This window comes from Bubalus kerabau, chromosome 2 (genome assembly GCF_029407905.1).
Source record: "Bubalus kerabau isolate K-KA32 ecotype Philippines breed swamp buffalo chromosome 2, PCC_UOA_SB_1v2, whole genome shotgun sequence".
NCBI classification, from domain to species: Eukaryota; Metazoa; Chordata; class Mammalia; order Artiodactyla; family Bovidae; genus Bubalus; species Bubalus kerabau.
In genome coordinates this window covers 52,110,576-53,264,008 of record NC_073625.1, presented here as the reverse complement: position 1 = coordinate 53,264,008, position 1,153,433 = coordinate 52,110,576, and the positions used below count along the sequence as shown (strand labels likewise).

General features: G+C 40.0%; 4 protein-coding genes, 2 long non-coding RNA genes and 2 other non-coding genes across 19 annotated transcripts; 4 read left to right on the top strand and 4 right to left on the bottom strand.

Moving 5' to 3' along the window:
- Positions 1–61,134: 61,134 nt before the first annotated feature.
- Positions 61,135–115,677, top strand: BACH1 (BTB domain and CNC homolog 1). Of its 5 annotated transcripts, none has more exons than XM_055567725.1 (5): positions 61,135–61,229; positions 87,281–87,574; positions 91,173–92,510; positions 94,120–94,326; positions 102,544–106,533. In XM_055567725.1, the coding sequence occupies exons 2-5, from the start codon at positions 87,341–87,343 to the stop codon at positions 102,988–102,990; spliced, it is 2,226 nt and encodes a 741-aa protein (XP_055423700.1). In that variant the 5' UTR covers positions 61,135–61,229; positions 87,281–87,340; the 3' UTR covers positions 102,991–106,533. The 5 variants fall into 5 exon arrangements, with proteins under 5 accessions (XP_055423700.1, XP_055423702.1, XP_055423701.1 ...); XM_055567727.1 differs by lacking the exons at positions 61,135–61,229; positions 102,544–106,533 and adding exons at positions 61,469–61,606; positions 115,124–115,677; XM_055567726.1 differs by lacking the exon at positions 61,135–61,229 and adding an exon at positions 61,469–61,606 and having other exon boundaries at positions 105,029–106,533.
- A 24,384-nt stretch (positions 115,678–140,061) lies between these two features.
- LOC129645105 (U6 spliceosomal RNA) lies at positions 140,062–140,166 on the top strand. Its single transcript, XR_008711197.1, has one exon. It is a non-coding gene; the product is annotated as a U6 spliceosomal RNA (small nuclear RNA).
- A 199,060-nt stretch (positions 140,167–339,226) lies between these two features.
- On the bottom strand, positions 339,227–820,246 carry GRIK1 (glutamate ionotropic receptor kainate type subunit 1). 8 transcript variants are annotated; one of them, XM_055567715.1, is made up of 18 exons: positions 820,129–820,246; positions 517,103–517,270; positions 512,404–512,661; positions 499,471–499,652; positions 468,591–468,644; positions 465,221–465,394; positions 450,738–450,881; positions 407,940–408,047; positions 405,215–405,259; positions 399,953–400,066; positions 396,234–396,437; positions 395,053–395,276; positions 389,156–389,274; positions 384,103–384,320; positions 367,843–368,068; positions 360,284–360,534; positions 339,971–340,057; positions 339,227–339,562 (listed from the first exon to the last, which is right to left on the bottom strand). In XM_055567715.1, exons 1-18 carry the CDS (start codon positions 820,244–820,246, stop codon positions 339,407–339,409), a joined length of 2,850 nt encoding a protein of 949 aa, XP_055423690.1. In that variant the 3' UTR covers positions 339,227–339,406. The 8 variants fall into 8 exon arrangements, with proteins under 8 accessions (XP_055423690.1, XP_055423692.1, XP_055423691.1 ...); XM_055567717.1 differs by lacking the exon at positions 339,971–340,057; XM_055567716.1 differs by lacking the exon at positions 405,215–405,259.
- Positions 371,440–379,287, top strand: LOC129643343 (uncharacterized). The gene is made up of 3 exons (XR_008710244.1): positions 371,440–371,564; positions 378,331–378,570; positions 379,185–379,287. It is a non-coding gene; the product is annotated as an uncharacterized LOC129643343 (long non-coding RNA).
- On the top strand, positions 526,991–533,935 carry LOC129643342 (uncharacterized). The gene is made up of 3 exons (XR_008710243.1): positions 526,991–528,201; positions 530,583–530,781; positions 533,829–533,935. It is a non-coding gene; the product is annotated as an uncharacterized LOC129643342 (long non-coding RNA).
- Positions 820,247–973,380: 153,134 nt separating the features above from the next.
- LOC129645210 (U6 spliceosomal RNA) lies at positions 973,381–973,487 on the bottom strand. Its single transcript, XR_008711288.1, has one exon. It is a non-coding gene; the product is annotated as a U6 spliceosomal RNA (small nuclear RNA).
- A 119,864-nt stretch (positions 973,488–1,093,351) lies between these two features.
- Positions 1,093,352–1,095,949, bottom strand: CLDN17 (claudin 17). Its single transcript, XM_055570230.1, has one exon. The coding sequence runs from the start codon at positions 1,095,320–1,095,322 to the stop codon at positions 1,094,645–1,094,647; it is 678 nt and encodes a 225-aa protein (XP_055426205.1). The 5' UTR covers positions 1,095,323–1,095,949; the 3' UTR covers positions 1,093,352–1,094,644.
- Positions 1,095,950–1,146,772: 50,823 nt separating this feature from the next.
- CLDN8 (claudin 8) lies at positions 1,146,773–1,148,345 on the bottom strand. Its single transcript, XM_055570229.1, has one exon. The coding sequence runs from the start codon at positions 1,148,307–1,148,309 to the stop codon at positions 1,147,632–1,147,634; it is 678 nt and encodes a 225-aa protein (XP_055426204.1). The 5' UTR covers positions 1,148,310–1,148,345; the 3' UTR covers positions 1,146,773–1,147,631.
- Between the last annotated feature and the right edge of the window lie 5,088 nt (positions 1,148,346–1,153,433).

Here is a 1,153,433-nt window from a genome sequence, read left to right as displayed (position 1 = left end):
AGTCCCTCAGTCGTGTCTGACTCTTTTTGACCCCATGAACCGCAGCACGCCAGGCCTCCGTGTCCATCACTTAGTCATGTCCAAAGTCTTTGGGATCCCATGGACTGTAGCCCTCCAGGATCCTCTGTTCATGGAATTCTCCAGGCCAAAATATTTGAGTGAGTAGCCATGTCTTTCTCCAGGGGATCTTCCCGATCCAGAGATCAAACTCAGGTCTCCTGCTTTGCAGGCAGATTCTTTACCAACTGAGCTACCAGGAAAGCCCACACAAACCAGAGCATATGGCAAAAAGTTCTGTGTTGATGCATACTGTATGGATCCAGTAGAAGATGTAAAATAGTATTTTTATAGTCAAATGAATAAATAGCCAGGGTTTATTTACTCTGTTGAAGTGTTGGCTGGGAAATAGGCTAGATGACTCTCAGGCAACCGAGTTTCTGTTTCTCATCTGGCAGCTACTAGGGTAAGTTGGTCTCTTCATGTGCTCATCTTGGCAAGCATCTCCTCCAGCCCTTTACCAGAGAGACAGGAAATGATGATGACAGAGCAGGACAAGCCCAGACCCAACGCAAGCCTCCTCTGTAATTTTGGAGAGTTTTGCAAACTGGACCATCAGCCTCTAATTAACTATGTTGAGATCCTGTGCTCACTCGGCCACATTTCTCAACAGCTTGCCTGAGCCACGCTCCTAAAAACAGCTCAGACCTGCTCCACGGGGGCATTAGTCCTGGCAGCTGAAGACGGTGAACTCATTTCAGGCAAATGTTTCTGTGAACAACCAAAAGATCCACTGTTGGAAGCATGGACCTGAACCGACTTGGCCATAGCAGCAGGTGGTCTCAGGCTTGCAACTTCAAACAAGCTTATAAACTTTCTCCTTCTAGAAGATCTTGGGCAGATAAATTTTGGTGGCCTTTTGTTCTCTGGCCCCTTATCTGCAAACTCAGGCATTGAAACCACAAACACCTCCACCACCTCCATTGTAACAAAACACATCGCTGTGGTTCAGTGCCATTCCTAAGCTGTCACAAAAGAACCAAGCCTCCTGTACCATTAGCACCAAAATTTGAGTTAAATCGGGGTTGTACGTGTGTTCTCCTAGCCACACACCAAACTATGAGGACCTTCATAAAGTGATGCCCATTTTATGGATAAAAAAGCCAAAGTTAAAATCAGCTGCTCAAAGTTACAGCTTATAGTGACAAAGCTGGTCAGTAAATCCTATATTCTTTCATTCCAAATGGTGTCAGTCGAATGTTAATAACAGACACACAAATTTAGTTCTACAAATGTTTTCAACCTAGAATTTTGAGGTTTTTTTTTTTTTTGTAGATACTTAGTCAAATTTTATGGTAAGAATACTACTCCTAATTAAGGGTCATATTATGTTACTACAGTTGAGTGACTGTATGCTATGAAGATATCCTCACATTGTGACTTGCAAATGATTTTGAGAAATGTTTCACGAATATGCCTAAAATGTATTATTTCCACCTAATTCAAATTTTATATTAATGAGAAATGGTTTAGGAAATTATAACCCATAACTTAATTTGATGCTTTTTGATAATTATGAAGGCAAAACAGTTGAGGAGAATGTCCAGACTGTAGTCTTTTCTTGGCTGTGCTGGGTCTTTGTTGCTGTGGGAGCTTTTCTCTAGCTGCAGTGAGTGTGGGCTACTCGAGCTGCAGTGCACGGCCTTCTCATTGTGGCGGCTACTCTTCTTTTGTTTTAAAATTAATTGATTTATTTTAATTGGAGGCTAATTACTTTACAATATTGTGGTGGTTTTTGCCATACATTGACATGAATCAGCCATGGGTGTACATGCGTCCCCCATCCTGAATGCCCCCTCCCACCTCCCTCCCCATCCCATCCCCCTGGGCTGTCCCAGTGCACCAGCCCTGAGCACCCTGTCTCATGCATCAACTTGGACTGCCGATCCATTTCACATGGTAATATATATGCTTCAATGCTATTCTCTCAATTCATCCCACCCTTGCCTTCTCCCACAGAGTCCAAAAGTCTGTTCTTTATATCTGTGTCTCTTTTGCTGTCTCGCATATAGGGTCACCATTACCATCTTTCTAAATTCTGTATATATTATATATATGCATTAATATACTGTATTGGTGTTTTTCTTTCTGACTTACTTCACTCTGTATAGTAGGCTCCAGTTTCATCCACCTCATTAGAACTGATTCAATGGCATTCTTTTTAATGGCTGAGTAATATTCCATTGTGCATATGTACCACAGCTTTCTTATCCATTCATCTGCTGATGGACATCTAGGTTGGTTCCATGTCCTGGCTATTGTAAACAGTGCTGCGATGAACACTGGGGTACACATGTCTGCTGCTGCTGCTGCTGCTAAGTCGTGGCAGTTGTGTCCGACTCTGTGCGACCCCATAGACGGCAGCCCAACAGGCTCCCCCGTCCCTGGGATTATCCAGGCAAGAACACACATGTCTATGTGGTGGCTTTTCTTGTTGCAGAACATGGGCTCTAGAGTGTGTGGGCTTCTATGGTTGTGGCACATAAGAGAGTGGGCTCAGTAGCTGTAGGTCATGGGCTTAGTTGCCCGATGGCATGTGGAATCTTCCTGGACTAGGGATTGAACCTGTGTTCCCTGCATTGGTAGGCGGATCTAAACCACTGGATCACTAGGGAAGTCCCAGACTGTACTCTTCAATGCATTTTAGCAAACGTTTATAAAAAACTAATGGTGTGTAGGCTACTTTGTTAGCTAAATGGTATCTGTTTAGAATGCTTAATTATAAGAGAAATGACTTTTTTACATGTTTATCGTAGGACATTATCTTGAATAAGCCAAAATGTTTAAATAAGTAATCTTGAGGGGAAAGATGTTAAGAGGAAACACAGAACCAGGCTATAGTGCAGTCTTCACTTGAACCTGGGTTTGTTAGAACTAGTATTTGTGGGATGATGTCCAGTGGGAATTATGGGATGTGATGGCCATATGGGACCTGTTGATTTTAGAAATGAAACCACTGAGACCAAGTGAAGTTGTCTCTTGCTCAAAGCTCCTAAAAGTGTGCAAAGTCTGAAATCCATGCTTTCTGATTTCAAGCCATTTACTGGCTCAGCAAACCCCAGATTCTCTTCTAAAGGAAAGAATTTCTTCACCTGAAAGCTTTGCAAAATTTATTCAGGGATGTGAATTTGAGGCTGACCACTGTCAAGGCTGTACTTCTGCAGAAAAGGATTTGACTATGCTTCTGAGGAATATTTTCCCTAGCAAACACTAACAAGAGTTAAAACACAACATTGTAAATCAAATATAATTTAATTAAAAAAAAAAGAACTAACACTGGACACCTCATCCAAGAAGATACAGTAAATGAGCATAAGAAAAGATGCTCCACATTATATGTCATCAGGAAAATGAACTGAAAACAATAGTGAGATACTACTACACACTTTTGAAAAATGGCCAAAATCTGGAACACTGACAACTCCAAATGCTGACAAAGATGTGAGGCAAAAGGAACCTTCATTCTAGGCTGGTAGAAATGCAAAATGGCATAGTCACTCTGGAAGACAGTTTGGTGATTTCTTACAAAACTAAACACACTCTTACCATACAATCCAGCAGTCACACTCTTCAGTATTCACCCAAAGAAACTGAAAACTTAACATTCACACAAAAACTTGCAGATATTTAAATCAGCTTTATTCATAACTGTCAAAATTAAAAGCTAACCAAGATGTTCTTTGGTAATCTAATAGATAAATAACTATGGTACATTGAGACAATGGAATATTAGTCAGTGTATAAAAAGAAAAAGAAAATCTATCAAGCTATGAAAACACATGGAGGAAACTTATACGGATTTTATTGATTGAAAGAAGCCAGCTTGAAAAGGTTACATACTATGTGATTTGAACTGTATGACATTCTGGAAAAGGCAAAATTATGTCGACAATAAAGGATTATTGGTTGTTAGGGAATGGGGTGGGAGGGGAAGGAATGAATAGATGGGCTTCATAGAATTTTTAGACAACCCAGATGGCTCAGTGGTAAAGAATCTGGGTGCAATGCGGGCGATGCAGGTTTGATCCCTGTGTGGGGAAGATCCCCTGGAGAAGGGAATGGCTACCCACTCCAGTATTCTTGCCTGGAGAATTCCATGGATAGAAGAGCCTGGTGGGCCATAGTCCATGGAGTCACAAGAATTGGACATGATCAAGTAACTAAAACACACTCTACATGATACCAAAATGGAGAATATGTGCCTATACATTTATTCAAATTCACAGAACGTACAACACTGAGAATGAATCCTAGTGTAAACTATGGACTTCTGATGGTTAAGTGTTAATGTTCAACAATGGATGACAAATGTACGTTCTTGGGGGGTAGGTGGGATGTTGATAATGGAGAAGCTAGGGGCTATAATGAGTGGGGGTGGGGAATATATGAGAAATATCTGCACCTTCTTTTGCTGTGAACCTAGAACTTCTCTACAATATAAAGCCCATTGAAATAATTTTGCAAACATCAGAACTTGTAGCTACATTCACATTTTACATTTAAAATTCATTTTTAATTGATTGTACAAGAGGAAAAATGAAAAACATCTTTCACCTTCCTTAAGAATGTTCACATGAAGCTTTCTCACACTTCAAAATCCTTATGCTAAAGGAGACTTCCTTGGTGGACCAGTGGTTAAAAAACCACTTTGCAAAGCAGTGGACATGGGTTCGATCCCTGGTTGGGGAACTAAAATCTCACATATCTCAGAGAAACTAAAGCCCGTGCACCACAACTAGGGAGTCCATGAGCTTTAATGAAAGATCTCGTAAGACCTCATGCAGCCAAATAAATAAATAAATAAATAAATTTTTTAAAGTCCTTTTGATGAAGAAGGTAAGGAAATGTAGGCAGTAAACTTTGTTTTGATCTCTATTCAGAATGTGGGTTTTACCATTTCCCAATGGAAAAATTTTGGTTTATGCTGGACCTCTCAATTCCTTATAACTCTACAGTGCATGAATTGGTAAAAAATAAAATTTATCCAATGCTATTTCATGCAGAGCCCAGATAGCCATTTCCCTTTTTACTGCATCATGATTCTTGTTTGCATGAAGGAAATAGTCAGCACAGAGTAGGACACATACTATAGAATGATTTTTCTTTCCCAATAGAATTTTTGTCTTTTGGTCACATGAACTTCTAGTTAGAGTCGTGAAATTTATAGAACTTATTTTTATTATGTTAACAGACATCAGTCTCCTTCCTAAACAGTTTCTATTTCCAGTGTATTCATTACTAGATACTGAACACTAAATCTTTAGACACAAGAGGAAGGACTTGTTTCCCCGTTTTTATCATAGTTCCCAAAGTGCTTTTTTTGGATGATTTCATTTCTTCTTCCAAGAAGATTGGCTAACTTTCCCTTAAAATTATATCTTACGGCAAGTGTTCTTATGTCTCATTTAGTCGTAAATGAGAAAAGGAATTTTAATATGCCTTTCGTTTTTGCAGAAAGCTATGTGGGTAGGAGTCAGCATCACTAAAGACAAATATTCCTTTGTCCTCCTGCTCCAGATTCTAGAAATCTGGGGTTCCATCCAAACTCTTGAAACTGTGTCATTTTTATCTATCTCGTCTCTCCTGATAAGAAGACTGCATGTAGAGATTTCTGGAACAAAACTACTCAGTCACCTTGTGCTAGAACTAAAAGTTCTATTTATCCTCCTTTTAAAGTTGACATTTCCAGCTTTCAAATGTTTTCTATAGTCTGTTTCTTTGTCCAATGAAGAACAAAACTAAGAACTCAGAACTTGGTTTAAAAAAATACTGATAATTCAGTGATGACTGATAACAGTACCCACTTTTCTGTATCTTTGTGTAATGAGGTTGAAGATGCTTTAATATTTGATTATACTGGATGTTCCCAACTATGCTTAATTTTGAACATTCAAAATTCATCTAGAGGACTTCCTTGGTAGTCTCTCAGTTAAGACTCTATGTTTTCAGTGCAGAGGACATGAGTTTGATCCCTGGTCAGACATCTAAGATCCCACATTCCACATAGGGCAAAAAAAAAATTTTCTTTTTTAAAATTTTTGAATTAAGAAAAAGCAAGCCACTTTAAAAAATTCATCTAGAAAATATCTAAATGTTGTCCTTGTGATTGAGGTTCTGCATTAGAATTCATCTGAAAGTGATTTCCACTTTAAAAGTTCAAAACCATAATTTAAGAATTATTTCCTTTCTCCACTGTAAAAGTATCATATTCTGATTAAAAATATTTAGGAAATGCAAAGGGTTAAAATATGCCAATAATCCCCCCTCCTTTATTCAACCATGGTAATGTCTGATGCTTCCTTTCCTTTTTAAAAAGTTTTCTCCCCTGTATATATTTAAAAAATATTTTTATAATTGTATTGTGTACAAAATTTTGCCATGCTTTAATATAAACTGCATTTTCACAGTATTGTTACATCCCTGGTAAAGAATATTAAAAATAGTATTTTCCAAAGTAAACTTTTAAGTTTTGTTTTGGTATTATGAATAATATAAAATAAAAATATGAAGGCTCCTGTTCTCTGTTCTTCCTTCCCCCCTTCTGTCACTCCCTAAAGAGAATCTGTTTTAAGAGTGTCAGATGTTCTATCAGAAATTCTTGGTCATATGAAAGTGTGTTCTTAGATAATGTAACATTTTCCACGTTACAGCTTATTAGACATGCACACAAACATTGAGAGAATCATTCAGACTGTATTTAATGTATTAAAATGCTTTGGTTTATTTTTCAGACCACTCTATGTACATATTCCTCATTTTTAAAATAAAAGCTCAATAGCTCACTTGTATCATTTTTTTTTAGATTTCACATATAAGTGATCTCATATTTGTCTTTCTCTGTCTGACTTACTTGACTTAATATGATAATCCTTAGATCCATCCATGTTGCTGCAAATGGCTTTCATTTTTTATGGCTGAGTAATATTCTATTGTGTAATATCAAAAATAGAACTCATAGACACAGAAAACAAACTTATGGCTCCCAAAGGGGAAAGGTACAGGGGATAAGTTAGGAGTTTGGGATTAAAATATACACAGTACTGTATAAAATAGATAACCAACAAAGACCTGATGTATAGTGTAGGGAACTGTACTCAAACCTTGTTATTACCTGTAATAGAAAAGAATCTAGAAAAGAATTGACATATACATACATACATATATATATATATATATATATGAATATTTTGGAGAAGGAAATGGCCACCCACTCCAGTATTCTTGCCTGGAGAATTCCATGGACAGAGGAGCCTGGTGGGTTACAGTCCATGGGTCGCAAAGAGTTGGACACGACTGAAATGACTTAGCAGCATATATGAATACATATATATATAAATGAATCACTTTGCTGTACCCCTGAAACCAATACAATATTGTAAATCAACCATATTTCAATAAAATTAAAAAATGAATAAATAAAATAAAACAAATAACTTTATAATTTCTTTTTAAAAAGCTCAGTAGCATTCTATTGTGTAATGTACATTAATTCAGCAATGAAAATTTGAACTCTGTTTTCTTGCCATTATAAAACTTGCGTACTAAGATAGCTGTCAATTGTGTGACACCTTTGCGTGGGTTAGAAAATGATACTGGGATGTTTTCCACAGACCCCTCCAGCTCCACTCTCTACCTGTCTCCACTTTGCTTGTTTCCTGATCTGCATATGGATCATATCAATGTGTTTTAACCTTTTTGTTGAGTTCAGCCAATAGGAGCAGCTGCAGGAAATTGGGAAGAGGAAAAAAGAAGAGGTTGTGGTATTTATTCCTCCGACTCCTTCTGGTCTGCTTGCTGGAGGCTGGCTTCCTCTTTCAAATTTTCTCTCTCTTTCCCAAGGTCCTGCATTTCTCATCTGATACCTCTTCCTTTTCCTGCCCTTTGAGTACTAGGACATCGCATTACTAGCCTTCCTCGTTTCTCTACACCATGCTCTACCTCTGTAAACAGCCTATTTATTGAACTCTACTCAAATCACCCAATTGAATGCACCATCAGTTTCCTACTGGGACTCAAAATGATACTTGTTTTTCCTTGACAGATATAGCTCCACACAATGATGTTTGATTTGTTTGGCTGGAGCTCTTCCCCCTCTGGCAACTTTGTCTGAGTGACCAATGCAGGGCACAACCAAGATGATACATGGTAGCCTTGATTGCAGCCAGAGTTATATTTATGTGTGTGATCTTTGTATGCTTTCATGAATTCTCTAGGATAAATTCTTAGTATTGGAGTTGTTGGGTTAAAGGTTACACTTACACACACTTTTTAACTATGAAGTAATTTACCAATCCAAAAACACAGCCTAAATTTACATTCTCTCTGCACTTTTGCCAACTGTGGGTTGTAAAACTTTAAAATATTTGCTATTTTTATAGTTAAAAATGGTATCTCATTTTTCTAACATTACATTTCTTTAGTAGGTCAGCTGGGCAGCTTTTCATATGTATGTTAGATCTTTACATATTCATCAATTTTTCTATTAGGTTACTGTTTGCTTATTTAAAAGTACTCTTTTTATATTAAGGAAATAAATTCTTTGTCAAATATATAGCACACGTTCTTTTCCAACTTTTCATTCCATGTGGATGCTTAAATGTTTTCATATAGGCAAATGATAAAAATTATTTTCATGGCTTCTGGGTTTTGTGTCAGATTAAAAATGCTTTACTCACTCTGACATAGTAATTATTAAAAATCCTGCTACTAGTACTTATTATTCTTCTTACATGTACATTTTAATCCATCAAGGATTAATTTTGTATATTCAGATCAGATCAGATCAGTCGCTCAGTCGTGTTGTACTCTTTGCGACCCCATGAGCCGCAGCACGCCAGGCCTCCCTGTCCATCACCAACTCCTGGAGTTCACTCAGACTCATGTCCATCGACTCAGTGATGCCCTCCAGCCATTTTATCCTCTGTCGTCCCCTTCTCCTCTTGTCCTCAATCCCTCCCAGCATCAGAGTCTTTTCCAATGAGTCAACTCTTCGCATGAGGTGGCCAAAGTACTGCAGTTTCAGCTTTAGCATCATTCCTTCCAAAGAAATCCCAGGGCTGATCTCCTTCAGAATGGACTGGTTGGATCTCCTTGCAGTCCAAGGCACTCGCAAGAGTCTTCTCCAACACCACAGTTCAAAAGCATCAATTCTTTGGCACTCAGCCTTCTTCACAGTCCAACTCTCACATCCATACATGACCACAGGAAAAACCATAGCCTTGACTAGACAGACCTTTGTTGGCAAAGTAATGTCTCTGCTTTTGAATATGCTATCTAGGTTGGTCATAACTTTCCTTCCAAGGAGTACGCGTCTTTTAATTTCATGGCTGCAGTTACCATCTGCAGTGATTTTGGAGCCCAGAAAAATAAAGTCTGACACTGTTTCCACTGTTTCCCCATTTATTTCCCATGAAGTGATGGGACCAGATGCCATGATCTTGGTTTTCTGAATGTTGAGCTTTAAAGCCAACTTTTTCACTCTCCACTTTCACTTTCATCAAGAGGCTTTTGAGTTCCTCTTCACTTTCTGCCATAAGGGTGGTGTCATCTGCATATTTGAGGTGATTGATATTTCTCCCGGCAATCTTGATTCCAGCTTGTGTTTCTTTCAGTCCAGCGTTTCTCATGATGTACTCTGCATAGAAGTTAAATAAACAGGGTGACAATATATAGCCTTGACGAACTCCTTTTCCTATTTGGAACCAGTCTGTTGTTCCATGTCCAGTTCTAACTGTTGCTTCCTGACCTGCATACAGATTTCTCAAGAGGCAGATCAGGTGGTCTGGTATTCCCATCTCTTGAAGAATTTTCTACAGTTAATTGTGATCCACACAGTCAAAGGCTTTGGCATAGTCAATACAGCAGAAATAGATATTTTTCTGGAACTCTCTTGCTTTTTCCATGATCCAGTGGATGTTGGCAATTTGATCTCTGGTTCCTCTGCCTTTTCTAAAACCAGCTTGAACATCAGGAAGTTCACGGTTCACATATTGCTGAAGCCTGGCTTGGAGAATTTTGAGCATTACTTTACTAGCATGTGAAATGAGTGCAATTGTGTGGTAGTTTGAGTGTTCTTTGGCATTGCCTTTCTTTGGGATTGGAATGAAAACTGACCTTTTCCAGTCCTGTGGCCACTGCTGAGTTTTCCAAATTTGCTGGCATATTGAGTGGAGCACTTTCACAGCATCATCTTTCAGGATTTGGAATAGCTCAACTGGAATTCCATCACCTCCACGAGCTTTGTTCATAGTGATGCTTTCTAAGACTCACTTGACTTCACATTCCAGGATGTCTGGCTCTAGGTCAGTGATCACACCATCGTGATTATCTGGATCGTGAAGATCTTTTTTGTACAGTTCTTCTGTGTATTCTTGCCATCTCTTCTTAATATCTTCTGCTTCTGTTAGGTCCATACCATTTCTGTCCTTTATCGAGCCCATCTTTGCATGAAATGTTCCTTTATAAAGCTGGCTTAAAATTCAACATTCAAAAAACCAAGATTATGGAATCCAGTCCCATCAGTTCATAGCTAATAAATGGTGAAAAAGTAGAAACAGTGATAGATTTTATTTTTTGGGGCTCCAAAATCACTGCGGATGGTGACTGCAGTCATGTAATTAAAAGACGCTTGTTTCGAAGAAAAGCTATGACAAACCTAAACAGTGTATTAAAAAGCAGGGACATCACTTTTTTGACTATGGTCCATAGAGTCAAAGCTATGGTTTTTCCAGTAGTCATGTATGGATGTGAGTTGGACTATAAAGAAGATTGAGCACTGAAGAATTGATGTTTTCAAACTGTGGTGCTGGAGAAGACTCTTGAGAGACCATTGGATAGCACTAAGAGATCCAACCAGTCCATCCTAAAGGAAATCAACTCTGAATATTCATTGGAAGGACTGATGTTGAAACTGAAGCTCCAAAACTTTGGCCACCTGATGCAAAGAGCCTACTCATTGGAAAAGATCTGATGCTGGGAAAGATTAGGGCAGGAGGGGAAAGGGGGCAACAGAGGATGGAATGGTTGGATGGCATCACCAACTCAATGGATATGAATGTGAACAAACTCCGGGAGTTGGGGAGGACGAGAAAGCCTGGCATGCTGCAGTCCATGGGGTCACAAAGAGTTGGGTGCGTCTTAGGAACTGAACAACAACAACAACGAGAGATTGGTGTCCAGATTTTGTTTTCCAGATCACTAACTGCTTATCCAGAAATAATTCTTAGGTGATAATTTGATTTGGCAATGACATGATCATCAATAGAGCTTTTCATCATTCATATGGAATGCTATATTTATGACATACTAAATTCTCAAAGGAATTGGGGTCTTTTTAAAAAATATTCTTCACATTCTTGCATTGATTTGTCTCTCTAGCTGTGGTGGGAAGGTTTGAAAGACGATCCCCACTGATCCTGGTGTTCATGGTATCCTGGTATTCATGCTCTTGTGTAATTCCTTTCCCTTGAATGTGGGTTGGACCTAGTGACTTGCTTCTAAGGAAGTGGACTCTTTTCTAAGGAAAGTGATGGCATGTTAGATCAGCAATTACATTACAAAACCATGACTTCCATCTTGCTAGTGTCCCTCTCCCCCACCCGCCCCCACCCCCTGCACTCCCTCCCTCTCCTTTTCCTTGGCTTGCTTTGGTGAAGCCACCTGCCATTTGTGAGCTGCCCTCTGGCGAAGGCATATGGCAAGGAAATGAGGATGATCTCTGACCAACAGCCTGTGAGGAGCTGAATCTTTCCAACAACCAAGTGACTGAGCTTGGAAGCAGGTTAAGGAACTAGGCTTCCCTAGCTAGGCCTTAAGACAACCCTGTGTGCATGCTGAGTCACCTCAGTCATGTCTGACTCTCTTCAATCCTTTTTCATAAGCTGATATATTTTGGGGAAATTTATTATGCAACATTTGAAAAGACGCTGATGCTGGGAAAGATTGAGGGCAGGAGGAGAAGGGGACCACAGAGGATGGCATCACTGACTCAGTGGGCATGGATTTGGGTAGACTCCGGCAGTTGGTGATGGACAGGGAGGCCTGGCGTGCTGCAGTTCATGGGGTCGCAAAGCACTGGACACGACTGAGCGACTGAACTGAACTGATTATGCAACAATAGATCCCTGATACCCTAGTCCTGCCACAAATGTTTTAGCTTCTGGAATTTTATGTTTTAACTTTTGATAAAATAAGTCCTTTCTCATTTTATTTACTCTGAAAAATTTCCTGGGCTATTTCTAGTGTATTTAATATTTTAGATGAATTTGATATGTGTGTGTGTGCTCAGTCGCTTCAGTCATGTCTGACTCTTTGCAACCCCATGGACTGTAGCCCGTTAGGCTCCTCTGTCCATGGGATTCTCCAGACAAGAATACTGGAGTGGGTTGCCATGCCCTCCTCCAGTGGATCTTTCTGACCCAGGAATTGAACCTGCATCTCCTGCATCTCCCTCATTGCAAGCAGATTCTTTACCATTGAGCCACTGGAGAAGCCCAGAATTGAATACAGTTTTGTCAAATACTTCCCAAAATCTTGTTGTTTTTTTCAGGTGATTTTATTTGAAGGTTGAATTGATAATGATACAGGACCATTTATTCAACTTTTCTTTTATGTCTCCTCAGAAAGTTGCAATATTTTCTTCATATTTGTTCTGCACATTCACTCTTAAGATGATTTCTATTTATCTGTTTTGCTCTTTGAGAAATTGCTTAATTACTTTTTTCTCTCAATAGTATTTCTATATGGGAAAAGTGTCTATTTTTACAAGTTACATTTTTTAACCAGTCACTATGGTTCAACCTTTAATGCCATCAAATAATCTCTAATGGGGCTTCCCCGGCGGTGCTGTGGTAAAAGAACCTACTTGCAATGCAGGAGACATAAGAGACATGGGTTCAATTCCTGGGTTGGGAAGATCCCCTGGAGGAGGGCATAGCAACCTACTCCAGTGTTCTTGCCTGAAGAATTCCATGGACAGAGGAGCCTTGAGCGCTGTAGTCCATGTGGTTGCAAAGAGTCAGGCACAACTGAAATAACTTAGCATGCACACATGCACACAATCTCTAATAATGACAATCTTGTATACTCTTTTTCAGTATGTAGACTCCTTATTTATTTTTCTTATTTTATTACATTGAATTTTACTTCCAGAGCAATATGTAGTGTTGATAGCACCTTTGTTTGTGAAATTTAAATGGAAAATTCGAAGTCTGATCATTGTTTGATGATACTTTTTGATGTGATTAAATACAAGAATTGATCTTTTTTACTTTATATAAGGAAAAGATATTGGATTTTATGTCATTTTATTTTTTGGATTCGTTGAGATATTTACCTGATTTTTCTCATGTGAACTAATAACACTACAATTTATACTAACAGGTTCTGTAACATTCTGCAGTGCACGTAATGACTCCAAAATATTCCATCAGGTAAAGGCATTATAGCTTCCACTTTTGTGCAAACCAGTTTTTACTTTTAAAAATTCCTCTTTAACAAATCTCTTTAGGGTGTCCTTGGTGGCTCAGATAGTATCTGCCTGCAATGCAGGAGACCCTGGTTCAATCCCTGGGTCCGGAACCTCCCCTAGAGGTGGAAATGGCAAGGCACTGCGGTATTCTTGCCTGGAAAATCCCATGGACAGGAGCCCGCTGGGCTACAGTCCACAGGGTTGCAAAGAGTCAGACACAACTGAGCACACACACATACTTCTCTCTTTGAGTGTTTTCTCATGTTCCTAGTTCTTTCTTTTGTTATGACACAATGTTTTCTGCTACAACCATAATGAAAAATCTTATAATTTCATTTGCAATGTTTGCCTATCTGAAGACAGTATCACTAACTTGCTTTGTAGGTAACATACAAATACGAAAACTGGCGTGATTATTGGTACAGGAATTGGCTACCAGTGTGTGTCAACTCTTTGAGTCCAAAGACTGTCAGCTTTCTTTAAATATATACAGAATGTTGTCATAAGTTGTCTATCATGTTTATAACTGGCTAGTTCTTGACTTAGCAGTTGGGCTAATTTAAGAGGGTATCTACTACTTACCTGTGGCAGACAGCAAAGAATGGTTTGGAGGCCAAAAAGCCCATCTGCTCACAGTGTCTGTGGACTGTGTTCAAAGCAGGAACTGGTATGATTCACAGTTTTTATCTCTCTAGGAAAAAAGAGTGCAACAGATTGGAACTACTAGCTATAGAAGAAGGCATGGAATGACCTACTTTCCCTGGCTATTTCAGTTGTAAAGGACTGTTCAAAATGTTTTTTTTAACAAGATACACTATTCAGGAAGTATTCATTGCTTTCTAAGCAGCACCTGTCTTGGGCCATACGCTAAAATACAAGGCTTGCAAAAGTTCATTTTGTGATCCTGAGAGAGACACTTATTTTCCTAAAATTTGAGAAAGGGGATAAATTATGCCAATGCATCACAGTATATTTGGCATGGTTATGTACTACCAAGAATTATAAAGAAATGTATAAATAAAAATTCTTACTAGATATAAGTTTTTTTCTATTTTAATTTTGAAAAGACACCCAATTCAGAATATTCTTATTTAGTCAATGTTTTGGAGGAAACTGACTCTTAATCTGAGAGGTAAGTATATAGGAACAGGTCATATTTAAATGTCTCCCACTCCTAGCAATCTTGGTTCCAGCTGGGAGAAATATCAACAGCCTTTGATTTGCAGAAGATACCACTGTAATGGCAGAAAGTGAAGAGGAACTAAAGAGCCTCCTGATGAGGGTGAAAGAGGAGAGTGAAAAAACTGGTTTAAAACACAACATTCAAAAAACTAAGATCATGCCATCTGGTCCCATCACTTCATGACAAACAGAAGGGGAGAAAGTGAAAACAGTGATAAAATTTATTTTCTTAGGCTCCAAAATCACTGCAGATGGTGACTGTAGCCATGAAATTAAAAGATGCTTGCTTTTTGGAAGGAAAGCTATGACAAACCCAGATAGTGTATTAAAAAGCAGAGACATCTCTTTGCCAACAAAGGTCCATACAGTCAAAGCTATGGTTTTTGCAGTAATGTACAGATGTGAGAGTTGGACCATAAAGAATACTAAGCTCTGAAAAACGGATACTTCTGAATCATGGTGCTAGAGAAGACTCTCAAGAGGTCCTTGGATAGCAAGGAGATCAAACCAGTCAATCCTAAAGGAAATCAACCCTAAATATTCATTGGAAGGACTGAGGCTGAAGCTGAAGTTCCAACACTTTGGCCACATGATGAGAAGAGCTGATTCATTGGAAAAGACCCTAATGCTAGGAAAGATTGAAGGCAAAACGTGTGGCAGAGGATGAGATTGTTAGATAGCATCATCAACTCAATGGACATGAGTTTGGTAAACTCTGGGAGGTAGTGAATGACAGGGAAGCCTGACAGATTTCAGTCTCCATTGGGGTTGCAAAGAATCGGACACGACTAAGCAACTGAACAACAGCACCATATTTAAATTATATCTTGGTTTTGCTCTTCACATTAGTGTACAGACTCTGTTTATTCATGCATATGAAGTATTGTTGTAAATGGTTTTATCAAGGATTTTTAATGATATGGCATAAACACAAAGCTTTTGTCTCAATAACTTCTTCCTCCCCAACTGTAAAATATAATCATGGTCTGTACTGCTGTGTATGCTGTTTCTTACCAACATCTTGGTTGAGAATCTGTAACTTCCTGTCATTCTAGGCATTAGCTCATACCTATTGAGGTGTCAGAAAATTTTCTGAGACTCTCCCACCACTGAGAGGCATCGTTCCTGTTCCCTCTCCCTGAATCTGAGTGATCTTGGGACTGCTTTAACCATCAGAGAAGCCAGAAGAAATTGCTAGTGATTTCTGAGTCAGGGTCATAAAATACCAGGTGACATTTTTTTTCCTTGGAGTCCTGGACCATGTAATGAGTTTGATTGGCTGGAAGCTGCCATGCTGTGAGGAAGCTCAAGTAACAGGGAGAAGCCATATTTAACTCTGGTCAAAAATTGAGTCATTAAATTATCCCTGGCTTTGTGGTTTAGTAGCTATGTCCTGTCCTACTCTTGAGACCTCATGGACTATGGCCAACCAGGTTCCTCTGTCCATGGGATTTTCCAGGCAAGAATACTAGAGGGGGTTGCCATTTCCTTCTCCAGGTTATCCTTCTGACCCAGGGGTCGAATCTGCATTGGGTTTCTATATTGGCAAATGGGTTCTTTACCACCAAGCCACCAGGGAAGTTATCAGTTATGTCAGTGAAAATATCCAACTGAGACTTTCCAGCTGAGGCCCCAGACACTGTGGAGAGGAGAATTGCACTTGTTATGCTTTTCTGAATTCTTGGCCCACTAATGCAAGGGTAATAAAATGGTTATTTTTTATGCCACTGTGTTTTAGAATGATACAGTACACAGCGGTGGATAATCAGAATCACATAAAGCTCAGTCTTGGGGGACTGAGTTTCATATGTGATTATAGGCATAAGCTGAGGATCACTTTCCAACTGTGGGAAATGCAAATGTACGGTGGCTAGAACTCTTTGCTCCCAGTACAGGGAACCCAGGTTTCATCCCTAAATCCCACAAGCTTCAACTATGAGTTCTCATGATGCTATGAATATTAAAGAGCCCACGTGCTGCAATTAAGACCCAGAGCAGTTCCCCACCCCCACTCCCACCCCCTCTCCCCCCCAAAAAACACCTTGGTCTTATTCACTTTAAAATTTCAAATTTGGTGTAATGTTTATCCTCCCAGGAATGTTTCTTTATGACTTAGAGGAAAAAATGAAGAAATACTCTTCTCCGCACATTTTTTTTTTTTAATTCCTGCTCTTTCCTCTGGTCTGGGCCAGCAGAAAGGGAGAGTGGAGGCTGGTCTCCCTACACGGGATGAGGGTGGCTGCAGGCTTCTTTTTGGTTGATTGCCACGGCACCTCTGGCTAACACTGACGGAGGAGCAACGTCTCCTGTGTAACCGGTTTCCATGTGTTATGTCCCCCAAGAAGTGCCAAAGCCATTAGGAGGGCTTTGAGTCTCCACTCCTCCCCCTCCACCACCACTATTTACCATCACCAGTGTTCTAGCCCAGACAGCCTCCACTTTGCAGGACATTAGAATCACATGAAGACATTAGACCTCCCCAGGGGCTCAGCTGGTAAAAAATATATCTGCCGCTGCAGGAGACGCAAGAGATGAGTGTTCCATCCCTGGGTCAGGAAGATCCCTTGGAGAAGGAATTGGCAACCCACTCCAGTATTCTTGTTGGAGAAATCCCATGGACAGAGGAGCCTGGCGGGCTACAGTCCATGGGGTCACTAAGAGTCAGACACGACTGAGCTCACAGGCAGAATTGCATGGGGGACGTTGTCAAGATTTCAAGGCTCAGGCCTCATCTAATATCAACTAAATCAACCTTTCTTGAATGCGCATCAAGGGATCAATATTTTTTTAAACCACTGAGCCAGGCATCCACTTTTTAATAAAATTCTTTTTTCTTTTCTTTTTTTTAAAAATTGTTGTTTGACTCAGGGAACTCAAAGGGAGGCTCTGTAACAACGTAGAGGAATGGGAAAGGGTGGGTGATGGGAGGGAGGTTCAAAAACGAGGGACATATGTATACCTATGACTAGTTCATGTTGATGTATGGCAGAAACCAAAGCATTATTTTAAAGCAATTATCTTTCAATTAAAAATAAATTTAAAGAAATTGAACTGTAGTTTCAATGTTGTTTTATAGCTGTATACCACATGACTCAGTTATACATATATAAACATCCTTTTTCATGTTCTTTTTCATTATGGTTTATCCCAGAGCATTGAATATAGTTCTCTGTGCCATACAGTAGGAACTGGTTGCCCATCCATTCTATATGTGTTTGTTCAGGCTGCCACTGTTTAAACTTGGCTGCACATTTGAATCACTTGCTATTAAAAAATAATAATATTCAACTTTTGCCTATAATTTATGAATATATAGTATGCTGAGACTATGCTACGCTCTTTACTTCTATTATTTACTCTTCACAACAAACATGCAAAGAAGTTTCATTATCTACACCTTTCAGAACTGGACATTAATGGTCTAGGAATTTGAATAACTGGCCCATAGATATGGAGTTCATAAGTTGCAAAGTCAAGATTGCAGAATTTCTGTCTGACCACAAAACCTCTTGTCATTTTTCTGTACCACTGGCTCTGTTCAAGAATACTAATATTCTTCCAATGGGTTATGGTGTTTTAAAAATACAGTTATGAATTCTTAGGGCTTCCCAGGTGGTGCTAGTGGTAAAGAACCTGCCTACCAATGCAGAAGATGTAAGAGATGCAAGTTCCATCCTTGGCTTGGGAAGATTCCCTGGAGGACAGCATGGCAACCTACTCCAATATTCTTGCCTGGAGAATCTCATGGACAGAGGAGCCTGGCGGGCTACAGTCCATAGGGTCACAAAGAGTCAGACAACTGAGCATGTATGAATTCTTAATGAAAGTTTTGAAAACACCTTTTTACTAAATTGCAACATGAATAAAATGCAGAGTTTTGAAGATTTTTCAAAGGAAATAACCTTCATAAAATATTTCATATTTCTTGGAGATTATTTCTTTAAAGTTTTTCTTTAACCCTACTGCTGTCTTTGCAAAGTATGAAGGAAGAAAATATTCTTTTTTTCCCAAAGACTTTAGACTGAAGGACTTTAGAATGAGATGTAGCAGAAAAAAATGTAGACTTTGGAATTGGACTGAGACTTTATACTTGACTTTAATACTTCAAGTACTTTGGGGAAAGCTTCTAAATGATACCCTCAACTGTAAAATGGAGACAATCCCATTTCCTTTGCAGGATATAAAAATTAAACCAACAAGACACCATATGAAGAGTATCAATCTCAAAGCCTAGTGCATAGGAGATGTTCAGTACATGTTGGTCCTTCCACTGTGCTTCCTTTTGTAGCCACGCTTATCTCACTAACACAGATATTCCAGGGGGAATGAGGATGAAGCACAAAGGAAAGATGCTAAGAGCTAGTCCTGTTTTTTGACCTCTGATCAGGGAACTAAGATCCCACATGTTGCGTGGTGCAGCCAAAAAACAAACAAGAAGCAAAAAACACAATTAAATATTGTATAATACCACTTATATGTGGAATCTGGAAGAATAGTAGAGATGAACTTCTTTGCAAAGCAGAAATAGACTCACAGCTGTAGAAAACAAACTTATGGTTAGCAAGGGAGGAAGAGGGGGTGAGATGAATTGGGGGATTGGGATTGACATGTATAGACTACTACATATGAAACAGACAACTAATGGGAACCTACCATATAGAATGGGGAGCTCTGCTCAGTCCTCTGTGATGACCCAAATGGGAAGGAAACTTAAAAAAATGGGGGTACCTGTATATGTATCACTGATTCACTTTGCTGTACAGCAAGAAATTAACACAACATTGTAAAACAACTTCAGCAAAAATAACAACAATAATAGTTATAAAGAAGATATTATAAAAGATAAAAAAGAGCTAGTCCTGTTCTGACCATTTAAACATAAAGTGATGCTGTGCAGTGGTATTTACAAATGTGGAACATCTCAAACCAACATAATTTACTAAGCATTTAAAATACAGTTCCAATCTAGAAAGATGTTACGGATGAATTTATTTGCAGGGCAGCAATGGAGAAACAGACATAGAGAACAGACTTATGGACATGGTGGGAGGGGAGGGAAGGGAGGAAGGATAGGGTGAAACGTATGGAGGGAGTAACACGGAACGTTGCCATATGTAAAATAGATGCCAATGGGAATTTGCTGTATGACTCAGGGAACTCAAACGGGGCTCTGTATCAACCTAGAGGGGTGATTGGGGAGGGAGGTTGGAGGGAGGTTCACGAGGGAGGGGACAAATGTATACCTATGACTTATTCATGTTGATATTTGGCAGAAAACAACAAAATTCTGTGAAGCAGTTATCCTTCAATTCAATTAAATAAATAAATTAAAAAAGATAAGATACAATTCCAAAAGTGTAGGAGGGAAGAGACATGAAGAGACATGGATGCTAGAGGACGAGGCAAACCAGGGGCTCGTGACTGATTTCAGGAGTTCTGTTTTCTTCTGAAATGAGTCAGTGGAAGGTGGAATTAAATTTATGTAACAGGGGTAGCTGGAATTTGGGTGCAGCCTCCTGGCATGTGTTTATCCTGCGCTTCAATTTCTGGAGGCTATGCCTACGTGATTTTGCCTATTATAAACCTCAAATCAATCATCTCTCTCTTTTTTAATTGAAGCAAATTATGCAATCCTTTCTTGTTTGTTTTCCTTAGGGTTTCCTCTGCTTTATCCCTAGCAGGAAAAACTGATCCCTTGAGATTTCCTCTGGGATACGACTATTTGCAGCAACTACAGTTTGATGAATTCTTGATGATTTTCTCCGAATTTATCCTCTTTTTTTTTTTCCATTCTTGAATACAATCCCTTTGTTCTTGACTGCTTTTCTCTTAGATGCTTTTGAGTAATTAAATATATCCATAGTGTGTATGTGCTACAAATATTGTTCATCATACATTTAGTATCTGTGGTTCATTATTTCTGTGTCCCAGTGTTACATCACAAAGTGATAATCTGCCACTTCTTGTTAACTCCAGCACAGTCAGTTCAGTTCAGACCGTTAAAATCTTTTGCTCCAATGACCAGATCAGCCTCCTAGCTGTTCTCGTTGGTCCTCACTTTCCAGTCTTTTAACACATGTAAGCCAGAACAATCTACTTTAGAATAGAAAATGCTCTTATTTGCTTAGTATCTTTTAAGGGCATCCTCAGACTCGGGGAGCATGATCTGGCCTTTGCCTGGGCTTCCTGCCGCTCTCATGCATGTTCACCTCTATTCTATGTCCTGGTTACCCCGTCCACTTAAGAATTACCTTTAGACATTTTATCTTCCTCTCTCACCTCCTGCTCTCTGCCCCTATAATTCTCTCTGCCTTGGGAAGTTCACCCTTAGCCTGCAGCTTCTTTTTTTCCTGCTTGTTCAAAACCCCATGTCTCACTGGGGACTTTATCTCATGTCCTCCAGAATGGGTTATGCAATTTTTCATCAATCCTTTTGGCTATGCCTGTCATGACACCATACTCCTTTCAAATTATTTGACTTCCCCATCAAAGTAGAGTCCCTGCCTTAAGAGGTGCTTTCATGCTTAGTCGCTTCAGTCATGTCAGACTCTTCGTGACCTCATGGACTGTAGCCTGCCAGGCTCCTCTGTCCATGGGATTCTCCAGGCAAGACTATCAGAGTGGGTTGCCATTTCCTTCTCCAAGAGATCTTCTCTACCCAGGGATTGAACCTGAGTCTTCTGCATTGCTGAGACACCAGGAAGCCAGCCTCATGAGGTAGGCACCAAATAAATATGTGCTACATGACTGAGTCAATGAATGAAGACAGTGCCTGGAAGCAGTGTGGACCAGAGGGTAAGGAAGAGGGTAAAGCCAGACTAGAGTCTGGCTCCTGGCTCCATCCTAACTAGGCGTGTGATCTCTAGCAAGTCACCTAAGTTTCTTAGTGAGTGAAATAGGGATAAGAATAGGAAACATCTGGTCAGATTATTGTAACCATTAGATGTTAACAGGTATAAACAGAATGGTAAGGGCCCAGGATGTTTTAAGTTAGTTTTATTTATTATTCCCTAGCTTTCTTCTCGGAGAAAGCAATGGCACCCCACTCCAGTACTCTTGCCTGGAAAATCCCATGGACAGAGGAGCCTGGTAGGCTGCAGTCCATGGGGTCGCATTTATTAGACATGACTGAGCGACTTCCCTTTCACTTTTCACTTTCATGCATTGGAGAAGGAAATGGCAACCCACTCCAGTGTTCTTGCCTGGAGAATCCCAGGGACGGCGGAGCCTGGTGGGCTGCCATCTATGGGGTCGCACAGAGTCGGACACGACTGAAGTGACTTAGCAGCAGTAGCAGTAGCAGCAGCAGCTTTCTTCTGGCAACTTAGTAGCCAAAGTAGAAGACCCAGCTTCTCTGTGGTCTATTAGAAATTGTCTACTTAGCTCTGGAAGAGTTCATGAGAACTGATTTATAAAATGTTGGATTTCTACAACATCAGTTCAGTTCAGTTCATTTCAGTCACTCATTTGTGTCCGACTCTTTGTGACCCCATGAATCGCAGCATGCCAGGCCTCCCTGTCCATCACCAAATCCCGGAGTTCACTCAGACTCACGTCCATCATGTCAGTGATGCCATCCAGCCATCTCATCCTCTGTCGTCCCCTTCTCCTCCTGCCCCCAATCCCTCCCAGCATCAGAGTCTTTTCCAATGAGTCAACTCTTCATATGAGGTGGCCAAAGTACTGCAGTTTCAGCTTTAGCATCATTCCTTCCAAAGAAATCCCAGGGCTGATCTCCTTCAGAATGGACTGGTTGGATCTCCTTGCAGTCCAAGGGGCTCTCAAGAGTCTTCTCCAACACCACAGTTCAAAAGCATCAATTCTTTGGCGCTCAGCCTTCTTCACAGTCCAACTCTCACATCCATACATGACGACTGGAAAAACCATAGCCTGCTGCAAATGATTAACTGTAACCTATGATGTTGATGTTGTATATTATAATTTAATATTGTAATTATGGAGAAGGTATGTCATAAATTATGGAGAAGGTATGTCATATCTTTGCTTAAACCACAAGAATACTGGACTGGTTTGTCATTCCCTCCTCCAGGGGACTGCATTTTGTCAGAACTCTTCACTATGATCTGTCTTGGGTGGCCTTGCATGGCATAGCTCATAACTTCATTGAGTTACTCAAGCCTTTTCAGCATGACAAGGCTGTGATCCATGAAGGGGAAGTTTTAATACATACTGGTTAAATATGCTGTAAGGAATTAGGATCTACCATAAGCTAAACTATAGTAATGCAGTCTTGATGGCAGAAAGAGTTATATATTAGGGGTCTTTCTCTGCAAACAGTATTTGAGATACTGATCAAAACTTGGCTAGAGGAAGCTACAGAATTTTTCAGATGTGAAACACTGATGAAATCTTAGAGGAAAACTGTCAGGGAGCTCATAAACTGGAGAGAGATCATGTTTCACTGAAGTTAGCGGTGATGGTGTGACTAATATTTCTTGTTTCAGTGCATGGAGAAATGAGAGACAAAGGAGAAGGAGAAAGGCAGGGAGGGGAGGACAGAGGGAAGGAGAGAGAAAGAGAGACATGGAAAGAATATTTTCATCACGAAGTATAGAATCTAGCTACAAACCAGAGTTTTTAAGGTGATCAAAGGTTGGCTGAAACTGCTTGTTAAGTCTCTAAACACAAAGAAGCCAAGAAGACAGATAAGCTTTGGAAAACTAGTTCTCCAAATTAAGAGATTCAGCACAAATTTGAGTTGCTTAAACCAGGGGGTGGGGGGTGGGGGAAGAAAAGCAGAATTCAATTCAGCAATGATTCAGCAATGTTAGAGGTTACTGAGATAACTATACCTAGGTAATAACATCAATGATATTGAATGGTTGAGTGTAATGTTCTTTAAAATTTATATCTTGGTTATTTTGGAAAAAAACGTCAAGAAAATGAAAATAATATGCTATTACATTGTCTTGGGCTTAATTATGTCTGTTTTAGGAAACAGCTTTTTCAGTGGGAAGGCCGTGTTCAATAGAACACCAGCTCCATGAATGAACAAGTAAGAAATTCTGTACTTGCCTTGAGGCAGGGTCGGGCAGTGGTTAGATACACTGCAGTAGGATGTCCTGCGTTTGCATTTTACTGTAAGCCAATGAATTAAAAGGATGCTTCCAACTTCATTGATGATACATTTATAAAACTAAGCCCAAAAATATACTCAATTTTGTACATGTCATAATTGTGATGATCTCTAACAATGGAAACAGTGAGAGACTTTATTTTTTTGGGCTTCAAAATCACTACAGATGGTGACCACAGCCGTGAAATTAAAAGATGCTTGTTCCTTGGAAGAAAAGCTATGATCATCCTAGACACCATACTAAAAAGCAGAGATATTACTTTGCCAACAAAGGTCCGTCTGGTCAAAGCTGTGGTTTTTCCAGTGGTCATGTATGGATTTGAGAGTTGGACTATAAAGAAAGCTGAGCACCAAAGAATTGATGCTTTTGAACTGTGGTGTTAGAGAAGACTCTTGAGATTCCCTTGGCCTGCAAGGAGATCCAATCAGTCAATCCTAAAGGAAATCAGTCCTGAATATTTATTGGAAGGACTGATGCTGAATCTGAAACTCCAATACTTTGGCCACCTGATGCAAAGAGCTGACTCATTAGAAAAGAAACTGATGCTGGGAAAGAATGAAGGCAGGAGGAGAAGGGGACGACAGAGGATGAGATAGTTGGATGGCATCCGTGGCTAGATGGACATGAGTTTGAGCAAGCTCCCGGAGTTGGTGATGACAGGGAAGTCTGGTGGGCTGCAGTCCATGGGGTCACAGAATCGGATATGACTGAGCGATTGAACTGAGCTGAACTTCCTTTTTAATAGAAATTTAAAGCATGTGTAGCTATTTAGGAATTGAACAGGCATTTAAGCCAGATTGGTCCACACATCGTAGCCACTCTCGCACTGATGTCTGCATTTCCAAGGAGGCTATGCAGACTTTAGTATGAGGGTGCCATAGAAAACTATTCTTCTGTTCAACCTCTGGTTTCCAGGTTTTGTATTTGGAGAACCTGATTAGTGAAATTCATGTTATATATAGTTATAGTGTTAGTGCTCAGTATGCAGTCTTGTCCGACTCTTTGAGACTCCATGGACTGTAGCCCACCAGGCTCCTCTGTCCATGGGCTCTCTCAGACAAGGATACTGGAGTGGGTTGCCATTTCCATCTCCACGTCTCCTGCATCTCCTGCATTGGCAGTGCCACCTGGCAGGCATATACACTTATACTTTGTCCCAAAGGCAAGTATATACTTTCATTAAAGTAAGTTTCATTAATCAAATTATGTCTTTCTTGGGATTTCATGATAATATCTGTTCATTAAATATTCTCACCACACAGTGTAATATACATCACATTCAACTACATTGGGCTTCCCTGACAGTGCAGATGGTAAAGAATCTGAGACCTGGTTTCAATCCCTGGGTTGGAAAGATCCTTGGAGGAGGGCATGGCAACCCATTCCAGTATTCTCACCTGGAGAATCCCATAGACAGAGGAGCCTGGTGGGCTACAGTCCATGGGCTCCGAAAGAGGCAGACATGACTGAGAGACCAAGCACAGCACATTCAAGCAGACACAAAACTGCTAGCAACAACTATTTAAGAGGTAAATTGAATACATTTTAACAAGTCAGAAACTTATTGATGTAAATCCTAGACATTTTGGTTTGAAACAAAGCTTAAAAGTCTAAAACAGTTTTGCAACAAAGTCTGAAACAATTCAAAAGTTAGGATTGCCTTAAGGAGCTCTGAGTTGACAATTGCAAAAAAACCCACCATGCCAACCCCAGACCCTCCTCTGAAGTATGTGTTTTCACAGTGGAAGAATAGGCATTGTTTGGAATTTCCCCAGGTAATTCTAATGGGCAGTCAGGGCTGAGACTCTAGTCTAAAGGAAAAGTAGAAGCTCATAATTGAACAGGACAATAAAAATGTGCTGAAGTAAGTACACAGGGCTAAAAAACAAAATCAAAAGCCACATCTGTCAAGCATTCATTAGAATCCTCCTTTGATCTTGAATCCTCTTCAGATGCTATTTACTTCCTTCAGATACTTGTCTCTTAACAGCAGAGGCCACTCTGGTCTTATTAACTCACTTCTCAACCCCTCTTAAGCCAGCAACCATGATCTCCACCCTCCTGAACCTTAACTTACTGAGCCTCTGTCAATATATCATCAATACATTATACATAATAGCATAACCAAAGCATAATATATGATAATATCAATATATATTGCACACCTACCTGAATATTTCCCAGGTGGCACAGTGGTAAGGAAGCAGCCTGCCAGGGCAAGGGATGCAGGAGACACACGTTCAATCCCTAAGTCGGGAAGATCCCCTGGAGAAGGGAATGGCAACCCACTCCATTCTTGCCTGGGAAATCCCATAGACAGAGGAGCCCGAAGGGCTACAGTCCATGGGGTCTCAAAGAGTCAGATACGACTGAGCAACTGAGCACATACTTGAAAACCGCTATGGGTCATAAGTTGTAGTATTTTTTTTAAAACAAAACTTTATACTCTATTCAGATTTCCTTACTTTTTTAAAAGAATTATTTGATTCTGGTTGTGCTGGGTCTTTGTTGCTGCGAGGGCTACTCTCTAGTTGGGTGTGTGGGTTTCTCACTTCAGTAGCTTCTCTTATTGCAGAGCATGGGTTCTAGGGTCGTGGGCTCAGTAGTTTTGGCTCCCAGGCTCTCGAGCACAGGCTCTATAGTTGTGCTACACAGACTAAGTTGCTCCACAGCATGTGGGATCTTCCTGGGTCAAGCATTGAACCCGTGTCGCCTGCATTGGCAGGTGAATTCTCTACCACTGAGCCACCAGGGAAGCCCAGCTGTGCCATTTTAATGATCAATAGGATTATAACACAGAATAAAGCTTTGGACACTATCTTATACTCCAGTTCTCAAGTTTTTTGGTTTTTGTTTTTTAAAGCAACACTTCTCTTTGAAATGTCAGTAGTGAAAGAGATGGTGGGGCTGCTTTGAGTGGTGGTGGTGATGGAAGGCTGATTGCTGTTTCTGCCCATCTTTCTGGCCACCATCCCCTCAGAGGTAGCTTTCTGAGAAGCACAGTTTAAAATCACTCATCTAGACCCCTTTCTGATAGAAAACAGGATATGCCTGCTGCCTTCAGGAAGCTGCTAGGTTTTGTAAATAAAGATACCTATCAGTGGTAGTTATATTATGTTTATTATGTGCCAGGCACTCTCTTAAGCATGTCACAGGTAGCAACTTATTCAGTCCTCATGACAGTACTGTGAGAGTGGTTATTACTACTCCTGCTTTATGGACCAGGACATCGAAGCAGGAGACCTTATGTCACTTGCTGGTGTCACACAGCCAGGGATTGCAGATACAAGTCATGCTCTTAAACACCAATCCTCTGCCTGATATGTTCATGGTGTGCATCTGATAATATATACAGCACATATGCCTTGTCTTTTTGCAAATGGATTTCCCTGGTCGCTCAAGTGGTAAAGAATCCATCTGCCAGTGCAGGAGACGTGAGTTTGATCCCTGGGTCAGGAAGATCTCCTGGAGAAGGAAATGGCAACCCATTCCAGTGTTCTTGCCCAGGAAATCCTGTGGACAGAGGAGCCTGGTGGGCTACAGTCCATGGGGTTGCAAAGAGTCGGACACGACTGAGCGACAGCACACATACACCATGTGCAATACATTGTTTAACTAATAAATCTCTAGAAGTAATAGCTTATCATGTTGTAGATGCTGGAGATACAGGAGTGAGGAAGACTGAAGAGGTAACTGGCCTCATGGACCCTCTGCAAATAAAAAGGAAATAAGATGATTTGGGTAGGGAATGACTCTACTAAAAATGTACAGTAAAGGGACATCCCTGGTGGTCCAGGGGTTAAAAACCTTACAATGCAGGGGATGTGGGTTCCATCCCTGGTCGGGGAACTAAGATCCCACAAGCCCGTGGAGCAACTAGTCCAGTGCACGGCCGCTACTGAGTCTGCGCGTCACAACCAAGAGAGTTTGTGCACTGCAGCAAAAGATCTTGCATGATGCAACTAAGACCCAACATAGCCAAATAAACAAATAAATATTTATTAAAAAAAATGTACAGCAGGGTAAAACTAAGATCACTAGAACTCGCTGCTTCAGTGACTAGGACAGCAGCTGGGAGCATCCATGTCATCTGAGAGTTGGCTGGAAAGACAGAAACTTGGCAATCACCCAGACCTACCCCAGAATCAGAATCTGCACATCCACGCGACTGCTCCCCAGGTGACTCGTGTGTACAGTAAACTCGACAGCAGGTTTCTGTTGCTTAGTGGCCAGGATTCATTTTTTCCTCTTCCCTTTCTGATGCGTGCACACACTCTTACACACACACACACACATATATATAAAAGGATAATGTAGACTTTGCCTTTTGAAATATCATGTTATAAAATAAAAACATTCCTGCTTTGTTTGCACTGTATTTTCAGAAACTTCATCCTTTAAAAATAGTACTTTGTCATAGGTCTAATGATATAATTGGGGGTTATGTTGCTGATTCAACTTGAAATGACTCATAGCTCTGATTAAAAACATCATAAAAGAAAAGCTGTAAGTAAAATTTCTAGAACCCTCTTTAAAATATGCAATTTAATGCTCCAATTCCAATTAAAATATACCATAACATTAATTATATAAAGAACTTCAATTTGCTGCAAAATATGTAGTATATAGAAATGACTCCAATATAAATTTGCTCTAAATTAATATGCCAATTATAAGCATTATTTAAGCATTTAATTAAATGACTGTTCGCATTTTGAAGGGAAGAGTCATAATTTTCCAGATCACTTTAAAAAACATCCAATTTTATTTATGTTTATACAATGTTATTTTTTTTCCTGAGGAAAATTCCCTATAATAAGTAATGTTCAGAGTCAAACCAATTACCTTAGGGGTATTAGAAACATTAGAGTTTCTAATGTTTAGAAATATAGAAGAATATAGAAGCATTGCTTCAGGAAAGATTTGTGCCTTGTTTCTTACCAAAATCATTTAGAAAACTGAAAACTACCCAACATCCCTCATCTTTGCATTGCCTACTCCCCAGTTTCCTCTGAGCTTTCATGTAAAAAAAGACAAAAACCACTGGGCAAAAAGTACCAAGGTACTATGTCATTTAAGAGCTAGCTAGACAGTCATCAGTGAGAGGAACCCCCTCAACCCAGTTTACCCAGGGCTTTCCCTGACTGTCTAGCACGGACTATCCCAAATGCCAGGAATCCTCTCAGTCCCTGGAAAATTGAGATGATTGGTTGCTCAAAGTTATGACCAACCTAGACAGCACACAGAGTTGGACACGACTGATGTGACTTAGCAGCAGCAGCAGCAGCAGACAGCATATTAAAAAGCAGAGACATTACTTTGCCAACAAAGGTCCATCTAGTCAAAGCTATGATTTTTCCAGTAGTCCTGTATGGATGTGAGAGTTGGACTATAAAGAAAGCTGAGTGCTGAAGAATTGATGCTTTTGAACTGTGGTGTTGGAGAAGACTTTTGAGATTCCCTTGGACTGCAAGGAGATCCAACCAGTCCATCCTAAAGGAGATCAGTCCTGGGTGTTCATTGGAAGGACTGATGCTGAAGCTGAAACTCTAATACTTTGGCCATCTGATGCGAAGAGTTGACTCATTGGAAAAGACCGTGATGCTGGGAAAGATTGAAGGCAGGAGGAGAAGGGTATGACAGAGGATGAGATGGTTGGATGGCATCACCAACTCAATGGACATGAGTTTGGGGAAACTCTGGGAGTTGGTGATGGACAGGGAGGTCTGGCGTGCTGCAGTCCACAGGGTTGCAAAGCCACTGAACTAAACTGAACTGAGGTCACTTAAAAATAAAACTAAAAATGAATTTCAACACTACAATTACAAAATTGTGAGCACAATATTGTATTTTATTTTGCTAATTTCAGTGAAACCCCCAAAAGAGTTAAAATTCAATATCAAATAGTATAAATTATAATTTAATAGTATCAAATGAATAGAACAAATATTTTGGGAAAAAAATATAGAAATTGCCATCCCTTTCTTCCCTTTCTTAATACTGTGGTGTAGCCTGTTTGAGAGAAAGAGAAGAAAAAAAAGCAGAAAAATAAGCATAATATTAATTATTCACCAGACAACTGGGCTCCAAGCTAGAGGTAAATTAAGAAAATATTAGATAGTCCAGTTTTATTTAGCTAGTTTGCCAAAAACTAAAAAAAAAATATAAACTCAGCTTTACTCATATGTAGTGGGCTTTCTTGGTGGCTCGGTGGTAAAGGACCCGCCTGCCAATGCAGGAGACTTGGGTTTGATTCCTGGGTTAGGAAGATCCCCTGGAGAAGGGAATGGCAACCCACTCCAGTATTCTCGCCTGGGCATCCTCCGGATGGAGGAGCCTGAAGGGCTACAGTCTATGGAGTCACCAGGAATTGTACAAGACTGAGTATGACCATGAACAATATACAGATTAACACCACAGAAGTTCCTGGCTTAATTTTTGCCAAAGTAATTAAAAGATGTATTAAAATATGGCACACATAAAACAAACAATAGAGATTCACTGAGTTTTCCTGTAAAGATAAATGGCAGTTGCTGCTGCTGCTAAGTTGCTTCAGTCGTGTCTGACTCTGCACGACCCCAGAGACGGCAGCCCGCCAGGCTCCCCTGTCCCTGGGATTCTCCAGGCAAGAACACTGGAGTGGGTTGCCATTTCCTTCTCCAATGCATGAAGGTGAAAAGTGAAAGTGAAGTCGCTCAGTCGTGTCCGACTCTTAGCGACCCCATGGACTGCAGCCCACCAGGCTCCTCCGTCCATGGGATTTTCCAGGCAAGAGTACTGGAGTGGGGTGCCGTTGCACTTAGAATCATGCTATTTAGCAGACTTTTGACAAACACACACACTTAACTTGTCCCTTCAAAGTAAATATGACATTTCTACATTATGAAAGTGTTTTTTAAAAGAAATGTGTGATATGAAAAAAAGTCTTTTGAAACAGTGTGAAAACATTTCCAATGTGAAATTATTTTATTCCCGAAATGGATATTGAGATCACACAAGAAAATCCAAGACACACCCATCACTAAATAGTGCTTATTAAATGAAAGTACACGTACTTATGAATATGTTAGTAAGAACAGATTAACACAGAATAAATATGTCACATAATTTTGTATTATCAATTGTGCTCGAAGATCAGTGATAAAAATATACTTTATATTGGAGCAAAATGATTATATTTTTGGAGTGATGGCAAAAAATTACAATGAAATATCAAACTTCAAATGAAATCTGTACCATGTTCCCAGCCTTGATAAGAAGGGTTGGGAAGGAAGTGTAAGAGGGACTACTGCATGTCCAATTTCTTGTGACATCATGGGTACAATAAAAATAATGTTTGAGGGAGTTCTCTGGTCGTCCAGTGTTTAAGACTCCATGCTCGCTTCCATTGCAGGGGCACGAGTTTGATCCCTGGTCAGCGAACTAAGATCCCACACGCCTCAAGGTGGCAAGACCAAAAAAATAAAAAAGAGAAGTTTAAAATTAAAAAAAAGTTGAGTTTTATTGTTGCCCTGTAAGGAGTTATCATGACATTTATATATTAATAATATCTTAGAATTGCTCTCTAATTGTTTTAGATATGATTTTTCTTCTCACTTAGATTGTGTTTTTCTCCAAGACAGGGCTGTATTTCTCACTTGCTTTTAAGGAAAATATTAAGGTCATATCAATTTCTAATTAAAAAAAAAAAAAGAAAGTCTTGACTAGCTGTTGAATGTTTTATGTGTTACTACTGGGTATATATACAGATGTTATCACTTTGGAAAATAGACTGGCATTATATATTAATGCTGAATTAATACATATATCAGGTAATCTGGCCATTTTACCTTCAGGAATATATCCAAGAGAAACTCTTGCCCATATATGATGAGCAAGGTAAGAATTCCCTGTAAGAATATTCCTGGCAGTATTGTTCACAATAGAGAAAGCCTGGAAACAGCCCCAGTGCTCAACAGGAGAGTGGATTAAAGAACTATTGTATAACCACACAATAGAATATTATACAGCATTCTTAACTAATATAATGCTGCAACACTTACAACAGGATAAATACCACAAATGTAATATCAAGTGGAAAATACCAAGTGCCAAGAGATTATCTACAGCATGCTATCTTTTTTAAAAATAAAGGTGAAAACAAAATGAAGTATATATGTTTTAGAAATACATACAGATTAAAAGTTAAAAAATATTGTTGAATGTAACATAATTTTAAAACTGATTTTTTTCATGTAGTACTATATTAGCATTGGATTTTTTTGGTAAATTAATTTATGTATTTTAATTGCAGGCTAATTACTTTACAGTATTGTAGTGGTTTTTGCCATACATTGACATGAATCAGCCATGGGTGTACATGTGTTCCCCATCCTGAACCCCCCTCTCACCTCCCTCCCCATCCCATCTCTCAGGGTCATCTCGGGGCACCGGTCTCATGCATCAAAGCTGTACTGGTGATCTATTTCACATATGGTAATATACATGTTTCAATCTCTCAAATCATCCCACCCTCACCTTCTCCCGCAAAGTCCAAAAGTCTGTTCTTTACATCTGTGGGAATGCAAACTAGTACAGCATTAGATTTTAATTAAAGTTCATGGTTGCCAGCCTCGAAGATGATACCTAATGACCCTCAACTCTTCATGTTCTTTTATAGTCTTCTCCCACTTTGATTAGGATGGTGTTGTGCAACCCACAGGATGTTGTGAAATAAGTGTGTATGACTTCTGAGGCTAGATTATAAAAACAATGTGGCTTCTGTCCTGCTCTCTTGGATGGCTCACCTTTGGGGGAAGTAGCCCCCTAAATGCTATGTCATGAGACTATTCAAGCTGTCCATGGAGAATTCCAGAATTGGAGTATGTGAAGCTTCTTGCCAAGAAATAGTAGTAGGTGAGTGAACCATCTTGGAAAGAATCCTAACCCCCATCCAAGCCTTTAAATGTGACCGTGACACTGGACAATATCTGGACTACAGCTTCAAGAGAAATCATCTGTCAGAGCCCCAACTAACTGCTCCCTAAGTCCTGACCTACAGAAACTGTGAGATAATAAATGTTTATTGCTATGATGAGCTGCTGTGATTTACAGTAATTTGTTACACAACAATACATGCCTGATATGAAGTTAACTAGTTATTATTCTTTTAAGCCCTTGCTTCCAGTGTTGTTTTTTTTCATACCCAGCACCTGGTGTTCACATATTAATAATGAGTTGTTTCAAAATACCTCTTGCTTTGTTATGTTTATACACATTATGTGCATAGTTTATAAACATTACTAAAATATTTAAATATGACAATGAGTTTAATTTCTATACAACAGATCAAGGAAACGAAAGGATTTAGATTAAATATCTGACTGTAACACAAGTACCTTTCCTTTAGCCATTTAAAACTTCTATTAAAAAGAACCAAAAGACTTCACCATTTTTGAGCTAGGATGGCTACAAATTATTGGATTTGTATTTTTAGTGAATACTCCTAAAGGGTTTTCTATTTCTCATGTTTCAAACTGATTGCTTAATACCTCTAGATTATCCATGGTTCTGCCTTACCAGAAGTCTTGGTTTCTAGAAATTATTTATATAATGAATAATAGCTGGCATTTTTTGAGCACTCACCAGGGGTAAAGATTGTGCTAAGCCCTAAAGACTCATCTCTTCATTTAATTAGAAGAATGAGAAGAGCTAGACCTATAGAAAGGAAGACGCATTATCCAGAAGCCAGGATCAAATAAAAGATGCATGTCAAATTACATTATTTATGCTTTCTTTATTTTTGATGGCTCCTTGAAGGGCATTTATACTGCTCCATCAAAATATATTTAATTTTATATTTCATTTTTCTTAATTGAAATACTTGGAAGCATTTTGTCACTTAGCAGGAAGTTCACTAAGTTTAAAATATATTTCACTGTAACTAGTAATTTGTAGTTTACATTTTAAAAATTATCTTTACAATGCTAATATTTTTTCATATACTGTGAAAGTTCAAGTTTTGTTTTAGCATGGTAAAGAGTAAATTTCTTAAAGATTATTAATCAGCAGTGGATAGGGAAGCCTGGCGTGCTGCAGTCCATGGGGTTGCAAAGAGTCGGACATGACTGAGCAACTGAACTGAACTGAACTGAGTCAGCAAAGAAGAGATAAAGGACTGCCTTGAGGGTAATGCTATTTAGGGTGAGATAATAGTAGGTGAATCTGCCTGCAATGCAGGAGGCCTGAGTTGATTTCTGGGTCGGAAAGATCCCTGGAGAAGGAAATGGCAACCCACTCGAGTATTCTTTCCTGGAGGATCCCATGGACCGGGGAGCTTGGCAGGCTATATAGTCCATGGGGTCGCAAGAGCCGAACACAACTTAGCAACTACACCACCACCACCACCAATAGTAGGTGTAAAAGCACGAGCTGATTGTCTCTATAGTAGCAATAAACTGAAAAAGAAAAAATAATACCATTTATAATACCATCAAGTATCATAATACAGGAAGAATAAATTTGACAAAATGTGTATGAGACAATTGATTTTTGGCTATTAATCCTGTATTCTGTGACCTCACTAAATTTATTACAAAATTTATTTATTTATTTATTTTTGGCTGTGCTGTGTCTTTGTCGCTGCTCAGGTTTTTTCTAGTTGTGATGAGTGGAGGCTACTCTCTAGTTGTGGTGTCTGGGCTTCTCATTGCAGTGGCTTCTCTTGTTGCAGAGCATGGGCTGTAGAGTGCGAGGGCTTCAGTAGTTGCGGCTCCCAGGCTGTAGAACGCAGGCTCAACTGTTGTGGCACATGGGCTTAGTTGCTCCATGGCACGTGAGATCCTCCTGGACCAGTGATTGAACCTGTGTCTCCAGCATTGGCAGGCAGATGCTTTACCACTGAGCCACCAGGGAAGTCCTAAATTTATTCATTAATTTTAGTAAGCTAAATTTTTTTTTCTTACCTTTCTCATTATAAAAAGAAAGTGAAATTGCTCAGTCGTGTCCAACTCTGTGTGACCCCATGGACTGTAGCCTGCCAGGCTCCTCTCTGTCCATGGGATTTTCCAAGCAAGAATACTGGAGTGGGTTGCCATTTCCTTTTCCAGGGGATCTTCTTCCTGACTCAGGGATCGAACTTGGGTGTCTTGCATTTCAGGAAAACTCTTTACTATCTGAGCCACCAGGGAAGGTCTTCTCTACATAAAAAGCATGTTAACTGTTAGCTTAACATTTTAAGTCTATCCATTTTTCATTCCTTTTGTTTATTTTTCTTGCTTTATTGAACTGGTATATTGTAAACTACAAACCATTGCAGTGAAATACTGAAATATATTTAAGTAAATATGAAATATGTCATGTTCATGTATTGCAAGAATCAAGATTAAGCTATCACTTATCCCCAGAAATGATCTATAGACTTAACACTGCTGCTGCTGCTGCTGCATCACTTCAGTCGTGTCTGACTCTGTGCGACCTCATAGACGGCAGCTCCCTGGCTCCCCTGTCCCTGGGATTCTCCAAGCAAGAACACTGGAGTGGCTTGCCATTTCCTTCTCCAGTGCATAAAAGTGAAAAATGAAAGTGAAGTCACTCAGTCGTGTCCGACTCTTAGCGACCCCATGGACTGCAGCCTACCAGGCTCCTCCGCCCATGGGATTTTCCAGGCAAGAGTACTGGAGTGGGGTGCCATTGCCTTCTCCTATTCAGAATAAAATTTCAGAATGCTTTAAACACTCTTCTTTTACATTCTAAAATTCTTATGTACTGTAAAGGACCAAGAATAGCCAAACAGTTCTGAAAAAGAAGAAAAGCATTGGAGAGTTACATACCTGATTTTAAAGTGCACTTTAAAGCTACCATAATTGTCAAAGATAAGGTGTCCATAGGTGTGTGGATTTCTCTCTGGGCTTTCTATTTTGTTCCACTGATCTATATTTCTGTCTTTGTGCCAGTACCATACTGTCTTGATGACTGTGGCTTTGTAGTAGAACCTGAAGTCAGGCAGGTTGATTCCTCCAGTTCCATTCTTCTTTCTCAAGATTGCTTTGGCTATTTGAGTTTTTTTTGTATTTCCATAGAAATTGTGAAATTATTTGTTCTAGCTCTGTGAAAAATACCGTTGGTAGCTTGATAGGGATTGCACTGAATCTATAGATTGCTTTGGGTAGTATACTCATTTTCACTATATTGATTCTCAGCCATTAAAAAAAGTACATTTGAATCAGTTCTAATGAGGTGGATAAAACTGGAGCCTATTATACAGAGTGAAGTAAGCCAGAAAGAAAAACACCCATACAGTATATTAATGCATATATATGGAATTTTGAAAGATGGTAACGATAACCCTGTATGTGAGACAGCAAAAGAGACACAAATGTATAGAACAGTCTTTTGGACTTTGTGGGAGAGGGAGAGGGTGGGATGATTTGGGAGAATGGCATTGAAACATGTATAATATCATATAAGAAACAAATTGCCAGTCCAGGTTTGATGCAGGATACAGGATGCTTGGGGCTGGTGTGCTGGGACGACCCAGAGGGATGGTATGGGGAGGGAGGTGGGAGGGGGGTTCAGGATGGGGAACACATGTACACCTGTGGCAGATTCATGTTGATGTATGGCAAAACCAATACAATATTGTAAAGTAATTAGCCTCCAATTAAAATAAATAAAATTAAATTAAAAAATAAAATAAAATAATGCTACCATAATTGAAATAGTATAATATCAGTGTAAGGATAGACCTAAAGAACTGAAGGAGAGAATAGCCTAGAAATTGTTCCACTGTTATATGGTAATCAATTCTTGACAAAATGCCAAGCCAAATCAATGGGGGAAATAATTTCAATAATTGGTGTGGAAAATTTGGATATCTGTATGGGGGAAAAGGGTTTCCCTGGTGGCTCAGACAATAAAGAATCTGCCTGCAATGCAGGAGACTGGGATTCGATCCCTGGGTCAGGAAGATCCCCTGGAGAAAGGAATGGCAGCCCACGCCAGTATTCTTGTTTGGAGAATTCCATGGGCAGAGGAGCCCCTGTGGGTTACAGTCCAAGGGCTTGCAAAGAGCTGGACACAACTGAGTGACTAACACACACACAGGGAAAAAATTAACCTTGATCTCTACCTCATGCCATCCACAAAAATCTATTTAAGATGGAAAATAGATCCCAATGTAAAAGCTAAGATGATAAAACTTCCAGAAGAGATAAAGGAGAAAACAACTTCATGATTTTGCGGTTGGCATAGATTTCTAAGATGAGAATCAAAAAACACTAATCATAAAAAAAAACCTGATAGATTGGACTTCAGAGTAATACACCAACTAAAAACAAATTAAAAGGCAAACCACAGACAAGACTGGAATCAAATGTTCTCTCTGTTTAATAGATTGACAGTATTAAGTATTGGAGGGTATATGTGGCAAATGAAATGTTCATACATTGCTGATGGAAGTGTAAAATGTTGCAAAACTTTGAAAATGTTTGGCAAGTTTGGCAATTTCTTATCAAGTTTCATATACACCTATCCTATCCCCAGCAATTCCATTTCTAGAGAATAAGGGAGCTAAAAATATATATCCACCAAAAAAAAAAAAAAAAAAAAAAAAAAACATGTACAGGAATATTTATAGTAGCTTTATCTACAGCCTCCCTGGTGGCTCAGATGGCAAAGAATCCGCCTGCAATGCGAGAGACCTGGGTTCAATCCCTGGGTTGGGAAGATCCCCTGGAGAAGGGAACAGCTACCCACTCGGGTATACTGGCCTGGAGAATTCCATGGACAGAGGAACCTGGCAGGCTACAGTCCATGGGATTGCAAAGAGTCGGACATGACTGAGCAATTTTCACTTCACTATCTACAACAGTCCAAAACTGAAGCAACCCAAAGGTCTTTCAACAGGTGAAAAGATAAACAAATTGTGTTTCAGAAATACAAATGTACACTCAGCAATAAATTGAATAAGTTACTCACACACAATAACATCGTTGAATCTACTTTCTTATTCCTTTACATAAAGCTTAAGATCAGACAAAATTAAGCTGTGATAACAGAAATCTTATCAGTGTTGCCTGGAAGAGGAGGGTAAGGTAAAAGAGCATGCAGGAATTTTTGACATGCTGGAAATGTTCTAGACTGTTGGTATTACACATGTGCATACATTGTCAAAAATCATAGGACTGCACACTTAAAATCTGTGCCATGCATAAATTTTACCTCCTTAAAGTTATTTGACCAAAACCAAACTCAATTAAGAGATTGAAAGGCAAGCCACAGGATGAAGGAAAAAACAAAAACAAACAAAAAAAACAAAGACATATGCCCAGAATAACACACTTGAAAAAAAATCTTCTTAGGACTCCTTAAGAAAAATCCACACAATTCAATAGAAAATAACAAAAGACTAAAATGAAACTTTATAATAGGACTTTGAAGTGGTAAATATATTTATGAAATGGGATTAACATCATGAAAATGCAACTTAAAACCACAAAGAAATATCATTACAAGACTAACAGAATGGGTAAAACTTTAAAAATGGACAATACCAAGTGTTTCAAGGGATGTGAAGCAATTGAAACTCCTATGCATCACTAGTAGGAATGTGCATTAAACAACCATTTTGGAAAATTGTTCGGCAATATCTACTAACACTGAACATTTGCATTCCCTCTGACCTAGCAATTCTACTCTTAGTTGTACACTCAATACAAATGTGTTTATTCATTCACCAGAAAACTTTACACAGTTGTTCATGGTAACTTTACTCATAATAGACCCAAAGTAGAAACAACCCACATGCCCACCAACAGTAAAATTAATACATGGCAAATAGATGGGGAAACAATGGAAACAGTGACAGACTTTATTTTTGGGGGTCCAAAATCACTGCAGATGGTGACTGCAGCCATGAAATTAAAAGACGCTTCCTCCTTGGAAGAAAAGTTATGACCAACCTAGACAGCATATTAAAAAACAGAGACATTACTTTGCCAACAAAGGTCCATCTAGTCAAAGCTATAGTTTTACCAGTAGTTATGTATGGATGTGAGTTGGACTATAAAGAAAGCTGAGTGCCGAAGAATTGATGCTTTTGAACTGTGGTGTTGGAGAAGACTCTTGAGAGTCCCTTGGACTGCGAGGAGATCAAACCAGTCCATTCTAAAGGAAATCAGTCCTGAATATTCATCAGAAGGCCTGATGCTGAAGCTGAAACTCCAATACTTTGGCCACCTGATACGAAGAACTGACTCATTTGAAAAGACCCTGATGCTGGGAAAGATTGAAGGCAGAGGAAAAGGGGACGACAGAGGATGAGATGGTTGGATGGCGTCACCGACTCAGTGGACATGAGTTTGAGTAAACTCTGGGAGTTGGTGATGGACATGGAGGCCTGGCATGCTGCAGTCCATGGGGTCACAAAGAGTCAGACACGATTGAGTGACTGAACTGAACCAAACTGAATGAAATACGTACATTACAGCTACTTCTAATAACAGGGGCAAATTTTGCAAAATAGCATACAGATAAAGAAGCCAGAGACAAGATTGTATACCATACAGTCTCGCCTATATGCAATTCAAAAAAGAGGCAAAATTTATGGTGTTAGTTTAGGAAAGAGGTAATTATTGGGAGTTGACACCAAGGATTCATCTGGGGTCCTGGAAAAATTTGATATATTAATCTAGTTGGTGGTTACATACATGTATTCAGTTCGTCTGATCTTTTCAAGTCTTGCTTTCAAGATTTGTTAAGTGAGACAAGAGCAGTCTTCGGCTTCCCTTGTAGCTCAGTCGGTAAAGAATCTGCCTGCAGTGCAGGAGATCCTTGGGTTGGTAAGATGCCCTGGAGAAGGAAATGGCAACCCACTCCAATATCCTTGCCTGGAAAATCTCATGGACAGAGGAGCCTGGTGGGCTGCAGTCTATGGGGTCATAGAGAGTCGGGCACGACTGAGCAACTATCACTTTCTTACTTACTGAGGCAATAACTTCCTGAGTGCTCTACTCAAGGCCCCACGAATTATGAGATTTTCTCCTCGGGCCTGTAGAAAACTGAACTATTCTCAGTCCTGCATGAGGTTCAGTATTTGCTCCTTTTGCTCCTTGTGGGTGGCTTTCCCCCACCCTCCAGCATTTTCCTCACAAGCATGCCCCAACCATTACTAAGCTGAGAACTTGATGGTGACTATATGTAGATCACTGGAGTTCTCTCTCTGTATAGCTCCCAGCCTTCAGCATTCTGCGCTGTGAGTTCCAGCTGCCTTGGTTTCTCCAGCCTACCTCCCTCCAGCTCCATCTCCACAACTCATGTTGACCATGAGGCTCCACCTCCGCTGATGCTTTCTAGGTCGTAGTCTGGGCCTCGTCTTGTGTGTTTCTCCTCTCTCAGCGAGCACTGTCCGATGTTGTCAGAATCCAACGTCTAAAAGCCATGGATTCATACTGTTTTCAGGTTTCGTGGTTGTTTCTGGTGGGAGGGTAAATCTTGTCTCTATTACTCCAACTCGGTCATAAGCAGAAATCCAGATGCCTTCTTTTGCAAATGTGTTTGTTTCCTTTCTGCTTTCCTTTGAAAGAATGTAGAGAGTAACTTGTCTCATCCTTTTCCCATTGGCAGTCTCATAAGCTTTACATATTTCTATTTAAGAATAAGCAGTAAACAGGCCACGCCTATGTGACTTTCTTCCCTGGGGAACCAGAGGAGGTGTACCTTACATTTCTAGTATCTCCTATCATTGAATTCTATCTGTGTTACTGATACTACTTTTTGAAAGTATGTTTAGCTCTATCCTTCCTTTTTTGTTTTCAGTGCCTTTCAGGTGCTCCCAATACTATCTGGTTGAAATACTGAATTTACACTGATGGAGTAGCTAAGAGTGCAGATGCTGGCTTCAGTCAGGGTTGAATCTAAGTCCTGCCTCAACGATCCAATAACAGTAACATGCTTTGGTCTCTTAATACCTGGGCAGGCACCGGGTTGAGGGCTTTAACAGGAATTATTTCCCTTAATTCTCAAGACAGTGTTACCTAATATCAAAGTTAGTATTATAATTAGAAGTTGCAAAATGGTGATCAGGAGTTGAAATGCCTGTGCTGAATCCTGGCATTACGCCTTACTAATTTTGTATTATTGGGGGAGGCATTTAACCTCATGGAGTTGCTCTGAGGAATATAAGAGAAAAAAATATATGAGGTGTTTAGCAAACTGTACACAAGTGCTCAATAAAAGGTGACTAGTTGTATTATTTTTCTGTGAAATGCTGAAAATAAAAGGGATGTTACTTTATAATATTCAGATATTTTTTTGAAACTCAGTAAAGAGATCTCTTCAAGAAAATAAGAGATACCAAAGGAACATTTCATGCAAAGATGGGCTCGATAAAGGACAGAAACGGTATGGACCTAACAGAAGCAAAAGATATAAAGAAGAGATGGCAAGAATACACAGAAGAACTGTACAAAAAAGATCATAATCATGATGGTGTGATCACTGACCTAGAGCCAGACATCCTGGAATGTGAAGTCAAGTAGGCCTTAGAAAGCATCACTACGAACAAAGCTAGTGGAGGTGATGGAATTCCAGTTGACTTATTTCATATCCTGAAAGATGATGCTGTGAAAGTGCTGCATTCAATATGCCAGCAAATTTGGAAAACTCAGCAGTGGCCACAGGACTGGAAAAGTCAGTTTTCATTCCAATCCCAAAGAAAGGCAATGCCAAAGAATGCTCAAACTACCGCACAGTTGCGCTCATCTCACACGCTAGTAAAGTAATGCTCAAAATTCTCCAAGCCAGGCTTCAGCAATATGTGAACCATGAACTTCCAGATGTTCAAGCTGGTTTTATAAGAGGCAGAGGAACCAGAGATCAAATTGCCAACATCTGCTGGATCATGGAAAAAGCAAGAGAGTTCCAGAAAAACATCTATTTCTGCTGTATTGACTATGCCAAAGCCTTTGACTGTGTGGATCACCAGAAACTGTGGAAAATTCTGAAAGAGATGGGAATACCAGACCACCTGATCTGCCTCTTGAGAAATCTGTATGCAGGTCAGGAAGCAACAGTTAGAACTGGACATGGAACAACAGACTGGTTCCAAATAGGAAAAGGAGTACATCAAGGCTGTATATTGTCACCCTGTTTATTTAACTTCTATGCAGAGTACATCATGAGAAAAGCTGGGCTGGAAGAAGCACAAGCTGGAATCAAGATTGCCGGGAGAAATATCAATCACCTCAGATATGCAGATGACACCACACTTATGGCAGAAAGTGAAGAGGAACTCAAAAGCCTCTTGATGAAAGTGAAAGTGGAGAGTGAAAAAGTTGGCTTTAAAGCTCAACATTCAGAAAACGAAGATCATGGCATCTGGTCCCATCACTTCATGGGAAATGGATGGGGAAACAGTGGAAACAGTGTCAGACTTTATTTTTCTGGGCTCCAAAATCACTGCAGATGGTGACTGCAGCCATGAAATTAAAAGACGCATACTCCTTGGAAGGAAAGTTATGACCAACCCAGATAGCATATTCAAAAGCAGAGACATTACTTTGCCAACAAAGGTTCGTCTAGTCAAGGCTATGGTTTTTCCTGTGGTCATGTATGGATGTGAGAGTTGGACTGTGAAGAAGGCTGAGCGCCGAAGAATTGATGCTTTTGAACTGTGGTGTTGGAGAAGACTCTTGAGAGTCCCTTGGACTGCGAGGAGATCCAACCAGTCCATTCTGAAGGAGATCAGCCCTGGGATTTCTTTGGAAGGAATGATGCTAAAGCTGAAACTGCAGTACTTTGGCCACCTCATGCGAAGAGTTGACTCATTGGAAAAGACTGTGATGCTGGGAGGGATTGGGGGCAAGAGGAGAAGGGGATGACAGAGGATGAGATGGCTGGATGGCATCAATAACTTGATGGCCATGAATCTGAGTGAACTCCGGGAGTTGGTGATGGACAGGGATGCCTGGCATGCTGAGATTCATGGGGTCGCAAAGAGTCGGACACAACTGAGTGACTGATCTGATCTGATCTGAAAGTGGCCATGAGAATGTACTTCTTAGACCTTGAACTACACAGCATTATCTGCAATGGCTCAAGGGCCTCATCTGTGAAGCTTTGAAATGCGAAGATACCTTTGTTCAAGACCACCCTTCCCATGGGCTGCTTCTGCCAGTGATGGAGTGTAGAAATACTAAGGTAAATCTATTCATGGAACCACCAGACTCCTACCAGTGTCAATTCAGGGATATCCCGATGGCTTCATTGAACCCTCATTAGACTGTACCACATTTCTAGAACACTTCCATGCAATTATCTCTCCTGCTCTCCTTTGCTCGAGGTCAGACTTTTGAAGAGTTATGACTCTGCTAGTCTCTTCTGTTCATGGGGTTCTCAAGGCAAGAGTGGTTGCAAAATGCTGGTTGCAAAAGAGTGGTTCAGCAAAATGCTGAAGTGGTTTGCCATTGCCTTCTCCAGTGGACCATATTTTGTCAGAACTCTCCACCATGACCTGTCCATCTTGGGTGGCCTTATAAAGCATGGCTTATAGTTCACTGAGTTAGGCAAGGGTGTGATCCATTGCAATCAGTTTGGTTAGTTTTCTGTGATTGCAGTTTTCATTCTGTCTGCCCTCAGATGGATGAGGAAAAGAGGTCTGTGCAAGCTTCCTGATGGGAGGGAATGGCTGTGGGGAAACTGGGTCTTGTTTTGGTTGGCAAGGCCACACTCAATTCAGTTTAGGTCAGTCGCTCAGTTGTGTCAGACTCTTTGCCACCCCATGGACTGCAGCAAGCCCACCTGCTCAGTAAGGCCATTGGATTAGGTATTTAATCCAATTTTGTGCTGATAAATTGGGCTGTTTCCCCTCCTTATAGTTTGGACTGAGGTGAAAGGCAGAGGAGAAGGAAAGATACACCCACCTGAATGCAGAGTTCCAAAGAATAGCAAGGAGAGATAATAAAGCCTTTTTAAGTGAACAATGCAAAGAAATAGAGGAAAACATTAGAATGGGGAAGACTGAGATCTCTTCAAGAAAATTAGAGATACCAAGGTAACATTGGTTGCGAAGAGTCAACATGACTGAGCGACTGAACTGACTGAAGGGAATACTTCATGCTAAGATAGACACAATAAAGGACAGGAAAGGTATGGACCTAACAGAAGCAGAAGGTATTAAGAAAAGCTGGCAAGAATACACAGGAAAACTATGCAAAAAAGATCTTAATGACTCAGATAACCACAATGGTGTGACCATTCACCTAGAGCCAGACATCCTGGAGCATGAAGTCAAGTGGACCTTAGGAAGCATCACTTCAGACAAGGCTAGTGAAGGTGATGGAATTCCAGCTGAGCTATTTCAAATCCCAAAAGATAATACTGTTCAAGTGCTGCACTCAATATGTCAGCAAATTTGAAAAACTCAGCAGTGGCCATAGGAATGGAAAAGGTCAGTTTTCATTTCAATCCCAAAGAAGGGCAATATCAAAGAATGTTCAAGCTACCACACATGCTAGCAAAATAATGCTCAAAATCCTTCAAGCTAGGTTTCAGCAGTGAGTGAACTGAGAATTTCAAGATGTACAAACTGGATTTAGGAAAGGCAGAGGAACCAGAGATCAAATTGCCAACATCTGTTAGATCATTGAAAAAGCAAGAGAATTCCATAAAAACATCTACTTCTGCTTCACTGATGATGCTAAAGCGTTTGACTGTATGGTTCACAACAAACGTGGAAAATTCTTAAAGCAATGGGAATACCAGGCCACCTGACTTGTCTCTTGAGAAATCTGTATGCAGGTCAAGAAGCAACAGTTAGAGCAGGGCATGGAACAGATTGGTTCCAAACTGGGAAAGGAATACGTCAAGACTATATATTGTCACCCTGCTTCTTTAACTTCTATGCAGAATATATCAAGTGAAATCCTGGGCTGGATGAAGCAGAAGCTGGAATCAAGATTGCCAGGAGAAATATCAATAACCTCAGATATGCAGATGACACCACCCTTATGGCAGAAAGCGAAGAACTAGAGAGCCTCTTGATGAAGGTTAAAGGGGAGAGTGAAACGCTGGCTTAAAACTTAACATTCAAAAAATGAAGATCATGGCATCTGGTTCCATCACTTAATGGCAAATAATGGGGAAACAAAGGAAACAGTGACAGACTTTATTTTCTTGGGCTCCAAAATCACTGGGGATGGTGACTGCAGCCATGAAATTAAAAGACCCTTGCTCCTTAGAAGAAAAGTTAGGAACAACATAAACAGCATATTAAAACGCAGAGACATTACTTTGCCCACAAAGGTCCATTTAGTCAAAAGAAAGTGAAAGTGAAGTTGCTCAGTCGTGTCTGACTCTTTGAGACCCCATGGACTATAGCCTACAGGATTCCTCCATCCATGGACTTTTCTAGGCAAGAGTACTGGAGTGGGTTGCATTTCCTTCTCCAGGGGATCTTCCCAACCCAGGGATTGAACCCGGATCTCCCGTATTGCAGGCAGAGTCTTTACTGTCTGAGCCACCAGGGAAGCCCTAAATAGTAGCACTTGTTTCCACTTGGTTTCAAACCGAGGACTTCTCACAAGTTAGGCAAGCATGATGACCACTACACAATGGAAACTCACAAAAGTGAAAGTGAAAGTCACTCAGTCGTGTCCAACCCTGTGACCCCATGGCCTATACAGTCCATGGAATTCTCCAGACCGGAATAATGGAATGGGTAGCCTTTCCCTTCTCCAGGGGAATCTATCTAACCCAGGGATTGAACCCAGGTCTCCCACATTGCACAGGGATTCTTTCCAGTAGTAACGTATGGATGTGAGAGCTGGACAATGAAAAGGCTGAGCTCCAAAGAATTGATGCCTTCAAACTGTGGTGCTGGAGAAGACTTGTAAGAGAGCCTTGGCTAGCAAGGAGATCAAATCAGTCAATCCTAAAGGAAATCAACCCTGAACATTCATTGGAAGGACTGATGTTGCAGCTGAAGGTTCAATACTTCGGCAACCTGATGTGAAGAACTGACTCATTGGAAAGGACCCTGATGCTGGGAAAGATTGAAGGGAGGAGGAGAAGGGGACAACAGAAGATGAGATGGTTGGATGGCATTACCAACTCAATGGACATGAGTTTAAGCAAGCTCTGGGAAATGATGAAGGACAGGGAACCCTGGAATGCTGCAGTCCATGGGGATGAAAAGAGTCAGACATGACTGAGCAAATGAACAAGTCTCTTCTGGATCTCTCCTTGCTCCTTTTCTCATAGGCATTCCTCCTGATTGAATATCTGCATGTTTAATCTCATCTTGGAGTCTGCTTTTTGGAGGGCCTGTATGGACTCACTTGAGTTCATGTTTGATTTACCCTGGTAATTATTCTAATCACAACTTGCAGAGAGTTTTTCCTGACCCCAAATCTCAGGAAATGGTCTCTACTATTCTCCTTAGAAGTTTCTCTCCATTCCTCCAATGGTTCCTTTGACTTCATCCATTAATTTCCTTCCATATTTTAACACTGAGATTCCCCTCCCCTCAAAATACATCCTTATCTGATTTTTCTTCTTGCTAGTTATACTTAGTAGACCAGTCTCCATCCATTCCCTTTTCTCTCTCTCCTGGAAAGTTTTAATTGCCATCCTTTAGTAGACTGTTCAGTGGGGTCTGCTTCCTATACCTTTGTACCTTCTCAACTTAAAATAATTTTTTTTGTGATTGAAGAATTTTATTTCTCAGCATGTTTCTCTTCCACTGTCTCAAAGAGTTGAAAGGGTTTACACTTGGGAAAATAGGCACATTTATTTCTTCATCTTTACTATTTTTATCTAAAGACATATGCACATATGTTAATATAATTGATTTCTACTTAAAGCCTAACCAAAGCTTGTTTTCTAAAAAATTACAGCAGCCACATAATTGATGAAATAGAAAATTCCCATGGGAGGAAAATTATCTTAAAATAAGATAATTATTATGTGATTGAATACCCCAATTATGCTTTTCTTTGATAGCAGCCAAATATATATATTTAAAAAATTTTTTTTAAAGGATAATTGCTTTACAGAATTTTATTGTTTTCTGTCAAACCTCAACATGAATCAGCCATAGGTATACATATATCCGGAGAAGGCAACGGCAACCCACTCCAGTACTCTTGTCTGGAAAATCCCATGGACTGAGGAGCCGGGTGGGCTGCAGTCCATGGGGTCGCTAAGAGTCGGATACGACTGAGCGTCTTCACTTTTCACTTTTCACTTTCATGCATTGGAGAAGGAAATGGCAACCCACTCCAGTGTTCTTGCCTGGAGAATCCCAGGGACGGGGGAGCCTCATGGGCTGTCGTCTATGGGGTCGCACAGAGTCTGACACGACTGATGCGACTTAGCAAGCAAGCAAGCAGTACATATATCTCCTCCCTTTTGAACCTTCCTCCCATCTCCCTTCCTATCCCACCCCTCTAGTTTGATACAGAGCCCCTGTTTGAGTTTCCTGAGCCATACAGCAAATTCCTGTTGGCTATCTATTTTGCATATGGTAATGTAAGTTTCCATGTTACGCTTTTCCATACATCTCACCCTCTCCTCCCCTCTCCCCATGGCCATAAGTCTATTCTCTATGTCTGTTTCTCCATTGCTGCCCTGTAAATAAATTCTTCAGTACCATTTTTCTGGATTCTGTATATGTGCATTAGAATATGATATTTATCTTTCTTTTTCTGACTCACTTCACTCTGTATAATAGGTTCTAGGTTCATCCACCTCATCAGAACTGACTAAAGTATATTCCTTTTTATGGCTGAGTAATATTCCATTATGTATATGTACCACAACTTTTTTATCCACTCATCTGTCGATGGACATCTAGGTTGCTTCCATGTTCTAGCTATTGTAAAAAGTGCTGCAATGAGCAATGGGATACATGTGTCTTTTTCAACTTTGGTTTCCTCAGGGTTTATGCCTAGGAGTGGGATTGCTGGGTCATATGGTGATGGAATTCCAGTTGAGCTATTCCAAATCCTGAAAGATGATGCTGTGAAAGTGCTGCACTCAATATGCCAGCAAATTTGGAAAACTCAGCAGTGGCCACAGGACTGGAAAAGTCAGTTTTCATTCCAATCCCAAAGAAAGGCAATGCCAAAGAATGCTCCAACTACCACACAATTGCACTCATCTCACACGCTAGTAAAGTAATGCTCAAAATTCTCCAAGCCAGGCTTCAGCAATATGTGAACTGTGAACTTCCTGATGTTCAAGCTGGTTTTATAAGAGGCAGAAGAACCAGAGATCAAATTGCCAACATCTGCTGGATCATGGAAAAAGCAAGAGAGTTCCAGAAAAACATCTATTTCTGCTGTATTGACTATGCCAAAGCCTTTGACTGTGTGGATCACCAGAAACTGTGGAAAATTCTGAAAGAGATGGGAATAGCAGACCACCTGATCTGCCTCTTGAGAAATTTGTATGCAGGTCAGGAAGCACCAGTTAGAACTGGACATGGAACAACAGACTGGTTCCAAATAGGAAAAGGAGTTCATCAAGGCTATATATTGTCACCCTGTTTATTTAACTTATATGCAGAAGACATCATGAGAAACGCTGGACTGGAAGAAGCACAAGCTGGAATCAAGATTGCTGGGAGAAATATCAATAACCTCAGATATGCAGATGACACCACACTTATGGCAGAAAGTGAAGAGGAACTAAAAAGCTTCTTGATGAAAGTGAAAGAGGAGAGTGAAAAAGTTGGCTTAAAGCTCAACATTCAGAAAACGAAGATCATGGCGTCCGGTCCCATCACTTCATGGGAAATGGATGGGGAAACAGTGGAAACAGTGTCAGACTTTATTTTTTTGGGTTCCAAAATCACTGCAGATGGTGACTGCAGCCATGAAATTAAAAGACGCATACTCCTTGGAAGGAAAGTTATGACCAACCCAGATAGCATATTCAAAAGCAGAGACATTACTTTGCCAACAAAGGTCCATCTAGTCAAGGCCATGATTTTTCCTGTGGTCATGTATGGATGTGAGAGTTGGACTGTGAAGAAGGCTGAGCGCCAAAGAATTGATGCTTTTGAACTGTGGTGTTGGAGAAGACTCTTGAGAGTCCCTTGGACTGCAAGGAGATCCAACCAGTCCATTCTGAAGGAGATCAGCCCTGGGATTTCTTTGGAAGGAATGATGCTAAAGCTGAAACTGCAGTACTTTGGCCACCTCATGCGAAGAGTTGACTCATTGGAAAAGACTCTGATGCTTGGAGGGATTGGGGGCAAGAGGAGAAGGGGACGACAGAGGATGAGATGGCTGGTTGGCATCACTGACTCGATGGACGTGAGTCTCAGTGGACTCTGGGAGTTGGTGATGGACAGGGAGGTCTGGTATGCTGCGATTCATGGAGTCGCAAAGAGTCAGACACGATTGAGCGACTGATCTGATCTGATCTGATCTGTTCTGATGGTGGTTTCATTCCTAGTTTTGTAAGGAGTCTCCATACTGCCTTCCATAGTGACTGTATCAATTTACATTCCCACCAACAGTGCAAGAGCATTCCCTTTCCTCCACACCCTCTCCAGCATTTATTGTTTGTAGACTTTTTAATGATGGCCATTCTGACTGGTGTGAGGTGATATCTCATTGTAGTGTTGGTTTGCATTTCTCTAACAATGAGTGATGTTGAGCATCTTTTCATGTGTTTGTTAGCCATCTGTATGTCTTCTTTGGAGAAATGTCTGTTTAGGTCTTTTCCCCACTTTTTGATTGGGTTTTTTGTTTTTCTGGTATTGAGTTCTATGAGCTGCTTGTATATTTTGGAAATTAATCCTTTGTCAGTTTTTAATTTGCTATTATTTTCTCCCCTTCTGAGGGTTGTCTTTTCACCTTGCTTATAGTTTCCTTTGCTGTGTAAAAACTTTTAAATTTAATCAAGCCCCACTTGTTTACTTTTATTTTTATTTCCGTTACCCTAGGAGGTGGGTCATAGAGGATCTTGCTTTGATTTATGTCATTGAGTGTTCTGCCTATGTTTTCCTCTAAGTTTTATAGTTTCAGGTATTACATTTAGGTTTTTAATCCATTTTGAGCTTGTCTTTGTGTATGGTGTTAGGAAGTGTTCTAATTTCATTCTTTTACATGTAGCTATCCAGGTTTCCCAACACCATTTATTGAAGAGGCTGTCTTTGCCCCATTGTATATCTTACCTCCTATGTCGAAAGTAAGGTACCCATAGGTGCATGGGTTTATTTCTGGGCTTTCTATCTTGTTCCATTGGTCTATATTTCTGATTTTGTGTCAGTACCATACTGTCTTGATGACTGTATTTGTAATATAATCTCAAGTCAGGAAGGTTGATTCCGCCAGCTCCATTCTTCTTCCTCAAGACTGCCTTGGCTATTTGAGGTCTTTTGTGTTCCCATATGAAGTGTGAAACATTTTGTTCTAGTTCTGTGAAAAATGCCATTGGTAATTTGATAGGGATCGCATTGAATCTGTAGATTGCATTTGCTAGTATAGTCATTTTCACAATATTGCTTCTTCCTACCCAGGAACATGGAATATCTCTCCATCTGTTTATGTCATTTTTGATTTCTTTCATCAGTGCCTTATAATTTTATGTGTGCAGTTCTTTTGTCTCCTTAGGTAAGTTTATTCCTAGATATTTAATTCTTTTTGTTTCAGTGATGAATGGGATTGATTCCTTAATTTCTCTTTCTGGTTTTTCATTGTTAGTATATAGAAATGCAAGTGATTTCTGTGTATTGATTTTGTATCCTGCAGCTTTGCTAAATTCACTGATTAGCTCTAGTAATTTTATGATACTATCTTTAGGGTTCTCTATGTACAGTATCATGTCATCTGAAAACAGTGAGAGCTTTACTTCTTTTTTTCCAATCTGGATGCCTTTTATTTCTTTTTCTTCTCTAATTGCTGTACCTAGGACTTCCAGAATTATGCTGAATAACAGTGGTGAAAGTGGACACCCTTGTCTTGTCCATGGTCTTAGGGGGAATGCTTTCAGTTTTTCACCACTGAGAATAATTTTGTTGTAGGCTTATCATATATAGCCTTTATTATGTTGAGGTAGGTTCCTTCTATGTCCATATTTTGAAGTTTTAATTATAAATGGGTGCTGAATTTTGTCAAAGACTTTTTCTGCATCTATTGAGAATATCTTATGGTTTTTATCTTTCAATTTGTTAATATGTGGTGTAACATTGATTTATTTGCTTGTATTGAAGAATCCTTGAATGCCTGGAATAAACCCAACTTGATAATGATGTATGAGCTTTTTGATGTGTTGCTGAATTCTGTTTGCTAAAATTTTGTTGAGGATTTTTGCATCTATGGTCACCAGTGATATTGGCCTGATTTGTGTGTTGCCTTTCTCTGGTTTTGGTATAAAGGTGATGTTGGCCTCGTAAAATGAGTTTGAAAGTATTACTTCCTCTGCAATTTTTTGAAACAGTTTTAGAAGGATAGGCATTAGCCCTTCTCTAAATGTTTGATAGAATTCTCCAGTGAAGCCATTTGGTCCTGGACGTTTGATTTTTGGGAGATTTTTGGTCACAGCTTTAATTTCGGTGCTTGTAGTTGGGTTATTCTAGAAATAATTTCTATTTCTTCCTGGTTCAGTCTTGGAAGATTGAACTTTTCTAAGGATCTGTCCATTTCTTCCAGGTTATCCATTTTATTGCCATATCAGTTCAGTTCAGTTCAGTTCAGTCACTCAGTCGTGTCCGACTCTTTGCGACCCCATGAATTGCAGCATGCAAGGCCTCCCTGTCTATCACCAACTCCTGGAGTTCACTCAAACTCACGTCCATTGAGTTGGTGATGCCATCCAGCCATCTCATCCTCTGTTGTCCCCTTCTCCTCCTGCCCCCAATCCCTCCCAGCATCAGAGTCTTTTCCAATGAGTCAACTCTTCGCATGAGGTGGCCAAAGTACTGCAGTTTCAGCTTTAGCATCGTTCCTTCCAATGAACACCCAGGACTGATTTGCTTTAGAATGGCCTGGTTGGATCTCCTTGCAGTCCAAGGGACTCGCAAGAGTCTTCTCCAACACCACAGTTCAAAAGCATCAATTCTTCAGTGCTCAGCCTTCTTCACAGTCCAACTCTCACATCCATACAGGACTACTGGAAAAACCATAGCTTTGACTAGACAGACCTTTGTTGGCAAAGTAATGTCTCTGCTTTTTAATATGCCATCTAGGTTGGTCATAGCTTTTCTTTTAAGGAGCAAGTCTCTTTTAATTTCATGGCTGCAGGCATCATCTGCAGTGATTTTGGAGCCCCCCAAAATAAAGTCTGTCACTGTTTCCACTGTTCCCCATCTATTTCCCATGAAGTGATGGGACCAGATGCCTTGATCTTAGTTTTCTGAATGTTGAGCTTTAAGCCAACTTTTTCACTCTCCTCTTTCACTTTCATCAAGAGGCTCTTCACGTTCTGCCATAAGGGTAGTGTCATCTGCATATCTTAAGTTATTGATATTTCTCCCAGCAACCTTGATTCCATCTTGTGCTTCATCCAGCCCTGCATTTTGCATAATGTACTTGGCATGTAAGTTAAACAAGCAAGGTGACGATATACAGCCCTGATGTACTCCTTTACCCAGTTGGAACCAGTCTGTTGTTCCATGTCCGGTTCTAACTGGTGCTTCCTGACCTGCATACACATTTCTCAAGAGGCAGATCAGGTGGTCTGGTATTCCCATCTCTTGAAGAATTTTCCACAGTTTGTTGTGATCCACAAAGTCAAAGTTTGGCACAGTTAATAAAGCAGAAGTAGATGTTTTTCTGGAACTCTCTTGCTTTTTTGATGATCCAGTGGATGTTGGCAATTTGATCTCTGGTTCCTCTGCCTTTTCTAAATGCAGTTTGAACATCTGGGAGTTCACGGGTTCACATACTGTTGAAACCAGCTTGGAGAATTTTGAGCATTACTTTGCTAGTGTGTGAGATGAGTGCAACTGTGCAGTAGTTTGAGCATTCTTTGGCATTGCCTGTCTTTGGGATTGGAATGAAAACTGACCTTTTGCAGTCCTGTGGCCACTGCTGAGTTTTCCATATTTGGTGGCATATTGAGTGCAGCGCTTTCACAGCATCATCCTTTAGGATTTGAAATAGCTCAACTGGAATTCCGTCACCTGCACTAGCTGTGTTCATAGTAATGCTTCCTAAGTCCCACTTGACTTCACATTCCAGGATGTCTGGCTCTAGGTGAGTGATCACATCACTATCGTGGTTATGTGGGTTGTGAAGATCTTTTTTGTGTAGTTCTGTGTATTCTTGCCAGCTCTTCTTAATATCTTCTGCAGGTCTATACCATTTCTGTCCTTTATTGTGCTCCTCTGTGCATGAAATGTTCCCTTGGTATCTCTAATTTTCTTGAAGAAATCGCTAGTCTTTCCTATTCTATTGTTCCCCTCTATTTCTTTGCGTTGATCACTGAGGAAGTCTTTCTTATATGTCCTTGCTATTCTTTGGAACTCTGCATTCAAACAGGTATATCTTTCCTTTTCTCCTTTGCCTTTCACTTCTCTTCTTTTCTTAGCTATTTGTAAGGCCTCCTCAGACAACCATTTTGCCTTTTTGCATTTCTTTTTCTTTGGAGTGGTCTTGGTCACTGCCTCCTGTAGAATGTCATGAACCTCCATCCATAGTTCTTCAGGCACTCTATCAAATCCAATCCTTTGAATCTATTTGTCACTTCCACTGTGTAATCATAAGGGATTTGATTTAGGTCATACCTGAATGGTCTAATGGTTTTTCCCTACTTTCTTCAATTTAAGTCTAAATTTTGCAATAAGAAGTTCATGATCTGAGCCACAGTCAGTTTCCTGTCTTGTTTTTGCTGACTGGTATACAGCTTCTCCATCTTTGGCTGCAAAGAATATAATCAATCTGATTTTGGTATTGACCATCTGGTGATGTCCATGTGTAGAATCATCTCCTGTGTTGTTGGCAGAGGGTGTTTGCTATGACCAGTGCATTCTCTTGGCAAAACTTTGTTCACCTCCTATTTACTGAATAGGAAACATTAGTTCCCCAAAGCTGTGCCGGCTCCTGGCAATAATTCTGAATTGGTTTCTGTCAGTATCCTACTATTTTGAATTCAATGCCCCTCAATTGCTTTTCCTGACTGCATCACAGTTCTGTAAGTGGCATGGCTCCCAGGTATAGCTTCCAATTTTCTTCTACTTACTCCTATTTTCCTATCGAAATGCATTTCAACCCCATACACCATGAGTATTTTTATAAGTTTATTCTTTCTAGAGTTAATTGTGATCGTCCTTGAAGGCAGCTTGATGTACTTGTCCTTTGAAGCAATTTTTATTTTAACAGAGAACTTCTGAATGTGCAAAACCTTTATCCTCCCCAAATTAATTTCCAAGGGATTTCAGACACCAAATAGAGAAGTACAAAGGACAAAACTTGATCTCTCTGGATCTGGTAACAGAAGTATGGATTTTGCCTATTAAAGATGATTTAAAAAGTCTATGTTTATTTTTGCTTCCTTTCTATCGCACATCATGTGGTGCTTGCACATGGCTTTATGCTTGACTTCTCATTGCTAAGGATAAAGAATTAAACTATATTAGAGCTTGTTTTGGGAAACCCATGGGGCACATGTAGTTAATTAGAGATATGCCCTAGGTTTCCTTTCCTCATTTATCCTAAGGGATATAAAACACATCCCAATAGAGTTTCTTTTGGAAATCTTATTTAGCCAGGAGGCAATTTTTTTTTAATGCTCTCATCAGTTTAAATGGATGCTTTTAGAACTCTAAACTTAATATTAATTCTAAAGTCTCCCTTTACTTAGGAAAAAATTCTCAAATTATTAGTGTGAAAAGACATTTTGACTAAATGGGATTCAACATCTCCTAATTCTTACAGCTTCATGGCATAGATGTGGATTTCTTTATTTTGGCTGCTGTAAGTTGATATGCTTCTTTCAATTCGTGTAATCTAACTGCAATGCAGACTTTGATGGTTCAGTTATAAAATGCATATTAAAAGAGGAAGAGTTTCAATTATCAAAATAACTCCCTACAATTCCTTATGCTTCCCAATGTTTTTGAGGAGCTAAAATCCATTGTTCTGAACAATTTTAACTTCCTTCTTACCCCTCTTTGGCAAACACCCCACGTTTTAGAAGAGCCATTTCCTGGAATTTTATCAGAGAACTTTTACTGACTTAACTGCATCTCTCTTTTCTTATTGTGACCTAGTTATATATAAGAGGATATGGCAATCCAGAAGTCAATAATGATACTCTGAAATTTCATGATGAAATCAATTTTTTGTCCTTTTAGTACTCTCAACACAATCATACTACTCTTCACTGCTGTTTTTTTGCTAGTTAGGGGTCATATGTATAGTTTGCATATGATCATAACAACTTATTCAATCCCACATAACTTAGTATATGTGACTTCAGGGTTCTCACGGTGTGCTTCAAACAGAAAATATGGGGGGCCTGGCAAAGCCTGGAAATAAAGAAAATTTATCTATTAAGGCTGCCTTTGGCTTCATTGAATTGACAGAAGCCTCTACAAGCCTGACAGAATAGGGTTTGTTTTTTTTTTTTTTCTGGTATGATAAGAAGAGTGAACCCCACAACCAGGACTGGTCAGCTGCTCAAGAAAACTGCCAAGACTTGAGCTTTTTACTAGCTTCCTGGTCTGCTATCCTTAGAGTGTGGTTCTCATCTTCAGGGATGAAAGAAAAGAGCCCCACCTCCAATCACGCAAGGCAGGGAGGCACAAGGCAAAACTGCACGTTGGCTGATTTTGTCTTCTGTTATCAGAAAAGTAAGTGCTTTCCTGGAACTTCTACTGAGTGTATACACACTTATATCTGGTTGACCAAGACCTAGGTCACATGGCTATGGGAGTCTGGGGCGGTGTTTTCAGTGTTGTTAAGCACACATTCAATCAGAATTCTCTGGTGGCTCAGAGGATAAAGCGTCTGCCTGCAATGAGGGAGACCCAGGTTGGATTCCTGGGTTGTGAAGATCCCCTGGAGAAGGAAATGGCAACCCACTCCAGTATTCTTGCCTGGAGAACCCCATGGATGAAGGATCCTGATAAGTTACAACCCACGGGGTTGCAAAGAGTCAGACACGGCTGAGCGACTTCATTTTCAACCAGAATAGAAAGAAGAAGGGGCGACGGATATTGAGTAGACAACTAGCCGTGTCTGCCAAACAGGGATTTAGGGAAAGAGAAGTGAATGGGTGACATAGTGCCCCTGATCTAAAGCTCACTAGCGATGAATACAAAGAGAGTTCCTGTGAAGTAGGGGACCAGGGACAGGTCACCCTGGGCTTTACCTTGTCACACTCAGTACGATTCTATGCTTGTAGACAGAAAACCTGAACTCTACTCCTCTCAGTGACTCTGTCTTTTGAATACTCACTCACTCGAAGCTGTAGAGGCAGGAAGACAACCAGAAAGATGATTTATTAGTTTATGATGAGAATATTGCCAGCAAACATACCAACTGTTGATGCTCACTAATGAAATAATCTTTCCCCGTAGGCAGATGTATATGTGAAGCAAATCATTAGAATGAAATCAAATGGCGATGTAAATGGGGTGACCTTGGCGGCTAATCTAGTGGAACTGACACGGTAGCTCTCAGCTCCCATCCTCCCCGCAACATGTGTGTAACAGTACCTGGGAATAAAATACAGTTTTCCTCACCTTCTGAGAGAAAGTAGAGTGTTCCTATGAAAGCTTTCATAAGCTGAAATGGCATAAAGTTAAGAAGTAATTACCTTAGGATATATATTGCTAATGAATGCTCAAAATAAATTGAGATAAAACACAGATGCTCGGATACAATTCAGAGCTGTGGCAACTTAACACAGATGCTGAGTGCAGTTCTCAGGGGATGAGCTGAGTGGCGCCACTCTTGGCGCGCAGGATGTGCGCTGCCTCTATAAAATAAAAGTGTTAGTCGCTCAGTCGTGTCTGACTCTTTGCGACCTCATGGACTATACAGTCTGCCAGGTTCCTGTCCGTGGAATTCTCCAGGCAAGAACACTGGAGTGGGTAGCCATTCCCTTCTCCAGGGGATCTTCCGGACCCAGGGATCGAACCCGGAAATCCTTCATGGCAGGCAGAGTCTTTACTGTCTGAGGCACCAGGGCAGCCCTTCCTCTACGAAGGCTCACTGCAAAACCAAGTGTTAGTCGCTCAGTCTTCGAGATCCCATGGACTGCAGCCTGCCAGGCTCCTCTGTACATGGGATTCTCCAGGCAAGAATACTGGAGTGGGTTGCCATGCCTCTCTCTCAGAAACAAAAGCTGAGTGCTATTTTCACTTTTTTCCATAAAAATAAAAACCCTCTTCAGATTTCTTTTGGTTAGTAAGACTAAGTACTCATGCAGGTGTTCTGTAAAAATCAAAGTGGTATTAAGCGAACTTTTGAAAATCAGGAGACACCTGTTACCGCGCCCTTGGCTGATGCACCCTCACCCTCACACCCCAGTGCCAGCATGTGTTGCCCGTGTTTGCGTCTCTGGCGCCCCTCTTCTTGGCTTCAGATTTTGATGAGTTCCTCTTTTTGACAGTTACATTCTTTCCTCGTGTGTGTTTAATATATTCACTCTGGTTATCCCCAAGACTGGACTTGGTGAATAAATCTGGGGACTGGCAGGAAACAGATAGGAAATGGACAGCAGTGCGCCCTGAGGCTCAGAGAAGGCGATGGCACCCCACTCCAGCACTCTTGCCTGGGAAATCCCATGGGCGGAGGAGCCTGGTGGGTTGCAGTCCATGGGGCCGCTAAGATTCGGACACGACTGAGCGACTTCACTTTCATGCATTGGAGAAGGCGATGGCACCCCACTCCAGTACTCGTGGCTGGAAAATCCCATGGGCGGAGGAGCCTCGTGGGCTGCAGTCCATGGGGCCGCTAAGAGTCGGACACGACTGAGCGACTTCACTTTCACTTTTCACTTTCATGCATTGTAGAAGGAAATGGCAACCCACTCCAGTGTTCTTGGCTGGAGAATCCCAGGGATGGGGGCGCCTGGTGGGTTGCTGTCTGTGGGGTAGCACAGAGTTGGACACGACTGACACGACTTAGCAGCAGCAGCAGCAGCAGCACCCTGAGGCAAACCAAGGTGGAGGGTTAGCACCAGCCCTAGCATCATGTTGCTTTGGCAGTAGCTCCAGGTAAAGGCTGGGCTTCCCTGGTAGCTCTGGTAAAGAATCTGCCTGCCAGTGCAGACGACAAGGGTTTGATCCCTGGGTCGGGAAGATATCCTGGAGTAGGAAACTGCAACCCACTCCAGTATTCTTGCCTGGGAAATCCCATGGACAGAGGAACCTGGTGGGCTACAGTCCATGGGGTCGCAAAGGGTTGGACACAACTGAGCCACTTTCACTTTCTTCACTTTATAGAGGCAGAGGGCATCCTGAGTGTCAAGAGTTGGACACGTCTTAGTGACTGAACAAACATATGTACAGTATATATATGTGAAGAACAATTTTTAGCATTAATTTCTGAGAGAATAAGAATTTCTCTACTTAATTCTATCAACACAGCAGACTGAAGGAATTTTGGGGCACAATTAATTTGTAATTGAGGAGAATCTCAAGGGTCATCTCAGATCAAGGAGATTGACACAGGCTTAAAATGAGTCTCTTCTACATATTTCTTGTTTTATTTATCTGAACTTTCCTCTCAGCCTTGACCACTGGCCTTGTGAGTTTTCTCACAAATTTAACTACATTTTCATGCTCTACTCCATTACCAGACATTTTCCTTAACCAAACCACTCCAAGACTTAGTGGCTTAAAACAGCAATCATTTTATTATCTTATGTTTTTATGAATTCATTGGACTCTATTAGGAGCTTTTTGGTTTTGTTTTTGGCTGGGGTTGGAGTCGTGTTTAAACTTGACTAGAACAGAACATCAAAGGTGACTCACTCATGACACATTTGATACCAAATATTGGCTGGTTGAGAGACATGGACAGTAGCCTGCCTGGGAAAGACTGAGGGCAGGAGGAGAAGGGGGCAACAGAGGAGGAGATGGTTAGATAACATCACTGACTCATGAGTGATGAGTTTCAGAAGACTCCAGGAGATGGTGAAGGACAGGGAAGCCTGGTGTGCTGCAGTCCATGGGATCATAAAGAGTCGAACACGACTGAGCAACTGAAAAACAACAAATTGGCTGGTTGCTCTGCTGGGGGCAGTTGACTAGAGAGGGTACACAGGTCCCATGCTGAGCTTGTCACAGCATGGTGACTTGTCTGAGAGGGAGGGTCCCAAGAAAGAAGAAGTGGGAGATGCCAATTCAAAGACTAAACCCAGAATTAACAGAGCATCATTTCTGCAGTGTTCTCCTGGCTATGCAGTTATAGCATCAGTCCAGATTCAAATGGTTGGAAAACAAATTCCCCTCTTGATGGAGAGAGTGACAACAGAGTTTTTGCCATTTTTAATCCCCAACTGGTTTTTGGAGCCACAGGAATTTTTCCCTACTCAGACCCTACACTGAACCAATTAGGTTGTCATTAAATCTGGTATTCCAGTAGGACCTCTTTCACCAATTTGGCCCCTGTCACATTAAGTTCTTCAGCTCCAATATTGTCTTCTTTCTTTCTCTATTACTGTCATTTAAAAAACTGAAGTATAGCTGATGTACAATATTATATGTTATATGTTACAGGTGTATAATATAGTGACTCAGAATTTTTAAAGTTATACTTCATTTATTGTCATCATAAAATAAATATGGCTGTGCTGTACAATATATCCTTATACTAATAGTTTATTTTTAAATTATTTTGGCCTTTTTTAAATCAGAAGTTGTGAACATCCCAAGTCAGAGACTACATTCCTTTCACCTTACTTACCATTTCAATATTAAATAAACACAAGGGTTTCCCAGATGGCGCTAGTAGTAGAGAACCCACCTGCCAATGCAGGAGACATAAAAGATGCAGGTTTGGTTCCTGGATTAGGAGGATCCCCTGGAGAAGAGGATGGCAACCCACTCCAGTATTCCTGCCTGGAGAATCCCATGGATGGAGGAGCCTGGCGGGCTACAGTCCATAGGGTGGCAAAGAGTCAGGGATGTAGCACACATGCATGCACAAACTCAGGCAGCCTGAAATGCCATCTGCCTTCTCCCTTTAGACTGTTGCATACAGTCTTCCCTCCTTAGCTTATGGGGTCCTATTCGTCAATGTAAATGTCACCTCCTGTCCAAATTCTAGGTTACAGTCAATCACTTAGCCCCTTGGACTCCGCACAATTTCACTCGTCATTTTCTCGTGTATTTTGGATATAACTCAAATGTCCCTCAGTCTCAGTCTGTGAGTACAAATGTAGTCACGAAAGTGACAATACCTGACTTTTGTTAACTTGGCAGCCTTTTTTGCACTGGGAGGTGCCGAGTTGTCTTCCTTCCTACCCCAGAATGAGCCTTCACTTCCTGGTGCTGCAAGAACACTGGAGTGGGTTGCCATTTCCTTCTCCAATGCATAAGAGTGAAGAGTGAAAGTGAAGTCGCTCAGTCGTGTCTGACTCTCAGCGACCCCACGGACTGTAGCCCACCAGGCTCCTCCATCCATGGGATTTTCCAAGCAAGAGTACTGGAGTGGGGTGCCATTGCCTTCTCCGCCTGGTGCTGATGCTGTCCAACCATCAGTGACTTGTGTTTCAACAATCAAAAGCCGATCGTAAAATCCCAAGATCCGGCCTCCAACCGATCGGCACAGTGAAAGGGACACTCGGGTCTCCCGTTAGATTGGTAAGTGTAGGCTTTTTGCCAGGGGGGCGTCTCTGCCCACAGTCAGTGCTTTGAACTGCAGAGATGCTTAAGTAGTCTGGGCACTTAATTTTAAAGCTGACAACTGGATAAACACCAGAATAAACAGCAGAAGAGATGGATGTCTGACCTGGGGCCGAGATGAGCTGGCTGACACCGCTAGGGCACTGAACCCGTTTCCAAGTTTCCTGGCAGCCACGGCGTAAAGGGGACACCTGCCAGCCGACGCTGTTGTTTTCACTGTCAGACACCAGGGCTGCCAGAAGCTTTCTACAAAATCCTGGGTGCATTTGTGCGTCTTTATCAGCAAGCTCAAATACCTGCGAACCTGGGCGCCCTGCCACACCCAGGAGAAGGCAGAGGAGCGTGCTGCCAGAAGCTACCTCTGATGGGGTCTGGTCTGGGGAGAGGGACGTGGGCCGGCGCTCGTCTTCCCCTCCTGGTGTCCGCTGGCACTCGACTCCGGGTGTCCAGGCAACACTCCGAGCGAGCAGGCCATCAGGCTTTTCCTTTCCTCTTGAAGCAGGAAAGGAGGAGATGATGGTCCTCAGGTGTTTTTTTTTTTTCGTTCAGACAGTGGGCTGTGCCTGCAACGGGGCGCCGTCCGCGGAGGTTGCAAAGACATCATCGCCTGCACTAGCCTGCCCTGCCCGGTACCGGCGTACGGTCCCTGCCTGCATTCCCGTCGGGTGGGCTTCTGGCAGCAGGGAGCGAGCTGCAGGCATCCGCAGAGTCGGGATTCGCGGCCGGCGTATAGGGCGGGCTTTTCGGGAGGGCGGGGTTTAGGCGCGCAGGAGCGGGAGGGGCGGGGCCTCGTGAGGTTGGCCTACGGGGCGGGGCCTCGTGAAGTGGGTGGGCGGGGCTTCGGGACCGGGAGGGGGCGGGGCGGTGGCAGCCGCGGTTTAGGAGCGAAGGGAGGGGTGGGGCGCGGAGGGGGTGGCTGGCCGCTGGGAGGGAGTGAGTCACCTGATCGCTGCCCGCGCGGCCCGTCGGGCTCGCTCGCCGCCGTCAGTCGGGCCGCGCCGCGCCTCGGCTGTGGTGAGTGGCTCGCCCGTCCCGGGCGCCGTTCGCTGGGAGCGTTCGGCGCGGCGGAGGCGCGCGGTCGGGGCCGTCGGCGGTCTTCGGGCGGGTCTGGGGGTGGCGGCGGAGGGGAGGACTCGGGGCGGCGGCTCACTGGTCTGGGCGGCGGGCGCGGGGGGCCTCTGAGCGGGGCCCGCGCGGGGCGGCTCGGGCTCGGGCTCGGGTTCCTGGAAGGGGCCGCGTCCGCCGGAAGGGGCGAGCGGCCCCGCGCGCCGCCACCAGCGCCGCCACCAGCGCCGCTGTTTACGGGCCGGCTCTGTACTTTACCCGGCGCCGCGGGGCTTGGGGGGGGCCCTCCGCCGCCTCCCGGGCGCACCTCACCCCCGCCCTGATGCCGCGCGCGGTGCGCCAGGCTGTGACACCTCAGCAGCGCCCGCGCGGCCGGCCCGGCTCCGTATTGTTCTCCCGCCCACCCTCGGCCGCCGCGGCCCGCGAGCTGTCGGCCTCCCGTCTGCCCAGCCTGGTGGGAGAGAGCCGGAGGGTGTAGGTGGCGCTTGTGATCGCGGACTCAGAAAGGCCGAGTCGGTGGCTGGAGCACAACCACCACCTTGAGGAGCTGGCTGGGTTTCGCCAAGACTGGTTTGGGGGGGAGCCCCCAGGGGATCCCAGGATCCCCTCCCCACCCCACACCCCATCCTCTTTGTTGGGAGTTTTGCTCAGCACGCTGTAATCAAAGGCTCCCACAGTCGGGTGAGAGTGGGTGTTGCTCGTAGAGACGCCAGCTTGGTGCGTGTTTCAGGCGAGTGCCGTCGCTTGCGCGTCCTTGCGCGGCAGTTTTGTGTCATTGAGTAGAATCGTGCAGAAAGGCTTTTGTGCAAAGTGTGGGTTGGGTTCGGGCTGATTCCGAGGTAGAGCGTAGTAGTCATTGTGGAAGAAATTGCGTGGGGGCGGGGGCGGGGGGGGAACAAGCTGCGAGGTCAGGCTCGGAGGAACAAAGGCTGTTTTGTAGGGACGCCTTGTCTTTTGGGGGAGAATTCTGTCAGTATCGGGTGTGGAGGGCTAGATCTTGGGTTCCTGTGTTTTGACACTCCTTGTAGCCAGGAGGGGTTTGCCTTTCCGGCTGCAGTTCCGAATGGTAAAGGGGGTGGAAACACCCGGGCGTGCGAGTGACGGAGCGCGGTTGAGCGCTTCACATGGTCAAGCAGAGAAGTGGGAAGAGGCCGGCTGGCTTCTTCCTGGTCTTGGGTAGTGGTGCAAGGGCTGGCTGGACTGGAAAAGGCTTCCTATTTCAGCCTTTGGAGTAAAGAAAGACGTTAGTCGTTCAGTCTTGTCTAACTCTCTTGTACCCCGTGGTCTGTAGCCCGCCAGACTCCTCTGTCCGTGGAATTCTCCAGGCAAGAATACTGGAGTGGGTTGCCATTCCCTTCTCCAGGGGAATCTTCCTCACCCAGGGATCGAACCTGGGTCTCCCACTTTAAAGGCAGATTCGTTACCGTCTGAACCACTAGGGAAGCCTGGGGACGGGGCGGGCTGGGGGTGGGGGAGACACCTGGTGTCAGCCTGCTGTAGGACGGCCTTGGTTTAAGTGATAGCCTGGCATCGTGCGTGATTGTTGTTGTTTAACCTATAGCCGTGTCAAGTGCTTTACCATTGTTCAGTTTGTTGGTTGGCTCGCAAGGTAAATGACTCCTTAAAAAGAAAGTTGGGCTGCTGAGTCATTCGCCCCAGCCGGAGAGGTAATTAGAAACAGCTGGTGCCGGTACGCTCATCACATGCCTCCACTATAAAAGGCCAAGGAGCACTCCAGAAGGGTTGCCTCAGAGGCCTGAAGCTGGGGTTGTGTGTGTGTGGATGCAGGTAATCAGTGGGTGAGGTGCCAGCACTCTTAGGAAGCGGCCAACTAATGCTGAGGTGGTGTTTAAACACAGAGCAGCCTCGTGACCTACTGCCTGAGAAGTTTGTGCCAGTGAGAGCTAAAACAGAGGAAGAAATGTGCAGCTAGGAGTCACCTCCCAACAGTACTGTAACAGAAATATTCATTTCTCTTACTGCACTCAGGGTTTTTTTTGTTTCCCTGTGGTTTTGCTGTTGTGTGGTGTATACATCTCAGAAAACGCATTTACTCTGTTCTTCATAAAGATTTCTTTAGGAGAACGCCAAAGGAGCCTGCCTCTTGGTTTTTCATGGACAGTGGCTTTTCAGGCACACAGTAGTAGTTTCTGGTGGTGGAGAGGAGAACGTGGGTGGAATTAACAGGTCTCTTTGGGTCAAGTCTAGAAAGTGCTGACTGATGGAAGGCAAACCATATGGCTGTCTGTCTTATTGTCTTAGGAGTGATGATGCTGGTGTCTTTCCAAGTTGGATCATTACTTCTTGCTTTAAAAAACGCCCGAGACCCAAGCATACAGTCCCTATTGTCTACAAAGTTTAGGGATGGGGAATGTGAACTGGGAGCAGCTGGCCCTTATCTGTGGTCACAAGAATGAATCTTTTTTCTTTTTGATGGGCTTTTATCTAAGATATTTTGTAGTGGAAAATGGAGCTTTACTTTTGCAACTAGAAGAGATTAGAAATCATGAATTTTTTAGGGATTTGGGTTTCTAAGGTGGGTGCCAGATGATTCATTTGGAAGAAAACAATAAGCCCTTGGTTTTTTTAAAACATCACTTCTATAAAATAAGAAAGACATTAATCTTCAAGATACAGACTAACAGTAGTACATGCATGTTTTATAACGTAGATTTTTTGCATCCGCCCCCCCCCCCCCCCCCCCCCCATTGGGAACATAGTTTGTTAACCACTGCCAATAGTACTCTTTCAACAACTAGGGTTTTTGTTGTTTTTTTTTTTTTTTTAAACTTGTGATTTCCTCTTAGAAGCTATCATTCTTTCAGATGTTCTTAATATAAATTTTTATTTCACATGTAGTTTTTTTTTTAAATCCCGTATATTAAACATTTCATCATTACACTGTTGATGTTGAGAATGGGAAGAACAAAAAATGCCGAGTTGCCCATTACCTTCAGACAAGACTCAGCGACTTCACTTTCAGTTTTCACTTTCCTGCATTGGAGAAGGCAATGGCAACCCACTCCAGTGTTCTTGCCTGGAGAATCCCAGGGACGGGGGAGCCTTGTGGGCAGCCGTCTATGGGGTCGCACAGAGTCGGACACGACTGAAGCGACTTAGCAGCAGCAGCATGATACCATGTATTTTGAATTTGGAGACAAGTCAGGAGGTTGGTTTGTTTCATGGATAGGATCTGAAGTGTAGTAATAAGTGAAAGAGTATAATGGGACCACCGGAAAAGAATCTGCACACTGGAGTATAATTTGTATTTAACATATTCTTTGAACAATTACTCTGTGCTGTTATTCCTCAAAGTCTGCATTTTTAGGGGGCCAAGTTTACAAGGGGCCCCTTTAACAAGGATTAAGAAGACTACATATTGAGCAGATCACTTGGAAAGTGGCATTTCTCCCCTTAGGAGAATGTGATTTACTCAGAAAATCAGCCTTCTAGGCATGCTGGGGGATGGTGAGTATTTACCAGTCAGTTAAAATCTTATAGGCCGTATGTATGCCTTTTGCACTCCTGTACTGTGAGAAATGATGTTGAGAATAATGGTCACAAAACCCCTTAAAATGGCCAGTTGTCAGAGATTCTCATTACAATGCTGATCCTCTCCAAGACTTAGGTTTAAGGAATCATCTCTTCCTCCCAGCTTTCTGACCAATGTTCTGTTAATGGGAGAATCGTCCTAACCCTAAACTCGATTTCCTGAGGCTTCTACATAGGAGACATAAGAGACGCAGGTTTGATCCCTGGGTTGGGAAGATTTCCTGGAGAGGGGAATCGCAACCCGCTCCAGTATTCTTGCCTAGAGAATCTGCATGGACAGAAGAGCTGTACAGTCCGTGGGTCACAAAGAGTTGGACATGACTTAGTACACGCATGCACTACTAAATGGTGTATTTTATGTGGTGGAATGGATGACTTATGAAACTATTTTAATTAAAAAAAAAATATGCCAAATAAGGTAATCTGCCCAAGCCCAAGGTATGGGTAGTTTGAGCACTAATTGCCTGGATCCAGGCCCCTTGGAGAAAGCAAACGTTTCATGACTGCAGATAAAATAGAGCCGTACACCCACTGTGAAACCTGGGCTTCTGGCTGCCATAGTATTGACAGAACTGAAGTGGTGGGTCTGATCACTGTTCAGTTGACAGAGAAGCAGTAAGCAGAGTTACTGACAGTGAGTCACCTAAAGCCAGACTGCTGAAGGTCAAGTTCTTGCTCCGTTACTTACCTGCTGTGACGCCTCAGACAGGTTACTTCATTTAGTCGTGTCTCCTTTTCTCATCTGTAAAATGATTGATGATACTATAATCTGCGTCATAGAGGTGGTTGCGGATTAGGTACATTGATATGTGTTAAGTGTAGAACAGTGCTGGCTCCACATTAAACATCAGTGTGGTTGGTTGTGATTGTCTGTTCTTTAGTTCATTGAAATACTTGGTTACAGTCCTGTCTTGTCGCCTCCTTGACCTGCTTTCAACCATTGATCAGAGGAGAGAGTGAAGAGAAGCGCGTGGGTGTGCTGCACATGGCTGCTACTGGGAAAACAACTCAAGTGAACATCCTGACAAATCACTAGCAGCATCTCAAACAGAGACCACTTCTGAGGGCAAGGAGCACAGGACATGGCTTTTTATTAAAGGGATCAGCCGATTAAACAGTCTCAGCCAAATGCTCTAGAGGCTGTTATTACAGTTAATTGGAATTGGCTTTTTAATAAATGAAGACACCTGCCATCCTGCATCTAATCTATTTATTCCTCCCCTTATGGTTGAGGATGCTGTGGTCCGGCAGGTTAGTAACCTGTTCGGTCTCTTCCTGCTTATTAATATCAAGACAGAACTGATTTATTAATATTGATTCTCATTTACGGCTGGTATGTCGTAAACATTTTCAATGTAAATTTACCTGCCAGTTACATCTAGGTGGTGTACTTTTTACAAAATGACGTCCCTGTATTAATATAGAGAGGTATCCATGATGAACAGTGGATGTATTTAGCACATAGCTTCTTGCATCTATTAGTTCAGAAAGGTCATGTCAAGGGTTTTGACCATCCTTTTGATTAGAATGTGTCAGTTTCTTTCTGATAATGATATATGTCTTCTATTTTATCTCCTTGGAACATTGAATGTGGTTTGGCTGTGTGTGTTCAGTAAACTGTCAGATGCTGCATTGGTGGTATAATGTGGATTCATTTTAGTTCTGTGCTTTGGAAATTGGGAATTTTCGAAAGAGTGAAAGAGAAAAGAGTGTTTGCTGCACTCTTAAGTTACTTGAAATGTGTACCAAATTAAAATTCTCGATCATTGAGAATTCTGCTTTCTGTTCCCATCATGGGTGTGAGGATTGAGGAAGCAGCTGGATTTAAATCATTCTTTTAGTTCATCTCCTAAGATAGAAAGAAAATTTATCTTGTGACTTCTTTGTCCTTGTAATAGACTTAGGACTAGATTGGGCAAAAGATAATTTGGGTTGTCTGGGTACTATTCTCCTGTAATATGATCACTCCTCTAGAACCGATCCTTTGTGTTATTGAGGATCAGGGCCAGTTTAGAGAATATTAATAGCATCATAAAAATTGTCCCCAAGCAAATATAAGGAACAAAGACAGAGCGGCTGCCAGGATCTTGGTTGTTAATGACTGTCCTAGAAGCACAGCGGGCATGCCATGGAGTCAGCAGGCTGCTGGCTCCTTTCTCAGTCCTGACACCGTTTAGAGAATGGTACCTCCATGCAGCTGAAGCTCTGTGCAAGTCACGGCCTTTTAAAAAATAAACGTAAGTCATTTTCTTAATGGCTTAGGAAACTTAGTAATCAAAGGATATTTTTGTAAGGAAATAACAGTCCCCCAAGTACTATCTGGTAAAGTCATTTTTACTTTGTCATTTCTTAGATTGGATCTTAGTCATCGTGGTCAGTTGCACTCCATTTGCCCATCCCCCGTTAAAGTCAAATTACATTAAAAAGTGCTTTATATGGTGGGGTCATTTTTTCCATTTGTTTGTTTCCTGGACATTGGCAGTATCCCACCTCTAAGGTTATAGACTAACCATGGTATGCATATAGGGAATGTCTTGCCTTCTCCTTCTGCCTCCCTCTTCCTCAACACACACACTGATCTCTCTTTTTACTGACTGATCAGCCTGTAGGATTCCCAAGGGAGATGTTTTTGCCTAAGGAGGTGACCTCCTAGGACCTTGTTGGAATGGTACGACCCATCCACTTCACTTCCTACTTGCTACTATCTTCATATACTTAATACCTTATTCTCCTCTAAAGTGTGCCAACGTCTTTTGGAAGTCAGTTAAATCAGTGAGGAGATGTACTTGTCCTTCAGAGAGTTAGCTATAAAATGGGCAGCAATAAAAGATTTATTAGTCTTTCAATGAATTGATTAGGTTTCAATGATTAGGTTGTTTTTTTGGAGTAAGTGGGGTTTGGTAAGATTAGTAATTTCATTTGTAATTTCATCACTGATTTCATTAGTATTTTGCACTGAACTGTATTATAAACTATGGTTGTCAGATCTTGGCCCAAGACACTTTTCATTTTCAAAGTATCTTGTTGTTCAGTCTCAGCTGTGTCCAGCTCTTTGCGACCCCATGGACTGTAGCACATCAGGCTTCCCTGTCCTTTACCATCTCCTGGAGCTTGCTTAAACTCATGTCCATTGAGTCGGTGATGCCATCCAACCATCTCATCCTCTGTCATCCCCTTCTCCTTTTGCCTTCAGTCTTGCCCAGCATCAGGGTCTTTTCCAATGAGTTGGCTCTTTGCATCAGGTGGCCAAAGTATTGGAACTTCAGCTTCAGCATCAGTCCCTCCAATGAATATTCAGGATTGATTTCCTTTAGGATCGAGTGATTTGATCTCCTTGCAGTCCAAGGGACTCTCAAGAGTCTTCTCCAGTACCACAGTTCAAAAGCATCAATTCTTTGGTGCTCAGCCTTCTTTATGGTCCAGCTCTCACATCCATACATGACTATTGAAAAATATCTAGTGTCTCTTTACTGTTTTTCTGAGGAGTGTTCCCAGCATGGCCCAGGACTCTCCTCTAGATAGGATTTACTAATAAAATAAGAAAGGGAAGTAAGAAAAAACCATTGCTCTTTTAGTCAGTTCTTTCACACTCGGAAGTGACTTTTGAAGTAGAAAAGCATTTTTGCTTAACTGAGTAGAGTTCTTTGCTTACATCCCTTCATTCCTAGTTGTCATACCAAAGGAAGTGCTGGGTAGGGCTGAATCTGGAACTGCCACTAACTTTGCCTGCTTCCTTGTCTCTTGGACTGTTGCAAGTACAGTTTAAGCTCTAAATGTATTTCTTTGGGGGGTGTGTGTGTGTGCGCGCGCGCACGTGCGCACATGCACGGTTGGCCTTGGAGGTGTGCCGGTTGTCACTGGTCAGATGCGTCGCCAGCTCCAGGCCCCGGGAGGGCTGGGATGCCCCTTCCTCCCTGGCGCAGGTTGGCAGCAGTGGCAGAGTCGCCCAGATCCTGGCACGCCTTCCCGCCATTGGTTCTGAAATACCAATGGTATCTCAGGGTGTGGAAACACCCTCCCGTCTGCTACTGAGTTAACTCTGACCAGCCCTCTGATTCCTGGAGAGTAAAGAAGAATTGTGTCTTCAGGTTTCAAGGCACTTTGCTCTCTTGTTTTCCTGTGCATTTGTTCTTCCCAGCTTAACACACACAAAGGCATATTCTTGTGCTTGTAGATCGTAGGGTTGCTACACTCATTTCAACATTCGGGATATGCCTGTTTGTTAGGCATTGGATTTCCATTTCATTTATGAAACAAATATTTGTGCTTTATATGCCAGGAACTTTTCTAGATATTGGCAGTGTTTTCAGAGATTATAATCTGCAGGGCAAACCATTACTGTAGCGTGTGTTCATTGCCAAAATAGCAACATGTCAAATGTGCCTTGAAAACGTAGGGTAGAAGAAGCTTAAGGTTTGGGAAATTTAAAAAGTCTAGAAATGTCAATGATGAGTGCATAGTTTAGGGGAGGAAACAGCTTGTTTTGATAGCTTTTTTGAGAAGAGTAGAGAAGAGAGAGCGGTTTTAGTAGGGGGAGGTTGGGTCAGAAAGATGTGTCTGTGTGTGTATGTTTTTAAAAGTAATGTCAGTGCGAAAAAGTTGAAAATGCAGGATATGTGTTTATTTTGCCCACGGCTAGTTCCTCTTATGGTTGCAAGATGACTGCCACAAGTTCAAGTGTACACGTAAGTATGACTAAGTTTCTTGGAAGAAGCCTTTTTTTTTTTCTGTGATGTCTCTCTATCAGTGATAAAAGCCTTTCCCAAAGACCTCATAGTAGATGCCACCCCAGCCTCTCCTCTGTTGAGTCAGCGTTGCATAAGTTTATGTCTAAACAAGTCAGTGTCAAGGGAAGGGGGACCACAGTGACTGGCTGAAATGGATTGTGATCCGTCTTAGGTTGGGACTAGGGTTTGTTCCCCAGAAACGCATGGCCTCAGGTGGAGTAGACTTGTAGGCACAGTCAGGATTTGGTTAGAAAACGAGGGGGGCGAATGATAGCTGGATGGCCCGCAGGGTCGTGCTTGCCTGCTACTTACGCCAACACTACAGGCAGACGGATACTTTTTTTTTTAATTGGAGTATATTTGCTTTACAATTGGAGTGTATTTCTGCTGGACAGCAAAGTGAATCAGCTGTATGTACACATACATCCTTTACCTCTTAAGCCTACCCCCTCCCCCAAGCCCCACCAATCCACCCCTCTAGGTCATTGCAGAGCACCGAGCTGAGCTCCCTGTGTTACACAGCAGCTTCCCACTAGCTATCTGTATTACACGTGGTAGCATATAGAGAAGGCAATGGCACCCCACTCCGGTACTTTTGCCTGGAAAATCCCATGGACGGAGGATCCTGGTGGGCTGCAGTCCATGGGGTCGCTGAGGGTCGGACACGACTGAGCGACTTCACTTTCACTTTTCACTTTCATGCATTGGAGAAGGAAATGGCAACCCACTTCAGTGTCCTCGCCTGGAGAATCCCAGGGATGGCGGAGCCTGGTGGGCTGCCGTCTGTGGGGTCACACAGAGTCAGACACGACTGAAGTGACTTAGCAGCCGCAGCATATAGATGTCATTGCTACTCTGTAGGCACATACTTCTGAGTAGAGAGAGAATATGTGGTTATCTTTGGATTTGGGGTTTTAGGTGATTTTTTCCCCCTCTTATTTCCTACGATGATCAAGTATTATTTTTACCATCAGATCACATATAAATGTTTTATTTTAACGTGATTTTAAATCACGTTAAACTTTTAACTTTTTAAGTTGTGAAAATTTGCCCATTCTACCCCAAAAATTAGGTGTAGAAGGAATATATTTCTTTCGGTCCTCTGAACAGTTCTACAGTTCTCTGTGATCCTCCTCCTGCTTGCAGGGAAAGGAGAATACATAAGTGTATCTTGTAGCTTCCGATTGTATCTAACCCAAGAGGAACCACTCTCTCTCGGCCTCTGTAGGGTTAGGGTGATGTCTGTGGCTGTGAGTGGTGAGGCTAGTCCAGCTTGGGTAGTTGGTTCATTGCCTGGATCGGCCAGGACCCTTTGGAACCCATGTCCTTGAATCTGGGATACAAACAGATCTGTCAGTCCCTCTTTACACACTCATTCTTGTCGGAGGGAAAGCTGTCCTGTGGTCAGCTTGTTTGCCATACTTTTTAGACTTCAAAAATAATTCCACTTCAGTTTTGCAGTGTTTCTGTTACACTCTAAACTGCTCACAGCACTCTGATGTGTGTTCAGAGGACTTGGTTTCCTTCTTGTTCCTTCTTCTTAGTCCCCATTTTTGGTGCTTTGTTTGGGCTTCCCTGGTGGCTCAGATGGTAAAGAATCCGTCTGCAATGTGAGAGACCTGGGTTTGATCCTGGGTTAGGAAGATCCCCTGGAGAAGGAAATGGCAGCCCACTCCAGTACTCTTGCCTGGAGAATCCGCATGGACAGAGGAGCCTGGTGGGCTACAGTCTATGGGGTCGCAAAGAGACACGACTGAGCGACTAAGCACAGCGCACAGCACAGCCCTTCCCATAGGAAGGGCAAACAAACAGCAGAAGTAAAGAAACACTTAGTGTTGTGAATTTATCAAATAGAGAGTAATTGTTAATAGGTTTTTTTTTTTTTTTTTCCTAATCGAGAATAATGAATAGCTGTGATAGATGGTTAGGGGAGGCTTCTGAAAGGGTATTACTTTTTCGGGTAGAATTTAGAAAGACGGTACTGCCGAAACACTTTCCATCTCAGATGAAAAACAATAGTATTTGCCTAGTCAGTTGTTCCTCAAATAATATTTGAACTGAGGAATATTTTAGCTTTTTTAAAAATAGGCCTCAAATTAATATTAACTTAGCTGACTAAATCTTGGGATTATGTGTTGGAAACTAGCTCTTTGAAGGCTAGATGGAAAGCCTACAGCTTGATTATTTTCCATTTTAGAGATGGTAATTTTGACTTCCAAGTTAACATCAATAATGAGAAACAGATTTTAAAATTTTAGTTGTAGCTATGTTTATTGAGATACCTAGCACTGTACTGCCTACCAGGGCTTAGTGGATTAGGTTATCTTTCAATAAAGCATTTCAATTTAGTTCCTCTACTAAAATTAGCAAGTTTCATATCTGTGATTCATATTATAATTGCTCTACTGCAGCTGCAGTGGTGGTTGGTGCTGGTAGTTGCTAAGTTGTGTCGGACTCTTGTGACCCTGTGAACTGCAGCCCGCCAGGCTCCTCTGTCCATGGAATTTTCCAAGCAAGAGTGGGTAGCCATTCCCTTCTCCAAAGGATCTTCCCTACCCAGTGATTGAACCTGGGTCTCCTGCATTGCAGGCAGATTCTTTATGGACTGACCCACCAGGGAAGACCTACTGTAACTGTTGCCTTATATAATTAACATTGTTACTTAATGTTTTTTCCTCTTAATCTGTTTGTTTGTTTGTTTTGACTCAGGTTTATTAGGAGTCGGGATGAGAAGGTGTTTCTGGAGCGGTTGGGAATTTCAAGGGCCCCTTTTCCGTGGTTTGCTTGTGTTTTCAGTTGCTTTGCATAGTATATTTGTCAAGTCTTAGACCTACAGAAGGTCATTCTGACCGAGGTCTAGTTTTAAGGTTTTCACTTCCTCTAGGCAATTAGAAATAATGTAAATCACGGCTGTAATTTTTACAGCTTGAAAACAAATGCCGTGAATATTTCATTATGAATGTAGGATAGGAACACTTATTATTCTGTATTGAAAGTAACTTTTGGTGAAATATCTCCAGCACTGTGTCCTTCTTTTAAATTTCTATGGATATTTCATTGGGTATAACTTGACTTTGGTTTAAGTTCAGCCTAGTTTAGTGTCAGATTCTTTTTAATGATCTATGAGATTTTTAATCTATGTGATTCAAGAAGTGTTGATCAGAAATTAATAAACCGAATACTGCGTAACAAGGGGAAATGTCTACTCCCTAAATGTCCTTTTAATCTTTGTCTAACGTTCTCATTACACGCAGAGGACACTTGAGGCATTTCCCTCTATTCTTTGTTTTCTTCCTCCTCACTTTTACCCTTGTCCTCAACACAGCATCACTATTTAGATCATGTAATATGAATTGAAATGTTAATATTTCAATTACATTGAAGAAGACCTTTTTAACCTTAAGATACTACCGTCTCGGGACTTCAGTTTCCTCATCTGTAACGGAAGTGTGTTGTATTGGATGAGTGTCATCTTTTAGTTGGCAATTCTTTGGGTCTATAAGATTATCCATTCTCTTGAGCAGACTTGTGTAATCTTAGTACTTTCTTTTTATCTTGTTGAGATCACTAGTAGGCTTACTCATACTTTCATTTTTAGAGGTTCCGGAATCGCTGTGTTTTGTAGCTTAACTTTTTGGGTTTGTAGAACCTTGGAAAATGTAGTTTTCTTTTGGTCACTTGCATAAAGTTGGGCATAATAACGATAAGTCTTATGCCAGGCACTGTGCTGTTAAAAGCAGCCAACCATTCAGCCCTTGATGTAAGTGTTGGTGTTGTTTTCCTTATGGGGAACCTGTAGGGTGAGGTTAAGATTTTAGAGATAACGCTGTTGGAAATATCTGCATTACCTTAATTATATCCCACTACTTGTTCTTTCCAATATCATGCTGCTGGTGGTGCTAAAATTGATTTTCTTATGCATTTCATAATTCTTTGTATTTTGTGTGTAATACTTTATCTTTTTCAAAGACCTTTGGGACACACGTAGGGCGGGGACTCCCCGCTTAAGTCACAAGGACGCACATTTGCCTGTATTCACAGAGCTAGACTGGACTTGATGGATCTTTTCTTCTTATTTTCCTGTAACAAGGTCTTTTCCCACATCAAAGCATCTTTTAAAATTTCTATGAAATTTAATTATTTTGTAATTACTGTGAAGATATCAATGGAGCCTGATTTAAAACAGTGTTTTAGAGTTACCCATGAATTTTCCGGTCAGTGATAAATCTGTATCTACTGATGACTAGAGAAAATATCCATTATAAAGGGGGAAAAAATAACTGACATTCCTTGGGAGCCCTAAAGACAACTGAAATGGAACTGCCTTTTTTTTCTGAAGGCACATATTTTTGTTTATAGTTTGTTGTCTGAACATTTTTCTGATTCTAAAGTAATATGTGTTTATAGTTAAGAATTTGAAGGCAGAAACAAGGAAAAATTACCTAAATGTAACCATTGTTAATATTTTGATGTATATCCTAGCTGGAGGTCGAGGAACCAAGGTTTGTGGACATGTTCAATGTGAGATGTCTGCTAGACACATACAGGTAGTAATTTGAGCATGCGGTTGGATACGTGCGTACAGAGTTCGAGAATAGGCGAGATTAGACCAAATGTAAATATGAAAGTATACACCAAATCCATCAATGATCGTGTCTGCTCTGTGGGTCTGGATGAATTCTCGTAGGGAGTGTTACAAAGAGAAGGAGCGATGGGAGGACCAAGTCCTGGTTCCCCAGCACTTAGAGCTCTGGAGGAGAGGGGGAATCCACCAGGTTGACAAAGGGGTGCTTGTGAGGCAGTAAATCATAAGGCCGTGGTATTCAGGAAGCCAAGTGAAGAAAGGATTTCAGGGAGGGAATGATCAACCTGGTCAGTGTTGCTAAGATGCTATCTGAGAAGACTCAAAATTTCCCATTTGGCGATGTGAAGGCCCCTGATCCTCACAGAGTAATTCCCAGGGAGTGGAGGGGAGAAGGCTTGATTTTAGTGGGCTCAAATGAAGAGAGAGAGGGAAGAGTTGGGAGACAGTGTGACTATAAATAGTTTTCTTTTTTTTTTTTTTTTTTGAGGAATTTTACCATAAAGGCCTGCTCCCCAGGTGGTGCAGTGGTAAAGACTCCACCTGCTAATGCAGGAGATGCAAGAGATGCAGGTTTGATCTCTGGGTTGGGAAGATCCCCTGGAGAAGTAAATGACAACCCACTCGCATATGCTTACCAGAGAAATCTCGTAGACAGAGCAGCCTGGGGTGCTCTAGTCCGTGGAGTTGCAACGAGTCGGACACAACTGACCACAGCACAGCAGCACTATAAAGGAGAGCAGTAAATTTTACTGTGGTTCGAAGGATGTGTGGAGGGTCAAGAAATTTTAAGAGCCACTGCAGTATTTTTGTATAACAATGGAAATGTTGTGAATTCCTCTTTTTCTCACAATTTTCCTTGGTGAGACTGCAGAAGGTTGTCAATTTTATTGGTCTCCTTAAAGAATCAGCTCGTGGTTTAAATCATCAGTGTTATCAAAAGCAGCTGCCAAATTTTGTTATGTGAGTGGTTTTCTTGGCAGAAATAAAACAGCTTTCAGAGAATCAGTGCTCTCAGTTCAGTCGCTCAGTCGTGTCCGACTCTTTGCGACCCATGGACTGCAGCACGCCAGGCTTCCCTGTCCATCACCAACTCCCAGAGCTCGCTCAAACTCATGTCCGTCGAGTCAGTGATGCCCTCCAACCATCTCATCCTCTGTCATCCCCTTCCTCTCCTGTCTTCAATCTTTCCCAGCATCAGGGTTTCTTCCAGTGAGTCAATTAGGCAGTTTAACAGCTTGTTTCCCTGAAGGATGCCCTTAAATTTTTAAAGAATCTATTTGAATTAATATCTTTGTCAATATGGAATATTAAACAGTATGTATAACATTGTTCCCAAACAAGAAGAAATCTTATTATATTTTTCTTCCCTGACTATCTCCTAGTTTTGTCAAAGTAATCTAAGATTTTGGTTAAAGATAGATTTTTCTCTTTATCAAATTCCTTTTCTGTTTGAGGAATCTTTAAAAAGTTGCAATAAGACTCACAGCTAAGTTATCAGCAGTTTAGACTTTAACTGAGTTTCACTGTTTTTTTTATTTTGTTTATTGTCTGTTTAAACATCTTTTAGGCTCATGTTTTTACAAAGTATTACATGTTTTTGATTTAAAAACAATAGATTTATCGTAAAGCAGTCTCATCTATCACACACCTAGTTTGGCTTCAGAGATAATATTCATCTTTACCCGTTTCTGCTATTTAATGTTCTTTGGTGGTTACCTCTGTTTCTAGTTTGTTTATGCCCTCATTATATTTATGAACCTAAGATGTTATCTGTTTGCAGATAACAGTATTTAAGGCAGTATCTTTTGACTCAGTATACGTCATAAAGAAATACTGCTTTTCCTTTGGGTTCTGTCTGATTCTATCTCTCACCCTGTCCCCTTTATTTGTCAAGGTCAATAATTACATTTCATTTAATAACCATGATTAAGTCTCCCATTATTTGTTCTGAAAAATGAAAACCAGTTAGCAGTGTTCTTGTTATTATACCTGTGTCAATATTGAACACTGGAAAGCTAAGTAACATGCTATTACATTTCTCTCCTTACAGTTTCAAAGTCACTCGATGCCACTCAAAAACATTTATTTTTTAGTGAAATATAGTTGATTTACAATGTTGTGTTAGTTTCAGGTGTGTAGCAAAGTGATTCAGATACACACACACACACATTCAGATTATTATTATTTTTTTTTATAGATTATTTGAGAATTTTGAGTACAGCACCCTGTGCTATATAGTACATCCTGGTTGGTTTTCTGTGTAGTAATGTGTATATGTTAATCTCAAACTCCTAAGTTATCCCTCTCCCTGCCCCTCCTTTCCCCTTTTGTAAGCATGTTTGTTTTATATGTCTATGGGTCTATTTCTATTTCAATGTAAATTTATGTGTATCTTTATTTTAAAATTCCACATATAAGTGATATCATATGACATTTGTCTGGCTTACTTAGTATGATACTATTTAGGTTCATACTTGTTGTAAATGGTATTATTTCATTCACTTTTTAAGGCTGAGTAATCCAGTGTGTGTGTGTGTGTGTGTGTGTACACATATATATACCACATCTTTATCCGTTTATCTGCCGATGGATATTTAGGTTGCTTCAGTGTCTTGGTTATTGAAAGTAGTGCTGCAGTGAACGTTGGGCTGCATATATGTCTTTAAATTATGGTTTTCTCTGGGAAAAAGATTGTCGGATTGTATCATAGCTCTGTTTTTAGTTTTTTAAGGAACCCCCATACTGTTCTCCACAGTGACTATATGAATTTACATTCCCACCAACACTGAAGGAGGGTTCCTTTTTCTCCACACTCTCTTCAGCATTTATCATTTGTAGATTTTTTTTGATGATGGCCCTTCTGACTAGTGTGAGGTGATACCTATTATAGTTTTGATTTGCATTTCTCTTTAATCATTTGTAATGTTGAGCATCTTTTCATGTGCCTCTTGGGCATCTGTTTGTCTTCTTTGGAGAAATGTCTGTTAGGTCTTCTGCCTGTTTTTTTGATTGGGTTGTTCGTGTTTTTGTTATTAAGCTGTATGAACTGTTTGTGTGTTTTGGAGACTAATCCCTTGTTGGTTGCATCATTTGCAATGTTTTTTCCCATTCGTAGATTGTCTTTTCATTTTGTTTAACGTTTCCTTTGCAGTGCAAAAGCTTTTAACTTTCATTAGGTCTTGTTTTTTTTTTTTTTTTTAATTTCCATTACTCTGGGAGATGAATTAAAAAAGATATGCTCTAATTTTTGTCAAAGGGTGTTCTGCTTGTGTTTTCCTCAGAGTTTTATAGTATCCATTCTTAAATTTAGGTCTTTAATCCATTTTGCATTTATTTTTGTGTATGGTGTTAGAAAATGTTCTAAGTTAATTTTACATTGAGCTGTTCAGTTTTCCTAGCACCACTTACTGAAGAGACTCTTTCTTCTGTCTGCTTTGTCTTAGATTAATTGACCATAGGTGCATGGTTTATTTCTGTGTTTTTGCTCCTGTTCCATTGATCTATATTTCTTTTTTTGTGCCTGTACTGTACCGCATTGAATACTGTAGCTTTGTAGTGTAGTCTGAAGTCCGGGAGCCTGACTGCTCCAGCTCTGTTTTTCTTTTTCAAGGTTGCTTTGGCTATTCAGGATCTTTTATGTTTACAAAAACACTTCTAACATCAAATTCAAATAATCACTAACAATTACGGAACACTGGTATGTGTCAGGTGCTCCTAAGGGCATTAGGTATATTATTTCATTTGATCCTCCTAGCAGTCGGACAGGACTAAGCGACTGAAGAACAACAATGTAACGTACTATTCTTGTCCCTTCTCCCCCTCCCTCTAAAAAAAGGAATTGTTAGAGGTACGCAGTTGGCCCACTGGCAGGGTTGTCCTCCAGTTATAGAATACTGTTCCGTGCTGTCCACCTCTGCTGATCTCTAGAGCAGACAGCGACCATATGTGCAAAGTTCTGAGAGCGTTAGTCTTAGCTGTGCCCTCTGATGACTGATCTCTAGTCCCTGGTTGTGCAGTCTTATAGATGTCTGGGGCAGATACTTTGAAAGTGGTGTAGGAACGAAGCCCCTTGGAAGAGGCTGAGTGAATTTGGGAATTTTACTCCTCAGGGGGAACTGTTGGAAGTTTTCACTCTGCTTTTTCTTTTCATTTTCCCTTTGAGTATCTTACAGGAGTCCTAAGTTAACTGGCATAGTAACTACTACACCTCCCTTTCTGCCCATCAGTTGCCTATCTTAGAAAAACCATAGTTAATGTCATATTTCATGATGAAATACGGAACACTTTCTTTAAAGGGAAATAAGGCAAGGATGCCCTTTCTCACTACTCTCACTACCAAATCATTGCAGTAAGGGCGAAAAAGTGTAAAGATGGAAAGAAGTAAAACTATCTCTATGCAGATGACATGATTGTGTACATAGAAATACTAAGGAATCTACAAAGAAACAGATCTAATAAATGAAGTACGGTTGTGGAGAATTCAAGGTTAACATTTAAAAACATCAATTTTATGTCTATACTATCGAAGAGAACCAGAAAGTGAAGTTTAACAAACAAGTCCGTTTATAGTAACTATATAAAAAAAAACAAAAACCAAAATACTTAAGAATAAGTTTAACAAAAGAGTACAAGATCTCTTTCCTAAGAAACTTCAGAATAATGCTGAGAGAATTAAGGAAGACCTAAGTAAATGGGGAGATATGCCATGTTCATGCCTCAGAAGACTCGGTTTGTTAGATGGCAGTTCTCCCAAAATTGGTGTTTAGATTCACTGCTATCTTGATCAAAATTCTGCTGGCCCTTTCAACTCGAGAAGAAGATAGTCCAGTTAAAAATGGACAGAATAATTGGACAGACATTTCACAGAAGAAGATATACAGATGGCTAACAAGCATATATAGAGATGCTCAACATGATTAGCCATCAAGAAATGCAAACTAAAGCCACAGCGCTGCTGTTGAATTGTCCAGTCGTGTTCGACTCTTTGCAGCCCCGTGGGCTGCAGCAGGCCAGGCTTCCCTGTCCTTCACCGTCTCCTGCTGTACCACTGTATATGTTAGGATAGCTAAGATTAAAAAGACTGACATTACCAAGGTTGGTGAGAACGTGGAGCACCTGGAGTTCCCACACACTGCTGGTAGCAAGAAAAGGATACAATTACTTTGGAAAAGTGTTTAGCAGTTTCTAAGAAGTTAAACAGAAACTCACCATATCACTCAGGAGAAGGCAATGGCGACCCACTCCAGTACTCTTGCCTGGAGATCCCATGGACGGAGGAGCCTGGTGGGCTGCAGTCCATGGGGTTGCTGAGTCGGACACGACTGAGCAACTTCACTTTCACTTTTCACTTTCATGCACTGGAGAAGGAAATGGCAACCTACTCCAGTGTTCTTGCCTGGAGAATCCCAGGGATGGGGGAGCCTGGTGGGCTGCCATCTGTGGGGTCACGCAGAGTCGGACATGACTGAAGCGACTCAGCAGCAGCAGCACCATATCACTCAGCTTCACCACTCCTAGGTATTTAGTTACCCAAGAGAAATAAAGTATACGTCTGTGAAGATGTTCCCTGAAGCTTTATTAGAGCAACCCCCAAACTGGAAACAGTACATCTTTATTACCGGTTTCACAGGCGGCGCTAGTGGTAAAGAACTTGCTGGCCAGTGCAGGTAGACGTATCAGACACAGGTTCGATCCCTGGGTCGGGAAGATCCCCTGGAGGAGAGTAGGACAACCCACTCCAGTATTCTTGCCTGGAGAGTCCCATGGACAGAGGAGCCTGGTGGGCTACTGCCCGTGGGGTGGCAAAGAGTCAGCCACGACTGAAGTGATTTAGCACACAAGCACACGTCTTTATTACAATAGTGCATCCACAGTTAAATGGATAAACATATGGTGGTGTGTACATATAATGGAATACTGTTCAGCAATAAAGAACCCAAACATCGAATGTACGCATCCTGATTGTCATTAAACTGAGCGAAAGAAACCGAAGGCCAGAGTACATTCTGTTTACGTAGATAGTATGTGTTATTCTGTTTACACAAAAATCATGGAAAATGCACACTGATCAACAGTGACGTAAAGCAAATCATTGGTTACCTGGGACCAGGGGACCAGGGAAGGAGAGACCTCAAAAAGGCATATGGAATTTTGAGAAGGATGGAAATGTATCCTGATTGTGGTGGTGGTTTCATCCACACATACAAGTATCAAAACTCACTGAATTCTGTATTTTAAATTTAAAACTCATTGCGTTCATTCAGTGTAAATCCTGCCTCTAAGTTGGTAAATAAAATAGTGAGTGACAAGTGCATTGTAGACAATACATAATTCAGTAAATACACCGTATTGGTATGAGCCAATTCTAGTTGCTGGTTCTTGTTTTTAAAACGTAGTTATACTCCATCGAGATATAACAGTCCCATTAACAATCAAATAGCTGCCACACATGTTACACACATCAGAGGCTTCATTGTTTCTTACATTTGTTGTAGTAAGAGGATATAACAGAAGAATCTGCTGCTCTTCTTTTGGTTCTGAAACTTGGATTTCCTATGTTCTTTCTTCCTTTGTTGTTGTCCTTGAGTCTGTAAGGCATGTCTGACTCTTTGTGACCCCAAGGACTGCAGCATGCCAGGCTCCTCTGTCCTTCACTGTCTCCCAGAGTTTCCTCAAATTCATGGCTTTGAGTCAGTGGTGCTATTTAAGCATCTCATCCTTTGCTGCCTCCTTTTCCTATATTCCCCTTCCAATTAATTGAACATTATGGTTAAATGAGAATTGACCAGAAAGTAGTTTTTATTTGAAGTCTTACTGCAGATACCTTTAGGAACTGCCCACATTCCTGTGTAAGTTGATTATAGTGATCATTGTCATATCTTTCACTCCAAGGTATCATTTTCAAACATTTCCAGGCTATATTCTTCTTAAATGTATGGACTGTCTTTTTTGTGTGTGTTTTCAGGGCACCAGTCTGCTGTATGGCACAGGTAGGCACTTGTAGAAAGAACATTTGTCATCCTCAAGTGAAAGATGAAGGATGTTTGGATGATGGTCCTTCTCTCTTATGAGTCCTTGGTGTTAGGTTACTTCCCATGCCCTTCTACACTGAGAATTAAACAACCAAGTTGTGAGACTTTGCACTGAAGTGAATAAAGTCTAGCTCTTTTGTGCACAGGGAACTTCATCTTCATTCTGAATTTCTGTTCTGAAGCATTATAGATCTGCTTCCATGATGGAATATTCACCTCAGGATTTTAAAAGTTTGTATATTTTTTTTAGATAAATTACCTTAAAGTTATTAAAATGTGGTAAAGCCACAGGAATTTGTTTCATTTAAAAAAAATGACTTGGAAAGCAAAATATCAAGAAGTGACTTAAAATTTAAATTGTGTACTGAGCAGAGAGCAGAAGTTATTTCCAAATTGAGATGCAGGAAGCTTTAAAATGCCTCTTCATCCTTTATCAGCATTACAGAATGAATCAGCAATTTGCTCAGGTCAGTGAACCTTTGTTTTGAATTACAACAATGGTTTCTATTTCTAAGAACATAGAAAAATTCAGGTGTAACATAGGAATCTAAATTTGGAGTTAATAAATTCACAGAAATTTAGGCCCGGAAGACTCGGTGGGGATGTTATAGCTTACTGTTTATGTTTGAAAAATGTCAGAAGGTGACTGAGTGTGCCATTCTTAGCTAATTTAGTCATTCCTTAGTTAATGTTACTTGGTAAAAATAGATTACTGACCACCTAGATGGTTTTCAGAATGAGGAAAGTTGAATTTGAATTTCAGAATAACTTGATGTAGGGCTCCACACTAGTGAGGCCAGGGTTGGGTAATTGTATTTCTGACTCTGGAAAAGCTATCCAAGGACTTTTCTCTGAGTACTTGGCTCAGCGCATTGTTCCTCTGTGTGTTGGAGTGGCTGACTGTGCTGTGTCTGGAAGATGAAGTTAGACGATCTGCATTTTGGGTTTATACTAAAAATGCCGTCATTCATTCAGAAGCAGGTACCTGCATTGGGCCAGGTACTCTGTTACAAGCTTGAGCTGTGGCAGAGAACAGGTCAGGCAAGGTGCTGACATTTAAGCTGAGACCTAACAGGTGAGGAGTTGGCCGGCTGAAGAGTAGAAGTCCAGGGGGTGGGGACAGCATGTGCAGAGGTCCTGAGGCTGGAAGGAGCTTGGTGCTTGTGGAGTGGGAAGGAAGGATGGTCAGGCTGGAGAACAGCGAGAGAGGGAGACGAAGGCTTTGAGGCAAGGCTGGATTAATGGGCAACCCGACCATGCAGGTCTGGAGGACATGCTAAGGATTTAGAATTGATCATAAGGAATTTGGAAGACATTGTGGGGTTTTTAGCAAGGGAGCTATAACTTTGATGGAGGGGAATAAATTGGAGGGGATCATGAGGGGATTCGGAGGACTGAGGCTTTTGTTATTTTTATTATTATCATCGTTAACAGCCACTAATATTTAAAATTTGTTGGCTTTGGGCCAGACACTGTGCTCAACCCTTTACCCTAATCGTCTTCACGTAAACCCCACAACAACCCAGTGAGGTGCTGTTGTTAACCTTGTTTGAAACCAAGACCCAACCCAGCAAGGCCCTGGCAACCTGCTTAGACCCTGTTCTGGTAGCCAGTGGTCTTATGTTTTCAGTGTGTGAGGTCATGGTCCATTATTGGTTCTTAAAATTTGAGTGGATCACAACTGGATTTTTTTTTCTAATAGAGTAGAAATTAGACTATGTTGCACTAGTAAGGATAAAATATTGCTCTGTGAATATTTGTGTCACTTTTTATTTACATAATTATATTTGTACATGTGTGAGCTTGTGAGGCCTTGCAAGAGGATAAACAGCATTTGTCTAGGCAAGAGCCAGTGTGGCTTGGACTGGAGTTGTGGCAGGACAGATGGACACAGGTGGGTCTTAGCTGCAAGGGACAGAGGCACCAGGGCTTGGGGGGAGACTGGACCCCAGGGCCGAGCGTGGGAGGTCTCAGGGACGAGGCCCAGGTTTCTGGGAGGAGTCAGGTCAGTCCACTTAAAGGGAGACCTGAGCCTTTTAAGAGGCATCGTCCCAGGTGGCTGTTTGACTCCCTGATTTTCTAGCTTCTCTCAGCTGTAGCTGTTGGAACTTGGTGTTGGCATACGGTCCAAAGCTGTAAGCTGGCCATGAATTTATGAGGTAGCCTGTCAGCCAGAACTGCCTGAGCAGGGGACTGAGCCAAAAATAAACTCTCTCTTGAGGCGAGTAGTGAACAGACTAGTTGGAGCAACATGCAATGGCTGGATTGCATGTGGGCGGACAGCAGCTCTGTGGGGACTGCGCCTCGCTTGTTTTAGGTCAAAGTCCCTCTCCGTTTATTCTGTGTTCTTCAGTGTCTTTCAGTATAGTTTTTTTTTTTTTTTAATTCAGGTAAAATTGGTATATAAACATTATATACCAATTATATATGTATAACCTTCAGGTGTTCACCATTACAATTCCACATCTGTATACATTACAAAGTCATAACCACCAAATGTTACCATTCATCACCACGCATACAGTTGACGCCTTTCGTCTATTTTACTCATCCTGAACCCTGTTCCCTTCTAGTAAGTAAAAGTGAAAGTGTTAGTTGCTCGGTGGCATTTGATTCTTTGCGACCGCATGCCCTGCAGCCCGCCTGGCTCCTCTGTTCATGGAATTCTCCAGGCAAGAATACAGGAATGAGTTGCCATTTCCTTCTCCAGAGGATCTTCCTGACCCAGGGATTGAACCCGTGTCTCCTGCACTGCAGGCTGATTCTTTACCGTCTGAGCCACCAGGAAGCCCGTTCCCCTCTAGTAACCAGCAGTCTAGTCTCTGTGTATATGAATTTTATTTTGTTTTGTTTGTTTTCTTTAGACTCCATATATGAGTAAGGATTACACAATAGTTATCTGTCTCCATCTGACTTATTTCACTTAACGTTATACTGTCAAAATTGGAAGATTTCATTTTTTTATGGTGAAGTAGTGTAAATGTACATCATATCTTTATCCATTCATCCGTTGATAGGCATTTATGTTATTTTCACATCTTGGCTATGATAAATAATGCTTCATTGAACATGAGGGTGTGTTTGTTTTATAGTTGGTGTTTTCGTATTCTTTGGATTACTACCCTGAAGTGGAATGGTTGGATTATACAGTAGTTCTGGTCTTCATTTTTTTGAGGAATTTCCCCAGTTTTCCATGGTGGCCTCACAGAATATGAGGGCAGGATTTCTGTAGTTGTGTATCATCGTCAGGGCAGATGGTAGGACAGAATGAGAAGGCTGGGGACTTGCCCAGGGCCACTGCAAGGTGCACGGGCACTGTTGAATCCGGCTTGGCTGGGGAGGTGGACAGTCTTGGATAAAGTGGAAGGCAGTGGTCCCTGCAGTACCACACACACCAGATACACAGTTTCATTGAATGATAGCTCCTCCCCACTACTCTTAACAGTTCCTTATGTTGATAATTGAAATACCAACACCAGTTGCGAAAGGGAATTTACTACCCTTTCAACGTGGGCACAACCCGAAAGTCAAGTTAGTCCTTGGACGTGGTTTTCGAGTTGCCATGATTTCATGCGGTATGCTGAATCAGTAAATAAATGATAGGTTGTGATCCTTGACCTTGGGAAATGTTTAACCACATAGTGAGAGATTTTATTTTCATTGACTGTTTGAGGAACTTAATATTTCAGCTATAATGAGCACCTTAAAAATGAACACATAAGTAGAATAGAACTCATAGATGCATGTCTTGTGTGGTTACTGAGACATCGTGTCTTTGAGGTGGAATTCACCTATGATTGGGGCTTCCCAGCTGGCGCTGGTGGTAAAGAACCCACCTGCCAGTGCAGAAGATGTAAGAGATGCTGGTTTGATCCCTGGGTTGGGAAGATCCCCTGGAGGAAGAAATGGCAACCTACTCCAATATTCTTGCTTGGAGAATCCCATGGACAGAGGAGCCTGACGGGCTACAGTCCACAGGATCGCAGAGACTGGGACACAACTTTGGGCCTAGTCTGTCTGGATTTAGTAGTTTTTATTTCTCCTTTCATTTTTGTTTGGCCTATAGCAACTGTGAAAACAGTAATGTTTATTCAGTCATGTAACATTTGAGGACCTTCATGTTTTGGGACATGAGTAAGGTTCAGAAGAGGAGCTTGTGGTCCCTGGGTCAGGAAGGTCCCTTGGAGCAGGAAATTGCAGCCCACTCCGTATTCTTGCCTGGGAAATTGCATGGACAGAAGAGCCAGGTGGGCTCCAGTGCATGGGTCAGATAGACACAATGTAGCAACTAAACTGTCCTTTTTTGGGGGGGGGGCAGGGCTGGGTCACTTCAGTTGCTCAGCCTTGTCCCACTTTTTGCAACCCAATGGACTATAGCCCACCGGGCTCCTCTGTTATGGAATTCTCCAGGCAAGAATACTGGAGTGGGTTGCCATTCCCTTCTCCAGGGGATCTTCCTGACCCAGAGATTGAACCCAGGTCTCCTGCATTGCAGGCAGAGTCTTTACCGACTGAGCCACCAGGGAGGCCCATAGTTGTTAGTATGTATGTTGGGTATATATATGATCAAAAGATGTTTGGAGGCTACTCTGTATTAGTATGGGCCTCCCAGGTGGCACTAGTGGTAAAGAACTTGCCTGCCAGTGCAGGAGACGTAAGAGACGTGGGTTCGATCCCTGGGTTGGGAAGATCCCCTGGAAAAGGGCATGGCAACCCACTCCAGTATTCTTGCCTGGAGAATCCCATGGACAGAGAAGTCTGGTGAGTTACAGTCCATAGGGTCGCAAGGAGATGGACATGACTGAAGCAATTTAGCAGGCACGCATGCACATATGTTAGTATGTGTTTTTTAAAACATACATTTTTGATAATCTTCTCTTTTGTTTTAGCATTTTGAGAAAACGAAGAGTTCCTCTGTGTGGTAACCGTGTTGTTAATGATGGAGTAGTCCTATTTGTTACCTACATTTTATAGTGTTAAGTAAGACTTGTTATGTAAAAAGATTCATTACTAAGATTTGGCCTGGCAGACCTGAGTCTTTAAATCAAGGAAATCCTTCTCCTCTAAGTGTTGGATGAGCTTTGCCTTTTGTAGAACGCGTCCCTTGTTTTGGAGCGCCACGCCCTCCTGCCTGCCGTCAAGTATTGGGAAATGGGGGACGCAGAGCATGTGAAGTGCTGTCTGCCTGTTCCACCGTTTAGCCCAGCCCAGAGTGGGACCTCTGGTGACCTACACGCACCCATTAATGTCTTAAAGCAACAGATTGGGATGCCACCCAGAAACTTCTCAGCCTTCCCGGTTTGCTCATTGGAGCTGTTTTCTTTGTACAAAATGCCTCATTTCAGAGCCATAAAATCCTTGCTTCAAAAGGTCTTCCCCCCCCTTCACCCCAAGAATATGTTTCCTATTATTATAAAAATTGCTTATCAAAAATCTCTATTAAATGAAGTGAAGTGAATAAATGCTTCCAGGCTCTCAGGAGCCTTTTTTCTTTTAAAAGATTTCTTTTTATTATGTGTAACATAGGCAAACCCCACTCCAGTATTCTTGCCTGGCAAACCCCATGGACGGAGGAGCCTGGAGGGCCCCAGTCCATGAGGTCGCAGAGAGTCGGACACGACTGAGCGATTCAACAGCAGCCACATGTTGATGGGTACCTGCCGGGGCCGCCGGGACAGACCTCTTTCCCAAGCCGTTCCATGAGTGACCGCGGCCTGTGTCTCTGCAGGGTTGACGACCGTCAGAAGCATGCTCTCTCGGACCCTCCCGACGCCGCCCCGGACGCAGAATGTGGCTGGGTGAGAACGCAGTGTTCGCCTACGAGTCGTCGGTGCACGGCGCGCACGTGCTGCGCTGCCTGGACGAGCAGCGGCGGAAGGACGAGCTGTGCGACTTGACGGTGCTGGTGGAGGGCCGGCCCTTCCGCGCGCACCGCGCCGTGCTGGCCGCCTGCAGTGCCTACTTCCACGCCCGGCTCGCCGGCACAGCCGGCAGTGAGCCGCGCATCACGCTGCCTGGAGAGGTGGGAGAGCTCGCCCCGCGTTCATGCAACCAACTAAGTCTCCCCTGGTTGATCCCGTTAGGGCAAAACCCCGTCTTCCCCGTCATCCCTTGCCCGTGCTTCTGCAGCCGCACATTTAACTTGCTTCGTAGGCATCCTGGCATTTTCTGTGTCAACTGGTTTCCTTTATTTTTTTGGCCGCACCTCAAGGCAGGCGGAACCATAGTTCCCCCACCAGGGATCGAACCCCTGTCCCCGGCAGTGGAAGTGCAGAGTCTTACTTAACTCCTGGACTGCCAGGGAAGTCTCTGATAACTTTGGATGTTAGTTAATATCTGTTGGGCTGTTGAATAGCTCGACCCTCTGTTATGTTTTAATGAAATGCCTCACCAGTGGACACGGGCATTTGGAGAGGTCGCACACCTGGGCGGGACTCCCCCTTTGGATCTTTTTCTGTGATGGACAGCTGTGACAGGGATTAGGATCCTCCCAAGCCTGAATTTGGCTATGACCGACCTGCCCTCATGGACGGGGCTGAAAGGGAGTTACTGGGGACAGCCTCCCTGTGCTGCTCAGTTTTATTGTTTTAGCTATGAGTCCGAGTTGCCAGATCTATTCGGTTTTCAAGCCGGATGTTTTACAATTTGGAGGAAACCTAAAAGATCATGCATTCCAGCCTCCTCATTTTGACTGCACGTGGCTGTTAGATACTCCAGAAGGGTTCTCTCCCTTTCTTCTTTCTTGAGATTGAGACAGTGCTTGGGTAGAAGAAAGGTGATTTTTGTGTCATATTTATAGAGCCTTGTTCTTACACACCTTTTCCCCCAAGCCTATTATGGAGCTCCCACACCTAGACACTTAGGTTCTTGTTACCATCCTACCTCTAAGAGACGACTCTTAGGGCAGGAGTGCTGGGTACACTGGCTGTTTTAACAGTTTGTTTGGCTTCATTAGTGACTACAACTAGAAGAGTGCTGAGCCTTGTGGCATTGGGACACACATTTTGTTCATTGTTAAGTTGTATCTGACAATTTGTGACCCCATGGACTGCAGCAGGCCAGGCTTCTGGGTCCTTCACTGTCTCTCAGAGTTTGCTTAAACTCAGATGTCCATTGAGTTGGTGATGCCATCCAACCATCTCATCCTCTGTCATCCCCTTCTCCTCCTGCCTTCAGTCTTTCCCAGCATCAGTGTCTTTTCAAATGAGTCAGTTTTTCACATCAAGTGGCCAAAGTATTGGAGCTTCAGTTTCAGCATCAGTCCTTCCAGTGAATATTCAGGACTGATTTCCTTTAGGATTGACTGGTTTGATCTCCTTGCAGTCCAAGGCACTCTCAAGAGTCTTCTCCAGCACACATTAGAAGTTGTTAAAAGGAATTTGGACAAAGTATATAGAATCTGTCTGTGTACAACAGGTTTGTGTGGGCTGTTCTGTGATGACACTGAGTCTACAGTTCAGCTTATTGCTGGCCGTGCATACATACATCCATGACATGGCAGCTACAGGTTGTCAGTTCTGTGGCAGAAGTTGGAGCAAATAATATAGTACTAAGGCAGTGGCAAGAAGGGCCAGCTATTGGTCAGCTGTTGTTCTTTAACAAGTAGCAACACATATCCTAATCGAGATATCCTCATTATGATCTGTAGTTTCAAATTACTTAAAAAGACTTTCCAAGCAGAAAAAAATTTGATTCCTGTATATGGAAGGAAAAGTATCTGCATGCACGTGTGTATGTATACATTCATTCATTCTAATTTGAATATAAGATACACATTTTCAAATATTTGAAGTGTCTCATCATAATGACAGATTGAAAAGATCATTGTGTAGCTGTCTTTAAAGCCTCTTGATTATTTTATTTAAAAATTCCCAATTGAAACATTTATTGAGATCATTGTAAATTTACATGCAGCTGTAAGACATAAGGCGGAGAACCCCTTTGCTGCACTCTGCTCAGTTTCTTCCAATGGTAGAGTGTTTTTGCGAAATTGTGTATCACAACCAGAATTTTGACAGTAATACAATTCACCCGTCTCAGGCTTTCCTGGTTTTACTTGTACTAAATTGAGTATGCTGTGAAATTCTCTACAGTTTCATTTTCTGGGTGGGTCCATGTATCCACTGCCACAGTAAGGAAACGGAACAGTTTCACACCCACCCGAGAATCCCTTGTGTTGCCCTTTTATAATCCCACTCACTCCCTTCCTGGTTTCCCTCCATTCTCCCTCACCCCTCCCTCCATTCCTAATCCCTGGCAACCACTAATCTGTCCCCCTTTCTTAAAGTTTTGTCATCTGAAAAATGTCACATAAATGGAATCATTCAGTAGGTGACCTTTTGGGATTGGCCTTTTTCCTCTTCCCGTAATTTCTCTGAGATTTACCCAAGTCTTAGGCATCCTCAGTGTATTCTATTTTATTGCTGAGCATTCCATACTGTGGGTGTACCGGTTTTTATTTAGCTGTACACCTATTGAAGGAAATCAGGCTAATTCCAATTTTGGGCTGTTACAAATAACATTGCAGTGAGTGCTTGTGCAAGATGAGTTTTCATTTTTCTGGCATAAAAGAATAGGAGTGCGGTTGCTGGGACATATGGTGGTTGCATGTTTTTAAGAAACTGCCAAACTGGTTTGCAGAGCAGCTGCACCATTTTATGTTCCTACCAGCAATGTGTGAGTTTTCCCGTTTCTCCACATCTTCACCAGTATTTGATGTTGCTATTTTTATTTTATTTTTTTAGCCATTTAAAAGCTAATTAAGTATGCCCAGTTTAGCAGGTGTTTAAGAGGATCACAGAAAAATTACATCTTGATCACTCTCATTGGAATTCAGTGTTTTAAAATTAATTTTTGTGTTTTGAGTCGGGAGTGAAGCTTTCCAGCCCTCAGTAGGGGTCATCTCCCCCTCTCTCTGCAGAGGCAGGTTCAGTGTGAATGTGCAATTTTGAGCTTAAAGGTTTTATTAGCTAGAGTCCTTGAATTCTTTGCTGAGACTGTACTAGGCACAAGTTTTAGGTCTTCACGTAGATCACTTTGTAAATCTGAATCTTTAAAAAATTTTATTAGAAACTCTAAGATAATTGATAGGTAGCCATTTACTGTCCACCATGGTTAGGAATACTTTCATTGCTTTAGCTATACTGTTCTCCAGCATTGACTATTCCACTTCAGTAGTTTATCACGGTTGAGGAGTTGTTTGGAATATGGTAACCACGCAGATCTAGGATGGCAGCAGACCCCAGCACTTGAAACAGGGTGTTGAACGTTTATCCACGTTGCTTTATTCCATAGATGCCTTCTTTCCACTAATGCAGAAAGTTGTGGTAATGGTTATATCTTTATCTCATATGAGTAAATCATACTCCACGGATCATCATGAGTGGAAATCTATAAAGTGGAGGGTGTGGTCCCAGTGAACAGGATGTGAGAAGCAAGCTTTTCTAGATTCCCTTAGCTTTACATTTCTGAGAGGAATATTTTTTTCCAACCAAATTAAAATCCCTGTTTTATAAGTATCACTAAGAGGTTTTCATCTTGCCACCCTGCTACTTCTCTCGTCCTTATCTGCTAGACAGCTTTTCATGTGATGTCTTTGTTTTTGTTTTGTATATTAACAGGTGACAGTTAAAGGATTTGAACCTTTGATTCAGTTTGCCTACACTGCTAAACTGATACTCAGTAAGGACAATGTGGATGAGGTGTATAAGTGTGTGGAATTTTTAGGCGTACCTGATATTGAGGAATCCTGCTTTCAGTTTCTCAAATACAAGTTTCTGGACTCCACTGCAGACCAGCAGGAATGCCCCAGAAAAAAATGCTTCTCCTCACCTTGCCAGAAACCAGATTTTAAGTTTTCGCTCTTGGACCAGAAGGATTTAGAAATTGATGAGGTGGAGGAATTTCTGGACAACAAAAATGTCCAAACCCCTCACTGTAAACTGCGTAGGTATCAAGGCAGTGCAAAAGCGACTCCTCCTCTGCAGGACAGTGCCAGCCAAACGTGTGAATCCATGTGCTTAGAAAAGGATGCTGCCCTGGCTCTGCCGTCTTTATGCCCCAAATACCGAAAATTCCAGAAAGCATTTGGAACTGACAGAGTCCGAACTGTGGAGTCCAGCGTCAAAGACATTCAGGCTGCTTCTGTTCAGCCGCACGAGCCGTCGGAAAATGAGTGTCTAGGAGGAATCCAGGACTGTGCAGACTTGCAGGTGATTTTAAAATGTGAAGAAAAAAAGTCAGCGATGGAACATGAAGAAGCCAAGAAGAAAGATCCCGCTTCCCAGGGCTCATCCGGAAAAACAGAAACAACTCCCTGCCCCCCCAGTTCTGCAGACCCCCACGGGTTCTACTCTCTGTCTGTCTTACACACGTACGACCAGTACGGTGACTTGAATTTTGCTGGCACGCAGAACACCACCGTGTTAACGGAAAAGCCTTCGTCGGGTTCCGATGTGCGAGAAGAGAAGGCTTTCGGTGAGAGTCCAGATGTGAAATCAGACTCCGGCCCCAGGAAGGAGAGTGGCCTTGCCGCAAGTGATCTGAGCAGCGTGGAGCGAGAGGTGGCGGAGCACCTCGCGAAGGGCTTCTGGAGTGACATCTGCAACACGGACGCTGCCTGCCAAATGCAGTTGTCACCTGCCGTGGCCAAAGACAGCCCAGAGCAGAACTACCCCCAGAAGCGGTCTGAGTGTCCCTGGTTAGGCATCAGGATCAGCGAGAGCCCTGAACCGGGCCAGAGGACTTTCACGACCTTGAGTTCTGTCAGTTGCCCTTTTATAAGCACTCTGAGTCCCGAGGGCTGTTCCAGCAGCCTGGAAATCGGAACTGATGACTACGCTTCAGAGCCCCAGCAGGAGCCTTGTCCCTACGCTTGCGTGATCAGCTTGGGAGACGACTCGGAGACGGATACCGAAGGGGACAGTGAGCCCTGTTCAGCCCGAGAACAAGAGTGTGAGGTGAGCGGAAAGAGTGTGCTCAAGTCATTGACCACCGTTAACTGGGCTGACTATGTCTGCTCCTTTTGGGAATGTGATCTGGCTCAGGGAGGGAGGAGGAAACCCATACTCAGTTAAGTATACCACGGTATAATACATACCAGGAGTGGGTGATGAAGTTGGAAGGACTGCTGTGTTCCTTTATTTCAAGTAGGTGTATTTTGTTCTGTTAAGCAGGGAGTGGATTCCTGCATTGGCCATGTAACTGTTTAAATCAAGTGCCAGGTCCCGAGAGGAAAAAGAATAATGATTCTCTAATCATTTGATGATTAACTCCTGGTTAAATACAGCATATATTCAGTCTTATTCACTGCCACAAGGACGTCTAGACGTGGGACTTAGTCACTTAGCAATGACTTAGCAATGACCAGTTGCAGGAATGTGGCTTCCGGTCCAGAGTTTTCTTTATACTAGTTTCTCATAGCTATAAAATTTTTTCTTAGTTTTCCTTAGTCATTTCATCTATTAAAGAATGTCTTAATAATTTAGTATGAACTACATGTATCCAGTTTGTTATTAATCATACTACTCTTGATCTGTGTACTTTGTGTATAAATGTTGGTATTTGATAGATGCTTTTTTGTAAAACTTGACTATAGTTCCAGTAATAATAAAGGTTCATTAGTTCTTTATCATACTCTTTGTTTTTATATCTGTTAAAACAGGTATAAAATAGTTTGAAACAATGAGGTTTTTTTCCCCCCCCTTGGCTTTGGAAGGAAGTGTTTCATTATTTAAGAAGTAATATGTAAGCATGAAGTTATATATATTGATTTTTGTATGACATTTGTAAATGCAGTGCTTGAAACTATGACAAAGTATTTAAATGAAACATTTAAGAAATTTTAGAATATTTTATGTAACTAATTTCTGTAAGCTTGAAAGACTAAGTAGGTAGCCAGAGAAACTGACAAATGTTTCATTTCTTTTTGATAATTAAACTTTCCCACAGTATTATTTTTTAAAGATTATCTTATTATTATTATTTGAAATTTAAATATGTTGAAAATGACTGTAAAATATTCATAAGGTTTTTCTAACCATTTCTGCATTGGCAAGTAAAATGAATTATGTGAAACTGCCATTTTTCTGACAGAGAAATAAATTTTCAGGAATGCTTTAGAAATTATTGGTGGTGTTATACACAATATTAAGTCAGTGCTACACAGTAATAGAAGTCAGAGAACAAAACAGAATTTTTTTGGTTTGGGTAAAAATACATTTAAAACACTTTAGAAAATGCCTTAAAGATCTCTGTGGGGTATTGACATGCCCTAGTAAAATAATTTAAATTCTGTTTTTTCATTGTAAGTACATTAATATTTATGTTTATGATGTTTGATTTGCGAAAAAAATCTGCTTCTCAATTTATCTTCTAAACCCGCTCGAAAATAGAACAGAAATAATGAAGGAAAAAAAAAAGAATGTATCGAGATTGGAGATGATAGAGGGCTTTTTTTTAGTCTAAATAAAGTTCCCTGGAAAACATAGATGCATATTTTCCTCTTCCTGGATTTAAGTAAAACCAAAAAATGCAGCAATAATTGCTAATGTTTATTTCACCTTCTAGGTAAAATTGCCATTTAATGCACAACGAATAATTTCACTCTCTCGAAATGATTTTCAATCTTTGTTGAAAATGCACAAACTGACTCCAGAACAGCTGGATTGCATCCATGATATTCGGAGAAGAAGTAAAAACAGAATTGCTGCACAACGCTGTCGCAAGAGGAAGCTTGACTGTATACAGAATCTTGAATCAGAAATTGAGAAGCTGGTGAGTCTAGAAGTTTCTTCTTATTCTAATTCCAACAGTTCATTCTGTCTTTCTTTTTTATAAGGAAATAGCTGTTTCAATTCCTAAGTCAGATATAATGTTCAATTATTTTAAAATTTGCCAATTAATATTAAAAAATAAACTATGTGACATTTTCAGAAAAATAAGGAGATGAAAAGCAATGAGGATTTTCATAATTTTACCTAAGCAAGTATTTTATGTATATAGTGGGATACTGTCATATGTAAGTTGAACTATTTCTGTGTATCTTTGTAAAAAGTGATTTATAGATTAAAGATAATTTCACTATCTAATTCTGGTGGTTGAGTAAAAATGAAAGAAATGATAAAACACTTTAATCTCTTTGTGTTGTGCTTGGTGTCTGTAAATGCTAATGTTTCAGTTGTTGGTTTTAATGAACCAGTAACTTGTTTTGGTTGATAGCAAAGTGAGCCAGCCAACTTGAATCTTTCATCTAAGGGAAAAATTCATGTGCTAATATAAATAGAAAATTTTAATACCTAATGAGATCCTCAGGGATAAGAATGCCTACTTTGTTACATCTTATTTTTTATTCCGACATCAAAAGAGAAATTAACTAAAAAATGGATTAATTTTTACCAGTGTTTTCTTTGTACGGTAGTGGTTGGTACTAATAGAAGGAAGCGTTGTGTGAAGAAAGATAATAGTGCAGGCCAGCTAGAGCTAAAACCCTGGTTAGAGACGACAGCAGAGACAGTGTCTAGATGCAGTAAAAACGTTCATTGAATGTTCTGTTTTCTGTGTGTGCACGGTGTCACTAAGTTGTGTCTGACTCCTTTCGATGCCCTAAAATGTAGCCCACCAGCTTCCTCTCTCCATGGCGTGCTCTAGGCAAGAATACCGGAGTGGGTTGCCATGCCCTGCTCCAGGGGATCTTCCCCACCCAGGGGTCGAACCCACATCTCCTGCAGCTCCTGCATTGCAGGTAGATTCTTTACTGTCTGAGTTATCAGGGAAGCCCGTGTAACTCTGGGCAGGCTATGTCATACCTTTGTCCCTCAGTTTTCTCCTCTATAAGATGGGATAATACCATTTCTTACTTAACAGAAATGAGTATTCATTTATGAAGATTATTGTTGTTTAGTCTCTAAGTCGTGTCCAGCTCTTTTGTGACCCCCATGGACTGTATGTAGCCTGCCAGGCTTCTCTGTCCATAGGATTCCCTAGGCAAAAACACTGGAAGTGAAGTGAAGTGAAGTGAAGTGTCTCAGTCGTGTCCGACTCTTTGCAACCCCATGGACTGTAGCCTGCCAGGCTCCTCCATCTGTGGGATTTTCCAGGCAAGAATACTGGAGTGGGTTGCATTTCCTTCTCCAGTTTATGAAGATTAAATGAGCTAATACATCCAAGTCTTTAGAAAAATGCCTGGCACATAGTACTCAATAAATATTACTTTCTTCTTCTTATTGCTGTACTATTATTTATCAATTTTCAGTTTTCTCTCCCTTGATTGTTCCTTTCATAATGTCTCTGCCTACTCTGTAGACTCTGGGTTTGGACCTCACTGTTTATATTGCCTCTCATTATAGAAAGATTCCTTTCATGTCGTCGGTGGAATAACTCTTGGTTAATTTTCAATAGAAGGGAATATTTGGTTTTCCCATGGTTCTTAGGAAACTTTTGTAGTTGCTTCTAAGAGTAATAGCCTAATAGACTGTGGATGGATCAGCACGTGAAAAAAAGTATTTTGATTACAAAACGAATAATGATTTGAAAATACTATTTTTAAGGTGGGTCAGTGAGATAAAAACCATGTGTGAAGCATGCTTCAGTTCAGTTCAGTCGCTCAGTCATGTCTGGCTCTTTGTCTGACTCATGGACTGCAGCACTCCAGGCCTCGCTGTCCATTACCAACTCCCGGAGCTTGCTCCAACTCAACGTACATCGACTCAGTGATGCCATCCAGCCATCTCATCCTCTGTCGTCCCCTTCTCCTCCCGCCTTCAGTCTTTTCCCAGCATCAGGGTCTTTTCCAATGAGTCAATTCTTCACGTCAGGTAGCCAGAGTATTAGAGCTTCAGCTTCAGTATCAGTGCTTCCAGTGAATAATCAGGGTTGATTTCCTTTAGGATTGACTGGTTAGATCTCCTTGCAGTCCAAGGAACTCTCAAGAGTCTTCTCCAACACCACAGCTCAAAAGCATCAATTCTTTGGCACTCAGCTTTCTTTATCGTCCAACTCTCACATCCATACATGACTACTGGAAAAACTGTAGCTTTGACTAGATGGACCTTTGTCAGCAAAGTAACGTCTCTGCTTTTTAATACGCTGTCTAGGTTTGTAGCTTTTCTTCCAAGGAGTAAATGTCTTTTAAGCATGCTTCAGGTGGTCTTTATATGCTGGGAAAGCCAAAGGGAGATGTTAATTTGAATGTCCTGTTGGAGTCTGTCAGTAACCTTTGAATAAAAAAAAAAGGCGGATATTTAATTGATGGTATTGACTTTTAATCTTAATTTAAAATTTGATAGTATGTTAAAGGTTAGGTATTAATTCAGGATTGCTTTTACTGTAAGAATTGAATATCTATAATTTACAAACCAAAATCATGACTTTGCTTTTGCCAATAAATATAAAATCTTGAGCAAAGTTCAAGAATCATTCAACTTGTTAACGTGTTTGACTTACAAAGCTGTCATCTTTATAGGATTCTTCTCAAGGTCTATGTTTATTCTTTTCTGTAAGATGAAATCAGAAGTTAGAAAATATGTGTCTCTGATACCATTGTGGTCTCAAACAAAGGTAACCTTGAAGTAAACTTTGCTTTTTAAAGAAAAATAATAAATTGCTAAAGTGTAATTCTCTCTTAGAAGAAATCAGATATTGATTGATATCAACTTATAAGTGATCAGAAATCACAGTATTCACAAAGTTCTGGAACTCGGGGTTGAGATGATCACACATGGTTTCATTTCACTGCCCTTGTCCAGGATGATGGTGTAGGAGTCAAATGACCTCACCTGTCTTTGTGAAGGGGAAGTGTTAGTCGCTCAGTCATGTCCGACTATATGCACTCCTGTGGCATGTCTCCAGGCAAGAATACTGGAGTGGCTAGTAGCCTTTCCCTACTCCAGTGGATCTTCCCAACCCAGGGATCGAACCCAGATCTCTCTGCATTGAAGGCAGTCTGAGCCAGCAGGGAAGCCCAGTCTGTCTTTACTGTTTTGAATTTGGTCGTAAAAATTATTGTATTAACAACAACCCTTTTCTGGTCACAGTCTAACTACTGCTCTAGTCACATGGGCACTGCCATCTCCACACCCTGCTGTGGGCCCTCTGGGGCCTCCCCACTGCCACTCTGTGAGGCCTTTGAGCAGTGTGTCTTGAAATGTGACCTGTGTACAATTGGCATCAGAGTTACCCAGGAGTCCGCCTTCAAAATGCTCCCTCTGGAGCCCCATCCCAGACCTGTGGGAGGGGCCCAGGAACATGCATTCTGCAAGTTTCCAGTGTGAGTCTTTATTATGCACACTAAGTTTCTAGAACCTGCTGCACTAGAACACAGAAGTCAGATGGAGGCTTTGGAGTCAAACAGCTGAAAACTCTGCCTGGCCCCTTGATGGCTTTGGAGAGGTCATTGCCTCTCCAAAACTCAATCCCCTCATCAATAACAAGTAGATAAGAGTAGTATCTCCCTCAGGTCTGGTGCAAGGATGAGATTCAGCTAGAGATGGAAGGCTCTTTGTCCTGCCGCACACATGTTCAGGGCTCAGTAAAAATTAGTAGTTAGGTTTTCTGTGAGTATCTGCTTTTCATTCATATTAAATGTACTGGGTACCAGGGGAAGCAAAGATCAGTGAGACATAGCGCTTGCCAGTAAAATGCTTAGAGTCTCATAGGGAGCCCGCTTGATGTGTTTTCATTTGTTCTTGAGAATCATCTTCCTCCTCCCCATTCTAAGCTTGCAGGAGAGTTAAATGAATAGTGAGGTAGACAACCATATACTTGTGGTGGATTCACCAGTCACCAACATCTTGCCATCATTGCTCTCTGCCTCTTCCTGTGGGTCCTGGTCTCTGTCTCTCTGGCCAGGTCTGTGTCCCCAGCCCTGCTTGGTTGGTCTCTGTCTTTCTGGCCAGGTCTGTGTCCCCCGCCCCGCTTGGTTGGTCTCTGTCTCTCTGGCCAGGTCTGTGTCCCCAGCCCCGCTTGGTTGGCCTGTGGGTCTTTGTCCGTCTGTCCCTATTAGCCAGTGTTGGATTCTTTGTAACTACAGTTGGGCGATGTTCTCACTATACTCCCTGTCCGTCTTTATGCCTCTTGTTTTGTTTTCTGAATCATTTGAAACCTACCACATTATGACATTTCACCCCTAAATGCTTAAATATGAATCTTCTAAAATGACATTTTTTGATATCTTTATCAAATATATTTACCAATATCTTTGTCATACCTGAGAAAATTAATAAATCTTAAATAACATATGTAGTTCCTATTCAAATTACCCTTATTGTCCCTAGGCATACTTTATATATATTTTTTTCTTTGCAAAGTAGGAGCCAATTCTCACACGATGTTTTTAGTTTTGTCTTTAGTCTCTCAGTCTAGAACAAATCCTCCCCCTTCTCCCTCCATTTTTTTTTAATTAAAAAAAAATTTTGTTTTCTAGGAGAGTCTAGTTGATTAACAGTGTTGTGTTAGTTTTAAGTATAGCAGTGGGTACGTGTCAATCGCTTGCTTACTCAGTTGTGTCTGACTCTTTGCGACCGCATGGACTAGAGCCCGCCAGGCTCCTCTGTGGGGATTCTCAGGCAAGAATGCTGGAGTGGGTCGCCGTTTCCTCCTCCAGGACATGTCAGTATGGCTGAGTAATATTCCACTGTGTGTGTGTGTGTGTGTATATATATATATAAAAGAACTGAGTCAAATGCATTCCTTTTTATGGTGAGTAATAGTCCATTGTGTTCCATTCCACAACTTCTTTTATCCATTCATCTGTGGATGGACATCTAGGTTACGTCCACGTCCTAGCTATTGTGAATAGTGCTGTGATGAACATTGGGGTACCTGTATCCTTTTCAGTTATGGTTCCCTCAGGGTATATGCCAAGTACCCCCCCTCCCCCTTCTATTTTTTAATGATAATAGGTTTTTAAGAGTCCAGGCCAGCGTTCTCATGAAGTGTCACACTTTTAATGTGTGTCTGATCATTTGCCCTTGGTTTTATGTAACTCCTTCCTTCAGTCTTTGTATTTCATGTAAACTGTGGAAGTGTGTGTTCTTAGACTGAGATTAAACATTCATACTGGGTCACTTGGGGAGACACCGTGTCAGGGTGTTGTTCCACTTGAGTGCACGGGGGCAGATCATCTCCAAATTTTTTTTTTTTTTTGCCTTTGTGATTGCTTTCTGTGGACTGTTAATTAGGCACTTTGTGAGTATCTGGTTCCCCAACACTCCTTTGTCCTTTGGTTTTAAGCATGCGATGATGGCCTTTACAACGGGGACTGCAAAATCGGGATTTTTCCAATTTTGTCATTCCACTTACATTTATTGGCATTCCTCTTTAAAAAGAACTTTCCTTCCCTCCTCTTCTTCCTCCGTCCGACCACATCCTTGTAGTATCACAGTGGACCCATGGATTAATCTTTTTCTAGTTTAATTTCTTAGAACTGATAATAGCCGTTGGTCTTCCCGATGCCGGTGTTTTCCCGGGCTCGCAGGGGAGAGCCAGCCTCCTCAGCCGGCGCGCGCTGTTGACGCGGCGCGGTCGGTGTGCCTGCGCCATTTACGGAGGCGCCTCAGGCTTACCGTGCGTCTGTGTGCGTGCTCAGTCTGGTTGACGCTTTGCCACCCTGTGAGCTGTGGCCCACCAGGCTCCTCTGTCCATGAGATTCTCCAGGCAAGAAGACTGGACTGGGTTGCCATGCTGTCCTCCCGGGGCTCTTCCCGACCCAGGGATCAAACCCAAGTCTCCTGTGTCTCCTGCGCTGACAGGCAGATTCTTTACCACCTGGGTAAAGCCTTCTCTTTACCTGGGATTCTGAGCCACCTGGGAAGCCGCCTCTTGTTTAGAGATGGGGAGCCACCCCTTTCTGTAAAAATCCCTAGTCTCTTATAGCAGGTATTAGGCTCCAGAATGCATGCTTGCTGCTGGAGAGTTGCTCCTTCTGTGTGTGTGTGTGTGTGAAATATCATGTGTTCATTCAGGATATACATCATGCTTCAGTAAATAGGGGCTTTCCTGGCGGCTCAGACGGTAAAGCATCTTTCTGCAATGCAGGAGACTGGGGTTTGATCCCTGGGTCAGAAGGATGCTCTAGAGAAGGAAATGGCAACCCACTCCAGTACTCTTGCCTGGAAAATCCCATGGACTGAGCAGCCTGGTAGGCTACAGTCCATGGGGTCACAAAGAGTGGGACACGACTAAGCGACTTCACTTTCACTTTCAGTAAATAGAAGTATGTACCTTGCAATAGAAAAGTTTAGTGTTTCTTATTCAGTGCAAAGTTTTTCAAAGTCTTAGATGGCCCTGAAATATTTAAAACCTGACTACCCATAGTTGGAGTCACCCGCAGTTTTGTAGGAAAACTTTAATATAAAACCACAGCAGTACTTTTGTGCAAAGCAGGTTTCTTTTTTAACCTTTTAACTATTTTATTTTAGTCCCGGAAGAGCATCTATTTAAAGGTTGGCCATTGCAGATGGCTACTGTGAAGCAACCTGTCTAAATGTTAACTGGCAACATTTAACAGCTCAGGCTCCCCTGAAGTTGCCCAAGAGCAGAAGGCCAGGAGATTTATCATAGATTTCACAAGAGAAATCTTTGACCCTCTGTCAACACTTATTTTCTCTTACCTTATAACCAGCTTGATGATTTGGTTTTCTAGCTCATACTAGATTAGGCACAGTGCAGTGGTAGAATCGGAAGGATGAGGTGGCACAATGATAGGAAAAAAGACGCTGTCCGCAGTGACCAGTGATGGTGGACAGGGTGGCCGGGACCGGGAAAACCTGACCAAAACTTCACGGTAGGCTTTCTTACAGGGATAATCATTTAACATGAAAATAATAACAGTACCAATAGGGGTAATAATTGTGCTCAGTCGTGTCTGACTCTCTGTGTCTGCACAGATTGTAGCCCGCCAGGCTCCTCTGCCCATGGGATTTTCCAGGTGAGAATACTGGAGTGGGTTGCCATTTCCTCCTCCAAGGGATTTCCTGACCCAAGGATTGAACCCGAGTCTGTTGACGTCTCCTGCCTTGTCAGGCAGATTCTTGACCACTAGTGCCACCTGGGAAACCATGGTGGCTCAGTGGTAAAGAACCCACCTGCAGTGTAAGAGACGTGGCAGGAGCCTTGGGTTCAGTTCCTGAGTCAGGAAGATCCCCTGGACAAGGAAATAGCAACCCACTCCAGTGTGTCTAGTAAGTCCTGTGGAAAGCCCACAGGGTCGCAAAAGAGTTGGACATGACTTAGCAACTAAATAGCAATAATAGTAATTAATAAACACAGTTCCCCTCCCCCTCCATTCTTCACATGTCAGTCACTCACCTACTAGCTTTCTGACTCTGGGCATGTTAAAATCTGAACCCCATCTGTAAAATGTGTTTGATATTCCTGAAATCAGTAGTCATCGTGAGGATTACATAGTTGAAATGGTATGTTTGGAAACATTTAGCACAGTGTCTGGCACAGCTAATGTCCAGTCGTGATTAGAATCTTTGGAGTTATGATCACTTCACTTGAGCTTTTGTGGAGGTTGTATTTCATCCCCAGAGTCTGCACGGGTTTATCTGCAGTCCACAGATCCAAAAAACTCTGAAAACTGTGCAAGTCTGTTGCAACTATTTTGGCCAAAAAACTGACACAAAGCTAGATCAGGGTACACAGTTGTTATGTATCCTACTTTGTCTATTGACGCTTTCGTGTGTCTTATTTAGAAATGGGAAGGTGTCTGAGAGTTGGGTGCTGCTTCAGATGCTGCTGGAGGAATTATGTGTGCATCTATACTTTGTCTCTAGAATCTAAGTACTTCTGAACTCCAAGATATGTGTAGGCCTGTTAGGGATGAGGGCTTATGAGCCTCAGGATTGAGTATATTTTTGAATGGAATTGGCAGGAAAAATTCCCCATGACCTTACATGATGAGGAGGCGCCATGGATATGAATGAATGCACACCCTAGCCATGTTGACAAGCTCATCAACACAGCTCACCGTACTCTCTTTCTCGCCTACAGCAAAACGAAAAGGAGAGCTTGTTGAAGGAGAGGGATCACATTTTGTCCACGCTGGGCGAGACCAAGCAGAACCTGACCGGGCTCTGCCAGCAAGTCTGTAAAGAAGCGGCTCTGAGTCAAGAACAGATACAGATCCTCGCCAAGTACTCAGCCTCTGACTGCCCGCTCTCCCTGTTAATTTCCGAGAAAGGCAAGAGCACTCCTGATAGTGAGCTCGTGTTACCCTCGATCCTGAGTCTGTCTGAAAGGCCTGCGGCTGGACTGCCTGCCGGGGAGCCCAGCCTATGTTACCCCAGCACCAAGGGAGGCGAGGTGGGTGGTGTGCGGGGCCAGGAGTCCCAGACGGCCGCCAGCACCCTCTCGGAGCCGAGGGAGCCCTGTCGACAGAGTGGGGGCATCTCAGACTTCTGTCAACAGATGACCGACAAGTGTACTACTGATGAGTAAACGCACCTCCGGCTATTTCCTACTGACATCTTGACATTGTCTTAAAAGCCTGATATGGCCACCTGTCTCTTGACAGTATGGTTTGTCTTCCCTCATACTTTGCTGTTAAGGGAATTCCTTTGATGTCAGCCTTGACTTTTCCTTCATTTCCACAGGAGGGGCAGAAATGATCTGCCACCTGGATGCTGAAAACTCCCACATGGAAATGCAGTAAGGCTTTGAAAGAAAGAAAGAAAGTGAAGTCGCTCAGTCATGTCTGACTTTTTGTGACCCCGTGGACTGTAGCATATACCATGCTCCTCTGTCCATGGGATTTTCCAGCAAGGGTACTGAAAACTGCTCAGTTTTAAAGAATAACAGCTATTGGCAATGATTCTTCCCAGTGTTCAAAGTAAATAAGAAAGTGAAAAACTGTAGCGTATCAGACAACAGTTAAACAGGTTGAAACCTCTGCAGACACTTCCTGCTCTAAAGAAGTAGCCTGCAAAAGATTAATCATCTGGCCTTCTTACAACATACTGGTTTAAAAGAAAATTTTCTTCCAAGTAATGCTGACAGAGTTCCATGCTACTGGGAAGTGAGGTGTCACCTCCTCGGGCACAGTGCTGTAGGCCTGAAGTGGGAACACGTAGAGCCCATCTCGCCTGAACCCTGGCGTGTTGCTCTTTCAGCTCTTGCTGAAAGTGGAGACTGGTTGGCCTGTAGCTGTGATCCTCGGCTACGTTGGAAACAGTTAGGAACCCCGGGCAGGAGGCCAGCCTCTGGCAGAGGCTCCTGATCCTCCTCAATGTCGACTTTAAGAGTCCTGGCTGCATCAGCAGTAGATAAGTGTCATTTCCCTCTTTTCCTCTTCATCTCTTCTACATCTGGGTCCAGCATGATCTTTCTGTTTGCTCACATTCTCGTCCTTTTGGGAGGAGAAATAAAACTCAGGACACAGTGACGTGAGCTCCTGTGATGGCAGCCTTGTCTTAGCCTCTCTGGAATCCTGGAGTGCTCACCTGGGACAAGGCTGGGGGCGTGCCCGCCAGAGGCCACTCATACAAGGGAACCTGCTGTCGCAGGGAAAGATGGCCTGCGTTTATCAGGAGTGGCAGTTCATTTCCCATCCTGTCTCTGAAGGTCTGTGGTTTCTTTGTAAAAAGCATTACGATAGATCAAAATGTGTCCACAACAACCATGTAGGTTTGTGAGATAGGCTAAAAACATAATTTTGTACCATTGTGGGTTTGAATTTGGAAGCCTGATTTAGTCTTGCTCTCCTCCCCAAATCTAGCACGTAAGGGCACACCCATCATTTTGGACTTGGGCATTTTAAAATCAGTCTTTGTATTTATTCAATCCTGTTTTAAGATAGTTTTCTAATAATCGGAACCCTTATCCCATGCCATTATGCAATGGTTCTTAGCCATTCTGCTGGTATAGAAAGCTGTGGACCTGTCAGTGATGAAAGCAACATTGAATATTTGCATTCAGAGAAACATTTGCAGAATCCAGTTTGAAAGGGTACAGAAAGTAATTTTTAGAGTTTGGATTGGAAAGTACTTCATTTCACTGAGGTTAGACACCTGACTTGTGTAGAGTGCATCTTGAGTCTGGCAGAGGGCTTGTGTAGTTAACGTGTGGGAATGGGTCTGAAGCCAGTAGGCCTGTGAGGCGACGTGGGGACCAGGCTTCCCATTTCAGAGTAATTCGTCTAATGTTACCCTTTTCCATGGGGGCCGGTGTTGCGGGAGCTATTACCACTATCTTTTCAGTGGTTTGTATGTTATTTCTATTATCAGCTTATCTGTTGTAGGAAAAAACTAGTTGGACTTGTTTATTTTCTAGAGGCTTTTATAAGTACACCTAAGAATTTGTCAGGGAGAATTTAATTCTATGATAACGAATCCCATACTACAAAACAGTGATCAATGGTGTGTGTGTGTGTGTGTGTGTGTGTGTGTGTGTGTGTGTGTATTCCATCTAGCTATTTCTTTGATACTTGTAATTTTAAATTCAAAATATAAAATAATATAAAACCTTTTCTGGTTTACAGTGTGTAAAATCTTACCCAAGCCGACGGACTCCTTCATTTCCTACCTCAGTGTGCACTCGGCTGTTTTTCGCACCGGTCTGTGTATGTGCAAATGTCAGTCTCGTACTTTAATTGCTACTGTAAATAACTGCTTTGAAAGATTACTTCCTATTTTATGATGAAACCTAGCTGTCTCCAGAGTTTAAATACAGTTTTTAAGGCACTTGGATTAAATTTCTTGCTACATATAAACAGTTTAGCATTAAGGTTTATTTTAATGATATTCTAATTATCGGCCAAGTGTATTACTTCATAAAATAGAGCATTACTTTTAATAACCAGCATGTAATACAAGTAACTACACTACCTCATACCTACATGATTTTCAAGTTGTAATCCAGAGGAACAGAGAGATAAAAATTTTTTTATCTTTGTCTTTTGGCCATAAAGTGGGGAAGTTTTTTATATATTGCATAGCATTACACATTTATGCCTATTTTAACATTAACTTCTAAAGAAGTTTTTTCTAAGAAAATTTGTTTTAAATTGATTTTTTTTTGATGCTGCCGAAGACAAATGACAGGATTATGTGTATACAGTGTATATCTTTTCCTTCATGCAGAACTTTGCAAAGGTGATTTTCAGTTTGTATATGGTGTATTTACACGATTATGGTTCCTTATTTTATGAGTTAGCCTTCTCACTGCTTGATGATTTTTAAAAGCTGTTAGGTCTAACTCAGTAAAATAACCATACCTTAAAGTGTTTCTCATTATTTGAATCCTGCAGCTGTAGCAAATAATTTGTTAAGTTGCTATATTCAGAACAAACATGGATATAAATCTAAGTACTACATCTGTACATCTTATAATTTACTATAGCTTAATGCTTAACTAATTTAAAATAAGGAATCAAATATATTTGACACAGTAGACGATACAGGTTGCATGTGGACACTCAGCCACATTAACAACTTGGAGAAAAAAAAATCAAAAAATGGCAATGTTATAATGAATTCTCAGGTGAACTTTTTTTCAGTTATGAAACATCTATTTTGAATTTGTAAATATTTTAACTGTTTTATTAAAGCATGTAATAAACTATTCTTTGAAACCTGTTGGGCAGAATGAAAATTTAAAGCCATAATGGCAAAAGATGGCATACTGATTGTAAAATAAACAGAAATAATAACAGCTATTGATTTTTTTTTGTATCTTTCATAATATAATTTTCTAACAATGCAATAAAACCACTAAATTTATATATCCATATCCTATCAAGATCATGTTTCATTAAAGGTGAACTTTCATAGTATTTAATTTACATTTTCTTCCTATTGTGCTTACCCAAATGTAGCAAAACTAGGAATGTTAGATGTTGGTAATAAAATGACAGTTTAATAAAAGTCTCGAAAACTGCTTCTGATTGACTAGATTTGTACATTCCATTTCCATTTTCTCACCTCTCATACGAATTTACTAATTTTGGTCTTTTGGTCAATAAACAGTATGGCTCTGGCATCTGTATGAAGGAGTCTTTTTCATTAGTTGATTATCATGCCTGAAAAGAAGGTTCTCAGCAATCACCAGGTGTTTAAAGAAGCACAGGTTTTAACCTTGTTTCTGATTTAATTTTAGTCTTCGGCTAGAGCTGTAGGGTTAAGGGGTATCTCTTTCAGTCCTCAGTTTTGAAAAATTTATCTGCAGGATCAAATCAACCATGTTACGTTCAACTTCTAACCAGGCCTTTGTAATCATGCTTTGGGCAGCTGCTCAGAGTTACCGGCAATCCAGATCAAGGTCTGCTGGTCTAGTTATTTTGTGAGTCTCGTCTGCGTGTAATGTTGCATGGTGGGTGGGGGCTTAGTTTTGACCTTAGACATTGACTCTTTCTGGGGGAGAGACTTCACCATTGCATAATACCTTCATGTGCTCTTATGCTTCCAAGGGGTTTCTGGCACCCAGGATGGATTGAGTGAGAGCTCCCCCTAGGGGGTTGGAGGCCACATCCCTATGTCAACAGGCATATTCAGATTGGAGTCTCAGAGATGAGTAGGCTGCCCCTTGCAAAGCAATGTTTAGAGCTAAGAAAGTTGCCTTCCCGAGGATGTTTTCTCCTTTACATGGACGTAAGCAATCCAGAGGCACCTAAAGACAAGCCACTTGGGATTGTTGAGGGACCAGCCTTGGATCCTTGGTCCTGCATACAGACTGGAATTGGCTGGCAAGCGTGGGTCAGTGACACTGGCCTGGCACTGCCAGTTAAAAGCTAGAACCTTACCAGCACACTGTAATGCATTGGGACCCAGCTGCCTTGAAAAAAGCAGGAAAGCAGCGCACATGTTTCCCAGTTCTAACAGCCCTGTGAAGTCCTTTCTGGAGGTCATGCCTTGAGGTTGCCTGCCCAGGCTGAGGGCTCATGCTGCTGGGCTGTGCTCGCAAGGCTGTTGTGCTCTTGGTGTTGCGCGGGGCCCCTACAGTCGTGCTGCTGCAAGTTCATTTATTCCATGTTGCACACATTTTCTGAGGTCCTTTTGCTGTTTTGCAGTTGCTAAGTCGTGTCTAACTCTTTTCAACCCCGTAGACTGCAGCACGCCAGGCTTCCCTATCCTTCACCATCTCCCGGAGCTTGCTCAAACTCATGTCCATCAAGTCATTGATGCTGTCTAACCATCTCTTCTTCTGTTGCCCCCTTCTTCTCCCGCCTTCAATCTTTCCCAGCATCAGGGTCTTTTCTGATGAGTCAGCTCTTTGCATCAGGTGGCCAGAGTATTGGAGCTTCAGCTTCAGCAGCAGACCTTCCAATGAATATTCAGGACTGATTTCCTTTATGATTGACTGGTTGGATCTCCTTGCAGTCCAAAGGAGTCTCAAGAGTCTTTTCCAACACCACAGTTCAAAAACATCAATTCCTTGGTACTCAGCCTTTATGGTCCAACTCTCACATCCATATATAACTACTGGGAAAACAATAGCTTTGACTATACTGACCTATTTTGGCAAAGTGATGTCTCTGCTTTTTAATATGTTGTCTAGGTTCGTCATAGCTTTCCTTCCAAGGAGTAAGCGTCTTTTAATTTCATGGATGCGGTCACCATCTGCAGTGATTTTGGAGCCCAAGAAAATAAAATCTGTCGCTTTTTCCACTTTTCCCCTTTCTGTTTGCCATGAAGCGATGGGACCAGATACCATGATACTCACTTTTTTGAATGTTGAGTTTTCAACATTTCACTCTTTCACTTTCATCAAGAGGCTCTTTAGTTCCTCTTTGCTTTCTGCACTTGAGTGGTATCATCTGCATGTCTGAACTAGTTGCTGTTTCTCCTGGCAATCTTGATTCCAGCTTGTGACTCATCTGGTCTGGCATTTTGCATTATGTGCTCCGCATATAAGTTAAACAGGGTGAGAAAATACAGCTCCTTTCCCAGTCCATTACTTCATGCCCGGTCTAACTGTTGCTTATTGACCTGCATACCTGTGTCTTAGGAGCCAGGTAGGGTGGTCTGGTATTCCTATCTCTTTTAAGAATTTCCCACGGTTTATTGTGATCCACACAGTCAGAGGCTTTAGCATAGCCAGTGAAGCAGAAGCAGATATTTTTCTGGAATTCCCTTGCTTTTTCTGTGGGCAGGGGTATTTCTGTCAGCTGAATTTAGGTCCATAGGCAGTAGAATCTGGCAAGTGGGCACTGATGAGGAGACTCTCCGGGGTACTCGTCGTCTGCCACAGCCTTTGGGCACACTGGGTATGTGTTCTGGGCATGTAGCTGTGCAAATGGTTGGATATTGGCTCAATTTCAAACCAAGTGGCACAAATACGTGCTACTGTTGTGTGTGTCATGATTAACTCTGAGTCACTTTAGAGTCTTGGCATGGAGCCATTACCACTTCTGAGTCTCCAAAGGAGTGCTGTTGATCCTGTGAAGGGTGACCCACACTTCTGCTGAGGTCCTGGCACCTATGGCTTAAAGATGCCCGCTGAGCCTTTTCAAAAGCCCACAGAGGCAGTTAGAACCCCACAGAAAGTCATATTTTACAAGTGAAACATAAACGACAATGACCGTCCAAATTCAAAAGGGTGACAGTCTGGTTTAAAACCTCTTACCCAAGCCACTTGCGCTAGCTACTGTGAAAACCCACTGGGCCCAGTGCAAGCCCCCAGGCAACACCAAAGTTAAGATCCCCTGGCTTCCACTGTGCACCGTGGTGCCGTGAGGTTCCAGATCACATGGGTCCTCACCACCCAATTCTATTCTGATTGTGGTTTCTCAGTATCTCTAAACACTGCCCTCCCCCTCGCCACGCCCCCACCAAATATTTGGTATCTGGGGAGTCCCTTCCTGGGTGATGAGCAAGTAGAGAAATAAAGGAATGGTGGGTGGAAAACCAAAAGGAAACAATAAACTGTAGTTGAAGATGTAGCTTAGAGAGAGATGTGGGTGTGAACTCCGGGATGAGGCACGTTTGTGTCATCAGTTTGTTCCCTGTTGGAGGAAATGAACGTTTCCCTGCTCCTGGTTTCCACGAAGAGAGATTTTGAGAGATTTCCCTCTGAGCAGCAGCGCACCGCGCACACTGCTTCTGCTTCATTTGCGTGGTTGTGCAGTGGGCTGAACACGAGAGGTGCTGCATGCGTATCCCAGGAGGAAGAAGGTCCATGCCCAAGCGGAGAATAGCCAGTTATTTTTTCCAAATTCATGAATCAACTCCCAGCTCTCCAGAGATGGAAGGGGTAAAGAGGTTAACGAATGATCTCCCAGAAACCAGAGCGTAGGAGATTAAAGGGGAAATGTGGGAAGGAATTATCTGGAGGCAGTGACTCGGGTGACTTTGGAAGGCTTACACTATTACTGGGTGTGTACTCAGTCGTGTCGGACTGTTTGTGACCTTATGGAGAGCTTACAAGAAGAGAAACAGCAAGGTATAGAGAGAAGCAGGCCTCAGTGAAGGTCATGAACTCACGTTCCTAGCCTCCCCACTTCCTCCTCTGCTTCTAGAGGCAGCTGTAGGTTCAGGGTTAAAAACAAAGTATTACCTTGTGCTTAAGCCCAAGCACTTCTTTTTCTCCCCTTCACCTCTGTTATCTACACTGTTCTAGATTTTGGACGTTTATGTTCATTTTTAAGTTACTTTTTATTCTGGCTGCACTGGGTCTTTTCGTGGTGGGCAGGGCCTTCTCTAGTTGTGGTCCACGGGCTTAGTTTCCCCATCAGGGACTGAACCCACGGCCCCTGCACTGGGAGGTGGGGTCTTAACCACTGGACCACCAGGGAAGTCTTACTGTTCTAGAAGTGTAAGTGAAAAGAGAATGGAAAGGATTTTAAAAACTGATTGTCACATATCCTCTTTTCATTTAGAAAGAACTCAGATGGTAACAGAGAAGGCAATGGCACCCCACTCCAGTACTCTTGTCTGGAAAATCCCATGGACGGAGGAGCCTGGAAGGCTGCAGTCCATGGGGTCGCTGAGGGTTGGACACGACTGAGCGACTTCACTTTCACTTTTCACTTTTCACTTTCATGCATTGGAGAAGGAAATGGCAACCCACTCCAGTGTTCTTGCCTGGAGAATCCCAGGGACAGGGGAGCTTGGTGGGCTGCCATCTATGGGGTCGCACAGAGTCAGACACAACTGAAGTGACTTAGCAGCAGCAGACGGTAAAGCGTCTGCCTACAATGCAGGAGACCGGGGTTCGATCCCTGGGTCGGGAAGGTCCTTTGGAGAAGGAAATGGCAATTCACTCTGGTACTCTTGCCTGGAAAATCCCATGGATGGAGGAGTGTGGTAGGCTACAGTCCATGGGATTGCAAAGAGTCAGACACGACTGAGCGACTTCACTTGTTCTTGGTCTTTTCAGCAGACACTGTTTCCCTTCTCCCCCTTTAGCTTCCATTTACTCACTGTCTGGAAAGCCACTGTTTCCTAAACAGTTAACTTCCTTCTTTCTGGAGACTGGACCTAAATAATTTTCTAGATACGGTCTTGTTAGGCAGGTTTCTGATGTGATATTAATCTCTTTCGAGGCAAGTCTTGCAAATAATACCCAGAGCACGATTAAATATGGAAATATTCACTGTAATTTAATCTTTCTAAAATAATACCTCTTTGATCCACCTCAGAAACTTTGAGTCTTTTTGCTTTGGACTATTAATTTCAAAGAATTTTCTTTTGTAAAATCACTAAACTTCTGTTTGGTTTGCTTTGATTTAAACGATAACAACCTTAAATGAACAGGACCACTACCAGTACCTTTGAAATAAATTTTTCTTTAAAAAAAAAAAAAAGGAATTTTTTTTTTAACATCGTGTTTCAGGCTTCTTTGAGATTTTTATTTGCTTTTTTTTTTTAGAAGACCTCATCTACTGTGCTCAACATCTGATATTTGAGGTGTCTGTTGTGGTAAATTTAGTCTGCCAAGAAATCCTTCGTACCATGCCTAGAAATTTGGGTATCTGCTCAGACAGCCCTGTTTTGGCCTACCAGATAAATTAGTATAACCTGAGAGGGGAGCTTGGTGTGGAATCAAGAATGGAGTTTGAAACTGACAAGAATGAGGAGTGGAGCATGTATAAATTAAAAGAGTTCAAGCTGCTAAGATAAAATAGGGGAATTTTGCTAGTCCAAGCACTTCATAGACGGGCCTTGTGTTCACTAGGGTCTGGCAGACCTGACAGCTGCAAATGTGTTTTAAATAGGCAAAAAAGGAAGTATGCACTTCAGGATTAAAGGAATTGCACAGATTTAAGTAATGACTCAGGCAAAAGTCCAGATCTTTTCAGAAAGAGGACGATGGGGACAGAAGGAACGTGGGCCTGGAGTGAAGACACTGAGTTTTTAAGCCAGGTTCTGACACTTCATTACTGAACAGCTGTAGGAGAGTCCACTTGATTTCTCCTGTAGCTTCTTTATCTGTACATATGCCATACTGGGTCTTCTGGCCCTTGAGACCAGAGTCAGATTGACTCAAACTTTCATTCATATTCTTTTAAAGTCCTAGTCAGCTATTTGACACATAGTGAGTGAATACTCTCCTTAAATTGGGAAGGAAGGGTGGATTTCTGGAGAGTGAACGTGGATATTTGTGGTGCGATTGGCTTAGAGTCTTATGGTGACTCTGTCGTAGGTACTTCAATTCAGTTCATTTCAGTTGCTCAGTTGCATCTGATGTTTTGTGACCCTATGGACTGCAGCACACCAGGCTTCCTGGTCCATCACCAACTCCTGGAGCTTGCTCAAACTCACGTCCATCGAGTCGGTGATGCCATCCAACCACCTCATCCTCTGTTGTCCCCTTCTCCTCCTGCCCTCAGTCTTTCCCAGCATCAGGGTCTTTTCTGATGAGTCAGTTCTTTGCATCAGCTGGCCAGAGTATTGGAGCTTCAGCTTCAGCATCAGTCCTTCCAATGAATTCAAGGTTGATTTCCTTTAAGATTGACTGGTTTGATCTCCTTGCTGTCTTAGGCAGTTTCTTCCATCCAAATAGTTCACCTTATTGTTTCTTGTGCTATATTTTAGACATTGTTGATAAAGTCATTAAAGTCAATAGCTTCCTTTAATTTCACCCAAATGAATAAGTAAGCAGGTAAGTTAAGTAAGCAAACAAAATACTCCCTGGGTACGGGATTAAGAGGTACAAACTATAATATATTAAAATAAGCTACAAGGATATATTGTACAGCAGAGGAAGTGTAGCCAGTATTTTATAATAACTGTAAATAGAGAATAACCTTTAAAATTGTGTCACTCTATTATATACCTATAAAATATAATATTGTACATCAACTATACTTCAATAAAAAACTGCCTCTGGCACTAGAGCTGAATGGGTAGAGTAGGCTTTATTGCAATTTGGGGGAATATATTTATTTCAGTATAATACAGACAGCTTCAGTGTGAACACTGAGATAGCTCCATCTTGAGGTCTCCCCCTCCCTGGGAGATTTTCACAGCCTGCCCGGCTTCACGTGGGGTCTCGGCCTCATGCCAGCTCACCTACTCTTGCCTCTTCCCTTCTCCCCCCGATTGCCCTGGGGAGCCCACGCGCAGCTCCCTCCTCTCTCAGTCTCCGAGGATTGCTTTGGACCATCTCACTTGCAAACTCCGACAAGGGCTCAGCAGAACAGTGGGGATTTCGTGGAGCAGGACTGTCTCTTCTAGAAGGCAGCTCATTCATTCATTCAACAAAATCCTAGTAAGCTCCAGGAGGAACCACTAAACACTGTTTTGGCTCCAGGGACCCATGAGAGAAAGAGAGAGATGAAAATCTCTATCCTCACCGAGTTTACATTCTAGTCCAGACAAAGGGACCAGAAGCAGAAATATAAAGCATTGAGTATATTAGAAGGTGAAAAAGACCTTGAGAAAAATAAGCACAGAAGCAGAAGAGCAGAGTGGGAGCTTTGTACAAGGTGGCAAAGGAAAGTCATCTGAGAAGATGCCATTTGAATAAAGAACTGAGGGAAGTTAAGTGAGCTTTAGTTGGTTATACTTTGAAGATTCTTTTTTGACTTAAGTTATGAAGTAAAAAATGGAGAAGAGATCAATCTTGCATGGCTATAGTAAGAATCAAATAAAACAATGTTTGGAATAATTCCTTTTAGAAAACCAGTTAGTACATAAAGCGAAAGTTGTTCAGTTGTGTTCGACTCTGCCACCCCATGGACTGTAGCCCACCAGGCTTCTCTGTCCAAGGAATTCTCCAGGCAAGAATTCTGGAGTGGGTAGCCGTTCCCTCCTCCAGGGAATCTTCCCAACCCAGGGCTTGAACCCAGGTCTCCCACCTTGCAAGTGGATTCTTTACTGCCTGAGTCACCAGGGAAGCCCAATTAGTACATAGCTAGCATATAATAAATTTTAGTCTTGTTATTATATAGAGTGGTGCCCTCTAATACAGTACCTGCTAGCCAGAAGAAGCTGTTTAAACTTATGTGAATTCAAATGAAGTAGTAATAAAAATTCAATTTCTCAGCCTCACTAGTGACATTTCAAATTCTCAACAGCCACATGTTGCTGCTGGCTGCCACTTTGCACAGTGCAGACATGGACCATTTCTATCACTGTAGAAAGTTCTATTGCATACTGCTAAATATAGAGTCTAATGTTGATACATCAAGGAAAATACAGTCTCATATATAACAGGAGTGTCATGGGACATTGTTGTCTTAGAATTTCAGCTTAAGCCTCATAGCTGAGGACAGTGGGAGACATTGATCCCACATATTAAAGAGAGACGTCAGCATAGACACATTTGTACAGGGCTTACTGCACGCATGTGTGTGCTCAGTTGTGTCTGACACCTTGCGACTCTGTGGACTATAGCCCATCAGGCTCCTCTGTCCATGAAGTTTCCCGGGCAAGAATACTGGAGTGGGTAGCCATTTCCTCCTCCAGGGGATCATCCCAACCCAGGCATCGAACCTGCATCTTCTGCATCTCCTGCACTGGTAAGCAGATTCTTTACCATAGAATCACTTGGGAAGCACCTCCAGGGTTTACTAGCAGAGGCTGGATGAGAATTTTGGCCAGTGTCTGGTCTCCAGTCTAGATAAGAGAAGCCTCAAGGTCTATTGAGAGACTAGATTCTTTCAGGTGAATTCATTAGAGTGGAGGCTGCTGTGGGGCACAGATGGGGAGTTTCTGATCCTCCCAGTTCAGTGAAAGGGGGCCTACCAGGAGAACCTCACCCAGATGGCGTGTCTCTGGAAGGGGAGGCCAACATCTGCTCCCAGCTGGATGCGTCTGACCCGAGATACTGGTGTGTTTCCCCCTGGGCTGCTCTCTGAGGCAAGTAAGAAAGGGTTCTTAAGGAACCTTGTGGTGCCCAGAGGCCAAAAGTATGAGATGAGCTCAAGGGGCCGTAGACGCAGGAACATAAAGTACCAGATCCTCATCACCCTTCCTGCCGTGTTGGAACTGTTGTGGAATTTTTGAGCGCTCCCCGGCCACCTGGCTCGTCCCTTCCTGTCCCATGTTAGGAAACATGTTCTTCTCCTTCCCTGTATAAGGAAATTACACGTATCCCACCCAATCAGCAAATGACTCACAAGCTTCCTACTCCATTCCTTTGTTCCCTGGCGACCAAAACAGGCAGGTGACCCATATTTGTCATGGGCTTCCAGGTGGCGCTACTGGTGAAGAACCCATGTGCCAAATCAAGAAACGTGAAACGTGGGTTCGATCCCTGGGTCCGGAAGATCCTCTGGAAGAAGGCATGACAACCCACTCCAGTATCCTTGCCTGGAAAATCTCATGGACGGAGGAGTTCATGGGATCACAAAGGGTCAGACACAACCGAAGTGACTTAGCACACACACTCCCTCACCACTGGAAAAGCTGGCCTGCTCACAGCATCTCCTGCTCTAATAAACTCTGTTCTCCTTCATTCTGTCTTGTGTCTGGAAGTTCTTTTCTGACCTGTGCACGGAACATAAAGAACCTGATGTGTACTCTTAATAATTTGCAGTGGGGAGCCTGCTATCTGTGTGAAAGGAGAGGTCCCGCGTCCTCAGTGGAGAGGTCTAATGATGGGGAGGCTGGCTGAGCTGCAGGAGAGGATGGGCTGGGCAGAGAGATAGCAAGGCAGCCTGTCCCATTACCACAGAGGGGCCCACCTTGCTGCCAAGTGTGTGCCATGGCAGGTAAGTAGGCTGAAGCCCTGTAAGGACCTGCCTTCATCCTTCATTCAGTCGTTCAGTCGTGTCCAACTCTTTGTGACCCCATGGACTGCAGCACGCCAAGCTTCCCTGTCCATCACCAACTCCTGGAGTTTACTCAAACTCATGTCCATTGAGTTGGTGAGGCCATCCAGCCATCTCATCCTCTGTTGTCCCCTTCAAAAAAAAGAAAGAAACGTCGTCCCTCATAAGGGACAAGACGTTGGTACGGTGAAGGCGAGTGTCAGATGGAGCAGTAACTGTCAGATGTCGCTTGGAAGGTGCCTCACCCATGTCCCTGTGGGAGATCCCTGAGGGGACCACAGAGATGCACCCCCCCACCCCCAGGGGAAAGCTGCTGTCTGGTTGCCTCCCTGGATGAAACAGATCAACAGTATAGAGAACTAAAAACAGGGGCCAAGGAGGAGGAACGGGAGTCAGGGAGTAAAGAAGATGCCGTGTGCCCATTCTGGGGCGGGTCCCAGAGCCAGGAGACCAAGTAGACGTGCTTAAGGCAATTCACAGAACCGGACGAGCAGGGCTGTGGCGTTCAACTCGTCCGAAAGGGGCAAGCACTCCTCTGCGCCTGCCGTTTGTTGCAGGGCAGGTCAGCTGTTACCAGATCTTCAGGTTTTCTTTTCTTTCTTTTTTTTGGATGTAAATCATTTTGAAACTCTTTACTGAATTCATGACCGTGTGGCTTCCTTTTTATGCTTTGTTCTTTTGGCCGCAAGGCACGTGGGGTCTCAGCTCCCCGACCAGAGATTCAGCTCACACCTCGTGTGCTGGAAGGTGGTCTCAACCACGGGACCGCCAGGAAGTCCCCAGGTTTTCAAAAGAAGCCAGACCGCTGGATTTTGGTGTGAAGCTATGCCATTTTTGAAACACAATGTACATTTTGAATAGATTCTCTTCCGGGTTTTTGAACACCTAAAAATAAAAACTATTCTTTGAGTCAAAAATGATGGTACAGTTTTGAGATTTTCCCGAGCTGCCACCAGGGGGTAGAGAAGAGACGTCGCAGAGTATCACAAGTGGTGGAAGAAGAGCAGACGTTACAGGACTGTCTTTTCTGAATCTGGCCCATTTAATGCACCAGGTATGTACAATATTTAACTAAAAGGTTTAGTTTTTATTTCCAGGTCCGGCATATATCATTGCACAGACGCATTTGCTACTAAAGTGTGCAGATTTTCTTATCTGTTCCCTGATTGAAGTCTTGCGGTCTGACTTTTCTCTCCATCTACCCCTCATGGAGCTGGTTTCTGGGAGTCACTCTTAAATGATCTGTTCTTGCTTGCTCTTCTAGCCTCCACCATCCAGCAGGGACTCGGGCTGCCCACAGATTCTCTGACACTCCTCCATTGACAGATGGGATCGATGTCATGGCCCCTCTTCTTCAATCTGGGTGGACTTGTGGCTGCATTCACCAATAGTTCGTGTCAGTTGCTGAGTCGTGTCCTTTGTGACCCCATGAACTGTGTAGCCCCGCCAGGCTCCTCTGTCCATGGAATTCTCCAGGCAAGAATATTGGAGTGGGTTGCCATTTCCCTTTGCAGGGGATCTTCCCAACCCAGGGATCGAATCCTGGCCTCCTGCATTGTGGGTGGATTCTTTACCATCTGAGCTGCCAGGGAAGTCCAATAGAACTCATTCTATGAGACTTCTGAACCTAGCTCTCAAAAGGCCATGCAGCTCCTATTTTTTTTTTTTTTTTAATATACCAGAATACTTGTTTTTGGAACCCTTGGTCACCATGAACAAGCCCAGATATTCAAGGCCCTCAGGCTGTGAGGAGGCCCTGGTCACACAGAAAGACCCTATGTTAGGCATGTCCATTGATGGTACTGGCTGGATCCAGGCTCAAAGCCACAGTAAAGAAGCCTTCAGATGACCCTAATCCCCAGTCATTGAAGCCATATCCAGCTGTTTGAGTCTCCCCAACTGAGATCTCAGATACCATGGAACAGAGACAAACCATCTTTGTCCATGACTCACAGATTCCATAGGATTTCCCAGCTGGCACTAGTGGTAAAGAACCTGCCTGCCAATGCAGGAATCATAAGAGACACTGGTTCGATCCCTCAGTTGGGAAGATCCCCTAGAGAAGGGCATGGCAACCCACTCCAGTATTCTTGCCTGGAGAATCCCATGGACAGAGGAACCTGGTGGGCTACAGTCCATGGGGTCACAAAGAGTCAGACTTGACTGAAGCAACTGGGCAGGCACAGATTCCATGAACACAAAGAAAAATTATAGTTATGTCACAAAGTTTAGGGGGTGGTTACATAGCAATAGATAACTGGAATGAATGCTAGAATATCTGGACTCTAGACTCCAGCTGCCTTCCTGAGATTTACCCTCAGGTACAGAAACTGGGGATCCCACATGGTGCTAGTGATAAAGAACCCACCTGCCAATGCAGGAGACATGTAAGAGATGCGGGTTTGATCTCTGGGTCTGGAAGATCCCCTGGAGAAGGAAATGGCAACCCACTCCGGTATCCTTGCCTGGAGAACCCCATGGACAGAGGAGCCTGGCGGGCTACAGTCTATAGGTGTCGCACAGTGTCAGACACGACTGAGCCACGCACGCACAGACACTGAGGAGGGATTGCAAGGAGCTAACCAGTGAAGTTCTGGAAGGTGAACAGGAAACTGTTTAAGGGGGCTGGAGAGGAGTGTTCTGAGCCTAGATGACCGCGCCTGGGAAAGCTGAGGGGCGAGAGAGCGCCTGGTTTGTCTGTAGACCTGAAATGTGTGTCTAGCATGACTGAATGCTCTGTGTGTGGTCCCTGTGATGAGGATTCCAGGTTGGAGGAGGGGCACGCGATGAGCCAGGAGAGGGCTGAGGAGTCCAGGCCCTGGTAAGTATGTGATGGGATCTGGAATTTATCTTAAAGACAGCAGGAAACTTCTGAAAGACGTAATATGATCAGTCCTGTGTTTGAGGAAGTTTGCTTTGGCCGTTGTGAGGAGAGCTGATTGTGGAGAGAAAGAATGGAATGGAGGAGATGGATAAGAGATCATGGCTATAATCAGACAAGGGATCATGGTGGGCTGGACTAAGAAAGTCTGGGTTGGCAAGTAAGCAGGAGCCAGATGCATGAAACAGGTAGGAAGATGAATAAGAGACCAGGGCTATAGTCAGAGGAGGGATCATGGTGGGCTGGACTAAGAAAGTGCTGGAAGGCAAGTGAGCAGGAGCCAGATGCCTGAAACAGGTAGGAAAAGGGAGACTGCTGTTAGGTGGGAAGGAGGATTGGTAAAAAAGGACAGAAGAATCGTGGACTATTCCCAGCTTTCCTTCTTGAATGACGGAGTAGAAGTGGTTGCTAGTCAGTGAGGCTGTTCAGAAAGATGAAAGCGGGTTTGAGGAAGGCTTCAGCGATGACCGTGCAGTGTGCAAGGCACAGCGTGTGCTTCTGTGTGGAGCGGTCTAGTGCGTGGTTGATACATAAGGCTTGGGTCAAGGAGGAAGATTTGCACCAAAGCTTTACATTTCTGCCTTTAACATACGATCCACTTTTGAAGTCGTGTTTGTGGAGATCCCAAGGTGAGTTCTGGGAAACAGAAACAGTGTCCTACTTGGGAAGTGATTATAGTAGACCGCACACTGTTTGATGTATCAGAATTGCACCAGCCCCACCAAGAATAATTGGGTTAAGGCTTTGCAATTGTGATATTATATGACCTGCTTCATCGAGGCTTTCTTTGCTGGAAGGTAATGTTTTACAATGATTTTAACATGGGAAAGGTCCATGAGGAAGGTCCAAAAAATATATTTATTTGTAATTGAAGGGTAATTGCTTCACAGTATTGCCTTAGTTTCTGCCATACATCAACATGAATCTGTCACAGGTACACATATGGCCCCTCCCTCTTGAAGTTGTATATTTTTTAATGCATTTTGTTCTAACCTTTTTTTCCCCCCACTCTAACTCTTTTCAATAGTGGGGCTTTGGCAGGAGTCCGCACAGGATCCTTTTTCTTTCCAGCCGTAGGTGGCAGCACACCACTGCCTACAATTAGAGCAACCGCGCTTGTTAGTCAGAGCTGCTGCTCAGGAGAGAGCAGGTAACGAGTAATCAGTCCAAGCTGCATGGCAAATTAATGTCTTTATTAAGTGAGCTAACCGGTTCCCTTTATAAACAAGGTCAGAGTATTTACAACCCAGTGCATTTCATAAAGCAAAATCCATCTGCATTGATGTGACTCCACTAAGGAACCCATGATTTATCGGCAAGGAGCACATGCAAAATCTCACTTGGAAAACCGTCTTTTATAATGACTGGTACCATTCTGAGGTAATCATTAATAAAAGGCACCCTTGCTAGGTCGCCTCATTTTTCTCATACGAGGTAAATGAAAAAGTGATTACCTTAAACAGGAACCACTATTATAAGATGATATTGGGTGGCCTGTTCCAAATTGAGTTCTTAGTAATAAAAATAAAGTGTGATCCTTATTGATCAAATATATCTTCTGTCACTTTTGTTGTTCAGTCTCTCAGTTGTGTCTGACTCTTTGTGACCCCATGGACTGCAGCATGCCAGGCTTTCCTGTCCTTTACCATCTCCCAGAACTTGCTCAAAGTCATGTCCATTGAGTTGATGATGCCATCCAAACATCTGATCCTCTTTCACCCCCTTTTCCTCTTGCCTTCAATCTTCCCCAGCATCAGAGTCTTTTCCAATGAATCAGCTTTTTGCATCAGGTGGCCAAAGGACTGGAGCTTCAGTTTCAGCATCAGCCCTTCCAATGAATATTCAGGATTGACTGGTTTGATCTCCTTGCAGTCCAAAGGCCTCTCAAGAGTCTTCTCCAACAACACAGTTCAAAAGCATCAATTCTTCGATGCTCAGCCTTCTTTATGGTCCAACTCTCACATCCATACATGACCACTGGAGAAACCATCGCTTTGACTATATGAACCTTTGTTGGCCAAGTAATGTCTCTGCTTTTTAGTATGCTAAGCTTGTCATAGCTTTTCTTCTGAGGAGCAAGTGTCTTTTAATTTCATGGATTCAGTCACCATCTGCAGTGATTCTGGAGCCCAAGAAAATAAAGTCCATCACTGTTCCCACTGTTTCCCCATCTATCTGCCGTGAAGTGATGGGATTGGATGCCATGATCTTAGTTTTTTGAATATTGAGTTTTAAGCCAGGTTTTTTACTCTCCTCTTTGACTTTCATCAAGAGGCTCTTTAGTTCCTCTTCCCTTTCTTAGCTTTTCTTCGCCATAAGGGTGGTGCTGTCTGCATATCTGAGGTTATTGCTGTTTTTCCCAGCAATCTTAATTCCAGCTTGTGCTTCATCCAGCCTGGCATTTTGCATGATGTACTCTGCATATACGGAGAAGGCAATGGCACCCCACTCCAGTACTCTTGCCGGGAAAATCCCATGGATGGAGGAGCCTGGAAGGCTGCAGTCCATGGGGTCGCTGAGGGTCGGACATGACTGAGCAACTTCACTTTCACTTTTCACTTTCATGCATTGGAGAAGGAAATGGCAACCCACTCCAGTGTTCTTGCCTGGAGAATCCCAGGGACAGGGGAGCCTGGTGGGTTGCGGTCTATGGGGTTGCACAGAGTCAGACACGACTGAAGCGACTTAGCAATAGCAGCTCTGCATATAAGTTAAATAAGCAGGGTGACAATATACAGCCTTTGTCACTTAGATTAGACAAAGCCTTATTTCACATTTAGAGTAGGTTGCACAGGTATAATGCTTAGTGTTTACCATCTACTTCATGTCACATTTTAAGTGAATCAAATGCTTAATTTTGCCTTCATTGTCAGAGAATTGTATGAGAAGCTCAGAATATCTTCTCACAAAGTGTCCAGGTATCAGGGACCTGGTGAATTTCAGGTTCTAGAATAGTGCTGTGCAATAGAAATCTAAGGCAAGCCACACATGCAAACTGCATGTGCAATTTTAAATTTTCTTGATGCCGCATAGATTGAAAAATGTAAAAATAAAGAGAGGAAATTAATCTTCATTCTGTGTTATAGTGTATTTAACCCAATATGTCAAAAGTATTTAGCAGGTAATCAGTATAAAGATTATGGAGGTATCCTACATTCTTTTTTTTCACTCTGCGTATTTGAACTCTGGTGTCTTTTTTTACATTCACAGCTCATCTCTGTTCCATCTAGCCACATTTCAAATGCTCAATATTCACCTGTGGTCGATGGGCTCAGCTCTAAACACCTAGTATCTGTTATGGATTGAAACATGTTTCCTCAAAATTCAGATGTTGAAGACCTAAACCCCAGTACCTCAGAAAGTGACCTGATTTGGAGCTGAAGTCTTTATAGAAGTAATCAAGTTAAAATGAAGCCTTTAGGATGCATCTGAGCAAAGGTCCATCTAGTCAAGGCTATGGTTTTTCCAGTGGTCATGTATGTATGTGAATTGTACTATAAAGAAAGCTGAGTGCCGAAGAACTGATGCTTTTGAACTGTGGTATTGGAGAAGACTCTTGAGAGTCCCTTGGACTGCAAGGAGATCCTACCAGTCCATCCTAAAGGAGATCAGTCCTGAGTGTTCATTGGAAGGACTGATGCTGAAACTGAAACTCCAGTACTTTGGCCACCTGATGCGAAGAGCTGATTCATTGGAAAAGACCCTGATGCTGGGAAAGATTGAAGGTAGAAGGAGAAGGGAATGAGAGAGGGTGAGATGGTTGGATGGCATCACCGACTCAATGGACATGAGTTTGGGTAAACTCTGGGAGTTGGTGATGGACAGGGAGGCCTGGTGTGCTGTGGTTCATGCGGTTGCAAAGAGTCAGACACAACTGAACGACTGAGCTGAACTGATCTGAACTGAACCTCCTCAATGGCTGCTTGGTAAAGAACCTGCCTGCAATGCAGGAGACACAGGAGACACAAGTTTGATCCCTGAGTCGAGGAGGTCCCCTGGAGGAGGAAATGGCAACCCAGTGCAGTCTTCTTGACTGGAGAATCCTATGTACAGAGAAGCCTGGTGGGCTACAGTCTATGGTGTCGTAAAGATTGGCTACGACTAGGCACACAAGCACACAACAGTGCAGAATGCATCCTAATCCAGCATAACTGATGTACTTATGCAACGAGGACCTCTGGAGAAGACAGACTCACATGCAGGGAGAGCGCCATGTAAAGATGAAGACAGAGATGACTGATGTGCCTACAAGCCAAGGAGCACCAAAGATTGCTGACAAACAAAAACTAAAAAGGGTGGACTCTTCCTCACACTCCTCAGAAGGAACTAACCCTGCCATCACCTTGATCATGGACTTTTAGCTTCCAGATATGTGAGACAATCCATTTCTGTTTGTTCGTCACCCAGTTGTGAAAACAAATACCGCTCATGCTGTTGGCAGTGGGCACTTTGTTCTGAGCTTTCCTTCTCTTGCCTTGAACCTCTTCTTTTCTTTCTGCACCTCCTCCTCTGCTCTCACTCAGCCTCTGAGCACCCTCTCATGGAACCTCCGAGAATCTCCCTCCCAGCAGACATGTAGGCTGGGAGTTTCCTGTTCATTAAGCATGAGAGGGACACACCCTGAGTGGTGGCACAGAAGCCTGGTTCACGTCAGGTGTCCAGCGGGGGTCCTGTTACCCACTAGATGGTGCCCCCGTTGTTGTTTTGTTGCTAAGTCATGTCCGACTCTTTGGCGACCCCACGAACTGTAGCCCACCAGGCCCCTTGGTCTGTGGGATTTTTCCAGGCAAGAATACTGGAGGGGGCTGCCATTTCCCTCTCCAGGGGATCTTCCTGACCCAGGGATCAAGCCCGCGTCCCCTATGTCTCCTGCTTTGGCAGGCAGATTCTTTACCACTGAGCCATCTGGGAAGCCTCTAGAGCTCCAGGTGGCCCCCTAGAGCTGCTGTTGTGCAAGTCAAAGTACTGATCCACAAAGTGCTTTCGAAAACCATAAATAACTGTATAGATGAGAATGAGCATTTTGTAGATGGGATGAATGGTTTTCAAATTATTTTAATTTCTTCTCCCTGTAATTATCTGAGCTCCCCACTTTACAGGAGGAAAATAAATTCATGGGGAAAAGGCCCTGACTCTTTTTTGCCATCTGGCAGGGGTGGTCTTCTATTGGTTGTCTCTCTAGTCTGTAAGGTACCTGTCTCCAGCCAGTGCAGAAGCACCCCCCTCCCCCAGAAGCATCCCCTCTCCCACTCACAGACCAGGTGCTGTGGGTGACATGGATCCCACCCTATCTCTAGGAACGGGTCCCAGTGTGTGTGGATATACATGTGCACACACACACATATTCTTTTAGTCTATCTCTGTTTCTCTGGAGAACCCTGATTGATATAACCATTGTTCTGGTTAATTCTTGGCAAGTGCTCATAAATACTTAAAAAGATAAAAGACAAGGGAGGAGACCTTTCGCATTTAGCCTGATTTCCTGCTGCAGATATCACAAGTTGGATCAACATATGTCCATAGTTGTAAAGATGTTATTGTTGTTTAATCACTAAGTTATGTCTGACTCTTTGTGACCCCATGGACAGTATCCCACCAGGTGCTTCTGTCCATAGGATTCCCCAGGCAAGAATACTGGAGTAGGTTGCCATTTCCTTCTCCAGGGGATCTTCTTGATGGGATTGAGCCTACGTCTTGTCTCCTGCATCCGTAGGTGGATTCTTTACCTCTGAGCCACCAGGGACGCCCTATAGAGATGTTGAAGTGAAGTGAAATTGTCAGTCACTAAGTCATGTCTGACTCTTTGACAGTATCCCACCAGGCCCCTCTGTCCGTGGGATTTTCTAGGTAAGAATACTGGAGTGGGTTGACATCTCCTCCTCCAGGGGATCTTCAAGACCCTAAGATTGAAACTTCATCCCCTGCAGGTGGATTCTTTTATCATGGAACCTTCTCAGGGGACACCTAACTGGTCTCTCTTTGGATTAAAGAAGGCATGGACAGGTTTATGGGAACTACAAAGTTATTTCAAGGTATTTTGAGCCCAACCAAGAAAAGAGAGGTGCTTTCTGTCATAAACCTCCTCCTTTTCTAACACAAATTCCCTTTTCAGCCTCTTATCATCCTTAAACCCTTCCAAGAGGAAGTTAAAAAAAAAGGTATACATTCTCAAATGTCTGAAAATGATTCAAGAGAGGAAAGTTTACCTTTTAACTCTCCCCATATCAACCTATTTTCTACTGCCAGCATTGAAATTAATCAACTACAGGAAAACCTTCCTGTATGAAAAGAACCACTCCTCCCAGTTACAGATTTTTTTCCCCCAGTTCAAATGACTATGTCGTTTGATAAAGGTGTTACATGATCTTTAAAGTCGTTAGCGGAACAGCCCTGAAGGGCACCCAGTTTTCAGTCTCTGCTTTGCTCTTGCCCATCCCAGCTGTTTCTACTCTGTACTCTATTATCTGCAGGCCGTTTGCAGTTCATCATGGATCTCGGGAGAGGCATGGGGGAGCATATCAATAGAACTATCTTTGGAAATAATGGCATTTGGAAATAATTTTTGTCTGCTTCATAACTGAAAGCGATCGCTCCCCGGAATGCCCTTCGCAGGGAGGCGAGGCTGCTTACCCAGCCTGTTTCGGCTTGGTTCTCTTAGATGCTTGGGTTTCAAGACCTGCGTGTAATTACCCTAGATGGGCTGGCATTGCCTCCCCTCCTGTGAACTTCATTCCTCTGGATCCTGTTCTTGTTGATCCTGCTTCGCTTTTGGATGGATTTCTTCAGAAAGAGCTGTCCGATGTTCCAGGGTTCTCTGCTCTGTTGTGGTCTGCCTTGCTCACCGAAGATCGCCGCTGTGGTCGTTCCTGGGCCCTGGGAACCAGGGTGCGCGTGCAGCTCTCCTCTGTGCTCTCTCTGGCCGTGAGTTTCAGCCCTTGTTCTGTTTAACCCTGGTACCATTTCTTTCTACTTTGCCTTGCTTTTCTAGCTGGTTCCTTCTGCATCTTCTTCCACTAGGTTAGCTTACCTGCACTGTTGTGTGTGTTCAGCCGCTCAGTCGGTCACCTGCATTTGGCACCAAATAGTTTACTCTGCGGAGAAGGCAATGGCACCCTGCTCCAGTACTCTTGCCTGGAAAATCCCATGGACAGAGGAGCCTGGTGGGCTGCAGTCCATGGGGTCGCTACGAGTTGGACATGACTGAGCAACTTCACTTTTGCTTTTCACTTTCATGCACTGGAGAAGGAAATGGCAACCCACTCCAGTGTTCTTGCCTGGAGAATCCCAGGGACGGGGGAGCCTGGTGGGCTGCCATCTATGAGGTCACACAGAGTCGGACACGACTGAAGTGACTTAGCAGCAGCAGCAGCAGCAGCAGTTTACTCTGAACCCTTGCTGGGAGCTGATGCTGGTGGCCAGATGGCAACAAGAAGACGTTAAAGGCAGCCTTTTAACCTGTGACTTGAGAGACAATACTCTTTACTTCCCTGTGAAAACAGTTCCTGTTTTTCCTCAGTTGTGGTAAATGATGTTTTAAAAGACCACTTCTTTTTCACTTGGAATTTAAAATATGTTTATTACCAAATACACATTTTAAGATTTTCTTTTTTTAATCTAAAGAAACATGGCTGTTTCTGACTTTTGGTAAGTATTGCGTTTTGTTTGTTCTTTTCCTTTTTCTTTCTTTAGAATTGCTGGCCATAATGGAGATTCCAATTACATATAGTTTTAGTATTTGGGGCTTCCCCTGGTGGCTCAGCTAGTAAAGAACCCTCTTGTCAATGCTGGAGACTCGAGAGACTCGGGTTCAATCCCTTGGTCAGGAAGATCCCCTGGGGAAGGAAATGGCAGTCCACTCCAGTATTCTTGCCTGGAAAATTCCATGGATAGAGGAGCCTGGTGGTCTACAGGTACTTATTATTTACTGTATTAACTAAGCTCACTTTTTATGTTAGTTTAAAAAAAATGGATTACTGTAATATTTAAAATTTAACTAAAAATATAAAAGTACATGCAGCTGGGGTATCTCTAGTCCACGTTTCAGGTTTCCACATCTGTTGCATGTGTCTCTTAACTTCCAGCAGACTAGCGGGGAATGTTCCACAAAAGAGCAAGCAAGAACATACAAAGTATCAGAGATGTCGTCTCAGAAGTGGCACACTGTCATCTCCACCCATATGTTATTGGCCAAAGCAAGTCACCTGCACCAGCCTGAAGCCAGGGCAGACAAATATACTGCCTGTGATCAGGTCATGGCTAATATGTGGCTGCATTGAGGGATGAAGAATTGGAAGCAGTCTTCCAATATGCAACAAACAGCTCGTTTTCTCTTTGGGAGTAGAACTGTTGGGAATGGCTCCAGGTGCAGACATCTGTCTCCAGTAGGAGAAGATGAAGCAAGGTCTAGACAGAAGGAGATGGAAGAGAGTTTTAATAATATTCCAATTCTTTTTTTTAATTTTAAAATTTATTTTTAATTGGAGGATAATTGCTTTACAGTATTGTGTTGGTTTCTGATTCTTGCATAAATTAGTGTAAGTTTGATTTCTGTTACTTGCAATCAAAAGGTTATCATACACATATAATTTGTGTATATCAGAAGGCCTTTATATAAAAAGAAGCTTCCTTTATCCCAGTGCAGATATTTACAGGCCAATTCTGGAGGGGTTAACATTTCTTCTTCTTTTTTTTTTTTTAAATTTCTTCATATTAGAAGTAAACTATGTGTATTTCATTGAGTTTATTAGTTGATCAAATTAAACTGAGCTAACACAAGTTTCAAATAAAGATATTATCTAACACTGCAGTAAAATTATTCATAATCAATGTAAATTGAGGAAGGCATATAAAACTAGGACAAAGTAATAATATTTATATTATTAAGTCAGGAATGTTATAGTTTTTAACCATGTTAATTAAGGCAGTTATGTGAAATATTGAATTTATGCCTGGAAATTTACCTCAGTAAAATAATCTCACAGAAGCAAACATTCATAAGCATGAAGCAGTTTATGACAAGCTCATTCATAATACTAAATAAAGCAAACTGAATAAAGCAAACTATCTAAATTAAGAGAATGTGTTATTAAATTATGTCAGTTTTTCAAGATGGAATATTGTATAGATGGAATATTATATTATATCAGGATGGAGTATTGTGTAGTTTTTAACCATGTTAAGAGAATTATATAAAATATTGAAACATGTTTATGACCTAAGTGAAAATGCAAAACATAAAATATTATTTACATGAATATTCAAACTATGTATATATCAACACCCAGGAAGTACTCTGGAGCTAATGCATGGGGGCTGGGAAAGACCCTGCCTGTGGGTCTCTGGCACCCCATTGACATCAGAGCGCTGAGTGGAGGGTTGCAGACTGTGGGGCATCCATAGGACCCAAGACAGGTTGGCTCTCCCCACAGTGCTTCTTCACACCATGTGGACTCCTACAAGGACAATGAGCATCACAACTTCGTTTGAATTTGATCTGGACAGGCCAATAATCTATGTGAGCCTGCTTCTGCTGACTCCAAAAGTCCTGAGTCTGCCGTTTGATCCTCAAGACAATGCCTTCCTGTCCTGGGCTCATTCCTATGCTGCCTTCCACAATCAGTCTAACTGCTGGGTCTGCAGAGTGCTTCCCTCTTCATCAGTGGAGGGCTTCCCTATGGTGGGCGTCTCCACTTCAAGGAAAGGACTTCCTCCAAGTCTGTGAATACCTTCGACAACAACAATCATATGTGATGCCTCTTCTTAATCTGATGACATCTAACAATCCTATAATGGACTGGTGCAACACTCTGTACCTTAACTGTGGACATAATGTGACTTCTAACTTTGCTGATTGTTCTGCTTTTGCTGTTTGCTCCCTGCATCTGTAACTGTGTAACTGGATTTGTTTCTAGCCGCATGAAGGCTTTTAAGTTACAAATGGTTGCTCACACTCTTGCCACTTCGGCAGCTTCCTCGAACTACTACTTGGGGCCCCTGGATCAGAGATCCTCAATATGAGGGTTAGGAGAATATGTTGCATCACCAGTTTAGGGAAGATGCCCCTTCTCAGCTCAGAAGCAGTTACAGAATGAGAACGACACCCCTTTCCCTAGGCAACATAATTCTCCTAAAAGAAAAGGGGAGAATGAGAGGGTAACAGGCAGGAAAGCCAGGGGTGTCCAAACAGAGGAAATAGGCTGCAACTGTCAGACATTTTTTATCTGTTAAGCGGCAGGAGGAAACAAACTACAAGTGTGAGATTTTTGGCTTCCCTGGTGGCTCAGTTGGTAAAGAATCCCCCTGCAATGCGGAAGACCTGGGTTTGATCTCTGGGTTGGGGACATCCCCTGGAGAAGGGAATGGCTACCCACTCCAGTATTCGGGCCTGGAGAATTCCACGGACTGTATAGTCCATGGGGTCTCAAAGAGTTGGACATGACTGAGTGACTTTAAATGTAAAATGTAAAAGAAGTACTCGCTTTACACATGCATATCTATGTCCACAATAAGCACAACACACACACACACACACACACAGTCATTATCTTTTGGAGTGCAATGGAGACAAATTGTATTATGAATCTAGCTGTAATTTCCTCTTACTCAGGTAGAAGATACTCATCATCTTTGAGTAAAATTACTCTTCTATGGGCTCATTGTTCATGCAAAAGTCAAAATTCTATCTTAGAATCAACAAATTGAAACTGTAGATGCTAAACAACTTTGAATAAAATCATCAGAGCTGAATTTTGTGAGCAGAATCAAATCTCTGTGGGGTTATGGTGGGGTTTGAGTGAGGATATGATGAATGATGTCTTTCAGTGAGAAAAAGCGGGGTCAGGACTATTCCCTGGGGACTGAGAGCTCAAGGTGACAGGTGGGCTTGGGGAGCCCACAGAGAAGGAAAACTAGTGGAGGGCATATGGCTGAGGGACTCAATTCAAGGACCAGTGTATATTTCCTATCCAGGATTATTGTTTTCTTTCATTTTTCTCCTTTGTAATGTCCTTGTTATCTTTCAGTTCAGTTCAGTCGCTCAGTCATGTCTGACTGCGACCCCATGAATCGCAGCACGCCAGGCCTCCCTGTCCATCACCAACTCTTGGAGTACACCCAAACTCATGTCCATCGAGTTGGTGATGCCATCCAGCCATCTCATCCTCTGTCGTCCTCTTTTCCTCCTGCCTCCAATCCCTCCCAGCATCAGAGTCTTTTCCAATGAGTCAACTCTTCGCATGAGGTGGCCAAAGTATTGGAGTTTCAGCTTTAGCATCAGTCCTTCCAAAGAACACCCAGGACTGATCTCCTTTAGCATGGACTGGTTGGATCTCCTTGCAGTCCAAGGGACTCTCAAGAGTCCTCTCCAACACCACAGTTCAAAAGCATCAATTCTTCAGCGCTCAGCTTTCTTCACAGTCCAACTCTCACATCCATACATAACTGCTGGAAAAACCATAGCCTTGACTAGATGGACCTTTGTTGCAAACTAATGTCTCTGCTTTTGAATATGCTATCTAGGTTGGTCATAACTTTCCTTCCAAGGAGTAAGTGTCTTTTAATTTCATGGCTGGAATCACCATCTGCAGTGATTTTGAAGCCCCCCAAAAATAAAGTCTGACACTGTTTCCACTGTTTCCCCATCTATTTCCCATGAAGTGATAGGACCAGATGCCATAATCTTCATTTTCTGAATGTTGAGCTTTAAGCCAACTTTTTCACTCTCCTCTTTCACTTTCATCAAGAGGCTTTTGAGTTCCTCTTCACTTTCTGCCATAAGGGTGGTGTCATCTGCATATCTGAGGTTATTGATATTTCTCCTGGCAATCTTGATTCCAGCTTGTGCTTCTTCCAGTCCAGCATTTCTCATGATGTACTCTGCATATAAGTTGAATAAGCAGGGTGATCATATACAGCCTTGACATACTCCTTTTCCTATTTGGAACCAGTCTGTTGTTCCATGTCCAGTTCTAACTGTTGCTTCCTGACCTGAATATAGGTTTCTCAAGAGGCAGGTCAGGTAGTCTGGTATGCCCATCTCTTTCAGAATTTTCCACAGTTTATTGTGATCCACACAAGCAAAGGCTTTGGCATAGTCAATAAAGCAGAAATAGATGTTTTTCTGGAACTCTCTTGCTTTTTCCATGATCCAGTGGATGTTGGCAATTTGATTTCTGATTCCTCTGCCTTTTCTAAAACCAGCTTGAACATCTGGAAGTTCATAGTTCACATATTGCTGAAGCCTGGCTTGGAGAATTTTGAGCATTAATTTACTAGTGTGTGAGATGAGTGCAATTGTGCAGTAGTTTGAGCATTCTTTGGCATTGCCTTTCTTTGGGATTGGAATGAAAACTGACCTTTTCAGTCCTGTGGCCACTGCTGAGTTTTCCAAATTTGCTGGCATATTGAGTGCAGCACTTTCACAGCATCATCTTTCAGGATTTGAAATAGCTCCACTGGAATTCCATCACCTCCACTAGCTTTGTTCGTAGTGGTGCTTTCTAAGGCCCACTTGACTTCACATTCCAGGATATCTGGCTCTAGGTCAGTGATCACACCATCATGATTATCTTGGTCATGAAGATCTTTTTTGTACAGTTCTTCTGTGTATTCTTGCCGCCTCTTCTTAATATCTTCTGCTTCTGTTAGGTCCATCCCATTTCTGTCCTTTATTGAGCCCATCTTTGCATGAAATGTTCCCTTGGTATCTGTAATTTTCTTGAAGAGATGTCTAGTTCTTCCCATTTTGTTGTTTTCCTCTATTTCTTTGCACTGATCGCTGAGGAAGGCTTTCTTATCTCTCCTTGCTATTCTTTGGAACTCTGCATTCAGATGCTTATATCTTTCCTTTTCTCCTTTGCTTTTCACTCCTCTTCTTTTCACAGCTATTTGTAAGGCCTCCCCAGACAGCCATTTTGCTTTTTTGCATTTCTTTTCCGTGGTGATGGTCTTGATCCCTGTCTCCTGTACAATGTCACAAACCTCCATCCATAGTTCATCAGGCACTCTATCTATCAGATTCCTTGAATTTATTTCTCACTTCCACTGTATAATCATAAGGGATTTGATTTAGGTCATACCTGAATGGTCTAGTGGTTTTCCCTACTTTCTTCAATTTAGGTCTGAATTTGGCAATAAGGAGTTCATGATCAGAGCCACAGTCAGCTCCTGGTCTTGTTTTTGCTGACTGTATAGAGCTTCTCCATATTTGGCTGCAAAGAATATAATCAAGCCTTCAATAAATTGTCTTGAATGCTCATCCAGGCATTTGCTGCACTTTTAGGGACTGAAGGAGGGGCTTGCAACTCTCCTCGAGTACAGCAGAAGCCTGGCTTGCATGGAGAGTGGTAAGAAGTGCAGTGGGGCACTGAGGGGAAGTCCTTGGAGCATGGCCTAGAAGGAGCGTTTATTTGGGGACCCCATCAGAATTCCGTTAGTATGGTAGAGTGAGAAACATCTTTTTCTGTTTGCCCAATACCTCATTTTCCCCCTCCATCTTTTGCTGCGGAAGGATTTTACTTTCCCACCATGCTGAACTCAGGAGAGCCCATTTGACTCGCTGCGGCCAGTGAGGTATGTGCGCAAGGATCATGCACCACTTCCGGGCAGAAGCACTAAGAATCAGTGCATATTTCTCCCATGTCTCCCTTCCCTCAGTCCGTCCCAACTGGTCCTGGAATGTTGCTGCTCCTCCTTACTGTGGTTCATTGAGTGAAGGTGAGTGGGTCAAAGCCACAGCCAACTTTTGTTTGACATGTTACATTGGTGTGATGGTTAATTTTACATGTCAGCTTGAGTGGATCACAGGGTGCCCAGATATTAACTAAATATTTTCCCCAGATGTGTCTGTGAGAGGGTTTCCACATGATATTAGCATTCGAATGATGGGACTCAGTAAATTTACCTCCTCTGTGTAGGTGGGTATCATCCAACCTGTTGAGAGCATGGACAGAACCAGAGGAGGAAGAATTCTTGATTTTCTCTGTTTCACTTCTTGAGCTGGGACATCTCATTTTATCTTCTCCTGTGCTTGGGCTGGGATTTCTACCATGAGCTCCTCTGGTTCTCAAGCTTTCAGACTTGGACTGAACTACACAGCCAGTTTTCCTGGGTCTCCAGGTTGCAGATTTTGGGGATGTCTTAGACTCCATAATCGCATGAGCCAATTTCTCATTATCTATCTACAATTTGTTTTGTTTTTCTGGAAAATCCTGACTAACAAAGCAGGCAATAGGTAAACATTTGTAGCAATAAGTTATTGAGACTTGGGGTTATTTGTTACTGCAGCATAGCCGGGCCTATCCTGACTCATACAATGGGACTTTTCACAAACACAAAGAAGTAGCATATGCAAGACTAAACCTCCTGTGTCATCCAGGAGGGACAGCTGATCTATGTTACTCGGCATCTGCAATTCAAGTCCTGTGAGTCTTTGAGTGAAACTTTGACTTGTACTTGCACTTGGTCTACCATGTTCAGGCCAAGAAGGATATTTTGGTGCCTCTGAAAAATGTCTTTTCTTCACCATAAGTGGTGTATTTGCTAACTCTCTCACCAGCTCCAATCTCAACTTTTGCTTCTAATGTTTTCCTTTTATTTTACATTCAGGAACTCCAGTGATAACTGTCTAGTGAGCTCTGTACTCTCATTCAGAGACAGTGTTTGATGAACATTGGTTTGATTTGTACAGATTTGTCAAAAATGACATTTAAGAAAACAATTGCTGCCTTGATGAAACCTGATTGTTTCTGTCTTGACTCCTTCCCAAATTTGTATGTATATTATCAAATTGATCAGAGTATTGTTTTCCAATGAAATGATTTGATTTTAGGCAGATAATTTCATGTACATTAAAAAAAGGACAAACCATGTAATTCTGCCAGAGCAGGGACCCAGATTAATTAGAAAGGCCTCATTAGTTCCGGTGCGGGGGGGGGTGGGAGGAGTTGATAGGCGTGTCCCACTGACAGTGGAGAAGTCACCACACCGAGATGGGCAGCCTGAAGCTGCTCTCAGCAGGTGGCCCAGTAAACACTCAAACTGCTTACTCTTCTGCCCAGGTGTCTCTTGATAAAGGCAGATAGAAGACACAAAGCAATTACCCAGATAATTAAGGAAAAACAAACCTGTGTGTGGCAGGTGACTTGGGGAACTTTTACTCAATTTTCTAGGCAACCATTGAAATTCTTTGCCTCCCTGTTGTCAGCAGGAATATGATCTGGTTCATAACAGCTACTTTAACAATTATAATGCTCTCAGTTGGTAAATATCACTTCCTAGGAACTCCTGTACTCATCAATCTAGAGTTTGAAATAGCTCGTGGGATCTCAGGGCTGTATTGTTCCCACCGATTCATTGCAAAACCCCCAATAACTGCTGTGAAAATGTTAGGCTATTTGTGAAACTTTGGAAACAGCTTCTGGCAACTCTTGTTTTGTGATTCTGGGTAAGATGAGACCTGCACCCTCACAGGCTGGGCAAATGAGATTCCAGCTGTGATGGAGCCCAAGGAAGAGGATTCACTGTCAATCTCTGTATGAGGCATTTGCTACATTTTACCTCCAACACATTCCTAGGAGGAAGGTCCTACTATCATCACTTCAGAGATGAGAAAATGCAGCCTTATCCAGGCACACACTGGTGAGTGATGAAACTAAAATTTCCACCCAGATCTTTTTGATTCCAAAGTTATTTTTACTCTCCCAGTGGCTCGGAGAGAATCTAGGGTACCTATAGACAGCGTAAGAAAAAGCAGAGACATCACTTTGCTGACAAAGGCCTGTATAGTCAAAGCTATGGTTTTTCCAGTAGTCATGCATGGATATGAGAGTTGGACTATAGAGAAGGTTGAGCACTGAGGAACTGATGTTTTCAAAAGAGTCTCTTGGACCCAAGGAGATCAAACCAGTCAATTCTAAAGGAAATCAACCCTGAATATTCACTTGGGGGACTGATGCTGAAACTGAAGCTCCAATACTTTGGCCACCTTATATGAAGAGCTGACTCATTGGAAAAGACCCTGATGCTGGGAAAAATTGAGGGCAGGAGGAGAAGGGGACAACAGAGGATGAGATGGTTGGGTGGCATCACCAACTCAATGGACATGAGTTTGAGCTGACTTCAGGAGATGGTAAAGGACAGGGGCGTGCTGCAGTCCTTGGGGTTGCAGAGTCAGACCTGACTTAGTGACTGAATGACAACAGCAACATAGTTTAAAAAACCTCATGGGTGTTTCTGGTGTCAGTGGAATTGGAAATTATATGTTAAGGCAATAGTTCTCAAAGTTTAGCATGTGTCAGAATCATCTGTAAGACTAGAAAACACACTGATGTCTGGTACCACACCTAGAGAGTGTCTCATCTGGTCTGGGTTAGGGCTCAAGTATTTGCATTTTTGACAAGTTCCCAAGTGATGCTGCTGCTGACACCCAGGGACCATACTGTGAGAACCAGCACTACATTCAGGAACTCAGGAACTCAGAGAATTTTATGTGACAGTCAGCATAATGGGAATGAAATCAGGTATCTGCAAGATCACCTTAGAAAGAATGGTTGGGAATAAGTCCCGACCAATAGTGAAACTGACATATTCTAGAGAGAATATGGGGGAGGTTGTAATTTCATTGGTTCTGTCTTGTTGCAACAAAAATTTGAAGCGATGGATGGACCGGTGTTACCGCCCTCGGATGGACCAGTGTTACAGCTCCGTGTTACAGCTCAGTTTATTTAGAAAGCAAAGGAAAATACATCCTGGAGGTATGAAGGTGGGCTGACCTAAAAGATGCGAAGAGAAGGGAAATCCCTGGCCCAATTTTGGCTCCTCTTTTTATATGTCTTTTCCTCCCCTGGGCCTGCCCTATGTAAATTGGGCCAGCCAGGAGTGCTGTTTGTTCTACCTGAGGTCCTCACTCTGGTCCTCAGACCTTCCTTTGTTCTATTTTCGCGGGCTTTTCCCTTCTTTGTCTTTTAGCCACCCCCATTCTGGACTTTTTTTTCCCTATTCTAACTACCTAACAGTTGGAAGAGAGGCATTAATTATTAATAACAGAACAGACAGTTTCCCTCTGAAAGAAAGAAGTGGCGGAACAGTCCGTTTCTACCTTTCCTACTGATTCTCTGGACACTAAGCAACTTTGGTGGTTCTTTAGTCCCTAAGTCATGTCTGACTCTTGCGGACTCAAGGGGCCTACCAGGCTCCTCTGTCCATGGGTTTTTCCAGGCAAGAATACTAGAGTGGTTTGCCATTTCCTTCTCCAGAGGATCTTCCAGACCCAGGAATCGAACCTGGGTCTTCTGCATTGCAGGCAGATTCTTTACCGACTGAGCTACAAGGGAAGCAAGCAACCTTATGAACATTAATTCAATTAACTCATTTGATTAATTTATTTTTCCAGATGTCTGATATCTGAAGAGGTTTCAAGCAGGACGATTTTTTCAGGAGCACCACCCTGCCTAATCCCCGCGCGTGCCATTTGTATTGAATTCTATGTAAATGGTGCCCCCTGGAGGAGTGGAAAGGAATATCATCCTAAGTGAAGGATCTAGCGTTGTTAAACATGATTTGTATGCCCCTAGATTCTACTCTCACATTAAACTAGAAAACTGAGGACCTATGAGCACAGTCACTCTGAGGAACTTTCCCTTGAGAAAGACTTTTCTAGGCAATATTCCAAGTAACGCAGGATCTACAATTCTTCAAACAAGTGAAAATGGTAGGAAAAGATGGTTAACACATCCAAATGCTATCAGGATGTGTATTTTGCTTCTCTGTTTTGTGGGGATAAAATTATTGCAAGATTTGACTTTACAAAGTAGAAATTTTGACTGAAACTGAAACAAATGTGGGTCTTTTTGAGACAGCAAGAAGTCTCTTGGTTGGAACCCTTTGGTACAGAAGGGTTATTCTATGCCATGAGCCATGAGCATAAAACCTGGAAGAGGCTCTGCATAAGACCCACTGATGTTCCATGTCTCATGACCCTCTTCCCTCCATCAGAAGATCAAACTTACTCTTTGTGTCATGCTTTTCTATGACCTGCTAATATTCCAAGATCCCCTGTATTCAAAGTATATACTTAACAGCCATGTGTCCTTACTTATCCTTCCCGGGCCTGTCTTTCCTTATTTATGGGATGACTACAAAGATGACCAATACAGAGATATAGATTGATAAAGCTGAGGACAGTGATTGACACACCCTGGCATCTATAAATGTTACTTGTTATTGTTATTATTCAGACATGCTTATGAAGAAGGCCTTGTGGATGACTTGTACATATTGGATATTTAAGGGATTGGCTTCCCTTGTAGCTCAGTCGGTAAAGAAACCACCTGCAGTGCAGGAATCCACCTTCGATGCAGGAGACCTGGGTTTGATTTGTGGGTCGGGAAGATACCCTGGAAAAGGAAATGGCAACCTACTCCAGTATTCTTGCCAGAAAAAAATCCCATGGTCAGAGGAGCCTGGTGGGCTACAGTCCATAGGATAGCAAAGAGTCGGACACCATGTAGTGACTAACCCACCAAGGGACTGGAAAGTGTTTAATTAGTGGAGATAATATTGGGTGGGCTTCCCTTGTGGCTCAGCTCATAAAGAATCCGCCTGCAGTGTGGGAGACCTGGGTTTGAACGCTGGGTATGGAACATCCCCTGGAGAAGGGAAAGGCTACCCACTCCAGTATTCTGGCTTAGAGAATTCCACGGACTGTATAGTTCATGGGGTTGCAAAGAGTCGGACACGACTGAGCGACTTTCATTTTCACTTTCAATGTTGGGTAGTCTAATCCATGTCTACAAGCGGGAGAGCTAGAAAGGCATGGAAGATAGTTAGGTAAGAGAACCAGTAGAGAGATGTAACCTTGAATTCATCTGGAAAGCAGGTTATCAGGAGTAAATGATTCCAGGGATTTTCCTGGTGTTTCAGCAGTTACCACTCCATGCTCCCAGTGCAGGGGGCCCAGATTCGATCCCTGGTCAGGGAATTAGATCCCATGTGCCCCATGCCACAGCTAACACCTGGCACAGCCAAATAATTAAAAATAAGCATTTTTAAAAGGAATACATGATTCCAATCTGATGACATTAGAAGGGGCTGTGGACATGGGAATCGTATTTGGGAGAGAAGAAACAAATGGTGTCCATGGTCTGTGACCCAAATTCCTTCTTAAGAGTCATCTCGCCCTAATGAGAGTTGTTCATACTGCCACTGGTAGGCTACTAGGATCTGGAAAACAATTTATATGAGCTGTGACCAGCATTTAAAAAAGAGAACAGAATGTAAAAGTCCAGTGTCCCTTCTTTGCACATAGCGAGTAAATATTGTTTCACGAATCTTAGTTATGCATGTCCAGGTGGCCAGGGTCCTGGTGCACAATGTGTGTTATTTTTATCATGGATTTTGGTACAAGGAGTTTGAAAGTCACTGTTCTAGTGTATTCACTAGGGTAGGGAGTTTTCTCTGCTTTTGCAAAGTCTTCTTTATCTATTCTTCAGGCTGCTTTTTTTCTCCCCAGCCTTTTCTGAGTCAAAGCAAGTACCTACTTCTTGCCCTTCTAGTGGGGGAGTCTGGCCTCAGGTTACCTTCTAAAGTGATCTCCTCACCTCTGCAAAATCCCAGAGGTGATGGCGAGCCTGCTGGGGATCAGTTCCTCCCCCCCTTTTTTTTTTTTGTTTTTATGACCCAGTTGCTCACATATTTCAAATCTTTCATTAAAGTTTTGGTGAAATACTTTAAACTTTGCTGCTTACCTTTAGTTCTCCTGAAGTCTAAGAAAACAGTGGCCTGGAATTGAAATCCTGTGCAGGGGTCTCTTCTGCCATGCTCCTGCTTCATCATTGTGATTCCCTGACCTCAGGGCTACATCCATCACAGCTGGAGAGCTCTTCTTGCAATTTACTACCTGCAAATGTTTATTCGTTTGGGGAGGAAAATGCTGCCTCATATAGAGTTCCATGCATTTTTTATTTACTTATGAATATTTTAAAATGGCAGGTCAAGTTTAAAATATCTATTTTAGATCCGTCTGTTTCCTCTCCTCCTCTTGGCCCTGTCCATGCTTTTCCAAGGGGTCTTAAAGGAAGAAGAAGACTTGGTCTGCTTTTTTACTCCTTATCTCTCATTTCTTGGGGCACTTTTCTTCTTGATTACAGAGGGGAGATGGAAAAGGATGGATCTGTCATTCCCGCTGTGCATTGGCCATCCCTTGGTTATTGCTTCCTGTTTTAAACACGTGTTTATTTATCTATGGCTGTGCCATGGCATGTGGGATCTTAGTTCCCTGACCGAGCATCAAACCCATGTCCCCTGCATGGAAGCATGGAGTCCTAACCACTGGACCTCCAGATAATTCCATTGGCTATTCCTTCTTAGGTTGAGATGGACCAAGTACAGATAGCCCCTGAGGGGGGACATCCCATGCTGCTTCCTTCTTGGGGTACACATGTGAGTTCTTTACGCACCTCTTAATATGAACCCAGAGCTCCATCTCTTGTTTCCATCAAGTTTCCTACCAAGGGAGACTAACTAGCTGAAGTTCTTCGAATCCCACTGCAGCTTTCACTACCAGCGATACACCCTGCCGTTCTTTTTCCATCACTGGGGACACCCAGCCCGTGCGTGGACCTCTTGTTTGGAGCACAGTAAGCATGGCTTTAGCCCGGCTATCTGCTGCAGTCAACCATGACTCACTGCGGACTCAGGCTTCCTGGAGTGCCAGGTAGCAGGAGGGCTGGTTTCCCCACTTCTAGTCTCTCTCTCTCTCTGCCCTCTGAGTCCTCCTCTCCCCTGCTCAGAGAGGCTCAGAGAGTGAGCAGCTCAGCACGACCGCCCCATCAGCCCGTGTCCCCTGGGGATCAAGATGCCCACCCCTTTTTGTTTCTGACACCCCAATATCTGTGTTTCCCTTTTTTCTTCCTCCATGGGAAGTACTGAGGCTCTCACCTTTTCACTGATGACTCATGATAGGCAGCCTCTCCTCCCTCTCCTCTTCGTGGTCTTGTGCTTGCTTAGGGCAGGGGAATGGCTGACTCAGTACAGCTTGCTGACTCCGGTCTATTAAAATGTGCTGCAGGGGTTCACGCCTCCAGCTGTTGGCAGCTGTCTTTTGAGTGGGAGGTGCTTGGTGTGTCTCTGCCTTCTGCTCCAGGTCTCAGTCAACGATTCTGAGACAACAGAATTACTATCATCAGCACCCCACTGTGTGCGAGATGAGGGACCTGTATCATCTACTCTACTCATATTTTAAAGAGTTAAGTTGGTTGTTTACTTTGGCAGCACTTGCACTAAAATTAGGGCTTCCCAGGTGGCTCAGCAGTAAAGAATCCACCTGCAATGCAGGAGACACAGGTTCGATCCCTGGGTCAGGAAAATGCCCTGGAGAAGGAAATGGCAACCCACTTCAGTGTTCTTGCCTGGAAAGCCCACAGAGGAGCCTGGGGCGGAATGTAGTCTGTGGGGTCTCGAAACAGTTGGACATGACTTAGCGACTAAAACAACAATAACAAATACTAAAATTGGAAGGATACAGAGAGGATTAGCATGACCCCTGCACAAGGATGACATGCAAATTTGTGAAGCATTTCATATATATATTTTTTACAGTGGAATATGACTCAGCCATAAAAACGAATGAAATAGTGCCATTTGCAGAGGCAAGGACATAGAGACACTCATACAGAGTGAAGTAAATTAGAAAGAGAAAAACAAATATCATATAATATCCCTTATGTGTGAAATCCAGAAAAGTGGTATAGATGAACTTACTGACAAAGCAGAAACAGAGACAAAGATGTAGGGAAGAAACTTATGGACACTAAGGTAGGGGGAAGAGGGGCATGGGATCACTTGGGAGACTGGGATTGACATATATACACTATTGATACCGGGCATAAAACAAATAGCTAACGAGAACTTACTGTTTAGCACCGGGAACCTTACTCCATGATCTGTGGGCATCTAAATGGGAAGGAAATCTAAAGAGGAGTGGATATATGTATACGTAAAAGCGAATCACTTTGCTGTATGCCTGAAACTAACACAGCATTGTAAAGAAACTACACTCCAATAACAGTTAATTAAAAGGAAGAAATAAGTAAATTGGGCCTTAAAAAAAAAAAAAGAGTTAAGTTGCAAGGCTCTGAAACTGAAATTTTGAAATGTCTATAAACATCCCTGAACATATTGCCAAGAGATGGTGTCTTTTCTTGAGAGAAAAGCTGTTCTGACTGGAAAGGCTTGTGGACGTGGGATTGGACCTGCTTCACATGGTAGCTGTCCCCGAGCAGATGTACCATGCTTAGCCGCTCACTGGCGTCTGACTCTTTGCAACCCCATGGACTGCAGCCTGCCAGGCTCCTCAGTCCATGGAGATTCTCCAGGCAAGAATACTGGAGTGGGTTGCCATGCCCTCCTCCAGCGCGTCTTTCCAACCCAACGATTGAACTTAGGTCTCCCACATTGTAGGCGGATTCTTTACCATCTGAGCCACCAGGGAAGCCCAAGAATACCGGAGTGGGTAGCCTATCCCTTCTCCAGCGGATCTTCCCAACCCAAGAATTGAATCAGGGTTTCCTGCATAGCAGGTGGGTTTTTTACCAGCTGAGCTACCAGGGAAACCTGCTCCCCACCCCACCCCCCCAGCAGATCCTTCTCAAAATTAAATGGCAGAAACTAAAAATGCACAAAAGAAGGGGAGGAATTCCCCTTTCCCAGAATAAGCAAATCTATCTTGGTCTGTAATGCATATCCATTAAATAGAAGTAACTAGAAAAAAATAACATCATAATTATACTCAGTACAGTTTTATTTTCAGGAATCATAGAATTTGTGGGATTTCAAATATTGACCTGAAAAACAAAGGTATTTTAAAAACTACCTTTATATTATTTGGCTATTTTAGTAACTAGTTTACCATCCTTGTGGCATGTCATGTGTGAATTTTGGATATTTTTCCCCAAATAGCATCTGTTCATTTACTGCCATAGAAATGGACTTAACTATTATGAAACATTCAAATGATAAAAATTGTTTGTTAAATGTCCACCCTTCTTTTTTTTTTAACCTAAGGTGGATGCTAACTTGGGAGGATGCTGGGGCAAATTAACATATGAGTTGGGAAGACAGCGCCTCTGCTCTGAACACACACTCAGAAATACCCCTGCAATGTATATCACCGTGACTTCTTGACCGAGTCACATTATTAATGAAGTGAAGTGAAGTTACTCAGTCGTGTCTAACTCTTTGTGACCCCATGGACTGTAGCCTACCAGGCTCCTCCGTCCATGGGATCCAGGGGGGACTGGCAATTCTTTTGCTGAAACTCTCAGAATTAATGCTCTTCTTTATCCTCTTCATTCTCTGCTCTGACTTGGCCTCCCATCTTTCTTTTTTTTTTCCATGCAGGATCTTAGTTCCCCAACAAGGGATCGAACTTGTGACCCCTGCAGTGGTAACATGGAGTCTTAACCACCGGACCACCAAGGATGTCCCTGGGCTTCCATTTCAGAAGCTTCTGCAATGACTTCATTTGCAGCATTGACATAATCCCTTCCATGGCCACAGATCCCAAGGAGTTGCCTTTCAACCTGCCCTGGTGACATGAGTGTGTGATTTCAAAATTCAAGGTTTCCTATGGCCCTCACTCAACAAGGAAAGTGTACCCTCTTTTTACCAGGGGTACTTTGATTCCTTCTTTCAGCTTCTCATACCTTCTGAGCTCAGATCAAGCTTGAGACAATTTACCCAGCATCTAGACTGAAAGGACATGAGTCTGAGCAAACTCTGGGACATAGTGAAGGACAAGGAAGCATGGCATGCTGCTGTCCATGTGGTTGCAGAGTTGGACATGACTTAGCGACTAAAAAACAAGATAGAAAGGAAACAGTATACTTACAAAACTACATCCCAAATAGTTTATTCTTGGTAACCATTGGTTGAGGCCACATTCTGGCTCTCACTTTGAAGTGGGGATAATATTCAAAATGCATACTTAATGACCAGTTGTCTTGGCACCGTGATGGAATGGGGAACTGACTAATTGCTAGGTCAAACCAGTGCACACAGGCTGAATATCAGATTGGACAGGGGTCCCAAATGGGCAGGCCTTTGGGCCATGTTGCCAGTGGATGAGTTTTGTTAGGTATGCAGAGTGGTTTTGGACTCTGTTTCTGAGCCTTTAGGCCTTTAGGATGCATGTCCTCTCACATTTCCAGCCATGAAATTAAAAGACACTTGCTTCTTGGAAGAAAAATTATGACCAACCTAGACAGCATATTAAAAAGCAGAGATGTTACTTTGCCAACAAAGGTCCATCTAGTCAAAGCTATGGTTTTTCCAGTAGTCATGTATGGATGTGAAAGTTGGACTATAAAGAAAGCTGAAGCCCGAAGCATTGATGCTTTTGAACTGTGGTGTTGGAGAAGACTCTTGAGAGTCCCTTGGACTGCAAGGAGATCCAACCAGTCCATCCTAAAGGAAACCAGTCATGCATATTCATTGAAAGGACTGATGCTGAGGCTGAAACTCCAATACTTAGGCCACCTGATATGAAGAACTGACTCACTGGAAAAGACCCTGATACTGGGGAAGATTGAAGGCAGGAGGAAAAGGGGATGACAGGATGAGATGGATGGATGGCATCACCGACCCAGTGAATATGAGTCTGAGTAAACCTCGGGAGTTGGTGATGGACAGGGAGGCTTGGCGTGCTGCAGTAAGGAGTTGGACACGACTGAGCGACTGAACTGAACTGATCTTGTCTCATGTCTTAGAGCTTACTGGCTTTGCTGATTTGTCTTACCTCTGCTTTCTGGAAACCATCTGCCTGTGCCAGACATTTTTTCAAACCTTTCTTTGTGGCCCCATCTTTGTCCTGGGGTGGTTCACTTCGATTTGTCTCTCCAAAGATCCCAAATTATTATCACTTGGACAGGTCCTCATACATGTGGGAATTGTACGACACCTCCTCTGATTGCTGGGCCTAAATTTCCACAGAGGTAGGCGTCCCATTCTGAATCTGAGCTACATCAGTATTGCAGCTACTCATTAAATTATAATTGACTTGGAAAGGAGAAACTAAACATAGAAACAGACAATGGCCAGGCCCTATATAAAAATAGAACTCTGACCCACAACCTACAACAAACTTGCCCAGGAAACCAGCCCCTTTACTGACAATAAACTATCCAGGAAGCCAGCCTGTAATATGTCAGACTGCTGACTTGTTAGAGGTCAGAATACTATTTCTAATAACAATCTAGGGAGCATTGGCTACACAGTAATTTTTGTAACAGTCGACCCCAAATGCCCAGAACTTGATTAAAAATAGCTTCCCAATTTTTTGTCCCACTTCCAACTGAGGGTCAACCAGAAAATGCCAAATATGTACCCTTAACCGCTCACAGAAGACACCCTGCTATGATTTAGCCCTCCTCCAGCTTTCCTGAGCCCACAGCCTCCACTCAGAGCACACCTGAAGCCTCTCTGTTTTGTACCATCAAGTTTTCTACTTTCCTGCCTGCCTTTGCATCTTTGCCAAGATGCCAGGGACAGTGGCCTACTCACTTCTTATCCAAGTTCTGAATAAATAGCCCTTCATTATTCTCATTTGATTGGTCTTTGTCTATTTCCACAGAAATACATTCAATTCTAACTCTTTAGATGTCATAATGATAATAAAAGCCTTCAGTAAAATTTAGGCAAATTATTTAAAAAGGAAAAATAAGATTTTTTTTTTTTGCATTATGTAAAACTTTAAGGAGGGTGATATGGAGGGAGGAAAATGTCCCCTTTAGCATTTTTTTTAAAATTTATATTTACATTTATTTTTATTGGAGGATAATTGCTTTACAATATTGTTCTGGTTTCTGCCATACTTTAACATCTTTTGAATCTCCTGATTCAATTTTCTGGTTTTTCCTACTACCACATAAATTTGCAATAGACCAGCCGACTGTAAAATGTTGAACTTTGCTACTTTTAAGCTGAAAACTCTTTTTGAAGCTTAAGGCAGTCATTTCTGCAAGAGATGGCTTTTGGGTTTATTAATTAAAAAGAAGGCAGGGAGTATTTGAAATATTATCATCTGGGTGACTTTATTCTACATTTATAAATACAGCCTCACCACCATGAAGAGAAATTGAAAAGAGTTTGGAATAAGGTGATAGCTTAAAACTGAAAATAATTCTTTTTAACATGAATAATTACCCCACCAGTTTTATAACCTAATAAAAATCAAAGAAAAACCCTGGGCATTTTAATTATGAGAAATCACATGTATTCTGGGAAACTAGAGACATAACCCACATACTTGTACTTCAGAATCCTCATTTCAGAAATTCTCTCCCTGGAGATTTTCTGAAGAAGAGGATTTCATGAACTGGCTTCTTGGCAGGATCCAATAAACACAGAGTTCAGTAAGAGACATACTGGTTTTGAGTTTGAATTTAGCAACAATTTACTTCACATTAAAAAAAAAAATTAAAAGTTTTATTGGGCTTTCCTAGTTGCTCCGATGGTAAAGAATCTGCCTCCAATGCAGAGGACCCAGGTTCAATCCGGAAGATCCCCTGGAGAAGGGAATGGCAACCCACTCCAGTATTCATGCCTGGGAAATCTCTTGGACCGAGGGGCCTGGTGGGCTATATGTAGTCCATGCTGTCTCGAAGAGTCCAACACAACTCAGCAACTGAACAACAAATGTTTTATTGGAGTATAATTGCTTTACGATGTTGTGTTAGTTTCTACTGTACAACGAAGTGTATCTGGTATACATATGTCCTGTTCCCGCTTGGGATTTCCTCCTAACCCCCGCACCCCAATCCCACCCATCTAGGTCATCACAGAACACTGAACAGAACACTCTGTGCTATATATCAGGTTCCCAGTGGCTATTTCACACATGGTGGTGTATATATGTCAATCCTATCTCCAAATTCATCCCACCCTCCCCTTGCCCCGCTGTGTTCACCCATCTGTTCTCTATGTCTGTGTCTATGTCTGCCCTGCAAACAGGCTTATCTGTACCATTTTTCTAGATTCTGTATATATTTGTCAATATATATAGAGTGAAATAAGTCAGGAGGAGGAAAACTTCACATTGAACTGAGATGTGGAGTAGATGTCTTTGGACACAGTTTCCATTATATTTGTTCCTTTTAAAATATAGATTTTTTTTCCTTCTATACGCTAGACAGAGATAGAGGAGAGAATACCCCGATAATTTTCTCACTTTCTAATAATCCCTTTAAAGTTTACTCTAATGTCTCTTATACACATTACTCATATTATGACATAATTCCTACATTCTTCAGGGAATTCCCCAAAGACTCTCTTTCTGGGTGTCTCCATTGGTGGTTGTGCTTTGAAGAAAAGGACATCAGAGGTGCTCAATTAGCACTTGTTGACAAGTTGATTCAACGCAAACTAATGTTACATTAACCTCAATTTGGAAGATATGCTGAAACAATAACAGTCATTTAGCACTTATTTTGTTAACACTGGTTTTGGATTATCTGGCCTGTTTTCACCCACTTCTGTGATTTCTCTAATGAATTCACATTGACGATGCGTCTTTTGATTTCTTAATTATTCATTTTTGTTCTTGTGTAAAATGAGAATGTCTTGTACTCACTCAGCCCTAGATTTATTTATTTACTTATCTGTGGCTGCGCTGAGTCTTCACTGCGGTCCTCTGGCTTTCTAAAGTTGCTGTGAGTGGGGGGCTCATTGCCAGGCATGGGTTTCTCGTTGCAGTGGCTTCTTCTCATCTCACAGCATGGTCTTTAGGCACCCGCGTGCTTAGTTGCCCCCAGGGCATGTGGAATCTTCCAGGACCAAGGACCGAACCCATAAATTGGCAGGTGGAGTCTTATCCACTGTCCCACCAGGGAATTCCCAGCCTGAGATTTTTAAGGATTAAAAAGACTTTCAGTGTTAACCTCCCAGCTTACCCTTCATTTACAGACATGACTCTTCTCTACTTTCCCCAAGCTTCACCGTGCCTAGAAAGCACCTGGAGGATTTATTAAAACTTGGAGTGTTAGCCCCCAGCCCAGAGCTTCTGCTTCCTTAGGTCTGGGGTGGGGGGAGTCCAAGAATTTTGCAAATTTCAGGAGTTTCCAGGTGATGCTGCAGGTCTCAGCACCACACGTTGAGATCTATTTCTATTGTATCCTGTGGGAGAAACAGGAATTCCTGTGTGTGTGTGTGTGTGTGTGTGTGAGTGGTGATGGAAATGGCGGTGGTGGTATAGAGGTACAGTTTAACCAGGGCCACGTGGGGACATAGATCATTGTGAGGAAACTGCAGGGCTTTTGGAATGAGTCCAGGTCCCAAAGGTGTTCGGGAGAGGGGAAAAGAGGAAGAGAAAGCCTGATGTATTCCTCACAGCTGGATGCTTCTCGCATTTGGATTTCATTGGAATGAAACTCCTAAATGGTGTAAGCACCCCAGAGGGGCTGCTACATTGTTATATCTCAGACACACATACAATATTGGTATCTGCCGTTTATGCTGTCAGACTACATCATTATAACTCTCTGCAGTGGTGGAGTAGCTAGATAAATATTTGTACATCTGGCTGCACACAGCCACTATTTATGTTTCCTTATTCTCCTGTTTTGTCTCAAGAAATCTGAGTCAGATGGGGTAATTGGCTGTGAAGTTGAATTCCACCATCATAGTCATTCACCTGCTTAAAGATGGAAGTGGATGGATGATTTAGCGAGACTTGTAACCTGTTTATTGTCTGCCAAATGCTAAAGACAAGCAGCTCTTCGCAGATTACTGGATGTCTCCAGCTATTATGGATTCTTATAAAGACACTGCAAACAGGTGAATGTCAGTTCAGCAGAATAACAGTACACATTGGTATTTGGATCATTCTTGCGTACTATAAAACTGCAAGTGATTTCAGATTCTGAAAGGACTTTATAAGCTTCAGGTCTCAAGGCTCAGATTTTAACGGCACATTGTCTTTTCCATTTCAACTTTGTTTAAAGTATTTTATTATGGAAAATTGCAAGCATATCTGGAATTAGAGAGAAGAGTATAATAAACTTTGATGGTGCTATCACCCAGATGCAATAATTATCATTATTTTGCCAACTGTGTTTAACCACTCTGCACTCTTGGGCCGCAGTAACTTTACTAGTAAATACCTCATTTCTGGGGCTTCTCAGGTGGCGCTAGTGGTAAAGAACCTGCCTCCCAATGCAAAAGACATAAGACACATAGGTTTGATTCCTGGGTCAGGAAGATCCCCTGGAGGAGGACTTGGCAACCCACTCCAGTATTCTTGCCTGGAGAATCCCATGGACAGAGGAGACTGTTGGGCTACAGTTGGTAGGGGGGTCTCGAAGAGTTGGACACAGCTGAAGGGGCAGCATGCATACACGCATCTCATTTCTAACACGTAAAGACTTTAAAACAACATACCCACAATAGTATTATCACATCTAACAAAATTATTATTTGAAATATTATTCCAATACATGTTGAAAGTTTTTCAATTGTCTCAAAATTTGTTAATTGTCCTATTTGTTCCATCAGGACTCAAACAAGTTTTTTTTTTTTTCTTTAATAGAGTTTGGTTGATTTATCTTTTATGCTTCTATTATTGTTTAACAGTTTCCTCCTCTCCCACCTCTTTGTTTTTAAACAAGCCATTTATTTGTTGAAGAGATGAGTCATTTTTCCTGTTGATTTCCTGCATTCTGTATTTGTTTGATTATTCTCTGGGGTCCAGTAGTCATGTATAGATGAGAGAGTTGGACCATAAAAAAAGGCTGAGCACCAAAGAACTGATGCTTTCAAATTAGCGTGCTGGAGAAGACTCTTGAGAGTCTCTTGGACTGCAAGGAGATCAAACCAGTCAATCCTAATGGAAATCAACCCTGAATATTCATCGGAAGGACTGATGCTGAAGCTGAAGCTCCAATATTTTGGTCACCTGATGAGAAGAGCCAACTCATTGGAAAAGACTCTGATGTTGGGAAAGACTGAGGACAGGAGAAGGGGACAACAAAGGATGAGATGGTTGGATGGCATCACTTACTCAATGCGCATGAGTTTGAGCAAACTCCAGGAGATGGTGAAGGACAAGGAAGTCTGGCGTGCTGCAGTCCATGGGCTGCAAAGAGTCAGACACGACTTAGTGACTAGCAACAACAACAGCCCTCATAAGGCGCTGCTGCTGCTGCTAAGTCGCTTCAGTCGTGTCTCCGACTCTGTACGACCCCACAGGTGGCAGCCCACCAGGCTCCCCCGTCCCTGGGATTCTCCAGGCAAGAACACTGGAGTGGGTCCCCATTTCCTTCTCCAATGCATGAAAGTGAAAAGTGAAAGTGAAGTCACTCAGTCGTGTCCGACTCTTCGTGACCCCACGGACTGCGGCCCACCAGGCTCCTCTGTCCATGGGATTTTCCAGGCAAGAGTGCTGGAGTCGCTAACTTCACCTTTTCCCTCCCTTCATGATGGGGGCACTTTGTTCATCTGGGCCAGTTACAGGTCTTGCCTTTATCCTCTGGATCCAGTGCTCTTTGACTTCTAAAACATTTCACTTTGGTTTCCCACTTTTATGAAATTTTCCATTCTTTCCCAGATCAGGTTGAGAAAGAAATAAAATAAAAACATTTATGTATTTCTTTGGCTGCACTGCGTCTTAGCTGTGACATGTGAACTTTTAGTGGAGGCATGCGAAGTTTCAGCTGCAGCATGTGAGATTTAGTTCCCTGACCAGGGACTGGACCCAGGTCCCCTGCACTGGGAGGGTGGAGTCTTAGCCACTGGACCCACCAGGGAAGTTCCTTTACCAGATCAATTTTGTAACCATATTCAAATTTTCCATCTTTATCTTAGAAACAAACAAACCGTGGTTCCATAGCTCCTTGAAGATTGATTTCACTCATTTTCCATTATTCTGTAGAACCCAAATTCTCAAGGATTGTTAACTGTATTGGTTCCACCTCCTGAACTTTTCTTTAACATATTCCAGTATGGCTCCTACACTGCCTCACCACTTTACTGAAATTTCTTGTCTCAGGATCGCTGACAGTCCTCACACAGCCGTTTGCAACGTTTCCTTCTCTGTCTTCTTATCCACCCCTTGGGTATGTGATGGGGTTGGCCATTTGCTTCTTGAAACACTCTCTTCTCTTGGCTCTCATTGCACTATGGTTTTCTAATTTTCCAAATGCACTGGCTTCCTAAGTCGGTTTTCTTCTCAGCTGGCTCCTATTCCTCCCTTGAAGTATTGGCATTCCTCCGGTTTAAGTTGTGGATCCTCTTTCTTTTTCATTTTACTCTTTCTCCCTGAGTGATCCTGTTAATTCTCTGTTTTTAAAAATCATTATGACTCAAGACTCCAAAGTTTATATCTCCAACCTAGATGATTTCTTTTTTTCTGAGCATCATATGCAACGCTGCTTACCTGACGGCTCTGTATGTCTTACAGACACTTCGAATCATATACACCTAAGATTGTTGCTGTTCAGTCGCTAAGTTGTGCCTGGCTCTGTGACCCCATGGACCAAAGCATGTCAGGTTCCTCTGTCCTTCAATATTTCTTGGACTTTGCTCACATTCATGTCCATTGAGTCGGTGATGCTATCTAACCATCTCATCCTCTGCCTCTCCCTTCTCCTTTTGCCTTCAATCTTTCTGAGCATGAGGGTCTTTCCAATGTGTCCGCTCTTTGAGTCAGGTGGCCAAAGTATTGGAGCTTCAGTTTCAACATTAGTCCTTCCAATGAATACATCTAAGATAGAACTTCTCATTTCTTTTCTATAAGTGAACCCCTCCCCCCATCTGTTCTATACCAATAAATGGCACAATTATCCTTTAGTTAATCCAGGGGTTTCCCTGGTGGTTCAATGGTAAAGAATCTGCATGTAATGCAGGAGGCCCAGGTTCAATCCCTGTGTCGGGAAGATCCCCTGGAGGAGAACATGGCTACCCACTCCAGTATTCTTGCCTGGAGAATCCCATGGACTGAGGAGCCTGGCAGACTATAGTCCACAGGGTCATAAAGTGTCAGACATGACTGAAGTGACTGAGCACGCACATACTGAGCACTCAATCCAGAAACCGGAATCAGTCCTGATTTTCTTTTCCCATAACCCTATTCAAAGCACTGTCAACTTCAACTGACTCTACTCTGCAAACTGTCTAGACTCTCTCTTTTCTCCCTCTTTTTGATTCTTGGTCATAGCTTTCATAGACTATGTTGATATCTCTTGATGGTCTCTCTGATTCCACATTTGCTCCTCTATAATCCATTTCCACATCACAGGCAAAAGTAATCATCTTCCAGAACATAAACCTTCAGTGGCTTTTTATTTTATTTGTAACAAATCCAACCTCCTTGGAAGTCTTGTTGCCTCTGTGGCTCTACCTGATCTGTCTCTGCTGATCTCTCCAAACTTAGGCTGCACTACGCCATCACTACACCAGAGTCACTCTTTTTCAAACACACCCAAATCTTTCCTACTTCAAGATGTTCACATGCTGCTCCTTCTGTTCTTTTCTCTCCACTGTTGACTCATGTGACTTGTCTATTGGAAATCAGCTTAAATATTGTCTTTGACGTGGATGGCTTTTCTGATCAATCAGACTAAAGTAGGTAGCAATTCTATTCCATCTGTGAGTGATCTAAATATCTTTCAAATGACAATTGCTTATTTTCAATCTATTCTCAGAAAACAATTTCTTTCCCTAATAGTGATATAAATCCCAGTGATCTATTCTTGGAAAAGCCAGTTTAAATATAAAATACTGACTGTGATATGATAACAGTTTCATGACAATGGATTTGGATTAAAATTTGAGCTTAAACTTGTTGCTTTAAAATCAGCTCTTCCTTCCTCTGTTTCTTAATTAGCAGATAGATGATAAATCAAACAGAATGAAATAGAGGAGAGATAGAATACAACTGCTGAATGATAAGACAGCCTCGTAAGACTTCCTGCATTCAGGAACAGAGGAATCACGAGGAAAGGGTCAAACATTGCTTAGATGCTTGCTCTGTATTGGTCACTATGCCTGCTGCATGTTCAGTTGCTCCAGTTGTGTCTGATTCTGTGACCCTATGGACTGTAGCCCACCAGGCTCCTCTGTTCATGGGATTCTCCAGGCAAGATTAATGGAGTGGGTTGCCATGCTCTCCTCTAGGGGAACTTCTCAACCCAGGGGTTGAACTGAGGTCTCCTGCACTGCAGGTAGATTCTTTACCGCTGAGCCACTGGGGAAGCCCCATTAGGTACTATCAGATCAGATCAGATCAGTCTCTCAGTCGTGTCCGACTCTTTGCGACCCCATGAATCGCAGCACGCCAGGCCTCCCTGTCCATCACCAACTCCCGGAGTTCACTCAGACTCATGTCCATCGAGTCAGTGATGCCATCCAGCCATCTCATCCTCTGTCGTCCCCTTCTCCTCTTGCCCCCAATCCCTCCAAGCATCAGAGTCTTTTCCAATGAGTCAACTCTTCACATGAGGTGGCCAAAGTACTGGAGTTTCAGCTTTAGCATCATTCCTTCCAAAGAAATCCCAGGGCTGATCTCCTTCAGAATGGACTGGTTGGATCTCCTTGCAGTCCAAGGGACTCTCAAGAGTCTTCTCCAACACCACAGTTCAAAAGCATCAATTCTTCAGCGCTCAGCCTTCTTCACAGTCCAACTCTCACATCCATACATGACCACAGGAAAAACCATAGCCTGGCTAGACGAACTTTTGTTGGCAAAGTAATGTCTCTGCTTTTGAATATGCTATCTAGGTTGGTCATAACTTTCCTTCCAAGGAGTAAGCGTCTTTTAATTTCATGGCTGCAGTCACCATCTTCAGTGATTTTGGAGCCCAGAAAAATAAAGTCTGACACTGTTTCCCCATCTATTTCCCATGAAGTGATGGGACCGGACGCCATGATCTTCGTTTTCTGAATGTTGAGTTTTAAGCCAACTTTTTCACTCTCCACTTTCACTTTCATCAAGAGGCTTTTTAGTTCCTCTTCACTTTCTGCCATAAGGGTGGTGTCATCTGTATATCTGAGGTTACTGATATTTCTCCCGGCAATCTTGATTCCAGCTTGTGTTTCTTCCAGTCCAGCGTTTCTCATGATGTACTCTGCATAGAAGTTAAATAAACAGGGTGACAATATACAGCCTTGACATACTCCTTTTCCTATTTGGAACCAGTCTGTTGTTCCATGTCCAGTTCTAACTGGTGCTTCCTGACCTGCATATAGGTTTCTCAAGAGGCAGGTCAGGTGGTCTGGTATTCCCATCTCTTTCAGAATTTTCCACAGTTTATTGTGATCCACACAGTCAAAGACTTTGGCATAGTCAATAAAGCAGAATAGATGTTTTTCTGGAACTCTCTTGCTTTTTCCATGATCCAGCGGATGTTGGCAATTTGATCTCTGGTTCCTCTTCCTTTTCTAAAACCAGCTTGAACATCTGGAAGTTCATGGTTCACATATTGCTGAAGCCTGGCTTGGAGAATTTTGAGCATTACTTTACTAGTGTGTGAGATGAGTGCAATTGTGTGGTAGTTGGAGCATTCTTTGGCATTGCCTTTCTTTGGGATTGGAATGAAAACTGACCTTTTCCAGTCCTGTGGCCACGGCTGAGTTTTCCAAATTTGTTGGCATATTGAGTGTAGCACTTTCACAGCATCATCTTACAGGATTTGAAATAGCTCAACTGGAATTCCATCACCTCCACTAGCTTTGTTCGTAGTGATGCTTTCTAAGGCCCACTTGACTTCACATTCCAGGATGTCTGGCTCTAGGTCAGTGATCACACCATCGTGATTATCTTGAAGATCTTTTTTGTACAGTTCTTCTGTGTATTCTTGCCACCTCTTCTTAATATCTTCTGCTTCTGTTAGGTCCATACCATTTCCTCTATTTTCCTCTGTTTTCCTCTACTTCTTTGCATTGATCTCTGAAGAAGGCTTTCTTATCTCTTCTTGCTATTCTTTGGAACTCTGCATTCAGATGTTTATATCTTTCCTTTTCTCCTTTGCTTTTCGCTCCTGTTCTTTTCACAGCTATTTGTAAGGCCTCCTCAGACAGCCATTTTGCTTTTTTGCATTTCTTTTCCATGGGGATGGTCTTGATGCCTGTCTCCTGTACAGTGTCACGAACCTCATTCCATAGTCCATCAGGCACTCTATCTATCAGATCTAGGCCCTTAAATCTATTTCTCACTTCCACTGTATAATCATAAGGGATTTGATTTAGGTCATGCCTGAATGGTCTAGTGGTTTTCCCTACTTTCCTCATTTTCAGTCTGAATTTGGCAATAAGAGTTCATGGTCTGAGCCCCAGTCAGCTCCTGGTCTTGTTTTTGCTGACTGTATAGAGCTTTTCCATCTTTGGTGCAAAGAATATAATCAATCTGATTTCGGTGTTGACCATCTGGTGATGTCCATGTATAGAGTCTTCTCTTGTGTTGTTGGAAGAGGGTGTTTGTTATGACCAGTGCATTTTCTTGGCAAAACTCTATCAGTCTTTGCCCTGCTTCATTCCGTATTCCAAGGCCAAATTTGCCTGTCACTCCAGGTGTTTCTTGACTTCCTACTTTTGCATTCCAGTCCCCTATAATGAAAAGGACATCTTTTTTGGGTGTTAGTTCTAAAAGGTCTTGTAGGTCTTCATAGAACCGTTCAACTTCAGCTTCTTCAGTGTTACTGGTTGGGGCATAGACTTGGATTACTGTGATATTGAATGGTTTGCCTTGGAAACGAACAGAGATCATTCTGTCGTTTTTGAGATTGCATCCAAGTACTGCATTTTGGACTCTTTTGTTGACCATGATGGCCACTCCATTTCTTCTGAGGGATTCCTGCCCGCAGTAGTAGATATAATTGTCATCTGAGTTAAATTCACCCATTCCAGTCCATTTCAGTTCGCTGATTCCTAGAATGTCGACATTCACTCTTGCCATCTCTTGTTTGACCACTTCCAATTTGCCTTGATTCATGGACCTGACATTCCAGGTTCCTATGCAATATTGCTCTTTACAGCATCGGACCTTGCTTCTATCACCAGACACATCCACAGCTGCGTATTCTTCTTGCTTTGGCTCCATCCCTTCATTCTTTCTGGAGTTATTTCTCCACTGATCTCCAGTAGCATATTGGGCACCTACTGACCTGGGGAGTTTCTCTTTCAGTATCCTATCATTTTGCCTTTTCATACTGTTCATGGGGTTCTCAAGGCAAGAATACTGCAGTGGTTTGCCATTCCCTTCTCCAGTGGACCACATTCTGTCAGATCTCTCCACCATGACCCGCCCATCTTGGGTTGCCCCACGGGCATGGCTTAGTGTCATTGAGTTTGACAAGGCTGTGGTCCTAGTGTGATTAGATTGACTAGTTTTCTGTAAGTATGGTTTCAGTGTGTCTGCCTTCTGATGCCCTCTTGCAACACCTACCATCTTACTTGCTTTTCTCTTACCTTGGGCATGGGGTATCTCTTCATGGCTGCTCCACAAAAGCGCAGCCATTGCTCCTTACCTTGCACGAGGGGTATCTCCTCACCACCGCCCTTCCTGACCTTCAACGTGGGATAGCTCCTCTAGGCCCTCCTGCACCCACGCAGCCACGGCTCCTTGGATGTGGGGTTGGTATGCTTAACTAGCTGTTCTTACTTTACAGTATTACTAGCCCAAAGTCAGGGCCACTGTTATTGTTCAGTCACTAAGTCATGTCCGACTCTTTGAGACCCCATGGACTGCAGCATGCCAGTCTTTCCTGTCCTTTACTATCTCTCAGAAGTTGCTCAAACTCATGTCCATCGAGTCTGTGATGCCATCCAGCCATCTCATCCTCTGTCATCCCCTTCTCCTCCTGCCTTAAATCTTTCCCAGCATCAGGGTCTTTTCTGATGAGTCAGTTCTTCGTATCAGGTGGCCAAAGTTTTGGAGCTTCAGCTTCAGCATCAGTCCTCCCAAAGAGTATTCAGGGTTGATTTCCTTTAGGATTGACTGGTTGGATCTCCTTACAGTCCAAGGGACTCTCAAGAGTCTTCTCCAGCACCATGGTTCAAAAGCATCTCTGGGGCTCAGCCTTCTTTATGGTCCAGCTCTCACATATGTACACGACTACTGGAAAAACCATAACTTTGACTAAATGGGCCTTTGTTGGCAAAGTGACATCTCTGCTTTTTAATGTGATGTCTAGGTTTGTCATAGCTTTTCTTCCAAGGAGCAAGAAGTCATGGGCTATTAACTCATACTATTTTAGAGTTGGAAAGAATCTCAAAGATTGAAGATCTTTTAGTTTATTATGGCATGAACATGCCCATTATGTGGTTCCTTTAGCGATACATGATCTAATGCTTTCCTGATCTCCCCTTGAACTCTCTACCTCCCACTGCAGCTCATTCCAGGTTAATAATTCTAATTACCAGAATGTTTAACTCAATGTCCTGTAACTGTCTCCATGTAACTTCCACTCACTATACCTATTTCTATGCCCTGTGGCCCAACAGAGTGAGATGTCTCAGTCAAATGGCTGACTACCCCATGAGTCACCCAAGTATTAGAAGGTGGTCATCAAGTGGCCTTCAGGGCTCCTCAAAGCCAAATGTTATCAAGATGGTTTTAGACTTAGGGTTAGTGTGATTTGAGGCTGCCTAACTACAACTAGGATTCCGGCAGACTTCCTCCCTTCATTTCCCCCCTGTGCCTCTGGGCCAGGTGAACATAGTTGGGGTCATTTTGCAGTTCCTTCTCTCTAAATAAATACTTTTTTAGGTGTAAGGATGCTCCTATTATTATTGTTCATAGAATAGTTGCTCTTTAAATGCTGGCATTTTATTTGTGCTGCTGCTAAGTCGCTTTTGTGCTAGATGTATATTAACTTTAAATCCAGTGGCTTCCCAGGTGGCTCAGTGATAAAGAATCTGCCTGCCAATGCAAGAGACACAGGAGGCGCAAGTTTGATCCCTGGGTTGGGAAGATCCCCTGGAGGAAGAAATGGCAACCCATTCCAGTATTCTTGCCTAGGAAATTTCATGGACAAAGGAGGCTGGCTGGCTACAGTCCATGGGGTCGCAAAGAGTCAGACATGACTAAGCAACTAAGCAACAACAAAAACAACTTTAACCCACACAGTATCCTTGGATGGTAGGTAATAGTTTGAAACATATGAAACCATCATTTTTACAGGTAAAAAATGGCTGACTAGCAGAGATATTACTTTGCCAACAAAGGTCTGTCTAGTCAAGGCTGTGGTTTTTCCAGTGGTCATGTATGGATGTGAGAGTAGGACTATAAACAAAGCTGAGGGCCAAAGAATTGATGCTTTAGAACTGTGGTGTTGGAGTAGACTCTAGAGAGTCCCTTGGACTGCAAGGAGATCCAGCCAGTCTATCCTAAAGGAAATCAGTCCTGAATATTCATTGAAGGGCCTGATGCTGAAGCTGAAACTGCAATACTTTGGCCACCTGATGCGAAGAACTGATTCATTGGAAAAGACCCTGATGCTGGGGAAAATTGAAGGTGGGAGGAGAAGGGAAAGACAGAGGATTAGATGGTTGGATGGCATCAGTGACTCGATGGACATGAGTTTGAATAACCTTGGGGAGTTGGTGATGGACAGGGAAGCCTGGTGTGCTGCAGTCCATGGGGTCACAAAGAGTTGGACACAACTGAGTGACTGAACTGAACTGAACTGATCAACAACTTCAAATGGTGCAATTATTACTAATCTGATTTTACAGATGAGAAAATCAGAGACTTGGACATGCTATATAGCTTGTTCAAGGTCACAAAGCCAAGAGCAGGGAGAGGTCTACCCCTATATCTGTCCAGCTTGAGAAGTGGCTCATTGGCTGCATGTGCTGCTTCCTTTATGCATCAATTTGCCATTGCAGACGCAAGAAATCTAGGTAAAGGGAAAGAGACCACAGTCTTCTGTAACGTGACATGGCAGAGTGGAAAGGAAACAGGAATTTGAGGTAGCTGTATATTTGCTAATTAAGTCATTATCCCAACACTTACTATTTGTGTGACCTTGAGAAAGTTACTGAACTTCCCTGAAAGCCAATTAGCATATCTCTAAAATTGGGTTATTAATATTTCACTTGCAGTGCTTGTGTGAGGATTCCGTGGGTTGACATTCTATCAAGCTCCCGCCCAGCGCCTTCCTGTCGTCTGGCATGTCTTGCTGTACAGCCTCAACCCACTTACTCTCTCATTCTCCTACATCAAGGGACAGTCAGTTTTTTCCTAAAAGGCTATTAGTAGATATTACAGACTTTGTGAGCTGAGAGTAAATATCCTGAGCTCTTCATGCACCTGTTCTCACTAAAAGGCTATAGTTACCTTTACATTTTACTTTGAAAAAATGTAAAAGCCATTCTTAACTCACAGGCCATATAAAAAGAGGTGGGCCAAGGGGCTGGGGTTTGCCAGTCCCTCTGCTGCTGCTGCTGCTGCTGCTAAGTCACTTCAGTCATATCCGACTCTGTGCAATCCCATAGATGGCAGCCCACCAGGCTCCCCCATCCCTGGGATTCTCCAGGCAAGAACACTGGAGTGGGTTGCCATTTCCTTCTACTAGCTGACTAGCATTTGCTCTGAGAGGGGAAACACCAAGGGTTTAAGCAATGGAGTCATAGAAACTACTCATATTTAACAAGTGTATATTCAGCTGTTATGTTTTGAATACACCGAAGTGCATTTTCAATGCATGAAAGTGAAAAGTGAAAGTGAAGTCGCTCAGTCGTGTCTGACTTTTAGCGACTTCATGGACTGCAGCCCACCAGGATCCTCCGCCCATGGGATTTTCCAGGCAAGAGGACTGGAGTGGGGTGCCATTGCCTTCTACTAGCTGGCTATTAGCATAGTTTGCTCTCTCTTGTCAAGTCTCCAACAGTTTCTCACTCATGTGTGTGCGCGCTTAGTCGCTAAGTCATGTCCAACTCTTTGTGACCCCATGGACTGTAGCCCATCAGGCTCCTCTGTCCAAGGGATTTCCCAGGCAAGAATATTGGGGTGGGTTGCTATTTCCTTCTCCTGGGCATCTTCCTGACCCAGGGATCGAACCTGTGTCTCCTGCACTGGCAAGCAAATTCTTTACCACTGAGCCACCTGGTAATCCCTCTCGCTCACATTCACTGTCAATGATTATATTGCTGTTTCTTTCATTGAGAAAATAGAACCAATCAGAGAAGACGTAGCAGCAGCTCCCCTGGCCTCACCTCCCTTTATTGTGCTTCAGTCTCCTCCTTGTTTCTATAACTAAAGAGCTCTCTGGCTCCTGACACAAGCCACCACTTCTGCCGATGCTCTCAATTCCATTGTCTCTTACTTACTCAGAAACAATGCTCTAACAATTTCCCCCTAGCTCCTTTAAGGCACTGACATTTCTTTCTCTACTGGGTCATTCCCATTAGCGAGAAAACATGCTGTGATTTTTCTCATCTTAAGGAAACTCTCCCTTGACCGCAGTTTCTCCTTCACTTACCACTCACTCCCATTTCTTGCAGTAAAACGTCATGAATGGATTAACTATATGGGCTAACTCTAATTTCTCTTTTCTCTTTCTTCACTATCAGCCCATTAGTAATGACCTCCAGGTTGCCTACATGAATGAGCAGTTCTCAGTCTTCATTTAGCCTGTTTTATCAGCAGTGTTTGCCAAAGGATTATTCCTTTCTCTCTGAAACCTTCCTTCACTAGCCTTCTTGGGTACCAGACTCCACTTCTTGTCTTCCTTAATCACTGCTCCTCCTTCTCAGGATCTTTGCTGTTCCTCCTCATCTTCACCATCTCTTAATGCTGGAGCATCTCAGGGATTGGCCCTTAGCTCTCATCTATTTTCTATCTATACTCAATCTTGTAATAATCTTATACAGCCTTATGGTTTTATCTATGTGTTATAATTTCCATATGTATATTTCCAGCCTGGCTTATTTCCTGAACCCCAGATTTTTATATCTGACTGTCTATTTAACATCTCTGCTTCCATATCTTATAGGTATTTCAAGCTCAATGTGAGTTTCAGCTCCTGCTATTTCCCCATCAACAAAATAGCCTTCTCTTTTTGTCCTTCTCATTTATGTAAATTGCAACTCCATTATTTGGTCACTTAAGATAAAACCCCTAGCTTTATCCTCTTTAAAAAAATTTTAATCAACTTTTGAGATATAATTTATGCCCATTAGACTGTCCATTTAAAGTGCACAATTCAATGAATTTCAACTGAAGAATATATCATGAAACCACTGCCACAATCAATATACAGAACTTTTCTGTCTCCCTTTGTCACCCATTTGCCTGGCTACATCTTCAATTACTCTCTTTTTCTCACATCCGAAATTCTATCCATCAGCAAATCCTGTTGCCCAAGTCTTCAAAATACACCTAGAATTCTATTTCTTCTTATTGTACTACTACTACCATTTTGTTCCAAGACACTCTAATTTTTTGTGGGTTTTTGTGATGACTTCCTGCTTATGCACTTCTGTGTATTCAAAACACAACAGCTGAATATACAGTTGTTAAATACGAGTAGTTTCTATGACTCCATTGCTTAAACCCTTGGTGTTTTCCCTTCTCAGAGCAAATGCTAAGCTCATTACAGGGGTACATTTGGCTCTTCCCAATTTGTCCATCCATAATGCCCTTATCTTTCCATGATCCTACCTCTCTCTCCCTCCTTTCCTTGTCTCCACCCTATTCCTTGAATATACCAAGTTTGCTCCCGCCTCAGGGCCCTTGCACAGGCTGAGTTCTAGCACCTTTCTTTCTCAGGTACATGCATGGCTTGCATCCTCACTTCCTTCAGATCTTTACTCCAAAGACCCTTTTCTCTATGAACCTTTTCTTGATTCTCTCATTTAAAATTGTATCCCCTCCCACACTTTATTCCATATTCCTACCTTATTTTGCCATTGCACTTATCACTATTTGGTAGTCAACATATGCAGGTGGTGCTAGTGGTAAAGAATCCCCCTGCCAGTGCAGGAGATGTTAGAGATGTGGGTTCAATCCCTGAGTCAGGAAGATCCCCAGGAGGAGGGCATGGTAACCCACTCCAGTATTGTTGCCTGGAGAATCCGATGGTCAGAGGAGTCTGGTGGGCCAGGATCCATCGGATTGCAAAGTGTTGAACACAAATGAAGCAATTTAGCATGCACCCACACATACATTTGTTGACCTGCAACTATGTGCCAGTGACCATTCTAGGCACTTGGAATGCAGTATTAAGTGAAACAGTCGAAAATGTCTATCATCCTGGAGTTTTCACATATTTTACTAATTTGTCTTGCTTCTCAATCATCTCCCATTAATGAGAATAAAAGCTCTGCAATAACTGGGATTATGTCTATTTTGTTCAATGCTGTATCAGTAGTGGCCAGAAAAATGCTGGCAAGTAGTGGGATTTTAACAAATACCAGCTGTTGTCTTTTAATTTTATTTTTCCAGATAAAAAAGCAACCTCTGGTCCAAGCTTTATTAATGTAGAATAGATTCCTGCAGTGTCTTACTTTAGACCTTGAGGGAATTTGCAGCCTGTGAAAATTGAAGACACAATTGAATTACTAATTAAAAAATGAAACCAGTTCAATTCTGTGATCCTCTAAGAGTGGGATTTAAACTCTGAAGTGGTATTAATCTAACTTTCCAGAGAACTTATCAAGAAAACTCAAGTTCTCTGCAGACAGCCTTTTCCAAGACCTTTGGCTTGATAAGCAGCTGCCTGCATGTTGAGTAATGAGGTGGGCTATGCCACAGATTGCTCCTTCTGTAGAAATGTGCCTTATGACACTATTGTCTGGATTAATGCTTCCCAAAGTGTGGTCCCTTGACTATCTGCATTGGCACTGATCAACTCGAACCACTAAATCAGAATCTCTGGGGGTAAGATTTTAAAATCTTCATTCTTTGCTAACTCCTGATATAGATGATTCTTTGAAGTTTGCAGTTATTTGGTTTAAAATTTGTCTGAGTTAGGACAACTGGGTCTAGGAGGATTGAACCACTGGAACTGAAAGAGAAAGACAAGAATTCTCAGCAGGTGGATTGCAGTGTTCAGGTGAGGATTGAAAGATGTGATTGAATTCAAAAGTTAGCATTTTGGGCTGTGCTCTTGTTATGGGTTGAATGGTACCCCCACACAAAAGAAAGTCCCAACTCCCAGTCCCTCAGAATGTTACCTGGTTTGAAAATAAGAGTTGTTGCAGACACAATTAGTTAAGATGAGGCCCTACAGGGGTAGGTGGGATCTTTAATCCAACATGATTGATGTCCTTACAAAAAGAACTTCATGTAAAAACAGGGACACAGGAAAAATGCCACATGAAGACAGAGGATTTGGCAATGAATCTGTAACCCAAGGGACACCAAAAATTGTCAGCAAAGCATGTGAAGCTAGGGAAAGTAAAGGGAGGATTTCTTTATAGGCCCCTGAGGGACCATGACTCTGCCAACATCTTGATTTTAAATTTCCAGCTTCTAGAAATGAGAGACAACTAGTTTAAGTTCCCCAGTTTGTGGTATATTGTTTTGGCAGCCCCAGGGAACCAAGAGTGCCCTTGTCCTTCAGTTATTTATCAAACAACTACAAATAATGTTGTTCAGACTTATGGACAAGGGGAGAGGGGAGGAGAGGGTGAGATGTATGGAAAGAGTGACATGGAGACTTATATTACCATATGTAAAATAGACAGCCAATGGGAATTTGCTATATGTCTCAGGGAACTCAAACAGGGGCTCTGTATCAACCTAGAGAGATGGGATGGTGGGGAGATGGGAGGGAGGTTCAAGAGGGAGGGGGCATATGTACATCTGTGCCTGATTCATGTTGCAGTTTGATAGAAAAAAACAACAACTTTGTAAAGCAATTATCCTTCAATTAAAAAGTAAATGAATTTAAAAAAGAAAAAAAAATAATGTTGTTGAGGTGGGATTGTAGATAAAAGAAGAAGCCAGAGTAACAACTTCAGAGACTTCTCAGTTCAGTTCAGTCACTCAGTCGTCTCCGACTCTTTGCGACCCCATGAATCGCAGCACACCAGGCCTCCCTGTCCATCACCAACTCCCGAAGTTCACTCAGACTCATGTCCATCGAGTCAGTGATGCCATCCAGCCATCTCATTCTCTGTCATCCCCTTTTCCTCCTGCCCCAATCCCTCCCAGCATCAGAGTCTTTTCCAATGAGTCAACACTTTGCATGAGGTGGCCAAAGTATTGGAGTTTCAGCTTTAGCATCATTCCTTCCAAAGAAATCCCAGGGCTGATCTCCTTCAGAATGGACCGGTTGGATCTCCTTGCAGTCCAAGGGACTCTCAAGAGTCTTCTCCAACACCACAGTTCAAAAGCATCAATTCTTCAGCACTCAGCTTTCTTCACAGTCCAACTCTCACATCCATACATGAACACTGGAAAAACCATAGCCTTGATTAGACGGACCTTTGTTGGCAAAGTAATGTCTCTGCTTTTTAATATGCTATCTAGGTTGGTCATAACTTTCCTTCCAAGGAGTAAGCGTCTTTTAATTTCATGGCTGCAGTCACTATCTGCAGTGATTTTGGAGCCCCCAAAAATAAAGTCTGACACTGTTTCCACTGTTTCCTCATCTATTTCCCATGAAGTGGTGGGACCGGATGCCATGATCTTTGTTTTCTGAATGTTGAGCTTTAAGCCAACTTTTTCACTCTCCTCTTTCACTTTCATCAAGAGGCTTTAGTCTTCACTTTCTGCCATAAGAGCGGTGTCATCTGCATATCTGAGGTTATTGATATTTCTCCTGGCAATCTTGATTCCAGCTTGTGCTTCATCCAGTGCAGCATTTCTCATGATGCAATCTGCATGTAAGTTAAATAAGCAGGGTGACAATATACAGCCTTGACATACTCCTTTTCCTATTTGGAACCAGTATGTTGTTCCATGTCCAGTTCTAACTGGTGCTTCCTGACCTGCATATAGGTATTTCAAGAGGCAGGTCAGGTGGTCTGGTATTCCCATCTCTTTCAGAATTTTCCACAGTTTATTGTGATCCACACAGTCAAAGGCTTTGGCATAGTCAATAAAGCAGAAATAGATGTTTTTCTGGAACTCTCTTGCTTTTTCAATGATCCAGCAGATGTTGGCAATTTGATCTCTGGTTCCTCTGCCTTTTCTAAAACCAGCTTGAACATCAGGAAGTTCACAGTTCACGTATTGCTGAAGTCTGGCTTGGAGAATTTTGAGCATTACTTTACTAGCATGTGAGATGAGTGCAATTGTGTGGTAGTTTGAGCATTCTTTGGCATTGCCTTTCTTTGGGATTGGAATGAAAACTGACCTTTTCCAGTCATGTGGCCACTGCTGAGTTTTCCAAATTTGCTGGCATATTGAGTGCAGCACTTTCACAGCATCATCTTTCAGGATTTGAAATAGCTCAACTGGAATTCCATCACCTCCACTACAGACTTCTGGACTAAGGGAATTTAAAAAGTAGACTGGAAATTTTTCTAGAGGATAGACAAATAGACCAATGGAAGAATAAAGAAGCTAGAAAAATGGTCATACTGTATAAAAGCTGATGTGTGACAGAAATGGCATTGTTAGAAAGTGAGAGAGACAGGGACTAAATAATATAAAGGAGTGAAAAATTTGGCTATCTACATACAAAAATAAAATTAGGTCCCTACTTCATGTAATAACAGTAACCACTTAAACACATTTAGAACGTACGGTTCTAAGAATTTTTTGCTTATCCTTGTTTCAACTTCACACTTATCTGTCAATAGACACTGTTATTTTTATACCTATTTTACAGATTAAGAAACTAGGGCACATAAAGGTTAAGTGACTGGCTAAAAAGCGATAGAGCTGAGATGTGAGCCCAAGCAGTCTAGCTTCAGATTCCATGCTCCTAATTGCTATGCCATACTATTTCATAAAGAAATTGAGTTAAGATATATTAAAAATTTGACTATGAAGATAAAAAACTGAAAAAATTTAGAAGAAAATGAAGAAGAATATCTTTAAGACTTCTGACATGAAATAAATAAAACTGGTAAAGTACAAATTATAAAAAATATGAATGGCATATACTACAATGAAAATTTTGTTCATCAAAAGACATCACAATAAGAGTGAAAAAGATATCTGCAGCATGCACAATCAACAGAGACGTAGTATGCAGTGTATACAGAAGAAATCATTCTCATCACCATGAAAAGGACAAGCAATACAATAAAAAAGTAACACAAAAAAACATGGTGACTTGGAACCTCACTGATGAGGAAACAGAAATAACTAATAATCACTTGAGAAGATGATTTTAAGCTCACACCTATCACATTGACAGAAATTTAAAAAACCTGACAATACTACGTCATGATAAGGATGTAAAGCAGTGGCAAGTCCTACACACAGCAGGGGGAATGTAAATTGGGGGAGCCGCATTGGAGATCAGTTTTACAATATTTAATAAAGTTGCAGATTACTGGCCTTATAACTCAACAACCCACAGGAATATACCCCATGGCAACTTGTCCAGGAGACAGAGATGCTCACAGCAAAATATGTTTTGTAAAAGTGTTTGTAATAGCAAACCTAAGTCATCAACAGAAAAGTGGATAAACTCACGGTGGTATATTCACACAAAGGACTACTATGCAGCACTGAAGATGAATAAACTAGAGCCAAGAATATTCATAAAAGAACCGTATAAACGTAGTGATACTTTAGAAAATTGAAGACTATGTAAAAGTTAAATACATAAAACTATATAATTGCTAAAAAGTTAAAACATATATAATGGTTAGCAAATTTAAAAAAGTATATAAAAGTTAAAAACATATAACACAATTCAAGAATTGTTAAAGGTTACATATACACAGAATAAAACTATCAAAAATGATTGGAAAAGACAAACCCATCACTCACTTAGAGCCAGACATCCTGGAATGTGAAGTCAAGTGGGCCTTAGAAAGCATCACTATGAACAAAGCTAGTGGAGGTGATGGAATTCCAGTTGAGCTATTTCAAATCCTGAAAGATGATGCTGTGAAAGTGCTGCACTCAATATGCCAGCAAATTTGGAAAACTCAGCAGTGGCCACAGGACTGGAAAAGGTCAGTTTTCAATTCCAATCCCAAAGAAAGGCAATGCCAAAGAATGCTCAAAGTACCATACAATTGCACTCATCTCACATGCTAGTAAAGTAATGCTCAAAATTCTCCAAGCCAGACTTCAGCAATACATGAACTGTGAACTTCCAGATGTTCAAGCTGGTTTTAGAAAAGGCAGAGGAACCAGAGGTCAAATTGCCAACATCCACTGGATCATGGAAAAAGCAAGAGAGTTCCAGAAAAACATCTATTCCTGCTTTATTGACTATGCCAAAGCCTTTGCTTGTGTGGATCACAATAAACTGTGGAAAATTCTGAAAGAGATGGGAATACCAGACCACCTGACCTGCCTCTTGAGAAATTTGTATGCAGGTCAGGAAGCAGCAGTTAGAACAGGACATGGAACAACAGACTGGTTCCAAATAGGAAAAGGAGTATGTCAAGGCTGTATATTGTCACCCTGCTTATTTAACTTATATGCAGAGCACATCATGAGAAACACTGGGCTGGAAGAAGCACAAGCTGGAATCAAGATTGCCGGGAGAAATATCAATAACCTCAGATATACAGATGACACTACCCTTATGGCAGAAAGTGAAGAGGAACTAAAAAGCCTCTTGAAAGTGAAAGAGGAGAGTGAAAAAGTTGGCTTAAAGCTCAACATTCAGAAAACTAAGATCATGGCATCCGGTCCCATCACTTCATGGGAAATAGATGGGGAAACAGTGGAAACAGTGTCAGACTTTATTTTTTGGGGCTCCAAAATCACTGCAGATGGTGATTGCAGCCATGGGGATATATTTGTAATGAGTAAACCCAGAGCATTAAATATACTGGATTAATGTTTTTTGAGATGAGGTGGCTGCATAGCATCAACCACCAACTCATTGGACATGAACTTCGGCAAACTCCAGGAGATAGTGAAGGACAGGGAAGCCTGGCATATTCCATGGAGTCACAAACAGTCAGACACGACTTAGTGACTGAACAACAGCAAGAACAAAGTGTTATTTTATTTCTTAAACTAAAGGTGGGTGCACAGGCACTTATTTGCTGTTTCCTTTTCTATGTCTTAAATATTTCCCCAAATAAAAATTTTTTAAGAGAAAAGAGCTGTAAAAAGCAGGCAAGTCATCTGAATGTTAAGTGTTGTTGGGGTTTCAGCTCAGAAAAGGCAAGAAGTGACCACATTGCCTCCTCTGATGTCTACTCTCTTCCCTTCTCTTATTCCATGAAAGATAAAAGCTGTTAAGAATATTTTTTGACTTCCTCTTTCTGAGATCCAGGCTCTTTGTGTTTCTGTCCTAGGATTCCCTTCCTTGTGGTCTGCATAGGGTACTGTTTGGGTACAGCAAGCTCTTTGCCAAGTGAGTACTTCTTTTTGCAGAGTCACTGTGTTTTCTAGTCTTCTGTATTTGACAAGTTGTTTTTGATGGAATGTTTTTTAAGTGTGCTTTTTATTAACATGCTATAAGTGACCAAATTCTCTCACAAGTAAAGTATGACTGACATATAGCTAATATTCCTCCTCTGCACAACCAAAGGGTCTTCTGGACAAGCCATAAATAAGAATGGAAGAGCTCGGTGTCTGGTGCCTCTGGAGGGCTTATAATATTTCTCTGGGAATCCATTTGGTCTCAACCAAAAGGAAAAGCTGGGAAGAAGCAGGTGTTTTCCACACAGTTTTGGTGTTTTCTATGCTCTTCTGTACAGCAACATCAACAGAAAATATCATTTTTATTGTGGATGTTATCATGTAATATTGATACTTTGCCACGGTACGTTTTACCCAAGTGTTTTAGTATAGTGGATAGAATAAATCTGAGTTCAGACATTATTCTTTTTGTGTTATTTCAATATTTTCCCCTTACCAACATCCTGGCCATCAGTTTTAGTATTTGCAAAGCACAAAGGGGAGGAATAAAAAGCAGCCGACCATCCCTCTGTTCACATGAATTCAAAAGGATCCAACCTAGAAAACTATTATAAAAATTGAAAAAAAAATGCTTTCTCTTCCCTGAAAATTTATATTTCATAATAATCATTATTTTGATTACAGTGGCAGGGAAAAGGCTTTCAGGGAATTGAGCATTTTTTTTATTGTTTCAAGGAGGTTTTTTTGTTTTTAATTTTTTGGTTTTGTCAATTGCTGGTCATTTACATTTGGTTCCATTATTGAAACTGAATTTGGAGCTTAAGAATGGACAGATCTATTTTAAGAACCTTCTTAAAATACATGGCTTTCTAAAGCGGTAATAAGAGGGAGGTATTGCCTGGATATGGTAGGATCGGGATCAAGGAACAGGTATGAGCTGAGTGTTCTCCTTGTCTGCAGGAATATTCCTCTATAAAAGTCACGATTATGATGTGGTGTGGGTCGGGGGAGATGTGCTCCTGGAATCCTGTTTAATATGCATAAAAGAATGCCTTGATATTCTTCAGTTGCCAAGTTGTCTCCAGCTCTTCACCACCCATTGGACTGCAGCATGCCAGGCTTCCCTGCTCCTCAGCATCTGCCAAACTTTGCCCAAGTTCATGTCCACCGCATCAAGGATGCCATCCAACCATCTTCAGTTCAGTTCAGTTGCTCAGTCATGTCTGACTCTTTGTGACCCCATGAATCGCAGCACTCCAGGCCTCCCTGTCCATCACCAACTCCCAGAGTTTACCCAAACTCATGTCCATCAAGTCAGTGATGCCATCAAGCCATCTCATTCTCTGTCCCCTTCATCTCCTGCCCCCAATCCCTCCCAGCATCACAGTCTTTTACAATGAGTCAACTCTTCGCATGAGGTGGCCAAAGTACTGGAGTTTCAGCTTTAGCATCATTCCTTCCAATGAACACCCAGGACTGATCTCCTTTAGGATGGACTGGTTGGATCTCCTTGCAGTCCAAGGGACTCTCAAGAGTCTTCTCCAACACCACAGTTCAAAAGCATCAATTCTTCAGCACTCAGCTTTCTTGACAGTCCAACTCTCATATCTATACATGACCACTGGAAAAACCATAGCCTTGACTAGACGGACCATTGTTGGCAAAGTAATGTCTCTGCTTTTGAATATGCTATCTAGGTTGGTCATAACTTTCCTTCCAAGGAGTAAGTGTGTTTTAATTTCATGGCTGCAATCACCATCTGCAGTGATTTTGGAGCCCCCCAAAACAAAGTCTGACACTGTTTCCACTGTTTTCCCATCCATTTCCCATGAAGTGATGGGACCGGATGCCATGATCTTAGTTTTCTGAATGTTGAGCTTTAAGCCAACTTTTTCACTCTCCTCTTTCACTTTCATCAAGAGGCTTTTTAGTTCCTCTTCACTTTCTGCCATAAGGGTGGTGTCATCTGTATATCTGAGGTTATTGATATTTCTCCCGGCAATCTTGATTCCAGCTTGTGCTTCTTCCAGCCCAGTGTTTCTCATGATGTACTCTGCATATAAGTTAAATAAGCAGGGTGACAATATACAGCCTTGACGTACTCCTTTTCCTATTTGGAACCAGTCTGTTGTTCCATGTCCTGTTCTAACTGCTGCTTCCTGACTTGCATATAGGTTTCTCAAGAGGCAGGTCAGGTGGTCTGGTATTCCCATCTCTTTCAGAATTTTCCACAGTTGATTGTGATCCACTGGAGAAGGTAATGGCACCCCACTCCAGTACTCTTGCCTGGAAAATCCCATGGGTGGAGGAGCCTGGTAGGCTGCAGTCCATGGGGTCGTGAAGAGTCAGACATGACTGAGCGACTTTACTTTCACTTTTCACTTTCATGCATTGGAGAAGGAAATGGCAACCCACTCCGGTACTCTTGCCTGGAGAATCCCAGGGACGGGGGAGCCTGGTGGGCTGCCATCTATGGGGTCGCACAGAGTCGGACACGACTGAAGTGACTTAGCAGACTTAGCAGATTGTGATCCACACAGTCAAAGGCTTTGGCATAGTCAATAAAGCAGAAATAGATGTTTTTCTGGAACTCTTTTGCTTTTTTGATTCCAGCATCACAGGAGTTTAATAACAAGACAAAGGCTTTAAGTGGTATCTAAGACTAGAGACCTCGTCTAGAAAATTAGAGATATCAAGGGAACATTTCATGCAAAGATGGGCTCGATAAAGGACAGAAATGGTATGGACCTAACAGAGCAGAAGATATTAAGAAGAGGTGGCAAGAATATACAGAAGAACTGTACAGAAAAGATCTTCACGACCCAGATAATCACGATGGTGTGATCGCTCAACTAGAGCCAGACATCCTAGAATGTGAAGTCAAGTGGGCCTTAGAAAGCATCACTACAAACAAAGCTAGTGGAAGTAATGCAATTCCAGTTGAGCTATTTCAAATCCTGAAAGATGATGCTGTGAAAGTGCTGCACTCCATATGCCAGCAAATTTGGAAATTGATGATCCATCGGATGTTGGCAATTTGATCTCTGGTTCCTCTGCCTCTTCTAAAACCAGCTTGAACATCTGGAAGTTCACGGTTCATGTATTGCTGAAGTCTGGCTTGGAGAATTTTGAGCATTATTTTTCTAGCGTGTGAGATGAGTGCAATTGTGCAGTAGTTTGAGCATTCTTTGGCATTGCCTTTCTTTGGGATTGGAATGAAAACTGACCTTTTCCAGTCCTGTGGCCACTGCTGAGTTTTCCAAATTTGCTGGCATATGGAGTGCAGCACTTTCACAGCATTATCTTTCAGGATTTGAAATAGGTCAACTGGAATTGCATTACTTCCACTAGCTTTGTTTGTAGTGATGCTTTCTAAGGCCCACTTGACTTCACATTCTAGGATGTCTGGCTCTAGTTGAGCGATCACACCATCGTGATTATCTGGGTCGTGAAGATCTTTTCTGTACAGTTCTTCTGTATATTCTTGCCACCTCTTCTTAATATCTTCTGCTCTGTTAGGTCCATACCATTTCTGTCCTTTATCGAGCCCATCTTTGCATGAAATGTTCCCTTGATATCTCTAATTTTCTAGACGAGGTCTCTAGTCTTAGATACCACTTAAAGCCTTTGTCTTGTTATTAAACTCCTGTGATGCTGGAATGGTGAATTTTGAAAAGTATTTATTTATGTGGCTGCCTCAGGTCTTAGTTGCACCATGTGGGATCTTTCCTTGGGTCGCCCGAGTCTCTAGTTGTGGCCCACAGGCTCCAAAGCAGTTGGGTTCAGTGGATGCAGCACTTGGACTTGATTGCTCATTGGTGTGTGGGATCTTATTTCCCCAATCAGGGATCAAACCCATATGCCCTACAAGTCAGATTCTTAACCACTGGGCTATCAGAGAAGTCTCTGGAATGCTGAATTGTATCACCTGATTATCCATTTTCTACCAGCATCCAAAAACATTTTACCAGATGTATGACTGGATTTCTCCAGTAAACTTTCTACTTTGCAGTCATCTGAGTGAGAAGAATTTTCCAATAGTATTGTTTAACCCTTAGAAGCATATTTATTTTCCTAGACCACTTGCATTTGGTTAGTTAGCAAAGAATGAATGAAAATGCCCTTGTTAGGCATGGAGCACGTGGTGGACATGCCTGGATGCATGGCAGAACTGGGAGGCCGGGCCGAGTGGTTATATATTGTTAATGTGGATGCTATTGTCCAACTTTCTGTAGCTGTGGCACCACAATATAGGTGTTCTAAGGGGTTTGTAGTGTGGCGGAGGGAGATGGCAGGGTAGAAGGATGTGCGCTCATCTTCTCCTGCGAGAACTCCAAAATTACAACTTGCTGCTGAACAACCATTGACAGGAGAATGTTGGATCCCACCAAAATAAGATACCTCATGTCCAAGGGCAAAGGAGAATCGCCAGCAAGATGGTAGGAGGGGCGAAATCACATTTGGAATCAAACCCCATACCCGCCAGAGATGCTTGGAGGGCTCAAACAAACTTTGTGTGTACCAGGACACAGAGACCCAACAGAGACTGAGCCAGATCTGTGTTTGAGTGTCTCCTGTGGAGGTATGGGTCAGCTGTGGCCTGCCACAGGGGCATAGGCTCTGGGTGCAGCAGACCTGGGTGTGGCATAAGCCCTCTTGGACGAGGTTGCCATTAACCCCACCAGAGGGCCACCAGAACTTACACAGGATTGGGGAAATGGACTCTTGGAGGGCACAAACAAAAACTTGTGTGCACCAGGACCCAGGAGAAAGGAATAGTGACCCCCCAAGAGACTGACCAGACTTGCCTGTGAGTGTCCAGGAGTCTCTGGTGCAGGCATTGGTTGGTGGTGACCTGCTGCAGGGTCGGGGGCACTGAGTGCAGCAGTGCATGCATGGGACCTTTTGAAGGAGGTCACCATTATGTTCATTACCTCCACCATAGTTTGGCCTCAGGTCAAACAACAGGGAGGGTACACAGCCCCATCCACCAACAGAAAATTGGATTAAAGATTTACTCAACATTTACTCAGTCTCTCCCATCAGGAAGCTTCCATAAGCTTCTTATCCTTCTCCATCAGAGGGCAGACAGAATGAAAACTACAATCACAGAAGACTAATCAGACTGATCACATGGACCACAGGATTGTCTAACTCAATGAAACTATGAATCATGCTGCGTAGGGCCACCCACAATGGACAGGTCATGGTGGAGAGTTTTGCCAAAACATGGTCCACTGGAAAAGGGAATGGCAAACCACTTCAGTATTCTTGCCTTGAGAACCCCATGAACAGTTTGGAAAGGCAAAAAGATATGACACTGAAAGATGAACTCCCCAGGTTGGTAGGTGCCCAATATGCTCCTGGAGATCAGTGGAGAAATAACTCCAGAAAAAACGAAGAGACGGAGCCAAAGCAAAACAACACCCAGTTGTGGATGTGACTGGTGATGGAAGTAAAGTCTGATGCTATAAGAGCAATACTGCATAGGAATCTGGAATGTTAGGTCCATGGATCTAGGCAAATTGCAAGTGGCCAATTAGGAGATGGCAAGAGTGAACATCGATGTTTCAGGAATCAGTGGACTAAAACGGACTGGAATGGGTGAATTTAACTCAGATGACCACTATGTCTACTACTGTGGTCAAGAATCCCTTAGAAGAAATGGAGTAGCCATCATAGTCAACCAAAGAGTCATAAATGCAGTTCTTGGATGCAATCTCAAAAATGACAGAATGATCTCTGTTCGTTTCCAAGGCAAACCATTCAATATTACAGTAATGCAAGTCTATGCCCTGACTAGTAATGCTGAAGAAGCTGAAGTTGAATGGTTCTATGAAGACCTACAAGACCTTCTAGAACTAACACCCAAAAAAGATGTCCTTTTCATTATAATGACTGGAATGCAAAAGTAGGAAGTCAAGAGATATTTGGAGTAACAGCCAAATTTGGCCTTGGAGTACAAAACGAAGCAGGGCAAAGGCTAACAAAGATTTGCCAAAAGAAGGCACTGGTGAGAGCAAACACCCTCTGCCAACAACACAAGAGAAGACTCTACACATGGACATCACCAGATGGTCAACACTGAAATCAGATTGATTATATTCTTTGCAGCCAAAGATGGAGAAGCTCTATACAGTCAGCAAAAACAAGACTGGAAGCTGACTGTGGCTTAGATCATAAACTCCTTATTGTCAAATTCAGACTGAAATTGAAGAAAGTAGGGAAAATCACTAGACCATTTAGGTATGCTGCTACTGCTGCTGCTGCTGTTAAGTCGCATCAGTCGTGTCCGACTCTGCGCGACCCTATAGACGGCAGCCCATCAAGCTCCACAATCCCTGGGATTCTCCAGGCAAGAACACTGGAGCGGGTTGCCATTTCCTTCTCCAATGCATGAAAGTGAAAAGTGAAAGTTAAGTCACTCAGTTGGTCCGACTCTTCATGACCCCATGGACTGCAGCCCACCAGGCTCCTCTGTCCATGGGATTTTCCAGGCAAGAGTACTGGATTGCAGTGCCATTGCCTTCTCTGGGACCATTTAGGTATGACCTATATCAAATCCCTTATGATTATACAGTGGAAGTGAGAGATAAATTCGAAGGATGAGATCTGATAGACAGAGTGCCTGAAGAACTATGGACGGAGGTTCATGACATTGTACAGGAGACAGGGATCAAGACCATCCCCAAGAAAAAGAAATGCAAAAAGGCAAAATGGTTGTCTGAGGAGGCCTTATGAATAGCTGAGGAAAGAAGAGAATCTAAAGGCAAAGGAGAAAAGGAAAGATATATCTATTTGAATGCAGAGTTCCAAGGAATATCAAGGAAAGATAAGAAAGCCTTCCTCAGTGATCAGTGCAAAGAAATAGAGGAAAACAATAGAATGGGAAAGACTAGAGATCTCTTCAAGAAAATTAGAGATACCAAGGGAACATTTCATGCAAGATGGGCACAATTAAGGACAGAAATGGTATGGATCTAACAGAAGCAGAAGATATTAAGAAGATGTGGCCAGAGTACACAGAACTATACAAGAAAGATCTTCATGACTCAGATAACCACAATGGTGTGATCACTCACCTAGAACCAGACAACCTGGAATGGGAAGTCAAGTGGGCCTTAGGAAGCATCACTATGAACAAAGCTAGAGGAGGTGATGGAATTCCAGTTGAGCTATTTCAAATCCTGAAAGATGATGCTGTGAAAGTGCTGCACTCAATATGCCAGCAAATTTGGAAAACTCAGCAGTGGCCACAGGACTGGAAAAGGTCAGTTTTCATTCCATTCCCAAAGAAAGACAATGCCAAAGAATTTTCGAACTACCACACAGTTGCACTCATCTCACACGCTAGTAAAGTAATGCTCAAATTCTTCAAGTCAGGCTTCAAGAGTACGTGAACCATGAACTTCCAGATGTTCAAGCTGGTTTTAGAAAAGGCAGAGGAACCAGAGATCAAAATTTCCAACATCTGTTGGATCATTGAAAAACCATGAGAGTTCCAGAAAGACATCTACTTCTGCTTTATTGGCTTTATGCCAAAGTCTTTGACTGTATGGATTACACATACAGTTTATAATTTACCACAAACTGGAAAATTCTGAAAGAGATGGGAATACCAGACCACCTTACCTGCCTCCTGAGAAATGTGTGTGCAGGTCAAGAAGCAACAGTTAGAACTGGACATGGAACAACAGACTGGTTCCAAATAGGAAAAGGAGTATGTCAAGGCTGTATATTGTCACCCTGCTTATTAACTTATATGCAGAGTACATCATGTGAAATTCTGGGCTGGATGAAGCATAAGCTGGAATCAAGATTGCTGGGAGAAATATAATAACCTCAGATATGCAGATGATACCACTGTTAGGGCAAAAAGTGAAGAAGAACAAAAGAGTCTCTTGATGAAAGTGAAAGAGGAGAGTGAAAAAGTTGGTTTAAGATTTAACATTCAGAAAACTAAGATCATGGCATCTGGTCCCATCACTTCATGGCAAATAGACAGGGAACAGAGGAAAGAGTGACAGACTATTTTTTGAGGCTCCAAAATCACTGCAGATGGTGCCTGCAGCCATGATATTAAAAAAGACTTGCTCCTTGGAAGAAAAGCTATGACCAACCTAGATAGCATATTCAAAAGCAGAGATGTTACTTTGCCAACAAAGGTCTGTCTAGTCAAAGCTATGGTTTTTCCAGTAGTCCTGTATGGATGTGAGAGTTGGACTATAAAGAAAGCTGAGTGCTGAAGAACTGATGCTTTTGAACTGTGTTGTTGGAGAAGACTCTTGAGAGTCCCTTGGACTCCAAGGAGATCCAACCAGTCCATCTTAAAGGAAATAAGTCCTGAATATTCATTGGAAGGACTGATGATGAAGCTGAAACTCCAGTACTTTGGCCACCTGATGGGAAGAGCTGACTCCTTGGAAAAGACCCTGGTGCTAGGAAAGATTGAAGGCAGGAGGAGAAGGGGACGACAGAGGATGAGATGGTTGGATGGCATCACCGACTCAATGGACATGAGTTTGAGTAAGCTCCCGGAGTCAGTGATGGACAGGGAACCCTGGTGTGCTGCAGTCTATGGGGTTGCAAAGAGTGGGACACGACTGAGTGACTGAATTAAACTGAAGTAGATGTGATGGTCTTGTTCATTCTCTTTATTCATATGTAAAACAATGTCTGCCACATAATACATGCTCTTTGCCCATTGAAAGAAGAGAAGCATTAATGAATGAATAGGTGACAGATTAAATACAAGACTTTGTTATGTTCATCATATTCATTCTTCTAAAATTCCAGAATACCAATTTTCTATAACTAGGGCTGCTGGGAGATACGAAGAGCAGTAGAAGTACCCAGAAAATAGAAAAGAAAGCAGCAGCTGGGAAGCACAGGCGGGTCATAGGTCTCTAATCATCTTCTGTTTTATACACACAAGATTAAAGATTCCCTCTGAGTTTTGATTAAGGATGCACAGTTACAAGATTAAATATTGGTGAGTCAAATTAGAAAAGGTTTAACTCCAATCTCAGAATTAATCAAGGCTCCCTCTGCCACCCCCTCCCTCCCATTAAGCTGTCTTTACAGCATGGGATTAGAGAAAACCATCTAAGACTTTGTGTCCCCTGGCTCTCTGGTACCTTTTCCATACAGCTGTCCTCGTTCAGATCACAAACAATTCTCCCGTCAAGAATCAAAGCTCATTTCCCCTTGAAGTCTCTGTTTATAAGCATGACTGAGTTCATTCCAGAGTCTGCACATATTTATTTATTTTGGTGACTGGCAGGGTCTGGTATCAGGTACAGCATGCACTCTCCTTATGCATCATCACGAAACGTATTAAAACTTGGTACACTTGTCTGTGTCCAAAAACACCTCCTTAATCATTCCAGTAATTATGCAGACACTCCCATGGGTCCGGCTATAAACATGTCCTTCCCTTCCCAAGAAGCCTTCTGACTCTCCTTGGAAGCCACACCAAAGGGAGTGTGGGCAGAACACGCCTTTAATAACTCCACTGAGGCGAGGTTAATATGGTCATGGGGCATCTGTGAAATAAAGCTGTCATGGCTTTATTAAAGGCTGTAGTTTAGACACAAGCTTGCATGGTAACAATAAAACAATTCTTAATAAATAAATAAAAGGATCAGAAAGAAAAATGTGGATCCTAACTGTAGACTAGATTCCAGATTTTGCAAATACATTTTCTTGATTGATAAAGAATAAGAGTCATTGCCCTTTAAATGTGTTATTGGTTGTAAGAAAATGTTCAAGTCCAAGGAAACTCTACAGAAGTTTTGTTACTAATGGCCCCAAACCTGGCAAGAGTTTCCTAAGCACACTGAACCCTTGGTGGTCCATATTTGACATGGGCCCATCTCTTCAAGGGGTAGATGATCATCCTTATTCATGGAGGTTTTCCTTTCCGCTCTGTGGGAGGGGACCATGAGTTTCAGACTCAGGGTCATTTAAAAAGGCCTATATTATCTTCTCTATCTTCTCTCCTTTTTGCTTTTTTGTCTTACCTAGTACCAAAGATCAGTCCTGGGTGTTCATTGGAAGGACTGATGTTGAAGCTGAAACTCCAATACTTTGGCCACCTGATGCGAAGAGCTGACTCATTTGAAAAGACCCTGATGTTGGGAAAGATTGAGGGCAGGAGGAGAAGAGGATGACAGAGGATGAGATGGTTGGATGGCATTACTGACTCAATGGACATGGGTTTGAGTGAACTCCAGGAGTTGATGATAGACAGGGAGGCCTGGCATGCTGTGGTTCATGGGGTTGCAAGGAGTCGGACACAATGAGCGACTGAACTGAGTATCAAAGAAGACCAAGTGTGACAAGTTAGACTCTAGGTTCTTATGTAAGGTTTAAAACACAAAAGAGCACTCATGATCCGGGGTGTGTGTGTGTGTGTGTGTGCACGCATGTGTGTATGTGCATGCAACTCAATTGTGTCTGACTCTTTGTGACCCCATGGACCATAGTCAGCCAATCTCTTCTGTCCATGGAATTTCCCAGGCAAGAATACTGGAGTGGGTTGCTACTTCCATTTCCTGGAGCTCTTCCCAACCCAAGGGTTGAACCCGAGTCTCCTGCATCTCCTGCATTGGCAGGTGTGTTCTTTACCAGCTGAGCCACCATTATCAGATACAGATATACATCTCACAAAATGGAAAATGTTAGATATAAAGATAACGGAACACCATTTAGTGCTATCATGGACTCTTTAAGGAACCTGGGCCAAGGGAGAGCCATAGACTCTGATGTGTGGCAGCCCACATTGGCTGTTTCTAGTTGAGTGAAGGAGTGGATGCTTTGGGTTCCCTGATCCCAAATCATTGAGACAATTTTCATTTCAAATAATCTGCAGGCATGGTGGGAGGATCCCTGAGAAACTAATGAGGTAGCCCTTCCAGCCTCTAAGATTGGAATGTAGTTTTCCCTGAGAAAGAAGCATCAGACATCTGGAAATGTGGATTAGCAGAGAAGGCTTTTACAGTCAAGTAGAAAATCCTGAGCTTTATCCTTTAGATCACAGAGTCAATGGAGAAGTTTGGAGAGAGGAATAATGGGACAGAAATGGTGTCTAAAAATGTGGATTTGAGTATGGTGTAACTTGAAGGATTTCTGGGAAAGAGCCTAGTTCAGAATATTTTTTTCAACAATCTGTGTCTGAGAAGGTGAAATACTATTGGTTTATTGGATGAACTGAACTCAACAAGAAGGGAAATAAGGAACAACTCGATTTTAATTCATCTACTGTATTTGAGCATGGTCTGTCCAATCCTCTCCCATTATCCCTGGATGAAGTCTGGGCAAGATCTCACAGCTTTCTTGTCCTTTTGCCTCACTAGACAAGTCCCATTTTACTGTCACCTATTAAACAGTCCAGTCCAGTCTTAACAGAAACTTCAGCTTCATGTGCAATTCTGAGCTTCTCTCCTTTCCCCTGGCTCAGGTTTGAGCTATCATCTAAGAAAGGGGTGCGGTCTTTCCTTCTTATACTCCTTTCTCTTCTTTGTACCCCCTGCTAGTCACGCCTCCTGGACTAGAACATGAGAAAGAAGGGGTTAGAATGAAATGGGGAAAAATATTTTTACCCAGTTCATGTTATTTGTCGGGTTCCCCTGGCTGTTATTGATTTGTGTGGCTGGGCTCCATGTTCTGGCTCATCTGTGGGCTGCTGAGTGATCTGCTGTGTGTATCACGTGGGGTCTGAATGGTGTGGCAGGAAGTTCACTCCACAGTTGGCTTCTTCCGACCCTGTCTGCCGTCTTCTGCCCTGCACTATATGCATATCTGCTTGCATCACCAAACCCATGGGAAATGCATGGCTCCTTGCCATTCCAAATTCAGGCTGTCTCTGATGTTCTTTTCCTCTCTCCTACCAGCATCTCCATCTTCTACCTTCTCCAGTGGGAAGCAGGCATCAACAAACACCCCTAGATTCTAATACATCCACGTCAAACACTCCAGAGAACAATTCCACCGTATTCTTCTCCAGGGAAGTAAGAATTTCTGCAGTTTTTCAAGCCTCCTGCTGAGGAGTGAGATATTGTTAAGGGCAGAATTCATCTGTTAAAGTCTCAGCCCTAGAACTTCAGAACGTGATTGTATTTACAGATAGAATTTGGGAAGTAATTAAAACAGAGTCACTGGGGTGCGCTCTAATCTGCTATGACTGATGTTCTTATAAAAAGAGAAGATTAAGACACAGTTACAGAGAGACGACCACGTGAAGATACACGGAGAGAAAGGCCAAGGAGAGGGCCTCAGAAAGAACCAACTCTCCTGACACCTTGATTGTGAGAACTGGTGATCGTGAGAAAAGAAAGTTGTGTTGTCTGAGGCATCCAGTCTGTGATATTTGTTACGGCAGACCTAACACACTAATATGTTGTTGTTCTTCAGTTGCTAAGTCATGTCTGACTCTTGCAACCCCAAGGACTGTAGCCCAGCAGTCTATGGGATTTCCCAGGCGTGAATATTGGAGTGCATTTCATTCTCTGGGGGATTTTCCCAACCCAGGGATCAAACCCACATCTGCATCGGCAGGCAGATGCTTTACCACTGTGCCACCTGGGAAGCCCAGCAAACTAGCATAGGTACCCGTTTTCATTTTGCCCATTTCTGCAAATTGGGACATGTGGATCAGGAATTTTGAAAAATCTACAGAGTTCAGTTGGACACTGAAGGCAAGAGTGTAGCACTTGTGTGAATGGCACCAAGAACTTGGGCCTCTCTGGGGTACCATGGGGCAGGCTGGAGGAATTCAGCTGTAAACAGAGGCCGTAACCTGAAGTTGAGAGGTTGCCTGGTCTGTGCCTGGTCAGTGTTCAGCTATGAGCGTCCTGGGAACAGGGCTCCTCAGTCTGTGCTCATCTGCTGTTCAGCTTTACACCACCCTGCCTATATCTGTGTGCATATTTGTTTTATTCTTTCAACTCAGATACTCACGTTTAAGTCTGTTTCTATTTCTGACACAACAGTGGGCAGGATTTTCTTTTGAATGTTGAATGCTTTGAGAGAATTTTACTTTATTTGTACTTATGTGTGTATTTTTCTCTTTCACATTCTAGTTATTTAAGCTGAAAAAAAATGAGACTAAACTAAGCATTCATTTGAATTTCAACTTCAGGCTATAGGCCTTTTGATTGCGAGCCTATCTTGAAATTCCAATTTGGATGGCATTTGTTTCAGGACTTAAAATAATTCAGGATTCTTTTAGTTGAAAATATGAAATCAATGCCTTTTTGATGAATAGAGGTTTTACATCTGAATAATAAATAGGCTGTTCTTTGTTTTCATAAATAGCTGGGGAAAATCATAAACCTCAGTTATCTCCTGTCATTAAACTCATCCTGGAGATGTGTGGAGTCTACTTTAGAAATACTTAACAAAAATAAGTTCATAAATGTAGATTATCCAAAGAGAAAGCATTAAGCGTTAAATACAGAGACTATGAATAAATTATTTGTTCTGTATAAATGACAGAGAAGCTCACAAGGGAAGCATGAAATAGAGGACAGCATCATTGTTGCTGCTCAGTCGCTAAGTCATGTCTGGCTCTGAAACCCTATGAACTACTGCATGCTAGGTTCCTGTGTCTTCCACTATCTCCTGGAGTTTGCTCAAATTCATGTCCATTGAATTGGTGATTTCATCTAACCATCTCATCCTCTGCCACTGCCTTCTCCTTTTGCCTTCAATCGTTCCCAGCATCAGGGTCTTTTCTAATAAGTCAGCTCTTTGCATCATGTGGTCAAAGTATTGGAGCTTCAGTTTCAGCATCAGTTCTTCCAATGAATACTCGGGGTTGATTTCCTCTAGGATTAACTGGTTTGATCTCCTTGCAGTCCAAAGGACCGTCAAGAATCTTCTCCAGCACCACAATTTGAAAGCATCACTTATTTGGCACTCAGCCTTCTTTATAGTTCAACTCTCACCTGAACATGGCTACTGGAAAAAAAATCATAGCTTTGACTATACAAACCTTTGTTGGCAAAGTGAAGTCTCTGCTTTAGAATATGCTGTCTAGGTTTGTCATAGATTTTCTTCCAAGGAGCAAGCATTTTTTTATTTCATGGCTGCAGTCACAATCCTCAGTGATTTTGGAGCCCAGGAAAATAAAATCTGTCACTTTTTAACCTTCTATTTGCCATGAAGTGGTGGGACTGGGTGCCATGATCTGAGCTTTTTGTTTTTTTTTTGTTTGTTTTTTTTTTATTTTTATTTTTTTTTTTTATTTTTAAACTTTACATAACTGTATTAGTTTTGCCAAATATCAAAATGAATCCGCCACAGGTATACATGTTTTAAGTCAGCTTTTTCATTCTCCTCTTTCACCCTCATTAAGATGCTCTTTATCTTCACTTCTTGCCATTAGAGTGGTATCATCTGCATATCTGAGGTTGTTGATATTTCTCCCATCAATCTTGATTCCAGACTGTGATTCATCCAACCTGGTATTTCTCATGATGTACTCTGCATATAAGTTAAAAAAAGCAGGGTGACAATATACAACCTTATTGTACTTATTTCCAATTTTGAACCAGTCATTTGTTCCATGTCTGGTTCTAACTGTTGCTTCTTGACCTGCATACAGATTTCTCAGGAGACAGGTAAAGTGGGCTGGTATTCCCATCTCTAAGAATTTAAGAATTCCCAGTTTGTTGTGACCCACACAGTCAAAGGTTTTAGCATAGTCAATGAAGCAAAAGTAGTTGTTTTTCTGGAATTTCTTTGCTTTCTCTATGATCCAATGGATGTTGACAATTTGACCTTTGGTTCCTTGGCCTCTTTGAAGCTCAGCTTGAACATCTGGAAGTTCTCAGTTCACAGACTGCTTAAGCTTAGCTTGAAGAATTTTGAGCATTACCTTGCTAGCATGTGAAATGAGTGTAACTGTGCAGTAGTTTGAACACTCTTTAGCATTGCCTTTCTTTGGGATTGGAATGAAAACTGACGTTTTTCCAGTCCTGTGCTCACTGCTGAGTTTTCCAAATTTGCTGACATACTGAGTGCAGCACTTTCACAGCATCATCTTTTAGGGTTTGAAATAGCTCAGCTGGAATTCCTTTACCTTCACTAGCTTTGTTTGTAGTAATGCTTTCTAAGGCCCACTTGACTTCACATTACAGAATGTCTGGCTCTACGTGAGTGACCACACCATCGTGGTTATCCAGGTCATTAAGACTTTTTCTTTTTCTTGTATAGTTCTGTGTATTTTTGTCACCTCTTCTTAATACTTTATGTTTTTGTTGAAAATCAGGTGGCTTCCCTGGTGGCTCAGAGGGTTAAGAGTCTTCCTGCAATGCAGGAGACCTGGGTTGATCCCCAGGTTGGGAAGATCCCCTGAGAACGAAATGACAACCCACTCCAGTACTCTTGCCTGGAAAATGCCATGGGTGGAGGTGCCTGGTAGGCTACAGTCTATGGGATCACAAAGAGTTGTACACAACTGAGCAACTTCATTTCTCTACTATTTCTGCCCTTTTTTGTGCCCATCCTTGCATGAAAAGTTCCCTTGATATCTCCAGTTTTCTTGAAGAGGTCTTTCCCATTCTGTTGTTTCCCTCTATTTCTTTGCATTGTTCATTTAAGAAGGCCTTCTTATCTCTCCTTGTTATTCTCTAGAACTCTGCATTCAGTTGGGTACATCTTTCCCTTTCTCCCTTGCCTTTTGCTTCTCTGTTTTCCTCAGCTATTTGTAAAGCCCCTGCAGACAACCACTTTGCCTTCTTGCATTTCTTTTCATTGGGATGGTTTTGATCACTGCCTCCTATACAGTGTTATGAAGCTCCATCCATAGTTCTTTAGGCACTCTGTCCATCAGATCAAATCCCCTGAATCTATATCACCTCTACTATATAATTCTAAGGGAGTTGAATCCTATATGAATGGCCTAGTGGTTTCCCTACTTTCTTTCATGTAAGCCTGAATTTTACAATAAGGAGCTGATGATCGGAGCCGCAGTCAGCTCCAGGTCTTGTTTTTGCCGACTGTTTATAGCTTCTCCCTCTTTGGCTGCAAAGAACATAATCAGTCTGATTTTGGAATTGACCGTCTGGTGTTGTCCATGTGTAAAGTTGTCTTTTGTGTTGTTGGAAAGGAGTGTTTGCTATGACCAGTGTGTTCTCTTGACAAAATTCTGTTAGTTCTTGCCCTGCTTCATTTTGTACTCCAGGCCAAAGTTTCCTGTTATTCAGGGTATCTCTCAGCTCCCTACTTTCGCAATCCAATCCCCTATGATAAAAAGTAAAACTTTTTTGAGTGTTAGTTCTAGGCATTGTAGGTCTTCACAGAACTGGTCAACTTTAGTTTCTTAGGCGTTCATGGTTGGGGCATAGACTTGGATTACTGTGATGTTGAATGATTTGCCCTGGAAATGAACCAAGATCACTCCATTATTTTTGAGATTGCACCCAAGTACTGCCTCAGACTCTTTTGTTGGCTATGGGGGCTACTCCTTTTCTTCTAAGGGATTCTTGCCCACAGTATTAGATATAAGGGTCATTTGAATTAAATTTGTCCATTCCCATCTATTTCAGTTCACTTATTCCTAAGATGTTGATGTTCAATCTTGCCATCTCCTGCTTGACCACGTGCATTTTTTCTTGATTCATGGACCTAACATTCCAGGTTCCTATGCAATATTGTTCTTTACAGCATTGAACTTTACTTTCACCACCAGACACATCCACAACTGGGCGACATTTCCACTTTGGCCCAGTTGCTTCTTTTTTTCTGGAACTAATAGTAATTTCCCTTTGCTCTTCCCCAGTAGCATATTGGAGACCTTCCATCCTGGTGGGTCATCTTCCAGTATCATAACTTTTGGCCTTTTCATACGGTTCATGGGGTTCTTGAAGTAAGAATACTGGCGTGATTTGCCATTGCCTTCTCAGTGGACCACATTTTGTCAGAACTCTTCACAATGACCCATCTGTCTTGGGTAGCCCTGCACAGCATGGCTCACAGGTTCATTGAGTTATGCAAGTCCCTTTGCCACAACAAGGCTGTGATCCATGAAGGGGACAGCATCATAATAATTATGAAATATAAGACACTTCAATAAAGACTTTAGTGTTTTTTGTTTATCTGAGGTTGATTTACCAGTTACTACATGGTCAGTCTTCTTCCAGTGGCCATAACAGATGATTTATGTTAAGCATAAACAGTAGGTTATCCTGTATTATTGATACCTTGTTGAGGTAGGGAAATATATTGCAATTAAATTACCATTGCTTTAATAGTTACAAAATTACTATATATGGCTTAGTATTATAAGCATGCATGTTATTTGGTTGTCTTATCAATTTTGGGTATGTGTTATGTTAAAAAATATCACACACAAATATAGTTCTTATCAGATTCTGCTTGATTTTCATTTGGGAAACCATTTGGTCCTCTTGGGGGAGAACTTTTACTTCTACAGTTTTCTTCCAAGAACAACTTCTGGCTCATTTCATTTTAGTAAGGTATGTATAACTTATTGTTTTTAAAGTTCCACCCTTTTGATGGAGCACAAGAAACCAGAATTTGGAGAATGGATTACAGATTTCATGAGTTCAATGTAGAAACTATGTAAAGAAAGCAAGCATAATATTTAAACTCTGATACCCAAGCACAATCACTAAGCACAGAAACATATCAATAGAGGTTTTAAACTTTAAAAGTTTACTTTTAAACTTTTTTAAAAGTAAAAACCCCCACTATTTTGGGGTAGTATACGTATGCATTGACTTTCTGTATATGTATTAACTGTTCTGCTTTAATGAACATTTTCTTGTTAATGAGTATTATTTTAAACATTTATATTTTGAAATAATTATTTACTCACAGAGGTAAAGAGAAGTCCATGTACCATTCATTCAGTTTCTGCATTGTTTCTATCTACATAACTATAGTGGAAGGGCAATATCAGGAAATTGACATTGGTAGAATGTGTGTATGTCATGTCATCCCATGTTACAGATTTGTGTAATCACCTTCACAAAATGCAAAACTATTCCATCACTGTAGATATCTCACGCGTGCTGCCCTTTTGCAGTTATGGCTCTCTGTCCTCCACCATTCCTTACCCCTGCTAATGCGAGTTTGTTTTTCTTCTCTATTACATTGTCATTTTGAGAAAGTTATATGAATACAGTCATCTAGTATGTGACCTTTTGAGGTTGGCTTGTTTTCCAGCTGGGCATTCTTGAGATTCATCCAAATTGTTGCATGTTTCAAGTTCCATCTTTTAAATGCTGAGTAGGATTTCCTGGTGAGGCTGTATCAGTTTGTTTAGCCCTCCACCTGTTGAAGTACATTTGAGTAGCTTCTGCCTGTTTGCTATTGCAAATAAAGCTGCTACAAACAATCCTGTCCCGGTTTTTCTGTGCTCCTAAGTTTTCACTTCTCTGGGATATTCTCAGGAGTGTGATTATTGGGTCACAAGATGAATATATGCTTAGTTTAGCTTTTTCCTTTAAAGAAACTATCAGGTCTTAAACTGATGAGTTTAAGAACACGCCAAGGCATATGGCGTAAAGATGTACCATTTTGCATTTCACCAGCAAGATTTTAGAGGTACAGTTTTGTCACATCCCCATAAGCATTTGGTATTATCACTATTTTTTATTTGAGTACTTCTGTTAAAGGTGTAGTGGCATCTCATCATGGTCTTATAAATATTCTTTTAAAATATGATTTTTAGTAGTTGGGGTTCTCTTCCTGCAGCATATATTTGAGATCTTAATAGATGATTGTTTTTCTATATCATTGTAACCAATAACAATTATTGTCTATTCAATGATATTTCCTCAAAAATTCTATTCTCACTGTTTTATTGAGCTATTACCTGGCCAGAGAAAACAGGTTGTCTCTTTCTTTAGATCAAATATTTATATATTGCCTTTGTGTTAACTACTGTCTCATAGGCTTGCAGGGGGAGAGAGAGAGAGAGAGAGAGAGAGAGGCAGGGAATCAAAGTATCTGATTTAAAATGAATACATTTGATGCTGTGGCTTGAACCCAGACTGTGCGTTTCTTGTGTTGATTTTTGGCCTGGTGTATATCATCAGGAGGCATTTGAAGTCCCTGTTATCTGATCAACATTAACCTTCCTCACTGCCTTGCGCAATGAATTTCTGTAATCACCAGAACTTGGCTGAGGAGTCGCCTTTGTCCTTCAAGAGGCCACAGTTTCTTGTCTGAACTTCCTTTCATTGCCAATTGGGGAGGGCTTCAGAGAGGAGGAGCATGAAGGCAGGGGTGCATAAGGAGGTGGGTTTATGTGGGTGATGAATGCAGTTTCATAAAATGAGTTCTGCTAGGAGAACAAAGTGCTCCTGCCTTTGTGGGAAGACAAGATTGAAGAAGAAGCTCTCCTTAATGCATTAGGCAAGAGCAGGTCGATGGATGTATCTGCCAAACTCCCTTCCTGGGAAGAACCAAGTCCCCCAACCTGAAAGCTAATGGCATGCCAGTCAATTTAAAAATGGACATTAGACCTGAGGCAAATGCGATGCCTATTAAACTGTAGAGGTTGCGAGAGAGGGGCACCTAATTGGAGCATAAGTCAGCCCGCCGTGACAGCGCTCGGTCCAGGGAAGATGGATTCACCAGCCTGATGCTGAACTTCCTGGCTGAGCTGAGTAGGTTCACCTCTTGCTGGTGTCATCACAGATAATCCTCCTGGGACATGAGGTCTTAATGTATGAGTTCGTCAAGGCTAGCTTTGAGACTTAATAACTCCATAAATCTCTGGGAGACATTTTTTTCTTTTCTAACTGACTACTTCCTAACAGCGTTTATTGATGATGAGCTGAGTTTTCAGAAATCAATTGCTAATTAGTGACCCAGACAAGAAAATGATATAGACGATGCCCGGGTTGCAGACAAAAGCTATGAAAAAAAAAAAAAGAGGGAAAGCTACTGAATACAGAAACAACTCAAAGGCAAACAAGACCTGAATGCCAAGTCAGCTATAGAAAAACTCCTTGGGCTTGAAAGTAGGAGGCCTAGTATCTAGTTCTAATGCCAGCGTGAACTTTGAGAGCGTATCCGGGATATTCATTTTGTGGGCAAAACTAAGTGATCTGGAGAGTCTGATGTGGGTTTATTCTTTTTTCTTAAGTAGACTTTCTTTTTGAGAGCAATTCTGGGCTCACGTCAAAATTGAACAAGAGGTACAGAGATTTCCAATATATCCCCAATGTCCACATATGCACAATCTTCCCTACTGTCAAAATCCAAAACCAGAGAGGGAGTTTTACATTTTTCACAATGGTTGAACCACATTGATATTTCATTGTAATTCGAAGTCCATGGCTTACATTAGGGCTCACTCTTGTTTTCACACATCCTATGGGCTTTGACAATGGATAAATGATATGTACATGTGTGCTAGGTTGCTTCAGTCATGTCTTGACTCTTTACAACCCTATGGACTGCAGTCTGACAGGCCCCTCTGTCCAAGGGCTCCTACAGGTAAGAATACTGGAGTGGGTTTCCATGCCTTCCTCCATGCCTTGACCCAGGGATTGAACCACATCTTTTACATTGGCAGGTGGATTTTTTTTTTAACCACTAGAGCCAACTGGGAAGCCCACAAATGATATACCTCCACTTTTATAATGCACAGACTAATGTCACTGCCCTGAAAAATCCTCTGGGTGCCACTTCTTCACCTCTCCTTTCCCCCAACCCCTAAGAACTAATGATCCTTTTACTGATTCCAAAGTTTTATCTTTTCTAGAAGGTCATGCTGTTAAATCAAGCAGTATGTAATTTTTCACTTAGAAATATGCATTTATTATAATTTTCCTGCATGTCTACTCATACCTTGACAGCTCATTTCTTTTTAGTGTTAAATAACATTGTATCATCTGGAGGCACCAGTTTATTGATCCATTCTCCTGCTGAAGTACATCTTGGCTGCTTCTGCTGCTGCTGCTGCTAAGTCGCTTCAGTCGTGTCCGACTCTGTACGACCCCATGGACGACAGCCTACCAGGCTCCCCCGTCCCTGGGATTCTCCAGGCAAGAACACTGGAGTGGGTTGCCATTTCCTTCTCCAATGCATGAAAGTGAAAAGTGAAAGTGAAGTCGCTCAGATGTGTCCGACTCTTCGCGACCCCACGGACTGCAGCCTACCAGGCTCCTCCACCCATGGGATTTTCCAGGCAAGAGTACTGGAGTGGGGTGCCATTGCCTTCTCCGTGGCTGCTTCTAGGTTTTGGCAATTATGACTGAAGCTGCTCTAAACATCTATGTGGGGCTTCCCAGGTGGATCAGCAGTAAAGAATCCACCTGCCAATACAGGACACATGGGTTTGATCCCTGGGTTGGGAAGATCCCTTGGAAAAGGAAGTGGCAATCCTCTCCAGTATTCTTGCCTGGTAAATCCCATGGACAGAGGAGCCTGGCGGGCTATAGTCCATGGGGTCAAAAAGAGTCCAACACAAGTGAGCGACTGGGAAAACACACACACACACACACACACACACACATTGTGTGGCATCTTTGTTACAATTGATGAATTATTTTTAACTAAAGATCCATAATTGACATTAGAGTTTATTCTGTGTTATATTGTTTTGAGAGTTTAGTAGAATGAATAATAACATGTATCCATCAAACAAACAGCATATAGAATTGGCTTCATTGACCTAAAAATTTCCACTGCCCCACCTACTTCTTTTTTACCCTCTCCTTCTCATCCCCTGGCAACTATTGAACTTTTTACTGTCTTTGTAATTTTGCTTTTTCCAGAATATCCTATAGCTGAAATTGTATAATATAAAGCCTTTTAAGATTGGTTCTTTTATTTAGCAAAACACATATAAGATCCCCCATATCTCTTTTGTAGCTTGATCAATTGTTAGGATTAATTAATTTGACCACGAGTTATTCAATGCATAGTTGGGACTAAAGACAAAAACACAAATGAGAAACAGCTGTCCTTATATGAAGTTTACATGGAAATCAGTGGAGAGAAAGATGATTAGACAGTGGCACTGTCAGGCAGAAAGGAAGACATAAGGTGGAAAGTGAAGACAGTGAGTGGCATCAGGGGCTGTTTAAGAGAAGAAAGCAGGACGATACAGGAGGTAGTGGAGGAGACAAGGTTTGAACGTAAGCTGACCCAGCTTCCCATTTTGTAAGCCAGAAAGGGGAAAGAAAGCATGAAAAAAAAAAAAACCAAAACAACAAAACACTCACCAGTTGAGAAATTAATGCATTAGAGGAGAATGAGAAAGTGAGACAGAAGACAACAAAGAAAAATGTATTTTTAGTTGTAGTGGTTCTGAATGAATATTTGGTATGAACATTTTATATTATTTCTTCTCATAACATGAAATAATCTTTCTGGTGCCTGGAACAAAATTAATTCCTTTCTCCTGAATAACTGAATTTAGATATGAGTCTTTTTCTGCTGAAAATTGCAGTATTTTAAAACTGGAAGGAACCTTGATGGAATTTGGCCTAACTCACTCATTTTGCAGCTGAAGAGACTAATGGCTAGAAAAAAGTGATCTTCCCAGGTATTTAGGAAATAGGAGTGTGGGGCTGGAAAGTAGGTTTTGTGATTCTAATGATCTTACCCTGCCTTCTTTCTAAAGGTACAGAAAAAATGAGCAATAAATACTTCCAACAAAAAATTCTAAAAAACATCAGGACAAAGAGGAGAATGACGGGTGAAACTGTTTCTTACCCAAGTAAGAGATGAGTCCAAAGAGTTCTTAGATTCCAGATATGACTGAAATAAGGAACTAGGAGTAAAAGAGGGAGATAAGAATAGTTGGTGTGGGGAGAGAAGAAAGGAATGGAAACCAGTAGAGAAAGGAGCTATGAGGCAGGAAAGAGTGAATGAAAAATCACGGTGTTTGATCCTTCACTTTAACAAGGATGTTGCCATGTTTATAGGGTCAAAACACTGACTGCTGGGCAACTTTAAATTTAGAGACAGCCCAAGGTGTGTGAAAACAACATCATTTCCAGGAAGGAAGTCAGTTTCTGGTCATCTTTTGAGAAATCTCAAGTGTGAGGTTGTTCTTCTGAGGGTTAGATTTTCTTAATTTGGTCCTTGTTTCTCCAGTTTTCTACATCACTTTCCCGTGTTGTTCTAGAGTGCTTGGATGTAAAAGCAACTTGCATGTTGCTGGGGGAGTTGATGGAAAGCTCATTTGCTCTTGCCAGGCCTGTTAGCGCCCATCGCAGAGGATTAAGATCTGTCCTTTTTCTCCTTTTCCTTTTCGCCTCCCTCTTCTTTCTCCTTCTGTTCCTCTTTCTCTCTCTCTCTGTCGTTTAACTATGGACAAAGATTGTCTGCATCCCTGCAAACTGTTTCCTGTGACTAAGACATTATTTTTTTGACTGATGTTTTTAAATGGTTTTGCATTTTTTCTCCCTCCCTTCCCAGACAGAGAGGTTTTTACCTACTCTGGGGATGAGAAATAGTGGGTGTGGGTGATGATAACAGGGAAAAGGAACATTTTTAAAATCCAAAGCTAAAATAATGACCTCTTAGTTCTTTGAGAGCATTGCAATGACATATACGTGGAACACAGTCCCTGAAATCCTCTTGTCCAGCAGCATGAATGGGATGGATGCAGTGGGGTGGTTGTAGGAATATGAATTAATGCTTCATAATATGGGCTTCCCTGGTGGCTCAAATGGTAAAGAATCTGTCTGCAATGCAGGAGCCCCGGGCTCAATCCCTGGGTCAGGAAGATCCCCTGGAGAAGGAAATGGCAACCCACTCTACTACTCTTGCCTGGAGAATTCCATAGAGAGAGGAGCCTGGTGGGCTATAGTCCACAGGGTTGCAAAGAATCAGACATGAGTTAGTGATTAACTTTCACTTTTTCACTTTTCCTCACGGTATATCCAAGCATATGGAAACAGTGGCAGATTTCATTTTCTTGAGCTCCAAAATCACTGCAGACAGTGACTGCAGCCATGAAATTAAAAGATGCTTTCTCCTTGGAAGAAAAGCTATAACCAACTTAGCATACTAAAAAGCAGAGACATTACTTTGGCAACAAAGTTCTGTCTAGTCAAAGCTATGGTTTTTCTAGTAGTCATGTATGGATGTGAGAGTTGGACTATAAAGAAGGTTGAATGCCAAATAATTTATGCTTCTGAACTGTGGTGCTAGATGAGACTCTTGAGAGTCCTGTGGACTGCAAGGAAATCAAACCAGTCAATCCTAAAGGAAATCAATCCTGAATATTCCTTGGAAGGACTGATGCTGAAGCTGAAGCTCCAATACTTGGGTCACTTTATGTGAAGAGCTGACTCATTGGAAAAGACCCTGATGCTGGGAAAGATTGAAGGCAGGAGGAGAAGGGGACAACAGAGGATGAGATGGTTGCATGGTATCACCGACTCAATGGACATGAGTTTCAGCAGACTCTGGGGAATAGTGAAGGACAGGGAAGCCTGGTATGCTGGAGTCCATGAGATCTCAAAGAGTTGGACATGATTTACCAACTGAACAACAATATAATAATAATAATAATGAAAAGTTCAAAATATCACTAGAATTACTAAAAGTGACATAGACTAGGGACTTCCTGGTGGTCCTGTGGTTAAGAATCCATCTGTCAATGCAGGGAACACGGGTTGGATCCCTGATCAGGAAACTGAGATTCCACATTGCCATGTGGCAGCTTCTGGGCCTGTGAGCCCCAGCTAAGACCTGACACAGGAAAAAAACAAAATAAATTAACATAAGAATGACATAGAGTAGATATGAAGTGAGCAAATGCTGTTGGAGAAATGGTGTTAACAGAATCTCTTGACAAAGTGTTTCCAGAAAACCTTCAATTTGTAAAAAATGCAGCATCTGTGAAGTGCAGAAAAATGAGGTATGCTTGTATATCAACTTCCCAGATGGTATTAGTGGTAAATAATTCTCCTGCCAATGCAGGAGTTGTAAGAGACTTGGGTTCAATTCCTGGGTCAGGAAGATCCCCTGGAGGAGAAAATGGTTTCCCACCCTAATATTCTTGCCTGAGAAATCCCATGGACAGAGGAGCCTGGTGGGTCACAGTCCATGGAATACCAAAGAAGCAGACAAGACAGAGCGAAAGAGCTCACATACATGCCTGTATATGCCAGTGCTTTCTAATAAAATATTTTTGATAGTTGTTTCACAAACTGTTTCCAGTTTGCTTCTTATATACGGTAGCTAATTAACACCCCACACATTTGCTTTTCAAAACTATCCCAGTGTTACCAGTGACTTTACTTGTTTCCTTTGGATTAAGAAAAGTGAAAGTGAAAGTGAAGTCACTCAGTTGGGTCCGACTGTTAGTGACCCCATGGACTGCAGCCTACCAGGCTCCTGTGTCTATGGGATTTTCCAGGCAAGAGTTCTGGAGTGGGGTGCCATTGCCATAAGTGGTTCTCAAAAAGCAGAGACGCTACTTCGCTGACAAAGGTCCGTCTAGTCAGAGCTATGGTTTTTCTAGTAGTCATGTATGGATGTGAGAGTTGGACCATAAAGAAGGCTGAACACCCAAGAATTGATGCTTTTGAGCTGTGGTGTTGGAGAAGACTCTTGAGAGTCCCTTGGACTGCAAGGAGATCAAACCAGTCAATCCTAAATGAAATCAATCCTGAATATTCTTTAGAGTGAAGTTCCAGTACTTTGGGCATCTGATGTTCATTAGAAAAGACTCTGATGCTGGGAAAGATTGAAGGCAGGAGGAGAAGGGGACAACAGAGGATGAGAGGCTTGGATGACACCACCAATTCAATGGACATGATTTGAGAAAACTCCAGGAGATGGTGATGGACAGGGAGGCCTGGCATTCTGCAGTCCATGGGGTCGAAAAGAGTTAGAAACAACTGAGCAACAGAACAATGACAACAACAACAAAGTTCAGATCACATCAGACTCCCCCAAAGTGTTTATTAAAACCCAGGTTTCTGGAACTTCTCCCCTGCAGAGGTTTTGATTCTGCATGTCTGTGGTGGGGCTTAAGAATTTTCATTTCTATTTCTAAAAATTTCCCAAATAATGCTTATGCTGCTGATCAGGGAAGAACACTTTCAGAACCACTCATCTATGAAGAACTATGAAAGAATTCTGTAAAAATAAAAATACATTGTGAGATGAATTACACTTCATTGTTTAAGCTTGTATGGCAAAAACATCCAACATCCAAACACCTATCATGTTAGTATGTTTGGGATAATATTTATTTCCAACTGAAGGAGAGCTGTTTTGTGTATAGGTGTGATTATCATATGCCCAGATATACCAATTTGAAGAGAGATTTTTTTTTTATTCCTTTCAAGAAACATGTGTCATTATATGCATGAGTGAGTGAGTGAAGTCGCTCAGTCATGTCCGACTCTTTGCAACCCCATGGACTGTAGGAGCCTATTATGCTCCTCTGTCCATGGGATTTTCCAGGCAAGAGTACTGGAGTGGGTTGCCGGTTCCTTCTCCACATTATATGAATAATTAAGTGCAATTTAATATTTAGGCTCATAAGACATTTCATTTAAACATGTTCACAGAATTTTAAAAAACCTACTGTGAGACAACAAGTCTCAATATTTTTGTTCAAGGAACACCATGACTATTAACACACAAGTAAAATTTGAGTAAAGGGAGAGAGAAAGGGAGGTCTAGAGTAGGGGACCTCCAGAAAGACATTCCCAGGTGGGTAAAAGTATAGTGGGGTGAGAGAGATTATATATTAGAATTCAGCCAGAAAATTGGGACCAGTAGGAAGGGAGGATCATGGCAGGATGGATCCCCATGGCACAGGCATCCACAGGTGGAGTTTCTTCTTTCAGGGAAGCCTCACCGTATCTATGTATCTGTACTTAGATCTGTAGCTCCCCTGAAGGAGGGCACGGCAACCCACTCCAGTATTCTTGTTTGGAGAATCCCATGGACAGAGGAGCCTGGAGGGCTATGTACAGTCCATAGCATCACAAAGAGTCAGACACAACCGAAGCAACTTAGCACGCATGCATACCCATACCTCAGCCTATCTATATATTTATATCTTTACCTGTCAAAGCTATGGTTTTCCCAGTTAGACCGTAAAGAAGGCTGAGTGTCAAATAATTGATGCTTGCAAATTGTGGTGCTGGAGAAGACTCTTGAGCATCCTTTGGACAGCAAGGAGATCAAACCAGTCAATTCTAAAGGAAATCAACCCTGGATATTCATTGAAAGGACTGTGGCTAAAGCTGAAGCTCCAATACTCTGGCAACTTGATGCAAAGAGCTGACTCTTTGGAAAAGACCCTGATGCTGGGAAAGATCTACAGCAAAAGGAAAAGTGGGCAGCAGAGGATGAGATGGTAGGACAGCATCACTGACTCGATGGACATGAATTTGAAAAAACTCCAGGAGATAATGGAGGACAGAGGAGTCTGTTGTGCTACAGTCCATGAGGTTGCAAAGAGTTAGAATCAATTTAGCGACTGAACAACAATAGCAACAAATATCTATACCTATATCTATATCTTTATATCTATCTATCTCTATAACTCAGCCCTATCTATTAATATATATTTCTATCTCTATCCATGTACTTATCTATGTCTTCTTTATCAGATTCTTTTCCCTTATAGATTATTGCAAGGTATTGAATAGATTTCCCTGTGCTATTCAGTCCTTGTTTATCTATTTTCTACATAGTAGTGTGTATTTATTAATCCCAAACTCCTAATTTATCCTGCCCCCCCCCCCACTATCCTCCTTGATAACCATATTCGTTTTCTATGTCTGTGAGTCTGTTTTGTAGTCATTCATATTATTTTTTTGAGATTCCACATGTAAGTGATATCATATGGTATTTGTCTTTCTCTGTCTGACTTACTTCACTTAGTCTGATAATCTCTAGGTCCATTCATGTTGTTGCAAATGGCATTATTTCATTCTTTTTTATCCTGCCATGCTTTTTAAGGCCTTCCAGCTGATTAAGCCAGGCCTACCAGATTATCCAAGATAATTTTCCTTAATTAAAGTCAACTGAGTAGGGGCTTTAATTAAATCTGCAAAAATCTTTTCATAGCAATGCCTAAGTTTGTGTTTGATTGAATAACTGGAAACAATAGCTCAGCCAAGTTAACGCATCAAAAAAGCCACTACAGAAGGCATGGACTGACTTGAAAGGGAGAGTACCAGGAAGGGTTAAATGGTGGTTTTGAGGCTCGAGAATATAAATCTTCCCCCTTTCTCAGTTTTGGGTGTGCTCTGCATTCAGGAATTTTCTCCTAATACAGTTGGAAAGAAAGCAAAATAAGACCTCAATAATTGTTTCTGCAAATGTGTGAAAGCTGAATGTGAAGAGAGAAGCTTGTTTTCAGAAACTAGGAACTGACTCACCTTTAAAAGGAAAATCAGCTGCCTCTAGACAAGTGGAATTGCAGTGTTGTCCTGAATGGTAATTTGGTCTGGATGGCAAAATTTATTACCAACCTAGGAGGCAAGACACTGAAGACAAAGCTTTTATGTCTCAGTCAGTCAGTGATGCAGCCTTGGACCCGTAGGTGAGGAGCATAAGCCTGGAAAGGAAGGTTGCCTGCCCTTTCGTCTTGGGGTGTTTGATGAGACATTGGACAGGTAGATCATGGTTTATTTTAGTGTATCATAAAAATGACTATGACCCTCCTCCCTATATCTGAGGGAGTTTCTCTAGTCTATTAATTAAAGATCCACCCTTAATTTAAAAATCCCTGATTGTCAGGGAATCAATCACTTAGCAATGACAGGTAAACTCTTAAGAACTTGGAACACAACTTAATTTCCATCTCAGAGAGTCAGAGATTAATGTGGCGCTTATGGCAGCCAGAGTGCATAATGATAATGTTCGATAAGAGTCCACCATGACAGTCTATCATGAGCCGTGGGGTTAGCAGATAAATGTTATTATTGAAGGACAGTAGAAATCGCTGCTGTCATAAAGTACACCTTTCAGAGGAAAACTGCCTAAAAAGGGCGAGGTCCACATGAAAACCCTGAATTATAGCACACATACCGGAAAATACTCATCAGGGTTAGTGTAATGGAAAAATAGCACTTTTTATGTTCTTGGTTCCTTATGTTACAGCCTCCTGGCACCATCTTGATGCCCTCTGGGTACCCAAAGGTCTTCCTCAAATCTTCCCTCTCTGGTTTTTAGTCTGCCTTCAATTCTTTCCCTCCCAAATTCCTTCCCTTAAGACATAGCTCTCTTGTAAGTAATAATCCTCAGAACTCTATTTTCAGTACTCTGACTTTTGGGAGATATTCTGACAATGGAATTCACTCATTGGTGGTAGATCACAGATAACAATACAAAGTTCCCCTTGGTTTGACATGGAAATTTAGCTGTTTTAATTCATCTTCTTTCTTGTAGAGGAAGGATGGCATGGAGATAATTTCTCATCTATTTTCTGGGAAAGAGGACTAATTTTTTGGCTGTTGCTGATGGAGTTTGATGGGCCATCAGTTCAGTTCAGTTCAGTTCAGTCGCTCAGTCGTGTCCGACTCTTTGTGACCCCATGAATTGTGGCACAACAGGCCTCCCTGTACATCACCAACTCCCGGAGGTCACTCAGACTCACGTCCATTGAGTCGGTGATGCCATCCAGCCATCTCATCCTCTGTCGTCCCCTTTTCCTCCTGTCCCCAATCTCTCCCAGCATCAGAGTCTTTTTCAATGAGTCAACTCTTTGCATGAGGTGGCCAAAGTACTGGAGTTTCAGCTTCATCAGATTCCATCAAAAAAGGAAGAGAGGGAGGAAAGTATTTCAGCAGAGAGAATGTGTACCTGGGATGTGTACTTATCTTTCCCAAGCTCAAGACCAGTTGAAGCTAATGATAAGGAAGTTGTTGTTTTTCAGTTGTGTCTGACTCTTTGCAACCCCATGTACTGCAGCATGCCAGTCTCCCCTGTCCTTCACTATCTCCCAGAGTTTGCTCAAAATCATGTTCATCGAGTCAATGCTGTCATTCAACCATCTCCTCCAATGTCACCCCCTTCTCCTTTTGCCTTCCATCTTTCCCAGTGTCAGGGTAATTTCCAATGAGCCAGCATTTCACATCCGGAGGCCCAAATATTGGAGCTTCAGCTTCAGCATCCATCCTTCCAATGAATATTCAGGGTTGATTTCCTCTAGGACTGACTGGTCTGATCTCCTTGCAGTCCAACACGGAAGTAGTAAGACCAAATATTGTCTTTATTTCTATTATAGCTGACCTTAAGGTTGTGACATATATGTAGGCAACTGGAGTCCTGACCCTGAACCCAAGAAACAGACAGGCTTACCCTCTCAGTCCCAGGCTATGCTGGACCAGCACAGGCCTCCCCATAGGGTTGCCTTTGTAAGACATTCATCATGGAATAACAGAAGGATGTTGACTCCCTTTGAGCAGCTCCCTCTAAGAGAGGATGAAGGAGAGCCTGGGAAGCATAGTCAGTTTCTTATCTGTTATTCTTTAATAAAGTACAATTTTATCTCTCAATTCTTAGGGACAGGGTAGGTGAGAAGGAGGAAATAGCCATAAGTGTTCCCTATTGGACTCCCTTTCTATGGGGAAGGAATTCATCTCTTCATGAGAAAGAATGATGTTGAGGAGATTCCCATGTAGGCACTAGGAGAGATCTGTGGTTTTTTTGGAATAGAGGAGCTCTGTGCTCAGCTCCTGGATGCACTTCTAGAAGAATTGAGAAGAAATAACTGGTTGTGGGTATTTAAAGAGGCAGAACCCCAGGAACCTGACTTACCAGCCTTCTCAAAGATTAACACACATCAAACTATGGGCTAGAGGTTGTTGAATAACTAGGGTTGAATTTACCATCAGGCTGTCAGAATAGGGGCTCGGAATTGAAATGGACCTGAGCTGTAGACAACTAAGGAATGAGATAGTATAGTTTTTGAACTCTGAGATGCCAAATTCAGTTGTGTTCCACCAAGAAAAAAGTTGCTACTAAATTGTGACTTAATTCTGTCATTTTTCTTGGTGTTTTTACTTTATACTGATGAAAACATTTTTTTTTCTAGATTTCTCTAGGCATAGACTTCTGTCATGTACTACCCTTATGCATAAATAAAAAGGGACATATAAGCAAAATCAATTTTAATCCACAGTCATAGTAGTTTTTCCCACCTGGAGTCATGCTCTTCTGAATTTCATTTTGATGCAGACTTGTCAGTGTTCATGGTTTATTTACAGTACCTTCCTCTGTGCTATGAAAGCATTGGGCATTCAGCATTTAGGAAAAGTGTGTTCCTCGAAATTAATATAATGTTCAATTAAAAAAAGAAATAGATAGGAAAGAGAGCGGGAAAAAGGCTGTTCCACCATTGTCTCTGGATGCTCACTTCCCATCTCACCATAGCTGCCACATGGTGACATTGATGGTAAGACCCTTTTGATGGTAAAAAGCCTTCCCATTTCAGAGATGTTAAGATGTAAACTTAAAAAATGTGTAGCCTAGAATGGATGGATAGTATTTTTTTTTTTTTTTGCACAACTGAGTTTCATTCCTATTACATTTATAATTGGGAGATAGCTTAAAGACCTATTCTCCAATATTTTACAAAATGATAATAAAACCAAGGCTCATATAAGCTGTGTCGGTTTCCCAGGATCACAGAATCTTGTGGGTTTTAATATAATACTGCTTAGAGGTGTGTGTGCGCTTGATTGCTCAGTCATGTCTGACTCTTTGCAACCCCATGGATCGTACACAGCCTGCAAGGCTCCTTTGTCCATAGGATTTCTCAGGCAAGAATACTGGAGTGGGTTGCCATTTCCTCCTCCAGGGGATCGTCTAAACCCAGGGATTGAACCTGTGTCTCCTGCATTGTAGGGAGATCATTTACTGCTCAGCCACTGGGGAAGCCCACTGCTTAGAGGTGTGACAACTTAATTCTCAGTAACGATAGCTCCTTGTGGGCTTTGGGCAGTGGGGCCATGATTAGTTAAGTAACCGCTGGGTCTCTTTTTCTTATATCTTAAATTACATAAACATGCCACCATCTAATATCTGTGTCTCAATAGGGCCATTTATTGATCATTACAAAGAGGCATTAGACGAATTTAGGAATAGAAAAATAGGATGCATTTACTCCAATATTCAAAATGATAATAAAACCAATACAAATTGATAATAAAACCAAGGCTCATATAAGTTATGTCTATTTTCCAGGATCACATAATCTTGTGGGTTTTAATATAATACTGCTTAAAGGTGTACTGGCTTCCCTTGTAGCTCAGTCAGTAAAGAATCTGCCTGCAGTGCAGGAGATCTGGGTTCGATCCCTGGGTCTGGAAGATACCCTGGAGAAGGAAATGGCAATTTTCCTTCTTTTCCAGTATTCTTGACTGGAAAATCTCATGGACAGAAGAGTCTGGTAAGCTGCAGTCCATGGGGTCGCAAAGAGTTGGGCACGACTGGGCAACTAACACTTGCTTACTTACGCCAATATTCAGTGCCTCTCAGTTTATCTCCTTTTGCCTTAACCAAATATTAAGTGTTTAACTGATGTATCAGTTCAGTTCAGTTCAGTTCAGTCACTCAGTCGTGTCTGACTCCTTGTGACCCCATGAATTGTAGCACGCCAGGCCTCCCTGTCCATCACCAACTCCCGGAGTTCACCCAAACTCATGTCCATCGAGTCAGTGATGCCATCCAGCCATCTCATCCTCTGTCATCCCCTTCTCCTCCTGCCCTCAATCCCTCCCAGCATCAGGGTCTTTTCCAATGAGTCAACCCTTTGCATGAGGTGGCCAAAGTACTGGAGTTTCAGCTTTAGCATCAGTCCTTCCAAAGGACACCCAGGACTGATCTCCTTTAGAATGGACAGGTTGGATCTCCTTGCAGTCCAAGGGACTCTCAAGAGTCTTCTCCAGCACCACAGTTCAAAAGCATCAATTCTTCAGTGCTCAACTTTCTTCACAGTCCAACTCTCACATCCATAGGTCATCCTATACATCCTATACTGATGTATAGGTCAATGGAATTCTACCGAACTGTATGATCTTGGGATGTCACTTAGTTTATCTGGCTATTAAGTTACTTAGTTATAGAGTTAGGGTTTCCCTGGTGGCTCAGCGGTAATAGAATCTGCTGGAGATGTGGGTTTGATCCCTGGGCCCAGAAGATTGCCTGGAGGAGGAAATGGCAACTCATTCCAGTATTCTTGCCTAGGAAATCCCATGGACAGAGAAGCCTGATGGGCTACAGTCCATGGGGTTGCAAAGAGTAAGACTTGACTTAGTGACTAAACAACAACATCTATAGAATACACAGGTTAAATTAGATCACTTTCCAACAGGACACATAATGATCTTCAGTTCATCAGAGTTCATCATGATAAAAGATACACATCTATAGGAATTAAGGTCTAAGTTGGGTGGTTTATCTTTGCTGGAGAAATGCAAAACTGAAATGGTTCTGACAGAATGATTAGCAGTAAATTGATCCCTGAAAGATCAATTATGCCAAGATTTGTTTCTGTACCAGTGAAGGAATATTTAGTCATTCTGGACAATTTTAGTTTTTAATCTTCAAATGTCATCACTGTAGCTTCTGGTCTTTTCTAAGGGATTTAAGTCATTTTGGTAGGGTTTATAATTTCACATCAAATCATGGCTAAAAATAAGAGAAAGTTCAGGGGCTCAAAAATGGCTATAAGAGCACATAAAGGGCTCTGTAGTGAATCCACAAGCTAACCAGATGCCTGATGGAGGAATGTATATTTTCTAAGAGACACCATCCCTGTGAGAGATGTTGATCTGAGGCTCAGAAAAATCAGGAGTGTTTTGCAATCTTTCTGCTGGCTAATGCACCAGAAAACTAGCTGGCCCATTCCTCAGATATTTGGTTCTGCTTCTTTATTTTCCAGCTGCTGTTATGTACATTCCTCTGTCCAGCTTTCTCCCCAGGATCCTTACGCACATATTTCCCTTAACTTTTCCCTACCTTGCTGTATCTGAGGCAAGCCTAACAATGTTTTTATTGTTTATTTGCTTATATTGCTAAGGACCACATGATCAAAAAAGGTAACCAGTCTTAGCAAAAGAATCTCATAATATACAAAATCTCTTTAATTTGCTGAAATGGAAACAAGTTTACATATACATTCCGGCAGCCTCTTTTGCAGATTACACCCAACTCTGGGTATGTCCAGAGTTGGTCATTATAAAATGATCATGCTTGGGTTTGTTTTCAGGTTATTATTTTCTTTCTTTGCCTTCATCCTTGGGAATGCCACTTCTTTCTTGCTGACTCCTAGTTCCACCCCTTGGTCCAGGTCAATAGTTTTCTACATTCATCTCAACTCCAAGTGGGAGATTCTTTCCAGTGGTATGCTGGTAAATGTTTAGCAGCCAGCTCTTAGAAGCAGAAGAAAAATCTGTCCTGTGGCATTTGCAATTTCCACGGTGTAAATACTCCCACTGCGGTTGATTTCAAACTACCTATGTGGTACCACTGAACTCGTATTTGGGGAGAGACGCAGAGACGGCTCTTACTAGCTGGCTCCAGTATCCCACTGGTTCTCTCTCTAACTAATTTATTGAGAACGGTGGTTGGCATAGTGCATGAAGAAACCAAATTTATTCTTACTCACCACTGCATCTCAAAAAAAAATTTCAACTTTTGTCATTTTTCCCCCTCATCTTGGGAAGAAATCTTAGTCAGATTCCATAACTTCTCTGATGACTTTTAGTATTAAAATATCTACTCAATGTACTGTTCATGTGGAAAAAAAAGCTGGTGCTTGGAGTCTGCTGCCCATTTTTTACCCTAAGTCCAGGTGATCTCAGGGGGTCCTTCCAGAGCTAATATGCTGGGGAAATCAAAAATACTTGTTCACAGTTCTTTGTGACTTGGCTTTATTGATGTGAGCCAGTAGTTCATAATTTGATCAGACTGTAATAAATGTTGAATTTCTCTCTCTCTCTTTTTGATACTTTTTGATCTGACCCAACAAAGCACTTATGGACTCTAGAACTAGATTTCCTGGTTTTGAATCTTGGCTTTGCCACTTATGACTTTGACCTTTCCATGCCTTTGTTTTCTCACCTGGAAAATGGAGAAATGAGGAGAGCACCTATTTCATAGTGTTTTGCAGATTGCAGGGTTATTATGTTTAAAGGATTTGTAGCAGCGATGACAAGTGGTAGGTACTATATACGTGTTAGATATTGTTGAAAAGTGTGAAAGTGTTGGTTGCTCAGTTGTGTTCAACTGTTTTGCGACCCCATGGACTGTAGCCCCCCAGGCTCCTCTGTCTATTGGATTCTCCCGGCAAATATACTGGAGTGGGTAGCTATTCTCTTCTCCAGGGAATCTTCCTGACCCAGGGATTGAACCCAGGTCTCCTGCTTTGCAGGCAGATTCTTTACCACCTGAGCCACCAGGGAAGCTCTACATATATTCTGTTCAGTCGCTCAGTCATGCCCGACTCTTTGCCACCCCATAGACTGCAGCACTCCAGGCCTCCCTGTCCATCACCAACTCCCGGAGCCTACTCAAACTCATGTCCATCACATACGTGATGCCATCCAACCATCTCATCCTCTGTCGTCCCCTTCTCCTCCCGCCTTCAATCTTTCCTAGCATCAGGGTCTTTTCCAATGAATGGGTTCTTCGCATATATTATCACTATCCAAAAATGGTGGAGGCACACAGGCTACTCCCAACAAGATCCTGCCTTTTGGTTCTGCCTCCTGGCAGGTGGTGTGGCGTCTCTCTCTCCGTTAGGTTCTCTCTGAGTTTGAGGAACATGCGTCCTCTGCATGACTCTCTGATGCCATGTTCCCTTTCCCTGGTAGAAGGAGGTTCTTTGTATTTCTCTCTTTTTGGTTTTCTCTTATATACCCTAGTGTGGGGGGTGGTGGTATTTGGCAAAGCTGTTATAACTGGTTTTAGTTACTCCATGGTAAGTCTTTCACAGATATCTCTTTAGAATCATGAAGATACTTGGCAGGGAATGTTCTCTATTTGGGGTCTCAGGTGAAAATGGAAGACAGGAGGGTTGTGTCTTAATATTCTGCCACACAACCTTTCCCAGATCCTCCCACAAACTTCCCTAAAATACAGAATATTAAATCTGTATTCTGTAAATTCTTCTATCCAGCTAGACTAGTTTCCTTCTGTGACTTTTTGTGTCTTTAAAATTATTTTCTAATGACAACCTTCTGCAACATTTACAACATTTACCAAATATATTTTCTGGCTTATCTAAAAAATGTGTTCTTTTAAAAAATCTAGTTTTGGCCCGTACCCTGGGGGTGCCAGAATATTTTCTGCCTATTATAAATTACACCTGATATCAAGAACATTAAAACCAATTTTGACAAAACAGGTAATCACACTGTACATTTTATGTATGTTACAATTCATAGCAAGTTGAAACAGGAGTATTTTTCACAAGCTCCCACCACTGCAATTTTTATACTCTGATACATAGTAAGGATGCTGACTAGTTGGAATCAAAGTGTTCAAGAAAGACTTTGAAGGTGTACTTTTAATTTTAAGAATTTATTTATAGCTCTGATAAATGGCATTTTACATGTTATATCACAATGGGGTTCATTTTAAGCACTAAGTATGGGACTTATGAATTACAAAAGAATCCTCTACTTTACACCAAATGCTTTGCATCTTAATGGAGATTTATCATTGATTTTATTTGAAATAACTTGCTTTTTGAGACCATAAATAATTCAGTTTCTAGTGAATTAAATTGTAACCTCAGGACTATAAATCTAGCAATCTAGAATAGTTGATTAACACTGTAAAATGTTAAACTTGAGTAAAGGGTTATGAATACATGAAAGGATGGAGAAAGTGATAGTATTAGAAACTTTAAATATATTGACATTATTATATTAGTGTACTTATATGATATTTATTTATAATATGTGGATTATATTACAATGTATTATATTATTAGAAATCCTGCATGTGTGTGTATGCTCCTCTACCCATGGGATTCTCCAGGCAAGAATACTAAAGTGGGTTGCCACACCTTTCTCCAGGGAATCTTCCCAACCCAGGGATTGAACCTGAGTCTCTTAAGTCTCCTGTATTGACAGGCAGGTCCTACACCACTAGCACCACCTGGGAAACCCTTAGAAACCCTAAACAAACTCCAGTGAAAAAACTGGTAAATTTTATAACAGGATAAGTAATGAGTTTACTTGCAAATTAAGATGACAATAAAATGTGACTTAAAAGCCAAATAGGGTTGAGCATTGGCACTCAATGGGATATTATGTAATTGTTTTAAGGTGATTTTGTAAAAATTTATAATAGGAGAATTAATATGCCATAGTAAAGAAAGTAAGGTATTTTATGTCCACACACACACACACACACACATATATTCAGTTCAGTTCAGTTGCTAAGTCATGTCAGGTCTTTGTGACCGCATAGGCTGCAGCACGGGGCTTCCCTGTCCATCACCAACTCCCAGAGCTTACTCAAACTCATGTTAATCGAGTTGGTGATGACATCCAACCATCTCATTCTCTGTCATCCCCTTCTCCTCTCGCCTTCAATCTATCACAGTATCAGGGTCTTTTCTAATGAGTCAGTTCTTTGATTCTGGTGGCCAAAGTATTGGAGTTTCAGCTTCAGCATCAGTCCTTCCACTGAATATTCAGTACTGATTTCCTTTAGGATTGACTGGTTGGATCTCCTTGCAGTCCAAGGGACTCTCAAGAGTCTTCTCCAATACCACAGTTCGAAAGCATCAATTCTTCGGTGCTCAGCTTTCTTCACAGTCCAACTCTCATATCCACACATGACTACTGGAAAAACTGTAGCTTTGACTAGATGGACCTTTGTCGGTAAAGTAATGTCTCTGCTTTTTAATATGCTGTCTAGGTTGGTCATAGCTTTTCTTCCAAGGAGCAAGTGTCTTTTAATTTCATGGCTGCAATCACCATCTGCAATGATTTTGGAGCCCCCTCCCCCGCCCCAACAAGATAAAGTCTGTCACTGTTCCCCATCTATTTGGCAAGAAGTGATGGGACCAGATGCCATGATCTTACTTTTCTGGATGTTGAGTATTAAGCCAACTTTTCACTCTCGTCTTTCACTTTCATCAAGAGGCTCTTTAGTTCTTCACTTTCTGCTTTCATCAAGAGGCTCTTTAGTTCTTCGCTTTCTGCCGTAAGGGTGGTGTCATCTGCATATCTGAGGTTATTGCTATTTCTCCTGCCAATCTTGATTCCAGCCTGTGCTTCATCCAGCCCAGCATTTCGCATGAAGCAGAGACATTATTTTGCCAACAAAGGTTCATCTAGTCAAGGCTATGGTTTTTACTGTGGTCATGTATGGATGTGAGAGTTGGACTGTGAAGAAGGCTGAGCACCGAAGAATGGATGCTTTTGAACTGTGGTGTTGGAGAAGACTCTTGAGAGTCCCTTGGACTGCAAGGAGATCCAACCAGTCCATTCTGAAGGAGATCAGCCCTGGGATTTCTTTGGAAGGAATGATGCTAAAGCTGAAACTCCAATACTTTGGCCACCTCATGCGAAGAGTTGACTCATTGAAAAAGACTCTGATGCTTGGAGGGATTAGGGGCAAGAGGAGAAGGGGATGACGGAGGATGAGATGGTTGGATGGCATCACTGACTCGATGGACGTGAGTCTGAGTGAACTCCAGGAGTTGGTGATGGACAGGGAGGCCTGGTGTGCTGCGATTCATGGGGTCATAAAGAGTCGGACACGACTGAGTGACTGATCTGATCTGATCTGACTCTGCATATAAGTTAAATAAGCAGGGTGACACTATACAGCCTTGATGTACTCCTTTTCCTATTTGGAACCAGTCTGTTGTTCCATGTCCAGTTCTAACTGTTGCTTCTTAACCTGCATACAGGTTTCTCAGGAAGCAGGTCAGGTGGTCTGCTATTCCCATCTCTTGAAGAATTTTCCACAGTTTGTTGTGATCCACACAGTCAAAGTCTTTGGCATAGTCAATAACGCAGAAATAGATGTTTTTCTGGAACTTTCTTTTTCTTTTTGATGACTGAACAGATGTTGGCAATCCGATCTCTGGTTCCTCTGCCTTTTCTAAAACCATCTTGAACATCTGGAAGTTCAGGGTTCATGTCCTGTTGAAAATATCTGAGTACCAGATATTATCTCACTTAACCCTTAGGCTAGTAGCATGAATGGTTAAACCAGATTGGTGTTAATCCAGGATCTCCTCACAGTTAGTTTTATTAATTTTCATGCGCTTCATGGTGGATCCCTGTTGATTTCTCCAGAAACATCTCTTATGACTTCATTTTTAGCCAAATAGAATCTCTTCCCATTCTCTGTATGTGCCCTGTCTTGTGAGCATGCTCACAGGGTGGTCTGGTATTCCCACCTCTTGAAGAATTTTCCACAGTTTGTTGTCATCCATGCAGTCAAAGACTTTGGCATTGTCAATAAAGCAAAAGTGGATGTTTTTCTGGAACTCTCTTGCTTTTTCGATGATCTAGCAGATATTGGCAGTTTGATATATTGCATATATGTATATACTTATATATATGTGAAGTTTCACATATAAAAATGAACACGATTATATGAAACCAAAAAGAAAAAAAGCACCAAATTCCATTTAGATCCAGAAAAAAAGAAAATCAAGTCATCAAGTGTTAACACTGATAGTGTTTTGTATAGTGGGAGTATGGTTGATCTTTTTTCTCTCTTTTCTATTTTCCATAATGAGCATATATTCATTTTAGAATGAACAAAACAAGAAAGTTTTCAAAAGTAATGCACCCACACATAATAGTTTCCCTGTATTAAATTTACATAAATGTGCGATTTCATTAAACAGAAATCCATTAGCACCAAAGCCCACTTCCTATTACAATGTGTCACTTCAGGCAGTTATTAAGAATCCTTCCCACCTTAACGAGTATAAACCTATTTCTTTAGTTCTGCAGCCTAAGTTAAAAGGTGGAGTAAGTGCTAACATTTCTTTTTTAAGGAAAAAACATCAATTTCAGTGCAGACTTTCTACCTAGCACTGAAAATATCATTAGGAAATTGTAGTCCTTAACCTAAAAGCTTAAAAATCTAAATTATATGGATGAATCAGTTTAGACTCATGAATAATATGAAAAGGTCTTTTAATCGTAAAAAGGCCCGGACAATAAAATGAATCGTTTTGAGCTTGGCTATTTCTGTGTAAGATGAGATTTCTTTTTTTCCCCACAGAAACATTTGAAAGAATGTTGCAGCTGGAAATCATTCCAACAGTGAAGGAAAAAACATAGAGCTATAAATAGGATGAAGAAACAAGTGAGCAATTAGAAAACAGAGGAAGAAACTGAAGGAAACAATAGAAGCTGGAAAAAAGCAGCAGTAGATTCAGAACGAGAATCTGTGTTTACTAAATGCCTGTGTAAGCAGAGAGAGGAGAGACTGTCATGTATGGATCCATATGAGTTTTCGAATTTTCAACACCTGGTTTCACGTATAATAGAAGATTATAAGTTAGGACCTCTAGAAATAAATAATCTTTTGCTGCCATTTCAAGAATAATAACAGTTATTAACAATAAGAATTAATGTCTAATAATTAGAATATATTAAATCAGCTTGTCCATTTTTTTTTTTTTAGTTTTCACATGCAACATCTACAAATTTTAGCACACATTGCAATTGTGATATGCAGAGGAAAATAATTATTTTTTCTGCAACTGATCTGTTTCTCCCCCGGAGAGCTCATCTTCTAGTTACTACGGAAAAAATATTACCTAAATGTGCAGTTTAAAGCCAAGACCCCTTGGATGAATTAAATAGCCCTTCCGAGCAACTACCAAGACTCTATTGTGGAGTGATTTTTCAGTGTTTTATGAGAAGTTTATCTTCCTGAGCTGGAATTCAGGTGTTTGGAGGGAGGTTGGTTGCCCTTGGCAATGAGTGAGGGCTAGGTTGGGCTGGTCCTTGATTCTACCCCAATGCTATCTTCTTTTGTGTCCCTTTGGATCCTGCCTTCCTCATACTAACAAGTTTGTAGCTGGAGAACTCCCAAGCCCTTTTAACGGTTTAGGAATGACCTACCATTTCCCTTCAGATCTCAATGGTGCTAGGCTTTGGTTAAATTATTTCCTTAAACTAAATTTTTTCATGCATGTGTGTATTCATACATGTGCCTAAGTGTTCAGATTTATGTATGTATCTGATCATCTGTGTCTATTTTTATTTAGGAAAAGTTGATTTACAGTATTAAATAAATTTCAAGTGTGCAAGATAATGATTCACAGTTTTTAAAGGTTGTACTCCATTTACAATTTTGGCTGTATTTCCTGTACTGTACAATATACCCTTGCAGCTTATTTACTTTATGCATAGTAGTTAGTATCTCTTAATCTCCCACCACTGTCTTGTCCCTCCCAACTTCCTTCTCTCCACTGGTAACCACTAGTTTGTTCCTTTTATCTGTGAGTTTGTTTCTTCTTTGTTATATTTACTGATTTGTTTTATTTTTTTAGATTCCACATATAAGTGATAAATACAGTATTTGTCTGTGTCTGATTTATTTCACTAGGCATAGTATTCTCTAGGTTCAACCATGTTGCTTCAAATGGAAAAATTTTATTTTTTATGGCTGAGTAGTACTCTTGCCTGGAGAATCCCATGGAAGGAGGAGCCTGGTGGGCTGCAGTCCGTGGGGTCGCTGAGGGTCGGACACGACTGAATGGCTTCACTTTCACTTTCCACTTTCATGCATTGGAGAAGGAAATGGCAACCCACTCCAGTGTTCTTGCCTGGAGAATCCCAGGGACAAGGGAGCCTGGTGGGCTGCCGTCTATGGGGTTGCACAGAGTCGGACACGACGGAAGCGACTTAGCAGCAGCAGCAGTATTCCACTGTGTATGTACACACATATTTGTTGTTGTTTGGTCACTAAGTCGTGACCAACTCTCTGTGACCCCATGGACTGTAGCCCACCAGGCTCCTCTGTCCATAGGGTTTTCCAGGCAAGAATACTGGAGTGGGCTACCATTTCCTTCTCTGATACAGACATTCACCATGTCTTATGTATCAGTTCATTCATTGATGGACACTTGGATTGCTTCCATATGGCAATTGTAAGTAAGTGTTTATGAATATTGGGACACTTGTATCTTCTCAAACGAATGTTTTCTTTGGATATGTGCTCAAGAGTGGAATTGCTGGATTATATGGTAGTTCTATCTGTAGTGTTTTAAGGAAATTCCACACTGTTCTCCACAGTGGCTGCACCAATTTACATCCTCATCATGTGTTTTTCATGTGTAGGTGTGTCTCTGCTCATGTATATCTTTTGTGGGAACAGCAGGAAGGGGAGAGAAAGCATAGGTATTAAGCTCTATTTTGTATGTATGAAGTGCTAGGTATTTATGGGCATCATTATCATACATAATCTTCATGGAAATCTTAGCGGTAGTTACTGTTATCATCTTTTAATCAATAAAGAAGGTGAACCGGAAATTTAATATCAGAAATGGAGCCCATGTCTAATTGAATTCAAAGTTTATGCTCATTTTATTGTGTTATGGGTGTAGTAAGAATGGAAAAAATAAGTTTATGACCCTTGGTGTTCGTTTTGTGATGTTGCCATTTAAATCAGTTATACCAGTTACACTATTACCAAAAATGTTTTCTAGTTTGTAGCTGCTTGATACTGTTCAAGTTTGCTTCAATGTGCGGATCTTTGATATTTAGTGAGAAAGAGCATATTTCCACTTGTTTAAATGTATTTGTATTTTTTTCTTGTATAAATTGCTGCCTATTTCCATTTTAATGGTATTATTGTTATTCTTGTACAGTTTAGTGAGAGATTAAATGCTGTAAAGTCCCCTGCACAGCAAAGAGGTCAAACCAGTCAATATTAAAGGAAATCAACCCTGAATATTCACTGGCAGGACTGATGCTGAAACCGAAACTCCAATACTCTGGCCACTTGATACCAAGAACTGACTCATTGGAAAAGACCCTGATGCTGGGAAAGATTGAGGACAGGAGAAAAAAGGGGCAACAGAGGATGAGATGGTTGAATGGCATCATTGACTCAATGGACATGAGTTTGAGCAAATTACAGGAGATAGTGAAGAACAGGGAGTCCTGGCATGCTGCAGTTTATGGGGTCAAGAGTCAGAGATGACTGAGCAGTTGAACAACAACATTTGCCATAGAAAGAAATATTTTGTGTATTTGTTATCAATATTGTTTCAATCTCTTTTTCCTTTTCAGGTGAGATTTTCTGTTTTTGGTAAATTTTTTAAGGTAAAAGTTTAAAATTTTACAAACATAAATTTCATAATTTTTTCTTTGTGATTTTACTTGGTACTTTGACCTAGAGAGTTACTGTACCTTGTAAAGCAATTTTCCTCCTATTAAAAAAATAAAATAAACATTAAAAAAATTAAGTTATCATTCCTATGCAGGTAAAATAGATATCTTAATTATTCTAATATTTATGAATTTGCTAAAAATGATTCTTTTATGGACCTAGCCTTTACTTAGGGGATGATAAAAGGTAAATATATAACTTAATTTCTTTTAAAATTGGTATATTTTACCAATATAATTTATTTATAATTTTTATTTTAACCAATGGAGTTTTAATATAATGCTGCTGCAATTTCTGATTTATCTGTTTTGTTCTATTTTCTAGTTTTATGACAGCTAAATTTTTATTATTGATGTTTTGTAAGGTTTTTTTAGAGACTTCCCTGGTGGCTCAGACAGTAAAGCGTCTGTCTACAATGTTGGAGACCTGGGTTCAATCCCTGGGTCAGGAAGATTCCCTGGAGAAGGAAATGGCAACCCACTCCAGTACTCTTGCCTAGAAAATCCCATGGATGGAGGAGCTTGGTGCAGGCTACTGTCCATGGGGTCGCAAAGAGTCGGGCAAAATATTTATTTATTTATTTTGCTGTGCTGGGTCTTAGTTGCAGCAGGAAAGATCTTCCATTTTGGCACATGGACTCTCCAACTGTGATACAGGGGCTCCAGAGCACGCAGACCCAGTAGCTGCCCCACACAGGCTTAGTTGCTCCATGTCACTGAGATCTTCCTGAACCGGGGATGGAACCTGTGTCCCTGCACTGGAAGGTGGATTCTTACCCAGTGGACCACCAGGGAAGTCCCTATAAGGTTTTCATATCTGATAAAGCTCAGTTCTCCTAAAATAATACTTTGTTTTTCCTGCATTTAAAAAAACCTGTGATGATTCCTTTTTTAAAAATATTTCTTTAACATTCCAATTACTTTAAATGTTTTTTCAGAATCAATTTTAGAAGTTTTTTGTTATTTTCCTACCACTCCTAACTGGAAATGTGAATGAGATTATAATACCCATATAAATTGGAGAAAATATTAATCTCTTATTGAGGTCTAGGTCATAACTTTTCATTAGTGAAGTTTTTCTTTGTATTTTCTACTTGACATTCTTTTATTGTATAATTCTGTGTAGCTTTCACTAAACTTTTTCGTTAATATTTTATAATTTTATTATTATTGAGAAATAATCTCCTTTATGATTGTGTTTTAGCTACCTTTGATGGAATACAAAACTTCTATGAAATTTTTAGATGTACTATCCTTCCATTTCTATTATTATTTTTTTATTACATTATTGTTATGATTTCACTTTTATTATTTCTAGTCGATCGTTTATTTCTAATAGATTCATTTGGCTCTTTTAGTTATGTAATTATTCTAATTGTGCATAATGACTTTTCAGTTCCCAATATAAATTTTATTTCTTATTCAAACCTTATATTACAAAAACAACTGTGGAAATGACATTGATTAGTTTCCCTGTCTGTTCAACCTCCCTTCCTAACTGTTCTACTTGCAGACTTAGTTGTAGTTCATTGATCAGTCCATGATCAGCAAGGACTGGGAATTAGATGATATTCTAAGGGAGCCACGGGGTAAGTACTGTGGAGGCTGGAGTTGACATCATGGCAACCCCAAGCCTCCTGTAAACCCCAGAAGCAGGAACTTGCAGTCCTGACTCTGGGATGTTCACACACACACACACACACACACTAAAAACATTCCAAGACAACATCCAGCCTCAGAAAGACAGAAACAGAAACTGCTCCATACCTTTCAGCTTATTATGGGGAGCAGTTTCTCTTTTAGATTTTAGCTTCTACTATAACAAATCCTTCTTTTTGTGGCTTGTCTCTTGTGCGTTTCTGTTTCTCACAACCCCAAATCTTTTAAGACGTTGTTGATATTCCTCTGTTTATAAAAACTAATTTTTTATTTATTTGGCTGCACGGGGTCTCAGTTGTGGTGTGCGGGGTCTTTAGATGCAAATGTGAACTCTTAGTCGAAGGCTGTGGGATCTACTCCCTGACTAGGGGCTGAACCAGGGCCGCCTGCATTGGGAGTGTGAAGTCTTAGCCACTGGATCACCAGGGAAGTCCTGATATTTCCAGGTTTTTAAAACGAATGTCACATATATTTTAACTTTTGATTTCATATAAATGATTACAATAAGGTGTTTTCCTGTTGTTACTTTGAAATTTTTGTATATGGTGTTGAAATTTCTTAGACTTGGGGGGCATCCATTGAAATAATCCTATCATTGTGACTTTGTTAACTGAACATTTCTTAAGTGGAGCACAGGGTGTTGGATGGGTGAACCCCAGTTCAACAACAAATCACAAGAGAAATTAAAGTAGAGAAGTTCATTACTCACAGATCCTGGAGGAAGGATCCTATGTGTCTCAAGGGTCCAGCAAGGTGGGAGAGAGGTCAAGACAGAGTGCAGACAGAGAGAGATAGGACCAGGGGCATGTGCCTCTATTAGGGTCTATGAATGGAGTGCTTTGGAGTTCCTAGGTGAAGGCCAAATTGATCAATGCAAAGGAAAGAGCAGCCTCTTGGTATACTCCTCTGGGGTCTTATCCAAGGGGCACACAAGAGGAAGGCCATATGAGAGACAGGGGAGGCTGCTGAACAAAGGCTGTTGGGGAGTTATTTCAGGAGCTTACCGTCACTTGTGACCCACCAGGCTGCCATCGAGGACATGTACTTGCATTTGGGGCTGGTGTTCATCTAAGTCCCTGTAGATTGAACCAGATGGATGCTGAGGCAGCAACATCACAGAAGAAAGCAGCTAAACTCTCCACACACGTGCATTTTTTTTCTTATTTAATCTATGTGTCACCTATGACCTCTATAGATAATCAAATATATTGAACTGTAACTTCAAGTTTCCTGGCATTTGGTTAAATGATATTTTCATCACACCATACAATGCAAGCTATAGAATATTTCAAAGGAAAGAGACCATGTCTTTCTTATTTTTCCTAGAGGAGAAGAGAATCACAAATTTGTTATGATGTATCATTTTTAGTATTTTGATTACTTAGTGGCTAGGTCATGTCTGATTCTTTGTGACACTTTGGACTGTAGCCCACCAGTCTCCACTGTCCATGGGATTTTTCAGGCAAGAATACTGAAGTGGGTTGCTGTTTCCTTCTCCAGGGGACCGTCCCAACCGAGATCGAACCCACATCTCCTGTGTCTCCTGCATTGCAGACAGATTCTTTATCCACTGAGCCACTGGGGAAGCCCCATATATTTTTTTTTAAACTGAGTGGCATAATGGCCCCATTGATGGTCCCATCCGATGTCAAGGCCCTGATTCTGTCACAGATTCTTAATTTTCCCTCTTATCAAAGTTTATGATTCAGAAATATATTTCAGATAAATACCTGCCTCCATCCTGGGGGTGTGAGTTGCTGCTGAGTGGTCCTTCTCAGCTCCCCCAATGCTCAGTATTACTGCTAAGGAAGTGGACACGTGCTAAGCACACATTTTCAGTGACATTGACAGCTCAACCATCTTTACAAAGATATAAAACATGGTCATTAAAATACACATCATCACCTGTGATAGCTCAGTGTTTTTTCCTCCAAAATTTTAATGTGAGCATTTTCTAACATACACAGACATTGCCAAAATGGTATAATAGATTCATTGCTTAACTTTTTGGGTCCATGGTTTCTTTTTTCTTGAGTTTAAAAATTTGATTCAGCTCTTTACTGGCCAGATTAAAGACTTCATGGCTTTTCCATTGCCTCGTTTCTTGTATGTCTTTTATATGTCGGCCTGATGCTTTTAAATGTGAACAGCTTCCTAGCTGGAGATAATCCTCTTGGGAAACCATTTTATTTCCCTTAGACCATAATAGGCCTTATTCTATCATCATCTGGCATTCACTGACACAATGGATAAATAGAAGGCCAATGTGATATTTTAACTCTCGTGGGCGATTTTCACAATTTGCCTGGATGCCTGTTTGTTTCTTAATTCTTGTCTAATGTTTATTGGTTTATTTTGGCTGTGCTGAGTTTTCACTGCTGTGTGGGCTATTCTCTAGCTGCAGTGTGTGGGCTTCTCTTTGCAGTGGCTTCTCTGTGGAGCACGGGGTCTAGGGTGCTCAGGCTTCAGGAGCTGTGACTCCCGGGCTCTAGAGCACAGGATCAATAGTTGTGGCATACCAGGTTAGTTGCTCCGCGGCATGTGGGATGATCCCAGATCAGGGATCGAACTCATGTCTCCTGCATTGGCAGGTGGATTCTCTACCACTGAGTCATCAGGGAAGCCCTATTTTTTTTTTTTTTTTTATTCTTGGTGTTTGATAGTCTGTCAGTGTGGAGAGTTCTCTATCACACTGGCTATGCCCAGTCATGATACACTCTTTCACTCTAACACATTAGTTTTATCTATAGAATTTCAGGGTTTGTTTTTCTTGTACTATAACTTATAACATATTTTGTGGGTTAATTTGTTGGATTCTCTGCCTCAGAGGCAATAGTTCTTCTTAGGATGGAGTGCTTCTGTCCTTCATAAAATTTAGTTCCTCTCTTTGTTGTTCAGTCACTCAGTCGTGTCCGACTCTTTGCAGCCCCATGGACTGCAGCACGCCAGGCTTCCCTGTCCTTCACCATCTCCTGGAGTTTGCTCAAACTCATGTCTGTTGAGTCGGTGATGCCCTCCAACCGTCTCATCCTCTGTTGTCCCCTTCTCTTCTTGTCTTCAATCTTTGCCAGCATCAGGATCTTTTCCAGTGAGTTGGCTCTTCACATCAGGTGGCCAGAGTATTGGAGTTTCAGCTTCAGCATCAGTCCTTCCAATGAATATTCAGGGTTGATTTCCTATAGGATTGACTGGTTTAATCTACTTGCTCTCTAATTGTTTAAATTTCATCTTTTTTTAATCTGCATTCAGGGCCTCTACTTTCCACATGCCAATAATTTGCTCTTTAGTAATGTGTATTCAACTCCTTGCTAGTTCTAATACAATTTTTTTTTTTTTTTTAGTTCAGGAGTGATGTTGATTTGGGCTTCAATTTATTGCCTTAGCTATGCAATCTCCCTTTTCGTCTCAGTCTCTCCTTTTATCATCTCTCTCTATCCATTAAATAATTAAGCTATTTTATAGTGGAACACAATTTGCAGCGATTTGCAATTTCCTTCTGTTCACTGAGTAATTTTTCCCTCCTGGTCTTGGGTCTTTGGCTCTCGGATATTCTGCTCCTATTACTACTCCCACTCATTTGCTGTTACATGTTTGCAGAGTTGCCACGTGCTGTTTCTTTTCACTTTGCTTACACTTTGGCAGTTCTGTGCGGACATTCTATTTGGTCAGTTGTGGAGCTCTCTCTCTCTTTTTTTAATTTATCTTTTAATTGGAAGAAAGTTGCTTTACAATATTGTCTTGATTTCTGCTGTACAACAACGCAAATCAGTCATAATTATATATATATATTTCCTCCCTCCCCTCCCCCACCATCGTATCTCTCTAGGTCATCACATAGTGCCAGGCTGGACTCCCTCTGTTACACTGCAGCTTCCCACTAGCTATCTATTTTACACATGATAGTGTATATGTATCAATACTACTTTCTCAATTCATCCCATCCTTTCCTTCCCCTGATATGTCCACAAAGATGCCTAGGATCTGTTCTGCCCCCACAATTTTTAAACCATTTATGTTTGATACAGCTAGCTAGGAGACATTCATGTTTCCATGCGGCAGGGATATCTTGGAACTTCAGCTTAATCTTCACTTCAAGTCAACATGGCTTCCTTCATTTAACTTTCTTCATTTAATGGTTCACTCCAGGAACCATTCCATTATTTCTCTGTTGTTGTTGCTGCTGCTGCTAAGTTGCCTCAGTTTTGTCTGACTCTGTGCGACCCCATAGATGGTAGCCCACCAGGCTCCTCTGTCCCTGGGATTTTCCAGGCAAGAACACTGGAGTGGGTTGCCATTTCCTTCTCCAATTCCTCTCTTAAAAGAGGAAAAAAATTAAAATGTGCATTCAGTCTGCTTCTGTTCAGGCTTGGGGATAATAGTGAAATATTTCAGGACTTCATAAACTCATTGACACCCCTGGGAAACGGTGGACTCTTGTAGGAGGGGTGTGAAGCGGTCCTGTGTCCCTCTTTCTACTCTTGAGTCACCTGTAGCTTTTCTTTCATTACTTTAAAAAATGTACATTCCTAGTTTAATAATTTTTTTTTTTTGGCTGATGCAATTCTTTTTCCTCTGCTTCTTAGATATCAGGGGAGAGAAGTCCTGTGTTGCAGTTTAAATTTTTGTTTATCCAGAAATCCTGCTAAGCATGCTATTCATGATGCTGTGAAGAGGGTATTGACATACCCAGCCTGCAGAGAGACCTAGAGTTGTTAATAATATGCTTATGAACATATAAATTAATAAGTGGAAGGACCATACATCAAGCCAATTTCTTTTCATTCAAGACCATTGCTTCTTTACCCTAGTATCCCCTAAACATCAGGTCATTTAATTATTTAAGCAAATATGTATGTATAATTAAAATATAAATATTTACATAATTTATATAAATATCTGCATATTGTTTTACTATGCTTGGCATGTTTTTACAAGATTTCAATTACAAGTTGAAGGGTAATTTGGAAAAGAACTGCAAGGTTATTTCTGTTTATTCAATAGGCACATTACCAACCAGCTGTGTGTAAAATTAACTCTTCTGGATGGTATATTTAAAATGAACACTGTGGTCACTATTTACTTATTTATTTCTCCCCAGATTTACTGGGATATAATTGACACATAAAATTGTATAAACTTAAGCTGTACAACTTGGTTTTTTAAAAATTAATTAATTTATTTTAATTGGAGGCTAATTACTTTACAATATTGTGGTGGTTTTTGCCATATATTGACATCAATCAGCCAGGGGAGTACATGTGTCCCCCCATCCTGAACCACTGGACACATTTTTTGTTGCAAAATGATTGTCATGGTGAATTAGCTACAACCTCCATCGAATTACATAGTTAGCATTTTTTTTTATGTGATGAGAATACTTAGCAGCATTCACCCATCTGATGCAGTGTTACTTATAATCATCATGCTGTAACTTAGTTCTCTAGAACTTCCTAATTTTGTAGCTGAAGGTTTGTACCTGTGACTAATATCTCCCCATTCCCCAATCCTTGTAACCACTGCTCTACTTTGCTTTTTAGATTCTACACATAAGTGATGCATTTGTCTTTCTCTGTCTGACTTATTTCACTTAGCATAATGCCCTCAACATACATACAGGTTGCTGTAAATGGTAGGATAGCCTCCTCTCTCATGGCTGAATAATATTCCATTGCAAATATATACCACATCTTCTTTATTCATTCATCAACTAATTGACACTTAGATTGTTGCCACATTTTGGCTGTTGTGAATAATGCTTCAATAAACATGGAAGTGCAGGTATCTCTATGATATCATGTTTCTAATCCCTTTGGGTAAATACCCAGATGTAGATGGGAGCTCTATTTTTAATTTTTTGAGAAAATTTCAGGTTGCTTTTCCTGTAATAATTTTTACCAGTTTACATTCCCACCAACAGAGCACTGGTTCCCTTTTCCCTACACGCTATGTGCTCACTGCTAAAATAACCCTGTAGAAGACATGTGAAAATTTGAATTAAGTTCTGGGGAGTTGATTTTAAAAATATGCAATTGGTTTTGTTGTATTTATAGAATGAAGCACACTCGTATCAGAAGTTACCAAGAAGTTTTGCAAAATCTCCCACGAAAGAATTTAAACCAGGGTGAAATGTCATCTTGCTGTAATAGTTTATGGGAAACTGAAGACCAAGGGAATAGACTCCATAGTACAAATTTGTTCTAGGTCTATACTTCCTTCAGAAAGCAGACTTCTCAAGATTTTAGATTCTCACTTCTCAGAGTGACACTGCGTTTTGTTTCTTCACATTTATTCAGCTATTTTATACAGATTCTAGATCAAAAGCTTCTCAGAGTTCAGGGTGCTTGACCAGCTGAAGCTGTGCCTTGCGTTGATGAAGCGCCTTCTGCGTCATTCGGTGGGTGCCACACGCAGCACCGTTCTCTTTCACTGTTTACAGCTCCCGGCGATCATTCCACGTTACGGATCTACTCCCATTTTCCCAAAGTCATTTTCTACAGGCAGTGATGTGTTTGTTTCCCATTTTTACTGAGCACTGGGGCATTTGTTTGTGAGAATACGACAGGAACCAATGTCTTTATTTCTGCCAAAGCTGGGAGGTTTTGTTTTTGTTTCCTCTCTTGATCTCTACTCGGCTGGGGTTAGGATTAGGGTTAGGGTTGGGCTGTTCCTGTGTATAATGTGAAGAGGGTTTTGTGTTAGTGCTTGAGTCTTATTTGTATACGTGCAGCTTTAATCTTCTGGTTCAGTGATTCTTATACTGTATTATGCCCAAGTGCTGCCTAGGATGCTTGCTAAAACATAGTGTGGGCCCACCATAGAAATTCTGATTCAAAAGCATTAGGGTGGGACTCAGGAATCTGCTTTTAACAAAGTCCACAGATGATTTCAAAGGAAGATAGTCCATCACCCAGTTTTTTTAGAAATACCACTTTAGATCACTTAAGAGTTAGAATCTGGTTAACCTAGGAACTCTTTTCTCACTCTGGTTATCAGAGAAGTAACTATTCTTCATGTTTTGCAATTGCCCTAATGAATAGAAACCTGACACAAAATGGGGCTGTAAGTTATATAAAAGGAGAATGTGGGATTTAAAATAGGAATATTAGAAATAGACATTTGAATGAAAAATTTGATCTAATAATTTGATCTTAATTTCACTAACTTGCTCTGGAAAATGTACAAAAGAAGTTATAAGAATATTATTGACATGTATACACATAGCTTATAGAAGGAAATGGCAACCCACTCCAGTATCTTGCCTGGGAGATTCTCATGGACAGAGGAGCCTGGTGAACTGCAGTTCATGCAGTTATAAGAGTTGGACACAATGTAGCAACTAACCTCTATCACACATATAGCAGATTCACTTTGTTGTACAGTAGAAACTAGCACATTGTAAAGCAATTATACTCCAACAACAAACAAAGAATATTATTGATAACAAAGGTTTTAATTTACTTTTATATGTCACTCTTGGCTAGGTTGTGGTGCCTGTTTGTTTGGACAAACACTAGTTCTGATGTTGTGAAAAATTTTTTTTTTATCTCTGATTAACACTTGTAATCAGTTGATGTTAAGTAAAGCAGATTACCCTCCATATATGGCAGAAAGTGAAGAACTAAAGAGCCTCTTGAAAGTGAAAGAGGAGAGTGAAAAAGTTAACTTAAAGCTCAACGTTCAGAAAACTAAGATCATGGCATCCAGTCCCATCACTTCATGGCAAATAGATGGAGAAACAGTGGAAACAGTGTCAGACTTTATTTTGGGGGGCTCCAAAATCACTGCAGATGGTGATTGCAGCCATGAAATTAAAATACGCTTACTCCTTGGAAGGAAAGGTATGACCAACCTAGACAGCATATTAAAAAGCAGAGACATTACTTTGCCAACAAAGGTTCATCTAGTCAAGGCTATGGTTTTTCCAGTAGTCATGTATGGATGTGAGAGTTGGACTATAAAGAAAGTTGAGCACCGAAGAATTGATGCTTTTGAACTGTGGTGTTGGAGAAGACTCTTGAGAGTCCCTTGGACTGCAAGGAGATCCAACCAGTCCATCCTAAAGGAGATCAGTCCTGGGTGTTCATTGGAAGGTCTGATGTTGAAGCTGAAACTCTAATACTTTGGCCGCCTGATGCGAAGAGCTGACTCATTAGAAAAGACCCTGATGCTGGGTAAGATTGAGAGCAGGAGGAGAAGGGGACGACAGAGGATGAGATGGTTAGATGGCATCACTGCCTCACGAACGTGAGTTTGGGTGGACTCCGGGAGTTGGTGATGGACACAGAGGCCTGGCATGTGGCAGCTCATGGGGTCGCAAAGAGTCAGACATGACTGAGCGACTGAACTGAACTGAATTGAACGTGGCTGGGCCTCATCCAATCAGTTGAAGACCTTAAGAGCAAAGACTGAGGTTTCTTGAAGAAGTTCTGTCTTGAGGCTGCAACATGTAAATCCTGCTTGAGTTTCCAGCCTACAGGACTGCCTTGCAGATTGCCTTTGTCCCACAATTGTGAGTCAGTTTCTTAAAATTTCTCTCTCTCCATGTATACACACACACACACATTTCCTGTTGTTTTTGCTTCTCTGGAGAATGCTGACTAACACGAATGGTAGCAACTTTTGTTGTTGTTATATAAAAGCGTCTTTTTGACATGCAAAGAAATGCCCTGGGTTTGGAAGTAGAAGATACAGATTCAAACTCATTTCTGCCCTTTAATTGTTGTGTGATCTTGGACTAGTTACAGGTTTCTTCTTGAAGGCACCCTTATCTGTTAAGAGGGTATTGTAACACCTTTCCAAGTCCTTCAAGTTTTTATTGTGAGGCTCAATTAGGATAATTTATGGGCAAGCTTTCTGAAAAACAAATTATGATACCTTAGAAGAGTTCACTCATCACAGATGTTCTCTGCTGTGAATGCAAGAGAATGGGACAGTTTTGCACACAGAACCATTTCAGTTCAGTGGTTACTTGACATCTTTAATCTTTGTAGATGCATCTTGTTCCACCACCCCCATTCTTTTATTACATATCCTGCCTTATCTATTGGCAATGCCTGCAAAGAATGACTCATAGCTCTGTTTTCTTTAGGGGAATATTATTAGCCATTATTTTCTGGAGTCCATGCTTGTTTATTATTTTCCTTTGTGAACCTTACAGAATGGGAGCCAGGTCTCTTTTCTGTGCTTTCAGCTAAAGGTAGTTTGACAATTTTCTAGAGAAATTAATCATTAAAATTTTTTTTTTTTTCCTGGAGGGAGCTCAGTTTTTATTTAGTCTGCTGGCTGCTTTAACCTCGAGTTTTATTCCCAAAGCTCAACTTATTAATACCGTCTAGAAGCACTAGGAAGCATCCATTCTGTATGTTTGTCAGACTGTTCACTCATCCCCACAATTCACTGTATAGAGTTTCCCTGTTTTGGACTTAACCTGAGTGATGCAAAGTTAATGACTGGTCATATTGGCCTGGCTTCTGATTTATAGATGAATGGTTATATCACCACTGGAGGGTTGGCCATCTTCTAATGTCCATGTTCCTTAAGATTTGGAAACAAACATTAAAGTGATCCTAAGAAGGATAGAAACTGTTCCAGCACTTTTTTTTTTCTAAGTCTGTCACTAAGACCCTTTTGAACTGGGGGTAGATTGTCAAGGCATTTGAATTACCTGCATTTATGAATCTCTGGAGTTAAGTGGGAAACTAGGAAGAGACAAATGTACAGTCAACATAAGGCAAGTTTAGGGCCTAACAAAGTGGATGGGATGATATTTATCAGGAGGATGCTGTTCTTCAATTCACAAGTACAGACACCCGCATTCATCTGTGACATTGAATTGACATTGAATCTATTTTCCAATGAGAGTTGTTTTCCCTGAGATTTCTTCCTCTTCCTCTCTGCTCCTTGCTCAAATTTCAGTCTTCTTCTTTAATTCTGGGAAAGATGATGTATCACTTGCTTTCATTCAGAAAGGAGGGGGCATAACTTTTGATTCCGAATGTCCGATACTGGTATTATATCCTTTATCAATATTCCTGGAAGGAAGTATAGTGGTTTTACTTTACTTCACAGTCATCAGATACATTAAATCCCCTGAATCTTGGTAAATTATTAAGCAACTATTGATTTTGTTGCAGTGAACATCAAGATGTATTGACTTTTACCCAAGTCAATATTTCTCAAAGGCATAATAAATCTTGGTGTTTATTGAAACATGCATGTTGATTTCAGTGAATATGTAGGTGCATACACACACATACACACACACATATCTCAACATTCAGATATTTATATTGTCCTTTTGGATATCTTTACAAAAACTATTTCTCCCCAAAGATCCTATTATTTTTGGTCTATTTGTACATTAAGGCTTCCTTTATTCTTAAAAATGTTAGCCTCATTTATCCTTCTCTTGGTTGATAATAGTAAGGGAAACTAAGATTTATGAAGAAATCTATTGGCCTTTCACAAACTAGTTTGGGTTAATCTGGTGAGCTTGTCATTAATTGCAAAGTGGGTCTTGCTTTCTGTCTCTACCCAGTTCAAGGATCAATGAAACAATAAAAAATTATTGTTGTTAAAATTGAGAAAGTTAAAAAATTTCACTCTCCACTTCCAACCAAGAATGGTTTTTATTTCAGCACCAATCAGATCAACACTAAATCAGGGACCTCATTTGAGAATCTACTTCATTTCATATCAATATTTTTAAAAATTATATGGTACAAAAAGACAAATATAAGGTCAAATTTGCATTTAGATAAAAATTAAGTGATCAACTACATGATGCAATTTAATGGATACAAAACTAAAACAAAATCTTTATTGTCTTCCACATGATCTTAAATTCTACCACTAAGAATTTATTATAAGTTCTCTTAGAAAATTAAAATTGCTTCTGGGCAAAGAACAAGATCAATTACGTGCCCATTTACTGACGATCTGCTATATGTCTAGTCGTTTGCTGTCCTTTTGAGCTGTGGTTTACTCTGTGGTCCTTACCTATGTTTCATGTTTATTTAACCTCGATGTTGTTTCTTGTATATTAATTGGCTATTCCGTGAGCAAATGAGATAGTGTTATTTGATCACTGGGGTTTTTCCTTCCAGCTAGAAAAGTGCATATAATTCAAGAAGTGGGTGCTTTGATGGCCTGTGAGGAAGGCAAGAAGTGAGGAATACATTTAGAAGAGTGCAAATTGTGGGCTTCCCTGGTGGCTCAGACAGTAAAGAATCTGCCTGCAATGTGGGAGAGCCGGCTTTGATCCCTGGGTTGGGGAGCTTCCCTGGAGAATATATGCATTCGCCTTGCTGTGGTCTGAATGTTTGTGTTCCCCTCAGGTTCGTATGCTGAAATCCTGATCCCCACAGGTGGTGGTATTAGCAGGTAGAACCTTTGGCAAGTGGTTTAAGTCAGGAGGGTGGAGCCTTACAAAAGTGCCTTTGAAAGAGGCTTCAGAGAGATCCCTTCCTTCTTCTGCCATATCAGAATATAACAAAAAGTCTACAGGCTGAAAGAGGGCTCTCATTCAATGCTGCCAGCACCCTGATCTCAGACGTCCAGGCTTTAGACTGTGAGAAATGAGTTTCTATTGTTTCTATAACCCCGGGCTGCTCTGGTGGCTCAGACAATAAAAAATCTGCCTGCAGTGCGGGAGATGGACTTTAATTCCTGGGTCAGGAAGATTCCCTGGAGAAGAGAATGGCTACACACTCTGGTATTCTTGCCTGGAAAATCTGAGGACAGAGGAGCCTGGTGGGCTACAGTCCATGGAGTCATAAAGAGAAAGGACATGACTAAGCTACTAACATCAACTACCCAGACTGTGGTATTTTGTTATAGTAGCCCAGATGGACCAAGACACTCCCTTACGAATGTGTATATATTTATACATACATACGGTAAAGCAGATAACAATATTTTTCCATGAGGTAGGTTGGTAAACTGACACTCCCAGAGGAGTTTCAAGCAAGCTGTAGAGACTTTGAATAATAACTGATGTCCCAGAGGAAAATGCGGTCAAGAAAAGAGAAGATATTGCAAACGTGACAAAATCAATCTTCTTCATTAAAACAACTGCCCTAATTAATCAATGATTTGAAATGTTCCATGTAGCACCAGGGGGAAGAAGCGCTAGACAAATAATTTCTTTCTTTCTTTCTTTCTTTTTTTTTTTTTTTACAAAAGTGAAAGCTTTGGTGACAGAGACAGCGTGACAATGGCCAAGCCCACTTTTCAAGAAGAGTAATCTTCAAATGCTTTGCACAGTGATTAAGGCTAATGTGGAGAAAATAACAGCTTCCATCCTGCTGATGCATATTTAAAGCTAAGAACTTAAAAATAAGATTTTATGTTCATATGGTTTTTACCACTCTACTTTGAGCCAGTGTGACTCCTGATAAAATGCATCAATGTGGTTTGCAGACACTACATGGGAATGAAAGAAAAGTCATTCTGAACTTAAATATATGGATTCTATGAAGCTTTTATAGTCAAGATGGCCTTTACACTTTAAGCTTTCAATACAAAGAGGAATTATGTTTAAAGCACTTTGGGCAGAAGCAAAGTGTTATTCCTGTGGAATGCGGGGAAAGATGGCCAATTTGCCGGTGGCTTCTTTTTTCCTTTCTTTTTCATGCTTTGTAAAAATTTGGATTAGAACACATGTCTATACACGAGCCTGTTTCTTTTTTCTCTAAATGTCCACAGGAATCAGGAAATGTGACATCAAATGTGTTGTTGGCTCTCCTTCAGGGTCCCCTGGATAGTCATTTTCTTTCACGGTAATAGACTGCCTTGATTTGGATCTTCAGTGGCATTGGTATTTCATGGAAGGAGCAAGTAAGTTCATGCCCTTCATGTGTCTTTCTTCATTGTTTATGAAATGGCTCATGATGGAGCTGTGCTCCGCTCCTAGCTCTTGGCAAATGGTGAGGAAAGGGAAGTTTGCTTTCAGTACCCAGAGCATTCAGTTTGTTCCAGTCCATCCCACACCTCAATATCCCCTGCTCCCTAGTTAATGCTCTTATGTTCTTATTTATTCAGATCAGATCAGATCAGTCACTCAATCGTGTCCAACTCTTTGCGACCCCATGAATCACAGCACGCCAGGCCTCCCTGTCCATCACCAACTCCCGGAGTTCACTGAGACTCACGTCCATCGAGTCAGTGATGCCATCCAGCCATCTCACCCTCTGTCGTCCCCTTTCTCCTCCTGCCCCCAATCCCTCCCAGCATCGGAGTCTTTTCCAATGAGTCAACTCTTCGCATGAGGTGGCCAAGTACTGGAGTTTCAGCTTTAGCATCATTCCTTCCAAAGAAATCCCAGGGCTGATCTCCTTCAGAATGGACTGGTTGGATCTCCTTGCAGTCCAAGGGACTCTCAAGAGTCTTCTCCAACACCACAGTTCAAAAGCGTCAATTCTTCGGTGCTCAGCCTTCTTCACAGTCCAACTCTCACATCCATACAAGTTAATATTATTATTAAATATTTGCATATTTTATCTTATAGATATTAAAAATATTGTTGCTCTGTGATGACCTAGAAAGGTGGGTTGGGGGTGTGAAAGGGAGGCCCAAGAGGGAGGGGATATATGCATACATATAGCTGATTCACTTTATTGTATAGAAACAATGACACTAACACAATATTGTAAAGCAATTATACCCAAATAAAAAAGAATAAGTAAGTTTTTGAAAGTTATTAAAAGTAGCATTTGACATGAATAATGTAAATGTAAGCCAGTGTGTGTTTTTTATAATCGAGTGTGCATATGTGCTTAGTCACTCTTTGCGACGCCATGGACTGTAGCCCACCAGGCTCCTCTGTCCATGGAATTTCTGGAGTGGGTTGCCATTTCCAACTCCAGGGAATCTTTGCAACCCAGAGATGGAACCTGTGTTTCCTGTGTCTCTTGCATTGGCAGGAGGATTCTTTACCATGGCACCACAAAACAATGCTATTTATGATGTATTTGAATTATGCAGTGGAAAGTTGTTCATCATAAAAAGAAATGTTTGAAATAGCACCAGCTGGAGAGAAGCTTGGGTGTAGGGAACTTTAGCAGTGACACTGAGCTGACTGGTTTCAGCAGCTAGCTCGATCTGTATGGCTTTGCCTTGAGAGCTCTAGTACCAGCACCGTTAGGCTTCCTCCTTTCTGGCTTCTTTCCTATTTGTTATGTTCCTGATAAGTACTTCATGCAGAAGGAAGTGGAGCATAGAATGCTATGCTATTCTAAGTCACTTCAGTCGTGTCCGACTCTGTGCGACCCCATAGACGGCAGCCTACCAGGCTCCCCCATCCCTGGGATTCTCCAGGCAAGAACACTGGAGTGGGTTGCCATTTCCTTCTCCAATGCAGGAAAGTGAAAAGTGAAAGTGAAATCGCTCAGTCGTGTCTGACTCCTAGCGAGCCCATGGACTGCAGCCTACCAGGCTCCTCCATCCATGGGATTTTCCAGGCCAAGAGTACTGGAGTGGGGTGCCATTGCCTTCTCTGGGAGCACAGAATAATGTAGCACAAAACAGCACAGGTAGCACGGCAGGGTGGAAGAAACATAGGCTACTTGCCAAGAGACTCTGGCTCTTCTGTGTGTTTACTATTAGTTGTGTGACTTGGACACATCACTTTCCCTACCTGGACATTGCTGTTTTCCATCTGTAAAATGATTATAATGAAGATGATAAGAACTAACATTTACCACTTACCAGGTGCCAGGGAGTATCCTATGTGCTTAACAATAATGAGCTCACTTAACCTTTACGACATCCTAATGAAGTAGGTACTGTGTTTAATGATTTTACAGATCCTCTTCTCCAGGGGATCTTCCCAACCCAGGAATCAAAGCTGTGACTCTTGTTTTCCTGCATTGCAAGTGGATTCTTTACCACTTAAACCACTGGGGAAGCCCTACAAAAAGGATACATATGTTTCTTAAGGTCACACGACCAAGGAAATGTTTGAATCGTGTAGACTGACCTGGAGCTCTTGCTCTTGGCAGTGGCTAAAGTCCATTCTAAATCTAGGGTTCTATTTTATAGAAATCTCACAATGTGAAAAAATAGGTTAACTGATGTATTCCAGTGCACTTGAAGGCTATTTAATAACCACAACCATAAATAGTTTGTGTTTCAAAAATACATATCTATATCATCTATCTATCTATTACCTACCTAACATCTACTTTAAGAGTTAACTTGGGAAACTTCCCTGGTGGTCCAGTGGCTAAGACTCAGCACTCCCAATACAGGAGGCCCTGGTTTGATTCCTGGGTCAGGGAACTGGATCCCACAGGCCACAAATAAGAATTTTCATGCAGTACTTCAGGATCCCATGTGCTGCAAAGAAGATTCAGGATCCCACGTGCCACAATTAAGACCTGGTGCAGCCAAATAAATAAGTATTTTTAAATAAAAGTTAACTTGGAATCAATTTGCTCAAGCTGCTCTCAAAATTCTAGTCCCTAAATGAAGGCTCTCAATAGAAATGATTAATTACGCCCTGTTGCTAACCACCACTGTGTCAAATCATTTCCCCTCTAATGGCTCTTGGTGTCACAAAAATAACTTTTATTTAAGAGAAAACAACAACACAAAGAATCGCAGGGCAATCAGCTCCATTAAAGCACCAATGATGGGTAATGATATATAGTTTTGAAACCGTTTTTCTCTGAGAGACTGAGTGCTGTATAAATTTGACCTCATTCATTCTTAGGTTATCTTTATTATTTATAGATTATATATTGATTTGGCCTTGTTCTTTCTTATTTTCTCTAAGTTGTGGGCTTACCATCATGTTTTATTTTCTTGGTCTCCAAACTCACTCTGCACAGTGACTGCAGCCATGAAATTAAAAGATGCTTGCTCCTTGGAAGAAAAGCTATGACGAACCTAGACAGCGTATTAAACAGCAGAGACATTACTTTTCCAACAATGATCCAGATAGTCAAACTATGGTTTTTCCAGCAGTCATGTATGGATGTGACCATAAAGAAGGCTGAGCCCCGAAGAATTGATGCTTTTGAACTGTGGTGCTGGAGAAGACTTGAGAGTCCCTTAGACTGCAAGGAGATCAAAACAGTCAATCTTAAAGGAAATCAACTGTGAATATTCATTGGAAGGAGCAATGCTGAAGCTGAAGCTCCAATATTTTGGCTGCCTGATACGAAGAGCTGACTCTTTGGGAAAGACCCTGATGCTGGGAAAGATTGAGGGCGGGAAGAGAAGGGGATAGTTGTTGAAATGTTCCCCCTTCTTTGGGAATAAAGAATCCAGTTTCATGAAGCCTAGTTGACTTATTAAAAGCTCCAGCAATATTTTAATGCTTTAGAGTATAGATGTGGCAAAATCATCCACTGAAACAATGGTTTCTTGTTCATTTTCTTGGAGGCATCTGTAGGATTTCCTTGAAAGAGAATGAGTCTGGACCTAAATGCCTTATAAGCATTCTTTCGATGGGTTGCCAATTTCACTCCATATGAAAGTTGGTAGCTTGGGACATGAAAACAGCATAAGACATGTTTGCAACTTCATCCTTACAATGATAGTGTCTGTAACTGTACACATTCCAATCACATAATAGAAATTAAATCCAAGAGCTAAAGAGTCTTTGTTAATTTGTGTGGAAAGAGAGGCTAGAACGAAAGGGTGATTTTTATCATACACACAGTGTGAGACTGTGGCTCTTAGAGGGTCCCACAGTTATGACCATGTCTTTGAAAATATCTAGTCAGCATCTTAGGTCTTTTCCTGTAAGATTTTGAACCAATACAAGAGAGAAGAAAACAACGTTCTAATTTGTATCATGAAAAATAATTGTTGGCCATGGGCTCCAACAGGTCTGCTAGATGGTTTTCTAGGAGTTGTAGTAACTATAAAAATGGGACAAGACATACATTGTTACTGAGATAGAACTTGATCCTGTTCAAAAAGAAAGATGGGTCAGGTCCTGCGTCCAGCAGTGTTACAAATGTGCTGTCCAGTATGGTAGTCAATGGACACATATGGCTATTTCAATGTAAAGAAATCAAAATGTAAGATAATTGAAAATTAGCTCCCTCTCATATCATCCACAGTTCAAGTGATCAATACCCACCTATGGCTGGCAGATACCATATTAGATAAGGCAGATACAGAAAATTCTATCTTTACAGAAGGTTCTTTTGGACAGTAGCGGTTTAGAATCAGAGCCTTGAGTGTTGGAAAGTGAGTAATTTCTGATTAGAAATTAGGGATTCGCTGGAGCATTGGTTAGATAGAGGGTCAATAGCTAAAATTTGGCTTCAGGCACCACAAGGGGGAGACCAGATCACATTCTGGGAGGATTGCTCTTTTCTGCTTAACTGTTGACCTAAAGCTGGCAGAAAGTGTCTTTTTATGGAGGAAGAGAAGTTGGGAGCTTTGACTTGTTTTTCTCCTTCATTTAGAAACCCCTCTCTTGACTCTGATGTCAAGTTTAAAGATTTGCTTCTTCTTCTGCATTCTTTTTAATATGCTCCCTCCTACTCTTGAAATTCTCATATCTAGTTTTTATGAAGATCGGTGTGTTTCCACATAGACCTTATAGAAACTTTAATGCCACATGCCTCAGGCTTTCTTGTCTGGAAATATTCATTGTAGAGCCTTCTGTCTGCCTCTAGCTAGCTGTCTTTTTAAAGGAAGGTATCTCCCTGAGACCTGCCACTCCAGAATAGGAAGCCCAGAAGCATCCCTACAATATAAAATGCCACGCAGTGGTTATGGTATAATGGAAGACTTAGAAGAGATAAGGGGGTGTTGCTGCAAATGTGCCTTCAATTACTTGAATAAAAATCAAGGCAAGAAGGGTGAGCTTAGAAAGAAATATGTGGAGTAAATTTCTGGAAAATTAAAATGACTTGTAGGTTTTTTGGCCTCAGAACGTTTTAATCAGAAAAGTTAAATTTTGTTGAACATCTCTTACATGATCAATTACAATCACCTCTAAAATAGTCTCCTGTCCTTAGCATTGACCATAGTGGTCATCCCCAAAATTCCATGTTCTAATTCCTGGGATCTGTGAATGTGAATTTATTTGGAAAAAAGCTCTTTGCCAATGTAATTAAGTTAAGATCTTGATATGGTATCATTTTGGATTACCCAAGTCTGCCCCAAATCCAGTGGCAAATATCTTTAGAAGCGACAGAAGAGAGGACTCGGACAGATGGGGGAAAAGTCCATGTGAAGATGAAGGCAGAGAGTGGAGTGACACAGCCATAGCCAAGAACCTGGAAGCAGCAAAGAATAGATTTTCCTCTAGAGCTTCCATGGGCACGGGGCCCTGTCCTGTGATTTCAGGACTGTGATTTCAGACTTCTGGCTCAGATTCCTGGCCTCTAGAACTGGGGGAGAATACTTTTCTGTTTTTGTAAGCCACTAATTACATGCTAATTGTTTATGACAGCCACAGGAAACAAATTCAGATCCCCTCTGATACATCCTCCAAGCCATCATTAGAATGATCTTAAGACATAAGCCTTATGTTCAAGTTCTTTAGAAGCGCTTCCATGGACGCCTTGATTTATTCTCTGTTGCCCTTCTCCCTTTGTAGCTCTCGGTTATGCCCGTTATATTTAATGAGACCAGACTCCTTTGTTCCCTAGATGTACTGCCAGTTTCATCCCGTTGTGTGTTTGATCAGGGTCCTTGTTGTCCTTCTGAGGCTTGGCTATCTGCTGTAACTCTTGAATACCTTTCAGAATCCTATGCAGAGTCCCTGCCCACATGAAAATATAAGACTGATGCTATTCCATCCCTCACTGCTTATCCATCGTCACCTCTGCATCTGATATACCTGTATAACACAGTGCTTTTTGACATCCATCCATTCAGTAATTTAAAAAAATTACATAAATTTTAATAGGTAATACATGTATATGTTGCAAAAAGAAAAAATGATTAAAAGTATTCTTGGAGAAGACTTACTCCTATTAGTATCCCCATCCATCTTGTTTCTTCCCATTCCCTACAGGTAATTGCTCTAAAATAACGTGTTTGCTTAAGCATAAGTGTTCATTATCAAAAGGAAGTACACTATACATATTGTTCTGCACTTTACTTTTTTTCACTTTGTAATGTATCCTAGAGATTTTTTTCCATATCATTATACAGAGATCTTCATCATTTTTCTCCTTTGGGGATACATCATGCTTTGTTAAGTAGATGACCCTGGGTAACTTGACCAGCCCCCGATTGTTGGACCTTCGGTTTGCTGCCATTATTTATTATTATACATATTGCTCTAATGAAAAGTTTTGTACATATATCATTTCAAACTTATGCAAGTGTCTGATAGATTTCCAGAAGTGAGAAGTTTGTTAGGGCAAATGGCACGTGTAAATGTGACCGTGCTAGACATTGCCAGGTTCCCCCACAGGCACTGAACCATCTTGTGTCCTGCTGGCAACATAGAAGTTGGCTGGTGGACATAACTCAGCAACACACCATGCTGTGCTCTTATATTTTTGCCCACATGATTGGTGAATGTAGTAGTTTCCTATCGCTGCATAACAAATTGCCAAAAACTTAGTGGCTTAATACAAAACACATTTGTTACCTCACTATTTCTGTGGACCAACAGCCCCACAGTCCTAACTAAGCATCCTCTGTGCAGGGACTAAGGCTGCAATTAAAGTGCTGTCTGGGACTGCAATCTCATCTGAGGCTTGAACTCTTCTTTCAAGTTCACGTGATTGTTAGAAGATGTTAGTATTTATATTTGTAGAATTGATGCTCTCAGTATCTTCATATCCCATATAGTTCTCAGCCATGTGACCCTCTTTACAGGCAGTTCACATCACGTCAGCTTGCTCCTTCATGGCCAGCAGGAGATTTTCTTACTGTAGCCTCTTAAGATGCAATCTTATAGATGACCAGTCCAAGTTCGATGCGTGAAACAGGGCACTCAAAGCTGGTGCACTGGGACAACCCGGAGGGATGGGGTGGGAAGGGAGGTGGAAGAGGGATTCAGGATGGGGAACATATGTACACCCATGGCTGATTCATGTCACTGTATGGCAAAACCCACCACAATATTGTAAAGTAATTAGCCTTCAATTAAATTAATTTTTTAAGAAGATACAATCTTATTTTATGTGATATAATCATGGAATGCCATATCATCCTGTTCGTCATATAACATAGCCTACTCAGGGCAGTTAGCAGTCTGAGCTCAGACTGCTTTGATTAGAAGCTATTGGTTCTATAGCAATAGAAGCTATTGTTTAGAACTGCTATTGGTTAGAAGCAGTTTTCTGTTACAAAACAGAAACAGACTCCAGTTTTAGAGAATGAGGGGAAATGGACAGTTAAGGAGTTTGGGATGGACATGTACACACTGTTGTATTTAAAATGGATAACAAACTATTATATAACACCAGGAGCTCTGCTCAATGCCATGGGGCAGCCTGGACGGGAGGGGAGCTTGGGGGAGCATGGATACATGTGCATGTATGGCTGAGGCCTTTTGGTGTTTCCCTGAAAGGATCACAACATTGTTAACTGGCTATACTCCAATATAAAATAAAACATTAAAAAGGAAAAAAGGAAGCAAGTCATGGACCCAGTCACACTGAAGGGAAGGGGATCATGTAGTCCAAACATTAGAGAATGGAGATTATGGGACCTCCATAGAATTCTACACATCACAGTGAGAAATGTAGTTTTAATTTGCATTTTAAAAATTATGAGTATTTTATATGTTTAATGGCCATTTTTTCTTTTTTTTGTGTACTGCCTGTTTATGTTCTCTGTCCTTATTTCTCTTAGTTTTTTGTTATTTTTCTTCTAAATGTCTAGGAGCTCTCTACATATTAGTGAATTTAGTCCTTTGATGGTGATATGGATTTCAAATATTTCCCTCCAGCTTGTTCTTATGCTGTTGTAGAATGTAAAATCTATAAATTGTATGTGGTTGAAATGATCAATCTTCTACTTTTCATTTCTTGCTTCTGAGTCACTGAGATAAAGTCTACTTCCATTTTGTGGCTTTAAAAGAATTCAACCATGTTATGATTTTATTTTTTACACCTAAATCTATTTGGAATTTTTCTTTGTATATGGTATTATTTATGAATTCAATAGTATCATTTTTCCAGATGGCTATTTGCTTGTCCCCAACATTACATACTGAAATTCATGTTTATCAGTACAGATTTGAACACCACTTTTATTGTGGACTTCCCTGGTGGCTCAGACAGTAAAGCATCTGCCTACAATGTGGAGACCTGGGTTTGATCCCTGGGTCAGGAAGATCCCTTGGAGAAGGGAATGGCAACCCACTCCAATACTCTTGCCTGGTGAATCCCATGGATGGAGAATCCTGGTAGGCTACAGTCCATGGGTTGCAGAGTCGGACAAAACTGAGTGACTTCACTTTCTTTCTTTTCTTTCTTTATCATGTACTAAACCAAAGAAGTGGAAAGAATTTATCTTCTCTCATTTTGTCTGTTATATGTGTCCCAATACCACACATTTAATAACTGAAGTTTTATAGTGTATTTATTAGCTCGTGAGGTTTTTGTATTTCAGACATTTCCTGATTATAACTACTAGTATATTTTTCCATATGAAATTTAGAATTTGCTTGTTTAGTTTCTGAACAAAGTTTTTTTTTTTAATGTTCTTATTGGGATTGTTAAATTTATGTATTAACTTAGGGAGAATGACATTTTTGTAATCTTAAGTTTTTTTTATCAATAAACTTGGCATATCTTTCCATTCATTTGATTATTCTTCTGAGTCATTCAGGAATCTATCCATTTTTCTGGAATTGTTTTTCCACATCCCTTGTTAGATTTATACCTAGGTATTTTATCTTTTCTCAGAATTATTGTTGTTGCCATTAGAAATGGATCTTTTCCATTACATCTTCTAAGTGCTGCTATTTGCATATATGAAAGCTATTGATTTGCGTTCATTTTACCCATGACTACAGTACTATTTAGAAAATATTTATTGAGTGCCTAAAATGTAATGACTTCTGTACAAGAGCTGAATTCATTGCCTACAAAATAGTCATGCACCCCTAGTGAACTTAGTGGAGGAGGCAGTAAAGTAAATATAGAAGCAAACAAATAAATGACTAATTTATGATCAATGCTAAGAAGACAGTGAAATGCATTGATTCATCAAGACTAATTATTTAAGTATGTCTTACCCAATTGCAGAAACTTTGAGAGTTTGGTCCTTGCTTTACTTATCTCTAGGTCTTCAGAATCTAGTGTACTGGTCAGGAAACAAGTTGCAGTATATGTTTACTGAACTGAATAGAATAAATTGATTTTGAGGTTGGGGCAATAATGTTTTTAAGGCTGTTTATTATGATGACCATAGAGGCAGATTTTCCCAACAATTTCATATTTAAAAAACTCTCTTTCTATGAATATATTGTCACACCTTGGGGTTCTTGAGAATTTGTTCGGAAACTGGCCGTCACACTTATAGCTTTTGTCCAGAGATTCTTTACATGTCTCAGGTCCATGCACAGAATAGACTCTCATCCTTAGCATGAATGTCTGAAAATAAGTTTTGCTGAAAGGGATATCCTTTGTAAAGTTTTGACCGAGGTGTCAAAGTCAAACTAGTAGATGGAGCCTAGTTGGAGCTTGTGTGTTCTCCAGTCACAAGTGCTAAGATTTACATCTTTTACACCAGTAGGAAAGAAAGAGGATGCTCTAATGGAGAGAATTCTATTTATATGTATAGGCTTTTCATTGTTGTTTCATTTTCCCTCTCCAAATGCTAATAAAAGGTAAGTCAAGAACTTAGGGTTCAGTCGTGAATTTTTTTTTATTTATAGTCTTCGTGACTCTGAAAAGAATTTAGACCAGCTTAAAGGAATACATAAAGTGCTGCAAAGTTACATACGTTGGGAAAGTATGAGAAAGAAACGCAGCGCAGAACAAAGTTGGAGACGTATGATAGACTTGCTATCAATAGGCTCCAGTCTGGGCTCTTATCTATTAGAAAACGTATTGAACATTAACATAAATTTGCCATTCAATTAGGATTTTAAAAATTCATTACAATAGCAAAAATATATTTGGTGTTTATTCTGTTCCAGTCACCATGTTAAGCTTTTAAAAATGCACTATTTAGGCCTTGCAGATGATGAACATATTTGATGAGATAGGCACTAATACAATTCTATTTTACAGAATGAGAATGGCTATTACTGATATTAAGACAAGAAAGGAAATTGTGGAGAATATTCTTATAAAGATGATTTTTGTTGTTGTTGTTCATTTGCTAAGTCATGTCTGACTCCTTGAGACCCCATGGACTGCATCACGCAAGCCTTCCCTGTCCTTCACTATCTCCCAGAGTTTGCTCAAATTCATGTCCATTGAGTCAATGATGCTATCTAACCATCTCATCCTCTGCCACCCCCGATACCTTTTGTCTTACATTTTGCCCAGCATCAGGATCCTTTCCAATGAGTTGGCTTTTCTCGTTTGGTGGCCAAAGTATTGGAGCTTCAGCTTCAGCACCAGTCCTTCCAATGAATATTCAGATTTGATTTCCTTTAGGATTGATTGGTTTGATCTCCCTGCAGTCCAAGGAACTCTCAAGAGTCTTCTCCAGCACCACAGTTGGAAAGCATCAGTTCTTTGATGCCCAACCTTCTTTATGATCCAACTCTCAATTCCTACATGACTACTGGAAAAACCATAGCTTTGACTATATGGACCTTTGCTGGCAAAGTGATGTCTATGCTTTTTTATATACTGTCTAGGTTTGCCATATCTCTCCCTCCAAAGAGCAAGCATCTTTTAATTTCATGGCTGCAGTCATCATCTGCAGTGATTTTTGGAGCCCAAGAAAATAAAATCTGACACTGTTTCCACTTTTCCCCCATCTATTTTTCATGAAGTTATGGGACTGGATGCCATGATCTTAGTTTTCTGAATGCTGAGTTTTAAAGCCAGCTTTTTCACTCTCCTCTTTCACTCTTATCAAGAGGTAATTTAGTTTCTCTTCACTTTCTGCTTTTAGGGTGATACATCTGCATATCTGAGGTTGTTGATATTTCTCCCAGCAATCTTGATTCTAGCTTGTGATTCATTCGGCCTGGCATTTCACATGATGTACTCTACATGTAAGTTAAATAAAAAGGGAGACAATATACAGCCTTCTTGTATTCCTTTCCCAATTTTGAACCAGTCCATTGCTCCATGTCTGGTTCTAACTGTTGCTTCTTGAACTGCATACAGGTTTCTCCGGAGACAGGTAAGGTGATCTGGTATTCCTATCTCTTTAAAAATTGTCCACAGTTTGTTGTGAACCACACAAAGGCTTTAGTGTAGTCAATGAAGCAGAATTAGATGTTCTCCTGGAATTCCCTTGTTTTCTCTATGATCCAATGAATGTTGGCAATTTAATCTGTTTTTTTCTAAATCCAGCTTGTACATCTGGAACTTCTCATTTCACATACTGCTGAAGTCTAGTTTGAAGGATTTTGAGTATAACCTTGCTAGCATGTGAAATGAGTGAAACTGAACAGTAGTTTGAACATTCTTTGGCATTGCCCTCCTTTGGGATTGGAATGAATACTGACATTTTCCAGTCTGGTGGCCATTGTTGCATTTTCCAAATTTGCTGGCATACTGAGTACAGTACTTTAACAGCATCATCTTTTAAGATTTAAAATAGCTCAGCTGGAATTCTATCACCTCCACTAGCTTTGTTCTTGGTAATGTGTCCTAAGGCCCACTTGACTTTGCATTCCAGGATGTCTGGCTCTAGGTGAGTGATCACACCATTGTGGCAATCCAGGTCATAAAGATTCTGTATAGTTCTTCTGTGTATCTTGCCACCATTTCTTAAACTCTTCTGCTTCTGTTAGGTCCTTACTGTTCCTGTCTTTTGTTATGCCCATCCTTGCGTGAAATATTCCCTTGAACTCTCCAATTTTCTTGAAGAGCTCCTTAGTCTTTCCCATTCTGTTGTTTTCCTCTCTTTTCATTTGCATTTAAGAAGGCCTCCTTATCTCTCCTTACTTTCTCTGAAACTGTGCATTCACTAGGGTATATATTTCCCTTTCTTCCTTGCTTTTCACTTCTCTTCTTTTCTCAGCTAATTGTAAAATCTCCCCAGACAACTACTTTGCCTATTGCATTTCTTTTTCTTTGGGATGATTTTGGTCATCACTTCCTGTGCAATGTTATGAACCTCCATTCATATTTCTTCAGGCACTCTGTCTACCAGATCTAATCCCTTGAATCTATTTATCACCTCCACTGTATGATCATAAAGGATTTGATTTAGGTCGTACCTGAATGGTTTAGTGGTTTTCCCTACTTTCTTCAATTTAACCATGAATTTTGCAATAAGGAGCTGGTGATCTGGTCCACAGTCAGCTCCAGGTCTTCTTTTTTTTTCCTAACTGTATAGAGCTTCTCCATCTTTGGTTGCAAAGAACATAATCAATTTGACTTTGGTATTGACCATCTGGTGATGTCCATGTGTAGAGTCTTCTCTTGTGTTGTTGGAAGAGGGTGTTTGACAGAATTCTGTTAGTCTTTGCCCTGCTTCATTTTGTTTCAGGACCAAACTTGCTTATTTCTTCAAGTTATCTCTTGACTTTCTATGCTTGCATTAAAATCTTCTATGATGAAAAAGACATCTTTTTTTGGCATTAGTTTTAAAAGGTCTTGTAAGTCTTCATAGAACTGTTCAACTTTAGCTTCTTACACAATAACTGTCTGCTCTTCCCTAGTAGCATATTGGACACCTTCTGTCCTGGTGGGGGGAGGGAGTGTTTTTCTTCTGGTGTCATATATTTTTGCCTTTTCATACTGTTCATGAGGTTCTCACAGCAAGAACACTGGAGTGGTTTGCCATTCCCTCCTTCAGTGGATCACATTTTGTCAGAACTCTCCACTATGACCCTTCCATCTTATGTGGTCCTACATGACAAGGTTCATAACTTCACTGAGTTACACAAGCCCCTTTGGTCACAGCAAGGCTGTGATCCATTAAGGGGATAAAGATGATACTGTGGAATAAATGAGCAATAGTGCTCATATATCTGATCAGTGGATCCTGAAGTGAATTTCCCATTTGTCTTTGTAGCATCCCTTTATCTAATGGCCTCATGCTGAGCACAGAATGATTCTACAAGGTGGCCAATAAATAAGGCTCTTTTGGTATAGATTCACTTGGGGGTAGATTTAGGAGTATCTAGAATAATTCAGTGTTGAAAATTCTGTAGACAATTCTTTAAAAATATTGCATCTTCAGAAAAAAAATATTTCATCTTCTAACTGAATGACAGGGAGAAATAGGAAGTGTTGACTTTGACTTTGGGTTGGAAACTGTGGATTAGATGCCAGTGTCTAAACGTGGTAACATTTGACCTGTAAGCATGACTAATAAACCTACTTTTCCAATTGAAGACTGTACTAAAAAGTAAAAAAAAAAAACAATGATGTTATTGTATTAGCATTACCAATACAATAGGTAATGCTATTGTATTCTGTAAGTCTCTGAACTTCAGTGGCTTTGTACAAAAAAATTCTTACCCTCATGTAAAGTCTGATTGTCCCTCACAGCTCTTTCAACTTGTAGTAATGCCCCCTGGAGCAAATAACCTCCAGGTCAATGTATCAGGGGAAAAGAACAATCTCAGAAAAGGAACATCCGTTCTTACTTTTCTCAGATGGGAACCTGTATATTGTTTCTGCTCATGTTCTACTGATAAGAATTAGTCACCTGAAGCCACTCTGATGTGTGGGCTTGTGAACTGTGAGAAACGCATGGATATTTAGTGAGTACCTCTCATCTGAGCCACACAAGGTTTAAGTTTTTTCTTCTGTTTTCTCTAGGAATTTCTCACCTCCTATCTTTCTTCTTACTCCTTCAGACTTCTTGTTTCATGAAACAATATCCTTAAGATTTTAGATTCCCCCTCTTTAAGCAGTCAGTTCAGACTAAAGGAGATGTCTAGAAGGGTGGGTGAAGAAGCAGAAAAGTAAGAAAGGGAGAGGAAAGAGAGGAGATATGGGAACCATCTCCAGCTGTCATAACCCAGGTCTGGCTGATGGTTGCAGTGGGAAGGAGATTGGAGAGAAAAGAGAGAATTCCATTCTATTTCCTTTAAGGGACCTCGGTTATTTGTTCTCCTTCAAGTCCCTTTCTTTTCCCTTTATCGAGGCGGAATAGAGAGGCAGACATGGAGAAGGGACAGGTGGATACAAGGAGGGTGGGGCAAACTGGAAGACTGAGACTGGCATTAGACTTGCTACCACGTGTAAATTAGATAGCTCGTGGGAACCTGCCATAAAGCACCGGAGCTCAGTCTGATCCTCTGTGACGACCTTGATGGATGGCATGAGGGCATAGGAAGGAGGTTCAGGAAGGAGGGGATATATGTATACAAGTGGATAATTGACTTAATTGCATAGCAGAAACCCCCACACCATTGTGAAGCAATTATATTCCAGGAAAAAATTCTTATCCCCTAAACACATATTTTAGCACATTCTGTGAGCTAGTCATGAACAGGCATTCAGTTCAGTCAGTTCAGTTGTTCAGTCATGTCCGACTGTTTGCAAACCCATGGACTGCAGCATGGCAGACCTCCCTGGCCATCACCAACTACTGGAGTTTACCCAAACTCATGCCCATTGAGTTGGTGATGCCATCCAGCCATCTCATCCTCTGTCGTCCCCTTCTCCTCCTGCCCTCAATCTTTCCCAGCATCAGGATCTTTTCCAAGGAGTCAGCTTTTAGCATCGGGTGGCCAAAGTATTGGAGTTTCAGTTTCAGGATCAGTCCTTCCAATGAATATTCAAGACTGATTTCCTTTAGGAGCGACTGGTTGGCTTTCCTTGCTGTCAAAGGGTATTGGGTATCCAGAAATGCACATTATGAGGGCACCTGAGCCCCAGTGCAACCCTAGGGAGTATACAGTCCATGGGATTCTCCAGGCCAGAATACTGGCATGGGTAGCCATTCCCTTCTTTAGGGGATCTTCCCAACCCAGGGATAGAACGCAGGTCTCCCTCATAGCAGGCAGATTCTTTACCAGCTGAGCCACCAGGGAAGCCCACTGTATCCAGAAATGCACCGTTTGGTCACACCTGAGCTCTAGGACTCTTGGCTCGCTGGTGAACGCCGAGAGCTGCAAAGTGACAGAGTGACAGAGTGCAAAGTAGAAATAAACTTTAAAAAACCAAGTGAGTGCATAAATGACTGATTTAATGCTTCCACCTTGTGTGAAGAAAGGAGGAGCCCCGAGGAGGAGCCTTGCTGTGGGGCAGCACTGAGTCTGAAGGTGAGCAGGGAAGGGCAAAGAGAAATGCTGCATGTGCTTAGTCACTCAGTCGTGTCCGACTCTTTGTGACCCCATGGACTATAGCCTGCCAGGCTCCTCTGCCCATGGAATTCTCCAGGCAAGAATACTGGAGTGGGTTGCCATGCCCTCCTCCAGGGGATCTTCCCAACCGAGGAATCGAACCCAGGTCTCCGGCATTGCTGGTGGATTCTTTACCATCTGAGCCACCAGGGAAGCCCATGAATACTAGAGTGGGTAGCCTATCTCTTCTCTAGGGGATATTCCTGACCCAGGAATGGAACCAGGGTCTCCTGCACAAATTTACCAGCTGAACTCCCAGGGATTCCCTAAGACAGGTGCAGGAGTTGCAAGCCTCATCACTCTTCACTACCTCTGGTATCTTTCTTTGCTCTCCCCTGACCTTTGGCCATGCTTCTGTTGCCTTGCAACACAAATCCTCATCCTTCTCCTCACATTCCTGCTCTCATCTAGTCCTCAACTCTCTGGTGTCTGCACACGATGGGGAGACAGGGAATATTCCTGATTGAGTCTTGGGACTACAGGAGATGTGTCTGTGTAGCTGGTACCCCCAAATTGGTACTGTGATTCCATCCTACTTTTTAAACGTGCTGAGTTGCTCAGCTGTGTCCAGCTCTTTGCAATCCCATGTTCTGTAGCCTGCCAGGCTCCCCTGTTCATGGGATTTCCCAGGCAAAAATACTGGAGTGGGCTGCCGTTCCTTAGTCATAATGCAAAATGGAACAATGAGTTATTTGTTTACTGTTTATTGCATATGTTAGGGTACTTTATGATATAAACACAACTTTGCCGTGTCTTCTGAAGGCTTAATTGCCATTTATAACCTGATTTGTTTGGCAGGGATGATGTAAGAGGTGATTAAGTCTCAGAGAAGCACTTGACCTAAATGATCTTTGAGGCTCTTTCCAACCTGCAGATGTTGTGATTGTGTGGGAATACACATGTGCTCTGAATTCTAAATGAGAGATTTCAAAATGAGCCTTTAGAACCTGTAAGTGACTAAGAGAGAGACAGCATGCAATGTGGCAAATTCTCATTCCTTCAACGTCTCTTCCTTCTCAAGTTTTCATTGAAACATTGCTCTCTAATTTTTTTCTACTTTCTCTGTATATTCACACAGCATCCTTCCTTAATCCCAAATTGCTGCTTTTTGATTACAAGAAGTTATGAATCTTTGTTGGCTGTTTCACTAAGTGAAATAAATACATCCGCAGTAGGACAATGGCACCCCACTCCAGTACTCTTGCCTGGAAAATCCCATGGATGGAGGAGCCTGGTAGGCTGCAGTCCATGGGGTCGCGAAGAGTTGGACACGACTGAGCGACTTCACTTTGACTTTTTCACTTTCCTGCATTGGAGAAGGAAATGGCAACCCACTCCAGTGTTCTTGCCTGGAGAATCCCAGGGATGGGGGAGCCTGGTGGGCTGATGTCTATGGGGTCACACAGAGTCGGACACGACTGAAGTGACTTAGCAGTAGCAGCAGCAGGGTAGAATATACTTCTGAATGAATGACCAGGGACTATTTCATTAATTTGCTTCTAAGTCTTTGCAATCATATACATTAAAATGTTTGACTGATACTTTTCCTCTAATAAAATGAGAAGTGGTTGTTAATTTTTTATCACTCCCCTAAATAAACTGTGCCATTCCTCATGGATGTATAAACAGAATGAATCTCAAACAGAAATCATTACTGACATGTAAAGAGGATTATGTAAGTTTCTTGCAGCATTTTATCCAGAGATATATTTTCCTGAAGATACTTTGCATTTGTAATTCAGTCACTTTCATGCTTTCTACAACACATTTTGATTCTTAAAAATATTGGTATATGACTTGGGCATGATATTGGATAGAATCAGACTTGGAGAGGTCATTAAAATCACCTTTTGCTTCCTTTCAGGCAATTAAGAATTCATTTTGAAACTTCATCTATTCGAGGTTAGGAACTTCACCATCTCTTCTGGCAAGCCATTTAAATATTTAACAACATTTTATGCCAGGATTTCTTTTCTCACAAATAATACAGCTGAAACGCCTTTGGTCATTTTATGTTCTTTCAAACCTTGAGGTAAAAGGTACGTTGCTGCTGCTGCTGCTGCTGCTGCTAAGTTGCTTCAGTCATGTCCAACTCTGTGTGACCCCAAAGATGGCAGCCCATCAGGCTTCCCCGTCCCTGGGATTCTCCAGGCAAGAACACTGGAGTGGGTTGCCATTTCCTTCTCCAATGCATGAAAGTGAGAAGTGAAAGTGAAGTCACTCAGTAGAGTCTGACTCCTAGTGACCCCATGGACTGCAGCCTACCAGGCTCCTCCATCCATGGGATTTTCCAGGCAAGAGTACTGGAGTGGGTTGCCATTGCCTTCTCCAAAAGGTAAGTGGTTGGTTATAATTTCCATAAAGTTATGAGTTTATAGTAAAATCATGTATTTGAAATCCTAAGTCTTTTATTAAACCCATCAAACAAAGTTTGTCTTTATCATTTTAAAAAATCAGTTCTTTAAAATGATCCTTTATCATGTTAATTTTAAAGCATTTTCTTTTTAAAATGTATTTATTGTTATTGTGTGTTTGGCTACACTGGATCTTTGTTGCTGTGTGTGGGATTTCTCTGATTGCAGTGAGTGAGGGACTACTCTATGTAGTGGTCCGTGGGCTTCGCGTTGCTGATTGTGGCTTCTCTTTTTGCAGAGCGCAGGCTCTGGGGGTGTGAGCTTCAGTAGTTGTGATACACTGGCTTAGTTGCTCCGTGGCATGTGGAAACTTCCTAGACCAGGGATGGGACTCCTGTCCCCTGCATTGGCAGGTGTATTCTTAACCACTAGACCACCAGGGAAGTCCATGTCAAATTTTATTGTTAGGCTCATATTTATAAATTGTTGTTGATCAGTCACTAAGTCATGTCCAACTCTTTATAACCCCATGGATTGCAGCACACCAGGCTTAACTGTTCTTCACTATCTCCCACACTTTGCTCAAACTCATGTTTATTGAGTTGGTGATGCCATTAAAGAAAGCTGAGTGCCAAAGAATTGATGCTTTTGAAGTGTGGTTTGGAGAAGACTCTTGAGAGTCCCTTGGACTGCAAGGAGATCAAGGCCAGTCCATCCTAAAGGAAATCAGTCCTGAATATTCATTGGAAGGACTGATGTTGAAGCTGAAACTCCAATACTTTGGCTACCTGATGTGAAGAACTGACTCATTGGAAAAGACCCCTGATGCTGGGAAAGAGTGAGGGCAGGAGGAGAAGGGGATGACAGAGGATGAGATGGCTGGTTGGCATCACCGACTCAGTGGGCATGAGTTTGGGTAAACTCCAGTAGTTGGTGATGGGCAGGGAGGTCTGGCATGCTGCAGTCCATGGGGTTGCAAAGAGTCAGACACGACTGAGTGACTGAACTGAACTGATGTAATTAAACCATCACATCCTCTGTTGCCCTCTTCTCCTTTTGTCTTCAATCTTCCCCAGCATCAGGATTTTTTCCAATGAGTCAGCTCTTGGCATCAGGTAGCCAAAGTATTGGAGCTTCATCTTTAGCATCAGTCTTTCCAATGAATATTCAGGGTTGATTTCCTTTAGGATTTCTTATAAATATTTATAAAATATTTGAACAGATAGTGTCCAAAGATATGGATGTAAAAATTTAATAGAAGACACTTTTACAAGAGTCTTGTGGAAGGGAATATCTGTGGGACTAGGTAGAAGGACTATGAATTGCTCTATTATAAGAAGGAGGAGGGACATCCCTTGGCAGTCCAGTGGTTAGGAATCTGCCTATCAGTGCAGGAGACACTGATTCAATCCCTGGTCTGGGAAGATTCCACATGCTGGGGGACAACTATGCCCTCAAGCTTCATTGAACTGAAGTCCGCATGCCTAGAGCCCATGAACCACAAGAAAAACCACTGCCCTGAGAAGCCTGCCCAGCACACCCTCACAGCAACCAGAGAGATAAGCCAAGAGTAATTGGATAGGAGGGGCTAAAGTTAAGCGCCTCCCCCGCCCCCCCGCAAAAAAAATCCAGATCATCATTGTTCACAATCAGAAGTGAATTTCACACAAAATTGAAGGGGGTTTTGACCCTTGTGAGTAGAGGAGTGTGTGGAGGCAGAAGGCAAATCTGCAAGCAGTTGATGAGTGAATGGTCCATCTCCTGGATGCAGGAATGGAAAGACCGGCTGAAATGGATGATCTCAAGTATCTCTGTAATGAGCTGAATTTATGGCGGAGTGCAAGGCCAAGGGCATTTATTAGTAAATAACAAGGAGAGTGTGGCCATGTCCCTATCACGGGCTTATAATCAGTCAGAGGTTGGTCTCCTGGGAGATTGTTAGGAGGAGAACACTGCCATGGCCAGACACTGATGCATGGGTGGGGGTGCTCATTAATGGCTTATGGGATCAGATATATAATTTCTGTACATGTGGAACTTCTGTTTATTAGGGAAGCAGGGAGAAATGACTGAGACACCCTGTGACTCTCCTTCGTAGTCCGGTTTCTAAAAGACAGCAAATGTTGGAGTGGAACTTAATTTAACTGCAAATATTTGGAAGAGCTAATGAGATTGTATATCACTCTGACATCAAAGATTTTGATGAACACAATGCCTAGTGTAAGTAGTCTCTTACTTATGGAATGTATTGACAAAGATGTGTGTTAAAATCTATGAATAAAGTCATAGCAATAGATTCATATATTATGAGTGGTGGGTAGGGAGTAAGGTCTGTGCTGTGCTTAGTTGCTCAGTTGTGTCCGACTCTTTGTGGCCTTGTGGACTGTAGCCCACCAGGATCCTCTGCCCATGGGGATTCTCCAGGCAAAAATACTGGAGTGGGTTGCAATGCCCTCCTCCAGGGGATCTTCCCAACCTAGGGATCAAACCCAGGTCTCCCGCATTGCAGGCAGATGCTTTACTGTCTGAACCACCAGAGAAGACCTTATGCAGTGTAACAAATGCAATAATGTAGAATAATTCATAATGTAACAAATAATGTTGAATAAGTCATACTGTAACAAATCCAGTAAAGCAGAATTCAAGATACTCTGATGACCTTAGTAGTTTTGATGAAGATGATACCCTTGGTAGAACTGACCTGTTGGCAGGCAGGCTTAAGCCGTATTCTCACTGATCAGGAGACATAGGTCAGTCCCTGTTGTTATTGTTCAGTTGCTCAGTTATGTCCGACTCTTTGAGACCCCATGGCCTGCAGCACGCCAGGCTTCCCTGTCATCCACTATCTCTCGGAGTTTGCTCAAATTCATGTCCACTATGTTGGTGATGCTATCCAACCACCTCATCCTCTGCCATCTTCTTCTCCTTTGTCTTCAGTCTTTCCCACCATCAGGGTCTTTTCCAAGGAGTCTCTATGTGTCATATAAAAGCTGATCTAGTCAGATTAATGCATAATGCATGAAAATGAACTTTAAGTCTGATGTATAAAAGTCAGGATCTGCCAATATATGAATTCTCAAACTCGACAAAACTAGATTCCCCAAGATCTATTGTGATGATAGAAATAAACTCCTAAGTACTTTCTATACCTTGGGAATCTTTGTGTGAACTAGTAAGTATTTTCCTCATTGTTATCAGAATTATTATTTGGCATTTTGCTAAACTTTCCCTTCTTGTTGGATATTTGCATACCAACAGGCATGTTATGAGGGGCAAATGATGACTTAGCAACTCTTTCCTATAAGACAGGAGCATCTACATTAAAGGCTATTTGAAGATGAAGTATCTACTAAGTTGTCTAGTGTGTCTTTCCACCAGAGAAGTCAAGATGAGCTGGGAGGTGCCAATAACAGTGGTCAGATTACTACTAAAAATTGGAGCCTGCATGTGTCTCTAACTTCCTGCAAGATGGAGCTTGGACGTACTCAGTGATGTACTTTTGTTCTGTGCCCATTGTCACTTGTCCTTTCCAACTGGATGAAAATGCATTCCCCTGGGAGCAACTGAAACTCTAATCAATAAGGATATGTAGTTATTCCTCTGGGAGCCACTGAAATTCTGATCAATAAGGATTAGCAGTTATCTCCCACAACAATTTCTCTAGACACAGGTGCATCCAGGTGTGGGACAGTTGCTCAGAAATGTCAAAAAAGACAGAGACCATTTCTATCCTACTAATTCTCCATGGGTGCACACATGCTCAGTCACTTCAGTCGTGTCTGACTCTTTGCAGCTCCATGGACTGTAGCCCGCCAGGCTCCTCTGTCCATGGGATTCTCCAGGCAAGAATACTGGAGTGGGTTGCCATGCCCTCCTCCAGGGGATCTTCCCTACTCAGGGGTCAAACCCAAGTCTCCTGCCTCTCCTGCATTGCACGTGGATTCTTTACTGCTAAGCCACTGGGCAAGCCCTCTACTTCTCCATCTTCAGTCAATGGACTTTTTAACTTGGTGCTTATTTGTTGCAAGATGTCTGCCATCCTACAGAAGTATTCTAGGCCTCAAGATGGGACTTGAGGATAAGAGAGGGCAGGCAGGAAGAGAACCCCTCCTGTGGCTCTCTGTTCTCACATCAGTGAAGAAACATTATTTCAAAAAGACATCCTTTTTCATCTCTGTGATTAGAATGTTGTGACCTGGCCAAGTGTTTCTGAAAACTGCTTGAGAATCTGGAAGATGGAGTATATAAACAAAGGAAACAAGACAGTCATGGCTGACCTAACCAATTGCACTGGAGTCTAATTATGTATAACTCTAGATCTGCAGGCCTGCTGGGCTGTTTGTCAGAGCAGCTTGCACTCTCCTACAGGTGTGAGCTGGGTCGCTTGTGCTATTTCTTACAGTTGCTATGTGCTCAGTCTCTTTGTTAGCTCAGCCTGCCATTACTAGTAGGAAGAACTGATGCTTTTGAATTTTGGTGCTGGAGAAGACTCTTAAGAATCCCTTGGATAGCAAGGAGATCAAACCTGTCAATTGTAAGGGAAATCAACCCTGAATATTCACTGGAAGGGCGGACGCTCAAACTCTAATACTTTGTCCACTTGATGCAATGAGCTGATTCACAAGAAAAGACCCTGATGCTGAAAAAGATTGTGGGCAGGAGGAGAAAGGAGTGACAGAGGATGAGTTGGTTGGATAGCATCACCAACCCAATGGACGTGAGTTTGAGCAAACCATAGGAGATAGTGAAGGACAGGGAAGCCTGGTATGCTGCAGTCCATGGGGTCGGAAAGGGTCTGACATGACTAAGCAACTGAACAAACAACAAATAATCTGGGTGGCTTGAACAACAGAAATTTGTTTTCTCATACATCTGGAGAGTGGAAGTCTGAGATCAGGGTACTAGCATGGACGACTCTCTTTTTGATTTGCAGACGACCACCTTCTTGCTGTGTTCTCATGTGGCCTCTACTCAGAGCCTGCTCATGGAAAGACAAAGTGAGCAAGTCCTTTGGTGTCTCTTCCCAGAAGGGCTCTAATCCCCATTGTAAGGATTCCACCCTCAAGGTCTCACCTAATCCTCATTACTCGCCAAAGGCTCCATTTCAAGTGTCATCACTTGCAATTGTTGTTCAGTTGCTCAGTCGTGTCTGAGTTCCTTGAACCCATGACTGCAGCATGCCAGGCTTTCCTTTTCTTCAACATCTCCCAGAGCTTGCTCAAACTCATGGGCATTGCCTTGGTGATGCCATCCAACCATCTCATCCTCTGTCATCCCCTTCTCCTCCTGCCTTCAATCTTTCCCAGCATCAGGGTCTTTTCTAATGAGTCCACTCTTCACATCAAGAGGTCAAGGTATTGGAGCTTCAGCTTCAGCATCAGTCCTTCTAATGAATATTCAGGGTTGATTTCCTTTAAGATTGACTGTTTGGATCTCCTTGCAGTCCAAGGGACTCTCAAGAGTCTTCTCCAACACCACAGTTCAAAAGCATCAATTCTTCAGCACTCAGCCTTCCAGCTCTCACATCCATACATGGCTACTGAAAAAACTATAGCTTTGACTAGATGGACTTTTGTCGGCAAAGTAATGTCTCTGCTTTTTAATATGCTATCTAGGTTGGTCATAGCTTTTCTTCCAAGAAGCAAGAGTCTTTTAATTTCATGGCTGCAGCCACCATCTGCAGTGATTTTGAAGCCCAAGAAAATACGGTCTGTTACTGTTTCCATTGTTTCTGCATCCATTTGCCATGAAGTGATGACTGAATGCCATGATCTTTCTTTTTTAATTGTTGAGTTTTAAGGTAGCTTTTTCACTCTCCTCTTTCAATTTCATCAAGAGGCTCTTTAGTTCTTCTTCACTTTCTGCCATAAGGGTGGTGTCATCTGCATATCTGAAGTTATTGATATTTCTCCTGGCAATCTTGATTCCAGCTGGTGCTTCATCCAGCCTGGCATTTTGCGTGTTGTACTCTGCATATAAGCTAAATAAGCAGGGTGACAATATACAGCCTTAATGTACTCCTTTTCCTATTTGGAACCAGTCCATTGTTCCATGTCTGGTTCTAACTATTGCTTCTTGACCTGTATACAAGTTTTTCAGGAGGCAGGTAAGGTGGACTCATATTCCCATCTCTTGAAGAATCTTCTGCAGTTTGTTGTGATCCACACTATCAAAGGCTTTTTTGTAGTCAATGAAATAGAAGTAGATGTTTTTCTGGAATTATCTTGCTTTTTCTAGGATGCAACGGATGTTGGCAATTTGATCTCTGGTTCCTCTGCCTTTTCTAAAACCAGCTTGAACATCTGGAAGTTCATGGTTCATGTACTGTTGGAGCCTGGCTTGGAGAATTTTGAGCATTACTTTGCTAGCGTGTGAGATGAGTGCAATTGTGTGGTAGTTTGAACATTCTTTGGCATTGCCTTTCTTTGGGATTGGAATGAAAACTGACCTTTTTCAGTCCTGTGGCCATTGCTGAGTTTTCCAAATTTGGTGACATACTGATTGCAGCACTTTCACAGCATCATCTTTTAGGATGTGAAGTACATTAGCTGGAATTCCATGACCTCCATTAGCTTTGTTTGTAGTGATGCTTCCTAAGGCCCACTTGATTTCCCATTCCAGGATATCTGGCTCTAGGTGAGTGACCACACCATCGTGATTATCTGGGTCATGAAGATCTTTTTTGTACAGTTCTTCTGTGTATTCTTGCCACCTCTTCTTAATATCTTCTGTTTCTGTTAGGTCCATATCATTCCTGTCCTTTTATTGTGCCCATTTTTGCATGAAATATTCACTTGGTATCTCTGTCATCACTTAGGGGTTAGAAATGCTAAGCTAGAAAAGAGACAACACACCCTCTCCTTCCCCAACATCAGTTTTCTGCTGGATTCTAGATAAGCTAGAATGGGCTAATGCTTAATGCAAGATTGAAATTCTGACCAGTACATGCATGCCATGTCACTTCAATTGTTCTGACTCTTTGTGGCCCCATGGACTATAACACATCAGTCTCCTCTATTCCTGGCATTCTCCAGACAAGAATACTGGAGTGGGTTACCATTTCGTTTTCCAGGAGATCTTCCCAACCTAGGGATCAAACCAGCATTTCTTAGTCTCCTGCATTGGCAGGCAAGTTCTTTACCACTAGCGCTACCTAGGAAGTTCCCATATATTCACAATGTAATATTGTATAAAGTGAATGTTGCTCAGTCCTGTCTGACTCTTTGTGACCCCATGGACTATATAGTCCATTGAGTTCTAAAGGCCAGAATACTGGAGTGGGTAGCCTTTCCTCCTCCAGGGGATCTTCCCAACTGAGGGATCAAACCCAGTTCTCCTGCATTGCAGGTGGATTCTTACCAACTGAGCCACAAGGGAAGCTCAAGAATACTGGAGTGGATAGCTATCCCTTCTCCAGTGGATCTTCCGACCCAGGAAACGAACTGGGGTCTCTCGCATTGGAGGTGGATTCTTTACCAACTGAGCTATCATGGAATATTGTGTACTCAACTATAAAAAAGAATGAAGTAATACCATTTGTAGCAACATGAATGGACCTAGAAATTGTCATACTAAGTGAAGTGTGTCAGGCAGAGAAAGATAATTGTCATATGATATCACACATGGAATCTAAAATATGATACAAATGAACTTGTATGTAAGAGATGTGGGTTTGATCCCTGGGTCAGGAAGATCTCAGGGAGGAGGAAATGGCAACTCACTCCAGTATTCTTGCCTGGAGAATCCTACGGAAGGAGAAGTCTGGTGGGCTATGGTTCATAGGGTCACAAAGAGTCAGACATGACTGAAACCACTTAGCAGCAGCAGTATACCACATCTCTTTTCTCCATCCATCTATTGATGAACATTTAGGTTGCTTGGCTATTGTAAATAGTGCCGTTTTGAACATTGGGGTGCATGTATGTTTCTGAATTAAAGTTTTCATCTTTTCCAAATATATGTCCAGAAGTGGGATTGCTGAATCATATAGTAACTCTATTTTTAGTTTTTAAAGGAATCTTTGTTCTGTTTTCCATAATGGCTGCACCACAATTTACATTCCCACCACCAGTGTAGGAGGCTGCCTGAATTTTCATCCTGAAACAGGAATATAAAAACCAGCCTCATTGAATAAATTCTAAGAGAGAGTGGGGGGACAAAAGTAGAGTTACATTTTATGAGACAAGCTTGTTCAGCTTAGCTGTAATAGAGCTCTATTTTGTTCCCCAGTCCATTTTTAAGGGGAAAAAATACAATTTTCAGAGTTCGGTTTGATAGAGTGGTCATACCAGGACGTGATCTCTAGATTTGAGAATTTTCACAGGTAGTTTTCTCTGGGGGAAATTTGGAGTTAAAGCATTTCAAGTAGCTGTAATACCCACGGTGACCGCCTGGTGGCAGCCATCCACGAAAGCTGCACCAGCTCGCTGTCTGTCCCTGCAAACCCTGGGCAGCTATGTGAATAGCATTTCTCGTCTCAATACCCCTAGTGCAGTGCCTATTGCTTTTGATGGAAGTTCTATTTTTCCTGACAGTGTTTGCTTTCTAGTGGCGTCTTCTTTGGCTCTGTGAGGCCAACTTCTGTGATGAATATCATATACTCTGGTTCTGTTTATCTTCATGCAGTTTGGAGGAAATTTAGCAATTGGAAATCTCTAATGGCTTGGAGGACTTTCTTTTGTCTTCTCATTTAATTCAAATAAAGATTGAGGTACTGAGAATGAAAAGTCACTCTTCCTTTTCCCTGGAAGACTTTCCTCAAAGAAGGCAGACTTCCTAAAAATCCTTACCCACAGAGAGAAGATTTTCTGCTCCCCTAGAGGTTTCATTATTCATGTTTGCACATGTCATTAGCAGGGTGAGTTTTCTTTATATTTGTACCAGATGGTGGTTTTTTTTTTTTTTAGAAGAGGCGTAGAAATTTCCTTCAATTATAATGTATCAAAAACGCATCTTTCCTAATTATCTCACTTCTTTAACAACAAAATTGCATTTACAGGGATCCAGTAGCCAAGCGAGTCTTTGGTACCCAGAAAAAAATCTGATTTTGCAAACCAACTGCCTTCCTATGACTCTGTAGAAATGAGGGTCAGCTTTTGTCTGGATGGAGGTGGTGGTACGGGGGGTATAGAAAACCATGCCAGTCAGGTTTGAGTAAGCTGGTTTCTAAAACTGGGGCCAGAGCTTGTGGCTACACTAGCTGTGTGTCCTCATGGCCCAACAATTAGGTTTGCTGTGATTCTGAGCTGAAACCATTCATTCAGGCTGCAAACTCTGCATATGTGGCAGGTATAGATGTTGAAGCTGAAAGTCTAACCCTTTGGTCACCTGATGTGAAGAACTGACTCATTGGAAAAGACCCTGATGCTGGGAAAGACTGAGGGCAGGAGGAGAAGGGGACAACAGAGTATGAGATGATTGGATGGTATCACTGACTCAATGGACATGAGTTTGGGTAAGCTCTGGGAGTTGGTGATGGACAGGGAGGCCTGGCGTGCTGCGGTTCATGGGGTTGCAAAGAGTCGGACACGACTGAGCGACTGAACTGAACGGACAGAGTTGACTGACATAATGAGGACAGCTGGATGTGGTCTCTGAGCTCACGGTGCTGACAATCAGTGGATGGAAAAAGCAGGACTTCCAACAAAACACTCAAAGAAGTGAATGTATAATCAGAGACCGAGGCTAGTGCTCAGAAGGAAAAGACAGTGTTGTAGAAAGGCAGGAAACACCTAACAACAGAACACGCTCCAGGCTGGAAGTTCAGGCAAGGACTCCCTAAGAAGGTACCCGTGCTTGTGTGCTCAGTCGTGTCAGTCCTTTCTGACTCTTGCGACCCTATAGACTGTAGCCCGCCAGGCTCCTCTTTCCATGGGGATTCTCCAGGCAAGAATACTGGAGTGGGTTGCCACACCCTCCTTCAGGGGATCTTCCTAACTCAGGGATCGGAACACCAGTCTCCTGTGTCTCCTGCATTGCAGGTGGATTCTTTAACGCTGAGCCACCGGGGAGGCCTTCAGTGAAATTTAGAAGGTAGTCGGCAAAGGCCAGGGAAAGGGCAGTGGAGCGGAGAGAAGACAGTGAAGGGAAATAGAATGGAAGTCTGCAGGTGCTTGAGGTAGGGATGAGTATGATGTGTCCGAGCAGTGGAAGGGAGGCTCTGGAGGTTGGAACACAGAATGAGAGGGAGAGTGTTGTGAAGTAAGCCTGGAGGGGAAAGTATGGGCTAACCCTGAGACCCACAGCAGGAGAGGAGGAGCTGTTGGTGATGGTGATGGACTTGGTGTGTGTTCCGTCACTTCAGTTGCTCAGTCATGTCCAGCTCTTTGCGACCCCATGGACTGCAGCACGCCAGGCCTCCCTGACTATCACCAACTCCAAGAGTTTACTCAAAATCATGTCCATTGAGTCGGTGATGCCATCCAATCATCTCATCCTCTGTCATCTCCTTCTCCTCCCACCTTCAATCTTTCCTAGCATCAGGGTCTCTTCAAATGAGTCAGCTCTTCGCATCAGGTGGCCAAAGTATTGGTTCAGCTTCAGCATCAGTCCTTCCAATGAATATTCAGGACTTACTTCCTTTAGGATGGACTGGTTGGATTTCCTTGCAGTCCAAGGGACTCTCAAGGGTCTTCTCCAACACCACAGTTCCAAAGCATCCATTCTTCGGCACTCAGCTTTCTTTATAGTCCAACTCTCACATCCATACATGACTACTGGAAAAACCATAGCCTTGACTAATCGGATCTTTGTTGGCAAAGTAATGTCTCTGCTTTTTAATATGCTGTCTAGGTTGGTCATAACTTTTTGGTGTGTGTAGACACAAAGATAGCCCTCTGGCTGCAGCAGTGGAGAGTGGAAATGAAGGGTGCCCCAGACTCCGAAAGAGCAGAAGTTTAACTGTGTTAATTCTGACACAAGAAAAGGGAGTGTGGGCCAGAGCAGAGAGGGCCAGCAGGTGAGAACTGGATTCATATGGGTGGGATCTAAATGAGGCTGAACGTTGAGGTGAACTCAATGGGGAGGGGATATTCAGGAAGAGGAAAATCACAGGTCCTTCTGAACTGAGTCCTGAATGTTTGGTAGTCTCTTCAGTGAATGAAGGAACAGAGATTGAAGACTCTGGGGTGAAACATGTCTCAGATGACCATATAACAGGAACAGAGAAAGACTGGAATCTCCCCACAGGGTGCAATGGAAAGAGAGACCAAAGAATTTAGCACATGAATAAATCATACAGTTCAGCTCTTCAGAAAAGATGTCTTGCACACAATGGTTATTTTTCTTCCCTGCCTGCTTTATCTCTTTTCTCATCCCTTCCTTCCTTCGTTTCCCCCCCACCCCCTTTCTCTCTTTGCAGAATTTTGTCTAAACTTGCTCAAGTTTAATTGCAGAAAGTCTCAAATTTTTCTACCTTATGGTTCATTATGATCTTTTGCAGAATTTTGGGAAAGAGTTTGTACATATTTTAGTATAATTCAGTAATTTTTCTTAAAGACAAGCTCCCTGGCCCTCCTGGGGATTTGCCATAGTTTTAAAGCATTTTTATTTTAATGCCTTTTTCATTTGGCATTTTTGCATTTTACTGCATCTTTTAACTCTAAATATAATTTGGGGCAAATTAACCTCTCTTTGCTTCAGTTTCTTAATTTGAAAAATGGGTTAATAATCTGATGATATAACAATTGTGCCTTTCTAAGTGTTGTTTTGAGGACTAAATAAGTTAAAAATTTGTAAAGTGCATTGTAAGCATGCTGTAAGTGTTACCTATAATTATGAGCTATTTTTATGGGTTGGGGAAGGATAATAGACTGGAGCATTGCTTTATCTCTTTTCTCATCCCTTCCTTCCTTCGTTTCCCCCCCACCCCCTTTCTCTCTTTGCAGAATTTTGTCTAAACTTGCTCAGATAAGTTCAGATAAGAGAACTGAAGCAGTGGAAATTTTAAGTATGTTTAAGGTACCCAGGAGGTGAAAGCCAGTGTTCTCTGGAGATTCACTTTGCATCACACAAAGGAAGCTTTTCTGTAGTGAGTGGAGAGGAGGGTATGGGTGTTCGTGCTTGTATGGCAAGGCAGAGGAATAAACGTGTTTTGGGAGTTCCCTGGTGGCCCAGTGGTTAGGATTCTGGGCTTTCATTGCCATGGCCCAGGTTCAATCCCTGGTCAGGGAACTGAGACCCCACAATGTTTGGGATCCACATGTACACACTGCTGTATTTAAAATGGGTAACCAACAAGGTCCTACTGGGTAGCAAAGGGAACTTTGCTCAGTGTTATGTGGCAGGCTGGATGGGAGGAGAATTTGGAGGAGAATGGATACATGTACATATATGGCTGAGTCCATTGGCTGGTCACCAAAACTATCTCAGCCTTGTTTGTTAATTGGCTACATTGTCGATGTTGTTCAGTTGCTAAGTTGTGTTTGACTCTTTGCAACCCTGTGATCTGCAGTAGCCAGGCTTGTCCTTCACTATCTCCAGAGTTTGCTCAAACTCATGTCCATTGAGTGGGTGATTCCATCCAACCATCTCATCCTCTGTTGTCCCCTTTTCCTCCTGCCCTTAATCTTTCCAAGCATCAGGGTCTTTTCCAATGAGTCTTGGCTTTACCTCAATACAAAATAAAAAGTTAAAAAAGTAGTGCTGCAATGAAAAAAAATGAGTAAATGTGTTTACACCCCTTTGTGTTTCTTTTGACAGGCCTTTTCTTAGTGATACAAGGAACGTGGCTACAGCTTAATAATAACAGTACTGAGAACCAAGGCTGAGTGCTTCCACTGTGCCTACAAGGTGAAAGGGGCCCTCACTAGTACATGCTTTATCTTGATGAACCCCATAAGAGCTCTAAGAGGTCGAGTTTATTCTTATGTTTATCTTAGCAATGAGAAAACGGAGATTGTTTGCCATATTCAAGGTTACATTGATCATTAAGTTTGAAAGCTGGGTTTGAATCCACATGTTCTAGCTTTAGAGCCAAACATATATGAACAATCTCCATTTCCCCAGTTACACTTGAACTCCTAAGATTTTCTCAAACGTCCAAAAGCTTGTGCCTTCTTTAAGAAGACAGCAATCAGGCAAGCTTTTCTTTCTTTAGTTTAAAAGAGGAGAGTTTAATGAGAGAAGGTACATGTTGCTTGAAACGATCTTTAAGGGGACATCTAATCCTGAGTTTCCATAATTCTATAAATAAAGAAATAAGTTCAAAGAAATCGATAACAATGGTGATGAGAAATGTATGTTTGTGCAATCAAATCACTGTCTGATGGTTGGTCACAAAGAGTGAGAAAGACACTTAAATGAAAAGACAGAACAGATTCCACCTTCCATATGCTGACATTTATTTTTTCACTCAACACAAGCGTATCAAGTACCTCCTATGATCCAAGCACTGTACTGTGTTATCATACCAGAATCCCTGTCTTCAAGATGTTTGTGTCTCCATGGAAAAGGAATGGAGGGGAAAGAATTTTTAAGTACACAGGTAACAGAGGTTTTTAACAGGGATGTATAAATATATTATGGGAAAGGAGAGAATCTATTTGTAGTGGAGACTGGTTAAGATAAAAATATGAGTCAACAGTGCTGAGCAGTATGAGAAACTATAGATGGATTTGGGGAGGCAAACACATTATAAGTAGTGAAAATAGAGGAACCAGCCTCTGGCTGAGAAGAATGGAGAAGACAATTTTAAGAGAAAAGGAAGAGAGGAGATGAGTGAGAGGCATTACTACGTTGGATCAGAGTTCCATGTTGGCATTGGCACTCTTTCCTGGATGTCTTAAGACACAACAGATGTGGAATCAAACCTAACCCAAGACCTAAAACCAAGCCTAACACATAAAACCTGTAACCAAACTTAACACATAAAACCAAAGCAGAACTGCAGACAAGAATAGTCAAGAGACAGAGACAAAGGCACAGAAGGCTGCATGTTTCTCACTACTATAGGCAGTGTGCACTCGACAGCTTCTACTTCCACTTGGATTCTGCAGAGACAGTAACTTCTGTCCCTTTTATTTGTCCTTTTGTAACTGCAGTGCTTGATGGGGAGGTGTTAGCAGGAGGTCCATAAATGGGCAATTGTGGTGGAGGTGGTTAGAAATGGAGCAGCCTCAGAGTAGTCAACAAGAGAGAATGTATTGGGTTGGCCAAAATGTTACTGGGGCTTCCCAGGTGGCACAGTGGTAAAGAATCAACCTACCAAGGCAGGAGAAGCAAGAGACAGGCTTTGATACCTGTCTCCATCCTGTCCATGCTGTTCCATCCCTATCTCCAGGGGGTCAGAAAGATCCCCTGGAGCAGGAAATGGTAAACCACTCCAGTATTCTTGCCTGGAGAATTCCAGTGACAGAGAAGCCTAGTGGGCTACAGTCCATGGGGTCACAAAGAGTCAGACACCACTGAGCACCCATGCATCACATCACAAAATGTTCACGTTTTCCATAAGCTGCTATGGAAAAACCTGAGCTTTCGGACCAACTCAGTAAATATATCTTAGGCTCAGAAAAGAGAACAGAAGCTGCCAAACACTAACACTTTTTTCTCTGAGTTTTTCTTTATTTACTTTCTTCCTTTGAGCTCTGTGAGTATGTTATGTCTCCAGTAAAAGTCAAGACTTTTTCATTCATCAATACTTCTAAAAATGGGACCATTGATGAATAATAATTGGGTTTCCTGGCCCTGGCCTCATTTCTGAGATGAATCTTCTGAGTCAGTTCCTTTGAGCTGTATGAAAGACACTTAGTTGATAATGAGACAACTTTCCTAATTAACTAAGCCTTAAGAACAAATTATCTCAGCCCACAGAGTGGGCCACCTTTGCTCTCATTCAAAGGACTGGCAGATGGTGGGGTTCTGGGAGGTTTGAAGCTGATTTTCTTTGGAGTTTCAAACAGAATGTTGATTGAGAGTAGAGGGTTAACTTCAATATGTCTATCTCTGCACAGTTAAGCAGCTAGCCATCTTCACGGGTCATTCAGGGAACTGTGAGCCCAGGGCAGCAGAAAGTGCTGTGTTAGAGGCTTGTGCCTCCATTACTTGGTTTATGGAGACTCTCTTGACCATTTGATGCAGTGTTCACAGTTCCTCCCCTTTGCCTTCAGAGGAAATGAGTATTTTCCTGTCACTTCCCAGGGCTCCCTGTCCATTTCCTCTTCTCCCCATGGGCCTTTGATGTTTTTCATTGTTGTCTGCTGTTGCTTTGTGAGACCCGGAGAAAGATCCTATGCAGAAAGCAAGGTCTGGTACTTTGGGTAGGATGATGTTTTCCTAATCTCATTACCATTCCAGCAAATTATTTTTGTAAAAGGCAAACATGTCTACTGACAATCCTCCTATCGTGTCTAATATCTCTTTGTTGCTGTTGTTTAGTTGCTAAGACATGTCTGACTCTTTTGCAACCCTATGGACTGTAGCCCACCAGGGTCCTCTGGCCATGGGATTTCCCAGGCAAGGATACTGGGGTGGGTTGCAATTTTTTTCTCCAGGGGATTTTCCCAACCCAGGGATCGAACCCAGGTCGCTCGCATTGCAGGCGGATTCTTGACCAGCTGAGCCGCATCTCTTTAACATCCTATAAATAAGTTCCTAAACAGATCAAATAAGCCAGCCCGCTTTTCAGGCAGGCATTTGTAGATTGCAAAATAAATAAAATCAAATGGCTTTAATAGTCTTCTGGAAGAAATTTATTTTCTTTCCCCTTAGCACATGACTACGTGTACGGTAGACTTCATACGGAATAGCCACTTTGTAAGTCATTGGCTGCAGGGGCCAGCGTTATTGTTCCTTTTTTGCATTGACATATAAGGAGGAAAGTGTAATAGAAGCTTCAAAGCTAGTCTAATGAGGGTGACCTAGTTGGGAGAAATGTTAAAACATCTCCAGTGTAAAACCTTTTTAATTCTCACCAATGATAAGACGAATCATTTGGAGTCCTGAGTACTTCCAATTAGCGAGTGAGAGGCTCTGATTAAAAAATCAGGCCCGGTGCATGGCAGAGGGTGTTTTGGTTCTTTATTTTGATAAGTGGTTTTAAGTATTTATTATAATAATCCACAGCCTGCGGACTAATGGGCTGTAGTATGTCTTTTAACTGCGATAAAGCCTTGAGAAAATGGGGCCTCCTTGTAAGCACTTGCAGTTAAATCTTGGCTGGGAAGTAAAATGAGGCCACTTTTTTTGATCACAATGATCATGTTTTCTGATTAATGAAGTGAAAAAATAGATCATTTTACCATATAGAAATTACAATACCCCATACAGAAAACTACGAACAAAAGGCATTAATTGCTATTAATGGCCTTGATGTCTATCCTGAAGCACTGCATTTAATTGCTTTCTTCAGTTGCCTTATTCAATTATTTGGATTTCTCTTTCATTATGAAAGAACAACTCCCCCAGTTCTTATGGCCTGGTCTTCTAACATCAGAACTGGAGTGAGATTTCCAAGGCCACTTCCTCTGCTGTCTTCTTTTGTCATATCAGAGTCCTCTCTGCACGACTTCCCTAGTGGTCCAGTGGCTAAGACTTCAACTTCTGATGCCGGGGGTGTGGATTCGACTTCCGGTTGGAGAGCTAAGCAGCCACATACCTCATGGCCAAAAAACCCAAGAATATAAAAGAAAAACAATATTGTAACAAATTCAATAAAGACTTTAAAAATGGTCCACATCAAATATATATATATATTTTTAAAGAATCTTATCCAGAATGTACTCCTCTTTCATTCCTTTCTTTGCAGCTCACAACTGACCAGCTGTTGAGGCTGCTGGAACAACATGCTGGTGTGTTCATGCGTTTGCACTGGTCATGCTGTTTACCATGGCCTCAGCCAGCTTTGTTTAACCTGTTGCTCTGTCTCTGACTCGAGACAGCTTGTGGATGCAAGCACTCCTGTGACAGGTGGTGGAGAACTCTCAGCGGATTCTAACAATCTGCTAAGACCCTTCTTAATGTGTAAATCCAAGCAGGATGGACATGCAAGCAAATCTCTTGGCCCTGACGTGTTTGCCCAGGCCGTACAAGAGCCATTGTCATCAACGCAATCAGTTCTTTGTTCAGGACAACAGGGAAGTTAAAATATCTCTGCCTCTCAGAAGTTTGCCAACTACTTGAGGCCATTCTGGATGCAAGTTCCTGAATGATGCTCTGCCCTTCTTTTTAGCTATGAAGGTCCTTACCAGAATGTTTTGAGTTCCCATAAATGACCCTGATTCTACAAGCACTGAAGGGATGGTTTTATTACTAGGCTTTTGTGTAGTGTTGCTGGGAAAAGTGATAGCCTCTTTAGCCACAACTCTTTGTTTTTCTTGTTGTTTATGCTTTTAACAAGTTACCTATGCTTTGCCCACAAAATTCTTTTTCTGGTGAATTTTTATTGAAGTATAGCTGTTTTATCATGTTGTGTGAGTTTCTACTGTACTGTGAAGTGAATCAGCTGGTCACATACATGTTGCTGTTGTGGTCCCCTAAGTCCCTAAGTCACGTCCAGCTCTTTGCAATCCCCATGGACTGCAGCATGCCAGGCCTCCCTACCTCTCACAGGGGCATATACACATATCCCCTTGTTTTTTGAATTTCTTTCCCATTTAGGTCATCACAGAGCACTGAGTTCCCTGTGCAATACAGTTCTCGTTAGTTACCTGTTTTATACATAGTAGCATATATATTGGAGAAGGAAATGGCAACCCACTCCAGTGTTCTTGCCTGGAGAATCCCAGGGACAGAGAAGCCTGATAGGCTGCAGTCCATGGGGTCATACAGAGTCAGACATGACTGAAGCAACTTAGCAGCAGCAGCATATATATGGGCTTCCCAGGAGGTGCCAGTGGTAACGAATCCACCTGCTAATGCAGGAGATGTAAGGATGCAGGTTCGATTCATGGGTCAGCAAGATCCCCTGGAGAAGGGAATGGCAACCCACTCCAGTATTCTTGCCTGGGAAATCTCATGGACAGAAGAGCTTAGTGGGCTGCAGTCCATGGGGTCGCAAAGAGTTGGACACAACTTAGCGACTGAGCACTGCAGACATGTCAATCCCAGTCTCCCAATTCATCCTACCCTCCTTTCCCTGCTCTGGTATCCATACGTCTGTTCTCTGCATCGTACAACTGGATGTTTGAATACAGACCGCCTCCCTGGCTTCCGGTCCTGCTATCCGCCAAGCTGTTTTTGACTTGTGAGCCTTTGGGAACCACTCCTCTGCTTTTAGCTCCCTTGATCGGCCATGGTCAGCTCTAAGGTATTCCTAACGCTTCTTCCCTGAAGACCTCACCGAAGGGAATTTCAGTCACCTGTGATCTCCAGAGGCTTCTTCGTGAGCCATATCTATCCACACCTTCGCTAAGGTATTATTAGTTGTGCATCTCAGACATGGATGGCTTTCCGTTGCTTCCTTGGCTGGACGTTCACCTGGTCCTGTAGCTACTCTAGGGTTCTAGAGAAATCTGATGTCAGGGACACTCTTAGTTCCTGGATAAGATTTCTTTCCCCAAGTTCCTCTGGCTCTCTCTCCTAGTAGCCAAAATCATATCACACACTGGCACAAACCATCCCTTTATGGTCTCGATCCTTGAAACCCAGACAAAGCCCAGCCTGGCCAGTTGTCTTTTCCACCTGGGACTCTTTGACCCTTCTGAGCTAAAGACTTTCTAATCTGAAAATCTATACAACTTAACTTCTAAAAACCCAGAGGAGATGATATAAGAAAGCCTTTAGAATTTATCCTTCTTCAAGACCCACACCCAGGACATATTTCCTTCTGGTTCTTCTTTACTTCTTTATTTACTGGAATTGCAATTCAGTTAAGTTAAATGGTAGGCCTTGGATAGACAGACTTTCGAATAAAAATGTTATGTGTCCAAACAGATCTTTTAATGTGCCTTCAGCAAGGCTAGCATTGGGATCTTTTTCACTCAGTCATGAGGATGGTTTGTACTCTTTCACTGGTAGCTCCTCACATTCTTCATCTTGGGACTCACTATCTACTTTTAGAATTTGGCTAACTAGAGATTTGAGTGTAGAAAGGTGTTCTGAGAATAATTTCAGCGTGTATGTGTTTGTGTGTAAATGGCTGGGGCATTGCCCACATCAACAAGAAGAAATTCTCAGAACACCAGCTTTTGTCCTACAATTCAAGTCAACTCTGATACTGTCTACGTGAACATTCCACGTTGGATGGCACCATCAAGTCAATGGACATGAGTTTGAGCAAACTCCTGGAGACAGTGAAGGCCAGGGAAGCTTGGCGTGCTGCAGACCATGGGGTCACAAAGAGTTGGACATGATTGAGTGACTGAACAACAACCTGCCTTTAGACACCATTTGTCACCTGTGCTTCTGACCACTAGCTATAGATTGGAGATTCCCATGAACCTCTCCTCGGGTTCAATTACTTGCTAGAGTGGCTCACACAACTGAGGGAAGCATTTTACTTAGCAGATGATTGGTTTATTATGAAAGGCTATAACTCAGAAACAGCCAGATGAAATGGATGCATAGAACGAGATACAGGGAAAGGGCACAGGACGTCCACATCTTTTCAGAGCACCATCCTCCCAACACCTCCATGTGGTCTTTAATCCAGAAGCTCTGTCCTTTGGCATTTTTATAGGGGCTTTATTATATAGGCACAACTGAACCTTGGTGATTGAACTCCATCTCTAGCTCCTCTCCTGTTTTCTGAGGTGGTGTTGGTGAGAGGTGATGCTGAAAGATCTCAGATCCCAGGGATATGTCTCCTGGCAACCAGCCCCTGTCCTTAGGTTACCTTGGGACTTTCCCAAAGTCACCTCATTAACATCACAAAAGATACCTTGATCACTGTCAATTCAGTTCAGTTCAGTTACTCAATTGTGTCCGACTCTTTGGGACCCCATGGACTGCAGCATGCCAGGCCTCCCTGTCCACTCTCTGATCACTCTCAGCACTTGGGAAATTCCAGGGGTTTTAGGAGCTATGTGTCAGCAAAGGGATGAAGCCTAAGTACATATTTCTTATCAGAAATCCCAGTATCACAGGATACAATTTCTGCCACAGAGCAAAGGCAAAGTGTGGACCTTGGAAGCTTTAGAATAGGGCTCTAATTAGCTGATCCCACCAAACACAGGATAAATACACATGTCCAAAGTAATTATCTATATCTATTAATATATCAGGCTTCCCAGGTTGCACTAGTGGTTAAGAACTGGACTGTCAGTGCAGAAGACATAAGAGATGTGGGTTCAATCCTTGGGTTGGGAAGATCTCCTGGAGGAGGGTATGGCAACCCACTTCAGTATTCTTGCCTGGAGAATCCCATGGACAGAGGAGTCTGGTGGGCTACAGTCCAGTTCAGTTCAGTTCAATTGCTCAGTTATTTCTGACTCTTTGTGACCTCATGGACTGCAGTACGTCAGTCTGAAGTGACTTAGCACATGTTAATATATCATCTATTTATTTATCTATGTTTTTAATGTATGTACATACACTGGAGCTTGCAAAAAACTGGAAAACAAAAGTATATGCATGTGATGATCAGTGAAACCAGAATTTTAAGTGGCTCTTCATTATATTTTTGCTGATGATATAACATTCTCCTTTCTGAAGTAGAGAATGCAAATCTCTGGGCAGGAAGGAACCTTGGATTGTTATTTTCCTTCCAATCTACATAAATAAGATTCTAAAACTGTGCCTTCCTAAGTTTACCATGCAAATGGTCACGGAGATGGAGCTGTTATAGATTCAGGATATGCATTTAATAGCAGCAGCTTCAGGACACATACTTTCTGAGTTCAGTGGACCAGAATCACTTCCACCACCCTGACCATCCCCCTCAAGTGTTATTTCTTGAGACTATCCCACCATCTGCCTTAGAAGTACACAAAAGGATTTATTTCAATTATCAGAAATTTCAAATCTCTTTCCTGCTTATTTTAGGGTCTCTTTAGAAAGGTTTAAAATATTCCATCTGGACTGGTGATAATAGATATAAATTTATGCATTATAATCTGAATGTCTTCATTTTTTTCTACAGTAATAGCTGTGTAGATCTCTCTCTTTTCCTTTTCGATCTTGCCTTTTTTTTTTTTTTTTTAATAAAAATGAATCCAGCAGGCTCTTGCTTTTCTTTTGATGGAAAGTTTTAAGTCATTTTAGAATTCTATTTCCCAAATAAGGCACAAAGAAAGAAAGCTTTAGTAATTTTCCTTATCACTAGACTCTATCTTCCCTCCCTCCTTTTAACATCTAGCTGGAACTCTGTATCATGCAATGACCTTTCCTATGTTAGTCATCTGTTACAGGAAAATGTGTAAACAAGTTAAGAGAAAATTTACTATTTGTTAATAAAAACAATTCAGTTGCCCAACACTGCACAGTCTTGAGTGGAGATGATTAACAGGCAGGATGGATAACACTTAGGACATCATTCAGCGCCTAGATGAAGGTCACATTCCCAAGCTGGTTTTAGCATGCATGCTAATGATGGCAATTGCCTGGCTCTTGTACTCGAACAAAAAAAGGCTTTGTTAAGTATGATAATTAGTGAGTTGGGAAGGTAAAAGATTCCTGCAAATAATATTGAAATATTTAAAATAAGTATTATTATAAAAAAAGAGTCCATTATGATTTAGTCTAGTCCTATTTAACAGTAGACTGCATAACAATGATTGCAAAAGCTCGTGCAAAGGAAAACCATTCAAAACTCTAGATATTAATAATAATAATGAAGTACTCACTTATTGAGCTCCTTGATATACCCAAAGAAGAACTTCAAGGTTTCAACAGCAAACTAAAATGAGTTTAAAAAAGAAATGAGATTTATGGCCATGTATTCATTTCTGCGAAAGAATTTTTTTTTAAGTGTATTTGTTGTTTATTTGTTTTTGTTAATTCAGTTCAGTTCAGTCGCTCAGTCATGTCCGACTCTTTGCAACCCCATGAATCACAGCATGCCAGGCCTCCCTGTCCATCACCAACTCCCAGAGTTCACTCAGACTCATGTCCATTGAGTCAGTGATGCCATCCAGCCATCTCATCCTTTGTCATCCCCTTCTCCTCTTGCCCCCAGTTCCTCCCAGCATCAGAGTCTTATCCAATGAGTCAACTCTTCACCTGAGGTGGCCAAAGTACTGGAGTTTCAGCTTTAGCATCATTCCTTCCAAAGAAATCCCAGGGTTGATCTCCTTCAGAATGGACTTGTTGGATCTCCTTGCAGTCCAAGGGACTCTCAAGAGTCTTCTCCAACACCACAGCTCAAAAGCATCAATTCTTCAGCGCTCAGCCTTCTTCACAGTCCAACTCTCACATCCATACATGACCACTGGAAAAACCATAGCCTGGACTAGACAGACCTTTGTTGGCAAAGTAATGTCTCTGCTTTTGAATATGCTATCTAGGTTGGTCACAACTTTACTTCCAAGGAGTAGCGTCTTTTAATTTCATGGCTGCAGTCACCATCTGCAGTGATTTTGGAGCCCCAAAAATATAGTCTGACGCTGTTTCCACTGTTTCCCCATCTATTTCCCATGAAGTGATGGGACCGGATGCCATGATCTTCATTTTCTGAATGTTGAGCTTTAAGCCAACTTTTTCATTCTCCACTTTCACTTTCATCAAGAGGCTTTTGAGTTCCTCTTCACTTTCTGCCATAAGGGTGGTGTCATCTGCATATCTGAGGTGATTGATATTTCTCCTGGCAATCTTGATTCCAGCTTGTGCTTCTTCCAGCCCAGCGTTTCTCATGATATACTCTGCATATAAGTTAAATAAGCAGGGTGACAATATACAGCCTTGATGTATTCTTTTCCCAATTGGGAACCAGTCTGTTGTTCCATGTCCAGTTCTAACTGTTTCTTAAGAGGCAGTACAGGTGGTCTGGTATGCCCATCTCTTTCAGAATTTCCCACAGTTTATTGTGATCCACACAGTCAAAGGCTTTGGCATAGTCAATAAAGCAGAAATAGATGTTTTTCTGGAACTCTCTTGCTTTTTCCATGATCCAGCCGATGTTGGCAATTTGATCTCTGGTTCCTCTGCCTTTTCTAAAACCAGCTTGAACATCAGGAAATGCACAGTTCACATATTGCTGAAGCCTGGCTTGGAGAATTTTGAGCATTACTTTTCTAGCATGTGAGATGAACACAATTGTGCGGTAGTTTGAGCATTCTTTGGCATTGCCTTTCTTTGGGATCGGAATGAAAACTGACCTTTTCCAGTCCTGTGGCCACTGCTGAGTTTTCCAAATTTGCTGGCATATTGAGTGCAGCACTTTAATAGCATCGTCTTTCAGGATTTGAAATAGCTCCACTGGAATTCCATCACCTCCACTAGCTTTGTTCATAGTGATGCTTTCTAAGACCCACTTGACTTCACATTCCAGGATGTCTAGCTCTAGGTCAGTGATCACACCATTATGATTTTCTTGGCTGTGAAGATCTTTTTTGTGTAGTTCTTCTGTGTATTCTTGCCACCTCTTAATATCTTCTGCTTCTGTTAGGTCCATCCCATTTCTGTACTTTATTGAGCCCATCTTTGCATGAAATGTTCCCTTGGTATCTCCAATTTTCTTGAAGAGATCGCTAGTCTTTCCCATTCTGTTTTTTTCCCTCTATTTCTTTGCATTGATCACTGAGGAAGGCTTTCTTATCTCTCCTTGCTAATCTTTGGAACTCTGCATTCAGATGCTTATATCTTTCCTTTTCTCCTTTGCTTTTCACTTCTCTTCTTTTCACAGCTATTTGTAAGGCCTCCCCAGACAGCCATTTTGCTTTTTTGCATTTCTTTTCCATGGGGATGGTCTTGATCCCTGTCTCCTGTACAGTGTCACGAACCTCATTCCATAGTTCATCAGGCACTCTACCTATCAGATCTAGGCCCTTAAATCTAATTCTCACTTCCACTGTATAATCATAAGGGATTTGATTTAGGTCATACCTGAATGGCCTAGTGGTTCTCCCTACTTTGTTCAATTTAAGTCTGAATTTGGCTTTAAGGAGTTCATGGTCTGAGCCACAGTCAGCTCCTGGTCTTGTTTTTGCTGACTGTATAGAGCTTCTCCATCTTTGGCTGCAAAGAATATAATCAATCTGATTTCGGTGTTGACCATGTGGTGATATCCATGTGTAGAGTCTTCTCTTGTGTTGCTAGAAGAGGGTGTTTGCTATGACCAGTGCATTTTATTGGCAAAACTCTATCAGTCTTTGTCCTGCTTCATTCCGTATTCCAAGGCCAAATTTGCCTGTTACTCCAGGTGTTTCTTGACTTCCTACTTTTGCATTCCAGTCCCCTATAATGAAAAGGACATCTTTTCTGGGTGTTAATTCTAAAAGGTCTTGAAGGTCTTCATAGAACTGTTCAACTTCAGCTTCTTCAGCGTTACTGGTTGGGGCATAGACTTGGATTACCGTGATATTGAATGGTTTGCCTTGGAAACGAACAGACATCATTCTGTCGTTTTTGAGATTGCATCCAAGTACTGCATTTCGGACTCTTTTGTTGACCATGATGGCTACTCCATTTCTTCTGAGGGATTCCTGCCCACAGTAGTAGATATAGTGGTCACCTGAGTTAAATTCTCCCATTCCAGTCCATTTCAGTTCGCTGATTCCTAGAATGTCGACATTCACTGTTGCCATCTCTTGTTTGACCACTTCCAATTTGCCTTGATTCATGGACCTGACATTACAGTTGCCTAAAAACTTGGTATGCCACATGGAAATTAGAGTTTTCTATAATGTAACAAACCTTCATTACAATATTACTTTAGAAGAAGAATATTTGCACCAAAGTGTCAGCTAGTGTCAGCTTTTCCTGCCTCTTTAAATAAACTCAGCCTCACTTTAAATATGTTGGTGGTGGTTTAGTCGCTAAATCGTGTCCAACTCTTGCAATCTCATGGACAGCAGCCTGCCTGGCTCCTCTGTCCATGGGATTCTCTAGGAAGAATACTGGAGTGGGTTGACATTTCCTTCTCCACACAATTTCTGTGAAAGAATGTTTTAATGGCAGTGAGCTGTGAGGTGAGGGAGAAATGGTTGGAATTTTAACAAGAGAGTGATTGCTTTATTTAATCACAATAATGAATCTTGCTTTTTGTCAACATATGGCTAGTCATCCTCAAGTTATCTTAATGATATCAGGCAGTGTGCAGTCGTTTCGTGCTTGAAAATTAAAAACAGTAGAACAATCTAACTGATTTAATCCTGAATGCCAATAGTGAGAGAGGGAGCACTTTCATGACAGGAGACTAGGTGATTTTTATATCTTGTGAAAGACTGAAATAACGCTTTATGTTTGTACTATTACATATAGGATTTACATCTAAAAAGTCTGACAAGGACTTGTATTGAGGTTAATTCTCTATGGAAAGTTCTTATTAACTCTATATTAAACTGTGTAGAAACTTCTGTTGGGCGCATGCTCAGGCGTTTAGTCACGTCCAGTTTTTCTCAACCCTTTGGACTGTAGCCTGTCAGGCTCCTCTGTCCATGGGATTTTTCAGGCAAGAATACTAGAATGGGTCACCACTTCCTGCTCCAGGGGGTCTTCCTGACCCAAGGATTGAACTTGAGTCTCCTGCACTGCAGGCAGATTCTTTACTGCTGAGCCAACTGGGAAGCCCAGAAACTTCTGGAAGAGAACGATTTATGCTCTATTTATGTACTGGCAAAAGTTAAGTGAATTCCTGCATAATCTATCACACCTTTCCAGATAAATAAATGCATGAACACTTAGAGACCACCAACCAAATGCCAGCCAACCAAAAGCAAGTTCCCCAAAAGCTCTCACAGGTAATAGAGATTTTTATAAGGATCCAAGTTGTTGAATCCACAGGAGGTATGTTTTAAATACTCTTCATGAGCTTAGTTAGCATCAGACTCTTAGCAACTTGTGAACAGAGATGCTTCTTTTCTCTTCTCATAATTGCAGAACCTAGTAGAGAAGCTGCCTTTAGATAGGTGTGTTAAAGGAATACATGAATGATGGCATGACTGCCTGAGTGAAGCCATTCTGGGAGAATTCTTGAGGACACATCTCAAAAGGAGCTTTAGCATTTTCCTGTGGGTGCGATATGATTCAAAGGAACATCAAATGCTGTCTTTAAAATGAAGCTAATAATAGCATCTCCTTCACAGGGTTTTGTGAATAATGTATATAAGCTCTTCAAACCATGCTTGGCACATGGTAGAAACTATGTAAATGTTGGTTATTATTATTTTATTGTATTGAAGGGAAAAAATAATCTAAGTGTAACTTTCATTCTGAAGGGGCTCAGAAAGGGAGAACATGCCATTCTATTTTTCCTTTCTTCTTTTTCTTTTTGTGCATATGTCTTTCTTTCTTTAAAAAAATTTTTTTTATTTTTAATTGGAGGATAATTATTTTACAATATTGTGTTGGTTTGTGCCATACATCAACAGGAATCAGCCATAGGTATATGTGTATATATATATATATATCCCCTCCATCTTGAACACCTCCTACCCCATACCATCCATCTAGGCTGTCATAGAGCAATTTGAGCTCCCTGCATCATACAGCAAATTCCCACTGGCTATCTGTTTTACAGGCCACAGCTGACCCACACCTCCACCAGAGACTCCTGGATACTCACTGGCAAGTCTGGGTCAGTCTCTTGTGAGTCCATGGAATTCTCCAGGCCAGAAAACTGGAGTGGATAGCCTTTCCCTTTTCCAGGGGATCTTCCCAACCCAGGGATAAAACCCAGGTCTCCTGCATTGCAGGCGGATTCTTTACCAACTGAGCTATCAGGGAAGCCCAGCTGTGACAGACCCTGCAGACACGTGGCCTAGAGGAGCTACCCTATGCCCGAGGTCAGGGGCGGTGCCGAGAGGAGCAACCCCACGTCCAAGGAGTGGCGGCTGCACGGGTGCAGGAGGGCCGAGAGGAGCTACTCCACGTTCAAGGTCAGGAGGGGTGGCCATGAGGAGATTCCCCTCGTCCAAGATAAGAAGCAGCGGCTACGTTTTGCAGGAGCAGCCATGAAGAGATACCCCACGTCCAAGGTAAGAGAAACCCAAGTAAGACAGTAGGTGTTGCGAGAGGGCATCAGAAGGCAGACACACTGAAACCATAATCACAGAAAACTAGCCAATCTGATGACATGGACCACAGCCTTGTCTAACTCAATGAAACTAAGCCATGCCATGTGGGGCCACCCAAGACGGGTCATGATGGAGAGGTCTGACAGAATGTGGTCCACTGGAGAAGGGAATGGCAAACCACTTCCGTATTCTTGCCTTGAGAACCCCATGAGCAGTATGAAAAAGCAAAATGATAGGATACTGAAAGAGGAACTCCCCAGGTGAGTAGGTGCCCAATATGCTACTGGAGATCAGTGGAGAAATAACTCCAGAAAGAATGAAGGGATGCAGCCAAAGCAAAAACAATACCCAGCTGTGGATGTGACTGGTGATAGAAGCATGATCCGATGCTGTAAAGAGCAATATTGCATAGGAACCTGGAATGTCAGGTCCATGAGTCAAGGCAAATTGGAAGTGGTCAAACAGGAGATGGCAAGACTGAACGTCAACATTCCAGGAATCAGCAAACTAAAATGGACTGGAATGGGTGAATTTAAATCAGATGACCATTATATCTACTACTGTGGGCAGGAATCCCTTAGAAGAAATGGAGTAGCCATCATGGTCAACAAAAGAGTCCAAAATGCAGTACTTAGATGCAATCTCAAAAAAGACTCAGAAACAGAATGATCTCTGTTCGTTTCCAAGGCAAACCATTCAATATCACAGTAATCCAAGTCTATGCCCCAACCCATAACGCTGAAGAAGCTGAAGTTGAACAGTTCTATGAAGACCTACAAGACCTTTTAGAATTAACACCCCAAGAAGATGTCCTTTTCATTATAGGGGACTGGAATGCAAAAGTAGAAAGTCAAGAAATACCTGGAATAACAGGCAAATTTGGCCTTGAAGTATGGAATGAAGCAGAGCAAAGGCTAATAAAAGTTTTGCCAAGAGAACACACTGGTCATAGCAAACACTCTCTTCCAACAATACAAGAGAAGACTCTACACATGGATATCACCAGATGGTCAACACTGAAGTCAGATTGATTATATTCTTTGCAGCCAAAGATGGAGAAGCTCTATACAGTCAGCAACAACAAGACTGGGAGCTGACTGTAGCTCAAATCATGAACTCCTTAAAGCCAAATTTAGACTTAAATTGAAGAAATTAGGGAAAACCACTAGGCCATTCAGGTATGACCTAAATCAAATCCCTTATGATTATACAGTGGAAGTGAGAAATAGATTCAAGGGATCTGATAGAGTGCCTGATGAACTATGGATGGAGGTTTGTGACATTGTACAGGAGACAGGAATCAAGACCATCCCCATGGAAAAGAAATGCAAAAAAGCAAAATGGCTGTCTGGGGAGGCCTTACAAATAGCTGTGAAAAGAAGAGAAGTGAAAAGCAAAGGAGAAAAGGAAAGATATAAGCATCTGAATGCAGAGTTCCAAAGATTAGCAAGGAGAGATAAGAAAGCCTTCCTCAGTGATCAATGCAAAGAAATAGAGGGAAAAAAACAGAATGGGAAAGACTAGTGATCTCTTCAAGAAAATTGGAGATACCAAGGGAACATTTCATGCAAAGATGGGCTCGATAAAGTACAGAAATGGGATGGACCTAACAGAAGCAGAAGATATTAAGAGGTGGCAAGAATACACAGAAGAACTATACAAAAAAGATCTTCACAGCCAAGAAAATCATGATGGTGTGATCACTGACCTAGAGCTAGACATCCTGGAATGTGAAGTCAAGTGGGCCTTAGAAAGCATCACTATGAACAAAGCTAGTGGAGGTGATGGAATTCCAGTGGAGCTATTTCAAATCCTGAAAGACGATGCTATTAAAGTGCTGCACTCAATATGCCAGCAAATTTGGAAAACTCAGCAGTGGCCACAGGACTGGAAAAGGTCAGTGTTCATTCCAATCCCAAAGAAAGACAATGCCAAAGAATTTTCGAACTACCACACAGTTGCACTCATCTCACACGCTAGTAAAGTAATGCTCAAAATTCTTCAAGTCAGGCTTCAAGAGTACGTGAACCATGAACTTCCTGATGTTCAAGCTGGATTTAGAAAAGGCAGAGGAACCAGAGATCAAATTGCCAACATCGGCTGGATCATGGAAAAAGCAAGAGAGTTCCAGAAAAACATCTATTTCTGCTTTATCGACTATGCCAAAGCCTTTGACTGTGTGGATCACAATAAACTGTGGGAAATTCTGAAAGAGATGGGCATACCAGACCACCTGATCTGCCTCTTGAGAAACCTATATACAGGTCAGGTAGCAACAGTTAGAACTGAACATGGATCAACAGACTGGTTCCAAATAGGAAAAGGAGTATGTCAAGGCTGTATATTGTCACCCTGCTTATTTAACTTATATGCAGAGTACATCATGAAAAACGTTGGGCTGAAGGAAGCACAAGCTAGAATCAAGATTACCGGGAGAAATATCAATCACTTCAGATATTTATTTGATTCCACCCTTATGGCAGAAAGTGAAGAGGAACTAAAAAGTCTGTTGATGAAAGTGAAAGAGGAGAGTGAAAAAGTTGGCTTAAAGCTCAACCTTCAGAAAACGAAGATCATGGCATCTGGTCCCATCACTTCATGGGAAATAGATGGGAAAACAGTGGAAACAGTGTCAGACTTTATTTTTTTGGGCTCCAAAATCACTGCAGATGGTGATTGCAGCCATGAAATTAAAAGATGCTTACTCCTTGGAAAGAATGTCATGATCAACCTAGATAGCATATTCAAAAGCAGAGACATTACTTTGTCAACAAAGATCCGTCTAGTCAAGGCTATGGTTTTTCCAGTGGTCATGTATGGATGTGAGAGTTAGACTGTGAAGAAAGCTGAGCACCAAAGAGTTAATACTTTCGAACTGTGGTGTTGGAGAAGACTCTTGAGAGTCCCTTGGACTGCAAGGAGATCCAACCAGTCCATTCTAAAGGAGATAGGTCCTGGGTGTTCTTTGGAAGGACTGATGTTAAAGCTGAAACTCCAATACTTTGGCCACCTCATGCGAAGAGTTGACTCATTGTAAAAGACTGATGCTGGGAGGGATTGGGGGCAGGAGGAGAAGGGGACGGCAGAGGATGAGATGGCTGGATGGCATCACCAACTCAATGGACATGAGTCTGAGTGAACTCTGGGAGTTGGTGATGGACAGGGAGGCCTGGCGTGCTGTGATTCGTGGGGTCACAAAGAGTTGGAAATGACTGAGCAACTGAACTGAACTGAACTAATCTGTTTTACATATGGGAATATACGTTTCCACGCTGCTCTCAATTCCCTCCCTCTCCTTCCCCCGCTGTGTCCACAAGTCTGTTCTTTATGTCTGCATCTCCATTGCTGTCCTGCAAATAGGTTCATCTGTATCATCTTTCTCAATATCATATATGAGCATACTATGCTTACTATGCATGAGAAAGCACCCAAAGCATTGACTTTCTGAGTCTTGGATACTTCTGCCTTGAAATATAACCTTCCTCTATTAGAATATATATATATATATATATATATATATATATATATATATATATATTCAGTTCAGTTCAGTTCAGTAGTTCAGTCATGTCCAACTCTTTGCGACCCCATGCACTGCAGCACGCCAGGCCTCCCTGTCCATCACCAACTCCTGGAGTTCACCCAAATTGATGATTGGCATCCAACCATCTCATCCTCTGTCATCTCCTTCTCCTCATGTCCTCAATCTTTCCCAGCATCAGAGTCTTTTCAAATGAGTCAGCTCTTCACATCAGGTGGCCAAAGAACTGGAGTTTCAACTTCGGGCCTTCCAATGAATATTCAGGACTGATCTCCTCTAGAATGGACTGGTTGGATCTCATTGCAGTCCAAGGGACTCTCAAGAGTCTTCTCCAACACCACAGTTCAAAAGCATCAATATATAATGATTATGTTGGTATAAATAAGAATGCAATCCAAACTGGATAATTATTATTATTGTTATTATCTATTAGCATTATATTCATATTTTTTCAGATTAAAAAAGTAAAATTAAAACACTTTTGTGAGTCCCTAAAAATTTCATGGGCCCTAGGCACTATATACCTAGCTGATGAGAGGGCCCTGAGGTTTAGGGTCAATCTGGAAGTGAGATTGTCAGAGAGAGAGAGGTAGACAGTCATTCTATGCAGTGGCTCAGAACCCAGGTCCCTGATTAAATGGCTCTGCTGTTTATCAGCTGAGTGATTCTGCATCATTTATCAAATGTCTCTAAACTTTAGATCACTCATTTATAAAATGAGGTATAAAATCCTGTAAAATACTCATAGGATTACTTGTAAGGAAAGTGAGATTATTCATATGAAGCACTCAGAATGGTTACTGGTTCACAGTGAACATGCAATAAATGTGAGTTATTTTATGTTTAACTTATGCCCAAGTGTATTTTAAGCATCAGTGTCTCCTATCTAGTTTACTCCCACCCCCTTCCCCCCACCTTTTGGAGTAACTTCCAGGTTTTTGTGGCTTCAGAGTCATGGCCAAGGTTTTCCATAACTTAGCAATGATTTTTTTCATTATTCTGAAGTTTTGAAAGATTCAAAGGTATTGATGGTTTGGTTCCAGAGCTCATAGTGTTTTTACATCTTTCTGCAGGCTTATCCTACTATTTAATCTTTGCTGTTTAGTTGCTCAGTCATGTCAAACTTTTTGCGACCCTGTGGACTATAGCCTGCCAGACTCCTCTGCCTATGGAATTCTCCAATCAAGAATCCTGGAGTGGGTTGCCATTTTCTCCTCCACGGGATCTTCCTGACCCAGGGATCAAACTCATGTCTCCTGCATTTGCAGGTGAATTTTTTACCCCTGAGCCACCAGGGAAGCCCTTTAATCTTTATATAACTTTACATCATCTACCACACTCAGCCCTGTGCTTTGTACCCAGAGGGTCCTTGTTAAATGCTTGCTAAAATGAAGTGACCCAGAATGAGAGAATGTTGGGAACAAGGTTCTCAGGACACAGAACTTCCTCACAAGATCTATGGCAGCGTGGGTTAGGGCACTGGAGCGCAGTAGGGGAACACTTTACGGAAATAGTAGCATTTTTAGATTTTGAATTCAAACCCACGATTGCATGATTGAGACAGAACGAAAAGAGGAGACTATTTTTATCGATATCTTATCATTGGGCAGAGTTTCCTCTGTTAACTGCTGCAAAATGTACAAGTTATGTGGAGGTTTAATTCTTCATACCTTCCTTTTGGAAAATGTTTTCTTTTCTGGAGAGGTTGTACATATAGGACTGCTATTTCTGTTAAAACACACATGGAAAGGAAACAAAAAAGGGTCACTGAAACTCACTAGGCAAGTCAACCTCGGTGGCAAATGGTTCTAACCTTGAACTACAGATCACCTCACTGGACAAAAGATGCATCTCTACATGGGGTTCATATAAGAAAACAAAACCCAGAGATAACTTTAAATGCCTTAATTTACATAGTTCCACTTTTGTGTTTTGCTGAAATTTTTTCTAGAACTAGTTCCACGGAGGAAAATAATCTCATTGGAATCATATAGTGACATACTTTATTTTCTTGAATGAAATTGCCAAAAATTAGTAAGTGAAGAAACAAATGGTATCAATGATCAAATTCAATAATCAACTTCAGAGGAGTGTAGGGTTATTTACAATCCTCTATTTTTTTTTAATAAGGAGTTAAATTTTCTTTCAATGTCTTACAAAGAACCTTGTATATTTTGCCGGTGGTTTTATTGTAAGATGGGCTTCCCTAGGACTTCTCTGGTGGCTTAGAGGGTAAAGAATCTGCCTGCAATAACAAGAGACCTGGGTTCAGTCTCTGGATCAGGAAGATCCCTGGAGAAGGGAATGTCAACCCACTTAAGTATTCTTGCCTAGAGCATTCCTTGGATAGAGGAGCCTGATGGGCTACAGTCCCTGAAGTCACAAAGAGTCAGACACAACTGAGTGACTAAGCACACACACACACACACACACTGTGAGATGAGATTCCATAACCAACACCAGTGAGTGAGTACTTCCTATCAGGCCATATTAGGTTCTGTCTTATCAGAAATACAAGGATATAGATATTTTAATGATGATTTTAAAGGACTGTTATTAGTGTGACCATGTTGCTATAGCATCCATGACATCACATTGGCTTTGATTTTTTTCTTCTCTTCTTATGGCTTCTCTTCATCCAATGCCACCACTCATCTCTACATAGCCCTTAGCTTCTGGATTGCCTGAGCATTCTTTCTATGCTCTCTTCTCCTCTCACTCCATATGTTTTCCTCTGAGGTCTCCTTTACTCTTATGTGTATGGCTCCTGAAACTTCAACTCTAGTCCTGACCACTCTCTGGAGTCCCAACTTGTATAAACAATTGTCTTAACATTTCCATTTAGGAGGTTTCCAGGCAAACAAAAGTTAACACAGTTCAGACTAGGTTAGTTATCATCCCTCCTCCTTTTCCCCTTCAAAACTACTCTTTTTCCAGTTATTTCTGCTGAGAGAATGGTGAACACCATCCTTCCATCTGTCAGACAACTGGAAGTCAACCTTGGCTATTCTTTGTCCCTCATCTTAGGTCCAAACACCTCTGGGATTTTGGCTTTGTCTTCTAGACACCTCCATTGCTCATCCACTAGTCTTTCTCCACACTGCCACAGTCCTAGTCCATGCTAGCACTGATTTTTCCCTTGATCACTGCAATGATCTCATAATTTAACTCCTGGTGACCATTTTTACTCTACTTCTCTGTAATGGAGACCATGCTTAAGTACAATTTTTTTTTTTCAAAATCTATTTCTGATCACAGCATTTTCTGACTAAAGACCTTCAATGGCTTCTTATAACTTAGGAAAAAGAACAAGTTCTTGCCAGAGCTTATGAGAACCTTGTAGCTTATGAGACTTACTCCCACAGAGTCTGGAGTGGACACCCTCTGTGACACTCAGCAGTGTGGGATGTCCAGAAGGCCTGCCTTGGCCAGATGGTCCGCCTTCACCAAACTCGTTGTCCTTCTTTGTTCACTTGCTGCAGCCAGTAAGTCTTTTTCTGTTTCCTGAAGATGCTTTGTTGTTTCGCTCAAACATGGAAGTTCTCACTTAAACTACTGGTCACCTTTCATATCTTAACTCTAAAGTTTCATATCTTGACTTGCCTGGTGGAACTTCTCTGCATTCCCGTTGTTTACAGGTTCCCATAGTAACCTGCTTTTCCCACTTGGCAGATTTGTAATCAGAATCGTAGTTACTTTAATGTCATCTGCATGCACTGGGGAGACAATTTCTATCCTCCAAACCTGGAATCTGGTCAGGCTTGCAGCAGCTGCTCCGTACATTTGTGAAATAAAGGAAGGACTGAATGAATACATAACAGAAAGAAGAAAATGTATAAGGTGAGTTTTGGGAAAGGCAGCTGAAATTCTGATTAGATATAAAGTCTCCTATATATCTATATGGGCTTTCCTGGTAACTCAGATGGTAAAGAATCTACCTGCAATGTGGGAGACCTGGGTTCGATCCTTGGGTTGGGAGGATCCCCTGGAGGAGGGCATGGCAACCCACTCCAATATTTTTGCCTGGAGAATCCCCATGGACCGAGGAGCCTGGAGGGCTACAGTCCATGGGGTTGCAAAGAGTCGGACACGACTGAGTGACTAAGCACAGCACAGCACACAGCACATATATCCATGCGTTTCTTCACTTTAATGAATGCCAAAATAACAACTTCCATTTAGGGCAAGGAAATTATTGCAACTCAGTTATGTCTAATGGAATGAATGTCTAGTTATTATGAGACCTCTGTTATGTTACCACTAACCAGCTCTGGTCTTGGTTAGGTCACCAAACATTTTTGCCCCTTGGTATCCAACATTTGAAATGGAAATAAAATAGTTACCACCTTTCTCTCTGCAGTAAAACTATACTTACGACAGTACTTTACAAATGGAAAAGCGCTGTACTACAGAATTATCTTGGGGCAAGCCTATCTCAACTCACAATGTTTCTTTGCATCCCTGTAGTAAAACAAGTGGGAGTTGTCAGTTTACCTGATAGTCTAGGGCTTTTCAGAATGTGGTTTGTGGCCACTTCTTCATTTGGGTGCATGGGAGATAAGTCAGAAACCCATATTTCTAGAACTCCTGTGAAGATTTTCTGAATAACAGTCCTTGGTGGTGGAGCCCAGAGAAATGTGTCCCCTTCCGTCCTTCTTTCCTCTCTCTCTCTCCCCACCTCCACTTATCATCTATTTAGGTATCTATGTATTTTCTCTCTTTTTATCTATCCATCTGTCATCTGTCTATCTATCCATCCAACTGTCATCTATCTATCTTTATTTCTTTTCTTTGTTGTTGTTCAGTTGCTGTCCATTTTGGGTGGCCCTGCACAGCATGGCTCACGGCTTCATTGAGTTTTGCAAGCCCCTTTGCCATGACAAGGTTGTGATCCCTGAAGGGAATCTATCTTTCTACCTACCTAATGACTTATCTATTACCTACCATCTCTATAAAAACTGCCCAAGTCTCATGTGGCCATATACTGCATATGCTGAAGTGTGAGGATCACCACTGGCCGTTCTTCACATGCTTCCCCTCAGTTGGCAAGTCCTGCGTTTGTCTCCTACCTACAGACTTCACATGCTTCAAGACTCATCTTAAGTCACTCACTTTAACGTGAAGCTTTCCCAGATTATTCCAGGAGTTCTCATTGAACTTCTTTTTGATGATATTTTAAGGCATTTAAAATTCAACAAATTTACACTGCAATGTTTTTAAAGTAATTGTTCCTGTGCTAGTCTTGTTCCTTCAAATAGCTTTTAAGTTCCCTCAAGTACGGAAATCTGGCTTATTCCATATGCCCTCCAGTATGTGGCAAATGTCAAGCTCGGCATAGGTGCACACAGTTTGGAGGGAGAAGCCTGGGAGAGACAGACCTTTCAGTAGATGGAGAATCTGTAAAATCCTCTCGCGCTTTCTTCTCCCTGCTGCTGACCTTGTTTATGCTGGCGTTTCGTTACACAGCCACTCCGTACTTAAAACTCCTTGCTTAGCTTTACAGGTCTAACAACAACAGGAGACATAACACAATGTTTGCTCCTGGTGGAGGGTCTACAGATTCAGATTTCCAGCATGTAGGAAGATTTCCAGGAGCTTTGGCAGAAGGTGCCATGTGTTGGGTATTAGTTTTAGAGGTTGATCACAAAAGTTATTTTCCGATTGTGATTCTGTAATCTTACTTTCAGTAGGACAGTGGTCATTTCCGACCTGCTGGTCTGTGTGCATGGACCACAGCCACATTAGGTGTTTTTCTTCATCAATTGTGATTTCTTTCTTTCTTTGTGTTGATTTCTTTAAAAAAAAATGGAAAGAAAAACCAAAATGGGATTTATACTGACTTGAGACACAGATAAAAGAATTCTTACAAAAATCTATTCAGAATGGATTATAGGAAAAAGACAAAAAGTCTTATCTTTTCTTGTTTTAAAGACGCTAAAATTTACCAAGGTGTTCTTTTTAGGGCTGCTCTAGTAAAACAGATGAACATCCAGGGGCTCCTTTAAAGAGTATGTGTGTGTGTGTGTGTGTATCTCTGTGTGTGTTTTGAAACCAACAAGAACCTATTGTATTGGACTGGGAACTCTGCTCAATATTATATAACAATCTAAATGGGTAAAGAATTTGAAAAAGAATAGATACATACATCTGTAGGACTGAATCACTTTGCTGTACACCTGAAACTAACACAACATTGTTAATCAACTATGCTGCTGCTGCTGCTAAGTCGCTTCAGTTGTGTCCGACTCTGTGCAACCCCATAGACGGCAGCCCACCAGGCTCCCCCATCCCTGGGATTCTCTAGGCAAGAACACTGGAGTGGCTTGCCATTTCCTTCTCCAATGCATGAAAGTGAAGAAATAAAGTGATGTCTCTCAGTCATGTCTGACTCCTAGCGACCCCATGGACTGCAGCCCACTAGGCCCCTCCGTCCATGGGATTTTCCAGGCAAGAGTACTGGAGTGGGGTGCCATTGCCTTCTCCGTAATCAACTATACCCCAGTATAAAATAAAAAACTTTTAAAAAGTGCTTTGAGGGAGAAAGACTAGGAATCAGCAGAATCTAACAGTCATAGCCATTTGTTATTTTGCTATTGAAAAACCTCCTATAAGCAATGAGCTAGTTATTCAAATTTTAATCAAAAATCTTCTGTGTACCTGAGGGCCAGGTCACAGAATTGGCAAACCACCCATGTAGTTCTTATGTAAGTGACCTTGGATTAAAAATAATAATGATTGCATTACTTTCAATTTGTGAATCTTGGTTGTAGTTTCACTTTTATGATCTCCTTTTCATTTTAATCCACATAACCCTTCTCTGAAGCAAGTAAACAAGAATAACTGCAAGAAGAACCATCATCCTTACTGTCGTTCAAAATTTCTCCCGGCTGACTCATTTTGTAACCATTTCCCCCTTTCTGTGCCTGCCTAGAAATGTCAAGAACAGATTAAAAAAACACAAGTCTTTTATCAATTTAGTATTATATTTATGTTTAATTAATACAAAAAAGTGTATATTATATGCATTAAGTGCAATTAGAGGTCTCTCTCTTGCCACCTTGGGGGGCAAAAGCTATGCTCCAGTGTTGTCTGATATTCATCTGAGAAACTTAAGGTCTGGCCCAAGGTGACCTTCTATCCCAGTCCACATAAAGAGACGCTGAAACTGCTAGAGATGCTGAAACCGCCTTTGCTAAAGAAGAGTACTCTTATATAGGGCAAACAATTACATAAATATAAATGTGGGCCATATTATGACTACTGAGAATTCCCAGGGAGGCTTTGTTTACAAACCCGTTCATTCCCACCCAGGAAACCTCAGAGTATACCTGCTTAATGGAGTGATCTTCCTGTTCCTGTCAAGTACCTGCTGCCTTGGCTTCTATTCCAAACATGCGCTGAGCCTCTATTCATGCATCTGTCTTTCTTGACCTTGAACACTGTACGCTCTGCTTTCTGGGTGCAGGAAGAAAGACATCTCTGGGGACCTGCTTGTCACTGGCACTGCCAACCAGAGTTCTGGCACCTTGTGCTGTGACCTGTGACACGTAGGGCCAGCATCAGCGGCTACTCAGTCAACTCCTGTCACTCCTAATGCCCAGGAAATCCCTTGCTGGCCCCGATAGAGGGCTAGGAGTCCTTCAGGTGTTTCTTTGGACACCGAATCCTTCTCCCCTTTTTCCAGGCTTTTCGAAGCCTCCTTTCTAGGCCCCATATGTCTTTTAAAGTCCCTTCTGCCCACTCAGCTCTTCAAGCTGTCTCATCTCATTGCATTCTTGGGTCTTCTGTGCGACTCTCATCTCACAGCTAAGGAAGATGCAAGATGAGGAGAGAGTAGCCTGATAAATCACGGAGCTGGGACTCAGGTCTGTCTGATGCCAAAGTGTATGCTTTTAATCACAGCCCAGAAGATGATTTCTCTTTTGATGTTTAAGAGAGAGCATAGTAGAGAAAGAGACTTTTTACTTTTGGTGGTGTTATTTTTCAGGCTGGAAGGAATTCAAATATGTTTTTGCTCCAGAGGACAACCTGAGAACCTCAGAGGCTTGCTCTCAGGATGCTGAGAGAGTTTGGAATTCTAAAACTCTGAAAAGACCTAATCATCCTGGCTTTGAGAATTCAGACATGAGTTAGAATGATGGGCCCAACGCTTTTCATTTTAGGATGGTTTGTTTTGCATGTTGATAAGGCAGAGTAAATTGAGTTGCAAACTGAGTGGTAGAGTAAAAGAGCATCTATTAATTTTAAGCATAATCCTAGGTTGTCTAACAAGTGTCTATAATATTAACAAGCAGAATTGTAAGAACTACAGCATTTAATTTTAAGGAATGTAAACAAAATGCTCTGTCAAGGGAACCCAGTTGAATCCTGGGCTTGTGCTCAGCTGTTTGTGGTTACAAGTGACCCCTTTCCCCCAAGTTTTTATTTGCCTGAGTTTTTTTTTTTTTTTTTTTTTGGCTCAAGCAAGTGGAAGAATAGATTGAGAATTCAGGGCTGAGAACTGTATTCATTTTCTAGAGTTACCACAAATGCCTGCAGACTCGGTAGCTTAAAACAGCAGAAACGTATTCTCTCACAATTCCAGAGACCAGAGTCCTAACTCAGGCTGTCTGGAGGACTGTATCCCCTTCACAGGCTCTAGGAGAGGATCCTTCCTCACGTCTTCCAGCTTCTGATGGCTGCTGCTATGGAAGCATCACTCCAGTCTCTGCTACTCCATCTTCGCATGGTCTTTTCTCCTAGGTCTGCAAAGATGCACAAATGTTCTGTGTTCAAATGAGATCATATTCATGGGCTTCCCTGGTGGCTCAGATGGTAAAGAATCTACCTGCAATGCAGGAGACCTGGGTTTGATCCCTGGGTTGGGAATATCCCCTGGTGAAGGGAATGGAATACCTATTCTGGTATTCTTGCCTGGAGAATTCCATGGACAGAGGAGCCTGGTGGGCTACACAAACTGAGTTTGTGTAGTTTGACTGAGTGACTGACACGTTCACTTTTTTCACTTTTCATAGGTAGCAGAGGTTGAGACTTGGACATATCTTTTGGGGGGCGGGGTCGCCATTCATCCTACTGTGGGCAAAAGCATTTGGGAAGGAGAGAAGAAAGATCACAGGAGAATGTAAAGGGGTGAGGGGTGGCATATGTGTGCCACTCCTTTTCTAGAGTTTGGCAGAGTTGATTCTGAAGTCTAATAAGGGAGGAGTTTCAGCTAGAAGCTTCAGAACTTTCTGTGAAGTGAAGCATGAGCAGAGCAACTTCGGGACACAGGTGGAAATGTGCCCAAGAGCCTCCACCTAGTATCCTAGGCAGACTGGGGCCTCGGGATGGCCGCTGGGCAAACAGTGTGGCACCCAGACTTGCAGTGGGAGTGCCCCCAACCCCTGTTCTCTGAGAGTCTGCAAGCCGTGGAGGGACACCTCCTCAGGACGCCTCTTCCAGTCCAGGCAATGGATGGCACATGCAGCTGAAGTCGAAGTCCACAGGGGTCACATGAGGCAGTCCTGGAATTTCTGGAACTATTGAGGAAGCTTTGAGGAATTCCCTTTGGCCCTTTCATTAACTAGGAGTTATTGTGATTTTGAGATGAATTTTAAGAAAGCTATTTTCTCTTCCATGCTACAGAAGCTTGAAAGGGTCAGCTTTGAAAGGTACAAAGATTAAAAATCACATGCAAATCGTGTGTGGTGAAGCATGCATTGAGTTGGGGCTCATTGTGAGCTTCATTTTGCCTCGTTGGGAAAAATCAGGAGGCAACAGCTTGTGAAACCTGTGCAAGAAGTGGTCCATGCAGAACTGATAGGAGCCCTGGAAGAATCCGGATGGTAGAGGAAGTTGAGGGGTTGACTAGGGGAAGAGAAAAAAATGGAATGGAAAAGTAAAAAGCAGAAATAATTTTAGAAATAGGACTATTACATTATTTAGAGGAAACACATTCCTGTAAATGAATATGCTAATAGATTGACAGGGAATGGGGTGGGGAAGGATTTGGAAGGAAACACTGTGGAGTCTGACTTTCTTGGACTGGTACCAACCCTGAGAAAAAGAAGAAGGAGACACAGTCAATGGCTGACCAGCAAGCGTAGCTTTTGTACAGCTCATCTCAAGACCGTGAGGAAGGCTGATGACTGAGGATAAGCTTTCCTGAACTGGGCACTAATGTCCTCCACCAGGGCCTCAGTGCCTCCCCGAAGGCTCTCCTCCTCTAATGCTGCCCCAGTGTCTGCCCTCTTGGTTGTATTCCTTATTCTTTCAAGCAGGAAAGAGATGAAGACATAATTGACTTTTTCAGTACAAAAAATAAGAAACATTTGCACACAGTTTCTTCTTTTTAAACTTCTGCTGTCACTTTTCAGAAGAGATGAACAAAAGACCTGGGATTCTAACACAGGATGCTAGCCGGTACAGAAAAATGTTTTCCTGTGGAAACAAGTGAAACAGTCCCCGTTAATCATTGCCTGCTCCTGCCTAAGCAGAGGTCACCAGGCACCTGGTGGGTTCAGCTAGCCACTTAGGGCTCCTACAGATCCTGACTTGGTGGTACAGTTTCTGCTTCTTTCCTGTGTCAGTTGGCTGAAATCAGAAGTTCTGTTTTAAAAGATGTGGATTTATTCCAGGTCAGGACCAAGAAACTGTCCCTGGTAATAAAAAGGTCTATTCACGACGGATTCCCTGATAGCTCAGTTGGTAAAGAATCTGCCTGCAATACAGGAGACCCCAGTTCAATTCCTGGGTCAGAAAGATCAGCTGGAGAAGGGATAGGCTACCCACTCCAGTATTCTTAGGTTTCCCTGGTGGCTCAGCTGGTAAAGAATCAGCCTGCAATGCGGGAGACCTGGGTTCGATTCCTGGGTTGGGAAGATCCCCTGGAGAAAGGAAAGGCTACCCACTCCAGTATTCTGCCCTGGAGAATTCCATGGACCATGCAGTCCATGGGGTCTCAGAGTCGGACATGACTGAGCGGCTTGCACTTTCACCACGGGTCCTATAAGGGGCAGCGGAGAGCAGGTGCCAGACAGGGCTGCCTAGGCATCTGGACCATTGCATTCCCATCCCAGCTCCAGATAAAGGGAGCCTGGATGCTCTCCCAAAAGGACAAGAGAGCAGAGCAATGGAGTTTGGCTAAACAGAGAATTCGTAGCTGCTCCTGCTACCTTCTGAAGGCTCTGAGAAGTCCCCATGCCCAAAAGATAATAATTAATATACAGAGTGTCTCCTCCACTTACTGGAACTGCTCAAAGGCAAGAAAAACTTAGTCCCCATCTTGATATTTCCAACCTCAAACATAATTCCTGATGCATAAGAAGTGCTCAATAAACATTTGTGAAATAAAAAAAAAAAGGGGGATGAATGAATTGGTAATCAGTTTTAGATTCCACAGTATTTCTCCATCATTTGTGATCAGAAATTCTTTTAAATATGCAGGATACATCTTGATCAAGTTGGATCAGTTCAGTTCAGTTCAGTAACTTAAGTCGTGTCTGACTCTTTGTGACCACATGGACTGCAGCACGCCAGGTCTCCCTGTCCATCACCAACTCCCCAAGCTTGCTCAAACTCATGTCTGTTGAGTTGGTGATTCCATCCAACCATCTTATCCTCTGTCATCCCCTTCTCCTCCTGCCTCAGTCTTTCCCAGTATCAGAGTCTTTTCCATCGAGTCAGTTCTTCACATCAGGTGGCCGAAGTATTGGAGCTTTAGCTTCAAGTTGGATAGAAAGACTAAAACCGACCAATTATAGATATTACAAAAAGAGATGAACTAGACCCAAACATTTCAGCGCCTCCTTACATCTAGACATGGTATCATATTTTGATAAACTGGTGAATAGAAGACTTCAGTGTGGTAAATGGGAAGAAGATATAATAATAATAACTCATAACTGTGCTAGCCCATTGGTGATAATTGGTCAAATTCTGTCCATTTTAAAGTATGTGGCATGTAGTATAACCTTGTCATAAAGGATCATTTGTGAGGTTGCCAATCCCATTTTCCTTCTAGATAGAAATGAAAGATGCTGTCCGGGTGAATGGAATGATTTTGACCCATCACAGATTTTCACTTATGAGGAGAGGTCACAGGCAAAGATGGAGAAAGATTCTTTTGTAAAGAAGGCTTGAAAACAGAAAAAGTGAAGGCTAGTTTGGGGAAGAACAATAAGAAACTGTCAGTTGCATCACAGAGTGAACCTCACATTCCTTCCGGCATCCGTGAGGCTTCTATTGGGTTTTCTCTCTGCATCACCTTATGGGGAACAAACACTGCGTGTGCTGGGGAGAGAATAGGAACAGGTCACCTGGAATATTCTGTGTGTCCTGGTTAACACTGACTTGGCATCTTGTCTTTTATACTCTTTTCATTTTTTATTTTTATTTCACCCTTATTATTTCTCCTATGAATATAAGTTCTTTGGTCCTAACTTGTGCATGAAAAGATGTGGCTGTTAGTTGTAAACTTTTCCCATTTCCTATCATTTTCTTTCCCTAAGAAAAATCTGTTCGCACAGAAATATCTTCTGTCACACTTGTCATTTGCAGTCATCCTCTTGTACGTATCTGCCTCATTAACTCCACATTTCTTTTGAGAGCTCAGCTTGAGATTATCTTTTCCTTTCTTGCCTAACACCAGTTCATTTTTTTTTCTATCAGCATTACTATTTATTTAACCCAGAGTCATATTTTTAAGTGCATTTTTGTAAGAAAGATGCTATGATAGAGAAAAACATACACTACCATATTTAAAAATCACAGACAAATAACTCCGTAGGTGATGGGTGAAACTGGAGATACTCTTGACTTAATGCACTCAGAGTAGAAAAATAATGGATGCTCTACAATGCAGCCATTTCTATTATGCAAATGTAAACGTGAAATTAGACATAATGTTTTTTACAGTCTTCCAACAATGCTGAAAAAGAAGAGACTTGGGCATTTCCCAAGCTGTTGACATATCTTGCCTTTTGGCTTTCTTCATTAGTTATTTATAATGTCTGCTTGTATAGATCTTTTATTGTTTTGCTTTGCAATTCAACAACAAAGATTCTGTCTGTTCTTCCGAACACAAGCTGAGTTTCTTTTCTACTAAATGGGTATAGTATTCTGGGAGATAAGGCATCTGGCATGGAAATGTGCCCTCTTGCTTTGTAGAAGATGTCTAAATTTGAAAATAACATTTTTCAAGGAATAATTTGTGATGGTGTAAATGTTTATGATCACTTATTGAAGACTGGGGAGAGGGACAAGTATGGGAGTGCCATATTCTCAAGAGATTGGAAGATGGGAAACCTTCCTAAAGTTTTACCTTGTTTGTTTTTTCATTTTCAAAGGAAGAAGGCTACTTTGTTTAGTGAATAAAGACCACAGTGGTGTCACTCTGGAGGCCTGGGTCTGTCCCACACTGGCCCTAGGGGACTTTTTGGCAAGCACTTCTGACTTTCTGCTCCTCCGTGAAGAAATTTGACGGCTTCCCAAATGGCTTAATGGTATAGAATCCGCCTGCCAATGCAGGAGATGTAAGAGATGTGGGTTCAATCCTTAGGTCAGGAAGATTCCCTGGAGTAGGAAATGGTAACCCACTCCAGTATTCTCACCTGGAAAAGTCTGTGGGCAGAGAAGCCTGGCGGTGGGGCCAGTCCTTGGGGCCACAGAGAATCCGACACAATTGAGTGACTGAGCACATGAAGAAATTCAGAGGTGAGGAGACTAGAACTACTTTTCTCTTTACAGGGTAGGATTTTAGTGCCTGTCTTTTTCAGTAGAAAATCCATGCTGACAATATTCTATGTGTGGCCAGAACTATGAGACCAGAGAATAATGTAATGAATACACAGCTCAAAGGCAGAGCAGCACAGCAAACACCTCAGACATAAACAACTGCATCTTATAGTTAAAGGTTAAGAAGGAGCAAATGTCATAGTGAAATTCCCAAAGAAGAAGGCATGTGTTAAAAAAGTTTTAGGCAGAGGACTGCCTTTTTAGGGTGCAGTTTTGTTGCATGTTTATTGCTCAGTCATGTTCAACTCTTTGCAGCCGCATGGACTGTAGCCCCCCAGCCTTCTCTGACATGGAATTCTCCAGGCAAGAATACTGGAGTGGGTTGCCATTTCCTACTCCAGATCTTCCCAACCCGGGGGTCGAACCCGCGTCTCTTGCACTGCAGGCATTCTTTACCTGCCTGCAGGGTGAGCCAGTAGGAAAGCCCCAGTAACTTTAGTTTCGGGAGATAAAAACTGCAATTGCGTGAAGTTAAATGACTTTTGAGGGGAACATCCTTGGTTCTGCAAACAGAAGGCTAGTAGCCATCTGTGATTCTTGGAGAAAACTTTGAGATTTCCACTTGTGTACATTCAGATTCTGCTCTTTGCTCATGTAATTCGAGTATTTTTCTCTGGTTCATATTGTAAAAAAGACTGAGTAGTTTCTTCCCAATGAAATATTAACTTATTTAGTTATCATTTCCTACATGGGAATATGTATGATAGAGCAAACCAAGCAGTTATTTATTAGCTTATGAATTATTGTTTTTATTGAAGTATAGTTGATTTACAACATTATAGTAGTTTCAGGTGTATAAAATAGTGATTAAAACTTTTTTATAGATTGTATTTCATTTACAGTTATTGCAAAATAATGGCTATATTTCTCTGTGCTGTACAATATATCCTTGTTTCTAACATATTTTATACATAGTAGTTTGTTTCTTGACCTCTGTTTTGCCCTCCCCCTTCCCTCTCTCCACTGGTGATACTAGTTAGGTCTCTTGAGCTGTTAATCTGCACTTTTTTTTTTTTTTTTGAAGGGCTCTAAAGCTAACTTGTGGTATAGGAGATAAACTATATTCCATGAATGGTTGAATGTAGGGACTGAGATTGAACCATTCCCTTTAAGAGAGGTAACATGCTTGGTATTCACAAGGCTACCTGTCTAAGCCTTTTCCTGTTCTTCTGGAGAGTTGAGAGAGAGGACTATGTCTAAATTTGGAGAAAATGAGAGGGGAAGATTTGGTTCTGGGCTTAACGTGTGGTGATGCAAGTAAGTCTGGTTTGACCTAGTACCACTGACTCTGATATCACTCAGACCACAGAGTCTGGGTGATAGCTTGTGTGTGTGTGTGTGTTGAAGTCAGCAGAGGATGCTGGGCATTTGGGAAACTTATCATACTTCTTGGTAATATTAACCCAAATGGACACATTGGATTAGATCAGCCAATGTGGCTGCCCCTTGAAAATATATGGGGAGGAGCAACTTCCCAAAATTCACTAGGCATTGACTCAGGATCAAAACTCACAATATTTGTAACAATATAACATGATTGCACACACAAAAGAGTAGAAATTTTAAAAAATCATAGCTGATTTTGGCTATACAAGTCAACTTTGATGAAATTGAGATGGACAGTCTCTCAAAACCAGTGGCCCTAAATCCCTGGCGGATATTATATAAATATTGTACTTGGTAAAATATTTAGGATATAATCACAGGTTTTCTTTGTTGGCTTGTTTTTCTCGAGGTATTTCATCTGTTACCTCCTACCTCCTGTAATCTAATCAGATGACTGACTCCAGCTTTATTTACTGGGGGGAGAGAGGGGAGAGAACTGTTTCAAGTCTAAAACCTAAGGGAAATTCAGAGGATTTGTAGCAAAATGCTGTGAAAAACACTACCAGTTTGCCTTTGCTAACAGGCTGCTCCAAAATTCAGTGACTAGCACAGAAACCATTTATAGTTGCCCTAGTTCTGCAATCTGAGCCAGGATTGGCTGATGGGTTGGGCTGGCTTATTTATGTGTCTGTAGTCAGCTGTCAGTGGATGGTTGTTATCAGCCAGAGGGATGGGAAGCTTGGCTCTGCCCCTCGCATCATCCAGCAGACCAGCCTTAGCCTCTTCACTCGGTGGCAGTAGAGTACCAGAAGGGAGGGCAGATGTACGAAATGCCTCATTAGACCTGTGTCAGAACCACCACCGCATCGCTTCTGCCACATTCTATTGGACAAAGCAAGTCAGAAGATGACCCCAAATTCAAGGAGAGAGAAAGAGCCTCCAGTCTTTTTTTTTTTTTCCAATCCAAAAGCAAATCATATTTATTTGCCTATTTCCCCCCTTTTTGGAAAAGACCCTGAGGCTGGGAAAGATTGAAGGCAGGAGGAGAAAAGAGAGACAGGAGATGAGATGGTTGGATGGCATCACCGACTCAATGGACATAAGTTTGCGCAAACTCTGGGAGGTAGTGAAGGACAGGAAAGCCTGGTGTGCTGCAGTCCATGGGGTCACAAAGAGTCGGACATGACTGAGTGACTGAATATTTTCCCCCTTAAAGACAGTACTACAATTTTATTATTTATTCATTCATTCATTCATTTTAAAGTGTTGAAATTTAAAAATACAATTCCAGAAAGGAAAAAGTACTCACAGCAGAGAGGTGATAGTAGGAACTCTTTGAAAGCACTGATAATAAACTCCTTCCTAAAGCACCATTTTCAATCTTTAAGCAGAGCTCGATTTCACATCTGTTTTGTTGAAAGGAATGCATCTTTGAAGGCTGCATTCTCGCTATGGAACTCAGGGCATAGAGTCTCCATTTTTGATGGGAGAAGCCATGAGGACACATTGCTAAGGGGCTTCCTACACAGAGAGGTGTCAGTTCCCAGCCAGCAAACAGTGGAGTGAACCCTGTACCCGTGGGTGTGGCGGGGAACCAGCAGTGCGTTACCAAGCCTGAACGACGCATGTGGACAGGGGTGGAAGTCATCCACTACTCACTACCTAGGATGGAGAGAGAGACCACCTCTTCCCTCTGGTCCACCCCAATATTTTAGCATTAAGCCATTCCCCTCAACATAAACATCCACAGATAAGAGATATTCTGAGATTACATTTCTGCCATTTCCAACAGAATAGGCGCTCCAAAAATTTAAGAACTGTGTAAAAGAGTTTTTAGTAGTTTATGTATTTTTTCAATGGTTGAATTTGGAGGCTGAAATTCAACACATATCTATACAGGAGACAGAACATACATGTAATTATCTAAGAGGTTTTTTTTTTTTTTTTTATCCTCATGAGTCTTATTCCTTATAAGATATCAAGAAAGGACAGTATGTGTAAAGGGCTTCATCTGGGGTTCTGGAGCAGTAAGCGTAGACATTCTGATAGGCCCATATTCCTTGGCTGTAAGAAAAGCTTCATGGTCTCAAGTCTGATTATTCTTCCATAGGTTAATATGTTGTGACGGGTTGTGCAGAAGGCTGTTCATCTTATAGTAGAAATGATGAGGTATCTGTGATGGTTAATTTTATGTGACTTGACTGGGCTAAGGGATGTCCAGAGAGCCGGTAAAGCATTGTTTCTGGGTGTGAGTATGAAGGTGTTTCTGGATGAGATTAGCATTTGAATTGGTATTATGTAAAGAAGATCCACTCTTACCAGTGTGGGTGGGCATCGTCCAATCCACTGGGGGCTGGAATAGAACAAAATGGTGGAGAAAGGACAAACTCTTCTCTCTTTTTAAGCTGGGACATCCATCTTCTTCTGCTCTGGAACATCAGAGTGTAACCAAAACTCAGGTCTGGTTGCTTGCGGCTCAAAAGCCAATACTTAAGAGGCAAGTTTCTTGGAAAGGAAAGTTTGCTTCATTCCAGAGGCTGACAGGGAGAGGGTCGACTCATCCAAAGGACAGCTCTCTATTGAAAATCAGGGAGCAAGAGATTTAAAGTGGAATTTCAGGAGTATGTAGGTGGAGGGCGGGGGCTACATGCAGAAACAGCAGTCAGCTCTGACAACTCATCTTGAAATTGATCATACAGTGGTCTGATTGGCATCATCTTGATTGTTTGGGTACAGGTAATCTATAGTTTCAGGGTCAGTATGTTCCTGTATCTCTGAGGTCAGTTCTTGGAATTACGGCAGTTTATGTTATGGCTACATTCTGATCATCAGGTAGTTAACTTCTTCCATCTGGTTGGGGTTTCAGTATCTAAAAAACATCTCAAAAGATATAGCTCAGAACATTATCTATAGCCCTTGAGGAGGAACTAAAGGTCCTTGACTTTGTTTAATGACTGAACTCTTGCTGTTTGGTCTTGTTTGCTTTCCTTTGCTTCTGCATTTTGTCACTTTTCTGATTGAACTTAGTCTTCGGCTAAAGTTTTTCTACAGACAAATAGCAGGTGGAGGACATGGAGAAGAAGGACCATAGAGTCTGCTGTACTGCAAGAGTTCTTAGTTCTTTAGATACCAAGACTTATACCAGTAGTCTCCCTGGTTTTCAGGCCTTTGGACTCAGACTGAATTATACCACTGGCATTTCTGTTTCTCCAGATTACAGACAGCATGCCATGCCATATTTCAACCTCCATAATTACATGAGCCAATTCCTATAATTACTCCCTCTTGCATATCTATGTAAACCTTGTGCTCAGCTGCTCAGTTGTGTCCAACTCATTGTAGCCCCATAGACTGTAGCCCACCAGACTCCTCTGTCCACAGAATTTCCTAGGCAAGAAACTGGAGTGGGTTGCCACTTCCTACTCTAGGGGATCTTCCCAACTCAGGGATGGAACCCAGTTCTCCTGGACTGGTAGGTGGATTCTTTACCACTAGTGCCCCCTGGAAAGCCCCATACCTTGTATATCTATGTATCTGTTGGTTCTGTTTCTCTGGAGAACCTTGAGACTACGTGCAACACTGAAGTCGTATACAGTTGAAGTTCTAAGAAGTGTTATTCCAGCCTTAGAAAGATGTCTTTGAACCATGGCTGAGACCGGTTGTCACAATGGGGCAGGAATGGCAAAGACCAGATGAAAGTGGAGAAGGTCGTGATGAAGAGTCTCAGGGCACCATGTTAGAAGTGACTTGCATTCTCAGGGTGAACAATGGTTTTGGTTCTGAACCCAAGGATTTACAGAATGTAGAACTACCACTGGGATGTTGAGAATTTCTTGCTATTTTTCATGGAGTGGGAACAAAAGTGTCAGTGTTTATGTTAAGGGTAGAGGTACTACTGCTGACTATGGGAGAAACCAGGGCAGTAAGTGGAGGAAACACAGATCACCATTTCAACAGATGAAAGCTGGGGACATGCTAAAAGGAATGGTTCTGGTGGAGCCCAAGTTCCATAGATTCTTCTAGTTATTGAGTCTGATGAAGAGAAGTGGTGGCTTGAATTGATGACAAAGGATTACTGAGTTGAAAGCAAGGTCTTTGGGCCTTAATATAAATTAAGTTTGGTGAAAAACTGAACATCTTAACAGAGCAGCCAAACTAAAAAAAAAAGCCACTTTTCTCCTGGGCAGCCACTAAAAAAAGCCACTTTTCTCCTGGGCAGAGGGAATGAATGAGAAAAGGCCAAATAAGCATCTGAAAGAATGGGCACATGGGAAGAGGTTATAGACACCGAGAAAAAAAAAGAGTTTTAGTGTTTCATTCTCTGGCTGTGAATTATTTAACTTTTTAAGTTCTCACTTTTATTATCTATATAATTGGAATAGCAATGGTTGTTTTTATTTAGTTGCTAAGTCATGTCTGACTGTTTGTGACCCCATGGACTGTAGCCTGTCAGTCTCCTCTGTCCATGGGATTTCCCAGGCAAGAATACTGGAGTGCATTGCCATTTCCTTCTCCAAGGGATCTTCCTCATCCAAGGATCGAAACTGCGTCTCCTGTATTGGCAGGTGGATTCTTTGCTACTGAACCATCATGGAAGCCCAATAATGAAAATATCAATCTTTTAGAATTTTGAATTCATATAAAGCAGTGGTACCCAACTTTTTTGGCACCAGGGCCCAGTTTTGTTGAAGACAGCTTTTCCACAAAGTGGGGCTGCTGCTGCTGCTAAGTCACTTCAGTTGTGTCCGACTCTGTGTGACGCCATATATGGCCGCCCACTAGGCTTCCCCGTCCCTGGGATTCTCCAGGCAAGAACACTGGAGTGGGTTGCCATTTCCTTCTCCAATGCATGAAAGTGAAGTTGCTCAGTCATGTCTGACTCTTAGCGACCCCACGGACTGCAGCATACCAGGCTCCTCCATCCATGGATTTTCCAGGCAAGAGTATTGGAGTGGGGTGCCATTGCCTTCTCCGACAAAGTGGGGCAAGGGGATGGTTTTAAGATGATTCTCACAAAGAGTGCACAACCTAGATCTCTTGCATTTGTAGTTCACAGTAGGATGTATATGCAAGGCTGATTGGCTTCATTATTCAGAAACAATGAAGCTAACACAACAATGTAAAACAGTTATACTCCAATAATAAATGTAAAGCAATTATACTCCAATAGTAAAAGAGTAAGTAAATTTCTAAAAGTTGTTAAAAGTAACATGTTGACCTGAATAATGTAAATGTAAGCTGATGTGTGTTTTTTATAATTGCATTTGCACGTCTGACTCTTTGTGACCTCATGGACTGTAGCCCGTGAGGCTCCTCTGTCCATGGGACTTTCCAGGCAAGGATACTGGAGTGGGTTGCCATTTCCTTCTGAAAGGGTTCTTCCTGACCCAGAGACTGAGCCCGCATCTCTTGCACCTCCTGCTTTGGCAGACAGATTCTTTACCACTAGTGCCACCTGGGAGGCCCTAAGAACTCATAAATGTTACCTGTAGTTTTGCCACATCGAATAATATCACAGGATAGTGAAGGAGATGGGGGTTCAAGTTGTCTTCCTCTTTCCTTTTGGCCTCCATTTAGAACCTTCTAATTGCTTTAAGGTTCTAGCGCCTCGGACTGATGTCAAGGTGCAGAGAAAGGGCATAGAAGGGATTTGATTCTCAGAGGTGCTAGACAGAGAATTAAACTCCCCATTATACAAATAGGGTAGGTTGGGTCATTTGATTAGAGATGTCTATTCTGATTTCTGTTAGGTGACTGTAAGCTAGATTTCCTGAATAACCTGGTGGAGTGCTTGGAAGAAGTAAGCAGTAATAACAGCTAAAATCTGTTGAAGTACTTGGTAGAAGCTGGGCACTATTCTAAGTACTCTGTACTTAGTGTGGGTGTGGGCCAGGGTGAATGAACACTGAAATTAATACTGAAAAATCTACGATGAACAAAATACCAGTATTTTAAATAATGACAGCGTCACTAGAAGCGCCATGCTGAGCTATGGTGAAGCCTGAGGCAAAAGGAAAACTTAGCAATACGGATCCTGTATTTATTTAAAATTTTGATATTTTGCTAGTTAAAGATTTTTTCATTAATGGTGATTTTTAAAAATGTAATGCACTCAAATGCTATTTATCTTGATTACTGAATTTTTGGCATTCCTGTTAATTTTGCGTCTCAGGGGAGCACCTTATTCCACCCCCCTCTTCCTGCTGCTTCTATGTATGAGAATTAATTTTACCTCTCTTAAACCCTCTGTGACAGGTCCTTTGTTATCCATGTTTTTACACGTAAAAAAACTTAAGCGTGGGGAAGATACACGCTAGTTTCCAATGGCCGCTGAAACAAATTACCACAGACTTGTTGGCCGGAGGCAACACACATTTATTCTCTTTCAGTTCTGGAGGTCAGAAGTGCAATACCAGTTTTGCTGGACTAAAATCAAGGTGCTGGCAGGGTTGAGATACCTCGGGAGCCTCTCAGAGAGAAAACTTTTCTTTGCTTTTCTAGCTTCTAGGGCTGCGTTCTTTGCATTCTTTGGTTCTGTGTCGCTTCTTTTAGCTTCAAAGCCAAGGGCATAGCATCTTGCCTCAGTTGACACGTAACCTTCTTTTTCTGTTGTGGTCAAACCCTTCTCAGCCTCCCTCTTTTGAGGACAATTGCAGTTATATTTAGGACTCACCCAGATAATCCAGGATAACTTCGGGGATCTCAGGGTCTGACCCTTTAATCACATCTGCAAAGTTCTTTTTTCTTTTTTTTTGTTTTTTTGACCTGGATCATTTTAAAAGTCTTTATTGAATCTGTTACAATCTTGTTTCTTGTATTTTTGGCCGCAAGGCATGCAGAATCTCAATTCCCCAACCAAGGATCAAACCTCCACCCCCTGCATTGGAAGGTGAAGGCTTAACCACTGGGCCATCAGGGAAGGTCCTGCAAAGTCCCCTTTGACATTCAATGTCACATTCACAGAGTTTCCTGATGATTAGGATGTGGATCTCTTTGAGGGACAGACATCAATCAGCCTTCCCTAAGCTGGATGGTAAGTGACAATGTTCACATCCGACTGAGGCTGGTTGGCTTCTGTGCCCTGTTGCTGGAGGCAGTGGAGGTGTCCTTAGGCCCAAGGGTTTGGCAAGGAGGCTGCAGGAATAAGCATCAGTTTCAGTCTCTTTAAGGAATCGCTTTATATAATCTCTTTATACTGTAGTCAGCATTGGGACAAAATAGTGGGAGTTCTCTACATCCTTGTACAGAATCCTACTTGGAAGACAGAGACAGTGTCTTTATTTTACTGTTTTTTAAAATATTTTATTTGTCTGTTCTGGGTCTTAGTTGCAGCATACAGGGTCTTTAGCTGCGGTGTAGAATGTTTTCATTGTGTCATGTGGGATCTCGTTCCCTGACCACAGGTTGAACCCAAACCCCCTGCAGTGGAAGCATGGAGTCTTAGCCACTGGACCACCAGGGAAGTTCCAAGAGACGGTATTTAGAGCCATATTTGTCTGACTCTTCCAGGTGACGTGATCTTATTTTATTCCCTGAGCTGGAAAGGCAGGAAGTTCTAGTAACAGAGAGAAAATGGGTGCCCTACCTTCTTTCATACCCATGTTTAACCTTCTTCCTGTTGTTAGGAAATGCTTCTTTTGATATATCTGAAATCTTTACTGCCCTAAATCCATTTTCTTTAGCTCTTTTGTTGGAAAGATGGAAAATAGTCACCTTCTGCTCTCTAAATGATAGCATTTATGATTTCAGTGACTAGAGAAATTTTGGCCAATTTTGTCTTATTGTACACAAAGCAAAAATAGTGGACATGTGGGAAAAACATTTTGATTTATTGGCTGTTGGATCTCAACATATATAGTAAGGATCATCTTTACTTTCTATCAGCAACTCTTTGCATGGACATATTAAGTGAAGTAGCTCAGTCGTGTCTGACTCTTTGCAACCCCATGGACTGTAGCCTACCAGGCTCCTCCGTCCATGGGATTTTCCAGGCAAGAGTACTGGAGTGGGTTGCTATTTCCTTCTCCAGGGGATCCTCCTGACCCAGGGATCGAACCTGGGTCTCTCCTAATTAGGACTGGGTTAGGCAAATTTCCTCCAAGGGTAAGGTTGTATCAGTGAACCTCTTTGCAGGGCAGCAGTGGAAATGCAGACATAAACAGACTTGTGGACACAGTGAAGGAAGGAGTGGGTGGGGCGAATTGAGAGAGTAGCATTGAAACATATCCATTACCATGTGTAAAATAGACAGCCAGTGATAATTTGCTGTATGATGCAGGGAGCTCAGACTTGGTGCTCTGTGATAACCTAGAGTGGATGGGATGGCGTGGGAGGTGGGAAGAAGGTTCAAGAGGGAGGGGACATATGTATACCTGTGGCTGATTCATGATGATGTATGGCAGAAACCAACACAATATTGTAAAGCAATAATTCTCCATTTAAAAATAAATACATTTTAAAAAAGGGTAAGGTGGTAAATATTTTAGGCTTTGCAGTCCATGCCCTCTCTGCTACAACTACTCAGCTGTGCTATGATTTCACATAAGCAGCTGCAAACAATATGTAAAGACACTGATGTGTGGCTTTGTTCTTTGCTTATGAACTTTGCTTTATAAGTTGTGTTATGAAATATTCTTTAAATATTTTCTACCATTTATAAACAAGTTTTAACACACAAGCCATACAGAAACAGATGGTAGGCTATCATTTGCTGATCCCAGACTTGGGACTTATTCTTGGATTATATCTTGATGATAAAGGGAAGTAGGTTGGAATGACATTATCCTAATTGGAGGGCCAGGTATGTGTAGTGTCTCACCCTTGATCTTGTCTAATCTATCCTCACATCCCTCAATGACTCTAACATAAACTGTTTTTAGAGCAGCCCTTCTTCCATTTACTTTATGCTTCTGCCTCCAGATCATGATTCAGTTCTGACATCCACCCAACTCCCAGGCTTCTCCATTTCTTCTTGTCTTAGTCTCACGGACCTATATTTTTTCTGTACTTTTTGTCTCTTCAGTCTTTCCCACTAGAATGTAAGCTCCTTGAAAGGTGAGAGCAAGGATTTCTTAATCTTGCCCTCTTGAATGTGATATTGAGTTCCTTACCTATAAATTCTCCTCCAAATTGACACACTGAGGTTGAGAGCCAATGAAACGAAACAGAGATAGTGTGTCCTCTGTTACGTTTTCATATGTCACAGACTTCTGACCCAATTAATAATAAAAAGCAAGAATAGTTATGTCTGTATTTGAAGATACTGCTTTTGGGAAACAAGGTTTTTCCCCCTCAGGTCTGAATCATCCATCATTACTGGCTCTATACTCTGCTAATCTGAAAATAAAACAAAACAACTGGTCCAGAGACAAACCAGAGTAGGAAAGGGCGCACAATCAGATGGCAAAGAAAAGGTGAGACACACTCAAGCAGATTCACACACTGGTCAGTTTTTGGTGCCATTGCATTCTGATAACAAAGATCTACTTCCAAAGCAACCACTCTGGATGATAAAAGAGCTCCAGTCTGTGGAAAAGAAAAAGACTCTTCAAACACTTACAATGGCTTCCTTATTATTTGGAAAATATATTTCTGCAGTGGCCTAGTCCTAGCATCAGCAAAGAAAGAATTTATTCAGAAGTACAAAAGGATTTAGAATTCCTTCAAGGCTCCTTTCATTCTGTTTAAGATGTGGGTCATGTCTTTGAAGCATTGTTGTCTGTGGGTTCTCATGGGGTGGTTGACAGAAATATAAGAGCAATTGCTGCCATATCGAGGGACCCATATATCATAAAGATTTGGTTTGGATGGATGTAGCAATAGGATATGTATACAAAATATTTTGCTGATGCTAGACCAAAGATATCAATGAACAATTTAAAAATTCAGCTGCAGTACAAAGGGCAGTCACCTTGCCATGTGAGCAGCAGTGCGTGAGGGCCAGGAAATTAAAAGGCTTAACCACACACTTGAAACTGTCCAAGCTACTTTATTGCTTAAGTGAAATGAAATACAAACACAAATAGCCAAGAAGGCAAAATTTAAATTAAACTTCAAAATCATTTTGTGTTTTAACCATCTACAATGTTCTCAGCGCTACAATGAAGTCTACTTTCTTTGGAAACCTAGAAAAATAATCCAAGACAGAAAGCTCCCCTGACTTCATCATCTTCCTTTACATGCTCTGTGCATGTTCACTTTGAAACGAAAGTTTACCAAGATCCAAAGGAATGTGATGGAACTACCTAGGAAGAGTTTAGTTTCTAAACCATGATGACCATTGCCAATGATGGCCTTCTCTAAAATGAGACCTTGTCTGTAGCAAGGTTTCAGGCCAAGATTGCCTGAAATGCTTTCCCTTGTTAGGTGACTGCATTGAGAATTACCCTGCAAGACAGATATCTGCAAGGGAATCATTAGGAATCTTCTTCACTGTACTCTGGCTTTCAGTTCAGTTCAGTTCAGTCACTCAGTCATGTCCGACTCTTTGTGACCACATGGATTGCAGCACGCCAGGCATCCCTGTCCATCACCAACTCCTGGAGTTCACCCAAACTCATGTCCATTGAGTTGGTGATGCCATCCAATCATCTCATCCTCTGTCATTCCCTTCTGCTCCTGCCCTCAATCTTTCCCAGAATCAGCGTCTTGTCAAATGAGTCAGTTCTTTGCATCAGGTGGCCAAAGTATTGGAGTTTCAGCTTCAGCATCAGTCCTTTCAATGAACACCCTGGACTGATTTCCTTTAGGATGGACTGGTTGGATCTCCTTGCAGTCCAAGGGACTCTCAAGAGTCTTCTCTAACACCACAGTTCAAAAGCATCAATTCTTCTGCACTCAGCTTTCTTTATAGTCCAACTCTCACATCCATACATGACCACTGGAAAAACCATAGCCTTGACTAGACAGACCTGTCTTTACCTGTTGAATAAACATTTCTGTAGACTGTTTTCCCCTCTGCACAGTTGTGTGACTGATGGCCAGTCAGGAGATAGATATGAATGGGCAGGATGGTTCTCTGAACCATTATCCTTTGAGTCAGAGACCACATAGATTCCCCACTATAGAGAGCAGTTGGGTCTACACTGGAGCCAGGCCAGAGGCTCACTGGTTTGGAAATTCCATGGCTTTTTCTCTGAGGTCAATAATCCTTCTGTCTTCTGAAAGGTTTGGAGTCATTCCCCAAAGGAAAATTCAGTTTCTAAGAGTCTGAAATTAAGGTAGTGAGCTAAATATTAAATGTGAAATGGAATAAGTAAAAAGTCTTTGTTTTCATGGGGGATATAGCCGGGTCATAAACATCATGGACTGAGAAGTAAAGATCTCGTCTCTCTTCCTCATAATCCACACAAAAGTAAGTATTTTCTTGCAAAGACATCTGTCAAGTTTGCTATGTAATGTTGTTTCTTTAAGAAGACTGAAAGCATTTAAGAAAGCTATTCACATTGAATTCTATACACAAAATTAGAAGTAGGAGGAAAAAAAAAAACAGGAAAAGGAGAAAAAAGGAAGTCTAGTTGGCAGGTTTTATGAACAGATGTAATTCCTTCAGGCAAATCTGCTGAAAGGGACCAGGGCTTCTTCAGGGCCTCCCAAGGAGCCCCAGGGTCTCTGGGTGCCTCATCCGCATCAGGCAGTGATGCCAAGTCATTCAGATAAAGCGTCTCCTAAGCCAACAGAAGTTTCTGTGTTTGAGCCTAGACTTTGCATTTTTGCCTTGAAAGAATTCTCCCTGTTTATTCTTTTGACTTGGCAGTGCTTTCTCCTTAGGCTGAGGCAAAAAGAAAAAAATTTACTTTTTAATAGTCAGGAGAGACAGGAAAAGGTTTCCCTGTGCCTTTGTAACTGAGTGGTTTTAAAAAATCTGTCTCGAATTGCTTTGATATTCCTCCTGTTGTGAGGTGGAGTCTCTGTCTGACCCCCTTGACATCCGGAGGTCTTCACGACTGACTTGGTAAATAGAACGGAATTACACTGTGTGACTTCCAAGCCTAGGTTAGACAATGCCATGTTGCTTCTCTGGTTTCTCTTTGGGACAGTTGCTTGGGGAGTCTTCAGTTATTTTGAGACAACGTGGAGAGACATTGTGTGTTAAAGGATTAACTCCGCAGGTCCAGTTTTCCAAACACTGAACACTGGAAAGAAAGGTTGTATGTATGTATACTCAGCCATGTCTGCTCTTTGCGACCCCATGGACTGTAGCCCAGCAGGCTTCTCTGTCTATAGGAGTTCCCAGGCAAGAATACCAAAGTGGGTTGCCATTTCCTTCTCCAGTGGAATCTTCCCTACCCAGGGACTGAATCCATGGCTCTTGCATCTTCTGCTTTGGTAGGAGGATTCTTTAGCACCAAGCCACCTGGAAAACTCCGAAAGAAAGTCTGACCTTTGCTAACCTCCTGGGAGGTAACCTTTAAGCCTTTGGGCTTTCCTGCCTGTTGGAATATCTTTGCTCACTGGAGCCTTGGACTTATGCCAGATAGTTAATGCTGGTGATGGGGTATATGCTGCGGACCTTGGGCTGCAGTATCAACTTGAACTCTGGAGAGGTAAGGTTAGCCATGCAGATGGTCACCTATGCTGACATGACTGACCCTTAAGAAAAATACCAGACATCAAGGCTTAGGTGAGCTCCCCAGATTGACAATATTGCATGTGTATTGCCAAACATCATTGCTGGAATTAAGTGTTGTTTACATGACTCTGCTGGGAAAGGACAACTGGAAGCTTGTCCCTAGTACCTTCTGGAGTCTTTCCTATACACCTTTTTCCATTGCTAATTTTAATCTGTAGCCTTCTGCTGTAATAGACCATAATTATGGGTATAACAATTCTGCTAAGTTCTGTGAGTCTTTCTAATGGATCCTTGAATATTACAAAATATAGAAGTTGGCCAGAACCTCTGAAATTATTTGGTCCAAGCATCTCCCAGACTTCTCTGGTGGCTCGGTGGTAAGGAATCTGCCTGCAAAGCATGAGACACAGGACACACGGGTTTGACCCCTGGGTTGGAAAGATCCCCTGGAGTAGGAAGTGCCAACCCACTGAAGTATTCTTGCTTGAGAAATCCCATGGGCAAAAGAGCCTGGTGGGCTACAGTCCATGGGATCGGGAAGAGTCAGACATGACTTAGTGACTAAAACAACACATCTCCCAGGGAATTAAGCTCAGTAATACATTTGATAGATGTGGAAACTGAAACTTGAAGACATTAGGTGACATTTTCGAACTCATACCAATCATTGCCTCCTCGTAAGATTGTATTCAAGCCTCTTTAGAAAGTCTTGCACAACACTTTTCCAATGGGGCTTTTATAGATTCGTCATTTCCTTTGACACTTTGTTCAAGTGATTTGGCCAACGGTGAAGCCAAATATACTTGCAGATTATCAGTGTAGCTTTGAGGCTAACACTTCCTCTTATTTTGTGGCTCATGATGTCAGCAGATATAACAGTGACATGCTTTTTTTTTTAATTTAGTTTTTAAATTGGAGTATAATTGCTTTCCCATGTTATGCTAGTTTCTGCTATACTACTGGAAGCAGTTACACATATACATATATCCCTTCTCTCTTGGGCCTCCCGCCCAGCCCCCCTCCACCCCTCTGGGTCATCACAGAGCACCAAACTGAGCTCCATGTGCTATACAGCAGCTTCCCAGTCACTATTTGTTTTAAGTGATAGGTTTTACCTTTTCATCCCGCCCCCACAGTCTGGCATGCCATTCACGCATTTATTTATTAACTTGTATTTGTGACAAAGCATGTTGTAAAATATTTTTTGAAAAAGTACAAAAGACTTTGTGTGTCCCAGTCTGGACACTGCGTCCACTCTTCTCCTCTGTGTTCCTCTCTTAGCCGCTGACCCATCACGGGGTCTGCCCCACAGGAGATCGTTATGATGCTTCTGACAGTTCTTGAAGGGCAGCTGTGACTCCACAAGGCACATTTCGTATTTTATTTAGGAGGTTTACAACTACTTTGGTGAGTAAGCACCTCTGTTTGTCAGGGAAGGGGGAAGGTTTGCTGTCGGAAAGAAAAATGCACAGGGAGAAATTTTAGTGGCTGACAATTTCCTTCAACTCCCCTTTTCCCTTTATATAAAGTATATAGCCTCCCATATAAATTAGGAATCTAATCAGAATGGTATGCTCCACTTAACTGCGACAGGTTTAATTGGGAAATCTGCTTAATCAGGACATCTCCCAGGGAACTGATTTCTGTTCGATGATACATAATGGCTATGATTGCAGTTTAAAGGAGGTGATAATTCTGTTTAATTGAGACACTTTCAGGTAATTTATGCTGTTTGAGACTAGGATTGTGTGAGTGTATATCTGTATGTTCTGGCCTGTCTGATTATGTTTTGATTTTTTTTTTTTTCCTATAGTAAATTGTGGATTGACAGACAACATCATAAGTCAGCTCAGCATGGCCCCAGGTGAAAAAAGTGAAAGTGAAAGTCACTCAGTCACGTCAGACTCTTTGCGACCCCATGGACTGTTGCTTGCCAGGATCCTCTGTCCATTAAATTCTCCAGGCAAGAATACTGGAGTGGGTTGCCATTCCCTTCTCTAGGGGGTCTTTCTGACTCATGGATCTAACCCAGATCTCCCAAACTTCATGCAGATTCTTTACCATCTGAGAATGCCACAGGTACTTATCCCTATTGAAATGACAAAGATTAGACTCCTTGGGAAAGAACTGCCTGGCTCCTTTCAACTATTTGTAACTCATACTTTGGCCCATTTCTGGGTGCTATTGTCGACTAATTAACATTTCCTTTGTGACTACTTTTGGTGGGGGGTTTGCTTAAGCAACAGAAGAGATTTCATTTCCATTCTGAGTCTCATTCCTCTTTTGCTTCTGAGTGTTCTTCCTGCTGGGATCTTATACAAAATCCTGTAGGTTGATCTAACTTTCGTGGGGTTGAGCAGAATTTGAAAATATTTTTTATAGGATGCTATGGACTGGATTGTGTGCCCGCTTGCTAAGTTGTTTTAGTCATGTCTGACTCTTTGTGACCCCGTGGACTGCAGCCTGCCAGGCTCCTCTGTCCATGGGATTCTGCAGGTAAGACTAGTACAGTGGGTTGCCATGACCTCCTCCAGTGAACCTTCCCCAGCCAGGAATTGAAACGACATGTCTTCCATTTCCTGCACTAGCAGCAGGTTCTTTATCACTAGCACCACCTTGAAAGTCTGTGGTCTTGATTGTGTCCCCCAAAATTTGTATGTTGAAGCCTTAACCCTTCATGTGATAGTATTTGGTGATGGATCCTTTAGGAAGTCATTAGGTTTAGATAAGGTCATGAGAGTACAGTCATTATGATGGATGTATTACTCTTTACAAGAAGAGACACCAGGAGTGACCTCAGCATCATCACTTGTTTCTGACATCAAGAAGACATCACTCATTTTTGTCTCCCCTACAGCAACAAAATTCAACACCTATGGATAGACAAATGTGTCTCTGTGGGAGTTGTGGAATCAGAACCATGCACGAGATATCCAGGAGGAATCTCCCCCATCTATGTACCTGGTAATAGGTATAGACTTTGATCCCTGATGAGGATCCCACAGTGGCCCTCCAACTTGCTTCGGTCCCTCTTTGCTGTCATCCAGGAGACCCCGGAAAACACTTTTTTAGACAACAGCTTATGATGAGAGAGTCTTTGTGGAAATCCAGGTTTCCAGAGAAGAAATTTTGTTGGGGGAAACACTGGCTGAAACCACCCACCCTGGCCAGGCAAGATAGTAGCCACTTGCATGAGCTATCTTACAGCAGGAGGTCCTGGTAACAAATGTGGAACTAACAAGATATCACCAGCCAGAAGAATTCAGGAAAGGTCAAAAGGAGAGAGGAGATGCCAGTCTATATGTCCTACCAACCTCTCAGAATCCTCCTTGCTGGAAATCATCTTGACTGAGCAATGCATGCACCACCAGGAATGACCCTGAATCAGCATGAGTGGCCAAATACAACCCAGAAACTAATCCCATCACTGTAAGACCCGAGAGTGAGTCATGTGGCAGAGCAATTCTCCTGGGTTCCCTTACCCTGCTGCTCTCTGCCTGGACACCTGTTCCCAATGAAGTCTCTTGCTTTGTCAGCATGTGTGTCTCCTAGGACAATTCATTTCCAAGTGTTAGACAAGAGCCCACTCTCAGGCCCTGGAAAGGGCCCCCCTTCCTGCAAGTTTCAACACTCTGTTGGAGCAAAAAATTCACAAGTTTGGGCACATTAGAGAGGGCAGCTGTAAAGGCTGGAAGAGGTAACTGCTACTTCAAAAGTGAAGACAGCAATATAAAACTTCAAGAACATGAAAAATCAAGGATACATGAAACCACCAAAGATCACAAAAGTCTTTTTGGAACTGATGCCAAAGGCATGGAGAGCTTTGATTTAACTGATAAAGAATTCAGAATAACTGTTAAAAAAAAAAACTTATTAGGTTACAATACAGAGTTCAAAAAAATCAAGGAAACAACACACAAACAAAAGGTCAACAAAAATATAAATAATAAAAAAGAAACAAATGGAAATTCTGAAGCTGAAGAATACAATAAATGAAATAAAAAAGTCATAATATCTGCAGAACAGATCAAGCAGATGAATAAATGTGTGAACTAGAAAGTAGGAAGGACTTTTGAAATTATCCATCAAGAAAAAAGAGGAACAAAGAATAATAAAAGTGAAGAAAACCTTCATGATCTATAGGCTACCATAAAAGAACCAATTTGCACATTATTTGAGTTCTAGAATAAAAAAAGAGATAGGAGGGGATGGAAAGCTTATTTAAAGAAATAATGACTGAGAAATTCCCAAATCTGGAGAGAAATTTGGATGTCTAAGTTCATGAAGCTCATAAGACACTAAACAAAATTAAAGAGATTTTCTCCAAGACACATTATAATAAAACTGTCAAAAATCAGAGACAAAGAGAAAATCTTAAAACCAGCAAGAGAAAAGAAGTTTATAGCTTACAAGGGAAAGTCCCACAAGGTTATCGTTGGACTTCTCAGCAGGAAACTTACAAGCCAGGAAAGAATGAGATGATATATTTAAAGAGCTGAAAGAAAAAAGGAAAGAAAGAACTGCCAACCAAGAATCTTTTACCTGATAAAATTATCCTTCAGAATGAAGGCGAGATAAAGACTTGAACTGTAAAACAAAAGTTGAGGGTGTTCATCACTGCTGTAAATGCCTTACCAGAAATACTAAAGGAGTTTTTCAAGATGAAATAAAAGGAAGCTAGTTAGTAACATGAAAATATGTAAAAATATACACCACCACTGTTAAAGGTAAGTACTTAGTCAGATTCAGAATATTTTATACTGTGGTATGGTGCTGTGTTAAACACTTAACTCTAGGTCAAAGGACAAGAGGCTTAAAAATGTATAGCTACAATAATGTGTTACTGAATACACAACCTAAAGAGAGATAAATTGTGACACCAAAAGTGAGGGGAGCAAAGGGGCAGAATTTTTAATGTGATTGAAGTTAAGTTGTTGTCAGTATAAAATAGATTGTTATATCTATGTTTTATATAAGCTTCATGGTAACCACAAAAGAAAAGCATACAGCAGATTCACAAAAGATAAATAGAAGAGAATCAAAGCATACCACTAAGGAAAATCTTCAGTTCACAAAGGAAGATGATAAAAGAGGAAAGAAGGAACAAGGGAACTGTAAAATAGCCAGAAAATAATAGACAACATTAGTGAGTCCTTGTGCTGTGCTGTGGTTAGTCACTCAGCTGTGTCAAACTGTTTGTGATACCATAGACTATAGCCCACCAGGCTCCTCTGTCCATGAAGATTCTCCAGGCAAGAATACTGGAGTAGGTTGCCATGCTCTCCTTCAGGGCATCTTCCCAACCCAGGGATTGAACCCAGGTCTCCCACATTACAGGCAGATTCTTTACCAGCTGAACTACAAGGGACGCCCTATTAAGTCCTTACCAATCAATAATTACTCAAAATAGTAATAAAAAAATAAAATCTAACTCTATGCTACCAATAAGAGACTCACTTTATCTTTAAGGACACACATAGGCCCAAAATGAAGTAATAGAAAAAGATATTCCCTGAAAGTGGAAACCTAAAGAAAGTAGAAATAGCTATACTTATAACAGGCAAAATAAAGTTTAACACCAAAATGGTAACGAGACAAAAAGAGTTGTTATATAATGATAAAAAGCTATAAAAATCATAAATATACATATATACCCAATGTTGGAGCACTTAAATATCCCTGATGAATATGAATGTAAAATTTCTTAACAAAATGCTGGCAAACCAAACTTCCATGGCACATTAAAAGAATCATACAACATGACTGAGCTGGATATATTTTTGAGATGTAGAGACAGTTCACTACATGCAAATCAATAAATGTGATATGTAACAATAAAGTGAGAGACAAACTCAAACTAATATCTCATTAGATTAAAAAATATTTGGTAAAAGATAAACATTTTCTTGACCTGTGTGTACATCAAGAAGTAACAGAACAGGAGATTGAACAATGGGCTGGTTCAATCTTGAGAAAGGAGTACATTAAGGCTATATATTGTCACCCTGTTTATTTAACTTATATGCAGAGTACGTGATGATAAGTGCTGGGCTTGATGAATCACCAGTTGGAATCAAGATTGCTGAGAGAAATATCAACAACCTCAGATATGCAGATGATACCATTCTAATGCCAGAAAATGAAGAGAAACTAAAAAGCCGCTTAATGAGGGTAAAAGAGGAGAGTGGAAAAGCTGGCTTTAAGTTCAACATTCAAAAAGCTAAGATCATGGCATCCAGTCCCATCATTTCAAGGCAAATGGAAAAAGAGGATACAGTGGCAGATTTTATTTTCCTGGTCTCCAAAATCATTGCAGGTAGTGACTATATAGCCATGGAATTAAAAGATCCTTGTTCCTTGGAAGAAAAGCTATGACAAAACTAGACAGTGTATTAAAAAGCAGAGATATGACAGCTGATAAAGGTCTGTATAGTCACAGTTATGGTTTTTCTAGCTGTCATGTGCAGATGTGAGAGTTGGCCTGTAAAGAAGGCTGAGCACTGAAGAATGATGCTTTTGAAGTGTGGTGCTGGAGAAGACTCTTGAGAATCCACTGGGCAGGAAGGAGATCAAACTAGTCATTCCTAAAGGAAATCAACCCTGACTATGCATTGGAAGGACTGATGCTGAAGTTGAAGCTCCAATAATTTGGGCACCCGAAGCAAGGAGACCAATCATTGGAAAAGACCCTGTTACAGGAGAAAGGGGCGACAGAAGATGAGAGGGTTGGATGACATCACTGACTCAATGGACTTGAGCTTGAACAAACTCCTGGAGATAGTTAAGGGCAGGGAAGCCTTGCATGCTGCAGTCCATGGGGTCACAGTCAGACATGACTGAATGCACAACAACAATATTTTCCATGATAAAAACTCAATAAATTGGGTATGGCTGGAACACATGCCAGTAAAATATAGACCATATGTGACAAGCACATAGCTAACATCACACTCAATGGTGAAAAGTTGTAGGTTTTTCCTAAAAGGCCAGGAACAGGGTCCTACTTTCATGATTCCTACTTAACATAGCACAGAAATCGTAGCCAGAAAAATCGGCAAGAAAAATAAGTAAAACAACGACATATAGGCGGTCCCAAGAAGGTGGAGGAATAAGATGGGAGACTACTTCCTCCCCCTCAAATTCATCAAAAGATCATTTGAATGCTGAGCAACTTCCACAAGACAACTTCTGAACACTGGTGGAGGACACCATGTAACTCTGTGAACCTATCTGGGTGTCCCCCTCACTGTGGAGAATTGTTTGACCGTTAGTTCAGTCCAGTTCAGTTGCTCAGTCTTGTCCAACTCTTTGAGACCCCAAGAACCGCAGCACACTAGGCCTCACTGTTCATCACCAGCTCCCGGAGTTTACCCAAACTCATGTCCATTGAATCTGTAATGCCATCCAAACATCTCATCCCCTGTCATCCCCTTCTCCTCCTGCCCTCAATCTTTCCCAGAATCAGGATCTTTTCCAATGAGTCAGTTCTTCCCATCAGGTGGCCAAAGTATTGGAGTTTCAGCTTCAACATTTAGTCCTTCCAGTGAACACCCAGTGATCTCCTTTAGGATGGACTGGTTGGATCTTCTTGCAGTCCAAGGGACTCTCAAGAGTCTTCTCCAACACTGCAGTTCAAAAGCATCAGTTCTTCAGCGCTCAGCTTTCTTTATAGTCCAACTGGCCATTAACCTAGATGTTTATCATCTGTGCTGTATGGATGGAGAAGTCTTGAGGCTATTGTAAGAATAAAGACTGAAAACCAGAGGCAAGAGCATTAATTCCAAAACTTAAGAACATCAGCAAACTCCTGATTCCAGGGAACATTAATAGACAAGAGCTCACCAAAAAGCCTCCATAACTACACTAAAACTAAGTTCCACCCAAGAACCAACAAATTCCAGAACAAGACATATCACACTAATTCTCCAGCAAAGCAAGAACACAGCCCTGAGCATTAAAATACAGGCTTCCCAAAGCTGGGCCAAACCCATAGACACCCCAAAACTCACTACTGGACACTTCATTGAACTCCAGAGAAGAGATCCAACTTCACCCACCAGAACACAGATGCAAGCTCCCCTTACTAGGAAACCTTGACAAGACACTTGTCCAACCCCACCCACAGGGAGCAGGCTCCACAATAAAGAGGAACTATGAGCTACAGAAAGGGTACCCCAAACACAGCAGTCTAAACTAAATGAAAAGGAAAGGAAATATTAAGCAGGTAAAGGAACATGATAAATGCCCACCAAACCAAACAAAAGAGGAGGAGATAGGGAGTCTACCTGAAAAAGAATTCAGAATAATAATAGTACAGATGATCCAAAATATTGAAAACAAAATGGAGTTAAAGATAAATAGACTAGAGACAAGGATTGAGAAGATGCAAGAAATGTTTAACAAGGACCTAGAAGAAATAAAGAAGAGTCAATATATAATGAGTAATGCAACAAATGAGATAAAAAACAGTCTGGAGGGAACCAACAGTAAAATAACTGAGGCAGAAGATAGGATAAGTTAAGTGGAATATAGAATGATGGAAATAAATGAAGCAGAGAGGAAAAAAGAAAAAAAGAATTAAAAGAAATGAGGACAACCTCAGAGACCTCTGGGACAATGTTAAATGCCCCAACATTCTAATCATAGGGGTCCCAGAAGAAGACAAAAAGGAAGGGCATGAGAAAATACTTGAGGAGACAATAGTTGAAAACTTTCCTAAAATGGGGAAGGAAATAGCCACCAAAGTCCAATAAACCCAGAGAGTCCCAAACAGGATAAACTCAAGGTGAAACACCCCAAGACACATATTAATCAAACTAATGAAGATCAAACACAAAGAGCAAATATTAAAAGCAGCAAGGGAAAAACAACAAATAACACACAAGGGGATTCCCATAAGGATAACAGCTTATCTTTCAATAGAAACTCTTCAGGCCAGAAGGGAATGGCAGGACATATTTAAAGTGATGAAAGAGAAAAACCTACAACCCAGATTACTATACCCAGCAAGACCTCTTACAAATATGAAGGAGAAATTAAAAGCTTTACAGACAAGCAAAAGCTGAGAGATTTCAGCACCACCAAACCAGTTCTTCAACAAATGCTAAAGGATCTTCTCTAGACAGGAAACACAGAGAAAGTTTATAAACTTGAACCCAAAACAACAAAGTGAATGGCAATGGGATCATACTTATCAATAATTACCTTAAATATAAATGGGTTGAATGCCCCAACCAAAAGGCAAAACTGGCTGAATGGATAAAAAACAAGACCACTACATATGCTGTCTACAAGAGACCCACCTCAAACTAAGGAACACACACAGACTGCAAGTGAAGGGCTGGAAAAAGATATTTCATGCAAATGGAGACCAAAAGAAAGCAGGAGTAGCAATATCAGATAAAATAGACTTTAAAATAAAGACCGTGAAAAGAGACAAAGAAGGACACTACATAATGATCAAAGGATCAATCCAAGAAGATATAACAATTATAAAAATATATGCATCCAACATAGGAGCACCTCAATACATAAGGCAAATACTAACAAGTATGAAAGGGGAAATTAACAGTAACACAATAATAGTGGGAGATTTTAATACCCCACACCTATGGATAGATCAACCAAACAGAAAATTAGCAAGGAAACACAAATTTTAAATGATACAATGGACCAGTTAGATCTAACTGATATCCGTAGGACATTTCACCCCAAAACAATGAGTTTCACCTTTTTCTCAAGTGCACACAGAACATTCTCCAGGATAGATCACATCCTGGGCCATAAATCTAGCTTTGGAAAATTAAAAAAAAAATTGAAATTATTTCAATCATCTTTTCTGATCACAATGCAGTAAGACTAGATGTCAACTACAGAAAAAAAAAAAGCTATTAAAAATACAAACATATGGAGCTAACAACATGCTTCTCAATAACCAACAAATCACAGAGGAAATAAAAAAGGAAATCAAAGTACGCACAGAACCAAATGAAAATGAAAACACAACAACCCAAAACCTATGGGACTCAGTAAAAGAAGTGCTAAGGGGAAGGTTCATAGCAATACAGGCTTACCTCAAGAAAGGAGAGAAAAAAACAAATAGCCTAACTTTACACCTAAACAACTAGAGAAAGAAGAAATGAAGAACCTCAGGGTTAGTAGAAGGAAAGAAAGCATAAAAATTAGTGCAGAAACAAGTGAAAACGGAACAATGGAGACTATAGCAAAAATCAACAAAACTAAAATCTGGTTCTATGAGAAGATAAATAGGCAAACCATTAGCCAGACTCATCAAGAAAAAAGGGAGAAGAATAAAATCAACAAAATTAGAAATGAAAATGGAAAAATCACAACAGACAACACAGATATACAAAGGATCATAAGAGACTACTATCAGCAACTATATGCCAATAAAATGGACAACTGGGAAGAAATGGACGAATTCTTAGAAAAGTATACCTTCCAGAATTGAACCAGGAACAAAATAGAAAATCTTAACAGACCCATCACAAGCTTGGAAATAGAAACTGTAATCAAAAATCTTCCAACAACAATAAAAAAGCCCAGGACCAGATGGCTTCATGGGTGATTTCTACCAAATATTTAGAGAAGAGCTAACACCTATCCACTCAAACTCTTCCAGTAAATTGCACAGGAAGGTAAACTCCCAAACTCATTCTATGAGGCCACCATCACCCTGATACCAAAATTGGACAAAGATCCCACAAAAAAAGAAAACTACAGGCCAATATCACTGATGAACATAGATGCAAAATCCTCAACAAAATTCTAGCAAACAGAATCCAACAACATATTAAAACGATCATACGTCATGACCAAGTGGGCTTTATCCCAGGGATGCAAGATTCTTCAATATCTGCAAATCAATCAATGTAATACACCACATTAACAAATTGAAAAATAAAAACCATATGATTATCTCAGTAGATGCAGAGAAAGCCTTTGACAAAATTCAATGCCCATTTATGATAAAAACTCTCCAGAAAGCAGGCATAGAAGGAACATACCTCAACATAATAAAAGCCATATATGAAAAACCCACAGCAAACATTATCCTCAAAGAAGAATTGAAATCATTTCCCCTAAAGTCAGGAATAAGACAAGGATGCCACTCTTACCACTACTATTTAGCATACTTTTGGAAGTTTTAGCCACAGCAATCAGAGAGAAAAAAAAGATAAAAGGAATCCAGATTGCAAAAGAAGAAGTAAACTCACACTGTTTGCAGATGACATGATCCTTTACATAGAAAACCCTAAAGACACCATCAGAAAATTACTCAAACTAATGAATGAATATAGTAAAGTTGCAGGATATAAAATTAATACATGGAAAACCCTTGCATTCCTATACACTAACAATGAGAAAACAGGAAAAGAAATTAAGGAAACAATCCCATTCACCATTGTGATGAATAAAATACTTAGGAATAAATCTACCTAAAGAAACCAAAGACCTATATATAGAAAACTATACAACACTGATGAAATAGATTAAAGAGGAAACAAATAGATGGAGAAATATACTATGTTCATGGACTGGAAGAATCAATATAGTGAAAATGAGTATACTACCCAAAGCAATCTATAGATTCAATGCAATATCTACAGTATTTTTCACAAAACTAGAACAAATAATTTCACAATTTGTATGGAAATACAAAAAACCTCAAATAGACAAAGCAATCTTGAGAAAGAATGGAACTGGTGGAATCAACCTGCCTGACTTCAGGCTATGCTAAAAAGCTACAGTCATCAAGACAGTATGGTACTGGCACAAAGACAGAAATATAGATCAATGGAACAAAATAGAAAGCCCAGAGATAAATCCATGCACCTATGGACACCTTATCTTTAACAAAGAAGGCAAAAGTATACAATGAAGCAAAGACAATCTCTAACAAGTGATGCTGGGAAAACTGGTCAACCACCTATAAAAGAATGCAACTAGAACACTTTCTAACATCATACACAAAAATAAACTCAAAATGAATTAAATATATAAATGTAAAACCAGAAACTAGAAAACTCCTAAAGGAAAACATAGGCAAAACACTCTCTGACATAAATCACAGCAAATCCTCAATGACCCACTTCCCAGAGTAATGGAAATAAAAGCAAAAATAAATAGGGCCTAATTTAAACTTAAAAGCTCTTGCACAATGAAGGAAACTATAAGCAAGGTGAAGAGATAGCCTTCAGAATGGGAGAATATAATAGCAAAAGAAGCAACTGACAAAGAATTAATCTCAAAAAATATGCGAGCAGCTCGTGCAGCTCAATACCAGAAAAATAAATGACCTAATCAAAAAATGGGCCAAAGAACTAAATAGACATTTCTGCAAAGAAGACATACAGATGGCTAACAAACACATGAAAAGATACTCAACATCACTCATTTTCAGAGAAATGCAAATCAAACCCACAATGAAGTACCATCTCATGCCAGTCAGAATGGCTACTATCAAAAAGTCTACAAAAAATAAATGTTGGAGAAGATGTGGAGAAAAGGGAACCCTTTTCTAATTCCCTAGTGGGAATGCAAACTAGCACAGCCACTATGGAGAACAGTGTGGAGATTCCTTAAAAAACTGGAAATAGAACCGCCATATGAACCAGCAATCGCACTGCTGGGCATACACACTGAGGAAACCAGAACTGAAAGGGACACGTGTACCACAGTGTTTATCACAGCACTGTTTACAATAGCCAGGACATGGAAGCGTCCTAGATGTCCATCAGCAGACCAGTGGATAAGAAAGCTGTGGTACATATACACAATGGAATATTACTCCTCTATTAAAAAGAACACATTTGAATCCGTTCTAATGAGGTGGATGAAGCTGGAGCCTATTATACAGAGAGAAGTAAGCCAGGAAGAAAAACACCAATACAGTATACTAACGCATATATATGGAATTTAGAAAGATGGTAATGGCAACCCTATATGCGAGAAAGCAAAAGAGACACACATGTATAGAACAGTCTTTTGGACTCTGTGGGAGAAGGTGAGGGTGGGATGATTTGAGAGAATAGCATTGAAACATGTATATTACCATATGTGAAACAGATGACCAGTCCAAGTTCAATGCATGAAACAGGGCACTCAAAGGTGGTACACTGGGACAACCCAGAGGGATGGATGGGATGGGGAGGGAGGTGGGAGGGGGGTTCAGGATGGGGGACACATGTACACCCATGACTGATTCATGTCAATGTATGGCAAAAACCACCACAATATTGTAATTAGCCTCCAATTAAAATAAATTAATTAATTAAAAAAAGAAAGAAGTACATCAGAAAGAAAAAAATGAAATTGTCTTTGTTTGTAGGTGATACAATTTTATATATAGATCATCTTAAAGTCTCCCCCTAAAACTGTTAAACCTATTCAAAAATTCAGTAATGTTGTAGGATACAAAATTAATAGAGAAATCTGCAGCATTTCTATACATAAACTATGAACTATATGAAAAAGAAGCGAACAACCCCATTCACAAGAGCATCAAAACAATAAAATACATAGGAACTAATTTAACCAAAGTTATGAAAAATCTGTGCCCTGAAAACTATGATTTTGATGAAAGATATTGATGAATACACAAATAGATGAATAATTATCCTATTTTCATGGACCAAAAGAATTAATATTGTTAGAATGTACATACTACCCAGAACTATCTATAAACTCAACACAGTTATCAAAATTCCAATGGGAATTTTTCTCAGAAATAACATAGAACAATCCTAAAATTTGTTTGGGACCACAAGACTCCAATATTCAAAGCACTTCTGAAAACAAGAACAAAGCTGGAGCCATCACATTTCCTGATTTCAAACTAAACTATAAATAGTAATCAAAAGAATATTCTGCATAAAATAAAGCCCACAGACTAATGGAAAGAGAAATGGAAAGAACAGAACCTAGAATCCAGGAAGAAACCATGAGTATATGGCCAACTAATATTTTACAAAAGATTCAAGGATATGTAACAAGAAAAGGGTAGTACTTCAGTAAATGGTGATGGAAAAACTGAATGACAACATTCAGAAGAATAAAATTGGAATCTTATCTTATACCATTCACACAAATACCTGAAATCATAAAAAGTCCTAGAAGAAAACAGGAGGAAAAACTCCTTGATGATGATCTTGACAATGATTTTTTTTGTATATGCCCTGAAAAGCAAAAACAAAAAGCAATGTGGGATCAATCAAAGTAAAAAGCTTTTGCACAGCAAAAGAAACAATGAACAAAATGAAAAGGAAACCAATGGAATGGGTAAATGGAGTTAATATTCAAAATATATAAAGAACATATACAACATAATAGCAAAATCCCCACGTAATCCAACTAAGAAATGGCCAGAGGTACTGAACAAACATATTTACAAAGAATACGTAGAACAGCCAACAAGTACATGAAAAGGTGCTTGACGCCCCTAATCATCAGAGAAATGCAAACAAAAATGCCAATGGGATATCATCTCATCTCATATCCATTGGTAAGACTGTTATCATCAAGACAAGTATTGTGAAATAAGTATTGGTGAGGATGTAGAGAAAAAGGAAGCTTGTGTACTTTTGTGGAATCGTAAATTGGTACAGCCACTGTGGTAAATAATATAGACAGTCTTCAAAAAATTGAAAATTAAACTATCATATGACCTAGAAATTTTACTTCCAGGCATTTTTCTAAAGGAAATGAAATCAAGATCTCAAGTAGATAGCTACACTTCCATGTTCATCACAACATTGTTCTCAATAGCCAATATGTGGGAAAAAACCTTAAGTATATGTCTACAGATGAGTAGATAAAAAAGATACGGTATATATACAGTAGAATATCATTCAGCCATGATAAAGAAGGAAATTGTGCCATTTGCAACAATGTGGATGAACCTTGAGAGCATTATGTTAAGTGAATTAAGTCAGACAGAAAAGACAAATAATGTATGGTATCACTTACATGTGGAATCTAGAAAGACCAAACTCTAGAAACAGGGAATAGAATGGGGGTTTACTGGGGTCTGGTGGGAGGAATGAAGACATGTTGGTCAGACTTTCAGTTATGAGATGAATACATTTGGGGGGGGTCTAAAGTACAGCAAGGTAATTATAGTTAACAATATTGTATTATATATTTGAAAATTGCTAAGAGAGTAGATCTTAAATGTTCTTGCCACAAAAAAGAAATGGTAATTATGTGAGTGATGGAGGTGTTAGCTAATGCTACCATGGTAACCATTTCCCAATGTTTAAGTGAGAAGAAAGCTTCTCTCCCTCTCCCTGGCAATCTGAGGTCACAGTGAGAAAGCAGACATCTACAAGTCAGTAACAGATCCCTCATTGGAATCCAATGATGCTGAGCACTGATCTTGACTTTCAGCCCCTAGAACTATAATAAATAAATATCTGTTGTTACATTTATCACTATTTGTCTATGCAGGAAACTATCTAAATTTATTAATTTACTTATTTGGGTGCACATTTATCTATTTTCTTTTACTGCATACAGTTCAGTTTAGTCACTCAGTTGTGTCCGACTCTGTGACCCCATGAACTGCAGCATGCCAGGCCTCCCTGTCCATCACCAACTCCCGGAGTTTACTCAAATTCATGTTTATTGAGTCGGTGATGCCATCCAACCATCTCATCCTCTGTCGTCCCCTTGTCCTGCCCTCAATCTTTCCCAGCATCAGGGTATTTTCTAATGAGTCAGTTCTTCACATCAAGTGGCCAAAGTACTGGAGTTTCAGCTTCAGCATCAGTCCTTCCAATGAATATTCAGGACTGATTTTCTTTAGTATGAACTGGTTGGATCTCCTTGCAGTCTAAGAGGCTCTCAAGACATACACAGTCTCATTACTCTGCTTGTTCTTCCTTGACAGCCCCACGTTATAACAGGTTTAATGTATAAAGCTCCTGGTTCATAGAAAGTCTTTTGCCATGTCCTTATATGGCAGAAGGGATAAGGGAGCACTCTGGGATCTCTTTTATTAGGTCACAAATCCAATTCAGGAAGGATTTGCTGTCCTGACCTAATTACCTCTTCAAGAAAGAAAGTTTTTGTTGCTCAGTCATGTCTGGCTTTTTGAGGACCCATGGACTGTAGCCCACCAAGCTCTTCTGTCTATGGGACTCTCCAGGCAAGAAAATTGGAGTGGACAGCCATTCCATTCTCCAGGGGATCTTCCCAGCCTAGAGATTGAACCCAGCTCTCCTGCAGGCAGATTCTTGACTATTTAAGCCACCAAGGAAGCTCATAGCTCTCCTGAAATAATTGCCTTCTCAAAGACCCATCTTTAAATATATCACATTGGGGATTAGGTTTCAACACATGAATTTTGGGGAGACACATGTATTCAGTCTATTGCATACTCAATGGTGTGTATCTATCACATGCTATCTATTATATTAAAGTAATCCTACTCATGTAACCAGTAAACTTCAAGTTTCAGGGGCTTAAAATTTCAGATTAGTTAATGGAGTTGAAACTGAATTAACTGTTCAAAGTGGGTGCTCTTAGTTATGTGCTTTTTCTCCAAGGGGTGGTTTAGGGACCCAGGCTCCTTTCATTTGGTAGCTCCTGTCCTGCTCTGGGGATTTTCTTCATTCAAGCCAGCTCGCCGGGGAAGGGAGCAGGAAGAGTTGCATTGGGGAGATGTTTATGGCTAGGTCTTCAAGTCGTTGCTGTTGTTCAGTTGCTAAGTCGTGTCTGACTCTTTATGACCCATAAACTGCAGCATTCCAGGCTTCTTTGCCAATCACTATCTTCTGGAGTTTGCTCAAACTCCTATCCATTGAGTCAGTGATGCCATCCAACAATCTCATCCTGTCACCCCCTTCTCCTCTTGCCCTCAATCTTTCCAGGCATCAGAGTCTTTTCCAATCAGTCAGCTCTTCAAATCAGGTGGCCAAAGTATTGGAGCTTCAGCTTCAGCATCAGTCCTTCTAATGAATATTCAGGGTAGATTTCTTTTAGGATTGACTGATTTGATCTCCTTGCAGTCCAAGGGTCTCTCAAGAGTCTTCTCCAGCTCTACAGTTCAAAAGCGTCAATTCTTTGGCACTCAGCCTTCTTTACAGTCCAACTCTCACATCCATACATGACTAAGGTCTGCAAGTGGTCTATTAAATTCTAGACAAATATTCCTTTTTCTGAAATTCAGCCATGTGTTTACACCTAGTCTCAAAGGGATACTAAGAAATGTGCTTCTTTTCTCCTAGAAGAGGAAGTGAAAGACTTGGTAATAAGCCAGAAGTTTCTTACACATATTTCTATTCTGAAAGACTGACAGCCAATCCTTGACAACCTCTAGTTCCCTGCCACCAAAAATAATGCTGCAGTTAACGTCTGTCTTTTTTTTTTTTTTAAATCAATATTTCTTTTTTAAGAAATTAAAAACAAATTTTAGCTGTGCTGTGCAGCCTGTGGAATCAGTTCACCAACCAGGAATCGAATTCTCCTGCATTGGAAGTACAGAGTCTTAATCACTGGGCCACCAGGAAGTCCCATCATTTCCTTTCTTATATATTCTGTGTACCTGTGTGAAAATATTTTAAATCCATAAACCCAGAGATGGAATATCTTGGTCATTGGCCATGTACATGCTCCTTTTGACCAAGAAGTGTCATTTTGCACTCTAGACCATTGACACCAGCCTGCTCTCACCAACAGTGCATAAGGATATCTTAGTCCCCATGACTCCTTTTCTTTTTCAGTAGACTAATATGTATACAAAAATATATTATTGTAGTTTTAATTTTTATTTCTTCAATGGCTAATGATTTTGGGCTTCCCAGGTGGTATTAGTGGTAAAGAATTTGCCTGCCAATGCAGGAGATGGAAGAGATGTGGGTTGGATCCCTGGGTTAGAAAGATCTCCTGGAGTAGGAAATCACAACCCAATCTAGCGTTCTTGCCTGAAAAATTCCATGAACAGAGGAAGCTGACAGGCTACAGTCCATGTGGTCACGAAGAGTCAGACACGACTGAGCACATATGCATAACAATGTAATGAGTTTGGACATCTTTTCATATTCTTGTCAACCCTTGAGTTTCTGCTTCTGTAAATTGTCTAGTCATGTTCTTTGCTCATGTTTTCTTTTTTTTTTTTTTCCCATTGAGATTCTTGTCTTAAAGAATATTTTTGAAATTAAACTTGTCTATTTGTTTTCCATTAAAAAATGCTTATTAAGAAGTCAGGTCACACCTTTCACATGTAGAGTCCACCCTTCAAGTGTCCATCTAGTCAAGGCTATTGTTTTTCCAGTAGTCATGTATGGATGTGAGAGTTGGACTATAAAGAAAGCTGAGTGCTGAAGAATGGATGCTTTTGAACTGTGGTGTTAGAGAAGACTCTTGAGAGTCCCTTGGACTGCAAGGAGACCCATCCAATCCATCCTAAAGGAAATCAGTCCTGGTGTTCATTGGAAGGACTGATGCTGAAGCTGAAACTCCAATACTTTGGCCTCCAGATGTGAAGAGCTGACTCATTTGAAAAGACCCTGATGCTGGGAAAGATTGAAGGTGGGAGGAGAAGGGGACAACGGAGGATGAGGTGGTTGAATGGTATCACCAAATCAATGGATATGAGTTTGGGTGAACTCTGGGAGTTGGTGATGGACAGGGAGACCTGGTGTGCTGCAGTCCAAGAGGACACAAAGAGTCAGACACAACTGAGCGACTGAGCTGAACTGAACTACAAGCGTTGGTGCACGCTTTCATTTTTTTCACATACTGAATCATTTTTGACTTCGTCATCCATTGAACAAACTGTCCATCATTACCCATTAATTTATGATTCCAGCCTTATCATATATTAATTTCTCACATAAATGTGTATCTTTCTCTGAATTTTATTTGCTCTATTAGTTATTTGCCTGCTTTATTTTTTAATTTTTTGTTGTTGTTTTACTTTTTTGCCAAAACCATTCTAGTTTTTCAAAGTGTGACTTTCAGTTAAGTTCAGTTCAGTCACTCAGTCGTGTCTGACTCTTTGTGTCATCTGCATATCTGAGGTTATTGATATTTCTCCCAGCAATCTTGATTCCAGCTTGTGCTTCTTCCAGCCCAGCGTTTCTCATGATGTACTCTGCATATAAGTTAAATAAGCAGGGTGACAATATACAGCCTTGATGTATTCCCTTCTCGATTGGGAACCAGTCTGTTGTCCCATGTCCAGTTCTAACTGTTGCTTCTTACCTGCATAAATATTTCTCAGGGGGCAGGTCAGGTGGTCTGGTATTCCCATCTCTTGAAGAATTTCCCACAGTTTCTGGTGATCCACACAGTCAAAGGTTTTGGCATAGTCAATAAAGCAGAAGTAGATGTTTTTTGGAACTCTCTTGCTTTTTCGATGATCCAACAGTTGTTGCAATTTGATCTCTGGTTCATCTGCCTTTTCTAAATCCAGTTTGAGCATCTGGAAGTTCATGGTTCACGTACTCTTGTCGCCTGGCTTGGAGAATTTTGAGCATTACTTTGCTAGCGTGTGAGATGAGTGCAACTGTGTGGTGGTTTGAGCATTCTTTGGCATTGCCTTTCTTTGGGATCGGAATGAAAACTGACCTTTTCCAGTCCTGTGGCCACTGCTGCGTTTTCCAAATTTATTGGTATATTGACTGCAGCACTTTCACAGCATCATCTTTTAGGATTTGAAATAGCTCAACTTGAATTCCATCACCTCCACTAGCTTTCTAAGGCCCACTTGACTTGCATTCCAGGATGTCTGGCTCGAGTTGAGTGATCACACCATAGTGTTTATCTAGGTCCTGAAGATCTTTTTTGTACAGTTCTTCTGTGTATTCTTGCCACCTCTTCTTAATATCTTCTGCTTCTGTTAGGTCCATACCATTTCTGTCCTTAATTGTGCCCATCTTTGCATGAAATGTTCCCTTGGTATCTCTAATTTTCTTGAAGAGATCTCTAGTCTTTCCCATTGTGCTATTTTCCTCTATTTCATTGCACTGATCACTGAGGAAGGCTTTCTTATCTATCCTTGCTATTCTTTAGAACTGTGCATTCAAATGGGTATATCGTTTTTTCTCCTTTGCTTGTCGATTCTCTTCTTTTCACAGCTATTTGTAAGGCCTCCTCAGACAACCATTTGGCCTTTTTGCATTTCTTTTCCTTTGGGATGGTCTCGATCCCTGTCTCCTGTACAATGTCATGAACCTCCATCCATATTTCTTGAGGCACTCTGTCTATCAAATCTAATCCCTTGAATATATTTGTCACTTCCACTGTATAATCGTTAGGGGTTTGATTTAGTTCATAACTGAATGTTCTAGTGGTTTTCCCTACTTTTTTCAATTTAAGTCTGAATTTGGCAATAAGGAGTTCATGATCTAAGCCACAGTCAGGTCCCAGTATTGTTTTTGCTGTCTATATAGAACTTCTCCATCTTTGGCTGCAAAGAATATAATCAATCTGATTTCGGTGTTGACCATCTGGTGATGTCCATGTGTAGAGTCTTCTCTTCTGTTGTTGAAGAAGGTGTTTGCTATGACCAGTGCATTCTCTTGGCAAAACTCTTTTAGCCTTTGTCCTGCTTCATTCTGTACTCCAAGGCCAAATTTGCCTGTTAGTCCAGGTGTTTCTTGACTTCCTACTTTTGCATTCCAGTCCCCTATAGTGAAAAGGACATTTTTTTTGGGTGTTATTTATGGAAGTTCTCATAGTTTTTCATCAAACCATTCAACTTCAGTTTCTTTAGCATTACTGTTCGGGGTATAGACTTGGATTACCATGATATTGAATGGTTTGCCTTGCAAACAAATAGAGATCATTCTGTCACTTTTGAGATTGCATCCAAGTACATTTCGGACTCTTTTGTTGACTATGATGTCTACTCCATTTCTTCTAAGGGATTCTTGCCCACAGTTAAATTCACAGTTAAATTCACCTATTCCAGTCCATTTTAGTTCACTGATTCCTAAAATTTGATGTTCACTCTTCCCATCTCCTGTTTGACCACTTCCAATTTGTCTTGGTTCATGGACCTAACATTCCAGGGTCTTATGCAATGTTGCTCTTTATAGCATCTGACTTTATTTCCATCTCCAGTCACAGCCACACCTGGATGTTGTTTTTACTTTGGCTCCATCTCTTCATTATTTCTGGAGTTATTTCTCCACTGATCTCCAGGAGCATATTGGGCACCTACCAACCTGGGGAGTTCATCTTTCAGTGTCATATCTTTTTGCCTTTCCAAACTGTTCATGGGGTTCTCAAGGCAAGAATACTGAAGTGGTTTGCTATTCCCTTTTCCAGTGGACAACATTTTGTCAGAACTTTCCACTATTACCTGTCCATCTTGGGTGGCCCTACACAGCGTGGTTCATAGTTTCACTGAGTTAGACAAGGTTCATGTGATCAGATTGATTAGTTTTCTGTGATTGTGGTTTTCATTCTGTCTGCCCTCTGATGGAGAATGATAAGAGGCTTATGGAAGCTTCCTGATGGGAGAGACTGACTGAGGGGTAAACTGGGTCTTGTTCTGATGGGCAGGGCCATGCCCAGTAAATCTTTAATCCAATATTCTGTTGATGGGCAGAGCTGTGTTCCCTCCCTCTTATTTGACTTGAGGCCAAACTATGTAGGAAGTAATGAAGATAATGGGAATCTCCTTGTAAAGATCCCATGCATACATCACTGCACGCAGTGCCCTCAACCCTGCAGCAGGCCATCACTGACCCACGTCTTCTCTGGAGACTCCTGGACACTCACAGGCTAGTCTGGGTCAGTCTCTTATGGGGTCACTGCTCTTTTCTCCTGGATTCTGGTGCACACAAGATTTTGCTTGTGCCCTCCCAGTCCTGTATAAATTCTGTTGGCTCTATTATGGGGTTAGCCTTGTTTAACCACCCTTATGGCAGAAAGCAAAGAAGAACTAAAGGGCTCTTGATGAAAGTGAAAGAGGAGAGTGAAAAAGTTGGGTTAAAACTCAACATCCAGAAAACTAAAATCTTGGCATCTGGTCCCATCACTTCATGACAAATAGTTGGGTAAACAGTGGAAACAGTGACAGACTATTTTTTGGGGGGCTCCAAAATCACTGCAGATGGTGACTGCAGCCATGAAATTAAAAGATGCTTGCTCCTTGAAAGAAAAGTTATAACCAACCTAGGCAGCTTACTAAAAGGCACAGTCATTACTTTGCCCACAAAAGGTCCGTCTAATCAAAGCTATGGTTTTTCCAGTAGTCATGTATGGATGTGAGAGTTGGAGTATAAAGAAAGCTGAGCACTGAAGAACTGATGCTTTTGAACTGTGGTGTTGGAGAAGACTCTAGAGAGTCCCTTGGACTGCAAGGAGATCCAATCAGCCCCTCCTAAAGGAAATCCATCCTGAATATTCATTGGAAGGACTGATGCTGAAGCTTAAACTCCATTACTTTGGCCACCTGATGTGAAGAACTGACTCATATGTAAAGACCCCGATACTGGGAAAGATTGAAGGTGGGAAGAGAAGGGGACGACGGAGGATGAGATGATTGGATGGCATCACTGACTCAATGAACATGAGTTTGAATAAACTCTGGGAATTGGTGATGGACAGGGATGCCTGGCATGCTGCAGTTAATGGGGTTCCAAAGAGTCAGACACGATTTAGTGACTGAACTGAACTGAACTGAACTGAACTGAAATGATGGTGTGGTTAATGGTGACCTCCTCTAAGCGGGCTTGTGCCATACCCAGGTCTACTGCACTCAGAGCCCCTGCCCCTGCAGTAGTCCACTGCTGATTTATATCTCTGTAGGAGACACTCAAACACAGTTCTGTCTCAGTCACTTTGGGGTCTCTGTGTACTGGCGTGCACAAGATTTGTTTGAGCCCTCTGAGCATGTCTGGCGGGTATGTGGTTTGATTCTATACATGATTTCACCCCTCCCAGCATCTTGCTGGGATTTCTCCTTTGCCCTTGGACGTGGGGCATCTTCTCAAAGTCGCTCCAGTGTTGCACAGCTGCTACACTGTTATCCTTAGTGACTATAAGAAAAATCTTAAAATTTGTATGGAGCCACAAAAGGCCCCAAATCGTCAAAGCAATCTTGAGAAAGAAAATCAGAGCTGGCTCCCTGACCTCATACTATATTACAAAGCTATAGTCATTAAAGCAGTATAGTGCTGGCATAAAAATAGAAACACAGATCAATGAACAGGATAGAAAGCCCAGAAATAAACCCACGTACCAATGATCAACTAATTTACCACAAAGGCAGTATGATGGTACAATGCAGGAAAGACAGTATCTTCACTAAATGGTGCTGGGAAAACTAGACAGCTACGTATAAAAAATGAAATTAAAGCATTCTTTAACACCATAGACAAAAGTAAGCTCAACATGGATTAAAGACCTTATAGTGAGACTGGACACTATAAAATTCTTAGAAGAAAACATAGGCAGGACACTCTCTGGATTTAGGAAAAAAAACAAAAACTGAACTATCAGAGATTTTTGGAAAACATAGAGAAATAGGAAGAGAAGCAATCACTTGAACCATTGTCATCCTGGGATAACCACTTCTGTTATATGAGCTCAGCTTGGTATAGCATGAAATAGTTTTCTAGAAGAGCTACATCTGGACAGAAGGACAATTGAATAGGGAAAAACTGTCAGGCCCCAGTACATACTGCATCGGTGAGTACTGTTAGGAAGGAGCTGTTTGCTGATATCCTGCAGAGACTGTGAGTATCACCTCTGTCATGACTGTGTGATGTGAGCAGAGAATGCGCCTTCTAGTTTTGGTGCCATGTGGCCAGAAAGGGTCTGGGCTAAACTTCAAGTCATGTATCTCTCAAGTGTTTTCAGTTCAGTTCAGTTGCTCAGTTGTGTCCGACACTTGGTGTCCCCATGGACTGCAGAGCACCAAGCCTCCCTGTTCATCACCAACTCCCGGAGTTTACTCAAGCTCATGTCCATTGAGTCGGTGATGCCATCCAACCATCTTATCCTCTATCATCCCCTTCTCATCCTGCCTATAATCTTTCCCAGCATCAAGACCTTTTCCAATGAGTCAGTTCTTCTCAAGTATTTCAGTAGGGAATTAAAGAGACATGTCTGGTGAGGCCTGGAGTTAGCTAGGGCTCTGGAATGGTCATTGAAGCTAGGCCTATATATTTTGAAATATCTGCTAAAGAGGCAGAATAAGTAAGACATTTCTGTTTCTTGGGGGTGTGCTTCAAACAGCTCTATTAAAACATGTCGGGTAGCTTTCATGTCCTTGAGTTCTCTCAAGACTAGGCAATATTTCTCTGGTCTGAATATGGTCTCCATCTTTTGTTAAGAATAATTTTACACCTGGTCATAACTTTAATTTGAATTCACAAAGCCTGTGCTGGGTGTTGTCTGCCATCCCTGCGGAGCCATTCTGTACACTCTTGTCCCGCTTTGCCTACTGGAGGGAGGCTGACCTCTCAGTGTAGCACTCACTCAGGCTTCCTGGCCACGTGGTTTCTAGTTGTGGTTGTTCAGTCGTTAAGTCATGTCTGACTCTTTGCAACACTATGGACTGCAGCGCACCAGTCTTTCCTGTCCATCACCATTTCCTGGAGTTTGTTCAAACTCATGTCCATTAAGTCAGTGACGCCATCTAACCATCTCATCCTCTGCCACCCCCTTCTCCTGTTGCCTTCAGGGTCTTTGCCAGTGAGTTGGCTCTCTCTTCATATCAGATGGTCAAAGTATTGGAGCTTCAGCATTAGTCTTTCCAATAAATATTTAGGGTTGATTTCCTTTAGGATTGACTGGCTTGATCTCCCTGAAGTCCACTCTCAGGAGTCTTCTCTAACACTATTAGAAAGCATCAATTCTTCAGCGCTCAGCCTTCTTTGTGGTCCAGCTTTCATATCCATACATGACTAGTGGGAAAAAACATAGCTTTGACTATACAGACCTTTGTTGGCAAAGTGATGTCTCTGCTTTTTAATGTACTCTCTAGGTTTGTCATAGCTTTCCTTCCAAGGAGCAAGTGTCTTTTAATTCCATGGCTGCAGTCACCATCTACAGTGATTTTGGAGCCCAAGAAAATAAAATCTGTTTCTAGTTGTATTGTCCCTGTAGAAGGTATAGGAGGCCATGTTGCACAATATTCCATAATACCCTACTCCCTAATCACAGTGGCTTATGCTGTCAACAGAGGCTGTGTTCTCTTACCTACAGCCATATCTCCTACTAGGTGATTTCTCTTCTGAAGTTAAAGCTGGCTTCTGATTGCCTATTCATTCTCAATGCCCCTTCTGGCTTTAGGGTGCCATTGCCAACCCTTATTGGTTTTTCTCCTTCTTGCCCCCACCTCTGTAAGCAGTCTCTTCAATAACAATTCTTTTAATTCCTTGAATGTGCCATTTGTTTCATGCTCAGTTCCTGACTGAAACACTCGTTGAAAGGCTTAGCTATGCCTCGTAGACTGACTGATACTTGGGGGATGTTTTAAGCTTAGGACAAAATCTTTCTAGTCTTTGGAATCAGGTTACAACTTATTTGCTTTGATGTGCCCCAGAAATGAATGTTGCAATTTAATAATGACAGTGAACATGTGGAATACCTGCCTGAGCTTGCAGAAGCACCCCTTTATGATTCTGGAGGGGTGCAGATTCTTTGGCTACTGAATACTAGAGTTTAATTTTTGTTTTTCATGTGGACCAGTTTTTTTTTTTTTTTTGTCTTTATTGGTTTTGTTACAATATTGTTTGTGTTTCAGGTTTTTGGCCAGGATGCATATGGGATCTTAGTTCCCCAACCAGTTATTGAGCCTGTACCCCATGTATTGGAAGGAGAAGTTTTAACCACTGGACCACCAGGGAAGTCCCTGGAGTTTAACTTTGAGCTGCATATTGAACCTCGTGGCTGCTCATTGTGTTTTTCTGTAATTTTGTTTTGGAGCCAGATAGTGATTCCTTAGTAGAGTTTCATTCTATCGCTGTTAACTTCAGACTTTAATTCTAATATATAATTATTATTATTATGTAAATAATTATAATAAAATATATAATAATAGTAATGTAATAGATGTCTATGCTGATGGCTCAGTGGGTAAAGAATTCTCCTGCAATGTAAGAGACACAGGAGATGCAGAGTTGATCCCTTGGAGAAGGAAATGGCAACCCATTCCAGTATTCTTGCCTGGAAAATCCCATGGACAGAGGATCCTGGCAGCTTACAGTCCAAAGAATTATAAAGTGTTGGACACAACTGAGTGACTAAGCACACAATAATGTAATGATAATACTTTGTCTCAGGTGTGATGTACATAGTCTTAACAGTCACACTGTTGCTAAGAGGAAACTGAGGTCCAGGGAGAAGTGAAGTAATTTACACAAGCTCACACATGTAGTAAGTGTCTCAGGAGAGACTCAGCCCAGGTCAATCTAACTCCAGTTCTGTACCTTGAATATGGTTGTCTCCTTCCCCTTCTAGAATTCCCTATATTGATTTTATTCCACTCATTTTTTCTGTCTAAGAAGCAACTTAAAATATTAGGTGTCTGTATGAGTTAAACTATATTTCAGGAGACATTGGATTTCACTTTGAAATCCTTAATAATCCTCTAGCTTTGAATGGTACTTATTAGTTATTGATCCACATAAATCCCAATATAGAAGAACAATATTGTGCTGGGAAGTCTCTCTTTGTACCTCCACATCCATTTTTCAGCTTGTTTTCTAGTTTAGGAATTGGCCTTTAGAGTCAGAACTACTGGATTCTCTTGACTAGTGGATCAAATATGGGTACTGGCTGGACTGCATCAATATGAAGCAATCAGAAAATCGGAGCCTTGAAAAAGTGACACCATGACTCCACTGGCTCCATTCCATGCGGACCTCAGGTTTACCATGAATGCGTTTCTCCCCTGAAGGCCGCAGCAGCCCTTACTGGATGACCTTTCAAGGCAGTCTTAGGTTCTGGTAACTGGTCGTTTAAACTTGGGGACGGGTAACAGCTCCCCATTGTTACTGCCCTTAGTGCTATCCACAACTCAGGAAATAAGCCCTCAGGAAACTGCCTTAATCACCCAGTGGACAGTGTCAGGGAGTTCCTACTTAAGATGAGAAAAGCTTATTATTTATCCAAGCTAAATAATGAGCCAATGAAAGCATAAAACCAAGATTCAACAATTCTCTTGGGCCCTCTAAAAGAAACTGAAATGATCTAGTCAACTTTAAAGAAAGACTTCTATTGGGAAGAATACAGGCAAAAATTTCACCTAAGGACCAACAGTCCTTCTATGGTGCATCCACCAACTTCTGAAGCATCTCCTGTGCAGTTCCCCTAAAGGTGCTCAGCGGACCACCAAGCAAAGCAGAGCTGATGATCTTGGACCTCTTTTAGACAGTCACCTGTAAGTTCAGTTCAGTCACTCAGTCGTGTCCGACTCTTTGCAACCCCATGAATTGCAGCACGCCAGGCCTCCCTGTCCATCACCAACTCCCAAAGTTCACTCAAACTCATGTCCATCGAGTTGGTGATGCCATCCAGCCATCTCATCCTTTGTCGTCCCCTTCTCCTTCTGCCCCCAATCCCTCCCAGCATCAGGGTCTTTTCCAATGAGTCAACTCTTCACATGAGGTGGCCAAAGTATTGGAGTTTCAGCTTCAGCATCAGTCCTTCCAAAGAACACCCAGGACCTATCTCCTTTAGAATGGACTAGTTGGATCTCCTTGCTGTCCAAGGGACTCTCAAGAGTCTTCTCCAGCACCACAGTTCAAAAGCATCGATTCTTCGGCCCCTCAGCTTTCTTCACAGTCCAACTCACATCCATACATGACCACTGGAAAAACCATAGCCTTGACTAGATGGACCTTTGTTGGCAAAGTAATGTCTCTGCTTTTGAATATGCTATCTAGTTTGGTCATAACTTTCCTTCCAAGGAGTAAGCGTCTTTTAATTTCATGGCTGCAGTCACCATCTGCAGTGATTTTGGAGCCCCAAAGAAAAAAAAGTCTGACACTATTTCCACTGTTTCCTCATCTATTTCCCATGAAGTGATGGGACCAGATGCCATGATCTTAGTTTTCTCAATGTTGAGCTTTAAGCCAACTTTTTCACTCTCCTCTTTCACTTTCATCAAGAGGCTTTTTAGTTCCTCTTCACTTTCTGCCATAAGGGTGCTGTCATCTGCATATCTGAGGTTATTGATATTTCTCCCGGCAATCTTGAGTCCAGCTTGTGCTTCTTCCAGCCCAGCATTTCTCATGATGTACTCTGCATATAAGTTAAATAAACAGGGTGACAACATACAGCCTTGACGTACTCCTTTTCTTATTTGGAACCAGTCTGTTGTTCCATGTCCAGTTCTAACTGTTTCTTCCTTACCTGCATATAGGTTTCTCAAGAGGCAGATCAGGTGGTCTGGTATTCCCATCTCTTTCAGAATTTTCCACAGGTTGACACTATATATTTGTACAAGAGTGAAGTTTTAATATGCTGAACATATATTGATTCTATCTTTCCTCCTGTTATCACTAAAACTCTCTGATGTCCTAATTGTACTGGCAGTAAAAGGTAATTTTGACTTTACAAAATTGCCATCTTTTCATGATTCACAGCTAAATAAATAATTTTATAGTACAAAAGCAATGTAATTTGGAATGAAAATTTTAGGGCACAACACAAGGAAGGCCAACCCATTGTCTTGGGGCCACATTGTAGACCCTGGAATAAGTGTGAGGTGGAAAAAGTCACTGAGGATTCTATTGATGCTGGAATTAAAATAATAAACTATCTAAAGATAATAAAGATAAAGAAAGATCTGAAGTGAAGAATAATTTGGGAGAAAATACTCAATGATGAGCACCAGGTTTTTCTCTGATTCAGCTGCTCATTTTGTGTAAATCACAAAACTGCTCTAATGTGTCCCCATACTAAAGTGCAAAGGCCATCTCCTCTGTAATCTTCTACTTCATCTGTTCAAATGGTCACAGGGTCATCTGAGAAAGTCACCTGCAGAAGTATTTGGTGGGGAGTGAAATGCTTGTCTTTTCCCATTGAAAGCTCCCCATCTTCTCAGATGGGTTTGCTTGGAGCCCCTTTCGTGTGACTGGTGATGGCAGTGGGGGAGCACACTTCTCCTTCACAGGGAAAAGGTACCACTTTCCCAGGTGGATAATCTGAAAAGTCTCCCCCATTTTGTCTTTTGCAGACTCTGATTTTATAGGCTGAAGAGTAGGAAAGGACAGTGGGAGTATGATTGGAGTGATTGTTAATAAGACCTGAAAGGTGTACCTGGCTGCATGTTTTGTGGCATTGGTTAGAAGTTTTCAGCCCTCCTTGCTAATTCAAGCGTAAAAAGAACAATCACATTTGATAAAATTAAAATGGCTTTTAAAGCCCCACAGAGCATTAAATTGATGCTTTCAAATTGTGGTGCTGGAGAAGACTCTTAAGAGTCCCTTGGCCTGCAAGGAGATCAAGCCAGTCAATCCTTAAGGGAATCAACCCTGAATAGTCATTGGAAGGACTGAGGCTAAAATTGAAGCTCCAATACTTTGGCCACCTGATGCAAAGAACTAACTCATTAGAAAGACCCTGATGCTGGGAAAGATTTAGGGCAAGAGCTGAAGGGGACGACAGAAGATGAGATGGTTGGATGGCATCGCTGACTTAATGGACATGAACTTGAGCATACTCCAGGAAATGGAGGAAGGGAGGCCTGGCATGCTGCAGGCCATGGGGCCACAAAGATTTGGACACAACTTAGGGACTGAACAACAACAACAAAGAGTATTAGAACTAGCTGGGTGTTTGGTTGATCTTATAGCCCATCTTTCTACTTTAAAGAGAACATCAACCATCTCAGACAAATTAGAGCCCCTGTAATTCTTTGATCATTGATGCTAGCATTTTATCACTACTGTCAGGAGTGTCCAACTCAGTTACAGCCTACCTGCTTTGCTGTTGCTGTTTAGCTGCTAAGTCGTGTCTGACTCTTTTATGACCCCATGGACTACAACCCGTCAGTCTCCTCTGTCCATGGATATTTCCAGAGAAGAATACTCTAGTGGGTTCCCATTTCATTCTCCAGGAGATAGTCCTGATCCAGGGATTGAACCCACATCTCCTGTGTCTCCTGCATTGGAAGGCAGATTCTTTACCACTGAGCCACCAGAGAAGCCCCTTTCAGTTACAGCTACAGTATAAGCCCCTCTTTTCTCCTTCCTCTGTGGAGAAACAGAACCACCCATCTCCACAGCCCCAGTCCAGCATTCTGAAAAATGTGGGGGTAGTTTCTTTTTAGCTGAACCCAGGAAAACTTCCTCCTCCTCTCCTTCCTTGCTTCCTCCTTCCTTCGTTTTAGTCTATTAGTTCTAAACTTTTGTGTTAATACATTTTGTGGGTCACCTTTGCTAACATGTTATATTTTTTTTTAGGGTCTGGGTTGTGTGTGCTACATGCTAAGTTGCTTCAGTCATGTCAGACTCTTTGCGACTCTATGGACTGTAGCCCACCAGGCTCCTCTGTCCATGGGATTCTCCTGGCAAGGATACTGGGATCATCCTTTCCTTCTCCAGGGAATCTTCCTGGCCCAGGGACCAAAGCCCCGTCTCTTACGTCTCCCACATTAGGAGGCAGCTTCTTTACCACTAGTGCCACCAAGGTCCAGGTTACTCTGTGTCTTTTAAATTACAGACTACTTTTTTATATTTGCTTCTTTTTAATTGGAGGATAATTGCTTTACAATATTGTATTGGTTTCTGCTGTACATTAACATGAATCAGCCATAGGTATGCATGTGTCCCCTCCCTCTTGAACTTCCCTCCGACTTCCCACCCCATCCCACCCCTCCAGCTTGTCACAGAGCATGGATTTGAGCTCCCTATAACAGATGACTTTTGAAGTTACCAAGGCAAATGCAAACATTTCTACCCAGGAAGACTCCCTTCAACATGGACACTTGCTTGAAACATTTGATGTGCTTTGTGAGTTTCTGGGAACTTGCAGTATTTTGTTATATCTTTGGGGAGAAAAAGAGGATCCAGAAAACATAAAGGAAGAAACAAGGAGGGAGAATATGTATCCAAGTTCTTTCCAAGAAAGTTTAAGAGTGGAGGACATGAGTTAAGTTTTATATTCAGGCAGTAATTTCATGACCTTGGGTGGATTCATTTACACATTTAACAGGGCTGACGTCTTGAATTGTGTGAGCTGGTCCTTGGAAGTGGAGGTAGAGAAGCAGATAATAAGAGTGAAACAAAATGCTTCACATATTTTACCACCATGGACCAAAGGAGTTTAAGGTCAGAGTGCTCTAGTGCAGGTAAAGGTCACTGGAGGGAGGCAGGAGGAAACCAGGGAAAGTTTCAAGTACAGAGTCGGCCTTCTGTACCTGTGGGTTTTGCATGGAAATTTCACTCTGGGCTTGGCTGAATCTGCAGATGCGGAACTGATGTACGTGGAAGGTCAACTGTGTCCACTGTACTTCACCATTTTACAGAAAGGACTTAGGCATCTGCAGATTTTCGTTATCTGCTGTAGCTCCTGGAAACAATCTCCTGAGGATACACTGATGCTGTCGTCATCAGTGGCATTTGACCAGAGTCTTTAAGTCACGTTTGGATATGGAGAGACAGAAGTGGTGAGAGAGAGATGGAAAGAAAACATTTCCACTGACGTAGGAAGACAGGCTTCCCAGGTGGTGCTAGTGGTAAAGAATCTACCTGCCAATGCAGGAGACAGAAGAGATGTGGGTTTGCCCCTGGATTGGGAAGATCACCTGGAGAAGGATATGGCAAGCCACACCAGTGTTCCTGCCTGGAGAATCCCATGGACAGAGGAGCCTGGTGGGCTGCACTCCATGGGGTCACAAAGAGTCGGACATGACTGAGAGACTGAACACACATACGTACAAGTAGGAAGACATGAGCTAGACACAAGTGGCAGATGTTGGTTGTTTCCGGTTCAATGAAATTAACCTGGTGTGTGGCTTCTAATAGCATTATTTTCTGAACGAGAACCAAAGGAAATCATCCAGGAAATCTATGATGAGATCATTAAACATCTTAGTGAAAGATACCCTGGCAATTAATTTCATTTGCAACATGCATGCTTATGAACCACTATTTGTTGGAATGTTGTGAAAAGGTCAAAACTAATTATATATTTGTTATGATGAGCTTAAAATTCTAGCTGTCATTTGTTATCTTGCTTCCCTTGAGACAATGTAGACTCAGTCCCATCCCTGCATTGGAGTTCTGAGTGTCAATTTTTAAAGCTTTAATGAAAATGTTTCTTTCATCACTATAATTTGGCTTATTATGCTTAATGCCACTAAATTACTTGTAAATCTTGGCATGGCTTTATTAAAAATGGTCTCATTTAAATTTGCTGCTCTGGGTACAGAATTCATCATGAAGACAAGAAAAAGGAGCCTGTCTCTTCAGAGAAAATACTGAAGACATTATCAACACATTTAAAATTCCCTTTGATGTTGGTTACTTGAAAACCTTTATCTTGTGTGTGTGTGTTTTCTGAGATTGCTACATTTTTTGGTCTCTTGCTGAAGAGTTTGCCAGCATGTATTCCTTGTGGGTACATTGGAATGCAAATCCTAGAAAATGGCATTCACAATTACATTCTTTCAAAATCAGGTGTCCTAACAAAATTTCACCTTTAAAATTTGATCTATTCAATTCTCAGAGACAAGAGACAAGATATAAGGGGTCACAGAGAGTCGGACATGACTGAACGACTTAGCATGCACTTTCTTAGTCTTTGAGAGTTAGGAAGGGGGCCTGTGTTGTGATGATGGAGCAGGATTATGCTGAACCACTTGCCGCTTCATGGTTAAATGACTTTGTGAAAGCGATTTAACCTCTCTGAATTTCTGTAAACAGTACTTCCTCAGGGTTGCTATGGCTATTACACGAGCAGATGTTGTGAAGTACACACCATGCACCTGGATTCAGCACACGCCTGTTAACTGATGGCTGCTATTGCAGTCATTAACATTTGATAACGTGACCTTGGTATTTACTGAGAGCATGGCCCAAGGCACACTACAGCAAAAGGATCTAACTATCTCTACCTATATTTCCATATATCTACATGTGTACAGTGTTTCTCAAAATGTCCAAATTGAACTGTCAGTCCAACTCCTTCCAGTTCATCCTGGATTACTTTGATGGAGGGTAGGAGTTCCTTGCCTTTATTTGGCACCTTTGGATAAGGCTACTTTCTAACATCAATAGAGGTTTCAGCTTTATTAGTGAAACTGTGTGGTTGTCAAGAAGAGAAAGCTTGAGACCAATAAGCAAAATATCCTATAACTTATTGTCCAAATTGAGATACTCATGTGAAGGGCAGGGGGAACCCAACTTTTAGGAGTTCACAATTTCAGGCTTAATGAAAAAACTTTCAGAACAAACTATGATGTCTAGGGATTCTGCTAATGAAGAAAATGAAGTAAGACATGGGTGAAAGGAAGGAAGAAGGATATGAATGCAAATAAACAAACAAACCAAAAAAATATATGCCCATGAATCCATTTGGAGTCCCAGTTAACCTACTGGGTGTGTAAAAATGGAGTAGTGGTAGTAAGTAGTTCAGTTGCTCAGTCATGTCTGAGTCTTTGCAACCCCATGGATGGCAGCACACCAGGCCTCCCTGTCCATCACCAACTCTTGGAGTCCACCCAAACTCATGTCCATTGAGTCGGTGATGCCATCCAACCATCTCATCCTCTGTTGTGCCCTTCTCCTCCCACTTTCAATCTTTCCCAGCATCAGGGTCTTTTTCAATGAGTCAGTCCTTTGCATCAGGTGGCCAAAGTATTGGAGCTTCAGCTTCAGCATCTGTCCTTCTAATGAATATCCAGGACTGATTTCATTGAGGATGGACTGGTTGGATCTCCTTGCAGTCCAAGGGACTCTCAAGAGTCTTCTCTAACACCACAGTTCAGAAGCATCAATTCTTCCAGCACTCAGCTTTCTTTACAGTCCAACTCTCACATCCATACATGACTACTGGAAAAACATAGCTTTGACTAGACGGACCTTTGTGGACAAAGTAATGTCTCTGCTTTTAATATGCTGTCTATGTTGGTCATAACTCTTCTTCCAAGGAGCAACTGTCTTTTAATTTTGTGGCTGTAGTCACCATCTGCAGTGATTTTGGAGTAATTTCTCTAATTGGCTATCTTGTGGGCAAAGCTTAAAAGCAAGTCCCTCTGGTGCCCCTGTGCCTTCCCGTGAGGACACTCACCTACAACGCCAGCCTGTTTCTGGATTTATAAACATCAGCATGTCAAGATGGTTTAACATTGGTCATTTCGGTCCCAAGGCTTATGGGACTTTGAGTTACTACTTGTAAACATAGTATATATATCTCCACCCTGGAGAATTTACCATTCCTATTTTGTCCTGCTTCTTTCCTCTCTATGATAATTTTTTAAAGAAATGTGACTGGAAAAAAGTTTCCCTTCATATGCAGGACTAGACATCGACAAACCAGAGAACTGGTTATGCATTTGACCAACTCTTCTGCACCCCAACAGGCAACTTCCCTAAGCACTCTATTACTTCACATGGAATGGCTTACTTGCCTAGCCCTGTGCACCTCTGACACTCCTGTGACCATCCTTGATGAGTGAACATCTGTCCTCTCCTTGCTTTAGCTGGAGGATCCAACTCATAAATGACTCGAGCGAGTAGACTGTAACTTGAGCCAGTTTGTTCTCGATGCATTGGGTCTCTGATGATGGAGAGACTCTGGTGGGTTATACATTTTGGAACTGATAGACTTTGTGCTTCTTTAAAAATCACACTGCAGAGATATTTCTTAGGGATACCTTTCCCAGAATAGACACTCAACTTTATTCCCCTTTAAAACAAATCATAGGAGTTTCCTAATTAAGAAATTATTTAGCCTTATGGACAGGGAGGCCTGGCGTGCTACAGTCCATGGGGTCGCACAGAGTCGGACACGACTGAAGCAACTTAGCAGCAAGAGCAGTGTTCTTGAGCCCACTTTCTTATTTCTGTCTCTCTCTCTAGCATCTTTTAGGCTAAGAGTGGAAAGATCATGTATCGGCAGCCCCATGGGGTCAATCAAGTAGTGGATGGCCTCTCTTCCCTTTTCTCCATGCTAAAGGCAAGAAAGGCCTAGATTTGAAACTTGAAAGGAAAATAAATCTTGACTGTTAACATCATCTTTCAATCACCACCGACTTCCCTCTTTCTTCCTGAATATTTCACCTGAGCCATCTTTTCCTATTAACGTCAAGAAATTGCTGAAGGAAAAATGTTGGATCTAGTCTTTAATTAACTTTGCCATTGATTTCTACATAACTGTGTATGAGTCACTGCTTTTTATAGAAAGGGATGAAAATCTCGAAGATTAATGTTGATCTCAGGGATTTTTTTCTGGACCAGCTTCCAGATATTCTGCAATTTCTTTTTTCTCTCCTCTGAACTCACTGGCTTACTTTTTTCTTTGCCCCAACACACAGAGACACATATGGAAACATATGCCTATGTGTGCATATCAAATAAGCTTTCAGAATGAAAATGTTGGGGGAAAAGGAAGGTGATTATGTATTATATTTACTAGTTGACCAAAAAAATCTCTGTTCCGCAGTTCTGCCTGGTTCAATATATTATGTGCCTTGATTAAATATTCAGTGATCAATAAGTGTTTTTGAGCCTTAAAATACTTGTAAACCATATTGACACACAATATATTTTACATATTAAAAGTCAATATATTTCTTTTCCCATAAATTACTGTAACTGTATGTAAAAAGATACAACACCGTAATCTTTCCTGAAATGAGAGAAAAATATTGTTCTGTTACATTAGAAAATTAAACTAGAATTCCATTAGTATAAGATTTAGTCAATTGAATAACTATGTATTTCCCCTGTAATATTTTCACATCATTCTAATTCATTGCCAGTCAGTTGGATTCATCATTTGTAATTCTTAAATATAAGAATCTGATTGCATTTTTTATGAACTACATTGTGTTCTATTTGTTGTTAATAAAATTCTGATTGATCCCAAATCTGAGTGTTGATTACAAACACAGAAAAATATATGTCCAGTATGTTATGATTTTAAAAGGTCATTTTGTTTTCTCTTCATACCTGGAACTATTTCTGTACTCAAATTCTACAGGGACTAGATTAAAAGTTTCTTTTAGTTGTAGAATATCCTACAGAAACCAATGGGATTTAATTATGTGAAATATTGATCCAGTGCTTGCTCATTTCCTGATGCTGTTTCCCAATATCTCAGCTCCCCAGCTAAACATTCCTTCTCCACACCCACTCCTCTGCTCCCGGATCCTGATGTTTTCTTGAACTTCCTTTTCCTTCCCTCAAGGCCACTTTCTGAACTTCTGGCTGTGTGAATTGTACCTCCAAGTTACCTGTCATGCAGTGGTCTCTCTGGCCTTCCTCTGTTGCGGTTCAGTCACTAAGTCACATCTGACTCTTTGTCACTCCATGGACTGCAGCACGCCAGGCCTCCCTGTCCTTCACTATCTCCCAGAGTTTGCTCAAATCTCAAATTCACACCCATTGAGTCAGTGATGCCATCTAACCATCTCATCCTCTGTCGTCCCGTTCTCCCCCTGCCCTCAATCTCTCCCAGCATCAGGGTCTTTTGCAATGAATCATCTCAATTCTTCACATTAGGTGGCCAAAGTATTGGAGCTTCAGCTTCAGCATCAGTCCTTCCAATGAGTAGTCAGGGTTGATTTCCTATTGGCATTCCTCTAGCCCAAGCTTCAGTATCCTTCCTCTGGGCTGCTGATCAAGGGACCCTCTCTCTCTCTCTTTTCCTCTTCTTAGTCGTCTTTCCTTCAATTCTTTCTCTAACCTCAGCCAGAGTGGCTATTACCTCTGGGACCCATTGCGCTCTTTGCGTTTTAGCCAATAGGCTCCTTTTTTTTTTTTTTTTTTTTGGTCATTCTGGCCCTATATTTTCTTATTGCAGTGCCTTAGAATACACTGTTTTTTTCAACTGAAACAGTTGCCTTCTCTCTCTGATGTTTCTCCCTGGACCAGATTAACTTGCCCTCTTTCAGATCTTAGCTATACAGTAAATGCCCTACATACGGACCTTCCAGTTGCGAACTTTCAAAGATGCCAATGTGCATTCCATCAACATCAGGTGTGAGTGAAATTGCACACTGCTAATGACCCTTCAGCTCTACCATCTCCCAGCTCCTCTCCCTCCTCCAGTCGGTAACTCTTCTTGTCTGTTCACTCGATGCCAGCCCTTGTATGCCAGCTGTTGTACTGTGCTGCTGCTGCTGCTGCTGCTGCTGCTGCTAAGTCGCTTTAGTCGTTTCCGACTCTGTGCGACCCCATAGACGGCAGCCCACCAGACTCCCCCATCCCTGGGATTCTCCAGGCAAGAACATTGTGCTACTGTACTTTACAAGGTACTGCACTGTAAGATTGAAATGTTTTATTTTTTGTGCTTGTCTTTTTATGTATTATTTGTGTGAAAGGTGTTATAAACCTACTACAGTACAGTACTATATAGCTGATTGTGTTAGTTGGGTTCCTAGGCTTCCTTTGCAGATCTTATGAACAAAATTGAACTAACAAATAGACTCTCGGAAGGGAACATATTCATATGTAGAGGACTTACTGTGCCTTCCTCAAGGAAGACCTCCTTGTCCCATCCCAGGTTAAATACTCCTGCCCTGTGTGTTCCGGCAGCTTCTGACCTCCATTGAGGAAGTGCAATCCAGCTTTGGGTAACAGAATGCTGTTCTTTTTCATTTTACTATAAACTGTGTGAGGGCAGGGACCATATCTGTTTTCCTCACCATGGTATCCCCAGAACCTAGAAGGGTGCCTTGAATGTGGTGGACGCTTTTATTTTTATTTGTATCCTTTTATGTAATAGTCACTCATCCAAGTACCATTCAAACTACTTATAAACTTAGATTTTAAAACACAAAGGTGAATGGTTTTACTCTACTAGAAAAACAAGGTACTTGGTACAAACTAAAAAGATTTTTTTTTTAAACACAGCCAGAAATGGCGTTGTCAGGCTGAACAGATAAGAAGATTCATCAAAATAGCAAACTTGACAGCTGATAACACTTGGAAACCAAACACTGTGAATCAGAGCAAGTGCTGGGAAACAAACCAACACTCAAACTCATTCTGGAAAAAAACCCTGTTGTTTTATTATTACTTAGAAAGCACACACAGCAATTATTGGGATGAAAGAGAAAAGGTAATCCATTTCAGAAGAATCCGTGCCACTTCCCACGTAATCTCAGTCTATCTGAGCTTTTTAAACTTCTGTATTTCTTGTATCTGTATCCATAATCCGAGTTATGCATATAGATGTATGTAAAACACTGCACCATTGTTAGAAATCCTTTCTCCAAAAACCTGCAGTAAGCATGTTTTTCTTCCTGAAAGCTTACTCCAGGTGTGTTCTCAGCTCATGCCATTGTCTCTTTTCTCTGAGTTCGTCTTTGATGACAAGTAAGGATACTTGTGAAGGATGATTTCCCCTTAGTTCTTGACTTTTTCTTTAACTTTTTCTGATTTTTGAGTGAGATTCCCAGTTCTTCCATGATGGCATTGAAAGAGAGACACTAGAGGACATGAAATAATAGAGCATCAGTTTGATCCACTTGTCTCCAGCCTTCATTGATCTGTTTCCTGTCTAGGCTTTTAGGATTATGAGATATTGTTGATGGTTAACTCTGCTACAGGGTGAATCCCCAGCCAGTCCCCACACCTCCTCCTCCACCCACTGGCCACCCACCTTTTCTACTGGGGGAAACAGATTTGGCAAGTCAGCTGGGCAAATTTTGGGATTTGATTCACAAATGAAGTAGCAGAAAACTACCCAGGTGGGCTCTCAAAATAGAAAACTTACCTTTGTGGAGACACCAAAATAGAGTTAAATTAAGTCATTTCCCCCAGTGAGATGATCCAAACATTGATAGGATTATCAAGGCATACGGACACTTCAGTAATGCTATAGAAAATGAACAAACCTTCTCTACACCAAGGCTTTGTTTTTTTCTCCCATGAAACCTTACTTTGTTCCTAAAATAAAATCTAATTCTTGATGACTTTCCTTTCTGATAAAAAAAAAAAGAAAAAAAAAACAATTTAAAATTTTATATTTTCTCCAAAAAAAATAAATAAATAAATAAAATAAACAGAGATCTGGCAGCAGCAATGATGCAGCTGTGGTTGAAATGAAAATAATATGGTACTGAACTGCACAGCAAAGATGATGGCATAATATGAAAAGAAAATGGAATTATGAGTATAAAAAGTTATGCATATGCAGATGGCATATATGTGCATAGATGTATCTATTACAATTATGCTATATCTGTTCACATGCACAATATATAAATAGCATAATAAGACATAATTTGCCATCATTTCTTCCAGCCAAGAGAAGATCTTTGAGTGACAAATTTCTGCTTGTATAGGGATTTCTACAAAGTAGTGTTGTTTTTGAAGAGATTGCTCCTAAAACGCTCTCTAAAAACCCAAAGCCTTTGGTAAAGTTTATGGAAGTGCAAGCACTATTCCTTGACCATTAACTCACAAAATGGACAGAGTTGAAAGCCAAATGATCATATACCACCAGCAGATTTCTAGAGGATGTGTGTGCCTGACAGGAAGAAAGTGGTGCCTCGTGTGCAGAGTACAGAATGTCTTCTGTGGTCCTTCTGTATCAAAGAGCAACATGTTTTTCTGAAAATTGATACCCTACTTTGTTCCATAAAAAAGCTGGTGCATTTGAAACAAGCAGCAATTTTAATTCTTCTACTTGATTTGAGAATGAGACTTAACAAATTTAGATCCTAGGTGTAAATTATTGGCTTACCAGGCTCACACCTCTAAAAAACTAGTTGTTTGCATATCCGTTCTTGTTTCTTTTATACCTAAGTGTTTATAGGATTTGAATTTCATTTCCACTTTTCTATGGTACTAAAAAAAAAAATGAAAATTCATGTCACGCATGTTAATTTTCTTTCAAATGGTAAGTTGTGGCTTCAGTGAATTGAGAGGGTGTCACATCACACAAAGAAAAATTCAGAAATGTTTTCCACAAATTATACTTCAAAAAATGTAATGGCAAGTGTGTCACAAATGAGATATAATTTTTGTACCATTATGTGATGTGGAATTTATGTGTTGCTACTAAGATGGAATAAATATTTTATAGTGTTGCTGTGTTAGACAGTATTGTATTGGGGTTTTGCAAGCTTTGTTCAGAAATTTATTTGAACGGAAGAAAGTGTTTTTGCGCAGGACTTTTCTGGTTTCAGAAAGTTCACTAAGATGGAAGGGGGAGCGAGAGAGAGAAGGAAGGAGTGCCAAGGAGTTTACACACGTGGTGATACATAAACCGCACAACAGCTTTAGAAAGGAGTTATTATGCCCATTGTATAGATGGGGAAACTTACTATTAGAAGTATTGGATAACTTGCTCAAGAAATATGATTCATAAGTTAAAGAGGTTGTATTTGAACTCAGCTCATGTGACTCCTCAAACTTAACAGCTTTCACTTGAAATCTCCCACACCATGATGCTTAATTCTTTTAATTAAATCATTATAAAGAGCTCTCTGTGGATTCTTTCCTCATGAAATATGTTAAGAACTATAATCTTTTGTTTCATTTGAATTCTCTAATGCTTGATATTTTTCTCTACTTTTTTTTTTCTTGCCACGTCGTGTGGCACGTTACCAGGTATTGAACCTGTGCCCCTTGCAGTGGAAGCCTGTATCTTAACCACTGGGCCACCAGGGAAGTCCCTCAGATGTTTGATTTTAGACAAATCACTTTGTTTTGCACAGAAAACCACCAAATTGGGCTTCTGTTAATAGACATGGCTCATGTAGGAGATACAACCAGAAAGGGACTCTTAAGTCTTTCCTATTTTAGGTAAAGGGGCAATCACAAATCTTATCTTGATAATATGAATCAATCAAATTTTTCTTTAAAAACAAAACCAAATCCCCCTCCAATTTTTTTATTGCCTGAAAATACAGCAAACATCTTCTTTGTTTTTTGATTAACCCTGGGTATTTATTTCTTGCTGCCTGTGTGAGAAGGCATATAAATATCATTTTATCAGTGGTTTGCTTTCTGTCTTTGGTCATAAACTATGATTTCTTTTTGATTCTTACTCTGTCTCCAACTGTCAAAAGGAAAATGGCAAGATATTGGGGCTGACCTTTCTGCTTCCAAGTTTTTGCTATAGTCACAAAACAAGATGACCTTTAAGGCCCCTCCCAGCCATGAACTTGAGTAAACCACACATTCTCATATCCACAGGAAATGAAAGTGTGAAGGTCATCTTTCAGCTCAGAGTTGCTTGGGAGAAGCTTGTCTTCCTGAGTCAATTTGCCTATTGTAATCTAAGAACTGAAAATACATGTAACATATAAAGACTGAGCTTCTGAAGTAGGACCCAAATTATGGTAGCTTTCCAAAGCATTTACTTCCAGACTTGGTTTTATGAGCCCCTTTATGTTCATACAATCTCATACACACACACACACACACACACACACACAAGCTACAGGTAAGGCGTGAAGGTGTAAATTTCTAAGCTCTTTTGCTAGATAATATCAAGCATAAAAATGCCCACTAGCTGCCTTGGTCTAGAGGCAGGAAACTAGAGGTAGGATACTGTAGCAGCATCCTTCAGTGCTTTGCAGACTGGAAACCCCCCTGGTTAGCTTGGATCCTGGGCTGTCCCATTTTTCTCTGGTAGATGGAATTCATGTTTTTAATGGATCTACATAGATGACCAAGAATTATAATTGTGAGTCGGCCCCTGGCATCAGAATGCTGGAATTGAAGTTTAAGCTTACTGGACAGGTGATTATTTTCTTTGACTCAGTTTTCTTATCTATAAACTGAAAATAGTAGTAGAATCTTCTCTTTTTTTTTTTCCTGAAAATGTGATGAATTTATTCCTTAGCTTTTAGCAAATAAGAAATATATTCCCCTGAGGAATCCTTTTCATACAGCTAATATGAGAATCGTTAACCTGACATACGTTAAACACTTAGGCACAGTACCTGGCACATAGTAATTACTCTGCCTTTAAAATAAAATGTTATACGTCACTGAAAATATTTTAAGTCTATGGCTCTTACTGATCTATGTATCTGTCTATCTATGAATGTATGTAGAGTCCCTTGGACAACAAGGTGATCAAACCAGTCAGTCCTAAAGGAAATCAACCCTGAATATTCATTGGAAGGACTGAGGCTGAAGCTGAAGCTCCAGTACACCTGATGCCAAGAGCCGAATCACTGGAAAAGACTCTGACACTGAGTAAGACTGAAAGCAGGAGGAGAAAGGGATGACAGAGGATGGGATGTTTGGATGGCATCACCAGTTCAATGGACATGAATATGGGCAAACTCTGAGAGATGGTGAGGAACAGGGAAGCCTGGTGTGCTGCAGTCCATGGCGTCATAAAGGATACTACTGAGCCACTGAACAACAGCAACAATCTATCATCTATCTATCATCTATTTTTTTGTGTGTGTGTGAAGCAGAGAAACAGTAAAAAGTTGATATTTCTTCAATTTTAGCCTTTCCATGTCCTTCTTTGCACTAGTTCCTTTGAATATTTTATAAACAGTGTTTTAGTTTAAGTAGGTTCTGTGCATGTTTAACGGAGAAGGCAATGGCACCCCACTCCGGTACTCTTGCCTGGAAAATCCGGGGGACAGAGGAGCCTGGTGGGCCGCAGTCCATGGCCTCGCTGAAAGTCGGACAAGACTCAGCAACTTCCCTTTCACTTTTCACTTTCCTGCATTGGAGAAGAAAATGGCAACCCACTCCAGTGTTCTTGCCTGGAGAATCCCAGGGACGGGGGAGCCTCGTGGGCTGCTGTCTATGGGGTCCAAAAGAGTGGGACACGACTGAAGTGACTTAGCAGCAGCAGCAGCAGTGCATGTTTAAAGCATAGAATTTTCAATGCCTATTATTACTTGTTTTACCCAGCCCATAACATACTTTGGTATTTATGTAGTAACAGGTTTTTATGACAGCTTCTATCTTGTTCACAATAGGTGCTCATCTATAAGAAGGAAATGGAAACTAACTGCACTTCTCGTCATTTAAATGTGTAATCATCTTTGTGCTTATGGGCCCCCATTTACAATGAATCACTATGATGGTATGTTTGATGGGAAAATTCACTGATAAATGAATTTGTATAGTAATAAATGATAGTACTGCTATCATGCTGTTCCTGACTCTATCCAAAGATAAAGTGTGTGTGTGTGTGATTTCTCTTGTAGAAGAAAGGAAACTGAGAAACAGAAGTTAGTCTATTAGAGACTGCAGCTGAAACTTCAACTAGCAGTATACCAAGGGAACATTTCATGCTAAGATGGGCTCTATAAAGGACAGAAATGGTATGGACCTAACAGAAGCAGAAGATATTAAGAAAAGGTGGCAAGAATACACAGAAGAACTGTACAAAAAAGAGCTTCATGACCCAGATAATCAGGATGGTGTGATCACTCACCTAGACAGACGCCAGACATCCTGGAATGTGAAGTCAAGTGGGCCTTAGAAAGCATCACTACGAACAAAGCTAGTGGAGGTGATGATGATGGAATTCCAGTTGAGCTATTTCGAATCCTGAAAGATGATGCTGTGAAAGTGCTGCACTCAATATGCCAGCAAATTTGGAAAACTCAGCAGTGGCCACAGGACTGGAAAAGGTCCGTTTTCATTCTAATCCCAAAGAAAGGCAATGCCAAAGAATGCTCAAACTACGGCACAGTTGAACTCATCTCACATGCTAGTAATGCTCAAAATTCTCTAAGCCAGGCTTCAGCAGTATGTGAACTGTGAAATTCCAGATGTTCAAGCTGGTTTTATAAAAGGCAGAGGAACCAGAGATCAAATTGCCAACATCTGCTGGATCATGGAAAAAGCAAGAGAGTTCCAGAAAAACATCTATTTCTGCTTTATCGACTATGCCAAAGCCTTTGACTGCGTGGATCACAATAAACTGGAAAATTCTGAAAGAGATGGGAATACCAGACCACCTGACCTGCTTCTTGAGAAACCTATATGCAGGTCAGAAAGCAATAGTTAGAACTGGACATGGAACAACAACTTGGTTCCAAACAGGAAAAGGAGTATGTCAAGGCTGTATACTGTCACCCTGCTTATTAAGCTTATATGCAGAGTACATCATGAGAAACGCTGGGCTGGAAGAAGCACAAGCTGGAATCAAGATTGCCGGGAGAAATATCAATCACCTCAGATATGCAGATGACACCACCCTTATGGCAGAAAGTGAAGAGGAACTCAAAAGCCTCTTGATGAAAGTGAAAGAGGAGAGTGAAAAAGTTGGCTTAAAGCTCAACATTCAGAAAACTAAGATCATGGTATCTGGTCCCATCACTTCATGGGAAATAGATGGGGAAAGAGTGTAAACAGTGGCTGACTTTATTTTTGGGGGCTCCAAAATCACTGCAGATGGTGAGTGCAGCCATGAAATTAAAAGACACTTACTCCTTGGAAAGAAAGTTATGACCAACCTAGATAGCATATTCAAAAGCAGAGACATTACTTTGCCAACAAAGGTCCGTCTAGTCAAGGCTATGGTTTTTCCAGTGGTCATGTATGGATGTGAGAGTTGGACTGTGAAGAAAGCTGAGCGCTGAAGAATTGATGCTTTTGAACTGTGGTGTTGGAGAAGACTCTTGAGAGTCCCTTGGACTGCAAGGAGATCGAACTAGTCCATCTTAAAGGAGATCAGTCCTGGGTGCTCATTGGAAGGAATGATGCTGAAGCTGAAACTCCAATACTTTGGCCACCTAATGAGAAGAAGTATTTTCATTGGAAAATACTCTGATGCTGGGAGGGATTGGGGGCAGGAGGAGAAGGGGACGACAGAGGATGAGATATCTGGATGGCATCACCAACTCTATGGACATGAGTTTGAGTGAACTCTGGGAGTTGGTGATGGACAGGGAGGCCTGGCGTGCTGTGATTCATGGGGTCGCAAAGCGTCAGACATGACTGAGCAACTGAACTGAACTGAACTGAACTATAGCTTTTGTAGCTTTAAAAGAATAGGGACCCAAAGACACAGATGAATGTATTTGCAGGGCAGGAATAGATATGCAGAGAACAGACTTGTGGACCAAGGGGGTGATGGGGACTGTGGGACGAATTGGGAGAGTAGAATTGGCATACATACACTGCTATGGGTGAAGTAGATACTAGTGGGAGACTGCTGTATAGCATAGGGAGTTCAATTCAGTGCTCTGTGATGACCTAGAGGGGTGGAATGGGGCAGGGTAGGATAGGAGGGAGGCTGAAGAGGGAGAGGATATATGTATACATATAGTCGATTTACATTGTTGTACCGCAGAAATCAATAAGACATTGTAAAGCAACTACATCCCAAGTCTTTTAAAAAGGAGATACTGCTCTGCTCTGCAGAAAGTCATTCCTCTTGTACACTTCTTTGGTGTGTATGGTGTGCTCCCATCAATCCCCTTTCCTTCCCTTCTCCTGCCTTGTTTTACCTCCTTTTCTGGCTTGTTTCTGTTTATAATTGCTGAGTACATGGCACCTTCTTCGGATTAACCGTGATAATTGATTTCTTGGTACAGCTTCCCTGATCGTTCAGTTGGTGCAGAATCTGCTTGCAGTGCAGGGGACTGTGGTTTGATTCCTGCATCTGGAAGATCTACAGGAGGAAGGGAAGGCTACTCACTCAAGTATTCTGGCCTGGAGAATTCCATGGACAGTCCATGGGGTTGCAAAGAGTCGTAGATGACTGAATGACTTTCACTTCACTTCAGTATGAATCTGAACATAAATTATTCTCTCCTGACACCTTTATCCTATTATTGCAACTATTTCCTGGAAGGATTGGGAGGAGCTAATTAAGTTCTCCTTTTGTAACTAAAATAAAATGCCTCAGGGGCGGGGGGTGGGTGTGGGAACCTAAAGTGAAGAATGTTTTTTATATCATAGGAAAAGTTGTATGGCTGGATTTGATTTTCGTTTACAGTATTGAAAGAACTCAGCCTAAGCCATCTGGGACAGGCTTTCATATTGGTTGCAAACTTGGCATCAGGATGTGAATATCAGGTTGATTTCTCATTGTATATTCCATCTTTATGCATTCAGTGCTTTCATTCTTTAGTACTGTTTAGGTGAACTACTTTGAATACATAACTTCAAGGGTTTTTCTGACACATTATTTTTTAGAAGGTCGGGCCTACCCAAGAATATAATACAGGTTTTACATTTTGTATAGTTTTGTCCCTTTAATTTATTAGACTCCTTATTCAAAGACACTTGAAGTGATCTGTAACACTGTGTAATAAATTTTCACCTTATGCTTAGAAGAAGAGAATGATATTGGTAATATTAAAGTGATTTTACTGCTACAGAAATCTTTCATTTTATATATAGGCTTTAACTTAAAGGCAAGCTGCAATTTGAAGTCTTGCTGTAAAACCATTCTTAGAAAAATATAGAATATCAGGAGATATAGTAGGGAATACTTTGCAGAGAAATAATGTGATTATTACCACTATCGTTATTATTTTCTCGGTCAGCAGAGGCAGTGTCTGAGTAATTTTTTTTTAACAAGAAGGACTAAGCATTCACATCCTTTGACATTATTAAACTCTCAGGCCTCGTGTGGATGTAAACGTACTATGTTCAATACGTTCTGGGCCTAGAGTCCAGAAGTTTTTCAAGGAATATGACAGAAGACTCCTGCTCATGTGCTTGCTATTCTAAGGTTTTGGAAAGTCTGGTTGCCTATCTGCACAAATGTTTTACTTCTCAGGATAATTGATGATTTGAGAACAGAGATCAGGCTTCAATTATTCCACACGAATTACAGGAAGGAGAGTCTTAGAGGAAAAATGCATGCTCTGTCTTTGTGTGCAGTTCCTGTGTCCTAGAACTCAAAATTTGAGCATCAATTACTCTGGTTTTATCAGTTTTCTGAGTTAGTTCAGACACCCTGGGTCATCTTTTATGTGACCATCCTTGGAGTTAAAAAACAAAACAAAACAAAACAGATCTGTGAGGTTGAGAGTCACCACGGTAGCTTCCATAATAGTGGTTGTGATGAATTGTGCCCTGGAGCTCATGAGGAAGTTGGTTCTCGTCTGAGTTTGTATGGAAACTCTCAAGCGGAGGACATTTCAACACTGAATGAAAATGTCAAAGTGTGGTCCCCTCCCTTCTCCTCACCTGTGACTCAGCAGCTACTGCTTTCACAGACCGCTTCACTGCATTTTTTTATGCTTTAAACTGGCTCTTCACAGGGACCAGCCCCTAGCGGCCTGTCTTCTCTTGCTTTGGCTATAGCACATAGATAAAGATAGCTCATGTTTCCTAGCTCCTTTTAATGCCATGTTTTCACCTTCTTTATGTCCTTCTACCCTATTTCTTCTGTATTTCATTTTTGTCCCCAGACCTGAGGCTTCTTGCTGACATTTTAGCTCTCTCAGATTCTAGATTTAAGTTTCTAATTTCTTGCATGAATGCATGCTCCAGAACTCCTTGTTTCTTATCCGAGGCCTTTAAACTAAAATATATACATCCACGGGGGACACAGGGTTACTTGGCACCAAACACACATGGATCATCTTTCTTGGGTTCATTTTTATATAAGGATTTTATTTAGAATTTTTTTTCCTTCCATTAAATTAAATGTAAGTGTAGTGTGTGATGTCATTTCTTCTCTCTCTCTTTTTACTTGGTGTGACTGTCCACAATCCCCAAGCTCTTAGGGCAGCTCTTCCCAGCCATTTTTGCACCAGAGACTGGTTTCATGGAAGACAATTTTTTCCAAGAAAAATTGGGCGAGGACTGATTCTAGGGCACACAACCTAGAGTCCTCACAAGCGTAGTTCACAGTAGGGTTCATGCTAATCTAATACCATTGCTGATCTGACAGGAGGTGAAACTCAGCGGCAATGCAAAAGGTAGGGAGTGGCTGTAAATACAGATGGGCTCCCCTTGTGGCTCAGCTGGTAAAGAATCCGCCTGCAATAGGGGAGACAGACGAAGTTTCTCTTGCTTGCCCCCAACTCACATCCTGTTGTGTGGCCCAGGGACTGGGGACCCTGTCTCAGGATATAGGGAAGTTTATTTCCCTCTAACATTAGTGATGATTTCATAGAAAGTTTTGAAATACGAAGTTAGCACCGAGGCAGAACATTTTGATACTAATCTATGTGCTTTTCCCAGTTCTTCTATATCTCAGCCTCTTTTTTTCTACTTCTAAAGCGAGAGCTTTCCTAAGCATTGCCCTCAGGGTAGGGTTGACACAGGGGAAAAACTAGTCAAAGTTGCAGCTTTGAGTTCTTAAATGAACTTGTATGGATCTATAGAAGCCATTGCTGTCTTTGAAGCTATTAATTACAATAGTCAGGTGTTTGAAAGGAGAAAAAAGAAGGTACTTGGAGTTGTAAATGTTCAGAGCCTTCTGGATCCAGTATATATGACTGAGCCAAGTGGGGAAGATTGGAGTGTTCGGTATCTGCTTTCAAGGGGAAACGTCCAACCAGGTATGGGAGAGCCTAAACCCCAAGGGATACCTGAGAAAGGTCCCTCACTTGTCGGCGCTGGGATAAAACTCCCAAGGAGCAGGAGAAGGCAAACAGCCTGATAGGTGGTGGGGGATTCAGAACACGGGGAAATTGTGCCCACTCTCTGGCCCAGACTCTCAGATGAAGCCGTCACTTGAGTGGAGAAATGTCCCTGGGCTACCAGGGGGCCAGCTGGAGACTGTCTTCGGGTCTCCCATGGCCTCTGACCGTTCTCAAGAGCAGCTGCCCCAGAAAAAGCACAGAAGTGGCAGATGGGCGTGACCCACCAGGCCCATTGTCCAAAAAACAGTTGTTTCTGTAGTGAGGGCAGGCTGCAGGGGAGCTCACATGGCCAGCCAGAGACGAGCAGCTCTCTTTGCCTAGAAGTGGCAAAAATATATGTTTCCCTGCCAATCCAAAGTGTCCGACAGTGCCTTTTCCTCTCTGGCGTCATTGTCAAAGGTCAGTGTGACTTTCATCTCTGACCCTCTAGCTTATCTTTGGCTTCCTTACATCTCTTTGGGCTTCCCTTGTAGCTCAGTTGGTAAAGAATCTGCCTGCAGTGGAGGAGACTTGGGTTCGATCCCTGGGTTGGGAACATCCCTGCAGAAGGAAATGGCAACCCACTGCAGTATCCTTGCCTGGAAAATCTCATGGACAGAGGAGCCTGGTGGGCTGCAGTCCATGGAGTCGCAAAGAGTTGGGCACGACTGAGCAACTAACACTTAACACTTAACATCTCTTGAGCCTGCACCAGCCCCTCTGATAAGCTAGGAGGCTGCCTACTTCCTCTGCATATTGGTCTCATATGAGTGTGCCCAGGCTCTGCCTGGCAGCCTGAGTTAATACCATGGAAACTGGTGTCCCCTCACTTCACAGAGAAGAGGGCTTGGTCTTTCTGGCAACTCAGAGTCTGTGTTAGGATCATATAAATAAACGTCCAATATATTCTTTGCATGCCTCTTTTCATGCAGAGAATGACCCTGCCTTGGAGGTAAACAGACTCTGATGATGGCTTTTGGATACGCGTAGGACCTGTGGGCACAGCACAGCCTGTCTCTGGGGTACTAGCATACACCCACATGTATTGAGTATGCATTTTTCTCAAGCTACAATCTGAGGTGTGCAAAAAAAGTTGTGTGATGTCATTTTAAAAAAATAGCAACTCATCCTAGCTTAGAGGTCCCCATCTGCCAGTGAAAAAAGTGAAAGTGAAGTCATTCAGTCGTGATCTACTCTTTGTGACCCCATGGACTGCAGCCCACCAGGCTCCTCTGTCCTTGGGATTCTCCAGGCAAGAATACTGGGGTGGGTTGCCATTGCCTTCTCCAGGGGATCTTCCCAGCACAGGATCTTCCTGGGTCTTCCCAACACAGGAATTGAACCTGGGTCTCCCACACTGCCGGCAGACTCCTTACCGTCTGAGCCACCAGGGGCTCCTGCCAGTGAATCTTGTCAACTCAAGGTTAACTCACTTTTGGTTTAAAACTAAGTTTTCGTTTGGTTAACAGTTGGGCTAATACAGGCCTCTTTCCACTTCCCTTCTTCTTTTCTTTCCCAGGGGTGTCTGGGCTTAGGAGAGTTTGATCGAGAGCTGGAGGTTGGTGACAGTGGGAGTGGGCCGCTTCTGTCCTTTCGGCTCCCCCAGGGATGTGACATCCTGCCAGACCATGGTTGCTACTTTCCATCTCTGCCGCATCCTCTGAGATCCCCTGTGGTCCCACCGTGGTCTCCATATCAGGACTACATATTGAATTGTTTCCACTCCAACCTCAAGTCTCCTGATCTACTGGTTCTCTCAGGCCTTCCACAAGGCTCCTGGTTGGGAAGGGCCATGGATTTTTGGATGCTTATCCTGGCATGCTCTGAGGTTAAGCAGGACTCTGAATGTGCTTTTAGGCTCACTGCCTAGACACTGATATTTTGCATTTAAGAGACTGTTGGATGTATGATTTTTGTACAAGTCTGACCACCTCCTGGGTTACATACCATGAACCCAACAATGACACTTTCTGTTCGGGATTCCCCTGAGATTTTCCAGTGTTTCTACTTTTCTGTCCTTCCAAGCTGGGGCTTGACTCAGGGATGATTATAAGAGCTCCTCTCAGGGATTTGAATAGCATTTAAACTTAATTATTTCCCTCCAATTTTGTCTTTCCTAGTGGTCAATAACTGGTCAGGGATTGGGAAAAGAGGTAGAAAATTATGTATTATGCATATTTCCTCAACCTTGACATTGTTCAGTTGTTCAGTTGTGTCCCACTCTTTGTGACCCCATGGACCTCAACCTTGACCCTCTGGGTTTTAGTTTTTGCTAATTAAGAGCTAGACTTTTTGAATTCAAACAACTAATTTATTCAACAAAACACCTAGATCTTGAGGTTAAAAGCCATAGTTTTTAAGATTTTTATCTGTTCTCCAAGTTTGAAAAATCCATGCACAATTGAAAACTTAAGAGCTTGAGTCATCTCTAGCTTGGGAGCTCGCATATAAAAACCTTGATGCTGATGGTGAAGGAAGGTAGGGATAAAATCAGTGCAAAAAGAAGCACATCATCCTTTCCTTTGCTTCCCTTTGTGTCTCTTTAGCAGAATTACTTAAGTTTCACTTAAAGATTAGAGACTTTCCTGGGCACTGCAGCCCCCTGAACTTCTTCTTTCTAGAATTGGGATTGAGGCTGTAATCAGTTCCATAACTTTGAATAACTCCCTAGGTACAATTCCTTTATTTTCTTTTTTTCCCCCCCTTTTTTATGCCTAGTCTATAGGCTAACCAAAGTAAAAAAATGATCCTACTTCTATAATCTTTGCTGTATTTTTAATGACTCATTTATGATTTATTTGATGAGAACCCTCTCACTCTATGATGCCATGATAGCTATTGTTTTCTATATCCAGAACCAAGCACTCTACCCCAAGTATTGAAAAGGCAAAGTAATTCTGTTTATGACAAGAATTTAACATGTTCAACATAACTACACAATCTTAATAAATATATATATTTACATATATATAATATTTATTATATCAAGTCAGTCAATCCTAAAAAATCAATCCTGAATATTCATTGGAAGGACCGATGCCGAGGGTGAAGCTCCAATACTTTGGCCACCTGATGTGAAGAACTGACTCTTTAGAAAAGACCCTGATGCTGGGAAAGGTTGAAGGCAGGAGGAGAAGGGGACAACAGAGGATGAGTTGGTTGAATGGTATCACTGTCTCAATGGACATGAGTTTGAGCTCTGGGAGCCTGGTGTGCTGCAGTCCATGGGGTTGCAAAGAGTTGGACACAACAGAGTGACTGAACTGATGTGTATACATATGTGTATATTTCCCAGGTGATGCAGATCATAAAGAATCCAAGGTAGGAACTAGAGGACAGGTGGGTTTGATCTCTGAGTTGGGAAGATCCCCTGGAATAGGAAATGGCAACTCACTCCAGTATTCTTGACTGGGAAATCCCATGGACAGTGCAAGTTGGCTGGTTACAGTCCATGGGGTCGCAAAGAGTTGAACACGACTGAACACACATGCATGCATGCATATATGTATATACACATATATGTATACATGCATATATATGTATACACACACACACACATATATTCTCCAAGCTTTTTTCTCCTCTGCTTCTACACTTTAATTTTCTTCCCACTTTTTGTGAGAATTTAAAAAATGCCATGGTTGGAAGAGAGTTTTAACTGCAACCGCCTCATTCCACAGATGACCAAGTTGAGGAGGAGGGAAGTATTATACAATGCCTTGCCTAGAGACACAGCGATTCAGCAGAGGTCCAGGGACCTGAATTCTTGGCTCATGGTTCTCAAGTCACCTTTCCATTGGGCCACAGATGTCTTTCAGGGGTTGATTTACATGGTGGTATCAACCTGTACACTGGAAAAGTTATTTCTAAATGGATGCCAATTGCTTCTTGGCCTCTCTGTTAATTAATGAATGTTTGGGTTTCCAGGCAAAGAAAAGCCTCTTTGCACAATTAACAGAAATAACCTGATTAGAGAGACTTCTCCAAATCGCTTGCTAAGTAAGTTAATCAGACCATAGAAGAAATAAAGTCAAGGACGCTTGGAAGCATCTGATAATGTGCCAAATTTCAGTGAGAAAACAAAATTACCAAATTGTGTTAGGTTATCTATGGACAGTAGTTTTTTTCAGCTCTTATGGTTGGTAAAGACTAAGTGATCAGGAAAACATTCTTATTTGAAGTTGAAAAATCTGAGTATTTGAAGTCTGACCACTCCAGTTGAAAAAAAGAAAATTCTGGCTAAGCTAAATTTAAAATTATAATCACTAAGGAGAACTACAGTGGCTTCATTACATCACTCAGGTTTTACTCATTGTTTTTGTGTGTATCTGGACGTATACATTGTGATGCGGAAATGTGTTGCAGCGCAGTATGGCCAATTAGCCATGTTTGGGCTGACAACTATGAAGCTTAGATTCTGCAGGGTGTGGAAACCACATAGCACATTTGTATCATTGGTTTTCTATCACAAGAATGCCCTTCTCTTTACAAATAGAATTTCTTTGAAAACTTAAGGGAGAATCCCACTTTCCATGATACCAGTCTCTGTGGAGAAGATTTAGAAAGCAAAAATGGTTTTAATATGCCTGTGCATCTGGACATAAAATTCTATAACTGTGAGAAGCATAATGAGATGGTTCCTAAAGGCAACTTAAAACTGCAGCGTCAAGCAGAAATTTTTCATTATCTATAAGAGTTAATTAATAATGCCATTTGGCACAGTTAGATGTGCAGAAAATAGTACAAGAAGTAAGAATGCTTTGTTTCCCATTTGCTTTTCAAGGCTGTTCAGGCTGCTTTTAAATTGCTTACTAGGAAATAGACCTTAGAGCGTAAGGGTCATGGGTTTGGAAACTAATTGGGATTCATTATTTTGCTGCTTTGCCACAGATGGCTCATATAGAACATAAGATAATGTGAGGCAAATGCACTGAGGTATTTGGAAATAATTTTCCTTGGATAGGTTTACAGTCATATAATCTAGCTGATTTTCCTAAAGGCACAGTCTCTATCCACCATGTATTCCTTGGGTAGTTCCAATTTTGCTGGAAAAACTTTAAGATAATTTAATTTATAATTTTAGTCTGAAACAAAACAAGCTTTATTTTTTTGCCTTATTGCAAAAGACAAAAGCTTGTATTGAGGCTATACAAGCTTGTTAAGAAATAAATTAGACAACATTACATGCTCCACAGTTGCTTTACAGTCTTCTCATACCCCCCTGCTCTCTTCCTAGCTTTAAACAATGTTTCTCAGGGTATCTTGATTGTATTCAGTTGTTCAGTTGTGTCTGACTCTTTTGTGACCCATGGACTATAGTCCGCCAAGCTCCTCTGTCCATGGGATGTTCCAGACAAGAATACTGGAGAGGGTTGCCATTTCCTGCCCAGGGGAACCTTCCTGTCTTGTGTCTCCTGCACTGACAGGTGGATGCTTTACCACTAATGCCACCTGAGAAGCCCTTCTCAGAGTATAATCCACAGATAATCCGCCAGTGTTAGTAAAAACTCACATTTCCTGTCTAATTTGAAGTCAACTGCTATATTCAAATAAATTTTAATAAAAACTCCTGCTTACCAACTACCTTTAAGTAAAACAATTGTATTTTGGATTGTTGGGGAAAAAACTCTTATAAGAAAAAATACTTTAAAAAGTGATCCTTGTTTTGAAGATGATTTCAAAGAAAAGCCATGTACATGGTCTAATTTTAGAAAAAACTGCTGTATTTGAGCTATTTTTATGTAAACTAATGTGCACAACTACTTTTAAGCATTCATGATCAGATTTAGTTAAAAATTCCAATTCCTGGGCTATATTCACTGTGGAGGAATCTCTGGAGGTGCAAACTATATACTCTGTATCTTAAATAATTTCCCCAGGTGATTCTGATGTACACTGAAGTCTGAAAACCAGCAACATGAAAAATAGAGCTTGAAAATTTTCTTGTGTGTTCAAGTTCTCTCTCTCGCTCTCTTTTTTTTTTTTTTTTTCTAAATTCACTTAAAATGCAATGACTTCTCCTGGAGTCATCGTGGGCTTAGTGGTTATTTACTCGATGGAAGAATTGGTTGTCTGAGAGCATATATGAAAGGAGAAATAGGAGAAGGTAAGAAACCAGGGTCTGAAATGAAGGGAAGTTTCTCAAGGGAAGAACAAGTCACGAGACAGAGCAGGAAACTTACCTACCTGAGTATCTTGAGTAGGCCTACCACTTACAGCTAAACAGGAAGATCATCATTTGAATATAATGGCATTTCTACCTCAAAGATGTGCACAGTTTCTTCTTCTCTCTAGAGAGGGTTTATTAAATATTTAATGCTAAATATATCTTCCTTGGAATTAATGATCCTACCTCTAGAATCGAGAAATGGCAACAACCTGAGTGCCTATTATAGACATAAGGAGTATGCTTTAGGTCACTACTATATAGATTCTGTGATCTAACAGGTTTGGGAAGTGCTGGATACTTTTCCAACTTGTTAGAAATTCTCAATACAGCCTAACATATTAAACATACTGAAATGTTATGTAGTAAAGGGACATTTTTCCTGGTGTTCAACTGGTTATTCAACCATGAAAATCTAATTTGAGATTTGGCCAAGGAGTCATTTTCACAAACACGCCTTTAACACAACCATATGACCTAGAAACTGTACCCCTCTATTGCATATAAGAAACCAAGGCTCTGAGAAATTCAGTTACTTGTCTATAGACATTCAGTATGTGGCCCCACTAGAACTTGAACCTACGTTTGGCTGCTTTAGAAAATTCTCTTCTAAGAGACTGTTCTAAGAGTCTCCTCTAGGACTCTGGGTCACTGTCTCATGTCTATTTCAGAGTCAACTGTTAGTAAAGCTGAAATAAAATTGTGGAAAAGACAAAACTAACACTACTGTATGTTAAAACATTTTGAAACCATAAAATAATATAAAACTATCAGAATTAGTTATGGACTTCTCCAGGCAAGAATACTGGAGTGGGTTGCCATGTCTTCTTCCAGGGGATCTTCCCGACCCAGGGATCGAACCTGTGCCTCTCATGTCTCCTACATTGGCAGATGGGTTCTTTGCCACTAGGGCCACCTGGGAAGCTATTTACAGTGTAAAGTAGTACATAAATATTAATTTTATCCAAACCTCTGAATCATACTTTTAAATGATACTCTGTAGAGAAAGGTAAGTTTTGTTACCATTAATCCTGATCATCTATACCTCATATATAGCCCTTGAACTTTTTGAGTAGCATTTTTGGTTTATTATATATAGTCCTTGGGAAAATAAATTTATGTAATTTGTGGTTTCTATATGTAGAATCAATGAATTATGAATTATATAATGTTTATCTCAATATCTGATTTTTTTTTTTTTATGAGGATGTGAACTCTTAGGGCAAACAGTACATTGCTTTTACCTAAATAAATGCTAATAAATCTTAGTGTAATTTATAGATATTTTCTTAAAAGTGTATTTATTTAAAGAAGAAACCAAGACCGAGAAACAATCATGGCGAGAGTCAACTTTCCTGAACATGCTTTACTAGAGAAATATAGAGTTGATTGAAGAGACTTGTGATTCAGAAATTGGAACCCATTTAAAGCTAAGCAAAGAGAAGGCAAAAAGGTACATGATTGCACAGATGGCCTATGTCTACTTCTGAGAAATGTATTTTGGGGGATCACTTCAAATGTCAAAATGTAACCCCATTAAGAAGAACAAAGACAGATGGATCCGTATTGAGGGAAGATGAAAAGCATCTTCAAATCCCCTATTCATTGTGAAGAGGAAACAAGCTCAGAGGGACAGCAGGCAGCTTTTGTCACAACAAATTAAGTATGTTGTTGGCTTTCTATGTCACCAAGCTCAGTTAGAGTGAAAATTACTTACAGCATATGAATGCAGGTGGAAAATAAATTTATAGAGATTTGTAACTAATGTATAGTGGAATTTTTTTTTTCTCTATTTTCTTCTCCTTGTCCTTCTCCCTAGTATACTTGGAAGGAATTGAAAATGGCAAAGGATCCAGAGAAATGAGTGTGAAAGCAGCAAGGCTCAGAAAGATTGCTACAAAAACAAAAAATTCTATCCTAGATGAGTAGGGTGGGAATGAAATAACATCTTGTGAAAAGATGTTCATCAGTGCAAAGAAAGAGGCCGAGTGAGTGGAAAATACAAGGGGCTAGGCATCAATTTTTAGCTTAGGAATTTGCTCAGAGGTTGCAAAAAATAATCTATAGCTTGAAAAATCACAGTTCCTTAAAGACTGAACATGCTATCTATCTGAATCTACAGAAGACTGTCAATTTCTACAAATAAATGTTACTTGAGAGATCCCTACTCAGGGATCATCTTTGACTATGTTATGTCTTCCTGAAAGTGAAAGTGAAGTTGCTCAGTCGTGTCTGACTCTTTGCGACTCCGTGGACTGTAGCCCACCAGGCTTCTCCATCCATGGGGTTTTCCAGGCAAGAATACTGGAGTTGGTTGCCATTTCCTTCTCCAGGGAAATCTTCCCCACCCAGGGATCGAACCCAGGTCTCCCGCATTGCAGGCAGATGCTTTACCCTCTGAGCCACCAAGGAAGCCAATGTTCTTCCTCTGTGGTACCTGAGGTTTCAAGTTTAGTTTTCATTTTCTAGGTCTTTTTTTTTGTATCTTTAAAATCTAACACATCTTTGAATCTCTGTGTTAATGATACATTTCAAATAGTAGACTCAATTTGAATTAAAAATTAACATTGTTAAGGAGTTATGAAAAGATGAGGCTTTAGATAGTTGGAAAGTGTGGCTTTACAGAGCATATGGTACAGGGAGAAAGAAAGGGGAGAAAAGTTTCACAAAGATGAAAAGACTGCCACAAAATAACAATTTGTTTTCATGCTTTGCACTGCTGAATGGCTGAACCTACTTTTGTACGAGGAAAAAGTTGTTTAATCTTAATACATGAAAATACAACTAAGATAACCATTCTCTCAATGGTATAGCAAATTGCTGTAAATGCACATATTTTGGAGTCTGTATACATCTAACATACCTCTGTTTCAACATCAAATGCACATGTGTTTTTAGTGCATTGAATTCAATGTTAAGAGTACGTGAGTTTTGCTATCTTAAAACAAGGGTGGGGGTTATGGCTATTTATGTTTAGTAGACACAGATATCATCAACAACACTAATTAGCAGAAACAGTTTCTACTGAGGTACACCTTCTTTCTTTTTTTTTTTTTTAAATGATTACACAGTGTGAATTGAGGACTGTGTCCGAATCCCTTTCTCCTCTCGAATTAATTTGCCACATTCTAAATCCGTAGATAAAGTGGTTCCAGAAGTGGAGTTGGTTGGATGGGTTTGCTTACACTGCAGTCCATAAAAGAAACAAAAAGCCTTGCATGCAAAAGAAATGAGAAAAATATAGAAAAATGAATAAATCAGAAGCAAAAAAATGAGTGTTTAAATGAAAATTTAAATCAAATGACAATTATGAGAAGCACATTAAAGCATAACATATACAAGCTTTTATTTTTCAAATTAGTTGCATAAAACAAGACACCTCAAGAGCAAATTGAAAGTTAAAACAAAGCAGATCAGTCCATTCTCCTTTTTAGTTACGGACAGTTTTCTCTAACAAGGTCTAGGAAAGTGGTACTTAATGTTCTCACAATTGCCTTGTAATTTTGGGAAGATTTTCATGATGAAACTAGGTTATAATCAATCATCCCCATCTTTGGAGATGTTTCCACTTAAAGAGAGTGGGACTCATATGAGATTATTAATCAGAACTGGGTACAGTATTTGGAAGGCCCAGAGCAAAATGGAAATGTAGAGCCCTGTGTTCTAAAGTCGTTAAGGCTTTTAAGACATTGATAGTTGAGCCTTAAATCAGCACTGTCATTAATAGTGCCTAGTTTCAAAATTCTAACTATTTTTAAATTCATTGGGTACCAGATGCTCTACAATGGGCATGAGCTTTGTGTTTAGTTTATTCTCACAGGTTTCTGAAGAAATTATCTTTAATCACCATCCTCTAATTCAGAATAGAGTAAACTCTTGGTGTGATTTTTTATCAAAGCTAAAAGTAACAGGCAAAAGGGTTGACTGTTGAAATCAACCATAATCCGAATTTGGAAAAATAAAAATTTTCATATTTTATTGTCATCCTGTATTGTTCGTCATTTTCTGTGAACTATGCTTTTACAAAACACACTTTGATAGAGGTAACGTTCAGTTTCAAAATATTTGCATTTATATCTTTATATAGACTGCTTTGCATTAGTACATGTGCTCAGTACTGAAACTAAGGAGATGCTAACATTTCTCTCAAAGATTTTTTTAAATAACTTTTCTAATTTTGGATTTATTTCTTCCTTGCTCTATCTAGGGTTTCTATCTTAAGAGCAAACAACTGTTGAGGAAATTAACCGAGTTTGAAATTTTTGCACTGTCATTTCCAACAGTGCTAATTGGATTTAGTGTATAAGGTGCTTCCTTCTTCTCATTAATAAATGATGGGCCTACAGTGCCAGCAGCACCTGGCAGGGATTCAAGAGCTCTTTGCTCTAATTCAAAAATGGCTCTTCTTGGCATCTAATTCAATAGACTATTACAAAAAGGGCAAGCATCCTTAATACCCCTAAACTTAAGACAGATAACACAAACCCCAAACTAACTCGTCTTAGAAAGAGATGACTCACCTGTTCAATATCGTTGTTCTTTCGGGATTTGTATATAAATTCTCCAATGGCTACAAATACAGAAAGGACCAGTCCAGCAGCCAGAACAATGAAGATGCCCCCAATATTTTCTACTCCCAGAGCACTGGCCTCTTTGTTGTCCTCTTCTGGACAGCCATTTCCCCGCCACCATTTTTCTTTCATCATATGCAATTTCCCCTCTTCTTGTAATTGAAGAATAGCAATAGTAATTTTATCCCGGTAAGGAGAGCCTGTAAGTGAGGACATTTGGATATTGGTTACCAAAAGGTTGAAGAAGATGCAAAGAAGGGTTATTGTCTTAGAGGTTACTTACAGGTAACTTACAGGTGTCTTAGAGTTAACTACTCACAGCTATTGGAAAAACCCCAGTCTACAAATTGGCCAACAAGGGGCATGGAAGCTCAATCCTATATTTTGAAGGATCTAAATAATTGGAAAGGACAAACCTGACATGCTGAGATGAGCTATTACTCAGATTGTTCCTTTTAAATAAGGAACAGCTGAGCTGGGAATTCCATGACATCCTGCTGTTTCTGGTGAGTTTCCTATGAATCTTTATCCACATTAGAGAATTTTATCATTTCAATTCCATTTTTTTTCTAGGCTTTTGGATGTCTAATATTGTGACAGCCTGACTAGATGATCACCTGTGCCATTTCTTCTTCCTATGGGAGTAGCTAGACATTTCCTAGTCTCCTTTACAATGCCTTGTGGTGACTGACCAATTTCTAGCCACTGGGAGCTAAAGGGCTGTATGACTATTCCCAGTTCTGTCTTATGAATCCTCCCAACATGATCCTCTATTCTCTCCCTCTCTTTCCTCAAATACTCAGCAAGGAGGAAACAATTTTAAGACACTAGGGATAGTGGAACCACTGGTTAGAAAGGGCTTGGGTCCCAGGATGACTGAACGAATCAAAATCCCTCTCAGTCTGCTATGGGATGATAACACAGTTAAGAAATAAGTATTTATTGCCTTGGCCACTACAGACTTGCAGAGTAATTAGTTCATACTGACTAATACACTTATTAAGATACTATTAAAAGTAGGTTTTGAATAATTCAAAGGTCTCACAAAATACAGCTAGATTTAGAAAGTTTACAAGTACTTTATTGATACTATTTATACTCTATCTTCTAGCAATGCTATTGGACTTTTAATTCTGTTAAGAGTAGAGAGCATCAGCATCATTTGCTGCAGCTACAGCTTGCCCAATACTGGATCCCTATGTTAATCAGAGCAAAGGAAGAGATAAAAAAAGAGTGTAAAATTTCTTTATTAAATTTATCCTTGGGTGCTAAGAGTTTTTGTAGGCTTTTTATTCTACTCAGTAAGAAAGTAGTACACTCTAGGTCTTTCTGTAAACTTTAGCATTCTTCTTGGTGGAAAAAGAAAAATGAAAAAAAAAAAAAAAAAAGAAAATGTGGCCTCTTAGAACCAGAAGAGAGCTTCAGTCAATTCAGTTCAGTCGCTCCGTCGTATCTGACTCTTGGCAGCCCCATGGACTGCAGCACACCAGGCCTCCCTGTCTATCACCAACACCTGGAACTTGCTCAAACTCATTGTCCATCGACTTGGTGATGCCATTCAACCATGTCATCCTCTGTCATCCCCTTCTCCTACCCTTCTCCTCCTGCCTTCAGTCTTTCCCAGCATCAGGGTCTTTTCCAATGAGTCAGTTCTTCACATCAGATGACCAAAGTATTGGAGCTTCAGCTTCAGCATCAGTCCTTCCAATGAATATTCAGGACTGATTTCCTTTAAGATTGAGTGGTTAGATCTCCTTTCAGTCCAAGGGTCTCTCAAGAGTTGTCTCTGACACCACAGTTCAAAAGCATCAATTCTTTAGCACTCAGCTTTCTTCATGGTCCAATTCTCACATTTGTACATAACTACTAGAAAAACCATAGTTTTGACTAGATGAACCTTTGTTGGCAAAGTAATGTCTCTGCTTTTTAATATGCTGTCTAGGTTGGTCATAGCTTTTCTTCCAAGGAGCAAGCATCTTAATTTCATGGCTGCAGTCACTATCTGCACTGATTTTAGAGCCCAAGAAAATAAAGTCTCTGTTTCCATTGTTTACCCAACTATTCACCATGAAATGATGGGACTAGTTGCCATGATCATAGTTTCCTGAATGTTGAGTTTTAAGTCAGCTTTTTCACTCTCCTGCTTCACCTTCATCAAGAGGCTCTTCAGTTCCTCTTCACTTTCTGTCATAAGGGTGGTGTCATCTGCATATCTGAGGTTATTGATATTTCTCCTGGAAATCTTGATTCCTGCTTGTGCTTCATCCAGCCTGGCATTTCGCATGATATACTCTGCATGTAAGTTCAATGAGTAGGGTGACAATATACAGCCTTGACATACTCCTTTCCCAATTTTGAACCAGTCTGTTGTTCCATAACCGGTTCTAACTATTGCTTCTTGACCTGCATACAGGTTTCTCAGGAGGCAGGTAAGTTGGTCTGGTATTCCCGTCTCAGAATTTTCCACAGTTTGTTGTGATCCACACAGTCAAAGGCTTTGGCATAGTCAGTAAAGCAGAAGTAGATGTTTTTCTGGAACTCTCTTGTTTTATCTATGATTCAACAGATGTTGGCAATTTGATCTCTGGTTCCTCTACCTTTTCTAAATCCAGCTTGAACAATGGGAAGTTCTTAGTTCACATACTGTTGAAGCCTGCCTTGGAGAATTTTGAGCATTACTTGGCTAGTGTGTGAGATGAGTGCAATTGTGTGGTAGTTTGAACATTCTTTGGCATTGCCTTTCTTTGGGATTGGAAGAAGAGATCTTAGGATCCATATTATCCAATCCACTTATTTTTAGAACTGAAGAAAATTAGGATGTGAAAATATGGGTGAAAATAATAGCTACTGGCAGAGTCAAGAACTTCACTCAATTCTCCTGACTCTTTCTTAGTGTTGTATTCATTCACGCTTCTCCCTCCAGCACCCCCACCCCACGTTATCTACTCCTCTCTCACATGTATCTTATGTTTTAAGGCATGGTTAAAAAAGCAGAAGATTAATATTGTGGCATTTATCATTTTTTCCCATACCTCCCAAGACTTCCTAAAGTCATTGTCAGTACCTCAAAATCAAGTTTAAAAGAAGGTCAAAATGTAGAGAAGGAGAAAAACTATATGATATCCTTTATATATATAATCTAAAAAGTAATGATATAATTGAACTGACTTACAAACAGAAAGAGACTCACAGGCTTAGAGAACGAACTTATGATTGCCAAGGGGGAAGGGTGGTGGGAAGCAGTAGTTAGGGAATTTAGGATGGTCGTGTACACACTGCTGTATTTAAAATGGACAACCAAAAGGACCTACTGTATAGCACAGGGAACTCTGCTCAATGTTATGTAGCAGTCTGCATGGGAGAGAAGTTTGGGGGAGGATGGATGCATATATATGGATGGCTGAGTCCCTTCACTGTTCACCTGAAGATATCACAAATTGTTAATCAGCTATACCCCAATACAAAAGTAAAAGTTTTAAGCCAATGTTAAAAAAAGATCAAAATGTTTTGGAGTTAGACTGTGGCTTGTTAGTTGTTGCTGCTGCTGCTAAGTTGCTTCAGTCATGTCCGACTCTGTGCGACCACATAGACGGCAGCCCACTAGGCTCCCCCATCCCTGGGATACTCCAGGCAAGAACATTGGAGTGGGTTGCCATTTCCTTCTCCAATGCATGAAAGTGAAAAGTGAAAGTGAAGTCGCTCAGTTGCTTAGCGACCCCATGGACTGCAGCCCACCAGGCTCCTCCGCCCATGGGATTTTCCAGGCAAGAATACTGGAGTGGGTTGCCATTGCCTTCTCTGGGCTTGTCAGTTAAGAGTGTGGATTTCTGGTGAGAAAATGACTCACAAAATCCAAATTAAGATATTGGCTGCTTGTTTAAACACCTCCAGAATGATGGCTAGTGTCAAAATTAGCACATTTAACATACTCATAGTATGTGAGCAATTAAGTGAATCATGAGAGCTTTACTTGAATGTACAGAAAGGTGCTTTGAAGAATGTGAGAATGATCCTAGGGTAACAATTGCAGCAGTAATCATGGCAGCATACACAGTGGGCACTCAGTAAATACTGACTGATGCTCTCCTTCTGCCTTCAGGCTGCATGGTACCTAAAACAACTCAGACAGATGAGATCGGATCTCTGTTTAAAGTTGGTCTCCAAGGACGGTCATTTCCAGCTTCCTAGTAACCTATTTTAGCCTTAACTGCTCTCATTCTTTTCAAGTTTTATTTTAAATACCTCAGGAGGAACGTTTCCAGAGCCCTGTCCTGAGAGCCTGTAAGAAAGTTTTCAATTTTGTGTCATGACTGAGCTGATTTTGCCCATCGTTGACTGTGAGAAGGAACTTGGAGCCTTGAGGGAGCCAGCCAGGGCAAGATCAGAAGTATGTGGGAATTTTTTATATTTGAATATATTTTAGCTTCAGTTGTTGTTGCTTACATGGACTGAGTGACATTGGAAGTGATTTATGACAAGTCACTTGAAAAAAATATATATGTACACACATGAATCTTCCTGAATAGCAAACTGATCTTTCTTAAAGAGTCAATTCATCATAGAAGAACATCTCACAAATTTATCCAACAGCTGTATTCCCAATGGATACATTCTCTCTGAGGTCTGCCATCTGTTCCAATTATTCCCTCACTGTTTTTGTTTTAAAAGCATGACAGGTTTATAACCACTATGAAAAATTCCTGGTGTGTATTTATTTTTTCATGTAGGGAGGGGGAAAGACTCTTCCATTTTGGAATCTGTATGTCAGACACTGCATGATGTTGGCAAAAGTTAGACTAAATTGGAACATTTAAATCTCTTTATATCATATTATATAAAATACAGTGATAATTATCACAGGATCAGCCTCCTTCACATGGAGGCATGGTCATTTTCAAAATGCTACATTGGATTCCCTGGTGGTCAGTGGGTAAGGATCCACCTACCCATGCAGGGGACATGGGTTTGATCCCTGTGTGCTCAGTCCTGTCCAACTCTTTGTGACCCCATGGAATGTAGCCTGCCAGGCTCCATTGTTCATGGAATTCTCCAGGCAAGAATACTGAAGTGGGTAAGCCGTTCCCTCCTTTGGGATCTTCCTGACCCAGGGATCGAACACAGGTCTCCTGCAGTGATGGAATATAATATATATATTATATATATAATAACATCTAGCTTCTTCTACCCCATTATCTAAAATGAGGTGACAAGGCTTAGTTAGAGAGATGAGATATTGCTTTTCAAATCAAAAAGAAGCATAATATCCTTTTAGTTAATGTCTGACTATCCCACTGAGTCCCCTGAAGAGCACAGTTTAAGGAGAGGTAACCACTTGGGAAAAAGTGTTCACTTCACTTGAATATTGGCATTTTCATCAGGAAAAGTTATTATAAATAAAGGGGCAATAAGGTAGTCACATGTTCCCTATCCCAATCATTCTGCTGATTTATTTAAAGGACATACATAACAACAATAATAATATAGTTAATGTCTTTACTGCATGTATTTCTAGCACCAGATGTATTGCATGGAATCAAACTGGTTATGTATTGACAGTAAAAGGTGAAGAGAGTTGACTTTTATCTGGTTAATCAAGTTAGTATAGATCAAAAATTGAATACAGGCTACTTAATCTTTTTGAAAAAATAAATTTGCTGCCAATTTAAAGCATTGCCTAAATGCTTTAAAGTTCACCTAAATGCAGGAAAGTTCATCTAAAATCTGTTTGTTTGTGTCCTTTTCATGAGAAATAGAAGATTTAACAATGTTGTGCCTGAATTCCCACAACCAACTGACCTGAAAGGCAGCTGACCCCTTTATGAGTCATGTAGTCTCTACTTCTTCATGGTTGCTACCGTTCCCTATTGCTTCTTCACACAAAGCTTTATTCAATTATGTCTGCTTGATCTCTGTAAGCACCTGAGTTTCTGATCCCTGTATAGTGTTGAGGGAACCACATAATCCTTTTCGAAAGAGAAAAATAATAATCAACCTTGGGTCTTTAATTATCTGATGTAACTGTAACTTATGATTTCTTATTGGACTAACCCAGTGGTCTAAGATGGCCTCCAATTCCTCCTCTTTGGAATGCTTATCAGAAAATTGCTGCTGACTCATGTGAGCAGAACAGATTTCCACCATACCAGAATCTTACACAATACAGTTTCTGTAGTGAGGGAAATGGAGTTTTCTATAGGGAAGTCATTGGCCCTTGAATACAGAATATAGTTCTAGATCTCAGACATGCAAGAAGACCTAGCTGTGTGGGTCTGTATGCCTACAAGGTAATAATAACCTTAGACTGTGAAGTGGTACAAAATCAAGGGCAAGACTATTTGGCAAATAGATGGGGAAAAAGTGGAAACAGTGACAGATTTTATTTTCTTGGGCTCCAAAATCACTGTGGATGGTGACTGCAGCCAGAAAATTTAAAAGACATTTGCTTCTTGGAACGAAAGCTATGACAAACCTAGAGAGCATCTTGAAAACAGCGATATCGCTTTGCCAACAAAAGTCCACATAGTCAGAGCTATGGTTTTTCCAGTAGTAATCTATGAATGTGAGAGTTGGACCATGAAGAAGGCTGAGCACTGAAGAAATGATGCTTTTGAACTGTGGTGCTGGCAAAGACTCTTGAGAGTCCCTTGGACAGCAAGGAGATTCAACCAGTCAGTCCTAAAGGAAATCAACCCTGAATATTCATTGGAAGGACTGATGCTGAAGCTGAAGCTTCAGTACTCTGGTTATCTAATATGAAGAACTGATTCACCGGAAAAGATCTGAATGCTGGGAAAGATTGAGGGCAGAAGGAGAAGCGGGCAACAGAGGATGAAATGGTTGGATGGTCTCACTGACTCAATGGACATGAGTTTGAGCAAACTCTGGGAGACAGTGAAAGACAGGGAAGCCTGGCATGCTCCGGTCCATGGGGTGGCAAAGAGTTGGACACAACTTAGCGACTGAACAACAAGGACTGTTTGGAGATTTTAGATAGTTATTAATGATTGAATCTGGCATATTGTCTGATCAAATTATAATTTAATCTTTGACTTTTTCCTTTTGATAGATACAGTTTTGTTTTCTACTTACATGGAACACTAGCTCTTTAATTTTGTCATCTATATGCTTAGTTAATTTTGCGGTGTTCTAGTAAAATTTACTATAGAAAGAACTATATAGGCATGTATTGGAGAACATAATGTGATGAGTGTTAATTTGGAAGATATTGCTAAACAATATTTGGGGTAAAATAATAAAATCTATTACCTCAAACATATATGCAGTAGCAGAACTTGAAAGAAATAATGAGTTGAAAGTTTATTAGATTGAAGATCTTAGACTCTTTAATTCGAACGTGTCTATGATCTGTATGGGCATTTCCCTTTTAATTAGTACATGGAAGGCACTGTAGACTTTCTCAGAATGTGGGATAGATATGTCTGAGTCCATTCCCTTCTATACTTTGTAATTAACGTTCGCCATCTTGGATACTGCCTTGCCTTTCTTACCAATAGGCGTTCCCACTCCATAACCTTTGGAGTCAATGAGGCCCCCGATCTGGGTGAGGTTGCAGTTTCTCTGCGTCACATACTCGATGCTGGTGGACTCCATCAGCAGGGCATAGTCAGTGGTGAGCACTCGATGGATCCCCTCATCACTGTTTTTGACCAGGGCAGTCTGCTGCCTGCTACTCATGAAAGCCCACATCTTCTCATAGGTGGATATCTTCGATTTCTGCAGGGAAACAAACACACCCGCCAGCAGAGAGTGCTGAGAAAATAGGCCCTGAAGCTATTCAAAAGCCCAGGGATGCAAACTGTGTAGGGAGGATTCTTTCGCTTTAGGTAGGAAACGAATATTGATGATCCTGGGACTTTAGTTTGGTAGTTGTCAAGGAAAAACCCTTGGGGGTGCTGAGGCAGCTATGGAGGAAAAAAGAGATCCTGCCCCATTGATCTAAGACATTGCCTTTTGCTGATTTCAGAATGGAAGAGACAACAGTGGTATCAATGACAGCATTTGCCCAGTGAACTCTGGCCACTTAAGAAGACGACCTCAAGGCCCCACGGGCCAAGGGGTGACTAGATCACCCCAAGACTCTATTCATTAATTCCATTGCCTTCCACTACTTAACTTCAGTAGGCATTGTTTTACTGTTCTGGTATGTAAATTTTAACATTCCTTTGCAGGGACAGCCTTGGGATACATCCCAGAGTTTCTCTGCTTTATTTATGAAAGAACTGCTGATTACCCTTATCTTCTCTAGAAAAATTAGAGCAAATGCTCTTTCAGACTGAAATTCAGATCAGAAAACTCTTCTTATTGTCTTCTTATATGCCTTTTTTGTATATACTTAGTTTTAAATTCCAATTGTGTTTTAGATAATGAGGACTAAATTTTCATTTGAAAGTGTTGCATGATTTTGTTTACATTTTGTTTTGTAATTTCCATATTGTTTCAATTTTTTTTTCTGTATTTGTCTTCATTTGCATCAGCACTTCCCTCTATTAATTTGAAAGATGAAAGACACTAGGGGAATTACTGATAATTTCGAGCTATCTCTAGCTCACACATTGTATATGGCACACACACACACACACACACACACACTCACACACACATACACACACACACACACACACACACACACACAGAGCTTCTTTGGTAGGCACAGGGCTTATCATCTTACCATCTCAGGAGTGTAAGATGATTTAAAACATGATTTGTGGTCGTAAGCAATGAATGAAATACCTGTGAATTCAACACTAGCGTGGTTACTCATGTTCAAGTGTTCCTGGGGGCTCACTCAATTCCTAAATCTATTTAAGACCTGGGTTAATGCTGTCAGCTTTATGAGTTGAGGGAGGCCAGATGGCTTTATTTTGGGTTGTTAAGCATTTGAAGAGCCCCTTGAGAAAAGTCTCATGAGACAAATAGCAATTCAATAAACAGTACCTTCTAGATACTGGTGTGTTATGGAAACCATTTTGTCATGATCAGGCCTGTGTGAATTATTCCTCACTCTCAGAGATATCTGAAAGTTGGGGTTCAAGTCACCATGAAAAAGTGTTTTTTTGAGGTTGGGGTCAATGCCTAATTTGTTGGGTAATTTTAGCCTAGAAGAGTCTGATAATGCAAAATTTATAATAAAGAGCTACTTGTGCAAGTGCAAAGAGGTCAGTCTGTCTTTTGGCAGTGAATATACTGCTGGGAAAATTATTCCTCCATCACGAAACTTCCTTAAGGGAAATTTTTTTTTTTAGAATTATGAAATTTTTAAGTTGTCAAGAGACTTTAGAAACTGGTCTATTCACACCAGCCCTCTGGGTCGTCCCAGTGCGAGGAGCACATGTATACCTGTGGCGGATTCGTTTTGATGTTTGGCAAAACTAATACAGTGTTTGAGGTTTAAAAACAAAATAAAATTAAAAAAAAAAAAAAGAAAAAAAAGAAACTGGTCTATTCAAACTCCTGTTTTCATAGAGGAGGAAATTTTGGTACAGAAGGTTTGGAGACTTCATGAAAGTCACAAAACTGGTTAATATGTACCATAGATAATACTGGACCTCAGTGTTAGATTAGTCACTCAGTTATGTCCAATTCCTTGGTCTTGTGGACTATAGACCACCAGGCTCCTCTGTCCATGGGATTCTCCAGGCAAGAATACTGGAGTGTGTTGCCATTCCTTTCACCAGGGGATCTTCCCGACCCAGGGACCGAACCTGAGTCTCTGCATTGCAAGCGGATTCTTTACCATCTGAGCCACCAGAGAAGCCCCAGAGTTCAATCCCCTGCAATCTAATCAATTAATTAATGACCTTCAGCTATTAATATAATTAATGACCAATAAGCATGGTCTTTCCATGCTTATTTTGGGTAGGTGAATGTCAATCTTGCTAAATTCTTCTGAGAATGATTTTCACCTTATGATCTACCTGTGACACTATAGCATATATTCATGAACTCGAATTATGCCCGGAGGTTATTTGTGATTTGGTATCATGTTAATGCAAACTAGGAGTTAGCCCCATATAAAAAATCCATGAAACATCCATTTTTCCATTATATTTAAATTTTATTAAAGATAAATACTGTAAATAGGTGGAAAATTGGATTTTTTTGTGTGTGGTCTATGGAAGCTAGAGGGCTTTCCAGGTGGAGCTAAGTGGTAAAGAACCTTCCTAACAATGCAGGAGACATAAGAGACTTAGATTTGATCCCTAGGTCAAGAATATCCCCTGGAGAAGGGCATGGCAACCCACTCCAATATTCTTGCCTGGAGAATCCCATGGAAAGAGGAGCCTGAAGGGCTACAGTCCATAGAGTTGCAGAGTCAGACATGACTGAAGCGACTTAGCTTGCATGCATGGAAGCTGAGGACAAAACAAAGTAAATGATCAGTTCATTCATGAGAAATAGACCACCTGGGGAGGAGTCCTTCTTGGAATTTATGTACTGAAGGACGTGGAAAAACATGAGAAGATTCAACTGAAAACCTATACACTTGTTATTGATCCCAATCAAGTGTGGTTCTCAAATCATCTGCAGTGAAGGACTGTCTATGCTTTCCTTCCAGGGCAGACCTATCTGGGGTCCTACTGTGTTATGGTAGGTAGGGATTCATATCACTCATACCAGGTGTGGCTCACCAGATTAAATTTTGACAGACTTCAAAGCGGTCTATATTCAAGAAGTATCCATTAATCGAGCTACAGCCCTTCTAAACTCTTATTCTCATTTTATTTTTTAATCTTATTGCAGGTTGGTAACACAATGTTCCCTGAATCAACACGTGTCATATCACACTTTGATTAGCACGACTCTGTAGAGCTGATGGGACTTCCCTGGTGGCTCAGTGGTAAAGAATCCACCTGCCAATGCAGGAGACATGAGTTGGATCCCTAGGTTGGGAAGATGCCCTGGAGAAGGAAGTGGCAATCCACTCCAGTATTCTTGCCTAGGAAATCCCATAGGCAGAGGAGTCTAAAGGGCTATACTCCATGGGGTCACAAAGAGTTGAACACAACCTACTGATGGAACAATAACAACAAATATAGCTGAAGGTCATTAATTAATTCAGGGTCATGAATCATGATCCTTAAGGTCATGGTCATATTTACATCTTCCTTTTTGGAGTAGAAGGTTGATCTTGGCTTGAGTTCCCTGAGGTGCTAGAAGGGAAATTTAGCTGGCATGGAGTGTGACTCAATGAGGGCATAAATTTTCCTCGGTAAGAAAATGGTCACTTGGTGGAGGACTTGGTCAAGTAGAAGGCATATAGGGAACATTCTAAATTTCTCTGGTCCCCTCCTGCTATTTTGCTCCAGCCTAATAGTGGAAAATATAATCGGTCAGAGAATAGCACCCTTCTGGTTTCATTTAAAGTTTTCTTTCCTCATTTAGAAAGTTGTGGGAGGGCCTTCTAGTCTACATTTGAAAAACTGGGGAGCTTAGATAGAAAGACCCTGAATGTGGCTAAGAAATAACCTTTTTAGCAGTTAAAACTATCTGCAGATGGCTTGAGCACCTTAGGATATCGTGCATTTTCTACCACTGGGAACTTACAAGAAGAATTTCGCTGTTGGACAAGTTGCACTTAAGGATCCTTCAACTCCTAGGTTCTACTCTTCAGAACAGCCTTTTCACATTACTCATGCAGGTCCTGACTTCAACAACAGTGAAGTGACACCCAGGTGTCATGTTGATTAAAGAGCCAACACACAGTGAAGGTCTTTTCCCCCTTATTTTTGAATTCCATCCTCTGTTATACTATGTTTTGCAATATTTATTTTCTGTTTGCTCAGAAAGTACTATTTTAAGAGCAATTAAATTAAGTTTATTTTTTAATAGATAATTTTTAAGACACAAATCTTAATAATTCTTAAAAATAAAAGCATGCTTTATGGAACATTGCCATAAATATTAAAAGACCAAGCAAAATGTTCGAATAACAGTTTGGATGTTTCTGCACTTCTAAATCTTCTACAGTCTCAGCCTGCTAAATTGCTCTAAATAATATATGTTTAAAAAGAAGAAATAGTGATTGCATTTTATTTCATTGAATATGTCAAAGGTTAATTAGAAGATTTGTAAAGTACTCTGAGCTTATCAAAAATCACTAAAACTGAAAAGTTCTCATTTATTAAATCTGAAATTCTTTAGTTTTTTTTTTCTTTTAATCTTACAGGGGTACCAAGGTTTAAATACATTTATTTTGTCTAGTTAAACCTGATTATATGGCTATTCTGATGCTGATGAAAGGTTGTTGGCAAAGAATAAGTGTTTTTTTCATCTAAAATTTTTTATAAGGGAGTATAACTATATCACCAGTTGATGACTATTTATTTATCTTTTTTCTCTCATAATTCTTGCAAGTTAAACTCTCAATGGGAAATGATTTACAATTGGTCTCTGTACACTTAAAAACTGCTTATTGAAAATAGTAATAATAACCAGCACATGCAGTGTTTACCGTGTGCCCAAAATGATTCAAGCACTTTGCATTATTAATCCATTTAATCGTCACAGTGTTCATATGAGAAATATACCATTACTATTTCTCCTTTACAGATGAGGAAACAGAATGCCACATAAAGAAACGAGAAACTAGGACCCGGCCCTAGCAATCTGGCTCTAGGGTATGTGTTCTTAACTAATAGGGAATCAACTATTTGTTTTAACACACAGACCATCAAAATTATGACTTGGCTGACATTTTAACACCATTAACACATTTTCTAAAAAAATAATTGCAGTAAAAAGCTGTGGCATCTTTCTATTATAACTAGCGCTGTTGCAATTCTTGTAGCCATCACACAATTCATGGAAACAATTTACATGAATTTAGACAGCTTATATTTGTTTAGACAAAAAAAAAAAATTAGTGTTTTGGGAACTGCAACAGTTGTAACCTAAAAAGAAATGTAGGTATTCTTTATATTTTTTCTTTTAACAGCATTTTTTATTTCATATAGTTTCATTGGTTTCAGTTGCAGGGTTTTTACTATAACAGGTAAAATATGTGTGAATTGTAATACAATCCTAGGTCTATAAAACGCACATACTGATAGTATCAGTATGTGCGTTTTATAGACCTAGCCCTCTAATATTTTATTTTTACTGAAATACACATTATCACATTATTTCTTCAACCAGGTTATAGGACTTCTACAGTAAAGATGTGTAATCCCATTATTCAGTAGAATGAATAACTGCAATTCTACTTCAGGCTAACATATATAAAGATTTTATATATATATATATATATACACACATACACCTATTTATACACTTATTTTTACATATATCCATGATCCCACACAAAAACACTAAGGATAGATTATTGATATTTGATTTTTGTTATCTTGTAAACAAATGGTCTTATAAATATGGTAAATACATACTTATAGAACAAATAAAATACCAAAGACAATTACATTTCAAAATGTCATCTCCAACTTACTTTTATTTTAGATAGACATTGATTTAAAAAAAAAAAAGGGACTTCCCTGGTGGTACAGTGGATAAGAATCCACTCCCCAATGCGGGGGACACAGGTTCGATCTCTAGTCCAAGAGAATTCCGCATGCTGTAGAGCAACTAAGCCTATGCAGCACAACTACTGAGCCTGTGCTCTGGAGCCAGTGCTCTGCAACAAGAGAAGCCACTTGCACCGTTGCAGAAGCAATGAGAAGCCCATGCACCACAGGTGGGGAGTAGTCTCCGCTCACTGCAACTAGAGGAAACCCGCGCAGCAACAAAGACCCAGTGCAACGGCAAATAAATAATAAAATAAAATTAAAAAAATTAAAAAACCTTAAAAATCACAGACACAGAAATTAGCCACGCAGGCATCCAAACTTGTAAAACAGGTATATCAGAGGTGAACAGTTGCCTTAAAAGTGATCATTTCCCTTAACACACGATTGAAGCGAAGTGATAATTTCTCAGTCATCTCCACCTCTTTGGGACCCCATGGACTGTAGTCTACTAGGCTCCTTTTTCCATGGAATTCTCCAGGCAAGAATACTGGAGTGGGCAACCTTTCCCTTCTCCAGGGGACCTTCCGGACCCAGGGATTGAACTTTGGTCTCTCACATTGCAGGCAGATTCTTTACCATCTGAGCCACTAGGGAAGTTTAACACATGATTAGATATATTATTTCATTAAATAGTAAGTTATCCTGGATTTTTAAAAATATGATTTAATTTACAAAAGTAATTTTGAAGAAAGCATTCTCAGATGAAAGCATTTATACTATAGTGAGGGGCCTCTATCTTTCAAATGTATTAATATATAATATGATCATTCCAGTTGATTATGCTTTTACCTTGAATTGACAGAAAGTTACGACATTTGCAGAATCTCCTAGGTTTTTAAAAATTCATGTGTTCCCTTTAACAATTTCCCTCAGTGGGATTTAAACACCTTTGCTAAAACATTTTTCATGTTTTTCTCCTGTCCAGAATTAAAGATTGGTCCCTTACAGGCAATGTATCAGGCACTGAAACAGGTTAACTTTTAAATTGACCTCATGGATTTCTCCCTAAGCAATACATTTTTAAACTATAGGTACTTGGCAGTTTGAACACTGATGGCAGGATTGGCTGGATCTTTCAAACAAGAGATAATAGCTCCTATGTGAAGAGTTCCTTCCTCTGCAGACAAGTTTGTGAAATGTCTTTCATTTTGTGCTTCGTTACATGACTATTTCCGTCTGAAACCTGTCTGCCCATAATGCCTCATTGCTTCAGAGGCACTGGTGCAGTAACTTTCTTGAAATATCTTTTGAGTTAATGAAAGCACCTAGCCACTCTCTGGAAGGAGATTATAAAGGTTAGAGACTCCCTTATTCCCACAGCAGGTCCAAAGTCCCCAGACCATTAAAGCCAGCAATGACAAACCTGTTACGATTTTTTAAAAATCTATTTTATTCAAGTCATTTTCGACTGAACCATGATCTAATCTACGTAATCCTCTGACTTGGGTCTGAGATGATTTTTACAAGGCTAGCTTCAACTGAGAGTCATTTTTTACATGAGTATTTTCTATTCTGGGTTCACAAGGACTTTTCCTATGTTCACACCATTTCTTGTCTGCTTAAGACATGCTACTTAATCACATGCTGTATTGTATTTAACAGGTCTGTGTCCCTCTTGTCTCTTTATTGCTATTCAGGTCTTTAAGCCTTGAGCAAAATTTTATATCCTCCCTTTCCTATCTCTTACAGTGCCAACTTCAAGTACTGGTCAAAGTGGAGATCCTGGAAAAATATCTAAATTGAACTGAATTGAGTTGAACTGCCTCATTCTTCTTCTCAGCTGAATTCTAAGGGCAGCCTCACCATCTGCTGCTTATCTACCATCTGGAAGTGGTTCTTCTGCAAATGCCTGTATGTGCTCAGCAAAGCTTCCAAGGACTAAGTTTGTCGTCTGACTTGGCCTCTGAAAGTCTTCGAGATTTGGGCACTGGCACTCTCTGGAATTTTTCTGTCCAGTACCAGAAGCCACACTGCCTAGGGATCGCTGATGGTTAGGAATCTGAGCAAAGACCAAACTAGAGAGTTTTTTTTTTAATTCAGAAAGTTGAAAAAGTAGGACTAATAGCTAGGAATAAGGATTGGATGCTAATGGTGATGATGTTGTAAGTGATAATTATAATAATCTTTAGCATTTTTTATTTTTTTATTTAACAGTTTTCATGTTTATAATTTGCCAATTAGTATTACAAGCACACTACCTCTATTAAGTTATGTATTTCTTAAAATAACATTTCAAGGTACAGAGGATTTAATAACTTACCAAGGTCTACATAGCTAATGGGGCTTCCCCAGTGACTCAGCAGTAAAGAATCTGCCTGCAATGCAGGAGACGCAGGTTCTATTCCTGGGTCAGGAAGATTCCCTAGAGGAGTGCATGGCAACCCATTCTAGTACTCTTGTCTGGAGAATCCCATGGTCAGAGGAGCCTGGTGGGCTACAATCCATAGGGTCACAAAGATTTGGACATGACTGAAGCAACTGGGCACGTATGCACGCATACAGCTAGTAAGCAGTAATATCAGAATTTGAACCCAGGCTATCTGGCTGTAGAACAAAGCTTTCCTCTGAGTTTTAATTTTATACTAGCTATATCTCCTGAAAAGACTGGCTGGGATCCCTAATCTGAACAATGAACCCAAATCAGTATTCTTGGATGATAGTTTGCAAGAGGCACTGAGAAAAACCCTTGTTTTAGGCCTTAAATGATTCTTCAACTTTTAACATGAGAATCATTTCTTCATCTAGGAGAAAGATATGAGTTGCTAAACTGTCACTGTGAGACCAAAGTTTGGGCTATTCCATTTGTCCAAAGGTAATTAATGGAATTAATAATTACAAGGAGAGAAAGTAGTTTTTCACATGTCCTACTTTTTACGAGACATGGAGAAGATTTGTACCTTAGTGCTCTAACATAAAAGGAGAAGTTGTATTTGGGTGCCACTGCTCTCAACATTGTGTATAAGAGAGGAAATGGCCTTAGGAAATCTTGTCTCAAGTTATGTCCATAGATCTTGAACTGACCACTCTTTGTACCTCCTAAGATGCTGGGTTGGCCTCAGACAGTGGGGAAGGCAGGAAAGTCTATCATTCAGGATTTTGAAACAATTGAAAGGACCAAGCAATTCAACAATATAATTAATATCATATTAATTATTTTGAGAAATATATATTATTTTGAGAAATATATATTATATATTATATTGAGAATTATACTGAGAAACCAATATAATTAATATCATATTATCAATTAGTATTCTCTCTCGAGTAGAAAATAACAAAAGAATTTGTTTAAAAAGTTTTCTTATATGTAGTCTCTTAAAGTTCTGAATTATTAACATATTGATTTATAAAAAGATTCCATTTAAAAATTGATAGATAGCCCGACAAGGACAAATAAAAGGACTCCTTATACTTGGAGAATCTCCTAAAAATCTTCAGCAGTCCCTGGACAGTTGATAAAACACTCTGCCTTTCTTTAACTTTGACCTGGTAATTGGTCTCATGGTGACTGACACCCTGTCATCAAATAGGCATTATATCATCCACAGTGCTAAGGTCTTTAAGACTCAGGTGCAGATGACCCTGAGGAAGTATAATATTTAATAAGCATCATTAACTAAATGCCCTTGGCCACAAAACTTAAAATTGTTCTTTATTTTAATAGGCATTAGCATATAGGTATCTTGAGGTGTCCATCTATAACACTTTGTGAATATACATGTATTTGAATTTATGATTTAACCCCAGTTCTTTGTGTAAATACAGTCTCTGGTGATCACTGTGATTGTTCCACATACAAATGGCTCTGTGAAGGAAAACTATTTTGGCTTCCCTGGTCTTAGACAAGTCATACCATGACCCAGCACGTGATTAATAAATGTCAATTTATTCCCTCAGCCTTGTCTGAATTCAGATGATGAATAGTGAAACCTCATCTGAGCTATTTTAAAAAAAATAGCCTTTTTTCACATTGAAAATCAAATATCCCAAATCTGAAATATAAGGCCAGGTTGTCTACAAAAATAGCAGTCTAGATTTAAAAAAAAAAGTAAATGACTTTGGATGGAAATTTTAGTGAGCAACTTCTGGTCACACTTTTCAAGCAGTGTGTGTGTGTGTGTGTGTGTGTGTGTGGTATGTGTGTGTGCTCAGTCGTGTCCTACTCATTGCAACCCCATGAACTGTAGTCTCCCAGGCTCCTCTGTCCAGGGGATTTCCCAGGCTAGAATACTGGAGTGGTTGCCATTTCCTTCTCCAGGGGATCTTCCTGACCCAGGGATCAAACCTGCATCTCCTGAATTGGCAGGCAGATTCTTCACTACCAGTGCTGCCTGGGAAGCCCTTTTCCAGCAGAACCTCTACTAAAAGCATCTCCTGCTTGTGTCCCAGAGACCAAATGTGAAGGATCAGTGCACTTTGATTATGGATTTTAGTAATTTCCATCATCCTTTTCAGGTTTCGACTGCCTATTCTTCAGCTGTGAAACAACTTCGAATCATCTTGAAAGCAGAGAGTCGGCTTCACCATTTGGATGTGCTGAAGGGATATTTTGGGGATATTGAGGGGACAAAAGCACATCATGTGATGAAAAAATGCTTCTTAGAAATTTCCTTGTGACTGAGTATGAATGGAACCCACGTGAGCAAGGGTCATTACATCCCCAACAGTAGATCAGAATGTGCTAAGCTAGACCAGGTAAAGGAAGCTTTCCTTATTGATTCCACAACCTAAGAGAGGATACTGTTTTTGATTAAGAGAGAAAGGGAAGGAGGGACACCGTAGTGGCACAGCAGAGGTGATGCATTAATGCAGAGCCAGGTCAGAACTGAGTCCTTGTGACTTTAACTGCTGTCACTCAGTGACAGGGTGGAACTACACCGAGAGCTAAAAGGCTGGCATGTTTCCTTCCCTTGCAGAATAATCCAGCTTAAAATCCCCGAGTGTGGATCCCTCTGAAGCTTTCTGACAGCTTGCCTCCCTCAAGGGGAAAACTAAATCGGATTTAGTCCTTGTTCTCTTTTTGCAAATAAATTTCTTCTTGATAAATAGGGTTGCTGGGCTACGAGATAACTTGTAAATCGAAGAACATAGAACGGCTTCTCTTCCTCTGTGGATCTCTCTGTATCCTTCCTGCTATGGTCTGAATGTTTCCCCCCCAAATCCATATGTTGAAATCCTGACCCTCCAAGGTGATGGCATAAGGAGGTGAGGTGTTGGGGAGGTGTTTAAATCATGAGGTTGGAGCCATTAATGGGATTAGTGCTCTTATAAAAGAAGCTCCTAAAAGACCTTTGCCCCTTTTACCACAGGAGTACACAGCATGAAATCTGCAACCTGGAAGAGAGCCCTCATTCAACCATGCTGGCCCCCAATCTTGACTTTCAGCCCCCAGAATTGTGAGAAATAAATGTCTGTTGTTTATAAACTTCCCAGTCTGATGTTCTGTTATAGCAGCCTGCACAAATACACTTCTTCACCTCCCTCCCTTCTTTTTCTTTTTTCTTTCTCTGATAGAATTCATCTCTCTTAGATTTCATCAGTGCATTTGCTCATTTATTAAAAACATATTTTCTGAGTGTCTACTATCTTTTACTAGGAATCTACTATGTTCCAGGTACTGTTTTAGGTTCTGAGGATATAAATGACAAACAAAAGCGACCAATTGTCTATCCTCAAGATGCTTGTCTTCTAGAACTCTCTGAAGTTTGACTGAACTCTGGCTCTCCCATCAATAAATTTTATAAATTTATAAATGGAGCTATGCCTAATTTCATCCCAATCCTAAAGAAAGGCAATGCCAAAGAATGTTCAAACTACCACACAGTTGCATTCATCTCACACGCTAGCAAAGTAATGCTCAAAATTCTCCAAGCTAGGCTTCAACAGTATGTGAACAGTGAACTTCCAGATGTTCAAGCTGTATTTAGAAAAGTCAGAGGAACCAGCGATCAAATTGCCAACATCTGTTGTATCATCAAAAAAAGCAGGAGAGTTCCAGAGAAACATCTACTTCTACATTATTGATTACGCCAAAGCCTTTTACTGTGTGGATCACAACAAAATGTGGAAAATTCTTAAAGAGATGGGAATACCAGACCACCTGACCTGCCTCTTGAGAAATCTGTATGCAGGTCAAGAAGCAATAGTTAGAAATGGATATGGAACAACAGTCTGGTTCCAAATTGGGAAAGGTGTACATCAAGGCTGTACACTGTCACCCTTCTTATTTAACTTATATGTAGAATATACCATGCAAAATGCTGGGCTGGATGAAGCACAAGGTGGAATCAAGAGTGCCAGGAGAAATATCAACAACCTCAGGTGAGAAGATGACATCACTCTTATGGCAGAAAGTGAAGAGGAACTAAAGAACCTCTTGATGAAAGTGAAAGAGGAGAGTGAAAAAGTTGGCTTAAAACTCAACATTCAGAAAACTAAGATCATGGCATCTGGTTCCATCATCACTTCATGGCAAATGGATGGGGAAACAATGAAAATAGTGAGAGACTTTATTTTGGGGGAGTCCAAAATCACTGCAGATGGTGATTGCAGCCATGAAATTAAGACTCTTGCTCCTTGGAAGCAAAGCTGTGACCAACCTAGACAGCATATTAAAAAGCAGAGACATTACTTTGCCAACAAAGGCCCGTATAGTCAAACTACAGTTTTTCCAGTAGTCATGTATGGATGTGAGAGTTGGACTATAAGGAAAGCTGAGTGCAGAAGAATTGATGTTTTTGAACTGTGGTGTTGGAGAAGACCCTTGAGAGTCCCTAGGACTGCAAGGAGATCCACCCAGTCCATCCTAAAGGAAATCAGTCCTCAATATTCATTGGAAGGACTGATGCTGAAGCTGAAATTCCAATACTTTGGCCACCTGATGTGAAGAACTGACTCATTGGAAAAGACCCTGATGCTGGGAAAGATTGAAGGCAGGAGAAGGGGTTGACCGAGGGTGAGATGGTTGGCTGACATCATCGACTCGATGGACTTGAGTTTGAGCAAGCTCCTGGAGTTGGTGATGGACAGGGAGGCCTAGTGGGCTGCAGTCCATGCAAAGAGTTGGATATGACTGAACAACTGAACTGAACTGAGCGACTGAAGTCAACTGAACTGATGCCTCATTTACTTTCCTACTAGTGACTCAGAAGGTAAAGAATCTGCCTGCAGTGCAGGAGACCTAGGTTTGATTCCTGGGTTGGGAAGATCCCTTGGAGAAGGGCATGGCAACCCACTGCCATATTCTTGCCTGGAGAATCCCATGGTAGAGGAGCCTGTCAGGTTATCGTCTATAGGGTTGCATAGAGTGGGATATGACTTAAGTGTCTTAGCACGCATGTATATATGCCTCGTTTTCCTCATCGTACAATGTGGATAATATTAGCTTTTTCCTCAGTCGCCCTTTATAAGGATAAAATGAGATAATATATTTAAAGTGTTTAGGAGCAGAGTGTGTGGCCATGAGCTAGTGTGTAATGCATGCTTCTCATCTCCCTGTCGTTTGTACTCTCATCAGGGTGTTTCTCCCTGAGATGCTTATTGTCTCGTTTGCCCACTCACCCAAGAAACTTTTACTTGTGCCTAATTTTCAGGACCAGGGAGCAAGCAGGAACCTGCTCTGAAAATGCCCAGGGAGCAGCAGTTGTGAGACTAGCGCTGAATTATTTCAGTGAAAAGCACTATCCAAGAATACCTTAATATGTTGACCTGGTAGGCTGCCGTCTATGGGGTCACCCAGAGTCAGACACGACTGAAGCGACTTAGCAGCAGCAGCAGGGTCCTGCCAGGTGACATGGGGACCAACACTTTTTATATTTAGAAACATACGAGCAGAAACAAATTGAAATACGGTTAAAGGATACTGTGTGAATCCAGTGATTGATTGGACAGTGGCAGAGTCAGATCTATGGCTTTTCCAAAGCATAGCCTCTCCCTCTTTTTATATTTATGATTTGCATCTTAGTAAGCAGTATTCTTGCTAGGAAAATCCCATGGACAGAGGAGGCTGGTGGGCTACAGTCCATGGGGTTGCAGAGTCGGACACGACTGAGGACACGACTGAGCGTGTATACTAACTATCCTATAGTAGTCGTAGAATCTTCTCTGCTTCTACTTGCCCCTTTCCCAATACTCTAAAACTTTTTGATATTGGTGAAAGAGGTAAGTAATTTCAGACATTTTTTCAGACATACTCAATTCTACTTTAGCAGTGTCCCTCAGTCCTATATGCCTTGCAGGTCACTTTCCTGGTTTCTGACAAGTATTGTGATGAATTACTAGCTGGGGGTAGCTTATGTTTCTTCACACTATTGATTTTAGGAAAATTTAAGCTTTCAGAAAGTTGGAAAGCCAATATTTAAAGTCATTTGTCCTGAAAACAACACTTGTCCAAAAAAGAAACAATCACCACCCTTTATACCTTCATTAAATCAATGACATAGTTCTTTAAAAAAAAAAAAAGTGTTTAAAAAATCATTTTTTTTAATAAAGGAAAAGAAAATCCTAACATTTTAAGATTACTCTGTTTTTTATAAACCTCTTGGTATAGTGTACTCTTTTTATTAAGATTTTTTTTTGAATGTGGACCATTTTTTAAAAACTTTATTGAATTTATTAAAATATCACTTCTATTTTATATTTTGTTTATTGTTTTTTTTTTTTTTTTGGTTCCAAGGCATATGGTATCTTAGCTCCTTGACCAGGAATCAAACCCACACTCTCTGCATTGGAAGGTGAAGTCTCAACCACTGGATTGCCAGGGATGCCCCCTAGTTTACTCTTAAAACAAGTTTTTATTTGTTTATCTATTACTGTTGGTTATTGCTAAACCACATGTACTGCATAAGTAATAGATGGGAGCCTGGTGAGCTACAGTCCATGGGGTCGTGGAGAGTCAGACACAACTGAGTGATTAACACAAACACATATACAATACCAATTTTTAGTGAACTGTTACACCAAGATGTGTTCACTTTTTTTTAGCCTTAATATTTTGTCTCTACTTTAATATTCTCCACAAGTCAGAGTAGTCCACTTGGTCCTGGGGTGGCAATTTCATTTTCATAATCCGGGTGTGAAATGTTGACAAAAGTGTTTTTAGAGTTTATTTTGGTTACAATTGTTGTTTTCCTTCCCCGCTCCCACCCCCCACCCCGCTCCACCCACACAGGCACAATTACCTCTTACAAGAAGGTCCTAGCCTATCTCTGGCTTAAACCAAGTGTATGATTTTGAGCAGATAATTTAGCTTCTGAGAGTTTTGGTCTTTTCATGAGTAATGTGAAGGTCTAAATCTTTCTGATCTCTAAGGTTTTTTGTCATCTCTAAAGGTTTCTGGATCTATTAAAATCCATATTTTCCCCCATGGGAGATACAGTATCTGAGATTTGATAATAAAACCACTACAGCTTATTCTATATGCAAGGCTGAAATCAGTTTCATTACTCTGGGTAAGTCATTAAAAGACATGAACAACAAAATGTACTTGACACTAAAACTATATTGATTCTAGTTTATATCTCCTTTGGTGCCTCAGGAAGCTCTCTAGGCTATGGGGAAGGCTTCAGGCTATACTGGGAGCAGTATCCCTGCTGGTGCAGATGCAATATTAGACTGGAGTCTCCTGGGATATTTTGGATTTAATTCTCCAAATAAATTCCACTATCAACACATTTACTTGTCATCTGCTCCTGTCTCATCCAGTATAGAACACAATGCATCAAACAATGATATTCACACATTTTGATTGGAATTTCAGATTAACTGAACTTTATTTTGTGAGTTCCATATATGAGTCATTAATTAATGAATGTGATATTTGGCAAAACTAATACAATTATGTAAAGTTTAAAAATAAAATAAAATTAAAAAAAAAAGAAAAGATACTGAAGGTACTGATACGTGGAACTGAGTGTATTAAATCGAGGCTAGAAGGATTGATATCTAAATGGTGTAAAGGCAAGAGAAAAATGCTGAAGGAAGAGATATGTGGATCTGAGTGTACTATATTGGGGATAGAAGAACTGATACCTAGATGAACTGAAAAAATTGCTTTACACTGCTGTGGGCACCTGGGTTCTTTGTAATCAGATTTTGTCATTAGACATTTTATTTTATAAAAAAGTTACCTAAAAAAAAATTTTTTTTTTTTTTTGGACAGACTCTTATTCCACACCCTCTTTCCATCAGTATGAGTTGACCATTGAGAATATACTGTTAGTTCCTTACCTTGAAGAATGTCATTGTTGATCCATCTCTGACGGCCCCATATTCTATCTTGGTTTGTTTTGCCAAATCATCTGCTGAATCAATGGGGGATTCCATTCGCTCTACTGTCAAGAAGGCGGCCAGATTGGCAGTGTAGGATGAGATGATGATTAGGGTGAAAAACCACCATATCCCTCCAACTATTCTGGTCGAGAGAGCTTTGGGCATCAACTCTGATCCTGTGATGGTATCACCAGAGTAAGAGTGTTAAAGAGAGGTATGAGAAGGGAGAAGACTCATGATTCAACAGTAGTCTAGAGAGATAATGCATTTTTGTGACTCAAAATCATAAATCTATCAAACATTTATTCTCTTGTGTGTAGGTGAACAGATGTATCTTTTTAGAAAATCAAATAAAATCTAAATGATCTTTTATCATTTATCACTGCTGCTGCTTAAATGTGATTTATTTCCATTTGATGGTTTTAATGGTTTTAACCCTGAGATATTCTATGTCTAAAATTTATAAACAGTTTAGTTGCTTAGATTTGAGTTTGTTTGCTTGTTTTTGCTGAAAAATCCTCAGACTTCTGGCCTTTTTGTACTGTTTAATATACATCTTATTGTGTGAAATAAAATGTTCTAGGTTGTACAACAGTGAAAGCTTTAAAATGTTAACATTAACATTTTATTTAATATTAAAGAATGGGAGAAACTTTCAAAAGATTTACATATCATGCTATTTATCATATGCATTTAATAAAACACTGTTTTACAAGTCAAATGATATTGGATGCAACTGTACTTGACAGCTGATGAATCATTCTTTTATTGTTTTATGTTATTTTTGAAGTCAAAATTATTTTTTTAATGTTGATTCTTGTTTAACTGAAAATAATATATTTACTGAAAAGGCACAATTTTGTCCTCAAATAAAGTACAATTTAATTATACTTCAAAGACTGGCTGTTTTGCAGGTGGAAAGGGGCCCTTCTTAGTAAAAACACTCATTTTAGGTGTTATCAGATAGTTCCTGATTATTTGTAAAAAGGTAACATAGTTATGACCAACCTAGATAGCATATTCAAAACCAGAGACATTACTTTGCCAACAAAGGTCTGTCTAGTCAAGGCTATGGTTTTTCCAGTGGTCATGTATGGATGTGAGAGTTGGACTGTGAAGAAGGCTGAGCGCTGAAGAATTGATGCTTTTAAACTGTGGTGTTGGAGAGGACTCTTGAGAGTCCCTTGGACTGCAAGGAGATCCAACCAGTCCATTCTGAAGGAGATCAGCCCTGGGATTTCTTTGGAGGGAATGATGCTAAAGCTGAAACTCCAGTACTTTGGCCACCTCATGCGAAGAGTTGACTCATTGGAAAAGACTCTGATGCTGGGAGGGATTGGGGGCAGCAGGAGAAGGGGACGACAGAGGATGAGATGGCTGGATGGCATCACTGACTCGATGGACGTGAGTCTGAGTGAACTCCGGGAGTTGGTGATGGACAGGGAGGCCTGGCGTGCTGCGATTCATGGGGTCGCAAAGAGTCAGACACAATTGAGCGACTGAACTGAACTGAACATAGAGGCATTTAATGTATTTACCAAGAAAAAGAAAAAACATCTTTCTCTCTTGAAGAAAGGGTATATGGGCAAAGTTTACCTACACAAAGGACAAGCATCTGTGAAAGCTCTCTAGCTCAAAACTTTTGATCAAGCTGAGCTATGGAAGGTTATAAATCCAGCAGCAGAACCAAAAGGGGCAGAAAGTCATATGCAGCCTTACCCTAATTGTATTGATCCATGGATGGATTTTGGTTAATCTGCTTGCCTGAAATTCACCATTGCTTCTCTCTTAGCATTTTCCCCATAAACTCGGAGAAATGATAGAGTTTATGGGACCACTTAAAAAGTGAAAGGAAAACACCCTAAGTTAAATCTGAAGTGTGAAGTTCAGCAGGTGAATTATCTGGTTTAAAGGAGTCTTTCACTGTTCTGATTGTCTTGAAGTTTTGTCATTAATGGCTTAAGATAGAAAGGGAAATTGGAGTTTACCAATCTACAAATACATGAATTTATGCTCAAGGTTAATCTGTAAACAAATGCAAATATTGCTCATGAAATCAGAGTCAGCTCCAGGCTCATAATATGCAGATAAATGTTGGCAGTTTCTTAGCTTTGAATTAGCTATATTCTTCTAAAGCTGTTCTTTGTACTTTATGCTCTTTTAATGAGGTTAATGGCTTCACTGTGTTTTTTATTTATTTATTTATTTTTTGTTTGTTTGTTTGAATTTGAGTGTGTAATGTTACACAGATTTATAACAGTTTTCATCAAATTGCTTCTAAGGATTTAGTAAGATAGTGTGTTGCTGTTGCTGTAATCTTGTGGTTTAATGGGATTTATATGCTGTGGGTGTGTATTTTAATGCCCAAGTTTATTTCATATCTTTGTGTTGAATTGATCTAGCAGCCTCGTGGCAGTGTGATATTATTTTAGATCTTTGGTTGACTATCACTAAAATACCATTTATTTCATAAAATACCCATAGGAAATAGGTAATACAGTTAGTAGATATATTTTCTTAGCTTATAGGTATAGAATTTCTGCTGTGAATTTATCCTTATTTTATTTGGTTGCATTTGTGAAAAGATCAAGTTTTAATTTATTATTCATATAATTGTGTATTATATGGCAGGAAAATTAGGCAGACAGATGGATAACCAACTGTCTACATGCAATAATAAATTCACATCTATCACACTTTAAAATAAAACATATTTATACATTTGAATGAAGTTGTCTTGGAAATTAAAAATAATTAATAGGAACCTACTCATACAACATTTTAAACCCTTGGTAGATGGTATGAATTTCTCAACACTTCATCTTTTGAAAAAAATTCACACAGTTTTCTGACTTTCATGACTCTCAATGTTAACTGATATACCTAGAAATGACTTCACTCAAGTAGAGATGATTTGTTAAAGGTCAGAACTCTAGAGGATGAAATCATGACAGTAATAAAAGTAGAATAAAACGTCATCAGGAAATATTTGGGATGAGAGACAATACTTGCTGAAGTCTCTTTAGTGCCTTTTACGGCAGACATGACAGCCAATCCTGATCCAGACTTTGCTCACGCTCTGTAGAAAAGAGAAAGCCTGATCATCACATTAAAAAAGAAATTAAACAAAATGGTTTCCAATTGAGTACAGTGACAAACTTCTGCTAGCAAGAGCGCAACAGTCAATATAGAAGTTAGCTACCCGGTCCAATGCCGCATGCTAAGGACAAATGCACGAACAGTCACCAGTACCGCAAATTTGTACATCATAATAATTTTTCACCTGACAGATACTTTAAACTTCTTGAAAAACAAGCAGAGTCTGGTTGGGGCTGACTGTCATGTACCCAAGGTTGTGGTAACTAGCAGACACTGCATCCCACGGTTTGCTGTGGATGATGGGAAACTCCAAACAGGTAGAGTATAAAAGAGAAATTTAGGGGGAGGGTACACTCATATGATGGGCTTCCCTTGAGGCTCAGCAGTAAAGAATCTGCCTTCCAATGTAGGAGACATAGGTTTGACCCCTGGATCAGGAATATCCCCTGGAGAAGGAAATGGCAATTCCCCCCAGTTTTCTTGCCTGGGAAATCCCATGACAGAGGAGCTGGCAGGCTACAGTCCTAGGGGTCACAGAGTTGGACATGACATAGCTACTAAAGAACAACAATAACACTCATATGACAAAAGGCAGTCACGGTCACATATACCTGCACAGGCGTGCTGTGTACTCTAGGAAACCCAAGGCTATATTTTTCTATTCTAATGGCATAGGAAGGCAAGCTACTGGTAAGGAAGGAAGTCTCTTTCATTCTTTGAAAGTGATTGCTCACAAGATAAATGCCTTAAAAACTAAATGCACTGGTAAAGCAGTATATGTCATCCAATGAGTTTTCCTGTGGGATTTATAGTTCTGTCTTACGCTCTAAACTCACGCAAGTGATTTCCAGTAAATCTGGTGCTGGGTCTACACCTACTTTGCACTGCCTGAATAAACTATACTTAACTGCGTGTTGAGATGATTTACTCACTTTGCTCAATTATTTGGTGTTTCCACACTAGAAATCCTGTTCTCTCTCCTTGGAATTTTTAAACAGAATATAAACACTTCGAGTAGCATGATAACAAGTCCCTCCTGAGAAGCCTTAGGGCTACCCCTAAGTAACAAACATCTTTAATATATATCCTAGTTGAAATTTCCTTTGCCAATTTATTTTGCAGCTTGTTGTCAAATAAGGAGATATTCCAAACACAACAACATCTGTGACTGATGATTTTCTTAAATTAATGCATTTAATCTGGAGACGTATTTTCTAGACCATACGCCTGGAATCAAAGCTGAGGAAAATCCACAGAAGTGTTGGATTTCTTCCAAAGGTTAAAACAACTCACTCCTCCCTTCCCCACAAAGTCAAAATCCTTCAAATCATAGAAAATGTACAAAATATATTACATTTCTGTGGTTTGAATTTTATTTCCTCCAACATCTCCAGTTTACTGTTGCTATGGTTACCAACTGAGGGAGATTGTAAAAAGTTACTGGGAAGCTAAGATGAGTCCCAGTAGGGTTTGTCAGAGTGGTGATTAGGTGACAGGTTTAGGGACTGTCATCTATTGGAAGGATGTAATCAACCTAATTTTCAAAGGATTCAAATTTTAGCCCTTTTCAAATTGTAACTTGTGAGGTTATGACTAAAAAGGAAAAGATAGATATCTCCATCTATGCCAGTTGGTAAATAATTTCTAAGGTAATTTATCCTTTCCTTCCCTCTAGGAAAATTTATATTTGCTGCTTGATAGAAGTTCATTTTCGATCTGTAGCAAAGGCATTCTTTTGCTGCCATATTTTTGTCTTTTTTATTTTTAGGACTGTCTAGGAAGCCAGGTTCTATCTTTTTTAACTTCTGAGTTGGTTTTTAGCCTACCCCCTATCTTCTTGGTGGAGTTTACCAGCATAAAAGCCTGTCAGCAGACCGGGGGATGCGTGTGACAAAGATGAGCAACCTTGTACCTTGTTGCATGAGAGCTCCAACTCCAAACCAGAAACTATTTAGTAAAGTAAAATTGTTTTCCACCACGTCTGAGTCAGGGTTGCATGGGTGGGGGTTATACCACTCATAGGGTGTAAACCTGCAGTAGTTAACAGAAACAGTCTGTGAACATGAGGTAGATACATGCAGCACCAGCAAAAACCCACTGAACCAGGCACAACACCCAACAGCGAATGAGGGACGTGTCAAACCAAACAGTAGGCCATGTTCATAAACTTACAGCTTTGGTGGGCAAAATGCAAAGGAGACTCTAGACATTGTATTTACCAGTCTTCTGATTGCCAGGCAAAGCCCATTGGGTGGCTGGAACCATATTCCTCAGATCATGTCTACTGAATTTTCCTGAGTTTTCACTCATTTCCATTTTGTTGAACAACTAGATGGACTGCAAAGGGAGGTTCACTCATCCCAAGTACTCACCCCACAGAGTAGCAACGACAGTGACATGGACACAGTTACACACCAACTGTAATATCAAGATTCTGTGTCACTAGGTGCTGAGGAAGACATGAAACAGAGGGGTGACTGCACTTCAAGGGTTATTGACTGATAGATCAAAGGAGTCTATGTAGTCTAGTGATGTAATAATGCATCAAAGGAGTCACAAGTTTCAAACGATTAGTGAACAAAAAGAAGATCTGGATTGGGGTGTATTTGATACTTTTATGAGAGTATGTGGAGATAAAAATCCCAATCCGTAAATGAAGAGATAAAGTTCAAATTTAGAAGTACCCTGTCCCAGGCATCAGAGTTCATTAATGTTAAGGCCAGAGCATGTCTGGATGGACAGTTTTAGGTTCAGACTTTCCTCTAAGATTCATTCTGAATTGTTTCTACAACTGGAACTGTGGCCTCTTGATCGCCAGCCCTAGCTGGTTGGGAAGTCGACCTTGAATAAGTAATTTAAACTCTCTGGCTTCAGTTTCCTTATTTTTAAAGAAGAAAGAATCCAGATATCTCTAAGTTGTGTTAAAATAAAAATTTAAGGGGCTGAAGTGATTTTGGGTTCTTCTTCTATTTTCTAAAAATCTGTCTGACCTCTACAAGCCCAAGGAGCTCCCTGCTCTGTGATTCTTTTTTAAGACTATCTTTTCAAGGGGCACTTATTTTTCCAAAAAAGACATTAGCAGATGTGCTGCGAAGTGATCTGGAAATGATTTAAAATGCAGTAGTCCTTAGCACTGAAAGCTATGCCATTTGCCACTGGATCCTTTTAATGCAAGCAGGAGTGTTAGAGTAAAGTCGGTGTGAACATATGGAACGCTCTCCAGCCGTAGGTTTCAGCAGTAAACAATAGCAGGTTGCTGACACATGGTGGTGGTAAGGTATGAGCGGGGCACACTTTGAATCAGGCACAAAGAAGTGGGCAGATAGTTCTTAATGAAACACCATTCCCTAAACCTTCTGAAAAGTATACAGTGTCTCCTCATCAAGTCTTAAGGAGGCTAGGATAACAGCCTTGTAGTTTATCCCATAATAATGGCATCCAACTCATTACTGCGCCTTCTCCACAGCAGCAGGGCACACAGCGCAGGTTCCTGTGAAGCTTATGAATAAAGCTTTAATTGACAATGCCATGCCAATACATTTTAATTACTGTTTCAACAGTATAATTAAGTTTTGAATTTATACTCTCTTATAACCATAGAAGTTTGCTGAGCCGAAGAACCTATTACCGATATGAAACCTACTACTTGAAGCAGTACACAGGGTAAAAATGCCACCACTTAAACAGTATCATTGGCGCTTGTACAACAATTTAAGAAAATTAATTGCCATACATTAGGAGGGCTGTGCCTTCAAAAGTAGAAGTTTCTCTAAACAGCTCATAAAACCTGGCCACCACCAGCCCCGTGATATTCTGGCATCTCTCCCCTGTATGTGCTCTGATGAATGAACCCACCACTTCTTTCTTTGGAATGCTGCATCTCACTCGGTCCTGTTTCAATATTTCAGACTTTGCAGCTCTAAGTGAACAATTAATCTAGTTTTCTATGGCAAAAAAGAAAGCTGTCCAAACAGCAATGCGATTCTGCCTGCTCTGCAGAGATATTTTAGATTCTTTCTTTCTGGGATTCTGAGTGACTCGGAGAGTGTGTGGAGTGAGGAATATTAAATAGTGATTTGATGCTGTACTGTAGCACACTGAATTTTCATAATGCAATAGATCTACCTGTTGCCTGGATGCAGATATTTCAGCTTGAAATTCCTAGTGTCTGCTTAAAGACAGCCAGTGAGACAGCAATGTCATCACCAGGAAGCCTGGTAGAAAGATTAATTCATGGCCTGTACCAATGATATGCTGAAGCTGCTCTCCTCACCTGATTCCAATTTTAGTAAAATGACAGAGAAAGGGGCAAATGTGCTTAGAATTTACGTCAAAACTTGCATCTCGAAGAGTTATACTGAAATATAGAGGCTCGTTTTGGTTTTATGTTCATATACGCCAGGCTTTTACTTGAATGGAAGATATAAAATGATTCTCATACTAAAGACTTCTAATTAAGGGATTCTTTTTATGACTGAGAATGGATATCAGGATACATCAACAAGAGGGAGATCTTTTATTGGAGAAAGCTCTAAATCTTGTAATGTAACTGATTGGGTTTATAGTATAACCGTAGAGCTACAGTCAAAGGTTTTCTTGATTTTTCTTTGCCAGAAGCCAAATTAAAAAAATGTCCGTTTTAAGAAGATAAACATAAATTGTAAGATGTAAGCAGACATTATTTCTGGATATTCGGTCTATCTAAATTGTGTGTATATGATGGACATAATTCCTTGGGATTAAATACTTTACAAAAAGTAATTTAGAAAATGTCAACCACAAAGCAAAAACACTGACATGCACATTTGTAACAAGTCATAGTAACTAAAAATTTTTGTATGGTTTTTCCTTAGTTTGTCTAACTTTATAAATCAATTCAGTTCAGCAAATGGTTTGTAAGCTTCTGTCTAGTGAGATCATCAGCCCAAAAGCAGTGATGAGCTTTATTTTTCCCTCTAAAAGGACAAGAAAGTGTATACTTCAAAACACAAATTCAAAAGCCTCTCTAGAGCTAACAGTGATTAGGAGATTAACTGTTTTTCATTTCTGTTTTACTAACTTTGAATGCAAACCACTAAGGTGATAACAGAAAGTAATTTTCCATCTTAGCTCACTGACGTAGACTGACCAAGTTCATGGTCTCAGGCTATGATGATGGGAAGTCAAAGCGAATCGGCACACTTATTTAACCAAGATTTGTCTTGGGGAATCACATCCAAGATATATTTAGTGGCTTTATGAACTGGAAGCAGAAATGGATTCAAAGGTATGGAGAAGATGAATATAGTTGAGAATAAAATCCCCATGACAGTGCACCTGTGCACTGCAGGGAGTTATTTTTTAATTTTTTTTTATGTTTTACCACCATGCTGTGTGAAAGATTGCATTTGATGTCTGATACTTTTACTTCCCCAAGACCCAGAATGAGAAGAAAGACAGTGAGAAGGTAGTGATAAGGATAATAAGCTAAATAAAGAAAAAAACTGGTCTACAAAGTGTACTGTTGGTGAGTAGGAATCCTGAGTAAATAGCATTGATTGGGGGAGAAACAAGGCTGCTTCTTTTAATTTTTTGGCCACACTTCACAGCATATGGGACCTTAGTTTCCTGGCCAGGGACTGAACCTGCGTCCCAGGATTGGAAGCATAGAATCGTAACTACTGGACCATCAGGGAAGTCCTGGAGGCTGTTTTCTTCATTGAAGGAGAGTTAGAAAATGTAGGGCTCTGGATCACCAGGAGCTTACAGAGGAACAGATAACATAAGGAAGGGAAAGCTACTTAGTGCTACATTCGTTTGGTGGTAAAAATAAGGCAACTTAAAGACACAGTTGGGGTCAAATGTAAACGAATGCTTTGAAATTGTCTGTGAGAACTGCTGGATGCTGTTGACATGGTTTTCTCTTGCTGATTCGGGTCAAGTCAGCGTGATAAATGATGTAATTGCTTGCTCATCAACATTGTCTTGACTGTTCTACTCATCAGCATCACTGCCTAGATAAAGCAATGAACTGGGGAGTATGGAAACTCACTTCTCTGTTACCTTCTGCTGCCTGGATTGCCCCACTAGTCCTAAAATCACCCAGCAGAGGTGGGCCCTGAATAGAGGAATGGAACATCAAACCAGCACAAGATTTCTTAACTATCGTCAGATGGCACATCACCTTAAGGCAAGCATTTATTAAATGACCATTCTAAGGCAGTATGTATTTCACTTAGGAGCAAGTAATGAGACATGCACCTCCAAAGGTGAGTGATTCGTCTTTGAAAATTAGACATTCAAAACAATATCATCTTTAATTATTTAGAGCACAGTTTTTCCAACTTGATGCTATTGACATTTTGGGTATACGTTTTTGTCATAGTGGGCAGGACTGTTCTGCACACTGCAGGAGGTTTAGCTACATCCCTAGACTCTATCTACCAGATACCAGTAGCATCCCCCACCCTCTGTTGTAACAATCAAAAGCTGTTTCCAGACATTGTCAAATGTTCTCTGGGGGGTAAAATCTCTCCTAGTTGAGAACCACTGATTAAGTATTATCGAAGGATAATATCATTCTACATACTGCCCCTATATTATTTTCTGAGGTAAGACACATGGAAAGAAAGCTTTGGTAATTATTTAAAATTAATATCTGGACAAAATTTGGAAAACAATCTAGATTTTTGGTAATGGTATAGTTTATGAGGTATAGAGAACTTCCAAACATTCATTTCATATTGAATGTGTCTCACTCATATGCGAAAGCATACGTTAATTTGCTTTAACTGTGTCTGCAAAGGACCTGTAAGACCTTTCTAAACTAGGTTATTTTTCTAAGTTTTCTTTATGATTATGCCAGAGAAAGAGTTACCCAGCATTAATCAAAATCATGTGCTGAACCATGACAAAGGACTAGGATGAAGAAATATTTCTCTTAGAAATTCCTGGAGGGAAAACAAAAATTGATTAGGAAAAAGTTCACCGAGTTTTGCTGAAAGATGAAAAAGATTGAAAATGAGTAGAGGACATAAAAAAGCAATTATTTTTTTTAACATGGTTTGTCCAGGGACATCAACTGTTTAAGCCACAGCTGTGTTTCAAATTCAGCATCAAAGGTATTTAGAAAATACGATCTACTGAATGGTATAAAATCCTTTAAAAAATTGTGTGGAGCAGACTGGTTAAATGTAGAGTTATTTCAAAAAATAAAATCTAAACAGAATCACCAGGGTAGCACAAAGATTTCACACCTCCAGTGTGTGTGTAGCTAATCTTTCCTTTTCATGGTTATTTCTAGAATTCTCTTGTTAACTAATTTTTTAAAAATAAATTTTATACAATTTTCAAAGTATTTGTCTTTATTCTGGAAGACTCCATGATCTTATTTAATCCAGTGTTTTTTATTTGCTACAACAGTTCCTAGCTGACTTTTTTTCTATTTTGCTTATTATTTGCAAATATTCCAGGGGTCAAGTATCCGTACACCATTTTCCTCTTCCTGTTAAATTGCTTTAGCTATGGCTTTTGTGGCAATATAATTCATGGAAAATGGGTAAATAACCATTGTATGTTGCTTTAAATACTGATAAAATTAAATTAGTATAAAACTCAGTGATCTTACTATTTTTTAAACATACCTTTATAAATAATTAGAAGATATTCATTTATAGAGTGGCTTTTATGAGGGAGAACGTGACAGAATAGGACATCAGGCAAAACTAAATGAATAGTTTGACGTTCATGATCTCTGTCTACCTCTAGAGCACACAGGTCAACCTGAGACTGACCTAGATCTGTTGGAAGTTCAGTGATTCTCTAACTTACCTTGCGATCACAAAAAGCACACAACTGACTCCTAAGCAGGCTAAGAGGACATACATCCAAATGTCAGGAGACAGGGGGTTGAGGAAGGAGAAGACCCCTGGATTAGTGCCATTGGGCTTCCGGTAGAGAATGCTGATGCCTAGGGTCATGAAAGGTTTGGAGAAGTCGATGACTTTTTCCCGCACGTAGGTGATGGTAAGAGGAGCCACCGCCAAGTCAGCCTTCTGCAAAAGCAAGTTTGAAATTGTCCCTTTAGCTGTCTAGCTTCCGAGAGAATGTCTAGACTTTTCCTGATTCTCCTGATTCCTATTCTCAACTCCAAAAACTTCTCACACGTGAAGCTTCTATGATGATTGACTCTGACATAAAAACAGTTGACTTACACAGTTATGTTTATGAAATAGTATTTGTTACCAAAGAGAAACCAGAAGGTGTGAAACACACACACACATACACACACACGTATATATGTATGGCAGGTGATATTTAGTTATTAAGTCATGTCTGATTCTTTCAACCCCATGGACTGTAGCCCACCAAGCTCCTCTGTCTGCGGGATTCCCCAGGCTAGAATACTGGAGTGGGTTGTCATTTCCTTCTCCAATATATATGTGTTGTTGTTCAGTCACTAAGTCATGTCCAACTCTTTGAGGCCCCATGGACTGCAGCTTGCCAGGCTTCCCTGTCCTTCACTATCTCTCAGCCTTTGCTCAAACTCAAAAACATATGTGTTAAACTCAAATATATATGTGTTCCACACACACACACACATTCTGAAACTAAATGGAGGGGAAAAAACTGCAGAAAAGTGTCTTTTAAAAAGGACGTGTGAGAAAAATAAGAAATGAGCAACTTGGTCATAAAATTAGTTGATGAGATTTTGCTTCAAGCTGCAAACTTCAGAACTCCTTATCTAATCTAAGAATCACTCACGTTTATTCTTCAGTATGAAGGATGAGCCCATAAATTTTTATCCTCAATTTTTATCCCCGTTGCCTCCTAAGTAAGGAAACTACATTTATAGGTTGTTTTCTCCCACTTTTTAGGTCATTTTTATGATTCAAAAAAATAAAATATGCCTTCTGACTCTGACTCAAACATCTTTCTCTTTTCATTTACTTCTCATTATGCATTTTTTTAGACATTTAAGACCACAGTGTAGGAGATATATTTTTGCTTACATGATCTATAAGTTCCTTGACCATTCCATTCCACTCTCCTTTGTCATTCTGAGCTCCATATTTGCCATCAGCAACGAGTTTAACATCATAAATGAAACCCAGGATGTTTGACAATTCCTTCAATAGATCCAGGCAATATCCTTCAAATCTGTCATTTCCATACAGGGGCTTATCAGATTTCCTGTACATCACATAGGGTTCTTCCTATATGAAACAAATCACATGTGAACCCTGCTATAATGAAACGCAGAATTTACTTACATGAGCTCCAACAACAGCCAGAAGATATAAAATATTTGAAAACGGTTTTTAAGATTTGAGAATACTGAAGAAAGTCACTTCCCTTTCTGCCTTTACTAAGCTCATCTTTTGTGCATCCTCTATAAATACAGAACACTTCATATGTTACTTTCTCTCCCTCTTCTCTCTTTGAGAGTTTTTCCCCCTCCACTGCTGAGGGCAGAACTGTGAGTAAACGGTGTGATAGAGACAGGATCATGTTTAAACTTTAGGTCTAGCCGAGAAGGCAGTGGAGGATCTGATGTCTGGCTGTCTGGTTTCCAGCTGTGCCTACACCTAAGCTTCCAGGGCTAGACCCGCCTACCCTCCTGGCTTTTATCTATGAGCTTCACCTACTTACAAAAAGAAATCTAAATCAGCAAATATATTCTCTTGTTTTTCAAATTTCCTGTCTACTAAGTACTCTAAATATTTTAATTTTCTCATTTTTCAGCTAAATTGCATCTCAATTTCACTCTCCCCTTATTATCTACATATTTTTCCTGGCTCCCTTCAGGATATCTTATTCAAAGACTGCTTTGATGTCCCCTTTCATCATCAGTTACATTTTCTTATTTGAACTCACCTCAGAGATCCCATTTAGTAAATTCTTTGCTTATATGATAAATCCCCTGTCCTATGAGGACATTTCCTTACAACTACATATCTCTAGCCTTATTAATTCTCATTTGACTAAGTAAAATTTTACTTTATTTTATAAAATCAAAATAGTTACTACATTACTGATCCGTCCTGTATGTTTAGGCTTATCCTCAAACAAACTGATAGAAGTAGAAAACTCTATATTTCCATGAGAAAGTTGCAGAGAAACTAGTCACCAGAAAAAAACATTTTCTTTTTGGATGAACGATTCTCAGAAACTGTTTCAGAAATAAATTTCACATGATGGAGTGAATCAAAACAGGAATGTCCAAAAGGGATGATTTTAGAGGCGGCCACTCCAATTTATTTCTTGGATTGCGTGTGTGCTAAGTGGCTCGGTTGCTTTAGTTGTGTCTGACTCTTTGAGACCCCAAGGACTGTCCCCCACCAGGCTCCTCTGTCCATGGGGTGCTCCAGACAAGAATACTGGAGTGGGTTGCTATGTCCTCCTCCAGGAGATCTTCCTCACCCGGCGACTGAACCCACAACTCTTATGTTCTTGCATTGGCAGGTGGGTTCCTTACCAGTAGTGCCACCTGGGAAGCACAATTCGTGGATTAGGGAGGAGCAAAGAGGGAGGAAGAACAGTCTGTGAGTGAACAGTGGCTGGATGGGGCATGATAGGATTGCAACAGAGAGCAGGCTTTTAAAGAGCAGTTAGGAAAGGACTTCCCTGGTGGCTCAGATGGAAAAGTGTCTCCATACAATGCAGGAGACTCGGGTTCGATCCCTGGGTTGGGAAGATCCTCTGAAGAAGGAAATGGCAACCCATTCCAGTACTCTTGCCTGGAAAATCCCATGGATGGACGAGCGTGGTAGGCTACAGTGCATGGGGTCGCAAAAGTCAGACATGACTGAGCAACTTCACTTTCACTTTTCTTTCAAAAAGAAGTACAGTTAATAAAGGAGCAGTACAGAAGAATGAGCAGGCCAAAGAGATTTTGGATGCACACAGCAGTGAGCATCAGCTGGAAGAGAGACCTCAGTTCCCTGACCAGGAGTTCTAGTTGCTAGACCACAGAGTCCAGCAACTAGGGCCTAAATCCCGAGTCCTTGCTTATGTTGACAAGAAAGAATTTTGATGAGGAGGTGGCAGGTAAAGAGAAAAGTAAAATGTTTATTGGAAAAGCAGAGTGCAAGTGGAAAGACACACGGGTGAGCTCTGCAAGAGAGGTGTGCCTTTGGGAAGTTTTTATCCTTTATAAAGTGATTGATAGTTTTTCTGAGTCTTTGTCTTCCCACAGGCCAGTTGTGTTCTCCACCCCTGCCCCCTCTGCAGCTAATTTGTCTTAGGACCTTCCCCTAGGTGCACCTGGAAAAGATGGATTTCCATGAAAAGGCATCTGGGAGGGGAGAAGCAAGACTTATTATGGCCTGGCATCCCCTGAATTTTGATCCCCAAGGAGCCTCTATGCACAGCTGTACTGTCTCCCTTGCCCCAAGGAGAGGGGCTATGTGATCTCTTGATCCTTTACTCAGGCAAGGTTTGTCCCTCTCTGTTCCTGCATGATTGCTCTCCTAATGTGTCCACAAGAGACAAAGCCTGGGTATTTATCCCTGCTTCTGTTGTTACTTCCATTTCAGAGAGCAAACGAGGAGGCTGTATGTAAATACCTAACCTGGAGTCCACTGATCTCCTGTCTCAGGCAATGCAAACAGGAGGCCAGTTTTAAGGGTCAGGCCTGAAGCCCATTTTTCCTGCCCTATGAAATATAAGCAGGGGTGCACACATGGATGCTAATTTGCTTCAGTTGTGTCCGACTTTGTGGGACCCTGTGGACTGTAGCCCTCCAGGCTCCTCTGTCCATGGGATTCTCCAGGCAAGAATACTAGAGTGGGTTGACATGCTCTCCTCCAGGGGATCTTCCTGAACCCAAGTCTCTTACATCTCCTGCACTGGAAGGCAGATTCTTTACCACAAATGCCACCTGGGAAGTCCCGTAAACAGGAGGCTGGTTATAAATGTCTAACCTGGAGCCCATCTGTCTCCTGCCTCAAAAACAACCAACAGGGATGGTGGTAAAAGTAATAGTGGGATGTCGACCCTCTGTGCTAAATTGCTTCAGTTGCATCTGACTCTTTGCGACCCTATGGACTGTAGCCTGCCAGGCTCCTCTGTCCAGGGGCTTCTCCAGGCAAGAATACTGGAGTGGGTTGCCATTTCCTCCTCTAGGGGATCTTCCTGACTCAGGGCTCGAACTCAAATCTCTTATGTCTCCTGCATTAGCAGGCAGATTCTTTACCGCTAGTGTCAGCCGGGAAGACCTGCAACCAACATAATTAGAGGCTAAGGCTAAGGCAGGAAGGGAGGAAAGAGTGGTCCATGTATGCAATGTAGGTAGAGTATGGAAGCAGGATCAGTGACAGGAAAGATGCTGTGGCTGTGAAGGACAGAGGTTCTGACAATACCATTGGGAAGCAGGGGAAGACATTTCCTTGCATCTCTTACTCCATCCACCTCCCTGGTCTTTTACCAGAATCTCCCCTTGGTTGAAACCAACCAGCAGCCAGAGAGCAAGGGTAACCATCTGGGTAGGACTAGAGAGTGGAGCAGAACATCACTGAGCATGAACTGGAGATTAGAGAGCTTCAGAACAACATTGAAAGTGGATAATTCAGTCCACTACAGATATATGTAAAGATATGCTTTTAGTGCCCCAATTAAAACAGACTTTTACAGACAGAGGTGTTGGCATGAAAAAGATAGCTGAGGAATCCTTCAAGGTCTAGAGTAGGAGTTTCGATCAGATGCCCTGGATTCCACAGACTCAACTTACCAGAATGGTGGTGACGATGAGTGTTCGGTTGGCAAGAGAATCGGTGATATTATTGGACCTGTCTTTGTTGCCATCCGTCATGTTAAGCCCACTGTTGGAGTTCCAAATCCCAATCTACACAGAACACATCACATCAGAGGCTGCTGACTGTCAGTGACGGCGTTTATGCTAAAGAGAGGCCCCCTCTACACCAGGAATGGGCACAGAAGCTCATAGTCTGGGAAGAGGACACCAGGGCACCATTACAGGGGAAGCTACTACACGTGGGAAAACGAAACAATGGAAGAACAACTGCGTATGTGGAACAGAAAATCTGTGCTATGTGGAGTGCAGGTAGGGGAGCTCTTTTTAATTTATTAAGTTCAATCTTCTTTTCTAAATTAAGAATTAGTAAATGAGTATCAGATTTTCTTCCAATACGTATTTGTTGAACACCGACTTATAAACCAGGGATTCTTCTAGGCATCGGAGGACGTAGCAATGAACAAAAGAGACAAAGACTCCTGCTCTGGTGGAGCTTACATTAGACTGATACAGATCTTATGTTGCCAAAGTATTACCATCAATGCCTTTAAAACTTATGAGAAATGAGACAGAGGAGGCAGGATGGACAGTGAAGAAGCTGGGCATCTAAAGGGGAAAGATAAATGGAACAAAAAGTGTGGATGGGCAGGAGACCAAGTTCTAGGTCTATCATCGAGGAACTAGTGCTGGGTAAGGGTGTCTCTTGTAGGCTCTGGTAGAACTCTGTTCATACCTCCATTGTACCTCTGTTAACGGACCTTCTTCTGTTCTTATCATCTGTTTATCTGTCTTGTTTGTTCACTTGACCATGAATGCCTTTAGTGAAGGTATTACTTCTATTGCTTATTGATCTTTCTGTCACAGAACCAACCATTGTGATTGGCAGTCAGTGAAGCCTCTTGTTCTTTTAAGAAATGGTAACCCCAATTTCCACCCGTGGCCACCTCACTCTTGGGTTATTAGAGTCTGTAGAAGTAGATTGATTTGTTCTGCCTCTAGGGGCAATCTAGGAGCAGGGCCTTAGGGAACTGGCTGTTTGTCTGAAGTCTTTTGGAAGCATTCACTGACAGCCTAGTGAGGTGGAATGCAAACCTGGTTGCTGGGTGGCCTTGGACAAGAAGCTAACCTTTCTGAGCTCTGGATCTCTACCTATAAAATAATTTATAAGGGTGTGGAGACCATCAAATGAGTAAATGCCTGTGAAAGTACTAGTATATGTTAAGAGCTGCATGAATGTTGACAATAAAGGAATGTTTACAATAAAGGACATAAAAATGGTCGCTCCGGTAATTTCTTTAAGTTTTCCCTGTTATGAAAGAACTTGGAATCATTAGTGAAATCCCTTTTCTTTGAAATTTATAAGCTGACAAAGGAGCTATGAAAAACAGGGACAGTTTAGGAACACCAACACTTGGATGCAGTCTGCGATGGACAGGGTAGAACCAAGCTTGACCTCTAAATATATTCTTCCATTGGGAGGACATTTGGCTGGCTGGACAGTGTATGAGCTTTTCAGATGGACTCTTGTCCAGATTCTAACTTTGCAATTTACCAGCAGTGGATCATGGGGAAGTTAATTTCCCTACCAGTAAAATGGAGACAATAGAACTTTTCTGATGATTAAATAAAATTTCACCTGTAGGAATGTTAGGCTTCTTTCCTTTTCTATTTGCTTACTTTGATTTACTGCCCAAATGCAGCAGCTGAAAATGCATTTAGCTCAACAAATTTTCTTTTTATTTTATTTTATTTATTTATTTTTTAATTTATTTTATTTTTAAACTTTACATAATTGTATTAGTTTTGCTTTTTAGAAATATAAATTCTTTGAGGTAGTTTCAAGGATTATTACAGATTTGTTCATTGGTGTGAACTGTTTCAATTTCACTGTCTTCTTTTTATACTTAATAAGGGATAGTTGGATAGTGAAATAAGGAGACAGGTCTAGGTAAATGGAGTTTGTGGGTAGTTTTTGCATTTGAAAGTATTTTGATACTTTCTGTCTGCAGAGAGAGTACTAGAGGTAGGATTAAGCTGTAGGATAACACCTTTAATGACCATTCAGTCTTTCCAGGATCAAGTGTAATATCCATCATTTAGAATGCATGAAACACATGCCTGCTGGTCAAAGAATCTTTACTTTTCTTTGTCTGGCTTTGAACTCAAGAAAAAGGGAAATTTTTTTTTCTTCCCTCTCTTCTAAACTCCACTCCTCTTCTCACTTTTTGGGAGCAGGGACCCTTGCTTCCAGGAAATATATCTCAGACTAACTACAGTAGGGAGTCTATGAATTTTTAGCCAAAACTATGTTTTAGGTTGTAAACAGTTGAATTCTAACTCTATGAAGACTGTGTTTCAATTGGGCCCTTGCTGTGTTTTTAATTAAACCTTGACTTAGGCACTAGGGAGAGGGGAACCTAATTTTTAATTAAATATTGAAAGCTGGAGGAAAAAAACTGCATTTTAGCCAATTTGTTAAGTAGTGAAGTGTGTTCTCAGTAACTCTTATTTCTATTAAAGTCAAGTGTTTAAAAGACTTACACTAATATTTGAAATGGCAGGGCTGAGTGGCCTTGCAACATCACTCTCTTTTAAAATACAAACTTGAAATCGTAGACAAATACATCCCACAGCTGAACATCTGGCTTTGTTTCTTTACCAGCCTCACTGAAAAGTGTGGAAGGTATGATATCATTGCTGCTGCATTTGTAACTTAATGAGTCCCAAAGTACCAATCAGTGTAGACTTGCCTCCATAAAATAAGAAAAAGAAGAAGAATTTTTCCTACTGTTGGTGTAACAGAAGTGTCCTCAAATCTAGACTAAAAGAGTATCAAGAAACAGTAAAGATCAAGCAATTCATGGGAAGTGGAGAGTTTACATATGAGGTTTGAATGACCTCAGCCTTGTATTTTCAAACTTTTTAATCAGCAAAGCAAGTAGAGTGTCTATGTTTGCATACAGGGGTATGTGTGTCTTTTAAACCAAAGTTGTCAACTGGCTTTACCTTTTATTTAACTGAAGTAAAATAACACATTAACAATGTCTCTTTCTGAAAAAAGCAAGCTCCCATGATTCATCCGTGCTGGGAGGTTGTTGTTCGGTCACTAAGCTCTGGTGGGAGGGCTTCAGTTAACCAGGTGCCTGGATATTTAGCATTTCAGTCCTGTCCTCCGACCTTGGAGGATTGCCTTGAAGAAGCAGAACCTTAGTTTTCAAACTGTACAGCAAAAGTGGTCAGCAGTAATTTACCAGTGAGAAGCAGTAGAAGGTGGATCAATTACTTGTGGGGAGGAACACTCAAAACCTAAATAGTCTGGTCCTGTCTTCTCTCACTTTGTAAACTGGCATGAAGGAGCAGTCATTTATCATCTAGGACAACAAAGGAAAGCATTTGAAAATGAGGACTTAAATGCAATTAAGCAAGCCCTTTTAAAAAAAGGTAGTGTGACAAAGGGAATGCTCAGAAAGTGACTAAGATCCATCTCTCAAACCTGGTGAGTGATTCATGTAAACTCAAAATCCAAAATTGCTGAGTGACATAATCAAGTATCTAGGGGAAAGAGGTGACTCTGTTTCCTGTATGATGAGTTTTATAAACATATGTTTTAGTGATGAGCTTTGTAAAGACTGCCATATCCTTTTCTTGGAAAGAACTTCAGGCTGACTGTTCTCGACTGAAAAATGTAGGCGTGTAGAGAAGAGCTTTTGGAATTAGAATGCAATGGGGGTGAATCCTTCTGCTGTAAGGTAGAATCCTGTAGGGAGAGGACAGTGTGTTGGTTGGGTCTCAACAGGTCTCTTGTGCTAGCGCTCAGATTACTGCAAATTGTTGATGAGCAGTCATAACACAAAACAGCACACCACAGTATATACAGCTTGCAACGTGGCAACAATGGGTCAGCCGAAGGAAGAGGCACAAAGGCATGGAGGAAAGCCGGGAAGTGCATCCTTGGGACGTGGGGGTGATTATTGCAGTTTAGTGACAAATAAAGGACATTCCCCTCCCCTGAGAATAATTTCAGGACTTGGATTTCATTCCCGAGGATATTTGGTTTGAATTAATTCAACATTGCAGAAAATGCCTGGAGTCTCAAGCTGGATTAGTGTAATAAGCTTTTTTCTGGGTACCACTTAGGTTCATCTATGTATTAGCATAGAGGAGATGGGATTGTCCTCCTTGTGCCTTTGGTAGCCTGGTTCATCAAAACTTAAAACAAGGTTATTAAACCTGTGCTTATTTAAACTTAAAAGCAGGACACTTTGGAGCTCATCTGAGTATGCTCCAAAAGGGAGGAGACGAGGCTTCTGACTACAGGGAGAAACTGTTTACACTTCCTGTGACTTAACTCATAATTCAAAAGAGGAAGTGAACCCGACAAAACCGTTCAAGTTGAACAATCTGGAGTAATTTAAGGTCCATATGTCAATCAGCAGGTGGTTTAGCAAGTGGTTCGAGGGAGATAGATTGAAAGACAATGTTTGCATATCGCTGGGACATTTTCCTGATCAGAATGTTTGTAATGTCTAGCTTTTGCTTCTATAATAAATCTGTGCACATTTATTGACAACATAATACTGTACAATAAGCTGTGAAGTAGTAGGTGCTATGATTTATAAGACAATCTCATTTCCTTTGCAAAATCTCTAATGTTTTTGTCCTCTGGAAACTGTGGTTCTAAAGCAAATTATGAAACAATATGCACTGAGAAGGTTTTGTTTTTCTGCATAAAATGAAGATGGTGTGTAATAAAAGGGAATTTCTGAAAATGGTTCATATATTTTGTGGTGGTGACATAGAAGGAGATGTCCCGGCCCCTCGGAGCCTTAGCCTGTCTGACTAGTCTGATGGATCAAATCTATTGTATTTTTTCCCCCTTAGGGAAAAAAAATATTTAGAGTCAAGAAAGAGTATAAATGGACCAGTGTCTGCTTCTGTTGCAGCTACCTGCTTTTAGTCCTAACAGGGACTGGTCCTACCCAGGAGAAACAAAAATAATCTAGAGGGAAATATTTAATCCATCATTATTTAATCCACCTCAAGTCTGTTTCAATTGCCAGGCAATGTTGTTGAGAGACAACATATTCAATCACCCGTGTTCTCCCTTTAAGTGGAATTTCGCCTCTAAACTGCAATTGGAGAGCTACTGGTCTGACAAAACTGGAAGGATGCAGGCTTTTCCTTTGGTATTTTCCACCCCACTCCCAGATTTCCTGCAGGTTTTCTCCATGTACAAACCTTCTTCCACACTTTATATAAGTGTTTAGACACTTCGCCAGCAGCCTTGGTTTTCAGAGGGGAAAAATAAAAATAGCACTTAATTAAAATGGAGCATGGAAGCCAAGAGGCATCATGGCATGTGAGTGCTAACAGATTCACCGCCCCCACCCATTGTTTGGAATCTTGAATGTTCATTCAACAGAAAGCCTGAGAATAGGTACAGGAAAGACATGGACCAAGTACTTGAATCCTACAGAAGTTGCTTCTCCTTGGTGGTGGAACCTGATTTTCACTTTTGCTTTTGCATGCCAAAAAAAAAAAAAAAAAAAAGGCAAAATTCTTTCGAATATGCACACCTATGCTGCAGAGCTTAAGGTCTTCATCATTCCTGTCAAAGTCATTTATAACTAGATTCAAACAACACACACACACACATTATTCCTTAGTGAGACAAAAGTGTGCTTATTATTCTTTGACTAGATGCTTCTTGGCATTAGAAACTTGAGTGAAAGTGAGAAAATAGGCTTTTTTTTTTTTTTTTAACAGTTTTCCTTATGGACCCCACATGAGGCTGACATGAAAAGATTGGGCATTTCCTCCCTTGCTGACTGAGAGCGATAGGATGGCTCACAGCCTTAAGGCTCAGTCAGCCTTCTCAGGAACTGAGCCCAAGTCACCTGAAGAAAGAAAAGTTATTGCAGACAATGAACAGTTGAGAAACAAATTGAGAAAACACTTTCATCTAATTCGATTTTGCCTTTGTTAGAAAAACACCACTAGAATGTGCACAATATTGCCGTGTATGCATAGCTGGGAGAGCATAACAATAGCTCCATCTATTTCATCACAAGCCTGAGTCAAAAAGATGTTTCCTTAACAGACTTTCTTCCTCCTGCAGTTCGGTCTGTCAGTGCAGTGGAGAGGGAGGCAGAGAAGCATGTACAGAGAAGAGTACATTTTCTTTTAAAAAGAGCTCTTATTGCCTTTTAGTCTGCAACAAGTATGATTTTCTTCCCTTTTGTTCCCTGCAGCCCAACGTCCACATTCCATTACAGAAGTTAGGTGGGTGCCTTGTGCTCTATCAGAGTGCATTAAGCTAACAGAAGAGGGAATCAGAGTGAAGAAATGAGAGAGAGAGAGGCAGAGAGGAACAGTGAGGGGGCAAAGAGAGACGGAGAGAGGAAGAGGCAGAGACACATATGGAGAGAGAGACAGAGGAAGAGAAGAGATGAAGGAAGAGGGCATTTTTGCAAGGGGAAACTTGCATGACTAATATGGATTCTCTAAGTTGTGGACTCATTATTTTCCTCAAGCTCTTCAACACTAGAGACTACCTTTCACATTCAGCCTAATCCATCTTTCTTTGTTTTAAATAAGCTATTTGGCAGTGGGGCAAATGTGTCTCAGTGGCTTCCCTGGTGGCTCAGATGGTAAAGAGTCTCCCTACAGTGCAGGAGACCTGGGTTCAATCCCTGGGTTGGGAAGATCCCCTGGAGGAGGAAATGGCAACACACTCCAGTATTCTTGCCTGGAGAATTCCATGCAAGGAGGAGCCTGACGGGCTACAGTCCATGGGATCCCAAAGAGTCGGACGTGACTGAGTGACTTCCTTTTTTTTTTTTTTTTTTCAAATGTGTCTCTGTTAACAAAAGCAACAAAACGGAAATGGAAACCTTATCTCATTTAAAAAATCACCCCCAAAGTAAAACATTGTTCCCAAAGATGTTCTTTTACATTAAGCATAACTTTTTGTCCACTAAAAGTGAAAAAAAAAAACAAAAAACAAAGAAAAACAACACTGGATTACAGAGTTTAGGTGTTCAGACAATTGTTTGGTGGGGGTGGGGGTTCAAGATCTTTTATCCTTAAGGTTCTAAAAGTTAACGTCTTCACTACAAGTGTTAATTATCCCAATATATAGTGAATTCACGATATATATTGTGAATACTAAATTGATGTAATAAAGAGAAGGCAAATTCTTTTATTATTATTATTTTTTAAAATATTTGTATTATTATTATTTTATCTTTTAGCTATGCTGTATGGCATGTGGGATCTTCGTTCCTTGACCAGGGATTGAACCCTTGTTCCTGCACTGTGAGTGCAGAGTCAACCACTGGACCACCAGAGAAGTCCCTATTATTATTAATCAATTAAATAGCTTACATTTGCATTGCCCTAAATAGTAACTTGAAACACTGAGAGGTTGAGAACTACAACTATAATAATCCTAAAATCAAACTCAACATTAAAATACATTGTTAAAGCATATTTCCTCATAAAATAAAGGATGTAAAGTTAGTTTGCTTCAGTAAGCCTTTTACATTCTGCTTCATTCTGTCCTCTGTCACCCATCTCAAAATGGAGTACAATTAAAATTCACTTTTGACCCTTGGGCGTCATTCCTAAGATAAATCATTGACAGCTTCTGATTTTCCAAGTCTGAGCTCAATTTCTTAGAACCTGTGAAATAAGGGGCTAATGATCCCCACCCCTAGGGCTGTATGTATGCTTGTAAATATGCCAAGCACTATGTAGCCATTAGCATTGCTGTTGATAACACACACAATTTAAGAATCTAGTACATCAACATCAATTTGCAGATCAGAGAGAGTGAGCTAGAAAACTGGACATAAATAAATAGGCTGGGAAAATAGCTTCATCATTCCCGTACTTGTTGTGCAAGTAAAATGCATGAGAGGTGTTCTTTTGTAATTTCCAAATTTATCATCAAGGAGGTTACCTTTTCAGTTCCTTCCTCTTTAAGACTAATAATGTCCAGATCAAAATCCTTCCTCAAGCCATCAGTTTTATTGAAGGTGATACGCCCAGTCAAGCCATCCCACTGAGCCTATGGACAAAAGGAACATGGCATTACTGTTTAACACTTACAATCCTTAACACTGTCAAAGTTGTAATACCTCCGATTCATCACAGTAAGTATCCAATTGTTCAGTTCCATCATGGTGTTATAAACCATTGTGTTAGTTCAATAACATGATAGCAGAATACTTCAGTATTTTATTAGCACTCATTTATTTCTTCAGTTCTAACATTATCACACTTTAGATGGGAGGGTATAGAAAGATTGACTGTAAAATGGTCTTCCCATGGACTAAACAATATCTGGGAAGTCACAATATTTGTTTTCCAAGGTCAATCCAAATCCATTTCAAGGGACTGCCCAGGTGAAGTAATGCCCTTTTTTGTTCTTTGAGAAAAGGATGTAATTCATTGACCAAGGGTTTTTTTTTTTTTTTAGCAAACAAAAGCTGGGGAAGTTGGTTACCACTAGACCTGCCTTACAAGATATACTAAAGGGAGTTCTTTAAGTGGAGAAAAAAGAATACTAAATAACATAAAAACATAAAAAAGATGGATGCTAGCTGAATCTATGTGGTAATCAGTTCATTATACATGTAAATCAAACCATTATGCTCTTCATCTTAGACTTATACAGTGGTTGTTTAGTCGCTAAGTCGTGTCCAACTCTTTTGTGATCTCTTGGACTGCAGCCCACCAGGCGTCTTTGTCCATGAGATTTCCAAGGCAAGAATACTGGAGTAGGTTGTCATTTTCTTCTCCAGGGGATCTTTCTGACCTAGGGATGGAACCCGAGTCCTCTGTGTTGGCGGGTGGAATTTTTACCACTAATCCACCTAGAAAGCCCAGATCTATACAGTGAAGTATGCTAATTATTTCTCAGAAAACTAGGGGAAAAAGGTACACGAGAGAGGTACACAGCAAGAAGGCAGCCATCTGCAAGCCAGAAAGAGAGCTGTCATCTAGAACCCAGCCCTCCTGCCTCCCTGATCTTACACTTCCAGCATCCGGAACTGTGAGAAATAGATGTTTGCTATTTAAAGAAAAATTCTTCATTTAATTGCATATGCAATTTTCTGTTTGTTTGTTTGTTTATATAAGGTAACAATGGCAGATTCCAGAGACCGGGACATGGGCATCTTTTAGGAGAGCCACTTTTCAGGCTGCCACATATATCAACATCATTTGAGGAATTAAAAATCACAGTAGTTTAGGACTTGCCTGGTAGTCCAGTGGTTAGGAATCTGCCTTCCAATGCAGGAGATACAGGTTCCGTCCCTGGTCAGGGACCTAAGATCCCACATGCCGTGGTGCAGCTAAGCCTGCATGCTACAGTTACTGAATACCCTTGACCTAGGGCCTGAGTTCCGCAACTAGAGAAACCCACGTGCTGCAGTGAAGACCCAGTGCAGCCAAATAAAATACAATAAAACAGATAAAACACAGTAGTCTGCTCTTCAGAGAATTCACAATGGAGATCTTAGGTCATTTCATGATATAAAATATGGTGGCCCCAGAGGTTGTGAGCTTCAATCATTAGGTTATCCGTGATAACCTTGCCTAATTTGAATTGACTTACAAATGAGGATAAAGGAGAATTCAGTCCTTTGTAGGCGCTTAGCTATTTTCCCTCTCCCAACTTCACCAAATTCATTAGATATATGTAGACGTGAAAAAGATCCTGAGAGCTATACCATATCCAAAGAGTTCATGCCATGTGTGTCTGTTGAATATATTTACCCATTTGACCAAGAGGCAGAAGCAAAGCAGTGGAAAGAGTATGGGTTTATCACAGAGCTGGTTTTAAATCTCTGAAGTATGACTTCAAGCAAGTTACTTAACCTAAACCTGGGTTATCTCAGGCTTCAGTGTTTATCCATACAGAATTTTTTAGAGATTTAAATGGACCTGCCTCTTGAGAAACCTATATAAAGGTGAGGAAGCAACAGTTAGAACTGGACATGGAACAACAGACTGGTTCCAAATAGGAAAAGGAGTATGTCAAGGCTGTATACTGTCACCCTGCTTATTTAACTTATATGCAGAGTACATCTTGAGAAATGCTGGGCTGGAAGAAGCTCAAGCTGGAATCAAGATTGCTGGGAGAAATATCAATAACCTCAGATATGCAGATGATACCACCCTTATGGCAGAAAGTGAAGAGGAACTAAAAAGCCTCTTGATGAAAGTGAAAGTGGAGAGTGAAAAAGTTGGCTTAAAGCTCAACATTCAGAAAACGAAGATCATGGCATCTGGTCCCATCTCTTCATGGGAAATAGATGGGGAAACAGTGGAAACAGTGTCAGACTTTATTTTTTGGGCTCCAAAATCACTGCAGATGGTGACTGCAGCCATGAAATTAAAAGATGCTTACTCCTTGGAAGGAAAGTTATGACCAATGTAGATAGCATATTGAAAAGCAGAGACATTAATTTGCCAACAAAGGTCCATCTAGTCAAGGCTATGGTTTTTCCAGTGGTCATGTATGGATGTGAGAATTGGACTGTGAAGAAAGCTGAGCACCGAAGAATTGATGCTTTTGAACTGTGGTGTTGGAGAAGACTCTTGAGAGTCCCTTGGACTGCAAGGAGATCAGTCCTGGGTGTTCACTGGAAAGACTGATGTTGAAGCTGAAACTGCAATATTTTCACCACCTGCTGAAAAGACTGACTCACTGGAAAAGACTGATGCTGGGAGGGATTGGGGGCAGGAGGAGAAGGGGATGACAGAAGATGAGATGGCTGGATGGCATCACTGACTCGATGGACATGAGTGTGGGTAAACTCCAGGGGTTGGTGATGGGCAGGGAGGCCTGGTGTGCTGCGATTCATGGGGTCTCAAAGAGTTGGACATGACCGAGCGACTGAACCGAACTGAACTGAATACAATTCTTACCACATTGAAAGTATTTAACATTTTAATGGAGATTATTTTTACAGCCATCTCTTATTTTTCTTCCCCACATTCAAAACTCTAGAATTTGGCTTTCATTACTGTTAATGTCAGTACTCACAGGTGTAGGCTTTTCTGGTCTCGTTTGCATTTCGTTTTACAAATTAACATCAAATTCATTGTTCTAAAATATAATTTCCTATTTATGCAATTTCTGTCAACACAGAAAGTATATAATAAATTAATGTCACCTATAAATGAGTCTAACCTTGACTTTAAATTTGTAGTTACGATGCTTAATTTTATGTGTCAACTTGATTGGGTCATAGTATGCTGTTATCTGGTTAAACATCATCTCCAGGTGTGTCTGTGAGGCTGTTTCCATTTGAATCAATAGAGCAAACTACCCTCTCCAATGTAAGTGGCCCGAAACCATTGAGGGCCTGAATAGAACAAGGAACAAACAATCTTTCTGACTGTTGGGACTGGGGCTTCCACCACTGGTGTTCCTGGTTCTCATCTTCTTGGTGCCAAGAAGCATCAGGAAAGAGAATACCTAATAGTTTAGGAATAAGCACATTAATGTATTTCAATGAAGCACTGTGTGAGGATAAAAAATCTGCACATAGTAACTGAAGAAAGAGGTATGGATCCTACTTAACCCAACTGCAAGAAAAAAAAGGGCCAGGGAAACGTACTTTGAGGAAAGAAGGCCTGAACTCTCAAAGGATGAGAAGTGTGCTATACTGTGCTGTGTTAAGTCGTTCAGTGTGTCTGATTCTTTGCGACCCCATGGACTATAGCCCACCAGGCTGCTCTGTCGATGGAATTCTCCAGGCAAGAATACTGGAGTGGAGTGCCATTTCCTACTCCAGAAGAGCTTCCCAATCCAGGGATCAAACCCAGGTCTCCCGCATTGCAGGCAGATTCTTTACCGACTGAACCACCTGGGCAGCATTTGATGAGAAGTTAGTTGACCAAACAAAGATTCACAGCCTGAGTAAAACCTGAAACACAAAACAAGTTGTATCTGCCATGGATCCGTCGTGCGAGGTAAGGAATGATGAGAAATGAGCCTGGGAAGGAGAGTAGGTTCCTGTTTGTGAAGGTGTTGCGAGTCACACTCATTGGCTTGGACTTTGCTCCACAGACATTTAGGAATCACTGGAGTGTTTCAAGCCCATAAGTGTCGTGAGCAGGTGTGCATTACAGCAAGACATTTTGGCAGAACTGAAGGAGAATGACTCAAGATTGTGAGCAGAAGGCTGGTTAGCAGGTCGTTCTCACAGAACAAAATTTACAGAAATGTATTCTCATTTCTATGTGTGAACACAGGGACAGCACAGTTCCTTCATTTCCCTGTCCCCACAACTTGTACACCACGATTACCATCAAGTATTAGTAGAAGGAGTTCTACAGCAGGATAGATACAGTTTCTTGAAGAAAGTGTGGCTATTCAAGTTTTACCTAAAGAATATGCTATGGAATCAACTTGTCCAGAACCAACACAGCACAAAATGTATTTTCTGGCTATCATTCAGATTGAATGGATATCATGAAGAAGTATACTTTATCACTTGATAATGCTGGAAGATAAATCAAATTAATGTCGGGAAATGATGTGTGGACAGGAAAAGCCTACACCTCTCATCTAAGCTGCTTATATTGCCAAACTAGATGTGAGTTAAAGTGCTATGACACATACAGAAAAATGCTTTTTTTTTGATCCTAGAACTTGGCCTTCAGAGTTCATCACCAAGAGACACCATAATACCAAACATTAGCTCCTGCTTTAAAAAAGTGATGGTGTATTTTTATGGTCAATATTAGCACCTGTTGTTAAACACTCTGAGATATAGGTAATCTCATTCTCTGCATTAATACATCAATATGGAAGACAAGTAGGGAGCCTCCTCTTGTATGTACTTAGACACACCTCCTGACTTTGTAATTTTCCTTTTCTCATCATCATATCCCAATCCTACTTTTTGTACTCAGATCACTCCTCTATATTTTGCAAGTCAAAGGCTGGCTTCATAGATTAATGGGTTAACTGAGAGTTGCTAAATAAGCTATTGCATTAGGGTTATAGCAGCTGCGTGAGAGTAGAGAGCAATTTGTCTGTGACTTTGGTTCAGTGCAAATCTAGTGTGTTAAGGGTTTGGACTAAGTCAATTTTCAAACCCCTTCTTCATGCTTCTAAAAACATGTAGTTCCAACCCTCCTCCTGATATGTTTGGAAGGATGTAGTTATCTCCATTAAGTTCTGTAGGATTTTCAGAAGCTTTTTCCTAGAGGCAACTTTTCCTTCATGGGGTTCATGCTGTGAGTCAATTCGGTACATTGTCCGGAGTTTATGGAGCTTTCTGAAAATGTACAGAAATTGGTAGCATTTATCTCTTGATGTAGCATATAGTTCATAGCAAGGTCTTAAAACCCAGTTCAGAAATCCAATTTTATTTCCATTAAGCGTGTCTATTGTGTCCTTTTGTTTGGATTCTGTGGTGCTGGTTATATTCTTGAATTTTGTGTTCCAATCAGTGGTGCCGAGTAATTCCCACTTCTCATTTCTCTTCCCTGCTCATCCAAGTGGTAAAAAGTCCCCTTTTCATGCTCTAACAATGCTTCCTTTCCAGCCTCAATATCTATAAAGACACCCTGCCTAGTCCTTTACTGAACTGAAATATCTTTTGACCTTCACAGTCCAGTTTCCCTAACCGCCACAATTACCTGTGTGCTTCTGCTTCCCGTTCCTAGATGAATATTTCTTATATATTCTTTTTTTGTTGTTTTTCAAACCAGTTGTTGATAAGCATTTACTGAAACACCAATGCATTATTGATCAGGGTGAATAGATGATGACTATGATGAATAAGATCCATGAGGATCTTATTTTCTGAGACAAGCCTGAAGCATATGCAATTTAGATAATGATATATAATTATATTAGTCATAATTACAATTTGCTTGCCTTATGTAGAAGCATTTGCACAGAAGACAATTATAGTATACTTAACTGAAAACAATACTTAAACTATTGTCCCTATTTCAGGAAATCGCTTTAATTTCTACTCTGCTTTAGACCTCTTGATAACAACTGCTGATAACAAGTGAGTCAAATGTAGTGACTTTCTTTCCTCTTATAAGATACATTATTTGATGGCCAAGAGACAAAAATCAAGAGACGAAAGAAGAAAAATGAAAGTTTTTCATTATTGTCAAACATTTTCATTAATGCTTTTTCATTTGTATGCTCTTTCTCAAGATGATATGCTAAGTCGCTTCAGTCGTGTCCGACTCTGTGCGACCCCATAGACGGCAGCCCACCAGGTTCCCCCGTCCCTGGGATTCTCCAGGCAAGAACACTGGAGTGGGTTGCCATTTCCTTCTCCAAGATGATATACATTGTCCAAATAAAGTAAAATTTTAGTATTGAGGAAGAAAGTGGCTAGCATTTAACTCTTAAAAGAGTCAATTTTTAACTTCGCTTAGTTAAAATGATTTCATTCATTTTTTTTTTTCCCTAAAGGGGACTTAAACATGTAAAAGAACATAAAGCCCCCATTCCTAGAACTAGAATATTCCCTGACACATGCTGACGCAATTTTCTCATTTTGTATATGGAGTAAACAGTTTCCTATTGAAAGACATATTTTTTTTTTTTTTTTTGAGAACTGGATAGAATGTGCTTTTCTCTGTTATGCATTTTTTTCCCTTTCTGTTTCTTTTCTTCTGATTCTGTTTTGATTCTTATTTTTGCTCAAGTATATCAGACTGAAAATATCTTGCCTAACTCATAGCTTGAGCTATTTGTCTTCCAAAACTGGCTGTAAAGACCAGTGGATCCACATCTGGTTGCAGACCACGAGCTGTCTCCACAATGCTATTTCCGGTGCATAGTTAGGGGAGCTCTTGTGGCCCAGAAGCACCTGGGTTGGGCCATGACCAGGTCTAGGGATCAGTGGGTATTTTAAGAATATAGGCCAGCACCTGTGTGTTTTTCCAGTAGTCACGTACAGATGTGAGAGTTGGACCATACAGAAGGCTAAGCACCAAAGAATTGATGCTTTTGAATTATGGTACTGGAGAAGACTTTTGAGACTCCCTTCGACTGCAATGAAATCAAACCAGTCAATCCTAAAGGAAATCAACCCTGAATATTCATTGGAAGGACTGATGCTGAAGCTCTAATACTCTGGCCACCTGATGCAAAGAGTGATGCTGGGACAGACTGAAGGCAGGAGGAGAAGGGGGTGATAGAGGATGAGCTGCTTCAATAATATCACCAGCTCAATGGACATGAGTTTGAGCAAACTCTAGGAGACAGATAGTGAAGGGAGGTAAGCCTGGCATGCTTTGTGATATTTTACTTTAAGCAAAATTTCCAAGTTCCTCTCTTAAATTTAAGACCTTGAACTAATGTTAAATCAAATTAATTGATGGATAATTTCTAGAAATCTAGATAATTTCTAATAAGATAATACAGACACATAGTCACCATTTTGTGTGTATGCATATATATGCATATATACCTTTATTGTTATTTTTGTATGTTATAAAAAAGCTGTACCTTTGGGTCATTCTAATGAATATGTTTATATTTACTATGTTGAAAAGGTATTTAAAAGATGTATGTGGCCCTAGGGCATTGCTTATATATATAAAGTAATGGAGTATCCTTTTGTTTATAAGGTAAAGAGAAAATATATACCAAATTATGATAAAGTATAGTGAACAGAAAAATATCAGTGTGGCTAGTATAGAAGGTTTGAAGGAACTCTTATTTGCACTGAAGCATAATACTTGCACATAATGAGTCTGGGGAAGAAAGCAAAGAAATGTGTCAAAAATTTGGCAGTTTGCTCAGTTTTGACAAAGTTTATTAGTAAGATACTTATTTTATTATTTTTTTGGCTATGTGCACAGCGTGAGGGATCTTAGTTCCTCTCTGCAGGGATTGAACCTGAGCCCTGGCAGTCAATGTGCCAAACCTTAGCCACTGGACCACCAGGGAATTCCCAGGGGACGTATTTTAATTTTGTGAGTACTTTTATGCCAAATGCTATACGAATGTTAGAGTTTTATTTTAAAATGACAGTTGGTCTCGGAGTACTTAATCTGCTCTTAAAAGAAGAGATAAAAGTTTATAATTTACCTCCTGTGTAATCTGCTCATCTGTTCTCATCATCAAGTGGTTTCTGCCTTATTCTCATGTTTGTCTGAAGACTTTACTGGAAGCTATAGGCTGATAACTGCATCTTTTTCAAAGCATAGCACTGTCAGAACGTCAGTGGCACCTGATACTCTTACCTGTTGGTACTTTAGCAAACAGGGTCATTGGTACAGGCTTTGGCGCTTAAAATGATCTCATTTAGCCAACTGTGAATGTAGCGGGGACTTCCAGGACTCCTTTTAGTAAGTCTGGAATAGAAGACCTTATGAATGCAGAATGCTGACCCAACATCTGGATATATAAGACATAAGGTGAATTAAATGAATAGTGGGGGTAAATCTAACTGAGATTATTTGATTTTGAGTATTGCCAATATGTTTTTAAATGCTCTATTAAGGGAGTAAGATACATCCTTTATCTTTAACCTTCAATGTAATCACCTATAAATGACACATTCTTTATATGGTAATTTATTTCCCCTTACTCCTCAGAATTCAGTGTCAACTCACTAGTTTTTATGGTAATGTGGTTATTTGCATAAGATCAATAAACATCTGTCTTCTGTTTTTACCAGGACACAGTTCGACAAACTGGTTGTGTAAGTAAGTTCCTGTCAAGGTTGCCACACCTGAGAACAAATCTCAATTAATTAGGTATAGCAAACCCACTAATAGGAAACAAATGTTGCTCTTCATATTTAAAATCAAGATCTAGTCCTCTTAAGAAACCTACCTATTATTTGTTCTATGGTTTATAGAATCCCATGAAGAAGGTCATTTACTGGCAGGACAGGAAATGTACTACAGTTTGGGCCACTTGAACAAATTCATCAAAATATGTAGGTACTGTGGAGATGAGTTTCTTGTGTTTAGTTTTTTATCTGTGCTTGGTAGGGTGAATGCTATGCTATGCTAAGTCACTTCAGTCGTGTCCGACTCTGTGGGACCCCATAGACGGCAGCCTACCAGGCTCTCCCGTCCCTGGGATTCTCCAGGCAAGAACACTGGAGTGGGTTGCCATTTCCTTCTCCAAAGCATGAAAGTGAAAAGTGAAAGTGAAGTCGCTCAGTCGTGTCCAACTCCTAGCGACCCCATGGACTCCAGCCTAACAGTCTCCTCCATCCATGGGATTTTCCAAGCAAGAGTACTGGAGTGGGGTGCCATTGCCTTCTCCGGGTAGGGTGAATAATGGTTGGCAAATCCCAAGTGTCCATGTTTTAATCCCTAGAGCCTAGAATGTAGCAAAAGGGATGCTATTAAATTAGGGATCCTAAAATGAGGAGGTCATATTGCTTTGTCTGGTGGGCCCAGTGTATTCACAATGGTCTTTATAAGAGAGATCCAGGAAACGTCAGATAGAGAGAAAGAGATTGAAAGATGCTACATTGCCAGCTTTAAAGATGGGGGAAAGGGTCCACAAAACAAAGATTACAGGAGCCCCATCATCCTCATAGCTGGAAAAGTCAAGAATACTGGTTTTAAGAGTCTCCAAGTCTCTTGGAATCTCGAAGAAACCCACCCTGACAACACTTTGACAGTAGCCCAGTGAGATTTGTGTCAGACTTCTGACCTCAGAGCTGTAGGAGAATAAACTTGTATTGTTTTAAACCACCAAGTTTATGGTGATTTGTTTAAGAAGCAAAAGGAAATTAATATTCCAATAACAGCCACTGAAACACTTCTGAAACAAGAGAGGCTTATGAAAATACAATCAGAGACTGCTTTTGAAATTTCCATGTAAAAGTTAATTTTCTGACCTTAGTAACTGCTAAACAGAAGCTCTGAATTTGCTGGTCATACACAAAGAAGCTTAAGTAGTTAATCAAAGCTCTTACTGCACCCATGTACATTAATTAGGTCCAAATACAATGACTCCAGACTTTTTGTAACATGAATCATCTTCAGAGATTATTGATGATAAAAGAGGGATTGTTGAGAAAATTATCTAAAACTTGGAAATAAAACAAAAGAATGACTGCATGTGGCTTTTAAGGTCATTCAGGGTCATTGTCTAACAGGCTCACCCAATGATGATTTAATTCTCTAGGGGTTCGTTCTTTTGTTTGTTTTACTATTTCCTTTGTTCAGGGTCAAGACTATGAAATTATATGTTAACTTGCAGACTTTTTGTCCAATAGAGATACAAATAATTTATGTCTGGTACAAGAGATAACCTCAAAGGTTATGGTTTTATTGTTCTATAGGACAATAATCAGTTTTGACTCTAACCCAGCCTTCTTTTTCCAGTTAGCCTCTCTTGATGGACTATACAATCACTCTTTCTTTAACTTCTCTTTGAACCAGCTTCACTGTCCTTTTGGTTCCATCATTAAGGAATTTATTTCCATCATTATTATCCTATCAGTGTTTTCATGGCACATGTTTTTATTTGCATGAAAATCATGTTGATTCGGAGAAGGCAATGGCACCCCACTCCAGTACTCTTGCCTGGAAAATCCCATGGATGGAGGAGCCTGGTGGGCTGCAGTCCATGGGGTCGCTAAGAGTTGGACACGACTGAGAGACTTCCCTTTCACTTTTCACTTTCATGCTTTGGAGAAGGAAATGGCAACGCACTCCAGTGTTCTTGCCTGGAGAATCCCAGGGACGGGGGAGTCTGGTGGGCTGCCGTCTCTGGGGTCGCACAGAGTCGGACACGACTGAAGCGACTTAGCAGCAGCAGCAGCATATTGATAACTTTACAAAGTTATATATTGACTATTGCTAAGTGATATATTACCTCCTTTGATTCTCCTAGGAGGCAGTCAAGGTAAATAGGATTGTTCCCATTTTAATGAAGAGGAAAGAGATCCTACAGTTGGTAAGATGCATTGGAGGGATTCAAAACCATGTCTGAATCATATTCTTTCTCCAGCACCATTCTTCATTTCTACAGATAAGGTCATGGGAAAGAAAATGAAGATGGGTGGGCTAATTGCTCTCATTTTAAATCCTCACACATGGGTCAAAAGGAGAAGATATTTTCAAGCCAAGAAAATTAAAAAGATTAAAAAAAAAAGAAATTATAAATGCAAGAATTAAGTCAGCATGAAAATTCTGACTTCCCTGTAACTCAGTGGCATGTTAGAAGCCTGGGTCACCCAAACTAACCCAACTTTAACCTGCTAGGCTTAATCAGAAAGACAAAAGCCTAGCTTTTGCCCTAGCTTCTAGGATCCTATTTCCCAGTTTCTGTGCTTCCTCTCTGCAGAGCAGCCTCTCCTGAAAGTTGGTATCATATAGCTGGAGACTGATGACAGCCTGAGTCAAAATAAACCAGCCATCAGCCTCTTCTGTGCAGTTCCTTCCTTGTGCTGCACTGTGCTTGGTCGCTTAGTTGTCTGACTCTTGGCGACCCTATGGACTGTAGCCTGCCAGGTTCCTCTGTCCATGGGGATTCTCAGGCAAGAATACTGGATGGGTTGCCATGCCCTCCTCCAGGGGATCTTCCCAGCCCAGGAATTTGTGCATAGAATTCTTTTGCTTTTCATTTTGCTTTTTTTCAAAGTTTTGAAATTTTTACAATGTTGTGCTGGTTTCTGCCATATGGTGGTTAATATTCAGGGCAAGGGCAATGTCTAGAAAGTGTCTGAACTCTTGGTTTTATGCTAGTTTAGCTAAAATGCCCCTAACTTTCTCTCTATGACTGTCTTTTATTGCTCTTCAGAACCTCATTCCACTTGCTTGCAGTGGATTAAATGGGTCCCAGGATGGCCCTACTTCCTATGATTTCCATTTTGGATTTACCTGTGTGTGGCTGTTCATTGACTCTTTACTGAAAATGTTAGTGACTTTTGCTGACTTACAACTGAAAAGACAGTGGAACATGTTTTAAAGTCCTTTATCTTCAGTCACCATGAACTTCCTTCCTTGGAACTTTATTTCTGGACAACCCTCTCTGATTCCCTTCTCTTCAGTATCTTTGTCTTCCTTATTTTTCATCAAGCATACCTGTTTTTCTTATTCTGAGGTAGCAATAATGCCTTGACTTTTAGAAAGCACATGGCAACATGTGACAGAATCAATTTATGGTCCAGAAAGCTAATTGAAAAAGGAGAAGTTTTCAAGTAAAACAGGAAGATTTAATACAATCATAAATTCATATGCTTTTAGCAGCCTAACAACAACAAAAAAATCCCATATTGCATTAAAAAAAATTAAAAATACTGCTAAAAGACACTTCACTGGTCTTCATATATTGTTCTTATACAAATTTTAGTCATAAACCCAGCATTATAAATAAGATGCGCTTCAACAGAGTGATAGTTCATTTTAATTGTTAGCATGTTTTGATGTCTGAGTGTGGTGCATCAGGAATGGTTTGACTTTGGGATCAAATGATGTGGAATTAGCTAGGTGACTCTGTACATCGCAAAGAGTAGGGCAAGACTGAGGGACTAACAATTTCACTTTGGCAACACACTCCAGTTTTCTTGCCTGGAGAATCCCAGGGATGGGGGAGCCTGGTGGGCTGCCGTCTATGGGGTCACACAGTCGGACACGACTGAAGTGACTTAGCAGCAGTAGCAGTAGCATGAGTAGATTACTTAACTTCTTCAACATCCATTTGCAAAAATTAACACTGTCTTTGACTAGTTGTAAAAATTAAAGGAGATAATTCTTCAAAGCTTCTAACAGGACCATCAGATGGAAGCTCAATAAAATTCTAGTTCCTTTCTTATCTTGACCTAGTTAAAAACTCCTCAACTCTCCCAACAGATATAAGATCACTCATAGACCATTTTGCAGTGATCCTTGCTCTGTGTCAGAGCCTTCCTTTACGCTGCTTGTCAGTGAAAAACTAACTGCCTTACTACATCATCAATTACATTAATGCAGTGGCTGTCAAATTCTAATGAGCACAAAACCACTGGGATACTTATTTGACGTGAGAGCCAGGGATTTGCATTTTTTAAAATAAGCATTCCACTTGCTTTTGCAACCATGAAGAAGGTCCTCATACTATACTCTGAGAATTAGTGAAACAGGGCTCAAAGTTTGTCAACTCTGTGGACCCTATCCTACCTGTATTTGTTGAATAATCTCACCAAAAATTACCAGTCACCAAACAATTATTGAGCTTGATTTCAGTGACAGACAGAGATCCACAGAGTCTTTTCAAAGTCTGCGCTGTCCTTGAGAAAATAGATTTGTCCCCAAAGATCCTGATTGCTATGATTGTTCTTGGGGTCACACTGACCTCACAGGTCCTCTTCTGGAATCTAGACTCAATCCCTAGCATGACCCCAAACCAATTTGATTGTTGCCAGTGTTCCCTCAGTGGAGCACTATCCTGGTGAGAGATTAGATTCCTGGAATGGCCACACATTCCAAAGCTCATACATTAATGTGGAGCTGAACTAAGCCTGGAGGTTTCAGCACTTTGCCCATGGTCCAGGGGCTCCTGTTTGCTGCCAGACCTAGAAGCATTTACACTGAATTCCAGACATTTCCCAGTGCTACTGCAAAACAGCCATTATAGTATTGGAAGGAAAGCTATGACAAACCAAGACAGTGTATTAAAAAGCAGAGACATCACTTTGTTAACAGAGATCTTTATAGTCAAAGCTATGGTTTTTCCAGCAGTCATGTATGGATTGGAGAGTTGGACCATAAAGAAGGCTGATTGCCGAAGTATTGATGCTTTTGAATAGTGGTGCTGGAGAAGACTCTTCAGAGTCCTTTGGACAGCAAGGAGATCAAGCCAGTCAATCCTAAAGGAAATCAACCCTGAATATTCATTAGAAGAAAGAAAGAAAAGAAAGAAAGTGAAGTCGCTCAGTCATGTCTGACTCTTTGCGACCCCATGGACTGTAGCCCACCAGGTTCCTCCCTCCATGGGATTCTCCAAGCAAGAGTACTGGAGTGGGTTGCCATTTCCTTCTCCAATTCATTAGAAGGACTGATGCTAAATCTGAAGCTCCAATACTTTGGCCATCTGATGAGAACAGCTGACTTATTGCAAAAGACCCTGATGCCAGGAAAAATTGAAGGTAAAAGGAGAAAGGGTCAGCAGAGAATGAGACGGTTAGCATCACTGACTCAATAGACATGAATCTGAGCAAACTCCAAGAGATAGTGAAAGACAAGGGAGCCTGACGTGCTACAGTCCATGGGATTACAAAGAGTCAGACAGGACTCAGAGACTGAAAAACAACAACAACGTATGTACACAGCTGTTTCAGAATCTTCTTTAGAGCACTTCCTTGAAACAATATTTTCAATTGCCTAGATAATAACCCCCCACCTCTCTAACACAGTATTTACTTCTCTTCCCTGCTGTTTCCTTTTTATCCCCATCTCTAGCCATGTTTCACCCCAAGGGCTACATGTAAAACTTATGTTTCAACCCTGGGGATACCTTCACAGACTGTGCATATTCATAATTTACAAATTTGTTTAGAATGTAAGCCTCCCAAGGCCAGGGATGGACATTTATTTTGCTGCATCCCCATCACCAAAGATAAGGCTTGACACCTAGTAAGCAGTACTCATTATATACTTATTGAAAGAGCAAAAGAGTCTATCAAGGTCAGTCCAAGTGTCTTCTCTTCTCTGACGCCATCCCCAATCCCTTCAGTCAGAATACATACCTTTTCCTCTTGGATTAAATAGTATTATATTTATATACAATTTTAGCCTGTATTGCAACAGTCTTGTATTACAATTAGGTGTGTATATTTCCCTCCAGCTCATGATTTCCTTAGAGTCGGGGCAGTGTGGTATTCATCATTTACTTTCACTGTTCACCTCACTTCTTGTACCTTGCAGTGCTGCACACATACTGTATCCGTAGTATATACTTAGTACTGGGAAAGATTGAAGGCAGGAGGAGAAGGGGATGACAGGGCATGAGATGGCTGGATGGCATCACCGACTCAGTGGACATGAGTTTGAGCAAGCTCTGGGAGATGGTGAAGGACAGGGAAGCCTGACATGCTGCAGTCCATAGGGTCACAGTGTCAGACATGACTGAGTGACTAAACAACAGCAACTTATGAGTTAAATTGAATTTCTGGATAAGATCTTCCATAAAAAATTATCTCTAATACTACAACTTTAGAAGATGTAAAAATTACAAACTTTAATTAGAAATTCTTTGGAGCAACTCTTCTCTGTTAAATCTTCCAGTGTCAGAGACTTTTGTGGTTCTGGCTTGCATGTGTGCACTGTTCTGTCTGACTCTTTGCAACCCCACGGATTGTAGCCAGTCAGGCTCCTCTGTTCATGGGATTTCCCAGGCAAGAATACCGGGGTGGGTTGCCATTTCCTTCTCCAGGGGATCTTCCCGACCCAGGGATCGAACCCCCACCTCCTGCATTGCATTGGCAGGCTGATTCTTTGCCACTGAGGCACGAGGGAAGCCCTCGGTCATAATATGAAAGCCCTATTTTGCTCAAGTTCAGTACCCTGTAGCTTTGGTTTCCTTGCACATAGCAGGATTTCTGTGCTCTAGGATAATCATTTTACCTCATGGGTCTTCTATGTCTTGTATAAATGAAGATATTGAATGGAATAATATCTGAGATTCAACCATTCTAGTCCTTCCTCTGTCTGGTTTGGGAATTTGCCCAAATTCTCAGGCCATGCTTACTTACACAAGCCTGCATGCAACAGTCTTAGGAATCCATCCTGGACCAATTTGAAAATAAACACTGCGCTTCTGAAAGTCAAAGCAGAAAGATGGCCAGTCTAAGGAGGAATATCCAGGTCTCTAATGAATCAATTATAATGTAATGCTTAGAAATCCTTTTAATATGCAACTAAGTCCCCTCTTTCGTCTCTCTACTCAACCTACTGCTTTCAGCTCCGGGAGACTTGCTAAATTTACTCTTTTCTTGACAAACATACCGCTTTCTTACCCACTGAGCAAGTAAACATAGCTTTTTAAAGGATTATTTTTAATTTGAGCTCTAGGGGTCTTTTTCTTATTCTTTGACAGGGTCTTACACTTTAAATCCCAAGTGCTCATCTACCTACAACGCCCACTGGAGCACGAAGTAAATGGGACTTGCCTAGAGCAATATCATGATATTTTGGCAGAACTGCTGAGTAAGTCCTTCAGTTTTGTTTTTCTAACATCACATTAAGTAAAACTATTTCAACCCAAATGCTTTGCAGCATTTATTTCCTCAGGATGAGTATTCTGGGGTTTAGATTCATTCAGCATCTCAAGAACTTCCAGTCAAGTGAAGAAATGAGTCAAATAAATCCCATGGCATTTCATGAAACTGCCTCAAAACTACAAGAGACTTAATTAGACTGTGGTTATTTGACTTAATGATGTTTTAAAACAATATTCACAAATTGTGGGTGAGAAAAAGAAATTGCTTCATGCCATCCTTCAAAGCTGTCGTTTGCAGAATTGCTTTAAGCAGGAAGCAACATGCATTATTCTGCCTATTGTAGAATAATTAAGTTCGAATGGTAAAAAGTCAATTGTTTTGATACCATTACAGTTCAACTGAATCATGTTGATTAGAATAGGTTGGGCATGTTCTCATTTAGATCCTTCTCCCTCTTGGTCTGGAGCAAAATTTATTACTGGCCATCACTGAATAAAGTCTTCTAAAAGAAGAAAAAACCAATTATGAAAGATGGGTTTTTCAGATCTCTAATTAGCCAACTACTTGGAAAGAATATTAGTGAAAGTACACCTGTGGTTTAATTTTTAATAATGTTATTACTGCCCCATTAAAAATACATAAAACACCTTTCAGGGAAGGGGCGCACAGCAACACAGGAGCAATGGAAAGGTCCCTGCTGCTTCGCACTGACGATGCAGCGGTGAACTTGGTTCTTTTCCAGTGTTAAGCCTCATCTTCAACGATACAGTTGCCAAAAGTCAGTTTCTTTGTTTTGTCAGGAATTTGTGACATTGTTATTAGTCCCCTTAAAGCTTTTGGCAGATTTATCCCCAGACAAGTTTGAGCAATTGATACTGAATTTGATTGATTCCAGAAGAGATGTGAAAAAAAATTACATGATCAAATAGTGTATAAAAAGATGCTCTTAAAAGACGTGCACCAGATACTGATGGTTTCACCTCTGCGTGGCTTCTGCCCAACCGTCACCCAGGATGCAGTTACCCTGGGGCAATGCCTTAGAAACCCTCCTGGACAGGCCTGTTGCCAAAAGCTGCTTGCAAAGAGGTCACACTCCAATTACTAAGACAGGCTGCTAATTTCCATTTAATGTAAATTCGGTAAGCATTGGGAATACACAATCATGTCACATCTGCCATCAGTATTTTGCTTAGCATTAAAAGAAAATGCATATTGGCAAAGACTTGAAGTGTGGTATCAGATCCACATATCCACGGGTTCTACATCTGCAGATTCAACCAATTGTGGATCAAATGTATCAGGAAAAATTCCAAAAGTTCCAAAAAGCAAAACTTGAATTTGCTGCGTAATGATAACTTTTTACATAGCATTTACATTGTATTTACAATAAATTACATGGCATTTACTTAGTATTAGGTACTTTAAGTAAACCAGACATGATTTAAACTATACACGAGGATGTGCATAGGTTATATGCAAATGCTACACAATTCTCTACACAGTGACAGACTTTATTTTCTTGGGCTTCAAAGTCACTGCAGATGGAGACTGCAGCCATGAAATTAAAAGATGTTTGCTCCTTGGAAGAAAAACTATGACAAACCTAGACAACATATTAAAAAACAGAGACATTATTTTGCCAACAACAGTCTGTATAGTCAAAGCTATGCTTTTTCCAGTAGTCACGTATGGATGTGAGAGTTGTACCCTAAAGAAGGCTGAGCACTGAAGGACTGATGCTTTTGAACTGTGGGTTGGAGAAGATTCGTGAGAGTCCCTTGGAAAGCAAGGAGATCAAACCAGTCAATCCTAAGAGAAATTCAGGAAATCAGTCCTGAATATTCATTGGAAGGACTGATGCTGAAGCTGAAGCTCCAATACTTTGGCCCCCTGATACTAGAGATGACTCATTGGAAAAGACCCTGATGCTGGGAAAGATTGAAGGCAGGAAGAGAAGGGGACGACAGAGGACAAGATGGTTGGATGGCATCACCAACTCAATGGACATGGGTTTGGGCAAGCTCCAGGAGATGGTGAAGGACAGGGAAGCCTGGTGAGCTGCAGTCCATGGGGTCACAAAGAGTGGGACATGGCTGAGCAACTGAACAGCAACACCACTGAAAGGAGATCAAACCTGTCAATCCTAAAGAAATCAACCCTGAATGTTATTGGAAGGACTGATGCTGAAGCTCCAATACTTTGACCACCAGATGCAAAGAGCTGACTCATTGGAAAAGACCCTGATGCTGGGAAAGGTTGAAAGCAAAAAGGAGAAGGGGTCAGCAGAGGATGAGATGATTAGATAGCATCACTGACCCATTGGACATGAATTTGAGCAAGCTTCAGGAGATAGTGGAGGACAGAGGAGTCTGGTATGCTGTAGTCCATGGGGTAGCAAAGAGTTGGACATGGTTTAGGGACTGAACAACAACAACACAACACCATTTAATATAAAGGACTGGAAGATACACATATTTTGGTATCCACAAGGGTCCTGGAACTCATACCTCCTAGAAGACGGCTGTATTTTTTCCTGTATCCTTGTAATTCAAGCCAACGTGCCTTTAAAGGACCCTTTGAGGTTAGTTTTGCATAGCCTAATGTTTGAGAATTTACAGTGGCTTATTTGTTTTAGTAAGTTTATTCAAAATCTGTTTCTTCTTTATTGTTTCATGATCATTTGCATTTTTATTCCTTCTCATTGTACTATGACATTTGGCTTAATTCTGCCTGTATTTATTGAACTCCCATTTCAGTTGATTGTTTACCCTGTGTGGGATGCTTGTAACCTAGTACCCCAGTGTCATCTTCATAATCTCTAATTGCCCTTTAGATTTTAGGTTTTATGTTCCTTCCCCCAAGAAGCCCTAAACCTCAAAGACTGGGTTAGGAATTCTTCCAAAGCTTCCCCATTTGTTATCATTTAGTCACCAAGTCAGGTCCAACTCTTTATGATCCCATGGACTGTAACCTTCCAGGCTCCTCCATCCATGGAATTTCCCAGACAAGGATACTGGACTGGGTTGCTATTTCCTTCTCCAGGGGATCTTCCTGAGCAGGGATCAAATCTGCATCTCCTACTTGGCAAGTGGATTCTTTACCACTGAGCCACCAGGAAGCCCACAGTTTCCATATCGTGCTTTGTGATTTTCACTCTGAAAGTGTGCATTGGATTGGGTTGATTGCTTACTTGTCTTCCTCTCTTCTTTCACTATTGATTTGTTGAAGGCAGTGTATCAGCGCTGCATAAGACTTACATGTTCTTATTGTTTGTAAGTTTGCCAGTTAAACATACTGAATGGAAATTTCTTTACTGGAGGCAGTTTTGATGTAAAACAAGCAGCATAGATTTTGGCATCACAGAACCCCAGAGTCAACTCTTTCCTGCATTTTGTCAGTTGATCAAGTGGAGAAGGAAATGGCAACCCACTCCAGTATCCTTGCCTGGAAAATCCCATGGATGGACGAGCCTGGAGGGCTACAGTCCATGGGGTCACAAAGAGTCAGACATGACTGAGCAAGTAACACTTTCGCTTTTCAAGTTGATCAAGCCAACTGAATTTCACTTTTCTCGTTTGTCAAATGGGAATACAAAAATCTGCCTTGCAGAAACGTCAGGAAAAGCATTTTCATATCTAAGCATCAAAGGGTGACCAGAGGTGATCTGACTCTTTATCCCTCAGAGATTTCCATTAAGTGCAGGGGTTGAATTCAATCCCTGGCTCTAGAGATGCTACGCTGTCTATAAAGTAAATCTTTAAAAGACAAACGTTGAATTATGAATGAATTATGTAGAAAGCATGTATGTTATGAAGTTATTTGCCAATTCATTTAGGATGTGTCCACCTGCAAACATGCTAGCTTGGATGCGGATAGGAGCCCCAGTAATACTGGGTAGTTCAGCAGGTAAAAACAGGCATCAGCTCTGTAGTTTTCAAGTGCTGGACGTTTGAGATGTATTAGGTACTTCAGTTCTGAGTTGGAATTTCTCTTGTAGCAAATCATTAGGTGATCTCGTGCAAGGGTTACAGCAGTTTTAATGGAACAAGGGCACTGAAGTAAAAGTGTTATAAGGGAAGAATAAAATTGGAATTGGAACCCAATCAAGCAGTTTGTTGAAAGAGATGACTTGCTTCTATCATGGCCCTTCTTTAAACTCCCTTGAAATAGAGGACATGCTCTAGCCTTTGAGGGCAAGCACTTTCTCAGACTTGGCTCCAGAGAAAGCATCTCCTGTTTTCATTCTTTTGGGGCATTGTCTAGCCTTTCCTGAACGTAAATCTTACTTTTGCTTTACACTGAGGCCAGAAGGTTGCCAGCAGTTTTCCTTGGATCAGAAAACGCTGTAAAACAGGAACCTTACAGCATGATCCAGGTCCTCAGCTGTGATCAGAAGTGGGCAATGTTCTTGGGAAGGACACAGAAGTTAGGACAAAGCCAAGTGTTTACCTCCTTGTTTGATTGAAGCATATCTTATTCACCTTCCCTCACTCCACTGCTGAGAAGGCGCTCTCAATAAACCATACACATGTTCCCATCTTGGATTGTGCTCCTCGGGCAGCAAAACTTTCCTGTAACTTGTGTCAATCTGTAATTTGCTAACATTATATTTAAAATCGGAAAGATTGCTGCCATTTAGTTGGCCATTCATGTTAAAGATGATAGTGTCTTCAAGATAATATGGAAACTTTCCATTAGGTCAGAGAGAGGGTAGGAGGGTTGGAATTAGCATAATGATTGCCTATGAGTTCATATCATCTCCTTTAATCAAGTTTTATCTCCTTTGTTATCCACAGGAAACTGAGTCTCAGCTAGGTCGAGGTTAGCTGTTAGTGGGGAATCCACGCTTAACTCAAGTGTCTCATTTCATAGACTGTTCTTACTGTTTTTTTTATTTTCTATTTTTTTTTTCTGTCTTCCTTTACTTCTCCTTCCTTTTTCTTCCTCAATTTATAAGGTCAGCTTAAAAATGATTAAGATACATTTATTTCACTGATAATCAGTAATCTCATCAATAGTCAAAAGTCAAAATTGTTGGACTTGAGTTTTTCATAAGCTAGTTTAAAAATTAGTTTAAAAATTCATCTCAGAAATAGCAAAAATAGAATGAACAAAAAAAGTTGTATAAATTAGTCCGTAAGTTCGACCCTATGTAATCATCAACATATTATTCACAAAAGTCTGAGGTATGAATTGTAGCAAGCTAGGCATATGCGGAATAATTGTCTAATGCTCAGGTAACCTTTCACAGGGAGACTTTCATTTATTGTCTTTATTTTCAAAATGTTTTGTTGTCAAATCTTAGTGATAAAATGTGAGAGCTACAAAGGTAATTACAGTTCTTGGCTGGTGTGTGGCTTTGTGTAAAGACATTCTGTTTCCATTTCTAATAGTAGCAAGATGAAAAGAAAACGTGTAATTTTTCAATGGGCAAACTTCCTTGAAGTTCAAACTTAGGTAAACAATTTGCCTCATTTACAAATCTTGTTATTTCTTTACAAGTAATACCTTGCAGTTGTTGGAATTGTCTTTTAAAATATTTGACAGTGACCACATTCATCACATATATTGATTCAGGAAAAAAAAAAAGTTTGCTTTTCAGTTCCTTGCCTCAGAATTTTAATCACAAATACTGTCACTTCATGATTAGATTCTTTTATTTTTTGGTCATAAATCATGACTAGATTATTTGAGTAAGTCTAGGTTCTTTGGGTAATTAGATGATGTTGTTACCAGCCTGTCAGACTTTGGTTAAGAATATTTACCTTAAAAGGGTATAGGATATTTAGAATGAATATTTTTTTAAGAGTTTTTTAAGAGTTTCTCTGAAAAGACATTGCCTTTGCTGTTATTTATCATGCCACATAAACTTTAAAGCCGTATTTACCATGGAATCAGTGAAAGGAAGGAATGAGTTAAAAACAAAAGCAAAAACAAAAAAACCCTCTAACATTTATACCCAAAAGGTCAGCTTCAGTTATTAGTGTCAAAATCTGACTTTCCAAGGCAAACCTTAGGCTCATCAATTTACATAAAAGCCAACAATGAACACTGGCATCCTTTTCGCTGAGTGTTCTTTCGTAGGCTGCACACCAAGGGAGTCAGTATTCACATGTTATTTTCCAGTGATAATTAGCTTGACATTGAAATCACTGGTTTGTAATTTCAATAATGCTGACAACTAAAGCCCGGCCGTGGGCTGAACTTGCTGTTTGGCCCAGATGGGACCCGGAAACAAAGGTGAAAAGATGTTGAACAGGACTTGCCCTTCTCCTCTGCAGCACCCACGGCTCTGCTTTCCTCATATCCCCATCTCTCCTGCTGTTCTGAAAATTAGAGGAAAAGAAAGGTTGGATCCAGGCCTTTCTCCTACTTCCTCTTCCTCTGCAGGAGTTCATGGCTGCTTTGTGTTGCTTTGTTAGATCTTCACTTAGATCTGACAACTGGAGGGCAAGAGGCCATGCTTATTTTGGCTTTGGTCTACTAATGTCTCTTTTAGTCTCTTCCCTACCGTGAACATTGATGAAAATTTACTTCTGAATAATGGTCCCATATAGAAAGCGTGAATATACCTCATGTCATTAGGTATAATGGTTAGGGGTGACTTATGCAAGATCCGAGGGACAGAGGAAGGGCCGTGCAGTTCAATGCCGTCTTAATAGCTCAAATGGCATCTTTCTCAAGCTGGCATAAGAATTACCCAAGTCTCTGGAGGTTGAATGTGGGAAGTAATTGGGCTTTTGGAGACTTCACCGGGTGATTTTGGTGCGTACTGTGAGTGCTGTGTGTGCTAAGTTGCTTAAGTTGTGTCCAACTCTTTGCGACCCCATGGACTGTAGTCTGCCAGCTCCTCAGTCCATGGGATTCTCCAGGCAAGAATACTGGAGTGAGTTGCCATGCCCTCCTCCAGGGGATCTTCCCAACCCAGGGATTGAACCCGTGTCTCTTGAGTCTTCTGCACTGCAGGCTGATTCTTACCCACTGAGCCACCTGGGAAGCTAGAGAACCTCTAGCTTATAGAATTAGTCAGAATCATTAGTGCAGCATAGAAGGTACTTTCATGAACTGGCCTCTGCTCATCATTTACTTTTGACCTCCTACCGTAATTCACTCTCAGCCACCAGCAAATCTATAATTATACAGAATCAGAATGCCCCTCCTCACCATGCCGCCTGCCACAGTCCAACTCATTCTCTAAAGCTGAGGCCAGCCTTCATTGTCTCTGAGAAAGCTTTTAAAGCAACTCACAGTGCTACCCTGTGACCCTCTCTGTACATTGAAGATGCCTTCAACCTATAACTCAGCCCAGACTAAGGCATGTCTTTGCTTTCATGTCTATAATTATACTGGAATCTGCTTTTCTGCTTTTATTGAAGTCACGGACCAGCTCTCGCTTGTTTATGGAGACAGTTCCGGTCAGAGCTCCTAGCCCTTAGCATGTCTTTCTCAATACTGATTATAAAGTAAATGTTTCAAAGCGATCTTTTTTTTTTTTTTTTCAGAGCAATCTTGATAAATGGTACATATTAGTATTTGGTATTTTATTAAGTGGTTCTACTCTGGAAGAATTTTCAAATACAGGTGCGAGGCAGACATCCTCTTCTTTCATTGTTGTAAAGAAGTCTAACTGTTCACCTTCACTCGAGCTGATGGTCTTGCTTTTTTTTACAGAACAAGTAGAAGTGCTACAATACCCCCACCATGTTCCCTGACCTATCTGTGAGCATCTATGCTTGTATTCTCTGCTTTCTCTCCTGCAGCTCAAATGAGCTCTCTGTGCTCATATGCACATGTGCACCAGACTTTCTCGCCTCTCACCTACACAATGAAATTGTTCCAGCAGTTTCTCTCTCTCTCTTTCATTATCAGCTTGTTCCTGTCTGACTAGGTCATTCCAATCAGCATACAGACATTGCTAGAAAATATCTCATCTTTGGGAAACACTCTCTCCATCTCGTGTCAAATACACTAGACATTTTTACAATTGCTATTTCCTTTCACTCTTGCAACTGTGTGAAGTAAAAAATCATTAGCCTTGCCTTATGAGATGAAGGTGTGAGGTTCACAGAGCTACTAAGGACTTAGACCCTTAATTTCTGACTCCAAATACAGCACTTGGCTGAGAAGATGACCCAGCGTATTAGCATGGTATTCAAGGAACAATAAAAGCCAGTGCATGAGCATCCAAAACGTTCTTGTTGATCTGTTTTTGATGCTCAGAGACTGCTGGGCCTACTCCTCTATCTCAGTTTCCCCAACTGCAGTAGGAGGGAATTGTGAAATTTGCCACATTTCCATTAACCTTGAACATCCTACCCTTCAATGATGCCATTTAGGAAGTATCATATAAAATAATTCTGCCAGAGGGGTCAAGCTGCTGCATCACTGAACTTTCAGAGAAGTTATGAGTTACTGTGTTTTCAGTCTAAGGCTTTCCATTTTTTTTTTTACTATTCTTTAAGTGCAAATGAGAGTAATGAAAACCATAGTGGACACAGTCGTATTTTGCATCAAAGAAGTCTGAATCATCACTGGTCAAAGGGAGCCAGATGCAGTAAAAACCCCGATGATATTCTTCAGGGCAGAGCAATACTCCTGGCCATTGGCATCAGTGTCTTCTCAGGCTCTCATGGGGCAGAAGCACAGCTACACCAAAGAGGATTCTGAAGAGCTTTGCTGATGCTTTGAATTCCACAGGATTATTTGAGATATTTCAAAAATCAATAAAAGCATAGACATGAATAAAGTATAGTCACCTGTTTCGAGGAGGGTATGCTAGTTGGATACCATGAGATGGAGACTAAGGCTCTATCTAAGTATCTTCAAATTCTGAAATTTTAGAGAGGCAGTGTATATAGAGACTGAGACCATTGACTTGATATTGTTCTAGCTGGATGGATGAAGTTCCATCTAGGCTTCTCCGGTGGCTCAGAGATAAAGAATCTGCATGCAATGTAGGAGACACAGGTTCTATCTCTGGGTTGGGAAGATTCTCTACCATTGAGCACTAAACAGACCCCTGGCTCATCAGAATCCATTTACCAGTCACCAATTGCATGTCTTTTTTGTTTTTTGTTTTTTTTTGCTTCTGATAACTTCAATTTAACACAATCCGAGTGGACAAAGAGCTCCCAATGTGATTGACTTTCAATTATAAAAGATATCATCACTTGCCTTTGTCCACTTGTGAAATATTTAAGGCTGTCCTCCTCTACCTTGATGGTCAAGACCACAGTTATCTCTGCATTCCTCACAAGAAAAGTACATCAAACTATTCAGTTGATAGCTCAGTTGGTAAAGAATCTGCCTGCAATGCAGGAGACCCCGGTTCGATTCCTGGGTTGGGAAGATCCATTGGAGAAGGGATAGGCTACCCACTTCAGTATTCTTGGGCTTCATTTGTGGTTCAGCTGGTAAAGAATCCACCTGCAATGTGGGAGACCAGCTAAAACAATATCAAGACCTGGGTTGGGAAGATCCCCTGGAGAAGGGAAAGGCTACCTACTCCAGTATTCTGGCCTTTAGAATTCCATGGACTGTATAGTCCATGGGGTCTTAAGGAGTCGGACACTACTGAGCAACTTTCACTTTCACCAGAGAAGAGAAACTTTATATCCTAGTACTCCAAACTGTAAGCTGAGCTAATAGCTCTTGTAACTGGATGGGTAAATGGGGTAAATCTGACCACCAAGTTTATATAGACTTTATTTCAGTGGGCTGCCAATAAGTTGTGAGTCTATCACTGTACAATGTTCCTAGGGCATCTGACATGAGGCAAAGAATAAGAGACTTTGGGAGCTGATGAGACTATTAGGGTGAAGAAGTGGTTGGCCAACCTCCCTTCTATTTTTAGGACACTTTAAAGAATTTTGAACTCACAGAGACAAAATGTTGATGTAATTTGCTCACAAGTCACATAGCTCATCATAGGACTAAGTTGACACTGAACTGTTTCTTGATTTTTAAGACTCAAGTATACTGTTGTGTTTGTTTGTGTGTGAATACATACATGTGTTACAAACACATCACCTTAACACATTATGACAGTCAATGGAGAGTTGATATACATATAAAACAATGAACATTATTAAGCTTTCTTTTTTAAAATGAGTCATTCTGCTCCAAAGTTATATAAAGCAATTGACTTGCTCAGTCAAACACACAAATCTAACAAAGCAAAATAGTACTCTTGACTTCTGGTTATCTGCATTAAAAAAAAAATCTGAATTTAAATATTATTGTCAGAAACTTTGTTTTAAACTATGGCTGCTATAGACTGATGGGCTGTACGTGTCAGTATTCAGCAGACTTGAACACAACTGGAAAACATCACCTCTCTTTTTATTTGTAACTCCAATAGGGTTTTTATTAGTGGGATAGTGTTTGACAATTCTCTCTCTAGGTTTTGTTAATTGATTCATATACCTTGTTCATAATTTTATTGATTAATATCAATGTTTCGCACTATCAATTTTTTATGCATTGTTGAGCACATGATTTCTAGTCTGGGATTTCTGAAAAAACAATCAATCAATTATACTAAATGAATCATCCAGCACATTTTCAATATTAACCTTTGGCAAGGAGTCTCCCTTTTTGCCTTGAGTGCCTGAATAATGGGTTCCATTAGCAATGCAGTATTTGAAAACAAAGGCTGCATATTGAAATGGCTGCCTGGTCACATTTCAGAAGTGTTGCACTCATTAGGGGATTTATTCTCAAATGCTGTTCACATCAAAAGGGTGGAAACCTTAGAGTTATAAGATGTGAGTCTTAAAAAATATATATGGTTACGATCTGTGCTACCTCTCTGGTATACATTATTAGGTCTTGTATTATGTTAACTATTATCTTAGCTATTGTATATTGTCAACTATTTATTTATTATGCCTTGAAACATCATAATTGTATACTATGCTGATTGTGTCCACCATCTTTTCTCCAATTAATTGTCAATTCCTTGATGGCAAGAAATGGTTTACTCATCTTTAAGGTCCAATTCCTACATTGGATAGACATCCAAAACACAGGTAGGAAGCAAAGTTGGATAAAGTAGCACTTCCAGAAGTTACACATTTTTCAGTAGGAGAAAGGCAGAGGGAAGGTAGCAGGACCTGGGAATTAGGATTTTGTTCCTACTGGCTGTGAGGCCAGTACCACTGTATAGAAAGCAGTGCAGAGGAGAGACATATCTTTGTGCCCCACTCCATCCTCCAATTCCCTTTCTTTTCATCCTAGAAAGAGCTAGGCAAAGAGACCGTCCAGTCTGCAGGTCCAAGAAGAAAAATCCTGTGATCTTCTCAAGGTCATGATGCCCTGGGTTGGGGAATTGGAGGTGCAGTCAGATTTAGTTTATTTGCGCCCCCCAAAATCAACTCTTATATAGCAGTTCAACTCTAAGGAGATTTTTCTTTGAATTTTGAGGGCTTACCTAGTTTAGAAATTGGCCTGTGAATGTACATGAAAAGAAATGATCCTTTTAAGCATTTACTGACTCCATAATTAATACATTCATTCATTTATTTAGAGAACCTTTTGCTAACACTTTATAATGAAATGCTAAGAGTAAGATCAAGAAATAAAGATACCTTGGGGAGATGGTGCAGAGAAAAGAGAACAGAAAAAGAATTTTATGTATTTCAAAAACTTGTCTGCACCTGATTCTGTCTCCTGAATTAAAGAATTAACAAACGTTATTCATTGTGGTATTATTTCATTTGTTTTTAATTAAAGGAGGCCCACTCTATATCCATTGTACAAATACAGCCTTGATGGACTAACTGTTCACTTATTGTCTTACTCAGGTCCCTGGAGTATGATACAATGACAAATATCTGAAATTCACCCTTCATTTAAGCAATGTGATCTCTGTCCAGTCAAGTACAATTTTAAGCCAGTTCTCAGAAAAGCTATTTAAAACAAAATCTGAAGTATACATAATAATGTGAGGAAAATAAACATTAAGCAAAGGAAGAAGTGATAAACATAAACTTTAGACCACATAACTTCTTTGTATATCAGCTATTTCAGGAACTGAAATGATGCATTTATCATATTCTCATCTGTTCAATATATAATTATTTTAACTATTATGTGTGTTGTTTATAACCCATTATCTTGCAATAACAGCTTGCATGGATCACTGCATGATTTAAAAATATAATGGCTTTCCTTGCCAATATTTGATTTCCAACTTTAAATCTGCTGAATTTAACTATATCTTTGCCATGAACTCTAGGTAAACTGTTTCTTATTTCCTAAGACTTCATGTTAGAATATGCACCTAGCTTTTCTTTACTCATAAACTAATTTCCTTTGGCACTGGTTTGTGCAAGGGCATGTTTTCCAAAATAGGGTGAATTGGCTTCTGTGCTTGCAAATCAACTAAATGGCAGAAATACAAATCTGAGACACAGTGGGTGGGAAGTGGGAGGGAATAGGTGCTTGTCTAATTATCTAGATAATGTGATCAATTAAATCTGGAAATCAAATCAGTCTGTCTTAAATTACTTTGGTCATATTAATCAAATTTTGTCTGTATTGGGTACATACTTATTGTAGTTAATCAACATGCTCTTTGTCAATAAAGATAAAAATTTGGATTCCACATGGGTTAGATTCATACCTTTCTCCAGTTAGCCTGATTGGGTGGGATATTGTGTTAAGAAAACATATTTATTTAGTTACCAAGCTTATTGAGAACTTGAAATGTGGCTGGTAAAAACTGAGGACTATAAGCTTAAAATTCAAACTGAATTTAAAAGACATTATGAAAACAGTCAATTTATTACATGTTGAAGTAATAATATTTTGGATATATTGGGTTAAATAAAATGCATTATTAAAATTAACTGCATCTGTTTGGTTTTGATTTTTAATGTGACTACTAGAAAATCTGTGTGATTCACATGTATTTCTATTGAACAGTGCTGTTCTAGAACAAATCTTGCATTTGTGCATAAGATTCCTTAGGATCCCTAGTAGCTCAGTCATAAAGAATCCACTTGCCAATGTAGGAGATACGGGTTTGATTCCTCGCCCAGGAAGATCCCCTGGAAATGGTAACACATTCAAATAATTCAATGCTTGGAAAACCCCATGGACAGAGGAGCCTGGTGGGCTACAGTCCACGGAAATCACATAAGAGCCAGACACGACTGAGTGACTGAACAATAACAATGGCATATTACTTAGATGTTCATCACAGCATTTTTTGAATGTGTAAAAGAAAAGGAGGCAGTCAAAATATCCATTCATGGGGAAACGGAGAAATACTTGAAGTACATTTGCTTGCTTAGTCATGTGTGACTCTTTGCAACCCTTTGGACTGTAGCCCACCAGTCTCCTCTGTTCGTGGGATTCTTCAGGCAAGAATACTGGAGAGGGTTGTCATTTCCTCCTCCAGGGGATCTTCTTGATCAGTATTCTTTTTTTTTTCCTTAATGCATGAGTTGTTCCTCTGCTTGGATCCTTTGCTCTCTTAATATTTACATGTCCTGCTTCCTCTTTTCTTTCAGGACTTTGAAAGAAACTCAGAACCTTTCAGAAACTCAGGTTTCTCATTATCTGTGAAGTGTTTTCTAACTACCCCATGTAACAAAGCAATGCCCATTTCTCTATTCGAGGACCTCAGGACACCCTACCCTCTTCAGAACTTTGTTTTTCTGATAGACCTTATCATCATCTGAAGTAAAATATCCCCTTTTAAGTATGCCTCATTCCCCTACTACAGCATGAGAGTAAGGGATTTGTTTTGCTTACTATGGCAATCATGGTGTCTAAGTTGCTGCCACATACTAACTAGCAGATATTAGTTGAATAAATGCTGCTGCTGCTAAGTCGCTTCAGTTGTGTCTGACTCTGTGCGACCCCATAGACGGCAGCCCACCAGGCTCCCCTGTCCCTGGGATTCTCCAGGCAAGAACACTGGAATGGGTTGCTATTACCTTCTCCAATGCATGAAAGTGAAAAGTGAAAGTGAAGTCGCTCAGTTGTGCCCGACTCTTAGCGACCCCATGGACTGCAGCCCACCAGGCTCCTCCATCCATGGGATTTTCCAGGCAAGAGTATTGGAGTGGGGTGCCATTGCCTTCTCAGGTTGAATGAATGAATGATGGAATATTAGATTTCAATGAAAGTGAATGAACTGGATAAATAATAAATATACATAACTTACATATATTCCAAAACTTAAATAAGTTTGATAGTAAAGCCAATTCCTAAATGAAACCTGTATGTGCATGAATATATGTAGGCATATCCACAAAATATTCACACTATATATACATTATATATATATATACACACACACAAACTATATATGTATATTGGGCTTCCCTCATAGCTCAGTTGGTAAATCATCTGCCTGCAATGCAGGAGACCCGGGTTCAATTCCTGGGTCAGGAAGATTCCCCTGGAGAAGGAAATGGCAACCTACTCCAGTATTCTTGCCTGGAGAATTCCATGGACAGAGGAGCCTGACAGGCTACAGTCCATGGGGTCACAAGAGTCGGACACAACTTAGCGACTAAACCACCACCACCACCATATATGTATATACATACATATCCTCACATAATAGACATATATGTATACACATGTGCACATATATCTCTATAAAATGACAATTATTTAAGTAAATTAAACACATGTGTGCATGTACACATATACACATGTATACACATACATAACGGACTGAGGTATAGAAAGCAAATTCTTCAATCAACATCACAGGACCAGGACATTAGTAGCTGAATGGAAGGAAAGCGATAATTGACATGAGTCTTTGAATGTTATTTCATAAATAAAAATGTTATTTAGAATCACATAAACTAAGGAGAACTTGGCAGAACCTCTCATTTTATGCTGACATCCCCTTTCAGCATTTTCTGACAGGCGCTGGTTCACCTAGTTACTGACTGAATGTTTCAGGAGCAGATCTCTTAACACCTTAATGATAAATGAGATAATGCATGTAATTGGTTAAAATTGTAAACTTTGAACATTTAGGAACTGATGTAATTTTTCTGTCCATTTGTACAGAAAACTGAAGCAGGGACCTGAAAACTTCAGTCTTCCTTTAGGTCCAAATGTCCCAAATGTGAAAGGATGCTGGAGTAAATGGTTTCCGTGTATACAGTGCAAGCTAGGAGTCAGAATGCAGGTAATTTTCAGTAGGTGCAGAATGAAAAATACAAATGGGTATTTGTCTGAAAAGTATTTAGAAATTTGACTGAGTTGGCTGCCAGGTCCAATGTCATCTAGTTAATTCAAGGGACAGCTTGTCCTGGCAATCAAACTCAAATGGCATGCAGTAATGGGAAGCATTACTCATTGGAACCACAGTAGGAGAAAATCATGTCAGAGCTTATGTTTCTCTAGGGATTTCTTTTCCAACTTTGTAATTTTTCATCAGGATCCCATTAAAAAAAAAAAAAAAACCCACTCAATACTGACATTTTACGTAAAAGTCCAAATAAATATCAAAGCAAATATAGATGCCTCAGTGGAGAATTTTATCTTTTACTCTTTGATTTTTAACACCTTATCTTGACTATCTTATTTATGTATTCAAATTTGTAATCTTCATTCCTTCAAAATAAATCAATAAATTGTATTTTCATAGCAAAACAGTGGCAGAAAGCAGCCCTTATTTTATATAGCTCTCAGTGATATCCCACATACTTTGGCACTTGAAATAGTGTTTCATTCTTATGTAGGAAATTTATTTTGGACTAGATCAATTAGGAACTATTTATATAGTTTAAAATTTAGTATCAACTCAGCGAAATTTAATAAAAGTTTGCTAGATTTTAACTTCCTGGGCTCAGTTCAACAAGCAGCTTTTCAATGCCTGTCATGTACTACACAGCAATGTGAGGATACAAAGATAAATTGACTTTCTCCTTGTCCAAGGGAAAGATCTTACAGTGTCTGAATGAAGCATGTGAAGTGCTAACATAGAGACATACATGAGCTATGAAATGCATTGGAGGACCCATCCCCAAATAAAGGTTTGGGAGAGGCTTGTTGGACTAGGAAAATTAATTCTGAGAGAGTGGTAGCCCACATGAAGAATGGGAGGCAGTGCTTTTCAGATTGAAAGGAGGATGACAAAAGACTGGTTTGTAAGATCGGTTTTGTCAAGAAAAGAGCAACTCATTTGTCTTCACTGTATGAGAAAAGCACGGCAGACACAGGAAACTGTAAGCAAGTTGGTGTTTCTAGAGGTTAGAACACCTACCATGCATACGTGTACATCACTTTGCTTCTACGGGGAAAACAGCTGTAAAAGGGCTGACAGTCAAGATATGGGACCCAGTTAGAGGCTCTTTTGAGCTTCCCTGGTGGCTTACATGGTAAAGAATCCACCTGCAATGCAGGACACCCAGGTTCAATCCCTGGGTTAGAAAGATCCCTTGGAAAAGGGAGTGGTAACCCACTCCAGTAATCTTGCCTGGAAAATTCCATGGACAGAGCAGCTTGGTGGGCTACAGTCTGTGGGATCACAAAGAGTTGGACATGACTGAGCATGCACACGCAAGGAGGTCCAACAGCTAAGAGTGTGGTGAGGAAGTCATCAAGGGAAGGAGAAGACAGAGAGCCAACCATCCCTCCATTTCCCCAGCGTCTTCCAGCAGACCTCAGGGAGAGGAGAAATTTGATGTAAAATCAAGTTGTGCATTGGCTTAATGTTTTAAACTAGATATTCTAATTACTATGTTGAAATGAAAACTCTAGGACTTCCATTATCTTAGTAAACAAACAAAAAAAAACATAGTCTCTATCTAATTTTCACTAAACAATTTTAAATGAGCAGTAGGAACAAAATAAATTGATTTTGTTGTCCCACTGGTTGTGTTTGTTTAATATACTGGTTATATCATAATTCACCAACATTGGACCTATTATAGCAATACTAAATTTAATAGATCAAATGATGAATTCTATTTGGGAGTTTGTTGATATGTGGGTGGTAGCAGAACATCCAAGTGGATTTTTCCAATAGTGAAGCAACTGAATGAATTTATACCTAAATTCATTCTGGTCTAAATTTTGGAGAGAAATTAGGGCTATACTCAAGAAACATTTGTTTCTCTTGAACATTTTTTTTTTCCCTTTTAGTTCTTTATGAGTGATGATTACTTCCAAACCAAGATATCTTTATAAACCCACAATTACCGTGGGTTTATCTGTTTCAATGAAAGCTATAGGAGGCTACCAATAAAAACTATCTAAAATACTATTTTATCTCAAGAACAGTAACTTATGATCAATGCTTGATCAATTTTGAATTTCTCAGCAGGCAATTTCCACCAGTTGTCTCTCCATATTTATGTAAACTCATATTTCACCATTTCTACATGGGATCACTCCATCTGAGCCTAACAGAACTCACGTTTCATTTATATTTTTGCTGTTCAACATGTTGAAACATGCTTTCAACCAAATCCTACCTTAAATATCCAGTTAAGACACTCTTTTTTTCTTTTTTGCCGAAGTATAGTTGACTGACAATGTTGTGTTCATTTCTGCTGTACAGCAAAGTGACTCAGTTATACACTCCTTTTCATATTCTTTTTTTTTTTTTTTCCTTTTCATATTCTTTTCTACTACGGTTTACCGTAGGATACTGAACACAGTTCCCTGTGCTATAAAGTAGGACTTTGCTGCTAATCCACCCCATATATAATAATTTGCATATGTGAATCCCAACCTCCCTATCCTTCCCTCCTCCCCTTGATAAACACAACTCTGTTCTCTATATCGGTCAGTCTGTTTCACAGATACGTTTATTTGTATCTTATTTTAGATTTCACATATAAGTGGTATCATACAGTGTTTGTCTTTCTCTTTCTGACTTCACTTAGAATGGTAATCTCTAGATCCAACCAAGTTGCTGCAAATGGCATTATTTCATTTCTTATGGTTTAATAATATTTCACTGTATGTGCTTCCCAGTTGGCTCAGTGGTAAAGGACCTGTCTGCCAAGCAGGAGATGCAGGTTTGATCCCTGTGTCAGGAAGATCCTCTGGAGAAGGAAATGGCATCCCATTCCAGTATTCTTGTGTGGGAAATCCCATGGACTATAGCCCACCAGGCTCCTCTAAAGAGTCAGACACAAAAGAGTGTCATAAAAGAGTCAGACACAACCTAGTGACTAAACAACAACAGCAATATTCCACAGAGCTTCCCAGCTGGTGTTAATGGTAAAGAACCCACCTGATAATGCAGGAGACATAATAAATGTTTGATCCCTGGTTGGGAAGATTCCCTGAAGCAGGGGAAGGCAACCCACTCTGGGAATTCCATGGACATAGGTGCCTGGCAGGGCTATAGTCCATAGGGTCACAAAGAGTCGGCCACTACTGAAACGTGCACGAGCACACACGCATGCACACACACACACACAGACACACACGTATGTATGTATGTATATGCCACATTTTCTTTATCCATTCAGCTGTTGATGGACATTTAGGCTGTTCTCAAGTCTAGGCTATCATAAACAGTGCTGCTATGAACATAAAGGTCCATCTATCAAAGCTGTAGTTTTTCCAGTGGTCATGTATGGATGTGAGAGTTGGACTGTGAAGAAAGCTGAGTGCTGAAGAATTGATGCTTTTGAACTGTGGTGTTGGAAAAGACTCTTGAGAGTCCCTTGGACTGCAAGGAGATCCAACCAATCCAACCTAAAGGAAATCATCCTGAATATTCACTGGAAAGACTGATGCTGAGGCTGAAACTCCAATCCTTTGGCCACCTGATGGGAAGAACTGATTCATTTGAAAAGACCCTGATGCTGGGAAAGATTGAAGGTGGGAGGAGAAGGGGCTGACAGAGGATGAGATGGTTGGAAGGCATCACCAACTCAATGGATGTGAGTTTGAGTAAACTCCAGGAGTTGGTGATTGACAGGGAGGCTTGGTGTGCTGCAGTCCATGGGGTCACAAAGAGTTGGACACGACTGAGCCACTGAACTGAACTAAATTGAACTGCTCCAGTTTACATTTGTACCAACTGTATAGGAAGTTTCCTTTTCTCCACACCCCCTCCAGCATTTGTTATTTGTAGGCTTTTTAATAATGGCCATTCTGATTGGTGTGAGATGGTAATTCATTGTATAACATGAGTTTCAAAGAGCCCAGCATGAGTATAAGGTCCTTGAGATTGTAAGCATATTTGTATATCTTCTGTGGGAATAATGATCTACGATTTAAATCAGTTTTGATATAGGGCCCATACCACAGAAAATAGCTAAGAACCACTGATTTAACCTAAAACCTGATTCACTTTGCTCTATGCACAGTTTACTGCCCTTTCCAGCACCTGTGACTACAGACTCTCATCTTCCAGATGTTTTGACATGCATACACCTCTACAGCTCTTCCCACTGATTTCCCCATGGCCAGCTAGCACTTATTCTGGGTCCAGAGTAGCTCTTGTCACAGGCAAGAGACTTTCAGTTTCCTCACCTCCCACTTTGAGCTATAATTTCCTAGACTGATCTGAGATGTGATTTGCCAGGCTTTTCTGTGAGCTCAGCACTCCTGATTGTTACCTAATAATGTCTTTGGGTCCCTCTGGAACAATCACGCGTGTTTGATGACTGAAAGCTCCCTCATTCTCTGGCATCACTGCATTTGGCCTCTTGTGTCTGCATGCCAGTCTTCACTGAACTCCTGATTTTCCTGTGCCAGGTCCTGTCTTCCTTTTTACAGGCACTGCTACTTCATCTTGACTCAGTAATAACAATGATGATGCCAAATATCAAAAGCAAGACTGCGGTCCTTACATATGCGAGGCAATAGACTTAAGGTTTTATATGTGTTGCCTCATTTCTTTCTGACAACCACTTTATATGATATACATTTTTAACAAGGATCTTCAATTTAATCTGCCTGCAGTGCGGAAGACCTGGGTATGATCCCTGGTTTAGGAAGATCCCCTGGAGAAGGGAAAGGCTACCCACTCCAGTATTCTGGCCTGGAGAATTCCATGGACTGTATAGTCCATGGGATCACAAAGAATCAGACACAAGTGAGTGACTTTCACTCACACCCTTTTTGAGCAACCACTGTAGGGCAGATATTTTGCTCTGCTGTCGATATATTAAATGCAATCTTTACAGACATATAAAGTGGATATTTTTATCCTCAATTTGTAGAAGAAGCAATTGAGAAAAAAGAGGTTAAGTGGTTAAGTTTACACAGAAAACAAACACATGAAATCTTAGGGTCTACATTCCCAGTTCACGATATTTTGTTTTCTAGTAGCTCAGTTGTGTCCAACACTTTGTGACCCCATAAACTGCAGCACACCAGGCTTCCCTGTCCTTCATTATCTCTCCGTGTTTGCTCAAACTCAAGTCCATTGAGTCGGTGATGCCATCCAACCATCTCATCCTCTGTCATTCCCCTTCTCCCCCTGCCCTCCATCTTTCCCAGCATCAGGGTCTTTTCCAATGAGTCAGTTCTTTGCATCAGGTGGCCAAAGTATTGGAGCTTCAGATCACTCCTTCCGATGAATATTCAGGACTGACTTCCTTTAGGGTTGACTGGTTTGATCTCCTTGCAGACCACGGGACTCTCAAGAGTCTTCTCCAGCACCACAGTTCGAAAGCATCATTTCTTTGGCACTCAGTCTTTGCAATAAGGAGTTCACGATCTGAACCACAGTCAGCACTCAGTCTGATTTTTGCTGACTGTATAGACCTTCTCCATCCTCAACTGCAAAGAATATAATCAATCTTATTTCGATATTGACCTTCAGGTGATGTCCATATTTGTTACGACCAGTGTATTCTTTTGGCAAAACTCTGTTAGCCTTTGCCCTGCTTCATGTTGTACTCCAAGCCCAAATTTGCCTGTTACTTATCTCTTGACTTCCTACTTTTGAATTCCTGCCTCCTGTGAAGAAAAGGACATTTTTTTTTTTTTTTTTGGTGTTTGTTCTAGAAGGTCATGTAGGTCTGCATAGAACTGTACAACTTCAGCTTCTTCAGCATTAGTGGTTGGGGCATAGACTTGGATTACCATGATATTGAATGGCTCACGTTGGAAATGAACAGAGATCATTCTGTCATTTTTGAGACTGCACCCAAGTACAGCATTTTGGACTTTTTTGCTGACTTTTTTCTGTTTCTTTTAAGGGATTCTTACCCACAGTAGTAGTCATAGGAATTAAATTTTCCCCTTCCTGTCCATTTCTGTTCACTGATCCCTAAAATGTCAATGATCACTCTTGCCATCTCCTGTTTGACCACTTTCAATTTGCCTTGATTCGTGGACCTAACATTTCAGGTTCCTATGCAATATTGTACTCATTTCACATGCTAGCAAAGTAATGCTCAAAATTCTCCAAACTAGACTTCAACAATACATGAACCAAGAACTTCCAGATATTCAAGCTGGATTTAGAAAAGGCAGAGGAACCAGAGATCAAATTGCCAACATGTGTTGGATTATAGAAGAAGCAAGAGAATTCCAGAAAAACATCTACTTCTGCTTCATTGACTACGCTAAAGTCTTGACTGTGTGGATCACAGCAAACTGTGGAAAATTCTTCAAGAGATAGGAATACCAGAACACCTACCTGCCTTATGAGAAATCTGTATGCAGGTTAAGAATCAACAGTTAGAATTGGACATGGAACAACGAACTGGTTCCAAAGTGGGGAAAGAGTTATATATTGTCATCCTGCTTATTGAACTTATATGCAGAGTACATCATTCAAAATGCCAGGCTGCGTGAAACACAAGCTGGAATCAAGATTGCTGGGAGAAATATCAATAATCTCAAATATTCAGATGATACCACCCTTACGATAGAAAGTGAAGAGGAACTAAAAAGAGCCTCTTGATGAAAGTGAAAGAGGAGAGTGGTTTTGATGTTAAAACTTAAAAGTCAGCATTCAAAAGATGAAGATCATGGCATCTGGTAGATGATGGGGAAACAATGGAAACAGTGAGAGACTATTTTCTTGGGCTCCAAAATCACTGCAGATGGTGAGTGCAGCCATGAAATTAAAAGACACTTGCTCCATGGAAGAAAAGCTATGACCAATCTAGACAGCTTATTAAAAAGCAAAGACATTACTTTGCCAGCAAAGGTCCATCTAGTCAAAGCTATGGTTTTTCCAGTAGTCGTATGTGGATGTGAGAGTTGGACTGTGAAGAAAGCTGAGTGCTGAAGAATTGATGCTTTTGAACTGTGGTGTTGGGGAAGACTCTTAAGAGTCTCTTGGAAAGCAAGGAGATCAAATAAGTCAATCCTAAAGGAAATCAGTCCTGAATATTCATTGGAAGGACTGATGCTAAAGCTAAAGCTCCAATACTTTGGCCACCTGATGTGAAGAGCTGACTCATTAGAAGAGACCCTGTTGCTGGGAAAGATTGAAGGTGGGAGGAGAAGGGGACGACAGAGGATGAGATGGTTGAATGGCATCACCAACTCAATGAACACGAGTTTGAGCAAGTTCCAGGAGATGGTGAAGGACAGGGAAGACTGGTGTGCTGCAGTCCATGGGGTCACAAAGAACCGGACACAATTGAGGGAATGAACAACACCCTCCTTTATAGTCTAACTCTCACATATGTAGATGCCTAATGTCAAAACCATGGGTTTGATTATATGGACCTTTGTCAGCAAAGTGATGTCCTGGTCTCTTCCTAAGACCCCTGACTCACTCTTCTACTAGAACCTATGACCTCAGTAGATGAGTCTAGTCCCAGCTCTCATTTCTGTCTTATTGAATTGTGTCTGGATATGATATTCATTCAGGGTTGAATGACTGTAATTCTTGTTCATAGATTGTGTGTGTTCTTCAGGTACTTTGATGTTCATTTGTTCACTTATCCACTCATCTACTATTTATTGGGTGCTCATTTTACGTTCAATGTTGTGCAAGTACTAGGGAATTGAGACTGGAAAAGCACAGCTTGGAGACAGACATACAACCCACTATGATGATCTAACAACAGCTGTAATGAAGGATAGGGGCCTGAATTTGTGAGTTGGGGCCATAGTCAGGAGCTAGTGCTTGAACTGGATCATAAAGGATGACCTAGAGGAGGCACTTCAATCAGAGGCAAGAGAATTTGGGAGGAGCATACGGCAAGTTCAGGGAGTCACAATGAGTTCAGTGAGTGTTGGGATGGAAGCAGGAGATGAGAGAGGTGGCATAGGAGGTCCTGAAGGGATCACTATGGACCCTGCATATCCTGCTCAACAGTGAGGATTCTAATGAACGTGGATGAAGTTTGCCATTCCTCCACTGTATACTGATAGAATTTATATTCGTAGACAGTAGAAACCACATTTTATAATTTCAGAGATACTCCTGTACTAAGTTGTGTGTTAAGTCAATTCAGTCGTGTCTGACTCTTTGTGACCCTATGGATTGTAGCCCGCCATGCTCCTGTGTCCATGGGGATTCTCCAGGCAAGAATACTGGAGTAGGTTGCCATGCCCTCCAGGGGGGTCTTCCCGACCCAGGGATAGAACCCGCATGTCTTATATCTCCTGCATTGGCAGGTGGGTTCTTTACCACTAGCGTTACCTAAGTTAATATTACTTGTATAATGGAGTTCCAGTTGTTGAGTGGAGACTATAATCTCTTCATATGTACTCATTTAGCAAAAACCCAAAGAGATAACACTATAACATACCCAATCATGTTTAAAATATTCTTTAATTCTTTCTCTCTTTCTGGTCAGCCTGAAACACTGAAAGGTAGTTAGCTTGAGAGACCTGTCTGAAAGCCTTCCTGATTCTAAACGATGTGTGGATTGTCAAGGGTTAGTGCACATTGCAAGTACCTCCTCCTCGAGAAATTTACCTCCTGTGACGAATTTGATCTTCTCCCATACATGCAATCTGCTGACTTGCTTCTTTACATTATTTCTGATTACAGGTTTGGAAATAGCTTAGAAAGTAACAGTTACTCAAAGAAAGGACCAAGGATTAGGATTATGTTTCCTAATCAAACCTGATGGGCTTCCCTGGTGGCTCAGTGGTAAAGAATCCACCTGCCAATTCAGGAGATACAGGTTCGATCCCTAGATTGGGAAGATCTCCTGTAGAAGGAAATGGCAACCCAGTCCAGTATTCTTGCCTAGGAAATCCCGTGGGCAGAGGAGTCTGGCAGGCTACAGGCCATGGGGTCGCAAGGAGTCTAAACAACAACAACAAAAACAGAGAGACTAAACAACAACAGATCAAATCTGATGGCTGCAGTCTTGTTGTATTAGGTATTCATTGAAAGAAACTTCTGCATGTTCTCACTTTTGCATGCTTTAGTTTCTTTTAAAGTCCCCTCAGTGCAAGTCTTTCAACAGGCCAGGACATCACTCTTTATCTGATTTCCCATCTTTTCTGCAGATGCCTAAACCCTGCCAAAGGCAGCAGAAGACATCGTGACTCAGGAGACAAAAGAAAACATGAACTCAAGCTTTCTAATGCATCTCTTCTTGTACCCCAGCTGTGGAGCCTGAGAATAGGGAATTTATTCTTTGGAGTAAATGAATGTAAAATGCTGTTTTGCTTTCAATGTGGTCCCTCCTCTTCGAGCTCATTATTTCTTTACACATATCTAAATACGACTTAGTAATTTCACCTTTGTATGCAACTCAAATACAAGAAAAAAGGTGCTTGGGGTGCTCCAGAGTGTTTGATCCCAAACTGTAATGTGGTCTCATGCCTCTTCTTGCGCTGGAATGAGATAAAAGGAAACAAGCTGTTTTGTTGTTAAAGATCAAGGTGGTCTGAATGGCAATTCAGGACATAACCATGATCACTATGGGGAAAGGAGAGGCTGTATGATGTTTTCCTATTAGGCACAGTATGTCAGATTTGTGTAACTGTCAGAAAGGGTATTTCATTTCATGCCCAATTGTGATTTCTTTGTTGCTGTTGTTGCTGTTGCCAGTTTTAAATTCCTGGCATCATCCTCAGTAAAGCTGAATGAGGGCTGTTGTGAGCAGTCCTTTCCAACGGTAAGAGAATAGCTCATATTTCAGATTCTTATAATGTCCCTGTCCTGTTCTTCCTAAGAATTAACTTTACTCATTATCCTCACAATACTTATGTGAGATAGAAGGTGTTATTCCCATTTTACAGATGAGAAAACTGAGACACAGGGAGTCTAAGTAACTTACCCAGGTTATATTGCTCATACATGTTAGTGGAGCTGGAATTTAAACCCAAATAACCTTGCCAGCATAGAGTGAGGTAAGAGAGGTGCCCAGGGCACAAAATTTAAGGAAACATTCCTTCTCAGTCTCCTGCATGTGCAGGATTCAAATTTGAGAGAGAGTGCCTCCTTAGATCGTGTGTCCAAGGCACTTTGTTGCTTGCCACACTTCAGTCTCAGCCTTGTAAATAACCTTGGTTTGGAGCCTGGGTAGTCTGCTAACCTTCATACCTCCTGTCTCTCTCATCCTGACCCTGACGGATTAGAGTCAGACTTCAAAGAAGAAGTAGATAGAAGAGCCTGTAGGTGCTCAAGAGACTAGCAGAGATAAAGCCCAAAGTAGGTATCTTTCTTTAGATATCACCCTTCCTCTTGACTGGGCATTCTTTTCTTGTACTATGCTTCCTGCCATTCTTCTCTGTTAAGGCTTTGTCTCACCCCAACCTTCTCCAGGGCAGAAAGGAATAAAGATACTCTTCACTTGAGAGGTAAATCTCTAATCCCAAAAAGCATTAGAACAGCATAACAGCATATGTATCCTCAGTCAGACTCGCCTGCCCCCAAATACCTTATTTCATCTTTTCAAATCCAGACACACTCCGAGGTGTGTGTAGGGGTCAGAGATAATCCAAGAATACATATCTAGAAGACATCTCAAGATCTTAGAACAGGATCTAGTGAAGAGAAATTAAATTGTCTTTGAGAAAAGGGAAGGGTGCCCAGGGTAAGGTAATAGTGAGAACTCACCTCCTCTCTAAACCCTGTGCTCTTGAAAATCCTTCAGTACATGGTGTAGGTTTCGAAAGGTACCAGATTTTTCAGTTTGCTGACAATTGGTGAAATAATCAGTGTATCATTAGAACAAAGAGCTCCTTCTGTTCAGTCCTATAGAACCCACGACTTAGGGAAACCACTGGGACTAGAGGCTGAGAATGGGGAAGCCATCTCTAATTCTCTTCAGTGACGGACTGACCTACCTCATGACTCAACAGGCCATAGAATAAGCACCTGGGAGTTATTATGAACACATGTGGAGGGCCAGAAGCAGCTGGGGCCTGAGTTGCAATAAAGGAAGGTGCATGTTATAATCTGGTAGCTTTTGAAAACGTCTCATCATCACACTGGAAAGCTCCTGGTAGTTCTTCTACACAAATTTTTACCAGTGAATTCCCAGCAGATAGGTTCATGATGGCATCTCCTCTCTTACAGACATCATGCCAACAGAGCCAAATGGGAAGGACCTCACCAAATGACATCATGCCAACAGAGCCAAATGGGAAGGACCTCACCAAATGGCATCATGCCAACAGAGCCAAATGGGAAGACTTCACCACGTGGACAAGTCCAGAAGCAGTAAGCCAAAGGAAGAGCTGAACTGTAAACAAGTGTCACTTGCCTCTTTGATCAGATTCATAAATCTGGGACCAAGGCGCCACGGCTTGTGTCTGTGGCACTGTAGGGAGCTGACGGTCAGCTGGGAAGCCCGGTGGGAGGCAATGGCCACCATGTACACAGCGTCATACATCAGAGCAGCTTCAGTCTGTGGAGGAAAACACAAGCCATATCTTCAATTCCACCTTTGCTTATATCCCTGTTTACCTGCGTAATCACTCTGCCCATTTCCTTATCTCCTATTTGTCTGATGTCAACAACCATTTATTCTCCAGCTGAACACTTTTCCTTCTCCCATAGCTATTTTTTCTCTAAAATAATACCTTTGTACCCCGGAGTAAATTGTAGTCATGACTCTGCTTCAAGTTCTTTAAAAAAAAAGAAGAAAAGAAAAAAGCAACTTGAATCAGCCACAAAAGACCTGATTCAGGGAACTGGTATGTTTGGAGTGTCTTTTGTTAAACCCGGTGTTAAGATCAACTATCAATACATTGAGTTAGAAGCTCAATATTTCAATATCAGATTCGGTCTCTCAGTGTTTACCTATCTCTTGTCTATTTACTTGATTATATTTTGTAGAAAGGGAGTGCTGTGACCAAAATTAACATGTGATTTCTAGATAAAGATACTGATATTGGGCACTTCCATTGACCAGAGTCAAGAAGGCTATAGTCATAGAATGAAATTCAATAGCAGATTTGAAGAGACCCTCAGAAAAACAGACCTCTGCAGCTTGCTCAGAAAATATGTGTTCTTGTTAGCACTTGTTTTCCTGATAGACATTGGAACTAGCCATTCCTTTGGGGCCAGGGGTTGGCTATGTCATTCTTCAACTCATGAGATTTCTCTCATTTGCAAAATTTCACATAATACTCTCAGTATTTTCTGAAGTACTACCCTGTGCTTTTTTTTTTTTAAGGATAACATCATATAATACCTTTGCATTTTACTTGAGGATTTTCATAGCAACTTCAAACTAGTTCATTTGAAATTCTCAACAATCCCACAAAATAAACAGAACAGATGAATCAAGCTATTATTATTTAGGAAACTGACCTCCAGGCAGTATATTGATTTGTGTAGGGTCATACAGAAAACCAGTAATTTGTATAGTTAAACCAAAAATCTAGGTCGCAGAATGAAGCCTATAATGTAGTTTTCCAAAATAAGATGATTTATACAGCATATATTTATTCAACATTTATTGAACATGTCTTGATGGAGATAGAAAGAGAAAATAAGGGGAATTACATCTTGTATTCTATCAGTCTTTGAGTCCAGAGAATATGTCTACTTTGAATACTTATTATTCTAGGCAATCTCTATCATTGCGTTTTTCATATATTAATCTTTTTATATCTCTTTCTCGATAAAAGTGCTAAACTTCATTTTTTTAGTGGCTAGCACAATTCTTGACACATGAAAGTTGTTTAAAAAATGTTAGATGAAGGAATTAATGTTATTTCATGCTTAAAATAAAATAATTTTTGTGAAAACTGTATAATTCCAAGGTTTTATGATGTATTTCTAAGATTAATTGCTTCACTCACACTTAATATGAATGATATGTAGAAGCCATGATGGTGATAATTCTTAAAGCTTAAAAATATTCTGATCATTTCAGTTCAAGGCTAATATAATCAATTTTACAGATCAGAAAACTGAAGTTCAGGGAAATTAAGTGACTAGTCTAAGGCCTATCTATTGACAGAATGGGACTTTTAAAAAGGCAGTCTATCATAACAGCTGACATTTATAGAGCACAACAAAAGTCCATCTAGTCAAGGCTATGGTTTTTCCAGTGGTCATGTATGGATGTGAGAGTTGGACTGTTAAGAAAGCTGATTGCTGAAGAATTGATGCTTTTGAACTGTGGTGTTGGAGAAGACTCTTGAGAGTCCCTTGGACTGCAAGGAGATCCAACCAGTCCATTCTAAGGAGATTGGTCCTGGGTGTTCTATGGAAGGAATGATGCTAAAGCTGAAACTCCAGTATTTTGGCCACCTCATGCGAAGAGTTGACTCATTGGAAAAAACTATGATGCTGGGAGGGATTGGGGGCAGGAGGAGAAGGGGATGACAGAGGATGAGATGGCTGGATGGCATCACTGACTCGATGGATGTGAGTCTCAGTGAACTCCGGGAGTTGGTGATGGACAGGGAGGCCTGGCATGCTGCAGTTCATGGGGTTGCAAAGAGTCGGACACGACTAGTGACTGAACTGGACTATATGTCAGGGCTTCCCAAGTGGTTCAGCAGTAAAGAATATTCCTGTAATGCAGGAGACACAGGAGATATGGGTTCGATCCCTGGGTTGGAAAGATCCCCTAGAGGCAGAAATGACAGCCCACTCCAGTATTCTTGCTGGGAATATCCCATGGACAGAGGAGCCTGGCACGTTAGCTACAATCCATAGGGTCACAAAGAGTTGGATGCAACTGAGCATGCACATACATTGGTTTATATGTCAGGTACTCTTCCAAATATTTTGCAGTCATTGTGTCTTCACCATAATTTCTACTCCTTTGTGGATGAAGAATTGACACAGTTAAATGTTGTCCCCAAACTAGTGATGAGAAAGCTAAGATTCAAACACAGGAAGTTGGTGCTAGGGTTTACGGTCTCAATGACAAAGCTGAGTTGCATCTAAACCAAGTATTTGTATGGTGATTTAATGATTATAAATAATAGGTCAACAGGATCAATATCCACTGGCGATTAACTACATTCTAGATACTAGGGACATAACAGAAGCAGAAGATATTAAGAAGAGGTGGCAAGAATACACAGAAGAACTGTACAAAAAAGAACTTCATGACCAAGATAATCACGATGGTGTGATCACTCACCTAGAGCCAGACATCCTGGAATGTGAAGTCAAGTAAGCCTTAGGAAGCATCACTACGAACAAATCTAGTGGAGGTGATGGAATTCCAGTTGAGCCATTTCAAATCCTGAAAGATGATACTGTGAAAGTACTGCACTCAGTATGCCAGCAAATTTGGAAAACTCAGCAGTGGCCACAGGACTGGAAAAGGTCAGTTTTCATTCCAATCCCAAAGAAAGACAATGCCAAAGAATTCTCAAACTACCGCACAATTGCACTCATCTCACATGCTAGTAAAGTAATGCTCAAAATTCTCTAAGCCAGGCTTCAGCAATACATGAACCATGAACTTCCAGATGTTCAAGCTGGCTTTAGAAAAGGCAGAGGAACCAGAGATCAAATTGCCATCATCCGCTGGATCATGGAAAAAGCAAGAGAGTTCCAGAAAAACATCTATTTCTGCTTTATTGACTATGCCAAAGCCTTTGACTGTGTGGATCACAATAAACTGTGGAAAATTCTGAAAGAAATGGGAATACCAGACCACCTGACGTGCCTCTTGAGAAATCTGTATGCAGGTCAGGAAGCAACAGTTAGAACTGGACGTGGAACAACAGACTGGTTCCAAATAGGAAAAGGAGTATGTCAAGGCTGTATACTGTCACCCTGCTTATTTAACTTGTATGCAGAGTACATGATGAGAAACGCTGGGCTGGAGGAAGCACAAGCTGGAATCAAGATTGCCGGGAGGAATATCAATAACCTCAGATATGCAGATGACACCACCCTTATGGCAGAAAGTGACGAAGAACTAAAGAGCTTCTTGATGAAAGTGAAAGAGGAAAGTGAAAAATTTGGCTTAAAACTCAACTTGGCTTAAAACTAACATCATGGCATCTGCTCCCATCACTTCATGGGAAATGGATGGGGAAACAGTGGAAACAGTGTCAGACTTTATTTTTTGGGGCTCCAAAATCACTGAAGATGGTGATTGCAGCCATGAAATTAAAAGACAGACACACACACAAATAAAAAAAAAAAATAGAAGACACATACTCCTTTGAAGGAAAGTTATGACCAACCTACACAGCATATTCAAAAGCAGAGACATTACTTTGCCAACAAATGTCCATCTAGTCAAGGCTATGGTTTTCCCAGTGGTCATGTATGGATGTGAGAGTTGGACTATAAAGAAAGCTGATCACCAAAGAATTGATGCTTTTGAACTGTGGTGTTGGAGAAGACTCTTAAGAGTCCCTTGGACTTCAGGGAGATCCAACCAGTCCACCCTGAAGGAGATCAGTCTTGGGTGTTCTTTGGAAGGAATGATGTTGAAGCTGAAACTCCAATACTTTGGCCACCTGATGTGAAGAGCTGACTCATTTGAAAAGACTCTGATGCTGGGAAAGATTGAGGGCAGGAGGAGAAGGGGATGACAGAGGATGAGATGGGTGGATGGCATCACTGACTCGACTGACATGGGTTTGGGTGAACTCCGGGAGTTGGTAATGGACAGGGAGGCCTGGCCTGCTGTGATTCATGGGGTCACAAAGAGTCAGACACGACTGAGTGACTGAACTGAACTGAACTGAGACACTATAAGCATTTTACCTGTTATCTTTTTTAATTACTGAAATTAAACCTTCAAAGTAGGTATTTTCCCCATTTTGAGAGTGAAGAGTGAAAGTGTTAGTCACTTAATCATTTCTGACTCTTTGTCACCCTGTTTCCTGTAGTCCCCCAAGCTCCTCTGTCCATGGACTTCTCCATGTAAGAAGACGAGTGGGCAAAAAAAAAAAAAAAAAAAAAAAAGACTGGAATGGGTAGCCATTTCCTTCTCCAGGAGATCTTCCAGACCCAGGGATCAAGCCCATGTCTTCTGCATTGGCAGGCAGATTCTTTACTGTCTGAGCCACCAAGAAAACCCAAGTACAGCCAGAGAAATTGAGGCTTAAATGTACCAGAAATAACTTTAATAATAAGTTGCCTAAAGTTATATAGCCAGTAAGGGAAGGAGCAAGGATTTCATCTTGGGATGAATACTGAGTTCAGAGCGTATGTTCTCAACTACCATGCTATAGGGACTTGGGACTTTTGAGCCTTGGAATGTACCTTTTTAAAATATACATTTGTATGTATATCCACTAATTGGCTGATTGATGATTGACTTGATAGAGAAGTGTGAGGAGAGGAATTCCAAAGGTCTAACTTTTCTATACACTTAACTTAGTGACTAGTATTTCAACTTTCTTTGTCAAGGTTGTCTCTATACTGAGCTAAGTAATAACAAGATTCAAACTATAGGCCAGATTGGTGCTTTCCAAATTCAAAGAAGAAAATCATTTATTCTAAAGCTATGCTTCCCTTTTTATACAATGTTTTCTTCGATTGAGGAGACATTTAAGTACTTTATAGTGCTAATAAACTACCAGTGAATTTCCTCCCCTTTACAGTTTTATGCTAGAGGCCTGCTTACCAAACAGCGCCTCTCAAGCCATTTTAAGTAAATATATGCAAAAAAAAATGGCCAGTGTTTCAAATTTTATTCTTCCAAATGTGTTTGTTTTCACATTTGATTTACGTGTAAAGCTTAGAAGACACCACATGCTTAGTGTCTCTAAGAGAATATTTTTACAGCACATGGATCACAAAATAGGCACACTGAAAGTGGGCTTCTTTCCAGTGCACATTATTTTGGTGATTATAATGATGTGCAATAAAGGATTAACTCAGAGGACTTAGGGTTCTCAAATTCTTCAAATTCCAAAGAAAGGACTAGTCTTTGACTGACATCTGGGAGATTACCTCTTTAGAATATTCTGCCTAATCAGAGTGTCTTTGCATCAGTGGCATCATGGGTAATGCAAATAGTTTCTGCTAACAGTGTGACTCATGGGGATTGCCTATTTTTGTTCACTTGGTGCTCTGGACCTTGTCATATCAGTTTGACCTCTGGAGTGACTGGAGGCTAAATCAGGCTAGCTGGGTAGGTGCTCTGTGCCTATGTGACTGCCCCCCTCCCCCAATAAAATCCCTGAACACTGAGGCTCAGATGAGCTTCCCTGGTGGCAACAATTCATACATTTTGTCACACATCTTTGCTGAGAGAATAAAGCACTGTCAATGCAGACTGGGTCTCTGTGACTTTTGTTGATATTAATCTGTACTCTTTTGCTGTAATAAATTGTAACTATGAATATAACACCTTTTCTGATTTCTGAGTCCTCCTAAGTGAAAGTGAAAGTCACTCCGTCGTGTCCAACTCTTTGTGACCCCATGGACTATACAGTCCATGGAATTCTCCAGGCCAGAATACTGGAGTGGGTAGGCTTTCCCTTCTCCAGGGTGTCTTCCCAACCCAGGGACCGAACCCAGGTCTCTCACTTTGCTGGTGGATTCTTTACCATCTGAGTCACCAGGGAAGCTCTTGGGGACCCCAATAAAGTGGCCTTGGGGACCCCAATACAAACCAATGAGATGCTACGTCACCTTAGGGATGAGAGCCTGAGACAGCCTTATGGAGTCTCCACATTTTTCTCCCTGTCTAGCATGTTGCTGTTGTTGGAAAAACTTAGAGGAGATCAGGGTGCTGAAGGGAGACCCAGTCTTTGGAGAGCAAATATGTGAAATGTATGGATTTTCCATCTTCTCTCCAAATTTGGAACATTCACATTACCCTGATATGGATAAACAAGTCGTTCCTCTAGGAGGGAAATGCTTTCAAATAGTATCTCATCCCCCCCCATTTCCTAGTTTCCTCTATTAAAATGTTAATATCTCACCCACACATAGAGCTAACAGCAATTTGCCTCTTAGGATGAATTAGCTGGTTTCCTCCTCTTCTGAGACACGCTCCTTGAAACAAGGATGATTCTGATAAGGGTGAGAAGGCTCATGTTTTGGCTACAAGATTCCTGCAAGGGAACACAAGGTGGTGGGGTGGATGCTTCTGAGGGAGCCAAAGTGCTAGGAGAGTCGGTGAGCACTCAGGAAGTAGGGAAGAGCAACTTGTAAGTGAACCTGGGTTTGGAAGAAGGTTGCGGAAGGTAGCAAAGATACAACCTTGTACTCATTATCTAGAAATTCAGTAATTAAGAGAGCTGCTGCTGCTGCTAAGTCACTTCAGTCGTATCCAACTCTGTGCTACCCCATAGACAGCAGCCCACCAGGCTTCCCTGTCCCTGGGATTCTCCAGGCAAGAACACTGGAGTGGGCTGCCATTTCCTTCTCCAATACATGAAAGTGAAAAGTGAAAGTGAAGTCGCTCAGTCGTGTTCGACCCTCAGCAACTCCATGGACTGCAGCCCACCAGGCCCCTCCATCCTTAGGATTTTCCAGGCAAGAGTACTGGAGTGGGGTGCCATTGCCTGCTCCGAATTAAGAGAGCAGCTCTAGTGAAATCTGGCACAGAAGTTGGCATACTGAGAATCTCAATGAGTATTTGCCAGCTTTTGAGAAAGACAGGAATAAGGAAAAGAGGACTTATGCAGAGTTGGAAAACAGAACTGGGTGATGCCATTGGTCATACAGGTCACTCAGATCCCAGGGAACAGGCCATCTTGGACTAGACTTGCAAACAGAAGAATGTGTGTCTTTGTAGAGAATTGGACCCTGCCTTGAATAAGATAGAATCTCTTTCAGAAAGTCTTTTGTTCTTCTTTCATTGAATACAAATTGGCAAAACAGCAGGTACCATTACATAAATTCAATACTATGTCCTAAAGGCTTTGTGTATGTTACCTAATTGAATTTGTAAAGTAACACTGTAAAGTATTATTATACAGAATGCAGATGAGCTAGGAGGTTCAGAGAGGCTTCACAATTTAGGCTATTTAGTTATTCAGGGACATAGGAAGGACTAAACAAGGTTTTCTTAATCTGGAAAGATCTTGCTTTTTCTACCGAATCCCACTGCCTGTTATATCACAAGGGTAGACACGAGGGCAGTAGACACTCAGGGTGACACTCAAGTTGGAGACTGAAAGTTGTCTTCTCTATGGTTCATCATTACAGGAAACAGTTACATGTGCGATAAGGGTGCTGACTTAACTTCATATTGTGAAAGCACTTGAAGAACTGGGAAGGCAGATCAATGCTTTGTTGTTTCCTGCAGCCATGAAATTAAAAGACGCTTACTCCTTGGAAGGAAAGTTATAACCAACCTAGATAGCATATTCAAAAGCAGAGACATTACTTTGCCAACAAAGGTCCGTCTAGTCAAGGCTATGGTTTTTCCTGTGGTCATGTATGGATGTGAGACTTGGACTGTGAAGAAGGCTGAGTGCCGAAGAATTGATGCTTCTGAACTGTGGTGTTGGAGAGGACTCTTGAGAGTCCCTTGGACTGCAAGGAGATCCAACCAGTCCATTCTGAGGGAGATCAGCCCTGGGACTTCTTTGGAAGGAATGATGCTAAAGCTGAAACTGCAGTACTTTGGCCACCTCATGCGAAGAGTTGACTCATTGGAAAAGATCTGATGCTGGGAGGGATTGGGGGCAGGAGGAAAAGGGGATGACAGAGGATGAGATGGCTGGATGGCATCACTGACTCGATGGACATGAGTCTGAGTGAACTCCGGGAGTTGGTGATGGACAGGGAGGCCTGGGGTGCTGCAATTCATGGGGTCGCAAAGAGTCGGACGCGACTGAGCGACTGAACTGAATTGAACTGAACTGATGCCATATAGAACCGCACGGAATTTTGGTTCACAATCAGAGAAGAATCCATCTGAGAATGGGCCACTCCATTAGTCTATCCTCAAAACCCAATAGATTGAATTAGTCCAAGAGAGAAATTTAAACATAGAGAAAAGAAATGAAGTACATTTTACAAAATCACTCTCTTCAGTTAACTAACACTTCAGTTGATAAAACACTTTTTTTAAATCTCAAGGTGGTTTTAAATAATGAGTTTCACTATTTTTGTACTCTTGACTCAGTAACAGTTCTCTTAATTAACTCAATTTTGACCCTGCTTTTAATGTCAATATTTTTTATTATTAATATATATATTTCTTACATCTGAAGTCAAAATTCTTGGACTTACATATTTTCAGGTTTGAATGTGTTCTGACATAATAATATGCTTTGAAGATATTTTTAGTGTATAATGTTCTAAGAAATTCTTAATTGTTAAAACATTGAAAAGAAAAGTAGATAAGCAGATGGAATGTCAAAATACATAGGTTTTTAAAAATACCTTATATTTTATGTTCATAAGGGCATCTGTGCATGTATGTGGCACACACAAAGATAAAGGGCTACAGGGAGGTTCACTTTGGAGAACAGTGAGGAAATGGTGTACAATTTTGGAGAAAGCAAGTCCATTAAAAGAGTATTACTTAATTATTGATAGTGGTTAGCGTATGTCTAATTTTTTGAAATAATATTATTACTTTAGAATAATCTCTATTTTTATTAATCATGCCCATTTCTCATTTATAGATGCTCTCTTTGGACTTTTGCAGTATTATCTCAGGGCTATATGAATATTTTTCATTTAATATCTTGAGTCTTCAGTTGAGTTCAGTTCAGTTCAGTCGCTCAGTCGTGTCCGACTCTTTGCGACCCCATGAATCGCAGCACGACAGGCCTCCCTGTCCATCACCAACTCCCGGAGTTCACCCAGACTCACATCCATCGAGTCAGTGATGCCATCCAGCCATCTCATCCTCTGTCGTCCCCTTCTCCTCCTATCCCCAATCCCTCCCAGCATCAGAGTCTTTTCCAATGAGTCAACTCTTCGCATGAGGTGGCCAAAATACTGGAGTTTCAGCTTTAGCGTCATTCCTTCCAAAGAAATCTTGAGTCTTAGTAGACCTCAATTCATACACAGTAGACCTCAATTATTTAGTACATTAATTCTTTTATTAAATACATGTTTATTGAAGGCCTGTTTTGTTTCAGCCTTTTCCTAGTGTTGAGAATAGAGCAAAATATGAAAAGACAAAATTTCCAGCTTCATGGAGTTTATATTCTTGTAGGTGATGGCACTAAACAGACAAATCTGAATGTGACATATTGGCATAAGGGCTACAAAGAAAAGTAAAACAGGTTAGGGGAGGGAGAATAAGAGGAAGATGGGGTTCTAGACTAGGTAGCAGGTTCATAGACGGTGTCTTCAGTGATGTAACCTTTGAGCAAACCTGAATAGGGGAAAGTTCCGAGCACTGGAAGCAGCAAATGCTAGAGATACAAGAATGAAGTCAGTCAGAAAGAGAAAAACAAATATTTCATATTAGCCCAACATGTGGAATCTAGAAAAATGGTAAAGATGAACCTATTTGCAAAGCAGAAAAACAGATATAGGCATAGAGAACAAACATGGACACTAAGTGGGGAAAGGTGCTGTGGGATAACTTGGGAGATTGAGACTGACCGATATACACTATTGCACTATGTATAAAACATAACTACTGAGAACCTACTGTATAGCACAGGGAGCTCTGCTCATTGCTCTGTGGTATTCTAAATGGGAAGGAAATCCAGAAAAGGGGGGATATATGTAGATGTATGCCAGACTCACTCACCTCACCATGCTAGTAAAGCAATGAGCAAAATTCTCCAAGCCAGGTTTCAGCAGTACATGAACTGTGAACCTCCACATGTTTAGGCTGGTTTTAGAAAAGGCAGAGGAACCAGAGATCAAATTGTCAACATCTGTTGGATTATCAAAAAAGCAAGAAAGTTCCAGAAAACATCTATTTCTGCTTTATTGACTATGCCAAAGCGTTTGACTGTGTGGATCACAACAAACGGTGGGAAAATTCTGAAAGAGATGGGAATACCAGACCACCTGACCTGCCTCTTGAGAAATCTGTATGCTGTTCAGGAAGCAACAGTTAGAACTGGACGTGGAAAAATAGACTGGTTCCAACTAGGAAAAGGAATATGTCAAGGCTGTATATTGTCACCCTGCTTATTTAACTTCTATGCAGAGTACATCATGAGAAATGCTGGGCTTGGAAGAAGCACAAGCTGGAATCAAGGTTGCCAGGAGAAATATCAATAACCTCAGATATGCAGATGACACCACCCTTATGGCAGAAAGCAAAGAAGTACTAAAGAGCTTCTTGATGAAAGTGAAAGAGGAGAGTAAAAAAGTTGGCTTAAAACTCAACATTCAGAAAACAAAGATCATGGCATCCGGTCCCATCACTTCATGGGAAATAGATGGGAAAACAGTGGAAATGGTGACAGACCTTATTTTCTGGGGCTCCAAAATCACTGCAGATGGTGATTGCAGCCATGAAATTAAAAGACGCTTACTCCTTGGAAGGAAAGTTATGACCAACCTAGATAGAGTATTGAAAAGCATCGACATTACTTTGCCAACAAAGGTCCGTCTTGTCAAGGCTATGGTTTTCCCAGTGGTCATGTATGGATGTGAGAGTTGGACTATAAAGAAAGCTGAGTGCCGAAGAATTGATGCTTTTGAACTGTGGTGTTGGAGAAGACTCTTGAGAGTCCCTTGGACTGCAAGGAGATCCAACCAGTCCATCCTAAAGGAGATCAGTCCTGGGTGTTCATTGGAAGGACTGATGTTGAAGCTGAAACTCCAATCCTTTGGCCACCTGATGCAAAGAGCTGACTCATTGGAAAAGACCTTGATGCTGGGAAAGATTGAAGGTGGGAGGAGAAGGGGATGACAGAGGATGAGATGGTTGGATGGCATCACTGACTCAGTGAACATGAGTTTGAGTAAACTCCAGGAGTTGGTGATGGACAAGGAGGCCTGGCTTGCTGCAGTCCATGGGGTCACAGAGAGTCAGACATGACCGAGTGACTGAACTGACTGATGCCTGACTCACAGCAAAAAATAACACAGTGTTGTAAAACAACTATACTCCAATAAAAATTTAGAAAAAAAAGAATGAATGAAATATGGATCTGGGATATGTAGACACAGTGGTATTGAAACCAAAGGAGTTTTTATCTTTAAGGTAGAGAAGCAGGAGTTTGAGTTCAGAGGCTATTTGAGAACAAAGACTTGTTAACACTGGGCCTGGTCTTGGGGGCTTGGGGTGTGCTTTCTTGACTCAACTATCAGTCCATCAGATGCCCTTAATGTTGCTGTTGTTGCTCAGTTGCTAAGTCGTGTCTGACTCTTTGCAACCCCATTGACTGCAGCATGCCAGGTTTCCCTGTCCTTCACTCTCTCATAGAGTTTGCTCGAGCTGATGTCCATCAAGTCGGTGATGGGCTATCCAATCATCTCATCCTCTTTCATCCCTTTCTCCTCTTGTCCTCCATCTTTCCCAGCATCAGGGTCTTTTCCAATGAGTCAGCTCTTCGCATCAGGTGGCCACAGTATTGGAGCTTCAGCTTCAGCATCAGTCTTTCCAGTGAATATTTAGAGTTGATTTCCCTTATTATACTTGCCCTGTAAGCTCTCTGTGACTGTTTCTCTACTCCCAAATTAGCCAAAAGGAAACAGTGAACTGCAAAGTGGACTCTTTGGAAAAAATACAGGTCAACATTATGCTTCACAGGATCAGTGGCAAGGATCTATCTGCATAACCGTGGGCTCTGCCTCTAGTGGGCAACTGAGAGTCACCACTGTTTTTCACCAATAATGTCATAATCGAACACAGTTGCTCCACCCACTTTTATAGCAACCTGCTGAGCCACCTTCTGTTCTGATAAATCCCTATTTCCTTTTATAGTTTATAATAATAACAACAACAACAATGCTAATAACAGTGACTCCTCTGGTTAGATGAGAAGACTACAGTAAATCTAGACAGAGTCTCTCATCCTTGGGGACTTGGGGCTGCCATGCTTCCTGTCCACAGGACTGGTGAGCCTGACTGGGTGAGAATGGTATTGTTCTATCTGCCTTATTCAATGATTTGTCTCATCTCAGTCAATATGCACAAACTCTTCTGTCAGCTCAGTATAATTGAAGACAACAGACAATTTTTTTCTTTTATAAATTAAGACATACTTGTGATGAATCATTAATGTGTGGCATGAATTCACATCTGTATTAAGGTAAGTCCAAGCTCTAACTCTTTCAGTGGTGCTCAAGGAACACAGGAAAAATGACTCACAATCTCATCCTATGATAGAGATCTTGTTTGAGAAGTGGGGGTAGAGGGTGGGTAGAAGATTTTGAACCATATTTGAACACATTGGAATACAATTCCAGGAGGAAAAATATACCAGCAGCTTTTTTTTTTTTACTCTCTCTCTCTCTGTCCCTCCCTCCCTTTCTCTCTCTTTATCTTTCATTTCAGAAGTCTAGCATTTCCTTGGATATTTTCTACTTCTTATTCAAAGCAATGTTTCAAGTCATCCCAAGGCTCATTTGTACCAAAATGCTTTCCATCATTATCTATCAGATCACTTTGTATATTTTAAGAGTTATTTCAGGTTTGAACAAAAGACAGGGGCCTTAAACACAGAATCATCCAGAACCACTTAATTCATTCATTTCTTCTTCTTTTCTTTTTTTTTTTTTTTTCATTTGTACCTTGTTCAAAAAAGATAGAAAAAGAAGAGAAATCCCAAGTTTATTTATCTGTGAGATGATGCCTTTCAGTTATCGGTAAATTGCATCTTAAAAGCAAGACAGTTTCTCCCGATGATGGGAACAGAGAATGAAATACTATGCCAATTTAAAATGCTATTACCTGCCCGCATTCCCAATATCTTTTCCCTTGGATGACACTGTTCTGACATAGAGATCCTTTTTTTTTTTTTTATTTCCTGCAATTTTCTTCCATCACACAGGGAGCTTCATTAGAGAAATAAAGCTAGGGTAGGTGCATTTGACAACAAGAGACAAATGATGTTAGTGAGAAGCTCTCTGATGAGGCAGTTTGCAATTTATGTGTTCAGCAGAGTACCTCTCTCTCTGTCGGAGGCAGGCTTGGCATCTGCTTTGAGAGCGACATATGGCTGGTGTAAAGCATCCTCAGTGCCTGCAAAGGTGCGCCTTCCTGCACCCAGGACAAGAAGAGTGTGAACACTCCAACCATATGGAAATCTGCATTTTTCCACGTGTGTTTCTGCTTGCTGAGATGTGGCAGAAGCAAGGAAAGCAAACTGGTTCTGAAGAACCTTTACAGGCAGCTTGCTTCTCCTCTTTCCCTTCCTTCTTCCCAAGGCCACATTCCCAGGGGGTAACCCGTTTCCCACTTCGCCTTGCGTTGGTTTATGCTTTGCCTCCATTTAGCTGACAGTGGTGACTGTCTCGCATTTACCTTTTTATCTGAGGCCCTTACTGTCAGGAAGTTGAAAAGAGCAGTTTTTGACAGTTGCCATGCACAAGCTTTCAAAATCCATAAAAATCCTTCCTCCTCCTCTCATACAAGTCCAGGCACAGGTTATAAGACATTTCCCTTGCACGATAGAAAGCATGCTATGTGTGTTCTAAGTCGTTTCAATTGTGTCTGACTCCTTGTAACCCACAGGACTGTAGCCCGCCAGGCGCCTCTGTCCACAGAACTCTCCAGGCAAGAATACTGGAGTGGCTAGCCATTCTCTTCTCCAGGGGATTTTCCTGACCCAGGGATCAAACCAGGGTCTCCTATGTTGAAGGCAGATTCTTTACCAACTGTGCTACCAGGTGAGCCCATAGAAAGCATATGAGGGTCTTAACTTAACCCCTGAGGAAGTCAAACATTATCTCAAATGATTTTATTTTAAAGCTACTTACAGTCATCATGCCATCCAAAAGGCCAGTCTCAGGCCTGGGTGGAGCCTGCAATCTTTCCATGGACCACTTCTCAATGATGGCGGACACGTGAGGGTTGTCAATATTCAGTAGCCGAAACCCAGTCATATTTACACCACTGTACCTATAGAGTTCCAGATCTAAAGCAAATAAGTCCTGCACAGTATTAAAAATGATAAAAGAAGAAAGAGTTAACATTTTCAGCGTTCTTGATGCAAAAGAGAGCTAACGCTTGCAGAAGCAACAGATTAAAACAAGCATGGCAGCGATCATCACACTGGTGCTATAAAAGAACGTTTCCTGTTGTTCTTCATTTGCATGCTGCCTGACAAATTCTAAGGCAGTAATAATTCTCATTTTCATCTATTTGTTTTTGCGATACTGTTAGAGTTTGTACAAACCGAGAACAGGAATTAAGCTGCCAATAATTAGCATGCCCTCGGACACAGGATATGCCATTCTGAAAAGCTAGAGCATTTTGTTCCTAAGGATGTAGTTCTTTGGGGAGTTGAAGGGGCCTTTTTGTCCATTCAGTACACTGCTTTTATTTTCTAGATGAGGAAACCAAGGTTCTGAGTGGTGATGTGACTGACCTGAGAATGACCCACTTGTAGTGGCAGTACCACCTATCTCCCTCATAACTTTCTGCCCCACGCTGCAAAGGAGGTGAAGTTTGGATCCTGCATACACATTTGACAGGAAGATCACTCTCAGCAAAAAAAAAAAAAATAATAATAATTTCCTGGCTCATTGAAACTAACCCATGTCTCATATAATGAGAGCACAAAAATTGCTCACTAGACACAAGCTTAGAATAAGAAACAAACGGTTCTTTTCAGAGAATAAACTACAGCCTGTGGTTGTATGGATATGAATATCTTTTTTAAAAAATTTATTTAATTGGAGGCTAATTACTTTACAATATTGTATTGGTTTTGCCATACATCAACATGAATCTGCCACGGGGGATATGAATATCTTAACAGTAGGACTTGTTCTTTTAGATAATGTTTCAGGGGAAAAAACTTGAACCCATCCTAGTATTTTCCATTATAAATGAGGGCTGAATTTAAACCAAAAGTTTCGTTGGTTTGCATTTAAAATAGACTTAAGTGATCATTTCAACTTTTTTCCTATAAACAAAGGTTAGACTCTAAAGCATGTCATTAAAATATCTCACATTTTGGAATGAACCAAAATTTCAAAATAGTATTTAATGGTTAATAAAAGAAAAAAAAATTCCATAAAAATTTTCTACCAGTGTAACTGCTTTATTGAAAGTACAAGACCACATTATCTGCGATGATAGTCGTTACTAAAGAGGAAAACCTCAGGAACATTTCATGATTTATATGTGTGGAAGATGCATACACATTTATTCTTTTGAATAACTCTTTTCTGTATCACTACTTCCAAGATAACTTTACATTAGACTGTGGAATCTTAAGACTGCAGTTCTGAACTCTTGGCTCATGTGAGAAAAAATGCACTGCCTTTTAAATTGTTATGTTTACTTTCCTTGCACTAAGTAACTAATTTTCTTTTGTCTTTAAGTTTCATTAATACTCATGAACAAAAGTGGTAAGACAACAAAAGCAAAGCATGGCAGAATGCAGATAAAACCAAAGGAAACTGCTTAAAGAAGCAAATTTAAAGAATAAGATCCAAGGCAGAATGATTCCTTTAGCACACTCAATGAATACAAGGAAAGTTAACTCAAGTTACAGGGGGTCAGAGAGAAACTTCCAGGATGCATATTGATTCCCTTATTAATTCAACAGTACAGAAATACAATACACTAATGTGTACGCTAAATACGTGCGAAATTCATTTGGTCTCCAAACTGTTTCTGTGCAAGATAGAATATGGAGAGTTCGAGGGCCAATTGTCAACATCCCCTTTTTAGTGGAGGATGAGGCAATAGTGTGAAAGCAACTGGTCTGTCCTTCCATTGAAGACTAGCCTTCTTAGGTTTCATTGTTTATATTTTTCTCAAATTTCAACAAAACTAACTCTTAAAGGCATATACACTTGGGAAGGATGGAAAGTTCAGAGGCAGACAGCCATCTCGCCTTGAGTAAGACGTATGTGTTCATGGTGATGGAGATGGGCAATATTTGTGAGCAGAGTAAGACACTTTCTAGTTCTCAGGGTCTTCCTTGACTCTTCTGACAGAGGATCCCATCAGGATGTCAACGAGGGAGTGAAGACCACGGAAACTTAAGTTCAGGAACTTCTGCCCTGCGTCCCACTCTCTGACTCTGAGGTCAGGAGCAGTGATAATTTTAACACCTGCCCCATAGCATTTGTCTTGTGATATCCTCTGCAGCCCTTCCTGCTCTCAGAGATACTCAGTTGAGGAATGGAGTTTACTGCTTCCAGAAGTAGGTACACGAGACCTGTCTGGTCCTTGTTCCAAAGGCTTTGATTTCCCTGATGCACCAGCCTACTTTGCCAGATTTCTTTGGGAAAACAATACCCTTATTGAATCTTGCAAATCTGGGTAGATTTTAAGCTGACACACTTTTACAGGTTAGAAATGGAGGTTGATCCTGTGTCTTCTCATGTAAGAGAATGGAGTGTGTGTTGGGAGTGGTGTATTGTGTGTGCGGCTGACAGCTAACACATCATTCTGATGTGTTAAATGCTTAAACCATTCTTCCTCGACCTGATAATCTCTCAAAAGTTAAGGTTGTATAGCTTCTTTTGACTGTCTCAGGCTTACAGCCATGGTTTTTCTTATGGTGAAAAATGTTCAATGTGGAAAGCCTCTACCAAATTCTTTACCAAATCTTGATAGTCTTCCAAATCTTGATAGACTACCAAATTTGATAGTCTTCCAAATACCTGACAGGTGACCCCTAGCTAAACCAGCTGTCCACTGGACATAGGTGGAGAAATCACATCAGATAGCATACCAAAATACACTTTAATGTGTCCACTAATATATGTAGCAAATACAGATGATTCTTCTTTATTAATAGTGTGTACTTTGGCAGTTTCTATTTAATGGAAACTTTATTTTAATTCCTTTCTGGATGCACATGCATTGATGCTAGTTAAGAAAAGAATGAAGGGAGGGAAGGAAGAAGGGAAGAAAGAAGGGAAGGAAGGAAAGAAAGAAGACACTTGCTGTTTAGCATTTCTAGATTTAGAGGACTCTTAGGAAAATAAACAAACCTCCGTGGCTTTGCCACCAGGGCTGACTTTAAAATAACCAAACATCAAAACGAATCCGATGTTTGGCAAAACTAATACAGTGTTTCAGGTTTAAAAATAAAATAAAATTAAAAAAAAAAAAAACCAAAGATTTTTTGATAGTGTGAAATACATTTCCACCAGATATGCTTACCAGGGTTGTGAAAAAGTAATGATAGTACTCAGTCATCATGCCCATGAACAGGATCTGCCAAAGAGAAATAAGGGAAAAGAATCAGAAACAGAATTATAAGAAGACATAGATGATTAGTAGGTTGACTGCAGTAGCCTGGAGACATAGAATAGGAAGGAGCTTAGGAAATTCAGAGACTCAGTAGATAGAAACCTGAGACAAACCAATGATTAATGTGGAGCTAGGACCCAGGCCACTGACCTCCATCCTATGTGCTTTCATCACGTTGTGCCTGACCTTCACGGGAGAAATTGGTCGGCTGATCAAATTTAAACATAGTCCATGCTCAACATATTTTATATCTGGAGTTGTCCATAATGGCACAGAGTCTTGCCTTTTCTACTGCTTGGGTTTCTGAGTAATGCCATGCTGAGATATATATTTTATTGATCTCCTTAGCTTTAGTACTTATCATAGTGCCTCAGAGTAAAACTCATTAAATGTTGAATTGGCAATACTGATATGTAGATATATTTAAATGAAGATCTATACATATGTATATCTCTGAACCCCTCCTCTCTACCCTTTCCCATCTCATCCCACAGAACAAGTAGGGGAAAAGAGGGTTGTTTATAAATAGAAAGATGGAACTATTTTTGTACTTCTTCTCACTGCCTCTTAAGTCTGATTCTGTTATCTAATTGGGATCCTGGCAGTTCCAACATTCTGTGTGTATGGTTTTTATTTGGTGGGGAGGAGCAAAAAAGAGGTAAACAGAAAGGACCAAGGTTCTAAATAGAGGTGATTTCTTAGACTGTGGTCTTTCGCTTGGATTCCTAGAAATGGTGTCCATTGAGAAGAAACAGTTCCACGTGCTTTGGAGGTAAGATTGTCATTGATCTTTTAAATCAAGAGTATCACTTTCTTAGGTCTCCCTGGTGGCTCAGTGGTAGAGAATCTGCCTGCCAACCCAGGAGATGAGGGTTTGATCCCTGAGTTGGGAAGATCCCCTGGAGAAGGAAATGGCAACCCACTCCAGTATTCTTGCCTGGGAAATCCCATGGACAGAGGAGCCTGGCAGGCTACAGTCCATGGGATCACAAAAGAGTCCAATAGGACTTCGTGACTAAATGACAAAGCATCACCTTCCTTGGGGCCGGTCGCTGTCTTTTTGGTATCTGCATAGAAATGAATGGAGAAGACTCAGAAATCAAACTTTCAAGACAGTTATCCTCATAACTCCTAAATGCTGGATTCAAATGAGAATCCCCTCTGGAAGTTTTAAAATCAGATATTCTTAGACTCCATCCCAGAGACCTCTTGAATTAGAATTTCTGAAAGTGGAATTTCTGTATTTCACAGCAATGGTTGGGAATCACTGTTTTGTGGAAAACTTGTCCATTTGCATTATGGAACAAGGGCTTTCATAACTTCAGTTTATGAAGAGGTGGATTGAAAAGGTCTTCGGAAAAGCAATACAAGTTATCAGAGGTTTCGGAAGGTGCCTAAGATATGTAGCCTAGAATGATTTTACACCAAAGTGGAGGGAACATTTGGAGACAGCGCATACAGAAGCACAGATCTGACACTTCCTGTGCTTTCACTGCTAACACAGAAACAAGAGGAATATTTAGTGAAATTGTAATGTCATGAAGGTAAGACAAATGACAGGAAACTCTCCCTATGAATCATAAGCCCACAGTATGCAAGTCACTCCTATGGTGATAACAAGACCAGGTGCACAAAAGGATTTTTAAAAGGGTAGAATCGCTTTAGGGCCATCAATAACATTTAAAGGCATGCATGGTGAGGTCTCGTTAGCTGATCCCTTATATCAGTGGAGAATAAAGAGCTAACCTGCTGGGGTCACTCAGAATTCAATTTTTCATTTTGGTCATTAGTGTAATTGCAGCTGAGATTATCTCTTGAAAGGGAACTGGTAAGTTTTATGTCAGGATACAGACCTGGACACTAAGGTTTAAAATATTATTTCTGAAACTGAAAAAAACACCAAGTCACCTGAATTTTAAGCCTTTTATATGGGTGGATTTTTCTTTTTAAATTTTATTATGGAGGCATTTGATCACCAATTGAGAGCACAGATTTTTTTTCTTAAAACAAACATTCAACTAATTATTATTATTTGTAATTCCTAGAGGTAAATACTCATCTAAAATATCTCTTATTTAATGTTAGAAAAGAGTTATGCAGATGCAGTGAATAAACAGCTGATGAACCTGCTTTTGTTGGTCCTGACCTTGGGTCTTCCACATACACTTTTTATTTGATATTCCACAAAAATCCCCATTCTTGACTTTCCTACCTAGAGCCTAGGTCAGTGCTTCCTAGAATGAAAATTAAGAAGCAAGTATAGTCATGGATCACTGAGCTGTCAATTTCGTGGACTCTCTAGTACACGAGTGAATGAGAAACTTTTAGACTGAAATAAAACTAATATCAACTCATTGGAAAAGACCCTGATGCTGGGAATGATTGAAAGCAAGATAGAAGAGGGCGGCAGAGGATTAGATGGTCATATAGCATCACTGACTCAGTGGATACAAATTTAAGTAAACTTCAGGAGATAGAGAAGGATAGGGAAACCTGGTGTGCTGTAGTCCATGGGGTTGCAGAGTTAGACATGACTTAGTGACTTAACAACAACAACAAGTCAGTTTCACCAAAGGTGATGTTTTTTAAACAATTGTGCTTATAATGATTTGTAGACTGATTAGGACTGGCTGTTCTGTTGTCTAATAGTTGTATATATTGCATTTTATAGCATTCATATAACGATTTTCTTTCTGTGTCAACATTGGTATTTCAACTAAAAGTCGTTAAGGGATTATGAAAATGTCACATCAAGATAAATGTCAGTTTTTTAAATAAACAGTGTAATCATGATATGGGGATTTTTAAATGGCTCTTTGCAAAACTGACTTTTTCCTAACAAACAATACTCTTAAACTTTGTTACTGTGCTTTGCTGAATTGACCAGGAGGTGCTGACCTAGGCAGTGTATACTTTATCAAGACAGTATTGCCAGGGACTGTTTTTGGCTCTACTGAAATTATTTTTAATGGTGCAAAGCACATCACATCACACACACAATTAAGTGATAAACTTGGCTGTCAATACTATTTATATTGATGCCACATTCCCCTTAATTACTTCCACCAATATTTTAATAATGGTTGCTTCCTAACAGAATTATTTTTATTAAATAACTTGAGATCATATTATTGATATAGTTTGGTAGATGGTAAACATCTAGCTCTTTCAATACCATTGTATATCTATAGTAGGGATTTATTGAGTACCTATTAGGCTTCTCAATTTTGCAAGACCCATAGTGTAGACTTCACTAGCTGCTAAGTCACTTCAGTCGTGCCCGACTCTGTGCAACCCCATAAACAGCAGCCCACCAGGCTCCGCCATCCCTGGGATTCTCCAGGCAAGAACACTGGAGTGGGTTGCCATTTCCTTCTCCAATGCATGAAAGTGAAAAGTGAAAGTGAAGTCGCTCAGTCGTTTCTGACTCTTAGCAACCCCATGGACTGCAGCCTACCAGGCTCCTCCGTCCATGGGATTTTCCAGGCAAGAGTATACTGGAGTGGGGTGCCATTGCCTTCTCCGAGACTTCACTAGAGCCACTGCCAACTTTCCAAATTGAAAGGCGCATGATAGGATTATATTTCTTGGGTCCTTGAGCTTGGGTGTGGTCATGTGCTGGTTTGGGTCAAGGAAGAGAGAATGCAACTGATATATGTCACCCTCCTCATCCTGACAGAGATCTCACTCACCCTGACTAACATGTTAGGTGACTAACATGGTTATCAGTGCCAGGCAAACTAAGGTTTTTTTTTTTTTTTTTCCTGAATAAATACAATTTTCTGTTTCATGAATACTGCACAATATGTCATGTGTGTGTTTTGATAATTAGGGACTTCAGGGTCAAAATCGTGGGTCCTCCATTAGCAACTCATCAGGAAAAAGGATATATATTCTATGTGCTAATGTCATTCAGATTTATGGTTTTCTTACCTAATTTTCCCCTTGATACCAACTCCTCTCCTTTCTTAAAAAATATTTATGGCTTTGTTTCAAATTATTTTTCTAGGCTGCTTTGATTCTTTGTATAATAAAGACATTACATAAATAATCATGGTTGCTGCTACTGCTGTTAAGTTGCTTCAGTCATGTCCAACTCTGTGTGACCCCATAGACGGCAGCCCACCAGGCTTCCCCGTCCCTGGGATTCTCCAGGCAAGAACACTGGAGTGGGTTGCCATTTCCTTCTCCAGTGCATGAAAGTGAAAAGTGAAAGTGAAGTTGCTCAGTCGTGTCCGACTCTTAGCGACCCCATGGACTGCAGCCTACCAGGCTCCTCCGTCCATGGGATTTTCCAGGCAAGAAGTACGGGAGTGGGGTGCCATTGCCTTCTCCGAATCATGGTTGAGAGAAGGTTAATAATTTACTTTTTCCATAAAGAAAGATGAACTATTTCGATCTGATATAACTGGGCTGAATAACAAAAAAGGCCTCCAACAAAATACCATTCATAGTTAATCATACTCTGTGTCCATACAGAATCAGTTATAAGAACTCAAAGGCTTTCATAGATGGTGACAGTTCAAGTTATGTGTCAACTTGATTGGGCCAAGGGGTGCCCAGATTAAACATTATTTCTGGATGTATCTTTGAAGGTGTTTCCAGATAAATAAGCTTTTGAGAAAGCAGATGATCCTCCCCAATATGGTAGGCATCATCCAATCCCCTGAAAGCTTGATTAGAACAAAAAGGCAGAGGAAGAAGGAATTCACCTCTTTTCCTTTCTGCCTGACTGCCTGAGCTGGGACACTGGCTTTCTCCAGGCCTAGGGCTGAGATTTCACCATTGAACTCTTCTGGTTTTCAGGCCTACAGTTTCAGACTGTAATTACCCCACAGATTTCCTGGGTCTCTAGCTTGTAGATGGAGGACTGTGAGCCTTCTCTGTCTCCATGGCTCAACTGGTAAAGAATCCATCTGCAGTGCAGGAATCCTAGGCCCAACCAAGGAGACATAGGTCCGATCCTTGGGTTGGGAAGATCCCCTAGAGAAAGGAAAGGCTACCCACTCCAGTATCGTGGCCTGGACTCTATAGTCTGTGGGGTTGTTCAGGGGAGGCACACTGAAACCGCCCACCCTGGCCAGACACCACAGTGGCCATTTCATGAGTTGTTTTATGACAGGAGGTCCCTGTAAGGAGCACAAAACTAATAAGCCACCACCAACAGGAAGAGTTCAGGAAAGGTCAAAAGGAGACAGCACATGTCCGACCACCTTCCAGAATCCTTCTCTCTGGCATCCATCTTGGCTGAACAAGGCGTGCACCACCAGGAAGGGCTCTGAGTCAGAGTGATTGGCTAAAGACAACCTGGAAACAAATCCCATCACTATAAAACCAGAGACTGCAAGCCATGTGGCAGAGCTGTTGTCCTGGGCTCCCTTACCCTACTGCTCTCCACCAGGGTGCCCTTTCCCAATAAAATCTCTTCCTTTGTAAGCACATGTGTCTCCTCAGACAAATCATTTCCGAGTGTTAGACAAGAGCCCAGTTTTGGGTTCTGGAATGGATCCCCTTTCCTGCAACAGGGTCACAAGAGTCAGATAGGACTGAGTGACTTTTGCTTCATTTCACTTCCGTCTCCATAGTTACATGAACCAATTCCTCATAATTAATCTCTTCACATACATTTCCTATTGGTTCTGTTTCTCTGGAGAACCCTGGCTAATACAGAGAACAATAGAAAAATACTAAAAGTCCTACATAGTCTGCATACTTATGACATTCCATTCTATCTAGATAACAGAGTCCTTAAACCAATGAGGGGAAGGGTGGCTGACCCTAAATGAAGGCTTTCTCTGTATCAGGCTACTATAGATATGCCACAACACTATTCTATTGTTTCAGTGGTTAGAAAATAATTATAGTTTTCTTTTTTTTTGTAGTTAAAATGAATTATTAAGAAGCAGAACAAAACTCATTGCCAGTTGACTCTTGGAAGAACAAGTCTAATGACCCGTCTGTTATTAAGACACTTTGAAATATCAGTTCAGTTCAGTTCAGTTGCTCACTCATGTCTGACTCTTTGTGACACCATGGACTGCAACATGCCAAGCCTCCCTGTCCATCACCAACTCCCGGAGTCCACCCAAACCCATGTCCATTGAGTCGGTGATGCCATACAACCATCTCATCCTCTGTCATCCCCTTCTCCTCCTGCCTTCAATCTTTCCCAGCATCAGGGTCTTTTCCAATGAGTCAGTTCTTCACATCAGGTGGCCAAAGGATTGGAGTTTCAGCCTCAACATCAGTCCTTCCAGTGAATATTCAGGACTGATCTCCTTTAGGATGGACTGCTTGGATCTTCTTGCAGTCCAAGGGACTCTCAAGAGTCTTCTCCAACACCACAGTTCAAAAGCATCAGTTCTTCGGCGCTCAGCGTTCTTTATAGTCCAACTCTCACATCCATACATAACTACTGAGAAATCCATAGATTTGACTGCTGCTGCCCTTTATTGGCAAAGTAATGTCTCTGCTTCTTAATATGCTGTCTAGGTTGGTCATAACTTTTCTTAATAGTTCTTGTCCAATGACTAGGATTGCACTACCTCTCTAGAGTTTTTACAATAGAACCTCATGGCTTTGTTCACAATAACACTGACTCTTCTTGATCTAGCGCTATTGTTCTTGGGAAAGATTACCTCTTGGATTTAGGTCAGTAAATGTTATCACATACAGCCTGAGCATCACAAAGGCCATATTTTAGTTTGTCTTGACAGCCCTCATTCAAGTCTAGGTGAAGATAGTTTGGGGGTCTAATTCCTGTGATTGGTGAGAGAGTTGGTCTATAAGACACTTAGAAAGTCTCTGGGTAAAAGTCTTTCCATAACGTGTTCTGTTATTTTAAGATGCCTATGTTACATTTCAATTGAATTATTTTCCAGAAGGCAATGCAGAGATATGAAGACAGAAACTCACAAACTCTCAGCATCCATTGCTAAAAGCAATTCATATGTCACAAATAATTGGCATAATGCTGCTACCATAGTAGCAGAACCTTAAAATGGAACCTGAAGTGCTCCTAAGCAATTTCGAGGCATTCTTGTAATATTTATAAGGGTTTTTATTACTGCATCTTTTCATTGAAAGATAGGTGTCTTTGAAGTTTATATTGACTAACCTGAACTGTATTGCTCCTTTTATAACCTTCTCAATATCAGGATAAATTCTATACCATCAGACATAGTTTTTAGTCAATAATTTCAAATGAACAGCTTCCAAATGTGTGACATGTGATGTGGCTAAAATAATTGCTTTACCCCAAGATAGAAATAAGTCATTTCTGCATAGGAATAATCTTCAGGAAACAGTTGAATAATACCAGGACTCAGAGAAGCAATTTTGAGAAGAAGACTTGATCTCTAGGGTGTAACTCTTTCTCACCTGCCAACGATAGTACTTCTGGGGGCAATTATACTATCCTCTGAGCAGAATGCACCTTGGACAACACAATTTTTAACACTGGTCATCAGTAGAACAAGCTAGGTATAAGCGGGGCCTTAGATCAGTTTTTATTGATACAAAAAGGAAAAGATACTCATATTAAGGCTTCTCTGGTGGTTCAGATAGTAAGGAATCTGCCTGTAGTGCAAGAGGCCCAAGTTTGATCCCTGAATTGGGAATATTGCCTGGATAAGGAAATGGCAACCCACTCTAGTATTCTTGCCTGGTAAATCCCATGGACAGAGGAAGCTGGTGGTGCATGGGGTTGCAAAGAGTCACACACGACTGAGAGACTAACAATCATACAACACTAACTGACTATGGCATATCCACAAAGGGAACAGTGGAATGTAAGAAAAATAGCCCTGGATCCCTAAAAACCCTGATATACAGAAAACCACCCATCTCCTTAAAGAGTAGGCTGGATAATGGCCCTTTAAACATGATCACATCCTAATTTCCAGAATCTGTTAATATGTTACTTTACATGACAAAAGAACTTTGAGGATGTGATTAAACATCTTAATTTATGGGAGATACTCTGGGTTAGGGCTTCTCTTGTGGCTCTGATGGTAAAGAATCTGCCTGATATGCAGGAGATAGGGTTCAATCCCTTCAGCTAAAGCTCCAATACTTTGGCCACTTGATGCGAAGAGCTAACTCATTGGAAAAGACCCTGATGCTGGGAAAGATTGAAGGCAGGAGGAGAAGGGGATGACAGAGGATGAGATGGCTGGATGGCATCACTGATTCAATGGACATGAGTTTGAGCAAACACTGGGAGATAGAGGATAGGAAAGCCTGGCATTTTGCGGTCCATGGGGTTGCAAAGAGAATGACAGGACTTAGCAACTAAACAACAACGACAACTCTGGTTTATTCAGATGGGCCGGTGTAGTCACAAGGGTTCTTATAAGACGGAAGCTGACGTTCAGAAGGCAGAGAAGTGACGGGAAGATGGAAACCGAGGGAATGCAAGGCAATGTGATGTGGGACCACAAGCCAAGGAATGAAGACAATGTCTACTGGGTCGCACAGAGTCAGATGCGACTGAAGTGACTTAGCAGCAGCAGCAGCAGCAGCACTGGAAAAGGCAAAGAATGATTTTTCCCAAATCCTTCTGAAGGGATATAGCCCTGTCAACACCTAGATTTTAGACATCTGACATCCAGAACTGTTGGAGAATAAATTTGCATTGTTTTAAGCCACTCCATTTGTGATCATTTGTTGTTAGCACAGCAACAGGAAGCCAACACACCTCATTTGTTCATCTTTATGGCCTATGAGATTGCATAATTTTGGTGTATTGATATCAAGAGCATGTATTAAAAGGAAAAATGACTTGTTTGAAGTTGAAAACTTTCTAAATTTCTCTGTGCGTCTCCGGTCACATTCATATACTAACCACACACATGTACACAGATACAAGCTACCCACAGAGAGACTCTAGGGTTCCCTTCCATTGGGAGATCGTGCCGTGCAATCTATAAATCCAGGCCACTTTTCCCCTGCCTCCCAGTGAAAACAAAGAAAGTCAAAGCTGTTCTGCCAAGTGTTGGTGAATGGAATACCTGTACTATTTGGGAGTGTCTTTCAGTCTTAAGTACTATATAAGCTTCTCTTTCCAGAGGTCTGGTCAAAAGAAGAAAGGAAACTGGTACTAATAGATATTAATAAGTGAATTGGAGACCATGGGGTTTAGTTTAGCTTAAGAAGGTAATTCTACTAGAAGAGCCACATGGCATCATCCATGTGCAGAAAGAAAAGATTATGCAATTTAAGGGGTTTGTGCTGCTAACAACAGGAGCAGGGGAAAAAAAAAAGATTTCCCCCTGCCAAAATGAAATAGGCAACCTGGCAAATAGGAGAGAATAAAGCTTTTAGAATTCCCTGGTGGCTCAGAAAGTAAAGCATCTGTCTACAATGTGGGAGACCCGGGTTTGATCCCTGGGTTGGAAAGATCCCCTAGAGAAGGAAATGGCAATCCACTCCAGCACTATTGCCTGGACAGAGGAGCCTGGTAGTCTACAGACCATGGGGTTGCAAAGAGTCAGACATGACTGAGCAATTTCACTTAACTTAACTTAAAACTTAGAGGATTACATGAACCCAAACGATAAACTCTCTGCAACATTCAGGAAAAGTTGGTGGAAATCTGATGTGTAAGAGGACCAGAGTGGAAGAAAAGTTTTAATAGCAAAGAATATATAGCTGATTCACATCGTTGTACAGAAGAAACTAACAACACTGTAAAGCAATTATATTTCATTTTTTAAAAAAAGAGCTGAGGGGGGAGAAGCTAAGATGGCAGAGGAGTAGGACGGGGAGAACACTTTCTGCCCCACAAATTCATCAAAAGAACATTTAAACGCCGAGTAAATTCCACAAAAACAACTTCTGAATGCCGGCAGAGGACATCAGGCACCCAGAAAAGCAACCCAAGTCTTCGAAAGGAAGTAGGAAAAAATATAAAAGACAAAAAGAGAGACAAAAGAAGGAGGGACGGAGTTCCGCCCCGGGAAGGGAGTCTTAAAAAGAGAGAAGTTTCCAAACACCAGGAAACCTTCTCACTGCTGAATCTGTGCCAACCCTTGGAAGCACAGAGGGCAACATAACAGGGAGGAAAAATAAATAAACAATTAAAACCTGCACACTGCGAGCCCTACGGTAACTCCCCCAGCGGAGAAGCAGCTCAGACACCTGCATCCGCCATTAGCAAGCGGGGGCTGGGCAGGGAGGCACGGCGCGGGCTGCATCGCAAGGATCTGGCCTGAATACCCTGAGCGCTATCTGAGCAAAATAATTTGGGCTAGCAAACCAGACTGTGGGATATCTACCACACGAAAAGCCAGCCCTAACCTAAGACACCGCCAGGCCTCCGCACGGAACAAAGGACTGAACAGAGACAGCCGGCGGCAGACCATCCCCCTCCAGTGACAGGCAGCCAGAGCCGGAAGGGGACAATCGCAGCCCCAGAGAGACTTTATCTATAAAACTGTAAGCAGGCTTCTGTGCTAACTAAAACTTCTTGGGGGTCTGGACGGTCAACATCTGCCTGAGAAGGTGCGCCGGTTGCACACCTAGATAACCGAGCTGCGGGGAGGCTATAAGTCACAGCAATCGCGCGCGCCAAACACCTCATCACCTGAGCTGCTTGGACCTGGGAAGGGCACAAAATGCAGGCCCAACCAAGAGTCTGCGCCTCTGAGGACTACCCGAGTGCCTGAACCTGAGCGGCTTGGACCTGGGAAGTGCAGGCAGCTCAGGGCCGGCCTCGGATGGTTCCTGGTGGAGCAACCTAGAGCCTGAGCAGCGTGGGCAGAGAGGCTACATGCACTGTGAATGGGGGAAAGACCCAGTGTGGCTGAGGCACTGCGAGCGCACGCCAGTGTTATTTGTTTGCAGCATCCCTCCCTACCTCCCCTCACCGCGACTGAACAAGTGAGCCTAAAAAAAAAAAAAGTGTCCTCCACCGTCCCCTTTGTGTCAGGGCGGAAACCAGACACTGAAAAGACCAGCAAACAGAAGAAGCTGTAACAGAGGGAACCGCCTTGGAAGCTACAGGCAATAGATTAAAATCCTGTGGTTACTACCGACTACATAGGAAGGGGCCTATAGATCTTGAGAAATATAAGTCGAACCAAGGAACTAGCCAAAAATGAACTGAACCCTCAATACTCACAACAAAACCAGAGAAAGTCCTAGATATATTTTTACTATTTTTACGATCATTCTTTCTTTCTTTTTTAAAAAATTTTTTTAATTAAAAAAAAATTTTTAAGTCCTCTATTATTCCTTTAATTTTCACTTTTATAACCAATTACTTTGCAAAAAAAAAAACCCATTTTTTTAAAAGCAAACTTCATATATATATTTTTTATAATTTTTTTGACTTTTTTTTTTCCTTCTTTTCTTTAACATTGTATTTTTGAAATTCCAAACTCTACTCTAGATTTTTAATTTTAGCTTTTTGGTATTTGTTATCAATTTTGTACCTATAGTTTTTTTTATAATTTCTGTGACCCTTTTTTATTTTTTCTTTTCCTTTTTCTCTGTTTCTTTCTCTTCTTCTTTTAAATAACATTGTATATCTGAAATTCCAAACTCTACTCTAGATTTTTAATTTATGCTTTTTGGTATTTGTTATTAATTTTGTACCTGTATTTTCTTTATAATTTATGCAACTTTGTTTGTTCTTGTTTGTTTTTTCTCTCTCTCTCTCTTTCTTTTTCTTCTTCTTTTTTTTAACATTGTATTTTTGAAATTCCAAACTCTACTCTAGATTTTTAACTTTTGCTTTTTGGTATTAGTTATCAATTTTGTACCTATATTTTCTTTATAATTTTCGTGACCTTGTTTGTTTTTGTTTGTTCGTTTTTTCTCTCTTTCTTTTCCTTCTTCTTTTCTTTAACATTGTATTTTTGAAATTCCAAACTCTACTCTAGATTTTTAATTTTTGCTTTTATGTATTTGTTACCAATTTTGTACCTTTAAGAACCCAATCTTCAGGACCCATTTATCACTAGGGAGCGAGATTACTGTCTTGACTGCTCTCTCTCACTTTGGACTCTCCTTTTTCTCCACCAGGTCGCCTGTATCTCCTCCCTAACCCCTCTCTACTCTACCAAACTCTGTGAATTTCTGTGTGTTCCAGACAGTGGAGAACACTTAGGGAACTGATTACTGGCTGGATCTGTCTCCCTCCTTTTCATTTCCCCCTTTTATCCTTCTGGCCACCTCTGTCACCTTCCTCCTTCTTCTCGTCTCTGTATAACTCCGTGAACAATTCTGAGCAGTCCAGTTGTGGAGTGGACATAAGGAAGAGATTACTGGATAGCCCACTCTCTCCTCTATTGATTCCACCTCATCTCATTCGGGTCACCTCTAACTCCCTCCTCCCTCTTCTCTTCTCCATATAACGCTGTGAACCTTTTTGGGTGACTCTCACAGTAGAGAAACTTTTCATCTTTAACGTAGATGTTTTATCAATGGTGCTGTATAGAAGGAGAAGCTATGAAACTACTGTAAAAATAAGACCGATAAGTGAAGGCAGGAGGCTTAAGTCCAAACCCTGATTCCAGGGAGCTCCTGACTCCAAGGAACATTAATTGACAGGAGCTCATCAAATGCCTCCATACCTGCACTGAAACCAAGCACCACACAAGGGCCAACAAGTTTCAGGGCAAGACATACCAAGCAAATTCTCCAGCAACAAGGAACACAGCCCTGAGCTCCAAGATACAGGCAGCCCAAAGTCACCCCAAAACCATAGATATCCCATAACTCATTACTGGACATTTCATTGCACTCCAGAGAGAAGAAATACAGCTCCACCCACCAGAACACCGACACAAGCTCCCTAACCAAGAAACCCTGACAAGCCACCTGTACAAACCCACACAGAGTGAGGAAATGCCACAATAAAGAGAACTCCACAAACTGCCAGAATACAGAAAGGACACCCCAAACACAGCAATTTAAACAAGATGAAGGACAGAGGAATACCCAGCAGATAAAGGAACAGGATAAATGCCCACCAAACCAAACAAAAGAGGAAGAGATAGGGAATCTACCTGATAAAGAATTCCAAATAATGATAGTGAAATTGATCCAAAATCTTGAAATCAAAATGGAATCACAGATAAATAGCCTGGAGACAAAGATTGAGAAGATGCAAGAAAGGTTTAACAAGGACCTAGAAGAAATAAAAGAGAGTCAATATATAATGAATAATGCAATAAATGAAATTAAAAACACTCTGGAGGCAACAAATAGTAGAATAACAGAGGCAGAAGATAGGATTAGTGAATTAGAAGATAGAATGGTAGAAATAAATGAATCAGAGAGGATAAAAGAAAAACGAATTAAAAGAAATGAGGACAATCTCAGAGACCTCCAGGACAATATTAAATGCTACGACATTCGAATCATAGGGGTCCCAGAAGAAGAAGACAAAAAGAAAGACCATGAGAAAATACTTGAAGAGATAATTGTTTAAAACTTCCCTAAAATGGGGAAGGAAATAATCACCCAAGTCCAAGAAACCCAGAGAGTCCCAAACAGGATAAACCCAAGGCAAAACACCCCAAGACACATATTAATCAAATTAACAAAGATCAAACACAAAGAACAAATATTAAAAGCAGCAAGGGAAAAACAACAAATAACACACAAGGGAATTCCCATAAGGATAACAGCTGATCTTTCAATAGAAACTCTTCAAGCCAGGAGGGAATGGCAAGACATACTTAAAATGATGAAAGAAAATAACCTACAGCCCAGATTATTGTACCCAGCAAGGATCTCATTCAAATATGAAGGAGAAATCAAAAGCTTTTCAGACAAGCAAAAGCTGAGAGAATTCAGCACCACCAAACCAGCTCTCCAACAAATACTAAAGGATATTCTCTAGACAGGAAACACAAAAATTGTGTATAAAATCGAACCCAAAACAATAAAGTAAATGGCAACGGGATCATACTTATCAGTAATTACCTTAAACGTAAATGGGTTGAATGCCCCAACCAAAAGACAAAGACTGGCTGAATGGATACAAAAGCAAGACCCCTACATGTGTTGTCTACAAGAGACCCACCTCAAAACAGGGGACACATACAGACTGAAAGTGAAGGGCTGGAAAAAGATTTTCCATGCAAATAGGGACCAAAAGAAAGCAGGAGTAGCAATACTCATATCAGATAAAATAGACTTTAAAACAAAGACTGTGAAAAGAGACAAAGATGGTCACTACATAATGATCAAAGGATCAATCCAAGAAGAAGATATAACAATTATAAATATATATGCACCCAACACGGGAGCGCTGCAGTATGTAAGACAAATGCTAACAAGTATGAAAGGAGAAATTAACAATAACACAATAATAGTGGAAGACTTTAATACCCCACTCACACCTATGGATAGATCAACTAAACAGAAAATTAACAAGGAAACACAAACTTTAAACGATACAATAGACCAGTTAGACCTAATTGATATCTATAGGACATTTCATCCCCAAACAATGAATTTCACCTTTTTCTCAAGCGCACATGGAACCTTCTCCAGGATAGATCACTTCCTGGGCCATAAATCTAGCCTTGGTAAATTCAAAAAAATAGAAATCATTCCAAGCATCTTTTCTGACCACAATGCAGTAAGATTAGATCTCAATTATAGGAGAAAAACTATTAAAAATTCCAACATATGGAGGCTGAACAACACGCTGCTGAATAACCAATAAATCACAGAAGAAATCAAAAAAGAAATCAAAATTTGCATAGAAACGAATGAAAATGAAAATGCAACAACCCAAAACCTATGGGACACTTTAAAAGCAGTCCTAAGGGGAAAGTTCATAGCAATACAGGCATACCTCAAGAAACAAGAAAAAAGTCAAATAAATAACCTAACCCCACACCTAAAGCAACTAGAAAAGAAAGAAATGAAGAACCCCAGGGTTAGTAAAAGGAAAGAAATCTTAAAAATTAGAGCAGAAATAAATGCAAAAGAAACAAAAGAGACCATAGCAAAAATCAACAAAGCCAAAAGCTGGTTCTTTGAAAGGATAAATAAAATTGACAAACTCATCAAGACTCATCAAGAAACAAAGGGAGAAAAATCAAATCAATAAAATTAGAAATGAAAATGGAGAGATCACAACAGACAACACAGAAATACAAAGGATCATAAGAGACTACTATCAACAATTATATGCCAATAAAATGGACAATGTGGAAGAAATGGACAAATTCTTAGAAAAGCACAACTTTCCAAAACTCGACCAGGAAAAAATAGAAAATCTTAACAGACCCATCACAAGCATGGAAATTGAAACTGTAATAAAAAATCTTCCAGCAAACAAAAGCCCAGGTCCAGACGGCTTCACAGCTGAATTCTACCAAAAATTTAGAGAAGAGCTAAAACCTATCCTGCTCAAACTCTTCCAGAAAATTGCAGAGGATGGTAAACTTCCAAACTCATTTTATGAGGCCACCATCACCCTAATACCCAAACCTGACAAAGATCCCACAAAAAAAGAAAACTACAGGCCAATATCACTGATGAACATAGATGCAAAAATCCTTAACAAAATTCTAGCAATCAGAATCCAACGACACATTAACAAGATCATACACCATGACCAAGTGGGCTTTATCCCAGGGATGCAAGGATTCTTCAATATCCGCAAATCAATCAATGTAATACACCACATTAACAAATTGAAATACAAAAACCATATGATTATCTCAATAGATGCAGAGAAAGCCTTTGACAAAATTCAACATCCATTTATGATCAAAACTCTCCAGAAAGCAGGAATAGAAGGAACACACCTCAACATAATAAAAGCTATATATATGACAAACCCACAGCAAACATTTTCCTCAATGGTGAAAAATTGAAAGCATTTCCTCTAAAGTCAGGAACAAGACAAGGGTGCCCACTTTCACCACTACTATTCAACATAGTTTTGAAGTTTTGGCCACAGCAATCAGAGCAGAAAAAGAAATAAAAGGAATCCAAATTGGAAAAGAAGAAGTAAAACTCTCACTATTTGCAGATGACATGATCCTCTACATAGAAAACCCTAAAGACTCCACCAGAAAATTACTAGAACTAATCAATGAATATAGTAAAGTTGCAGGATATAAAATGAACACACAGAAATCCCTTGCATTCCTATACACTAATAATGAGAAAACAGAAAGAGAAATTAAGGAAACAATTCCATCCACCATTGCAACGGAAAGAATAAAACACTTAGGAATATATCTACCTAAAGAAACTAAAGACCTATATATAGAAAACTATAAAACACTGGTGAAAGAAATCAAAGAGGATACTAATAGATGGAGAAATATACCATGTTCATGGATTGGAAGAATCAATATAGTGAAAATGAGTATACTACCCAAAGCAATTTATAGATTCAGTGCAATCCCCATCAAGCTACCAACGGTATTCTTCACAGAGCTAGAACAAATAATTTCACAATTTGTATGGAAATACAAAAAACCTCGAATAGCCAAAGCTATCTTGAGAAAGAAGAATGGAACTGGAGGAATCAACCTACCTGACTTCAGGCTCTATTACAAAGCCACAGTTATCAAGACAGTACGGTACTGGCACAAAGACAGAAATATAGATCAATGGAACAAAATAGAAAGCCCAGAGATAAATCCACGCACATATGGACACCTTATCTTTGACAAAGGAGGCAAGAATATACAATGGATTAAAGACAATCTCTTTAACAAGTGGTGCTGGGAAAACTGGTCAACCACTTGTAAAAGAATGAAACTAGAACACTTTCTAACACCATACACAAAAATAAACTCAAAATGGATTAAAGATCTCAATGTAAGACCAGAAACTATAAAACTCCTAGAGGAGAACATAGGCAAAACACTCTCCGACATAAATCACAGCAGGATCCTCTATGACCCACCTCCCAGAATATTGGAAATAAAAGCAAAAATAAACAAATGGGACCTAATTAAACTTAAAGCTTCTGCACAACAAAGGAAACTATTAGCAAGGTGAAAAGGCAGCCTTCGTATGAAACGAGTCGCTGGTCCATGTTCGATGCACGATACTGGATGCTTGGGGCTGGTGCACTGGGACGACCCAGAGGGAGGGTATGGGGAGGGAGGAGGGAGGAGGGTTCAGGATGGGGAGCACGGGTATACCTGTGGCGGATTCATTTCGATGTTTGGCAAAACTAATACAATATTGTAAAGCTTAAAAATAAAATAAAATTAAAAAGAGCTGAATGAATCTAGAAGCTGGAAAGTTAACAGAGAATATGCTGCATACACTGCAATCTTTTCACAATAAGTTTTTTCTTAATGGTGGTAATAAAACCTCAAATTTGCCTGAGGGTAACATTTTGAGGGAGAAATAGTCATGAAATCATTAAACGATGATCTTCTTGGTCTCATGATATCTTTGTAGCATACAGAAGTTATGATCTAGGTCCTGTTTCTCTGCCTTTTTGGCTTTTTGGATGACTTTATTTTGTAAATTTATCTAATAGCTATCAGACTTAGAAAATAATTATTTATATCAGTGTTTTTCAGTGCACTAGACTCTCCAAAGAACTTTGTAGAAAACACCAATGTCTGTACCCATCACTAAATATTATGATTTATTTGGTCTAAAGTATGTTCTAGGCATTGATATCTATGATACTGATACTCTCCAGGTGATGTTTACACATAGCCAGAGCTGAGAATCACTCATTTATATCAACCAAGCATATTTTAAAGCTGTAACAATAATGATCAAATCTACTATTTGATAGGGCTTCCCTGGTGATTCAGATGGTAAAGAATCTGCCTGCAGTGCAGGAAGCCCAGGTTTGATCCCTGGATCAGGAAAATTTCCTGGAGATGGGAACGGCTTACCCACTCCAGTATTCTTGCCTGGAGGATTCAACAGATAGAGGAGCCTGCAGGGCTATAGTCCAAGGGGTTGCAAAGAGTCGGACATGACTGAACAACCAATACTTTCACGCTATTTCACTTTACAACATGTCCACTGCCATTACATGTTCTTTATCTGCTACTGGGGAGGAAGAGTTATCATCAATTTATAGATTTGAAGGATAGAGCATGGTTATAGTATTTGAACCCAAGTATGATTTCAATCCTGAACTCTTTATGCTGTATTTATAATAGGAGGTCAATGTGGGAAGAAAGTCAGGGATTTGTACAAAGTCTTTCTGGACTTCTAGAACCCAAATAAAAGCATATGGTCCTTGGTGAGAGCAAAGGTAGAAAGACAGGAATAGGATCTTTATCTTAAGGAATGAATCCATCAAGCCAAGAACGCTCGATAAGCTGCCCACTGATCTTTGTTCAAAGAGCTGCACTCCACTCTAAAAGTTGTACCATGGGTGATGTTGCAGGTACTATGAGGTGTCTTACTAACTTTTCCTCCTACTGTCAGGAATTCAGACCTACATGGCTCTTCTACTAGAACATCTCTTTACATATTAGAATTAACTTGATCCTAATTTTAAATCCCTTTAGTGATCTTTCAGGAACTTTAATCTCTTTAATGTAATCAGCCTTCATCAAGAAAGGGGAGTTTGTAAAAAGAATAGTAATGAAATTGTTAAAATTGTGTAATACATCCAATAATAGTTATTTTTGTGTTGTTGTTGTTCGGTCACCAAGTTGTGTCTGACTCTTTGTGACCCCATGAACTGCAGCACACCAGCCTCCCCTATCCTTCACCATCTACAGGAGCTTGCTCAAACTCATGTCCACTGAGACAGTGATGCCATCCAACCACCTCATCCTCTGTCTCCCCCTTTTCCTCCTGCCTTCTATCTTTCCCAGCATCAGGGTCTTTTCCAATGAGTGGGCTCTTCGTATCAGGTGGTCAAAGTATTGGAGCTTCAGCTTCACATCAGTCCTTCCAATGAATAACCAGGGTTTATCTCCTTTAGTATTGACTGCTTTGATCTCTTGTGTACTTGTTATAATGGTAATGTACACAAGGTGTGGGGGACTTGCATGACACGCTAAACAATGTGGCCTTCATGATTAAGTCAATAAGGGGGTGGGAGAGAGTGCTCCAGAATTTCAAACATGAGAGGGATAAGATCAGATATTTTATCTAAAATGAACTTTTTTTGAGGCTACAAGGAGGCTGGATGGAGTAAAAGAGAGGGAGGGGACTTGTGACCAAGAGATCAATTATTCTAGTACAGGAGGAAGATGATGAAAGTGACGGAGAAAAGGAGGTAGAATATGGAACATATTTAGAAGGCAGAATCTTCAGCAGTTAGTAACTAATAAATTGGAAAGGTGAAGGAGAGTCAAGGAGAGTCCTAGGTTTCTGGCTTGAGTAATTGAATGGTATTTCTAGTTACCAAGACAGGGACCAGAGGAGAAACAGGTTGGTTGGAGAAAGGATGAGGAGGAAGATGTTTAGTTAAGTTTAGCATGGAGATTGAATGACATCAGATGGGATCTTCATGAGATCATGAGACAGTCATTCTGGCTGAAAGAAGGTTTGGGAACCAGTACTGTGATGTGGTGGGGGAGGTGACAGGGCTAGAATTAGGATTGGGAAGCACTGTATACTCTTGTAGTTTTGTCTAGATACCCTACCTCTAATAATACTGATGACGATTATCTGTAACATGTGGAATATTTCATGTGTCAGTGGTGAGCTGCTTAATGCCTTTAAGGTATTGTCACATTTAACTATTCTCAAAACAACGTGAGTTATATGCTGCAACATTCCCATTTTACAGATAAAGCAAATAGCAAGTTACTAAGTCCTCCACTAAACAACCTCATTCAGTACACTGGAATTTTCCATAGTTGTTTTTTTCTTTTTTTTGTTTTTAATTGAAGTATAGTTGATTCACAATGTTGTGTAGATTTCAGGTGTACACCATATATATATATATATTATGCAATATATAATATATATTATTTTTCAGAGATTTAATCCTCTCCTTTTTAAAATTAATTTTTATTACAGTATAGTTACTTTATAATGTTGTATTAGTTTCTGTTGTTGTTCAGTCACTAAGTCCTGTCTGACTCTTTGCGACCCCATGGGCTGCAGCAAGCCAGGCTTCCCACTATCCCCCAGAGTTTGCTAAGGTTCATGTCCATTGAGTCAGTGATGTTATGCAACCATCTCATCCTCTGCCACCCTCTTCTCCTTTTGCCTGTGAGTCTGTATTACATAGCAAAGTGAATCAGCCATACGTATACATGCATCCCCTCTTTTTTGGATTTATTTCGCACTCAAGTCACTACAGAGTGAGCTATACAGTATGTTTTCATTAGTTATCTATTTTATACATAGCATCAGTAGTGTATATGTGTCAGTCTCAAGTATTCTATTCTCCACCTTTACCCCAGTACAGTCTTTAGCACATTGAAAATATCCAATATGTTAGCTGAATAAATGGTGACATTTACATCTTACAGGATCACCCTTAAGACAAAAAAATGTGACTAACAGTCATGGGGAAAGTAGGGTGGAGCGATCTTTTTGATAGAATCTTGCGTTTATCATTTTGAATCTTGCATGTATGATTCTTGCAGCTTCCTTGGTGGCTCAGACGATAAAGCATCTGCCTGCAATGTGGGAGACCTGGGTTTGACCCCTGGGTCGGGAAGATCCTTTGGAGAAGGAAATGGCAACTCACTCCAGTACTCTTGCTTGGAAAATTCCATGGATCAGTCAGTTCAGTTCAGTTCAGTCACTCAGTCGTGTCTGACTCTTTGCGACCCCATGAATCACAGCACGCCAGGCCTCCCTGTCTATCACCATCTCCCGGAGTTCACTCAAACTCACGTCCATCGACTCGGTTATGCCATCGAGCCATCCCATCCTCTGTCATCCCCTTCTCCTTCTGCCCCCAATCCCTCACAACATCAGAGTCTTTTCCAATGAGTCAACTCTTCACATGTGGTTGCCAGAGGACTGGAGTTTCAGCTTTAGCATCATTCCCTCCAAAGAAATCCCAGGACTAATCTCCTTTAGAACGGACTGGCTGGATCTCCTTGCAGTCCAAGAGACTCTCAAGAGTCTTCTCCAACACCACAGTTCAAAAGCATCAATTCTTTGGTGCTCAGCTTTCTTCACAGTCAAACTCTCACATCCATACATGACTGCTGGAAAAACCATAGCCTTGACTAGACGGACCTTTGTTGGCAAAGTAATGTCTCTGCTTTTTAATATGCAGTCTAGATTGGTCATAACCCTCCTTCCAAGGAGTAAGCGTCTTTTAATTTCATGGCTGCAGTCACCATCTGCAGTGATTTTGGAGCCCCAAAAAATAAAGTCTGACACTGTTTCCACTGTTTCCCCATCTATTTCCCATGAAGTGATGAGACCAGATGCCATGACCTTAGTTTTCTGAGCTTTAAGCCAACTTTTTCATTCTCCTCTTTCACTTGCATCAAGAGGCTTTTTAGTTCCTCTTCACTTTCTGCCATAAGGGTGGTATCATCTGCATATCTGAGGTTATTGATATTTCTCCTGGCAATCTTGATTCCAGCTTGTGCTTCTTCCAGCCCAGCGTTTCTCATGATATACTCTGCGTATAAATTAAGTAAGCAGGGTGACAATATATGGCCTTGATGTACTCGTTTTCTAATTTGGAACCAGTCTGTTGTTTCATGTCCAGTTCTAACTATTGCTTCCTGACCTGCATATAGGTTTCTCAAGAGGCAGGTCACGTGGTCTTCTATTCCCATCTCTTTCAGAATTTTCCACAGTTTGTTGTGATCCACACAATCAAAGGCTTTGGCATAGTCAATAAAGCCGAAATAGATGTTTGTCTGGAATTCTCTTGCTTTTTCCATGATCCAGCAGGTGTTGCCAATTTGATCTCTGCCCTTTCTAAAACCAGCTTGAACATCTGGAAGTTCACGGTTCATGTATTGCTGAAGCCTGGATAGAGGAGCCTGATAGGCTACAGTCCATGGGGTCGCAAAGAGTTGGACACGACTGAGAGACTTCACTTTGCATTTATGAATGGTTGAAGAAGTAGGTATAGTTAACATAACAAAGTGATTTCTAACCTACTTCAGTCTTCAGGCCTCTTTATGGAATCTGATAGAAGCTATGGATCCTTTCCCCTGAGAAAGACATGCTGAGGGACACAGACATCCTTAAAATTTTAAATAGAGCTGCGGTTCATTGATTCTACTTGGGCTTAAGACATGCCTTGATACAGTCTTCAAACTCTTTATATGATTCCTTTTAAATTGCCCCCAATTCCATTGCAAAGATAATTTCTCTTATTGCCTATTACAGCCAAATTTTCATGTAGCTGGAATTAAGCATTAGAGCATTTTCTGAGGCATATATGTGATTTTTATTACCTCTCGATTCAGATTGAAACAAATCTAAGTCCTTTTCCAAATCTACTCATTGAAGAATTTAGAGAATTCTCAAAAGGGCATCTTGTGCACTAAGAATATAAACAAATTGCAAACCCCTTCAGGAAATCATTGATTATTCATAAAGCTCAATTAATTCTTGTGTATATTTAATAACACACTCATATGTATGACTGTTCCTTACAACCCAAACTAACTATGTGCTCAGGAATTGTAAATAGATTTTAATATCAGCCTGAGAGAAACATAATTAGGATAGGAATGTGCTGCCAAAATAATTATATAACATACTACAAATTATCATCTAGTTAGTATAAATTGAGATTCATCACTATTACATTGTCAGAATTTATACAAGTAATGAACTTATCATCAATTAAGTGTCTCAAAGACTACTAAAGGACTCTAAAAAACCTTAAAAAAGAATGAACTGCTTAATTATTTCCCCATTTCTTTGAGAGTCAACTAAGTACAAGGCCACGTGCAAGGTCTTTATGTCTAGACACTAGTAAGAGGATTCTTGCTTACTTGTATGCATGGAAGCTCAGAGTTGAAGGGAAGATTAGCAACAATTAGAACAGAATCCAATAATCCTTTTTTACAGATGAGCTGACTGGGTTCAGAGGAATAAACAGACTTGTTCAAAGTAGAACATTAAGAGTGTCTAAGGAATTCAGATCAATGGCACTTTAGACCCTGGTTTGAAATTCTAGCCCTCGCCCTGTAACCTCATTGTTCTCATCTGTCACATGGGATATTTTGAGACAGTAAAAAGATGTCATTTTAGTCAATACATAGCCTATTCTGACACACAATGTCTACCCAATAAATGGTGTTTAGTTTCTCCTATTAGGAGAAAACAAGAATTTGCAACTCACGACTTTCAGTCCAAGACTCTAGTCCCAGTCCCTTACCACTTTAGAAATTAGCTTCATGGTCTCCAACCAGTATATTGGCATTGGATAGCTAAACTCTTGTGACATTCAGTTTCAAGTTCTCTTTTTGCCTTAAAGTGGCAAACATTTGGGGTTTTGTATTGTCTTTGCTGTTGTGTCTTTATCACCTTCAATCAGTGCTCGACAAATAGGTGTTGGATGAAAGAATAAATTGCTCTACCGTGTGTCTACAATTTTCACTACTGGGTTTCAGTAGAAACAGCATTTCTTGCGGACTTGTGTAAACTAGAAATGATTGGATATTTGAGAATCAAGGGAAATAACTGCATTCAAGAAGCAGAAAGCTTAATTAAAGTGTGTTCCAGGTGCCATTACTTGAAGAATCATTTGACATCTTGATGCACACAATAGCAGTAGAATAGGATACTTTCTTTTCCTTTTAAATCCTGAGACAAGTTTCAAATCGCAGCCTAGCCACTAGCTAGTTCTGTGACTTTCGGTAAGTTATGAAACCTCTCTGAGCTCTGTCAGTTTCTTGTATGCAGAAGTTTCTCTGCATACAAATTAAATTAATGATTCATTTAACCTGCTTAGCACAGTACCTGGCACATGATAAGTGTTGAGTAAAAGGTAGCTTCTTTGACTTATTCTATGCGTTCTATGACTAGAAATAATGGACTTGGGGATCTGACTTCGCGGATATAAGTTCCAAACACAGGTGTGCAACCTCTTAGCATGTCAGTGTATGCTGCTTAATTTGCTGTCTTCTGTCCTAAGACATGAAGACTGATGGTGTTTCTGTTCTGTGAAAACGTGAAATGAAACCCATCTAAAACATGAAATTATACCTCTTGCCTTAGTCACAGCTGTTAGGCATAGCTTATATGAGAAAAAAAAATCAATGCACAAAATTATTTGATTAATCAGCATTGACATTGCACTTCCTAGCAGAGGGAAGCTGGGCATTAAAAAAAAAAGTGCATTTTCTGCCTGGCCTCATTTTTATGTTAATTGAAACAAAAGGAAAAAAAAAACAACAACAAAAGCACACAAATGTTGATGGGAGAAAATGCAATATAATTCTACAAAATATTTTGGTAGTAAAATGTTTTATGGAGACTAATGGCTCAATTATAGCTTAATGCTTATTGCCACGAGTGTTGTAAGGGAGGAAAACATCTCCCCTCTGATGTACTTGCTCATGTAAACAAGAGAGCAGGTTTCCCAAGTCAGAAACAGTATGTTCTCACTCACCCAGTGGCCACTCCCTGTCTCAGAAAAATCAGTCCAGCCCTAGAGCAGTATCCCAGCTGGATGGAGCACCATTGCGTCCCTTCCCTCCCCATCAGAGGACCATTAAGTTCCCGCTACTTACGCTTGAAATAGTGACTTGCTTTCTCAATCCTATTACAGGGTTTGAAAACAACTCTGCTCTTCTCCAAAGAAGCACATTTATTTTCAGGTCATGAAATGCATTTTATTAGCTCAAACATATCACAGTTAATAATACAGGACTTTGGGGTTGAATGAAACCTTGCTTTTGAGGAAACTGAGGCACAGAGGACTTGTTCACTGTGCCTGACAGAGCTGAGAGTTCAGCATACTGAGTGGGGTAGAAGAAAGATTATTTATGAAGAGCCTAAAGCACAGTTCTTGGAACATGCGTTTTATTTATTCATTTAATAGAAATGTATTGAGCCCTTATTGTGTGTTAAATAATGTAATTGATATGGGGGATTTAGGAAAAGGAGACAAAGAAGGCTTCTATCCTCTTATATAGAAGAGTATAGTAGGGGATACGGATAACAAATGGATCAATGTCTTTCGTTAATTATAGATTTTTATTAGAGTTACAAAGCAACTAAGTAGAGTGCAAGGTCACAAGAAATGAGAAACAAGTTCCTTCTTTGGGACTTCCCTGGTGATCTGCCTTGCAAGGCAGGGGATGTGAATTTGATCCCGGGTGTGCTAAGTTGCTTCAGTCATGTCTGAGTCTTGGAGACCCCATGGACTGTAGCCCACCAGGTTCCTTTGTTCACCCAATTCTCCAGACAAGAAAACTGGACTGGGTTGCCGTTTCTTCCTCCAGGGGATCTTCCCGACCCAGGGATTGAACCCATGTCTTCCACGTCTCCTGCATTGCAGGCAGATCCTTTATCCACTGAGCCACCTGGAAAAACCCTTGATCCCTGGTGGGGGAATTAAAATCCCACAAGCTGTGTACTGAGCCCACATACTGCGACTAGAGAATCCGCGCACTGCAACAAAAGATCCTGTCTGTCACAACTAAGACCTGTTGCAGTCAAATAAATAAATATTTTAAAATAAAGAATGAGTTCTTTCTTCTTTATCTCCGAATGATTAATCACAGTGGCTTAGGTGAGGCTGATTTTGGAAAAAGGTGTTGGCAATTGCAAGTGCGAAAGTCATACAGAAGGAAAAGAGGCCATGTTACATACCCAGGCAGAGTGTCCCTGAAATAGGGTATTGGAGGCAAACAGGCTAGAGGAGGGAGGGTGAGTTACATTACATAGGTCACAGGAGTTTGCATTAAGAGCATGCTCGGTTGATAAAATTAATACTGTCCCTGAGCTTCAATTTTCATTTGCAAAAAAAAAAAAAGTACCAATTTTATCAAGAGCTGTAATGTTTATGAAAGGAGAATGTTGCTTATCACCCAGCATGGCACTAGACACGTGTCTGGAATTCCCCACCCAGAGTCCTCCTACCCTGTGCCTCATCTTTAAATTTATCTGCCATCAGCTACTCTTGGTAGAATCACACTCAGTGGGAATGAGCGGAGGTGAAAATGTGGTGGACAGTGAGGAGTCATGGGGAGGAGAAAGAGACTTGAGGGAGGTGGAAGTCAGGAGGAGCTGTTGACCTGGGATTTTGACATTAAAGGTGGATTAAGCAGTGCTCAGCATCCTCTGAAAGCAGCAGGATGCCTGCTGGGAGGTGGTGGGGGGACAGGGGGCGAAGAAGACCCCTAGTGACCTGACAGGTCCCACGTGTATGTTGATGCTTGTTGGGGCCACTCTCAGACTGCAGAAATTCACAAAGACAGTTTGTTCACACGAGAGCTCTGCTCCTCCATAGCTTAATCAAGTCTTGACATTTGAATTTCTAACAAATTTTTGGGAAATAACTTTTCAGATTCTCATCATATAGTTCAATATGAATAGAAATAATTACTTTGCTGAAGTGATTAGCATGGCCAAGAATAACTATAGACTTTCTCCCAGTTTTTACTTTTAGATAAATGTCAAATATCTTCCTTAAAGTGCATTGGATTTCTCTTCTCTAAAGAATCATTAAAAAGTAAAATATGATGAAGGTGTAGGAAAGTACAGAAAAATAATGAGAAATGTGCATGAGAAGAAAGCCAAGTTGACCTGGCAGAGAAAATTTTCTCAGCAGTGATTGTAGTCACCAAAGAAGTAAAAACTAATAATACTAATTTCATCTAAAGGAGAGGAGCAGTAACTGGTTGCATTTTCCCCAGACATTGCTGGAAGCCTAGTTCAGAATGGAAGGCTTCTCCACTCTGAAATGGGGGCCCTTTACGGTAAAGTAGACTCACAGTTTCTGAGATCAGGTGGTCTGCCGACCCAGTCCTGCAGTTCAGAGGGTGACCTTGTATGAAGCACTTAACCCATCTGAGATCAGTGTGGTCAACTCTGAAGTGAAAATGCCAAATTTACCTCAGGATAAACTGTGATAAACCAGGAAAAAGCAGTCAATCCTAAAGGAAATCAACCCTGAATATTCACTGGAAGGACTGATGCTGAAGCTGAATCTCCAATACTTTGACCAACTGATGCAGTGAGCCTACTCATTGGAAAAGGCCCTGATGCTGGGGGAAGATTGAAGGCAGGAAGAGAAGGGAGCAGCAGAGGATGAGATGGTTGGATGGCATCACTGACTCAATGGACATGAAATCGAGCAAGCTTTGGGAGATAGTGAAGGACAGGGAAACCTGGCGTGCTGCAGTTCACGGAGTCTCAAAAGAGTTGGAAGTGACTTAGCAACTAAACAACAATAACAACAACCTGAGATGATGTGAGATGACATACAGGGTGTCAGATACCATCTTTGGCGTCTCTGTGAAAGAGATGAGTCTCTTTCCTTCCTTCCTTTCCCTCAGGAGAAAGAGATAGGTTAAGTGGTGGCTGGAATAGGACCATAGACTCCTGAATCCTCAAACTCCCTGGAGGTACTCCACAGACATGCAGGAAAGGTCTCAGAAAAATCTTCCATATGTAGTTGCCCAGAGCTAATGGAGCAAGTTCAACTGAATCACATGGAGTATCCATTCACACAGAGTGCCCCGCTTTGCCCAGAATAGAAAGATCTAAGGCCTTTTTTATAACTTTTCAAACCATAACAGCCTCTTGGAGGTCCAAATGAAGCCCATCCAACCAACCTGGGTCCTTTGCTTTGATTTCAAAAATGGGTAATACTTCTACCCCATGCAGTAAGATAAGGGTTTCATGTTGGAACTTTTTAAAAAGTTTCCCCTCCCCTCTCAATCTTTTCAGATCTTTGGTCTAGAACAAAGAGGGGATGAACAGTCTCTTCAGTTGTTTGCCCTCAGCTCCACAGCCAATTCAGACAAGTAGGGAAAGCAAATGCAAGATAAAACATGATAAGACAGGGTGGAGAAAGAAGTGTTTGGGTCAATGGCTTGGGCAAAACTGAACTGATCCTATTTTCCCTTGACCCTACCAGACAATCCTTGAGAGGGCTTATCTTGGATGATTTTCTGTGTTTTTATTTTCATTTAAAAATTTTCCTTTAAATGATGTAACCTCTATTCTACAAGGAAAGAATCACTTGTATCAGAGGAACTGTATATCCATATTTAGCAAAATAGTGAAGAAGCTAGCAGCCCCTTGCATGACCACCAGGCATTTCTCTTGCCTGTTCCAAGCCTGCCTTTTGGGAGAGATATAACCAAGAGAAGCCTCATCAGCAAATCATCCCCTTAAATGTAACAGAAGTCCCTGGCTTCAGTTATAAAAGACTCTTGGGATAGGACGCTTCTTTGCATTTTGAGGGCTCCGCATAAAATCTGGGTGTTTTTCTCAGTTCTGGTCCACACTCCATTACACACTTTAATGACTGCATTAAAATTCTCAAATGAAGCTTTGGGATAAAGGGCAGCTGATTATATTTATTCACCTTTCAGCACTGACATCACTGCAATATGCTTGCTTTCTTTACTGAAAGGTACTTATAATATCCAAAGACGTGTTAATGGAACTGTAGTTTATAAGTAAGTAATGGCTAGTCTGCCTGACTGAAGAAGCGTGTCACAGCGGAAAAACCACCAGGTGGGATAAAGGAGGCCGAGTTGGATGGGTCACTCTGGAAAGTCATGTTACCTCCTATAAAGTGAGAGGATTTGCTTTGATGATGTCTATGATTGTTTTCAGTGGCAATTTTAAATGTATCCTGTGACTCAATGGCTTCCAAGAAATGCCCTTCAGGTATTAGATATAAGACTGGAGAATCAAGCAGGACGACTGTGCCAAGAGATCTCTTCCAAGTTACTCAGAAACCCACAGCTCTGCATGTGCATGGAGGGTTGGTCCACTTCTGAAATTAGTGTGCATTTCCAGTCAACCACACAGCTCACCCAATACCTTTTAAACTAGTAAGTAAGTAAATATGTGTTAGTTACTCAGTCATGTTTGATTCTCTGTGACTCCATTGACTGTAGCCTGCCAGGCTTGTCTGTCCGTGGAATTCTCCAGGAGAGAATCGAGAGTGGGTAGCTATTTCCTTTTTCACGGGATCTTCCCTACCCAGGGATGGAAACTGGGTCTCCTGAATTGCAGGCAGATTCTTTACCCTCTGAGCCACCTGGGAAGCCTGCAGACTGCAATAACGCCTTGTGTCATTTTAGATAAAAACATTGCCTTAGGCGACAGTGACCACTCGAAAAACAGAAAGTCACAAGTCTGGTCATGTGAATATAACCTGGCTACTTTTGCCTACTTGCCTCCAATTCAATACCCTGACTCTTATTAATGCTTCTATTTTATTAGCATTTGTTGAGGTAGAGTTGCTTTACAATGTTGTGTTAGTTTCCACTGTACAACACGAATCAGCTGTATGTATATATCTATCCCCTCCCTCATGCCCCCCAGTGTTCATTGTAGCACTATTTACAATAGCCAGGGCTATATTCAATCTTAAATTGGATAAAGAAGATGTGGTACATATATTCAATGGACTATGACTCAACCATAAAAAGGAACAAAGTAGGGTCATCTGTAGACCTAGAGACTATTTAACATAGTGAAGTAAGTCAAAAAGAGAAAGGCAAATATCTGTATTAACAAATATATGTGGAATGCCTCTCTTGTTTTTCCCATTGTCTTTGTGGTAGAGTTTCTCAAGGCATTTTAGGCTAAATAGTCCTCTGTTGATGGGGTGGGGTGTGGACTTTGTGCCTTATAGGATGTTTAGCAGCATCCTTGGCGTCTAATTACTAGCTGTCAGTGGAGTGCCACTGTCCCCTGTACGACGACCAGAAATGTCTCCAGACATCTAGAAGTCCCTGAGGGGTGAAATCACTCTGGTTTGAGAGCCACTAGTCTAGGTTTTGGAGAAGGCAATGGCACACCACTCCAGTACTCTTGCCTGGAAAATCCCATGGATGGAGGAGCCTGGTAGGTTGCAGTCCATGCGGTCGAGAAGAGTCAGACACGACTGAGCGACTCACTTTCACTTTTCACTTTCATGCATTGGAGAAGAAAATGGCAACCTACTCCAGTATTCTTGCCTGGAGTATCCCAGGGATGGGGGAGCCTGGTGGGCTGCCATCCATGGGGTCGCACAGAGTTGGACACTACTGAAGTGACTTAGCAGCAGCAGCAGCAGCAGTCTAGGTTTAATTTTTTTTTTTCCTTTTAATTCTGAACTTTCTTGGGCATAAGACCAATGCTATACATCCCAAAATGCCCAGAAAGTATTACTCTGTTGTTATCACTCTTAGCATTACTATCATCTTTCATTTATATAAGGTTTCACAATTTATCAAGTGTTTTCACCCACATTATCCATGGAGATCAATGCATGGCAGCTCAGGGTCTGGAACAAATGAGGAGAGAGAAGCATCTTTTCTGTGACTTGTCCCTGTTTCCCTTTTTTTACTGCACTTGAAATCTTGCATGTTTCACAGAAGAGGACTTGCCATGAGGAAGATGTATTTAGGACAAGTCAGGCATTGTATAAATAAAATCTGGTGGGTTTCTGAGACATAAAATAAAAGAGATGTTTAATCACCTTGAAATAATACTCATCTCAATGTCTGCTGGCAAGATCTACTAATCTCTCAAGAAGAACACAGGACCACACATCTGTAACTACATACCAACAGCTGGTTTCAAAGAAACCTGAGCCCAATGGCTCTTTAAAAGTGTTCTGAAAACTGCAATCTTCAGCCTAACTGAACTGCTGGAGTTTTAGCATGCCGCACTCAGTGATACCGGATGGCATTTTTGAGAAAGAGAAATGAACACATTCCCCTCCTTTTCTCTTCCTCCCTCCCCCTCTTACCTGCTTAAGGATCTCAGCGGCTGTTTCATGCGAACAATCAAATATCACGTAGAACTCCTTGCCTTTCTTCATTTCCTTGAGTAACGGCTTAGCATCTTTATTCCCAGAGGGCAGCTGGCGGATTTTGATTTTAATATTATATCTGGAGGGAGCTTTGATGAGCTCTTGCAGGCGAATGAGACCTAGAAAATGACATTCAATCAGGCTACAGACTGTTCTGTCCAGAATATTTGTTTATTGCCATTTAGAGTCAAACTCATATTATTCCCCCAATGTATCAAGAGGCCACCTACCTAAAGGTTGCACTATTGACTGCTCATTAATCATTCCTCTTTCTATGGTGGATCATATCATTTTTTCCTTTTGTGGGTATGTGTGGCTAGAAACACAATTTTCCCAAGAGGATTTTGAATTTTTTTTAGAATGCAATTGTCCTCTCCAGCTTTCACCACAAATCTTTAGCAAATGAAGTCAATAACTCTAAAACTTGTGTAAACAAAATTTGCTTGATGTTTTCAAAGGTGCTTGAGGTGATGGATATACCGTCTTACTTAAAAACAAACAAACAGTAAAATACTAGAATTTCTTGGGACTATAAACCTCTGCAACCCTTTCATCAAATATTTATATATAACATACTGTTATATCATCTTTCAGTTCCTGCCATATAAGCTAATTATAAATAGCTTGTTTCTTCTTTCTAATATAATTGAACATTGAATGGGAAAATACTTTCTTGGTTAAAAGAAAAGACCACTGAATATTTAAAAAGTCATTTATAATAAGGGCAGAAGCATATTCTTTAAAAAATCTATCATTGGTGGTTATAGGAGTATATACAGCTAACTCAACTAACTCGAGGAAGAATGTTTAATTCACCACAAAAATGAATCCAGTAAACTGCACCATTGTCTTTAACAGAAGTGTTTTACTAAGGCAAGACCAACAGCTATATAAAGCCTTAGTCTTATTTCCCCTTATGTTAACTGGCATTTGTTACACTGCACGATGTTGGCTCTTACTCAAGGACTCCCACTGGAAAATTGAATTTTTTTTTTATTACACAGCCTGTGCCTTCAGGATGTGTCAGCTTCAAGTAATCAATAGGAAATGCTAAGCTTTGTCACTCTTCAGATAGAAATCGGGGTATGCACCATGCAAGATAGAGCATATATACGCCGGCTACCTCTGGACTTGAGGCACTTCTTTTATTTTTTTGTTTTGTTTATTTACTTATTTGTAAGAATCTGCCTGCAGTGCAGGAGACCAGGTTCTTTCCCTGGGTTGGGAAGATCCCCTGGAGAAGGAAATGGCAACCCACTCCAGTATTCTTGCCTGGGAAATCCCACGGACAGAGGAGCCTGGTGGGCTACACTCCATGGAGTCACAAAGAGTCGGACATGACTGAGCGACTAACACTCTCACTTTTACCCTTTCCCCTAGAAGCTACATTTTTATATCTATGATGCTATGAGTTCTCTCATACCTTGGGTAGGTGTGGTTCTGAAGTACAGAAAATTTGAGAGAAAGTTACTCTTCAGGGTTAAATGAACCAGTGCAAGGAAAGAAGGAGGTATAGAATCATATCAAAATTTAGTGCTCATTATCCTTCTTAATTTTTTGACTTCCTGGGAACTTGATTCTTTCAAATCAGTGTGATTGAAGGCTCCCAGGTACTGATGTGGTTGAAGGCTCCCAATTACCTCACCTACTTCCTCAGTGGCTCAATGGTTCAGTAGGTAAAGAATCTGCCTGCGATGCAGTGGACACAGGAGATGCCAGTTCGATCCCTGGGTTTGGAAGATACCTTGGAGGGGGAAGTGGCAAACCACTCCAGTATTCTTGCCTGGAGAATCCCATGGACAGAGGAGCCATGGGCTATACCCACGGGCTGTACGATCTGTGGGGTCACAGAGAGTCGGACACGACTGAGCACTAACACACACAAGCACAGATGGGTTACTTGTCCTCTTACTTCCAGAATCACTTGTCCTGAGCACCTGGTGGGTAACTAATGGAAGAAAACTGAGCACCCTGACTTGTGTATTTGTTCCTCTTCACAATAACCCTATGAAGAAAGTGTTATCATCTTCATTAATTCACATACGAAAATCAAGGCTCAGAGCAATGAAGTAACTTACTCATGGTTACAAAGATAGGAGGAGCCATGGATTCAAATTGCCTATGGGTCCAGCTCTCAGTCTTTCCATGTCACCATCATGCATTGCAAATACAAATTTGTTGATGCTTGAGGGAACACATATAACTTTGGATTATTTGATGGGATGGGGAAAAAGTTGAAAGAGGTACCCAATCTCCTTTCTTCTTTACTCTAGGCTGCTTGTGAGTCTCTCCCATAATTTTTTTTTCCCTATTGCCCTCTTGCTTTATAACCAGATTTTTTTTTTAATTTGAGCATGGCCACAAGGGAGATCAATGTGGTCTTTAAATAAAATGAGCAAAAATTTTAAGAATTTCATTTCATATGCTGCCACAAGCTGCTCTTTTGTTCTTTGCTAAATGGAATGTCAGTCTTGAAGTGCATCTTCCTATCATGATGACTTAGACACATTAAGAGCCTTTAAAGTTGAATGCTTTCTCTCCCTTCATTCATTCATGTTTATGGGAAAACATTTCCTGGCTGTTCACTGTATGCCAAGTACCACACTAAGAGTTGGAAACACATGAACACATCTTGCTTTAAGATCTTCACAGCCCATAGAAGGATTTCATTCCATCAAATCTTGTGATGTACATGGACATCTCTTATTACTTAATTTCATAAATTATGACCCAAGGCTAATTGGGGCTGGACCAGCTTACTCAACCTTGTGTTAAGGCTTGCTGTTATTCAGTCACTAAGTCATGTCCAACTCTTTGTGACCCCATGGTCATGTCCAAAGAGTCATGTCCAACTCTTTGCTTCCCTGTCTTCCACTGTTTCCCTGAATTTGCTAAAGCTCATGTTCACTGAGTCAGTGATGCTATCTAATCATCTCATCCTCTGCTGCCCTCTTCTCCATTTGCCTTCAGTCTTTCCCAGCATCAGGGTCTTTTCTAATGAGTTGGCAACATGTTCTCATCAGGTGGCCAAAGTACTGGAGCTTCAGCTTCAACATCAGTCCTTGCAATGAGTATTGAGAGTTGATTTCCCTTAGGACTGACTTGTTTGTTCTCCTTGCTGTCCAAGGGACTCTCAAGAGTCCTCTCCAGCACCATAATTTGAAAGCATCAATTCTTAGGTGTTCAGTCTTCTCTATGGTCTAACTCTCACATCTGTACATGACTACTGAAAAAAACATAGCTTTGACCATAAGGAGTTTGTTGGCAAAGTAATGTCTTTACTTTTTAATGCACCATCTAGGTTTGTCATAGCATTCCTTCCAAGAAGCAATTGTCTTCTAATTTCATGGCTGCAGTCACCACCTGCAGTGATTCTAGAGCTTAAGAAGAGAAAATCTGTCCCTGCTTCCACTTTTTCCCCTTTTATTTGCCAAGAAGTGATGGGACCCGATGGCATGATCTCAGGTTTCTTAATGCTGAGTATGGCTACTGGGTGGCAGATCCAGGGCATAAAGCCAGGTCCACTTCTGACTGCTTAATAAGATCAAATATTTAACTGACTGAATGACTAACTAACTATATAAATAATTATCTGTGTAAATAAATAGAGAGAAAAAAAGAACTTTAGACCAGCATAAAACATTCAGCCTTTATTTGGGAAATGAGTCCATTAATAAACAGGCTCCCTCCTCCTCCAAAAAGGTAACCGTGAGGTTTCACAATTGTTTCATAAAAGAAAGGTTTAATACCAATAGAAGAGAAAGGAGAACTCCACACAAAAGACTAGCTTTTAACTGGACTAAATTTATCTTGGAGAAACTCACTACTAAACCCTAATTTACTCATTTTTGTCCATATACAGGTGAATTTCCCTCAGGAAAGAGAGGATCAGCAGATTTAAAGATTACAGACCCAAGATGTAGAAAGAATAAAGGGCAAGGAAGGGGAGGTTTATATTTCTCTTCCAAAGCAATTGTTTGCTTTCAAAAAAGAAAAAACAACCTTTCTGCCCTCATTAACAAACAGCAGAATTTACAATTCAAAAGGCTTTTTTAGTTCACAGGAGGCAAAAATTTAGAGAAAGCCTTCCCTTTTGTTTGCATTTTGCAGCAATCCATTAATTGTTTACATTTCATTGTAAAGAAGTTAAAACTTGTTTTTAAACTAGTCATTACTTCAGGGAAAGATAATTGATTTGGACTGCTGCTGCTGCTGCTAAGTTGCTTCAGTCGTGTCTGACTCTGTGCGACCCCATAGACAGCAGCCCACCAGGCTTCCCCGTCCCTCAGATTCTCCAGGCAAGAACACTGGAGTGAGTTGCCATTTCCTTCTCCAATGCAGGAAAGTGAAAAGTGAAAGTGAAGTCGCTTAGTTGTGTCTGACTCTTAGCGACCCCATGGACTGCAGCCTACTAGGCTCCTCTGTCCATGGGATTTTCCAGGCAAGAGTACTGGAGTGGGTTGCCATTGCCTTCTCTATTGATTTGGACACTACTAATTTTGCTGGGCTTCCCTGATAGCGCAGTTGGTAAAGAAGCCACCTGCAATGCAGGAGACCCCAGTTGGATTCCTTGGTTGGTAAGATCCCCTGGAGAAGGGAACAGCTACCAACTCCAGTATTCTGGCTGGGAGAATTCCATGGATTGCATAGTCCATGGGGTCAGAAAGAGTTGGACGTGACTTGACTTCGCTTCACTTCCTAATTCTGCTAATGGTCCTCCTATGTGTGAATGACAGCCCTGCCCAAGTCACCCAGTACTTCCAGAATTGGAGTCCAGTTGGAGAGAATGGTAAGGGTGCAGGCAAACCCTGGCAATGGTGATGGGTTTTCTAGCACACTGCAGTAGTTTGTCATTGTTTAGTCACTCTGTCATGTCTGACTGTTTGTGACCCCATGGACTGTAGCACTCCAGACTCCTCTGTCCATGGGATTTCCCAGGCAAGAATACTGGAGTGGCTTGCCATTTCCTTCTCCAGGGGATCTGCCTAACGCAGGGATCAAATTGGTGTCTCCTGCACTACAGAAGGATTCTTTACCACTGAGCCACCCAGGAAGCCCAGGGACACTTCAGAAACCTTAAAAATGCAGAAATGGAGGCAACCAAACAAACCTAACTGAGGGACATTCTAAGGTAAAATTGCTGTGGACTCTTCAAAAATGTTAAAGTCATGAAAGACAAGGAAAAGTCAAATTGCTTTAGACCAAAGGAGACTAAAAGGACATGACAAATAAATGCAATGAGAGATCCTGAATTTTTAAAAAATGTAATTGGGATAATTAGAGAAACTGGCATATCATATATCTGTATTGATATTAATATTGATATTGATGTATAAAAACTGTATCAGTGTTGCTTCCTATATTTTATCATTGTAGTGTGATTATAAAAATGGAAGATCCTTGGTCTTAGGAAAATACACTAATTTATTTAGAAGTAAAATAGTCATGCTGTCTGCCACTTACTTTCAAATAGTTCAACAACACTGCTACTTGTTATTGTTGCTGCTTTTGCACTGAGAGACTCGTCGAGTATTAAATCAAATGTGGGCAAATGATGAGGTGAAGTGAAGTTGCTCAGTTGTGTCTGACTCGTTGTGATCCCATGGACTGTAGTCTCCCAGACTCCTCCATCCATGTCCATGGAAAAATTTCCAGGCAAGATTACTGGAGTGGATTGCCATTTCCTTCTCCAGGGGATCTTCCCAACCTAGGGATCAAACCCAGGTCTCCCGCATTGCAGGCGGACACTTTACCATCTGAGCCACCAGGAAGCCCAGGGCAAATGATGGCAGGTGCTAAGCTTAGATGTAGGAGGTATAGGAGGTCACTGTCTATTTCTGGCCATTTTTCTCTAAGTTCAAATCTTTCTCAATAAAAAGACAAACCATGAGCCTCCTTCCTCCACTCCCACCTCCAGCAATGCAATGATGGTAAACTGCACCTGTGGATTGAAGAGTGTTTGCTTGAGAACAGGGAGCCTGTTTATTCCCTATGAGTTTGAGCTGGGCTCTGCACGTAGAGATAAGTTTCAAAAGTATCCAAGTGGCCAATTCTAAACACTTTCTTGGGCCATCTATCTGCTCTGTGTACTCAGACATGACACAGAAAAATGCTGATTTGCATGCACATCAACTCTGGGAACAGGTAGAGCATATGGAGGAGAAAAAAAGAACCTGCTATTTCCAGTAGAAGTTTAAAAATTCCCCTGCCTTCTCCTTAAATAATAATAAAGTTTGCTATTTGCATCACCCCTTCTTATGAAGTATCCGACATGTCTTATAAATAGCTCAGTAAACCTCAGAAGATACCTCTGTGGTGGTTAGGTGTCAGTACTATTTTACAGTAAGGAAAGTGAGGTAGAGGGAGGTTAATTGTTTGAATTGGCCCTGAAAATGAGTCACAGATGCCAGGCATTGGAAGAGACCTTAAAGGTCAAACCCCTCCTTGATGCATGAATCCCCTCTACACAGCTGCCGCTGAACACCTATTAGTTTGAGAAATTTTCTACCTCACTTTTTGCAGCTCAATCCATTTTTGGACAGCTCCAGTTATATTTAATGAGCAGCAGTTCAAAGGAAAGGTACCTAGGTTTTCTGGAGTCTTAATCCAATTCCCTGTTCGTTTACATGTACCACATCAGTGGATTTGATGTCATAAAAATGAATGTGATGGGACCCAAAGATAAGATCACACAGTTTAAATATTAATTTCATCTTCATGTGAACTTGGAAACATGCAAAATGGCATTTCACAAACATGTTGGTATATTAATATATCCAAATCTAATAGGATTCTTAAGGGGATCTATATACTCTCCAGAGGGGAGGAAAAAACCAGACTGAGAAATGGAGAGGGGTAAGTGAATGAATTACCTGGGGAAATACAGCACTTTTAAGTGCAGATATTCATATGTACAGTTTTTCAAAAGGGCATCAAAAAAGGCTAAAGACTGCCTGAAAGAAAAATTGTGTCTCTTAATGGACAAGAGCCCCATAGAAGAATCTAGTCAAAATATTCAAGATTAACTATGTGCTACTTAGCTCCACCAGTATGTTTTGGTCCTGAATTCTGGCTAATATCAATGGTAGCTAAAAATAAAAAGTCACCATGAAATATCTAAAGATTGGTTTCCTGAGCAGAAATCTGAAAATTTGAATGGGTTCTGGTCAGAGGATTAGAGTGGGAAAACAGAAAGGGTAGAAAGAGTAAGGGCAGAAGGAAAAGAACTGTAATATATAATCGTGTTGGTACTGAGAGCCCAGGATTTTCCATTCTCCAACTACTTCAGGTAGGATTGTAGGAGGGTGTGTAGCAGAGTGTTTTGGCTAGCACAGGTGATCATAACAACAGAGAGATGTAAATTATGATTGCTAAGGTGAAAATTTCACTTATTCCTTTACTTGGTACTGCTTGTTTATTTTTTGGCTTGACCACCTATGTCAAAATGTTTAATTTTCTTCAAGTCCAAACTTTAGACCTTTGTAGGTTCTTGCTTCTATATAGTATATTTCTATTTTCTTTGGGGAAATGAAGGAAAATACCATAGGCATAACAAACCCAAGTCACTGTTTAAATATAGCCGAAGAGTAGCTATTACACTTACTTACAGGGTGGTTGAGCATTTTGAATGAGTTAATTACATTCAATAATTAGAACAGTGCTTGGCAATCAGTCAGCACTTCGAGACTTTAGTCATTGTAATTTTTGCGGTTGTCATTTTTCTTGGGTTTTCTTTCTAGATTCAGTGTTTCTTTCCATCATTGACATTTTTATATATGTTAGATTATTTCAAATGAATCCTCATTGTAAAACTTTGAGACTATGTTTTAAGTAAGTGACAGATAATACTTCTTTATTGTAGGCTGCATTTTATAAATTTCATGCTCTGATGTGTTGAAAAAATGACGTAAGGCAACCATGGATAAAAAAAAATCTTAAGTACTATGTTTTATGAACATATCTGGATGGAACTGACTTAACTGATGGCCTCATTTAGTTCCACCAATATCCTGAGGACCCTTGAGTTTGTATCCCAGTGTCCACTACATTCCTGAACTCCAGATTCATATATTAACTGCCTACTCCTCAACTACATGCGAAGGTCTACTAGACATTGCAAAATCAAAGAACAGATTTATGACTGAACCCCTGCTCCTTATTTATCCAAACTATTTCCATATATACCTTTCCCATCTCAGGCAAAGGTAACTCCATCCTTTGGCTCAGGCCGAAAAGCTTAGTTATCTTTGACTCCTCTATTTCATCCAGCCTACACTCCCTCAGAGCATTATGCTAGCTCAACATCAAAATACTTCCAGTATCTGACCATTCCTCACTCCTCTATTGCTATCACTTTCATCTCTTGCCTTGATTTCAGTAGGAGCCACCGATTTTATCCTTGCCTCTCTATGTCATTTTATTATACAAAGCCCAGCCTGATCTTTTTATGATATAAATTTGATCATGTCACTCCTTTTCTGAAAACTCTGCAATGGTTGCCCATTTCATGAGGAACTGAAGCTTGTTCCAATAATCTACAAAGCCCTCCATGATCTTTAAGGCCCACAAGTGTGACAGAGTCACATCTTCCCTCTCCGTAATCCAACCACACTGGCTTCCTTATTCGTTGTAAATAAAGGTTTATTAGTGCAGTGCCAGTCGCTCAGTTGTGTCCAGCTCTTTGCAACCCCATGAACTTTACAGTCTATGGAATTCTCCAGGCCAGAATACTGGAGTGGGTAGCCTTTCCCTTCTCCAGGGGATTTTCCCAACCCAGGGATTGAACCCAGGTCTCTGGCATTGCAGACAGATTCTTTACCAGCTGAGCTACAAGGGAAGCCCAAGAATACTGGAGTGGGTAGCCTATCCCTTCTCCAGTGGATCTTCCCCACCCAGGAATCGAACTGGGGTTTCCTGCATCGCAGGCAGATTCTTTACCAACTGAGCTATTAGGGAATCCCAAAGGTTTATTAGAACACACTACTGTGGTATTGGAGAAGACTCTTGAGAGTCCCTTGGACTGCAAGGAGATCCAACCAGTCCATTCTGAAGGACATCAGCCCTGGGATTTCTTTGGAAGGAATGATGCTAAAGCTGAAACTCCAGTACTTTGGCCACCTCATGCGAAGAGTTGACTTATTGGAAAAGACTCTGATGCTGGGAGGGATTGGGGGCCGGAGGAGAAGGGGACGACAGAGGATGAGATGGCTGGATGGCATCACTGACTCGATGGACATGAGTCTGAGTGAACTCCGGGAGTTGGTGATGGACAGGGAGGCCTGGCGTGCCGTGATTCATGGGGTCGCAATGAGTCGGACATGACTGAGCAACTGACCTGAACTGGACTGATACTGTTTCTGTACTGTCTGTGACTGTTTTCTTGCTACATCAGCACAATAGTTGTGACCAAGGCACTATGGCTCATAAAACCTGAACTATAGAGTATTAGTATCTAGCCCCTTTGAGAAAAAAGTTTGCATGCCCTTGTTCTACAGAACTGACAGTGGTTACATTTCACTAACATTGGCCGTGAGAAAGCAGAAACTGCTGAATATTCTCCACACTGATTTGGTGCTCAGCATCTCAGCTCTTTTTGATGCGTGTGGAGGGATGGAATCCAGGCTTCCACCAGGGGTCTAATGAAACAGAGGGGATGACCAATGAGCAGCAGTTTCCCATTGCCTAGGGTAAGTGTGGGAGTCAGAGAGAAGTAGGTGACTGATGGGGAAGAACATCCCGGCAACAGAGAGAGAGAGAGAGAGAGAGGAAGTGAGGCAAAACTTCACTCTCCATAACTGTTCTCTGGGGTCTCTCTACACTTGCTCTTCTACAGGACAGAATTCTGCCTACTAGTATATAGTGATTTGGACTTTGTCCTCAGAGACACGCACAGTGTTCCCGTTGACTTCAATGGGAGTTATGGACCATTTAGTCCCATAGACATCTGCGCTGGCTTCAGGCTATTTAACAAACTCCTAAACAAATCCCAATGAAGTGCTGTCTTTAATAGGTACTTAATTCTGGTGTAAGGGCGGGTGCTGAGCACACCTAAGTCCTTTCTTTTCCTTCAGGTTTAGTAAGTTTTCTCCTTTTTATGGCTTGATAATTACGGCAACCAAATCCCTGAGTCAAGCAGTATTAAACCCACTCAGAGTCAAAAGATGTCTGCTGTTATTGATCTCAGTTGACCTGTTTATTCTCTGGGTTCCAATTTAATGGCTCAATTGATTATTCATTTACATTTTTAATGTCTTTGTGAGCAAAATCATTTTACCATGAATCACCTCTAACTTAATGGGCAAACACACACTCATTTCGGATTTTTCAATTTTAGTAAGTATTTAATGAGCAACTGTGCTCAGGTGAACTCAATAGGAATGAAGAGATTTCAGTTTCTTTTTAAAGGTAATAGAAATGATAGTTCAAATTTCCTCTATGCAAAATGGCTGTCAGTTGTGGGAACTCACTCGAAATCTAAAGGGTGGTTAGGATATCAACTTTTGTATTATCCTTTTGCAAATTACAGTTTTTCTCAATACAATTTGCAGTCTACAAGTTATGCCCACACCTTTAGTTAAATTAAATCCAGCTGCCACAATATTATTCATTGATTTGTTTTCCTTTTAGATGGTCCTGTTTTGCTGGAAATGGTAGAAATAATGAGAGAAAATTATGCTAAAGAGTGTGCTGCTGCTGCTGCTGCTAAGTCGCTTCAGTCGTGTCCAACTGTTTGTGACCCCATGGACTGCAGCCCACCAGGCTTCTCCGTCAATAGCATTATTTTATTAACTCATGGAATTCTCTATGTACAAAGGTAGACAACATGAAAGGTCTTACTATACCAGTATACAATATAATGTATATCATAAGGCTCTTTAAGTATACGTATGGAGTTCATTTGTTAATATGTTTTCTTCCTTCACAGCAAGCAGGTGACGCTCTAAGAAGCCACTGCCACTGCCTGTGGCTTATCCTTCCTAGTAGGACTGTTTTGAATTTGGCATTTATAAATTGTATATACAGTCAACTAGTTTACTTCTTTCTAAAATGAGATGAGGTATAAGAAAATACATAAATGCATATTTCCAACCACAAAAGTCACTTTTATCTGACAGCTGAAAATGGAAACAGAGTTTAGTGCCAAATAGAGGAGGCTCCTTGTTCATCTTCTGAGGAACAATATCCATAAATGCTAGTATCTGGTGAGAAAGAGTAAAAAAGTGAGATACTATTAAAAAGTTTAGAAATGTTTGGTTTGGTTAATTTTTGCTGATAATTTTATTAGCCTTACTACCAAATGTATAGATTAAGGAAAGGAGATAATTTCTATTCTTGAAAAATAATTCCAGAAAGAAAATAGTATTATTATTTTCACACGTAATTACTAAGCACTTCCCTATATGCCAGGACTAGGCGTATAGTGCTAGGTAGCAGATTTTAAAAATAAGATAAAATTCCAACTTTTTGGAATTTCTAGTCTCATAAACATTTAAACAGATCATGAGAGCATGTAATATAATGCTTATATTTATAATGTGCTGTTAACTCCCAGGTGGTCTCAGAGAGCTTTAGAAAGAAAGGGGAGTTGAGTGTGATCATGGAGAGTGTGGGAACTTACCACCTTGGAGCTTACATGGCAGACCTTCCAAAGTGAGGGGCCAGCCTCAGAAAGAAAGATTTGGGATGGACTTGGGGGTATTTAAGAAACGATGTAAGAGAACCGGGGATGTAGCTCAGTTAGTACTTGGATTAATGAAGATGAGAATGGTTAGATGGTGAAGAGCTTTAAATTAGAAGGACTTGGACTTTCCTATGTGGGAAGTGTTACTGGCAGAATTTAAACTGCATGAAAGGGGTCTTTAACTCCAGCAAACCTCAAAATGTAAACAGAAGGCAAGGGGGGAAGGTACCTTACCCAATACTTCCAACTGGGTAAGGTCAGAGAAATGTCTAGGGAGGTGCTCAGCACGTGTCTGTCCTTCACCTTAAAGTTAGCAGGTGAAACAAAGCGAGCTTCATTAAGGACTCATTACTAGGGTTCCTAGTCCTTTCCCCATGAAATGATCAGATCTATCAATACAACCTCTAACTGGATTCTTCTGTTGATGTACTTAATTTTTTATTAATTTTTATTGGAGTACAGTTGCTATACCTACCTTAGAAACTTTTCAAGACATTTACATAGCTACTTATTGAATTGGAATCGTACTTTGAAGTGGTTGTTTCCAAACTTTATCTGTTTTATTTAACAATGGAACCATGGTCATATTCTTAATGGAGCTGGATACATTAAATTGCACCATTACTATTCAGATTAGATTACAACATATGTTAATAAGGTGATATTTCTTTTTTCTTAAAGTGCCCTTAAGTTTGATGATGAAAGGGTCATCAGAAAGGATCAACCCTTTGGGGAGTTGATAGGAACCAGCTATCAACTGATTCAGAGAAGGCAATGGCACTCCACTCCAGTACTGTTGCCCGGAAAATCCCATGGATGGAGGAGCCTGGTGGGCTACAGTCCATGGGGTTGCTAAGAGTCAGACACGACTGAGTGACTTCACTTTCACTTTCCACTTTCATGCATTGGAGAAGGAAACGGCAACCCACTCCAGTGTTCTTGCCTGGAGAATCCCATGGACAGAGAAGCCTGATAGGCTGCAGTCCATGGGGTCGCACAGAGTCGGACCCAACTGAAGCGACTTGGCAGCAGGCAGCAGCATCAACTGGTTCAAACTAGAATGCTCAATTAGCTTCATATAAAAAACCATCTTCATGCACTCTGCCTGATGAGTCAATGTCTAGAGAATACTCTGGCTCCCTTTATGCCAACCACATATGGCCAGGTGAGGGCTTGTGTGAGTCCCATACCTGTGCTATCTTCATACACCACGGTCACTGTCTTCCAGTTGTAGTAGAGGACCAGATCCAAGACCGCCCTGCTGATAGCCGCATAATCGGGGTAGAGGTTGATGTAAAACAGGTCTCTGTTGTCCACGGAGGGGTGTTTCCAGCGAGTCTGTATATGTGGAACCTCGAGAGCGTTGCAAATAGACTGCACAGCACTGACAGAGGAGCTATGGGAAGGACCAAAGAGAGCAGCCACTCCAAGCGCCAGCTGGTCACATGCTGATGTCCACAGACAAGGAGAGAGTGGAGAGGGGAAGAGGGGATAGGGAGAGAGAAAGAGAGAGAGCTCTGTGAATTTCATCTCCCCTTTCATGGTTCCTCATTTGCACTATTGAAACTTTCTTCCACTCTCCATCTGTGTGTTGAGGAAACATGCTTAATCCAACTTCCAACATCCCTAAGATACTAAATAGTAGAGATGCAGATGTTGAAATGATTAGCAACACATCACAGGGCCAATGCCCTGCAAACAAAAATGAGTTGTTGGTCTCACTTCATTACTTTTAATCAGATGGAGTTTAATCTCTTGATTGGTGTGATGCCACCCAGAAGCGCTCAGAGTGGCTATAAGCCATTGGCCAAGTGAATGTCATGAATTCAGTTCTGTCATGTGACAATGTGGCAGTGAAGATAACTAACATTGTCACTGAATCAGAAACTTCTCTGGGTGGCTGCAGAGTACTTTAGTTCTAGTCCTTCCCAAAATTCAGAAAAGAGGTCTTGCAAAAGAATGCTCAGTGATACTGGTACTTAATTAATTACAGAATAATAGGTTATCATAGCTTAAAAGGCTCTTAGAAGATATGTGGTTCAACCCACTAATGTCATGAACCCACTACCAGGGCTTTCCTGGTAGCTCAGCAGGTAAAGAATCTGCCTGCAATGCAGGAGACCTGATTGGATTCTTGGGTTGGGGAGATTCCCTGGAGAAGGGATAGGCCACCCACTCCAGTATTCTGGCCTGGAGAATTCCATGGACAGTATAGTCCAGGGGGTCGCAAAGAGTTGGACACAACTGAGTGACTCAATTTTCACCTTTTCACTAATGTCATAAGCAGTGCAGTGAGCCAGGGTCTCTGGATAATGGTAGAATTGACTGGAGTTCAGGGACCCAGCTCAAGGATGGGTGTATTTCTACATCAACATTCACCAACATGTAGTTGAACAAAATAAAGCAGATATGTACATAAAAATTAATTTTAACATTAATTTCTTTGCATTATAAGATTATATACACTCCTTGATATAATTTAGAATATTGAAAATTATAAGAAAGTAAAAACAGCCCTGAAATTCCATCAACTTCGAATAATATAAATTCACATTGAGTTGACTAAAAAGATTGTTCAGGTTTTTCTGTAGAAGTTTGTAGGAAAATCCATATGAACTTTTTGGCCAACCTAGTATTTTGGTATTCTGATTTATCTAAAAATTGAACATGATATAGATACAGTTTGATACATTGCTTTTTGTATTCAACACTAAGTTTAACACTCTTATCCTCAAGTCATTATAAATTCTGCAAAAGTAATATTTTTAGTGGCATAGAATAGCCTAATTCATGATGCTGAGTGTCATTACTTATTTAACTAGCTCTACGTAGCAAAGAGTCAGACATGACTGAACGACTGAACTGACTGATGATGCAGAATGGAGCTTCCCTGGTGGCTCAGATGGTAAAGAATCCGTGTGCAATGCGGGAGACCTGGATTAGATCCCTGGGTTGGGAAGATCCCCTGGAGAAGCGAATGGCAACCCACTCCTGTATTCTTGGCTGGAAAGTTCCATGGACAGAGAAGCCTGGTGAGCCATGGTCCATGGGGTTGCAAAGTCAGACATGACTGACTGAGTGACTGAACATATGGTACTGAATTAATTTGCTCCTAATTTTTGGTTATTAGAAGTAATATTATAAGCACTTATTGTAGTTCTTATATTTTTCTCTTTTACATTACTTTCTTAGAGTAGATTTTTAGCTATAATTAAATGCTATTGATATTTTTAAGTTTCTTGATATATATAAACCAAATTATCTTCCAGAGAGGTTGGAACAGATTATCTTCTATAACCTCATAAAATAAAAGTGTTAGTCACTCAGTTGTGCCTGACTCTTTGCGACCCCATGGACTATAGCCCTTCAGGGTCCTCCATCCATGGAATTCTCCAGGCAAGAATACTGGAGTGGGTTGCCATTCCATTCTCCAGGGATCTTCCTGACCCAGGGATTGAACCTGGGACTCCTGCATTGCAGGCAGATTCTTTCTGTGTGAGCCACCAGGGAAGCCCTATCATAGATATATGCTGGCATTAAACATAAGTGTAAAAACATTTCAAATTTATATATTAATGCTAGTTTAAAAGAATTTGGAACTGCTGAGAAACAATAGTTGAATATATGAATTAAATAATAGCAACATGTATAAATGAAATTGTGTTGATTTTTCTAATAATGCCATTTCACAAGTAAAAGATAAGCAGAAAAAAATATATGGCCTTGTTAAGCTTATCTGACTTGATTTAAAGAGAAAAATTAATACATAAAATTTTGAGAACGATATTTCACATATCTGTGGGACAGCTAGTGACGCAATCATTCACAAGGAACTTTGTGACACTGTGCTCTTCATTACTGAATTATCACACAAGATATAAAGGCATAATTTTCTAATACTATAGGTGAAAACTGTCCTCAGATGCTAATTTTCTGGATGTGCTTTCACTGGCTAGCAAGAAAAAGTGAAGGCATGAGAGTATATGAACTCTTGTTTTGTCTAGCATCGGCAGTGGATTGAGATTTCTGCTAATATTTAGCTCGGGGATTCTAATATTACTTGACAGAAAATCAATCCTTTTGAATTCTGTTTGCCAGAAAATTACCAGTTTTAAGAAGCTTTGGGAGTGTTTAATTTATAAATATGGTAGGTACTTCAGGTCACAAAAATGGTTTGGATTTTATGTGGGCTGAAGTATTATTATTGTTAAGTGTGGCTGGCTTTCTGGGGATATTTATTCAACAGTGTTTTGCATGAGTGTGTATGTGAGCATGTGTGTGAGAGAGACAGGGAGAAGAGACAAAGAGAGACACAAAGAGGAGATACAGAGAGGAAGGGACAAAGAGAGATCTAACTAACTCATAGAGATAATTTATGTGAAGATGCTTATACACTTTAAAGTTCTGTATAAACACAAAGTTTTATTATTTGTTCACAGACAACTCTGACCTATATAGTATCTGCAACTTTATTGATCTTTAAAAAGGGAAATATTCTTATACTCATATGATGCTATAGATTTTTAAAGAAAACCACTATACTATTCAATTTTCACCTGTACTCCTAGGAAAGCAAATTTCAGGTTTTTTTTTGAAAGGACACAAGAATTTGGCAGAAGAGCATATTAAGTGAACACACCCTGCAGTCCTAATGAGGTTAACTCTAAGTGGAAACAACCCGTGTTTAGTTACTTGGAAATTAGCGTGAACATGGCATTCATTGTATTCCCCTTAATTGTATGTGCTTGTAAGATTTTTTTTTTTTTTAATGTGGACCTTTTTTAGTCTTTATTGAATTTGTTACAGTATTGCTTCTGTTTTGTGTTTTGGCTTTTTGACTGTGAGGCTTGTGAAATCTTAGTTCCCCAACTAAGGATGAAACCTGAAGCCCCTGCACTGTACCACCAGGGAAGTCCCCACTTCTGTGTCTTTCACTATTTTACAAGTGTGAAAATAGTTACCTCTCCGTGAGGCTTCAAAACTATCAAAAAGGTTAATTTTCTTTCTCTAAAAAAGAAAGAGTCCCTCATATTCTGGGGTGATATTCCCAGATGAACACCGGTAGGGAAACCCAACAACTCTCTAGTTAGAGTCTATCTTCAAGTACATCAAATGCGGCTTGAAAGGGTCATCTTGGAAGTGTTTGGAGGGTTTGTAAATAAGTCCCACATCAAAGACTTTCCATGAGACAAACCTTGCAGCCTACATGCAACTTAGATTATTTTCTAGGAAATTGTCTTCTGTTCAGACACAAAAGATGTTCTTTGATCCCATAAATTTCCCTGCTTTATTTATTTATTACACGGTTCCATTATTTTTTTCCTATTTTTCCCTTTTTAAAAAATTGAGGTATAGTTGACATAAAATATTATAATAGTTTCAGGTGTAAAATATAATGATTCCATATTTGTAATCTTCACATTTCTCTGATCTTGCGGAAAGGGAATAAGGTAATATTTGAGAGGATGCTAGGTAAACCCAGTGGTTCATGGCCGCCTAGAATTCAGGTTGTGAAGTCTGTGTGTTGTGGGCATTTCCACATGCTCAGTAGGTATGACCTTCCACAAAGTTTTATTTGACTGCACTGTACAATTTCATGGTGATATCTCAGCCTCAGGAAGGAAAAACAGATCAAGCTTGACATTTTCCATTCACAGCTGAACCAGTTAATCATAGAGTGGAGGGCTCTGAAGGGCAAGCTGATCAGAAAGGCCCAGGAAACAGAACTAGGCTACGTCCGTTAGGAGGGTTCAGATGATGCTGGGCTGAGATCGCCAGCAAACCCTTGGCACAGATATGTCCACTGTGCAAAAGGGCAGGTAGCAAAGAGAAGGTGACTTGATCAGAAACATCACCCAAAGAAGCTTTTACAAGTGTGAAAGTAGTTACCTCTCCGTGAGGCTTCAAAACTATCAAAAAGGTTAATTTTCTGGATATCGTAGGTTAATGTGGTGTTAGGCATCAGGGTTCGATTTCTGTTAATGCTGGTGACTGCAAACTTGAACGCTAATTCTTCAACGTTAACAGGTTCATTTTCCACAGTTTCAAAGATCCCTCCTGCAGAAGCAAAAGAGATGAATGAAAAGCATTAGTTATATTATCCATGTGCATTCTTTAAAGAGAAGAATATAAGTGATATGAGCAAAAGGCCCAAAAGAATCAAAGTAAGAATAGTCAAAATAGATCCCAACCCCAGTTAAAAGTTACATCTATCAGCATATCAGATGCAGATAAAACTTCATATGTGTGCTTAAGATTTCAAATCCAGTACTGGACTGTGCAATACCTATCAGATGGTGAATGGATTCCAAATATTTAGTATCACATCAAGTATGATTGATAATTCGATGGAGGATGATTATCCACAGTGTGGACATAAATCATTCTGTGGTTGACCTAAGCACAATCTCAGCTGTATCCTGGTAGGACCATCTTTCCTTAGAATGAAACTCATTCTATTAAAAAAAAAAAAATAGACATTCTTGACTTCAGAAGAATCACGCAGAGTTGAGTAGGGTCAAAATGAGTCACATGGACGCTTAGATTTTTTTCAAAATGAACATCCCTCTTCCTTGTGGCTCAGAATTCTGCAGTCATATCCTAATACTTTCCAAAGTGCACGGGCAGATTTAAAAAACAAAACAAAACTGTTTTTGTGTTACTTTGAGAAACTGATCCTGTTGCAGAGCAAACATACATTCTATCTCTGGAGAGTGTTGAGTGTTCCTCCACTCAACAAACACATGCGCTGTCTTTGCCATCTTAAACATGAGGACCTCATCACAAGCAATGATATAAAATATCAGTGCTTAAACAGTCATCAGAGAATTCAGCTCTGATTTTGATGTTCATAAAGGCAATATAAGTATTATTAAATATACATTCTAAATGTTCTTTAAGGGCTGTCCTGGGATTCTCAACAGACACAGAACATAAAGTAGAGGCTCTTAACTGTTGACCACTTAACTTGCTCCTTGATTAATCAATAGTCCTCATTTCTTTGGAAAAACATATTCATTGGTGCCCATAGAAGGCTGAACACTTGTAACTAGTAGACTACTATTTGTTTACTCTCACCATTGAGACTGGTTTGCAAATGCTTCAAGTTTTCTCTCCACTTGAAACACAGACAAAAACAAAACAAAAATCTGAGTGTGAAAATTATGAACATCACTGGCACAGGTACAACCTATGATTATTCTTTCTAAGAAAAAGAGCTTTCATTGGCAGACCCTCATTTCAGAAAATGAATTTGACTCTAGTTTGAAAGAACAGTAAACGAATACTCATCTGTAATTTTTAATTTAAAATTATTTGATGGAGAGGCAAATTCTTTCTAAACTGACTTTCTGTGTTAAAAAATCAACTAGTGCCCATTTTTGAAAGCTAAGATGTTTGATTCGACTATTTTGGCTCCTTAGGAAATGTCTCTGGGTTTTTTAGACGGATGATGTGAGATGCATGTGGAGATTATTTCTCTGTTCTCTGAGAAACCACAGATGAAGAGGACTTGGCTTTGTTAATGTTTTCCTGTGGAATCATATCATTTATTCTGAAATTAACCTTAGGAAAATGCCTGCTCTTTGACTTTGCATTTTTTTTCTTTTTTTGTCAGACACTGGTAAACAGGTCCTAGGCTGGAGGGACTTTCAGATTCTCTCAGAACTGTCAGTAGATGCTCAAAAGGGATGCAGTGAGCTCCCACAGTAGACACTTGGTCACCAGAAAAAGATGGACGTACAGTGGCTTCCTGCCACAGTACAGATGACCCACAATGGGAATAGCCCCTTCTTAAGATCAGAAACTCCTTGATGCTGGAATTTCCACAGTAGTTATAGCAATTGTTTGTTTACTTGTCTATCTCCCCAAGAACATGGTGAGACCCTCAAGAGGATGGACTGAATCAATATCCTCACAGAGACCAAAGTATCTTAAAATGTTTAACCTGCAATAATAGTTCAGCAGTCCCTAAACTTCTTGGCACCAGGGGCATGCTTCATGAAAGATAACTTTTCCACGGACCAAGGGTGGAAGTGGCGATGATCTGGGCATGATTCAAGTGTATTACATTTACCGTGCACTTTATTTCTACTATTGGTACATCAGCTCCACCTCAAATCATCAGGCATCCGATCCTGAAGGTTGGGGATCACCTGGTTGAGAAGAGTTAATCATTGGCTAAGTTGCGAGCACCTTTAATCTGCAGGAGACAGGCTGGTACGAAAGAACAAATACCTGTATCATAGTCAGAAGTTCTGAAGTCTAAACCTTGGTCCACTTAGTTTTTCTTTGAGAAAGATTTTTAAGTACCAGGAAGAAAGTTTCTATAAAATAGCTCTTTCACTATGAATATTTCATTTAAAACTTATAACAATACAGGTAGGAAGTAGTGTATTCGTGTTCATAAATGAAAACATGAACAGAGATATGACACATTTTGCCCAAATTATTCATAATCAGAAAGCCTTGTCTTTAACAAACTCAATTCATTATAAATATAAATATATTTACATCATGATATATGTCATCTCTTAATGAAGTTAATGATGCTGCCTTGCTTACATTGGGCTTCCCTTGGATGATTGCTCTGTAAAGGGAATAGTATAATGCAGTGAAAGTAACCTGAACACTCAATCATGCCTCATAAATGAGTATTATTATACATGGATAGGGCTTCCTTGGTGGCTCAGCTGGTAAAGAATCCACCTGCAATGCGGGAGACATGGGTTTGATCCCTGGTTGGGAAGATCCCTTGGAGAATAAAAAGGCTTCCCACTCCAGCATTCTGTCCTGGAGAATCCCATGGACCATATATATAGTCCATGGGGTCAGGTCACAAAGATTGGACATGACTGAGCGACTTTCATTTCACACATGGATAATGAGGATAAAGAAAGGACTCAGCACTTGTAGAACTCCCCCTTCATTTTAAAATTGTTTATTGGTATATAGTTGTATTTTACATAAAGCTGGCTATACCTGAGTTTAAGAGAATATTAAGTGATTTTGTTATGTGCTTAGGTGGTATGAGGGTACACTCTGTTTTGTCATTTTGGGGGCAATTTTCCTTCATTCCTTCACCAAGCAAGCATTATAAATGGTGTCATTAGCTCAATACCCCACCACTATCTCCTTTTTCCTTTAGTTCTAAGTTGCTTCCATTGTTTCTTACTCTTTTTGACCCTATGGACTGTAGCCAGCCAGGGTCCTCTGTCCATGGGATTCTCCAGGCAAGAATACTGGAGTGGGTAGCCATTCCATTCTCCTGGGGATCTTGCCTACCCAGGGATCAAACCCAAGACTCTTGTGTCTCCTGTAATGGCAGGTGGGTTCTTTACTACTACTGCCATTGGGGAAGCCCCAATCTTTTCTTCAGAGAAGATTGCAGATACCAAAAACCTATAGTGAAGTGAGATATATAAAAGCCTGGGGAAGTACCAAGAAAGTGGAATATGATAGAAACAGGAGGAAGTTATTAAAAGGTGCCAGACCTCAAACAGAAGCAGACTCTTTCAGCATCAGCCAACTTCCTCTCTCCTCCCCAAAGCTGCAGATTTTACAAAATTGAATTCCAGTGTCTTTGATAGAAGTATTAGAGGGACACATACCTAAAGACATATGTGTTATTACTATTACTATTTTAAACTACTACTGTTATTTACTACTACTTCTGTTATTATTATTATTTTTAGATTTGTAGCTGTGAGCTTGTCAATGAGACCTTTCAAGTGTTTGGGGCTCTCCATATAGTCAACTTCTGGATGCCTGGGTTCCATGGTTTCCAGGGGAGGAACACCTAGCTTGTTCCTTCCTCTGTTTGTCTTCTGTGTTCTTTTCGCTCCTTTTGCTGCTCCACCCCCTTTCCCTTTGTCCTGAGGTCAATGCTTCTCTCTATTTTTATTATTTAAGCTGAGCTGAGCACGACTTCCCTTAAAAATTCAATGAGCCACAGAAGGGTTGGAGAAAGCAAAACTAAGAAAGTAGCTTAGGTTCAAGGGAGAGTTAAGTGGCCCCTCTCACCCATGATCATTTTATTTTCTCTAAATCATCTCCGTCAAGTCAGTGCATAAGAGAAGAAAGCAGGCATTTGAGAGTTCCTCAATGAAGGTAAGGAACCAAATGAAGATGAAGAACCAGATTTCTTTCTTTCTTTCTTTTTTTTTTTTTTTTTAACTGTAACTGCTGTGAAGCAGAGCATGGCGGATGGAGCGCAGGAGGGTGATAAACCTCAAAATCCATGTGCCTGGCTTTTTCATGTTCACTTTCATGACTTACAGTCACACCTCATATATACCCAAAGTTAAGAAGTATTATTTGTATTTTTCACATACACTATTTTCTTTTTCTGTTTTTATTATGTGAATGACATAGAAGTATTTTCTGTTTTCTTTTATGTGAATCAAACTGAGTACCGATCATCAGTCATTCCTCATGGCCTGGGTATATGTGATATTGTGATTTGTGAGAAAAAGTACATATTTGGTCTTTGACCTCATTTCTGGCACCAGACTTTTAAAACTTGAGATTTCTTAAGTGAGGAGAGCAAAAAAGATGTCTTTTGTTGTATTAAGAGCTTTTTGGAAAATACCTAAGGATGGAAACTGCTTCTTAGGAGAATCAGTCATATGACTAGAGGATCAAGACTTTCAGACTCACCCCCAAGCCCATTCCTGACCTCTGGGAAGGGGACTGGGGCTGGAGATTGAATTCAAAGGACAATGGCTAATGATTTAAATGATCAATACCTGTGTAATGGAGCTTCTATAAAAACTCAAAAATATAGCACTTAGAGAGCTTCTGCGGAGAAGGCAATGGCACCCCACTCCACTACTCTTGCCTGGAAAATCCCATGGACAGAGGAGCCTGATAGTCTGTAGTCCATGGGGTCGCTAAGAGTTGGACATGACTGAGCAACTTCACTTTCACTTTTCACTTTCTTGCACTGGAAAAGGAAATGGCAACCCACTCCAGTGTTCTTGCCTGGAGAATGCCAGGGACGGGGCGGGGGAGTCTGGTGGGCTGCAGTCTATGGGATCACACAGAGTCAGACACGATTGAAGTGACTTAGCAGTAGCAGCAGTAGCAGAGAGCTTCTGGGTTGGTGAACATGGGGATTTGGAGAGAGTGGGGTACTGGAAGAGGTCATGGAGGCTCCATAATTTTTCCCTGTACCTTGTCTTATGCATCTCTGCCATCTGGCTGTTACCCAGGTACATTCTTTTCAATAAGCCAGTAATCTAGTTCATGGGCTTCCCTGGTAGCTCAGATGATAATCTGCCTGCAGTGTGGGAGACCTTGCAGTATGGGAGAATCTGATTCTAATTCTTTCTCCGGATAGATGGTGTCAGGATTGAGTTGAATTTCAGGACATCCAGTTGGTATCAGCTTCCCTGGTGGCTGATAGTAAAGAATATATCTTCGATGCAGGAGACCTGGGTTCGATCTCTGGGTCAGGAAGATCCCCTGGAGAAGGGAATGGCAACCCACTCCACTATTCTTGCTTGGAGAATCTCACAGACAGAGGAATCTGGCTGCAGTTCATGTGGTTGCAAAGAGTCTGACACGACTGAATGACTAAGCACACAGCACAGTGTATTGGAGATTTGCTTGGTGGCCACCTCATGCGAAGAGTTGACTCATTGGAAAAGACTCTGATGCTGGGAGGGATTGGGGGCAGGAGGAGAAGGGGACGACAGAGGATGAGATGGCTGGATGGCATCACTGACTCGATGGACATGAGTCTGAGTGAACTCCGGGAGTTGGTGATGGACAGGGAGGCCTGGCGTGCTGCAATTCATGGGGTTGCAAAGAGTCGGACACAACTGAGAGACTGATCTGATCTGATGAGGAAATCCTTACTCTTCCAACATACATGGTGGAATTAAAATCAGAAACCTCTTAATATGGTTAGGGATCAGTCTCTGTCTTATCACCAACAGGAAGTTTGGACAAGGGTCAAAGGTCATCATCAGTATATACCCCCCAGCTTCTTCCCAGCTCACTCATCATTTTCAGCCTGAGGTCATGACAAATGATAATTTAGAACGCATTGTCCAAACAATATGAAAAGGTCAGAAAGTAGAAAAGGTCTTGGTTTTATTTAGAGTCAGGTTCTGATTTCGTTTGTGAATATTGGTGCCATTTAAAATGATAAAGGTGGGCTTCCCTTGTAGTTCAGGTGGGAAGGTGGTAAAGAATCTGCTGGTAATGCAAGATACCCAGGTTTTATCCCTGGGTTGGGATGATAAAGGTAGCACATCAAATATTCTATACACAACAAAATTCTTTGTGTTCTAGAAAACATTTTTTTCTTAATAAATGTTGTTATTTAGGCTTTATTCATGAGGCTCTAAGGTCTTTGTCTTGGTTTTTACAATTATACTCTGCAGGGAAGAAGGATGTTGGTACAAACGAAGCTAATGTGAAAGACTCTGTCCCTTCTGCTCTGCATCTCTCACTTGAGGAAAGTTACCACACATGCTCACTCGACAAAGAGTATAAAAAAATAAAATGTGTGCACATATTCTAAAGTAGTTTTAAAACTCAAAAAAACTGTTTTTGGTATGGGGCAACTTGGGAGATATGGGAGCAGGGCTGCTCAGGGAACTTTGAGAGTGTATCCTCCTTGGGCAAAGCTGTAAAGTGGCCTGATCATCACAGTGGGCCGCTGAGTGCTCCATCAAGCCGTGGGCTGATTTTTGCTACTGCAGTGGGTCCAAATGGCAGAACATTGAGCCAAAGAGGGTTATTCCCCAAGCTTGAGCTCTCTTGGACACCTTGATAGAGTTCAGACTTCTTTGGGATCCATCACCTGTTTCTTCTTTCTGATTTCTCCCTTCTGGGGTTGGAATAACTATTTCATGCCTGTCCCAACATTGTATTTTGTAAATAACTTGTTTGGTTTCACAAGTTCATAGCTGGAGGAGAATTTTATCTTGGGGTGAAATCTGCCTGGAGCCTCACCCGTTTCTGATTTAGATGAAGTTTAGATTAGATTTGGGCTTTAGAGTTAATGCTGGAATGCTGGGGCTGTTGGTATGAAACACATGCATTTTTATGTGAGAAGGACCTGAATTTTGAAAGAATCAAGGCTAGAATGCTACAGACTGAATGTTTGTGATCCTCCAAATTCATATTTTGAAGGCTTAATGTGACAATATTTGGAGGAGAGGACTTTGGGAAGCAATGAGATCAGAAGAGTGGAGCCCTAATGATGGAATGAGCATCTTTGTAGGAAGAAGAAAGAGCAGTCTCCATCACGTGAGGCTAGGAGGAAGGATAACCATCTACAAGCCAGGAAACATGTTCTCACCAGACACCAGATCTGCTATCATCATCACTTGGACTTCCCAGCTGCCAAACTGTGAGAGACAAATGTTTGCTGTTGAAACCACCCAGTCTATGGTATTTATCACAGTAGTCTTTGCTGACTCAGATACACATCATCTTCATTTTTTAGCCCAAGAGTATTGAAATTGACAGAGAAGGCAATGGCACCCCCACTCCAGTACTCTTGCCCGGAAAATCCCATGGACGGAGGAGCCTGGAAGGCTGCAGTCCATGGAGTCGCTGAGGGTCGGACACGACTGAGCGACTTCACTTTCACTTTTCACTTTCCTGCATTGGAGAAGGAAATAGCAACCTACTCCAGTGTTCTTGCCTGGAGAGTCCCAGGGACGGGGGAGCCTGGTGGGCTGCCGTCTATGGGGTCGCACAGAGTCGGACACGACTCAAGTGACTTAGCAGCTTAGCATTGAAATTGAAGATGGACAGTTTAACAGAAGTTACATCTATGCATGTACCATTCTCTTCCAACAGGATTCTGAATTCATAACATACTGATTTACAGTAAGCAGAGAAAAGTTCACTAGAAGTTGCAGTAAAACTTAGGTAGCAGGATTTTTCTCTCTGTTGGGTAGACTCCTGCACGAAGTTCACGTTAAGATGTAGACAGTAGTGTTTTGTGATGACAGGGACACAGCTGGAAACCACAGATGGCTGCACCCTACACAGGGGGTAGGTTGCCTTCAGTGGGATGTCGTGATGGGGAGATGGAAACCTAGTCAGAACTTGTGGCTTGCACCACGTGGTTCCATGTAGACTTCCAAGAGAATTGTTCATAGTCACAAAGCCTACTGCTGTAGGGTCAACAGCATAATATTGTAGGCAAAAGGCAGTGCTTTGAGAAGGTAAATCCAAAACAGCGGTTTCCAAACATTCTCTAGACCTTATTTCATATATAACCCCATAGAATTGTGTCAAGGAATGGGGTCCAGACATTTGTATATTAAAATGACCCAGCCTTGCTGTAGGTCCCATTGATTGAATATACTTTTAAAATTTATTTTTCCTTTGTTTCCAAGGATACTTAATAACCTGCTTCCTAATCTGCTTTCAAATCATTGATTTCCCCTAAAGATCTTTTTCTCTGACTTTCTGGCTTACAGAAGTGTTGCTCAATTCAACACACATCTGTTAAGTATATGTGTGCTTTCCCTGAAGAAAGCTGTTTTTAGTTATGACAAAAGAGAACTGGTGATTTCCTAGTTTTCAGTGGAGCAGGGAGGTATTCCAGCCAAGCCGGTGTAAGTATACAATGGTGGAAATGAGGGTCCTTGTCACAGGCACATATTTTACAGAGAAGCTGTTCTATTATTGCCCGTTGTTTCCACCCCAGCTCACTGTAGATGGAGCCTGTTCTGGATGATGAGTGGGCAGTATGAAATGTACACCATTCTTCCCAAAAGGAATTTAAGAGAAACAATACTCCATTGTTCCAGGAATCCATCTCATTGATGATGAGGCGGAAAAAAAACCACAAAAATAATAGCACTGAATCTTGTTCCTATAAAACAAATACATTGTTTTGATTCTACTTAACCTGATAATGGTGAATATATTCCCATAACAACCATTTCAGAGATGCAATAAAATTGCACCCCACATATATTTACTTGTTTGTTTTGTTGTTTTACTTCAACTGGTCATTGCTTTGTCATATCTGTAACTAGTGAAGAAGTCGTTCATTCATTTGATGATTCATTCACTCATTTGTTCATTTATTTATAAAATGCCCACCCTACTGTGAGCCAGACACTGTTCTAGGCACATGGGATACAACTGTGAACAAAACAGACAAAAATTTGACTTTTGAGGTTTACATTCATCAACAAGAAGGCCATTGACATGTCAAGGTGAGAGACCAGGAAAGATCTCACCGAGGGGACAACTTCTGAGTAAAAACCTGAAGGAGGTTAGGAAACTGCTTGGAAGGACTAGAATGTCCCACAGTCGGAATCACAGAGAGCCATATAGGCCAAAATAGGACTCTGGGTTTTAAATACTGAGTGAGATGGGAATCACTAGAAGATTTTGAGAAGAATAGTGATATGATATGACATATTTCAAGAGAATCACCCTGTGTGATTTTGTAACTTAATAAAAGAAACATATTCTTTGATCTTCTACATTCTCTGGCACAGAAAAGGCTCCTAAAGCCTTTAGAATTTCCCAAGTGGTGAGAGCAATCAATGTCTTTGTTACGTTAATGAGGTGACTTTGGAAACCACCTCTAAGGATGGGGGATGGTTGCCAGCAGAACCAACCAAGTGATTAGAGGGTTGGAACTTTCAGTACTACCCTCTGACTTCCCTGGAGGAAAGAGAGGTTAGAGGTAAATCAATCATCACTGGCCAGTGACCTCATCAATCATGACTATATAATGAAGTCTGAAGGATGGGTTTCATAGAGGTTCCAGGTTTGTGACCATATCCATATAACAGGAAGGTGGTTTGGTTTGTGTTGTTTGTTTAGTTGCTAAGTCATGTCCAACTCTTTGCGATCCCATGGACTGCAGCATGCCAGGCCTCCCTGTCCATCAGGGGAAAGCTTTAAAATACACTTTAATACACTGGTAAACATAAGTAAGTATTTCTCTGAGCTCTGTGAGCTGCTCTAACAAACAAATCCATGAGGGAAGAGGTCACGGGAACCTCTGCTTTGTAGCGAAATTGAATGGAAGTTGTAAGTAGCCTGGAAATCTACCATTTGAGATTGGCATCTGAAGCGGCAGGGAAGTCTCGTGAGACTGAGTGCTTACCCCATGAGATCTAAAACGATCTCTAGGTTTCATTGAGTTAGGGTTAGGGGGCACCCAGTTGGCATCACAGAGAATTGCTTGGCGTGGGAAAATCTCCACACATTGGATGACCAGAAATGCCAGAAGTGTTGTGAATGTGGCAGTAGTGTGAGATTAAAGGCGGTTGGATTTGTCTAACCCTCCTTGGTTTCTGTATTAAGAATGGACTGAAGGGAAGGGAAACAGGAGCAGAAGGGGATGACAGAGGATGAGATAGTTGAATGGCACCGACTCAATGGACATGAGTTTGAGCAAGCTCCGGGAGTTGGTGATGGACAGGGAAGCCTGATGTGCTACAGTCTATAGGGGTTGCAAAGAGTCAGACATGACTAAGCAACTGAACTGAACTGAAGGAAAGAGAAGGGCAAGAACTGAAGCAGAGAGATCTACTCCTGGAGCAGGTGCAGTAATAGGTCATTTTAATAAGAGGCACTGAGATAATCCAGGTGAGAGACGATAATGGTTGGTACAGGTATTGGGGCATGACAAAAAGTGGTTGAGTTCCAAATAAAAATTGAAGTTAGAGCTGGCAGGATTTGCTGATGAACCCTAAGTAGAGGTGTTTGACTTGGGAGTGTAGTGATTTTGTGATCAAAATCACTATTACAAGCAGAGGTGTCAACCAGGAAGTCACAATATGGATCTGAACTTTATGGGAGAGGTCTGTACTGAAGCTAGAAATTTGGGAGTTATCACCAAAGGTGGTAATTAAAGTCACAAGACTGGTTAGCATTACCCGGGAGCAGGTGAGGACAGAGAACAGCAGAGAGAGGAGAGGTACAGTCACAAGCCAAGGAATGCCTGCAGCCATCGGAAGCTGGAAGAGGCAAGAAACGTGATCATCCTTAGAGTAAGTGCAACCTTACTGACAGCTTGGTTTTGGACTTCTGGGCTCCAGAGCTGTGAAAGAACACATGTCTGTTGTTTTAAGCCAATCAGTTTGTGGTAATTTGTTATAGCAGGCACAGGAAACTAATACAGTATCCCCATTGTCTTAAGAGAGTTTTAATAGTGGCTGCTTTTTATTACTGTATTCTTTTCCTCTTTGTAAAATGTTACTTTATTCAGTACTTCAAATAATAGTCTCTAGGTTTCAAAAAAAATAAAAATACTTGATTTTGGAAAGAAAGCTAAATAGATGTACCACACAAAAATCAGGTTTCTTTGTTTATTATATTTTCCTTGAACAAGCAATAAACAGGGAAAGCAGGTTTTCCTTGAACTCTGCCTATTGCCTCAACTAGCTGCTATGTGCCTGTTGTGATAAATTTCGAGGTCATCCAGGAAGGAAGGATAAAACTATTAGCTGACAATCAAGAAATGGAAAGCTTCAGTATTGTTGACTCCTGTTTTACATTCCCGCCGAATAATAGCCATTTCAGAAGCTATCAACAGAAAACAAGATGGAAATTTGATCTATTCCTTTGTTGATAGCTGCTCCTTAAATATACAATATTATATTGCCTCTCTTTATTGCCACATCTATAATTCTAGTTTATTACATCATAAGCAATTTACTATAGGCCTATATTTACTGCACCTTTAATTTCAAGGCTACACATTTAAATTCTAAGATTCCCTTTGATAAATGCTCTCTTCCTATTCAGCTTAACCTCTTCTTGTTTACTTTTGGAGATCAAAATATTCTTGATGAAGGTTTCATGGTACGTGAATTTGGAGGGGCAGCAAGTGTTTCTTGACCTAGTGGACAGTGTAAGGACAAGGGGAATCTGAATTTTTATTTTTCAGGAAGTCCTGCATGAGGACAGAGCTGTGCGTAAGGATGAGGACAGACTCAGTGGTCTGGCTGTTGACCAAATCTGCTACAAGTGTCTTCAGATCTCAGTGTCCTTTGAAAAGGGACAATGAGGTATAGTGTCCCCCTTGAGATAGTGACCACACCCAAGCTCTCTCCTTGATGTCTCAGAGACAGCATGAATTCAGTAGGAATGGCCTTTGAGGAAAAAGAAAATATGTCAATGGGGTGAGGAATTTCTTCAAAGGATAGCCAGTTCTGGGAAAGACTAGTTAAGAAAACGGTTATGCTTTATGAACAGTTTAGCAGATGCTGCCAGTATTTTTTCTTAATAAATTCCAATTGCACATAAAGGAAAAAAAAAGTACCCAAAGCCAAAAGTACTCTTATGCCAGTGATATTCAATATTCAGTGTAATTCAATTCATCAAATTTTATTGGCAAGCTATTCATATCTAAGACCATGCTAGCTAGCCACAAAGATGAAAGTCTTTCCTGATTCTTCTTTGAGAGTTGAACTCTTCCCTCTCTTTTGATAACATATAATCTAGCTCATGGGGTTTCCCAGGCAGTGCTAGTGGTGAAGAATCTGCCTGCCAGTGCAAGAGATGTAAGAGATGCAGGTTTGATCCCTGGGTCAGGAAGATGCCCTGAAGGAGAGCACTGGCAACCCACTCCAGTATTCTTGCCTGGAGAATCCCATGGATCGAGAACCTGGCAGGCTACAGCCCATAGGGTTACAAAGAGTCAGATGTGACTGAAGTAACTTAACACACACACACACACACAATCTAGCTCATATTTGAAGACTTCATTTTGGTGTAAAATTATAAGCTGGAGTCTGTTTCTTAGGGGTAGGGACAGTCTTTGTTGATACTTGCCCTCTCTGCCAGGACTCAGTGCAATGATTTGAGCATAGTACATTGTCCCCAACAAAAGATCAATCAGTTGAACTGAGCCTCTTTTTGCTTTAACATCTTGCCTGATAAAGTGGTAAGTTGTGCCAAGGCCAAGAGGCTTATGCGAGAGGAGGTGGTTGTTGAGGGAGTTAGCTAAGCGTGGCTTTCCCCATCACTGCCTTTTTAGCAGTGATGACTCACTCTCTCTCAACTATTATGGTCCATTGTCCCCAAGCACGCTCAGAGCTCTGATTCTCTCTGAACGCTCACTTTCTTCAGGCTGCCAGCACCACCGCATCCTGGAGGAATGGCTCATCTCCTATTCAGCTACTGCTTTCAGGCCAGAGCCAGGAATATTGCCAAAGGATTCATGCCAAAGTTTTATTCTTATGAACGTCTGTGATCATTCTAACGTCTCTGGAGAGCAGTTACATTTTTAGCTTTTAACATCTCATTTAAATGCTGAAAAGGCTCAAATTTCATTTATCTACTTATTAACTAAATCGATGAAATATGCCAAGTTCATAACCTGTAGTTCCAGGGAAGCTGTGTTAGACATTTCATCATATTTTTCTAGTTTTCTTCCCCCTTTATTTCTGCTGTTCCTTAAGCTGAAATTTTGTCTTGCTGAGAAGGAAATATTGCTGTTAAAGACAAGAACGGATGTCTGAAGCCAGAACAAGTGGAAGCTCAAAGTTCTGACAGAGCAGTATTTACCAATGTGTGTGCACAGAAGTCACCCATGAGATGCTGCATACAAAGAGTTCAGTGGTCAAGTATGTTTGGGAAGACAGCTGAATACCATCTCTTTTTGGAAATTTGCACTGCATGATAACATATAAAATTCTTTGAGAAGCTCTATAGTAAAGAAACCAATTTGATTCTGTTTAATCCAGTGTCCTTCAAATTCATTTGATTACAGGTTGTTTGTTTTTTTTTTTTTTTTTTTTTTTTTTGCAACTGGGACATGCAAACACACGTCCTGAGAAATGCATTTTGAAAAATGTGATACAATGACCTTCTTTCTTTGGGACTAAAAATAATTTGCAGTCTTAAGTATTTTCTTTTGTGCTCATTTTAATGAAAAGTTAAAAAATTAGTGATCAGAAATACAAACCTCTATGACACAGCTTTTGGAGAAATTAATATTGGATTTATATCAACAATTTTTATCTCTTTTTCCATTGACAAAAATAAGAAGAGGGTCTGTGTTTCTATGAAAAAAAGGCAACTTTTAATCAGTCATTTCAGATACATTGTAGTCAGGATGCAAGTTCTTGACATTTAATGCAGATATTTAAAAATGCAAAGCCCTCTGCTACATTTTCTTTTTCTTTTTATTCTTTTCCATTAGGTTTTAATATCTCTGCATATTTATTTGAAACATTAATAAAGCCTTTTAATGAAACTTTTCATTCACTGATTTAGATGTTGTGCAAAATGGTATAACAGGCAATAATTATCATGTAGAACACCTGAAAAGGTTACAGAATCTCACAATTAAACAACATATTTTACTACAGCCCTCTTCCATTAAAAAATTTCATGTTGAAATTCTGTATTTGTTATTGTTCAAGTTTCCCAGAGTCTAGAAAGTATTTCTGTTGAACATACACTCCTAGATTGGCTCCGTCACATTCTCAGGTCTGACACTAAAAAAATGAACAGTTTGCCAAAGGAGAAAAATAATAATTTCAAGCTCTACCACTCAGAGAGTTAACAATATCAAGATTTAGGGGCATTTTCTTCCAATTTTTTTCCAATGTTTATATCTATACTAGAATTATGTTGCATATAAGATGTTGGGTTTTTGTGTTTTTCTCTTAATGACATTTTCTATGTTATTTAATATTAGTAAAATAAAGTCTTAATATGTATAATATTTCATCTCAAAATACAAAGGTTTGTTTAGATAACTCTGTTGCTAGATGTGTATCTATTTCCAATTCTTGTTGTCCAAAATGTTTCAATGGATATATTTTCATGAAAAATATTGTCTATTTATGTCTTCAATTATGTTCATTTTCAAAGATCTTGATGCATATTAATTACCTTCAAGAAAGCTTGCATCAATTTACATGCCTACATGAGTGCATAAAAGGGTGTATTTCTCTGGATTTCTAAGCATTGTAAATTTAAAAGAAAATCAATTCTCTAGGCAAAATCTTTGCAACTGATGGTTCTTTAAATTCACACTTCATTGACTATTAATGAAGCTGAACATTTGCCCACAATGTCCTATTGTATTTCATTGTAATTGTTCTTTCTTCCATTCTTAATTTCTGGGTTTTGTCCTTTTTGAGTGGGGTATCCATATTTATCTTATACATTTATGCATTAAGGAAACAAATTATCTTCCCATAATTGTTTGATATTTTTTCCACTTTGCTATGATTTTTAATTTTATCTAAGTTTTCTTCCTGATCGTTAAAGTTTTACTTTTTTTTTGGAATTTTATCTTTTTATAGTGAAGATATTTACTTATTTTCTTTCTGGGAACTGTTCTCCACTCATGCTTCCGTACCATTTTGTGGTGAGGCAGCAGGGGCCGTTTTATGCTCTGGTGACAAGTGAGTATATGAAGAAATGCTAATCTCTTGCTGAACTTCCTAGGTGGTGCTAGTGGTAAATCTCCTGCCTGCCCATGCAGGAGATTAAGAGATGTGGGTTCGATACCTGGGTCAGGAAGATCCCCTGGAGAGAGCAATGGCAAACCACTCCAGTATTCTTGACTAGAGAACTCCATGGACAAAAGAGCCTGGCAGCTACAGTCCGTGTCCCAAAGAGTTGGACACGACTGAACTACTAATGCATAATGCATTTGTTGGACTTTCACATGAGGGTCAAGAGAAAGCAAGTCCATCTCTCTTCCCGTACCCAACCTACAAAACTGGAAGCTCAGCAGTTGTCAACACACTCACTGCCTTGCACCATATTGGTAGAGAAACGGAGAGAACACAAGCAGTGATTAGAACTGAAGGAGTTGTACAAAGGACAGCAGAGATTAAAAATATCTTAATGGGGTTCAGGTCTCTGCTTCTAGTTGTTTCTGAGGTCCAGCCACGCTCTTGCCTTTGCATCTCCATATATTAATACATGAGCTTCCCAGGTGGTGCTAGTGGTAAAGAACCTGTCTGCCAATGCAGGAGATAAGAGATGCGGGTTCAATCCCTGGATGGGGAAGATCCCCTGGTGAAGGAAACGGCAACCCACTCCAGTATTCTTGCCTAGAGAATTCCATGGACAGAGGAGCCTGTCCAGCTACAGTCCATGGGGTTGCAGACTGAACAACTGACAGATATTAATACCTATAATAAATTCTCCTTTTCAACTTAAACTAATTTCTTGTGGGTTTTTATTAAATGCAACCAGAGTTGTAGCTGATATTTTATCTTTATGACATTTGTTTTATTGCTGTAACATTTAAAAAATTCTCTCTATTGTAATATCAGAGAAATATTACCTACTATTCTTTTCTGTTGACTTTTAAATATTTAGTGTTCTAATGTCTTTAGAATGTATTTTGTGTATGGTGTGAGGTAAACTTTTTTTTATAATATATGAAGACATTAATAAATATGCTATACTAAAAGAAATTCTAATTATTGTGGAATTTTAGACAAAGGAATATTAAATCTAGATTAGGGGTTAAAATATGTTTCCTGAAACTTTTGGTTTGCTTATGAAGAAAGCATAGAATTTTGAGTAATACAGAAACATAGTCAGAGCATTAGAAAAGACTTAAAATTTGGAAAATATTGGTCAATTTAGGACAATGTTCCTGGAAATAAGTTAAAATTTTCCCCTGCCTTTTTGTCTCCAGCTGTAGAGGTTTCAGGTATGGAAGTGAGAAATAGATTTAAGGGCCTAGATCTGATAGATAGAGTGACCAATGAACTATGGAATGAGGTTCATGACATTGTACAGGAGACAGGTATCAAGACCATCCCCAAGAAAAAGAAATGCAAAAAGGCAAAATAGCTGTCTGGGGAGGCCTAACAAATAGCTGTGAAAAGAAGAGAAGCGAAAAGCAAAGGAGAAAAGGAAAGATATAAGCATCTGAATGCAGAGTTCCAAAGAATAAATAGCAAGAAGAGATAAGAAAGCCTTCCTCAGCGATCAATGCAAAGAAATAGAGGAAAACAACAGAATGGAAAAGACTAGAGATCTCTTCAAGAAAATTCGAGATACCAAGGGAACATTTCATGCAAAGATGGGCTCGATAAAGGACAGAAATGGTATGGACCTAACAGAAGCAGAAGATATTAAGAAGAGATGGCAAGAATACACACAAGGACTGTACAAAAAAGATCTTCACGACCCAGATAATCACGATGGTGTGATCACTGACCTAGAGCCAGACACCCTGAAATGTAAAGTCAAGTGGGCCTTAGGTAGGATCACAATGAGCAAAGCTAGTGGAGGTGATGGAATTCCAGTGGAGCTCTTTCAAATCCTGAAAGATGATGCTGTGAAAGTGCTGCACTCAATATGCCAGCAAATTTGGAAAACTCAGCAGTGGCCACAGGACTGGAAAAGGTCAGTTTTCATTCCAATCCCAAAGAAAGGCAATGCCAAAGAATGCTCAAACTACCGCACAATTGCACTCATCTCACACGCTAGTAAGTTAATGCTCAAAATTCTCCAAGCCAGGCTTCAGCAATATGTGAACCGTGAACTTCCTGATGTTCAAGCTGGTTTTAGAAAAGGCAGAGGAACCAGAGATCAAATTGCCAACATCCGCTGGATCATGGAAAAAGCAAGAGAGTTCCAGAAAAACATCTATTTCTGCTTTATTGACTATGCCAAAGCCTTTGACTGTGTGGATCACAATAAACTGTGGAAAGTTCTGAAAGAGATGGGAATACCCAGACCACTTGACCTGCCTCTTGAGAAACCTATATGTAGGTCAGGAAGCAACAGTTAGAACTAGATATGGAACAACAGACTGGTTCCAAATAGGAAAAGGAGTTTGTCAAGGCTGTATATGGTCACCTTGCTTATTTAACTTATATGCAGAGTACATCATGAGAAACGCTGGACTGGAAGAAGCACAAGCTGGAATCAAGATTGCCGGGAGAAATATCAATAACCTCAGATATGCAGATGACACCACCCTTATGGCAGAAAGTGAAGAGGAATTAAAAAGCCTCTTGATGAAAGTGAAAGTGGAGAGTGAAAAAGTTGGCTTAAAGCTCAACATTCAGAAAACGAAGATCATGGCATTCAATCCCATCACTTCCTAGGAAATAGATGGGGAAACAATGGAAACAGTGTCAGACTTTATTTTTGGGGGCTCCAAAATCATTGCAGATGGTGACTGCAGCCATGAAATTAAAAGACGCTTACTCCTTGGAAGGAAAGTTATGACCAACCTAGATAGCATATTCAAAAGCAGAGACATTACTTTGCCAACAAAAGTCCATCTAGTCAAGGTTATGGTTTTTCCTGTGGTCATGCATGGATGTGAGAGTTGGACTGTGAAGAAGGCTGAGCGCCGAAGAATTGATGCTTTTGAACTGTGGTGTTGGAGAAGACTCTTGAGAGTCCCTTGGCCTGCAAGGAGATCCAACCAGTCCATTTTGAAGGACGTCACCCCTGGGATTTCTTTGGAGGGAATGATGCTAAAGCTGAAACTCCAGTACTTTGGCCACCAGAGCGAAGAGTTGACTCATTGGAAAAGACTCTGATGCTGGGAGGGATTGGGGGCCGGAGGAGAAGGGGACGACAGAGGGCGAGATGGCTGGATGGCATCACTGACTCGATGGACATGAGTCTGAGTGAACTCCGGGAGTTGGTGATGGACAGGGAGGCCTGGCGTGCTGCGATTCATGGGGTCACGAAAAGTCGGACACGACTGAGCAACTGAACTGAACTGAACTGATTCTGTACTGCATTGATTTTAATCTCCCATTTGGAGCTACAAGCCTGAACTCTCTTGTGTAATCTAGAGTCTCTACAACTGTACAGTGTGTTGCACAGACAAAAGTGGTCAGTGAATGCTTGCAAAATGGATGCATAATGGAATGTGAGTTTTAACTGGAAAGGGAGGTAGTGGGGAGGTAGCCCAGGGATTCACTTACAATGTTAACATGATCTAACTAGTGTTTTAAGCAGGTTATTACACAGTTATAGTTTTATAATATATATTTAGAGCACCTTTACCTTTTTCTCCATTATATTTTTATGGCACAATTTGCTATGTACATACTTCTTCCCAAAGTTGTCTTTGGTTTTTCAAAGTTGATCTCTTATCATGAAAAAAGTGAAAGTGAAAGTGTTAGTTGCTCAGCTGTGTCCAATTCTTTGTGACTCCATGGACTATATGTAGCTTGCCAGGCTCCTCTGTCCATGAGATTGTCTAGGCAAGAATACTGAAGTGGGTTTCCATTCTCTTCTACAGAACTCTCATCATAAATCCAAACTATTAGCTAAAAGTAACAATTGATTCATTTCTGAAAATCAAGTTCTGAAATCAAACAAGTGCATCTTTGTGAATCATCACAGATATGAACTAACCAGGAAGAATAATGAGAGAAGAAAAGTCAACGTGCGTTTGTAACTTGGAGGATGTTTCTGTTTAGCAACTAGAATGACTAACCATCATGGTTTTCCTGGGTTGCAGAATTTTCAGTGTTAAGACCAGGATAGTATGTCATTCTAGATCATGAACTTCTTATTGCAAAATTCAGGTCACTCTGTAACCTGACCAATATAAACATATTTGACTTTACCAAAATTAGGTGAATATCTGTGGGGAGCACTGGGGAGTGTAATTCATGCCGTCTGAAAGCAACTTGATATTTTATTCTTCCAACTTTAGAAATTGGAGAGCATCTCAGTAATGTAATTGCAAGGGCTAGGAAAAGGACTAAAAAACCTCAGATATAAAAGTTAACTCTAGCTATAAATGCTTCTTATAGTTTTGATTCTAATTTCCACTGGGATTCTTTATAAATAAATCTCTCTGTCTTTCAACTTTTTAACTTAACAAATGTGACTGAAATGACAACAATGAGTTATAATAATGCAGAATGATCAAAAGCATTCTGTAAGCATCGTGTCAAGTTTCTTCTAAAGCCTAATCTTCTCTGAGGATGGAATTTGATTAGATATTTTACTATTTTCCTTAGAATTCAGAGTCCAGCTTTTCACAGGACAAGGGATAGTGAATTTGAATCTGCATTTGGATGAACTCAAATATTCTTGGGGCTTGAAGATCACTGATAACTCTGTCTCTCACCACCATCCTCTGAAGTTGGGTAGGAGTCCCTTCTCATTGCCATGTAACTGGACAGAATCCAGGAATACATGCCTGGGTGGAAACACTAGTTCATACTTGGGCATCGTGAGTACATGATGAGTCACTTCAGTCATGTCCGACTCTGCGATACTTTGGACTGTAGCCCACCAGGCTCCTCTGTCCATGGGATTCTTCAGGCCAGAATACTGGAATGGATTTCCATGCCCTCCTCCAGGGGATGTTCCTGACCCAGGGATCGAACCTGTGTCTCTTATGTCTCCTGCACTGCAGGCGGGTTACCTGGGAAGCCACTGGGTACCACACACTGAGCTGAAATTGCACTCAATTTCATAGCACAGGAGGACTTTCTAATAACTGCTGATGGGGGCCTGAGGAATGAACAACGACCTGGTGAGGGCGAGCCTGGGGCCATCACTATCAACAGATGAAGCTAGCTCCAGGGAAAAAGGAACAAAAGAGCCAGAGTTGGATCTAGGGCAATGGGAACACGAAAGAAGTCAGGAAAGGTAAACAAATTTTTTTTTTTTTTTACATTTTAATCTTTTTTTTAAAATTTAATTTTATTTTTTTTTAAACTTTACATTTAATTCAATATTTCAAGCATCTAAAATTAATGGAAAAAGTCTGTGATGAATAAAATATCATCATCAATAAAATATCATCAATAAAGTCAGACTCCTCCACTATCCTTGAAGTCTCACTCAGTGGCCTCCGCCTGACCCTGACTCTGCTCAGCTCTATACTGGGAGAACCATGGGCTGCAGTCACATCAGAGAGTAGCCTTCTCACCAATGTGTTCATGATGGTTGGGAATTCAGCCGTCTGAACTTCAGTGTGTCTAATTCAGTGAAGTAAGAAAGTTAGAACAACTTTTCAATGTGCTGCTGCTGCTGCTGCGTCGCTTCAGTCATGTCCAGCTCTGTGTGACCCCGTAGACGGCAGCCCACCAGGCTCCCCCATCCCTGGGATTCTCCAGTTAAGAACACTGGAGTGGGTTGCCATTTCTTTCTCCAGTGCATGAAAGGGAAAAGTGAAAGTGAAGTCGCTCAGTAGTGTCCGACTCTAGCGACCCCATGAACTGCAGCCTACCAGGCTCCTCCATCCATGGGATTCTCCAGGCAAAAGTACTGGAGTGGGGTGCCATCGCCTTCTCCGTTTCAATGTACCTGCTGCTGCTACTACTGCTGCTAAGTCACTTCAGTCGTGTCTGACTCTGTGCAACCCCATAGATGGCAGCCCACCAGGCTCCCCCATCCCTGGGATTCCCCAGGCAGGAACACTGGAGTGGGTTGCCATTTCCTTCTCCAATGCATGAAAGTGAAAAGTGAAAGTGAAGACACTCAGTTGTGTCCAACCCTTAGCGACCCCATGGACTGCAGCCTACCAGGCTCCTCTGTCCATGGGATTTTCCAGGCAAGAGTACTGGAGTGGGTTGCCAGAGTGGCTTGTGTGTACTTAGTTCCTTAGTGGTGTCTGACTCTTGGCAACCCCATGGACTGTAGCCTGCCAGGCTCCTCTGTCCATGGGATTTCCCAGGCAAGAACACTGGAGTAGCTTGCCACTTCCTTCTCCAGGGGATCTTCCTGACCCAGGGTTTGAACCTGGGTCTCCTGTGTCTCCTGCATTGCAGGCAGATTCTTTACCTGCTGAGCCATCAGGGAAGCCCTAGACAGTGGCTTAGGTACTCAAAATATTGTTTTCATATAAATTGAACACTCTCAGTGCCAACCACTGTGGTAAGTACTTTATGTATATTACAATATATATATTATTTTCTGTATATATATATATATATATTATAATCCCTCTAGTTAATTATCTTATGAGATGCTACTATGCTGTGCTGTGCTTAATTGATCAGTATGTCTGACTGTTTGCAACCCCATGGACTTTAGCTCACCAGGCTCCTCTGTCCATGGGGATTCTCTAGGCAAGAATACTGGAATGGGTTGCCATGCTCTCCTTCAGGGGATCTTCCCAACCCAGGGATTAAACCCAGGTCTTCCTCATTGCAGGTGGGTTCTTCACCAGCTGAGCCACCAGGAAAGCCCAAGAATACTGGAGTAGATAGCCTGTCCCTTCTCCAGGGGATCTTCTCCACCCAGAAATCAAACCGGGGTCTCCTGCATTGCAGGTGGATTCTTTACCAGCTGAGCTACCAGGGAAGCCCGTAGATGCTACTACCATCTCTATTTTCTAGAAGAGCAAACTAAGGCTTAGAGGTGATAAATAGCTTTCCCACTGCCACATAGCTGGTAAATACTAAAGTATGCTTGAAATTGGGCTGATATGGTTACAGAACCTTTTTTTTTTTTTTCCATTTACTACTCATCTGCTGACCCTAAAAAGCAAAGACTTAAGTGAAGTAGCTAATGTCTTACAAGCAAGTGTCCATGTGTGACTGAAACACAAATAACTGAATAAGGAAAGAAACACGTACAATAACTGAGATCTCTGGCAAATGTATCCTGAGGAATTTTTGAAAGTCAAGAACCAAAATCTTTGTTGGTTTAAATCGTTATTCAGAAACTGATAGCAAGAGTGTGTTAGTTGCTCAGTTGTATCTGACTCTTTGCGACCCCACGGACTGTAGCCCGCCAGGCTCCTCTGTCCATGGGGTTCTCCAGGCAAGAATACTGGAGTGGGTTGCCATTCCCTTCTCCAGGTGATCTTCCCTCCTGCACTGCAGGCAGATTCTTCCCTGTATGAGCCACCAGGTACTGTTAATACCTGGCAGATATTAAGAGTGGATATTAAGAGGCAGGATAGCTAATAAGATGATGGTGAGAGACTGGGTAACTCAGGGTCTCAGCTTTAGAGCCAGTTTTCTGACTCAACAGTGCCTCACAGGGATGTCATAGACCTTGTATCTTGCAAAAAAAAAATTTACCTTTATTATGCACTGGACAGAGCTTTGAAAGCAGTAGCCTGGCAAAGTATGGTCATGTATGCTGATTACTGACCACGTAGACTTAAAGTGGGTGAGCTGTTTTGAGAGTGAGTATATAGTCTAAGTGCATGGTCAGAAACGTTTCTGTTGCTAGGCATTCTGGTGCTCAGAGTCTATAACATTCTTTATCCCATTTCTTGTCATTCAGTGACCCCTTTTAAATTTTTGCAGGGAGCAGTTAAGGAAGAGAAATGGTGAAACCTATTTCTGTAAAATATTATAATGTACAAAACTCACAGCAATATTTCTTTTGCCTTCACACTTTGCTCCGTTCTGTTCAAGTCAAAATAGATTTTACTCTGGAAATATAAAAATGGATACAAAATTCATCCCTTTGGGCCAATATTTATGGTAGGAAGGTATACAAAAGTGCTTACCTTATCCAGATGGAATTTTTTTTTCCCCCAGTGATAGTGTATTTTAGTCTTTCAGCTTCATTCACTTAAGACTTGAGAAACTGTCTCTTGAGTCTATTTTGAGAATCACCTGACAAGGCAAGATCTTGAAACTTCTGGGATTTCTCAGAAGTTTTCAGCTTTAGGCATAGCTTTCAGCTTTAGCGGGGTTTCACAGGTGATGCGGTGGTGAAAAGTCTGCCTGCCAATGCAGGAGACAAAAGAGACGCAGATTAGATCCCTGGATAGGGAAGATTGCCTAGAGGAGGAAATGGCAACCCATTCCAGTATTCTCACCTGGGAAATTCCATGGATGGGGGAGCCTTTTGGGCTAAAGTCCATTGTGTCGCAGAGAGTCGGACACGACTGAAGGACTGAGCTCGCTCACACACACAGTGCATGCTGCCACTTCCTCGCTTGCTTGCTTTGCTAGTCAGCTTTGGAGAACAGAGTTTGTGCCTTCACTTCCATCAATTGCTTTATGTTTCTTTGTCAGAGTATAATTTTTGTAAAATTAGCACTTCATTTTTTCAGAAAAACTTAAAATATATGTTTTAAGTATTCAACTACATCTCAAAGTAGAAAGATAAGAACCTGAGGTCAAAAGATTTTTTTTTCCCCTCTAGTCAGAATGGTCTTCATTCCCTGTCAGAAACCTTAGCTTTAAAAGCTCTGCAGCATGTCCGTAGAGACTTTGACAACAGCTTCTGTACTATATAAAAACCTCATTATGCTTATTAAGCAATGAACTTTACTGTTTCCCAAGGGAATCAGTTTGAACTAAGAGAGATATTTCCCAAAGGACCAATTGGCATAATTCACATTTCGAGACTTCTAAGCAATCTGTTCCTCTTCCCTTTTTTAAAGAAAAAAGTTATTTATCTTGATTTACTAACATAATGTATTGCATAAGCCATTGCCATTTTCAGAAATACAGGTTAAAAGCTCATTATATCAAAAATTCATCCTTGAATTTTCTTCTCTTTAATTTAAAAATACTTTTATGTAGAAAAGAAAGCTGAGCCACTCAAGAATTCATTGAAATTTGAACACTCTGATTTCTAATTAGATTTCTTCTGATCATATTTCTACATTTTTAAAAAAGTAGAGAAAAAATTATTTATCCAGGTAATAGTGCTCTTACTATGGTTACCCAATCCCAAGCTACATCGGTCATAATTGTTATGTCATTAAATGTGAATGTGGTTGGGATCTTTTAAAACAGTGTGTGTGTGTGTTTGTATGTGTATGTGTATATATATATATATATTTCTCAGATAACTATTTTACTTTTATGTATAAAATACAACTTCTTTCACTTTGAGCCACTTGAATTCTATGGCCATATTTTCTTGTTTACAAACTGCGGTCAGTTATGGCATATAGCCCATTTTAGATTCAGAAAAATCCTCCTATCCCTTAGTGCCTCTACTAACTTGCATGTTTCTGGGGTACAATTCTTTCCTATCAGAATCTGAATTTGGCTTGTTCACTTTAGGTTGATAGAGCAACTGTGGACATGTAAGCAGCAATGGTGTATGGAACTCATTCTACTAGAACGAAGTCCCGAGTAGCCCTTGAAATAGTTGATGGGCTCATGGAACATCAGGGATGCTTTTAAAAGATGAGAATTTGTTACCCACATGCAAGATGAATTTTCAGACAGTCACCCTATCCACCTCTCTTCTGGAGCATTCTTATTTGGCTCGGATTCACCTACATGAGAAACCAAACATGCTTCCCAAATTAAACATGAGCTCCCCAAGACTTGTTAGAATTCACATTCCAATGACACTACAAGGATCTCATTTTTATTAAGTTGGATATTTACTTTATGGAGGATTATAGTCAGAGGAGCCTGGCGATCTGCAGTCCGTAGGGTTGCAAAGAGTAGGACACGACTTGAGAGACTTGGCATGCACACATGAATGCATGTGTAAATTTATAGACATCTACCAGATAGCACGCTTGGTAAGATTTAAGGCTTTGGGGAACAATTTTTTATGAGCAGGGCAGAGGGACTTGGCATCTTCTCTTAAAATGTTCACAGCAGGTTGCACAAACAGTGTTCAAAGCTGTGAAAGGGACCTCTAACTATTTATTTCACTCAAAGGGCTTTAGAAAGCTGAGTTGATAATGGGAAAGAGATGTAAGTGACTAAAAATAAATTCATTCATGGTAGATAAAGAATCAAAGAGAGAAGAGGAACACATAAAGAAAAGTGAAGAAGAGCCAGGGGAAAAAAAAGTCACATTTTATGTTTCCTGAACGAAAAATATACAAACAAGCAAATAAGCATATAAAAACTGCTTTAGAAGCAGGGTGTTACAGGCTCAAAAACTTGTAAGACTTTTGACTGGACTAAGAAAGAAACACTCCTTGACTCAGGACTAGTGAAATTGTCAAGTGTTAAGCAGCCATTTCGAATGTTTCCATTTACCCTTGAATGGTTCTTCCATATGCCTATGCATTCTGCCAGAATCCCATGCTCATTTGCAAGGAATATAGCAGACAATTCAGGGCTGCATGATATGAGTGGGAAGCATGGAAGAAACTACCAAATGACCCAATAATCATCCCACTTCTGGGTATATGTCAGAAGGAAATAAAATCAGCATCACAAAGAGATGTTTACACACCTGTGTTCATTGCAGCATAATTCACTATAGGCAAGATACAGAAACAACTCACTAGTCCATTGACAGATGAATAGGTATCAGTTCAGTTCAGTTAAGTTCAGTCGCTCAGCTGTGTCCGACTCTTTGCGAACCCATGAATCGAAGCACAGCAGGCCTCCCTGTCCATCACCAACTCCCGGAGTTCACCTAGACTCACGTCCATCAAGTCAGTGATGCCATCCAGCCATCTCATCCTGTCGTCCCCTTCTCCTTCTGCCCCCAATTCTTCCCAGCATCAGAGTCTTTTCCAATGAGTCAACTCTTTGCATGAGGTGGCCAAAGTACTGGAGTTTCAGATTTAGCATCATTCCTTCCAAAGAAATCCCAGGGCTGATCTCCTTCAGAATGGACTGGTTGGATCTCCTTGCAGTCCAAGGGACTCTCAAGAGTCTTCTCCAATGCCACAGTTCAAAAGCATCAATTCTTCGGTGCTCAGCCTTCTTCACAGTCCAACTGTCACATCCATACATGACCACAGGAAAAACCATAGCCTTGACTAGATGGACCTTTGTTGGCAAAGTAGTGTCTCTGCTTTTGAATATGCTGTCTAGGTTGGTCATAACTTTCTTCCAAGGAGTAAGCATCTTTTAATTTTAAGGCTGCAGTCACCATCTGCAGTGATTTTGGAGCCCCCAAAAATAAAGTCTGACACTGTTTCCACTGTTTCCCCATCTATTTCCTAGAAAGTGATGGGACCAGATGCCATGATCTTCGTTTTCTGAATGTTGAGCTGTAAGCCAACTTTCTCACTCTCCACTTTCACTTTCATCAAGAGGCTTTTTAATTCCTCTTCACTTTCTACCATAAGGGTGGTGTCATCTGCATATTTGAGGTTATTGATATTTCTCCCGGCAATCTTGATTCCAGCTTGTGCTTCTTCCAGTCCAGCGTTTCTCATGATGTACTCTGCATAGAAGTTAAATAAACAGGGTGACAATATACAGCCTTGACATACTCCTTTTCCTATTTGGAACCAGTCTGTTGTTCCATGTCCGGTTCTAACTGTTGCTTCCTGACCTGCATACAAATTTATCAAGAGGCAGATCAGGTGGTCTGGTATTCCCATCTCTTTCAGAATTTTCCACAGTTTATTGTGATCCACACAGTCAAAGGCTTTGGCATAGTCAATAAAGCAGAAATAGATGTTTTTCTGGAACTCTCTTGCTTTTTCCATGATCCAGCGGATGTTGGCAATTTGATCTCTGGTTCCTCTGCCTTTTCTAAAACCAGCTTGAACATCAGGAAGTTCACGGTTCACATATTGCTGAAGCCTGGTTTGGAGAATTTTGAGCATTACTTTACTAGCGTGTGAGATGAGTGCTATTGTGCAGTAGTTTGAACATTCTTTGGCATTGCCTTTCTTTGGGATTGGAATGAAAACGGACCTTTTCCAGTCCTGTGGCCACTGCTGAGTTTTCCAAATTTGCTGGCATATTGAGTGCAGCCCTTTCACAGCATCATCTTTCAGGACTTGAAATAGCTCCACTGGAATCCCATCACCTCCACTAGCTTTGTTCATAGTGATGCTTTCTAAGGCCCACTTGACTTCACATTCCAGGATGTCTGGCTCTAGGTCAGTGATCACACCATCGTGATTATCTGGGTTGTGAAGATCTTTTTTGTACAGTTCTTCTGTGTATTCTTGCCATCTCTTCTTAATATCTTCTGCTTCTGTTAGGTCCATACCATTTCTGTCCTTTATCGAGCCCATCTTTGCATGAAATGTTCCCTTGGTATCTCTAATTTTCTTGAAGAGATCTCTAGTCTTTTCCATTCTGTTGTTTTCCTCTATTTCTTTGCATTGATCGCTGAGGAAGGCTTTCTTATCTCTTCTTGCTATTCTTTGGAACTCTGCATTCAGATGCTTATATCTTTCCTTTTCTCCTTTGCTTTTTGCTTCTCTTCTTTTCACAGCTATTTGTAAGGCCTCCTCAGACAGCCATTTTGCCTTTTTGCATTTCTTTTTCTTGGGGATGGTCTTGACCCCTGTCTCCTGTACAATGTCATGAACGTCATTCCATAGTTCATCAGGCACTCTATCTATCAGATCTAGGCCCTTAAATCTATTTCTCACTTCCACTGTATAATCATAAGGGATTTGATTTAGGTCATACCTGAATGGTCTAGTGGTTTTCCCTACTTTCTTCATTTTAAGTCTGAATTTGGCAATAAGGAGTTCATGATCTGAGCCACAGTCAGCTCCTGGTCTTGTTTTTGCTGACTGTATAGAGCTTCTCCATCTTTGGCTGCAAAGAATATAATCAATCTGATTTCGGTGTTGACCATCTGGTGATGTCCATGTATAGAGTCGTCTCTTGTGTTGTTGGAAGAGGGTGTTTGTTATGACCAGTGCATTTTCTTGGCCAGGAGCGGCAGCCAGGAGGACCAACCCCACGTCCAAGGAGCCATGGCTGTGCAGGCGCAGGAGGGCCTAGAGGAGCAATTCCACGTTGAAGGTCAGGAAGGGCGGTGGTGAGGAGACACCCCTCGTCCAAGGTACGGAGCAGCGACTGCGCTTTGCTGGAGCAGCTGTGAAGAGATACCCCACGCCCAAGGTAAGAGAAACCCAAGTAAGACGTTAGGTGTTGCAAGAGGGAATCAGAGGGCAGACACACTGAAACCATACTCACAGAAAACTAGTGAATCTAATCACACTAGGACCACAGCCTTGTCTAACTCAATGAAACTAAGCCATGCCCGTGGAACAACCCAAGATGAATAGGTATATATTTATACAATTTATCTGATCAAATATTGTTGTTGTTGAATTGCTAAGTCATGTCTGACTCTTTTCCATCCTATGGACTGCAGCACACTAGGCTCCTCTATCCTCCACTAGCTCCCAGAGTTTGCTCAAATTCATGTCCACTGAGTTGGTGATGCTACCTAGAGGTGATCTCATCCTCTGCTGCCCCCTTCTTTTTTGCCTTCAATCTTTCTCAGTATCAGGGAAAAATCCTGCCATTTGTAACAACATGGATGAATCTGGAGGTCATTATGTTAAGTGAAATAAATCAGACAAAGACAAGTCTTGTATAGTATTGCTTAAATGTGGGATCTAAAATTAAAAAAAACTGATTTTATAGAAATATAAATAGTGATTGTTAAGGGCTGAGGGAATAAAAAAGTGGGTTTGACATGGTTCAAAGGGAACACATTTTCCACTATAGAAGGATAAATTCTGAAGATTTAATGTATAGCATGTATCCTAATGTAACAAAGGAGTATTGCATACTTGAAAGTTGCTGAGAGTAGATGTTAAGCTTTCTCACTGCACACATACACACAAAGTTACTATCTAAGATGATGAATGTCTTAATTATCTTGGTCTTGGTAATCATTCTCAATATAAATGTTTATCAAATCACATTTCACACTTTGAATATACACAACTATGTGTGCATTGGTTACTCAGTTGTGTCAGACTCTTTGTGACCCCATGGACTGTAGCCTGCCAGGCCTCTCTGTCCATGGAATTCTCCAGGCAAGAATACTGGAGTGGGTTGCCATTCTCTTCTCCAGAGGAACTTCCCAACCCAGGGATTGAACCCTGGTCTCCTGCATCGCAGGCAGGTTCTTTACCATTTTCCTTGATTATGTTGTTCAATAAAGGTACTAAAAAAGAGACTTTCCATAGTAAAATGAGTATAATTCCCTTTCTTCATAGAAAAGGTGAAAAATACTTATTTTCTAAGCAACTTGGGTTTTTTAGAAGGCTCACCGATAGGTTTGATTAAAATAAATCTCTGACCTTAGAAGGACTTGGGTGTGCTTATCCCTTATATAGTGACATATTCTGGGGTATGCTCCTCTCCCTGTGGTCCTCACTGATAATGAAAGCTCTCATTAGAACTAAGGCATTGAGCAAGGCAGAGGTGACCACTGATGGCTTTGTGACTGCTTCATTTCAAACAATAGCCTGGTTGGAGGGTATTGTCAGAAAGCCAAATTAAAAAATCAAGACTCTACATCTCTACAAACCTAGAGTCTGTCATACAGAATGAAGTCAGACACAGAAGTATAAACATATTATTGCATATGTGTGGAATATCGAAAAGCAGTACAGATGAACCTATTTGCAGGGCAGGAATAGAGATGCAGACAGAGAACAGATGGGTGAACACAGTGGAGAGGAAGATGTTTGGGGTGCATTTGGAGATTGGGACTGACGTATGTGCACTGCCATGTGTAAAACAGATAGCTAGTGCAAACCTCCTATAGAGCACAGGGAGCTTAACTCACCCTGTGACGACCTAGAGGGACAGGATGAGGGGAGAGAGAGGCAGGTCCAAGAGGGAAAGGATATAGGTATATATGTAGCTGATTCACTTGTTGAACAGCAGAAAATAACACATTGTAAAGCGATTATGAAGTGAAGAGAAAGTCGCTCAGTCGTGTCCGACTCTTTGCAACCCCATGAACTGTAATCCATGGAATTCTCCAGGCCAGAATACTTGAGTGGGTAACCTTTCCCTTCTCCAGGGGATCTTCCCAATCCAGGGATGGAACCCAGGTATCCTATATTGCAGGCGAATTCTTTACCAGCTGAGACACAAGGGAAGCCCCAAAGCAATTATACTTCAATAAAAATAAATGATTTTTTTTTTTAAGAAATGAGACTCCTCCTCTTATGTTCCTTTTTAGCCTTTGTAAAGATAAACTAAGATTGGCTGGTACTTGAAACAAAGTTTTAAAGAACGCAAAGTACATGCTCTTACATACATTGTATGAAAATGATATGAAGGAGGGTTAGACAAAAAAAGTAGCATATTAGTCCTCTCCTTCTTACCAACTTATTCTGCTAGTTGCCAGCATGCCCTTTTCTACCCTCCAACCACATGAGAGAAGAAAAGAAAGGCTGAATTGAGATTTGTTGAGCAACTACAACTGCAGCCATGAAATTAAGAGACGCTTACTCCTTGGAAGGAAAGTTATGACCAACTTAGATAGCATATTCAAAAGCAGAGACATTATTTTGCCAACAAAGTTCCGTCTAGTCAGGGCTATGGTTTTTCCTGTGGTCATGTATGGATGTGAGAGTTGGACTATGAAGAAAGCTGAGCGCTGAAGAATTGATGCTTTTGAACTGTGGTGTTGGAAAAGGCTCTTGAGAGTCCCTTAGACTGCAAGGAGATCCAACCAGTCCATTCTGAAGGAGATCAGCCCTGGGATTTCTTTGGAAAGAATGATGCTGAAGCTGAAACTCCAGTACTTTGGCCACCTCATGCGAAGAGTTGACTCATTGGAAAAGACTCTGATGCTGTGAGGGATTGGGGGCAGGAGGAGAAGGGGATGACAGAGGGTGAGATGGCTGGATGGCATCACTGACTCGATGGACGTGAGTCTGGGTGAACTCCTGGAGTTGGTGATGGACAGGGAGGCCTGGCGTGCTGTGATTCATGGGGTCGCAAAGAGTCGGACTCGACTCAGCGACTGAACTGAACTGAACTAACCTAATTATATTAACATTCCATGACTAAAAAAATGTATAGAAATATACTCAATGAAATGTAGCAGTTAATTTTAGGAAATTGAATTATAGGTGATTTTTAATTTATCCTTTAAATGCCAACATTAAATTTTCTTCAAGTAGAATCAATTACTTGGTTATAAAATATTTTTAAAATCTTTACTTGCTCAATGCACAATTTGGATATATTTTTTTAAATGAAAAATTATATCTGATTCATTCAACTACTTTTGAAACTTGTGAATGCTAAGGTAATCTTCAACACATAGGTTGAAATATTAGCTAATGAAAAACTTTATCTTCATTATAGGGATGTCCTATATAGAATATTAACCCTTAAAATTAAAATTTTTTAAGAAAAAAATGACATCATTTGATTTTTAATTTTGTTTTACAGGTTTGGTAAATTATTTAACTTCATTTTTGTTATCAGTTGTTTTAGAATATTTTTTCTCAAATTTCTCAGATGAAAAGAATCATGGGGGATGGGGAAAAAAGAACTTATTAAGACACAAAATGGATAGGTTGACAGAATCTCCAAGTGAGCTACCCAGAAATGCGCTTTTTGTTTATTTGTTTTAATAAGCTCCCCAGGCGATCTTATCAAAGAAGTTGGGAAACACTATTTTAGATTGCACATTTCCTAATATTAGATAATTCTGTAAGCATGTTTATTATGAATGTATTACATGGAACAATGGACCAGCTTTTATATATATTTCTGTGACTGGATAATGCAATGATTGTATTTCTAATATTTTTATTCTTTGCTTTTGTTTTAACTACAATATTGTCTACATTTCTTGACAGCATATTAAAAAGCAAATATATCACTTTGCCTACAGAGGTCCATATAGTCAAAGCTATGATTTTTCCAGTAGTCATGTACAGATGTGAGTGTTGGTCCATGAGGAACGTTGAGCACCGAAGTGTTGATGTTTTTGAACTGTGGTGCTGGAGGAGACTCTTGAGAGTCCCTTGGACTGCAAGGAGATCAAGCCAGTCAATCCTAAAGGAAATCAACCCTGAAATATTCATTGGACGGACTGATGCTGAAGCTGAAGCTCCAATACTTTGACCACCTGATGTGAACAGCCAACTCACTATAAAAGACCCTGATGCTGGGAAAGATTGAGGGAAAAGATGAAGGAGGTGGCAGAGAATGAGATGGTTAGATAGCACCACTGATTCAACCAACGTGAATATGAGCAAACTCCAAGAGATTGTGACAGACATGCAGGGAGTCAGACACAACTTAGGGACTGAACAACAACAAGATATTTTCTTAGATTTTCTCGGTAGCTCAGTGGTAAAGAATTTGCCTGCCAGTGCAGGATCAGTTCAGTTCAGTCACTCAGTCATGTCCGACTCTTTGCGACCCCATGAATCACAGCACGCCAGGCCTCCCTGTCCATCACCAACTCCCGAAGTTCACTCAGACTCATGTCCATTGAGTCAGTGATGCCATCCAGCCATCTCATCCTCTGTCGTCTCCTTCTCCTCCTGCCCGCAATCCCTCCCAGCATCAGAGTCTTTTCCAATGAGTCAACTCTTCTCATGAGGTGGCCAAAGTACTGGAGTTTCAGCTTTAGCATCATTCCTTCCAAAGAAATCCCAGGGCTGATCTCCTTCAGAATGGACTGGTTGGATCTCCTTGCAGTCCAAAGGACTCTCAAGAGTCTTCTCCAACACCACAGTTCAAAAGCATCAATTCTTCAGCGCTCAGCTTTCTTCACCAGTGCAGGATACACGGGTTCAATTTCTGGGTCAGAAAGATGCCCTGGAAAAGGAAATGGCAACTCACTCAGGTATGCTTGCCTGGGAAATCCCATGGACAGAGGAGTTTGGTAGGCTGTAGTCCATGGGGTCGCAAAGAGTCAGACACAACTTAGCAACTAAACAGCAACAACAACATATTTTCTAAGCTTACATAAGCAACTCTAGGCAAAGAAACTGCCCTTTCTTTCTCTGCATTTGCCTTGTAATTTCACGAGTATGTAAATTAGACATTAGAATAACAGTTTGATCCATAGGTCTTATCCTTCACTTTCCACACACAAACCAACATAATCAACAAGAATACCTGCCCGGAAATATTCCGCCTGATTGGCTTGAGGCACTGTGCCTTTTCTCAGAGATGTACATAGGTCATTCTCTTGAGAGTCACTTGGCCTATGTATACAGAACATAGCTTTAATGTGAATATAACCTCAACCACCAAATCAATACTTATGGCCAAGGAACTCATCAGATAAGTCCTCTAGTACAAAATCAGACAAAATCATTGTTTTAATGCCCCAAATTTTGCAACTATCTCATTTTTATGATGTGGATAATTACAGTGCAATAATACCCTGTTTTTTTTTTTTTTTTTAAAAAAAGCTTTCTGGTATTTCCTATGTTTCAGGAAAGAGTTAGGTCAGGTGTCTGAGATTTTGAGTCTTGCTGGGCAATTATCAATCTGGCAGGATTCATTTCTTCATCCACTGTGGGCTGTTTGTATATTTGAAATTCCTCATTCTTGTCTTCATTAGTGAATTCTACAGCATGGAGTGAAAACAGACTGCACCCGCCCCCCCTCATTTACAGCTTTTATGGAAGTGTTAAAATATGCAAGAACTGGGAGTACTTTAGACTGAAGCCAAATGGATGCTACAACCAAACATGGGTGAGATGTTTTTATGATGCTTTGACTTCTTTTCAAAGAATACATTATATATTTTTTTAGAAGGCTGCATTTTCTCAGTAATGATTTAAAAATACTTAGCTCACATTGATGAAATAAATACATTCCCAGCAGTGTGGAACCATTTGATAGAAGACCATATGGGCTCTAATTCCTATGCATAATAAGGCCTGAATTAAGGGGCTACAGAAGCCCTAAGTTAAGTGCTTCTTCTTACATTCTTGCTTTGTGGGAACACATAATGACTTCTTTGTGCATTTTTTCTCAACTGGATTTTCTTCATTATTTTCTTAAAGGTCATTTAAAGTGGAAATTTGGCATTTATATTTAATTTCATTTTCATATTGTTATTTAATTCTTCATTGACTTCAGTGAAATTCAGTGGATCTGCAAAGCTACTGAAATCTTGGCCACTTTGTCACTTATAATAAAACTCTACTGCCACATGGGATAGTTAACATATATACAACATTCTGTGTATGATAGAAACACAACAGAGACCTACAGTATGACACAGGGAACTATATTCAATATCTTGTAGTAACCTATAACGGAAAAGAATCTGAAAAAAGAATATATACAAATAACTGAATCACTTTGCTGTACATTTGAAAGTACATTATAAATCTATATTTCAATAAAAAACTATGACACGTATGCGTATGCACTCTCGTCCCACTGTGACCCCATGGATTGTAGTCGGCCAGATTCCTCTGTCCTTGGGATTTCCCCGGGCAAGAATATTGGAGTGGGTTGCCATATCCTATTCCAGGGGATCTTCCCCACCCAGGGATGGAACCTGGGTTAATTACACATTATTCAAGAGTATACTCAGCTAACACCCCAGCTGGAAAATGTGCTCTTACCAAATGCTTCAGCTGCAGGAAATTGAGAATAAGGTGACTTTTCAACAGTCTTCAAATAAGAAATAAGAAATCAAAAGCATAAGAAATATCATAAATACTGTGGAAAATGGCCCTGGCGCATGCTAATAGATAATTTCTAACATATAGTATTGGAGAGTAAGCAATAACAGGTCAACTCTGCTTTTCCATGTCAAGGGAAAAGGATGAGTGACGCTGTGGTTCACGTTTTCAAACTTTCAGGTGTCTTCCTTGGCGAAAAGAACTTGAAATCACCAGGATGAACTTTCCCTTTGATGGTTTTGCGGCTCAGTGAGGCAAAAGGCATATAGGTTATTTAAATACAAATGGATTGATAAATTTACATGTCCTGCTGGAGTGCAGTGTGAGGCCAGCAGCTGAAGTTTTAAATCCCACCCTCCTCCCCCTTCCCCCCACAAGGGTTTATAATAGAGAAACAGAGATTGCATCCGACCAGGTGTAGACATAATGTAGTACTATTAGAGCCTTAGCTTCATTGTCAGAAACTTCATTTAAATGTCCATAAAAACATCCTGATACAAAGAACGAACTGTAATAGCTTATAATTATGATAGTGCATAAAGTATGCCTCACAGCCCATTACAAAGCCATAATTTTAGCATAAAAACCATAAACCAGGAGAGCAAAACTTGAGAACTTCAAAATAAAATACAGCTTTTGTAACAGCCCAATAGAGCATACCTTTTTTCTTCCACAATAAATGATTCTCCTCTGATTCCCATATGCAAAATAGGAGTGGATTTCTGATTTTTCAGACTTTACACTATAACACTTTCCCTAAAGTCTCTTCGAGCTGGAACATTAATACATTTTCAAAAGAGATTTTAATACCCTTTCAAATGAGATCTAGTTTCAGGTGGAAGGATGGTTATTATTCTTTCATGTCAAGATGGGGAAATTAGGAGGAAAATCTTTTGTGCTTGGTCTGCTTAAAAAGCCCCCTCCTGTCATGAGGAAAGGGAAATGACATTTTGGATCATGAAACCAATACAGTGGGCCTGAATGAGATTTATTAGTGAACAGAGGAAAATGAACATCTAAGAATTGTATTTTGTGAAAATAAGCTTGGTCTCAATGCCCAAGTATTTAACTTTTTGTCAGCTTCCTTGACCATTTTTAGGGTTCTTTGCAGCATTCTGATTTTTCTTATATAAATGATACACAGTTTACATGATATTAACAAGCCAAAACCCTCCTTATACATAATCACATATACATGTGTGTGTGTGTATATATATATATATATTTATAAAAGTAAAAGTCAAAATATGCATGCCAAAAAGTGCTTTTAAAATATACCATTTATTATTACTTTTGAATAATATTATACATGAAGAGTAAATTAAAATCCCTTATAATTCCATCACTGAGATAGAAACTTTTTTAACAGTTTGGAGTATATGTTTTGGATATATATTTTTCAAAATACTGTTATATTCTCTATATAACTTTATATAGTTTATTTTCCAAAAAGCATTATATAAACTTATTGCAGTATATCTAATCTTTATGGATAAGTCTTTAAATTATTTATAGTTTTCTGATATTATTTACATATATGTACATGGAAAAAGGAAGAGAGTTCCAGAAAAACATCTATTTCTGCTTTATTGACTATGCCAAAGCCTTTGACTGTGTGGATCACAATAAACAGTGGAAAATTCTGAAAGAGATGGGAATACCAGACCACCTGACTTGCCTCTTGAGAAATCTGCATGCAGGTCAGGAAGCAACAGTTAGAACTAGACATGGAACAACAGACTGGTTCCAAATAGGAAAAGGAGTATGTCAAGGCTGTATATTGTCACCCTGCTTATTTAACTTCTATGCAGAGTACATCATGAGAAACGCTGGGCTGGAAGAAGCACAAGCTGGAATCAAGATTGTTGGGAGAAGTATCAATAACCTCAGATAGGCAGATGACACCACCCTTATGGCAGAAAGTGAAGAGGAACTAAAGAGCTTCTTGAGAGTGAAAGAGGAGAGTGAAAAAGTTGGCTTACAGCTCAACATTCAGAAAATGAAGATCATGGCATCTGGTCCCATCATTTCATGGGAAATAGATGGGGAAACAGTGGAAACAGTGTCAGACTTTATTTTTTTGGGCTCCAAAATCACTGCAGATGTTGACTGCAGCCATGAAATTAAAAGACGCTTACTGGCAACTTGTTTCATACAGGAGCAAGTTGTCAGTCCAGGTCCGATGCACGATACTGGATGCTTGGGGCTGGTGCACTGGGACGACCCAGAGGGATGGTATGGGGAGGGAGGAGGGAGGAGGGTTCAGGGTGGGAAACACATGTATACCTGTAGCGGATTCATTTTGATGTTTGGCAAAACTAATACAATTATGTAAAATTAAAAAAAAAAAAAAGACGCTTACTCCTTGGAAGGAAAGTTATGACCAACCTAGATAGCATATTCAAAAGCAGAGACATTATTTTGCCAACAAAGTTCCGTCTAGTCAGGGCTATGGTTTTTCCTGTGGTCATGTATGGATGTGAGAGTTGGACTATGAAGAAAGCTGAGCGCTGAAGAATTGATGCTTTTGAACTGTGGTGTTGGAGAAGACTCTTGAGAGTCCCTTGGCCTGCAAGGAGATCCAACCAGTCCATTCTAAAGGAGATCAGTCCTGGGTGTTCTTTGGAAGGACTGATGCTAAAGCTGAAATTCCAATACTTTGGCCACCTCATACAAAGAGTTGACTCATTGGAAAAGACTGTGATGCTGGGAGGGATTGGGGGCAGGAGGAGAAGGGGACGATAGAGGATGAGATGGCTGGATGGCATCCCTAAGTTGATGGACATGAGTCTGGGTGAACTCCGGGAGTTGATGATAGACAGGGAGGCCTGGGGTGCTGCAATTCATGGGATCGCAAAGAGTTGGATACAACTGAGCGACTGAACTGACTGAACTGACATATTAACAGAGTCTGTCTAGTGCTCTAATTATTACTCTGAAATCAATTTTTAGAAGCGCAGCAAAAGATGTGTGTGCCTGCTCAGTCGTGACTGACTCTTTGCAAACCCATAGACTGTAGCCTGCCAAGCTCCTCTGTTGATGGGATTTCCCAGGCAAGACTATTGGACTGGGTTGTCATTTCTTCCTTCAGAGGATCTTCCTAACCTAGGGATCGACCCTGTGTCCCCTGCCTCTCCTGCACTGGCAGGCAGATTCTCTACCACTGCACCCCTGGGAAGTCCCAGAATAAAAGATAAGAGTTGCTAAATAATATTGAGGCTATTGTCTATCACATTGGTTTTTTAAAAACATTTATTTTGTACTGGGGTATGGACTCTGGGAGTTCATGATGGACAGGGAGGCCTGGTGTACTGCAGTCCATGGGGTTGCAAGGAGTTGGACCCTACTGAGTGACTGAACTGAACTAAACTGATAGCTGATTAACAGTATTGTGATATTTTCAGGTGAATGGCAAAAGGACTCGGCCATATATATATACACATGTATCCATTCTCCCCCAAACTTCCCTTCCCACCCAGCTTGCCACATAACACTGAGCAGAGTTTCCTGTGCTATACATATGTCCTTGCTGGCTGTTCATTTAAAATAGAGCAGAGTGTACCTCTCCATCACAAACTTCCTAACTATCCCTTCCCTCCTACCCTTCCCCCTGGCAACCATGTTTGCTAAGTTTTACCACATTGGTTTTTTGAAAATGAAGTTTCAGGCATAGAAAATATTAGAACTTTCCCTAATTGTAAAACATGATGCAGTGGTACAATATGTGGACAAGGACTTTAGAATCCTCTCCATGCGGTCTGGAGTAGAAACTACAGTCTTTGCTCTAGCCTTGTGGGATCCAACCCTAATAAGGGCCATTTGATCAGAATCTGAGGAACAGACCACCCAATGTGGGAATGCAAAGGAGGCCTTGGTGCAGGGCATTCTAGGAGAGAGAAGTCGGTGAGTGAAGGCAGATGAAAGTTAACAAAACTCACACCTGATATTTTCCACTTTCTCTTCAAATTAAGAGATTTCTTTCCTTAATGAAAAGTGAGGGGGCTTCCCTCATAGCTTAATCGGTAAAGAATCTGCCTGCAATGTAGGAGACCTGGGTTCGATTCCTGGGTTGGAAAGATCCCCTGGAGAAGGAAATGGCAACCCACTCCAGTATTCTTGCTTGAAGAATCCCTTGGGCAGAGGAGCCTTGTGGGCTACAATCCATGGGGCTGCAAGAGTCGGACACAACTTAGTGACTAAACCACCACCAATGAAAATTGAAGGGGGCAGGGAAAGCTGGGAGGCTTGAAGTGCAAATGTCTGTAATTGTCCAAGTGGAAGAGTAGAGGACAGGATGTAGAACACGTCAGTAACAAACCCATCTAAGCACATTGAGGTCCCAGCTGAAGTTTAAAGTTGTAACATTATAATAGCATACACTCTGTCGTATGTGGTACCGTGTGCATTGGTGACTGGCTATTCAGGGATGTGAGATAGATTCAAGGAGGTAGGTTTGGGAAACTGCAGGATGTTCATGATAGAAGGCCAAAAGTAGCAGGGCTTAGTGAACTGGGAAGTAGAATTTTGACATGGACAGTGGGGTCTAGATTGAATAAGGAAGAGAGTAAGAATATAATGGCTTATAAACTTGGAGACGAGGGAAGGGCCAAAAGATGTGGACTGCTAGACAAGATCCACGAGCAAGTGCTGTGAGAGTGAAAAAGAGAGTTAGCTCTGTAAATCATATTTCAATGCTATAAATTATTACCTCACGCTGTGGATGAAGATGTATATTATAGTAGCTCATAAACAGGGAATGTGATGTGTCAGTTACATGATTCACTCCTTCTGTCTGTTCAGTTGTGTCCAACTCTTTGCAAGCCCAGAGTGGCAACCCACTTCAATATTCTTGCCTGGAGAATTCCCATGGACAGGGGAGTCTGGTGGGCTACAGCCCATACAGTCACAGAGTCAGACACAACCAAAGCTATTTGGCATGCAAGCATGGACTGTAGTTGACCATTCTCCTCTGTCCATGGAATTTTCCAGGCAAGAGTACTGGAAAGATCACCATTTCCTACTCCAGGGGATCTTCCCGACCCAGGGATTGAACCTTTGTCTCTTGTATCTCCTGCATTGGCACGTGAATTCTTTACCACTACACCACCTGGGAAGCCCTTCACTCCTTCAGTCAACAAGTAATTACTGAACATTCACCATGTGTCAGGCACAATTCTAGGTCCTGTGGCAACGAAACAAAGTCCTTAGCATCATGGAGCTAATATTCTAATGGGACTGGAAAGATAAACAATAAACAGAATAAATGCATAAAATATGCATCTGACATAAAATATCTCAAATAGTGTTAAGGAAAGCAGGAGCGGAGAATATGGGGTATTAAGATAAGATGTGGTGAAGTGAAGTGAAATGAAGTTGCTCAGTTATGTCTGACTCTTTGTGACCCCATGGACTATAGCCTACCAGGCTTCTCTGTCCATGGGATTTTCCAGGCAAGGGTACTGGAGTGGGGTGCCATTGCCTTCTCCAGGGGATCTTCCCAACCCAGGGATCGAACCCAGGTCTCCTGCATTGTAGGTAGAGGCTTTACCGTCTGAGCCACTAGGGAAGTCCTATGCAATTTCTATGCAAGACATGGTACACAATTTCAAGTAACATGGACCCAGAAGAAGTAATTAGAATGATATGGAAGAAGAAGAGACAAGGACGTATAAGTGGAACCCAACTCATAAATGAGTTGACTATGTTGCTTTACAAATTGTCATCTGTATTTTAATTAGTTGAAACTAAGGGCTCCTTTTTCCAAAGAAATGAGGTGATTGATTGTGACTGAGACTCAGGTGATCCTGACCCTCCCCTCCCCACAACACTCTCTGATTGGTCGTGAGTTAGAAATACCATTCTTTGTAGCCCTATGCTTTTTTTTTTTTAATATAATTTATTTATAATTGAAGGGTTATTGCTTTACAGAGGAGGACCTGGAAACCCACTCCAGTATCCTTGCCTGGAGGATTCCCATGGACAGAGGAGCCTGGTGGGCTACAGTCCATGGGGTCCCAAAGAGTCGGACACGACTGACAGACTAAGCACAATTGCTTTATAAAACTGTGTTGGTTTCTGCCATGCATCATCATGAATCAGCCACAGGTACACACATGTCCCCTCCCTCTTGAACCTCCCTGGATCTCTTTTATCTAACTTCTTCTAGTTTATTTTATTATCTTCTCCTTTTCAGCCTGCCCCCATTACATTGGTTGTCTTGTTTGTACCTTGTTTGTTTTACCATTCTCTTTTTCCTGTTCACAGTTCTTGGGCGATGTCATTTACTGCTATGATTTTGCAGCCATTAATTATATCCTAACCTCCCTCTATCTCCTATGTGATCTGTACTTTAACTTCATTTTGGATCTCTACTGAGAATAAGATAGCAACCAGCCAGTTTACCAGAGACTGTCCTAGTCCAAACACTAAAAATCTGGCATCCTAGGAAAGTCCTTCCCCAAAAAGTGAAGAGTCAGGTTATAGGAGTTGGAAAAGATTGGGAGAAAGGTACAAAACCCATACTTGTGTGTGTGTGTGGGTGGGTGTGGGTGTGGGTGTGTGTGTGTGTGTGCATGTGTGTGCCCACTTAGTTGCTCAGTTGTGTCTGACTCTTTGTGATGCCAAGGACTGTAGCCCGCCAGGCTCCTCTGTCCATGGGATTCTCCAGGCAAGAATATTGGAGTGGGTTGGCATTCACTTCTCCAGGGGATCTTCCCAGCCCAGGGATTGAACCCAGGTCTCCTGCAATGTAGGCAGATTCTTTACCATCTGAGCCACCAGAGAAGCACACAAAACCCATATAGTACTCCAAAATTCGGGGGTGAAAGCGATACTGTTTTCAATGTCAAATGGATACAGCACAGATGATCTACTTTTCATTACTGTCACTACTTTTGCTCTGATCACTGAAGTTGGCAACCATGATTTTCAGTTCATGGTAATGAATCCTTAATTGTTGATGCTCTTCAAGTGATGTGTCATAAGACGGCATTTAAATGAATTTCAATTAAGAGTATTAATAATCCATCTTTGACTTTGCCAGTGAATTAACTATTGCATTTTGTATTAATAAACAGAGTTTTGATTTATTAAAGGTCAAATGTGTAAAACATCTTGGAGGAATATATCATTGGGCTTCCCAGGTGGCTCAGTGGTTAAGAAATCTGCCTGCAAATTCAGGAGATATGGGTTGGATCCTTGGGCTGGGAAAAGCCCCTAGAAAAGAGAATGACAACCCACTCCAGTATTCTTGTCTGGAAAACTCCAGTATTCTTGTCCAGTATTCTGTCATGGGCAGAGGAGCCTGGCGGGCTACAGTCTATGGGTCCACAAATAGTTGGACATGACTGAGAGACTTCCACTTCCACCTTTATTTTTAACATGATATATTTAACTATAAATTATAAAATTTGATTTTTTCTTAGTAGCTGTGTTTAGCAATAGGCTTGTAACATTCCTGAAAATTGAACAATTGGCTCTTGTGAGCTGGTGCAAACCAAGTCCAGCATATCATTGGCCTCATCTTAAGAGGCTTCATTGATGGCAGAAAGCACCATACTCTACTTCCAAGCACCGTCGCCACAACCACTCCCTCCAAGCTACTGACGTGCCTCCCAGGATCACTGTGTGGTCTCCAGCTTGTCCTTCCTGCTTCACTCCTGCCCACCAATCCATTTCTCAACTAGTGTGATCCTTTCAACAGCCATGGGGAAGTGCAGAGTTCTTGTTTTCAAAGATATCCAAAGTCTTTCCCTCTCACTCAGAATTTAACCCAACATTCCAACCACTACTACTAACTCGTTGAGCTCCATTGAGGATATTTTTGTCTTGTCTTCTGGTGACTCTGACGTTGGCTGCCACCTCACCAGCCTTCACGCAGTTCCTCCCACATACCCAGGGCTTCTAACTTAGTACCCTCAGATCTTGCTTCCTTGACTTGGCACCCTGCTGCTAAGTCGCTTCAGTCATGTCCGACTCTGTGCAACCCCATAGATGGCAGCCCATGAGGCTCCCCCATCCCTTAGATTCTCCAGGCAAGAACACTGGAGTGGGTTGCCATCTGTACACTCCCTAAATTGCCCTGTCTCTAACCCAATGTTAGAACTATCTGACAATAAAAAGTGTTTCCCTGGTCCCTATATGGTCTGTTTTCTCCTCCATTACCCTACATTTCACTGTTTTTCAGAGCATGTATTGGAAAGTATTAATGCTATGTTACATATTCATTCATTTATTTTCCATCTCCCCAAGAAGACATGCATTTCATGAAAAAAGGGACTTGCTTTATTCACTTTTGCATCCTGGAGGCTAGAAAACGGTCACATAATAAACACTGGCAGGTATTTGTAGAAAGTATATATGACTCCTAATTGCTGTTGACACTGAAATTTGTTCATTACGGGTGAAGGCCACTACTATTCCTCTCAGAACAATTTGTTCAGTGGGTCAAGGGAACAGAAAGGGGCCAAGTTCCTCAAGTTACGTACTGCGATTTCCCCTCAGAGAAGGGTCTGTTTCCAGTTCTCAGAAAGGTGCCATATGGGCTAACTGGGGATCTGACTTCATGCCATTGACAAATCATAACTCTCCTATCTTCAATACATTAAAAATTATTTCATAACTTAAATGGTTCTTTCCTCATTGTACCCACAATCTTCTAATGACTTAGGACCACTTTCATTTCCTAGCCACATCTCTGGAAGAAAAGAGGATATAAGAATATGACAAAGTAACCAGAATACCACATTTTATTGAAAGACACTTTTATTGTCTGTGTATAATTAAAAATTGGAAACATCTGTGATGTTAGTTCTTTGGAACTAGCAGTTCCAAAGAAAAGATGATGGAGAGGAGTTAAAGAAAGGCCATAATTGTTTATAATATTGCAGGAAGGTTAAGTTAAATATGTAAAGGACCAAGCCAAATATTTTTCATTACTATGGCCCAAAAATGAAGTCTAAGGTTCTAGAAAACAATTAAAACTCCACTATGATGAGTGCACTCATATTTATAAACAGCATATCCAGGATTTTGCTGTTGTCTCATTTTTTTAACTTGGTCTTACTTTATCTATGGACAGAAAATCAAATAGAAGGATAAAAAGAGAACAAGAGAAAGGTACCATGTTCTTGGTTTATTTTATAATAGTAACATGGCCACAATATCAAGGGACAGTTTTCTCCAAAGTCTAAACTCTAAATTGCTGATTGTACATATTTCCTTTAAGATCTTGGTTTCTTTATCTGTGAAGTGGACAAAGTAAACTTATCTCCTGTGAAAAAGTTATAAAAATCAGATAATATATGAAAAAGAACATTATTAGGCTTAAAGATACATACCATAAATTACTTTCAGTGTTTATTAAATGGGCATTTTTATGAAAAGATGTTTTTGTAAGACTTTAATGATGCTTGCATTGCTCACAAAACATTTATTATCATTCACTTAGAGAAATGTTTATTGTTTCAAAGACTACAAGTGTTCATACCTTCAGATGTATTCTTCATTTATGTTTTATTCAATACTGTATAAAAGTCATGGATGCTTACCACTTTCAAAAAGCAGTTCATCTTTGGATTGACATGTACACACTACTATATTTAAAATAAATAACCAACAAGGACTTAACTGTATAGCACAGGGAACTCTGTTCCGTATTCTACAATAACCTTAGTGGGAAAACAACTTGAAAAAAAGATTAGATACAAGGATGTGTATAGGTGGAGCTTCCTTGGTCACTTGGAAATTAAACAATCCACCTGCCAGTGCAGGAGAGGCAGGTTAGACTCTTGGGTTGGGAAGATCCCCTGGAGAAGGGAATGGCAAGCCACTCCAGGATTCTTGCCTGTAGAATTCCATGGACCGAGGAGCCCGGTCGGCTACAGTCCACGGGGTCGCAAAGAGTCAGACACGACTGAGTGACTAACACTTTCGCTTTTCATAGATATAGCTGAGTCACTTTGCTGTTCACCTGAAACTAACACAACATTGTTAATCAACTATACTCCAATATGAAATAAATCTTTTTTTTTAAAAGCAGTTCATCTTTCCAAGAAGTCCCCTTTTAAGTGTGGCCTGCCAGACCTCACCCAGATGGCTTGTCTGAGAGTCCTGACAGAAGACTATGGCCTGGGTGATAATTCCAGCTCTGACTTTGCTGCCTAAAGCACAAAGAAACTGAAATCTTGTTTCCCATAGGATGGGGGGAGTTGTAGCTCTAACAGTTTAAAATTGGATTTTATTGGGTAATGCTTCAAAGCGCTCACTTTGCATTTCTGCTAACAAAGCTGAACACTCAGCCAAAATATTGGAAAGGAAATACTTATGCAGAATGAAATGACAGAAGCAGCTTGGGAAGTGGGGAGCCAAGCCAAGAATGACAAAATAAAAGGGGGACATTCCAGAAGGAGAAGTGAAAGAGAAAACTGTTTTTAGTTCATTGGCTAGCATCTCCTCGTCCCACAGCCATATCTGAATCTTGGAAATAACGAATTCTATAGCTGTTTTTTTTAGCTTTTCCTCTCAAATACTCACTTAAAATCCTAGGGTATTACATTAAAGAAGACTTTAGGAGCACTTCTGGGTAATCCAAGCTTTTAATACAAATTGGTGTTTACTCGTTAATGGTAGGTGCCACAGATGGAGGTCACAGGAAAGCTTTCTACCCCAACACTGGAAATAAAAAGACTTTAGCTTTCATGCAATGAAAAGAAGTGCTCTGCAAAAAAATTTTTTGTCAGAAGCAATCATCTGAAACACCGGTCTGGGACGTATTTTAAGCCCCATACATGACTCTGAAGGTGAGCGTATCTACCTGTTTATCTCCTACTAGGATAATTTTATTCATACTATATTGATTGTGCTGTAAACTCTTCTGCTCCTTGAAAACCACTGTTTATTTAATCATGGGAAGCCAAGCTCACCCAAACTGCCTGAGTGGCTTATTTAGATCTGGCTGAGAGCAGTCATAGAGACAGCCCAGGAAGCCAGTTGCAAAGGACAAATCAGAAAAGAGGACTGAACTAAGCGGATGTTGTTTGTGTTGGGTAGAAACAGAGGATTGGATGGACTGATTTCAGGAAGGTTTTGCATTGGTAATTTTGCCAATGATGTCTCTCTCATGCTCAGAATCCCCCACCCCATGTGTGTGTTTGTGTATGCACTTTTGTTTTAAAAAGTCTTTATTAATTATAACAGGTACCACCTTTCCTGGCTTCCCTAGTGGTTCAAATGGTAAAGAATCTGCCAGCAATGCAGGAGACCTGGATTCAATCCCTGAGTGGGGAAGATTCCCTGGAGTAGAGAATGGCTTCCCACTCCAGTATTATTATCTGGAGAATTCCATGGACAGAGGAGTCTGGTGGGCTACAGTCCATGGATTGCAGAGTCAGACACGACTGAGTGACAAACACCCACCCACCTACATACACACACACACACACACACACACACACACACACGCACACACACACACGCCACCTTTCCACCTTAGACAAGATCCCAAATTTACATTCAGAACTAATAAACATGGAAACTCCACTCCATCATACTTAAGAGGTCGGCAGTCAAATCTTCCTACAATGACTTGGATATTGTTATACTGTTGATTTCTTTTTCAAGTCTCTTACATTACTAAACAACCCACAGAAATGAAACAGGAATTGCTAAAAAGCAAAAACTGATACTTTGTGCTTGAAACATATGAGTTGTGTGGAAATGATTAATGCCAAATTTGAAAAAAATTGCATTAGCTTTTTTCTTTAGATTTTATGTATTTAAGTGGTTTTTGCAGAGAAGCTATATTTGAGAGAATAAGGCTGTATAGATAATTATTTTTGTATAGGTGATTATTTTTAATATATGCATTTGTCTTAAATTATCATAAAGTCCAAAGATTTAAAGGAGACTTGGTCATCTAATAAACTTCTTACTTGAAACTTTGGTTCTTTTAGAAACAAAGCCATTTAGATATTGCTAAAATATCTTCAGTTAAAGAGACTGGACATTGGCTGTTGTAACAATAACAGACTTTTTGTACTGTTTTCAAGTCAATGCATATGTATTGCACATCTAAGTGGTACTGGGGATACAGAATTAAATATGATACTTCCTGGTTCACACATGCATCCATTTAAAATGTTTACTGGGTGTCTACAATGTACCAGTACTGATTTGAGGCAACATTACAGAAGTGTAAAAATAAGTAAGACTAAATAGCTGTTTTGAAACTATAATGTAGTAGAAGAAAAAAAAAGACATTAAAAAATATTTACTATAAGGAGAGGCAGTGTAAAGTGCTATGCCAGCAGACAAAGTGGGGCAAGGGATCAAGGGTGATAGGACAAGGGCGCTATTTTAGATAGGATGCCCCAGGGAGACCCCTCTGACAAGGTGATGTTTTAAACATTTAAAACCTGAATGGGATGAGAATGAGAAGGAAGGCATTATAAGGAGAGAAATCCTGATGCCAAAGGTACCATAGTAAGGGAAAAGAGTGGGTTGAGGATAATTCCCTTGGCCAGTGCTCTCTGCTGAAATTGGGGGAAATGGGGAAATTGCAGAAGAGGAAGCAGAAAAGTGATGTGGGGACAGTATTCAAAGCTCCAATACTTTGGCCACCTGATTCAAAGAGCTGACTCTGTAAAAGACCCTGATGTTGGGAAAGATCGAAGGCAGGAAGAGAAGGGCACGACAAAAGATGAGATAGTTGAATGGCATCACTGACTCAATGGACATGAGTTTGAGCAAGTTCTGGGAGATGGTGAAGGACAGAGAAGCCTGGTGTGCTGCAGTTCATGGGGTCACAAAGAGTCGGACATGACTGAGAGACTGAAGGAAACAACAAACCTTTCTGTATTTTCTGCTATGAACACATACATGTATATTATTTATGTATAGTTATAAACAGTGCAATCATAAATAAGTTATGATTATATTAATTGTAAAATTTATTAGTTATAAAACCTAGGGTCGTGAAGAGTCAGACACGACTGAGCGACTTCACTTTCACTTTTCACTTTCATGCATTGGTGAAGGTAATGGCAACCCATTCCAGTGTTCTTGCCTGGAGAATCCCAGGGACGGGGGAGCCTGGTGAGCTGCCGTCTGTGGGGTCACACAGAGTCAGACACGACTGAAGAGACTTAGCAGCAGTAGCAGTAGCATGCTTACTAAAATTAATGCATAAGTATGTTGTCAGAGCTTCCCTAAGTGGCTCAGATGGTAAAGAACCCGCCTGCAATGCGGGAGACCTGGGTTCGATTCTTGGGTCAGGAAGATCCCCTGGAGAAGAGAACTATAACCCACTGCAGTATTCTTGCCTGGAGAATCCCATGGACAGAGGAGCCTGGCAGGCTACAGTTCATGGGGTTGCAAAGAATCAGACATGACTGAGCAACTAACACACACACACACACATAAATATGTTGTACTATATACATATATATATATATACATACATACATACATGAATATAGTATAAGTTATTTCTGTGTGCATGCATGCAAAGCTGCTTCAGTCTTTTCCCACTCTTTGCAACCCTACGGACTGTAGCCCACCAGGTTCCTCTGTCTATAGGATTCTCCAGGTAAGAATACAGGAGTGAGTTGCCGTGCCCTCCTCCATGGGGTCTTCCCAGAATCCTCCCAGGGATCAAATCCATCTCTTAGGTCTACCTGCATTGGGAGGTGGATTTTCACCACTAGCGCCACCTGGGAAGCCCATGACATATTTATAAACATGTATTGATTTTAGTAAATATAGTTCAATATAACTAACACAAATTATGATTTATATAATCATAACTTATTTATGATTAGACTATTATAATTATACATAAGCAATATATTTAGTTAGTATAACAGTAATAACAGCAGTCCCTCAGGTGGTACTTGTTGTATATCCACTGCTGTTCCTGGAGAACTTCATATTTCATCTTAATTAGTTTGATCTTCATAACCACCCTATAAGATAGCTCAGGCATCTTGTTCAGAGGGTGGAAAGGAGGGACTTTTGTGAGAGCAATATCATTCAATCCTTTGAACACCTTCAGTGTCACAGGCCAAGATCAAATAGTGAGCCACTATTAAAAGGTGCTATCTATTAGTCAATTCAATTAGGTAATCTAATTTTTGGTAGCAGACTATTTGAAAGCCCTCAACCTGGAAAGCAATCAGTTGATGACTCTCAGAGCCACAGTTATCAGTGATGGCAATTATTATACACTAAATCACTGCAGAAAGGCTAGACAGTGGGTAGGCCAGAGGTCGAGCTTTCTTTTTTAGGGCAGAGAAGTTTAATTCACCAAGGGGACACCTTGACTGTGCTAAGCGATCAGGCAGATTGGTTTTAGGAAAGGTTCTTATGGAAGCTGAACCTCTAGAACTCTACTCTCAGTCAATTCTGATCCTTTACTTGTCACTTTAGCGAGACCTTATTGAAGGGATGCTCACATGCTCAGTTACTCAGTCGTGCCCAACTCTGTGACCCCATAGATTGTAGCCTTCCAGGCTCCTCTGTCCATGGGATTCTCCAGGCAAGAATACTGGAGTGGGTTGTTATTTTCTCTTCCCGGGGATCTTCCCAACCTAAGGATTGAACCCACATCTTGTGCATTGGCAGGAGGGTTCTTTACCACTGACCCACCTGGGGAGCCCAGAGGGATGTTTGATGCCCCTCTAAACTATTCTTTTTGTAGCCTTTCTTGTCCTTAATAAACTTCTTGTCCTTTTCAAAATGTGCTTTTCACAATTTAGGAAAATGCGTCGCTAGGGTATTAAATGACTATCTCCTGCCTTGATTTGAGACTGGAGACCAGATTGTTATTACATTGATCAGATCTCTTAATGATGTTCAGTCCTTGACAAGTTAATTTATGTCTTATTGGAGTATTAATCCATTTTTTTCTTCCTGTTAAACAGTAAAGTAATATTTTAAAATTGTGCAGACTGTGAGTAAAAGTGGCTGATGGTGGCAGGGGGAGGGTGCAGAGCTGAAAGATTATGGATGCAGCTGCTGTTAAGTATCATTTCACTCAAATAAAAATTTTAAAAATTGCTATAAGGGGAAAATGCCTTTCCTATTTCTATCCTTGGAATCATTTTGAAGTCATATTGATGAAAAAAAATTTTTTTTAAGTTTAAGCAGACTGCAGTCCTCCTAAAAGACACATATTTCTTGAAGGGTACAGAAGCCATTTTGATATATTAATCTTATAGCAGAAGTTTTCAAACCTTGCTGGTTGAATGATCTGTTGGAACATGACCATTTTTTATTAAACTGTCATATTTTAACTTATCCAACAGTTACTTTCTTAGTGCAAAATCTCATTAGGGATTTTACGTGTCTCTACAGGTAGACTGGTGGAAAATTGATTGCTGTTGTTTCATTTGACAAATTCTTGGATCCTCATATATTTCCTTGCTTTTACCCATCACCAGGAAATGGACTGTTATCACTTTCCAGGCCTTTGTTACTGGAAAGAAACAGAGTCCTTTTGAAAGCTCTGAGTGATGTTTGTGAATATTTAATCATGGGGGTGGCACAATGGCCTCATTGACAGTGGTATGTCAAAATTAATTTCATGGTATTCTGTCAAGGAAAGAATCTTACCATATGCCCTCAAATAAAAATAAATGAGTTAGGAAAACTCTGACAAGGAGTTTGTTCATTCTGCAAAATCTTTGGACGCAAGATTCCCTTAAATGAAAATAGAATCATTCATGCAAACATGATTGAGTTTAATTTATTTCTGTTGTTAAAAAGGAATTAAAAATAAAAGGGGTTTCTATCTTCTTATGCTTCCAAATTCATACTGAATATCTTCAGAACAGAGTCTTACATTTTTATTAGAAATGCATGAAATGCAAAATTACGTGTGAAGACAGAGGAAGAGCAAGAACCTGACAGACATACTTAGAAGGATGTCGAACACTTGGATTGGAGATACAATGAGCAGATTTTCAAAGTACAACATCCATTCCCTGGAACCAGGACAACGTTATGTGTTGGTGAGTTACCCAAAAGACATATCGTGGCCATCTCAGAGAGAAGAGCTTACCTCTGCTCGAACACATGAAAATGTAGTCACCGCTGAATAACAAACCTCAGGGCCTGGCTCAAGAAACACATGCAATGCAAGTGGGTTTATGGATGAGGTTCTTAAACAAAACTTCAGTTTTTGTTATGTGATGCTTTCATATTTTGTATGCAGGCACATTTATCAGCTTTTGAAACTGTGCCTGGATTTCTTTTACCCTTAGGTTATAAGGAAATTCACTTATTGTTATTATTTTTTGGTATTATACTTCTTCACTTTTTGCATGTTAAAATCTAGTGCATTTGAAGTCTCTTTTTATGTATGGAGCAAACCCAAGTTTATATTTTCCAAATAGCTGTTTGGTTTGCCCCACACCACAAAGTAGCACACCTTTTCTTTACTGTTTTGAAATGTCACCTTGCTAGCTTCTAATTTAAAAAATATATATATTGGAATATAGTTGCTTTACAATGCTGTTAGTTTCTACTGCACAACAAAGTGAGTCAGCTCTACAGACACATTTATCCTTTTTTAAACTTCCTTTCCATTTAGTCACAGCAGAGCATTGAGTGGAGTGGCACACGGTGTACAGGGTATGTGCATGCTCAGTGCTGTCCAGCTCTTTGAGACTCCTGTGGATTGTAGCCCTGCAGGCTCCTCTGGCCATGCCAGGCAAGAAGACTGGAGTGGGCTTCCATTTCCTTCTTCAGCAGATCTTCCCAGTGCGGGGACTGAACTCACGTCTCCTGTGTCTCCTGCATTGTCAAGCGGATTCTTTACCCCTGAGCCACCTGTGCTATTCAATAGGCTCTCATTAGGTATCTATTATATAGACATAGTAGTGTGTATATGCGGAGAAGGCAATGGCAAGCCACTCCAGTACTCTTGCCTGGAAAATCCCATGGATGGAGGAGCCTGGTGGGCTGCATTCCATGGGGTCGCTACGAGTCGGTCGTGACTGAGCAACTTGACTTCCACTTTCACGCATTGGAGAAGGAAATGGCAACCCACTCCAGTGTTCTTGCCTGGAGAATCCCAGGGACGGGGGAGCCTGGTGGGCTCCCATCTCTGGGGTCGCACAGAGTCGGACACGACTGAAGCAACTTAGCAGCAGCAGCAGCAGCCGTGTGTATATGTCAGTCCCAAGCTCTTAATCCCTCCCACCCCCACACTTTCTCCCTTGGTATCCAGACATCTTGCTTCTAAATTTTCATTTGTACTAGAGTCTTTTTCTAGGTATTCTGTTCTCTATCACTGGCATGTCTGTCTAGTCATATTCTAGTGCTATGTTGCATTACTTATAGAGGGTTTATTCTATGGTTCAATCCTGGATAAGGCTAAACTTTTCTCACTCTCCTCCCTGCTCTTCTTTTCCAAGATTTTTCTAGCTGTTTCTGCATGTTTATTTAGAAGGACTTAGAGCTAAAGTATTTTAATTTGTGTAACCAACTTTGAAATGAATGTGTGCATATGTACACTTATAGAGATAAAAAGTACATCAAATGCACCAAAATGTTACTGCCTGGTGAGTATTGATGAAGGGCATTTGTGTATTTTTCATAAGAATATATTGCACCTTTCCTGGTCTGAAAATTTTCAAATAAAACATTGGGAGAAAAATCAAATAAATAATTTTAGTGGAAATCAAAGTGGTTTCCCATTAGCCTGTAGGGGAAAGATGGACAGACATGAGGGATCAGAAGAATGCTCAGTGTGTACTTCAAAATAATACTTTGTTTTATTTTGAAAAATCCAAGTGTATTAGCAAAACAAAACATCAATAAAATCCAATTTAAAGCAATTCTGTATGAATATGAGAGCTGTGAGGTGGATTTCAAACTTTACAAGTATTTAGCATTGGGAGATTTAACAAGTATCAATGTTCTCGATAGTGGACCAGCCCAGGAAACTCTGTGTCAATGGTTGGCTTTCCCCGTTGTCCAGTAAACCACTGCTTTGGTGGGGCCAGAAGCAGGACGGCCTCTCCCACCCAGAAAAGATGTTGTCAGAAACTCAGGTAGCAGAAAGGGATGAAGGTGGTAAAAGGCGCAAACTTCCAGTTACAAGATAAATAAGTCCTGGGGATGTAATTCACAGTGTTGACTATACTTAATAATACTGCATTGTATATTTAAAATTTGCTGAGAGTAGAATAAAAATAGATAAAAGTTCTTATCAGGAGAATAAATGTACAACTATGTAAAATGACTGATGTTAACTAAGCCTCTTGTGATAACCACTTTGCAATATTTACATATTATCAAACCATTATGTTGTACATCTTGGAATAACATAAAGTTATATGTTAATTAAATCTCAATAAAATTAGGAAAAGTAAAAAAAAAAAAAAAAAAAAAAGAAACTCAGGTCCTATTGACCTAGGGATGATAATTCTGACTTCTCTTTCTACCCTCCTCCTCTCTCTAGACATTTCTGCATTAATTAAAAGTCATGTGTGACAGTCTCTAGGTTCATCCATGTCTGTACAAATGACCCAATTTCATTCCTTTTAATGACTGAGTGGGTTTCCTAGATGGCACTAGTGGTAAAGAGTCTGCCTACGATGCAAAAGACACAGATTTGGCTCCTGGGTTGGGAAGATCCCCTGGGGAAGGAAATGGCAACCCACTCCAGTTTTCTTGCCTGGGAAATCCCATGGACTGAAGAACCTGGTGGACTACAGTCCACGGAGTCTCAAAGAGTCAGACACCATGAAGCGACTGAGCACAATGGCTGAATAATATTCTACTGTGTATGGGGGGTAGGGGGTGGGAGGGAAGCCCGAGACGGAGGAGATGTATGTACACATGGAGCTGATTCACTTTGTTATACGTAGAAACTAACACAATTCTGTGAAGCAACTATACCCCAATTAAAAAAAAAGTTGTATGAGTGAAGTGTCACTTTGTTGGAATTTGCTGGTGTATGTGCACGTATATTTGTATGCCTCTAACATGAATTTTACCTTCCTTCTGGGTCTCACCTCTCAGGCAGGAATGCTAAGAGGAGAGGGGCAATCCATCCTGCACAGTTCTCAGTTTAGTTGGTACTATCACTCTTTCTGGACTTCCCGGGTGGCACTAGTGGTAAAGAACTTGCCTGCCAATGCAAGAGACATAAGAGAAGTGGGTTCAATCCATGGATTGGGAAGATCCCCTGGAGGAGGGCAGGGCAATCCACTCCAGTATTCTTGCTTAGAGAATCCCCATGGACAGAGGACAAATTTGCCTACAGTGCATATTTGTCTACATATCTAGACATAGTCATCTACATTTGTTGCTGTTGTTCAGTTGCTACCGACTCTTTGCAACCCCATGGAGTGTAGCTTGCCAGGCTCCTCTGTCCACAGGGAAAGTGAAGTCGCTTAGCCGTGTCCGACTCCTAGCGACCCCATGGACTGCAGCCGACCAGGCTCCTCCGTCCATGGGATTTTCCAGGCAAGAGTACTGGAGTCAGGTGCTATTGCCTTCTCTGGTCCACAGGGAAGGTGCAAACAAAGACTGTTTGATTCACTTATTGAGGTTCCTAACAGTCAAATTCATAAAGTCAGAAAGTGCATTAGTAGGTGCCAGGGGCCAGAGGTGGGGAGGGGAATTGGGGACTTAGTATTTAATGGGCACAGAGTTTCAGTTTAGGAAAGTGAAAAATGTGAGAGCTGAATGATACTTATAGTTACAAAACAATGTGAATGTTCTTTTTGCCACTAAAATGTACAGTTGAATATGGTTATTAAAATGGTTTGCTTTATATTATCTGACTTTTACAACAATAAAGAAACATTTTCAAAGAAGATGACCGCAATATTCACCACCTCTTGTTATCCACAGTCTTCTGTAATACCTGCCCATTGAATATGGGCTGGACATAGTGCATTGTTTCTGAAAAACAGAATCTGGAAAAAGTGATGATAGTTTATCTTGTGACTTGATTTTAAATGACTGTGATATCTAATCTCGATAGATGTTCATTGTAGTTCAGTCTCTCAGTTGTGTCTGACTCTTTGCGACCCCGTGCACTGCAGCACACCACGGTTCCCTGTCCTTCACCATCTCCCAGAGCTTACTCAAACTCATGTCCATCGAGTTGGTGATGCCATTCAACCATCTGGTTTTCTGTTCTCCCCTTCTCTTCCTGCCTTCAATCTTTCCCAACATCAGGGTCTTTTCCAGTGAGTCAGCTCTTTTCAGCAGGTGGGCAAAGTAGTGGGACTTCATCTTTAGCATCAGTCCTTCCAGTGAATATTCAGGACTGGTTTCCTTTAGGATTGACTGATTGGCTCTCCTTGCAGTCCAAGCCACTCTCAAGATTCTTCTCCAACACCACAGTTCAAAAGCATCAATTCTTCGGTGCTCAGCTTTCTTTATAGTCCATCTCTCACATCCATACATGACTACTGGAAAAACCATAGCCTTGACTAGACAGAACTTTGTTGTCAAGGTAATGTCTCTACTTTTTAATAGGTTGTCTAGATTTGTCATAGTTTTTCTTCCAAGGAGCAAGTGTCTTATAATTTCATGACTGCAGTCACTATCTGCAGTTATTTTGGAGCCCAAGATAATAAAGTCTCTCACTGTTTCCATTGTTTCCCCATCTGTTTGCTGTGAAGTGATGGGATCAAATGCCATGATCTTCGCTTTTTGAATGTTGAGTTTTAAGCCTACTTTTTTGCTTCCCTCTTTCACCTTCATCAAGAGACTCTAGTTCCTCTTAGCTTTCTGACATAAGGGTGGTATCATCTGCATGTCTGAGATTATTGATATTTCTCCCAGCAATCTTGATTCCAACTTGTGCCTCATCCATCTTGGCATTTTGCAAGATGTACTCTGCATATAAGTTAAATAACCAGTGTAACAATATACAGCCTTGACGCACTCCTTTCCCAGTTTGGAACCAGTCCATTGTTTCATGTCTGGTTTTAACTGTTGCTTCTTGACCTGCATACAGATTTCTCAGGAGGTAGGGAAGATGGTCTGGTATTCCCATCTCTTTAAGAATTTTCCACGGTTTGTTGCGAGCCACACGGTCAAAGACTCTAGCATAGTCAGTAAAGAAGAAGTAGATGTTTTTCTGAAATTCTCTTGCTTTTTCTGATCCAACAGATGTTGGCAATTTGATGTCTGATTCCTCTGGCTTTTCTAAATCTTGATAGTAGAACCTCTTTATTGATTTCCTGGTTTACACACTTTGATGAAGTAAGCTACTATTTTTGAAAGGTCAACATGGCAAGGAGTTGAGGGTGGCCTCCAGCTAATTCCAACTGAGGTTCTCAGTCCAACAGTCCTCAATGGATTGAATCCTGTCAACAGCTGCATGCGTCCAGTTGGGAGCTGCCTCTTCCACAGCTGAAACTGCAGATGAGACCACAGCCATGGGTGTGATCACAACCTTGTGAAGGACCTTGACACAGAGGGAGTCCTGACTTACAGACACTGTAAGGTAATAAATTTGTGTCCTATCAAACTGCTGGGGCTTCCGTGGTGGCTCAGTGGCAAAGAATCTGCCTGCCATGCTGGAGGCACAAGTTCATCCCCTGGGTAGGGAAGGTCCCCTGGAGAAGAGAATGATAGCCCACTTGAGTATTCTTGCCTGGAGAGCCTCATGGACAGAGGACACTGGTGGGCTACAGTGCATGGGGTCGCAAAGAGTTGGACACGACTTAATGACTAAGCCACCACCACGACCAAGTTGCTAAGTTTTGGGGCAAAGATAGACAACTACAGATTGCTATCAATGGATAACTAATACACTTGACTTAAGTCCCACAAGTAGTGGGAGTACAGGGTTAAAATCTGGTGATTCTGACTCTATAAAGAATCCTCATGTCATGCTGCTGGGTGACTTCCCAGCTGTTTCTTCTTCCTTTAAACATATTCTGATTTTCACCCCTAGCATTTAGCCTGGTATCTCGCGTGTCTTCGATAATTTTGGAATGAAATATGGGTCTATGGAAAACAAAATCTTGCATCGTGAATCAGCCAGTCAAAGCAAAATTGTTTTCAACTTTGTGTTTCTTAAAACTTGGTATGGAGAATAGATCCACATAACATAACACACTAGTTTGAAATTTCTTCATGCAATTCTGCATGCTCACTGTAACATTTGCAAATTCAGTTTTAATATCTTTTTGCCATAGAATAAGAGTCAGGGAGCACGCATAGGCCCTAATTTGAAGTTAATTCCTTTATCAAACATTTTTAAAATGCTTTCTGAATTTCTGCCTCTGTTCCAAGTCCTTGGAATACAAAATTGAACAGAACAATGTAAGGGGCAAGACCACATGCAAATAATGATGTTATTGCGTGACATGATAAGTGACTGAATTGAGGTTTGAATAAAGAACTGTGGGAATAAAGGATCAGCCAAGAAGTGACTAGGGTGACCTTCCTTTGGTGTATCTCTCTCTAATACTCTTACTTTGTCTACACACACACACATACACACACATGTGCTTAGTCCAGAAAAGCATAAATATTCATTCAAAAGAGTTAGAATTTTACTCAACGATTTTAATGATAAAGCGATTATGAGAAAAAGTTCAGGTGAAGCTACTTGGCTGATCTGAAGTAGGACATTATTGATTTTAGTGAATCACTGAGCAACAGAGGTTAGAGACTTGACATTAAAGGAGGAGACACACAAATAAAACCTAGGGAATTGCCAACTAGGGAAGAACAACCGGAGAAGCAATTTAAAGTGTGTTGTTCTTTTGATGTTCAAAGTAACTTCTGATGGATTTTACACACTCACAAATTTTTTTCCCCTCCATGTTGAGATACGTGCATGTGTGCTAAGTCACTTCAGTTGTATCCAACTTTCTGTGACCCCATGGAATGTAGCCCATCAGGATCCTCTGTCCATGGGATTCTCCTGGCAAGAAAACTGGTGTGGGTTGCCATGCCCTCCTCCAGGGGATCTTCCCAGCCCAGGGATTGAACCTGTGTCTCCTGTGTTTCCTGCATTGGCAGGTGGGTTCTTTACCACTAGCACCACCTGCGAAGCCCCTATATCAAGATACTTCCACACAAAATTATCAAAAGGAAAAATTATCATTTACAGTTAGCCATCTTCTATACTCCATTCAGGGTTCCCAGGTGGCTCAGTGGATAAAGAATCTGCCTTCAATGTAGGAGACATAAGAGACGTGTGTTCCATCCCTGGGTCAGGAAGATCCCCTGGAGAAGGGCATGGCAGCCTGCTCCAGTATTCTTGCCTGAAAAATCCCATGGACAGAGGAGCCTGTCAGGTTACAGTTCATAAGGTAGCACAGAGTCAGACACAACTGAAATGACTTGGCACTCATGGATATCCCATTCATGTCACAAATTAATTTATTATTATGTTTACTTACAAGTGAATCTTGGAGAAGGCAATGGCACCCCACTCCAGTACTCTTGCCTGGAAAATCCCATGGACGGAGGAGCTTGGTAGGCTGCAGTCCATGGGGTCACTAAGAGTTGGACACGACTGAGCGACTTCACTTTCACTTTTCACTTTCATGCATTGGAGAAGGCAATGGCAACCCACTCCAGTGTTCTTGCCTGGAGAATCCCAGGGACAGGGGAGCCTGGTGGGCTGCCGTCTATGGGGTTGCACAGAGTTGGACACGACTGAAGCGACTTAACAGCAGAAACAAGTGATTCTGGATGCTCCATCTCAATAAACTATTTTATAATGTTCCTTTTTGTCAGCCTACGTGGGATATCATCAACTGTCTTCCAAGAACTCTGAAATGATGGAAGTAAATTGCTCCCCTAGGAGTTAAGCTATGAATCAAACAAGTAATGAATAAAAGTACAGAATAGCAGTTATCTTAGACTGTGCTGCAAGACTTGATTGTGACTTGCCTGAAGGAATGATGAATCAATGAATGCACTAAAGAAGGACATATTCTCAACAGGCCACTGTTCAGCCATAGCAGGATGAAGGAGCAGAGTCCCAGGAGCAATGTGGGCCATGCAATTTAAGCACTGTCCTAGCCAGTGAGCATCGTATCAAGCTGGATGTGTTCAGCACCTAGGCATCGGATTAATCACCCAAACTCTTATTATGTTCCTCTTTCATGTTCAGTAAGGAAACTTCCAGTTGCTATCTTGCTTCCTGTATAGGTCAAGGTTAGTGAGACGGACCCTGTGAAGAGGAGAAGGAAGAAACAGCTTGTCCGTGAACTGGGGAAAATGACTCAAGTAGGAACAGTGATTGCATACAACAATTTCAGTAGCTCTCCGCTTTTTTAAACTGTGAACTTTGTTTTTAAACTTTGCATTTTGTATTGGGGTATAGCCAATTAACAATGTTAGGATAGTTTTAGGTGAACAGTGAAGGGACTCGGTCATCCATATACATGTATTTTTCTCTCCCAAACTCCCCTCCCATCTAGGCTGCCACATAACACTGAGCAGAGTTCCCTGTGCTGTACAGTAGGTTCTTGTTGGTTATCCATTTTAAACACAGCAATGTGTACATGTTCATCCTGAACTTACTAACTAGCCCTTCTCCCCAAGCTCCCCCCTGACCCCACCACCCCCCGCCACCACCACCCCCCGCCCCTGGCAACTGTAAGCTCCATCTCTAAGTCCGGAAGTCTCTCTCTGTTTTGAAATAAGTTCATTTATATTATTTCCTTTTAGGTTCCAAATACAAGGGAAGCCGTATGATAGTTCTCCTTCTCTGTCTGACTTCATTCATTATGACAATCTCTAGGTTTATCCATGTTGCTGAAAGGGGCATCATTTCATTCTTTCTAATAGCTGCAACTCTGCACTTTGGATCAACCCATGAGAATTTAAATATATTTAATCCTCTCTCATTTTAAACAATAAAATGCAATAAACACACAACATCCATTTTTCCAATAATACTTGCCTTCAGTCCCAGACTGATAATACTGTGAAATCAAGCTCCAAGTTTATGAATTTTATTCATTTAACTTGGATTTATTTACCTATTGTTTCTCCCTAGCACTGAAAACAGGGCTATTTGAATTTCCCGACTGCATTTCAGTGGTCCTACACAGAGGACTAGCTTCCAAAGAGTTTATTAAGGAAGAGACTAACATCATCAATAAAACCTCAGAGAATCACAGGGTGGGGTCAGCCCCACAGTGTTCTGCTGCCTCTTGTCATTAGGAAAGGCTCCTTTTATGGCCAACTTTGTCAGTTTGCACGAATCCTTTTAGATTTTCAAGTTTGGAACCTTCCTGAGCAGCTTAAGAAAACATAAGATGCAAAGTTTTCAAAATGTAGAAATAACCCAAATGGATGACTCCTTTCATCTTCATAGGTTTGGTCAGAAACATGACAACTTAGGCAACTGTGTGCAATGTTTTACATTTAATGACTTTCATGACTGAAACTCTGCTAGGCAGAATGGTGCAAACACTTGTAATCAATAGAAAAAGAATCCACCTGATATAAAATCCAAATTTCAAAAGTCAGGTAAGATTGCATGTCTGAAGCTCATCAACATACTCTAATGCATAAGAGGGTGAAATGCTGGAGTGACCTGTGGAAACAGTGGCTCTTTTCCTTGCTATGAACAGGAGAATGAGAAGCAGCAAAGAACCATCCATAAATAAGCAGCCTTTTCATATTTCTTGTAGCTACCTGGAATGGGCAGGGAAGAAAAATGCAGATAAGAAAATTAAAACCACAGGCTCCAGAGGACCAGTGACAACAGCCTTCTGATCCTAATTTGATGTGGAGTTAGGAGTGCAGGGAAGTTCCGTGTTGGTTTCCTTCGCACGGCTGAGAGCTCTGACTCTTCTGGCAACAGCATTTCCCTGGAAGCTACACAAAGTCCCCTTTGATTGCCTGTGATCAAAGCCATGAAGGAACTCCTGCAGCATCTTAGCTTCAGAAGGCCAGGGAAATCAGAATGCTGAGAGAGTATTAATAATTTCTAAGCACATTTTTAAGGTGAGTGGTACTTCTGAGAGAACTTCATCATTACTAAAAATGATTTGTTTCTGCCCTTCTTGTTACACACCTGGGAGAAAGCTAGTTTTAACTCTCCGATTAGTAAGTTGCATGTCATGGAGGATATTGACAAAACAGTAAGTCCCCTACGTACGAACAAGTTCCACTCTGAGAGCACATTTGTAAGGCCAACAAAGTTAGCCTGGATATCCGACCAACACAATTGGCTATCTAGCATGTAGAGTAATAGGTTTATAATACTTTTCATGCAAATAATGTACATATAAAACAAACAAGCCATTTTTACTTTTATAATACAGTACTGTGAGCAATAGAGTAGTAGAGTACAACAGCTGGCATACAGGGGCTGGCAGGCATGTTAACATCTTTGTAGGTTTGCAACTTGAGGGTTTGTATGTAGGGGACTTACTGTACATTCAGTTGTTCTTCTCAGAATGTATGCAACTGACCATGTGGAGACAGATAGGATTCAGTGATGGAAGGCTCTCTAGACTGCAAGTTCCTGCACTCAGCTTTGTCATTGATGAGCAGACTTGTCAAACAGCCTTGGCCTCAGTATCCCCATCTGTAACATAGGATTAGAAGCTGGAGCTCCATGTTCTTGACAGCTCCTTTGAGGCAACCTCAGGAATGAGGCTCCTCTTTGATTGCGTAGATTCTCATTTATGCCATGGATGACCCTTGGCAAGACTGCCAAGTCCTGAGCTTTCTCTTTGGTGTTCTTTTTCCCTCTTTTTGTGCCCTTTCTGCCATGTTTGGTGTCTCTGTCTGCAGGAAAGATATCTCAGTGTGAATTAGTATGTAGCACCTGGCCAAGAAAGGTTTGTAATTTTTAAAAAGACAGCAAGAGAATGAGAGAGGAAAGAAAGAAAGGAAGGAAGGAAAGAAGGAGGAAGGGAAAGGAAGAAAGAAAGGGAATATATATAGAAAAGGGAACATGTTTTAAAGTCAGAAAATCTGCTTGTGTATTTCAACTGTGCAATTTATTATTTGTGTGAATTTCATTAAGTCATTTGAATTTTCTGAGTCTCAGTTTCTTATCCATATAATAAAACCTAGTCCATAAGCTTGAGACAAAGTTAGAAAGGTAAAGGGTTTAAGTACAGTGTAAGTTTATTACATAAAGTACACAATCTAAATTATGAGGTTTTTATTATGTTTACTATTTATTTAAAGATTTCATGAATTTTGGAAATAGTTATAGTAGAGGAGTGTTAATAGGAATGGTTGCAGTGACAAGAGCTACCAAAGTGTTTTTTATTTTTTAAAGTTGTTGGTGAAGTATAGTTGATTCACAATGTGCTGTCAGTTTCTGTTGTATAGCACAGTAACTCAGTTTCAAATTATTTTTTAACAATGGCACGTCATACACAGTGAAGAACCAAGGTAAAAGAATTAACTGGAGAGAAGATAGGACCTGTCCAATGCAATTAAAATATGTATGTCTGTTTCTAGCATAATGTAGAAATCAGATACCTGGAATATTTTTTTATTTTCTTCCCTCTATTCCTCCTTCTCTGCTCTATCTCTCCCCTTCTCTTTCTTTCTTTCTTCCTTCCTTCCTTTCTTTCTGTTGCACCCACTCTGCATTGGCAAACTCCCACCCAACTCCTGCTATACTCTAACGGAAAGGTAAGCTGATGGCAGGGTGAAAGCATCACCTTGGACCAGAACTCTGTGTCATGGAGGATTGCAGGAGGCACCCGGTGGGGATGAGAAAAGTAGCTATTCTATCTGGAATTTGTAAGACTTGAGGCTCAGAACCAGAGCTGAAATTTGGGGACCTCAAAGGAGTGTCTGGACAAAATGTGCTGCCAAACTTGTCCTAAGCAAGTGCTTGCAGAGACAATTCGTTTTCAAAACATAGGATCCCTGGGGATATGGTTGAAACTCTTTCCTGTTCTTCTGACCAGAGTTAGTAGTGAAAGAGCAGGGAGAGAATAGAATAAGAGAATAAAAAATTGGAGAATAGCAGAAAGTTAGGCTGTCTTATAGGTTTTCAGAAAGAAAAGGAAAACCCTGTGATAGTAACGTAGATTTCAAATAAAACCAGTAGGCAAGAAAGCTTACTCCCCCAACCCAACCATAACCTCAACCTCTTGAACATCACCAGTATTTAAGCCACCTGCCTCTTTCCTGGGGATTGGATATTTCTTCCAGCTCTTCTCCTTCAGGCTGGCTCTTGGTGCCACCTTTCCTCTCAAGGCGCCATCTGTCCCCTTGAGGCTAAAGGGTTATCATGACTTCATTTCTGTCCACTGGAGTAGGCACTGAGCATGTGTGCTCTTATAGCTATTTTTCAGTGATGGGCTTCCCTTGTGGCTCAGCTAGTAAAGAATCCCCCTCCCCCTCCCTGCAGGAGACCTGGGTTCGATCCCTGGGTTGGGAAGATCTCCTGGAGAAGGGAAAGGTTACCCACTCCAGTATTCTGGCCTAGAGAATTCCATGGACTCCATAGTCCATGGGGTCACAAAGAGTCGGATACGACTGAGCGACTTTCACTAGTGATGGTCAAGGGCCCCGGGAACTCAGCTGTATGCTCCAGAAGCTCTGTTTATTCCCTCCAGCCACACAGTGGCTCTGCTGTTGCCTGTCTACCTAACAAGGTCAGTGTGTTAACTGCAAGAAGGTTTTTCTTGTAGTGGGAAGGAATCTTTCCATGTTACCTGGTGGTACTAGTGCATCCTGATTTTTACACAGGTTGCATGCAATCGAGTGTTTATTTAATGACTTTCTAAGGAACTTTTGCCTTACGACTCTCATTCCTTTCCATACCAATTCCCTCTTAGGGTGGTTTTCCCTAGAGGAGCTAGCTGCCCGCCTGACCTGAGGGTTCACAAAACTGATGAGCTCATGTGCATGTTGCAATGGGTGCCATCATTTTGTTCACTTCCAAACTGACTAGCATAGATTGTCTGACTTACAGAAAGCCTGAATTAAAAGGGTAAACTTTTACAGTACCAGCAAGAGATGACAGTCACCACAGCTGTCCTGGTTTCTGAGAAACCCATAATGCCTCCAAGGTCTCTTTAGAGTTCAAGAATATTTCAATATTTCTCAATCACAGCATCTTGTTTCTGTGACTCTCATTTGCTGCCTCCCGAATTAAGTCCTATTAGTATGATATTTCTTTCTGCTCAAGCACTGATTATTGTTGCTTTTTAAAACCCCTTTTCTGCCTTTATTTACAGAAAGAGTTTTAAAACTTTTCTTTCTATGAATTTGTGCTGCAGTTGGATTTCAATTACCAAGGATTCTGGCCTTCAGATGCTCAGTTCTTCCCTCATATACTGGGTAACCTTATTGTGCCAGAACTTTCTTTCAGGGAAATTTAGCTTTATTGTCCTTTTGATCTCCTGGAGCTTTTCATTTTTAAGTAAATAATGATCTAGTGAGTGCCATGAGATGAGGTCAAGGCTACAGTGGACTGTTACTTTGCTTTCATTAGCATGTGTCTAAACACTTAACCTTGGAATCTTATCCTTTCCAGTAGCTTTTCCCATTTATTCATTTTCTTCCTAATTTAATTCTTTATAAGGGCAAAGAACTTTATTGTCTTGAGGTGGATAATCAGAAAAGTGAAAGTGATAGTTGCTCAGCTGTGTCCAACTCTTTGTGACCCCACAGACTGTAGTCCGCTAGGCTCCTCTCTCCATGGCATTTCCTAGGCAAGAATACTGGAGTGGATTGCCATTCCCTTCTCCAGGGGATCTTCCCGACCCAGGAATTGAACTAGATCTCCTGAATTACTAGCAAATTCTTTCCTGTCTGAGCAACCAGAGAAGCCCATAATCAGGAAATTGTACTTATTCTTGGGCTGTAGGCTGTGAGCACAAAGGACGCGTGGACATTTGTAAAAGAGAAAATCTGTTCCTTGTCTTTGAGACAAGGAACGATAAGGATTGTCTTATCGTTGCTTCAGTTCAGTTCAGTTCAGTTGCTCAGTTGTGTCTGACTCTGCAACCCCATGAATCTCAGCACGCCAGGCCTCCCTGTCCATCATCAACTCCCGGAGTTCACTCAGACTCACGTCCATCGAGTCAGTGATGCCATCCAGCCATCTCATCCTCCCCTTCTCCTCCTGCCCCCAATCCTTCCCAGCATCAGAGTCTTTTCCAATGAGTCAACTCTTCTCATGAGGTGGCCAAAGTACTGGAGTTTCAGCTTTAGCATCATTCCCTCCAAAGAAATCCCAGGGCTGATCTCCTTTAGAATGGACTGGTTGGATCTCCTTGCAGTCCCAGGGACTCTCAAGAGTCTTCTCCAGCACCACAGTTCAAAAGCATCAATTCTTCAATGCTCAGCCTTCTTCACAGTCCAACTCTCACATCCATACATGACCACTGGAAAAACCATAGCCTTGACTAGATGGACCTTTGTTGGCAAAGTAATGTCTCTGCTTTTGAATATGCTATCTAGGTTGGTCATAACTTTCCTTCCAAGGAGTAAGCGTCTTTTAATTTCATGGCTGCAGTCACCATCTGCAGTGATTCTGGAGCCCCCAAAAATAGTCTGACACTGTTTCCACTGTTTCCCCATCTATTTCCCATGAAGTGATGGGACCAGATGCCATGATCTTAGTTTTCTGAATGTTGAGCTTTAAGCCAACTTTTTCACTCTCCACTTTCACTTTGGAGAAGATCAAATAACCCAGAAAAGAAAGGGGACTTAAACATATTCTATAAAGCAAAATCGAAGAGAAAGTGCATGTGCCAAATGCATCTACTGCTGAGCACTAACAGGGAAGATAGTCACGCGAGTGACTGGCAGAGGTGGGACCAGAGGTCTCTACACAGGACAGCCAGAGAAGTTCTTATTCAATACAACAGGCTCCTCTAGTTCCTATCTGAACTTGGATATAAAGAATATAACACACAATGTTCTTATTAGAGGATAACACGCCAGAGGCAGGAGCTCTTTCTCTGGCGAATGCTTGTAGTCTGTGTGTGTTTTATAAATTTACATACTCTCTTCTTTCATCCATTCATAAGGGGAAAAAAATATTGGCTCAGTATATGAACTAATAATTTCATGATATAAATTATCTAGTGAAGTATAAGAAATAGATAACTTTTTCTTCATTAATGATAAAGTATACTTTGATTAAAATCAACCAACCAACAAGAAAACAAGCAATTTTTCACCTGCATTACACAAATAGGTAAGAGGTAATTAATGGGAAAATTTTTTATCCCTTCAAGAAAAATCAATTGTATACTTGGTTTCCTCAGCTTCCTGTCAATAAAACATCTTCACTCTCCCTGCACTGAAATGTCTTAGAGGCAAACAGTACGTGCATGACATGAAGACCACACTGGAATCAACCCCAGACCCGCCATGGACAGTGGGCCAGCTTCATGATGTCCTCTGGTCTAGATGGGCTTCTTATTACTGACAAGTATCATAAAATCGTTCCTACAAAACCAGAGTGTTTCACCAAGCCACATATAGCTTCAGGGTAAAAAAAGAAGTGGGAATAAAATATAGAAAACAAATCACTCACTCTGTTCTAGAGTATAAAAACATGCTGTCAAGCTGTTTTTAAAACAAGTACCTTTAAAAACAACTCCTTTGCTTTACTAAACAGAAGAAAAATTTTTATTTCATGTTCAGATGTACAGAATTTTTTAGGTCAACGGTATGAAGGTCTGGGGGAATAACCAATGTACCTCTGAAGGGATAATAATGTGTACGATTGGATAATAGGATGATCTGTGCACTTGTGCAGAGCTGCATATAGTATCATACATGGATGTATATATATATATATATATTCATATATGATACATATATGGATGACAGAGGATGAGATGGTTGGATGGCATCACTGACTTGATGGGCATGAACTTGACCAAGCTCTGGGAGGTGGTGACGGACAGGGAGGCCTGGTGTGCTGCAATCCATGAGGTTGCAAAGAGTCAGACACAACTGAGCAACTGAACTGAACTGAACTGATGGACTGTAGCCCCCTAGGCTCCTCTGTCCATGAGGATTCTCCAGGCAAGAAGTGTGTTGCCATGCCCTCCTCCAGAGGATCTTCCCAACCCAGGAATTGAACCCCAGGTCTCTTGCATTGCAGGTGGATATTTTTACCGTCTGAGACACTGGCATCATATATATACTGGGTAAAATCCACTTGAATATGTATATACATATACAAATCTAGGTGAACCAGAAATAGGTGTTGGAATCCTTTCTTTTTTCTATTTTTTTTTTTTTAAGGGGGAAAATCCTTCAAAGTCAAATACACTTTGCTGGGTAAGCTGATTCATCACCACAACTGTACCATATAGATAAGTCTTGGGTGTTCAGAACCTAACTCTGATGTGGAGACATCCCCATGTATAAATTTGTCTGCCTAGTAAAATAGTCACAATTAATCATCTTTCCTGCATAGTAAAATATCAGCCAGAAACTCAGATTAAAATTTAAATGACTGGACATTGTTCCCATGGATTACTCCACTGTAATGAATTTAAGGCAATGGCACCCTACTCCAGTACTCTTGCCTGGAAAACCCCATGGATGGAGGAGCCTGGTAGGCTGCAGGCCATGGGGTCGCTAAGTCGGACACGACTGAGCAACTTCACTTTCACTTTTCACTTCCATGCATTGGAGAAGGAAATGGCAACTCACTCCAGTGTTCTTGCCTGGAGAATCCCAGGGACGGGGGAGCCTGGTGGGCTGCCGTCTATGGGGTCACACAGAGTCGGACATGATTGAAGTGACTTAGCAGCAGCAGCAATGAATTTAAACAGAGACTTGGATGATGTTGTTGTTTAGTTGCTAAGTCATGTCTGACTTTTTTGTGACTCCTGAGAGTAGCCTGAGAGGCTACTCTGTCCATAGGATTCTCCAGGCAAGAATACTGGAGTGGGTTGCCATTGCCTTCTCCAGGGGATCATCATCTTCCCATTTCAGGGACTGAACTCACATTTCCTGCCTTGTTAGATAAGTTCTTTACCATTGAGCCACCAGGGAAGCCCAAAGACGTATATAGTACAAAATGACAGAGAAGTTCAAAAAAACTGATATGGGTCTTTGGAATCTACCTGGAGAGAAATATGGGCTTTCCTGGTGGCTCAGCTGGTAAAGAATCTGCCTGCAATGTGGAATAGGGGAGAGAGAGATGGTCAGACATGTGCATCATGTCCACTGAAAGAGCCCAAGGTCCAGGTAAGAGCTCAAGAAAGTGGAAGGAAAAGCTGAATTTCCTGCAGAAATTATATGTAAAAAAGGTTTTAGAGCCATGCAGGCAAGTGTTCAAATCCTGGTTCTTCCTACTTAGTCCAGTTACACATTATCTCAGATTATAAAATGTAGCTTTTTGCCTGTGAAATGGGGATAATCCCTAGCCTGTGAGATTTCTGTGAGGAATAAATATAAAAGCACTTGTATAACCCAGGTTAGTGTAGTGGTCAGTTTTGCATGTCAACTTGCCTAGGTTATACTACTCAGTTATTCGATCATGTATTAACCAATGCTAAACAGTGTTGCTGTGAAGATATTTTATAAAGTAGGAGAGCAGAATTTGCCAAACCAAAATATGTCTCTTTGGCATTATTATTTTAAACTGGTTACTTATTATTTTTTTTAAAGAAACATGGGCAACACTCTGAAAATTAGCCAAGAGTTAACATTTTGTAAGACATTGATATTTACATGGAAAATCTCCATTCATAAGGGTATCTCCCTGACTATAGCACAAAGAGGAGGATGACCGTATCTTTAGAAACTCTTATTGATGGAGAATGCAATGACTTAAATCTGCCTAAACAACCTTACCTTTGTTTACTGTGCTTTTCCTGGTCAGCTTCTTAACTGACAGTCAACCTCTTTTGTCTGTAGCTAAGGAGAGTATTTAAAGTGAAGGCTTCAGCCATTTTGGTGAGTTACTCAGTTTTCCTGGGTTTGTCCCATGTACACATGTTATTAAATATCTGTTTGTTTTCTCTTGTAAGTCTGTCTCATGTCAATTTAACTCTTAGACTAGCCACAAGATCCTAGAGGGGTAGAGAAAAATTTCTTCCTCTTTGATAGTAGACATAATTGGCGTCCACAGTCAGCTGACTTTAAGTACAAAGGATTATCTTCTGTAATCTGAGTGAATCTGATCCAACTAGTAGAGAAGATTTAAGAGAAGAACTGAAGTTTTCCTAAGAGAGGAGAAATTATGCTTATGGAACACAGTGGCAGCCCATGCCTGAGAATTTCTATTCTATACCTATCATCTATCTACCTAATCTGTCTACAAAGCTAGTATTATGATGGTTAAACTTAGTATTTAAGTGTATGAATTAACCAAATTGCCCTATTTCTATGAATAAAAAATGTTTAGTTTATCTTTCTAAATTTGCCAAAAGATTAAGTAACACAATTAATATATTAATTTTTGTTATTGTTCAGTTCTTTAGTCATGTCTAACTCTTTGCAACACCATGAGCTGCAGGACACCAGGCCCCTCTGTCCTCCAATGTCTCCTTGAGTTTGTTCAAATTCATGTCCAGTTGAATTGGCAATGCTATTATGATAGTGTTAATTAATTATGAATATATTTCTATATTGCTAATTATAGGAAACCTGAAACATAAATGGTGACTGCTTCTATGACACTGAATTTTTTGTTAGTAGATTCTGCTTTAAAAGACTGTTGGCCTTAGGATAGCATCATTTTTTCTTCTATTCTTGTTCAGAGAGTCAGCCAATCAATGAAAACATATTGAATATTTACTAGATTATCACTCTTTCAGAGGACTTAATTTTAACCAGTGCCTTCCAACTTTGGCCCTAGTGACAGGCTGGATAATTCTTTGTTGTGGGGGTGGTCATGGAATTTTGGATTTTTAGCAAACTTCCTGGCCTCTGCCCACTAACATCACCCTTCTTTCCAGCTATGACCACCAAAAATGTCTATGGATGGTGCTATAGAACCTCAGGGAAGAAAACTCACTCCCAAGTGAGAAATATTACTTTAAATCCATGAAGTAGATTGTATTTGACATGAAATGGATTGCAGGCTGTCTGTGATAAACTCTCCCCGGATCTTAGTGGCTTGAGACAATAAACTATTTTTTGCTCAAATTAGAGTGAAACAAGGGTCATTATACTGAGAAGAGGGAGTATGTTCCATATTAGGGAGCCTTCCACCTTGCAGTTGTTTGGGTCACTGGCCAGAATTTAATCACATGGACCCCATAAATGCAACAAAGGCTGGGAAATATAGTCTAGTTCCTTGCCAAGGCAGACAAAGTTAAAGGTTAGTAAATAAGAAGTCTCTGCTGAGAAGCAAGAAGTTTTTGCCCATACATATTCTACTAAAATGAGGCCAAAAGATTAAAACAAGACAGACAAATTAATGTGATGGCTTTGGAAGGGCTTCTCACAAAACATTATTAGAATTGTTTACTTCCAATCAAGGAAATCAGTATTTGCTCATATGGCTTTCAACCACTGAGTAAAAATATGAATAGATGATTTCAAAGCCAGGGCCTTTGCTCAGGTCGTTAGCAAGCATTTAGTGGGATACTGGAGTCTTTTCCAGTCCGATATTCTCTTTGGGTCTTTTAAGACATCTCAAATCTAGGAGAGTTAAACAAAAGTGGTGCTTCTGATCTTATTTTTCTGGATTCACAAGAAGCTCATAAAAGCAACCAGAAAACAGAAAAAAACAATAAACATATGGCTCTAATTTAGGGGAGTCTGTTAGGAAGGCTGCTCTGCACCGGCGCTAGGAAGGTGATAGATGAGCCCGGATTCAGATTCTGACTTCAGAAACAACTTTCTATGAGACCTTCAAGAATATTCTTAACTGAAAAGAGCTCAGTTTTCTGATTTGTAAAAGGAAAATGCTACGCTTTCAAGATTGTCATTAAGATCAGTTGAATTAACGTACATAAAACACCTAGTGAATAGAGTGCTTGGCAGAGCAGTACTCTTTTTTTTTTTTTAATTTGCTTCTTGCTTCTCAGCAGTCATAGATGATGTATTACCTCCAGGCTGACTGACAGACATGATCAGAAGGAGAATAGAGAGAGGAGGACCAGAGGGAGATCAGAAGTCAGAAACCAGAACAAAGCAAGCAAGCATAGAAAAACACACATAGAAAAGTCAACTCAATTTTAGTAGAGGGTTTAGTAGAAATGGAATATTGGGCTTAACCATAAGTAGGATGCATTCTTAAGGGTTGATAAAGAATAATGCCATTAGCTTTATCTGGATTGTTCACTAGTGATCACTATGGGATGCCAGTTGCTGTTCCCTCTTTCATCAACTCTTATTCCCCCTTGGAAGACAGACAGTGACAGATGCTAAGACTGATTTGTCCTGGACGATCTTAATAAACACACTTTTTTCCCTAGAGTATTTAAAAATTCTGAGTAAACCAAACTAAAATTTTTAGCAGTTGCTCAAGCTTTTTCAAATAGTAATGGAGTGGCTGTAGATTCTGTGTTGTTCAGTCGCTCAGTTGTGTCCAACTCTTTTGCAACCCATGTAACTGCAGCCTGCTCCTCTGTCTATGGGATTTTCCAGGCAAGAATAACTGGAGTGGTTGCCATTTCCCCTTTCAGGGGATCTTCCTGACTGAGGTATTGAACCCACATCTCCTGTAAGTCTCCTGAATTGCAGACAGGTTCTTTACTGCTGAGCCACCAGGGAAGCCCATTTATGGGAAGTCTCTAATAATCATTATTATGTGTCTAAAATAATTTTTTCCTATGTATCTATTCCAGTTTTTACAGCTCATTGCATGAGAGGGATTTATTGTCTTCCTGTTTTGGAGTGTGGAATAGGAGACCTAAAGAGATCAGGTTGGTCTTTGATTCTAAATTTTCTGCTATTAAGCCTTCCTTGCTCTCTCCAACACGCTTTCTGCCTGTCCAGGTGTATGCAGTGTTGCTTAGGACTGAGGTTGATCCGGTACATCTTCTTTTCACCTCCCACATGCTCGTATTCATGGTCTGGTTATCAGGTTACATGCCTTGGAAAACCTTCACTGAGAGACAAGGTGAGTAAAGGTGGCACTTCCCTGGGTGACTGAATTATGACTCAGGCACAGACATGTCCCTTAAAGGATTGGTCCCCAACCTTTGGCACCATGGAGCTGTTTCATGGAAGACATTTTTTTCCATGGCCTGGGGTAGGGGGTTGATTTGGGGATGATTCAAGTGAATTACTTTTATTGCACACTTTCTTTTGATTATTATTATATCTTTTCCACCTCAGATCATCAGGCAGTAGACATCAGAGGGTGGGGATCCCTGCTTTAAAGCCTAAGCCAAGAGAGTGCCAGGCCTTTAAATAAGAGACACTTAGCTGTTTTCTGTAGCTTAAATACAAGTGAGCTGAGGGGTTAGAAAAGGAAGTTATTTTGAGCCTGACAGTGTTTTGAAACTTTCCCATTTCACCATTAATGATGGCACATAATCAAATTAGTATTGAAGAGCAATCAGCGCTCCATGGGGTGGCTCCGTGGTGCATGGAGGTGCCTCGTAGAGTTTAATTCTAACAGCTTCCCACAATAAAACTGTTACTGACTTTGAGAGTCATTGGGAGTAATTCCAGCAGGTCATGTTTATACACCATCTTGTGGTGGCATCTCAAAACCCAGTGGCTATAGATTGACTCATTCTCTGCAGTTAAAGTTGTAAATAGAAGCACAGACCGAAAACTACATCTGTCAGTGGCTCACACTCTACACAAACTCAAGATGCACATTTCTCTTGAAAGGAATTCTAGTAATTCAGATGCAGAAACGTTCCAGATTCCAAGTAATTGTGCTTGGATATTACAAAGGAGGAGACTCACAATTTTCATGGACTGACTTAGTTTAACAGCACACAGCCTTCCTGTATGTTGCTTGGTGAGTACAAAGCAATGTCATGCCTTGGAGAATCTACTGTACTATGGGCTAGGCAAGGACTGGTTCCACAGGGAGACCTAGGATTTGTCCAAGTTGTCAGAAATTCTCCATTTCCCCGGCACTTTGTCAGGCTGGTGTCTGCCTCTTGGAGCCGCACCCCTCTTTCTTTTTTTCCATTAGTATCTTACCCATTGTGTTTGCATTTAATTCATGCTTTGTTGTGGATCTCCAAACCAAAAGCCACATTATTAGACTTTTAAGAATCTTCAACATTCCTTGCTACCATACCCAGCTTGCTGGAAAGACCATAGCCCCAGTGTGGCAGAGTTCCAGAAAGATGGAGGTGAATGCAATGAAATACTCTTTATTTATCTGGGACACTAAGACCAAGCCCACCATTTAGCCTTATTAAAGATGTGATACATATGCTGAGAAAACATATCAGATAGTATTGTGTCATATAACTTGAAACAGGAAAACCAACTCTGAAATGAAAAAAAAAAACACATATATATCAGTATTTATGTATCTACCCTATGCGTGTATGCATGCTAAGTTGCTTCAGTCATGTCCAACTCTTTGCAACCCTGCAGACTGTAGCCTGCCAGGCTCTTCTGTCCATGGAATTCTCCAGGCAAGAATAGTGGAGTGGGTGGCTATGCCCTCTTCCAGGGGGATCTATCTTCCTGACCCAGCAGGGATCCAACCTCCTTCTCTTATGTCTCCTGCATTGGCAGGCAGGTTCTTTACCACTAGCGCCACCTGGGAAGCCCATATCTACCATATATATTAGGGTAAATATTCAGTTCCCCAAATTCCTTATTTTTGAAGAGGATTCACTACATGACGCCTTCAGTTAAGTCTTTCAAGATGAATTCTGCTTATGCCTTTACAACTACAGCTAGACTTTTAGAAAAGCTTTTATTACATGGAATAAAGCTATGCAGTTCAACTTTTTCCACAAGGAGATATTTGAAATGTAGAGATCTTTTTTTTCCCATCTTTTCACAGCTTTCTCCATGCAGTACTCCATCCCAGTGAAGGGGGCATATATGATTTCTCCAGTTAACAGGTAATTTGACTTTAGAAATTACAACTCTCAGAGCAAGTTTTCATATCTTCACTGCAAAGTGACACTATGTGTAGCATTCTGAGATTTCCTGAAAGGCTAATTTAAAAGAAAAATCAGACAGGTACTAGAGTTAATTTTTAAAATCACAGCCTTTCTTTCATTTTTTCAATTATTAATTTATCAAAAAAGGCAATGGGTCCACTGTTTCATTCAGCAAATTGCTGGAAATTACTTTTGAAGGTAAGCAGGTCACTTACAAGTTATCCATTCTAATCTTCAATTATTACATCTATTTAAGTAACAATCACTATTTTAATTCCACTACAACTCCAACTGTGATTGGAAAAGAGATGAATAACTTTTCAGGAGTGCATATTCCTATTTGTTTGATTATCTAAGAGTCGGGAAGACAGCACGTGAGTCTGTGCAGTAAGAATTTGATTCTAGTGGCACCAGGAGGAGACGACCACCATGCATTCAATTTGGGAGGCCCTACAAAGTCACCTTTAGACTGCACAGTGATGCTTTTCTCACAGAACCAGCCAGTCCCAATTTTCTTTCTGTGTCCTTTGATTTCATTTCAAGGACAAGTCCTTGTCAGTGCTCGGTGTAGTACTTGGTGTGTAGGTTCATGTTCTATCACAAGGAGAGTGGAGATTTTCTTCTGAAGTTGGAAGATTCCGATTTACAAAGAAAAGATGTAAGACCAGATTTTGCTCGCACTTCCCCCAGACTCATAGCTTGACTTCCACTTCTGAAAAGAAACCAACGTTCCTCCTCTAACTTGATGTCAGGTTCCTATCTACTAAGGAGTCTGAATAGCTTTTTACATAAACCCTCAGAATATTGGAGCTCTCTGTCCAATGATGGTCAAATTATTCATGGTAAGTAACTGGAGAGTTTGGGGTTAGTATTAAAGCTCATTAATGGTCCTATCTTTGTGCTCTTGTACTGCCTTTTGCCTTGTCCTCAAAGTGTCAGAGCCAGAAGGGTAAATTGCATCTGATGATGGAATAAGAACTGAATATGCTTCTGCTGCTTCAGGAAAGGGTGACCCTTAATGTGATTGTGATTTCAATCCTGTAAAACAAGGCCTGATAAGGAGACCAGAACAAGGCTGAGCTGGGCTGGGCTTGAGCCTTCCATGACATTAAATTATTTTGCCTTCGAACAACTGTTGCTAATAAAATAGTAAATAGAATGTATAATTGTGTGCCCAAAGTATGCACATGTGCTTGCTAAGTCGCTTCAATCATGTCCAACTCTTTGTGACCCGATGGACTCCAGCCCTCCAGCCTCCTCCACGGGATTCTTCAGGCAAGAATACTGGAGTGGGTTGCCACACCCTCCCCCAGGGGATCTTCCCCATGTGTCTTATGGGTTCTTTACCACCACTGTCACTTGGGAAGCCCAAAGCATGCACAATTGGATTTAAATTTAATTTCTGGCTCCAGTTAGATTTCTGTTTGGGATAGTCCCTCATTGTGGAAGCTGCTGATGTGAAATGAGATGTTTTAGGATTTATGTATTTCCTGAACATCAGGTGGATGCCAAATAAAGTGTTGGTTAAATGAATAAATGAGTTAGTTCTCCAAGAAAGACATCAATTACTTTGAGATTCTTCTGCTGTCTTTAAGAGATGTGTACAATTTCAGGAGCATAATTGAGAGGGAGAAGGGATGGGAAACATGGAATGCGAGGGGCTCAGCCAGGCACTAAAGATGATACAAGGGGAATTGCTTGAGAAGGCCATGTCAAGTGTCTGGGAACTGGGAGAATAAGGCATCCAGGCTTCCTACCAGCAACAAGAAGAATGAAGAAAGAAACATGGATGGTGCAAATATTGTCTAAGATTAAGAACCACTTGCTAGTCTAATAGCCCAGAGAAAGCACTGTTTTTCCACTGAAGTTGAAAAACATTTGTTTGTTTCCTCCTTTCCCTGAGCAAGAAAACAGGGGCTTTGTAGTATTGTTGTTCAGTCACTAAATCGTGTCCAACCCTTTATGACCCCATAGACTCAGCATGCCAGGCTTCTCTGTCCTTCACTATCTCCCTGAGTTTGCTTAAACTCATGTCCATTGAGTTCGGGATGCCATCCAACCATCTCATCTTCTGTTGCTGACTTCTCTTCTTGCCCTCAATCGTTCCCAACATCGAGGTCTTTTCTAAAGAGGTGGCTCTTCCCATCAGGTGGCCAAAGTAGTGGAGCTTCAGCTTCAGCATCAATCCTTCCAATGAATATTCAAGGTTGATTTCCTTTAGGATGGGCCGGTTTGATCTCCTTGCTCTCCAAGGGACTCTCAAGAGCCTTCACCAGCACCACAGTTTGAAAGCATCAATTCTTTGGTGCTCAGCCTCCTTTATGGTCCAGCTCCCACATTCATACATGACTACTGGAAAAACTATATCTTTGACTATACAGACCTTTGTCCTCAAAGTGATATATGGCAATGTGCTAATTTTGTACACCTACTGGGGCTTTTGCTAAGTAGAGTTAATTAGTATTAGGTAACAGCATTAGCTTCCCCATATCTATAAAAAAGTAATTTCTCTATTGCAAAGTCATCTAAAATTTTCTGTCAGCTCAGGCTCTCCAATTTCCCTTGAATGTCATTCAAAGGAAACACCACCCCAAAGGGCTAATTAACTTCCAGTCAAATGATCCAAAATTTGATGCCTAAATTCCCCAAGCAAGGTCAAAATTGAAGCCCCTCAAACAAAACTGATAAGCTATATGCTCATGCACTAGTGATCTTATGGTAAAGGTCCTGAGGTTATTGATTTCTAGATATCTATAGTATCTAGTTAATTTCAGGAAAATACTTGCCCTTGAGGAAAGCATCAGAATTAAAAACATTGTGTACTCACTTTTTGGTGGTTTGGGCATAAAAATTAAGTTTATTTTAACCTTGAATAAACTTAATTTTCCCTAGTTTAACTAGATTAAATAATTGAATCTAGAGATATTAAACATGTGGATTCAAAATAATCTAAGGATTTCAATATTCAGTTCCTAGACTATTTGTAAAATGTGTTCCAAACCTTCTTAGAAATATTATACTTTATTACTGGCTTTAAAATGAAAAGTTAATAGGTTGAAATGAAACATTCTTTTCAAATTGGAAAAGAAGTACTAAAATACATTTCTTTGAGAAGACCATGACCTCTTTGCACTTCTGTCTCCCTTCTAATGACCCCTGCCTCTGGCAAAGTCTGAGCTCTTAGAAGAACAGAGGAATGTGCTGATGTAATGCCCAGAAGTCAAAGACCTCTATTTATTTTTAAGTTATTTGAGCACCTTGCTCGTACTGCATTAGAGTCTAGCTCTTTATCCCTTTCCTGTTATTTTTTAATAAAATCTAATATGTGTATTTTCTGGCTTGCTTGAGGGTTGAGGTCACATTTTCAAGTAATGGGGAAATCTCACTTCTCCACTGTGCGATTTCCTTCCAATCTTTTATTTTCCCACCTTGAGTGGTCTCCTTACTATGTCCTATTCTAAGAGATTACTCAATGCTCCATAGAGATGGCCACAGATTTACTTAAGCTATCACATTCCGCCTTCCTTCTATAATTCAAATTCACAGTCTATAAAATTCCTCTGGTTCTGGGTCCAAATTTAAGATTGTTTCCCCAATAGTCACAGAGAAGCCCATCAGGGAAAATGATGCTCTCTGGACCACCATCTGTCTGAAGACAGTAACTTGTGCCTTGAAGGGGAATTAAGAGGGAGAAGGAACAACAGGTGGGAATCCTGTTGGCAGACAGAGTAAATTGTAGTTATGTGGTAGTATAATAAGAATTCTATATTTTCTCCACCGTTCCTAGCACAGAGCTTCTAAAACCCTTGTAGGGAAATCTCTGATGGTCCAGTGGTAAAGACTTTCTGCCTCTACTGCAGGAGGCACAGGTTTGACCCCCGGTTGGGGAAATAAAATCCCATATGCCATGCAGCACAGCCAAAAATTAAAATAAAATGAAACCCTTGTAAAACTTTCTGAGTGATGGGACGATAGGGTTTTTTTTTGTCAGAGCATTTGTTCAGAGTCCCAGTTCTTAACACAATTGATTTGAAGTGAATCTCTGGAGTGATAAGCAGGTCTTTTGTGTGCTAATGAGACGGTTGATCTGGGGGGTCCTAGATGGCTTAGGACTGGTGGTCAGAGAGACACACAGTGTGCTTATAGGGTTGGAAATTTCAGCCCCATCTGGGACCGGGGAAGGGAGATATGCTGAAGATTGAGTTAATCACCAACTGTCAATGGTTTAGTCAATCACGCTTATGTAATAGAATGCATTGCGGTGCCAGGTAAGGTTCCATGCCCCTTTCCAGATACCTTGCCCTGTGTGTCTCTTCCATCTTGTTCTTCCTGGCTTCTAGTCTTCATAATAAAGCAGTGATAGTAAATGAGGTGCTTTCCTTAGTTTTATGAGTCATTCTAGCAAATTATTAAATTTGAGAGGGAATTGATGGGACCCCCGATTTATAGTCAGTTGGTTAGAAGAATGGGAGACCCAGACTTATGATGGGCATCTAAGAGGGAACTGAGTCCAGGAATTCTCTGGTAGTCCAGTGGTTAGGACTCAGCTTTCACTTGCCCGGGCTGAGGATTTGATCCTTGGCTAGAGAACTAAGATCCCACAGATGGTGTAACCAAAAATAAATAAATAAATAAAATAAAATAGGACTGAGCTCATAAAGTATAGAATCTGCATTTACTCCAGTTAGTTAGTGTTAGAATAGGATTGTAGGATGCTCAGGTAGTGTCCAGGGGCTTAGAGACTAGGTTGTTGTTGTTGTTTAGTGGCTCAGTCATGTCCTACTTTTTCGACCCCATGGGCTGTAGCCTTCCAGGCTCCTCTGTCCATGGGATTCTCCAGGCAAGAATACTGGGGTGAGTTGCCATTTTCTTCTCCAGAGATCTTCCCAACCCAGGGATCAAAAGCATGTCTCTCGCAAATCTCCTGCATTTCAGGTGGAGGTTTTACTGCTGAGTCACTGAATAAGCCCCAGAGAGACTAGGTTTGTGTGGGGGAAAAAAGCAAAAACAAAAAACCCCTACACTTTTGGTGTCAGAAGTGTCATGAGTGAAAAACATTAGATTTGTATATGTGTGTTTGAACCAGAAGCAGTGCTTCTCTATTTCCTGTCAATATTTCTTTACTACTGGTCTGGTCTGTGATAAGAAAATTATTCTTAGAGAACTCAGTATTCTCATAGCATATTTTATGTCCAGACTCATGACTTAAAATCCTTTCAAGAATTTGTTGCTAACATTAAAAGGTGTGTGTTAGTTGCTCAGTCGCGTCTGACTCTTGGGGACCCCATGGACCTTAGCCCACCAGGCTTCCTCTGTCCATGGGATTGATTGGCAAGAATACTGCAGTGGGTTGCCATTTCCTTCTCCAGAGCATCTTGCTGACCCAGGGATTGAACCCGAGTCTCCTGCACTGCAGACTGATTCTTTACTGTCTGAGCCACCAGGGAAGCCCTGCTCACATAAATATGGGTTTTTAATCAGGGGTGATTCCCCCCCCCCCATTCCCCTCCCCCTCCCCCCCAGGAGATATCTGGCAGTGTCTGGAAATGGTTTTGATGATTACAAATGTGTTGGTGCTACTGGTGTATAGTGGGAAGGGATGGGGATATTCTTCAACACCCTGCAGTTCACAAGACAGTCCCCATTAGGGATAAACCAACCTTAAACATCAATAGTGCTGAGGTTGAAAACCCATAGCATAGAGGTCTGACCTCTTATCTCTTGAAGCCAGAAATTAGATCAGACCTTGTCAAGAGGTATGCAGAGCTTTCAAAATCATCATAATTTATACTTTATTTCACTGACAGAATAGAATGAACAGTTGAGAGAGTAATTTCCTAAGCAGGTTCATAGGAAGTCCAGGGTCTCCGAGGAGGAAATAGGGGTCTGGAGTTCTCAAGGAGGAGGAAAAGTCAAACATCCTTTTTTTCTTCTACATTCCTTAGTCTTAATCACATGAAACCTTTTTTTTTTTTTTTTAGGCCTGGAACTGATGATTACAGAACAAACAACTCAGTTTAAACCCTGTACTAAGGATTATATAACAGCAATGTATCCTGCTTGAGGACAGTTTTTCCTTCCTGAAAACCTTTCTGGCTAATCCTGTTGTCTTAAAATGTAAATTATGGGAGTGGATCTAGTAAGATCTTTACAACCTTGAGACATTCTTTTGATTTACTGTAATAACTAATTTAAAAAGTATATAACTCCCTTGCTTAGACTAGCGAGGGGGACATTCTCCATCCCCCTTTTGATGTCCATGTCAGAAGCTTTCTCTCTCTGTACCTTTTCAATTTGATAAAACTTTGCTATACAAAAGCTCTTGAGTGACCAAGTCTGGTCCCTGGTCCCGAAGTTAAATCTTCTTTGAAGATCACGAATCCGACACTGTTCTCTGTAATCTATCACAGTTCATCAAGGACTTGAGAGCACACACTAGCATTGCTACAGTAAGTAGCTACCTGCTTCTAAATACTTAATCTCACACAAGACAACTGTCCACAAGCATGGTAGGCTATGCCTCATCATAGGGACTCCTCTGAAAGAAGGGAGAATAAAGTTCATTTTATCCCCAAGGGAAGTATGGGCTTTGAAAAGAGCTTCCCCCTTCTAAATCTTCTTGAGGCTACAGCACAGAGATTTTTTTTCAAAGTTTCTTCCATCTGTCTCTCTTAATGAAATAAGCTCCCCCAATGCGGGAAAGACTCTATTACTGCATTGTTTCCTAAGACTAAGGATTCTGAGGGCTTAACTAGCTTAACAGTAAATTAGGAGTATACTTTGCAGGGTCAGCCTTTCCATAGCACATTCCATGGCAATTATAGAACATGCTAAGGTAGCTGAGCAGCACCTTTTTGGGGCTGAGTGATATTCGCATATACCCTATCCATTGCTGCTGCTAAGTCACTTCAGTCATGTCCGACTCTGTGCGACCCCAGAGACGGGAGCCCACCAGGCTCCCCTGTCCCTGGGATTCTCCAGGCAAGAACACTGGAGTAGGTTGCCATTTTCTTCTCCAATGCATAAAAGTGAAAAGTCAAAGTGAAGTCGCTCAGTTGTGTCCGACTCCTAACGACCCCATGGACTGGAGCCCACCAGGCTCCTCCATCCATGAGATCCTCCAGGCAAGAGTACTGGAGTGGGGTGCCATTGCTCACCCTATCCATAGGAGGGATAGAATTCAGCCCATGGAAACGACAGGAAGAGCATTAGAGAATTACACAGAGTATTAAAGTCACCAAATTTTTGAGTATTAATGAATCATAAAATCATGGGAAATAGATAAAATATAGTACACTACTTTTTCTAAATATTCTGTAATCTTAGGTGTTGTTCTAATTATTTCCAAGATGTCTGCGGATGTCAATTGTGGTCAAAAGATATTATTACCTATATAATAGAACATCTTAATGGAATACACAACAATAATGTGATTTTTTTGAACATCTTCTATAATTAACCTAGATGGCAATTCATTCACATGTATAGCTTTTTAGTGCCATTAAAAGAATGAAGCCTCCCTGCATTATGGAACTTGGGCTGACCTTTGCAGAAAAAGAAGTTCAGAAGGCAGGTGCAAAAATAAAAGAATTTCAAAACAAAGATCTTCTATAAATCATAATCTTTTAAAATACAGGGCTCTGGATTTTGTGGGAGGAAGCACATCATTAATATATTTATTTTTCTAAAGTAGAAATTTCTTTAGCATAATCAGACACAATTTTCAAGGTCTCCAAAGTCTCCCATGCTTAAACTTTTAATTGGATGGTGGCGGAGGCAATCAAGCAGGCCTATCTTTGAGTCATATGTCTCTACTCTTCTTCCCTTTCCTTTTGGTTCTAGTTAATTTCTCCTCAGTTGAAATTCTTGTTTTTTGTACAGTGGGAAAACCCTAAGAGACAGAACATTTGCATTTTGCTTCTGTAACTTGCTGTTTCGGTTTCACTTCAGATAAAATTATTCTTAAGCTCCTCTTAGAGAAAATTGTTCTGTGGTGTTGGCAGGTGGACTCAGCCACCCCTCCTCTGAGGCAGAAGTTGGGGTATAGAAGGGATCAAAACTGCTTTCCTGCATGCAAAGCATTGTCAAGGGCTTATACTGGAAATGTGGTAAATGAGAGTTCTTTAGGTTGGATGAGCTCTTTTGTAGGGAAGGTCTTCAGGAAGCCAAGAGACTTAGATGCTAATTCTGGGTTTGCCTGAAAGGGTGTGACTTTGGAAATGTGATTTATAAATCAGTTGTTTGCATCTCTGGAATTGGAAAAATAACATCTGATACCAAATGTCTTATACTGGGTACTTCTGAAAGTGAGGCCTAAGGTGAAGGCTTGCATACACAGAGTTTGCTTAGGATTGTGATTTTTGGAAAGCAGCAGCCTTGGACGAGAGAGCGAAGTGGGAAGAAGGGAAAGTCAGTAGGATGGATTACTGAGTTGGCCATCACTATGGTTAACTGACGTTTGACTCCCTTGGAACTTCAGAAAGCCTGTGAATGGTATTTTAGAACTGTCCTTCCAGGAGATGAAAGGAGAAAGCATAATGGATTGGTTGCTATCCCCATTAGTTAAAAATGTCAATGGATCTTGACATCCCTTAAGGGCTTTCCAGGTGGCACAGTGATAAAGAATCCACCTGCCAATGAATGAGACACAAGAGACACAGGTTTAATCCCTGGGTTGGGACGATCCCCTGGAGGAGAAAATGGCAGTATTTTTGCCTCTGAAATCCCATGGACGGAGGAGCCTGACAGGCTACAGTCCATGGAGTCACAAAGAATCAGATGCAACTGAGTGACAGAGCACACACACACACACACACCCTGACATCCCTCTATTCCTAAGATACATAGGCATGAGTCCTCAGCAATGCCTCTTGAATTCCATGCTGCAGATCAGGGAAATCCAGGGAGGAGGTGAGAGATGTATGGCACATGGAAGAATTCTCTAGTTGACTATTTTCATCCCATAAAATCATATTAGATTACTCTCTGTTCCTTATACACACCCTTTCAGGCCTCATTTCTGTGACTTTACTCACACAGTTTCCCTGATACACCTTTTCCTTTGACTGAAGAATTCCTAATCAATTATTTAAGCTCACATGAAATATAATCTTTCTTTGAAGTTGCTCCTAAATGTTGTAGAAAACCATGCTTACCTCATCGAGTTGTTGTAGGATTATAGGAAACTGCTTTAAAGCATTTAGAAGAGTCTCAGGCAGAGAGGTATCAATCAACTACTGTTGTTCTATTAAACAATTTTAAATATAAATTTATTTAATTGGAGGCTAATTACTTTACAATATTGTATTTGTTTTGCCATACATCAACATGAATCTGCCACGGGTATACACATGATCCCCATCCTGAACCCCCCTCACCTCCCTCCCTGTACCATCCCTCTGGGTCATCCCAGTGCACCAGCCCCAAGCATCCTGTATCCTGCATCGAACCTGGGCTGGCGTTTCATTTCTTATATGATATTATACATGTTTCAGTGCCATTCTCCCAAATCATCCCACCCTCTCCCTCTCCCACAGAGTCCAAAAGACTGTTCTATACAACTGTGTCTCTTTTGCTGTCTCTCATACAGGGTTATCATTACCATCTTTCTAAATTCCATATATATGCATTAGTATACTGTATTGGTGTTTTTCTTTCTGGCTTACTTCACTCTGCATAATAGGCTCCAGTTTCATCCATCACTTTAGAACTGATTCAAATGTATTCTTTTTAATGGTTAAGTAATACTCCAGTGTGTATATGTACCACAGCTTTCTTATCCATTCATCTGCTGATGGACATCTAGGTTGCTTCCATGTCCTGGCTATTATAAACAGTGCTGCAGTTAACATTGGGGTACACGTATCTCTTTCAATTCTGGTTTCCTTGGTGTGTACGCCCAGTAGTGGGATTGCTGAGTCATAAGGCAGTTCTATTTCCAGTTTTTTAAGGAATCTCCACACTGTTCTCCATAGTGGCTGTACTAGTTTGCATTCCCACCAACAGTGTAAGAGAGTTCCCTTTTCCCCACACCCTCTCCAGCATTTATTTTTTATAGACTTTTGGATAGCAGCCATTCTGACTGGTGTGAAATGGTACCTCATTGTGGTTTTGATTTGCATTTCTCTGATAATGGGGCTTCCCTGGGGGCTCAGAGGGTAAAGCGTCTGCCTGCAATGCAGGAGACCTGGGTTTGATCCCTGGTCAGGAAGATCCCCTGGAGAAGGAAATGTCAACCCACTCCAGTACTCTTGCCTGGAAAATCCTATGGACAGAGAAACCTGGTAGACTACAGTCCATGGGATCACAAAGAGTCGGACACGACTAAGTGACTTCACTTTCACTTCTCTGATAATGAGTGATGTTGAGCATCTTTTCATGTGTTTGTTAGCCATCTGTATGTCTTCTTTGGAGAAATGTCTGTTTAGTTCTTTGGCCCATTTTTTGATTGGGTTGTTTATTTTTCTGGAATTGAGCTGCAGGAGTTGCTTGTATATTTTTGAGATTAGTTCTTTGTCAGTTGCTTCATTTGCTATTATTTTCTCCCATTCTGAAGGCTGTCTTTTCTCCCTGCTTATAGTTAAGCATTTTTTATCTCAATGATTATTATGTCTGCTAGATGAAACACAATGAGGGCAACGACTGTGTCTTAACCATGTGTGAATGCCTCACATAGCACCTGGTAGCTAGTAGGTGTTTATTATGAGTGCAATTATGTGTCCAACAAATGACATGTTGAAATCCTAATCCCTAGTACCTCAAAAAGTGACCGTACTGGGAGGGTCTTTACAGAAGTAATCAAGCTAAAATAAAGTCATTACAGTGGGACCTAATGGGATATAACTAGTGTCTTTATAGAAAGAGGAACTTTGGACACAAAGACACATAAAAGGAAAGATTATGTGAAGACACAGGAAGAGTACCATCGACAAGATCAGGAGCAACTGAGAAGCTAGGAGAGAGGCATGGAATGATCCCCTCTCAAAATGCTTAGAAAGAACCAACCTTACCTACATTTTGATTTAGGCTTCTAGCCTCCAGGACGTTGAGATAGCACAGTTCTATTATTCCAAGTCACTCAATTGTGGTATTTTGTCATAGCAGCCCTGCTGCTGCTGCTGCTAAGTCGCTTCAGTCGTGTCCGACTCTGTGCGACCCCATAGACGGCAGCCCACCAGGCTCCCCCGTCCCTGGGATACTCCAGGCAAGAACACTGGAGTGGGTTTCCATTTCCTTCTCCAATGCATGAAAGTGAAAAGTGAAAGTGAGCTCAGTCGTGTCCGACTCTTAGCGACCCCATGGACTGCAGCCCACCAGGCTCCTCCATCCATGGGATTTTCCAGGCAAGAGTACTGGAGTGGGCATAGCAGCCCTAGGAAACTAATAAAGCACTCAGTGAATATTTGAGTTGATTTGAATGGATAGGTGAATGGCTAAGACCCGAATAGATTTTCTGTCTGTAACAGTTTACCCTACATATCTTTTGCAATCCAAATGAAAGCGAAATTGTCAATTGCTCAATTGTGTCTGACTCTTTTGTGACCCCATGGGCTGTTGCTCTCCAGGATTCCTGGCTCATGGAATTTTCCAGTCAAGAAAACTGGAGTGGGTTGCCATTTCCTTCTCCAGGTGATCTTCCCTACCCAAGGATTGAAACCGAGTCTCCTGCATTGTAGGTAGATTCTTTACCTTCTGTGCTTTACAATCCAGATAAATTCCCATAAGTTCCCTAGGCCTTCCCTGACTGTTTGGACACAGGGAGAACCCTTCTATGAGTTAATACATAGTCCTTCTTATTCTGCTTGATGCAAATACTGCTTAGTGACTTACCTAGAATAATTAGATAACTCATCCTTTAAAGTTTATGCTCCAAAGATGAAAGCCGAATCTTTGTCCTGAATTGAAAACATGCTGGTCAACCAAAGCTTCAGCTAGGGTACTTACTAAATGCCCTGAATGTTAATAAATGTCCACCTCCTTCTCAATTAGTGTCCATGTCTGGGGATGAGACTCTGCTCTCTTCCCTGTGGAACATTTCCAACAGCACTGTGATGAAGTGAAAGGTCACCAGGGTTGCTTATGGCTCTAACCATGCACTTCTGTTACTGGGACAAATGACTAGTAATATTTATGTATCCTTTATACAAAACAGAGGCTCCTCTGGCGGCTCAGTGATAAAGAATCTGCCTGCCAGTGCAGGAGATGCAGTTCCACTCCCTGGGTTGGGAAGATCCATTGGAGAAGGAAATAATGACCCACTCCAGTATTCTTGCCTTGGAAATCCCATGGACAGAGGAGCCTTGTGGGCTACAGTCTGTGGGGTCACAAAAGAGTTGGAGGTGACTTAGTGACTAAACAACAACAATACAAAGCATGCACCTGTAGTCATCACTGAGGCTAGGCAGGCAGCTGACCACAGAGGCACCTGGCCAGCAGAGAAACACGTCCATTTCTTGGACAAACACACACAAGCCTGTAACTTACAACAGGCTTTTTTAGAACACGTGACTCATATGTATCTAGTTCCTTAGTTGTGCACACAGATTAGCATCCTCATTACTGCCTTTGTCCTAACTTGTCTCATTAAACACAACTAACTGAAATATTTTATTTCAATATTAGTTCAAGGTTTCTTTAAACATTGTCTTTGAAACAATCATCTCAAAATGCTTTCATGAGAAATTCATAAAGGCAAAATACTTGCATGCCTAAATCCTAGGTAGTGGTTAATGCAAAACTGAACAATTATTACCACTTTATTCCAGCATGAAACAGAAAACAGAGTTATTTTCTTTTTAATGAGCATTCTAAATTAGGAAGTAGGGTGGGTCAGCAGGGAATTACTGATACCAAATCATTAAAGACAATTTAATGAATATGGATGTATTAGAAAATTTTAATTAAATATGGTTTCATATTATAATTTGTTCTGATATTTTATTAACATGTTTCCATGTGTAACCATCAAAATATGCACACAATCATGCCAATGGATTTTAATCATTTGAGGTTTATTCCAGTAAGTTATTTAAGTATTAAAAACACCAATTTTAAAAAATTTGAATTAGTATAGCTTCTGTGAAGTATGTACAAAAAACAAAGCTCATACTGTCTTATTCCCCCCAAAGAGTTATTCATTCAGTTTTCTCCCAGAGGACTTCATACAAATATTTGGTATAAGAGGGACTCTTTCTTGTCATAAATATAAGGATCTGAATAATTAGCAGAGTGTAGGAAATGAAAATATAAGCTTCATAGGGGAAAATAAGTCTATTGAGGGACTAATTATCTTAACTCCTATTTTCATTTAATGGTGATTAATTTTGCTGAGGATCAGCAGGGTGATACTCTTGTATTGTGGACCAACTATGGTCTTGGTTGGAGCAGAAGTCATGCTGGTTAGAGAAGTGTTATTATTCAGCCTTGATTTTTTTTTTTTAACAAATGAAGCAGAAGATATTAAGAAGAGGTGATAAGAATACACAGAAGAACTATACAAAAAAAGATCTTCATGACCTAGATAATCACAATGGTGTGATCATCCACCTAGAACCAGACATCCTGGAATGTGAAGTTAAGTGGGTCTTAGGAAGTATCACTATGAACAAAGCTAGTGGAGGTGAAGGAATTCCAGTTGAGCTATTTCAAATCTTAAAAGATGATGCTGTGAAAGTGCTGCACTCAATATGCCAGCAAATTTTGAAAACTCAGCAGTGGCCACTGCTTTTTTTTTCCCCCCAGTGGACTGGAAAAGGGCAGTGTTCGTTCTAATCCCAAAGAAAGGCAATGCCAAACAATGTTCAAACTACCGCACAATTGCACTCATCTCACATACTAGCAAAGTAATACTCAAAATTCTCCAAGTGAGGTTTCAACAGTTCATGAAGCATGAACTTCCAGATGTTCAAGCAGGATATAGAAAAGGCAGAGGAACCAGAGATCAAATTGCCAACATCCGTTGGCATCATCGAGAAAACAAGAGAATTCCAGAAAAACATCAATTTCTGCCTTATTGACTATGCTAAAGCCTTAGATTGTGTGGATCAAAACAAACTGGAGAATTCTTAAAGAGATGGGAATACTAGACCACCTTATCTGGCTCCTGAGACATCTGTATGCAGGTCAAGAAGCCACAGTTAGAACCAGACATGAAACAACAGACTGGTTCCAAATCGGAAAAGAAGTATGTCAAGGCTGTATAGTCACCCTGCTTATTTAACTTATATGCAGAGTACATCATGTGAAATGCCAGGCTGAATGAAGCACAAGCTGAAATCAAGATTGCTGGGAGAAATATCAATAACCTCAGATATGCAGATGACACCACCCTTACGGCAGAAGCAAAGTAGAATTAAAGAGCCTGGTGATGAAAGTGAAAGTGGAGAGTGAAAAAATTGCCTTAAAGCTCAACATTCAGAAAACTAAGATTATGGCATCTGGTCCCATCACTTCATGGCAAATAGATGGGAAAATAATGGAAACAGTGAAATACTTTATTTTCTTGGGCTCCAAAGTCATTGCAGATGGTGACTGCAGTCATAAAATTAAAAGACACTTGCTCCTTGGAAGAAAAGCTGTGATCAACCCAGACACCATACTAAAAAGCAGAAACATTACTTTGCCAACAAAGGTCCATCTAGTTAATGCTATGATTTTTCCAGTAGTTATGTACTGATGTGAGAGTTAGACCATAAAGAAAGCTGAGAGCCGAAAATTGATGCTTTTGAACTGTGGTGTTGAAGAAAACTCTTGAGAGTCCCTTGGACTGCAAGGAGATCAAACCAGTCTGTCCTAAAGGAAATCAATCCTGAATATTCATTGGAAGGATTGATGCTGAAGCTGAAACTCCAATACTTTGGCTACCTAATGCGAAGAACTGACTCCTTAGAAAAGATCTTGATGCTGGGAAAGACTGAAGGCAGGAGAATAAGGGGACGACAGAGGATGAGATTGTTAGATGGTATCACCGACTTGATGGACATGGGTTTGAGCAAGTTCCAGGAGTTGGTGGTGGACAGGGAAACCTGGCGTGCTGCCGTCCATGGGGTAGCAAAGAGTTGGACACGACTGAGAGACTGAACTGAACTGAACTGAAACAAATGAACTCCAATAATTGGATTCATGGGGAAAGTATTCATACACCTGAAGCTACACGGATGTGAAAAAGCTGATCTGGTCCCCTACACTACCCAAGTCAGTGGGGGGCTAGACCTCACTGAGGAGTAAATGATATCCCCTTGGGGAGAATCACACCAAGGGGAATCAACCAGGGAGCACTTTCTGGCTGTACCAGTAGTTAAAATATAAAAATACTTCTGTACTATTTGTAAATAGCTTCTGTCTTAAGCCTGTGGGCACTCCATCACTAATGCAGCCCCCTAAATCCTTCCTGTGAGGCTACTTACACTCCTTGAGTTTCAGCAAGTTAAAGATAAACACTTGAACAGATAGCCTCCTGCTTCGGCTCTGGGACGTGCTTATTAGTTGATGCCAAGCCCCCCAGTTGTTAAATATTTTGACTATCACTACTGGGGTTATAATATCAGCCTCCTAGTTTGTCAGTTGAGGCTCACCTATTCTAAAAGTGCCATGGCATACTGTGGTTTAAAAAACTCATTTTGGAAGACTTGTTTCTTTTCACTGGAATATTTCTTTTATTCCACTGACTCTTTCTAAATGGGAATATCCCATAAAGAAGACAGAGCACCAAAGAATTGATGCTTTTGCACTGTGGTGCTGGAGAAGATTCTTGAGACTGCCTTGGACTTCAAGGAGATCAAACCAGTCAATCCTAAAGGATATTGATTCAGAATAGTCATTGGAAGGACTGAAGCTCCAATACTTTGGCCACCTGATGCAACTAACTGACTCATTGGAAAAGACCCTGATGCTGGGAAAGATTGAAGGCAAAAGGAGAAGAGGTTGACAGAGGATGAGGTGGTTGGATGGCATCACCAATTCAATGGACATGACCCTGGACAAACTCTGGGGGATGGTGAGGGACAGGGAGGCCTGGCATGCTACATAGAGTCAGACGTGACTTGGTGACTGAACAACAACAAAAAAACCCTAGATTTTTTTTTTTAATCAAAATGTATGTCTTGGTTCATAAGGTAAGAAAATAAATCTCATTAAATTTTGTTTATTACTGAAAAAGACCTCAAGTCATAGTTTAAAAGTGTTTGCTGCTGTTCTGTCTTTAAATTACAAAAAAAAATATTTTTATTAAAACTAGTTTTTGAAAATATATGTTCACTTCTAACAGCATTATCACTCTTATGAATGAATCTCTCTTGGAGATATCATGGAGCTTATTTATAATTTCATAATAAGCTATTGTATCAATATATAATTTTTTACATTTTATTTCAACAAAGTAAAAACTCAATGGTGAAATGTTTCAGGCTACAAGGACACAGTCTTCCACATAATCAAGGGCAAAGCTTAATCTTTCTTGTTTTTTAGGATAGGAATACAATTAACTACTTGTCATTTTTCTTCCTTTTTTTTGAGTAAAAGCTAATTGCAGGCATAAAATTTTCCTTATTATAAAAAGGGCACTGCTTAAAACCAGGTTGTAAATTCTCATATTTGAAACCCAAGGAAGAGATCCTTAAAAGGTTCAAGCACTAAACGTGTACAGAGAGCTGCAAACAAATTAAGCAGAAGCAGATTGCACAGTAGGTGGGCCCATTCACTTCCCAGTGTAGAGTTAATTACATGTATTATAAATATTATATTGCAGATTTTTTTTTAGTTTATGTGAATCATGCCTCGATATATTTCATATATTCTTCTGTGTCAAAGTTTATGCCTTAGATTTAAATTTCCTAGAGACCAGTGATTGTATTTCTTGCTCTTTTCTTTAAACTTGTATTTCTTCATTCAGGAGTGAGTGCAGGAGAAACGAACAAACACTGTTAATGATGACAATGGTAATGATGTTGAGAAAGAGGAGGCTGATAAAGATGTAGTACAAATAAAGTATCCTTTATTAATAGTTAAATTCTTCACTAGGAAGCCTGGAAAACCAATGCTTTATAATTTGTTACAAAAATCTCTTTTTTGCATTAGCTATATTAAGACAAACAGTAGAAATAGGATGCTTGTTTGCTCTGCATCAGTCTAAGTTCTGCTTTTGAACATTCTGTAAGCATGAGAACTGGCAAAAGAAAAATGCACAGGACACAGTGGGTCCTGATCCTTCTGGGTTTCAACTCATTTCAGGTTGATATCCTGGAAATATTTCAAAATGAGCCCTGGCAAATGTTCATATGAAAGAGCTGGTCTTTCTTCACCTGTATTGGGTAATTATTAATAGCATCACCTTTGGTATTCTCAAGTCTTCTTTCTTGTCTATTAGAACTATGCAGGTAATTCTTTTTGATAGATGGCCACCTGTCCTTTGCCAAGATAGAGTCACGAAAAGTTTCCTTCCACCTCTTCATCACACCCTACGCAGAGCACACACTACTTCATCAAACATAGGCTGCAACCAGATTGTCCCACATGGATTCTTTTATATCTCTACAAGTCATAGACAGTGCTTTCCAACCTCTTTGCACACTATAGCTCATTAAGAAAATGATAAAAATGTGTACAGAACACACCAGGACAAAAAAAATGGAGGACAGAGTGGGGTCAGTATTGCAGTAAATTTGTAACATATTTCAGGGGCATCCATACACCTGGTAGAGAATTCCATCATAAAGGAAGGCACTTTGGATTGCTTTCCTTCAGCTTGAAATAATATCAAAGCAACATACTTTTCTGAGCCTTATCTTTTTTTTTTCCATCTGAAAAATCACTCATTTATTCAGTCTAATTTGTTAAGCTATATATAGCCAGACTCCATACTAGATGATGCATGCAAAAATCAGGGTGCCACATTTTCTGCTACTTCTTGAATTTACATATTTCTGAATATAAACTCTACCAGCATGACATTCATCTCCCCCTTGCTTTCCCCTCCAACTTTATCTTCTACAGTGAATCATAGTTTCCTCATACCCAGTGGTTTCTTGGTTTATCAACGGAAACTAATTTTGTTTTCTTTGGTTACTGAATCAGTTCAGTTCAGTTCAGTCGCTCAGTCGTGTCCAACTCTTTGCGACCCCATGAATCACAGCACGCCAGGCCTCCTTGTCCATCACCAACTCCCGGAGTCCACTCAAACTTACCACCTAGATAGCATATTGAAAAGCTGTGTTTGTTACTGAACAGGCAGCCACTTTCCCTTTTACAAAATATATTGATACAACTTTAAGATATTATCTGGGCTTTTCAGGTGGTGCTAGTGGTAAAGAATCCACCTGCCAATGCAGGAGACATAAGAGACATGGGTTGGATCTCTGGGTTGGGAAGATCTCCTGGAGAAGGAAATGGCTACCCACTTCAATATTCCTGCCTGGAGAATCCCGTAGACAGAGGAGCCTGGAGGGCTACAGTCCATGGGGTCACAAAGAGTTGGACACGACTGAAGTGACTTAGCACTCAAGCACACAAGTTATTATCCAACACTGTGAGCATCTCAAGCTCTGTTAGGAAAAGAAAACTTTATAAATTCTGGACACACTTTTAATCTAATAAAGTATCACAGATGAAGCAGAAGTTAAAGTAGGCAGACATCTATTGAATGTCAGCATATAGAGCAATGTGCTGTTCCTTGACCTCCATGCTTTTGAAAGCTTGACCTCAACCAGGGCTGCCTTCAAAGGCCTTAGGTCGTGCAGTTGCATAGGTCCCATGTTTAGAAGACCCCCACACTTGGATTCATGCTCTATTATTGCCTTCTTTAATAACTCAATCATTTTTCGACAATGAGCCTACATTTTCACTTTGCACTAGGCCTGTGGATTATTAACATATACCAAATCCCACCCCTGATATATTTGCCCTGGGGTTGGTACATTCTCTGCCCTTGCTACTGGACAGCCCGTTGAAACCTGTAGCTGCCCTGATGATGGACAGCCATAAACTATGGAGGAACTGAGAAGTCTGGAATCCTGATACTGAAGTTCTGAGGATGTGCAACCCACTGAGAGGCTCCTCTTTCAGCCTCCTCGTTTTAGCCATTCAATCAGCTGAAGTGTTTAAAAGGAAAAAAATAAATTAAATAAAGATGTCAAGTGCCAAGATAGGGAATAACAAAACTGTATTTAAATTAGGCTAAGGAAGAAGAGCTCATCCCTGACTGTACATTAGAATCATGTTGAAGAACTTAAAGCCAAGAAAACGATCCAATTCTCAGCCCCCAACCTAGACCAAGTAAGATAAGGTCATTTGAGGTATCAGTACTTTCAGAAGCTCCCCAGGTGATCCTCATGAGTCAGGGTTCCCTAAACTTGAACCAGCATCAGAATCACCAGGAGCACTTATTAAACCATACATTGTTCAGTCCCATTTCCAGAGATTCTGATTCAATAGGTCTTGGGTATGGCCCTCGAATTCACATCTTTACCAAATTCCCCAGTGTTTCTGGGGATAATAGTCATGCATGCGGGCTTCCTAGGTGGCGCTAGTGATAAAGAACCCACCGGCCAATACAGGAGACTTCAGAGACATGGGCTTGATCCCTGTGTCGGGATGATTCCAGTATCAGCAGCCCACTCCAGAATCCTTGCCTGGAGAATTGCATGGACAGAGGAACCTGGAGGGTTATAGTCCTTACAATCTGAAAGAGTCAGAAACTGGAGTGGCTTAGCATGCATGTAGGACATGGAAGCAACCTAAAGGCCCATCAACAGAAGAATGGATAAAGAAGATGTGATATATATATACTCAACCATGAAATAGAATAAAATAATATAATTTACAGCAGCATGGATGGGCATAGAGATTGTCACACTAAGTGAAGTAAGTTGGACAGAAAAAGACAAATATATGATGTCGCTTATATGCGGAATCTAAAAATGAATACAAATGAATGTGTTTACATAACAGAAATAGAGTCACGGGTATAAAAACCAAATGTATGGTTTGAGAGAGGGAGAGAGGGGCAGGGTGAATTGGGAGATTGGGATTGACATATATATACTACTAAATATAAAATATATACTATATATAGAAAAATCTGCCTGCAATGCAGGAGACACAGACCCCTGGGTCAGAAAGATCCCCTGGAGAAGGAAATGGCAACCCACTCCAGTATTCTTGCCTGGGAAACCCCCATGGACAGAGGAGCCTGGCAGTCTACAGTCCATGGCATTGCAAAGAACTGGACATGACTGAGTGACTAACAATTCATATAAAAAATAGATAACTAATAAGCACCTATTGTATAGCACAGGTAACTCTACTCAATACTCTGTAATGACCTGTGTAGGGAAAGAATCTACAAAAGAATGCATAAATGTATATGTGTAACTGATTCACTTTGATGTGCAGCACAAATTGACACAACAAATTACATGAACACAATACAAATCATAAAATAAAAAATAAATACCAACAAGATTTCCTAAGGATAGAAATATGTGTTAACAAAAAGAGAGCTGGTAACTGGGAAGATCTGGAAGCAAAGAGAATGGCTTGTGAAAAGATCCAGGTCAAGAAAGAACACTTGAGAAACTGAAAAAGGTCCATTATGCTTGAAGTACAGGGAAAAGATATGAAGAGTGTTTAGGGCTAAAGTTGAAGTGGCAAGCAAGGAGCCAATCTTGACTGCTGTTGCAAACCACATTAAAGAGTCTACACCTCATTCTACAGCCAATGGTAATCCATTAAAGGACTTTAAGTAGGGAGATGGCACAACCTGATCTCTGATCCTTAGTTAGAAATGTTGATACAGGTAACAGAGTCAGACTAGAGGTTATTACACTAATACCCATGGCAGAGCAGAAAGAAATAAACAGATTCAAAGAGGAAACCATAAAACATTAAGACTCATTGAGTGGCATTGGGTGAAAGGAAGAGTGGTGTCAAGGGTGACTTTCCCAGGTGGCAGATCTCAGTAGAGTGTAGAGCCACTTACCCCAGTGAGAAAAAAAAGAAAATGGGTATGTGAACTCTGGGCATGAATGGGTTCTCACTCACTTCCATCATATCTCACTCTTTACTACCCTATGGACTCTAGCCCACTAAGCTCCTCTGTCCATGGGATTCTCCAGGCAAGAATACTGGAGTGATTTTTCATGCCCTCCTCGAGGGAAGCTTCCCGACCCTGGAATAGAACCCTCATCTCCTGGATTGCAGGTGAGTTCTTTATTGCTGAGCCACTGGGGAGGGCCCTCTGTAAACTTCATCAGCTCTAATTGTCTTGCTTTAGGGTCTTTATGTGTAAAAAAGAAATAAACATCTAAATCATAGGTCTAAGATTTCCCTGGTGGCCCAGTGGTTAAGACTCCATGCTTCCAATGCAGAGGACATGTGTTTGATTCCTATTTGAGGAATTAAAATCTCACATGTTGTGTGGTGGGACCAAAAAGTTAAAATAATAACAATAAATCATTGTGGAGATTAAATGAGTTCATGTGCAAAATACCCAACATATAACATGGTCTGGAGCTTCTACTTCCTGCCTTTCCAACTTAAATACCCATTCTCTTTGTCTGGTGAGGAAAGCTCAGATCTTCATGCACATAACATTGTGTTTTTAATAATGGTCTACAGAAATGTTATTTTCCCTTTGTCCACTCCAAATATATATTCTCTTAATCCTGGTAACATGGAACAACAGACTGGTTCCAAATAGGAAAAGGAGTACATCAAGGCTGTATGTTGTCACCCTGCTTATTTAACATATATGCAGAGTACATCATGAGAAACGCTGGACTGGAAGAAGCACAAGCTGGAATCAAGATTGCCGGGAGAAATATCAATAAGCTCAGATATGCAGATGACACCACCCTTATGGCAGAAAGTGAAGAGGAACTAAAAAGCCTCTTGATGAAAGTGAAAGAGGAGAGTGAAAAAGTTGGCTTAAAGCTCAACATTCAGAAAATGAATATCATGGCATCTGGTCCCATCACTTCCTGGGAAATAGATGAAGAAACAGTGGAAATAGTGTCAGACTTTATTTTTTTGGGCTCCAAAATCACTGTGGATGGGGATTGCAGCCATGAAATTAAAAGATGCTTACTCCTTGGAAGGAAAGTTATGACCAACCTATATAGCATATTCAAAAGCAGAGACACTACTTTGCCAACAAAGGTCCATCTACTCAAGGTTATGGTTTTTCCAGTGGTCATGTATGGATGTGAGAGTTGAACTGTGAAGAAAGCTGAGCACTGAAGAATTGATGCTTTTGAACTGTGGTGTTGGAGAGGACTCTTGAGAGTCCCTTGGACTGCAAGGAGATCCAACCAGTCCATTCTGAAGGAGATCAGCCCTGGGATTTCTTTGGAACGAATGATGCTAAAGCTGAAACTCCAGTACTTTGGCCACCCCATGCGAAGAGTTGACTCATTGGAAAAGACTCTGATGCTGGGAGGGATTGGGGGCAGGAGGAGAAGGGGACAACAGAGGATGAGATGGCTGGATGGCATCACTGACTCAATGGACGTGAGTCTCAGTGAACTCCGGGAGTTGGTGATGGACAGGGAGGCCTGGAGTGCTGTGATTCATGGGGTCACAAAGAGTCGGACACAACTGAGCAACTGAACTGAATCCTAGGAAGGTGACAGAAATCTAAAGTGATGTTATTATCACACTGGAATCAAAATACAGGGTGAAGCTAATGCTTTTTTTTTTTTCTTCATTTTGCCAAATATTGCAAAATAAAATTAGAAATTTAAACGTTTCAGGCAATATTTGAAGGAACATGCATGTTCAGCTCCCTGAAGTGACTCATTGTTTCATGATAGCAGTTTATTGTTTTCTGTGTACTCCTGGGATCTCTTTATGAGAGATATTTGATCAACAAGACTATTTCTACTTTACATACCAACCCTTATCAGGACAAGTCTGTGTGTACTTAAGCTTCAGAGGAAACTATTTGACCAAGGATAGAATAAATCTAACCAGTAATCAACAATGTTTTAGTAAGGTTTTGCTCTTATTGTTGTTCAGTTGCTAGGTCATGTCCGACTCTGCAACCTCATGGACTACAGCATGCCAGGCTCCTCTGTCCTCTGCTATCTCCCAGAATTTGCTCAATTCATGTCCATTGAGTTGGTGATGCCTCCAACCATCTCACCCTCTGCCATCCCCTTCTCCTGTCTTCAGTCCTTACCAGCATCAGGGTGTTTACAATGAGTCAGCTCTTCTCATCAGGTGGCCAAAGTATTGGAGCTTTAGCTTCAGCATCAGTCCTCCCACTGAATATTCCAATTTGATTTCCTTTAGGATTGACTGCTTTGATCTCCGTGAAGTTCAAGAGAGTCTTAAGAGTCTTCTCCAGCCCCACAATTCAAAAGCATCAATTCTTCTGTGTTTAGTCTTCTTTATGGTTCAACTCTCATGTCTATACATGACTACTGGAAAAACCATAGCTTTGACTATGGACCTTTATTGGCAAAATGATGTCTCTGCTTTTTAACATGCTTTATAGGTTTATCATAGCTTTTACTCTGCACATGCCCTATTGACTGTGACTCTAGTTTTTTGTTCTTTAGAAGTGTGACAAAAATTAAACTTCAGGTTTTCAAGTTAGTTGCTGGTGGGTGAGCAAGTTGTTTTGAAACAGATATGGCCTCCTAGGTAGAAATCCTTAGAGTCTCAACTTCAGTGGAATGCTTGCTGGCTTGACCAGTTCTGAAGAAACTGGCCCTGTGTTATCTTACCTGCTCCTTTCCCACTTTTATATCTTAATTAAGCAAATATTTCAAAATGATTTGGAAAATGTGTTAAGGTCTTCTTCCCTGAGATATTTCCTTGTGAATTATGATATAACATACCTCCCCCGCCCCGGCCCAAAATAAGTCTTCCTGTTTGGTCTGAGGACACAGTGATCTTTCAGGCTCACCATCCAACTGAGCCCAGGGAAAGTTGAGTCCCCAAGAAGAAGCAGAAATATTCCATTTTCCTAATTCATTGAGAATTACTTTTAGAAATTGACATATTTGCTTTCAATCTTCAAAGCAACAGCCATTTTTACTTATCCTCAGAAAAACATGTCAGATTTCCTTAACTCGGCATGAAATACATGTGATAAATCAGACAGAAAAACTATATTCTCTTTTGCCATGAATAAAATATTGTTGCAGAGGGTGACAGGCAGAGAGATAGAGACAGAAAGAGAGTCAGAGAGTGTGCGCATGTTTTGAGGACTTATGTGTGTTAGGGGGCTTATTATTTTCAGTTATATTGTTTATTTCTATTACAATTAGATGACAGTTCTATATTTTGCCCATCTATGTGTGTGTGTTTGTGTATGTGTGTGTCTGCTGCTGCTGCTGCTGCTGTCGCTTCAGTTACGTCCGACTCTGTGCGACCCCATGGACTGCAGCCTACCAGGCTTCTCCGTCCATGGGATTCTCCAGGCAAGAACACTGGAGTGGGTTGCTATTTCCTTCTCCAGTGCATGAAAGTGGAAAGTGAAAGTGAAGTCGCTCAGTCGTGTTCGACTCTTAGCGACCCCATGGACTACAGTCCACCAGGCTCCTCCATCCATGGGATTTTCCAGGCAAGAGTACGGGAGTGGGGTGCCATTGCCTTCTCCAACGTGTGTGTATATGTGACCCCAAATAAACTAAGTGTTTCCATTCTGTTTAGACATAATCATCTCTACAGCCATAAAAAGTGAACTTTAAGAGGTACGCAAGAAACTCTGCAAGGGAAAACCTGATGGCCATAAGTAAAACAAACAAACAAAAAATGTAACATAGCCTGGTGTCTCAGACCATAAAGAATCTTCCTGCAATGTGAGAGACCTGGGTTCAATCCCTGGGTCAGGAAGATCCCCTGGAGAAGGGAATGACAACCCATTCTTGCCTGGAAAGTCCCATGTACAGATGACCTGGCGGGCTATAGTCCATGGGGTCTCAAAGAGTCAAACACGACTGAGTGACTAACACAGAATACAAGCCCAAATGACTATTCTCTACTCAATATTTTTTTTCTCTCAAGCAACTTGCAGACTTAGTGGTTTAGCTGAATTAACTGGAAGTTCCATTAATTTGAAATTAATTCTGGAAGTTCCATTAATTTGCCATGCATTGAATATTTTTTAAGGGTGTGACTTCATAAAAAGCTACATATGTATAGGAATAACTTTTGCGTAGGTACCCATTTGACAAAGTAAGTGTACTCCAATTGGTAAATGTTTATTGCTTTCATGGATATGACCTGCACAAGGCAAGTGCAAAAAGAAAAAGAAGTCCATGCTTGGACTTTGTTCTTAGAGTGCTTATGTATGTGGAGAAATAGTTGAAGTTCAACTCTGGAACTCATTAGTTTTGTAGTCATGGTTAAGTTAGCTAACTTCCATGACCTCAAATTTACTCTGTAAAATTAGGCTAATTATACCTATCTTATAAGTAGATATTACCTTTAATTAGGAAGAAGCAATGAGATACAATATGCAAAAAGTTTGTTAGGTGCTAGCTAGTATCTTTGAAATTAGTAAATGTTACTTGGAATTATTTGAAACTTACCTATGTGGTAAGTTTACTATATAAACTTGCTAAGTAAACTTGCTATGGGGAATACCATTTTTTAGCAACATTACTATTTTCAACCATTGTCTATGAGGTTCGGAGGGACCTCCAAGATTTTTGGAATTAAGTGAATGTTCTTGCTTATCCATTGTTTTATAAAAACATTATTGGCATGTTTACAAACACGGTGACATAGATGATTTCAGGGCATTAGACATTTCAGTAAAGCAAGTAGGTGGTGTCACTTCAATTATTCATGGTCAGATGCCCTAGGGGTTACCTAAGGCCTCATTTCACTCTGCTAAGGTTACACCTTTTCATACTGTTCATGTGTGAGAATTGGGTCATAAAAAAAGCTGAGCTCCAAAGAACTGATGCTTTTGAACTGTGGTGTTGGAGAAGACTCTTGAGAGTCCCTTGGACCGCAAGAAGATCAAAACAGTCAATTGTAAAAGAAATCAGTCCTGAATATTCATTGGAAGGACTGATGCTGAAGCTCCAATACTTTGGCCACCTGATGTGAAAAACTGACTCATTGGAAAAGACCTTGATGCTGGGAAAGACTGAAGGCAGAAGGAGAAGGGGACAACAGAGGATGAGATGGTTGGATGACATCAGCGACTCGATGGACATGAGTTTGAGCAAGCTCTGGGAGTTGGTGATGGACAGGGAAGCCTGGCATGCTGCAGGCCATGGGCTAGCAAAGAGTCAGACACGACTGAGAGACAGAACTGACTGCCTCAGGGGGTACACCTGCCTGAAACACTGAAGACTTTGCTAGAATGTCCTGCCTGCAAGAGTGTATGTAGAACTGAATTACTTTGCTGTATATCTGAAACTAACACAACATTGTTAAACAACTGTGCTAAAAAATATTTTTTTAATATAAAATTAAAGTGTTAAAAAAATTTTTTTAAAGAGTAGAAAAAGAAGAAGTTCAATTGAAGCAGACAGGGGAACAAGCAGCTTCAAGGGAATTTTGGTAAGCATCTTTTATGGACTTCATATCATTCTGTTGTTTGGTTTCAAGCCAGAGAAATTGTTTCTGATATTGTTTTTAATTACTGAAGAAGCATCCTATGGATTTCCTATCCATCTTAATAGTGCATTTTAATATTTTGTAGCTACATCACTATTTCTTCTGTCACATCTGCAGTATATTTGACACTTCAGATGGTGAGGGAAAAATGATTAAAGACAATGTTTATAGGAAAGTAATGTCAGGGGATCTGCTATGCCTGGTTGCATTATTTATTCCTACACTTGAAATTATGCCACCTCCTCACCTCAAACTATTGATGTAACACATCCTCATCTGGGATAACCAAACAACACAAAAGAAGTATTAGAGAAAAAAAAAAATCTGCTGGGGGTGACATCAATGAGCATTTCTGGTGACCATTGTTTCAGATATCTCTTTGCACACCCTTGCACACATAGATGTACAAGTGTATGTCTGAAAAGTTACATATAAATGGGATCATACTATACTTCTTTGCAACATACTCCTTTCTCTTTTCCTTCTTTCCTGCCTTCTTCCCTTTCACTCTCTGTGAATCCCTTCCTCTCTTCCATCCTACCTTCCCTCTCTTTCTGTATTTTATTTCTCTGTTCAGGAACGGAAAGTTAACTATATATGCTCCATCCCTTATTATCATTAATAATTATCCTTATAATCCCTACTATACTCCTTTTCATAAGTTGTATGCGTGTGCGTTTGTCCTTTTTATTCCTATTTCCCACTCTCACTGCTTTCTTCTTCATGCAAAACTGAACATTCTATAGGTTAAATGCAGATCTTTTTGTTCGTATCTGGAATATGTCTACAGTTGTTATGCTTGCATGCATTTTCACTAACATGAATGCTATTATTTTGTTTTACAGATATTTCATTTTTTTCTCAGAACTATCCTTGCTATTATGCATGCACCTAATCCATTGTTTCTAACAGCTGCCTGTCAGGCCATGGATTGCATCTCTATTCATTCCTCTGCGATGGGCATTTGGCGACTGCCAATTCACTACCCCTTATACAATGCTGCAACAAATGCTTTCTTATTTTTTCTTTTCCATTATGGTTTATTACAGGATACTGAATATAATTTCCTGTGCTATACAATAGGACCCCTCTGTTTATCTGTTCCATATATAATAGTTTGCATCTGCTAGTCCCAAACTCCCAGGCTATCTCTCCCCCACCTCCTTTCCTTTGGATGACCATGGCTGTGTTCTCTGTGTCTGTGAGTCTGTTTCCATTTTGTTAAGTTTGTGTCATATACTAGAGTCCACATGTAAATAATATCGTATTTTCTTTCTGACTTAGTTTAGTATGATAATCTCTGGGTCCATCCATTTAGCTGCAAGTGGTATTATTTAATTTTTATGGCTGAGTAATAGTCCATTGTTGGACCACAAAGAAGGCTCAGGGCTGAAAAGTGATGCTTTCAAATTGTGGTGCTGGAGAAAACTCCTGAGAGTCCCTTGGACTGCAAGGACATTAAACCTGTCAATCCTAGAGAAAATCAACCCTGAATATTCATTGGAAGGATCGATGCTGGAGCTGAAGCTCCACTCTTTGGCCACCTGATGTGAAGAGCTGACTCATGGGAGAGACCCTGTTGCTTTAAAAGATTAAAGGCAGGAGGGGGAGGGACGGTAGAGGATGAGAGAGTTGGATGGCATCACTAACTCAATGAACATGAGTTTGAGCAAACTCTGGGAGATAGTGAAGAACAGGAAAGCCTGGCATGTGACAGTCCATGGGTCACAAAAAGTCAAACATGACTTCAGTTCAGTTCAGTCGCTCAGTCATGTCCCACTCTTTGCAACCCCATGAATCGCAGCACGCCAGGCCTCCCTGTCCATCACCAACTCCCGGAGTTCACCCAAACTCATGTCTATCGAGTCAGTGATGTCATCCAGCCATCTCATCCCTGTCATCCCCTTCTCCTCCTGCCCCCAGTCCCTCCTAGCATCAGGGTCTTTTTCAATGAGTCAACTCTTTGCATGAGGTGGTCAAAGTATTGGAGTTTCAGCTTCAGCATCAGTCCTTCCAATGAACACCCAGGACTGATCTTTAGAATGGACTGGTTGGATCTCCTTGCAGTCCAAGGGACTCTCAAGAGTCTTCTCCAACACCACAATTCAAAAGCATCAATTCTTTGGCGCTCAGCTTTCTTCACAGTCCAACTCTCACATCCATACATGACCACTGGGAAAACCATAGCCTTGACTAGACGGACCTTTGTTGGCAAAGTAATGTCTCTGCTTTTGAATATGCTATCTAGGTTGGTCATAACTTTCCTTCCAAGGAGTAAGTGTTCTTTAATTTCATGGCTGCAATCACCATCTGCAGTGATTTTGGAGCCCCAAAAGAGAAAGTCTGACATGACATGACTTAGTGACTAAAAAATAATATTCTATTGTATATATACAATAGAATATATATATTATATATATATCACATCTCCTTTATTATCTCATATAAATATGAATTCATCTCATATAAATTCTTATGCACTTAATCACACTTCTCCTTAGTGAAGTATCCTAGAAATGAAATTTCTCCAGTAGAAGTCATACACATTTTACTTTTTGATTTGCATTATCAAATTTCTCTATAAAAAGTTGTACATTTTTCTACAGCCTCCCACAATGTGTGAGAATATCTGTTTCCTCCATTCTTAACAATGCTGAATTTATCAATCCTTGGTAATCCGATAATAGTTTTTATAGTCATCCTTTGAGTGAAGATTAGTGAAGATGAATATTTTAAATAAATTTTTTATCTTCTTTATATACATGTTATTAGAATATTTGTATTATTTTATTTTATATGTAATACATATATTGTATAAATACAAAGTACTTAAATCTGAAAATCAAAGGAAAGCAGACAAAACAATTTTTTGTTTAATGGGCAAAAGACTTGAATGCACCTCACAAAAAGAGTATAATTATGGTGATGTGCATATGAAAAAGTGTCCAATATCAATATTCTCAAGGAGTGCATTAAAACCATGAAGAAATACCAGTAAATATCTACCTAAATAGATAAAATGAACCATAATGGGATAGCTAGTGCTGGTAAGTAACTAGAACTCTCATAAGCTGCTGGTGGGAGAGAAGAGTGTGCAGAGTGCTTGGTTGTTGTTCAGCCACTAAATCATGTCCGACTCTTCATGACCTAATGGACTGCAGCCCACTATGCTTCCCTCTCCTACAGTGTCTCCTGGAGCTTGCTCAAACTCATGTCCATTGAGTCAGTGATGCCATCCAACCATCTCATCCTTTGTCATCTCCTTCTCCTCCTGCCCTCAATCTTTCCCATCATCAGGGTCTTTTCCAATTAGTCAACTCTTCACATCAGGTGACCAAAATATTGGAGCTTCAGTTTCAGAATCAGTCCTTCCAGTGAAAGATTGCTTGGACATATCTATTAAAACTAAGCATATGTAAACCCTACCTATGTATGTACTCAACTTGAAATAATTATATATATCTCTTAAAAGAGTTTATAAGAGTGTTCTTAATAGTATTATTGCAATCTCCAAAATGGAGAAGGAAGTGGCAACCCACACCAGTATTCTTGCCTGGAGAATCCCATTGACCGAGGAGCCTGGTGGGCTACAGTCCATGGGGCACAAAGAGTTGGACACGACTGAGTGACTGACTAACTTTCACTTTTACTTTTCAATCACCAAAACCTGGAAACAATGCAAACATCCACCAATAACAGAAGGGATAAATGAAGTATAAGTCCTGATATAGTCATATGATGGTGTACTATACAGAAACAAAAACCAAAAACGCTTGTTACTTGTGACAGTGTGGAAATTCAGGAATACAAATAATTAGGGAGTTTGGGATTGAGATTTACACACTGCTATGTTTAACATGGATAAGCAGCAAGTATCTACTGTATAGCACAGGGAACTCTGCTCAATGTTATGTAACAACCTAAATGGGAACAGGATTTGAAAAAGAACCAAAATATGTGTACGTAGAACTGAATCACCTTGCTGTACAGCCAAAACTATCACAACATTGTTAATCAACTATACTCCAATATGAAATAAAAATAGGAAAGAAATACAAATGAATGAAAAGGAGACACAAAAGTACAGAACATATGGTGCTACTACTGTTTTTCTTTTTTAATAACAAAACTAATTTTTGGTGTCAGAAGGCCTAATACAGGTTACTGTTAATGAAGGGGTAATGGATGGCAGGGGGGTGTGAGAAAGATTTCTGCGTTCTTAAAATGATTCATATCTTGACTTGGGTGACATTTAAATGCATATATTCACTTTGTAAAGTTCAAATTTCACACTTATTTGTGTACTTTCTGTACATACAGTATAATCTCACTTAAAAATTTAGGGATAAAAGATACTTGACAAGATCCAACCAAATAACACAAGATTCAAAATAAAGAAGCCAGTAATAGGGTATTTAAGGACAGGAATTCCTAGTTCCCATTGAATTCACTTAGATACAGAACTAAGGCTAAACTACCATTAAAAATCAGAAAGAAATGTATCAACTGCAACAATCTAAATTCATGTAGCTAAAATACAGTTTCTATTATTCTATCATGCAAAAACAGTTAGATCTTCAACAAATTTAGATGGTATATTTGGGGCAATCTGACTTTATCTATAGGCTTCATGGCGTGAATTTTAGTTTAAATAAAATCTTCATTTTATATTTTACAGTAGATTCTTGTTGACTATCTATTTTAAATATAGTGGTATGTTCATGTCAATATTTGTATCATCATTTCAAAGATCTCAGTGAGCGCAAAGACTTTACTAATATCATTGACTTCAGTTTCTCATTTTTTCATACTTAGTAGCTGCCTGAGAAGCAATTTATTGAATAAATACTAATACTTTGCCAGTCATATATTTTTGTGGATTTTATTTGCTTTTAAATTTTATTTTGTTGATTTTTCTACACATCTCCATATCTATCATCTATCTGCTAAGTCACTTCAGTTGTGTTCGACTCTGTGTGACCCTGTAGACGGCAGCCCACCAGGCTCCCCCATCCCTGGGATTCTCCAGGCAAGAACACTGGAGTGGGTTTCCATTTCCTTCTCCAATGCATGAAAGTGAAAAGTGAAATGGAAGTCACTCAGTCGTGTCCAACTCTTTGCGACCCCATGGACTGCAGCCCACCAGGCTCCTCCATCCATGGGATTTTCCAGGCAAGAGTACTGGAGTGGGGTGCCATTGCCTTCTCCGATCATCTATCTATCTACATATATTTTTACCTAGTCAGTATGTCTTTTTCCCTATGATATTCAACTGTCATATATATATATTAATCCTCTTATTCCCCAAAGTAGAAGAATATTTGATGCCTGTTTTATTATAGCTATTTTGTGGTTTTATTTATTATTATTTTATTCTAGTACTTTTGTGATTCTATTTATTACTATTATTTTATTCTACTATTCTGGGTTATTTTTTATTAACATTAAATTTTTTCCAAACCGGGAGGAGCGAACTTGGTGAGATTAATGAAATAAGGTCTTGATCTACATTTTTCCAACTACTTTTATTGACTAGTCTGTCTTTTACAATGTAAATCATATTTATCCTATACTAAATTTCTGTGCATACCTGATTTATTTAAGAATTCTATAATTGCTTCCACTATCTGTTACTTAAGTTATATTTGTTATTTTAATTTTAATTATTTTGAATATTTTTTATTATTTTGAATACTTATTATATTTTAATATATTTTTAATATTTTATTACTTTATTATTTGAATACACAGTCATATGGTTCAAAATTCAGAACATATCAAAGGGAATACAGGAAAGCATTTTCCCTACCCTGTTACCTATTACTCCAGCTATCAAGTCCTATTAGTAAACAACTGGGCCTCGACCATTCTTTTGAAAAAATAGTATATTATAGGGATTGTTATTCATCTTACCTTTCCTAAAGTTCAAAAATAAGTCCTACTCTGTCAATATAAAAGGAGTTTCTTCAATTGCTTTATTGCATAAATGAAACATAATATATTCAATTTCCTACTGATGGATGCCAGTTTTTTTCCCAAATTTTGCTGCTATTTCCAGTATTAAAAATACTGGAATCAATAACCTTATAGAAACTTTTTTTTTTGTATGTGTGAGTATATGTGAACCATGTTTCTAGAAGTGTGATTACTAGGTCAAAAGCTAAATGTATTTGTACTTCTAACAGACACTGACAAATTGCCCTCCAGAGACATTGCCCTAACTTTTGCATAGTAGTTGTTATATTTTGTAGTATGTTTTTAGCAGCAGTTTTGTTTTGAAGTTGTAAATATCATTAAATAATTAAATTGGACTTCCCAGGTGGTACAGTGGTAAAGAATCTGACTGCCAATGCAGTAGATGCAAGAGACTGGCTTTGATCCTGGGTTGAGAAGATCCCCTCAAGTGGGAAGTAGCAACCCACTCCAGTATTCCTACCTGGAAAATTCTATGGACAGAGTAGCCTAGTGGGTTACAGTCCATTGGGTCTCAAACAGTCAGACATGACTGAGCAGCAGCAGTCCTTATTTCTTTGGTAAATAATTAAACACCTGATTAAAAAAAAAAAAAGCAATTCAGAGATTTATGGGCTGTGAGATACTTCTATTTAATAAAATATTCCAGACCTAGGAAATATCTTGGATTTTTCATCTTATTTTGAGTATACTCTCATTTTAGTATTGGTAGCTGATTGTCTATTTCTAATATAAAATTTATAGATATAAAGATTAAACTTATGTAGACTGTCTATGGCTTAATTAATACTATCTAATACATTACTCCTCAAATATCTAATACATTATTTTTGGTAATGCCTTAAATTTTTTAAATTTTGTGAATTTCAATTCTAAAATGTGAGTATGTTTCAGTGAAGTGTAATGCCAAAAAGATGACAAAGAAAGGTTTTAAGTCAAGGATTTTCCAGAGTTGTCTGATTTTATCTCAAAGCGTGCTTTTGTCTCACAAGCAGAATATGGAAAGTGTCATGTAGGAAAAAAGAAGCAAACAAACAAGCTTTCGAATATACCCTGCTCAGGACAAATAGTAACTTAGCTAATGGCTTTAGTAATTATTATCAAATTGCACCAAGACACACATGGAATGTAAAGTCAAGCCCCAAACAATTCAGAAAAGATTCCCTCTGACATGAAGTTTTTCTAGTGCATTTTAAGATGTGTAATTGAAATTTAAAAAAGTCTTCCTAACAAAACATCAGTAGCATAAAGAGTGTTGTTAGTTTATAGTGTTGTTAGTTGCTCAGTCGTGTCCAACTCTTTGCAACCTGCCAGGCTCCTCTGTCCGTGGACTTCTCTAGGCAAGAATATTGGAGTGGGATGCCATGCCCTCCTCCAGGAGATCTTCTCGACCCAGGGATTGAACCTGGGTCTCCCTAATTGCAGGCAGAATCTTTACCGTCTGAGCCACCAAGGAAGCCCTAGAATATATGAACCTCTGGAAGCTCGATACACAGGGGAATCTGCGCTCATTCACAGGCTTTTTACCTTCAGTTTCAGTGTGTGTGTGTGTGTGTGTGTGTATGTATGTGTGTGTGTGCGCATGCTCAGTTGTGCCCAACTCTGTATGGCCCCATGGACTATGGCCCACCAGACTTCTCTGCCCATGGGACTTACCAGGCAAGAATATTGGGAGTGAGTTGTCATTTCCCTCTCCAGCGGATCTTCCCGACCCAGGGATCCAGTCCTTGTCTCTTACCTCTCCTGCACTGGCAGTCGGATTCTTCACCTTGAGACTTGCTCTAAATAGTTACAGCAGAAAATACTTGGTCTACTCAGTAGCTCAGAATTAACTTTGGGGATTTATTTTCACTTTTAAAAGACAGCTTTGTTTTATACTATTTTACCTGGGTTCCAAGAGATACCATATTTCTGCAAAAACTAAAGTCCAAAATTAAGGCACTGGCTGTACTGGACTCCCTTTGAAGGCTCTAGGGGAGGAAACTTCCTGGCCTCTCCTGGTCAATGGTGGATCCAAGCATTCCTTAGCTGATAGCTGCCTCACTGCAGCCTCTGCCTCCATCTTCACATGGACTTCTCCATTCTTTTGTGTCTCTCCCCTCTGTACTTCTTATATGGACATGTCCTTGCATTTAGAGGCCATTTAGAAAATACAAGAAAAATCTCATTTCAACATCCTTAACTATATCTGTAAAGATCTCTTTTTCCAAAAAGAAAAAGAAAAAATGTCACATTCAGAGATTCTGAGGCTTAGAATGTGAAGAAGTTGTAGGGGGAGAGATCTTCAACCCTCCTATTTTTTTTATTAATTTTTATTGGAGCATAGTTGATGTTAAATGTTCTACTAGTTTCTACTGTACAGCAAAGTGATTCAGCTATACATATACATGTAACCCATCCCCTCTTTTTTGGATTTCCCTGCCATGTAGGTCCCCAGAGAGCATTGAGTAGAGTTCCTTGTGTTGTACAGTAGGTTTTCATTAGTTGTCTATTTTACTTTATTAGTCAGTCAGTTAGTCAGTTCAGCCACTCAGTCGTGTCTGACTCTTTGTGACCCCATGAATCACAGCACGCCAGGCCTCCCTGTCCATCACCAACTCCCGGAGTTCACTGAGACTCACGTCCATCGAGTTGGTGATGCCATCCAGCCATCTCATCCTCTGTCGTCCCCTTTGCCTCCTGCCCCCAATCCCTCCCAGCATCAGAGTCTTTTCCAATGAGTCAACTCTTCGTATGAGGTGGCCAAAGTATTGGAGTTTCAGCTTTAGCATCATTCCTTCCAAAGAACACCCAGGGCTGATCTCCTTCAGAATGGACTGGTTGGATCTCCTTGCAGTCCAAGGGACTCTCAAGAGTCTTCTCCAACACCACAGTTCAAAAGCATCAATTCTTCAGCGCTCAGCCTTCTTCACAGTCCAACTCTCACATCCACACATGACCACTGGAAAAACCGTAGTCTTGACTAGACGGACCTTTGTTGGCAAAGTAGTGTCTCTGCTTTCGAATATGCTATCTAGGTTGGTCATAACTTTTCTTCCAAGGGGTAAGCGTCTTTTAATTTCATGGCTGCAGTCATCATCTGCAGTGATTTTGGAGCCCCCCAAAATAAAGTCTGACACTGTTTCCACTGTTTCCCCATCTTATTTCCCATGAAGTGATGGGACCAGATGCCATGATCTTCGTTTTCTGAATATTGAGCTTTAAGCCAACTTTTTCACTCTCCTCTTTCACTCTAATCAAGAGGTGTTTTAGTTCCTCTTCACTTTCTGCCATAAGGGTGGTGTCATTTGCATATCTGAGGTTATTGATACTTCTCCCAGTAACCTTGATTCCAGCTTGTGCTTCTTCCAGCCCAGCGTTTCTCATGATGTACTCTGCATAGAAGTTAAATAAGCAGGGTGACAACATACAGCCTCGACGTACTCCTTTTCCTATTTGGAACCAGTCTGTTGTTCCATGTCCAGTTCTAACTGTTGCTTCCTGACCTGCATACAGGTTTCTCAATAGGCAGGTCAGATGGTCTGGTATTCCCACCTCTTTCAGAATTTTCCACAGTTTATTATAATCCTCAGAGTCAAAGGCTTTGGCATAGTCAATAAAGCAGAAATAGATGTTTTTCTGGAACTCTCTTGCTTTTTCCATGATCCAGCGGATGTTGGCAATTTGATCTCTGGTTCCTCTGCCTTTTCTAAAACCAGCTTGAACATCAGGAAGTTCATAGTTCACATATTGCTGAAGCCTGGCTTGGAGAATTTTGAGCATTACTTTACTAGCGTGTGAGATGAGTGCAATTGTGCGGTAGTTTGAGCATTCTTTGGCATTGCCTTTCTTTGGGATTGGAATGAAAACTGACCTTTTCCAGTCCTGTGGCCACTGCTGAGTTTTCCAAATTTGCTGGCATATTGAGTGCAGCACTTTCACAGCATCATCTTTCAGGATTTGAAATAGCTCAACTGGAATTCCATCACCTCCACTAGCTTTGTTCGTAGTGATGCTTTCTAAGGCCCACTTGACTTCACATTCCCGGATGTCTGGCTCTAGGTGAGTGATCATACCATCATGATTATCTTGGTCGTGAAGATCTTTTTTGTACAGTTCTTCTGTGTATTCTTGCCAGTGCATCTAGTCAATTCCAATCCTCCAGTTCATCACATTATCCCTTCCCCCTGGTATCCATACATCTGTTCTCTATGTCTTTGTCTCTATTTCTGCTTTACAAATAAGTTCATCTGTATCATTTTTCTAGATTCCACATGTAACAATATTATATGATATTTGTTTTTTCTTTCTAACTTATTGATGCTTCACCTTGTGACAATCTCTAGATCCATCCACATCACTGCAAATTGCATAATTTCATTGCTTTTAATGGCTGGTTAACATTCCATTGTATAGACACAATACATCTTCTTTATACATTTGCTAATGGACATTCAGGTTGCTTCCATGATCTGGCTACTGTAAATAGTATGCAATGAACATTGAGGTGCAAGCATCTTTTCGAATTATGGTTTTCTGTGAGTATATGCCCAGGAATGGGATTGCTGGGTCATGTGGTAGCTCTGTTTTCAGTTTTTTAAGGAACCTCCATAGTGTTCTCCATAGTGGCTGTATCAATTGACATTCCCATCTATAGACTACACCCTTATTTTGAATTCTATGCCTATGGTTAACTTTTGCCTATTCTTCAACTTTATAAAACTGGAATCACACTTGTGTCCATCTTAGTATCTGAATTCTTTCACTGTTTTCCTTTTAAAAAGGAAATTGGTGCAGAAAAGGCTTCTGGGACATCTCTACAGTTAATCTGGGTTCCCTGTGAGACCAGAAGGACCTGACAAGAGCAGTGATGACTCTGTTTGTCCACGGATGACAAAATCTGGCAGCTTCCGCAAACCGCTTGCTAGTCCAGACTTCCCATCTAGCATATTTTGCAACAAAATCCTACATTTGATCTATGAATTATAACCTGAGACTTGTCAGTTTTAGGAGAATTGGTATACAGCAATTGAACCAACCCCCACTAAACACTCTTATATAAGAGTGCCTCTGAAGGAAGGAATCAATTGAGGTATAGCCTTACTTTGAATAATAATGTCCTCAAAGTCACAAAAATAAAGAGACTCTTTAACAGCTCTAGATGCAGCCCTTTTCATTTACCTGAGATTCATTGTAATGCATTTGTTTCCTCCTCTTTAATGAATGGATATTGCTTCCCTAAAATTTAAATTTCATTTCAAATACATATTTATGATATCATTGTCTGTGCTCAAACAGGCGATTTTAAGATGATCTATAAGTATAACCATGCAAATTCACTACTCAAATGAATTCTGCCAAGATATTTCTCATTAATCTTGGGAACATTGCAGGTGCGTTTATTAATACAGGGGACTTTGTGTTAGAATGCCATGATCCTTTCTGACATATAAGCCATTTTTAATTTGCTCTTATCACTGAAAGCCTCTCTTTTTCAAAGATATTAGATAACTCTAGGGTGTTAAGCAACATAAAGTTATTTAGGGGCGCAAAGAAGAGCAGTAGGAGTTATTAATCATAGGCAAATGCCTATCTAATTTTCAAAGGATCCAGGCACCATGACAAATGAGAAGATCCATGGACTATCTGGGGGGAAGATAATTTCCTGTTTATTTAATTGATCCTCTGTTACTTTTTTTCTTGGCAGGTATGGCTCACTAATGGAATTTCCCTAGTGCCATCATTATTAGAAATGTCAGTGTGACATTTGATTAATCCAGTCTATTTAGACTTGGAACACAAATCATGTACTTCTCCTAACAACATGATTAATTAGTATTCCCCCTTTTGCTTTCAGTATATTTACAGAATCTCTTAACACTTCTATCTTAAGCCTATAGGTACATTATATATTATACCTCTTTGTAGGTTGGGTCCATTCCATGGGTCCTGTCTATGTGATACCATAGACTAACTGGTAGAACATCAGGAACTTGAATGACTGTTGCCACTGGTTTCATTTAAAATTTAATTGGATTTCTTTGGTGATCTCTAGTGCTAGGAACGGAGAAGGCAATGGCACCCCACTCCAGTACTTTTGCCTGGAAAATCCCATGGACGGAGGAGCCTGGTGGGCTGCAGTCCATGGGGTCGCTAGAGTCGGACACGACTGAGCGACTTCACTTTCTCTTTTCACTTTCATGCATTGGAGAAGGAAATGGCAGCCCACTCCAGTGTTCTTGCTTGGAGAATCCCAGGGATGGGGAAGCCTGGTGGGCTGCCGTCTATGGGGTCGCACAGAGTCAGACACGACTGATGTGACTTAGCAGCAGCAGCAGCAGCAGCGCTAGGAATTGAGCAGAGTTTTATGGCTCTCTTCCCTTTAGGGCTCCTCATTTTCATTCTCATTTTCCCTAGGTTCCAAAGAGAAAACAATTCTTAAATACTATTTTTTTTTTCAGCAAAGTTTCCCAGTCTGTGATAATACTGTATAATTTCATTAATTTATTCTTTCAATATTTTGTTAGGTCATTTAGTCATCTAGCATATGATTATAGCTAATTTGAACTTACATTTTAGTGAAGGGTACGTGTGCGTGTTCAGTCGTGTCTGACTCTTTGCGACTCTATGGACTGTAGTCCTCCAGGACCCTCTGTCCGTGGGATTCTTCAGGCAAGAATACTGGAGTGGGGTGCCATGCCCTCCTCCTTAGGTCCTTCCCAACCCAGGGATTGAACCTGAGTCTCCTGCGGTTCCTGCATTGGCAAGAGGATTTTTTACCGCTGAGCCACCTGGGAAGCCCTTAGTGAAGGAAGTAGAAGCCAAAATAAGCCAAAGCCTACAGTTGTCATAAATGTCATGGACTGAACGTCACAGCATGAGGAGCTTGGAAGGATGAGTTGTTATGAGGAAGAGTAATTGTCTCATTATGTAAAAGCAGTCAAGATAGGCTTTGTGAAAAGGTGATATTTGAGTAGACACCTGGAAACAATAAGGGAGAAAGTTGTGTAAGTGTCTTGGAAGAGTTTAGACAGAGGGTGAACAAGCCCAGAAATCTTGGAGGGGGAACACACCTGACATGGAGCCCGAGGAGGCCAGTGAACACAGGTGAGACGGATGGAGAAACTCAGATCATATTAGAAAGCCTCTGAAAGTGACGATGTTAAACTTGACCTGAGCCCTGTGCTCCTGGAAACCAACAATGGTTCAAGAAATCCCTCTGCTTTTGTATCCTGGGGAATCTTTGCAGTAAGCAAAGAACTACCCTTCCCACCATGACTAAGCTAAGACTCAGAGATAATGTCCTTGTTTACTTAGGGAAAGGCTGGACACTGACCCTCCACACTCCCATTAATCATCTCATTAAGGATTAGCTGAACTATTGGCCCCCTCTGGCCAATCAGATTACAAAATGCCTGCTGACTTGACCAAACTTTAAAGTTTCTCTCTTCATCACATAATCCTGAACTGGACTCACCCTTATGGTTAAACAAACTTTGGAATTCAGAACAATTCCCCTTAATGACATCTTATGAAAATTACCCACAAGGAATCTCCTATTCAATTCTCCCATTAAACCAGCTGCTCATCCCACTTACGCACACCTGCCTCTGTTTAGCCTGATTTCCTCCTCATCATAAAAGAAAAGCTCTTTGCTATCTGATTTTGATTTTATTTGCAGACCTCATGGTCTGGGCTTTTCCCCTATTGCAGTAAGCCCTCTTGCTATTGCTAGCAGTAATGCCTTCCTTTGATGCAATAGTCTTTTTGAGAACTGTTTCTTCTAAAGTCAGGATTTGTTTGTTTGTTTGTTTTTTTAATTTTATTTTATTTTTAAACTTTACATAATTGTATTAGTTTTTCCAAATATCAAAATGAATCTGCCACAGGTATACATGTGTTCCCCATCCTGAACCCTCCTCCCTCCTCCCTCCCCATACCATCGCTCTGGGTAATCCCAGTGCACTAGCCCCAAGCATCCAGTATCGTGCATCAAACCTGGACTGGCAACTCGTTTCATATGTGATATTTTACATGTTTCAATGCCATTCTCCCAAATCATCCCACCCTCTCCCTCTCCCACAGAGTCCATAAGACTGTTCTATATATCAGTGTCTCTTTTGCTGTCTCGTACACAGGGTTATTGTTACCATCTTTCTAAATTCCATATATATGTGTTAGTATACTGTATTGGTGTTTTTCCTTCTGGCTTACTTCACTCTGTATAATAGGCTCCAGTTTCATCCATCTCATTAGAACTGATTCAAATGTATTCTTTTTAATGGCTGAGTAATACTCCATTGTGTATATGTACCACTGCTTTCTTATCCATTCATCTGCTGATGGATATCTAGGTTGCTTCCATGTCCTGGCTATTATAAACAGTGCTGCGATGAACATTGGGGTACACGTGTCTCTTTCCCTTCTGGTTTCCTCAGTGTGTATGCCCAGCAGTGGGATTGCTGGATCATAAGGCAGTTCTATTTTCAGATTTTTAAGGAATCTCCACACTGTTCTCCATAGTGGCTGTACTAGTTTGCATTCCCACCAACAGTGTAAGAGGGTTCCCTTTCCCCACACCCTCTCCAGCATTTATTATTTGTAGACTTTTGGATCGCAGCCATTCTGACTGGTGTGAAATGATACCTCATAGTGGTTTTGATTTGCATTTCTCTGATAATGAGTGATGTTGAGCATCTTTTCATGTGTTTGTTAGCCATCTGTATGTCTTCTTTGGAGAAATGTCTATTTAGTTCTTTGGCCCATTTTTTGATTGGGTCATTTATTTTTCTGGAGTTGAGCTGTAGGAGTTGCTTGTATATTTTTGAGATTAGTTGTTTGTCAGTTGCTTCATTTGCTATTATTTTATCCCATTCTGAAGGTTGTCTTTTCACCTTGCTAATAGTTTCCTTTGATGTGCAGAAGCTTTTAAGTTTTATTAGGTCCCATTTGTTTATTTTTGCTTTTATTTCCAATATTCTGGGAGGTGGGTCATAGAGGATCCTGCTGTGGTGTATGTCAGAGAGTGTTTTGCCTATGTTCTCCTCTAGGAGTTTTATAGTTTCTGGTCTTACATTTAGATCTTTAATCCATTTTGAGTTTATTTTTGTGTATGGTGTTAGAAAGTGTTCTAGCTCCATTCTTTTACAAGTGGTTGACCAGATTTCCCAGCACCACTTGTTAAAGAGATTGTCTTTAATCCATTGTATATTCTTGCCTCCTTTGTCAAAGATAAGGTGTCCATATGTGCGTGGATTTATCTCTGGGCTTTCTATTTTGTTCCATTGATCTATATTTCTGTCTTTGTGCTAGTACCATACTGTCTTGATAACTGTGGCTTTGTAGTAGAGCCTGAAGTCAGGTAGGTTGATTCCTCCAGTTCCATTCTTCTTTCTCAAGATCGCTTTGGCTATTCGAGGTTTTTTGTATTTCCATACAAATTGTGAAATTATTTGTTCTAGCTCTGTGAAGAATACCGTTGGTAGCTTGATAGGGATTGCATTGAATCTATAGATTGCTTTGGGTAGTATACTCATTTTCACTATATTGATTCTTCCAATCCATGAACATGGTATATTTCTCCATCTGTTAGTGTCCTCTTTGATTTCTTTCACCAGTGTTTTATAGTTTTCTATATATAGGTCTTTAGTTTCTTTAGGTAGATATATTCCTAAGTGTTTTATTCTTTCCGTTGCAATGGTGAATGGAATTGTTTCCTTAATTTCTCTTTCTGTTTTCTCATTATTAGTGTATAGGAATGCAAGGGATTTCTGTGTGTTGATTTTATATCCTGCAACTTTACTATAGTGATAGAGGTTTTGAGCAGAGAATGGACATGGACAGTGGAGATTTATAAATGAAGGCCTCAATCTGGGTGCTGAGTGCAGGAAAGCATATGGAAATGTGTAGAGGAGCAAAGGAGCTAGTGGGGAGACTATTTATTTGCTTGCCAAGGAATTTTGAGAGGTTAATCATATAGCTTCCATGTAGGTTGGTAAGAATTGATCCTGCCTATGGGCTACGTTTGGTCCTCAAAAATTAAATCTTTGTGAAGCTCATAGATAAATGAAGATTGCTGGGCAGTGCAGACAAACTGAGTGACATGCTCACATATCTGCCATATTTGAGATTGCCATTTTCAGTAGGAGGGCTCAGGGAACTATGTAAGTTAAGATATACAGCATGGTGAATGTCCAAGTTAGAAGATTCATCTTATTCACCTATTTACTTCTTCAACAAATGTTTAGTAGATGCATCTTTTACAGATTCCAGGTTCTAGGATGCTGCAGTGAAAAAGGACCCACCCTTCTGCCTTCCAATTGCAGGGTATGGATTGTAAATAACTACTCAGTTGAAAAGAAGTGCACATTGGGGTAGGAAGGAAGTAAACAGATGGGGGGCAAACTTAAATTGGTTGGTTTGAGAAGGCCTCTCTAAGTAGATGCCCTTGGAAATAAGTTCAGTTCAGTTCAGTCGTTCAGTCGTGTCTGACTCTTTGCAACCCTGTGAACTGCAGCACGCCAGGCCTCCCTGTCCATCACCAACTCCCGGAGTCCACCCAAACCCATGTCCATTGAGTTGGTGATGCCATCGAACCATCTCATCCTCTGTCATCCCCTTCTCCTCCTGCCTTCAATCTTTCCCAGCATCAGGGCCTTTTCCAATGAGTCAGCTCTTCGCATCAGATGGCCAGAGTACTGGAGTTTCAGCTTCATCATCAGTCCTTCCAGTGAATATTCATTGGAGCTGAGAAGCAGCTGAAATAGTTAGGTGAGAGTCCTCAGAGGCCCAGAAGTGAATACAGTCCAGGATTAAAGTGTAGATCATTGTGGAGATCTGGAGGAAAGTGTGATGTGAATTTCGGTCAAAAGGAGGAGTTGGGTCCAGAACCTGTGGAATCCTGTAGGACATGATGAGGAGGTGAAATTTTATTTTAAGTGTGATGGAAATCCAGAAAAATCTGTGAGACACTGATACTAGGATTTTCGATGCCTCTATCTGCTCCCAGGGGCAGAGAGAGAGAGAGAAAAAAAAAAAGAATGGTGGAGTTTTTCTTGGTGCCAGTGACTGGGAAAAGAACATCATTTTACACAAATGGACGACTCTGGTATGGGTCTAGCCTGTTGAATTCCAGGTATAGACAGATCAGATTCAGCTCTATACACATATGAGAGAGGGATGAAGAAGGAAAGGAAAAGGTGAGGGGAGAGAAAACTAGATGGGAAGGGAGAGGGAAAAGTTTTGGTAGCATAGTTCAGGTAATTCAATAAGCTTGGAAGAGTGAATTCATGATGTTGGCCCTTTGAAAAGGCGGCATCAAAAATTTTAATGAATTCTTAGCCTTGGCAAAGAAAAGTAACCGATGTAATTCATTCTTCAAGCTGGTAGGTAAGTGACAGTGGTAATTTTGTGTTAGTCTAGTCAAAGCAGTTGAAAGCCTTGGAGAAATATTAACTAATAAAGAGATGGAGACCTGGTAAGACACCATACAGGAGAGGATGAAGATAACCATAAATAGGAAAATCTGAAATTTTGAGATATTTGTTGAAATGTTTGAATCAGAATGCTCCTAAAAATTAATTTTGAATATGTTTTCTCCATAGAATTATATGTTTACAACAGTATAAAAGTAATATTCACACATATGTTATTTGGATTATATATTGCAAAACCATATATTTGGGTCTTTGGGGTCATTCATGGGATCTTTTCAACTATCTGTAGTTTTTGCCTTATATTCAAATTTAAGAGTATAATCTTACTAAATTAGAACTGCTAATTTATAGCATTGTTGACAGAAAAAATGTTTCAAGTTTTAATAAAATAATTTATATATGCATTTTAGAATTTGATTAATTTGTAAATTGGAAACCACCTTAATGTAAGTTATATATATAACAATATATATTTATTATAAATTCTAATATTTATATATATGTAAATATATAAGTTTTTTGGCTTGAGTAGACATAATCTTTGAGTTTATTGTAATAAGAATTTTCCCTTTGTTCCATCTGTAAGAGAAGGAAGGGATCCTTATGGTTGCCATGATTACATGAAACATGGTGGAATTATGGACGGTGTTAGGTAAGTGCTCATGACCACCAGTATTGCAAATTTGTTATGGAGCAAGGTGAAAAAATTATTTCCTGAAGGTGCATTTAATCTTGAAGGACACTGCTGTGTCATTTCCCAACATTATGAAGTAATTTCCTAAAAGGCACAGCATTTTCAACATGTGAAATCCTAGAGCATCACTAAAAGCAAGTTTTGTCCTAAGTATACAGCAGGTACTCTATAAATGTATGCTGAATGGATACAATTTGAGGAGCTGGTCACAATGACTATGATTTAACTATAACCAAAATGTCTATGATGGTTAATTAAATATGCCCACTCTGAAAAGTTCTCTTCACTTGGCTCAATGCAACACAGTACACAGACTTCCGATGGCATCATGCAGACTCACTGCTAAGATTGTAGTGCGTGTTGTTGCTGTTCACTCAGTTGTGTCCGACCCTTTTGCAACCCCATGCAGTGTAGCCCACTAGACTCCTCTGTCCATGGGATTTTTCAGGCAAGAATACTGCAGTCAGTTGCCATTCCCCTTTCCAGGGGATCTTCCTGACCTAGGGATCAAATCTGAGTCTCCTGCATTGGCAGGCTGATTCTTTTTTTTTTTAATTTAATTTTATTTTTAAACTTTACATAATTGTATTAGTTTTGCCAAATATCAAAATGAATCCATCACAGGTATACATGTGTTCCCCATCCTGAACCCACCTCCCTCCTCCCTTCCCATTCCATCCCTCTGGGTCGTCCCAGTGCACCAGCCCCAAGCATCCAGTATCGTGCATCAAACCTGGACTGGCAACTCGTTTCATACATGATATTTTACATGTTTCAATGCCATTCTCCCAAATCTTCCCACCCTCTCCCTCTCCCACAGAGTCCATAAGACTGTTCTATACATCAGTGTCTCTTTTGCTGTCTCGTACACAGGGTTATTGTTACCATCTTTCTAAATTCCATATATATGCGTTAGTATACTGTATTGGTGTTTTTCTTTCTGGCTTACTTCAGTCTGTATAATTGGCTCCAGTTTCATCCACCTCATTAGAACTGATTCAAATGTATTCTTTTTAATGGCTGAGTAATACTCCATCGTGTATATGTACCATAGCTTTCTTATCCATTCATCTGCTGATGGACATCTAGGTTGCTTCCATGTCCTGGCTATTATAAACAGTGCTGCGATGAACATTGGGGTACACGTGTCTCTTTCCCTTCTGGTGTCCTCAGGTTGATTCTTTACAGCTGAGCTATATTGCAAAGCAAATCTATTCCTATTCGTGATGTGTCTTGTCATGAAAGTGACAGTAAAGATATAAACCACCTCATTAGCAGCAGTTACCAAGTTTCAATTTATAGCATAAAGAGTAATTGTTTTACTGGGGAGAAAATAATATGTGATTTCTAATTTTTAATGTCTCCTTAGGATATGGGTGGAATAATTTCTACTTTTATCTTAGTAGTACTTAGTGTAATCAAACCTATTTAATGTCACTATTTCTTATTATTTTACATCAATGAATATACCTCCATTGCTTGCTGTGTGTGTGTTAGTTGCTCAGTTGTGTCTGACTCTTTGTGACCTCAGGGATTGTAGCCCACCAGGCTCCTCTGTCCTAGAGTTCTCCAGACAAGAATGCTGGAGTGGGTAGCCATTTCCTTCTCCAGAGGATCTTCCAGAGCAGGGATAGAATCCAGGTCTCCTGCATTGCAAAGAGACTCTCTACCATTTAAGCCGTTAGGGAAGCCCTTGCATGTCCAATTCTGCCCCTGCTAGTCAGGTTGTAAAGGAGAGCTGGTCTGTGTACATGGTCCAGAAAAGCAGCACACAGAAGCATGCTGGAGGACAATCACCCTTTATATTAATATATACACGTGCCACATCACAGTACGTGGACCAAACATGCAATGCAACATAGGGGATGGGTGAGATTGAGCCAGATGACACGAGCAAAGACTGCTGCCTATGGACATCCCAGAGGAGCACATGTTTGTGGGTGTGTGTAATGTGAGTCACAATTGCATTTCTGTTTAGAACTGCAGCCTTGGACAACTCCAGCGGGGCGAGCACTCATATTAGAGTCCATGGGAATGGTTCGCCCTGGAGTTCTACAGTGCATCTCCTGGAGCCATATATGATAGCCCTGATATATAGAGTTAGCCAAAAGATTAGTTCAGGTTTTTTTTTTTTTTTTGCAAGATGTTCTGGAAAAACCAGAATGAACTTTTTGGTCAACCCAATAGCTTATGCTTTTGTATATCTTGACTGGAAATCGCTCTTCTCTACCTCTCCCCTTTCTAAATCTTCTAATGCTCCCCTTGGTTCTCTTCTTCCTCCTTTTTCTTTGCTTTCCCCTTTCTACATAGAGAAAGAGAAAATTGAGAAACAAAAGAAGCCTTCTTCTACTGGAAGGGAGATATCTTACTAATTTAATCATTTGGTGAATAGATAAGTAATTCAGATTAATTAGAAAAGGTTAAGCAAACATCTCCATTGCCGGAGAAGGCAATGGCACCCCACTCCAGTACTCTTGCCTGTAAAGTCCCATGGACGGAGGAGCCTGGTGGGCTGGAGTCCATGGGGTTGCTAAAAGTCGGACACGACTGAGCGACTTCACTTTCACTTTTCACTTTCATGCATTGGAGAAGGAAATGGCAACCCACTCCAGTGTTCTTGCCTGGAGAATCCCAGGGACGGGGGAGCCTCGTGGGCTGCCGTCTATGGGGTCGCACAGAGTCAGACATGACTGAAGTGACTTGCAGCAGCAGCAGCAGCAGCAAGCAAACATCAGTGAATTAGTTGGATTAAAAAAAAAAAAAATGCTTTATGTGCTTCTCCTGCAGTCCAGTGGTTGAGAATCTGCCTACCAGTGCAGGGGACATGGGTTTGATCCCTGGTCTGGGAGGATCCCACATGCCATGGAGCAACTAAGCTTGTGCGCCACAGCTACGGAAGCCCAGGCGCTTAGAGCACGTGCTCCACAACAGAAGCCGCTACAGTGAGAAGCGCCTGCACTGCGCCAGAGTGGCCTTGGCTCGCTGAAACTAGAGAAAACGTGCGCACAGCAAGGAAAACCCAGCGCAGCCAAAAATAAATAAATAAATCTAAAAAGAAAAAGTTTTTTTTTTTAAACCATTGCTTTTAAATAAGTACAACAAATAGAAGCTTAGGAAATTTTGCCTGTAGCTGTCTTCAGCTGACTTGCTTTCATAATACATGTATATATCACACATGTTTTGTTTGTCTGTTAAAATGAGTGCATTCTTTGGAAATTGAAACAGTTTACACACTTTGCTAATCTTCACAGATTTTATCCTTATGAAAGACGTAAAAGTCCATTTTAGCATGCCTCTGTCCAAATCATGATAATTATGGGAATTGTTATTAATTCAATGAGAATAGAAAGGAAATGTTTTTAGTGAGAAAACAACAATAAAACTTGTTTTTCTTCCACAGTGAACTGGATTAATCATTTAACCTTTATAATCATTGAGGTTTGTTTGGTAGAATAGGTATGTTTATACATCCTTCTTTTTTAACATTTCAGAGATTTCATAAGATGCAAATGAGATTTATACATATTGATGTTATTCTTTAAAAACAGCTTGTAGGTCCCAGTAAGAATTTAGTACATAGAAATTGTAATTATTAAATTAATGGAACATCATGTATTTTTATTTTTTATTTATTTATTTTTTAAATTTTATTTTATTTTTAAACTTTACAAAATTGTATTAGTTTTGCCAAATATCAAAATGAATCCACCACAGGTATACATGTGTTCCCCATCCTGAACCTTCCTCCCTCCTCCCTCCCCATACCATCCCTCTGGGTCGTCCCAGTGCACTAGCCCCAAGCATCCAGTATCGTGCATCGAACCTGGACTGGCAACTCGTTTCATACATGATATTTTACATGTTTCAAGATATTTAAAGATCAGCTTTAAAAACTTGACTCAATAGTACATCACATTAAAATTCAGATCTGTATATGTTATTACGTTAAAGAATCTTTATGCAATTTTTCAGAGCCAACAAATGTTTTCACAAACTTGAAATACTTTCATTTGTTGTGGAAACGAGGACGTCATTTTGGGTTCAGTCACAACTATTATTGTTAAGCTCTCGAACATCCTCATCACCACTGTTAAACATGGAACCAAAATGTCCTTAGTTCTTTATGGATCCATGAATCAACCTATGTGAGGGTTTTCTGGGCAGTTCAGGAACTCATTAAAAAAAAAAACACCCTTTTATTTTGTAGTGGGGTATAGCTAATGAACAATATTGTGATAGTTTCACGTGACCAGCGAAGGGGCTCAGCCATTCATATACATGTATCCATTCTCCCCCAAACTCCTCTCCCATCCAGGCAGGAACTCTTTTTTTTTTTTTTTTTTTAATGTCAACATTTTTTCAGAGACAGGAAAATGTGATGGGTTTACTGGGCTGTTTGGTTCTTTTTTAGTGTTTCTTATGGAAAATAAAGAGCTTGAACAAAATGAAATCTGTGTCTAATATAACTAACTTGTCTCCTGCTAATAATGACATTCAAGCATCTATCTTGTCCAGAGGAAACAACTGAAAGCTTCCTCTGCATTCAGTTCCTTAGAAGGGTGACCATATACTTAACTTATCCAAAAGCAGAGCATTTTTGAGTGCTCAACAGACATAAATTGTGACATCAATATGTTCATTTTATAACTATGGTCTCATTTATTAAGGGATTTTATGAAAACACATACCCACACATCTAGAAATTTCAGAAATTTGGAAACAAATTCTAAAGACTCTAGAAGAATTTAACTTTGAGGGTGGACACCATCTCCTAGTCTTCACTATATTTGCAAAGTATAATATGGATCATTGCAGGTCTCATTAATGTCTATTTAATTGATGGAGAACCAAGTAAAATTTGGAGGAAGACTCAGTCTCCCCAGTCAACTTATTGGTAATGATTGCAAATCAACTTTATTCTAATATTTTAAATCACTACTTTTCATCCTTGAAAGAATTAAAATGGTATATAAAGTCTGCCTGCAATTCAGGAGATGTGAGTTCCATCCTTAGATGGAACTGGAGGAAGGCATGGCAACCCACTCCAGTATTCTCTGGAAAATCCCAGGGACAGAGAATCCTGGTGGGCTACAGTCCAAGGGGTCACAAGAGTTAGACAGGACTTAGCGAGCAAACAACAAAAATAATACTGTAAAGAAATGTTCTAATATATATCATAAACTATTTTATAATTTTAGACATTCAGTGATTGATCTGATTTTGATTGTAATTAATGCAGCTTACATGTTTTTTTGTTTGTTTTATTACATAGTTTAAAGAACTGCATCTGAACTAGTATTAAAACATAATTTAGTTAGATCCTAATGTACTAGTGCAAAAGTAAACATGCCAAATAGCAGGGTAGAAGGGGAAATTTTCCTATTATCAGGAAATCAGGTAGCCTACTATCGAGCTGCCAGCAAGACAATGAGTGTTGTTACCTATGTAGAAAGAAAATGGAATCAGTCCAGAAATACACTAACCCTTCATGCTATGTGGGGAAATGAGAAATCATTTCCTTGTCTGTGTGAAAAATGCTTCCAATAGACTTCACGTCTTTGTCCAAGGGAGGAGGGCATGAGGAAGCCACACAGAAGGCCCCAGTGCCCTAGAGTAATTGCTGTCAATCAGGTTTTTCCCACCAGGAGTTCTGAGATGGAGGACTTGTCACACTTATAAATGAATTTCTGATTTGACAGTCTGCCACCAGCTGTGATACTGGGTTTCTGCCTTCCATTGATTTTATTACAAATATACTTCTGGAGTGTAGAGATGCAGTGACATTGGAACCCTGTCTAGAAAAAGCTGTGCATTATACATGCACACCTTCATTTTTCACTCATTGATACATTTCTGCCTGGGCAAATAATTCCCTCATGTAGACTCAGAAGTCTTTTTAGTTAACCTATGACATCTGTGCAATTAGTTACATTTGTCAATACTTTAATAAAGTAGATGGTTGAGTTTTCAAGGCTAGTAGGCTAAATTAATCACTAATTTTTGATCAGTTTGAAAAGAACAGTTCCATTTATTAATAAAAGTTGTTGAATTCTCAATGAAAGGCAACACTCTGCTTGAATTTCTTCTCTTTTTCTTAAACAATGCCTTCTTTAGATATCTTTTAGCAAAAAAGTACAAGATTTTATCTCATTGGATGAAGTTACATCTTTCAATGTTCACTCAACCCCTTTATTTTTTTTTATTTTTTTTTTTTTTTAATTTTATTTTATTTTTAAACTTTACATAACTGTATTAGATTTGCCAGAGTAGATATAGCCTCCCGTAATCTTTAGAAAATCCAAGTCTTTGTGTGGAATGCTTAGTTGCTCAGTCATGTCTGACTCTTTGAGACCCCATGGATTGTAGCTTGCCAGACTCCTCTGTCTATGGGATCCTCTAGGTAAGAATACTGGAGTGGGTATACATTCCCTTCTCCAAGGGAATCTTCCTGACCCAGGGATTGAACCCAGGTCTCCTGCATTGCAGGCAGATTCTTTACTGTCTGAGCCACCAGGGAAGCCCCAGGTCTTTCTTTAGTATAATTCAAATAAAATTTGTTTCAAAGTTGGTTGCTTTTCAGTCCCAACAGCTAAAACGTTGTTTTCTTTTGCTTTTGTACTCGAGTTTCCAAAGGATTTTTAAAACAAATTATCGAGGATAGATGGCATCTATACACCACGGTGAGCCCTGAACACAAACTGTAAGAAATTGACTACAACCATTGAGTATCCTTTCTGTCTACTGTCTCTTATAATAAACTTGGCTCTTTATCTTGTATTGATCCAAGCTTATAATAAACTTTATTAGGTCTCCCCTTAGAGGATACTATTGCTAAAGGATACTATTGCTAAAAGTTTTTAGAAAGACAGAAAGAAGTGACAACTAGATTCTCAATTTAGGTTTTCCTGGCAACTACAGAGAAAAAGCTAACAATAGCATTGATAAAATTTAGCCCTATTAAATTATCAAGGATATCTTTCATTTCTTCAATGTAAGTGATACTAAATAGTTTAGTGCAATTTTAATTATTTTTTTTCTTACAGCTGTATAGGTTAGATCTATAAGATGATTTGGATATTTGGGTTTTTTCTTCCCTAAATTTCTAGAACTTATATAAATATGAAAACCACAAGAGTCCCAGTCTTACTGTTGCATTGCAATAAATTGGAGGGAAAGCAGGATAATAACTCTAATGAATTTTAAAAATTCTTCCCTCATTACTTGAAATTCTGGAAGAATTTTAGAGTGACTTCAATGAAGAATCCACAGAAACAATTTCTAAAGTTCACATTCCTCTCACTTAGTCTTTGGAATGATACTAATGTCCCCACAAGTTCTAGAGATGATGGATTTATTTGGCTTAAATATTAATTGGTTAAAAATGTCATCATCCATTCCGAAGTTATCAGAAGACTGGTTTGCTTTATTTGATGATTGGTTTATTTACATGCTGTCTTTGGTTGAGATGAGAATGAGAGTTGGAGAGAAATTGAGAAGGAGTAGTCAGTTCCATTTGTCCATTTCTGACAATCAGCAAATAGAGGTAATCTCTAGAAAATACTGACTCAAAGAATACCTAAGTGTTATGAACATTGCCTGAAATTGCCATGTTCTAAGAACACCAAAGACCCTAAGGGTATATCCCATCATCTATAATGAAAGTTATCAGCCTTTCCCCTTATATCAGTTATATTACACAAAAATAGTCACATTTTCCCCCATCTTGTCATGGACAGGGACGTGCTATCAAGCTATTAGATTTTAGAATCTGTCTTGTTTTTATTATTAGAAAAAAATAAGGGGAAAAAATTCTGAAATTGTCTTAAGATGTTGAATTTGAAATGTGCACTGACCACGTGTAAGCCACATTTTGTGCTGTTCATGCTGTATTTCATTTAAGGTGGAAACTAGAATGTCTTTCATTTAATGGATGAAGTGAACAAATGTTTAAAGACATTAGGTGACATGGGATTTGAACCCAGAGGTATGTGTTTCCAGAGCTCAAGATTTAGGATCCCTTTTTGGGGGAAACAGAGTTAATAGGATTTCCCTGGTGGCTCAGTGGTAGAGAATCCACCTGCCAATGCAGGAGACGGGGGTGTAATCTCTGGGTCAGGAAGATGCTCTGGAGAAGGAAATAGCGACCTGCTCCAGTGTTCTTGCCTGGAGAATCTCATGGACAGAGGGGCCTGGCAGGCTACAGTCCATGAGTTTGCAAAGAGTTGGACACAATTTAAAGACTAAACAGCAACACACAACAGTTAATATTAATATTTGGATAAAAATACTTTTCATGGGACTAATAAACCAGTTATTTTAAAGTTAAACCATTAGTCACTCTACAGTGAAGTATGAAGGAGTTGTGTTAAGTGGGAAATGATATGTTTAATCACAAGAAGACTTGAGGAACTTCTTCCACAGATGAGATTGCCTCATAGGCAGTCTCATAGATCTCTATTGTCCAAAACAGCGCATCACTCTCTTAATACTATGGTATGAGAATTGAGGCAATTCCTTTCTACGTGGGGATGGAAAAGCAAATCCCTTATAAGTTATCTGGGTCACAAAAATGAAATACATGACTTGGTTTTCTTAAAGCCTACATAGCCGAAGGCACAGAATCTTTTGCTGTTCTCTCTAGACAAGCAGTAATTCAATACTAGCCGTTGTTTCCTTTCTTACGTGTCAGAGTTGATCTCTGAGAACAGCAGAGTGTGATTTTACAAACAGAAAGGAAGACAGCCTTTCTCCAACATGAGTGCACGCACACAGACCTGTCCACCCACCCACTTTTCTCACTTGCACTTAAAAGAGTTTGAAAAGAAGGCAACTTTACCAGACAAACATTACAAGTCAGCGCCATTGTATTCTCACGCATATGCCAGAACAAGCTGCCTGGACACTATGTGCTCATGTGTTGGAATTTAAAATAGGGACTATGCTTCCTTTTTCAATGGCTCATATATTGTATCTGATGAATTCTTGTTGAAATTTCTGTTAGCTCATCAAAACAAAAGTTCTTTGAGTGAAAAAAAAAGTATAAAATATAACTCATATTCAAGAAGTGCATCTGAAAGCTTGGGAATCTATATAACCTTTGTTAGGTAACTTATATATAGTTATAATGTATATATAATAATATTAACACAGCTCTTTCAATTGGAAAGATTTTTTGATTAGTATAATAACATGGATGAACTGAATATAAAAATAAACTAAATTTTATAAATCTAAAAAAAATTAAACAAACCTATTTGCTCACCTGGTTTTTGCAGAATACCTGCTATATGTCAAATACTATATGAGATAGTGTAGAGAATACAGCACATATAAGCCAGGCTCTATAACATGGAGTGGGCTTTCACGAGGCTCAGATGGTAAAGAATCTGGCTGCAATGCAGGAGACCTGAGTTGAATCCCTGGGTAGGGAAGATTCCTTGGAAAATGGAATGGCTACCCACTCCAGTATTCTTGCCTGGAGAATTCCATGGACAGAGGAGCTTAGTGGGCTACAATCCATGGGGTTAAAAAGAGTCAGACATGATTGAGAGACTAATACTTTCACTTTTCACTTCATACCATGGAGATCTTATAATATTAATATATTGGAATATAAAAGGCTATCAAAAATAGGGAACAAAAATTATAAAAGACACTATATGCAGACAGAAGAGGGTGGAGTGTCTGGTGGAGTTTGGAAAGAAGTCCTAAATTATGACTGTACCTTTTGGAAAAGTGGATTCCATGCAGGGAGGAGGGGAGAGGGTTAGTGGGCTTTGTGGAGAGGGTTCTGCGGGGTCAAGCTACAGATGTCAAAGGGCAAAAGACAGTGATGACTTAGGTTTTCGCGTACCACCACTCTCAGGCCAACAGTCGGGGCAAAAAGAGGTCCATGATCTTATCAAAAATGAATATTATGGGGCCTGGTCTGTGGCAGTCATCACTTTAAATTCTCTCATTTTACGAGAGAGAGAACTGAAGCAGGCTGGCATGAAGTGCCCCATTCAAGGTCACATAGCTGATTAGTGATAGAAATGGACCTCGAAACCCAGGAAAAGTGAGCTTTTTTTCTTTTCTTTTTTGCTTTTAAATGTACAATTTCCTTCACACTTCACCTCAATTCAAGCACTTATTTTTTACTTACTCTTCTAGTATTACTTATCTTTTTATAAATTTACTGACCCAGTCTAAGGAGTGGAAAAGTCACAGTCACTTCTTTTCAGTCAGTCTATTGATCAGGAGCTTAAATCAAGTAGCTAAATTGAATTCAGACTTCACTAATTTGCTGAAGCTTGAAATGGAACAAACTCGTATTTCGTGGTACCTGGATCTGATCGTCATTTTACTTGACTACCGATGTGAACTAATTGTCTATATTTTCAATGCAATTAAGATTAGTCACTTTTTATAAGACTTCATGGAAATATGGGGATATAAATTTCTGCAACTAGATATACTTTCAATTGGTTTTCTGATACATATATATATATACAGCTATTTATAACTAACTATGTATAGACAGAGGCACATTTTTTGAGAAACAATTCTGAACTCAGAAATTATGGGTTAAATAAAACAAATGTTGTTTTCCCACTAATTATAACCCAGCAACAATTATAACTTAGAATTCGATCAGACAGTATTTCACAAAGAATTTTTATCACTTGTCCTTCTTTTCTCTGGAGATAACATTCTCTCAGGGTCTTCCCTGGTGGCTCAGTTGTAAAGAACCTGCCCAATAATGCAGAAGATGCAGGTTCAATCCCCGGATCAGGAAGAACCCCTACAGGAGAAAATGACAACCCACTGCTGTATTCTTGCCCAGGAAAACCCATGGACAGAGGAGCCTGCTGCTGCTTCTGCTGCTGCTAAGTTGCTTCAGTCGCGTCTGACTCTGTGTGACCCCATAGAGCAGCCCACCAGGCTCCCCCGTCCCTGGGATTCTCCAGGCAAGAACACTGGAGTGGGTTGCCATTTCCTTCTCCAATGCATGAAAGTGAAAAGTGAAAAGTGAAAGGGACGTCACTCAGTCATGTTCGACTCTTAGCAACCCCATGAACTGAAGCCTACCAGGTTCCTCCATCCATGGGATTTTCCAGGCAAGAGTACTGGAGTGGGGTGCCATTGCCTTCTCTGGACAGAGGAGCCTGGTGTGCTGCAATCCATGGGGTCGCAAAGAGTCAGACACAACTTAGTGACGAACAATAACATTCTCTCAAATCCCACTTTATCAGTCTTTGTGAGAAAATAGAAACCATGTTAAAAGCTGGACATGGCAATTCAAAGGTGCATGGGTTTCTTCACATACATCATGACATTTGTTTCTCTATGATGGAACAGTGGATGCAACTCTTTCAAAAGCTTAGATTTTTTTTTTTCCAATCACACTGATAGTAAGCAGAAATAGCTCTCCTTAACCACTGGACACTTGGGAAGAACAAAGAAGTACCCTAAGATAAACAGTGAAACCTGAATTTTCAATTGTCTCCCAATCCAAAAACTGTGGAATCAGAGCTTTTTGCCCTTTTTATTTCTCGGTGTCATTAAGCCTTGCTGTTGCCTCTTTAGTAAATATTTTTATGACCTTCCTTCTGGATTATGTCTCTATCATCCCTTTAACTTGAGGCTTTATTACGACATACCTTCCATAAGTGCCAGACTGTTTCCTTTTGTCTCTTGACAATTGACTTGGTTCCTGCACTCCATGTTTCTCTCTATTACACACACAGAGTGGAATGACTTATTCGTCAAAAAAAATATTGCTTTCCTGCTTAGCAAACTATTGTATCAAGTGAAAATCTTTTTCTCAGGATTTCATCATTCCCTACTCACTCTCCAACATGGTTCATTGTACAATATGCTCCCTCTCTTCTACAAAGGCCTCTAAGATCACCTTTGTGGTTTGGTTCTAACTAGTCACATTGCCTGAAATACAATTTCAACCTTCCATGCTTATACCAACCATAGACACAGAGATTCTAGAGCATCCTTCTTTGTCTGTCTATCTTCTGAGAACCATTTCAAGCTCTGGGTCTTTCAAGAAATGGATCTTGGCCAATTTAGCCAACATAAAGTACATATTAACTTATTTTCTTAGTTACAACTTAGAATTTGATCCCTTATCTTTCTTTAACATTTTTATATGACTCCTAATAAGTTGTATGTTCCTTAAGATGGGTGCTAAATCATTCCAAGTGTTTAGCATTGTTGTTGCTTAGTCGCTGGTCACGTTTGACTCTTTTGAGACCCCATGGAATGTAGCCTGCTAGACTCCTCTGTCCATGGGATTTCCCAGGCAAGAATACTGGAGTGGGTTGCCATTTCCTTCTCCAGGGGATCTTCCTGACCCAGGGGTCAAGCCTGCATCTCCTGCATTGGCAGGCAGATTCTTTATCACTGAGCCAGGCACATTTAGCATTTGCTGTTCAGTTGCTAAGTTATGGCTGACTCTTTGTGACTCCATGAACCATAGCACGTCTGGCTCCTCTGTTCTCTACTGTCTCCCACAGTTTGCTCAAATTCATGTCCATTGAGTTGGTGATACTATTTAACCAACTTATCCTAGAAGACTGTTTACTAATTGATTATCAAAGACCTCAAGCAAAAAGTACAATTTTATTACATAACTCTGTAGTTTTATTCAGGCCTTAAGACTAGATGAGATGTAGATGTTTGAGAACAAGTGCAATAGATGAATGAAAGCATTAACAGACAATGTTGTGGTCAGATGCAAGATAAGACTAATCCAGGAATCTAGGGTTTTTTTTGTAAAGTAACCATAACGCCATCCTCCAGCTGTTCCATGGTCTTCTAGGTGACGTTAGTCGACAACTCCATTATTTATTTATTTAAAAAATGAGTTTATGAAATGCATGCAAGGTATTTTGACAAGTCAGAAAATGCCATAGTTATGGTTCCTGCAGGGCTAATGTATTCATCTTTCACAAGCTAAATGTTAAGGCATACATTTATGTGCCAAACTCATTAGCAATTATGTGCACCTTATAAACAAACGATCATCTCACAACTATAGTATTTCCGTTCCTTGGCTCCGCAGGGCACAATTCAGAAGAACATCAACAAGGTGCAGGGCAATGCTCTGTGTTGAGCTGAGAGATTTTTTCTGAGACTGGGCTGTTCTGTAAGTCCTGAAGGTAGTGCTGGATATAGATTGGTAAGAGAGCTCTTGGTCTCTTTCAGGCCTTGGTGCAGTATGTATCTGGCCCAACTAGGGTAAATGAGTACTCTGCAGAGCTGTAGAAGGTGGGCTACCTACCATCCTACTTGGACGAAGATGTTGTTCAGCTCTGTTCACAATGGACTCACTATCTCAGATAATTAGTAAATTAAGGGGAAAATATCTTTTATCGTTCTGCTAACAAGTTCCCAGCTATGGTTTTTCTTCATTCTTCTCTGCCCCCTTATACAAGCAAAAGATCCCACTCCCACCCACAAAATGTGCACGTGATCAAGGTGGACCTAGAGACTCATTCTCATGGAACTTTTCCTATCCGGAGTTGGCAAGAAAGACTTTCTGCATCCATTATGGGATGTGAGGAGAGGGAAAAGAACTGACTGCTGCCATGTGTGCAGTCTCATGTGGATAAATATCTTGTCTGGGAGAACAAAGCTGATACATGAAGGCAAAGGATTGGAAAACGGACAGAAAGTTTCGATGACATTAGAACACCTGATGCTCAAGAAATTCAGTCTTTCCAAAGTTTGGTCACCCAATTCTTTTGAATGTGGGAGTGGATGGTCATCACTCAGTGGTCTCTGACTCTTTGAATGTGGGATCTACCCCTTTATCATGAAAATAACTCCATCTGATGGCTCAGTGGGTAAAGAATCTGCCTGGAGCTCAGGAGATACAGAAGACATGTGTTGGATCCCTGGGTTGGGAAGATCCCTAGGGGAGGAAATGGCAACCCACTTCAGTATTCTTGCCTGAAAAATCCCATGGACAGAGGAGTCTGGTGGGTTACAGTCCATGGGGTCACAAACAGTCAGATATGACTTAGTGATTAAATAATAACAACTCCATCAAGCATCCATTTTCCCCCTAAGTTGCCCCCTACTCATAATAATAATAAACTGTCTAAAACATCAGCCAAGGCCAGTGAGAACTTTTTTAAGCTAAGTGTTCATCAGAAAAAAGGAAATCCCAAATATATATTCTTTTCCATCAGCATGTTGAGTTTCCATTGTTGTTGTTTAGTCACTAAGCTGTGTCTGACTCTTTTGTGAGCCCATGAACTATAGCTTGCCAGGCTCTTCTGTCCATAGGATTTTCCAGACAAGAATACTGGAGTGGGTTTTGTTTCCTCCTTCAGGGGATCTTCTTGACTCAGGGATCAAACCCACATCTCCTGCATACCTATCTTGAAAATGTATGCACAAAAGTGCTTCATAAAGAAAAATTGCAGACTTCAAGGAGAGAGCTTTAATTAGACAACAGAGTATGACCCATTTTTTCAACTCTGATTAAAAGGAAAACAATAAAAGCAGAACACAAAGCTTTCCTCAGTAACTGTTCAGTTCAGTTCAGTTCAGTCGCTCAGTCCTGTCTGACTCTTTGCGACCCCATGAACCGCAGCATTCCAGGCTTCCCTGTCCATCACCAACTCCCGGACTCCACCTAAACCCATGTCCATTGAGTTGGTGATGCCATCCAATCATCTCATCCTCTGTTGTCCCCTTCTCCTCCCGCCTTCAATCTTCCCCAGCATCAGGGTCTTTTCCAATAAATCAGCTCTTCACATGAGGTGGCCAAAGTATTGGAGTTTCAGCTTCAACATCAGTCCTTTCAATGAACACCCAGGACTAATCTCCTTTAGGATGGACTGGTTGGATCTCCTTGCAGTCCAGGAGACTCTCAAGGGTCTTCTCTAACACCACAGTTCAAAAGCATCAATTCTTCAGTGCTCAGCCTTCTTCACAGTCCAACTCTCACATCCATACATGACCACTGGAGAAACCATAGCCTTGACTAGACAGACCTTTGTTGGCAAAGTAATGTCTCTGCTTTTTAATATGCTGTCTAGGTTGGTCATAACTTTCCTTCCAAGGAGTAAGCATCTTTTAATTTCATGGCTGAACTCACCATCTGCAGTGATTTTGGAGCCCCAAAAAATAAAGTCAGCCATTGTTTCCATTGTTTGCCCATCTATTTGCCATGGAGTGATGGGACCAGATGCCATGATCTTAGTTTTCTGAATGTTGAGCTTTAAGCCAACTTCTTCTCTCTCCTCTTTCACTTTCATCAAGAGGCTTTTTAGTTCTTCTTCACTTTTTGCCATAAGGGTGGTATCATCTGCATATCTAAGGTTATTGATATTTCTCCCAGAAATCTTGATTCCAGCTTGTGCTTCCTCCAGCCCAGCATTTCTCATGATGTACTCTGCATATAAGTTAAATAAGCAGTGTGACAATAGACAGCCTTGACGTACTCCTTTTCCTATTTGGAACCAGTCAGTTGTTCCAAGTCCAGTTCTATGCTTCCTGACCTGCATATAGGTTTCTCAAGAGACAGGTCAGGTGGTCTGGTATTCCCACCTCTTTCAAAATTTTCCATAGCTTATTGTGATCCACACAGTCAAAGGCATAAAGCAGAAATAGATGTTTTTCAGTAACTGTAGTATCATTTGAATGGAATGAATATAGAATCTGAATCTAATTAAAAAGTCACCCAATGATAGTATCAGGATATTGAGGTTAATGTGTTTAGTATTGCAGGATATTAAGACAAATTACTTTTAGTTTATTTGTTAGTCTTTCTCTATAAAAGAAATGACATATTCAACATTATCAATTGGTACTAATGAATTCTCAGTATATGAATGACTACTAGTTTGAGAACTTCCTCATGCTATCATTCTAGCATGTAAATCCCATTTTGTATGTGTTAAAATAAAGGCATCTGAGGGAATTTCATTATACATTAAGACCATCAAAAATAATAACAGCTAAGAATACTATAGTATTTACTATATACTAGGTAGTACTCTAAGTTTTCCACGTATATAGTTTCACTTTATTCTTAGAACAGTCTTTAAAATGCTTATTATCCCCATTTTACAGATTAGCAAACTGAGGAACTGACGTAGAAGGAGCTGAACTTGGCCAAGTGTCTGCTTAGAGGAAGAGTAAGTCAGAGGAAAAAGGAGGTGTTCAGATAAAAGGAGTCTGACTCCAGAGTCTGTGTTTCTAACTGATTTACCTCTCAAAGGCGGGATCAAAGGTCATGGAATAGACTGTTTTAGCTGCTTTTCCAGAGTTCTGTTTTCCCTGTTTTGTCTTTCTCCAAGTTCCTAGATTTTGGGAGGGTATGCAATCCGTGAACTTTCTGGGGAACTCAGCTAATTCATGCTATGGGAGAGAAGCCTGGGTGGTGAAATCCAGTTAGCACACACTATCCTCCCAGCCACAGCCATTCGTTCCAGAATGGTCCTGGGATCTAAGAGTCACAGCTTTCCTAGGGGCAAATCGCAGCTCTGCTGTCAGAATGCTAGAGCAGACAGACCCTCACTCTTGCAATCACAAGTGATGTAATAAACAGCTATGAAGCTGGAACTGCTGCAGCCACCGTGCAATCATGAGGAAACTGGTCTAGCATGAAGCTGATGGTGTGGAAGGCAGAGAAAAGGGACTGAAGTCACCACATCCTTCATGGCCTCATTGAGCCACTGATCAAACTGACCATGAAGTCTGACCTCCCATGAGCTTCTAGTGTTGTGTGAGCCATTAAATCCCCTTTAGGAGTTAAAGCTAGCTTGAGCAGAACAAAATATAGTCTATTTCACCTGCCTTTTACCTTAGAAGGACTAAGAAGAAATGTAGTGTTCTTCTAGAGGATAAAGCAACTCCACTAGAGCAAGTAAGAATTAGATACTGTATAAAGCCACATAGGGACTTCCCTGGCAGTCCAGTGGTTGAGGCTTCACCTTCCAATGCAGAGGGTGCTGGTTCGATTCCTGGATGGGCAACTAAGATCACATGTGCCTCATGGCCAGTAAACCAAAACAAATTCAATACAGGACTTTAAAAATGGTCCACATTAAAAAAAAAAAAAAAAAAAAAAAAACTTAGAAAAAGCAACATTCATTCAGATCAGTAGCATGGTCAGTAATACATGCTTTTGCTTTTTAAATGTTTGTTAATGTAGGTTTGAGATGGCAAACACATAAGGTGCCAACCTTGCCTATCCTGACATTCATAGCAGACATTGCTGATAAACCACCATAGGCTTCTGCTGAGCCAGCATTCCTTCTTGACATTATGCTTGAGGTGAACAACATCAGATCAGAGTTCGTAAAGGAAATTCGTGATCACTGATCTAGGTAATCACTGAGCTTTAGTACAACATAAACTTGGCAATTTTGTGAAAGCACTTCCCTGTAAATCAGCATTGGTTCATAGGAACACTGTTATAACTGGGAGTTACATTGTTATCCAAGGGAGCAAACTTGCTATAAATCACAGAATAATGGGAAATGTGACATAAAAACACAACCTTTATAATAATTTAAAATAAATGATAAAATTGTACTCTGAAGCCTATTAAAAGAACCTACATTTATTTTATGAGGCATCCCACTATACTATGAATAATACTTTCAGCTTATAAAATTATAATTCTGTTGTCTCATACATTTTACACAAAATGAACCCATAAGATTATATAAATATTACTTGAATTTTTAATTGACACTGATATTTTCATTTAGATGGGCCTTTTTCATGGGATTAGATGGCCATCAAACAGCTAACTAATCAGTCAGCTAATAATAAACCAAGTACCAAATTAAATTTCAGAGCTTTCAATAGAAGGACCCTATAGAGGGTAGACAGATTCAGAATCATTCCCCTAGTATTACAGATTAGTACATTTATCCTAATGGTCATGAGATGTTTTCCCATTGAAAATAATTTTTTAAATATAATTTCTTTTGACTCTTTCTTGTCTCATAAATTATGGAAGTAGCTATTCTACATCATTCAAATATCAATCTTAAGGGGTTTTATATATGTAGACAAATCACTATTTAAAAGTCTTTTAATAATTTATTCTCAGAGCCATACCAAGAGCCTTTTAAGTAACTATAGCTGTTCAGCATTAATTCATGCTTGGTTGGGTACCTACCTGGGTCTGGGTACTATTTCAGGCACTAGGGACATGTAACAGTAAACAAAATATACATACTCCCTTCCCATATGGGACTTAATTTAATATTTGTTCAATTGAACAAAAGTTAATAAAGGTTTATAACTAATGTCTATGCATGCTTAGTTGCTTATTTATGTCCAACTTCTTATGACTGTACTGTAGCCCACCGGGCTCCTCTGTCCATGGGATTTTTCAGGCAAGGATACTGGAGTGTGTTGTCATTTTCCTCCTCTGGGGGATCTTCTCGACCCAGGGATCAAACCCACGTCTCCTGTAACCTGCTAAGCCATTGGGGAAGCCCATTATAATTAATATCTGGCCATACTCCATTTGGAGCTTTTGAAGATTTCAGAAAAAACTATTTTCTGTTACTGTTGGACATGACCACTGATGTATTAAGATGTATTTTGATATTGACAATCATCTAGGTAGTTTTCACCTTTTCTCATTGACTGGTTTCCTCATCTCCTTTTCCATGTCACTAGATTAAGATACACAGCCCAGTTCTCATAGCCTTCCTGCTCCTGAGGTCATTTCAACAGGGTTTGAAGACAGCAGACCAATACATGTCTACAGTCTCAATAGTTCTTCAAGACATGCACTGAGACTTCTTTTAACCGCTCTTGTTAGTGATCTGGTGACTAACCATGTTTATAGACATCCCGTGACAGATGAAGTATTCTGATAGCCTGCCAGCAGAGTGTCACTTCCCAGAAGCAGCTGTAGGGTGTGAGAGATACATACCTGTGTGTACAGTTTCCCACGGGCAGCACAACTTTGATCTGATGATCATATCCTGCTAAGGTTGTGATGGATCCAGAGGGCTAAGAGAGGAAGTTATCCCAAAGGGAGACCTGAAGCTTGAATGCTACATTCTTCCTCTTGCAAATGTTTCAGTTCAGTTCAGTTCACTTGTGTCCAACTCTTTGGGACCCCATGGACTGCAGCACTCCAGGCTTCCCTGTTCATCACCAACTCCTGTAGCTTGCTCAAACTCATGTCCATCGAGTCAGTAATGCCATCCAACCATCTCATCCTCTGTCGTCCCCTTCTCCTCCTGCCCTCAATCTTTCCCAGCATTAGGGTCTTTTCCAGTGAGTCAGTTCTTCACATCAGGTGGCCCAAGTATTGGAGTTTCAGCTTCAGCATCAGTCCTTCCAATGAGTATTCAGGACTGATTTCCTTTAGGATGGACTGGTGGAATCTCCTTGCAGTCCAAGGGACTCTCAGTAGTCCTCTCCAACACCACAATTCAAAAGCATCAATGCTTTGGCACTCAGCTTTCTTTATAGTCCAAATCTCACATCCATACATGACTACTGGAAAAGCCATAGCCTTGACTAGACGGACCTTTGTTGGCAAAGTAATGTCTCTGCTTTTTAATATGCTATCTAGATTGGTCATAGCTTTTCTTCCAAGGAGCAATCATCTTTTAATTTCATGGCTGCAGTCACCATCTGCAGTGATCTTGGAGCCCAAGAAAATAGTCTCTCACTGTTTCCATTGTTTGCCCATCTATTTCCCATGAAGTGATGGGACCACATGCCATGATCTTCGTTTTCTGAATGTTGAGTTTTAAGCCAACTTTTCACTCTCCTCTTTAATTTTCATCAAGAGGATCTTTAGTTCTTCTTCACTTTCTGCCATGAGGGAGGTGTCATCTGTATATCTGAAGTTATTGATAATTTCTCCCATCAATCTTGATTCCAGCTAGTGCTTCATCCAGCCTGGCATTTTGCATTGCGTACTCTGCATGTAAGTTAAATAAGCAGGGTGACAATATACAGCCTCGACGTACTCCTTTCCTGATTTGGAACCAGCCTGTAGTTCCATGTCCAGTTCTAACTGTTGCTTGAATGCTACATTCTTCCTCTTGCAAAGGTTTCTGTGGGGCTAAATTGCTACTACCTCTGTCTTGTTCAGGTAATAATAGTTCTTTCACATAGCTGACCAAGGGACCTGCATAATTAATCTTGATGATATTCTTTTTCTAAGGTAGAGGACCTGTTCTATGGTGATATTTCCTTAGCCTCATTTTTTAAAAAATATTTTTTAAATTTGAGTACGCCATGAGAAAAGTAGCCAGGAGTTAATGAATGCATCCTTGCCTCTCTCTGTCTCTTTCAACTGAATTCATGAGTTAGCTGTTATCACCTTTCTGCCCCTGAGATTTAGTTTCACACAGATTTTTGTACTCAGAAGACTGATAGAGATTGTACCTTTGTTTAAGGAACAGAGAAAAATGCATAGTGTATGTAAAAGCAGAATTATTATGATTAGTGTGTGTCACACTCTGGGTAGCTGTTCACCGATACCATTTCCTTTTTCATTTCACCAATCTCAGCACACTAAGACTACATGATTCCTTTCCCTGCTTCCTTTCTAACTAGGTGTGATCATTCGACTGAGTTCTAGAAAAATGTAGTGTGTTGGAAGTGATGTACAGAACTTCTATCCTTGACTTTAATTAAAGTTTTTCCAACCCATGATCCACCAGCTTAATGAAACATGGCAATAGTGGGAGACACATGATAGAAGGGACCAAGATCTGGAAGTCACATTTGGAGGAGAGGTAGATGGCATTTAGGATCACCTGCTTTGGATCTCTGGGAGATAGGAAAGAAGGGACTTTATTGTAACAGTAATCTTAACTAAGAGTTAGTACCTATGTCTGTGCTAAGTCGCTTCAGTCATGTCCGACTCTTTGGGACCCTGTGGACTATAGCCAGCAATGATCCTTTGTCCATGGGCTTCTCCAGAGAAGAATACTAGAGTAGGTTGCCATGCTCTTTCCCAGGGGATCTTTCTGACCCAGGGATCAAGCCTGTGTCTCTCACGTCTCCTGCACTGGCAGGCAGGTTCTTTATAATCAGGTTCTTCATAATCAGTGCCACTGATTATGATCACAATCTAAAGAACAAAGGTAGAGGCAATGGGTTGACTTTCAAGTGGAGATGTTTACTTTTAAAAATTGATAATGACAACAAAACACAGCAATAAAGCAGACAATTGGAGAGCTAGCATGTTGATACATAATTATATACAACAAAACAACTCATTTGCTATTACATGAGATCGTCAGATCCTTCCAAGGACCAGATCCGTCCACTGTTTTTTATCTCATGGATTTGGAATAAGTGAGAACTCTGTCATTTTTATTAGTTTCTCAGGCTGAGTCTGGAGTATTGGCACAACAATGTGTCCAGGTTGAGCTGTGGACTCCTGGTGGCTTTGTCTGTGGCTGGGGCCTCCTTATTGGCAGCTTAGCCCATTTCCATGGTGATAAGCTCTGGGTACACCTGAGGTCTCCTCAATGGGGACTCAGTGAGGGACAGGGTGATTTTATAGAGGGAATGTGTGAAAGTCCTAGGATGAGGAGAAGAAAGGGTCACTGAGCATTCAGAACTGGTTTCTTCCCCCCTAGATTTGATGCTATTGGGGAAGGAAATGGCAACCCACTCCAGTGTTCTTGCCTGGAGTATCCCAGGGATGGGGGAGCCTGGTGGGCTGCCATCTATGGGGTCGCACAGAGTCGGACACGACTGAGTGACTTAGCAGCTTAGCAGCAGATTTGATGCTACCGTACTGGGAATGATGGATGAGAAAAGGAACACAAATTCCCATTATCACAGAAATTTCCAGAATGAAGGAAGGAAGTCTGTTTTCGAGTTGCAGTGATTGACAAGAATTTGTGAGGCCCTGCAGGAAGCCAGAGATGGATTGGTTCCACCCTCCAATTCTCCTGATGCTGACTCTCAGATGCAAGCCCAGAACCTATTAGTGAGATCCAACGATCCCCTCCCACGCTCAATGGCTGGAAATGAACTGAAATCTGAAAAGACCCGAAAGGCGAGTGGGCATGCCTTGGGCTCAAAGGCATAACATAGAGTTTCTGAATACACATAGAGAGTGGCAGCCTCGAGAATGGAACTTGCCACTGTGACCAGCCTTTGCGGGAGATTATTCTCCCACCAATCTGAGTCGCTGTATATATTACAGTAATTACCAGGACATGCAAAGAAGGAACCTGTTAACAGCAGATGGGTTGTTTTTCTATTAGCAGATGAATAGGAGCCACATAAAGCAAGGCCAATTTCCTTTTGAAGTTCTAGCAGCATTCAGTGCCAGTGTTCCTCATTCATGCTTTGGCCCCTTCCGGGAGCACTAAAGGGAATTGTATGCTTGTAATACATAGCACTTATCCATAATTCCTTTTGAAAATATGTCCTTCTGATTTTCAGCTTTCAAAGCTAGCAAGCACATCCAGTGGTCTCTGCCATCCATGGTTTAGTTTGTAATTTTCCTCAGCCCACCATTCTCTCACCCCTGTGAGATGTTGGATGAGTAAGAACAAGAATGTGGGATAGTGATGTGCAAGCTTGAAATACAGAGAGAAAGTCAAGGCTCCTGCAAGTTCAAAGAGCCTAAGAGGCCCTTTGGAACTCTTGGTATTTGCTAAAGATAATTGTCTCCATGGTGTTCCTATTTTTTTTCTTCCTCTCATACCATCTTTTCCTCAACTCCAATTTTCTTAGTTATCCTAATTTATCAAATGTAATTTTTTCCTCATTAAATACTTTCTTTTCAATGCACTCTCTGGAAACATAATGGAAAGTGGAAAGAAGCACTAAGAAAAGCATTGTCATTGTATCTAATATTTAAAAGCCACAATTTTGTTACAGGTAAGAGTGTCATCAAATATAATTAGCTAATTGAATTCCCATTTTCCTTATTTAAAGTCAGTTGATCTTGTTTTGTGAGGCATGTCAGTTTTTGGGAACACTAGTATCTTACTCGGAGAAGGCAATGGCACCCCACTCCAGTACTCTTGCCTGGAAAATCCCATGGACGGAGGAGCCTGGTGGGCTGCAGTCCATGGGGTCCGCGAAGAGTCAGACACGACTGAAGCGGCTAGGCAGCAGCAGCAGTATCTTACTCCTCCTTAATTCATGTTTTCGTCTTACGCTTATTGAATCCAAGAGTGAGAAACACATGAAGTTAGACATCTCAGGAATTTAACACAAGATTGGTGTCATAGCAGGAAAGCTTTGAGAGCAAGTGAAAGAAGAAAGAGGAGTGGCAACAGCTGACTCAAAATTCTGTTGCGATGCTCGGTTTCAACCCACCGGCTTGAAGTCTTCATTAAATATCTACTATCTTTCCTGCACAAGGACACCCCTATTACCAGAGTTATAGTCTTCAACAATAGAAAAGGTGATATGGCAGTGGGCTTATTCTGGGAATGGGAACACAACAGGCCCCCAAAGTAATAACATTTCTTATTAAAAGGGAAGATGTCTTTAACCAACCCTTCATTTCCCCCCTGAGACTGACAGGCAATTTCGACTGTTTATTTTTGCTGAGCTCCGATGAATGACTCTATTTCATTCAGTTTCACAATAATTTGGTGGTGCACACTGCTTGCTGGCACCGAGTGGAAGTGTAAGTGAAGGGCATCATTAGAGGCATTCCCGAGCAATCTTGGTGAAATTAGCTTCTTTGGAAACTAAATCAAGCCTTAGTTTCAAGGAGGGGAAAGCTGAACAAGTGGAGAGTAATGCAAAATGGACTGAATTATCCTTAGCTTTCAAGGCATTAGGCAAGGTCAGAAAACTGAGTTTAAATTCTGTTTTCACTCATGTGTGCACCCTGTCCATAACGACTAGCTAATGAGCATATTTGTGGTAAAGAATCCGCCTGCCAATCCAGGAGATGCAAGAAGTGTGGGTTTGATCTTCAGATTGGGAAGATCTCCTGGAGAAGGGAATGGCTACCCGCTCCAGTATTCTTGCCTGGGGAATCCCATGGACAGAGGAGCCTGGTGGGCTACAGTTCGTGGGGTCACCAAAAGTCAGGCAGAGCTGAGCGTTCGTGCACACAAGCAATGAACGTACTGATATGTACACCACGTTTGTTTACTTTTAGAAAGCACATTTTCATTAAATTGTACTATCGTGGGTGCACGAATACATTGCTAGTTGGTGACTTGCTTTATTCTCTTTATGTGAACTATAAGTAGATTTTATTTTATTTTTTTAAAAACTTTTTTGGAAAAAAATAAAAAAATTTTTTTGTTGGAGTATAGTTGATTTATAAGGTTGTTAGTTTCAGGAGTACAGCTAAGTAAATCAGCTATACATATACATATATCCACTCTTCTTTAGATTTCCTTCCAATTTAGGTCACTACAGAGCACTGAGTAGAGTTCCTCATGCAATATAATAGGTCTTCATTAGTTATCTATTTTATGCATTAGTTAGTTAGCATTAATGCAGGTCGTTCAGTCATGTCCAACTCTTCATGACCCCATGGACTGGACCCACCAGGCTCCTCTGTTCAAGGGATTCACCAGGCAAGAATACAGGAGTGGGTTGCCATTTCCTTCTCCAATTTTACTACCCATAGTAGTGTGTATGTGTCAGTCCCAGCTTACCCCTCTCTTTCCTCTTATACCCAGTAACCATTTGCTTTCTATATCTGTAGCTCTATAAATACTGCTGCTTTGTAGATAAGTTCATCTATACCCCCTTTTTTAGATTCCACACATAAGCAATATCATATAATATTTGTCTTTATCTTTGTGTGACTTATCACTCAGTATGATAATCTCTAGGTTCATCCATGTTGCTGCAAATGGCATTATTTCATTTCTTCTTATGGTTGAGTAATATTCCATATATATATATATATATATATATATATATATATATATATATATCTCATCTGGGGAAGGCAATGGCACCCTACTCCAGTATTCTTGCCTGGAAAATCCCATGGATGGAGGAGCCTGGTAGGCTTCAGTCTATGGGGTTGCGAAGAGTCAGACATGACTGAGCGACTTCACTTTTACTTTTCACTTTCATGCATTGGAGAAGGAAATGGCAACCCACTCCAGTGTTCTTGTCTGGAGAATCCCAGGGACAGCAGAGCCTGGTGGGCTGCCATCTATGGGGTCTCAGAGAGTCAGACACAACTGAAGTGACTTAGCATACACTACATCTTCTTTATCCATTCCTCTGTTGATGGACATTTAGGTTGCTTTCATGTCTTTGCTACTCCAAAATATACAAACAACTTGCATAGCTCAGTATAAAGCAAACAAAAGAGCAAATGATCTAATCAAAAAATGAACAGAAGACTTAAATATATATTTCTTCAAAGAAGATATTCAGGTGGCCAATAGGCACATGAAAAGATGCTCAGCATTGCTAACTATTAGAGAAATGCAAGTCAACACTGCAATGAGGTACCACTTTACACTGGTCAGAATGGCCATCATCAAAATGTCTACAAATAAGAAGTGCCAGAGAGGGTATGGAGAAAAGGGAACTCTCCTACATTGTTGGTGGGTATGTAAACTGGTGCAGCCAATATAAAGAACACTATGGAGTTTCCTTAAAATAAAGTAAAAATAGAATTACCATATGATCCAGCAATCCCACTGCTAGGCATATATGCAGAAAAAGAAGAAAACTAATTTGAAAAAATACATGCATCCCTATGTTTGATTTCTCTTTAATTTTCTACTTCTCCCAATAGAAGATAAGTTATAATGAGACTTTTCCTGTCTTGTTAACTGTTATGACCCCAGTTTTTGGAATAATATCTGATAACATAGTAGAATTCTTCATTTAGTCAGGCGCTCAAGGAATGAATAGGGAGAGGCATAGTGCAGTCGTTGGAAATTTAAAATAATGTTTAACAAATTCCCAGCCCAATAACTCTAACTCTGTCTTTCATCCTCTGATTCAAGACAACAAAGCAGAACATAGGTGAATAAAATAGAATTTTATTCTATTTTAAGATAGCAATGAAAGAATATCCTTGAATCCTTTGATTTCAAGCTTTAATTTTTAAGTCTCATTGGTAATGGTTTTCCTCTAATAGTGATAAGAGTGTGTTCTAACATCTGTCTTAAAAGGCCCACAGTGTGAATGCAATTGAGAGCAGATCAGAGTGACAAACTTGCATTCTTGTTCTCTCTGAACAATTTAATTCCTTTTGGATTTTCGCAAAGAAAACAGTCAACATCTAGCATCCACCACCAGCTCATTGGTGAAGCCACTGAGAAATACGCAGATGGGTGAACACGTGGATTCTCAGACACGCTTGGCCAGGCCAGGTCAGAGGGGAAAGGATGCTGTCAGCTGGTGCCCTTGAGTCTCACTGAAGAGTCTGCCCAGATCAGTGTGCAGACATTTCCAAAGGCAAGAAATCGGCAGTGTGGTTGGGTTCAGGCGTTTGCCATCTTCTTTAAGCATTTCATTCTCAGTGACTGAGGACTTGGACATAATGGGTAGGGTTTTTAAATTCTCAGAGGGGGAAAAAAAATTACACTTAGGAAGGGAAGGTATTCTAGGTGGAGGAAATGTCCCAGTCTTTTTTGTGAATTTGTGTCAGTAAAGTGAATGCAGTGCTCTGATCATCTAGGGCAGCCTGATTCGGGGTTTCTTGAGTCAGCTCTTTCAGAAGCATACTGCCATTTCTTTTCTCACATGCCTGACAATCCATGTAGAAGCCAGCATGATTGAAACATGTGCTGTCAAGTTTTGGTGATGATAAGCATGGTGGAATTGCTGTGGTCACCTATCTGAAGCAGGATAAGTATTAACCTAAGTGGCTCAGAGGGTAGAGCATCTGCCCACAATGCTGGAGACCTGGGTTCGATTCCTGGTTCGGGAAGATCCCCTGGAGAAGGAAACGGCAACCCACTCTGGTACTCTTGCCTGGAAAATCCCATGGACAGAGAAGCCTGGTAAGCTACCGTCCATAGGGTCACAAAGAGTCGGACACAACTAAGTGGCTTCACTTTCAAGAGTATGATGGTTGGATGGCATCACCGACTCGATGGACATAGGTTTGGATGAACTCTGGGAGTTGGTGATGGACAGGGAAGCCTGGCGTGCTGCGGTTCACGGGGTTGCAAAGAGTCGGACACAACTGAGTGACTGAACTGACTGAACTGAAGAGTAATTTGGATTGTGGTACTACTAAAAAGTTTGAAGTACAAAAGTGAAAGTGAAAGTTAGTCACACAGTCATGTCTGACTCTTTGCAGTCCCATGGACTGCAGCCTGCCTGGCTCCTCTGTCCATGAAATTCTCTAGGCAAGAGTACTGGAGTGGGTTGCTATTTCCTTCTCCAGGGGAACTTCTTGACCTGGGGTTGGGACCCAAGGATCAAACCTAAGTCTCCAGCATTGTAGGCAGATTCTTTACCAACTGAGCCACCAGGGAACCCCAAGTATTAATTCTAGCCATCAGAAGGCACTTTACTCAAGCAGTGTGTTGATTCATATCTCTTTACCATTAGATTGTAAATTAAATTACTGCCCAAATTGGTTACGACTGAGTGACTGAACTGAATTAAACTGAACCTAGCTGAGAAGCATCAGAGACCACGGAGGTTCAGAATTGTTGAGAAAATTTACTTATTATGACAGAGGGTGACAATACACTCGTGTATCTTGTTGAGGAGTCAGGTTTCATACATATTTTTGTATCAGTATACAAAATTAAACTTCTAAATCCAGTAGAGCTGAGTGTAATGGACATTGGGATAAACAAGGGTGTACAACATTAAGCAAATACAGAAAATGTCTTAAAGAGTTATGTCTAAAGAATAGGACAAGCAATGTAATCTGTAAATTAATATATCTTATTTATTGCAAAGCAGTAATTCCTTCCCAGAGCACAAGGCTCATGATTCAATATAGGTTTTTCTTATTTGATTTGATCTCTTCACAAGATACTATACTATAGTGCAAACCAGATTCATGATCAATCCCTCTTCCAAATGAATCGATGGAGACCCAGAGAAGTGAACTGAATGCCTACCCAACCCGTAGTGAACACTGAGACCACAGGTTGACCTAAGATTTGATATGTAAATGAGTGACATCTTAGGAAATGATGCTTACATGTTTCCACCTGGTGTGTATGATGTGCTTTTTTAATGAACAGACCTAACTAACATGAAAAAAAACGTGGTTAGCACATATCCCTTTGTCATGGAGAAAATTCATGAATTAACCTTAAGAAAGGTGCTCACTACAAATGGGGGAAATCTTCTTTTGGTTCCTGATTAAAGAGTAACAATTCCAAGGACCAGATTGCTTTTGCTAAGTGTTATTTTTCTCTACTTTGTCTTCCATTCTGGGTAGCACACTGATTTCAGGTTTCTTCATTTGTTCATTTCCTTAAATAAGGAGAAGGGTCGTTTCCCATTGCTACAGCAGTTTGCTCTCCCTTTGGGATAAAGGCTGATGTCATCCTTGTTTTTTCATTATTTACTGCATATAGTATTTTTAGATAACTTAGATGCCCTGCCCCTAGTTCTGATTTTGGGATGCAGGGTGGGGTAGAACACACATAGGGATGTGAAACGTCTTACTGGGCTCCCACAAGCCAGGAGTATGCAGAGGCAGCTGGACTGTTTATAACCTAATTGGCAGTGCCGTAGATCATAGGATGCCCAAAGTTCACCAGGAGGAGATAAAGATGTCAGAGAGGACCCCTGAAGAGATACATCAAAATCTTCTCCCTTCTGCCTCTCTCGATAACGATTCCAACTGTGTATTGCGGGTTGTGGGTTGTTATGGTGACAGGCACGGGGTATAACCTGGGAGGCAAAGAAAGAAAATAATTTGGCCAGGAAATCATCTCTAAAATCTTTGCCTGTGAGATAGGTTTAAAATACTGGCTTGCTTGCAGATTGTACAGCTGTGCGGCAGAATGTAGAATGTGTGTGGACATTTTTAAGTTAATAAAGCTTTCCATCTTTTTTGTTATATATATATATAGGCAGTAGTGCACAGAGCCTAAGAATGTAAACTCTGACGTTAGAATGCCTTGTTTCAAAACTAGTCTCCACTGTGTAACCACTTATGCAATCTTGGTCTTAGTTACTTTCTCTCTCTGAATCTTTACTGTGGGGATGATGATAGCATCCATTTTATTAATAGAAGCATGTTTTGAGGATTAAGCATGTTAAACACTGAAAATAATGAAAGTGAAAGTGTTAGTTCCTCAGTAGTGTCAGACTCTTTGCAACCCCATGGACTGTAGCCATTCCCTTCTCCAGGGGATCTTCCCAACCCAGGAATCGAACCTGGGTCTCCTGCATTGCAGGCAGACTCTTTACCATCTGAGCCACCATGGAAGCCCTATGATAACAATGCCCTGCCCATTATAAATGATCAACCTGTGTGGCTAGCCTGTGTGTGTGTTCAGTTGTTCAGTCATATCCAAGTCTTTGCCACCCCTTGGACTGTAGCCCACCGGGCTGCTCTGTCCATGGAATTTCCCAGGCAAGAATATTGGAGTGGAGTACCATTTCCTCCTCCAGGGGATCTTCCTGACCCTGGGATTGAACTCGCATCTCTGGCATCTCTGCAATGGAGGCAGATTCTTTACTGATGAGCCAGTGTGGCTTTCTACGGCTGTCATAATTGTTCCATATTTTCACACGGGGTAGTATAGTTGAACAGCACCAGTCTGAACTGTGCAGGTTCACTTATACCTGGATTTTTTTTCAATAAATATACAGGCAGGTTTCAGTATTTCTAGATTCAACCAACCACAGAAGGCAAACTTAATACATGATCCGTGGTTTATTAAAGCTGCCTGTATGGAATCTGCCCATTAGGAGGGTCATTTATGGTACTTGAGCATCCAGGGATTATGATATTGATGCTGGATCCTGGAACCAGTCCGTTGTGGGGATGACTGTACAGCATACGGGTGACATGAAGGCTATGCAGTCACCTGCCTGGATTTCAGTTCTTGTTGAATCCCTTCCTCGCTGTGTGACTTTGAGCAAATCTCTTAACCTCTCTAAACCTAACTTCCTCATCTGTAGAGTGGAGGGGTTTGTAGTGGATACTTCATATGATAGTTTTAGAATAAATGAGGAAACTCCTGCAAAATAATAGTGCCTCTTGGAGTATAAGTGAGCTGTCTTTATTTAAAGAAGTTAAGACTAGTGAGGTGATACCAGGAATGGGGTGGTATAGTTGTACCAGCCATAATACTATGGTATAATATGATTCAGGATTCTGCTTGTCATATCAGAATAAGAGTTTCCACTGACTAAAGAAATTAAATCCATGAATTTTCTCTTAACAACCTGCAAAGCTTCCTGGGTAAAATCTGAAACTGGCCCACCTACACAGAGGACAGAGGAAAACTGAAGAGGCACATCATTGCAGATTGGTAGGCAGCAAGTTTAATAAGCAAGGGAACTGATATAGGAGGCTTGTCTTGGGCAGCTGCTACACAAGTAGATCTCTGCATTCACCTATCAGGATCTTAAAAGTTTATTTTGTTGTTCAGTCACTCAGTTGTGTTCGACTCTTTGTGATGGATTGCAGCATGCCAGGCTTCCCTGTCCTTCTTCATCTCCTGGAGCTTGCTCAAACTCATGTCCAACCATCAGAAGTGCCATCCAACCATCTCATCCTCTGTCATCCCCTTCTCATCCCACCTTCACTATTTCCCAGCATCTGAGTCTTTTTCAATAAGTCAGTTCTTCGCATCAGGTGGCCAAAGTACCTGGAACTTCAGCTTCAACATCAGTCCTTCTAATGAATATTCAGAATTGATTTCCTTGATCTCCTTGCAGTCCAAGGGACTTTCAATAGTCTACTCCAACACCACAGTCAGAAAACATCACTTCTTCAGAGCACTCAGCTTGCTTTGTGGTCCAACTCTCACATCCATACATGACTACTGGAAAAGCCATAGTTTTGCTTACACAGATATAAGTTTGACCATCAGATACAAGTTTATCCAGAGGACTTAACTGGATAAACTTAACTGGATTCAGGCATGGATACAGTCCAGATGGTCTCCGTGATGCTCTGCTCTCTCAAGGCCATGTCCTTGGAATGGCTCCCCCTGTGGTGATAGTGGGTAGAACATACATCCCGAGGACCAGGAGAGGGTGAGGAGCCTCTCATTTGCCCACGTACTGCTCAAGGGTCAAGCATGCATCATGTCCTCCCGATTGTCTCTTCCAACAACTCTTCAAAACTATTATGAACGAAACATATGGAAGGAGTGTGTTTATAGAAAGAATGTCCTTATCTTTGATCATAAGCAACATTGAATGATTACAATGATTGCTGCTATGAGCACCCAACTATTATTGCCCAATATTTATAGAATAAGAAGTACAGATGTATTTTTTCAAGTGAAATACCTCTTAACTCACATGCATGCATGTGTCCTCAATCGTCTCCGACTCTTTTCAACCCCATGGACTGTAGATCACCAGGTTCCTCTGTCCATGAGATTTTCCAGGCAAGAATACTGGTGCGAGTTGCCATTGCCTTCTCCACGGGATCTTCCCAGCTCAGGGATCAAAGCCATGCCTCCTAAGTCTCCTGCATTGGCAGGCAAATTCTTTACCAGCTGAGCCACCAAATTGAAAATAACTTGAAATTTTAAGACTCCATGTTTATCAATCTAATAATACTGAATTATCATATGTCTACTATATTATTAATTGTATTATTATTCTTAACTATTTGCTGCCTCCTAATAGGTAGAGCACACTTTCTTACCTTAATTATTTGGGCTTTGGTCCTAGGTCTTTTTTTGACCAATGGAAGGTAGATGAAAATGATGATATACTGGTTGTGAACAGATGCATTAAGCAGCATCTCAGATTCTTGCCACTCTCTTGAGTTTTTGCATTCCACTAAGCCAGTAGCAGGGTCTAGAGAGTGTCTGCTCATTCAAGAAGTCATATGCAGTCCAATGAAGCCCAGAAGAATCTGGCAAAAATCACAGCAGGTGGCAAGCATTGTGAAATATGAACAATAAATTAAAATTCTGTTTTTATAAGTCACTGGGATTTGAGAAGGCTTCCCTGGTGGCTCAAATAGTAAAGAATCTGCCTTCAATGTAGGAGAACTGGGTTCCATCCCTGCGTGGGGAAGATCCCCTGAAGAAGGAAATGAAAGTTGTTTGTTGTGGCAGCAAAAACTGAAGAATAGAGAACCATTTATAGAGGACTTACTATGTGCCCACTGCTTGGGTAAGCATTAAACATATTTTCTTATTTTATTCTCTCCCTATTTCTATGACCTGAGCTTTATTATTCCTATTCAGCAGATGAAAAACAGAGTAAAAAATGTTGAATAATTTGCTATAGAAGTAATTAAGGACCACATTGAGATTCAACTCAACACTGTCTAACCCCAGCGACCAGAATTATAGGCAACAAAGTGTGCTGTATCCTAAAGACAAAAATTATCTGGGTTGGATTTATAGGTGAAATATATCCAAATCCCAGACTTTCCATGTGGCTAAGCCTTGAAGTCCTCCTGGAGAGGGAAAGGGTAACCCACTCCAGTATTCTTACCTGGAGAATCCCATGGACAGAGGAGCCTGGTGGGCTGCAGTCCATGGGGGTCGCACAGGGTCTGACATGACTGAAGCGACTTAGCGCACAGCACAAGAATTCTTAGTATATTTTTTAAAAATGAGAAACAATACACACAGTATTTTCTGACCAGACCCAAAAGTAAATAAGTATTAAATAACAATGAAAAATTTCTAGGACCAAAACTTTTATGACACTGGATTTACTTAGGTGACTCAGACACAACCCAAACCACAGTGGATCATATTCAAATGATTTAAATTCTCATGGAGAAAAGAGGCCAGATTTTTAATTCTAACTCTTCTAGACTCTTAGCACAGTCTCCACAGCCCTTTCTACATAAACTCTAGTCTTAAGAAAAGGCTCCCAGGCCTCTTTGACTTTTTCTCCCTAGTTGAGCTTTGAGGATTCTCTCCATGTGAAGAATGAATAATTCAGAATTAGAAACTCTACAACATGGGCCTTACTATTCCTTAGCTTCCCAACTTGGTCGTATCCTCATTATGGGAAAAGCCATTCCAAAAGCCAAACAGCTTTTCTTAATTGTTATTTAATGAATATTGCTCACTCCTGGGATTTCTTTCTCAGTGTATTTGTAATTCAAAGGTCATCATAATACCACTGGCATACACAAGGATTCTGAGAGATTTGTTCCTCCTGCTTGAAATTCAGATACAGTGGCACAGTAGATTAGTCCAGGAAACTTTTCTGTGGTGTGGGTCACCGTTAAGATGAATCTGACTTCCTCTTTAGGCCTTCACCAATCACTCAGAAAACTGACCTAGGATATGGACTCTGACTGGGAGCTTTTGCTCACCAGCCTGGCATAAGGGGGGCATCAAAACATGGAAAGTTTCCATGCTCTGCCATGGTCATTATCCCTCCCCTTAACTGGCCCTAATGTCTCCTAAATGGGTTTCTCTTTGAGATAATTTAAGCCGGAAAAGTTGGCCCCAGAGAATAATTTAGGCCTCATGTGTGTACATATTTGCAGGATTTATATGGCAAGCCACCCTTAAGTTAGTAATGGCAGTCTCATTTCAAGATATTATAGATTGAAATAATATTCCACAAGAATGTTGTTCTTCAAATAGGCATGGGTGATGATTATTTATTAGTTTAAAATGCATCCCTTCTTCCCATCTCATCAAACACCACTTCCATTTCGAATGAGCTTGAAGCTCTAATACACTGCAGTTTATGCATGAGGACTGGCTGCTTAGAAGCACTTATGGCTTGAGCTAGAGGGGAGACAAATATTCTCTAAAATTCACAATACTTGTTTACTTCAAAAATAGAGCAGAATTAAAAAATCAGAAAGGACAAGTTCTAGGGTGGCCAGGATGGTTTGTGTGTTTGTATAGATGTGTGTGAGAGAGAAAATTTTTCTTTTTTCTTCTCTCTGCTTTTATTTTATAGTGTGATATTTGGAGTTCACTGTTGGGGTTATTTCCAATCAAACTGCATTCAGCCTCGGAACAATGGATAGATTGGCAGCATGGACGATAGTGGGTTACAGGCCACAGTAGTCCAGGTTTAAATGGAAGATATAAAACTAATGTCTGTAAGGCCAACATTTCTTCTTCCTCCCCCAGAAAAATATCTGATGGTAATTTTGAGAATAGAGTCTTGAAGGAAGCAGCCAATAGTACTTGAAATAAAAGCTCAGAGAAGAATGAAAACTTTTGAATGCAGAAAGTAAGTTCAAGGGCTCAATTTCCTTATGAGATCCCCCAACACCAATGGCAAGGAGCACGCTCCGAAGATGCCCTCTTGCCCCCACTGCTCTTTGCCCCCATCAAGTAGTCAACTGTTGATCTTTGTTCAATAATAGCTTACACGCTGAGGCCCAGGTGAGCCTGAAACAGAGTCCAATCCCTTAAACAAAGAAACAAACAAAAATTAGATATACAAGACTTTGAAACATGATACGGCCAAAGAACATTGTCTTTTTCTGGAACTTTCTTTAAATTTCAAAACAAATACAAGCTCATACAGAATGCTCACCACATGATAGATGCTGACCTGCAGTTTTAAACACATTATCCCAGATACAGAGAAGAATATCAGCGACGTAGTAACCAATGGCACACGTGGGCAGGGCACTGTGGGGCTAACTTTTAGTATGTGGTATATTCTCGGAAAAGTTGCCTAAGCTTCCTGTTGCCATTTTGCCCTCCTGTTCTCATGTCCAATCCACTAAGAGTTTTACCCCCATCATTTCACTCTAATTCCTGCTATCAAGGCCATCAGTGACATCTGTCATAGTAATTCCAATGGTCATTTTTCAGTACATACCTTTATTAACCTGTCAGTAGCACTTGATGTACCATTTTTCGTAATGATGATGAAAAGTGGAATGTAAGCCAGAGAAAAGACATTTTCTGGGAAATTCAATTTAAAATTGCTTATCTGAAGAACATAGAAAAGATATACTGGCACAAATAGATGGTGGAATGGAGGTAAAAGAAGACGTGATATGTACCTATTCAATTCACTTTGCAGAAATTAACATAACAGTGTAAAACAACTGTACTCCAATAAAAATTAATTTAAAAAAGAAGATATAACACAGCATGGGCATGAGATGTTGGGAAATTCTTTTAGAGTTAGTTGTCTATTTGAAGATAACAAAAAAGATAAGCTGGCAAAAATATGGTGGAATAGAGGTAAATAAGATATGACATGGGCATGCGATGCTATGTGGCTAAGTAAGAGCTTCAGGCATATCACTGCAACATAGCAATGAGTATTGTTCTTAAGTTCATGTATCCTATTCATGATCACAGAAAACTAATCAAACTGATCACATGGATCATAGCCTTATCTAACTCAGTGAAACTATGAGCCATGCTGTGTAGGGCCACCCAAGATGGAAGGCTCATGGTGGAGAGTTCTGACAAAATGTGGTCCACTGGAGAAGGGAATGGCAAACCACCCCAGTATTCTTGCCTTGAGAACCCCATGAACAGTATGAAAATGCAGAAAGATACGACACTGAAAGATGAACTCCCCAGCTCAGTAGGTGCCCAATATGTTACTGGATAAGAGTGGAGAAATAACTCCAGAAGGAATGAAGAGACTGAGCAAAAGCAGAAATAGCGCCCAGTCGTGGATGTGCCTAGTGATAACAATAAAGTCTGATGCTGTAAAAACAGTGTTACATGGGAACCTAGAATGTTAGGTCCATAAATCAAGGTAAGTTGGAAGTGGTCACACAGGAGATGCTAAGTCTGAACATCAACATTTCAGGAATCAGTGAACCAAAATGGACCAGAATGAGCGAATTTAACTGAGATGACCATCATATTTATTACTATGAGCAAGAATCCATTAGAAGAAATGGAGTAGCCCTCATAGTCAACAAAAGAGTCTGAAATGCAGTACTTGGGTGCATTCTCAAAAATGACAGAATGATCTCTGTTCATTTCTTAGGGAATCCATTCAATACTACAGTAATCGAAGTCTATGTCCCAACAACTAACACTGAAGAAGCTGAACAGTTCTATGAGAACTATAAGACCTTCTAGAACAAACAGGAAAAAGAGATGTCCTTTTCATCATAGCAGACGAATGCAAAAGTAGGAAATCAAGAAATACCTGGAGTTACATGCAAGTTTAGCCTTGGTGTACAAAATGAAGCAAGGCAAAGGCTAACCGAGTTTTGTCAAGAGAAGGCACTGGTCATAGCAAACACTCTATTCCAACAACACAAGAGAAAATTCTACACGTGGACATCACCAGATGGTCAACACCAAAATCAGATTGATTATATTCTTTGCAGTCAAAGATGGAGAATCTCTATACAGTCAGCAAAAACAAGACTGGGAACTGACTGTGGCTCAGATCATGAACTCCTTATTGCCAAATTCAGACTTAAGTTGAAGAAAGCAGGGAAAACATCTAGGCCATTCAGTTGTGACCTAAATCAAATCCCTTTCAATTATACAGTGGAAGTGACAAATAGATTCGAGGGATTAGATCTGATAGACAGAATGCTGAAGAACTACAGATGGAGGTTCAGGACATTACACAGGACATGTGATCAAAACCATTCCCAAGAAAAAGAAATGCAAAAAAGCAAAATGGGTGTCTGAGGAGACCTTACAAATAGCTGTGAAAATAAGAGAAGTGAAAAGCAAAGGCAAAAAGGAAAGATATTCCCATCTGAATGCAGAATTCCAAAGAACAGCAAGGAGAGATAAGAAAGCCTTCCTCAGTGATCAGTGCAAAGAAATAGAGAAAAACAATAGAATGGGAAAGAATAGAGATTTCTACAAGAAAATTAGAGATACCAAGGGAACATTTCATACAAAGATGGGCTCAATAAAGGACTGAAATGGTAGGGACCTAACAGAAGAAGAAGATATTAAGAAGAGGTGGCAAGAATACACAGAAGAACTGTACAAAAAAGATCTTTACAACCCAGATAATCATGATGGTGTGATCACTCACCTAGAGCCAGACATCCTGGAATGTGACATCAAGTGGGCCTTAGGAAGCATCACTATGAACAAAGTGGGGGTGATGGAATTCCAGCTGAGCTATTTCAAATCGTGGAAGATGATACTGTGAAAGTGCTGCACTCAATATGCCAGCAAATTTGGAAAACTCAGCAGTGGCCACAGGACTGGAAAAGGTCAGTTTCCAATTCCAATCCCAAAGAAAGGCAATGCCAAAGAATGCTCAAAGTACCATACAATTGCACTCATCTCACATGCTAGTAAAGTAATGCTCACAATTCTCCAAGCCAGGCTTCAGCAATACATGAACTGTGAACTTCCAGATGTTCAAGCTGGTTTTAGAAAAGGCAGAGGAACCAGAGATCACATTACTAACATTCACTGGATCATCAAAAAAGCAAGAGAGTGCCAGAAAAATATCTATTTCTGCTTTATTGACTATGCCAAAGCCTTTGACTGTGTGGATCACAATAACCTGTGGAAAACTTTTGAAGAGATGGGCATACAAGACCATCTTACCTGCCTCCTGAGAAATCTGTGTGCAAGTCAAGAAGCAACAGAACTGGACATGGAACAATGGACTGGTTCTAAATTGGGAAAGGAGTACATCAAGGCTGTATATGGTTGCTCTGCTTAAGTAACTTATACGCAGAGTACATCATGTGAAATGCTGGGCTAGATGAAGCACAAGCTGGAATCCAGATTGCCAAGAGAAATACCAATTACCTCAGATATGCAGATGACACCAACCTTATGGCAGAAAGTGAAGAGGATGTAAAGAGTCTCCTAATGAATGTGAAAGAGGAGAGTGAAAAAGCTGGCTTAAAACTCAACATTCAAAAAACGAAGATCATAGCATCCATTCCTATCACTTCATGGCAAATACATGTGGAAACAATGGAAACAGTGACAGACTATTTTGGGGGGTTCGAAAATCACTGCAGATGGTGACTGTAGCCAAGAAATTAAAAGGTGCTTTTTCCTTGGAAGAAAAGTTATGACCACCCCGGACAGTATGTTAAAAAGCAGAGACATTACTTTGCCAACAAACGTCCATCTAGTCAAAGCTATGGCTTTTCCAGTAGTCATGTATGGATGTGAGAGTTGAATCATAAAGAAAGCTGAGTGTCGAAAAACTGATGCTTTTGAACTGTGATATTGGAGAAGACTCTTGAGAGTCCCTTGGAGAGTGAGGAGATCCAACCAGTCCATCCTGAAGGAAATCAGTCCTGAATATTCATTGGAAGGACTGAGGCCAAAGCTGAAACTCCAGTCCTTTGGCCATTCACATGAAGAACTGACTCATTGGAAAAGACTGTGATGCTGGGAAAGATTGAAGGCAGGAGGAGAAGGGGACGACAGAAGATGAGATGGTTGGATGGCATCACCGACTCAGTGGACATGAATTTGAGCAAGCTCCAGGAGTTGGTGATGGACAGGGAGGCCTGGCATGCTGTGGTCCATGGGGTCACAAAGAGTCAAACACAACTGAGCAACTGAACTGAACCACACAGCATTTGTAACCATCAGCTAGGCCATTTACGTGGGACATGCTGATAAACATCTTGTAAGGTTGAGACAGGTGAAAATGTTAAAGAATGATGGCTCCTCTGCTGTACCAGACAGTGTGCTATAATTTCTAAGTTTTTCATATGTGCTCATCAGTCCTTACAATGGACCTCCCTGGTAGCTCTGTCTGTAAAGAATCCAGGAGACCCAGATTCGATCCTGTGTCGGGAAGATCCCCTAGAAAAGGAAATGGCCACACATGGCTGTATTATTGCCTGGGAAATCCCATGAACAGAGGAACCTGGAGAACTACAGCCCATGGGGTCACAAGATTTGAACATGACTTAGCAACTAAACCACCACTAATCCTGATAGTAACACTGCAAGTTTTATATACTATTATGCTTCCTATTTTACAAATGAGGGAATTGTGCATAAGTAATTTTCTCTAGGTCTTACAGCTAGTTAGTGTATAGCTGGATGAAAGGTACATCCTTTATTATTAATATTCTTGTTGTGCATGTACATATTTATTAATACAAGTAAAATACATGTATTGGTGCTTTCTTATTATGGTAATAGAGTTGGAAAATTTTAAAAAAAAATGAATCTATCTTAAAAACTTGAGCCTATGATCTAGAGCAGAGATCAGGAAATTGTTTCTAAAATGGCCGCATGGTAAATGTATTGTTTGTAAGCTATACAGGCTCTATTCTGAATACAGCTCTGCTAAGACAGGTATAGACAACATGTAAACAATTAGGCATGGCTGTATTTCAATAAAACTTTATTCACAAAAACTGATGATGAACACAATCTGACCCATGTGGTTTCCTGACCTCTGAATATTCTGTTTAATGAAAGTAATCCAAAGCTCTTTCATGACCATGGAGGAGGTTGCTACTTGATTCCAGGACACTTGCTCTTATGTTCTTCTTTGAAAATAAAATCAGTACTTTCTTTAGCTGGACATATGGCCATCCAGAATAAAAGTTACCCCCATCCCCCACCACCTGCAACAAGCTGTGACCATGTTGCAAAGTCTAGCCAATGAGAAGTAAGCAAATGTGGTATGTACATCTTTTAGGAAATATTGGAAAAAGGAGAGACTCTCCAGTTTCTTATGGGCTGGATTTTGGATGAAATATCTGGAGTTCCAGCAGCTATTTTAGAACAAGAGATCACTTTTGGAATGAAACAGTTATGATGCAGCAGAGCAGAAAGACAGAATAAACTTCAGTTCTTTAAGCCATAGGGTACCAAGGCTTTCTATATCTAGACTTCTTTTATAGGAAAGAGAAGTAAGCCTCTATCTTGATTAACTTCTTATTTGGGTTTCCAATCACAAGATAGAGGCTTATCTCTCAGCCTAATCTAGCCCTTCCTGGTGCAATGGTCACGAATCTTTCTTATCTATATCAAGAAGATGAACTTGTTCCACGTTACCAGGGAAATGACAGGATGGGAATGTTAGGTGACATAAGAAACATGAACTGAGCCAGAAGTCATAAAACCTAGCTTTGCCAGTTACTGTGTGATTCTGGGCAAGATACTTTAACATTGCTGCCAGTTTCTTCATTTGTAAAATAGAATTGGCTATACCTAATTCACATGGGTGTTGTGAGGCTAAAATGAAATAAAAACTGTGAAGGATACAGGGTAATATTTATCCAATATTTGTAGAATAAGTAAATGTGTATGTGTATAATTTGTGTTAAAATAGAAATAACACTAAGAAAAGCAAGGATGAACACTAATATAATTAGTATGTTACTTTAGCAGTGAGATTAAAGCTCGTGTTAGGGGAAATTTGATCTTTATACATATATGTATTTATTACAATAAGCATATTTATAAATTAAAATAAGAATACAAATGTAATATATTTTATAAATACTGCTGCTGCTGCTAAGTCGCTTCAGTCGTGTCCGACTCTGTACAACCCCATAGAGGGCAGCCCACCAGGCCCCCGTCCCTGGGATTCTCCAGGCAAGAACAGTGGAGTGGGTTGCCATTTCCTTCTCCAATGCATGAAAGTGAAAAGTGAAAGTCAAGTCGCTCAGTAGTGTCTGACTCTTAGCAACCCCATGGACTGCAGCCTACCAGGCTCCTCCGACCATGGGATTTTCCAGGTGAGAGTACTGGAGGGGGGTGCCATTGCCTTCTCCATTATAAATACTATATAAATGTAATAAATATAAATATATACAGCAGACAAATATGGGATTAATCTTTGTTGAAACTGAATATGACAAAATGCAAAATCCATTAGTTATGCAAATTTATTATTATTATTTACAGAGTAGAAGAAAGGGAGTAGAAGGAGGAAAGTGTGAAAGTGTTAGGAATTGACCAAGAAGTATTTTTGCAAACAAGGCTGACCTGAATATATGCCAACCATGCTGCATGACTCACTATTTCTTGAATGTGCTAGATACCTTTTACCTCTCTGTACCCTAATCTATGTTGTTCTTTCTAATATGTATGCCATTTCCTGCTTAATAAACTTTTGCTCATCTTTAAACTCGAATACTTTTCCCTTTCTAAAATCTCTTACAGCTCTCCCAAACAGAATATATTTTTTTATGTAGTTCTTCCACATGCTATAAACGTGTTTGTGTAAACATTTCATAACTATTTATTGACATGTTTTTGTTCCAGAGTATAAGAAAATCTCCAAGACATCTTCTGTTTATCGTCCATTCACTGGAAATATTTTGGTAGCATGTTTCCCATGCATCATGTACTGTTTACTTTCAGAAATTACAGTAATTACAAGTATGCAAACACCCTTTGATCATGAAACATATTTCACTGGTGGAGACAAAAACCCCCAAAAGTTAAAGGTATAGGATGTCAGCTGGTGATAGGATAAAAAGCATGGTTAGTGGATGGTAAATGAGCAAGGAGATGCTTTTCAGGTAGAATGTTCAGAGAAGGATTCTCTGACAGATGTCACTTGTCACATGCATGAAGAATTCAATAAGGAAAGGGGTGAGCTTTACATGTGAACAGAGACCCTGAGGCAGAAGCCTACTATTCATGCTAAAAGACTGCAAGTAAGCCTGTGGGCATGGAGCAAAGCAAATGCACAGAGAAGTAATTGCACATTGATTTTCAGAAGAAGAGGGGCAAGATTATGTGATTAAGGGTATGATAAAGCTTTGATCTTTACTTTTAGGTTAGTGAGAAGACTGTTTAGGGTTGTGAGAAGGTAAATGACAATCAATTTACTTAACAAGATCCCACTGCCTTCTCTGTGGAGAACATATTAAATGTGTAAGGAGGTCAGAAGCACAGTTCAGTTCAGTTCAGTTGCTCAGTCATGTCCAACTCTTTGCAACCACATGGACTGCAACATGCCAGGCCTCCCTGTCTATCACCAATTCCCAGAGTTTACTCAAACTCATGTCCATTGACTTGGTGATTCCATTAAACTATCTCATCCTCTGTTTTCCCCTTCTCCTCCTGCCTTCAATCTTTCCCAGCATCAGGTCTTTTCAAATGAGTCAGTTCTTCGCATCAGGTGGCCAAAGTATTGGCGTTTCAGCTTCAGCATCAGTCCTTCCAATGAATATTCAGGACTGATTTCCTTTAGGATGGACCGGTTGGATCTCCTTGCAGTCCAAGGGACTCTAAAGAGTCTTCTCCAACATCACAGTTCAAAAGCATCCATTCTTCAGTGCTCAGGGAATAGCTCCCGTGAGAGATCAGGAAATAGCTCAGGTGATGGACTGTGAAGAAGGCTGAGCACCGAAGAATTGATGCTTTTGAACTGTGGTGTTGGAGGAGACTCTTGAGAGTCCCTTGGACTGCAAGGAGATCCAACCAGTCCATCCTGAAGGAGATCAGCCCTGGGATTTCTTTGGAAGGAATGATGCTAAAGCTGAAACTCCAGTACTTTGGCCACCTCATGCGAAGAGTTGACTCATTGGAAAAGACTCTGATGCTGGGAGGAATTGGGGGCAGGAGGAGAAAGGGACGACAGAGGATGAGATGGCTGGATGGCATCACTGACTCGATGGACGTGAGTCTGGGTGAACTCCAGGAGTTGGTGACGGACAGGGAGGCCTGGCATGCTGCGATTCATGGGGTTGCAAAGAGTCGGACACGACTGAGTGACTGAACTGAACTGAACTGATGGTAGCTTGGGTGAGGATGATAGAGATGGTAAGAAGTGGTTTGATTATGGATATATTTTGAAGTCAACTGGAAACTAGTATCTCCAATTACAGAACAAATATTTAATATGTATTTGTGGAAAGAGAGAATTATTGAAATCATTGATTGAATATTAGAACTAGAGAATGTTATCATTTAAATGATTATGAAGAGATAATTCAGTTTCAGTCCTCAAATAAAAAGTCATCAGAGAAGCAAAAATAATATTGTGTTTCTTGGGTCTTTGTGAAAAAGTAAGAAGTCTGTAAAACTCCAAAGTTTATAGTTACAAAAGCAATCTCTAAATGTTTGAACAGTAAATTATGATATTGAAAGCACTGCTAGGGTGATTAAAAAGTCAGTGTGTTAAGAAAGCAAAAGCATTTTTACTTCATACAACCCAAAACATAGCTTAGATTAATAAGAAATGATTGAAAAATGCTTACAAAATCTCTGATATCTGTGGTTTTGAAGAGAAAAAATATTCTTGTATTTGCATAATGTTCTAGATGACATACTATATCTTTGGATATTATATAGATATATTAACATTATGCAGAATGATGTTTACTGACTTTCTGGTTAAAAAGGATAATGCAGCTAAGTTTAATTGTGATGATACATTTTGCTAGTGAGATTTTAAATTTTAATGAATCATTTTGAAAGATCACATAAAAGAAAAATATAAAAGCTGTAAGAATGATCAAAATCTCACTTTATTCTTGGAGAAAAAAGTGTTGGGCTAAAGAAAAAAAAAACTGTAAGAAATGGGTTTGAGTTATCTAAATTACTTCCGATATTATCCTTTATATCATTTTAAAGTTTGGAATGCACATGCAGTCATATCCTGAATCATGATTGTTTAAATTTGAAACCAGAATTTCTCTGATACATTTTGTTTGAACGCTATTTTGGGGAATGATCATCTCCTTCTGCACTCAAACCTGCATGATATTAATAGGAATTCCACTCCCTCCAAACAATTTTAATAAGAGAACTGCAGCCTCCTCACTGCCTTCACAATCATTCCTCTCCAAGGGAAGCCAGTGGCATAAGATAGACTGAGAGAAGTGTGATATACATGGATGGAATATTCTTACACCTGGCCTGTGGTCTTCTCTCTTCCTTATGAGTCTGTACGTTGGTCACTAATGTGGAAAGGTTTGAGTTGTAGGAAGCCCGTCTGGCCATTTGTCTAAGCCATGACCTCTATTCAAACATCATTGTTACTATCTGATACTTGTACTATCTTTCAGGGTTTCCCAGATGGAAAAGTGATAAAGAACCTGAATGCCAATGCAGGAAATGTAAGGAACATCGATTCGATCCCTGGGTCAGGAGGATCCACTGGAAGAGAGCATGGCAACCCACTCCAGTACTCTTGCCTGGAGAATCCCATGGTCAGAGGAACCTGGCAGGCTATAGTCCATAGGGTTGCAGAGTCAGGCACAACTGAATTGACTTAGCACACACACAGTATCTTTTAACTGGCCCAGAACTCAAGGAGTGTAGTGGTTCATATTATGTGTCAAGATGGTTGGGCCATGGTATCCAGATATGTGGTCAAACATTATACTGATGTTTCTGTTAGAGTGTTTTTGGATGAGATTAACATTTAAATAGGTGGTCATTGAGTAAAACCGATTGCACTCTTTAATATGGGTGTACTTCATCCAATCAGTTGAAGGACTGAATAGAACAAAAGACTGATCTCTCCTAAGAAGAAATTCTGTAGAAGTCTTTCATACTTAAACTGAAATACTGGCTCTTCCCTGGGTCTCTGACTTTAAACTTGGATCATAGCATCAACCTGTTGGACAAGTTGCAGATTTTGGATTTGTTAGCCTCTATAGTTGCTGAGTATCTTCCCTGGTGGCTCAGATGGTAAAGCGTCTGCCTACAATGCGGGACACCTGGGTTCGATCCTTGGGTCGGGAAGATCCTCCGGAGAAGGAAATGGCAACCCACTCCAGTACCCTTGCCTGGAAAATCCCATGGACAGAGGAGTGTGGTAGACTACAGTCCATGGGGTCGGCTGAACCAAATCTTTAAAATTAAACACACACACACACAAACACACACACACACACACACAAGTAGATACATAGATACAGACATAAGTGTAAGATATCTCCTCTTGGTTTTGTTTCTCTGGAGAACATTCAATTAATAGAAGTATAATAGAAAAGTGAAGTGTTAGTCACTCAGTCGTGTCTGACTCTGCTGTCGTGTACAGTCTCTGCCCATAGACTGTACCCTACCAGGCTTCTCTGTCCATGGAATTCTCTGGGCAAGAACACTGGAGTGGGTTGCCATTTCTTCCTCTAGGGGATCTTCCCAACCCAGGGATCAAACCTGGTCTCCTGCATTGCAGGCAGGTTGTTTATCATCTGAGCCAGCAGGGAAGCCATGATAGAAGGGAAGTGTAATCAGAGGACTTGAATAATTGTAGCTCATAACCCAACAGATATTGTTTTAAAATTATCAATGAAATAGTTGCTTATAACAAAGTAATTACTTCTGAAGTCTTCTACATGGTACTAACAGACTTGACAGTAGAGATATTCTTATCGACCCTCATGCCTTCATTTCAAGGGCAAATTAAGTAAATTTTGCCCCCAACCATTTTGTTGTTCTAAAGTGATTCAACTAAATCATGGGGCTAAAGAATTACCCCTTTGATAAACCTTTGTGTTGTACAAACTCATCCCATACAGCTGAAACTAGCACAACATTGTTAATCAACTCTTGTTTAGTCGCTAAATTGTGTCCCACTCTTTGCGACCCCATGAAGTATGGCACATTTGTCTTCCCTGTCATTCACTGTCTCCCAAAGTTTGCTCAAACTCATGTCCATTGAATCAGTGATGTCATCCAACTAACTCATCCTCTGCCGCCCCCTTCTCTTCCTGCCCTCAATCTTTCCAGCATCAGGATCTTTTCTAATGAATTGGCTCTTCACATCAGGTGGTCAAGATATTGAAGCTTCAGCATCAGTCCCTCCACTGAATATTCAGGACTGATTTCCTTTAGGATTGGCTGGTTTGATGTCCTTGCTGTCCAAGGGGACTCTCAAGAGTCTTCTCCAGCCCCACAATTTAAAAGCATCAATTCTTTGGTGCTCAGCCTTTTTTATGGTCCAACTCTGACATCTGTACCTAACTATTGGAAAAACTGTACGGAAAAACTATATGTCTTCCCTGGTGGATCAGATGGTAAAGTGCCTGCCTGCAATGAGGGAGACCTGGGTGCGATCCCTGGGTCAGGAAGATGCCCTGGAGAAGGAAATGCCAATCCACTCCAATACTCTTGCCTGGAAAATTCCATGGACAGAGGAGCCTGGTAGGCTACAGTCCATGGGGTTGCAAAGAGTTGGACACAACTGAGCGACTTCACTTTCTTTCACTCAGACCTTTGTAGGTAAAGTGATTTTAAAATCACTTTAAGCTTCTGTCTAGGTTTGTCATAGATTTTCTTCCAAGGAGCAAGCATCTTTTAATTTCATGGCTGCAGTCACCATCTGCTGTGATTTTGGAGCCCCCCAAAATAAAATCTGTCACTGTTTCCACTTTCCTCCCATACTTGCCATGAAGTGATGGGACCAGATGTCATGATCTTAGTTTGTTTTTTAACTGTGAAGTGAAGTGAAGTTGCTCAGTTGTGTCTGACTCTTTGCGACCCCATGGACTGTAGTCTGCCAGGCTCTTCCATCCATGGGATTTTGTAGGCAAGAATACTGGAGTGGATTGCCATTTCCTTCCCCAAGGGATCTTCCCAACCCAGGGATCGAACCCAGATCTCCTGCACTGTAGGCAGACTCCTTACCCTCTGAGCCACCAGGGAAGTCAGTTCATAGAGTTGGGCTGCAGTCCATAGAGTTGTAAAGAGTTAGACATGACTGAAGCAACATAGCACACACACACATACACACACACACACACATACTGCTAAATTAAAATTATTATAAATAAGTTAATATGTACTAGAAACTCTGACATTATTTGATACTTTATAAAAGGCAAGGGTAGTACAAAGTACTTTATATAATTTATTTATTCTTATACCACCTCATAAGATAGAGTTTTACTATCACCCCCATTCCATAGATGAGTATAGGTTTATAAGTGTTAAAAACATGTCTGAGATCACACAATAGAGCTAGTATTCACACTTAATCAGTCTTACTCCAGGGCAAGCATCGAAACCAGTTCCTTTTGCTGGAATCTAGTGTAAGAAATCTGGTTTCCAAAATTCCAGGATTTGTCACCATGAAGTTGACTGGTTGGTCATAGTTGATCCTGGTTGATCATTAAGTTGATTGGATAAAGTTGATAGGCCTAGATTGAACCCATTTCCAATGTGGCTTAATGTCATAAGGAAGAGCCAACTAAAGTAAACTCTGTAGCTGTATAAGTTGCCATCTCACTACATATTGCTATGAACTTACTGAGACTGAGAAAGGTATGCCTGGCTGTTCTAATCACTAATTTTAGAAAATAACCTGTTTCTGGACCATCATGTGGTGGTATTTTCTCCATTTACTATTTTACTCAAATCCTTCTTGAAGTGTAGGCAAAGAATTTCAGCCAACTTGTGGCCTGTGCATAACACAGATCTTAATGAGATGCAATTATCTTATTTCCTGTATCTCTACTGATGGTTGTAAACTGAACAGTGTCAGACATTGTCATAGCATTTTTGTTTGTTTGTTGGGAACTTCAGCTTTATATCCTGCAGGAACCAAGCAGGAACTCAATCAACATTGGTTGAATGAATGTTTGGTGGTGACAAATACCTACATATTTTTCTATCTGTGTTAGCAGGCAGTGCCACTGAATGTCATTTCACTCATCCTGAATGATCGATTCTGCCACCCAAGCAGAAACACAATGAGCTAATGAGATGAATTTAAGAAGCCTTTGAGGACTTCTCTGGCATGGAGCGTCGCCTGATAGAACTCAATACCGCACACTGTCTGATATGCATTAGTCACTGACTCTTCACTCCTATATCATTATACTTTTCATTTTGCTGTGTCTGCACAGACAGGATTGATTCACACATCATACCTTGTAACATTTATAATCAGAAAGACTGGAAACATTTCACAGAGAAGAAAAACATGTAAGAATACACTTAGACTAACTACACTGACAATTGTTTCACCAATTCCCGTCTAAGCAAGAGAAGTGCTGGAAGAAAGAAAAAGTGTGTTGCTTTTTGTCAAAATATTCATTGTTTAAAAAGTCATTCCAAAATAGAAACACCTATTTCAAAAAGCTTAAAAACTATGAATCAATTGTGAAATCTTACACCACATGGTCCCAAATAGGCTATTTTGCTGGCAATGATTGGAAAGCACTGGCTTGGAAAATTTACACATAGAATCATTCCAACCATGGAAATGCATGAATTAAAAGCCCTGCTCTGAATTAATTACAGCATGTGTGCACGTGCATGTGTGTTTTGTTTGGTCTTTCCCATGGGAAATAAACCATGACTGTTGAATTAGAAACACACACACACACACCTGCTCACCAAAGTGAGGGAAAGCAGCTCAAATGAGAAATAAGAAAATGTAGACCCACTCTAACTCCTCTTTTAATGTCCTTTATGCTTATGCAAAAAAATAATGATTTATTGAAGAACTACTGTGTGGTGTACATATTTCGGGGTACTGGGAACAGAGTGGTGAGTGAGATAGACACAGAGCTTGCTCCATGGAGCGGAGTGTCTCCCTTATAACAGCTTGTACATAACCTAGTATAGCTCTTTATAATTTATTCTCATAAAGTCCTAGAAAATGCTACAATCTTTCACATAATAATTACAGAGCAAATACACATCGAGCCAATCCAAAGAACTCAAAAAAATCTTAATACTGTAGGAATAATTTCACTCTTTAAAATTTAGATGTTAATTTACATTTAGAAGCACTGAAAGGAAGATGATTATTTACGCTATTGTGTGATGTATGCAGTGATCATATAAATTTCAATAAGGACGCACATCTAATAATTCAAGGTTCATAAATATTGCCACAGGTGCGATTATATTAACTTGAAGCGAAATCACAGAAAATCATACCCATTTGGTTGGGAGGGGATGTGTTATAACACAAGCAGAAAAGGGAGCACCCGGAACAGGTCCGTCTATCTGAGCTTTAAAATAAAAAAACAAAAGAAAACAAGCAAAAACAAGACTCTCAAGGCTTCCCTGGCTGTCCAGTGCTTAAGACTGCACTGCCAAGGCCGAGGGTGCAGGTCTGATCCCTGGTTGGGGAATTAAGATCCCACGTGCTGAACTCATGGCCAATAGAGGAAATAAGCAACCAAAAAGCCCCATGTGTTTATAGTGCAAACCTGCTCCTTCAAGGTGTGGACTGTACTATTCTATTACCACAATTTATCACAGAATATGAGCATATTGGATCCTGAAGTGGTTATCGATTTCACTGAAACACACACTCTTTGCCACAAGTAAATATTTTGTGCTTAACCTGTGTAAATGAGGAGAGAGAGATAAAGGCAGAAATGCTGACTGACTACTTGTCCTGCCTTGCTCTGGCTCCTTCGCTTCTCCAGTTTTTCCTCCCACCATCTCACCCTTCAGCTCCCTTGCCTTCTTTCAGTCCCCAAAAGCTTTTTACTCTCATCTACCGAAAGGCCCTTGCAATCATCATGCCCTCCTCCCCTTGCAAAAATGTTCTTTCTATTTTCCCACTATTTTTTTTTTTTAACAAGGTAACTCCCAACCATCCTTCAGATCTCATATCATACACTATGTCTACTGGTACCCATTCCTTAACTGCAGTGATTATGGAGAATCTTCATTAAACACATGCAAAGCACCATGAACTTCTCCATGGCATTTATGGCAGCCTTAATTTTAAACACATAAATGTGATGTTATGTATAAAATTAATTTTATGTACAATTTTATATATAATTTTATCTACATATTAATATAGGCTTCTCCTACTATACAGGGTTTGCTACAGTTCAGTCAAATAGTGGGTTCTTAATTAATGTTTATTAAATAAATAAGTGAATAGGAAAGAGAGAGTGTTGGAATAAGTTAATTGCCTTATTATAAATTTAGAGGACAAAATAATTTTGTAGCTTTAATATTTTTAGAACAATGATGGGATAATTTTTGCAACACTGAGTTACACAACTATATTAATTTTTTTAAGTATAATTGCTTTACAATGTTATCTTAGTTTCTGCTGTAAAGCAAAGTCAATCAGCTATATGTGTACACTTATTCCCTTTGTGTTAAGCCTCCCTGCACCACCAATCTCACCCCTCTAGGTCATCACAGAGCACTGAGTTGAGCTCCCTGTGCTATATATACAGCTTCCCACTAGCTATCTATTACAAACAGGTAACTCAGCTGGTAAAGAATCTGCCTGCAATGCAGGAGACTCCAGTTTGATTCCTGGGGTGGGAAGATCCCCTGGAGGAGGGCATACCAACCCACTCCAGTATTCTTGCCTAGAGAATCCCCAAGGACAGAGGAGCCTGGTGGGCTATAGTCCATGCAGTTATAAAGAGTTGGACATGACTGAGCAACTAAGCACAGCACAGCACAGTGTGTATAAGTCAATGCTGCTCTCTCAGTTCACCCCATCCTCTCCTTCCCCAGTCCCCACCATGTCCCAAGTGCATTCACGACATCTTCACCTCTATTCTTGCAAATGGATTCATCAGTACCATTTTTCTAGATTGCATATACATGCGTTAATATATGATATTTGTTTTCCTCTTTCTGACTTACTTCACTCTATACTTCACTTCATGGGAAATAGATGGGGAAACAATGAAAACAGTGTCAGACTTTATTTTTTTGGGCTCCAAAATCACTGCAGATGGTGACTGCAGCCATGAAATTAAAAGACGCTTACTCCTTGGAAGAAAAGTTATGACCAACCTAGATAGTATATTGAAAAGCAGAGATATTACTTTGCCAACAAAGGTCTGTCTAGTCAAGGCTATTGTTTTTCCAGTGGCCATGTATGGATGTGAGAGTTGGACTGTGAAGAAAGCTGAGTGCCAAAGAATTGTTGCTTTTGAACTGTGGTGTTGGAGAAGACTCTTGAGAGTCCCTTGGACTGCAAGGAGATTCAACCAGTCCATTCTGAAAGAGATCAGCCCCGGTATTTCTTTGGAAGAAATGATGCTGAGGCTGAAACTCCAGTACTTTGGCCACTTCATGCAAAGAGTTGACTCATTGGAAAAGACTCTGATGCTGGGAGGGGTTGGGGTCAGGACGAGAAGGGGACGACAGAGGATGAGATGGCTGGATGGCATCACTGACTCGATGGACTTGAGTCTGGGTGAACTCTGGGAGTTGGTGATGGACAGTGAGAACTGGCATGCTGCGATTCATGGTGTTGCAGACTCGGACACGACTGAGCGACTGAACTGAACTGAACTGATATGATGGACTCCAGGTTCACCCACATCACTACAAATGACCCAATTCATTTCTTCTTATGCCTCAATAGTATTTCACTGTGTATATGTACCACATCTTTATCCGCTCCTCTGTCAATGGACATTTAGGTTGCTTTCATGTCCTGGCTACTGTTAATAGTGAACACTGGGGTACACTGTGTGTTAGTCACTCAGTTATGTCTGACTCTTTGCGACCCCATGGACTTTAGCCTGCCAGGATCCTTTGTCCATGGGATTCTCCAGGCAAGAATACTGGAGTGGGTTGTCATTTCCTTCTCCATATCTTTTTGAGTTATGGTTTGCTCAGAGTATACACCTATTAGTGAGACTGCTGGGTCATATGGTAGCTCTATTTTTAGTTTTTTAAGAAATCTCCATACTGTTCTCCATGGTGGCTATATCAATTTATATTCCCACCAACAGTGCAAGAGGGTTCCCCTTTCTCCATATTATCTCTAGCATTTATTATTTATAGATTTTTTGAAGATGGCCATTCTAACCGATATGTGGTGATATCTCATTGTGGTTTGACTTGCATTTCTCTATTAGTGATATTGATCATATTTTCATGTGTTTGTTGGCCATCTGTATATCTTCTTCAGAGAAATGTCTATTTGGTTCTTCTGCCCATTTTTTATTGTATTTTTGTTTTTTGATATTGAGCTGCATTAACTACTTGTATAAATTTTGGAGGTTTGTCAGCTTTTTCATTTGCAAATATTTCCTAACATTCTGAGGCTTGTCTTTGTGTCTTGTTAATGATTTCCTTTGCTGTGCAAAAGCTTTTAAGTTTAACTAGGTCCCATTTATTTATTTTTGTTTTTATTTTCTTTAGGAGGTGGGTCTAAAAGGATCTTACTGGGATTAATGTAGTTGATACAAATTGATAACTATATTAATTTCTACCAACATTAATCAGGTATTCAGGAGGAAATTTATAATTTTTGGAAATTACTTAACAGAAGTGATAATATTCTAAAAAAATTTTTCAGCATGATCTGTTACCACTGCTGAGGATAAATAAAAACAGCAATTGGAGAAATTATGGTAGATTTGCTTTTTACACCCCCATTTTGCCTTTACTCCTTGGTTAATTCCTGTGTTTTCTTGGCCCTTCACCTTCTACTTGACCTTATGATAGTTATTAAGACAGTGAACTTGGGACTGTGACATATCTCAGTTTGAATGATGGTTCTATCAGCATAGTCTACCCCACAACTTCTACCTCTCCCTCTCTGCATCTTAATAATGACAGGAATAAATATCCTGCTTCACGAATCTTGTGAATGTTTAATGGGGTAATATATGTAGACTGCCTAGCAAGCTTTTGGCACTAGTTAGAATTCAATGGAAAAGGTCAGTTTTCATTCCAATCCCAAAGAAAGGCAATGCCAAAGAATGCTCAAACTACCGCACAATTGCACTCATCTCACACACTAATAAAGTAATGCTCAAAATTCACCAATCCAGGCTTCAGCAATGCGTGAACCATGAACTTCCAGATGTTCAAGCTGGTTTTAGAAAAGGCAGAGGAACCAGAGATCAAATTGCCAACATCCATTGGATCATCAAAAAATCAAGAGAGTTCCAGAAAAACATCTATTTCTGCTTTATTGACTATGCCAAAGCCTTTGACTGTGTGGATCACAAAAAACTGTGGAAAATTCTGAAAGAGATGGGAATACCAGACCATCTCACCTGCCTCTTGAGAAACCGATATGCAGGTCAGGAAGCAACAGTTAGAACTGGACATGGAACAACAGACTGGTTCCAAATAGGAAAAGGAGTACGTCAAGGCTGTATATTGTCACCCTGCTTATTTAACTTCTGTGCAGAGTACATCATGAGAAACACTGGGCTGGAAGAAGCACAAGCTGGAATCAAGATTTCTGGAAGAAGTATCAATAACATCAGATATGCAGTTGACACTACCCTTATGGCAGAAAATGAAGAGGAACTAAAAAGCCTCTGGATGAAAGGGAAAGAGGTGAGTGAAAAAGTTGGTTTAAAGCTCAACATTCAGGAAACTAAGATCATGGCTTCTGGTCCCATCACTTCATGGGAAATAGATGGGGAAATAGTGGAAACAGTGTCAGACTTTATTTTTGGGGGCTCCAAAATCACTGCAGATGGTGACTGCAGCCATGAAATTAAAAGGCACTTACTCCTTGGAATGAAAGTTATCACCAACCTAGGTAGCATATTGAAAAACAGAGACATTACTTCGTCAACGAAGGTCCATCTAGTCAAGGCAATGCTTTTTCCAGTGGTCATGTATGGATGTGAGAGTTGGGACTGTAAAGAAAGCTGAGCACTGAAGAATTGATGCTTTTGAACTGTGGTGTTGGAGAAGACTCTTGAGAGTTCCTTGGACTGCAAGGAGATCCAACCAGTCCATTCTAAAGGAAATCAGTCCTGGGTGTTCATTGGAAGGACTGATGCTAAAGCTGAAACTCCAATACTTTGGCCACCTCATGCAAAGTGTTGACTCATTGGAAAAGACTCTGATGCTGGGAGGGATTAGGGGCAGGAGGAGAAGGGGACGACAGAGGATGAGATGGCTGGATAGCATCACCGACTCAATGGACATGAGTTTGAGTGAACTCCGGGAGTTGACAGGGAGGCCTGGAGTTCTGCGATTCATGGGGTTGCAAAGAGTCGGACAGGACTGAGCAACTGAACTGAACTGAACTGAGAATTCAATAAGTAACAGTGAGATTTTTTTGTGTGTTGTTATTATTTTATTTGTCTTAATTTCTGCTCCTCTCATCTTGATTACAGGTTTGGCTTTTCTGATTTTCAGTCTTCCTGTGGGCATACTGTTTCTATGCTCTTTCTGATCACATATGCTCCAGGTAACATGCCATGCTTATTGGCATAATGCATGCTCAATATAATAGTCATTTTTTCTTTGCCTCACTACTGTAGCTCTGGGCTTCCTAGGTGACTCAGTGGTAAAGAATCCACCTGCCAAGCAGGAGACATGGGTTCAGATCTCTGGGTCGGAAAGATCCCCTGAAGAAGGAAATGGCAACCTTCTGCAGTTTTCTTGTCTGGGAAATCCCATGGACGGAGGAGCTTGGTGGGCTACAGTCCATGGGCTCTCACGAGAGCCAGACATGACTTAGCAAGTAAACAACAACAAGCAACAAAAACACTGTAGCTGTATTTTGTGTATCTGTTTGAGCTACCCTGCAACCTTTCTGAAACAGTGTGGGTAGTTGTCCAAACTACTGACCTACAGCACCTGAAGGCTCATTTTAGCACACCTGCTGATTGTTGGTGTCCCCTATCCAGGACAAGTGAGAGGGCAAAAATACCAGACTTCTTTCGGGAGACAATAGATGTGTGTAAAATCATGCTGTATCAGACCTTCTTCCTTTGTTTCCGGTCTTCTGTCTTTGTTTCCTATGTGCTTTCATACTGTTCTGATACTGTCTGTAAATCCAAGCCTCTAATTCATCAAAACCTTGTTGAGAAAGCAATTATGTTTTGAGAGATCTCTAGGGCCACCAAATCCCATAATCAGAAAACTAGATGAGGATAATGTGCATCTCCAAACAATTGATCATTCGATGAGAGTATTTTGGCATACAGAACAATCAGGGCAGAGAGGAATTTGGGAAGTCAGAGCCTCTTAGGAATTTTGAACCTAGATTTCATATTTCATAAATACATTTAGTCCTGGACCCTTAAACACAGGTAATATTTCTTAGCCCTAGGGACAAGACATGAACCCTTAATAAGTCATATTTCAGAATAACTTGAAGTAGAAAAATGATTATTTCCTTTCTTTTAACTTCTTGTTGCTTTGTTAACATTTCCAAAAAGCTCAGTTGAGAGCTAGTGATTACTGATAATGTGGGTCCTGTCTGTTTTTAGAATTCTGTCTCAATAATCTATTCCTCAACAGAAGATACATTTGTTTTTTCCCCCTCAAACCACACGAATGTTTGTTCCCACCCCACTTCATGGCAGCAGGCACACTTGTTTGAAGAATGCTGTACCAGAGGCTGATGCCCTTGAAAACAATAGCATGTTGACCCTTTCATAACCCTGGCAGGCTGCTGCCTACTGCTCTATTATCATGAGCATTCATTTCAGGCAATCAACACATTGCCCTTTGCAGAGTAGAGAGTATCATTGCTTAGAAATAAAAGTAGGAAGTGGATATCAACCAGCGGGAAATCGAACTGAAGTATGAGAAAAGCTAGGAGAAAATTGCATTATGTCTTCATTTTTACTACAGTGAAAGAACCAATTATGGGAAATAACCTTCTTTTGGGGCCAACTAGGAAAAGGTCACTGCAGATGGTGACTGCAGCCATGAAATTAAAAGGCACTTACTCCTTGCAAGGAAAGTTATGACCAACCTAGATAGCATATTGAAGAGCAGAGACATTGCTTTGCCCACAAAGGTCCGTCTAGTCAAGGCTATGGTTTTCCCTGTGGTCATGTATGGATGTGAGAGTTGGTCTGTGAAGAAAGCTGAGCACCAAAGAATTGATACTTTTGAACTGTGGTGTTGGAGAAGACTCTTGAGAGTCCCTTGGACTGCAAGGAGATCCAACCAGTCCATTCTGAAGGAGATCAGCCCTGGGTGTTCTTTGGAAGGAATGATGCTAAAGCTGAAACTCCAGTACTTTGGCCACCTCATGAGAAGAGTTGACTCATTGGAAAAGACTCTGATGCTGGGAGGGATTGGGGGCAGGAGGAGAAGGGGACGACAGAGGATGAGATGGCTGGATGGCATCACTGACTTGATGGACGGGAGTCTGAGTGAACTCCGGGAGTTGGTGATTAACAGGGAGGCCTGGCGTGCTGAGATTCATGGGGTCACAAAGAGTCAGACACGACTGAGCAGCTGAACTGAACTGAGGAAAAGGATAGTATGTAAAAACACTAAATCAGGTTGTTAATCTCTAGAAATGATGACATGTGGACACAGACGCATATCACCTGGTTTATTTGCAGATGTTCATTTCAGCTGTTTTACATGTATCCAGCTTCTTTTCTTAACCAATTTAATCTGCTTTATGAAAAATCCCTAGGTACAGTGGAGCAGTTATGATAACTACAGCAAGACAAATATCACACAAAAAAGTCTCTGCTAGATTTAGATTAAAAATAAGATCTGCCCTAATTTGTCATGGTTTCATGTGAATCATACATTTATAAACATGAAAACTGATCAGATCAGATCAGTCGTGTCCTACTCTTTGCAACCCCATGAATCGCAGCACGCCAGGCCTCCCTGTCCATCACTAACTCCCAGAGTTCATTCAGAAAACTCATGAAAACTGATAAGTATATGTAAATAGCCAAATAATACATACATACTTAAACCTGTGTGTGAGTGTGAGTGTGTGTGTGCGTGTGTGGGTGGGTGTGTGGGTGCTCAGTCGCTAAGTCATATCTGACTCTTTGTGACCCCACAGACTGTAGCCCACCAGGCTTCTTTGTCCATGGGATTCTCCAGGCAAGAATACTGGAGTGATTTGCCATCTCCTCCTCCAGGGAATCTTCCTAACTCAGGGGTAGAACCTGAGTCTGCCTCATTGGCAGGCATATTCCTTATCACTGCACCACCTGGGAAGTCTCACGTGTACCTATATTTATATCTATATCAATAACTATCTATTAATATAGAGATCTCTACACAGAAGCTAGCTGCTGCTGCTGCTGCTGCTGCTGCTAAGTCGCCTCAGTCGTGATCGACTCTGTGCAACCCCATAGACTGCAGCCCACCAGGCTCCCCTGTCCCTGGGATTCTCCAGGCAAGAACACTGGAGTGGGCCACCATTTCCTTCTCCAATGCATGAAAATGAAAAGTGAAAGTGAAGTCTCTCAGTCGTGTCCGACTCTTAGTGACCTCATGGAATACAGCCTACCAGGCTTCTCTGTCCATGGGATTTTCCAGGCAAGAGTACTGGAGTGGGGTGCCATTGCCTTCTCCCACACAGATGCTAGCAGACACTCACTCACAAACCACATAATATGAGCAACCAGACAGATGTTGGGCTAAACTCCTAGTCATGTGTTCATACACTTTTCTTATGCTAAAAAGGCAATAATTTTATTGATAATGTAGAAAAAATGAAGTTAATTGTCTTTTCTGCCATTCACCTGAAAAAGAGTGATCACTGAGCGTATATGAAAGACGGAGATAGAAAAGAAAGTGACCTGTATGTACTTTTGTTTCAAGGGTCTTAGAAAATTTTACTTTCAAAACTGCCTGTGGTTTTAGAGAGAAATTCCAAACTCCTAACTTAGATACAAGATTCTTCATGATCCAGCACCTGGTTTTTCTCTAGCCGTTTTGGCAAATGTGGACCATTTGCTCTAAGCGTAACCCGCAATCTTCAAAACTTGAAATGCTATTTCATTCTCCTCCCATATGTTTTTATGCATGGGATGCTCGTTCTCCAATTTTTTACATAACTGACTTGGAACTGTAATTCAAAATTAATCTCCCGATTTTAATATCCCCCATATGCCCATCTCTTGTGTTTTCTGGTATCTTTTTCCCTTACTAGAAGGACAGTTCCTAGAGTTCCTGGGGCTTGGTCTGCAATGACCTTGTAATTCTGTTCTCAGACTTGGCCCGGCCCATTGAAAAGGCCCAACAGGGGTCTGTGGAGTGAAGGAATAAATGAATTATTGACACTGAACTTTTGTCCTACTAGTTAGCAGTGCTCTCTAACATGGATGTATCCAAGGGATACATGCTGTCCAAGGGACTCTCAAGAGCCTTCTCCAATACCGTAGTTCCTTATAGTCCAACTCTCACATCCATACATGTCTACTGGAAAAAACATAGCTTTGACTAGATGGACCTTTGTTGGCAAAGTAATGTCTCCACTTTTTAATATGCTATCTAGGTTGGTCATAATTTTTCTTACAAGGAGCAAGCTTCTTTTAATTTCATGGCTGCAATCATCATCTGCAGTGATTTTGGAGCCCTCCAAAATAAAATCTGTCACTGTTTCCACTGTTTCCCCATCTATTTGCCATGAAGTGATGGGACCAGATGCCATGATCTTAGTTTTCTGAATGTTGAGCTTTAAGCCAACTTTTTCATTCTCCTCTTTCACCTTCATCAAGAGGCTCTTTAGTTCTTCTTCACTTTCTGCCATAAGGGTGGTGTCATCTGCATATCTGAGGTTATTGATATTTCTTCTAGCAATCTTGAGTCCAGCTTGTGCTTCATCCAGTCCAGCATTTCACATGATGTACTCTGCATATAAGTTAAATAAGCAGGGTGACAATATAAAGCCTTGACGTACTCTTTTTCCTATTTGGAACCAGTCTTTTGTTCCATGTCCAGTTCTAACTGTTGCTTCTTGACCTGCATATAGATTTCTCAGGAGGCAGATCAGGTGGTGTGGTACTCCCATCTCTTGAAGAATTTTCCAGTTTGTTGTGATCCACACAATCAAAGGTTTTGGCACAGTCAATAAAGCAGAAGTAGACATTTTTCTGGAACTCTCTCTTTTTTCTATGATCCAATGCATGTTGGCAATAGTCTGGCCTCAGGTCAAATAACAGGGAGGGAACACAGCCCCACACATCAATAGAAAATTGGATTAAAGATTTACTGAGTATGGCCCCGCCCATCAGAACAAGACCTGGTTTCCCCCTCAGTCAGTCTATCCCATCAGGAAGCTTCCATAAGCCTCTTATCCTTCTCCATGAGAGGGCAGACAGATGGAAAACCACAGTCACAGAAAACTAACCAATGTGATCACATGGACCACAGCCTTGTCTAGCTCAGTGAAACTATGAGCCATGCCATGTAGGGCTACCCAAAATGGACGGGTCATGGTGGAGAGTTCTGACAAAATGTGGTCTCCTGGAGAAGGGAATGGCTAACCACTTCAATATTCTGGCCTTGAGAACCCCATGAACAGTATGAAAAGGCAAAAAGATAAGACGCTGAAATTCAGTAGTAGCTGGAATAAAATGTACAATAGCTTAAACAGAAGTAACAATAACCCTATACAATAGCCTCTAATGAACTGAGTATGGTAAAACTCTAATATTCTATAATTTACTCCAACACATCTCATATTTCTGACCAAACTAAAATCTAACTTCCAAATTTCTAACTAGAAATGAAAATTTAAAAATTTCATAGAGGGAACAGGTTTGATTATATACTCTTAGGTTCTGAAAAGAAAGACGGTTCAAATGTGGAAAAGTGAAATTTTGTCTCTATGCTCCTAAATCTCAATCAAGAAGAAAAGGGGAACTGCTTTAAAGTAACACACGTGTTAAAGACCCATTCAAAGAGCTCAGAAGTCAAGAGTTCATGTTAGGCATAACAGGGAAACAGGAACCACATGGTTCAAGGGTGAATACGGATTGCTAGAGGCCCACGGGTGCCAGAAAGTCAAAGAGAACATCCAGCCACTAGAGGCTGTGGAAACTGAGTCGGACAGCCAAGAGCATAGTTCTGCTCTTCAGACTGTGGGGCGCCGTTGCCTCAGAAGAATGAGGCGATGGTGCGATGAAGATGGGTCTCTCAATGGTCAGTTAGCCTCTCTCTCGTTTTTGTTAGGGAACTGAAATCCAATATGGGTTCAGATATTATAAGCGGACCCTCTCCCTTGACACACTCAGACACATCTCCACTGCTCACAGGGAGTTTTGACTTCCAGCTTAACTGGGTTAAATTAGAAATTGCAGAACTGCCAGAATCTTAGAGAAATCACACCTAATAATAAGATATACCAGAATGCTGCGTGTGTGCTCAGTCATGTCTGACTCTTTGAGACCCCATGTACTGTAACCCACCAGGTTCCTCTGTCCAAGGGACTCTCCAGGCAAGAATACTGGAGTGGGTTGTCATTTCCTCCTCCAGGGATCTTCCTGATCCAGGGATCGAACTCACGTCTCCTGCATCTCCTGCATTGGCAGGTGGATTCTTTACCACTGTGCCACCTGGAAAGCCCATCAGAAGTCTGGTGAAGGGCAAATTGCTGTCTAGTTTTCAACAAAATGTGGATTTTACAAACCCAAGCACTAAGTTTGGTGATGCATAAAATATTCTAAAATTGATTATTAAAGGAATGCCTTGTGATATCCTAAGATAAAGTAATTATTACAAATATTTAGCATGGTTTGCCTGAGGAAAAAAACATGAAAATACGGCTCATCTTTGTTTTGTCAGAAAAAATGAGGCCCTGAGATAATATAAATTTAGTTGACACAGTTTAGATTTTAAAAAGGAGTCTGACACAATTATGTGGACAAGGTGGAGAAAAATGTGTTTAGGCAAATCATTGGAGAAGTTAAACCACTGCACTTGAAAAGTACAAATTCATGGATCAATATCATACTCTAGGAAATTTTCTGGTAATGGTGGTAAGTTTTCTGGTAACTTCACAAAACTCTGTGAAGTTACTGAAAATAGTTGTACAACTTGCAGATAACATGACATGAAAGGATCCAAAGCACCCAGATTTTGGTAGATTATACAGATTGTCTATATCTGAAGGTAACTTCAGTGATAATTGTGAGATCCTATTCTTGGATTAAAAAAGCAAAAAGACAACTACAGAAGGGGAAAGATGAGATATGTTGTCGGCATCATAAGCCTTAGGGATTTGTGAGCATGTGTGCTAAGTTGTTTCAGTCGTGTCCAACTCTTTGCAACGCTATGGACTGCATCCTGCCAGGCTCCTCTGTCCGTGGGATGCTCCAGGCAAGAATACTGGAGTGAGTTGCTATGCCTTCCTCCAAGGGATCTTCCCAACCCAGGGATCAAGCCTGCATCTCTTAGGTCTCCTGCATTGGCAGGCAGGTTCTTTACCACTAGTGCTAAATGGGAAGCCCCTTAGGGATTTGAGTCAACAGTAAATGAATCACCAGTGAGATGTTATGGAGACAAATGTGAAGGTCCCAGTCCAGAATGTGGGAAGGGACAGTCCTACTCAACTTTATTTACTCAGACCATATCTAGAATAAAGTACTATTCTGTGGGTTCTGCACTTCAGGAACAATTTAAATTTGTAGGACAGGGTCCTGGCTTGGTTGTCCAGTGGTTAAGAATCTGCCTGTGAATGTCGGGCACATGGGTTCAAATCCATGGTCTGGGACGATTCCACATGTTGGGGGACAACTCAGCAGGTGTACCACAGATACTGTGGCCCGCATACTCTGGGGCCTGCACACTGCGACATGAGAAGCCACAGCGATGAGGAGCTCCCACACTGCAACTGGAGAGTAGCCCCGACTCGCTGCATCCAGAGAAAGCCCACGCAACAGTGAAGAGCCTGAATAACCAAAAATGAATAAATAAGGAATTTTTAAAAACTGTAGGACAGGCAACCAGGATAGAACCAAGACAGAACTCAACAGCGTATCTTATAAGGAATGATTGATGAAACAGAACATATGGCATGAAGAAAGCTCATCTCTCTGATGGCAGGGCAGGTTACCTTTGGCCTCACTGACATGAAAACTTTTCACATCAATGAGATGTTAGACCATTCTTTACAGCCCTCCAAGCTTCAAATTAAGACACATTGGTGGAAACTTAAAGAAATCCCTTGATTTTATCAAGAAGATCTTAAATGATAGGCTTAATTTCCTTGGTAGTACATGGCAGACTTCCAAATATTGTGGAGTAAGAACTGAAAACAGAAATGTTGAACCTCAGGAATCAATGTCCTTTTTCAGCTTTGAGCTTAGATAATTCAAGAATTTGAGGAAACATACCTGCATTCCCATCCTATTTCTTACTCTAAGTCACAGCTTAAAAGTAAAAAAGAAAGAAAAAAAAAAAGAGAGAGAGAGATTAGAGGACATACCAGCAATGCAAACATAACCTTTAGGTAAGGGGGTTAGAAGTCTCAAAGTGTTCAGAAATATTAATATTGCCAGTCAGATCTTTCTGAAAGAAAGCACGCCTTGCAATTTCACCTTCCAGAAAGACATCAGAAGGGACCGTTTGAGTTTCATGTCTATCAATAGCCATTTCTTTCACGTAGGATTTTTTTCATATTACATCATCTCTGACTATCTTTGAAATAGAGATGATAAGCCACAGCCACAGCTATTTAACCAACTGGAATTCCTGAAATTCACTTTCTGTGGAGATCTCCACCATTGACTTGAGGAATTGTTACCCAACCAGTAGAAACTCTCCTTTCGAAATAATCACTCACAGGCTGGAGCAGGCTTGACAAGTGGCTAAGAGCCCCTTGCATGCCTGATACATGCATGATGATTTCATGCAGAATAACTTCTGTGATTGTTTTGGCTCAGAATAATTTGTTTTACATTGTGTCTTAATGACACTTTCTAGTATTCTCAGGCTGAAATATCAAGGTGATTCTTACAGTAGAACAAGAAAGCTCAAGGCTGAACCAAAAGCAAATGCATTATGGAAAAAGCAGCTCTCAAATACAACCATCCTGATAGCCACAATTTTATAAAATACACACACCAGCTGGAAAACACAAAGATGGGAGATTTGGCTTGGTGAACAAATAGGAAAAGGATATGGCTTAGCGAGTGGCTGATTATATTGGTTGGCTGAATTTAACTTTACATCTGGATGGTTTGGCATAGTTCAGCTAGCTAGCAAAAACATATACATTATTTGGCTTCTCATTTTTTCAGTTACTTGCCTAAGCAAATGAGAAAGTTGATGGCAACTATGTTTAAATTTTTATTAAATTGTGTGATACACATAGCTACCATGAATTGGACAGTGACTTATATTTAACTTAATGATGATTGCAGTAGTAACTTTACACTGTTTGTTGAAAATCAATGCCTTTATTGAATTCAGCAAAAACCCAAACTAACTTGTTAGCTGATGGAATGTTTCCAAATGTGTTAAAGTGTGCATCAAAATTATATAAGCTTGCCTATTGCTCTTTCTGCTTTTGACAAACGCGGCAAATTTATATTCTGTGGCAGACAGGAATTTTTTTTTAACATGTCATAATTAATTTTTGTCTGAGGCTGGCATGCTGCTTCTGATTTGAGGACAATATTTCTGATACCTTCTAATGACTAAAGTAGTTACTCTTTCAATAATGATAATACACGTGAGCTGCCATATTCTCTATTTTCCCCCATCTCCTTCAAAACAGAATGGCTATAATAGAGTTAACAGGTCCACATATGGCCAGGACTCACAAAAGGGTAGAAATTATTTACAAATAAAGCCAAAATAATCTATGATTTGATCTCTCTCCTCTCTGACAACGCAGGTCTGTGTCCATGCTTCCATCCACACTCGAATCATGCCTCCATTATTGCAAGAAGATAATAAGACCTACACTGATTTATACAGTTTCAACAAACTTCCTTTATCTTGCCCAGTTACTTTATTTTATGGCCCTTTTATCTTAGAAGCTTTTCCTGGAAACAGTGGCAGATGGTTTCCTGGATTGGTTGCCTCATCTCAAATATCCAACTTTATACTTCTGCTACAGACGAGCAACACTCAACTCTGCATAAATACATTTGACTCATTCTCAGGCTCAACGTTTTATTATTTCTGGGTGAACTGTTACAGGATGCTCTAAAATCTTGTCAATTCCTGTATTTTCTACACGTTTTTCCTCAGCAAACACAACAGTCTGATCTGCCAAAAACATGTAATGCATTACAAAGCCAATTACAAATAACCTTGATAAATCCTTCATTTTGAATTACCCAGGCCACTGTTTGCTTCCCAAAGTGACTATTCAAGAAATTACATATCTTTTGGTTTTGGTTGATGGTCCAGAGAGGACATAACCAGAAATATAATTTAGTTTACCTCCCTATTTCTGTTTATTGTAGGAGGTGATTTGTAAGGGTACTGAGAATGAAAAATAGAATATTTACTGCAAAGGGCTCTTATGTTCCTTTTGCTTAGGAACATAGAGTGAAGTTAGAACTGGCGCAATACAGCAAAGCCAAAAAAGGATTACAGTGCTATATGTGGGTCAGTATACTTCAAATTCTGATAGCTTTCTGAACTTTTAAGTTTTTGTCTCCATTTTTGGGAGGTCAACTTACAATGGTTAATTTCAGAAGATAGATCTTGTATTCAGTGTATAGCAGAGAAGGACTTAGATTTTTAAATATATGTATTTTGGGACTTCCTTGGTGGTCCAGTAGTTAAGAATCTGCCTTGCAACACAGGGGATGCAGGTTCAATCCCTGGTGGGAAAACTAAGATTCCACATGCCTAGGAGAAGCTAAGCCCACATGCTCCAACAAGAGAGTCTGTGAACTGCAATGAAGATCCTGTGTTTTGCAGCTAAGGCCTGCCACAGCCAAATAAACAAACACGTAAATAAACATTTAAAAGATGAAAATTAAAAAAATATATATATTTAATCATGATGTTGATGAAGGTCCATCTAGTCAAAGCTATGGTCTTTCCAGGAGTCATGTATGGACGTTAGAGTTGGACTCTCACATAAAGAAAGCTGAGTGCTGAAAAATTGATGCTATTCCTCACTCCTGGATTTTTCCATCTGCCCTTTCTGGTGAATTATCTCATGTTTCTATTTTTGAAGCTCCAAACATTTACATACTGTTCTGCCAAGCTACTTTCACAGGTTGATAGATCTCTGTTACTCTTAAAAGATTCAATGCTCATAACTAGCTTTGTGCTGGAGATGACTCTTGAGAGTCCCTTGGACTGCAAGGAGATCAAACCAGTCCCTCCTAAAGGAAATCAGTCCTAAATATTCACTGAAAGGACTGATGCAGAAGCTGAAACTCCAATACTTTGGCTGCCTGATGCGAAGAACTGACTCATTGGAAAAGACTCTGATGCTGGGAAAGATTGAAGGCAGGAGGAGAAGGAGATGACAGAGGATGAGATGGTTGGATGGCATCTCCGACTCGATGGACATGAGTTTGAGCAAGTTCTGGGAGTTGGTGAAGGACAGGGAAGCCTGGCATGCTGTAGTCCATGGGGTCGCAAAGAGTCAGATGCGACTGAGTGACTGAACTGAGCTGATTTAAGCATGATAGAAGTCTATTCCAAAATAAAATTTCATTCCTTCCTATCACTATAATCCACCTTCCCAGGGAGCACTAGTGGTAAAGAATCTGCCTGCCAATGCAGGAGATGTAAGCAGATGTGGGCTTGATCCCTGGGTAGGGTAGATCCACTGGAGGAGGGCACAGCAATCCACTCCAGTATTCTTGCCTGGAGAATCCCATAGACAGAGGAGCCTGGTGGCCTACAGTCCGTGGGGTCACAATGTGCCAGACATGACTGAAGGGACACATATCATTATAATTAAGAAAAAAAGGACAAAGATTAGGCAGTGATATTTCAAATCTGATGGACAAGTCAACATCAACTTTTTATATCATTATTATATTAAAGACTTTATCTTTGCTATGTACATTACTACCTTGTGGGCATCTTAACATTTTGGCATTAAACACAGCAAGGATGCTAATAATTTTTCACTTTCAGTGATGGACTCTCTCTGCTTCATGCTCAATTTAAGATCTACATAGATTTCTTGGATGACCCTTAGGTTAAAGAGCACATATTTTACATAATGGTTAATGTTAGAACAATAGCGCAGGGAGAAGGTACAGCAAGAGAAATTTAAGGGAATGTTTCATACATTTCTGACCTACATTCCAATTATGGGGACTTCCCTGGTGGCTCAGATGGTAAAGCGTCTGTCTACAATGCGGGAGACCTGGTTTCGATCCCTGGGTCAGGAAGATTCCCTGGAGAAGGAAATGGCAACCCACTCCAGTACTCTTGCCTAGAAAATCCCATGGATGGAGAAGCCTTGTGCAGGCTACTGTCCATGGGGTTGCAAAGAGTCAGACACGACTGAGCAACGGACTCTCTCTGCTTCATGCTCAATTTAAGATCTACATAGATTTCTTGGATGACCCTTAGGCTAAAGAGCACATATTTTACATAATGGTTAATGTTAGAACAATAGCGCAGGGAGAAGGTACAGCAAGAGAAATTTAAGGGAATGTTTCATATATATCTGACCTACATTCCAACTATGTGTTTACTTCCCTCTCTTCTCATCGGTATTGCTGGTTCTCAAACTTCCTTGCTTCATGGATGACATATGCATGGTGGTGGTAGTTTAGTAGCTGTATCCAACTCTTTCAACCTCATGGACTGTAGCCCCCCAGGTTCCTCTGCCCATGGGATTCTCTAGGCAAGAATACTGGAGTGGGTAGCCATTCACTTCTCCAGGGGATCTTCTCAGCCCAGGGATTGAACCAGCATCTGCAGCTCAACAGGGGCATTCTTTATCACTGAGCCAGCATGGTAAGGCTCAATAAATGCCCACAGAACATAAGAATAAATCCCTGCAAACTTTCTTCTGAGTATATTCACCTTGTCAAAGCATCCCATTTAAAGGATTTGTTGGATTGGCTCATGGGAGGGGAAACTGCAGCTCTCTAGGGGTCCTAGGTAATGACTATTGAAGCTCAAAATAGTGATAGACACTCAGAACCTGACTCAGGACTCCTGAGACCAATCTAATCCTGCTCATTGGAACTTGACCTTTTCAGGACATAATTATTTTGGCTTTGTTTTGGTTTTTAATTCCATTTTCTCAAAAATGTAGATCAGTAGTATATCATCTGCATTGAAGATCAATTGGACATTTTAAAAAATATGAAACATTTAAAAGATGTTTGTTTTACTGGTATTTGATGCTTACATAACATCAAACATTACAAACATAAAACATTGTCTATTTGTGTCAGTATTTTGAAATTTGTTGAAAGCAAAGGTTTTTTTTTTTTTTCACATGAAAAGCATTAGGCAGTTTTCTTATATATAAGGATGTAGCCCTGCTGCTTTAAAGGATTTCTTTCTTTTCAATATTTATTTTCTGATTCTTTATTATCTTGGAACATTTAATAGAATGGATAATGTTAGCAACTGATAAACACATGCCATTTAAGATCCTCCAAATGCACCAAGGAATTGACGCTTTCAAATCGTGGTGCTGTAGAAGACTCTTGAGAGTCCCTTGAACTGCAAGGAGATCAAACCAGTCAATCCCAAAGGAAATAAACCCTGAATATTCATTAGAAGGACTGATGTTGAAGCTGAAGCTCCAATACTTTGGCCACCTGATGCTAAGAGGCAACTCATTGGAAAAGACCCTGATGCTGGGAAAGACTGAAGGCAGGAGGAGAGGGGATGACAGAGGATGAGATGGTTGGATGGCATCACTATTCAATGGACATGAACTTGGCCAAACTCCGGGAGATAGCAAGGGACAGGGAGGCCAGGCATGCTGCAGTCCTTGGGGTCACACTGAGCGACTGAGCAACAAGATGCCAATATGCATTCTACGTTTCTATTTTTAAAAGAATTTCTTATTTTAGAATTCTGGTTCCTTCTGAAAGCTTTAGAGGACAGCTGGGCAAGAGAAAGTTTCATTTCTGTAGGAGGAGAAAGTCCCAAGAGAAGAAAGATGGATTTTAATTTAGCAGGAATAGACCTACAAATTAATTCCTTTGTCAGGGTTCAGAAGGGTGACTAACTAAGGGAGAGCATTTGGAATCAGCTCCTCTTCCTTTAGAGGAAGCTCCACTCTGCTGCCGGTTTACATTTACAGGCTCACTCCTAGAGAGAGGATTCTCCCTTTTGACTGATTCGGTCCCCACAGACTCCTGGCTGGCGGGCAGGACGGTGGTCCTGTTACGGCCAAGTTTTCACTCTGGATAGTCAGTGTGCTGGGAGTACAGCTGATACAGACAAATGTCATTTTTTGACAGGAGAGTGACAGTGGGCATTGAATTCACTCTCATTATGCTGTTTTGAAAGGCACAACGACTCAGGAGTAAATACTAGTGAGTCATTGGTCTTAATTTGATGTTTGCTTTTATAGATATCTCTATCATTCCATTTTTTCCTTTGGCTTAATTGTGTTTTATTTCCTATAAATATGATTTATTTTTTTAAATGTGGAGGATCTCGAGCTTTAATTTGTTTTACCACTGAATATAATATATCTTTGCAGTTCTCAGACAGTTTAGCCAATGCTACCAAATATCTGACATCACCTATTACCTTAGAAGCACTAAAATTGGAAGGTCAAAATTAAACATTCATTAGGGGTCTGCAGAGGGTGGTAAGGATATATCTCAGGCCTCAACTTTTGACTCATGATTTGGCACATTCATGTATTTTTTTTTTAAAGAAATAATTTAAATTTGGATGCAGTAAAGGAAAAAGGTGGGCTTCCCTGGTGGCTCAGACGGTAAAAAATCCGCTTGGGGTTGCAAAGAGTCAGACACGACTGAGTGACTAAAGCAGAGCACAGTGCAAGGAAAAAGGTACTGAAGTGAAACTAAAAAAAATGGTTGGACTTTAGGTACATGCTTTTTCAAAACAAATTAATAACTAAAAATCCCTCTAGATTTTAGAAAAATGTAATGAAAAGCACACAAGTTGGGATCATAATGGGTTTTTAACTACAAATTTCAGCTTCAGATGGCATGTCCTGCTGCTTTACAGAAGTCTCATTAACAACAGCAACTCTTGTCACGATCCAGAAAAAAGCATTGTGTTATTCTACGAATTCCTTCCTCCTGGATTTTGCCACCTGCCCTTTCTGGTGAATTACATCATGTTTACATTGTTGAAGTTCCAAACATTTACATACTGTTCTGCCAAGTTACCTTCACAGGTTGGTAGATCTGTGCTACTCTTAAAAGATTCAATGCTCATAATTAGCTTTGTTACTACAAATTTTCTCTTCCCTGTGTCTTTATTTTGATATACCTATTCTTTGATTAGATAATACTGCAGCTTCCTTGGTGGCTCAGATGGTAAAGAATCTGCCTACAATTCAGGAGTATCAGATTCGATCCCTGGGTCAGAAAGATCCCCTGGAGAAGGGAATGGCAACCCACTCCAGTACTTTTGCCTGGAGAATTCCACAGACAGAAGAGCCTGGTGGGCTACAGTCATATGATATCATGTGATATTTGTCTGAGTTACTTCACTTGGTATGATAATGTCTAGGTTCATTCACATTGCTGCAAATGGTATTATCCCATTCTTTTTTATGACTGAGTGATATTCCATTGTACAGACATACCTCACATTCTGTATTTATTCCTCTGTCTCTGGCGGTTGTTTCCATATCTTGGCTATTGTAAATATTGCTGCAATGAACATTGGGGTGCATGAATCTTTTACAATTAGAGTTTTCTCCAAACATATGCCCACGAGTGGAATCCCTGGACCATATAGTAGCTCTAAATTTTCTGGAAAGTGCTGACTTCTTGCATGCTCCAGAATACTCGTTGACACTTGATGGACAGAGCCGTGAGTAACGGTCTTTCTCTTTCTGTCAAAACTTTAAGACTGCACACTGTCTTCAGACTCAGGGTGTTAGGAAAAATCAAAGGACCCTCATTTTATTCCATATTTATGTTCTTGTAAGTATTTCTTTTTTATCTTTAAAGTTAAGTACCTTCACTAGAATATTTTTAAATTGTTCTAATTTTTTTTCTGGGAATTGAGTGCCTGCCTAGAATGATTGTTGCTTTATTTCAGGAGTTCTCTTTCCCTTATATTCCTGGATGTTTGCCCTCCTTTGTTTGTTAAGATCTCTTTTTCAGGAATAGAAACAGAGCAAGAGATATGCGGTATATCTTTTTCTGTCTTCTGTCTGACACCATTTTTGTGTTCATTAAAAAGAAATCCCTGCTCTTTTCCATTTTGTTTTGAGAGATTTCTCAGTCCTATTCACCACATTTCTCTGGTTCTCATTCTTGTTAACCCTGTTTTGTTTACTCTACTGAGGCTATTTTTTTTTTCTCTAAACATTCACATTACTAAACATTCCTTTGTTAATGACATTTCATTAACATCTGCCTTTCCTTACATTTTCTTATTTCTGATTTGTATGCTCTCACCTCATCTTTACATCTTCCCATCATCCTGTCTGCAATTCATTCAAGAAAATGGAGCTATCTAATATCTGTATTGGTTTCCTCTTGAACTACTGCATTGCCAAAAAAGTCACTCAGGTTTTCGGTAAGATAGTACAGAAAAGCCCAAATGAACTTCTTGGCCAACCTAATATTTGTTTTCACTTGCCTTTTGTTGATTTTCACTTTTCCCTTTTTGTTTCTCCACATTATGGACACCTGTGCTCCATGTTGGGTCCTTTCACATTATTTTTTCTTTTTCCAAAGGGTTAGTCATTTGCTGACGGAGAAGGCAATGGCACCCCACTCCAGTACTCTTGCCTGGAAAATCCCATGGACGGAGGGCCTGGTGGGCTGTAGTCCATGGGGTCGCTAAGAGCTGGACACGACTGAGCGACTTCACTTTCACTTTTCACTTTCATGCATTGGAGAAGGAAATGGCAACCCACTCCAGTGTTCTTGCCTGGAGAATCCCAGGGACGGGGGAGCCTGGTGGGCTGCAGTCTCTGGGGTCACACAGGGTCGGACACAACTGAAGTGACTTAGTGGCGGCAGCAGCAGCAGCAGCAGTAGTTTGCTGAAGAGTTTTGTGGGAAGGGGCAGCAAGACAGGAAGTGAGTGAGCAGACTGCAGTGTGCACACAGGTGAAACCCTGAAAACCCTGGCTCTAACCTTGTTATGTGCTTTGTCTTAGGAGACCCTCTCTGTTTTTGCCTTTCAAAAAGGTATTGCTTGGCATAAAGTCCTTGGATTGTCAAAGGACTTCACTTGTAATTTTGATGGTCTCTGTTTTCTTTGCTTTCCTTTGGTCTCCTTATCTCTGGGCCATCTCCTCCCTCTTGGCTGAAATACCACGTGGAACAGATCTCCTCAGGCGTTTGTCTTCTGTCGCTCTGCAGAGCTGCACCCAGATTCACTGAGGATGTTCCCATTTTGTTTTTCTCTGACCTACCTTGTAGACTACATCAGGGCTTGACTTTTCAGGACAATGACACATTTTTTAGAGGGGGAATCCTTTTCCTGCTTACAGATGAGGGTGCTTTTCTTCCTGTAATCCTTCTTCATTTTGGTTCAGATTGGATGATATTTGGCAAATATTCTTTATAATGACTTTCTTGTGTATTCTTGTTTCCTTTACATTGAAATGTTTTCCCCACCCAGTCTCCATCTATATGTATGTAGGTATGCACATGTGTGTTTACTATTTTTTATTCTTTTTAAATAAAAATGTGGCCTAACAGTGTGATTTTTGTTTAATCAAAGGCCTACTTTCTGCTTAGCACACCTCCTTTTTGGTTTTACCGCTTCTTCATTTTGTCTTTCTGGTCTTTCCCTTCCCCGTCTCCTTTAGTGAATCATCTTCCTCTTCTTCATGATGTCAGGGATTTCTAAGAGTATAATTCTCAGCCCTCTGCTCCCTCTTCACTATTATTGTCCTTTTCATTATTCTTTCCATCACTTCTCTCTTCTAGGATCTTCCTGTCTCCTGTCATCTCTGTTTCTCCTCTATATTCTTTCTCAGCACTTCAGCTATGGTTTCTATGCAGGGTACTCCCAAATTTAAATTTCTAGGATGAATCTCTCTGAAGTTCAATGTCTGCACTGCAATGGCCGGTTGTCTTTTTAACCTCAACTCAAGCATCTTAAAAAACAATTTATCATCTGATAGTCTATATTTGCTCTTTAACTGGACTTTCATTTTTTCCATCAGTTTCATCTATGTAATTGGCTAACGAATTAAAGAGCATATATGAGCATATCTAACTGCGTTGCCATGATTCCTACCAATTACTTGTTTCTTTCTTTGTTTGTTTACCCATTTCCTAGTATTCATTCTGCCTTCCTTTCTCTCTCTCTCAGACATAGAATTTACCATCGCCCTCCGTTCAGTTCAGTTTAATCACTCAATCATGTCCGAATCTTTGAGACCTCATGAACCGCAGCATGCCTGGCCTCTGTGTCCATCACCAACTCCCCGAGTCCACCCAAACCCATGTCCAATGAGTCGATGGGTGATGTCATCCAATCATCTCATCCTCTGTCGTCCCCTTCTCCTCCTGCCCTCAATCTTTCCCAGCATCAGGGTCTTTTCAAATGAGTCAGCTCTTTGCATCAGGTAGCCAAAGATTTGGAGTTGCAGCTTCAAAATCAGTCCTACCAATGAATGCCCAGGATTGACCTCCTTTAAAATGGACTGGTTGGATCTTCTTGCAGTCCAAGGGACTCTCAAGAGTCTTCTCCAACACCACAGTTCAAAAGCATCAATTCTTCAGTGCTCAGCTTTCTTTATAGTCCATCTCTCATATCCATACATGACCACTGGAAAAACCATAGCCTTGACTAGACTGAGCTTTGTGGACAAAGTAATGTCTCTGCTTTTTAATATGCTATCTACGTTGGTTATAACTTTCCTTCTAAGGAGTAAGTGTCTTTTAATTTCATGGCTGTAATCACCATCTGCACTGATTTTGGAGCCCCCCAAAATAAAGTCAGCCACTGTTTCCACTGTTTCCCCATCTATTTGCCATGAAGTGATGGGACCAGATGCCATGATCTTAGTTTTCTGAATGTTGAGCTTTAAGCCAACTTTTTCACTCTCCTCTTTCACTTTCATCAAGGGGGTCTTTAGTTCTTCTTCACTTTCTGCCATAAGGGTGGTGTCATTTGCCTATCTGAGGTTACTGATATTTCTCCCAGCAATCTTGATTCCAGCTTGTACTTCTTCCAGCCCAGCGTTTCTCATGATGTACTCTGCATATAAGTTAAATAAGCAGGGTGACAATATACAGCCTTGACGTACTCCTTTTCCTATTTGGAACCGGTCTGTTGTTGCATGGCCAGTTCTGACTGTTGCTTCCTGACCTGCACACAGGTTTCTCAAGAAGCAGGTCAGGTGGTCTGGTATTCCCATCTCTTTCAGAATTTACCACAGTTTATTGTGATCCACACAGCCAAAGGCTTTGGCATAGTCAATAAAGCAGAAATAGATGTTTTCTGGAACTCTCTTGCTTTTTCCATGATCCAACGGATGTTGGCAATTTGATCTCTTATTCCTCTGCCTTTTCTAAAACCAGCTTGAACATCTGGAAATTCACGGTTCATGTATTGCTGAAGCCTGGCTTGGAGAATTTTGAGCATTACTTTACTAGCGTGTGAGATGAGTGCAATTGTGCGGTAGTTTGAGCATTCTTTGGCATTGCCTTTCTTTGGGATTGGAATGAAAACTGACCTTTTCCAGTCCTGTGGCCACTGCTGAGTTTTCCAAATTTGCTTGCATATTGAGTGTAGCACTTTCACAGCATCATCTTTCAGGATTTGAAACAGCTCAGTTAGATTTCCATCACCTCCACTAGCTTTGTTCATAGTGATGCTTCCTAAGGCCCACTTGACTTCACATTCCAAGTTGTCTGGCTCTAGGTGAGTGATTACACCATTGTGATTATTTTGGTTGTGAAGATCTTTTCTGTACAGTTCTTCTGTGTATTCTTGCCACCTCTTCTTAATATCTTCTGCTTCTGTTAGGTCCCTACTATTTCTGTCCTTTATTGAGCCCATCTTTGCGTGAAATGTTCCCTTGGTATCTCGAATTTTCTTGAAGAGATCTCTAGTCTTTCCCATTCTATTGTTTTCCTCTATTTCTTTGCATTGATCATTGATCACTGATTATTTCTCCTTGCTATTCTTTGGAACTCTGCATTCAAATGGGTATATCTATCCTTTTCTCTTTTGCTTTTCACTTCCGTTCTTTTCACAGCTATTTGTAAGGCCTCCTCAGACAGCCATTTTGCTTTTTTGCATTTCTTTTTCTTGGGGATGGTCTTGATTCCTGTCTCTTGTACAATGTCATGAAGCTCCATCCATAGTTCATCAGGCACTCTGTGTGTCAAATCTAGTCCCTTAAATCTATTTCTCATTTCCCCTGTATAGTCATAAGGGATTTGATTTAGGTCATATCTGAATGGTCTAGTGGTTTTCTCCACTTTCTTCAATTTCAGTCTGAATTTGGCAATAAAGAGTTCATGATCTGAGCCACAGTCAGCTCCTGGTCTTTTTTTTTTTTTTTTTTTTTTTTTTTTACTGATTGTATAGAGCTTTCCTATCTTTGGCTGCAAAGAATATAATCAATCTGATTTCAGTGTTGACCATCTGGTTATGTCCATGTGTAGAGTGTTCTCTTGTGTTGTTGGAAGAGGGTGTTTTCTATGACCAGTGCATTCTCTTGGAAAAACTCTATTAGTCTTTGCCCTGCTTCATTCCGTATTCCAAGGCCAAATTTTCCTGTTACTCCAGGTGTTTCTTGACTTCCTACTTTTGCATTCCAGTCCCCTATAATGAAAAGGACATCTTTTTGGGGTGTTATTTCTAGAAGGTCTTGTAGGGTCATAGAACTGTTCAACTTCAGCTTCTTCACCATTACTGGTTGGGGCATAGACTTGGATTACCGTGATATTGAACAGTTTGCCTTGGAAACGAACAGAGATCATTCTGTCATTTTTGAGATTGCATCCAAGTACTGAATTTCAGACTCTTTTGTTGACTATGATGGCTACTCCATTTCTTCTAAGGGATTCCTGCCCACAGTAGTAGCTGTAATGGTCATCTGAGTTAAATTCACCCATTCCAGTCCATTTTAGTTTCCTGATTCCTAGAATGTCAATGTTCACTCTTTCCATCTCCTGTTTGTCCACTTCCAATTTGCCTTGATTCATGGACCTAACATTCCAGGTTCCTATGCAATATTGCTCTTTACAGCATCGGACTTTGCTTCTATCACCAGTCCCATCCACAACTAGGTGTTGTTTTTGCTTTGGCTCCATCCCTTCATTCTTTCTGCTGTTATTTCTCCACTGATCTCCAGTAGCATATTGGGCACCTACCAACCTGGGGAGTTCCTCTTTCAGTGTCCTATCTTTTTGCCTTTTCATACTATTCATGAGGTTCTTAAGGCAAGAATACTGAAGTGGTTTGCCATTCCCTTCTCCAGTGGACAACATTCTGTCAGACCTCTCCACCATGACCCGCCCATCTTGGGTGGCCCCATAGGCTTAGTTTCACTGAGTTAGACAAGGCTGTGGTCCGTGTGATCAGATTGGCTAGTTGTCTGTGATTGTGGTTTCAGTCTGTCTGCCCTCTGATGCCCTCTCTCAGCACCTACCATCTTTCTTGATTTTCTCTTACCTTGGACGTGGGGTATCTCTTCATAGCTGCTCCAGCAAAGTGCAGCCTCTGCTCCTGACCTTGGATATGGAGTAGCTCCTCCTGGCCACCACCCCTGACCATCACCCTACTTAGCCATAATTAGCTATTAGTGCATTAACATTTGCACATTTATCCAGGGTTAAACTTGGATTTTCTCAGAGTTTTCCTTCTATCTTGATTCTCACAACCAATTAGACTCCAATATTTGTGGACTTTGCCTTGGCAATGACCATCCTCTCTATCTCCTCTTCCCATCCTGCTGTCCTCACCCTCAGACTCTAATGCCCTGTTTACTGGCTATCATTGTAGATTTGTTTTTGGACTCATTCTAAATTCTTTTTTCTTCCCTTCCAACATGCAACACATGCTGCTGCCAAATTAGACATGCTGAACTGGAACTACAATATTACTCCTCAGTGGTGTGACTTGCCCTCATTCCTGGAATGAACGGTTAATTTCTTGCTTTCTCTGTAATATGTTTCAACCTGTGTTTCCAGCCTCTGTGTGTACCACTTGACTGCCACGGCATAGTCCTCCACTTGTTAGGGTCCAAACCAGACACAAACTGTCATTTCTGTGTTTAAGTTTATATAGTTGTTTTATTTAGGAGTCCTGCTTTCCACTACCATGCTTACCAAACTCTCATGCATTTTTATCAAATGGAACCATCTCCATGAAGCCCTTAGTTCCCTGTGGCCTCTGTGCTCTTCCTTTCACCCCTTACCATCTTCTGCAAGGCTCTCTCTGACCTGGCTCTCTGCACACCATTGATTATACTCCAGCCTGGTGGTCTTGTTTGGGTTCCTTTAGCATGCTAAGTTCTTCCTTTTTCACTCCTTAGTATAGCTAAAATGTTCTTTTCCTTCTCTTTAGAATGTGTATTTCCTTCTTAAGTGTCAGCTCCCATAAATCTTTCTTTTCCCAGCCTATTTAAATAGATTCTTCAGAACTTCTTCACAAGCTAAAGAATTCTTTAGCATATCCCTTTGTCATTTCCCTCCAATTTACTGACAACTCCATGAATAACCCCAATCTGTTCTGTTAACCAATGCTTACATAACATATATAAATGATACATCTTTTATTAAGTAAATGAATGACTAAGTGATTAAGCATTTTGTTCAAAAATTCTCTTATGTTCTACTTGGTATTATACTTTCTAATACACCTGCCTTACTATTCTTATAAGATTTTAGGTACTCAGAAGTGAAAAAAAAAACTTGATACCATTCATCTTGGCATCCTGTAGCCCCTTGCATGGTGCCAAGCATTCATGAGATTAATTAATGTTTGCTGAATTAAATGGATTTGAATGAAACCTTCAGAACAGTATTATTGCCAGGATATCACAGATGGTAAATGGCAGTCTCCTTTGCTAATAGCTTCCAAGGTTGATGATGAGATAAAATCAGTCAAGCATCCATCATTCATCAATATGGGAAAAGGTCCTAAATATGAAATCCTCTTTTTAAAAGTCATTGTATTATTGTTGCCTCATTGCAACCCACTCCAGTACTCTTGCCTGGAAAATCCCATGGACAGAGGAGACTGGTAGGCTGCTGTCTATGGGGTCGCATAGAGTCGGACACGACTGAGAGACTTCACTTTCACTTTTCATTTTTCATGCATCGGAGAAGGAAATGGAAACCCACTCCAGTGTTCTTGCCTGGAGAATCCCAGGAAGGGCGGAGCCTGGTGGGCTGCCGTCTATGGGGTCGCACAGAGTCGGACACGACTGAAGCGACTTAGCAGCAGCAGCAGCAGCATTGTCACATTAAAATTGTGACTTATGTACCCATCCATAGAGCATCAAGGATATCACTGTGGAAAAGATAGGTATGGGGTAATGGAAAGAGGAGAAAATGTTATTAACAATAGGCTATTTGCTTTTGGCAATATTCTTGACTCAAAACAACTCGTCTAATGAGGTTTTGCTCCTTTCTTCTTACTTAACTCCTTGACTTCAGTTTCTCGACCTACCTCTAATGAGTGAATTAAATTCAAAGTGAGTATCAATGACGGTTTTTAAAAGTGCATGTTGAGGAAGCGTCTCCAGTTTTCTGCAGGTGTTAATCACGGCAGGAACCATCCTACAGGTGGAGAGAGTGGAGGTGCCCGCACTTCGGTCTCCATGACGTCTAGTGCCCTCTAGTGCCCGGAAGGGAGAACTGCTGACCCAAACAGGTCTTCCTCTTATCATGTAATTTGGGTGAAATGACAGAACAAAGGCTCCAACAGAGACTTTTTTTTCTTTTTTTCAGTGTGCAAAAATCTGTAAATCCTCAAAGAGTGCAATCTTGTGAAGTTCAAGTCTTATCTTTTTGGTTCTCTTTCAATCACCGATCTTCAGAAATATCACTATTTTTCTCACGTTATTAACTTTAACCAATAGGAAATGCTCAAGAACTATTTCAAATACTTAAATAAACTTTCTTTCATAACCAAAATAATCTCCTATTTGTCATAAAGGTGAATATTCATGTGGATCTTAAGTAAGATTTCTTAATTCCTAGTATAAATATAATTCAATAGATGCAGCATTTTTCTTTAAGGATACAAATTAAGCAGGTTGTAGGGTTTCGGTGAACTCCGGGAGTTGGTGATGGACAGGGAGGCCTGGCATGCTGTGGTTCATGGGGTCGCAAAGAGTCGGACACGACTGAGCAACTGAACTGAACTGAACTGAGGCTTTTAAATCTCCATTTTTTAGATATGTGGTCATGCATGTTACTCATTTTAAAGTGTTCAAGGTTAAAGATAATGCTGATACTGGTTTTATGTCCTAATTGTGCACGCACACACACACACACAAACACACACGCTAGACCCAATCTCTGGTATCCTCCTTCATAACCACTGCTGTTCAAAGCAACAATAATAAACACAGCAATGAGAACCACGAAACACAAATTAAACCCAGGAAAGGATAATGTGCTCACAGGCACCAGGAGGCTATTGATCAGCATAATTTTTGAGTACCTACTTTGTACTTGAGCTTCCCTGGTGGCTCAACTGGTAAAGAATCAACCTGCAATGCGGGAGACCTGGGTTTGATCCCTGAGTTGGGAAGATGCCCTGGAGAAGGGAATGGCCACTCCAGTATTCTGGCCTGGAGAATTCCATGGATTTTCCATGGGGTTGCAAAGAGTCAGACACGACTGAGCAACTTTCATTTTGTACTTATATGTGTTTTCATTCTCCATCCAGACTCTGACAGTCCTTCGATCTTACCACAAACCAACCACATCAATTCTCTTCATTAAGAACTGGAACTATTGTTCTCATTTTGTGTATACTCATCAGTCATATCCTCAGCTCATTTTAAGATGGAAATCACCAGTGCAAGAGGAGAAGTGATACATATTATATGGTGAGTAACCGCAAAATTTGTGTAAAAGCCAGAGTATTCCCAAACAAAATGTATTCTCTTAATAGAGCCTGCTGTGCTGTGCTGTGCTGAATTGCTTCCAGTCGTGCCCGACTCTGTGCGACCCTATGGACTATAGTCTGCCAGCCTCCTCTGTCCATGGGAATCTTCAGGCAAGAATACTGGAGTGGGTTGCCATGTTCTCCTCCAGGGGATCTTCCCCACCCAGAGATTGAACCTGGGTCTCCTGCACTGAAGGAGAATTCTTTACAGCCTGAGCCACCAGGAAACCCTTAGTAGAGCATACCTGAATACAAACTTCAACTTATGATATCAACGCAAGCTAATTTTGCAGATGCCAATATAATATACAGCTGTCAGTTTGTACAAACCTCCAGCTTATTTTAGAGTCAATGAAAAGATGAGTCTATCGTAATGATTCAACTACAATGATTGTCTGAGATGAGAGGGATAGCATTCCTTTTGCTAAGCAGCTTGCTTACAAACACAAGAGACAAAAGGTAAACAGATTAAAAAACGTGAACAGCATGCTCTTGGCATAGCTGTCATGCCCTAGGATTCCACTTTCAACTTGTTCTTTGCTTTTGCAAAGAATGTAGATAACATAGAGCTGGGCTAACCTTAGTTTGAGTCCTGGTTCTGCCTCTTGCCAGCTGTGTGATTATGCATTTGTGACCAAGCACATTAATTAATGTCCAAGGACACATTTCCTCTTCTGCAAAACAGGGGCCTAGTAACTCATTTACTGAGCTTTGAACTTAACTAAAGAAATCATATGTACAAAATCATATGTACTAAAACCAGTTAGGCTTACTAGCCCACCCTACAACCTCAGCAAATTTAGCAGCCAGAGCATCTCCAAAAGCAGCATCTTTAGTGCTGACTGACCTCTCTCCTTTGTTCCCTCATTGCACGATCTTTTTTTTTTTTTTTTTTTTTTGCCCTGTGACATGTGGGATCTTAGCTCTCTGGCCAGAGATCGAACCCATGCCCTATGTATTGAAAGTGTGGAGTCTTAACTCTGCACTGCTAGAGAAGTCCTGAAGCATCAATTTTGATATCTTCATTTGGAGAAAATGTCCCATCTTCAAATTCACATGTTAAAAAGCAAACTTATTTTTGGTTTTACTAAGTTTGCACTGATTCCTAATATCCTGGTTTCTCTAAAAGGCAGCATCATCGCCTTTTCTTACTTAGCCGTCACAGTGATCTTTGACCCCTCTCCTTAACTTCCTACCCGCATGGAAAAGCTGCCAAGTCCTATTGCTGTTTCTCCTTCCGCAAACTTAATAAGATCTATTTCCTTCCATCCATCCCCATTGTCAGCATCCCAGTTGAGATTGGCTACCTCTTTTCTGAGCTTTTTTGATGCACCACCAACCGCTCTCACTGACTTCAGTCTCTGCTCCCATCATCTCATCTATACACTTTCTTCTGAAGGATTTTCTTTAATACCTCTTACCAGCTCAGTGCTTTACTCTCTCTTTTATCTTGCTCTGCATGGCAACACCTTGACCTTCAAAGTCTTCAAGAATCTGACTCTACTTAACTTAAATAGCCAATTCTCTCCCTAACACCACTTTTAACATGTTTATTCCATTAAAAAAAAATGCAAATAGTTAGTGTCTGAAACATTCCCACACCTCGGGCACCTCCACCCGTTAATCACTATGTTACTTCTACCAGGAAGGCCCTCTGCCTATTGCAATTCTACTCCTGCCCCAAAGCTTGAATTGAAAACCACCTGCTCTCTGCAGACTTCCCTCATCCTGCCTCCTTTGGCTGAACCTCTTTTGCTCTTCATCACTTCCATGTTAGTTCTCTGTGAAAGTAAAAGTGTAAGTCTCAGTTGTGTCCGACTCTTTGTGAGCCCATGCACTATACAGCCCATGGAATTCTCCAGGCCAGAATACTGGAGTGGGAAGCCTTTTCCTTCTCCAGGGGATCTTCCCAACCCAGGGATCGAACCTAGGTCTCCCACATTGCAGGCAGATTCTTTACCAGCTGAGCTCTCAGGGAAGCCCAAGAATACTGGAGTGGGTAGCCTATCCCTTCTCCAGAGGATCTTCCTGACCCAGGAACGAACCTGGGTCTCCTGCACTGCAGGCGCATTCTTTACCAACTGAGCCACCTGGGAAGCCCAATTAAATGAATGTAGTTCTCTGTACATACACTTAATCTCTCTTACTAGATTATTGGCTTCTTTTTTTTTTTTTTTTAATTTTATTTTATTTTTAAACTTTACATAACTGTATTAGATTTGCCAAATATCAAAATGAATCTGCCACAGGTATACATGTGTTCCCCATCCTGAGTCCTCCTCCCTCTTCCCTCCCCATTCCATCCCTCTGGGTCGTCCCAGTGCACCAGCCCCAAGCATCCAGTATCGTGCATCGAACCTGGACTGGCAACTCATTTCATACATGATATTTTACATGTTTCAATGCCATTCTCCCAAATCTTCCCACCCTCTCCCTCTCCCACAGATTATTGGCTTCTTGAGAGCACAGTTCATTTCTTCTTTGTCATAGGCGCAGAAAAGTCTCTAAAGAGACATCATCTGAAAGTTGATGTGAATATGCAAGTCATTTAAGGAATTTTGCATATGTCAAAATGTTTCTCAGCTGATGAATGACTTACACAAAGCAAAGTGTTATGTCACTTTATTATGCTATAGGATAATATTTTCTTCTGTCATCACAAGTACCGTTTCTTTAAAAAATCTTAGCACTTACATCAAATTATTGTATTTCAACTGTAGATTTGAGATTGTAGTAGGAATATATTTTTATTTTAGTGCTTCTTAATTTATATAGCCTCTCTGATAAATATACCATATTTATCAATAAACTATTCTGAATGTCTAGATAATAACCTTCTTTGGTAACACAATTCGTGCTGATCATATATCTTAAAGCCTCAAGATCTGCATAATATCAAACATATCTTCTCACTCTTAAAGTACTACTCTGTGCCATTCTAAAGGCAGTAAAAAAAATTTTTTTTAAATATAAAAGCCTTCTAGCCTCATTGAACAGTTTAAGTAAACTACTTTTTCTCATCCCTCCACTGGCAAAATATTTTACATTATCTTTAAAAACTCTAACAATTCAAAGGAAGTGACTATGAAATTGGTGTCATAATGAATCTTTCCTTCAAATAAGTAAAAAGCTCACAACTTAAAACAGGAAAAGCCTTAACATTTATACAGCAATTCAGAGTTTCTCAACCTCAGCACAACTGACATTTTAGTCTGAATAATGTTTCATTGTGAGGGCTGTCCTGTGCATTGTAAGATGCTCAGCAGCATCTACTCATTAGACTCTAGTAGGACCCCCTACTATGAAAACCACAAATGTCTCTTGACATTAATAGTCCGTGGAGGAAAATCGCCTCTACCAGAGTACCACTGCCATAGTAGAAATATTTAGTGTTTCTAAATATTTAGTCTATTTATTCTAGTATATTTAGTATATTTATTATATTTAGTATAGTATAAATATTTAGTATATATATTCTAAATATTTAGTATTTCTAAATATTCTAAACACCATAAGGAGAAACACCATTCTCCTTATGGTGTTTTCATTAATTTATCTGTCCATTCCACTGTTTCAGAGAAAAAATAACCTCACCCATGTTTTTTTCCTTAGTCAGTTTTATAGAATTCATGGAAATGCCTGTTAGTCTTCAACTGTTAAGAGTACCAGGGGTACCTATATTCAGTGAGTATCCATTGAGTGACTCTATACTGTGTGCTCTGCATTCTGGGCACTGGAGAAATGGATGTAATAAAATTAAGCAAAAATCCCTGAAACTCACATTCTAATGGAAGAAGCAAGACAATAAACAAATGCATAAAATAAATGGCATATCATGGAGAGATGGTAGAAAGGCAAAAATTAAGGAAGCAAAGAAAGGAATCAAGGACTAGACAGTGTTGGGACTTCCCCATGGGTCCAGTGGTTAAGACTCCAACTTCCAGTGCAGCAGGTGTGGGTTCTACCCCTGCTCAGGGAACTAACCTGACTCAACTAACCTAATCTCACATGCTGCAGGGTAGGCCATAAATGAAAATAAATAAATAAAACTTGTTACTAAAAAAAGAGAAATAGGCAGTGCTGTGAGAGGAGTGGGTATCTGGAGGTGCGGTTGGGGTATAATTTTAAATAAAGTGGTCAGGGGCAGCCTCACTGGGAAGGTAGCTTCTAAGCAAAGACCTGGAGGAGATGAGGAAGTGAGCCCTAGGACACTTGGCAGAATGGCTTTCCAGGGGGAGGGAACAAGTGCAGAGGCCCAGAAGAGAGAACGTGCTAGAAATGATGAGGTAACAGAAATCTTGGGATTGTTGGAGTGGTCTGAGGGAGGGGAAGAGAAGTGGGAAAATAGGAACATGCATGGAAACCATGTAAGATCTGTAGGTCACGGTCAAGGGTGAAAAAAAGACTGCCATGCTAAGTCATATATAAAATAGTGGGAAAATGTTTTCTAATTATTTTCCATTGAATTAAGAATCTTGTTCATGATGGTTCAAGTACCCAAGGAGAGATGTCAGTCTGGCCAGCCTTCTCCAGCAATGTCCACACTCCTGATCACACTATTCCCTCTTCTTAGGTCAAGTTTCAGGTGACTCAGTGGTAAAGAATCTGCCTGCTAATGCAGGAGGCACGGGAGATGCCGGTTTGATTCCTGGGTCAGGAATGGAGGAGGAAATGGCAACCTGCTCCAGTATTCTTGCCTGGAAAATTCCATGGGCAGAGGAGCCTGGTGGGCTACAGTCCATGGGGTCGCAAATAGTGCTCACAACTGAGCATGCATGCACACAACAAACAGTATGGGGGTCAGTCCTTTAAGATTTTCTAACTAACCTGTTTCTTTAACTGATGCAAAAATGCATAGGAAGGGTTAATGGTTTAATAATGCTTCACCCATGGGTATTTGCATCTTAGAGGAAAGCCTCTTGGAGAATTGACTTTTTAAATTGATTTTTGAAATAAAAAAAGCAAATTACTATCTTGAGAACTGAAGTCATTTAAATAGGGCAGGGAATGAACTATTTAAGGTATCTGGGCCTTTTTAACACTTGAACTTGAGTTCTGGATCTAAGGTCACAGACAGTCATCTTGAATTATCAACTAAAAGAATATTAATTGAAACCTCATTCTGTGCTACTCACACTCCTTAGGGCTGGAGAGGCGATGGTGAGACAGATTAATCCAGGTTTTCACCAAGCTATTTTCTTAGAGAGTGAAACAGACACACAATGAGGCGGTAAGTTAAAAGAGTAACTGAAAGTGTTAGTTACTGGTAGGCAGTATTGAGAGAATTAAAGTACAAAGATATACTAGCGGCCTGCCTACAACATGAGATAAGCAGTTTAAAAAGCTTCTACCCAGAAGTGATATTTAAGTTAAGATCTGAATGAAGAGAAGGAACAGGAGAAAGAACTTTCTAGCAGAGGGAATAACTAGGCCAAAGGTAACAATAAGTTTGACATGAGAAGAAAAAAAAAAAAAGCCAGTGCTTCAGTTCAGTTCAGTTCAGTTCAGTCGCTCAGTCATGTCCGACTCTTCGAGACCCCATGAATCATAGCACTCCAGGCCTCCCTGTCCATCACCAACTCCTGGAGTTCACTCAGACTCACGTCCATCGAGTCAGTGATGCCATCCAGCCATCTCATCCTCTGTCGTCCCCTTCTCCTCCTGCCCCCAATCCCTCCCAGCATCAGAGTCTTTTCCAATGAGTCAACTCTTCGCATGAGGTGGCCAAAGTATTGCAGGAAAAGTCAATTATGTAGTCGGTAGAGAAGTGGTTTGAAAACTAGGCAGGGGCCAGAGGTCTTGGTAAGCTATGATAAAGTTTTTTATTTTTCTCTCTGTAATGGGTACTTGAAGGAAGATTTTAAGAAGGGAAATTGGATGATCTAATTTGTATCCTTAAAACCTTAAAAGATTGTGGTTCACGGTTCACCTGGGGGAACAGGCACAGGAAAGAGACTGAGATCAGTGGGACAATGGTGGGAGTGGAGGTAACAAGTCGTGGGTTGACTGGGGATACTTTTGGAGACACAGTCAGCAGGATTTTCTGGTGGATTGTATGTGGGAGATAAAGAAATAGAGATGCAGGCTTAGGGAACAGACAGGTGGACACAGAGTGGAGTGGGGAAGGGGAGGGTGAGAGAAACTGATAGAGCAGCAGTGGCTTCTGTACACTACCATGTGCAAAGCAGATAGCCGGAGGGAAGCTGCTGCTAACACAGAGAGCTCAGCCCCTCTCTCAGCCATGACTCAGAGCTGTGGGCTGGGGCGGGGGAGGAGGTCCAAGAGGGAGGCCATGTATGTAAACATACAACTGATCCTTGTTGTTGTACAGCAGAAACTGACACTACATTGTAATTATATTCCAACCAAAAATTTTAAAAAAAGAGAATAGAAAAGAATCAAGAACAGTTCCTAAAGTTTTGGCTTGAGCAACTAGATAATTTGGTACACATTTAGTGAAGTGGAGAAAACCACTCTAGTATTCTTGCCTGGAGAATCCCATGGACAGGAGCATGGCGGGTTTGAGTCCATGGGGTTGAAGAGTTGGACACAGCTGAAGAGACTTAGCACCCAGCATGCACAAGACTGACCATAATGATGCATTTTTAATAGACTGAGAATTAGTCTTCCTGAAAATCATTTTATTGTGAAATATTTGCATATTTCATCCTAAGTGGCAAACAGTGTTCAAGCACTGGTGTAGAAGTCCAGACATGATACTTGCTTCTCTGGAGCTCATATTCTATTGAAGAAAGTTAGAAAGTCAAGTGGCTCATAATTTATTTTCATGTAGTGATAAATGCTATGATGAAAATAGAGTAATGCTTTGTAGAGTTCCTGAAGAGAGGGGAGTGGCTTATAGAAATCTCAGAACAGAGGACTTAAGAATGAGGGAGACTCATCTATGGAACCTCCAAAGGGAGTGTTTGAGGCAAAGTGAAGACAAAGTTTAAGCATTGAGGTTGGAGTGAATTTGCATTTGAGGAAATGCTCAATGTGGATAGACGGAGAGATAAAGGGGAGAGAATTGCTTAGTATTCTCAATGCAACTGAAGCTAGAGAACTCAGTGGTGGATAAATGGTGTAGAACTTACAGTTTTAATTTTATCATTCAAAGTATAGCTGAAGTCATCAAAGGGGTTTAAACCAGGGGATTATATGAATCTAATTTTGTTTCAGTTTCAGAAAACACCAGTGCTGGTATAGGCAAAGGATTATAAAGGGTGAGCTGCAATGTAGAAGCAGAAAGATTCATGAGCATGCTACTGCAGTGGACGAGGCAAAAAAAAGATGGTGGCTTGAAGTAGGGTGATAGAAAGGAGCAAACTGGTCAATGGCAGAGTGGGGACTCCCACGGTGGGCCTGAATTCAGAACTGCCTTTCAAGCTCAGCAATGCATCACAATTTGGCAATAATTCAGGAGTCAGTCCTATGGAGGCATGCTGAGTCACCAGGAAATTTCTCTTAACAACAATACATAAATGTGACACGCTTGGCATTTGCATAGGGAGTTTACATCAGATCTATCTGGGAAATAAAAATAGAAATGGTGAGTTAAAGCACAAATAGGAAAAGCTTAAAGACTCAGGTGGGCATTTATAAAGTTTTTGTTGGATTTCTAGAAGAAACATAAAGTGTTCTGTTGCTAAAAGACATCTATCCAAAAATAAATTATTTTTTTGCTATTAAAAGGGTATATTTTATATGGAAAATGGAAAGAATGTTCATGTAAAATGATTAAGTATTTCAATTATAAATTGACCAATCAATAATAATCCTACAATTATATATTGCAATGCATATCTTTCCTTTGGATCTATCTTGGCTACTTGTGGATCTAAGATTTGAGTTATTGTGTCAGGACTTTAACCACAGCACCAAATTCTTTAGTGTACCTCATCATTTGTGACCTGTAAAGGTAATAATTTTTCAATTCTTAGAGAAAATATTCTGTTCCCCCTGAAGAGGCAGACAATGGAGTATGACCCCATTCCAACCTGGAAAGGCGGCATTCTTCAACAATGGCACCTTTTGGCCCTGATACTGTCCACATGTTCTTCCTCTCCCACATCGGTTTTGCAGCAGCATCTCCCATGTCAGAGGCTCCAGCCCTCTGCAAATGTCCTTGTCAGCTCTGGTTCCTGTAGGAAGTGACTTCCCAGAGGTTCTTCCCTTAGGGCCTCAGGTATTTCCAATTTCTTCTCCCTGCTAGAAAATTACCAGGTTTCCCAGTGGCTGTTCAGTGCTAAATTATCTGAGCGGTTCTGCCCTTCAGAACAGCTTTACAAAGGTCTGTTGAGGATCTTGTTTAAGGAGCCACAGAGCTGCAGGTTGAAGCAGCCAGCTTCATGAGACACTGCACCATGCCAAGTCATACTTGCAGCTCCTCTCAGGGGCAGAGTTTGCCTCTTGGTTGGTACGAAACCTGTTTCTGCTTAAGGGAGATTCACTGCTATGGAAAAGCCTGCATATGGAAATTCCATCCTGCAGTATCAAACTCAAGCAGTCAAGGGACCAAACCCACAACTTTTTCTTTGCATATTTCCCCACTTGGAATCAGGAGATGCTAATTACAGCTTTGCCTATCCAAAACTTGCTCAAGAGTGATGCAAACAAAACCCTAAAAGAGTCCAAGAATCATACTAGTTGGAGGAATATATTTCAAATCACTGGCAGTCCCACTTCCCTCTTCTAGCCTCAAAGGATAATAGTAAAATAGATAGACAAATGGATAGAATGGAATATTACTGAGCCATATAAAATAATGAAATATTGGCATTTGCAGAAACATAGATGGACTTGGAGAATATTACACTTAGCATTTGTCAAAGAAAGACAAATGCTATATAATGGCCATTATATGTGCCATCTAAAAATAAAACAAATAAATCTATAAATAAAATTAAAAGGCAGATATAACACAGAAAAGAAACTTGTGGTTTTAAATAGGGCAAGAAGAAGGAGGGACAAATTAAGATTAGAGATTGGCAGATACAAACTACTATACAAGAAATAGATTTCCCTGGTGGCTCAGATGGTAAAGCGTGTGCCTACAATGTGGGAGACCTGGGCTCGATTCCTGGGTGGGGAAGATCTCCTGGAGAAGGAAATGGCAACCCACTCCAGTATTCTTGCCTGGAAAATCCCATGGACGGAGGAGGAGCCTGTTAGGCTACAGTCCATGGAGTTGCAAAGAGTCCGACATGACGGAGCGACTTCACTTTCACTTTCATACAAGAAATAGATAAGCAACAAGGATTTACTGCATAGCACAAGAATTATACCCAATATTGTATAATAGCTTATAATGAAACATAATTTGAAAAAGAAGAATCACTATGCCATATACTTGAAACTAACACAATCTTATAAATCAATTATTCATCAATAAAAACTAATGCAGAAGACTGCATTGGAAGTATTTGAATGTAGAGTTCAAGTTCAGAGGTGATGCTCTTGGCTAGCTGACATCAAAGGTAGGGCCTGAAATGAAAAGGACGGTTTTGATTTCTCTGCACTGTTGTAGCATCGTCTGCGACCCCAGTTCTCTGATGACAGTGAACTATTTCCTCATCATGCCTTAGAGTTATGGAATTTCCATGATATTTGAAATTTGTCATGTTACAGATCAGAGTTTGAGTTCTGTCTCTGCTCTTTTCTAACTGGAAGAGCTCAGCCGGGTACTGTAACTTCAGAATATCTCAACTTGGTTTTATGTACTGTGAAAATAATGGCACCTAACCCATAGGGTTGTTGTGAGAAGTAAGTGGAATACCACTGAGAAAGTACCCACTCTTCATTGCACCATGAGTATTCAATAGATAGCAGTGATTGCTATATGTTTCTCTTTGACACAAAGCAAGAAAATGTGGTAAGGAAAGGAAAGTCACTTGATGTCTCATGAAGGCATGTTGTGAATCAAAGATTGAGTAAGGGTTTCTAGAATTTGCTTCAGGTGAAGGTTTGTGAAGAAACCAAGAGCATACAAGTGAGATGTGCTGGCGTCTAAAAGATCCTTCCAGTCAGCATAGGGACTCCAGAGGAAAATAAGAAGCTGTTTACTCAAGTTCTTTAACTGCTGGAAACCTCCCAGCTGCATTTTGAGAGCATCGGGTGCATTTACAGTCTGCTGCTGAGGCTGCCAACTGGGGGAAGCAACAGCACAATTGGATCTGGCTCTTGCTGTCTTTTGGCTTGTGACAAGAGAGATGGAGAATGCCCACCTGCAGGGAGGAAAGAGAGTCAAGGAGACAAAGAGTCAAACTCATAGGAAACTCATATGCCCCTCTCAGCAGCCTGGCTCCTGCCCTTTCACCCGAGCTCCCCTCCTGAATGACCAAAACCATGAGGGACAAATTATGTCCACAAACATGGCAAGGATACTGTCTGTTCACAGGTACCAGACAGTACCTGTGGCTTTCGGTATTAAGATTACTCTTTGAAAAAACCTCTGGTGTTTTGTGCTGTGCTGTGTGCTTAGTCCCTCAGTCATGCCTGACTCTTTGCGACCCCATGGACTGTAGCCCGCCAGGCTCCTCTGTCCATGGGATTCTCCAAGCAAGAATACTGGAGTGGGTTATCATGCCCTCCTCCAGGGGATCTTCCCAACCCAGGGATAGAACCCAGATCTCCCGCATTGCAGGCGGATTCTTTACCTTCTGAGACACCAGGGATTTTTTCATTGTAGAGTTTGTAGCTGAAACATGAGTGTGATTTGGAGGAGCAAGAGACATTGTACTTTAGACCCCTAAGAATGTACACATTTCAGAATTTTAAAATTTTAGAATGAGAGAGGGAGTCTCAGAAATCATATAGACCTGCACTGTCCAATATGGTAGCCACTAGCCTCACATATTTCTTGAGCACTTTAAATGCACCTAGCCCAGACTGAGTGCAGTATAAATGGAAGAATGGATTTTGAGCACAGTAGAAAAAGGAAAATATTGATTTTTAACATAATTATATGTTGAAAATAACAATATTTTGGATATAATGGGTTAATAAAACTTATAAAATTTATTTCACCTATTCCTTTTTACTCCTTTCAATGTGGCTACCAGAAAACCTAAAATTACATATGTGACTTGCTTTGTGGTTCTTACCATGTTGAACAATGCTATCGTAGACTCGGGCTTCCCAGGTGGTGCTAGTGGTAAAGAACCCACCTGCCAATGCCAGAGACTTAAGAGACAATGGGTTGGATCCCTGGGTCAGGAAGATCCCCTGGAGGAGGGCACAACAACTCACTCCAGTATTTTTTCCTGGAAAATCCCCATGGACAGAGGCGCCTTGTGGACTATGGTCCATATGGCTGCAAAGAATCAGACACGACTGAAGCAACTTAGCACACACACACACATGTCCTAGACTCAAGCCCATGTTTTATGGATGAGGAAACTGAGGCCAGAGAAGTAACATCTGGAATCATACGGTATTTTACAAATGTTCTGCCTGCTAGATGACCACTCCATGCATGTTTAAACTAGTCATATTCAATATTTTCATAAGTATTTTAGGTTGTATATATTTATGTATTCAGTTGTGTTTAAAATTGTTAAGAATGTAAAATGCCATTCACTCCCATCTGATAGCAAGTTACAAGTTCAGACACTAGTATTAAAATTTATATTTTTGCTTTAACTTTTATTCATAATTTTGAACTCACTATTGATTTTTAATTGAGAATGTTATTGAGATCATTGCTGTTTTACATTCAGTTGAATATAAACAATGCAGAGCTCTCTTGTATGCTTTGTGTGGTTCTCTACAATGGTAAAACTTTACAAAACTACTGTGTAACATCACAAGCAAGATATACCTATCTTATTCAGGTTTCCTTAGTTATGCTTGTATTCAATTTCATGTGTTCATGTTAATTTTTTTTTTTTTACAATTTTATCACTTGTGCTAGTTGTGTATCCACTGTGACAGTCAAGATACTGAAAAGTTCCAACACCACAAAGATCCCTCCTACTATCCTTTTATAACCAACCTCCTGCCACCTCCTTCCTTCCCAAACAGTGAAGTGAAGTGCAAGTCGCTCAGTCATGTCCAACTCTTTGCGACCCCGTGGACTACGTAGTCCATGGAATTCTCCAGGCCAGAATAATGGAATGGGTAGACAGTCCCTTCTCCAGAGAATCTTCCCAACCCAGAGATCAAACCCAGGTCTCCCGAACTGCAGGTGGATTCTTTACCAACTGAGCCACGAGGGAAGCTCAAGAATATTGGACTGGATAGCCTATCCCTCTCCAGCGGATCTTCCCGACCCAGGAATGGAACTGGAGTCTCCTGCATTGCAGGTGGATTCTTCATTAACTGAGCTATCATGGAAGTCCTTCCAAACAGTAATTAGAGTAATTACCCCCACCTTATTTTTCTCTGTCAAATTGTCTTAGCGATGCTAGGGCTTGTTCCTTCCCGCACATGGTTTAGAATACACTTGTCCATGTCTAAAAATAAAAGCAGTGCTGAAATTTTCACAGGAATTGCATTAAACCTATAGGTCAATCAAGGAAGAACTGACTGATTTATTATGATTTTGGGCCTTCCAATCCATGAGCCTATTATCTTCCCCCATCTGTTAGGTCCTCTTTGGTTTCTTTTGTCAGCATTTTGTAATGGCCAGCATGCAAACCTTGTAAATGTTTTGCAGAAGTGTATACCTAAGTATTTCACTTCTTTGGAGTGACTGTAAATAGTATTATTTTTAATTTTAGTTCTGGATGTCCATTGTTTGTATATTGATATGTGATTGATATTTCCCTTTTGATATTTTCTCTTTTAACCTTACTGAGCTCATTAATTCTAGGAAGGCTGTTGTTGTTGTTGTTTATTTTGGTGGGGGGAAATATTTCTTTTGGGAAATTTCTTTGGTGACCAGAGTTCTATTTCTTCCTTTCCAATCGGAGTGCCTCTTATTTCTTTTATTTGCTGTATTGCAGTGGCAAGTATTTCCAGCCATATGTCAAACAACAATAATGAAAGTAGACCATTCTTCGCTTGTTTTCAATAATAGAGGAAAGACATTTAGTCCTTCATCAAGTAAGATATCAGCTAAGAGATATCACTTTGCTAACAAAGGTCCATATAGTCAAAGCTATGGTTTTTCCAGCAGTCATGTGTGGATGTGAGAGTTGGACCAGAAAGAAGGTGGAGCAACAGCAACAACAACAACAGGTTTCCTGTGCTTATTCTTTATCAAGTTAAAGTCATTTCTCTTTTTTCCTGACTTACTGAGAGTTATTATTATGAATGCCTGTTGGTTTTGTCAAATGAATATTCTGCATCAATTGATCTGATTATATGCCTTTTCTTATTTTAGCCTGTTGTTATGGTGGTTTACATTGTTATTTTATTTTTTTGTGAATATTGAACCAGCCTAGCACACTTGGAATAAATCCCACTTGATCACATTACATACTTCTTTTTACATATGGTTGGGTTTAGTTTGTTAATATTGTGTTGAGAATTTTTGTATCAAAGTCTTTGAGAGATATTACTCTATAGTTTTTGTTATTGTTTATTTTATTTTGTATTTTATGCTATCTTTGGTTTGCTGCCTGGGTAATACCAGCCTCATAATTATTTATTTTTATGTGAAAAAAAATTCTTCAGCATTTTTCTCTCAAAAATCTTGGTTTTTGGCTATTTTGTAACCCACATTTTATAGTAAAATCTTTTATTTTTTAATTCTAGGCTTTTATGGAGATCGTTTAAAAAGCTTTCTGCTGCTGCTGCTGCTAAGTCACTTCAGTTGTGTCCGACTCTGTGCGACCCCATAGACGGCAGCCCACCAGGCTCCCCATCCCTGGGATTCTCCAGGCAAGAACACTGGAGTGGGTTGCCATTACCTTCTCCAATGCATGAAAGTGAAAAGTGAAAGTGAAGTCGCTCAGTCGTGTCCGACTGGTAGCGACCCCATGGACTGCAGCCCACCAGGCTCCTCCGTCCATGGGATTTTCCAGGCAAGGGTACTGGAGTGGGGTGCCATTGCCTTCTCGGAAAAAGCTTTCTAGCAGTGTTTAATTTATTTTCTAATTTATTATTCATCATTGAGCAGTAGATACAATTTATTAGGTCCCTATGACCTAAAAAATTTGAAGGTCAAAATCCAAGGTATCTAAAGATTGCCCAGCTTCCTGAAGTCTTCAGTCGTAAAAGGTGGGTAGCATCACTCATCCTCAACAACCTTCCGCATTTACTCTAACAGCAGCTGGACGCCAAACACCTGCTTTGTACATGCGCTAATTTTTTTTTTTTTTGGTTACTGTATGAAACAAAGAACTGATTGATGGAGAGGTGACAATAAGAAAACATTCAGGGAATGCCTTATACTTTTAATAAACCCCTTGCTTGTAAAGACAGATCAGTCAAATGCCTGCTAGGCAGAGTGTTTATGTTTATGATACAACTATCCAGGGTCTGGAACTGAAGATTTATGAGCACAGAGTACAGCTGAGTGCCCAGCAGGTAAATTTTTTATGACAGCGTAGACCTTAACATTTGGTCTTCTGGCAGTATTCCAATGATGATGGACAACTACATAAAAATATATATTCCAGTGATGATGGACATTTTCTTTCCTTCTCTCTTTCCCCATCCCAAATCTATGTATGGAAAATTCTACACATATTGGTCCATAAAAGTACTTTGATCCTGTTTGTGTAATTATACCTTGAAAGTTTAATACCTGAACATCATATATAATGATTTCCATATATTAATTTACATATGCATCAACTGGGGAGCTTTTATAAAAACATTGATTCTTGGGCTCAAGCACTAGAGATTTTGATTCAATGAGTCTGAGAGGAAGGTCCAAAATCACACATCATGCTCCACAGCCCCCAACAGATGTTTTCTGTGTGCTTGCCCAGAATTGCCCAGACTTTTGGAAAATCAATTTGTGCTTTATGAGTTAAATAAACACATTCTATAAACTTATTGTAAATAAGAGAAGTTTCCTTTCCACTCTCCAGACTCCTAGATTCTGATCCCCAGGTCAACTGCTCTTGACGTTTAGCTATTTAATTTGGCAGTTACACATATTTCTGAATACATTTACACTACTATGTCTTGTTTTTTTCTTGACATTGCTTTTATGAAAAAAGGAGGATATAGCTTACTTAGAAACCACTGATGTATTTTTTTCTTATATCTCTGTGATTCTTCTGTTTTATCACAATTTATTAAAAATGAGGAGTCAGTGTTTCCACTATTATACTTGTTTAAGTACTGCTCACAGCTGAGGTAGGTAACAAAGGATTTCATTTCTTGCATAGCTCTTCGTTTTTACTGCAGATCATAATTTTTTTTTCATTTGTTTAGTTTTGTACAGACAGCAATGGCACAATCTTCCCCATCTCTCTCACAGAATTACACAATCTATTTCCGTAAGGTCAAGTACATGAAATAATCTATTGGTTCTATTTTTTTCCCTTGGAGATAGCAGAATTATATTCTTTCATCCTCCTGTTCCAATATGAATGAGCTGTTCTCTAGGTCTCCTGTGTCATAAAGACTCCCTTCAACATGATTTTAAAGACCTTTTTTGCCATTCTCTTTTATTTGGATCTACTCTCATTTTTGTAAAGTTTATTCAATAGACGTTTCTAAGATGGTGCACCTAAGATGCATTTCTGATGTCACATATTTGTGACAATGTCCTTATTTTGCCATAACACTTGACTGATAGCTAGGCTTATTGCAAACATCTGGATTAATCACATTTTCTGTTAAAATTTTAAATCTAGTATTCCATTATTTTTTATTTTTTTTTGCCACAAGAAGTCTGATGTTATTTTGATTCCCAAACATTGCACACAGGAAACGTCTCTTGTATTATTATTATATTTGATAATTTCCTCCACTCTATTTTCTCCAAGTTTTTATCTTCTAAATTGATCCCCAAATCTTACCATTTTACTCCATTTTCTATTTATTAACCCTTTGGTTGACTTTCTGAAAGAATTCTTACCATAATATTTTAGTCCTATTATTTTATTTCAAACACAATTTTTTTTAAAATTTTATTTTATTTTTAAACTTTACATAATTGTATTAGTTTTGCCAAACCAAAAGTTATTTCTTATCCCTGTATTTTTAATTAAAAGCCTGTATTTACTTCATATATATAACCTAATCTTTCTGAAGATGTTAATAATGATATAGTTTGAATTTTTATCCTCCTCTTGCAATGTATTGCATTTATTCCCCTCTCTTTTTTTTTCTTTTTTGCTCATTTTGCTCTTTGTCTTTAATGCAGAATTTTCCATAAGTGTCTACTGATCTTACCTGCCTCCTGATAAGTCTTTATGCAAGTCAAGAAGCAATAGTTAGAACCAGACATGGAACAACAGACTGGCTCCAAATCGGGAAATGAGTATGTCAACGTTGTATATTGTCACCCTGCTTATTGAACTTATGTGCAGAGTACATCATGTGAAATGCCAGGCTGAATCACAAGCTGGAATCAAGATTGCCAGGAGAAATATCAATAACCTCAGATATGCAGATGACATCACCCATGTGGCAGAAAGTGAAGAGGAACTGAAGAGCCTCTTGATGAAAGTGAAAGAGAAGAGTGAAAAAGCCAGCTTAAAACTCAACCTTCAAAAAATGAAGATCATGGCATCTGGTCCCATCACTTCATTGCAAATAAATGGAGAAACAATGGAAACAGTGAGAGACTTTATTTTTCAGGGCTCCAAAATCACTGCAGATGGTGATTGCAGCCCTGAAATTAAAAGGTGCTTGCTCCTTGGAAGAAAAGCCATAACCAACCTAGACAGCATATTAAAAAGCAGAGACATTACTTTGCCAACAAAAGTCCATCTTATCAAAGCAATTGTTTTTCCAGTAGTCTTGTATGGATGTCAACGTTGGACTATAAAGAAAGCTGAGTGCTGAAGAATTGATGCTTTTGAACTGTGGTGTTGGCAAAGACTCTTGAGAGTCCCTTGGACTGCAAAAATATCTAACCAGTCCATCCTAAAGGAAATCAGTCCTGAACGTTCACTGGAAGGACTGATGCTGAAGCTGAAACTCCAATACCTTGGCCACCTGATGCAAAGAGCTGACTCATTTGAAAGCATCATTTCCTGATGCAGGGAAAGATTGAAGACGGGGGGAGAAGGGGATGACAGAGGATGAGATGGTAGGATGGTATTACCGACTCAATGGACATGAGTTTGAGCAAGCTCTGGGAGTTGGTGTTGTACAGGGAAGCCTGGCGGGGTGCAGTCCATGGGGTCGCAAAGAGTCAGACACGACTCAGTGACTGAACTGAACTATTGATGTTTTGACTATTATTCTTCAGCTCTGTTAGCCTGGGGCTTGGTGGACTTTATTGTAGGGCAAAACTTCTCAGCCCAAAGGGATTTTTTTTCCAAGAGGACATCTAGCAATATCTGAAGACAATTTCATTTGTCATGGTTGGGTAGGAGTTGCTACTGGCATCTGGTGTGTGGAAGCCAGCGATGCTGCTAAACATCTTAGAGCACACAGGACAGCACCCACAATAGGGCATTATCTAGTTCCAGATGGCAACAGTGCCGCTGATGAGTGAGTGAAAGTCTCTCACTTGTGTCCAAACTCTTTGCGACCCCATGGACTATACAGTCCATGTAATTCTCCAGGTCAGAATACTAGAGCGGATAGGCTTTTCCTTCTCCAGGAGATCTTCTCAACCCAGGGATTGAACCCAGGTCTCCCGCATTGCAGGTAGATTCTTTATCACCTGAGCCACAGGGACCCTAATGTAGAGTGATGAGGAGGCAAGGTCCCAGGCATTCTGCCGAGTTCTCCAACATGTTAGTGTGCATAGGACTTCATTTTCTTTGTGTCAGTTTTTTGAAGAAGAAATACCCAGACTCTTGCCTTCCCTAGCTGAGTATAATGCTGCTATAGCACAACATTCTTAAAGCATATTCAGTTCAGTTCAGTCACTCAGGCATGACTGTGCAGAACAGTATGAAAAGCATATTACTATTCTCTTTCAAATTTTATGTGTGTGTGTATTAGTCGCTCAGTCATGTCTGACTCCATGGACTATAGTCCGCCAGGCTCCTCTGTCCATGGAATTCTCCAGGCAAGAATTCTGAAGTGTTTTGCCATTTCCTTCTCCAGGGAATCTTCCTGACCCAGAGATGGAACCTGGGTTTCCTGCATTGCAGACAAATTCTTTACGGTCTGAGTCACCAGGGAAGCCCCAAATTTTATATACTAGAATTCATTTCAAACATAACTGTTTATTGTACATTTCTCTTCTCCACCTGTCTCCCTTTCCACCTCTAAATAAAGACAACTACACTCTGGACCTCTATTCACCTACCATTCTGTATTTCCTAAAAATATTAATAAATTCATTAAATTTGACCTTTTTTTCTGAAAATACTTTCATACTATTTTCCATAATAAATATGTAAAATTCTAGTTTCAACTTGAGAGTTAATAATGTTAATTCTGTCACAATGAACACAAAGACATGCATCAGCACAATAAAGAAGAGCAGATTCCAGCAGAGACACTTACTTTGCAAACATTGAGAACCTAAAAAATCACATAAATGAGAATACTGTTGGATAAATTATGGGGCATATATGTAAAAACGTTATTCAGCTATTAACAATAAGTTTTTAATGGATGATGTAGAAAATATATGTCATATTAAGTGAGAAATGCAACCTTATTTTGAAAGGTATTTTGAAATGATTTTCAAAATCAGTTAGCTGGATGAATATCCTTTGATATTGATCTATTCCACTCTTACAAATTGAGGGGTGTGCCTCCTCAACATGCAAATATACATATATAAATACTCACCATTGAATGTGATGGATGGCCAAAGGGGGGAAACAGTCAAAATATGCATTATTTGACAACTGGTTACATAAAGCTCAAGTTGTGGTATTTGCATGCAATGCTATACTCTCATTTAGAAGAACAAAGAAAATTAACATGTACTGAGAGGGAAGCACATTCCATTTTATAAGTACTGGAGAGGTGCTTTTTTTTTTTTTGTATTTTTAATTGCTTTTAATTTAATAGATTTTTTTTTAAGAAGCTTATGAAATTGTACCTGGTTTTATTCGCTGAGGTGGTGAGAATGGGAGTTAGGAGGAGACAAAATCTCTGCTTTTTTTTCTTTTGTCACTTAGTCATTTTTTATTTATTCCTCATTATACACTTGCAATTTTAAAAATGTTTTATTTTATTTTTTTAAACACTTTATTTTGTATTGGAGGTATAGCCCATTAACAATACTGTGATAGCTTCAGGTAAACAGTGGAGGCACTCAGCCATACATATACATGTATCCATTCTCCCCCAAACTCCCCTCCCATCCAGGCTGCCAGGTAACACTGAGCAGAAAACTTCTAAGTTTCAATTTCATCTCTAAGGTAGTTTTCAGTTTTCACAACGAACATTCTTTCTTATTATTCGCAAGGAAAATCACAGCCAGAAAACTTGGCCGTGACAGTGGTACAGAAAGCTTGGGGGACTTATGGATCTAAAATCTGTGAGTGGAAACAAAATCAGTGGGAAACACACTTTATAAAGACAGAATATATACAAATGACATGAAAGATTATGGCATATCATTATGAAAAATTCAAGTATTTTTATGGCACATATAATTGAAATGACATTCAAAGTACGATTCTTGAGAAAGAAAAGTTTGAGCTTAGTATTTGAAATCAGTTCTGATGTTTCTTATCACAAGAAGTCAAAGGGTATGTAGAGTGGAAAAAAATAAATTTCTTCAAACAAAGTACACTTGAATATCTATGTGCTCTTTCAAATCCTGTGTTCACTTGGCCTTTCAATTGTCCAATTCATTCCATAGATGAGCTTCACATAGCTGTGTGAGCCCAGTGAACAGTAAATAGATTTGTATTTTGTTTTTATAATATTAATAAATGACCAACAGAGCATTTGCAAATAAAAAGTATAATGACGTTAGCATATGTTCAATTACCTTTTATAAAATAGTCCCAGTTTCTTGCTTCTGGTGAAAGGAGTGACTTTTAAATCTGTTAGAATTTAGAAGCATTGAGACCCCTTGCTTGCTTGTTTGTGTGCAGCTGCCTTGGTGAGTTAGAAAAAAAGATCCTTGGGGACAAAAGCTATAAAGCTATTTCTCAGAATGAAAGAAAAAGAAGCAATGCACTAAAGATGAAGAAGTGAGACATAAACTAAGCTTAAGAAAATAGGACAGAGTGAGGAAAAGTAAAGGGAAAAGGAATGAAACAGTGTCATTTGCAGAGATGTGGAGGGACTAGAGACTGACATAAGAGTCAAGTAAGTCAGAAAGAGAAAAACAAATATTGTATATTAAGACTAATATGTGGAATCTAGAAAGATGGTGCACATGACCTTATTTGCAAAGTAGAAGCAAAGACATAAATATAGAGAACAAACTTATGGATCCCAAGGATGGGAAGGGGCGTGAGATGAACTGGGAGATTGGAATTGACAGATACACAGTACTATGTATAAAATAGATGAGAACCTACTGTGTTGCAAGGGAACTCTACTCAGTGGTCTCTGGTGACCTAAATGCGAAAGAAATCCAAAGAAGAGTGAACATATGTATACAGGTAACTCATTCACTTTGCTGCACAGCAGAAACTAGCATAACATTATAAAGCAACTATACTCCAATAAAAATTAACAAAAATACAATAAAATGGTAAATATATTTTTAAAAAGGAAAAAAGGAGAGAAAAGATGACAGCGTGTGGGCAGGGAACTTTGCGAAGAGAAAAAAGCTCTTGGTTTGGATATCATTTATCCCTTTAAAGGTGCTTCTGTAACATCAGTATCAACTATCAGGACTTCGAAAAACCTAGAGTAAATAATGAAGGGAAGAGAAAGATGCTTCAAGAAAACTGGGTGTGGGTAAAACAAATGCCTGCGAGACCCCTTTGCTTTTTACCAGGTTTCCTACAGAGTTCCATTCAAAGTCAGACCTGAAAAGACAGTGGTTTGTTTGTTTGTTATTGGCTTGTGTAACGTTTATTCTATAAGTGCCTAAAAAAGTTAAAAACACTGTGGCACGAAGTGTAAATCTGTTTTAAACAAGACAGTCCAGGATATAGCTGTCATCGAAATCACCTTTAGAGAAAAAACACTAAAGTGCATCTGGGGAAGAATTCTAGAAGCTGTAAGATATTTCGGAATCTTTTCTTCCAGTTGTGTTGTTTTCAGAGATCTTTCCAGACTCCTGAGTCCACTAAAGTTTCTCTACAAGCATATCTTTTTACTGATCTTTATTTTCCTTTATTTCCATTTTTATGGAGCATGTATTTCTACTCTAGTATTTGTCAAAGCAATCCTGGGGCACCATCAAGTTATGCCACTGGGACCTACATATATATCAGGGTATGCCTAACGAGAAATGCCAGCCAACGTTCCCACTCGTATTTCTCTCTTTTATTCGTTTACTCTATTTTTCAACATGTACATACCGAAGCTCTAAGTGGTTTGACGGAAAACAAGCAGTTTGCTCTGGAATAATGGGGAGGTGATAGACCTGGGGGCGTGGTGGTGGGGGTGGGTGGAAAAGATTTGAGAGAGGGTAGATGGAAAAGAATTTACTAGTAATGCAACACTTAATCTTAAAACTGAATCACAGTCCTGATTTTATTCCATGAGATCTGGGGGTTTCTTAAGAAAACTTTGTGTCTGATAGCAATCTGGGAATCAGTGGGTATCCTGACTTATACCAGTCATAAATGTAGACTACTGCCAATGTTAAAAGTGGTAGAGAATTATACATGAACATATAAAAGCACATATACACATTTTTCTGCTTATAAAAATAACTCATAGAAAAATATAAATACAAAAAAACCCCAAAAGCTGAAAAAAATTATAATTAAAACCCACTGCAGGTAATGACTACTGATTTAATTTTTGTGTGTTTTCATACACTCTTTTTAAGTCATACCTCTCCACCCTGACCCCTGTAACTCAAAATATTTTTTTAATCTCACATTTCCAAATAGTGTAAAATACATTTTTACAGGTCCTTTAAAACTAGGGTTGCCAGATCTAGCAAATAGAAATACAAAATACCCAGATCCATTTAAATTTCAGATAAAGACTGAATAACTTTTTTTAAGTTGATAATGTTGCTGCTTCCTTTTTTCCATTAAGGTATATTTGCTTCAGGCTTCCCAAGTGGCACTAATGGTAAAGAATCTGCCTGCCAATGCAGGAGACTTAAGAGACGCGGGTTTGATCCCTGGGTTGGGAAGATCCTCTGGAGTAGGATGGGGCACCGCACTCCAGTATTCTTCCCTGAGAATCCCCGTGGGCAGAGGAACCCGGCAGGCCATACTCCCTAGCATCGCACAGAGTCAAACACTGAAGCGACTTAGCATGCAGCAGATCTGCGTTACAGTGTGGTGTTAGTTTCTGCTGCATCAGTTTCAATGAAGTGAATCAGCTATATGTATAGCTTAAGTGTGTTCTATGCAATGTTTGGGATGTATTTATGCTAAACAAATTATTCATTGTTCATCTGAAATTCAGATGCAACTGATCATCCTCATTTATCTGGAATAGCCTCATTTAAAACACATCATGACTATAATTTTTTTTTAATTTTATTTTATTTTTAAACTTTACATAATTGTATTAGTTTTGCCAAACATCAAAATGAATCCACCACAGGTATACATGTGTTCCCCATCCTGAATCCTCCTCCCCCCTCCCTCCCCATGACTATCATTTAAAAAGTTTTCAAAAGATTAGATTACACTGATACATCATAACTGAGGACTTTACCATTCCCTCTTTGGTGGAAATACATATTTCCAATCTTTTATTCTGCTAAGTGTTGCTGAATTTTATAATATTTCTCAAGAGAGATGCCTAGAAATGAAATTATTAAGCCCAAGGGCAAAATAAGCTTTTCAATTCATGATAGCCATTATCAAATTATACTTGCTTTCATCTTTCCTTTGCCAACTTTATAATTATTTTTAACAATCCTAGACAATTTAGAAGGTAAACAGTAGTACAATTATTTTTACAGTAAAAAAGTTATAGTTAATATAATAATTTTAGGTTAAAAGAAACTGTCTCACTATTCACATTTTAAAGAATAATTTCTTTTTAGCTACTCATGCCTGTGCTTCTTTTCTAATATATAACATTGTATTTAACAGACTGCTATACTCCTATTCAGAGCCTCTTTAGATTTCCCTTATCTCTTCCCTTATCTCTTATCATTTGCCAATTTCTGAAGAAAAGCTATGACAAACCTATACAGTGTATTAAAAAAAAACAGAGTCATTACTTTGCTGACAAGGTCTGTAGAGTCAAAGCTATTGTTTTTCCAGTGGTCATGTATGGATGTGAAAGGTGGACTATAAAGAAGGCTGAGTGCCCCAAAGAATTAATGCTTTCAAACTGGTGCTGGAGAAGACTCTTGAGAGTCCCTTGGACTACAAGGAGATCCAACCAGTCCATCCTAAAGGACACCAGTCCTGAGTGTTCATTGGAAGGACTGATGCTGAAGTTGAAACTCCAATACTTTGGTCACCTGATGTGAAGAGCTGACTCATTGGAGAAGACCCTGATGCTGGGAAACATTGAAGGCTGGAGGAGAAGGGGACAACAGAGGATGAGGTGGTTGGATGGCATCACTGACTCGATGGACATGAGTTTGAGCGAGCTCCAGGAGATAGGGACAGAGGAGCCTGGCATGCTGCAGTCCATGGTTTCACAAAGAGTTGGACATGACTGAGCAACTGAACAACAATATAATGTAAATAGAATTACATTTATAGTATAAATCCAATCATATTTCTCTATGCTTTAAATGGGTCATTGACCTATTTCCTCTCATCCCATTAACAATGGGATTATGCTTAAGTGCCTGAAGACATGTAAGATATTCAGCATCTGCTCATCTAGTTTTCCAGCTCACTTCCTACTCATCATGTGTGAGGTTTTACATACTTGGACTAGACACATGCAGTTTCCCAAGCACCCCAAGCCATGTGACATATCTGGGGCCTCTGCAAAAGCCTCTCCTTCTTCCAGGACTGCCCTGCATCTCCAGTCTGTCCTTCAGGGCTTGGCTCAATATTGGCTTTCTCTGTGACCTTTCTCTTACTCTCCTTGGGTGGAGCTGCCAGTTTACAACAACAAAAATAATAAGTCCACCATTTTTAGAGCAATTACAAATTGTGAGGCACTTTGCAAAGCCTACCTTATCTGTCTTAATTCATTTCATTTCCTATTAATGGAGTAAATTAGGTAATATTATCTCTACTCACTTTACAGATGAGGAAACTGAGTCCTAGGCAGACTAAACAACTTCTGAATACAGCTTATAACTGGACCAGCCAGTTAGCGACTGAGTTTGTTTGTTTTTTTCTTTCTTTTTTTTTTTTAAATTGGAGTACAGTTGATTTAGCTCAGTTGGTTAAGAATCTGCCTGCAATGCAGGAGACTTGGGTTTGATTCCTGGATCAGGAAGATCCCCTGGAGAAAGAAATGGCAACCCACTCCGGCATTCTTGCCTGGAGGAGGCCATGGACAGAGGAGCCTGGCAGGCTACAGCCCATGGGTCACAACAGTTGGACATGACTTAGTGACTTTCACATAGTTGAGTTACAATGTTGTGTTAGTTTCAGATGTGCAGCAAAGTGAATACATCATTATCCATTTATATCATCAGTTATATATCATTATAGGTCTTGGTTGGTCTTTTCATCTATTAATCGTGTAGAGTTCTGAAGATAATATAATACAAAGCATAGATGCTCTTAGTGTTTGGCACAAAGGAAATGGGATATGAGCTATTTCATGACTATTTATTCAGCATATTCTTATTTGATCGGGAAGCCTTTTTTAAAACTGTGAAACATTTAGCAGGACAAATATGCCAGAATATCTTTGGGAAATATTGCTGTAATTAAGCATTGCCTGTGAGAAATTATTGGACCAATTTTGAAGGGTCTTGAATGTCAAGACAAGAGTTTAGACTTTATTTTATATAGAAAGGAAAGTTTCCAACTGATCAGGGGTATGTATATTGAAGCAGATTTAGGGCCTGGTGGACTACACTCCATGGGGTGGACAAGGGTCAGACACAACTGAGCGACTAAGCACATAGAATAAACTGAGTGGGAGAAAATTAAATAAGGGCAACAAATTAGCATGTAAGTACACATTTTTTATATGATGATAAGAGCCATAACAAGGGTGACAAGATTGAATGTGATGGATACCCTAGAGCTACAGACAGAACTAGGAAATTGATTATACATGAGTTGTCTGCTTTCCATAATTGTAAAACACAACAGATAGTCTGATTCATGATCATATTGTGGAATAAAAGCCTGCTATTCCAAAGTCTCAGGTAAGATTTTCAAAACACTATTTAAAGCAGTCATAGTGTTGACTTTGTAGTTCTCCTAACACAGTTCATGTGTAATAGTATCAGTTTTTGAAAGAAAAGTGTGTGTGAGTCTGCATGTGTATATATACATGCATGCTCAGTCATGTCCACCTCTTTGCGACCCCATGGACTGTAGCCCAGCGCGTTTCTCTGTTCATGGAATTTTCCAGGCAAGAATACTGGAGCAAGTTGCCATTTCCTCCTCCAAAGGATCTTCCCAATCCAGGGATCGAACCCACGTCTTCTGCATCTCCTGCATTGACAGGTGGATTCTTTACCACTGTGCCATGCGTGTGTGTGTGCGTGTGTGTGTGTGTGTATGTACACAACAGTTGTCAATTCATTCTTCTTGTTTACTTCAAATTAATTAGCCTTGCAAAGGGTAGATTCACTTTTACCTCTGCACTGCTCTATCAATACCTCTTTCTAATTATAGCCTGTGTTCCCCGGACATCTGAGGACCAAGTTACTGTTTAGTGTCTCTGTAACTGACTCAAGAAAAAACTTTGAGTTCTGAGCTACCATTTCCACCAGATTTCCTCATAGAAATTATTACTGTCTATCCTCATTCAGTGATGCATTGACATTAATTATCACCACACATTGTCTCCCAGGTGGCGCTAGTGGTAAAAACCCACCTGCCAATGCAGGAAACGGGGGTTGGATCCCAGGGGAGCCTGGCAGGCTACAGTCCATGGAGTTGTAAAGAGCTGGACATGACTGAGCAACTAAACTGCAATAACAACAGCAACACATTGTCTCATTCTAGGATAGAAATGAGAGCTGGATTTGATTCCAGCGTAGCCTTGACTTAACTCACGTTCTGCTGCCCTCAGTGGCGCCATTTTCTATCAGTTGTCACTCATGTTGGTGGATCCCAGATACCTTTGTGCTCAGCTGCAGGGCATCTCCTATAGGCTGTAGCAACTACCATGATTTGCATTTTGTCTCATCAAGTGCTTCCTCTTAGAGCAGCTTCTGGAAACAGGGACCCCCAGAAGTTCCTCTTAATTCTCCTTTCCTCCTCCACCGCTGCTCCTTCTTTTTCCCTCTTCCTTCTCCTTCATGTCTCCTTGTGGTCTCTGACCTCCTTTTCCTTGTTGGTTCTTTTTTCCTTTTCTTCATTATTTTAAGTTACCATATACTTGGAGTCCATCATGATAAGAAACCATACTGAGCCCTTGTGTGCATTTATCTGAGATTAATTCCATCACAACCTTTTGAGACAGGAGTTAATATGTCCATTTTGGATATGAGAAGACAAATCCTCAGAAATAACCATTTTGATTTTGGAGCCTGCTTGGCTCTAAAGCTCACATATGATTCCTGAAGACAGTGGGAGCAACTCCCCATGTGGTGGGTTCCTTGCTGTGGCACACGATGGCCTCCTCACAAAGTGCCCTGACGGTCCCTGCTGGAAAAGCTGGGACAACTGTCAGGACTCTGAGTCATCTGAAGAGCATGCAGCTGTCGTGGAGAGCCACTCCATGCAGACTCCCACCCGTGCTGCCCCTGCTGCATGAAATAGTGAGTGGGTCCTTCAAGGGGACATTTGTCACCCTTGAGGGGTTTTGTCTTTTCTTTTTATCTCCATTAGTGAAAGTCACTCAGTCAAGTCTGACTCTTTAAGTCCCTGAATTCTTCAGGCCAGAATACTGGAGTGGGTAGCTTTTCTCTTCTCTAGGGGATCTTCCCAACACAGGGATTGAACCCAGATCTCTCACATTGCACAGTCCCAAAAAGATGGAGGAAAAGTTGGAATTATATGTTGTTGCTCAGTCACTAAGTCATGTCTGACTCTTAGTGAGCCCATGGACTACATGCTATCTAACCATCTCATCCTTCGCTGCATTCTTCTCCTTTTGATATATATATATATGTATATATATATATATATATATGTATATATATATATATATGTATATATATATATACACACACATATATGTAGTTGTTGTTGTTGTTTAGTTATTAAATCATGTCCAACTCCTTGTGACCCCATGGACTGTAACCTACCAGGATCCTCTGTGCATGGGATTTCCCAGGCAAGAATACTGGAGTGGGTTACCATTTCCTTTCCTTTGCCAAAGGATCTTCATTGAAACTGTGTCTCCTGCACTGCAAGTGGGTTCTTTATGCACACACACATAATATATATATTACTATGGTTCTCCAACAAAACAGAATCAATAGGATGTAAGTAGTGGTGATGATGCTAAGTCATGTCCGACTCTAGCAACCCCATGGACAACCAGAATGTAAAAGATATATATAAGAAGAGATTTATTATAGGAATTGACTCACATGGTTATGGAGGCTGAGAAGTCCCGCAATCTGATCTCTGCAAGCTGGAGATTCATGAAAGCTGATGATAGAATTTAGTGTGAGTCATCAGGCTGAGAACCAGGGAGTCATTGGTATAAATCTCTGGGTCCAAAGTCCGAGAAACAGGAGCTCCAGTGTCCAAAGGCAGGAAAGGACCAACATCTCAGCTCAAGAGGAAAGTGAGAGGAATGCACCCTTTCTTCACCTTTTGATCTGATCAGGCCCCCAGTGGACTGGATGATGACACATTGGGAAGGGCATGTCTTCTTTACTCAATCCACTACACCAAATGCTAATCCCTACAGGAACAACCTCACAGAACACCAAGAAGCAAAGTTTATCAACTATCTGGGCACCCTTTATCCCAGTCAAAATAATCATCAAATATAAAAACTATATATGATAAAAATACAAGATAAACTACATATGATAAAAATGATATGTATAAGATTGTATATATAGATATGAATAGGGTTTTATATATACGTGTGTATGTGTGTGTGTGTGTGTGTGTGTGTGCGCACGTGCACTCAATCGTGTCCAACTCTTTGCAGCTCCATAGACTCTAGCCTGCCAGGCTCCTCTGTCCATGGAATTTTCCAGGCAAGAATACTGGAGTGGGTTGCCATTTCCTACTCCAGGGGAACTTCCTGGCCCAGGGATTGAACCTGAGTCTCTTACTTCTCCTGCATTGGCAGTGGGTTCTTTACCACTAGTGCCACCTGGGAAGCCCTACCAGTTATATATATACATGATTTCATATTTGTGCTCTATCCATCTGTCTCCTGGCAGCTGTTACTACCAGGTACATGGATGCTTTGGACAGTCATTTGAACCTAAAAACGTGTCTAGTAATACCTACTTTATAGGACCATTGAGCTGTCTCATAAAATACCTTACTGAAAGTACTCATTGATACCTGGCATTCACTGAGTAATCAGTAGCTGGTAAAACTCTCTCCTTCCTTTCCACTTTTCCTTCCATCAAATATATTATTGCCTCACAAACTATAGCAATTTATTTGAATCTCATTGTCTCAAATGTTGAATGCTGTAATTATCTTGATTCCATGGATGCTTTGACTGTATTAGAATCTACCTCCTACCAGGGTGAATTTTTCATCAATTTATTCTTTCTTTGCAAATTACATTCAGTATGCATGCTTTTCATTCTGCCTTTTCTATATTTGCTGGAATTCACATCTTATGATGCTTGCATTGCCCTGGGAAGGGTGATCAGTTGGAATTACACCAATCTTATCCCAGTGCTACTAAATCATGGAGTTGTGTTTCTTAAAGGCTAACATCTTCTTTGAAGTTCATTTTGGGATCAGAATTAGAATTTAATTCTTTAATTCTTTCTTTTTTTTTTTTTTAAAGAATCCATAACATTTTGGAAAATTCTTCATTTTTACCACATGCATAAATTGAATAACTAAAGTTTAATCATTTCTTTAGCATTTGGAAAATAATTATGGTTCATCAAGCATGCTTCCTAGAGGAACCACTGAACCAAGAATACACTCTACATGATAAATTACAATCTACTTAATAACCTGCAAATTAAGAAGGGCTAGCTCAAAGGAATGTAAATAAACAGGCTCTGAACATAAAGCTTTCTTTAACACAAAATGAGACCTTCTCAAAAGATACACAGTAAAAGGTATACTTTCAAGTATATTTAGAATAAAAACTTGCTAAAATATTCCTAAACTTTGTCTTTTAGAAATCTATATCTCCATATGCCATGACAAGCATCAATATTTATTTATGCATTTACAATAAAAGCAGTGTCTTTCTTCTCTGAAGCCTGTAGAAATAAATTGCTTTATAGCTCCTTCATATTTTATAAATTTAAAATTTCATTGAAGTGAGCTGAAGAATAGTACAGGGATGTCATCTTTTTGTGATGGAATTTTCATTCTTAATTAATCATTTTTACAAATTTATTGCAGAGGGGTCTTTTGAGGATTAATGAAAAAAATATTTCAAAGCATTTTTCTCATTAATTCTCAAAATCTTGGATAACAAGCTCTAGATAAAATGAGAAGGATTATATTACTATTATTCACAGTAAGAAATATAGAGTATCAAGTAATTCCTTAACTACATTTTATAGGATGAAATATATAAATCACTAAAAGTTGAGTTATTAAGTCTAAATGGTACCCAGTCCACAAAATCATATCTTGTGCTACATTGCAGACAGTGAATTAAATCTTTTCCCAGCTTCATAATGAATCATATTGGAAATATTTGGTGGCAGATGTATCTACTATTATTATTTTATGTGGTCAGTGTTGCTTTGTACATCAAGGTTTTATTCTTAACGTGATTATTGGAATATGCAGTATCCAATCCAACCTAAAGCCTATTGTTTTGTGGTTGTGTCCAAATTAGTAGAGAATCATTAAATCAAGCTTGTTAGTTGCTCAGCCATGTCTAACTCTTTGCAACCCCATAGCCTGTAGCCTGCCAGGAGCCTCTGTCCATGGAATTCTCCAGGCAAGAAAACTGGAGTGGGTTGCCATTTCCTTCTCCACGGGATCTTCCCGACCCAGGGATCAAACCCAGGTCTCCTGCATTGTAGGCAGATTCTGAGCCACTGGGGAAGACCCACAAATCAAGCTTAAGAGCAGTTTAGCTGAACCCAAAACACTTCATACCTAGTAAGTATGGGAGATAGAGAGATGAGAAAGTCACCTTTTGTACCATCCATGATCAAGTAAGAAAATCAAGCCTAGCAAGATATCTTGAACAAAAACACAATGAAAATGCAATTAAACAGTAGGAAAATGCTTTTTAAAAATTAATTAATTTTTATTGGACCATAGTTGCTTTACAGTGTTGCATTAGTTCTTCTGTACAGCAAAGTGAATTAACCACACATATACATATATCCCCTCTTCCTTGAATTTCCTTTCCATTTAGGTTACCACAGAGCCACTGAGTAGAGTTCCCTGTGCTACAGTCAGTTCTCACTAGTTATCTGTTTTATGCCCAGCAGTGTCTTCTACGTACATTCTAATCTCACAATACATCCCACCACCCCTTCCCCCCCTTGGTACCCGTAAATTTGTTCTCTACATCTGTGTCTCTATTTCTACTCTGCAAATAAGTTCATTTATACCATTTTTCTAGATTTCACATATATGCAAGGTGGGATGTAATGAGATTAATTCTGCCTGAGATATGTCCCGGGAAGTCTTTTTTGGAGAAAGCATTTGCAAGATATTAAGCATAGAGGGCACTTCTATGAGAAGATGTGGAAGCAAGTTTTTTAATCCTTGGAATAGTTGAAATCAGAGAGGTAGGGAAGTAAAACTTAGAAGGTAGAATTAGTAGGAGAATGGAAAAGAGGTTTGTCTAATAATTAATAAATGTCCTTGTTTGCTGGGATTGTTGGTAAGGGACAGCAGGCAAGAGAGGAGCTCTAGTCTCAACAAGGCGATGAACTTGAAAAGTGACTGGGAAGGTTTGCTCCGCAAGTATTTACTGGGGATGTCATGAATGCTGGGAGATGAGGACAGGAAGATAAAGGAGATTACACTCCAGTGTGAATGGAGCCCTGATGAATGTAAGCATAGGGTACCATTGAAACGTTCAGGAGGAGCTCCTCACCTGGACAAGGGCTGGAAAAAGCAGTCAAGGAGAAATGGAGAATGACCGAGAAAGGGACCAAGATAAGAGGCTTCAAAGATGAAGCAATGGAATTAAACCATTGAATGGTTGAAAGAGGATCAGACAAAAAGTTGGTTAAAAATCACTCTGAAGTTCCTGATTTGAAACAGGAGGGTCTAAGAATTCTAAGAAACATGGAAGAAGAAAGAGCTTTGAGTAGAGGACAGAGGGTTCATCTGTGGACCTGTTGGGTTTGAAACATTTGAGGAAAACCTTTCTGAAGGTTTTCAAAACACAGTAGGAATTTGGAAGTCTGGAGTTCACAGGGGAAGCCAGGTACGGAGGCATCTATGTGGAACCATCAGCCTAGACAAAGGGCTGGAAATATGGTACCCAGGAGAGGCTGAAAGATAAAGAAGCTGCCAAAGAGGTAGAAGAGCTAGTGAAAGCAATTAAGAAGGAGCTAGTTACATCAGCCATGTAATTATACAAGTCCTACTGAGGAAAGTTACCAATTGGCCTGGTGTTTGTTTGGATAGGCCAAAGCGTATCTGACAACTTTAAGAGAAAGGAATTTCTTTTAATTAGGTATGTTTAGGGTTGACTTCAGAGTTTGATCATCTTCTTAAAAACTGACGACTGTAAAGTCAATTTACGGTTTCTGAGCTAGTGCTGATTTTCTTTCTTTTTTTTGGAAACTTTAAACTAGTAGAAGAATTAGTGGCCCCAATATTCCATCAAGAGACATTTTAGGGAAAACAGTAGCTCATTAAAGAGTTATTTTATTCAAAAGAAACAGGATATTAAGAGCAGCCATTTTGCAACTGTCTTCATTTCTTTTAGATGCAAGTTATTATATAAATACAGTAACAACCTATTCACACAGCTTTACTTCTTTTATTTATTTTTGGAAAATAAATGCTTGCAATCAAACAGGAGATGAAGGAAACCTCAAATAAGCAATCACAAAGGCCCATTAGCATTTAGCCTCTTAGTATTTAGTGGTGAAAAGAGTTTACACGTACAATTTTTACAATAATGATTCTCTGAAGCTCTTTGTTCTTGTTGTTCAGTGACTCAGTCATGTCCAACTCTTTTTGAGACCTCATAGACTGCAGCACACCAGGCTTCCCTGCCCTGTACTATCTCCTGGAGCTTGCTCAAACTCATGTCCATTGAGTCAGTGATGCCAGCCAACCATCTCGTCTTCTGTTGTCCTCTTCTCTTCCTGCCTTCAATCTTTCCCAGCATCAGGGCCTTGTCCAACAAGTCGGTTCTTAGCATCAGGTGGCCAAAGTATTGGAACTTCAGCTTCAGCATCAGTCCTTCCAGTGAATATTCAGGGTTGATTTCTTTTAGGATTGACTGTTTTGACCTCCTTGCTGTATAAGGGATTCTCAAGCGCCTTCTCCAGCACCACATTTCAAAAGCATCAATTTTGAAGCTCTTGGAGGCTGCCTCCATATAACAGTGGTGCTGGATTTTCAAAATACAATTTTGATAATAACCCAAATCAGGAAATAAAATTATTCAAACTTCACTGTATTTTAAACATAACACTACTTCACCTCTAATGCAATCAAATATTGTGTTAAATATAATTATAAATTTTATGCCTTTATCACTTATATCCTTTAAGCATTGACAAGAAGAAAATATTTACTTCTTATTTGTTAGCAAAAAACTTTTTTAAAGAAGCCATTATTAGAAAAATCTTTACCAAGTCGTTTCATGTTACTTTAAATCAGAATGATTTTATTTCTCTGCCAAGGAAATGTAGCCAACTTCAGCTATGCATTAAGAATAATGGTCTAGCAAGATAGCAAGTTCCAATTTCCTATGATCAGAGAATCTTATTACTTTTATCCTCTCTCTGCCTTCCTGTTCACATAGGAAGTTAAAAGATGTTTTTTTATTATTTATTTATTTTTTTTGGTTTGAATTTGCTTAGCTCTACATTCTCCTAAGTGGAAGGTGATGTTCTGAGGACTGGCCAAGCACTAACTTCATCTAAGAAATGTAATTCCAAAAACCAAGCTTATTTCCGGTTGCTGTTAAATTTTCCCATTTGTTGTTAAATGCGCAGATTGCAAAGTAGCATATTGTGCATGACAACTTTGCACTATGGTGGAGATCTGCAGATGGTGTGTCTTTTCAAATATGATAAATGCCCAATTTAATGCTGATTTGTGGCAATCAGGACACTGCTGCAGGCTCCTTGGGTGCAGGGATGTCTTAATAGTAGATCCAAGGGCAGCAGATGGGCTGCATGAACTTGTAACACAACACAGCTAATGCCACTCCCTCTAAATCTTAAAGCTCTCAAGCTCGTAAATATCACCATTCTTGCAAATGAGCAAATGGCAGTTCAGGAAGGTTAGGTGACAGGTCAAAGTTTTGGGGGTTGGTAGCATCCTGGGTCAGGGGCCACTGGGCAGCACCAATGTGATTTGTTTTGAAAATCACCCAGGTTGACAACTATCTCAAGACTGAATTTCTATAGACAAATCTAAGCCTGGATTTGCTTTATAACCCAGCAGAGATTCTGACACACTGTAAATATCAATGTGTTTAAAAAATGGATGTGGATTAAATGATTTAAAGTACTCTGAGCCATGCCTACCTTTTGCCAGTGTTCTCCCCTTTATAATGGCTTTGCTGTGTTTCTCCTCTTGTGTGTGTGCTTGGTTGCTCAGTCCTGTCCGACTCTCTGCAACCCCATGGACTGTAGCCCGCCAGGCTCCTCTGTCCATGGGATTTTTCAGGCAAGAATACTGGAGTGGGTTGCCATTTTCCTCCTCCTTTTTTATAGTTACTAGGTTCCTGACCCAGGGACTGAACCCACATCTCCTGAGTCTCCTGCATTGACGTGTGGATTCTTTGCCTGATGAGCCATCATCATTAATGCCCAATCCATTTGCCCTATCTGAGTACTAGATACCTTCCTTCTGATCCTGAAATGCTATGGGGGTGTATATTTATTTCCTCTTGATGAAAGTGAAAGAGAAGAGTGAAAAAGATTGCTTAGAATTCAACATTCAGAAAACTAAGATTATGGCATCTGGTCCCATCACTTCCTGGCAAATAGATGGGGAAACAATGGAAACAGTGACAGACTTTGTTTTGGGGGCTCCAAAATCACTGCAGATGGTGACTGCAGCCCTGAAATTAAAAGGTGCTTGCTCCTTGGAAGAACAGTTATGACCAACCTAGACAGCATATTAAAAAGCAGAGACATTACTTTGCTAACAAAGGTCTATCTTCTCAAAGCTATTGTTTCTCCAGTAGTCATGTATGGATGTGAGAGTTGGACTATAAAGAAAGCTGAATTGATGCTTTTGAGTTGTGGTGTTGGAGAAGACTCTTGAGAGTCCCTTGGACTGCACGGAGATCCACCCAGTCCATTCTAAAGGAAATAAGTCCTGAATATTTATTGGAAGGACTGATGCTGAAGCTGAAACTCCAATCCTTTGGCCCCCTGATGTGAAGAACTGACTCCTTTGAAAGCATCATTTCCTGATGCTGGGAAAGATTGAAGGAGGAAGGAGAAGGGGATGACAGAGGATGAGATGGTTGGATGGTATCACCGACTCAGTGGACGTGAGTTTGAGTAAGCTCTGAGAGTTGGTGATGGACAGGGAGGCCTGGTGTGCTGCAGTCCACAGAGTTGCAAAGAGTTGGACATGACTGAGTGACTGAACTGAACTGAAGAGGGCAAAGTTAATTGTATTAAAAGTGGTATTTTAATTCAACCACAAGGCAGAGTTGGTAAAAGAAAGTGAAAACCGGAATCTGAAGATTCTCAGTTTTCAAAGGAAGAATGAAGGAACACAGACTCTGGGGGGCTTGCTCCAGACCACACAGTGGTTGAGTGTCTTGTTCCACATGTGAGTTAACTTCATCTAAGGTATGCATCTGGGACTTTGTTGGACATGTTTACACACAAAATCTTGTTTACAATTACCAGGATTTTGTAGACTAGAAAACCAACGTTTAGAGAGGTTAAGGCACATGTAGAAGATTCCCTCATTAATAAGAGGTGAAACTGAAATAAAAATCAGGATTACCCGATTCCTGTCCCTTTCTCTTTCTTGTCTATCAAGACTCCTTTGGCTAGAGTGGGAACTTGATCCCCTTAAATGAGTTGAACTCACTCCTTGATATAAAGTGTTTCCCTTATAATTTCTCATTCAGAAAAAAACCCTAAACTCTTCAGTTGGTGGTACATTTTGCATGTTCTTTGCACCAGCATTCACACATTTAGTTCTTCCACTCATTATTGAGCCCCAATGATAAGTCACACACAACAGGGGGGATGGTGGGAATTCAAAAATTAATAAAACTTAGTTTCTGGTGTCATAGGATTCGTAGAATAGAAAAGAGAACAGATGGTTGGGATAAGGGTGTTCAGGGAAAGCATTTAGAGATTAAAATAAACAATAGTAAGAATATATAATGAAATAAGAAAGAGGGTCTAATAGCCACTTTTGGGTTATTTAGCAAGAGATGGGACATTTAGGTAGTTTTACTGTTTGGAAAAGAGTGAAATTATCTTATGTATGAAAAAGCTTTGGAAGATATATTGTAAAATATATTTAAGAGACTAGGTTGACTGCCATACAAACTTGGTATGAATTTCACTTTCTTTGTTTAATTTCTGTCCTTCACACTCAACTAATTCCATAGTTTCCTGGTGACTGCTGTATTATTCCCAGGTACTTTTGGGGCTCTCAGATGGTAAAGAATCTGCCAGGAATATCCCCTGGAGAAGAGAATGACAACCCACTCCAATATTCTTGTCTGGAGAATCCCAGGGACAGAGGAGCCTGGCGGGCTATAGTCCATGGGGTCACAAAGAGTTAGACACAACTGAGCAGATAACACTTTAACTTTCAGCCCACCCCTAATGTTTACATCCACTAACATCACAGCCTCCATTGGCTATTTTCTTGTTTGTTCATCACCCTTCCCCTCTGTCATTGAGGAAATGTTTTAGTGTTAGAACTATTTCTTAATTGAGAAGGATGTAGAGTAGAAAAAGGTCACTGGGTAAGAATTGCTTGTGATGTCTCCTTTCCAATTCAATGCTCTCACAGTGACATTCTAATTTCTAGTCTGAATCCTGAGAGGAGAAGCCCATGATGAGGAAGACTCCAAAAGAATGATATGTCTCTATATCATCACATCATCCCATCTATAAACTCTCTCCATAAATTAATGCCTAGACACGCGCTTGTCCACCACAGGAATAAGTTTACTACAGGCTTTCCCATCCCTTACTCAAATTGTGAGGACATCTGACATGTCCTTATGACCACCAAAGCATCACTCAAGCCATGAAGGGCCCAAGTCAAATGCTTATTTTCATTGTCTGATCTGAATCGATTGCCCTTTCACTTCTATCCACAGAACAGGATGAAAATCTACAATTACTATTCATAATGATATTTTGTAAATTGAAAGAGACCTTAACATTTTATTCAGGTCATATTAGCATTGGCCTTATTCTTATCTGTATCTCACAACATGTGCTTATATATTTTGTAAGTATTTTTAGGTTTAAATATAGAGTGATCAAGACAAGATTCCCATTATGCGTAACTCCAGAAAACACAGACATTATCATAACACAGCACAGTATGTTAAGAACAATGAAAAAATAAGCAGGGTAGTAGAATAGAGTATACATTTGATGATGAGGAGGAGAGGATGTACAGAGTGGAAAGGTAAGTGTTTTCAGGAGATAGCATTTATATGATGAAGAGGCCAGCTATGCGAAGAGCCACCTACAAATCACTTTAGGTGATGGGATGGACTATAGACGTCCACAAGTTGCCTCTCCTTTCTCTAGCTTTTGGGCTTCCCTCATAGCTCAGCTGGTAAAGAATCTGCCTGCAATGCAAGAGACCTGGGTTCAATCCCTAGGTTGGGAAGATCCCCTGGAGAAGGGAAAGGCTACCCACTCCAGTATTCTGGCCTGGAGAACTCCAAGGACTGTATAGTCCATGGGCTCACAAAGAGTCAGACACAACTGAGCAACTTTCACTTCACTTCACTTCTTTAGCTTTTAGTTTGGCCTATGATTTGCTTTGATTGGGAGAATCCGGTGGATGACCCCGTGGGGCTTCTGAGGTTGGTCCATAGGGATCGGCAGCTTCCTTTTTCATGAGCTGGAACAGTCCCTCTCAGACCCAACTTGTATTCTTTGAGGAGTCCAAGCCACACAGAGTGACCACAGTGAGAACTGAGGTATTGTAGTTGACAGCCTCAGGTAAGCTCCCAGATGATAGCCAACACCAACCACCAGCCACGTGAATATGCCATCTTGGAGGTTCCAGCCCCTTTAAGCTGTCAGATGACTATAGTCTCAACAGTACTATATGACTCGAAAGCACCCAGGTGAACTCATAAACACATAGAGTCAGGGAGAGAATGAATACTTTGTTTGTTTGTTTAAGCTTGTTTGCTTGAGTACTGGGGTGATTTTCTAAGCAGTGACAATTGAAACATGTAGGTAAGGAAGCATGTGTAAAAATCTTATAAAGGGAGAGAGCTTATCAGATTCACAGAACAAAATTGAGGCTCCTTGAGGACAGATAACTATCTTACATGCATATTCCCTGGAAAGTTATAGGTACTAGATTAACATGCAAGAGTAACTGAATGACTCAATGTACATGAATTTGAGCAAACTCCAGGAGGTGCTGAAGGTCAGGGAAGCCTGGCATGCTGCAGTCCATGGATGGATTTGCAGAGAGTTGGACACAACTTAGTGAATGAACAACAACAACAACAATTGAATGAACCTGAAAAATTTCTTTCCCTTTCTCTGCCAATAAAATTCTTATTTATTCTTTATAACTTAACTAAAAGTTGCCCTCTCCATGAAGTTATTTTCTATCTAATGCAATTTATATAGAGTTATTTCTTTTTCTTATCAATTTTTATACAGATGACATAATGACATAATTTGCTACACTTTTTTGATGTCTATATATTTTGTGTGTGCTATTTTTTTTCTACTCAACTGGCTCCCAAGGTCCTTCAAGGCCAAGATCTGTTCTTACCCTCAGTCACTGTGTTCTTTTGACTCAGATGTGGTGCTGGGCTTATTAAATGACTACTTGTCTGTTGTTAGTAATTTAGGGCTTTCCTAGTGGCTCAGTGGTAACAAATCTGCCAGCCAATGCAGGATATGCAAGACACATGGGTTGGCTCCCTGGGTTAGGAAGAAACCCTGGAGTAGTAAATGGCAACCCACTCCAGTATTATTGCCTAGAAATTTTCATGGACAGAGGAAACTGGTGGGCGATAGTCCATGGGGTTGCAAAGAGTTGGACATGACTGAGCAGCTGAGTACATGAGGGACTCAGTTCAGTACTAATTCAAAAATGTAATGCCCACACAGAAGCAATATTAAATATAAATGAGTGGTAGCTTGATTCATTTAATGGTTTTCAAATATGGAGGAGGAGAGGAAAATATGTTTGTATATTCTGAATGTGGTTCTACTTACTTTTCAGCAACCTTTTAAATTCACCTCATATAACTCCCAAGGTTCCATGAAGCAGTCTAAACTTCATAAATGAAATAGAAGTCTAGTGAGTCAAGTAAAAATAATAGCTTCACATTCGACCTTTAGCAAGTAAAGAATTTTCAAGCAGATAAACTTGCAATGGTTTAACTTCATTTGGTTACAATGCATTGACTAATGGTTGTTTCAGGAAAGAAAGTCATAACTAACAAAGCAGGGTTCTTAACACTAGCCTCCAAGGTCCCAGATTTACCACAAAGGCAAGTGGTGCACTTATTCTGCCAAGTGGAAAAAATAAAAATAAAACATGAAAACTCTTTTGACTGTCCAAATCCCGATCTTGTTTAGATACTCCCAAGATACCCAGGAAGGTATTAGCTTAAGTAGGTTTAACGTTATTAAGAAATCAGAGTGTAATCCTATGACATACCGAATGGAACTAGAAAGATTGGTTCACAATAATTTAAACATTTTTTAATATTTGTGTATTTATTCCTAAAGCACACTTTTCCCCCGTCCTCATTACAAGTAGGTTGGTACAGACACGTTTCAAAGTCTCTCAACTTAGCCTAGCTATGTTCTGCAGTGAATGCTAAGGAAACCATGGAATAATTACAAAGGAAATATTTAAACCCAAATCAATGAACAACCCCTACAGGCTTTCACAGCTTCCTTCAGGCCTGACTCTTCCTAAAACAAAGAATGCATTATGAAATCTGTTGATAAGAAATCAGATTCCTATTGACTCCCAGATGCTCCTCCATTTCAGACAAGGAAGCACATTGTCTATTATTAAAAAGGAATTTTTCTTTGCAATATGCTTCTATTATCTGTCCATATCACTGCTCTATAAGCTGTTATGAATAAAACACATTATTTATAATAAAAGTTGAACAGATGGGATGAATTTTCAAAAACGTATTGTTTCAATCAAAGCCATATTCCAACTGTGATGTCAGCTTCTAAACCTAAGAGTTTGTTCATTACACGCCTGTTCTTTCCAGGACACCTTTTAAAATAAATCTTATGTTACTATCCTATTGTAAGAGTTTTGGGATCAAGACATTCCTACTTAAACCACTTAGCATTTCTCTTAGTTTGGTAGAGAGGCAGAATATCTCAGGTATATTTTTTTTCCATATTAGAGGCTAGTTTTCATCACCCTCCATCCCATCCTCCACCCAAAATTCTTATTTTTGCAGTGAGAGAAGCAAGAGGGAAATTGATGATAGTCAAAGAGGGAATTACTTGGTGACTATTGTGATAATGACATAATAGATGAGAAAACGCTACCAAATAAACTTTGCAAACTCCTGAGCTCTGGGAGATGGTGATGGACAGGGAGGCCTGGCGTGCTGCGATTCATCGGGTGGCAGAGAGTCAGACACGACTGAACGACTGAATTGAACTGAACTGAACTGAGCTAAAGCTGAAACTCCAATACTTTGGCCACCTGATGTGAAGAACCAACTCATTATAAAAGACCCTGATGCTGGGAAAGAATGAAGGCAGGAGGAGAAGCAGATGACAGAAGATGAGATGGTTGGATGGCATCACCGACTCAATGGACACGAGTTTGCGCAAGCTCCGGGAGTTGGTGATGGACAGGAAAGCCTGGCGTGCTGCAGTCCATGAGGTCGCAAAGAGTTAGACACGACTGAGTGACTGAACTGAACTGAGCCAATCATTAGGGAGTTCTGAGCCATGTGCATTAGTAATAATAACTATGAACTGCTGCTGCTGCTGCTGCTGCTAAGTCACGTCAGTCCTGTCCGACTCTGTGCGACCCCATGGACTGCAGCCTACCAGGCTTCTCCGTCCATGGAATTCTCCAGGCAAGAACACTGGAGTGGGTTGCCATTTCCTTCTCCAAATAACTATGAACAGAACATATTAAATGTTAGGTAGTATGCAAGTATGGGGCTTCCCTGATGGCTCAGCAGGTAAAGAATCTGCCTACAATGCAGGAGACACAGGAAACGTGGATTCGATCCCTGGGTCAGGAATATCCCCTGGAGAAGGAAATAGCAACCTACTCCAGTATTCTTGCCTGGTAAATCCCATGAAGAGAAGCCTGGTGGGCTCCAGTCCATGGGGTTGCAAGAGTCAGACACGACTTAGCGATTAAACCACCATGTATGCAAGTTATGAGATACAAGATAAAAAACCTACTTCAAAAATCCGTGTGTGTACCAAGTGCAGCTGTAGCTGGAACAATTAGTTAAGGGAAGCAAAGTAAGTAATTATCCCCATCTTAAATATGAGACCACTGAGATTTAGAAATTAAGTCACTTGGTTGATTAAACTAACACTTGCTTTTCACCATTAAACTACTTGCTTTTCACCATTACCCACTGCTACATCCATAAAGTTATGCTTACTGATTGCTGGAAGGGAAACTTTACTCAACACCTAGGTCTCGTCCACAGAACTATCCAGAAAAAGCCTCTAATCACAGGAAGACCCTGGTTCATTTGGCATCAATATTCCTCAAAACTGTTCCATAAAAAAGAGTAATATCGACTGAATAGTTCCATTATCATTTTCCATTCCTGGAAAAAATCTCTCTCTTCCAGGTTTTTTTTTTTTTTTTTTTTTTTTTTTGCTTTTTTAAAAAATTTATTTATTTTAATTAGAGGCTAATTACTTTACAATATTGTATTGGTTTTGCCATACATCAACATGAATCCACCACGGGTGTACACGTGTTCCCAATCCTGAACCCCCCTCCTACCTCCCTCCCCATACCATCCCTCTGGGTCATCCCAGTGCACCAGCCCCAAGCTTCCTGTATCCTGAATTGAACCTGGTCTGGAGATTTGAGCATAGATTTATTTTCAGGGAACCCAACATCTATGCCAGAAATCCCTGTCAGGACAACGGGCCTTGTGTGGTTTAAACAGAGGCTTCAGCTTTTTGTTCTGAGATTTTGCTACCTGGATTCCAACTAAACACAGGCATATTACATGTTTTTTCCCTACACCACACCACCAGTCAAGTACTCCGGGTGGAACTCAGATGGGGTTATTTTTTTTTTTCTCTTACGTTAAAAAAAAAAGCCTTTCTAGAGATCTGAAAAATCTTGTGATATAGAATTGGAGTTGGGGGTGCAGAGGGATAGAATTTAGTCCTGGATGAGATGCAATACCTGTTTTTCCATTTAGAGTTTTAGTGAAAAAGTACTTTGATGAAACTGGCTACAAAGGAGATGTTACTGAAACGGTAGGGTGAAAGCCACATTTTCAACTTGACATCAGGGAATACGTGAACATATGTAGGTACTGAGCTGGTCTGCTGTAAATGAACTCAAATCAGTAACCTCTCTTTGACAGGGAGCACTACTGTGCTATCTCATACTAAGCATTAAACTATAAGAAGTAAATGAATGGCCATAATCTATCAAGAGCATTCAAAGCCTTTATCATTTTGAACACCACCAATTATCAAAATTTATAACTGATATAAACAAGAAAACCTGAATTAAACCTTTAAATTGCTACCTCTCCACTATTTGGTCTTCTTTTTCTTTCCCATTAGAACCATTGTTAGTCTAGCCATCTTAACTAATTCAGAGGAAGCATCAGGAGAAGATCAATGTGTGAATCCCCCCATGGCCTATTTGATGTTAAAATCTTCATTTTATGAAACACTCTTCCTATAGACTTACAGTGTGTTATTGCCACATTTTCAGACTGACCTGGTAACACTCAGTAAACAATGCAGTTTTTCCCTAATGAGAGGAGGCATATGCGTACCAGACACAATTTTTTTTTTATGTTAACTGCAACATGAGATTAGCTGAACAAAACTTTAATTCAAATAGGAAATGCTTGCAAGTTCTAAGTGGTCATAATTAAATGTATTTTGCTTTTATCTAGAGATAAAAATAAAAGGTCCATTCTCTTTTTACCTCACCCCCTTCACCTCCTTCTTGGGTTGATTTTGTTCTGTGTGTTTGCACATATTTGCCATGGAAACCAATACTGGAACTTTGGGGGATATAGATTCAGCTGAATACTTCAGTGTATTCATTGCAGAGCTTGGCAGTGGGAGTCCAGTAAGGAAAAGAAGTATTCCAGCGTATTATAAAGATGGAGGAGTTGGGCAGACAATTTTTTTCTATTGAATGCAGAATACCTTAGAGGCTACAACTTGGTCCTAAAAATACATCCTTTTTGTACATTGCAACTTCAAGGGGAAATTCAAATACCTAAAATGTCTCCTTTTTTTGCTTCCCTTTCCCATTTACAATGGGTCCTTTCTACCTTTTTTTCTGCCTTATCACATCCTCCCTTATCACCAGGTTAGCAGACCTCTAAGCAAGGTTGACAGCCAAATATAGGAGTGTATGCATAAACATAAATCTTTATATGTGCGTGTATACTCAGAAAGAACTGCGAGTTATGAGATAAATGATAACAAAGCCTATTTCAAAGACTGGTGTGCGTATCTGAACATAGGTGTAGCTGGAGCAGTTAATTAGGGGAAGGAAAACTTCCAATGAATCTTAAAGAGAAATACTTTATTACATTTATTTCAGGCTATGATTAAGGCAGGGTTTATTAAAATTCCTTGAGTATTTCTTCTCATTTGCTGTTGTTCACCATAGGCATGTCAACTTGTGCTAATTGTATAGTGGTTTTCCAGATATTGAGAAAGATTTTTCTGGCCCAATAGTCAAAAATACTTGGATTTTAAAATTGGACAACTTGGAAGGTTACATTAACTCTTTCATGACACTGAAAGAGTCAGAGAATAATGAGTTTTTAAATCACAGAGCCATCGCTTTCACTACATTTACTGTTTCTTCCAGAAAATTTCAGGTATTTTTCAATTTATTTCCCAAGAAATGAATTTCACTAATTTACTTCTGGGGAAGATTCTGGGCATTTGGAAGTTCTAATTTGGTAATCTAAGTTGTTCACATATCTATGACTCCCATATTTCATTTATTTTTAGGTATCTAGAACAGGTATTTAACTTCCTGAAGGATCTCATTCAAGTCTTCACTTTCATTAAGTATTCACCCAGGGAATTTAGATACTGATAAGTCAAGATATAAATAATCAAATAGGCATAGCTCTTTGGACCATACCCAGAGGGATCATTTAGGGCTGTGCTGTTGCTTAGTCATTCAGTCGTGTCTGACTCTTCACTACCCCATGGACTTAGCCCACCAGGCTTCTCTGTCCATGGGGATTCTTCAGGCAAGAATCTTGAAGTGGGTTGCCATGCCCTCCTCCAGGGATGCTAGGCTATCAATAACAAAATACATAACCAACTATGGTTTAAAAACTAATTGGGGGTAATTTTTTTCATATAACAAGGAAATTAGAGGTAAAGGGTTGCTTGTCTGACCTCAACTGCTCACTAGTGCCAGCCTAGGACCACGTTCTTTCTATCATTCCCTCTTTCTTCCTCAACACGTTCACATTTTCTCTTATACTCCAGATATCACATTCATGTTTGTGGCAGGGAGGGGGGAGGGTATGGTGGGAGAAATTCCCAGAGAATATTTGCTTACGCCTCACTGTGCAGAATTATACAATATGCAGGACTGGGGACTTGACTGTCTCTCTAGTGCTAGGTACAGTGCTTTGCTGGACAAAATCAGGCTTCTGTCTGCAGAAGAGGGGCTGGGGTGGAAACCAGGACTGTCAGGTGAACTACGGTGAAAACCATCCCTTCAAGTGCTGGAAGTGAGGTGCCGCAAAGAACAGGGGCGTATCGATAAGGAACCTCCTCTCTTCGTCTTCACTTAATATCCCTTCCCTTTTTACAGTTGTGTTACAGACTTGTCCTTTTATTTCCTAGAAAGTGTAGCCCAGCAGCTGAGAAATACCAAAAGTATTCTTCAATCCACTCACAGGCCTGACAGCCGATGCGTGGCACTCAAGTCCTTTTATCTATACTTGCAAGCACAATGAAGCAGGTCTCAGGCTGCAGATTTATACTCACCAAAGACAACTACCATCTGGTCACCACGATGGTGGTGTGCTAGGTGAAAAGAGTGTATTTTCCAATATCATTTGAAGAACAGGTGGTTATCTCATCTTCCATCATAGAGGCTTCCCTTTTAACATGTGGTGACTTAAATGAACCCATCATAATTTTTGTAACTCTGTCCTGAGGTCTCACAAAAGTGTCCAGAATCAGCTAAAGTTTCTGCTTCTCAAAATAGCTCTGAGCAAATTGACTTCTCAAGGACAAAAATCTGTGAATGGATCTCTTAGCATGTGGCAACTCGACTTCTAAAATCTTCTTACTTGAATCAAAAGTAGACTGACTCTTTAAAAATATATTAAAACTTTTGGACCATGCAACACAAACTTTAGATGATGACTAAACTGAATAAATAAATATGTATGGATAAGGTCATAAAAAGTGGAAATGTTATGATACAAGGAGAGTGATTTTTTTCTTTGAAGTATTTTAAGTCACTTCTATTTGTCCTTTGATGAAACAAGCTAGTTTAATTGGGGATAAGGTAACAGCACAAGCCATGGAAAATTAGAGAAAGCCTCTAAAATAGGGTATGATTCCCCTCATTTAGTAGTAACTTAGATTATATATGTTACATAATTTGTTGAATGAATACAAGATTTATAGAGCATAATGTCATCTGATAGCCTGCTGGAAATGATCTGTTATATAGCTTATATGCATTTTCAACTTAAAAAGGGTGGAAGAGATAGTTACACTTATTCTCTTAAATTATAGAGAGAATATTAATATCTAAATTAAGTGTGAGTGTTTAGTTCTACTCTGATTAGGATAAATACAAAATCATAAGCAAAATCTTCCTTCTTCCATAGAAATTTCCTAATTCCTGAAACTTTTGCTTTTCCTTTTGTTCTTGTTTCCCCATCTCCTCCTCCTCTGCTTCCTTTTCCCCTATTCCAGCAAATGTCCTGCTATATAATAGATAGCCCAGTGGGCTATCAGATGACATTACACTCTATATAGCTTATATTCATTCAATTAAATTATGTACCATATATGATCTAAATTACTACTAAATAAGGAGAATCATGCCCAGTTTTAGGGGCCTTTTCTAATTTTTCATGGCTTGTCCTGTTAGCATTTCCCCAATTTAAATTAGTTTTTTTTCATCAAAGAACAAATAGAGGATACTTAAAGACTAATTTACTTTATATTTTTGATGACCTGGTTTTAGGCAGTTTCTCAATGCACTTACACAGAATTATCACCAAATAAAAGAAAAAAAAAAGATCAATGTTAAGTACATAATACATGTAAGTCATAGCTATAGAAAATAACAGTATATATTTTAAATAACTATGTCCTTTTTGGAGTTTTTTTTTTAACACCACCATGAGTCCTGTTTCACCTGGACCTCTTGGGCCAGAGTAATTCTGTCCTTGTTTAAATTCAATATTTGCTTTTGATAATTAGCCACATGACACCTCTTGTCTAAATTATATTTTAGTTTCTAATATCACAAATATTTTAATGTATTCCTTATCTCTCTGATTAGACTGAAGAAATCACAAAATATTTTTATTTTCCTCAGTGCCCGCCACATGAAATGCTCTCAATTGATTATAAATTGGTTTTCCCCCAAATTAGAAAGTAGACTTTTCTTATAAAAATGACAACCTTGTTTAGTGTATTTGGAAATTACCTAATACAGGAAATCACCATGTAAAGTAAGCCATTCTTTGACTCACTTCCTAAAGGATTTTTCCTTTAGGAAAAGCTTGAGTTTTACTTTCTGCTGAGATTTCAAGTTTTGGGGTTTTCTGCCTAGAGCTTACTGTGCATTCTCTTCATCAATACTCAGTCTCAAGGAATCAAGGAGCCAGCCAATAATTACTACTCCAACCCGTGGAAATCAGACCCATACATCCTGATGTCTGTGTAAATGTAAGAACCACTGTAGATCTGCATTTCATCCAGAAAATATGATAATACGTATTGTGTGATACCAGTATATTTGAAGTGAGATGTTTGGGAAATGCTTCTGAATTAAGATATCAGTATTCTAAGAGGAAGTAACCCTAGTTTTTCCAAACTGGTTTTAGTTGTCAGGTTCTCCAGCAACCTACAACTAAGATTCTAAGTGGCAGGCACACAAATAAAGGTCACCCCCCCCACCATACACATTCATGCACATATATACTCATAATCACTTATAAACACATAAAACTATAAGATGCCTTTGCCATATAAACGATCATGAAAAGGTTGGAGATAAAGACAGCTCATTTATATAATCAAGGTTCAGAAAAAATAATACAAATGAAACTAGTTGGTCTACTATTTTATCCCCAGCTATAGCTCACACACCAGCATCATCTGTAAAGTGCATTATCTGTATTGAGAAGCTATTCATTAGTATCTGATGACCTGAATATCTTAAACTGATCCACACAAATTTCTGATATAACATTTCACTTGACATTTAATTCTGAAATTAACTAAAAGTTCATGCCTCAGTGGACTGTGTAATAATTAATAAGTTCTGTCAGGATGAAACTAATCATTTTTAGATCATTTTGATAAAAATGATACTTCCATCATTCTCTTCAATCATCACATTTGTGAAGAAAACGAAAATGCCAAGCACTTAAATCACTCATAAAAATGGAATGTCTCCAGTATGAATCTAAACATTCAGTATCACTAAGAGTCTTATACAAATGTACATAAAATAATTTCATTTTGTGAGTCAAACATGGAAAAGGGACTTGGTCTACACTCTGTGTAGGAAGCCAGCCAAGCACTTTATCAATATCCTTTAAAATTTTGATTTCATTCTATTATAATCATGGTGATAGCCTATGTGGTCTTCACAATGCCCTCTACATCTAGAGAATGGTTATGCTTAAAAATTCCACCCTCTCTCCTTTCTGGGATAAAGATTTGCTTTCAATGTTATCAATAGCTGAAGCGATGCTCATCTGTGACCATCTGTTCTTATTATAAAACAGTAGATTTTGGTATAATTTTCAAGCATTGAGCTTGTCCAAACACTGGAACACCTGTTTGATCTTCACGCTTCAGATGGGTGAGCGTGTGTGGGAGGTTAGACATGGGGAAATAAAGGTTTCACAACTTCTTTTGAAATGGAAAATATCAAATAAATGAATTATTTTTTTTTTATTCGATGATTATTCATCTACTGTTAGAAAAAGTTATTGAACTAAGTGTTGAAAACTGGGATTCATATTGAAACATCTATAGTTAAATGTAGAAATGGGGAAAATATACAAATATATTTATGATTCTGTAGTGATAAAGAATCTTCCTGCCAATGCAAGAGATGCAAGACATGTGGGTTCTACACCTCGGTCAGGAAGATCCCCTGAAATAGGAATTTCCCAGTATTCTTGCCTGGAAAAATCCCATGGACAGAGGAGCCTGGCTGGCTACCCTCTACGGGGTCACAAAGAGTGGCATAAAACTGAGGAAGTGAGCACGCACACACACACATATATAGACTGTGTTATCAATTCCTGAGTAAGTACCTTATTCCCAGAGTAGTGTCAGATCATGGAGATACTCACTATGCGTGCTAAGTCCTACAGCCGTGTCTGACTCTGCGACTCTATGGACTGTGGCCCGCCAGGCTCTTCTGTCCATTCTTCTCGAAGCAAGAGTACTAGAATGGACTACCATACCCTCCTCCAGGGAATCTTCCCAACCCAGGGATCAAACCCTCTTCTGTGGCTACTGAACTGCAGGCAGATATTTTTTACTAATGAGCCAGCAGGGAAGCCCAGATACTCACTATACATGTGCTTAATAAATAAAAGAGAATGCACTGCTCATAGCAAACACCCTCTTCCAACAACACAAGAGACGACTCTGCACATGGACATCATGAGATGGTCAATACTGAAATCACACTGATTGTATTCTTTGCAGCCAAAGATGGAGAAGCTCTATACAGTCAACAAAACCAAGACTGGGAGCCGACTGTGGCTCAAATCATGAACTCTTTATTGCCAAATTCAGACTTAAATTGAAGAATGTAGGGAAAACCACTAGAAAATTCAGGTACGACCTAAATCAAATCCCTTACAATTATACAGTGGAAGTCACTAATAGATTCAAGAGTGCCTGAAGAACTCTGGATGGAGGTTCATGACACTGTACAAGAGGAAGTGATCAAAACCATCCCCAAGAAAAAGAAATGCAAAAAGGCAAAATGGTTGTCTGAGCAGGCCTTACAAATAGGTGAGAAAAGAAGAGAGGTAAAAAAGGCAAAGGAGAAAATGAAAGATATACCCATCTGAATGCAGAGTTCCAGAGAATAGCAAGGAGAAATAAGAAAGTCTTCCTGAGTGAACAACACAAAGAAATAGAGGAAAACATCAGAATGGGAAAGACAAGAGATCTCTTCAAGAAAATTAGAGATACCAAGGGAACATTTCATGCAAAGATGGGCTCGATAAAGGACAGAAATGGTATGGACCTAACAGAAGCAGAAGATGTTAAGAAGAGGTGACAAGAATACACAGAAGAACTATATAAAAAAGATCTTCATGACCCACATAACCACAATGGTGTGATCACTTACCTGGAGCCAGACCTCCTGGAACGCAAAGTCAAGTGGGTCTTAGGAAGTATCACAACGAACAAAACTAGTGGGAGTGATGGAATTCCACCTGAGCTATTTCAAATCCTGAAGATGATGGTGTTAAAGTGCTGCACTCAGTCAGTTCAGTCGCTCAGTTGTGTCCAACTCTTTGCGATCCCATGAACCATAGCATGCCAGGCTTCCCTGTCTCTCACCAACTCCTGGAGTCCACCCAAACCCATGTCCATTGAGTCGGTGATGCCATCCAACCATCTCATCCTCTGGTGTCCCCTCCTCCTCCTGCCCCCAATCCCTCTCAGCATCAGGGTCTTTTCAAATGAGTCAACTCTTCACATCAGGTGGCCAAAGTATTGGAGTTTCAGCTTCAGTGTCAGTCCTTCCAATGAATATTCAGGACTGATTTCCTTTAGGATGGACTAGTTGGATCTCCTTGCACTCAATATGCCAGAAAATTTGGAAAATTCAGCAGTGGTCACAGGACTGGAAAAGGTCAGATTTCATTCCAGTTCCAAAGAAAGGCAATGCCAAACAAAGACAATGCCAATGAATGTTCAAACTACCACACAAACTGCACTCATTTCACATGCTAGTAAAGTATATGCTCAAAATTCTCCAAGTAAGGCTTCAACAGTATGTGAACTGGAAACTTCCTGATGTTCAACCTGGATTTTGAAAAGGCAGAGGAACCAGAGATCAAATTACCAACATGCATTGGATCACAGAAAAAGCAAGAGAATTCCAGAAAAAAACATCTACTTCTGCTTCACTGATTATGCTAAAGCCTTTGTGTGGATCACAACAAACTGTGGAAAATTCTTAAAGACATGAGAATATCAGACCATCTTACCTACCTCCTGAGAAACCTGTATACAGGTCAAGAAACAACAGTTAAAACTGGAATGGAACAACAGACTGGTTACATTTTGGGAGAGGAGTATGTCAAGGCTGTATATTGTCACCCTGCATATTTAACTTCTATGCAGAGTACGTTTTGTGAAATGCCAAGCTGGTTGAACGAGAAGTTGGAATCAAGACTGCCTGGAGAAATATCAATAACCTCATATATGCAGATGACACCACACTTACGGCAGAAAGTGAGAAAGAACTAAAGAGCCTCTTGACGAAAGTGAAAGAGGAGAATGAAAAAGTTGGCTTAAAGCTCAACATTCAGAAAACCAAGATCGTGGAATCTCGTCCCATCACTTCATGGCAAATAGATGGGAAACAGTGGAAACAGTGACAGACTTTATTTTGGGGGGCTCCAAAATCACTCCAGATGGTGACTGCAGTCATGCTATTAGAAGATGTTTGCTCCTTGGAAGAAAAGTTATAACCAGCCTAGACAGTGTGTTAAAAAGCAGAGATCTTACTTGGCCATCAAAGGTCTGTCTAGTTAAAACTATGGCTTTTCCAGTAGTCATGTATGGATGTGAGAGTTGGACTATAAAGAAAGCTGAATGCCAAATAATTGATGCTTTTGAACTGTGGTGTTGGAGAAGACTCTTGAGAGTCCCTTGGACTGCAAGGAGATCCAACCAGTCCATCCTAGAGGAAATCAGTCCTGAATATTCATTGGAGGGACTGATGCTGAAGCTGAAACTCCAATACTTTGGCCACCTGATGCGAAGAGTTGACTCATTTGAAAAGACCCTGATGCTGAGAGGGATTGGGGGCAGGAGGAGGAGGGGACACCAGAGGATGAGATGGTTGGATGGCATCACTGACTCAATAGACATGAGTTTGAGTAAAGTCTGGGAGTTGGTGACGGACAGGAAGGCCTGGAGTGCTACAGTCCATGGGCTCCTCAAGAGTTGGACAAGACTGAACTACAACAGCAACAATAATAAATAAAATTTGTTTAAATTGCATAAGGGAGTGGCACTTTTATTAATATTTTCCTTTTACAGAAGAGTAAGACTGAAGCTAAAGTCTATATATATTTTTTATTTTATTTTATTTTTTAACTTTACAATTTTGTATTGGTTTTGCCATATATCAACATGAATCCACCACAGGTATACACGTGTTCCCCCTCTTGAACCCTCCTCCCTCCTCCATCCCCATACCACCCCTCTGGGTCATCCCAGTGCACCAGTCCCAAGCATTCAGTATTCTGCATCGAACCTGGACTGGCGACTCGTTTCATATATGATATTATCCTGTTTCAATGCCATTCTCCCAAATCATCCCACCCTTTCCCTCTCCCACTGAGTCCAAAAGACTGTTCTACACATCAGTGTCTCTTTTGCTGTCTCGTATACAGGGTTATTGTTACCATCTTTCCAAATTCCATATATATGCATTAGTATACTGTATTGGTGTTTTTCTTTCTGGCTTACTTCACTCTGTATAATAGGCTCTAGTTTCATCCACCTCATTAGAACTGATTTAAATGAAGCTAAAGTATAATAATAGGTAGAGCTGAGACTCAGAGGGATTCCCTCAGACTCCTATTTACATAGTTTCCATTAGACAGGGTGGGAAACTCTGTTTCAGATGATTTCCTCTATTAGCAACATCTCAACAGATAAAGAAAGATTTGAAATACCAAAGCCAGAGGGTATCCTTTGGAAAAGCTAGCCCGAGATGACTTGGAATGAGTTTTGAAAGCAGAAGCAAGATTTTGGAGACACCAGGAGGTAAGGAGAGGAGGGAACATACAGTCTTGGAACAAGCATGTTTACTAGAGCTGTGTCACCAGGAGGCAGGGCGAAGTGACGTTTCTATTTCTATGGAGGGAAGAGTAATTGGTAGAGAGATTGGAAGCGTACAATTACGAGCTTGGCGTTGGTACAAAGCAGAACTGGGAGAGTGATTGATGTGCTTAAAACATCAGTAGTGGGTGAGTACTGCTGTGGGGTGAAGGATGGATTGGCAAGCCTGGGAGGTCTGGCTGCCTGGAAGGCTGGCACAGCAGGACCTAGTCTGGATCAGTTGCTGATGGCACTTGATTGAGCCAAGACAGAGATGCTATCGAGACAGAATCCATGTGTTTCAGCCATGTCTCCAGGCTCCTCTTTGCCCTTCAAAAAGCTCTTATGAGTGATGAAGCACCTCATTTTGTCTTTTCCCTTAAAACATAGTGTTTTTAGTGTTCTCTTAGAATATCAAATTTGCACATGAACTGAAACAAAATATTTTGGGTTGTCACTGAAGTACCTCCAAATCAAACAAAAAAGAGTCCAGAGTGATTTGAAAACTAAAACTAAAACAATATGCTTGTTAGCTGTGTATGGAAATGGGAAGCTTATCTTGTCTGACTGTTCCTTTTTTATTTCAAAAAAGGGAAATTGAGACTTGGAGAGATGAAGTAATTGTATTCGTTTATTCATTTAGCACAAGCTCTGGATCCTATTCATCTTATATTTGAATTTGAGCTTTCCATTTATTTTCTGAGTCACTTTGGAAAAGTCATTTGACTTTTTCTGTTTCTTCCTCTGTAAGATAAAGATAAATATAGTGCTATGATCATTATAATTGGTATAAAACATTACTTTTCAAGGAACTATAGAGTGATGGCTAATGGCATATGCTCTGGAACTAGACTCCTTGGATTTAACCCTCAGCATAACCACTCACACACAGTGAGAACTCAGATCAGCTGCCTGGTCTCCCCAGGTCCCTCCTCTGTTAAATGGAATATGCCTGTCAATATTTGTGTGCATGTTCTTAGTCTGTCAGTCATATCTGACTCTTTGCAACCCCATGGACTGTATCCCATGAGGCTCCTCTGTCCATGGGGATTCTCCAGGCAAGAATACCAGAGTGGGTTGCCATGCCCTCCTCCAGGGAATCTTCCAAACCGAGGGATTGAACCTAGGTCTTGAGCATTGCAGGTGGATTCTTTACCATCTGAGCCACCAGAAGCCTGTTATTTTATGCAATATTAAATGAGAAAAGATGGGCTTCCCAGGTGACACCAGTGGTAAGGAATGCATTTGTCAATGCAGGAGACATAAGAGACACAGTTTCGATCCCTGGGTTGGTAATATCCCCTGGAGGAGGGTATGGCAACCCACTGCAGTATTCTTACCTGGAGAATCCCGTGGACAGAAGAGCCTGGTGGTCTACAGTCTATAGGGTTTCAAAGAGTAGGACACGACTGAAGCAACTGAGCACACACACAGATGAGAAAAGATATATGTGTGTATATGTATAGATGTATATAAAAGATATATATATATATATATATAGTAATATTGTACACACAAACCTGTAAATCTTAAAGGCAATCAACCCTGAGTATTCATTGGAAGGAATGATGCCTAGCCTCAAGGAAGGCTAAGCTCCAAATAACTGATGTTTTCAAAGTGTGGTGCTGAAAAAGACTCTTGAGAGTCACTTGAACTGCAAAGATATCAAACCAGTCAATCCTAAAGGAAATCAACCCTGAATATTCCTTGGAAGGACTTATGCTGAAGTTGAAGCTTCAATACTTCGGCCACCTGATGTGAAGGGCTGACTCACTGGAAAAGACTCTGATGCTTGGAAAGATTGAGGGCAGGAGGAGAAGGGGATGACAGAGGATGTGATGGTTGGCTGGCATCACCGACTCAACGGACATGAGTTTGAGCGAGCTCCAGGAGATGGTGAAGAGAAGCCTGGCATGCTGTATTCCATGGGGTTGCAAACAGTCAGACATGACTTGATTCTGAATAACAACAACTATACACACACACACACACACATATACACTTATACATTACCAGACTTCACCTCCAGCCAATAACACTGGGTAAATGTTAGCTATAGCTATGATTGTTATTGTCCTCATTCTCATCACCTTTGGTTAATACCCACAGTGTTTTGGGCAGTGCGTCAGATGAAGTATAGAGAGGAATGAGAGACCCAGTTTCTTCTGTCTAGGAGCTCTAGAGGCTAGGGAGGTGACATAAAGTAACTACAACTACAAGCCAGCGTGATAAGTGCCGCCATGGGGGTTCCCCTCTATCTTTCTTAGAGCTCAGAATGACCTGTGTGAATCAGGAGCAAGTGGCTGTAGATGAGTCATTTGAATTGAAACTTAACAGATAAGTAGTTCTCAGTAGATCTTGGAGTGACATGAAGGAAGAGTTTGTATGTATTAAGAGCCTCGGGAGCAGAGAGCGGGTCAGCTAGATAGAAAGCATGTGCTTAAGCTTAGAGAAAATCCAAGTGGTAGTTTTGTACGGTTGGTGGTAGATTGAACATGAGGAATAGGGAGAGGTGAGGCTAAAACTTATACAATAGCTTGATGGAAAAAGGCCTTGTTAAGAGCACTAAATTGTGTGCACTTTTTCTTGAAGGCATTGAAGTACAATGAGATGATTTTAAGCAAAAAAGTTCTTCTTGTAAAATATTGATGGATGCCCCCTGGTCCCACTTCTAACTATATGGATACTGCAATACCATTACCTGTTGACTTGACTGCTTTCATTTCTCCTACCAGGTGGTAACTTCCTTGAGGGCAGTCACCTGTCTTTAAATTCCCAGTATCTCTCATGATGCCTGGAAGAAGTGGGTATTTCATAAATATAGATGAATGAATAAATAAAAGGAGGAGACAACATAGAAATTCATCTGAGGCTCTTTTCCCCTTAATTCATGTGACTTGATAAGAATCTAATATTGTCAGTAGCAGGAGACACAGAAAGGGGGCAGATTCAAGAAACATTTAAGTAAGAACAATGACAAGTCTTGGAGTTAGAGATTTAATTGGAAGCAAGAAGAACTTGTCTAGAATGACCTTTAGATTTAGAATTCAGTTAACTCAGTGGATGATGGTAATATTCACTGAGTGAACATCCAGGAGTAGGTTAGCAGCAGAAGATAAAGAATTTACATTCAGATGGATCAAATTTAAGGATCCTATGGATCGAATGAAGGGATCTCTAGGAGGCAGGTGGATGGATCGATCTTGGTATCTTTTATGTCAGAACCCACTGCACCTTCCCCTATGGAATGCTTTTTAAAAAAGCCAAACCAACCAACTACTAACTAGAATGTCAGCTACCAGCTATTAGAATGTTAACACAATTTTTATATATTGACTTTTTAGTGGTTATAAAGTCAAAGAGGATATTATTCTTGACCATTTGTCTGGAATGTTCATAAATCCATCTTTGTTTCGGGAAATGATACTCATCCTTGAGGGCCAGGTTGAACAGCAGTCCCTTCAAAAGAATTCTTGCCACACCCTTCCAGATGCAGTGAACATACACTTAGCTTTTCATTTAACTCTGACTAGCACTTGTACCAACGGATACTTAAGCATTTGTGTTCATCTTCCTTTATTACATGCAAAAGAGTGTCATGATTAATACTGTGGATTGTGGAATAAGATAAGGCTTGAAATCTGAACTTTGTCACTTAGCTGAGTGATCTGGCAGAAGCAGCTTGCCTTAGCCTAGCCTCAGTTTTTATCATATGTAAAATTCAATGGTAACAGATGAGCCTATTTGCAAAGCAGAGACAAGAGACACAAAGATAGAGAACAAATGTATGGACACCAAGAGGGGAAAACAGGTGTGGCATGAACTAAGAAATTGCGATTAACATATATACACAACCATGTATAAAATAGGTAACTAATGAGAACCTGGTGGCTCAGCAGGTAAAGGATCTGCCTGCCATGCAGGAGACCCCGGTTCAATCCTGGGTCAGGAAGATCCCCTGGAGAAGGGATAAGTTATCCACTCCAGTATTCTTGGGCTTCCCTGATAGCTCAGCTGGTAAAGAATCTGCCTGCCATACAGGAGACCCCGGTTCCATTCCTGGGTAGGGAAGATCCGCTGGAGAAGGGATAAGCTACTTACTCCAGTATTCTTGGGCTTCCCTGGTGGCTCAGCTGGTAAAGAAACTGCCTGCCATGCAGGAGACTCCGGTTCCATTCTTGGGTCAGGAAGATCCCCTGGAGAAGGGATAAGCTACCCACTCCAGTATTCTTGGGCTTCCCTGGTGGCTCAGCTGGTATTAGATCTGCCTGCCATGCAGGAGACCCCAGTTCAATTCCTGGGTCAGGAAGATTTTCTGGAGAAGGGATAAGCTACCCACTCCAGTATTCTAAGGCTTCCCTGGTGGCTCAGCTGGTGAAGAATTGGCCTGCTATGCAGGAGACTCCAGTTCCATTCCTTGGTCAGGAAGATCTGCTGAAGAAGGGATAAGCTACCTACTCCAGTATTCTTGAGCTTCCCTGATGGCTCAGCTGGTAAAGAATCGACCTGCCATGCAGGAGACTCTGGTTCCATTCCTGGGTCAGGAAGATCTGCTGGAGAAGGGGTGAGCTACCCACTCCAGTATTTTCAGGCTTCCCTGGTGGCTCAGGTGGTAAAGGATCCGCCTGCAATGCAGAAGACCTGGGTTTGATCCTGGCTTGGGAAGATCCCTGGAGAAAGGAAAGGCTACCCACTCCACTATTCTGGCCTGGAGAAGTCCATGGACTGTATGTCCAGGGGGTTAAAAAGAGTCAGACACGACTGAGGGACTTTCATGAATGAGAACCGACTGTACAGTACAGGGAATTCTACTTGATGCTCTGTGGTGACCTGGATGGGAAGGAAATTCCAAAAAGAGGGGATATATGTATACATATAACTGATTCACTTTGCTGTACAGCAGAAACTAACACATTTTAAAGCACCTATCCTCCAATAAGTATTTTTTTAAAAAATTCAAAGGGCAACACTTATGAAGATTTGTAACCCTCCACTGGCTTTTTCATCACGCTCAGTGTAGTATTCCCATCTCCTCTCATTCCCTGTGCTCCAGCCACACCGACCTCCTCACTGTCCTGGGATGCCCTTTCCCAACTACCTGCAGCACAGTTATTTCCCTCACCTTATCAAACATTTTCACAAAAGCCATCCTCTGTCACACAGATAGAATAGAGGGAACTGCTGCTTAGTCTACTATGGAATACAGGCATGCAACCTGTCAAAGCATGCAAGGAAATTCACTCCAAGGAAATTGCACCAGGGAGGAGAATTTTGTGTAAAATGTTCTCCTTTTACATTATCACCTTTGATGTAGTTTTGACATTTGAAATGCAATTAAAAGTTCAATTCCTTCAGCGAGATCTTCCCTGGATCCCTTATGTAAAATTTCATTTTCACACTACAAGATTTCATATCTTCCTTCTCTGCTTTATTTTCTCCTCCTTAGCATTCATTACAGTCTAATATGCTAACTTATGTTTTATACCAAACAAGAAAGAAAGCTTTTTGAGAATGGAAATTTTGGTCTGTCTTGTTCACTGTTTTATCTCCAGCACCTAGAAAAGTGTTTGGCACATAGTAGGCACTAAAAAATATATTTGGAATGAATGAATTACATATGTAGTAGTTTTGTATAGTACCTGGCCTGTACCAAGAGCTCATGAAGTGGTGGCTGTTATTGTTGTAAATTTTGGTAATATTTACAAGATCTTCAGAAGTCACAAAATACACTGCATTCATTATCTTATTCTTCCAAGGTGAGCTTCCAAGGTGTCAGTAGTGGTAAAGAACCCATCTGCTAATGCAGTAGACATAAGAGATATGGGTTCAATCCCTGGGTTGAAAGATCCCCTGGAGGAGGGCATGGCAATCCACTTCAGTATTCTTGCCTGGAGAACCCTAAGGGCAAAGTAGCTTGGTTGGCTACAGTCTACAGGGTCGAAAAGAGTCGGATACTACTAAAGTGACTTAGCGCAGGCACAGGTAGTTTGTAGATGAATGAATGAAAGAATCAACCAAAGGTTAATTACCTGGGTTACTATTGATGACTTGGTGCTGCTTCCAAGGCGACACTCCAGATCTGGAGACAACCTGGAAAGTAGAGTGGGCTCAGCAAGTCTGAGAAACTCCCACTCAAAAGTCCCCTGATTTCTGTGGCTGTTGTCCACTTACTGAGTCATACCCGACTCTTTGTGACCCTATGGACTGTAGCATGACAGGCCTGCCTGTCCTTCACTGTCTCCTGGAATTTGTTCAAACTCACGTCCATTGAGTCAGTGATGCCATCTAACCACCTCATCCTCTGTCATCCCCTTCTCCTCCTGCCTTCAATCTTTCCCAGCATCAGGGTCTTTTCCAATGAGTCAGCTCTTCACATAAAGTGGCCAAAGTATTGGAGCTTCAGCATCAGTCCTTCCAATGAATATTCAGGGTTGATTTCCAATTTCCTTGTGATTGAGTGGTTTAACCTCCTTGCAACCCAAGAGTTTTCTTCAGACCACAATTCAAAAGCATCAGTTCTGAGTAGGTTATCATCAAGGAACATTTACCCTTCTCATAGCCTCTGAGTCTGTGGGTTTTGAAAACTGAGGCAAGAGGTAAAATATTTCACTTATTTAACTGTCTTTTAAAATTAAATTGCCTTCACAATAACTCAGAAATGGATTTAAAACAATCAGATTGTACAACCCTTCTTTCTTTTACATAGACACATGCATGTGCGCGCGCACACAGGATTTAACCTGATAATTTAAAATTCTTTCTCATGCCTTTGTCTTAGTGATTTGTGGGAAGTGTGCAGATATTTACAAAGTGCTATTAATGACTTTAGCAAGTGGGAAGTGAGTCCATCAAAACCAAGTTTAGTTAGTCTGGTGGCAGGTGGTACCAACAGGCATAACGAATTCCAAGTTTAAATTACAAAGAACTATTGATCCTGACAGTAAGGCATGCCTGAAAGTGAAATTGACATGGAACGAATCTGATATTGAAATACTATCTTAAAATCTGGAAAAGCATAATAGTGAATTCAATTATATAACAAAAGGGAATTGGAGAAAATGAATAAATTGGTGGTGATCTTTCCTTCAAACATGTATTTTTCTCTATAAGTCAAGTTCATACTCCACACAATCAGTTCTCCTGATTTCTTACTTCTTAACTTAGTGATTTAGCTTAATAATTAGAAAGTTTTGAATTCACGTTAAAGTCAACACATTAAAAAAAAAAAACCTACAGAAGTAGTTTGAGTTCAATTTGCAAGAAAGAACTTTAATCCAGGACTTGAGGTGAATTAATGGGAGACCTTAAAAGCTCTGGGTGTGAATCCAGGTTCTGCAAGAAAGAACCATGAACCACAGGCAAATTATTTAACCTCTGATTTTAAGTTCTTTGGTTGTAAATTATGAACACGATGATTCCTACTCCATTGTACCTGTTTTGAAGCATAAAAGAAAGGTATGTAATTGGGTCAGACATATAAAAAGATAGATAAAATTCATTTTGACATATGTTTGAATAAAACTGTCATAGATCTTTTTTATGGGATCAAACAATTGTGTAAAGTCAAGAAGAGAAATGTTTGCAGTTAGATTTTATAGAAGAGGAAACATGCTCAGATGTGGTAAATAACTTAGACACCTAACAGGGATTATAACTCACATCTTCTGATTCTTGGCCTACCGTTTCTCTTCATTCAATCTCTCACTATATTCCAGTAAGCTATGAGGTGAAGATCAAAACTATCCTAATATAATTTTTTTACCCTTTTCTCTTCCAAAGGCCTAACAACACACTTAATAACCTATACATCATATATTTTAATAGTTCCTATGCAGTAAGCAGGTTTCTGCCAGCAGTAAATAGTAGAACAAAAGTATTTGCCCCATGAAGCTTATACAGTGGTAGAATTGATTCCTTCAGTCAATGTACATGGATTCTGTTACATCCCAGATGGAGTATAGGAACTAAAAATATAGAAATCCTTATAGTAATGTTGTAGGTAAGGAAATATATCAGGAAAGGGTGAGTGAAGACAGCACATAAAGAATTCTGCATGCTCAGGCATGATGAAGGGCTTGGGGGTTAGATAAACTCTGATTAATCCAGGAAGTCTTTCCAAGGATGCAGACAATGAACTTGGTCCTGGAGTATGAGATCATAATCCAGTTATCTGAAACCAGTGTGGAAGACACCACCTGGAGGAGGTCTTCACCCCTGCTTTGAAAAGCAGTATGTTTGATTTAATATCTAGGAAATGGCATACCCCCTGAATTATTAAACCAAACCAGTTTCCAGAAATCATTGGGTTTCTAAATGGAAAGGAAATTCATTGTAATTTTATATAATATGCTTTTTAGTGCATTCAGAAAGCATATTGGGAGATTTATGCATAACTGTTAGGGACTAAATCTTTGTGTCTCCCCAAAATTCATCTAAGGAAAGCACTCCCATAATATAACCATAATATAACACACTTGGGCCATCTCTAAGGCTATTTCTAGTTGATCCACTTTAAAATGATTTACCAAATGGAAATAAGAATTAAATTTTGAAATCAATGGATAGATGCAATATTGCTCAAAATGTCCTAAAATTACTTCCAAGGACTAAGCATTAATAATTAAGTTTATGATTCAGTCTGGGGTAAATCATGGCTTTGTGTTAGCTCAACACAAAGATACTGATTATGTTTTTAAGACCTACTAGAGTTCAGCTCTAAATATATAGTCCTGAAGCCCTAGGATTTTCTGATATTTTGTACGGTAATCCTTTCTAAGCCCAGCTATTACAACAGCTTTCTGTGCTTATGCACGTTTTTCAGACTGGCTCAACTTATGTTTTTAATCTAGTCCTCAAACTTTTCAATGCATTGTGTCATTCTTGCCCGCCATCCTGACAAAAGTAGTATGCAGCTATCATTTGCAGAAATATAGTGTCTATCAGAGTGGAAAAGCATATTGCTTTGTCTTTTTTGTCTGTTTGTTTGAGGGTAGGGTGTATGTTTTGGTTTCACTTGCAGCTAACATATTTATATACTATCAAGTGGGCAGGTAAGCCTAGGACATTTTTTTAATCTCTTAGGATAAAATCTGGCTAACAACCTCAGTGGATGATTACAGATGTGTCATACCTCAGGCATAATCAAGGGGAATATTTGGAGACATGGGTGACATATCCTACATGTTCCTTGTGCGGATCGCCCCCAGTGTGAGTCAGAACAAAGCAAACTACCCAGATTTGCTCAGGTGGACTGAGGCTAGAGAGGCGAGGCAGTGTAAGGAATTTAAGGAAGAACTGCCTTCCTTCATATCCAAATTACACGTCTAATTAAATGCTTACCATGTTCTCAGTACAAAATATAGGATTCATTTACTTAGCAAATATTCCTTAACTACCTCCTACTATATATTAGTCATTCTCCTGGATGCTGGGGACACAAAGATTATCAGGACACATCCCATATCTAAGAGAGTTCACAGCATTGTAGACATTTTATTTTATTTTTTGGCTAAAAAAGGGGGCTGGGAGGCTGAGGAGTAAAGTACCAATCTCAGTTTGGTTGTTTTTTAATTGAAATTGGAATTACTTTGAGCATATAAGTAAGTGAAGGAATACTGCTTGCAGAACCAGCAAAAGCAGGTACCGAGACCCTGCTGCTGACTTTTCTGTTCCTAGTTTAACACAGTCCAACAGAGAGTAATGAGCAGCTCAGTGGTCATGGAATGAACTGACAGACTGATTGATCCACATGCGCCCTGCCTGGTCAGTGCTCATTGATCCATACTTCTCAAAACTACCACAGTCCACTTACATGGGGTTGACATTATTTTACATGTTCTATTCTCCTTTCATTGAGGGGACTCACCAAATGGATCATACACGTCTTGTGTGGGCACCTGGAAGGGCGCTTCTGCACTCCTGGAAATGCCACGCACACAGCTCAGCCTTGAGAGACACTCTGTTGACTGCCCACATCTGGAGAAGTTGGTTTGAGCCAGGACACTGATATCCTGAACTCTGTTCTAACAGACTAACTCTTCTCATTTCAGGGCTCTGTTAGGGCTCCTGCTTCTCAAGACACTTATCTTGAAAGAGTGTCTGAAGATTCCTCCACTGCCTAGCATTCATTTGGCCTGACTCTGGCTTAAAGGACGCGCAATAATTCCAGAGTTGCAGAGGCTCTCACTGGAGAGGCTGCAGCTAGCATTATCATTACCGGCTGTTCCAGGTGCTCTCCCAGCATCCCAGCAGCCTCATCATCCCACATGGGGTGAGACATAGTCAGAATCAGAGTTTCAGAGTGCCATGGTTTTAACCAACTCATTTTAAACGTGGATCAATTTAGAATATTATTTACTTACTAAATGGGACTAAATGTTGGCTCTTTCCTTACTTGATTAGGACAAAGTATTTGGAAATTCAAGCCTGAAATCATCTGTTACCACAGTTTCCATTCATGGATTAAAGAGCAAGTTAAATTACACTGTCCTCTCCCAGATTTACTAAGGATGAGAAGGGTTTGGTCCTCACAGGGCTAGAAAATGAACAGATGAGAAAACAGCTCATGCAAAACGGTTTTCAAAACTAATTTTAAAGAAGTGTGCCTGTTCTTGTGTGGTAATGTGTGTGGGTATGTATTTTGTAGGGAGGTGGGGATTAAGGAAATCAGATTCTCTAAAAACAAAGTAATTTAGAGGAGCATCAACTGAAAGAAATCCAGATTAAAAAAAATTTTTCATCAACGTTATGGAATATCATTGGAAAGATGTAAGAAAAGAGAAAATACTTTTAGCTGATCATATATATTTCCATTCTTTGCACGCTGCAATGTATTGCTAAGTGCTACACAATCGGACTTTGTTCTAATGAAATATAATTCTCAGATGGCTATGAGAAATTGCGGAGAAAGCTATATATTTTCCATAGAATACACGTTCCAATCAAGTTAAATGTTAAAAAACAACTTCAAAAGGTACTTACTGTTAATAAGGTACCATATATGTAGCTTAATGTTTCAGAAAATTAATGCAACTTAATCAATATAATATTTTATTTCAAAAATTTTTTTTGCCCATAAAGGGCAATATTTAATTTTTTAAAGGAGATTGGCACTCGCTATTGTGTCCATTGATTAAGTTATAATCAATTTCTTATTTACCTTTCTTTCATTTTGTTTTTAAACTTTACACCTGTAACATAGACCCCAGGCTATGGACTTGCAAGGTTTAAAAATGGATGTAGGTAATAGACAAGACGACAAAGATGATTTAAGAGGGGAAATTAAAGTGGTTAAAATGGTTCAGACAAAAGGTTTAAAATAATATTTCATATTTAGAGTGCCGGGAGCCGGCGAGAGACATTCCACTCGTGACAAAGGTCATGAGGAAGGAGGCTCGGCATACGCAAAGGCGGATCAAGCCTCGGGAGTGCCCCCGGATATTCTCGAGCATCTACCCCCAAAAAACCAGAGTCTGCCTACTTTATTGCTTTGTGCTCTCACCTCTGACTTTACTGGGGGCTGTCCCCCACCACCATCTCGCTCTCTCTGTCAAAGAGTTAACTTACAGATCCAATTAATAAAGTTCCTGGGCAATTAGGAGTGTTTAAATCCAAACCCCTCAGATGGCTCTCTAACTCGCCTGACAAGTTTACCCGGACACCTACAGCTATGCATACAATTGTTTACAGTCTCCCAGCCTCCAGAGGCACAGGAAGCTTAAGATATTCAAATAGCTTAGAGCCTCTCAGAGAATTAGAAACTGTCAGAATAAAACTAGTAAAAGATTTCATTGATGAGCCAATGTTTGTTGCCAAGTTTTCACATCCCCTGAATTGTATCCTTGAATGTGCATTAATTAATATAGTTGGTATGTAGAAAAAATAAGTAGTGGCCTTGGTGTTAGTAACTTTAGACCCTTAAGGTAGTAAATTCTTTCCTTTGTAAACCCATTACACATCCACCCTATAGGAACGTAATCTTATCTTCGGAAGATGGCGCCAAACCTTAAAATAATTACTCTTAGAGAAAATAAGTCTTTGTTGATAAGTCCTTGTCAAGAGTCATAAAATGTTAATAGGCCTCTGGCCAGAAGATGATGTAAATCACCTAAACCATTTGTATACGATAAATCTGCAGGAAAGAAACCCTGGTTTTTGATAAGGATCAAAGACTGCTGACTTTGCATCCCCTATTATCCTCTATGTGTAACTTAGGGTATAAAAACCCCTGTTAAAAATAAAGCTATGGGCCTTGCTCACCAACGCTTGGTCTCCCCATGTCATTCTTCCCTTTAACTTCCAGCTGAGTGTCCATCTGGAGCGCGGATATCCTCTGCGACCATTTATTTGCCTGGGCTTCTAAGACCCACTCGAGAAGGTGTCTAAGGTGGGGCACCTTCCGCTATTCGAGAGGGCGCCTGCGGCCTCCGTGGTCAGAGCTAACCTGGTGTCACGGGTTATATTGATTTTCCGCGTAAACCAAGCCACTCAGCTTCTTTTCTCCACTGAATTTTCCTACTGAGCTATCCTCATTCTATTACTCTTTATTATCTCTAATTAACATGTGAATAGGTTGCCTAGCCGTCTCTCCTTCGAATACCCTGGATCAGCCGGGGCTGGACCTCGGCATTAGAGGAGGAAGCACAGCTTGAATCAAGATTTCCAGGAGAAATATCAGTAACTTCAGATATGCAGATGATACCACCCTTATGGCAGAAAGTGAAGAGGAACTAAAGAGTCTCTTGATGAAAGTGAAAGAGGAGAGTGATAAAGTTGGCTTAAAGCTCAACATTCAGAAAACTAAGATCATGGCATCCGGTCCCATCACTTCATGGCAAATAGATAGGGAAACAGTGGAAGCAGTGGCTGACTTTATTTTTCTGGGCTCCAAAATCACTACAGATGGTGATTGCAGCCATGAAATTAAGACATTTACTCCTTGGAAGGAAAGTTATGACCAACCTAGACAGCATATTAAAAAGCAGAGATATTACTTTGCCAATAAAGTTACGTCTAGTCAAGGCTATGGTTTTTCCACTGGTCATGTTATGGTTGTGAGAGTTGGACTATAAAGAAAGCTGAGTGCAGAAGAATGGATACTTTTGAACTGTAGTGTTGGAGAAGACTTGAGAGTCCCTTGGACTGCAAGGAGATCCAACCAGTCCATTCTAAAGGAGATCAGTCCTGGGTGTTCATTGGAAGAACTGATGTTGAAGCTGAAACTCCAATACTTTGGCCACCTGATGCGAAAAGCTGACTCATTGGTAAAGACCCTGATGCTGGGAAAGATTGAGGGCAGGAGGAGAAGGGGACGACAGAGGATAAGATGGTTGGATGGCATCACCGACTCAATGGACATGGGTTTGGGTGGACTCCAGGAGTTGGTGATGGACAGGGAGGCCTGGGGTGCTGCGGTTCATGGGGTTGCAAAGAGTCGGACATGACTGAGCAACTGAACTGAACTGAGGAAATTATCTTTTACAAATGAATTTATCTCTGGGTGTCATGTTTGATAGGCTTGTGTTCTGGAATTATCCAGAGGACATTCTGTCAGTTTTCTCCCAGGTACTCCATTTGAGAAGCTGTTATTTCTTTAGGACTGGCTAACCCCATGAAGTTACTGCAACATATTCAATGTTATATGATGTTTGTTGCGGTGAAAATTGGGCAGAGATAAGATCTGGTGCGTTCCTGAAAAGTATGCACCTCAGATATGCATACTTATTTTTTTTTTAAAGAAGAATCTTTTGCTTCTTCTTTAAAAAAGATTTGAGGATGAAAAAAAAATTAAAAGCAAAGCAAATAGTATCCTGAATTTCTGCAAACCACACAACCTGCATGTCCCAATAATCTACTTGTGATAAGTTTGTATCATTGAAATGTGATCATTTCTAGGATTTTTGTCTACTTTTACATATGAAGGATTCAATATAATTCACCTCAATGGAGGAATAAGAATCATAAAAATGTCATTGCTCTTAACTGTATTTTTACCTTTTCTGGTTAGTTACATAAGCTTTCAAAACTCAAGTGTGTCCTACCCCAAGAAAATATAAAGTAAAATTTCTAGATTTTACAACAGAGTCCATATTCTAGATTAATACAACAGTATTCAACTTATGACGTAATAACTGGATACATGGCACAAATCATAATTCAAGGCAGACTTTTTCAATGTTTTTTATAATAATTACTTTTAGTAGCTCTGTGTATATATGTACGTATATATATAAATTTTACACTGCAAAGAAACAATTGAGAATTGAAATTCAGCTAATGCATTTTAAATCAGTTAAAAAATTATCATATATATATTTTAATGTTTAAAATTCATTATGTAAAAAGAAATAATCAAATGCATCATAAATGGATGGCAATGAGAGCTAAGCCTGAAAAAGACAGGAAGATAAAAGAGGAGCTCTATCCCGATGGATACTACAGATGGAAAAGACTTCCACTCTGCCCATAACTTGCTACTAAATAAAAGAACACAGATTCAAAAGAGAAGAGCAATCTGATGTATAATAGTGGTATTTTTTTAACTGTTATTTTAATGCTAGAAGTTATGCCAGTCCATTCTGTGCTATAAACCAATAAAATATAGTTATACCCAACACACTATACAATTATATTTAGCTTTTATTATTGTTTTGGTGAAAACTGACTTCTATTCATTAAAAATTAACTTTCAGTTACATAGAATATTCATCTTATAAATTAAACAAGTTCAAGAAAATGATCCCTTTGGCCTCACTAAATATAATAATAGTTAACATTTACTGGGTACTTACAATACACCAGACACTCTTCTAAGGATTTAACATATATTAAAAGTATTAGCATTTGTTAATCAAGTTTATATAGGCCAAAAAAAAAAAAAGACACATACACAGAATAGTTTATATGTCATGGGTTTATACAGATTTTGCTGACATAATTTTATTTAAACCAAACATAAACAAAATAATCATTTTTATTATTTCCCTGTTTCTTAAATAACTACGTTTCCTAGACACAAACCTGCCTTTCCACCATCTTTTATTTTCTGTTGTTTTATATTTCTTCTCCCAACCCTTTACTTTCATCACCAGTTTCTTTCTGTCTCATCTTATAGCACGTTGGCTGAATCTATCTTGGTCCAAATTTTTCCTGTTGTTCACGAGGCTAGCCAAATCTCCAATATTACACGAAGGAAGCAGAACAGCAGAGAGTAGCTTTAGGAACTTTTTTTTTTCCACTCTTTCTACATAAGACACCCTAGAAATCAAAGTATATTCCTCAAATAATTCTCCAAAACACGTTTTTAAAACCAAGTTACTACAGTAGTTCACAAAGTTGCCTATTAACACCTGTATTTAATGATATCTATTCAGTGTGACTCATTATAATATAAACTTTATTCATATCTTTCTAGGATGTTACAGCTAAAGGACAGAAAGAAAGAAAGTGAAGTCGCTCAGTCGTGTCTGACTCTTTGCAACCCCATGGACTGTAGCCTGCCAGGCTCCTCCGTCCACGGGATTTTCCAGGCAAGAATACTGGAGTGGGTAGGCATTTCCTTCTCCAGAGTCTCTTCCTGACCTGGGGAACAAACCCAGGTCTCCCGCATTGCAGGTAGGCTCTTTTCTGTCTGAGCCACAAAACACTAGTATTATTTGCCCAATTATTTAATGGAGATAAACAGTTACAATTCAATGTTTCCATTGTTCAGGTTAATATAGAACTTTCAGTAATGAATCTGATTTCTCTGTTAACAGTGACACATTATTTCATTTGACTAAAGGACATGTGGCCTATACTCATAAATTATTCAATAAAATGGCAAAACCTTAAGATTTTCCTCTACATAATGCATTAAGTAAATTGATATTTTTTCTAGATGCACAAATTATAAAAAAAAAACAAACCTTTCAATTTGGGGTAAAGAAAATCTTTATAAAAATACTTTAAAAGCATTTAATTTTTAGAAATAAAATTTCATTAAGAAAACCTCAAAAAAAAAAAAAAAAGAAAAAAAAAGAAAACCTCATCTGAGTTTCTTTTGCACATCCATTTTCAGAGGAATGCTTCTTTAACAAATAATGCAATTTAAAAAGTAATTGTTTCTACTTGATATTTCAGTTCAGTTGCTCAGTCATGTCCGCCTCTGCGACCCCATGGACTGCAGCATGCCACGCTTCCTTGTCTATCACCACCTCCCAGAGCTTGCTCAAACTCATGTCCATCTAGTCGGTGATGCTATCCAACCATCTCATCCTCTGTCATCCCTTCTCCTCCTGTCTTCAATTTTTCCCAGCATCAGGGTCTTTTCCAAAGAGTCAGCTCTTTGCATCAAGTGGCCAAATTATTGGAGCTTCAGCTTTATCATCAGTCCTTCCAATGAATATTCAGGACTGATTTCCTTTAGGAATGACCAGTTTGATCTCCTTGTTGTCCAAGGGACTCTCAGGAGTCTTCTCCAACACCACAGTTCAAAAACATCAATTCTTCAGCACTCAGCTTTCTTTATGGTCCAACTCTCACATCCATACTCTACTTGATAGACTGTCACCGATTTTTTGAACCAAACTTCTTAAAATGGCAAGTATAATATTTAGCAGTGATCTTTAAGGGTTGCAAAATATTTAAAGACTTCAAGATGAAATGAAACAATGTTATTAGCTGTTCATCTCATTTTTCTTTATTACTCCATAAAATATTTAATCAAATTATTGACTTTTCTGTCGGGTTTTATAATAGTTATTTTAATAGAAACATGAGTGAATTTTATGAGATTTCTATAGTTATTAATATATGATTACATTACTAAAATGTGTGTGTGTTAGTCTCTTAGTTGTGTCTAACTTTTTGTGACCTCAAGGACTGTAGCCTGCCAGGCTCCTCTGTCCATGGGATTCTCTAGGGAAGAATACTGGAGTGGGTTCCCAAGCCCTCCTTCAGAGGATCTTCCTGATGGAGGGATCAAACCCACATCTCTTACATCTCCTGCATTGTCAAGTGCGTTCTTTACCAGGAGTGCCACCTGGGAAGCCCTGTTTGTTGAAATCTAAACTAAGTAATAATAATTAGAATAAAATAAACTAACAGTTACTTTGTTAAATTAAGAGTGGTCTAGTTCTTTAAGCCTAAAAATCCTGAGCAATTGATAAGGTGCTCCAGAAATTGTTTCCTGAGAAATCATATGGGTTTACAATTCTATTAAGAAATCACTAGAGGACCAGGGAGATGCCAGCTGAATGGAGACTAACAATAGGTAGCCATGTTTAAATATCTTTATTGAAATAATTGGGGCTTATAGACCTTGTAGCATAACTTTTATCCTTCAAAAGATTCAGGCATGAATCATTTAAAAAACAAACAAAAAAAGACATTTAATTTATAGGCACTTGGAGGAAATAATACTGTAAAGTAGAAGACTAAATAGCTGTCCGAAAAAGACTCCAAAGAATCATGGTGGCCTTCAACAAAACTTTTCAATAAAAGATAATTTTTCAAAAGCACTGTTTAAAAATACTTAGGGATTCTTGAGAATGAAGATAAGCTTTTGTGATATGTAATGATCTTAGTTTTCCTCCTTAGATTTGCCTAAATGTGGGCATCCTTACCATCTAGTCTCCTTCGCACTTAAACCTAGTGAAGTCCATCTCTCCACAGGGAGAAAAATTAACCTTCAGTTGACCTCTGTCATTTGGGGGTGTCTGGAGTACAGAAACTACCAACTTGCAAACGTCCCTAAACCAAGAGAGAGATGGATGAAATTCTCCCCTCATCAGATAAAGTCATAGTGGACTTCTCCTTGACCTTGTAGTAGTGTATAAAACAGAAAACTGAATTGAGAATATAAGAAGTTGATGTCTAAATAGCTACCGGACTTAATACTGTGAAATAGTCAGCTAAATGGGAATTATCTCTTTTGTGGATGTGTAAATGCCTGGCATATAGTAGTATGTCCTTTGCAACTAATTATTGCAATTATTGTATTATATCTGATACCCATTTTCACATGAAGCTTTTCATCTGGGTTAGTAATTTTATGTAGCTCTATTTATCCTGACAGTGTGTGGCTATAATCTGATAGAGAATATGGTTCTTCCCTTGCTTACTGAGAAAGCATGAATATAAAAGCCAGTCAATTTTCTTTTTACAAGAGTAATTTTGTTGGTTGGAGGTAGACTCTGTCAGAAATCTGTATTGGCAGAACACTAGAAGCCTCATACCACAAATATGGAAGGCTTTTACGTTATTTCAATTATCATTCAGAAACCTTACATGAAAAGTGAGTACTGGATAGTAATAATAATGATAATGATAATAATAACAATAATAAATATACATCAAGCTCTCTATATGTCAAATATTGCTCTAAGGGTTTGGAATACCCTAATTCTGTTGAATTCTTTCAGTAATGCTTATGGAAGTTACTATGATTATTTCTGCTATATCCTAGAGCACCAAGAGACTGAATAACTCGCTGAGTTCACGGAGGTAGGAAGTACCAAAGCCAGGATTTAAAACAGACAATTAGACTTCAGGATCCATGTCATCAATCACTACTTATTTGTAAATATAGAGTCAAAGTGTTTATTAAATCAAAAGAATATACTATGTAGTTGATACCTAATATTCACAACTATTACTGTGATGCTGGATAAAGTAAACTGAGGAACAATTTCATATTTAAGTTTAAGACAGTTGGTGACCCTCTGCAGCAAGGAGTCCTCAGGAAGATCCTGGACCAGGGAAAATTCCTATAAAAGTTAGTATTAAGATAGCCAGGAAAATTTGAATAATGCCTATAGTGTTGACAATATCATTATGTCAATGTTAAAATATATTTTTATAATTGTATTATGATTACTTGGATGAATATTCTTGATTTTTAATAAATAACATAAAAGTGTTTAAGATTTAAGGGATCTAGTTTATTCAGCTGCAGAGAGAGGGGATAAATAATAAAATGAATGTAGCAAAAATGTTAACTATTGGTGAATCTGCTGCTGCTGCTGCTGCTAAGTCGCTTCAGTCGTGTCCGACTCTGTGCGACCCTATGGACAGCAGCCCACCAGGCTTCTCCATCCACAGGATTCTCCAGGCAAGAATATGGAGTGGGCTGCCATTTCCCTCTCCATCGGTGAATCTGAGTAAAAAGATATATGGCAGTTCACAGCAACTTTTTTCCATACATTAAGTTACATGGTGTTGATTGAAAAGCCCTGGATATGGAGAAGATGATTTATCCAGGATTTTAATATATTGCAGAACATTTTTTTACAGTACAAACTAATAGAAAAAGTGTCCTGTGGGTTGGAATCTCGTTGAAAAACTATTAGCAAGAAGGAGAGGTCTTGATGATAGTGTCCTTGAAAAAGTGTGTAAAAAGGATATTTTCTCAAAGTTTTGTTTCAGGCAATAACCAGTTTGTCCACCTAAAATACAGAATTTAAAACATATTTGCTTGTTTAGAATGCTTGATATAATTTCACTTAGCTCACAGCTCAAGTTCAAGAAATAACATTCTTTATTTGTATATACATAGACATATGTGTTAAAGAAAATATCTTTATGCCAGAAAACAATCATACATGCAGGTTATTTTATGAAAGTGATTTTCGTGTTCTTTCAGCTCTGAATTCTGGTCCAAAGGACCTGTATTGCCCTGGCAGTTTGGCAAGAGCATCAACTCGAGAGAAGGACTTGGTTCAAGCCCTACTGGAAATCTACCCTGCTGTGCTAGTGTGAAAATCAAAATGAGTAACTCTGTAAAGCATTTGACACATATTAAAGGCATACTTTTCTGTTTTCAAAAATTTATAAACACACACACACACACACATATATAATGGTAAAGAACCTACTTGCTAACAAGGAAGACATAAGAAAGGGGTTCGATCCCTGAGAAGATCCCCTGGAGGAGGAAATGGAAACCCACTCCAGTATTCTTGCCTGGAGAATCCCATGGACAGAGGAGCCTGGTGGGCTACATTCATAGAGTTGCAAAGAGTCAGACACGACTGAAGTGACTTAGCGCATGTGTGCGCGCACACACACACACAGATACACACACACATACGTTGGTGGCCATTAGAAAAAGGAAGTGCTTTGACAGAGAGAGTATAGGGTGGACAAATTATACACATTTTCATAGTTTTTCAAGAAGTAGCCTCTGTGTTAATAATCCTTAATAATATTTAAATTGAAGTACATTCTTCATGATTAAACATGATACAAGACTGTTTGTTTTTTGAGGTAATGGAATAAGATAGCAGTGTTCTTGTGGCAACTTAAGAAAGATGAACAGTGTAGGATGCAAACTGTCATAGAAAATAATAGATTTCAATTAATGAAACACTAGAATGCTTCCCTTTGGGCATTTGCAGGCGAAATTGTCCTGACTTTCAACTAAGGAACCACAGGACACAGTTAAATCTTTTAGTAAGCTGAATAACTTTCTCATGATTTTATGCTTTACTTCTCTGTTGTCTTTTCCAAAATACTTACATACATAGAACTTATAGGTGATAGCTGTCATTCAAAAAAGAAAATATATCTTTAGGACTCATAAATATTGACAGACACTATGGATTATACCCCCTTGACTTTTCTACATTTGTTTTTGCTAAAAGAACTAAAATTTTGTTCTGGCACAGCATATCCAGGCTCAGGAGATGAGTAATGCTCAATTTAAAACAGAATTTCTCAACCTTAGATACTGACATTTTAGATAAGTCTTTATTGTTGAGGGCTGTCCTGTGCAGCATAGGATATGTAGAATCACTAGATGCTAATAGCACCCAGCCCCGAGCTGTGACAACAAAAATGCCTTCACACGTTGCCAAGTGTTCCCTGGGAGGCATGGGTGTGGGGTCCAAAATCACTCCCAGTGGAGAGTGGGGTTTAAGCCAATCATGGACGCTCCATTCCCACAGGAGAGGATTTACCCTAGGGGGCGCTGTGTGAAGAGGAATTCTTTCTTGCTCCTTCTCTTTTTCCTTCCTGTTTAGTACAGAGTCATGTGAAAACTTAAGGTTGGGGTAATGTCATTCATCTTAATGATTTGAAGAAAGGTCAAGCTAATCTCAGGGCTTCTCTGGTGGCTCAGTGCTAAAGAATCTGCCTTCAATGCAGGAGACCTGGGTTCAATCCCTGGGTCGGGAAGATCCCCTGGAGAAGGGCATGTAAACCCATTCCAGTATTCTTGCCTGGAGAATTCCATGGACAGAGGAGCCTGGTCGGTCAAAGTCCATAGAGTCACAAAGAGTCAGACATAGCTGAAGCCACTTAGCAGGCACCTACAAACTAACCTCAGACTTTTCTGACAGAGGATGAGATGGTTGGATAGCATCACCGACTAAACGGATATGCGTTTGAGCAAACTCCTGGAGATGGTGAAGGACAAGGAAGCCTGGCATGCTGCAGTCCATGAGGTCACGAAGAGCCAGACATGACTGATGTCTCTGCCTTGTAACACAGTGTCAAGGGTTGTCAGAGTTACTCTTCCAAGGAGTAAGTGTCTTTTAATTTCATGGCTGCAGTCAGTGTCCACATTGATTTTGGAAACCAAGAAAATGAAATCTGATGTCATTTCCACATTTTCCCCGTCTATTTACCATGAAGGGATAGGACTGGATACCATGATGTTCGTTTTTTTTTTAATGTTGAGTTTTAAGCCAGCTTTTTCACTCTCCTCTTTCACCTTCATCAAGAGACTCCTTAGTTCCTCTTAACTTTCTACCATTAAAGTGGTATATCTTTATATACCACTGTATATAAAGTGTATATATACCTCATCTGTATATCTGAGGTTGTTATTTCTACCAGCAATCTTGATTCCATTTTGTGATTCATCCAGCCCAGCATTTCACATGATGTACTCTGCATATAAGTTGATTCTTATATATTATGTGTGTGTCTTTATTCTCACCATGGAAGTCACATTACATAGCGGTAATGTATTGATTACTTGATACAACTAAATTATTTCTTCATTCATCAATCATTGGACAATTATTTACTGAATGCTCACTATGTAATGTGGCTTCCTTGGTGGCTCAGACAGTAAAGAATCTGCCTGCAATGTAGGAGACCAGGGTTTAATCCCTGGGTCACAAAGATTCCCCGGAGGAGGGAATGGCTACCCACTCCAGTATTCTTTCCTGGAGAATTCCACAGACAGAGGAGCCTGGTAGGCCACAGTCCATGAAGTCACAAAGAGTTGGACATTATTGAGCAGCTTGCACACACAAACTTCATGGCAAATAGATGGGGAAACAGTGGAAACAGTGTCAGACTTTATTTTTTGGGGCTCCAAAATCACTGCAGATGGTGACTGCAGCCATGAAATTAAAAGACGCTTACTCCTTGGAAGGAAAGTTATGACCAACCTAGATAGCATATTGAAAAAGCAGAGACATTACTTTGCCAAGAAAGGTCCATCTAGTCAAGGCTATGGTTTTTCCTGTGGTCATGTATGGATGTGAGAGTTGGACTGTGGAGAAAGCTGAGTGCCGAAGAATTGATGCTTTTGAACTGTGGTGTTGGAGAAGACTCTTGAGAGTCCCTTGGACTGCAAGGAGATCCAACCAGTCCATTCTGAAGGAGATCAGCCCTGGGATTTCTTTGGAAGGAATGATGCTAAAGCTGAAACTCCAGTACTTTGGCCACCTCATGTGAAGAGTTGACTCATTGGAAAAGACTCTGATGCTGGGAGGCATTAGGGGCAGGAGGAGAAGGGGACAACAGAGGATGAGATGGCTGGATGGCATCACTGACTCGATGGATGTGAGTCTGAGTTAACGGAGTGAACTCCCGGAGTTGGTGATGAACATAGAGGCCTGGAGTGCTACGATTCATGGGGTCGCAAAGAGTTGGACACAACTGAGTGACTGAATTGAACTGACTGAGCACACACACTGTGTAATAGTCAAGTATGTTTTCATGTATAGTGACCAGCTAGTCTAGGTTTAAGGACTAACTTCTCCTCTCACAAAAAGTGAACGTATTCTCTGGAGAGCAAGACAGTTAATTCAGATGCTAGTCCTACCCTAGTGTATGCTGCCAAAACACCCAAAGCATGTGTTGTAATTTTATACTTGTTTGGTGTACATTAACAACAGCAGTGATATAAACAAATGCACCGCCATAGGCTTTGGAGCTAGACCTACGTAAGTTTAGATCCTGGTTGTGTTCCCTATAGTTCAGTTGGTAAAGAATCTGCCTGCAATGCAGGAGATCCCAGTACAATTCCTGTGTCAGGAAGATCCACTGGAGAAGGGATAGGCTACCTTCTCCAGTAATCTTGGGCTTCCCGTGTGGCTCAGCTGGTAAAGAATCTGCCTTCAATGTGGAAGACCTGGGTTTGATCCCCAGGTTGGTAAGATCTCATGGAGAAGGGAAAGGCTGCCCACTCCAGTATTCTGGCCTGGAGAATTCCATGAACTGTATAGTCCATGGGGTCGCAAAGAGTCAGACATGACTGAGCGACTTACACTTTTGTTCCCTATAAACGAATTACTTAACCTTTCTGAACTGCAACAGCATCATCTCTAGTGGATTTGTGACAACTTGGTGATGCGATGTATCTAAACAGCACAAAATGAAGTCTTACTCCTTTCCTCTTTTTCTGTGAATCCTGAAAATCATCTTTTATCTTTCTAGCACTTCTTACTGTTTTCTCATAGAGAGAAAACATTCATTGAAAGTTCATGATATACTCCTTAGATTTTCTAAAACTGAAAAATAACTTTGAGACTTGTATACATCTGTAAGAGGTCCTGGTGAACTACAAATTTAGTTAATGTTGGCTTTTGTATATTTCATATATTTGTCGTAGCAATTTTCTTACTATCAGCTATGCAGTCTCCTCTCTTTGAAACATTAAGATGAGTGCAGAAAGGAAAGTATATAGAGGTGGAGAAGCTTGACACTGACATTTCCACAAAAGTGTAGCAATCAGGAAAGAAAAAACTATGTTTCAGGGTATTAATATCCATAGTAATAGTGTTGTTGTAAGAATAAACAAGATTATAATGCAATGTATTACAATCCTAGGCACAGAATCAGCTCTAAGTAAATGGTAGCTTATTGGACTTACCATTAAAAGCTTAAAGTGAGAGTCAAATAAAAGCATGTTTCTGTAAAAAATAGATAGAGATATATAAAGATAGATAAATAAAGTTTAATCATCTTAATTAGTGCATCAGTAACAGGTGTAACAGTCTGTTAATATCCTTACATTTGTTTTTAAAAAAGAGGCTATGATCCCCTAAACTTCTATCCATAAACACTGAGAGAGGAGTAAGGGAAAGAATCTATAAGAAAAGAGACTATTTAATGAACGCAATGGAATATAAGCATCAACTGTGTAGAGACAAAGGAACAAACAGCAATGTTTATAGTAATTCATCTTACTGTGACGGAATCATTTGTAAGAGCTCTGTTTGCTCTTCACAATAAGAAAGCCAAAGTCGATTAAGACTTCAAGCCTTAAATATCACTCGTTTAATAAAGTAAGCCAAGTATTCCTGGTTTGCAACCTTGGAAAATACACAGATAATTGCAGGCAGTGAAATAATAAAAGAAGGGGAACACATATTCACAGATATTGGTTTACTGATAACACAGGATTGAGTGCATATTTGTGTGTGTGTATAAATTCTACAAAAAAAGCCGGCATTGTACATCACAGTGTCAAGTCTTCCCACAAAAAGTAATGCTGTTTATACTTTTGCCTTCAAACCAACATGCATTTGATGTTTTATTGTTATCTTCAGCCTAATTAAGACTTTAGACTTTTTTTTATTTTCATATATTATTTGGCATGTTGTTGTCTGCATACCTAAATACTTCAAAGATGAAGACTGAAGTTTATCTTAGGATAGGAAAGAATGTTCCACTTAATGTTTTTGCTGTTTATTTTCCACAGAAACCAGAATATCCTGAAGCAGACCAACATTAAAACGTGTTTTCATCCCAATTTGATAATATACTAGATTCTGGGACTGAACATGAGAAAACTGAACGGCCAAACACATCTAACTTATTGCTCAAGTTTTCACATCAGTATTTACCTTCTGTACTGCCATTTTCTATGCTGTTCAGGAGAACAAGATGCCAATCTCTGCTCCAGTGACATTTTAAAAATAATGGTGATTTATGCTGTGCTTTTATTTTTACTCAGGTGTTAGAAGAGCGAGTGTGAGAAATAGCACAGTCCACCACCACGACAATTTTCTGTGCAAAGCATTTTCACTGGAACATTCTCTTCTTCCATCTAAAACTCTTCAGCTGCTTCTGATTAAACTGAGAATAAAACCTATGCTCACGTCTTTACTAAAGATAATGATCTCCAAGCATTTTTTTGTGACTTACCTCTAAAATAATTTAGAAACCCTAGGACCTACCCCTGCACATTTAAATCAGTATTTAAGATGTTTAATGAGTGTTAAATGGTCTTAAAATGTAATTTCTGATGCATTATATCTTATATATGTGCTTTATGTATTTCATCCAAGCACTGAAACTGAAGACTTTTATTTGCTTTCGGGAGCATATCTGATATGCCACTATTTTTTAGCACTAGTTATTCCTGTCAAACTAATCAGCCAAAACATAATTGTGCTGTGCCTAGTCACGCAGTCATGTCCGATTCTTTGCGACCCTGTGGACTGCAGCCCACCAGGCTCCTCTGTCCATGGGGATTCTCTAGGAAAGAATGCTGGAGTGGGTTGTCATGCCCTCCTCCAGGGGATCTTTCCAACCCAGGAATCGAATCCAGGTCCCCCGCATTGCAGGGGGATTCCTTGCCATCTGAGCGATCAAAAGCCCGAAACAGAATTAGTTTATGTTTAAAAGATATGATTTATTTAAAACATACACACCTGTGCACACACATGCATACACACACTCACATCTTAATATGTCTCCTCAACTGAGATGGCTTCTGAATTCTAATTCTAAAATGGAGAAAGATGGACTAATGAGGAGACGGATGGATAGATATAAGATGATGATAGATGACGATACATAGATGATAGATTAGAGAGAAGGAGAATACTCAGGTTGTTAGGACTATTTCCGTGGATAAAAGGAAGCCAAACCACCTTTGGTCTTTCCTGCTTTGCTCTCCAGGCTTCTTCCTCAGAAGCACTGTATTGACTTATGCCCTGGGGCACGGCACCAAGGTGTGATTCAAGCTTCCTGGCAGGCGTGCTTTCCTTCTCTAAATGGGAAAAGGGCAATTATGGCAAAGGAGGGAAAGGAGAGCTGGAAGAACACAGCTGCAATCTCAGTGGCATCAATCTTAGGAAAGAGTAAGTGAGAATCTAGAGACAGATTCCCTTTCATCTCTTGGTGGAGCCTGGGCAGCCTTCTTGGACTTGACGAGGCGCACAGACAGTCACAGGACTGCAGGCTAAGGAGGCAGGCACAGCATGAGCTGGTCCTTGTTGACCTCAGCCTGTCCTGGCCACACCAGCCTTTCTTCAGGTGTCCAAACATGCCAAGAGCACTTCTCTCACATGCTGCCCTCTCACATAGAATTTCCTTTCCTTTACCCGCCCATGTGGCTCATCGTCTCCCACAGCATGCCAGTCGCACCTGCAGGTGCTTGGCTGTGTGACACCATTATCAGTATCTCTCCCGCACAACTCACTTGACCAGTCTCTGTGAATTTCCTTTGTTTCTTTGGTAACATTGAACTCTTCACATTTATGCTCTGTGTTTATTTCTCCCTGGTCTCATCCACTAGCATCCTTGCAGGTGGGAATTGCTTCTATCGCTTTACCAAGGTAGCCCCAGTGTTTGGTTCAGTGTCTGGACATTGAAAGCTATATAGATCAATGAAAAGTCTTCGATACATGAAGAAATGTAAAAACCAGCTGAATTAACTCTTTGTTGGTTAAGAATATAAAATTATTCTTGTCCTGCCATATTTTTAACTGCATTAGCCAAATTTTTACTGAGTTTGAAATATAGTCTGGAATTTTCTCAGGTAAATTTAAGTATATAAAAAAACTGTATAAAGTTAGACATAAAATCTGGAGAAGGAAATGGAAACCCACTCCAATACTCTTGCCTGGAAAATCCCATGGACGGAAGAGCCTGGTGGGCTGCAGTCCATGTGGTTTCGAAGAGTCGGACATGACTGAGTGACTTCACTTTCACTTTTCACTCTCATGCATTGGAGAAGGAAATGGCAACCCACTCCAGTGTTCTTGCCTGGAGAATCCCAGAGACAGAGGAGCCTGGTAGGCTGCCATCTCTGGGGTCGCACAGAGTCAGACACAACTGAAGTGACTTAGCAGTAGCAGCAGACATAAAATCAGTCTTTAACTGCCATAAAAATTTTGCTATGCAAAACATCCAGATTTTATCCATTCAGAATACTGAGAATGGTGAAGTATTGAAAGAACAAGTATTTGATTACCAGAGAACAAAACAGAAGTAAAAGCTGAAAGGACTGATGATGATATAAGAGAAAATAAAAACTAATGATAAAACCTTGGCTAGAGGCAACTGAAAATCACTAGATGTTTAAGATCTACATATAGAAATATTAAAATGTCCTTGTCTTTTTAACATTTTAAGTGGAAATCTGAATAGTACACAATGCAACAGAAGTGAGATATTAGGGGAAAAAGAAGTCGACTTAAGAAATAATGAAACTGCTGATGTGATTGTAAAGAAACTCACCAATATGATGAAAAAGATTACAGAAGTACTTTCAGTCACAAAAGTTATTGAAATTAGAAACTAATTGATAATGGAAGAAATTTCTATAAACTTAGTTAATATATCAGTTATAACAACCTTAAATATGGAGATTCTTATTTCTTGCATGCTTGTGTGCTAAGTCACTTCAGCCATTTCTGACTCTTTGAGACTCTATGGACTGGAGCCCATCAGGCTCCTCTGTTCATGTGATTATTTCCTATGAAAATACAAAGTGAGAGAAAGTATTTGATTATTTGAATTCAGGTCTTTTACCTATTTCAGATTTCTCACATTGATCCAAATAAAACTCTCTTCTTTCCATTTATAAAAATATTTTGGCTTACTCTGTTTACATTGTTCTATGGGTTGATTCGTGTCTTCCTGAATTTTCTCTAAGTCAACATCCCTCTCTGAGACTGTAGCAGCCTGTTCCTGCCACAGAACAGAAGCCTGACATGTGTTTCCTGAACTTATGACTGATCAGTTCAGTTCAGTTCAGTTCAGTCGCTCAGTGGTGTCCGACTCTTTGTGACTCCATGGGCTGCAGCACGCCAGGCCTCCCTGTCCATCACCAACTCCCGGAGTTTACTCAAACTCATGTCCATTGAGTCAGTGATGCCATCCAACCATTTCATCCTCTGTCATCCCCTTCTCCTCCCACCTTCAATCTTTCCCAGCATCAGGGTCTTTTCAAATGAGTCAGCTCTTCACATCAGGTGACCAAAGCATTGGAGTTTCAGCTTCAACATCCATCCTTCCAATGAACATTCAGGACTGATTTCCTTTAGGATAGGCTGCTTGGATCTTCTTGCAGTCCAAGGGACTCTCAAGAGTCTTCTCCAACACCATAGTTCAAAAGCATCAATTCTTCAGTGCTCAACTTTCTTTATAGTCCAACTCTCACATCCATACATGACTACTGGAAAAACCAAAGCCTGACTAGATGGACCTTTGTTGGCAAAGTAATGTCTCTGCTTTTTAATATGTGGTCTAGGTTGGTCATAACTTTTCTCCCAAGTAGTAAGCATCTTTTAATTTCATGGCTTCAATCACCATCTGCAGTGATTTGGGAGCCCAAAAAAATAAAGTCTGCTACTGTTTATGACTGATACAAGGAGTAAAATAAAAAAATAATTCACAACTCAATAGCTTCTTGAATAATTATATAAGCAACATCTATCTCTTGGATGATACTTGCTATCCTACAGCACCGCATCAGTAGAACTTCCAAACATCTAGTATTAAACCAAGATTAAAGTATTAAAGAATTGATGTTTTCTAATTGTGGTGTGGGAGAAGACTCTTGAGAGTCCCTTGGACAGCACGGAGATCAAACCAGTCAATCCTAAAGGAAATCAACCTTGAGTATTCACCAATAGAGCTGAAGCTGAAGCTCCAATACTTTGGCTACCTGATGCAAAGAGCTGACTCATTCATTGGAAAAGACTCTGATGCTGGGAAAGATTGAAGGTGGGAGGCGAAGGGGACGACAGAGGATGAGATGGTTGGATGGCATCACTGACTCGATGGACATGAGTCTGAGCACGCTCAGAGAGATCGTAAGGACAGGGAAGCCTGGTGAGCTGCAGTCCATGGGGTCACAAGGTCGGACATGACTTAGCGACTGAACAATGACAAACCTTCTCATTCAAAGTTACTTTATTTCCAACTGGCTTCTCAACTTTCTCCCCTAAATTAGGTTTTATGAAAATGAAACACCTTCTAAAATGGAACTTACATTTCTGAGCCAGGAAGAACCTCTTTAGGTTATCAAAAACAAGAAGAATGAACTTACAGTAAATAAAAAATGGAATCACTCTGACATGAATTTAATATCTATTTCAAATGAACCATGTCTTTCATGATGTGCATTCACCATTTTTAGGCATCATATAGCGAGGATTTTCTATAAACTTGTTGCCATAAGGTTGATTTAATGGAGCCAAGTCAATATGTGTATGTGGGTGAATGTACATATTTTTTTGAGCATCATAAATTCATATTTTAACCCTTTAAGTGAATAACTTTCTGAAAATTTCCCACATCTGTAATTTCCTGCATGTGTTTTGTGATGACTTTTGAGGAATATTGTCTATCACAAGAAAAAAATTGCCCTAAAAGTTGGAAATCTTGTCTTTCTACTAACTATGTGAAACTCAGTATATCAGCCAATCTCTTAAAGTTTTCTTATATCAGGAATGAGCAAAATGGTTGAAAGTAGCTACCACCTATGGTTGCTAAGTTTTGTGGACTGAATTTTGGTGACATTCCAAATTTCATATGTTGAAGCTCATAGCCCTGGTGAGACTCAGAGGTAGGGCTTTTGGGAGGTAATTAGATTTCGATGAAATCATGAGGGTCAAGCTACCATGACAGGATTCATGGCTTTATAAGAAAAGGGAGAGACTAGAGGTCTCTCTATGTATCATGTGAGCATACAAGGAAATAGTCATCTGAAAACCAGGAAGTAGGCTCTCACTGAACACCAGCTCTTCTGGACCTTGCTGGACCCTGCTGGGACCTTGATCTTGGACCTCTTAGCCTCCAAACTGTGAGTAATAAATGTTTATTGTTTAAGTCATCCAGTCTATGGTATTTTGTTATAGCAGCCTGAACTAACTAACACACCAAGAAGATGATACAAATTTTCTTCATTCACCACAAATACTTATGGATAAATAAAGTAGTGGTAACAGTAATGACAATTAACATTTTTGAGCATTAACCTTGTCCCTGACACTGTGCTAATCACTTTTCACATATGAACTCAGTTAACTTCAAAAGCCCAGTGAAGTATACTTAATCAATCCCATTTTGCAAAGAAAACTGAAGCAAAGAGGAGCCATACAATTTGCCCAACATCCCACCCACAGTGAGATGTGAAGCTGAGATTTAGATGTAAAAAAATGTTAATAATCAGATGCTTCTGTCACTTCATATTCACCAATGCATGTTACATCTCTTCTATTTAAGTTGAAAGTATTTGAAGGTAAAAACAAAGTCACATTTTTCTGACATCTTTCATAGCACATAATCATGCCAGGGAGGGGTGTCAATGTTTATTTACCAAGCATATTTATTAAAGTGAACTTGTCCTGGAAACTGACTGAAATTAAGCAAATAAATGTCAGGAAGCAATGCATATATCATATTATTAAAATGACATTTCAAGGAAAACCTAGCCAGAATGGTTGTATATAAATAGAAAATGTCTGATATACATATTAAATGGCACCTTTATTGTATCCTTATGGTTTCATTGTCCTATCCTAGCCCATTTGCATATGGCACTCTCATAGGATGTGGTGGAAGAGTGTTTAATGAAGTTGTTCTTTATACACATGTGGCAAGTTAAGAGAAAGGTATGTGATAGGAAATTAACTCCTAGGGTTTATCAAGACCTGTAGGTCAAGACCAATCTACCAACCCTAGGACTGACGGGGAAAGGGGAGGGAACACTGAGATGCTCAGGCCTTTAGGAGACAGACTCCCAAAATGAGCTGAGACAGGTGGAGGAGGGACTTAGGCACTGACGGTTCACAGAGAATCAGTGGGGAGGGAGTCTAGGAGACAAAATTTAAGTCACATGCTGTTCCTGTCTTTCCTCCTGATGGTGCTTCCCATTAGCCAAAAGCAACAGCAAGTTGGAAGGCAAGAGAATCTTTGATACAACTCCTAAAGTTCAAAGGCGATCAGTGAATGATGAAGAGTGGATCTGGAGAAGCAAACAGCAATTATCCATCATAGCCTCTGGAGAAGATGGTCTCTGACTGCAGGAAATGTGGCCATTGATCTTGGAAGGTTAGTGAATAGGCACACAAGATGTAATCCAGGCTTTCTTCAAGAAACAGTACAGCAGTCTATAAGTAGGGGCAAATCTTACAGTATTCCACAAGGGCACACTTAGCACACTCGGGATGTGCTATGTCTTCTTGAGCCTGGGAATACAAAATGTATATTCTGGGCCCTCTTTGCCTTAATTCCTCCCTGAGCAAAGGCAGCCAGCCCTGTCTGAGCAGCGTATAGGAGAATCAAGAGTTTTCCAGAACACAGTGCTTGCTGTCTACCTGATTTCACTGTGTAGATTGAATTTAACAAACTTCTACTTGACTAATTCTCAAACTATATACTTAAATGGCTTCTCCTCTGTTATTAAACGTAAGATGCCTAACCCTATATGGTGTTCTGCAAAGGTTCAGTGTGCTAAGACAGTCATGCTTGAGCAGGACCAAAGTGCTAGGGCAGTACACCCACCAGGTGGCGCTAGTGGGAAAGAACACGCCTGCCAGTGCAGGAGATGGAAGAGACACAGGTTTCATCTGTAGGTGGGGAAGATGCCCTGGAGGAGGGCATGGCAACCCACTCCAGTATTCTTGCCTGGAGACTCCCCATCAACAAGAGGAGCCTGGCGGGCTACAGCCTATGGGGCCGCAAACAGCTGGACACAACTGAAGTGACTTGGCATGCAGGTACATGCATTAAATACTGACGATCTCTCTGTGCCTCAGTTGGCTTAATTCATAAAAACATAAAAGCGAGAATCCTTCTTGGATCTAAAATTCTTTGATTCCTTGTGTTCTTTGACCAAAGATGGAGGTGGAGAATGGGATAAAAATATTACAGAGATAAGAGAATTCTCCCAGAGGCAGAATAAGATGAGAGTTAACAAAGATTTAGGCAAAGAGAAAGGTGTGTGTGTGTGTGTGTGTGTGTGTTTTCTTTTCTTATGAGTTTTGATGAGGCAGAAATTTCCTCCTCTATTCTTTTGTTCAGCATCCTTCTGGGGATGATCAGAGCATTCTACTTCATTTCTCTATGTCATCAAAGAGCAGATTTAAATTTTATCTTTGGGGGAGACAGCTATTGGTTATATAACTGGCTATGCATTGTAACTTTAACCTCATAATATCCTTATTTTTCCTACTACTGAAAAGAGTTACTGGAAAGGTATTACTGCACACACCCAGCCAAACAAAAAGCAGTGGTAAAAGAACTAAGTTGTCACACTGCTTTCCAACCTTGCACTTCCCCATATGCTGTACCCCTGCTCAGAATATTTGTTTTCCTCATCAACACTTCTCATATAGATTTAAACTCTCTCTCTCTGTGTATACATATAATTATTATTTTTTTTTACTCTGGGGAAATTCTGGACCTTCTTAAACCTTGTCAGTTTCTCCCATTAAATGATCTCATAAACCATGACCCTCTCCTTCATAATTTTTCCACTTTGCAATTAAATATTTACTTCTGTGATCAGTGTATTTGTGTCCATATGCCTTTTCTACACTGCAAGCCCCATGAAGACTGATCGTCTATTGTAGTCATTAATGTCTATAACCAGTGGTCTGCCTTGGAGAGTCACTGAGTCGGGGGGACAATGGAGATTGAGATGATCAGATGGTGTCACTGAATCTCCGGACATGAATTTGAGCAAACTCCGGGAGACAGTGAAGGACAGGGAAGCCTGGTGTGTTGCAGTCCATGGGGTTGCAGAGTCGGACACAGCCTTAACGACTGAACAACAGCCTTCTTATACACAATTTGAAAACTGACTGCAACGTCTGCTTGTGTTTCAGATGGACATATTCTCAGAAGTGGCACCACAGATGCTGGCCAAGGGAAGCGTTATCAAAAGCTAAGTCCCTGACTCATTGCAAAATATGACCATGGTATGTAGCCTGTGTTTATCACATCTGAGAATGTGTGCTTGAATGTTTTATTTATTTTTTTCTGAAATAAGATTTCCAAAGCATCTATAGGAAGCCTCTAGTAGAAATGTGTTCCTATCTCCATTTTAGAACTGTTCAGCCTCAGTACTGTTGGTATTTCTGGGCTGGTTAGTTTTTGTTGTGGGGAGCTATTCTCTGTATTGTAGGATGTGAAGCAACATTCCTGATTTCTACCCACTAAATGCCAGTAACAGCTTCCCTCCCGCCAAGTTGAAGCAAGCAAAAATGTCTCCAGATATTGCCAAATATCTCCTGGGGAACACAAATCCTACCCAGGATTTTGAATATCACGGTTGTGGAGGAAAAACCTGAAAGATTCAAACAAATATATCCATGTGATGGAAAAGTGCTATTGAAATACTAGTATGTAGTTTTTCCAATACACTTCACAATCAAAAAGAATGGTTGGCATGTTAGTCCTCATTCCATGGCCCCTAAGAGCATTATTCATTCAAATTACTGCCATTCTTAATGGTTTTATTTTGCAGATTCAAAAATATCTTAATCTGTACTCACTCCCTAGGGGTTTTCAAGTAAAAATTGAGTCTTTATAAGTCAAATAAATCAAGAAATAATAGGCCAGCATAGGTCAGACTTCTCATATCTAAAATTTCACTCAGGTTCCCTATGCTTTTAATTAAGACTGTTGGATTTGGTTTGGTTTCTCTGGACAGAAACACACTTTAATACAGTTATGCAAATTAATATACAGGAAAAGCCTGCAAAATAGAATGAGGCAAAGTTCTAAGAGAAATGAGATTGTAGCAAATTGAGAATTTTAAATTAACTATTACTCACAACATGGTTTTGTATTTCTTCTGATACCCAATGCTTATTACCCTACAGTAGGCTAGGATTAATTTTGAAAATAAGTGGATTTATTACCGTTTCTTTTGATGACACACTAAAATAGTCCTCCTGGGTGATACTATCGTTCTGTACATAAAAGCAGATGAAGGAAATGTGGGCAATTATACAAATATAGATGATGCTGGCAATAAATCCAACAATGTACACACAAAAGTTATTTTCCCTTGTTGAAAGTAAAGAAAGTGAAGTCGTTCAGTCATGCCAGACTCTTTGCGACCCCATGGATGCCTGCACCAAGCTCCTCCGTCCATGGGATTTTCAAGGCAAGAGTACTGGAGTGGGTTGCCATTTCCTTCTCCAGGGAATCTTCCCAACCCAGGGATCGAACCCAGGTCTCTCACATTGTAGACAGACGCTTTACCGTCTGAGCCACCAAACTGTTTCTCTATTGACTTGACTTTGAGCATGAAATCTGGCCTCAATTTCCACGTCAACAAAATGGTTATATTAGGTTATATATAACAAAATGGTTATATTAGGAATAACTACCTTCTACTTTGGAGTAACAATAAAGATATGATATATAAATACATACTTCATATAATTTGTGTCCAAAAAATCATATTTAAATTTTAGGATGCAATTGATAAAACCACTAACATGTTTTAATTTTGAAATAAGTTACTTATATATTTGTTTATTTCTTCAACACATGCCAAACATTGTGGGAAAAATAATTTCTGTGATTGAATAGCACCAATTTCACAATTATTATTTTACAAATGTTTATCTTTGGCTGAGTGCCAAAGAATGGATGCTTTCAAATTGAGGTGGGAGAAGACTCTTGCAAGTCCCTTGGACAGCAAGGAGATCAAACCAGTTAACCCTGAGAGAAATCAACTTTTCTTTATTGAGAGGACCATTGCTGAAGCTGAAGCTCCAATACTTTGGCCACCTGATGTGAAGAGCGAACTCATTGGAAAAGTGTCAGCTGATGCTGGTAAAGATTAAAGGCAAAAAGAGAAGAGGGTGGCAGAGGATGAGATGGTTGGATGGCATCATCAACTCAATGGACATGAGTTTGAGCAAACTCCAGGAGAGAGTGGAGGACAGAAGACTCTGGCGTGCAGCAGTCCACGAGGCTGCAAAGAGTAAGACATGACTTCCTGACCAAACAACAACAAGCATACCCTTCTAGTGTTCTTCATATTAAAGCCTAATATACACTTAGGCTTTCATTATACAGAAATGGCTGTGTCTTAAACAATGTTGCATGGATCCTATGAATACCAGGGGAAGCAGTCTTAGAGGAAATATTAAAAATATGTATTAAGACCAACTCAAATACATTTATTTTCATTTTCAAACCAACTTTCTTCATGCTTCCATGTTAAAATTTATCTTTCCTTAAATTATTCTTTAAAATACGTAGAAACAGCCCTTTGTTGAAAAAAGCCAACAAATAAATAACCTAAGGTGCAATCCCGTTACCTTTGCTGCTATATTCCTCACTCTTTTTTGACTTAATTGTAATTTTGGGGTCCTATGTGTGCATACCCCTAAATGAATCTCCTTGCTGAGCAGCTTTTGGGGATAATATGTAGAAAGGATTGAAGAAAAAATTTTAATAAGAAAAAAATCTTAAATGTTAGGGTTTGGTACTTAAGACCAGACTGCTGGATATAAAATGGTTTTCTCAAATTCACACTAGCCAGAAAGTGATCACTTTTTGGCTATTTCACCAGACTTTATGTGTTTCTGATTTGCAGGATTCTGTGCCATTTGGGTGTGTTTAGTTGTGTGTGTGAATGGGTCTTTCCATCTGTAATTTTACAACAGTTCCTTTCGACTGTGACCCCTGCTGTCTGCAGATTTATAAAATGTAATGCTATTTAAATGGTCATAAATGGATACCCAATGTGACATTTTTTCTCTTTCAAAGGCCCTGAAGAAGTCGCTCCATCCATTCCTGAATATTACTTTTTGGTAGAAATGCCAGTTTCTAGCTTTTCTCGGACAGCTGTAATGGGGAAAATTCTACTTCTGTATAATTTTGTATGTATTGCATTCACATTAATATTTGATGGAGAGGAAACTAGATAATGATTGCAAAAAATGAAACTTTGGCAATGATAAACAAGTGAAATAGAAGGAAGCTACCATTAATTCAATTTGTAGCTCACCTTGTCATTTTACAGAAGTGACAGGAATCTTTAGTTTTATCAAATTATTTTTCAGCTCAAAGTGTAGTAGTATGGGTTTAGAAATAAAATATATCATGAGGTTTTAATGAGTGTTTCCTTTCTCCCAGAAAAAAAGGTGAGAAAGTTTTAAAATTTAAAGTTTTCTTCAAGAACCACAGAGAAAGATCAAAACCTGAAACCAAAATCACACAATGTTTCAGGTTTTGCTTGCTTGTTTTTAAATTTGAAAATCATTGCAGTGCTTCAGCATATAGAATCTAAAGAAATTGGGACAAATTTGACTTTTGGGACACAGACTGAAAAACAAGATTTGAAGTTGTTTCTTTTCACCCTTGTAGAAGCAATGGTCCTATATCATGAAATAGGCTTTTCTAGGAAAAGATGATTAGAGTTATAAAGGAGTATTTGAAAGGTTCAGAGAAGAAATGAAACATGTAAACTTTATTCGTGACCAGTATATGCCAAGCAGATTCTAATTAAAACCAAAAATAGCAAAGAGCACAACAGATAAACAATTATAAAACAAAATCTAAGAAAACAAGATACTCCAAAAATTGGTAAATTATTTTCTGAACAGTAGATATATATATATATGTATATATATATGTATGTATGTTTATTGTCATGAAACAGTGACCTCATGAGACAACAAGTTTTATTCTATGTTTGCTGTGAGAAAAATAAAAGGGGGCTAAGATCAACTGCTCTGAAACCCAAATCATCTTGGTGGACAGATTATACTGAATATACTATTGGCTTATAGATGACCGTATAGCAGGTCAGGGTGTGTACAATTCCCATTCACCTGAAAAACACATTATTTACATTTGATGTCTCAAAGAGATTTATGTTTCCTTCCTTACTCCTATTTTTTTTTCTTTTCATAACTCTGATCAATGCTTGATGACGTTTGCAGCCTTGTCCTCCAGTACAGACAAATACATTGTAATTCAATGTGATAAACTCAGAACGGTTTTCTGAATAACACTTGGGTCCAGGTGTTTTGGTCTTAAGGAGGTATCTTGTTTAGGTTTCCTAATTTCATAGAAAGGTCTCATTCGTACCTTCTGATTTGTATGACCTGCTTTTCACCAGAAACACATACTTTGCCACAATCTGCTATCCCTGCTGCTCACCTTCCAATAACGCTCAGATTCAAGGATCAATAGTAATGGATAATTGTGAAGTGATAGGCAGTCCATCCATTCCCCTGATATTACAAATTTCCGTCTTGGATCAAACCACACTACTTGACATTTCCATTCCAGGACGTTTGACAGAATTATTTTTGTTATTATTTGGTGTCTGGTCGTAGAGCTACACTGAGCACTTTATAACAAACAAATGGATGGAATGCACTATTTCATCATGAGAATGGTATCAACAACATGACATCATTTCCCTTCATTCAGATCATAGGATATATTTCTTTCATGTTTTGTAATGTAAAAACCTTTAATTTGTCTAAGCTACTGTACTCTGGGACTTTGTGATTTGTCCTGTTTCCCTTCTTACTTCTGCTACAAGAAAGCTCAGATAAAGCATTCTGGTCCAGTTTTGGCATCTTCTCGAGGACATTGCCCCTGCTTTATTTTATTTCACCTTTACCTCCTCTTCATTATTGTATTTTTATCAGGTTGTAATATATGCATTTCTGTAAGCCTTTGAAATAATTTTGTAAGACAAGCTATAAATATGAGAATGAACAAATGAATAAGCAAACAATGGGAAGTGTGATAAAACATAAATTAAAACTTTTTCCTCTGAAAGGAAAAGAAAAGGTCAAATGCTACTCTCAGAATCCAGAAGTCAATTTGAAAGATAACTTTATATGAAACAAAAGGCAGTGTAGACCTCAGGAATAGTACAGCAAATTTATTTTAATATCCTCTCCAGGAATTGTTTACTGAATTTGTTTTTTATAAGCATCACATTAATTACTCATTCCACCTCCCTTTCCGATATCTGATACAGAGCTGGGAAGATGAATCCCAAAGTTCCACACCATAGCCAGCCTTTCTGATTTTTCATGATATTTCAAAAAGTCAGCAATAGATACTACCCTAGACAGTCATCCCTTGTATGCTCATGCATTAAATCTAACCAAAGGCTAAGGGTCACTTAAATTAAAGAAGCAAATCATACTGTTGGTACTTCACTGGTGGCTCAGATGATAAAGAATCTGCCTGCAGTGCAGGAGACCTGAGTTCAATCCTTGGGTCGGGAAGATCCCCTGGAGAAGGGAATGGCAACTCACCTCATTATTCATGCCTGGAAAATTCCATGGACAGAGAAGCCTTGTAGGCTACAGTCCATGGGGTCACAAAGAGGTGGACATGACTGAGCGACTAACACTTTCAACTTTCAATAATGTTAGTAATAATGCTAATTATTCATTTGTAATTTTTATTTCTAGTTTTTTTTTTTTTTTGGAAGAGTCTTATCAGATATGAAGACTCATCTGTAACCCAAATAAATGTAAGACAAGTTGACCAGAAATGCTTGGATCACACAAAGTTGGAAAAAAAAATCTAAAGATATGTTAGATTTTTAACATATTTAACAGCTTTTTGTTAAGATTTCTCTATTGATATTTTTCTCACATGTCAGAATTTCTCTGGATTTTACTCTTTCAGTAGTTATCACCACCTGGACTGTATACTTCACCTCCATTTCTCTGGTCTACCTTCTCCTTTGATACACATCTCAAAACATAACTTCTCAGAGCATCCAGATTTAAAGACACCACACTGATAGTTCTATGACCCATGTATTCTGGAACTTCTATGTATTTTACTGGTTGATTACAATACTTCATTGATTTAAGTATAGATCTTTAACAAATCTCAAATGAGTTGAATGAGAAAAATAAAGTTGCAATAAAGTATCATTGAGATTCAGGATGGGCTGCTTTTATTTCTGGGATCTCAATGCTCTCTTTTATTAAATGAGAAAGTTGGGTGTTATGGTCTTTGAAGTCTCTGCCTTGTCTTAAGTACTATTATTTTAAATTTATTTATACATGTATGTATATGAATTTTATTTGCATATATGTCACATGAAAGATATTTTTATATTTATATGCTTTTTATAGCCTGTTGAAAGGAACTTCTGGGTCTGATTTCCATTTACCTTTTGGCTATGTAGCAAAAGCAAAACCTTTTGGCTATGTATCCTGGAAGAGGATGCTACATATATCAAACTGATGCTGCTAAGTCATTTCAGTCATGTCTGACTCTGTGCGACCCCAGAGACGGCAGCTCACCAGGCTCCCCATCCCTGGGATTCTCCAGGCAAGAACACTGGAGTGGCTTGCCATTTCCTTCTCCAATGCATGACAGTGAAAAGTGAAAGTGAGGTCGCTCAGGTTGTCTACTTGAAAGTTATACAGTTGTGTCCGACTCCTAGCGACCCCATGGACTGCAGTCTACCAGGCTCCTCTGTCCATGCGATTTTCCAGGCAAGAGTACTGGAGTGGGGTTCCATTGCCTTCTCTGAAATATTAAACTAGTAATAGTTTAATAATTCTTTACAACATTTTGGGGTGTTTACAACATTTTGGGGTGTTTCCTACTAAATCATTTTCTTCCTTAAGATATTTATTTTGTACCTTAATACGGATTCTTTTCTGACAAATGATCCTAGATGTAGCAAAAGTATTATCAGCCCTATTGTGTTAATTGGGCCCTATGCTCAGTTGTGTCCAACTCTTTGTGACCCTGTGGCTGTAGCCTGCCAGGCTCCTCTGTCCATGGGAATTTTCAGGCAAGAATACTGGAATGGGTTGCCATTTCCTACTGTAGGAAAGCTTCCTGACTCAGGGACCAAACCTGAATCTCTTGTATCTCCTGAATTGGCAGGCAGATTCTTTGCCACTAGCACCACCTTGATGTCATTAAATCTTGATGTTCAATCTGACCAATAGGGATATTCCCATAGGTCACTGAACAGATGTTTCAAAAGCCCTTGTAGCCTAAGAACATTTGTCATGGTCGTGATCCCTATGCCCCCCTCTCTACTTTTCTCTCTGTCTCCCAACACCACCAGTCATAAACAGGGTGTTTATCACCCTTGGGGCTTTCCTGGTAGCTCAGTTGGTAAAGAATCCCCTGAAATGCAAGAAACCCTGGTTCAGTTCCTGGGTTGGGATGTTCCCCTGGAGAAGGGGTACATTATCCACTCCAGTATTCTTGGGTTTCCCTGGTGACTCAGATGGTAAAGAATTCACCTGCAATGCAGGAGATGTGGGTTCATCCTTGGTTGGGAAGATCTCTTGGAGGAGGGTATGCAACCCACTCCAGAATTCTTGCCTGGAGAATCCCCCTGAACAGAGGAGCCTGGCAGGCTACAGTCCATGGGGTCACAAAGAGTCAGACACGACTGAGCAACTAAGCACAGCACAGCACATCACCATTACCCTTTCCAAGTTATTTTGAAATGCAGTAATTAGCTTCATACATGATATTTCTCCAGGTCAAATAAACAAAGCATAGAGAAAAACCTAAACTGGAATTTTAATATATATTTAGGTACTTATACACGACTATATGTATATTCGGAGAAGGCAATGGCACCCCACTCCAGTACTCTTGCCTGGAAAATCCCATGGACAGAGGAGCCTGGTAGGCTCCAGTCCAAGGGGTCGCTAAGAGTTGGACATGACTGAGCAACTTCACTTTCACTTTTCACTTTCATGCATTGGAGAAGGAAATGGCAACCCACTCCAGTGTTATTGCCTGGAGAATCCCAGGGACAGATAAGCCTAGCGGGCTGCCGTCTATGGGGTCGCACAGAGTTGGACACGACTGAAGCAACTTTTAAGCATATGTATATTATATATAGTAATATATATAATATATGTGGTAATGTGTGGGTATGCAAATGCAATACATTAATATATACTAATTATATAATTATGATATAACACATACCATATAATAATTAGACTTTAAAAACCTAGACTTTCTTCTGCAAAATGCAGAAAACTGAAATGTACAAAGTTTGCTTTTATTGTTGCTTCTTTTGTTATCTTAATTTTTGAAACAGCTATAAAATATAGTTTAAACATAATTTAAAAAATAGTTTCAAATCATAGTTTAAACATATTTTAAAAAATCACCCTAGTGCTTAAAGCTTCAACATTAGAGTTCAGATAAATGTGTGGCACTCTAAGAATCCAGATCTGTTTCCCTTCTTTGCAGGATGGAAACTTCGAGTTGAGACAGACAGTCAGTAGAACCCCTGGGATCTGAGGTACATAGAGCCACATACAGTTGTGTTCTCTGTGAGTACAATCTGCACGTTTTGCAGTTTAAGGTACATAAATGAGAATGGAGATGGAGGCATTGTGTTCTTGAACAGAAAGGGCCTGAGATAATTGGGGCCTGGAGATAACTTGAGGCTGATTGCTGCTATGTGAACCATGGATTTCTCCTTAATGAGGTGCTGGGTAAACGGCCCACTTCAGAAACCAGACAGAGAACTGCTGCGTCTCAAAGGGTGAAAGTGAACCATGGTGGGCTCTACGATTGTGGTTGTGGGCAGTGGATGCCTGGAGTTAGAGGTCAATACCTGGGTTTAGACAGAACCATCACATCACAGTGGATGTCTTGGACAAACAACAGCAAACTCATCTCCCTGAAGGACAGGGAGGGGTCTTTGGTCTATGTAGAGAAAAGGAAGAAAGGAGAGCTCTTGAAATTTACATTTTAAATTGAAAGTGAAACCTTGCTGTGGTCCTGGTGGATACAGGGGCTTGTGTGCCTAGTCAGGTTTAATTTCAGGGAAATGAATAAAGTCCCATTTCCACACATGTGATGCCGTGGCTGTAAGTGCTAAGTACAGAGGTGTTGCATATCCTCATGAGGTTTCTCAGTTCAGACCAATGACCATAAAGCAGAACCAACACTCTAGAGGGAACTGAGGGCGAGGCTGGGCTTAACCGTTGCCCCCTGTACTTTGTTTACCATCAGCTTCCTCAACTGAGGAAATGGGCTTATTTAAAGGTTAGGAGACATGGCCAAGCTAACAATCACCAGAACTGGAAACATTCTCATTTTGGTGAGCTTTGCACTCTGTCAAACTGCATGCAAAGGGACTGCTAGCATAATCTAGAAAGTACAGAATGGTGACTTTAACCATTCATTTTTAAATTAGGCAAGGACAAGTAATAGGAATCTAAATTAAAAAAAAAAAATTCACCTGTAACTCACCATATTCACAAAACAAATGGACTTTGTTTTTCCACCTTAATTCTTCGAGTTATCTATAAGCAAGGATGAAATGTAAACATTCCCAATCCAAGATATGTAAAATCATACACTACTTCCTAAGCAGTTTTCATTTTAAGGCCTACATTTTACCATAAGGTTTACATTTAATAGATCCTTCTTTCTTGAGTTTCAACTATTCCTTTCTTAACCATTCCTTCCTGTTGATTTAGTCGATTTACAATCATTTATAAAGGTTCTTGCCAATTCGGTAAGCTTGTATAAAAACAGCCTTAGAGTTCAAATATATCCTGAATTAAAAGAAACACACACTGCCCAGAATTCAGAAGGTAAATGAATATTGCCCTTTAGACTCAAAAGATAGAGCTCTCTGACTAGTCCGTTTTTAGGAGATACAGTAACATCTTATATAATATAAACACAGGCAGGTCATCAGAATGCAGCTTCTGTTTATGGTTCCCCAAAGTATGCAATCCAACAGTTTAGAGGCTTAAATTTTTTAAAAAAGAAAAGCTTTAAAAGTTGTAATTGAGTCTTCACAATGAAAAAGAAAAACATTTGATTTTTGCCATCCTTTCTCCAATTTGAATTACAAAGTACTGGCCCTGGGAATTAAGTATTGATTTTTAAAGACATATTTAGACAGTTTTGCTAAGAAAAGGAACCATGCAAATGGTTTGCTATGAGAATTCATTCTAAGACATCCACACTTAAAGCCTCTAGCAGAGTATGTCACAATGCTTGAATCAATATTCAAAGTTAAATTTTGTTTAATTAAGTACAGAAAGTACATAATTGCTGAAAACCTAGATGCTAATAGATTGAAACAGCTAACACCTGATTTTCTATAAACCCATAGCAGAATTCTAAAGAAGACATACAAGCATCACATTTTATCAATAGCAATTTTTATATAAAGTTTATTTCCTTAATGATTTTTCTGATATTATATTCTGTTGTATTTATTTTAATGATACTCTAGAAAACTATGTGGCATATTCTATGGAATTGACAATAGGTTTTCTATTTTCCTTGATGCAATTAGTTATAGACTTTTCTGTACTACAGAGAGGTAGGAACAGTTTATAGCAGAAGAGATCTTGATATGGGTTGAGGGTTTTTTTTTTAATAGACTTTACATATTTATTTTTTAGAACAGTTTTAGACTTATATCCAGAGAAATTCTCTTATACTCCACATCTAGTTTTTCCTATTATTCACAACTTTATATGAGCCTGCTGCTGCTGCTGCTGCTAAGTCGCTTCAGTCGTGTCCGACTCTGTGCGACCCCATAGACGGCAGCCCACCAGCCTTCCCCTCCCTGGGATTCTCCAGGCAAGAACACTGGAATGGGTTGCCACTGCCTTCTCCAATGCATGAAAGTGAAAAGTGAAAGTGAAGTCGCTCAGTTGTGTCCGACTCCCAGCGACCCAATGGACTGCAGCCCACCAGGCTCCTCCGCCCATGGGATTTTCCAGGCAAGAGTACTGGAGTGGGGTGCCATTGCCTTCTCCTATATGAACATAGTGCACTTAAAATTAATGAAACAGTATTGATACACTATTATTAAGTACAATAGTATGCGTTTTTATTCAAATGTCCTTCATTTTCACCTAATATCCTTTTTTCCTTCCAGGATCTCATTCAGAACATCCAATCACATTTATTTATCATGTCTCCTTAGACTTCTCATGGCTGTGGCAATTTCTCAGATTTTGTTTATCATGACCTTGAAAGTGTTGGCAAGTATTGGCCACATATTTTGTAGAATGCCTTCTATTGCTATTATCTGACATTTTTCTCATGTTTAGAGTGGGGATCTGAATTTTGGAGATGAAACCCAGATAAGAAAAGTGCCATTTGCCTTATCACATCAAAGGTACATACTATCAATATGAATTATCCATAGTAACACTGACCTTGATCACTTGGCTCATTTGTTTCAGAGATATGTCTCTTCTCCCTCATTTTTTAATTTAATCATTTATTTATATCAGTATAAATTCAAGGTCATTTATTTTATACTTTGGTTATAACCCACGTTTGGTTAGACGTGGTGAACTGGAGAGGTTTAGGTTCACCAGACAGAGATGCTGAAAGGGAAGCAGAAAATCGTAATAACTTAGAGCTTTCAGAGCATGACTGCCCTGCCGGCTCCCGTGGTGAAAAGTCAGCCTGGAATGCAGGAGCCCTGGGCACAAAACCTGGGTCCAGAAGATCCCCTGGAGGAGGAAATGGCAACCCACTCCAGTATTCTTGCCTGGAGAATTCCATGGACAGAGGAGCCTGGCAGGCTACAGTCCATGGGGTCTCAAAGAGTCAGACATGACTAAGGGACTGACACTTTATAACCCAATACTATTTTTAAAAAAATGTTTGCTCAAATTATTCCATTTTTGACCTTGGGAGCCCAGTACTAGATACCTGTGAACCTTTAACACACTACCATCAGTGGGGTTTTTGGACCACTTATTTCTCTGGTATTACAAGATACTCCATGACCATCTCGTGTATTTTTTCGTCAGTCCCAAAAGTGTCCACGTCCACAAGGATGCCTGGGTGCCCATTGTGTTCATTGCTACTGGAGTGTCATTGTCTATTGTGAATACCAACTGGTTTATGAGTTGAGTTTTAATTGATCAAATACTGTACATGTCTCACCTTAATATAGTCTATAATCTTTGACTTGATCAGTGAAACAAATAATGCATTTTAATATAGTTTTCATTTTGCATATTTAAGAAAAAAATAAGTGGTAGTGAACTGCCAGTCTCCAAATTGATCACTGATGACAAGAGTAATAATTAATCACTAGATTTCTATTAAATAAAAATAAATTATAGTATAAAGCATACATTGGTGAGTTCCTTTGGAAACATTTTTCAGTCAGAATTTTAGTGTTAATAGGCTTTTATACGTTATTTTATTTTGTGTTTTGCTTTTCCCCAATCAGCAGTTAACTAGTAATTTATCAAAAGATGTAAGATAGGCTAATCTTTCAAAAGTGTTCAGCCAACTAAGGTACCTAATAATATAGCAAAATAATTTAGGGGTTAAAAGAAAGTGCTTTTAATGCTGTATGGTGTTTTTGTGAGATTGTTTTGTGGTTAATAGGAATTTACTCTTAATTTAGTCAACGTCATTGTTTCTTAAGTACACCTGGTAACTAATCTTATCTTGTATTGAATAAATATGTTAACATAACATTGTACAAAATTACATTTTAAAAACCCTTAAATTTTGAAAAAGAACAAAAAGAGAGTAAAATATCACCCAAGTCACACAGGGATTTTTATGTTTTAGTAGCTTACAAGTTACATAAATACAAAATAGCATATTTTTACCTCTTTACTATTTTCCCCTCAGGGTAAACCTGAGCTTTCCATTTGACTTGCAATTACTAGTATTAGAATGTTAATGTAATTAGAGTTTAGGTTTTTCCAGTTTAATATGACAACTTGATCTCAATAGAAAATCAAGATGAGAAATTTATTTAGTTCATGTAGCTGGTGTACATTCCTTTTTATTTAAATGTTTGCATTTCTCTATGAAAATTTATCACAAAAAATCAGATACACATTTAAAAAGTATATAGTTTGAGTTTAAATATAAAAAGAACTTTAACTTACTACAAATTATATTCTTAGAAAAAATATTATAAAACTGATATATTTTTTCCATTTAAAAGAATGCTAAAAAAGTAAGCCTAAAAAACAAAAACAGGAAAATGGCCCCATATCACATTTTAAGCTAATAAAAATGATATACCTTCAGAATAGGCAATGTGGTTTTTAAAAATGTTTTCTTCATAATACAGAACAATCTAAACATTTTAAATCTATTCTTAAAGCTTTTAAAAAAGATATTCTGAAGTAAGGAGTGGACAGAATTTGGGTAAGACTGAAGAAGCAGCAGGATGTGTGCTCATATGAGTTTTGATGTATATATACTGACAGTTCAATGGTCTTAATGCCCAGTGTTTCCTTAAATATGTTCTGGGCAGCATGAGTTCAGTAGGACCTTAATGGTTGTGATTTAAGTAAGGGTCTTCTGATGATTAAACTGTGGGAGATACCATATTAAACAACAACAAAACACAATTCTTTGTGCAGAATTACAAACAACCTTTAATATGTAAACCTGCCCCATGAATCTCTAAAGGAGAGCATTTTCCCATGCTTACTTAACCAGACAAATAAATTATTCTTCAGCACGAAACTCCTACCCTGTTCATTAACCAAAAGAAAGATCAGGCTGAGGAGGTACCTGCGTTAACCCTAACACAGGTCATACATTTCACATATGATATCACTTTTCTTCTTTGCAATGAATCCATGAGTTTGTTATTATTATTTATCCTTCTATAACTAACACAATACATTAGTAATTTTCTTGAGGCCAATTAGAAAAAGGTAGTTAGAAATATGACTTCCCTTTCACTTGTAGTTCACCATTCTTTCTTTGAGCTGAAATAATTTCTGGAAAATTTTAGCATATAGATAAAATATGTTACATTTTCTATGGATAATTATCTGTGAAACAATAAAAGAGGATTAAGAGGCCATTGGATAACTCACCAGCACTTCAATTGCTTGTACTTTTTAATTGCTTGTATAATCTCATTAAAAATAGTGTGTTGGCTAGATATTAGGCAACAAGGTTCCCCTCCAACTAGATTATCTCCCTGAACCCCTTCTTATTGAGAAATTATGGGGAGTCCAATGATAATATCAGCTTTCCTTTTTGACAAATGTCTAAAGTATACTCAAATATAAATCACATTAACTTTGCTTTATGTAGTTATTGCTGAATAACTAACAGCAACAGTTCATTTCTCTGATACTTTTTGACTTCAGCTTAGTTTAAACTGTGGTTTAACTGACATACACAAGTCCATTTACAATACAGTATAATTTAATGCAAGGGGCTTGAAACTTGAGATTGGAATGTCTAGCTCCAGAGCCCAGCATTCCTACTAACTAGCACTGGAATTTAGGCAAAGTCACAAAGCCTTGGCCTTCTCAAAACTGGAGATTAAAAGCCATATAGGAAAAGTGCTGCAAGTCAGGTTTACACAGTATAAATATTAGACCTGTAAAATCTATTAGACCTGTAAAATCAATATTAAAGAAAAAGGTGATTTACGCAGATAATAAGGCAAAAGATCTGCTCATTTGCAGAAATACGTTCACATTATCCAGAGACTCCTTTTTTATCCTCTATCAGATAGCTTCTCCTCCAGATTTTTCTCCCAGGGTCAGTGGAGTTTTAAAGTCAATGATGACATCAGCATGCTTTCTCAGGGTGAAATCTACCTCAGGGCCAAATAGATCTTCCTAAACAGAGGCAGGGATTTCTGCTCCAGGTTTGGCAGCATGAATCCACTCTGTCTGTCCTCTGTGCATTTGAAGGCTTGGACTTATTCCATGTGGACTATGCCATGGATATAATAAACTGAAAGCAGAAGATGAATGGAGAACTCTCCAAGAATAATGCTGCTGCTGCTAAGTCGCTTCAGTCGTGTTCGACTCTGTGCGACCCCATAGACGGCAGCCCACCAGGCTCCCCTGTCCCTGGGTTTCTCCAGGCAAGAACACTGGAGTGGGTTGCCATTTCCTTCTCCAATGCATGAAAGTGAAAAGTGAAAGTGAAGTCACTCAGTCGTGTGGGACTCTTAGCGACCCCCTGGACTGCAGCCTACCAGGCTCCTCCGTCCATGGGATTTTCCAAGCAAGAGTACTGGAGTGGGGTGCCACTGCCTTCTCCAAGAATAATATCTGACACTAAAACATTAAAAGTGTCTTCACTGAAGGCCTTATGAAAATTTTCCATGGTGACATAGATTGTAAACCATTAGAGTATAAGAATTAAACAGCCAGGTGCATTTTGTTCACTGTGGCATGCCCTGCGTGTGTCTGGCTCACAGGGGTGTGTGCTTAGTTGCTTAGTTGTATCCGACTCTTTGCGACCCCATGGACTGTAGCCTGCCAGGTTCCTCTGTCCCTGGGGATTCTCCTGGCAAGGATACTGGAGTGGGTTGCCATGCCCTCCTCCAGGGGCTCTTCCCAACCCAGGGATCCAACCCAAGTCTCCCACATTGCAGGGGGATTCTTTACCATCTGAGCTACCAGGGAAGCCCAGCTCATAGGTGAGGAAGCACGTAATAAATATTTGTCTGTTGAGTGAAGAATGAATATTAAGATGACAAATAATTCATTTTGTGATGGCAGAATAAAGTTGTGAGCTTTTGTACACTGCAGCAAAAATATGAATATGCAGTGTTACTTTGAACTTTGGGGATATTTATGATTAAATATTTAAAAAATAATGCTATAGTCAACTTGATGGTTGAAATAAAATACATTTGGATCTCTCTTGGAGAAGGAGATGGCACCCCACTCCAGTACTCTTGCCTGGAAAATCCCATGGACAGAGGAGCCTGGTAGGCTGCAGTCCATGGGGTCGCGAAGAGTTGGACATGACTGAGTGACTTCACTAAGGAGATAAAAACATTTGAACAATAATATTGCCATGTAAATTTCCATTCTATTCACATATTCCACAATATTTCTCTTTGTATACTATATTTAATTACATAATAGTAATACACTGTATTTCTATAGTGGTTTGTTTGCAAATAACAAAAAACATAGTTTATTTGATCCTCCCCTGTGAAATAGGAAAAGTAGATATCATTACTACAAATTCACAGGTAAAGAGATACGGGCTCAGAAATATTAAGTGTCATAAACATATACCACACTACTTGTTAGGTCCCTGTTTAGAAAACAAATTTCAATGATAATAATTTTTAAAATGTTCAAAAGGACTTCCCTGGTAGCTCAGTGGTAAAGAATCTGCCTGCTGACGCAGGAGACATGGGTTTGATCCCTGATCTAGGAAGATCAATGCTGAAGAGCAATTAATTCTGTGCACCACAAGCTGCTGAGCCTGTGCTCTGGAGCCTAAGAGCCACAACCAGAGAAGCCACCACAATGAGAAGCCCAGGCACTGCAACTAGAGAAAAGCCCATGCAGCACCGAAGACCCAGCACAGCCAAAAAGAAATGAGCCAAAAAATAAAAATTCGTTTAACAAATTTAAAAATTAAAAACAATTACAAAGCAACTCATAAATCCATAGACTGCTTATATCCCTTCCCTTATCTATTTTCTGTACTTTTACCAATGACATTGTGAGGTTGCAATTGCTTTAATTTGATTTTTCAGATGCAAACAAAAGCCTGTGAGAGAGAATGTCTTGCTGAGACACATTTCTAGTAAGTCTTAGAGGTGGGACCCAAGCCTGGGATGTCTGACAACAACCATGTGTCAGAAAGCCTGGTGGCCCAACTCGTAACTCTTAAATGCTAAGCTAACCACCACCTCTGTGATTGGGTATGTTGAGATGATACATTAAAATATACTATGCAAATATTTAATCCTGTTACTATTGTTATTAGAAATATGCTACATCTGTCCCAGAAATTACATATGCATATAGAATTGTTTTTCTTTTACTTTTGTCCACTACTGGTGGTACCCACCATCTACTCAGGTCACCTAGACCCAGATTTAACTATTGGTTATCTGGCTATGTAACAGAGATGTCTGTCACCGAAGCATGTGTGTGTGATTAACTGGCTGTTGACAAACACTGGGGTGGGAGACAGAAAGACAGGAATAACCCCAGCGTGCCCTAGAGAACTCCCTGCCTCCGGCCATTATTTCTCTTCCATGCTGGCTGTTGTGGAACCTCTGAAAGATAGTTAGGAGTAATGCTTAGGACCTCTTTGCCCTATAGAACCCCCTTTATATATATTATGTTTCAAGATTGTAAACTTTTCAACAGACATCCACAATATGCATGAAAACCATGCATAATACACACTCAAGACATCTCTAATTCTTAGGATGCGTGAATTTTCTGTTAAATTTTATCCCTTTCATTCATTTTTTTTTTCTCAATGGCTGAAGTTTAAGCAGACACTTTTGCAAGAAAAGTAGATGTGTAATTAATTCATCCAAGATTCAAGTGCTTCCTCACAGTGCAAAGTGCCAGACATCTATGTTTTACTTGGGGATATTTCCAGTTATTGGAACACTTGTAATACTAATGCAAGTTAATGATGAAGTGTCCCTTTTTGTTGATTGGTTGATTGGTGGGTTGGTTAGATGGTTAGTGGTTTGTTGAAAAGAGGAAGGAAAGATAAGAAGTGAAAAATAGTGTGTTTTCATTCTTCTCTTTCCTTTTCTCAACACACACACAGTGGCTCAGTCCCCAACTCCTTTGATATTTCATACTCACTGTTGGACTTGACTGACATAAGAAACTCACTGTAGAGAGGCAGGTTTCCACTGAGCTAAAGCCAGTTTCCATGGTGCCGAAATGTGCATTTAAAAGTAAGCATGGTCCTTAGGTGCCTACAGGGTGGTGTTCATGCCAAGCACAGGTCACAAAGGAGCCAGAAGAAGTAAGATGTTTGTCCTGCATATAAACAGCACCGGGCTAGCTATTTCACTTTATGCATTTTGGTTCCCATTTAGAAAAAGAAAATCTCATTATCGTGCAGCATATATTTTAAGGTTGGTGAATCACGTTGGGTTGTTCTAACTCTGAAAACTAATTTAAATGGATGAGTGTGATTGCTTGGAGCTTAGGTAAATAATCAGATCTGTGAATATATATGTCCTAACATACTTTCACATCCCCTCCCGAAATTCCTTTAGATTTGGGTGATATAGGAGAGGAAAGTTCTTTCTTAAGATTATTGTACAGGAAGGGGAAACTGTTGGCTGGCATACCTTATTCTAGAGTGTCTAAATTTGTCTTTTTTAAGATATATAAAATATATGCAAAATACCAATTAAGTTAATGAACACTGGAAATTGTAACACACTCATTGTTTACGCTGTGTTATTCATAGGAGTGAACAACCCTAGAGTGTGTAGGGTTGATTGCATCCCCCTTCCCCCCAAAAAAATAAGTAAAAGAGAAAAAAAAAGATTAAAAATATTTAAGGTTAAAACATAACTAAGGTGAAGAATATTTTAGCTATGAGTGGTACTTTTTCTAGAAGAATCCTTTGGGACTTCTTAAATGAGCAGTCTAAATCATCCATTAAAATGTGCATTATCATAATTTAGAGAAAGACATCTGCGGTAAAAGTTAGTATTTGAGATCTTTTCTGTCCTTGAAAAACAGATCCCATGTGCCTAGAGAAAATGCATTTCAAAATAGTAAACTTCCATTTTTATATATATTTTTTAATTTTCAATGGGGATATTCAGTGACAGGAACTAGGTTCTGAATCTTTGAAAAGAGATGCGTTCATTTCAGAATTAATAAAGTTATTGAACAATTTCAGCCATTTTAGTGGCATTATGAAAGAGTGCCCTGGATGGTTCCATGCACGTTCGGTCAGTTCCTGGAAAGGGTATAAGTTAGAAGTCCTCGGAGATGAAGACCTCAGTCTTGGTGCCTACAGTGAGAAACTGGAAAAGCTGGGAGCCCCGCGTGGTGTCAAGACTTCACCTGCGGCTCTCCACCTTCACTGGGTCTTTAAGAAGCCCAGTAGGTTGGGGGGAGAGGACCAACTGAGAACTAAAGGAATAGAAATTGGTTTTAGTGTGCCAGGGAGAGCATTAAAGTAGTCAACCAGCTTTTTCAACCCAAAAAGCCGCTCAGAAATCGCTCTGTGCCTTCACAGACCAGACCTTGGTGGCGGGTGCTGTGTGTTTAGGTCCCTGAGTCCACACACTAGCAAAGATCCCTCTCTCCCTTGTTATTATCCCACCCTCCTTATGCGGCCCCCGGGTCCCTATCCTCAGTCTTGCAGTCTCCTTTTATCCCACCTTGAGATGGAAGTCCAGAGTCTTCCAGCGACTTACCCTGACGGTTTGGATAGTGCTCAGTGGCACGCAGGTGGGGCAAACTGGGGAGAGGGTGGAAAACTTAGGGGCCGGCTCGCGGCGCTAACTCTACGGTCCTCCTGACTCCTCGAACCCTCAGCCAGAAGTCAGACCCCAACTCTGCCCCACTCGAACGGAACCCTCCAGACTCCTCGAGCAAGAACCCAACTTAAGAAAACTTGAAGGATCGGGGTGAGCAGACGCAGGGAAGTCCCCGCATCCCTAGTGGTCCCCAGTTGGACTCCTGAGATCTGGGCATCCCGCGGATACCCAGAGACTTGGTTGCCAGGACCCCCCGGGCGTGCATCTGGACAGCGCGATGCCTGCCGAGGCGCAGAGGAGAAGCTCATCTCCCAGCCCAAACCCACCGCCTGCAGCCCCCCACACTCAGAGTAGCGAGCCGGTCCAGGCAAACCTGGGTCGCTGGCTCTCTTGCCCGCGTTCCTGGAGCCCCGATTTAAAAAAAAAGAAACCCGCCAACTGTACTCGCGGGGAAGCCCGGCACTGGCCAGGAGGGAAGCGGTGACGCGGCTTCTTTCCCGGAGCCTCGGGTGGGCACTGACCTCAACCAGCCCCCAGCTCCTGCCCCCCGGACCGATGCGCGCTCTCTCGCTCCGGGACCCCGCGGCGCCCGCGCTGGCCGCGGGGAGCCACCGCGTCCCCAGAGCGGGCCTCCTGGAGCGCTCCCCCGCCCCGCGGGGTTCACTCACCGATCCGGAGTACTTGCGGGGCGGTCTGCGGGAGGACCGAGCCGAGGAAATAGAGAAGCGTCCAGCCAGCGTCCCTGGTCCTCAGCCTGGGCTGGGCGAGGAGTGTGCGGCGCTCCATCTTCCTGGCTTCTTAATTCATGCCGAGACCCAGCCGCCGCCGCTCGCCCTGAAGATGCTGCCCGCTGGGCTCGGGTCCCTGCCTCATCCTCCCTGGGATGCTAACGCGGTGGTACCCAGCGCGCTCCCCTGGCGGAAAGAGCTTGAGGGAACCTGCGTGGGATGGCGGAGCCGGCGGGCGACGCTGGGCTCGCTCTGGGCTTCTGGCTTCTGCCGCTAGCCCATCACCGTTCCTCGTCCTCCTCCTCCATGGGCCGCGGGTCTCGGAGAAGCCGCGCGCAACTGCTCCCGGAGCCGAGAGACCAGCCGGGGAAAGTTGCTGCCCCAATTCGCCGGAACGTCTCCCTCATTCGTCCTCGGGTCAGATGAGAAAGTGGGGTGGCGGCAGGGATGAGGGGCAGGTGGAGAGTGCCACGAGACCAAGCGGGAGGTGGCGGGGTGGGGGGAGAAAGAAGACGGAGGAAGAAGGGGAGAGGGTACGGGGTGAGTTGGTGCAGGGGCTCTCAGTGAGCAGGAGGAGCTCCCGCAGGTTAACTGGGATCCGAGCCACGCTTTGGCTTCTCGGTTCTCCCTGGCCGCCTCGCCTCGCTCGCCTCCCCTCGCTCGCCCCACCCTTTATTTACTGCCCGCCCCAATACACCCATCCAGACACCCGGACGCGCGCACACTCACGCACATTCTCCCTCGTCCTCAACTTTGCGCCGTAAGGCTGGAAAGTGTATTGAGGATTGCCTCCTGAAGGCAGAACATTTAACCTGATGGTCAGAGCAGAGTCAACCTCTGCGCTGGGCCGCGAGTGGCCGAGGAACCCTCCTTGGAAATGTCCCCGGGCGCCTGTGTGAGGGTCTCCGAGAGGAGACTCTTCCCCATCACTTGATGGAAAAGCGCCATCTCGGACGCCAGCATTTCGGGAATAGAAGAGCTCTTATTTTAACTCTGGCAAAGAGGAAAGAAAGCAGGAGGAGGAAGAAGAGAAGGAGAAATGAAACCTCGGTACTCAAAGATTAAAGTGGCTTCTCTCCTATTCAGACCCCAGATAATCTCTTGTAAATTACTTCTATTTACATATGCAGAACTGGGAAAGAGGCAGCTTCCAGCGCAGCTCCTTGTCTTGGTTTTCTTTCGACTGGCACGTTTGAACGCTGGAAGAGAGGCTATTTTAGCTCTGTAGGTTTGGAGACTATTTCTCTGTGGAAGGACAAGGACGCTTCCCTGGGGAAATCATCAGCATTTGATCATTTTGGTTTAATTTCCTTTGAGCTTTGTGGGGGAATGTTCTATATAAATGTTGGCTAGCTTTGCATTAACATTCATAGACAATTTGTTTTCTTCACTCAAAGTATGGATTTTGGAGAACTAACCTAAACTGAGTTAATTCATCTGAAAAACATGTCCACAGTTTACAGACCTACAATAGGAAAGGGTTACAAAAGAAACCTAACATAACTTCAGGTACTTTCATTCACTCTTACATGTAGTGCCAGGCACTACACACACACACACACACACACACACACATAAAGAGAGAGACTATATATGTGTGTGTATGTGTTTGTGTGTGTAAAGTTGCTCAGTTGTGTCCAACTCTTTGTGACCCCATGGACTGTAGCCTGTCAGGCTCCTATGTCCATGGGATTTCCCAGGCAAGAATAATGGAATGGTAGCCATTTCCTTCTCCAGGGGATACTCAGACCCAGAGATAGAACCTGTGTCTCTTACGTCTCCTCTATTGGCAAGTGGGTTCTTCACCCTGCACCACCTGGGAAGCCCACGTGTGTCTTAGTCGCTCAGTCGTGTCTGACTCTTTGCCACCCCGTGAACCAGAGCCTGCCCGTCTCCTCTGCCCATGGGATTCTCCAGGCAAGAATACTGGGATGGGTTGCCATTCCCTTCTCCAGGGGATCTTCCCAACCCAGGGACTGAACCCAGGTCTCCTGCATTGCAGGCGAATTCTTTACCATCTAAGCCACCAGGGAAACCCATAGATACAGATATATAGATATAGATTAGATATAGATATAGGGTTTCCCTGGTGGCTTAGTGGATAGAGTCTGCCTGCAATGCAGGAGAGCCATGTCCGATCCCTGGATTGGGAAGACCCCTGGAGAAGGAAATGACAACCCACTCCAGTATTCTTGCCTGGAGAATCCCATGGACAGAGGAGCCCAGTGGACTACAGTCTATGGGGTCACAAAGAGTTGGACACGACAGTGTGACTAACACTTTCATTTTCATAGATATGGAGATAGAGATAGATTATACATATAGACATGTCTTTTTTTTACTGAAGACCCATACTGTCCATCCCCCAAGAGAGGTTATAGCCCCACTGCTGGAAGCTCGTCAGTTCATACTTCAAATAGTGTGCCTGGTTCTGATACTTCTGTAAGAGAGTTGATAGAACAGAACATATCCACAGATAAGAAGATGGGTGGATCTGGATTTAAGAATGCATTTTATGCATAGATCGATTAAACCAAGAAAAATTAGGAGCATATGAATCTTATCTTCAGAAATTTGAAGAGCTAAAAGAACTTAGTCATAATATTAGGCAAAGAGAAAAATAAGAAAAATGAGAATATTGGATGGAGATTATAGAAGAGTAAATTTCACTTATTTAGGCGAGGAACATTTCTAAATCTGGAAAGTGTCAACAATGATAAGCCCTACATCAGAAAAGAGACAAACTCCCTTTCATTTATTCATTTATCGGTTCGTTCAATGCATATTTGAGTGCCTACTGTGTGGGAGACATCCAAGCCCTGGAGACACAGTGGAAATATGGTTTCTGCCATAATGAAACTCATAGGTGATAAAGAAGTGTGATGAGTTTCACAAAATGGTACTCTGTGCATGATGAAAAGAGAAATATAACCTCTTGAGGAATTTGGGAAGAATTTGATAAGGAAATGATGCTTCAAAATTCCAATGAGTACTTTATAAATCCTTAACTATTTATATTTATCCTTAGTATCTATATTTATTCTTAATATTTATAGAAATATAAAACCTGGTTGGGCTTCCCTAATGGCTCAGAAGGTAAAGAATCTGCCTGTAATGCAGGAGACCTGGTTTTGATCCCTGAGTTGTGAAGGTTCCCTGGAGGAGGACATGGCAATTCACTCCAGTACTCTTGCCTGGAGAATCCCCACAGACAGAGGAGCCTGGCAGGCTACAGTCCATGGGGTCACAAAGAGTCTAACACAACTGAGCGACTAAGAACATACACACAAAGCTTGTTAATGGATTTTTTTTAAAAACCTAAAGATTTGTGTAAAGCATGTTCAGTTATCTATTTTTCTTGGTGCATATAGGGCTAGTAGATAATAAATACAAGCATGGCTAGATCTTGAGAATCCAAACTCTAGAATTATGTCAGCTTTTGAACAAACTGTTTCAATCCTGGTTTTACCTAATTTTTGATCTGTAACCTTGGTTAGATTACTTTATGTCCCTATAGTAGAGATTGCTGATACTTATCTAGATCCATTTCTCTTTTTCCTGGGCGTGTTAAAGCCTATTCTTTTTCAGTGAGGTGTAATAATGTATATTTAGCCAACAAAATGGGAGTAGAAGTAGTCTGTGCTGTTTCTGGGTAAGAAGGAAAGCAATGAAAGGCTCTCACCCCTCCCTTGGGGACTGTCTTTTGCCACAGTAATTCCCAAAACCACAAGTTCTAGAGGCCAAGATGGAAGCAGCAGGGATCCCTGAGTCACCTTCTGGGAAGGACTTGCTTGAATAGTTGTCAGATTAGTAGCAAATTGGTAACCAATCAGTGAAAACAAAAATTGTGCTATAGTCCATGAAAATTTTGAGATCTGATTGTTATTACAGCAAAACCTCTTCTATACTGACTGATACACTCTCTCTAGGATTTGATATCTTCATCTGTACATTGAAACTGATAACACGGTATGGAAATTGGAGGATTATAGGAACTACTGTATGCAAAGTATTTTCCAAGGATTTCATTACTCAATATATATTAGTTAAATTGTGGTAATTTGCTTTTTCGGTTCAATTAATCTGCACATACATTTCTAGTTTAAATATGCCTCAGATGGCAGAGACTAAGATATTTTGTCTGTTAGGAAATGACTCCATTAATAGTATATATATTAGAGCTTCCCTAGTGGTACAGTGGCAAAGAATCTACCTGTTAATACAGGACACTCAAGAGATACAGTTTAGATCCCTGGGTCAGGAAAACCTCTTGGAGGAGGAAATGGCAACCCACTCTAGTATTTTTGCCTGGAAAATTCCATGAACAGAGGATCCTGGTGAGTTATAGTCTATGGGGTTGCTAAGAGTTGAACACAGCTGAGAGACTGAGCATATAATAGTCTATTAATAGTAATTTGGCCCAACGCTATTTAAAGGCATTTCATCACTTTTACCTGAATTACCTTTTGTCTCTAAGTTCTTTTTTATTGGTAGAGATATTAGAAATATTGCATTTTCCAAAGTAGGCTTCTTAAAGAATACATGCACACTTTAAGTTGCTTTTCTGTATTATCTATAAAACCTGTAAAGCTTAAAATTGAAATTTATTTCCTTGTTAAAATGCTTTCCTCCACTGCTCATGTACACAGGCTCATGGTGTTAAGTTACTCACGAGTGATCAGCAGCTGCTGTTAATTTGTTTTGTGCTTTTTAGAAGCACTGTATTTTGTATATATATGCGTCTAGTTATTTTTGCCCAAAATGACTATGTTACTCACTCTTGATTCACATTTTCATAGTGCTCCCGTAAGAATAAAAATGTCCAATTGAATGCATTCAGTCTTTTCCCAGTTTCCCAAATCTTAAGCTTAAATTGATACACTGAGGTTAATAAGGAAATAATGTACAGCCTTGTGCAGAGAGCTGGTGACATTACTTAGATAGTAATTCATTTAAGATTACTCGATTTTAATAACATAATGAGACACAAGAAAACTAGCTTAGAATAAACTAAGGAACTCAAATGTTATAAATGTGTTTTCAAAGTTTTTAGTAGACTTGAGTTTACTTATAATGTTACCCAGGGCATGAAAAGCAAAGAAAAAAAACACAAAAAACAAACAACAACAAAAAAAAAAAACAAAAAAACAAATCAGGTGGCTTTGAAATCAAAATTCTTACTCCTTGACTACTTTTTTATGTCTAATTTTTTCCCTAGGTGATGTCATATGTTTCTAAGGCATTAAATATCTTTAAGCAAGGATCTCAAATTTCATCTTTTGCTCAGATCTTGCCTATGAACTCCAGATTCTCATAGCCAATTCTAATTACTATTTTCCACTGAGTACACATGTCAGTCTCTTGATTCTGAGCCATATTATTGCTCCCTCCCTAGCCCCCTTTCAAAGTTTCTCATTTCAATATGCGTACCACCTTCTGTCCAGGAATTAAAACTAAAAACTCAGAACGCCATGCTTACTTTCCCCTTACATGCAGTATATTTTCATGTGCTATTGGTTTTGTGCCTCAAACTTTCTTTAATCTGTTTATCTGCAGTTCCAATGCTATCATCTAGCCTGGAGTTCCTTAGCTTCAAAACTGTTGACATTTGGGGCCAGAAAATTATTTATTGAGGAGGCTGTCCCGTGTCTTATAGGATGCTTAGCAACTTCCCTGGACTCTATCCACTAGATGTCAGTAGTACCCTCCTCCCAGGCTGTAACAGCCAAAAAATGTCTGCAGACATCCCCAAATGTCTTCTGAAGTACGTATCACCCCTAGTTGAGAACCACTACACTCACCCAAATCACTGTGGTCTTCCATCTGGTCTATTACAGTAAGTTCTTAATTGTTCCTCACCCCCATTGCCTCTTTCTATCCATTCTGTTGACTGATCTAAATTTGCTTCTCTGATTGATTTCCTTCATAATGCCCTGCTCAGTTTCCTCATGGTCATTATCAATTCTTTAGATATCTGTTTACTTTATTAGAGACTCAGTGATGGCAGAATGAAACCTCAGCATTTAGCGCAATGCCTAGCAATTAGTGGAACCTTGATAAATGCTCATTGACTGCATGAATGAATGAATGAATTCATAACGCACACAACCTACAATTGGTAAGTGTATATTTGTAGGACTAATCTGAATAATACACCAGATTTCTGTTTTGATTTCATTCAAAGCTCCTACATAGATGAGTTTCTATTTAAATATACTCAGAACATTATTAATACTATAGTCCACTGTCTAGAAAATCTGGGGTATAATCTTAGATGTCAAATGTCAGGAAAATGCTGTACAGAGTAGGGATTTCTCTTCACATTTCATTTTTCAGCACCATGGCTACCATCCCACATGCCTTAACATTTTTACTGTAATTTTCATGCCAACACTGGTCCATTTGCTAAAGCACTGCAGAAAGCAATTGTAGTAATCTTTGAAAGAAAAAAAAGTCTTTACTTATTCATATCTTTATATCCTATTATTACAACCTGAGTGTGTAAAATAGAATTCCATCATGTGCAAAGTCTGAACCAAGTTGGTATGTAGCTCCCTCCACACATAAGTAAGGAGAGTAAAGAAGAAAAGAGCCCGATCAGGCAGTCAGGATGTCAGGAGACCTGGGTCCTCGCCCTGGTCTGATCACTTGCCATGGCTCCCTGTTCCCAGTCAAGTCCCACCCTCTCCTGAGACCCAACCGTAACAGCAAGTGGATGGACTGATGTCTCAAAGCCAACGGGGACCAAGGTTCTCCACTTCTTCCAACTCTAAAAACCATTTTTATAAAGGAGTGACACTCAACTAATCTCTGTGCTCTTCTGGTTAAGCTTGTCCTTAAAATAATGAGTTTATTTTGTGATTTATTATATATTCCAGGCACCCTTCTTAGTGCTGTTACACATATGAATGGATTTAATACTGAGAGCCACCTTGAGAGGTAAGTACTCTAAGTTCAGTTCAGTTCAGTCACTCAGTCATGTCCGACTCTTTGGGTCACCATGGACTGCAGCACGCCAGGCCTCCTTGTCCATCACCAACACCCGGAGTTAACTCAAACTCATGTCCATTGAGTTGGTGATGCCATCCAACCATCTCATCCTCTGTCATCCCCTTCTCCTCCTGCCCTCAATCTTTCCCAGCATCAGGGTCTTTTCAAATGAGTCAGTTCTTCACATCAGGTGGCCAAAGTTTTGGAGTTTCAGCTTCACCATCAGTCCTTCCAATGAACACCCAGGACTGTTTTCCTTTAGGATGGACTGGTTGGATCTCCTTGCTGTCCAAGGGACTCTTAAGAGTCTTCTCCAACACCACAGTTAAAAAGCATCAATTCTTCAGTGCTCAGCTTTCTTTATAATCCAACTCTTACAACTATACATGACTACTGGAAAAACTATAGCTTTAACTAGACGGACCTTTGTTGGCAGAGTATTGTCTCTGCTTTTTAATATGCTGTCTATATTGGTCATAACTTTTCTTCCAAGGAGCAAGCGTCTTTTAATTTCATGGCAGCAGTCACCATCTGCAGTGATTTTGGAGCCCCCAAAAATTAAGTCAGCCACTGTTTCCATTGTTTCCCCACCTATTTGCCATGAAGTGATGGGACCAGATGCCATGATCTTAGTTTTCTGAATGTTGAGGTTTAAACCAACTTTTTCACTCTCCTCTTTCACTTTCATCTAGAGGCTCTTTAGTTCTTCTTCACTTCCTGCCATAAGGGTGGTGTCATCTGCATATCTGAGGTGATTGATATTTCTCCCGGTAATCTTGATGCCAGCTTGTGCTTCTTCCAGCCCAGCATTTCTCATTATGTACTCTGCATATAAGTTAAATAAGCAGGGTGACATTATACAGCCTTGATGTACCCCTTTCCTGATTCAGAACCAGTTTGTTGTTCCACATCCAGTTCTAACTATTGCTTCCTGACTTGCATTCAGTTTTCTCAGGAGGCAGATCGGGTGGTCTGGTATTCCCATCTCTTTCAGAATTTTCCACAGTTTATTGTGATCCACACAGTCAAAAGCTTTGGCATAGTCAATAAAGCAGAAATAGATGTTTTTCTGGAACTCTCTTGTTTTTTTTGATGATCCAATGGATGTTGCCAATTTGATCTCTGGTTCCTCTGACTTTTCTAAAGCCAGTTTGAACATCTGGAAGTTCACAGTTCATGTACTGTTGAAGCCTGACTTGGAGAATTTTGATCATTACTTTGCTAGTGTGTGAGATAAGTGCAATTGTGCAGTAGTTTGAACATTCTTTGGCATTGCCTTTCTTTGGGATTGGAATGAAAACTGACCTTTTCCAGTCCTGTGGCCACTGCTGAGTTTTCAAATTTGCTGGCATATTGAGTGAAGCACTTTCACAGCATCATCTTTTAGAATTTGAAATAGCTCAACTGGAATTCCATCACCTCCACTAGCTTTGTTTGTAGTGGTGCTTCATAATACCCACTTGAGTTGGCCTTCCAGGATGTCTGGCTCTAGGTGAGTGATCACACCATCGTGATTGTCTGGGTTGTGAAGATCTTTTTTGTATAGTTTTTCTGTGTATTCTTGCCACCTCTTCTTAATATCTTCTGCTTCTCTTAGGTCCCTACCATTTCTGTCCTTTATCGAGCCCATCTTTGCATGAAGTGTTCCCTTGGTATCTCTAATTTTCTTGAAGAGATCTCTAGTCTTTCCCATTCTGTTGTTTGCCTCTATTTCTTTGCATTAATCACTGAGGAAGGCTTTCTTATGTCTCCTGGCTATTCTTTGGAACCCTGCATTCAAATGGGTATATCTTTCCTTTCCTCCTTTGCCTTTTTGTTTCTCTTCTTTTCACAGGTATTTGTAAAGCCTCCTCAGACAACCATTTTTTCCTTTCTGCATTTTTTTTTTCTTGGGGATGGTCTTGATCACTGCCTCCTGTACAATGTCACAAACCTCCATCCATAGTTCTTCAGGCACTCTGTCTATCAGACCTAGTCCCTTGAATCTATTTCTCACTTCCACTCTATAACTGTAAGGGATTTGATTTAGATCATACCTGAGTGGTCTAGTGGTTTTCCCTACTTTTGCACAAAGAGGTGAAGCAACATGTCAGAAATCATACAACTAAGTGACAGAGTCACAATTTGAACTTAGTCTGATTCTAGAGTACTCAGGTTTTTAATAATTGAGGTGAAATTACAAAACAAAATTTGCCACCTTACAAGGAATCATTCTGTTGCATTTAGTACATGAATGATATTGTGCAAACACTGGCTCATCCCAATGTGCCTGGATCATCCTGAGTGATACAGAAGCACCAAGTGTGACTCAGAGAGACACCTAAGGACTTGTGGTCTGCTGCAAAGACTCTGACATTTAATCTGGCTTATATAGGGAGTCATTGAATATTTTGAATAGAAGAATGACAGAATCAGACTTATGTTTTCTTATCTTTTGTTTTGGAGATTATACTAAGTATTAGAGACAAAGTGAATAGATTTTCTTCTTGCTTTCATGGAACCTAGAGTCAAGCAAATAGTTCTACAATTAAATACAGAATTTCAAATTATGTTAATGATAATAAACTGACTTTTTAAAGTGCAAAATGAATGCTAAGTTGGAGCACAAAGATGAATGATCACAAAGTGACCACTGTCATGCAACCAACCACTCAGACAAGAAACAGAATGTTGTCAGAACCTCTTTGGTTTTTCTCAGCTACACCCTCCAAACGTTGCCAATATTTTCACTTTCAACAGCAGATATTAATTTTGCCTGCTTTGAGACTTAATATAATTATAATACATATCCTTCTGTTCCTGGCTTCTGTCAAATGATAGCTAACATCACAGAGCCTTTACCACAAGTCAGGCACTATCTTTTGTGGTTTATATTGGGTTGTCATGATCCTCTGAGGTGGTCACTAATATTACTACACCCATTTTGCAGAAGAGAACATCGAGGCACAGAGACAGAATGCAGGTTCCATGAAGGAAAGCAGAAAGATATGTTAGATTTGAAAAGTGGAACTTGCTTTGGAAGTAGGAGCTTGGAGTACTCTGAGGAAGTATCCTTTATGCCTTGACTGAAAGGGTAGTTGGGGCTTCCTGGGTAGCTCAGGTGGTAAAGAATCTGCCTGCAATGCAGAAGACCTTGGTTCAATTTCTGGGTCAGGAAGATCCCCCAAAGAAAGGATAGGCTTCCCACTCGAGTATTCTTGGGCTTCCCTGATGGCTCAGACAGTAAAGAAACTGCCTGCAGTGTGGGAGACCTGGGTTCAATTGCTGGGTTGGGAAGATCCCCTGGAGGAGGACACAGCAACCCACTCCAGTATTCCTGCCTGGAGAATTTCCATGTGCAGAGAAGCTTGGAAGGCTACAGTCCATGGGGTCACAAAGAGTCAGACACAACTGAGTGACTAAGCACAGCGCAAAGGGTAGTTGGGAGTTCCTGAAGGGGGACGTAGAAGAAGATTCCAGGCAGAGCAAGGTTCTGTTGTGGGAAGCCCCCTATTATGTAAATGCGATAGAGCTTGAGTGGCTGATGTCAGGTGGAGAGAAGGAACTACCAGAGGAGCCTCATCCCTGTCTCAGATGCCCAGACCCTCCAAGGTCCTTACCAGACTTCCTGAAGATCTGAGAACTGATCTAAGGTGATGTGAGACTGGTGAGCCTGGCTCCATCTTTCCAACCTGTAGTCACTCGCTCACCCATCTATGTGCTTTGTAAGGCAGAGTCCTCACCTCTCAGACCACGAGAAAGTCAACATCTTCACCTCATATTTGCTTCTCATGTTCCTCCTCAGTCAGCCACATGGCAGGGAACTCTCCTTCTCAGTTGGAGCCTGTCAAACTAGTCCCCTTCTGGTCCTCAATCGTGCCCAACTTTGTCTGTCAGGACATTTTTCCAAGCTGCTTTTAGCATCTTGAATGTTCCCTTCCTCACACTTTTCCTAATGAAGCATTATTCTTGCCTCCTATCTCATTACTCAGAAAGGCTTTCTTTGGATCTACAGTGAAAAATTGTACCCTTCCACCCAATTTTACCCTTCCACAGTGTCCTGAACTTTTCTTTCTCAGCAGTTATTACTGATTTTAACTATTTGTTCATTTGTTGTGTATTTCTCTCTCCTTTTAAATTGCAAGCAGCAGGAAAGCAGGGTCTTTTCATTTGGGGTTGAGTCTCGGTACATTCAGAGCCTTTCCCAACTCCTGATACATAGTTGCAGCTCAGTTTATTGAGTTTATTATTAATAATTAATTGCTGTTTATTTACTAAATAATATATTTGTAGGCTTATTGGGTTTGGAAGGGAGGAGTGAAATGGCATATATTGCACACATACCTATGGGCTTCCCAGGTGGTGCTAGTGGCAAAAAACCCACCTGCCAATGCAGAAGATGTAGGTTTGATCCCTGAGTCCCGAAGATCCCCTGGAGGAGGATATAACAACCCACTCCAGGTTCTTATCTGGAGAATCCCATGGACAGAGGAGTCTGGCAGGCTACAGTCCACAGGATCACAAAGAGTTGGACACCACTGAAGCGATTTAGCATACATGTATACATACCTAATTTATTCAAAGTTTGCTTTTGTACATATTTTAATAATCATTATTTTCAGTAATCATATAAGCTCAAATTACTTCAGTTTTGTAATGATTAAATAAGTGAGCAGAAACCTTAAAGAACCTGTGTTAAAAAGCTAGTAATTGCCTTTAAAAAGCCCAAAACTGAATCTCACAGCCATTACAACCTTCTAATTTTTATTCAGCCCACCTTGCCTTATAGATTTCCAAAGTCAACCCGCTGATAACAATACATACTAAGCTTCTTCATATTCAAATTATGCAAATTAATCCAGATTTCTAATTATTACATCTTGGTTTAATTTCTTTCCTCACAATCCCTTCTTGGAGCATCCTGTGTTTTTTAAACTATTATGTTTATTTATCAAAGAAATACATGCATATATAAACACATGCATATAATACAGAAGTTAGTACTAAATAAAAATGTAACATAACACCGTCATTTCACTTTGTTCCCCCAGTTCTTCTTCTCCAACTCTTTCAGATATCGTGCCCAGCATTTACACATCCCATGTTTCTACATTGTTGTTCAGTCGCTTCTACATAATATACATAAATAGCTCTTGCTGGCTTCATGTGTTGGTGGTATTATCCATCATGCTGTCATGGTATATGAGACTTTCACTTTCCAACACCTTCATTCTCCTGGCTTCCCTTTCTCCTCTTAATAAACTGAGCTTTCACTTGCAGTCACTATTCGGGGTTTCTATCTGACTCCAATGCATGGTGAAGTACAGTGCTGCCTGCCTGTGTGTGTGTGCTAAATCCTGTCTGACTTTGTGATCCCATGGACTGTAGCCAGCTAGGCTCCTCTGTCCATGGGCTTCTCCCAGGAAAGACTACTAGAGTGGCTTGCCATTTCCTCCTCCAGGGAATCTTCTTGACTCAGGGATCAAATCCGGGTCTCCTGTGTCTCCTGCATTGGCAGGCAGATTCTTTATCACTGAGCCACCAGGGTAGCCCCACTTATTATTACTAAAATCTATTAAACTCATGGTTATGGTTTTCTATAAAGGAAGGATAAATATGAAAATCAGCCAAAGAAGAGAGTCTGAAAGGGTTTGAAATGCAGAGCTTCTGCTAGTCTCTCCTTATGGAGTTAGGACATGATACCCTCCTGGCATTGACTTGGGAAAACATGATGGAATACTGCCAACCAAGAAAGATCGCCTCAGCTCAAATATCCACAGTTGCTATTGGTGCTCCATTCCTAGTCTTGATTGATCACTTGATTTCCACATGATTTAACTCATGCTCCAGAGCAAGTGGTACTTGTGACTCACATCTCACCCCTGTCCCAATCATATGGTTTCTGCTGTGGTTAGCTTCTAACTTAAGATTATCAAGTATGGCTAGTCTGTGCCCTAAAAGCAAAGACCTTTCTATCAGGTATGACATAGACTACTTCCCCAAAACCCAGTGTAAAGGTCAGATATTTTCTTTTGTGTGTGTGTGTGTCTGTGTATATGTGTGCATGCTCAGTTGTGTCCAGCTTTTTGCAACTCCATGGACTATAGCCTGCCAGGCTCCTCTGTCCATGGGATACTCTAGGCAAGAATATTGGAGTGGGTTGCCATTTCCTCCTCCAAGGGATCTTCTCGACCCAAGGATTGAACCCTTCTCTCCTGCGTCTCCTGCCTTGGCAGGCAGATTCTTTACCACTGATCCACCTGAGAAGCCCAATCTCTCCTTAGACAAGGCCCAAATTGTTACACCTTACATGTGGTCCTTGGTTTTCCCTCTTGTTTTGCTAGAACAAGTACTCAAGAAGCTCTCTTACATGTTAAAAAATAAAAAAGAGCATCATAAGTGATGCTAGTGATGTTTCTAGTCATTTTTCTCTTGAATTAATGCTGCTTTATTCGGGACAGGTGGCTGTCTACAAGAAGGTCAGTTTCTCTCCTGGAATACTACCTATACAGTCACCTGGGGATTCTCTTCCTTTTCTGTATATTTAATGGCTGATGCTTTTGATTTTGCTTTAGCTTTGAATCCTATCTCTTTTGCTCCTCTTCCTCCTCCTTATTTCTTTCTCTATGTCTCCCTGTCTTTGTATCTCCATCTAACTCATTCTTCCCTCTTTGTTTCTCGCAACACATATTAGAGTGATTTCTTAAGCAAAAGTGTCTCAAAAAACTCTCTTTCTCTAGTTCGGTTTATTCAGATAGTGTACCTGTTGCTTGAGTACCTCTCTTTGTCAACTTGTGTAACCCTTTAGGACATTTTCTCAACTTTATGTTTTAATCCTTTGATGATTTTTTTTTTTCATTTATGCTATTATGTTTTTATTTTATGATTTATTTTTTCCCTCTCAATGTTAAATATTTTGTTCTTGTTTCATAGCTGTAATGGCTGTTTTTAAGCCTTTGAGGATATTTTGGAAGGATTTTTCTCCCCTAAATACTTTCTGTTAGTTTTGTTGCAGGACCCCTTCCAGGGCCTGAAACTGGGCTCTTGTCTAACACTCGGAAATGAACTGTCTGAGGATGTACTGACAAAGCAAGAGGTTTTATTGGGAAAGGGCACCCGGGTGAAGAGCAGTAGGGTAAGGGAACCCAGGAGAACTGCTCTGCCGCATGGCTCACAGTCTCGGGTTTTATGGTGATGGGATTAGTTTCTGGGTGGTCTTTGGCCAATCATTCTAATTCAGAGTCTTTCCTGGTGGGGCACGCATCGCTCAGCCAAGATGGATGCTAGCGAGAGGGATTCTGGGAAGTGGACGGACACGCGGTGTCTCCTTTTGACCTTTCCCGAACTCTTCCGGTTGGTGGTGGCTTATTAGTTCCCTATTCCTTATCAGGATCTCCTGTCATAAAACAACTCATGCAAATAGTTACTATAGTGCCTGGCCAGGGAGGGTGGTTTCAATCAGTGTGCTTCTCCTAACAGTTTCAAGTGCCTTTTTTTTGTGTGTTCTTTGGTCTCCAGCTTTCATGGTGGGAACTTTCTCAAATATCCTACAACCTTTTGTTGTCTGTCCATGTTTAAGGAGAAAGGTCTGGAAGGCTGATTACAAGTATGGAGTAAAATTAGGCAGGATGTGTGGGCTCTTAGCTTTTCCAACGGGCTCAGCAGATAAAGAATCTCCCTGCAGTGCAAGAGACACAGGAGATGCAAGTTCTATGCCTGGGTTGGGAAAATCCCCTGGAGGAGGAAATGGCAACCTGCTCCAGTATTCTTCCTGGAGAATCACATGGACAGAGGATCCTGGAAGGCTACAGTCCAAAGGGTTACCAAGAGTAGGACATGACTGAGTGACTAAACACACACAGACACACACACACAGACACACACACACACACACACGTGGCAGTGACATGGGGTCACCTCTGATGTCAGTATTTTCAAAAGTACGTTTAAGAGTTTGCTACAACAAACTAGTCAATATAACAAAAATGAAGCAAACTCACAGATATAGAGAACAAACTAGTGGTTACCATAGGGAGGCAGAATGGAGGAGGGACTATATAAAGATGGTGGAGTAAGAGGTACAAACTATTAGGTATAAAAGAAGCTACTAGGGTATATTCTACAACATGTGGAATATAAACAATATTTTATAATAACTATTGATGGAGTATAACCTTTAAAAATTGTGAATCACTGTACTGTACACCTATAACTTGTGTAATGTTGTTCAGCAACTATACTTCCATAAGCAAACAAACAACCAAAATCCAAATTCAGAAAAAGGATAGTATGTAGGTAATGTAAAATCATGGCAAAGAAATATCACAATGTTGGTTCCCTTTGGGGCAGGCAGAATGGGAATTCAATGATGTACATAATGTTTATTTCTCTTTAATAAATAAATTTGAAGGACATTTTTTAAAAAAGTTTTCTTCTGAGCTGATTCCATTCCCAAGAGAAGACTCTCCTGCTGCTCTCCTGCTGCTCTTCCTTGAGAGTCAAGGTCTTCACGTGTATTGTGAATGAAAATAGCCACCAGCCTCAACTTCAGTTTACACCTTTGTTGACTTAATCCCCCAATTCAGACTGTTATTTCTGCCTTTCCTTAAGTCTGAATCCTCCTGTCCAGAAAGCCTCAGTTGTACCCTCTTCAGAGAAATGCCCCACTTTTATGTGGAGGTCATAAGGAGAGGAAGTTATCTAGTGGTGTGGACGTAACTCCTTCTTAAAGAGCTTTCCAGCAGTCCTTTCTACGTCAGGTCACCACGAACCCCTGGGCCTGGAGACCCTGCAGGCTGCTGGCTCTTAGCCAGGAGACTTTTCTGCCTTGAAGCGCAGGTTGGCTCTTGCCTGTTAGCAGTGATGGTTTAATACTGAGTGTTGTCTAGATGGCCAGGTGAATTTCCGCTCCTCAATGAGTGCATTTTCTCCGGGCCCCTGTACTGTAGTTTTAGTGAGCTTTCCGGAGGAAATGCGCTCAATCCTCCACCTTTACCCAGAGCACTTACTTTGTAACTTTTGGTCCAAATTGCAGTAGCAGGTGTTCTCCGTGCCCCGCCCTTATGCTCTCAGCAGTTACCTCTGCATGTGAATCTGGCTTCCTGAAAACAGCTGGGACTCTTTCTGAGGACTTTTTTTCTTTCTTTTCCCTCCTCCTTCCTCTACTTTCTCTCTCTCTTTTTTTTTTTCCACTTGGGGCACAGTTTCTTTATAATATTCTGTTAGCTTCCACTGTACAATGAACTGGATCAGCTGTATAGATACATACATTCCCTCCCTCTTGAACCTCCCTCCCTCCCTCCCCTCACCCCCATCCCACCCCTCTAGTCATCACAGAGCACCGAGCTGAGCTCCCTGTGCAGTGCAGCAAGTTCCCACTTGCTATCTGTTTTACATAAGACAGTGTGCCTACATCGAGCCTCATCTCCCATTCATCCTACCCCTTCTCCTACCCCAGGAACCTGTATCCAAATGTCTGTTCCCTACCTCTGTGTCTCTGTTCCTGCCCTGCACCTTCTCTTCTCCTCCTCCTTTGATTCCCTTCCTCTTGCTTCTTCTTTTTCACTGTGGGAATTGGGAGGTTAAATCTAGACCCAGTATCTTGAAATCTGCCCCTTACCTGGGAGAACCCTGAACTGTGTTCTTTCTATACTTTCTCCCAGAGTTTCCCAAAGGACTTCTGTTCCAGTTGCCCATGGAAATCACTTGCTGGGTAATGCATCTTTTATCAGCTTTCTTCTCTTTTCCTGCCTCTTACTTTCACTCTTACTGGTCCTTCTTCGAATGACTCCCAAATTCACTTATAATAATTGAATTCTCACCTCTGCCTGCTTCTGAGGGGACCTGGAAGTTTATTTCCCTAGTTATTTCTCCATATGTTTAATATACTTTACCTATCTTGTTAGTTTTTAGCTAGCCCAGGCTTCCCTGATGGCTCAGATGGTAAAGAATCTGCCTGCAATTCTGGGTTGATTCTGCAATTGACCTGGGTTCTATCCCTGGGTTGGGCAGATCCCCTGGAGAAGGGAAAGGCTACCCACTCCGGTATTGTTGCCTGAAGAATTCCATGGACAAGGAGGACCCTGGTGACTTCAGTCCATGGGGTCACAAAGAGTGGACACGACAAAGAGTGGACACAACTGAGCATCTAACATGTATCCATGTACCCTGATATTTTTTAGCTATCTCATACTCATTTGGTATTTATTGCTTTTCAAGCTTGGATGGTCAATCTTATCCTTACTGTGTTGGTCACAGCAATGTAGGCCAGAGTTACAACAAACACATTTGATAGCCCTTTTCTTTATGGCAAGCGATTTCCTGCTTCAAGAAGGTGACATACCTCCTCATTTAGGAAACAGACATATTGTAAGACATCACTTGATTAAAATGTCCTGAGTTTGTCCATGGCCAGTCAATTTTCAAAGCATTCCCAAGTCTAAGACTAATTGCTTTTGAATCATCTGTAGCACAACAGCAAGGTGAGAGCAGGGTGATCACAAGTCATAAAAAGCCACTGGATCCTAAATGAGTGAGAACAGAAATGGCTTACTCTGTGCAGCTCAGATATTTGAGGCATGTGACGTGATCACTAAAAGCTCACAACAGAAGGAAAGAACAGATAAAAGCACAGTTAGACAGATATTTATCCCAGGGCAAGGTAAACAATTTCTTCCCACCACAGTACAGATTATTGACCTGAAAAATTCACACAGGAAACCATGCCAGTGTATCAACTGATTTTATTTATTTTTTAAAATCCTCAAAGAGAAACTCCTCTGTAACGTATTATTACGAAATACCTATGTTCTATAAAATTACTTAGACAAGCAACTGAAATTCCTAGAGTCATACCGATTTTTGTCATTGAATAATTCTAGGATAAGCAATGAGAACATTTTTAATCACAGCTGTAGACAATATCAATGTTTTCACTCTCTCTACATTTCTTTCCCTCTGACAACCATAATAGGCAACTTGAAGTATTGAAGGTCTTGGCTCTTCAGTGGCCACTTCATTGCTTTCCAGATTTCTCCTTTTTATTTTATTTTCAACATAAAACCACTCTTTCTGTTGTGTCCTCTACACAACTGCCACAGACATTTGGAACCATATGTTCCTGTCTGGTGCACACCATGAACAAGTGAAGAATGTCAAAAATATGGCTTACAGAAAATCCTCCATGACGTGTCACTGCACCCTAGACAGCAGTAAGATGGAAATCTACCCAGGAAGTTGGGGAAAGAGCTCACAGCGGCCTTTTCTCTTTTGGAGTCACCTTGATGCTTCTACCATCTCTGCTCCTGCCTGTTAAATCAGGGCAACGTCTCTTCAGAACCTGACATCAACGCTTCAGTGGTAAAAATCAAATGATTGATATGCGATGTAGAGCCAGATACTTATGGTTTACCACTCTGCCCAGCCCTACACAAATGATATAAAATCTCTGCTGTACCAACACAACCATTGGCCATCATTAAAACAAATTTTCAAAGGGATTATGTTCTTGCTAGCTGGTACCAGAGGAAACCGAATCACTAAGCAGCTTCAGTATTTTTGTCCTACATTACAAAACAGGTTTCGTCTTCCTATGCCTGACTTCACCAACTGCATTGTGCCACTTCTAAATGTACAGTTTTATTTATTAATCTATTAATTTACCAGGGCTTGTTAATTCTTAACAAGACATGATGAGTCTTCTGGGGAACTGAGGAGATGCATGATGATTCAAAAATGAACCCAGCATTTGAAGGTTATAAGCTACGTTGTTAAATCAGCTTCATGCATTATTTTAAAGCAGAATCAAAACTAACAAGTTATTCTTTATATTTGTTCATGGCAATGCAATCTTGGTTTCCCTGTTCTCTCTCTGTCTCACTCCTGAAACCACATGCTGTGCTGTGCTTAGTTGCTCAGTCTTGTCTGACTCTTTGTGACCCCATGGACTGTAGCCCACCAGGCTCCTCTGCCCATGGGGATTCTCCAGGCAAGAATACTGGAGTGGGTTGCCATGCCCTCCTCCAGGGGATATTCTCAACTCAGGGATCAAACCCAGGTCTCCTGCCTTTCAGGCAGATTCTTTATTGTCTGAACCACCAGGGAAGATCAAGAATACTGGAATGGGTAGCCTATCCCTTCTCCAGGGGATCTTCCCCACCCAGAAATTAAACTGGGGTCTCCTGTATTGCAGGCAGATTCTTTACCAGTGGAGCTACCAAGGAAGCCTCCTGAAACTGCATAAAGTGAAGTCGCTCAGTCGTGTCTGACTCTTCTCGACCCCATGAACTGTAGGCTACTATACTCCTCCGTTCATGGGATTTTCCAGGCAAGAGTACTGGAGTGGGTTGCCTTCCTGCTTTTCTCATTCATGTTTGATTTTCAAGTCATATTTTTTCTACTTATATAAATGGTTGTGGTTGGCTTTAAGAAGATATAGCATGGAAATCCCTAAAAATAAAATGGCTGTTGTTCTATTACCATTATTCTCCATTTTTCTGCATCTAAAGAAAAGAGGGAGAGAGAGAGAGACAGAGGGATCCAAGCATTCAGTAAAAGACAAATACTATATATAACAATGTGTGAATTTAGGCCATAAAAATACACAATGGAGATTTCTTATTTAGTAGCAGCAAGCTGTGGGCCCTGGAGAGTGCAATAATAAAACTGTCCAAAGTCACAAATACTGTATGTAGTTAGTCATGGGTGGTGTCATTTGCTTCAAAATAGACTTTTATTTTGCCTTTCTTTCCCTTAACCACATTCAAAATTAGAGAGGAATGATGAGAACCAGCAGGAAGACAGAGGAAACAGCTAACGGAATCAGGAGAGTTTTCAAACAGCCAGCTAAATTCATTGCACATCTCAACCACAGAAATATTTCAGGTGACTCTGTTTTTGACAAAACGTGGGAACCACAGGATCCACAACACGTACAAGCAAAACTCAACAACTCTAATAATAGTTACAGAAGTGAAAACCAATTTGGATAAAATAAGACATTGACTCAAGTCCTCTGAGAGAGGATTTTTGAAAACAAAGTTTACAAAAATCTCATTTTGCCTTCTGGGAATTGCCTTTCTCTCTACATCTTGACTTTTTTGCTGGATTTCCTTGTTAAGGGGAGAATTCTCTTGTACCATTTCTTCCCCATCTGACATCATGAAATGTGATATATACTTTTTCTTTTATTTTATCATAAGGTGACTAAAAGGCTCTTTCATGCTCTGGCTATTGACTGAGCATGTACTTTGTAGCCCACCTTCCCTGAGAATTACATGGATCGCATTAATGTGTGGTACAAGTGAATTCAGGAATCCATGGTGTTTACTGTCTCAGTACCTGTCTGTGTGTGTGTCTGTGTGTGTGTGTGTCAGTCACTCATCATATCTGACTCTTTGTGAACCCATAAACTATAGCCTGCCAGGAGCTCTGTCTGTGAAATTCTAAAGGCAAGAATACTGGACTGGGTTGCTATGCCTTCCTCCAGGGAATCTTCCTGACCCGGAGTTTGAACTCAGGTCTCCTGCATTGCAGGCAGATTCTTTACTGTCTGAGCCACAAAGGAAGCCCTTCAATGCCTATACTTGCTCTAATAATATATCTAGAAGGTGGCAAATAAAAATACAACCTTAGCATCTAGCAGCACATTCTCCAAGAAAGGAAAAATCTGTATGAAATTAATGTAAGTGTTCTTTTATATTATATAGGCCTCTTATACTACAGTTGAAGTCCATCAATTTAGGGGACTGCTTTGTGCTAACATTATTTTCAGAATGCATTGGATGGCTCTCCTCCATGGGTGCCAACTACCCATTTCTTTACTGAACTTAATATTTGAATCATGTTTGTGCCTCTTGTTTTTCTCAAGCTATGTGAAAAGTAAAAGTGTTAGTCATGTTAGTCATGTCCAAGTCTTTGCAACCCCATGGACTATATGTAGCCCACCAGGCTCCTCTGTCCATGGAATTCTCCCAGCAAGAATACAGGAGTGGGTTGCCATTCCTTTCTCCAGGGGATCTTCTTGACCCAAGGAGCAAACCTGGATCTCCGGTGTTACAGGCAGATTCTTTACCATCTGAGCCACCAGGGAAACCTGTGCTTTGTTAATTTGGAAAATAATAAAATGAGCAAACAATTATTTTTCAAGAGCCAGGAAAAAGAGTGACCACACAGTTCTAGACATCAAGACTTGTGGAATATGGCCAGGAAAGCAGATTACAGAATGAAATACCTTTGTTCTGTGCCTGTGTATCTGTTGGGCACATTGTGTCTGTTGACTGATTGGACCTCAGTCTTCTCTTGTTAAATGAAGCAGCTGAGGTCAGTGTTCTTTAAGGTCTTTTTGTTTCCAACTTTCTATCTAGAGTCTCTGGTTTCTTTGTCTTGCCAGTTTGCTCCTTCTACTCATCAGCTGCTACAAATCTGACATAATCAATTTTGCACAACAGTAAGTTCACCATGGTTGCAATGTGGGAAACAGCCTGAAAGGGAGAATGAGGTTGGGGAAGATACAAGTAAGAGACGAATGCAATAATACCTGAGTAAATTGATGGGGGCATGATTTCATGATGTAGGGTAGACAGAGGTGAGCAGAGTTAGAGGGTATATATCCTGTTAAGCTGCCTGGAAGCAGCTTTACTGATTGGATTTAGCAAGTGAAGAGAGAAGAGATGTCAAGGTAATACTCAGGCTTCTGGTTTAGGTAATCAGTTCAGCATGTGCACACTTCACCTAGATGGGGAACACTGCAAGAGTATTAGCTTTGGGGAACAAAGATACAGTTTTTTTGAATGTGGTAATTTGAAATCTCTTTGGGACATAGTTACCCATCACTGTACGCTTTAAGATTATAACCTTCACCCAATACATAGCTGAGGCCTGTTTCATAGCATCCAGAAAAAAATTCAAATCCAAAAATAATTTCGAGGGACTTCCATGGTGGTCCAGTGGTTAAGACTCTGTGCTGCCATTTCGAGGGGCACAGGTTCAATTCCTGGTTGGGGATCTAAGATCCCACATGTTGCTTGGCACAGCCAAAAAAATTAAAACAAAAATGGTCATAATAAATAAATATCTTGTACATTAAAAAACAACAAAAATAATTTTAATAATTTTAAAAAGCAATTTAGATTTCTATGGAGATTTCATTGGAAAGAGAGGGTAATGGAGTTATGTTGTATTTCACATTTTAAAATTTCTTATTTTAATATACTTAACTTGTTAACTTGTTAGTAAACTTTAACAATAAAGTCATCTCTAGTTGTTGTTGTTGTTCAGTCCCTAAATTGTGTCTGACTCTTTACAACATGGACTGGAGCACACCAGGCCTCTGTGTCTCTCACCATTTCCTGAAGTTTGCCCAAGTTCATGTCCATTGAATTGGTGATGCCATCCAGCCATCTCATCCTCTGATTTCCTCTTCTCCTTTCACCCTCAATCTTTCCCAGCATCAGGGTGTTTTCAAATGAGTCAGCTTTTTGCATCAGGTGGCCAAAGTATTGGAGCTTCAGCATCAGTCTGTCCATTGAATAATCAGGTTGACTTCTCTTAGGATTGACTAGTTTGATCATCTTTACTATGCCACTTTCTCTGAATCTCAACTCTCTGTAACAATTCTAATCATGTTCTGTTCCTCGCTTAAAAAAAAAAAAAATTCTCCCTTTTTTCTCTTAGTACCATCTTCCAAAATGCTAAAATTTTGCATTCTTCATTCAATTAGGCATGATGCACAAGAGCCAATCATGGTCTTGGTGTTTCAATGCATCTTGTTACATTTCTCAATTTTATTAGTAAGCACATCATATTCTTATTAATTATATATCAGTCTTCTCTATTCCTCTATTTGTTATTGAGCCCCTGAGGGACATGGCTAATATTTTTTTTTATGTGATTCTTCTTGGGTTAGGCTTATATTAGGTAGGAAAAACATATTTATTTAGTTAAAAATATATTTAGGCATTAGTTAATATTTTCAAACCATACTTTTTTAATGAAATATCCCTGAACTTCCCAGATTGAAATAATATCTCCCATTCAGGTTCCCAAAATGCATTGATTTTACATCTGTTTTTTTAGTTCCACTTATCACATGCTATACCATATTAAGGTAATTTCAAACATATTGTATCTCTATGATAGTAGCTGAAGTTTATTAGTCTTTGTATTACCAACATGCAAACTATGACCTAACTATATCAGGTGTTCAAAAAGTAGTTTTTAAGTGTACTTGAGAAGAGATAAATGAATGCATAATTGGAGTTTTAGGTGTATGGCTATGTGCTGTCTATGATATCAATATTTTGTCTATATGTATATAAAACACATCAGAGCTTCCCTGTTGTCTCAGCAATAAAGAATTCACCTGCCAATGCAGGAGACATGGATTCAATCCCGTGGTCAGGAAGATCCCCTGGAAAGGGAAAGGGCAACCCACTCCAGTATTCTTGCCTGGGAAATCCCATGGAAAGAGGACCCTGGCAGGCTACAGTGCATGGGGTTGCAAAAGAGTCAGACATGACATAGACACCAAACAACAACAAAAATAAAACACATCTGATTCTGATCATTAATCTGTACTATGTTCACTCTGTTTTATTTTGCTGGAAAACAGGGAATGTTTCTTTTCATAGGTTTTATCTTTGAATTCCATTTCCTACTTACATATTTTGTTAATGCTAAGTTCCAGAAAAACATCTATTTCTGCTTTATTGACTATGCCAAAGCCTTTGACTGTGTGGATCACAATAAACTGTGGAAAATTCTGAAAGAGATGGGAATACCAGACCACCTGACCTGCCTCTTGAGAAATCTATATGCAGGTAAGGAAGCAACAGTTAGAACTGGACATGGAACAACAGACTGGCTCCAAATAGGAAAAGGAGTACATCAAGGCTGTATATTGTCACCCTGCTTATTTAACTTATATGCAGAGTACATCATGAGAAATGCTGGGCTGGAAGAAGCACAAGCTGGAATCAAGATTGCTGGGAGAAATATCAATAACCTCAGATATCCAGATGACACCACCCTTATGGCAGAAAGCAAGGAGGAGCTAAAAAGCCTCTTGATGAAAGTGAAAGTGGAGAGTGAAAAAGTTGGCTTAAAGCTCAACATTCAGAAAACAAAGATCATGACATCCGGTCCCATCACTTCATGGGAAATAGATGGGGAAACAGTGGAAACAGTGTCAGACTTTATTTTTTTGGGGCTCCAAAATCACTGCAGATGGTGACTTCAGCCATGAAATTAAAAGACGCTTACTCCTTGGACGGAAAGTTATGACCAACCTAGATAGCATGTTCAAAGGCAGAGACATTAGTTTGCCAATGAAGGTCCGTCTAGTCAAGGCTATGGTTTTTCCTGTGGTCATGTATGGATGTGAGAGTTGGACTGTGAAGAAGGCTGAGCACCGAAGAATTGATGCTTTTGAACTGTGGTGTTGGAGAAGACTCTTGAGAGTCCCTTGGACTACAAGGAAATCCAACCAGTCCATTCTGAAGGAGATCAGCCCTGGGATTTCTTTCACAGGAATGATGCTAAAGCTGAAACTCCAGTACTTTGGCCACCTCACGCAAAGAGTTGACTCATTGGAAAAGACTGTGATGCTGGGAGGGATTGTGGGTAGGAGGAGAAGGGGACGACAGAGGATGAGATGGCTGGATGGCATCACTGACTCGATGGACGTGAATCTGAGTGAACTCTGTAGTTGGTAATGGACAGGGAGGCCTAGCGTGCTGCGATTCATGGGGTCGCAAAGAGTCGGACACAACTGAGCGACTGAACTGAACTGAACTGAGCTGCTTAAAATATATCTATTGAACAAAACCATACAATCACAGTCCTATAAGCTATTCAGTCCATGATCACAGAAGGTCATCCTCAAATTTGAGAAATAAGCACCTATAAATAGTTGAGCTTAAGATAAGAAAGCCTTCCTAGGTGAACAATGCAAAAAAAAAAAAAAAATAGAGGAAAACAATAGAATGGAAAAGAATAGAGATCTCTTCAAGAAAATTGGATATACCAAGGGAACATTTCATGCAAAGATGGGCTCAATAAAAGACAAAAATAGTATAGACCTCATAGAAGCAGAAGAAGAAGAGGTGGCAAGAATACACAGAGAAACTAAACAAAAAAGATTTTAATGACCCAGATAACCACAATGGTGTGATCAGTCACCTACAGCCAGACATCCTGGAGTTCGAAGTCAAGTGGGCTGTAGGAAGCATCACTACGAACAAAGCTAGTGGACATGATGGAATTCCAGATGAGCTATTTCAAGCCCTGAAGGATGATGCTGTGAAAGTGCTGCACTCAATGTGCCAGCAAATTTGGAAAACTCAGCAGTGGCCATGGGACTGGAAAAAAATCAGTTTTCATTCTAATCCCCAAGAAAAGCAATGCCAAAGAATTTTCAAATAACCACACAATTGCATTCATCTCACACACTAGCAAAGTAATGCTCAAAATTCTCCAAGTTAGGCTTCAACAGTACGTGAACTGAGAACTTCCAGATGTTCAAGCTGGATTTAGACAAGGCAGAGGAACCAGAGATCAAATTTCAAACATCTGTTGGATCATAGATAAAGCAAGAGAATTCAAGAAAGACATCTATTTCTGCTTCATTGACTATGATAAAGCCTTTGACTGTGTGGATCACGATAAACTGTAGAAAATTCTTAAAGAGATGGGAATATCAGATCACCTTACCTGCCTCCTGAGAAATCTGTATGCAGGTCAAGAAGCAACAGTTAAAACCGGACATGGAACAACAGACTTGTTCCAAATCGGGAAAGGAGTATATCAAGGCTGTATATTGTCACTCTGCTAATTTAACTTTTATGTAGAGTACATCATGCAAAATGCTGGGCTGGATGAAGCACAAGCTCAAATCCCTCAGATATACAGATGACACCACCCTTATGCCAGAAAATGAAGAAGAACTAAAGAGCCTCTTGATGAAGGTGAAAGAGGAGAGTGAAAAAGCTGGCTTAAAACTCAAAAAAAAAAAACACAAAAAACTAAGATCATGGCATCTGGTCCCCTCAGATCAGATCAGATCAGATCAGTCGTTCAGTCGAGTCCAACTCTTTGAATCGCAGCATGCCAGTCCTTCCTGTCCATCACCAACTCCCGGAGTTCACTGAGACTCATGTCCATCAAGTCAGTGATGCCATCCAGCCATCTCATCCTCTGTCGTCCCCTTCTCCTCCTGCCCCCAATCCCTCCCAGCATCACAGTCTTTTCCAATGAGTCAACTCTTCGCATGAGGTGGCCAAAGTACTGGAGTTTCAGCTTTAGCATCATTCCTGCCAAAGAAATCCCAGGGCTGATCTTCAGAATGGACTGGTTGGATTTCCTTGCAGTCCAAGGGACTCTCATGAGTCTTCATCAACACCACAGTTCAAAAGCATCAATTCTTTGGCGCTCAGCCTTCTTCACAGTCCAACTCTCACATCCATACATGACCACAGGAAAAACCATAGCCTTGACTAGATGAACCTTTGTTGGCAAAGTAATGTCTCTGCTTTTGAATATGCTATCTAGGTTGGTCATAACTTTCCTTTCAAGGAGTAAATGTCTTTTCATTTCATGGCTGCAGTCACCATTGGTAGTGATTTTGGAGCCCAGAAAAATAAAGTGGCAAATAGATGGGGAAACAATGGAAACAGTGAGAGACTTTATTTTCTTGGGCTCCAAAAGAAACTGCAGATGGTGACTGCAGCCATGAAATTAAAAGACACTTACTCCTTAGAAGAAAAGCTATGACCAACCTAGAGAGCATTTTAAAAAGCAGGGACATTACTTTGCCAACAAAGGTCCGTCTAGTCAAAGCTGTGGTTTTTCCAATAGTCATGTACGGATGTGAGAGTTGGACTATAAAGAAAGCTGAGAGCTGAAGAATTGATGCATTTGAACTGTGGTGTTGGAGAAGACTGTTGAGAGTCCAAAGGAGATCCAACCCGCCCATCCTAAAGGAACTCAGTCCTAAATATTCATTGGAAGGACTGATATTAGAGCTGAAACCAAAACTTTGGCCATTGGAAAAGACCCTGATGCTGGGAAAGGTTAAAGGCAGGAGGAGGAGGGGACAACAGAGGATGTGATTGTTGGATGGCATCAATAACTCAATGGACATGAGTGTGCAAGCTCTGGGAGTTGGTGATGAATAGAGAAGCCTGGTGTGCTGAAGTCCATGGGATTGCAGAGTTGGACACGACTGAGCAACTGAACTGAACTGAACTGAAGTAGTTGAACAAAGTTTGTAACATCTTTGAGGAATAAGGGAGAAAAGCTACTAGGAAAACCAGTGATGGTGTCTTGCTCTACAGGATGTTGCTTATTCTCAAGAACATTTTTAATTCCTGCCCTGCAACAGGTACTATTTTTCTAGTTTCCATGTAAATGCATTAATATATGATATTTATTTTTCTCTTTCTGATTTCACTTTCACTCTGTTTTAAAGTCTCTAGGTCATCTATGTCTCTTTAGAGAATAGACTTTTGGACACTGTGGGAAGAAGGGGAAGTAGGGAATAGGACAAATTGAGAGAGTAGCATTGACATAGATGTGTCAATGCTATCCATCTATATACTATCATGCGTAAAATAGATAGCTAGTGGGAACCACAGGAAGCTCAGTTCAGTCCTCTGTCATGACCTAAATTGGTTGACTGGGGCAGTCAGACTCAAGACGAAGAGTATATATATATATATATATATATATATATACACACACATATATACATATATATATACACACATACATTTAGCTGATATATGTATACATATACACTTCCTTGTATTACAGAAGCTAATACAACATTGTAAAGCGATTATGTATGCTAAGTTGCTTCAGTAGTGTCCAATTCTGTGTGATCCCATGGATGATAGACACCCCCCAGGCCCCTCTGTCCATGGGGATTCTCCATGCAAGATTACTGGAGTGGGCTGCCATGCTGTCCTCCAAAAGCAATTATACTTCAGTAAAAAAAGCAAAGAATGTGTCTAAGATTTTGGATCTGTTCACAAGGAATTAAAAAAAAACAAACACACTTGGTTGCACTAACGTGTGTGTTTATTTTTTTTAGCAATATGTGCATCTGACTTTTTTTCCTCATTGGGTTAAGTGCTGTAGCAAGTATACAAGTCTTATCTTACATAGCACCTGCAAGGAATTTTAAGCATTTTAACCTTTCATTAAAAAAAAAAAAAAAAAAAACACGTTACCAGCTTTAAAGTGTAAAACACCTCTGGAACATTATATGGAAATGGTTTATCTGTACCAAAACAAACCTTCTTCACAGAAAATGAGAAATTTTCCTTTAATTAGAATGACAGCAGGAATTTAGGAATATAGAATTTAATGTAATTAAAATTGGAAAATAATTATTTAACAAGAATAATGCTACATTTCTTGAAAAAAATACAATGAGGATCTTTTAATTTCAGATGAGTCAATAATTTTATTTTTATGTCTCTCCTGAGTCTCTTCTAATTAAACGAGTATGGAAGATAAATTTGAGGAAGCATTCTACACTTTCCTAGTCTCAATTGCAGTCATTTGCTTGAGCAGTGTTTTCACAACATTATGGTAAATTTTTTTTTTTTAAAAGAAAAATACTTGAAGAACACGTGAATATGGGGAACCAAGACTACTGAAGAAGCAATAGAGGTTCCAGGAACGAGGAATTCATTCACTAAAGAATGAAAGACATAGCGGCACCAACTCATTATATATTTATTGCTGCTTATTCATTTATTGGCATTTTTAAATTATCAAATAAAGTTTATCATGAGCTTATCCCGAATTAACACATTGTATTCACATGGTGTATTTAAAGTTACATGGTGTATTTTGCTATTGTATGTTAGCTTTTAACAGCTTCAATTCTCCTAATCAAGCATAAATTTAAGGAGCTCAGATTACTAAGCAGAGAAAACGCTCATATAACAGTTGGTCTACTTTGTGTCAGGGAGGGGAAAATGCTATAAAATAAATGGTATTTTATCACATATTAAATCAGAAAAAACATTCTTGAGGAGAATGAATTAGTTGGGTACCAGTGTTAAGAAGGAAGTTTTTAATTTGTTGCAGTAATTACACCTTGTGCTTCCCAGGTGGCACAGTGGTAAAAATCCTTCTGCCAATGCAGGAGACTTGGGAGATGCAGGTTTGATCCCTGGATTAGGAAGATCTTCTGGAGGAGAAAATGGCAATCCACTTCAGTATTTACATCCTTTAGATACAGCTCTTACTTCCACATTTATTAATGCTAATGCTTACTCCCTGGAAGGAAATTTATGACCAACCTGGGCTCCAAAATCGATGCAGATGGTGACTGCAGCCATGAAATTAAAAGATGCTTACTCTTTGGAAGGAACGTTATGACCTACCTAGACAGCATATTCAAAAGCAAAGATATTACTTTGCCAACAAAGGTCCGTCTAGTCAAGGCTATGGTTTTTCCAGTGTCATGTATGGATGTGAGAGTTGGACTGTGAAGAAAGCTGAGTGCTGAAGAATTGATGCTTTTGAACTGTGGTGTTGGAGAAGACTCTTGAGAGTCCATTGGACTGCAAGGACATCCAATCAGTCCATCCTAAAGGAGACTAGTCCTGGGTGTTCATTGGAAGGACTGATGCTGAGGCTGAAACTCCAATACTTTGGCCACCTCATGTGAAGAGCTGACTCATTGAAAAAGACTGTGATGCTGGGAGGGATTGGGGGCAGGAGGAGAAGGGGACGACAGAGGATGAGATGGCTGGATGGCATCACCAACTCAATGCACATGAGTTTGGGTGAACTCTGGGAGTTGGTGATGGACAGGGAGGCCTGACATGCAATTCATGGGGTCACAAAGAGTCAGACACGACTGAGTGACTGAACTGAACTGGAGACAGCATATTAAAAAGCAGAGACACTACTTTGCCAGCAAAAGTCCGTCTAGTCAAGGCTATGGTTTTTCCAGTGGTCATGTATGGATGTAAGAGTTGGACTATACAGAAAGCTTAGCACCGAAGAGCTGATGCTTTTGAACTGTGGTGTTGGAGAAGACTCTCAAGAGTCCCTTGGACCGCAAGGAGATCCAACCAGTCATTCCTAAAGGAAATCAGTCCTGAATATTCATTGGAAGGACTGATGCTAAAGCTGAAACTTCAACACTTTGGCCACATCATGCGAAGAGCTGACTTATTGGAAAAGACCCTGATGCTGGGAAAGATTGAAGGCAGGAGGTGAAGGGGACAACAGAGGATGAGGTGGTTGGATGGCATCACTGACTTAATGGACATGAGTTTGAGTAATCTCTGGGAGTTGGTGATGGACAGGGAGGCCTGGCGTGCTGCAGTCCATGGGGTTGCAAAGAGTCAGACATGACTGAGCGACTAAACTGAACTGAACTGAATGCATGCTAATAGGTAGGTAGAGCCAAGATTTAAGCCAAGTAATCCAACTAACTTGACCCTGTGTTCTTCAGCACTAGGCTCCACCACCCAAGAGAAACAATTTATCTCTCTGCTTCAGTTTCCTCATCTGTAAAACAGAGAACAGGGAGAGCTAGGTGGTATTTAAGGACTTAGTCATCTTGATAGCTTAGTCATCACATGTAGTAGTTATGCTGAGCTAACACAGAGCTAAGGAAAACAGATCTGTATATGGGGCTTCCCTGGTGGCTCAGATGGTAAAGAAGCCACTTACAATGAAGGAGATTTGTATTACATCCCTGGATCAGAAAGATCCCCTGAAGAAGGGAATGGCTACTCATTCTAGTATTCTTGTCTGGAGAATTCCATGGACAGAGGAGCCTAGAGGGCTACAGTCCATGGGGTTGCAAAGAGTCAGACACAACTGAGTGACTTTTCACTTTTATGGAAAGGAATAATAAACATTGATTTACCAGAATGCTCAGTGGTTGGGGTTGGTCTCGGTTTCCTTTCTCACAGATTCTTACCCTGGGTCAAGGATTAGGATGTAAGAAGTTTGGGAGATGATTCCAGGTTGTACTAGTAGTAAAGTGGACCGATAAGAAGGAGATATGGATTGTTAATATGATGTATATTGGGAAGCAAGTTGCTTAATCTTTCAGAGGAACTCTCAGAAAAGCATAAAACACAACTAGAGAGTTCTATTGCCAACAGGGTTGCTGCTGGGAGACTTATTTGTGTCCCCATGAACTTGCTTAACACAGAGGCTAGTTTGGCTTTGCCTATAGATAGAATCTGCTCAGGAGACCAGACAAAGCAGTGTAGGAGCTCTGGCCATTCAAAGTTAGACCTGCTCACAGTGAAGAAAGGCAACTAGATATACTGGGAACATTTTCCACAACAGTATGCTGACGTTTCCAGTGGTCATGTACGGATGTGAGAGTTGGACCATAAAGAAGGCGGAGCACTGAAGAATTGATTCTACTGAATTGTGGTGCTGGATAAGACTCTTGAGAGTCCCTTGGACTGCAGGAGATTAAACCAGTCAATCCTAAAGGAAATCAGTCCTGAATATTCACTAGAAGGACTGATGCTGAAGCTGAAGCTCCAATGCTTTGGGCACCTGATGGGAAGAGCCGGCTCATTGGAAAAGACCCTGATTCTGGGAAAGATTGAAGGCAGAAGGAAAAGGGGGAAACAGAGGATGAGATGGTTAGATAGCATCAGTGGACATGAATTTGAGCAACTTACAAGAGATACTGGAGGACAGAATGGAAAGGCATGCTATGGTCCACAAAGTCACAAAGAGTCAGACAAGACTCAGTGACTAAACAACAACATGATGATTAACTTAAATTTTAGATGAAGAAGTACCCCAAAACATTTGTATATTTGATTGCAGGTTTGGTCTTCTTGGTACAGTTAATTTTATTTTCTGTAACAGTATAGTCGTTTTCCTTAGTAAATAGAGTGTAAAGGACACAATTAAACTTCTTTGATAGTAAAGTTTCTTGTCATCAGTCATTGCCATTACTATGACAGAAGTTTGAGTGTTTTCATTCTAACTGAGAAAATGGTTTCACACAGTGTGGTGTCTTAGAGAAATACTTTTATAATGAGATCTCTGCAAATACAATGGAAGAATTTAGAAGCCCAAATGATGGCTGTTATCTTTTTCTGCCTGGGCTTGGAGAAATGCACTGATCACAACTGCAATTGTAACTCTTTGAGAGCAATGATTTCCAACCTTTTTTTTGTTCTGTCCCAGAGCACCTAGGAACACCATAAATAACTCAGGGGGAAAGCAACACATAAAAACAACTGCTAACAAAATCCAGAATCAATACAAATTTAATTTGATTTCCAAAATGTAGGTATAGCAGGAAACACTTTTTAGGAAGCTGTTTGTCTAATGAAATAAAACCAAAATAATAGGTGCTATAATTTGCAAAGCTGGCTAGCAACTGCTTTGCTGAGCCAAGAAAGAATGAAAAACATGGACACAGAAACTTCATAAGCGGAATATATATGTACTAATCAAAAATGGTATAGAACCAAAAAAGAAATTCACTGAGGGTGAAGGAGGAAACAGACAGAACAGGCCCCATCTTGAAGGCAGGACTCCAATCTTGGGCCTGACTGTGGACTTTGAGCTATCTTCCCAGAATCTATGGAAAGGACATCCCAACTGGAAAACCAGGCCTCCGGAAGGAAGAGCCCCAGGGCTCTCCATGGCCTACAAGAATACCCTAATTATCTGTGTAACCAAATAGAATCATACATTCTATTATGCTTATTGGGGTATGACCACAGGCCTATTGATAATTGTCTGCTGTTAACTACCTAGGCGTAAGGCATATGAATCAGGGGTTAACTTTGATTGTATCTTTCCTTTGTTCAGACTAGTTTCAAGGAATTTGGGGAGGTGAGTTTGAGCATGTACACTTAGGGTATTTAAGGTTTTCACAAAAACTGGTCAGAGTCCTTGGCTAAGAGGAGACTGCCTTGGCCCGCAGCTGTAGTAAACGGCACTCCATGATCTGCATTGTCCTCCTGAGTGAGTGTGTTTCCCAGAATGAGTGGCTATAGCAAGGTGGGGGAGTAGAGGAATTATTACAGACAAGAACTGGTTTTTTTCTGTGACCTCCAAATTTATTTCTCTAGAAAATCAATGTCATTGTTGTTCTTGCACCTCTCCACTTATTAATAAATTTGTTTTGTTTTATGAGGAGCTCTCTCTCCCATTTCTCTCTTTCCTTCCTAACCAGTAGGGGAAGAAGACAACCATTATTACTAAAGTTTCTCTCTCTTGCAGTCCTAAATATTTTCTATTGTTCTCAGAAGAGATGTTCTGGGAAATCCATAGACTTTGCTCTGTATTTCCTGCTTTGGTCCTTTCAATGAATTTATGAAATGATACCTAATTTACCTGCCATATTATTTTTCAGGATCCTTCCAGATGGTAACTAATTGAATCTTAAAGTTGGAGATAAAATTTTGGTTTGAAAATGCTTAAAGGATACAAAATATATTGATAAGGGATAGCATGGCATCTTTAATGCCAGTATTATTTTAACTTGAAATTGTTTCAATTTGTCTTTGCAGGCCTCTGTAGACTAAGTCATTTAAATTCCTAACGGAAAACAAATATTTCAGTTTATATTGGTAGCATCTCTTTGGAAGAGATAGCTACTGTTAACTGAAATCTTTTCTCACCTTCCTCTGTATGAAAGTTGTAACTAGAAATATGCCTGCCCAGGGAAAATTTATGTTTCATGGGCCCTCTTGAAACTAATTTAGTCATACGGGTCATATAGTCAAGTTCTTGCGAGTGGAATTTAAGCAGATATGATGAGTTCTAATTCTAGTTCTAAAGGTTAAAAAATCGGGCATCCCTGTCTCTGCCCCTTGTAAGAAGCATAGCTTTGAACATTTAGATGAGGAAAATGCCTAAGAGCAAGAAAATTAAAAACAAAACTAATACAATTATGTAAAGTTTAAAAACAAAATAATATTTAAAAAAAGAAAAAAAAATTGAGAAAATCCTGGACCTTAAGTGACTGCATGGACCAAAGCTTTCTGCCTATCTACAGTGTTTACTGCTGGAAGTTATGTAAGTGAAAAATAAACTTGTTTTCTTTAACTCTGTATTTTAGGGCCACATTGTTATAACAGCTTTGTCTTCACACTAACTAAAGCATTCCTCAATCTGAAGGAATGTTTAACCCCTGCTGCTGCTGCTACTGCTAAGTCGCTTGAGTCGTGTCCGCCTCTGTGCGACCCCATAGACGGCAGCCCACCAGGCTTTGCTGTCCCTGGGATTCTCCAGGCAAGAACACTGGAGTGGGCTGCCATTCCCTGAAACCACACCAATTATCTCAAAAAGACCTGACTCTGCTCCTCAAAGGAGGTGAGCAAGCACACAGTTTGTCGCAGGCGCTCCAATCATCAAACTTCTGCTGGCAGACGCTTAAGAAAGTGGCCTCAGGGATTTTCCCTACCAAATGAAACGCACCACTGATTTGAAAGGAACAAGATGAGCTTTAAATCTCAAAAGCAAATGATACTATTCCCATATTTTGTGTGCCTATGGATTCTCCTACAAATATTCTGGCAGAAAGAGTGGGAAATTAATATTATATAATATATACATATGCTATGAAGTGAAAGTGTTAGTCTCTCAGTTGTGCCTGACTCTGCCACCCCATGGACTGTAACCCGCCAAGCTCCTCTGTTTATGGAATTCTCCAGGCAAGAATGCTGGAGTGGGTAGCCATTCCCTTCTCCAGGGGATCTTCCCAACCCAGGAATCGAACCCGGGTCTCCTGCTTTGCAGGCGGATTCTTTATTGTGTGAGCCACCAGGGATTGAATCTCATTTAATGTTATTATGACCATATGATTTTGAAGTTATCAATCTAAGATAGGCTTGGCAAAGATGAGACAGTTTTGTGAGGATGAGGAGGATAATAACGGCAGATGAGGAAGAAAGGTATCAAGAAATAAATGAAGACAATATGAAGAGGAAAAAATGTGTTTGCAGGTATGATTACTTGCAAAGTGAAGCAAAGTGAAGTGGCTCAGTCATGTCCAACTCTTTGCCACCCCATGAACTGTAGCCTACTACGCTCCTCTGTCCATGGGATTTTCCAGGCAAGAGTACTGGAGTGGGTTGCCATTTCCTTCTCCAGAGGATCTTCCTGACCCAGGGATCAAACCCAGGTCTTCTGCACTGTAGGCAGACGCTTTACCATCTGAGCCACCAGGGAAGTCCACTTGCAAAGCAAAAGGAAAACAAAGAGAATGAAGATAAACAATTGCTTACCTGACTGGTGAGGATTTGCTTAAGCCATAGAATTGCTTGAGGCTGGTAAAGGAGGCAATGGCTGGTGGCTGCGAGTTCTTGGCCTGGCATATCTGATCTCCAAGGAATGTCTTCCTGAATGGCTGTAGTCATAAAATTTGAATGCTTGTCAGATCCGTTGTATTAGTTTCCTAGGTAACTGTAACAAATGACCTCAACCGAGGTGGCTTAAAACAATTGAAATTTATTGTGTCACAACTCTGGGCTTCCCAGGTGGCACTAATGACAAAGAATCTGTAGAATCCATCTGCTAATGCAGGAGATGCAGGAGCCACTAGTTAGATCCCTGGTTTGGGAAGATCCCCTGGAAGAGGAAATGGCAACCCACTCCAGTATTCTTGCCTGGAGAATCCCAAGGACAGAGGAGCCTGGCAGGCTATGGGTCATGGGGTTGCAAAGAGACAGGACTTAGTGACACACACAACTCTGGAGGTTGAAAATCTCAAATCAAGATGCTTGCAGGCATGGATGCTTCAGATCTTCTAGGAGAGGGTCCTTCCTTGTCTCTTCCAGCTACTGGTAGTACCAAGTGAGATGTAAATCCTTGGCATATGGCAGCACAACTCCAATCCTTGCCTCTGACTTCACATGACCGTCTTCTCTTGGTGTCAGTCTGCCTGTGTATCTTCACATGTGCTCATCTACTCTTCTTTGTAAGGCCATATTCCCTCTGTGTCTCCTCCCTGTGTGTCTTTCCTTTTGTGGGGACACCAGTCATATTGGATTAACTCATATTAAATTAATCAATTACATCTTCAATTAACTAATTACATCTTCAATGACCCTATTTTCAAATACAGTCACTATCTGAGGTACTGGGACTTACCCACATATCTTTTTACTGGAGACACAGTTTAACATACACACTCATAATAGAGACTGAAGTTTCCAAAATGGAAAATAATGCTCTACTAAGGTTGGTTTATTTTTAGTTCTCCTTTTTCATATATTAAAGAACTAAAAATCTAACTTTATAGAACACTAAAAATAAGTTAGAATACATTACTAAGAGCTAGTCATTTTTTTCTTTTAGATAAAAGCAAAAATGGGCCAAAAATTCTAAAAGATTGTTTTCACTGTCAATTCAGTGAATTCTTTATGTTCAAGCTCTCTTCCTTTCTTAGAAATGGCACTGAAGACTGAGTGAACCCAGTGAAAAATGATTTGGACCCTCTGCAATCAAATTGTATGTGGCAAATGAAAGAACATCAATGTACTTTCTAAAAATATTGTGTGTAAAGAATCATATCCATAGGATATAGACATTAAAGCTGCCAAGGCCACAATTAAAAATCCAACTGTAATAGGTTAAACCTTTTATTTCTTAATGACTCCTTAACTGATTTCTAAATAAAGCAATCTAAAATATCTAATAAGTTTTTCCAACATTTACAAATATCAAAGGCTAATAACAGCAGATTATTTCATCTTTTTGGCCTTCATGTATTCTATTTGACTTTTTTTTTTTTTTTAGTGCTTTAAATCTTTACAGGTGCTTTGAAATAAAAAGATCTTCCATTTATTCTCTGTTTCCCAAAACAGCTTTATTTATGTGGGAACCAGTGAGAATTTGGGCAAACCTTCCTTTTCATGAAACTGGTGAGAGTTTTGACAATCTGGCTGCTAGCCTGAATTTTGTGGCACATCTGTAGTTATAAATATAGAATTTAAATTATGTAAATCACCTTGGCAATGTCTATTTAAAAGTTAAAACAGAACACTGTAGTTTATCTCCTGTATACTTTAGTAATACTCTTATGATTTAGCTTCATGCTATTAAAATCAAATTAAAAGCTACATTACATACCAGCTTTTTTAAAATTATTTTTAGAGAGAGGTTTTTTATAAAATCTTTGAGTCTTCAGATTTAAAAAAAAAAGAAAAGAGACTACCTCATTGAGTTAAAGGTTTAGGAAAAAAAGAAAGGAAAAAAATCCTTATCTCTATCTTGCTACTTTCTTTAATATTATAATGTAAGACCCAAACAATAGCATAAAAAATAAGATTAACTCTTTCACTGTGCTAAGTCACTTCAGTCACGTCTGACTCCCCCTATGGACTGTAGCCCACCAGGTTCCTCTGTCCATGGGATTTTCCAGGCAAGAATATTGGAGTGGGTTGCCATGCCCTTCTCCAGGGGATCTTTATTGAACTGGAGTCTTTTATATCTCCTGCAATGGCAATCGGGTTCTTTACCATTTAGTATCACTTGGGAAGCCCACAGCTTCAGTATAGAATCACAATTCATTATAAGCAATTTAAATTTTTTCTCTTTACAACTTATGTCAGCAGTTACCAATGCATTATCTACTTGAGAACAGTGATAGGATTTCATTTCCTCCCACTTCTCTTTGAAATTACCTATGGGGAGAGGTGTCTTTCAAATCTGAATCCCCAGCAAAGATCCTGCCATATATTAGATGCCCATAAATGTGTAAATTAGAGGCCATGGAGAATAAATGGGAAATAAACAACCATTAAAGGCATTTTCATCGTAGTGAACCAAACACTGGCATCTCCTGAAATCAAGCTTGCTGGTGTCGCCCTATTGATCTTTGCCTTGTGTCATGGCTTTGTGCTGCCAAGCTGCATGGGTCTTAGCGAGGATCTCTCTCTTTACGGTCTCATAGATTTTTTTTTTTGCAAGAATTGAAGGTAAAGGGCATTCTTTGCATTTTTCAAAAACCTTTTAGAAATCATCAGGTTTTCTCTAAGGAAAACAGATTAAAGTATAGCGACCTCCTCTGGCAGGACAGATGGTTCTGAATCAGTCTGTGCTAGTAATATTAATATCTTCTTCTGTGATGTGGCCATGGGCATAGGACCCTAGTCCTTCCAGCTTTGTGTGGCTGTTGTTGTTGCTGTTTTTTTTTTACTTCTTTGTATTCCTTGACTTCAGCCTAATTCACATTCTGTCCACCCTGTTCTGTTGCTGCTTGAGTGCCTTGCCTTCCACTAGCTGATGACTTTTCTGTTACTTGACCCTGCAGAAACACTTTATTGCCTTTTTGCTACAAAGCAGGACAGGATAATATATCTCAGCCAACATATCTCATTTCTCTCTGTGAATGTATCTGAAAATTCATGTTTCTATCAACAGTTGCTGAAACACCCACTTGAAGAAAACGCTGAAAACGTCCTTGCTGAGAACACACCGGTGGCTCCAACGGTGCCTTTCCTGTTACATGAATGTTTCACCGTGGAGTCTTCAAGGCCAAGAGAATCAGACAGCCCAAATGCTTCCTAATGAGGTCAATGAGCTTCAAAACTCCTTGCATTACCCCTGAATTGTGACGATAACTGAATCAATCATTTGCCTCACAATAACTTCCACAACTTCAATTTAGATGCATAAAGCAGTGTTTTTAATGATAATAAAGTATTTTTAACATTGAGAAATTAGATAATCAGCATAGATATGTCATCTTTCGCATACACAGTATACATTTTTCTCCTGAACCCTGATATCAAGAAGCCTTAATTCATGCCACAGAGCATAATGAAAACAAAAAGGGAAAGTATTATTTTATTAGTTTTAATGAATACATCATTTCCTTTAATTATGCTTTTTGAAGCATTTTTTTGAAATGGTAAATGTACTTTTGATTTTATGTCATCAAGAAATAGGTTTAATTTGACATTTAAAGAAGTATTCAGATGATTTTGTTAATTATTATTCTTTTTTCCTTGAATTATAAAATTGTTTTAAATCAATTAATTGTCCCTCTTTCTTTGAAATGAAAATTTGTGATGCTCAAAACATTTCCAATTAGTTTGAAATGATTTCTTGGATCACAGTATAAAATTGTGTTTTCATAAATTCTCTGGAGGAAAATATTAAGCACTATAAAGAAAGCTGAGTGCCGAAGAATTGATGCTTTTGAACTGTGGTGTTGGAGAAGACTTTTGAGAGTCCCTTGGACTGCAAGGAGATCCAACCAGTCCATTCTAAAGGAAATCAGTCCTGAATATTCATTGGAAGGACTGATGCTGAAGCTGAAACTCCAATACTTTGGCTACCTGATGCAAAGAACTGACTCATTGGAAAAGACCCTGATGCTGGGAAAGACTGAAGGTAGGAGGAGAAGGTGACAACAAAGGATGAGATGGTTGGATGGCATCACAGATGTGATGGACTTGAGTTTGAGTAGGCTCTGGGAGTTGGTAATGGACAGGGAGGCCTGGTGCCCTGCAGTCCATGGAGTCTCAAAGAGTCAGATACAACTGAGAGACTGAACTGAACTAAACTGATCCCATTCAAAAAAAAAAAAAATTACTTTTGATCAAAATTCAATTATGTCTGTTTTTAATTTAAAGTTAATTTTTATGAAATAGAGTTTGTTTTTAATTACTTTAGTGGCAGGCATTGAGAAAGAAATAATGCAATGAAATATTTTGAAAGTATAATTGTGGATATCCCCCATTCAAGAATAACAAAATCTTGGTACTAAACTGAAATTGCTCAATTTCCACTCTATGACATCTTCTAGTAGGTAATACACTTCCAGTGCCTAAAAATCTTGGCTTCAAATGAACCAATGGAGATATAGTTCTATGTCAACTTATTTTAATGAATAGTGTTTACATTTTTATCTTGTTATATCCCTTATGCAACTTTGACAATGATCAATAACTGAAAAATAAAATAGCTCTAATGTATGACTTAATACCCTACAACGGGCCATCCCCATCAAACATGAAGATCTCAACCAAAATCATTTCAGTGCCTTAAAGCAGTGTGTGGCCCCGAGAGGCCCAGTTCCCTGCAGTTTGAACTCTCCACCTCTGCCCAGCATGACACAAGTGCTCTGCCTCAGGCCTCTTCGGTCCTTGAGGTTGCCTATGGCCTGAAACAAGGTTAATAATCATTTGAGTGACACTTCATATAGTAGTTACCAAGCTGCAGACTCTGAACTGAATACTTCCCATGGATGATCTTTCATTCTCCCAACAATCTGATAAGTAGATGTCACCCCATTTTAGGAAAAAGGAATAAAAAACGGTTTGGAAAACTAAAGTAATGGCCCTAAATTCATCCATCAAGTACGTGTGCATGCATGTGTGCTAAGTTGCTTCAGTCATGTCCAACTCTTTGCAACCTATGGACTGTAGCCCGCCAAGCTCCTCTATCCATGGGATTCTCCAGGCAAGAACACTGGAGTGGGTTGCCATGTCCACCTCTAGGGGATCTTCCAGAGCCAGAGATTGAATCCAGGTATCCTGTGTTTCCTGCATTGGCAGGCAGGATCTTTACCAATAGTGCCACCTGGGGGAAACATTCAGTTCAGTTCAGTTGCTCAGTTATGTCTGACTCTGTGACCCCATGGACTGCAGCACACCAGGCTTCCCCGTCCATCACCAACTCCTGGAGTTTACCCAAACCCATGTCCATCGAGTCGGGGATGCCATCCAACCATCTCATCCTCTGTCGTCCATCCCCTTTTCCGCCTGTCTTCAATCTTTCCCAGCATGAGGATCTTTTCCAATGAGTCAGCTCTTTGCATCAGGTGGCCAAAGTATTGGAGCTTCAGGCCATTAATTGATTCCAGAACTGTTCTTAAAATATCTCATGTGGGTCCCAGCTCGACTTTGGAGAAATCAGCTGCTGTGGGCTTGCCACTGAATGGGAAATACTCAGTTGTCTCGATTCTGAAAAATGTGCTCCTGTCTTGTTTCTTCATCTTCCTCCAAGGTCCTGTCGTGTGTTGTCCTGGTTTTGACCTCCTGCACAGAACCAAGTGGCTTACATGTCCTGGATGCTTCCTCACTGCCTGCCCCTCAGGACATGTTGATGTCACTCCCTCGATGTCCGTGCTCTCCATTTACTTATAACTTTGTATCAGAACAACATATGAACACATGCTTTGTGGTACTATAGTTTATTTTCTGAACATGTATCACCTAAATACTGCTTCCATATGACCCAAATAGACTTTTATCTAAGATTCATGACTCAGTCCTTCCCATCCAATCACCCTAATTGTCCAATTTTTAAAGCTAAATGTTATCATAACTCACAAGGACAAGTCTAATTGACTGTTATGATTAATTTTCACATACAGTCATAAGTTGACTGCTGAAAAATGTAATCAAAGCGTACTGTGTGTACTCAGTGGTGTGTGATTCTTTTGCAACCCCATGGCCTATAGCCCACCAGGCTCCTCCATCCATGGAATTTTCCAGGCAAGAATACTGGAGAGGGTTGCCATATTCTACCCCAGGAAATCTTCCCAAACCCAGGGATCAAACTCGCATCACTTGCATCTCCTGCGTTGGCCAACAGATTCTTTAACACTAGTGTTACCTGGGAATATATAGAAAAGAAAAATAATGATTACTACCACTGTTCAAATCCTCTTCATACACTGTGTATGAGATGGAACTCACCTCCACTATTATTTCCCTAATAACCATCTTTTATCGATTTCACAATTGACAAATAGTTATTGAGTCTTTTCCTCTTGTCATGGACTGTTCAGATGCCAGGGATATATAAGTGAAAAAAAGATAAAGATTCAGCCTTCAAATATATAATATTTCACTTGAATATGGGATAAGAACTGAGGGCTGGCAACTATATAAGTGAGTAAGGAAATGAGCAAAATTATTGGATATATATATATATATATATATATGTTCTATACAGAAAGTTAAAATGAAGAGTTGTTACAAAGAATGATTATTTAGTTTGGCAGCTTGAAAAAACTCTTTCTGGAGAAGTCACATTTAAGCTGATTTCTGAATGACAAAAAGAAGCCAGTTGAACAATCATCATGGCATTCCATTGCGATAGTGCAACTGGGTGTTTATCAAGAATATTAGTGAGTCAGTCGAAGAGGTCTGTGCAAGCATTTTAAACTTTATGTAAAATCAGGCAGTCGCTCAGTTATGTCTGACTCTTTGCGACCCCATGGACTACAGCACACCAGGCTTCCCTGTCCATCACCAATTCCCGGAGCTTGCTCAAACGTGTGTCCACTGAGTCAGTAATGCCATCCAGCCATCTCATCCTCTGTCGTCCCCTTCTCCTCTTGCCTTCAATCTTTCCCAGCATCAGAGTCTTTTCCAATGAGTCAGTTGTTTGCATCAGGTGGACAGCTATTGTGTAAAATAGCTGTGAAAAAAAATGTTGTGGGAAATGCTTGAAACGTATTATCAAACCTACCTCCTTCCTGACTGTGATGACCCAGAGTTGTTCTGCCAGACTTGGTGATGTTAAACAATAGATTACCTGTGTAAGATGATGTATGTAGCTGTTAATGAAATAATGTAGTTAACAAATGCATTACAAGAAGAAAATGTGTACCTATTTATGATTTTTTAAAAAAATTCTTACTACTTAGTACTGCCTTTGTAGAAATGACCTTTAAGTTTTACTTGACAGAAACACTTATTTCCAGATTAGGTTCCTGTTATTATTCTTAATCCCACTACATTTCAGTGATACTTGCCTTATTCAGAGAGATCATGCAGGCTGTAAATACACAGACATGGACAATAAAATTATTTTACTAAAACATGTTCTAATTAACTTAAACTTGTATAATTAAAATAGTATGTATGGCTTTCATTTTAAAAGAGGGCCTTTTCTATTTAAGTTTGGTAATAATAATATTTTACCATTTCTGTGGCAATAAAATTACAAAGAAAGTTTGCAACTTGTTGAATGCCTTATAATTAAAGAATCACAACACTGGAAAACAACCTCTGCTTTTAGGTAAATGAATATTTCAAGCTTTTGATGTTTATTTTTCATCTTAAGGTCCAAGGAAAGCTGACCTCAAAGTTTGGGTTGAAGAGAACTTTAATACTTTCTCATCTGAAAGATAGGAAGTAGTCTTTTTTTGTTAAATCTCTTCTTATGGGCTTCTGGTGGGAATTTCAGGGAATTAAAGCACAAGTTGTCATTAAATAATTTACAAAAGCTCAGGAATGATTAAAAAACTTGTTAGCTCTTGCTTCTCTAGGTACAAAAACATGTTTTACCATTTCCTCAGAATATGTTTTATGAAACGCTTATGGATTATTCTGTGGAATGTATACACGTGCCTTGCAAAGAGGATATGGCATGAATTACATTATTAAACATCGTATAACTAAAGTAAGTAAAATAATACTAAGCAATCACTGACTTCCATTCTGCCATGACAGAGGGACTGCTGTGGACTTGCCCTCCAGCTATAAAACGACTAGAAAACTAGACAGATTATACGAAACAACCGTTTTCAGATATTCTTCAACAGGCAGCACAGGACTGTGGACCCCATGAAAAGAGTAACCAACTTGGTAAGCCATAGAATACCCCAACTCGCTGCCTGGAAGCATGTTTTGGTTGACAGAGCAAGGAGGGGAACTGGAACAAAACATGAACTGTAAGTCAAGAAGACAGAGCTTAATGTGTAGGGAGTGGAAACAGCTGGAATCTGTCAAGAGAGGTACAGAGGGAGCTACACAGAAATAGCACCCCAGAAATCTGCATATGTTTCTCTGAGTCTGCTACTGAATACTAACCCACACACACACAGAGTGAATCATCATGAGACCAGACAAACAGCTCCCAGGAGTGGCAAATGGAATAAATTCTAGAGTTTTTATAGGACGAAGTGACGTGAGAGTTCTGACTAGCTAGAACAGACCAGCTCTGTTAAATACCATGGTTATTTAGCAAAGGTCCCGGAAACATTGAGATAGTAGCACCTAGCCCTGGAATAGAGAGGAAACTAGCCCCACACTAACTAAAAACAAGTTTTAAAATGGTCAAGGCGAACTTCAAGTAATTTAACTGAGCCAAAACAGAACTCAACATTCTTTTAAGGAAGAAAGCAAAATTCAGACACTCCACAGTTTACCAAATACAATATTGAGAATTGAATATAAAATTTAAAGAAAACAGAAAACTATAAATGTTAACCAAGAGAAAATTTTTTCAGTTTCAGTTTTCTTAGAAATGACAGAGATGATGAGACTACCAGGTAAGAATAGGCAAAGTGCCAAGAATTTAAAGGAAAACATGAACGCAATAAAGAGCAAAGTGAAACTGTTCTAAAAAACAGACGAGGATCAAATAAAATTTCTAAAGGAAAAGGTTACCATATCTGAACTGAAAATTTGTTCTAGGTGGGATTAACAGCAGACTAGAGAGGGCAGAAGAAAAGATCGGTGAACTTTCAACCATATCAATAAAATCTGGGGAAAATGAAGCACAGAGAGAGAGAAAAAAAAGACTTAAAAAAAAGTTTAATAGAGTTTAAGTAATGTGATCTGTGGAGAAGGCAATGGCACCCCACTCCAGTACTCTTGCCTGGAGAATCCCATGGACGGGGGATCCTGGTGGGCTGCAGTCCACGGGGTCGCACAGAGTCGGACTCGACTGAGCGACTTCACTTTCATGCATTGGAGAAGGAAATGGCAACCCACTCCAGTATTCTTGCCTGGAGAGTCCCAGGGACGGGGGAGCCTGGTGGGCTGCCATCTATGGGGTCACACAGAGCTGGACACGACTGAAGTGACTTAGCAGCAGCAGCAGCAAGGTGATCTGTGAGATAATATACAGAAAAAAACGTCAATGGAGTATAGTTTAAAAAAATATTTAAAGAAATAATAACCGTGTTTTCTTTCTTTTTCTTCTCTTTTTCTTTAATCATAAACCTACAGAACCAAGATCAATAAACCCAAGTAAACTAAAAGGCAAAGAAAATCATGCCAAGGAACATTGTCAAATTTATGTAAGCAAGAAATAAAGATAAATTATAAAAGAAAGACAAAGAGAAGAGAATTGTTACCTACAGGGAAATCCATTTAAGAATTAATACTGACATTTCATTAAAAATAATAAAAGTAATATGGATTAAATTTTAAAAATATTATTCTAAGCAAAAGAATCCAGACACAAAGAAACTATGGTATATTTCCATGTATTTGAAATTCTAGAAAGAGCAAAAATGAATTCTAGTGAAAGGTAACAGATAAATGTTTGCCCCTGAGGTAGGACAATTGAAAATGAAGGTACACAAAGCAAATTCTTGAGGCAATGCTGATGTTCTGTATCTTAGTTGTGATCACGTGGTTGTATATATTTGTCAGAAAAATATCAAAGTATTCACTTAAAATGGGTCCATTTTATTGTACATAGATCATTCCTTAATATATTGATTTCAAAACCAAAAGCAGAATGCTGCTGCTGCTGCTAAGTCGCTTCAGTCGTGTCCGATTCTGTGCCACCCCATAGACGGCAGCCCACCAGGCTCCCCAGTCCCTGGGATTCTCCAGGCAAGAACACTGGAGTGGGTTGTCATTTCCTTCTCCAATGCATGAAAGTGAAAAGTGAAAGTGAAGTCGCTCAGTCGTGTCCGACTCCTAGCGACCCCATGGACTGCAGTCCACCAGGCTCCTCCTTCCATGGGATTTTCCAGGCAAGAGTACTGGAGTGGGGTGCCATCGCCTTCTCCAAAAGCAGAATAGAGATATTTTAAAAGGAACAGAGATTAGATGCAAACATGTGCTTGGCATGAGCAGATTACTGCAATGGGTCACTAAATTTGCTTACAATTCTTTTGGAATACAGAGTAAAAGAGAATACACAGGTTTACGTTGTTTTCTTTGACAACAGAAATCATGAAAATTCATCTCTGAGATATAGTTGCTTCTTCCCCTTGTCCCTCAAGAAACTAACTAAGGGAAGGAAGGTGGTGGTTATCTAAAAGAAACTTTTGATAACACAGTGAATAATATTTTCCATTCCAGTTTTAGCAAAAACACAAATGCTGTTCAAATAAATAATGCATGGACCAAATATCTTTATACAAAGTACAAAGCACTTTGCAACATTTCAGACAATATGGCTCAGGAACATTTTGACTTCTATATATCCACTGTAATTCATTAGTGGAGTTTATGGGATCTAGGAAAATGTTTAATTAACATGATCATTAGACTAACTCTTGAATATCTAACTTCTTAAATGATTCTGTGAGAACATCTACACAACAATCCATAATTAAACATTTTGAGAAGAGTTTTTAGTACTAAATTGTTTTTAGTACTAAATTTAGTAGTAAATTTAGTAGCAACAATATTCTAAATTGTTGGCTGTAGAGAAAGGCTTACATGTTAAATACCACATATATATGGACAACTAAGCTGCATCCTGTGTAAAGTTTAAAAAGTGAACTTATATCAGTATTTTCACATAACCAGAAAGCAGTCACCATTTAACCAAATGAAGCTGGTAAAAGTAATTAGAACTGACTTTCACTTCTGAAAAAGAAAAAGAAGCTTTGATTTTCTTCAGTGTTTTAAGCCATAATTGGTTAATATCCCAGTATTCTGTATCACATGACTGGAGCAGAAAATTATTTGTTTTTTAAACTCTTGACATCTCCATGTGCTCCCTAAAGCTTTGAATTTTATTGTCTTTTAAAAAAAGGGGGTTGAGTCTTTAGGTACATGCCAAGGTGGAGTAATTCCAAACAAGCCTGTCTTTCCCACAGCTTATAGTAAAATCTCAGCATAAAAACATGGAAGTGGGGTACATAACGGAAAACATATCTTAATAATGGGCTCTTTGGGTAATTTTTACAGGAAACATTCTAGAATACCTGTTTCCTAATTTCACATTCTGTCACATTGTTTTCCTTCTGAACAAGCAGCTCAGTGTGTTGAGGCTCTGATGCCACCCAGGGTTTTAGACTTCATCCTCTATCTGATTAGTATGCAGAGAATATACTCAAAGGAAAAAAAAAAACTAAATTGATTTTAAAAATAGCATTTTAAACATTCAAAACAACTTGAATGGCATTTGGCTGAAAAACAATTATCTAATGTATCTCACACCTAAATATTAATTATTTTTTATATTTGGCAATGTTAGTGTTTTCTAAATCTGTCATTCTCTAGTAGAATATCAAGCTAAAATTTGACTTTTATTTATTTATTATTATTTTTTTAAAGGAACTCACTCCTTTGTCTCTTGAGTAGCTCATCAAAATGAAATTGAATTGCCTCAGGACATTTCTTTAATCATTAGAGAAAAATGCTCATAACTCACTCAATCACTTCCCACACAATGCCTTAATATTGATTTCTAAGACTAATATTTTTGACATGACCTTGTGATTAATCAAGTCTTTACTAGAAATAGGCCACAATTTTTCAAGCTTCATTAGCCTCATTTTGATGTGTCCTGATACAGACAGACCTCAAAGATAGTGTGAGTTCGATTCCAGACCATGATAAAGTGAATATCACAATAAAGCAAATCACACAAATTTTTAGTTTCCCAGTGCATGTAAAAGTTATGTTTACACAATTAGCAGACTATGAAATGTGCAGTAGCATTGTGTCTAAAAAACCATAAACATGCCTTAATAATATAAAAGAATACTCTATTGCTATAATATGCTATCAGCTGAATCTTCACTAGTCAAAATCTTTGTTGGTGGAGGGTATTGCCTCAGTGTTGACATCTGCTCACTGATCAGCGTGATAGTTGCTGAAGGTTAGGGTGACTGTGGCCATTTCTTCAAATAAGACAATGAAGCTTGCATCGATGACTCTTTGGTTCAGGAATGATTTCTCTGTAGCATCCAATGCTATTTGATAGAATTTTACATACTGTAGAAGTTCTTTCAGAACTGGACTCAGCCCTAACAAATCCTGCTGCTGTTTTATCAACTAAGTTTGTGTAATATTCTAAATCCTTTATTGTCTTTTAAGCAATTTATACTAGGAGTAGATTCCATCTCAAGAAATCACTTCCTTTGCTCATGAATAAGAAGTGACTCCTTATCTTGAAGTAGTATCATGAGATTGTAGCAATTCAGCCACATCTTCAGGCTCCACTTCTAATTCTAGTTCTCTTACTATTTCTACCATATCACCAGTTACTTCCTCCACTGAAATCTTGAGCCTGTCAAAGTTATTCATGAGACTTGGAATCAGTTCCTTCCAAACTCTTGTAAATGCGGATATTTTGACCTCTTCCCATGAGCCACAAGTGTACTTGATGAAAACTAGAATGGTGAATCCTTTTCAGAAGCTTTTCAATTTACTTTGCCCAGATCCAACAGAGGAACTCTTACAAATGTATTTCTTAAAGAATAAGAACTCTTCTCAATACTGTGTAATGACCTATATGGGAAAAAGTGAAAGTGAAATTCACTCAGTTGTGTCCAACTCTTGGCAACTCCAAGGCTATACAGTCCATGGAATTCTCCAGGCTAGGATACTGGAGTGGGTAACTTTTCCCTTCTCCAGGGGATCTTCCTAACCCAGGGATCAAACCCAGGTCTCCTGCATTGCAGGTAGATTCTTTACCAGCTGAGCCTCAAAGGAAGCCCAAAAATACTGGAGTGGGTAGCCTATCCCTTCTCCAGCAGATCTTCCCAACCCAGGGATTGAACCGAGGTCTCCTTCATTGCAGGTGGATTCTTTACCAACTGAGCTATCAAAGCCCATATAGGAAAAGAATCTTACCAAAAAAAAAAAGTTGATATACATATATGTATAACTGATGCATTTTGCTGTATAGCAGAAACTAATGGGATATTATAAATCAACTATACTCTAATAAAAACAACAACAAAAAAATAGACTTGAAAATTGAAATTACTCCCTAACCCATGTTCTTTAGATTGGAAGTTGTGTTAGACGGTATGAAAACAGCATTAATCTTGTTTTACATCTCCATCAGAGTTCTTAAGAGACTGGGTGCATTGTCAATGAACAGTAGTATTTTCAAAGGAATCTTTTTTCTGAACAGTAGATCTTAAAATATTCAATAAACTTTGATGTTAACAGATGTGCTGTCATCTAAGCTTCATTGTTTCATTTACAGAGCATGGACAGAGTAGATTTAACATATTTTTAAGGATCCTAGGATTTTCAGAATGGTAAAAAGACTCTTGAGAGTTTCCTTGAACTGCAAGGAGATCAAACCAGTCAATCCTAAAGGAAATCAACCCTGAAGATCCATTGGCTGGACTGATGCTGAAGCTGAAGCTCCAATACTTTGGCCAACTGGAAAGAGCTAACTCACTGGAAAAGACCCTGATGCTGGGAAAGAGTGAAGGCAAAAGGAGAAGGGAGAGATGATTCGATAGTATCACCAACTCAATGGGCATAAATTTGAGCAAACTCTGGGAGATAGTAGAGGACAGAGGAGTCTGGCGTGCTACAACCCGTGGAGTTGCAAAGTCAGACATGAATTAGAGACTGAACAACAACAAATGAGTGTTGACTTCTGCTTGAAGTGGCGTGCTACAACCCGTGGAGTTGCAAAGTCAGACACGAATTAGAGACTGAACAACAACAAATGAGTGTTGACTTCTGCTTGAAGTCACCAGCTGCATTAGACCTAACAGATCCTAACAGCAGAGTCCCCTTGTCTTTTTAAGCTTAAGTCAGCCATTGACTTCTCTCCAGCTATGAAAGTTCTAGACGATGTCTTCTTTCAGTCCAAGCCTGTATGATCTATATAAAAAAGTCTGTTGTTTAGTGTGGCCACCTTTATTCATGATCTTAGCTAGATCTTCTGGATAACTTACTGTAGTGTCCATGTCAGCCCTTGCTTCTTCACCTTGTACTGTCGGGGTTTGGAGACCACTTCTTTCCTTAAACCTCAGGAAGCAATCCCTGCTTAGCTTCAAACCTTTCTTCTAATGCTACCTCACCTCTCTGTCTTCATAGAACTGAAGAGAATTTGTGCCTTGTTCTGAATTTGGCTTTGGCTTAAGGGAAGATTGTGGTTGGTTGGATCTACCCCGAGCACTAAAGCTTTATATATATGAGCAAAAAGGCTGTTTCACTTCTTTACCGTTTGCGTGTCCTCCAGAGTAGCACTTCTAATTTCCTTCCAGAACTTTTCCTTTACATTTACAGCTTGACTAACCATTTGGCACAAGAGGTCTAGCTTTCAGCCTGTCTTGGCTATCAGCATGCCTTCTTCACTAAACTTAATCATGTTTAGTGCTTGATATAAAGTAAAACATGTGTGATCCTTCCTGTCACGTCAGCACTTAGAGGTCATTGTAGCATTTTTATTGGTCTAATTTCAATATTGCTGCATATTAAGGAATAAGGAGATCAAGGAGAGGGAGAGAGATGGTGAAATGGCCAGTCAGAGGAGTGGTTAGTACACACAATATTTATCAGTGAAGTTTGCAGTTCATATGGGTGTGATTAGGGGTGTGGTTCAAGGTGCTCCCTCTGCTGCTAAGTCACTTCAGTCGTGTCCGACTCTGTGTGACCCCATAGACGGCAGCCCACCAGGCTTCCCCATCCCTGGAATTTTCCAGGCAAGAACACTGGAGTGGGTTGCCATTTCCTTCTCCAATGCATGAAAGTGAAAAGTGAAAGTGAAGTCGTTCAGTCGTGTCCGACCCTCAGCGACCCCATGGACTGCAGCCTTCCAGGCTCCCCTGTCCATGGGATTTTCTATGCAAGAGTACTGGAGTGGGATGCCATTGCCTGCTCCCTCTGCGCTGTTGCAAAGTCACGTTAAAGATTACCGTTCACAGACCACTGTAACAAATATAGTAATAATGAAAAAGTTTAAACTATTGTGAGGACTACCAAAACGTGACAAGAAGACATAACTTGAGCAAACGCTTTTGGAAAAATGTAGCCATCAGATTTTCTTGAGGCAAGGTTGCCAAAAGCCTTCAATTTGTAACAACACAATACTTAGGAAGTACAATAAAGCAAAGTGCAGCAAAGTGAAATAGTGAAATTGCGCAGTTGGCCTCTTTGTGGGAGGCATCAAGTTTTAACACAACTCTCCCCTCTGTTTTGTCAGATTATACCAAGGAAGGTCAAAAGAAGATCTGCCATTTTTCTCTTTCATTTTAATTGTTTTCTTTCTGCTCGGGAGGCAAGGGAATGTTTCAAACTTACATCTTGAGAAGCTCATCAAAGGAATTGGTGACACTGCAATAAATAGGCTTCAAAACACAAAAAGTGGTTCATAAAAAGCCAAATGTTAGCTAGGCTTTGCATATGGCTCTAACGGTTTTTGCTTTTAATACAAGTAATGTGGCTTAGCGTGACTGTCTTTATAGCGACATGAAGGCGCCTTTCTCATGGAAAGAACTTGTTCCAAGGCAAGCAGCTAATTAGTTTTTGTGCAGCTACCAAAAGAGCAAAGGAGATTGAACAGTAACTTCACTTTCTTCCTCTGAAAGGGGTAACTTGCTTGCTTGATGAGAATTGGAGATGAGTGGAGACTTTTACTTTGTCAGCTAAAATTAATTCATCCTGCTAAGGGAATGTATTTGGATGGTGTTTGGAATTGCTTTAAACAAATACAGGAAGGCTGAAGCACTTATGAGGAACTTTTGTCAGGGAGCAGTTGGCAATTTTATACTGATTCCTCTATTATTTTTTTTTTTTCCATCCTCTAGAAATCTCTTGTATTTACTTTGATTGGCAAGATTGTGTGGCTGAAGTCATGTGCATTTTCTTTGCACGTACCTTGCTGGAGAGGTGGAGAAGGATAATGGAGCTGACGGGACAAATTAAATATGTAGGGTTATGATACTGCAATCCTACACAATAAAAATAGTTTCATCAAATGCATAAAACTCTTTCTTTAAATATACAGAGACATAACTATTTAATAAGGCTCTTTAAATGCAGAGGCTGAGATAATTTAAGCAAAGTAGCACTTGGTTGCATAATTAATGTGACTATTCTGGCCTTGAAAGCAGTGTTTTTTTTTTTTATAAAAGCTCCTTTTCTTTCCCCAGTTTTTGGGATTTTTCCCACATTCAGTACAGTGTTTCACATTGAACTTGGGGTGAATGGATTCATTAGGATTGGAATAATTTCATCTGTAAGAGTGTTTATATTTTTAGGCAACCCATAAGAATGCATGACGACTAGTATAATGGATATTAAGTTAAAGTATATAACTCCCAGTTTAGTCCCTTATTTTTATTGGGGTCTGTAACCATATGGGCCATCAACTGAAGAATGAACACTTTCATAGCAAACAGATTGCTGTATGTACTGGATACAACAGAATTTTAAACAACAGTCCTAAGCTTTGTCCTTCAGCCAAGTAAGAACAAAAATGATTTGTTCTCTCAATGTGAATTTCCTTAATGATTTTGACTTCAGTAAATGACAAAATTGCTTTCCCTTTAAAAGAAGAGGAAGCCTTGAAAACTCTGTAATGGACTTGACTATTGTACTGTTCTTACTGGATTGGGGAAGGCTAAGATGTGGGAATGACAAGGATCAAACTGCTCTTATATAATTGATTTATTTATGGAAGTACAGTTGATTTATAATATATTGTTAGTTTCAGGTATATATCATATCAATTTAGTTTTATAAATAAATAAATGTATTTTATTATTATTTTATCTAACAGTATATGCATATTTTATATATACTATATATGTAAATTTTTCATATTCTCTTCTCTTATAGGTTGTTACAAAATATCGAGCACAATATTGAGCATAGTCCCCTATGCTATGTTGTAGGTCTTTGTTGGTTATCAAGGATCAAGCCACTTTAAACCCTCACTGATGAACATAGTGAGGTGGAGGGCAAGTTTAGAGTGTACCTCAAGCTCCCTCTTTTCGTCTCACACAAAGACATGAAGGTGATGCTGCGTGCCATTCTACCGTTCTGAGTAAACTGCCATGTACCATGCAGAAGGCTTGAAAGAGTGTGGCCAACCAGCCAGTGTGCAAAGGACACACTCACAGCCACAGACTACTCTGTATGGCTTAGATTAGACCCTTGTGTTGCTGGTAGATCAGTGAGGGTTCTAGAATTCCTATGTAGGGAGACTTCAAACCAGTTTGAGAAGTGACTAGGAAAAGCATTACTTTGAACTTGCATGATTTTTTCACTCTGAGTTTATTTAATTTGGGGGTGGAAATGGCAACCCAGTCCAGTATTCTTGCCTGGAGAATCCCATGGATGGAGGAGCCTGGTGGGCTACAGTCCACGGGGTCGCAAAGAGTCGGACACGACTGAGTGACTTCACTTTCTCTTTCATGTAGAGGCTCGAGTAGTGCATGTGAGAGGTTGTATCTGAGAGTCAGTTCGCAGAACAAGAAGTTATTTGTTCAGGTGAGGGTGTTCACTGGGCTCGCATGTGTTGGACTGTTGCTTCCAGGTTGCCCTCCTGGCTAGCCCCTGGCGATGTCATTGAGGTGAATATACCTTTTTTCTGTACCTCATAGTCAAGAGGAATGTTGAGTTAGTGCTCACATGACTCTAATTTCCATCTTTGTTCTCATATCACTAAATAATAAACTATATGGCCATCTATGCTATTCAATCCCTTTACAATGTTTTAGTGCTTTTTGAAATACCCCTGAGAGAGAGTCAATTTCCATCACTTTTATTTAACCAATGAGGAAACTGAAGCACCAGTGAAATTGCTTACCAAAAGAACTCACACCCACAAGCTTGAAGCTGAACCTACTAAATTAAATTAATTCATTCTTGAGAGAAAACTGTATATTTCTTCTGAGGGATTTTTAAAAGAAGTAAATGTTTATCACTTATTTATAGATATGAAAAGCTTAACATTATTTTATAGAAACAATTCATCTTTATTACTCTCTGAATGCAGAGTTCCAAAGAATAGCAAGGAGAGATAAGAAAGCCTTCCTCAGTGATTGATGCAAAGAAATAGAGGAAAACAACAGAATGGGAAAGACTAGAGATCTCCTCAAGAAAATTAGAGACACCAAGGGAACATTTCCGGAGAAGGCAATGGCACCCCACTCCAGTACTCTTGCCTGGAAAATCCCATGGGCAGAGGAGCCTGGTGGGCTGTAGTCGATGGGATCGCTAAGAGTCGGACACGACTGAGCGACTTCACTTTCACTTTTCACTTTCATGCATTGGAGAAGGAAATGGCAACCCACTCCAGTGTTCTTGCCTGGAGAATCCCAGGGACGGGAGAGCCTGGTGGGCTGCCCTCTATGGGGTCACACAGAGTCAGACACGACTGAAACGACTTAGCAGCAGCAGCAGGGAATATTTCATGCAAAGCTGGACTCGATAAAGGACAGAAATGGTATGGACCTAATAGAAGCAGAAGATATTAAGAAGAGGTGGCAAGAATACATAGAAGAACTGTACAAAAAAGATCTTCATGACCCAGATAATCATGATGGTGTGATCACTGACCTAGAGCCAGATATCTTGGAATGTGAAGTCAAGTGGGCCTTAGAAAGCATCACTACGAAGAAAGCTTGTGGAGGTGATGGAATTCCAGTGGAGCTATTTCAAATCCTGAAAGATGATGCTGTGAAAGTGCTGCACTCAATATGCCAGCAAATTTGGAAAACTCAGCAGTGGCCGCAGGACTGGAAAAGGTCCGTTTTCATTCCAATCCCAAAGAAAGGCAATGCCAAAGAATGCTCAAACTACTGCACAATTGTACTCATCTCACACGCTAGTAAAGTAATGCTCAAAATTCTCCAAGCCAGGCTTCAGTAATGTGTGAACCGTGAACTTCCAGATGTTCAAGCTGGATTTAGAAAAGGCAGAGGAACCAGAGATCAAATTGCCAACATCCGCTGGATCATCGAAAAAGCAAGAGAGTTCCAGAAAAACACCTATTTCTGCTTTATTGACTATGCCAAAGCCTTTGACTGTGTGGCTCACAATAAACTGTGGAAAATTCTGAAAGAGATGGGAATACCAGACCTCCTGACCTGTCTCTTGAGAAATTTGTATGCAGGTCAGGAAGCAACAGTTAGAACTGGACATGGAACAACAGACTGGTTCCAGATAGGAAAAGGAGTATGTCAAGGCTGTATATTGTCACCCTGTTTATTTAACTTCTATGCAGAGTACATCATGAGAAACGCTGGACTGGAAGAAGCACAAGCTGGGATCAAGATTGCTGGGAGAAATATCAATAACCTCAGATATGCAGATGACACCACCCGTATAGCAGAAAGTGAAGAGGAACTAAAAGGCCTCTTGATGAAAGTGAAAGAGGAAACTGAAAAAGTTGGCTTAAAGCTCAACATTCAGAAAACTAAGACCATGGCATCTGGTCCCATCACTTCATGGCAAATAGGTGGGGAAACAATGGAAGCAGTGTCAGACTTTATTTTTTGGGGCTCCAAAATCACTGCAGATGGTGAATGCAGCCATGAAATTAAAAGACGCTTAGCCATTGGAAGGAAAGTTATGACCAACCTAGATAGATAGCATATTAAAAAGCAGAGACATTACTTTGCCAACAAAGGTCCGTCTAGTCAAGGCTTTGGTTTTTCCAGTGGTCATGTATGGATGTGAGAGCTGGACTGTGAAGAAAGCTGAGCACCGAAGATTTGATGCTTTTGAACTGTAGTGTTGAAGAAAACTCTTGAGAGTCCCTTGGACTGCAAGGAGTTCCAACCAGTCTATTCTAAAGGAGATCAGTCCTGGGTGTTCATTGGTAGGACTAACACTGAGGCTGAAACTCCAATACTTCGGTCACCTCATGAGAGGAGTTGACTCATTGGAAAAGACCCTGATGCTGGGAGGGATTGGGGGCAGGAGGAGAAGGAAACTACAGAGGATGAGATGGCTGGATGGCATCACTGATTCAATGGACATGAGTTTGAATGAACTCCAGGAGATGATGATGGACAGGAGGCCTCATGTGCTGCAATTCATGGGGTCACAAAGAGTTGGATATGACTGAGCAACTGAACTGAATGTGAACTTCAGGACTTCCCTGTAGCTCAGATGTAAAGAATCTGTCTGCAATGCAGGAGACCTTGGTTCAATCCCTGGATCAGGAAGATCCCCTGCAAAAGGAAATGACAACCCATTCCAGTATTTTTGCTTGAAAATCCCATGGACAGAGGACCTATAGTCCATGGGCTATAGTCCTTGGGATCACAAATAGTCAGACATGACTGAACAACTAACATACACACAATATGAACCTCAGCTCTTATTAATGTAAATGGCTATAAGGGAACTTTACAGAGTCTAAAATATTTAAATGCTATTCAACAACATAGCAAAGTCTTGAATGTGAAAATTTATTTTTGCTATGAGGACATGTATGTTGGTAGCTGAACTTACTGTTAGGAAATTCTCATTAGGTTTTCTGCAAGGTAAGATTTCTTCTTTGACACTTTAATTTCTTAAAGGCTTAAGGTTTAATATTACATTTGAGGGAAAGGTTTGTGAGTTGGTGATTATCAGTGAACCATAGCATCAGAATACTTATGTCTGCTTTGTATATTTCAATTACTTCAGTTTATAGTTGGGAGGTGGAGGAACTTATGCTATCATTACTGAGATGTTGCTAAAAATGCTAACTAATCAGTGCTATACATTAAAAGCAAACAGTGAACTCTCATCTATTAAATTACGTTTTTATCTGACTGTCACATTGTCTCCCTTTTATTTCAGTAATCCCCTTCTTCACATAGTAAATAGCAGGTGTAGCCTGTGGAGCACTTGTGATCTTTTGCAACAACATTACACTTGTAAAATGTCTTTAAGAGGGATATATTTCTTTTAGATTCTGGGAATGGTGTTACTTATCTGGTTCATATAATCATATTTCACACTTGAGATTTATAAGCGTTGACTTCAACAATGAGTAATATCATAGGGATCACGTAGAAATGTATCAGTGTTATGTGATCATTTCACACAGTTTTAATGGAGAAGCTCTCAACCTCAGTGCTTTTGAAGTTTTGGAACATATGAGTCTGTGTTGGGGTGTGGAGGCTGTCCTGTGCACCAGACCTTAAAAACTAGTAACACCCATCCAGTTGTAACAATGAAAACTATCTCCAGACATTAATGAATGTTTCCTGGGGCTCAAAATCAATCCTGGAATGAAGAGTGCTATGGAATCCTGGAATGAAGTGTGGATTCCAGAGAAGGTGTTTTGACCTTGATCTACCCTCTGGAAGGCAGAATTCTATAGGTATTGTGGGGCCCTCAGATGAAGTTGGGATTTCAAGGACAGAAACTCTCTTGCCATGCTTCTGGAGTGGAACCTGGGGTGGCAGTAACTTCACAGAGAACCCTGACCCAGCCTGGTTCTAGAGCAATAGACCAGAGATGCCTAGACACTATCTGAGTCAAGGGTGGTTCAAACCAGCTGCAGGATCCCTGAGCAGTTTAGCAAAGTCTTGAAATGACATTGTCCTGAGGTCTCAGAGTATGCAAGAGGATACTGAGAATGGGCAGTCGTGTGGGGTCAGGAGAAGATGGGTCTAGCAGGAATCTATGGGGATCTAGAGTGTCTTGGTAGAGGCCAAAGGCAGTAGATAATGGAGTTGAGACTAGTTCACATCCATTCTGCGCCTACAGCCGATATACTACAAAGGACTCCTAAACATAGATTAAATCTGGTACCCTAAAGTAAATGATTGTTAATTATCCTGAATTAGATGAGATTATATTTTAACTAACCCAGTGGAGTGGGGACTCCAGACATATAACATTAAATTGGGTTATAGCCAAAAGTCATACCTTTGCATAATTTACGCTTTAAGTTTCATATCCACTGTTTGCTAATATGGTACCTGGAGATGCTGAGATAACTTCCCAGGATCAGTATAAATGTCTTCTTTCCCTGTGACCCTTTCCAGCAACTCAAATCAGTAGATTCTTTTTTTTTTTTTTTTTTTTGTATCTTCATAATTTCAATCCCCTTCACGGGTCACAGCCTTGTTGTGGTGCAGGGGCTTGCATAACTCAATGAAGCTGTGAGTCTTGCTGTGCAGGGCTACCCAAGATGCGCGGGTCGTAGTGAAGAGTTCTGACAAAATGTGGTCTACTGGAGGAGGAAATGGCCACCCACTCCAGTATTCTTGCCTGGAGAACTCCATGGACAGTATGAAAAGGAAAAAAGATATGATACCAGAAGATGAGCCCCCCTACCCCAGTCCTGAATATTCATTGGAAGGACTGTTGCTGGAGCTGAAGCTCCAAAAATCTGGCCATCTGATGGGAAGAGCCAACTCATTGGAAAAGACCCTGACACCAGGAAAGACTGAGGATAAAAGGAGAAGAGGGTGGAAGAAGATGAGATGGCTAGATAGCATCACCGACTCAATGGATATGAATCTGAGCAAACTCCAGGAGATGGTGAGGGAAAGAGGAACTTGCTGTTGCAGCCTTTGGGGTCTTAAGGAGTCAGACAGGACTTAGCAGCTGAACAACAGCAATATGTTCTTTCAAAAGAATTGTTTAATCCTTGAGCCAATCAGGGTTTCAAAAGCCAAGGTTTTGGCTACTTCAATCTCTCATATCGTTTTTACAATATATAAATATTTCATTTTTGAGATAATATATATTATCCACGAGATAATATATCCTTAGTGGGGGAAAGGACAAAGAAATAGAAAGAAAAAAAAATCTAAGATTACATAATATATATGACTGCCACTCTTTGCCGTTATAAGCCTTTTAGCAGGGGATGGGACCTTTAGAAGGATGGGGCTCAAGGCATAAAAATTCCTCAAAACACTAAGCACTATGCATTGGACCTAGGTCAGGTAGTAACTCCAGTAGAGGCGGAGTCTTAGAGCAGGGCTGACAGATTTAGAAAATAAAAATAGAGTACCCAGTTAAGCTTGAATTTCAGATAAACACCACAAAATTTTTTGGTGTGACCAAGACTCAAGACATGTTTGAGACATACTTAGAAAAACATGTTCTTTACCTAAATTTCAAACTTAACTGAATATTCTGTGTTTTATCTAGACTCAGAGACTGAGGTGCATTCATAAGCATTGGGAAACTTGGTCTTTTGCTCAAAATAAATCAGAGCGCCTTTTCACTCTATGTCTTTTCTCTCCGTCTCTCTCTCTCTCTTTTTCTCCTTCTCTTCTTCCCTTCCTTTAACTTCTACAGGCTTCCAACATCAGATCCAGTGACCTATTAATTCCTTCTTTGCTTGGTTTATTATGGTATAGATAGTCTCATAGATTTTTCTACATTCTAGACCCTGCAGCAAGTGCAAGAGGTCACTTGAGGATGTCTGTGGGCTTTAACTATAACTGCTATTACTAACAGAGAAGGTGATGGCACCCCACTCCAATATTCTTGCCTGGAAAATCCCATGGATGGAGGAGCCTGGCAGGCTGCAGTCCATGGGGTCCTGAAGAGTCAGACATGACTGAGCGACTTCACTTTCACTTTTCACTTTCATGCATTGGAGAAGGAAATGGCGACCCACTCCAGTGTTCTTGCCTGGAGAATCCCAGGGACGGGGGAGCCTGGTGGGCTGCCGTCTCTAGGGTTAGACAAAGTTGGACATGACTGAAGTGACTTAGCAGCAGCAGAAGCTATTACTAAAGTGAAGTCTCTCAGTCGTGTCCGACTCTTTGCGATCCCTTGGACTGTAGCCTGCCAGACTCCTCTGTTTTTGGGATTCTCCAGGCAAGGATACTGGAGTGGGTAGCCATTCCCTTCTGCAGGGAATCTTCCCGACCCAGGGATCGAACCCAGGTCTCCTGTACTTTAGGCAGATTCTTCACCTTCTGAGCTGCCAGAGAAGCCTGCTACAAAAAGATAATTAGGCAAGAAATTCTCCCTTTCTTCTCTGTTTCTCTCTTTCTCTTTCTCATCCTCTTTCCCTCCTCACAAAGACTTGAGAAAAGACAAGGCTGAACAGGCTATAATGACCAATATAGTCTTAATATATTTTAATTCACATTTTTGCAGAAAAGGTAGGTATCTCTAGTGGCTCAGATGGTAAAGAATCTGCCTGCAATGCAGGACACCCGGGTTTGATCCCTGGGTAGGGAAGATCCCCTGGAGAATGGAATGGCAACCCACTCCAGTTTTCTTGCCTGGAGAATCCCAAAGACAGAGGAGCCTGGGGAACTGCAGTCTATGGGGTTGGAAAGAGTCAGACACAACTGAGTGACTAATACACACACACACACACACACACACACACACACACAGTAGAAAAAGTGAACTCTAGGTATCTTCTCTGTGAGTTCAGTGATTTTAAAATAAGAATTCCACAGGGTTAAAACAAGGTGAATGGGATACAGAAACTCAATCAGGATAAGTGGTACTGTCTCTGTGCCTTTGGGAGGAGGAACAAATAAGAGGGAAAAGATAAAAATAAAAGATAAAAGATGAGGCCCTGCTCTCTGCCCCACCTCATCTTCCCTGCATCAACTGGAGGGAAGAGACAGGGTTGGAGTCTCTAGAAGTAGGTGGTTCCAGATGGAAGAAAAGCTGGGAGTAGGTAGCGTGGGCAAAGCGAATTTTCAGCAGAAAGAGAAGTGACATCTCTGTGGCTCCACAACTGCTATTCCTTGGTAGCATTTGTACAAAGGAATACCAGTCTCCTGCCCATGCAGGAGATAAAAGAGATGCAGGTTCTATCACTGGGTCAGGAAGATCCTCTGGAGAAGGACATGGCAACTCACTCCAGTATTCTTGCCTGGGAAATCCTATGGACAGAGGAGTCTGGTGGGCTACCGTCTATGGGATGGCAAACAAAATTGGACAGTACTGAAATGATTTAGCATGCACACACACAAAGCACATGTATGTAAATTTGGAACTCTCAAAATGAGCTTAAATGCTAAATCTGGGCAGAGTTGGGAAATAACAGAAGGATTAAAGTGAGAACTAATAAAAGACCAATATCCATATACTTAGGGTTAGTGGGTACTGCGTTTGTTCTATCAGTACTTGAAGTACTGCATTATATAGACACAAAAAAGACACTGTATTTCATTCCCACTTTTATTTCATAATATATTCTAGACTTTTCTTTTCTGTCAAATTTATATTCTAGACTCTTCTGTATTGGAACTTGTTCTCCCTTCTTGCTCTTTGTATCTCTTTTTACTCACTAGATGCACCTCCCATCTTTAAACTGTTTTACTTTTCTTTTTTTTTTTTTTAACTGTTTTACTTTTCTATTGAGTTCAAAAGAATATAAAATACTTCAAGGGAAAAAAAATCTTCTTTTAATCACTTCAGTTAAAAAAAAAGGCACAATTACTAAATGCCAACTTCCCTGGTTATGTAAGATATTATCCTAGGCAGTAAGGCTTGAGGGGACTTAGAAAAGTTTTTCTAAAATGTAGTGAAAGTACAAAGAAAGAGTATCACCAGAGAGACTTATCTCTCTGCCTAACTTACAGTTTCAGTTAGCTGGCTAAATCACAGCCTTCTCTAGACTCTATGATGATTTCATCCCCACCATGAATGCTCATGTTCAATTCTCCTTTACAAACTTTAAATGAACAGAAGTTCACATGGGCTAAAGTTAATGGAAGAAATTAAGTTAAAGTGGAAAAAAAAGGAAGGCATTTACTTAAGTGACAAAGAGGACAGCAGATTTGCAGATAGCATTTGGTGTTTCAGCCTCTATAGATTCTTGCTGGACCAATGCCAAAATAAAGACAGCTCTTGGAGGGCTTCAAATTATGTCAGCTCTCCATGAAACAGGCCAAATTGCTTGCTTTGCACTTATGTCAGGAATGGAGATACAATTTTACAAAATGTATTAAGGGAGGCAGTTGAATTCTGGGGCAGAATACAAAAATTTCAAGTTTAATTGGAAGGTCAGAGAGAAGGAAAGAAACAAATAAACTCAAAACATACACTTACTGAGCTACACTGAGCACCTTACAGACATCAGTTCATCTCAGGCTTTCATGAAGGTAACACAGAATACATTGGTTAAATTAGTGAGAAAGATTGAGCAGTTACATCGAACATCCATGAAAGACCAAAGCATAAAAAATCACACAAAACTGAGATTCTTGTAGCACAGCTGTAAATTGTTTTCAGTACCCACAAAGGAGGATGTGTAACAAGATGTCAGAAGAACCAGTTCAAGTAAATAGAAATTCAATTAGGGAAGTAAAAGAATCAAAGATTTCCAGAGAAGCAGAAGAAACAAGAATGCCTATAGCAGTGTTCAGTGAGGCCTCTCTTCTCATCAAAGCAGTTGGTTTACTGTCCCCATAGAACTATATATCCATGCCCTCTGTAGAATACCTTGTTCACACAGTCAATCACTGAGCATCAGCCCTTGTCCATCGTTGCTTTAGATCTGTGAGCTCTTTCATTTTAAAATGAGTAGCAAATAAATAACAATAAAATGAAATGGCTAGTATGATCAGTATATTCTATCCCACCTTTAAAAAAAATGTATCCATAAAGAACTTACCTCACCTGCAAGCAATGCCACACACTAGGGTTGTAAATTAACCCATTGCCAGGATTTTACTACTGAATTAGTTACAAGGAATAGGAGTGAATGTAAAACACAAGAGTGGACCACACCCATTCTAATCTCCACCCCCTCCCCTCAATCTCTCTTTTGGATTGGAAAATTGGGTAATAACCCATGTCTTTGTGGCTGCTAGTTCTGAGTGAATCAGAGTATTTCTTCTGCTCTTTCACAGTACTACCTTTCTTCATACATGAAGAAAGCATGTTCTGATAACTGGCTGAGCCGGAAATAAGGATTAAATATTGGGAGGGAAAGGGTGAATGAGAGAATAGAAGCTGAAAAGTAAAGGCTTGTTGGTGGGAGTGGGATAGAAAAAGTGTTAGCAACACAGCAGTCTGAAGACTGTAGTTTTACAAATGCATGTATTAGATACCATTTCAGCCAAAGGGATTCATATTAAACAAAAGCCTAGTAGACACTGGGAAATATGAATGCAGATTCACATTCAAATAGAAAGTAGTGCAAACCACACAATCTGCTTATTGGCAAATGCTAATATAGATGCATCTCCCCTTTGCGATAGTTAGTGAAGATGTAAAGAGTTTGAATAAAATCATTGTAATTTTAAACTGAAGCCTAAGAAACAATACAGCAGAACAAGTGAAAACATTTGGGCATTTAAAGAAGGATGCATTTGACACCTTCAGTGAGATGCACTAAAATGGAGGTAAGATGAATCTACAGGCTTGTCATCGTGCTCTAAGATCAAAAACAGGAGTGGTTGAGAACAAAGCTCCTATAGTTAAGTGTTTCTTGCCAGACTTCCATGAAAGACGGGGATGTGGACAAGACCCTGAAGTTGGGCTCTAGAAAGTGCTCTGCTACCCGTGAGGACACTGAAAGAAAATCAGGCTTCTGTTGGCTGCACATACAATTTTATTGGATACCTTGGGCTTAAGGAAATGGAAAGACAAAGGAAAAGTCTCCCAACAATGAACTGACTTGATTTTCCATATCACGTATGCCACCATATAGCTGGAGGCCAAATAGGAAGTCAAGCAGAGCCCAAAGAGAAGGAACACAAATTCCAAAATCTTTGGCTCAAGATAATCTCCAAGGCAAAGAAAATCCATCACCAAGAATAGATTTTCACCAACAAAATGAAGACTCAAAATATTAATTGACTCAAGAGAAAATTGATCTTTTGCAAACAGATTGAAGTAGATATTCAAGTAAGTTAGTTTAGGATACACAATGAAGAAAAAATTGTGTTATAAGTGAATAAGAAAATATGAAGAAACATAGGTAAGTATGAATGAAACAAGTGCCAACAAAAAAGGAATGAATTTAAAACTGCTGATGAAATAAAAAGATTTACTGAATAACTGAAAACAATAAAAACACAAAGAATAGATTGAGAATTTCCAAGATGCACCAAGAGAAATTCCACAAAGACAGAAGGGAGGGAATGGCCCGAATGGTAGACTTCAAAATAAAAAAAAAGCAGTTTTGCTTATTTTTGAAAGGAAGAAACTGGAATCTTCAGATGTAATTACCACAATGAGTACTGAGCTGTAAAGAAAAATGCATTACCATGTTCATAGGCAAGAAGACTTTAAATAATAAAATACAGTCTTTCCAAACATATTTTTAGATTGAGTGGAATTCCAACCAAAATCCCAGCCAGTTTTCTCATAGAACTCAATAAGATGATTATCACACTTCTATGAGTGTTGAATTTTTACCATTAACTTGTTTACAGTATTTGCCAGTGGCCTCTTGCCTGTGTGATTCTATGTTAGAGTTGGCCAAGAGAGAAACTTGTGCAAAATATAAGAAGCAGAAGTAAACTCACAGCCATTATTTTCTGAAGGTCATCATGGTTAGATATGGTCATAGGCAGACATAGAAGTTCTTGTCCTTATTCTCCTAGGCTTTGCCTCCAGCTTTTTTTTTTTTTTCTTTCCTTTTTGCTAACTGGTAACCCTGGTACCCACATGTGATTCCAGACCTGTTATCATATATTTAATGTGACCCAAAGAGTTGACAGCTTCCTGTAGAATTTTCTGCAAGCTTCCCCTCTACATTCTAATTTTGGAAGCTAGACTTGCTTGGCTTCTAGACAAACAGACTGGAAATTTCTCTCATTCTTCACTTTCCCCTGTCTTAGTTATCTACTGGTGCTTAACTAGTTATTCCAAAAGAACAATTTCATTTTGCTCACATTGTGTGGGCAAGAATTCAGGAGGGACTTAGCTATACAATTTTACTGTCATTTTCATGCTAGAGGACCCACTTTTGAGTTTTTCTCACTTATTCACATGTCTTGCGCCTTAGACATCTTGACTTCTGACAGCTCATCATCTAAGGATTCCTCATGGGAATGGGGGTCTGCTAGCATGACTATTTCATGACAGTCACTTTATACACAGCAGCCCAATTCTAAAACTCAGGAACCAGAAGCTACCAAGCTCTCCCAGTTCCTTCCACGCTTTCTCTTACAAGCATTTCCCCCGACCCCGCCTTATGTGTTAGTCCTGTCTCCATATCTGCTCCAAGGAGGTCTAGGACTAACGCAGACTATGCCAATAGATTCAACAACTTAGACAAAATGGACATATTCCTTGAAATACACTAACAAAACAGAAAGAAAACATAGATGAGAACTTTAAAGGAATTTTAAAAGTTAAAATTTGTAGTTATGAACCTTCAACATAAAGACATGCAGTTTCCCTGGTGGTCCAGTGATTACGACTCCTCATTTCCAATGTGAGGGGTGTGTGATTGATCCCTGGTTGGAGAAATAAGATCCCTCATGGCATGTAGCCAAAAAAAGTATTTAAAAAAGAACAAAAAATAAGTTTAAAAAATTAAAAAGTGTAGACACAGATGGGTTCACTGGTGAATTCTACCCAACATTGAAGTCATAATAATACTGATTCACACATACGAGGAGAGACTGATTTCCAACTTACTTGATAAGGCCACATTAACCATACAAAATCATACAAAACCAGACAAATTCCCAATGAACATATACATAAATGTTGTTAACAAATTTTTAGCAAATAGAATCTGGAAATAATACCTGTGATAATTAATTTTATGATTACATATACATCAACTTGACTGGGTCATGAGGTATCCAGATATTTGGTCAAACATTATTCTTGGTGTTTCTGTGAGGGTGTTTTTGAAAGAGATTAACCTTTATATTGGTCAACTGTTGGACATCAAATTCAATGGTTCATTTTTATTCCTTCTATTAATAATTAAGAGCATAGTAAACTTTCAAAAATAAGGGAAAATGTAAGATACCAAGCTTCAAACATTGATCGTTTTCAGTAGAGATAAGTAATGTGAAAAAGGAAGCATTTTTACTCACAATTTTAATGTTGCTGAAATAAGTGCTCATTTTCTCAATTGAGATATTCAATCTGATAAAAATAATAAATCACCTGTTCAAGGTACTGTTATTTTGACTCTTCTAGAATGCGGTGCTCTGGGACACTTGTGAATTTAATTTCATGATTCTACTATCCTTTTAAATTAGTTGCTGAGATCAAACAACTTGCTTTTAAAACAATGTTTAGAGTATTATCCCATTTTATAATTATAATGTATCTCTCACTTTGACTCCTTAAAGAAAGCACAGCTTTAGAGAAGCAAAAGTGAAAGGCTATAAAGCTGAAATACTGAGCTTCCCAGGTGGCCCTAGTGGTAAAGAACCCGCCTACCAATGCAGGAGACACAAGCCACACAGGTTCGATTCTTGAGTCTAACAGGGAAGATCCTCTGGAATAGGAAATGGCACCCACTCCAATATTCTTGCTTGAAAAATCCCATGGGCAGAGAAGCCTGGTGGACTACAATCCATGGAGCTACAAAGAGTAGGACATGACTGAGCGCATGTGTAGCAGGCTGAATAGAGGTAATCAATTAATCAAAATCACCGCTGGGACCCATGTGCGTCTCATATACTTAGTTGCTCAATCATGTCTGACTCTTTGCGATCCAATAGACTGTGACCTGCCAGTCTCTTCCATCCATGGGGATTCTCCAAGTAAGAATACTGGAGTGGGTTGCCTTGCCTTCCTCCAGAGGATCTTCCCAACCCAGGGGTCAAACGCAGGTCTCCCACACTGCAGGTGATTCTTTACAGTCTGAGCCACCAGAGAAGCCCATTAAGACCCATATTAATGTTAATTTTGTGGTTGTTGACATCAGTGAAAATATTTGCATGATAGGGAGAATTTTCAAATTAATAAATAAAAACCACTGAGTTTAATTGTCATCTATTCATCATTGCTCTGTTGTAGATAACCCAACTTTTTATTTTTTTCCCCCATTAGTTCTAGGAATCACTCACATCTGACATGTTTTAGTAGCTAAAATAATTGCCAGAAGTTCCCCTCTCCTGAAATCATCGTAGTTGTGAAACAGAGTGGCAGTGACCACTCTATCCTTCCAGTGGATAGCTGTCCAATTTGTATTTTTTCTTAGCTTACATGGAGTATGCAATGTACTCCTAAGTGGTAGAGTGGCTGTTTGGGTACTGGCAATATCCAGGGTGTTTTTATTTTTATTTTTTATATCTTTGTCATTCCATATAGCTGTAGTAGTCTTTTGTCAACTCTGTTTTTCATCACGGGACATAAAAGCTATGTTTTTTCTAATTTCTCCCTTTGGGTGTAAAAGTTTATGATGTATGAAACAATGTGATATTGATAAAGGATTTCGTGTTTTACAAAGATAATTTGAGATCACTATTATACAAATGTCATACAATGCTTCAGTTATTTTCTTTTATGATGTTTAAATACAGAAATTTCATATTACATGGTTTCTGCCCAAGAAATTGTATGTATCTAAAACTAAAACAGCAACTGGCTCAGGTGTTTAGAGTAAGGATTTGTTAATTTTTCTCTCATGGCTATGACTTCCAAAAAGCTACCTGACATGTATATCAATATCTTTGTTACTATCATTTTCTGTTCTTATTTGAATACAAGCAATTTAAACTGCTCAAATTTCAGTAACATTTTTTTCTGTGAAATAGTGCCTGTAATCTACTTTTACATCTTAAGAAAACATAAACCCATTGCGCCCTTTTGTCACTCTGAAGTTGTTCCTCTGCTACCTGTGAAATTGAGTCTAAGTATTGTGAAATATTCAATTTAACATTGAATATTTATGAAACACACAAAATCCATGTTTATGATGAGCATGTTCATTCAGATCAAAGGGAAGCTTTAGAAGAATTGATAACGAGGTGCAGTGATCACATTTGTCAGGGTCTGAAAGTCCAGTGGTAAGGTTGCTATTTGTGTTTGAAGTTCAGCTCTCAATCTAGTACCACAGAAAACTGAAATTTCTTTTGGAAACTATTACACAGTTTAATCTGATTTCTCCATATAATGTAGTTAACCTCAAGCCTATATCACGGTGGGGCAAATAGACTGTGGAAGCCACTCTCTCCTTCCAAAAAGACAACCAAGACACTACCTTCTAGGGGCAGGACCAGATTTTTGAAATAAATGCTTAAAAAGTATTAGGACTCTAAGCCAGTTCTTTGGCTTGCAATAGCAACTATGTACACGTCCCAAGTCCTGGTTCAGTGTTGCCATTGTTGGTAGCTGTAAATCAGTCATGGTGGGACCAGTGAACTCAGAAACATTATGAATCAGGGCTTTAAAAAAAAAAACTAGTGGCAAAGAACCTGCCTGCCAATGCAGGAGACAGGAGACACGGGTTTGATTCCTGCATCAGGAAGATCCCCTGGAGGAGGGCAGGGCGACCCACTCCATTACTCTTGTCTGGAGAATCCCATGGACAGAGGAACCTGGTGGGCTACAGTTCTCAGGATTGCAAATAGTCAGACACAACTGAAGTGACTTAGCATGCACGCATGTACATCACTGCCCTAATTCAAACTTGGGATAGTTTTCAAAGTTGAACCATTCATGAAAAATACAGAGCATTTATAAATGATTAATTATACAGAGCAGGTACAATCAACTTTATAAAGAGAAATGGTGTATGATCACAGAGAATTATCTCTTTACTTTTAGGCATACCCTTGCCTATGTGGAGATTTAAGGAGTTGATTTTATAAAGCTTTGTATTCTTCAGAATAGTTAAATGCACTGTACAGCATGATAGAGTTCAGTGATTTTCCAGTAGAATGGACCATATAATAGATTTCTGTAGTTAAAATTTAAAAACTTAGTACTAGCCAAATAAACTTCTTACTAACACCCAGGGACTTATGGGGAGATGGGTAGTAATTTAGTTACAATTAACTGATTTAAAAAATTCAGATTTCCATGAGCATGCATTTTTCTCTAATGGAAGTTTTTGAGCATTGTCTGGTTCACAGGAAAAACTTTTGCTTTATACTATCTATAGTACATGCTAGTCATATTCTGTTGCTTTAATTTTTTATTATTTTTTTATATTTATTTTTTTCCATTTATTTTATTTTATTTTTTAACTTTACAATATTGTATTGGTTTTGCCATATATCAACATGACTCTGCCACAGGTATACACGTGTTCCCCATCCTAAACCCTCCTCCATCCTCTGTCCCCGTACCATCCCTCTGGGTTGTCCCAGTGCACCAGCCCCAAGCATCCAGTATCGTGCATCGAACCTGGACTGGCAACTCGTTTCATATATGATATTGTACATGTTTCAATGCCATTCTCCCAAATCATCCCACCCTCTCCCTCTCCCACAGAGTCCAAAAGACTGTTCTATACATCAGTGTCTCTTTTGCTGTCTCGTACACAGGGTTATTGTTACCATCTTTCTAAATTCCATATATATGCGTTAGTATACTGTATTGGTGTTTTTCTTTCTGGCTTACTTCACTCTGTATAATAGGCTCCAGTTTCATCCACCTCATTAGAACTGATTCAAATATATTCTTTTTAATAGCTGAGTAATACTCCATTGTGTATATGTACCACAGCTTTCTTATCCATTCGTCTGCTGATGGACATCTAGGTTGCTCCCATGTCCTGGCTATTATAAACAGTGCTGTGATGAACATTGGGGTACACATGTCTCTTTAAATTCTGGTTTCCTCAGTGTGTATGCCCAGCAGTGGGAATGCTGGGTCTTAAGGCAGTTCTATTTCCAGTTTTTTAAGGAATCTCCACACTGTTCTCCATAGTGGCTGTACTAGTTTGCATTCCCACCAACAGTGTAAGAGGGTTCCCTTTTCTCCACACCCTCTCCAGCATTTATTGCTTGTAGACTTTTGAATCGCAGCCATTCCGATTGGCATGAAATGATACCTCATTGTGGTTTTGATTTGCATTTCTCTGATAATGAGTGATGTTGAGCATCTTTTCATGTGTTTGTTAGCCATCTGTATGTCTTCTTTGGAGAAATGTCTATTTAGTTCTTTGGTCCATTTTTTGAATGGGTTATTTATTTTTCTGGAATTGAGCTGTAGGAGTTGCTTGTATATTTTTGAGATTAGTTGTTTGTCAGTTGCTTCATTTGCTATTGTTTTCTCCCATTCTGAAGGCTGTCTTTTCACCTTGCTTATAGTTTCCTTTGTTGTGCAGAAGCTTTTAAGGTTAATTAGGTCCCATTTGTTTATTTTTGCTTTTATTTCCAATATTCTGGGAGGTGGGTCATAGAGGATCCTGCTGTGGTGTATGTCAGAGAGTGTTTTGCCTATGCTCTCCTCTAGGAGTTTTATAGTTTCTGGCCTTACGTTTAGATCTTTAATCCATTTTGAGTTTATTTTTGTGTATGGTGTTAGAAAGTGTTCTAGTTTCATTCTTTTACAAGTGGTTGACCAGTTTTCCCAGCACCACTTGTTAAAGAGATTGTCTTTAATCCATTGTATATTCTTGCCTCCTTTGTCAAAGATAAGGTGTCCATATGTGCGTGGATTTATCTCTGGGCTTTCTATTTTGTTCCATTGACCTATATTTCTGTCTTTGTGCCAGTACCATACTGTCTTGATGACTGAGGCCTTGTAGTAGAGCCTGAAGTCAGGCAGGTTGATTCCTCCAGTTCCATTCTTCTTTCTCAAGATCGCTTTGGCTATTCGAGGTTTTTTGTATTTCCATACAAATTGTGAAATTATTTGTTCTAGCTCTGTGAAGAATACCGTTGGTAGCTTGATAGGGATTGCATTGAATCTATAAATTGCTTTGTGTAGTATACTCATTTTCACTATATTGATTCTTCCAATCCATGAACAAGGTATATTTCTCCATCTATTAGTGTCCTCTTTGATTTCTTTCACCAGTGTTTTATAGTTTTCTATATATAGGTCTTTAGTTTCTTTAGGTAGATATATTCCTAAGTATTTTATTCTTTTTGTTGCAATGGTGAATGGAATTGTTTCCTTAATTTCTCTATTTTCTCATTATTAGTGTATAGGAATGCAAGGGATTTCTGTGTGTTGAGTTTATATCTTGCAAATTTACTATATTCATTGATTAGTTCTAATAATTTTCTGGTGGAGTCTTTAGGGTTTTCTATGTAGAGGATCATGTCATCTGCAAACAGTGAGAGTTTTACTTCTTCTTTTTCAATTTGGATTCCTTTTATTTCTTTTTCTGCTTTGATTGCTGTGGCCAAAACTTCCAAAACTATGTTGAATAGTAATGGTGAAAGTGGGCACCCTTGTCTTGTTCCTGACTTTAGAGGAAATGCTTTCAATTTTTCACCATTGAGGATAATGTTTGCTGTGGGTTTGTCATATATAGCTTTTATTATGTTGAGGTATGTTCCTTCTATTCCTGCTTTCTGGAGAGTTTTTATCATAAATGGATGTTGAATTTTGTCAAAGGCTTTCTCTGCATCTATTGAGAGGGCAACAGAGGCCATCGCCTGTCCCTTTGGAATGGCACTCGCCCATCTCTCAAGACCGAATGACCCATGTTCAACTGCTGTTCACATGGAACCCTTCTCCACTTCAGCCTTCAAAGTCCTCGTTTGAATATTTGCTACTACCACCAAGATCTGCACCTGTGGCAGCTCCACCTGGGCCTGCACCCTAGACTTCAAGGCTCACCACAGCGGCCCTCCTACTCGTCGCAGCGTAGCGTCCGTGGGGGTAGGGGGGGATGGGGGGAGGGGTGACCTCCTCCTTTCCGCCTGGCACCTGTCCCTCTCTGTCTCTCCCACTGCTGGAGACAGCCGGGTATGGGCCTGATGCTCCAGCGCCATCCATTTTCAGGGCTAGTTGATTTGGCAGGTGAGTTGTTACACACTCCTTAGCGAATTCCGACTTCCATGGCCACCATCCTGCTTATTATGTTGCTTTTAAAAAGACAAAACCGCACCAGTGCGATGTTCACCAACAAGGCATTTAAAATCTTTTCATCTGAAAAACAGGCCTGTCATCATTGTCTGGCCACTCATATACTGCAATAATGTCACATGAACCGTACTTGACTTCTTGCCCACTTTGAACACCATTTCCTTTATCTGCTAGTCCAAGAATTGACATTTTCTATAAAGTGTCAGATAGTGAAGGTGCTAAGCTACATAAGTCCCATAACATGTTTGTCACACAAGTATTTTCCTGTTCTGCTTTTCTTTCCTTGTATCTTTGTGTGTGTGTGTTTCAACTTTCAGTGTCTTGGCTTTTCAGCAGGATTTGCCCAGGCCTTGGGCAAATCAACTCTCTTCTGCCCATTTTCACTTTCTCATATGTATTTTCCCAACAATATCCTGTCAAACGTCCCATGAATTCTGTTCACTAATCCTACTCTCATTATCATAGATGCCAATATTATCCTCTCTTATAAACACTGTACCTCTCATATTTTTTCAAAGTCACATGTTAATTTTCTCTTTTGCTTTTAGAATTTCTTTCATGGCTGTTTTTATTTTAATTTTTCTAATTCTCTGCCACCCTCTCTTTTAGATGTTAGATACTTTAGATATTATAAAGTATCCTAGTTATCCTAATTTCTGTTACTGACTCATTCTTGTTTATTTGGTGGTGGTGCTGTTCAGTCTCTCAGTCATGTCTGACTCTTCACGACCCCATAGTCTGCAGCACGCCAGGCTTCACTGTCCTTCACAATCTCCTGGAACTTGCTCAAACTCATGTCCATTGAGTCAGTGATGCCATCCAACCATCTCATCCTCTGTTGTCCCCTTCTCCTCCCACCTTCAATCTTTCCCAACATCAGGGTATTTTCCAATGAGTTCTCTCTTTGCATCAGGTGGCCAAAGTATTGGAGCTTCAGCATCAGCCCTTCCAATAAATATTCAGGATTGATTTCCTTTAGGATTGACTGGTTTGATCTCCTTGCAGTTCAAAGAATTCTCAAGGGTCTTATCTAACACCACAGCTTAAAAGCATCAATTCTTCAGTCTTCTTTATGGTCCAACTTTCACATTCATACATGACTCATGGAAAAAACATAGCTTTTACTAGATGGACATTTGTCAGTAAAGTAATGTCTCTGCTTTTCAATACACTGTCTAGGCTGGTCATAGCTTTTCTTTCAAGGAGCAAGTGTCTTTTAATTTCATGGCTGCCATCACCATCTGCAGTGATTTTGGAGCCCAAGAAAATAAAGTCAACCACTGTTTCCATTATTTCTCTATCTATTTCCCATGAAGTAATGGGACTGGATGCCATGATCTTTGTTTTTTGAATGTTGAGTGCTAAGCCAACTTTTTCACTCTCGTCTTTCACTTTCATCAAGAGGCTCTTTAGTTCCTCTTCACTTTCTGCCATAAGGATGATGTCATCTGCATATCTGAGCTTATTGATATTTGTTCCAGCAATCTTGATTTCAGCTTGTGCTTCAACCAGCCTGGCATTTCGCATGATGTACTCTGCATATAAGTTAAATAAGCAGGGTGACAATTTACAGCCTTGACATACTCCTTTCCCAGTTTGGGACCAGTCCTTTGTCCCATGTCTGGTTCTGACTGTTGCTTCTTAACCTGCATTCAGATTACTCAAGAGGTAGATAAGGTGGCCTGGTATTCCCATCTCTTTAAGAATTTTCCACAGTTTGTTGTGATCCACACAGTCAAAGTCTTTAGCATAGTCAATGAAACAGAAGTAGATGTTTTTCTGGAATTCTTTTGCTTTTTCTATGATCCAGTGGATGTTGGCAATTTGATCTGGTTCCTCTGCCTTTTCTAAATCCAGCTTGAGCATCTGGAAGTTCTCAGTTCACATACTGTTGAAGTCTGACTTGGAGAATTTTGAGCATTACTTTGCTAGAATGTGGAATGAGTGCAATTGTGTGGTAGTTTGAACATTCTTTGGCATTGCCTTTCTTTGGGATTGGAATGAACACTGACCTTTTCCAGTCCCATCGCCACTGCTGAATTTTCTGAATTTTCTGGCATATTGAGTGCAGCCCTTTCACAGCATCATTTTCTAGAATTTGAAATAGCTCAGCTGGAATTCCATTACCTTCACTAGCTTTGTTCATAATGATGCTTCCTAAGGCCCACTTGACTTACATCCAGGATGTCTGGCTCTAGGTGATATTGAAATGGAGCAGGACTCTAAGATACTTGCCCCCCACTGTTTCCTCTGCCTGCTTTTTGCCTGTGGGAAGCTTTAGCCAAAGAATAAGTTTAATCAGAGAAGTGAGGAATGCTGAAACAGAGGAAAACAGTCAAAGGAGACTAAATCATAATAATGTAGTCATCGAGCATAGTCAAGGACCTTTAATTCTTTCTCAAGGGTTATAGATAATATTCTAAGCCATATCCTGTAAGCTGTCTTATAGATACCAAAACACCAGGTGGAAAAGTTGACTACACGATGACCAGACTGTACCCAGGACATGAGCTGCCACAATTCTAAGAATTGATCACAAAGAAATGGGAACAAGTACACCTTGGAACTGAAGATTAACTGTACCTAAGACAACCAAGATGATGCTAGTCAGACTACTGATGATCAATTTGAAGATGACTGTTAGAGATGATGGTGCTGTTTCTTTATGTTGCCTCCCGCCCCCTGCTGACTCAGCCTATAAATGCTCTCACCCACTGCTTGTTGGGGAGGGGAGGGAGTCAGCCTTTGGACACAAGTCCACAACCCTCCTTGCCAGTTGCCAACGTCTGAAATAAAGCAAACTTTCCTTTCCACCAACCTGGCCTATTTACTGGCTTTTGAGTGGTGAGCAGCTGGATGCCCCCCATGCATACCTTTTGGTAACAATTACACCATTGTGGTTATCTGGATCATTAAGATCTTTTTTTGTATAGTTCTCTGTATTCTTGCCACCTCTTCTTGCTATCTTCTGCTTCTCTTAGGTCCACACTGTTTCTGTCCTTTATTGTGCCCATCTTTGAATGAAATATTCCAGTGGTACATCTAATTTTTTTAAAACAGATCTCACTTCTTGTAACAGTCAATCTTGTTTTCTCTACCTTTATCCAGTTGTGTATTTTTGTTTATACCATTCATACCACATACAGTGTATTTTCTGACAGCTATATAATAGTTCATTCAAAAGAAAAGTAAGAGAATTTTCCAGATAAAATTTTCCAGAATTTTCCAAATAAAAACTTCATTTATTGTCAATGCTTTGCACCTGATAACTTTTATCATTTACACTTTTCTATTTGTGCAAAGAAAACACACAAATAGCCCTATTTAAATGCTTCCCTCTTTATCTTAAATGCATTAATTTTTTGTCTATGAGCATGCAGAACTTTGATAAATATTTAGAAAATGATCAAATTAAATCTACAAATGGAAATCTACTATTCAATACTCATATTTCTCTTTGAAGATATTTTCCTGGAAGGACTTTGACATTTATTTTAAGGGGAAACTATTATTTAAAAAAAAAAGAAGACCATTTAACAAAGAATAGACAATGAAAACAATTATTTCCCTACATTAAGAAATAAAAAAAAAAAAACAAATTTTCTAAATGTGAATAGTCAGTATATGTTTAAAATTCTCCACATTATTCTAGATATATTGACATGGATTACAATAATATTATGCAATATTCTCATAATTGAAAAATTGTAAAAAGGTAAAAGACAATTTTCGTTTACATATTTTTTCATTTTTTACTAATTATTTGTATATGTGCCTTTAAGATGATTTATTTAGTAAATATTTTCCTTCAATTTAATGCATTTTTACTGAATAGATCAAATTGGTTTTACTTCATAGACATTACTTTCAGTTAATTTCAGCAAATTCAAGACCATTTTTTAATGAAATGCTTTCAAGTAAGAATCCATTATATTATCGCAGTGCCCTTTGAGCTTATTTTAAAGTTTGTGAAAAGTAGCCATGTTACCATTTCTTTCCTTTTCAAGTCTTTGAGGAAGGGTTTAATCTGATATATTTTGAGAAGTAATAATCAGAACATAAAGTGTTGAAGAATTGTCTGCTTTTCAACACAGCATTTTATTGGTCTGGATAAGAATTGGATTTTAAGCTTAGGAAATTAATATATAATTCTTTTATTAGAGTTCTATTTTTTGTCAGAGTAGTTGATGTGAAATCTTTGTTAAACATGTTTGCATGGTAAATCTCCAAGTGGCACATCTTTTGAAAATAAATTCTAATTTGGAAACCCAAATTCTCTTTTCTCTAGTAACTAAATAAAAGTGTATATTTCAAGTTTTCTTAACTGTTTTTATGTAAGGGAACTCTTCTGGATATTATAAAGGCCATATGTTATAAAATGTCTACTTCAAAGAAGATTAACAGATTATGTAAAGCATAGGTCTAAATCACATTGATTTTAATTATTTTAGCTTAATAAAGGTTTCCAATTTTAATATTTTAATATTTCATATTAAAATTAAATATTAACTTATAGTCACTTGTTTTTCTATTATAGTCAAACTATTTTAAAATAAACTATATGAAATAATTTCCTTAAATAATTTAATTTGTTTCAATCTCTTCCGTTAAGCAACTTTATCCAAAGTAATTTCCTAAGTCCCTTCTGAATAAAGTTGTCTACTTAGGCTTATTTTGGATTTATAGAAAATTGCAGATGGAAGCAAATTTAAAAAAAGAAGATTAAAAGATTAAACTGGGGAAGGTCTGGAATGAGGGGAGGATCAAGATATGATAATGGTAGTAATACTGTATGATATTAACATTGGGATTCAGGAATACGAGTTTTGAAGATTATAGATCCTGCTTAACACAAGAGACTATTCAGACCTCAGAGGAGAGATACAAACCTTTCCTGTGGAGACGCTTCTTAGTTTGATGAGGTCCCACTTGTTCACTTTCACTTGTGTTGCCTTTGCTTTCAGTCAGATTAAAAGAAATCATCACCAAAGACAATGTCAAGGAGCTTACCGCTAACGTTCCCTTCCAGGAGTTCTGTGTTTCCTGGTCTTATTTTCAAGTCTTTAATCCAGTTCAAGTTAATTTTTGTGTATGGTGTACGATGGTAGTCTGGTTTCATTCCTTTGCATGTGTCTGTCCAGTTTTTCCAAAACCCTGTATTTAAAAGACTATCCTTTTGCCATGGTACATTGTTTGCTTCCTTGTTTGAAAATTGACCATATATCAGTTCAATTCAGTTCAGTTGCTCAGTCATGTCCAGCTCTTTGCGATCCCATGAACCGCAGTACACCAGGCCTCCCTGTCCATCACCAGCTCCTGGAGTCCACCCAAACCCACGTCCATCGAGTTGGTGATGCCATCCAACCATCTCATTCTCTGTCATCCCCTTCTCCTCCTGCCCTCAATCTTTCCGAGCATCAGGGGCTTTTCCAATGAGTCGGCTCTTTGCATCAGGTGGCCAAAGTATTATATACATGATTTTATTTCTGAGTTGTCTATTCTGTTGCATTGCTCTATGTGTCTGTTCTTATGCCAATACTGTACTGATTTACTATAGCTTTGTGATATAGTTTGAAATCAGGCAGAATGATGCCTCCAACTTTGTACTTCTTCCCTAAAAGTGTTTTTGGTCTGTTATGGTTTCATGCAATGTCCTCATTTTAAGAAAAAAAAGAAAATGAAAGATAATTATTGTAACTAAGTATGATGATGGATGGTAACTAGACTTATTGTGATGATCATTTCATAGTGTATACAAGTATTGACTCATTATGTTGCACACTTGAAGCTAATACAATTTTTATGTCAATTATACTTCAATAATAAAAGTAGAAGTACAAACCATTGACCATTATAAGGCAACATCAAATGAAACATATGTTGAGTAGTTTTCCTTAGAGATATGATTGAGATACTAAAGCACTTCTAGGTATTTTTCTCCATAAGTTTTACTAAAATGCGGCTTTACCATTACCTAAGATAGACACTTTCCTTCGAAGGAGAGTGGACCTGATTATTAGTAATATCTTCAAGGTAAACTACATTCACTACAATCTAACCACATACTCTTTTCACACAGCACAATCAGAAATGTGAGCAGTTGAACATAATATTAGATCATCCATACCTAGCACTTAACAAAGAGTGCCATCAAAATGAGTGTCTTCTTTTTCAATGTAGAAAATCAAACAGGTATAAAGACACAAATGCAGCAAACATTCTATCCTACATAGACATAAAATAACTCATATTAATGTCATTTTAGGCTTTTCCTATACTCCCCAAAGTGCAGAATTAATCTGTAAATTAGCACTAACACATGAGATTTTAATAGGACTAAAATGCTGGTTATATGTATTTAGGAAAGAAAAAATCCCTTAGTTTATTTTTACCTTTTTCGGTTGCTATTTATATTAAAAACATATAATACTGTTCTCAGAACACATTATCAAGACGTTTAGACTGTTTCTCTGCTTATAAGAAGAATGCTTAAGTGTCTTGTTTAGTTTCTAAGTAGTGTCTGACTCTTTGGCGATCCCCTGGACTGCAGCCTGTCAGGCTCCTCTGTCCATGGGATTTCCCAGGCAAGAATACTGGGAATTGTGGGTTGCTGTTTCCGTCTCCAGGAGACCTTCCTAGTCCAGGGATCTACCCCATATCTCCTGCATTGCAGGTGGATTCTTTGCCATTGAGCCACTTGGGAAGTCCAAATAGGTGTCTACCATGTTAATTATTAATTAACAATGGCTTGTTTAACATAATTTCTGAGTATTTAGCATATTCTCTTTGTTTTTTATTGCCAAACTGCCACAAGAATTATTTGTACCTGAATTTGAATTTTTTAACCATCAACTTATTTGAAAACATTTCTTTTTTAGTAACTTCTACTATTTCTAAATCTTAACAGCTCATCCAATACTTGAGGTCTTAAATTCTCATTTCCTAACATGGACAATTATGAATGTTCTCAATCTGATTGAAAGTAGGCATTCTTCATTTTCTTCTGTGATCTAAGTAAATGACTATGCATCATGAACCTGATTTTTATTGAATAGCTTTTGTCCAAATTTTGTGCTTTATTCATATCATTTCCCATGCCTGGAAATGCTTCCATAGGTAATTCTGTTCCAATTACACATAGAAGAAAGGGCCAGTTTGAGTCACACTTAACTCTTATGTGTCTTTCCAAGTCTATCTTTTCATCCATAATGTGTGATAACTAATCTAGATTATCAACGCCGCCACCATATGTTGCTTTGTGGAATTAGTTAACTACTTTGCTGTCGGTTGGTCATCTTTGGATGTATTTATACAAGGAGTTACAAATCCAAATGTCTCTGGTGGTCAGGGCGATCAGATGGTAAGTCAGCCCAGTGTGAGTGTAGAAGGTGTACCTTGTAGCAGTTAAAAACATCTGTTGTGACTTGCAGAATGGGCCTCCCCATTCAAGGAGGCAGGCCCTTTCTCAGTTCCAGCTAACTGGTTCTCTATAGAGATACAAGGCTCGTGTTGCCACATCTTTCTGTTATAAATAAATAAAGTTTAATTACTACATTGGAACATTGAATTTTTCTGTACTTTTTTTATTTTTAGATGTTGGCTCAAAATTTTGAAAAATATAGTGTGAATGTTATTTAGCCATAGATTACAATGTATATGCAAACTCTTACTTATATCACTATTAAATCCACACATCCACACATTTAACAAGTATATTTCTATGCATCAGGCCCTATGTTAATCACTAGAAATAGTGGTGAATAAGGGAAGGCCCTTACTCTCAAAAGATTACAATCAAATGAGCACACATTGTAACATTTTACAGGCAGACATGTCCTGTAATCATACTAAGTATTTTGATTGAATGATAGATCCTATGACCAATAATAAGTATTTCCCATGCTACAATAAATAATAGAACAAGATATCAAAAGAAAAATTTCATATACACCAACAAAGATAAAAATAGTAAGAGCTGTCTACTTCTCACCACACATATACACATGTTGCATACATGGATCATATATGGATATAGGTGAAATAGATCAGACAGTACTATATTCTGACACTACTGAATCTTCTATCATGCTCACTTATACATGAGGAATATATGTATATACATAGATATATATGTGTGTGTGTGTGTGTGCGCAAGTGTATATATGTGTGTGTACATATATATGTGTGTGGGTATATATAGATATGTATATGTTGGCATTGTTGCTGTTTAGTTGCTAAGTTGTCTCCTATTCTTTTGTAACCCCATTGACTATAGCCTGCCAGGCTCCTCTGTCCATGGGATTTCCCAAGCAAGAATACTGAAGTAGGCTGCCATTTCCTTCTCCAGAGGATTTTCTCAACCTAAAGATTGAACTTATGTCTCTTGCATATGCAGGTAGATTCTTTACCACTGAGCCACCAGGGAAACCCCTATATGTGTGTGTGTGTGTGTGTGTATATATATATATATGCATGTTCATATATGTGTGTGTATGGATACTGGGATTAAAAGCAATAATCTGTAGGAATATTATAGAACTCTCTCAGTTTAACACTGATTTCAACAAATAATATCTTTATGACAGTCATAGATAGTCTGTGATCTTTTTCAAACTCTCAGATACAGTGATAGCATTGAAACATGATTGCTTCATTAAAGAGATAAAAAATAATGTGCAATAAAAAGTAATGAATAATTCTAAATTCGATTATATTTTTTAAAAAACAAAAGCAGAACCAGTCACCTACAGGGTATAGAAGTGACAAAGTACTCCAAAGCTTTAAATCTCTGTTTCTAGACTTGTCTTTTATGAAAATAAGGCACATATTTATGACACATTTATAAACTTCATGCTTTCACAAAACTATGGAATCTATTTTAAAATTGTTTTTTCTGTTTATTTATTTATTTATTCTCATTTTAAAATGTCCTACTGGTCTGTCATGTGAAGTAGCCAAAAGAAATGGAACAGCAAAGAGAATAGAAAATTATGAGAGTGAGAAAGAAAAAAAGAAATGTGTAGTGTTTATCTCATACTGTAGAAATTTCCTTTTTAAAAATGTTCTTCATCCTTGTCCTCCTTCACATATTTGCTGTTGTCCTCCTCTTCTTCTTCTGTCCCAAATATGTTGTAAAAAACAAAACAGGGTTTATGCGGAAAAATACAGTGCATCTCTCACATTTAAGTTCTGGAAGCAAAATTTAAACAGCAGTCAATAGCCAAGCAGTTTCTTTCATAGATAGTTATAAAATCGAAGGTAAAATGCAGCAAATTATAAGGACTGTATTTAGTACAGAACAAATCATAAGAAGGGAAAAATTCTTTCCCTCCTTTGGAGCAGCTCCATGCAATTGGATTACAGCTAGAAGGTCAAAGTGTCCTCCCAGTGGACACAAATCAGTTCTGATATGAGGAACTGGAAACAGACAAGATTAAACTCTGATTACTTCTTTGAGGATGAGACGTTTTTAAATCAGAGTTGGCAAATCCTGCCACAAGTGCATCTGTCAGGGATCAAACTCCGCTGACATTAGTGATTCATTCGAAAATCCAAAATGCACTTCATTAAGCATTTTTCTGTAAAGTAATCATATAGACTTCCATTCACAGTGAGTGCATAAGGTTTTGAAGGGCTTTAATAATAAATTTAAAAAATTTTCTTTGATGTCTAGAAATTTCTTGAAATAAAATCAATTAAAATTAATTGAAAGTGAAATTTACCAAAGGCAAATGTTCACACAAATCAATTAGTTCAGCCTTAATCCAAAAAGCCAAATCCACAAATTTCTAAATGGAGTCTAAACTTTGAAAATGAGTTCGCCTTTTGCTCTGTAGAATGAGTAATTTGGGACAGAAATGTAAAAATAGGATGTTGTAATTAGAATTAAAATTCCATGGGGTATTCGTATTTACCGAATTCATCTGGCATGTGACTTATAAATGTTCATCAAAAGTGAAATTGATGTGCATACACAAGATTTTCAAAAATCTTGAAGCAAAAATGATCACATGAAGAAGTTCAGACTGAAAACAAATGGAAACCACCCACTACTCTGGTTTAGAGCATTCTGTAATAGAGGACACCCATTTCTGCTCTAGGAGGTCTGCTGGTGAAGGGAACCTTCTGGTGAAAAAATCTGCTAACTTGAGAAAATACAAGATTAGAAAAAGAGGAGGATGTGGTGGAGGACTGAAGAAGAAACATTTACATAGGCCTGGGGTTGCTCTGCAGTTCAAATTGTTAGAAACTATAGAAAGACATGGGGCTTTCCGGGTGGCATGGGAGGAACCCACTGGCAAATGCAAGAGACATAAGAGACGGTGGGTTCTATCCCTGAGTCAGGAAGAGCCCCCTCAAGGAGGGTATGGCAACCCACTCCAGTATTCTTGCCTGGAAAATCCCATGGATGGAGGAGTCTGGCAGGCTAAGGTCCATAGGGTTGCCCAGTCAGACATGACTGAAGTGACTTAGCTGGGATTGCTAGATCATATCATAATTCTGTTCTTAGTTTTTAAAGGAAACTTCATATTCTCCATAATTATTATACCAATTCACATCTCCACTGATAGTAGAAGAGGGTTTCTTTTTCTCCATACCCTCTCCAGCATTTATTGTTTGTAGCTTTTTTGATGATGGTCATTCTAGCTAGTATGAAGTGATACCTCATTGCAGTTTTGATTTCAGTTCAGCTCAGTCACTCAGTCATCTCTGACTCTGCAACCCCATGGACAGCAGCACACCAGACCTCCCTGCCCATCACCATCTTCCAGAGTTTACTCAAACTCACGTCCTTTGAGTCGGTGATGCCATCCAACCATCTCATCCTCTCGTCCTCTTCACCTCCCGCCATCAATTTTTCCCAGCATCAGGATCTTTTCCAATGAGTCAGTTCTTCGCATGAGGTGGCCAAAGTATTGGAATTTAAGCTTCAGCATCAGTCCTTCCAATGAATATTCAGGGCTGATTTCCTTTAGGATTGACTGGCTGGATCTCCTTGCAGTTCAAGGGACTCCCAAGAGTCTTTTCCAACACGACAGTCCAAAAGCATCAATTCTTCCATGCTGTTTTGATTTGCATTTCTCTAATAATTAGTGATATTGAACATCTTTTCATGTGCCTCTATGCCTCCTCTTTAGAATGCTCTAACCAGAGTAATGGGGGCCTCTTGAAATGAATTTTATCATAACAATTATTAAAAAAAAATGAATCCAGGTGTTCAAGGCCACTGATAAAGCAGTTAACCCCTGACCATACGTTGTAGAGACAATCCCTCCAATTCTATTGTTGTGTCTCTTGATCGAAGTTCAGTTCAGTCACTCAGTCATGTCCAACTCTTTGCCACCCCATGAACTGCAGCACGCCAGTCCTCCTTGTCCAACAGCAACTCACAGAGTTCATTCAAACTCACATCCATCGAGTCAGCGATGCCATCCAGCCATCTCATCCTCTGTCATCCCCTTCTCCTCCTGCCCCCAGTCCCTCCCAGCATCAGAGTCTTTTCCAATGAGTCAACTCTCTGCATGAAGTGGCCAAAGTACTGGAGTTTCAGCGTTAGCATCATTCCTTCCAAAGAACACCCAGGACTAATCTCCTTTAGAATGGACTGGCTGGATCTCCTTGCAGTCCAAGGGACTCTCAAGAGTCTTCTCCAACACCACAGTTCAAAAGCATCAATTTTTCGGCACTTGGCTTTCTTCACAGACCAACACTCACATCCATACATGACCACTGGAAAAACCATAGCCTTGACTAGATGGACCTTTCTTGGCAAAGTAATGTCTCTGGTTTTCAATAGTCTATCTAGGTTGGTCATAACTTTTCTTCCAAGGAGTAAGCGGCTTTTAATTTCATGGCTGCAATCACCATCTGCAGTGATTTTGGAGCCCCCCAAAATAAAGTCTGACACTGTTTCCACTGTTTCCCCATCTATTTCCCATGAAGTGATGGGACCAGATGCCATGATCATCATTTTCTGAATGTTGAGCTTTAAGCCAACTTTTTCACTCTCCTCTGTCACTTTCATCAAGAGGCTTTTAGTTCCTCTTCACTTTTGCCATAAGGGTGGTGTCATCTGCATATCTGAGGTTATTGATATTTCTCCCGGCAATCTTGATTCCAGCTTGTGCTCCTTCCAGCCCAGCATTTCTCATGATGTACTCTGCATAGAAGTTAAATAATCAGGGTGACAATATACAGCCTTAACATACTCCTTTTCCTATTTGGAACCAGTCTGTTGTTCCATGTCCAGTTCAAACTGTTGCTTCCTGACCTGCATATCGGTTTTTCCAGAGGCAGGTCAGGTGGTCTGGTATTCCCATCTCTTTCAGAATTTTCCACAGTTTATTGTGATCCACACAGCCAAAGGCTTTGGCATAGTCAATAAAGCAGAAATAAATGTTTTTCTGGAACTCTCTTGCTTTCTCCATGATTCAGAAGATGTTGGTAATTTGATCTCTGGTTCCTCTGTCTTTTCTAAAACCAGCTTGAACATCAGGAAGTTCACGGTTCACATATTGCTGAAGCCTGGCTTGGAGAATTTTGAGCATTACTTTACTAGCGTGTGAGATGAGTGCAATTGTGCGGTAGTTTGAGCATTCTTTGGCATTGCCTTTCTTTGGGGTTGGAATGAAAACTGATCTTTTCCAGTCCTGTGGCCACTGCTGAGTTTTCCAAATTTGCTGGGATATTGAGTGCAGCACTTTCACAGCATCATCTTTCAGGATTTGAAATAGCTGTACTGGAATTCCATCACCTCCACTAGTTTTGTTCGTAGTGATGCTTTCTAAGGCCCACTTGACTTCACATTTCAGGATGTCTGGCTGTACGTGAGTGATCACACCATCGTGATTATCTGGGTCGTGAAGATCTTTTTTGTACAGTTCTTCTGTGTATGCCTGCCACCTTTTCTTAATATCTTCTTCTTCTGTTAGGTCCATACCATTTCTGTCCTTTATTGAGCCCATCTTTGCATGAAATGTTCCCTTGGTATCTCTGATTTTCTTGAAGAGATCTCTAGTCTTTCCCATTCTGTTGTTTTCCTCTATTTCTTTGCATTGATCACTGAGGAAGGCTTTCTTATCTCTCCTTGCTATTCTTTGGAACTCTGCATTCAGATGTTTATATCTTTCCTTTTCTCCTTTGCTTTTGGCTTCTCTTCCTTTCACAGCTATTTGTAAGGCCTCCCCAGACAGCCATTTTGCTTTTTTGCATTTCTTTTCCATGGGGATGGTCTTGATCCCTGTCTCCTGTACAATGTCATGCACCTCATTCCATAGTTCATCAGGCACTCTGTCTATCAGATCTAGTCCCTTAAATCTATTTCTCACTTTCACTGTATAATCATAAGGGATTTGATTTAGTTCATACCTGAATGGTCTAGTGGTTTTCCCTACTTTCTTCAATTTCAGTCTCAATTTGGCAATAAGGAGTTCGTGATCTGAGCCACAGTCAGCTCCTGGTCATGTTTTTGCTGACTGTATAGAGCTTATCCATCTTTGGCTGCAAAGAATAGAATCAATCTGATTTCGGTGTTGACCATCTGGTGATGTCCATGTGTAGAGTCTTCTCTTGTGTTGTTGGAAGAAGATGTTTGCTATTACCAGTGTGTTCTCTTGGCAAAACTCTATTAGCCTTTGCCCTGCTTCATTCCGTATTCCAAGGTCAAATTTGCCTGTTACTCCATGTGTTTCTTGACTTCCTACTTTTGCATTCCAGTCCCCTATAATGAAAAGGACATCTTTTTTGGGTGTTAGTTCTATAAGGTCTTGTAGGTCTTCATAGAACCGTTCAGCTTCAGCTTCTTCAGCCTTACTGGTTGGGGCATAGACTTGGATTACTGTGATATTGAATGGTTTGCCTTGGAAACAAACAGAGATCATTCTGTTGTTTTTGAGATTGCCTCCAAGTACTGCATTTCAGACTCTTTTGTTGACCATGATGGCTACTCCATTTCTTCTGAGGGATTCCTGCCCGCAGTAGTAGATGTAATGGTCATCTGAGTTAAATTGAAGCACTCCTTTGCAAACCTCTGCCTGCAGCCTATGCAATAGCTGTCAGTAGGTATCAGGAGTCTCCAGTATTCTCTATGGCTAGCAATAAAGTTATAATTAATTATAATTTTAGTTCTTAACTCAGAAGAAAAGTATAAAGGTGTGAGTGACAATTCAGCAAATCCCAAGTGTTGAAATATGAGCACTGAGAACTTATTTCTTCTTAGAGTGAACTGTCAAATAATACTTCTCCTTCAGTAGGAAAGATGACACAAACAGAAGCCAGTGTAAACTCTTTACCTATGCTGATGTCCTTACTGGAGATTCAGTTTACTTTGGAAGAAAATGACTTGCAAAAAATGACATCATAACTAAGTAGTAAGAAATATTTAAGGGCATATAAACCATTGTTAATATTTAGCTCACCAAATGATAGCTGTAACTGAAAACTTATCTATGTAACTCAAAGATAAAAAAATTAAAAATAGGTATTCAAAGTATGATTTTTCTCTCTTAAACTGATATTTGAAAACACCAACTACTTTAATAAATGATTTGAGTTATGATGGAAAATGTGGACCCTGAATTTTGAAATGACTTGATGGCTTACTAAGAACTGATTTTGGAAAAAAAGAGAAATACAACTCAAAAGCAGACAGCTTCAAATTCTTCAATTCCTTGACACATCAAAGTTACCGTCTTCTTTTTATACAGGAACATAACCTAAGATCTTAAGAATTTGTGGTCAGCAGGGGTGGGAAGATTTGCAACACTCTAGGTTTGTGAGACTTTATGACACTCAGATAAGGGAAATCTCGAAGCATTACCAACCGGGGTAGCAGGAAAGAAAAATATTAGTTTGCTGAAATTTTAGCTGTTTCTCTAGCTAGTAACTTACATGATGTGTAACTGCATCTATTGTGCAAACCACTTTCTTTTCTGCATCACCTAGTCTCCCTTCTAGTTTCCCGTAATTTCAGAAAGAAAACAAACAATTTCTCTATTTCCCACAGATGCTTTGAGATCTCTCATTCATCCCTTCTGCACAGATGGAGATAAAATTCTCTGAAAAATAGCTAACATATATTGATGGATTGCATGTTATTTATGCTAATCAGGCAAACAAAGAAATGTGTGTCAAGGGCCATTGAATCAACTGTGTGCATTCGCAGCTTCCATTTCACAAAGGCTTTTGATTTACATTGCTTATTTGGTTGTGTTATTTTTTCCTTCCAAATATGAGACACATAATTTCTGTGGCTCTGCCTCAGTGTATGTTCACGTACTGTCTTTGCCTTGCTCCACATAGATGTAGGCTCTCTTGTATTGATGCTTAATCCATCTGTTAAACCTGAAACGCAGAAAGCTTATGACTGGTATAGATGCCTTGCTTCTCAACATCCTAAATGAAGGACCATAAATTAACCCACTCTGTTTTTTTCTGTTGTAAATTATCTGTAACAAGAGCAACAGTGTCCCAATACTTCATAAATTTCCCCTATAATAATGTAAATAGAGAATATATGCCTTAATTTAAACAGGGACAGCTGTTTACTAAGTCACTATGAGTCAGATGCTCATCTGTGTGTGTTTCAGTCACTCAGTTGTGTACCTGACTCTTTGTGACTCCATGGACTGTAGTCTGCCAGCTTCCTCTGTCTGCGAGATGTTTACAGGCAAGAATACTGGAGTGGGTTACCATTTCCTTCCCCAGAGGATCTTTCTGATCCAGGGATTGAACCCACATTTCCTGTGTCTGCTGTATTGGCAGGTAGATTCTTTACCGCTGAGCCACCTGATATTCTCATAGTTTATTTTAAAGAGGAATAATGCCAATAATTATCAATTTTACCGGAATTTGCTTTCTTATTGCTGAGATCTGACCTAGAGGGCATGGGGGTGGAGGGTGGGGTGAGGATGCTGTATTTGGATAATTTGTAAGTATTGAGACAGATTGGATTTTGATCAACTTAGAAATAATTGATTATTAGTTTCTATAAATTGCCACATTGAAGACAAGGAGACACCTTAAAGTTACTTCAGGACAGTATGGATTCTTGGCCAAAGATTATGAAGGTTGCAAATAATCCTTCTCTCTCCTCATCAGAACAGTGGTTTAAAGAAATTTTAGCAAGAAAGATGAGATCAATCAGCTTGCTCCATTTATTGTCCTTAGAGAAAAACTTCTAACATCTTTGATGCTAGGCATCTTGAGGTTATCTGCCCAGAACCACTGATGGATAACACTTTTTTTTATCCTTTTAGCTCCTTACCATGTCTGACAGAAATATGTTAACTAAAATACTTAAAATTACATAGACCTCATTTAGCTATTTAGGGAGATATAAATAATTCAAAGCAAAGAATGGTTAACACTAATTGGTTTCTTTAACTGATCATAAAATATGGTCTGTTAAACTTTTTTATTCATTGGTCTTGGGGTGAAATTAAATCTGGAAACTTGATACCTAAGTGGAGAACTCACAATATTTATCCAATTCCTACTAAAAGTATCCTTACAATTCATCAAATTTTTTGTTTGTTTCGGGCACCTGACTAGAACTAATACAGTTATGTAAAGTTTAAAAATAAAATAAAATAAAAAAAAAAAAAGGTAATGAGAAAGAAAAAAAAAAGAGAGAATAAACACAAAAGTTCTATTTTCCATGGAAGAAAGTAAATTTGGATTTACCAAATATACAAACAATAAACTTACTTGTAATATATTTTATTATTTCCAGAACTTAGATACATCAAATAATAGCAATAATAATGATGCTGAGTGGGGGAAAATGTTTGCAAATCTACATCTATAAGTGACTAATATGTAAACTATAAAAAGAACTCATACTACTCAAAAAACAAGCAAGCAATTATCATTAAAAAATTGGCTGCTGCTGCTAAGTCACTTCAGTTGTGTCCGACTCTGGGCAACACCATAGACAGCAGCCCACCAGGCTCCCGTCCCTGGGATTCTCCAGGCAAGAATACTGGAGTGGGTTGCCATTTCCTTCTCCAATGCATGAAAGTCAAAGGGAAGTAGCTCAGTCGTGTCCGACTCTTTGTGACCCCATGGACTGCAGCCTACCAGGCTCCTCCGTCCATGGGATTTTCCAGGCAAGAGTACTGGAGTGGGGTGCCATTGCCTTATCCAGAATATCCTAATAGGCACTTTTCCAAAGAAGAAATAGAGATGCCTAACAGTTATGTAAAAACATGATCTACATCATTAATCATGAGAGAAATACAAATGATAATAACAGTGATGCTATACCTGTTAGACTATTATCAAAAAGACTAGAAATAGCAAGTGTTGATGAGGAGAAAAGGGAACCCTTTACACTGTTGGTAGGAATATATACACTATGGAAAACAGTACGAAGATTCCTCAAAAAGTTAAGAACCGAACTATCATATGATCTAGCAATTCTATTTCTAGGTATTTATCCAAAGAAAATATAAACTATAATTTGCGCCCTTGTTTGTTGCAGAATCGTTTACAATAGTCAAGATATGAGTGAGATCTTGCCAGTTATAACAGCATAGATAAATATTTAGGGCTTTATGCTAAGTGAAATAACCAGACAAAGAAAGACGAATATCATATGATCTTTCTTATATGTGGAACTGGTCTTCCCTGGTGGCTCATTAGTAAAGAATCCATCTGCCAATGTAGGAGACACAGGTTTAATCCCTGGATCAGGAATATACCCTAGAGAAGAAAATGGCAATCTGCTCTAGTATCCTTGCCTGGGAAATCCCATGGACAGAGGAGCCTGGTGGGATACAGTCTGCTGCTGTTAAGTCGCTTCAGTCGTGTCTGACTCTGTGCGACCCTGTAGATGGCAGCCCACCAGTCTCCACTGTCCCTGGGATTCTCCAGGCAAGAACACTGGAGTAAGTTGCCATTTCCTTCTCCAGGGATACAGTCTATGAGGTTGCAAAAGAATCAGACGTGACTTAGCTAGCGACTGAACAACAACAATATATGCAACTACATATATATATGTATATTGTCACCCCTTATATCCATGGGGAATTGATTATTGATTCCAGAATCCTTTGGGTATACAAAATCCATGGACATTCAAGTTCCATAGTAGGCAGTCTGTATCCATGAGTTCTGCATCCACTAACTCAGCCAAATTCAGATGAAAATTTTAATCCACAGTTGAATGAATCAGAAGATGAAAAACATGCAAATGTGGAGGCTTGACTATATATTTATTGAAAAAAATGTGTGCATATAAGTGGATCAGACCAGCATAGAAATTCAACCTCGTGTTTTCCTGGATTCATTGTAAACAAACCAAACCAAATTTATAGATACAGAGAACTGATTGGTAGTTGCAAGAACTGGAGGGGGTGATGGGAGAAAGGGGTAAACTGCTTTCGTTTTTTAGTTTAAATAAATATATAATAAAAAACAAATGTCCATTCTCTTTAAGCATTGATTGAAACAGTCACAAGGCAACCCAGATTCAGGGGAGGGGAGATAGAGTTCCTCTTAATAAGGTAAGAGTAAATAAATTATGACATTCTAAGGCTCTATTCTGAATCCAAAGGGAAGGGAAGGAATGAACTCTCTAAACATATGCAAAATCACGTCTATATGAGAACTTTAGTGAAGGAAATATGCTTGCTGCTGCTGCTAAGTCACTTCAGTCATGTCTGACTCTGTGTGACCTCATAAACGGTAGCCCACCAGGCTCCCCTGTCCCTGGGATTCTCCAGGCAAGAACACTGGAGTGGGTTGCCATTTCCTTCCCCAATGCATGAAAGTGAAAAGTGAAAGTGAAGTTACTCAGTCGTGTCCGACCCTCAGCGACCCCATGGACTGCAGCCTTCCAGGCTCCTCTGTCCATGGGATTTTCCAGGCAAGAGTACTGGAGTGGGGTGCCACTATATGAGAACTTTAGTGAAGGAAACATGCCTAGCTTTCATTAATTTCTCAAAGATGCAATTAAAAAAAAATAGCATCTCCCTTAGGATTTCAAAATTATAGAGTCCATGGAATTTTCTAGGCCTGAGTACTGGAGTGTGTAGCCTTTCCCTTCTCCAGGGGATCTTCCCAATCCAGGAATCAAACCCTGGTCTCCCACACTACAATTGGATTCCTTACCAGCTGAGCCATAAGGGAAGCCCAGTATTAATTTAAGATAAGCTAGGATCAAGTAAAGATGTGTAGTGAAATCCCTAAAACAGTCATTTTCTTAGAAATATTGTTGTTGCTGTTCAGTTGCCAAGTTGTGTCTGAATCTGTGACCCCATGGACTGCAGCATGCCAGGCTTCCCTGCTCCTCACCATGTCCAGGAGTTCACCCAAGTTCATGTCCATTGAGTCAGTGATGCCATCCAACCATCTCATACTCTGTTGCCCTCTTCTGCTTCTACCTTCAATCTTTCCCAGCATCAGGGTCTTTTCTAATGAGTCAGCTCCTCGTATCAGGCGGCCCAAGTATTGGAGTTTCAGCTTCAGCCTTAGTCCTTCCAATGAGTATACAGGGTTGATTACCTTTAAGATAGACTGGTTTGACTTCCTTGGTATCCAAGTGACTCTCAAGGGCCTCCTCCAGCACCACAATTCAGAAACATGATATGTATGATGAAAAGCTGAAGGGATGAATAATCAATGGGATAAATAGAAAAATAGCAATTTGGTAGACTTCAACTAACCATATCAATAATTAAATTAAACACAAATGGACTAAACAACTAATTAAAAGGCAGAGATCATTGAACTGAATTAAAAAAAACAAGACTCAAATTTGTATCCTAGGCTGTCTGTGATCTGGGATAGGCAGTTTAGTGATATTTTTTGACTTTCAATTTCTTATTTGCAATAAAGGGAAAGCAAAAATGTCTCACAGCATATGGGAAAGTGGGATAAAATAGATAATCAATAAATTTGTTGAATGAATGTAAACATGAAAACATAGTTATTATATATATAAAAATTAAAGTGGACATCTTGGTGAGTGGTTTTTTTTTTTTTTTTTCTCTTGCAGACAGACAACTTTTAACCCCAAGAGATGTATCCAGGGAGATTTTAGCAATGACAGATGGAAAATAACCAAAAGAGAAAAAGGCCTTTCTGTAATGGCTGCAAGTCTTGATGCTGGACTTGGTGGAGAGGAGATCAGTTTCTCAGCAAGTGCCAAAGAGGACAATAAAAATCTCCTGCTGTGGCATTCATAGGCACAGGCATATGTGGAGTCAGACTCTATTCAGGGGAAGCAGTGCTTCCAGCAGGGCAGATATTTGTGATGCAGAAGAAGAGAAGTTGACACAGTGGACTTAAACTACAAGGTTCAGTATTTATTATTGGAGGTAACTGTGCTTATTTAAGCCACCACTTGCTACTTGGACAGACAAATTCCATAGACAGATGACAAAGAACTAACCTGCAATGCTCAAAAAACTTGAATAGTATCTTTGAGCAAACATTCTTTTTTAGAAAGACCATTATACCTATAATTATCAACTTAGAAATGTGGAAAAATAGTCTTTGTTTTTCAATTACTGAATTTTTGACAATTGATAGCAATAATTTTAGCAAGCTTTTTGTTTAAGTGTTTGTCCTCCATAAACTCTAAACTACGAGGAAATATCTTTTTAAGCTATTCTTATAGAAACTGGTAAAACCCAGAAATCGGATCAGTGATAATAAAATGTATTTTGATACCTGAGTTTTTTTATTCTACTTTCTTCTTTTCTTAAAAGATTTAAGATTAAAATTTAAGATTAAAGATTTTTAAATTCTTCATATGTTTAGTGACATTTATCTAAAAGATGATGCATCATGAATGATACTTTATTATCATTTTTGAGATTTTTTTTCATCTTGTAAAACTTTTAAATAGCAAAGTTGATATTCTACTTCTAATATACCCTCCTAAGGTGTGAAAATTTTCCTATAGGGCTTTTAAGATTCACAATGTAAATAACAAAAAATAAATTTGGCACGTTAAAGAGACAAAGAATCTTTAAAGTTTATTTTGCTTAACATTATGAATAGTAGTATAATAAACAAGTTTATAAGATTAGAATATACATTTATACTTAATTTCTATTGTTCTGTTTCATATTAATATTTTTCATATATATATTTATATTTGATGTACTTTTAACATAGTCATATATATTTGTTATATTTGTTTCCAATAGTCATTATGGATGTGAGAGTTGGACCAGAAAGAAAGCTGAGCGCCAAAGAATTGATGCTTTTAAACTGTCATGTTGGAGAAGGCTCTTAAGAGTCCCTTGGACTGATAGGAGACCAAACCAGTCAAAATTAAAGGAAATCAGTCCTGAATATTCATTTGAAGAACTGATGCTGAAGCTGGAGCTCCAATACTTTGGGCACCTGATGGCAAGAACAGACTCATTGGAAAAGACTCTGATGCTGGGAAAGATTGAAGACAGGAGGAGAAGGGGGCAGAAGGGGAAGAAGATGAGGTGGTTGGATGGCATCACCGACGTGATGGACATGAGTTTGAGCAAGCTCCGGGAGTTGGTGATGGACAAGGAAGCTTGGCGTGCTGCAGTCCATGGGGTCACAAAGAGTCAGACATGACTGAATGACTGAACTGACATGACTGAGCAACTGAACTATTATATTTGTTAACAATATAGTATTCTTAAAATAACTTAGCTAATGTATTATTTAGCTACATATTTTCTCTTATTTTTGCAATGATTATTTTATTTCCATATTTAATTATTTGAATGTTCTTCATTCACTATTATTATTATTCATTTAAACAGCTGTATTCACAAAAGTCATACATTTTCCTCATGCAATAATAAATGATCATTGTATATTATGACATTTATTTTTTAATTGAAAGATAATTGCTTTACAGAATTTTATTGTTTTCTGTCAAACATCAACATGAATCAGCCATAGGTACACCCATGTCCCCTCCCTCCTGAACCTTCCTCCATCTCTCTCCCCCTCCTACCCCTCTAGATTGTCACAGAGCCCCTATTTGAATTCCCTGAGTTATACAGCAAGTCCCAGTGGCTATCTGTTTTACATATGGTATTGTAAGTTTCCATGTTACTCTCTCCATATATCTCCCTCCCTCCCTCCCCAACTCCCCCGTGTCCATGGTCTGTTCTCTATGTCGGTTTCTCCATCCAGTCATTCAGTCGTGTCCGACTCTTTGCGATCCCATGGATTGCAGCATGCCAGGCTTCCCTGTCCATCACCAACTCCCGGAGCTTGCTCAAACTCATGTCCATCGAGTCAGTGATGCCATCCAACCATCTTATCCTCTGTCGTCCCCTTCTCTTCCTGCCTTCAATCTTTCCCAGCATCGTTGTCTTTTCCAATGAGTCAGTTCCTCACATCAGTTGGCCAAAATATTGAAGCTTCAGCTTCAGCCTCAGTCCTTCCAGTGAATATACAGGAATGATTTCCTTTAGGAGTGACTGATTTGATCTATTCATCAGTACCATCTTTCTAGATTCCATATATACATGTTAGTATACAATATTTATATTACTCTTCTAACTGACTTCACTCTGTATAATAGGCTCGAGGTTCATCCACTGCATTAGAACTGTGAAAGTCATATTTTTCAATACAAAAGCAAGTAATGAGATATTTAGTCTAGGCTATCTAAAATGCTACTAAACTTTGCATGAGATTTGTCAACTATTACTAGTAAATTTATGTTGTTTTTGAGTAAATGTAACATAAAATATACCTTTTATGGCAAAACAGGAAAAAAATCAAACATAAAAAATTATTTTCTTCCCTTAGACCTCCTCCCTGCCACTGTGCATTGTGTATCTACATACTGCATCAGCTAGACCTCCCTCATCAACAGAAATACATGCTCAACAATAAAAAGCAACATTCTCCTTGCATCAACAAGATGAAACCTCAGACAATAATATTTTCCTTGATCTCATGACCTGTGCACCAGTACCTCAGTACCTCACGGGGTCATATAACCCACCACAATGACACATATCTGAATTATGGAAACTGTCAATAACATATCATTTAATGTATAGCCTTATGTCTCAAAAAACTTACAGTAACCATGCCTTGACTTCTAACAGGTGGTATGGTTCTCAGATTTTTGATATGGTTTTCCTGGATTGTAATTCTGAAATTTGCCTCAAAGAAAACTTCCTATTTCTTTCTTACATTGATTCATTTTTATCTACATTACTTATGCTTTTTTTCTGATATAGATTTGGTGATCACATATGCTATGCACACATGCTAAGTTGCTTCAATCATATCTGACTCTTTGCAACCCTATAGACTGTAGGCCCCCAGGCTTTTCTGTCCATGAGATTCTCTAGGCAAGAATGCTGGAGTGGGTTGCCATGTCCTCCTCCAGAGAATCTTACTGACCAAGGGATTAAATCCATGTTTCTTACTTCTGGTGCATTGGCAGGTGGGTTCTTGCCCACTCCAGGATTCTTGGGCTTCCCTTGTGGCTCAGCTGGTAAAGAATCTGCCTGCCATGCAGGACACCTGGGTTTGATCCCTGGGCTGGGAAGATCCCCTGGAGAAGGGAAAGGCTACCCATTCCAGTATTCTGGCCTGGAGAATTCCAGGGACTGTATAGTCCATGGGGTTGCAAAGAGTCGGATATGACTCAGTGACTTTCACTTGCACTTCACCTATATGCTGTAATGAATCATTAACCTTGCAAAGGTCAGTTAGGTAGGCCAGAAACAGCATTGAAAAACACATCCAGATCTTCACACTTCTGAAGACTGGGACTGAAACTGAAGATGAAGAGCAGAATCTGGCCAAATCTGTGACTGAATTCCAGTTCTGTGCATCTCTAATATGAAATGAGCTGCCAGTCCAGGTTCGATGCACGATACTGGATGCTTGGGGCTGGTGCACTGGGACCACCCAGAGGGATGGAATGGGGAGGGAGGAGGGAGGAGGGTTCAGGATGGGGAACACATGTATACCTGTGGTGGATTCATTTTGATATTTGGCAAAACTAATACAGTTATGTAAAGTTTAAAAATAAAATAAAATAAAAAAAAATAATAAGCAGAAAAAAAAATAAAAATAAAATATATTAACAAAGGAAAACAGTACTGAAAAATGTACTTTGAATAAGTTGTATTCAAAAACTTTCAACTCAACCTAGGAACTAAAGCATGTGCTCTGGTACTGGAATTTTTGCAAAATTGGTAACTCCTGGGCCAAGACTAATCCAAATCTAGTATATCTCAGGGTATACTAGGCCTGTGTACCACTATCTCAACTGTCTGTACCAGTAAGGTTTTTTGCCTTACTGAAAGTTTGAATTAGATCTTCTGCTACTTGTATAACCAGAAGAATCAAAATAGAAGGGAAGATATTGCAAATGTAAAGCTTTGTAGTAATAAAAATAATATGGAAAACAGAGCCTCTAATTAAAGCCAAATTTGTTCTTTAACGAGAGACTTTTATTTATAAAGTTATAGGGACATATGAGAGAAAATAAAGTTAAATGGACAAGCTAGCCTAGTAGTAGCTTTTTCTTAGAAGCTGGAAAATGGTGAGGGCAAATTCTAGACTACTGATTGACTAATTGAAATGCAGATTAAAAAAAAAAAAGAATTTAAATTAGGTTGGGCTTCCCAGATGGATCAGTGGGTAAAGAAACCGCCTACAATGTAGGAGATCCAAGTTTGATGCCTGAGTCAGGGAGATCCTGTGGAGGAGGAAATGGCAACCCACTCCAGTATTCCTGCCTGGAGAATCCCATGGACAGAGGAGCCTAGTGGGCTACAGTCCAAAGGGTCACAAAGAATTGGACATAACTGAGTGACTAAGCACACATGATGATTTTATAATGTGTGAGTGGGGTTAAGAGAAATTATCAAAGAATGGTAAAATTTCCGATTTTACTAGCAGGATTGAGAAACCACCATTACCTTAGGATCAGAAGGTAGGAGTTGCTGTAGAACTTTGTGAAACATACAGGCTAAAAGAGTCTGATGGGAGTTGAAGTTTTAGTTAGAGGAATGTAGGTGGTAAGAATCTAAAGAAGGTTTTAGGCGTATAGGTATGTGAAGCTGTACAGCTAAATTGCTAGTTCCTACTAGCCAGGTCCAATCAGCATGGCCAATATGATGGATTACAGTGATGTCCAGTGGAAGAGAAAGGCAATCAAGTTGCCTGAACACTAGACTGTAACAGAAGTCTGGGGAATTGCTAAAGCCTTAGATAGGATTGTGAAGAATTATTGCTAGAAGAAAGCAAACTGATCCAAGGATTTTTAACTAGCCAAATCATCATTCACCAGCTCAGTAGGCTCCTATCAAATGGTAGAGGGTGTGTTTATTTTTCTTTTCAACAAGACTACATCTGGAACATCAGCTGCATTGGAATCATCACCAGATAAAGCTTGCATTCCATCTTATTCTGTAGGATTATGCCTAGGCCAAATAGAAAAGTTGAATAAATATGTCCAGAGAATCACCATTCCTGGACACTTCAGGTCCTTGATGGTGGCCTTAATCTTGACAATCTCTCTTTTAGTGCAGTATTGTTTTAGTTAGCTCTCTTGGTAGATAGAGGCAGTTCTAGTGGCTTCCACTTGGCCTTCCTCATCTTAAGAGACCTCACAACTTAGATCAAGATATGAGTGTAGGCATTTGGCCAGTTGCTGAGTATGTCAATTCTAACCAGGCGTTCCAGAGTTGGGAAATACTAACTGGGTTGAGTTTTAGGATCCATTTGGCCTACTGAAAGGTATAATTAAACCTGAACTTCATCATCAGTTCACTTCCATGCATTTCCATTCTGATTGGTAGACCACAAAGATGTAGATCTCTGGGAAATTGTTGGTTTGGAGCCAGTGACCAGTAGTTATCCAAAAGCTAGCTATTTTCTCTTCCCCTATTCATAGTGACTCTGATAAACATCTGCAGTTCTGTTTATAGAATGTTAACAGGAAGACCCACAGGACAATATTTTGGTAATATAGCAGGGTCATTCCTTAGGATAACCTAGTTTTTCCTTCATTTAAGGAACTCTGGAACTATGAACTAATTCAAGATGGGGAAAAGTTTGAAGCCTATCAGTCTCTACTGTAGTGATTTAAATCAATCTTCTTTTTCTTGGACCTACTTTCCCCTTACACAAATCAAATAAATTTTTATAAACTGACCACCTAATTCCTTCTGGACACAATGACGAATGAACTAACATCAGTATTCTGTGTAAGTCAAAGCATTCTGATTACTGATTTTTCTCTGCTGTTCAATACAAAAACCAGGAACACTTTGGCCCTAGCAATTGAGTGTCAACAGTTGACCCCTAGTCCAAGATACGTTATCCCCATTTAATTTAGAAAGCTTAGTTTGATGGCAGCAATTTACACTCTCATTCCTGGTTAACAGAGAATAATCACTACAGACCTCTTCAAAGAGGCTGGTGCTCCCTCACCAAGTTTTCTCAAAGCTAGCAAATTATTTTTCTGAAATATATTACTTTCTGGAATCTCCTGCAGAACTCCTTTAGAGGCAAAGTGAGCAGATATTATAATAAACCAACTTTAGCATTTTGGTTTTCCTAAGCTTATGGTACCCTATGACCCTGAAATTTCTTTCCTAGGTACAACCCAAGAGAAATGGAAACATACATTCACACAGACACTTATACACAAATGTTTACAGCAGCATTATTTATACTAGCTAATAAACTGTGTGTATGTGACACGACTGAGCGACTGATCTGATCTGATCTGATCTGATGTGTACTCAGTCATGTCCCACTCTTTGCGACACCATTGACAGTAGCCTGCCAGGCTCCTCTGTCCATGGGATTCTCCAAGGAAGAATACTGGAGTGGGTTGCCATTTCCTCCACCAGGGGATGTTCCTGACCCAGGATCAAACCCGTGTCTCTCGCATTAGCAGGTGGAAATCATACTAACTGAAAGAAGTCAATCAAGAAGGATCACACATCCTATGATTCCATTTAGATGAAATGTCCAGAATAGGTTAATCTATAAAGATAGAAAATAGATTTCTGGCTGACTAGTAGTGGGAGTGAGGGAAAGAGGAATGGAGGAATTGGAAGGATGATAACTGAGGGGGCAAGTGAAAGTGAAAGTCGCTCAGTTGTGTCCAAGGACTCTCAGTTTGTGACCCCATGGACGATATAGTCCATGGGATTCTCCAGGCCAGAATACTGGAGTGGGTAGCCTTTCCTTCTCTAGGTGATCTTCCCAACCCAGGGATTGAACCCAGGTCTCCTGCATTGTAGGCAGATTCTTTACCAGCTGAGCCACCAGGAAAGTCCAACTAAGGGGTAAGGGCTTCTTTTGTAGTCGTGAAAATATTCTACCATTGATTGTAGCATTGGTTGCTCAACTCTGGGAATATACTAAAAATCACTGAAGTACCCTTTTAGTGAATTATAGGTATGTGAACTATATCTTAATTAAACTGTTAAGCAAAACAGATGGTGAGAGTGGGTCAAAGGAAGATTTTTGCTGGAAGGAAACTACCTCATGGGAGGGAGGAAAAGATTGCTTCCACTGACAAAAGAAGGTCAATTAACAAAATTGGGGGTTAAGCTCCTCAACCTCATCAGAAACTACCTACATGTCTCCATTTCCTTTTTTTAAGGTCTCACTTCCTTCCAGTCAATGCCTTAAGTTTAATATAAAAGATACTGCGATACTTTGAAAAAACTTTATTTTTTAAGTCTTCAAAAATCTTGGCCTTGCAGCTTCAGGAAATAGGGATTTCTTTTAGGGATAATCATAGAAGTTTTATGGTTTATGATTTGATCTTAATCTAGGCAATTAAAGGCCTGTGTTCATCTCTTTCTTTTTCTTAGTGTTCAGGATATTTAAAAGCAACCAACCAAATCCACATTCTTTATACTTTTTAGTTTCCTATAATATTCTATGTCAGCCATTACTTGGTCTTGCATAGTCTTGCCTTCTAAAGGCTCTTGGTCCTATGTGACTGTTAATGATAATTTAAGTGTTGTTTGCCACTGTACATCTTGGACTAAGAGTTTACTATTTACCATGGAAATAAAATTATCAAGGCCTTTGTATCTATGTTGTTCAATCACTAAGTCATGTCTGACTGTGACCCCATGGACTGTAGCATACCAGGCTTCCTTCACTATCTCCTTGAGTTTGCTCCAGTTCATGTCCATTGAGTCAATGATGCCATTCAACCGTCTCATCCTTTGATGCCTCCTTCTTCTCCTGCCTTCAGTCTCCCTCAGTATTAGGGCCTTTACCAATGAATCAGCTCTTTGCAACAGGTGGTCAAATTATTGGAGTTTCAGCTTCAGCATCAGTCCTTCCAAGGGATATTCAAGATTGATTTCCTTTATGATGGACTGGTTTGCTCTCCTTGCTGCCCAAGGGACTCTCAAACGTCTTCTCCAGCACCACAGTTTGAAACCATCAGTTCTTCAGTGCTCAGCCTTCTTGATGGTCCAACTCTCACATCCGTACATGATTGCCAGAAAAACCATAGCCTTGACTATCCTTTTTGACTAGGACTTTTCTCATCTAGGAAGATGAGGAAACCTATTCCAGATTCTCATCTTTAAAGTTTCATGCTCTTGGAACCACTTCTGGGACTAATCACTCTGTTAGAATTCAAGGAGGAACTCAGAGCCATTTTTAGTGTTGTAGGATAGAGATTTATTAGATGAATTACTCTCCCACAATTGTGAGCAGAGTCAATACAAGTGAAATTTCATAAGGGGAATTTGATAATTCAGATAATATCAGATAAAAGCCACCAGCCTTTCCTCCTGAAGCTCTGATGGGAGATGAGTTAGAAGGGATGATAAAACACCAAGAATGTACAGTGACCAAAGTGGAATGGCCCAGGCTGAGTTCATGCAGTGGGTTATGGAAAGTTGTTGCTTCTGTGTCATAGCAAAAAAATTTCATAACCATCCTGAGGATACAGTTATTCAGTTTGAAGACAGTAGTTGGGATAAATATCTGAAAATATTACATAGCAGAGGGAAAATAAAAGAAATTGGAGAAGGCAGTTCCAAGATTATCCAAGTTGACTTTATTTTTAAAAAATTTTTATTTATTTGTTTTTGTCTGCACTGGGTCTTCATTGCTGCACACAGGTTTTCTCCAGTTGTGGTCAGCAGGGGCTACTCATCCTTGTGGTGTCCAGGTTTCTCATTTTGATGACTTATCTTGATGTGGAGGTTTTAGGGCACATGGATATCAGTAGTTGAGGCATGTCATCTCAGAAGTTGTGGCTTCCAGTCTCTAGAGCACAGTCTCAATAGTTTTGGTGCATGGACTTAGTTGCTCCACTGCATGGGTGATCTTCCCAGACCAGAGGTTCAACCCATTTCCCCCTGCATTGGCAGGCAAATTCCTATCCACTGCACCATCAGAGAAGTCCCCCAAGTTGATTTTAATATAATTCAGCCCATTATCATCCTGAGGCATGGGCCACAGTGATCTCTAGAGGAGGGGGGTAGGCAGGTAATGAGAAGAAAGAAACAGAGAGGAGCAGACTTTTTGGTTTCACTTTCACCAATCACACTAGGCCAGTTGTTCAAAATCCAGCACCTCTGCAGTCTTTGGTTCCTATCACCAAATCTTGAACATTTGTTATATTTGTTGAACACTTGAATTTATATTTGGTTTTCTCACATCTCCTATAGATAAGATCTATAAGAAGCCCTCAATGTATATATATTATATATATATATATATATGTTAGTTGTATGAATACATTCATGACTGAATAAATAAGGATTTGGTTTGCAAAGTCCTCTTACCGCTTTTTAGCTTCACGCTCATGTTGTTTTTGAATCCTGTACTGATAATAGGCACTTGTCCTGGAGGTAAGGGACTCAGGGACCCTGTGGCTGATGCGCAATGAAAGAAGAAAGAAAGAGAGTCAAGCATTTCGTGACTGAGGTGGAGATTCAGCAGACCATACAGATTAAAGATAGTGCTTTCATCCAAGTGGAAACATCATAACCTTCCTTATTAAAGAAAAACATGCTGTCTTCTGAGCTATTGTAAAGAAAGGGTCACCAGAGCCATGGTTGTGTCTACTGGAGGAGAAAATTAAGGAGCGGACGATCTGTAAATTACCTCATTTCTTTCTTTCTTTCTTTTTTTTTTTTGTGAAGTACCTTTGAAGAAACCTCATGTTCTGAAAACCATTTCCCTACAATCAGGGGCTCCAGTGGGTAAGTCTGAAATGCCCAAATATGGACTGTTTCCCAGGTTGCTCAGTAGTAAAGAGTTTGCCTACCACTGTAGGAGACACAGGAGATGTGGATTCAATCCCTGGGTCAGGAAGATATACTGGAGAAGGAAATGGCAACCCACTCCACTATGCTTGCATGGGAAATCCCATGGACAGAGGAGCTACCTTTTTAGGGGTCGGAAAAGGTCAGACATTACTGAGCATGCACACATCTTCCCTTCTTCTGCCCAAACTCACAAAATAGGGACAGGATCCAAGTTTCTGTAGATACTGAACATGTAATTAATATGAGAAGTTCTATTTAAGAAAACTAATACAGTATTATAAGGAAAATTAAATTCTTTCTTAGAATAATACTGTCAACAAATTACAAATTAAAAAAAAAATAGTACATACGTACGTGTGTGTGCTCAGTTATGTCTGACTCTTTGCAATCCCGTGGACTATAGCCCATCCATCTCCTCTGTCCATGTGATTTCCCAGCTAAGAATACTGGAGTGGGTGCCATTGGCTTCTCCAGGGGTTCTTCCCAACCCAGGGATTGAACCCAGGTCTCCTGTGTTTTCCTGCATTGGAGGTGGAGTCTTAACCACTTGAACCATCCAGGAAGCTGCCAAAGATACAACAAATGCCTCTCTCAAAAAATATATCTTTTATTAATTAACCTCCAATTCACCCGTTTAATATTTTTTTCTATATAATGTGGCTGCTTAACCTTTTAATTTTTCCTTTATCTGACAATTATCTTAGCATACAATTTTCTATTGAGAAAATAGAAAGAGAATTCTGTCTTTTGAATGATTGATTGAAATTTATATTACTGATGATTTAGACCACTTTCTTTCTTTCCGCAATTGGCTATTGGTAGCAGATTTAAATGTTTTGAAATTTTGACATGTTTTCAGAAGGCCCTGTCAAAGCCCTATTCATATTTTCTTCTTATACGAGCTGTATAATTTCAGGGTGTTGTACATGTTCTTGTGCATTGACTGGTATTTTGAATTGATGACATACACAAAACAGTTTCCATCAAAGTCCTCATTACAGTGCCGCTACATTGTCAATATTTCGTGTCAAATCAGTCTTCATTAGTTGACTTATCAAGCAGTTTAGGAGCTACTCATTACTTCCATTTAAAACTTTTAGTTATCTTAATTATGTCTTTGATATAATATGAACATTTTTTTGCTCAGTTTTTTCATTATATCAATGCAATTTATATTAATTACATCTTAGCTTTTCCACTTTATATTTAATTCACTTTTTTTCTATCTTCCCCAAAGCCTAAATAAACACATTTAAAAAAGACAAAAGAAGACACTCTTCTTACGCATCCAAATTGTCCAAATATCTCACTTATTTTATCAAAAGATTCAAAAATAACTTTTCAAGTATAAATAATATATTTAGGCTTTATTAACTTTTGAATAAAATCTTGCATCTTGGTTTTTCAAGCTTATTTCAAGTATCCAAAACATATTGTAGGGTCCTTTAAGTTTTGCAGCATTGTCATAAAGAGTAGGCCATATTACATGTGACTCTTTAAATTTTGAAAAGCTGGCAAGGATTTTAAAGTACCACTGGCAAAACCTGTAGCAAAAACACACAAAGTTTACAAAATAGTGAAATAGCCAAGAATTTCAAGCACCGTGGAGACAGGTCTTTTCCAAAGATTAAATGTGATAAACGTTTAAAAGTTGTTCAATGGTTATAGCTGTCCAGAGCTGGTTTCATTTTGTTGAATAACATCACAGATACATGGTCTTCGGTTATTAAAAAAGTTTAAATTACTTAACAGAATATTCTGCTATAACAGAAACACATAAAGATTACCAATAATCTTTGTTTATACCACTACTGTGGAGTCTACCACAATGCCATGATAATTGATGTCTGATTTATTTTATCTGCTCCTTCATTGTGTGTGTGTGTGTGTGTGCTTAGTCACTAAGTCATGTCTGACTCTTTGTGACCTCATGGACTGTGGCATGCCAGGCTCCTCTGTCCATGGGATTTCTCAGGCAAGAAATACTGGAGTGGGCTGTCATTTCCTCCTCCAGAGGACCTTCCTGAGTCAGGGATTGAACCCATGTCTGCTGCATTGCAGGCAGATTCTTTATCTGTTGAGCCATTAGGGAAGTCTCATTATGTAATTTTGTGGAGACCTCAGTTATTTTGATTAATTCTTGTGGGCAAATGAGTTGTTCCATTTTGTCCACTTTTATATTTTCCCAAGTGCTTGTGCAAAGATCAATCAATTCAGCATTTAATTTGAAGTTATTCATGAAGTTTACATTATTTTAAGGTTGTAAAACTTCATAGCAATCACTAAAGGGCAAATCTCTTTCACTTAAAAATGCAGTAGTTGCACTGCCTGAAATAAGGATAATACTGTTCTTCCTGTGATTAAGACATTGTCTTGGTGTAGTTTTACTTATTTACATGAAATCCAAGTAAACACTTACTTAATCTTTGGAAGTTGTGTTGAGAGCTTTTACCCATTCATCCAGAGAATCTGAGTTGTTTTAGCATTGGTCTTTGTAAAAGTAGTTTCCAAATAAAATAATACAGTCTACCTCCAGTCTTGTATTCAGATAACCAGGATTATAACAGGCTGTGCACTTTTAATTTTCTTAATTTTTTATTTAAAAAGGAGCTCTTTTGATTATTATAAGTTCTGTTTGATTCATGGGAAATATTATTGACATCTAGATTTTGAAAATAATCTGATTTCCTTTAAACAGTGTTGAATGAAAGTTTTTCTCCTTCTAACAGGGCACAATGCAGATCACAGTACTAATCTATTGAAGTCAGTAGATTCATCAAAAAGAAGGGAGTTTTTCCCCTCTTGAATGATCTGTTGATGTTCATACCAATTGACTTATAACAATTTTATCTTTCTTTCTAGTTTGTTTCCTGTTGATGGTGTCTTGATTCAATTAGATACATTAAATATTCTAAACTACAATTCAAGACTCTCAGTATGAATAGAACATACTCATTTCTGTTCAAATAAGAAAAACAAAATATGGTGCATTTGTAATTGTATTAATACATATTTGCCAACAAAGGTCCATCTAGTCAAAACTATGGTTTTTCCAGTAGTCATGTATGGATGTGAGAGTTGGACTATAAAGAAAGCTGAGCATCGAAGAACTTGATCCTTTTGAACTGTGGTGTTGGAGAAGACTCTTGAGAGTCCCTTGGACTGCAAGGAGATCCAACCAGTCCATCTTAAAGTAACTCAGTCCTGAATATTCATTGGAAGGACTGATGTTGAAGTTGAAACGCCAAGGTTTTGACCACGTGATTCAAAGAACTGACTCATTTGTAAAGACCCTGATGCTGGGAAAGATTGAAGGTGGGAGGAGTAGGGGATGACAGAGGAAATGGTTGGATGGCATTACTGACTCAATGGACATGAGTTTGAGTAAACTCTGGGAGTTGGTGATGATGGACAGGGAGGCTTGGTGTGCTGTAGTACATGGGGTCTCAAAGAGTCAGACATGACTGAGAGACTGAACTGAATTGAACTAATACATGTTACCTTGCTTGTTGAGAATAATACTGATACGAGAGAACTATTTTGACTAACTGCCAATGAGAAACAAATTCTAAACTTACAGTCTTATATTAACTTGTTTGGTGTGAAACAATTATCCACAGACTGCCTTCTAGCTCTGTGCATTTCAAAACCTTGTTTTTCCTGTGCTTGCCCATATACTACAAGGGGCGCATACCATAGAACATAATAGTATCATGAAATAACTTGTCGTCTGATCTTCCTGAAGGGATGCTAGGAGAATCAGTGCAGTGGGTGGATGGAACATTTGCAGAAACCATTCCTTCACTAAGTTCACTAGCAATAATATAACTGTTCATGCATGTGACTGTAATCCACAAAAACATATCCTACTAACACACACTAAATGTATTCTCAAAGGAATGCCCCTTTGTAGACTAACCATGAAAACATTAATTGCTATTCCAGTGTCACTAAACACAAAGGGGAAGCATGCGTTGGAATGGAGAAATTTAGCAAACTTGAGGGACTGTAGTTGACATGCTTTACTTTTGCAAATTACACAAAGACCTGCGACCAAGAAGTACATGGTGAGGGCTTTTCCCAGGGCCTGGCTGGGTTTAGTGTAAGTGAAGGGTCCTGCAGTTTAAGTTTCTTTGGCTTCATGATATATCATATATATAAATTTTAACCTTTGCTGAAAATTCTTTCATCTTTTAGCTTTTAACTTTCATCTGAATAATAGGATAGATACTGTCTCATGAGACAATGTGGACCAATTCTAATCAGAAAGATCAGAGGGGACTTTAATGACAACAGTTGCAGGGAATAATGCTCTGGTCAGAAGACTTTTTGAGGTTAAAACAAAGTGTCACTCCTTTCATGACACCAACTCCTACAGCCAACTTTTCACCACATTATAAGCAAGGGTGTGGGTCCTGGGCCACTTTTGCCCCAAGGAAGAGCATAACTTTTTGTCACTGTTTTGTTTTATTCTTTTTGAAGTTTATGATATCAAATTTTTTATTTAAATAACACTTGGAATTTATTTTCATGTGTGCCCTGATTTTAATTGAGAAGTATAATATACACAGGTACACAGATATAGTGGCAGCTACGCAATGGTGCAGGAGTGGCCGAGTGGAGCTTACACCACATCTAAGGAGCGGCTGGGAGGAGCTGCCCCATGCCCAAGGTCAGTGGCGGGACCAAGAGGAGCTACCCCACATCCAATATCAGGAACAGTGGCTGCGCTTTGCTGGAGCAGCCGTGAAGAGATACCCCACGTCCAAGGTAAGAGAAAACAAAGTAAGGTGGTAGGCACTCAAAGAGGGCATCAGAGGGCAGACAGATTGAAACCACAGTCACAGACAACTAGCCAATCTGATCACATGGACTACAGCCTTGTCTAACTCAATGAAACTAAGCCATGCCCTGTGGGGCCACCCAAGACAGACGGATCATGGTGAAGAGGTCTGACAGAATGTGGTCCACTGAGAAGGGAATGGCAAACCACTTCAGCAATATTGCCTTGAGAACCCCGTGAACAGTTCGAAAAGGCAAAAAGATAGGACACTGAAAAATGAACTCTCCAGGTCGGTAGGTGTCCAATATGCTACAGGAGATCAGTGGAGAAATAACTCCAGAAAGAATGAAGGGATGCAGCCAAAGCAAAAACAACACCCAGCTGTGGATGTGACTGGTGATAGAAGCAAGGTATGATGCTCTAAAGAGCAATATTGCCTAGGAACCTGGAATGTTAGGTCCACGAATCAAGGAAAATTGGACGTGGCCAAACAGGAGATGGCAAGAGTGAACATCGACATTCTAGGAATCAGCAAACTAAGATGAACTGGAATGGGTGAATTTAACTCAGATGACCATTATATGTACTACTGTGGGCAGGAATCCCTCAGAAGAAATGGAGTAGCCATCATGGTCAACAAAAGAGTCTGAAATGCAGTACTTGGATGCAATCTCAAAAATGACAGAATGATCTCTGTTTGTTTCCAAGGCAAACCATTCAATATCACAGTTATCCAAGTCTATGCCCCAACCAGTAATGCTGAAAAGGCTGAGTCGAATGGTTCTATGAAGACCTACAAGACCTTTTAGAACTAACACTCAAAAAAGATGTCCTTTTCATTATAGGGGACTGGAATGCAAAAGTAGGAAATCAAGAAATATCTGGAGTAACAGGCAAATTTGGCCTTGGAGTACAGAATGAAGCAGGGCAAAGGCTAAGAGAGTTCTGCCAAGAGAACGCACTAGTCATAGTAAACACCCTCTTCCAACAACACAGGAGAAGACTCTATACATGGACATCACCAGATGGTCAACACCGAAATCAGATTGATTCTAGTCTTTGCAGCCAAAATGGAGAAGCTCTATACAGTCAGCAAAAACAAGACTGGTAACTAACTGTGGCTCAGATAATGAACTCTTTATTCCCAAATTCAGACAAATTGAAGAAAGTGGGGAAAACCACTAGACCATTCAGGTATGACCTATATCAAATTCCTTATGATTATACAGTGGAAGTGAGAAATAGATTTAAGGGACTAGATCTGATAGACTGAGTGCCTGATGAACTATGGACGGAGGTTCATGACATTGTATAGGAGACAGGGATCAAGACCATCCCCCAAAAAAAGAAATGCAAAAAGGCAAAATGGCTGTCTGAGGAAGCCTTACAAATAGCTTTGAAAAGAAGAGAAGCCAAAAGCAAAGGAGAAAAGGAAAGATATACCCATTTGAATGCAGAGTTCCAAAGAATAAGGAGAGATAAGAAAGCCTTCCTCAGTGATCAATGCAAAGAAATAGAGGAAAACAAATAGAGTGGGAAAGACTAGAGATCTCTTCAAGAAAATTAGAGATACCAAGGGAACATTTCATGCAAAGATGGGCTCAATAAAGGACAGAAATGGTATGGACCTAACAGAAGCAGAAGATATTAAGAGGTGTCAAGAATACACAGAAGAACTATACAAAAAAGATCTTCACGACCCAGATAATGACGATGGTGTGATCACTGACCTAGAGCCAGACATCCTGGAATGTGAAGTCAAGTGGGCCTTAGGAAATATCACTACGAACAAAGCTTGTGGAGGTGATGAATTCCAGTTGAGCTATTTCAAATCCTAAAAGATGATGCTGTGAAAGTGCTACAATCAATGTATCAGCAAATTTGAAAGACAGTGGCTATGGCCACAGGACTGGAAAATGTCAGTTTTCATTCCAATCCCAAAGAAAGGCAATGCCAAAGAATGCTCAAACTACCACACTATTGCACTCATCTCACATGCTAGTAAAGTAATGTTCAAAATTCTCCAAGCTAGGCTTCAGCAATATGTGAACCATGAACTTCCAGATATTCAAGCTGGTTTTAGAAAAGGCAGAGGAACCAGAGATCAAATTGCCAACATGCACTGGATCATTGAAAAAACAAGAGGGTTCCAGAAAACATCTATTTCTGCTTTATTGACTATGCCAAAGCCTTTGACTGTGTGGATCACAATAAACTGTGGAAAATTCTGAAAGAGATGGGAGTACCAGACCTCCTGACCTGCCTCTTGAGAAACCTGTATGCAAGTCAGGAAGTAACAGTTAGAACTGGACATGGAACAACAGACTGGTTCCAAATAGGAAAAGGAGTACATCAAGGCTGTATATTGTCACCCTGCGTATTTAATTTATATGCAGAGTACATCTTGAGAAACGCTGGGCTGGAGAAAGCACAAGCTGGAATCAACATTACCGGGAGAAGTATCAATAACCTCAGATATGCAGATGACACCACCTTTATGGCAGAAAGTGAAGAGGAACTAAAAAGCCTCTTGATGAAAGTGAAAGTGGAGACTGAAAAAGTTGGCTTAAAGCTCAACATTCAGAAAACTAGGATCATGGCATCTGGTCCCATTCTTCATGGCAATAGATGGGGAAATATTGGAAACAGTGTCAGACTTTATTTTTTTGGGCTTCAAAATCACTGCAGATGGTGATTGCAACCACAAAATTAAAAGATGTTTACTCCTTGGAAGGAAAGTTATGACCAATCTAGACAGCATATTAAAAGGCAGAGATGTTACTTTGTCAACAAAGGTCCATCTAGTCAAGGCTATGGTTTTTCCAGTATGTATGACTGGTTTTCCATCCAGTCATGTATGGATGTGAGAGTTGGACTGTGAAGAAAGCTGAGCACTGAAGAGTTGATGCTTTTGAACTGTGGTGTTGGAGAAGACTCTTAAGAGTCCCTTGGACTGCAAGGAGATCTAACCAGTCCATCCTAAAGGAGATCAGACCTGGGTGTTCATTGGAAGGACTGATGCTGAAGCTGAAAGTCCAATATTTTGGCCACCTGATGCAAAGAGCTATCTCATTTGAAAAGACCCTCATGCTGGGAAAGATTGAGGGCAGGAGGAGAAGGGGACGACAGAGGATGAGATGGTTTGATGGCATCATCGACTCAATGGACATGAGTTTGGGTAAACTCTGCGAGTTGGTGATGGACAGGGAGGCCTGGTGTGCTGCGGTTCATGGGGTCGCAGTCGGACACAACTAAGTTACTGAACTGAACTGAACACAGATAAAACTGTATAGTACAATAAAATATACTCTCACCATCCACTTTCAGAAAAAGAACATTCTAATTCCTTGTGTATCTCAACCTTTTGACATTTCCTTGTTTGTATTAGAATTTCCTGCATGAATATGAATTCCTGAATAATGCTTTGGCTTTTCTGAGAAAGAGCATGTTTTAAATGAACAGATTTATGCCTCTTCACAGTCAGTGCTTTGAAACTGGGAGATGGGAGAATATGAAAAAAATAAAAAGCAGAATTCTGGGAAAAAGTGAACAAATGCTTCTATGTTTTCTTTGTTTACCTACTCGGTTTATGTATATTTCCCTTTGCCCATTTCTTTTGAATGCCACACTCTTCTGGGGTAAGGCAGAATTCCAAATACCAGGTCACAGAGACAGGGTATAGACCAGTAGTGAATCGAAGCCTCTTGCTTCAATTGTAAGAGCTGACATAGCCTCACCGAACCAGCTGGTAATTTCTACCAGTAATGTGATTCCTTGGCACTAAGATTTAATTCTTCTAGAGCATTCTCACTGAAGCACGTCCAAAAGCAGAGGAGAGAGACTGATACTGTGCATAAAATAGATAACTATCGAGAACCTCACTGTACAGTTTAGGGAGTGCTATTCACTGCTCTGTGGGGATCTAAATGGGAAGGAAGTCCAAGAAAGAGGAGATCTATGTATACACACGGTGGCGTCATTTTGCTCTACAGTAGAAACTAATGTAATTACAATTAAAGCAGCTAAACACCAATAAAAATTAATTTTAAAAATCCCATGCAGACACTCCATGCCTAGCAGCTGTAAAGACTGGGACCTTTGTGTAAAGCAGGTCCACTCCAAATTTGAGTCTTCTTGTAGATCTAAATTTTACATTATATTGAATAACTTTTATATTGAAAATGTTTGCTTGCATATCTGCATCTAATATTATTGCAGTCCTGTGTTCAGCCGCTTCAGTCGTGTCTGACTCTTTGCGACCCCATGTGCTGTGTAGGCCCCAGGCTCCTCTGTCCACAGGATTCTCCAGGCAAGAATACTGGAGTGCATTGCCTTGCCTTCCTCCTGGGGATCTTCCTGTCCCAGGGATTGAACTGGAGTCTCCTGAGTTTCCTGCACCGCAGGCAGATTCTTTACCACTGAGTCACCGGAGAAGTTATTAAATATTATTGTTTCTAATAACCATTATTAGAAACAATAATATCTAATATATTAAACAATAATATCTAATATTATTAAGTATTCAATCTAATATTATTATTCCTCCATCTCCAACTAGACATGGGAAAGGATCTTGATCAGGGGTTGTGAGAGGCATACCAAGTACCCAAACCAGTCCCTGGGTCAGAGCTGGCATTTGCTGAGGAAATACAATGTTCAAGTAAAGTTCATGCTCCAGAGAGATGGATTATGTTTACTCTGCGGACTGGCAGACCTATGATTCTAACCCCCTATATCTGTGCAAGCTTAGTGAAGCTAAGTCATGTCCTTAGAAGGCATCAATTAAAATATTTTTTTTCTGTTTCTAGTGAGATAAGATTTTAATACAGATTAACCTAAGCTAGCTGTCAACTAGCAGGACCTTGAGGGCATATGACACAGAGAAGCTATTAATCTGGAGGTCAGGAATGTGAGAAGGGAGTATCTGTATTACTGGGACCCAAAGTGGGGACCAAGGTACTAAAACAAATTAGAGTGATCTCCCATTTGCTTGTCTAAACGTTTCAGGCAATATTTCTTCTTTGGTACCATTACAGCATTTTCCTCAATTCATAATTTTATTTTGGAGGCTGGGGAGATTATCTGCTTGAATCCACCCATATCTTTGAAGCTAAAATTGGAAATTCTGACATCTGAACAAAGTTCCACAGTTGATTTGCCTTTTTTTTTTTTTTTTTTTCCGGGAGGCAAAGCCCAGTTGAGAAATTCTACACTGCAGACCTTGTCCTTTCTCCATGATGTGTTAACTATTTTGACTCCATCTTCAAGAGTTTATTCTGTGATTTGTCCCTAATATTGTCAATGTTATGAGTCCATGAAAACCTTAAGTATCTGCTTCAAAATAAAGTCAAGTCACCCAGTTTCACAAATTTTAAACTGTGGTTCTGAATGACACTAATTCTTAAACAGTCAGTTTCTAGATTCAGGGATGCTGTACCCAAAGGACTTTTCCTCTTAACTGAAGATCAAATGCCATCATGGTCTGACCTCAACATGCATAAGAATTTCTGCTATTTGACCAAATGGTGAGCAGTGCAGACACCTGGACTCTCCTATATTAACTATATATTAGTTAAATTTTATCCACATATAAGCATGTATTTCAAATCTCATGTGTTTCTGAGAGATGACAACTACATTTCTTTATGTTCCAACTTGTTTATCAGTTTGCTGATTTTAAGGCTAAACATATCAGTAATTTTAGAGAGGGCTAATTTGTCCAATCTGGAGAAATGCTAATAATCAAATTGGTATACCTTTTTGTACCACAAATGACATTTTGAAACAGTTTCCAGCTTTTAATTATGGTGAGCTTGCATTTCAAAAAACTAATTAAGGTTCCTTATTGTTTCATTTGTAACCAAAAATTTTACCCCAAGGCTACCTAGGAAGAAAAGACAAAGACAGAGAGCAGCATGTTTTTTTCTTTTTAAGTTTTCGATTCCTTTTTTCTTTCTCTGTTAGCCAAAAAAGGTTATATGTTCAGAATGGAGTGGGGTGGGCTGGGCTGGGGGTAGTACAAAACCACTCCTTGAATTCTTGGCACTCCAACGTGATTTAGGTGTGGTATGATAATTCCCAATAGATTTCTTTCATAAATGAGTGAACTATAAGAAAGAATACTCATTCATGCATTCATTTATGCAACGTTTGTTGAATGCTAACCAGAGATTAGGCAATGTTCTATGCACTGGGAATAGTAGCAATGCACAAGTGAAGTCTTTGCCTTTCTGGGACCTACAAAATTGTGGAAGAGATAAAAAATATATATGTATATAAATGCCTAGAAAGCATATCAGATGTTGAAAATATACATATGGATAAATATGTAGAGAAAATATACAGGAAGCCTACTTATTATCACATAATTCCAAAATTGTGAGATGAAAGTAATTCATCACTTGCTCAGAAATTAATGCCTTTTATGGAGGAGGCCTGAAAAGGAAAGAGGTGTCTAGCCCTACACTATAGAAATAGAATGTGAGCCCTGAACCCGAGATACATATGGGATATTAAGTTTCCCAGCAGTCACATCAAAAAAATAAGAACAGGTGGAATTAATTTCAAGATTGTTGCTGTTCAGCAGCTAAGTCATGTCTGACTCGTTGAGACCCCATGGGCTGTAGCACACCTGGCCTCCATGTCCTTCACTGTCTCCAGAGTTTGCTCAAACTCAAGTCCATTGAGTTGGTGACGACATCCCACCATCTCATTCTCTGTCAACCCCTTCTCCTCCTGTCCTCAATCTTTCCCAGTGGAAAGATCTTTTCCAATGAGTCAGCTCTTTGCATAGGTGGCCAAAGTATTGGAGCTTCAGTTTCAGCAGCATCAGTCTAATTTTAAGATTAGATTTTATTCAACCCAATATATCCAAAATATCACTTAAGTTGACCTAATAAAATGTATTAAGTATTTTACATTCTGTTTTAGTACTGTCTTCAAAGTCATGAATATATGCTTCACTTTATAACACATCTCATTTTAGGTTAATTACAATTCAGATACTCAGCTACCATGTGCATTTACTGACTGCTATAATACACAGCACAGGTCACTCTCTCTAGACTGTCGATTCTGGTTGTCAGAACCTATTTCTAGTTAGTCTATATATTTTCTCTGTACTATGGACTGTTGTCTAGACTTGCTATTTATTATTAACTCACTGCAAATTTAATATGTATTTATTGAGCAACTACTAGCTGTTGGGTGTGATTTTAGATGCTAGGATTTTGTAATGAATAAAAAGAACAAAAATCCCTGCCTTAGTGGCTTCTATATCTTAGTGGGTATTGCTCTCTAGGACAACCTCCAGTCCCAGATTACGTTTAAGAGTGTTAGTCCTTCTCAGCTAGTATATTACATAGTTTTCAGAAAGTGAACCTAAGATGCATATTCTTACTAAAACTGGAACCTTACTTTGCAAAGTGGTAAAGAATTTCCTGCCAATGCAGGAGATGCAAGAGATGCAGGTTCGATTTCCTGGAGGAGGAAATGGCAACCCATACCAGTATTCTTGTCTGGAAAACTGTACAGACAGAGGAGCCTGGCTGGCTACAGTCAGTGGGGCTGCTAAGAGCTGGTCGTGACTGAGAAACTGAGCACATACATAAAAACCCAATACATATTATCCCCATTCCATACTAAACTGAAGCAGAAGTGCAGCTTCTGTAATGGGTGTGGAGTGAAAAAGAGTGGCAGGAAGGTTGAAAAAAGTGACTCCCAGGGCCCCAAACTTTTGGTGTCATTCTTTTAGTGAATGGTATTTTCAGTATATTATAATTTGTCTTTTCTTGATTAGAAAATCAAGTGAGAAAACTGTGGGTAGATATCTTGCTCTGAGAGATTGGTTTTAATTTTCTTCCCCACTCTCTATCACCTTTGCTATCTTTAGCAGTCAAACAAACAAACAAAGAAAAAAATTCAAAACTACTAGACTAGCAGTAACCCATTAATGGAGGGGAAACACATGGGTTCAAACATGTTTTTTTCAATCTGCTTTTGTTTATTTGAAAGGAGTCCTTCTTTAATAAAAAGTATGCTAATATCACTTGCATACAACCTATTAGCCCGGGCTTGTTCTATTTCTTGTGATTCTCAACTTTGGGTGAACTTGGGAATCACCTGATTGTATTTGAACAATTCTGAAACTATTTTAAAATGTAAGTTTTTCTTATTACTTACAATATGACAAGGTTAACAGATCAGAATATAACCAACATTGAAAAGATAATTTTTATACTCACAGATCCTAAGAGATGCCCTCTCGGCATGCCATGCCATGGGAAGGACACATGGAGAAGCACCAGTGTTGGCAAGGGGAAGAGAGAGGGAAAAATTCGGGCAAGAATCTTTATGGCAGTTCCTTTATCATGGTTGTTTATTGCAGAAAAGAATGGGTGAGGCAGGGTAAGCAGGCTCGGCACTGGCTATTTTGAAAAATTTCAGTGTGCTCTAGGACACGGGCACTCTTCCTAGTTGGCTCTGGGTGGTTAGGACAGGTGGCCCATGGTTGACCACTGTCTAGTAATTAGCCAGTCCTGGGAGGAGCAGTCCTTCCAGAGTTACCAAATCCTCAAGAGGTCAAAGCATGAGGGTATAGAACGTAAAATGCATGGTAACAAGAATGTCATGGCTAAACTCCAGAGAAATGAAATCATCATGCCTGGAGTGGGGTCCAGGCATCAGTATTTTAAAAGCTACGCAGGTTTTTTTGATGTCCAGAAAAGGCTGAATGTGACTGCTTCAGGCATTTGCTATATGGCACTGAATGCTCTAGCTTTTTCTGATTCTTTCCTGGGAAGTATATCTAAGAACTTTCCTCCTTGGTATGAACCTCAGTGTCAGTTGATTTTCTTCTTTCATTTGAGAGTCATCTTCCCAATTTCTGAAAAGTCCTTCAAGCACAATCAGATATCACTTCAGAATAGGCTTGAGTGTTACTCTCATAACACTGGATGTCAGTGATCTGTTCATTTTGATGTGGCATTTGATTATGATGCAAACCTCTTGGGAAATTGGAGAGACAGCCCTGAAATTAGTTACAAAATCCACTGGCTTTCTGAAACTTTCTGAAATCCAGAGCCTGGATTCTCAAAGTATGGCCAGGAGATTGGCAACATCAGCATTCTTTGGACACTCATTGCTGTTGTTATTGTTCAGTTGCTAAGTCATGTCCAACTCTTTGGCGACCCCTTGGACTGCAGCCCATCAGGCTCCTCTGTCCATGGGATTTCTCAGGTAAGAATACTGGAGTGTGTTGGCATTTCCTTCTCCAGGGGATCTTCCCAACCCAGGGATTGAACCCATGTCTCCTGCATTAGCTTGCAGATTCTTTACTGTGGAACCACCAGGGAAGCCCAGACATTAATTCAGTTCAGTTCAGTTGCTCAGTCGTGTCCAACTCTTTGCAACCTCATAAACCACAGCACTCCAGGCCTCCCTGTCCATCACCAACTCCTGGAGTCCACCCAAATCCATGTCCATTGAGCTGGTGATGCCATCCAAACATCTCATCCTCTGTCGTCCCCTTCTCCTCCTGCTCTCAATCTTTACCAGCATCAGGGTCTACAAATGGGTATTCCCAGGCAATGCCTTGCTGCTGCTGCTGCTAAGTCACTTCAGTCGTGTCTGACTCTGTGCGACCCCATACACGGCAATGCCTTAGACCCATCAAATTAGATTCTGCATTTCAATAAGGTCCCTAGGTGACTAGTGTGCCCATTAAAGTTAGAGAGGCCCAAGTTTTGTGTCAGTTAGGGAAAGGGTGTCACAGACTTAATTGGACATATCCAGTGTCCATACTTATTTCAAGTGGTCCCTCCATTTCCACGTGTTTCTGCTTAGACAAGCCAGAGGCTATGGCACACACCTTGCAGACCTCCAACGGTGTTTCTGCTAAAGAGTTTCCATTCTGAAGCAACTAACAAAAGGGATTTTTTTTTCCTTAAAGAGGAAAGGAGGTTAAAACATCTCAGCGTGAGCTTACCAGTGAGTAAGTGCTCTTTATATTAGTCTATAGGTCTGTTCTAATTCATTCCCGAAGCCTTCTTTGATGAAATTTTTTCCCCCACTTCTATTTTCCCTTTTGTCCAGATTTTGCAACCAAATATACTTCTCACTGAAAGGTTGGCAATTATAGTTCTCTTTCCTTCCATATGGGCCTGAAATTCAGCAAGGCTCATCTTTACCTTACTTCCAGGCAGAGCTTCTCCCATTTATCAGCCCCTCAATTTTAGAGCTAATATCTTCTTTTTATTTTCTTGGCAATCATTTACATGAATTTTTGAAATACAGAAAAGCATTAGAAATAGAGTTGCAATTCCATATCCCAAATAACAAAATATAAGGTCATTTCTAAGACCGTTTTCTCCTTATTGTGCTTCACTTCTTAGAAAGATTACTTAGCCTCTTCCTGAATTAATACTTCTTTTCTAACTCTAAAACTATCCAGGGAAAAAGTGTGATGAGTCAGATTTGTCTTCGTTGGAGTGGAGGGAGGGAAGAAACAAAATTCTAAATTCCAACTGTCAGTCCTTGCCCACATCCCACAGGGTGATATAGCGGTCCTTGTTTCAGTAATTTTGATTTCTTTCTTTTTTTCTGACCATTATGCTAATGTGTTCCAAGTTCTCTGGTTTTAGACTCTGGGCATTCATTTCAGGTGTGTGGAGAAGGTGAGCCAGGCTTCACCATGCTTCACACTCTATTCCAACATCCTGGCAAGAGTGTTTGAGTAATGGTAGGCATATGACTTAAGCAGAGCCAATCAGAGATCCCCCTTGGGGCTGTAATTCTTTCCCCATTGAGGATTCCAAGAGGAGATTTTCAACAGTGATAGCTCTTACCTTGTGAAGAGGGTCTATTGGCAACATGAAGGAAGAACTGAGTGTGTTGTACTGTGCCTACTAAATCACTTCAGTTATGTCTGACTCTTGGAGAAGGCGATGGCGCCCCACTCCAGTACTCTTGCCTGGAAAACCCCATGGACGGAGGAGCCTGGTGAGCTGTATGCAGTCCATGGGGTGGTGAAGAGTCGGACACGACTGAGCGACTTCACTTTCACTTTTCACTTTCATGCATTGGAGAAGGAAATGGCAACCCACTTCAGTGTTCTTGCCTGGAGAATCCCAGGGATGGCTGAGCCTGGTGGTCTGCCGTCTATGGCGTCACACAGAGTCGGACATCACTGAAGTGACTTAGCAGCATGTCCGACTCTGTGCAACCCAATGGACTATAGCCCACCATGCTCCTCTGTCTATAGGATTCTCTAGGCAAGAATACTGGAGTGGGTTGCCATGCCCTCCTCCAGAAGGTCTTCCCGACCCAGGGATCAAACCTGCACCTCTTATGTCTCCTTCATTGTCAGGTAGGTTTTTGCTACTATTGTCACCTGGGAAGAGTCACATAATTGGGAACAAAATCAAGCAGAGATGAAAGAATGCTGAGAATCCCTGAGACACACATGCCTACAGCTCCCTCTGTCTGGCATTTTCCTCTCAGATGTGGGATCTCAATGCTAAGTCACTTTAGTCGTGTCCTACTCTGTGCGATCTCAATAATTCTTAATAAATTCAATAATGAATCTCAATAGTTCAGTCTTTTGCTTAAGCTGACTTGAATGGGACTTTATTACTTGCCTTTGAAAGAACCCCAACCAATCCTAATGTATTTACCATTTGGGCTTCCCTCGTAGCTCAATCCATAAAGAATCTGCCTGCAATTCAGGAGACCTGGGTTCAATTCCTGGGTTGGGACAATCCCCTGGAGAAGGAAATGGCAACCCACTCCGGTATTCTTGCCTGGAGAATCCCATTCACAGAGGAGTCTGGCAGGCTACAGTCCTTGAGGTCGCAAGAGTTGGACACGATTCAATGACTAAACCATTCTATTGGTTTCCCCTTTGCCAAAAGCTTAGCATGTGTCTAGTGGTTTAGACTTAAATTCACAGGCAAGTACTCAAGGTATTCTCATGTTAGGCAAAATGTGAAAACTGTTATTGGACCAGGTCAGAAAATGAGCTCTTTTGTGATGAAAACACAGATTTAATTGTAGACTCTCAACAAGCTGCCTGCAACCTAACAGAGCTGTGAAATTGCCATAGTGAAATCCTGCAAAGGGGCTAATGGCCCTATTAAAACTCAACTAACTCTGCTGCCAAACTGTCTGGATTCAGATCCTTTCCCCACTACCACATTGTGGCATCTGCATGACTAATTGTCTGTTTCTTTATCTGTATATGAAATGATAGTTTACTTACGAGGATTAAGCAAATATTTTGTAAAGCATTAAGGGCAGGGCTCTGTGCAAAGTAAGCATAATATAACATTTGCAGAAACAACTGGGTGGACCATTTTTCCTCAGCCTGAATGTCACCAACTATTGAAGAAGATAAAACACCCTGTCCTAAGTGTTAGTCACTCAGTTGTGTCCGACTCTTTGAGACCCCATGGACTGTAACCCACCAGGCTCCTCTATCCATGGGGATTCTCCAGGCAAGAATACTGGAGTGGGTTGCCGTTCCCTTCTTCATGGGATCTTCCCAACCCAGGGATGGAATCTGAGTCTCCTGCACAGCAGGCGGATTCTTTACTGACTGAGTCACCATAAAGAACACCCGATAATCCCAGCCTTAGTGTTTCTTGAAAGCCATCAGGAGGAAGTGACCTTGAAGGATGGAGGGATCAGAGGAAATCAGTCTCTAGCTAATGCCAGTGAATTCTCAATAGATGGAATGTCATAGCCATTTCTAGTCTTCCTCTGAACACAGACAATACTTGAGAATTCCTTTGTGGGTAAAGAAAGATAATCTGAACATACAGGGAGAAATACAATTTTAAAGAGAAAAAAAGCAATTTCAATGTTCTTTTCTGAAATGTTCTTTCTAAATCCATCTAGAAAATACAAACAATCCTCATATACATATGCCGAGGACACAGCTGCCACATGGACAACATGAGAGCCTAACAGTGACTTGTCCATCTTGTTTAAATTATTGACTTCACTAGAGCCCAACCCAATGTTCCACAGTAGGTAGAATTTTTGACCTTCTCAAGAGATTCAGCCCAAATTCTAAGTGAGATTAAATGACAGAGGAAAATTTCTATTAAGTATTAAAACAGTCTATTTTCTTTCTGAGTTACTATGAGTATACTGCTGCTGCTGCTAAGTCGCTTCAGTCATGTCTGACTCTGTGCGACCCCATGGACTGCAGCCCACCAGGCTCCCCCGTCCCTGGGATTCTCCAGGCAAGAACACTGGAGTGGGTTGCCATTTCCTTCTCCAATGCATGAAAGTGAAAAGTGAAAGTGAAGTTGCTCAGTCGTGTCCGACTCTTAGGGACCCCATGGACTGCAGCCTGCCAGGCTCCTCTGTCCATGGGGTTTTCCAGGCAAGAGTACTGGAGTGGGGTGCCATTGCCTTCTCCGATGAGTATACTAGCTCACTGCTTACTCATTGCTGTTCAAAGTTATGCCAGCTGAAAGCAGCGCCCCCTGAAAGTGAAAGTATTAGTTGCTCAGTCGTGTCCGGCTCTTTGCAACCCCATGCACTGTAGCCCCCCAGGCTCCTCTGTCCATGGAACTCTCCTGGCAAGAATGCTGGAGTGGGTTGCTATGCCCTTCTCCAGGGGATCTTTCCAACCCAGGAATTGAACCCAGGTCTTCTTCATTGCAGGCAGATTCTTTAGCGTCTGAGCCACCCACAAAGCCCAACATCACCTGGGAGCCTGTTAATCATGTCAATCCCTGCACCTCCATACTTAGATGACCATTGTATTGGTTTGCTCAGGCCTATCCTAGTTTTCAAAGTAAAAGTCATGCATCCTGGAAATTCCTATTGTCCTGGGCAAACCAGCTTTCTGGTCATCTTACCCTAGGCTTAGTGAATCTGAGCCTCTAGTGGTGGACCTAAAGTTCTCCAGGTCATTTTCATGTGTACTGAAGTTTGACAAATACTACTTTAGGTTATCTCCTCAACGCACAGAAGAGTGGTCCTTTGTGGACACAGCAGTCACCTAATTTCTCTCAGTGCTCTATTTTCTAGTTTTAGGCAGCTTGTCTATCTGAAAAGATTAACTAAATCCCACTCACCAGCATCTGCTGTGCATCTAAAAACACTGCCTTCCTCTGAAGAGCCTGTACAATGGTCCAGCCCCCAGCCTCGACACTGCATTTTAGATCCACTGTCTGCATTGTTTAAGAAAATGAATATATTTGCTGCATGCTGGCAGGGCTGGATGCCAGGCCATCTCTCCATTCTTTCATGAGTTCACCCTCATTGTTCTCATAGAATCACTTAGAGGAACACCCAATCTGGTGGAACTGGATACCTTTCCTTTGGCTTTCTTGATATCTCTGCATTTTTATTAATGAATTGTAGATCTGTCCCATGGTTCAGTAACTTCCCACAGTTTCTCAACTATCCTCTTTGCCTTGAAGGTGTGACTTCAGGTCTGTTACTTATCCCTTGCTCTGGGCTCTCCCCAGTGTTGAATGAAGCCAAGCCCTGGCAGTCTTCAGCAAATAATGGTAGTTTTTTTTTTTTTGTCATACTGACAGTGTCACGCTCCACATAAAATTATGCACTGAGCCATAATTGACTTTGTCACCTACCAGCTTACCTTCTTTCCTTCCTGAGAATGTTCTCACCCCAGTCTCCATCGCAGTCACTTGTTCTGTGTTGTCTTTCTTACTGATTATCAAGGAATTCAGGCTAAGGTTCTAACTGATAGATGAGGTGTTCCTTCAGAGTAAAAGCTGTGGTGCTTCTTCTTCCAACTCAAATGGAAAACAACATGGAAGTCTCAGGAAAAGTGACAGTTATTGAGGGATTAGTGAGTCAGTGTATTGTCGGTAGATATCAACTCTGTACTCCTCTCAGGATGGCCCTGAGCCTGTTGGCTCTGGCTGCAGAAAAACGATGCCCAAGAACTTTACTCAGAGAAGAAACTCTGCTCAAACACTCTCCTGTGATCACCTGGATATTGGCTCTCAAAAATGTCCATGTAATTCAGTTAAAGATCTTGAGATAGGGAGATTATTCTGAATTATTCAGGGGGTTCCTAGATGTAATCACAAATGTCTGTATAAAATGGAGGTTATGATGACCCAGATGGGTAGAATGGAGGACTGGGGTGGGAGGGAAGCTCAAGAGAGAAGGGATATATGCATATATGTGGCTGATTCATGATGCCGTATAGCAGAAACTAACATTGTAAAGCAATTATATTCCAATAAAAATTAATTAATTAAAAAAGAGGGAGGCAGAGGGAGATTTGGGAACAGATTAAAAAGGCAATTGGATACCAAAGCAAGAGGCTCTACTGATGTTTTTGAAGACGGTGGAAAGACCACAAGCTATGGTATGAAAAAGATGCAATTCTAGATGCTGGAAAAGACAAAGAAATGGACTTTGCCCTAAGGCCTGCAGAGAAAATAACACCTTAATTTTGGCCTAGTGAAACCAATCTATGTAAGTAAAGTTTATATAGTTGTATGTACTAATAAATAAAAGATAATAGATTGTATTATTTTGGGTCACTGAGTTTGTGGTATTGGGTTCATGTTTTTCTGTAAGATTTTATGTTTGTTTGTTTTTTTTCCATAACATCTTGTGGAAAAAACCCAAAAGAATTTTTTGGGTAACCCAATCATTTTTTATGTCAGCAACAGGAAACTACTACACTCACCAACTACATAGCCTGATGCTCAGATGTCAAAAGAGAATGACCTTGCAGCATTGCTTTTTTGCTTCTCCAGCTAGGCTGGCCAGGACGCTTTCTCCTACAATAATGCTACAGTAGCACCTGCTGAACAACCACATGAGACTCAGCTCTCCATGTCCGAGAAGCAGAAACTTCCTGGTGTTCAGCAGTGTCTTGAGCCTCTGACTTTTTCTCTCTTGAGTTCCATGCAAAATAGAAAAATAGATATCACTCTTAGCTTCAGCTCCTTGTGTCCTTTGCCAGACTCTGCTTTAATTCTTGGTCACATGCCATCAGGCCCCATGTACCCACATTACTGGCCACTGTTTATATATGACAATTGGCTGCAGCTTCCACTATGGGAATAACTCTTGAATCTAGTACTAAGGTCTTTTTCTTCTTTGTGACAATGTTCTCAATTTAACCCAAATCTAGAAAGCTCTGTCTTACACCATTGTCCTGGTAGATTTTTTTTTAATTTTCTGCTCATTTATTTACTTATTCACATATTCATACTATTTACAAGACACTAACAAAGGTCTGTCCAGTCAAGGACAACATTCCAACAAGGCTCAACATTCAGAAAATGAAAATCATGGCATCTGGTCCCATCACTTCATGGCAAATAGATGGGGAAACAGTGGAAACAGTGTCAGACTTTATTTTTCTGGGCTCCAAAATCACTACAGATGGTGACTGCAGCCATGAAATTAAAAGACGCTTACTCCTTGGAAGGAAAGTTATGACCAACCTAGATAGCATATTCAAAAGCAGAGACATTACTTTGCCAACAAAGGTTCGTCTAGTCAAGGCTATGGTTTTTCCTGTGGTCATGTATGGATGTGAGGATTGGACTGTGAAGAAGGCTGAGCACCGAAGAATTGATGCTTTTAAACTGTGGTGTTGGAGAAGACTCTTGAGAGTCCCTTGGACTGCAAGGAGATGCGACCAGTCCATTCTAAAGGAGATCAGCCCTGGGTGTTCTTTGGAAGGAATGATGCTGAAGCTGAAACTCCAGTACTTCGGCCACCTCATGTGAAGAGCTGACTCATTGGAAAAGATTCTGATGCTGGGAGGGATTGGGGGCAGGAGGAAAAGGGGACTACAGAGTGTGAGATGGCTGGATGGTATCACTGATTCGATGGACGTGAGTTTGAGTGAACTCCAGGAGTTGGTGATGGACAGGGAGGCCTGGCGTGCTGCGATTCATGGGGTCGCAAAGAGTCGGACACGACTGAGTGAATGAACTGAACTGAACTGACTGAACGGAAATCAGCCCTGACTAGTCATTGGAAGGACTGATACTGAAGCTGAAGCTCTAATACTTCGGCTACTTGATGCCAAGAGCCAACTCATTGGAAAAGACCCTGATGCTGGGAAAGATTGAGGGCAGGAGAAGGGGACAACAGAGGATGAGGTGGTTGGATGGCATCAGCTACTCAATGGACATGAGTTTGAACAAATTCCAGGATCATTCCATAAAGGATATGGAAGCCTGGTGTGCTGCAGTCCATGGGGTCACAAAGAATCAGACACAACTTAGTGGCTGAACAACAACAAAGAAACAAAAATGAATAATATGTGCTCCCTGACCTAGATTTCAAATCCTGGTAGATTTGAAAAAGTAAGAGAGTTGGGAATCATAATCTGGATTTGCATCTGGATTCTGCCAGAGTAGCACTCTGTTGCAGGATACTAAACAAGTTTTACTTCTCTGAATCGCAGATTTTCTTTCTTTTTAAAAATAGTTTGCCTGCAAGCAAAGGATAATAAGGCTGACTCCTTGGAGGAATGTAAGGACTGAATTCCAGAGCTAATACACACTGTATTTGTCAGGGTCCTCCAGAGAAACAAAGCTGATAGATGTGCCTGTATACATCCAGACATGCACGGATGTGAGTATACCTAAACATATATACATATATACACATATACACATATATATGAGATTTATTATACACCATGAAAGAGAAGTCGCTTTCGTGTCCAACTCTTTGCAACCCCATGGAGTATGTAGTCCATGGAAGTCTCCAGGCCAGAACACTGGAGTGGGTAGCCTTTCCCTTCTCCAGGGGATCTTCCCAACCCAGGGATCAAACCCAGGTCTCCTGCATTACAGACGGATTCTTTACCAGCTGAGCCACCAGGGAAGCCCATTATACACAATAGGTCACATTATTATGGAAATTAGAAATTCCACAGTCTTCAATCTGCAAACTGGAGAACCAAGAACGCTAGTGGTGTGAATTGCAGTCTGAGTGCAGGAGAACACCAATGTCCCAGCTTGAAAACAGAGAGTGAATTCTCCCTTGTTTTTCCTTTTATTTTTTTTCTATTCAGGCCTTCAAGGGATTGGATGAGGCCCACCCAAATTGGGGGTGGCAATCTGCTTTGCTTATTCTACCACTTAAACGCTAATCTCATCCATAAATGCCCTCATAGAGACATTGATAATCATGTGTGACCAAATACCTTGGTGCCTTCTGTCCCAGTCAGGTTGACATATAAAGTTAACCATCACACACACAGATCATCTGATAACCAGGGCTCAGCAAATACCAGTTCTCTGGCTTAACAGCCTTACTTGAACTCAGTCAGTAAGAGGGAAGGAAAGAAGGAGGGAAGGGTTAAAAGGAGGGAGGAAAGGAGGAAAATAAAAGAAAACAGTGAAAACTCAACTAAACTTCCTTAAAAGATTAGGCATTGGGTACCAGGTAAAGCAGTGAAAGCAAAAACAGGTCTTTGGTGGATATATGTCATGACACATTTATCAAAGCCAGTAGAATGTACAACATCAAGAGTGACGCCTAATGTAAACAATGGACTCAGGTGATAATGACATGTCAGTGTAGGCGCATCAGTTGTAACAAATGTCCCTGTGTGTGTGTGTGTGTGTGTGTATGGGGGTGTTGATAGTGGGGAGAGTGTTGGGGGAGGAGAAGGGAGCATATTATAAATCTCTGTGCTTGCTGCTCACTGTGAACCTATAATTACCTCCAAGAAATAAAGTCTATACAAAACCATAAGCAATAAACATCAAATAAAAATACAATTCTCCTAAGTAGAAGAAATGGATTTCAATGTAGCGAGTGTCTTTTATAGCATTGTAGAAGCTGAAGAACGTTTTGTCTCTTAGTGTCTTTTCCTGCAGCAATGTTTGTCCCTTTACAATTTCTTAAAATATGGTTTTTGTTTGTTTGTTTGTTTGCTGAAAACCAGCAGCATACAACTATCAAGGTCGGTGAAGGGCTCATGATTAAGATAACTTTTCAACTCAGTCTATATTGCTTCAGCTCCTGACCTGGAATATTTGCTCTGCCCTAAAGTGAAAATTGCTCAGTCATTTTTGACTCTTTGTGACGCCATGGACTATACAATCCTTGGATTTCTCCAGACCAAAATACTGGAGTGTGCAGCCTTTCCCTTCTCCAGGGGATCTTTTCAACCCAGGGATGGAACCCAGGTCTCCCTCACTGCAGGCCGATTCTTTACCATTGAGCCACCAGGGAGTAATCTGCTCTGCCCTAAGGACATTGTTAAACATGTTTCGGCTTCCCTGGTGGCTCATATAGTAAAGAATCCACCTGCAATGCAGGAGATTCAGGTTCGATCCCTGTGTTGAGAAGATTCCCTGGAGGAGGGAAGGGCTACCCACTCCAGTATTCTTCCCTGGAGAAATTCCATGGACAGAACACTCCATGGGGTCCCAAAAAGTGGAGCACCACTGAATGACTAACACTTTCCCTTCCCCTTCAAGAACATTGTTTGATCTGTTTAGTATGTTTAAAAAAATCACAGAAACTTAAAATTTCACTTTCTTAAGAAAATTAATTAAATGTCCTTTCTTATTAATATTCAACCAAAAGGAGATGATGTATATATGTAGAGAGCATATTTCCTCATACTATTAGGGAAAATTAAAGGTCTAAAGGAGAGTTTTTAATATTGAACCCACCTCAAAAACCTCCTTTTCAAGCAGAGAATTTAGTTGTTAAGGGCCAGAGAGTAAATACTTTAGGTTTAATGGGCCATAATATCTCTGTCACAGCTATTGAACTCTGCTGCTATTGTAGCACAAAAGGTGTCATAGACAGAACATAAATAAACGATCGTGTCTGTCCTGCATGTGGCAGTAATCCTCTGTTCACAAGAACAGATGTATGGACAGATTTGGTCCAGGGACCACAGTCTGCATACCTTTGATTAGTGCTCTGTGGTGACCTAAATGGGAAGGAAATCCAAAAGAGAGAGGATAAATGGATCGGTTCAGTTCAGCCGCTCAATCACGTCCTACTCTGCGACCCAATGGACTGCAGCACGCCAGGCTTCCCTGTCCATCACCAACTCCCAGAGCTTGCTTTAAACTCATGTCCATTGAGTTGGTGATGCCATCCAACCATCTCATTCTCTGTCATCTCCTTCTCCTTCTGCCTTCAATCTTTCCCAGTATCAGCATCTTTTCTAATGAGTCAGTTCTTCACATCAGGTGGCCAAAGTATTGGAGTTTCAGCTTCAACCTTAGTCCTTCCACTGAATATTCAGGACTGATTTCTCTTAGGCTGGACTGGTTTGATACATAGAGTTAATTCACTTTGCTGTACAGTAGAAACTAAAACCACGTTGTAAAGCAACTGTACTCCAATAAAAGTTAATTTAAAAAGGTAAATCCTTATACCATCCATGTCACACACTTTGCAACCTCATTGAAGCAAACAAATATGCAAGAAACACCTCATAACCCGAATATCCCCGTTACTTCACAGTCCCTACTGCTACTGCTAAGTCACCTCAGTCGTGTCCGACTCTGTGTGATCCCATAGAGAGCAGCCCACCAGGCTCCCCCATCCCTGGGATTCTCCAGGCAAGAACACCAGAGTGGGTTGCCATTTCACAGTCCCTAGACATAACCAAATGCTTCTTCAAGGCCCTGTATCTTCTTGGCATCGTGGTAGCTTTTCAAATCGAGGGAGTTCAGCAACATTCATTAATTTCTGGCTATACACAGAACTGTGCAGAGTGTTTTTTCACTCCCTCTTTTTAATTTCTGGCTATACACAGAACTGTGCAGAGTGTTTTTTCACTCCCTCTTTTTTCCAGTAGGTACCATCACTGCCAATAGTGGTCATTTGAGTGAAAACGTCTCTTTTCCTAAATTTTCTTCAGACTCTCTCAGCAGCTTTCAAATGCTATCTCAGTCATTTTTTAAAGACTTTTTTTTTTTTAATGTAGAAGGTTTTTAAAGTCTTTATTGGATTTGTTACAATATCACTTCTGTTCTATGCTTCAGTTTGGCCAGGAGGTATGTCAGATCTTAGCTCCCTGACCAGGGATCAAACCAGCAGCCCCTACACTGGGAGGAGGCTAAGTCTTAACCACTGGACGACCAGGGAAGTCCCTCAATCTTTTTAGATAGAGGCTTACTATCTAAGAAAATAAATTGTAAAAGCTTTTCAGAATGCTTTCGTTTCTCTATAGAGAATGTAGCTCTCTCTTTTTGTTCTATACATGGTGTTTTATAAATAAGAGAATAAAAACGGTCCAAAAATTAAAAAAGAAAAAACAATGTGTGATGAGGACAGATAACATCGTCTATAAGATGATCCTATATAGATCTTATATTTTGGAACTTTCCTAGTTGAAACTAGTGAGGGGAATGTTGACACTACATCTCAGCTACTAGAAGGATAAACATCCTTAAGTATTTGAGAAATTGCATTAGAGCAGCCCCTTCCTCATTTTTTATCCTCAAAGGAGAGCACAGATTGTGTTAGTCAACCAGGTGGTTGGTATGTAGTCAAGCATCTCTCATACCTGCTGTAAGCAAAATGAGGCGGGGGAAGCCCTCTTTCTCCTCGCTTATCAGCAGGCACTCAGATCTCTTGATAAAACTTTAATCTACCTGTTTCTGATACACCCTACTGGCATCCTTATCCCATCCCTTTAAAATCAATTCTAAGCCCAAGACCACATGATGAATTTGTCAGGATAGTTAGAATAGAAAATATGAGAGGTGTCAGAACAATTTATTTCACTTGGAAAAACAACATGTTAAAATGAACACAATTCAAAATCTGTTATGTCCAGGAAAGCTTTTGGTGACTTTCCAAGATTGGATGAATTTGGAATAATTGACAAATGGAACCTGTTTTCCCATGGAGTGCAGTAGCATGGCTGATTTAATAAATCTCCAGACTGAAATGTATTTTCATAAACAGCTTCCTAATTCAATTCAGCATTTTAATGTCTTGTTGCTTGCTTTGATTTGAGATTTGAAACATCTAAATCTTTTTCAAGTGTTTCACAAAAATAACCTTCCCTTGTGTAAGTCACTCTAAGCTCCATTAATTAACTCTCCTGTGGTCAAAAGGCAAATAGAATTGACTGCTGGCAATTCTTACCCATGGACCAGAAGGTACCAATTATCTTGGGTTAACCAATCAAAAGATGAAAGACACAGGATGACGGGATGAAGGATACAAAGTGACGGAAGCTGGACAAAAAATACCATTTAGTGGACTAACTAGTGAAACTGATGAATGTTTCTTCCTTTTCTTCTGATGGTAGATAAGCATAATTCAGAACCCTCTTCCTGCACCTACTCACCTGCTTCCAAATATGATTTGGAAACAAGGTACTAGCTGATTTCCATCTCCATTTGTCTTGCGTACGTAACACTTGTAATTCTGCCACCCTCTGATCCTTACAAGATTGAGGAAGTCTACTCGAGATGACATAGAAAGGAATTCTACTGTGAAACAAAATGAAATGTAAAGAAAAGCAACCGAGGCTCTCCTCAATAGAATTTATAGGACAAAGCTAAGATAGGGCAAATTAACTTTTTCTTAGAAGTTAGTATTTTCTATTTTGACAGGGATAATGTAATTTACAGGTAGCTTGGTTTTCAATTTTCCAAATACTGCTAACAGTCTTAATTTTTGTTATCCATGTGCTTCCCTCTCAACATGCTGTGGCATGCTTTCTTGATTTATATAGAAAAGTTAGTCTTCGTTCTTTGAATGATAATAGAAGATCAACTTAGAGAAGTCATGCCCACAAGAGGCAGAGATAGTCTGTTCTTGCTGGAAGGTAAAGAAGAAGAAGATAGGTTAGGATCCTATTATAAATGTTTGTTGATGTAAAATGATCCCCTCTCCTTCCCTCCCTTTATCTTTCTGCCTCTCTCCTTTTTTCCCTTCCTCCACATGTCTCTTCTTTTATTTATCCCTCTGTATTTCAGTACAAGCCATTGCATGGAAATATGTGCAAGAGACATCTGCACAGGTGGAAGTTGCAGCAGTGTTCTGGGAGTGTCAGGTGTGACCTGGAGGGCATCTTTGTGGTTAGTTGCAGAATATGAGTCACTGCAGTGAAGAAGAGGCCTGGATACAAAGAAGAGTATATCTATGGAAAAGCGAGGACGAGCATGGCTTTGGTGCAGAGTGGGGTGCACAGCCAAAGGAATCTGTGGACGGCAGGTGCGCAGAGGGGTCACGATCACTCAGTCACGGTTGATTCAGCTCAACTGTGATGAGGAGGACATGTGAGCGGAGGGCATCGCAGATTGCCATGGTTAGCATTAGCAGAGGAGGATGAGGGGGTCTGTACTGGGGGAAGGCAGCCAGAGACAGAAGCTTGGACACAGGCAGCAAAACCTCACAGGGTAAGGAGGGGTCCCAATGCTTAGATCACGGCAAATACCCTTAAGCTATGCAACTGGTGTTGGTCCAAAAAGAGGTGTCAGAACCTGAACAAAAGCTACAGGGCATCTTTTGTGGCTGAGGGCATGGCCAATTGCTGGTAAAATGGTTACATACAAACATGATTGATGCAAAAAATTGGTATTTTAAGGTTGATGGGAACCAGTTCCTCACAACTGAGAGAAGTGGATTTAAATACATGAAAAGAAGGACAATTAGAATGAATCCTTTGTAGCTAATTCAGGAATGGAGTTACCAGTGTTAACTCATGGTTTTTAATAATACAGAAATAAATAGTGATTGTACATTGTGCTCATTTTTTTGAGATGTCTTTTTAGTTTTGAGTTGTAAGAGTTCTTCATATACACTAGATGAAGTCTCTTATTCAGTTATATCATGTGCAGATATTTCCTCCCAATTCTGTGAGATTGTCTTCTCTTTCTTGGTTATGTCCTTTGAAGCACGGTGTTTTTTCTTTTTTTAAAATTTTGATGAATTCTTTTTTTATACTGATGTATATTTGATTTATTATATTACTTTCAGGTGTACAACATTGTCATACACAATTTTATAGATTATACTTCATTTAAAGTTAATATGAAATATTGGCTACTTTCCTATGTGAAAGTGAATTTGCTCAGTCCTGTCCGACTCTTTGCATTGTGCCATATATCCTGAGAGCTTATTTATTTTGTACATAGTAGCTCGCATCTCTTAATCCCCTACTCCTAATTGTGATGAATTCTTTTTTTTTTTTTTTTTTTTGGCTTCATAAACCATTTTATTTATTTATTATTTACAGAATTTACCTGTGTCCCTTGGGGTTTTGCGTTAAATCTGAGAAACCACTGCCTGGTTCAAGATCACAAAAATTTGCTCCTTTCTTTCTTTAAGAGCTTTGTAGTCTTAACTCTTATCCAGAGTTCTATGATAATTTTTTAGATAATTTTTGAGATGGTGTGAGGTAGGGAGCCAACTTTCTTCTTGTGTTTAGAAACATTTTTGACACTAGCAAATTACAGAGAAGATTGGTTACAGTGGGAAGGAAGACTCAGACCCCACCGCCCATCATCGATGGTGCACAATAAGAGATGGATAAACGGCTGTGGGTGGGCGTACTGGAGAGACGGTACAGCAAGTACTGCCAGCACGGGAAGGGGCAGGAGCCCTCCACCTCCCAAGCTGTCTGGGGTTGGGTCATGCTTTTTTCAATACGTGCTAACCTCTGCCTTATATGTGGAGTGCTTAACCATTCATGTTTATTGTTAATCCTGATAAAAAGGGGTTTACATCTGTCATATCACTGTTTGACTTCTATGTATTTAAAGTATTTTATATTTCTTTATTTCTCCATGATTTCTTTCTTTGCGTTAAGGAAATGTTTTCTGGAGTTCATTTAAAGTTTTGTTTAAAAAAATTTACTATATTTTTGATATAATATATGATATCAAATATAATTTTATATATCTTTCATATTTTTAATATATAGTATTATATATCTTTGGGCTTCCCAGGTGGTACGAATAGTAAAGGACTGCCCTGCCAATGCAAGTTAGACATAAGAGACACGGGTTTAATCCCTGGGTCAGGAAGATCCCCTGGAGGAGCGCACAGCAAGCCATTCTAGTATCATGCCTGGAGAATCCCATGGACAGAGGAGCCTGGCAGGCTGCAGTCCACAGGGTCATGCAGAGTTGGACACGACTGAAGCGACTCAGCACACACACAGACACACACGCACATTATATATATTTTTAAAGATTCCCCTGGGATTACTGGAATTTTACACACACACACACACACACACACACACACACACACATTTATACTGACTTTTCTATTTACCCATATAGTTACTTTTACCAGTGCTATTTTTTTTTTCACGTGAACTGAAGTTAGTATGCCTTTATTTCAGTCTGAAAGATTTTCAATATTCCTTACAGGAAATGTCTTCTAGCAACAAATTATCAGTTTTTGTTTTTCTAGGAATGTCTTACCATCTCCTTAATTTTTGAAGGATGGTGTGATTGGATGTGGTTGACATTTTTTTTTTCTTTCAATGTTTTCAATGTCACTTTTGTGTTGGTTATTTTTTTTTTAATTAAAGGTAGTACTTAAAAAAATATATTTATTTATTTGACTGCAGTGGGTCTTAGTTGCGGCATGCAGGCTCCTTGTGTGGTGCACAGGCTTCTCTCTAGTTGTGGCGTCCAGAGTGCGTGGGCTTTGTAGTTTGAAGCATGCAGGCTCTCTAGTTGAGGACGTGGGCTCAGTACTTTCAGTGGTGTGCAGGTTTAGTTCCCCCACAGCATGTGGGATCTCAGTTTTCTGACCAGGGATAGAATCTACTACCCCTGCACTTGGGGACAGACTCCCAAACCCTGGACCACCAGGGAAGTTCCTCTTGGTATTTTCAGGATGCCGTCTTCTGTCAGTCTGGCTGTGATGTGTTTAGGTGTGGCTTACAGTTTATCCACAGTTGGGGTTTGTTGCACTTCTTGAAAGTTTAGATTAATGTTTTTCATCATATATGGGAAGATTTTTGCCATTATCTCTTTAAATATTTTTTTTGCCCCTTTTTTCTCTCTTTCCTCTTCCTCTGAGATTTCCATCATGCATATTTTGGTTCACTTGATGATATCCTATTGGTCTCTAAGGATCTTTTTCTTTATTCCTTTTCTTTTACTCTCTCAGCAATTTATATTGACTTATCTTCTGATTCTTTCTTCTGTCAGTCCAAATATGCTGTTGAGCCCCTCTAATGAATTTTCCATTTGACTTATTTTACTTGGCAACTCAAGAATTTCTATTTGGTTTCTTTTCATACTTATGCCTTTTTTGATACTCTTTTTTTTGTAAATGTATAATGTAATCATACTTTCCTGTATTTCTTTAATTTTTTTCTTAGTGCTTTGAACATATACTGTCTGACTAAAAGACTTTAATAATTCCAAAATCTGGAAGTCCAGGACAGTTTCTATCAACTGCCTTTTTTTAATCTATGTATGGATCATACTTTCTAGTTTCTTTTTATAAAAGTTTATTGAATTAATTTGTTACAATATTGCTTCTGTTTTGCCTTTTGGTTTTCTGGCTGAGAGGCATCTCAGCTCTCTGACTAGGATTCAAATCCATACCCCATTGTATTGGAAGGCAAAGTTTTAACCACTGGACCACCAGAGAAGTCCCTGTTCTTTCTATTTTCTATCTGCGTCTTATAATTTTTTGTTGATGTTGTTGGAAGTTGGACACTTTTAATATCAAATTGTAATCCTAGAAAACAATTACCCTTCTTACCCAAGGTTTGCTCTTGTTGTTAATTTGTTTAGTCCTTTGCCAGGTGGTGGAGTGGTAAAGAATCCGCCTGCCAATGCAGAGGACACAAGAGACATGGGTTCAATCCCTGGGTCAAGAAGATTCCCCAGAGGAGGAAATGGCAACCTGCTCCAGTATTCTTGCCTGGAGAATCCCATGGACAGAGGAACCTGGAAGGCTACAGACCATAAGGTCACAAAGTCAGAAAGGACTGAGCACACACGCCTTCTTGGACTAATTCTGCAAAATCTGTGCGCCTTGTCACATGCAGCCACTGAAGACTGCTCAGCATGGTGGTCAGATAATGACTGGATTTAGAGTGCCTGCAGTCTTTGAACCAACACATTCTCCATCATTTGCTGAAACACTCATGTGCTTAAAACACTGTGTGTGTTTTGAACACGTTGTCAAATCTTCTGTTTTATCTGCCCTAATTCTCATCCTCACTTCCTATTTGGGCAGTACCTCCAAGTCTGCCCAAGGTGAGAGATTAGGGCCTTCTCAGGTTATTCTTGGGCATACATGCAACTCTGCATATGTGAATGGACTTCTAGACTTTCAATAATATGCAGAAACTTTTTGAAATCCCCTATGGACACCTCATGCCCCCAAATTTCCCTTGAAGTATTTTGTCTAGCCTCTGGTTTAACCAATTGACATCACTGCATTAAGCTGCTGTGATGTTTAATAATTGCTGCTGGTTTTTTTTTTTTTTTTTTTTTTTTTGACAAATGCCCTCAAGCAGGATTTTTATCACTAAAGGTCTGAGTCAGGTCAAATAAAGACAAGCTCTATCTATGAATGATAACTTTACAGGAAGCTTCCAGATTGTGTTAATTCTGTGGATGTATTTTGGGGGGAGACACATTCAAGCCCATTCTACTCCCTTTCTGGTCATTGCTAAGCTGTTATTTTTCATAGTCACCATGGTAGTAAGGCTTTTGGTTTTCCAACCTATGGAGGGGTAGGAATAGAACAAGTAAAAGAAATCCCACAAAGCTCACTTTCATTTATGACTTGTAGCTGTTTTTTCGGAGTAAACCTCCCAATATCATTGCAAACATTTGGTAGCTTAGCTGGTAAAGAATCCACCTGCAATGCAGGAGACCCCAGTTCAATTCCTGAGTCAGGAAGATCTGCTGGAGAAGGGATAGTCTACCCACTCCAGAAGTCTTGGGCTTCACTGGTGGCTCAGACAGTAATGAATCTACCTGCAATGCAGGAGACCTGGGTTCGATCCCTGGGTTTGGGAATGGCTACCCACTCTAGTATTCTTGCTTGGAGAGTTCCATGGACAGAGGAGCCTGGCAGGCTACAGTCCATGGGATTGCAAAGAGTTGGATATGACTGGGTGACTCTCACTTTTCAAAAGTTTTTAAAAGGTTGATTTGGATTATTTGGGGCAATGTTCTTGTTTTTATACAGTAGTATATATAGAGTAGTTCCTACTCTATTCTTCCTAAAGGTATCTTCACAATATTCATGCAACTTTCCTGTTAGTTTCAAAACAAAGAAAGAAATATTAATTTAGCAATTTACCCTTTATCTCATCTTTATTTCCTTGCTTTTTCCTCCTCTTTAGACACATTCAGCCCACTTAGTTGCATAAGCACTGTTACTTTATTAACCCAGGTTCAGTGGTGCCTGGAACCTATTTACACTTTAACAATGACATCCAGGAAAGCTTTAGTTCCTTATTTTTCCCATTTTCCATTAAACTTATGTAGCTCAGTTGGTAAAAAATCTGCCTGCGATTCAGGAAACCCGAGTTTGATTCCCGGGTTGGGAAGATCCGCTGGAGAAGGGATAGGCTACCCACTCCAGTATTCTTGGGCTTCCCTTGTGGCTCATCTGGTAAATAAATCTGCCTGCAATGTGGAAGACCTGAGTTTGATCCCTGGGTTGGGAAGATCCCTGGAGAAGGCAAAGGCTACCCACTCCAGTATCCTGGCCTGGAGAATTCCATGGACTACTGTATAAGTCCATGGGGCTGCAAAGAGTTGGATATGACTGAGTGACTTTCACTATTAAACTTACACTAGACAATTTGTCTTTCCTATAATACCCACTAGTGTATTTCCCATGATTTTATTGGGAATAGACACGGCATTGTCTTTTAAAGTCACATTTTTGTCCTCTTCATTAGCAGTTGCATTTTTAATGTGAACCACATTTCAGAGATGCACTCTACAATTCACACTGCAAAGAGAGCTTCCTCATTTTTCCATTTCAATAGAAATGCCCATCACCACTAATTTACAAAAGGAGATACTACCTGGGAATATTTATTATTGACACAAGTTAATCAATGGTAAACTGGTAATTTCTGAACAAACAGACAAGGGTTTATGTAACATCAGAATCTTAAAAAGTACAAATAGAGTGGATTATTGTTTTTATTATATACCTGGATGCTTTTTTGTACCTTATTCTTTAAATGTCCATTACAGATGTTGCAAACATTTGTGCTATTTTTCAACAGTTGCCTAAAAGAAGTGCCCCATCATCTCCTTTGGCCTTTGTCTTTTTTATCTGTCTCAGCTTTCTTTATTTTCTTACATGATACTTATTTCCAAATGCTAATAGTCATGGTCCAATTTGAATCCCTGCAGTGCTGCCTTGCTCCACAAGAGGGCACCCAAATGGCTTTCTTTTTCTGGTTTTCTGTTTTCTCACTTGTTTACCACATTGCACTATAGGACAGATTAATCCCCCAATCCTTTACTGAAACCAGATGATACATACACACATGCAACTAAAATTAAGTTCTTATGAAAGGTGAAAATTTACTTGTTCTAGAAATAGGAAAATAGATGTCCCAATAAGACATCCATGACAATTTCACTTGCTTTCCCAGTAGACATGATTCCTGAAAAGGAGGTGAGGCACATGGGGCATCCTTATATAATCTTCACTGATGAAATATCACTGATATGTGATCATTTCCAAACTAAATAAAAGAAAGCCTCTTTCTTTCTTCCCTGTTCCTTTCTTTTTTGAAGTAAAATTGACAGAATAAATCCACATGTAAATATCTGAGGTGATACAAAGAGATCATGAAAAACAATACCTGAGGTTTGTCAGAATACCAGGTGAGAAACTGTTAAGGAAATACTTGCTTTGATTTTTTTTTTGCCATTTTGCATATTTTGCAAATATTTGCCATTAGGATGATAGAAATATAAAGAAATGAGCTTATCACTATTTTCATATTTTAAATCACATCTTACTGCTACCATGGGAGAGTATTTGAGTAAATCCATCCAAAGATGATCAAAGGTGTCTTTTTCTGAAGGCTGGGCTGGTGAAAGGAGCAGAATTGAAGTGACGAGATGAGCAGTGACTGGGTGATGCGTGTGCTATTCCGTCATCCCAGAAACTCTGTGCATTATTCTGACTTTATCGGAATTTTCCTGGACTACCTCGTAAGAGATCAAGCGACACCAGATGTCTTTAGAAAGGACTTTGCCTGAGTTGAAAGTTGAAGATAACCAGGATTGACTGTAAGAAGAAAAATGCTTCTTTTGAGGGAATATTGCAGAAGACAAGGGAACTATGGGCATCAAAGCACAGCATTACTTTCATAGCTTTTATGTTCCGCCCAATGAACTATATGTTACCATGTCAATTACTTTTGCAGAATTTTGAAACAAATCTAATAGCACTAGAATCAACAAGTATTTGTTAACTCTATAACCACCAGGGGGCAAAGGGCAGTATCATAATCTCAGCATGACAATCATACGAAGCAAATGCAACTTTTACACTTTGTTTATTAGATATTGTGCTGGCTATTCTATTATATTCTCTTTTACCCTTTTATATTCTGCCTTTACTCTCAGTAATACCCACTGGATAGCGATTTCTAAAACAACTGTTTTAATTACTAACATTGGTAGTTCTCAAATAATCATCTACTATTTTAATGAAAGATGATTACTTTTTCAAATAGAGACAATTATAAAAAAATTATTTATGAATGAATGAACTAGAAATCACTACAATCTGATAGATTACTTTGGAAATTTAATCTTCATTAATTAAAAAAAAAACTCAGTATCCCTTTTGTTGTTGTTGCTCTTTAGTTGAGTTGAGTTGGACTCTTTGCTACTCCTTAGGTTAATGAAATCGACACTTTTATTAACTTAAACGTCTTTGTATCAATCTCTAAATAGGAAAAAATAAGAAACACATGAGAGTGAAATGACTAATTTTTGACATTATTTCTTTAAAATGTAGGAGAAAATGACGAAAGACTACATATTTTCTTTATTATTAATTGTATTACTTAGCATCCCAAAGTTTCACATCTGTTATTTGTTGGTTATCTGTGCTTCCCATGTGAGTTTTCGTAGCTGGATCTGGGGGAGTGGTTTAGTCATTCAGTCGTGTCCAACTCTTGTGACTTCACAGACTGCAGCCTGCCAGGCTCCTCTGTCCATGGGATTCTCCAGGCAAGAGTACTGGAGTGGGTTGCCATTTCCTTCAGGGGACTAGAGAGAACCAAAGTGGTCACCTTAGTAGCTGATCACCCTACTACTGCAGGTTGCTGAATTCTATACATTAAGTCAAAACACGGAGGCTGATTATGAAGTCTGCAGATACTGCACCTCCAGCTATTTGAAAAAAAAAAAAATGTTATCAATCTCATTCAGCGTGCACTATCACCCTGAATCACTTCATAGTGTGGCACTTGGCTTATTTGTCAAATCTCAGAAGCATTGCTTTAAAATTTCTGTATCTTTGGAAGCATTTCTTAATAATAGCCAGGCTATCCTGGTGGCTCAGATGGTAAAGAATCTGTCTGCAATGTTGGAGACCCAGGTTCAATCCCTGGGTTGGAAAGATCCCCTGGAGGAGGAAATAGAGACCCATTCCAGTATTCTTGCCTGAGAAAGCCCATGGACAGAGGAGCCTGGTTGGCTACAGTCCATGGGGTCACAAAGAGTCAGACATGACTGAGTGACTAACACTTAATACAGTAATCATCTCTGAAATTAATCAATGAAAGGGCAAAATAACCCCAAGGACATCCATGTCACGTGCATGCACTCATGTGTGTTCACCCATGTGTGTATTGAAAATAATTAGAGTTCCATGATTATGTTTTTTTTCTCTCTTTTCTTTTTAATACTCTATGTCTTTCCCTCAATTGAATGGACGACACTGAAGGAAAAGCGAGGATTTGATAGTATCTCTGTGCCTTCGAGGTCCACCGTAACTTAAGAGAGAACAAGTTACTCTTTGAGGTTGTTTACTTACCACGTGATGTCAGTGTTGCCCTATAAGAGCACCATTAACGGGGCGGAGGGAGTGGGGGGGGGTGTTGCAAGGGTTGTGGGAATAAATCTACTGGGGAAAAGGGTTAATTTGAACGTTGAAGGTTATTATTTGTAGATAAGCCATCGCGATCTGAAGTAAGTCTTCATGGAGGCTGACACAGCTCTTCTTTTGTAGGGAGTCAACCATCATATCCAACTACCATCTCATTCAAATTCAAAACACGACACCTGTCAAACACAGCTGATTTTTTGTTCTTTTCAAATAGAAGCCACATTAAGATGCGTGCTGATCTTAGATATCTAAAGTATCTTCCATCACTTTGAATGAAAACATATGCATATTCTATTTCCAGGTGAATAAAATGCAATTTAGCTGTGCATAATCAACTGAACCCTGCCCCTCTATTTAATTTCTAAGTTGTTTATGTTTACAGGAAGCTGTTCTCTTCAAGGACAAATTTAATAAGGATAGTGTAGGAGGTTATAGGCAAGTGGCATGTGAAATGAAAAATGTGAAATTATTTCAATTTTGATACCTACTTAGCCGGGCCTGTGATTATAAAAGTTACAAGAAAGCAGCCTCCTCACAAATAAGAGACATAGATGTTTGTTTTCCAGTCCTCTAGATGTGCCTGAAGAATGCATACTGCAGATTTGCTTATCATATAGTTAAGTAGCTACTCTTCCTCATCAATGCAAAATCCACCACTGGGAAAATATATTGCTATATACTCGAAAGAATGAATGGCTTTAGATCTGTTACCTGCACTGGCTTGGAGGATGCACTGTGTACACGTTATTCCAGTGGCATCAAGGTTGGAGCTTGACAGAGCTTGAGGAATTTTGTTTTGCTTCTGTTTATTTTTTATTGGGAGATAATTACTTTGGCCACCTGATGCAAAGATCTGACTCATCGGAAAAGACCCTGTTGCTGGGAGAGATTGAGGGCAGGAGGAGGAGGGGATGACAGAGGATGAGATGGTTGGATGGCATCACCGACTCCATGGGCATGAGTTTGAGCAAACTCTGGGAGACAGTGAAGGACTGGGAAGCCTGGCGTGCTGCAGTCCACGGGGTCGCAAAGAGTCGCACCCAGACTGAGAGACTGAACAACAGCAATTGCTTTACCATGTTGTGTTAGTTCCTGTTGTACGACAATGTGAATCACGGAGTACACGTATATCCCCTTCCTCTTGAGCCTCCCTCCCACCTCCCTTTCCCACCCCTCTAGGTCATCACAGAGCACCGAGCTGAGCTCCCTGTGTTTTATCGCAGCTTCCCACTAGCTCTCTGTTTTAAACCCTGTAGTATATACATTTCAGAGCTACTGTCTCAATTCATCCACCCTCTCCCTCCCCGCTGTGTTCACAAGTCTGTTCCCTAAGACTGCATCTCTTCCTGCCCTGCAAATAGGTGGATCAGTATCATTTTCCCAGATTTCATCTATATCCATTAATATATGATATTTGAGGAATGGTATTTTTTTATATTAAAAATTGGTCTAGATCTTATGTACACTTAACGAGAACTCCAGAAAGTCCTGAAAAACTGCAGAAATTATACCACAGATGTAGGCATACCCTTTACTCACCAAAGACTCAAATACAGTCAATGTCAATGTAACCAATAATTATAAAGTGTAGGAAAACAGTCTTTCCATAACATTTCATTTTTTTACTTCTTGCAAATCAAATTACAGACATATGCATTCAATAATGAATTACTTTGGTAGAGTGCTTTCTTGTTTGACATACCATTTAGAGTTTCTTAGGGTGACAGCTTAACTGTTTTGAAATATTATTTTTATTGCTGCCTCATTCAGCTCTCTAAGCTATCAAAATATGTCCTTCTCACCCACCTCTGCTCTGTTATACTAGAATATTAGTCCCCAGAGGAACATCAATAAATTCTTTCTCCAGAATAGCAGGTATTTAAAGGTTTAACCGTGAAGCCATGAAAACCCATGCTGGCAAATCCACAACAGTAAGATCCTATACTTGAAGGAAGGCCCCATACCTAAGGTCCCACCCACACCAATAAATAGATAGATGAAACAGATAGATGATAGATAATCTATATACAGATATACATAGATAGATAGACCATAGATATATAGATAAAGTTGCTTAGTAGTGTCCAACTCTTTGCAACTCCATGGACTGTAGCCTGCCAGGCTCCTCTGTCCATGGAATTCTCCAGGTCAGAATACTGGAGTGGGTAGCCATTCCTTTCTCCAGGGATGGATCTTCCCAACCCAGGGATTGAACCCAAGTCTCCCGCATTGGAGGCAGATTCTTTACCATCTGAGCCACCAGAGAAGCCCAGAGAATTAGGAATTAGAACCCACAGAATCAAGACTTTTTAAAGATTTGACTCCACTGTCCATGGAATTCTCCAGGCAAGAATACTGGAGTGGGTATCCATTTCCTTCTCCAGGAGATCTTTCTGAACCAAGGATCAAACTCAGGTCTCTTGCATTACAGGTGTATTATTTACCATCTGAGGCACCAGAGAAGCCCCCAACTTTTCTTAGTTGCCTGCCAAATACTTCTTAGAGGAATGACTCAAAAGAAATTTATAGGCTCAGGGTAGTGGAGAGAAAAGTAAAAAAAACAAAGTCGAAGTTAGTGCTCTCAGACGTCACACACACAGATCCATGGGAATCATGTGAAAATTCAGGTTCTGATTGAGTTGGTTTGGGCAGGGAGGCCTGGGGTTTTGCAATTCTAACAAGTTCCCAACTGTGGGTGTTGCTGGGGGTCCATGGACAACACTGAGTAGCTACGACCTAAGGCAATGAGTTTTAAAAGGGGGTCAGAGGACAGGAGAAGTCCTGGCCACCCCCTTATCATGTGCTCATGCTAAGTCACTTCGGTCATGTCCGACTCTGTGCAACCCTATGGACTGTAGCCTACCAGGCCTTCTGTTCATGGGATTCTCCAGGCAAGAATACTTGAGTGGGTTGCCATTTCCTACTCCAGGGACCCCCTTATCACTGGAGAAGAATAAAAATGCAGACTCATAGGCCCCATGCTTCATGACCCAAGTGAGCAGAGCTTGATGAATTTGCATTTTTAAAACATTCCCCAGGAGACTCTGCCAGGACCCTAGGTTTGAAGCCTGAATAAGATGAGATTTTCTCCAATGTGTGGCTGGCAAATGAAGTAGTAGCTCATCCATCGATATTATAATGGCATCAGTTAACTCTTGAAAAACAGGATGAGAGAGAATTGGGCTATTTCAGATTTGTCACTGTCCATGATGACAGATTCAGGATTGCCATCCTCCTTTGAGATTAAAGATTGCAGAACATGGTCTCAATGGGGAAGAGATTCTATGAACTATCATAAAGAGAAACTGTCTTTGATAAGCTGAAACTTTTCATTCAAAAATAAATAGCCTGAATTGACCCTAGTCTATTCCAGTACTTTATGCTCATGTTCTCATTAAATCCTCACATCATCCTGAGAGGTAATATTATATTCATTTTACGGTTAAGGAACAGAATGAAAGGGCCATTAAGTCAATTACATAAAGTCATAAAGCTAAGGAGAAGGAGAATTGGGATATGACTCAGGTTTTTCCAACAGTAATCTTAAGTTTGGAACATCAGATTCATGCTTGCTTTAGGATATTTTGGAGAGGATGGCAAAAATTCTAATTCAATATTTTTGAAATTTTGCAAATTTCCTTTGTGAATTATATTTGGTGCCACAATGATAATGGCAAAAATCTCTAGAATAGTTCACATGCTGATATAAATGCAAGCATTTGGATATATAATGATTAAAGAGAAATACCCACTGAGCTGTCTCAAGTCATTAGTGATGGCAGTGATCATAGTTGAGGTGAGAAATCACGTGGTTGTTGAATATCTTCACGCTTTTCCTTCCTGCTACGCAAGTCATGTAACTTCACATTGTGGAAGCATCATAGAAAGACCAGTTTGCATAGAGCAGTCATGGTGATACAGGAGGAATTTAAAAGTATTATCTTCTGACATCAACACCTGAATCTGCACCTCTTTGGAGGGGTACATTAAGGAGACAGAGAAGGCAATGGCACCCCAGTCCAGTACTCTTGCCTGGAAAATCCCATGGATAGAAGAGCCTAGTAGGCTGCAGTCCATAGGGTCGCACAGAGTCGGACACGACTGAAGTGACTTAGCAGCAGCAGCAACACTAAGGAGAATAACCCTCTAAGTAAATAAAGAAAAAAGAGCTTGGTTCACAGTGATCTTTGAATACTAATATGCATATTGATTAATATTTTTTTGCAACACTCAGTATGAATCTCAGTATAAATTAAGGATGCCTTGGAACACAGAAATTGATCCCACTGGCTAAAGGCTTATCCAGTCACCCAGTGAATGGTCCTCATGGTTCTTTGATGTGAGATAAGAGGGGAAAAGAATTTTTGTTCTTATTCAGTAAGTGTGCGTGCATGTATGCTCAGTTCTGTATGACTCTTTAGGACCCCATGGACTGTAGCCCACCAGGCCCCTTGTCCATGGAATTTCCCAGGCAAGAATGCTGGAGTGGGTTGCCATTTCCTCCTCCTGGGCATCTTCCTGAGCCAAGGATGGAACCCACATCTCCTATGTCTCCTGGATTGCAGGTGGATTCTTTACCTGCTGAGCCATTGGTGAAGCGAGAGCTACATATAATAACAATAACCAAGAACCAAGGTCATATTTTTCTTTTTCTATCCCAGTTCATTCTTCCCACTACACACTTAATTAAAGTGCATAGTTTAGTGGTGGAGTGTGCTGATTTTGGAGCCAGATTAGCTAATTTTGAATCCCAGCTCTACCCCTCCCTAGCTGTGTAACTCAGAACAATATAAATTAGTATCAGCTTCATTTGTAAAATACAATTAAGGGCAGTAGGTTGAATTAAGTTGTTGTGAGGCTCAAATGAGTCAGTATCTGTAAAGTGCTTGGAACAGTGCCTGTATGGGGTACTTAAATGCTAGACATTATGAGAACAACCTATGTGGAGATGCTAGGCTCCGCAGAGATGCTGTATGGGGTACTTAAATGTTAGACATCATGAGAACAACCTATGTGGAGATGCTAGGCTCCTATTTAAAGATTGTCCCTACGCTACAGGAAATTTATAACTTTGAAAAATACCATATTCCCTCTATAGCATTCATATCATAGTTTGACAACCTGAATACAAGCATTTTTTTTTTGAGGGAAGGCAAATGAATATTTAGAATATATTGAGTTGGCCAAAATGTCCATTTGGGTTTTTAATTATTATTTTTTTAAGATAACGGTAGCTCAGTCCGTAAAGAATCTGCCTGCAATGCAGGAGATCTGGGTTTGATTCCAGGATTGGGAAGATCCCCTGGAGAAGGAAATGACAACCCACTCCAGAATTTTTGCCTGGAGGATCCCATGGACAGAAGAGCCTGGCAGGCTAGGTCACAAGAGTCAGACACAGCTTAGTGACTAAACCACCACCACCACCAATAGTAATAAGTAAATATGTTCATTTTAGAGCAAAGAGTTAAATATACAGTTATTTGGTAAGAAGAAATCTTCAAGAGCAGAAACGGGGTATTAACAGGGGATGGGGGACACATTCAGAATTATGATTCTGTAAAGCTTTGCATTCTATCCAATCATTAACAATATAATTTAACAGAGAATTGAGTGGCTCAACATCGATATTATTGCTCCTTGTCTGAGCTAATATATCTTCTGGCCCACTTTATTTATCACAGGCACTTTTTTCCCCCTATAACTCTGGTCTGCCTAGAAGGCTAGTGCTATGGTTGTCTCCCCAGGAACACCCTGAATAGAATTTAAGTCTCTGTGATGTTGGCTCCTTTCTACTGGTCTTTAAAGCTCAACTACCTTGCTCAACTGTGACCACATTGCATAAGCATATTTCCTTCACTTCTACATGCTTAATAAGACTTGTTGTTGTTTACTCAGTAAGTTGTGTCTGACTCTTTGCAACCCCATGGACTGTAGTCTACCAGGCTCTTCTGTCCATGGATTCCCCAGGCAAGAATACTGGAATGGATTGCCATTTCCTTCTCCAGGGGATCTTCCTAACCCAGGGATTGAACCTGGATTTCCTGCATTGTAGGCAGATTCTTTTACCATTGAGTTACCAGGGAAGCCCTACTCATCTTTGGGGTCTCAATATTCTCCTTGGAAGATAAGAATGGAGATAACTGTCCATTTGAAGGTCTTGTTACAGAGATCAATTACCTACCATTTTTGCAAATGTCTTTGAAGATTAAGTTCTTTTTCAAATTAAATAGTGTTATTACGCATCCTAGAAATACATCCAGACTCACGATGACCATTTATAAAACACTCAAACCTCAAATACACACAGATTTTACCATTCCAATCTCTGTACACAGTTATCTCCAAGATGAAATTCTTTGATTTACAAATATGGCCTGCAAAAATAGGGGGAAATGCCCACTTGAAAAGTTATTTGAATTTAACCAGCATTATGGTAATTTAGTATAAAGCACTGGGCTCTGATATTTAGCCTAAAATGGAGAATAATACTGTAATCTGATCTTTAAAAAGTTTAAGGCCTGATTTGTGAGATTAGCTATCAGAAGTGTACATGTCCACAAGAGAAATGTTAAAGTAGTGGTATTCAAGCATATTCTTCCACAGATTATTTCTTAAATGAATCTTAAGAGGAAGTCCAATATGTAAAAAATATGTACTTGTAGTGGTTCTGATTGGAGCAGTAGATCCTGAAACTCTGATTCCCAGTGTGCCAATGCCCTCCATTTTTAAAAATTCCAAACAGCACAGTTTGAAAACTACTGATTTAATTAGCCATTCAAGACACTGTCAGTGAAATGTAATGGTCTTGTAGATTTCAGCAAGTATTGTTGCTTGCTTTCCAACATCCATTCTCCCATCTTCAACCCTTCTAACAGTTCTACGTTTCCATTCCCTCCTCTTCCAAGGTAATCATGGCCTCAAGAGAGAATGCCCTGCTTCTAGACCCAAAAGGGGACTCCTGATTGGTCCATACATCCTCAGACTGTCTCCAGACTCCATTATAGCTTCAAAGACTGAGGACCCCAAAGAGCATTTAGGATTATATATCTATCAGCATTTAATATATTAGAAGTTAAGCCTGGGAAATGCTGAAAATATTCATTAAATATATACATTAAATATTTGTTAAAATATCAAAATAAGGCTATTAATATTCATTAGCATAAATAACATATGAACAATTGCTACATTTTCTAAAATCAAAGCAATTCGTTTAAAAAGTGGCACTGTTTTATATTTTTACAAGCTCCTTTAATAGCTCTCTTAATAGGGGATAGCTAGACTCTCCCACCTGCCTTGCATTCAGTTTGTTGTATTATGTCATTTTGTTTGAAGACTGAAAAAACTACCTATGCTATTAGACTGTTGGAAATATGAAGTTATTTCAATAGCCTTTTCATAAAATTGTGGATATTCTTCTTTGATAGAACCAAAACTTTACAAGTGATCACTTCTTAACAATAGTGTTGTGAAATTTGAAAATATATTTCCAAAATTTTTGGTCCTGGTTAAATTAAAATTCTTCAGTTTTATATGCAGAATAATGCATATAATTTATATGCACTAATCATGAATCTTTAATTCATACATAGTTTTACAACAATATTCACTGGTCATTTAGAAAATGTTGGTTCAGTGTCATGAATATCTTCCAAATTTTACATTTCATTTTACAATAGCAAAAGATCACATTTATTAACAACATTATCAACCTCATCAGAAACATCTTTAGTATTAGGAAGCTGTACAGCTCCTGGTAACAGAAAGTAGTATACTCAAATTCCAATTTTTGCTTAGAAGCTAATATTTTATCATTGGCTGCAATTAATGTCAGTGGTTTTCCTTGACATCACTGACACTTTTTTTTTTCTTTCAAAATAATATCTGCAAATGCTCATGTCTAGTAACCACAATGTATCCATCGGGTTTCATTCAAGAAAAAATGGTAGTCTATGAAAATAGTGGGCTTCCCAGTTGGCTCAGTGTAAAGAATCCACCCGCAATACAGGTGACATAGGTTCGATACCACGGGTGCGAAGATCCCCTGGAGAAGGAAATGGCAACTCACTCCATTATTCTTGCCTGGGAAATCCCACGGACAGAGGAGCCCGGCAGGCTACAGTCCATGGAGTCACAAAAGAGTGGGACATGACTTAGCAACTAAACAACAACAATAGAAATAGTTGCTGATTCAGCGTATGACTCAAAGAATTGAATAAGAACTCTTCCTAAATGTACTGTGGCCCACAATAGAAGTTTTGTTGTTGTTGTTTACATTTTCCATTTCCCCACACAAACTAGTAAGAAATCTGTACAAGTCAAAAATTTTCATTGAGATATAGTTGATGTACCAAAATTTGCTATTTGCTGTGTCAATAATTTTTACTGCTTCATCAAGGAGATTCTTAAGTGAAACAAGCTCTCAAATGCAGTAACTTTTTAATCTGATGCCACTGCTCAGCTGGTGCTAAGTCAGCAACTGTTTTACCCATCATTGCCTTTGCAATGTGCAAAGTGCAAATTTCAACACACAAAAAAGCAAATAACCCTGCGTTATTTTTATGACACTAGTTTTGGTTTTGCCAATTGTTATTGTTGTTTAGTCACTAAGTCACGTCCAACTCTTTGTGGTCACTTGAACTGCAGCATGCCAGGCGTCCCTGTCCTTCACAATTTCCTGCAGTTTGCTCCATGTCCATTGGGTTGGTGGTACCATCCAACCATTTCATCCTCTGTCACCCCCTTCTCCTCCTGCCCTCAATCTTTCCCAGCATCAGGGTGTTTTCCAATGAGTCAGTTCTTCATATCAGGTGGCCAAAGTACTGGAGCTTCAGCTTTGGCATCAGTCCTTCCAGCGAATATTCAGTTGATTTCCTCTAGGATTGACTGGTTTTGCCAATACCTGAAATAAGTTAAGGGACAGCCAGAAGTCTGTAGATCATACATTATGGACTACTAATCTAAGCTAGCCATATCTTAGTTACAGGACAATGATTGGTATTCAACTCTGGCTAGTGAGCTATAAAGGATGTATGCTTGGAGTTTCTTTGAAATGGTCTCTTGGCTCATAGAAAGACATATTGGCAGAGGTAGCCCTCTTCTTCCTGCAGATTTTGTCATGTCTGCGTGTGATATCTTGAACTGCAGTAGCCACCTAACTATGGGCTAAACTAGACTGTGGAGAGGTCATCACAGAGAGAATGGCAGGACTTACAATGCAGAAAGAACCTTAATCCTTGATGCTGTGTGAAGCCACCAAAATGACTAACCCCAGAGTCATTCTGCCTCTGAACATCTTGTTTTGGAATTTAGTACATTTCCATTTTGGTTTTCTTATTATTTGCCATCTAAACCATCCCAACTGGTACCAAGATACCTTTTATTACTTTTATTTGAGCTGGGGTTACACTATAGTGAAAGAGGCTTAATTCTCTAACTAGAAAAAAAAAATCAGGATTTATGTAATTTATTATGTAAGGAAAGAAATAAGTGATAAGTTACAACATTTTGAAGTTTAAAAATGGAGCTTATTTGAGCAGATGGCACTCTTTACAATACTCAGTTGGCTAGAGTTTCTTTAGAGGGCACCATGTTCCCTCTTCTGAATGAATTAAATATGTCATAAGAGCAAAATAAAGATTATAAACCTATAAACTTAGGTTTCACTGACCTAAGTCAGAGTTATTTAAGTGCTACCTTCCTAAACACACTACTCTTCTTCTATGAAGAAGTTAACTCATAAAGTAGTGCAATCATTTCCCATGGTACTTTTTTTGTCATATATTAAAATTGGAAGGGGCCCAGTAGAAGTGTGAAAAAAACAAGTAAGTGAATGCTAAAATATGTTTTAGGTGAAAATAACATTTGAGTAAAAATATTGTAGATCACAAGTCCAAACTGCCTGCCACTATTCAGTTATTTATTTTAAATATTTATCTAAAAATATCTGAGATGTAAAACTATACCCCAAATTATAAAAAAAGCAAATGATGACATTTCAAATCATCATTTTAGTATTGATGCTATCCTTCAAGAAAAGAAGAGTGATCAGCAAGCCAGGCCACTGAATTGATAAGCCTCCTTCCCATGTGTGTCTTCTTTTTACTTTTAGAAACCAGAATTACTACATGGAAATGAGACAAAAAATGCTTTTACAGTAATATTCAAGTTCATCATTAAAGCTTACCTCATTAGATGTCATTACTGATTACTTAAAGATTTAATGTCTGAACATACTTTGTAGCTGTGTGTGCATGTGCCCAGTCACTCAGTCCTGTCCAGCTCATTGTGAATCTATGGATTGTTGCCCATCAGGCTCCTCTGTCTGTGGGATTTTCCAGGAAGAATCCTGGAGAGGATTGCCATTTTCTCCTCCAGGGGATCTTCCCAAACCAGAGATCAAACCTGCATCTCTTGAGTCTCTGCATTGGCAGGTGAATTCTTTACCACTAGCACCACCTGGAAAAGGCCACTTTATAGTTACAGCATTCTAAAGTGGTTTTGATTTTATTTTATTGTCTATGTATAATTTAAATATAATATATGACCTTAATCACCGAATTACGGAATTATATTTGACTGTTAAAAGCCAGCTTATATTGGGACTTTTTTGGTGGTCCAGTGGCTAAGATTCCGTGCTCCCAAAGTAGGGGTCATGGGTTTGATCCCTGCTCAAGGAGCTAGATCCCACATGAGGCACGTAACGATCCCACACACCCCAGCTAAAGATGTCTTATGGGCAATAAAGATCAAAGATTTCATGTTCCACAATTAAGACCAGCTAAAGCCAAATAAACGTTTTTTTTTTAAAGATTGTTTCCCTTAAAAAATAACATATTAATTATGTTAAAAACTAGACTAAATAAAGTTATTTATATTAAAATTATGGTGGCATAGTGATAAAGAATTTGTCTGCCAATGCAGGAGACGCAAGAGACATGGAATCTATCCCTGGGTTTGGAAGGTCCCCGAGAATAGGAAATGGCAACCCACTCTGGTATTCTTGCCTAGAGAATCCCAGGGATGGAGGAGCCTGGTGGGCTACAGTCCATGGGGTTGCACAGAGCTGGATGTGACTGAGCATGCATGCACATGTTAAAATTATATTAAGAGAATGCATTCAGTATATATGCAAACTCTAAAGACATCCAAACGTAATGTGATATTTTTTATACCTTCTTTCCTTCTAGTGTAGATTTCTATTAGAATTCAACCCAATATTGGGTTGGCCAAAAAAAATGTACACACGTATTTAAAGCCTGTGTTCTCCCACATCTAAGTACTTCAGCCAGAAGGCTCCTGTATCATACCTGCATGTCCTTCAAAGCCAATTTGAATTCCACTTCTGTCAGAAAGTTTCATCTCAGCTGTCCTGAGGGGGGCATAGATCTCTCTTTCCCATAATAATGTGGCACTTTGTTTATCTTTTGAACTTACAGTCTTTCTTGAAACTGAATTGTTTATGAGTGTCTTCTCCCGCGATGAAGTATAAGAGGTCAGGGACCATGCATAATTTATCTGGACAAACCCCTAAATGCTATAATTATCTTTTGCATATGATATCCATGAACAAGCATTTGTTGAAATAAACTGAATTGAATTTGGAGTATTTTAAAATTTGAGGTAATCTTACATTCAAACAGAAGATCAAGGAAGATAATTTGAGAAGTTTATGGTTTCTTTTGCACTATATTGAGTAATGCATTCTCAAAATCACTTGTCAAAAGACAGAGGTCAAAATAAATTTGGAGATTCTATTTCTTAGTTTCTAGTTGCAGTCTAATGAAAGTAAGTGAAATTTTATTTTCCCTAATTTTCCTCAGGCCGCTCTTTCCTTAATAGTGTTTCAATATTTTGTTAACTATTGAACCACTGTTGGGGACATCACCTGGGAGCTTGTTAGAAATGCAGGTTCAATGCAGGATACTGGATGCATGGGACTGGTGCACTGGGATGACCCAGAGGGATGGAATGGGGAGGGAGGAGGGAGGAGGGTTCAGGATGGGGAACACATGTATACCTGTGGGGGATTCATTTTGATATTTGGCAAAACCAATACAATTATGTAAAGTTTAAAAATAAAAAAATAAAAAAAAAAGAAATGCAGAATGTCAGGTCAAATCAAGACCACCAGGATCAGAATCTGCATTCTTTTTTTTTTTTTTAAGTGTATTTTAAAATAAAATCCACAGTGATTTTTGTACACATTAAATTTGAGAAGCAAATTTGATAATCTTAGAGATAATCATATAATCTCTAAGAAAATCTCCTCCCTTACCCACCCACTCCTCCACCCCATTCATCACCCCCACCCCACATATACAAGTCCTGGTTGCCTTTTGAGGCAATTTCTGGTTTCTAGAACATTAATAGAAACGGTAAACAATTTTTGTTTCCATTTGTATTAGACGAGCTTCACTTAGGTATGGACTGGCGGATTCTTTTATGTTATTAAAACTTGTCCTTTATCTTCAGTGTTATGATTACTTACTTCAATTCCAAGGCTAGTATAAAGTTAAGTAAAACATCCTGTCTGTGAAGCAAGAATAATCTAGATGTTTAAAGTTATGTAATACATTTGGGCTTTTCATCCTTTAAAAATCATTTATATTTTTCTAGGCTTCATGCCTGATTTCCTTTGCTTCAGTCAGATAAGTGATGATGCTTTCTTCTACCTCAGTTGTAATTAACAAACAGGCAAAACTTCTCACATTTTGTAATATTATGAGAAATAGAGCACTCACCAAATACCAGCTGTGTATCAGAAATCCACCTTAAAACTATTCTCATAATCAATTAGATTTCATTATTTCCATTTTACAGATGAAAAAAGTTATATGTTTCTTGGGGGTGGGTTGGATGATCTCCTTAAGATCACTTCTGGTGTCGTTTTTTTGACTTCAAAATTTATGATTTATCAAGCACATTCATACATCCAATAATGCCAATTTGTTGATCCTTTCATATTTTCCTGCTCTAGGATTACAAATTAAGAGTAAGTAAAACAGACATAGATTTTGCCCTCAAAAACCTGCATTATACTAGGAGAGCTGAAAAATACTGATCTTATCGAAAATAAGGTATTACCAAAAAACCTGAACAAACAGTTTGGCCAACCCAATAGTAAAAGCTTTTAGTGAATTCATTAACAGTGTTTGTGTAAAACATTTTGAAGGGAAGTTTCAAGATATAATGAAAGTGTGCTACATGAGAATCTAAATTAGTCTGAAAAGCAGAACAAGGCTTTCCTGAACTATCTTCTGAGTTGAACTCTGAAAATGAATAGTTATTAACCAGGCAAGAATGTAGAGGAAGATGAGCATGTGTAAATTCCTGGGAAAGATTGGTCCACCCCCACACTAGTAAGCCAGTTTTAAATTCTGAGATTTGATTCAGAGTTTGTGGATGAAAATTTCAGCTTCACTAAGTGCATGCTTTAAGATTTCTCTGATTTCTAGATTTATTGCAATGGGAATAGAAACCATAATAATAATAACAAAGCAACAACAACAAATCAGGAATAATAATATCTACTGCAAAGTGCCTGGCATAAAACAGATACTCTAGATACATTCATTAAATAAATGGATTATTATTATGAGGATAATAATAATAATTATTATTATTTTTATTTTTTTAAATTTTATTTTATTTTTAAACTTTACATAATTGTATTAGTTTTGCCAAATACCAAAATGAATCCACCACAGGTATACATGTGTTCCCCATCCTGAACCCTCCTCCCTCCTCCCTCCCCATTCCATCCCTCTGGGTCATCCCAGTGCACCAGCCCCAAGCATCCAGTATTGTGCATCGAACCTGGACTGGCAACTCGTTTCATACATGATATTTTACATGTTTCAATGCCATTCTCCCAAATCTTCCCACCCTCTCCCTCTCTCACAGAGTCCATAAGACTGTTCTATACATCAATGTCTCTTTTGCTGTCTCGTACACAGGGTTATTGTTACCATCTTTCTAAATTCCATATATATGCGTTAGTATACTGTATTGGTGTTTCTCTTTCTGGCTTACTTCACTCTGTATAATAGGCTCCAGTTTCATCCACCTCATTAGAACTGATTCAAATGTATTCTTTTTAATGGCTGAGTAATACTCCATTGTGTATATGTACCACAGCTTTCTTATCCATTCATCTGCTGATGGACATCTAGGTTGCTTCCATGTCCTGGCTATTATAAACAGTGCTGTGATGAACGTTGGGGTACACGTGTCTCTTTCCCTTCTGGTTTCCTCAGTGTGTATGCCCAGCAGTGGGATTGCTGGATCATAAAGCAGTTCTATTTCCAGTTTTTTAAGGAATCTCCACACTGTTCTCCATAGTGGCTGTACTAGTTTGCATTCCCACCAACAGTGCAAGAGGATTCCCTTTTCTCCACACCCTTTCCAGCATTTAAAAAATATGGAACGCTTCATGAATTTGCGTTTCATCCTTGCGCAGGGGCCATGCTAATCTTCTCTGTATCGTTCCAATTTTAGTATATGTGCTGCCGAAGCGAGCACAATAATTATTTTTATAAGGTGGTAAATGAGGGAAAACCATAATCATTCATTTATCCCTTCATTTATTTGTCCTTCATTCACCAAAAAATTCATTCTTTTCGTGAGTCCAGTAATAAAACATTGAACAAAGAATCTTTATTATATAAATGGGCATTATTTTTACTAATATATAACACTGATAAGGATTCCATAAATATTAATGAATCATGATTTTCAATGCTCACATGGTTTTTTAAATAGCTTATCATTTGGAAAAAAATTCAAGTAACCATTTCAAAGTGTAGAGCCTTAGTTCAGTTCAGTTCAGTCACTCAGTTGTGTCTGACTCTCTGAGACCCCATGAATCGCAGCACCAGGCCTCCCTGTCCATCACCATCTCCCGGAGTTCATGCAAACTCACGTCCATCGGGTTGGTGATGCCATCCAGCCATCTCATTCTCTGTCGTCCCCTTCTCCTCCTGCCCCCAATCCCTCCCAGCATCAGAGTCTTTTCCAATGAGTCAACTCTTCACATGAGGTGGCCAAAGTACTGGAGTTTCAACTTTAGCATCATTCCTTCCAAAGAAATCCCAGGGCTGATCTCCTTCAGAATGGACTGCTTGGATCTCCTTGCAGTTCAAGGCACTCTCAAGAGTCTTCTCCAACACCACAGTTCAAAAGCATCAATTCTTTGGTGCTCAGCTTTCTTCACAGACCAACTCTCACATCCATACATGACGACTGGGAAAATCATAGCCTTGACTAGACAGACCTTTGTTGGCAAAGTAATGTCTCTGCTTTTGAATATGCTATCTAGGTTAGTCATAACTTTTCTTCCAAGGAGTAAGCGTCTTTTAATTTCATGGCTGCAATCACCATCTGCAGTGATTTGGGAACCCAAAATATAAAGTCTGACACTGTTGCCACTGTTTCCCCATCTATTTGCTATGAAGTGATGGGGCCAGATGCCATGATCTTTGTTTTCTGAATGTTGAGCTTTAAGCCAACTTTTTCACTCTCCTCTGTGACTTTCATCAAGAGGCTTTTAGTTCCTCTTCACTTTCTGCCATAAGGGTGGTGTCATCTGCATATCTGAGGTTATTGATATTTCTCCTGGTAATCTTGATGCCAGCTTGTGCTTCTTCCAGCCCAGCGTTTCTCATGATGTACTCTGCATAGAAGTTAAATAAGCAGGGTGACAATATACAGCCTTGACGTACTCCTTTTCCTATTTGGAACCAGTCTGTTGTTCCATGTCCAGTTCTAACTGTTGTCTCCTGACCTGCATACAGATTTCTCAAGAGACAGGTCAGGTGGTCTGGTATTCCCATTTCTTTCAGAATTTTCCACAGTTTATTGTGATCCACACAGTCAAAGGCTTTGTCATAGTCAATAAAGCAGAAATAGATGTTTTTCTGGAACTCTCTTGCTTTTCCCATGATCCACCAGATGTTGGCAATTTGATCTCTGGTTCCTCTGCCTTTTCTAAAACCAGCTTGAACATCAGGAAGTTCACTGTTCAGATATTGCTGAAGCCTGGCTTGGAAAATTTTGAGCATTACTTTACTAGCATGTAAGATGAGTGCAATTGTGTGGTAGTTTGAGCATTCTTTGACATTGCCTTTCTTTGGGATTGGAATGAAAACTGCCCTTTTCCAAGTCCTGCGGCTACTGCTGAGTTTTCCAAATTTGCTGGGATATTGAGTGCAGCACTTTCACAGCTTCATCTTTCAGGATTTGAAATAGCTCCACTGGAATTCCATCACCTCCCCTAGCTTTGTTCATAGTGATGCTTCCTAAGGCCCATTTGACTTCACATTGCAGGATGTCTGGCTCTAGGTGAGTGATCACACCATCGTGATTATCTGGGTCATGAAGATCTTTTTTGTACAGTTCTTCTGTGTATTCTTGCCACCTCTTCTTAATATCTTCTGCTTCTGTTAGGTCCCTACCATTTCTGTCCTTTATCAAGCCCATCTTTGCATGAAATATTCCCTTGGTATCTCTAATTTTCTTGAAGAGATCTCTAGTCTTTCCCATTCTGTCGTTTTCCTCTATTTCTTTGCATTGATTGCTGAGGAAGGCTTTCTAATCTCTTCTTGCTATTCTTTGGAACTCTGTATTCAGATGCTTATATCTTTCCTTTTCTCCTTTGCTTTTTGCTTCTCTTCTTTTCACAGCTATTTGTAAGGCCTCCCCAGACAGCCATTTTGCTTTTTTGCATTTCTTTTCCATGGGGATGGTCTTGATCCCTGTCTCCCATACAATGTCACAAACCTCATTCCATTGTTCATCAGGCATTCTATCTATTAGATCTAGTCCCTTAAATCTATTTCTCACTTCCACTGTATAATCATAAGGGATTTGATTTAGGTCATAACTGAATGGTCTAGTGGTTTTCCCTACTTTCTTCAATTTCAGTCTGAATTTGGAATAAGGAGTTCATGATCCGAGCCACAGTCAGCTCCTGGTCTTGTTTTTGCTGACTGTATAGAGCTTCTCCATCTTTGGCTGCAAAGAATAAAATCAATCTGATTTCGGTGTTGACCATCTGGTAATGTCCATGTGTAGAGTCGTCTCTTGTGTTGTTGGAAGAAGGTGTTTGCTATGACCAGTGCATTTTCTTGGCAAAACTCTATTAGTCTTAGCCCTGCTTCATTGTGTATTCCAAGGCCAAATTTGCCTATTATTCCAGGTGTTTCTTGACTTCCTACTTTTGCATTCCAGTCCCCTATAATGAAAAGGACATCTTTTTTGGGTGTTAGTTCTAGAAGGTCTTGTAGGTCTTCATAGAACCGTGCAGCTTCAGCTTCTTCAGCGCTCCTGGTTGGGGCATATACTTGGATTACTGTGATATTGAATGGTTTGCCTTGGAAATGAACAGAGATCATTCTGTCGTTTTTGAGATTGCATCCAAGTACTGCATTTTGGACTCTTTTGTTGACCACGATGGCTACTCCATTTCTTCTGAGGGATTCCTGCCCACAGTAGTAGATATAATGGTCATCTGAGTTAAATTCACCCATTCCAGTCCATTTTACTTCTCTGATTCCTAGAATGTCGAGGTTCAGTCTTGCCATCTCTTGACCACTTCCAATTTGCCTTGATTCATGGACCTGACATTCCAGGTTCCTATGCAATATTGGTCTTTACAGCATCGGACTTTGCTTCTATCACCAGTCACATCCACAGCTGGGTATTGTTTTTGCTTTGGCTCCATCCCTTCATTCTTTCTGGAGTTATTTCTCCACTGATCTCCAGTAGCATATTGGGCACCTACTGACCTGGGGAGTTCCTCTTTCAGGATCCTATCATTTTGCCTTTTCATACTATTCATGGGGTTCTCAAGGCAAGAATACTGAAGTGGTTTGCCATTCCCTTCTCCAGTGGATCACATTCTGTCATATCTCTCCACCATGACCCGCCCGTCTTGGGTTGCCCCACGGGCATGGCTTAGTTTCATTGAGTTAGACGAGGCTGTGGTCCTAGTGTGATTGACTAGTTTTCTGTGAGTATGGTTTCAGTGTGTCTGTCCTCTGATGCCCTCTTGCAACACCTACCGTCTTACTTGGGTTTCTCTTACCTTGGGCGTGGGGTATCTCTTCACGGCTGCTCCAGCAAAGTGCAGCCATTGCTCCTTACCTTGGACGAGGGGTATCTCCTCATCGCTGCCCTTCCTGACCCTCAACGTGGGATAGCTCCTCTAGGCCCTCCTGCGAATCTAGTTCTCAAATTACATACCAATCCTCAAGAAGTTTGGTTATTTAGTAGTTCTGTTTTTCCACATAAGAGCTTTGTGGTAATCCTGGATTTTTGAGTTCTCCAAATAATTTTAAACAAATGTCAATTCATTAAGCTAAAATAATTTGAGAAAACCTAAGGAGTAAAGTATGCCAGATTCAAGTTTTTAAATCAGGAGCCTACGTTCCTACTCCTATTTTTTCAGAGAATGCCAGAAGGTGCTTCAGAACAATTTGTTGCAGTAGAGGCTTCTATTTTTTCCTCAACTATCATCAGAAAAATTTCTAACTATTACAAATTATCAAGCAAGCAGCTATTATTCTAAGTCATAAACATGTAGTACTAATTGACATTCTCTTCTATGCTTTGTATAAATGGAACATATATATAGGATTGCTTTCAATTGGCAGCATTTCTACCTAACAGTTAAACTTACTGACTCAAACTCTATTTTCCTTGGGTCAAAGGATTAAACACCATTGTAAGTCGCCAGCAATTGCAACAGGTCTTAAGCAAAATTTTAAGCTTATTTCTATGCATTTCAAATAAAGCATATCCCATTTCTTTCCAAACATTTAAAAAAAAAAAAAGAAGGAAAAAAACACTACTGGATATGATTTTGCAACTTTTTCAAAATCATAATTTATAAAGATGTTTAAATATTTTAATGGAAAATATGAAGTGAGACAGAGAATGAGTTTTTGATATTATAGCTCCCATATTAAGTATATTCCTTTTGATAAAATGACAACTGAAAATATAATTTTCTATAATTGTATCGTTTTACTTAGGTAAATCAAAATCAGTTAATTTACTTTGGTTTATATTTCCTATAACATTTAGTGCTTGAAATGTAAAAATAAACAGGTGAATTTATCTGATATTTATTCACTTAGCTATAAAATGAGAATATGTCCAAAACCATTTACCAGAAGATCAATAATAAAGATCTTATATTAACCCATTTTTGTCAAAATTGCAACAGTGAAATAGAATAACAATAAGAAAAAAACATTGCTTATAACATGAATACATTAATATACTGCCTTAGTAACATTCATTGATTCAAATTGAGCCAGGCAAAATTCATGGAAAAAAATGGATATAAATCACAGATTTATATTCTCCTATGATTCTCATATAATTCTCCTATAATTCCACATCCATTCTCCTGTATCCTGTTTTTACTCCATAAACCAAAACCCATACCATGTAATATAAACTAAAGTTTCACATTCAGAGTTAAAAAATTCTAAAAATCTTGGGCATTAAAATCTGTGGCATCCACTTTGTTGGCTGGGATAACCAACAAGAGCTTTTAGGAAGAGGTGACACTTGAAATCTACCTTTAGTTGAATGTTGAAAATGCTGGGTGGCCAAGGAGAATGAACTTTGAAGGAGGACTGTGAGAAAACCATGGAGAAAGAAAATTCATCTTTTAAAGTCCAAATAGATTGGGCAGGTAGCTAAAAATACCATATTACTTTAATTCAGACAGCTGCTGATTACACCAGCCCTCATTTATATTAAAGTTAGTATTTTAATCTAACTTTATATTGTACTAATAATTTGCACAATTATTTCCTATCTCAATAAGGGGGAACTGTCAATTATAACATTTCACGTCATTAATTATATGATGCCTCTTAATTTCAAATTTGCAATATGGAAAATATATAAACAAGAAATGATGAAATATATAAACAAAAAAATCATATTCTTCACATTGCCATTAAAATATTTAACTTGCTTTTTTTGTCTTTAATTAAGCATTTAGTTGAGAGTTGTCAACTTACATAAAGTTAAATGGCTATGCAGGCAGTTATTCACATAGTTTCTGCCAAAAACCTAGCTGGAGTCAGATATAACATAACTTTATCAAACAGCAGGCAAGAACAAAATGTTAACATTACTGTGTGCTTGGGAAATGATGAGGGGATAAAAGCTATCAGCTCAACTCACTGGTGTGATGCTTATATCAAAGTGTAAGAGGTCTTTTTGCACCTCTGCTGAATTTCAACAGTTCCATTCACTGGGCAGTAACCACTTCAGTGCATGGCCAAAACGCTGACAGAAAGCCAGTTTTTCTTTTCTCAATTACTCAACTTCCCTCTATCTGCTCAGAAAGTAACAACCTTGAGAGACTAAAAATTTTTACTGTAAATGCACATTTCCAATTAAAACTTTCTCTCCCCATGACTCTGACATGTTTTTCTCTGTTTTCTCCATAAATTAATGAACTTGTGGGCTCAACTTTTACATAATAGCTCCAAGGTCTTACCTCATGTCATTTTGTCTAACAGTTTGGGGTGGGGAGGGAAAAGCAATTTGATTACTTTTCTATCAAAATAAAAACACAAAACCATCATTACATTTCTGAAAATAATAGGGATTGCACAGGTTGTAAAGCAGCCTCTGAGAGTTAAATAGCCTGTAGGTAGTTATTATTTTGCATTGTCAAGGCTATGGTTTTCCAGTGGTCATGTATGGATGTGAGACTTGGACTATAAAGAAAGCTGAGTGCCAAAGATTGGTGCTTTTTAACGGTGGTGTTGGAGAAGACTTTTGAGAGACCTTTGGACTGTATGGAGATCCAACCAGTCCATCCTAAAGGAGATCAGTCCTGAATATTCATTGAAAGGCCTGATGCTGAAGCTGAAACGCCAATACTTTGGCCACCTGATGAGAAGAACTGACTCATTTGAAAAGACCCTGATGCTGGGAAAGATTGAAGGCTGGAGGAGAAGGGGACAACAGAGGATGAGATGGTTGGATGGCATCACTGATTCAATGGACATGAGTTTGAGTAAACTCCGGAAGTTGGTGATGGACAGGGAGGCCTGGTGTGCTGTGGTCCATGGGGTGGCAAAGAGTCGGACACGACTGAGAGACTGAACTGAACTGAGCTGAACTAATGTTGCTTTGTTTCACATCAACCACAAATTCATTTTAAAGTGATATAGTAGATTAGGTTTCTTTTTTCTCCTGTGGGAAATGACAACCACACTCTTTCTAAATAGATACAAATGAAAAAAGTGCAGCTAATGGAAAATTAACAGCTTATAAATTATAAATAGATTCATGTATTAATTAGTTTCTATTCAAGATATGCATACAGCCATGTAAATAAATATGCATATTGAAACTAGGAAATTATGAGAGGCAATGCCATCAGCACATGTAACTCTGTTTCAAGAATTAGGAAATGCAGGTTAACTCCCAATTCACTGATGCTATGGGTGTTTGAAGCTGAATCAACATAAAAGGATATTGAATATCTACCAGATTGATCTACATAGCATCAACAGAACAATGTGTTCTCTTTTTCATTGACACTTTCAGAGATCAAAAAAGTCCTGTGCCACAGATGTGTGTATATGCTCAGTCCCTCAGTCATGTCTGATCTAGGCGATCCCAAGGGCTGTAGCCCACCTGGCTTCTCTGTCCATGGAATTTTCCAAACAAGAATATTGGAACAATTTGCCATTTCTTACTCCGGGGATACTTTCCAACCCAGGGGTCGAAACTGACTGTGTCTCCTGCATTAGCAAGCAGATTCTTCACCACTGTGCCACCTTGGAAGTCCCAGATACAATTCTCTAATTTGTGCTTAAACTCATAAAATATCCTGTCATCAATATATAATGTGAAATGGTTTATGCACTTTACATATTTGTCTTCTTTTTCTTTATGGATCATGAAGCTTTATATATGTCTCAAGATTTTAAATCAAATATGTATATCTGATTTAGTCAATTTGTAAGGAAAATGTCAAATGCCATGGTCTATGTATCATTCCAATAGAAGATAATTTTGTTAATTTTTAAGATAACAAGTTAAAGTGATTCACAGCTCCTATTTTCAGTCTATAAATAATCCCTATTTTTTTGGTCAATAGTATCACCCACATAGACTATCAATTCTTTGAATAAACTATTAAATGCATTAACTTCATTTCCATGGATTTTCATTGCCCTAGTGTGTTACCATATAAAAATGTTAATGAAGCATGAAGTTGCCAAATAGCAAGTTCAAGGATATACTAATTTGGATGTGTTTGGATGCATGCAATAAAAGAAAATGTTCAACTCAAAGTATCTCATATGGTTAAGAAAATCTATTACAGCACATCTAAGTTGTCAAAAGAGGCTAACTCCCAGGTGAGTGAATTTAGTGGCTCAATAACTTAATCAAAGATCCAATTTTTCCAGTCCTTATACTCTGCCATCCTGGATTGACTTTATTTTTCAGGCAGTCCTCCTTTTGATTTCACCTGCAGTCCCATATGAAGACCTGACAAATTCCATGAAAAGAGTGATATTGTTTTATCCACTGTTTCAATTATTGGCGTTGAGGAGAGGCAAGGTCATCTTTCCCAGAAGCCTCCACATTCTTCCGTCTTTATTGACTAGACATGTTCCTATGCTCATGCTTAGACTGAGCACAGTACTGAAAAGCAAGAGATTCAGAGCTTGCCAAAGAAGCATACAGCCATGTGGAAGACGGTGGATGGCAGAATAAAATGGACACTCTAAAGAACAAAGAGGGGGCTGAGTATTTTCTGAGTGGGCACAGCATTTAATAAGAATCAGAGAAAGAAAGCAGGGGATATGTTTCAAACAGTACAAGTTGACAATTTGATTTTAAAAGAATGCATGTATTCATCCAACATGCTTTTTGAACCAAAATTTGGTGGCTCCTTACTAACTTGACTATGATTCCAGACTTCAATCATCCCTACTATACCTCATTCTATACTGCAGGCATGCAGGCTAAGTTTCTTTCCTGGTGGCTTAACTGGTAAAGAATTCACCTGCAGTGTAAAAGACCTGGGTTTGATCCCTGGGTTTGGGAAGATCCCCTGGAGAAGGGAAAGGCTACCCACTGCAGTGTTCTGGCCTGGAGAATTCCGTGGACTGTATAGTTCATGGGGTCGGAAAGAGTCGGACATGACTGAGTGACTTTCACTTTCACTTCTTGCTAAGTTGCTTCAGTTGTGTCTGACTCTGCAACCCCATAGACTGTAGCCCACCAGGCTCCTCTGTCCATGGGATTCTCTAGGCAAAAATACTGGAGTGGGTTTCCATTCCCTGCTCCAGAGGATCTTCCGGACCCAGGGATTGAACCCGGGTCAGGTCGTGTCTCTTACATCTCCTGCATTGGCAAACAGGTTCTTTACCACTAGCTCCACCTGGGAATTTATTATTTTAGTTCCTTTAATATACGTCTTGCCTTACCAAGTTAATCTTGAGCCCCTTGTGCTAAGCGATTTATCTCCCTTCTCGTCTACTTCCTGACTCTCACTCTTACCCACCCCTCTTTGTTTATGTTTCTTACAGGCCACTTGTTTACCTTGATACCTTAAAATATGGATGAACATTAAATCCCTGTATGCCCTTGTTAAAGGATGCTGCTGCTGCTGCTAAGTCACTTCAGTCATGTCCGACTCTGTGTGACCCCATGGACGACAGTCCACCAGGCTCTCCCATTCCTGGGATTCTCCAGGCAAGAACACTGGAGTGGGTTGCCATTTCCTTCTCCAATGCATGAAAGTGAAAAGTGAAAGTGAAGTCGCTCAGTCATGTCTGACTCTTAGCGACCCCATGGACTGCAGCCTACCAGGCTCCTCCATCCATGGGATTTTCCAGGCAAGAGTACTGGAGTGGGGTGCCATTGGATGGGAGTAAATTATTTCATATGTCTTCTCTGAGCTTAGCACAAGGCCAAGTTCATTGTATATAGGTGCTCAAAGAAATGCTTATTGAAGAGTGCATACACAAAAGAGGCCAGTTAGTGGTGCTGTGGTACTCATTTGTTGTTGTTCAGGCGTATCTGACTCTTTTGTGACCCCCTGGACTGTAGTCCACCAGGCTACTCTGTCCATGGGATTTCTCAGGCAAAATATTGGAGTGGGTTGCCATTTCCTTCTCCAGGGAATCTTCCTGGACCAGGGATTGAACTTGAGTCTCCTTCATTGGCAGACAGATTCTTTACAGCTGAACCACTACAGGAATAAAAAAAGTTTTTTCTTCAGTAAGCCTATATTTGAATGTTTTATAGTCTAAGCATTATCATGAAAAGCATCTTTATTTAAAGTAAAACAGACTCTTTACTACAAAATATACCATGCTGATGCTTTAGTTATGTTAGTTTACAGCGGTCTTCATAGAATATCTGTTTCTGTCACTGCTTAGTCTTTCTGTCAAAAAACATATTAAATAATAAAATAGTCATCTGTATAATATAGCTGGGGTTAAACTACCTGGTCCCTTAATCTGAAAATCCAAAATATTTGTTCTTGATTTTTAGAAGGTAAGGCGCTTCACTTATCCTGAAAGTATTAATCAGCAAAACATAGAATTAAAAAAAATCAATGTCAGGTTGAATGTGAAGTATGAAAAATTGAGCTTTTTCTGTAAGAGAAATAGTATACTTGGCTAGAGAAACCAGCATTTTTCATAAAGTTATCTAGCAGCAGACTCCAATGTAGTAAGATATGTGACTCGGGTTTGCTGTCAAATCCTGTAAGTTGAGGCTGTTGGGCAGTGTTATCCTTGTTGGCAGATATTGTCATCTTGGTGTTTGAACACCAAGAACAATGACATTTCTTAGAGACAACTCTATTCATCTGTTCCATCTCTTAGAACCTGCTCATTCTCAGGTCTTTTACATCAATATGTGTCTTAGTGATCCTTTCAAATAATATCAGGATGTAGAGATTGAGCACACGATAGCTTGAGTGAACATTTCCATGTAAATGAAATTGATAAATGAACAGTACTAACAGACTATATCTTCAGATTGGGTGCCTATGCCTTCACAGTGAGACTCGTGATTTTAAAAATGAGCAACACTATTTAAGCACTGCTGTTGCTGCTGCTGCTGCTGCTGAGTCGCTTCAGTCGTGTCCGACTCTGTGCGACCCCATAGACGGCAGCCCACCAGGCTCCCCCGTCCCTGGGATTCTCCAGGCAAGAACACTGGAGTGGGTTGCCATTTTCTTCTCCAATGCATGAAAGTGAAAAGTGAAAGGGAAGTCACTCAGTCGTGTCCAACTCCTAGCGACCCCATGGACTGCAGCCCACCAGCCGCTCCGTCCATGGGATTTTCCAGGCAAGAGCACTGGAGTGGGGTGCCATTGCCTTCTCCGATTTAACCACTATGTTTCTCTAAACTGATCCTCTCCTCATCTCACTCCCCGATTCTGACACAATGGCAGGATAGATAAAACACTCAGAAAATTTAGCTGGTGTATCTTGGACCAGAAGATACAGAATTCTTCCATATCTACAAAAAATCAGAATGTCAGAAAGCCTTAAGGCCTGATATTTAAGATCTATAAAAAGTCCCCCCTGAAAAAGAATAGAGCAAGATGGTTTCTGAATAATTTTTTATAGGATATCTTTTTCTACATATGGTTTATCAATATAATATCTTTGTTTTCCAAAGGGAGCAAAAGATTTAGTTGTTCAGTTCAGTTGCTCAGTCGTGTCCGACTCTTTGTGATCCCACAGACTGCAGCACGCCAGGCTTCCCTGTCCATCAACATCTCCCAGAGCTTGCTCAAACTCATGTCCGTTGAATCAGGGATGCCATCCAACCATCTCATCCTCTGTCGTTCCCTTCTCCTCCTGTCTTCAATCTTTCCCAGCATCAGGGTCCGGGAAAAGCAAAAAAATGACCATATGTAAATTATGAAATTGCCATTCTTCAAAGGCTAAAATTCCAGAAAATATTTTATACCAGTTCATGGATGGGAAATAAAAAGTATTGCTCAGATTTAAACTTGAATAAACTTATTATAAACCACAGATATTCATTCATCTGGGGTTAATGTTTAAGACTATTTTGCTATTGTTCATTAAGACATAGGTCAACCCAAGGAGAAAAAAAATAGGAAAAAAGTGAATCTTACATTAACTGCTGCTGCTGCTGCTGCTAAGTCGCTTCAGTCGTGTCCGACTCTGTGCGACCCCAGAGACGGCAGCCCACCAGGCTCCCCCTCCCTGGGATTCTCCAGGCAAGAACACTGTAGTGGGTTGCCGTTTCCTTCTCCAACGCATGAAAGTAAAAAGTGAAAGCGAAGTTGTTCAGTCGTGTCCGACTCTTTGCGACCCCATGGACTGCAGCCTACCAGGCTCCTCCATCCATAGGATTTTCCAGGCAAGAGTACTGGAGTGGGGTGCCATTGCCTTCTCCTTACATTAACTACTACTCAAATAATCTGAAATATTATGACTTTTGAAAATTATATGAAAATAGATATATTTGAATGATTAATTTTTAATTGAAAAATTTGTACAAGTATAGAGATATTATTATATTAACTTTAGTTCTGTGAAATCAATTTTGATAATATTTTGTTTAATTTTGTATAAAGGGAAAATAATTCATATCTCAATGAGCTCTAGAAGCATAAATAGAATAGTGTATGAAAGTGAAAGTGAAGTCGGTCAGCAGTGTCTCCCTCTTTGCCACCCCATGGACTGTAGCCTACCAGGTTCCTCCATCCACAGAATTTTCAAGGCAAGAGTACTGGAGTGGAATGCCATTTCCTTCTCCAAGGTATCTTCCCCAGCCAGGGATCAAACCCGGGTGTCCTGCATTGCAGGCAAATGCTTTACTGTCTGAGCCACTAGGGAAGCAAAAAAATATTCCAGGCCAGGATACTGGAGTGGGTAACCTTTCTCTTCTCCAGGAGATCTCCCCAACTCAGGGATCGAACCCAGGTCTGGTGCATTGCAGGTAGATTCTTTACCAGCTGAGCCACAAGGGAAGCCCAAGAATACTGGAGTGGGTAGCCTATCCCTTCTCCAGGGGATCTTCCCGACCCAGGAATTGAACCAGGGTCTCCCACATTACAGGCAGATTCTTTACCAACTGAGCTATAAGGGAAACCTAAGTAGTATATGGGAAGCTCTTAAATGCTTCCTGGCGCTAGTGGTAAAGAACCCACCTGTTCATGCAGAAGACATAAGAGACTCGGATTCAATCCCTGGGTCAGGAAGATCCCTGGAGAAGGGCATGGCTACCCACTCCAGTATTCTTGCCTGGAGAATCCTATGGACAGAGGAGCCTGGTGGGCTGCAGTACTTAGGGTCACACAGAATCTATAGGACTGAAATGACATAGCATGAACACACACACTAATCTTTTTATACTGACATCTAAATCCTTCCACAATTGAACTCCATATGACCCAGCCAAACTTACTGTCCATCTTTATGTGTAATATATTTTTCCTTAAGCTGCCTTTTCACAATATTTTTATGTTTGTTATTCCACTCTTTTATGGTAGAAAACGTAGTTTTTTGAACCAGCTGGGTCCTCATTTGAGTCCTGGTTCTGTCCTTAGCTAGCTGTGACATTTTTGAGCCTCAGATGCTTCATCTTAGCAAGCACAGCACAGCAATACACAGTTCATGGGACTTCCCTGGTGGCTCAGATGGTAAAGAATCCACCTGCAATGCAAAAAAACCTGGCTTCGGTACCTAGGTTGGGAAGATCCCCTGGAAAAGAAAATGGTAACCCACTCCAGTATTCTTGCCTAGGATTCCCAATGGACAGAGGAGTCTGGTGGGCTATGGTCCATGGGGTCAAAAAGAGTCAAATATGATTGAGAGACTTTCAGTTTCACTTTTTCATACAGTTCACACTCTAAAAGTTGCTTCAAAATATTTTTCTGGTTACTCCTTGGTGGTAGGCCAAATAATGGCCTCTACAGAGTTCCACAACCTAATTTTTGGAACCTACAAATGTCACTTTCTATGGCAAAAGACTTTGCAGATGTGATTAAGTTAAGGTTCTTGTGATAAAGGGATTATCTGGGTGGGCCCAGTGCCATATTTGTCCTTTTAAGAGGGAGGCAAAACTCAGCAGTGGCCACAGGATTGGAAAAAGTCAGTTTTCATTCCAATCTCAAAGAAGGGCAATGTTAAAGAATGTTCAAACTACCATACAATTGCGCTTATTTCACATGCAAGCAAAGACCTGTTCAAAATCCTGCTGGCGTCAGCAATACATGAACCAAGAAGTTCCAGATGCATAAGCTGAGTATAGACAAGGCAGACAAACCAGAGATCAAATTGCCAACATTCAGAGGACAGAGAAAGGGAATTCCAGAAAGACATCTACCTCTGCTTCATTGACTATGCTAAAGCCTCTGACTGTGTGGATTATACAAGCTGTGGAAAATTCTTAAAGAAATGGGAACACCAGACCACCTTACCAGTCTCCTGAGAAACATTCATGGGGGTCAAGAAGCAACAGTTAGAACCTCACATGGAACAACTAACTGGTTCAAAATTGGGAAAGAAGTACAACAAGGCTGTATATTGTCACCCTATTTATTTAACCTATATGTAGAGTATATCATGTGTAATGCTGGGCTGGATGAATCACAAGCTGGAGTCAAGATTCCCAGGAGAAATACTAACAGTCTCAAATATGCAGATGATACCACTCTAATGGGCACAATAAAGGACATAAATGGTAGGGACCTAACAGAAGCAGAAGATATTAAGAGGAAGTAGCAAGAATACACAGAAGAACTATACAAAAAAGAACTTAATGACCCAGATAACCACCATGGTGTGATCACTCACCTAGAGCCAGATATCGTGGAATGTGAAGTCAAGTGGGCCTTAGGAAGGATCACAATGAGCAAAGCTAGTGGAGGTGATGGAATTCCAGTTGAGCTATTTCAAACCCTAAAAGATGAGGCTGTGAAAGTGCTGCACTCAATATGCCAGCAAATTTGGAAAACTCGACAGTGGCCACAGGACTGAAAAAGGTCAGTTTTCATTCCAATCCCAAAGAAAGGCAATGCCAAAGAATGCTCAAACTACCGCACAATTGCACTCATCTCACATGCTAGCAAAGCTATGCTCAAAATTCTCCAAGTAAGGCTTCAACAGTACATGAACCAAGAACTTACATATGTTCAAACTCGATTTAGAAAAGGCAGAGGAACCAGAGATCAAATTGCCAACATCTGCTTGATCATCAAAAAAGCAAGAGAGTTCCAGAAAAACAACTACTTCTGCTTTATTGACTATGCCAAAGCATTTGACTGTGTGGATCTCAACAAACTGTGGAAAAAACTTAAAAAGATGGGAATACCAGACCACCTGACCTGCCTCTTGAGAAATCTGTATGCAGGTTAGGAAGCAACAGTTAGAAATGGATATGGAACAACAGACTGGCTCCAAATCAGGAAAGGTGTACAGCAAGTCTTTATATTGTCACCCTGTTTATTTAACTTAGATGCAGAGTTCATCATGCAAAATGCTAGGCTAGCTGAAGTACAAGCTGGAATCAAGATTGCCAGGAGAAATATCAATATCTCAAATACACAGATGACACCACCCTTATGCAGAAAGCAAAGAGGAACTGAAGAGCCTCTTGGTGAAAGTTCAGTTGAGTTCAGTTCAGTTGCTCAGTCATGTCCAACTCTTTGCGACCCCATGAACCACAGCATGCCAGACCTCCCTGTCCATCACCAACTCCTGGAGTCCATCCAAACTCATGTCCATTGAGTCAGTGATGCCATCCAACCATCTCATCCTCTGCCATCCCCTTCTACTCCTGCCCTCAATCTTTCCCAGCATCTGGGTCTTTTCAAATGAGTCAGTTCTCCACATCAGGCCAAAGTATTGGAGTTTCAGCTTAAATATCAGTCCTTCCAATGAACACCCAGGATTGATCTCCTTTAGGATGGACAGGTTGGATCTCCTTGCAGTCCAAGGGACTCTCAAGAGTCTTCTCCAACACCACAGTTAAAAAGCATCAGTTCTTCTGCACTCAGCTTTCTTTATAGTCCAACTCTCACATCCATACATGACTACGTGAAAAACCATAGCCTTGACTAGATGGACCTTTGTTGGCAAAGTAATATCTCTGCTTTTTAATATGCGGTCTAGGTTGGTCATAACTTTCCTTCCAAGGAGTAAGCGTCTTTTAATTTCATGGCTGCAGTCACCATCTGCGGTGATTTTAGAGCCCAGAAAAACAAAGTCAGCCACTGCTTCCACTGTTTCCCCATCCATTTGCCATGAAGTGATGGGACCAGATGCATGATCTTAGTTTTCTGGATGTTGAGCTTTAAGCCGACTTTTTCACTCTCCTCTTTCACTTTCATCAAGAAGCTCTTTAGGTCTTCTTCACTTTCTGCCATAAGGGTGGTGTCATCTGTATATCTTAGTTTATTGATTTTTCTCCTGGCAATCTTGATTCCAGCTTGTGCTTCCTCCAGCCTAGCATTTCTCATGATGTACTCTGCATATAAGTTAAATAAGTAGGGTGACAATATACAGCCTTAACATACTCCTTTTCCTATTTGGAACCAGTCTGTTGTTCCATGTCCAGTTCTAACTGTTGCTTCCTGACCTGCATACAGATTTCTCAAGAGGCAGGTCAGGTGGTCTGGTATTCCCATCTCTTTCAGAATTTTCCACAGTTTATTATGATCCACACAGTCAGAGGAGAGTGAAAAAACTGACTTAAAACTCAACATTCATAAAACAAAGATCATGGCATCTGGTCCCATCACTTCATGGCAATATATGGGGAAACAATAAAAACAGTAACAGACTTTATTTTGGGGGGCTCCAAAATCACTGCAGATGGTGACTGTAGCCGTGAAATCAAAAGACCCTTGTTTCTTGGAAGAATAGCTATGGCCAACCTAGACAGCATATTAAAAAGCAGAGACATTACCTTGCCAACAAAGGTCCATCTAGTCAAAGCTGTTTTTTTTCTGTAGTCATATATGGATGTGAGAGTTGGACCATAAAGAAAGTTGAATACCAAAGAATTGATGCTTTTGAACTGTGGTATGGAAAAGACTCTTGAGAGTCCCTTGGACTGCAAATATATCAAAGCAGTCAGTCCTAAAGAGATCAACCTTGAATATTCATGGAAGGACTGATTCTAAACCTGAAGTTCCAATAATTTGACCAGCTGATAGGAAGTACTGACTCATTGGAAAAGACCCTGATTCTGAGACAGGTTGAAGGCAAAAGAAGAGAGTGGCAGAGGATGAGATGGTTGGATGACATCACCTATTAAGCAGACATGAATTTGAACAAACTCCAGGAAATAGTGAAGGACAGGGAAGCCTGACATGTTGCAGTCCATGGGGTCACAAAGAGTCGGACATTAATTAGCAACTGGACAACAACCCCAAGAGGATCAGAGTTTGAAAGAAGTCACTCTGATGACAGAGCAGAGGTACACAGAGCCAGAGAGAAAAGATGATCATGAAAACGGAGTGAAGGGACCATGAGCCAAAGGATGCAGGCAGCCTGTAGAAACTGAGAAAGGCAAGAAAATAGCTTTTCTCTGAGATCTCCTTGCCTGCACTTTGATTTTAGCCCTGTGAGACACAACTTTGGATTTATGACTCTCAGCACTGTAAGAAATAAATCGGTGTGGCTTTCAGCCATTAAGTTGTGATAATTTGTTACAAAACAGCATTAGGAAGCTAATATACTCTTTCAGTCAATATTTTTAAAATTCCTATGACAGTTTTTCAATTCTTCAGTAATAAGTATCTCTCGGCCAGTGAGTTTATTTTCACAAGCCTTGTCAGAAAATGGAAGAAGCTTTATTCCATGGCTTTTTCAATGCAAAAAAGAGAAAGTGGGGAAAGGAAGGAAAGAAGGAAGGAAGGAAGACAGAAAGAAGGAAAAGAGGGAACAAGAAAGTATAGGAGGGAAAGACAGACAGGGTAAGAGCTATAATAAAAGTGTAACATAAACTGATGTTTCAAGGGGAAAAAACAAACTTTCTTGCTACTAGTAAGAGAGATGAATTTCTTTACATATAGCTATTTCAGTGTTAAGTATGCTGCCGCTGCTGCTGCTAAGTCGCTTCAGTCGTGTCCGACTTTGTGCGACCCTATAGACGGCAGCCCACCAGACTCCCGCATCCTTGGGATTCTCCAGGCAAGAATACTGGAATGGGTTGCCGTTTCCTTTTCCAATGCATGAAAGTGAAAAGTATTAAGTATAATCATGTCTTAAATTGTAAAAATGATATCCAGCATTGCTTTAGGAAAAGAATGAGAAAAAATAAAACATCTGTGATCTTGTTCATCTGAGAAGAAAGATGATGGCGAGAATGACTCAGTCATTTCCAAAAAATAACATGCATTCTTCTAGAAAGTATATGGAATACCTATTTTTGTTTGCCAGAGGGGACTCTACCAGTATCAAATGTCGGGTATTCTTATATATTTTTTGTTCTGGGGGGAATAATCCGTCTCAGTCTCAAGGTGGGAACTGAGGGGGTTTTAGGAAATACTCCCAGAAATAAATACTTCAAAATATCAAAAAAACCAATGGCTCGCTATTGCTTTGCTTCTCCAACCTGGGGCCAGGACAAGTAGTTCTGCATTTTCTCCACCAGGAGGCAACCTTGAGAGACTTCTCTGGTGTGCAGAAATCAGACTGCTTAGACTTTTGAGTTGTAATCTACTTCATTCCTCAAGAAAAAATCATGTCTGTCATCTCCTTGCAGATTGATTTCATTTTGAATTTGATTTTTCTTTTCATTGATTCCCCTTTTGGCATCCAGTCCCATCACTTCATGGCAAATAGATGGGGAAAAAGTAGAAACAGTGACAGATTTTTATTTTCTTGTGCTCCAAAATCACTGAGGACAGCGACTGCTGCCATGAAACTAAGACACTTGCTCCTTGGAAGAAAAACTATGAGCATATGAAAAGATAGGGACATCGTTTCACTGACAAAGGTCTATATTGTGAAAGCTATGGTTTTTCCAGTAGTCATGTATGGATGTGAGAGTCGGACCATAATGAAGGATGAGTGCCAAAGAATGGACGCTTTTGAACTGTGGTGCTGGAGAAGATTCTTGAGAGTTCCATGGGAAGCAAGGAGATGACATGAATTAATCCTAAAGGAAATCAACCCTGAATATAAATTGGAAGAACTGATGCTGAAGTTGAAGCTCCACTATTTGGCTACCTGATGGTAGTGAGTCAGCCAAGAGCTGACTCACTGGGAAAAAACCCTGATGCTGGGAAAGACTGAGGGCAGGAGGAGAAGGGGGCAACAGAGGATAAGACGGTTGGATGGCATCACTGACTCAATGGACATGAGTTTGAACAAACTCCAAGAGATAGTGAAGGACAGGGAAGCCTGGCGTGCTGCAGTCCTTGGGGTTGAAAAGAGCTGGGCATGACAGTGACTGAACAACAAGAGATACATCTTTTCATGGAGTTGCTTTGTCTTCTCTTCCTGATCCCCAGGGATAACTTTGTACAGGCTCTTTACATATTTTTCATACTTTGGAGAACTTTCAGTGTGTTTGGCTACTAAATTTAAAGAAAATGAAAGCCATCTCATTCCAGGGTCTTTGTGTCTGTATCTATCGTTGCTCTCCTGTACAAGTTAACTATTGCTGTGTAACAAACTCAATTTCAGTGACTTAAAACCAAAAGCATTTGTCATTGCTTAGGAGGCTACAGGTCAGCTGGATAGTTCTTCTGACCTCAGCCAGGCTCAAGCACACATCTGTGGTCAGCTGTCAGTGGACACTAGGTGGTTCTGCTGCCCTTAGCTGGACTGGCTCACATGCTGCAGAATCAGCTGGCTGCAGACAGATTTAGGATAACTGGGATCTCTTCCACATGATTTTTCAGTCTATCAATCTACCCTAGATCCCCCACCCCCCAATGCCAGTGCAGAGTTCCAAAAGAAAAAGGGTGGATACACATAAGGCCACTGAAGTTCAGCTCTGCCTTGGCATATCATTATTTTCACTGCATTCTATTAGCCAAAAAAAGTCATTAGATCAGCCTGAGGCAGGGGAAATACATTCCACATCTTAAAGGGAGCACTGCAAAAGGCATCTGAGAGAGAAAGCACTGAGGATAATTTAAAAATTAAACCAACATCTTTTGTGGAAATGCTAGCCCTTGGCCTGTTGTTGCTTTAGTAAAGAAGATTTTCCTAAATTTTCTAGCTTTAAGCACTGAATTTGGTTCAATGACTTTCATAATATAAATCTTTGAAAAAAATGGTCCATATCTTCATTCTTGCTGTTCAGATCTTCTGCAATTGAATCAACTGCCTTCATATACCTAAATGTTAAATAAAAGAGACCTGATATGTGATTCTACTTGTCATAATATACCTTTGCTTCTGCAATGACTTTTACTTAAAGTAGATTTATAAATGAAAGCTAACATACAGAACCTTTGGTTCTTTTTCAGACTAGCAAAAAAGCACACTCTGTGCTTGGTATCAACAAGCTTTCTACCAATACTACTTATTACTGTTATTACTATTATTATTTATTTTGCCTGTGGTCACTTCTGGATGGGAAAATTTCATTACCTTATGTATATAGCAAGTAACAAAGCTGCTTCAGTTAATAAAGAAAGGAAGCTTTGCAAGAAGAATAGTGAATGATTTTTTTTCTTTGTTTCCTTCCCATTCAGGGAATAGAAAGGTTATTTAGCACCTAGAATCTCCTCTTTATGGAACTCAGCAATTTCTTCCTGTTTCACGATGAACTTACCATTGGCTTTTGGTTTTGGGAATTTGTTTGCTTGAAATAGTGTGGATTTTCTTCTCAGAGATCTCAGACATTCATTTTTCATTTGAAATTTCAAAATATTTAAATTAAAGCATCAGACTGAGTGTGTGGGTCACCAGTTTCACCCCCAACCTCCATAGGTTTTCTGTAACTAGTGTAATTTTTCACATAAACAATTTCTAAAGGAGCAAGCAATCTTACCAACGTTTACAATTCATTTCTCTGGAAGTAAGTCATTAGTCTCTCAGGAGAAGAATCTGCTCCTTTCAGTGTGGCCTCATATAGACTGCAGAGTGAGGACTTCTCATGTAAAAATAAAATAAAAATCTCACCCAGGGGACACACACACACCTTATAAACCCTTGGTGTTTTCCCTTTTCCATATTTTCCTTAGGTACTTTTAGTTACTAAAATCTTGTTTTCAAATATTTATGCAATAAACTGCTGGAAAAGACTTCATTTAATTACAATGCACTCTCATTAATAGCTTGGAAAGGACCTCTGGTCCCTCTGGGCTTTTCTTTGGTGTTGATTAATTATGGATACACTAGAAAGAAATATTCAGCTTAACCAATGGGGATATTTTTGATTAAGACTCCTAATCTTACAAAACCTCACTTCTGAATTTCCCTTAAGTGGTAAAGGGGCACTTGCTCCTTTAGGAGGCAAAACCATGTACCCTGGTGGCTAAACAATAAAAAGCAGCTAAAATGCATGTTAGAGATCCTTGCGTCTCCCCCCTCAACTCATTCCCCAAAACCTTAATTTCTCAAGAGACAAGTCCTGAATTTATTCTCGCCAAAGTCACACACATCTATCTTGAATCTAGGCTTTCTTTTCTATCTTAGAGAAGCAAGTCCAAACAATCCCATTTCTCTTTGGTTGAGCTACCACTTGGAAATACTCAAAGAACATTGTCACCTCTGGGTCTGACTTACTGCTCCAGTATAGTCTGCTCTTTCTCATCATAATTATAGCTAACCTTTTTGAGATCTTACTGCATGCCAGAGAGAAAAGTTGAATTGGATCTTTGAGTACTTTGAATACTCAAAGGCCTTGCTTTAGGGTGAGATGTTGAGAAATTAATTCCAGGTAGAGGGCGAGCACTTCCTCATAGCTTCCTTATTCCCGCCAAACAGGTCTTTTGATTTCTCTCTGTAATAGTTATTTATTGTTATGGTTATTTTTGTCATATTGCTAGGAGATGTAAAATCTTTGCAGTCTGCATTTCTGCAAGTGGTGCTGGGAGGTGTAGAATATTAGCTCTTTAAGATACAGACTTTCTGTTAATTCTTTTCATAGTCCTTGGTCCAGACCTTTCCAAAGACGTTGCCAAGCAGGCTGGCTGCTTCCTTCACTGCAGCTCCTTCGCAGGCACGTCAGGCTGAAACTATCTACAATGTGCTTTACTAATGTCATCTCATTCACCTTCCTTCAAGTAGAGTTTTTACTTTCTTCTGATGTCTCCATGGACCTCCCAGCCAACATGTATTTCCTTTGTGATTGTGCACTTGTTACTGGCAGGGAAATCTCTTGCAGGGCCCAAGAGTACATTCTTGTCTAATACTCAGAAATGAATATTCTGAGGAAACACACATGCTGATAAAGCAAGAGCCTTAATTGGAAAGGTGAGCTTGAGCAGAGAGTAGCAGTGTAAGGGAACCCAGGAGGACTGCTCTGCAATGTGGCTCATAGTCTTAGGGCTTATGGTGGTAGGGTTGTCAACTAAAAAACAGTCACAACCTGAATGGAGAGTTATCTTATTTGGTGGGAATGTTTAGGACTCTGAGCCTGGGAAAGAGCACTTGAGTAGCTCTGAGAAAACTGCTCTAAGAAGGCAGGAGGCGAAGTTGGGCTATATACTAGTTTGCAACAAAGGAGCAGACCATCTGAACAACAATGATCAGGTGCCAAGTTAAGGAATTTAGTATTCTATGCATGGGAAGGTGCAAGCCTCTGGGCTCACTGAATTCCTTCCTTTCATATGTACTTCAGCTGTCTGGGGCCAACCTGTTTCCTTCTTCACCTTTTTTCCTGCATTCCCCAACTCCTCAACAATTACTGTGTGTGGAGGGAGGGGAAACATCCACTGGATCACATTTCAGAAGCTCTCATTCTCATTTGGAGGCCAGAAATCGATAATGGCTGTTTCTCGTTTATTGATAAGGCAAGAGATATTTTCATTTCACAGGGCTAACCTTTCGGGTTGTATCTGGCTAACTGTCTTGCTCATGTCCATGTTTGGTCTGATTCAAGGTCCTTCCTGCTGTGTGCATCTCGTAGTCAAGGTGTATTCCAGTGCAAAGATTTCTGGGCGGTTTGCAGGCCATTTTATAGGCTAAAGCATATCCTCCTTCCTTTTGGCCTCTCCCAAATTCTTGAATGCTTCCAGCTGGAGGCAAATTGTAAGTTCCCTGTTCCTTATTGGGACCTCCTATTCTGAAATAACTACCGCAAGTAGTTATTATCATGCCTGGCTAGGGTAGGTGGTTTTAGTTGATGGCCCCCTAACACATTTTTACCTTTTAATTCTATTTTCTGGGGCTTCCCATATAGTGATAGCAGTAAAGAGCATGCCTGCTAATGCAGGAGATGTAAGAGACCTGGGTTCGATCCCTGGGTGGGGAAGATCTCCTAGAGGAGAACATGGCAACCCACTCCAGTATTCTTGTCTGGAGAATCCCATGGACTGAGGATCCTGGCGGGCTACAGTGCATAGGGTCACAAAGAGTCAGATGCTACTGAACCGACTTAGCATGCACACATCTATTTTCTGAAAATTTAAAAGGATCCTGAGAGAATGGGGGAATATGGTTGCTCAACATGGCAAATAAAAATGCAAGACATTCAGTTATATTTTGATTTCAGATAACTTTTTCTCTTTTAGTGTAAGTATGCCCTAGGCAGTTTTGGGGATATACTTATATTGGAATAATTTGTTTATCTGAAATTAAAATGGAACCAGATAGCTTATAGCTTATCTGACAATCTTAAAGGGGAGGGTGTCTCACATGCAGGCTGCTATCTTTAAGCACAATATTCTCCTAGATCTATGATGCTTCCTTTCACATTTCTAGTGATCCCAACGACCAAGAATCTATAAAGTGGACTCCAGGGAATTTTCAACTTCCTCATAACCTCTTCATTTTTGTGGTTGCTCTGCAGTTATATTCCTTATCACTTTGTTGGAATACAATATAACATGTGGTTACTTTAAGTGACCTTTCTTCAGCCTTTTTCTGAGACAGTAATAACCTCCAGGCTAAAATCCACACACTCATGGAACCATATTTCTTAATGTTTACACAGAATCCCTTTTGAAGTTCAGGCTCAGTAGAAACAATTCTTTTATAGGTCAGGCAATTTTATCAGAAAGTTAAAACAGGAATATTGTATCTTGTTTCCTTATCTTAATTAATCTGGATTGTTTTCATTTACCTCAAGCATGTTACTTCACCAGGCAAATAGGAAGAGAGCATACATTTACACATGCAGATGACAAGGCTTTGACTCAATTGACAACTAGCTATATTAACCAATTACTGCCAGAAAGAAATAAAAGGAAATTGAGTATTCCAGAAATAATCTCATCATCTTGGGTAGATGTTCCCTATCATTTATCACCTTACATACCTAACTGCTTGCAATGCAAGAGACCTGAGTTCCATCCCTGGGTTGGGAAGATCCCCTGGGGAAGGGAATGGCTACCCACTCCAGTATTCTTGTCTGGAGAATTCCACAGACAGAAGAGCCAGGCAGTCCATGGGGTCAGAAAGAGTTAGACATGACTGAGCAATAGCATTTTCACTAAACAACTAATGAATGCTTTTATTTATTTTTCCATTAATTGTGCAAACCTTTTATTTTGGAGGAACACTTTAAATTTACATCACTTACTATTTGACAGACTTGGTTGTTAATATGTTGTATGTGTTGCTTTTTAATGATCAACTATTTGGTTACACTGACTTCACAGTTTTTCTGGAATCAAGTTATTGCCACAGGCACTGTGGTGCTGAAAGTTGAAAGATCTTGATCTGTCATTGGTTTGTTTGCTAAGAGTAAAGCCCAGATTAGTTCTGAATGACAATAGGTCCTGTTTGCAAGTCTTTCCTGGGATCCCTTTGAGTGAAAACAGGGTGACTTCTGTTTAAGAGTCTGTCAGCAGCAGATCCCTCACTGCTCAGAAGATTTCCACATGGCTATCTGCATTTCAGATTCCCATAGAGTAAGAGACCTAGAACTTGTCACTACTTAACACTTTGCCAAACCTCAGACCAGAGAAATACTGTGAATGGACAAATACCAAGCAGATAGGTCATCCATCCCCTTTGCTCCACGTTCAATCTGCATAGAAGCTAGAACAGTAAGATCCAGAAATTTACCTGGGCCAATTTTTTCTCATGCAAATAACTCCCAAAGAAATAGAGTTATGCAAATCATAGTTGTATTCATGGCCAGTATATCGCTAGGGAGCTGTACACTCCATTACTCAATGTCTTCCTTTTACAAAGCCCAGATATTTTTCTTGGCTCCTAACACCAAGATTAACTGTGTTTCTCTTTGGAAATCCATTTCTTTGAATCTTCTGAATACTGTGATGCTGATGACTTGTTTACATCTTTTCAATAATTGCTAGAAAGCTCAAAACAAAATTTGCAAATGATGAGCAAAATTTGGGGCTTTCTCGATGGTTCAAGTGGTAAGTCTCCTACAATCCAGGAGATGCAAGAGACATGACTTTGATTCCTGGATCGGGAAAATCCCTGGAGGAGGAAATGGCAACCCACTCCAGTATTCTTGCCTGGAAAGTCCCATAGACAGAGGAGCCTGGTAAGCCACAGTCCAAAGAGTTGTGAAGAGTCAGATATGACTGAGCACACAAGCATGAGCAAAATTTAGCTCAGAGCTAAAAATCATTTTTAGTCTTAGGTACAGAACCCAAGGCATACTTTATTTATTTTGCACTAATCTCTTCTAAGGTTTTATTTTACTCAATTTTCTTTTTATTCTAATTTTCTCATCTATTTTCTTCAAAAACTTCATCTATTTGGTGTAATTTTAGTTTTACAGCAAAATTATACAGGAAGGTATAGAACTTTCACAGGTATCTGATTACCAGAGTGATACATTTGTCACAATTAATAAGCCCTTATTAGGGTTCATTCAATTAAAAGATGCTTACTCCTTGGAAGGAAAGTTATGACCAACCTAGACAGCATATTAAAAAGCAGAGACATTACTTTGCCAACAAAGGTCCATCTAGTCAAGGCTATGGTTTTTCCAGTAGTCATGTGTGGATGTGAGAGTTGGACTATAAAGAAAGCTGAGCGCCTGAAGAATTGATGCTTTTGAACTGTGGTGTTGGAGAGGACTGTTGAGAGTCGCTTGGACTGCAAGGAGATCCAACCAGTCCATTCTGAAGGAGATCAGTCCTGAATGTTCATTGGAAGGACTGATGTTGAAGCTGAAACTTCAATACTTTGGCCACTTGATGCAAAGAGCTGACTCATTTGAAAAGACCCTGATGCTGGGAAAGATTGAGAGCAGGAGAAGAAGGGGACGACAGAGGATGAGATGGTTGGATGGCATCACTGACTTGATGGACATGAGTTTGGGTAAACTCTGGGAGTTGGTGAGGGACAGGGAGGCCTGGAGTGCTGCGGTTCATGGGGTGGCAAAGAGTCAGACACAACTGAGTGAACTGAGGGTTCATTCTAGGTGGTATACATTTTGTGGGTTTAGACAATGTATCTATCATTAGAATATCATACAGTGCATTTTCCCTAAAAATTCTTTGTATTGTGCCTGTTCATCCCTCTGCAACCACTGATCTGTTTCTCCATAGTTTTGCTTTTATCAGAATCACGTAGTTAGAACCATGGCCTTTTCACATCGGCTTCTTCCACTTTGTAATATGTATTTAAGGTGTCTTCATGGCTTGATAGCTTTAGAACCAAATGAACAATATCCCATTGTCTGGAGGTACCATGGTTTATTTATCTGTTTACCTCCTGAAGGACACCTTAATTGCTTCCACATTTTGACAATTGTGAATAAAGCTGCTATAAACACTTGTGTGTAGGTTTTTGTGCAGGTATAAATTTTCAGCTTCTTTGGGAAAATATCAAGGGCATGACTGCTGGATTGTATGAGTGTATTTAGTATTGTATGAAATTGCTAAGCTATCTTCCAAATAATAATGTTTCCTATATGTTTCCATAGATTTTTTATATATCCCTGAAGGATGTTAAACTTTTAAAAAATATATCTATTTTAGTATCTATGTACTGTGCTAAAAATGGTTTTAACCAGAAATATGTATTAAAACTTTACCTCTGTGGGTTTAAAAAATACATTATGAGTTCTGCTGCATCTAAGGATATGGAAAACTTGATGAGAACATCATTCTCAACCTGGCAATGAGAAAAAGTTGGATAATCAACTAAATTATAACTGTTTTTCTTTTTCTTTTTTTAGTTCATCAGAGAGCTGATGCTTTACCAAAGAGGAAAAGGTAGTCTTTATGGAAACGAATACGAAGAAATCGGCTAAAACTTCAGTAAATTCCTAAAGGTCAAGTATGAGCCTATGTTTCCTTTGGAATAGCTGAGAGTCCCAGACACAAAGGGAGTGTGTGTCCACTTCCAAACTCTTCTCAAGGACTTCCACCAAATACTCAGGTTTGGAACAAAGAGAGAGAATCCCCTCAATGGCACAAGCATGCAAGTCATAATTAGTGGGCACTGGAAGACAGGTATGGAACACTGTTCACTTCTCTAGAACCTTCTGTCATACATGAGAAATAGAATATTTCTAATTGTATCAGTGAATAAAGGATGTCACTACCATTAGCAATTGTAGCCCTCCAGTATGAGCTGGTGGGCCCTGAGGAAACTCAGAAAGGAAAAAAATGCCATCTAGCAGTTACCAGCCTGCAGCTGCTCCCTAAACTGAGCAAACCCTGAGAAAACTCAGGATGTGAAAATACAATACCCTGGCCCCAGATAGCTGAGATGTATCAAAGGAAGATATCAATGGGCCCAGACTCTTGCATCTTCCCATATGTAGAAAAATATAAATTCCTTATCTTGAGATATCTGATTTTCTTTAATTAGCAATAGTCTTTTGACATTCAGACAACCTGTCCTTTGTTACAACATTCTGTATAACCTGGCTCCCCCACTCAGGCTCCTCGAAGCTGTTATTTCTGGGTTACATAAGATGTTGTCCCTGGGCTTGAAGTCCTAAAAATTCCTGCTAAATAAAACATAACTCTTAACTTTTAGGTTGTACATATCTGTTTTTTTTTTTAAGTCACCGTAAGAAAGGATATGAAACACTTCTATCTCCTGAACTTAAACAAAGATCCATTACATCTGTACAGGGGGTAGAAGTTTTTAAAAACCCTTATAGGATCTGGATCCTATAAGAATACAAAGCTGAGTTCTGCTCCCTCTAGAAAGCAACAGGAAAGTGTCTCTTGCCTCCAATCTACTGTAGATATAAGAAAGAATTTTGCAAGCCTGGGGAAGGGAAGCAAGAATGCTGAGAAAGACCCATACCCAAGGCCCAGGTATACAAATTAGACTAAAAAAGTCAAGAATTCTTGTTTCCACCACAAGGCTTGCACCAGATAACAAGCAATAGTCCATAATCTATCACTGAGGAAGGGGCAAGAATGTAGGGAGGGGCAAGCATACCAGGACCATTAAAAGCCAAGTGGGTAGATGAACACTAATAAAACTCTCTTGCCCACCGCGTCCCAATTGAAGCAGAAGGTAACAGCAATTCACTGCAAACAGACTGAAATCTGAGGAGGCAACGATAGCAGCACAAGTCCCAAACCCTGTGCAAATTGTTAATAGACTGACTGAAACTTCCCCCCTCACACACACACACACACACACACACACATCTTTCTCTCTGTGAAAGAAAAGACACACATTTCTCCAAGAATAAATACTATTTGGTTCCATTTTTACTGACATTCTACACATAGAATTTGGTACTCAATAAATGATTAGAATACAAAAAGGGAGGTAAAAATTCAGGCTCAGACATATTGGAACTGTTGGACAGGGACTTTAATTATGGCTAATATATAAAGGCATCTAGTAGAAAAGGTGGGCTTCCCTGGTAGCTCATGGTAAAAAATCTGCCTGTAATGTGGGAGACCTGGGTTCGATCCCTGGGTTGGGAAGATCCCCTGGAAGAGGGCATAGCAACCCACTCCAGTATTCTTGCCTGGGGAACCCCCATGGACAGAGGAGCCTGGCGGGCTACAGTCCATGGGGTCGCAAAGAGTCGGACATGACTGAGCGACTAAGCACAGTACAAAAATGCATAAACACCTAGAAAATTTACCATAAAGATGAGAGTCACAAGACAGTGCTAGAAACATACTACAAAATACCCAAGACGGAGGAGTTCTCTGATGGGTTCTTTAGCCTTCTAGATACTACTAAGACAAAAGTAAGTGAATCTGAAGATAGATCAATTGAAATTAACCAGATTGAACTATAATGAGAAAACATAAAGCGTAAACAATAACAAAACAAAATAGAGCTTCCCACAACTGTAGTGCATCATCATAGGGTCTGTGGATGGATGGATGGCAGTCATTCCAAATTCAAGAAACACCACAAACCAAAGATCCATGAATTTTAAAGAAATCTTTAAATACTAAGCAAATCAAACCTAGATGCATCATACCTAAACAGGTGAAAAGCAAAATCAAAGAAGCATCAGATATAAAGAAACAGCATGCATAGAGAAACAGAGATAAATTAGTTCAAACTTGTTTTTGGAAATGGTGTGCAGTAATTTCCTAGGGCTGCCTTAACAAATGACCACAATCTGAGTAGATGAAAACAAAAGGTGTCAGCAGGACCCTGGTCTCTGCTTCGGAATTCTCTAGGGAAGGAGGCTTGTCTGCCACTTCCAATGGATGCTGCAGTCCTTGGCATTCCTTGACTTGGAGAAGCTTCACTCCAATTTCTGCAGCTACCTGTTTCTTCCTGTATGTTTCTGTGTCTCCAAGTCTCCCTCTCCTTATAAAGACACCAGTCATTGCGTTAGCGGTTACACCAATCCAGTGTAGTCTCATCTTAAATTAGTTACTTTTGTCAAAACCTTATTTCCAAGTAAAGTTTCACTTACAAGTATCCAGGTTTATGATTTTCACATATCTTTTGATGGGCATAATTTAATCCTCAACACATGTCCAAGAAAATTTAATTAAAATGAATGTGTAATCAATGTTTAGGTATTGGGAACATTTATCTGCTGAAGTCCTAAATTTTGATTAATTGGTTATGTAAGTATCCTGTGAATATTTAGAAGGATGCAATATTACTATGTAAAAAATAAGTTCTTTGTTTAATACATTGTCAGGATAGCTTTTCATTAAACCAGATGGAACTAAACAAAAAGTGTATTCCAAACTTCTTGAGCCTAAACTATATGTATGGGGTTTATTATCCTCAAACTTGCATTCCTCAGAAGATGTTGGTGTACATACAGAATTAAGAACTACTATACCAGATGAACTTCCCTCATAGCACAGTTGGTAAAGAATCAACCTTCACTGCAGGAGACCTGGGTTCAATCTCTGGGTTGGGAAGATCCCCCGGAGAAGGGAAAGGCTACCTACTCCAGTATTCTGGCCTTTAGAATTCCATGGACTGTATAGTCCTCGGGGTTGCAAAGAATCGGACACAACTGAACGACTTTCACTTTCACTTTTATACCAGGCCCTGGGTCTACAGAAAGGCAAGGACCTAATCTGGCATTCCTGAAGTCTGACATTGAACCTACTAGTTATATGTGAATGAATCAGTGAAGGAAGGAAAGAAGAGAGTAAAAAAAAGTCACCCATTGTTGTTAATTTGAATATGTTATTGAAATCAATTTTAAAAATGAGGCAACAGGCCCCAAATGGCGTCAATTTTGCTACACCCTTTGTCAACACACCGAGATTTAATGCCTAACCTAATGGTGATTTCAACTTCCCCAGCAATGGAGCATTTAACCAGCTAACCTGGAATTACCTGGTAAGCACTACTGAGGTAATTCATTTGAGAGACTCATTTCCTACCCCTTAGAAGGAAGACCTTGCTTGAAATATTGCACCCATTGCTAATGCATCCACTTCCTTTTGCACCTTTTTTCTAGCTTGAAAACCCTTTTGCTTTTCTATAGCTCTGCAGATCGCCTTTCTCATTGCTAGATGGGATGCTTCCTGATTCATGAATGTTTTAATAAAGCCAGTATACTATTTAAATTTATTCAGCTGAATTTTTGTTGTTTAACACAATTTATCTTAATCTTTCAGTTCAGTTCCTTGCATCAGGTGGCCAAAGAATTGGAACTTCAGCCTCATCATCAGTCCTTCAAATGAATTCTTAGGACCGGTTTTCTTTAGAATTAACTGGTTTGATCTCCTTGCAGTATAAGGGACTCTTAAGAGACTTCTCCAACACCACAGTTCAAAAGCATCTGTTCTTCAGTGCTCAACTTTCTTCATGGTCCAACTATCACATCCATACATGACTATGGGAAAAACCATAGCTTTGACTAGACAGACATATGTCGGCAAAGTAATGTCTCTGCTTTTTAATATGCTGTCTAAGTGTGTCATAGCTTTTTTTTCTAAGGAGCAAGTATCTTTTAATTTCATGGCTGCAATCATCATCTGCAGTGATTTTGGAGCCCAAGAAAATAAAGTCTCTCACTGTTTCCCCATCTATTTGCCATGAAGTGATGGGACTGTGTGCCATGATTTTCATTTTTTGAATGTTGAGTTTTAAGCCAGCTTTTTCACTTTCCTTGTTCACTTTCATCAAGAGGCTCTTTAGTACTACTCTTTGCTTTTTGCCATAATGGTGGTGTCATCTGCATATCTGAGATTATTGATATTTCTCCTGTCAGTCTTTATTCCTGCTTGTATTTCATCCAGCTCATCATTTAGCATTATGTACTCTGCATATCAATTAAATAAACAGGGTGACAATATACAGCTTTGACATACTCCTTCCCCATTTTGGAACCAGTTCGTTGTTCCATGTCTGACTCTAACTGTTGCTTCTTGTCCTCAATACAGATCTCTCAGGAGGCAGGCAAGGTGGTCTGGTATTCCCATCTCTTGAAGAATTTTCCACAGTCTGTTGTGATCCCCAGAGTCAAAGTCTTTGGTGTAATCAATAAAGCAGAAGTAGATATTTTTATGGAACTCTCTTGCTTTTCTCTATTATCCAACAGATGTTGGCAATTTGACCTCTGGTTTCTCTGCCTTTTCAAAGCCAGCTTGAACATATGAAAGTTCTCAGTTCACATACTGTTGAAGCCTCGCTTTGGAGAATTTTGAACATGACTTTGCTAATGTGTGAGATGAGAGCAATTGTATTGTAGTTTGAACATTTTTTTGGCATTGCCTTGCTTTGGGACTGGAATGAAAACATCTTTTCCAGTGCTATGGCCACTGCAGAGTTTTCCAAATTTGCTGGCTTATTGAATGCAGCACTTTCACATCTTTTAGGATTTGAAATAACTCAACTGGAGTCCCATCACCTCCACTAACTTTATTTATAGTGATGCTTCCTGAGGCCCACTTGACTTTGACTCCAGCATGTCTAACTCTAGGTGAGTGAGCTAACACACCATTGTGGTTATCTGGGTCATGAAGATCTTTTTTGTAAGTTCTTCTGTGTATTCTTGCCACCTCTTCTTAATATCTTCTGCTTCTGTTAGGTCCATACCGTTTCTGTTCTTTATTGTGCCCATCTTTGCATGAAATATTCCCTTGGTGTCTCTAATTTTCTTGACTACTTCTGTTCTATTTTCTAGATTTAACACAATCTATATTAATCCTTAGACTACTATTTTGCTTCAGAATTGAACCATATTTTGAAGTCTACATATTCAGTTCTGATGACTATTCTTTTTTGATGTGCTGTTGAAAAGCAGTGTGTTTGTTTATGTGCGTCTGTTAGCTGTGTACACATTCAAAATGAGCTGTAAATATGTAAGGAATTTATTGTCTAATGGATCCTTGTTTCTGGACTCATGTGCAGTTAGTGTGATATATGAAAAATAGTCTTAATGAAGAATCTTTCTTTTCCAGGCCCTGTAGTTGTATGTAAAGCTGTGGCCCAAGGTGAGAGTGTCTTCTCTTTAATGTGGTCTTCTGTCCCAGAGGCAATTTTCGCTTCTGTTACTCCAGGTGATATTGAAATACACTCAGTGATGTTTTATTCATGAGAGTAGATCTTGTGAATATAGCTCTCAATACACCAGAAGGACAAAAATATCACTACAATTGCACCTAATCTGTAGTTATGTAACAAATTGACACAAAAATTAAATTTTCACCACTAATGCCTGCCTTAACTCCATAATCATACTCCAGTTAGAAATTCTGATAACATAATTAGTTTAACTCACATTTACTCATCAAAGATTACTGAACATTGGAAGATATCAGGACCTCTTAATATCTGTCATACCCAGGGAAGCTTTTAAGGTTCAATTCACAGCTATCTATTATTTTAAATTGCATTAGATTTAATGAATTTCCAGATACTCCTATTTTCCCCCTTGAGAACTGATTTATCTCACAATGGACGTGTCTTCATTTCCTATACTTTTCCTTCATGTTGTATGATAAGTCATCCTTGTGTTGAAAAACTTTCTGTTTTCCATATGATTGATCTTTTAGGTGGTGGGGGAGTCCTTGTTAAAATGGTGGTTGGAAAAATCACATCCTTTCATCTTGGGTTTCATCTTCTGAAAGAAAGAAGAATTGAGCTATTTACTAGTTGTTGTGAACTATTCAGACTTCCTCTGGGGGAAAAAACAGTGGCTTTCAAAGCTCTGAGGGGTATTAAAAAAAATGCTCCAAGGCTCAAGAAAGTAAATAAAAGGCAATGTAGCCTCTCAAAGACTGCTCTGGGGGCTGGAGATAAAGTTTTAGTTGCTGTGAGAATCATTGAAACAAAAACTGTGGAAAATACAGACAAAATCAGGAAGAAATCTGTTTAGTTAGCCTAAGTATAGTAATACCACTCATGACCCTCACGAAGTAATAGATTGAAAGGAATTATGTGTGATTTCTTTCTAAACTCTGTGAGCTTGCAAGTTAAAAATAGAATTTACTGATTATTGAACTAGATTTATTAATATAGACAGACTTGCTTTTTAACCTCTGTTTATAGGTTCTGACTTTTACAACAGGCTTCTCTACCTTATCTGTTGGATCCTGAACTTGCTACTTAAAATCTATCCTGTATGCTAACATAAAAAATGCAAAAATTAAAAAAATAATAATACAGGATACTATTTTCATAACATTCTGTGGTACACAAGCCCTGAGAAGACCTCTAATGTTCTTCTGGGAGACATACCCTGTGCAGACTTTTCTCACACTGTAGTGTATATTCTGTGTGTTCAGGAGTAGGTAGCAGAGATGGTAGTATGCCACTTAAAAGTCCTTTCTTTCTTTCTTCCCTCTTTTTCTCCCCCCTTGTGCGTTCCTTCTTTCATTCATTCTTCCTTTCTTCTTTCTTTGTTCCTTCCCATCTCTCTTCCAGGTGTGCCACTACATTCTTATGCTATTGTTTCTACCTGAAATGTAATTGGTAACATCATCTTAACTGCTTTTCAAATCCTTACTGTGATACTCAAGACCTTTCAAGTATGGACTATTAGCTACCAGTTTTCACTTTAATCTCCCAGTGAAACTAAACCACTTCAGATTTAGTTACGTGTCTCACAAATAGGATTGCCAGATATAATAAACAAAAGTACAGGAAACCCAGTTAAATGTGAATTTCACATAAGCAACAAAAATTGCTTTTTAAATATATCTCATGCGATATATGGAATATATTTATCAAGTATTAGCTTTTGTTAGAAATATAAATTTAACTGAGCATACTATATTTTATCTGGAAATCCTACCAATGCTTATATTTCCCCTTTATCTTTCATATATCTCTCCATCTCTATATTAAAATCTCACATATCTTACCACTCAAGGCCAAGCTCAAGTGCCACCTCCATTCTGAACAGTTTAGTAGCTGTCCTGGAATAAATCAAAGCTTTCCCATATCTCAATTTTTGTGAAATCTGTGTATTCTGAACTTAGAAATAAGAGAATAAAAATCAACACACATTAATTTGGTTGGCTGTGAATTATCACCTGAATTATTGAATACAAGTCCCAATAAAGAATGGCCTGTGGTGTCGTGACAGTGTCGTCTCTATTACCCTGGTGAAATATCTGATTAACTGGCAAACCCGTCACTAGTTCCCTGTGGTATGCATAGCTTCACACTTAGCTATTGTTCAACAAGAGTTAGCTTCATTTTTTTCCCTCCAACATGTTTGTTGTAATCACATAAATTAATTAAACAAACAATAGTGAGAACTGTTATTTCTATGAAAGCTAAAATATGTGTTTCAAATACTTTCATAAAAGCACGTTGTTAGAAAGTACTATTAAATTGGATATGGAATTCAAAACAAAAATTGTAAAACATTGAAAAGGCAATGAAAAGATACTGAATAATATTATATTCAGAAGATTTTAACTATATTTAAATTTTGAACGCACTTTAAAGGAATCCATAGTAGAAACTCTAGGTGACATGTTATTACCATAGTTTATGTTAGAAAAAAATGAAACTCTAGTTAGTACAACCATATGAAGTGAAATGAACTAAAAGTTGTTCAGTCTTGTCTGATTCTTTAGGACCTCATGGGCTGTAGCCTGTCAGACTCCTCTGTTCATGGAATTCTCTAAGCAAGAATACGGGAGTGGGTAGCTGTTCCCTTTTCCAGGGGATCTTCTCAACCTACAGATCCAACCCAAGTCTCCTGCATTTCAGGCAGATTCTTTACCATCTGAGCCACCAGGGAAGCCCAAGGGTGTACAACCATACTCACCCACACAAAAAGTGTCCTGGCCGTAAGGCAAAGGGTGGATGAAGGAATATATCTTTTAAAGTTTGGCTCAAAAATAAAATACTTGCAATAGATAAGTATTAATCAATGCTATCATTTTAACCAGTGTTTTACTTTACTTTTTTAATTGAAGTATACTTGACATAGAACGCTACATTGTTTCAGGTATACAACATAATGATTTGACATTTGTATACATTGCAATGGCACCACTGACTCAGGGGCACCACTGACTCAACGGACATGAGTTTGAGCAAGCTCTGGGAGATGGTGAAGTACAGGGAATCCTGGAGTGCTACAGTGCATAGGGTCACAGAGGGTCAGACACGACTGAGCAACTGAACAACAACAACCAATACACTGCAGTGTGATTCCCACTATATTCGTTACCATCTGTAAAATACAGAATTACAGCTTTTGTTCTTGTAACGAGAACTGTGAAGATTTAAATTCTTAGCAACATTTATATTTGGAATAAAAAATTATTGACTATGATCACCATGCTGTACATTACATTTCCATGACTTTTTATAAACTGGACGTTTGTATCCCTTGATTCCCTTCACCCATTTCACCAAAAACCCTGCAACCACCAATCTATTTCCTCTATCCATGAGTTTTGTTTTGTATTATTTGTTTTGTTCTTTAGATTCCACATATGAGAGGTATAATATGGCATCTGTATTTTTCTGTGCAATTTATTTCACTAAGCATAATGCACTCCAAGTTCACCCATGTTGTTGAAAATGAAAAAATATATATATCTTTTATTTGTTACAACTGAGTGGTATTCCATTGCATTCAAATACCACATCTTTATCCATTCATCACTTAATGGACACTTAGGTTGCTTCCACATAGTCTCTCAGTCGTGTCCAGCTCTTTGTGACCCCATGGCTGTCCATGTAATTCTCCAGGCCAGAATCCTGGAGTGGGTAGCCTATCCCTTCTCCAGGGGATCTTCTGGACCCAGGAATTGAACTGGGCTCTCCTGCATTGCAGGCAGATCCTTCACCAACTGAGCTATCAGGGAAGCCAACAGGGGTACATATATCTTTTCAAATAAATTGTTTTGTTTTCTTTGGATTAATATTCAGAAGCAGAATTGCTGTTTGAAAAGTTAGTTTCATTTCTAATTTTTTGAGGAACCTCCATACTGTTTTCCATAGTGGCTAGGACAAAGTACAAGGAGTACAACAAGGCTGTATATTGTCACCTGCTTATTTAACTTATATATGCAGAGTACATCAAGCAAAATGGTGGGCTGGATGAATCACATGTTGGAATCAAGATTTCCAGGAGATATGCAGATGCTACCACCCTAATGGCAGAAAGCAAAGAGGACCAAAGGAGCCTCTTGATGAGGGAGAAAGAGGAGAGTGAAAAAATTGGCTTAAAATTCAACATTCAAAAAACAAAAATCATGGCATCCAGTCCCATCACTTCCTGGCAAAAAGAAGGCAAAAAAGTGAAAACGATGACAGATTTTGTTTTCTTGGGCTCCAAAATCACTGTGGATGGTGACTGCAGCCTTTAAATGAAAAGATACTGTCTCTTCAGAAGGAAAGCTATGACAAACCTTGACAGCATATTAAAAAGCCGATTCACTGGAAAAGACCCTGATGCTGGGGAAGAGTGAGGGCAGGAGGAAGAGATGGTGGCAGAGGATGAAATGGTTATATAGCAGTACTGATTCAGTGAACATGAATTTGAGCAAACTTCAGGAGATAGTGAAGGACAGGGAAGCATAGAGCCCATGGGGTCACGAAGAGTGGGACATGACAGTGACTGAGCAACAAAAAATGTACAGATATATAAGTTATAAAGTTAAATCTATTTAATAACACTAATAACAGATTAATAATAGATTATTATTGATAATCTATATAATATATTATTATTATCTATTATGACAGTCATTCATAAAATACTTTGAAATAAAGAGTGTGTATATATCACTAACAATAATGTCAACCAGCCTACCACCTAGATTTTCTTCTAGGAGTTTGGTGATTTCTGGTCTTTCATTCAAGTTTTTAATCCATTTCAAGTTAATTTTTGTGTATTGTATAGTCAGTTTCATTCTTTTGCATGTGGCTGTCAAATTTTCTGAACACCATTTGTTGAAGAGACTGTCTTTCCTCATTGTATATTTTTAACTCCTAACCATCTTATGTGGTCTTTTTATCCTTTGTTGTGGATGAGCTGTTAAGCTAGTTTTCAGATCTTTTTCTCAGGAAATTCTTCCATATATGGCTATAGATTTGTTGTGTCTTTGGGTACAGGTTGATTCAAGGTTTTTCTGCACTACTCTTTGAACTGCCTCCTTTAATTCAGGCTTCCCTGATAGCTCAGTTTTGATTTTTATTTGACTTCAGTTCAGTCTCTCATTCTTGTCCGATTCTTTGCAACCCCATGAATCACAGCACACCAGGCCTCCCTGTCCATCACCAAATCCCAGAGTTCACTCAAACAAATGTCCATAGAGTTGGTGATGCCATCCAGCCATCTCATCCTCTTTCGTCCCCTTCTCCTCCTGCCCCCAATCCCTCCCAGCATCAGAGTCTTTTCCAATGAGTCAACCCTTCACATGAGGTAGCCAAAGTACTGGAGTTTCAGCTTCAGCATCAGTCCTTCCAAAGAACACCCAGGGATGATCTCCTTTAGAATGGACTGGTTGGATCTCCTTTCAGTCAAAGGGACTCTCAAGAGTCTTCTCCAACACCACAGTTCAAAAGCATCAATTCTTCGGCGCTTAGCTTTCTTCACAGTCCAACTCTCACATCGATACCTGACCACTGGAAAAACCATAGCCTTGACTAGACAGACCTTTGTTGGCAAAGTAATGTCTCTACTTTTCAATATGCTATCTAGGTTGGTCATAACTTTTCTTCCAAGGAGTAAGCGGCTTTTAATTTCATGGCTGCAATCACCATCTGCAGTGATTTTGGAGCCCCCCAAAATAAAGTCTGACACTGTTTCCACTGTTTCCCCATCTCTTTCCCACGAAGTGATGGGACCAGATGCCATGATCCCTGTTTTCTGAATGTTGAGCTTTAAGCCAACTTTTTCATTCTCCACTTTCACGTTCATCAAGAGGCTTTTTAGTTCCTCTTCACTTTCTGCCATAAGGGTGGTGTCATCTGCATATCAGAGGTTATTGATATTTCTCCTGGCAATCTTGATTCCAGCTTGTGCTTCTTCCAGCCCAGCATTTCTCATGATGTATTCTGCATATAAGTTAAATAATCAGGGTGACAATATACAGTCTTGATGTACTCCTTCCCCTATTTGGAACCAGTCTGTTGTTCCATGTCCAGTTCTAACTGTTGCCTCCTGACCTGCATATAGGTTTCTCAAGAGGCAGGTCAGGTACTCTGGTATTCCCATCTCTTTCAGAATTTTCCACAGTTTATTGTCATCCACACAGTCAAAGGCTTTGTCATAGTCAATAAAGCAGAAATAGATGTTTTTCTGGAACTCTCTTGCTTTTTCCATGATCCAATGGACGTTGGCAATTTGATCTCTGGTTCCTCTGCCTTTTCTAAAACCAGCTTGAACATCAGGAAGTTCACAGTTCATGTATTGCTGAAGCCTGGCTTGGAGAATTTTCAGCATTACTTTACTAGCGTGTGAGATGAGTGCAATTGTGCAGTAGTTTGAGCATTCTTTGGCATTGCCTTTCTTTGGGATTGGAATGAAAATTGACCTTTTCCAGTCCTGTGGCCACTGCTGAGTTTTCCAAATTTGCTGGCATATTGAGTGCAGCACTTTCACAACATCGTCTTTCAGAATTTGGAATAGCTCAACTGGAATTCCATCACCTCCACTAGCTGTGTTCATAGTGATGTTTTCTAAGGCCCACTTGACTTCACATTCCAGGATGTCTGGCTCTAGGTGAGTGATCATACCATCATGATTATCTTGGTCGTGAAGATCGTTTTTGTACAGTTCTTCTGTGTATTCTTGCCACCTCTTAATATCTTCTGCTTCTGTTAGGTCCATCCCATTTCTGTCCTTTATCAAGCCCATCTTTGCATGAAATGTTCCCTTGGTATCTCTAATTTTCTTGAAGAGATTTCTAATCTTTCCCTTTCTGTTGTTTTCCTCTATTTCTTTGCATTGATTGCTGAGGAAGGCTTTCTTATCTCTTCTTGCTATTCTTTGGAACTCTGCATTCAGATACTTATATCTTTCCTTTTCTCCTTTGATTTTGCTTCTCTTCTTTTCACAGCTATTTGTAAGGCCTCCCCAGACAGCCATTTTGCTTTTTTGCATTTCTTTTCCATGGAGATGATCTTGATCCCTGTCTCCTGTACAATGTCACGAACCTCTGTCCATAGTTCATCAGGCACTTTGTCCATCAGATCTAGTCCCTTAAATCTATTTCTCACTTCCACTGCATAATCATAAGGGATTTGATTTAGGTCATAACTGAATGGTCTAGTGGTTTTCCCTATTTTCTTCATTTTAAGTCTGAATTTGGCTATAAGGAGTTCATGATCTGAGCCACAGTCAGCTCTTGGTCTTGTTTTTGCTGACTGTATAGAGCTTCTCCATCTTTGGCTGCAAAGAATATAATCAATCTGATTTCAGTGGTGACCATTTGGTGATGCCCATGTGTAGAGTCTTCTCTTGTGTTGTTGGACGAGGGTGTTTGCTATGACCAGTGCATTCTCTTGGCAGAACTCTATGAGCCTTTGCTCTGCTTCATTGAGTATTCCAAGGCCAAATTTGCCTGTTACTCCAGGTGTTTCTTGACTTCCTACTTTTGCATTCCAGTCCCCTATACTTTTTTGGGTGTTAGTTCTAAAAGGTCTGTAGGTGACCGGAAGGAGCTACCCCATGACTGAGGCCAGGGGCAGAAGCCTAGAGGAGCAAGCCCACATCCAAGGAGCGGTGGCTGCACAAGGGTAGGAGGGTATAGAGGAGCTACTCCATGTTCAAGGTCAGGAGGGGTGGTGGTGAGGAGATACCCCTCGTCCAAGGTAAGGAGCAGTGGCTGCGCTTTGCTGGAGTAGCCGTGAAGAGATACCGCATGTCCAAGGTAAGATAAACCCAAGTACGATGGTAGGTGTTGCAAGAGGGCATCAGAAGGCAGACACACTGAAACCATAATCACAGAAAACTAGTCAATCTAATCACACTAGGACCACAGCCTTGTCTAACTCAGTGAAACTAAGCCATGCCCTGTGGGGCCACCCAAGATGGGAGGGTCATGGTGGAGAGGTCTGACAGAATGTGGTCCACTGGAGAAGGGAATGGCAAACCACTTCAGTATTCTTGCCTTGAGAGCCCCATAAACAGTATGAAAAGGCAAAATGATAGGACACTGAAAGAGGAACTCCCCAGGTCAGTAGGTGCCCAATATGCTACTGGAGATCAGTGGAGAAGTAACTCCAGAAAGAATGAAGGGATGGAGCCAAAGCAGAAAGAATACCCAGTTGTGGACGTGACTGGGATAGAAGCAAGGTCCGATGCTGTAAAGAGCAATATTGCATAGGAACCTGGAATGTCAGGTCCATGAATCAAGGCCAATTGTAAGTGGTCAAACACGAGATGGCAAGAGTAAACGTTGACATTCTAGGAATCAGCGAACTAAAATGGACTGGAATGGGTGAATTTAAATCAGATGACCATTATATCTACTACTATGAGCAGGAATCCCTTAGAAGAAATGAAGTAGCCATCATGGTCAACAAAAGAGTCCAAAATGCAGTACTTGGATGCAATTTATTTGACTTACTTCCTTACTTATTTACCAAGATAGATTGTGGTTAAGCAGTTGTTGCAGAATTTTAGTTTCACTGTTTTCTGAAAGATATCTCACACTCAATCTGTCTTTCTAATGTCTATCATATGTTTTCCTTTATTTTTGTTGTATGCATTTTAGTGCATGAGTATCAGTTTCAGTGGGCTTCCTAGGTGATTCTAGGATCAGGATCCCAGAATCCTCCTATTATTCAGGAGATGTGGGTGGGTTCTAGCCTTAGATCAGGAAGATCCCCTGGAATAGGAAATGGCCAGTCCATTATTCTTGCCTGGAAAATCCCATGAACAGAGGAGCCTGGTGGGCTATAGTCCCTGGGGTTGCCAAAGAGTCAGACATGACTTAGCCACAAAACAACAACAAAATTGGTTTCACTGGTTCTCATAACTCTTTGAGAGAAATTAGCCCCCTGTTCCTTTGAAAAAGAAAACAATTTTGCAACTTGACAACCTATCTTAAATAATTGTTTCTGACAAATTCAGCACTCTGAACGCTCAGTGATAGAAACACAAACCTTGCACAAACCTCGGCTGTGCAGCTGCCTTTTATAGTAATGCTCATAGTACCTTCTGATGTATAATTAGCTATGCACACGCTTTTCTCCCTTACTGTTTTGTGCAGTGTTTGAGGGCAGAGATTTATGTCTTCTGCATAGTTTTGTGAAATTCCTGGTGCATAGTGAGTTGTATATTTAATGTATTTGAATTAAATGCAACTGATAAACTTCTTAGTGTCTAAATCTGGTACTTAAGGCAGGAGATATCCTATACTTGAGCATAAACAAACTGTCACAGCTTGGCTACTGAAGGAAAACTTTAGGGAAAAGACACTTCTCATTGGCATGCTGTAAAGAGCTTTCTTCCTCTTTCCTCAGCATGCCGTCCTATTAAAATGAGCCATTTTTTGCTTTGGACTCATGGACCAGGAAAGCAACATATTTAATTGTAAGACAGTGATGACTAACCTTAACCATCTTGGCCCTGAAGGTTTCTCTTTTCTCTGCAGAAGAACACATGTGGTTCTAAGATAGAAATGAAAGCAAATGCAAGGGGTAGAATTTTAGGTTCTGTCTTTTATCTTCCAATCAGGTGTTTTTGTTCCAAATAGAGAAATGACTTTTTGGTCAAAATTTATGTACATAAACTTAGTGTAAAATATGGGATTTCTTGGTGACTAACACGGTAAAAAATCTGCCTGCAATGTGGGATACCTGGGTTCAATTCCTGGATTGGAAAGACCACCTGGAGGAGGGCATGACAATCCACTCCAGTATTCTTGCCTAGAGAACCCCCATGGACAGAGGATCCTGGTGGGCTACAATCCATGGGGTCGCAAAGAGTTGGCTATGAGTGTGTGGCTAAGCACAGTGTAAAACATACAAGCAGGAGCACATATTAATATTAGAATATAGAATATTCTAATAGTTTTGCATAGTGTCTGTTAATTCCGATCCCAAATCTCCCTCTGTTCTCCACTCTTCTGTCTTGTCATTTGGTTTGAGGCTTAACACAAGGAAAAAAATTACCCTAACCTTTACACCATTTTCCTCTAGGAGCAGTATTTCAGATAGCATCTTTTAAGTTCAAGATCTTAAATCTACTTCTATATCCTCTCTCATATTTAATATAATGTCTTCATCATTCTTATCTCTATTTTCCCACTCTTATTCTGCATATTTTCTACCTCTATAGTCAATCTTAAAGCCTATCTCCTTTTAGGCGTAGTAAATCATTTTGTATTTTTATGGTTCAACTTCTGATTTAATTTATTTTAAGTGTTCCTACTTTTTGCTTCATTTTTCTCTATGGTCAAATGGGGAATATTGGACTTATCTCAGCTCCTTTTGAACATGTAATGGCTTTTCCCCCCACTCATTGCCTTGTATTTCAGCTACAACTGAAATTTGAATTACTTATCCTATTCTATCTTAGTAAAAGTTAATCCTGATTTTGCCCAGCATTTATGGAGTTTAAAGCTCCACAACAAAAATAAAACTTGACATGCACATACTCAGGCATTTTTACTGAACCAACTTTTGCTTTGTGATGTCTGGATGGTACAAATATAAAGTTTTAAGAATCTTTCATTGTAGATTTCTGTCAGTATTTCTTTAATTAAAACATACATCTAATTTGTTCAGAAGATTTCTGGGTCCTGAAAGAAAGGATTATGATTTAGTAGGTAAGTCTGAGATGAAATCTAGAAACAGATGCTCTTTAATCAATATCCCAGGTCATTTTGTTGAATATATGCATTGACAAACACTAATTATACAGAACCTATGACAAAAATTCTATAATGAAAATCTGGTACTTTCAATGAATATTAATCAAAATATTCTACAACACATTCTGTTTTATATAAATTTTTAAAGAGCGTCTGAAATTTTGGACAATATTATTCATATAATCATTTCTATATCATATAAACATATATTGTCTTCAGTGCACGAGTCTTTGTTGCTATAGCAGGCAAACAAAGGAAGCAAAAATCTGTGCTCTCATGAAGCTCTAGTGAAAGAGTATAAACAAAGTAAATCACTGAAATATATAAAATATTAGCTAGTGGTAAACCCAAAGGAAAATAAATCTGGGAAGAATCACAGTGTAGAGGTCAAAATTCTAGATCGGAAGGTTAGGGAAGACTCCCTTCCTGGGAAAGTGACTTTAGTGCAAACCCTTAAAGACTTTTAAAGACGTTTTCTTGGGTTCCAAAATCACTGTGGATAGTGACTGCAGCCATGAAATTAAAAGATGCTTGCTCCTTGGAAGAAAAGCAATGACAAACCTAGACAGCAACCTTAAAAGCTTCTGCACATCAAAGGAAACTATTAGCAAGGTGAAAAGACAGCCTTCAGAATGGGAGAAGATAATAGCAAATGAAGCAACTGACAAACAACTAATCTCGAGAATATACAAGCAACTCCTACAGCTCAATTCCAGAAAAATAAATGACCCAATCAAAAAATGGGCCAAAGAACTAAATAGACATTTCTCCAAAGAAGACATACAGTTGGCTAACAAACACATGAAAAGATGCTCAACATCACTCATTATCAGAGAAATGCAAATCAAAACCACTATGAGGTACCATTTCACACCAGTCAGAATGGCTGCAATCCAAAAGTCTACAAGTAATAAATGCTGGAGAGGGTGTGGAGAAAAGGGAACCCTCTTACACTGTTGGTGGGAATGCAAACTAGTACAGCCACTATGGAGAACAGTGTGGAGATTCCTTAAAAAACTGGAAATAGAGCTGCCTTATGATCCAGCAATCCCACTGCTGGGCATACACACTGAGAAAACCAGAAGGGAAAGAGAGACGAGTACCCCAATGTTCATCGCAGCACTGTTTATAATAGCCAGGACATGGAAGCAACCTAGATGTCCATCAGCAGATGAATGGATAAGAAAGCTGTGGTACATATACACAATGGAGTATTATTCAGCCATTAAAAAGAATACATTTGAATCAGTTCTAATGAGGTGGATGAAACTGGAGCCTATTATACAGAGTGAAGTAAGCCAGAAAGAAAAACACCAATACAGTATACTAACGCATATATATGGAATTTAGAAAGATGGTAACAATAACCCTGTGTACGAGACAGCAAAAGAGACACTGATGTATAGAACAGTCTTATGGACTCTGTGGGAGAGGGAGAGGGTGGGAAGATTTGGGAGAATGGCATTGAAACATGTAAAATATCATGTATGAAATGAGTTGCCAGTCCAGGTTCGATGCACGATACTGGATGCTTGGGGCTGATGCACTGGGACGACCCAGAGGGATGGAATGGGGAGGGAGGAGGGAGGAGGGTTCAGGATGGGGAACACATGTGGACCTGTGGCGGATTCATTTTGATATTTGGCAAATCTAATACAGTTATGTAAAGTTTAAAAATAAAATAAAATTTAAAAAAAAATAAATAAAAAAATAAAAATAAAAAAATAAAAAGCATAGACATTACTTTTCTGACAATGTAATGGTTTTTGTAGTCAAAGCTATGGTTTTTCCAGTAGTCTTGCATGGATATGAGAGCCAGACCATAAAAAGGACTGAGCGCTAAAGAATTGATGCTTTTGAACTGTGGTGCTGGGAGAAGATTCTTGAGAGTCCCTTGGACTGCAACGAGATCAAACTAGTCCATCCTAAAGAAAATCAACTTGGAATATTCATTGGAAGGACTGATGCTAAAGCTGACGCTCCAATACTTTGGCCACTGATGCAAAGAGCTGATTCACTGGAAAAGACCCTGGGGCTGGGAAAGATGGAAGGCAGCATGACAGAAGATGAGATGGTTGGATGGCTTCACCGACTCAATGGACATGAGTTTATGCAAACTCTGAAAGATGGTGAAGGACAGGGAAGTCTCATGTGCTACAGTCCATGGAGTCTCAAAGGGTTGGACATGACTGAGCGGACTGAACAGCAACAACTTAAAGAGGTGCACTAACTTTTACAGCGCTCAGTTCAATTCAGTTCAGTTCAGTCGCTCAGTCGTGTCCGACTCTTTGCGACCCCATGGACTGCAGCACGCCACGCCTCCCTGTCCATCACCAACTTCTGGAGTTTACTCAAACTCATGTTTACAATGCTAGAATGATGTTTAACATACTTGGGAAAAAAATGCGACCTGGGCTTGCCTTGTCTCTCTTCCTGGGAGATGCTATCTCCAACCTCAGCTTCCATGTCACTCTCATCCTTTCTGTGACTTTATGCCTGCTCCAGAACTGAGCTTCTACATTTCAATTCATTTCTTTGACTATAAGGAAAAAATTCTGATGAGGCTATCATCAGATAGTTTACAATATGAGTGGGAAACCAAGTCTCTAGAGCAAGACTAAGACCAAGAACCAGAGTATCAGAGATCACTTGACTATCTCACTCTTCCTCCTGTAAAAATAAACATAATTGAATTATTTCCCAGTTTGTTTGACACTCATCTCTATATCCATTCTAACAAGAGCCATCTGAAAACACTCAAGTCACACCCTTACTCTTTGGCCATGCTGGGGTACAAGTAAGCACTTGGTAGAAGGAATAGCTAAAGCTCTTGTATAGGCAGAAACTCTAGATTTAGAGATCTATCCAGAAAATACACAATACAGGAGAGGTAATACCCATTATAGTCATAATTTCTTTCATCTCTTCAGACTCTGAAGCAATATATATGAGCACTTTGTTTAATCTCATTAGACACATTCTTTCTACTAGTGTGTTACATAAACTTTTCTGTGCTAACAGATTGATGAATATAATGAGTGATACATCAAATGACAACCCTTACAATGAATCCCACTGAGAGAAACAACTTACAGCGCGAAATACAGTTTCTCCTTCAGGATTTCTTTAGCTGTTTAGCTGGGCTAGAATTCTACAATTGGACAAATGCCAACTTATATGATTGACATCTAGGGAACAGAAGCTATTGAAAGGGAAGGGGCAAGAAAATTGGGACCAGTTGTCTATTAAAAAAAATTAGAAAAAATAAATTAATATGAATTTTCAAACTGTGTGTCTTATCTTCTTTTTTTGGAACTTACTACAAAATTTCATTTTATTTTACTCTGTGCATTTTGTTTTTCATAACAGATTTCTGATCTCAATGACCTCTCCTTTCTCTGCAGTCAACTTTTTGCAAAACCTGTTCTGATTCCCCCAGGAGCTTTTGCAGTAGTGGCATTTGCAGTTGGTGGAAACGGTATTTCTAAAAATTTCTGTCTCTGCTGGAAAATAAGACATATGCATTGACATTTCCAATTTGAGCACAATAGCTCTTCTTTAATTCTGTATTGTAAATGCCACTTCTGTATTTAATTTTCTTTGATTTTTCCTAGTTCATTCATTTCAATAATTCTCTCCTCTACAGAACCATCTTATTTTTATTTTTGGTATGTTTATTCTGGTATTTTTTCACAGACCCAGTTTTATGATTATATGTTATTTAATTTACATGCAGGAAAAAATGAGTTATTATACAATGGATTTGCTTCAGTGTCATAGACATATATTTTAAAATGCAAACATTCTGGGGAAAGGAAAATATATTTAGATTTGGTGGCCCTAGTGGTAAAGTATTGCCTACCAATGTAGGAGACATGAGACGCGGGTTCAATCTCTGGGTCGGGAAGATCCCTTGGAGGAGGGCATGGCAACCCTCTCCAGTATTCTCACCTGGAAAATCCCAAGGACAGAGGGAGCCTGGAGGGACATAGTCCATACGCTCGCAAAGAGCTGGACGTGACTAAAGCGACTTAGCATGCATGCACAAGCTCATAATCAAAGTACTCCCTCTACTCAAACGAATGATTGATGTAAATACTGAAATAAAAAGATGAGAATAATTATGAATTATCTAAATTTATTTTCCTGTCTGAACACTTTGTTTGAAATTGAGGCCCATGGTTGCTGAGTATGCATAGAGGTATTGGGAATTCTGTGAGTACCAACTTATTGACTTTAGAGATTTTGGAGGAAGATTTCCTATTCCTAAATATTTGTGTCCTCATTCTTTCTGGGAACCAAGAGTTGTGAGATTCTGACTCTCCTCTGAAGCAATGTGGGCCACAGAATAACCTCCTATTGATTTGTTAGAGAACAGATACCTGAGTCCTACTCACAATATAATAAAATCTAAATCTTAGTTTCTACACTAAAAAACAAAAAAACATAAAAACAAAAAAACTCAGATAAATCTTAAGTTATCTGAGTTTGAGAAGTACTTATAGTCTACCTTTCCTTATAGCTGATACCATTTGATCTCCGAATTCAGAAGTTTTTCTTGTCTCTAGAACACATTCTGAAAGTAATTAAAAACAGTCAACACAAAATGAGAAAAGGATAGTCTCCTCAGTAAATGGTGTGGGGAAAACTGCATATACACATGCAAAAAGGGGAAACTGCATCCCTATCTTATGCCACTCACAATAATTAACTTGAAATAAATTAAAGACTTAGTTTTAAGACCTAAAATCATAAAACTCCTAGAAGAAAGCATAGGGAAAAATGCTTTTTGTTCTTGATCTTGAAAATAAATTTTAGGATATGATTCCAAAAGCATAGACAACAAAAATAAAAATAAATAATTGGTATTACATTAAACTAGAAAGCTTCTGCACAGAAAAGGAAATCATCAAGAAAATGAAAATGGACTAAAAGAAAATATTTGCAAATAATATATTTGATAAGAAGTTACTGTGTAAAATATATAAAGAACTCACATAACTCAATAGAAGATGCTGCTGCTGCTGTGTTGCTTCAGTCGTATCCGACTCTGTGCGACCCCATAGATGGCAGCCCACCAGGCTTCCCCGACCCTGGGATTCTCCAGGCAAGAACACTGGATAGATCCACTTAAAAATAGGCAGAATATTTGAATAGACATTTTTTCCAGGGAATATATATATAAATGGCCAATAGACACTTGAGAAGATGCTCAACATCAGTAATCATCAGAGACATGAAAATCAAAACCAATGAGATACACCTCACAGCTGTTAGAATATCTATTTTCAAAAGGACAAGAATTAACAAGTGTTGGTGAGAATATGGAGAAAAGTTAATGAACTTGATTTTGGTAATTTTACAATGTAATATATATATATATATATATATATATAATTTCCACTTAGAAATATACAATTTTATTTATCAATTATTCCTCAATAGCTGAAAAAAATATATATATATATATCAAAGAGGGAATAAATAGTCAACACATTGAATAATCTAGGATTCAGCATCAAACTCCTCATGTTTTTCTTTCTTGTCCTTTTTTCTCTCCAGACAGTGTCTGGCAAGTTTTATATCTGCCAAATAACCTTGCTCCTAGAGAGTTAGCGACCTAACACATAGATACTATTTTTGGTTTTCTACCCATGTTCAGGTTGACTTTATTGGTTTGAGAGCCTTCAAGTCATGGCTAAGTGGCCATGGATCACAGGAGGCATGATTCAATCTCTAAGGCTGAGTTTCACCCTTGGGTTTCCAGCTGCTCATATCACTAAATCAGCTTTGTCCTGCTACCTTGCATTGCTGGTTGGTTTCTAGGGTAAGCTCCCTACTAGCCAGTAAGGAAATCTAGATAAGGCATCTTATTTATGAATTCTGGCATTTGCAGAGCTTATGAACTTCTTGACTTCCAATAAGCACATCATAAATACTTGTCGCACTAAAAAGAATGAAATCATTTCTGTGCCAGAGAATGATTACAGTGCAAAACCTGATTCTTGCTGTATATTTCACCATTTAATTCTAATTTTTGCTCTTTGATCATAACATACTGAAGCAAAAAAGAGAGCCAGGAACATTCTGTTCTCTGACTAAATAACGTTTATTTTAAAATTTCAGAGAATTGAGTTAGCCTACTTTCTCTAGACTTAATGAAAGTTTGTGATTCAAAGTAAACTAATTATTGCTGAAGTCTAGTTTTCAATTTGAATGAAAGAAAATATGACTTTAAAAAATCTTATTTAAGCCTCTGGCATAACAATAATAATCATTTTCTTTTCATTGATTAGGCTAGAGCTCTCTGTCATCTTTTGTCAGTGAGTAATGGCACCCCACTCCAGTACTCTTGCCTGGAAAATCCCATGGACGGAGGAGCCTGGTAGGCTACGGACCATGGGGTCTCAAAGAGTCAGACATGACTGAGCAACTTCACTTTCACTTTTCACTGTCATGCATTGGAGAAGGAAATGGCAACCCACTCCAGTGTTCTTGCCTGGAGAATCCCAGGGACGGGGGAGCCTGGTGAGCTGCCGTCTGTGGGGTCGCACAGAGTCGGACACGACTGAAGCAACTTAGCAGCAGCAAGCCCCAGCTGGGCACAAAAAGTTTGATAAGAGTAATGTGCTAGTGGCTTTGAAAACAAATATTTATTTGCTTTTTATTGAACTTTTGTGAGCCCATGCAAGTCCATTATCTTCGAAATTCTGGATCTGGCTATAGCTTAAAAATGTTATATGTAAATTATATAAGAAGAATTGAAGTCATTGCTGCATATTTTTCTTCTGTGAAATATATGTGTACATACCCCATGTATCATCAAAATAAGATCTTGCAAGACAGTATAAATAAACTTAAGTAATAGAAAGCATTCAACTGCTAAACTGCATTAGTTTGTCCTACTTTTAAAATTGCTTTACCAAATTATCTGCTATCTTACTAAGATAATAATTAAGTCTGCTAGAATTTTAAGTGAAAATTTCTGAATCAGTGGGTTTTTGGAGGGAAATTTGACAAAATGTAACAACACAAGTATACACGCTCTTACAAGTGCTCGTCTATAGATTTATCCTAAAATATGCTAAAATGTGGGAAATGTTTAGGTAAACATGTTTATTGCAGATTTTTAAAATGACTTCAGACTTGAAAAAATTGAAAATTCAACAGCTGAACAAGATTACTGCTTGACTTAGGGATTGTGGTTACTCTTGAATATTTTTATTTGTATACATTTTTTATATTTTTGAAAATAGTTTCTATGATAATGACAATTGATAATTGACAAAAAGACAATTGTATGGTTATTTGAAAAAATAAAGTGAATTAACAGTTTACTTAAGACTGTTTCACTAGTTTTCTAGTTATGGTTCTACTGAGTATGAAAACTGTCTATAAATTACTCTTTTGAGTGTTGGGTCTTAACCAAGCTATTCATCCTGTTAACAACAGCAGATTCAAGGAAAGAATAAATCAAACCAACAAAGGTTTTCTGAAGCTTATATCCCACACTAAGATCTAGGAAATATTAATACATCAGAAATTCCCACTCTTATCAGAAGCTACTACTTCCAAGCTTAGTTACCTACAAGTTATCTTTCTACTGCATGAAAAATCTCTCTCTTTCTCTCTCTCTCACGCACACACACACATACATACTTAAGTTGATACATTTTCATATACTTGTAGAGTGATGGTGACCAGTTTAATCCATATTCTTTCTGAAAGGATAATGTGTGGCACAGAGAAATATACTTAGTTATCACAATATTCCATGAAAGGGAATAATTTACTTCCTCTTGAAAATAATTGGTGCTAAGTTGGATCAGATCAAACATTGTCTATGTCTACATCTATATCCATGTCTGTTTTTCTATCTGTCTATCTATCCATAATAGTTCTTAAAAGCTCTTTTTAACTGGACATTCTATCACAACAGGTCCTGTTTAAATTCAGAAACTATATCCCACCAGAATTATGCATGCAATCTGAATGTTTATTGGTATGCTTCCTTCAAAGTTAGTATCTTATAAAATAGGAAATAAGAACAGTATTTGTTTTCACTGTGTGTGTGTGCTGTGGGTGTGTTCAGTAGTGTCCAACCTTTTGTGACCCCATGGATTATAGCCTGTGAGGCTTTTCAGTCCATGGTATTCTCCAGGAAAGAATACTAAAGCAGATTGCCATTTCCTACTCCAAGGGCTCTTCCCGACCCAGGGATTGGACCTGCATCTCCTGTGTATCCTGCATTGCAGGCAGATTCTTTACTGCTGTATCACACTAAACCTATTAAACGGTCTTCTCAAAAGTACCCTTCTGCTTGAATGCTTCTTCCCTCACCTCCATGAGGCTGTCTGCTGCTGCTCACTGGTCACTTCATTTTGTTCAAATGTTATTACTTGTAGTGATGTGTGTCCTCAAAAAGACCTAGTAAGGAAACAGACTGGAGGGAGACACTTCCCCTATACCCTGTAACACATTATGAAGATATGCATGTTTCTTAATTTCCCTAATAATTAACTAAAGAGCTTCCCTGGTGGCTCAGACAGTAAAGTGTCTGCCTGCAATGTGGGAGACCCGGGTTCGATTCCTGGGTCAGGAAGATCCCCTGGAGAAGGAAATGGCAATCCACTCCAGCACTCTTGCCTGGAAAATCCCATGGATGGAGGAGCCTGATAGGCTACAGTCCATGGGGTTGCAAAGAGTCGGACACGACTGAGCGACTTCACGATGACGAAAGTGTTTCTAAGGACAAGAATGTCTTCTAGTGTCCTCTGCCCCAAATAGTTACACACTAGCTTTAGATATCACTTCCCTTGCTCTCCAATTAAAACTTTTCTCATCAAAATGTCCTCTATTTCAAGGTTACCCCTACCAATATCTCCACCAACCTCCCCCAATCTTTTTCCATTGGAAGAAGCTTTTGGCCTAGACAACTGACCAAAATTATTGGCTCTGGAACCTGTATTTTGAATCTTTTATTTAGCTCACACTATGTCTTTTTTTTTTTTAATATTTATTTTCATTTCTTTATTTGTCAGAAGTTCCAGTACTTTGGCCACCTGATGCAAAGAACCAACTCATTGGAAAAGACCCTAATACTGGAAAAGATTGAAGGCAAAAGGAGAAGAGGGAACAGAGAATGAGATGGTTAGATACCATCACCAACTCAGTGGACATGAATTTGAGCAAACTCTGGGAGACAATGAAGGACAGGGGAGCCTGGCATGCTGCAGTCCTTGGGGCTGCAAAGAGTAGGATAGGACTTAGTGACTGAACAACAGCAACAATAACTATTTATTTGGCAGTGTAGGGTCTTAGTTGCAACGTGCAGGATCTTTTTCTTTTTTATTTTTTGGTTGTGCCATGTGAACTCTTAATTGAAACATCCAGGCTCTTAGGTATAGCATGTGAGATCTAGGTCACTGGCCAGGGATCGAACCTGAGACCCCTGCATTGGGAATGCAGAGTCTTAGCTACTGGACCACCAGAAAAGGCCCAGAAACCATTTTTTTAAAAGAAGAAGCTGACATTTCACTATAAAAGAAATTTAAATAAAAATCCATATTTCTTATTCTTCAAGTAAATCCAGAATCTCTGTTAACAGTTCATTAGAGATGCATAGGAGCTGGGTCCCATAGATAGAGCAGCTGATTTACTTGTTACTACATGGTCCCTATAGCATCTAGGGGACTTCTCCAGTGGCTCAGTGGTAAGGAATCTGTCTGTAATTCAGAAGACACAAGAGATGTAGGTGTCTGGAAGATCTCAGTGTCGGGAAGATCCCCTGGAGGAGGGCATGGTAACCCACTCCAGTATTCTTGCCTGGAGAATCCCATGACAGAGGAGCCTGGGGGGCTACAGTCCATAGGGTGGCAAAGAATTGGACACGACTGAAGCAACTGAGCACACACATAGTCATCCGAGTGTGAGACCTTTGCCCAAGACTCTTCTCCCTCTTTATCTCCATTAAAGTTGGAATAATTGATTTTGTTCCCTTGGGCTTCAGACCTGGTTGGGGGTGGGGAGAGGGTGGTGTCATAGTGAATTTTCATTTATGATGCAAATCCAATAAATGTTGAAGGGAAAAGTAGGAATAGAAGAGAACCAGTTCTCCCCAAGTGAGTGAAGCTATTAAAATACAAACACACACACACACACACACACACCCCTAAAGGATATAATTGAATTTTATGAAAAACGGTGCACACAAGAGCCTAAATAACAAAAGAAGGCAGTAAGACCCATTATTCTGTTTTTTATTTTTTTTCTTTTTTATCTTGGCATCTCCTGAAATAATAAAGGATCTATGTGTCCACTTCATCTGAGCTTCCTTTATATTCCCAAGGTCTTTTCAATCTCCCTCTGAGACATGGGAGTGCACCACAGGGGGATAAATCTTCAGTTACTTCTAGTCCTTTAAAATACACAATATGTAAAAGCACATTTTTATATGACACAAGATAAAGAATAAAATAAAAGTAAAAGGATGGATTCAGATATGAGGTCTCATTTCTTCTCATTATTAAATTGGTAAAAAAAAAAAAAAAGCTTACATTTACCTTCCCCTTTTTTTGGCTTTTGTAAGCGCATCACCCTATTCTTTCCTGAGGTTGATCTATGCTGGGATGTTAGTTTTCCATGCAACTTCTCAATAAATATTTGCTCTATGCTCTCAGTCTGTGTTTATACCATTATTCACACTTCCCTTTATCTCCAAGACTTTTATATTGTTGTTAAGGAGTTTTTTATTTTTCCCCTCCAACAGCCTTGACAAAATGATAGCTTCCTGAATTCATTATTTGTGTGAGAGAACTTCAGTTCAGCATCCTACAAATCTGAGAGTTCATCTATGTGTGTCTAACATTCTTGGTTTTCTCTCCGTTCTGCACCCGGATTGGAAAGCATGCTCTACACTTGTTAGTGAAGAAGTAGAGTCTTGGTTGAGATAATGTAGAGAGAAGAACATGGAGATTGTAGTTGCATTGAAAACCCTCAGTTAACCTCATGAATAACCATTTCATGCTCACTGTCAAGGGGGATACAAAAGAATCAGCCTTTCCAATTGGATGCTTTCAGACTCTTTGTTTTTATCAGGAATTACATTATCTTGCGGAGAAGGCAATGGCACCCGACTCCAGTACTCTTGCCTGGAAAATCCCACGAATGGAGGAGCCTGGTGAGCTGCAGTCCATGGCGTCACGAAGAGTCGGACACGACTGAGCGACTCACTTTCACTTTTCACTTTCATGCATTGGAGAAGGAAATGGCAACCCACTCCAGTGTTCTTGCCTGGAGAATCCCAGGGATGGGGAAGCCTGGTGGGCTGCTGTCTATGGGGTCGCACAGAGTCGGGCATGACTGAAGCGACTAAGCAGCAGTAGCAGCAGCATATTATCTTGACCTAAAATATTTTCTGAACTTGGCCAAGGAGATTTATGCCTTTGCACTTTATGCTTTGACCTTAAGGCCCTTACAAACTCAAAGAAAATTTTTAGAAAAATATTAAAAATGGGAAACTGGTGATTAGGGCTTCATTGACATGAAGACCAAGTTTCATAGGATCTCATAAAGAGGACACTCTAATGGTATTAAGACCTTAAATTGCTCTAAAATATGAGGGCAGAGGTACTAGAACTTTTTAAAGTGATGATAGGGGACAAAATATGTTTCCTGATTTAGGAGGTGATTGGAATTTAAGAGGTATGGAATCTAGCTCATAGTAATGCAACAGCCTAGAAGCTGGAAGCCCAGAAAGCAGAAGCATTCAAGGCTCCAGTGACTTTGTTAACAAATGAGTCAGAGATGGACTTTGAAACTGTGTGGTAATAGCAAAGACTGTGATAGATTCAACCTGGAGTGAGAAAATACGGCAGCCGGGAGGACATTTGGGAGCACACAAAAGTCCTTTGGAACAACGTGGGACAGGCAAGAATTGATCGGGTCTGAGCCCTTCATGAGTGTGGGAAGGACAGGGAGGAAAAGTACACAAAAGCAGGGAGCAATGGTTTTGTGATTTTGTCTTGGCGGTATTTTTCAAGTTGGTTTAGATTAGCAAAACACAGTGTTTTATATGAGCTGGTGGTGGTTTAGTCACTAAGTCGTGTCCAACTCTTGCCACCCTGTAGACTGTGGCCCACCAGGCTCCTCTGTCCATGGAATTTTCCCAGCAAGAATACTGGAGTGGGTTGCCATTTCCTTCTCCATTATATGAGCTACCATAAGAAAATAATAGCAATGTTTACTCTCAGGATATCCTAAAGTGTCCCCATGCTGTACACTTTGTGGAAACAGTTGCATTAATATTAATAGCTGAATTTCATTAATGTGGAGTGAGTGCCCTCTCCAGCTGTTTCAAGATTTAATTTCTTTTCTCAGAGCTTCCATCATTCCACTCTTACATTTTCTTCTTAGAAGCCAAGACCAAGAAGAAACTTTCTGGGAATAATTGATGGGAACCCCTATGCTTGTGCCTCTATGAGTAAATTGTTCAGCCAGGTGACAAGTGTCAAGCTGATCAGTGGGTACCAGCTCCACATACCAGGAGAAGACTCCAGCTACATGGGAGAAGGAAAGATCATCACAATACCAGCCACCAGAATAGGAAGTACCAGCATCTCTGCCTACTGTGTCTTGATATCAGAGTTGCCAAGAAAAACACAGCAGTCAAGTACTGGATGAACAATGCTTTGACTCACATGGAGAAGAGACAGCAAGGTCAGCTCTAATAGAGTACAGGTTCATAGCCAGAAGGCTCCCCTAAGCAGGTTCCCCAGGCAACTGATGCAGCATGGTTTGTTTATGAGGACTCTTCTTGTGACACGTCAGAAAGAAACCAGTTCCTCTCCACTGGAATCTGAAATACTGATTGTTGAGGATGCATGAAGACCATTGATGCACATGCTTATGCAACAAAAGAAGACTCAGTTAGCCTGAAACAGGAAACACATTCCCACACAAGGTGATAAGCCCTGTACAGGCTATGTGTACTCTTTATCTTTTGGTAAGGAAATTTCAGACTTAAGGCCCATTCTCACATAGATGAGTGAGGATCAAAAGAATGCACAGGAAACTACCTTTCCAAACATTATACCGTTTCTATGATTCCACTAAGCCAAGCATTTATCTGCAGACAACTACCCAGAGCATTCAGACTGTCAAAGTTATGATAAACTATGGTAGGACAAAGGGAATGGTCTACTGTTCAACTCTGCTCTAAATGTTCTTACCTAGACTCTAGAAAGAAGCAATTTTGGAAATGTGTGTTTCATTTACTTTGCCAAAACAAATCCTCTAGTTGTATCCAATATGTTTGTTTGTTTGTTTGTTTTTTTGAAGAAGAGGTCAAGGCAAGAGTCTTGGGTTAGATTGAAGATAGAAAACCACCATGTTCTTCTTTCCATTTACTTTTCTAGGGTACCTAAGCAGAATATGCTTTATGATTTCCAAGTAAGAAAAACAACATCATCATAAAAAAATGAAAACAAAAACAAAGCCTCCACAGTTTCCTACAACACACACATTAATTACAGAAAACCAAATCACAACAGCAATAAAAATGAAACAGAGGCCTTCTCCATGAAAGCTCAGAAAACTCTTAAGGCAGGAGGGGAGTCTTGATTTTCTCAAATCCAAAGCAGACTTTGTTTGTTAGTGTTTGCAACCCCATGAACTGTAGTGTACCAGGCTCCTCTGTCCATGGGATTTCCCAATCAAGGATACTGGAGTGGGTTGTCATGCCCTTCTCTAGGGGATTTTCCCTACCCCAGGATTGAACCTGGGTCTCCTGCATTGCAAGCAGATTCTTTACCACCTAAGTCACCAGGGAGATTTTGCTGAGGCTCCATCAAACCCATCTTAGCAACCTAAAGTAGGTCACTCTGCGTTCTCTCATCCTGCTTATAAACCGAATTTGTACACTTAATCCTCTCTGTCTGGTTTCCTTAATCTTGATTCTCTTTCTGCTTCTCTTATCCCACCAGAACATTATTCTTTTGTTCAAAATTTCTTTTTTCATTAGTTTCTATGTCTTATTCTCTCAGCACATGGACTTGAGAACAACTTTAATATGTGAACTCCCATATTCAGAAAGGATTTGAGGTTATGAGTAATGGAAACAATTCAAGATTTTGGGGGTGAAAAGAGAAAGCTTGGGGAAAGCTTGATCCTGTTGGGCAACATGAAGTTTATGCAGAAGGAAAAGAATAGATTACCAGGTATTCTGTTTATGATGAGCTTAATCTGCAATAGTAGTACTTCAGGAGAACAAGACTTCAGGCAGAGAAAGTAGTCCACAAAATCCTTAAGCTGTCTGAGCAAAGCAGCCCTTCAGAGCACAAGATAACTGGAGGTGGGAGGATGAAGATGATTCTTAGGGCAGCAGGTGTAGGAAACAATGGGTGAGTCAGGATGGAAAATGCCTTTGGGTCATCAGAGGGAATTTGTTTTTCACTCTGGGTGAAAATGAGAACCACTGCAAGATTTTAAGCAAAAGAATGGCATGCCTTATATCAATTGTTTCAAAAGTCAGAAGAGGACATAAGGTCACAGCAACTGACAAAGGTTGGTGGCTCTGGCGGGTCCTGCAGAATAATACAGGTTTAGAAGAGGGTGATCAGATCAGGTCCTGCATTTGATGGAGGCTTCTGACAGTGGATGCAAAACAACATTTGTTCCAACAAATTATAATACAAGAGCTTCCTACCCCATATGGTTACACAATGTATTCAAGATTTGTCTGAAGAGATGCTAGAGATTGTCTGACCCTCATTCACCTGTCTTTCACTTGCCACCAACAATACCAGGGTGGAAATGACCACTGCTTCCAAAATCTATACGTATAAGAGACACCCACCTCAAGGGAAAATTGAGATAAAAGAGCTTGGTTTGGGGTGGCTAAAATGTGACAGATGCTTACCAAGGAAGGCAAGCTCATTGGTCTTACAATTTTAACTGGCTTTTACCCTGGAAAATGCTTTATACCTATCAAAAATGTTGTTAATTATGTTTTTAAAAATATTGATCCAATCTTCTGTATTTAGCATAGAAGAATTTATCCTACACTTATCTATATAAACTGAATAAGGTTTGCATGACTATTATTAAACTGAGGGAAATCTTAAAATAAGCACTTCTATAGCTTTAACACTTCCCATGTTTTTCTATAGTCTTCATATCAACTGCTTTGATGGTTCTGCAGTTTCAGTAACAGATAAGTCACAATTTGCTTATGATCCTTGCCTTAGCCCATAGTCACTCTATTTGACATTTAGGTTATTTTTGTTTTGTCGATCAACATGAGCGAGTGAGTGAGTGAAGTCGCTTAGCCGTGTCCGACTCTTTGCGACCCCATGGACTCTAGCCCCCATGCTCCTCCGTCCATGGGATTCTCCAGGCAAGAATACTGGAGTTGGTTGCCATTTCCTTCTCCAGGTTGATCAACATAGGTAAGGAGATATATATATATATATATATATATATATGTAATTCTTTTCCTCCTTTGGGTTATTTTTAAGATAAGTATCCAAGCGGAAAACTTCATTAAATGTTACAAGTATGTTAACATATCTTGATTGGTATTAGCACTTTCTAAATTTAGTCAGTATTTTTAAGGTTTTTTCCAGTGAAAGTGAAAGGGACTCAGTTGTGTCCAACTCTTTGCGACCCCATGGACTATAGAGTCCATGGAATTCTCTAGACCAGAATACTGGAGTGTGTAGCCTTTCCCTTCTCCAGGGGATCTTCCCAACCCAGGGATTGAAACCAGGTCTCCTGAATCACAGTTGGATTCCTTACCAGCTAGCCACCAGGGAAAAGTGAAAGTAGAAAGTCAAGTCACTTAGTCGTGTCTGCCAGGTTCCTCGGTCCATGGGATTTCCCAGGCAAGAATACTGGAGTGGGTTTCCATTTCCTTTTCCAGGGGATCTTCCCAACCCAGGGATCAAACCTGGGTCTCCCACATTGCAGGCAGACTCTTTACTGAGCTACCAGTAGATAGATAGATAGATAGATAGATATCTACCAGGGAAGCCCAAGAATACTGGAGTAGGTAACCTACCCCTTCTCCAGGGGATCTTCCTGACCCAGGAATCCAGCCGAGGTCTCTTGCTTTGCAGACAGATTTTTTACCAGCTGAGCTACATGCAGTGCAAATATAAGATGGTAGAAACTTCAACTAAGGAACTCGAGGTAACGCAATTTTTATTTAAACAGAGAAACTGATTGCCCTAGTCTCTATAGAGAGATCAAAAAGCCTCCCTCACACACACCTTAAACTATAAAGACAAGCTATATGAATCTGATATATGGTATAACTGTATGATAATCTTAACAGAAATCTGGTCTTGGAGCTCATACGCAGTAACATGTTAGCACTTCATTATGCATTATTGACTTTCACTCATATTTGCTAAAACAAACATTCCAGAACCATCTGCAACTGGATAAAGTGCTCATTTTGCATGTTAGGAAAACTATAAAAAAATGACTGCATGAAATTAAGGCAACATCTGAGCTCCTGGGGTTGCTTATCACGTTTAAAGTTGACAGTATGGGTCTCAGGAGGCAGCAGAGAGCTTATGGATAAACACAGCAGTTAGTAAAAGAACTTAAATGCCAAAAATCACTTTACCATAGAAAAGAGATAGAGTGATAATGATGAAACTAAAGACATAACACTTAAGACCTTACTTCTTCAAAGCAATTTCCTTTTAAAAGGTCCAAAATAATTACTTTAAATAATTAACCAGCAGAGTGGTCTGTAAACTATTCAACTGCTAAAATTATTTTGAATGTCCCTCTGCGTGCACGTGTGCTCAGTCATGCCTGACTCTCTTGCCACCTCATGAACTGTAGCCCACCAGGCGCCTCTGTCCATGGGATTATCCCAGCAAGAATACTGGAGTGGGTTGCCATTCACTCCTCCTCGGAATCTTCCCAACCCAGGGATAGAACCCAAGTCTCCTGTGGCTCCTGCGTTGGCAGGAGGATTTTCTTTTTTTTTTTTTTAACCAATGAGCCACCTGGAAAATACCCAAGTGTCCCTTGGTACACTCACAATTTTGGGGTGAGTCCACACAGGGCAAAGAAGAGAGAATTCTAAATAAGTTTGCCTAGGCTTAATTTCCCTTTTAAGCATCAGGGTTTACTTTTCTGATGGAGTTATAAGAGCTCATGAGATCCCTGAAGCAGGGTCTATGTCACATGAACTTTTTTGTTTTTAATTAACCCGCTCTTACATATTTAACAAGTCTGTCTTTTACCCAGTCGTCTGTAGTACGACATTGGTTGTAAATCAAGTATTCATATGTGTCTGTTTCTACAAACACCATTGGCACACTGTCTTTATTATTTTGAGTCTCTAAACATTGATATCTGGTTGAGAAAATTTTTTTGCTTTCCTTTCTTGAGAATTTTTAACATCTTTACTAAGATATAATTTATATACTGTACAGTCAAAAAAGTCAAAGTCAATAATTTCACCCATTTAAATTATACAAATAAATGGTTTGAGTTGGTGATGGACAGGGAGGCCTGGTATGCTATGATTCATGCGGTTGCAAAGAGTTGGACAGGACTGAGCGACTGAATTGAACTGAACTGAAAGTCACACATGCATCCCACCATCACCATCCACATCTCTTTTTAATTTTTCAAGATTTCTTTTGATGATTTTAAGGTCTCTTTTTTTATTTGTTACAATTTGCCCACATGGCGTATGGAATCTTGAGGTCCCCAACCAAGGATTGAACCTGCACCCCCTGCAGTGGAGGTAAAGTCTTAACCAGCGGACCGCCAGGGAAGTCCCCATCACCATCTTTATTTTAAGACATTTTCATCATCTCACCAAGACTCCCCATACCCTTTAGATGTCACCTCCTTACCTTCACATTTTCCCCCTGGTTCTAAGTGACAGCTAACCAATCTAACCTCTGTTTCTTTAGATTTATCCATTCTGGACTTTCACATGAATGTGATCATATAATGTGTGGCCTTCTGTGACTGGCTTCTTCAGTTATTATGCTTTGAAGTTTTATTCATGTTGTAGTATATGTTAGTATACTCCGTTTTATAGTAAAATAACAGTCTGTTGTATGAGTATGCAGCTTCCCAGGTGGTGCTAGTGGTAAAGATTCTGCCTGCCAATGCAGGAGACATACCTGTATACCATATTTTTTAATCCATTCATTAGCTGAGTGACATTTGGGCTGTTTCTTTCTTTTGGCTATTATAAACAACGCTGCTGTAAACATCTGTGTACAAGCTTTTCTGTGAATATATGGTTTCATCCCTTTTGGGTCTATAGCTAGGAGAGGAATATCTCGGTCTTACAGTAGCTCAACATTTAATCATTTGAGGAACAGCCAGATTGTTTCCATTTTCATTTCCCACCAGCAGTGTATAAAGTTTCACATTTTTTTGCATTCTCACTAACACTTGTCATTATGTTTTGTTTTCTTTAATTCTAGACATTCTATTTTGTTTGAAGTGGTATCTTGAGGTTGGTTTTGATTTGCATTTCCCTAATAAATAATGATGTTAATCATGAATTATCACTAGAACATCAAAGGGAACAAGTGTAAAGAGTACAGAGTGAGGTAAGTCAGAAAGAGAAAGACAAATATCACATATTAATGCATATATATGGAATCTAGAAAGATAGTACCAATGATCCTACTTGCAGGGCAGGAAAGGAGACAGAGACATAAAGAACACACTTTAGGAAACAGTGGGGAAGGAAGAGGGTAGGATGATTTGAGAGAATGGCTTTGAAACATACACATTACCATATGTAAAATAGATAGCCAGTGAGAGTTTGATGTATGATGCAGGGAAAGCAAAGCCCAAGCTTTGTGACGACCTGGAGGGATAGGGTGGGGAAGCAAGTGGGAGAGGGGTTCAGGAGGGAGGGGCCACGTGTATACCCGTGGCCGATTCATGTTGATGTATGGCAAAAACCATTGCAATATTGCAATTATCCTCCAATTATGGTGCACTGGGATGACCCAGAGGGATGGAATGGGGAGGGAGGAGGGAGGAGGGTTCAGGATGGGGAACACATGTATACCTGTGGCGGATTCATTTTGATATTTGGCAAAACTAATACAGTTATGTAAAGTTTAAAAATAAAATAAAATTAAAAAAAAAATAAAAACATACATTTTAAAAAAGAATTGAAAATGGAAAACAATAAAGATTGTCAGATTGGATAAAAACAGCATGTAGAAGATGATCCTGATTTTGTAAATAATAATCAAAACACGCAATGTTTTTTCAATAGCCAAAAAACTATAGCTTTCTTTTTAACACTGAAAAATTTCCGCTATACATTACGTATGGTATTTCCTGTTTTAATCATTATGGTAGAGAAAATATTATAGTCTAGTTATATTATTAATATATGTTAGTCTTCTTTCTCAAAACTGCAATTTTTAAAACTTTTTTAAACATCTTAACAAATTCATTAATTGAAAAAAACGCTCTTTGGTCTTGTTCTAATTTATGTAAAAACTAATAGTTTTAATAAATTTATGACATATATAATTTATTTAATCTCTTATCATTAGATAAGTGCAGCTGAACAATCTTTGTGATTTGGGGAGTTTGATGATGCTCCTGATGCAATTGCAGAGGTGAACAAAATGTTCTATATTCTCAGTGTCACTGGAACTTAAAATAGTTGACATTTTATAAAGCACTTAGCTGCCTGATGAGAACCCATGAAGAGTCTCCCTGAGGTACCAACATTAGATAATCAGAGACTATGAACAAGGATCAGTGTATAATTCAAACTGGATTGATCATTTTAGTGTGGCAGGTGCATTCCCATTCAAACCTGAATTTCCCCAGAGAAATTGCCCATTTCTCAACAATATTCTTTATTACAGTTAGCAATATAGATAATTTTTGCCTGATTTGTCAGATGATTACATGTGCAACTTTATTTTTCTTCTCTTTTTCTCTGCTCTTTCCTTTCTTCTGCTTTTGGTTAGCTAGTGATTGTTTTTTCTTAATCCTCATGAAGATTCAGCCTGGGATCAAGCATTATTTTTACTTTAACAATAGGAACAAATAAATGCATAAATAAATATAAATATGTTTGTTTTTAAATAAATACATAAGGAATTGACAGGGATATACAATGAAAATAAGATAGAAACAAGTACAAACCTGAAGTCAGCATAGGACTTGAGAAGACCAAATTTGATTTTTTTTTCCTAAACAAGGACTAAGGGACTATTCAGATTTTACATTTTACTAGGAGAAGCATCTGGGATAGTTTGTATTTGCAAGGCATTGTTATCAATATGTGTAAGTATGTGTAAAAAGATCTTTGTATTGCATTGGTTATTGTGAGGACTGAGCAAAATAATGAATCTATCTCAAAGCTTCTGAAACTCTTAGAAGCATGCCTAATATATAGAAAAATGCTTGGAGTTAGCTATTATGATTTTATTATTTTTATGTTAGAGTGAGTGGGCAATATATATTTTGCTTGTCCACTTTGAGAACTCTGAGGTGAAAATTTTACCCACATTAATTCCTAGCCAGACTCTTTTTGTGTAGGTCCCAGGAACGTGAAGTTAATTCTTGACTTCTGAATGTAAATGCATCAGAGGAAATGCTATCGGTTTGCTGGGGCTGCTATAAAAAATACCACAGACTGGGTGGCTTAAACAACAGAACTTTATTTTTTCACAGTTCTAGAACCTAGAAGTCTGAGATCAAGTTGTCAGCAGCTTTACTTTCTTCTGGGGCTCTTCTTCTTGGCTTGTGGATGGCTGCCTTTTCCATCTATTTTCACATGATCTTCCCTCTGATTGTGTCTGTGCCCTAATTTCCAGTCATAATGAATTAGGGCCTTCTCATAATAATTTCATTTTCTATGAATTACCTCTCTTAAAATCCTATCTCCAAATACAGTCACATTCTGAAGTTCTGGAGGTTATGACTTCAACATCCGAATTTTGAAGGGGACACAATTCAGCTCATGGTGGTTTCCCTGGTGACTCAGTGAGTAAAGAGTCTGTCTGCAGTGCAGGAAAGCCGTGTTTGATCCCTGGCTCGGGAAGATCCTCTGGAGAAGGAAATGGCAAGCCACTCCAGTATTCTCGCCAGGAGAATTCCATGGACAGAGAAGCCTGGTGGCTACAGTCCATGGAGTCACAAAGAGTTGGACATGACTGAGTGACTAACACTTTCAATTTCAATTCAGCTAACAACAGGCTCCAAGATGACAAGTCCCTACAGGTGAGTGTGCTATAACTTGAATAGAATGAACTGAGATGGTGCAGCCACGATATGGCCCAAGGAGCCCTATGGGGAAGTCAGTTAGTTTGACAGCAGGAGGCCAATCTCCACAGAAGACCCCAGGGAGCTCTGGGGACACACACAATGCACTGTGTACAGCTGTCAATGGCAAAGGTCTTCACAAGGCCCACTTCAGCAAGAATAATCATCAGAGAACTGCCTTCCAATATCTGGATGAGCCATAGATATCTACCCATTATAGACTCATTAATGACAAATATAGGGACTCCAAAGCCTATAATATTTTCAAACTGTGCACAATTTCCCAATCTTCTTAAGCTTTAAGGCAGCAAATTTCAAAATAAAGGGTGAAATTCACAAATTTTGTTAAAAAGTGAGATGGAATATAAAACTCGACAATGATTTGCTTTTATTAAGCACTATTAAGTTTTATTAAGTACTTAGATAAAAGCTGATGAGCTGGATTTAATATGTGATCTTTTAATTAGATGTTCTACTATTTTTATTAAACACTATTAAATTTCCTAAAAATTTGTATGGCTTGGGAAATGTGTTGCTGAGGACATAAATATACTGGCAGCTTCTACTGTTGTACCCTCCAACCGGTAGCAAGGTCACAGGTCTTTAACTCATAGTGCCTTACGAAAGTAGAACACAAATCACGTGGGCAAACAGAGCCTATGAAAGCCCCAGATATTCACAGTGCATTGCGTATCTGCGCCTTGTGAATCCCTCCTACTATTCCTACAGGAGGAAGTGCCCGAACTTTGACTCTGTTCCAGATAGCTGTGAGTTCCGTTTACCTTTGTATTATGTGGACTCGCACTGCAGTAGAAGCACCACTTTTCATACTAAAAGAGAATGATTATATTTTGAGTTGCACTGAAAAAAACTGTGTGTTCATTGGATAACACTACACACTGATTTTTCCAAGAATTTGTCTTCATCATAAACGGATTGCCTAGCTATTCCTTATGCTGTGTTAATTGGATAAAAGCCAGAGGAATAGCATTTTTCAAATTCTTTACATTGTTCAAACTTGTGTGCAGATATGTTTCTTAGAAAAACAATATTGCTTATCCTATTGTTTGGAATTCTCTGATATGGGAAGAAAACGTCAAACTTTATTTCTGGCTAGGTATTTATGATCAATTTTATGCTGTGAGAGGAAAATTCCAAATGCCTTTGGCACCAAGGATAGCATTAAACAACATAACTTCTGATATTCTTTCCTTTAAGCATTCACATCTGTGTTTTTATACTTCTAGGATTATGACTGATTATCTGCTCTTGTGATAATAAGATAAATTCTATTTTGCATAACTTTTAATAAGTATTTATTAAACAATATATTTTTCAAACTGTCCTAGCGAGTAACAGAAATATATGAAATAATTATAGTCTTTATATTCCTGACTTTTTTGAAGCTATACAAAATTTAATACAAGCTGAAATGTCTAAATTAGTGAGTAAATAATGAGAAATATTGCTTTGACTGGAGTTTTCTAAAACAGTTTGCAGAAAATGTAAGACTTGAGATAAGTAAGGGCATACAAATAAAGATTAAAAACACTATCAAAGCCTTAACAACTAGGATGCATATGAGTCACAGTCCTGTGGAGACAAGCTAGCTGGTCTAGAGTGTGGTCAGAAGGTGGAGAATGGTTTGCTGCTGCTGCTAAATCACTTCAGTCGTGTCCGACTCTGTGCGACCCCATAGACGGCAGCTTACCAGGCTCCCCCATCCCTGGGATTCTCCAGGCAAGAACACTGGAGTGGGTTGCCATTTCCTTCTCCAATGCAGGAAAGTGAAAAGTGAAAGTGAAGTCGCTCAGTCGTGTCCGACCCTCAGCGACCCCATAGACTGCAGCCTACCAGGCTCCTCTGTCCATGGGATTTTCCAGGCAAGAGTACTGGAGCGGGGTGCCATCACCTTCTCCGGGAGAATGGTTTAGATATAAGTAAAATGGAATGAAAATAAACCATGAAATTTGATGTTGAGGGCAGGACTATAGACCTTGATCTGGTAGGTAATGGCATTGTTGAAAAAGACAACATTGTAGAAAAAGCAGGGCTTTCTGAAAATCAAATTGGTGATGATGTGCAAGACAACGTGACTTTAGGAACATTAAAATTGAGAGATCTTGTAATTTTCTATATGTGCGTTCATTAGAGTTGGGAGTAAGCTGAAGTATGGAAAATGTGAAAAAAGAGCCAATGGTTGAGATATTATGAATGCATAAGACGTGGCGGTGGCTTAGATAATAGAAGTGAAAGACAACAACTGAGTCTAGCACAGCTCCCATATCTTGTGCCTGCAGTACTGTGTTTTCAGGAACTGAAGTGGGTAAACGAGGGAAGGGATTGCAAACAAGGAATGACCATGAAGTCAGTGTCTGGCCTAAGGATAAACAAGTGAGGGATAGATGAGGGGGATATTATGAAGGTGACTATAATTACAAATCAGAATGAGGTTAGGATGGTGAAACTGATTTGAGAGAAGACCTCAAGGTAAAAAATGTCTAAGTGAGTAAATTCTCTAAGTGGAAAAAGTTATATAGAGAGAAAAATGAAGGGAAATCAATGAATAATGTCCACTGTTAGGAGATAGACACATCAAAGGGGGACTGTCAGAAAAGTAGGAGAGGTTTCAAAATAACACTGTGGAAATTAAAGTAGGAGGGAGTTGCAAGAAGGAGCATTGGGTTAAAAACATTGCCCTTTTACATATACCCTGAGAAAACTATAATTCAAAAAGACATGTAACCCAATGTTCATTGCATCACTATTTACAGTAGCCAGAACAGGGAAGCTACCTAAATGTCCATGAACAGATTGAAGGATAAAGAAGGTGCAGTACACATACAGAATATTCAGTTCAGTTCAGTTCAGTCACTCAGTCGTGTCCCACTCTTTGTGACCCTATGAATTGCAGCACGCCAGGCCTCCCTGTCCATCACCAACTCCCGGAGTTCACCCAAACTCATGTCCATCGAGTTGGTGATGCCATCCAGACATCTCATCCTCTGTTGTCCCCTTCTCCTCCTGCCCCCAATCCCTCCCAGCATCAGGGTCTTTTCCAATGAGTCAACTCTTCACATGAGGTGGCCAAAGTATTGGAGTTTCAGCTTCAGCATTCAATGAACACCCAGGACTGATCTCCTTTAGAATGGACTGGTTGGATCTCCTTCCAATCCAAGGGACTCTCAAGAGTCTTCTCCAACACCACAGTTCAAAAGCATCAATTCTTCAGTGCTCAGCTTTCTTCACAGTCCAACTCTCACATCCATACATGACCACTGGAAAAACCATAGCCTTGACTAAATGGACCTTTGTTGGCAAAGTAATACCTCTGCTTTTCAATATACTATCTAGGTTGGTCATAACTTTCCTTCCAAGGAGTAAGTGTCTTTTAATTTGCCAGCCATAAAAAGGAATAAAACTGGGTTATTTGTAGTGATGTGGATGAACCAGAGTCTGTCATACAGAGTGAAGTCAGAAGGAGAAAAACATCATATATTAACATGCATATGTGGAATCTAAAAAAAAGTGATATGGATGAATCCTTTTGTAGGAATAGAGAGGCAGACATAGAGAAGAGACTCATGGGCCTGGGGGTGGAGAGGGTGGGATGAGCTGAGCAAGCAGCATTGACATACATACACTACTATGTGTAAAATAGATGGATAGTGGGAAGCAGCTTATAGCACAGGGGCTCACCCTGGTGCTCTGTGATGACTGAGAGGGATGGAATGGGGCAGGGTAGGAGGGAGGCTCAGGAGGGAGGGGGTATATGTATATTTATAGCTGATTCACATAGTTGTACAACACAAACTAACACAACACTGTAAAGCAATTAGTTCAATTCAGTCATTCATGTCCGACTCTGCAACCTCATGGCTGCAGCACACCATGCCTTCCTGTCCATCACCAACTCCCAGAGCTTGTTCAAACTCATGTTCATCAAGTCGGTGATGCCATCCAACCGTCTCATCCTCTGCCATCCCCTTCTCCTCCTGCCTTCAATCTTTCCCAGCACCACGGTTTTTTCCAATGAGTCAGTTTTTTGCATTTAGTGGCCAGAGTATTGGAGTTTCAGCTTCAGCATCAGTCTTTCCAGGGAATATTCAGAGACTGACATCTTTCAGGATTGACTTGTTTGATCTCCTTTCAGTCCAAGGGACTCTCAAGAGTCTTCTCCAACACCACAGTTCAAAAGCATCAATTCTTCAGTGCTCAGCTTTCTTTATAGTCCAACTCTCACATCCATACCTGACTCTCAAAAACACCATAGCTTTGATGATACGAACCTTTGTCGGCAAAGTAATGTCTCTGCTTTTTAATATGCTGTCTAGGTTGGTCATAGCTTTTCTTCCAAGGAACAAGTTTCTTTTAATTTCATAGCTGCAGTCACCATCTGCAAAGATTTTGGAGTCCAAGAAAATCAAGTCTTTCACTGTTTCTATTGTTTCCCCATCTATTTGCCATGAAGTGATGGGACTGGATGCCATGATCTTAGTTTTTTGAATACTGAGTTTTAAACCAGCTTTTTCACTCTCCTCTTTCACTTTCATCAAGAGGCTCTTCAATTCCTCTTCACTTTCTGCCATTAGGGTGGTGCCATCTGTACATCTGAGTTTATTGATATTTCTTGTAACAAACTTGATTCCAGCCAGCGCAATTATACTCATTAAAAATAAACTTTTAAAAAAGTATCAGCCTTTTAAATTTGAAGTCATAGAAAAAGAAGAGGAAGAAAAGTCTCTTGAGACAGGGAGTTAAAACTACTGCTCTTTACTAGAGATATTTAGTTTAACCTCAGGAACAGAATCTTAACTGCAGTATGAAAGGGAATAAACAAGATGAGGAGTTAGTGGGCAGAGACAGCATCTTTGAAGATTTATGTAAAAGACATGGTGTCAATAACTAGAAGAGGCAGAGGATAAAGAGTGCATTTTTCTTGTCAAATGAGGGGGTTTCTCTAAGTATTTGTAAGGGAAAGATCCAAATGGAAAGATATCTGAGAAATTTGAAGAAATTAAACCACATGTGGAGGAATAAAATGTCTCTCTTCCCCTTTGCTGGAATTAACTGCTTTATCTGGATCTTTTGGTGCTTTTTCTTGCCCTTCCAAAGTCTTGCATGATCAGTTATTGCCTTTGAGGTCTGCATTCCTGAGCACCCCTCTGCAATGGCCCCTTGTCTGACCCTGCAAACGTTCTCTGGTCTCTCTACCCATGAGATATTTTCTCTTATGTTTGCTATACTTCTCAGATGCAGACTCTCAGTATTCCTCTTCAAAAACAAACTTTGAAATATTAATAGAATATCCCCCCATTTATCATACTACATCTTCTTTCTTATTCACACTCTTTCTGCCCCATGTCTCCAAAAGACACATCTCCTGTCAAGATTATTGATACCTTTTTGGGACTACCCTAGTGATCCAGTAGCCAAGACTCTGTGCTCCCAGGTCAGGGAGCCCAGGTTTAATCCCCGGTCAGGGAACTAGATCTCACATGTCACAACTAAAGATCCTGCATGCCACAATAAAAACCCAGTGAAGCCAAATAAATAAATATTTTAAAAAATATCCCTTTTATCAAATAAAATTTCTGACATCTTTCCCGCCTCTTTAAAAAAAAAATTGAAATATAGTTGATTTACAATGTTGTGCTAATGTCAGGTGTCTAGTTCAGTTCAGCTCAGTTGCTTAGTCCTGTGTGACTGTTTGTGACCCCATGGACTGCATCACACCAGGCTTCCCTGACCTTCACCATCTCCCAGAGCTCACACAAACTTACATCCATGAAGTCGGTGATACCATCTAACCATCTCATCCTCTGTCATCCCCTTTGCCTCCCACCTTCAACCTTTCCCAGCATTAGAGTCTGTTCCAATGAGTCAGTTCTTCACATCAGGTGGCCAAAGTATTGGAGTTTCAGTCCTTCCAATGAATATTCAGGACTGATCTCCTTTAGGATGGACTGGTTGGATGTCCTTGCTGTCCAAGGGACTCTCAAGAGTCTTCTCAAACACCACTGTTCAAAAGCATCAATTATTCAATGCTCAGCTTTCTTTATAGTCCAACTCTCACATCCATACCTGACTCTGGTAAAAACATAGCTTTGACTAGATGGACCTTTGTTGGTAAAGTAATATCCCTGCTTTTTAATATGCTGTCTAGGTTCATCATAGCTTTTCTTCCAAGGAGCAAGTTTCTTTTAATTTCATGGCTGCAGTCACCATCTGCAGTGATTTTAGAGCCCCCCAAAATAAAGTCTGTCACTGTTTCCACTGTCTCCCCATCTATTTGCCATGAAGTGATGGGACCAGATGCCATGATCTTAGTTTTCTGAATGTTGAGCTTTAAGCCAGCTTTTTCACTCTCCTCTTTCACTTTCATCAAGAGGCTCTTTAGTTCTTCTTTGCTTTCTGACATATGGGTGGTGTCATCTGAATATCTGAGGATATTGATATTCCTCCCGGCAATCTTGATTCCAGCTTCTGCTTCACCCAGCCAGCATTTCTCACTATGTACTCTGCATATAAATTAGATAAGCAGGGTGACAATATACAGCCGTGATGTACTCCTTTCCCTATTTGGAACCAGTCTGTTGTTCTGTGTCCAGTTCAGGTGGTCTGGTATTCCCATCTCTTTCAGAATTTTCCACAGTTTGTTGTGATCCACACAGTCATAGTCTTTGGCATAGTCAATAAGGCAGAAATAGATGTTTTTCTGGAACTGTCTTGCTTTTTCAATGATCCAGCAGATGGTAATTCGATCTCTGGTTCCTCTGCCTTTTCTAAAACCAGCTTGAACATCTGGAAGTTCACGGTTCATGTCCTATTGAAAATCCCTGAGTATCAGATATTATCTCACTTAACCCTTAGGCTCGTAGTATGAATGATTAAACCAGGTTGGTGTTAATCCAGGGTCTCCTTACAGTTAGTTTAATTAATTTCATGCCCTTCATGGTAGATCCCTGCTGATTTCTCCAGAAACATCTCTAATGACTTCATCTTTAGCCAAATAGAATCTCCTGCTTTTCTCTGAATGTGCCCTGTCTTGTGAGCATACTCTGTTATGCCTGGATCTCATTCTCCATTCCTTCTCATCCTGTTGTCTTGTTTAATTCTCACTGACATCTCAGGTCTTAATTCGGATGTTTCTTAGTCCAAGGAGGTATCACTGATTACACAACTAATTCCAACGTGGGTGACAATTCTGTATGCTTCCATACTAAACTCGTGGCATTGGTAACACTTAATTGTAATCTTCTGTCTATTCCAAAAGAAGATAAGTTCTCTGAGGGCATTACTTGTATTGTTCACCACTGTATCTGTGAAAACAGAGACCAGCACACAATAAGTGTTTGGTGACCTCTCTTTGAATGCTTGAAGGAATGAATGGCTTAGATGCAGATTTATGTCAATATAAAGATCAGTGAAACAGATCAGAATGCTCTTCATGAAAATATGAGATAAGAGCATCTACTCAGAATGAAAATTCAATCATGGGAAAATATAAACAGATGGGAGGAAAAATAAAGATGTGCAGTAGTCTTAAAGATCATCAAGAAGGAATAGGATTGTTGCGAATAGTAAGGGAATCACATTAAAATTGGATAGGAAAGACCAAACAACAATTTCATCTCTCTCTAGAAGTGTTTGTGCTGCAACAACAACAACAACAAGCTTAGAAGTTGGTTGGGAGAAACCTAAGCTTGAAAACTGATCTTGTTTTGGGTGATTTGTGTGTATATATGTTTGTGTGTATATTTGTGTGTGTTGGGGGCGGGGGGTGGGGTGTGTGTTGGTGCTTGTGTGATGGAGTCTAGGATGAAGATGAAAGTCATTGTGAAGTCAGCACTTATATAACCAAAACTAGATGTTGGGCTAAAAGAGATCCATTATTTTGGAACAAAGAAGGTCATTTATGTAAAAAGGATGTTTGAAGTGAAGAGGTTTGATGAAGGTACAGGAGGTAGAATGGAAGAATCTGGGAGAAGATGAGCAAAGCATCAGTAAAAGAAAGTATTAAATTGAGGGTCTTCCCTGATGGTTCAGTGGCTAAGACTTTGCACATCAATGCAGGAGGCCCAGGCTACCTCCCAGGTCGGGGAACTAGACCCTACAAACAAAACTAAAAGATCCTGCATGACCCAACTAAGACCAGCACAGTCAAATAAATACAAATTTTAAAATAGTAACAATTTTTAAAATTACTAAATTCAATATTGACAAGTTGATGTCATTCCCTGTAATGATAGGAATCTATTTTTCACAAATACATGCATTTATCAAAATCAGAACTGATCCCATGGTATGATAATAAAAAATAAAAGTCATCACTATGATGGCTGGAATTTTTTTGAAGGAAAAACTGTAAAGGCTGAGGAGTCCCTTTATATGTTCCCTTTTTTTTTTTTTTTAATTTCAATCAATGTAGAAAAGTAACACTGGGATACTTGCTTTCCCCATGGCAACTAATTATCCAACTAATGCACTTATTTGTGGATGGATCAATCATTCTCCAAGTACTTATTGATCCCCTATTGTGTGCCCAACATGATGCTAAGTGCTGGGGGTAAACAAGAAAAATATAATGTACGATCTCGACCCTGTCAGTCGGCAATGTGTCTGTACATTCCTTCATCTGTCTTGATTTCAACATCATTTCACTCTTTTGTTTTAGTAGTGATGTGAGTGACAGAATACCTTTCATTGATAATGCCTTGCTATTTAGTTGTTTTTCTAGAATGCTTGATGATCCTTAAGGCTACTTTGGCCTTAATTTTTTTTTTCTCTTGTTAACATTCCATTTTTCTGTGGCCAAAGCCTGATTGTGAACATATGTTCTTATCTCCATGTGTGTGCGCTTAGTCGCTCAGTCATGTCCGACTCTTTTCAACCCCATGGTTTGTAGCCTGTCAGGCTTCTCTGTCCTTGGGATTCTCCAGGCAAGAATACTGGAGTGGGTTGCCATGTCCTCCTCCAGGGGATCTTCCCAACCCAGGGATCGAATCCAGGTCTCCCACACTGCAGGCCTATTCTTTATCATCTGAGGCACCAGGGAAGCCCTCTTACCTTCATAAGCACATTAATTATTGGTGCTTTTAGTTAACCAACTCTTTAATCATTTTTTAAAAGAAAATAAGATGCTAATTTGGTATATTTTGTAGGTGATAGCAAGATTTTTGGGAATTCTCAGTATCCCTCATGCAATTCTATAAAATACGCTGCTTCTGACAAGATTTTTTTTGAAGAAAAATCTTATATGTCTTGTTTATTAAATTTACTAGTAGTTCTTGTATTTACTAGTAGTTCTTGTACTAATTTTCTAGTAGTTCTTGTTTGGGCTTCCCAGGTGGCTGAGTGGTAAAGAATTTGCTTGCCATTGTAGGAGATACAGGAGACATGGGTTTGATTCCTGAGTTGGGAAGATGCCTTGGAGGAGGAAATGGCAACCCACTCCAGTATTCTTGCTTGGAAAATCTCATGGACAGAGGAGCTTGGTGGGCTACAGTCCATGAAGTCACAAAGAGTCAGATTATGACTGAGCACGAAGATGATGACCACTCTTATTTATTTAATATTTCAAGTAATAAAATCTTTTTAGTCTTCTTAACTAAGAAGTTCTTTTTTTCCTTCTGAAAATTCTACAAATAAATTATCACTATTTACTATGAATTACTCCTTAAATAATGATTTACTTGCTCTTCCTCCTTAAATACAGATATTATGCTCAGAGATTTAGAAATATTTTTCCTCATATCTTAGCTGAATTTTTCTATTTTTAATGTAGCAAAGCTTTAAATTAAATAAATTGTAATGACTTTTAATGGAATTTGTAGCCTCAGGGCATGGCAGTGACACAGGGCCCTTACTTATGAATTGAGATTTTTATCGTAATCCAGCCGAAGAAGTACAACTTCCTTTTAACCACTCCTGAAGTTTACATGGAAATACTTCATTTGCATCACAAAGAGATCAATTCCACAAAACTCAGAAGGGAAACAGCAGATACATTTGCTGCAATACACTGTTAGTGAATCATCTAACCAGTGGTGTGGCTAATCCATGAAAGAATGAAAATAAAACCTATTATTTCTGTGATAGCTTGACTTAAAATCTAAGAGATAATATATTGCCTATGTTTTCTCATTCTCAATGTATTATCTGTGTGAATGCCTTTTTTGGATTTCTGTAGATAGTTCTAGGAATCTTTTGAAACACTAAGATGAATTGCCTAAAGAGCCAAAATCTCTGTCTGCGAAAAGGAAAGTGAAGTCGCTCAGTCGTGTCTGACTCTTTGCGACCCCATGGACTATAGCCTACCAGGCTCCTCTGTCCATGGGATTTTCCAGGCAAGAGTACTAGAGTGAATTCCCATTTCCTTTTCCAGGGAATGGAGAAGGAAATGGAAACCCACTCCAATATTCTTGCCTGGAAAATCCCATGGACAGAGGAGCCTAGTAGGCTACAGTCCATGGGGTCACAAAGAGTTGGCATGACTGAGTGACTTTACTTTCACTTTCTCCAGGGGATCTCCCCGACCCAGGGATGGAACCAGTGTCTCCCACATTGCAGACAGACACGTTACCGTCTGAGCCACCAGGGAAGTCCTCTATTGCCTAAAGAGCCAAAATCTCTGTTTGGGAGATATTTACAAATTCATCTTGTGTAGAAAGGGCTGTGTGAACCTTGATCAGTGTTAGTGGTCTCTGAAAAGTTGTCTGGGAATATGCTTCTATTTGTCTAGTATTTATTTAGCATTTGGAAGAATTCTGACAGTAAAAACTCCTAGGTTCTAAGCTTACATCTTCTCTTTCCTTGAATATTCTGTTTTCAAGCTTAGATAAAAAGGCTAACTCTTATAGCCATTAGTGAACAGCACAATAGAAAAATTATTGCTGATCCCACTCAAAATTTTGCAACATGCAAATTGATCACCACAGGAGCATTCAAAATGACAACATTCACTGGCTTATTCTCTGCAGGACCTGCCCAAATGGGGCTTCCTTTTATAAACTGAAGCTGTGTGATCCTATACTTTAAAGATTTCCTCCCAGTCCTTTATGAGGCAGGAAATTTATGCTGAATATTTAATAGAAATATCACATGAAATTCCAGTTAAGAAGGTAAGCATAGAGATATTACAATGGGTACACTTATGAAGTCTGGGAGATGCAAATATTTTAATTTTGTTCAATGGCACATAAATGCTGTAGTTGTTTGGTGTGCTCTCAACACTTTACTCTTTGCTTGGTAATGAGGTAGTATATATTTAGCATTGCACAGCCCACATAATTAAAATGCTGAATAAGCTTTGTAGATTTATATGCTCTGCCCCACAGAACAGCCCAACAAATTAGAGATTATAAATCAATTTAGTTATCCCAAGTTGGAGACTTTAAAAAAAAGCACTTATTTATCTAATAGATTTTTCTCTGTACATTTGAATCCTTTGCTTTTGATTTATGAAGTTTTTTGGTTGCTATTGTTTTTCAGGAAATGTATGGAGTTATTAACAGAAAGTAAATGTTTATTTGGATCCAATTTTTTTTTTCCCTTCTTACGACACTGGAAATTCAGTATAAGTGTTTGTTTTTAATGAATAAACATTGCTTATCAACCTGTCAATCAAACAATCTTCCAACAGAAGAAAAATGCTAATTTAACCATCATCTTTGACATATGAAAATTTTCTATAACTTTACTTTCCAATAATACAAACACCAGAAATTAAGAATCTGCATCTAAAATGAGGATTTAGAAATCCTAAAATAGTTATATATGATACAAATATATGGAAGAGTTTCTGACTGTCAATGGGTACAAGATTTTGTTTTCAGTTTAATATTTTTTCCTGCTAAGTACTATATCAGAATTTTTGCATCATAGAGTATTTGAGGTGACCAAGTATAGTCTGTTAGACATATTTGCTGTGCTACTTAAATCTTTATAAAAGGTAGATCACTTCACTTCTCATTTTCAGAAACAAATCCTGAATACCAACCCCTGAATGAATTTCCTAATTAGAATTTGTGGTTTTGTGGGTGTGGAGCAAACTACCTCATATCACCATAGCCACTTCCAGGCTTATGCAATAATGTCAGATAATTGTCTTCTGTTTAGCTGTGGATGTTAAACTCTTAGAGTTGAATTTTTGAAATTATTAATGTTTACAAAATCAGCTTATCAGAGCACAATTAGATTTAAAATTAAGATGTAGACTAGAATAGTATAGAATACAATATACATTGCAAGTAGGAATAATAGTGTGTTTTTTGAAACTTTTAGTTACACTGTATTTTTGTGGGTTCTAGTTGCAGAGTTATGTATATATATATAATATCATCTGTTTATAAATGTGTAATATACATATACATACACATTATATATTGTATATATAACTCATCATTATGCTGTACACAAAATATGGATAGATATGTATATATACTTTCTTTTTAACTATGAATAAAAGTAAAAATTAATTTGAAAACAATTTTTTAAAGGTATGTCTCTTTTAATATCACTATCTAACCGAATAAGTTGCACATTTTATTAGTTGAGCTAAATTAAGTGAACTCTTTTTTTTTTTTATCATCAACTATAGCACCAATTAATGGGTGGATCCTTTCACATTTTTATCTTTCATCAGTATTGATAACTTTTTGAGATAATACTTAATAATTGAGTCCCTGTTACAAATTAAGAAAATAAAAGATAGAAACATGACTAGAACTTAGGACACTGTAAAATACACACTGATGTCAGTATTTTTCACATTTGAGTTTCCAGATTTTTAAAAGATGTTATTTTTTTTATTCTGCAACATTGGCTTTCAATTATCTTGCTGCTGCTGCTGTTGCTGCTAAGTCACTTCAGTCGCGTCTGACTCTGTGCGACCCCATAAATGGCCACCCACTAGGCTCTGCCGTCCCTGGGATTCTCCAGGCAAGAACACTGGAATGGGTTGCCATTTCCTTCTCCAATGCATGAAAGTGAAAAGTAAAAGTGAAGTAGCTCAGTCGTGTCCGACTCTTAGCGACCCCATGGACTGTAGCCTACCAGGCTCCTCCGTCCATGGGATTTTCTTCAGTTCAGTTCAGTTCAGTTCAGTCACTCAGTCGTGTCCGACTCTTTGCGACCCCATGAATCACAGCACGCCAGGCCTCCCTGTCCATCACCAACTCCCGGAGTTCACTCAGACTCACGTCCATCGTGTAGGTGATGCCATCCAGCCATCTCATCCTCTGTCGTCCCCTTCTCCTGCTGTCCCCAATCCCTTCCAGCATTAGAGTCTTATCCAATGAATCAACTCTTCACACGAGGTGGCCAATGTACTGGAGTTTCAGCTTTAGCATCATTCCTTCCAAAGAAATCCCAGGGCTGATCTCCTTTAGAATGGACTGGTTGGATCTCCTTGCAGTCCAAGGGACTCTCAAGAGTCTTCTCCAACACCACAGTTCAAAAGCATCAATTCTTTGGCACTCAGCTTTCTTCACAGTCCAACTCTCATATCCATACATGACCACTGCAAAAACCAAAGCCTTGACTAGATGGACATTTGTTGGCAAAGTAATGCTTCTGCTTTTTAATATGCTATCTAAGTTGGTCATCAGAGAAGGCAATGGCACCCCACTCCAGTACTCTTGCCTGGAAAATCCCATGGACAGAGGAGCCTGGTGGGCTGCAGTCCATGGGGTCGCTAAGAGTCCGACATGACTGAGCAACTTCACTTTCACTTTTCACTTTCATGCATTGGAGAAGGAAATGGCAACCCACTCCAGTGTTCTTGCCTGGAGAATCCCAGGGACGGGGGGAGCCTGGTGGGCTGCCGTCTATGGGGTCGCACAGAGTCAGACACGACTGAAGCGACTTAGCAGCAGCAGCAGCAGGTTGGTCATAACTTTTCTTCCAAGGAGTAAGCGTCTTTTAATTTCATGGCTGCAGTCACCATCTGCAGTGATTTTGGAGCCCCCCCAAAAAAGTCTTACACTGTTTCCATTGTTTCCCCATCTATTTCCCATGAAGTGATGGGACCAGATGCCATGATCTTTGTTTTCTGAATGTTGAGCTTTAAGCCAACTTTTTCACTCTCCTCTTTCACTCTCATCAAGAGGCTTTTTAATTCCTCTTCACTTTCTGCCATAAGGGTGGTGTCATCTGCATATCTGAGGTTATTGATACTTCTCCCTGCAATCTTGATTCCAGCTTGTGCTTCTTCCAGCCCAGTGTTTCTCATGATGTACTCTGCATAGAAAGTTAAATAAGCAGGGTGACAATATACAGCCTTGACGAACTCCTTTTCCTATTTGGAACCAGTCTGTTGTTCCATGTCCAGTTCTAACTGTTGCTTCCTGACCTGCATATAGGTTTCTCAACGGGCAGGTCAAGTGGTCTGGGTATTCCCATCTCTTTCAGAATTTTCCACAGTTTATTGTGATCCACACAGTCAAAGGCTTTGGCATAGTCAATAAAGCAGAAATAGATGTTTTTCTGGAACTCTCTTGCTTTTTTGATGATCCAGCAGATGTTGGCAATTTGATCTCTGGTTCCTCTGCCTTTTCTAAAACCAGCTTGAACATCTGGAAGTTCACAGTTCACGTATTGCTGAAGCCTGGCTTGGAGAATTTTGAGATTTTCTTAGACTGATTTAAATATAACAAATGTCTCGGAGATGTAAGATATATCAGTTACAGTTGTAATTTGCATTCATTTCTGGATGATCTGACAGCTCTTCTGACAGATAGATACAGATCTTGAGTCACTGGAATTTACAGTAAGACTAGATGTTTAACTAGAAAATAAATTAATTCTGTATATTTATATTTTTAATGTATTACATTAGTTATTCAATACAGTTTTACCTGGAGATGTACATATCTTAATTGCCTTTTAAAATAGTAAACATGTTTCTTTTGCTCTTTGGCCCTAGAATATAGTTTTTATGACATTTTCTTTTTTTAATCAAAAGACTTGTATAGCCAACATATTTTCTTTGATTATTTTATTTTGTTTTCTTTTGAATTTTTTATTTTGTATTGGGGTATAGGTAATTAACAATGTTGTGATAGTTTCAGGTGAATGGAGAAGGAACTCAGCAGATATAGATTTATGTAAAAGATGTTATTTCTCATAACTGAGTGCTATGGTTGGTGGGCTTTGGAGAACAGGGATAAATCCATCAAGTTTTCTTTACTACAGCAGTTCTTTGGGATTTTAATATGCTAATGAATACTTCCAATCACCAAATATTGAATTGTGAATATAACATGAACTTCCCAAACTTAATTACCAAATTATTTTAAAATATTACTTCTTTGGAATATTGTTTATTGGGACACATTTTGGGAAATGCTTAACTGAATCATGTCAGTTGATGTTAAGCTATAAGAGACAAGGCCTTATAAAGTAAGTTTGGAAGATCTTATGATGTGCAACAGTGTTTCCTAGAAATTATACTAAATTCTAATTTTTTTCTTAACAAACATTTTTAAATGGGAGTACTTGGTATTAAAGCAGCTCAAGATTTGACTTAAATTGTACATCTTCTGGTCTACTTTCTCAGGGAATTCATTTTAGTAAATTTAGAAGCAATAAACATCTCTGTTTATTTGGTTTTCTTACAATCAATAATGTTAATAATGCATTGCTATTTGTATTTTATGGGTCTCTCATGTGGCCCTAGTGGTAAAGAATCCATCTGCCAATGCAGGAGACATAAGAGACACAGGTTTGATTCCTGGGTCTGGAAGATCCCCTGGAGAAGGAAATGGCAACCACTCCTGTATTCTTGCCTGGAGAATCCCACAAGCAGAGGAGCCTGGTGGGCTACAGTCCATAGGGTCACAGTCAGACACGACTGAAATGACTTGGTACGCATACATTTGTATTTTAAAACTAATGTGTATGGAACTACATCCATGTTGTCTTCTCTGGTCTATGTTCCAATATGCTTCACACGAGGCTTCTATATGAGCTAGCTTGATCTTAGTTCTGTTTGTATATAAAGCTTCCAGAGCTATCTATATCCCTGGAGATACTTAGTGACTCAGTCATCTGTTTTCCAGAGAGAGTCTTTTCCTGATGAACCTCTCTCCCTAGTCACTTGCCGTGAATGCAGGAGAACTGGTAAGGGAATGTGGGTCACATAGAGCAGACTCATTAGACTTTTTCCCATAGAAGAGCCCTTTTTTTGGACAAAGTTCATAAGGACTCCCTACTCTTGCCTTGGAGTGAATTCATTGCTTTGCAGGCCACTCTGCTGCTTATCACCTGGCAAAGTGGCAGGACACACCCTCTAGATATGCCTGAATATGTCTGCTCACTAGGAAAAATAGAGTTCATTACTAAAGTAGCTCTTATTTCCACTCTTTCTATGTCTATAGTGATGTTGATATACATGCTTTGGATAACTGTCACATTAGAGCCTAACAAGATACATTTAAGAAAGGGTGTTCATTCTCATTTTTTAAATGAGCTGAACAAGCCACACAGGGGTTAAATAATTTCCCCATAATTCAGTTCAGTTCAGTTGCTCAGTCGCTTCCGACTCTTTGCGACCCCATGGACTGCAGCACACCAGGCCTTCCTGTCCATCACCAACTCCTGGAGTTTACTCAAACTCATGTCCATTGAGTTGGTGATGCCATCCAACCATCTCATCCTCTATCATACCCTTCTCCTCCCCCCTTCAATCTTTCCCAGCATCAGGGTCTTTCCAAATGAGTCAGTTCTTAGCATCAAGTGGCCAAAGTATTAGGGTTTCAGCTTCAACATCAGTCCTGCCAATGAATATTCAGGACAGATGGCCCTGAGGGTAGATGTAACTAATTGACGGTCAGAACTAACAATCAATGCCTCATTTTGAGGATATCCTAACCCCACCAAGAAGGCTTATTTGGCTTCTCTTAAGAGCAGAGTTTTATTATCACATTTACAAAACTCTATTTGGCAAGGTCACAGGATGGCTTCTCTACAGGTCTACTTTATTAACCAGAAGATAAAACAGGAGACAAAAATTTGGCTAAACACTGTTTGTTGTAGGCCTGCCAAAGGAACAGAGTGGCCGCTGTGGAGAAAGGCAAGCTTGGACACCTAAAGTCTAACTGACCAAAGGTGGAGGAAGTGAAATACAGATCTGAAGGAGAAGGAAATACGAAGGGCTTGGCGTATGGGGAGGGATCATGTTATATGAGTCACTGAGTAAAACCCAGGAAGGGAGAGGTTAGTTAAAGAGAAGGGAAATGAATCAGTTCTATATTGCACAGACAAGGATTAGGGGATAAAGCTGGAAAATCAGAAGAGGAAACCGTAGATTAGATTCAGGTCAACTTTTGATAAAGCCTTGAATTTATTTTTCTGAAAATGTAGACTTCACTTACATTTACAAAAATGTCAAATTAATCAAACAAATCATTCTGCTGTTGCTGGTGTCTTTCACACAATGCGTTTACTTGACATATATTTTGAGGTCATTTACTGAGATAGGTGCTAGACCAAACAACACAGAAGAAAATAAAGATTTTCCTTTAGACTGTTTAAAGTCGAAAGAAAGGAGAATCTATGTATAAGTAGATACCCTCACCTCATAACTCTGGAACAAGAAAGGATGTATTTGTCATTGATCATAAATGTTTGATTCACAAAAAGAAGCAACAATGCAGAAATATTCTGACAGGTTCTGGCTTATGAGTAACAAACAAAAATTTTTGAAAAGGAAGTCTAGGTAACAACTCAATCTGGCTGGATTAATCAATCCAGGAAGACTTGTAGGTGTGGGAGGAATTTTTTCTTGATCTTCAAATGAAAATTATGTTTCCAGATAGTGAATAATAGTGTTTAAATATAGACACACTGGCTGCAAGTAACAGAAGGGAAGGAGATACACCATAAAAATACTAATCATAAGAAAACTGAAGTGGCTATATTAAGATCTAGCAAAGTGATCTTAAAGACAGTACCAGAAACAGAGTCATTCATAATGATAAAATGGTCCACTCATCAAGAAGGCATCAAAGCCCATAATATATAGGCACATATGAGCAGAGTTTCAGAATAAATGGAGCAAAATCTGGCAAATATATTACAAATAAATCCATAAATAAAGTTAGAGATTTTAGCATTCCCCTTTCAGTCACTGATAGCACAAATTTACTATAAAAACAGTATGGGTATCGCAGATTTGGGTAAAATCATCAGTCAACTTGATCTGATTAAATATTTAAACTTTCTTTTATATAACAGAAAATGTACAGTTTTCTCAAGAGCAATAAAACCTTCACCAGTATAGCGCATGCGCTGGGTCACAGGTGCTCAGCCGCTCAGTCACCTGAGTCTTTGCGGCTCCATGGACTGTAGTTCGCCAGGTTCCTTTGCTCGGGGGGATTTTCCAGCAGCGTGATAAAATTTCCTCACTCACTGTCTTCCTTGCTCAGAGGCCTTGTGGATGTCTCAGGCAGCAAGACATCTTTACTTTTTCTCAACTGCCAAGTAATCCACGTGGATCAACATGAGAGTGGATGAGCATGTAGCCCTTAAGAATCCCACCTTAGCTTCCACACTCTCAATTTTAGCTCTTCTCCATCGCATCTTGAACTGGATGTCCTTTCTTTGCAAAGTGGTATTTCTTTCACCATGATGCATCCCTTCCTATATGACCATGATGCATCCCTTCCTATATGTCTACCCTCTCCTCAAGACATAACTTAAAATTTCACTTAGTTTACTATCTAAAATCTTTCCAATCCACTTCTACCTGCTCTGAACTTTGTAAGCACAGACTACATATTATTATTTAACTCTTTTAAAAACCTCTTTAATACATTTATTTCTTGTCTTCCCCGTTGTATTAAAATCTCTGTGAGAGCAAGCGTCACACTTGATACTTCTTTGGAAATATCGCCTAACTAATTTCTCAATAACTACTTGCCAAGTAGGTATAATGAGTGGAAGTGGAATGGTACTTTTCTTTGTTTCATAGCTTTAACTTTCTTGTACAGACATATCTTAAAGATGTTTCACATGCGCCTCTATATTTTACAAAGACAAATGTTCTAGCAAAAAATGAATTGCTATTTCAGATGAACTTTGCTCTACTGTAAATATTCAATAAACAAAGGTTGAGCAGTGAATTGGAACAAGGGAGACAAGGTTTTGAAATGATGTTTCAAATTTACTTTCAAAATAGGCATCACGATGTTTTAAAAGAAAAAGTCCTTGATACGGATTCTAACACACAAACTTAAGGATTATGATAATTCTAGATGGTCGTTGCCTAAGGGAAAGAACAATTGAATGATTATAAGTTAGGAGTTGTGAGTTTTTACATTGTTAGTTAATAAGGAATTGTGAGAATTGTATCATTGCATTGCTTTGAGATTTCAATTCCTCACGTTTAAAATGAGTAGTTACACTAAATGTCATGGAAGGTACCGTCTAGGTTTAATCTTTTTCTATCTTGTGTAGTTTACATTAGAGCCTCACTGCTTGAAGCTGTCATGAAACAATAGCTGTGGTGTCACTTGGGAGCTTGTTGGAAATACAGAGTCTCACTTCAGACCTTAGCCCAGACCATGGATTCACATCAAAGTTAAGAAAGCACCATTCTAAAGTGGGCTTCCATGGTGGCTCAGTTGGTAAAGAATCTGCCTGCACTGCAATGCATGAGACCCTCGTCTGATCCCTGGGAAGATACCCTGGAGAAGGAAATGGCAACCTACTCCAGTATTCTTGCCTCAGAAATTCCAAGGACAAAGAAGCCTGGCAGGCTACCATCCATGGGGTCACAAGAATCAGACAAGATTTAGCTACTAAATCGTCACGGGAGTGTGTATGTTAAATTATACCCTAAATATGTTGCATATTTTTCTTGAAAGTTTAAAAAACTAGTCATGAACATGAACAACCTTTTTTCCCCCTCTGAAGACTGTATGTTAGAACAGGTGACTATTCATTGTGCATACAATTATCCTCTTGAATTTTCATTGTATACATAAGAAAGCATGGTCTTCTACTCTTCAAGCATCCATCTTCACTTGCCTGTTTCTGTTCTATGAATTTGAGGGGAGTTTGCTCTTGAGAGGACAAAAGCAATACATACTTTCGGGATGATAATATTTTATGTATTCGTCTCAGGGCTGTAGTCTCTATTTTCCCTGTACATCCTAACTAAATAATAGACTAAATTATATTGGCATGTCTTTCTGAAATGAATAAAATAGTTGATTTAATTAGTTTTTCCTGTTTCATGCTTGACATTAGCTATAATTAATGCGTAAAACTGGATGTTATCATTCTGAGTTTCTTAATAAACAACAGCCTTGGAATTCATCCTTTTTTCTTTCCCTCTAGGGCAGGAGGCTTTGTTAGTTACTTACTGTTGTTGATGATTTTCATCATGTTATGTTCTCTCCCTGTATGACATTTTTCTGTTCAATCAATTTCTTATAGAATGTATTATATGACATTAAAAAAAAAATCATTCAATTAAACATTTATTCATTTCACTGTTAAAATGGATTTCCTTTCATGAACTGCTTATTTCATTGATCAACTGAAACAGACTGATTGATGGAATGTTTTGACATTATATTGACATAAGCTTTGTAGTTAATTTCTCCTTTACTAATCTCACAAGCCAAACTGAGAAAAGGGTGCTTCAGTCTGCCTATATTCCCATATTAAACAATCTTCTTTCTTGTTAAGTTGTTGACATTTTTATTACTCTTCTATTTACACTACTTTGTTCTTATAAATTTAACACTACTACTAAGATCTTCCTTTTCAACAAATCCCTCTTCCATCAGTTCAAGTGCAAATGAATTAGTTACAAGGCATAGTGTGCTGTGATAGAAAGCTATCACAACCCGAGTAGCTATCACAACCTGATAAAAACCTATCTAAACCTGAGTTTAGAAAGCAAGACAAATTAGATTTATAAAGCTACTCAACACTATGCCTTCTCAGGAGAAGATCTCTAAGGTCAGTGGACCACTTTCCTCAGTTAATCCACGTATGTAACATATCTCTCATTTTGGAGTGTTTCTCTCTCTCTTTTTTCCCTGATCAGTTTTGTTCAGTTCAGTTGCTCAGTCGTGTCGATTCTTTGCGACCCCATGGACTGCAGCATGCCAGGCTTCCCTGTCACCAACTCCTGAAGCTTGCTTTCTCCCTGATACCTAGAAAGAAACTTGCAGTGTTTCCATTTCATCACACATAGCAAACCAAAGACTCATTTTTGCTACCTAGACCAAGCCCACCATTATACACATTAAATTGCTATCCCTCAATCATTATGTGTTATCTCCATTTGGACTTTAGAGATAAAATCTCACTGATGAGAAGGATCCAAGCACAGTCTCTTAGTGATTATCCATTTCTGTATGCACGAGAAATAACTACAATGAATGGATCTTGTCTCCACTTTATAAACCAGCTTACAAGTAGACATAGATATAAATCTGATTTATGAACAAAAATAAAAATTTTAGTGTCCAAACTTACTTAACAGGGGACTTCCCTGTTAAGTAAAGATGGTAAAGAATTGTCCTGCAATGCGAGAAACCCAGGTTCAATCCCTGGGTTGGGAAGATTCCCTGGAGAAAGAAATGACAACCCACTCCACTACTCTGGCCTGGTGATTTCCATGGACAGAAGAGCCTAGTGAGTTACAGTCCATGGAGTTGCAGAGTCTGACACAACTGAATAACATTTTTACTTTAATAGGGATTCAGGGATAGAAATCTCATGATTTGGGTTAATAGCATCATCTTTTTCCTTTGTTAAAAGTTAAAAAGCGTAACATTAATTACAGAGATCAGAGTTTCAAATCCCAAAAACAATCTGCTGCTAAGCTGAGTAGCATTTGGAAATTGACAGATGAGATGATTCTATCAACAATTGTCTTCAGTCGGGCCCATCTGTGGGTCTCCTATGCTTATCCTAATTTAGATTTGTATTGTCAGCTAGCTACAGATTATCCCATTGCGGACTTGTCACATATTCCAAGGTGGCTCCACTCAAGTACAAAATAACCGTTACTAATATCAAAATAGTGGCCTATATAACTTCTAGAAATAGCCATTTTGTGCTTTAAATACTGTATTTGAGATATATAGATATGTCCTAAGGTAGTATTGGGGAGATACTGTTTTTCTGATTTTTTAAAATATATGCAAATTTTTAAAATATCCTAATCAAATATTGAGCTATTTTTTAAAGGAAAGTAAAGATTTAGAGGAAGACTGAAAAGTGTAGGAAATGTTTTATTTTCTACATTTTTTTTTTTACCAGATGTGCATTTTAGTGAAATAATTCTTGATCAAAACACTGATGTTAAAATATAAGATTTCATTTTCATTTTTCTTAGAAATCAAAGATTTAGTGTTGAATGGAAAATATATCACACAATATAACAGTAAACACCCTGCAGAATGCTTTCTGCTATCGGAATGGGTAATCTTGATGTTCCGTTAATGACTCTCCCCCGTCCACACCGTCTCAAATGCCACAGGTTCTCCATTTCAGTAGCTCTCACTCAGTTCCACATTCGTGCTCTCTGTGTAGACATTCCTCACATATCACCATCATTTGAACTGCTTTCATTTCATACCTTGTACTACAAATGCTTTCATAACAATGTCTCATTTTCAATTCATTCTCTTTCCTCTCTTGAACCAAATCTTCATTTTCATTATGATTTTCAATTCTTTTATAAATATATTTTCTTTTCATCTCATAAGTCCCACCTGGCTTTACTTCTTTATATCCTGAACTTCACAATCATTACAACAATGATTTTAGTAAGGACTTAGCATTTACCATCTCCTTAGCATGCTATGATACCTTAATAAATATATGCACAGTCTTGAGTACATTCTTCCTTTACCTACACTGGCTATCAAACATTGATATAAGAAAAAAAAGTAAATAAAGAAGTCATAATAAGCAACTAGCAATACCAAACGTCTGATTTTTTTAAAGGCAAGATTTTTAATTTTTTCAGCAGTTCTATTGAATCTCTATGATAATTAACTGAGTTATTATTTTAAAAAGATAGAATAGACATTATTTTGCTTCAGAAATAACCTCAAAACATTATTGGCTTAAAATAATGCATGCAATATATTTCATGTTAGTTCATGGGGGCGGAGGGGGAGTGAGTTTATTGACCAGACTGACAGAGTCTCTGGCCTTTAATGCTTCTTTCTTTCCTGCTAAGACTCTAGGATTCTTTCTGTATGTCAGGAAAGGTGATATAGAGCTATCAGTCAGAAGGAGAATTTAAAAACTAGTTATCTTCTACAATATTCTGATGCTTCTCACTCTCTGCACAATGTAGGACTCATTTTCATTTTTCTTACTCTCAGTGGAATGCTGTTCCCACTTTATCTGGTAAACAGATGCTAAACAACGCATGTCATCCAGTTGCTTTCCATTCCACATTCCTTTGGCATATTCACTCATCCTTTCTTCTCCTCTGATTGCCAGCATCAGCTCAATTGCAAAGAAGTTTAGAAACAGGGGCATTCATGGTCGATGGAAAAGAATGTCTAGTAGGACAGCAGGACTAACCCAGCCTGTGGCTCAGCTGGCCAAGAATCTGCCTGCAATGCAGGAGACCAGGGTTCCATCCCTGCTTTGGGAAGATCCCCCTGGAGAAGGAAATGAAAACCCACTCCAGTATTCTTGCCTGGAGAATTCCATGGAGAGAAGAGCCTGGCAGGCTACAGTCCATGGGGTCACAAGAGTTGGACATGACTTAATGACTAAACCACCACCATGAATTAAAAACTATGAAAATTAATACAGTGTAATATTATTATGTTAGGCCACTAATAAAACCATTTTGGCAAGATGTACAAGCTACAGTCTACAGTAGGAGTAAATGTCAGGGACTAGGACATCCTATTAAAGTAACTGAAAACAAGGACATAAGAGTAGGGACTATAATGTTGCCTTCACAACAGTAGACAATGGCCCAGAAATTGTGTCAAAATTTGTTATGAATTCTTGGATTGGCTCTGCTAATACCCACTTCAATCTTTTGCAAAGTGTAGAAGATAAAAGAACAAAGTCGCGAATGCCATTGCAGCGATATGGATGGACCTAAAGATTGTCATACTAGTGAGATAAATCAGACAGAGAAAGACAAATATCATATGATATCATTTATATGTGGAATGTAAAAAAGTGGTATAAGTGAACTTATTTACAAAACAGAAGCAGAATTATAGTTGTAGGAAACAAACTTATGGCTAGTTACCAAGGGTGAAAGGTGGGCAGGGAAGGAGACTGGGACTGACATTCACACACTATTATGTGCAAAATAGGTAACTAATAAGTGTTAACCGCTCAGTCATGTCCAATTCTTTGCAGCCCCATTGACTGTAGCCCACCAGTCTCCTCTGTCCATGGGATTCTCCAGGCAAGAATCCTGGAGTGAGTTGCCATTCCCTTCTCCAAGGGATGTTCCCCAACCAGGGATCAAACCCAAGTTGCATTGCAGATGGATTCTTTACTGTCTGAGCCACCAGGGAAGCCTAATAACCTACCATAAAACACAGGGAACTTTAGTCAATACTCTGTAATGACTTATACAGGAAAATAATCTAAAAAAGAGTAGGAAAAGAGTGGAGCTATGTGTATATATATATATATATATACATACACACACACACACACATATAACTGATTCACTGTGTGGTATAGCAGAAACTAACATGACATTGTAAATCAACTCCACATCAATTAAAAAAAAAAAACCTTCCTTTACATATACATATGGGTTTGGGATCTGACTTATTTATATTTTTCATGTGTACTTCCATGAAACTTACACGAGGAACAGATCATTGAGGCAGATATGCCGAGATATATCCAATTTGTAGACTCAGATCATGACAACGATGGCATATTTAGCCACTTTTTTGAAGAACAATAGCTCTGCCAGCCATGGAACACATGCATAAGTGTGTGCTCAGTCCCGTCAGTCCTGGATGATTCTTTGTAATCTTATAGACTGTAGCTGGTCAGGTTCCTTTGTCTATGGGATTCTCCAGGCAAGAATACCAGAACGGACTGGTGGCTCAGATGGTAAAGAATCTGCCTACATGCTGGAGACCGGTTCAATCCCCGAGTCAAGAGGATCCCCTGGAGGAGGAAATGGCAACCCACTCCAATATTCTGCCCAGGGAATCCCATGAAGAGAGGAGCCTGGCAGGCTACAGTCTGAATGAAGTCGTTCAGTCATGTCTGACTCTTTGCGACCTCATGGACTGTAGCCCACCAGGCTCCTCTGTCCATGGGATTCTCCAGGCAAGAGTACTGGAGTGGGTTGCCATTTCCTTCTCCAGGGTACGGTCTATGAGGTTGCAAAGAGTTGGACACAACTGAGCGACTGCACTTTCACTTTCTTTCAGTTGTCCTTCTCCAGGGGATCTCTGTAATTATGATATTTCTCCCATTTTGGGGTTGGGGCATGGGTCTTGATTATGCCATGTCTCCATCTCTCCTGTTTCATTTAGCTCCTTTTTTGTATCTTTAGCTGTGGAAAATCTTTTCTGCTAGTCTTCAGGTCCTTCTTATATACAGTTGTTCTGTAAGAAGCAATTCTGCTGTACCCACAGAAGCGGGTGAGTTCAGGGTCTTCCCACACTGCCACATTGGCCACTCATCTGTCTCAGATCTCAAGAGATGAAAATAAGTTTCATAAACTTAAACAGAGATGACTGTTTTGGAGCTGCTATTTTTAAAGTGGTCCTTTCCCACCCCCCAAACCCCTAAAGCAGTTCAACTTATCTCCTGATATCTGGTAAATTTATTTTCTCTATTCCAATAAACAGGGAATAACTAAAGTTATTTGCTTTCACTTGGAAAGGAGAGTAAAATGTCTTTGGGACCTTACTTTGGAAGTACTTCAAATTTCTGGATTTTTCCAATTTATTCCTTAAGAAAATTTTCTATGCTTCCACAGGGTACCCACCAGTCTACTATATTAACAACATCAGATGATTTGATCTGATGAGCAGGGAAAACTTGCTTTATCACATGGTCTGAGTAATCATCAGGTCAGATCAGATCAGTTGCTCAGTCGTGTCCGACTCTTTGCGACCCCATGAATCGCAGCACGCCAGGCCTCCCTGTCCATCATCAACTCCCGGAGTTCACTGAGACTCACGTCCATCGAGTCAGTGATGCCATCCAGCCATCTCATCCTCTGTCGTCCCCTTCTCCTCCTGCCCCCAATCCCTCCCAGCAACAGAGTCTTTTCCAATGAGTCAACACTTCGCATCAGGTGGCCAAAGTACTGGAGTTTCAGCTTTAATCATACAGTTTCTAGATGCAGTTACCTTATGGCCTTTATGACCAAATGGATCAGATGCTATGTAAGGATAATGAAAGCTTGAGAGGAGAGTAAGAGTGAAAAATCTTAGAATTGGATATAAAGCCTTTCTGTTTTCAGAAACTAATTTTTCTCTCTTTGAGATAGCTCTTGGAGACTGCACATATGGGTTCAGTGGGACCTGAGATGCCCAATACCAAGTGGTTAGCACCACCAATTCATGAAATAAGATACTTAAGCAGCATCCCACCATTAAGCAAAAATAATAAAACAGAAAGAGGTTCAAGTGATGCCTGAGAGCACAAGTAATGTTAAGTCGCTAGAAGACTCCTCTTTCTTGTGTGCCTGCTTCTGCAGCATCAGCATGATCCCCTCAGCCTGCATTATGACCTCACTGAGAATTCCCTATGACCAATTGATCAAAGAAGAAAAAAAGAAATTGAGCTGGTTTGTAAGTATGCTATTTATTCATTAATTTAAACAAACAAATATCAAGTGAGTCTGTCTTTTTCTTAGGTCATATTCTAGACTCTGAGATACAACAGAAAGTCATACAGTTACTGCATCTAGTAACTGCATGATTACTCAAGCAAGTTTTCCCTGCTCATCAGATCAAATCAGCTGATGTCATCAATATAGTAGACTGGCGGGTGCCCTGTGGAAGCATAGAAAATTTTCCTAAGGAATAAATTGGACAAAGCCAGAAATTTGATGCACTTCTGAAGTAAGGTCCTGAAGATACTACTGACTCAGGAAATACAAATATTCCTCACTATTCAAACTCATTATAGATGGGTGGGACGGGTGAGTGGTGGGAGGAGATCCAAGAGTATAGGTATACATATAGCTGATTCATTTCATTGTACAGTAGAAACTAACACAACATTGTAAAGCAACTATACCCTAATAAATGTTATATATATAATACATTTTATATATAAATTATATATACTTATCTATATATCCTATGTTTCCAAACTCTCCTTTACTGAATTCAAGAATTACCCTTATATGATCTTTTTTTAAATTTTTCAGGCAATGTTCTCACCAAAGTCTTATTATTCATTAGACAAAGCACAGTAATCTGTGCTATTCCTACCCACATTCATTAATTAAATATATTTGAACATTGAGAGATAGTTGTGTGTAATATATTGCTGTTGTTTAGTCACTAAGTCATGTCTGACTCTTCTGTGACCCCATGGACACCAGTCTCCTCTGTGGGATTTCTCTTGCTAGTATCCCAGGCAAGGATACTGGCATGGGTTGCCATTTCCATCTCCAGGGGATCTTCCTGACCCAGGGACTGAACCAGCATCTCCTCCTTGGCAGGTAGATTCTTTACCACTGAGCCACCAGGAAAGCCCAATATGTTAGCCTTTGATAAATGCTTTGGTGGTAAATAAAGCAGAGTAGGAGAGAAGCAATTTCCAGAGTTGGGATGGGTATTTTACATAATAGAAGGTGACACTTGAGAATTTGATATTTGAATAAAGAAACTGACAGAGTGATCTAGAAAGATATCTGGGTAGAGTGGGAGAAGTCGGGAAGCAGCATTCCAGACTGAGTGAACATCAAGTAGCAAGTTCTTGAGTCGAGCAAGATTCCTGTGTTCTAGGACAACAAGGGTGTTGATATAGTTCTAATGATGTAATGGAAGAAAATTGCCAGTGGTTGATGTCAGAGGTTTGAGGGCATTGGGATTACAAAAGACATGAGAACCCACTATAAAACTGGAAAGGAAGATTATCAAAGGGTTTAAGAGAGAGAAGCAGTATTTATTTACTTTACTTAAGCAACCTTGGGCTTCCCTGGTGGCTCAGATGGTAAAGCATTTGCCTGCAATGCAGGAGACCTGAGTTTGATCCCTGGGTTGGGAAGATCCCCTAGAGAAGGAAATGGCAACCCACTCCAGTATTCTCGCCTGGAAAATCCCATGGTCAGAGGAGCCTGATAGGTTATAGTCCATGGGGTCGCAAACAGTTGAACACGACTAAGGGACTTCACTTTCTTTCTTTAAGCAACCATATATGCCAGACATTATCCTAAACATTTTACAAGTATCACGTAATATATTCTTCATGGAAACTTTAAGGTTTATCACATTTTTATTTCTATTTTACAGATAAATAAACAGAAACCAGAGAGATTAAGTAATCCATGCAAGGTTACTTGGTGGGTAAGTAGCAGATCCCATCATGTCTGTCTTCAGAGTCCATGATGTTGGCCATGACTGTAGGTTGCCTCTCTGCATGAACTTAGATTTTGGTTAGGTTATTCTGACTGCTGAGTCGAGAATTATTTATAGAGGAACAATAATGAAAACAAGAAGACCAGTTAAAAGGCTATTGTTAAAATCTAAGCAAGAGAAAAGATTTATATGGATAAGGTGTTAGTGGTAAGGGAGAGGCATGGTGTCCAAATTCAGGATACATTTTAAAAGTGGAACTGACAGAATTATAAAGTGTGAGATGGATTCAGCAATCATTCCAAGGTTTTTGGGCTAAATGATCAAAAGAATAGAACCATCATATGCTGAAATGAGGAAAACTGGGAGAGGAGTGGAAGGAAACGCCTATAAGAAAGAATGAAGGCCATCTTCATCTCTTCAATGTTGGAAATGTTAAAAGTAAGATGTGTGTGTATGTGCGTGTGTGTGTGTGTGTGTGTGTGTGAATGTTCAGTTGCTCAATCATGTCTGAGTCTTTGTGACCCCATGGACTGTTGCCCATCAGACTCTTCTGTTCATGGGATTTTCCAGGCAAGAATACTGGAGTCACCTGGGAAGATTAATGAAAAATATTTATTGCATGTTCAATAGAAGACAATTATATATGTGAGTATGAAGTTCAGGGGAGGGGTCTGGCTGGAAATTTAGATGTCACTTTTTAGAACACAGATGGTGTTGAAAGCCATAAACATGGAAGAGAAAACTTTAGGAATTATTATTAAAAGAAATGAAAAGTTCAAGAATCCCAGTATTTGGAAGATAAGCAGGCGAAGAGAACATTTTGTCTCCCATTAGAAAAGGGGGCTAAGATGGTAAAGCGTCTGCCTACAAGGCAGGAGACCCGGGTTCAATCCCTGTGTTGGGAATATCCTCTGGAGAAGGCAATGGCACCCCGCTCCAGTACTCTTGCCTGGAAAATCCCATGGATGGAGGAGCATGGTAGGCTACAGACCATGGGGATGCAAAGAGTTGGACATGACTGACCGACTTCACTTTCACTTTCTTTTCAGAAAAGGGGACTGTGGCTTAGATAAGAAGGTACAACCCTGAAGGTAAGAGGAAAGCCAAGACAGAGTGGAGCCTGGAAAGTTAAATGAAGGAATGATTAGAGTAAATGCGAGAGAGTACTGAGGTTTCTTGGCTGAAAAAAACAGACTCAAAACACAAGAAATACGGCAACATAGTCAATAAAGACTTTTAAAATGGTTCATTTTAGAAAAAAATCTCAAAAAAAATGAAAGCATGCTTAGAGTGAGTATAAGGGGAATAATTTCTAATTATCTTGAAGAAATCTCTAGTCTTTCCCATTCTGTTGTTTTCCTCTATTTCTTTGCATTGATCTATGAGGAAGGCTTTCTTATCTCTCCTTGCTATTCTTTGGAAGTCTGCATTCAAATGGGTAGATATTTCCTTTTCTCCTTTGCCTTCACTTTGCTTCTTTTCACAGCTATTTGTGAGGCCTCCTCAGACAGCCATTTTGCTTTTTTACATTTCTTTTTCCAGGGGATGGTTTTGATTCCTGTCTCCTGTACAATGTCACGAACCTCCATCCATAGTTCATCAGGCACTCTATCAGATCTAGTCCCTTAAATCTATTTCTCACTTCCACCGTCATAAGGGATTCGATTTAGGTCATACCTGAATGGTCTAGTGGTTTTCCCCACTTTCTTCAATTTCAGTCTGAATTTGGCAATAAGGAGTTCATCATCTGAGTTACAGTCAATCCCAGTCTTGTTTTTGCTGACTGTATAGAGCTTCTCCATCTTTGGCTGCAAAGACTACAATCAATCTGATTTCAGTGTTGACCATCTGGTGATGTCCATGTATAGAGCCTTCTCTTGAGTTGTTGGAAGAGGGTGTTTACTATGACTAGTGTGTTCTCTTGGCAGAACTCTATTTTGTACTCCATTCTGTACTCCAAGGCCAAATTTGCCTGTTATTCCAGGTATTTCTTGACTTCCTACTTTTGCATTCCAGTCCCCTATAATGAAAAGGACGTCTTATTTGGGTGTTAGCTCTAGAAGGTCTTGTAGGTCTTCATAGAACTGTTCAGCTTCTTCAGTGTTACTGGTCGGGGCATAGACTTGGATTACCATAATATTGAATGGTTTGCCTTGGAAACAAACAGAGATCATTCTGTCGTTTTTGAGATTGCATTCAAGTACTGCATTCCGGACTCTTTTGTTGACCATGATGGCTACTCCATTTCCTCTGAGGGATTCCTGCCCGCAGTGGTAGATATAATGGTCATCTCAGTTACATTCATCCATTCCAGTCCATCTTAGTTTGCTGATTTCTAGAATGTCGACGTTCACTCTTGCCATCTCCTGTTTGACCACTTCCAATTTGCCTTGATTCATGGACCTGACATTCCAGGTTCCTATGCAATATTGCTCTTTACAGCATTGGACCTTGCTTCTATCACCAGTCCCATCCACAACTGGGTGTTGTATTTGTTTTGGCTCCATCCCTTCATTCTTTCTGGAGTTATTTCTCCACTGATCTCCAGTAGCATATTGGGCACCTACCGACCTGAGGGAGTTCATCTTTCAGTGTCCTACTTTTTGCCTTTTCATACTGTTCATGTGGTTCTCAAGGCAAGAATACTGAAGTAGTTTGCCATTCCCTTCTCCAGTGGACCACATTCTGTCAATAAAGGACAGAAATGGTAGGGACCTAAAAGAAGCAGAAGATATTAAGGAGAGGTGGCAAGAATACACAGAAGAACTGTACAAAAAAGATCTTCATGATCCAGATAATCATGGTGTACTCACTCACCTAGAGCCAGAGATCCTGGAATGTGAAGTCAAGTGGGCCTTAGAAAGCATCACTATGAACAAAGCTAGTGGAGGTGATGGAATTCCAGTGGAGCTATTTTAAATCCTGAAAGATGACGCTGTGAAAGTGCTGCACACAGTATGCCAGTAAATTTGGAAAACTCAGCAGTGGCCACAGGACTGGAAAAGGTCAGTTTTCATTCCAATCCCAAAGAAAGGCAATGCCAAAGAATGCTCAAACTACTGCACAATTGCACTCATCTCACACGCTAGTAAAGTAATGCTCAAAATTCTCCAAGCCAGGCTTCAGCAATATGTGAACTGTGAACTTCCAGATGTTCAAGCTGGTTTTAGAAAAGGTAGAGGAACCAGAGATCAAATTGCCAACATCCACTGGATCATCGAAAAATCAAGAGAGTTCCAAAAAACATCTATTTCTGTTTTATTGACTATGCCAAAGCCTTTGACTGTGTGGATCACAATAAACTGTGGAAAATTCTGAAAGAGATGGGAATACCAGACTGCCTGATCTGCCTCCTGAGAAATCTGTATGCAGGTCAGGAAGCAACAGTTAGAATTGGACATGGAACAACAGACTGGTTCCAAATAGGAAAAGGAGTACATCAAGGCTGTATATTGTCACCCTGTTTATTTAACTTATATGCAGAGTGCATCATGAGAAACGCTGGTCAGGAGGAAGCACAAGCTGGAATCAAGATTGCTGGGAGAAATATCAATAACCTCAGATATGCAGATGACACCACCCTTATGGCAGAAAGTGAAGAAGACCTAAAGGGCCTCTTATAAAAGTGAAAGAGGAGAGTGGAAAAGTTGGCTTAAAGCTCCACATTCAGAAAACTAAGATCATGGCATCTGGTCACATCATTCATTCATTTCATTTCAGTCGCTCAGTCGTGTCTGACTTTTTGTGATCCCATGAACCGCAGCACGCCAGGCCTCCCTGTCCATCACCAACTCCCAGAGTCCACCCAAACCCATGTCCATTGTGTTGGTGATGCCATCCAACCATCTCATCCTCTGTCATCCCCTTCTCCTCCTGCCCTGAATCTTTCCCAGCATCATGGTCTTTTCAAATGAGTCAGCTCTCTGTATCAGGTGGCCAAAGTATTGGAATTTCATCTTCAGCATCAGTCCCTCCAATGAACACTTAGAATTGATCTCTGTTAGGATGGACTGGTTGGATTTCCTTGCAGTCCAAGCGACTCTCAAGAGTCTTCTCCAACACCACATGGCAAATAGATGGGGAAACAGTGGAAACAGTGGCTGACTTTAGTTTTCTGGGCTCCAAAATCACTGCAGATGGTGATTTCAGCCATGAAATTAAAAAACACTTACTCTTTGGAAGGAAAGTTATGACCAACCTAAATAGCATATTAAAAAGCAGAGACATCAGTTTGTCAACAAAGCTATATCTAGTCAAGGCTATGGTTTTTCCAGTGGTCATGTATGGATGTGACAGTTGGACTATAAAGAAAGCTGAGTGCTGAAGAATAGATGCTTTTTAACTGTGACGTTGGAGAAGACTCTTGAGAGTCCCTTGGACTGCAAGGAGATCCAACCAGTCCATCCTAAAGGAAATCAGCCCTGAATATTCATTGGAAGGACTGATGTTGAAACTGAAACTCTAATAGTTTGGCCACCTGATGCAGAGAGCTGACTCATTTGAAAAGACCCTGATGCTGGGAAAGATTGAGGGCAGGAGGAGAAGGGGATGACAGGGAATGAGATGGTTGGATGGCATCACCGACTCAATGGACATGGATTTGAGTGGATTCTGGGGGTTGGTGATGGACAGGGAGGCCTGGCGTGCTGCGGTTCATGGGATCACAAAGAGTTGGACATGACTGAGTGATTGAATTGAACTGAACTGAAGGGGAATGATATGAATGGAATTGGAGATAGCAGGTATTTTCAGATATTTGCAAAAAAATGGAAGGAAGCTGGAATGTGATATCAGAAGAGAGCTCTTTTTTACATGCTTATACATTTATGTCAATGATTCAACCAAGAAAGTAAAAATTGATAATTTAAGAGAAGCAGAAGAACATTTCTTGAGCCACTTAATTAAGCACGATTGAGTGAGATGTAGAATCCAAATACAGGGCTCTTAGATGAAAAAATAAACAATTTATCACAAATACAAAGGAAGACAGAGTATATACACCCATGCATGGGTAGATGTTAACTGTAATCTGGAAAGCTTATGTATTGTTTCTCCATTATCTTGATTTTTTTTTTTCCCTCATGGAGTAAGGGTTTCTGTAGGAGTGAAGATGGAATAGGAGATGGTAGTGATTAGCTTCATAATTTAGTTCACAGATTACATGAACAAGATGGGGCTGTGACATAACTAAAGTGAAATAAATATCACCAAGAGAGGAAGGTAGTGAGTCTCTGAATCTCGTGTTGTTATGGTAGGACAAGTGCCTTGTGCATTATCTTAGGAGAAAACATGCTGTTTTTGGCTGGAGTAAAAAGTTCACATGAGGAAGTCTTAGAGAAATCAAATTGGAAAGGTAAGCAGAGGCCAGATACCAGGAGCTTAAGGTCATTTGACAAGTAATTTGCTCTTTATCTTGCTGTCCAGAAGGAAATTAGGAAGATTTTAAGTCAGGGGATGACATCATTAGATTTTTATTTTTAAAAGAAAAGATTAACCTCTCTATTGTATCTATCTTTATCTATTGTGGATAAGGCATTTTAAAAAGAGGCTAGAAATAAAATTAATTGAAGTAATTATGCAACAGTGCATGCAATGAATTTGAAAGACTAAGAGAATGGTAGCAGAGGTAGAAACAGAAACAGCTTCAAGATATATTGAGGATGAGAATACGGCAAGGATTATTGACTGATTGGAGTTGAGATTAAGGAAAGGTGAGGTCTCAAGGAAGTCCTTGAACGTCTGTCTTTTGTGCCTCAGTGGAAGGTGGTGTCATTCAAGTTAAGAGATACTGTGAGAAGAGCAGGTTGGAGGATGCCAATTATTTCTGGTATATATAAGTACCACTGACAGTGCATAAATGATGTATAGATGGATATGTCTTGTAGACCCTTCACTTGTGAATCTGAAGCTCTGGAAAATAGTCTAGGTGATGAAAGAAATAGAAATATTTAGTTCATTGGTGCATTCCAAATAACTGAGGTAGATGAAATGCCTGAGAAAGAAGGTAGAATGGAAGTAGAAGAGGAAAAAGTCTTGATGAGCATAACATGAAGCTGTTAGAAAGAAAGAAGCCATTAGAAAAGGGCCAGGAAATGATGGTGAGAAAGAAAAGAGTAAAAACCAAGAGCCATTTCAGAAGAGGATTATTGTTCATGAGTGTCAGATACAGCTTGGCAAAGGTGTTAAAAAAGCACTGAAAAGTGTTCTTTGAATTCAATTGCCTACCATCAGTAGTTTCAATGCTATGGTGGTGGGGTGGGACTGAAAGTCAGTTTGTAGTTCAACAATGGCACCCCACTCCAGTACTCTTGCCTGGAAAATCCCATGGATGGAGGAGCCTGGTGGGCTGCCCTCTATGGGGTCGCGCAGAGTCGGAAACGACTGAAGTGACTTAGCAGTAGCAGCAGCACAGTGAATGGGGAAGGCAGGAGGATAAAGAACAATGATAAATGTAGAATAACCTTGACTGTTAAGAGAAGAAAATTGTGCTGAGAAAAAATTCAAGAAAAAAATTTAAATAATGAAATAGAGTTGAGTGTATGTCTATGCTCACAGAGAAAAGAGACCGAGAAATGAAAGATCCATAATGAGAGAGGAATAATTGATATATAAAACCTGGACAAAGTTGAAAGAAGATAAGATCTATAATGTGTATAGAGATTAGTTACAAACAAGAGAAGTGATTCTCTTTATTTGAGATAAGAACTGAGGGGACTGTGTGTGTGTGTGTATGTGTGTGTGTGTGTGTGTGTGTGTTAGTCACTCAGTCGTGTCCAACTCTCTGTGTCTCAATGGACTGTAGCCCATCAGGCTCCTCTGTCCATGGAATTCTCCAGGCAAGAATACTCTAGTGCGTTGCCATTTCCTTCTCCAGGAGATCTTCCCAGCACAGGAATCAAACCCATGTTTCCCTCATTGCAGGCAGACTCTTTACTGACTGAGCCACAATAAATGTATATATATATAGAAAAGACTCTAGGTACAGGGAGAAAGTTGATAATTCTGAAAAAAAGAATAATTGAGGTATAGAAGAAGAGGGCAGTAAAACCAGTCTAATAGTTTGGAAGTCAAGGGAGAAGTACAGAACATGGATGAGGGAAGAGTCAAAAGTCAGTGTAGTCAAGAAGAAATATCTATACAAATATATTTTCCACATGCACGTCATAATTCTCCTCTTTGCCCATATTCTGACACTTTTCTGGTGACTTCAATATAATTGTGATTAAACTATCAACATATATCCCCTTAAGGCTTTGACTTCTTTTTTCCCAATAATGCTGATATTCTCTCAATCTGATCTAATCTGTATCTCCTTTGTCTCTGTAACCTCAGACAAGCTCATCACATGGCATGAGTGAGCCCTCAGTATAAATGGACAAATGAAGAAAACAGTCGGTGAATGAATGGGATTAAAAAGCCAGGATGGAATAAAACAATGTTGAAATTTATGAATGAAGTCCCTCACTCTGTTGTTAGAGGGTAGGCCCAAGAATTTTAAAATGGTTTTCTACATAGCTGTATGCTTGTACTGAGCATTTGCTAATACCTTTTAAAAATTAAATTGTATTCTTTTATTCTTGTTTAAGGCTTTGGAAAATACCCTGATGCTGGGAAGAATTGAAGGCAAGAGGAGAAGGGGACAACAAAGAATGAGATGGTTGGATGGCATCACCAACTCGATGGACATGAGTTTGAACAAGCTCCAGGAGTTGGTGATGGACAAGAAAGCCTGGTGTGCTGTAGTCCATGGGGTTGCAAATAGTTGGATAAGATTAATCTACTGAACTGAACTGATTAAGCATGTATGAAAAGCAGTTAACCTAAGTGGCAATCTTTCATTATTTTTAAACTGTCATGTTTAGGGTTTTAATAGAAATTTATTTATTGGTCTGTTTTATGAATGTATAAATTTAACATATATATGTATATAACACATTTCACAACAGCCTTTGACTCACTCCTAATAATATAAATGAGATATTCTCCTTAAAATATGAACAACTGTATACATAGGTGGAAAACTGTGACAAATGCCAGTTGGGGTCACAGAGATGATCTGAGTTGTAAATTTATCCAATGAATAAGTTCTTCCAGAATGTTTAAAAGCATCTGGCTGAGAAAGTCCTAGGTCTCTGGCATCATGCCCTCTACACAAAGTCAGTTACTGTATCTATTAAGCCATCTGCATTCATTTCCCAGGTAAACCAGGAAACCAGAATTGCCTGAAGGAAGTCTTGAGTCACATACAACAGGAAGTTTGAACTGTAGCCACACATGCAATTAGGATATTCTGGTAGAGCTATGACTCTTAGTTCAGGCAAATTCCACTGGCTTAAGCACTCAGTAGGAGGAATACACCAAATACTTCACGCTTTAACTCATAGACTCAATATTGTCATAATTTACATTTTAATATATTATCAAGTTTTCATCAAATTTTATAGCATTTTCATCAAAAATAGTTCATGTTTTAGCTCATAAATTCTTAACATTGTGATGTTAAAAGACAAGGATAAAAATAAAGGAAAGCTGTTAGTGTTTTACAGCTATTATCTTCATGAAATTTGAATTCTAAAGGGAATAATTGTATCTATGTGTTTACTACAATTGTTCCGTATTTACCTAGATCTAAATTGAATCAAATTTAGAATATAAATAAAGATATGCTTACATTTAGTAGCTCAATTAGCATAATGTCTTAGATAATTTTCACTCTGAAAAATTACATGAAAAATAGTAAAATCATGGTAAAGTTAAAAGATAGTAGAGATTACAGACGATCTCTAATGCAACACTTCATCCGCATGAATTAAGGTGCCCTTCATAGAGGGTGGAGCGCTGTGGAGCACCTGGTCTGGTCCCATGGAGGTGTCTCTTGGACCTTCTTTGTGAATTTCTCCGGCAGGGGATGTGATTGGCGTTCCCCACCATGGCAGATACGGTCATGATTTGGGACAGTGTTTCTTAAGTATCAAATCATTCTATCATATTGATTTTGCCACGCTTGTTAAAAGCTACTTAGGTCACTAAAAGAGAGTGACTTTGAGTACCTCTTGATAAAGAGAATGATATCCCACTAAAGTAGGTGAAACTTCAAAATGTATTATTCAGCAGAAGTACCTCAATAATTTATGGAGAGAAAATAAATATTCACTTTTTCAATCATAGCAAGTGAAAGTGAAGTCACTCAGTCGTGTCTGACTCTTTGCGACCCCGTGGACTGTAGCCCACCAGGCTCCTCAGTCCATGGGATTCTCCAGGTAAGAATACTGGAGTGGGTTGCCATTTCCTTCTCCAGGGGATCTTCCCCACCCAGGGATTGAATCCAAGTCTCCCGCATTGCAGGCAGACGCTTTAACTTCTGAGCCAGCAGGGCTTGTCAATTAAGGGTAAGTCCAATACAGTTGTCTATAAATTTTATAACTGTATAAAATTAGATAATAACAATAACAAATAACATGGAAGGGTAAAAAATAAAAGATTATTGTGGTCTGAAATATGGATTGCTTTTGACTGTTACATGCATTTCCTAACTCCTAATTTTCTGTTCCTTGTTCTTCAATTATAGGAAGGAGACCTGAATCAAGGCCAGTCGTCACAATTCTTTCCCCATTTTTCCAGGACATAGTTATTGGTTCGGGGTGGACATTTGAACCAAGCCGGACAAATCCATTCAGCGGTACTGATCCACAGCTTCAAGTGGTAGGGGTCCTCCCTCTGGAACTACAGGACTAGCCATATGAGAAGTTGCAACCATGTTGAGAACACTTGTTTCTAATTCTGGAGAAAGAAACAAGCAGAGATGTGCCCTGGAGGTCCTTGCCAGCCAGTCCTTGAGTCCCTGGTTAATTGCAGATATATGGCATGAGCCTGCAATCCTACTACTGGGCATATATCCAAGAGAAGACCATAATTCCAAAAGATACAGGCATCCCAAAGTTCATAGCAGCTCTATTTACAATAGCCAGTATATGAAAGCAACCTAAATGTCCATCAGCAGAGGAATGGATAAAGATGTGGTACATATATACAATGAAATATTGCTCCTCCTTTAGGTCTATCAGCTCCCTCAGAAACTCTCTCAGCTACATGACATAATGCAATAGAAGCAAGGCTTGAAAAGCTGATGTGGTAGAGTACTTAACACACCTTCATCTATTTGAATAATGCCATCAGCTGATTAACACAAGAATGTTATCCAAACAAAGATTCTTCTGATGTATGCATCACTAGTCCACTTAATCAATCATATTAAAATATCTATTGGTGATCAATGACAGAATCTAGGGCCTATGAGGCAAACCTTTGATCACTGACATGCTATTTCAGGCCCTCATGAAATCCAGTGAAGAGTGAGTGAACGTCTATATACTCTTCTTTAGTGGCTTGGAACTCACAATCTCAAAAGGCAGAATATTTTAGTGTTTTTAGTTATGTGAAAAATTTCTTACTCATATTGAGCTGAAAGTGTTGCTCTGTGACTTGATGCTAACTCTATTCCTGGTATCAACATAGAGCTATTTGAGTTCTATTACAGAGTCTACTTCTTATGGCACATACGATTTTGAAATTTTTGGAAACAGCTCTCATATTTCTTCAAATTTTTTCTTCTCTAAGACAAACATGCTCAGTTATTCTAAACTTGTCTCAAATACAGAGGTCCTGGGACCAGATGTCAGGTATCACATTTAGGTAAAATCTTCCATAGACAATTGAATTATTCATTTTCAATTCCTAACTTGAGAGGTACTAAATAACTTATATCTTTGAGAATATAAAAACAACTTAAACAAAAATAGCTTATATTTTCCGATTATAAAATTTAGACTCACTGGAGAAAGCGTGCCAAACTGCAAAAATCATCCAGGAAAAGACTTACCATTGAAAGCAGTAATGCTGGTTCAGTAGTTAAGACTGTGTTCTAACAGGGTACGTATTTGATCCCTGGTGTGGGAACTAACAGAGAAGGCAATGGCAACCCACTCCAGTACTCTTGCCTGGAAAATCCCATGGACGGAGGAGCCTGGTAGGCTGCAGTCCATGGGGTCGCTAGGAGTCGGACACGACTGAGCGACTTCACTTTCACTTTTTACTTTCATGCATTGGAGAAGGAAATGGCAACCCACTCCAGTGTTCTTGCCTGGAGAATCCCAGGGTCTGGGGAGCCTGGTGGGCTTCCCTCAATGGGGTCGCACAGAATTGGACACGACAGAAGTGACTTAGCAGCAGCAGGGGGAACTAAGATCCCATATGCCACAAGGCTTGGCCAAGGAAAAAACCTTTTTCTAAAGTGTATATTTCTTCTGTGATTTGAACAATAAAAGTACATCCCTCCCTACAAGCTGTAGCTTTATAATTTGAAAACTGACAAATAACTAATAGTTAAAAATAAAGTACATGAAAGTAACTCTTTTCACCAAAAAAGATAAATGTTTCTACCCATTAACTACTTTTATAACATTTTTATAGTGATAATGCCCTGAGAAGAACAAAATCATTTTACTTTTGGAATACAAAAATATTTAAAAGTCAGCAATGGAAAAGCTGAATCTTTAAAACAATTATTTTCTGAATTTGAGTTTTATTATTCTTAGTCTGAAGCTATTTTGTTGATCATCTTAAATACGGGTTATTGTTGTTCAATTGCTAAATCCTGTCTGCCTCTTTCCGACCCCATGGACTGCAGCATGCCAGGCTCCTCCGTCCTTCACTATCTTCCAGAGATTGCTCAGACTCATGTCCATTGAGTTGGGGATGCCATCCAACCATCTCATCCTCTGTCATCCCGTCCTCCTCCCTTCGATTTTTCTCAGAATCAGGGTCTTTTCCAATAAGTCAGCTTTTCACTTCAGGTGGCCAAAGTATTGGAGTTTCAGCTTCAGCATCAGTCCTTCCAATGAATATTCAGGGTTGATTTCCTTTAGAATTGACTGGTTTCATCTCTTTGCTGTCCACCATTTATTGGATCCCTGGGTTGTTACAGGTATGTTCTCTGCTTGGCATCTAACAATGAGTCATCATCTCCTTTAATCTCCACTTTATATAATAGAACCAAGGCCATTGACCATAAACATATAGCCAGCTCCCTACACTGCAGCATCCAAAGGGCAGAGGACTCGGGTTTCCTGAGGCTGACCCTCAAGCAGGACTTATCTCCTTTCTCAGTTCACATGATTGACACTATATAGCCTCAAACTTGATCAGACTTTGGAATCAAAAAAATGAATCTTAAACTTTTTCATAAATCTACTCAAAATAATTTTTCATCTTTATACCTATAGAGGCATTTTAACTTGTCATTTTTATATTCAAAGTAAAATACAGTTTAATTATCTGTGATATCATGACTCCTAGCAGTACTAAAGTGAGTGGTATGCAACTTACATGTCCTGGATCTCCGTGGTCTGGTATCCACAGAGAAAGAAGCAAGTAGGAGCATGTGGCCATTACTGTTTATTAAGTCAATCAATACATTTGCTAAGCACCACACTGGGCTTTTAGAAGCACAGGAGGGAAAAAGATAGATTCCTAATCCTCAATGAACTTGCACTTTAGAAAATCAGCCGAGACTATTAAGCAAATAACCAAGACCCATTCGTATACCAGAGAGTGGAAAGAAGGATACAGACAGTGTTAGGATTGAGAGAAATGAGAGGAGGCTGCTAGAGAAGCAATGATCTGGAAGACATTTCTGATCAGGTGGAGAGCTGAGATGAGACCTAAAGTGGAAAGTATGAGTCTGCCTTTTAATGAGGCATGAATGGGCATTCCAGGCAGAGAGAACCACCAAGCTAAAAATGAGAAAACATTCCGTGTGCTTCAGTTCAGTCGCTCAGTCATGTCCAACTCTTTGTGACCCCATGAATCACAGTGCCAGGCCTCCCTGTCCATCACCAACTCTCGGAGTTCACTCAGACTCATGTCCATTGAGTCAGTGATGCCATCCAGCCATCTCATCCTCTGTCGTCCCCTTCTCCTCCTGCCCCTAATCCTTCCCAGCATCAGAGTCTTTTCCAATGAGTCAACTCTTCGCATGAGGTGGCCAAAGTACTGCAGTTTCAGCTTTAGCATCCTTCCTTCCAAAGAACACCCAGGGCTGATCTCCTTCAGAATGGACTGGTTGGATCTCCCTGCAGTCCAAGGGACTCTCAAAAGTCTTCTGTGTGCTTAAAAGCAGAAGGAAAATAGCTATGTGTAATGAACTAAGAGGAGAACTAGGCAGGTGGGATTGGAGAAGTAACCAGGGAGAAAATCAGTTGGCAAATATAGATCAGAAGAAGTGAAAGTGTTGGTCGCTCAGTCGTGTCCGACTCTTTGAGACCCCGTGGACTGTAGCCCGCGAGGCTCCTTTGTCCATGGGATTTTCCAGGCTAGAATACAGGAATGGATTGCCATTTCCTCCTCCAGGGTATCTTCCTGACCCAGGGATCGAACCTGTGTCTCCTATGTGCTGCATTGAAGGCAGATACTTTATCTACTGAGCTGGGCTGTCACAATTAAAATTTTTTCAATTAAGAATTGGAAAAGAATTCTCTTCTGCCTATACTAAGAAAAGCAAGAGCCAAAGTGAAAACTGTAAGGTTAGTGCTCAATGCAATGAGTTCATTTATATCATTCAGGAATATAATAGACAAAATTTTTAACTCATCTGGGAAAGTCCAGAAAGACCCTGAGGGATGAAGTAGGGAGAGGTAGAGACAGCAGAGGGATGAGTATATGTAAAGGACTGGAAGCATGAAGTGTTGAGGCAAATTTCAAGAATTGAAAGTAAATGAACATGACCTTAAGTTTGAAGTGTGTTTCAGAACACTGATTGGTCACATTGTAAAAGTAAGTAAGAGTGAACTCAAAAGAGCCCTGGATGCCAGACTTTAGAACTGGAGATTTATTCTGTGAAGGATGGAAAACCAGTGAATAGCCCAAAGTAGAGACATAATCAGATTTCAGTCTTGGAAAAGAGGTGTGATTAAAATGAAGATAGTAAATTTCAAAGGATCAAGACTATTAAAAAAAAAAAGTAAAGAAAAAAATAAAAAAGAGGAATCATTTGCAAAGTGTTTTATTCATCCAGTTAAAAAGAGGGTGAAGATTTGGCTTCAGAGAACAGGAAACAGGTTCCAACATTATTCAGGAGGAAGCATGGATGGGAATATTAACTCCATTAGAAGGTGAGCTCAATAAAATCTCTGTAGATTTTGACTATTGTATTCACTGGCTTTATCTCCAGGGTCTAGAAAAGTACCTGGCACCTAAAAAAAGGTTAATTAAATATTTGTTGAATGAATGTATGGATGGATTAATTATTGACCAATTAGGGAGACCAAATTTTTGTTTATTAAGCATGTATTAATCACTAATCATAATATAGATATAAATAGAAATATATGTATCTATATATTCATTTCTTTCTCTCTGCCTCTCCCTCTCTCTCTCCTTTTCCAACTATCCACTCATTCATCCATGATTTTATCACCTTTTCTTTGTGCCATTTTACTTACCTGCTGCTGCTGCTAAGTCACTTCAGTCGTGTCCGACTCTATGCGACCCCATAGACGGCCGCCCACCAGGCTCCCCGTCCCTGGGATTCTCCAGGCAAGAACACTGGAGAAGGTTACTTACCTAATTGTAGTAAAAGTTATTATTTTAACCTCAAGCTGTTTCTCACTTACAGAGACTGAAAATAGAGGAAAGAAGAAATCTTTGTAACTGCAAAGTGAAAACTAAAACTGAGAAATGGAGTTTAAGTTTTTCTGTACAGGAAAATTCACAAGAAATGAGAAGAGATTCTGAGAATTAAAAAATTCTACTAATCATTTGAGGAGTAGGGTGGAGATGAATGTAGAAAATTAGAGGCAGAAAAGTGGCTGGTGACAGAGAGTTCAAGTGACTGAAGAGCTTCTAAAATTAGGGATAGCTAGCATCAATTGGCACCCCACACCAGTACTCTTGCCTGGAAAATCCCATGGATGGAAGAGCCTGGAAGGCTGCAGTCCATGGGGTCGCTGAGGGTCAGACACAACTGAACGACTTCACTTTCACTTTTCACTTTCATGCATTGGAGAAGGAAATGGCAACCCGCTCCAGTGTGCTTGCCTGGAGAATCCCAGGGATGGGGGAGCCTGGTGGGCTGCCGTCTATGGGGTTGCACAGAGTCAGACATGATTGAAGTGACTTAGCAGCGGCAGCAGCATCAATTAATTTTTAAGATGATTTTTGTTACCCAAACCTTCCCTATCAAGTATCTGGAGGTGAGAGATTAAGAAAAATGAATTATTATTCACATCTGAGATAGTCTGGGTACGGAGAAGAAAATCAACCACAAAGCTAAGATATAACAGGTTGCTGTTGTTTTTGTTTAGTCCCTAAATTATGTCCAACTCTTTTGTGACCCCATGAACTGTAGCCCACCAGATTCCTCTGTCTGTGGGATTTCCTAGGCAAGAATATTGGAGTAGATTGCCATTTTCTTCTCCAGGGGATCGTCCTGACCCAGGGATCAAATCCATGTCTCCTGCATTGGCAGGCAGATTCTTTACCACTGACTGAGCCACAGGGGAAGCCTTTTCTTCCCTTGAAAAAATAATTTGCTAGGAATTTATTTCCAAATATATTTAGTTCTCACAAGATACATTAATTTCTGTTAGTATTTAAGTTACATATCTTAGTTTTTCCTTTAGGTAAATATATATATATCTTGCAGTAACACATGATGCTGTGTATTTGCATATGTGTCTGATGAGTGTCTGTGTCGAGTTTAAGGGGTTGATGAGATAAAGGAAGGAAATTTCTTTCTCCAGTAGTTTCCAATGGCTCTTACTCAATAAAAACACAGGCTTATACTGGCTGCCAAAATGCAGGCACAGTCACAGCTCTGTGGTAGGCGAGCTCCAATTAGCCAAAATTTGAGGATCAGTCCTGTTTAGGCATAATCCAGGGGTAATTGCCATGGTTCCCTTCCCAAAGTCATGCACATTTAAACCACTCCTCTAAATCAGACTCCTGTTTAAGCTGTAATAACTCCAAACGAAGTGATGCAATAGCAGTCTTTATGGACAGACACGAAACCATTCAAAGTTGCTCTACTAGATGCCATGAGTGGTTTTTGAAGCTGTTTGAAGTGTACTTTTGCATTTGAGATGTCATGGAAAACACACAAGCAGGGAATTCCTTGACGGTCATGATTAGGACTCCACACTTCCACTGCAAGTGTTTCCATCTCTGATCAGGGAATTAAGACCCACATGCCATGGGGCATGGCCTGAACAAACAAATAAGCAAACAAACAAGAGGAAAACACAAAAGGAAATCCACCAGTAGCAAGGGGAAGCAATAAAAAGGCTAGTTCAAAGGAACTCCTAAAATTCAGATCATTAATTAGACTAACACTTTTGACAACACCTACAAGACCTGCTCTCTTTGCTTACAGGTAATTACAATGTGAGGGAGAACACAGGCTTGCCTTTCCTATTGCTTTCTCAAACTCTAAGCTATATGATGATTATATATATATACACCCTGGAAAAGATGATTCCAGGGTGTATATAAGACAGAAGATCCTGAACTCCGTGATAGATCATCTGATTAAGTACATCTTATATAGGAGTGCAGGAATATGCATTTTTAACAAGTATCTTCAGTTTTTCAGATACAGTCATTTTAACAAAACTTTGGCAGATCGTGAGATTTCAGAAACTCATGTGTGTGTTAGTCACTCAGTCATGTCCAACTCTTTGCAGCCCCATGGACTGTAATCTGACAGGTTTCTCTGTCCATGGGATTCTCCAGGCACAAATACTGGAGTGCATTGCCATTCCCTTCTCCAGGTGGTTCTCTTGACCCAGGGATCGAACCCGGATCTCCTGCACTGAGGGTGGTTTCCTTACTGTCTGAGTCACCAGGGATACCTGAAACTTAGTAGATTTATTCCATTTCTTTTAAAAAAACTTTCCTCATTAGCCCACTAATGCTTGAAATTCCTGTAAGGGCAGACATATCTTATCAATCCACAATCAGAGACGGAGATCTGTCTGGTAGTTTTCAGATATAACGTGATTTAAACATCTTTCAGTATTCTGTCCTAAACCCATGTTGCAGGGATTGGGGAGGTAAGGAGACTGCAGGTGTTAGGGTTCTCAAGAGAAACAGAACCACACTCTCTCTCATATGTATTTATTATAAAAAAAATTTTAAAATGGTTCACACAGTTATGGAAGTTAAGTCCTTAGATACTGCTCTCTGGAAGTGAGTGACCTGGGAGGGTCGGTGATGTAATTCCATACATGTCCTCCAAAGGTCTGAGAACCAGGAGTGCAGATGCTGTGAATTCTAGTGTAAAAGCAGAAGACCTCTGTCCCAGATAATTAGTCAAGCAGGAGAAAAAAAAAAAATAAGAAGGGAGAGACAGATAGACACATTCTTCCTTCCTCCACTTTTGGTTGTAATCCAGACCTCAGTGGATTGAATGACACCCACCTACTTTGGGGAGGTGAGATCTATTGTACTTTACTAAACCCACCAACAAAATGCTAATCTCATCTGGAAACACCCAGGCAAATACACTCAAAAACAATGTTTAGCCAAATATCGGCATTCTGTGACCCAGCAGGTTGACACACAAAAATTAATCATCAGGCTGCCTTTGTTAACAACTGACATTGAAATATCTCCAAACATAATGCCTAGAATGCAAGATGTGAGAACATTTATTTTCATAGAATTTATGGTACAATTACAGAGTTTTTTCTTTTAATGTCATCAATGAAGTGGAGTTTCGTTGTGTTCCTTAGTACTTGACACTTTGATCAGGCCATCAAAATATATACGCAAACATTTACTTTATTAAAAAATACTCTTCATTCAGGCTACACTTTTATTATTGACAGATTTTTGTTTTGTATTGCTCTGTTTTTCACTGTAGGATACGTTTGAGACCTAATAGGTCTGAACACTCCTTGAAAGAAGATGGTGACTGTTAGTCACTATTCTTTCTTTTGTTTTTAGACTATCTCATGACATCTAACCCATTTCCTGGAGTAGGGCTTGTTAATGTATTAACTAAGTACCAATCAATGTATTGGTTTTGATCAGTTTGCTAATTAATGAGGCAGATAGGCATAAAGTCCATTAAAATGACATAGGGAAAACTTTCTATGAACAATTGTAGCAATATGACTCAGTGGGGGAAATTCTTTTGACAAATTATAAACAATAAACTCTCCATTCTAGATTTCAAGGTCTTCCATACTCTGAACACTTAACTCTCCCAAAATATCTCAAATCGCTCTGGTTATATATGCCTATGTTCTAATGCGTGTTTCCCCGGATATCTCTAGGGTGTTTCCATATTTGCAGCTCCACTTTGACATGTTTTAAAAGCTTCTTTCACTTATTTCTCATCCTTGGGGATCCTGTTCTTCCCCAAGGTCTGTCTCAATTACTGCCCTTTCTAGGAGCCTTCTCTGCTTATATATAATTAATCCATATTATCTCATTTCCAGAGCATTTTATTTTTCAAATGGCAGTTATCACAGATTGCATTGCATTTCTTTGTTTCTTTGATTTACCTTGTTTATGTTTTGTTGACATGACTTCTCTATGGTATAGGAGACCTTATAGTCTACTGGATCTAATGAAAAATGTTTGTTGTACACACTACTGAAATGACAAAATAAGTAATTTAAATTTGATCTGATTATTCACGGATTAGCAAGTTTTGTTCAAGGTTCTTAATGTCCTTGGTGACGGGTGTGCTTATCCAGAAACTGAAGATGGCAGCACCTAAACTGTATTTGGTGAAAAACTTAGGTAAGATTGTTGATGCAAAGCACTTGTATACCTTTTAAAAATTTTCCAGGATATCCCTATAGATGCAAAGAAATAAGAAAGGTGGAAAACAAAACATATTATATTGCTAATGCAGATAGTCATATTAAAGGAATGGATGAAATAAAGTGAGTTTTCAAGTATCATTTGCCCCAGATTTTATGAGGCAGAAGTTTGAGCTGGGCTCACCCAGGAGAGGTCTTTTCTGTCCCACATGGTGTACTGGGGCTTGCTCTTATTTCAGGGACCTCAGTTGGGATTGCTGGAATTACTGGGATGGACTTCTCTCTCCACCTGGCGTGTCATCTTCTATCAGGGTGGTTTGAACTAATAACATGGTAGGAGCATTCCAAAAGAACAAGACTAAAAGCTGAAAGACTGATAAGGTCTAGATGCCAGACTCGCTTAATGTTGTTTCCTTTGCACTCTTTTGGTGAAAACAAGTCAGGAGACCATCCTCCATTCCAGAACTGGGAAAGTAGACTTCATTTCTTAATAAAAGGAACTGCAAAAGATTCATGGCCTTTTGCAATCCACCAAAACAGAGATGGAGGAGAGGGATATGGAGAAGGCATGATTAAAGAAGCCACAGAAAGTGTGCTCTAGGTTTGGAGCAAACATATCTAGGATTATTGACATATGAGACAGGGGGAAACTGGTTGTATGTATGCTAAGTAGTAATTCATAGTTACAAAGAAAGAAAGCTGAGGAAAGAAAAGAAAAGAAGGGATGACTGAAAGCAAACAGTAAAGGTTACATTTAGACATTTAAATGATTTTGCACTCTAATGAAGGAAGTGACATGATAATAGCTATGGTTGGTTAGATGTGATGTGAGAATCTATGTTTCTGTATGTAGGAAATATGGAACTGAGGTATTCGCCAGATGAGCAGAGGGGCAAAAGGACTTAGTTTACTGAGAAGTAAGTAGCAATTGAATTAGCATTAATGAGTGTAAATGGGAAGGGATAGGGTTTTAAAATACAAAATGCAAGAATGGAGACCATCAGGACCATAGCAGGAGGCACTTGAGAGATCCTAAGTGAAGAAGAAGTAAAGTCACTCAGTTGTGTCCGACTCTTTGCGACCACGTGGACTGTAGCCCAAGATGCTCCTCCATCCGTGGGACTTTCCAAGCAAGAGTACTGGAGTGGGTTGCCATTTCCTTCTCCAGGGGATCTTCCTGACCCAGGGATCAAACCCAGGTCTCCCACATTGTAGGCAGACGCTGAGATCTTAGGTGACCATAAAATGTATCATCCAAACTGGGAGTTTTGCGAGGAAAAGAGGGTCCTATTAATTATTATTCTGGGACCACAGGAGTTAAGCCAGAATGTAGCAGCCATCAATGTTTTAAGGAACCAAATAAACTGTGATACTTATGAAGGTTAAAAAAAAAAAAAAAAGAGGAAACATGAAGCTTAGGAAAACATAATGAATGTTATGTTTGCCTAACTTTAAGGCCAACAGGACAGACAAGTGGATTACTTTATAGGCAGAGAAAGCAAATAAAGAGCTTAAGACTTGGACTGATGGGAGATAATAACAATAATTATGCATTATATTTACATAATGCTTTATGATTAAAATGCTTTCACAGGCACCACCCGAGTTTCTCCTCTTAGTAGCTCTTTCAGGTAAAGAGGGTGGTTATTATTCCCCCTATGTGGGGAGATGGCAAGGAAACGCCCCATAGGGGAGAAAGCATACTCTTTCAAGGTGCCTTGATGCGGGGGTTGGAGGTGGGCAGTGACCTGGTTATGTCCTTGGAAAGGCTATAGAACTGCTTTGAGCATCAGTTATTTTTTAACCTGCAAAGAAAAAGAAAAATTATATGTGTGCTTGTGCTTTTAGCCTACTTAGAAGCACATAGTACGTGTCTAAAAGTATGTATTCACTGTCTACATTTTGTAGATGAGAAAACTGAAGGTCAGTTTGAAATAAAAGAGCTCTATTATAAACTCAGGTCTTCTGGTCCAATGCTCTTTTACTAAGCCATTTGCCATTTACTGGAAGTTGAAAGATCAAGAATGAGTGAGTTTTCAAGAAAGGAGATGTATATATGATCTAGAGAAGGAATACAAGAGCAGTATTTCTTAAAAAAAAAAAAAAAAAGCCTTAAACAGAAGAGTTGTCAGCAATAGTTTTAAGAAAAATTGAGTCAGAAAAAAATAGGGAAAAAGTGAGATAATTGATACAAATGTTTGTTAGTCTTCAGGTAACCACTGTTTTCAGAAGTCAAAATAGAAGGTATTTCAAGGGGTACAAACTGCATTAGGAATGGAAGTTCAATGCTCAGACAGGTCTGAGGTCAAGTTGAGGGTGGAAGAGGAGTAAGAAGTAGGGCCAGAGAAGGTGAGTAGAAAGTTGAGAGGCAGGTCTTTCCAGGGAGCAGCAGGTTTAAGTCTAGAGACTTAACTAGTCTTAACTACTTAACTAGAATTAACTACTGATGGAAGGTAGAGTGGCCTTGAATCAGCCCTCACTGAAGAGGTTGAGGAGGAGTTAAATAGAGAGGCTCACTTGTCTTGGCCTTAATTCCTTTCATGATCCTTTTCAACCTTATAATCATATGATAACCAAGTCATTGTCAGCTCTGAGAGAGGATGGAAAGGGGCTCTGTAAACAGTAATGGTGCCTCCATCTCTTCTGAGAATCTTCATACAGATTTAGTACCAGCTCCAAGAATTATTTTCCTCCTGATGAAGCCCAATGTTCCTTTGTTGCTCCTTCTGTACCCACTGAAACTTTCCCTCCACTTCCAATCATCATGGAAGGGATGAGATGGGTGAATGGCATCAATGAAGCAGGCAAACCCCTGGTGGTACCAAACTCCTGACGGTACCCCATCAGGACAGGGAAGCCTGATGTGATGCAGTCCATGGGATTGCAGAGTTGGACTCAACTTAGCAACTGAACCATAATAACAACCAGTCACCATAGCCTTTCACTCCTACTCCTGCCCTTATTTTTGTTTTACTATTTTCTAGTTGTGTCCTGTCATGATTATCAGCTGTCTTTTATATTTTCAGATCTCCTTTATTATAGCCTATCACTTTTTTTTTCCTCAGAATCTATTTGACAAATTCGTTTCTGCCAACTTCACGGCCAGAATTAGTCATGTTATTCAGAGTATCTGGGAGTTTTTGTTCAACTGATGAAAGCATTCTTCAGCCCAAAGGGAGACCAATCATGATAAAATGTCTGATACATCTTTATTGTGGTAAAAGTTTTCATCATTTTGCTATAGCCAGGTTCATATTTTGATTGGCTTCTTACTGAATCTTTTATTAGTTATTTCCACCAGAAAATTCTGAGATTTACTAAATCAGTCTAAATTCAGACTTTTGCCCATCTGAAAGATATTTTCTTGGCATCCTAATTTGTCAGCAGTAATTCCTTAAATTTAATGGGCAGTCCATTAAATAAATATTTTCTTGGAAATTATCCTGCTAAGAGTACTAAGAACACGAAACTCCTCTAGACTCACTTAGGAATTGAACTTATGATTGCCCCTCAATAAGGTTCTTTATATTGCAATTTGCTTATTTGCCTCTTTCTTTAATTCATCATTCATTCTTTCGGCAAACATTTGCTATCTCTTGTGTCAAGTGTTTTGCCATGCAGATATTCATAAAAACTGAACTTAATTGCTTTTTCAAACCCTCATGCAATGAAAACTTAATCTTATTCAGTGAGGGTCCCTCATTTTCCCAGGGTTGTATCCAAGCTCATGTGAAGCCAAGTCATTGATCTGATCCTTACTACCACTGTTTGTTCACCTTGGGTTCTGTTGAGATTCCATGATTTTCAATTGTTGTGCCTCTCAGGTCCAGCCAGGGAAAACGAAATCATTCTAAATATTCAAATTAGTAGAATTTAATAGAGGAACTTGGTTAGGTAGATTATGGGGAGATTTAAGAAACCAAGGAGAGGACCATGGAGGCTTCCAGACACTAATAACAGCAGAAAATTGGGAGCTTCCCTGGTGGCTCAGATGGTAAAAACATCTGCTTGCAATGCAGGAGACAGGGGTTCAATCCCTGGGTGGGGAAGATCCCCTGGAGAAGGAAATGGCAAACCACTCCAGTACTCTTGCCAGGAAAATTCCATGGATGGAGGAGCCTCATGGGCTGAAGTCCATGGGGTCGCAAAGAGTCGGACATGACTGGGTGACTTCACCTTCACTTTACTTTCCTGAAGACAAGAGAATTAAAAGCGCTGATCATTGGACCTAAGAGATGAGCATCACTTGGCAGAAGCTGGACCTATGGTGTGGCCCATTCTAGCAAAGCTGGGAAGAAGATATAGTCAATGCTGGAGGCATCTGACCCAACAAAGAGAAAAGGGGTGGAGCTCTACTGCCCTCCAGTCTTTAATCTGGGGTTACTATTGGCCAAGTCTAGTGAGCAGCAGCTGAACATGGAGCTCAGGAGACAGCCTCAGTGGTCTACACAGCACATTTCATTCCCAGATATTAATAATTTTTTTTGTGTATACCTCTCTTCTGTAAAAGAAATTGTTTTCATTTATAAGCTTCAAGTTAACACATTTTTATTATTTATCCTTTAATAAACATGATATTCTTTACAAGTCATTACTCTGAAGAAACTCCAGTAAGTTCATCAAAGGTTACAGTCACTGGAGGTAGATAGTGTATATACAGTTTCTACCTCCAATTTCTGTAGCATAGACACCATCAAGAGATAGAAATAGAACTTGAGTTACTTTAATTTTGTTATTTTACAACGACTGGGAGTTTTTATTTGTGTTAAAGAAATTAAAGCAATAAAACCAAGTAAACAGAGAGAGGATTTGAAAAATAAGCTTTACTGAATGTAGGAGAAAACTCCCTCTTGAAACAAATACATATACCCATGTGTCCAGGCTCACTGTAGGTTTTATATCTATCTACCGACTTATCTCTCATCTATCTACCTGTCATCCATGGTAACTACATGATTTTCAAGACTTAGACCAACATATTTTTTTCTCTCTTTGAGCAGGAGTTCTTTACCATTGGCATTGTTTAGAAAGACCATCATGTAAAGACAATAAAAAGACCAGATTTCTATGTGTGTGTTTGTGTGCTGAGTCATGCCTGACTCTCTGAGACCCCATGGACTGTAGCTCACCAGGCTCCTCTGTTCATGAAATTCTCCAGGCAAGAATAATGGAGTGGGTTGCCATTTCCTACTACAGGGGATCTTCCCAACCTAGGATCAAACCCTTGTCTCCTACATTGGCAGGTGGGTTCTTTATCAGCTGAGCCACTGGGGAAACCCCAAGATCAGATTTCTAGGTGGTTTTATTATTGCTCTTAAATCCTCTACAGATACAACTACCCCTTACTGCCTACACCTGGTGAGGACTGCAGCCACCCCCCACTCTTGGCACAGCACTGCATAGCCTGGGGGGACCAGCCTCCTAAGGACACAGATCAGAGCAGAGCAAGGGTAAGGAATGGATCTGAAGACAAACAGGCCACGGATGGCCTGCCCCTGTCCATCATGTGTGTTGCTGATGTGGTCTCACTTCATCCCAGCAACAGGGACTTTTGAAAGCTCTGTTCCATTCTCGGGAGAGGAGGAAATGTTCTTCTGTTCCCACTGAGTTCTAGCTGTGGAAAATTTGTCAAGATTACCACTTGGCCTGTCAGACTAAGCACATTACAGAGGTGTCGCTTATCTCCCAGCTTTGAGGACGTGAAGAAAATTCTCAACGTCCTTGTCTCCGCCTTGGTCAGGACACAGATTCTGTCCTTAAATCCTCAAGCCCGTTTGGGAACCTGCCCTTTCTCTGTGTCTCAGTCCCTAAGAACTGAACCAGGGCGGTATATAGGCTTCTCCCCAGGGACACACTGAAATCTAGACCATCTTAACTGTTCTTTTTTATTTTACCTTCATCCACAGAAATCATTGTATAATCTTAAGATTCAGAAAAAAACCTGATTCTGACTGAGCCATTTTATTCCTTGCCCACAGTCTCCTCAGAATGTAGGCTTTTCAGATTAAAATTCAAGGACTGGTCTTTAAATTTCTGAGTTCTAATGTTTCATCTCTTCCTTGTGGAAGGAGGAGCTCCATGTTAGTTAAAAATCTCAAATTACTATCCTGATGTATATAGTTTCTTGGTCATTCCTCAAATATTTATTAAGTCTCTACTTAGTATGGCTGACTTCTTGATTTCTCAGTGTTGGTATAAGTCATACAACCTTGTCATTTTCAGTTCTCTTAGTTAAAATATATGAATAATGATTTCTGCACTGTCTACATTATGGGGTAGCTGTGCAGAGCAACTGAGCCCAACAAAATACTTTTAAATGTATCAAGATCTTTCTGCAAATGAAAAGAATTATTAGTGTGCATTTAATTAAGTTTGTATCCTGCCAAGCGTTCATCTTTTAAAACATTTTAACCACGTGTGGCTGGATAAGATTATATTTCACCCCTCTCTCTGATCCTCATTCCAGAAGGAAATTAGCAATGCATTTCACTGGCTCAGTGGGGTAGGTAGTAAAACTGAAAGCAAAATTGCCTAGAAAATTTTCCTTTATTTATGCATTTTCACTTCAGAAAGCCTAAGTATCTATGAAGTTGCATAAAATTTTTGACAGTGGAGGATGAAATTTGTGGATGTGATATTTTTAAAAAAGATCTTGTGTGAGAAGGCACAATTTGCTTCACAATTTGTCTACTGCTTGTAGACAGCTGGTAACCAGTCAAGAGGTTAGGTTTCCACCATGACTCTGGAAATTGGTATCATAGATCATCTAGACCCTGGCTGCAATGGTAGTTTAAAGTTCTTCTGGCTATTCTAATATGCAGTGAAGGTTGAAATCTACTATCCAAGTAGCCAAGAATAAGGGAGTCTCAAGAAAAGACTGACAAGCATAAGAGAGAATTGACTGAGCAGAGAGCCTAAAGAGACCTTGAGAGCAAGTATTAATACAGTAGACATCTTCTCAGTAACCTTTATGGAGTCATGGTCATAGACCGATCCCTCGATTCCCACCACCCAGCCACTGCTTATTCCTGCAGAAAGACTCCAAGAATTGTGTAAGATGTGTAAGAATGCTCAAAAAGTTGAATTTAAATCAGATTTTAGAAAATGAAGATGCATTTCTTCCACATAGGGGTTTGTGATATGAGATTTGCATCCATTATGCATCTTGAAATTCATTGAAAATTATTTTTTTGGTGTAGTAGGGTAAAGATTTCAGCAAAGAGAAGGAGGAAGCAAAACTATTGTGTCTTTTTTTTTTTTTCCAAAAAATACACTTTGATTAATGAAAAGAGCAAAGAAAATAATCCTTAGTCCTTAAAATTTTGCCCCATATTCCGTAGTTAATGTTGTCTCTAGTAATTTTATGATTCTACCTAGAGTTATACGATTTCACTCTTGAGTCTCTGACTAGCAGGAAAACATGCCTCATTTAGATTCTGGGACCCATCCTGCAAAGCTAATTACTTCTTCTGGCTAGCCAAAGGGTAAGACAAATGATTCTATGACAACCCTTAAGCATATATCTTGCTTGTCTTGATGTCTTATTTATTTGCCTGTGTAAGATAAATGACTCCTTTCAACATGCCCAGTGTTTTTGGCCTTTCTCAATTAAGCCTGAAAAATAAAACAATCTTAGGAAAAATAAATCTAAATTATTGTTTTTCTTATTTTTATTGCTATGATTTGAAGACATTTACATTTCTTTGGACTATAGCATTAATGTATTACTAATTTTTAAAATACAGTTTTATATTACCAAGGGTTTGACTTATCAAAATATTGCTGGTGGTTTGTAGAATGGAATGAGGGTTTGACATTAGCATCTAGCCTTGAGTTATCTCTGATTTAATGTTTCAGAGTTATTAGATGATCTTTTGAGGATAGCATTTCATTTTCAAACTGACCCCCCCCCACACACACACAGGCAAATAGACCAAAATCATTGAAAATATGTAAATATTTTACTTTATTATTTTATTATAATAAACATGAACATAAAATAAATATTTGGCAAACAAATGTCTCTTCAGTGAAATTATGTATTGTATATGAAATACATTTTATTATAAAATAAACACAATATTTGAAAAGTTAAAATTGAATAGATAAACTTTAATTGATTCATAAGATATTGAAGGAGCATCCCGTAGGAGTGGTCTGCCCCACAAACTCTGTTTTGCCCCATAGACTTTTGTCTGGCCATCTCTCCCCTACAATATTGGCATGTTCAATACATAAGAAGTGAAGAATTGAGAAACAAATGCATACAATTTGAGTAAAACAAAATGCTTTATAGATATTTATTTGAGAATAAAAAAGGATACTTATTTTGGCCTGACTAACTGCCTGAATCATGATCTTGAGTCCTCATTCTACTTAGCGTGCATAGACCTGCGCAATGACTAAAGAATAAAACAAGGAACAGAAACCATTCCCTTCAACACCTAGACCTTAATTCATTAATCAGGGCTGTATTTACTTTTGATGGGAATTGAGTGTTCACAGTCTTCTATTGTTGTATCGTATCAAGACAGATAATTCTGTTTGCTTGTAGGTACACATCATAGGTTTTGAAAGCATATTATTTTTCATTTATAAATTGTTTTTCTTTGTATATATAATTCTAAGCAAGTTTAACTATATACATTAGAGGCTTTAAAATCAGCTTCTGAAATATCTTAGCAGAAATCAAAGCTCCCTTTCCTTAAAACTGTTTAATTGCTAATGCATTTGAGTTTTCTAAAGGATTAACAAATCTTTTCATTGAACTAGTATTTCCATATTTTGATAAATTCAATTAAAAGAATTATTTGATGTCTATTGTTTTTCAGCTAATTGTTTAAAAAAGAAATAAGCCATCATTTTGGTTGTCATCATGTTAGTAAAATAAATATTTTGAAGAAAAGATAATAGGTTATGCTTTAGAATATGTTTTATTGCTACGGCATATCAATAGCAATAGAATTTGGACCTTTTAATAGATAATATATGATAGTGAAAAAAGAGGAATTTATCAGTAGATTACACAAATTGGACTGAAGATTGAGTCTAGAATAGTAAATGCATTTAATACACATGAGGTTAGAGGGTCCAAAGTAAGTCATTTCTCTTCCTGCCACAGGTGACTACAATCTACATGCCCTTTAAACTTCTCATCTCAATTTAAGAGCAGTCATAAAGCAAGTTCTCCTGCCTGGCATACTTACAGTTTCTGGCAAGCGTCTATAAAACACATGGATCATAATCCACAGTTCGAGCTGAAAGCAGGTGTTAGACGTAAGTGGTGGAAGTCCTACTGAGCACCGTCACTGGCCGTGGTGGATTACGTGCGTGTGGCACATGACGCCCAGGGGCTAAATATCTGTGCCTTGGCCTGTTTCGGTTGCAACAGCAGAACCCACAGAGCAGAACCCCTCCGATGATGAGGACCGCGGTAGTGGCCCAGCCGACGAAGAGTGAAGCTCCCAGTTCTCGTTTCTGACCTACGTGGACCGCTGGGTTGTAGAAATCCCTGATGATGTTATTGGCCATCCAGCACACCGGAATCAGAACGAAGATGCCGGTCAGGATAAAGAGGACTCCGGAAATTCCCACGAGGTATGCTTTTGCTCTCCGGTTAGAGCCTGTGCACTGAATCTTCTTCATGCCACAGATACCAACAAGCAGAGCAATCACAGATAAGGCTACAGCCACACACATGAGGGCCCGGGCCGCCTCTAGGGCAGGAGGGAGGGCCAGCAAAGAATCATAGACCTTACACTGCAACTTATCCTTGGCTTGTCGGACGCAGTTCATCCAGAGGCCTTCCCAGACCCTTTCGAAGACAATAATGTTGCTGCCAATAAAAGCCGATACTCTCCACTGAGGCAGAAGAGTTGTGGTAAGGGTCCCAATCATGCCGAAGAACCCAAGAACCAGTCCAGCGATTTGCAGTGGATAAAATGCCATCACCTTTGCTCTGAAGATTGATCCAATCTGCAATGGGAGCTGCTCACCGTTCAGAGCAGAGAGGACCCTATGAGTCTACAGCAGTCTCTGGTGATGTTCTATCGCTGTTACTGGGCATAACAGTTTAGTCCAAATCCAGAGCAGTGACTGAACTTAACTGGAAGTACCTGTTATAAATGCATGCTGCCTGTCTACATACACACATTTCTGTATGGATTATTTAGTAGTCATACGGAATTGTTTCCCAGCCAATAAGAAGAAGCCAGAGGTGTGTCAAGAAATACTGCATTCAGTGTTCATATTTCTCATGTTATTGTTGTCTAAGCAATGTTGTAATTAAGTGTCAAAGCCACCATTGTGGATTACTAATTACAGAGCTGAAAACTTCCTGTTTGAAAATCACTCTGATGTTAAAGTATAAATATATGTGTTAAGCCACAACTGAAGACAACACCAAAACCTTGCCACTTCTTTGGAGAGCATTTGAAAAACACATTGGATTTTAGATAATGTATTATTTTCTGCTAATCTAAGCCAACTTTCCTTAACATGGTTAAAGAATTCTGGTATTAAAAAAGCCTTTTGGAATCAAATAAATGTTTAGGTACTATTTTCTACATTTCTGCTAAAATCATCAGTATTCTTAAAAAAGAGGCATGCTAAGCAAAATCTTCAGATTTCATGCTTTTTTATTTCTAAGATCCATAAAGCAAAGAGAAGCACTTATTATTGAACTTACCGGTAATTATTATATTATATGTTGAGTAATACCTTTCTCTCTAGTGAAATCATGTTTAGTTTATAAATGCTCATTAGCTATCTCTTCAACAGCAGCTTGGAATATAGCACATTTATCAAAGCCAAAAATATATATTCCATTTTTATGGCACCGTATGAAAGTGGCCCTTTGGATTAGCTGTACAATTATTTAAATCCAGATAATAAAAAGCTTTTTAGATTTGGAAGACAGTTTCAAAGTCATCAGGCTTAAGTTTCCCATTTTCTAGATGTGGAGTGTGAGGTTTCCAGAGCACTTGGCTAGACTAGCTTTGTAGTGACTGATCCAAGCTTCCCAGATACCCTGGAGAAGGGAATGGCAACCCACTCCAGTATTCTTGCCTGAGAAATTCTATGGACAGAGGAGCCTAGCGGGCTACAGTCCATGGGGTCGCAAAGAGTTGGACACGATTTAGCAACTAAGTAAAAACAGCAACAACAGTGGATCCAGGAATAGATAATGTCTCTGATTTATGACATATACCTCCTGTTTCTAGTATGACTCAAAAAAAGGAGGATAGAAGTGCTTTCTAAAAACTTTTATATGAAAGGGACTAAACCTGACTTTCATGCTATCCCCTTGATAATTTTTCAAATTTTGAAAGCAGGTAAAATTCAGTTGAGACTGTGTGAAAATCCAAGACTCAAGTTGTCATTCTTGATAGCCACATTCCTGCCATTGCTCAGACATGGGGTGGCACGTAGGCTTAATTTGAGAAGCATAAGGATTTTGCTGAATCAAATTCTGAATAGGCTACCACCTTGTTCAAATTTTTTCAGTAGTCCTCTATTGCCCCCAGTATAAAAATTCAAATCCCTTAGCATAATGCAAAAGACCCATCCTTGGCTTGGCCCCTGACCATTTTAACACTTATCTTCTGAACATGACTTCATTCCATGTCTTCACATTCTATTGCAAGGAATCCATTTCAAGGATGAAAACTACTTGAAAGCAAGCACACGGAGTATATTCTAGGTAAGAGGCATTACCGCTTCCAATTACCGCTTCCATTACCACTTTCAGTCAACAATAGGCTAAGAGATAATGGGTGGTCCAATACTATCCAGGTTTTAAAAATCTATTGATTTAATTAGAATATGTGAAAACAAGTTTCCAAAAAGGGTTGTCTATCTATCTGTCTACCTATCTATACATCCATCTATCATCTTTCTATCTTATTTGTTGTTTTGTTGCTTTCTTACTACCATCTTAGACCAAAGAAGCATTTCCTCTCAAAGAAATGTGAGTCATTGAGGAAACAGATGACTTCTGTATGGTTCACAGTTTCTAACACCAGCTCAGGATGAAGGGTTTTCTCGGCTCTTTGTTTGATGTTGCTGAGACACGTTTAACCATTCCCACCCTGAAGGGATTTGCCAACGCTATTCTGTCTTATTACTTCTATTTCCTCTTCCTCATTCTGCCTCATTTTTACTCCTATCTTTATTTTGTCCTGAAAGTTTCCAACTTCCAGTTTGATTTTTCATCAGATAGAATCTGTCTGTATTACAGATAAACACAAGAAAGAGCACATGTTTACTTAGAATATGGAGGCGCATCTTAAGTATAATCTGAGAAGCATAAATAATGCAAGAGCTTCAGCTTCCTTTTGCTTCTCATAGCCAATTGTCAACACCATCATGACTTTTAAAGGGAGATATTGTTTTCCTGTCCAACATTTCTGTGAATCTTATTCCCTCGCACTTCCTCAGGGGCCCTTGGTCCATTGACACCCCATCTCTTTATAGCACCTACAGCTTCTTCATCTCTCTGCGTTGGCCTTTGGAATAGAAACATACTCAATTATCTTTCATATTAAAATTCTATTCTGCCCGATCTATAGCCCCTGGTATGTATTTATATATATCTTTTCGATCCACCTTCACATTTTTCACTTGCAAGAAATGTAACAGAATTTTGGGACATCTACATTATTGTATTTGAAGATTACTTTCATATTATTACTTAATTGTCCTTTCCTTAAAGATCAAAATAAACCATCATCTTCTAGTTGAGGTAGTAAACAGCACATGCCTTGGAGAGAGGTTTGTTTCAGTCTTGGCTTGACACCTTGGCCATCAAATATTGGCCTGTTTTGAACTTCTCAAAACTGTCTGTTCTAAAAAAGTAAGATAATGATACCAACCTCATAGGGCTTCTTTGAAGATTGTTTCATGGAATATGTGCAAAGGACCTGACTTTGAGGAAGTACCCAGGAAAGGCTTGCTGCAATGTTTGTCTCTTTTGCCTTTGTTATATTATCCTGCTTACTTCTTCTCTACTTGCTCATCCTTGGTCTTTTCATTCTATTAGTGCCGTGACCCAGGTTTGTTTGGTCTGGTTGTTCCAGGATTCCATATACAGCTTAATACCCTTCTCTCCTAGAACGTGCTGTCTGGGGAGTTTCACCCAGGGCCATAACTTTTACTGTATCTTGTCAGGTTACAAGTTTCTAATCTTTTGTCTTCAACCCAGGCCTCTCTCTGCTTATTACCCTGGGTTTTTATTTTGTTTTGCTTCTCTCAGCCCCTCAGTCAGTAGGAAACTCTGGAGCTCCTATGCCCTTCCAACTGCTGAGAGTGCTCACCTACATCCATCTTCGGGTATTTCCTGAAAACAGCCATCTCACTGAAATCACTCTACATTCATGAAAGTGTTAGTTGCTCATTTGTGTCTGACTCTTTGCGACCCATGGACTATAGCCCGCCAGGCTCTTCTCTCTATGGGATTCTCCAGGCAAGAATACCGGAGTGGGCTGCCATTCCCTTCTCCAGGGGATCTTCCTGATCCAGGGATTGAACCCAGGTCTCCTGCACTGCAGGCAGATTCTTTACCATCTGAGCCACCAGGGAAGCGGACATTCATTCATGGGGACAGTCTATATCTAACGACTGACTGATCAATATAGAAGTGTACATGCTAGCCCACTATCCCCAAGTAGGGGTTAACTCTAAGGGGCCCTCCTAGTTCCAGTGCTCACTGTGGGGTTAGCTTAGGCCTTCACTGAGTCTGTACTACAACTTGACTTCTTATTTCCAATTCTCTTCCTTTCCTTTCCCTCAGATAGGAACACTCTATAGTAAACCCAGTATGCCCCAATCTCCACCAACGAAGTCTGCTTCTCAAGGAGCCCAATCACTCTGATCGACGACTTATTGTAATTTATGAAAGATGTTTCTTGTTCTAACATCACTATGCCTTAGTTTGCCTTTCAGCATTTTAACTTGAATCATCTTATCAATAATAATGCCTTATCTCATCTCCTTGTCTCTGGTATTACTCCACCGACAACCATGAAGACTTCACTAAAACAAATTCTGAACACGCCACCACCTTGACTCAATCTTTCCTTGTCCTTCTCTATTGCCCTCAAGATAAAATCCAAATCCCTTAGCACAATGCAAAAGACCCATCCATGGCTTGGCCTCTGCCCAATTTTAACATTTATCTTCTGAACATGTCTCCCTCCCATGTCTTCACAGACCTTACATTTCAGTGAGAGTAGTAAATATTTTTTTTTAAATTGCATGCACAAAAACATGCAGGTCCAAATTGAGATAGAGCTAGAGATAAAAATATAGGGTATATAGGTATATAGAAAACATAGGGTATAAAGAGAGTGCAAACAGATGAGATCTTAATTTTAATTACGGGGTGAAGAAAAGGCTATCTGACAAGGGGGTATTTAAGCTATAATCTGAAGCTTGAGGAGAAATTAGGCAGATCATCAGATAAAGAGTGAGGTAAAGAGGATTCTGGTCATGGGAGACTGGCTGGGTGAAGGCACTGAAGCTAAAGAGAGCTTGGGGCTAATGTGGGTGGAAGACCTTGTGCAAGAGGGATGTGAGAACTGCTGAAGGGCACATGAGGCTGAAATACAGGCAACGTCCAGATACACAGGGCCATGTGAACCATTTAATGATCTTCTGCCAAGATCAATGCAAAATCAGTTAAAGATTTTAAGCATCAAATTGACATGATCAAAACTGTACTAACAAAATATAATAAGGGCCTACTGTATAGCTCAGAGAACTCTATTCAACACTCTGTGATGAGCTATATGGAAAAATAATCTAAAAATGAGTGAATATATATATTGGTTTCCCAGGTGGCACTAGTGGTAAAAAACCTGGCTGCCAATGCAGAAGACATAAGAGATTCAGTTTCAATCCCTGGGTCAGGAAGAGCCCCTGGAGGAGGGCAAGACAACTCATTCCAGGATTCTTGCCTGGAGAATCCCACAGAGAGGATCCTGGTGGGCTTTGGTCCATAGAGTCAGACACAACTAAAGTCACTTAGCATGCATGCATGGACATATGTCTTTGTATAACTGATTAACTTTGTTGTACACCTGAAACTCATCCAACATTGTAAAGCAATTATACTCCAATAGATTTTTTTAAGAAAAGCTGCTCTTTGGTGGGAAGAGATTAGAAAAGTATACAATTGAACATGAAGAAACCGGTTGGAGGGTTACTGCAATACTCCAAATGTGAGAAGATACAAGTTAGGGTAGAGTAGCTGCAATGTAGAGGACTGAGTAGATTTGCTATATATAGCAGTTATAACTGACAAGGGTGAGTGACAGATTAAGGTGGGGGAATGTGTCAGAGAGGACGGTCATATCATTGGTATGAGCACCATTGTACACAGGGATTCACGTACTGAGGTGTGAGACACTGAGGGATGGCCAACCTTTCAGAAACAGATCAAGAGTTAAGTTTCAGATGTGAACCCTGTGAGCCATCCCAGTAAAGAATGCAGAAAATCAGATTCTGAGGAATGCATAGGAATGGTCTGGATTGTACACAGAAGAATCCACACCCTCCATCCTGTCCACAAAATTATCTATGATTAGAACACAGGCAGTGAGAGGAATCTGACAGACTGCTGACTTACTCTCTCTTCACATCCTCCTGGGACTTGTTCCGAGGCCTTAAAGAATCTAATTGAGGCTGAGGAAGTTTTGCAAAAATATGTCTGAGTTTTACCTGCAGCGTCAGCTTCCAGTGAATAGCAGTGGAGGTAGACATCAGAATGGAAGAATGAGGATTCACGAAGTATCCTCATCTTGCCTGATTTTTCTCCCCTCCCAAGAGTTCCACACCTCAAAATATTCAGATATTCTGCTAACTTATTGTGTTCTGTTTTGAAAGACACTCTCCTGTCTTCCTTCATGTCCAGTTCAAGTTTTAACAAGTATAAATGAGTGGAAAATTTTTAATTGAATGCCTGTTGGATTGATTTGAGCTCTATGTAAGTAAATGTGTGAATACACATGGAGGAGAAGGGGATGACAGAGGATGAAATGGTTGGATGGCATCACTGACTCAATGGACATGAGCTTGAGCAAGCTCTGGGAGACAGTGAGGGACAGGGAGTCCGGGTGTGCTGCAATCTCTGGGGTCACAAAGAGTCAGACAGGACTCAACAACAATATATAGAAAATTTTACTTTATTATTGATTTTCATATATGCTATCCCCTCACCCTTGTTCATACAAACACATTGCCCACTTGAGAATTATTCATTCTTCTTTAAATTTTGATCCAGATTTTGTCTAAGAGAAACTTCTGAATTATCAGAGTATGAATGGATGCTCAGTCATATAGTCCTCTTTGCAAACCCATGGAGCCCACCAGGCTCCTCTGTCTATGGGATTTCCCAGGCAAGAGTACTGGAGTGGGTTGTGATTTCTTCCTCCAGGGGATCTTCTGGAACCAGAAACTGAACCCTCCTTGTCTCCTGCAACTTCAGAATTGGAGAAAGGTTCTTTACCACTGTGCCACCTGGGAAGCTCCTTATCAGAGCGTATTAGACTCCAATCCCATCCCTTCATTTCTGCCTTTTTTTTGCATTTAACGCATAATAATATGCATTTTCCTCCATAACTTTTTCATTTGTTCTAATTTGTTTATGTTTACTCAAGCCTGTTTCCCATCTAGAGTATAGATTCTATGAAAACAGAGACCATCTACTTTATTAACTGCTACAGCCACACACCATAGCAGAGAGGCTGACCCAGAGTAGGACCATCGTAGCCTGCCCAGGAAATATTGTTTGAGCTAATGATGAATTAATTATTAGTACAATGCTTCATTTAGTTAGGCTATTCTTTAATTTAAGGATTAGCATTTAATTATATCTTCTTAAATTATAAGTTCATAGTGTGAATACTTTTCTACAGAGTTAAAGACTGGATTTATGTAAGGAAATACACTACATAACAGTTTAAATATCTCATGTGTTAATAAAACATTTTCTATTCCAGGAATGAATTTGGGGGTCATCTAAAACCCAACTAATTAGGCTTACTACCACTACCTGGTCCATCAAATTTATCCTACTACCTTCCATTATTACTCAAATTCAACTGTTTTAAGGCTACTTTCAAGGCTACTTACATGCCAGTATTTAAAATGGACTTTTCTGTGAAATCAATCAGGGAAATTTGAATCTACTCCAATGCAAACCTGTGTTAAATGTATGTGTTTTTGCTTTTGTGTACAAAGTTGAGTATATGCTACAAAAATCCCTGAATTTATCTTCCTTCCCTCCCTTTTCTTTCTCTTCTTTCTTTTTTCAGTCTTATAGAGCTGCAGAAATAATTAAGACTTGTTAAAAAGGAAAACAAAACAAGAAGTCTTGTGATTAATGAAAAACAAATGGAATTTTTGAGACGGGGTACAACAAGAATAGGAAATAGGAGGTAAAAATGACATGAAGTTTGTCATAACATATGTGCCACATTTCCGAAGCACTGGCCTTGAATTTGTATCTAAGCCTTTTAGTGTTAAGGCAAAGTGTCCAGACCATATAAACAAAAGTATTTCTTCAGGAGTTGGATCACTCGTCTTGCTTCTGACACGAGGAAAAAAAAAATCTCTTTTACCGTGGAATAGAATGAACAACATCCTTGCAGTGAATATAGCAGACAAATTGGCCCAGGTGTTCTTCTTTTATGGGAATCTAAATAAGATGGCCCAGGTGTTCTTAGAGCAATGGTTCTCAGCCCTGACTTCACATTAGAATTGCCTGGAGGAGCTTTGAGACAATACCCATGAAACAGGGCCCCACCCCAGATGCATTAAACCAGAATTCTAGGACTCAGGCCCTAGCATCAGTACTTTTGTTTTTGTTATTTTTTTTATAGTTGCATCACTATTTTAAAAGCACCCTCTGTGACACTACTATGCAGTCAGATCAGGAACCCTGCTTAAAAGCCTCTATTCTGGTGGTTCTCCGTTTTGGTTTTTAATTCCAACCATATTTATTAACCATATCAAATCCCATATCAAGCCAAATTAAATCAAAACAGCTCAAGATGGGATCCAGGAATCAGTATTTTGGGTGCGGGGGGGCATGCCACGCAGCATGTGGGATCTTAGTTCTTGGATCAGGAATCAAAAGCTCGCCCCCGGCAATGGAGGCATGGAGTTTTAACCACTGATGACCAGGGAAGTCTCCAGGCATCAGTATTTTTAAGTATCTTAGTGATTTTAGTATGCAGCTAAGATAGAGGAAATCAGTCCTGAATATTCATTGGAAAGACTGATGCTGAAGCTGAAACTTCAATACTTTGGCCATCTGATGTGAAGAACTGACTCATTGAAAAAGACCCTGATGCTGGGAGGAATTGAGGGTGGGAGGCGAAGGGGACGACAGAGGATGAGATGGTTGGATGGCATCACCAGCTCGATGGACATGAGTTTGAGCAAGTTCTGGGTGTTGTTGGTGGACAGGGAAGCCTGGCATGCTGCCATTCATGGGGTCGCAGAGAGTCAGACATGACTGCGAGACTGAACAGAACTGAACTGAACTGAAGACAGAGTCACTGATCTGTATGAATGGATGGATTGTATATCCTTAAAGTAATTTCACATCAATACTATTTCTTTCAGTAGAGCTGTTGAGACTTGAGAGTGACTTTGGGGTTATGCTCCTTGACAAGAACCTACAGGGTAAATATTTTACATTGCTGGGTAAACTGAGTCTTATGTGAATAGGTGGTGAACAGCTTTGAAATAAAAATGATGAATGTATTGCTCTTATCTCTCTGCAATTAGGCAATGTTATTTCTTAAAAAGCAGAGTAAGGACATGATATTTACCAATTGTAGTTGAAACTTCCTCAACTGGAGTATTAGCACAGTGTTTCTAACTGTAAATTATGTTCAATACCTTTGAAAAACAAACTAGAATTTTTACATTATAATACTATATTACTTCACTTATGTTCAGACATAAAATGTGGAATAAACTTTTATGCTTACGGTCCTTACAAAAGCCACAAAACCAAAATAAAGTTAATTACAAATAAGACTGCACAATTGATAAAATTTAAATTATCATTAGTTTGATATAGTATATAATATTAAATATTGAAACTAAATCCTGGATATTAGGAGAAGGCGATGGCACCCTACTCCAGTACTCTTGCCTGGAAAAACCCATGGACAGAGGAGCCTGGTGGGCTGCAGTCCATGGGGTCACTAAGAGTCGGACAGGACTGAGCTACTTCACTTTCACTTTTCACTTTCATGCATTGGAGAAGGAAATGGCAACCCACTCCAGTGTTCTTGCCTGGAGAATCCCAGGGATGGGGGAGCCTGGTGGGCTGCCGTCTATGGGGTCGCACAGAGTAGGACACGACTGAAGTGACTTAGCAGTAGCAGCCAAAAGATACACTTTCATAATTTGTCCTCCACTTGTCACTTTTTTTTAATTTGTTGGATTTTGAATGTGATACACCATTATTTGAAGCATTCATTTATCATTGTCATTTATTTTTCATTATAGCAATAAAATTATTCTTAGTGTGATCCACTATTATGATAAGCCAAGATATTTGAAAGCATTTCTCTTAAGTAAAATATGGCAAATTAAAATGTACTGTTCATTATTGCATTTTTATATCTATATTGAATAATGAACTGTTGCAAAATTCAGATCTGCTTATTATGTTTGATCCAAATATGAGAAAAATTAGCAAGTTCTTCCTTTCATTTGATGTTGCCTAAGTGTCTTTGCATGTCGTAAAGTTCAATAACCCACTTTTTGGTTGTGAACTCTACATATGCACAGTGTACCATGATCACATTTGACCTTTATTTTGAAAATGATTCCAGTGTAAAATGTCATTTTCATGAAGGCAAGTCAATGTCTCTATTAGTTGATTTAGAAAACTGAAGCCTAATGTTGAATTTCTTTACAATGAAAAATTATCACTGCAGAAGATCAGTTCAGTTCAGTCACTCAGTCATGTCTGACTCTTTGCGAACCCATGGAATACGGCACCCCAGGCCTCCCTGTCCATCACCAACTCCAGGAGTTTACTCAGACTCGTGTCCATTGAGTCAGTGATGCCATCCAGCCATCTCATCCTCTGTCATCCCTTTCTCCTCGGGCCTTCAATCTTTCCCAGCATCAGGGTCTTTTCAAGTGAGTCAGCTCTTCACATCAGGTGGCCAAAGTATTGGAGTTTCAGCTTCAGCATCAGTCCTTCCAAAGAACACTCAGGACTGATCTTTAGGATGGACTGGTTGGATCTCCTTGCAGTCCAAGGAACTCTCAAGAGTCTTCTCCAACACCACAGTTCAAAAGCATCAATTCTTCAGTGCTCAGCTTTCTTTATAGTCCAACTCTCACATCCATACATGACTACTGGAAAAACCATAGCCTTGACTAGACGGACCTTTGTTGGCAAAATAATGTCTCTGCTTTTGAACATACTATCTAGGTTGGTCATAGCTTTTCTTCCAAGGAGGAAGTGTCTTTTAATTTCACAGCTGCAATCACCATCTGCGGTGATTTTGGAGCCCAAAAAATAAAGTCTGACACTGTTTCCACTGTTTCCCCATCTATTTCCCATCAAGTGATGGGACCAGATGCCATGATCTTCGTTTTCTGAATGTTGAGCTTTAAGCCAACTTTTTCACTCTCCTCTTTCACTTTCATCAAGAGGCTTTTTAGTTTTTCTTCACTTTCTGCCATAAGGGTGGTGTCATCTGGATATCTGAGATTATTGATATTTCTCCCAGAAATCTTGATTCCAGCTTGTGCTTCCTCCAGCCTAGTGTTTGTCATGATGTACTCTGCATATAAGTTAAATAAGCATGGTGACAATATACAGGCTTGACGTACTCCTTTTCCTATTTGGAACCAGTCTGTTGTTCCATGTCCAGTTCTGACTGTTGCTTCCTGACCTGCATACAGATTTCTCAAGAGGCAAGTCAGGTGGTCTGGCATTCCCACCTCTTTAAGAGTTTACCACAGTTTGTGGTGATCCACACAGTCAAAGGCTTTGGCATAGTCAATAAAGCAGAGATAGATGTTTTTCTGGAACTCTCTTACTTTTTCCATGATCCAGCAGATGTTGGCAATTCAATCTCAGGTTCCTCTGCCTTTTCTAAAACCAGCTTGAACGTCAGGAAGTTCATGGTTGCAGAAGCCTGGCTTGGAGAATTTTGAGCATTACTTTACTAGCATGTGAGATGAGTGCAATTGTGCAGTAGTTTGAGCATTCTTTGGCATTGCCTTTCTTTGGGATTGGAATGAAAACTGACCTTTTCCAGTCCTGTGACCACTGCTGAGTTTTCCAAATTTGCTGGCATATTGAGTGCAGCACTTTCAAAGCATCATCTTTCAGGATTTGAAAGAGTTCAACTGGAATTCCATCACTGCCACTAGCTTTGCTCATAGTGATGCTTTCTAAGGCCAACTTGACTTCACATTCCAGGATGTCTGGCTCTAAATGAGTGATCATATCATCGTGATTATCTGGGTCATGAAAATCTTTTTTGTACAGTTCTTCTGTGTATTCTTGCCACCTCTTCTTAATATCTTCTGCTTCTGTTAGGTCCATCCCATTTCTGTCCTTTATTGAGCCCATCTTTGCATGAAATGTCCCCTTGATATCTCTAATTTTCTTGAAGAGATCTCTAGTCATTCTCATTCTGTTGTTTTCCTCTATTTCTTTGCATTGATTGCTGAGGAAGGCTTTCTTATCCTCTTCTTGCTATTCTTTGGAACTCTTCATTCAGATGCCTATATCTTTCCTTTTCTCCTTTGCTTTTTGCTTCTCTTCTTTTCACAGCTATTTGTAAGGCCTCCCCAGACAGCCATTTTGCTTTTTTGCATTTCTTTTCCATGGGGATGGTCTTGATCCCTGTCTCCTGTACAATGGAATATTACTCAGCCATTAAAAAAGAACAAATAATACCATTTGCAACAACATGGGATGGACCTAGAGATTGTTATATTGAGTGAAGTAAGTCAGACAGAGAAAGACAAATATCATACGGTATCATTTATATGTGGACTCTAAAAATGGTACAATGAACTTATTTACAGAATAGAAGTAGACTTGCAGATGTAGAAAAACTTATGGTTACTGGGGGGAAGTAGGGATGAGTGGGGAGGGGGATAAATTAGGAGACTGGGACTGACATATACACATTATTATATATAAAATAGATTACTAATAAGGACCTACTGTGTAGCACAGGGAGCTTTTACTCAATACCCCATAATGATTTATATGGGAAAAAAAATTGAAAAGAGTTGCTGTTGTTTAGTCAATAAGTTGTGTCTGATTCTTTTGTGAACCCATGAACTGTAGCCTGCCAAGCTACTCTGTCTAAAGGATTTTTTATGCAAGAATACTGGAGTGGGTTGCCATTTCCTTCTCCAGTATGTATGTATATGTATAACTGATTCATTTTGCTGTGTAGAAGAAAGTGACACAACATTATAAATCAAATGAAATTAAAAGACGCTTACTTCTTGGAAGGAAAGTTATGACCAACCTAGATAGCATATTCAAAAGCAGAGACATTACTTTGCCAACAAAAGTTCGTCTAGTCAAGGCTATGGTTTTTCCTGTGGTCATGTATGGATGTGAGAGCTGGACTGTGAAGAAAGCTGAGCGCAGAAGAACTGATGCTTTTGAACTGTGGTGTTGGAGAAGACTCTTGAGAGTCCCTTGGACTGCAAGGAGATCCAACCAGTCCATTCTGAAGGAGATCAGCCCTGGGATTTCTTTGGAAGGAATGATGCTAAAGCTGAAACTCCAGTACTTTGGCCACCTCATGCGAAGAGTTGACTCATTGGAAAAGACTCTAATGCTGGGAGGGATTGGGGGCAAGAGGAGAAGGGGACGATAGAGGATGAGATGGCTGGATGGCATCACTGACTCAATGGACATGAGTCTCAGTGTACTCCAGGAGTTGGTGATGGACAGGGAGGCCTGGTGTGCTGTGATTCGTGGGGTCGCAAAGAGTTGGACACGACTGAGCGACTGATCTGATCTGATACTCCAATAAAAAGTTTTTTTATAAAATAGAAAATGAATGAATAACTGTTTCAATTAATTACATGCTAAAAATTCTTTCCCTTTCATTAAATACTTTTCTTTGAAATAATTGTTACAGTTGAATGTCAGCCTATTATATAACTCTATATTACTTTAAGGACTAATGGTAAATTATAGAAAGCACCAGATATAATGTCTAGTATACAGTAGGAACTCAAGAAAAAATACATTAAAATAAATTGATAAATTAAAAATTTTATTTAACCAATCTTGCAGAAACTGAAGAGGAACTAAAAAGCTTCCTGATGAAAGTGAAAGAGGAGAGTGAAAAAGTTGGCTTAAAGCTCAACATTCAGAAAACGAAGATCATGGCATTCGGTCCCATCACTTCATGGGAAATAGATGGGGAAAGAGTGGAAACAGTGTCAGACTTTATTTTTCTGGGCTCCAAAATCACTGCAGATGGTGACTGCAGCCATGAAATTAAAAGATGCTTACTCCTTGGAAGGAAAGTTATGACCAACCTAGATAGTATGTTCAAAAGCAGAGACATTACTTTGCCAACAAAGGTCCGTCTAGTCAAGGCTATGGTTTTTCCAGTGGTCATGTATGGATGCGAGAGTTGGACTGTGAAGAAAGCTGAGCGCTGAAGAATTGATGCTTTTGAACTGTGGTGTTGGAAAAGACTCTTGAGAATCCCTTGGACTGCAAGGAGATGCAACCAGTCCATTCTGAAGGAGATCAGCCCTGGGATTTCTTTGGAAGGAATGATGCTGAAGCTGAAACTCCAGTACTTTGGCCACCTCATGCGAAGAGTTGACTCATTGGAAAAGACTCTGATGCTGGGAGGGATTGGGGGCAGGAGGAGTAGGGGACGACAGAGGATGAGATGGCTGGATGGCATCACCGACTCGATGGACGTGAGTTTGAGATGGGAGATGGTGATGGACAGGGAGTCCTGGCATGCTGCGATTCATGGGGTTGCAAAGAGTCAGACATGATTGAGCGACTGAACTGAACTGAACTAGTTTGTTTTTGACTTTTTAAATTTCCTCTTGAGCATTTCTGGCTCTTTTATTAGATTTTGATCAGGTCATATAATACAAATACTGTACAGAGTCTTAGCTTATGTTTTATATTGCTGTTCACCAGCAGCATTTGGACGTACCTATTACTGTGTTTCTTTACCATTACTGGGTTATCATAACAAGAAGATCCATTTAACAGGTGAAGTACTGTATCTTAATTTCTTTGATTACTGGTGAGATTAAATACTATACAGTTGACCCTTGAAAACCATTAATTTGAATTGCATTAATCACTTACAGGTGGATTTTTTTCCCTAATAGTAACTAATACAGTACTGCACATTTGCAGTTTTTTGTTTGAATCCATGGATGCAGAACCATGAATATGGAGGTCCAAATATACATTATGCATGGTTGAAAATCTATGTGGAAGATTGGTGTCTTTTACCCCTCCATTGTTCCTTGGCCAACTATGTTTCACGCCTTTTCAGCATTTAAAAAATTCTTAGTAAGTATTCATTTTATTTTACCATTTTTGCTTTTGATGTACTTGCTATAAATATCATTTATGGCAACTTTATAAATTAGAAACAATATTAAATCTACATTCTTGTTGTAAATTGTTTTGTTTGTTGCCTGCCTTTTCATTTTAATTATTCTTTGTTTTGATGGACACCATTCATATAATCCTGGAGAAGTAAAAGGCAAGCTACTCTAGTAATCTTTCCAGGAAAGCCCCATGGACGGAAGAGCCTGGTGTGCTACAGTCCATGGGATTCCAGAGCGTTGGACATGCCTGAGTGACTAACACTTTCATTTTCACTTTTCTTCATACAATACTGATGTACCAAAGTCGCATAAGTTAATATTTTCCATTATGCTCTTATTGAATTCCTCAGTATATTTGTCTATAAACTATTCCAGTGCTCAAGAAGATTCTTATTTCTACAAGAAAATGTTAATGCTTCAATTATTAAATTAATATATGGTGCGAGATGAGAAATTCACTCTACTTTTTTATATCTTTGGCCAGTTAAATCTATACTTTTGATTAAATAAACCATTGTTTTCTCCTTTTTTTTTTTTTTGATAACATGCTGCCTTTATCATAGACTGTATTAATGAGAATAATGGTCTCCCAAAGATGTCTACGTCCTAATACTTGGAACTGTAATAAGTTTGGCTACATGAAAAAGAAGAAGTAAGCTTGTAGATGAACTTAGTTGATTGCAGATAACTTTAAGAGAGGGGGATTATCCTGTATCTCAAGATTAGGTTCAAGACAATCAAGAAGGTCTTCAAATGTAGGAAGCAGAGAGAAAAAAAAAGAGAGCCAGAGAGACCATAGTAATGTGAAGAACAGCCAGATGCTGGTTTTCAAGATGGAGAACGGTGGTCATAAGCTAAGGAGTAAAGCCAGCCTCCCAAAATTGGGGAAAACAAAGCAAAAGATTCCCCTCAGAGCCTCTGGAAAGGCCCTAGCCCTGTCAATCTTGATGTTAGTCCACTGGGACCCGTGTTGGACCTCTGACTTTCAGAACTGTGAGATAATAGATTTGTGATGTTTAAACCTCTATGTTTGTGGTAATGTGTTACAACAGCAATCGGAACTGAATATACATGTATATCACTACCTTTTTCTTAAAGCACCCAGCACCTTGGACTCTACACTTCATCTGCATCCTCACTCTTGGTGACCATATCCAGACTGTGGCTTTAAAATTATCTCCAAATTTATATCTCCCAGTGGTTGTCACTTCCTTGAACTCTGGACTCATCTATCTAACAGCCTATCAGTTCGCTACCTTGGGGTCCAACAGACATCTCAAACATAATTTGTCCATACCCAAACTTTTGATTACTTAAACTTTCCCTGTCTCAGTAAATGCAACTTCTGCAGCCCAGTGTCCCAAACCCCGAAAGTTGAAGGTATCTTTGAAATAACCTCTTTTTTTTTTCTCACATTCAACATATGATTCATCAGTAATTCATAATGTTTACCTTCAAATTCCATTTCTTACCTCCTCCACCACAAATGTCATAGTTCAATACACCAAACAACTGAAGTTGTTTTCTAATTACTCTTACTGCTGTCATTTTGTCTGTTACTATTAAACTAAGAATGAGATTCAGTATCTCTATCGTATTTGGCACCTAGTTAGTTTTTTTTATTTAATCTTCCACTGCTCTGGCCCCCAAACCCTCCAAGCTCTACCTTCAGATATATGTGGGAATCCCTATCTGTTTTTTTTTTTAAAAGATCTTTGCTTAAATGTTATTAACATTTATTGAAAGATGACTTCTCTGTTCAGAGGCCACCCTACCTAAATTGGAAATCCTCTATGACTGTCACACTACTCTCATTTATGTTTTTAAATCACTTATCACCATCAGTTGATGATAGATAGGGAAACCTGGCATGCTACAGTCCTTGGGGTTGCAGAGTCAGACACAACTGAGCAAACGAACTGAGCTGATCACGATCAGATTTTGGCCAGTACTTTTGCCTCCTGATGTGAACAGCCAACTCATTGGAAAAGATCCAGATCCTGGGAAAGATTGAAGGCAAAAGGAGAGGAGGGTGGTAGAGGATGAGATGGTTGGATAGCATCACAGATTCAATAGACATGCTCTTGGGCAAACTCCAGGAGATAGTGAGGGACAGGGGGGCCTAGCGTGCTACAGTCCATGGAGTCACCAAGAGTCAAACACAACTTAGCGACTGAACAACAGCATCACTATCAGACATTATGTAACAAATCTATGAGTTGATTTATAAATTGTTTTCCTACCTGTTCTAAGCTTCCCAGGTGGCTCAGTGGTAAAGAATATGCCTCTCAAGCAAGAGATGAGGGTTCCATCCTTGGTTAAGGAAGACCTCCTGGAGAAGGAAATAGTAACCCACTCCAGTATTCTTGCCTGGGAAATCCCATGGATAGAGGAGCCTAGCAGGGTACAGTCCATGGGGTCGAGAAAGTGTCAGACATGACTTAGTGACTAAAGAACAACAACAAAGTGAAATCTGAGAGAACAAGGATATAGTCTGATTTCTAACTAATACATCCCCAATATTTAGATCAGTTCCAAGAACAGTATATGTTCAGCAAATATTTTTTAATTGATTGAAAGCACACTTGAATTGTTTCTGAACTTCCTATTCTGCCTCATGAATCTCTAGAGTTTAATGTGTTACAGATCTATATGTATTCCTTGTTTTCATTTGTCATTGGGCTGGATTTTGGCTTTTTTCCAGATGAACTTTAAAATAGTTTTGCGAAATAAACAACAAAAAAGACCATATTGGATTCTGAAAGGATTTATGTAAATGGTATTAGTACTTGAGAAATGGCCAACAGTTTCCATTATTAAAGCTTCTTATCAGTTTCCTAATTTATAGCTCAGTAATTTTTGTGTATATAGTTTACATTTGGGGTGTTCTTATTTGGTTAATTTTATTCCTAATTTTATTTTCTGTTGCTATTATGATTTGGGTATTTTATCCATTATAATTTTAAACTGTAAAATGAGAAGACTGTTAATTTTCTGCACTTATTTTGCTACCAGACCAGTTCTTGTATCGTCTGCTTAGTTCTAATGGTTATCTGCGCTTTACAGATGAGGAAATGAAGCAACTAGAAACATGTTTAAAGAATGCTCAGCATCCACACTCAAGTTCCGACGCGTTTCAGTTCAAATTCTCTGTTTCAAAGATGCCTGTCCCACATAGTATGCTTCTGGCCTTTGGGGACCATGCCATTTCATAATCACTCTGTCCCCTCTGTATAAAGTCTGTTATAAAACGATGGCTCTCAATCAGAGGTTATGTTTCCCCATGGGACATTTGACAGTATCTGGATGCATTTTTGATCACACTGGGAAAAGTCTGCCGACAGCCAGTGAGTAGAGGCCAGGACAGGCCCCCACCCCAGAGAATCATAGTTAATACTTGAGTAAGCACTCAGATACGTCACACAGATATGTACTGTTATTAACTGTGTAATCCATGCATTACTTATCATCATTAGGACCCAAAACAAGGTTGACGTTGTCTCCATTCCATCTTTCAGAAAAGAATCCAGAGCATGACACACTCAGGTGTAGCATCATCTGGTTAACAGGTAAAGCCAGGATTCAACCTCAGGCAGCGAAGCCTCAGAACCACACCTGAATGCTATATGCCAGCTTTAGTTTGCTGCATTTCATTAAATTCAATCAAGGGCTTCTTCACACTTAAAAAAACATACAAATTTACCTTACAAAAGCAAATTAAAATTCATTAAAATAGACATTTAGTATTAGTTTAATTGCATAGAGATGGAAAATTGTCAGTCTCTTCTATAGTTAATTTGAGAGTTAATGTTTCACTGTGAAAGACAAGAATATAAAACCAAGACTCTATCCCATCCAAGTTCAGTGCTTGCTCCTGAATGTTTTTATGGGACTCATAAAAGCTGACGGTGGGGACACTTGGAGATTTATGTAATACTGCACAACTATATAATAAGAGAATTCATATTTTGTATTGTTCAGTGGTTAAGAAGAAAGGGCAGACACACCTTGCTCTAGCTGCAAAAATCCACAGGAAGACAGGATTCATCAGCACTCTTTATAACGTCACAAGACAGAGAAATTTTAATAAGGGGACCGACAAGTGTGCCATGGCCTGAGAACAAAGCCTTCATAGACATTATCTAGTCTTACAGCATTCCCAGGAGAGAGAGCAAACGCCTGCTATGTCCCCAGGTGCTAAGTGAGAATACACAGCAGCTCAGTGGCTTGGACAAAGGCTTGCTGTAAATCAACAACAGAAACATCTCTAGTTGCCTCTGCTTTTCAGCACTCTTCTTTGAACTAATGATTCTTTTGTGGCAATATTTGTAGAATGCTTTGCAATTCTAACTCATATTTTCAAGAGTTTTATTATGCAAGTACTATGCTTCTGCAATGGCTCAAACTAAATATACATAATGAATAAATAAGTATGCATCAATTTGTCCAGCATTCTTTAAATGCCCTGCCTTCAAGGAGCTTACCAACTATTCAAAGAAACATGAATAGTGGTGCATATTTAAAGGATCAACCGATTGGTAGTAATTAGAAAAAAATATATAGATTTATGTAATATATACTACAATACCTCTTCAACCTTGGAATTGATGAGAATTTATTCATCACAACAACCCAGTGAGATGGCTACCAATTTTATTTAAGTATCACAAGTGAGAAGAGTGAAACACAGGGAGGTGAGATGGGCTGCCCAGGGACACAGCAGGTATCTGAGATTAAAAACCCAGGCAAGGAAATTACAGAGCACATAGTCTTGATCCTTGTAGTGTATGCACAAACTTTCAGTTCAGTTCAGTTCAGTCGCTCAGTCATGTCCAACTCTTTGCAACCCCATTGACCACAGCACACCAGGCCTTCCTGTCCATCACCAACTCCTGGAGTTTACTCAAACTCATGTCCATTGAGTCGGTGATGCCATCCAATTATCTCATCCTCTGTCATCCCCTTCTCCTCTGTCCTTCAATCTTTTCCAGCATCAGGGTATTTTCAAATGAGTCAGCTCTTCACATCAGGTGGCCAAAGCATTGGAGTTTCAGTTTCAACATCGGTCCTTCCAATGAACACCCAGGACTGATCTCCTTTAGGACTGACTGGTTGAATCTCCTTGCAGTCCAAGGGACTCTCAAAAGTCTTTTGAACTCTCATGGTTCAAAAGCACCAATTCTTCAGGGCTCAGCTTTCTTTATAGACCAACTCTCACATCCATACATGACCACTGGAAAAACGATAGCCTTGACTACACAGACCTTTGTTGGCAAAGTAATGTCTCTGCTTTTGAATATGCTGTCTAGGTTGGTCATAACCTTCCTTCCAAGGAGTAAGCGTCTTTTAATTTCATGGCTGCAGTCACCATCTGTACTGTAAAATACACACTTAAAAGGTTGTCAAGTGTTAGAGAAATGAAAGAATAAGCTTCACAGGAATCACTAGGAAACACTCATGAAGATATATTCTTCAAAATGACCCTTTAAAATAGGTAAATATGCCTCAATCAGTGGTCCTGAAAAGAATACCAGTTTAGAAATATTTTGATAATGTGTTTTTGCAGAAGTGGAATTTGGTTGCCACAGTGACTGGGAACTTTACTAGCATTTAATAGGTAGAGGTCTGCTAGTCACCTTGTACAAACAAGACTTAAAAGACAGTCAGTCCTTTACAAAGATCTGTTACTCTGCATTTCATGCAACTTTCTAAATGATCTTTTGGATAGCAACTGAAAACCCTAGGTATGTTTATGAACAAAAAGTCTACTCTATTTTGCATTTAAACTCAAAGCAGTTTTAAATGCACAGTGAAAATCCAGGAATTCAGTAAATAAAAGGAAGGCTAACTTTTGTTTTGTCTGGAACTTATACTAAAAGTTATTCATCATCTTTTAAAAAAATCACAGCATTCAAGGCAATCAATCATGGAATCTGGGTCACAAATCTAACATCTGTATCAATCTGTCTATAACTCCTAAACTGTTAGTGAGTCTACAGATAAACATTTTTCATATAAAAGCCAGGATCTGATTTCTTTTTCTTTTGGTGCAAATGTTCCTATTTGAGTACATAATGAAATATGTGCTATATTAAATAAATTATTCTCATTTAAAATTTCTCTTATGTTATAGTAGGACATGATTTTTCCAAATAACTATTTTATATCTTATGTGACTTTCATTCCACAATATTCCATGGGGTGTTACCAAATATTTCATATTAACTGGAGTTTCAGATCTGATAGAATGGGGATGCCTTAATTTAGATAAATAGATGAAAAAAGGGCATAGACTAGGACAGTTTCTTTGGTTCATTGATTCATTATTTCAACATATTTTCTGAGCACCTAATATGTGTCAGGCCACTCTACTCTGCATTAGTCATGGAAGAATGTACAAGAAGGGTAAAGCCCTGCCATCATAGACTTTACATTTATAACGAAAGAAAAAAAATCTACTACTCAGAAATAATTCAAGATAAGGACTCTAATGGCAGAAAGTAAAGAGAGGCTAAAGAGCCTCTTGATGAAGATGAAAGAGGAGAGTGAAAAAGGTGGTTTAATACTCAACATTCAAAAAACTAAGATCGTGACATCTGGTCCCATCATTTCATGGCAAATAGAAAGGGAAAAAAGTGGAATCAGTGATAGATTTTATTTTCTTGGGCTCCAAAATCATTGTGGACAGTGACTGCAGCCATGAAATTAAAAAAAAATAACGTATTCTAGAGCATATTAAAAAGCAGAGACCTCACTTTGCTGACAAAGGTCCATGTAGTCAAAGCTATGGTTTTTCTAGTAGTCATGCATAGATGTGATAACTAGATTATAAAGAAGACTGAGCGCTAAAGAACTGATGCTTTCAAATTGTGGTGCTAGAGAAGATTCTTAAGAGTCCCTTGGACTGCAAGGAGATCGAGCCAGTCAATCTTAAAGGAAATCAACCCTGAATATTTATTGGAATGACTGATGCTGAAGCTGAAGCTCCAATACTTTGGCCACCTGATGCTAAGAGTTGTCATTGGAAAAGACTCTGATGCTGGGAAAGGCTGAAGGCAAAAGGAGAAGAGAGCAGCAGTTGGACAGCATGACCAACTCAATGGACATGAATTTGAGCTAACTCTGGGAGACAGTGGAGGACAGAGGACCCTGGCGTGCTGAAGTTCATGGGGTTGCAAAGAGTCGGGCATGACTTAGCCACTGAACAACAATAATAAGGACTGCATGCCATTTCAATACCAAGAGGGAAAACTGCTTAACAGAATCAACCAAGTCTTAATTAATTCTTGAGGGGATTGTACTTATGTTTTACTTGGCATTTATTATTGGCTGGTACTGAAATTTTGTGAAGTCACATACTAAATTATGAATGTTTTCCTGTGGAGAAGCAAATAATTCCTGGACACTAAAAAATAATAATTGTCCATATGTTTTCTTTCTCATAGGACACTAAAGAGGTTTGTTTTTCACTTAGCAAGCTTATTTCAGTATATCTCTCCTTAAATGTTTCTGCAACCAGCCCTCCTAATCTAGTGGTTCTCATTAATGAATAAGTACACCTTTGAAATACATTCATTTCTGTGTTGATGTAAGAGTGATATTTTTAACTTATTGAAGTTTTATTTTTACACATTTTAGTAAGAATCATATAATAAAAGAATGAAGTTAGGATAAATATCAGAGGGCCTAAAAAGTAGAGAGTTTAGATATTTTGAGATAGAAAAATGAGTCCAATTATAAGTTTGGGTTTTTCTAAACAGTTATTTACATCACAAGACAGAGATTAAAATGAATCATAAAATCTGAGAAGTATGTTTTTATATTTTTATTCAATTTAACTCAATGGTTATTTAATTTCAATTAGAGAATCTTCTTGTGATGTTAAGCATAGGCTGGCTATCAATTTAGCACTTAATTGATATTCAGCACTTTCTATTGATAGATAAATAAGGCCAATTATAAAGTTGTTTTTTTTTTTTTTTAATCAGGTTATTTACTTCACAAGATAGGGATTAAAATGAATCATCAGAGCTGAGAAATATGTTTTTATATTTTTATTCAATTTGACTCAATGGTTATTTAATTTCAATTAGAGAATCTTATTGTGCTCTTAAGCATAGGCTATCAATTTAGCACTTCAGTGATATTCAGCACTTTCTGTTGATACTGGAGGCTAGTACGCTATAATTTTTTCATAAAAAATCTAAGATTCTTGAAAGAAAAAAATGTTATTTAATGCATATGATGTTTTTGAGAAAATAAAGGAGACATTTTGAGAGCAAGAATTTAGCAGGAATTTAATTTTTTAAGATTTGCTTTTATGTAGATCATTTTTAAATTCTTTATTGAATGTGTCACAATTCTGTTTATGTTTTGGGTTTTTGGCCATGAGGCCTGTGGGATCCTAACTCTCCAATCAGGGATCTAACCCACACCCCCCACACTGCAAAGTGAAGTCTCAAGTGCTGGACTACCTAGGAAGTCCACCACAGAAATTTAATTTTGAACTCATATCTCCAAAAATTTGAGGTTATTGGGAAAAGAATATAAACTAAAAATGTATATGATGAAATAAAATATAGACTCAAAAATTTTAATAAAATAAAAATAACTGAAAATGGGTTTTGCTAAAGATAAAAAAAGAATTAGATCTTTATAAATTTTAAAAATTATTCATGTGCAGCAAAGAAAAAGAGTTGGAGAATGCAAAAGGAATTTTGAGCATTGTGGAAGAAAGAGAAGTTCAAAGTGAGTTTAACTGGACTTACATTTGAATGGAGATAACATATAAAATGAAGACCAAGATCAGAGATAAAAGGTGAGAATTTTCCAGAAAGTCAGATTCTGAAATCAGAATTTCCAAACTACAGACTTAGAAAGCACTTTTAATTCCAAGCTGATAAATAAAGATGTATCATTCTAGATGTATTGTGGTAAATTGCAGAATACCAATGACAAAAATGAACAATTTTACTATCAGTTGAGGAAAAAATGATACCTTACAAGGAAAAAATAATTAATGTGATAGATATTTTTTGTTTTCAGCTTTTTATTTTTCCACTTTATTTAAATATGACTGACAAAAATTTTAACTATATAAGGTGCATACTATGATGTTTTTAAATATGTATATATTATGAAATGATGTCACAATCAAGCTAATTAACATATCCAGCAGCTCACCTAGTTATCAGGTTTTTTGTTTTTGGTGTTTGTATTGAGAATACTTGATATCTAGTCTCTCATCAATTTTAAATATAAAATTCATTATTCTTAACTATACTTGACATGATATACATTGATAGCGAGAATGTATTCATCTTATAATGTGTTCTCTTTGACCAATATCTCCCCATTTCCCAGTTTCCTGCACATCTTCTTGGTAACCACCATTCTGTTCTCCTTTCTTTTGAGTTCAACATTTTTAGATTCCAAATGTAAGTAAGATCCCGCAATATTGGTGTTTCTGAATCTCATTTATTTCACTTAGCATGATATGCTCCAGGTTGTCTTAAGTGGGAGAATTTCTTTCTTTAAGACTGAATAATATTTTATAATATATTATGTCATATATATTATACTTATATAATATATACAAAATGGTATGTACTACATCACATTTTCTTTATCAGTTCATCTACTGACACATGGGTTATTTCCACATCTTGATTACTGCAAATAATGCTGCAATGAACATGGGAGGGCAAATTTTTTTTGAAGATAGTGACTTTATTTCCTCTGGATATATACCCGAAAGTGGGATTGCAAGGTCATAAGGCAGTTCTGTTTTTAATATTTCTGTGGAACTTCCATACTGTTTTCATAGTGAGTGCACTGATTTCATTTGTACCAATAAAGTACAAGTGCTCCCTTTTCTTTATATCCACACCAACACTTTTTTTGGTCTTTTTGATAATAACTATCCTAACAAGCGTGAGATGAAACTTCATTGTGGTTTTCATTTGCACTTCCCTGATGATTAGTGATGTTGAGCAATTTTTCAGGAGAGAAATACCTTCCCTAGTCAGCTTGGTTTGGGAATCTGTTCTTGTTCAGTCACTCAGTTGTGTCCAACTCTTTGGGACACCATGGACTGCAGCACTCCAGGCTTCCTGTCCTTCACATCTCCTGGAATTTGCTCAAACTCATGTCCATTGACTCAGTGATGCCATCCAACCATCTGGTCCTCTGTTGTCCCCTTCTCCTCCTGCCTTCAATCTTTCCCAGCATCAGGGTCTTTTCTAATTAGTCAGCTCTTTACATCAGGTGGCCAAAGTATTGGAGCTTTGGCTTCAGTATCAGTCCTTCCAATGAATATTCAGGGATGATTTCCTTTAGGATTGACTGGTTTGATTTTCTAGCTGTCCAAGGGACTCAAGAGTTTTGTCCAACACCACAGTTCAAAACATCCATTCTTTGGCACTCAACCTTCTTTATGGTTCAACTCTCACATCCATTCATGATTACTGGAAAAATAATAACTTTGACTATATGGACCAAAATCAGATTGATTGTATTCTTTGTAGCCAAAGATGGAGAAGCTCTATACAGTCAGCAAAAAGAAGACCAGCAGTTGACTGTGGCTCACATTTTGAACTCCTTATTGACAAATTCAGACTGAAATTGAAGGATGTAGGGGAAACCACTAGGCCATTCAGGTATGACCTAAATCAAACCCCTTACGATTATACAGTGGAAGTGACAAATAGATTCAAGGGATCAGATCTGGTAGACAGAGTGCCTGAAGAACTATGGATGGAGGTTTCTAACATTGTACAGGAGGTGGTGATCAAAACCATCTCCAAGAAAAAGAAATGAAAAATGGCTAAATGGTTGTCTGAGAAGGACTTACAAATAGCTGAGAAAAGAAGAGAAGTGAAAGGCAAAGGAGAAAAGGAAAGGTATACCCATCTGAATGCAGAGTTCCAAAGAATAGCAAGGAGAAATAAGAAAGCCTTCCTAAGTGAACAATGCAAAGAAATAGAGTAAAACAACAGAATGGGAAAGACTACAGATCTCTTCAAGGGAATTAGAGATACCAAGGGAACATTTCATGCAAAGATGGGCTCAATAAAGGTCAGAAATGATATGGACCTAACAGAAGTGGAAGATATTAAAAAGAGGTGGCAAGAATACACAGAAGAACTGTACAAAAGATATCTAAAGGGAATCAGGGGCTCACTCAGACCTTATCTCTGCATGCATCTGCTCCACATCTCCTGTTCCCCCTTGAGGGGTAATTCTCAAAATGTGTAATTTTTCCTGCTCCTACAAAGCCAGGTCAGGTATTGAAAGCCTCCAGTTTATTTTTTCTAGGACAGTACCCTGAAATGCTCAAGTCTGTGTGCCTTCTCCTAGTTCCACAGAGCTGGACATGCTTTATGTGTGTGCTCCCAAACTTCCTGCAAATGATTGCATTCACTTCTCTGGGGACTTGTGCAGGGAACCAATGACTTGGAGGTAGATGAGGCTTGTGGAGGATTTGGGGGTAGGAGGAGGTCTGCAGGTGATACAACTCAAGCAGAATGGAGTCTGTGAAGCAGTGAGTAGAATCTGTGCTCTTTGATGAGCTCTGAGCCCTGGTTACTGTGCCCCTCGTGTCTTCCAGCCACTCAGCCATGCCAGTCACCTCAGTATACCAGGTAGCTGCTGCTGCTGCTAAGTCACTTCAGTCGTGTCCAACTCTGTGCGACCCCATAGACGGCAGCCCACCAGGCCCCATTGTCCCTGGGATTCTCCAGGCAAGAACACTGGAGTGGGTTGCCATTTCCTCCTCCAATGCATGAGAGTGAAAAGTGAAAGTGAAGGAGCTCAGTTGTGTCCAACTCTTAGCAACCTCATGGACTGCAGCCTACCAGGCTCCTCCATCCATGGGATTTTCCAGGCAAGAGTACTGGAGTGGTGAGATAGAAATGGACAGACAGTATTCCTCATGGTTGAAGAAGCCAGGCATTCACTCATCACACCCACTTTCCCTGGAAGAGAAATCCCCTGATCAAGAGCTTTTCTCTTGATACTGAGATGTACTCTTTGCTGTGAGGGTCAGGTGGGCAAATTGAAACTGTTCTTACCGTCTTGAGTGTGTGTATTCAGTGGACTGGAACTTTTCACCCAGACTTCTGAAAAAGATGTTCTTATCTATTGATGGCTGTCAAAATCAATGTTTTGTGGGGAGGATGATAGAAAATTCCTATTTGCCATCTTGCTGATCTGACAGATACTTCTTCAATAGCAACAATAAACTAGAAGACAGTGCAATCATATCTTAAAATTGAGAGAAATCTAAGGGCAAACCTTATTACCCAACTTAAATTTAAAACGCAATAAGCTCGAAAAGAATATAGTGAATTGCATTTATTTTGAAATTAACATCATGTAAAGTGTGATGAGTGGTTTAATAGAAATCTAATGCATTATTTGTTCATTCCTCTGTTATACCTAAGATATTATTAAATAATGTTCCCAAAAGATTATGCCTAAATTTACCAGTCATAGAAATTATATCTGTAGTCATCTCTTAGTGAAAGTAGTTTATTCTTAAGGCATTTCAAGTTTTGCCCTATTAAAATAATAGATGAGCATTATTCTGGCAGGGAAGTCTGTATTATGCCTAGAAAATAGCAGATAGCAACATGAATCAGCTGTAGACTCTTTCATATAAAAATTTTTCATATAATAATTAGATATATGTGATAATTTGGGAAATGTATAGTATTGCATAGAAACTTACACATGTAAAGCCTAAGAGAATTTCTGATTACAAAAGATTTCACCTTACTCAATATTCTATTTTTTTTCAATAACCATTTTTTTATTGAGGTATAGCTAATTTACAACATTCTGTTAGCTTTAGAACAGTAAAGTGATTCAGTTACACACACACACAAACACACACACGTATTCTTTTTCAGATGCTTAGTATTTTAGATATGAATTTCATGATAAGCAAAAATTGCTATTGTTCTTTTTGCTGTGCTTAATGTGTGTGACCCAGAGAAAAACCTTCAAAATCCAATCAAGTGGTGATCTTTAGAGTGTATCATTTTTTTTAAAGAATATCCAAAGACAGTAGGCATAATTTTTTTTTTTTAGGTGCAGCTTTTAGCTGACAGTAAATTTACTACTCAGTGACTTGGGTAGAAAATGTGTAAACGCTGTGCTTATTTTTTTTTATATATTAATCATCACCCTTTCTCAAATGATGTGAAGGGTTATAAAATAAGCTATTTAGGTTCCCTAAGCACTTACGAGCTGGGTGTGTGTAAGAGGTTCCACTGAACCATGTTCTGCTTTACATCAGGTGGGCTCCTGGTGTTTTATAGTTGTTTGTAAATAGAAGTGCTAACTGCTTATGCAGTTGCTCAGATGCAGAGCCCATGAATTCAGGACACTCACACTTTACCTTTTCCTAATGATTAAATATCTAGGAATTAAAGAGCATTTAAAAAATACATGAACATCCAGTATTCCCTTGCGCATTGTTGATTTGTGTTTGTTGAGTTGTGTTAGTCATTCAGTTGTGCCCTACTCTTTGCGACCCCATAGACTGTAGCCAACCTGGCTGCTCTGTCCATGGAATTCTCCAAGCAAGAATACTGGATGGGTTGCCACTTCCTCTTCCAGGAGATCTTCCTAACCCAGGAATTGAATCTGGATCTCCTGTACTGCAGGCAGATGCTTTACCATCTTAACTAAATCAGAAATCCTGGGTGCATATCATATGAATTTCAGAAACCAGATCATGAAGTGATTTTTGACTGTGAATACATGAGTCCAAAGTGAAAAATTATTGGAGACTGAAGGGCTTCTGAGTTTTAAAAAGTTTTTCCCAAAAGTCCCTAAGCATTATTATATTGAATAAATTTAAGTACAATGTACATAATATTGGTCAATAATTGATCTCCCTAACATTGAAAGTTAAATGTGTTTGTTGTTTGTTTTTTATAAAATTACAATAATATGTATATCCTGATAAAACATTAGCTAATACATTTAAGAAGAAATAATAATATTATGATTTAAAAATTTTAAGTTGGTTTCTTGAGATTTCAGGGATAACCATATGTTGTTTTCCTTCATTACTATACAACCACTTATTCCAGACTTACTTTGGTGACTATTGTCATCTTGATGTTCCATAGACAGGTTCTCTGAACACATTTCTTCCCCTCCCTTTACTACAACCCTGACTCACCACAATAGATTTGAAAAGGAAAAAAAAAAAAAAAAGGATGAGATTTAGATGAAAACAAGTTGGACAAAAACATATGTACATCCCTTTTTTCCTCCATCTAATATGCTACCATGAGCATTTTTATGTCATTACACATCAGTGTCCACCTAATCATCTTTATTGTTGTTGCTCAGTGTCTAGGTCGTGTCCAGCTCTGTGACCCACGGACTACAGCCCACCAGGCTCCTCTGTCCATGGGGTTTCCCAAGCGAGAATACTGGAGTGGGTTTCCATTTACATCTCTCATCATATTTATAATGCTGCTATATTCCATTATATGAGTGAGTATAAATATAACTGAAACATAGTTTATGCAATCCACTGATTAAACAACTTTTTTTTGCACTTATAGAAAAAGATAAAGAAAGGCATTTTGTAAACTGTCTCTTTGAAGAAAATTATATTTGCTAACCATTACACTGGAGAAGGCAATGGCACCCCACTCCAGTACTTTTGCCTAGAAAATCCCATGGACCGAGGAGCCTGGTAGGCTGCAGTCCATGGGGTCGCTAGAGTCGGACACGACTGAGCTACTTCACTTTCACTTTTCACTTTCCTGCATTGGAGAAAGAAATGGCAACCCACTCCAGTATTCTTGCCTGGAGAATCCCAGGGATGGGGAAGCCTGGTGGCCTGCCGTCTATGGGGTCGCACAGAGTCGGACACGATTGACGCGACCTAGCAGCAGCAGCAGCAATTACACTTGGCTTCATATAGCACATATTCTATTAACGTTGCTTAAACAAGTAAGATGTTTATTTTTCTCTCTTAAAAAGGGTAGAGTTTGGCAGCTCAGGGCTGGCACAGCTACTCTGATAATTCTTGGAGAATGAAGACTCTGTCCAGCTTTCCCTTCACAGCAATCCAGCATGCGGCTCTTGTTCTCAAAGTCTCAGAATAGCTGGGTGACCTCCAGGCAAAGGCGCAAAATGTGCAAAGGAGCAAAGACTCAAGCTCCTGAGTCTGTCTGCCTCCATCAGAAGAAAACAGAACTTTTTCTGAAGCCTGACCTGGGTGGCTCCCACTTAGTCTCACTAGCCAGATATAGGTCCCATGGCAAAACTAGGTCAAGGAAGTGTTGAGAGAGAGGCATATTTTTAACAAAGCAGATTTCTACTTCAAAAAAAATTCCCTCTCTTAGCAAACAAGGAAAAATAGATTCCAGGCATGTAACTCTTGATGTCCATCACAGAAGTATATGCATAAGTTACATCTTATTCACTGGTTGATTAAGTGACCAGTGATGTCTTAGATCTGACCTGCGGGGAAAGTTATATGTCTCTAAACAAAATTACTGTTGCACATAACTTATAGCTTAGGTCCATCCATTTGTCAAATCTTTTAAATTAGAATTCTATAAACATTTCCCATATGTAAGAGGAAAGGAGAGTGGAGAGAAATTCATCTATTTCTTATTCCTTTCACAACAGGCAGGCAACATTCTGCTCAAGATTTCTTAGCAAAATAATTAATTCAACTGTCTTTGTGCTAAAAAGATGAAGGCTTAATGTGTGATAATGATGAAAATTTCCATAATATATCATAAAACAGCTGAGGTTACCATTTCGCTTTGCTGAGAAAGAAGTCAATTCCAGATTACATATCATTCATTTTTATTATATATATATGTATATATATATATGTGTATGTGTGTGCATATACATATATAGTATAAATACATTTGAGTACCATGAAAGTGAGTGGCTGAGATGGAGTGAAAAACAAGACCATTCGAAACACAGGAGATATATATACATATACATGCACATATACAAAGTCACACATATACTTATATCAAAAAGTGAAAGTTAGTCGCATAGTCATGTCTGACTCTTTGTGATCCCATGGACTGTAGCCTGCCCAGCTCCTATGTCCATGGAATTCTCCAGGCAAGAATACTGAATTGGGTTGCCATTTCCTTCTCTGGATCCCAATCGAGGGATCGAACCTAGGTCTCCTGCATTGCAGACAGAGTCTTTACCAACTGAACCACTAGGGAAGCCCAGCTTTCATCATATCCCCACGTCCTCCTTCATTTTTTTTTTTTTTTTTCCTTTTGGATGTGGTGCCTGTGTGCTAAGTCATTTCAGTCGTGTCTGACTCTTTGCGAAACTATGGACCATAGCCCACCAGGCTCCTCTGTCCACGGGATTCTCCAGGCAGGAATACTGGAGTGGCTTGCCATGCCCTCCTCCAGGGGATCTTTCCAAACCAGGGACTGAACCATTGTCTCTTGTGTCTCTTGCATTGGCTGATGTGTTCTTTACCACTCATGCCACCTGTTTGAATGTGTTACAGTATTGCTTCTGTTTTATGTTTCAGGGTTTTGGTGGGAGGCATTTGGGATCTTACCTCCCTGACCAGGGATTGAACCTGTACCCCCGGCATTGGAAGGTGAAGTCTTAACCACAGGACCACCAGGGAAGTGCTCACCCTCACTTTCTAACCCCAGTTTTCTGTTTTACCTCTGGCGAAAATTCAGATTTGTTTAAATCCAACTCTCCTTAGACTCTGTAGTAAATCCAGGAGGCTAAATATGACTGAGAAAAAAATTAAAACAGACAATCCACTGCCACAAACCTCAAGTAGCTTCTGCAATCATATTACTCTTCTCTAGTCTGTTATTTACTCACATTCCTAAAGGATTGTTGTCTACTTTTCTTCAACATCTCTACCCACTTCTCTAATTTTAGCTGATGGCATTGATTTTTACTGCAGTGAAAAAAAAAAATAGGGGAAATTCTTCTGCCATTGAATCTTTCAACTGATTGCAACTGACTTTTATACTATTAATGAAACCCTATGTCCATCCCCTGCATATCAGATCCTAGTTGATATCTCAAAGATACAGACTGAAAGCCATTCCTCTAGATGTTGGTCATCTCCTTCCTGCATAATCATCTCCCCCTCTCGATTGCATCATTCTCAACAGCACTGTTAGTTTCCTGTTGCTGCTGTTACAAATCACAACACATTTAGTGGCTTAAAAGACTACTAATTTGTTATCTCACAGTGTTGAGGACCAGAATTCCAAAATAGGTTTGCAGAGTTGTATATCTTCTAGAGGCTCTAGGGAAGAATTTATTTTCTATTCTACCTTCTAGAGGCTATCAGCATGCTTGGCTCATGACTCTTTTTCTATCTTCAAGTGCGTAAGTACAAAAATACACATAGCTTTCTAGCATCTCATCTCTCTGTCTCTTTCTGTCTCTCTTTTCCACGTTCATCATTTCTCTTTCTCTAGCCCTTATGCATCCCTCTTACCCTTAAATGGGCTTCATTAATTCCATTGGGTCTGTCTGGATAATAATTACATTGTGTGTGCTTAGTCGCTCAGTCTTTCTGACTCTTTGCGGCCCCATGGACTGTAGCTCACCAAGCTCCTTTTCATGGGATTCTCCGGGCAAGAATACTGAAGTGGGTAGTCATTCCCTTCTCCAGGAGATCGTCCCTACTCAGGGATCAAACATGAGTCTCCTGCACTGCAGGCAGATTCTTTACCATCTGAGACACCAGAGAAGCCAAGATTTCACAATAATAATTACATTGGTTCCACCTGCATGCTAGGAGATCATCTCTCCCGCATTACAATTATCCTTAATCAGATCTGCAAAATCATTTTTTTTCTTTTCTTTTCTTTTCTTTTATTTTTAAACCTGAAACACTGTATTAGTTTTGCCAAACATCAAAACGAATCTGCCACAGGTATACATGTGGTCCCCATCCTGAAAGTGACATATTTGAAAGGGGTCTTGGAGATTAGGACTTAGACATTTTAGGTGGGCCATTATTCTGCCAACCATAAATATTCAAACCTATTGCAATATAGATTTGAATGTAACTCCTTCCCCAGTGGCTCAGATGGTGAAGAATCTGCCTGCAATGCAGGAGACCCAGGTTCAACCCTGGGTTGGAAAGATTCCCTGAAGGAGGAAATGGCAACCCACTGAAGTATTCTTGCCTGGAAAGCCCATAGCCAGAAGAGCCTGGAATGCTACAGTCCGTGGAATTGCAGAGTTGGACACGACTGAGTGACTTAATGCACACATTGCAGTATAAGCAAATTAAACACACACTCACACACACACACAACTTTCTCCCTGACCCTACAATCCTTTCCTAGTGCTATTTCTCACCTGTTTCATCAACTAAAAATTGATGGGAGTTTCCTCTTTTTGCTACCTTTAATGTATTTCATTCCATTCTCTTCAAATATTTTATTTTATTCGTCACAATTCCGAAAAAAAATGTATTCTAAAAGCCATTGATGATGCCTACATTATTAAATTCCATCATCGATTCTTGGTTCGCATGCTGCTTAAACTGATCAGATTTGTCCCAACTGACAACTTCCTTCTTCTTGCAGTGCTTTCCTAGTGTAAGAGGTGCCATGCTCTCTGTTGCTTCTTATCCTTTCTCTCTGGTCAATTTTAGTCATCCTCCTTTGTGATATTTTCCTTAGTCCCCCGATCTCTAAACACCACAGTGTCCCAGAGTGACCAAAGGCTGGATCTAATTCCTATAAGCATGCTGGAAGCACCCATATTTTTTATTCTCAGTCTGGTGCTCTGCTCAATTTCCCCTGAAAACCTTACACGCATCTCAAGCTCAGCACAACTACAACCACATGGCCAGTTGCTGCAAACAGCCATCCAAAACGTGCTTATCCCCTTCTCAAGGGCAGCTCTCCTTCTGAGTTCATCAATCCAAAAGCTTTGCTTTTTATCATGTTCTTTTATTTCAGCTTTCACACTCCATTTATCAATACGTGTATCAATTTTGCCTTCAAACGTATCCAGAGACAAAGGGCTTTTCCCCACCTCGGCCATTATTTCCTGGATATCATCTTCTGTCTGCATCTCAGCAATCTGCTCTTCCAGCTTCTACCCTTGTGCCCTGTACCTACAACAGCCAGGGCGAGCCTTTGAAAACAAAGTCAGACCCTGTCGTTCCTCTGCCTAGTGCTCCAGAGACACCTCTTCCTACTCTAGGAGATCATGATGACCTCTCTGAACTCACACCAGCCACACTCTCCTTTGTCTCTAGTGCCACGGGATGGTGAAAATGTGAATTAGTCAAACTGCACGACCGTTTCCCCTCCCAAGTTGCCTCACTCTCCCGTCTGTATGGGTATACCTCTTTTTGGATACCCACATGGCTCAGACCCACACTTTGTTTAGGTCTTTGCTCAACAAGCCCTGACTGATCGCTCTACATAAAATAAACCCTTTTCCCCACAGCTACCCATATTCCTTGATTCTGATTTTTTTTAATGTGTAGTTTTTCCCATTTAGTGATGCTACGATTTTTTTTTTTAATTTGACTGTGCCAGGTCTTGATACAGCATCCAGGATCTTTAGTTGTGGCCGATGAACTCTTCTTTGCAGCATATGGGATCTAGTTCCCTGACCAGGGATAGAACCCAAGCCCCCTGCATTGGGACCATGGAGTCTTAGCCACTGGACCACCAGGGGAGTTCCAATTCTGATTTATTTTTATGAATGGGTTTTCTCCTAGTTTGTCATACTGTCTATGTGGAAATGGGCTTCCCTCGTGGCTCAGATGGTAAAGAAGAGACCCGGATTCAATCCCTGGTTTGGGAAGATACCCTGGAAGAGGGCATGGCAACCCACTCCAGTACTCTTGCCTGGAGAGTCCCCATGGACAGAGGAGCCTGGCGTGCTATAGTCCATGGGTTTACACAGAGTCGGATATGACTGAATGACTAAGCACATACATTATTTCATATGTGGAAATAAATGAGGACCAACCAAAAGAGAACAACAAAATCTGATTATCAGAGCTTGCTATAGCAATAAAGTCAGTCACTGCCATTTGTGCTTTTCTGCAGAGTCAGAGGTGGGCAGAGGAGAAGAAAAGTTTATAGCTGAAAAGGGAGGTCTTCAGCTATGCCTGGAGGGGAAGTTGTTGGCCAGGGGAAGCAGGTGGCAGGCTAGCTGGAAGTGGGACATCTGATGTGATTGGTTACGGGTACATATATGGTTTTCTCTGGTTTTCTTAAATTGGAAGCAGGGATAAACATTAAAGAAGCTGTCAGTTATTAATCACGTCCTGATCATTTGGGGCCATTTGTTAAAGAAATTATTGTTGAGTTTCCAGGACAGGTACTAGAGATAGCAGTTTGACTTCTACAAGTCTGACTTACAGTAGGCTGGCTTTCTCAACTACTTATTGTAGGTAAAAGAGTTGCTTTCCTAGGCAGGTTGCTGTAGGTTGTGGGTCAGAGTTCCACTTTTATATAGTTTGGCCATTATCATCTGTATATTCAGCTTCTCATATATTTGCCTCTATAGATGTCCACTGTCTGCTTCTCTCCACTAAAATGTAACTTTTTAAAATGTCACTTTGGGGCAGAGACAATGTCAGGTGATTTATTATGTGAGGGACCAGGGTTGGTGTTTATGAATTTCCTAATTCCCAGTGTCCTACACCTAGTACATGCACAAGAAATATTTGCTGAATGAATAAATGAAAATAGGGCAGACATGATCTTACCTGTCTTTCCACAAAAGGTTAAATGAAGGATAAGTCACTTCAGGGAGAAAGAGACTGAATTATTTAAAGTAATTTCAGAAGCCAAGATTCAGCAAACACTTTCTCCTCTATTTTGTTTATATAGACACATTATACCTTGCTTATAAATGACTTGGAAGTGACCCTTAAAACTAGAGTATGGAAAAAGGATTTTTGTTTTTTGTTTTAATCTATGCAGTATGAGTCATATTATACAACTGTTACCCTTAATAGCTAGAAATAGACTTATACTGTTTTTCCCCTTTTGTGGCTCACTTTTGAAAGACAAAGACATAGGAAATAGAACTGTGATGAACTCTAAATATAAACCACAAAAATGAATTGTTTCAAAGTCTGTCTTGACCACTAGCACATTTTGAGGGCTTCCCTGTTGACTCAGAGGGTAAAGAATTCAGATGCAATGCAGGAGACATAGGAAACACAGGTTTGATCCCTAGGTAGCGAAGGTCCCCTGGAGAAGGAAATGAAACCCGCTCTAACATTGTTGCCTGAAAAACCCCATGGACAGAGGAGCCTGGAGGCCTACAGTCCAAAGGGTCACAGACAGTCGGACACGACTGACTAAGCACACATACAACACATTTTGGAATATTCATCTTTTCAATTTACAACAGAAACTGGAGCGCTCCCTGGTGTTTGGGTGGCATTACTACTCTTCCTTCAGTTTATTTCTCAAACAGATGTTTCTAAGTTTCAGCTCAGATGATAAATAATCTGCCTGCAATACAGGAAAGCTGGGTTTGCTCCCTGGGTTGGCAAGATCCCCTGGAGAAGGGAATGGTAACCTACTCCAGTCTTCTCGTCTGGAGAATTCCATAGACAGAGGAGCCTGGCAGGCTACAGTCCATGGGGTCACAAAGAGTTGGACACAATTGAGCAACTAACACTTTCACTTTTAAGTTTCCATGAAGTGTATATATAAATAAAATCTATGGAAGATGGTATGGAGATTCCCTAAAAAGTTAGGGTAAAGCCACCATATGATTCAGCAATCCCACTTCTAGGCATATACCCCGAGGAAACCAAAATTGAAAAAGACACATGCATCCCATTTTTCATTGCAGCACTACTTACAATAGCTAGAACATGGAAGCAACCTAGATGTCCATCGACAGATGAACAGATAAAGAAGTTGTGGTACATATACACGATGGAATATTACTCAGCCATAAAAAGGAGCACATCTGAGTCAGTTCTAATGAGGTAGATGAAACTAGAGCCTTTTATACAGAGTGAAGTAAGTCAGAAAGAGAAAGATAAATATCATATTCTAACACATATATACAGAATCTAGAAAAATGGTACTGAAGAATTTATTTACAGGGCAGCAATGGAGAAACAGACATAGAGAATAGACTTATGGACATGGGGAGAGGGGAGGAGAAGGTGAGATGTATGGAAAGAGTAACATGGAAACCTACATTACCATATGTAAAATAGATAGCCAACAGGAATTTGCCGTATGGCTCAGGAAACTGAAACAGGGGCTCTGTATCAACCTAGAGGGGTGGGATGGGAAGGAAGATGGGAGGGAGATTCAAAAGGGAGGGGACATATGTATACCTATGGCTAATTCATGTTGAGGTTTGACAGAAAACAGCAAAATTCTATAAAGCAATTACCCTTCAATTAAAAAAAATTAATACATTAAAAAATAAAATAAAATCTCCTGGGTCTGATTAGGAGAGACATTTTGATGTTGAATCTTTGACACAATACTGAATGCTGAGTTTAATCAGTTGGTTTTTGACCATTATGATCTTGGGGCACCATTGTTCTACTAATTCCTATCTGAGCTCAAAATTCCAAATGTTTCCCCAAAATCTTACCCTGTCTTCATCCAAAATACCTGAACAGCTATGTGTAGTCTTTAAGCAGTGTAGAGGCATCCACTTTCCTTTCTTTGGAAAAGGGCTATATATAACTCAAAATTATTGGAAACACCTGCATTCTTCTGGCCTTGGTTAAGTGCTCCACAGGCAACATTATATTGAATCTTCCCAACTATTTTATGAGTTCTATTATTATTGTAATTTTTCAAATGATAAAACTGACTTTTGAAGAGGCTGAACTCTCCCAGGTTTTTACAACTGATGTGTTACAGAGGTGAAATTTGCACCTTTACAAAGGTCTGTATAACTCAGTGACCTAGATAGCTTAACCAGTAGACAAGATGGTCTCATTCTTAACATGTTTTATATTTATTTGTCCAGACTCTTGCCTTTGTTTATAAATAAAGCAATCATTCCCCAACACCAACATAAATGTGGATTACTCACTTTCTAAGAATGATCCGGTGGTCCTTGTAATTGGAACTAAAGTTCTAACACTAAAAGACATGTCTGGTGTGAAGGAAAATGAAGAACTGCATCAGTAATTTAGAACTGATGCTTTCAGATTGTGGTGCTGGAAAAGACTTTTGAAAGTCCCTTGGACAGTAAGGAGATCAAACCAATCTTAAATAAAATCAACCCTGAACATTCATTGGAAGGACTGATGCTGAAGCTGAAGCTCCAATACTTTGGACAGCAAATGCTAAGGGTTGACTCACTGTAAAAGACCCTGATGCTGGGAAAGATTGAAGGCAGGAGGTGAAGGGGATGACAGAGGATGAGATGGTTGGATGGCATCATTGACACAATGAATGTGAATTTGAGCAAACTCTGGGAGACAGTGAAGGACAGGGAAGCCTGGCGTGCTATGGTCTATGGGGTTGCAAAGAGTCAGACATAACTTAGCAAGTGAACAACTCTCCTGTCTGACTCTGTGACCCCATGGACTGTAGCTTGCCAGGCTCCTCTGTCCGTGGAATTCTCCAGGCAAGAATACTGGAGTGGGTAGCCATTCCCTCCTCCAGGGGATCTTCCCAACCCAGGGATTAAACCCAGGTCTCCCACATTGTAGGCAGATTCTTTACCATCTGAGCCACCAGAAAAGCCCAACTGAACAACAACAAGTATTAAGAGCTAAGAACCCTGCAGTTTCAGTCTATACTCTCTTCATCATCCATTGCCTTATTTAGTTTTTTCTCATATGCTTCAAAACAGTGCTCTTTTGAGCACCATAGACTCCAGCAATAAAGTGCCTGAAAAATTAATGAAATAGAAGATATTTTAATTTTAGAAAGCCCTTTAAGATAATCCTGGGCTCCTTAAAAGCTGTGATTTAGAATGCTAGAGATAGATAGCAGGTCTTCATTTATGATTTGTTGAATGAATGAAAGCTTTCATACATGAAAGCAATCCATCCAGGGTAATTCCTAGAAAAAGGGAATTTCAGGAGATTGATATTAAGATTGGGGAAAAAAAGAGAAAGGGGTGCAGCAAAGCCAGGACTTAGGAATATGTAGAGTATTAGAAGGATCGCTCATTTTTAACTAGATTACAGATGCTTGGAGAGGAAGCTTCACCAGTATTTAGGATTCCCTAAATTGTGACTGTTTCTCATAATGCTGTGCTCTCATGCTATACTTTTGCTCTCCTTCTAAACAGTAATAGGTATTATTTTTCTTCCAGTATGAATGCAGAACTCCTGTTGAGATTCTCTCTCTCATCCTAATAACCAGACAAGCTAGATAAGTTGCAAAGCCACCATTTATTATTTTTCAACCCAACGATCATATGAAATATTGAGCCTACTTCTACAGAAGCAGATACTATCTTATATTAGAAATTTGCAAAACTGTTTTGCCAACAGAAACCCACCTCTGCTCCATATTTTCTCACTTGCATATGAGGTCCAATTCTGCTGAAATTCTGAACTCCATGAATGCATCAAGCGATTCTGTTTACTGGGAACAAACAATAATGTTCACATCTAGAGTTAAAGCCCTTTAATTTGCTTCCTGTGAAGTAGTGTAGCTTGAGAAACAACAAAAGAATGACAAGCAGAAAGAAGAAAACCCTGGGAGGTAGAACATGTTTTGCTAAAATTTTAAAGAATGTTGGCACTGCTTTAGTTCCTGAAGTGAATCAGCACATTAATTTGTTTCTACATATGCATTACGTTAACCAAAAATCAGTTTTTTCCTGTTTCCACTATATAATTACTAAGTGGATATTTAAAAGGGTATTAGTTCCAGGTACCATAAGTATCAATGTGTCTAGAATACAAACCAGCTCCATCTGACAAAGGAATGGAAATGATTCCAGGATATCCGTCACTAGTGAGCAGCCCAGCCCAGAGCGGTGGCAAGGGCTTGGACTCCATTTTGGGGATTTTATATTTGGGTGTTGCCCTTCCACTTATTATCCCTGATGATCGGGAACATGTCTTTAATTTATTTATTTTTTGATGTGGCCCATTTTTAAAGTCTTTATTAATTTTGCTACAGCATTGTTTCTGTTTTATGTTTTGATTTTGTTTGTTTGTTTCCTTTTTGGCCTCGAGGCATGTGGAATCTTAGCTTCTTCCTTGCCCGGGATCCAAGTCACCTTCGGGCCCCTCCCCCACCCTCGTGCCTTGAAAGGTGACGTCGCAACCGCTAGACCACCAAGGAAGTCCCTAACCTTTCTGAATACCATTTTCCTCAGGGGAAAGAGCTTCCTTTCAATGTTTAAGTGACGATTGTGGGTGACTTTGCCAACTCCAAGCCCAGTGTGCCACCTCATTAAAAGATTAGCTGCTGCTGCTAAGTCGCTTCAGTCGTGTCCGACTCCGTGCGACCCCATAGACGGAAGCTCACCAGGCTCCCCCGTCCCTGGGATTCTCCAGGCAAGAACACTGGAGTGGTTGCCATTCCCTTCTCCAATGCGTGAAAGTGAAAGGGAAGTCGCTCAGTCGTGTCCGACTCTTAGCTACCGGGTGCTTTTTAATACGTTCATATTTCCCTTTCAGAATACTGGCTATATTTGAAAAGATTGACAATTTAAAATTAAACACCAAAATGAGAATATTTCTTATCTCTTTGAGGTTGGATTTTGGATGACTTACATGTTTTGTACATGGTTTAAATTTTAAATGAAAAACAGCACATACGATTTTATATTATACACACACACATATGTGGTATATATATGTATGTATATATATGTAATTTCACACATGTATAATTTCATACATACACACTATATATATGTATATATATAAATATATATATACACACACACACTATATATATATACATACATATATATAGGACTTCCCTGGTGGCTCAGATGGTAAAGTATCTGCCTACAAAGTGGGAGACCTGGGTTCTATCCCTGGGTCAGGAAGATCCTCTGGAGAAGGAAATGGCAACCCACTCCAGTACTCTTGCCTGGAAAATCCCATGGACAGAGTAGTCTGTTATGCTACAGTACATGGGGTCACAGAGTCGGACACAACTTCATATATATTTGTATATAATCAGAAACACAACCAATTAACAAATTGATTTCAATTATGAAGCAATAAAAATAAAAAATATTTGGACTATAGTTTCATGGCGCTTCAACTGGTTCCCCCTCACCATCGCTTATTATTAATGAATGTATTATATCGTATGCTTGACACCAAGGTCATGTAAACTGCGGTGACAGACCACCTCTATTCCACTGTGATTCAGAGAAACTTCACAGTAACCCCAGGGTTTTTGGATGTCTGGGAGTTGGTGATGGACAGGGAGGCCTGGCATGCTGTGATTCATGGGGTCACAAAGAGTCGGACACGACTGAGCGACTGAACTGAACTGAAAGATGTAGCAGGCACAAATGGATGCTTCAAGGCAGTTTCTCAGTTCATCAGGTTTTCTAAAGATTTACTATAAGAGACTATTGGTTGTATAATATGTTTTCAATAAAGACTCATTGCTTTCTGCATCTACTGCTTATGTGTTAAACCTTTATGCTCAAAAGCTAGCAATTTCTTCTATCATTTACAGACTTGAATCTTATGTCAGTGTTCTCCAGATACCTGAAAACCTTCTCCAGGTCTCTGTGGAAGAGAAATAGAAGGGATCATTATCGGTAGTCAGAGATACATGTATGCTAAACTATGTGGCATGCCACAGCAGTAGATATGTATGTAAGTCTTGGTGAATCAAGTGTACATTTGATCTTGGGTGAGGTATCTGGATTATCACAGTGAAAAGTCATACATGAGAGCAAAGGGCATAGACAGATTCTGTTTCCAAGATAGCATTAATGATCTTCTGTTTAGGAGAATTGGCAAAAACAAAGTGAGATCCTTATTTCTGAACCTGATACCTTCTCAGCAAATTCAGACTTTTTAGAGATTGAATTCTAATATATAGTCCATCTCATAAATTTTCTTTTTAGCAGTGAGGAAACAGATTCAGGAATTAGTTACACAAATTGCTCAAAGCTATGCAGCTAGCCGGAAAAAACATTGGAATCCTGGCTTCTTCAATGAGGTTCTGGCCTTCTGCATTGGACCTAATAGATTTTTGGTAGAAGGCCTTTTGATTTAGTCTTGATTTATCAAAGCCCTCTCCATCTGAATACTGTTATCTGTGTTCTAAGTCAAAACTGCTTTTATGCCACAGTTGATTTGAAATTTACAAGAATAGATGAGACCAAGATTGACCTTGAATATACCTGTGAGTTTCTAAAATAAAAAAAGAGAAAGAAAGAAAACTGTGAGAAAAAAAAAAAAAAAGGAGCGAGAAAGGAAGAAAGTTAGTGTTGATCTGAGTCTCCTCATTATTATTATATTTTCTTTTTTGCATTTGTGCAATGAATTGGGTCAAGCACTCTGGAAGTATTTCCATTAAGAAGTCAGTAGAATATGAAGTGTTATTTTGAAGACAAGTATCCACAGACTTGATGAAACCACTGGCATTTACATCAGTTAGCGATAATCTACTTTTAAAAGATCCAGGATCAATGAAGCCGAATAAATTGCCCAGAACCAGACAGTGAGATATGTACGCATTTACTGCTTGATAAATAATGCATCAGCAAACTACAGAGAATGGATTATTTAACAAATGGAACTCAAAAATTAGCTACTTGGGAAATTAAAAGTTTTTATTTGCTTGTTACCATGTTAAAGTAAAAAAGTGAATTCTTTCTATGGAATAATATAGCTTAAAAGCCTAATAATGAAACAAATCAAAGTCAGTGGGCAAAATGAATTTTTTAAAAAAAACTACATTGTGTTGTTTTTTTAATGGTAGAAATCAAACATAGAACTTATGTTTGTTTAATCAATTTAAGCTTTTTTTCTTCACTTAGGTATTTCCAAAATCCTTTAGTTAAACTTAAAATATGAAGCTTTTTTCAAGCTAACTCACACTCTTCACTTATGATTATTGTTTTCCCCATTTCTTCCCATATTTTATTTTCATCAGAACATAATGATCTTGTCTCGGATCTTTCCTCCACATTCCTGTTTTGCTTTTTCTGCTAAGTCAACCATCTTCTGTTTTTTAGTATTCTTCCATCCTTAAAATATACTCATTTGCATTTACTGATTTTTTTTCACTATGAAAATGTTTGCTCATTAAAAACGGGAAGCACAGAAAAATGTTTTTAAAAAAATGATAATCACACATAGGTTTATATTTGAAACATTTTCTTTCTCTCCAGCCATTTCCTTTCACATGGGTGTCGGCTCATGTGTTTGTGTGTATGTGTGAAAGAAGAGAGAGAGAAGCTACTAATCAGGGTTATGGTGAGTATGGAATTCTTTACCTGTTTTTATTCTATTTTCATAACAATATTTAGGTCATTAAGGATTCCTTAGCAGCAGGAAAACACGCAACTGAAAGAACAGATGCACGATCATTTATTTAACCTTTCTCTGTGGGACTCTTAGAATGCTTCCAAATTTTCACCATTATGAGTAGTTCTCAGATGAAAGCAAATTTACAAAACATTTGGATACATCTCTGATTATTATCAAGCATAAATTTCTAGATTATATCTTGGCCTGTATTGGGGAAATATAACTAAAAACAAAAATCAAAAATCTTTCAACCCAGAAAATCTGTCTGCAAGAGTCACAGAGGAAAAAGAAAAGAGTTTCATTATTGAAAAAAAAAAAACATTAAACCAGAATGTGACATGTATGAGAGGCAATCTGCTAAAAGATTGCAAAGACAGGAAGAAATCTGACCTTTCTATAGAGTTGCAAAGATACCACCCAATGCATCCCTATTTTCAGGGTAAATATTTAAGGATTCTTCAAGTAAAAGGACTTGACAATGCCTTTGTCACACATACTCAAGTTACTCAAGTCGCTTACTCAGTCCTGTCCGACTCTTTGCGACCCCGTGGACTGTAGCCCACCACGCTCCTCTGTCCATGGGATTCTCCAGGCAAGAATATTGGAATGGGTTGCAATTTAACTTAACCTGGTAATGAGGGTGACCATCTATGGTGGCTAATTTGATTTATCCAGAAGAGAAACAAAATGCTTGTATCTTTATGGCAGGAGGTTGTTTTGCAACTTGGGGCAAGATATCCAGTGAAGTTAGGCTCTTATTACTCATAGAAACTGGAAGATAGTGATGTTTTCATTTCAAGGAGAAGGCGGCACAGGTACTAGAAAAAGATATTCTTGGCTCATAGAGCTGATAGAGAACTATCCAATTTTGAAAAGTATTTATATACATTCCAACAGAGGAGAAGACACAAGTTTTTTTTTCCCTAAAATAAATGCTCTAAGATAAAGGAGAGAAGGGAAATCTCTTCCTTTATTTTCAGTGGGGAAAATTAAAGCCCTTATATCTAATTTGTATTTTTCCTTGCACCTGCTTTTATTTGACAGAAAATTCAAATTCTCTTTTTTAATTTCACTTAATATTAAATAAAACACACTTCTTTTAAACTATGTCTTTGTTCCAAGAAATAAGTCCATTTGAAAGAAACATTTCTGTTTAAGTTCTTTAAATTCCATTTTGTACCTAGAGTAGATTAAAGATGGCCCCAGATTATTTCTTGCTCTTTCCAGGAGAAGTGGAGTTTATTTTTCCTTTTATGACTCTGGAATATCTTTAACCAATTGCAAATGGTGGAAAGGACACCAGGCCTCCTAAAAGTATAGGTGTTTTTTCCCATGGTTTCTTAGAACCCTCAGCCACTAGGCTAGATGTCTGATTACCTAGTTGGAAAGACATTCCTAAGAGCCCTAAGACCACATGTATAGGTAGAGGAGCACATCTGAATCAGGACGTTTAGATATCAATACCAAGTGCCAGGCAAGGAGCTGAGCTGTTGTTGACTCTAGACTCCAGCTATTGAGTGCCACCTGATTTCTTAACCCATGAAGTCATGATATATAAAATGGCTGTTAAGTCAGCAAGTTTTTGAATACTTTGTTACACAAGAAGAAAGAAAGGGTACTTTGGCTACCTGATGTGAAGAGGTGACTCACTGGAAAAGACCCTGATGCTGGGAATGATTGAGGGCAGGAGGAGAAGAGGATGACAGAGGATGAGATGGTTGGATGGCATCACCGACTCAATGAACATGAGTTGAGCAAGCTCCAGGAGATAGTGAAGGACAAGGAAGCCTGGTGTACTGCAGTCCACGGGGTCGCAAAGAATTAGACACGACTTAGCAACTGGACAACAACAAAGAATCAGATTCTGGGCTGAATGCAGAATCTTTTTCTCTCTTCATTCTTCTTTGGTAACAGGAAAAGCACTGTATTTACTATTAGATCATAGTTGGGCTGAAAGTATAGTCTTCTTCCTTTGGCTCACAGGGTTTTTCAGCTATAAAGCTAGAGGGCAGTTTTATTTCTGAAGTGTTTCAACAGCTTAGCATATAGCAAATAACACTTCCTTCTTCAGAGAGGATCTCTGTGCAGCTATGAAGAAATATTCAATATCTACCTATCAGTTCAGTTCAGTTGCTCAGTCGTGTCTGACTCTTTGCGACCCCATGATTCGCTATCTCTAATTTAAAAAAAAAAAAAATGAGTGAACACTGGCCCAACTCAGAAAAACAGAGAGAAGATTATTCATTTACGATGCTTGCACAACTACATTCTTTACTAGATTGCAGACAAGAAACCAAGAAAAAATATTCAACCTTGAGTTTCATTCCTTCCCACAGCCTCTCTCACACAGCAGTTACAAAATGCAGGGGTAACCCATGGAAGAAGCAACTCTGAGCAAAATAGTTAATGATTTTAAAAGCTAGTAACTAAGAAGGAGGGTGGGATATTAGGAGAAAAAAAAACAAGAAAGAATGGGGTACATAGAGGAACTATTTTTGACTTGTTTATTTTATTGTGTTTTGCTGCCTGTATTAATACAGTTTATATTAAAAAAATAAAATAAAAGTCAGTTTTTTAACCCATTAGTAGGAAAGATGTATGCATTCTTTCCTGAACCAGGAAAATGCTCAACTCTGGATTTTTTTTGTTGTTGTCTTTTTATAAAAGTTTCTTTCTGTTTGCAATATTTTCATATAAATTTATCTGCATTTGAATTTGGGCAGGAGTCAGAAAAGGGGCAGACAGTGGCTTTACAATAGGGAACAGAGAGAGCATTTACAATTGAGGGTGACTTGAGTGATGCAAGGGAAGTCCATGAACCTCTTTGTCTGTCAAAGACTGTTTCCCTCCCAGAATGGAGAGGAAGGGCCAGTCAGTGTACGTCTATCTCATAGCTGGGTGGAGCTGACACTGAGTTGGGCTGGCACAGGGAAGGTGAAGGCATGCAGCCAGGGTGGTGGCCAGGATAAACAGCGTCAAGGATTCAACCACACCTGACGATAAAAGATGAGGAGGGCGTTGCAGATGATCGAGTTGAGGAAAGATTCCTGGATGCCAAAGTCATGACATGGAATCTGGACAGTATGGATCCCAAGACAGAAGATGAAAAGAAGCAAGAAGCTGGAGGCTAGATTTTTAAATGTTTTCTTTTTGTTTGGTTTTGTTCTGCTTCCCATGCTGAAGATGTTGAATATACCTGCAGAACTGGAAAGGAAGAAGTTTGGAACTTGAGGATCAACCTTGAGGTATCTGTAATGGTTCCTGGACACTGATGCTGAGAAGAGTTCCAGAAAATGGCAGCCTGACCCCTTCAAACCCTTCTGTCCATTCTTGTCCAATAAATTCCTTCTGTCTATTGCAAGAGTCATGGCCGACCAAGGTTCTTCTCCTTTCCAATTTCCCCTCCTTGAAGTCTCTTTAAAGATTCATCATTTTAGTCTTTCCTCCAGATTAGCCATATGAAAGACACAGCTGCTGGATCCTGGGCTAGCCACAAAATGCCTTTCTTTGTCATTAATGCCAATGTAGTTTTGGTTTGAAATAGATGTACTGGGTTACAGTCTTTTATGGTCTTTCATTATCTTTACTTGTTAATCCACCATCATCTAGCTTCAAGGTTTGCCAGAAGTAGTATGCTCTTCTTGTCTTGGCTGCTAAGTAATTTCTTATGATTGGTGAAAACGACATACATTCTTTTTGAGCTTGGAATTTAAAAATTTAACTACATTTTTTCATTTTTCCATTTTCTCAGGACCTCAGTGAGTACTTTTTATCTGTATGTTTGAATCTTTTTTTGTTTAACATCAACTTTTTTTTTTTTTTAAATGATATCCCTTGCTTTCATCTGTTTTTTCTCCCTTACTCTAAATTTGCCTTTTGGGTCCTTTAATTTGTTCTCCAAGTTCTTTACACTTTCCCTTCTGAGTTACATTTTTTTTCCATGTTTGATCTGTTTGGAGCTTGATCTTCCAAACCTCCAGTTTTTCCCGTAGCAGTGACCTCCCTCAAGGCTCTGCCATTCCCTTCAGACATTTTTAATACGAAAGTTATATGTTATTTTAGGAACGAAAAGCTGTGTAATCCCATGATTCAGTCTGCCTTAGGCTCAAACAGACATCTGTTTGTTTATGTAAAGCATCCTTGCATTTTCCCAGGAGATCTCTTCCTCAAAGGTCCCCTACCAGTTGCGGGGACTCAGTTTGCACTTCCTTTTTTCTGATTGTTGAGTGATGCTTAGTGTTCTCTTAAGTGACTCCAGGATCTCTTTTCTCGTGGAACTTAAGTTGTAATTAGCAATAGCTCACCCTAGGGTGACAGGGATTCTCACTGTTGACTGGGGATCTAATGACCTGAAAGTGCTGTCTCTCTCCTGGGGCCCAAGGACATGCCTTTGTGTATCCCAGCTCTTGCTTTCTCCCTCTGTCTATCTGTCTCTCTTTATCCTCACTCTCAGTGAGAGTGCTCTCCAAGGCCCAGGGACAACGAGGGACGTCACCTCTACATAAGTCTTCCAAAGTTTTGCTGCCCTGACATTGCTACCTTTGAGACTACGTGCATGCATGTGTGCATGCTAAGTCACTCAGTCGTGTTTGACTCTTTGCAACCCCGTGGATGGCAGCCCACCAGGCTCCTCTGTCCATGGGATTCTCAGGGCAAGGATACTGGAGTCAGTTGCCATTTCCTCCTCCAGGGAATCTTCCTGACCCAGGGATCAAACCTGGGTCTCTTCTGTCTCCTGCATTGGTAGGTGGGATCTTGACCACTAGCGCCACCTGGGAAGCCCATAAGTGTACAAATGCCACCCGCCCTCCAGGAGTATTTCTGAAGTAATTAAGGTCCCATTTCCCTCCCTACCATTCTCTCGTCCAGCACAGGTCTTCAGGCCCAAGCTCTGGCATCTGCATCAGGAATCCATTGCCTCTCCTGACTCTCAGAATTGAACACAGCACCTCTCTTTCCTCCTGGAATCTGGCAGAGCCTGAAGCTTCCCAGAAAGCAGTTCTCTTTCTGCCTGTTGGTTGGGTCAATCTAGCTGCCGCTTGGCTCTGCTTGCTCAGTGGGATCAGAGTGGGGGCCAGGGGCTTGCTGGGATTCTGTTCCAACAGCTCTGGGAGGCCTTCTTAGGACAAGGAAGGAGGCCTGGTGAATTTAAGATGTGATGTTTACAATGGGAGTCTAAAACATTGTATATTTCCCAAGGGGAAAGGTAATGGATGTCAGGAACTGAGAAGTAGTAAGTTACTTAGAAGTTGGGAGGGAGAAGAGACGAGCTTAGGGGTAAGACTGATGATGAGGGGGAGAGGGTTCTGTGACCAGTGAGTCACTGGATGGCTTGGAGTTGGGGCAATGAGATGACATTTATTGTGCAGGAAGCTAACTCTGGCAGAGATGTCTTTGGACAGTATTATAGTAGCAAGAGTACAGGTTCTTGAATTAGGGGATTATATATATACATCTTTGAGGCTCAGTGTTCTCCTGATTTCATCTGTAATTCATCCGTAATTCACAGCATTCTTAGAGGTTTGATGGGTAAAGAAAGAAAAGATCAAGCACCTGGTATGTGAGTGCTCAGTCGTTGTCTGACTCTGCAGCCCCATGGACTGTAGCCTGCCAGGCTCCTCTGTCCATAGGATTCTCCAGGCAAGAATACTGGAGTGGGTTGTCATTCCCTTCTCCAGGGGATCTTCCCCGCACGGGGATGGACCTGGCATCTCCAGCATCAGCAGGCAGATGCCTTACCACTAGCGTCACCTGGTGGGCCTGTAATAGAGACTACATTTCTTACTTTTATCTCTTCTTGTTAGAAGACAAACTCTTTGAGGACAAAAACTGTGTCTTGGCCATAAGCAAACACCTAACATTTAAGGTAGGCTTCCCTGGTGGCTCAGAGGGTAAAGAATCTGCCTGCAATGCAGGAGACCTGGGTTTGATTCCTGGATTGGGAAGATCTCCTGGAGAAGGGAATGGCAACCCACTCCAGTATTCTTGCCTAGAAAGTCCCATGGACAGAGGAGCCTGGTGGCCTATAGTCCATGGGATCACAAAGAGCTGGACACAACTGAGCGACTAAACACACACATAACACTTAAGGTAATGTACCTTAATTGTAGTTTATGCAGTGTGGGAGGGGGTCATTTTGGAAACAGAGTCAACAGAAGTGGTTCATGGTGGGGGCAGCAGGTGTTACAATATGAAAGAGAAAATAGTCCAGCTGTAAAGTGAGAGCATAAAACTATATTCCTTACTTCCCTGTGATTTGTTTTGTACATCATATGGTTTCTCCATAAAACTACATTATGAAACCTCCTGCACGTAATTTGCCACCAGCCAAAGCACTTCCTAATCCCAGTGCCACTCTTTCAGGATACTGAAAAGACATTTGGCATTGGAATTATTCTAGTTTCTGGATGTCTGTTTTATAACTGTTAGCATACTGGTTATACACTAATGTTATTGTATGATAAAGTTTGCTGTTAAGATTATAAGATAGATTTTCCCTCTTATCTCTCATTATCTGCTAAGGTATTTGGATTTACCTTATGGGCAACTCAGCAGTCTTACAAATATTATGGGCAGGCCGTGATGGCGTCTGATTTACTTTTTTTTTTTTTTAATTGGAGTACAGTTGCTTTACAATGTAGTTTCTGCTGTACAGCAAAGTGAATCAGCAATATAGGAACACATATCCCCTTTTGGATTTCCCTCCCATTTAGGTCACCACAGAGCCCTGAGTAGAATTTCCTGAGCGATACAGCATCTATTTTATTTTATACATAGGTTATCTATTTTATACATAGCAGTGGATATACGTCAATCCCAATCTCCCAATCATCCCATCCCTCCCCTGTATTTTAGAAAGAACCGAACTGGGAATGTGAAGTGTGCCTGGAGCAAGGAGATCCTGAAGGTGGTAACAGAAGTCTAGAAGGTAGGAAAGAGAGGAGGTGTTAGTAAAGTGGAAAGTTGGAGAAAGGTTTCAGAGATACTCAACAGGTGAGTATCAAAAGGTTTTACTCAAGGAAAGCCAGTGGTGTTATAATTCTGTTTAAGGGGAAAAACACGTAAATAATAAACTGAGTTGGGCCATTTGGGAGAGCTTTCTAACTGAAAATAATGTTTGATTAAAGGCTGATATTTAGAAGATTGGGTATATTTTTTCCTTTTTCTTCAAGATACTCAGTTTTTCTTTATTTCTGTTCTCATGAATGTTTTGACCTAAGAGGGCAAAATTGCCTAGGATAGGTTAGTATTTAGTTATTGGAAAATCACCAATCTCAGAAAAAAACACTAAAAGTTTTCCCAACTAACAGTAGTTAAACAAGTTATTTTCACATACAAAAATCAGTTCATAAACTAGACATTGCTGAAGAAAATCTACCTGCACTGAAGAAAAAGTGTATGAACTATGAAATCAGACTGACACTTATTGATTAACCAATGAACTCTTCTGAGGGCTCCTCATCTGTAAATTAAACTAGTTATATCAGTCTTATCAGAGATTTAGTGATATAATTCATTTCAAACAGTAGAGGTCTTAGTTTATAATGCATGTCCCTAAAACATTACGCACTATTATTAATTAATACTATTTCTCAGAGGCAGGGATATATCTCCCTATGGAAAGTTTGTACATAAATAGCTATTACATACATAATAATACATGCAGGATATAGATTTTTGGAACCTATAGTATTATCCTAAAAAATTACAAATATATTATCAACATCTAATACTAGTGTGTAAATCCAGTCATTGTAAGTATATCATATTAAATGATATATGATACTCTGTATTCTCAAAAATTAATGCTGAATCTATCTTTATCTTTAAAATGCGATTTTGAAAGCCTTTTTTAACTGCAAAGCTGAAAATATCAGGTTTTTTAAAACTCTTTATATTATTAAAATATTTAAAAACTGAAGAAAAATGAAAGATATCAAATTAATATAAAAAGCACAATTTATTAATACAAAGGACATAAAGCAGATACACATAGTTGATTAAGCTAGAAAAATATATATACAAACTTTCAAATCAGATTAACAGTTCAATAAAATCTGGGGGGAAACACAAAGATATAGTATACCTGTACCTTAGTAAAACTGAACAAAACTGGAACAAACAAAAATTTCACCTTTGAAAACTGAAATGACAATTTTGACTTAAATATCCACATATAAGATGTAGTTCACAGAGGACAATTTGGTTTCATTTTTTTGGCAATCAAATAAAGGTATATAATTTTTCTCTTCTGTTATTTATATTAATGAAAGTCCAAAGTCTCTATACAAATAGTTATTAAAATACTCATATATATATATATATATATATATATATGATTTCTTGTCAAAATGTATCCTTCTCCAACCACAAAAACTTGAGGGAAAAAAACTTCACTTTCCTGAAGTCTGTAATATTTTTTAGACTATAGTTTTATCTTTCTTCTTAGTATAGCTCTGGAAAAGCAGTTTGAATGCTAAGCCCCTTGACAAAATATCTGCCTTTTAAAAGATGACCATTTAATATACAAGAAAAGGAAGGCCTCTGGGGAATGAGGAGAAAGGAATTTGGATTTCTAACTCCTAGGCTGAAAAACGAGATATCAAAAAGCCATTTAGTTCCCTTTACCCTGATGATTAAAGCTTTCATTTTAACCTTCATTATAAATTAAGTGCATTCATCGCTAAGCTGTTTTTAAACAATTAATATTAACCTTCTTCAATCTTACCCCTGGTTCCCCTGAAAAGCAATAGTTGAATTCTATTTATTCAGTGTAATGAATCAGTGTTTCATTTAAAATAGGACTATATAAGCCTGTCTCTACGTATGTGACACAGAACTGTTACACTCATCTATATACATAATGCTCGGTCATAGAGAAATCACAGTTGTAAAATAATTGTCTCCAACAATGTCATTTTGAAGTAACTAATAAAAGGAGATAAAACATGAACCATTTTAGAAAACAAATTACTGTACTTTCTAGAATAATCAAAGCAATGTGTACAATTTCTCATGCAGCTGAAATTGATTATAGAATCATAAAGAGCTGATGTAATTAGTCCTTGTGATTAATACCAGGCAGTTAAGAACAGCCAATCAATGTTCTTTTGGGTCTCAGTTTTGGAAAGAGTGGACATCTATGTCATCTGGGTGGCTTTCTAGGTAGTTTAAAAAGAGTCATAACTACACGTACTGACTTTTAGAGTACACACTCGGCGACTTCTTTTCGGCATGATAGCTTTTCTGGGTTGTTCGGTGGGACGGTATGGAGTATCTGTAGCTACTGCTCTTTTCATAGCAACAAGAAATGCAACAGAACAGCGCCCCTCCAACAATCAGCACCAGGGCCGTGGTCCAGCCTATGTAGAGGGCTTCTCCCAGCTCCCGTTTCTGGGCAATATCCACTATTGGGTTGTAGAAGTCTCTGATGATGGAATTGGCAACCCAGCTCACGGGGATGAGCACCACGAGGCCGGTGATGATGAAGATCACTCCAGCGGTCAGCAGAATGTGACCTTTCACCTTGTCGTCGTCCCCGGTGCATCTGGTACACTTCATGCCGAGGACAGCCGTCATGAAAGCCAGGAAGGCCAGCACCGAGGCGGCACACATCAGTCCTCTGGCTGCCTGTAGGTCCGGAGAGAGAGCCAGCAGCGAATCGTAGATTTTGCACTGCATTCTGATGTTAGCATGCCTCATGCAACTCATCCATAGTCCTTCCCAGAGGTTTTCAAAGACCACAATATTGCTTCCAATGAAGGCAGACACTCTCCACTGAGGCATGACCGTGACAGCCACTGTGCCCACCATGCCCACACCACCGAGCACCAGTCCGGCGATTTGCAGGGCGTAGGTAGCCATTCTCCTCCAGGTTGGGTTTTATCCGACCAGACTCCTGAGCTGGTAAGGCTGCTCTGAAGCCAGGTTCTCTGCGCCCCGAGGGAGAGCAGTTTTCCTGTAGTAATGAACTCAAAACTCAGTGTTTTTTTTTCAAATAAGAGCTGCTCGTCTACTTCTAACTAGATTAAATCCAGTGTTGGCTGGCGGAGATGCCCCCAGCTACTGACTGTGGCCGGTAAAGTTACAAATCAGGTGGGGCAACTTTCTCAGCCAATAAGAGGTGGGTGGTAACTCAGGTGTGTCTAAGTCCACAAGAAATACTTGGAAGGACTGGACCAGCACATAAACATTCTTTGTACTTCTCAGTTGCCAAAGAAGACAGCAGTATGTTTACCTGGAGGCATAATTAAGAATGTTTGCACAATCATCAAGAAATGTACCAGTCCCTTGAGATGTGAAAGTTGTACCTTGAACTGGCAATTCTGAAACTTTGAGTAAGGGCTGCTGTGGCCAAAACATAAGTTGCAATCTTTGCCTAGAATTTGCTAGGCTTGTCAGAATGCCAAAGTGAAAGGAGACGGGGGGATTGATAGATTGCTCATACACGAGAAACCACATTCTTTGGGACACATATGATCCAAGTGGTTGATTTAATTTGTCAGCGACTTCAAAGCAAGCTTGACTGGGGTGAAATCAGGGAACAGATCATGCCAAGGGACAAAATAAGGCTAAAGTAATTAAATACATAGTCTTGTCCTCCTCCATGGCACCAAACACATATTGTTTTCTTTTGAGCTAGGGAAACCACTCATTGGTATATATCTGATAATCTTAATTTATAAGGAAAAAAAAATACAAAACAAGAGAAAAAAATCCATGTGACTTTCTTCTGGTTTCTTTTTCTGGATTCTTATGTAGCAAGTACTCACAATAGTAATTAAATGATGGATTGACTTACAGGTTGCTATCTCATTCTGCAGCTTTATCTTTTCTGTCTTCCTAGACCTAAACAACTAGAATTCTGCAACTGGTGCAAGTTTTAGGTCTATACAAATGGCTGATACTCCTAAATAAAAATTTATAGACAAAGTGACTATATTCAGCAAATCAACTAAATTTGTCAATTACATGTCTTTAATTTTAGAGGAGCGGGATGTGCCTTGTGCTGTCGTATTCGACTGTTTCCTTACAGTAGGAGGTAGAATCCCGTAAATGTAATACATTTTTGGACTTTTTCTTCTCAAAATAATAATGATGACAGCAATGGAATTAAAATAAGCATTCGTGCTGATTTGGGAAAACTCCACCAGCGGTTTTCTTCTGGAGAATACCTTGAATACACTGTCCTGTCTTTCCAAAGTTCAAACTTTAGTTTCCTTTCATTTTTGCATTTAAAAAAGATCCTTCATTTACACTTTTACTTCTCTGCTTCCTTGTACTAGCTTAACTCAGGGTATGGAAGGGTGTGTTTCCTGCTCACTTGTTAAACTTTGAAAATTTTATGGCCCAAAAAATCTGAGTGGTTCATAGAGATATAGAGATTAAAAAAAAACAGTACTTTTAAGGAGGAGGAGAAGTTGCCAAAGTAAACTGTCTTATTAAAAAAATAATAATAAAGAATGTCTAGTAGGCCAAGCTGTTATTATTTTATTAGAATTAACCTGTTGAAATTAAGAAAAAATTAAAAATTCATATTTACAGTAATTTTCTTCATGTGTTGGGCTCATTTAAAAATGAACTTAGAGCATATCCCTCTTTCTGACAAAAAGTATAGCATTTTCTCTTTCAGACTTATATCAGTTGCACATTTGTAGTCAAGGGGGAATTAAGTTAAACTTGGAAAGATAATCTGCAATCCATTAAAAAAGAGTTGAAATGAAAACAGTAGATTATTATTTTTATTATTATTATTATCATCTTGGTTTGCCAACTTGGGCAAAGGGAAGGACGACACAATTGGAAAATGATAAAAATATGACATAACTGGTTGAGATATATACTTGAACTTGAGCAAACTCTGGGAGATAGTGGACGACAGGGAAGCCTGGTGTGCTGCAGTCCATGGGGTCACAAAGAGTCGGACGTGACTTAGCGACTGAACAACAGCATAGACGCCTATGTATATGTGTCTATATATAGTTATATTTGTAGGAAGACAAATCAAAATTTCTTTTCTAAATTTGTGTGTGATATATATTTTTAGCAGCTCTGTTAAAATATTGCAGAATATCCACATAAAATAGGAAAACTTGAGACAGAAATAGAGATCCATTGTACTTGAGAGCCTTGACCTTTATAGAAACTGCCTCCCAGCTATGGATTGATGTACCTGTTGGCTTTGTTCACTATCAAATCTCTCTTCCCTGAAGCATTCAGCTTTACCAGGACCTTATTTCACACAAAAATATTTTCCTCATTCCAAAAATATTTAGTACTTCACTCCTGAGATTTTCTTGGCCAAAAGATTAGGATCAGAAAGAGAAATCAGCCTTGGGTTAGCAACAGAATAATTACAGAGTTAGCTGTCCTGTCAGGAACTAGCCCAGGGCATTTAGCAAGGTTTCTTAAGTTAACCCAATGATATTCTGAAATAACTATGTCCCAAAGGTCCAAGAAAATGAGAAAGATAGGGAAGAATGTCTAGGGACAAGTTTTCTAGGGACAGAAATCCCCAAATCCAGAGCTTAAAATGTCAAGTTCTGGGCTTCCCTGGTGGCTCAGTGGCGAAGGATCTGGCTGCCATTGCAGGAGACATGGGTTTGATCCCTGGTCTGGGGAGATCCCACTTGTTGCAGAACAACTAAGCTCTTGCACCATAATTATTGAATCTGTGCTCTAGAGCCCCCAAGCTGCAAATGCGGAGCCCACATAACACAACCACTGAAGCCTACACACCCTACAGCTGGTGCACCACAACAAGAGAAGCATAGCAATGAGAAGCCACAGCAAGAGAGTAGCTCCCGCTTGCTGCAACTAGAGAAAAGCCTGAGCAACAAAGACCCAACACAGCCAGACATAACAAATAATAAAATTTTTTAAAAAGTCAAGTTCATTTTTTATATTTTCTATAATATCGTATTCTTGAGACGATTAACTTGCCTGTGAAATTCAGAGAGCAGTAACGGTGAGAGAATTAGCAGATTGACAGCATTTTTTTAACTGTTTTTTAATTTGGAGCAACAGAGCCACCTACTCAGGTTATTCCGTCATTTCTATTTCCATTTCTATGGAAGAACTAAAATATTACTTAGAACCTACAAAGACTAGCATGTTCATGTTGACCCTCTGTGTTCCCTTGCTCTCTGGAGATCTCCCTTTTGTCTACATTATCAGAAACTTGATTTAAGTTTGGCAATTAAATTTGCCAAATTAAATTTAGTCCTGACAACTACATAACACATGCAAATGCTGCCACTTTATAAATAATGACACAAAATGTCACTGTCACTTTGTTCTTGCTTTTATTATCCTTATTGTTCCAGCAATTGATCCCTAACCAACAACTCTTTAGTCTGGAGTTCCTATTAATTTTCACCACTGCCTGTAGTAATCTTTGTTTCTGCCTATCAAGCTGTTGCCAATTTCTATTGTTTTCTGGATTTGCTTTTGTATTTATTTTTTTTTCTTCTGTTGTGTTGTGAGTTTTCAATCTGTGTTTATTTTAAATTATTTTTCATTGTTAATTAACTGCACTTGGCTGGCCATCTTGTCCTGAGGAAAAAAGTGTACACATCAATAGGCCTCTTGGTTTGTTGTTCCCAAATTAATCTTGGACACTGCCACATGTTCTAGAACTATCATCCTATTTGTCCTTAACAATATTCTCTCTTCTCGAAGTTCCATTAGCAGTTCTCTTGTATTTGCCACCTATTTGTTCTGCTTATAAATGAACTCCTGTATATATGTGTCACATCTTCTTTATCCATTAATCTGTCAGTGGACATCTAGGTTGCTTCCTTGTCCAGGTTATTGGGCATAGTTTGAAGTTTAAGTAGGTCCCATTTGTTTATTTTCATTTTTACTTTTACTACTTGAGGAGGTGGGCCAAAAAAGATCTCGCTGTGATTTGTCACAGAGTGTTTTTCTTATGTTTTCCTCTAAATGTTTTATAATTTCTGGGTTTACATTTAGGTCTCTCATCAATTTTGAGTTTATTTTTGTGTATGGTGTTGGGCAGTGTTCTAATTTCATTATTTTACACTGCTGCTGCTAAGTCGCTTCAGTCGTGTCCAACTCTGTGCGACCCCATAGACGGCAGCCCACCAGGCTCCCCTGTCCCTGGGATTCTCCAGGCAAGAACACTGGAGTGGGTTGCCATTTCCTTCTCTAATGCATGAAAGTGAAAAGTGAAGTCGCTCAGTCGTGTCCGACTCTAGCAACCCTATGGACTGCAGCCCACCAGGCTCCTCTGTCCATGGGATTTTCCAGGCAAAAGTACTGGAGTGGGGTGCCATTATTTTACACTACCATGTGTAAAATGGATAGCTAGTGGAAAGCTGCTGTATAGCAGAGAGAGCTCAGCCTGGCTCTCCTTGATGACTTGGTGGGATGGGGCGGGAACCTGTGGGAGGGAGACTAAGGAGGGAGGTGATATATGTATACATGGAGTTGATGCAACACTGTAAAGCAATTATGTGTGCTAAGTCACTTCAGCTGTGTCGGGCTCTTTGCGGCCCTATGGCCCTCATCTCCCGTGTCTCCTGCATTGGCAGGTGGGTCCTTTACTACTAGTAACATTTTATATTTCAATTAAAAAAATAGTAAACAAATGCATTAAAAATACATTTAAAAAAAATGAACTCTTTTCTGTATAATAATCGCCATGTTTTAGTTCAGACTGCTTTAACAGAATACAATAGACCAGGTCGCTCAAACAACAGAAATTAACATTTCACAGTTCTGGAGTCTTGGGACGTCTGAAATCAGGGTGCCAGGTGGTGGAGTTCTGGTGAGAGCCCTCTCTGTGGTTTGCCGACCACTATCTTCTTGCTGTGCTTCCCTGGCGACTCAATAGTAAGGAATCCGCTTGCTGATGGAAGAGATGTGGGTTCAAATCCTGGGTTGGGAAGATCCCCTGGAGGAGGAGATGACTACCCATCCCCGTATTCGAGCCTGGAGAATCCTATGGACAGGATTATGGTGGGC

What these genes read in the sequence shown, in the direction of transcription:
- CLDN17 (XM_055570230.1), bottom strand. Translation starts at nt 1,095,322, where the DNA reads ATGGCATTTTATCCACTGCAAATCGCTGGACTGGTTCTTGGGTTCTTC.
- BACH1 (XM_055567725.1), top strand. Translation starts at nt 87,341, where the DNA reads ATGTGGCTGGGTGAGAACGCAGTGTTCGCCTACGAGTCGTCGGTGCAC. An exon ending in GCATCACGCTGCCTGGAGAG is followed by an intron (nt 87,575 to 91,172) that starts GTGGGAGAGCTC and finishes GTATATTAACAG; the next exon opens with GTGACAGTTAAAGGATTTGA. An exon ending in CCCGAGAACAAGAGTGTGAG is followed by an intron (nt 92,511 to 94,119) that starts GTGAGCGGAAAG and finishes TTCACCTTCTAG; the next exon opens with GTAAAATTGCCATTTAATGC.
- CLDN8 (XM_055570229.1), bottom strand. Translation starts at nt 1,148,309, where the DNA reads ATGGCTACCTACGCCCTGCAAATCGCCGGACTGGTGCTCGGTGGTGTG.
- GRIK1 (XM_055567715.1), bottom strand. Translation starts at nt 820,246, where the DNA reads ATGGAGCGCCGCACACTCCTCGCCCAGCCCAGGCTGAGGACCAGGGAC. An exon ending in CCCGCAAGTACTCCGGATCG is followed by an intron (nt 517,271 to 820,128) that starts GTGAGTGAACCC and finishes TTGCTTCTGCAG; the next exon opens with GAGGGATCTTTGAAACTGTG. An exon ending in TTATGAATCTGATCAAAGAG is followed by an intron (nt 408,048 to 450,737) that starts GCAAGTGACACT and finishes TTTTGTCCATAG; the next exon opens with GCTCAGTGGGATGGCTTGAC.